The sequence below is a fragment of the Camelus bactrianus genome, chromosome 12 (genome assembly GCF_048773025.1).
Source record: "Camelus bactrianus isolate YW-2024 breed Bactrian camel chromosome 12, ASM4877302v1, whole genome shotgun sequence".
NCBI lineage: Eukaryota > Metazoa > Chordata > Mammalia > Artiodactyla > Camelidae > Camelus > Camelus bactrianus.
In genome coordinates, this window is record NC_133550.1 from 425,070 (window position 1) to 1,578,502 (window position 1,153,433).

A 1,153,433-nucleotide genomic window follows, 5' to 3' on the forward strand; every position below is an offset into this window, starting at 1 on the left:
GAGTTTGCAACTGAAAAGAAACTTTGTGTTCCCAACACGATAGGTGAAGGACGGCTTTCACACACACTTATCTCTCAGAACTGAGCATGTTTTGAGACGATCTTTCATCTAGCACAACGGGAACGGGTTGCAGGATAAACTTTTACTCTGGTTTCTCAGTCTGTTTCCTGTTGCCGGTTTGAAGTTCCTGCCGTTTTCACTGTAAAACCGAGTTGGAGATAGTACCTCCCCATATATATGTATGGAGTGGATTTTGCAAGTGAAAAGAAACTTTGTGTTCCCAAAAAGTTATGCGAATTACGGCTTTCTCACACACGTATCTCTTAGAACTGAGCATGTGGAGAGACGTTCGTTCATCTAGCACAAATGGAACGGGTTGCAGGAGAAACTTTTACTCTGGATTCTCAGTCTGTTTCCTAATGTCGGTTTGAAGTTCCTGCAGTTTTCACTGTAAAACCGAGTTGGAGCTAGTACCTCCCCATATATATGAATGGAGTGGAGATTCAAGTGAAAAGAAACTTTGTGTTCCCAACAAGCTAGGTGAAGGACGGCTTTCATACACACTTATCTCTCAGAACTGAGCATGTGGAGAGACGTTCGTTCATCTAGCACAAAGGGAACGGGTTGCAGGAGAAACTTTTACTCTGGTTTCTCAGTCTGTTTCCTAGTGCCGGTTTGAAGTTCCTGCAGTTTTCACTGTAAAACCGAGTTGGAGCTAGTACCTCCCCATATATATGAATGGAGTGGGGATTCAAGTGAAAAGAAACTTTGTGTTCCCAACAAGCTAGGTGAAGGACGGCTTTCACACACACTTATCTCTCAGAACTGAGCATGTGGTGAGACTTTCGTTCATCTAGCACAAAGGGAACGGGTTGCAGGAGAAAATTTTACTCTTGTTTCTCAGTCTGTTTCCAACTGCCGGTTTGAAGTTCCTGCAGTTTTCCCTGTAAAACAGAGTTGGAGCTAGTACTTCCCCATATATATGTATGGAGTGGAGTTTGCATGTGAAAAGAAACTTTGGTTCCCAACAAGCTATGTGTAGAACGGCTTTCACACACAGTTATCTCTCAGAACTCAGCATGTGGAGAGACGTTCATTCATCTAGCACAAATGGAACGGATTGCAGGAGAAAGTTTTACTCTGGTTTCTCAGGCTGTTTCCTAGTGCCGGTTTGAAGTTCCTGCAGTTTTCACTGTAAAATCGAGTTGGAACTAGTACCTCCCCATATATATGTATGGAGTGGAGTTTGCAACTGAAAAGAAACTTTGTGTTCCCAACAAGCTAGGTGAAGGATGGCTTTCACACACACTTATCTCTAAGAACTCAGCATGTGGAGAGACGTTCGTTCATCTAGCACAAAGGGAACGGGTTGCAGGAGTAACTTTTAATCTGGATTCTCAGTATGTTTCCTAGTGCCGATTGAAGTTCCTGCAGTTTTCACTGTAAAACCGAGTTGGAGCTACTAACTCCTCATATATATGAATTGATTGGAGATTGCAAGTGAAAAGAAACTTTGTGTTCCCAACAAGCTATGTGAAGGGCGGCTTTCACACACACTTATCTCTCAGAACTGAGCATGTGGAGAGACGTTCGATCATCTAGCACAAAGGGAACGGGTTGCAGGAGAAACTTTTACTCTGGTTTCTCACTCTGTTTCCTAGTGTCGGTTTGAATTTCCTGCAGTTTTCACTGTAAAACCGAGTTGGAGCTTGTACCTCCCCATATATATGTATGGAGTGGAGTTTGCAACTGAAAAGAAACTTTGTGCTCCCAAAAAGCTATGTGAAGGACAGCTTTCACACACACTTATCTCTCAGAACTGAGCATGTGGAGAGACGTTCGTTCATCTAGCAAAAAGTTAACGGTTTGCAGGAGAAACTTTTACTCTGGTTTCTCAGTCTGTTTCCTAGTGCCGGTTTGAAGTTCCTGCAATTTTCACTGTTAAACCGAGTTTGAGCTATTACCTCCCCATATATGTGTATGGAGTGGAGTTTGCAAGTGAAAAGAAACTTTGTGTTCCCAACACGATAGGTGAAGGACGGCTTTCACACACACTTATCTCTCAGAACTGAGCATGTTGAGAGACGATCTTTCATCTAGCACAACGGGAACGGGTTGCAGGATAAACTTTTACTCTGGTTTCTCAGTCTGTTTCCTGTTGCCGGTTTGAAGTTCCTGCCGTTTTCACTGTAAAACCGAGTTGGAGATCATACCTCCCCATATATATGTATGGAGTGGAGTTTGCAAGTGAAAAGAAACTTTGTGTTCCCAAAAAGTTAGGCGAATTACGGCTTTCTCACACACGTATCTCTTAGAACTGAGCATGTGGAGAGACGTTCGTTCATCTAGCACAAATGGAACGGGTTGCAGGGGAAACTTTTACTCTGGATTCTCAGTCTGTTTCCTAATGTCGGTTTGAATTTCCTGCAGTTTTCACTGTAAAACCGAGTTGGAGCTAGTACCTCCCCATATATATGAATGGAGTGGAGATTCAAGTGAAAAGAAACTTTGTGTTCCCAACAAGCTAGGTGAAGGACGGCTTTCACACACACTTATCTCTCAGAACTGAGCATGTGGAGAGACGTTCGTTCATCTAGCACAAAGGGAACGGGTTGCAGGAGAAACTTTTACTCTGGTTTCTCAGTCTGTTTCCTAGTGCCGGTTTGAATTTCCTGCAGTTTTCACTGTAAAACCGAGTTGGAGCTAGTACCTCCCCATATATATGAATGGAGTGGGGATTCAAGTGAAAAGAAACTTTGTGTTCCCAACAAGCTAGGTGAAAGACGGCTTTCACACACACTTATCTCTCAGAACTGAGCATGTGGTGAGACTTTCGTTCATCTAGCACAAAGGGAACGGGTTGCAGGAGAAAATTTTACTCTTGTTTCTCAGTCTGTTTCCAACTGCCGGTTTGAAGTTCCTGCAGTTTTCCCTGTAAAACAGAGTTGGAGCTAGTACTTCCCCATATATATGTATGGAGTGGAGTTTTCATGTGAAAAGAATCTTTGGTTCCCAACAAGCTATGTGTAGAACGGCTTTCACACACAGTTATCTCTCAGAACTCAGCATGTGGAGAGACGTTCATTCATCTAGCACAAATGGAACGGATTGCAGGAGAAAGTTTTACTCTGGTTTCTCAGGCTGTTTCCTAGTGCCGGTTTGAAGTTCCTGCAGTTTTCACTGTAAAACCGAGTTGGAACTAGTACCTCCCCATATATATGTATGGAGTGGAGTTTGCAACTGAAAAGAAACTTTGTGTTCCCAACAAGCTAGGTGAAGGATGGCTTTCACACACACTTATCTCTAAGAACTCAGCATGTGGAGAGACGTTCGTTCATCTAGCACAAAGGGAACGGGTTGCAGGAGTAACTTATACTCTGGATTCTCAGTATGTTTCCTAGTGCCGATTGAAGTTCCTGCAGTTTTCACTGTAAAACCGAGTTGGAGCTACTAACTCCTCATATATATGAATTGATTGGAGATTGCAAGTGAAAAGAAACTTTGTGTTCCCAACAAGCTATGTGAAGGGCGGCTTTCACACACACTTATCTCTCAGAACTGAGCATGTGGAGAGACGTTCGATCATCTAGCACAAAGGGAACGGGTTGCAGGAGAAACTTTTACTCTGGTTTCTCACTCTGTTTCCTAGTGTCGGTTTGAATTTCCTGCAGTTTTCACTGTAAAACCGAGTTGGAGCTTGTACCTCCCCATATATATGTATGGAGTGGAGTTTGCAACTGAAAAGAAACTTTGTGCTCCCAAAAAGCTATGTGAAGGACAGCTTTCACACACACTTATCTCTCAGAACTGAGCATGTGGAGAGACGTTCGTTCATCTAGCAAAAAGTTAACGGTTTGCAGGAGAAACTTTTACTCTGGTTTCTCAGTCTGTTTCCTAGTGCCGGTTTGAAGTTCCTGCAATTTTCACTGTTAAACCGAGTTTGAGCTATTACCTCCCCATATATGTGTATGGAGTGGAGTTTGCAAGTGAAAAGAAACTTTGTGTTCCCAACACGATAGGTGAAGGACGGCTTTCACACACACTTATCTCTCAGAACTGAGCATGTTGAGAGACGATCTTTCATCTAGCACAACGGGAACGGGTTGCAGGATAAACTTTTACTCTGGTTTCTCAGTCTGTTTCCTGTTGCCGGTTTGAAGTTCCTGCCGTTTTCACTGTAAAACCGAGTTGGAGATAGTACCTCCCCATATATATGTATGGAGTGGAGTTTGCAAGTGAAAAGAAACTTTGTGTTCCCAAAAAGTTAGGCGAATTACGGCTTTCTCACACACGTATCTCTTAGAACTGAGCATGTGGAGAGACGTTCGTTCATCTAGCACAAATGGAACGGGTTGCAGGAGAAACTTTTACTCTGGATTCTCAGTCTGTTTCCTAATGTCGGATTGAAGTTCCTGCAGTTTTCACTGTAAAACCGAGTTGGAGCTAGTACCTCCCCATATATATGAATGGAGTGGAGATTCAAGTGAAAAGAAACTTTGTGTTCCCAACAAGCTAGGTGAAGGACGGCTTTCACACACACTTATCTCTCAGAACTGAGCATGTGGAGAGACGTTCGTTCATCTAGCACAAAGGGAACGGGTTGCAGGAGAAACTTTTACTCTGGTTTCTCAGTCTGTTTCCTAGTGCCGGTTTGAAGTTCCTGCAGTTTTCACTGTAAAACCGAGTTGGAGCTAGTACCTCCCCATATATATGAATGGAGTGGGGATTCAAGTGAAAAGAAACTTTGTGTTCCCAACAAGCTAGGTGAAGGACGGCTTTCACACACACTTATCTCTCAGAACTGAGCATGTGGTGAGACGTTCGTTCATCTAGCACAAAGGGAACGGGTTGCAGGAGAAAATTTTACTCTTGTTTCTCAGTCTGTTTCCAACTGCCGGTTTGAAGTTCCTGCAGTTTTCCCTGTAAAACAGAGTTGGAGCTAGTACTTCCCCATATATATGTATGGAGTGGAGTTTGCATGTGAAAAGAAACTTTGGTTCCCAACAAGCTATGTGGAGAACGGCTTTCACACACAGTTATCTCTCAGAACTCAGCATGTGGAGAGACGTTCATTCATCTAGCACAAATGGAACGGATTGCAGGAGAAAGTTTTACTCTGGTTTCTCAGGCTGTTTCCTAGTGCCGGTTTGAAGTTCCTGCAGTTTTCACTGTAAAACCGAGTTGGAACTAGTACCTCCCCATATATATGTATGGAGTGGAGTTTGCAACTGAAAAGAAACTTTGTGTTCCCAACAAGCTAGGTGAAGGATGGCTTTCACACACACTTATCTCTAAGAACTCAGCATGTGGAGAGACGTTCGTTCATCTAGCACAAAGGGAACGGGTTGCAGGAGTAACTTTTACTCTGGATTCTCAGTATGTTTCCTAGTGCCGATTGAAGTTCCTGCAGTTTTCACTGTAAAACCGAGTTGGAGCTACTAACTCCTCATATATATGAATTGATTGGAGATTGCAAGTGAAAAGAAACTTTGTGTTCCCAACAAGCTATGTGAAGGGCGGCTTTCACACACACTTATCTCTCAGAACTGAGCATGTGGAGAGACGTTCGATCATCTAGCACAAAGGGAACGGGTTGCAGGAGAAACTTTTACTCTGGTTTCTCACTCTGTTTCCTAGTGTCGGTTTGAATTTCCTGCAGTTTTCACTGTAAAACCGAGTTGGAGCTTGTACCTCCCCATATATATGAATGGAGTGGAGATTCAAGTGAAAAGAAACTTTGTGTTCCCAACAAGCTAGGTGAAGGACGGCATTCACACACACTTATCTCTCAGAACTGAGAATGTGGAGAGTCGTTCGTTCATCCAGCAAATAGGGAACGGGTTGCAGGAGAAACTTTTACTCTGGTTTCTCAGTCAGTTTTCTAGTGCCGGTTTGAAGTTCCTGCAGTTTTTACTGTAAAACCGAGTTGGAGCTAGTACCTCCCCATATATATGTATGGAGTGAGTTTGCAAGTGAAAAGAAACTTTGTGTTCCCAACAAGCTAGGTGAAGGACGGGTTTCACACACACTTATCTCTCAGAACTGAGCATGTGGAGAGACTTTCGTTAATCTAGCACAAAGGGAACGGTTTGCAGTTGAAACTTTTACTCTGGTTTCTCAGTCTATTTCCTACTGCCGGTTTGAAGTTTCTGCAGTTTTCACTGTAAAACCGTGTTGGAGCTAGTACCTCCCCATATATATGTATGGAGTTGAGCTTTCAACTGAAAAGAAACTTTGTGTTCCCAAAAGTTAGGCGAAGGACGGCTTTCACACAAAATTATCTCTCAGAACTGAGCATGTGGAGAGTCGTTCTTTCATCTAGCACAAAGGGAACGTGTTGGAGGAGAAACTTTTACTCTGGTTTCTCAGTCTGTTTCCTAGTGCCGGTTTGAAGTTCCTGCAGTTTTTACTGTAAAACCGTGTTGGAGCTAGTACCTCCCCATATATATGTATGGAGTGGAGTTTGCAAGTGAAAATAAACTTTGTGTTCCCAACAAGCTATGTGGAGTACGGTTTTCACACACACTTATCTCTCAGAACTGAGCATGTGGAGAGACGTTCGTTCATTTAGCACAATGGGAACGGGTTGCAGGATAAACTTTTACTCTGGTTTCTCAGTCTGTCTCCTAGTGCCGGTTTGAATTTCCTGCCGTTTTCACTGTAAAACCGAGTTGGAGCTAGTAACTATCCATATATATTTTTATGGAGTGGGGTTTGCAACTGAAAAGAAACTTTGTGTTCCCAAAATGTTAGGCGAAGGACGGCTTTCACACACACTTATCTCTCAGAACTGAGCATGTGGAGAGACTTTCGTTCATCTAGCACAAAAGGAAAGGGTTGCAGGAGAAACTTTTTCTCTGGTTTCTCAGTCTTTTTCCTAGTGCAGATTTGAAGTTCCTGCAGTTTTTACTGTAAAACCGAGTTGGAGCTACTACCTCCCCATATATGTCTATGGAGTGGAGTTTGCAAGTGAAAAGAAACTTTGTGTTCCCAAAAAGCTTTGTGGAGTACGGTTTCACACACACTTATCTCTCAGAACTGAGCATGTGGAGAGACGTTCGTTCATCTAGCACAAAGGAAACTGGTTGCAGGAGAAAATATTCTCTGGTTTCTCAGTCTGTTTCCTAGTGTCGGTTTCAAGTTCCTGCAGTTTTCACTGTAAAACCGAGTTGGAGTTAGTACCTACCCGTATATATATATGGAGTGGAATTTGCAACTGAAAAGAAACTTTGTGTTCCCAACAAGCTAGGTGAAGGACGGCTTTCACACACACTTATCTCTCAGAACTGAGCATGTGGAGAGACGTTCGTTCATCTAGCACAAAGGGAACGGGTTACAGGAGAAAATTTACTCTGATTTCTCAGTCTGTTTCCTAGTGCCATTTTGAAGATCCTGCAGTTTTTACTGTAAAACCGAGTTGGAGCTACTACCTCCGCATATATGTCTATGGAGTGGAGTTGGAAAGTGAAAAGGAACTTTTTTTCCGAAAAAGCTTTGTGGAGTACGGCTTTCACACACACTTATCTCTCAGAACTGAGCATGTGGAGAGACGTTCGTTCATCTAGCACAAAGGGAACGGGTTGCAGGAGAAACTTTTACTCTGGTTTCTCAGAGTGTTTCCTACTGCCGGTTTGAAGTTCCTGCAGTTTTCACTGTAAAAGAGTGTTGGAGCTAGTACATCCCCATATATATGTATGGAGTTGAGCTTTCAACTGAAAAGAAACTTTGTGTTCCCAAAAATCAAGGTGAAGTACGGCATTCACACACACTTATCTCTCAGAACTGAGCATGTGGAGAGACGTTCGTTCATCTAGCACAAAGGGAAAGGTTTGCAGGAGAAACTTTTACTCTGGATTCTCAGTCTGTTTCCTAGTGTCGGTTTGAAGTTCCTGCAGTTTTCACTGTAAAACCGTGTTGGAGCTAGTACCTCCCCATATATATGTATGGAGTGCAGTTTGCAAGTGAAACGTAACTTTGTGTTCTCAACAAGCTAGGTGAAGGACGGCTTTCACACACACTTATTTCTCAGAACTGAGTATGTGGAGAGACGTTCGTTCATCTGGCCAAAGGGAACGGGTTGCAAGAGAAACTTTTGCTCTGGTTTCTCAGACTGTTTCCTACTGCCGGTTTGAAGTTCCTGCAGTTTTCACTGTAAAACCGTGTTGGAGCTAGTAGCTCCCCATATACATGTATGGAGTTGAGCTTTCAACTGAAAAGAAACTTTGTGTTCCCAACATGCTAGGTGAAGGACGGCTTTCACACACACTTATCTCTCAGAACTGAGCATGTGGAGAGACGTTCGTTCATCTAGCACAAAGGGAACGGGTTGAAGGAGAAACTGTTACTCTGGTTTCTCAGTCAGTTTCCTGGTTCCGGTTTGAAGTTCCTGCAGTTTTTACTGTAAAACCGAGTTGGAGCTAGTACCTCCCCATATATATATATTGAGTGTGTTGGCATGTGAAAAGAAACTTTGTGTTCCCAACAAGATAGTTGAAGGACGGGTTTCACACACATTTATCTCTCAGAACTGAGCATGTGGAGAGAAGTTCGTTCATCTAGCACAAAGGGAACAGTTTGCAGTAGAAACTTTTACTCTGGTTTCTCAGTCTGTTTCCTGTTGCCGGTTTTAATTTCTCGCAGTTTTGACTGTAAAACCGAGTTGGTGCTAGTACCTCCCCATATATATGTATGGAGTGGAGTATGCAACTGAAAATAAACTTTGTGTTCCCAACAAGCTATGTGAAGGACGGCTTTCACACACACTTATCTCTCAGAACTGAGCATGTGGAGGGACGTTCGTTCATCCAGCAGAAAGGGAACGGGTTGCAGGGGTAACTTTTACTCTGGATTCTCAGTATGTTTCCTAGTGCCAGTTCGAAGTTCCTGCAGTTTTCACTGTAAAACCGAGTTGGAGCTTGTACCTCCCCATATATATGTATGGAGTGGAATTTGCAACTGAAAAGAAACTTTGTGCTCCCAAAAAGCTATGTGAAGGACGGCTTTCACACACACTTATCTCTCAGAACTGAGCATGTGGAGAGACGTTCGTTCATCTAGCAAAAAGTTAACGGTTTGCAGGAGAAACTTTTACTCTGGTTTCTCAGTCTGTTTCCTAGTGCCGGTTTGAAGTTCCTGCAAATTTCACTGTTAAACCGAGTTTGAGCTATTACCTCCCCATATATGTGTATGGAGTGGAGTTTGCAAGTGAAAAGAAACTTTGTGTTCCCAACACGATAGGTGAAGGACGGCTTTCACACACACTTATCTCTCAGAACTGAGCATGTTGAGAGACGATCTTTCATCTAGCACAACGGGAACGGGTTGCAGGATAAACTTTTACTCTGGTTTCTCAGTCTGTTTCCTGTTGCCGGTTTGAAGTTCCTGCCGTTTTCACTGTAAAACCGAGTTGGAGATAGTACCTCCCCATATATATGTATGGAGTGGAGTTTGCAAGTGAAAAGAAACTTTGTGTTCCCAAAAAGTTAGGCGAATTACGGCTTTCTCACACACGTATCTCTTAGAACTGAGCATGTGGAGAGACGTTCGTTCATCTAGCACAAATGGAACGGGTTGCAGGAGAAACTTTTACTCTGGATTCTCAGTCTGTTTCCTAATGTCGGTTTGAAGTTCCTGCAGTTTTCACTGTAAAACCGAGTTGGAGCTAGTACCTCCCCATATATATGAATGGAGTGGAGATTCAAGTGAAAAGAAACTTTGTGTTCCAAACAAGCTAGGTGAAGAACGGCTTTCACACACACTTATCTCTCAGAACTGAGCATGTGGTGAGACGTTCGTTCATCTAGCACAAATGGTACGGGTTGCAGGAGAAAATTTTACACTTGTTTCTCTGTCTGTTTCCAACTGCCGGTTTGAAGTTCCTGCAGGTTTCCCTGTAAAACAGAGTTGGAGCTAGTACTTCCCCATATATATGTATGGAGTGGAGTTTGCATGTGAAAAGAAACTTTGGTTCCCAACAAGCTATGTGGAGAACGGCTTTCACACACAGTTATCTCTCAGAACTCAGCATGTGGAGAGACGTTCGTTCATCTAGCACAAATGGAACGGATTGCAGGAGAAAGTTTTACTCTGGTTTCTCAGTCTGTTTCCTAGTGCCGGTTTGAAGTTCCTGCAGTTTTCACTGTAAAACCGAGTTGGAACTAGTACCTCCCCATATATATGTATGGAGTGGAGTTTGCAAATGAAAAGAAACTTTGTGTTCCCAACAAGCTAGGTGAAGGATGGCTTTCACACACACTTATCTCTAAGAACTCAGCATGTGGAGAGACGTTCGTTCATCTAGCACAAAGGGAACGGGTTGCAGGAGTAACTTTTACTCTGGATTCTCAGTATGTTTCCTAGTGCCGGTTTGAAGTTCCTGCAGTTTTCACTGTAAAACCGAGTTGGAGCTACTACCTCCTCATATATATGAATTGATTGGAGATTGCAAGTGAAAAGAAACTTTGTGTTCCCAACAAGCTAGGTGAAGGACGGCATTCACACACACTTATCTCTCAGAACTGAGCATGTGGAGAGTCGTTCGTTCATCCAGCAATTAGGGAACGGGTTGCAGGAGAAACTTTTACTCTGGTTTCTCAGTCAGTTTTCTAGTGCCGGTTTGAAGTTCCTGCAGTTTTTACTGTAAAACCGAGTTGGAGCTTGTACCTCCCCGTATATATGTATGGAGTGAGTCTGCAAGTGAAAAGAAACTTTGTGTTCCCAACAAGCTAGGTGAAGGACGGGTTTCACACACACTTATCTCTCAGAACTGAGCATGTGGATAGACGTTTGTTCATCTAGCACAAAGGAACGGTTTGTAGTATAAACTTTTACTCTGGTTTCTCAGTCTGTTTCCTGTTGCCGGTTTGAAGTTCCTGCAGTTTTTACTGTAAAACCGAGTTGGAGCTAGTACCTCCCCATATATATGTATGGAGTGGAGTTTGCAACTGAAAAGAAACTTTGTGTTCTCAACAAGCTAGTTGAAGGACGGCTTTCACACACACTTATCTCTCAGAACTGAGCATGTGGAGAGACTTTCGTTAATCTAGCACAAAGGGAACGGTTTGCAGTTGAAACTTTTACTCTGGTTTCTCAGTCTATTTCCTACTGCCGGTTTGAAGTTCCTGCAGTTTTCACTGTAAAACCGTGTTGGAGCTAGTACCTCCCCATATATATGTATGGAGTTGAGCTTTCAACTGAAAAGAAACTTTGTGTTCCCAAAAGTTAGGCGAAGGACGGCTTTCACACAAACTTATCTCTCAGAACTGAGCATGTGGACAGTCGTTCTTTCATCTAGCACAAAGGGAACGTGTTGGAGGAGAAACTTTTACTCTGGTTTCTCAGTCTGTTTCATAGTGCCGGTTTGAAGTTCCTGCAGTTTTTACTGTAAAACCGTGTTGGAGCTAGTACCTCCCCATATATATGTATGGAGTGGAGTTTGCAAGTGAAAATAAACTTTGTGTTCCCAACAAGCTATGTGGAGTACGGCTTTCACACACACTTATCTCTCAGAACTGAGCATGTGGAGAGACGTTCGTTCATCTAGCACAATGGGAACGGGTTGCAGGATAAACTTTTACTCTGGTTTCTCAGTCTGTCTCCTAGTGCCGGTTTGAATTTCCTGCCGTTTTCACTGTAAAACCGAGTTGGAGCTAGTACCTATCCATATATATATTTATGGAGTGGAGTTTGCAACTGAAAAGAAACTTTGTGTTCCCAACAAGCTAGGTGAAGGACGGCTTTCACACACACTTATCTCTCAGAACTGAGCATGTGGAGAGACGTTCGTTCATCTAGCACAAAAGGAAAGGGTTGCAGGAGAAACTTTTACTCTGGTTTCTCAGTCTGTTTCCTAGTGCAGATTTGAAGTTCCTGCAGTTTTTACTGTAAAACCGAGTTGGAGCTACTACCTCCCCATATATGTCTATGGAGTGGAATTTGCAACAGAAAAGAAACTTTGTGTTCCCAACAAGCTAGGTGAAGGACGGCTTTCACACACACTTATCTCTCAGAACTGAGCATGTGGAGAGACGTTCGTTCATCTAGCACAAAGGGAACGGGTTACAGGAGAAAATTTACTCTGATTTCTCAGTCTGTTTCCTAGTGCCATTTTGAAGATCCTGCAGTTTTTACTGTAAAACCGAGTTGGAGCTACTACTTCCCCATATATATCTATCGAGTGGAGTTTGCAAGTGAAAAGAAACTTTGTGTTCCCAAAAAGCTTTGTGGAGTACGGCTTTCACACACTTTTCTCTCCGAACTGAGCATATAGAGAGACGTTCGTTCATCTAGCACAAAGGGAACGGGTTGCAGGAGAAAATTTTACTCTGGTTTCTCAGTCTGTTTCCTAGTGTCGGTTTCAAGTTCCTGCAGTTTTCACTGTAAAACCGATTTGGAGTTAGTACCTCCCCGTATATATGTATGGAGTGGAGTTTGCAACTGAAAAGAAACTTTGTGTTCCCAACAAGCTAGGTGAAGGACGGCTTTCACACACACTTATCTCTCAGAACTGAGCATGTGGAGAGACGTTCGTTCATCTAGCACAAAGGGAACGGGTTGCAGGAGAAACTTTTACTCTGGTTTCTCAGAGTGTTTCCTACTGCCGGTTTGAAGTTCCTGCAGTTTTCACTGTAAAAGAGTGTTGGAGCTAGTACCTCCCCATATATATGTATGGAGTTGAGCTTTCAACTGAAAAGAAACTTTGTGTTCCCAAAAATCAAGGTGAAGTACGGCATTCACACACACTTATCTCTCAGAACTGAGCATGTGGAGAGACGTTCGTTCATCTAGCACAAAGGGAAAGGTTTGCAGGAGAAACTTTTACTCTGGATTCTCAGTCTGTTTCCTAGTGTCGGTTTGAAGTTCCTGCAGTTTTCACTGTAAAACCGTGTTGGAGCTAGTACCTCCCCATATATATGTATGGAGTGCAGTTTGCAAGTGAAAAGTAACTTTGTGTTCTCAACAAGCTAGGTGAAGGACGGCTTTCACACACACTTATTTCTCAGAACTGAGTATGTGGAGAGACGTTCGTTCATCTGGCCAAAGGGAACGGGTTGCAAGAGAAACTTTTGCTCTGGTTTCTCAGACTTTTTCCTACTGCCGGTTTGAAGTTCCTGCAGTTTTCACTGTAAAACCGTGTTGGAGCTAGTAGCTCCCCATATACATGTATGGAGTTGAGCTTTCAACTGAAAAGAAACTTTGTGTTCCCAACATGCTAGGTGAAGGACGGCTTTCACACACACTTATCTCTCAGAACTGAGCATGTGGAGAGACGTTCGTTCATCTAGCACAAAGGGAACGGGTTGCAGGAGAAACTGTTACTCTGGTTTCTCAGTCAGTTTCCTGGTTCCGGTTTGAAGTTCCTGCAGTTTTTACTGTAAAACCGAGTTGGAGCTAGTACCTCCCCATATATATATATTGAGTGTGTTGGCATGTGAAAAGAAACTTTGTGTTCCCAACAAGATAGTTGAAGGACGGGTTTCACACACATTTATCTCTCAGAACTGAGCATGTGGAGAGAAGTTCGTTCATCTAGCACAAAGGGAACAGTTTGCAGTAGAAACTTTTACTCTGGTTTCTCAGTCTGTTTCCTGTTGCCGGTTTTAATTTCTCGCAGTTTTGACTGTAAAACCGAGTTGGTGCTAGTACCTCCCCATATATATGTATGGAGTGGAGTATGCAACTGAAAATAAACTTTGTGTTCCCAACAAGCTATGTGAAGGACGGCTTTCACACACACTTATCTCTCAGAACTGAGCATGTGGAGGGACGTTCGTTCATCCAGCAGAAAGGGAACGGGTTGCAGGGGTAACTTTTACTCTGGATTCTCAGTATGTTTCCTAGTGCCAGTTCGAAGTTCCTGCAGTTTTCACTGTAAAACCGAGTTGGAGCTTGTACCTCCCCATATATATGTATGGAGTGGAATTTGCAACTGAAAAGAAACTTTGTGCTCCCAAAAAGCTATGTGAAGGACGGCTTTCACACACACTTATCTCTCAGAACTGAGCATGTGGAGAGACGTTCGTTCATCTAGCAAAAAGTTAACGGTTTGCAGGAGAAACTTTTACTCTGGTTTCTCAGTCTGTTTCCTAGTGCCGGTTTGAAGTTCCTGCAAATTTCACTGTTAAACCGAGTTTGAGCTATTACCTCCCCATATATGTGTATGGAGTGGAGTTTGCAAGTGAAAAGAAACTTTGTGTTCCCAACACGATAGGTGAAGGACGGCTTTCACACACACTTATCTCTCAGAACTGAGCATGTTGAGAGACGATCTTTCATCTAGCACAACGGGAACGGGTTGCAGGATAAACTTTTACTCTGGTTTCTCAGTCTGTTTCCTGTTGCCGGTTTGAAGTTCCTGCCGTTTTCACTGTAAAACCGAGTTGGAGATAGTACCTCCCCATATATATGTATGGAGTGGAGTTTGCAAGTGAAAAGAAACTTTGTGTTCCCAAAAAGTTAGGCGAATTACGGCTTTCTCACACACGTATCTCTTAGAACTGTGCATGTGGAGAGACGTTCGTTCATCTAGCACAAATGGAACGGGTTGCAGGAGAAACTTTTACTCTGGATTCTCAGTCTGTTTCCTAATGTTGGTTTGAAGTTCCTGCAGTTTTCACTGTAAAACCGAGTTGGAGCTAGTACCTCCCCATATATATGAATGGAGTGGAGATTCAAGTGAAAAGAAACTTTGTGTTCCCAACAAGCTAGGTGAAGGACGGCTTTCACACACACTTATCTCTCAGAACTGAGCATGTGGAGAGACGTTCGTTCATCTAGCACAAAGGGAACGGGTTGCAGGAGAAACTTTTACTCTGGTTTCTCAGTCTGTTTCCTAGTGCCGGTTTGAAGTTCCTGCAGTTTTCACTGTAAAACCGAGTTGGAGCTAGTACCTCCCCATATATATGAATGGAGTGGGGATTCAAGTGAATAGAAACTTTGTGTTCCCAACAAGCTAGGTGAAGAACGGCTTTCACACACACTTATCTCTCAGAACTGAGCATGTGGTGAGACGTTCGTTCATCTAGCACAAATGGTACGGGTTGCAGGAGAAAATTTTACACTTGTTTCTCTGTCTGTTTCCAACTGCCGGTTTGAAGTTCCTGCAGGTTTCCCTGTAAAACAGAGTTGGAGCTAGTACTTCCCCATATATATGTATGGAGTGGAGTTTGCATGTGAAAAGAAACTTTGGTTCCCAACAAGCTATGTGGAGAACGGCTTTCACACACAGTTATCTCTCAGAACTCAGCATGTGGAGAGACGTTCGTTCATCTAGCACAAATGGAACGGATTGCAGGAGAAAGTTTTACTCTGGTTTCTCAGTCTGTTTCCTAGTGCCGGTTTGAAGTTCCTGCAGTTTTCACTGTAAAACCGAGTTGGAACTAGTACCTCCCCATATATATGTATGGAGTGGAGTTTGCAACTGAAAAGAAACTTTGTGTTCCCAACAAGCTAGGTGAAGGATGGCTTTCACACACACTTATCTCTAAGAACTCAGCATGTGGAGAGACGTTCGTTCATCTAGCACAAAGGGAACGGGTTGCAGGAGTAACTTTTACTCTGGATTCTCAGTATGTTTCCTAGTGCCAGTTTGAAGTTCCTGCAGTTTTCACTGTAAAACCGAGTTGGAGCTACTACCTCCTCATATATATGAATTGATTGGAGATTGCAAGTGAAAAGAAACTTTGTGTTCCCAACAAGCTAGGTGAAGGACGGCATTCACACACACTTATCTCTCAGAACTGAGCATGTGGAGAGTCGTTCGTTCATCCAGCAATTAGGGAATGGGTTGCAGGAGAAACTTTTACTCTGGTTTCTCAGTCAGTTTTCTAGTGCCGGTTTGAAGTTCCTGCAGTTTTTACTGTAAAACCGAGTTGGAGCTTGTACCTCCCCGTATATATGTATGGAGTGAGTCTGCAAGTGAAAAGAAACTTTGTGTTCCCAACAAGCTAGGTGAAGGACGGGTTTCACACACACTTATCTCTCAGAACTGAGCATGTGGATAGACGTTTGTTCATCTAGCACAAAGGAACGGTTTGTAGTATAAACTTTTACTCTGGTTTCTCAGTCTGTTTCCTGTTGCCGGTTTGAAGTTCCTGCAGTTTTTACTGTAAAACCGAGTTGGAGCTAGTACCTCCCCATATATATGTATGGAGTGGAGTTTGCAACTGAAAAGAAACTTTGTGTTCTCAACAAGCTAGTTGAAGGACGGCTTTCACACACACTTATCTCTCAGAACTGAGCATGTGGAGAGACTTTCGTTAATCTAGCACAAAGGGAACGGTTTGCAGTTGAAACTTTTACTCTGGTTTCTCAGTCTATTTCCTACTGCCGGTTTGAAGTTCCTGCAGTTTTCACTGTAAAACCGTGTTGGAGCTAGTACCTCCCCATATATATGTATGGAGTTGAGCTTTCAACTGAAAAGAAACTTTGTGTTCCCAAAAGTTAGGCGAAGGACGGCTTTCACACAAACTTATCTCTCAGAACTGAGCATGTGGACAGTCGTTCTTTCATCTAGCACAAAGGGAACGTGTTGGAGGAGAAACTTTTACTCTGGTTTCTCAGTCTGTTTCATAGTGCCGGTTTGAAGTTCCTGCAGTTTTTACTGTAAAACCGTGTTGGAGCTAGTACCTCCCCATATATATGTATGGAGTGGAGTTTGCAAGTGAAAATAAACTTTGTGTTCCCAACAAGCTATGTGGAGTACGGCTTTCACACACACTTATCTCTCAGAACTGAGCATGTGGAGAGACGTTCGTTCATCTAGCACAATGGGAACGGGTTGCAGGATAAACTTTTACTCTGGTTTCTCAGTCTGTCTCCTAGTGCCGGTTTGAATTTCCTGCCGTTTTCACTGTAAAACCGAGTTGGAGCTAGTACCTATCCATATATATATTTATGGAGTGGAGTTTGCAACTGAAAAGAAACTTTGTGTTCCCAACAAGCCAGGTGAAGGACGGCTTTCACACACACTTATCTCTCAGAACTGAGCATGTGGAGAGACGTTCGTTCATCTAGCACAAAAGGAAAGGGTTGCAGGAGAAACTTTTACTCTGGTTTCTCAGTCTGTTTCCTAGTGCAGATTTGAAGTTCCTGCAGTTTTTACTGTAAAACCGAGTTGGAGCTACTACGTCCCCATATATGTCTATGGAGTGGAATTTGCAACTGAAAAGAAACTTTGTGTTCCCAACAAGCTAGGTGAAGGACGGCTTTCACACACACTTATCTCTCAGAACTGAGCATGTGGAGAGACGTTCGTTCATCTAGCACAAAGGGAACGGGTTACAGGAGAAAATTTACTCTGATTTCTCAGTCTGTTTCCTAGTGCCATTTTGAAGATCCTGCAGTTTTTACTGTAAAACCGAGTTGGAGCTACTACTTCCCCATATATATCTATCGAGTGGAGTTTGCAAGTGAAAAGAAACTTTGTGTTCCCAAAAAGCTTTGTGGAGTACGGCTTTCACACACACTTTTCTCTCCGAACTGAGCATATAGAGAGACGTTCGTTCATCTAGCACAAAGGGAACGGGTTGCAGGAGAAAATTTTACTCTGGTTTCTCAGTCTGTTTCCTAGTGTCGGTTTCAAGTTCCTGCAGTTTTCACTGTAAAACCGATTTGGAGTTAGTACCTCCCCGTATATATGTATGGAGTGGAGTTTGCAACTGAAAAGAAACTTTGTGTTCCCAACAAGCTAGGTGAAGGACGGCTTTCACACACACTTATCTCTCAGAACTGAGCATGTGGAGAGACGTTCGTTCATCTAGCACAAAGGGAACGGGTGGCAGGAGAAACTTTTACTCTGGTTTCTCAGAGTGTTTCCTACTGCCGGTTTGAAGTTCCTGCAGTTTTCACTGTAAAAGAGTGTTGGAGCTAGTACCTCCCCATATACATGTATGGAGTTGAGCTTTCAACTGAAAAGAAACTTTGTGTTCCCAACATGCTAGGTGAAGGACGGCTTTCACACACACTTATCTCTCAGAACTGAGCATGTGGAGAGACGTTCGTTCATCTAGCACAAAGGGAACGGGTTGCAGGAGAAACTGTTACTCTGGTTTCTCAGTAAGTTTCCTAGTTCCGGTTTGAAGTTCCTGCAGTTTTTACTGTAAAACCGAGTTGGAGCTAGTACCTCCCCATATATATGTATTGAGTGTGTTGGCAAGTGAAAAGAAACTTTGTGTTCCCAACAAGATATTTGAAGGACGGGTTTCACACACATTTATCTCTCAGAACTGAGCATGTGGAGAGAAGTTCGTTCATCTAGCACAAAGGGAACAGTTTGCAGTAGAAACTTTTACTCTGGTTTCTCAGTCTGTTTCCTGTTGCCGGATTTAATTTCTCGCAGTTTTGACGGTAAAACCGAGTTGGTGCTAGTACCTCCCCATATATATGTATGGAGTGGAGTATGCAACTGAAAATAAACTTTGTGTTCCCAACAAGCTATGTGAAGGACGGCTTTCACACACACTTATCTCTCAGAACTGAGCATGTGGAGGGACGTTCGTTCATCCAGCAGAAAGGGAACGGGTTGCAGGGGTAAGTTTTACTCTGGATTCTCAGTATGTTTCCTAGTGCCAGTTCGAAGTTCCTGCAGTTTTCACTTAAAACCGATTTGGAGCTTGTACCTCCCCATATATATGTATGGATTGGAGTTTGCAAGTGAAAAGAAACTTTGTGTTCCCAACAAGATAGGTGAAGGACGGCTTTCACACACACTTATCACTTAGAACTGAGCATGTGGAGAGACGTTCGTTCATCCAGCACAAAGGGAAATGTTTGCAGGAGTAACTTTTACTCTGGTTTCTCAGTATGTTTCCTAGTGCTGGTTTGAAGTTCCTGCAGTTTTCACTGTAAAACCGAGTTGGAGCTTGTACCTCCCCATATATATGTATGGAGTGGAGTTTGCAACTGAAAAGAAACTTTGTGCTCCCAAAAAGCTATGTGAAGGACGGCTTTCACACACACTTATCTCTCAGAACTGAGCATGTGCAGAGACGTTCGTTCATCTAGCAAAAAGTTAACGGTTTGCAAGAGAAACTTTTACTCTGGTTTCTCAGTCTGTTTCCTAGTGCCGGTTTGAAGTTTCTGCACTTTTCACTGTTAAACCGAGTTTGAGCTATTACCTCCCAATATATGTGTATGGAGTGGAGTTTGCAAGTGAAAAGAAACTTTGTGTTTCCAACACGATAGGTGAAGGACGGCTTTCACACACACTTATCTCTCAGAACTGAGCATGTTGAGAGACGATCTTTCATCTAACACAAAGGGAACGGGTTGCAGGATAAACTTTTACTCTGGTTTCTCAGTCTGTTTCCTGTTGCCGGTTTGAAGTTCCTGCCGTTTTCACTGTAAAACCGAGTTGGAGATAGTACCTCCCCATATATATGTATGGAGTGGAGTTTGCAAGTGAAAAGAAACTTTGTGTTCCCAAAAAGTTAGGCTAAGTACGGCTTTCTCACACACGTATCTCTCAGAACTGAGCATGTGGAGAGACGTTCGTTCATCTAGCACAAATGGAACGGGTTGCAGGAGAAACTTTTACTCTGGATTCTCAGTCTGTTTCCTAGTGTCGGTTTGAAGTTCCTGCAGTTTTCAATGTAAAACCGAGTTGGAGCTAGTACCTCCCCATATATATGAATGGAGTGGAGATTCAAGTGAAAAGAAACTTTGTGTTCCCAACAAGCTAGGTGAAGGAAGGCTTTCACACACACTTATCTCTCAGAAATTAGCATGTGGAGAGACGTTCGTTCATCTAGCACAAAGGGAACGGGTTGCAGGAGAAACTTTTACTCTGGTTTCTCAGTCTGTTTTTAATGCCGGTTTGAAGTTCCTGCAGTTTTCACTGTAAAACCGAGTTGGAGCTAGTACCTCCCCATATATATTTATGGAGTTGAGCTTTCAACTGAAAAGAAACTTTGTGTTCCCAAAAAGCTAGGTGAAGGACGGCTTTCACACACACTTATCTCTCAGAACTGAGCATGTGGAGAGACGTTCGTTCATCTAGCACAAAGGGAAAGGTTTGCAGGAGAAACTTTTACCCTGGATTCTCAGTCTGTTTCCTAGTGTCGGTTTGAAGTTCCTGCAGTTTTCACTTTAAAACCGTGTTGGAGCTAGTACCTCCCCATATATATGTATGGAGTGCAGTTTGCAAGTGAAAAGTAACTTTGTGTTCTCAACAAGCTAGGTGAAGGACGGCTTTCACACACACTTATTTCTCAGAACTGAGTATGTGGAGAGACGTTCGTTCATCTGGCCAAAGGGAACGGGTTGCAAGAGAAACTTTTGCTCTGGTTTCTCAGACTGTTTCCTACTGCCGGTTTGAAGTTCCTGCAGTTTTCACTGTAAAACCGTGTTGGAGCTAGTACCTCCCCATATACATGTATGGAGTTGAGCTTTCAACTGAAAAGAAACTTTGTGTTCCCAACATGCTAGGTGAAGGACGGCTTTCACACACACTTATCTCTCAGAACTGAGCATGTGGAGAGACGTTCGTTCATCTAGCACAAAGGGAACGGGTTGCAGGAGAAACTTTTACTCTGGTTTCTCAGTCTGTTTCTTAGTGCCGGTTTGAAGTTCCTGCAGTTTTCACTGTAAAACCGAGTTGGAGCTAGTACCTCCCCAAATATATGAATGGAGTGGAGATTCAAGTGAAAAGAAACTTTGTGTTCCCAACAAGCTAGGTGAAGGACGGCTTTCACACACACTTATCTCTCAGAACTGAGCATGAGGTGAGACGTTCGTTCATCTAGCACAAAGGGAACGGGTTGCAGGAGAAAATTTTACTCTTGTTTCTCAGTCTGTTTCCAACTGCCGGTTTGAAGTTCCTGCAGTTTTCACTGCAAAACCGTGTTGGAGCTAGTACCTCCCCATATATATGTATGGAGTTGAGCTTTCAACGAAAAGAAACTTTGTGTTCCCAAAAAGTTAGGCGAAGGACGGCTTTCACACAAACGTATCTCTCAGAACTGAGCATGTGGAGAGTCGTTCTTTCATCTAGCACAAAGGGAAAGGGTTGGAGGAGAAACTTTTACTCTGGTTTCTCAGTCTATTTCCTAGTGCCGGTTTGAAGTTCCTGCAGTTTTTACTGTAAAACCGAGTTGGAGATAGTACCTCCCCATATATATGTATGGAGTGGAGTTTGCAAGTGAAAATAAACTTTGTGTTCCCAACAAGCTATGTGGAGTACGGCATTCACACACACTTATCTCTCAGAACTGAGCATGTGGAGAGACGTTCGTTCATCTAGCACAATGGGAACGTGTTGCAGGATAAAATTTTACTCTGGTTTCTCAGTCTGTCTCCTGGTGCCGGTTTGAAGTTCCTTCAGTTTTCACTGTAAAACCGTGTTGGAGCTAGTACCTCCCCATATATATGAATGGAGTGGAGTTTGAAAGTGAAAAGAAACTTTGTGTTCCCAACAAGCTAGGTGAAGGACGGCTTTCACACACACTTATCTCTCAGAACTGAGCATGAGGAGAGACGTTCGTTCATCTAGCAGAAAGGGAACGGGTTGCAGAAGAAATTATTACTCTGTTTCCTCAGTCTGTTTCCTACTGCCGGTTTGAATTTCCTGCCGTTTTCACTGTAAAACCGAGATGGAGCTAGTACCTATACATATATATATTTATGGAGTGGAGTTTGCAACTTAAAAGAAACTTTGTTTTCCCAAAATGTTAGGCGAAGGACGGCTTTCACACACACTTATCTCTCAGAAATGAGCATGTGGAGAGACGTTCGTTCATCTAGCACAAAGGGAACGGGTTGCAGGAGAAACTTTTACTCTGGTTTCTCAGTCTGTTTCCTAGTGCCGGTTTCAAGTTCCTGCAGTTTTCAGTGTAAAACCGAGTTGGAGTTAGTACCTCCCAGTATATATATATGGAGTGGAATTTGCAACTGAAAAGAACCTTTGTGTTCCCAACAAGCTAGGTGAAGGACGGCTTTCACACAAACTTATCTCTCAGAATTGAGCATGTGGAGAGACGTTCGTTCATCTAGCACAAAGGGAACGGGTTGCAGGAGAAACTTTTACTCTGGTTTCTCAGTCTGTTTCCTAGTGCCGGTTTGAAGTTCCTGCAGTTTTCACTGTAAAACCGATTTGGAGCTAGTACCTCCCCTTATATATGAATGGAGTGGAGATTCAAGTGAAAAGTAACTTTGTGTTCCCAACAAGCTAGGTGAAGGACGGCTTTCACACACACTTATCTCTCAGAACTGAGCATGTTGTGAGACGTTCGTTCATCTAGCACAAAGGGAACGGGTTGCAGGAGAAACTTTTACTCTGGTTTCTCAGTCTGTTTCCTAGTGCCGATTTCAAGTTCCTGCAGTTTTCAGTGTAAAACCGAGTTGGAGTTAGTACCTCCCAGTATATATATATATGGAGTGGAATTTGCAACTGAAAAGAACCTTTGTGTTCCCAACAATCTAGGTGAAGGACGGCTTTCACACATACTTATCTCTCATAACTGATCATGTGGAGAGACGTTCTTTCATCTAGCACAAAGGGAACGGGTTGCAGGAGAAACTTTTACTCTGGTTTCTCAGTCTGTTTCCTAGTGCCGGTTTGAAGTTAGTGCAGTTTTCACTGTAAAACCGATTTGGAGCTAGTACCTCCCCATATATATGAATGGAGTGGAGATTCAAGTGAAAAGAAACTTTGTGTTCCCAACAAGCTAGGTGAAGGACGGCTTTCACACACACTTATCTCTCAGAACTGAGCATGTGGTGAGACGTTCGTTCATCTAGCACAAAGGGAACGGGTTGCAGGAGAAACTTTTACTCTTGTTTCTCAGTCTGTTTCCTACTGCCGGTATGAAGTTCCTGCAGTTTTCCCTGTAAAACAGAGTTGGGGCTAGTACTTCCCCATATATATGTATGCAGAGGAGTTTGCAAGTGAAAAGAATCTTTGTGTTCCCAACAAGCTAGGTGAAGGACGGCTTTCACACACACTTATCTCTGAGAACTGAGCATGTGGGGAGACGTTCGTTCATCCAGAATAAATGGAACGGGTTGCAGGAGAAACTTTTACTCTGGTTTCTCAGTCAGTTTCCTAGTGCCGGGTTGAAGTTCCTGCAGTTTTTACTGTAAAACCGTGTTGTAGCTAGTACCTCCCCATATATATGTATGGAGTGAGTTTGCAAGTGAAAAGAAACTTTGTGTTCCCAACAAGCTAGGTGAAGGACGGGTTTCACACACACTTATCTCTCAGAACTGAGCATGTGGAGAGACGTTTGTTCATCTAGCACAAAATAACGGTTTGTAGTATAAACTTTTACTCAGGTTTCTCAGTCTGTTTCCTGTTGCCGGTTTGAAATTCCCGCAGTTTTCACTGTAAAAACGAGTTGGAGCTAGTACCTCCCCATATATATGTATGGAGTGGAGTTTGCAAGTGAAAAGAAACTTTGTGTTCCCAACAAGCTAGGTGAAGGACGGCTTTCACACACACTTATCTCTAAGAACTGAGCATGTGGAGAGATGTTCGTTCATCTAGCACAAAAGGAACGGGTTGCATTAGAAACTTTTACTCTGTTTTCTCATTCTGTTTAATAATGCCGGTTTGAAGTTCCTGCAGTTTTCACTGTAAAACCGAGTTGGAGCTAGTACCTCCCCATATATATGAATGGAGTGGAGATTCAAGTGAAAAGAACTTTGTGTTCCCAACAAGCTAGGTGAAGGACGGCTTTCACAAACATTTATCTCTCAGAAATGAGCATGTGGGGAGACGTTCGTTCATCCAGAATAAATGGAACGGGTTGCAGGAGAAACTTTTACTCTGGTTTCTCAGTCAGTTTCCTAGTGCCGGGTTGAAGTTCCTGCAGTTTTTACTGTAAAAACGAGTTGTAGCTATTACCTCCCCATATATGTGTATGGAGTGAGTTTGCAAGTGAAAAGAAACTTTGTGTTCCCAACAAGCTAGTTGAAGGACGGTTTTCACACACACATATCTCTCAGAACTGAGCATGTGGAGAGACGTTTGTTCATCTAGCACAAAGGAACGGTTTGTAGTATAAACTTTTATTCAGGTTTCTCTGTCTGTTTCCTGTTGCCGGTTTGAAGTTCCCGCAGTTTTCACTGTAAAACCGAGTTGGAGCTAGTACCTCCCCATATATATGTATGGAGTGGAGTTTGCACCTGAAAAGAAATTTTGTGTTCCCAACAAGTTATGTGACGGGCGGCTTTCACACAAACGTATCTCTCAGAACTGAGCATGTGGAGAGACGTTCGTTCATCTAGCACAAAGGAACGGGTTGCAGAAGAAACTTTTACTCTGGTTTCTCAGTATGTTTCCTAGTGCCGTTTTGAAGATCCTGCAGTTTTTACTGTAAAACCGATTTGGAGCTACTACCACCCCATATATATCTATAGAGTGGAGTTTGCAAGTGAAAAGAAACTTTGTGTTCCCAAAAAGCTATGTGGAGTACGGCTTTCACACACAATTATCTCTCAGAACTGAGCATATGGAGAGTCGTTCGTTCATCTAGCACAAAGGGAACGGGTTGCAGGAGAAACTTTTACTCTGGTTTCTCAGTCTGTTTCCTAGTGCCGGTTTCAAGTTCCTGCAGTTTTCACTGTAAAACCGATTTGGAGTTAGTATCTCCCCGTATATATGTATGGAGTGGAGTTTGCAACTGAAAAGAAACTTTGTGTTCCCAACAAGCTATGTGGAGTACGGCTTTCACACACAATTATCTCTAAGAACTGAGCATGTGGAGAGACGTTCGTTCATCTAGCACAAAAGGAACGGGTTGCATTAGAAACTTTTACTCTGGTTTCTCAATCTGTTTCCTAGTGTCGGTTTGAAGTTCCTGCATTTTTCACTGTAAAACCGAGTTGGAGCTAGTACCTTCCCATAGATGTGTATGGATTTCAGCTTTCAAAGAAAAAAAACTTTGTGTTCCCAAAAAGTTAGGCGAAGGACGGCTTTCACACAAACGTATCTCTCAGAACTGAGCATGTGGAGAGACGTTCGTTCATCTAGCACAAAGGGAACGGGTTGCAGGGGAAACATTTACTCTTGTTTCTCCGTCTGTTTCCTACTGCCGGTTTGAAGTTCCTGCAGATTTTACTCTAAAACCGAGTTGGAGCTAGTACTTCCCCATATATATGTATGGATTGTAGTATGCAACTGAAAAGAAACTTTGTGTTCTCAACAAGCTAGGTGAAGGATGGCTTTCACACACACTTATCTCTCAGAACTGAGCATGTGGAGAGACGATCTTTCATCTAGCACAAAGGGAACGGGTTGCAGGAGAAACTTTTACTCTGGTTTCTCAGTCTGTTTCCTAGTGCCGGTTTGAAGTTCCTGCAGTTTTCACTGTAAAACCGTGTTGGAGCTAATACCTCCCCATATATATTTATGGAGTTGAGCTTTCAAATGAAAAGAAACTTTGTGTTCCCAACAAGCTAGGTGAAGGACGGGTTTCACACACACTTATCTCTCAGAACTGAGCATGTGGAGAGACGTTCGTTCATTTAGCACCAAGGGAATGGGTTGCAGGGGAAATTTTTACTCTGGTTTCTCAGTCATTTTCCTAGTGCCAGTTTGAAGTTCTTGCAGGTTTTACTGTAAAACCGAGTTGGAGCTAGTACCTCCCCATATATAAGTATGGAGTGAGTTTGGAAGTGAAAAGAAACTTTTTGTTCCCAACAAGCTAGGTGAAGGACGGGTTTCACACACACTTATCTCTCAGAACTGAGAATGTGGAGAGACGTTCGTTCATCTAGCACAAAGGGAACGGGTTGCATTAGAAACTTTTACTCTGTTTTCTCAGTCTGTTTCCTGTTGCCGGTTTGAAGTTACCGCAGTTTTCACTGTAAAACCGAGTTGGAGCTAGTACCTTCCCATATATATGTATGGATTGGAGTTTGCAAGTGAAAAGAAACGTGTGTTCCCAAAAAGCTAGTTGAAGGACGGCTTTCACACACACATCTCTCAGAACTGAGCATGTGTAGAGACGATCTTTCATCTAGCATAATGGGAACGGGTTGCAGGTGAAACCTTTACTCTGGTTTCTCAGTCTGTTTCCTAGTGCCGGTTTGAAGTTCCTGCAGTTTTTACTTTAAAACCGATTTGGAGCTAGTACCTCCCCATATATATGTATGGAGTGGAGTTTGCAACTGAAAAGAAACTTTGTGTTCCCAACAAGCTATGTGAAGGACGGCTTTCACACACACTTATCTCTCAGAAATGAGCATGTGGAGAGACGTTCGTTCATCCAGCACAAAGGGAACGTGTTGCAGGTGTAACTTTTACTCTGGTTTCTCAGTATGTTTCCTAGTGCCGGTTTGAAGTTCCTGCAGTTTTCACTGTAAAACCGAGTTGGAGCTAGTACCTCCCCATATACATGTATGGAGTGGAGTTTGCAAGTGAAAAGAAAGTTCGTGTTCCCAAAAAGATAGGTGAAGGACGGCTTTCACACACACTTATCTCTCAGAACTGAGAATGTGGAGTGACGTTCGTGCATCTAGCACAAAGGGAAAGGGTTGCAATAGAAACTTTTACTCTGTTTTCTCAGTCTGTTTCCTGTTGCCGGTTTGAAGTTCCCACAGTTTTCACTGTAAAAACGAGTTGGAGCTAGTACCTCCCCATATATATGTATGGATTGGAGTTTGCAAGTGAAAAGAAACGTTTGTTCCCAAAAAGCTAGGTGAAGGACGGCTTTCACACACACTTATCTCTCAGAACTGAGCATGTGGAGAGACGATCTTTCATCTAGCACAAAGGGAACGGGTTGCAGGAGAAACTTTTACTCTGGTTTCTCAGTCTGTTTCCTAGTGCCGGTTTGAAGTTCCTGCAGTTTTCACTGTAAAACCGTGTTGGAGCTAATATCTCCGCATATATATTTATGGAGTTGAGCTTTCAAATGAAAAGAAACTTTGTGTTATCAACAAGCTAGGTGAAGGACGGGTTTCACACACACTTATCTCTCAGAACTGAGCATGTGGAGAGAAGTTCGTTCATCTAGCACCAAGGGAATGGGTTGCAGGGGAAATTTTTACTCTGGTTTCTCAGTCATTTTCCTAGTGCCAGTATGAAGTTCTTGCAGGTTTTAGTGTAAAACCGAGTTGGAGCTAGTACCTCCCCATATATAAGTATGGAGTGAGTTTGGAAGTGAAGAGAAACTTTGTGTTCCCAACAAGCTAGGTGAAGGTCGGGTTTCACACACACTTATCTCTCAGAACTGAGAATGTGGAGAGACGTTCGTTCATCTAGCACAAAGGGAACGGGTTGCATTAGAAACTTTTACTCTGTTTTCTCAGTCTGTTTCCTGTTGCCGGTTTGAAGTTACCGCAGTTTTCACTGTAAAACCGAGTTGGAGCTAGTACCTCCCCATATATATGTATGGATTGTAGTTTGCAAGTGAAAAGAAACGTTTGTTCCCAAAAAGCTAGGTGAAGGACGACTTTCACACACACTTATCTCTCAGAACTAAGCATGTGGAGAGACGATCTTTCATCTAGCATAAAGGGAACGGGTTGCAGGTGAAACCTGTACTCTGGTTTCTCAGTCTGTTTCCTAGTGCCGGTTTGAAGTTCCTGCAGTTTTTACTTTAAAACCGATTTGGAGCTAGTACCTCCCCATATATATGTATGGAGTGGAGTTTGCAACTTAAAAGAAACTTTGAGTTCCCAACAAGCTATGTGAAGGACGGCTTTCACACACACTTATCTCTCAGAACTGAGCATGTGGAGAGACGTTCGTTCATCCAGCACAAAGGGAACGGTTTGCAGGAGTAACTTTTACTCTGGTTTCTCAGTATGTTTCCTAGTGCCGGTTTGAAGTTCCTGCACTTTTCACTGTAAAACCGAGTTGGAGCTAGAACCTCCCCATATACATGTATGGATTGGAGTTTGCAAGTGAAAAGAAACTTTGTGTTCCCAACAAGCTAGGTGAAGGACGGCTTTCACACACACTTATCTCTCAGAAATGAGAATGTTGAGAGACGTTCGTTCATCTAGCACAAAGGGAACGGGTTGCAGGAGAAACTTTTACTCTGTTTTCTGAATCTGTTTCCTGTTGCCGGTTTGAAGTTCCCGCAGTTTTCACTGTAAAACCGAGTTGGAGCTAGTACCTCCCCATATATATGTATGGAGTGGAGTTTGCAAGTGAAAAGAAAATTGTGTTCCCAACAAGATAGGTGAAGGACGGCTTTCACACACACTTATCTCTCAGAACTGAGCATGTGGAGAGACGTTCGTTCATCTAGCACAAAGGGAATGGGTTGCAGGAGAAACTTTTACTCTGGTTTCTCAGTCTGTTTCCTAGTGCCGGTTTGAAGTTCCTGCAGTTTTCACTGTAAAACCGTGTTGGAGCTAATATCTCCGCATATATATTTATGGAGTTGAGCTTTCAAATGAAAAGAAACTTTGTGTTCCCAACAAGCTAGGTGAAGGTCGGGTTTCACACACACTTATCTCTCAGAACTGAGCATGTGGAGAGACGTTCGTTCATCTAGCACCAAGGGAATGGGTTTCAGGGGAAATTTTTACTCTGGTTTCTCAGTCATTTTCCTAGTGCCAGTTTGAAGTTCTTGCAGGTTTTAGTGTAAAACCGAGTTGGAGCTAGTACCTCCCCATATATAAGTATGGAGTGAGTTTGGAAGTGAAGAGAAACTTTGTGTTCCCAACAAGCTAGGTGAAGGTCGGGTTTCACACACACTTATCTCTCAGAAATGAGAATGTGGAGAGACGTTCGTTCATCTAGCACAAAGGGAACGGGTTGCATTAGAAACTTTTACTCTGTTTTCTCAGTCTGTTTCCTGTTGCCGGTTTGAAGTTACCGCAGTTTTCACTGTAAAACCGATTTGGAGCTAGTACCTCCCCATATATATGTATGGATTGTAGTTTGCAAGTGAAAAGAAACGTTTGTTCCCAAAAAGCTAGGTGAAGGACGGCTTTCACACACACTTATCTCTCAGAACTGAGCATGTGGAGAACGATCTTTCATCTAGCATAAAGGGAACGGGTTGCAGGTGAAACCTGTACTCTGGTTTCTCAGTCTGTTTCCTAGTGCCGGTTTGAAGTTCCTGCAGTTTTTACTTTAAAACCGATTTGGAGCTAGTACCTCCCCATATATATGTATGGAGTGGAGTTTGCAACTGAAAAGAAACTTTGAGTTCCCAACAAGCTATGTGAAGGACGGCTTTCACACACACTTATCTCTCAGAACTGAGCATGTGGAGAGACGTTCGTTCATCCAGCACAAAGGGAACGGGTTGCAGGAGTAACTTTTACTCTGGTTTCTCAGTCTGTTTCCTGTTGCCGATTTGAAGTTCCCGCAGTTTTCACTGTAAAACCGAGTTGGAGCTAGTACCTCCCCATATACATGTATGGAGTGGAGATTGCAAGTGAAAAGAAACTTTGTGTTCCCCACAAGATAGGTGAAGGATGGCTTTCACACACACTTATCTCTCAGAAATTAGAATGTTGAGAGACGTTCGTTCATCTAGCACAAAGGGAACGGGTTGCAGGGGAAACTTTTACTCTGTTTTCTCAGTCTGTTTCCTGTTGCCGGTTTGAAGTTCCCGCAGTTTTCACTGTAAAACCGAGTTGGAGCTAGTACCTCCCCATATATATGTATGGAGTGGAGTTTGCAAGTGAAAAGAAGCTTTGTGTTCCCAACGAGATAGGTGAAGGACGGCTTTCACACACACTTATCTCTCAGAACTGAGCATGTGGAGAGTCGTTCGTTCATCTAGCACAAAGGGAATGGGTTGCAGGAGAAACTTTTACTCTGGTTTCTCAGTCTGTTTCCTAGTGCCGGTTTGAAGTTCCTGCAGTTTTCACTGTAAAACCGAGCTGGAGCTATTACCTCCCCATGTATATGTATGGAGTGGAATTTGCAAGTGAAAAGAAACTTTGTGTTCCCAACAAGCTATGTGAAGGACGGCTTTCACACACACTTATCTCTCAGAAATGAGCATGTGGAGAGACGTTCGTTCATCCAGCACAAAGGGAACGGGTTGCAGGAGAAACTTTTACTCTGGTTTCTCAGTCAGTTTCTTAATGCCGGTTTGAAATTCCTGCAGTTTTCACTTTAAAATTGAGTTGGAGCTAGTACATCCCCATATATATGAATGGAGTGGAGATTGCAAGTGAAAAGAAACTTTGTGTTCCAAACAAGCTAGGTGAAGGACGGCTTTCACACACACTTATCTCTCATAACTGAGCATGTGGAGAGACGTTCGTTCATCTAGCAAAAAGGGAACGGGTTGCAGGGGAAACATTTACTCTTGTTTCTCCGTCTGTTTCCTACTGCCGGTTTGAAGTTCCTGCAGATTTTACTCTAAAACCGAGTTGGAGCTAGTACTTCCCCATATATATGTATGGATTGTAGTATGCAACTGAAAAGAAACTTTGTTTTCTCAACAAGCTAAGTGAAGGATGGCTTTCACACACACTTATCTCTCAGAACTGAGCATGTGGAGAGACGTTCGTTAATCTAGCACAAAGGGAACGGGATGCAGGAGAAACTTTTACTCTGGTTTCTCAATTTTTTCCTACTACCGGTTTGAAGTACCTGCAGTTTTCACTGTAAAACCGTGTTGGAGCTAATAATTCCCCATATATATTTATGGAGTTGAGCTTTCAAAAGAAAAGAATCTTTGTGTTCCCAAAAAGCTAGGTGAAGGACGCGTTTCACACACACTTATCTCTCAGAACTGAGCATGTGGAGAGACGTTCGTTCATCTAGCACCAAGGGAATGGGTTGCAGGGGAAATTATTACTCTGGTTTCTCAGTCAGTTTCCTAGTGCCAGTTTGAAGTTCTTGCAGGTTTTACTGTAAAACCGATTTGGAGCTAGTACCTCCCCATATATATGTATGGAGTGAGTTTGGAAGTGAAAAGAAACTTTGTGTTCCCAACAAGCTAGGTGAAGGACGGGTTTCACACACACTTATCTCTCAGAACTGAGAATTTGGGGAGACGTTCGTTCATCTAGCACAAAGGGAACGGGTTGCATTAGAAACTTTTACTCTGTTTTCTCAGTCTGTTTCCTGTTGCCGGTTTGAAGTTCCCGCATTTTTCACTGTAAAACCGAGTTGGAGCTAGTACCTTTCCATATATATGTATGGATTGGAGTTTGCAAGTGAAAAGAAACGTGTGTTCCCAAAAAGCTAGGTGAAGGACGGCTTTCACACACACTTATCTCTCAGAACTGAGCATGTGGAGAGACGAACTTTCATCTAGCATAAAGGGAACGGGTTGCAGGTGAAACCTTTACTCTGGTTTCTCAGTCTGTTTCCTAGTGCCGGTTTGAAGTTCCTGCAGTTTTTACGTTAAAACCGATTTGGAGCTAGTACCTCCCCATATATATGTATGGAGTGGAGTTTGCAACTGAAAAGAAACTTTGTGCTCCCAACAAGCTATGTGAAGGACGGCTTTCACACACACTTATCTCTCAGAACTGAGCATGTGGAAAGACGTTCGTTCATCCAGCACAAAAGGAACGGGTTTCAGGTGTAACTTTTACTCTGGTTTCTCAGTATGTTTCCTAGTGCCGGTTTGAAGTTCCTGCAGTTTTCACTGTAAAACCGAGTTGGAGCTAGTACCTCCCCATATACATGTATGGAGTGGAGTTTGCAAGTGAAAAGAAACTTCGTGTTCCCAAAAAGATAGGTGAAGGACGGCTTTCACACACACTTATCTCTCAGAACTGAGAATGTGGAGAGACGTTCGTGCATCTAGCACAAAGGGAAAGGGTTGCAATAGAAACTTTTACTCTGTTTTCTCAGTCTGTTTCCTGTTGCCGGTTTGAAGTTCCCACAGTTTTCACTGTAAAACCGAGTTGGAGCTAGAACCTCCCCATATATATGTATGGAGTGGAATTTGCAAGTGAAAAGAAACTTTGTGTTCCCAACAAGCTATGTGAAGTATGGCTTTCACACACACTTATCTCTCAGAACTGAGCATGTGGAGAGACGTTCGTTCATCCAGCACAAAGGGAACGGGTTGCAGGAGAAACTTTTACTCTGGTTTCTCAGTCAGTTTCTTAATGCCGGTTTGAAATTCCTGCAGTTTTCACTTTAAAATTGAGTTGGAGCTAGTACAATCCCATATATATGAATGGAGTGGAGATTGCAAGTGAAAAGAAACTTTGTGTTCCAAACAAGCTAGGAGAAGGACGGCTTTCACACACACTTATCTCTCATAACTGAGCATGTGGAGAGACGTTCGTTCATCTAGCACAAAGGAAACGGTTTGCAGGGGAAACATTTACTCTGGTTTCTCCGTCTGTTTCCTACTGCCGGTTTGAAGTTCCTGCAGATTTTACTCTAAAACCGAGTTGGAGCTAGTATCTCCCCATATATATGTATGGATTGAGTTTTCAAGTGAAAAGTAACTTTGTGTTCCCAATAAGCTATGTGAAGGACGGCTTTCACACACACTTATCTCTCAGAACTGAGCATGTGGAGAGACGTTCGTTCATCCAGCACAAAGGAACGGGTTGCAGGAGAAACTTTTACTCTGTTTTCTAAGTTTGTTTCCTAGTGCCGCTTTTAAGTTCCTGCAGTTTTCACTGTAAAATCGAGTTGGAGCTAGTACCTCCCCATATATATGTATGGAGTGCAGTTTGCAAGTGAAAAGAAACTTTGTGTTCCCAACAAGCTAGTTGAAGGACGGCTTTCACACACACTTATCTCTCAGAACTGAGCATGTGGAGAGATGTTCATTCATCCAGAACAAAGGAACGGGTTGCAGGAGAAACTTTTACTCTGGTTTCTCAGTTTGATTCCTAGTGCCGGTTTGAAGTTCCTGCAGTTTTCACTGTATAACCGAGTTGGAGCTTGTACCTACCCATATATATGTATGGAATGGTGTTTGCAAGTGAAAAGAAACTTTGTGTTCCCAACAAGCTAGGTGAAGGACGGCTTTCACACACACTTATCTCTCAGAACTGAGCATGTAGAGAGACGTTCGTTCATCTAGCACAAAGAACAGGTTGCAGGAGAAATTTTTACTCTGGTTTCTCAGTCTGTTTCCTACTGCCGGTTTGAAGTTCCTGCAGTTTTCACTGTAAAACCGAGTTGGAGCTAGTACCTCCCCAAATATATGTATGGATAGGAGTCTGCAACTGAAAAGAAACTTTGTGTTACCAAAAAGCTAGGTGAATGACGGCTTTCACACACACTTATCTCTCAGAACTGAGCATGAGGAGAGACGTTCGTTCATCCAGCACAAAAGGAACGGGTTGCAGGAGAAACTTTTCTCTGGTTTCTCAGTCAGTTTCCTAATGCCGGTTTGAAATTCCTGCAGTTTTCACTGTAAAATTGAGTTGGAGCTTGTACATCCCCATATATATGAATGGAGTGGAGATTGCAAGTGAAAAGAAACTTTGTGTTCCAAACAAGCTAGGTGAAGGACGGCTTTCACACACACTTATCTCTCATAACTGAGCATGTGGAGAGACGTTCGTTCATCTAGCACAAAGGGAACGGGTTGCAGGGGAAACTTTTACTCTGGTTTCTCCGTCTGTTTCCTACTGCCGGTTTGAAGTTCCTGCAGATTTTACTCTAAAACCGAGTTGGAGCTAGTAACTCCCCATATATATGTATGGATTGAGTTTTCAAGTGAAAAGAAACTTTGTGTTCCCAACAAGCTATGTGAAGGACGGCTTTCACACACACTTATCTCTCAGAACTGAGCATGTGGAGAGACGTTCGTTCATCCAGCACAAAGGAACGGGTTGCAGGAGAAACTTTTACTTTGGTTTCTAAGTTTGTTTCCTAGTGCCGGTTTGAAGTTCCTGCAGTTTTCACTGTAAAACCGAGTTGGAGCTAGTACCTCCCCATATATATGTATGGAGTGGAGTTTGCAAGTGAAAAGAAAATTTGTTTTCCCAACAAGCTAGGTGAAGGACGGCTTTCACACACACATATCTCTCAGAACTGAGCATGTGGAGAGATGTTCATTCATCCAGAACAATGGAACGGGTTGCAGAAGGAACTTTTACTCTGGTTTCTCAGTATGATTCCTAGTGCCAGTTTGAAGTTCCTGCAGTTATCACTGTATAACCGAGTTGGAGCTAGTACCTCCCCATATATATGTATGGAATGGTGTTTGCAAGTGAAAAGAAACTTTGTGTTCCCAACAAGCTATGTGAAGGACGGCTTTCACACACACTTATCTCTCAGAACTGAGCATGTGGAGAGACGTTCGTTCATCTAGCACAAAGGAACTGTTTGCAGGAGAAATTTTTACTCTGGTTTCTCAGTCTGTTTCCTACTGCCGGTTTGAAGTTCCTGCAGTTTTCACTGTAAAACCGAGTTGGAGCTAGTGCCTCCCCAAATATATGTATGGATAGGAGTCTGCAACTGAAAAGAAATTTGTGTTCCCAAAAAAGCTAGGTGAATGAGGGATTTCACACACACTTATCTCTCAGAACTGAGCATGTGGAGAGTCGATCTTTCATCTAGCACAACGGGAACGGGTTGCAGGAAAAACTTTTACTCTGGTTTCTCAGTCTGTTTCCAAGTGCCGGTTTGAAGTTCCTGCAATTTTTACTGTAAAATCGAGTTGGAGCTTGTACCTCCCCATATATATGTATGGAGTGGAGTTTGCAACTGAAAAGAAACTTTGTGTTCCCAACAAGCTCTGTGAAGGACGGCTTTCACACACACTTATCTCTCAGAACTGAGCATGAGGAGAGACGTTCGTTCATCCAGCACAAAAGGAACGGGTTGCAGGAGAAACTTTTCTCTAGTTTCTCAGTCAGTTTCCTAATGCCGGTTTGAAATTCCTGCAGTTTTCACTGTAAAATTGATTTGGAGCTTGTACAATCCCAAATATATGAATGGAGTGGAGATTGCAAGTGAAAAGAAACTTTGTGTTCCAAACAAGCTAGGTGAAAGACGGCTTTCACACACACTTATCTCTCATAACTGAGCATGTGGAGAGACGTTCGTTCATCTAGCACAAAGGGAACGGGTTGCAGGGGAAACTTTTACTCTGGTTTCTCCGTATGTTTCCTACTGCCGGTTTGAAGTTCCTGCAGATTTTACTCTAAAACCGAGTTGGAGCTAGTAACTCCCCATATATATGTATGGATAGAGTTTTCAAGTGAAAAGAAACTTTGTGTTCCCAACAAGTTATGTGAAGGACGGCTTTCACACACACTTATCTCTCAGAACTGAGCATGTGGAGAGACGTTCGTTCATCCAGCACAAAGGAACGGGTTGCAGGAGAAACTTTTACTTTGGTTTCTAAGTTTGTTTCCTAGTGCCGGTTTGAAGTTCCTGCAGTTTTCACTGTAAAACCGAGTTGGAGCTAGAACCTCCCCATATATATGTATGGAGTGGAGTTTGCAAGTGAAAAGAAAATTTGTGTTCCCAACAAGCTAGGTGAAGGACGGCTTTCACACACACATATCTCTCAGAACTGAGCATGTGGAGAGATGTTCATTCATCCAGAACAATGGAACGGGTTGCAGAAGAAACTTTTACTCTGGTTTCTCAGTATGATTCCTAGTGCCGGTTTGAAGTTCCTGCAGTTATCACTGTATAACCGAGTTGGAGCTAGTACCTCCCCATATATATGTATGGAATGGTGTTTGCAAGTGAAAAGAAACTTTGTTTTCCCAACAAGCTATGTTAAGTACGGCTTTCACACACACTTGTCTCTCAGAACTGAGCATGTTGAGAGACGTTCGTTCATCTAGCACAAAGGAACTGGTTGCAGGAGAAATTTTTACTCTGGTTTCTCAGTCTGTTTCCTACTGCCGGTTTGAAGTTCCTGCAGTTTTCACTGTAAAACCGAGTTGGAGCTAGTACCTCCCCAAACATATGTATGGATAGGAGTCTGCAACTGAAAAGAAATTTGTGTTCCCAAAAAAGCTAGGTGAATGACGGATTTCACACACACTTATCTCTCCGAACTGAGCATGTTGAGAGTCGATCTTTCATCTAGCACAACGGGAACGGTTTGCAGGAAAAACTTTTACTCTGGTTTCTCAGTCAGTTTCCTAATGCCGGTTTGAAGTTCCTGCAGTTTTCACTGTAAAACCGTGTTGGAGCTAATACCTCCCCATATATATTTATGGAGTTGAGCTTTCAAATGAAAAGAAACTTTGTGTTCCCAACAAGCTAGGTGAAGGACGGCTTTCACACACACTTATTTCTCAGAACTGAGCATGTGGAGAGACGTTCGTTCGTCTAGCACAAAGGAACAGGTTGCAGGAGAAATTTTTACTCTGGTTTCTCAGTCTGTTTCCTACTGCCGGTTTGAAGTTCCTGCAGTTATCACTGTAAAACCGAGTTGGAGCTAGTACCTCCCCAAATATATGTATGGATAGGAGTCTGCAACTGAAAAGAAACTTTGTGTTCCCAAAAAGCTAGGTGAATGACGGCTTTCACACACACTTATCTCTCAGAACTGAGCATGAGGAGAGACGTTCGTTCATCCAGCACAAAAGGAACGGGTTGCAGGGGAAACTTTTACTCTGGTTTCTCAGTCAGTTTCCTAATGCCGGTTTGAAATTCCTGCAGTTTTCACTGTAAAATTGAGTTGGAGCTTGTACATCCCCATATATATGAATGGAGTGGAGATTGCAAGTGAAAAGAAACTTTGTGTTCCAAACAAGCTAGGTGAAAGACGGCTTTAACACACAGTTATCTCTCATAACTGAGCATGAGGAGAGACGTTCGTTCATCTAGCACAAAGGGAACAGGTTGCAGGGGAAACTTTTACTCTGGTTTCTCCGTCTATTTCCTACTGCCGGTTTGAAGTTCCTGCAGATTTTACTCTAAAACCGAGTTGGAGCTAGTAACTCCCCATATATATGTATGGATTGAGTTTTCAAGTGAAAAGAAACTTTGTGTTCCCAACAAGCTATGTGGAGGACGGCTTTCACACACACTTATCTCTCAGAACTGAGCATGTGGAGAGACGTTCGTTCATCCAGCACAAAGGAACGGGTTGCAGGAGAAACTTTTACTTTGGTTTCTAAGTTTGTTTCCTAGTGCCGGTTTGAAGTTCCTGCAATTTTCACTGTAAAACCGAGTTGGAGCTAGTACCTCCCCATATATATGTATGGAGTGGAGTTTGCAAGTGAAAAGAAAATTTATGTTCCCAACAAGCTAGGTGAAGGACGGCTTTCACACACACATATCTCTCAGAACTGAGCATGTGGAGAGATGTTCATTCATCCAGAACAATGGAACGGGTTGCAGGAGAAACTTTTACTCTGGTTTCTCAGTATGATTCCTAGTGCCGGTTTGAAGTTCCTGCAGTTTTCACTGTATAACCGAGTTGGAGCTAGTACCTCCCCATATATATGTATGGAATGGTGTTTGCAAGTGAAAAGAAACTTTGTGTTGCCAACAAGATAAGTGAAGGACGGCTTTCACACACACTTACCTCTCAGAACTGAGCATGTGGAGAGACGTTCGTTCATCTAGCACAAAGGGAACGGGTTGCAGTAGAAACTTTTACTCTGTTTTCTCAGTCTGTTTCCTGTTGCCGGTTTGAATTTCCCGCATTTTTCACTGTAAAACCGAGTTGGAGCTAATACCTCCCCATATATATGTATGCACTGGAGTTTGCAAGTGAAAAGAAACTTTGTGTTCCCAACAAGATAGGTGAAGGACGGCTTTCACACACACTTATCTCTCAGAACTGAGCATGTGGAGAGACGGTATTTCATCTAGCACAAAGGGAATGGGTTGCAGGAAAAACTTTTACTCTGGTTTCTCAGTCTGTTTCCTAGTGCCGGTTTGAAGTTCCTGCAGTTTTTACTTTAAAACCGATTTGGAGCTAGTACCTCCCCATATATATGTAGGGAGTGGAGTTTGCAAATGAAAAGGAACTTTGTGTTCCCAACAAGATATGTGAAGGACGGCTTTCACACACTCTTATCTCTCAGAACTGAGCATGTGGAGAGACGTTCTTTCTTCCAGCAAAAAGGGAACGGTTTTCAGGAGTAACTTTTACTCAGGTTTCTCAGTATGTTTCCGAGTGCCGGTTTGAAGTTCCTGCAGTTTTCACTGTAAAACAGTGTTGGAGGTAGTACCTCCTCATATATATGTATGGAGTGGAGTTTGCAAGTGAAAAGAAACTTTGTATTCCCAACAAGCTAGGTGAAGGACGGCTTTCACACACACATATCTCTCAGAACTGAGCATGTGGGGAGACGTTCGTTCATCTAGCAGAAAGGAAATGGGATGCAGGAGAAACTTTTACTCTGGTTTCTCAGTCTGTTTCCTACTGCCGGTTTGAAGTTCCTGCAGTTTTCACTGTAAAACCGAGTTGGAGCTAGTACCTCCCCATATATATGTATGGAGTGGAATTTGCAAGTGAAAAGAAACTTTGTGTTGCCAAAAAGATAGGTGAAGGACGGCTTTCACACACACTTATCACTCAGAACTGAGCATGTGGAGAGACATTCGTTCATCTAGCACAAAGGGAACAGGTTGCAGGAGAAACTTTTACTCTGGTTTCTCATTCAGATTCCTAGTGCCGGTTTGAAGTTCCTGCAGTTTTCACTGTAAAACTGAGTTGGAGATAGTACCTCCCCATATATATGAATGGAGAGGAGATTGCAAGTGAAAAGAAACTTTGTGTTCCAAACAAGCTAGATGAAGGACGGCTTTCACACACACTTATCTCTCATAACTGAGCATGTGGAGAGACGTTCGTTCATCTAGCACAAAAACGGGTTGCAAGAGAAACTTTTACTCTGGTTTCTCAGTCTGTTTCCTAGTGCCGGTTTGAAGTTCCTGCAGTTTTCACTGTAAAAGCGAGTTGGAGCTAGTACCTCCCCATATATATGTATGGAGTGCAGTTTGCAAGTGAAAAGAAACTTTGTGTTCCCAACAAGCTAGATGAAGAACGGCTTTCACACACACTTATCTCTCAGAACTGAGCATGTGAAGAGATGTTCATTCATCCAGAACAAAGGAACGGGTTGCAGGAGAAACTTTTACTCTGGTTTCTCAGTATGATTCCTAGTGCCGGTTTAAAGTTCCTGCAGTTTTCACTGTAAAACCGAGTTGGAGCTTGTACCTCCCCATATATATGTATGGAATGGTGTTTGCAAGTGAAAAGAAACTTTGTGTTCCCAACAAGCTAGGTGAAGGACGGCTTTCACACACACTTATCTCTCAGAACTGAGCATGTGGAGAGACGTTCGTTCTTCTAGCACAAAGGAACAGGTTGCAGGAGAAACTTTTACTCTGGTTTCTCCGTCTGTTTCCTACTGCCGGTTTGAAGTTCCTGCAGATTTTACTCTAAAACCGAGTTGGAGGTAGTAACTCACCATAAATATGTATGGATTGAGTTTTCAAGTGAAAAGAAACTTTGTGTTCCCAACAAGTTATGTGAAGGACGGCTTTCACACACACTTATCTCTCAGAACTGAGCATGTGGAGAGACGTTCGTTCATCCAGCACAAAGGAACGGGTTGCAGGAGAAACTTTTACTTTGATTTCTAAGTTTGTTTCCTAGTGCCGGTTTGAAGTTCCTGCAGTTTTCACTGTAAAACCGAGTTTGATCTAGTACCTACCCATATATATGTATGGAGTGGAGTTTGCAAGTGAAAAGAAAATTTGTGTTCCCAACAAGCTATGTGAAGAACGGCTTTCACACACACATGTCTCTCAGAACTGAGCATGTGGAGAGATGTTCATTCATCCAGAACAATGGAACGGGTTGCAGAAGAAACTTTTACTCTGGTTTCTCAGTATGATTCCTAGTGCCGGTTTGAAGTTCCTGCATTTATCACTGTATAACCGAGTTGGAGCTAGTACCTCCCCATATATATGTATGGAATGGTGTTTGCAAGTGAAAAGAAACTTTGTGTTCCCAACAAGCTAGGTGAAGGACGGCTTTCACACACACTTATCTCTCAGAACTGAGCATGTGGAGAGACGTTCGTTCATCTAGCACAAAGGAACTGGTTGCAGGAGAAATTTTTACTCTGGTTTCTCAGTCTTTTTCCTAGTGCCGGTTTGAAGTTCCTGCAGTTTTTACTTTAAAACCGATTTGGAGCTAGTACCTCCCCATATATATGTACGGAGTGGAGTTTGCAAATGAAAAGAAACTTTGTGTTCCCAACAAGATATGTGAAGGACGACTTTCACACACACATATTTCTCAGAAATGAGCATGTGGAGAGACGTTCGTTCTTCCAGCAAAAATGGAACGGTTTTCAGGAGTAACTTTTACTCTGGTTTCTCAGTATGTTTCCGAGTGCCGGTTTGAATTTCCTGCAGTTTTCACTGTAAAACAGTGTTGGAGGTAGTACCTCCCCATATATATGTATGGAGTGGAGTTTGCAAGTGAAAAGAAACTTTGTATTCCCAACAAGCTAGGTGAAGGACGGCTTTCACACACACATATCTCTCAGAACTGAGCATGTGGGGAGACGTTCGTTCATCTAGCACAAAGAAAATGGGTTGCAAGAGAAACTTTTACTCTGGTTTCTCAGTCTGTTTCCTAGTGCCGGTTTGAAGTTCCTGCAGTTTTCACTGTAAAACCGAGTTGGAGCTAGTACCTCCCCATATATATGTATGGAGTGGAATTTGCAAGAGAAAAGAAACTTTGTGTTGCCAACAAGATAGGTGAAGGACGGCTTTCACACACACTTATCTCTCAGAATTGAGCATGTGGAGAGACATTCGTTCATCTAGCACAAAGGGAACGGGTTGCAGGAGAAACTTTTACTCTGGTTTCTCAGTCAGATTCCTAGTGCCGGTTTGAAGTTCCTGCAGTTTTCACTGTAAAACTGAGTTGGAGATAGTACCTCCCCATATATATGAATGGAGTGGAGATAGCAAGTGAAAAGAAACTTTGTGTTCCAAACAAGCTAGGTGAAGTACGGCTTTCACACACACTTATCTCTCATAACTGAGCATGTGGAGAGACGTTCGTTCATCTAGCACAAAGGGAACGGTTTGCAGGAGAAACTTTTACTCTGGTTTCTCCGTCTGTTTCCTACTGCCGGTTTGAAGTTCCTGCAGTTTTTACTATAAAACCGAGTTGGAGCTTGTGCCTTCCCATATATATGTATGGAGTGAGTTTTCAAGTGAAAAGAAACTTTGTGTTCCCAACAAGCTAGGTGAAGGACGGGATTCACACACACTTATCTCTCAGAAATGAGCATGTGGAGAGACGTTCGTTCATCTAGCACAAAGGGAACGGGTTGCAGGAGAAACTTTTACTCTGGTTTCTGTCTGTTTCCTAGTGCCGGTTTAAAGTTCCTGCAGTGTTTACTGTAAAACCGAGTTGGAGCTAGTACCTCCCCATATATATTTATGGATTGGAGTTTGCAAATGAAAAGAAACTTTGTTTCCTAACAAGCTATGTGAAGGACGGCTTTCACACACACTTATCTCTCAGAACTGAGCATGTGGAGAGACGTTCGTTCATCCAGCACAAAGGGAACGTGTTGCAGGAGTAACTTTTATTCTGGTTTCTCAGTATGTTTCCTAGTGCTGGTTTGAAGTTCCTGCAGTTTTCACTGTAAAACCGAGTTGGAGCTAGTACCTCCCCATATATATGTATGGAGTGGAGTTTGCAAGTGAAAAGAAAATTTGTGTTCCCAACAAGCTAGGTGAAGAATGGCTTTCAAACACACTTATCTCTCAGAACTGAGCATGTGGAGAGACGTTCGTTCATCTAGCACCAAGGGGACGGATTGCAGGAGAAACTTTTACTCTGGTTTCTCAGTCTGTTTCCTAGTGCCGGTTTGATGATCCTGCAGTTTTCACTGTAAAACCGAGTTGGAGCTAGTACCTCCCAATATATATGTATGGAGTGGAGTTTGCAAGTGAAAAGAAACTTTGTGTTCCCAACAAGCTAGGTGAAGGACGGCTTTCACACACACTTATCTCTCAGAACTGAGCATTTGGGGAGACGTTCGTTCATCTGGCACAAAGGGAACGGTTTGCAGGAGAAACTATTACTCTGGTTTCTCAGTATGTTTCCTAGTACCGGTTTGAAGTTCCTGCAGTTTTTACTGTAAAACTGAGTTGGAGCTAGTACCTCCCCATATATATTTATGGATTGGGGTTTGCAACTGAAAAGAAACTTTGTGTTCCCAACAAGCTAGATGAAGGACGGCTTTCACACACACTTATCTCTCAGAACTGAGCATGTGGGGAGACGTTCGTTCATCTAGCAGAAAGGAAATGGGATGCAGGAGAAACTTTTACTCTGGTTTCTCAGTCTGTTTCCTAGTGCCGGTTTGAAGTTCCTGCAGTTTTCACTGTAAAACCGAGTTGGAGCTAGTTCCTCCCAATATATATGTATGGAGTGGGGTTTGCAAGTGAAAAGAAACTTTGTGTTCCCAACAAAATAAGTGAAGGACGGCTTTCACACACAATTATCTCTCAGAACTGAGCATGTGGAGAGACGTTCGTTCATCTAGCACAAAGGGAACGGGTTGCAGGAGAAACATTTTCTCTGGTTTCTCAGTCTGTTTCCTAGTGCCGGTTTGAAGTTCCTGCAGTTTTTACTATAAAACCGAGTTGGAGCTACTACCTCCCCATATATATCTATGGAGAGGAGTTTGCAAATGAAAAGAAACTTTGTGTTCCCAACAAGCTAGATGAAGGACGGCTTTCACACACACTTATCTCTCAGAACTGAGCATGTGGGGAGACGTTCGTTCATCTAGCAGAAAGGAAATGGGATGCAGGAGAAACTTTTACTCTGGTTTCTCAGTCTGTTTCCTAGTGCCGGTTTGAAGTTCCTGCAGTTTTCACTGTAAAACCGAGGTGGAGCTAGTACCTCCCCATATATATGTATGGAGTGGAGTTTGCAAGTGAAAAGAAACTTTGTGTTCCCAACAAGTTAGGTGATGGATGTCTTTCACACACACTTCTCTCTCAGACCTGAGCATGTGGAGAGACGTTCGTTCATCTAGCACAAAGGGAACGGGTTGCAGGAGAAACTTTTACTCTGGTTTCTCAGTCTGTTTCCTACTGTCGGTTTGAATTTCCTGCAGTTTTCACTGTAAAATCGAGTTGGAGATAGTACCTCCCCATATATATGAATGGAGTGGATATGGCAAGTGAAAAGAAACTTTGTGTTCCCAACATGCTATGTGAAGGACGGCTTTCACACACACTTATCTCTCAGAACTGAGCATGTGGGGAGACGTTCGTTCATCTAGCACAAAGGGAACGGTTTGCAGGTGAAACCTTTACTCTGGTTTCTCAGTCTGTTTCCTACTGCCGGTTTGAAGTTCCTGCAGTTTTCACTGTAAAACCGAGTTGGAGCTAGTACCTCCCCATATATATGTATGGAGTGGAGTTTGCAACTGAAAAGAAACTTTGTGTTCCCAACAAGCTAGGTGAAGGGCGGCTTTCACACACACTTATCTCTCAGAACTGAGCATGTGGAGAGACGTTCGTTCATCTAGCACAAAGGAACGGTTTGCAGTAGAAACTTTTACTCTGGTTTCTCAGTCTGTTTCCTGTTGCCGGTTTGAAGTTCCCGCAGTTTTCACAGTAAAACCGAGTTGGAGCTAGTACTTCCCCATATATATGTATGGAGTGGAGTTTGAAACTGAAAAGAAACTTTGTGTTCCCAAAAAGCTAGGTGAAGGACGGCTTTCACACACACTTATCTCTCAGAACTGAGCATGTGGAGAGACGAACTTTCATCTAGCACAAAGGGAACGGTTTGCAGGAGAAATTTTATTCTGGTTTCTCAGTCTGTTTCCTAGTGCCGGTTTGAAGTTCCTGCAGTTTTTACTGTAAAACCGAGTTGGAGCTAGTACCTCCCCATATATATGTATGGAGTGGAGTTTGCAACTTAAAAGAAACTTTGTGTTCCCAACAAGCTATGTGAAGGAGGCTTTCACACACACTTATCTCTCAGAACTGAGCATGTGGAGAGACGTTCGTTCATCCAGCACAAAGGGAACGGGTTGCAGGTGTAACTATTACTCTGGTTTCTCAGTATGTTTCCTAGTGCCGGTTTGAAGTTCCAGCAGTTTTCACTGTAAAACCGAGTTGGAGCTAGTACCTACCCATATATATGTATGGAGTGGAGTTTGCAGCTGAAAAGAAATTTTGTGTTCCCAAAAGGCTAGGTGAAGCACTGCTTTCACGCACACTATACTCTCAGACCTGAGCATGTGGAGAGACGTTCGTTCATCTAGCACAAAGGGAAAGGTTTGCAGTAGAAACATTTACTCTGGTTTCTCAGTCTGTTTCCTGTTGCCGGTTTGAAGTTCCCGCAGTTTTCACTGTAAAACCGAGTTGGAGCTAGTACCTCCCCATATATATGTATGGAGTGGAGTTTGCAACTGAAATGAGACTTTGTGTTCCCAAAAAGCTAGGTGAAGAACGGCTTTCATTCACACTTATCTCTCAGAAATGAGCATGTGGAGAGACGATGTTTCATCTAGCACAAAGGGAACGGGTTGCAAGAGAAACTTTACTCTGGATTCTCAGTCTGTTTCCTACTGCCGGTTTGAAGTTCCTGCAGCTTTCACTGTAAAACAGAGTTGGGGCTAGTACCTCCCCATATATAAGTATGGAGTGGAGTTTGAAAGTAAAAAGAAACTTTGTGTTCCCAACAAGCTAGGTGAAGGACGGCTTTCACACACACTTATTTCTCAGAACTGAGCATGTGGAGAGACGTTCGTTCATCTAGCACAAAGGGAACGGGTTGCAGGAGAAACTTTTACTATGATTTCTCAGTCAGTTTCCTAGTGCCGTTTTGAAATTCCTGCAGTTTTTACTGTAAAACCGAGTTGGAGCTGGTACCACCCATATATATGTATGGAGTGAGTTTGCAAGTGAAAATAAACTTTGTGTTCCCAACAAGCTAGGTGAAGGACGGCTTTCACACACACTTATCTCTCAGAACTGAGCATGTGGAGAGACGTTCGTTCATCTAGCACAAAGGGAACGGGTTGCAGGAGAAACTTTTACTCTGGTTTCTCAGTCAGTTTCCTAGTGTCGGTTTGATGTTCCTGCAGTTTTTACAGTAAAACCGAGTTGGAGCTAGTACCTACCCATTTATATGTATGGAGTGGAGTTTGCAACTGAAAATAAATCTTTGTGTTCCCAACAAGCTAGGTGAAGGACGGCTTTCACACACAATTATCTCTCAGAACTGAGCATGTGGAGAGACGATCGTTCATCTAGCACAATGGGAACGGGTTGCAGGAGAAACTTTTACTCTGGTTTCTCAGTCTGTTTCCTAGTGCCGGTTTGAAGTTCCTGCAGTTTTTACAGTAAAACCGAGTTGAAGCTAGTATCTCCCCATATATATGTATTGAGTGGAGTTTGCAACTGAAAATAAATTTTTGTGTTCCCAACAATCTAGGTGAAGGACGGCTTTCACAGACACTTATCTCTCAGAACTGAGCATGTGGAGAGACGTTCGTTCATCTGGCACAAACGGAACGGTTTGCAGTCGAATATTTTACTCTGGTTTCTCAGTCTGTTTCCTAGTGCCGGTTTGAAGTTCCTGCAGTTTTTACTGTAAAACCGAGTTGGAGCTTGTACCTCCCCTATATATGTATGGAGTGGAGATGGCAACTGAAAAGAATCTTTGTGTTCTCAACAAGCTATGTGAAGGACGGGTTTCACACACACTTATCTCTCAGATCTAAGCATGTGGAGAGACGTTCGTTCATCCAGCACAAAGGGAACGGTTTGCAGGAGACACTTTTACTCTGCATTCTCAGTCTGTTTCCTCCTGCCGGTTTGAAGTTCCTGCATTTTTCACTGTAAAACCGAGTTGGAGCTAGTACTTCCTCATATATATGTATGGTGTTGAGTTTGCAAGTGAAAAGGAACTTTGTGTTCCCAACAAGCTAGGTGAAGGACGGCTTTCACACACACTTATCTCTCAGAACTGATCATGTGGAGAGACGTTCGTTCATCTAGCACAAAAAGAACGGGTTGCAGGAGAAATTTTTACTCTGGTTTCTCAGTCTGTTTCCTACGGCTGGTTTGAAGTTCCTTCAGTTTTCAGTGTAAAACCGAGTTGGAGATAGTACCTCCCCATATATATGTATGGAGCGGAGTTTGCAACTGAAAAGAAACTTTGTGTTCCCAACAAGCTAGGTGAAGGGCGGCTTTCACACACACTTATCTCTCAGAACTGAGCATGTGGAGAGACGTTCGTTCTTCCAGCACAAAAGGAACGGGTTGCAGGTGTAACTTTTACTCTGGTTTCTCAGTATGTTTCCTAGTGCCGGTTTGAAGTTCCTGCAGTTTTCAATGTAAAACCTTGTTTGAGCTAGTACCTCCCGTATATATGAATGGAGTGGAGTTTGATAGTGAAAAGAAAGTTTGTGTTCACAACAAGCTAGGTGAAGGACGGCTTTCATACACACTTATCTCTCAGAACTGAGCATGTGGAGAGACGTTCGTTCATCTAGCCCAAAGGGAACGGGTTGCAGGAGAAACTTATACTCTGGTTTCTCACTCTGTTTACTACTACCGGTTTGAAGTTCCTGCAGTTTTCACCGTAAAACCTTGTTGGAGCTAGTACCTACCCATATATATGTATGGAGTTGAGTTTGCAACTGAAAAGAAACTTTCTGTTCCCAACAAGCTAGGTGAAGGACGGGATTCACACACACTTATCCCTCAGAACTGAGCATGTGGATAGACGTTCGTTCATCTAGCACAAAGGGAACGGGTTGGAGGAGAAACTTTTACTCTGGATTCTCAGTCAGTTTCCAAGTGCCATTTTGAAGTTCCTGCAGTTTTTACTGTAAAATCGTGTTGGAGCTAGAACCTCCCCATATATATGTATGGAGTGAGTTTGCAAGTGAAAAGAAACTTTGTGTTCCCAACATGCTAGGTGAAGGACGGGTTTCACACACATTTATCTCTCAGAAATGAGCATGTGGATAGACGTTCGTTCATCTAGCACAAAGGGAACGGGTTGGAGGAGAAACTTTTACTCTGGATTCTCAGTCAGTTTCCAAGTGCCATTTTGAAGTTCCTGCAGTTTTTACTGTAAAACCGAGTTGGAGCTAGTACCTCCCCATATATATGTAAGAAGTGAGTTTGCAACTGAAAAGAAACTTTGTGTTCCCAAAAAGCTAGGTGAATGACGGCTTTCACACACACTTATCTCTCAGAATTGAGCATGTGGAGAGACGATCGTTCATCTAGCACAAAGGGAACGGGTTGCAGGAGAAACTTTTACTCTGGTTTCTCAGACTGTTTCCTAGTGCCGGTTTGAAGTTCCTGCAGTTTTTACTGTAAAACCGAGTTGGAGCTAGTACCTCCCCTATATATGTATGGAGAGGAGATGGCAACTGAAAAGAATCTTTGTGTTCTCAACAAGCTATGTGAAGGACGGGTTTCACACACACTTATCTCTCAGAACTAAGCATGTGGAGAGACGTTCGTTCATCCAGCACAAAGGGAACGGTTTGCAGGAGACACTTTTACTCTGCATTCTCAGTCTGTTTCCTCCTGCCGGTTTGAAGTTCCTGCATTTTTCACTGTAAAACCGAGTTGGAGCTAGTACTTCCTCATACATATGTATGGTGTGGAGTTTGTAAGTGAAAAGGAACTTTGTGTTCCCAACAAGCTAGGTGAAGGATGGCTTTCACACACACTTATCTCTCAGAACTCAGCATGTGGAGAGACGTTCGTTCTTCCAGCACAAAAGGAACGGGTTGCAGGTGTAACTTTTACTCTGGTTTCTCAGTATGTTTCCTAGAGCCGGTTTGAAGTTCCTGCAGTTTTCACTGTAAAACCTTGTTTGAGCTAGTACCTCCCATATATATGAATGGAGTGGAGTTTGATAGTGAAAAGAAACTTTGTGTTTACAACAAGCTAGGTGAAGGACGGCTTTCATACACACTTATCTCTCAGAACTGAGCATGTGGAGAGACGTTCATTCATCTAGCCCAAAGGGAACGGGTTGCAGGAGAAACTTATACTCTGGTTTCTCAGTCTGTTTACTACTGCCGGTTTGAAGTTCCTGCAGTTTTCACCGTAAAATATTGTTGGAGCTAGTACCTACCCATATATATGTATGGAGTTGAGTTTGCAACTGAAAAGAAACTTTCTGTTCCCAACAAGCTAGGTGAAGGACGGCTTTCACACACAGTTATCCCTCAGAACTGAGCATGTGGAGAGACGTTCGTTCATCTAGCACAAAAGGAACGGGTTGCAGGAGAAACTTTTACTCTGGTTTCTCAGTCTTCTTCCTTGTGTCGGTTTGAAGTTCCTGCAGTTTTCACTGTAAAACCGAGTTGGAGCTTGTACCTCCCCATATATATGAATGTAGTGGAGATTGCAATTGAAAAGAATCTTTGTGTTCCCAACAAGCTAGGTTAAAGATGGCTATCACACACAATTATCTCTCAGAACTGAGCATGTGGAGAGACATTCGTTCATCTAGCACAAAGGGTACGGTTTGCAGGAGAAACTTTTACTCTGGTTTCTCAGTCTGTTTCCTACTACCGGTTTGAAGTTCCTGCAGTTTTCACTGTAAAACCGAGTTGGTGCTAGTATTTACCCATATATATGTATGGAGTGGAGTTTGCAAGTGAAGAGAAACTTTGTGTTCCCAACAAGCTAGTTGAAGGACGGGTTTCACACACACATATCTCTCAGAACTGAGCATGTGGAGAGACATTCGCTCATCTAGCACAAAGGAAACGGGTTGGATGAGAAATTTTTACTCTGGATTCTCAGTCAGTTTCGAAGAGCCGTTTTGAATTTCCTGCAGTTTTTAATGTAAAACCGAGTTGGAGCTAGTACCTCCCCATATATATGTATGGAGTGAGTTTGCAAGTGAAAAGAAACTTTGTGTTCACAACAAGCTAGGTGAAGGACGGGTTTCACACACACTTATATCTCAGAACTGAGCATGTGGAGAGACCTTCGTTCATCTAGCACAAAGGGATCGGTTTGCAGTAGAAACTTTTACTCTGGTTTCTCAGTCTGTATCCTGTTGCCGGTTTGAAGTTCTTGCAGTTTTCACTGTAAAACCGAGTTGGAGCTAGTACCTCCCCATATATATGTATGGAGCGGAGTTTGCAACTGAAAAGAAACTTTGTGTTCCCAACAAGCTAGGTGAAGGACGGCTTTCACACACACTTATCTCTCAGAACTGAGCATGTGGAGAGACGATCGTTCATCTAGAACAAAGGGAACGGGTTGCAGGAGAAACTATTACTCTGGTTTCTCAGTCTGTTTCCTAGTGCCTGTTTGAAGTTCCTGCAGTTTTTCTGTAAAACCGAGTTGGAGCTAGTACCTCCCCTATATATGTATGGAGTGGAGATAGCAACTGAAAAGAAACTTTGTGTTCCCAACAAGCTATGTGAAGGACGGGTTTCACACACACTTATCTCTCAGAACTGAGCATGTGGAGAGACGTTCGTTCATCCAGCACAAAGGGAACGGTTTGCAGGAGACACTTTTTCTCTGCATTCTCAGTCTGTTTCCTAGTGCCGGTTTGAAGTTCCTGCAGTTTTCACTGTAAAACCGAGTTGGAGCTAGTACCTCCCCATTCATATGTATGGAGTGGAGTTTGCAAGTGAAAAGAAAATTTGTGTTCCCAACAAGCTAGGTGAAGAATGGCTTTCACACACACTTATCTCTCAGAACTGAGCATGTGGAGAGACTTTCGTTCATCTAGCACAAAGGGATCGGTTTGCAGTAGAAACTTTTCTCTGGTTTCTCAGTCTGTATCCTGTTGCCGGATTGAAGTTCCTGCAGTTTTCACTGTAAAACCGAGTTGGAGCTAGTACCTCCCCATATATATGTATGGAGTGGAGTTTGCAACTGAAAAGAAACTTTGTGTTCCCAACAAGCTAGGTGAAGGGCGGCTTTCACACACACTTATCTCTCAGAACTGAGCATGTGGAGAGACGATCGTTCATCTAGAACAAAGGGAACGGGTTGCAGGAGAAACTTTTACTCTGGTTTCTCAGTCTGTTTCCTAGTGCCGGTTTGAAGTTCCTGCAGTTTTTCTGTAAAACCGAGTTGGAGCTAGTACCTCCCCTATACATGTATGGAGTGGAGATAGCAACTGAAAAGAAACTTTGTGTTCCCAACAAGCTATGTGAAGGACGGGTTTCACAGACACTTATCTCTCAGAACTGAGCATGTGGAGAGACGTTCGTTCATCCAGCACAAAGGGAACGGGTTGCAGGAGACACTTTTTCTCTGCATTCTCAGTCTGTTTCCTAGTGCCGGTTTGAAGTTCCTGCAGTTTTCACTGTAAAACCGAGTTGGAGCTAGTACCTCCCCATTCATATGTATGGAGTGGAGTTTGCAAGTGAAAAGAAAATTTGTGTTCCCAACAAGCTAGGTGAAGAATGGCTTTCACACACACTTATCTCTCAGAACTGAGCATGTGGAGAGACGTTCGTTCATCTAGAAAAAGGGAACGGTTTGCAGTAGAAACTTTTACTCTGGTTTCTCAGTATGTTTCCTAGTGCCGTTTTGAAGTTCCTGCATTTTTTATTGTAAAACCGAGTTGGAGCTAGTACCTCCAAATATATATGTATGAAGTGAGTTTGCAAGTGAAAAGAAACTTTGTGTTCCCAACAAGCTAGGTGAAGGACGGCTTTCACACACACTTATCTCTAAGAACTGAGCATGTGGAGAGACGTTCGTTCATCCAGCACAAAAGGAACGGGTTGCAGGTGTAACTTTTACTCTGGTTTCTCAGTATGTTTCCTAGTGCCGGTTTGAAGTTACTGCCTTTTTCACTGTAAAACCGAGTTGGAGCTAGTACCTCCCCATATATATGTATGGAGTGGAGTTTGCAAGTGAAAAGAAACTTTGTGTTCCCAACAAGCTAGGTGAAGGACTGCTTTCACACACACGTAGCTCTCAGAACTGAGCATGTGGAGAGACCTTCGTTCATCTAGCACAAAGGGATCGGTTTGCAGTAGAAACTTTTACTCTGGTTTCTCAGTCTGTATCCTGTTGCCGGTTTGAAGTTCCTGCAGTTTTCACTGTAAAACCGAGTTGGAGCTAGTACCTCCCCATATATATGTATGGAGTGGAGTTTGCAACTGAAAAGAAACTTTGTGTTCCCAACAAGCTAGGTGAAGGACGGCTTTCACACACACTTATCTCTCAGAACTGAGCATGTGGAGAGACGATCGTTCATCTAGAACAAAGGGAACGGGTTGCAGGAGAAACTATTACTCTGGTTTCTCAGTCTGTTTCCTAGTGCCGGTTTGAAGTTCCTGCAGTTTTTATGTAAAACCGAGTTGGAGCTAGTACCTCCCCTATATATGTATGGAGTGGAGATAGCAACTGAAAAGAAACTTTGTGTTCCCAACAAGCTATGTGAAGGACGGGTTTCACACACACTTATCTCTCAGAACTGAGCATGTGGAGAGACGTTCGTTCATCCAGCACAAAGGGAACGGGTTGCAGGAGACACTTTTTCTCTGCATTCTCAGTCTGTTTCCTAGTGCCGGTTTGAAGTTCCTGCAGTTTTCACTGTAAAACCGAGTTGGAGCTAGTACCTCCCCATTCATATGTATGGAGTGGAGTTTGCAAGTGAAAAGAAAATTTGTGTTCCCAACAAGCTAGGTGAAGAATGGCTTTCACACACACTTATCTCTCAGAACTGAGCATGTGGAGAGACGTTCGTTCATCTAGCACAAAGGGAACGGTTTGCAGTAGAAACTTTTACTCTGGTTTCTCAGTATATTTCCTAGTGCCGTTTTGAAGTTCCTGCAGTTTTTATTGTAAAACCGAGTTGGAGCTAGTACCTCCCCATATATATGTATGAAGTGAGTTTGCAAGTGAAAAGAAACTTTGTGTTCCCAACAAGCTAGGTGAAGGACGGCTTTCACACACAATTATCTCTCAGAACTGAGCATGTGGAGAGACGTTCGTTCTTCCAGCACAAAAGGAACGGGTTGCAGGTGTAACTTTTACTCTGGTTTCTCAGTATGTTTCCTACTGCCGTTTTGAAGTTACTGCCTTTTTCACTGTAAAACCGAGTTGGAGCTAGTACCTCCCCATATGTATGTATGGAGTGGAGTTTGCAAGTGAAAAGAAACTTTGTGTTCCCAACAAGCTAGGTGAAGGACTGCTTTCACACACACGTAGCTCTCAGAACTGAGCATGTGGAGAGACGTTCGTTCATCTAGCACAAAGGGAACGGGTTGCAGGAGAAACTTTTACTGTGGTTTCTCAGTCAGTTTCCTAGTGCCGGTTTGAAGTTCCTGCAGTTTTTACTGTAAAACCGAGTTGGAGCATGTACCTCCCCATATATATGTATGTAGTGAGTTTGCAAGTGAAAAGAAACTTTGTGTTCCCATCAAGCTATGTGAAGGACGGCTTTCATACACACTTATCTTCCAGAAATGAGCATGTGGAGAGACGTTCATTCATCCAGCACAAAGGGAAATGTTTGCAGGTGTAACTTTTACACTGGTTTCTCAGTATGTTTCCTAGTGCCGGTTTGAAGTTCCTGAAGTTTTCACTGTAAAACCGAGTTGGAGCTAGTACCTCCCCATATACATGTATAGAGTAGAATTGGCAACTGAAAAGAAACTTTGTGTTCCCAACAAGCTAGCTGAAGGACGGCTTTCACACACACTTAACTCTCAGAACTGAGCATGTGGAGAGACGTTCGTTCATCTAGCACAAAGGGAACGGGTTGCAGGAGAAACTTTACTGTGGTTTCTCAGTCAGTTTCCTAGTGCCGGTTTGAAGTTCCTGCATTTTTTACTGTAAAACCGAGTTGGAGCAAGTAGTTCCCCATATATATGTAAGGATTGAATTTGCAAGTAAAAAGAAACTTTGTGTTCATAACAAGCTAGATGAAGGACGGCTTTCACACACACTTATCTCTCAGAACTGAGCATGTGGAGAGACGTTCGTTCATCTAGCACAAAGGGAACGGTTTGCAGTAGAAACTTTTACTCTGGTTTCTCAGTCTGTTTCCTGTTGCCGGTTTTAATTTCCCGCAGTTATCACTGTAAAACCGACTTGGAGCTAGTACCTCCCCATATATATGTATGGAGTGGAGTTTGCAACTGAAAAGATTCTTTGTGTTCCCAAAAAGCTAGGTGAAGAACGGCTTTCACACACACTTATCTCTCAGAACTGAGCATGTGGAGAGACGATTTTTCATCTAGAACAAAGGGAACGGGTTGCAAGAGAAACTTTTACTCTGGTTTCTCAGTATGTTTCCCAGTGCCGGTTTGAAGTTCCTGCAGTTTTTACTGTAAAATCGAGTTGGAGCTTGTACCTCCCCATATATATGTATGGAGTGGAGTTTGCAACTGAAAAGAAACTTTGTCTTCCCAAGAAGCTAGGTGAAGGACGGCTTTCACACACACTTATCTCTCAGAACTGAGCATGTGGAGAGACGTTCGTTCATCCAGCACAAAGGGAACAGGTTGCAGGTGTAACTTTTACTCTGGTTTCTCAGTATGTTTCCTAGTGCCGGTTTGAAGTTCCTGCAGTTTTCACTGTAAAACCGAGTTGGAGATAGTACCTCCCCATATATATGTATGGAGTGGATTTTGCAATGAAAAGAAACTTTGTGTTCCCAACAAGCTAGGTGAAGGACGGCTTTCACACACACGTATCTCTCAGAACTGAGCATGTGGAGAGACGTTCGTTCAACTAGCACAGAGGTAACGGGTTGCAGGAGAAACTTTTACTCTGGTTTCTCAGTCTGTTTCCTAGTGCCGGTTTGAAGTTCCTGCAGTTTTCACTGTAAAACCGATTTGGAGCTAGTACTTCCCCATATATATGTATGGAGTGGAGTTTGCAAATTAAAAGAATCTTTGTGTTCCCAACAAGCTAGGTGAAGAAAGGCTTTCACACACACTTATGTCTCAGAACTGAGCATGTGGAGAGACGTTCGTTCATCTAGCACAAAGGGAACGGGTTGCAGGGAAAACTTTTACTCTGGATTCTAAGTCTGTTTCCTAGTGTCGGTTTGAAGTTCCTGCAGTTTTCACTGTAAAATCGAGTTGGATCTAGTACCTCCCATATATATATATATATATGGAGTTTGCAAATGAAAAGAAACTTTGTGTTCCCAACAAGCTATGTGAAGGATGGCTTTCACACACACTTATCTCTCAGAACTGAGCATGTGGAGAGACGTTCGTTCATCTAGCACAAATGGAACGCAATGCAGGAGAAACTTTTACTCTGGTTTCTCAGTCTGTTTCCTAGTACCTGTTTCAAATTCCTACAGTTTTTACTGTAAACCCGAGTTGGAGCTAATACCACCCCATATCTATGTATGGAATGAGTTTGCAAGTGAAAAGATACTTTGTGTTCCCAACAAGATAAGTGAAGGACGGTCTTCACACACACTTATCTCTCAGAACTGAGCATGTGGAGAGACGTTCGTTCATCTAGCACAAAAGGAACGGTTTGCAGTAGAATCTTTTACTCTGGTATCTCAGTCTGTTTCCTGTTGCCGGTTTGAAGTTCCCGCAGTTTTCACTTTAAAACCGAGTTGGAGCTAGTAACTCCCCATATATATGTATGGAGTGGAGTTTGAAACTGAAAAGAATATTTGTGTTCCCAAAAAGCTAGGTGAAGGACGGCTTTCACACACACATAACCCTCAGAAGAGAGCATAAGGAGAGACCATCTTTCATCTAGCACAAAGGGAACGGGTTGCAGGAGAAACTTTTACTCTGGTTTCTCAGTCTGTATCCTGTTGCCGGTTTGAAGTTCCTGCAGTTTTCACTGTAAAACCGAGTTGGAGCTAGTACCTCCCCATATATATGTATGGAGTGGAGTTTGCAACTGAAAAGAAACTTTGTGTTCCCAACAAGCTAGGTGAAGGACGGCTTTCACACACACATATCTCTCAGAACTGAGCATGTGGAGAGACGATCGTTCATCTAGAACAAAGGGAACGGGTTGCAGGAGAAACTTTTACTCTGGTTTCTCAGTCTGTTTCCTAGTGCCGGTTTGAAGTTCCTGCAGTTTTTATGTAAAACCGAGTTGGAGCTAGTACCTCCCCTATATATGTATGGAGTGGAGATAGCAACTGAAAAGAAACTTTGTGTTCCCAACAAGCTATGTGAAGGACGGGTTTCACACACACTTATCTCTCAGAACTGAGCATGTGGAGAGACGTTCGTTCATCCAGCACAAAGGGAACGGGTTGCAGGAGACACTTTTTCTCTGCATTCTCAGTCTGTTTCCTAGTGCCGGTTTGAAGTTCCTGCAGTTTTCACTGTAAAACCGAGTTTGAGCTAGTACCTCCCCATTCATATGTATGGAGTGGAGTTTGCAAGTGAAAAGAAAATTTGTGTTCCCAACAAGCTAGGTGAAGAATGGCTTTCACACACACTTATCTCTCAGAACTGAGCATGTGGAGAGACGTTCGTTCATCTAGCACAAAGGGAACGGTTTGCAGTAGAAACTTTTACTCTGGTTTCTCAGTATGTTTCCTAGTGCCGTTTTGAAGTTCCTGCAGTTTTTATTGTAAAACCGAGTTGGAGCTAGTACCTCCCCATATATATGTATGAAGTGAGTTTGCAAGTGAAAAGAAACTTTGTGTTCCCAACAAGCTAGGTGAAGGACGGCTTTCACACACAATTATCTCTCAGAACTGAGCATGTGGAGAGACGTTCGTTCATCCAGCACAAAAGGAACGGGTTGCAGGTGTAACTTTTACTCTGGTTTCTCAGTATGTTTCCTACTGCCGTTTTGAAGTTACTGCCTTTTTCACTGTAAAACCGAGTTGGAGCTAGTACCTCCCCATATATATGTATGGAGTGGAGTTTGCAAGTGAAAAGAAACTTTGTGTTCCCAACAAGCTAGGTGAAGGACTGCTTTCACACACACGTAGCTCTCAGAACTGAGCATGTGGAGAGACGTTCGTTCATCTAGCACAAAGGGAACGGGTTGCAGGAGAAACTTTTACTGTGGTTTCTCAGTCAGTTTCCTAGTGCCGGTTTGAAGTTCCTGCAGTTTTTACTGTAAAACCGAGTTGGAGCATGTACCTCCCCATATATATGTATGTAGTGAGTTTGCAAGTGAAAAGAAACTTTGTGTTCCCATCAAGCTATGTGAAGGACGGCTTTCATACACACTTATCTTCCAGAAATGAGCATGTGGAGAGACGTTCATTCATCCAGCACAAAGGGAAATGTTTGCAGGTGTAACTTTTACACTGGTTTCTCAGTATGTTTCTTAGTGCCGGTTTGAAGTTCCTGAAGTTTTCACTGTAAAACCGAGTTGGAGCTAGTACCTCCCCATATACATGTATAGAGTAGAATTGGCAACTGAAAAGAAACTTTGTGTTCCCAACAAGCTAGCTGAAGGACGGCTTTCACACACACTTAACTCTCAGAACTGAGCATGTGGAGAGACGTTCGTTCATCTAGCACAAAGGGAACGGGTTGCAGGAGAAATTTTACTGTGGTTTCTCAGTCAGTTTCCTAGTGCCGGTTTGAAGTTCCTGCATTTTTTACTGTAAAACCGAGTTGGAGCAAGTAGTTCCCCATATATATGTAAGGATTGAATTTGCAAGTAAAAAGAAAATTTGTGTTCATAACAAGCTAGATGAAGGACGGCTTTCACACACACTTATCTCTCAGAACTGAGCATGTGGAGAGACGTTCGTTCATCTAGCACAAAGGGAACGGTTTGCAGTAGAAACTTTACTCTGGTTTCTCAGTCTGTTTCCTGTTGCCGGTTTGAAGTTCCCGCAGTTATCACTGTAAAACCGACTTGGAGCTAGTACCTCCCCATATATATGTATGGAGTGGAGTTTGCAACTGAAAAGATTCTTTGTGTTCCCAAAAAGCTAGGTGAAGAACGGCTTTCACACACACTTATCTCTCAGAACTGAGCATGTGGAGAGACGATTTTTCATCTAGAACAAAGGGAACGGGTTGCAGGAGAAACTTTTACTGTGGTTTCTCAGTCAGTTTCCTAGTGCCGGATTGAAGTTCCTGCAGTTTTTACTGTAAAACCGAGTTGGAGCATGTACCTCCCCATATATATGTATGTAGTGAGTTTGCAAGTGAAAAGAAACTTTGTGTTCCCATCAAGCTAGGTGAAGGACGGCTTTCATACACACTTATCTTCCAGAAATGAGCATGTGGAGAGACGTTCATTCATCCAGCACAAAGGGAAATGGTTGCAGGTGTAACTTTTACACTGGTTTCTCAGTATGTTTCCTAGTGCCGGTTTGAAGTTCCTGAAGTTTTCACTGTAAAACCGAGTTGGAGCTAGTACCTCCCCATATACATGTATAGAGTAGAATTGGCAACTGAAAAGAAACTTTGTGTTCCCAACAAGCTAGCTGAAGGACGGCTTTCACACACACTTAACTCTCAGAACTGAGCATGTGGAGAGACGTTCGTTCATCTAGCACAAAGGGAACGGGTTGCAGGAGAAACTTTACTGTGGTTTCTCAGTCAGTTTCCTAGTGCCGGTTTGAAGTTCCTGCATTTTTTACTGTAAAACCTAGTTGGAGCAAGTTGTTCCCCATATATATGTAAGGATTGAATTTGCAAGTAAAAAGAAACTTTGTGTTCATAACAAGCTAGATGAAGGACGGCTTTCACACACACTTATCTCTCAGAACTGAGCATGTGGAGAGACGTTCGTTCATCTAGCACAAAGGGAACGGTTTGCAGTAGAAACTTTTACTCTGGTTTCTCAGTCTGTTTCCTGTTGCCGGTTTTAAGTTCCCGCAGTTATCACTGTAAAATCGACTTGGAGCTAGTACCTCCCCATATATATGTATGGAGTGGAGTTTGCAACTGAAAAGATTCTTTGTGTTCCCAAAAAGCTAGGTGAAGAACGGCTTTCACACACACTTATCTCTCAGAACTGAGCATGTGGAGAGACGATTTTTCATCTAGAACAAAGGGAACGGGTTGCAGGAGAAACTTTTACTCTGGATTCTCAGTATGTTTCCCAGTGCCGGTTTGAAGTTCCTGCAGTTTTTACTGTAAAATCGAGTTGGAGCTTGTACCTCCCCATATATATGTATGGAGTGGAGTTTGCAACTGAAAAGAAACTTTGTCTTCCCAAGAAGCTAGGTGAAGGACGGCTTTCACACACACTTATCTCTCAGAACTGAGCATGTGGAGAGACGTTCGTTCATCCAGCACAAAGGGAACAGGTTGCAGGTGTAACTTTTACTCTGGTTTCTCAGTATGTTTCCTAGTGCCGGTTTGAAGTTCCTGCAGTTTTCACTGTAAAACCGAGTTGGAGATAGTACCTCCCCATATATATGTATGGAGTGGAGTTTGCAATGAAAATAAACTTTGTGTTCCCAACAAGCTAGGTGAAGGACGGCTTTCACACACACGTATCTCTCAGAACTGAGCATGTGGAGAGACGTTCGTTCAGCTAGCACAGAGGTAACGGGTTGCAGGAGAAACTTTTACTCTGGTTTCTCAGTCTGTTTCCTAGTGCCGGTTTGAAGTTCCTGCAGTTTTCACTGTAAAACAGATTTGGAGCTAGTACTTCCCCATATATATGTATGGAGTGGAGTTTGCAACTGAAAAGAATCTTTGTGTTCCCAACAAGCTAGGTGAAGAACGGCTTTCACACACACTTATGTCTCAGAACTGAGCATGTGGAGAGACGTTCGTTCATCTAGCACAAAGGGAACGGGTTGCAGGAAAAACTTTTACTCTGGATTCTAAGTCTGTTTCCTAGTGTCGGTTTGAAGTTCCTGCAGTTTTCACTGTAAAATCGAGTTGGATCTAGTACCTCCCATATATATATATATGGAGTGGAGTTTGCAAATGAAAAGAAACTTTGTGTTCCCAACAAGCTAGGTGAAAGATGGCTTTCACACACACTTATCTCTCAGAACTGAGCATGTGGAGAGACGTTCGTTCATCTAGCACAAATGGAACACAATGCAGGAGAAACTTTTACTCTGTTTTCTCAGTCAGTTTCCTAGTACCTGTTTCAAATTCCTACAGTTTTTACTGTAAACCCGTGTTGGAGCTAATACCACCGCATATCTATGTATGGAATGAGTTTGCAAGTGAAAAGATACTTTGTGTTCCCAACAAGATAAGTGAAGGACGGTCTTCACACACACTTATCTCTCAGAACTGAGCATGTGGAGAGACGCTCGTTCATCTAGCACAAAGGGAACGGTTTGCAGTAGAAACTTTTACTCTGGTATCTCAGTCTGTTTCCTGTTGCCGGTTTGAAGTTCCCGCAGTTTTCACTGTAAAACCGGGTTGGAGCTAGTAACTCCCCATATATATGTATGGAGTGGAGTTTGCAACTGAAAAGAATATTTGTGTTCCCAAAAAGCTAGGTGAAGGACGGCTTTCACACACACATAACCCTCAGAAGTGAGCATAAGGAGAGACCATCTTTCATCTAGCACAAAGGGAACGGGTTGCAGGAGAAACTTTTACTCTGGTTTCTCAGTCTGTTTCCTAGTGCCTGTTTGAAGTTCCTGCAGTTTTTACTGTAAAACCGAGTTGGAGCTAGTACCTCCCCATATATATGTATGGAATGGAGTTTGCAACTGAAAAGAAACTTTGTGTTCCCAACAAGCTACTTGAAGGACGGCTTTCACACACACTTATCTCTCAGATATGAGCATGTGGAGAGACGTTCGTTCATCCAGCACAAAGGAACGGGCTGCAGGAGTAACTTTTACTCTGTGTCCCAGTATGTTTCCTAGTGCCGGTATGAAGTTCCTGCAGTTTTCACTGTAAAACCGAGTTGGAGCTAGTACCTCCCCATATATATGTATGGATAGGAGTTTGCAACTGAAAAGAAACTTTGTGTTCCCAAAAAGCTAGGTGAAGGACGGCTTTCACACACACTTATCTTTCAGAACTGAGCATGTGGAGAAACGTTCGTTCATCCAGCATATTGGGAACGGGTTGCAGGAGTAACTTTAACTCTGGTTTCTCAGAATGTTTCCTAGTGCCGGTTTGAAGTTCCTGCAGTTTTCACTGTAAAACAGAGTTGGAGCTAGTACCTCACCATATATATGTATGTAGTGGAGTTTGCAAGTGAAAAGAAACTTTGTGATCCCAACAAGTTAGGTGATGGATGTCTTTCACACACACTTCTCTCTCAGAACTGAGCATGTGGAGAGACGTTCGTTCATCTAGCACAAATGGAACGGGTTGCAGGAGAAACTTTTACTCTGGTTTCTCAGTCTGTTTCCTACTGCCGGTTTGAATTTCCTGCAATTTTCACTGTAAAACCGTGTTGGAGATAGTACCTCCCCATATATATGAATGGAGTGGATATGGCAAGTGAAAAGAAACTTTGTGTTCCCAACATGCTAGGTGAAGGACGGATTTCACACACACTTATCTCTCAGAACTGAGCATGTGGAGAGACGTTCGTTCATCTAGCACAAAAAGAACGGGTTGCAGGAGAAATTTTTACTCTGGTTTCTCAGAATGTTTCCTAGTGCCGGTTTGAAGTTCCTGCAGTTTTCACTGTAAAACAGAGTTGGAGCTAGTACCTCCCCATATATATGTATGGAGTGGAGTTTGCAACTGAAAAGAAACTTTGTGTTGTAACAAGCTAGGTGAAGGGCGGCTTTCACACACACTTATCTCTCAGAACTGAGCATGTGGAGAGACGTTCGTTCATCTAGCACAATGGGAATGGTTTGCAGGAGAAACTTTTACTCTGGATTCTCAGTCAGTTTCCTAGTGCCGTTTTGAAGTTCCTGCAGTTTTTACTGTAAAACCGAGTTGGAGCTAGAACCTCCCCATATATATGTATGGAGTGAGTTTGTAAGTGAAAAGAAACTTTGTGTTCCCTCCAAGCTAGTTGAAGGACGGGTTTCACACACACTTATCTCTCAGAACTGAGCATGTGGAGAGACGTTCGTTCATCTAGCACAAAGGGAACGGGTTGCAGGGGAAACTTTTACTGTGGTTTCTCAGTCAGTTCCCTAGTGCCGTTTTGATGTTCCTGCAGTTTTTACTGTAGAACCGAGTTGGAGCTAGTACCTCCCCATATATATGTATGGAGTGGAGTTTGCAACTGAAAAGAAACTTTGTGTTGTAACAAGCTAGGTGAAGGGCGGCTTTCACACACACTTATCTCTCAGAACTGAGCATGTGGAGAGACGTTCGTTCATCTAGCACAATGGGAACGGTTTGCAGGAGAAACTTTTACTCTGGATTCTCAGTCAGTTTCCTAGTGCCGTTTTGAAGTTCCTGCAGTTTTTACTGTAAAACCGAGTTGGAGCTAGAACCTCCCCATATATATGTATGGAGTGAGTTTGTAAGTGAAAAGAAACTTTGTGTTCCCTCCAAGCTAGTTGAAGGACGGGTTTCACACACACTTATCTCTCAGAACTGAGCATGTGGAGAGACGTTCGTTCATCTAGCACAAAGGGAACGGGTTGCAGGGGAAACTTTTACTGTGGTTTCTCAGTCAGTTCCCTAGTGCCGTTTTGATGTTCCTGCAGTTTTTACTGTAGAACCGAGTTGGAGCTAGTACCTCCCCATATATATGTATGGAGTGAGTTTGCAAGTGAAAAGAAACTTTGTGTTGTAACAAGCTAGGTGAAGGGCGGCTTTCACACACACTTATCTCTCAGAACTGAGCATGTGGAGAGACGATCGTTCATCTAGAACAAAGGGAACGGGTTGCAGGAGAAACTTTTACTCTGGTTTCTCAGTCTGTTTCCTAGTGCCGGTTTGAAGTTCCTGCAGTTTTTCTGTAAAACCGAGTTGGAGCTAGTACCTCCCCTATACATGTATGGAGTGGAGATAGCAACTGAAAAGAAACTTTGTGTTCCCAACAAGCTATGTGAAGGACGGGTTTCACAGACAGTTATCTCTCAGAACTGAGCATGTGGAGAGACGTTCGTTCATCCAGCACAAAGGGAACGGGTTGCAGGAGACACTTTTTCTCTGCATTCTCAGTCTGTTTCCTAGTGCCGGTTTGAAGTTCCTGCAGTTTTCACTGTAAAACCGAGTTGGAGCTAGTACCTCCCCATTCATATGTATGGAGTGGAGTTTGCAAGTGAAAAGAAAATTTGTGTTCCCAACAAGCTAGGTGAAGAATGGCTTTCACACACACTTATCTCTCAGAACTGAGCATGTGGAGAGACGTTCGTTCATCTAGAAAAAGGGAACGGTTTGCAGTAGAAACTTTTACTCTGGTTTCTCAGTATGTTTCCTAGTGCCGTTTTGAAGTTCCTGCAGTTTTTATTGTAAAACCGAGTTGGAGCTAGTACCTCCCCATATATATGTATGAAGTGAGTTTGCAAGTGAAAAGAAACTTTGTGTTCCCAACAAGCTAGGTGAAGGACGGCTTTCACACACACTTATCTCTAAGAACTGAGCATGTGGAGAGACGTTCGTTCATCTAGCACAAAGGGAACGGGTTGCAGGAAAAACTTTTACTCTGGATTCTAAGTCTGTTTCCTAGTGTCGGTTTGAAGTTCCTGCAGTTTTCACTGTAAAATCGAGTTGGATCTAGTACCTCCCATATATATATATATGGAGTGGAGTTTGCAAATGAAAAGAAACTTTGTGTTCCCAACAAGCTAGGTGAAAGATGGCTTTCACACACACTTATCTCTCAGAACTGAGCATGTGGAGAGACGTTCGTTCATCTAGCACAAATGGAACACAATGCAGGAGAAACTTTTACTCTGTTTTCTCAGTCAGTTTCCTAGTACCTGTTTCAAATTCCTACAGTTTTTACTGTAAACCCGTGTTGGAGCTAATACCACCGCATATCTATGTATGGAATGAGTTTGCAAGTGAAAAGATACTTTGTGTTCCCAACAAGATAAGTGAAGGACGGTCTTCACACACACTTATCTCTCAGAACTGAGCATGTGGAGAGACGCTCGTTCATCTAGCACAAAGGGAACGGTTTGCAGTAGAAACTTTTACTCTGGTATCTCAGTCTGTTTCCTGTTGCCGGTTTGAAGTTCCCGCAGTTTTCACTGTAAAACCGGGTTGGAGCTAGTAACTCCCCATATATATGTATGGAGTGGAGTTTGCAACTGAAAAGAATATTTGTGTTCCCAAAAAGCTAGGTGAAGGACGGCTTTCACACACACATAACCCTCAGAAGTGAGCATAAGGAGAGACCATCTTTCATCTAGCACAAAGGGAACGGGTTGCAGGAGAAACTTTTACTCTGGTTTCTCAGTCTGTTTCCTAGTGCCTGTTTGAAGTTCCTGCAGTTTTTACTGTAAAACCGAGTTGGAGCTAGTACCTCCCCATATATATGTATGGAATGGAGTTTGCAACTGAAAAGAAACTTTGTGTTCCCAACAAGCTACTTGAAGGACGGCTTTCACACACACTTATCTCTCAGATATGAGCATGTGGAGAGACGTTCGTTCATCCAGCACAAAGGAACGGGCTGCAGGAGTAACTTTTACTCTGTGTCCCAGTATGTTTCCTAGTGCCGGTATGAAGTTCCTGCAGTTTTCACTGTAAAACCGAGTTGGAGCTAGTACCTCCCCATATATATGTATGGATAGGAGTTTGCAACTGAAAAGAAACTTTGTGTTCCCAAAAAGCTAGGTGAAGGACGGCTTTCACACACACTTATCTTTCAGAACTGAGCATGTGGAGAAACGTTCGTTCATCCAGCATATTGGGAACGGGTTGCAGGAGTAACTTTAACTCTGGTTTCTCAGAATGTTTCCTAGTGCCGGTTTGAAGTTCCTGCAGTTTTCACTGTAAAACAGAGTTGGAGCTAGTACCTCACCATATATATGTATGTAGTGGAGTTTGCAAGTGAAAAGAAACTTTGTGATCCCAACAAGTTAGGTGATGGATGTCTTTCACACACACTTCTCTCTCAGAACTGAGCATGTGGAGAGACGTTCGTTCATCTAGCACAAATGGAACGGGTTGCAGGAGAAACTTTTACTCTGGTTTCTCAGTCTGTTTCCTACTGCCGGTTTGAATTTCCTGCAATTTTCACTGTAAAACCGTGTTGGAGATAGTACCTCCCCATATATATGAATGGAGTGGATATGGCAAGTGAAAAGAAACTTTGTGTTCCCAACATGCTAGGTGAAGGACGGATTTCACACACACTTATCTCTCAGAACTGATCATGTGCAGAGACGTTCGTTCATCTAGCACAAAAAGAACGGGTTGCAGGAGAAATTTTTACTCTGGTTTCTCAGAATGTTTCCTAGTGCCGGTTTGAAGTTCCTGCAGTTTTCACTGTAAAACAGAGTTGGAGCTAGTACCTCCCCATATATATGTATGGAGTGGAGTTTGCAACTGAAAAGAAACTTTGTGTTGTAACAAGCTAGGTGAAGGGCGGCTTTCACACACACTTATCTCTCAGAACTGAGCATGTGGAGAGACGTTCGTTCATCTAGCACAATGGGAACGGTTTGCAGGAGAAACTTTTACTCTGGATTCTCAGTCAGTTTCCTAGTGCCGTTTTGAAGTTCCTGCAGTTTTTACTGTAAAACCGAGTTGGAGCTAGAACCTCCCCATATATATGTATGGAGTGAGTTTGTAAGTGAAAAGAAACTTTGTGTTCCCTCCAAGCTAGTTGAAGGACGGGTTTCACACACACTTATCTCTCAGAACTGAGCATGTGGAGAGACGTTCGTTCATCTAGCACAAAGGGAACGGGTTGCAGGGGAAACTTTTACTGTGGTTTCTCAGTCAGTTCCCTAGTGCCGTTTTGATGTTCCTGCAGTTTTTACTGTAGAACCGAGTTGGAGCTAGTACCTCCCCATATATATGTATGGAGTGGAGTTTGCAACTGAAAAGAAACTTTGTGTTGTAACAAGCTAGGTGAAGGGCGGCTTTCACACACACTTATCTCTCAGAACTGAGCATGTGGAGAGACGATTTTTCATCTAGAACAAAGGGAACGGGTTGCAGGAGAAACTTTTACTCTGGATTCTCAGTATGTTTCCCAGTGCCGGTTTGAAGTTCCTGCAGTTTTTACTGTAAAATCGAGTTGGAGCTTGTACCTCCCCATATATATGTATGGAGTGGAGTTTGCAACTGAAAAGAAACTTTGTCTTCCCAAGAATCTAGGTGAAGGACGGCTTTCAAACACACTTATCTCTCAGAACTGAGCATGTGGAGAGACGTTCGTTCATCCAGCACAAAGGGAACAGGTTGCAGGTGTAACTTTTACTCTGGTTTCTCAGTATGTTTCCTAGTGCCGGTTTGAAGTTCCTGCAGTTTTCACTGTAAAACCGAGTTGGAGATAGTACCTCCCCATATATATGTATGGAGTGGAGTTTGCAATGAAAATAAACTTTGTGTTCCCAACAAGCTAGGTGAAGGACGGCTTTCACACACACGTATCTCTCAGAACTGAGCATGTGGAGAGACGTTCGTTCAGCTAGCACAGAGGTAACGGGTTGCAGGAGAAACTTTTACTCTGGTTTCTCAGTCTGTTTCCTAGTGCCGGTTTGAAGTTCCTGCAGTTTTCACTGTAAAACAGATTTGGAGCTAGTACTTCCCCATATATATGTATGGAGTGGAGTTTGCAACTGAAAAGAATCTTTGTGTTCCCAACAAGCTAGGTGAAGAACGGCTTTCACACACACTTATGTCTCAGAACTGAGCATGTGGAGAGACGTTCGTTCATCTAGCACAAAGGGAACGGGTTGCAGGAAAAACTTTTACTCTGGATTCTAAGTCTGTTTCCTAGTGTCGGTTTGAAGTTCCTGCAGTTTTCACTGTAAAATCGAGTTGGATCTAGTACCTCCCATATATATATATATGGAGTGGAGTTTGCAAATGAAAAGAAACTTTGTGTTCCCAACAAGCTAGGTGAAAGATGGCTTTCACACACACTTATCTCTCAGAACTGAGCATGTGGAGAGACGTTCGTTCATCTAGCACAAATGGAACACAATGCAGGAGAAACTTTTACTCTGTTTTCTCAGTCAGTTTCCTAGTACCTGTTTCAAATTCCTACAGTTTTTACTGTAAACCCGTGTTGGAGCTAATACCACCGCATATCTATGTATGGAATGAGTTTGCAAGTGAAAAGATACTTTGTGTTCCCAACAAGATAAGTGAAGGACGGTCTTCACACACACTTATCTCTCAGAACTGAGCATGTGGAGAGACGCTCGTTCATCTAGCACAAAGGGAACGGTTTGCAGTAGAAACTTTTACTCTGGTATCTCAGTCTGTTTCCTGTTGCCGGTTTGAAGTTCCCGCAGTTTTCACTGTAAAACCGGGTTGGAGCTAGTAACTCCCCATATATATGTATGGAGTGGAGTTTGCAACTGAAAAGAATATTTGTGTTCCCAAAAAGCTAGGTGAAGGACGGCTTTCACACACACATAACCCTCAGAAGTGAGCATAAGGAGAGACCATCTTTCATCTAGCACAAAGGGAACGGGTTGCAGGAGAAACTTTTACTCTGGTTTCTCAGTCTGTTTCCTAGTGCCTGTTTGAAGTTCCTGCAGTTTTTACTGTAAAACCGAGTTGGAGCTAGTACCTCCCCATATATATGTATGGAATGGAGTTTGCAACTGAAAAGAAACTTTGTGTTCCCAACAAGCTACTTGAAGGACGGCTTTCACACACACTTATCTCTCAGATATGAGCATGTGGAGAGACGTTCGTTCATCCAGCACAAAGGAACGGGCTGCAGGAGTAACTTTTACTCTGTGTCCCAGTATGTTTCCTAGTGCCGGTATGAAGTTCCTGCAGTTTTCACTGTAAAACCGAGTTGGAGCTAGTACCTCCCCATATATATGTATGGATAGGAGTTTGCAACTGAAAAGAAACTTTGTGTTCCCAAAAAGCTAGGTGAAGGACGGCTTTCACACACACTTATCTTTCAGAACTGAGCATGTGGAGAAACGTTCGTTCATCCAGCATATTGGGAACGGGTTGCAGGAGTAACTTTAACTCTGGTTTCTCAGAATGTTTCCTAGTGCCGGTTTGAAGTTCCTGCAGTTTTCACTGTAAAACAGAGTTGGAGCTAGTACCTCACCATATATATGTATGTAGTGGAGTTTGCAAGTGAAAAGAAACTTTGTGATCCCAACAAGTTAGGTGATGGATGTCTTTCACACACACTTCTCTCTCAGAACTGAGCATGTGGAGAGACGTTCGTTCATCTAGCACAAATGGAACGGGTTGCAGGAGAAACTTTTACTCTGGTTTCTCAGTCTGTTTCCTACTGCCGGTTTGAATTTCCTGCAATTTTCACTGTAAAACCGTGTTGGAGATAGTACCTCCCCATATATATGAATGGAGTGGATATGGCAAGTGAAAAGAAACTTTGTGTTCCCAACATGCTAGGTGAAGGACGGATTTCACACACACTTATCTCTCAGAACTGATCATGTGCAGAGACGTTCGTTCATCTAGCACAAAAAGAACGGGTTGCAGGAGAAATTTTTACTCTGGTTTCTCAGAATGTTTCCTAGTGCCGGTTTGAAGTTCCTGCAGTTTTCACTGTAAAACAGAGTTGGAGCTAGTACCTCCCCATATATATGTATGGAGTGGAGTTTGCAACTGAAAAGAAACTTTGTGTTGTAACAAGCTAGGTGAAGGGCGGCTTTCACACACACTTATCTCTCAGAACTGAGCATGTGGAGAGACGTTCGTTCATCTAGCACAATGGGAACGGTTTGCAGGAGAAACTTTTACTCTGGATTCTCAGTCAGTTTCCTAGTGCCGTTTTGAAGTTCCTGCAGTTTTTACTGTAAAACCGAGTTGGAGCTAGAACCTCCCCATATATATGTATGGAGTGAGTTTGTAAGTGAAAAGAAACTTTGTGTTCCCTCCAAGCTAGTTGAAGGACGGGTTTCACACACACTTATCTCTCAGAACTGAGCATGTGGAGAGACGTTCGTTCATCTAGCACAAAGGGAACGAGTTGCAGGGGAAACTTTTACTGTGGTTTCTCAGTCAGTTCCCTAGTGCCGTTTTGATGTTCCTGCAGTTTTTACTGTAGAACCGAGTTGGAGCTAGTACCTCCCCATATATATGTATGGAGTGAGTTTGCAAGTGAAAAGAAACTTTGTGTTCCCAACAAGTTAGGTGAAGGACGGGTTTCACACACACTTATCTTTCAGAACTGAGCATGTGGAGAAACGTTCGTTCATCTAGCTCAAAGGGAACGGGATGCAGGAGAAACTATTACTCTGGTTTCTCAGTCAGTTTCCTCGTGCCGGTTTGAAGTTCCTGCATTTTTTACTGTAAAACGGAGTTGGAGCTTGTACCTCCCCATATATATGTATGGAGTGGAGTTTGCAACTGAAAAGAAACTTTGAGTTCCCAACAAGCTACGTGAAGGACGGCTTTCACACACACTTATCTCTCAGAACTGAGCATGTGGAGAGACGTTCGTTCATCCAGCAAAAAAGGAACGGGTTGCAGGTGTAACTTTTACTCTGGTTTCTCAGGCTGTTTCCTAGTGCCGGTTTGAAGTTACTGCAGTTTTCACTGTAAAACCGAGTTGGAGCTAGTACCTCCCCATATATATGTATGGAGTGGAGTTTGCAAGTGAAAAGAAACTTTGTGTTCCCAACAAGCTAGGTGAAGTACGGCATTCACACACACGTAGCTCTCAGAACTGAGCATGTGGAGAGACGTTCGTTCATCTAGCACAAAGGGAACGGGTTGCAGGGGAAATTTTCACTCTGGTTTCTCAGTATGTTTCCTACTGCCGGTTTGAAGTTCCTGCCGTTTTCACTGTAAAACCGAGTTGGAGCTAGTACCTCCCCATATATATGTATGGAGTGGAGTTTGCAACTGAAAAGAAACTTTGTGTTCCCAACAAGCTAGGTGAAGGACGGCTTTTACACACAATTATCTCTCAGAACTGAGCATGTGGAGAGACGTTCGTTCATCTAGCACAAAGGGAACGGGTGGCAGGAGAAACTTTACTGTGGTTTCTCAGTCAGTTTCCTAGTGCCGGTTTGAAGTTCCTGCAGTTTTTGCTGTAAAATCGAGTTGGAGCAAGTACTTCCCCATATATATGTAAGGATTGAGTTTGCAAGTAAAAAGAAACTTTGTGTTCATAACAAGCTAGATGAAGGACGGCTTTCACACACACTTATCTCTCAGAACTGAGCATGTGGAGAGACGTTCGTTCATCTAGCACTAAGGGAACGGTTTGCAGTAGAAACTTTTATTCTGGTTTGTAAGCCTGTTTCCTGTTGCCGGTTTTAAGTTCCCGCAGTTATCACTGTAAAACCAACTTGGAGCTAGTACCTCCCCATATATATGTATGGAGTGGAGTTTGCAACTGAAAAGATACTTTGTGTTCCCAACAAGCTAGGTGAAGAACGGATTTCACACACAATTATCTCTCAGAACTGAGCATGTGGAGAGACGATTTTTCATCTAGAACAAAGGGAACGGGTTGCAGGAGAAACTTTTACTCTGGTTTCTCAGTCTGTTTCCTAGTGCCGGTTTGAAGTTCCTGCAGTTTTTACTGTAAAATCGAGTTGGAGCTAGTACATCCCCGTATATATGTATGGAGTGGAGTTTGCAACTGAAAAGAAACTTTGTCTTCCCAAGAAGCTAGGTGAAGCACGGCTTTCACACACACTTATCTCTCAGAACTGAGCATGTGGAGAGACGTTCGTTCATCCAGCACAAAGGGAACAGTTTGCAGGTGTAACTTTTATTCTGGTTTCTCAGTATGTTTCCTAGTGCCGGTTTGAATTTCCTGCAGTTTTCACTGTAAAACCGAGTTGGAGATAGTACCTCCCCATATATATGTATGGAGTGGAGATTGCAATGAAAAGAAACTTTGTGTTCCCAACAAGCTAGGTGAAGGACGGCTTTCACACACACGTATCTCTCAGAACTGAGCATGTGGAGAGACGTTCGTTCATCTAGCACAAAGGGAACGGGTTGCAGGAGAAACTTTTACTCTGGTTTCTCAGTCTGTTTCCTAGTGTCGGTTTGAAGTTCCTGCAGTTTACACTGTAAAACCGTATTAGATCTAGTACCTCCCCATATATATGTATGGAGTGGAGTTTGCAAATGAAAAGAAACTTTGTGTTCCCAACAAGCTAGGTGAAAGACGACTTTCACACACACTTATCTCTCAGAACTGAGCATGTGGAGAGACGTTCGTTCATCTAGCACAAAGGGAACGGTTTGCAGGAGTAACTTTTACATTGGTTTCTCAGTATGTTTCCTAGTGCCGGTTTGAAGTTCCTGCAGTTTTCACTGTAAAACCGAGTTGGAGCTAGTACCTCCCCATATATATGAATGGAGTGGAGTTTGAAATTGAAAAGAAACTTTGTGTTCCCAACAATCTAGGTGAAGGACGGCATTCACACACAATTTTCTCTCAGAACTGAGCATGTGGAGAGACGTTCGTTCATCTAGCACAAATGGAACGCAATGCAGGAGAAACTTTTACTCTGGTTTCTCAGTCAGTTTCCTAGTGCCGGTTTCAAATTCCTACAGTTTTTACTGTAAACCCGATTTGGAGCTAATACCTCCCCATATCTATGTATGGAATGAGTTTGCAAGTGAAAAGATTCTTTGTGTTCCCAACAAGATAAGTGAAGGACGGTCTTCACACACACTTATCTCTCAGAACTGAGCATGTGGAGAGACGTTCGTTCATCTAGCACAAACGGAACGGTTTGCAGTAGAAACTTTTACTCTGGTTTCTCAGTCTGTTTCCTGTTGCAGGTTTGAATTTCCCGCAGTTTTCACTGTAAAACCGAGTTGGAGTTAGTAAATCCCCATATATATGTAGGGAGTGGAGTTTGCAACTGAAAAGAATATTTGTGTTCCCAAAAAGCTAGGTGAAGGACGGCTTTCACACACACATAACCCTCAGAACTGAGCATAAGGAGAGAACATCTTTCATCTAGCACAAAGGGAACGGGTTGCAGGAGAAACTTTTACTCTGGTTTCTCAGTCTGTTTCCTAGTGCCTGTTTGAAGTTCCTGCAGTTTTTACTGTAAAACGGAGTTGGAGCTAGTACCTCCCCATATATATGTATGGAGTGGAGTTTGCAAATGAAAAGAAACTTTGTGTTCCCAACAAGCTACTTGAAGGACGGCTTTCACACACACTTATCTCTCAGATCTGAGCATGTGGAGAGACTTTCGTTCATCCAGCACAAAGGAACGGGTTGCAGGAGTAACTTTTACTCTGGGTCTCAGTATGTTTCCTTGTGCCGGTATGAAGTTCCTTCAGTTTTCACTGTAAAACCGAGTTGGAACTGGTACCTCCCCATATATATGTATGGATTGGAGTTTGCAACTGAAAAGAAACTTTGTGTTCCCAAAAAGCTAGGTGAAGGACGGCTTTCACACACACTTATCTCTCAGAACTGAGCATGTTGAGAGACGTTCGTTCATCCAGCACATTCGGAACGGGTTGCAGGAGTAACTTTAACTCTGGTTTCTCAGTATGTTTCCTAGTGCCGGTTTGAAGTTCCTGCAGTTTTCACTGTAAAACCGAGGTGCAGCTAGTACCTCCCCATATATATGTATGGAGTGGAGTTTGCAAGTGAAAAGAAACTTTGTGTTCCCAACAAGCTAGGTGAAGGACGGCTTTCACACACACTTATCTCTCAGAACTGAGCATTTGGGGAGACGTTCGTTCATCTAGCACAAAGGCAACGGGTTGCAGGAGAAACTTTTACTCTGGTTTCTCAGTCTGTTTCCTACTGCCGGTTTGAAGTTCCTGCAGTTTTCACTGTAAACCTGAGTTGGAGCTAGTACCTCCCCATATATATGTATGGAGTGGAGTTTGAAACTGAAAAGAAACTTTGTGTTCCCAAAAAGCTAGGTGAAGGACGGCTTTCACACACACTTATCTCTCAGAACTGAGCATGTGGAGAGACGATCTTTCATCTAGCACAAAGGGAACGGTTTGCAGGAGAAACTTTTATTCTGGTTTCTCAGTCTGTTTCCTAGTGCCGGTTTGAATTTCCTGCATTTTTTACTGTAAAACCGAGTTGGAGATTGTACCACCCTTTATATATATATGGAGTGGAGTTTGCAACTGAAAAGAAACTTTGTGTTCCCAACAAGCTATGTGAAAGACGGGATTCACACACACTTATCTATCAGAACTGAGCATGTGGAGAGACGTTCGTTCATCCAGCACAAAGGGAACGGGTTGCAGGTGTAACTATTACTCTGGTTTCTCAGTATGTTTCCTAGTGCCGGTTTCAGGTACCAGCAGTTTTCACTGTAAAACGGAGTTGGAGCTAGTACCTCCCCATATATATGTATGGAGTGGAGTTTGCAGCCGAAAAGAAATTTTGTGTTCCCAAAAAGCTAGGTGAAGCACGGCTTTCACACACACTAATCTCTCAGAACTGAGCATGTGGAGAGATGTTCGTTCATCTAGCACAAAGGGAACGGTTTGCAGTAGAAACATTTACTCTGGTTTCTCAGTCTGTTTCCTGTTGCCGGTTTGAAGTTCCCGCAGTTTTCACTGTAAAACCGAGTTGGAGCTTGTATCTCCCCATATATATGTATGGAGTGGAGTTTGCAACTGAAAAGAGACTTTGTGTTCCCAAAAAGCTAGGTGAAGAACGGCTTTCACACACACTTATCTCTCAGAACTGAGCATGTGGAGAGACGATCTTTCATTTAGCACAAAGGGAACGGGTTGCAAGAGAAACTTTTACTCTGGATTCTCAGTCTGTTTCCTACTGCCGGTTTGAAGTTCCTGCAGCTTTCACTGTAAAACAGATTTGGGGCTAGTACCTCCCCATATATATGTATGGAGTGGAGTTTGAAAGTAAAAAGAAACTTTGTGTTCCCAACAAGCAAGGTGAAGGACGGCTTTCACACACACTTATCTCTCAGAACTGAGGATGTGGAGAGACGTTCGTTCATCTAGCACAAAGGGAACGGGTTGCAGGAGAAACTTTTACTCTGGTTTCTCAGTCAGTTTCCTAGTGTCGGTTTGATGTTCCTGCAGTTTTTACAGTAAAACCGAGTTGGAGCTAGTACCTCCCCATTTATATGTATGGAGTGGAGTTTGCAACTGAAAATAAATCTTTGTGTTCCCAAGAATCTAGGTGAAGGACGGCTTTCACCCACACTTATCTCTCAGAAATGAGCATGTGGAGAGTCGTTCGTTCATCTAGCACAACGGGAACGAGCTGCAGGAGAAACTTTTACTCTGGTTTCTCAGTCAGTTTCCTGTTGCCGGTTTGAAGTTCCTGCAGTTTTCACTGTAAAACCTAGTTGGAGCAAGTACCTCCCCATATATATATATGGAGTGGAGTTTGCAACTGAAAAGAAACTTTGTGTTCCCAACAAGCTAGGTGAAGGACGGCTTTCACAGACACTTATCTCTCAGAACTGAGCATGTGGATAGACGTTCGTTCATCTGGCACAAACGGAACTGTTTGAAGTAGAAAATTTTACTCTGGTTTCTCAGTCTGTTTCCTGTTGCCGGTTTGAAGTTCACGCAGTTTTAACTGTAAAACCGAGTTGGAGCTAGTATCTCCCCATATATATGTATGGAGTGGAGTTTGCAACTGAAATGAGACTTTGTGTTCCCAAAAAGCTAGGTGAAGAACAGCTTTCACACACACTTATCTCTCAGAACTGAGCATGTGGAGAGACGATCTTTCATCTAGCACAAAGGGAACGGGTTGCAAGAGAAACTTTTACTCTGGATTCTCAGTCTGTTTCCTACTGCCGGTTTGAAGTTCCTGCAGCTTTCACTGTAAAACAGAGTTGGGGCTAGTACCTCCCCATATATATGTGTGGAGTGGAGTTTGAAAGTAAAAAGAAACTTTGTGTTCCCAACAAGCTAGGTGAAGGACGGCTTTCACACACACTTATCTCTCAGAAATAAGCATGTGGAGAGACGTTCGTTCATCTAGCACAAAGGGAACGGGTTGCAGGAGAAACTTTTACTATGATTTCTCAGTCAGTTTCCTAGTGCCGGTTTGAAATTCCTGCAGTTTTTACTGTAAAACCGAGTTGGTGCTGGTACCACCCATATATATGTATGGAGTGAGTTTGCAAGTGAAAATTAACTTTGTGTTCCCAACAAGCTAGGTGAAGGACGGCTTTCACACACACTTATCTCTCAGAACTGAGCATGTGGAGAGACGTTCCTTCATCTAGCACAAAGGGAACGGGTTGCAGGAGAAACTTTTACTCTGGTTTCTCAGTCAGTTTCCTAGTGTCGGTTTGATGTTCCTGCAGTTTTTACAGTAAAACCGATTTGGAGCTAGTACCTCCCCATTTATATGTATGGAGTGGAGTTTGCAACTGAAAATAAATCTTTGTGTTCCCAACAAGCTAGGTGAAGGACGGCTTTCACACACAATTATGTCTCAGAAATGAGCATGTGGAGAGACTTTCGTTCATCTAGCACAAAGGGAACGGGTTGCAGGAGAAACTTTTACTCTGGTTTCTCAGTCAGTTTCCTAGTGCCGGTTTGAAGTTCCTGCAGTTTTTACAGTAAAACCGAGTTGAAGGTAGTATCTCCCCATATATATGTATGGAGTGGAGTTTGCAACTGAAAATAAATCTTTGTGTTCCCAAGAATCTAGGTGAAGGACGGCGTTCACCCACACTTATCTCTCAGAAATGAGCATGTGGAGAGACGTTCGTTCATCTAGCACAACGGGAACGAGTTGCAGGAGAAACATTTACTCTGGTTTCTCAGTCAGATTCGTGTTGCCGGTTTGAAGTTCCTGCAGTTTTCACTGTAAAACAGTGTTGGAGATAGTACCTCCCCATATATATGTATGGAGTGGAGTTTGCAGCTGAAAAGAAATTTTGTGTTCCCAAAAAGCTAGGTGAAGCACGGCTTTCACACACACTAATCTCTCAGAACTGAGCATGTGGAGAGACGTTCGTTCATCTAGCACACATGGAACGGGTTGCAGTAGAAATATTTACTCTGGTTTCTCAGTCTGTTTCCTGTTGCCTGTTTGAAGTTCACGCAGTTTTCACTGTAAAACCGAGTTGGAGCTAGTATCTCCCCATATATATGTATGGAGTGGAGTTTGCAACTGAAAAGAGACTTTGTGTTCCCAAAAAGCTAGGTGAAGAACGGCTTTCACACACACTTATCTCTCAGAACTGAGCATGTGGAGAGACGATCTTTCATCTAGCACAAAGGGAACGGGTTGCAAGAGAAACTTTTACTCTGGATTCTCCGTCTGTTTCCTACTGCCGGTTTGAAGTTCCTGCAGCTTTCACTGTAAAACAGAGTTGGGACTAGTACCTCCCCATATATATGTATGGAGTGGAGTTTGAAAGTAAAAAGAAACTTTGTGTTCCCAACAAGCTAGGTGAAGGGCGGCTTTCACACACACTTATCTCTCAGAACTGAGCATGTGGAGAGACGTTCGTTCATCTAGCACAAAGGGAACGGTTTGCAGGAGAAACTTTTACTCTGGTTTCTCAGTCTGTTTCCTACTGCGTGTTTGAATTTCCTGCATTTTTTACTGTAAAACCGAGTTGGAGCTTGTACCACCCTTTATATATGTATGGAGTGGAGTTTGCAACTGAAAAGAAACTTTGTGTTCCCAACAAGCTATGTGAAAGACGGGATTCACACACACTTATCTATCAGAACTGAGCATGTGGAGAGACGTTCGTTCATCCAGCACAAAGGGAACGGGTTGCAGGTGTAACTATTACTCTGGTTTCTCAGTATGTTTCCTAGTGCCGGTTTCAAGTTCCAGCAGTTTTCACTGTAAAACCGAGTTGGAGCTTGTACCTCCCCATATATATGTATGGAGTGGAGTTTGCAGCTGAAAAGAAATTTTGTGTTCCCAAAAAGCTAGGTAAAGCACGGCTTTCACACACACTAATCTCTCAGAACTGAGCATGTGGAGAGATGTTCGTTCATCTAGCACAAAGGGAACGGTTTGCAGTAGAAACATTTACTCTGGTTTCTCAGTCTGTTTCCTGTTGCCGGTTTGAAGTTCCCGCAGTTTTCACTGTAAAACCGAGTTGGAGCTAGTATCTCCCCATATATATGTATGGAGTGGAGTTTGCAACTGAGAAGAGGCTTTGTGTTCCCAAAAAGCTAGGTGAAGAACGGCTTTCACACACACTTATCTCTCAGAACTGAGCATGTGGAGAGACGATCTTTCATCTAGCACAAAGGGAACGGGTTGCAAGAGAAACTTTTACTCTGGATTCTCAGTCTGTTTCCTACTGCCGGTTTGAAGTTCCTGCAGCTTTCACTGTAAAACAGAGTTGGGGCTAGTACCACCCCATATATATGTATGGAGTGGAGTTTGAAAGTAAAAAGAAACTTTGTGTTCCCAACAAGCTAGGTGAAGGACGGCTTTCACACACAATTATCTCTCAGAAATGAGCATGTGGAGAGACGTTCGTTCATCTAGCACAAAGGGAACGGGTTGCAGGAGTAACTTTTACTCTGGTTTCTCAGTCAGTTTCCTAGTGCCGGTTTGAAGTTCCTGCAGATTTTACAGTAAAACCGAGTTGAAGCTCGTATCTCCCCATATATATGTATGGAGTGGAGTTTGCAACTGAAAATAAATCTTTGTGTTCCCAAGAATCTAGGTGAAGGACGGCTTTCACCCACACTTATCTCTCAGAAATGAGCATGTGGAGAGACGTTCGTTCATCTAGCACAACGGGAACGAGTTGCAGGAGAAACTTTTACTCTGGTTTCTCAGTCAGTTTCCTGTTGCCGGTTTGAAGTTCCTGCAGTTTTCACTGTAAAACCTAGTTGGAGCTAGTACCTCCCCATATATATGTATGGAGTGGAGTTTGCAAGTGAAAAGAAACTTTGTGTTCCCAACAAGCTAGGTGAAGGACGGCTTTCACACACACATATCTCTCAGAACTGAGCATTCGGAGAGACGTTCGTTCATCTAGCAAAAATGGAACGGGTTGCAGGAGAAACTTTTACTCTGGTTTCTCAGTCAGTTTCCTACTGCCGGTTTGAAGTTCCTGCAGTTTTCACTGTAAAACAGTGTTGGAGCTAGTACCTCCCCATATATATGTATGGAGTGGAGTTTGCAGCTGAAAAGAAATTTTGTGTTCCCAAAAATCTAGGTGAAGCACGGTTTTCACACACACTAATCTCTCAGAACTGAGCATGTGGAGAGACGTTCGTTCATCTAGCACAAAAGGAACGGTTTGAAGTAGAAACATTTACTCTGGTTTCTCAGTCTGTTTCCTGTTGCCGGTTTGAAGTTCACGCAGTTTTCACTGTAAAACCGTGTTGGAGCTAGTATCTCCCCATATATATGTATGGAGTGGAGTTTGCAACTGAAAAGAGACTTTGTGTTCCCAAAAAGCTAGGTGAAGAACGGCTTTCACACACACTTATCTCTCAGAACTGAGCATGTGGAGAGACGATCTTTCATCTAGCACAAAGGGAACGGGTTGCAAGAGAAACTTTTACTCTGGATTCTCCGTCTGTTTCCTACTGCCGGTTTGAAGTTCCTGCAGCTTTCACTGTAAAACAGAGTTGGGGCTAGTACCTCCCCATATATATGTATGGAGTGGAGTTTGAAAGTAAAAAGAAACTTTGTGTTCCCAACAAGCTAGGTGAAGGACGGCTTTCACACACACTTATCTCTCAGAACTGAGCATGTGGAGAGACGTTCGTTCATCTAGCACAAAGGGAACGGGTTGCAGGAGAAACTTTTTCTATGATTTCTCAGTCAGTTTCCTAGTGCCGGTTTGAAATTCCTGCAGTTTTTACTGTAAAACCGAGTTGGAGCTGGTACCACCCATATATATGTATGGAGTGAGTTTGCAAGTGAAAATTAACTTTGTGTTCCCAACAAGCAAGGTGAAGGACGGCTTTCACACACACTTATCTCTCAGAACTGAGCGTGTGGAGAGATGTTCGTTCATCTAGCACAAAGGGAATGGGTTGCAGGAGAAACTTTTACTCTGGTTTCTCAGTCAGTTTCCTAGTGTCGGTTTGATGTTCCTGCAGTTTTTACAGTAAAACCGAGTTGGAGCTAGTACCTCCCCATTTATATGTATGGAGTGGAGTTTGCAACTGAAAATAAATCTTTGTGTTCCCAAGAATCTAGGTGAAGGACGGCTTTCACCCACACTTATCTCTCAGAAATGAGCATGTGGAGAGACGTTCGTTCATCTAGCACAACGGGAACGAGTTGCAGGAGAAACTTTTACTCTGGTTTCTCAGTCATTTTCCTGTTGCCGGTTTGAAGTTCCTGCAGTTTTCACTGTAAAACCTAGTTGGAGCTAGTACCTACCCATATATATGTATGGAGTGGAGTTTGCAACTGAAAAGAAACTTTGTGTTCCCAACAAGCTAGGTGAAGGACGGCTTTCACACACACATCTCTCAGAACTGAGCATGTGGAGAGACGTTCGTTCATCTGGCACAAACGGAACGGTTTGCAGTAGAAAATTTTACTCTGGTTTCTCAGTCACTTTCCTAGTGCCGGTTTGAAGTTCCTGCAGTTTTTACTGTAAAATCGTGTTGGAGCTTGAACCTCCCCATATATATGTATGGAGTGGAGTTTGCAACTGAAAAGAAACTTTGTGTTGCCAACAAGCTAGTTGAAGGACGGCTTTCACACACACTTATCTCTCAGAACTGAGCATATGGAGAGACGTTCGTTCATCTAGCACAAAGGGAACGGGTTGCAGGAGAAACTTTATTGTGGTTTCTCAGTCAGTTTCCTAGTGCCGGTTTGAAGTTCCTGCAGTTTTTACTGTAAAACCGAGTTGGAGCAAGTTCCTCCCCATATATATGTAAGGATTGAGTTTGCAAGTAAAAAGAAACTTTGTGTTCATAACAAGCTAGGTGAAGAACGCCTTTCACACACACTTATCTCTCAGAACTTAGCATGTGGAGAGACGATTTTTCATCTAGAACAAAGGGTACGGGTTGCAGGAGAAACTTTTACTCTGGTTTCTCAGTCTGTTTCCCAGTGCCGGTTTGAAGTTCCTGCAGTTTTTACTGTAAAATCGAGTTGGAACTAGTACCTCCCCGTATATATGTATGGAGTGGAGTTTGCAACTGAAAAGAAACTTTGTGTTCCCAACAAGCTAGGTGAAGGACGGCTTTCACACACACTTATCTCTCAGAACTGAGCATGTGGAGAGACGTTCGTTCATCCAGAACAAAGGGAACATGTTGCAGGTGTAACTTTTACTCTGGTTTCTCAGTATGTTTCCTAGTGCCGGTTTGAAGTTCCTGCAGTTTTCACTGTAAAACCGAGTTGGAGCTAGAACCTCCCCATATATATGTAAGGAGTGGATTATCAACTGAAAAGAAACTTTGTGTTCCCAAGAAGCTAGGTGAAGGACGGCTTTCACACACACATATCTCTCAGAACTGAGCATGTGGAGAGACTTACGTTCATATAGCACAAAGGGAACGGTTTGCAGGAGAAACTTTTACTCTGGTTTCTCAGTCTGTTTCCTAGTGCCGGTTTGAAGTTCCTGCAGTTTTTACTGTAAAACCGTGTTGTAGCTAGTACCTTCCCATATATAAGTATGGAGTGGAGTTTGCAACTGAAAAGAAACTTTGTGTTCCCAACAAGCTAGGTGAAGGACGGCTTTCACACACACTTATCTCTCAGAACTGAGCATGTGGAGAGACGTTCGTTCATCTAGCACAAACGGAACGGTTTGCAGTAGAAACTTTTTCTCTGGTTTTTCAGTCTGTTTCCTGTTGACGGTTTGAAGTTCCCGCAATTTTCACTGTAAAACCGAGTTGTGGCTAGTACCTCCATATATATATGTATGGAGTGGAGTTTGCAACTGAAAAGAAACTTTGTGTTCCCAAAAAGCTAGGTGAAGGACGGCTTTCACACACACTTATCTCTCAGAACTGAGCATGTGGAGAGACGTTTGTTCATCTTGCACAAATGGAACGGGTTGCAGGAGAAACTTTTACTCTGGTTACTCAGTCAGTTTCCTGTTGCCGGTTTGAAGTTCCTGCAGTTTTCACTGTAAAACCTAGTTGGAGCTAGAACCTCCCCATATATATGTATGGAGTGGAGTTTGCAACTGAAAAGAAACTTTGTGTTCCCAACAAGCTAGGTGAAGGACGGCTTTCACAGACACTTATCTCTCAGAACTGAGCATGTGGAGAGACGTTCGTTCATCTAGCACAAACGGAACGGTTTGCAGTAGAAAATTTTACTCTGGTTTCTCAGTCAGTTTCCTAGTGCCGGTTTGAAGTTCCTGCAGTTTTTACTGTAAAATCGTGTTGGAGCTAGAACCTCCCCATATATATGTATGGAGTGGAGTTTGCAACTGTCAAGAATCTTTGTGTTGCCAACAAGCTAGGTGAAGGACGGCTTTCACACACACTTATCTCTCAGAACTGAGCATGTGGAGAGACGTTCTTTCATGTAGCACAAAGTGAACGGGTTGCAGGAGAAACTTTTTCTGTGGTTTCTCAGTCTGTATCCTGTTGTCGATTTGAATTTCCTGCAGTTTTCACTGTAAAACCGAGTTGGACCTAGTACCTCCCCATATATATATATTGAGTGGAGTTTGCAAGTGAAAAGAAACTTTGTTTTCCCAACAAGCTAGGTGAAAGACGGCTTTCACAAACACTTATCTCTCAGAACTGAGCATGTGGAGAGACGTTCGTTCATCTAGCAAAAATCGAACGGGTTGCAGGAGAAACTTTTACTCTGGTTTCTCAGTCAGTTTCCTACTGCCGGTTTGAAGTTCCTGCAGTTTTCACTGTAAAACAGTGTTGGAGCTAGTACCTCCCCATATATATGTATGGAGTGGAGTTTGCAAGTGAAAAGAAACTTTGTGTTCCCAAAAAGCCATGTGAAGGACGGCTTTCACACACACTTATCTCTCAGAACTGAGCATGTGGAGAGACGTTCGTTCATCTTGCACAAAGGAAACGGGTTGCAGGGAAACTTTTACTTTGGTTTCACAGTCTGTTTCCTAGTGCCGGCTTGAAGTTCCTGCAGTTTTCACTGTAAAACCGAGTTGGAACTAGTACCTCCCCATATATATGTAAGGAGTGGATTATCAACTGAAAAGAAAATTTGTGTTCCCAACAAGCTAGGTGAAGTTCGGCTTTCACACACATTTATATCTCAGAACTGAGCATGTGGAGAGACGTTCGTTCATCTAGCACAAAGTGGGTGGGTTGCAATAGAATGTTTTACTCTGGTTTCTCAGTCTGTATCCTGTTGCCGGTTTGAACTTCCTGCAGTTTTCACTGTAAAACCGAGTTGGAGCTAATAAATCCCCATATATATGTATGGAGAGGAGTTTACAACTGAAAAGAAACTTTGTGTTCCCAAGAAGCTAGGTGAAGGACGGCTTTCACACACACATATCTCTCAGAACTGAGCATGTGGAGAGACTTTCGTTCATCTAGCACAAAGGGAACGGTTTGCAGGAGAAACTTCTACTCTGGTTTCTCAGTCTGTTTCCTAGTGCCGGTTTGAAGTTCCTGCAGTTTTTACTGTAAAACCGTGTTGTAGCTAGTACATCCCCATATATATGTATGGAGTGGAATTTGCAACTGAAAAGAATCTTTGTGTTCCCAACAAGCTAGGTGAAGGACGGCTTTCACACACACTTATCTCTCAGAACTGAGCATGTAGAGAGACGTTCGTTCATCTAGCACAAACGGAACGGTTTGCAGTAGAAACTTTTTCTCTGGTTTCTCAGTCTGTTTCCTGTTGACGGTTTGAAGTTCCCGCAATTTTCACTGTAAAACCGAGTTGGGGCTAGTACCTCCCCATATATATGTATGGAGTGGAGTTGGCAACTGAAAAGAAACTTTGTGTTCCCAAAAAGCTAGGTGAAGGACGGCTTTCACACACAATTATCTCTCAGAAATGAGCATGTGGAGAGACGTTCGTTCATCTAGCAAAAATGGAACGGGTTGCAGGAGAAACTTTTACTCTGGTTTCTCAGTCAGTTTCCTACTGCCGGTTTGAAGTTCCTGCAGTTTTCACTGTAAAACAGTGTTGGAGCTAGTACCTCCCCATTTATATGTATGGAGTGGAGTTTGCAAGTGAAAAGAAACTTTGTGTTCCCAAAAAGCTAGGTGAAGGATGGCTTTCACACACACTTATCTCTCAGAACTGAGTATGTGGAGAAACGTTCGTTCATCTTGCACAAAGGGAACAGGTTGCAGGAGAAACATTTACTCTGGTTTCTCAGGCTGTTTCCTAGTTCCGATTTGAAGTTCCTGCAGTTTTCACTGTAAAACCGAGTTGGAGCTAGAACCTCCCCATATATATGTAAGGAGTGGATTAACAACTGAAAAGAAACTTTGTGTTCCCAACAAGCTAGGTGAAGTACGGCTTTCACACACATTTATCTCTCAGAACTGAGCATGTGGAGAGACGTTCGTTCATCTAGCACAAAGTGAGTGGGTTGCAGGAGAAACTTATACTCTGGTTTCTCAGTCTGTATCCTGTTGCCGGTTTGAAGTTCCTGCAGTTTTCACTGTAAAACCGAGTTGGAGCTAATAAATCCCCATATATATGTATGGAGAGGAGTTTACAACTGAAAAGAAACTTTGTGTTCCCAAGAAGCTAGGTGAAGGACGGCTTTCACACACACATATGTCTCAGAACTGAGCATATGGAGAGACTTTCGTTCATCTAGCACAAAGGGAACGGGTTGCAGGACAAACTTTTACTCTGTTTTCTCAGTCTGTTTCCTAGTGCCGGTTTGAATTTCCTGCAATTTTCACTGTAAAACCGTGTTGGAGCTAGTACCTCCCCATATATATGTATGCACTGGAGTTTGCAAGTGAAAAGAAACTTTGTGTTCCCAACAAGCTAGGTGAAGGACGGCTTTCACACACACTTATCTCTCAGAACTGAGCATGTGGAGAGACGTTCGTTCATCTAGCACAAAGGGAACGGGTTGCAGGAGAAAATTTATTGTGGTTTCTCAGTCAGTTTCCTAGTGCCGGTTTGAAGTTCCTGCAGTTTTTACTGTAAAACCTAGTTGGAGCAAGTACCTCCCCATATATATGTAAGGATTGAGTTTGCAAGTAAAAAGAAACTTTGTGTTCATAACAAGCTAGGTGAAGAACGCCTTTCACACACATTTATCTCTCAGAACTTAGCATGTGGAGAGACGATTTTTCATCTAGAACAAAGGGTACGGGTTGCAGGAGAAACGTTTACTCTGGTTTCTCAGTCTGTTTCCCAGTGCCGGTTTGAAGTTCCTGCAGTTTTTACTGTAAAATCGAGTTGGAACTAGTACCTCCCCATATATATGTATGGAGTGGAGTTTGCAACTGAAAAGAAACTTTGTGTTCCCAACAAGCTAGGTGAAGGACGGCTTTCACACACACTTATCTCTCACAACTGAGCATGTGGAGAGACGTTCGTTCATCCAGCACAAAGGGAAAAGTTTGCAGGTGTAACTTTTACTCTGGTTTCTCAGTATGTTTCCTAGTGCCGGTTTGAAGTTCCTGCAGTTTTCACTGTAAAACCGTGTTGGAGCTAGAACCTCCCCAAGTATATGTAAGGAGTGGATTATCAACTGAAAAGAAACTTTGTGTTCCCAACAAGCTAGGTGAAGTACGGCTTTCACACACATTTATCTCTCAGAACTGAGCATGTGGAGAGACGTTCGTTCATCTTGCACAAAGTGAGTGGGTTGCAGGAGAAACTTTTATTCTGGTTTCTCAGTCTGTATCCTGTTGCCGGTTTGAAGTTCCTGCAGTTTTCACTGTAAAACCGAGTTGGAGCTAATAAATCCCCATATATATGTATGGAGAGGAGTTTACAACTGAAAAGAAACTTTGTGTTCCCAAGAAGCTAGGTGAAGGACGGCTTTCACACACACATATCTCTCAGAACTGAGCATGTGGAGAGACTTTCGTTCATATAGCACAAAGGGAACGGTTTGCAGGAGAAAGTTTTACTCTGGTTTCTCAGTCTGTTTCCTAGTGCCGGTTTGAAGTTCCTGCAGTTTTTACTGTAAAACCGTGTTGTAGCTAGTACCTCCATATATATATGTATGGAGTGGAGTTTGCAACTGAAAAGAAACTTTGTGTTCCCAAAAAGCTAGGTGAAGGACGGCTTTCACACACACTTATCTCTCAGAACTGAGCATGTGGAGAGACGTTCGTTCATCTAGCACAAAGGGAACGGGTTGCAGGAGAAACTTTTACTCTGGTTTCTCAGTCTGTATCCTGTTGCCGGTTTGAAGTTCCTGCAGTTTTCACTGTAAAATAGTGTTGGAGCTAGTACCTCCCCATTTATATGTATGGAGTGGAGTTTGCAAGTGAAAAGAAACTTTGTGTTCCCAAAAAGCTAGGTGAAGGACGGCTTTCACACACACTTATCTCTCAGAACTGAGCATGTGGAGAAACGTTCGTTCATCTTGCACAAAGGAAACGGGTTGCAGGAGAAACTTTTACTCTGGTTTCTCAGTCTGTTTCCTAGTGCCGGTTTGAAGTTCCTGCAGTATTCACTGTAAAACCGAGTTGGAGCTAGAACCTCCCCATATATATGTAAGGAGTGGATTATCCACTGAAAAGAAACTTTGTGTTCCCAACAAGCTAGGTGAAGTACGGCTTTCACACACATTTATCTCTCAGAACTGAGCATGTGGAGAGACGTTCGTTCATCTAGCACAAAGTGAGTGGGTTGCAGGAGAAACTTTTACTCTGGTTTCTCAGTCTGTATCCTGTTGCTGGTTTGAAGTTCCTGCAGTTTTCACTGTAAAACCGAGTTGGAGCTAATAAATCCCCATATATATGTATGGAGAGGAGTTTACAACTGAAAAGAGACTTTGTGTTCCCAAGAAGCTAGGTGAAGGACGGCTTTCACACACACATATGTCTCAGAACTGAGCATATGGAGAGACTTTCGTTCATCTAGCACAAAGGGAACGGGTTGCAGGAGAAACTTTTACTCTGGTTTCTCAGTCTGTTTCCTAGTGCCGGTTTGAATTTCCTGCAGTTTTCACTGTAAAACCGAGTTGGAGCTAGTACCTCCCCATATATATGTATGCACTGGAGTTTGCAAGTGAAAAGAAACTTTGTGTTCCCAACAAGCTAGGTGAAGGACGGCTTTCACACAGACTTATCTCTCAGAACTGAGCATGTGGAGAGACGTTCGTTCATCTAGCACAAAGGGAACGGTATGCAGGAGAAACTTTTACTCTGGTTTCTCAGTCTGTTTCCTGTTGCCGGTTTGAAGTTCCCGCAGTTTTCACTGTAAAACCGAGTTGGAGCAAGTACCTCCCCATATATATGTAATGATTGAGTTTGCAAGTAAAAAGAAACTTTGTGTTCATAACAAGCTAGGTGAAGAACTGTTTTCACACACACATATCTCTCAGAACTTAGCATGTGGAGAGACGATTTTTCATCTAGAAGTAAGGGTACGGGTTGCAGGAGAAACTTTTACTCTGGTTTCTCAGTCTGTTTCCCAGTGCCGGTTTGAAGTTCCTGCAGTTTTTACTGTAAAATCGAGTTGGAGCTAGTACCTCCCCGTATATATGTATGGAGTGGAGTTTGCAACTGAAAAGAAACTTTGTGTTCCCAACAAGATAGGTGAAGGACGGCTTTCACACACACTTATCTCTCAGAACTGAGCATGTGGAGAGACGTTCGTTCATCCAGCACAAAGGGAACAGGTTGCAGGTGTAAATTTTACTCTGGTTTCGCAGTATGTTTCCTAGTGCCGGTTTGAAGTTCCTGCAGTTTTCACTGTAAAACCGAGTTGGAGATAGTACCTCCCCACATATATGTATGGAGTGGAGTTTGCAATGAAAAGATACTTTGTGTTCCCAACAGGCTAGGTGAAGTACGGCTTTCACACACACACTTCTCTCTCAGAACTGAGCATGTGGAGAGACGTTCGTTCATCTAGCACAAAGGGAACGGGTTGCAGGAGAAACTTTTACTCTGGTTTCTCAGTCTGTTTCCTAGTGCCGGTTTGAAGTTCCTGCATTATTCACTGTAAAACCGATTTGGAGCTAGTACTTCCCCATATATATGTATGGAGTGGAGTTTGCAACTGAAAAGAAACTTTGTGTTCCCAACAAGCTAGGTGAAGGACGGCTTTCACACACACTTATCTCTCAGAACTGAGCATGCGGAGAGACGTTCGTTCATCTACCACAAAGGGAACGGGTTGCAGGAGAAACTTTTACTCTGGTTTCTCAGTCTGTTTCCTAGTGTCGGTTTGAAGTTCCTGCAGTTTTCACTGTAAAACAGAGTTGGATCTATTATCTCCCCATATATATGTATGGAGTGGAGTTTGCAAATGAAAAGAAACTTTGTGTTCCCAACAAGCTAGGTGAAGGACGGCTTTCACACACACTTATCTCTCAGAACTGAGCATGTGGAGAGACGTTCGTTCATCCAGCACAAAGGGAACAGGTTGCAGTTGTAACTTTTACTCTGGTTTCTCAGTATGTTTCCTAGTGCCGGTTTGAAGTTCCTGCAGTTTTCACTGTAAAACCGAGTTGGAGCTAGAACATCCCCATATATATGTGTGGAGTGGAGTTTGCAATGAAAAGAAACTTTGTGTTCCCAAGAAGCTAGGTGAAGTACGGCTTTCACACACATTTATCTCTCAGAACTGAGCATGTGGAGAGACGTTCGTTCATCTAGCAAAAAGTGAGTGGGTTGCAGGAGAAAATTTTACTCTGGTTTCTCAGTCTGTATCCTGTTGCCGGTTTGAAGTTCCTGCAGTTTTCACTGTAAAACCGAGTTGGAGTTAATAAATCCCCATATATATGTATGGAGAGGAGTTTACAACTGAAAAGAATCTTTGTGTTCCCAAGAAGCTAGGTGAAGGACGGCTTTCACACACACATATGTCTCAGAACTGAGCATATGGAGAGACTTTCGTTCATCTAGCACAAAGGGAACGGGTTGCAGGAGAAACTTTTACTCTGGTTTCTCAGTCTGTATCCTGTTGCCGGTTTGAAGTTCCTGCAGTTTTCACTGTAAAACCGAGTTGGAGCTAATAAATCCCCATATATATGTATGGAGAGGAGTTTACAACTGAAAAGAAACTTTGTGTTCCCAAGAAGCTAGGTGAAGGACGGCTTTCACACACACATATGTCTCAGAACTGAGCATATGGAGAGACTTTCATTCATCTAGCACAAAGGGAACGGGTTGCAGGACAAACTTTTACTCTGTTTTCTCAGTCTGTTTCCTAGTGCCGGTTTGAATTTCCTGCAATTTTCACTGTAAAACCGTGTTGGAGCTAGTACCTCCCCATATATATGTATGCACTGGAGTTTGCAAGTGAAAAGAAACTTTGTGTTCCCAACAAGCTAGGTGAAGGACGGCTTTCACACACACTTATCTCTCAGAACTGAGCATGTGGAGAGACGTTCGTTCATCTAGCACAAAGGGAACGGGTTGCAGGAGAAACTTTATTGTGGTTTCTCAGTCAGTTTCCTAGTGCCGGTTTGAAGTTCCTGCAGTTTTTACTGTAAAACCTAGTTGGAGCAAGTACCTCCCCATATATATGTAAGGATTGAGTTTGCAAGTAAAAAGAAACTTTGTGTTCATAACAAGCTAGGTGAAGAACGCCTTTCACACACATTTATCTCTCAGAACTTAGCATGTGGAGAGACGATTTTTCATCTAGAACAAAGGGTACGGGTTGCAGGAGAAACGTTTACTCTGGTTTCTCAGTCTGTTTCCCAGTGCCGGTTTGAAGTTCCTGCAGTTTTTACTGTAAAATCGAGTTGGAACTAGTACCTCCCCATATATATGTATGGAGTGGAGTTTGCAACTGAAAAGAAACTTTGTGTTCCCAACAAGCTAGGTGAAGGACGGCTTTCACACACACTTATCTCTCACAACTGAGCATGTGGAGAGACGTTCGTTCATCCAGCACAAAGGGAAAAGTTTGCAGGTGTAACTTTTACTCTGGTTTCTCAGTATGTTTCCTAGTGCCGGTTTGAAGTTCCTGCAGTTTTCACTGTAAAACCGTGTTGGAGCTAGAACCTCCCCAAGTATATGTAAGGAGTGGATTATCAACTGAAAAGAAACTTTGTGTTCCCAAAAAGCTAGGTGAAGTACGGCTTTCACACACATTTATCTCTCAGAACTGAGCATGTGGAGAGACGTTCGTTCATCTTGCACAAACTGAGTGGGTTGCAGGAGAAACTTTTATTCTGGTTTCTCAGTCTGTATCCTGTTGCCGGTTTGAAGTTCCTGCAGTTTTCACTGTAAAACCGAGTTGGAGCTAATAAATCCCCATATATATGTATGGAGAGGAGTTTACAACTGAAAAGAAACTTTGTGTTCCCAAGAAGCTAGGTGAAGGACGGCTTTCACACACACATATCTCTCAGAACTGAGCATGTGGAGAGACTTTCGTTCATATAGCACAAAGGGAACTGTTTGCAGGAGAAAGTTTTACTCTGGTTTCTCAGTCTGTTTCCTAGTGCCGGTTTGAAGTTCCTGCAGTTTTTACTGTAAAACCGTGTTGTAGCTAGTACCTCCCCATATATAAGTATGGAGTGGAGTTTGCAACTGAAAAGAAACTTTGTGTTCCCAACAAGCTAGGTGAAGGACGGCTTTCACACACACTTATCTCTCAGAACTGAGCATGTGGAGAGACGTTCGTTCATCTAGCACAAACGGAACGGTTTGCAGTAGAAACTTTTTCTCTGGTTTCTCAGTCTGTTTCCTGTTGACGGTTTGAAGTTCCCGCAATTTTCACTGTAAAACCGAGTTGCGGCTAGTACCTCCATATATATATGTATGGAGTGGAGTTTGCAACTGAAAAGAAACTTTGTGTTCCCAAAAAGCTAGGTGAAGGACGGCTTTCACACACACTTATCTCTCAGAACTGAGCATGTGGAGAGACGTTCGTTCATCTAGCACAAAGGGAACGGGTTGCAGGAGAAACTTTTACTCTGGTTTCTCAGTCTGTATCCTGTTGCCGGTTTGAAGTTCCTGCAGTTTTCACTGTAAAATAGTGTTGGAGCTAGTACCTCCCCATTTATATGTATGGAGTGGAGTTTGCAAGTGAAAAGAAACTTTGTGTTCCCAAAAAGCTAGGTGAAGGACGGCTTTCACACACACTTATCTCTCAGAACTGAGCATGTGGAGAAACGTTCGTTCATCTTGCACAAAGGAAACGGGTTGCAGGAGAAACTTTTACTCTGGTTTCTCAGTCTGTTTCCTAGTGCCGGTTTGAAGTTCCTGCAGTATTCACTGTAAAACCGAGTTGGAGCTAGAACCTCCCCATATATATGTAAGGAGTGGATTATCCACTGAAAAGAAACTTTGTGTTCCCAACAAGCTAGGTGAAGTACGGCTTTCACACACATTTATCTCTCAGAACTGAGCATGTGGAGAGACGTTCGTTCATCTAGCACAAAGTGAGTGGGTTGCAGGAGAAACTTTTACTCTGGTTTCTCAGTCTGTATCCTGTTGCTGGTTTGAAGTTCCTGCAGTTTTCACTGTAAAACCGAGTTGGAGCTAATAAATCCCCATATATATGTATGGAGAGGAGTTTACAACTGAAAAGAGACTTTGTGTTCCCAAGAAGCTAGGTGAAGGACGGCTTTCACACACACATATGTCTCAGAACTGAGCATATGGAGAGACTTTCGTTCATCTAGCACAAAGGGAACGGGTTGCAGGAGAAACTTTTACTCTGGTTTCTCAGTCTGTTTCCTAGTGCCGGTTTGAATTTCCTGCAGTTTTCACTGTAAAACCGAGTTGGAGCTAGTACCTCCCCATATATATGTATGCACTGGAGTTTGCAAGTGAAAAGAAACTTTGTGTTCCCAACAAGCTAGGTGAAGGACGGCTTTCACACAGACTTATCTCTCAGAACTGAGCATGTGGAGAGACGTTCGTTCATCTAGCACAAAGGGAACGGTATGCAGGAGAAACTTTTACTCTGGTTTCTCAGTCTGTTTCCTGTTGCCGGTTTGAAGTTCCCGCAGTTTTCACTGTAAAACCGAGTTGGAGCAAGTACCTCCCCATATATATGTAATGATTGAGTTTGCAAGTAAAAAGAAACTTTGTGTTCATAACAAGCTAGGTGAAGAACTGTTTTCACACACACATATCTCTCAGAACTTAGCATGTGGAGAGACGATTTTTCATCTAGAAGTAAGGGTACGGGTTGCAGGAGAAACTTTTACTCTGGTTTCTCAGTCTGTTTCCCAGTGCCGGTTTGAAGTTCCTGCAGTTTTTACTGTAAAATCGAGTTGGAGCTAGTACCTCCCCGTATATATGTATGGAGTGGAGTTTGCAACTGAAAAGAAACTTTGTGTTCCCAACAAGATAGGTGAAGGACGGCTTTCACACACACTTATCTCTCAGAACTGAGCATGTGGAGAGACGTTCGTTCATCCAGCACAAAGGGAACAGGTTGCAGGTGTAAATTTTACTCTGGTTTCGCAGTATGTTTCCTAGTGCCGGTTTGAAGTTCCTGCAGTTTTCACTGTAAAACCGAGTTGGAGATAGTACCTCCCCACATATATGTATGGAGTGGAGTTTGCAATGAAAAGATACTTTGTGTTCCCAACAGGCTAGGTGAAGTACGGCTTTCACACACACACTTCTCTCTCAGAACTGAGCATGTGGAGAGACGTTCGTTCATCTAGCACAAAGGGAACGGGTTGCAGGAGAAACTTTTACTCTGGTTTCTCAGTCTGTTTCCTAGTGCCGGTTTGAAGTTCCTGCATTATTCACTGTAAAACCGATTTGGAGCTAGTACTTCCCCATATATATGTATGGAGTGGAGTTTGCAACTGAAAAGAAACTTTGTGTTCCCAACAAGCTAGGTGAAGGACGGCTTTCACACACACTTATCTCTCAGAACTGAGCATGCGGAGAGACGTTCGTTCATCTACCACAAAGGGAACGGGTTGCAGGAGAAACTTTTACTCTGGTTTCTCAGTCTGTTTCCTAGTGTCGGTTTGAAGTTCCTGCAGTTTTCACTGTAAAACAGAGTTGGATCTATTATCTCCCCATATATATGTATGGAGTGGAGTTTGCAAATGAAAAGAAACTTTGTGTTCCCAACAAGCTAGGTGAAGGACGGCTTTCACACACACTTATCTCTCAGAACTGAGCATGTGGAGAGACGTTCGTTCATCCAGCACAAAGGGAACAGGTTGCAGTTGTAACTTTTAATCTGGTTTCTCAGTATGTTTCCTAGTGCCGGTTTGAAGTTCCTGCAGTTTTCACTGTAAAACCGAGTTGGAGCTAGAACATCCCCATATATATGTGTGGAGTGGAGTTTGCAATGAAAAGAAACTTTGTGTTCCCAAGAAGCTAGGTGAAGGACGGCTTTCACACACACATATCTCTCAGAACTGAGCATGTGGAGAGACTTTCGTTCATCTAGCACAAAGGGAACGGTTTGCAGGAGAAACTTCTACTCTGGTTTCTCAGTCTGTTTCCTAGTGCCGGTTTGAAGTTCCTGCAGTTTTTACTGTAAAACCGTGTTGTAGCTAGTACATCCCCATATATATGTATGGAGTGGAATTTGCAACTGAAAAGAATCTTTGTGTTCCCAACAAGCTAGGTGAAGGACGGCTTTCACACACACTTATCTCTCAGAACTGAGCATGTAGAGAGACGTTCGTTCATCTAGCACAAACGGAACGGTTTGCAGTAGAAACTTTTTCTCTGGTTTCTCAGTCTGTTTCCTGTTGACGGTTTGAAGTTCCCGCAATTTTCACTGTAAAACCGAGTTGGGGCTAGTACCTCCCCATATATATGTATGGAGTGGAGTTGGCAACTGAAAAGAAACTTTGTGTTCCCAAAAAGCTAGGTGAAGGACGGCTTTCACACACAATTATCTCTCAGAAATGAGCATGTGGAGAGACGTTCGTTCATCTAGCAAAAATGGAACGGGTTGCAGGAGAAACTTTTACTCTGGTTTCTCAGTCAGTTTCCTACTGCCGGTTTGAAGTTCCTGCAGTTTTCACTGTAAAACAGTGTTGGAGCTAGTACCTCCCCATTTATATGTATGGAGTGGAGTTTGCAAGTGAAAAGAAACTTTGTGTTCCCAAAAAGCTAGGTGAAGGATGGCTTTCACACACACTTATCTCTCAGAACTGAGTATGTGGAGAAACGTTCGTTCATCTTGCACAAAGGGAACAGGTTGCAGGAGAAACATTTACTCTGGTTTCTCAGGCTGTTTCCTAGTTCCGATTTGAAGTTCCTGCAGTTTTCACTGTAAAACCGAGTTGGAGCTAGAACCTCCCCATATATATGTAAGGAGTGGATTAACAACTGAAAAGAAACTTTGTGTTCCCAACAAGCTAGGTGAAGTACGGCTTTCACACACATTTATCTCTCAGAACTGAGCATGTGGAGAGACGTTCGTTCATCTAGCACAAAGTGAGTGGGTTGCAGGAGAAACTTATACTCTGGTTTCTCAGTCTGTATCCTGTTGCCGGTTTGAAGTTCCTGCAGTTTTCACTGTAAAACCGAGTTGGAGCTAATAAATCCCCATATATATGTATGGAGAGGAGTTTACAACTGAAAAGAAACTTTGTGTTCCCAAGAAGCTAGGTGAAGGACGGCTTTCACACACACATATGTCTCAGAACTGAGCATATGGAGAGACTTTCGTTCATCTAGCACAAAGGGAACGGGTTGCAGGACAAACTTTTACTCTGTTTTCTCAGTCTGTTTCCTAGTGCCGGTTTGAATTTCCTGCAATTTTCACTGTAAAACCGTGTTGGAGCTAGTACCTCCCCATATATATGTATGCACTGGAGTTTGCAAGTGAAAAGAAACTTTGTGTTCCCAACAAGCTAGGTGAAGGACGGCTTTCACACACACTTATCTCTCAGAACTGAGCATGTGGAGAGACGTTCGTTCATCTAGCACAAAGGGAACGGGTTGCAGGAGAAAATTTATTGTGGTTTCTCAGTCAGTTTCCTAGTGCCGGTTTGAAGTTCCTGCAGTTTTTACTGTAAAACCTAGTTGGAGCAAGTACCTCCCCATATATATGTAAGGATTGAGTTTGCAAGTAAAAAGAAACTTTGTGTTCATAACAAGCTAGGTGAAGAACGCCTTTCACACACATTTATCTCTCAGAACTTAGCATGTGGAGAGACGATTTTTCATCTAGAACAAAGGGTACGGGTTGCAGGAGAAACGTTTACTCTGGTTTCTCAGTCTGTTTCCCAGTGCCGGTTTGAAGTTCCTGCAGTTTTTACTGTAAAATCGAGTTGGAACTAGTACCTCCCCATATATATGTATGGAGTGGAGTTTGCAACTGAAAAGAAACTTTGTGTTCCCAACAAGCTAGGTGAAGGACGGCTTTCACACACACTTATCTCTCACAACTGAGCATGTGGAGAGACGTTCGTTCATCCAGCACAAAGGGAAAAGTTTGCAGGTGTAACTTTTACTCTGGTTTCTCAGTATGTTTCCTAGTGCCGGTTTGAAGTTCCTGCAGTTTTCACTGTAAAACCGTGTTGGAGCTAGAACCTCCCCAAGTATATGTAAGGAGTGGATTATCAACTGAAAAGAAACTTTGTGTTCCCAACAAGCTAGGTGAAGTACGGCTTTCACACACATTTATCTCTCAGAACTGAGCATGTGGAGAGACGTTCGTTCATCTTGCACAAAGTGAGTGGGTTGCAGGAGAAACTTTTATTCTGGTTTCTCAGTCTGTATCCTGTTGCCGGTTTGAAGTTCCTGCAGTTTTCACTGTAAAACCGAGTTGGAGCTAATAAATCCCCATATATATGTATGGAGAGGAGTTTACAACTGAAAAGAAACTTTGTGTTCCCAAGAAGCTAGGTGAAGGACGGCTTTCACACACACATATCTCTCAGAACTGAGCATGTGGAGAGACTTTCGTTCATATAGCACAAAGGGAACGGTTTGCAGGAGAAAGTTTTACTCTGGTTTCTCAGTCTGTTTCCTAGTGCCGGTTTGAAGTTCCTGCAGTTTTTACTGTAAAACCGTGTTGTAGCTAGTACCTCCATATATATATGTATGGAGTGGAGTTTGCAACTGAAAAGAAACTTTGTGTTCCCAAAAAGCTAGGTGAAGGACGGCTTTCACACACACTTATCTCTCAGAACTGAGCATGTGGAGAGACGTTCGTTCATCTAGCACAAAGGGAACGGGTTGCAGGAGAAACTTTTACTCTGGTTTCTCAGTCTGTATCCTGTTGCCGGTTTGAAGTTCCTGCAGTTTTCACTGTAAAATAGTGTTGGAGCTAGTACCTCCCCATTTATATGTATGGAGTGGAGTTTGCAAGTGAAAAGAAACTTTGTGTTCCCAAAAAGCTAGGTGAAGGACGGCTTTCACACACACTTATCTCTCAGAACTGAGCATGTGGAGAAACGTTCGTTCATCTTGCACAAAGGAAACGGGTTGCAGGAGAAACTTTTACTCTGGTTTCTCAGTCTGTTTCCTAGTGCCGGTTTGAAGTTCCTGCAGTATTCACTGTAAAACCGAGTTGGAGCTAGAACCTCCCCATATATATGTAAGGAGTGGATTATCCACTGAAAAGAAACTTTGTGTTCCCAACAAGCTAGGTGAAGTACGGCTTTCACACACATTTATCTCTCAGAACTGAGCATGTGGAGAGACGTTCGTTCATCTAGCACAAAGTGAGTGGGTTGCAGGAGAAACTTTTACTCTGGTTTCTCAGTCTGTATCCTGTTGCTGGTTTGAAGTTCCTGCAGTTTTCACTGTAAAACCGAGTTGGAGCTAATAAATCCCCATATATATGTATGGAGAGGAGTTTACAACTGAAAAGAGACTTTGTGTTCCCAAGAAGCTAGGTGAAGGACGGCTTTCACACACACATATGTCTCAGAACTGAGCATATGGAGAGACTTTCGTTCATCTAGCACAAAGGGAACGGGTTGCAGGAGAAACTTTTACTCTGGTTTCTCAGTCTGTTTCCTAGTGCCGGTTTGAATTTCCTGCAGTTTTCACTGTAAAACCGAGTTGGAGCTAGTACCTCCCCATATATATGTATGCACTGGAGTTTGCAAGTGAAAAGAAACTTTGTGTTCCCAACAAGCTAGGTGAAGGACGGCTTTCACACAGACTTATCTCTCAGAACTGAGCATGTGGAGAGACGTTCGTTCATCTAGCACAAAGGGAACGGTATGCAGGAGAAACTTTTACTCTGGTTTCTCAGTCTGTTTCCTGTTGCCGGTTTGAAGTTCCCGCAGTTTTCACTGTAAAACCGAGTTGGAGCAAGTACCTCCCCATATATATGTAATGATTGAGTTTGCAAGTAAAAAGAAACTTTGTGTTCATAACAAGCTAGGTGAAGAACTGTTTTCACACACACATATCTCTCAGAACTTAGCATGTGGAGAGACGATTTTTCATCTAGAAGTAAGGGTACGGGTTGCAGGAGAAACTTTTACTCTGGTTTCTCAGTCTGTTTCCCAGTGCCGGTTTGAAGTTCCTGCAGTTTTTACTGTAAAATCGAGTTGGAGCTAGTACCTCCCCGTATATATGTATGGAGTGGAGTTTGCAACTGAAAAGAAACTTTGTGTTCCCAACAAGATAGGTGAAGGACGGCTTTCACACACACTTATCTCTCAGAACTGAGCATGTGGAGAGACGTTCGTTCATCCAGCACAAAGGGAACAGGTTGCAGGTGTAAATTTTACTCTGGTTTCGCAGTATGTTTCCTAGTGCCGGTTTGAAGTTCCTGCAGTTTTCACTGTAAAACCGAGTTGGAGATAGTACCTCCCCACATATATGTATGGAGTGGAGTTTGCAATGAAAAGATACTTTGTGTTCCCAACAGGCTAGGTGAAGTACGGCTTTCACACACACACTTCTCTCTCAGAACTGAGCATGTGGAGAGACGTTCGTTCATCTAGCACAAAGGGAACGGGTTGCAGGAGAAACTTTTACTCTGGTTTCTCAGTCTGTTTCCTAGTGCCGGTTTGAAGTTCCTGCATTATTCACTGTAAAACCGATTTGGAGCTAGTACTTCCCCATATATATGTATGGAGTGGAGTTTGCAACTGAAAAGAAACTTTGTGTTCCCAACAAGCTAGGTGAAGGACGGCTTTCACACACACTTATCTCTCAGAACTGAGCATGCGGAGAGACGTTCGTTCATCTACCACAAAGGGAACGGGTTGCAGGAGAAACTTTTACTCTGGTTTCTCAGTCTGTTTCCTAGTGTCGGTTTGAAGTTCCTGCAGTTTTCACTGTAAAACAGAGTTGGATCTATTATCTCCCCATATATATGTATGGAGTGGAGTTTGCAAATGAAAAGAAACTTTGTGTTCCCAACAAGCTAGGTGAAGGACGGCTTTCACACACACTTATCTCTCAGAACTGAGCATGTGGAGAGACGTTCGTTCATCCAGCACAAAGGGAACAGGTTGCAGTTGTAACTTTTACTCTGGTTTCTCAGTATGTTTCCTAGTGCCGGTTTGAAGTTCCTGCAGTTTTCACTGTAAAACCGAGTTGGAGCTAGAACATCCCCATATATATGTGTGGAGTGGAGTTTGCAATGAAAAGAAACTTTGTGTTCCCAAGAAGCTAGGTGAAGTACGGCTTTCACACACATTTATCTCTCAGAACTGAGCATGTGGAGAGACGTTCGTTCATCTAGCAAAAAGTGAGTGGGTTGCAGGAGAAAATTTTACTCTGGTTTCTCAGTCTGTATCCTGTTGCCGGTTTGAAGTTCCTGCAGTTTTCACTGTAAAACCGAGTTGGAGTTAATAAATCCCCATATATATGTATGGAGAGGAGTTTACAACTGAAAAGAATCTTTGTGTTCCCAAGAAGCTAGGTGAAGGACGGCTTTCACACACACATATGTCTCAGAACTGAGCATATGGAGAGACTTTCGTTCATCTAGCACAAAGGGAACGGGTTGCAGGAGAAACTTTTACTCTGGTTTCTCAGTCTGTATCCTGTTGCCGGTTTGAAGTTCCTGCAGTTTTCACTGTAAAACCGAGTTGGAGCTAATAAATCCCCATATATATGTATGGAGAGGAGTTTACAACTGAAAAGAAACTTTGTGTTCCCAAGAAGCTAGGTGAAGGACGGCTTTCACACACACATATGTCTCAGAACTGAGCATATGGAGAGACTTTCATTCATCTAGCACAAAGGGAACGGGTTGCAGGACAAACTTTTACTCTGTTTTCTCAGTCTGTTTCCTAGTGCCGGTTTGAATTTCCTGCAATTTTCACTGTAAAACCGTGTTGGAGCTAGTACCTCCCCATATATATGTATGCACTGGAGTTTGCAAGTGAAAAGAAACTTTGTGTTCCCAACAAGCTAGGTGAAGGACGGCTTTCACACACACTTATCTCTCAGAACTGAGCATGTGGAGAGACGTTCGTTCATCTAGCACAAAGGGAACGGGTTGCAGGAGAAACTTTATTGTGGTTTCTCAGTCAGTTTCCTAGTGCCGGTTTGAAGTTCCTGCAGTTTTTACTGTAAAACCTAGTTGGAGCAAGTACCTCCCCATATATATGTAAGGATTGAGTTTGCAAGTAAAAAGAAACTTTGTGTTCATAACAAGCTAGGTGAAGAACGCCTTTCACACACATTTATCTCTCAGAACTTAGCATGTGGAGAGACGATTTTTCATCTAGAACAAAGGGTACGGGTTGCAGGAGAAACGTTTACTCTGGTTTCTCAGTCTGTTTCCCAGTGCCGGTTTGAAGTTCCTGCAGTTTTTACTGTAAAATCGAGTTGGAACTAGTACCTCCCCATATATATGTATGGAGTGGAGTTTGCAACTGAAAAGAAACTTTGTGTTCCCAACAAGCTAGGTGAAGGACGGCTTTCACACACACTTATCTCTCACAACTGAGCATGTGGAGAGACGTTCGTTCATCCAGCACAAAGGGAAAAGTTTGCAGGTGTAACTTTTACTCTGGTTTCTCAGTATGTTTCCTAGTGCCGGTTTGAAGTTCCTGCAGTTTTCACTGTAAAACCGTGTTGGAGCTAGAACCTCCCCAAGTATATGTAAGGAGTGGATTATCAACTGAAAAGAAACTTTGTGTTCCCAAAAAGCTAGGTGAAGTACGGCTTTCACACACATTTATCTCTCAGAACTGAGCATGTGGAGAGACGTTCGTTCATCTTGCACAAACTGAGTGGGTTGCAGGAGAAACTTTTATTCTGGTTTCTCAGTCTGTATCCTGTTGCCGGTTTGAAGTTCCTGCAGTTTTCACTGTAAAACCGAGTTGGAGCTAATAAATCCCCATATATATGTATGGAGAGGAGTTTACAACTGAAAAGAAACTTTGTGTTCCCAAGAAGCTAGGTGAAGGACGGCTTTCACACACACATATCTCTCAGAACTGAGCATGTGGAGAGACTTTCGTTCATATAGCACAAAGGGAACTGTTTGCAGGAGAAAGTTTTACTCTGGTTTCTCAGTCTGTTTCCTAGTGCCGGTTTGAAGTTCCTGCAGTTTTTACTGTAAAACCGTGTTGTAGCTAGTACCTCCCCATATATAAGTATGGAGTGGAGTTTGCAACTGAAAAGAAACTTTGTGTTCCCAACAAGCTAGGTGAAGGACGGCTTTCACACACACTTATCTCTCAGAACTGAGCATGTGGAGAGACGTTCGTTCATCTAGCACAAACGGAACGGTTTGCAGTAGAAACTTTTTCTCTGGTTTCTCAGTCTGTTTCCTGTTGACGGTTTGAAGTTCCCGCAATTTTCACTGTAAAACCGAGTTGCGGCTAGTACCTCCATATATATATGTATGGAGTGGAGTTTGCAACTGAAAAGAAACTTTGTGTTCCCAAAAAGCTAGGTGAAGGACGGCTTTCACACACACTTATCTCTCAGAACTGAGCATGTGGAGAGACGTTCGTTCATCTAGCACAAAGGGAACGGGTTGCAGGAGAAACTTTTACTCTGGTTTCTCAGTCTGTATCCTGTTGCCGGTTTGAAGTTCCTGCAGTTTTCACTGTAAAATAGTGTTGGAGCTAGTACCTCCCCATTTATATGTATGGAGTGGAGTTTGCAAGTGAAAAGAAACTTTGTGTTCCCAAAAAGCTAGGTGAAGGACGGCTTTCACACACACTTATCTCTCAGAACTGAGCATGTGGAGAAACGTTCGTTCATCTTGCACAAAGGAAACGGGTTGCAGGAGAAACTTTTACTCTGGTTTCTCAGTCTGTTTCCTAGTGCCGGTTTGAAGTTCCTGCAGTATTCACTGTAAAACCGAGTTGGAGCTAGAACCTCCCCATATATATGTAAGGAGTGGATTATCCACTGAAAAGAAACTTTGTGTTCCCAACAAGCTAGGTGAAGTACGGCTTTCACACACATTTATCTCTCAGAACTGAGCATGTGGAGAGACGTTCGTTCATCTAGCACAAAGTGAGTGGGTTGCAGGAGAAACTTTTACTCTGGTTTCTCAGTCTGTATCCTGTTGCTGGTTTGAAGTTCCTGCAGTTTTCACTGTAAAACCGAGTTGGAGCTAATAAATCCCCATATATATGTATGGAGAGGAGTTTACAACTGAAAAGAGACTTTGTGTTCCCAAGAAGCTAGGTGAAGGACGGCTTTCACACACACATATGTCTCAGAACTGAGCATATGGAGAGACTTTCGTTCATCTAGCACAAAGGGAACGGGTTGCAGGAGAAACTTTTACTCTGGTTTCTCAGTCTGTTTCCTAGTGCCGGTTTGAATTTCCTGCAGTTTTCACTGTAAAACCGAGTTGGAGCTAGTACCTCCCCATATATATGTATGCACTGGAGTTTGCAAGTGAAAAGAAACTTTGTGTTCCCAACAAGCTAGGTGAAGGACGGCTTTCACACAGACTTATCTCTCAGAACTGAGCATGTGGAGAGACGTTCGTTCATCTAGCACAAAGGGAACGGTATGCAGGAGAAACTTTTACTCTGGTTTCTCAGTCTGTTTCCTGTTGCCGGTTTGAAGTTCCCGCAGTTTTCACTGTAAAACCGAGTTGGAGCAAGTACCTCCCCATATATATGTAATGATTGAGTTTGCAAGTAAAAAGAAACTTTGTGTTCATAACAAGCTAGGTGAAGAACTGTTTTCACACACACATATCTCTCAGAACTTAGCATGTGGAGAGACGATTTTTCATCTAGAAGTAAGGGTACGGGTTGCAGGAGAAACTTTTACTCTGGTTTCTCAGTCTGTTTCCCAGTGCCGGTTTGAAGTTCCTGCAGTTTTTACTGTAAAATCGAGTTGGAGCTAGTACCTCCCCGTATATATGTATGGAGTGGAGTTTGCAACTGAAAAGAAACTTTGTGTTCCCAACAAGATAGGTGAAGGACGGCTTTCACACACACTTATCTCTCAGAACTGAGCATGTGGAGAGACGTTCGTTCATCCAGCACAAAGGGAACAGGTTGCAGGTGTAAATTTTACTCTGGTTTCGCAGTATGTTTCCTAGTGCCGGTTTGAAGTTCCTGCAGTTTTCACTGTAAAACCGAGTTGGAGATAGTACCTCCCCACATATATGTATGGAGTGGAGTTTGCAATGAAAAGATACTTTGTGTTCCCAACAGGCTAGGTGAAGTACGGCTTTCACACACACACTTCTCTCTCAGAACTGAGCATGTGGAGAGACGTTCGTTCATCTAGCACAAAGGGAACGGGTTGCAGGAGAAACTTTTACTCTGGTTTCTCAGTCTGTTTCCTAGTGCCGGTTTGAAGTTCCTGCATTATTCACTGTAAAACCGATTTGGAGCTAGTACTTCCCCATATATATGTATGGAGTGGAGTTTGCAACTGAAAAGAAACTTTGTGTTCCCAACAAGCTAGGTGAAGGACGGCTTTCACACACACTTATCTCTCAGAACTGAGCATGCGGAGAGACGTTCGTTCATCTACCACAAAGGGAACGGGTTGCAGGAGAAACTTTTACTCTGGTTTCTCAGTCTGTTTCCTAGTGTCGGTTTGAAGTTCCTGCAGTTTTCACTGTAAAACAGAGTTGGATCTATTATCTCCCCATATATATGTATGGAGTGGAGTTTGCAAATGAAAAGAAACTTTGTGTTCCCAACAAGCTAGGTGAAGGACGGCTTTCACACACACTTATCTCTCAGAACTGAGCATGTGGAGAGACGTTCGTTCATCCAGCACAAAGGGAACAGGTTGCAGTTGTAACTTTTAATCTGGTTTCTCAGTATGTTTCCTAGTGCCGGTTTGAAGTTCCTGCAGTTTTCACTGTAAAACCGAGTTGGAGCTAGAACATCCCCATATATATGTGTGGAGTGGAGTTTGCAATGAAAAGAAACTTTGTGTTCCCAAGAAGCTAGGTGAAGTACGGCTTTCACACACATTTATCTCTCAGAACTGAGCATGTGGAGAGACGTTCGTTCATCTAGCAAAAAGTGAGTGGGTTGCAGGAGAAAATTTTACTCTGGTTTCTCAGTCTGTATCCTGTTGCCGGTTTGAAGTTCCTGCAGTTTTCACTGTAAAACCGAGTTGGAGTTAATAAATCCCCATATATATGTATGGAGAGGAGTTTACAACTGAAAAGAAACTTTGTGTTCCCAAGAAGCTAGGTGAAGGACGGCTTTCACACACACATATGTCTCAGAACTGAGCATATGGAGAGACTTTCGTTCATCTAGCACAAAGGGAACGGGTTGCAGGAGAAACTTTTACTCTGGTTTCTCAGTCTGTTTCCTAGTGCCGGTTTGAATTTCCTGCAGTTTTCACTGTAAAACCGTGTTGGAGCTAGTACCTCCCCATATATATGTATGCACTGGAGTTTGCAAGTGAAAAGAAACTTTGTGTTCCCAACAAGCTAGGTGAAGGACGGCATTCACACACACTTATCTCTCAGAACTGAGCATGTGGAGAGACGTTCGTTCATCTAGCACAAAGGGAACGGGTTGCAGGAGAAACTTTATTGTGGTTTCTCAGTCAGTTTCCTAGTGCCGGTTTGAAGTTCCTGCAGTTTTTACTGTAAAACCGAGTTGGAGCAAGTACCTCCCCATATATATGTAAGGATTGAGTTTGCAAGTAAAAAGAAACTTTGTGTTCATAACAAGCTAGTTGAAGAACGCCTTTCACACACACTTATCTCTCAGAACTTAGCATGTGGAGAGACGATTTTTCATCTAGAACAAAGGGTACGGGTTGCAGGAGAAACTTTTACTCTGGTTTCTCAGTCTGTTTCCCAGTGCCGGTTTGAAGTTCCTGCACTTTTTACTGTAAAATCGAGTTGGAACTAGTACCTCCCCGTATATATGTATGGAGTGGAGTTTGCAACTGAAAAGAAACTTTGTGTTCCCAACAAGCTAGGTGAAGGCCGGCTTTCACACACACTTATCTCTCAGAACTGAGCATGTGGAGAGACGTTCGTTCATCCAGCACAAAGGGAACAGGTTGCAGGTGTAACTTTTACTCTGGTTTCTCAGTATGTTTCCTAGTGCCGGTTTGAAGTTCCTGCAGTTTTCACTGTAAAACCGAGTTGGAGCTAGAACCTCCCCATATATATGTAAGGAGTGGATTATCAACTGAAAAGAAACTTTGTGTTCCCAACAAGCTAGGTGAAGTACGGCTTTCACACACATTTATCTCTCAGAACTGAGCATGTGTAGAGACGTTCGTTCATCTAGCACAAAGTGAGTGGGTTGCAGGAGAAACTTTTATTCTGGTTTCTCAGTCTGTATCCTGTTGCCGGTTTGAAGTTCCTGCAGTTTTCACTGTAAAACCGAGTTGGAGCTAATAAATCCCCATATATATGTATGGAGAGGAGTTTACAACTGAAAAGAAACTTTGTGTTCCCAAGAAGCTAGGTGAAGGACGGCTTTCACACACACATATCTCTCAGAACTGAGCATGTGGAGAGACTTTCGTTCATATAGCACAAAGGGAACGGTTTGCAGGAGAAACTTTTACTCTGGTTTCTCAGTCTGTTTCCTAGTGCCGGTTTGAAGTTCCTGCAGTTTTTACTGTAAAACCGTGTTGTAGCTAGTACCTCCCCATATATAAGTATGGAGTGGAGTTTGCAACTGAAAAGAAACTTTGTGTTCCCAACAAGCTATGTGAAGGACGGCTTTCACAACCACTTATCTCTCAGAACCTAGCATGTGGAGAGACATTCGTTCATCTAGCACAAACGGAACGGTTTGCAGTAGAAACTTTTTCTCTGGTTTCTCAGTCTGTTTCCTGTTGACGGTTTGAAGTTCCCGCAATTTTCACTGTAAAACCGAGTTGGGGCTAGTACCTCCATATATATATGTATGGAGTGGATTTTGCAACTGAAAAGAAACTTTGTGTTCCCAAAAAGCTAGGTGAAGGACGGCTTTCACACACACTTATCTCTCAGAACTGAGCATGTGGAGAGACGTTCGTTCATCTAGCACAAAGGGAACGGGTTGCAGGAGAAACTTTTACTCTGGTTTCTCAGTCTGTATCCTGTTGCCGGTTTGAAGTTCCTGCAGTTTTCACTGTAAAATAGTGTTGGAGCTAGTACCTCCCCATTTATATGTATGGAGAGGAGTTTGCAAGTGAAAAGAAACTTTGTGTTCCCAAAAAGCTACGTGAAGGACGGCTTTCACACACACTTATCTCTCAGAACTGAGCATGTGGAGAAACGTTCGTTCATCTTGCACAAAGGAAACGGGTTGCAGGAGAAACTTTTACTCTGGTTTCTCAGTTTGTTTCCTAGTGCCGGTTTGAAGTTCCTGCAGTATTCACTGTAAAACCGAGTTGGAGCTAGAACCTCCCCATATATATGTAAGGAGTGGATTATCCACTGAAAAGAAACTTTGTGTTCCCAACAAGCTAGTTGAAGTACGGCTTTCACACACATTTATCTCTCAGAACTGAGCATGTGGAGAGACGTTCGTTCATCTAGCACAAAGTGAGTGGGTTGCAGGAAAAACTTTTACTCTGGTTTCTCAGTCTGTATCCTGTTGCCGGTTTGAAGTTCCTGCAGTTTTCACTGTAAAACCGAGTTGGAGCTAATAAATTACCATATATATGTATGGAGAGGAGTTTACAACTGAAAAGAAACTTTGTGTTCCCAAGAAGCTAGGTGAAGGACGGCTTTCACACACACATATGTCTCAGAACTGAGCATATGGAGAGACTTTCGTTCATCTAGCACAAAGGGAACGGGTTGCAGGACAAACTTCTACTCTGGTTTCTCAGTCTGTTTCCTAGTGCCGGTTTGAATTTCCTGCAGTTTTCACTGTAAAACCGAGTTGGAGCTAGTACCTCCCCATATATATGTATGCACTGGAGTTTGCAAGTGAAAAGAAACTTTGTGTTCCCAACAAGATAGATGAAGGACGGCTTTCACACACACTTATCTCTCAGAAATGAGCATGTGGAGAGACGTTCGTTCATCTAGCACAAACGGAACGGGTTGCAGGAGAAACATTTTGTGTGGTTTCTCAGTCAGTTTCCTAGTGCCGGTTTGAAGTTCCTGCAGTTTTTACTGTAAAACCGAGTTGGAGCAAGTACCTCCCCATATATATGTAAGGATTGAGTTTGCAAGTAAAAAGAAAATTTGTGTTCATAACAAGCTAGGTGAAGAACTCCTTTCACACACATTTATCTCTCAGAACTTAGCATGTGGAGAGACGATTTTTCATCTAGAACAAAGGGTACGGGTTGCAGGAGAAACTTTTACTCTGGTTTCTCAGTCTGTTTCCCAGTGCCGGTTTGAAGTTCCTGCAGTTTTTACTGTAAAATCGAGTTGGAGCTAGTACCTCCCCGTATATATGTATGGAGTGGAGTTTGCAACTGAAAAGAAACTTTGTGTTCCCAACAAGCTAGGTGAAGGACGGCTTTCACACACACTTATCTCTCAGAACTGAGCATGTGGAGAGACGTTCGTTCATCCAGCACAAAGGGAACATGTTGCAGGTGTAACTTTTACTCAGGTTTCTCAGTATGTTTCCTAGTGCCGGTTTGAAGTTCCTGCAGTTTTCACTGTAAAACCGAGTTGGAGCTAGAACCTCCCCATATATATGTGTGGAGTGGAGTTTGCAATGAAAAGAAACTTTGTGTTCCCAAGAAGCTAGGTGAAGTACGGCTTTCACACACATTTATCTATCAGAACTGAGCATGTGGAGAGACGTTCGTTCATCTAGCACAAAGTGAGTGGGTTGCAGGAGAAAATTTTACTCTGGTTTCTCAGTCTGTATCCTGTTGCCGGTTTGAAGTTCCTGCAGTTTTCACTGTAAAACCGAGTTGGAGTTAATAAATCCCCATATATATGTATGGAGAGGAGTTTACAACTGAAAAGAAACTTTGTGTTCCCAAGAAGCTAGGTGAAGGACGGCTTTCACACACACATATGTCTCAGAACTGAGCATATGGAGAGACTTTCGTTCATCTAGCACAAAGGGAACGGGTTGCAGGAGAAAATTTTACTCTGGTTTCTCAGTCTGTTTCCTAGTGCCGGTTTGAATTTCCTGCAGTTTTCACTGTAAAACCGAGTTGGAGCTAGTACCTCCCCATATATATGTATGCACTGGAGTTTTCAAGTGAAAAGAAACTTTGTGTTCCCAACAAGCTAGGTGAAGGACGGCTTTCACACACGCTTATCTCTCAGAACTGAGCATGTGGAGAGACGTTCGTTCATCTAGCACAAAGGGAACGGGTTGCAGGAGTAAATTTTACTCTGGTTTCTCAGTCTGTTTCCTGTTGCCGGTTTGAAGTTCCCGCAGTTTTCACTGTAAAACCGAGTTGGAGCAAGTACCTCCCCATATATATGTAATGATTGAGTTTGCAAGTAAAAAGAATCTTTGTGTTCATAACAAGCTAGGTGAAGAACTGCTTTCACACACACTTATCTCTCAGAACTTAGCATGTGGAGAGACGATTTTTCATCTAGAAGAAAGGGTACGGGTTGCAGGAGAAACTTTTACTCTGGTTTCTCAGTCTGTTTCCCAGTGCCGGTTTGAAGTTCCTGCAGTTTTTACTGTAAAATCGAGTTGGAGCTAGTACCTCCCCGTATATATGTATGGAGTGGAGTTTGCAACTGAAAAGAAACTTTGTGTTCCCAACAAGATAGGTGAAGGACGGCTTTCACACACACTTATCTCTCAGAACTGAGCATGTGGAGAGACGTTCGTTCATCCAGCACAAAGGGAACAGGTTGCAGGTGTAACTTTTACTCTGGTTTCTCAGTATGTTTCCTAGTGCCCGTTTGAAGTTCCTGCAGTTTTCACTGTAAAACCGAGTTGGAGCTAGTACCTCCCCATATATATGTATGGAGTGGAGTTTGCAATGAAAAGAAACTTTGTGTTCCCAACAGGCTAGGTGAAGTACGGCTTTCACACACACTTCTCTCTCAGAACTGAGCATGTGGAGAGACGTTCGTTCATCTAGCACAAAGGGAACGGGTTGCAGGAGAAACTTTTACTCTGGTTTCTCAGTCTGTTTCCTAGTGCCGGTTTGAAGTTCCTGCATTTTTCACTGTAAAACCGATTTGGAGCTAGTACTTCCCCATATATATGTATGGAGTGGAGTTTGCAAGTGAAAAGAAACTTTGTGTTCCCAACAAGCTAGGTGAAGGACGGCTTTCACACACACTTATCTCTCAGAACTGAGCATGCGGAGAGACGTTCGTTCATCTACCACAAAGGGAACGGGTTGCAGGAGAAACTTTTACTCTGGTTTCTCAGTCTGTTTCCTAGTGTCGGTTTGAAGTTCCTGCAGTTTTCACTGTAAAACAGAGTTGGATCTAGTACCTCCCCATATATATGTATGGAGTGGAGTTTGCAACTGAAAAGAAACTTTGTGTTCCCAACAAGCTAGGTGAAGGACGGCTTTCACACACACTTATCTCTCAGAACTGAGCATGTGGAGAGACGTTCGTTCATCCAGCACAAAGGGAACAGGTTGCAGGTGTAACTTTTACTCTGGTTTCTCAGTATGTTTCCTAGTGCCGGTTTGAAGTTCCTGCAGTTTTCACTGTAAAACCGAGTTGGAGCTAGAACCTCCCCATATATATGTGTGGAGTGGAGTTTGCAATGAAAAGAAACTTTGTGTTCCCAAGAAGCTAGGTGAAATACGGCTTTCACACACATTTATCTCTCAGAAATGAGCATGTGGAGAGACGTTCGTTCATCTAGCACAAAGTGAGTGGGTTGCAGGAGAAAATTTTACTCTGGTTTCTCAGTCTGTATCCTGTTGCCGGTTTGAAGTTCCTGCAGTTTTCACTGTAAAACCGAGTTGGAGTTAATAAATCCCCATATATATGTATGGAGAGGAGTTTACAACTGAAAAGAAACATTGTGTTCCCAAGAAGCTAGGTGAAGGACGGCTTTCACACACACATATGTCTCAGACCTGAGCATATGGAGAGACTTTCGTTCATCTAGCACAAAGGGAACGGGTTGCAGGAGAAACTTTTACTCTGGTTTCTCAGTCTGTTTCCTAGTGCCGGTTTGAATTTCCTGCAGTTTTCACTGTAAAACCGAGTTGGAGCTAGTACCTCCCCATATATATGTATCCACTGGAGTTTGCAAGTGAAAAGAAACTTTGTGTTCCCAACAAGCTAGGTGAAGGACGGCTTTCACACACACTTATCTCTCAGAACTGAGCATGTGGAGAGACGTTCGTTCATCTAGCACAAAGGGAACGGGTTGCAGGAGAAACTTTTACTCTGGTTTCTCAGTCTGTTTCCTGTTGCCGGTTTGAAGTTCCCGCAGTTTTCACTGTAAAACCGAGTTGGAGCAAGTACCTCCCCATATATATGTAATGATTGAGTTTGCAAGTAAAAAGAAACTTTGTGTTCATAACAAGCTATGTGAAGAACTGCTTTCACACACTTATCTCTCAGAACTTAGCATGTGGAGAGACGATTTTTCATCTAGAAGAAAGGGTACGGGTTGCAGGAGAAACTTTTACTCTGGTTTCTCAGTTGTTTCCCAGTGCCGGTTTGAAGTTCCTGCAGTTTTTACTGTAAAATCGAGTTGGAGCTAGTACCTCCCCGTATATATGTATGGAGTGGAGTTTGCAACTGAAAAGAAACTTTGTGTTCCCAACAAGATAGGTGAAGGACGGCTTTCACACACACTTATCTCTCAGAACTGAGCATGTGGAGAGACGTTCGTTCATCCAGCACAAAGGGAACAGGTTGCAGGTGTAACTTTTACTCTGGTTTCTCAGTATGTTTCCTAGTGCCGGTTTGAAGTTCCTGCAGTTTTCACTGTAAAACCGAGTTGGAGATAGTACCTCCCCACATATATTTATGGAGTGGAGTTTGCAATGAAAAGAAACTTTGTGTTCCCAACAAGCTAGGTGAAGTACGGCTTTCACACACACTTCTCTCTCAGAAATGAGCATGTGGAGGGACGTTCGTTCATCTAGCACAAAGGGAACGGGTTGCAGGAGAAACTTTTACTCTGGTTTCTCAGTCTGTTTCCTAGTGCCGGTTTGAAGTTCCTGCATTTTTCACTGTAAAACCGATTTGGAGCTAGTACTTCCCCATATATATGTATGGAGTGGAGTTTGCAACTGAAAAGAAACTTTGTGTTCCCAACAAGCTAGGTGAAGGACGGCTTTCACACACAATTATCTCTCAGAACTGAGCATGCGGAGAGACGTTCGTTCATCTAGCACAAAGGGAACGGGTTGCAGGAGAAACTTTTACTCAGGTTTCTCAGTATGTTTCCTAGTGCCGGTTTGAAGTTCCTGCAGTTTTCACTGTAAAACCGAGTTGGAGCTAGAACCTCCCCATATATATGTGTGGAGTGGAGTTTGCAATGAAAAGAAACTTTGTGTTCCCAAGAAGCTAGGTGAAGTACGGCTTTCACACACATTTATCTATCAGAACTGAGCATGTGGAGAGACGTTCGTTCATCTAGCACAAAGTGAGTGGGTTGCAGGAGAAAATTTTACTCTGGTTTCTCAGTCTGTATCCTGTTGCCGGTTTGAAGTTCCTGCAGTTTTCACTGTAAAACCGAGTTGGAGTTAATAAATCCCCATATATATGTATGGAGAGGAGTTTACAACTGAAAAGAAACTTTGTGTTCCCAAGAAGCTAGGTGAAGGACGGCTTTCACACACACATATGTCTCAGAACTGAGCATATGGAGAGACTTTCGTTCATCTAGCACAAAGGGAACGGGTTGCAGGAGAAACTTTTACTCTGGTTTCTCAGTCTGTTTCCTAGTGCCGGTTTGAATTTCCTGCAGTTTTCACTGTAAAACCGAGTTGGAGCTAGTACCTCCCCATATATATGTATGCACTGGAGTTTTCAAGTGAAAAGAAACTTTGTGTTCCCAACAAGCTAGGTGAAGGACGGCTTTCACACACGCTTATCTCTCAGAACTGAGCATGTGGAGAGACGTTCGTTCATCTAGCACAAAGGGAACGGGTTGCAGGAGTAAATTTTACTCTGGTTTCTCAGTCTGTTTCCTGTTGCCGGTTTGAAGTTCCCGCAGTTTTCACTGTAAAACCGAGTTGGAGCAAGTACCTCCCCATATATATGTAATGATTGAGTTTGCAAGTAAAAAGAATCTTTGTGTTCATAACAAGCTAGGTGAAGAACTGCTTTCACACACACTTATCTCTCAGAACTTAGCATGTGGAGAGACGATTTTTCATCTAGAAGAAAGGGTACGGGTTGCAGGAGAAACTTTTACTCTGGTTTCTCAGTCTGTTTCCCAGTGCCGGTTTGAAGTTCCTGCAGTTTTTACTGTAAAATCGAGTTGGAGCTAGTACCTCCCCGTATATATGTATGGAGTGGAGTTTGCAACTGAAAAGAAACTTTGTGTTCCCAACAAGATAGGTGAAGGACGGCTTTCACACACACTTATCTCTCAGAACTGAGCATGTGGAGAGACGTTCGTTCATCCAGCACAAAGGGAACAGGTTGCAGGTGTAACTTTTACTCTGGTTTCTCAGTATGTTTCCTAGTGCCCGTTTGAAGTTCCTGCAGTTTTCACTGTAAAACCGAGTTGGAGCTAGTACCTCCCCATATATATGTATGGAGTGGAGTTTGCAATGAAAAGAAACTTTGTGTTCCCAACAGGCTAGGTGAAGTACGGCTTTCACACACACTTCTCTCTCAGAACTGAGCATGTGGAGAGACGTTCGTTCATCTAGCACAAAGGGAACGGGTTGCAGGAGAAACTTTTACTCTGGTTTCTCAGTCTGTTTCCTAGTGCCGGTTTGAAGTTCCTGCATTTTTCACTGTAAAACCGATTTGGAGCTAGTACTTCCCCATATATATGTATGGAGTGGAGTTTGCAAGTGAAAAGAAACTTTGTGTTCCCAACAAGCTAGGTGAAGGACGGCTTTCACACACACTTATCTCTCAGAACTGAGCATGCGTAGAGACGTTCGTTCATCTACCACAAAGGGAACGGGTTGCAGGAGAAACTTTTACTCTGGTTTCTCAGTCTGTTTCCTAGTGTCGGTTTGAAGTTCCTGCAGTTTTCACTGTAAAACAGAGTTGGATCTAGTACCTCCCCATATATATGTATGGAGTGGAGTTTGCAACTGAAAAGAAACTTTGTGTTCCCAACAAGCTAGGTGAAGGACGGCTTTCACACACACTTATCTCTCAGAACTGAGCATGTGGAGAGACGTTCGTTCATCCAGCACAAAGGGAACAGGTTGCAGGTGTAACTTTTACTCTGGTTTCTCAGTATGTTTCCTAGTGCCGGTTTGAAGTTCCTGCAGTTTTCACTGTAAAACCGAGTTGGAGCTAGAACCTCCCCATATATATGTGTGGAGTGGAGTTTGCAATGAAAAGAAACTTTGTGTTCCCAAGAAGCTAGGTGAAATACGGCTTTCACACACATTTATCTCTCAGAAATGAGCATGTGGAGAGACGTTCGTTCATCTAGCACAAAGTGAGTGGGTTGCAGGAGAAAATTTTACTCTGGTTTCTCAGTCTGTATCCTGTTGCCGGTTTGAAGTTCCTGCAGTTTTCACTGTAAAACCGAGTTGGAGTTAATAAATCCACATATATATGTATGGAGAGGAGTTTACAACTGAAAAGAAACTTTGTGTTCCCAAGAAGCTAGGTGAAGGACGGCTTTCACACACACATATGTCTCAGACCTGAGCATATGGAGAGACTTTCGTTCATCTAGCACAAAGGGAACGGGTTGCAGGAGAAACTTTTACTCTGGTTTCTCAGTCTGTTTCCTAGTGCCGGTTTGAATTTCCTGCAGTTTTCACTGTAAAACCGAGTTGGAGCTAGTACCTCCCCATATATATGTATCCACTGGAGTTTGCAAGTGAAAAGAAACTTTGTGTTCCCAACAAGCTAGGTGAAGGACGGCTTTCACACACACTTATCTCTCAGAACTGAGCATGTGGAGAGACGTTCGTTCATCTAGCACAAAGGGAACGGGTTGCAGGAGAAACTTTTACTCTGGTTTCTCAGTCTGTTTCCTGTTGCCGGTTTGAAGTTCCCGCAGTTTTCACTGTAAAACCGAGTTGGAGCAAGTACCTCCCCATATATATGTAATGATTGAGTTTGCAAGTAAAAAGAAACTTTGTGTTCATAACAAGCTATGTGAAGAACTGCTTTCACACACTTATCTCTCAGAACTTAGCATGTGGAGAGACGATTTTTCATCTAGAAGAAAGGGTACGGGTTGCAGGAGAAACTTTTACTCTGGTTTCTCAGTTGTTTCCCAGTGCCGGTTTGAAGTTCCTGCAGTTTTTACTGTAAAATCGAGTTGGAGCTAGTACCTCCCCGTATATATGTATGGAGTGGAGTTTGCAACTGAAAAGAAACTTTGTGTTCCCAACAAGATAGGTGAAGGACGGCTTTCACACACACTTATCTCTCAGAACTGAGCATGTGGAGAGACGTTCGTTCATCCAGCACAAAGGGAACAGGTTGCAGGTGTAACTTTTACTCTGGTTTCTCAGTATGTTTCCTAGTGCCGGTTTGAAGTTCCTGCAGTTTTCACTGTAAAACCGAGTTGGAGATAGTACCTCCCCACATATATTTATGGAGTGGAGTTTGCAATGAAAAGAAACTTTGTGTTCCCAACAAGCTAGGTGAAGTACGGCTTTCACACACACTTCTCTCTCAGAACTGAGCATGTGGAGGGACGTTCGTTCATCTAGCACAAAGGGAACGGGTTGCAGGAGAAACTTTTACTCTGGTTTCTCAGTCTGTTTCCTAGTGCCGGTTTGAAGTTCCTGCATTTTTCACTGTAAAACCGATTTGGAGCTAGTACCTCCCCATATATATGTATGGAGTGGAGTTTGCAAGTGAAAAGAAACTTTGTGTTCCCAACAAGCTAGGTGAAGGACGGCTTTCACACACAATTATCTCTCAGAACTGAGCATGCGGAGAGACGTTCGTTCATCTAGCACAAAGGGAACGGGTTGCAGGAGAAACTTTTATTCTGGTTTCTCAGTCTGTTTCCTAGTGTCGGTTTGAAGTTCCTGCAGTTTTCACTGTAAAACCGAGTTGGAGCTAGTAACTCCCCATATATATGTATGGAGTGGAGTTTGCTACTGAAAAGAATCTTTGTGTTCCCAAAAAGCTAGGTGAAGGACTGCTTTCACACACACTTAACCCTCAGAACTGAGCATAAGGAGAGACGATCTTTCATCTAGCACAAAGGGAACGGGTTGCAGGAGAAACTTTTACTCTGGTTTCTCAGTCTGTTTCCTAGTGCCGGTTTGAAGTTCCTTCAGTTTTTACTGTAAAACCGATTTGGAGCTAGTACCTCCCCATATATATGTATGGAATGGAGTTTGCAACTGAAAAGAAACTTTGTGTTCCCAACAAGCTACTTGAAGGACGGCTTTCACACACACTTATCTCTCAGATCTGAGCATATGGAGAGACGTTCGTTCATCCAGCACCAAGGGAACGGTTTGCCGGAGTAACTTTTACTCTGGGTCTCAGTATGTTTCCTAGTGCCGGTATGAAGTTCCTGCAGTTTTCACTGTAAAACCGAGTTGGAGCTAGTACCTCCCCATATATATGTATGGATTGGAGTTTGCAACTGAAAAGAAACTTTGTGTTCCCAAAAAGCTAGGTGAAGGACGGATTTCACACACACTTATCTCTCAGAACTGAGCATGTTGAGAGACGTTCGTTCATCCAGCACATTGGGAACGGGTTGCAGGTGTAACTTTAACTCTGGTTTCTCAGTATGTTTCCTAGTGCCGGTTTGAAGTTCCTGCAGTTTTCACTGCAAAACCGAGGTGGAGCTAGTACCTCCCCATATATATGTATGGAGTGGAGTTTGCAAGTGAAAAGAAACTTTGTGTTCCGAACAAGTTAGGTGATGGATGTCTTTCACACACACATCTCTCTCAGAACTGAGCATGTGGAGAGACGTTCGTTCATCTAGCACAAATGGAACGGGTTGCAGGAGAATCTTTTACTCTGGTTTCTCAGTCTGTTTCCTACTGCCGGTTTGAATTTCCTGAAATTTTCACTGTAAAACCGATTTGGAGATAGTACCTCCCCATATATATGAATGGAGTGGATATTGCAAGTGAAAAGAAACTTTGTGTTCCCAACAAGCTAGGTGAAGGACGGCTTTCACACACACTTATCTCTCAGAACTGAGCATTTGGGGAGACGTTCGTTCATCTAGCACAAAGGGAACAGGTTGCAGGAGAAACTTTTACTCTGGTTTCTCAGTCTGTTTCCTACTGCCGGTTAGAAGTTCCTGCAGTTTTCACTGTAAAACCGAGTTGGAGCTAGTACCTCCCCATATATATGTATGGAGTGGAGTTTGCAATGAAAAGAAACTTTGTGTTCCCAACAAGCTAGGTGAAAGACGGCTTTCACACACACTTATCTCTCAGAACTGAGCATGTGTAGAGACGTTCATTCATCTAGAACAAAAGGAACGGTTTGCAGTAGATACTTTTACTTTGGTTTCTCAGTCCGTATCCTGTTGCCGGTTTGAAGTTCCCGCAGTTTTCACAGTAAAACCGAGTTGGAGCTAGTACCTCCCCATATATATGTATGGAGTGGAGTTTGAAACTGAAAAGAAATTTTGTGTTCCCAAAAGCTAGGTGAAAGACGGCTTTCACACACACTTATCTCTCAGAAATGAGCATGTGGAGAGACGATCTTTCATCTAGCACAAAGGGAACGGGTTGCAGGAGAAACTTGTATTCTGGTTTCTCAGTGTGTTTCCTAGTGCCGGTTTGAAGTTCCTGTAGTTTTTACTGTAAAACCGAGTTGGAGCTAGTACCTCCCCATATATATGTTTGGATTGGAGTTTGCAACTGAAAAGAAACTTTGTGTTCCCAACAAGCTATGTGAAGGAGGCTTTCACACACACTTATCTCTCAGAACTGAGCATGTGGAGAGACGTTCGTTCATCTAGCACAAAGGGAACGGGTTGCAGGAGAAACTTTTACTCTGGTTTCTCAGTCTGTTTCCTACTGCGTGTTTGAATTTCCTGCAGTTTTCACTGTAAAACCGAGTGGGAGCTTGTACCACCCTTTATATATGAATGGAGTGGAGTTTGCAACTGAAAAGAAACTTTGTGTTCCCAACAAGCTATGTAAAAGACGGGATTAACACACACTTATCTATCAGAACTGAGCATGTGGAGAGACGTTCGTTCATCCAGCACAAAGGGAACGGTTTGCAGGTGTAACTATTACTCTGGTTTCTCAGTATGTTTCCTAGTGTCGGTTTAATGTTCCTGCAGTTTTCACTGTATAACCGAGTTGGAGCTAGTACCTCCCCATATAAATGTATGGAGTGGAGTTTGCAGCTGAAAAGAAATTTTGTTTTCCTAAAAAGCTAGGTGAAGTACGGCTTTCACACACATTTATCTCTCAGAACTGAGCATGTGGAGAGACGTTCGTTCATCTAGCACAAAGGGAACGGGTTGCAGGCGAAAATATTACTCTGGTTTCTCAGTCTGTTTCCTGTTGCCGGTTTGAAGTTCCTGCAGTTTTCACTGTAAAACCGAGTTGGATCTAATAAATCCCCATATATATGTATGGAGAGGAGTTTACAACTGAAAAGAAACTTTGTGTTCCCAAGAAGCTAGGTGAAGGACGGCTTTCACACACATATATCTCTCAGAAATGAGCATTTGGAGAGACGTTCGTTCATCTAGCACAAAGGGAACGGGTTGCAGGCGAAAATTTTACTCTAGTTTCTCAGTCTGTTTCCTGTTGCCTGTTTGAAGTTCCTGCAGTTTTCACTGTAAAACCGAGTTGGAGCTAGTACCTCCTCATATATATGTATGGATTGGAATTTGCAACTGAAAAGAAACTTTGTGTTCCCAACAAGCTAGGTGAAGGACGGCTTTCACACACACTTATCTCTCAGAACTGAGCATGTGGAGAGACGTTCGTTCATCTAGCACAAAGGGAACGGGTTGCAGGTGAAACTTTTACTCTGGTTTCTCAGTCTGTTTCCTAGTGCCGGTTTGAAGTTCCTGCAGTTTTTACTGTAAAACCGAGTTGGAGCTAGTACCTCCCCATATATATGTTTGGAGTGAGTTTGCAAGTGAAAAGAAACTTTGTGTTCCCAACAAGCTAGTTAAATTACGGATTTCACACACACTTATCTCTCAGAACTGAGCATTTGGAGAGACGTTCGTTCATCTAGCACAAAGGGAACGGGATTGCAGGAGATACTTTTACTCTGGTTTCTCAGTGTGTTTCCTGTTCCCGGTTTGAAGTTCCCGCAGTTTTCACTGTAAAACCGAGTTGGAGCTAGAATCTCCCCTTATATATGTAAGGAGTGGAGTTTGCAACTGAATAGAAACATTGGTTTCCCAAAAAGCTAGGTGAAGGACGGCTTTCACACACACTTATCTCTCAGAACTGAGTATGTGGAGAGTCGTTCGTTCATCTAGCACAAAGGGAACGGGTTGCAGGAGAAACTTTTACTCTGGTTTCTCAGTCAGTTTCCTAGTGCCGATTTGGAGTTCCTGCAGTTTTTACTGTAAACCGAGTTGGAGCTAGTACCTCCCCATATATATGTATGGATTGGGGTTTGCAAGTGAAAAGAAACTTTGTGTTCCCAACAATCTATGTGAAGCACGGCTTTCACACACACTTATCTCTCAGAACTTAGCATGTGGAGAGACGTTCGTTCATCTAGCACAAACGGAACGGGATGCAGGAGAAACTTTTACTCTGGCTTCTCAGTATGTTTCCTAGTGCCGGTTTGATGTTCCTGTAGTTTTTACTGTAAAATCGAGTTGGATCTAGCACCTCCCCGTATATATGTATGGAGTGGAGTTGGCAACTGAAAAGCAACTTTGTGTTCCCAACAAGCTATATGAAGGACGGCTTTCACACACACTTATCTCTCAGAACTGAGCATGTGGAGAGACGTTCGTTCAACTAGCACAAAGGGAACGGGTTGCAGGAGAAACTTTTACTCTGGTTTCTCAGTCTGTTTCCTGTTGCCGATTTGAAGTTCCCGCAGTTTTCACTGTAAAACCGAGTTGGAGCTAGTACCTCCCCATATATATGTATGGATTGGAGTTTGGAAGTGATAAGAAACTTTGTGTTACCAACAATCTAGGTGAAGCACGGCTTTCACACACACTTATCTCTCAGATCTGAGCATGTGGAGAGACGTTCGTTCATCTAGCACAAAGGGAACGGGTTGCAGGAGAAACTTTTACTCTGGTTTCTCAGTATGTTTCCTAGTGCCGGTTTGAAGTTCCTGTAGTTTTTACAGTAAAATCGAGTTGGAGCTAGCACCTCCCCGTATATATGTATGGAGTGGAGTTGGCAACTGAAAAGAAACTTTGTGTTCCCAACAAGCTATGAGAAGGACGGCTTTCACACACATTTATCTCTCAGAACTGAGAATGTGGAGAGACGTTCGTTCATCTAGCACAAAGGGAACGGGTTGCAGGAAAAACTTTTACTCTGGTTTCTCAGTCTGTTTCCTAGTGCCGGTTTGAAGTTCCTGCAGTTTTCACTGTAAAACCGAGTTGGAGCTAGTACCTCCCCATATATATGTATGGAGTGGAGTTTGCAAGTGAAAAGAAACTTTGTGTTCCCAACAAACAAGGTGAAGGTCGGCTTTCACACACACTTATCTCTCAGAACTGAGCATGTGGAGAGACTTTCGTTCATCAAGCACAAAAGAAAGTGTTGCAGGAGAAACTTTCACTCTGGTTTCTCAGTCAGTTTCCCAGTGCCGGTTTGAATTTCCTGCAGTTTTTACTGTAAAACCGAGTTGGAGCTAGTACCTCCCCTTATATATGTATGGAGTGGAATTTGCAAATGTAAATAAATCTTTGTGTTCCCAACATCTAGGTGAAGGACGGCTTTCACACACACTTATCTCTCAGAAATGAGCATGTAGAGAGACGATCGTTCATCTAGCACAAAGGGAACGGTTTGCAGGAGAAACTTTTACTCTGGTTTCTCAGTCTGTTTCCTGCTGTCGGTTAGAAGTTCCCGGAGTTTTCACTATAAAACCGAGTTGGAGCTAGTACCTCCCCATATATATGTATGGAATGGAGTATGCCAGTGAAAAGAAACTTTGTGTTTCAAACAAGCTAGTTGAAGGAAGGCTTTCACACACACTTATCTCTTAGAACTGAGCATGCGGAGAGACGTTCGTTCATCTAGCACAAAGGGAACGGATTTCAGGAAAAACTTTTACTCTGGTTTCTCAGTATTTTTCCTAGTGCCGGTTTGAAGTTCCTGCAATTTTCACTGTAAAACCGAGTTGGAGCTAGTACCTCCCAATATATATATATGGAGTGGAGTTTGCATGTGGAAAGAAACTTTGTATTCCCAACAAGTTAGGTGAAGGTCGGGTTTCACACACACTTATCTCTCAGAACTGACCATGTGGAGAGACTTTCGTTCATCTAGCACAAAGGGAACGGGTTGCAGGAGAAACTTTTACTCTGGTTTCTCAGTCTGTTTCCTACTGCGTGTTTGAATTTCCTGCAGTTTTCACTGTAAAACCGAGTTGGAGCTTGTACCACCCTTTATATATGTATGGAGTGGAGTTTGCAACTGAAAAGAAACTTTGTGTTCCCAACAAGCTATGTAAAAGACGGGATTCACACACACTTATCTATCAGAACTGAGCATGTGGAGAGATGTTCGTTCATCCAGCACAAAGGGAACGGTTTGCAGGTGTAACTATTACTCTGGTTTCTCAGTATGTTTCCTAGTGCCGGTTTGAAGTTCCAGCTGTTTTCACTGTAAAACCGAGTTGGAGCTAGTACCTCCCCATATATATGTATGGAGTGGAGTTTGCAGCTGAAAAGAAATTTTGTGTTCCCAAAAAGCTAGGTGAAGCACGGCTTTCACACACATTTATCTCTCAGAACTGAGCATGTGGAGAGACGTTCGTTCATCTAGCACAAAGGGAACGGGTTGCAGGCGAAAATTTTACACTGGTTTCTCAGTCTGTTTCCTGTTGCCGGTTTGAAGTTCCTGCAGTTTTCACTGTAAAACCGAGTTGGAGCTAATAAATCCCCATATTTATGTATGGAGAGGAGTTTACAACTGAAAAGAAACTTTGTGTTCACAAGAAGCTAGGTGAAGGACGGCTTTCACACACATATATCTCTCAGAACTGAGCATTTGGAGAGACGTTCGTTCATCTAGCACAAAGAGAACGGGTTGCAGGCGAAAATTTTACTCTGGTTTCTCAGTCTGTTTCCTGTTGCCTGTTTGAAGTTCCTGCAGTTTTCACTGTAAAACCGAGTTGGAGCTAGTACCTCCCCATATATATGTATGGATTGGAATTTGCAACTGAAAAGACACTTTGTGTTCCCAACAAGCTAGGTGAAGGACGGCTTTCACACACACTTATCTCTCAGAACTGAGCATGTGGAGAGACGTTCGTTCATCTAGCACAAAAGGAACGGGTTGCAGGAGAAACTTTTACTCTGGTTTCTCAGTCTGTTTCCTAGTGCCGGTTTGAAGTTCCTGCAGTTTTTACTGTAAAACCGAGTTGGAGCTAGTACCTCCCCATATATATGTTTGGAGTGAGTTTGCAAGTGAAAAGAAACTTTGTGTTCCCAACAAGCTAGTTAAATTACGGATTTCACACACACTTATCTCTCAGAACTGAGCATTTGGAGAGACGTTCGTTCATCTAGCACAAAGGGAACGGGTTGCAGGAGCAACTTTTACTCTGGTTTCTCAGTGTGTTTCCTGTTCTCGGTTTGAAGTTCCCGCAGTTTTCACTGTAAAACCGAGTTGGAGCTAGAATCTCCCCTTATATATGTAAGGAGTGGAGTTTGCAACTGAAAAGAAACATTGGTTTCCCAAAAAGCTAGGTGAAGGACGGCTTTCACACACACTTATCTCTCAGAACTGAGTATGTGGAGAGTCGTTAGTTCATCTAGCACAAAGGGAACGGGTTGCAGGAGAAACATTTACTCTGGTTTCTCAGTCAGTTTCCTAGTGCCGATTTGGAGTTCCTGCAGTTTTTACTGTAAACCGAGTTGGAGCTAGTACCTCCCCATATATATGTATGGAGTGGAGTTTGCAACTGAAAATAAATCTTTGTGTTCCCAACAAGCTAGGTGAAGGACTGCTTTCACACACACTTATCTCTCAGAACTCAGCATGTGGAGAGACTTTCGCTCATCTAGCACAAAGGGAACGGGTTGCAGGAGAAACTATTACTCTGGTTTCTCAGTCTGTTTCCTGTTGCCGGTTTGAAGTTCCCGCAGTTTTCACTGTAAAACCGAGTTGGAGCTAGTACCTCCCCATATATATGTATGGATTGGGGTTTGCAAGTGAAAAGAAACTTTGTGTTCCCAACAATCTATGTGAAGCACGGCTTTCACACACACTTATCTCTCAGAACTTAGCATGTGGAGAGACGTTCGTTCATCTAGCACAAAGGGAACGGGTTTCAGGAAAAACTTTTACTCTGGTTTTTCAGTATTTTTCCTAGTGCCGGTTTGAAGTTCCTGCAATTTTCACTGTAAAACCGAGTTGGAGCTAGTACCTACCAATATATATATATGGAGTGGAGTTTGCATGTGGAAAGAAACTTTGTATTCCCAACAAGTTAGGTGAAGGACGGGTTTCACACACACTTATCTCTCAGAACTGACCATGTGGAGAGACTTTCGTTCATCTAGCACAAAGGGAACGGGTTGCAGGAGAAACTTTTACTCTGGTTTCTCAGTCTGTTTCCTACTGCGTGTTTGAATTTCCTGCAGTTTTCACTGTAAAACCGAGTTGGAGCTTGTACCACCCTTTATATATGTATGGAGTGGAGTTTGCAACTGAAAAGAAACTTTGTGTTCCCAACAAGCTATGTAAAAGACGGGATTCACACACACTTATCTATCAGAACTGAGCATGTGGAGAGACGTTCGTTCATCCAGCACAAAGGGAACGGTTTGCAGGTGTAACTATTACTCTGGTTTCTCAGTATGTTTCCTAGTGCCGGTTTGAAGTTCCAGCTGTTTTCACTGTAAAACCGAGTTGGAGCTAGTACCTCCCCATATATATGTATGGAGTGGATTTTGCAGCTGTAAAGAAATTTTGTGTTCCCAAAAAGCTAGGTGAAGCACGGCTTTCACACACATTTATCTCTCAGAACTGAGCATGTGGGGAGACGTTCGTTCATCTAGCACAAAGGGAACGGGTTGCAGGAGAAACTATTACTCTGGTTTCTCAGTCTGTTTCCTGTTGCCGGTTTGAAGTTCCCGCAGTTTTCACTGTAAAACCGAGTTGGAGCTAGTACCTCCCCATATATATGTATGAATTGGGGTTTGCAAGTGAAAAGAAACTTTGTGTTCCCAACAATCTATGTGAAGCACGGCTTTCACACACACTTATCTCTCAGAACTTAGCATGTGGAGAGACGTTCGTTCATCTAGCACAAACGGAACGGGATGCAGGAGAAACTTTTACTCTGGCTTCTCAGTATGTTTCCTAGTGCCGGTTTGAAGTTCCTGTAGTTTTTACTGTAAAACCGAGTTGGAGCTAGTACCTCCCCATATATATGTATGGATTGGAGTTTGGAAGTGAAAAGAAACTTTGTGTTACCAACAATCTAGGTGAAGCACGGCTTTCACACACACTTATCTCTCAGATCTGAGCATGTGGGGAGACGTCCGTTCATCTAGCACAAAGGGAACGGGTTGTAGGAGAAACTTTTACTCTGGTTTCTCAGTATGTTTCCTAGTGCCGGTTTGAAGTTCCTGTAGTTTTTACTGTAAAATCGAGTTGGAGCTAGCACCTCCCCGTATATATGTATGGAGTGGAGTTGGCAACTGAAAAGAAACTTTGTGTTCCCAACAAGCTATGAGAAGGACGGCTTTCACACACATTTATCTCTCAGAACTGAGCATGTGGAGAGACTTTCGTTCATCTAGCACAAAGGGAACGGGTTGCAGGAGAAACTATTACTCTGGTTTCTCAGTCTGTTTCCTGTTGCCGGTTTGAAGTTCCCGCAGTTTTCACTGTAAAACCGAGTTGGAGCTAGTACCTCCCCATATATATATATGGAGTGGAGTTTGCAAGTGAAAAGAAACTTTGTGTTCCCAACAATCTATGTGAAGCACGGCTTTCACACACACTTATCTCTCAGAACTTAGCATGTGGAGAGACGTTCGTTCATCTAGCACAAACGGAACGGGATGCAGGAGAAACTTTTACTCTGACTTCTCAGTATGTTTCGTAGTGCCGGTTTGAAGTTCCTGTAGTTTTTACTGTAAAATCGAGTTGGATCTAGCACCTCCCCGTATAAATGTATGGAGTGGAGTTGGCAACTGAAAAGCAACTTTGTGTTCCCAACAAGATATATGAAGGACGGCTTTCACACACACTTAACTCTCAGAACTGAGCATGTGGAGAGACGTTCGTTCAACTAGCACAAAGGGAACGGGTTGCAGGAGAAACTTTTACTCTGGTTTCTCAGTCTGTTTCCTGTTGCCGGTTTGAAGTTCCCGCAGTTTTCACTGTAAAACCGAGTTGGAGCTAGTACCTCCCCATATATATGTATGGATTGGAGTTTGGAAGTGAAAAGAAACTTTGTGTTACCAACAATCTAGGTGAAGCACGGCTTTCACACACACTTATCTCTCAGATCTTAGCATGTGGAGAGACGTTCGTTCATCTAGCACAAAGGGAACGGGTTGCAGGAGAAACTTTTACTCTGGTTTCTCAGTATGTTTCCTAGTGCCGGTTTGAAGTTCCTGTAGTTTTTACTGTAAAATCGAGTTGGAGCTAGCACCTCCCCGTATATATTTATGGAGTGGAGTTGGCAACTGAAAAGAAACTTTGTGTTCCCAACAAGCTATGAGAAGGTCGGCTTTCACACACATTTATCTCTCAGAACTGAGCATGTGGAGAGACGTTCGTTCATCTAGCACAAAGGGAACGGGTTGCAGGAAAAACTTTTACTCTGGTTTCTCAGTCTGTTTCCTAGTGCCGGTTTGAAGTTCCTGCAATTTTCACTGTAAAACCGAGTTGGAGCTAGTACCTCCCCATATATATGTATGGAGTGGAGTTTGCAAGTGAAAAGAAACTTTGTGTTCCCAACAAGCAAGTTGAAGGACGGCTTTCACACACACTTATCTCTCAGAACTGAGCATGTGGAGAGACTTTCGTTCATCAAGCACAAAAGGAAAGGGTTGCAGGAGAAACTTTTACTCTGGTTTCTCAGTCAGTTTCCTAGTGCCGGTTTGAATTTCCTGCAGTTTTTACTGTAAAACCGAGTTGGAGCTAGTACCTCCCCATATATATGTATGGAGTGGAGTTTGCAAATGTAAATAAATCTTTGTGTTTCCAACATCTAGGTGAAGGACGGCTTTCACACACACTTATCTCTCAGAAATGAGCATGTAGAGAGACGTTCGTTCATCTAGCACAAAGGGAACGGGTTGCAGGAGAAACTTTTACTCTGGTTTCTCAGTCTGTTTCCTGTTGCCGGTTTGAAGTTCCCGCAGTTTTCACTGTAAAACCGAGTTGGAGCTAGTACCTCCCCATATATATGTATGGAGTGGAGTTTGCAAGTGAAAAGAAACTTTGTGTTCCCAACAATCTATGTGAAGCACGGCTTTCACACACACTTATCTCTCAGAACTTAGCATGTGGAGAGACGTTCGTTCATCTAGCACAAACGGAACGGGATGCAGGAGAAACTTTTACTCTGGCTTCTCAGTATGTTTCCTAGTGCCGGTTTGAAGTTCCTGTAGTTTTTACTGTAAAATCGAGTTGGATCTAGCACCTCCCCGTATATATGTATGGAGTGGAGTTGGCAACTGAAAAGCAACTTTGTGTTCCCAACAAGTTATATGAAGGACGGCTTTCACACACACTTATCTCTCAGAACTGAGCATGTGGAGAGACTTTCGTTCATCAAGCACAAAAGGAAAGGGTTGCAGGAGAAACTTTCACTCTGGTTTCTCAGTCAGTTTCCCAGTGTCGGTTTGAATTTCCTGCAGTTTTTACTGTAAAACCGAGTTGGAGCTAGTACCTCCCCATATATATGTATGGAGTGGAGTTTGCAAATGTAAATAAATCTTTGTGTTCCCAACATCTAGGTGAAGGACGGCTTTCACACACACTTATCTCTCAGAAATGAGCATGTAGAGAGACGTTCGTTCATCTAGCACAAAGGGAACGGGTTGCAGGAGAAACTTTTACTCTGGTTTCTCAGTCTGTTTCCTGCTGTCGGTTAGAAGTTCCCGGAGTTTTCACTATAAAACCGAGTTGGAGCTATTACCTCCCCATATATATGTATGGATTGGGGTTTGCAAGTGAAAAGAAACTTTGTGTTCCCAACAATCTATGTGAAGCACGGCTTTCACACACACTTATCTCTCAGAACTTAGCATGTGGAGAGACGTTCGTTCATCTAGCACAAACGGAACGGGATGCAGGAGAAACTTTTACTCTGGCTTCTCAGTATGTTTCCTAGTGCCGGTTTGAAGTTCCTGTAGTTTTTACTGTAAAACAGGGTTGGAGCTAGTTCCTCCCCTTATATATGTATGGAGTGGAGTTTGCAACTGAAAAGAAACTTTGTGTTCCCAACAAGCTATATGAAGGACGGCTTTCACACACACTTTTCTCTCAGAACTGAGCATGTGGAGAGACGTTCGTTCAACTAGCACAAAGGGAACGGGTTGCAGGAGAAACTTTTACTCTGGTTTCTCAGTCTGTTTCCTGTTGCCGGTTTGAAGTTCCCGCAGTTTTCACTGTAAAACCGAGTTGGAGCTAGTACCTCCCCATATATATGTATGGATTGGAGTTTGGAAGTGAAAAGAAACTTTGTGTTACCAACAATCTAGGTGAAGCACGGCTTTCACACACACTTATCTCTCAGATCTGAGCATGTGGAGAGACTTTCGTTCATCTAGCACAAAGGGAACGGGTTGTAGGAGAAACTTTTACTCTGGTTTCTCAGTATGTTTCCTAGTGCCGGTTTGAAGTTCCTGTAGTTTTTACTGTAAAATCGAGTTGGAGCTAGCACCTCCCCGTATATATGTATGGAGTGGAGTTGGCAACTGAAAAGAAACTTTGTGTTCCCAACAAGCTATGAGAAGGACGGCTTTCACACACATTTATCTCTCAGAACTGAGCATGTGGAGAGACTTTCGTTCATCTAGCACAAAGGGAACGGGTTGCAGGAGAAACTATTACTCTGGTTTCTCAGTCTGTTTCCTGTTGATGGTTTGAAGTTCCCGCAGTTTTCACTGTAAAACCGAGTTGGAGCTAGTACCTCCCCATATATATGTATGGAGTGGAGTTTGCAAGTGAAAAGAAACTTTGTGTTCCCAACAATCTATGTGAAGCACGGCTTTCACACACACTTATCTCTCAGAACTTAGCATGTGGAGAGACGTTCGTTCATCTAGCACAAACGGAACGGGATGCAGGAGAAACTTTTACTCTGGCTTCTCAGTATGTTTCCTAGTGCCGGTTTGAAGTTCCTGTAGTTTTTACTGTAAAATCGAGTTGGATCTAGCACCTCCCCGTATATATGTATGGAGTGGAGTTGGCAACTGAAAAGCAACTTTGTGTTCCCAACAAGATATATGAAGGACGGCTTTCACACACACTTATCTCTCAGAACTGAGCATGTGGAGAGACGTTCGTTCAACTAGCACAAAGGGAACGGGTTGCAGGAGAAACTTTTACTCTGGTTTCTCAGTCTGTTTCCTGTTGCCGGTTTGAAGTTCCTGCAGTTTTCACTGTAAAACCGAGTTGGAGCTAGTACCTCCCCATATATATGTATGGAGTGGAGTTTGCAAGTGAAAAGAAACTTTGTGTTCCCAACAAGCAAGTTGAAGGACGGCTTTCACACACACTTATCTCTCAGAACTGAGCATGTGGAGAGACTTTCGTTCATCAAGCACAAAAGGAAAGGGTTGCAGGAGAAACTTTTACTCTGGTTTCTCAGTCAGTTTCCTTGTGCCGGTTTGAATTTCCTGCAGTTTTTACTGTAAAACCGAGTTGGAGCTAGTACCTCCCCATATATATGTATGGAGTGGAGTTTGCAAATGTAAATAAATCTTTGTGTTTCCAACATCTAGGTGAAGGACGGCTTTCACACACACTTATCTCTCAGAAATGAGCATGTAGAGAGACGTTCGTTCATCTAGCACAAAGGGAACGGGTTGCAGGAGAAACTTTTACTCTGGTTTCTCAGTCTGTTTCCTGCTGTCGGTTAGAAGTTCCCGGAGTTTTTACTGTAAAACCGAGTTGGAGCTAGTACCTCCCCATATATATGTATGGAATGGAGTATGCCAGTGAAAAGAAACTTTGTGTTTCAAACAAGCTAGTTGAAGGAAGGCTTTCACACACACTTATCTCTTAGAACTGAGCATGCGGAGAGACGTTCGTTTATCTCGCACAAAGGGAACGGGTTTCAGGATAAACTTTTACTCTGGTTTCTCAGTATTTTTCCTAGTGCCGGTTTGAAGTTCCTGCAATTTTCACTGTAAAACCGAGTTGGAGCTAGTACCTCCCCATATATATATATGGAGTGGAGTTTGCAAGTGGAAAGAAACTTGTATTCCCAACAAGTTAGGTGAAGGACGGGTTTCACACACACTTATCTCTCAGAACTGACCATGTGGAGAGAAGTTCGTTCATCTAGCACAAAGCGAAGGGTTGCAGGAGAAACTTTTACTCTGGTTTCTCAGTCAGTTTCCTAGTGCCGGTTTGAAGTTCCTGCAGTTTTTACTGTAAAACCGAGTTGGAGCTAGTACCTCCCCATATATATGTAAGGAGTGGAGTTTGCAACTGAAAATAAATCTTTGTGTTCCCAACAAGCTAGGTGAAGGACGGCTTTCACACACATTTATCTCTCAGATCTTAGCATGTGGAGAGACTTTCGTTCATCTAGCACAAAGGGAACTTGTTGCAGGAGAAACTTTTAATCTGGTTTCTCAGTCTGTTTCCTGTTGCCGGTTTGAAATTCCCGCAGTTTTCACTGTAAAACAGAGTTGTAGCTAGTACCTCCCCATATATATGTATGGAGTGTAGTTTGCTAGTGGAAAGAAACTTTGTGTTCCCAACAAGCTAGTTGAAGGAAGGCTTTCACACACACTTATCTCTCAGAAATGAGCATGTGGAGAGACATTCGTTCATCTAGCCAAAGGGAACGTGTTGCAGGAAAAACTTTTACTCTGGTTTCTTTGTCTTTTTCCTAGTGCCGGTTTGAAGTTCCTGCAGTTTTCACTGTAAAACCGAGTTGGAGCTAGTACCTCCCCATATATATATATGGAGTGGGGTTTGCAAGTGGAAAGAAACTTTGTGTTCCCAACAAGTAAGGTGAAGGACGGGTTTCACACACACATATCTCTCTGAACTGAGCATGTGGGGAGACGTTCGTTCATCTAGCACAAAGCGAAATATTTGCAGGAGAACTTTTACTCTGGTTACTCAGTATGTTTCCTAGTGCCGGTTTGAAGTTCCTGCAGATTTACTGTAAAACCGAGTTGGAGCTAGTACCTCCCCATATATATGTATGGAGTGGAGTTTGCAACTGAAAATAAATCTTTGTGTTCCCAAGAAGCTAGGTGAAGGACGGGTTTCACACACACTTATCTCTCAGAACTGAGCATGTATAGAGACGTTCGTTCATTTAGCAAAAAGGGTACGGGTTGCAGGAGAAACTTTTACTCTGGTTTCTCAAACTGTTTCCTGTTGCCGGTTTGAAGTTCCCGCAGATTTCACTGTAAAACTGAGTTGGAGCTAGTACCTCCCCATATATATGTATGGAGTGGAGTTTGCAAGTGAAAAGAAACTTTGTTTTCCCAACAAGCTAGGTGAAGGAAGGCTTTCACACACACTTATCTCTCAGAACTGAGCATGTGGAGAAACGTTCGTTCATCTAGCACAAAGGGAACCGGTTGCAGGCGAAAATTTTACTCTGGTTTCTCAGTCTGTTTCCAGTTGCCGGTTTGAAGTTCTTGCAGTTTTCACTGTAAAACCGAGTTGGAGCTAGTGCTTCCCCATATATATGTATGGAGTGGAGTTTGAAACTGAAAAGAAATTTTGTGTTCCCAACAAGCTAGGAGAAGAACGGCTTTCACACACACTTATCTCTCAAAACTGAGCACGTGGAGAGACGTTCGTCCATCTAGCACAAAAGGAACGGGTTGCAGGAGAAACTATTACTCCGGTTTCTCAGTCTGTTTCCTAGTGCCGGTTTGAAGTTCCTGCAGTTTTCACTGTAAAACCGAGTTGGAGCTAGTACCTCCCCATATATATGTTTGGAGTGTGTTTGCAAGTGAAAAGAAACTTTGTATTCCCAACAAGCTAGGTGAAAGTCGGCTTTCACACACACTTATCTCTCAGAACTGAGCATGTGGGAGACGTTCGTTCAACTAGCACAAAGGGAATGGTTTCCAGTAGAAACTTTTACTCTGGTTTCTCAGTGTGTTTCCTGTTGCCGGTTTGAAGTTCCCGCAGTTTTCACTGTAAAACCGAGTTGGAGCTAGGACCTCCCCATATATTGTATGGATTGGAGTTTGCAACTGAAGAGAAATTTTGTGATCCCAAAAAGCTAGGTGAAGGACGGCTTTCACACACACTTATCTCTCAGAACTGAGCATGTGGAGAGACGTTCGTTCATCTAGCACAAAGGAAACGGGTTGCAGGAGAAACTTTTACTCTGGTATCTCAGTCAGTTTCCTAGTGCCGGTATGAAGTTCCTGCAGTTTTTACTGTAAACCGAGTTGGAGGTAATACCTCCCCATATATATTTATGTAGTGGAGTTTGCAAATGAAAAGAAATATTTGTGTTCCCAACAAGCTAGGTGAAGTACGGGTTTCACACACACTTTTCTCTCAGAACTGAGCATGTGGAGAGACGTTCGTTCATCTAGCACAAAGGGAACGGATTGCAGGAGAAAATTTTTCTCTGGTTTCTTAGTCTGTTTCCAGTTGCCGGTTTGAAGTTCCCGCAATTTTCACTGTAAAACCGAGTTGGAGCTTGTACCTCCCCATATATATGTATGGAGTGGAGTTTGCAACTGAAAAGAAACTTTGTATTCCCAACAAGCTAGTTGAAGCACGGCTTTCACACACACTTATCTCTCAGAACTGAGCATGTGGAGAGACGTTCGTTCATCTAGCACAAAGGGAACGGGTTGCATGAGAAACATTTACTCTGGTTTCTCAGTATGTTTCCTAGTGCTGGTTTGAAATTCCTGTAGTTTTTACTGTAAAACCGAGTTGGAGCTAGTACCTCCCCATATATATGTATGGAGTGGAGTTTGCAAGTGAATAGAAACTTTGTGTTCCCAACAAGCTATGTGAAGGACGGCTTTCAGACACAATTATCTCTCAGAACTGAGCATTTGGAGAGACGTTCGTTCATGAAGCAAAAAGGGAACTGGTTGCAGGAGAAACTTTTACTCTGGTTTCTCAGTATGTTTCCTAGTGCCGGTTTGAAGTTCCTGCAGTTTTCACTGTAAAACTTAGTTGGAGCTAATACCTCCCCATATATATGTATGGTTTGGAGTTTGCAAATGAAAAGAAACTTTGTGTTCCCAACAAGCTAGGTGAAGAACGGCTTACACACAACTTTATCTCTCATAACTTTGCATGTGGAGAGACGTTCGTTCATCTAGCACAAAGGGAACGGGTTGCAGGAAAAACTTTTACACTGGTTTCTCAGTTTGTTTCCTAGTGCCGGTTTGAAGTTCCTGCAGTTTTCACTGTAAAACCGAGTTGGAGCTAGTACCTCCCCATATATATGTATGGAGTGGAGATTGCAACTGAAAAGAAACTTTGTGATCCCAACAAGCCAAGTGAAGGAAGGCTTTCACACACACTTATTTCTCAGAACTGAGCATGAGGAGAAAAGTTCGTTCATCTAGCACAAACGGAAAGGGTTGCATGAGAAACTTTTACTCTGATTTCTCAGTCAGTTTCCTAGTGCCGGTTTGAATTTCCTGCAGTTTTTACTGTAAAACCGAGTTGGAGCTAGTACCTCCCCATATATATGTATTGAGTGGAGTTTGCAACTGATAATAAATCTTTGTGTTCCCAACAAGCTAGATGAATGACGGGTTTCACACACACTTATCTCTCAGAACTGAGCATGTGGAGAGATGTTCGTTCATCTATCACAAAGGGAACGGGTTGCAGGAGAAACTTTTACTCTGGATTCTCAGTCTTTTTCCTGATTCCGGTTTGAAGTTCCCGCAGTTTTCACGGTAAAACAGAGTTGGAGCTAGTACCTCCCCATATATATGTATGGATTGGAGTTTGGAAGTGAAAAGAAACTTTGTGTTACCAACAATCTAGGTGAAGCACGGCTTTCACACACACTTATCTCTCAGATCTGAGCATGTGGAGAGACGTTCGTTCATCTAGCACAAAGGGAACGGTTTGCAGGAGAAACATTTAGTCTGGTTTCTCAGTATGTTTCCTAGTGCCGGTATGAAGTTCCTGTAGTTTTTACTGTAAAATCGAGTTGGAGCTAGCACCTCCCCGTATATATGTATGGAGTGGAGTTGGCAACTGAAAAGAAACTTTGTTTTCCCAACAAGCTATGAGAAGGACGGCTTTCACACACATTTATCTCTCAGAACTGAGCATGTGGAGAGACGTTCGTTCATCTAGCACAAAGGGAACGGGTTGCAGGAAAAACTTTTACTCTGGTTTCTCAGTCTGTTTCCTAGTGCCGGTTTGAAGTTCCTGCAGTTTTCACTGTAAAACCGAGTTGGAGCTAGTACCTCCCCATATATATGTATGGAGTGGAGTTTGCAAGTTAAAAGAAACTTTGTGTTCCCAACAAGCAAGTTGAAGGACGGCTTTCACACACACTTATCTGTCAGAACTGAGCATGTGGAGAGACTTTCGTTCATCAAGCACAAAAGGAAAGGGTTGCAGGAGAAACTTTTACTCTGGTTTCTCAGTCAGTTTCCTAGTGCCGGTTTGAATTTCCTGCAGTTTTTACTGTAAAACCGAGTTGGAGCTAGTACCTCCCCATATATATGTATGGAGTGGAGTTTGCAAATGTAAATAAATCTTTGTGTTCCCAACATCTAGGTGAAGGACGGCTTTCACACACACTTATCTCTCAGAACTGAGCATGTGGAGAGACGTTCGTTCATCTAGCACAAAGGGAACGGGTTGCAGGAGAAACTTTTACTCTGGTTTCTCAGTCTGCTTCCTGCTGTCGGTTAGAAGTTCCCGGAGTTTTCACTGTAAAATCGAGTTGGAGCTAGTACCTCCCCATATATATCTATGTAATGGAGTATGCCAGTGAAAAGAAACTTTGTGTTTCAAACAAGCTAGTTGAAGGAAGGCTTTCACACACACTTATCTCTTAGAACTGAGCATGCAGAGAGACGTTCGTTCATCTAGCACAAAGGGAACGGGTTTCAGGAAAAACATTTACTCTGGTTTCTCAGTCTGTTTCCTAGTGCCGGTTTGAAGTTCCTGCAATTTTCACTGTAAAACCGAGTTGGAGCTAGTACCTCCCCATATATATGTATGGAGTGGAGTTTGCAAGTGAAAAGAAACTTTGTGTTCCCAACAAGCAAGTTGAAGGACGGCTTTCACACACACTTATCTCTCAGAACTGAGCATGTGGAGAGACTTTCGTTCATCAAGCACAAAAGGAAAGGGTTGCAGGAGAAACTTTTACTCTGGTTTCTCAGTCAGTTTCCTAGTGCCGGTTTGAATTTCCTGCAGTTTTTACTGTAAAACCGAGTTGGAGCTAGTACCTCCCCATATATATGTATGGAGTGGAGTTTGCAAATGTAAATAAATCTTTGTGTTTCCAACATCTAGGTGAAGGACGGCTTTCACACACACTTATCTCTCAGAAATGAGCATGTAGAGAGACGTTCGTTCATCTAGCACAAAGGGAACGGGTTGCAGGAGAAACTTTTACTCTGGTTTCTCAGTCTGTTTCCTGTTGCCGGTTTGAAGTTCCCGCAGTTTTCACTGTAAAACCGAGTTGGAGCTAGTACCTCCCCATATATATGTATGGAGTGGAGTTTGCAAGTGAAAAGAAACTTTGTGTTCCCAACAATCTATGTGAAGCACGGCTTTCACACACACTTATCTCTCAGAACTTAGCATGTGGAGAGACGTTCGTTCATCTAGCACAAACGGAACGGGATGCAGGAGAAACTTTTACTCTGGCTTCTCAGTATGTTTCCTAGTGCCGGTTTGAAGTTCCTGTAGTTTTTACTGTAAAATCGAGTTGGATCTAGCACCTCCCCGTATATATGTATGGAGTGGAGTTGGCAACTGAAAAGCAACTTTGTGTTCCCAACAAGTTATATGAAGGACGGCTTTCACACACACTTATCTCTCAGAACTGAGCATGTGGAGAGACTTTCGTTCATCAAGCACAAAAGGAAAGGGTTGCAGGAGAAACTTTCACTCTGGTTTCTCAGTCAGTTTCCCAGTGTCGGTTTGAATTTCCTGCAGTTTTTACTGTAAAACCGAGTTGGAGCTAGTACCTCCCCATATATATGTATGGAGTGGAGTTTGCAAATGTAAATAAATCTTTGTGTTCCCAACATCTAGGTGAAGGACGGCTTTCACACACACTTATCTCTCAGAAATGAGCATGTAGAGAGACGTTCGTTCATCTAGCACAAAGGGAACGGGTTGCAGGAGAAACTTTTACTCTGGTTTCTCAGTCTGTTTCCTGCTGTCGGTTAGAAATTCCCGGAGTTTTCACTATAAAACCGAGTTGGAGCTATTACCTCCCCATATATATGTATGGATTGGGGTTTGCAAGTGAAAAGAAACTTTGTGTTACCAACAGTCTAGGTGAAGCACGGCTTTCACACACACTTATCTCTCAGATCTGAGCATGTGGAGAGACTTTCGTTCATCTAGCACAAAGGGAACGGGTTGTAGGAGAAACTTTTACTCTGGTTTCTCAGTATGTTTCCTAGTGCCGGTTTGAAGTTCCTGTAGTTTTTACTGTAAAATCGAGTTGGAGCTAGCACCTCCCCGTATATATGTATGGAGTGGAGTTGGCAACTGAAAAGAAACTTTGTGTTCCCAACAAGCTATGAGAAGGACGGCTTTCACACACATTTATCTCTCAGAACTGAGCATGTGGAGAGACTTTCGTTCATCTAGCACAAAGGGAACGGGTTGCAGGAGAAACTATTACTCTGGTTTCTCAGTCTGTTTCCTGTTGATGGTTTGAAGTTCCCGCAGTTTTCACTGTAAAACCGAGTTGGAGCTAGTACCTCCCCATATATATGTATGGAGTGGAGTTTGCAAGTGAAAAGAAACTTTGTGTTCCCAACAATCTATGTGAAGCATGGCTTTCACACACACTTATCTCTCAGAACTTAGCATGTGGAGAGACGTTCGTTCATCTAGCACAAACGGAACGGGATGCAGGAGAAACTTTTACTCTGGCTTCTCAGTATGTTTCCTAGTGCCGGTTTGAAGTTCCTGTAGTTTTTACTGTAAAATCGAGTTGGATCTAGCACCTCCCCGTATATATGTATGGAGTGGAGTTGGCAACTGAAAAGCAACTTTGTGTTCCCAACAAGATATATGAAGGACGGCTTTCACACACACTTATCTCTCAGAACTGAGCATGTGGAGAGACGTTCGTTCAACTAGCACAAAGGGAACGGGTTGCAGGAGAAACTTTTACTCTGGTTTCTCAGTCTGTTTCCTGTTGCCGGTTTGAAGTTCCTGCAGTTTTCACTGTAAAACCGAGTTGGAGCTAGTACCTCCCCATATATATGTATGGAGTGGAGTTTGCAAGTGAAAAGAAACTTTGTGTTCCCAACAAGCAAGTTGAAGGACGGCTTTCACACACACTTATCTCTCAGAACTGAGCATGTGGAGAGACTTTCGTTCATCAAGCACAAAAGGAAAGGGTTGCAGGAGAAACTTTTACTCTGGTTTCTCAGTCAGTTTCCTAGTGCCGGTTTGAATTTCCTGCAGTTTTTACTGTAAAACAGAGTTGGAGCTAGTACCTCCCCATATATATGTATGGAGTGGAGTTTGCAAATGTAAATAAATCTTTGTGTTTCCAACATCTAGGTGAAGGACGGCTTTCACACACACTTATCTCTCAGAAATGAGCATGTAGAGAGACGTTCGTTCATCTAGCACAAAGGGAACGGGTTGCAGGAGAAACTTTTACTCTGGTTTCTCAGTCTGTTTCCTGCTGTCGGTTAGAAGTTCCCGGAGTTTTTACTGTAAAACCGAGTTGGAGCTAGTACCTCCCCATATATATGTATGGAATGGAGTATGCCAGTGAAAAGAAACTTTGTGTTTCAAACAAGCTAGTTGAAGGAAGGCTTTCACACACACTTATCTCTTAGAACTGAGCATGCGGAGAGACGTTCGTTTATCTCGCACAAAGGGAACGGGTTTCAGGATAAACTTTTACTCTGGTTTCTCAGTATTTTTCCTAGTGCCGGTTTGAAGTTCCTGCAATTTTCACTGTAAAACCGAGTTGGAGCTAGTACCTCCCCATATATATATATGGAGTGGAGTTTGCAAGTGGAAAGAAACTTGTATTCCCAACAAGTTAGGTGAAGGACGGGTTTCACACACACTTATCTCTCAGAACTGACCATGTGGAGAGAAGTTCGTTCATCTAGCACAAAGCGAAGGGTTGCAGGAGAAACTTTTACTCTGGTTTCTCAGTCAGTTTCCTAGTGCCGGTTTGAAGTTCCTGCAGTTTTTATTGTAAAACCGAGTTGGAGCTAGTACCTCCCCATATATATGTATGGAGTGGAGTTTGCAACTGAAAATAAATCTTTGTGTTCCCAACAAGCTAGGTGAAGGACGGCTTTCACACACATTTATCTCTCAGATCTTAGCATGTGGAGAGACGTTCGTTCATCTAGCACAAAGGGAACTTGTTGCAGGAGAAACTTTTAATCTGGTTTCTCAGTCTGTTTCCTGTTGCCGGTTTGAAATTCCCGCAGTTTTCACTGTAAAACAGAGTTGTAGCTAGTACCTCCCCATATATATGTATGGAGTGTAGTTTGCTAGTGGAAAGAAACTTTGTGTTCCCAACAAGCTAGTTGAAGGAAGGCTTTCACACACACTTATCTCTCAGAAATGAGCATGTGGAGAGACATTCGTTCATCTAGCCAAAGGGATCGTGTTGCAGGAAAAACTTTTACTCTGGTTTCTTTGTCTTTTTCCTAGTGCCGGTTTGAAGTTCCTGCAGTTTTCACTGTAAAACCGAGTTGGAGCTAGTAGCTCCCCATATATATATATGGAGTGGGGTTTGCAAGTGGAAAGAAACTTTGTGTTCCCAACAAGTAAGGTGAAGGACGGGTTTCACACACACATATCTCTCTGAACTGAGCATGTGGGGAGACGTTCGTTCATCTAGCACAAAGCGAAATATTTGCAGGAGAACTTTTACTCTGGTTACTCAGTATGTTTCCTAGTGCCGGTTTGAAGTTCCTGCAGATTTACTGTAAAACCGAGTTGGAGCTAGTACCTCCCCATATATATGTATGGAGTGGAGTTTGCAACTGAAAATAAATCTTTGTGTTCCCAAGAAGCTAGGTGAAGGACGGGTTTCACACACACTTATCTCTCAGAACTGAGCATGTATAGAGACGTTCGTTCATTTAGCAAAAAGGGTACGGGTTGCAGGAGAAACTTTTACTCTGGTTTCTCAAACTGTTTCCTGTTGCCGGTTTGAAGTTCCCGCAGATTTCACTGTAAAACTGAGTTGGAGCTAGTACCTCCCCATATATATGTATGGAGGGGAGTTTGCAAGTGAAAAGAAACTTTGTTTTCCCAACAAGCTAGGTGAAGGAAGGCTTTCACACACACTTATCTCTCAGAACTGAGCATGTGGAGAAACGTTCGTTCATCTAGCACAAAGGGAACCGGTTGCAGGCGAAAATTTTACTCTGGTTTCTCAGTCTGTTTCCAGTTGCCGGTTTGAAGTTCTTGCAGTTTTCACTGTAAAACCGAGTTGGAGCTAGTGCTTCCCCATATATATGTATGGAGTGGAGTTTGAAACTGAAAAGAAATTTTGTGTTCCCAACAAGCTAGGAGAAGAACGGCTTTCACACACACTTATCTCTCAGAACTGAGCACGTGGAGAGACGTTCGTCCATCTAGCACAAAAGGAACGGGTTGCAGGAGAAACTATTACTCCGGTTTCTCAGTCTGTTTCCTAGTGCCGGTTTGAAGTTCCTGCAGTTTTCACTGTAAAACCGAGTTGGAGCTAGTACCTCCCCATATATATGTTTGGAGTGTGTTTGCAAGTGAAAAGAAACTTTGTATTCCCAACAAGCTAGGTGAAAGTCGGCTTTCACACACACTTATCTCTCAGAACTGAGCATGTGGAGAGACGTTCGTTCAACTAGCACAAAGGGAATGGTTTCCAGTAGAAACTTTTACTCTGGTTTCTCAGTGTGTTTCCTGTTGCCGGTTTGAAGTTCCCGCAGTTTTCACTGTAAAACCGAGTTGGAGCTAGGACCTCCCCATATATTGTATGGATTGGAGTTTGCAACTGAAGAGAAATTTTGTGATCCCAAAAAGCTAGGTGAAGGACGGCTTTCACACACACTTATCTCTCAGAACTGAGCATGTGGAGAGACGTTCGTTCATCTAGCACAAAGGAAACGGGTTGCAGGAGAAACTTTTACTCTGGTATCTCAGTCAGTTTCCTAGTGCCGGTATGAAGTTCCTGCAGTTTTTACTGTAAACCGAGTTGGAGGTAGTACCTCCCCATATATATTTATGTAGTGGAGTTTGCAAATGAAAAGAAATATTTGTGTTCCCAACAAGCTAGGTGAAGTACGGGTTTCACACACACTTTTCTCTCAGAACTGAGCATGTGGAGAGACGTTCGTTCATCTAGCACAAAGGGAACGGATTGCAGGAGAAAATTTTTCTCTGGTTTCTTAGTCTGTTTCCAGTTGCCGGTTTGAAGTTCCCGCAATTTTCACTGTAAAACCGAGTTGGAGCTTGTACCTCCCCATATATATGTATGGAGTGGAGTTTGCAACTGAAAAGAAACTTTGTATTCCCAACAAGCTAGTTGAAGCACGGCTTTCACACACACTTATCTCTCAGAACTGAGCATGTGGAGAGACGTTCGTTCATCTAGCACAAAGGGAACGGGTTGCATGAGAAACATTTACTCTGGTTTCTCAGTATGTTTCCTAGTGCTGGTTTGAAATTCCTGTAGTTTTTACTGTAAAACCGAGTTGGAGCTAGTACCTCCCCATATATATGTATGGAGTGGAGTTTGCAAGTGAATAGAAACTTTGTGTTCCCAACAAGCTATGTGAAGGACGGCTTTCAGACACAATTATCTCTCAAAACTGAGCATTTGGAGAGACGTTCGTTCATGAAGCAAAAAGGGAACTGGTTGCAGGAGAAACTTTTACTCTGGTTTCTCAGTCTGTTTCCTAGTGCCGGTTTGAAGTTCCTGCAGTTTTCACTGTAAAACTTAGTTGGAGCTAATACCTCCCCATATATATGTATGGTTTGGAGTTTGCAAATGAAAAGAAACTTTGTGTTCCCAACAAGCTAGGTGAAGAACGGCTTACACACAACTTTATCTCTCATAACTTTGCATGTGGAGAGACGTTCGTTCATCTAGCACAAAGGGAACGGGTTGCAGGAAAAACTTTTACACTGGTTTCTCAGTTTGTTTCCTAGTGCCGGTTTGAAGTTCCTGCAGTTTTCACTGTAAAACCGAGTTGGAGCTAGTACCTCCCCATATATATGTATGGAAGGAGATTGCAACTGAAAAGAAACTTTGTGATCCCAACAAGCCAAGTGAAGGAAGGCTTTCACACACACTTATCTCTCAGAACTGAGCATGAGGAGAAAAGTTCGTTCATCTAGCACAAACGGAAAGGGTTGCATGAGAAACTTTTACTCTGATTTCTCAGTCAGTTTCCTAGTGCCGGTTTGAATTTCCTGCAGTTTTTACTGTAAAACCGAGTTGGAGCTAGTACCTCCCCATATATATGTATTGAGTGGAGTTTGCAACTGATAATAAATCTTTGTGTTCCCAACAAGCTAGATGAATGACGGGTTTCACACACACTTATCTCTCAGAACTGAGCATGTGGAGAGATGTTCGTTCATCTATCACAAAGGGAACGGGTTGCAGGAGAAACTTTTACTCTGGATTCTCAGTCTTTTTCCTGATTCCGGTTTGAAGTTCCCGCAGTTTTCACGGTAAAACAGAGTTGGAGCTAGTACCTCCCCATATATATGTATGGATTGGAGTTTGGAAGTGAAAAGAAACTTTGTGTTACCAACAATCTAGGTGAAGCACGGCTTTCACACACACTTATCTCTCAGATCTGAGCATGTGGAGAGACGTTCGTTCATCTAGCACAAAGGGAACGGTTTGCAGGAGAAACATTTAGTCTGGTTTCTCAGTATGTTTCCTAGTGCCGGTATGAAGTTCCTGTAGTTTTTACTGTAAAATCGAGTTGGAGCTAGCACCTCCCCGTATATATGTATGGAGTGGAGTTGGCAACTGAAAAGAAACTTTGTGTTCCCAACAAGCTATGAGAAGGACGGCTTTCACACACATTTATCTCTCAGAACTGAGCATGTGGACAGACGTTCATTCATCTAGCACAAAGGGAACGGGTTGCAGGAAAAACTTTTACTCTGGTTTCTCAGTCTGTTTCCTAGTGCCGGTTTGAAGTTCCTGCAGTTTTCACTGTAAAACCGAGTTGGAGCTAGTACCTCCCCATATATATGTATGGAGTGGAGTTTGCAAGTTAAAAGAAACTTTGTGTTCCCAACAAGCAAGTTGAAGGACGGCTTTCACACACACTTATCTGTCAGAACTGAGCATGTGGAGAGACTTTCGTTCATCAAGCACAAAAGGAAAGGGTTGCAGGAGAAACTTTTACTCTGGTTTCTCAGTCAGTTTCCTAGTGCCGGTTTGAATTTCCTGCAGTTTTTACTGTAAAACCGAGTTGGAGCTAGTACCTCCCCATATATATGTATGGAGTGGAGTTTGCAAATGTAAATAAATCTTTGTGTTCCCAACATCTAGGTGAAGGACGGCTTTCACACACACTTATCTCTCAGAACTGAGCATGTGGAGAGACGTTCGTTCATCTAGCACAAAGGGAACGGGTTGCAGGAGAAACTTTTACTCTGGTTTCTCAGTCTGCTTCCTGCTGTCGGTTAGAAGTTCCCGGAGTTTTCACTGTAAAATCGAGTTGGAGCTAGTACCTCCCCATATATATCTATGGAATGGAGTATGCCAGTGAAAAGAAACTTTGTGTTTCAAACAAGCTAGTTGAAGGAAGGCTTTCACACACACTTATCTCTTAGAACTGAGCATGCAGAGAGACGTTCGTTCATCTAGCACAAAGGGAACGGGTTTCAGGAAAAACATTTACTCTGGTTTCTCAGTATTTTTCCTAGTGCCGGTTTGAAGTTCCTGCAATTTTCACTGTAAAACCGAGTTGGAGCTAGTACCTCCCCATATATATATATGGAGTGGAGTTTGCAAGTGGAAAGAAACTTTGTATTCCCAACAAGCTAGGTGAAGGACGGGTTTCACACACACTTATCTCTCAGAACTGACCATGTGGAGAGAAGTTCGTTCATCTAGCACAAAGCGAAAGGGTTGCAGGAGAAACATTTACTCTGGTTTCTCAGTCAGTTTCCTAGTGCCGGTTTGAAGTTCCTGCAGTTTTTACTTTAAAACCGAGTTGGAGCTAGTACTTCCCCATATATATGTATGGAGTGGAGTTTGCAACTGAAAATAAATCTTTGTGTTCCCAACAAGCTAGGTGAAGGACGGCTTTCACACACACTTATATCTCAGAACTTAGCATGTGGAGAGACGTTCGTTCATCTACCACAAAGGGAACTTGTTGCAGGAGAAACTTTTAATCTGGTTTCTCAGTCTGTTTCCTGTTGCCGGTTTGAAATTCCTGCAGTTTTCACTGTAAAACCGAGTTGGAGCTAGTACCTCCCCATATATATATATGGAGTGTAGTTAGCTAGTGGAAAGAAACTTTGTGTTCCCAACAAGCTAGTTGAAGGAAGGCTTTCACACACACTTATCTCTCAGAAATGAGCATGTGGAGAGACATTCGTTCATCTAGCCAAAGGGAACGTGTTGCAGGAAAAACTTTTACTCTGGTTTCTTTGTTTTTTTTCTAGTGCCGGTTTGAAGTTCCTGCAGTTTTCACTGTAAAACTTAGTTGGAGCTAGTACCTCCCCTTATATATGTATGGATTGGAGTTTGCAAGTGAAAAGAAACTTTGTGTTCCCAACAAGCTAGGTGAAGAACGGATTTCACACAACTTTATCTCTCATAACTTTGCATGTGGAGAGACGTTCGTTCATCTAGCACAAAGGGAACGGTTTGCAGGAAACACTTTTACTCTGGTTTCTCAGTCAGTTTCCTAGTGCCGGTTTGAAGTTCCTGCAGTTTTCACTGTAAAACCGAGTTGGAGCTAGTACCTCCCCATATATATGTATGGAGTGGAGTTTTCAACTGAAAAGAAACTTTGTGATCCCAACAAGCCAAGTGAAGGAAGGCTTTCACACACACTTATCTCTCAGAACTGAGCATGAGGAGAAACGTTCGTTCATCTAGCACAAATGGAAAGGGTTGCAGGAGAAACTTTTACTCTGGTTTCTCAGTCAGTTTCCTAGTGCCGGTTTGAATTTCCTGCAGTTTTTACTGTAAAACCGAGTTGGAGCTAGTACCTCCCCATATATATGTATTGAGTGGAGTTTGCAACTGATAATAAATCTTTGTGTTCCCAACAAGCTAGATGAATGACGGGTTTCACACACACTTATCTCTCAGAACTGAGCATGTGGAGAGATGTTCGTTCATCTGTCACAAAGGGAACGGGTTGCAGGAGAAACTTTTACTCTGGTTTCTCAGTCTGTTTCCTGATTCCGGTTTGAAGTTCCCGCAGTTTTCACTGTAAAACCGAGTGGGAGTTTGTACCTCCCCGTATATATGTATGGAGTGGTGTTTGCAAGTGAAAAGAAACTTTGTGTTCCCAACAAGCTAGGTGAAGGACGGCTTTCACACACACTTATCTCTCAGAACTGAGCATGTGGAGAGACGTTCGTTCATCTAGCACAAAGGGAACGGGTTGCAGGTAAAACTTTTACTTTGGTTTCTCAGCTTTTTCCTAGTGCCGGATTGATGTTCCTGCAGTTTGCACTGTAAAACCGAGTTGGAGCTAGTACCTCCCCATATATATGTATGGATAGGAGTATCTACTTGAAAGAAACTTTTTGTTCCCAACAAGCTAGGTGAAGTACGGCTGTCACACACATTTGTCTCTCAGAACTAAGCACGTTGAGAGACGTTCGTTCATCTTGCACAAAGTGAGTGGGTTGCAGGAGAAACTTTTACTCTGGTTTCTCAGTCTGTTTCCTGTTGCCGAATTGAAGTTCCTGCAGTTTTCACTGTAAAACCGATTTGGACCTAGTACCACCCCATATATATGTATGGAGTGGAGTTTGCAAGTTAAAGGAAACTTTGTGTACCAAACAAGCTAGGTGAAGGACGGCTTTCACACACACTTATCTCTCAGAACTTAGCATGTGTAGAGACGTTTGTTCATCTAGCACAAAGGGAATGTGTTGCAGGAGAAACTTTTAGTCTGGTTTCTCAGTCAGTTTCCTAGTGCCGGTTTGAAGTTCCTGCAGTTTTCATTGTAAAACCGAGTGAGAGCTAGTACCTCCCCATATATATGTATGGAGTGGAGTTTGCAAGTGAAAAGAAACTTTGTGTTCCCAACAAGCTAGGTGAAGGACGGCTTTCACACACACTTATATCTCAGAACTGAGCATGTGGAGAGACGTTCGTTCATCTAGCACAAAGGGAACGGGTTGCAGGAGAAACTGTTACTCTGGTTTCTCAGTCTGTTTCCTACTACCGGTTTGATGTTCCTGCAGTTTTCACTGTAAAACAGAGTTGGAGCTAGTACCTCCCCATATATATGTATGGAGTGGAGTTTGCAACTGAAAAGAAACTTTGTGTTCCCAACAAGCTAGGTGAAGGACGGCTTTCACACACACTTATCTCTCAGAACTGAGCATGTGGAGAGACGTTCGTTCATCTAGCACAAAGGGAACGGTTTGCAGGTAAAACTTTTACTTTGGTTTCTCAGCTTTTTCCTAGTGCCGGATTGAAGTTCCTGCAGTTTGCACTGTAAAACCGAGTTGGAGCTAGTACCTCCCCATATATATGTATGGATTGGAGTATCTACTGAAAAGAAACTTTTTGTTCCCAACAAGCTAGGTGAAGTACGGCTGTCACACACATTTGTCTCTCAGAACTAAGCACGTTGAGAGACGTTCGTTCATCTTGCACAAAGTGAGTGGGTTGCAGGAGAAACTTTTACTCTGGTTTCTCAGTCTGTTTCCTGTTGCCGATTTGAAGTTCCTGCATTTTTCACTGTAAAACAGAGTTGGAGCTAGTACCACCCCATATATATGTATGGAGTGGAGTTTGCAAGTTAAAGGAAACTTTGTGTACCAAACAAGCTAGGTGAAGGACGGCTTTCACACACACTTATCTCTCAGAACTTAGCATGTGTAGAGACGTTTGTTCATCTATCACAAAGGGAATGTGTTGCAGGAGAAACTTTTAGTCTGGTTTCTCAGTCAGTTTCCTAGTGCCGGTTTGTAGTTCCTGCAGTTTTCATTGTAAAACCGAGTGAGAGCTAGTACCTCCCCATATATATGTATGGAGTGGAGTTTGCAAGTGAAAAGAAACTTTGTGTTCCCAACAAGCTAGGTGAAGAACGGCTTTCACACACACTTATATCACAGAACTGAGCATGTGGAGAGACGTTCGTTCATCTAGCACAAAGGGAACGGGTTGCAGGAGAAACTGTTACTCTGGTTTCTCAGTCTGTTTCCTACTGCCGGTTTGATGTTCCTGCAGTTTTCACTGTAAAACAGAGTTGGAGCTAGTACCTCCCCTTATATATGTATGGAGTGGAGTTTGCAACTGAAAAGAAACTTTGTGTTCCCAACAAGATAGGTGAAGGATGGCTTTCACACACACTTATCTCTCAGAACTGAGCACATGGAGAGACGTTCGTTCATCTAGCACAAAGGGAACGGGTTGCAGGACAAACTTTTACTCTGGTTTCTCAGTATGTTTCCTAGTGCCGGTTTGAAGTTCCTGCAGTTTTCACTGTAAAACCGAGTTGGAGCTAGTACCTCCCCATATATATGTTTGGAGTGTGTTTGTAAGTGAAAAGAAACTTTGTGTTCCCAACAAGCTAGGTGAAGGGCGGATTTCACACACACTAATCTCTCAGAACTGAGCACGTGATGAGACTTTCGTTCATCTAACACAAAGGGAACGGTTTGCAGTAGAAACTTTTACTCTGGTTTCTCAGTGTGTTTCCTGTTGCCGGTTTGAAGTTCCCGCAGTTTTCACTGTAAAACCGAGTTGGAGCTAGTACCTCCCCATATATATGTATGGAGTTGAGGTTGCAAGTGAAAAGAATCTTTGTGTTCCCAACAAGCTAGGTGAAGGACGGCTTTCACACACACTTATCTCTCAGAATTGAGCATGTGGAGAGAATTTCGTTCATCTAGCACAAAGGAACGGGTTGCAGGAGAAACTTTTACTCTGCTTTCTCAGTCAGTTTCCTAGTGCCGGTTTGAATTTCCTGCAGTTTTTACTATAAAACCGAGTTGGAGCTAGTTCCTTCCCATATATATATATATGGAGTGGAGTTTGCAAATGAAAATAAATCTTTGTTTTCCCAACAAGCTAGGTGAAGGACGGCTTTCACACACACTTATCTTTCAGAACTGAGCATGTGGATAGACGTTCGTTCATGTAGCACAAAGGGAATGTGTTGCAGGAGAAACTTTTACTCTAGATTCTCAGTCAGTTTCCTAGTGCCGGTTTGAAGTTCCTGCAGTTTTCATTGTAAAACCGATTTGGAGCTCGTACCTCCCCATATATAAGTATGGATTGGAGTTTGCAAGTGAAAAGAAACTTTGTGTTCCCAACAAGCTAGGTGAAGGACGGCTTTCACACACACTTATATCTCAGAACTTAGCATGTGGAGAGACGTTCGTTCAAATAGCACAAAGGGAACGGTTTGCAGGAGAAACAGTTACTCTGGTTTCTTAGTCTGTTTCCTAGTGCCGGTTTGATGTTCCTGCAGTTTTCACTGTAAAACAGATTTGGAGCTAGTACCTCCCCATATATATGTATGGAGTGGAGTTTGCAACTGAAAAGAAACTTTGTGTTCCCAACAAGCTAGGTGAAGGACGGCTTTCACACACACTTATCTCTCAGAACTGAGCACGTGGAGAGACGTTCGTTCATCTAGCACAAATGGAACGGGATGCAGGAGAAACTTTTACTCTGGTTTCTCAGTCTGTTTCCTAGTGCCGGTTTGATGTTCCTGCACTTTTCACTGTAAAACCGAGTTGGAGCTTGTACCTCCCCATATATATGTTTGGAGTGTGTTTGCAAGTGAAAAGAAACTTTGTGTTCCCAACAAGCTAGGTGAAGGACGGATTTCACACACACTAATCTCTCAGAACTGAGCATGTGATGAGACGTTCGTTCATCTAGCACAAAGGGAACGGGTTGCAGTAGAAACTTTTACTCTGGTTTCTCAGTGTGTTTCCTGTTGCCGGTTTGAAGTTCCCACAGTTTTCACTGTAAAACCGAGTTGGAGCTAGTATCTCCCCTTATATATGTATGGAGTGGAGTTTGCAACTGAAAAGAAACTTTGTGTTCCTAAAAAGCTAGGTGAAGTAAGGCTTTCACACACACTTATCTCTCAGAACTGAGCATGTGGAGAGACGTTCGTTCATCTAGAACAAAGGGAACGGGTTGCAGGAGAAACTTTTACTCTGGTTTCTCAGACAGTTTCCTAGTGCCGGTTTGAAGTTCCTGCAGTTTTTACTGTAAACCGAGTTGGAGCTAGTACCTCCCCATATATATGTATGTAGTGGAGTTTGCAACTGAAAATAAATCTTTGTGTTCCCAACAAGCTAGGTGAAGGACGGGTTTCACACACAATTATTTCTCAGTACTTAGCATGTGGAGGGAAGTTCGTTCATCTAGCACAAATGGAACGGGTTGCAGGAAAAACTTTTACTCTGGTTTCTCAGTCTGTTTCCTGTTGCCGGTTTGAAGTTCCCGCATTTTTCACTGTAAAACCGAGTTGGAGCTTGTACCTCCCCATATATATGTATGGAGTGGAGTTTGCAACTGAAAAGAAACTTTGTGTTCCCAACAAGCTAGTTGAAGCACGGCTTTCACACACACTTATCACTCAGAACATAGCATGTGGAGAGATCATCGTTCATCTAGCACAAAGGGAACGGTTTGCAGGAGATACTTTTACTCTGGTATCTCAGTATGTTTCCTAGTGCCGGTTTGAAGTTCCTGAAGTTTTTACTGTAAAATCGAGTTGGAGCTAGGAACTCCTCATATATATGTATGGAGTGGAGTTTTCAAGTGAAAAGAAACTTGTGTTCCCAACAAGCTATGTGAAGGACGGCTTTCACACACACTTATCTCTCAGATCTGAGCATGTGGAGAGACGTTCGTTCATCAAGCACAATGGGAACGGGTTGCAGGAGAAACTTTTACTCTGGTTTCTCAGTCTGTTTCCTAGTGCCGGTTTGAAGTTCCTGCAGTTTTCACTGTAAAACCGAGTTGGAGCTAGTACCTCCCCGTATATATGTATGGAGTTGAGTTTGCAAGTTAAAAGAAACTTTGTGTTCCCAACAAGCTAGGTGAAGGATGGCTTTCACACACACTTATCTCTCAGAACTGAGCATGTGGAGAGACGTTCGTTCATCTAGCACAAAGGGAACGGGTTGCAGGAAAAACATTTACTCTGGTTTCTCAGTCTGTTTCCTAGTGCCGGTTTGAAGTTCCTGCAGTTTTCACTGTAAAACCGAGTTGGAGCTAGTACCTCCCCATATATATATATGGAGTGGAGTTAGCAATTGAAAAGAAACTTTGTGTTCCCAACAAGCTAGGTGAAGGACGGCTTTCACACACACTTATCTCTCAGACCTTAGCATGTGGTGAGACGTTCGTTCATCTAGCACAAAGGAACGGCTTGCAAGAGAAACTTTTACTCTGGTTTCTCAGTCAGTTTCCTAGTGCCGGTTTGAATTTCCTGCAGTTTTACTATAAAACCGAGTTGGAGCTAGTACCTTCCCATATATATATATTGAGTTGAGTTTGCAAATGAAAATAAATCTTTGTGTTCCCAACAAGCTAGGTGAAGGACGGCTTTCACACACAATTATCTCTCAGAACTGAGCATGTGGATAGATGTACGTTCATGTAGCACAAAGGGAATATGTTGCAGGAGAAACTTTTACTCTGGTTTCTCAGTCAGTTTCCTAGTGCCGTTTTGAAGATCCTGCAGTTTTCATTGTAAAACCGAGTTGGAGCTCGTACCTCCCCATATATATGTATGGAGTGGAGTTTGCAACTGAAAAGTAACTTTGTGTTCCCAACAAGCTAGGTGAAGGACGGCTTTCACACACACTTATATCTCAGAACTGAGCATGAGGAGAGACGATCGTTCATCTAGCCAAAGGGAACGGGTTGCAGGAGAAACTCTTACTCTGGTTTCTCAGTCTGTTTCCTACTGCCGGGTTGATGTTCCTGCAGTTTTCACTGTAAAACAGAGTTGGAGCTAGTTCCTCCCCATATATATGTATGGAGTGTAGTTTGCAACTGAAAAGAAACTTTGTGTTCCCAACAAGCTAGGTGAAGGACGGCTTTCACACACACTTATCTCTCAGAACTGAGCACGTGGAGAGACGTTCGTTCATCTAGCACAAAGGGAACGGGTTGCAGGAGAAACTTTTACTCTGGTATCTCAGTATGTTTCCTAGTGCCGGTTTGAATTTCCTGTAGTTTTTACTGTAAAACCGAGTTGGAGCTAGTAACTCCCCATATATATGTATGGAGTGGAGTATTCAAGTGAAAATAAACTTGTGTTCCCAACAAGCTATGTGAAGGACGGCTTTCACACACACTTATCTCTCAGAACTGAGCATGTGGAGAGACGTTCTTTCATCAAGCACAAAGGGAACGGGTTGCAGGAGAAACTATTACTCTGGTTTCTCAGTCTGTTTCCTAGTGCCTGTTTGAAGTTCCTGCAGTTTTCACTGTAAAACCGAGTTGGAGCTAGTACCTCCCCGTATATATGTATGGAGTTGATTTTGCAAGTGAAAAGAAACTTTGTGTTCCCAACAAGCTAGCTGAAGGACGGCTTTCACACACACTTATCTCTCAGAACTGAGCACGTGGAGAGACGTTCGTTCATCTAGCACAAATGGAACGGGTTGCAGGAGAAACTTTTAGTCTGGTTTCTCAGTCAGTTTCCTAATGCCGGTTTGAAGTTCCTACAGTTTTCACTGTAAAACCGAGTTGGAGCTAGTACCTCCCCATATATATGTATGGAGTAGAGTTTGCAACTGAAAAGAAACTTTGTGTTCCCAACAAGCTAGGTGAAGGGCGGATTTCACAAACACTTATCTCTCAGAACTGAGCATGCGGAGAGACGTTCGTTCATCTAGCACAAAAGGAAAGGTTTGCAGGAAAAACATTTACTCTGGTTTCTCAGTCTGTCTCCTAGTGCCGGTTTGAAGTTCCTGCAGTTTTCACTGTATAACCGAGTTGGAGCTAGTACCTCCCCATATATATGTATGGAGTGGAGTTTGCAAGTTAAAAGAAACTTTGTGTTCCCAACAAGCTAGGTGAAGGACGGCTTTCACACAAACTAATCTCTCAGAACTTAGCATGTGGAGAGACGTTCGTTCATCTAGCACAAAGGAACGGGTTGCAGGAGAAACTTTTACTCTGGTTTCTCAGTCAGTCCTAGTTCCGGTTAGAATTTCCTGCAGTTTTTACTATAAAACCGAGTTGGAGCTAGTACCTTCCCATATATATATATGGAGTGGAGTTTGCAAATGAAAATAAATCTTTGTGTTCCCAACAAGCTAGGTGAAGGACGGCTTTCACACACACTTATATCTCAGAACTGAGCATGTGGAGAGACTTTCGTTCATCTAGCACAAAGGGAACGGGTTGCAGGAGAAACTGTTACTCTGGTTTCTCAGTCTGTTTCCTACTGCCGGTTTGATATTCCTGCAGTTTTCTCTGTAAAACAGAGTTGGAGCTAGTACCTCCCCATATATATGTATGGAGTGGAGTTTGCAAATGAAAAGAAACTTTGTGTTCCCAACAAGCTAGGTGAAAGACGGCTTTCACACACACTTATCTCTCAGAACTGAGCACGTGGAGAGACGTTCGTTCATCTAGCACAAATGGAACGGGTTGCAGGAGAAACTTTTAGTTTGGTTTCTCAGTCAGTTTCCTAATGCCGGTTTGAAGTTCCTGCAGTTTTCACTGTAAAACCGAGTTGGAGCTAGTACCTCCCCATATATATGTATGGAGTGGAGTTTGCAACTGAAAAGAAACTTTGTGTTCCCAACAAGCTAGGTGAAGGACGGCTTTCACACACACTTATCTCTCAGAACTGAGCACGTGGAGAGACGTTCGTTCATATAGCACAAAGGGAACGGTTTGCAGGAGAAAATTTTACTCTGGTTTCTCAGTCTGTTTCCTAGTGCCGGTTTGAAGTTCCTGCAGTTTTCACTGCAAAACCGAGTTGGAGCTAGTACCTCCCCATATATATGTTTGGAGTGTGTTTGCAAGTGAAAAGAAACTTTGTGTTCCCAACAAGCTAGGTGAAGGACGGATTCCACACACACTAATCTCTCAGAACTGAGCATGTGATGAGACGTTCGTTCATCTAGCACAAAGGGAACGGGTTGCAGTAGAAACTTTTACTCTGGTTTCTCAGTGTGTTTCCTGTTGCCGGTTTGAAGTTCCCGCAGTTTTCACTGTAAAACCGAGTTGGAGCTAGTATCTCCCCTTATATATGTATGGAGTGGAGTTTGCAATTGAAAAGAAACTTGTGTTCCCAACAAGCTATGTGAAGGACGACTTTCACACACACTTATCTCTCAGAACTGAGCATGTGGAGAGACGTTCGTTCATCAAGCAAAAAGGGAACATGTTGCAGGAGAAACTTTTACTCTGGTTTCTCAGTCAGTTTCCTAGTGCCGGTTTGAATTTCTTGCAGTTTTTACTATAAAACCGAGTTGGAGATAGTACCTTCCTTATATATATATGGAGTGGAGTTTGCAAATGAAAATAAATCTTTGTGTTCCCAACAAGCTAGGTGAAGGACTGCTTTCAAACACAATTATCTCTCAGAACTGAGCATGTGGATAGACGTTCGTTCATGTAGCACAAAGGGAACGGGTTGCAGGAGAAACTATTACTCTGATTTCTCAGTCTGTTTCCTAGTGCCGGTTTGAAGTTCCTGCAGTTTTCACTGTAAAACCGAGTTGGAGCTAGTACCTCCCCGTATATATGTATGGAGTTGTGTTTGCAAGTGAAAAAATCTTTGTGTTCCCAACAAGCTAGGTGAAGGACGGCTTTCACACACACTTATTTCTCAGAACTGAGCATGTGGAGAGACGTTCGTTCATCTAGCACAAAGGGAACGAGTTGCAGGAAAAACATTTACTCTGGTTTCTCAGTCAGTTTCCTAGTTCCGGTTTGAATTTCCTGCAGGTTTTACTATAAAACCGAGTTGGAGCTAGTACCATCCCATATATATATATGGAGTGGAGTTTGCAAATGAAAATAAATCTTTGTGTTCCCAACAAGCTAGGTGAAGGACGGCTTTCACACACACTTATCTCTCAGAACTGAGCATGTGGATAGACGTTCGTTCATGTAGCACAAATGGAATGTGTTGCAGGAGAAACTTTTACTCTGGTTTCTCAGTCAGTTTCCTAGTGCCGGTTTGAAGTTCCTGCAGTTTTCATTGTAAAACAGAGTTGGAGCTAGTACCTCCCCATATATATGTATGGAGTGGAGTTTGCAAGTGAAAAGCAACTTTGTGTTCCCAACATGCTAGTTGAAGCACGGCTTTCACACACACTTATTTCTCAGAACAGAGCATGTGGAGAGACGATCGTTCATCTAGCACAAAGGGAACGGTTTGCAGGAGAAACTTTTACTCTGGTATCTCAGTATGTTTCCTAGTGCCGGTTTGAAGTTCGTGTAGTTTTTACTGTAAAACCGAGTTGGAGCTAGTAACTCCTCATATATATGTATGGAGTGGAGTTTTCAAGTGAAAAGAAACTTTGTGTTCCCAACAAGCTATGTGAAGGACGGCTTTCACACACACTTATCACTCAGAACTGAGCATGTGGAGAGACGTTCGTTCATCAAGCACAAAGGGAACGGGTTGCAGGAGAAACTTTTACTCTGGTTTCCCAGTCTGTTTCCTAGTGCCGGTTTGAAGTTCCTGCAGTTTTCACTGTAAAACCGAGTTGGAGCTAGTACCTCCCCGTATATATGTATGGAGTTGAGTTTGCATGTTAAAAGAAACTTTGTGTTCCCAACAAGCTAGGTGAAGGACGGCTTTCACACACACTTATCTCTCAGAACTGAGCATGTGGAGAGACGTTCATTCATCTAGCACAAAGGAACGGGTTGCAGGAAAAACATTTACTCTGATTTCTCAGTCTGTTTCCTAGTGCCGGTTAGAAGTTCCTGCAGTTTTCATTGTAAAACCGAGTTGGAGCTCGTACCTCCCCATATATATGTATGGAGTGGAGTTTGCAAGTGAAAAGAAACTTGTGTTCCCAACAATCTATGTGAAGGACGGCTTTCACACACACTTATCTCTCAGAATTGAGCATGTGGAGAGACGTTCGTTCATCAAGCACAAAGGGAACGGGTTGCAGGAGAAACTATTACTCTGGTTTCTCAGTGTGTTTCCTGTTGCCGGTTTGAAGTTCCCACAGTTTTCACTGTAAAACCGAGTTGGAGCTAGTATCTCCCCTTATATATGTATGGAGTGGAGTTTGCAACTGAAAAGAAACTTTGTGTTCCTAAAAAGCTAGGTGAAGTAAGGCTTTCACACACACTTATCTCTCAGAACTGAGCATGTGGAGAGACGTTCGTTCATCTAGAACAAAGGGAACGGGTTGCAGGAGAAACTTTTACTCTGGTTTCTCAGACAGTTTCCTAGTGCCGGTTTGAAGTTCCTGCAGTTTTTACTGTAAACCGAGTTGGAGCTAGTACCTCCCCATATATATGTATGTAGTGGAGTTTGCAACTGAAAATAAATCTTTGTGTTCCAAACAAGCTAGGTGAAGGACGGGTTTCACACACAATTATCTCTCAGAACTTAGCATGTGGAGGGAAGTTCGTTCATCTAGCACAAATGGAACGGGTTGCAGGAAAAACTTTTACTCTGGTTTCTCAGTCTGTTTCCTGTTGCCGGTTTGAAGTTCCCGCATTTTTCACTGTAAAACCGAGTTGGAGCTTGTACCTCCCCATATATATGTATGGAGTGGAGTTTGCAACTGAAAAGAAACTTTGTGTTCCCAACAAGCTAGTTGAAGCACGGCTTTCACACACACTTATCACTCAGAACATAGCATGTGGAGAGATGATCGTTCATCTAGCACAAAGGGAACGGTTTGCAGGAGATACTTTTACTCTGGTATCTCAGTATGTTTCCTAGTGCCGGTTTGAAGTTCCTGAAGTTTTTACTGTAAAATCGAGTTGGAGCTAGGAACTCCTCATATATATGTATGGAGTGGAGTTTTCAAGTGAAAAGAAACTTGTGTTCCCAACAAGCTATGTGAAGGACGGCTTTCACACACACTTATCTCTCAGATCTGAGCATGTGGAGAGACGTTCGTTCATCAAGCACAATGGGAACGGGTTGCAGGAGAAATTTTTACTCTGGTTTCTCAGTCTGTTTCCTAGTGCCGGTTTGAAGTTCCTGCAGTTTTCACTGTAAAACCGAGTTGGAGCTAGTACCTCCCCGTATATATGTATGGAGTTGAGTTTGCAAGTTAAAAGAAACTTTGTGTTCCCAACAAGCTAGGTGAAGGATGGCTTTCACACACACTTATCTCTCAGAACTGAGCATGTGGAGAGACGTTCGTTCATCTAGCACAAAGGGAACGGGTTGCAGGAAAAACATTTACTCTGGTTTCTCAGTCTGTTTCCTAGTGCCGGTTTGAAGTTCCTGCAGTTTTCACTGTAAAACCGAGTTGGAGCTAGTACCTCCCCATATATATATATGGAGTGGAGTTTGCAATTGAAAAGAAACTTTGTGTTCCCAACAAGCTAGGTGAAGGACGGCTTTCACACACACTTATCTCTCAGACCTTAGCATGTGGTGAGACGTTCGTTCATCTAGCACAAAGGAACGGCTTGCAGGAGAAACATTTACTCTGGTTTCTCAGTCAGTTTCCTAGTGCCGGTTTGAATTTCCTGCAGTTTTACTATAAAACCGAGTTGGAGCTAGTACCTTCCCATATATATATATTGAGTTGAGTTTGCAAATGAAAATAAATCTTTGTGTTCCCAACAAGCTAGGTGAAGGACGGCTTTCACACACAATTATCTCTCAGAACTGAGCATGTGGATAGATGTACGTTCATGTAGCACAAAGGGAATATGTTGCAGGAGAAACTTTTACTCTGGTTTCTCAGTCAGTTTCCTAGTGCCGTTTTGAAGATCCTGCAATTTCATTGTAAAACCGAGTTGGAGCTCGTACCTCCCCATATATATGTATGGAGTGGAGTTTGCAACTGAAAAGTAACTTTGTGTTCCCAACAAGCTAGGTGAAGGACGGCTTTCACACACACTTATATCTCAGAACTGAGCATGAGGAGAGACGATCGTTCATCTAGCCAAAGGGAACGGGTTGCAGGAGAAACTCTTACTCTGGTTTCTCAGTCTGTTTCCTACTGCCGGGTTGATGTTCCTGCAGTTTTCACTGTAAAACAGAGTTGGAGCTAGTTCCTCCCCATATATATGTATGGAGTGTAGTTTGCAACTGAAAAGAAACTTTGTGTTCCCAACAAGCTAGGTGAAGGACGGCTTTCACACACACTTATCTCTCAGAACTGAGCACGTGGAGAGACGTTCGTTCATCTAGCACAAAGGGAACGGGTTGCAGGAGAAACATTTACTCTGGTATCTCAGTATGTTTCCTAGTGCCGGTTTGAATTTCCTGTAGTTTTTACTGTAAAACCGAGTTGGAGCTAGTAACTCCCCATATATATGTATGGAGTGGAGTATTCAAGTGAAAATAAACTTGTGTTCCCAACAAGCTATGTGAAGGACGGCTTTCACACACACTTATCTCTCAGAACTGAGCATGTGGAGAGACGTTCTTTCATCAAGCACAAAGGGAACGGGTTGCAGGAGAAACTATTACTCTGGTTTCTCAGTCTGTTTCCTAGTGCCTGTTTGAAGTTCCTGCAGTTTTCACTGTAAAACCGAGTTGGAGCTAGTACCTCCCCGTATATATGTATGGAGTTGATTTTGCAAGTGAAAAGAAACTTTGTGTTCCCAACAAGCTAGCTGAAGGACGGCTTTCACACACACTTATCTCTCAGAACTGAGCACGTGGAGAGACGTTCGTTCATCTAGCACAAATGGAACGGGTTGCAGGAGAAACTTTTAGTCTGGTTTCTCAGTCAGTTTCCTAATGCCGGTTTGAAGTTCCTACAGTTTTCACTGTAAAACCGAGTTGGAGCTAGTACCTCCCCATATATATGTATGGAGTAGAGTTTGCAACTGAAAAGAAACTTTGTGTTCCCAACAAGCTAGGTGAAGGGCGGATTTCACAAACAATTATCTCTCAGAACTGAGCATGCGGAGAGACTTTCGTTCATCTAGCACAAAAGGAAAGGTTTGCAGGAAAAACATTTACTCTGGTTTCTCAGTCTGTCTCCTAGTGCCGGTTTGAAGTTCCTGCAGTTTTCACTGTATAACCGAGTTGGAGCTAGTACCTCCCCATATATATGTATGGAGTGGAGTTTGCAAGTTAAAAGAAACTTTGTGTTCCCAAGAAGCTAGGTGAAGGACGGCTTTCACACAAACTAATCTCTCAGAACTTAGCATGTGGAGAGACGTTCGTTCATCTAGCACAAAGGAACGGGTTGCAGGAGAATCTTTTACTCTGGTTTCTCAGTCAGTCCTAGTTCCGGTTAGAATTTCCTGCAGTTTTTACTATAAAACCGAGTTGGAGCTAGTACCTTCCCATATATATATATGGAGTGGAGTTTGCAAATGAAAATAAAACTTTGTGTTCCCAACAAGCTAGGTGAAGGACGGCTTTCACACACACTTATATCTCAGAACTGAGCATGTGGAGAGACTTTCGTTCATCTAGCACAAACGGAACGGGTTGCAGGAGAAACTGTTACTCTGGTTTCTCAGTCTGTTTCCTACTGCCGGTTTGATATTCCTGCAGTTTTCTCTGTAAAACAGAGTTGGAGCTAGTACCTCCCCATATATATGTATGGAGTGGAGTTTGCAAATGAAAAGAAACTTTGTGTTCCCAACAAGCTAGGTGAAAGACGGCTTTCACACACACTTATCTCTCAGAACTGAGCACGTGGAGAGACGTTCGTTCATCTAGCACAAATGGAACGGGTTGCAGGAGAAACTTTTAGTTTGGTTTCTCAGTCAGTTTCCTAATGCCGGTTTGAAGTTCCTGCAGTTTTCACTGTAAAACCGAGTTGGAGCTAGTACCTCCCCATATATATGTATGGAGTGGAGTTTGCAACTGAAAAGAAACTTTGTGTTCCCAACAAGCTAGGTGAAGGACGGCTTTCACACACACTTATCTCTCAGAACTGAGCACGTGGAGAGACGTTCGTTCATCTAGCACAAAGGGAACGGTTTGCAGGAGAAAATTTTACTCTGGTTTCTCAGTCTGTTTCCTAGTGCCGGTTTGAAGTTCCTGCAGTTTTCACTGCAAAACCGAGTTGGAGCTAGTACCTCCCCATATATATGTTTGGAGTGTGTTTGCAAGTGAAAAGAAACTTTGTGTTCCCAACAAGCTAGGTGAAGGACGGATTTCACACACACTAATCTCTCAGAACTGAGCATGTGATGAGACGTTCGTTCATCTAGCACAAAGGGAACGGTTTGCAGTAGAAACTTTTACTCTGGTTTCTCAGTGTGTTTCCTGTTGCCGGTTTGAAGTTCCCGCAGTTTTCACTGTAAAACCGAGTTGGAGCTAATATCTCCCCTTATATATGTATGGAGTGGAGTTTGCAATTGAAAAGAAACTTGTGTTCCCAACAAGCTATGTGAAGGACGACTTTCACACACACTTATCTCTCAGAACTGAGCATGTGGAGAGACGTTCGTTCATCAAGCAAAAAGGGAACATGTTGCAGGAGAAACTTTTACTCTGGTTTCTCAGTCAGTTTCCTAGTGCCGGTTTGAATTTCTTGCAGTTTTTACTATAAAACCGAGTTGGAGATAGTACCTTCCTTATATATATATGGAGTGGAGTTTGCAAATGAAAATAAATCTTTGTGTTCCCAACAAGCTAGGTGAAGGACTGCTTTCAAACACAATTATCTCTCAGAACTGAGCATGTGGATAGACCTTCGTTCATGTAGCACAAAGGGAACGGGTTGCAGGAGAAACTATTACTCTGATTTCTCAGTCTGTTTCCTAGTGCCGGTTTGAAGTTCCTGCAGTTTTCACTGTAAAACCGAGTTGGAGCTAGTACCTCCCCGTATATATGTATGGAGTTGTGTTTGCAAGTGAAAAAATCTTTGTGTTCCCAACAAGCTAGGTGAAGGACGGCTTTCACACACACTTATTTCTCAGAACTGAGCATGTGGAGAGACGTTCGTTCATCTAGCACAAAGGGAACGAGTTGCAGGAAAAACATTTACTCTGGTTTCTCAGTCAGTTTCCTAGTTCCGGTTTGAATTTCCTGCAGGTTTTACTATAAAACCGAGTTGGAGCTAGTACCTTCCCATATATATATATGGAGTGGAGTTTGCAAATGAAAATAAATCTTTGTGTTCCCAACAAGCTAGATGAAGGACGGCTTTCACACACACTTATCTCTCAGAACTGAGCATGTGGATAGACGTTCGTTCATGTAGCAAAAATGGAATGTGTTGCAGGAGAAACTTTTACTCTGGTTTCTCAGTCAGTTTCCTAGTGCCGGTTTGAAGTTCCTGCAGTTTTCACTGTAAAACCGAGTTGGAGCTAGTACCTCCCCATATATATGTATGGAGTGGAGTTTGCAAGTGAAAAGCAAATTTGTGTTCCCAACATGCTAGTTGAAGCACGGCTTTCACACACACTTATTTCTCAGAACAGAGCATGTGGAGAGCCGATCGTTCATCTAGCACAAAGGGAACGGTTTGCAGGAGAAACTTTTACTCTGGTATCTCAGTATGTTTCCTAGTGCCGGTTTGAAGTTCGTGTAGTTTTTACTGTAAAACCGAGTTGGAGCTAAAACTCCTCATATATATGTATGGAGTGGAGTTTTCAAGTGAAAAGAAACTTGTGTTCCCAACAAGCTATGTGAAGGACGGCTTTCACACACACTTATCACTCAGAACTGAGCATGTGGAGAGACGTTCGTTCATCAAGCACAAAGGGAACGGGTTGCAGGAGAAACTTTTACTCTGGTTTCCCAGTCTGTTTCCTAGTGCCGGTTTGAAGTTCCTGCATTTTTCACTGTAAAACCGAGTTGGAGCTAGTACCTCCCCGTATATATGTATGGAGTTGAGTTTGCATGTTAAAAGAAACTTTGTGTTCCCAACAAGCTAGGTGAAGGACGGCTTTCACACACACTTATCTCTCAGAACTGAGCATGTGGAGAGACGTTCATTCATCTAGCACAAAGGAACGGGTTGCAGGAAAAACATTTACTCTGATTTCTCAGTCTGTTTCCTAGTGCCGGTTAGAAGTTCCTGCAGTTTTCATTGTAAAACCGAGTTGGAGCTCGTACCTCCCCATATATATGTATGGAGTGGAGTTTGCAAGTGAAAAGAAACTTGTGTTCCCAACAATCTATGTGAAGGACGGCTTTCACACACACTTATCTCTCAGAATTGAGCATGTGGAGAGACGTTCGTTCATCAAGCACAAAGGGAACGGGTTGCAGGAGAAACTATTACTCTGGTTTCTCAGTCTGTTTCCTAGTGCCGGTTTGAAGTTCCTGCAGTTTTTACTGTAAACCGAGTTGGAGCTAGTACCTCCCCGTATATATGTATGGAGTTTAGTTTGCAAGTGAAAAGAAACTTTGTGTTCCCAACAAGCTAGGTGAAGGACGGCTTTCACACACAATTATCTCTCAGAAGTGAGCATGCGGAGAGACGTTCGTTCATCTAGCACAAAAGGAATGGTTTGCAGGAAAAACATTTACTCTGGTTTCTCAGTCTGTTTCCTAGTGCCGGTTTGAAGTTCCTGCAGATTTCACTGTAAAACCGAGTTGGAGCTAGTACCTCCCCATATATATGTACGGAGAGGAGTTTGCAAGTGAAAAGAAACTTTGTGTTTCCAACAAGCTAGGTGAAGGACGGCATTCACACACACTTATCTCTCAGAACTTAGCATGTGGAGAGACGTTCGTTCATCTAGCACAAAGAACGGGTTGCAGGAGAAACTTTTACTCTGGATTCTCAGTCAGTTTCCTAGTTCCGTTTTGAAATTCCTGCAGTTTTTACTATAAAACCGAGTTGGAGGTAGTACCTTCCCATATATATATATGGAGTGGAGATTGCAAATGAAAATAAATCTTTGTGTTCCCAACAAGCTTGGTGAAGGACGGCTTTCACCTACACTTATCTCTCAGAACTGAGCATGTGGATAGACGTTCGTTCATGTAGCACAAAGGGAATGTGTTGCAGGAGAAACTTTTACTCTGGTTTCTCAGTCAGTTTCCTAGTGCCGGTTTGAAGTTCCTGCAGTTTTCATTGTAAAACCGAGTTGGAGCTAGTACCTCCCCATATATATGTATGGAGTGGAGTTTGCAAGTGAAAAGAAACTTTGTGTTCCCAACAAGCTAGGTGAAGGACGGCTTTCACACACACTTATATCTCAGAACTGAGCATGTGGAGAGACTTTCGTTCATCTAGCACAAAGGGAACGGGTTCCAGAGAAACTGTTACTCTGGTTTCTCAGTCTGTTTCCTACTGCCGGTTTGAATTTCCTGTAGTTTGTACTGTAAAACCGAGTTGGAGCTAGTAACTCCCCATATATATGTATGGAGTGGGGTTTTCAAGTGAAAAGAAACTTGTGTCCCCAACAAGCTATATGAAGGACGGCTTTCACACACACTTATCTCTCAGAACTGAGCATGTGGAGAGACGTTCGTTCATCAAGCACAAAGGGAACGGGTTGAAGGAGAAACTATTACTCTGGTTTCTCAGTCAGTTTCCTAGTTCCGGTTTGAATTTCCTGCAGGTTTTATTATAAAACCGAGTTGGAGCTAGTACCTTCCCATATATATATATGGAGTGGAGTTTGCAAATGAAAATAAATCTTTGTGTTCCCAACAAGCTAGGTGAAGGACGGCTTTCACACACACTTATCTCTCAGAACTGAGCATGTGGATAGACGTTCGTTCATGTAGCACAAATGGAATGTGTTGCAGGAGAAACTTTTACTCTGGTTTCTCAGTCAGTTTCCTAGTGCCGGTTTGAAGTTCCTGCAGTTTTCATTGTAAAACAGAGTTGGAGCTAGTACCTCCCCATATATATTTATGGAGTGGAGTTTGCAAGTGAAAAGCAACTTTGCGTTCCCAACATGCTAGTTGAAGCACGGCTTTCACACACACTTATTTCTCAGAACAGAGCATGTGGAGAGACAATCGTTCATCTAGCACAAAGGGAACGGTTTGCAGGAGAAACTTTTACTCTGGTATCTCAGTATGTTTCCTAGTGCCGGTTTGAAGTTCGTGTAGTTTTTACTGTAAAACCGAGTTGGAGCTAGTTACTCCTCATATATATGTATGGAGTGGAGTTTTCAAGTGAAAAGAAACTTGTGTTCCCAACAAGCTATGTGAAGGACGGCTTTCACACACACTTATCACTCAGAACTGAGCATGTGGAGAGACGTTCGTTCATCAAGCACAAAGGGAACGGGTTGCAGGAGAAACTTTTACTCTGGTTTCTCAGTCTGTTTCCTAGTGCCGGTTTGAAGTTCCTGCAGTTTTCACTGTAAAACCGAGTTGGAGCTAGTACCTCCCCGTATATATGTATGGAGTTGAGTTTTCATGTTAAAAGAAACTTTGTGTTCCCAACAAGCTAGGTGAAGGACGGCTTTCACACACACTTATCTCTCAGAACTGAGCATGTTGATAGACGTTCGTTCATGTAGCACAAAGGGAATGTGTTGCAGGAGAAACTGTTACTCTGGTTTCTCAGTCTGTTTCCTACTGCCGGTTTGATGTTCCTGCAGTTTTCACTGTAAAACAGAGTTGGAGCTAGTACCTCCCCATTTATATGTATGGAGTGGATATTGCAAGTGAAAAGAAACTTGTGTTCCCAACAAGCTATGTGAAGGACGGCTTTCACACACACTTATCTCTCAGAACTGAGCATGTGGATAGACGTTCGTTCATCAAGCACAAAGGGAACGGGTTGCAGAAGAAACTTTTACTCTGGTATCTCAGTCAGTTTCCTAGTGCCGGTTTGAATTTCCTGCAGTTTTTACTATAAAACCGAGTTGGAGCTATTACCTTCCCTTATATATATATGGAGTGGAGTTTGCAAATGAAAATAAATCTTTGTGTTCCCAACAAGCTAGGTGAAGGACGGCTTTCACACACAATTATCTCTCAGAACTGAGCATGTGGATAGACGTTCATTCATGTAGCACAATGGGAACGGGTTGCAGGAGAAATTTTACTCTGGTTTCTCAGTCTGTTTCCTGTTGCCGGTTTGAAGTTCCCGCAGTTTTTAATGGAAAACCGAGTTGGAGCTAAAACCTACCCATATATATGTATGGAGTGGAGTTAGCAACTGAAAAGAAACTTTGTGTTCCCAAAAAGCTAGGTGAAGTACGGCTTACACACACACTTATCTCTCAGAACTGAGCATGTGGAGAGACGTTCGTTCATCTAGCACAAAGGGAACGGGTTGCAGGAGAAAATTTTACTCTGGTTTCTCAGACTGTATCCTGTTGCCGGTTTGAAATTCCTGCAGTTTTCACTGTAAAACCGAGTTGGACCTAGTACCTCCCCATATATATGTATGGAGTGGAGTTTGCAACTGAAAAGAAACTATGTGTTCTTAAAAAGCTAGGTGAAGGAAGGCTTTCACACACACTTATCTCTCAGAACTGAACATGTGGTGAGACTTTCGTTCATCTAGCACAAAGGGAACGGGTTGCAGGAGAATCTTTTACTCTGGTTTCTCAGTCAGTTTCCTATGCCAGTTTGAAGTTCCTGCAGTTTTTACTGTAAACCGAGTTGGAGCTAGTACCTCCCCATATATATGTATGGAGTGGAGTTTGCAACTGAAAAGAAAGTTTGTGTTCCCAACATGCTAGTTGAAGCACGGCTTTCACACACACTTATCTCTCAGAACTGAGCATGTGGAGAGACGATCGTTCATCTAGCACAAAGGGAACGGGTCGCAGGAGAAACTTTTACTCTGGTATCTCAGTATGTTTCCTAGTGCCGGTTTGAAGTTCTTGTAATTTTTACTGTAAAACCGAGTTGGAGCTAGTACCTCCCCATATATATGTATGGAGTGGAGTTTGCAAGTGAAAAGAAACTTGTGTTCCCAACAAGCTATGTGAAGGACGGCTTTCACACACACTTATCTCTCAGAACAGAGCATGTGGAGAGACGTTCGTTCATCTAGCACAAAGGGAACGGGTTCCAGAGAAACTGTTACTCTGGTTTCTCAGTCTGTTTCCTACTGCCGGTTTGAATTTCCTGTAGTTTGTACTGTAAAACCGAGTTGGAGCTAGTAACTCCCCATATATATGTATGGAGTGGGGTTTTCAAGTGAAAAGAAACTTGTGTCCCCAACAAGCTTGGTGAAGGACGGCTTTCACCTACACTTATCTCTCAGAACTGAGCATGTGGATAGACGTTCGTTCATGTAGCACAAAGGGAATGTGTTGCAGGAGAAACTTTTACTCTGGTTTCTCAGTCAGTTTCCTAGTGCCGGTTTGAAGTTCCTGCAGTTTTCATTGTAAAACCGAGTTGGAGCTAGTACCTCCCCATATATATGTATGGAGTGGAGTTTGCAAGTGAAAAGAAACTTTGTGTTCCCAACAAGCTAGGTGAAGGACGGCTTTCACACACACTTATATCTCAGAACTGAGCATGTGGAGAGACTTTCGTTCATCTAGCACAAAGGGAACGGGTTCCAGAGAAACTGTTACTCTGGTTTCTCAGTCTGTTTCCTACTGCCGGTTTGAATTTCCTGTAGTTTGTACTGTAAAACCGAGTTGGAGCTAGTAACTCCCCATATATATGTATGGAGTGGGGTTTTCAAGTGAAAAGAAACTTGTGTCCCCAACAAGCTATATGAAGGACGGCTTTCACACACACTTATCTCTCAGAACTGAGCATGTGGAGAGACGTTCGTTCATCAAGCACAAAGGGAACGGGTTGAAGGAGAAACTATTACTCTGGTTTCTCAGTCAGTTTCCTAGTTCCGGTTTGAATTTCCTGCAGGTTTTATTATAAAACCGAGTTGGAGCTAGTACCTTCCCATATATATATATGGAGTGGAGTTTGCAAATGAAAATAAATCTTTGTGTTCCCAACAAGCTAGGTGAAGGACGGCTTTCACACACACTTATCTCTCAGAACTGAGCATGTGGATAGACGTTCGTTCATGTAGCACAAATGGAATGTGTTGCAGGAGAAACTTTTACTCTGGTTTCTCAGTCAGTTTCCTAGTGCCGGTTTGAAGTTCCTGCAGTTTTCATTGTAAAACAGAGTTGGAGCTAGTACCTCCCCATATATATTTATGGAGTGGAGTTTGCAAGTGAAAAGCAACTTTGCGTTCCCAACATGCTAGTTGAAGCACGGCTTTCACACACACTTATTTCTCAGAACAGAGCATGTGGAGAGACAATCGTTCATCTAGCACAAAGGGAACGGTTTGCAGGAGAAACTTTTACTCTGGTATCTCAGTATGTTTCCTAGTGCCGGTTTGAAGTTCGTGTAGTTTTTACTGTAAAACCGAGTTGGAGCTAGTTACTCCTCATATATATGTATGGAGTGGAGTTTTCAAGTGAAAAGAAACTTGTGTTCCCAACAAGCTATGTGAAGGACGGCTTTCACACACACTTATCACTCAGAACTGAGCATGTGGAGAGACGTTCGTTCATCAAGCACAAAGGGAACGGGTTGCAGGAGAAACTTTTACTCTGGTTTCTCAGTCTGTTTCCTAGTGCCGGTTTGAAGTTCCTGCAGTTTTCACTGTAAAACCGAGTTGGAGCTAGTACCTCCCCGTATATATGTATGGAGTTGAGTTTTCATGTTAAAAGAAACTTTGTGTTCCCAACAAGCTAGGTGAAGGACGGCTTTCACACACACTTATCTCTCAGAACTGAGCATGTTGATAGACGTTCGTTCATGTAGCACAAAGGGAATGTGTTGCAGGAGAAACTGTTACTCTGGTTTCTCAGTCTGTTTCCTACTGCCGGTTTGATGTTCCTGCAGTTTTCACTGTAAAACAGAGTTGGAGCTAGTACCTCCCCATTTATATGTATGGAGTGGATATTGCAAGTGAAAAGAAACTTGTGTTCCCAACAAGCTATGTGAAGGACGGCTTTCACACACACTTATCTCTCAGAACTGAGCATGTGGATAGACGTTCGTTCATCAAGCACAAAGGGAACGGGTTGCAGAAGAAACTTTTACTCTGGTATCTCAGTCAGTTTCCTAGTGCCGGTTTGAATTTCCTGCAGTTTTTACTATAAAACCGAGTTGGAGCTATTACCTTCCCTTATATATATATGGAGTGGAGTTTGCAAATGAAAATAAATCTTTGTGTTCCCAACAAGCTAGGTGAAGGACGGCTTTCACACACAATTATCTCTCAGAACTGAGCATGTGGATAGACGTTCATTCATGTAGCACAATGGGAACGGGTTGCAGGAGAAATTTTACTCTGGTTTCTCAGTCTGTTTCCTGTTGCCGGTTTGAAGTTCCCGCAGTTTTTAATGGAAAACCGAGTTGGAGCTAAAACCTACCCATATATATGTATGGAGTGGAGTTAGCAACTGAAAAGAAACTTTGTGTTCCCAAAAAGCTAGGTGAAGTACGGCTTACACACACACTTATCTCTCAGAACTGAGCATGTGGAGAGACGTTCGTTCATCTAGCACAAAGGGAACGGGTTGCAGGAGAAAATTTTACTCTGGTTTCTCAGACTGTATCCTGTTGCCGGTTTGAAATTCCTGCAGTTTTCACTGTAAAACCGAGTTGGACCTAGTACCTCCCCATATATATGTATGGAGTGGAGTTTGCAACTGAAAAGAAACTATGTGTTCTTAAAAAGCTAGGTGAAGGAAGGCTTTCACACACACTTATCTCTCAGAACTGAACATGTGGTGAGACTTTCGTTCATCTAGCACAAAGGGAACGGGTTGCAGGAGAATCTTTTACTCTGGTTTCTCAGTCAGTTTCCTATGCCAGTTTGAAGTTCCTGCAGTTTTTACTGTAAACCGAGTTGGAGCTAGTACCTCCCCATATATATGTATGGAGTGGAGTTTGCAACTGAAAAGAAAGTTTGTGTTCCCAACATGCTAGTTGAAGCACGGCTTTCACACACACTTATCTCTCAGAACTGAGCATGTGGAGAGACGATCGTTCATCTAGCACAAAGGGAACGGGTCGCAGGAGAAACTTTTACTCTGGTATCTCAGTATGTTTCCTAGTGCCGGTTTGAAGTTCTTGTAATTTTTACTGTAAAACCGAGTTGGAGCTAGTACCTCCCCATATATATGTATGGAGTGGAGTTTGCAAGTGAAAAGAAACTTGTGTTCCCAACAAGCTATGTGAAGGACGGCTTTCACACACACTTATCTCTCAGAACAGAGCATGTGGAGAGACGTTCGTTCATCTAGCACAAAGGGAACGGGTTGCAGGAGAAAATTTTACTGTGGTTTCTCAGTCAGTTTCCTAGTGCCGGTTTGAAGTTCCTGCAGTTTTTACTGTAAACCGAGTTGGAGTTAGTACCTCCACATATATATGTATTTAGTGGAGTTTGCAACTGAAAATAAATCTTTGTGTTCCCAACAAGCTTGGTGAAGGACGGGTTTCACACACACTTTTCTCTCAGAACTTAGCATGTGGAGGGACGTTCGTTCATCTAGCACAAAGGGAACGGGTTGCAGGAGAAACTTTTATTGTGTTCTCTCAGTCTGTTTCCTGTTGCCGGTTTGAAGTTCCCGCAGTTTTCACTGTAAAACCGTGTTGGAGCTAGTACCACCCCATATATATGTATGGAGTGGAGTTTGCAACTGAAAGAAACTTTGTGTTCCCAACAAGCTAGTTGAAGCACGGCTTTCACACACACTTATCTCTCAGAACCTAGCATGTGGAGAGACGTTCATTCATCTAGCACAAAGGGAACGAGTTGCAGGAGAAACTTTTACTCTGGTATCTCAGTATGTTTCCTAGTGCCGGTTTGAAGTTCCTGTAATTTTTACTGTAAAACCGAGTTGGAGCTAGTACCTCCCCATATATATGTATGGAGTGGAGTTTGCAACTGAAAAGAAACTTTGTGTTCCCAACAAGCTAGGTGAAGGACGGCTTTCACACACACTTATCTCTCAGAACTGAGCATGTGGAGACACGTTCGTTCATCAAGCACAAAGGGAACGGGTTGCAGGAGAAACTTTTACTCTGGTTTCTCAGTCTGTTTCCTAGTGCCGGTTTGAAGTTCCTGCAGTTTTTACTTTAAAACCGATTTGGAGCTAGTACCTCCCCATATATATGTATGGAGTGGAGTTTGCAACTGAAAAGAAACTTTGTGTTCCCAAAAAGCTATGTGAAGGACGGCTTTCACACACACTTATCTCTCAGAACTGAGCATGTGGAGACACGTTCGTTCATCAAGCACAAAGGGAACGGGTTGCAGGAGAAACTTTTACTCTGGTTTCTCAGTCTGTTTACTGTTGCCGTTTTGAAGTTCCTGCAGTTTATACTGTAAAACCGAGTTTGAGCTAGTACCTCCCCATATATATGTATGGATTGGAGTATCTACTGAAAAGAAACCTTGTGTTCCCAACAAGCTAGGTGAAGTACGGCTGTCACAAACATTTGTCTCTCAGAACTAAGCACGTGGAGAAAAGTTCGTTCATCTTGCACAAAGTGAGTGGGTGGCAGGAGAAACTTTTACTCTGGTTTCTCAGTCTGTTTCCTGTTGCCGATTTGAAGTTCCTTCAGTTTTCACTGTAAAACCGATATGGAGCTAATAACTGCCAATATATAAGTATGGAGAGGGGTTTACAACTGAAAAGAAACTTTGTGTTCCCAAGAAGCTAGGTGAAGGACGGCTTTCACACACACATATCTCTCAGAACTGAGCATGTGGAGAGACGTTCGTTCATCTAGCACAAAGGGAACGGGTTGCAGGCGAAAATTTTACTCTGGTTTCTCAGTCTGTTTCCTGTTGCCGGTTTGAAGTTCCTGCAGTTTTCACTGTAAAACCGAGTTGGAGCTAGTACCTCCCCATATATATGTATGGATTGAATTTTGCTACTGAAAAGAAACTTTGTGTTCCCAACAAGCTAGGTGAAGGACGGCTTTAACACACAATTATCTCTCAGAACTGAGCATGTGGAGAGACGTTCGTTCATCTAGCACAAAGGGAACGGGTTGCAGGAGAAACTATTACTCTGGTTTCTCAGTCTGTTTCCTACTGCCGGTTTGACGTTCCTGCAGTTTTCACTGTAAAACCGAGTTGGAGCTAGTACCTCCCCATATATATGTATGGACTGGAGTTTGCAACTGAAAAGAAACTTTGTGTTCCCAACAAGCTAGGTGAAGTACGGCTTTCACACACACATATCTCTCAGAACTGAGCATGTGGAGAGACTTTCGTTCATCTAGCACAAAGGGAACGTGTTGCAGGAGAAACTTTTCCTCTGGTTTCCCAGTCAGTTTCCTAGTTCCGGTTTGAAGTTCCTGCAGTTTTTACTGTAAACCGAGTTGGAGCTATAACCTCCCCATATATATGTATGTAGTGGAGTTTGCAACTGAAAATAAATCTTTGTGTTCCCAACAAGCTAGGTGAATAATGGGTATCACACACATTTATCTCTCAGAACTGAGCATGTGGAGTGACGTTCGTTCATCTAGCACAAAGGGAACGGGTTGCAGGAGAAACTTTTACTCTGGTTTCTCAGTCTGTTTCCTGTTGCCGGTTTGAAGTTCCCGCAGTATTCACTGTAAAACCGATTTGGAGCTAGTACCTCCCCATATATATGTATGGAGTGGAGTTTGCAACTGAAAAGAAACTTGGTGTTCCCAACAAGCTAGTTGAAGCACGGCTTTCACACACACTTATCTCTCAGAAATGAGCATGTGGAGAGACGATCGTTCATCTAGCACAAAGGGAACGGGTTGCAGGAGAAACTTTTACTCTGGTATCTCAGTATGTTTCCTAGTGCCGGTTTGAAGTTCCTGTAATTTTTACTGTAAAACCGAGTTGGAGCTAGTACCTCCCCATATATATGTATGGAGTGGAGTTTGCAAGTTAAAAGAAACTTTGTGTTCCCAACAAGCTATATGAAGGACGGCTTTCACACACACTTATCTCTCAGAACTGAGCATGTGGATAGACGTTAGTTCATCAAGCACAAAGGGAACGGGTTGCAGGAGAAACTTTTACTCTGGTTTCTCAGTCTGTTTCCTAGTGCCGGTTTGAAGTTCCTGTAGTTTTCACTGTAAAACGGAGTTGGAGCTAGTACCTCCCCATGTATATGTATGGAGTGGAGGTTGCAAGTGAAAAGAAACTTTGTGTTCCCAACAAGCTAGGTGAAGCACGGCTTTCACACACACTTATCTCTCAGAACTGAGCATGTGGAGAGACGTTCGTTCATCTACCACAAAGGGAAAGGGTTGCAGGAAAAACTTTTACTCTGCTTTCTCAGTCAGTTTCCTAGTGCCGGTTTGAAGTTTCTGCAGTTTTCATTGTACAACCGAGTTAGAGCTAGTACCTCCCCATATATATGTATGGAGTGGAGTTTGCAACTGAAAAGAAACTTTGTGTTCCCAACAAGCTAGGTGAAGGACGGCTTTCACACACACATATCTCTCAGAACTGAGCATGTGGAGAGACGTTCGTTCATCCAGAAAAATGGAACGGGTTGCAGGAGAAACTTTTACTCTGGTTTCTCAGTCTGTATCCTGTTGCCGGTTTGAAATTCCTGCAGTTTTCACTGTAAAACCGAGTTGGAGCTAGTACCTCCCCATATATATGTATGGAGTGGGTTTGGAAGTGAAAAGAAACTTTGTGTTCCCAACAAGCTAGGTGAAGGAAGGCTTTCACACACACTTATCTCTCAGAACTGAGCATGTGGAGAGACGTTCGTTCATCTAGAACAAAGGGAACGGGTTGCAGGAAAAACTTTTACTCTGGTTTCTCAGTCTGTTTCCTAGTGCCGGTTTGAAGTTCCTGCAGTTTTCACTTTAAATCCGAGTTGGAGCTTGTACCTCCCCATATATAAGTATGGAGTGGAGTTTGCAAGTGAAAAGAAACTTTGTGTTCCCAACAAGCTAGGTGAAGGACGGCTTTCACACACACTTATCTCTCAGAACTGAGCATGTGGGGAGACGTTCGTGCATTTAGCACAAATGGAACGGTTTGCAGGAGAAATTTTTACTTTGGTTTCTCAGTCCGTATCCTGTTGCCGGTTTGAAGTTCCTGCAGTTTTCACTGTAAAACCGATTTGGAGCTAGTACCTCCCCATATATATGTATGGAGTGGAGTTTGCAAGTGAAAAGAAACTTTGTGTTCCCAACAAGCTAGGTGAAGGAAGGCTTTCACACACACTTATCTCTCAGAAATGAGCATGTAGAGAGACGTTCGTTCATCTAGCACAAAGGGAACGGGTTGCAGGAGAAACTTTTACTCTGGTTTCTCAGTCTGTTTCCTGCTGTCGGTTAGAAGTTCCCGGAGTTTTTACTGTAAAACCGAGTTGGAGCTAGTACCTCCCCATATATATGTATGGAATGGAGTATGCCAGTGAAAAGAAACTTTGTGTTTCAAACAAGCTAGTTGAAGGAAGGCTTTCACACACACTTATCTCTTAGAACTGAGCATGCGGAGAGACGTTCGTTTATCTCGCACAAAGGGAACGGGTTTCAGGATAAACTTTTACTCTGGTTTCTCAGTATTTTTCCTAGTGCCGGTTTGAAGTTCCTGCAATTTTCACTGTAAAACCGAGTTGGAGCTAGTACCTCCCCATATATATATATGGAGTGGAGTTTGCAAGTGGAAAGAAACTTGTATTCCCAACAAGTTAGGTGAAGGACGGGTTTCACACACACTTATCTCTCAGAACTGACCATGTGGAGAGAAGTTCGTTCATCTAGCACAAAGCGAAGGGTTGCAGGAGAAACTTTTACTCTGGTTTCTCAGTCAGTTTCCTAGTGCCGGTTTGAAGTTCCTGCAGTTTTTATTGTAAAACCGAGTTGGAGCTAGTACCTCCCCATATATATGTATGGAGTGGAGTTTGCAACTGAAAATAAATCTTTGTGTTCCCAACAAGCTAGGTGAAGGACGGCTTTCACACACATTTATCTCTCAGATCTTAGCATGTGGAGAGACGTTCGTTCATCTAGCACAAAGGGAACTTGTTGCAGGAGAAACTTTTAATCTGGTTTCTCAGTCTGTTTCCTGTTGCCGGTTTGAAATTCCCGCAGTTTTCACTGTAAAACAGAGTTGTAGCTAGTACCTCCCCATATATATGTATGGAGTGTAGTTTGCTAGTGGAAAGAAACTTTGTGTTCCCAACAAGCTAGTTGAAGGAAGGCTTTCACACACACTTATCTCTCAGAAATGAGCATGTGGAGAGACATTCGTTCATCTAGCCAAAGGGAACGTGTTGCAGGAAAAACTTTTACTCTGGTTTCTTTGTCTTTTTCCTAGTGCCGGTTTGAAGTTCCTGCAGTTTTCACTGTAAAACCGAGTTGGAGCTAGTAGCTCCCCATATATATATATGGAGTGGGGTTTGCAAGTGGAAAGAAACTTTGTGTTCCCAACAAGTAAGGTGAAGGACGGGTTTCACACACACATATCTCTCTGAACTGAGCATGTGGGGAGACGTTCGTTCATCTAGCACAAAGCGAAATATTTGCAGGAGAACTTTTACTCTGGTTACTCAGTATGTTTCCTAGTGCCGGTTTGAAGTTCCTGCAGATTTACTGTAAAACCGAGTTGGAGCTAGTACCTCCCCATATATATGTATGGAGTGGAGTTTGCAACTGAAAATAAATCTTTGTGTTCCCAAGAAGCTAGGTGAAGGACGGGTTTCACACACACTTATCTCTCAGAACTGAGCATGTATAGAGACGTTCGTTCATTTAGCAAAAAGGGTACGGGTTGCAGGAGAAACTTTTACTCTGGTTTCTCAAACTGTTTCCTGTTGCCGGTTTGAAGTTCCCGCAGATTTCACTGTAAAACTGAGTTGGAGCTAGTACCTCCCCATATATATGTATGGAGGGGAGTTTGCAAGTGAAAAGAAACTTTGTTTTCCCAACAAGCTAGGTGAAGGAAGGCTTTCACACACACTTATCTCTCAGAACTGAGCATGTGGAGAAACGTTCGTTCATCTAGCACAAAGGGAACCGGTTGCAGGCGAAAATTTTACTCTGGTTTCTCAGTCTGTTTCCAGTTGCCGGTTTGAAGTTCTTGCAGTTTTCACTGTAAAACCGAGTTGGAGCTAGTGCTTCCCCATATATATGTATGGAGTGGAGTTTGAAACTGAAAAGAAATTTTGTGTTCCCAACAAGCTAGGAGAAGAACGGCTTTCACACACACTTATCTCTCAGAACTGAGCACGTGGAGAGACGTTCGTCCATCTAGCACAAAAGGAACGGGTTGCAGGAGAAACTATTACTCCGGTTTCTCAGTCTGTTTCCTAGTGCCGGTTTGAAGTTCCTGCAGTTTTCACTGTAAAACCGAGTTGGAGCTAGTACCTCCCCATATATATGTTTGGAGTGTGTTTGCAAGTGAAAAGAAACTTTGTATTCCCAACAAGCTAGGTGAAAGTCGGCTTTCACACACACTTATCTCTCAGAACTGAGCATGTGGAGAGACGTTCGTTCAACTAGCACAAAGGGAATGGTTTCCAGTAGAAACTTTTACTCTGGTTTCTCAGTGTGTTTCCTGTTGCCGGTTTGAAGTTCCCGCAGTTTTCACTGTAAAACCGAGTTGGAGCTAGGACCTCCCCATATATTGTATGGATTGGAGTTTGCAACTGAAGAGAAATTTTGTGATCCCAAAAAGCTAGGTGAAGGACGGCTTTCACACACACTTATCTCTCAGAACTGAGCATGTGGAGAGACGTTCGTTCATCTAGCACAAAGGAAACGGGTTGCAGGAGAAACTTTTACTCTGGTATCTCAGTCAGTTTCCTAGTGCCGGTATGAAGTTCCTGCAGTTTTTACTGTAAACCGAGTTGGAGGTAGTACCTCCCCATATATATTTATGTAGTGGAGTTTGCAAATGAAAAGAAATATTTGTGTTCCCAACAAGCTAGGTGAAGTACGGGTTTCACACACACTTTTCTCTCAGAACTGAGCATGTGGAGAGACGTTCGTTCATCTAGCACAAAGGGAACGGATTGCAGGAGAAAATTTTTCTCTGGTTTCTTAGTCTGTTTCCAGTTGCCGGTTTGAAGTTCCCGCAATTTTCACTGTAAAACCGAGTTGGAGCTTGTACCTCCCCATATATATGTATGGAGTGGAGTTTGCAACTGAAAAGAAACTTTGTATTCCCAACAAGCTAGTTGAAGCACGGCTTTCACACACACTTATCTCTCAGAACTGAGCATGTGGAGAGACGTTCGTTCATCTAGCACAAAGGGAACGGGTTGCATGAGAAACATTTACTCTGGTTTCTCAGTATGTTTCCTAGTGCTGGTTTGAAATTCCTGTAGTTTTTACTGTAAAACCGAGTTGGAGCTAGTACCTCCCCATATATATGTATGGAGTGGAGTTTGCAAGTGAATAGAAACTTTGTGTTCCCAACAAGCTATGTGAAGGACGGCTTTCAGACACAATTATCTCTCAAAACTGAGCATTTGGAGAGACGTTCGTTCATGAAGCAAAAAGGGAACTGGTTGCAGGAGAAACTTTTACTCTGGTTTCTCAGTCTGTTTCCTAGTGCCGGTTTGAAGTTCCTGCAGTTTTCACTGTAAAACTTAGTTGGAGCTAATACCTCCCCATATATATGTATGGTTTGGAGTTTGCAAATGAAAAGAAACTTTGTGTTCCCAACAAGCTAGGTGAAGAACGGCTTACACACAACTTTATCTCTCATAACTTTGCATGTGGAGAGACGTTCGTTCATCTAGCACAAAGGGAACGGGTTGCAGGAAAAACTTTTACACTGGTTTCTCAGTTTGTTTCCTAGTGCCGGTTTGAAGTTCCTGCAGTTTTCACTGTAAAACCGAGTTGGAGCTAGTACCTCCCCATATATATGTATGGAAGGAGATTGCAACTGAAAAGAAACTTTGTGATCCCAACAAGCCAAGTGAAGGAAGGCTTTCACACACACTTATCTCTCAGAACTGAGCATGAGGAGAAAAGTTCGTTCATCTAGCACAAACGGAAAGGGTTGCATGAGAAACTTTTACTCTGATTTCTCAGTCAGTTTCCTAGTGCCGGTTTGAATTTCCTGCAGTTTTTACTGTAAAACCGAGTTGGAGCTAGTACCTCCCCATATATATGTATTGAGTGGAGTTTGCAACTGATAATAAATCTTTGTGTTCCCAACAAGCTAGATGAATGACGGGTTTCACACACACTTATCTCTCAGAACTGAGCATGTGGAGAGATGTTCGTTCATCTATCACAAAGGGAACGGGTTGCAGGAGAAACTTTTACTCTGGATTCTCAGTCTTTTTCCTGATTCCGGTTTGAAGTTCCCGCAGTTTTCACGGTAAAACAGAGTTGGAGCTAGTACCTCCCCATATATATGTATGGATTGGAGTTTGGAAGTGAAAAGAAACTTTGTGTTACCAACAATCTAGGTGAAGCACGGCTTTCACACACACTTATCTCTCAGATCTGAGCATGTGGAGAGACGTTCGTTCATCTAGCACAAAGGGAACGGTTTGCAGGAGAAACATTTAGTCTGGTTTCTCAGTATGTTTCCTAGTGCCGGTATGAAGTTCCTGTAGTTTTTACTGTAAAATCGAGTTGGAGCTAGCACCTCCCCGTATATATGTATGGAGTGGAGTTGGCAACTGAAAAGAAACTTTGTGTTCCCAACAAGCTATGAGAAGGACGGCTTTCACACACATTTATCTCTCAGAACTGAGCATGTGGACAGACGTTCATTCATCTAGCACAAAGGGAACGGGTTGCAGGAAAAACTTTTACTCTGGTTTCTCAGTCTGTTTCCTAGTGCCGGTTTGAAGTTCCTGCAGTTTTCACTGTAAAACCGAGTTGGAGCTAGTACCTCCCCATATATATGTATGGAGTGGAGTTTGCAAGTTAAAAGAAACTTTGTGTTCCCAACAAGCAAGTTGAAGGACGGCTTTCACACACACTTATCTGTCAGAACTGAGCATGTGGAGAGACTTTCGTTCATCAAGCACAAAAGGAAAGGGTTGCAGGAGAAACTTTTACTCTGGTTTCTCAGTCAGTTTCCTAGTGCCGGTTTGAATTTCCTGCAGTTTTTACTGTAAAACCGAGTTGGAGCTAGTACCTCCCCATATATATGTATGGAGTGGAGTTTGCAAATGTAAATAAATCTTTGTGTTCCCAACATCTAGGTGAAGGACGGCTTTCACACACACTTATCTCTCAGAACTGAGCATGTGGAGAGACGTTCGTTCATCTAGCACAAAGGGAACGGGTTGCAGGAGAAACTTTTACTCTGGTTTCTCAGTCTGCTTCCTGCTGTCGGTTAGAAGTTCCCGGAGTTTTCACTGTAAAATCGAGTTGGAGCTAGTACCTCCCCATATATATCTATGGAATGGAGTATGCCAGTGAAAAGAAACTTTGTGTTTCAAACAAGCTAGTTGAAGGAAGGCTTTCACACACACTTATCTCTTAGAACTGAGCATGCAGAGAGACGTTCGTTCATCTAGCACAAAGGGAACGGGTTTCAGGAAAAACATTTACTCTGGTTTCTCAGTATTTTTCCTAGTGCCGGTTTGAAGTTCCTGCAATTTTCACTGTAAAACCGAGTTGGAGCTAGTACCTCCCCATATATATATATGGAGTGGAGTTTGCAAGTGGAAAGAAACTTTGTATTCCCAACAAGCTAGGTGAAGGACGGGTTTCACACACACTTATCTCTCAGAACTGACCATGTGGAGAGAAGTTCGTTCATCTAGCACAAAGCGAAAGGGTTGCAGGAGAAACATTTACTCTGGTTTCTCAGTCAGTTTCCTAGTGCCGGTTTGAAGTTCCTGCAGTTTTTACTTTAAAACCGAGTTGGAGCTAGTACTTCCCCATATATATGTATGGAGTGGAGTTTGCAACTGAAAATAAATCTTTGTGTTCCCAACAAGCTAGGTGAAGGACGGCTTTCACACACACTTATATCTCAGAACTTAGCATGTGGAGAGACGTTCGTTCATCTACCACAAAGGGAACTTGTTGCAGGAGAAACTTTTAATCTGGTTTCTCAGTCTGTTTCCTGTTGCCGGTTTGAAATTCCTGCAGTTTTCACTGTAAAACCGAGTTGGAGCTAGTACCTCCCCATATATATATATGGAGTGTAGTTAGCTAGTGGAAAGAAACTTTGTGTTCCCAACAAGCTAGTTGAAGGAAGGCTTTCACACACACTTATCTCTCAGAAATGAGCATGTGGAGAGACATTCGTTCATCTAGCCAAAGGGAACGTGTTGCAGGAAAAACTTTTACTCTGGTTTCTTTGTTTTTTTTCTAGTGCCGGTTTGAAGTTCCTGCAGTTTTCACTGTAAAACTTAGTTGGAGCTAGTACCTCCCCTTATATATGTATGGATTGGAGTTTGCAAGTGAAAAGAAACTTTGTGTTCCCAACAAGCTAGGTGAAGAACGGATTTCACACAACTTTATCTCTCATAACTTTGCATGTGGAGAGACGTTCGTTCATCTAGCACAAAGGGAACGGTTTGCAGGAAACACTTTTACTCTGGTTTCTCAGTCAGTTTCCTAGTGCCGGTTTGAAGTTCCTGCAGTTTTCACTGTAAAACCGAGTTGGAGCTAGTACCTCCCCATATATATGTATGGAGTGGAGTTTTCAACTGAAAAGAAACTTTGTGATCCCAACAAGCCAAGTGAAGGAAGGCTTTCACACACACTTATCTCTCAGAACTGAGCATGAGGAGAAACGTTCGTTCATCTAGCACAAATGGAAAGGGTTGCAGGAGAAACTTTTACTCTGGTTTCTCAGTCAGTTTCCTAGTGCCGGTTTGAATTTCCTGCAGTTTTTACTGTAAAACCGAGTTGGAGCTAGTACCTCCCCATATATATGTATTGAGTGGAGTTTGCAACTGATAATAAATCTTTGTGTTCCCAACAAGCTAGATGAATGACGGGTTTCACACACACTTATCTCTCAGAACTGAGCATGTGGAGAGATGTTCGTTCATCTGTCACAAAGGGAACGGGTTGCAGGAGAAACTTTTACTCTGGTTTCTCAGTCTGTTTCCTGATTCCGGTTTGAAGTTCCCGCAGTTTTCACTGTAAAACCGAGTGGGAGTTTGTACCTCCCCGTATATATGTATGGAGTGGTGTTTGCAAGTGAAAAGAAACTTTGTGTTCCCAACAAGCTAGGTGAAGGACGGCTTTCACACACACTTATCTCTCAGAACTGAGCATGTGGAGAGACGTTCGTTCATCTAGCACAAAGGGAACGGGTTGCAGGTAAAACTTTTACTTTGGTTTCTCAGCTTTTTCCTAGTGCCGGATTGATGTTCCTGCAGTTTGCACTGTAAAACCGAGTTGGAGCTAGTACCTCCCCATATATATGTATGGATAGGAGTATCTACTTGAAAGAAACTTTTTGTTCCCAACAAGCTAGGTGAAGTACGGCTGTCACACACATTTGTCTCTCAGAACTAAGCACGTTGAGAGACGTTCGTTCATCTTGCACAAAGTGAGTGGGTTGCAGGAGAAACTTTTACTCTGGTTTCTCAGTCTGTTTCCTGTTGCCGAATTGAAGTTCCTGCAGTTTTCACTGTAAAACCGATTTGGACCTAGTACCACCCCATATATATGTATGGAGTGGAGTTTGCAAGTTAAAGGAAACTTTGTGTACCAAACAAGCTAGGTGAAGGACGGCTTTCACACACACTTATCTCTCAGAACTTAGCATGTGTAGAGACGTTTGTTCATCTAGCACAAAGGGAATGTGTTGCAGGAGAAACTTTTAGTCTGGTTTCTCAGTCAGTTTCCTAGTGCCGGTTTGAAGTTCCTGCAGTTTTCATTGTAAAACCGAGTGAGAGCTAGTACCTCCCCATATATATGTATGGAGTGGAGTTTGCAAGTGAAAAGAAACTTTGTGTTCCCAACAAGCTAGGTGAAGGACGGCTTTCACACACACTTATATCTCAGAACTGAGCATGTGGAGAGACGTTCGTTCATCTAGCACAAAGGGAACGGGTTGCAGGAGAAACTGTTACTCTGGTTTCTCAGTCTGTTTCCTACTACCGGTTTGATGTTCCTGCAGTTTTCACTGTAAAACAGAGTTGGAGCTAGTACCTCCCCATATATATGTATGGAGTGGAGTTTGCAACTGAAAAGAAACTTTGTGTTCCCAACAAGCTAGGTGAAGGACGGCTTTCACACACACTTATCTCTCAGAACTGAGCATGTGGAGAGACGTTCGTTCATCTAGCACAAAGGGAACGGTTTGCAGGTAAAACTTTTACTTTGGTTTCTCAGCTTTTTCCTAGTGCCGGATTGAAGTTCCTGCAGTTTGCACTGTAAAACCGAGTTGGAGCTAGTACCTCCCCATATATATGTATGGATTGGAGTATCTACTGAAAAGAAACTTTTTGTTCCCAACAAGCTAGGTGAAGTACGGCTGTCACACACATTTGTCTCTCAGAACTAAGCACGTTGAGAGACGTTCGTTCATCTTGCACAAAGTGAGTGGGTTGCAGGAGAAACTTTTACTCTGGTTTCTCAGTCTGTTTCCTGTTGCCGATTTGAAGTTCCTGCATTTTTCACTGTAAAACAGAGTTGGAGCTAGTACCACCCCATATATATGTATGGAGTGGAGTTTGCAAGTTAAAGGAAACTTTGTGTACCAAACAAGCTAGGTGAAGGACGGCTTTCACACACACTTATCTCTCAGAACTTAGCATGTGTAGAGACGTTTGTTCATCTATCACAAAGGGAATGTGTTGCAGGAGAAACTTTTAGTCTGGTTTCTCAGTCAGTTTCCTAGTGCCGGTTTGTAGTTCCTGCAGTTTTCATTGTAAAACCGAGTGAGAGCTAGTACCTCCCCATATATATGTATGGAGTGGAGTTTGCAAGTGAAAAGAAACTTTGTGTTCCCAACAAGCTAGGTGAAGAACGGCTTTCACACACACTTATATCACAGAACTGAGCATGTGGAGAGACGTTCGTTCATCTAGCACAAAGGGAACGGGTTGCAGGAGAAACTGTTACTCTGGTTTCTCAGTCTGTTTCCTACTGCCGGTTTGATGTTCCTGCAGTTTTCACTGTAAAACAGAGTTGGAGCTAGTACCTCCCCTTATATATGTATGGAGTGGAGTTTGCAACTGAAAAGAAACTTTGTGTTCCCAACAAGATAGGTGAAGGATGGCTTTCACACACACTTATCTCTCAGAACTGAGCACATGGAGAGACGTTCGTTCATCTAGCACAAAGGGAACGGGTTGCAGGACAAACTTTTACTCTGGTTTCTCAGTATGTTTCCTAGTGCCGGTTTGAAGTTCCTGCAGTTTTCACTGTAAAACCGAGTTGGAGCTAGTACCTCCCCATATATATGTTTGGAGTGTGTTTGTAAGTGAAAAGAAACTTTGTGTTCCCAACAAGCTAGGTGAAGGGCGGATTTCACACACACTAATCTCTCAGAACTGAGCACGTGATGAGACTTTCGTTCATCTAACACAAAGGGAACGGTTTGCAGTAGAAACTTTTACTCTGGTTTCTCAGTGTGTTTCCTGTTGCCGGTTTGAAGTTCCCGCAGTTTTCACTGTAAAACCGAGTTGGAGCTAGTACCTCCCCATATATATGTATGGAGTTGAGGTTGCAAGTGAAAAGAATCTTTGTGTTCCCAACAAGCTAGGTGAAGGACGGCTTTCACACACACTTATCTCTCAGAATTGAGCATGTGGAGAGAATTTCGTTCATCTAGCACAAAGGAACGGGTTGCAGGAGAAACTTTTACTCTGCTTTCTCAGTCAGTTTCCTAGTGCCGGTTTGAATTTCCTGCAGTTTTTACTATAAAACCGAGTTGGAGCTAGTTCCTTCCCATATATATATATATGGAGTGGAGTTTGCAAATGAAAATAAATCTTTGTTTTCCCAACAAGCTAGGTGAAGGACGGCTTTCACACACACTTATCTTTCAGAACTGAGCATGTGGATAGACGTTCGTTCATGTAGCACAAAGGGAATGTGTTGCAGGAGAAACTTTTACTCTAGATTCTCAGTCAGTTTCCTAGTGCCGGTTTGAAGTTCCTGCAGTTTTCATTGTAAAACCGATTTGGAGCTCGTACCTCCCCATATATAAGTATGGATTGGAGTTTGCAAGTGAAAAGAAACTTTGTGTTCCCAACAAGCTAGGTGAAGGACGGCTTTCACACACACTTATATCTCAGAACTTAGCATGTGGAGAGACGTTCGTTCAAATAGCACAAAGGGAACGGTTTGCAGGAGAAACAGTTACTCTGGTTTCTTAGTCTGTTTCCTAGTGCCGGTTTGATGTTCCTGCAGTTTTCACTGTAAAACAGATTTGGAGCTAGTACCTCCCCATATATATGTATGGAGTGGAGTTTGCAACTGAAAAGAAACTTTGTGTTCCCAACAAGCTAGGTGAAGGACGGCTTTCACACACACTTATCTCTCAGAACTGAGCACGTGGAGAGACGTTCGTTCATCTAGCACAAATGGAACGGGATGCAGGAGAAACTTTTACTCTGGTTTCTCAGTCTGTTTCCTAGTGCCGGTTTGATGTTCCTGCACTTTTCACTGTAAAACCGAGTTGGAGCTTGTACCTCCCCATATATATGTTTGGAGTGTGTTTGCAAGTGAAAAGAAACTTTGTGTTCCCAACAAGCTAGGTGAAGGACGGATTTCACACACACTAATCTCTCAGAACTGAGCATGTGATGAGACGTTCGTTCATCTAGCACAAAGGGAACGGGTTGCAGTAGAAACTTTTACTCTGGTTTCTCAGTGTGTTTCCTGTTGCCGGTTTGAAGTTCCCACAGTTTTCACTGTAAAACCGAGTTGGAGCTAGTATCTCCCCTTATATATGTATGGAGTGGAGTTTGCAACTGAAAAGAAACTTTGTGTTCCTAAAAAGCTAGGTGAAGTAAGGCTTTCACACACACTTATCTCTCAGAACTGAGCATGTGGAGAGACGTTCGTTCATCTAGAACAAAGGGAACGGGTTGCAGGAGAAACTTTTACTCTGGTTTCTCAGACAGTTTCCTAGTGCCGGTTTGAAGTTCCTGCAGTTTTTACTGTAAACCGAGTTGGAGCTAGTACCTCCCCATATATATGTATGTAGTGGAGTTTGCAACTGAAAATAAATCTTTGTGTTCCCAACAAGCTAGGTGAAGGACGGGTTTCACACACAATTATTTCTCAGTACTTAGCATGTGGAGGGAAGTTCGTTCATCTAGCACAAATGGAACGGGTTGCAGGAAAAACTTTTACTCTGGTTTCTCAGTCTGTTTCCTGTTGCCGGTTTGAAGTTCCCGCATTTTTCACTGTAAAACCGAGTTGGAGCTTGTACCTCCCCATATATATGTATGGAGTGGAGTTTGCAACTGAAAAGAAACTTTGTGTTCCCAACAAGCTAGTTGAAGCACGGCTTTCACACACACTTATCACTCAGAACATAGCATGTGGAGAGATCATCGTTCATCTAGCACAAAGGGAACGGTTTGCAGGAGATACTTTTACTCTGGTATCTCAGTATGTTTCCTAGTGCCGGTTTGAAGTTCCTGAAGTTTTTACTGTAAAATCGAGTTGGAGCTAGGAACTCCTCATATATATGTATGGAGTGGAGTTTTCAAGTGAAAAGAAACTTGTGTTCCCAACAAGCTATGTGAAGGACGGCTTTCACACACACTTATCTCTCAGATCTGAGCATGTGGAGAGACGTTCGTTCATCAAGCACAATGGGAACGGGTTGCAGGAGAAACTTTTACTCTGGTTTCTCAGTCTGTTTCCTAGTGCCGGTTTGAAGTTCCTGCAGTTTTCACTGTAAAACCGAGTTGGAGCTAGTACCTCCCCGTATATATGTATGGAGTTGAGTTTGCAAGTTAAAAGAAACTTTGTGTTCCCAACAAGCTAGGTGAAGGATGGCTTTCACACACACTTATCTCTCAGAACTGAGCATGTGGAGAGACGTTCGTTCATCTAGCACAAAGGGAACGGGTTGCAGGAAAAACATTTACTCTGGTTTCTCAGTCTGTTTCCTAGTGCCGGTTTGAAGTTCCTGCAGTTTTCACTGTAAAACCGAGTTGGAGCTAGTACCTCCCCATATATATATATGGAGTGGAGTTAGCAATTGAAAAGAAACTTTGTGTTCCCAACAAGCTAGGTGAAGGACGGCTTTCACACACACTTATCTCTCAGACCTTAGCATGTGGTGAGACGTTCGTTCATCTAGCACAAAGGAACGGCTTGCAAGAGAAACTTTTACTCTGGTTTCTCAGTCAGTTTCCTAGTGCCGGTTTGAATTTCCTGCAGTTTTACTATAAAACCGAGTTGGAGCTAGTACCTTCCCATATATATATATTGAGTTGAGTTTGCAAATGAAAATAAATCTTTGTGTTCCCAACAAGCTAGGTGAAGGACGGCTTTCACACACAATTATCTCTCAGAACTGAGCATGTGGATAGATGTACGTTCATGTAGCACAAAGGGAATATGTTGCAGGAGAAACTTTTACTCTGGTTTCTCAGTCAGTTTCCTAGTGCCGTTTTGAAGATCCTGCAGTTTTCATTGTAAAACCGAGTTGGAGCTCGTACCTCCCCATATATATGTATGGAGTGGAGTTTGCAACTGAAAAGTAACTTTGTGTTCCCAACAAGCTAGGTGAAGGACGGCTTTCACACACACTTATATCTCAGAACTGAGCATGAGGAGAGACGATCGTTCATCTAGCCAAAGGGAACGGGTTGCAGGAGAAACTCTTACTCTGGTTTCTCAGTCTGTTTCCTACTGCCGGGTTGATGTTCCTGCAGTTTTCACTGTAAAACAGAGTTGGAGCTAGTTCCTCCCCATATATATGTATGGAGTGTAGTTTGCAACTGAAAAGAAACTTTGTGTTCCCAACAAGCTAGGTGAAGGACGGCTTTCACACACACTTATCTCTCAGAACTGAGCACGTGGAGAGACGTTCGTTCATCTAGCACAAAGGGAACGGGTTGCAGGAGAAACTTTTACTCTGGTATCTCAGTATGTTTCCTAGTGCCGGTTTGAATTTCCTGTAGTTTTTACTGTAAAACCGAGTTGGAGCTAGTAACTCCCCATATATATGTATGGAGTGGAGTATTCAAGTGAAAATAAACTTGTGTTCCCAACAAGCTATGTGAAGGACGGCTTTCACACACACTTATCTCTCAGAACTGAGCATGTGGAGAGACGTTCTTTCATCAAGCACAAAGGGAACGGGTTGCAGGAGAAACTATTACTCTGGTTTCTCAGTCTGTTTCCTAGTGCCTGTTTGAAGTTCCTGCAGTTTTCACTGTAAAACCGAGTTGGAGCTAGTACCTCCCCGTATATATGTATGGAGTTGATTTTGCAAGTGAAAAGAAACTTTGTGTTCCCAACAAGCTAGCTGAAGGACGGCTTTCACACACACTTATCTCTCAGAACTGAGCACGTGGAGAGACGTTCGTTCATCTAGCACAAATGGAACGGGTTGCAGGAGAAACTTTTAGTCTGGTTTCTCAGTCAGTTTCCTAATGCCGGTTTGAAGTTCCTACAGTTTTCACTGTAAAACCGAGTTGGAGCTAGTACCTCCCCATATATATGTATGGAGTAGAGTTTGCAACTGAAAAGAAACTTTGTGTTCCCAACAAGCTAGGTGAAGGGCGGATTTCACAAACACTTATCTCTCAGAACTGAGCATGCGGAGAGACGTTCGTTCATCTAGCACAAAAGGAAAGGTTTGCAGGAAAAACATTTACTCTGGTTTCTCAGTCTGTCTCCTAGTGCCGGTTTGAAGTTCCTGCAGTTTTCACTGTATAACCGAGTTGGAGCTAGTACCTCCCCATATATATGTATGGAGTGGAGTTTGCAAGTTAAAAGAAACTTTGTGTTCCCAACAAGCTAGGTGAAGGACGGCTTTCACACAAACTAATCTCTCAGAACTTAGCATGTGGAGAGACGTTCGTTCATCTAGCACAAAGGAACGGGTTGCAGGAGAAACTTTTACTCTGGTTTCTCAGTCAGTCCTAGTTCCGGTTAGAATTTCCTGCAGTTTTTACTATAAAACCGAGTTGGAGCTAGTACCTTCCCATATATATATATGGAGTGGAGTTTGCAAATGAAAATAAATCTTTGTGTTCCCAACAAGCTAGGTGAAGGACGGCTTTCACACACACTTATATCTCAGAACTGAGCATGTGGAGAGACTTTCGTTCATCTAGCACAAAGGGAACGGGTTGCAGGAGAAACTGTTACTCTGGTTTCTCAGTCTGTTTCCTACTGCCGGTTTGATATTCCTGCAGTTTTCTCTGTAAAACAGAGTTGGAGCTAGTACCTCCCCATATATATGTATGGAGTGGAGTTTGCAAATGAAAAGAAACTTTGTGTTCCCAACAAGCTAGGTGAAAGACGGCTTTCACACACACTTATCTCTCAGAACTGAGCACGTGGAGAGACGTTCGTTCATCTAGCACAAATGGAACGGGTTGCAGGAGAAACTTTTAGTTTGGTTTCTCAGTCAGTTTCCTAATGCCGGTTTGAAGTTCCTGCAGTTTTCACTGTAAAACCGAGTTGGAGCTAGTACCTCCCCATATATATGTATGGAGTGGAGTTTGCAACTGAAAAGAAACTTTGTGTTCCCAACAAGCTAGGTGAAGGACGGCTTTCACACACACTTATCTCTCAGAACTGAGCACGTGGAGAGACGTTCGTTCATATAGCACAAAGGGAACGGTTTGCAGGAGAAAATTTTACTCTGGTTTCTCAGTCTGTTTCCTAGTGCCGGTTTGAAGTTCCTGCAGTTTTCACTGCAAAACCGAGTTGGAGCTAGTACCTCCCCATATATATGTTTGGAGTGTGTTTGCAAGTGAAAAGAAACTTTGTGTTCCCAACAAGCTAGGTGAAGGACGGATTCCACACACACTAATCTCTCAGAACTGAGCATGTGATGAGACGTTCGTTCATCTAGCACAAAGGGAACGGGTTGCAGTAGAAACTTTTACTCTGGTTTCTCAGTGTGTTTCCTGTTGCCGGTTTGAAGTTCCCGCAGTTTTCACTGTAAAACCGAGTTGGAGCTAGTATCTCCCCTTATATATGTATGGAGTGGAGTTTGCAATTGAAAAGAAACTTGTGTTCCCAACAAGCTATGTGAAGGACGACTTTCACACACACTTATCTCTCAGAACTGAGCATGTGGAGAGACGTTCGTTCATCAAGCAAAAAGGGAACATGTTGCAGGAGAAACTTTTACTCTGGTTTCTCAGTCAGTTTCCTAGTGCCGGTTTGAATTTCTTGCAGTTTTTACTATAAAACCGAGTTGGAGATAGTACCTTCCTTATATATATATGGAGTGGAGTTTGCAAATGAAAATAAATCTTTGTGTTCCCAACAAGCTAGGTGAAGGACTGCTTTCAAACACAATTATCTCTCAGAACTGAGCATGTGGATAGACGTTCGTTCATGTAGCACAAAGGGAACGGGTTGCAGGAGAAACTATTACTCTGATTTCTCAGTCTGTTTCCTAGTGCCGGTTTGAAGTTCCTGCAGTTTTCACTGTAAAACCGAGTTGGAGCTAGTACCTCCCCGTATATATGTATGGAGTTGTGTTTGCAAGTGAAAAAATCTTTGTGTTCCCAACAAGCTAGGTGAAGGACGGCTTTCACACACACTTATTTCTCAGAACTGAGCATGTGGAGAGACGTTCGTTCATCTAGCACAAAGGGAACGAGTTGCAGGAAAAACATTTACTCTGGTTTCTCAGTCAGTTTCCTAGTTCCGGTTTGAATTTCCTGCAGGTTTTACTATAAAACCGAGTTGGAGCTAGTACCATCCCATATATATATATGGAGTGGAGTTTGCAAATGAAAATAAATCTTTGTGTTCCCAACAAGCTAGGTGAAGGACGGCTTTCACACACACTTATCTCTCAGAACTGAGCATGTGGATAGACGTTCGTTCATGTAGCACAAATGGAATGTGTTGCAGGAGAAACTTTTACTCTGGTTTCTCAGTCAGTTTCCTAGTGCCGGTTTGAAGTTCCTGCAGTTTTCATTGTAAAACAGAGTTGGAGCTAGTACCTCCCCATATATATGTATGGAGTGGAGTTTGCAAGTGAAAAGCAACTTTGTGTTCCCAACATGCTAGTTGAAGCACGGCTTTCACACACACTTATTTCTCAGAACAGAGCATGTGGAGAGACGATCGTTCATCTAGCACAAAGGGAACGGTTTGCAGGAGAAACTTTTACTCTGGTATCTCAGTATGTTTCCTAGTGCCGGTTTGAAGTTCGTGTAGTTTTTACTGTAAAACCGAGTTGGAGCTAGTAACTCCTCATATATATGTATGGAGTGGAGTTTTCAAGTGAAAAGAAACTTTGTGTTCCCAACAAGCTATGTGAAGGACGGCTTTCACACACACTTATCACTCAGAACTGAGCATGTGGAGAGACGTTCGTTCATCAAGCACAAAGGGAACGGGTTGCAGGAGAAACTTTTACTCTGGTTTCCCAGTCTGTTTCCTAGTGCCGGTTTGAAGTTCCTGCAGTTTTCACTGTAAAACCGAGTTGGAGCTAGTACCTCCCCGTATATATGTATGGAGTTGAGTTTGCATGTTAAAAGAAACTTTGTGTTCCCAACAAGCTAGGTGAAGGACGGCTTTCACACACACTTATCTCTCAGAACTGAGCATGTGGAGAGACGTTCATTCATCTAGCACAAAGGAACGGGTTGCAGGAAAAACATTTACTCTGATTTCTCAGTCTGTTTCCTAGTGCCGGTTAGAAGTTCCTGCAGTTTTCATTGTAAAACCGAGTTGGAGCTCGTACCTCCCCATATATATGTATGGAGTGGAGTTTGCAAGTGAAAAGAAACTTGTGTTCCCAACAATCTATGTGAAGGACGGCTTTCACACACACTTATCTCTCAGAATTGAGCATGTGGAGAGACGTTCGTTCATCAAGCACAAAGGGAACGGGTTGCAGGAGAAACTATTACTCTGGTTTCTCAGTGTGTTTCCTGTTGCCGGTTTGAAGTTCCCACAGTTTTCACTGTAAAACCGAGTTGGAGCTAGTATCTCCCCTTATATATGTATGGAGTGGAGTTTGCAACTGAAAAGAAACTTTGTGTTCCTAAAAAGCTAGGTGAAGTAAGGCTTTCACACACACTTATCTCTCAGAACTGAGCATGTGGAGAGACGTTCGTTCATCTAGAACAAAGGGAACGGGTTGCAGGAGAAACTTTTACTCTGGTTTCTCAGACAGTTTCCTAGTGCCGGTTTGAAGTTCCTGCAGTTTTTACTGTAAACCGAGTTGGAGCTAGTACCTCCCCATATATATGTATGTAGTGGAGTTTGCAACTGAAAATAAATCTTTGTGTTCCAAACAAGCTAGGTGAAGGACGGGTTTCACACACAATTATCTCTCAGAACTTAGCATGTGGAGGGAAGTTCGTTCATCTAGCACAAATGGAACGGGTTGCAGGAAAAACTTTTACTCTGGTTTCTCAGTCTGTTTCCTGTTGCCGGTTTGAAGTTCCCGCATTTTTCACTGTAAAACCGAGTTGGAGCTTGTACCTCCCCATATATATGTATGGAGTGGAGTTTGCAACTGAAAAGAAACTTTGTGTTCCCAACAAGCTAGTTGAAGCACGGCTTTCACACACACTTATCACTCAGAACATAGCATGTGGAGAGATGATCGTTCATCTAGCACAAAGGGAACGGTTTGCAGGAGATACTTTTACTCTGGTATCTCAGTATGTTTCCTAGTGCCGGTTTGAAGTTCCTGAAGTTTTTACTGTAAAATCGAGTTGGAGCTAGGAACTCCTCATATATATGTATGGAGTGGAGTTTTCAAGTGAAAAGAAACTTGTGTTCCCAACAAGCTATGTGAAGGACGGCTTTCACACACACTTATCTCTCAGATCTGAGCATGTGGAGAGACGTTCGTTCATCAAGCACAATGGGAACGGGTTGCAGGAGAAATTTTTACTCTGGTTTCTCAGTCTGTTTCCTAGTGCCGGTTTGAAGTTCCTGCAGTTTTCACTGTAAAACCGAGTTGGAGCTAGTACCTCCCCGTATATATGTATGGAGTTGAGTTTGCAAGTTAAAAGAAACTTTGTGTTCCCAACAAGCTAGGTGAAGGATGGCTTTCACACACACTTATCTCTCAGAACTGAGCATGTGGAGAGACGTTCGTTCATCTAGCACAAAGGGAACGGGTTGCAGGAAAAACATTTACTCTGGTTTCTCAGTCTGTTTCCTAGTGCCGGTTTGAAGTTCCTGCAGTTTTCACTGTAAAACCGAGTTGGAGCTAGTACCTCCCCATATATATATATGGAGTGGAGTTTGCAATTGAAAAGAAACTTTGTGTTCCCAACAAGCTAGGTGAAGGACGGCTTTCACACACACTTATCTCTCAGACCTTAGCATGTGGTGAGACGTTCGTTCATCTAGCACAAAGGAACGGCTTGCAGGAGAAACATTTACTCTGGTTTCTCAGTCAGTTTCCTAGTGCCGGTTTGAATTTCCTGCAGTTTTACTATAAAACCGAGTTGGAGCTAGTACCTTCCCATATATATATATTGAGTTGAGTTTGCAAATGAAAATAAATCTTTGTGTTCCCAACAAGCTAGGTGAAGGACGGCTTTCACACACAATTATCTCTCAGAACTGAGCATGTGGATAGATGTACGTTCATGTAGCACAAAGGGAATATGTTGCAGGAGAAACTTTTACTCTGGTTTCTCAGTCAGTTTCCTAGTGCCGTTTTGAAGATCCTGCAATTTCATTGTAAAACCGAGTTGGAGCTCGTACCTCCCCATATATATGTATGGAGTGGAGTTTGCAACTGAAAAGTAACTTTGTGTTCCCAACAAGCTAGGTGAAGGACGGCTTTCACACACACTTATATCTCAGAACTGAGCATGAGGAGAGACGATCGTTCATCTAGCCAAAGGGAACGGGTTGCAGGAGAAACTCTTACTCTGGTTTCTCAGTCTGTTTCCTACTGCCGGGTTGATGTTCCTGCAGTTTTCACTGTAAAACAGAGTTGGAGCTAGTTCCTCCCCATATATATGTATGGAGTGTAGTTTGCAACTGAAAAGAAACTTTGTGTTCCCAACAAGCTAGGTGAAGGACGGCTTTCACACACACTTATCTCTCAGAACTGAGCACGTGGAGAGACGTTCGTTCATCTAGCACAAAGGGAACGGGTTGCAGGAGAAACATTTACTCTGGTATCTCAGTATGTTTCCTAGTGCCGGTTTGAATTTCCTGTAGTTTTTACTGTAAAACCGAGTTGGAGCTAGTAACTCCCCATATATATGTATGGAGTGGAGTATTCAAGTGAAAATAAACTTGTGTTCCCAACAAGCTATGTGAAGGACGGCTTTCACACACACTTATCTCTCAGAACTGAGCATGTGGAGAGACGTTCTTTCATCAAGCACAAAGGGAACGGGTTGCAGGAGAAACTATTACTCTGGTTTCTCAGTCTGTTTCCTAGTGCCTGTTTGAAGTTCCTGCAGTTTTCACTGTAAAACCGAGTTGGAGCTAGTACCTCCCCGTATATATGTATGGAGTTGATTTTGCAAGTGAAAAGAAACTTTGTGTTCCCAACAAGCTAGCTGAAGGACGGCTTTCACACACACTTATCTCTCAGAACTGAGCACGTGGAGAGACGTTCGTTCATCTAGCACAAATGGAACGGGTTGCAGGAGAAACTTTTAGTCTGGTTTCTCAGTCAGTTTCCTAATGCCGGTTTGAAGTTCCTACAGTTTTCACTGTAAAACCGAGTTGGAGCTAGTACCTCCCCATATATATGTATGGAGTAGAGTTTGCAACTGAAAAGAAACTTTGTGTTCCCAACAAGCTAGGTGAAGGGCGGATTTCACAAACAATTATCTCTCAGAACTGAGCATGCGGAGAGACTTTCGTTCATCTAGCACAAAAGGAAAGGTTTGCAGGAAAAACATTTACTCTGGTTTCTCAGTCTGTCTCCTAGTGCCGGTTTGAAGTTCCTGCAGTTTTCACTGTATAACCGAGTTGGAGCTAGTACCTCCCCATATATATGTATGGAGTGGAGTTTGCAAGTTAAAAGAAACTTTGTGTTCCCAAGAAGCTAGGTGAAGGACGGCTTTCACACAAACTAATCTCTCAGAACTTAGCATGTGGAGAGACGTTCGTTCATCTAGCACAAAGGAACGGGTTGCAGGAGAATCTTTTACTCTGGTTTCTCAGTCAGTCCTAGTTCCGGTTAGAATTTCCTGCAGTTTTTACTATAAAACCGAGTTGGAGCTAGTACCTTCCCATATATATATATGGAGTGGAGTTTGCAAATGAAAATAAAACTTTGTGTTCCCAACAAGCTAGGTGAAGGACGGCTTTCACACACACTTATATCTCAGAACTGAGCATGTGGAGAGACTTTCGTTCATCTAGCACAAACGGAACGGGTTGCAGGAGAAACTGTTACTCTGGTTTCTCAGTCTGTTTCCTACTGCCGGTTTGATATTCCTGCAGTTTTCTCTGTAAAACAGAGTTGGAGCTAGTACCTCCCCATATATATGTATGGAGTGGAGTTTGCAAATGAAAAGAAACTTTGTGTTCCCAACAAGCTAGGTGAAAGACGGCTTTCACACACACTTATCTCTCAGAACTGAGCACGTGGAGAGACGTTCGTTCATCTAGCACAAATGGAACGGGTTGCAGGAGAAACTTTTAGTTTGGTTTCTCAGTCAGTTTCCTAATGCCGGTTTGAAGTTCCTGCAGTTTTCACTGTAAAACCGAGTTGGAGCTAGTACCTCCCCATATATATGTATGGAGTGGAGTTTGCAACTGAAAAGAAACTTTGTGTTCCCAACAAGCTAGGTGAAGGACGGCTTTCACACACACTTATCTCTCAGAACTGAGCACGTGGAGAGACGTTCGTTCATCTAGCACAAAGGGAACGGTTTGCAGGAGAAAATTTTACTCTGGTTTCTCAGTCTGTTTCCTAGTGCCGGTTTGAAGTTCCTGCAGTTTTCACTGCAAAACCGAGTTGGAGCTAGTACCTCCCCATATATATGTTTGGAGTGTGTTTGCAAGTGAAAAGAAACTTTGTGTTCCCAACAAGCTAGGTGAAGGACGGATTTCACACACACTAATCTCTCAGAACTGAGCATGTGATGAGACGTTCGTTCATCTAGCACAAAGGGAACGGTTTGCAGTAGAAACTTTTACTCTGGTTTCTCAGTGTGTTTCCTGTTGCCGGTTTGAAGTTCCCGCAGTTTTCACTGTAAAACCGAGTTGGAGCTAATATCTCCCCTTATATATGTATGGAGTGGAGTTTGCAATTGAAAAGAAACTTGTGTTCCCAACAAGCTATGTGAAGGACGACTTTCACACACACTTATCTCTCAGAACTGAGCATGTGGAGAGACGTTCGTTCATCAAGCAAAAAGGGAACATGTTGCAGGAGAAACTTTTACTCTGGTTTCTCAGTCAGTTTCCTAGTGCCGGTTTGAATTTCTTGCAGTTTTTACTATAAAACCGAGTTGGAGATAGTACCTTCCTTATATATATATGGAGTGGAGTTTGCAAATGAAAATAAATCTTTGTGTTCCCAACAAGCTAGGTGAAGGACTGCTTTCAAACACAATTATCTCTCAGAACTGAGCATGTGGATAGACCTTCGTTCATGTAGCACAAAGGGAACGGGTTGCAGGAGAAACTATTACTCTGATTTCTCAGTCTGTTTCCTAGTGCCGGTTTGAAGTTCCTGCAGTTTTCACTGTAAAACCGAGTTGGAGCTAGTACCTCCCCGTATATATGTATGGAGTTGTGTTTGCAAGTGAAAAAATCTTTGTGTTCCCAACAAGCTAGGTGAAGGACGGCTTTCACACACACTTATTTCTCAGAACTGAGCATGTGGAGAGACGTTCGTTCATCTAGCACAAAGGGAACGAGTTGCAGGAAAAACATTTACTCTGGTTTCTCAGTCAGTTTCCTAGTTCCGGTTTGAATTTCCTGCAGGTTTTACTATAAAACCGAGTTGGAGCTAGTACCTTCCCATATATATATATGGAGTGGAGTTTGCAAATGAAAATAAATCTTTGTGTTCCCAACAAGCTAGATGAAGGACGGCTTTCACACACACTTATCTCTCAGAACTGAGCATGTGGATAGACGTTCGTTCATGTAGCAAAAATGGAATGTGTTGCAGGAGAAACTTTTACTCTGGTTTCTCAGTCAGTTTCCTAGTGCCGGTTTGAAGTTCCTGCAGTTTTCACTGTAAAACCGAGTTGGAGCTAGTACCTCCCCATATATATGTATGGAGTGGAGTTTGCAAGTGAAAAGCAAATTTGTGTTCCCAACATGCTAGTTGAAGCACGGCTTTCACACACACTTATTTCTCAGAACAGAGCATGTGGAGAGCCGATCGTTCATCTAGCACAAAGGGAACGGTTTGCAGGAGAAACTTTTACTCTGGTATCTCAGTATGTTTCCTAGTGCCGGTTTGAAGTTCGTGTAGTTTTTACTGTAAAACCGAGTTGGAGCTAAAACTCCTCATATATATGTATGGAGTGGAGTTTTCAAGTGAAAAGAAACTTGTGTTCCCAACAAGCTATGTGAAGGACGGCTTTCACACACACTTATCACTCAGAACTGAGCATGTGGAGAGACGTTCGTTCATCAAGCACAAAGGGAACGGGTTGCAGGAGAAACTTTTACTCTGGTTTCCCAGTCTGTTTCCTAGTGCCGGTTTGAAGTTCCTGCATTTTTCACTGTAAAACCGAGTTGGAGCTAGTACCTCCCCGTATATATGTATGGAGTTGAGTTTGCATGTTAAAAGAAACTTTGTGTTCCCAACAAGCTAGGTGAAGGACGGCTTTCACACACACTTATCTCTCAGAACTGAGCATGTGGAGAGACGTTCATTCATCTAGCACAAAGGAACGGGTTGCAGGAAAAACATTTACTCTGATTTCTCAGTCTGTTTCCTAGTGCCGGTTAGAAGTTCCTGCAGTTTTCATTGTAAAACCGAGTTGGAGCTCGTACCTCCCCATATATATGTATGGAGTGGAGTTTGCAAGTGAAAAGAAACTTGTGTTCCCAACAATCTATGTGAAGGACGGCTTTCACACACACTTATCTCTCAGAATTGAGCATGTGGAGAGACGTTCGTTCATCAAGCACAAAGGGAACGGGTTGCAGGAGAAACTATTACTCTGGTTTCTCAGTCTGTTTCCTAGTGCCGGTTTGAAGTTCCTGCAGTTTTTACTGTAAACCGAGTTGGAGCTAGTACCTCCCCGTATATATGTATGGAGTTTAGTTTGCAAGTGAAAAGAAACTTTGTGTTCCCAACAAGCTAGGTGAAGGACGGCTTTCACACACAATTATCTCTCAGAAGTGAGCATGCGGAGAGACGTTCGTTCATCTAGCACAAAAGGAATGGTTTGCAGGAAAAACATTTACTCTGGTTTCTCAGTCTGTTTCCTAGTGCCGGTTTGAAGTTCCTGCAGATTTCACTGTAAAACCGAGTTGGAGCTAGTACCTCCCCATATATATGTACGGAGAGGAGTTTGCAAGTGAAAAGAAACTTTGTGTTTCCAACAAGCTAGGTGAAGGACGGCATTCACACACACTTATCTCTCAGAACTTAGCATGTGGAGAGACGTTCGTTCATCTAGCACAAAGAACGGGTTGCAGGAGAAACTTTTACTCTGGATTCTCAGTCAGTTTCCTAGTTCCGTTTTGAAATTCCTGCAGTTTTTACTATAAAACCGAGTTGGAGGTAGTACCTTCCCATATATATATATGGAGTGGAGATTGCAAATGAAAATAAATCTTTGTGTTCCCAACAAGCTTGGTGAAGGACGGCTTTCACCTACACTTATCTCTCAGAACTGAGCATGTGGATAGACGTTCGTTCATGTAGCACAAAGGGAATGTGTTGCAGGAGAAACTTTTACTCTGGTTTCTCAGTCAGTTTCCTAGTGCCGGTTTGAAGTTCCTGCAGTTTTCATTGTAAAACCGAGTTGGAGCTAGTACCTCCCCATATATATGTATGGAGTGGAGTTTGCAAGTGAAAAGAAACTTTGTGTTCCCAACAAGCTAGGTGAAGGACGGCTTTCACACACACTTATATCTCAGAACTGAGCATGTGGAGAGACTTTCGTTCATCTAGCACAAAGGGAACGGGTTCCAGAGAAACTGTTACTCTGGTTTCTCAGTCTGTTTCCTACTGCCGGTTTGAATTTCCTGTAGTTTGTACTGTAAAACCGAGTTGGAGCTAGTAACTCCCCATATATATGTATGGAGTGGGGTTTTCAAGTGAAAAGAAACTTGTGTCCCCAACAAGCTATATGAAGGACGGCTTTCACACACACTTATCTCTCAGAACTGAGCATGTGGAGAGACGTTCGTTCATCAAGCACAAAGGGAACGGGTTGAAGGAGAAACTATTACTCTGGTTTCTCAGTCAGTTTCCTAGTTCCGGTTTGAATTTCCTGCAGGTTTTATTATAAAACCGAGTTGGAGCTAGTACCTTCCCATATATATATATGGAGTGGAGTTTGCAAATGAAAATAAATCTTTGTGTTCCCAACAAGCTAGGTGAAGGACGGCTTTCACACACACTTATCTCTCAGAACTGAGCATGTGGATAGACGTTCGTTCATGTAGCACAAATGGAATGTGTTGCAGGAGAAACTTTTACTCTGGTTTCTCAGTCAGTTTCCTAGTGCCGGTTTGAAGTTCCTGCAGTTTTCATTGTAAAACAGAGTTGGAGCTAGTACCTCCCCATATATATTTATGGAGTGGAGTTTGCAAGTGAAAAGCAACTTTGCGTTCCCAACATGCTAGTTGAAGCACGGCTTTCACACACACTTATTTCTCAGAACAGAGCATGTGGAGAGACAATCGTTCATCTAGCACAAAGGGAACGGTTTGCAGGAGAAACTTTTACTCTGGTATCTCAGTATGTTTCCTAGTGCCGGTTTGAAGTTCGTGTAGTTTTTACTGTAAAACCGAGTTGGAGCTAGTTACTCCTCATATATATGTATGGAGTGGAGTTTTCAAGTGAAAAGAAACTTGTGTTCCCAACAAGCTATGTGAAGGACGGCTTTCACACACACTTATCACTCAGAACTGAGCATGTGGAGAGACGTTCGTTCATCAAGCACAAAGGGAACGGGTTGCAGGAGAAACTTTTACTCTGGTTTCTCAGTCTGTTTCCTAGTGCCGGTTTGAAGTTCCTGCAGTTTTCACTGTAAAACCGAGTTGGAGCTAGTACCTCCCCGTATATATGTATGGAGTTGAGTTTTCATGTTAAAAGAAACTTTGTGTTCCCAACAAGCTAGGTGAAGGACGGCTTTCACACACACTTATCTCTCAGAACTGAGCATGTTGATAGACGTTCGTTCATGTAGCACAAAGGGAATGTGTTGCAGGAGAAACTGTTACTCTGGTTTCTCAGTCTGTTTCCTACTGCCGGTTTGATGTTCCTGCAGTTTTCACTGTAAAACAGAGTTGGAGCTAGTACCTCCCCATTTATATGTATGGAGTGGATATTGCAAGTGAAAAGAAACTTGTGTTCCCAACAAGCTATGTGAAGGACGGCTTTCACACACACTTATCTCTCAGAACTGAGCATGTGGATAGACGTTCGTTCATCAAGCACAAAGGGAACGGGTTGCAGAAGAAACTTTTACTCTGGTATCTCAGTCAGTTTCCTAGTGCCGGTTTGAATTTCCTGCAGTTTTTACTATAAAACCGAGTTGGAGCTATTACCTTCCCTTATATATATATGGAGTGGAGTTTGCAAATGAAAATAAATCTTTGTGTTCCCAACAAGCTAGGTGAAGGACGGCTTTCACACACAATTATCTCTCAGAACTGAGCATGTGGATAGACGTTCATTCATGTAGCACAATGGGAACGGGTTGCAGGAGAAATTTTACTCTGGTTTCTCAGTCTGTTTCCTGTTGCCGGTTTGAAGTTCCCGCAGTTTTTAATGGAAAACCGAGTTGGAGCTAAAACCTACCCATATATATGTATGGAGTGGAGTTAGCAACTGAAAAGAAACTTTGTGTTCCCAAAAAGCTAGGTGAAGTACGGCTTACACACACACTTATCTCTCAGAACTGAGCATGTGGAGAGACGTTCGTTCATCTAGCACAAAGGGAACGGGTTGCAGGAGAAAATTTTACTCTGGTTTCTCAGACTGTATCCTGTTGCCGGTTTGAAATTCCTGCAGTTTTCACTGTAAAACCGAGTTGGACCTAGTACCTCCCCATATATATGTATGGAGTGGAGTTTGCAACTGAAAAGAAACTATGTGTTCTTAAAAAGCTAGGTGAAGGAAGGCTTTCACACACACTTATCTCTCAGAACTGAACATGTGGTGAGACTTTCGTTCATCTAGCACAAAGGGAACGGGTTGCAGGAGAATCTTTTACTCTGGTTTCTCAGTCAGTTTCCTATGCCAGTTTGAAGTTCCTGCAGTTTTTACTGTAAACCGAGTTGGAGCTAGTACCTCCCCATATATATGTATGGAGTGGAGTTTGCAACTGAAAAGAAAGTTTGTGTTCCCAACATGCTAGTTGAAGCACGGCTTTCACACACACTTATCTCTCAGAACTGAGCATGTGGAGAGACGATCGTTCATCTAGCACAAAGGGAACGGGTCGCAGGAGAAACTTTTACTCTGGTATCTCAGTATGTTTCCTAGTGCCGGTTTGAAGTTCTTGTAATTTTTACTGTAAAACCGAGTTGGAGCTAGTACCTCCCCATATATATGTATGGAGTGGAGTTTGCAAGTGAAAAGAAACTTGTGTTCCCAACAAGCTATGTGAAGGACGGCTTTCACACACACTTATCTCTCAGAACAGAGCATGTGGAGAGACGTTCGTTCATCTAGCACAAAGGGAACGGGTTCCAGAGAAACTGTTACTCTGGTTTCTCAGTCTGTTTCCTACTGCCGGTTTGAATTTCCTGTAGTTTGTACTGTAAAACCGAGTTGGAGCTAGTAACTCCCCATATATATGTATGGAGTGGGGTTTTCAAGTGAAAAGAAACTTGTGTCCCCAACAAGCTTGGTGAAGGACGGCTTTCACCTACACTTATCTCTCAGAACTGAGCATGTGGATAGACGTTCGTTCATGTAGCACAAAGGGAATGTGTTGCAGGAGAAACTTTTACTCTGGTTTCTCAGTCAGTTTCCTAGTGCCGGTTTGAAGTTCCTGCAGTTTTCATTGTAAAACCGAGTTGGAGCTAGTACCTCCCCATATATATGTATGGAGTGGAGTTTGCAAGTGAAAAGAAACTTTGTGTTCCCAACAAGCTAGGTGAAGGACGGCTTTCACACACACTTATATCTCAGAACTGAGCATGTGGAGAGACTTTCGTTCATCTAGCACAAAGGGAACGGGTTCCAGAGAAACTGTTACTCTGGTTTCTCAGTCTGTTTCCTACTGCCGGTTTGAATTTCCTGTAGTTTGTACTGTAAAACCGAGTTGGAGCTAGTAACTCCCCATATATATGTATGGAGTGGGGTTTTCAAGTGAAAAGAAACTTGTGTCCCCAACAAGCTATATGAAGGACGGCTTTCACACACACTTATCTCTCAGAACTGAGCATGTGGAGAGACGTTCGTTCATCAAGCACAAAGGGAACGGGTTGAAGGAGAAACTATTACTCTGGTTTCTCAGTCAGTTTCCTAGTTCCGGTTTGAATTTCCTGCAGGTTTTATTATAAAACCGAGTTGGAGCTAGTACCTTCCCATATATATATATGGAGTGGAGTTTGCAAATGAAAATAAATCTTTGTGTTCCCAACAAGCTAGGTGAAGGACGGCTTTCACACACACTTATCTCTCAGAACTGAGCATGTGGATAGACGTTCGTTCATGTAGCACAAATGGAATGTGTTGCAGGAGAAACTTTTACTCTGGTTTCTCAGTCAGTTTCCTAGTGCCGGTTTGAAGTTCCTGCAGTTTTCATTGTAAAACAGAGTTGGAGCTAGTACCTCCCCATATATATTTATGGAGTGGAGTTTGCAAGTGAAAAGCAACTTTGCGTTCCCAACATGCTAGTTGAAGCACGGCTTTCACACACACTTATTTCTCAGAACAGAGCATGTGGAGAGACAATCGTTCATCTAGCACAAAGGGAACGGTTTGCAGGAGAAACTTTTACTCTGGTATCTCAGTATGTTTCCTAGTGCCGGTTTGAAGTTCGTGTAGTTTTTACTGTAAAACCGAGTTGGAGCTAGTTACTCCTCATATATATGTATGGAGTGGAGTTTTCAAGTGAAAAGAAACTTGTGTTCCCAACAAGCTATGTGAAGGACGGCTTTCACACACACTTATCACTCAGAACTGAGCATGTGGAGAGACGTTCGTTCATCAAGCACAAAGGGAACGGGTTGCAGGAGAAACTTTTACTCTGGTTTCTCAGTCTGTTTCCTAGTGCCGGTTTGAAGTTCCTGCAGTTTTCACTGTAAAACCGAGTTGGAGCTAGTACCTCCCCGTATATATGTATGGAGTTGAGTTTTCATGTTAAAAGAAACTTTGTGTTCCCAACAAGCTAGGTGAAGGACGGCTTTCACACACACTTATCTCTCAGAACTGAGCATGTTGATAGACGTTCGTTCATGTAGCACAAAGGGAATGTGTTGCAGGAGAAACTGTTACTCTGGTTTCTCAGTCTGTTTCCTACTGCCGGTTTGATGTTCCTGCAGTTTTCACTGTAAAACAGAGTTGGAGCTAGTACCTCCCCATTTATATGTATGGAGTGGATATTGCAAGTGAAAAGAAACTTGTGTTCCCAACAAGCTATGTGAAGGACGGCTTTCACACACACTTATCTCTCAGAACTGAGCATGTGGATAGACGTTCGTTCATCAAGCACAAAGGGAACGGGTTGCAGAAGAAACTTTTACTCTGGTATCTCAGTCAGTTTCCTAGTGCCGGTTTGAATTTCCTGCAGTTTTTACTATAAAACCGAGTTGGAGCTATTACCTTCCCTTATATATATATGGAGTGGAGTTTGCAAATGAAAATAAATCTTTGTGTTCCCAACAAGCTAGGTGAAGGACGGCTTTCACACACAATTATCTCTCAGAACTGAGCATGTGGATAGACGTTCATTCATGTAGCACAATGGGAACGGGTTGCAGGAGAAATTTTACTCTGGTTTCTCAGTCTGTTTCCTGTTGCCGGTTTGAAGTTCCCGCAGTTTTTAATGGAAAACCGAGTTGGAGCTAAAACCTACCCATATATATGTATGGAGTGGAGTTAGCAACTGAAAAGAAACTTTGTGTTCCCAAAAAGCTAGGTGAAGTACGGCTTACACACACACTTATCTCTCAGAACTGAGCATGTGGAGAGACGTTCGTTCATCTAGCACAAAGGGAACGGGTTGCAGGAGAAAATTTTACTCTGGTTTCTCAGACTGTATCCTGTTGCCGGTTTGAAATTCCTGCAGTTTTCACTGTAAAACCGAGTTGGACCTAGTACCTCCCCATATATATGTATGGAGTGGAGTTTGCAACTGAAAAGAAACTATGTGTTCTTAAAAAGCTAGGTGAAGGAAGGCTTTCACACACACTTATCTCTCAGAACTGAACATGTGGTGAGACTTTCGTTCATCTAGCACAAAGGGAACGGGTTGCAGGAGAATCTTTTACTCTGGTTTCTCAGTCAGTTTCCTATGCCAGTTTGAAGTTCCTGCAGTTTTTACTGTAAACCGAGTTGGAGCTAGTACCTCCCCATATATATGTATGGAGTGGAGTTTGCAACTGAAAAGAAAGTTTGTGTTCCCAACATGCTAGTTGAAGCACGGCTTTCACACACACTTATCTCTCAGAACTGAGCATGTGGAGAGACGATCGTTCATCTAGCACAAAGGGAACGGGTCGCAGGAGAAACTTTTACTCTGGTATCTCAGTATGTTTCCTAGTGCCGGTTTGAAGTTCTTGTAATTTTTACTGTAAAACCGAGTTGGAGCTAGTACCTCCCCATATATATGTATGGAGTGGAGTTTGCAAGTGAAAAGAAACTTGTGTTCCCAACAAGCTATGTGAAGGACGGCTTTCACACACACTTATCTCTCAGAACAGAGCATGTGGAGAGACGTTCGTTCATCTAGCACAAAGGGAACGGGTTGCAGGAGAAAATTTTACTGTGGTTTCTCAGTCAGTTTCCTAGTGCCGGTTTGAAGTTCCTGCAGTTTTTACTGTAAACCGAGTTGGAGTTAGTACCTCCACATATATATGTATTTAGTGGAGTTTGCAACTGAAAATAAATCTTTGTGTTCCCAACAAGCTTGGTGAAGGACGGGTTTCACACACACTTTTCTCTCAGAACTTAGCATGTGGAGGGACGTTCGTTCATCTAGCACAAAGGGAACGGGTTGCAGGAGAAACTTTTATTGTGTTCTCTCAGTCTGTTTCCTGTTGCCGGTTTGAAGTTCCCGCAGTTTTCACTGTAAAACCGTGTTGGAGCTAGTACCACCCCATATATATGTATGGAGTGGAGTTTGCAACTGAAAGAAACTTTGTGTTCCCAACAAGCTAGTTGAAGCACGGCTTTCACACACACTTATCTCTCAGAACCTAGCATGTGGAGAGACGTTCATTCATCTAGCACAAAGGGAACGAGTTGCAGGAGAAACTTTTACTCTGGTATCTCAGTATGTTTCCTAGTGCCGGTTTGAAGTTCCTGTAATTTTTACTGTAAAACCGAGTTGGAGCTAGTACCTCCCCATATATATGTATGGAGTGGAGTTTGCAACTGAAAAGAAACTTTGTGTTCCCAACAAGCTAGGTGAAGGACGGCTTTCACACACACTTATCTCTCAGAACTGAGCATGTGGAGACACGTTCGTTCATCAAGCACAAAGGGAACGGGTTGCAGGAGAAACTTTTACTCTGGTTTCTCAGTCTGTTTCCTAGTGCCGGTTTGAAGTTCCTGCAGTTTTTACTTTAAAACCGATTTGGAGCTAGTACCTCCCCATATATATGTATGGAGTGGAGTTTGCAACTGAAAAGAAACTTTGTGTTCCCAAAAAGCTATGTGAAGGACGGCTTTCACACACACTTATCTCTCAGAACTGAGCATGTGGAGACACGTTCGTTCATCAAGCACAAAGGGAACGGGTTGCAGGAGAAACTTTTACTCTGGTTTCTCAGTCTGTTTACTGTTGCCGTTTTGAAGTTCCTGCAGTTTATACTGTAAAACCGAGTTTGAGCTAGTACCTCCCCATATATATGTATGGATTGGAGTATCTACTGAAAAGAAACCTTGTGTTCCCAACAAGCTAGGTGAAGTACGGCTGTCACAAACATTTGTCTCTCAGAACTAAGCACGTGGAGAAAAGTTCGTTCATCTTGCACAAAGTGAGTGGGTGGCAGGAGAAACTTTTACTCTGGTTTCTCAGTCTGTTTCCTGTTGCCGATTTGAAGTTCCTTCAGTTTTCACTGTAAAACCGATATGGAGCTAATAACTGCCAATATATAAGTATGGAGAGGGGTTTACAACTGAAAAGAAACTTTGTGTTCCCAAGAAGCTAGGTGAAGGACGGCTTTCACACACACATATCTCTCAGAACTGAGCATGTGGAGAGACGTTCGTTCATCTAGCACAAAGGGAACGGGTTGCAGGCGAAAATTTTACTCTGGTTTCTCAGTCTGTTTCCTGTTGCCGGTTTGAAGTTCCTGCAGTTTTCACTGTAAAACCGAGTTGGAGCTAGTACCTCCCCATATATATGTATGGATTGAATTTTGCTACTGAAAAGAAACTTTGTGTTCCCAACAAGCTAGGTGAAGGACGGCTTTAACACACAATTATCTCTCAGAACTGAGCATGTGGAGAGACGTTCGTTCATCTAGCACAAAGGGAACGGGTTGCAGGAGAAACTATTACTCTGGTTTCTCAGTCTGTTTCCTACTGCCGGTTTGACGTTCCTGCAGTTTTCACTGTAAAACCGAGTTGGAGCTAGTACCTCCCCATATATATGTATGGACTGGAGTTTGCAACTGAAAAGAAACTTTGTGTTCCCAACAAGCTAGGTGAAGTACGGCTTTCACACACACATATCTCTCAGAACTGAGCATGTGGAGAGACTTTCGTTCATCTAGCACAAAGGGAACGTGTTGCAGGAGAAACTTTTCCTCTGGTTTCCCAGTCAGTTTCCTAGTTCCGGTTTGAAGTTCCTGCAGTTTTTACTGTAAACCGAGTTGGAGCTATAACCTCCCCATATATATGTATGTAGTGGAGTTTGCAACTGAAAATAAATCTTTGTGTTCCCAACAAGCTAGGTGAATAATGGGTATCACACACATTTATCTCTCAGAACTGAGCATGTGGAGTGACGTTCGTTCATCTAGCACAAAGGGAACGGGTTGCAGGAGAAACTTTTACTCTGGTTTCTCAGTCTGTTTCCTGTTGCCGGTTTGAAGTTCCCGCAGTATTCACTGTAAAACCGATTTGGAGCTAGTACCTCCCCATATATATGTATGGAGTGGAGTTTGCAACTGAAAAGAAACTTGGTGTTCCCAACAAGCTAGTTGAAGCACGGCTTTCACACACACTTATCTCTCAGAAATGAGCATGTGGAGAGACGATCGTTCATCTAGCACAAAGGGAACGGGTTGCAGGAGAAACTTTTACTCTGGTATCTCAGTATGTTTCCTAGTGCCGGTTTGAAGTTCCTGTAATTTTTACTGTAAAACCGAGTTGGAGCTAGTACCTCCCCATATATATGTATGGAGTGGAGTTTGCAAGTTAAAAGAAACTTTGTGTTCCCAACAAGCTATATGAAGGACGGCTTTCACACACACTTATCTCTCAGAACTGAGCATGTGGATAGACGTTAGTTCATCAAGCACAAAGGGAACGGGTTGCAGGAGAAACTTTTACTCTGGTTTCTCAGTCTGTTTCCTAGTGCCGGTTTGAAGTTCCTGTAGTTTTCACTGTAAAACGGAGTTGGAGCTAGTACCTCCCCATGTATATGTATGGAGTGGAGGTTGCAAGTGAAAAGAAACTTTGTGTTCCCAACAAGCTAGGTGAAGCACGGCTTTCACACACACTTATCTCTCAGAACTGAGCATGTGGAGAGACGTTCGTTCATCTACCACAAAGGGAAAGGGTTGCAGGAAAAACTTTTACTCTGCTTTCTCAGTCAGTTTCCTAGTGCCGGTTTGAAGTTTCTGCAGTTTTCATTGTACAACCGAGTTAGAGCTAGTACCTCCCCATATATATGTATGGAGTGGAGTTTGCAACTGAAAAGAAACTTTGTGTTCCCAACAAGCTAGGTGAAGGACGGCTTTCACACACACATATCTCTCAGAACTGAGCATGTGGAGAGACGTTCGTTCATCCAGAAAAATGGAACGGGTTGCAGGAGAAACTTTTACTCTGGTTTCTCAGTCTGTATCCTGTTGCCGGTTTGAAATTCCTGCAGTTTTCACTGTAAAACCGAGTTGGAGCTAGTACCTCCCCATATATATGTATGGAGTGGGTTTGGAAGTGAAAAGAAACTTTGTGTTCCCAACAAGCTAGGTGAAGGAAGGCTTTCACACACACTTATCTCTCAGAACTGAGCATGTGGAGAGACGTTCGTTCATCTAGAACAAAGGGAACGGGTTGCAGGAAAAACTTTTACTCTGGTTTCTCAGTCTGTTTCCTAGTGCCGGTTTGAAGTTCCTGCAGTTTTCACTTTAAATCCGAGTTGGAGCTTGTACCTCCCCATATATAAGTATGGAGTGGAGTTTGCAAGTGAAAAGAAACTTTGTGTTCCCAACAAGCTAGGTGAAGGACGGCTTTCACACACACTTATCTCTCAGAACTGAGCATGTGGGGAGACGTTCGTGCATTTAGCACAAATGGAACGGTTTGCAGGAGAAATTTTTACTTTGGTTTCTCAGTCCGTATCCTGTTGCCGGTTTGAAGTTCCTGCAGTTTTCACTGTAAAACCGATTTGGAGCTAGTACCTCCCCATATATATGTATGGAGTGGAGTTTGCAAGTGAAAAGAAACTTTGTGTTCCCAACAAGCTAGGTGAAGGACGGCTTTCACACACCCTTATCTCTCAGAACTGAGCATGGTGAGGGACGTCCTTTCATCTAGCACGAGGGAACGGGTTGCTGGAGAAACTTTTACTCTCGATTCTCAGTCTGTTTCCTGTTGCCGTTTTGAAGTTCCTGCAGTTTTCACTGTAAAACCAAGTTGGAGCTAGTACCTCCCCATATATATGTATGGAGTGGAGATTGCAAGTGAAAAGAAACTTTGTGTTCCCAACAAGCTAGGTGAAGGACGGCTTTCACACACACATATCTCTCAGAACTGAGCATGTGGAGAGACGTTCGTTCATCTAGCAAAAATGGAACGGGTTGCAGGAGAAACATTTTCTCTGGTTCCTCAGCCAGTTTCCTACTGCTGGTTCGAAGTTCCTGCAGTTTTCACTGTAAAACCGATTTGGAGCTAGTACCTCCCCATATATATGTACGGAGTGTAGTTTGCAAGTGAAAGGAAACTTTGTGTTCCCAACAAGCTACGTGATGGACGGCTTTCACACACACTTATCTCTCAGAACTGAGCATGTGGAGAGACGTTCGTTCATCTAGCACAAAGGGAACGGGTTGCAGGAGAAACTTTTACTCTGGTTTCTCAGTCTGTTTCCCGTTGCCGTTTTGAAGTTCCTGCAGTTTTTACTGTAAAACCGAGTTGGAGCTAGTACCTCCCCATATATTTCTATGGTTTGGAGTATCTAATGAAAAGAAACTTTGTGTTCCCAACAAGCTAGGTGAAGTACGGCTGTCACACACATTTGTCTCTCAGATCTAAGCACGTGGAGAGACGTTCGTTCATCTTGCACAAAGTGAGTGGGTTGCAGGAGAATCTATTACTCTGGTTTCTCAGTCTGTTTCCTGTTCCCGAATTGAAGTTCCTGCAGTTTTCACTGTAAAACCGATATGGAGCTAATAACTCCCCATATATATGTATGGAGAGGAGTTTACAACTGAAAAGAAACTTTGTGTTCCCAAGAAGCTAGGTGAAGGACGGCTTTCACACACACATATCTCTCAGAACTGAGCATGTGGAGAGACGTTCGTTCATCTAGCACAAAGGGAACGGGTTGCAGGCGAAAATTTTACTCTGGTATCTCAGTCTGTTTCCTGTTGCCTGTTTGAAGTTCCTGCAGGTTTCACTGTAAAACCGAGTTGGAGCTAGTACCTCCCCATATATATGTATGGAGTGGAGTTTGCAAGTTAAAGGAAACTTTGTGTACCCAACAAGCTAGGTGAAGGACGGCATTCACACACACTTATCTCTCAGAACTGAGCATGTGTAGAGACGTTCGTTCATCTAGCACAAAAGGAATGTGTTGCAGGAGAAACTTTTACTCTGGTTTCTCAGTGTGTTTCCTAGTGCCAGTTTGAAGTTCCTGCAGTTTTCATTGTAAAACCGAGTTGGAGCTAGTACCTCCCCATATATATGTTTGGAGTGTGTTTGCAAGTGAAAAGAAAATTTGTGTTCCCAACAAGCTAGGTGAAGTACGGATTTCACACACACTAATCTCTCAGAACTGAGCATGTGATGAGACGTTCGTTCATCTAGCACAAAGGGAACGGTTTGCGTAGAAACTTTTACTCCGGTTTCTCAGTGAGTTTCCTGTTGCCGGTTTGAAGTTCCCGCAGTTTTCACTGTAAAACCGAGTTGGAGCTTGTATCTACCCTTATATATGTATGGAGTGGAGTTTGCAACTGAAAAGAAACTTTGTGTTCCTAAAAAGCTAGGTAAAGGAAGGCTTTCACACACACTTATCTCTCAGAACTGAGCATGTGGAGAGACGTTCGTTCATCTAGCACAAAGGGAACGGGTTGCAGGAGAAACTTTTACTCTGGTTTCTCAGTCAGTTTCCTAGTGCCGGTTTGAAGTTCCTGCAGTTTTTACTGTAAACCGAGTTGGAGCTAGTACCTACCCATATATATGTATGTAGTGGAGTTTGCAACTGAAAATAAATCTTTTTGTTCCCAACAAGCTAGGTGAAGGACGGGTTTCACACACACTTATCTCTCAGAACTTAGCATTTGAAGGGACGTTCGTTCATCTAGCACAAAGGAACGGGTTACAGGAGAAACTTTTACTCTGGTTTCTCAGTCTGTTTCCTGTTGCCGGTTTGAAGTTCCCGCAATTTTCACTGTAAAACCGAGTTGGAGCTAGTACCTCCCCATATATATGTATGGAGTGGAGTTTGCAAGTGAAAAGAAACTTGTGTTCCCAACAAGCTATGTGAAGGACGGCTTTCACACACACTTATCTCTCAGAACTGAGCATGTGGAGAGACGTTCGTTCATCAAGCACAAAGGGAACGGGTTGCAGGAGAAACTTTTACCCTGGTTTCTCAGTCTGTTTCCTAGTGCCGGTTTGAAGTTCCTGCAGTTTTCACTGTAAAACAGAGTTGGAGCGAGTACCTCCCCGTATATATGTATGGAGTGGAGTTTGCAAGTGAAAAGAAACTTTGTGTTCCCAACAAGCTAGGTGAAGGACGGCTTTCACACACAATTATCTCTCAGAACTGAGCATGTGGAGAGACGTTCGTTCATCTAGCACAAAGGGAACGGGTTGCAGGAAAAACATTTACTCTGGTTCCTCAGTCTGTTTCCTAGTGCCGGTTTGAAGTTCCTGCAGTTTTCACTGTAAAACCGAGTTGGAGCTAGTACCTCCCCATATATATGTATGAAGTGGAGTTTGCAAGTGAAAAGAAACTTTGTATTCCCAACAAGCTAGGTGAAGGACGGCTTTCACACACACTTATCTCTCATAACTTAGCATGTGGAGAGACATTCGTTCATCTAGCACAAAGGAATGGGTTGCAGGAGAAACTTTTACTCAGGTTTCTCAGTCAGTTTCCTAGTGCCGGTTTAAATTTCCTGCAGTTTTTACTATAAAACCGAGTTGGAGCTAGTACCTTCCCATATATATATATGGAGTGGAGTTTGCAAATTAAAATAAATCTTTGTGTTCCCTACAAGCTAGGTGAAGGACGGTTTCACACACACTTATCTCTCAGAACTGAACATGTGAATAGACGTTCGTTCATGTAGCACAAATGGAATGTGTTGCAGAAGAAACTTTTACTCTGGTTTCTCAGTCTGTTTCCTAGTGCCGGTTTGAAGTTCCTGCAGTTTTCATTGTAAAACCGAGTTGGAGCTAGTACCTCCCCATATATATGTATGGAGTGGAGTTTGCAAGTTAAAAGAAACTTTGTGTTCCCAACAAGCTAGGTGAAGGACGGCTTTCACACACACTTATATCTCAGAACTGAGCATGTGGAGAGACGTTCGTTCATCTAGCACAAAGGGAACGGGTTGCAGGAGAAACTGTTACTCTGGTTTCTCAGTCTGTTTCCTAGTGCCGGTTTGATGTTCCTGCAGTTTTCACTGTAAAACAGAGTTGGAGCTAGTACCTCCCCATATATATGTATGGAGTGGATTTTGCAACTGAAAAGAAACTTTGTGTTCCCAACAAGCTAGGTGAAGGACGGCTTTCACACACACTTATCTCTCAGAACTGAGCACGTGGAGAGACGTTCGTTCATCTAGCACAAAGGGAATGGTTTGCAGGAGAAACTTTTACTCTGGTTTCTCAGTCTGTTTCCTAGTGCCGGTTTGAAGTTCCTGCAGTTTTCATTGTAAAACAGAGTTGGAGCTAGTACCTCCCCATATATATGTATGGAGTGGTGTTTGCAACTGAAAAGAAACTTTGTGTTCCCAACAAGCTAGGTGAAGGACGGCTTTCACACACACTTATCTCTGAGAACTGAGCATGTGGAGAGACGTTCGTTCATCTAGCACAAAGGGAAAGGGTTGCAGGAGAAACTTTTACTCTGGTTTCTCAGTCTGTTTCCTAGTGCCGGTTTGAAGTTCCTGCAGTTTTTACTGTAAACCGAGTTGGAGCTAGTACCTCCCCATATATATGTATGTAGTGGAGTTTGCAAATGAAAATAAATCTTTGTGTTCCCAACAAGCTAGGTGAAGGACGGGTTTCACACACACTTATCTCTCAGAACTTAGCATGTGGAGGGACGTTCGTTCATCTAGCACAAAGGGAACGGGTTGCAGGAGAAACTATTACTCTGGTTTCTCAGTCTGTTTCCTGTTGCCGGTTTGAAGTTCCCGCAGATTTCACTGTAAAACCGAGTTGGAGCTAGTACCTCCCCATATATATGTATGGAGTGGAGTTTGCAACTGTAAAGAAACTTTGTATTCCCAACAAGCTAGTTGAAGCACGGCTTTCACACACACTTATCTCTCAGAACTGAGCATGTGGAGAGACGATCGTTCATCTAGAGCAAAGGGAACGGTTTGCAGTAGAAACTTTTACTCTGGTATCTCATTATGTTTCCTTGTGCCGGTTTGAAGTTCCTGTAGTTTTTACTGTAAAACCGAGTTGGAGCTAGTACCTCCCCATATATATGTATGGAGTGGAGTTTGCAAGTGAAAAGAAACTTGTTTTCCCAACAAGCTATGTGATGGACGGCTTTCACACACACTTATCTCTCAGAACTGAGCATGTGGAGAGATGTTCGTTCATCAAGCACAAAGGGAACGGGTTGCAGGAGAAACTTTTACTCTGGTTTCTCAGTCTGTTTCCTAGTGCCGGTTTGAAGTTCCTGCAGTTTTCACTGTAAAACCGAGTTGGAGCTCGTACCTCCCCATATATATGTATGGAGTGGAGTTTGCAACTGAAAAGAAACTTTGTGTTCCCAACAAGCTAGGTGAAGGACGGCTTTCACACACACTTATCTCTCAGATCTGAGCACGTGGAGAGACGTTCGTTCATCTAGCACAAAGGGAACGGGTTGCAGGAGAAACTTTTACTCTGTTTTCTCAGTCTGTTTCCTAGTTCCGGTTTGAAGTTCCTGCAGTTTTCATTGTAAAACACAGTTGGAGCTAGTACCTCCCCATATATATGTATGGAGTGGAGTTTGCAACTGAAAAGAAACTTCGTGTTCCCAACAAGCTATGTGAAGGACGGCTTTCACACACACTTATCTCTCAGAACTGAGCATGTGGAGAGACGTTCGTTCATCTAGCACAAAGGGAACGGTTTGCAGGAGAAACTTTTACTCTGGTTTCTCAGACTGTTTCCTAGTGCCGGTTTGAAGTTCCTGCAGTTTTCACTATAAAACCGAGTTGGAGCTTGTACCTTCCCATATATAAATATATGGAGTGGAGTTTTCAAATGAAAATAAATCTTTGTGTTCCCCACAAGCTAGGTGAAGGACGGTTTCACACACACTTATCTCTCAGAACTGAGCATGTGAATAGACGTTCGTTCATGTAGCACAAAGGGAATGTGTTGCAGTAGAAAATTTTACTCTGGTTTCTCAGTGTGTTTCCTGTTGCCGGTTTGAAGTTCCTGCTGTTTTCACTGTAAAACCGAGTTGGAGCTAGTATCTCCCCTTATATATGTATGGAGTGCAGTTTGTAACTGAAAAGAAACTTTGTGTTCCTAAAAAGCTAGGTGAAGGGAGGCTTTCACACACACTTATCTCTGAGAACTGAGCATGTGGAGAGACGTTCGTTCATCTAGCACAAAGGGAAAGGGTTGCAGGAGAAACTTTTATTCTGGTTTCTCAGTCAGTTTCCTAGTGCCGGTTTGAAGTTCCTGCATTTTTTACTGTAAACCGAGTTGGAGCTACTACCTCCCCATATATATGTATGTAGTGGAGTTTGCAACTGAAAATAAATCTATGTGTTCCCAACAAGCTAGGTGAAGGACGGGTTTCACACACACTTATCTCTCAGAACTTAGCATGTGGAGGGACGTTCGTTCATCTAGCACAAAGGGAACGGTTTCCAGGAGAAACTATTACTCTGGTTTCTCAGTCTGTTTCCTGTTGCCGGTTTGAAGTTCCCGCAGTTTTCACTGTAAAACCGATTTGAAGCTTGTACCTCCCCATATATATGTATGGAGTGGATTTTGCAACTGTAAAGAAACTTTGTGTTCCCAACAAGCTAGTTGAAGCACGGCTTTCACACACACTTATCTCTCAGAACTGAGCATGTGGAGAGACGATCGTTCATCTAGAACAAAGGGAACGGTTTGCAGTAGAAACATTTACTCTGGTATCTCATTATGTTTCCTAGTGCCGGTTTGAATTTCCTGTAATTTTTACTGTAAAACCGAGTTGGAGCTAGTACCTCCCCATATATATGTATGGAGTGGATTTTGCAAGTGAAAAGAAACTTGTGTTCCCAACAAGCTATGTGAAGGACGGCTTTCACACACACTTATCTCTCAGAACTGAGCATGTGGAGAGACGTTCGTTCACAAAGCACAAAGGGAACGGGTTGCAGGAGAAACTTTTACTCTGGTTTCTCTGTCTGTTTCCTAGTGCCGGTTTGAAGTTCCTGCAGTTTTCACTGTAAAACTGAGTTGGAGCTAGTACCTCCCCGTATATATGTATGGAGTGGAGTTTGCAAGTGAAAGAAACTTTGTGTTCCCAACAAGCTAGGTGAAGGACGGCTTTCACACACACTTATCTCTCATAACTTAGCATGTGGAGAGACATTCGTTCATCTAGCACAAAGGAATGGGTTGCAGGAGAAACTTTTACTCAGGTTTCTCAGTCAGTTTCCTAGTGCCGGTTTAAATTTCCTGCAGTTTTTACTATAAAACCGAGTTGGAGCTAGTACCTTCCCATATATATATATGGAGTGGAGTTTGCAAATGAAAATAAATCTTTGTGTTCCCAACAAGCTAGGTGAAGGACGGTTTCACACACACTTATCTCTCAGAACTGAGCATGTGAATAGACGTTCGTTCATGTAGCACAAATGGAATGTGTTGCAGAAGAAACTTTTACTCTGGTTTCTCAGTATGTTTCCTAGTGCCGGTTTGAAGTTCCTGCAGTTTTCATTGTAAAACCGAGTTGGAGCTAGTACCTCCCCATATATATGTATGGAGTGGAGTTTGCAAGTTAAAAGAAACTTTGTGTTCCCAACAAGCTAGGTGAAGGACGGCTTTCACACACACTTATATCTCAGAACTGAGCATGTGGAGAGACGTTCGTTCATCTAGCACAAAGGGAACGGGTTGCAGGAGAAACTGTTACTCTGGTTTCTCAGTCTGTTTCCTAGTGCCGGTTTGATGTTCCTGCAGTTTTCACTGTAAAACAGAGTTGGAGCTAGTACCTCCCCATATATATGTATGGAGTGGATTTTGCAACTGAAAAGAAACTTTGTGTTCCCAACAAGCTAGGTGAAGGACGGCTTTCACACACACTTATCTCTCAGAACTGAGCATGTGGAGAGACGTTCGTTCATCTAGCACAAAGGGAAAGGTTTGCAGGAGAAACTTTTACTCTGGTTTCTCAGTCTGTTTCCTAGTGCCGGTTTGAAGTTCCTGCAGTTTTCATTGTAAAACAGAGTTGGAGCTAGTACCTCCCCATATATATGTATGGAGTGGAGTTTGCAACTGAAAAGAAACTTTGTGTTCCCAACAAGCTAGGTGAAGGACGGCTTTCACACACACTTATCTCTGAGAACTGAGCATGTGGAGAGACGTTCGTTCATCTAGCACAAAGGGAAAGGGTTGCAGGAGAAACTTTTACTCTGGTTTCTCAGTCTGTTTCCTAGTGCCGGTTTGAAGTTCCTGCAGTTTTTACTGTAAACCGAGTTGGAGCTAGTACCTCCCCATATATATGTATGTAGTGGAGTTTGCAAATGAAAATAAATCTTTGTGTTCCCAACAAGATAGGTGAAGGACGGGTTTCACACACACTTATCTCTCAGAACTTAGCATGTGGAGGGACGTTCGTTCATCTAGCACAAAGGGAACGGGTTGCAGGAGAAACTATTACTCTGGTTTCTCAGTCTGTTTCCTGTTGCCGGTTTGAAGTTCCCGCAGATTTCACTGTAAAACCGAGTTGGAGCTAGTACCTCCCCATATATATGTATGGAGTGGAGTTTGCAACTGTAAAGAAACTTTGTATTCCCAACAAGCTAGTTGAAGCACGGCTTTCACACACACTTATCTCTCAGAACTGAGCATGTGGAGAGACGATCGTTCATCTAGAGCAAAGGGAACGGTTTGTAGTAGAAACTTTTACTCTGGTATCTCATTATGTTTCCTAGTGCCGGTTTGAAGTTCCTGTAGTTTTTACTGTAAAACCGAGTTGGAGCTAGTACCTCCCCATATATATGTATGGAGTGGAGTTTGCAAGTGAAAAGAAACTTGTTTTCCCAACAAGCTATGTGATGGACGGCTTTCACACACACTTATCTCTCAGAACTGAGCATGTGGAGAGATGTTCGTTCATCAAGCACAAAGGGAACGGGTTGCAGGAGAAACTTTTACTCTGGTTTCTCAGTCTGTTTCCTAGTGCCGGTTTGAAGTTCCTGCAGTTTTCACTGTAAAACCGAGTTGGAGCTCGTACCTCCCCATATATATGTATGGAGTGGAGTTTGCAACTGAAAAGAAACTTTGTGTTCCCAACAAGCTATGTGAAGGACGGCTTTCACACACACTTATATCTCAGAACTGAGCATGTGGAGAGACGTTCGTTCATCTAGCACAAAGGGAACGGTTTGCAGGAGAAACTTTTACTCTGGTTTCTCAGACTGTTTCCTAGTGCCGGTTTGAAGTTCCTGCAGTTTTCACTATAAAACCGAGTTGGAGCTTGTACCTTCCCATATATAAATATATGGAGTGGAGTTTTCAAATGAAAATAAATCTTTGTGTTCCCCACAAGCTAGGTGAAGGACGGTTTCACACACACTTATCTCTCAGAACTGAGCATGTGAATAGACGTTCGTTCATGTAGCACAAAGGGAATGTGTTGCAGTAGAAAATTTTACTCTGGTTTCTCAGTGTGTTTCCTGTTGCCGGTTTGAAGTTCCTGCTGTTTTCACTGTAAAACCGAGTTGGAGCTAGTATCTCCCCTTATATATGTATGGAGTGCAGTTTGTAACTGAAAAGAAACTTTGTGTTCCTAAAAAGCTAGGTGAAGGGAGGCTTTCACACACACTTATCTCTGAGAACTGAGCATGTGGAGAGACGTTCGTTCATCTAGCACAAAGGGAAAGGGTTGCAGGAGAAACTTTTATTCTGGTTTCTCAGTCAGTTTCCTAGTGCCGGTTTGAAGTTCCTGCATTTTTTACTGTAAACCGAGTTGGAGCTACTACCTCCCCATATATATGTATGTAGTGGAGTTTGCAACTGAAAATAAATCTATGTGTTCCCAACAAGCTAGGTGAAGGACGGGTTTCACACACACTTATCTCTCAGAACTTAGCATGTGGAGGGACGTTCGTTCATCTAGCACAAAGGGAACGGTTTCCAGGAGAAACTATTACTCTGGTTTCTCAGTCTGTTTCCTGTTGCCGGTTTGAATTTCCCGCAGTTTTCACTGTAAAACCGATTTGAAGCTTGTACCTCCCCATATATTTGTATGGAGTGGATTTTGCAAATGTAAAGAAACTTTGTGTTCCCAACAAGCTAGTTGAAGCACGGCTTTCACACACACTTATCTCTCAGAACTGAGCATGTGGAGAGACGATCGTTCATCTAGAACAAAGGGAACGGTTTGCAGTAGAAACATTTACTCTGGTATCTCATTATGTTTCCTAGTGCCGGTTTGAATTTCCTGTAGTTTTTACTGTAAAACCGAGTTGGAGCTAGTACCTCCCCATATATATGTATGGAGTGGAGTTTGCAAGTGAAAAGAAACTTGTTTTCCCAACAAGCTATGTGAAGGACGGCTTTCACACACACTTATCTCTCAGAACTGAGCATGTGGAGAGACGTTCGTTCATCAAGCACAAAGGGAACGGGTTGCAGGAGAAACTTTTACTCTGGTTTCTCTGTCTGTTTCCTAGTGCCGGTTTGAAGTTCCTGCAGTTTTCACTGTAAAACTGAGTTGGAGCTAGTACCTCCCCGTATATATGTATGGAGTGGAGTTTGCAAGTGAAAGAAACTTTGTGTTCCCAACAAGCTAGGTGAAGGACGGCTTTCACACACACTTATCTCTCATAACTTAGCATGTGGAGAGACGTTCGTTCATCTAGAACAAAGGGAACGGTTTGCAGTAGAAACTTTTACTCTGGTATCTCATTATGTTTCCTAGTGCCGGTTTGAAGTTCCTGCAGTTTTCACTATAAAACCGAGTTGGAGCTAGTACCTTCCCATATATATATATGGAGTGGAGTTTGCAAATGAAAATAAATCTTTGTGTTCCCAACAAGCTAGGTTAAGGACGGTTTCACACACACTTATCTCTCAGAACTGAGCATGTGAATAGACGTTCGTTCATGTAGCACAAAGGGAATGTGTTGCAGGAGAAACTTTTACTCTGGTTTCTCAGTTAGTTTCCTAGTGCCGGTTGGAAGTTCCTGCAGTTTTCATTGTAAAACCGAGTTGGAGCTAGTACCTCCCCATATATATGTATGGAGTTTAGTTTGCAACTGAAAAGAAATTTTGTGTTCCCAACAAGCTTGGTGAGGGACGGCTTTCACACACGCTTATCTCTCAGAACTGAGCACGTGGAGAGACCTTCGTTAATCTAGCACAAAGGGAACGGGTTGCAGTAGAAACTTTTACTCTGGTTTCTCAGTCTGTTTCCTGTTGCCGGTTTGAAGTTCCCGCAGTTTTCAGTGTAAAACCGTGTTGGATCTAGTACCTCCCCATATATATGTATGGAGTGGAGTTGGCAAGTGAAAAGAAACTTTGTGTTCCCAACAAGCTAGTTGAAGCACGGCTTTCACACACACTTATCTCTCAGAACTGAGCATGTGGAGAGACGATCTTTCATCTAGCACAAAGGGTACGGGTTGCAGGTGAAACTTTTACTCTTTTATCTCAGTATGTATCCTAGTGCCGGTTTGAATTTCTTGTAATTTTTACTGTAAAACCGATTTGGAGCTAGTACCTACCCATATATATGTATGAAGTGGAGTTTGCAATTGAAAAGAAACTTGTGTTCCCAACAAGCTAGGTGAAGGACGGCTTTCACACACACTTATCTCTCAGAACTAGCATGTGGAGAGACGTTCGTTCATCTAGCACAAAGGGAACGGGTTGCAGGAGAAACTTTTACTCTGGTTTCTCAGTCAGTTTCCTAGTGCCGGATTGAAGTTCCTGCAGTTTTCATTGTAAAATCGAGTTGGAGCTAGTACCTCCCCATATATATGTATGGAGTGGAGTTAGCAAGTGAAAAGAAACTTTGTGTTCCCAACAAGCTAGGTGAAGGGCGGCTTTCACACACACTTATATCTCAGAACTGAGCATGTGGTGAGACGTTCGTTCATCTAGCACAAAGGGAACGGGTTGCTGGAGAAACTGTTACTCTGGTTTCTCAGACTGTTTCCTAGTGCCGGTTTGAATTTCCTGCAGTTTTCACTGCAAAACCGAGTTGGAGCTAGTACCTCCCCATATATATGTTTGGAGTGTGTTTGCAAGTGAAAAGAAACTTTGTGTTCCCAACAAGCTAGATGAAGGACGGATTTCACACACACTAATCTCTCAGAACTGAGCATGTGGTGAGACGTTCGTTTATCTAACACAAAGGGAACGGTTTGCAGTAGAAACTTTTACTCTGGTTTCTCAGTGTGTTTCCTGTTGCCGGTTTGAAGTTTCCGCAGTTTTCACAGTAAAACCGAGTTGGAGCTAGTATCTCCCCTTATATATGTATGGAGTGGAGTTTGCAACTGAAAAGAAACTTTGTGTTCCTAAAAAGCTAGGTGAAGGAAGGCTTTCATACACACTTATCTCTCAGAACTGAGCATGTGGAGTGACGTTCATACATCTAGCACAAAGGGAACGGGATGCAGGAGAAACTTTTACTCTGTTTTCTCAGTATTTTTCCGGTTGCCGGTTTGAAGTTCCCGCAGTTTTCACTGTAAAATCGTGTTGGAGCTAGTACCTCCCGATATATATGTATGGAGTGGAGTTTGCAACTGAAAAGAAACTTTGAGTTCCCAACAAGCTAGTTGAAGCACGGCTTTCACACACACTTATCTCTCAGAACTGAGCATGTGAAGAGACGATCGTTCATCTAGCAAAAAGGGAACGGGTTGCAGGAGAAACTTTTTCTGTGGTATCTCAGTATGTTTCCTAGTGCCGGTTTGAAGTTCCTGTAATTTTTAATGTAAAACCGAGTTGGAGCTAGTACCTCCCCATATATATGTATGGAGTGGAGTTTGCAAGTGAAAAGAAATTTTGTGTTCCCAACAAGCTATGTGAAGGACGGCTTTCACACACAATTTTCTCTCAGAACTGAGAATGTGGAGAGACTTTAGTTCATCAAGAACAAAGGAACGGTTTGCAGGAAAAACTTTTACTCTGGTTTCTCAGTCTGTTTCCTAGTGCCGGTTTGAAGTTCCTGCAGTTTTCATTGTAAAACAGAGTTGGAGCTTGTACCTCCCTATATATATGTATGGAATGGAGTTTGCAACTGAAAAAAACTTTGTGTTCCCAACAAGCTAGGTGAAGGACGGCTTTCACACACACTTATCTCTCAGAACTGAGCACGTGGAGAGAAGTTCGTTCATCTAGCACAAAGGGAACGGGTTGCAGGAGAAATTTTTACTCTGGTTTCTCAGTCTGTTTCCTAGTGCCGGTTTGAAGTTCCTGCAGTTTTCACTGTAAAACCGAGTTGGAGCTAGTACCTCCCCATATATATGTTTGTAGTGTGTTTGCAAGTGAAAAGAAATTTTGTGTTCCCAACAAGCTAGGTGAAGGACGGATTTCACACACACTAATCTCTCAGAACTGAGCATGTGATGAGACGTTCGTTCATCTAGCACAAAGGGAACGGTTTGCAGTAGAAACTTTTACTCTGGTTTCTCAGTGTGTTTCCTGTTGCCGGTTTGAAGTTCCCGCTGTTTTCACTGTAATACCGAGTTGGAGCTAGTATCTCCCCTTATATATGTATGGAGTGGAGTTTGCAACTGAAAAGAAACTTTGTGTTCCTAAAAAGCTAGGTGAAGGAAGGCTTTCACACACACTTATCTCTGAGAACTGAGCATGTGGAGAGACGTTCGTTCATCTAGCACAAAGGGAAAGGGTTGCAGGAGAAACTTTTACTCTGGTTTCTCAGTCAGTTTCCTAGTGCCGGTTTGAAGTTCCTGCAGTTTTTACTGTAAACCCAGTTGGAGCTAGTACCTCCCCATATATATGTATGTAGTGGAGTTTGCAACTGAAAATAAATCTTTGTGTTTCCAACAAGCTAGGTGAAGAACGGGTTTCACACACACTTATCTCTCAGAATTTAGCATGTGGAGGGACGTTCGTTCATCTAGCACAAAGGGAACGGGTTGCAGGAGAAACTATTACTCAGGTTTCTCAGTCTGTTTCCTGTTGCCGGTTTGAAGTTCCCGCAGTTTTCACTGTAAAACCGAGTTGGATCTAGTACCTCCCCATATATATGTATGGAGTGGAGTTTGCAACTGTAAAGAAACTTTGTGTTCCCAACAAGCTAGTTGAAGCACGGCTTAAACACACACTTATCTCTCAGAACTAAGCATGTGGGGAGACGATCGTTCATCTAGAACAAAGGGAACGGTTTGCAGTAGAAACTTTTACTCTGGTATCTCATTATGTTTCCTAGTGCCGGTTTGAAGTTCCTGTAGTTTTTACTGTAAAACCGAGTTGGAGCTAGTACCTCCCCATATATATGTATGGAGTGGAGTTTGCAAGTGAAAAAAATCTTGTGTTCCCAACAAGCTATGTGAAGGACGGCTTTCACACACACTTATCTCTCAGAACTGAGCATGTGGAGAGACGTTCGTTCATCTAGCACAAAGGGAACGGGTTGCAGGAGAAACTTTTACTCTGGTTTCTCAGTCAGTTTCCTAGTGCCGGATTGAAGTTCCTGCAGTTTTCATTGTAAAATCGAGTTGGAGCTAGTACCTCCCCATATATATGTATGGAGTGGAGTTAGCAAGTGAAAAGAAACTTTGTGTTCCCAACAAGCTAGGTGAAGGGCGGCTTTCACACACACTTATATCTCAGAACTGAGCATGTGGTGAGACGTTCGTTCATCTAGCACAAAGGGAACGGGTTGCTGGAGAAACTGTTACTCTGGTTTCTCAGTCTGTTTCCTACTGCCGGTTTGATGTTCCTGCTGTTTTCACTGTAAAACAGAGTTGGAGCTAGTTCCTCCCCATATATATGTATGGAGTGGAGTTTGCAACTGAAAAGAAACTTTGTGTTCCCAACAAGCTAGGTGAAGGACGGCTTTCACACACACTTATCTCTCAGAACTGAGCACGTGGAGAGGCGTTCGTTCATCTAGCACAAAGGGAACGGGTTGCAGGTGAAACTTTTACTCTGGTTTCTCAGACTGTTTCCTAGTGCCGGTTTGAATTTCCTGCAGTTTTCACTGCAAAACCGAGTTGGAGCTAGTACCTCCCCATATATATGTTTGGAGTGTGTTTGCAAGTGAAAAGAAACTTTGTGTTCCCAACAAGCTAGATGAAGGACGGATTTCACACACACTAATCTCTCAGAACTGAGCATGTGGTGAGACGTTCGTTTATCTAACACAAAGGGAACGGTTTGCAGTAGAAACTTTTACTCTGGTTTCTCAGTGTGTTTCCTGTTGCCGGTTTGAAGTTTCCGCAGTTTTCACAGTAAAACCGAGTTGGAGCTAGTATCTCCCCTTATATATGTATGGAGTGGAGTTTGCAACTGAAAAGAAACTTTGTGTTCCTAAAAAGCTAGGTGAAGGAAGGCTTTCATACACACTTATCTCTCAGAACTGAGCATGTGGAGTGACGTTCATACATCTAGCACAAAGGGAACGGGATGCAGGAGAAACTTTTACTCTGTTTTCTCAGTATTTTTCCGGTTGCCGGTTTGAAGTTCCCGCAGTTTTCACTGTAAAATCGTGTTGGAGCTAGTACCTCCCGATATATATGTATGGAGTGGAGTTTGCAACTGAAAAGAAACTTTGAGTTCCCAACAAGCTAGTTGAAGCACGGCTTTCACACACACTTATCTCTCAGAACTGAGCATGTGAAGAGACGATCGTTCATCTAGCAAAAAGGGAACGGGTTGCAGGAGAAACTTTTTCTGTGGTATCTCAGTATGTTTCCTAGTGCCGGTTTGAAGTTCCTGTAATTTTTAATGTAAAACCGAGTTGGAGCTAGTACCTCCCCATATATATGTATGGAGTGGAGTTTGCAAGTGAAAAGAAATTTTGTGTTCCCAACAAGCTATGTGAAGGACGGCTTTCACACACAATTTTCTCTCAGAACTGAGAATGTGGAGAGACTTTAGTTCATCAAGAACAAAGGAACGGTTTGCAGGAAAAACTTTTACTCTGGTTTCTCAGTCTGTTTCCTAGTGCCGGTTTGAAGTTCCTGCAGTTTTCATTGTAAAACAGAGTTGGAGCTTGTACCTCCCTATATATATGTATGGAATGGAGTTTGCAACTGAAAAAAACTTTGTGTTCCCAACAAGCTAGGTGAAGGACGGCTTTCACACACACTTATCTCTCAGAACTGAGCACGTGGAGAGAAGTTCGTTCATCTAGCACAAAGGGAACGGGTTGCAGGAGAAATTTTTACTCTGGTTTCTCAGTCTGTTTCCTAGTGCCGGTTTGAAGTTCCTGCAGTTTTCACTGTAAAACCGAGTTGGAGCTAGTACCTCCCCATATATATGTTTGTAGTGTGTTTGCAAGTGAAAAGAAATTTTGTGTTCCCAACAAGCTAGGTGAAGGACGGATTTCACACACACTAATCTCTCAGAACTGAGCATGTGATGAGACGTTCGTTCATCTAGCACAAAGGGAACGGTTTGCAGTAGAAACTTTTACTCTGGTTTCTCAGTGTGTTTCCTGTTGCCGGTTTGAAGTTCCCGCTGTTTTCACTGTAATACCGAGTTGGAGCTAGTATCTCCCCTTATATATGTATGGAGTGGAGTTTGCAACTGAAAAGAAACTTTGTGTTCCTAAAAAGCTAGGTGAAGGAAGGCTTTCACACACACTTATCTCTGAGAACTGAGCATGTGGAGAGACGTTCGTTCATCTAGCACAAAGGGAAAGGGTTGCAGGAGAAACTTTTACTCTGGTTTCTCAGTCAGTTTCCTAGTGCCGGTTTGAAGTTCCTGCAGTTTTTACTGTAAACCCAGTTGGAGCTAGTACCTCCCCATATATATGTATGTAGTGGAGTTTGCAACTGAAAATAAATCTTTGTGTTTCCAACAAGCTAGGTGAAGAACGGGTTTCACACACACTTATCTCTCAGAATTTAGCATGTGGAGGGACGTTCGTTCATCTAGCACAAAGGGAACGGGTTGCAGGAGAAACTATTACTCAGGTTTCTCAGTCTGTTTCCTGTTGCCGGTTTGAAGTTCCCGCAGTTTTCACTGTAAAACCGAGTTGGATCTAGTACCTCCCCATATATATGTATGGAGTGGAGTTTGCAACTGTAAAGAAACTTTGTGTTCCCAACAAGCTAGTTGAAGCACGGCTTAAACACACACTTATCTCTCAGAACTAAGCATGTGGGGAGACGATCGTTCATCTAGAACAAAGGGAACGGTTTGCAGTAGAAACTTTTACTCTGGTATCTCATTATGTTTCCTAGTGCCGGTTTGAAGTTCCTGTAGTTTTTACTGTAAAACCGAGTTGGAGCTAGTACCTCCCCATATATATGTATGGAGTGGAGTTTGCAAGTGAAAAAAATCTTGTGTTCCCAACAAGCTATGTGAAGGACGGCTTTCACACACACTTATCTCTCAGAACTGAGCATGTGGAGAGACGTTCGTTCATCAAGCACAAAGGGAAAGGGTTGCAGGAATAACTTTTACTCTGGTTTCTCTGTCTGTTTCCTAGTGCCGGTTTGAAGTTCCTGCAGTTTTCACTGTAAAACCGAGTTGGAGCTAGTACCTCCCCGTATATATGTATGGAGTGGAGTTTGCAAGTGAAAGAAACTTTGTGTTCCCAACAAGCTAGGTGAAGGACGGCTTTCACACACACTTATCTCTCATAACTTAGCATGTGGAGAGACGTTCGTTCATCTAGAACAAAGGGAACGGTTTGCAGTAGAAACTTTTACTCTGGTATCTCATTATGTTTCCTAGTGCCGGTTTGAATTTCCTGCAGTTTTTACTATAAAACCGAGTTGGAGCTAGTACCTTCCCATATATATATACGGAGTGGAGTTTGCAAATGAAAATAAATCTTTGTGTTCCCAACAAGCTAGGTGAAGAACGGTTTCACACACACTTATCTCTCAGAACTGAGCATGTGAATAGACGTTCGTTCATGTAGCACAAAGGGAATGAGTTGCAGGAGAAACTTTTACTCTGGTTTCTCAGTCAGTTTCCTAGTGCCGGTTTGAAGTTCCTGCAGTTTACATTGTAAAACCGAGTTGGAGCTTGTACCTCCCCATATATATGTATGGAGTGGAGTTTGCAACTGAAAAGAAACTTTGTGTTCCCAACAAGCTTGGTGAGGGACGGCTTTCACACACACTTATCTCTCAGAACTGAGCACGTGGAGAGACGTTCATTCATATAGCACAAAGGGAACGGGTTGCAGTAGAAACTTTTACTCTGGTTTCTCAGTCTGTTTCCTGTTGCCGGTTTGAAGTTCCCGCAGTTTTCACTGTAAAACCGTGTTGGATCTAGTACCTCCCCATGTATATGTATGGGGTGGAGTTTGCAAGTGAAAAGAAACTTTGTGTTCCCAACAAGCTATGTGAAGGACGGCTTTCACACACAATTTTCTCTCAGAACTGAGCATGTGGAGAGACTTTAGTTCATCAAGCACAAAGGAACGGGTTGCAGGAGAAACTTTTACTCTGGTTTCTCAGTCTGTTTCCTAGTGCCGGTTTGAAGTTCCTGTAGTTTTCACTGTAAAATGGAGTTGGAGCTAGTACCTCCCCATATATATGTACGGAGTGGAGTTTGCAACTGAAAAGAAACTTTGTGTTCCCAACAAGCTAGGTGAAGTACGGCTTTCACACACACTTATCTCTCAGAACTGAGCATGTGGAGAGACGTTCGTTCATCTAGCACAAAGGGAACGGGTTGCAGGAAAAACTTTTACTCTGGTTTCTAGGTCTGTTTCCTAGTGCCGATTTGAAGTTCCTGCAGGTTTCACTGTAAAACAGAGTTGGTGCTAGTACCTCCCCATATATATGTATGGAGTGGAGTTTGCCAGTGAAAAGAAACTTTGTGTTCCCAACAAGCTAGGTGAAGGACGGCTTTCACACACACTTATCTCTCAGAACTGAGCATGTGGAGAGACGTTCGTTCATCTAGCACAAAGAACCGGTTGCAGGAGAAAGTTTTACTCTGGTTTCTCTGTCAGTTTCCTAGTGCCGGTTTGAATTTCCTGCAGTTTTTACTATAAAACCGTGTTGGAGCTAGTACCTCCCCATATATATATATGGAGTGGAGTTTGCAACAGAAAATAAATCTTTGTGTTCCCAACAAGCTACGTGAAGGACGGCTTTCACACACACTTATCTCTCAGAACTGAGCATGTGGAGAGACTTTCATTCATCTAGCACAAAGGGAAAGGGTTGCAGGAGAAACTTTTACTCTGGATTCTCAGTCTGTTTCCTAGTGCCGGTTTGATGTTCCTGCAGTTTTTACTGTAAAACCGAGTTGGAGCTTGTACCTCCCCATATATATGTATGGAGTGGAGTTTGCAACTGAAAAGAAACTTTGTTTTCCCAAAAAGCTAGGTGAAGGACGGCTTACACACACACTTATCTCTCAGAATTGAGCATGTGGAGAGACGTTCGTTCATCTAGCACAAAGGGAACGAGTTGCAGGAGAAACTTTTACTCTGGATTCTCAGTCTGTATCCTGTTTCCGGTTTGAAGTTCCTGCAGTTTTCACTGTAAAACCGAGTTGGACCTAGTACCTCCCCATATATATTTATGGAGTGGTGTTTGCAAGTTAAAGGAAACTTTGTGTTCCCAACAAGCTATGTGAAGGACGGCTTTCACACACACTTATCTCTCAGAACTGAACATGTGGAGAGACTTTCGTTCATCTAGCACAAAGGGAACGGGTTGCAGGAGAAACTTTTACTCTGTTGTCTCAGTCTGTTTCCCAGTGCCGGTTTGAAGTTCCTCCAGTTTTCACTGTAAAACCAATTTGGAGCTCGTACCTCCCCATATATATGTATGGAGTGGTGTTTGCAAGTGAAAAGAAACTTTGTGTTCCCAACCAGCAAGGTGAAAGACGGCTTTCACACACACTTATCTCTCAGAAATGAGCATGTGGAGAGACGTTCGTTCATCTAGCACAAAGGGAACGGGTTGCAAGAAAAACTTTTACTCTGGTTTCTCAGTCTGTTTCCTAGTGCCGGTTAGAAGTTCTTGCAGTTTTTACTGTAAAACCGAGTTGGAGCTAGTACCTCCCCATATATATGTATGGAGTGGAGTTTGCAACTGAAAAGAAACTTTGTGTTCCCAAAAAGCTAGGTGAAGGACGGCTTTCACACACACTTATCTCTCAGAACTGAGCATTTGGAGAGACGTTCATTCATCTAGCACAAAGGGAACTTGTTGCAGGAGAAACTTTTACTCTGCTTTCTCAGTCAGTTTCCTAGTGCCGGTTTGAAGTTCCTGCAGTTTTCATTGTTAAAACGAGTTAGAGCTAGTACCTCCCCATATATATATATGGATTGGAGTTTGCAAGTGAAAAGAAACTTTGTGTTCCCAACAAGCTAGGTGAAGGACGGCTTTCACACACACTTATCTCTCAGAACTGAGCATGTGGAGAGACGTTCATTCATCCAGAAAAAATGGAACGGTTTTCAGGAGAAACTTTTACTCTGGTTTCACAGTCTATATCCTGTTGCCGGTTTGAAATTCCTGCAGTTTTCACTGTAAAACATAGTTGGAGCTAGTACCTCCCCATATATATGTATGGAGTGGAGTTTGCAAGTGAAAAGAAACTTTGTGTTCCCAACAAGCTAGGTGAAGGACGGCTTTCACACACACTTATCTCTCAGAACTGATCATGTGGAGAGACGTTCGTTCATCTAGCACAAAGGGAACGGGTTGCAGGAATATCTTTTACTCTGGATTCTCAGTCTGTTTCCTAGTGCCGGTTTGAAGTTCCTGCAGTTTTCACTGTAAAATCGAGTTGGAGCTATTACCTCCCCATATATAATTATGGAGTGGAGTTTGCAAGTGAAAAGAAACTTTGTGTTCCCAACAAGCTAGGTGAAGGACGGCTTTCACACACACTTATCTCTCAGAACTGAGCATGTGGAGAGACGTTCGTTCATCTAGCACAAAGGGAACGGGTTGCAGGAGAAACTTTTACTCTGGTTTCTCATTCAGTTTCCTAGTGCCGGTTTGAAGTTCCTGCAGTTTTTACTGTAAAACCGTGTTGGAGCTAGTACCTACCATTATATATGTATGGAGTGGAGTTTGCAAGTGAAAAGAAACTTTGTGTTCCCAACAAGCAAGGTGAAGGACGGCTTTCACACACAATTATCTCTCAGAACTGAGCATGTGGAGAGACGTTCGTTCATCTAGCACAAAGGGAACGGGTTCCAGGCGAAAATTATACTTTGGTTTCACAGTCTGTTTCCTGTTGCCGGTTTGAAATTTCCGTAGTTTTCACTGTAAAACCGAGTTGGAGCCTGTACCTCCCCATATATATGTACCGAGTGGAGTTTGCAACTGAAAAGAATCTTTGTGTTCCCAACAAGTTAGTTGAAGAAACGCTTTCACACACATTTATCTCTCAGAACTGATCATGAGTAGAGACGTTCGTTCATCTAGCACAAAGGGAACGGGTTGCAGGAGAAACTGTTACTCTGGTTTCTCAGTCTGTTTCCTACTGCCGGTTTGATGTTCCTGCAGTTTTCACTGTAAAATAGAGTTGGAGCTAGTACCTCCCCATATATATGTATGGAGTGGAGTTGGCAAGTGAAAAGAAACTTTGTGTTCCCAACAAGCTAGGTGAAGTACGGCTTTCAAACGCACATATCTCTCAGAACTGAGCATGTGGAGAGACGTTCCTTCATCTAGCCCAAAGGGAACGCGTTGCAGGAGAAACATTTACTCTGGTTTCTCAGTCAGTTTCCTAGTGCCGGTTTGAAGTTCCTGCAGTTTTTACTGTAAAACCGAGTTGGAGCTTGTACCTCCCCATATATATGTAAGGAGTGAGTTTGCAATTAAAAGGAACTTTGTGTTCCCAACAAGCTAGGTGAAGGACGGTTTTCGCACACAATTATCCCTCAGAACTGAGCATGTGGAGAGACGTTCGTTCATCTAGCCCAAAGGGAATGGTTTGCAGTAGAAACTTTTACTCTGGTTTCTCAGTGTGTTTCCTGTTGCCGGTTTGAAGTTCCTGCAGTTTTCACTGTAAAACAGGGTTGGAGCTAGTATCTCCCCTTATATATGTATGGAGTCTAGTTTGCAACTGAAAAGAAACTTTGTGTTCCCAAAAAGCTAGGTGAAGGACGGCTTTCACACACACTTATCTCTCAGAACTGAGCATGTGGAGAGACGTTCGTTCATCTAGCACAAAGGAACGGGTTGCAGGAGAAACTTTTACTCTGGTTTCTCAGTCAGTTTCCTAGTGCCGGTTTGAAGTACCTGCAGTTTTCACTGTTAAACCGAGTTGGAGCTAGTACCTCCCCATATATATGTATGGAGTGGATTTTTCAACTGAAAATAAATCTTTGTGCTCCCAACAAGCTAGGTGAAGGACTGGTTTCACACACACTTATCTCTCACAACTGAGCATGTGGGGAGACTTTCGTTCATTTAGCACAAATGGAACGGTTTGCAGGAGAAATTCTTACTTTGGTTTTTCAGTCCGTATCCTGTTGCCGGTTTGAAGTTCCTGCAGTTTTCACTGTAAAACCGAGTTGGAGCTAGTACCTCCCCATATATATGTATGTAGTGGAGTTTGCAAGTGAAAAGAAACTTTGTGTTCCCAACAAGCTAGGTGAAGGACGGCTTTCACACACACATATCTCTCTGAACTGAGCATGTGGAGAGACGTTCGTTCATCTAGCACAAAGGGAACGGGTTGCAGGAAAAACTTTTACTCTGGTTTCTCAGTTTGTTTCCTAGTGCCGGTTTGAAGTTCCTGCAGTTTTCACTGTAAAACAGAGTTGGAGTTAGTACCTCCCCATATATATGTATGGAGTCTAGTTTGCAACTGAAAAGAAATTTTGTGTTCTCAACAAGCTAGGTGAATGACGGCTTTCACTCACACTTATCTCTCAGAACTGAGCATGTGGAGAGACGTTCGTTTATCTAGCACAAAGGGAACGGGTTGCAGCAGAAACTTTTACTCTGGTTTCTCAGTCAGTTTCCTAGTGCCGGTTTGAAGTTCCTGCAGTTTTCACTGTAAAACCGATTTGGAGCTAGTACCTCCCCATGTATATGTATGGAGTGGAGTTTGCAAGTGAACAGAAACTTTGTGTTCCCAACAAGCTAGGTGAAGGACCGCTTTCACACACTCTTATCTCTCAGAACTTAGCATGTGGAGAGACGTTCGTTCATCTAGCACAAAGGGAACGGGTTGCAGGAGAAACTTTTCTCTGGTTTCTCAGTCAGTTTCCTAGAGCTGGGTTGAAGTTCCTGCAGTTTTTACTGTAAAACCGAGTTGGAGCTAGTACCTCCCCATAAATATTTAAGGAGTGTGTTTGCAATGAAAAGAATCTATGTATTCCCAACAAGCTAGGTGAAGGACGGGTTTCACTCACAATTATCCCTCAGAATTGAGCATGTGGAGAGACGTTCTTTCATCTAGCACAAAGGGAACGGTTTGCAGTAGAAACTTTTACTCTGGTTTCTCAGTGTGTTTCCTGTTGCCGGTTTGAAGTTCCCGCAGTTTGCACTGTAAAACCGGGTTGGAGCTAGTATCTACCATTATATATGTATGGAGTCTGGTTTGCAACTGAAAAGAAACTTTGTGTTCCCAAAAAGCTAGTTGAAGCACGGCTTTCACACACATTTATCTCTCAGAACTGAGCATGTGGAGAGACGTTCGTTCATCTAGCACAAAAGGAACGGGTTGCAGGAGAAACTTTTACTCTGTTTTCTCAGTCAGTTTCCTAGTGCCGGTTTGAAGTTCCTGCAGTTTTCACTGTAAAACCGAGTTGGAGCTAGTACCTCCCCATATATATGTATGGAGTGAGATTGCAAGTGAAAAGAAACTTTGTGTTCCCAACAAGCTAGGTGAAGGACGGCTTTCATACACACTTATCTCTCAGAAATGAGCATGTGGAGAGACGTTCGTTCATCTAGCACAAAAGGAACGGTTTGCAGGATAAAATTTTACTCTGGTTTCTCAGTCTCTATCCTACTGCCGGTTTGAAGTTCCTGCAGTTTTCACTGTAAAACCTAGTTGGATGTAGTACCTCCCCATATATATGTAAGGAGTGGAGTTTGCAAGTGAAAAGAAACTTTGTGTTCCCAAAAAGCTAGGTGAAGGACGGCTTTCAAACACACTTATCTCTAAGAACTGAGCATGTGGAGAGACGTTCGTTTAACTAGCACAAAGGGAACGGGTTGCAGGAGAAACATTTACTAAGTTTTCTCAGTCAGTTTCCTAGTGCCTGTTTGAAGTTCCTGCAGTTTTTACTGTAAAACCGAGTTGCAGCTAGTACCTCCCCATATAAATGTATGGATTGAAGTTTGCATGTGAAAAGAAACTTTGTGTTCCCAACAAGCTAGGTGAAGGAAGGCTTTCACACACACTTATCTCTCAGAACTGAGCATGTGGAGAGACGTTCGTTCATCTAGCACAAAGGGAACGGGTTGCAGGAGAAAGTTTACTCTGGTTTCTCAGTCAGTTTCCTAGTGCCGGTTTGAATTTCCTGCAGTTTTTACTGTAAAACATAGTTGGAGCTTGTACCTCCCCATATATATGTATGGAATGGAGTTTGCAACTGAAAAGAAACTTTGTGTTCCCAACAATCTAGTTGAAGGACGGCTTTCAAACACACTTATCTCTCAGAACTGAGCATGTGGAGAGACGTTCGTTCATCTAGCACAAAGGGAACGGGTTGCAGGAGAAACTTTTACTCTGGTTTCTCAGTCTGTATCCTGTTGCCGGTTTGAAGTTCCTGCAGTTTTCACAGTAAAACCGAGTTGGACCTAGTACCTCCCCATATATATGTATGGATTGGAGTTTGCAGTGAAAAGAAACTTTGTGTTCCCAACAAGCTAGGTGAAGGACGGCTTTCACACACACTTATCTCTCAGAACTGAGCATGTGGAGAGACGTTCGTTCATCTAGCACAAAGGGAACTGGTTGCTGGAGAAATTTTACTCTGGTTTCTCAGTCTGTTTCCTACTGCCGTTTTGAAGTTCCTGCAGTTTTCACTGTAAAACCGAGTTGGAGCTAGTACCTCCCCATATATATGTATGGAATGGAGTTTGCAAGTGAAAAGAAACTTTGTGTTCCCAACAAGCTAGGTGAAGGACGGCTTTCACACACACTTTTCTCTCAGAACTGAGCATGTGGAGAGACGTTCGTTCACCTAGCACAAAGGGAACGGGTTGCAGGAGAAACTTTTTCTCTATTTTCTCTCTGTTTCCAAGTGCCGGTTTGAAGTTCCTGCATTTTTTACTGTAAAACAGAGTTGGAGCTAGTACCTCCCCATATATATGTATGGAGTGAGTTTGCAAGTGAAAAGAAACTTTGTGTTCCCAAAAAGCAAGGTGAAGGACGGCTTTCACACACACTTATCTCTCAGAACTGAGCATGTGGAGAGACGTTCGTTCATCTAGCACAAAGGGAACGGTTTGCAGGAGAAACTTTTACTCTGGTTTCTCAGTCAGTTTCCTAGTGCCGGTTTGAAGTTCCTGCAGTTTTCACTGTAAAACCGAATTGGAGCTAGTACCTCCCCATATATATGTATGAACTGGAGTTTGCAAGTTAAAAGAAACTTTGTGTTCCCAACAACCTAGTTGAAGGACGGCTTTCACACACACTTATCTCTCAGAACTGAGCATGTGGAGAGACGTTCGTTTATCTATCACAAATGGAACGGGTTGCATGAGAAAGTTTTACTCTGGTTTCTCAGTGATTTTCCTAGTGCCTTTTAGAAGTTCCTGCAGTTTTTACTGTAAAATCGAGTTGGAGCTTGTATCTCCCCATATATATGTATGGAATGAGTTTGCAAATGGAAAGAAACTTTGTATTCCCAACAAGCTAGGTGAAGGACGGGTTTCACACACACTTATCTCTCACAACTGAGCATGCGGAGAGACGTTCGTTCATCTAGCACAAAGGGAACGGGTTGCAGAAGAAACATTTACTCTGGTTTCTCAGTCATTTTCCTAGTGCCGGTTTAAAGTTCCTGCAGTTTTTTCTGTAAAACCGTGTTGGAACTTGTACCTCCCCATATATATCTATGGAGTGAGTTTGCAACTGAAAAGAAACTTTGTATTCCCAACAAGCTAGTTGAAGGACGGGTTTCACACACATTTTCTCTCAGAACTGAGCATGCGGAGAGACGTTCGTTCATCTAGCACAAAGGGAACGGGTTGCAGGAGAAACTTTTTCTCTGGTTTCTCTGTCTGTTTCCAAGTGCCGGTTTGAAGTTCCTGCAGTTTTTACTGTAAAACAGGGTTGGAGCTAGTACCTCCCCATATATATGTATGGAGTGAGTTTGCAAGTGAAAAGAAACTTTGTGTTCCCAACAAGCTAGGTGAAGGGCGGCTATCACACACACTTATCTCTCAGAACTGAGCATGTGGAGAGACGTTCGTTCATATAGCACAAAGGGAACGGGTTGCAGGAGAAACTTTTACTCTGGTTTCTCAGTCAGTTTCCTAGTGCCGGTTTGAATTTCCTGCAGTTTTTACTGTAAAACAGAGTTGGAGCTAGTACATCCCCATATATATGTATGGAGTGAGTTTGCAAGTGAAAAGAAACTTTGTGTTCCCAATAAGCTAGGTGAAGGACGGCTTTCACACACACTTATCTCTCAGAACTGAGCATGCGGAGAGACGTTCGTTCATCTAGCACAAAGGGAACCGGTTGCAGGAGAAACTTTTACTCTGGTTTCTCAGTCTGTATCCTGTTGCCAGTTTGAAGTTCCTGCAGTTTTCACTGTAAAACCGAGATGGACCTAGTACCTCCCCATATATATGTATGGACTGGAGTTTGCAGTGAAAAGAAATTTTGTGTTCCCTACAAGCTAGGTGAAAGACGGCTTTCACACACACTTATCTCTCAGAACTGAGCATGTGGAGAGACGTTCGTTCATCTAGCACAAAGGGAACAGTTTGCTGGAGAAACTTTTACTCTGGTTTCTCAGTCTGTTTCCTACTGCCGGTTTGAAGTTCCTGCAGTTTTCACTGTAAAACCGAGTTGGAGCTAGTACCTCCCCGTATATATGTATGGAGTGGAGTTTGCAAGTGAAAGAAACTTTGTGTTCCCAACAAGCTAGGTGAAGGACGGCTTTCACACACACTTATCTCTCATAACTTAGCATGTGGAGAGACGTTCGTTCATCTAGAACAAAGGGAACGGTTTGCAGTAGAAACTTTTACTCTGGTATCTCATTATGTTTCCTAGTGCCGGTTTGAATTTCCTGCAGTTTTTACTATAAAACCGAGTTGGAGCTAGTACCTTCCCATATATATATACGGAGTGGAGTTTGCAAATGAAAATAAATCTTTGTGTTCCCAACAAGCTAGGTGAAGAACGGTTTCACACACACTTATCTCTCAGAACTGAGCATGTGAATAGACGTTCGTTCATGTAGCACAAAGGGAATGAGTTGCAGGAGAAACTTTTACTCTGGTTTCTCAGTCAGTTTCCTAGTGCCGGTTTGAAGTTCCTGCAGTTTTCATTGTAAAACCGAGTTGGAGCTTGTACCTCCCCATATATATGTATGGAGTGGAGTTTGCAACTGAAAAGAAACTTTGTGTTCCCAACAAGCTTGGTGAGGGACGGCTTTCACACACACTTATCTCTCAGAACTGAGCACGTGGAGAGACGTTCATTCATATAGCACAAAGGGAACGGGTTGCAGTAGAAACTTTTACTCTGGTTTCTCAGTCTGTTTCCTGTTGCCGGTTTGAAGTTCCCGCAGTTTTCACTGTAAAACCGTGTTGGATCTAGTACCTCCCCATGTATATGTATGGGGTGGAGTTTGCAAGTGAAAAGAAACTTTGTGTTCCCAACAAGCTATGTGAAGGACGGCTTTCACACACAATTTTCTCTCAGAACTGAGCATGTGGAGAGACTTTAGTTCATCAAGCACAAAGGAACGGGTTGCAGGAGAAACTTTTACTCTGGTTTCTCAGTCTGTTTCCTAGTGCCGGTTTGAAGTTCCTGTAGTTTTCACTGTAAAATGGAGTTGGAGCTAGTACCTCCCCATATATATGTACGGAGTGGAGTTTGCAACTGAAAAGAAACTTTGTGTTCCCAACAAGCTAGGTGAAGTACGGCTTTCACACACACTTATCTCTCAGAACTGAGCATGTGGAGAGACGTTCGTTCATCTAGCACAAAGGGAACGGGTTGCAGGAAAAACTTTTACTCTGGTTTCTAGGTCTGTTTCCTAGTGCCGATTTGAAGTTCCTGCAGGTTTCACTGTAAAACAGAGTTGGTGCTAGTACCTCCCCATATATATGTATGGAGTGGAGTTTGCAAGTGAAAAGAAACTTTGTGTTCCCAACAAGCTAGGTGAAGGACGGCTTTCACACACACTTATCTCTCAGAACTGAGCATGTGGAGAGACGTTCGTTCATCTAGCACAAAGAACCGGTTGCAGGAGAAAGTTTTACTCTGGTTTCTCTGTCAGTTTCCTAGTGCCGGTTTGAATTTCCTGCAGTTTTTACTATAAAACCGTGTTGGAGCTAGTACCTCCCCATATATATATATGGAGTGGAGTTTGCAACAGAAAATAAATCTTTGTGTTCCCAACAAGCTACGTGAAGGACGGCTTTCACACACAATTATCTCTCAGAACTGAGCATGTGGAGAGACTTTCATTCATCTAGCACAAAGGGAAAGGGTTGCAGGAGAAACTTTTACTCTGGATTCTCAGTCTGTTTCCTAGTGCCGGTTTGATGTTCCTGCAGTTTTTACTGTAAAACCGAGTTGGAGCTTGTACCTCCCCATATATATGTATGGAGTGGAGTTTGCAACTGAAAAGAAACTTTGTTTTCCCAAAAAGCTAAGTGAAGGACGGCTTACACACACACTTATCTCTCAGAATTGAGCATGTGGAGAGACGTTCGTTCATCTAGCACAAAGGGAACGAGTTGCAGGAGAAACTTTTACTCTGGATTCTCAGTCTGTATCCTGTTTCCGGTTTGAAGTTCCTGCAGTTTTCACTGTAAAACCGAGTTGGACCTAGTACCTCCCCATATATATTTATGGAGTGGTGTTTGCAAGTTAAAGGAAACTTTGTGTTCCCAACAAGCTATGTGAAGGACGGCTTTCACACACACTTATCTCTCAGAACTGAACATGTGGAGAGACTTTCGTTCATCTAGCACAAAGGGAACGGGTTGCAGGAGAAACTTTTACTCTGTTGTCTCAGTCTGTTTCCCAGTGCCGGTTTGAAGTTCCTCCAGTTTTCACTGTAAAACCAATTTGGAGCTCGTACCTCCCCATATATATGTATGGAGTGGTGTTTGCAAGTGAAAAGAAACTTTGTGTTCCCAACCAGCAAGGTGAAAGACGGCTTTCACACACACTTATCTCTCAGAAATGAGCATGTGGAGAGACGTTCGTTCATCTAGCACAAAGGGAACGGGTTGCAAGAAAAACTTTTACTCTGGTTTCTCAGTCTGTTTCCTAGTGCCGGTTAGAAGTTCTTGCAATTTTTACTGTAAAACCGAGTTGGAGCTAGTACCTCCCCATATATATGTATGGAGTGGAGTTTGCAACTGAAAAGAAACTTTGTGTTCCCAAAAAGCTAGGTGAAGGACGGCTTTCACACACACTTATCTCTCAGAACTGAGCATGTGGAGAGACGTTCATTCATCTAGCACAAAGGGAACTTGTTGCAGGTGAAACTTTTACTCTGCTTTCTCAGTCAGTTTCCTAGTGCCGGTTTGAAGTTCCTGCAGTTTTCATTGTTAAAACGAGTTAGAGCTAGTACCTCCCCATATATATATATGGATTGGAGTTTGCAAGTGAAAAGAAACTTTGTGTTCCCAACAAGCTAGGTGAAGGACGGCTTTCACACACACTTATCTCTCAGAACTGAGCATGTGGAGAGACGTTCATTCATCCAGAAAAAATGGAACGGTTTTCAGGAGAAACTTTTACTCTGGTTTCACAGTCTATATCCTGTTGCCGGTTTGAAATTCCTGCAGTTTTCACTGTAAAACATAGTTGGAGCTAGTACCTCCCCATATATATGTATGGAGTGGAGTTTGCAAGTGAAAAGAAACTTTGTGTTCCCAACAAGCTAGGTGAAGGACGGCTTTCACACACACTTATCTCTCAGAACTGATCATGTGGAGAGACGTTCGTTCATCTAGCACAAAGGGAACGGGTTGCAGGAATATCTTTTACTCTGGTTTCTCAGTCTGTTTCCTAGTGCCGGTTTGAAGTTCCTGCAGTTTTCACTGTAAAATCGAGTTGGAGCTATTACCTCCCCATATATAATTATGGATTGGAGTTTGCAAGTGAAAAGAAACTTTGTGTTCCCAACAAGCTAGGTGAAGGACGGCTTTCACACACACTTATCTCTCAGAACTGAGCATGTGGAGAGACGTTCGTTCATCTAGCACAAAGGGAACGGGTTGCAGGAGAAACTTTTACTCTGGTTTCTCATTCAGTTTCCTAGTGCCGGTTTGAAGTTCCTGCAGTTTTTACTGTAAAACCGTGTTGGAGCTAGTACCTACCATTATATATGTATGGAGTGGAGTTTGCAAGTGAAAAGAAACTTTGTGTTCCCAACAAGCAAGGTGAAGGACGGCTTTCACACACAATTATCTCTCAGAACTGAGCATGTGGAGAGACGTTCGTTCATCTAGCACAAAGGGAACGGGTTCCAGGCGAAAATTTTACTTTGGTTTCACAGTCTGTTTCCTGTTGCCGTTTTGAAATTTCCGTAGTTTTCACTGTAAAACCGAGTTGGAGCCTGTACCTCCCCATATATATGTACCGAGTGGAGTTTGCAACTGAAAAGAATCTTTGTGTTCCCAACAAGTTAGGTGAAGAAACGCTTTCACACACATTTATCTCTCAGAACTGATCATGAGTAGAGACGTTCGTTCATCTAGCACAAAGGGAACGGGTTGCAGGAGAAACTGTTACTCTGGTTTCTCAGTCTGTTTCCTACTGCCGGTTTGATGTTCCTGCAGTTTTCACTGTAAAATAGAGTTGGAGCTAGTACCTCCCCATATATATGTATGGAGTGGAGTTGGCAAGTGAAAAGAAACTTTGTGTTCCCAACAAGCTAGGTGAAGTACGGCTTTCAAACGCACATATCTCTCAGAACTGAGCATGTGGAGAGACGTTCCTTCATCTAGCCCAAAGGGAACGCGTTGCAGGAGAAACATTTACTCTGGTTTCTCAGTCAGTTTCCTAGTGCCGGTTTGAAGTTCCTGCAGTTTTTACTGTAAAACCGAGTTGGAGCTTGTACCTCCCCATATATATGTAAGGAGTGAGTTTGCAATTAAAAGGAACTTTGTGTTCCCAACAAGCTAGGTGAAGGACGGTTTTCGCACACAATTATCCCTCAGAATTGAGCATGTGGAGAGACGTTCGTTCATCTAGCCCAAAGGGAATGGTTTGCAGTAGAAACTTTTACTCTGGTTTCTCAGTGTGTTTCCTGTTGCCGGTTTGAAGTTCCTGCAGTTTTCACTGTAAAACAGGGTTGGAGCTAGTATCTCCCCTTATATATGTATCTAGTCTAGTTTGCAACTGAAAAGAAACTTTGTGTTCCCAAAAAGCTAGGTGAAGGACGGCTTTCACACACACTTATCTCTCAGAACTGAGCATGTGGAGAGACGTTCGTTCATCTAGCACAAAGGAACGGGTTGCAGGAGAAACTTTTACTCTGGTTTCTCAGTCAGTTTCCTAGTGCCGGTTTGAAGTACCTGCAGTTTTCACTGTTAAACCGAGTTGGAGCTAGTACCTCCCCATATATATGTATGGAGTGGATTTTTCAACTGAAAATAAATCTTTGTGCTCCCAACAAGCTAGGTGAAGGACTGGTTTCACACACACTTATCTCTCACAACTGAGCATGTGGGGAGACTTTCGTTCATTTAGCACAAATGGAACGGTTTGCAGGAGAAATTCTTACTTTGGTTTTTCAGTCCGTATCCTGTTGCCGGTTTGAAGTTCCTGCAGTTTTCACTGTAAAACCGAGTTGGAGCTAGTACCTCCCCATATATATGTATGTAGTGGAGTTTGCAAGTGAAAAGAAACTTTGTGTTCCCAACAAGCTAGGTGAAGGACGGCTTTCACACACACATATCTCTCTGAACTGAGCATGTGGAGAGACGTTCGTTCATCTAGCACAAAGGGAACGGGTTGCAGGAAAAACTTTTACTCTGGTTTCTCAGTTTGTTTCCTAGTGCCGGTTTGAAGTTCCTGCAGTTTTCACTGTAAAACAGAGTTGGAGTTAGTACCTCCCCATATATATGTATGGAGTCTAGTTTGCAACTGAAAAGAAATTTTGTGTTCTCAACAAGCTAGGTGAATGACGGCTTTCACTCACACTTATCTCTCAGAACTGAGCATGTGGAGAGACGTTCGTTTATCTAGCACAAAGGGAACGGGTTGCAGCAGAAACTTTTACTCTGGATTCTCAGTCAGTTTCCTAGTGCCGGTTTGAAGTTCCTGCAGTTTTCACTGTAAAACCGATTTGGAGCTAGTACCTCCCCATGTATATGTATGGAGTGGAGTTTGCAAGTGAACAGAAACTTTGTGTTCCCAACAAGCTAGGTGAAGGACCGCTTTCACACACTCTTATCTCTCAGAACTTAGCATGTGGAGAGACGTTCGTTCATCTAGCACAAAGGGAACGGGTTGCAGGAGAAACTTTTCTCTGGTTTCTCAGTCAGCTTCCTAGAGCTGGGTTGAAGTTCCTGCAGTTTTTACTGTAAAACCGAGTTGGAGCTAGTACCTCCCCATAAATATTTAAGGAGTGTGTTTGCAATGAAAAGAATCTATGTGTTCCCAACAAGCTAGGTGAAGGACGGGTTTCACTCACAATTATCCCTCAGAATTGAGCATGTGGAGAGACGTTCTTTCATCTAGCACAAAGGGAACGGTTTGCAGTAGAAACTTTTACTCTGGTTTCTCAGTGTGTTTCCTGTTGCCGGTTTGAAGTTCCCGCAGTTTGCACTGTAAAACCGGGTTGGAGCTAGTATCTACCATTATATATGTATGGAGTCTTGTTTGCAACTGAAAAGAAACTTTGTGTTCCCAAAAAGCTAGTTGAAGCACGGCTTTCACACACATTTATCTCTCAGAACTGAGCATGTGGAGAGACGTTCGTTCATCTAGCACAAAAGGAACGGGTTGCAGGAGAAACTTTTACTCTGTTTTCTCAGTCAGTTTCCTAGTGCCGGTTTGAAGTTCCTGCAGTTTTCACTGTAAAACCGAGTTGGAGCTAGTACCTCCCCATATATATGTATGGAGTGAGATTGCAAGTGAAAAGAAACTTTGTGTTCCCAACAAGCTAGGTGAAGGACGGCTTTCATACACACTTATCTCTCAGAAATGAGCATGTGGAGAGACGTTCGTTCATCTAGCACAAAAGGAACGGTTTGCAGGATAAAATTTTACTCTGGTTTCTCAGTCTCTATCCTACTGCCGGTTTGAAGTTCCTGCAGTTTTCACTGTAAAACCTAGTTGGATGTAGTACCTCCCCATATATATGTAAGGAGTGGAGTTTGCAAGTGAAAAGAAACTTTGTGTTCCCAAAAAGCTAGGTGAAGGACGGCTTTCAAACACACTTATCTCTAAGAACTGAGCATGTGGAGAGACTTTCGTTTAACTAGCACAAAGGGAACGGGTTGCAGGAGAAACATTTACTAAGTTTTCTCAGTCAGTTTCCTAGTGCCTGTTTGAAGTTCCTGCAGTTTTTACTGTAAAACCGAGTTGCAGCTAGTACCTCCCCATATATATGTATGGAGTGAGTTTGCAAGTGAAAAGAAACTTTGTGTTCCCAAAAAGCAAGGTGAAGGACGGCTTTCACACACACTTATCTCTCAGAACTGAGCATGTGGAGAGACGTTCGTTCATCTAGCACAAAGGGAACGGTTTGCAGGAGAAACTTTTACTCTGGTTTCTCAGTCAGTTTCCTAGTGCCGGTTTGAAGTTCCTGCAGTTTTCACTGTAAAACCGAATTGGAGCTAGTACCTCCCCATATATATGTATGAACTGGAGTTTGCAAGTTAAAAGAAACTTTGTGTTCCCAACAACCTAGTTGAAGGACGGCTTTCACACACACTTATCTCTCAGAACTGAGCATGTGGAGAGACGTTCGTTTATCTATCACAAATGGAACGGGTTGCATGAGAAAGTTTTACTCTGGTTTCTCAGTGATTTTCCTAGTGCCTTTTAGAAGTTCCTGCAGTTTTTACTGTAAAATCGAGTTGGAGCTAGTATCTCCCCATATATATGTATGGAATGAGTTTGCAAATGGAAAGAAACTTTGTATTCCCAACAAGCTAGGTGAAGGACGGCTTTCACACACACTTATATCTCAGAACTGAGCATGCGGAGAGACGTTCGTTCATCTAGCGCAAAGGGAACGGGTTGCAGAAGAAACATTTACTCTGGTTTCTCAGTCATTTTCCTAGTGCCGGTTTAAAGTTCCTGCAGTTTTTTCTGTAAAACCGTGTTGGAACTTGTACCTCCCCATATATATCTATGGAGTGAGTTTGCAACTGAAAAGAAACTTTGTATTCCCAACAAGCTAGTTGAAGGACGGTTTTCACACACACTTTCTCTCAGAACTGAGCATGCGGAGAGACGTTCGTTCATCTAGCACAAAGGGAACGGGTTGCAGGAGAAACTTTTTCTCTGGTTTCTCTGTCTGTTTCCAAGTGCCGGTTTGAAGTTCCTGCAGTTTTTACTGTAAAACAGGGTTGGAGCTAGTACCTCCCCATATATATGTATGGAGTGAGTTTGCAAGTGAAAAGAAACTTTGTGTTCCCAACAAGCTAGGTGAAGGGCGGCTATCACACACACTTATCTCTCAGAACTGAGCATGTGGAGAGACGTTCGTTCATATAGCACAAAGGGAACGGGTTGCAGGAGAAACTTTTACTCTGGTTTCTCAGTCAGTTTCCTAGTGCCGGTTTGAATTTCCTGCAGTTTTTACTGTAAAACAGAGTTGGAGCTAGTACATCCCCATATATATGTATGGAGTGAGTTTGCAAGTGAAAAGAAACTTTGTGTTCCCAATAAGCTAGGTGAAGGACGGCTTTCACACACACTTATCTCTCAGAACTGAGCATGTGGAGAGACGTTCGTTCATCTAGCACAAAGGGAACGGGTTGCAGTAAAAACTTTTACTCTGGTTTCTCAGTCAGTTTCCTAGTGCCGGTTTGAATTTCCTGCAGTTTTTACTGTAAAACAGGGTTGGAGCTTGTACCTCCCCATATATATGTATGGAGTGGAGTTTGCAACTGAAAAGAAACTTTGTGTTCCCAACAATCTAGTTGAAGGACGGATTTCACACACACTTATCTCTCAGAACTGAGCATGTGGAGAGACGTTCGTTCATCTAGCACAAAGGGAACCGGTTGCAGGAGAAACTTTTACTCTGGTTTCTCAGTCTGTATCCTGTTGCCAGTTTGAAGTTCCTGCAGTTTTCACTGTAAAACCGAGATGGACCTAGTACCTCCCCATATATATGTATGGAGTGGAGTTTGCAGTGAAAAGAAATTTTGTGTTCCCTACAAGCTAGGTGAAAGACGGCTTTCACACACACTTATCTCTCAGAACTGAGCATGTGGAGAGACGTTCGTTCATCTAGCACAAAGGGAACAGTTTGCAGGAGAAACTTTTACTCTGGTTTCTCAGTCTGTTTCCTACTGCCGGTTTGAAGTTCCTGCAGTTTTCACTGTAAAACCGAGTTGGAGCTAGTACCTCCCCATATATATGTATGGAATGGAGTTTGCAAGTGAAAAGAAACTTTGTGTTCCCAACAAGCTAGGTGAAGTGCGGCTTTCACACGCACATTTCTCTCAGAACTGTGCATGTGGAGAGACGTTCGTTCATCTAGCACAAAGGGAACGGGTTGCAGGAGAAACTTTTACTCTGGTTTCTCTGTCTGTTTCCAAGTGCCGGTTTGAAGTTCCTGCAGTTTTTACTGTAAAACAGAGTTGGAGCTAGTACCTCCCCATATATATGTATGGAGTGAGTTTGCAAGTGAAAAGAAACTTTGTGTTCCCAACAAGCTATGTGAAGTACGGCTTTCACACACACTTATCTCTCAGAACTGAGTATGTGGGGAAACGTCCGTTCATTTGGCAAAAAAGGAACGGTTTGCAGGAGAAACTTTTACTCTGGTTTCTCAGTCTGTATCCTGTTGCCGGTTTGAAATTCCTGCAGTTTTCAATGTAAAACCGAGTTGGAGCTAGTACCTCCCCTTATATATGTATGGAGTGGAGTTTGCAAGTGAAAAGAACTTTGTGTTCCCAACAAGCTAGGTGAAGGACGGCTTTCACACACACTTTTCTCTCAGAACTGAGCATGTGGAGAGACGTTCGTTCATCTAGCACAAAGGGAACTGGTTGCTGGAGAAACTTTTACTCTGGTTTCTCAGTCTGTTTCCTACTGCCGGTTTGAAGTTCCTGCAGTTTTCACTGTAAAACCGAGTTGGAGCTAGTACCTCCCCATATATATGTATGGAATGGAGTTTGCAAGTGAAAAGAAACTTTGTTTTCCCAACAAGCTAGGTGAAGGACGGCTTTCACACACACTTTTCTCTCAGAACTGAGCATGTGGAGAGACGTTCGTTCATCTAGCACAAAGGGAACGGTTTGCAGGAGAAACTTTTACTCTGGTTTCTCTGTCTGTTTCCAAGTGCCGGTTTGAAGTTCCTGCAGTTTTTACTGTAAAACAGAGTTGGAGCTAGTACCTCCCCATATATATGTATGGAGTGAGTTTGCAAGTGAAAAGAAACTTTGTGTTCCCAACAAGCTATGTGAAGTACGGCTTTCACACACACTTATCTCTCAGAACTGAGTATGTGGGGAAACGTCCGTTCATTTGGCAAAAAATGAACGGTTTGCAGGAGAAACTTTTACTCTGGTTTCTCAGTCTGTATCCTGTTGCCGGTTTGAAATTCCTGCAGTTTTCAATGTAAAACCGAGTTGGAGCTAGTACCTCCCCTTATATATGTATGGAGTGGAGTTTGCAAGTGAAAAGAACTTTGTGTTCCCAACAAGCTAGGTGAAGGACGGCTTTCACACACACTTTTCTCTCAGAACTGAGCATGTGGAGAGACGTTCGTTCATCTAGCACAAAGGGAACTGGTTGCTGGAGAAACTTTTACTCTGGTTTCTCAGTCTGTTTCCTACTGCCGGTTTGAAGTTCCTGCAGTTTTCACTGTAAAACCGAGTTGGAGCTAGTACCTCCCCATATATATGTATGGAATGGAGTTTGCAAGTGAAAAGAAACTTTGTTTTCCCAACAAGCTAGGTGAAGGACGGCTTTCACACACACTTTTCTCTCAGAACTGAGCATGTGGAGAGACGTTCGTTCATCTAGCACAAAGGGAACGGTTTGCAGGAGAAACTTTTACTCTGGTTTCTCTGTCTGTTTCCAAGTGCCGGTTTGAAGTTCCTGCAGTTTTTACTGTAAAACAGAGTTGGAGCTAGTACCTCCCCTATATATGTATGGAGTGAGTTTGCAAGTGAAAAGAAACTTTGTGTTCCCAACAAGCTAGGTGAAGGACGGCTTTCAAACAAACTTATCTCTCAGAACTGAGCATGTGGAGAGACGTTCGTTCATCTAGCACAAAGGGAACGGGTTGCAGGGGAAACTTTTACTCTGGTTTCTCAGTCAGTTTCCTTGTGCCGGTTTGAATTTCCTGCAGTTTTTACTGTAAAACAGGGTTTGAGCTAGTACCTCCCCATATATATGTATGGAGTGGAGTTTGCAACTGAAAAGAAACTTTGTGTTCCCAACATTCTAGGTGAAGGACGGCTTTCACACACACTTTTCTCTCAGAACTGAGCATGTGGAGAGACGTTCGTTCATTTAACACAAATGGAAAGGGTTGTAGGAGAAACTTTTACTCTGGTTTCTCTGTGTGTATCCTGTTGCCGGTTTGAAGTTCCTGCAGTTTTCACTGTAAAACCGAGTTGGAGCTAGTACCTCCCCATATATATGTATGGAGTGGAGTTTGCAAGTGTAAAGAAACTTTGTGTTCCCAATAAGCTAGGTGAAGGACGGCTTTCACACACACTTATCTCTCAGAACTGAGCATGTGGAGAGACGTTCGTTCATCTACCACAAAGGGAACGGGTTGCAGGAGAAACTTTTTCTCTTGTTTCTCTGTCTGTTTCCTAATGCCGGTTTGAAGTTCCTGCAGTTTCCACTGTAAAACCGAGTTGGAGCTTGTACCTCCCCATATATATGTATGGAGTGGAGTTTGCAAGTGAAAAGAAACTTTGTGTTCCCAACAAGCTAGTTGAAGGACGGCTTTCACACACACTTATCTCTCAGAACTGATCATGTGGAGAGACGTTCGTTCATTTAGCACAAAGGGAACTTGTTGCAGGTGAAAGTTTTACTCTGGTTTCTCAGTCAGTTTCCTAGTGCCGGTTTGATTTTCCTGCGGTTTTTACTGTAAAACCGAGTTGGAGCTAGTACCCCCCCATATATATGTATGGAGTGGAGTTTGCAACTGAAAATAAATCTTTGTGTTCCCAAAAAGCTAGGTGACGTACGGGTTTCACACACACTTATCTCTCAGAACTGAGCATGTGGAGAGTCGTTCGTTCATCTTGCACAAACGGAACGGGTTGCCGGAGAAACTTTTACTCTGGTTTCTCAGTCTTTCTCCTGTTGCCGGTTTGAAGTTCCTGCCGTTTTCACTGTAAAACCGAGTTGGAGCTAGTACCTCCCCTTATATATGTATGGAGTGGAGTTTGCAACTGAAAAGAAACTTTGTGTTCCCAAAAAGCTAGGTGAAGCACGGCTTTCACACACACTTATCTCTCAGAAATGAGCATGTGGAGAGACGTTCGTTCATCTAGCACAAAGGGAACGGGTTGCAGGAAAAACTTTTACACTGCTTTCTCAGTCTGTTTCCTAGTGCCGGTTGGAAGTTCCTGCAGTTTTCACTGTAAAAACGGGTTGGAGCTAGTACCTCCCCATATATATGTATGGAGTGGAGTTTGCAAGTGAAAAGAAACTTTGTGTTCCCAACAAGCTATGTGAAGTACGGCTTTCACACACACTTATCTCTCAGAACTGAGTATGTGGGGAAACGTCCGTTCATTTGGCAAAAAGGGAACGGTTTGCAGGAGAAACTTTTACTCTGGTTTCTCAGTCTGTATCCTGTTGCCGGTTTGAAATTCCTGCAGTTTTCAATGTAAAACCGAGTTGGAGCTAGTACCTCCCCTTATATATGTATGGAATGGAGTTTGCAAGTGAAAAGAAACTTTGTGTTCCCAACAAGCTAGGTGAAGGACGGCTTTCACACACACTTTTCTCTCAGAACTGAGCATGTGGAGAGACGTTCGTTCATCTAGCAAAAAGGGAACGGGTTGCAGGAGAAACTTTTACTCTGGTTTCTCTGTCTGTTTCCAAGAGCCGGCTTGAAGTTCCTGCAGTTTTTACTGTAAAACAGATTTGGAGCTAGTACCTCCCAATATATATGTATGGAGTGAGTTTGCAAGTGAAAAGAAACTTTGTGTTCCCAACAAGCTAGGTGAAGGACGGCTTTCACACACACTTATCTCTCAGAACAGAGCATGTGGAGAGACGTTCGTTCATCTAGCACAAAGGGAACAGGTTGCAGGAATAACTTTTACTCTGGTTTCTCAGTCAGTTTCCTAGTGCCAGTTTGAATTTCCGACAGTTTTTACTGTAAAACATATTTGGAGCTAGTACCTCCCCATATATATGTATGGAGTGGAGTTTGCCACTGAAAAGAAACTTTGTGTTCCCAACAAGCTAGGTGAAGGACGGCTTTCACACACACTTATCTCTCAGAACTGAGCATGTGGAGAGACGTTCGTTCATCTAGCACAAAGGGAACGGGTTGCAGGAGAAACTTTTACTCTGGTTTCTCAGTCTGTATCCTGTTTCCGGTTTGATGTTCCTGCAGTTTTCACTGTAAAATCGAGTTGGACCTAGTACCTCCCAATATATATGTATGGAGTGGAGTTTGCAGTGAAAAGAAACTTTGTGTTCCCAACAAGCTAGGTGAAGGACGGCTTTCACACACACTTATCTCTTAGAACTGAGCATGTGGAGAGACGTTCGTTCATCTAGCACAAAGGGAACTGGTTGCTGGAGAAATTTTACTCTGGTTTCTCAGTCTGTTTCCTACTGCCGGTTTGAAGTTCCTGCAGTTTTCACTGTAAAACCGAGTTGGAGCTAGAACCTCCCCTTATATATGTATGGAATGGAGTTTGCAATTGAAAAGAAACTTTGTGTTCCCAACAAGCTAGGTGAAGGACGGCTTTCACACACACTTTTCTCTCCGAACTGAGCATGTGGAGAGACGTTCGTTCGTCTATCACAAAGGGAACGGGTTGCAGGAAAAACTTTTACTCTGGTTTCTCTGTGTGTATCCTGTTGCCGGTTTGAAGTTCCTGCAGTTTTCACTGTAAAACCGAGTTGGAGCTAGTACCTCCCCATATATATGTATGGAGTGGAGTTAGCAAGTGAAAAGAAACTTTGTGTTCCCAAACAAGCTAGGTGAAGTACGGCTTTCACACACACTTATCTCTCAGAACTGAGCATGTGGAGAGACGTTCGTTCATCTACCACAATGGGAACGGGTTGCAGGAGAAACTTTTAGTCTGGTTTCTCAGTCTGTTAACTACTGCCGGTTTGAAGTTCCTGCAGTTTTCACTGTAAAACCGAGTTGGAGCTAGTACCTCCCCATATATATGTATGGAGTGGAGTTTGCAAGTGAAAAGAAACTTTGTGTTCCCAAAAAGCTAGGTGAAGGACGGCTTTCACACACACTTATCTCTCAGAACTGAGCATGTGGGGAAACGTTCGTTGATCTAGCACAAATGGAACGGGTTGCAGGAGAAACTTTTACTCTGGTTTCTCAGTGTGTATCCTGTTGCCGGTTTGAAGTTCCTGCAGTTTTCACTGTAAAACCGAGTTGGAGCTAGTACCTCCCCATATATATGTATGGAGTGGAGTTAGCAAGTGAAAAGAAACTTTGTGTTCCCAAACAAGCTAGGTGAAGTACGGCTTTCACACACACTTATCTCTCAGAACTGAGCATGTGGAGAGACGTTCGTTCATCTACCACAATGGGAACGGGTTGCAGGAGAAACTTTTAGTCTGGTTTCTCAGTCTGTTAACTACTGCCGGTTTGAAGTTCCTGCAGTTTTCACTGTAAAATCGAGTTGGAGCTAGTACCTCCCCATATATATGTATGGAGTGGAGTTTGCAAGTGAAAAGAAACTTTGTGTTCCCAACAAGCTAGGTGAAGGACGGGATTCACACACACTTATCTCTCAGAACTGAGTATGTGGTGAGACGTCCGTTCATTTGGCAAAAATGGAACGGGTTGCAGGAGAAATTTTTGCTCTGGTTTCTCAGTCTGTATCCTGTTGCCAGTTTGAAATGCCTGCAGTTTTCAATGTAAAACCGAGTTGGAGCTAGTACCTCCCCATATATATGTATGGAGTGGAGTTTGCAAGTGAAAAGAAACTTTGTGTTCCCAACAAGCTAGATGAAGAACGGCTTTCACACACACTTATCTCTCAGAACTGAGCATGTGGAGAGACGTTCGTTCATCTAGCACAAAGGGAACGGGTTGCAGGGAAAACTTTTACTCTGGTTTCTCAGTCAGTTTCCTAGTGCCGGTTTGAAGTTCCTGCAGTTTTCACTGTAAAACCGAGTTGGAGCTAGTACCTCCCCATATATATTTATGCACTGGAGTTTGCAAGTGAAAAGAAACTTTGTGTTCCCAACAAGCTAGTTGAAGGACGGCTTTCACACACACTTATCTCTCAGAACTGAGCATGTGGAGAGACGTTCGTTCATCTAGCAAAAAGGGAACGGGTTGCAGGAGAATCTTTTACTCTGGTTTCTCAGTCAGTTTCCTATTGCCGGTTTGAAGTTCCTGCAGTTTTCACTGTAAAACCGAGTTGGAGCTAGTAACACCCCATATATATGTATGGAGTGGAGTTTGCAAGTGAAAAGAAACTTTGTGTTCCCAACAAGCTATGTGAAGGACGGCTTTCACACACACATATCTCTCAGAACTGTGCATGTGGAGAGACGTTCGTTCATCTAGCACAAAGGGAACCGGTTGCAGGAGAAACTTTTACTCTGGTTTCTCAGTCAGTTTCCTAGTGCCGGTTTGAATTTCCGGCAGTTGTTACTGTAAAACCGAGTTGGAGCTAGTACCTCCCCATATATATGTATGGAGTGGAGTTTGCAAGTGAAAAGAAACTTTGTGTTCCCAACAAGCTAGGTGAAGGACGGCTTTCACACACACTTATCTCTCAGTACTGAGCATGTGGAGAGACGTTCGTTCATCTAGCACAAAGGGAACGGTTTGAAGTAGAAACTTTTACTCTGGTTTCTCAGTCAGTTTCCTACTGCCGGTTTGAAGTTCCTGCAGTTTTCACTGTAAAACCGAGTTGGAGCTAGTACCTCCCCATATATATGTATGGAGTGGAGTTTGCAAGTGAAAAGAAACTTTGTGTTCCCAAAAAGCTAGGTGAAGGACGGCTTTCACACACACTTATCTCTCAGAACTGAGCATGTGGGGAGACGTTCGTTGATCTAGCACAAATGGAACGGGTTGCAGGAGGAACTTTTACTCTGGTTTCTCAGTGTGTATCCTGTTGCCGGTTTGAAGTTCCTGCAGTTTTCACTGTAAAATCGAGTTGGAGCTAGAAACTCCCCATATATATGTATGGAGTGGAGTTAGCAAGTGAAAAGAATCTTTGTGTTCCCAAACAAGCTAGGTGAATTACGGCTTTGACACACACTTATCTCTCAGAACTGAGCATGTGGAGAGACGTTCGTTCATCTACCACAATGGGAACGGGTTGCAGGAAAAACTTTTAGTCTGGTTTCTCAGTCTGTTAACTACTGCCGGTTTGAAGTTCCTGCAGTTTTCACTGTAAAATCGAGTTGGAGCTAGTACCTCCCCATATATATGTATGGAGTGGAGTTTGCAAGTGAAAAGAAACTTTGTGTTCCCAACAAGCTAGGTGAAGGACGGGATTCACACACACTTATCTCTCAGAACTGAGTATGTGGTGAGACGTCCGTTCATTTGGCAAAAATGGAACGGGTTGCAGGAGAAATTTTTACTCTGGTTTCTCAGTCTGTATCCTGTTGCCAGTTTGAAATGCCTGCAGTTTTCAATGTAAAACCGAGTTGGAGCTAGTACCTCCCCTTATATATGTATGGAGTGGAGTTTGCAAGTGAAAAGGAACTTTGTGTTCCCAACAAGCTAAGTGAAGGGCGGCTTTCACACACACTTCTCCCTCAGAACTGAGCATGTGGGGAGACGTTCGTTCATTTAGTACAAATGGAACCGGTTGCAGGAGAAACTATTACTCTGGTTTCTCAGTCAGTTTCCTACTGCCGGTTAGAAGTTCCTGCAGTTTTCACTGTAAAACCGATTTGAAGCTAGTACCTCCCCATATATATGTATGGAGTGGAGTTTGCAACTGAAAAGAAACTTTGTGTTCCCAAAGAGCTAGGTGAAGGACGGCTTTCACACACACTTATCTCTCAGAACTGAGCATGTGGAGAGACGTTCGTTCATCTAGCACAAAGGGAACGGGTTGCAGGAGAAACATTTACTCTGGTTTCTCAGTCTGTTTCCTAGTGCCGGTTTGAAGTTCCTGCATTTTTTACTGTAAAACCGTGTTGGAGTTAATACCTCCCCATATATATTTAAGGAGTGAGTTTACAAGTGAAAAGAAACTTTGTGTTCCCAACAAGTTAGGTGAAGGACGGGTTTCACACACACTTTTCACTCAGAACTGAGCGTGTGGAGAGACGTTCGTTCATCTAGCACAAAGGGAACGGTTTGAAGTAGAAAATTTTACTCTGGTTTCTCAGTCTGTTTCCTGTTTCCGGTTTGAAGTTCCCGCAGTTTTCACTGTAAAACCGAGTTGGAGATAATACCTCCCCATATATATGTATGGAATGGAGTTTGCAACTGAAGAAAAACTATGTGTTCCCAAAAAGCGAGGTGAAGCACGGCTTTCACACACACTTATCTCTCAGAATTGAATATGTGGAAAGACGTTCGTTCATCTAGCACAAAGGGAACGGGTTGCAGGAGAAACTTTTACTCTCGTTTCTCTGTCATTTTCCTACTGCCCGTTTGAAGTTCCTGCAGTTTTCACTGTAAAACCGAGTTGGAGCTAGTACCTCACCATATATATGAATGGAGTTTAGTTTGCAGGTAAAAAGAAACTTTGCGTTCCCAACAAACTAGGTGAAGGACGGCTTTCACACACACTTATCTCTCAGAACTGAGCATGTGGCGAGACGATTGTTCATCTAGCACAATGGGAACGGGATGCAGGGGAAACTTTTACTCTGGTTTCTCATTCTGTTTCCTAGTGCCGGTTTGAAGTTCCTGCAGTTTTCACTGTAAAACAGAGTTGGAGCTAGTACCTCCCCATATATATGTATGGAGTGGAGTTTGCAAGTGAAAAGAAACTTTGTGTTCCCAACAAGCTAGGTGAAGGACGGCTTTCACACACACTTATCTCTCAGTACTGAGCATGTGGAGAGCGTTCGTTCATCTAGCACAAAGGGAACGGTTTGAAGTAGAAACTTTTACTCTGGTTTCTCAGTCTGTTTCCTGTTGCCGGTTTGAAGTTCCCGCAGTTTTCACTGTAAAACCGAGTTGGAGCTAGTACCTCCCCATATATATGTATGGAGTGGAGTTTGCAACTGAAAATAAATCTTTGTGTTCCCAACAAGCAAGGTGAAGGAAGGGTTTCACACACACTTATCTCTCAGAACTGAGCATGTGGAGAGACGTTCGTTCATCTAGCATCAAGGGAACGGGATGCAGGAGAAACTTTTACTCTGGGATCTCAGTCTGTTTCCTGTTGCCGGTTTGAAGTTCCCGCAGTTTTCACTGTAAAACCGATTTGAAGCTAGTACCTCCCCATATATATGTATGGAGTGGAGTTTGCAACTGAAAAGAAACTTTGTGTTCCCAAAGAGCTAGGTGAAGGACGGCTTTCACACACACTTATCTCTCAGAACTGAGCATGTGGAGAGACGTTCGTTCATCTAGCACAAAGGGAACGGGTTGCAGGAGAAACTTTTACTCTGGTTTCTCAGTATGTTTCCTAGTGCCGGTTTGAAGTTCCTGCCGTTTTTACTGTAAAATCGAGTTGGAGCTAGAAACTCCCCATATATATGTATGGAGTGGAGTTTGCAACTGAAAAGAAACTTTGTGTTCCCAACAAGCTAGGTGAAGGACGGCTTTGACACACACTTATCTCTCAGAACTGAGCATGTGGAGAGACGTTCGTTCATCTAGCACAAAGGGAACGGTTTGAAGTAGAAAATTTTACTCTGGTTTCTCAGTCTGTTTCCTGTTGCCGGTTTGAAGTTCCCGCAGTTTTCACTGTAAAACAGAGTTGGAGATAGTACCTCCCCATATATATGTATGGAATGGAGTTTGCAACTGAAAAAAAACTATGTGTTCCCAAAAAGCGAGGTGAAACACGGCTTTCACACACACTTATCTCTCAGAATTGAATATGTGGAAAGACGTTCGTTCATCTAGCACAAAGGGAACGGGTTGCAGGAGAAATTTTACTCTCGTTTCTCTGTCATTTTCCTACTGCCCGTTTGAAGTTCCTGCAGTTTTCACTGTAAAACCGAGTTGGAGCTAGTACCTCACCATATATATGAATGGAGTTTAGTTTGCAGGTAAAAAGAAACTTTGTGTTCCCAACAAACTAGGTGAAGGACGGCTTTCACACACACTTATCTCTCAGAACTGAGCATGTGGAGATACGATTGTTCATCTAGCACAATGGGAACGGGATGCAGGGGAAACTTTTACTCTGGTTTCTCATTCTGTTTCCTAGTGCCGGTTTGAAGTTCCTGCAGTTTTCACTGTAAAACAGAGTTGGAGCTAGTACCTCCCCATATATATGTATGGAGTGGAGTTTGCAAGTGAAAAGAAACTTTGTGTTCCCAACAAGCTAGGTGAAGGACGGCTTTCACACACATTTATCTATCAGAACTGAGCATGTTGGGAGACGTTCGTTCATCTAGCACAAATGGAAAGGGTTGCAGGAGAAACTTTTACTCTGGTTTCTCAGTCTGTATCCTGTTGTCGGTTTGAAATCCCTGCAGTTTTCACTGTAAAACAGAGTTGGAGCTAGTACCTCCCCATATATATGTATGGAGTGGAATTTGCAAGTGAAAAGAAACTTTGTGTTCCCAACAAGCTAGGTGAAGGACGGCTTTCACACACACTTATCTCTCAGAACTGAGCATGTGGAGAGACGTTCGTTCATCTAGCACAAACGGAACGGGTTGCAGGAAAAACTTTTTCACTGGTTTCTCAGTCTGTTTCCTAGTGCCGGTTTGAAGTTCCTGCAGTTTTCACTGTAAAACCGAGTTGGAGCTTGTACCTCTCCATATATATATATGGAGTGGAGTTTGCAAGTGAAAAGAAACTTTGTGTTCCCAACAAGCTAGGTGAAGGACAGCTTACACACACACTTATCTCTCAGAACTGAGCATGTGGGGAGACGTTCGTTCATTTAGCACACATGGAACGGGTGGCAGGAGAAACTTTTACTCTGGTTTCTAAGTCTGTATCCTGTTGCCGGTTTGAAGTTCCTGCAGTTTTCACTGTAAAACCTAGTTGGATCTAGTACCACCCCATATATATGTATGGAGTGGAGTTTGCAAGTGAAAAGAAACTTTGCGTTCCCAACAAGCTAGGTGTAGGACGGCTTTCACACACACTTATCTCTCAGAACTGAGCATGTGGAGAGACGTTCGTTCATCTAGCACAAAGGGAACGGGTTGCAGTAGAAACTTTTACTCTGGATTCTCTGTCTGTTTCCTACTGCCGGTTTGAAGTTTCTGCATTTTTCACTGCAAAACCGATTTGGAGCTAGTACCTCCCCATATATATGTATGGATTGGAGTTTGCAACTGAAAAGAAACTTTGTGTTCCCAAGAAGCTAGGTGAAGTACGGCTTTCACACACATTTTTCTCTCAGAACTGAGCATGTGGAGAGACGTTCGTTCATCTAGCACAAAGGGAACGGGTTGCAGGAGAAACTTTTACTCTGTTTTCTCAGTTTGTATCCTGTTGCCGGTTTGAAATTCCTGCATTTTTCACTGTAAAACCGAGTTGGAGCTAGTACCTCCCCATATATATATATGGAGTGGAGTTTGCAAGCGAAAAGAAACTTTTTGTTCCGAACAACCTAGGTGAAGGACGGCTTTCACACACACTTATCTCTCAGAACTGAGCATGTGGAGAGACGTTCGTTCATCTAGCACAAAAGGAACGGGTTGCAGGAAAAATTTTACACTGGTTTCTCAGTCTGTTTCCTAGTGCCGGTTAGAAGTTCCTGCAGTTTTCACTGTAAAACCGAGTTGGAACTAGTACCTCCCCATATATATGTATGGAGTGGGTTTGCAAGTGAAAAGAAACTTTGTGTTCCCAACAAGCTAGTTGAAGGACGCGTTTCAAACACACATATCTCTCAGAACTGAGCATGTGGAGAGACGTTCGTTCATTTAGCACAAAGGGAACGGTTTGCAGTAGGAACTTTTACTCTGGTTTCTCAGTCTGTTTCCTGTTGCCGGTTTGAAGTTCCTGCAGTTTTCACTGTAAAACCGAGTTGGAGCTAGTACCTCCCCATATATATGTATGGAGTGGAGTTTGCAAGTGAAAAGAAAATTTGTGTTCCCAAAAAGCGAGGTGAAGGACGGCTTTCACACACACTTACTCTCAGAACTGAGCATGTGGAGAAAACTTCGTTCATTTAGCACAAAGGGAACTGGTTGCAGGAGAAACTTTTACTCTGGTTTCTCAGTCAGTTTCCTAGTGCCGGTTTGAATTTCCTGGTGTTTTTACTGTAAATCCGAGTTGGAGCTAGTACCCCCACATATATATGTATGGAGTGGAGTTTGCAACTGAAAATAAATCTTTGTGTCTCCAACAAGCTAGGTGAAGGACGGGTATCACACACACTTATCTCTCAGAACTGAGCATGTGGAGAGACGTTCGTTCATCTAGCACAAAGGGAACCGGTTGCAGGAGAAACTTTTACTCTGGTTTCTCAGTCTGTTTCCTGTTGCCGGTTTGAAGTTCCCGCAGTTTTCACTGTAAAACCGAGTTGGAGCTAGTAACTCCCCATATATATGTATGTAGTGGAGTTTGCAAGTGAAAAGAAACTTTGTGTTCCCAACAAGCTAGGTGAAGGACGGCTTTCACACACACTTATCTATCAGAACTGAGCATGTTGGGAGACGTTCGTTCATCTAGCACAAATGGAACGGGTTACAGGAGAAACTTTTACTCCGGTTTCTCAGTCTGTATCCTGTTGCCGGTTGGAAGTTCCTGCAGTTTTCACTGTAAAACCTAGTTGGATCTAGTACCACCCCATATATATGTATGGAGTGGAGTTTGCAAGTGAAAAGTAGCTTTGCGTTCCCAACAAGCTAGGTGAAGGACGGCTTTCAGACACACTTATCTCTCAGAACTGAGCATGTGGAGTGACGTTCGTTCATCTACCACAAAGGGAACGGGTTGCAGTAGAAACTTTTACTCTGGATTCTCTGTCTGTTTCCTACTGCCGGTTTGAAGTTCCTGCAGTTTTCACTGTAAAACCGAGTTGGAGCTTGTACCTCTCCATATATATATATGGAGTGGAGTTTGCAAGTGAAAAGAAACTTTGTGTTCCCAACAAGCTAGGTGAAGGACGGCTTTCACACACATTTATCTATCAGAACTGAGCATGTTGGGAGACGTTCGTTCATCTAGCACAAATGGAAAGGGTTGCAGGAGAAACTTTTACTCTGGTTTCTCAGTCTGTATCCTGTTGTCGGTTTGAAATCCCTGCAGTTTTCACTGTAAAACAGAGTTGGAGCTAGTACCTCCCCATATATATGTATGGAGTGGAGTTTGCAAGTGAAAAGAAACTTTGTGTTCCCAACAAGCTAGGTGAAGGACGGCTTTCACACACACTTATCTCTCAGAACTGAGCATGTGGAGAGACGTTCGTTCATCTAGCACAAACGGAACGGGTTGCAGGAAAAACTTTTTCACTGGTTTCTCAGTCTGTTTCCTAGTGCCGGTTTGAAGTTCCTGCAGTTTTCACTGTAAAACCGAGTTGGAGCTTGTACCTCTCCATATATATATATGGAGTGGAGTTTGCAAGTGAAAAGAAACTTTGTGTTCCCAACAAGCTAGGTGAAGGACAGCTTACACACACACTTATCTCTCAGAACTGAGCATGTGGGGAGACGTTCGTTCATTTAGCACACATGGAACGGGTGGCAGGAGAAACTTTTACTCTGGTTTCTAAGTCTGTATCCTGTTGCCGGTTTGAAGTTCCTGCAGTTTTCACTGTAAAACCTAGTTGGATCTAGTACCACCCCATATATATGTATGGAGTGGAGTTTGCAAGTGAAAAGAAACTTTGCGTTCCCAACAAGCTAGGTGTAGGACGGCTTTCACACACACTTATCTCTCAGAACTGAGCATGTGGAGAGACGTTCGTTCATCTAGCACAAAGGGAACGGGTTGCAGTAGAAACTTTTACTCTGGATTCTCTGTCTGTTTCCTACTGCCGGTTTGAAGTTTCTGCATTTTTCACTGCAAAACCGATTTGGAGCTAGTACCTCCCCATATATATGTATGGAGTGGAGTTTGCAACTGAAAAGAAACTTTGTGTTCCCAAGAAGCTAGGTGAAGTACGGCTTTCACACACATTTTTCTCTCAGAACTGAGCATGTGGAGAGACGTTCGTTCATCTAGCACAAAGGGAACGGGTTGCAGGAGAAACTTTTACTCTGTTTTCTCAGTTTGTATCCTGTTGCCGGTTTGAAATTCCTGCAATTTTCACTGTAAAACCGAGTTGGAGCTAGTACCTCCCCATATATATATATGGAGTGGAGTTTGCAAGCGAAAAGAAACTTTTTGTTCCGAACAACCTAGGTGAAGGACGGCTTTCACACACACTTATCTCTCAGAACTGAGCATGTGGAGAGACGTTCGTTCATCTAGCACAAAAGGAACGGGTTGCAGGAAAAATTTTACACTGGTTTCTCAGTCTGTTTCCTAGTGCCGGTTAGAAGTTCCTGCAGTTTTCACTGTAAAACCGAGTTGGAACTAGTACCTCCCCATATATATGTATGGAGTGGGTTTGCAAGTGAAAAGAAACTTTGTATTCCCAACAAGCTAGTTGAAGGACGCGTTTCAAACACACATATCTCTCAGAACTGAGCATGTGGAGAGACGTTCGTTCATCTAGCACAAAGGGAACGGTTTGCAGTAGGAACTTTTACTCTGGTTTCTCAGTCTGTTTCCTGTTGCCGGTTTGAAGTTCCTGCAGTTTTCACTGTAAAACCGAGTTGGAGCTAGTACCTCCCCATATATATGTATGGAGTGGAGTTTGCAAGTGAAAAGAAAATTTGTGTTCCCAAAAAGCGAGGTGAAGGACGGCTTTCACACACACTTACTCTCAGAACTGAGCATGTGGAGAAAACTTCGTTCATTTAGCACAAAGGGAACTGGTTGCAGGAGAAACTTTTACTCTGGTTTCTCAGTCAGTTTCCTAGTGCCGGTTTGAATTTCCTGGTGTTTTTACTGTAAATCCGAGTTGGAGCTAGTACCCCCACATATATATGTATGGAGTGGAGTTTGCAACTGAAAATAAATCTTTGTGTCTCCAACAAGCTAGGTGAAGGACGGGTATCACACACACTTATCTCTCAGAACTGAGCATGTGGAGAGACGTTCGTTCATCTAGCACAAAGGGAACCGGTTGCAGGAGAAACTTTTACTCTGGTTTCTCAGTCTGTTTCCTGTTGCCGGTTTGAAGTTCCCGCAGTTTTCACTGTAAAACCGAGTTGGAGCTAGTAACTCCCCATATATATGTATGTAGTGGAGTTTGCAAGTGAAAAGAAACTTTGTGTTCCCAACAAGCTAGGTGAAGGACGGCTTTCACACACACTTATCTATCAGAACTGAGCATGTTGGGAGACGTTCGTTCATCTAGCACAAATGGAACGGGTTACAGGAGAAACTTTTACTCCGGTTTCTCAGTCTGTATCCTGTTGCCGGTTGGAAGTTCCTGCAGTTTTCACTGTAAAACCTAGTTGGATCTAGTACCACCCCATATATATGTATGGAGTGGAGTTTGCAAGTGAAAAGTAGCTTTGCGTTCCCAACAAGCTAGGTGAAGGACGGCTTTCAGACACACTTATCTCTCAGAACTGAGCATGTGGAGTGACGTTCGTTCATCTACCACAAAGGGAACGGGTTGCAGTAGAAACTTTTACTCTGGATTCTCTGTCTGTTTCCTACTGCCGGTTTGAAGTTCCTGCAGTTTTCACTGCAAAACCGAATTGGAGCTAGTACCTCCCCATATATATGTATATAGTGGAGTTTGCAATTGAAAAGAAACTTTGTGTTCCCAACAAGCTATGTGAAGGACGGCTTTCACACACAATTATTTCTCAGAACTGAGCATGTGGAGAGACGTTCGTTCATCTAGCACAAACGGATCGGGTTGCAGGAAAAACTTTTACACTGGTTTCTCAGTCTGTATCCTGTTGCCGGTTTGAAGTTCCTGCATTTTTCACTGTAAAACCGAATTGGAACTAGTACCTCCCCATATATATGTATGGAGTGGAGTTTGCAAGTGAAAAGAAACTTTGTGTTCCCAACAAGCTATGTGAATGACGGCTTTCACACACAATTATCTCTCAGAACTGAGCATGTGGAGAGACGTTCGTTCATCTAGCACAAAGGGAACGGGTTGCAGGAGAAAGTTTTACTCTGGTTTCTCATTCTGTTTCCTAGTGCCGGTTTGATGTTCCTGCAGTTTTCACTGTAAACTCGTGTTGGAGCTAGTACCTCCCCATATATATGTATGGAGTGGAGTTTGAAACTGAAAAGAAACTTTGTGTTCCAAACAAGCTAGATGAAGGACGGCTTTCACACAAAATTATCTTTCTGAACTGAGCATGTGGAGAGACGTTCGTTCATCTAGAACAAAGGGAACGGTTTGCAGGTGAAACTTTTACTCTGGTATCTCAGTCTGTTTCCTAGTGCCGGTTTAAAGTTCCTGCAGTTTTCACTGTAAAACCGAGTTGGAGGTAGTACCTCCCCATATATATGTATGGAGTGGAGTTTGCAAGTGAAAAGAAAATTTGTGTTCCCAAAAAGCGAGGTGAAGGACGGCTTTCACACACACTTACTCTCAGAACTGAGCATGTGGAGAAAACTTCGTTCATTTAGCACAAAGGGAACTGGTTGCAGGAGAAACTTTTACTCTGGTTTCTCAGTCAGTTTCCTAGTGCCGGTTTGAAATTCCTGCTGTTTTTACTGTAAATCCGAGTTGGAGCTAGTACCCCCACATATATATGTATGGAGTGGAGTTTGCAACTGAAAATAAATCTTTGTGTCTCCAACAAGCTAGGTGAAGGACGGGTATCACACACACTTATCTCTCAGAACTGAGCATGTGGAGAGACGTTCGTTCATCTAGCACAAAGGGAACGGGTTGCAGGAGAAACTTTTACTCTGGTTTCTCAGTCTGTTTCCTGTTGCCGGTTTGAAGTTCCCGCAGTTTTCACTGTAAAACCGAGTTGGAGCTAGTACCTCCCCATATATATGTATGTAGTGGAGTTTGCAAGTGAAAAGAAACTTTGTGTTCCCAACAAGCTAGGTGAAGGACGGCTTTCACACACACTTATCTATCAGAACTGAGCATGTTGGGAGACGTTCGTTCATCTAGCACAAACGGAACGGGTTACAGGAGAAACTTTTACTCCGGTTTCTCAGTCTGTATCCTGTTGTCGGTTTGAAATTCCTGCAGTTTTCACTGTAAAACAGAGTTGGAGCTAGTACCTCCCCATATATATGTATGGAGTGGAGTTTGCAAGTGAAAAGAAACTTTGTGTTCCCAACAAGCTAGGTGAAGGACGGCTTTCACACACATTTATCTCTCAGAACTGAGCATGTGGGGAGACGTTCGTTCATTTAGCACACATGGAACGGGTGGCAGGAGAAACTTTTACTCTGGTTTCGCAGTCTGTATCCTGTTGCCGGTTTGAAGTTCCTGCAGTTTTCACTGTAAAACCTAGTTGGATCTAGTACCACCCCATATATATGTATGGAGTGGAGTTTGCAAGTGAAAAGTAGCTTTGCGTTCCCAACAAGCTAGGTGAAGGACGGCTTTCACACACACATATCTCTCAGAATTGAGCATGTGGAGTGACGTTCGTTCATCTACCACAAAGGGAACGGGTTGCAGTAGAAACTTTTACTCTGGATTCTCTGTCTGTTTCCTACTGCCGGTTTGAAGTTCCTGCAGTTTTCACTGCAAAACCGAATTGGAGCTAGTACCTCCCCATATATATGTATATAGTGGAGTTTGCAAGTGAAAAGAAACTTTGTGTTCCCAACAAGCTATGTGAAGGACGGCTTTCACACACAATTATTTCTCAGAACTGAGCATGTGGAGAGACGTTCGTTCATCTAGCACAAAGGGAACGGGTTGCAGGAGAAACTTTTACTCTGGTTTCTCAGTCTGTTTCCCAGTGCCGGTTTGAAGTTCCTGCAGTTATCACTGTAAAACCGAGTTGGAGCTTGTACCTCCCCATATATATGTATGGAGAGGATTTTGCAAATGAAAAGAAATTTTGTGTTCCAAACAAGCTAGATGAAGGACGGCTTTCACACTCATTTATCTCTCAGAACTGAGCATGTGGAGAGACGTTCGTTCTCTAGCACAAAGGGAACGGGTTGCAGGAGAAACTTTTACTCTGGTTTCTCAGTCTGTTTCCTAGTGCCGGTTTGATGTTCCTGCAGTTTTCACTGTAAAACCGAGTTGGAGCTAGTACATACCCATATATATTTATGGAGTGGAGTTTGCAAGTGAAAACAAACTTTGTGTTCCCAACAAGCTAGGTGAAGGACGGCTTTCACACACAGTTATCTCTCAGAACTGAACATGTGGAGAGACGTTCGTTCATCTAGCTCAATTGGAACGGGTTGCAGGAGAAACTTTTACTCTGGTTTCTCAGTCTGTTTCCTAGTGCCGGTTTGAAGTTCCTGCAGTTTTCTCTGTAAAACCGAGTTGGAGCTATTACCTCCCCATATATATATATGGAGTGGAGTTTGCAACTGAAAAGAAACTTTGCGTTCCCTACAAGCTAGGTGAAGGACGGCTTTCACACACACTTATCTCTCAGAACTGGGCATGTGGAGAGACGTTCATTCATCTAGCACAAAGGGAACGGGTTGCAGGAGAAACTTTTACTCTGGTTTCTCAGTCTGTTTCCTAGTGCCGTTTTGATGTTCCTGCAGTTTTCACTGTAAACTCGAGTTGGAGGTAGTACCTCCCCATATATATGTATGGAGTGGAGTTTGAAACTGAAAAGAAACTTTGTGTTCCAAACAAGCTAGATGAAGGACGGCTTTCACACACAGTTATTTCTCAGAACTGAGCATGTGGAGAGACTTTCGTTCATCTAGCACAAAGGGAACGGTTTGCAGGAGAAACTTTTACTCGGGTATCTCAGTTTGTTTCCTAGTGCCGGTTTGAAGTTCCTGCAGTTTTCACTGTAAAACTGTGCTGTAGCTAGTACCTCCCCATATATATGTATGGAGTGGAGTTTGAAAGTGAAAAGAAACTTTGTGTTCCCAACAAGCTAGGTGAAGGACGGCTCTCACACACACTTATCTCTCAGAACTGAGCATGTGGTGAGACGTTCGTTCATCTAGCACAAAGGGAACGGTATGCAGGTGAAACTTTTACTCTGGGTTCTCAGTCTGTTTCCTAGTGCCGTTTTGATGTTCCTGCAGTTTTCACTGTAAAACCGAGTTGGAGCTAGTACCTCCCCATATATATGTATGGAGTGGAGTTTGAAACTGAAAAGAAACTTTGTGTTCCAAACAAGCTAGATGAAGGACGGCTTTCACACAAAGTTATCTTTCTGAACTGAGCATGGGGAGAGACGTTCGTTCATCTAGAACAAAGGGAACGGTTTGCAGGTGAAACTTTTACTCTGGTATCTCAGTTTGTTTCCTAGTGCCGGTTTAAAGTTCCTGCAGTTTTCACTGTAAAACCGAGTTGGAGCTAGTACCTCCCCATATATATGTATGGAGTGGAGTTTGCAAGTGAAAAGAAAATTTGTGTTCCCAAAAAGCGAGGTGAAGGACGGCTTTCACACACACTTACTCTCAGAACTGAGCATGTGGAGAAAACTTCGTTCATTTAGCACAAAGGGAACTGGTTGCAGGAGAAACTTTTACTCTGGTTTCTCAGTCAGTTTCCTAGTGCCGGTTTGAATTTCCTGCTGTTTTTACTGTAAATCCGAGTTGGAACTAGTACCCCCACATATATATGTATGGAGTGGAGTTTGCAACTGAAAATAAATCTTTGTGTCTCCAACAAGCTAGGTGAAGGACGGGTATCACACACACTTATCTCTCAGAACTGAGCATGTGGAGAGACGTTCGTTCATCTAGCACAAAGGGAACGGGTTGCAGGAGAAACTTTTACTCTGGTTTCTCAGTCTGTTTCCTGTTGCCGGTTTGAAGTTCCCGCAGTTTTCACTGTAAAACCGAGTTGGAGCTAGTACCTCCCCATATATATGTATGTAGTGGAGTTTGCAAGTGAAAAGAAACTTTGTGTTCCCAACAAGCTAGGTGAAGGACGGCTTTCACACACACTTATCTATCAGAACTGAGCATGTTGGGAGACGTTCGTTCATCTAGCACAAACGGAACGGGTTACAGGAGAAACTTTTACTCCGGTTTCTCAGTCTGTATCCTGTTGTCGGTTTGAAATTCCTGCAGTTTTCACTGTAAAACAGAGTTGGAGCTAGTACCTCCCCATATATATGTATGGAGTGGAGTTTGCAAGTGAAAAGAAACTTTGTGTTCCCAACAAGCTAGGTGAAGGACGGCTTTCACACACATTTATCTCTCAGAACTGAGCATGTGGGGAGACGTTCGTTCATTTAGCACACATGGAACGGGTGGCAGGAGAAACTTTTACTCTGGTTTCGCAGTCTGTATCCTGTTGCCGGTTTGAAGTTCCTGCAGTTTTCACTGTAAAACCTAGTTGGATCTAGTACCACCCCATATATATGTATGGAGTGGAGTTTGCAAGTGAAAAGTAGCTTTGCGTTCCCAACAAGCTAGGTGAAGAACGGCTTTCACACACACTTATCTCTCAGAACTGAGCATGTGGAGAGTCGTTCGTTCATCTACCACAAAGGGAACGGGTTGCAGTAGAAACTTTTACTCTGGATTCTCTGTCTGTTTCCTACTGCCGGTTTGAAGTTCCTGCAGTTTTCACTGCAAAACCGAATTGGAGCTAGTACCTCCCCATATATATGTATATAGTGGAGTTTGCAAGTGAAAAGAAACTTTGTGTTCCCAACAAGCTATGTTAAAGACGGCATTCACACACAATTATTTCTCAGAACTGAGCATGTGGAGAGACGTTCGTTCATCTAGCACAAACGGATCGGGTTGCAGGAAAAAATTTTACACAGGTTTCTCAGTCTGTATCCTGTTGCCGGTTTGAAGTTCCTGCATTTTTCACTGTAAAACCGAATTGGAACTAGTACCTCCCCATATATATGTATGGAGTGGAGTTTGCAAGTGAAAAGAAACTTTGTGTTCCCAACAAGCTATGTGAATGACGGCTTTCACACACAATTATCTCTCAGAACTGAGCATGTGGAGAGACGTTCGTTCATCTAGCACAAAGGGAACGGGTTGCAGGAGAAAGTTTTACTCTGGTTTCTCAGTCTGTTTCCTAGTGCCGGTTTGATGTTCCTGCAGTTTTCACTGTAAACTCGAGTTGGAGCTAGTACCTCCCCATATATATGTATGGATTGGAGTTTGAAACTGAAAAGAAACTTTGTGTTCCAAACAAGCTAGATGAAGGACGGCTTTCACACAAAGTTATCTTTCTGAACTGAGCATGTGGAGAGACGTTCGTTCATCTAGAACAAAGGGAACGGTTTGCAGGTGAAACTTTTACTCTGGTATCTCAGTCTGTTTCCTAGTGCCGGTTTAAAGTTCCTGCAGTTTTCACTGTAAAACCGAGTTGGAGCTAGTACATACCCATATATATGTATGGAGTGGAGTTTGCAAGTGAAAAGAAACTTTGTGTACCCAACAAGCTAGGTGAAGGACGGCTTTCACACACAGTTATCTCTCAGAACTGAACATGTGGAGAGACGTTCGTTCATCTAGCTCAATTGGAACGGGTTGCAGGAGAAACTTTTACTCTGGTTTCTCAGTCTGTTTCCTAGTGCCGGTTTGAAGTTCCTGCAGTTTTCTCTGTAAAACCGAGTTGGAGCTATTACCTCCCGATATATATGTATGGAGTGGAGTTTGCAACTGAAAAGCAACTTTGTGTTCCCTACAAGCTAGGTGAAGGACGGCTTTCACACACACTTATCTCTCAGAACTGGGCATGTGGAGAGACGTTCATTCATCTAACACAAAGGGAACGGTTTGCAGGAGAAACTTTTACTCTGGTATCTCAGTTTGTTTCCTAGTGCCGGTTTGAAGTTCCTGCAGTTTTCACTGTAAAACTGTGCTGTAGCTAGTACCTCCCCATATATATGTATGGAGTGGAGTTTGAAAGTGAAAAGAAACTTTGTGTTCCCAACAAGCTAGGTGAAGGACGGCATACACACACTTATCTCTCAGAACTGAGCATGTGGTGAGACGTTCGTTCATCTAGCACAAAGGGAACGGTATGCAGGTGAAACGTTTACTCTGGGTTCTCAGTCTGTTTCCTAGTGCCGTTTTGATGTTCCTGCAGTTTTCACTGTAAAACCGAGTTGGAGCTAGTACCTCCCCATATATATGTATTGGGGTGGAGTTTGCAAGTGAAAAAATCTTTGTGTTCCCAACAATCTAGGCGAAGGACGGCTTTCACACACACATATCTCTCAGAACTGAGTATGTGGAGAGACGTTCGTTCATCTAGCAAATAGGGAACGGGTTGCAGGAGAAACTTTTACTCTGGTTTCTCAGTCTGTTTCCCAGTGCCGGTTTGAAGTTCCTGCAGTTTTCACTGTAAAACCGAGTTGGAGCTAGTACCTCCCCATATATATGTATGGAGTGTAGTTTCCAAGTGAAAAGTAACTTTGTGTTCCCAACAAGCTAAGTGAAGGACGGCTTTCACACACACTTATCTCTCAGAACTGAGCATGTGGAAGTACGTTCCTTCATCTAGCACAAAGGGAACGTGTTGCAGGAGAAACTTTTACTCTATGTTCTCAGTCTGTTTCCTAGTGCCGGTTTGATGTTTCTGCAGTTTTCACTGTAAAACCGTGTTGGAGCTTGTACCACCCCATATAAATATATGGATTGGAGTTTGCAACTGAAAAGAAACCTTGTGTTCCCAACAAGCTAGGGGAAGGACGGCTCTCACACACACTTATCTCTCAGAACTGAGCATGTGGAGAGACGTTCGTTCATCTAGCACAAAGGGAACGGTTTGCAGGAGAAACTTTTACTCTGGTTTCTCAGTCTGTATCCTTTTGCCGGTTCGAAGTTCCTGCAGTTTTCTCTGTAAACCGAGTTGGATCTAGTACCTTCCCATATATATGTATGAAGTGGTGTTTGAAAGTGAAAAGAAACTTTATGTTCCAAAGATTCTAGGTGAAGGACGGCTTTCACACACATTTATCTCTCAGAACTGAGCATGTGGAGAGAAAGTCGTTCATCTAGCACAAAGGGAACGGGTTGTAGGAGAAACTTTACTCTGGTTTCTCAGTCATTTTCCTAGTGCCGTTTTAAAGTTCCTGCAGTTTTTACTGTAAAACAGAGTTGGAGCTAGCACCTCCCCATATATATGTAAGGAGTGAGTTTGCAAGTGAGAAGAAACTTGGTTTCCCAACAAGCTAAGTGAAGGACGGCATTCACACACACATATCTCTCAGAACTGAGCATGTGGAGAGACTTTGGTTCATCTAGCACAAAGGGAACGTGTTGCTGGAGAAACTTTTACTCTGGTTTCTCAGTCTATTTCCTAGTGCCGGTATGATTTTCCTGCAGTTTTCACTGTAAAACCGAGTTGGAGCTAGTACCTCCCCATATATGTGTATGGAGTGGCGTATACAAGTGAAAAGAATCTTTGTGTTCCCAACAACCTAGGTGAAGGACGGCTTTCACACACACTTATCTCTCAGAACTGAGCATGTGGAGAGACGTTCGTTCATACAGCACAAAGGGAAAGGGTTGCAGGAGAAACTTTTACTCAGGTCTCTCAGTCTGTTTCCAAGTGCCTGTTTGAAGTTCCTGCAGTTTTCACTGTAAAACAGAGTTGGAGCTAGTACCTCCCAATATATATGTATGGAGTGGAGTTTGCAACTGAAAAGATACTTTGTGTTCCCAACAAGCTAGGTGAAGGACGGCTTTCACACACACTTATTACTCAGAATTGAGCATGTGGAGAGACGTTCGTTCATCTACCACAAAGGGAACGGTTTGCAGGAGAAACTTTTACTCTGGTTTCTCAGTGTGTATCCTTTTGCCGGTTTGAAGTTCCTGCAGTTTTCACTTTAAAACGAGTTGGAGCTAGTACCTCCCCATATATATGTATGAAGTGGAGTTTGCAACTGAAAAGAAACTTTATGTTCCAAAGAAGCTAGGTGAAGGACGGCTTTCACACAAACTTATCTCTCAGAACTGAGCATGTGGAGAGACGTTCGTTCATCTAGCACAAAGGGAACGGGTTGCCAGAGAAACTTTTACTCTGGTTTCTCAGTCTGTTTCCTAGTGCCGGTTTGAAGTTCCTGCAGATTTCACTGTAAAACCGAGTTGGAGCTAGTACCTCCCCATATATATGTATGGAGTGGAGTTTGAAAGTGAAAAGAAACTTTGTGTTCCCAACAAGCTAGGTGAAGGACGGCTTTCACACACACTTATCTCTCAGAATTGAGCATGTGGAGAGACGTTCGTTCATCTAGCACAAAGGGAACGGGTTGCAGGTGAAACTTTTACTCTGGTTTCTCAGTCATTTTCCTAGTGCCGTTTTAAAGTTCCTGCAGTTTTTACTGTAAAACACAGTTGGAGATAGCACTTCCCCATATATATGTAAGGAGTGAGTTTGCAAGTGAAAAGAATCTTTGTGTTCCCAACAAGCTAGGTGAAGGACGGGTTTCACACACACTTCTCTCTCAGAACTGAGCATGTGGAGAGAATTTCGTTAATCTAGCTCAAAGGGAACGGGTTGCAGGTGTAACTTTTACTCTGGTTTCTCAGTCTGTTTCCTGTTGCCGGATTAAATTTCCCGCAGTTTTAATTGTAAAACCGATTTGGAGCTAGTACCACCCCATATATGTGTATGGATTGGAGTTTACAAGTGAAAAGAATCTTTGTGTTCCCAATAACCTAGGTGAAGGACGGCTTTCACACACACTTATCTCTCAGATCTGAGCATGTGGCGAGACGTTCGTTCATGTAGCACAAAAGAAACGGGTTGCAGGAGAAACTTTTACTCTGGTTTCTCAGTCTGTTTCCTACTGCCGGTTTGAAGTTCCTGCAGTGTTCACTGTAAAACCGAGTTGGAGCTAGTACCTCCCCATATATATGTATGGATTGGAGTTTGCAACTGAATAGAAACTTTGTGTTCCCAACAAGCTAGGTGTAGGACGGCTTTCACACACCCTTATCTCTCAGAACTGAGCATGAGGAGAGACTTTCGTTCATCTAGCACAAAGGGAACGTGTTGAAGGAGAAACTTTTAATCTGATTTCTCAGTCTGTTTCCTAGTGCCGGTTTGATGTTCCTGCAGTTTTCACTGTAAAAACGAGTTGGAGCTTGTACCTCCCCATATATATGTATGGAGTGGAGTTTGCAACTGAAAAGAAACTTTGTGTTCCCAACAAGCTAGGTGAAGCACGGGTTTCACACACACTTATCTCTCAGAACTGAGCATGTGGAGAGACGTTCGTTCATCTAGCACAAAGAACGGGTTGCAGGAGAAAGTTTTACTCTGGTTTCTCAGTCTGTTTCCTGTTGCCGGTTTAAAGTTCAAGCAGTATTCATTGTAAAACCGATTTGGAGCTAGTACCTCCCCATATATAAGTATGGAGTGGAGTATCAACTGAAAAGGAACTTTGTGTTCCCAAAAAGCTAAGTGAAGGACGGCTTTCACACACACTTATCACTCAGAACTGAGCATGTGGAGAGACGTTCGTTCATCAAGCACAAAAGGAACGTGTTGCAGGAGTAACTTTTACTCTGGTTTCTCAGTCTGTTTCCTAGTGCCGGTTTGATGTTCCTGCAGTTTTCACTGTAAAACAGAGATGGAGCTAGTACCTCCCCATATATATGTATGGAGTGGAGTTTCAAATGAAAAGAAACTTTGTGTTCCCAAAAAGCTAAGTGTAGGATGGCTTTCACTCACACTTATCTCTCAGAATTGAGCATGTGGAGAGACGTTCGTTCATCAAGCACAAAGGGAACGGGTTGCAGTGGAAAATCTTACTCTGGTATCTCAGTCTGTTTCCTAGTGCCGGTTTGATGTTCCTGCAGTTTTCACTGTAAAATAGAGATGGAGCTAGTACCTCCCCATATATATGTATGGAGTGGAGTTTGCAAGTGAAAAGAAACTATGTGTTCCCAACAAGCTAGGTGAAGGACCGCTTTAACACAAAATTATCTGTCAGAACTGAGCATGTTTAGAGACGTTCGTTCATCTAGCACAAACGGAACGGGTTGCAGGGGATACTCTTTCTCTGCTTTCTCAGTCTGTTTCCTAGTGCCGGTTTGAAGTTCCTGCAGTTTTCACTGTAAAATCGAGTTGGAGCTAGTACCTCCCCTATATATGTATGGAGTGGAGTTTGCAAGTGAAAAGAAACTTTGTGTTCCCAACAAGCTAGGTGAAGGACGGCTTTCACACACACTTAACTCTCAGAACTGAGCATGTGGAGAGACGTTCGTTCATCTAGCACAAAGGACCGGGTTGCAGGAGAAACTATTACTCTGGGTTCTCAGTCTGTTTCCTAGTGCCGGTTTGATGTTCCTGCAATTTTCACTGTAAAACGGAGTTGGAGCTTGTACCTCCCCATATATATGTATGGAGTGGTGTTTGCAAGTGAAAAGAAACTTTGTGTTCCCAACAAGCTAGGTGAAGGACGGCTTTCACACACACTTAACTCTCAGAACTGAGCATGTGGAGAGACGTTCATTGATCTAGCACAAAGGGAACGGGTTGCAGGAGAAACTTTTACTCTGGTTTCTCAGTCTGTTTCCTAGTGCCGGTTTGAAGTTCCTGCAGTTTTCACTGTAAAACCGAATTGGAGCTAGTACCTCCCCATATATATATATGGAGTGGAGTTTGCAACTGAAAAGAAACTTTGTGTTCCCAACAAGCTAGGTGAAGGACGGCTTTCACACACACCTATCTCTCAGAAATGAGCATGTGGAGGGACGTTCGTTCATCTAGCCCAAAGGGAACGGGTTGCAGGAGAAACTTTTACTATGGTTTGTCAGTCTGTTTACTAGTGCCGCTTTGAAGTTCCTGCAGTTTTCACTGTAAAACCGAGTTGGAGCTAGTACCTCCCCATATATATGTATGGAGTGGAGCTTGCTACTTAAAAGAAACTTTGTGTTCCAAACAAGCTAGTTGAAGGACGGCTTTCACACACACTTATCTCTCAGAACTGAGCATGTGGAGAGACGTTCGTTCTCTAGCACAAAGGGAACGGGTTGCAGGAGAAACTTTTACTCTGGTTTCTCAGTCTGTTTCCAAGTGTGTGTTTGAAGTTCCTGCAGTTTTCACTGTAAAACCGTGTTGGTGATAGTACCTCCCCATATATATGTATGGAGTGGAGTTTGCAACTGAAAAGAAACTTTGTGTTCCCAACAAGCTAGGTGAAGGACGGCTTTCACACACACTTTTCTAGCAGAACTGAGCATGTGAAGAGACGTTCGTTCATCTAGCACAAAGGGAACGGTTCGCAGGAGAAAATTTTTCTCTGGTTTCTCAGTCTGTATCCTGTTGCCGGTTTGAAGTTCCTGCAGTTTTCACTGTAAAACGAGTTGGAGCTAGTACCTCACCATATATATGTATGAAGTGGAGTTTGCAACTGAAAAGAAACTTTATAATCCAAAGAAGCTAGGTGAAGGACGGCTTTCACACACACTTATCTCTCAGAACTGAGCATGTGGAGAGACGTTCGTTCATCTAGCACAAATGGAACGTGTTGCAGGAGAAACTTTTACTCTGGTTTCTCAGTCTGTTTCCTAGTGCCGGTTTGAAGTTCCTGCAGATTTCACTGTAAAACAGATTTGGAGCTAGTACCTCCCCATATATATGTATGGAGTGGAGTTTGAAAGTGAAAAGAATCTCTGTGTTCCCAACAAGCTAGGTGAAGGACGGCTTTCACACATACTTATCTCTCAGAACTGAGCATGTGGAGAGACGTTCGTTCATCTCGCACAAAGGGAACGGTTTGCAGGAGAAACTTTTACTCTGGTTTCTCAGTCATTTTCCTAGTGCCGTTTTAAACTTCCTGCAGTTTTTACTGTAAAACAGAGTTGGAGCTAGCACCTCCCAATATATATGTAAGGAGTGAGTTTGCAAGTGAAAATAATCTTTCTGTTCCCAACAAGCTCGGTGAATGACGGCTTTCACACACATTTCTCTCTCAGAACTGAGCATATGGAGAGACTTTCGTTCATCTAGCTCAAAGGGAACGGGTTGCAGGAGTAACTTTTACTCTGGTTTCTCAGTCTGTTTCCTAGTGCCGGTTTGAATTTCCTGCAGATTTCACTGTAAAACCGAGTTGGAGCTCAAACATCCCCATATATATGTATGGAATGTAGTTTGCAAGTGAAAAGTAACTTTGGGTTCCCAACAAGCTAAGTGAAGGACGGCTTTCACACACACTTATCTCTCAGAACTGAGCATGTGGAGAGACGTTCGTTCATCTAGCACAAAGGGAACGGTTTGCAGGAGAAACTTTTACTCTGGTTTCTCAGTCTGTATTCTTTTGCCGGTTTGAAGTTCCTGCAGTTTTCACTTTAAACCGAGTTGGAGCTAGTACGTCCCCATATATATGTATGAAGTGGAGTTTGAAAGTGAAAAGGAACTTTATGTTCCAAAGAATCTAGGTGAAGGACGGCTTTCACATACACTTAACTCTCAGAACTGAGCATGTGGAGAGACGTTCGTTCATCTAGCACAAAGGGAACGGGTTGCAGGAAAAACTTTTACTCTGGTTTCTAAGTCTGTTTCCCAGTGCCGGTTTGAAGTTCCTGCAGATTTCACTGTAAAACCGAGTTGGAGCTAGTACCTCCCCATATATATGTATGGAGTGGAGTTTGAAAATGAAAAGAAACTTTGTGTTCCCAAAAAGCTAGGTGAAGGACGGCTTTCACACACACTTATCTCTCAGAATTGAGCATGTGGAGAGACGTTCGTTCATCTAGCACAAAGGGAACGGGTTGCAGGTGAAACTTTTACTCTGGTTTCTCAGTCATTTTCGTAGAGCCGTTTTAAAGTTCCTGCAGTTTTTACTGTAAAACAGAGTTGGAGCTAGCACTTCCACATATATAAGTAAGGAGTGAGTTTGCAAGTGAAAAGAATCTTTGTGTTCCCAACAAGCTAGGTTAAGGACGGGTTTCACACACACTTCTCTCTCTGAAGTGAGCATGTGGAGAGACTTTCGTTCATCTAGCTCAAAGGGAACGGGTTGCAGGTGTAACTTTTACTCTGGTTTCTCAGTCTGTTTCCTGTTGCCGGTTTAAATTTCCCGCAGTTTTAATTGTAAAACCGATTTGGAGCTAGTACCACCCCATATATGTGTATGGAGTGGAATTTACAAGTGAAAAGAATCTTTGTGTTCCCAACAACCTAGGTGAAGGACGGCTTCCACACACACTTGTCTCTCAGAACTGAGCATGTGGAGAGACGTTCGTTCATCTAGCAGAAAGAACGGGTTGCAGGAGAAAGTTTTACTCTGGTTTCTCAGTCTGTTTCCTGTTGCCGGTTTAAAGTTCAAGCAGTTTTCATTGTAAAACCGATTTGGAGCTAGTACCTCCCCATATATATGTATGGAGTGGCGTATCAACTGAAAAGAAACTTTGTGTTCCCAAAAAGCTAAGTGAAGGACGGCTTTCACACACACTTATCTCTCAGAACTGAGCATGTGGAGAGAATTTCGTTCATCAAGCACAAAAGGAACATGTTGCAGGAGTAACTTTTACTCTGGTTTCTCAGTCTGTTTCCTTGTGCCGGGTTGATGTTCCTGCAGTTTTCACTTTAAAACAGAGATGGAGCTAGTACCTCCCCATATATATGTATGGAGTGGAGTTTCAACTGAAAAGAAACTTTGTGTTCCCAAAAAGCTAAGTGTAGGACGGCTTTCACACACACTTATCTCTCAGTAGTGAGCATGTGGAGAGACGTTCGCTCATCAAGCACAAAGGGAACGGGTTGCAGTGGAAAATCTTTCTCTGGATTCTCAGTCTGTTTCCTAGTGCCGGTTTGATGTTCCTTCAGTTTTCACTGTAAAACAGAGATGGAGCTAGTACCTCCCCATATATATGTATGGAGTGGAGTTTGCAAGTGGAAAGAAAGTATGTGTTTCCAACAAGCTAGGTGAAGGACCGCTTTAACACAAACATATCTCTCAGAACTGAGCATGTTTAGAGACGTTCGTTCATCTAGCACAAACGGAACGGGTTGCAGGGGATACTTTTACTCTGGTTTCTCAGTCTGTTTCCTAGTGCCGGTTTGAAGTTCCTGCACTTTTCACTGTAAAACCGAGTTGGAGCTAGAACTTCCCCTATATATGTATGGAGTGGAGTTTGCAAGTGAAAAGAAACTTTGTGTTCCCAACAAGCTAGGTGAAGGACGGCTTTCACACACACTTATCTCTCAGAACTGAGCATGTGGAGAGACGTTCGTTCATCAAGCACAAAGTGAACGTGTTGCAGGAGAAAATTTTACTCTGGTTTCTCAGTCTATTTCCTAGTGCCGGTATGATTTTCCTGCAGTTTTCACTGTAAAACCGAGTTGGAGCTAGTACCTCCCCATATATGTGTATGGAGTGGCGTATACAAGTGAAAAGAATCTTTGTGTTCCCAACAACCTAGGTGAAGGACGGCTTTCACACACACTTATCTCTCAGAACTGAGCATGTGGAGAGACTTTCGTTCATACAGCACAAAGGGAACGGGTTGCAGGAGAAACTTTTACTCAGGTTTCTCAGTCTGTTTCCAAGTGCCTGTTTGAAGTTCCTGCACTTTTCACTGTAAAACAGAGTTGGAGCTAGTACCTCCCCATATATATGTATGGAGTGGAGTTTGCAACTGAAAAGATACTTTGTGTTCCCAACAAGCTAGGTGAAGGACGGCTTTCACACACACTTATTACTCAGAATTGAGCATGTGGAGAGACGTTCGTTCATCTACCACAAAGGGAACGGTATGCAGGATAAACTTTTACTCTGGTTTCTCAGTGTGTATCCTTTTGCCGGTTTGAAGTTCCTGCAGTTTTCACTTTAAAACGAGTTGGAGCTAGTACCTCCCCATATATATGTATGAAGTGGAGTTTGCAACTGAAAAGAAACTTTATGTTCCAAAGAAGCTAGGTGAAGACGGCTTTCACACAAACTTATCACTCAGAACTGAGCATGTGGAGAGACGTTCGTTCATCTAGCACAAAGGGAAAGGGTTGCCAGAGAAACTTTTACTCTGGTTTCTCACTCTGTTTCCTAGTGCCGGTTTTGAAGTTCCTGCAGATTTCACTGTAAAACCGAGTTGGAGCTAGTACCTCCCCATATATATGTATGGAGTGGAGTTAGAAAGTGAAAAGAAACTTTGTGTTCCCAACATCCTAGGTGAAGGACGGCTTTCACACACACTTATCTCTCAGAATTGAGCATGTGGAGAGACGTTCGTTCATCTAGCACAAAGGGAAAGGGTTGCAGGTGAAACTTTTACTCTGGTTTCTCAGACATTTTCCTAGTGCCGTTTTAAAGTTCCTGCAGTTTTTACTGTAAAACACAGTTGGAGATAGCACTTCCCCATATATATGTAAGGAGTGAGTTTGCAAGTGAAAAGAATCTTTGTGTTCCCAACAAGCTAGGTGAAGGACGGGTTTCACACACACTTCTCTCTCAGAACTGAGCATGTGGAGAGAATTTCGTTAATCTAGCTCAAAGGGAACGGGTTGCAGGTGTAACTATTACTCTGGTTTCTCAGTCTGTTTCCTGTTGCCGGATTAAATTTCCCGCAGTTTTAATTGTAAAACCGATTTGGAGCTAGTACCACCCCATATATGTGTATGGAGTGGAGTTTACAAGTGAAAAGAATCTTTGTGTTCCCAATAACCTAGGTGAAGGACGGCTTTCACACACACTTATCTCTCAGATCTGAGCATGTGGAGAGACGTTCGTTCATGTAGCACAAAAGAAACGGGTTGCAGGAGAAATTTTTACTCTGGTTTCTCAGTCTGTTTCCTACTGCCGGTTTGAAGTTCCTGCAGTGTTCACTGTAAAACCGAGTTGGAGCTAGTACCTCCCCATATATATGTATGGATTGGAGTATGCAACTGAATAGAAACTTTGTGTTCCCAACAAGCTAGGTGTAGGACGGCTTTCACACACCCTTATCTCTCAGAACTGAGCATGAGGAGAGACTTTCGTTCATCTAGCACAAAGGGAACGTGTTGAAGGAGAAACTTTTACTCTGATTTCTCAGTCTGTTTCCTAGTGCCGGTTTGATGTTCCTGCAGTTTTCACTGTAAAAACGAGTTGGATCTAGTACCACCCCATATATATGTATGGAGTGGAGTTTGCAACTGAAAAGAAACTTTGTGTTCCCAACAAGCTATGTGAAGTACCACTTTCACACACACTTATCTCTCAGAACTGAGCATGTGGAGAGACGTTCATTCATCCAGCACAAAGGGAACCGGTTGCAGGAGAAACTTTTACTCTGGTTTCTCAGTCTGTATCCTGTGGCCAGTTTGAAGTTCCTGCATTTTTCACTGTAAAACCGAGTTGGAGCTTGTCCCAACCCATATATATGTATGGATTGGAGTTTGCAACTGAAAAGAAACTTTATATTCCAAAGAAGCTAGGTGAAGGACGGCTTTCACACACACATATCTCTCAGAACTGAGCATGTGGAGAGACGTTCGTTTATCTAGCACAAAGGACCGGGTTGCAGGAGAAACTATTACACTGGGTTCTCAGTCTGTTTCCTAGTGCCGGTTTGATATTCCTGCAATTTTCACTGTAAAACGGAGTTGGAGCTTGTACCTCCCCATATATATGTATGGAGTGGTGTTTGCAAGTGAAAAGAAACTTTGTGTTCCCAACAAGCTAGGTGAAGGACGGCTTTCACACACACTTATCTCTCAGAACCGAGCATGTGGAGAGACGTTCGTTCATCTAGCACAAAGGGAACGGGTTGCAGGAGAAACTTTTACTCTGGTTTCTCAGTCTGTTTCCTAGTGCCGGTTTGAAGTTCCTGCAGTTTTCACTTTAAAACCGAGTTGGAGCTAGTACCTCCCCATATATATATATGGAGTGGAGTTTGCAACTGAAAAGAAACTTTGTGTTCCCAACAAGCTAGTTGAAGGACGGCTTTCACACACAATTTTCTCTCAGAAATGAGCATGTGGAGAGACGTTCGTTCATCTAGCCCAAAGGCAACGGGTTGCAGGAGAAACTTTTACTATGGTTTGTCAGTCTGTTTCCTAGTGCCGCTTTGAATTTCCTGCAGTTTTCACTGTAAAACCGAGTTGGAGCTAGTACATCCCCATATATATGTATGGAGTGGAGTTTGCAACTGAAAAGAAACTTTGTGTTCCAAACAAGCTAGATGAAGGACGGCTTTCACACACACTTATCTCTCAGAACTGAGCATGTGGAGAGACGTTCGTTCTCTAGCACAAAGGGAACGGGTTGCAGGAGAAACTTTTACTCTGGTTTCTCAGTCTGTTTCCATTTGTGTGTTTGAAGTTCCTGCAGTTTTCACTGTAAAACCGAGTTGGAGATAGTACCTCCCCATATATATGTATGGAGTGGAGTTTGCAACTGAAAAGAAACTTTGTGTTCCCAACAAGCTAGGTGAAGGACGGCTTTCACACACACTTTTCTAGCAGAACTGAGCATGTGGAGAGACGTTCGTTCATCTAGCACAAAGGGAACGGTTTGCAGGAGAAACTTTTACTCTGGTTTCTCAGTCATTTTCCTAGTGCCGTTATAAAGTTCCTGCAGTTTTTACTGTAAAACAGAGTTGGAGCTAGCACCTCCCCATATATATTTATGGAATGTAGTTTGCAAATGAAAAGTAACTTTGTGTTCCCAACAAGCTAAGTGAAGGACGGCTTTCACACACACTTATCTCTCAGAACTGAGCATGTGGAGAGACGTTCGTTCATCTAGCACAAAGGGAACGGTTTGCAGGGGAAACTTTTACTCTGGTTTCTCAGTCTGTATCTTTTTGCCGGTTTGAAGTTCCTGCAGTTTTCACTTTAAACCGAGTTGGAGCCAATACCTCCCCATATGTATGTATGAAGTGGAGTTTGAAAGTGAAAAGGAACTTTATGTTCCAAAGAATCTAGGTGAAGGACGGCTTTCACACACACTTATCTCTCAGAACTGAGCAGGTGGAGAGACGTTCGTTCATCTAGCACAAAGGGAACGGGTTGCAGGAGAAACTTTTACTCTGGTTTCTAAGTCTGTTTCCCAGTGCCGTTTTGAAGTTCCTGCAGATTTCACTGTAAAACCGAGTTGGAGCTAGTACCTCCCCATATATATGTATGGAGTGGAGTTTGAAAGTGAAAAGAAACTTTGTGTTCCCAACAAGCTAGGTGAAGTACGGCTTTCACACACACTTATCTCTCAGAACTAAGCATGTGGAGAGACGTTCGTTCAACTAGCACAAATAGAACGGTTTGCAGGTGAAACTTTTACTCTGGTTTCTCAGTCATTTTCCTAGTGCCGTTTTAAAGTTCCTGCAATTTTTACTGTAAAACAGAGTTGGAGCTAGCACCTCCACATATATAAGTAAGGAGTGAGTTTGCAAGTGAAAAGAATCTTTGTGTTCCCAACAAGCTAGGTGAAGGACGGGTTTCACACACACTTCTCTCTCAGAAGTGAGCATGTGGAGAGACTTTCGTTCATCTAGCTCAAAGGGAACGGGTTGCAGGTGTAACTTTTACTCTGGTTTCTCAGTCTGTTTTCTGTTGCCGGTTTAAATTTCCCGCAGTTTTAATTGTAAAACCAATTAGGAGCTAGTACCACCCCATATATGTGTATGGAGTGGAGTTTACAAGTGAAAAGAATCTTTGTGTTCCCAACAACCTAGGTGAAGGACGGCTTCCACACACACTTGTCTCTCAGAACTGAGCATGTGGAGAGACGTTCGTTCATCTAGCAGAAAGAAAGGGTTGCAGGAGGAAGTTTTACTCTAGTTTCTCAGTCTGTTTCCTGTTGCCGGTTTAAAGTTCAAGCAGTTTTCATTGTAAAACCGATTTGGAGCTAGTACCTCCCCATATATATGTATGGAGTGGCGTATCAAATGAAAAGAAACTTTGTGTTCCCAAAAAGCTAAGTGAAGGACGGCTTACACACACACTTATCTCTCAGAACTGAGCATGTGGAGAGACTTTCGTTCATCAAGCAGAAAAGGAACGTGTTGCAGGAGTAACTTTTACTCTGGTTTCTCAGTCTGTTTCCTAGTGCCGGTTTAATGTTCCTGCAATTTCCACTGTAAAACCGAGTTGGAGATAGTACCTCCCCATATATATGTATGGAGTGGAGTTTGCAACTGAAAAGAAACTTTGTGTTCCCAACAAGCTAGGTGAAGGATGGCTTTCACACACACTTTTCTAGCAGAACTGAGCATGTGGAGAGACGTTCGTTCATCTAGCACAAAGGGAACGGGTTGCAGGAGAAACTTTTACTCTGGTTTCTCAGTCTGTTTCCTAGTGCCGGTTTGAAGTTCCTGCAGTTTTCACTTTAAAACCGTGTTGGAGCTAGTACCTCCCCATATATATATATGGATTGGAGTTTGCAACTGAAAAGAAACTTTGTGTTCCCAACAAGCTAGGTGAAGGACGGCTTTCACACACAATTTTCTCTCAGAAATGAGCATGTGGAGAGACGTTCGTTCATCTAGCCCAAAGGCAACGGGTTGCAGGAGAAACTTTTACTATGGTTTGTCAGTCTGTTTCCTAGTGCCGCTTTGAAGTTCCTGCAGTTTTCACTGTAAAACTGAGTTGGAACTAGTACATCCCCATATATATATATGGAGTGGAGTTTGCAACTGAAAAGAAACTTTGTGTTCCAAACAAGCTAGATGAAGGACGGCTTTCACACACACTTATATCTCAGAACTGAGCATGTGGAGAGACGTTCGTTCTCTAGCACAAAGGGAACGGGTTGCAGGAGAAACTTTTACTCTGGTTTCTCAGTCTGTTTCCATGTGTGTGTTTGAAGTTCCTGCAGTTTTCACTGTAAAACCGAGTTGGAGATAGTACCTCCCCATATATATGTATGGAGTGGAGTTTGCAACTGAAAAGAAACTTTGTGTTCCCAACAAGCTAGGTGAAGGATGGCTTTCACACACACTTTTCTAGCAGAACTGAGCATGTGGAGAGACGTTCGTTCATCTAGCACAAAGGGAACGGTTTGCAGGAGAAACTTTTACTCTGGTTTCTCAGTCATTTTCCTAGTGCCGTTATAAAGTTCCTGCAGTTTTTACTGTAAAACAGAGTTGGAGCTAGCACCTCCCCATATATATGTAAGGAGTGAGTTTGCAAGTGACAAGAATCTTTGTGTTCCCAACAAGCTAGGTGAATGACGGCTTTCACACACACATCTCTCTCAGAACTGAGCATATGGAGAGACTTTCGTTCATCTAGCTCAAAGGGAACGGGTTGCAGGAGTAACTTATACTCTGGTTTGTCAGTCTGTTTCCTAGTGCCGGTTTGAATTTCCTGCAGATTTCACTGTAAAACCGAGTTGGAGCTAGTACCTCCCCATATATATTTATGGAATGCAGTTTGCAAATGAAAAGTAACTTTGTGTTCCCAACAAGCTAAGTGAAGGACGGCTTTCACACACACTTATCTCTCAGAACTGAGCATGTGGAGAGACGTTCGTTCATCTAGCACAAAGGGAACGGTTTGCAGGGGAAACTTTTACTCTGGTTTCTCAGTCTGTATCTTTTTGCCGGTTTGAAGTTCCTGCAGTTTTCACTTTAAACCGAGTTGGAGCCAATACCTCCCCATATGTATGTATGAAGTGGAGTTTGAAAGTGAAAAGGAACTTTATGTTCCAAAGAATCTAGGTGAAGGACGGCTTTCACACACACTTATCTCTCAGAACTGAGCATGTGGAGAGACGTTCGTTCATCTAGCACAAAGGGAACGGGTTGCAGGAGAAACTTTTACTCTGGTTTCTAAGTCTGTTTCCCAGTGCCGGTTTGAAGTTTCTGCAGATTTCACTGTAAAACCGAGTTGGAGCTAGTACCTCCCCATATATATGTATGGAGTGGAGTTTGAAAGTGAAAAGAAACTTTGTGTTCCCAACAAGCTAGGTGAAGTACGGCTTTCACACACACTTATCTCTCAGAACTGAGCATGTGGAGAGACGTTCGTTCATCTAGCACAAAGAGAACGGGTTGCAGGTGAAACTTTTACTCTGGTTTCTCAGTCATTTTCCTAGTGCCGTTTTAAAGTTCCTGCAATTTTTACTGTAAAACAGAGTTGGAGCTAGCACCTCCACATATATAAGTAAGGAGTGAGTTTGCAAGTGAAAAGAATCTTTGTGTTCCCAACAAGCTAGGTGAAGGACGGGTTTCACACACACTTCTCTCTCAGAAGTGAGCATGTGGAGAGACTTTCGTTCATCTAGCTCAAAGGGAACGGGTTGCAGGTGTAACTTTTACTCTGGTTTCTCAGTCTGTTTTCTGTTGCCGGTTTAAATTTCCCGCAGTTTTAATTGTAAAACCGATTTGGAGCTAGTACCACCCCATATATGTGTATGGAGTGGAGTTTACAAGTGAAAAGAATCTTTGTGTTCCCAACAACTTAGGTGAAGGACGGCTTCCACACACACTTGTCTCTCAGAACTGAGCATGTGGAGAGACGTTCGTTCATCTAGCAGAAAGAACGGGTTGCAGGAGAAAGTTTTACTCTGGTTTCTCATTCTGTTTCCTGTTGCCGGTTTAAAGTTCAAGCAGTTTTCATTGTAAAACCGATTTGGAGCTAGTACCTCCCCATATATATGTATGGAGTGGCGTATCAAATGAAAAGAAACTTTGTGTTCCCAAAAAGCTAAGTGAAGGACGGCTTTCACACACACTTATCTCTCAGAACTGAGCATGTGGAGAGACTTTCGTTCATCAAGGACAAAAGGAACGTGTTGCAGGAGTAACTTTTACTTTGGTTTCTCAGTCTGTTTCCTAGTGCCGGGTTGATGTTCCTGCAGTTTTCACTTTAAAACAGAGATGGAGCTAGTACCTCCCCATATATATGTATGGAGTGGAGTTTCAACTGAAAAGAAACTTTGTGTTCCCAACAAGCTAGGTGAAGGACGGATTTCACACACACTTATCTCTCAGAACTGTGCATGTGGAGAGACGTTCGTTCATCTAGCACAAAGGGAACGGTTTGCAGGAGAAACTTTTACTCTGGTTTCTCAGTCTGTATCTTGTTGCCGGTTTGAAGTTCCTGCAGTTTTCACTGTAAACCGAGTTGGAGCTTGTACCTCCCCATATATATGTATGAAGTGGAGTTTGCCACTGAAAAGAAACTTTATGTTCCAAAGAAGCTAGGTGAAGGACGGCTTTCACACACACTTATCTCTCAGAACTGAGCATGTGGAGAAACGTTCGTTCATCTAGCACAAAGGGAACGTGTTGCAGGAGAAACTTTTACTCTGGTTTCTCAGTCTGTTTCCTAGTGCCGGTTTGAATTTCATGCAGATTTCACTGTAAACAGAGTTGGAGCTAGTACCTCCCCATATATATGTATGGAGTGGAGTTTGAAAGTAAAAAGAAACTTTGTGTTCCCAACAAGCTAGGTGAAGGACGGCTTTCACACACACTTATCTCCCAGAACTGAGCATGTGGAGAGACGTTCGTTCATCTAGCACAAAGGGAACGTTTTGCAGGGGAAACTTTTACTCTGGTTTCTCAGTCATTTTCCTAGTGCCGTTTTAAAGTTCCTGCAGTTTTTACTGTAAAACAGAGTTGGAGCTAGCACCTCCCCATATATATGTAAGGAGTGAGTTTGCAAGTGAAAAGAATCTTTGTGTTCCCAACAAGCTAGGTGAATGACGGCTTTCACACACACTTCTCTCTCAGAACTGATCATGTGCAGAGACTTTCGTTCATCTAGCTCAAAGGGAACGGGTTGCAGGAGTAACTTTTACTCTGGTTTCTCAGTCTGTTTCCTGTTGCCGGTTTAAATTTCCCGCAGTATACATTGTAAATCCGATTTGGAGCTACTACCTCCCCATATATGTGTATGGAGTGGAGTTTACAAGTGAAAAGAATCTTTGTGTTCCCAACAACCTAGGTGAAGGACGGCTTTCACACACACTTATCTCTCAGAACTGAGCATGTGGAGAGACGTTCTTTCATGTAGCACAAAGGGAACGGGATGCAGGAGAAACTTTTACTCTGGTTTCTCAGTCTGTTTCCTACTGCCGGTTTGAAGTTCCTGCAGTGTTCACAGTAAAACCGAGTTGGAGCTAGTACCTCCACATATATATGTATGGAGTGGAGTTTGCAACTGAAAAGAAACTTTGTGTTCCCAACAAGCTAGGTGAAGGACGGCTTTCACACACACTTATCTCTCAGAACTGAGCATGTGGAGAGACTTTGGTTCATCTAGCAAAAAGGGAACGTGTTGAAAAAAAACTTTTACACTGGTTTCTCAGTCTGTTTCCTAGTGCCGGTATGATGTTCCTGCACTTTTCACTGTAAAACCGAGTTGGAGCTAGTACCTCCCCATATATATGTATGGGGTGGAGTTTGCAACTGAAAAGAAACTTTGTGTTCCCAACAAGCTAGGTGAAGGACGGCTTTCACACACACTTTTCTCTCAGAACTGAGCATGTGGAGAGACGTTCGTTCATCTAGCAAAATGGGAACGGTTTGCAGGAGAAATTTTTACTCTGGTTTCTCAGTCTGTTTCCTAGTGACGCTTTGAAGTTCCTGCAGTTTTCACTGTAAAACCGAGTTGGAGCTAGTACATCCCCATATATGTGTATGGAGTGGAGTTTACAAGTGAAAAGAATCTTTGTGTTCCCAACAAGCTAGGTGAAGGACGGCTTTCACACACACTTATCTCTCAGAACTGAGTATGTGGAGAGACGTTCGTTCACCTAGCACAAAGGAACGGGTTGCAGGAGTAACCTTTACCCTGGGTTCTCAGTCTGTTTCCTAATTCCGGTTTGATGTTCCTGCAGATTTCACTGTAAAACCGAGTTGGAGCTTGTACATCCCCATATATATGTATAGAGTGGAGTTTGCAAGTGAAAAGAAACTTTGTGTTCCCAACAAGCTAGCTGAAGTACGGCTTTCACACACACATATCTCTCAGAACTGAGCATGTGGAGAGACGTTCGTTCATCTAGCACAAAGGGAACGGGTTGCAGGAGAAACTTTTACTCTGGTTTCTCAGTCTGTTTCCTAGTGCCGTTTCAAAGTTCCTGCAGTTTTCACTGTAAAACCGAGTTGGAGCTAGTACCTCCCCATATATATGTATGGAGTGGCGTTTGCAACTGAAAAGAAACTTTGTGTTCCCAACAATCTAGGTGAAGGACGGCTTACACACACTTATCTCTCAGAACTGAGCATGTGGAGAGACGTTCGTTCATCTAGCAAAAAGGGAACTGGTTGCAGGAGAAATTTTTACTCTGGTTTCACAGTCTGTATCCTGTTGCAGGTTTGAAGTTCCTGCATTTTTCACTGTAAAACCGATTTGGAGCTAGTACCTCCCCATATATTTATATGAAGTGGAGTATGCAACTGAAAAGGAACTTTATGTTCCAAAGAAGCTAGGTGAAGCACGGCTTTCACACACACTTATATCTCAGAACTGAGCATGTGGAGAGACGTTCGTTCATCTAGCACAAAGGGAACGTGTTGCAGGAGAAACTTTTACTCTGGTTTCTCAGTCTGTTTCCTAGTGCCGGTTTGAAGTTCCTGCAGATTTCACTGTAAAACCGAGTTGGAGCTAGTACCTCCCCATATATATGTATGGAGTGGAGTTTGAAATTGAAAAGAAACTTTGTGTTCCCAACAAGCTAGGTGAAGGACGGCTTTCACACACACTTATCTCCCAGAATTGAGCATGTGGAGAGACGTTCGTTCTTCTAGCACAAAGGGAACATTTTGCAGGAGAAACTATTACTCTAGTTTCTCAGTCATTTTCCTAGTGCCGTTTTAAAGTTCCTGCAGTTTTTACTGTGAAACAGAGTTGGAGCTAGCACCTCCCCATATATATGTAAGGAGTGAATTTGCAAGTGAAAAGAATTTTTGTGTTCCCAACAAGCTAGGTGAATGACGGCATTCACACACACTTCTCTCTCAGAACTGAGCATGTGCAGAGACTTTCGTTCATCTAGCTCAAAGGGAACGGGTTGCAGGAGTAACTTTTACTCTGGTTTCTCAGTCTGTTTCCTGTTGCCGGTTTAAATTTCCCGCAGTATACATTGTAAAACCGATTCGGAGCTAGTATCTCCCCATATATGTGTATGGAGTGGAGTTTACAAGTGAAAAGAATCTTTGAGTTCCCAACAACCTTGGTGAAGGACGGCTTTCACACACAATTATCTCTCAGAACTGAGCATGTGGAGATTCGTTCGTTCATGTACCACAAAGGGAACGGGATGCAGGAGAAACTTTTACTCTGGTTTCTCAGTCTGTTTCCTACTGCCGGTTTGAAGTTCCTGCAGTGTTCACTGTAAAACGGAGTTGGAGCTAGTACCTCCACATATATATGTATGGATTGGAGTTTGCAACTGAAAAGAAACTTTGTGTTCCCAACAAGCTAGGTGAAGGACGGCTTTCACACACACTTATCTCTCAGAACTGAGCATGTGGAGAGACGTTCGTTCATCTAGCACAAAGGAACGTGTTGCAGGAGAAACTTTTACCCTGGGTTCTCAGTCTGTTTCCTAGTGCCGCTTTGAAGTTCCTGCAGTTTTCACTGTAAAACCGAGTTGGAGCTAGTACCTCCCCATATATATGTATGGAGTGGAGTTTGCCACTGAAAAGAAACTTTGGGTTCCAAACAAGCTAGATGAAAAACGGCTTTCACACACACTTATTTCTCAGAACTGAGCATGTGGAGAGACGTTCGTTCTCTAGAACAAAGGGAACGGGTGGCAGGAAGAACTTTTAGTCTGGTTTCTCAGTCTGTTTCCTAATGCCGGTTTGATGTTCCTGCAGTTTTCAATGTAAAACCGAGTTTGAGCTAGTACCTCCCCATATATATGTATGGAGTGGAGTTTGCAAGTGAAAAGAAACTTTGTGTTCCCAACAAGCTAGGTGAAGGACGGCTTTCACACACACTTATCTCTCAGAACTGAGCATGTGGAGAGACGTTCGTTCATCTAGCACAAAGGGTACGGGTTGCAGGAGAAACTTTTACTCTGGTTTCTCAGTCTGTATCCTGTTGCCGTTTAGAAGTTCCTGCACTTTTCACTGTAAAACCGAGTTGGAGCTAGTACCTTCCCATATATATGTATGTATTGGAGTTTGCAACTGAAAAGAAACTTTATGTTTCAATGAAGCTAGGTGAAGGACGGCTTACACACACACTTATCTCTCAGAACTGAGCATGTGGAGAGACTTTCGTTCATCTTGCACAAAGGGAACGGGTTGCAGGAGAAACTTTTACTCTGGTTTCTCAGTCTGTATCCTGTTGCCGTTTAGAAGTTCCTACACTTTTCTCTGTAAAACCGAGTTGGAACTAGTACCTCCCCATATATATATATGGAGTGGAGTTTGCTAGTGAAAAGAAACTTTGTGTTCCCAACAAGCTTTGTGAAGGACGGCTTTCACACACACTTATCTCTCAGAACTGAGCATGTGGAGAGACGTTCGTTCATCTAGAACAAAGGGAACGGGTTGCAGGAGAAACTTATACTCTGGTTTCTCAGTCTGTTTCCTAGTGCCGGTTTGAAGTTCCTGCATTTTTCACTGTAAAACCGAGTTGGAGCTAGTACCTCCCCATATATAAGTATGGAGTGGAGTTTGCAACTGAAAAGAAACTTTGTGTTCCCAAAAAGCTAGGTGAAGTAAGGCTTTTACACACACTTATCTCTCAGAACTGAGCATGTGGAGAGACGTTCGTTCATCAAGCACAAAGGGAATGGGTTGCAGGTGTAACATTTATTTTGGTTTCTAAGTATGTTTCCCAATGCCTGTTTGAAGTACCTGCAGTTTTCACTGTAAAACTGATTTGGAGCTAGTACCTCCCCATATATATGTATGGAGTGGAGTTTGCAAGTGAAAAGAAACTTTGTGTTCCCAACAAGCTAGGTGAAGGACGGCTTTCACACACACTTAACTCTCAGAACTGAGCATGTGGAGAGACGTTCGTTCATCAAGCAAAAATGGAACGGGGTGCAGGAGTAACATTTACTCTGGTTTCTCAGTATGTTTCCTATTGCCGGTTTAAAGTTCCCGCAGTTTTCATTGTAAAACAGATTTGGAGCTAGTTCCTCCCCATATATATGTATGAAGTGGAGTTTGATACTGAAAAGAAACTTTGTGTTCCCAACAAGCTAGGTGAAGGACGGGTTTCACACACACTTATCTCTCAGAACTGAGCATGTGGTGAGACGTTCGTTCATTTAGCAGAAAGGGAACGTGTTGCAGGAGAAACTTTTACTCTGGTTTCTCAGTCTGTTTCCTTGTGCCTGTTTGATGTTCCTGCAGTTTTCACTGTAAAACCGGGTTGGAGCTAGTACCTCCCCATATATATGTATGGATTGGAGTTTGCAACTGAAAGGAACTTTGTGTTCCCAACAAGCTAGGTGAAGGACGGGTTTCACACACACTTATCTCTCAGAAATGAGCATGTGGAGAGACGATCGTTCATCTAGCACAAAGGGAACGTGTTGCAGGAAAAACTTTTACTCTTGTTTCTCAGTCTGTTTCCTCGTGCCGGTTTGATATTCCTGCAGTTTCACTGTAAAACCGATTTGGAGCTACTACCGCCCCATATATATGTATGGAGTGGAGTTTGCAAGTGAAAAGAAACTTTGTGTTCCCAACAAGCTAGGTGAAGGACGGCTTTCACACACACTTATCTCTCAGAACTGAGCATGTGGAGAGACGTTCGTTCATCTAGCACAAAGGGAACGGGTTGCAGGAGAAACTTTTACTCTGGTTTCTCAGTCTGTATCCTGTTGCCGTTTAGAAGTTCCTGCACTTTTCACTGTAAAACCGAGTTGGAGCTAGTACCTTCCCATATATATGTATGTATTGGAGTTTGCAACTGAAAAGAAACTTTATGTTTCAATGAAGCTAGGTGAAGGACGGCTTACACACACACTTATCTCTCAGAACTGAGCATGTGGAGAGACTTTCGTTCATCTTGCACAAAGGGAACGGGTTGCAGGAGAAACTTTTACTCTGGTTTCTCAGTCTGTATCCTGTTGCCGTTTAGAAGTTCCTACACTTTTCTCTGTAAAACCGAGTTGGAACTAGTACCTCCCCATATATATATATGGAGTGGAGTTTGCTAGTGAAAAGAAACTTTGTGTTCCCAACAAGCTTTGTGAAGGACGGCTTTCACACACACTTATCTCTCAGAACTGAGCATGTGGAGAGACGTTCGTTCATCTAGCACAAAGGGAACGGGTTGCAGGAGAAACTTATACTCTGGTTTCTCAGTCTGTTTCCTAGTGCCGGTTTGAAGTTCCTGCATTTTTCACTGTAAAACCGAGTTGGAGCTAGTACCTCCCCATATATAAGTATGGAGTGGAGTTTGCAACTGAAAAGAAACTTTGTGTTCCCAAAAAGCTAGGTGAAGTAAGGCTTTTACACACACTTATCTCTCAGAACTGAGCATGTGGAGAGACGTTCGTTCATCAAGCACAAAGGGAATGGGTTGCAGGTGTAACATTTATTTTGGTTTCTAAGTATGTTTCCCAATGCCTGTTTGAAGTACCTGCAGTTTTCACTGTAAAACCGATTTGGAGCTAGTACCTCCCCATATATATGTATGGAGTGGATTTTGCAAGTGAAAAGAAACTTTGTGTTCCCAACAAGCTAGGTGAAGGACGGCTTTCACACACACTTATCTCTCAGAACTGAGCATGTGGAGAGACGTTCGTTCATCAAGCAAAAATGGAACGGGTTGCAGGAGTAACATTTACTCTGGTTTCTCAGTATGTTTCCTATTGCCGGTTTAAAGTTCCCGCAGTTTTCATCGTAAAACAGATTTGGAGCTAGTTCCTCCCCATATATAAGTATGAAGTGGAGTTTGATACTGAAAAGAAACTTTGTGTTCCCAATAAGCTAGGTGAAGGACGGGTTTCACACACACTTATCTCTCAGAACTGAGCATGTGGAGAGACGTTCGTTCATTTAGCAGAAAAGGAACGTGTTGCAGGAGAAACTTTTACTCTGGTTTCTCAGTCTGTTTCCTTGTGCCGGTTTGATGTTCCTGCAGTTTTCACTGTAAAACCGGGTTGGAGCTAGTACCTCCCCATATATATGTATGGATTGGAGTTTGCAACTGAAAGGAACTTTGTGTTCCCAACAAGCTAGGTGAAGGACGGGTTTCACACACACTTATCTCTCAGAAATGAGCATGTGGAGAGACGATCGTTCATCTAGCACAAAGGGAACGTGTTGCAGGAAAAACTTTTACTCTTGTTTCTCAGTCTGTTTCCTCGTGCCGTTTTGATATTCCTGCAGGTTCACTGTAAAACCGATTTGGAGCTACTACCGCCCCATATATATGTATGGAGTGGAGTTTGCAAGTGAAAAGAAACTTTGTGTTCCCAACAAGCTAGGTGAAGGACGGCTTTCACACACACTTATCTCTCAGAACTGAGCATGTGGAGAGACGTTCGTTCATCTAGAACAAAGGGAACGGTTTGCAGGAGAAACTTTTACTCTGGTTTCTCAGTCTGTATCCTGTTGCCGTTTAGAAGTTCCTGCACTTTTCACTGTAAAACCGAGTTGGAGCTAGTACCTTCCCATATATATGTATGTATTGGAGTTTGCAACTGAAAAGAAACTTTATGTTTCAATGAAGCTAGGTGAAGGACGGCTTACACACACACTTATCTCTCAGAACTGAGCATGTGGAGAGACGTTCGTTCATCTAGCACAAAGGGAACGGGTTGCAGGAGAAACTTTTACTCTGATTTCTCAGTCTGTATCCTGTTGCCGTTTAGAAGTTCCTGCACTTTTCACTGTAAAACCGAGTTGGAGCTAGTACCTTCCCATATATATGTATGTGTTGGAGTTTGCAACTGAAAAGAAACTTTATGTTTCAATGAAGCTAGGTGAAGGACGGCTTACACACACACTTATCTCTCAGAACTGAGCATGTGGAGAGAAGTTCGTTCATCAAGCACAAAGGGAACGGGTTGCAGGTGTAACTTTTACTCTGGTTTCAAAGTGTGTATCCTGTTCCGGTTTGAAGTTCCTGCAGTTTTCACTGTAAAACCGAGTTGTAGCTAGTACCTCCCCATATATATGTATGGAGTGGAGTTTGCAAGTGAAAAGAAACTTTGTGTTCCCAACAAGCTAGGTGAAGGACGGCTTTCACACACACTTATCTCTCAGAACTAAGCATGTGGAGAGACGTTCGTTCATCAAGCACAAAGGGAACGGTTTGCAAGGGTAACATTTACTCTGGTTTCTCAGTATGTTTCCTGTTGCCGGTTTAAAGTTCCCGCAGTTTTCATTGTAAAACAGATTTGGAGCTAGTTCCTCCCCATATATATGTATGGAGTGGAGTTTGCAACTGAAAAGAAACTTTGCGTTCCCAAAAGCTAGGTGAAATATTGCTTTCTCACACACTTATCTCTCAGATCTGAGCATGTGGAGAGACGTTCGTTCATCAAGCACATAAGGAACGGGTTGCAGGAGTAACATTTACTCTGGTTTCTCAGTATGTTTCCAAGTGCCGGTTTGAAGTTCCTGCAGTTTTTACTGTAAAACCGAATTGGAGCTTGTACCTCCGCATATATATGTATGAAGTGGAGTTTGAAACTAAAAAGAAACTTTGTGTTCCCAACAAGCTAGGTGAAGGACGGGTTTCACACACCCTTACCTCTCAGAACTGAGCATGTGGAGAGACGTTCGTTCATCTAGCACAAAGGGAACAGGTTGCAAGAGAAACTTTTACTCTGGTTTCTCAGTCTGTTTCCTTGTGCCGGTTTGATGTTCCTGCAGATTTCACTGTAAAACCGTGTTGGAGCTAGTACCTCCCCATATATATGTATGGAGTGGAGTTTGCAACTGAAAAGAAACTTTGTGTTCCCAAAAAGCTTGGTGAAGGACGGGTTTCACGCACACTTATCTCTCAGAAATGAGCATGTGGAGAGACGATCGTTCATCTAGCACAAAGGGAACGTGTTGCAGGAAAAACTTCTACTCTTGTTTCTCAGTCTGTTTCCTCGTGCCGGTTTGAAGTTCCTGCAGTTTTTACTGTAAAACCGAATTGGAGCTTGTACCTCCGCATATATTTGTATGAAGTGGAGTTTGAAACTGAAAAGAAACTTTGTGTTCCCAACAAGCTAGGTGAAGGACGGGTTTCACACACACTTATCTCTCAGAACTGAGCATGTGGAGAGACGTTCGTTCATCTAGCAGAAAGGGAACGTGTTGCAGGAGAAACTTTTACTCTGGTTTTTCAGTCTGTTTCCTTGTACCGGTTTGATGTTCCTGCAGATTTCACTGTAAAACCGAGTTGGAGCTCGTACCTCCCCATATATATGTATGGAGTGGAGTTTGCAACTGAAAAGAATTTTTGTGTTCCCAACAAGCTAGGTGAAGTACGGCTTTCACACAGAGTTATCTCTCAGAAATGAGCATGTGGAGAGACGTTCGTTCATGTAGCAAAAAACGGAACGGGATGCAAGAGAAACTTTTTCTCTGGTTTCTCAGTCTGTTTCCTACTGCCGGTTTGAAGTTCCTGCAGTGTTCACTGTAAAACCGAGTTGGAGCTTGTACCTCCATATATATATGTATGGATTGGAGTTTGCAAGTGAAAAGAAACTTTGTGTTCCCAACAAGCTAGGTGAAGGACGGCTTTCACACACACTTATCTCTCAGAACTGAGCATGTGGAGAGACGTACGTTCATCAAGCACAAAGAGAACGGGTTGCAGGAGTAACATTTACTCTGGTTTCTCACTATGTTTCCTGTTGCCGGTTTAAAGTTCCCGCAGTTTTCATTGTAAAACAGATTTGGAGCTAGTTCCTCCCCATATATATGTATGGAGTGGAGTTTTCAACTGAAAAGAAACTTTGTGTTCCCAACAAGATAGGTGAAGGACGGCTTTCACACACACTTATCTCTCACATCTGAGCATGTAGAGAGACGTTCATTCATCTAGCACAAAGGGAACGGTTTGCAGGAGAAACTTTTACTCTGGTTTCTCAGTGATTTTCCTAGTGACTTTTAGAAGTTCCTGCAGTTTTTACTGTAAAACCGAGTTGGAGCTAGTATCTCCCCATATATATGTATGGAATGAGTTTGCAAATGGAAAGAAACTTTGTATTCCCAACAAGCTAGTTGAAGGACGGTTTTCACACACACTTATCTCTCAGAACTGAGCATGCGGAAAGACGTTCGTTCATCTAGCACAAAGGGAACGGGTTGCAGGAGAAACTTATACTCTGGTTTCTCAGTCATTTTCCTAGTGCCGGTTTAAAGTTCCTGCAGTTTTTTCTGTAAAACCGTGTTGGAACTTGTACCTCCCCATATATATCTATGGAGTGAGTTTGCAAGTGAAAAGAAACTTTGTATTCCCAACAAGCTAGTTGAAGGACTGGTTTCACACACACTTATCTCTCAGAACTGAGCATGCGGAGAGACGTTCGTTCATCTAGCACAAACGGAACGGGTTGCAGGAGTAACTTTTACTCTGGTTTCTCAGTCTTTTTCCTGTTGCTGGTTTAACTTTCCCGCACTTTTCTTTGTAAAACCGATTTGGAGCTAGTACCTCCCCATATATATGTATGGAGTGGAGTTTTCAACTGAAAAGAAACTTTGTGTTCCCAAAAAGCTAGGTGAAGGGCGGCTTTCACACACACTTATCTCTCAGAACTGAGCATGTGGAGAGACGTTCGTTCATCAAGCACAAAGTGAATGGGTTGCAGGATTAACATTTACTCTGGTTTCTCAGTATGTTTCCTAGTGCCGGTTTGAAGTTCCTGCAGTTTTCACTGTAAAACCGAATTGGAGCTAGTACCTCCCCATATATATGTATGGAGTGGAGTTTGCAACTGAAAAGAAACTTTGTGTTCCCAACAAGCTAGGTAAAGTACGGGTTTCACACACACTTATATCTCAGAACTGAGCATGTGGAGAGACGTTCGTTCATCTAGCACAAAGGGAACGTGTTGCAGGAAAAATTTTACTCTGGTTACTCAGTCTGTTTCCTAGTGCCGGTTTGAAGTTCCTGCAGTTTCCACTGTAATACCGAGTTGGAGATAGTACCACCCCATATATATGTATGGAGTGGAGTTTGCAAGTGAAAAGAAACTTTGTGTTCCCAACAAGCTTTTTGTAGGACGGCTTTCACACACACTTATCTCTCAGAACTGAGCATGTGGAGAGACGTTCGTTTATCTAGCACAAAGGGAACGGGTTGCAGGAGAAACTTTTACTCTGGTTTCTCAGTCATTTTCCTAGTGCCGGTTTGAAGTTCCTGCAGTTTTTACTGTAAAACCGAGTTGGAGCTAGTACTTCCCCATATATATCTATGGAGTGGAGTTTGCAAGTGAAAAGAAACTTTGTGTTCCCAACAAGCTAGGTGAAGGACGGCTTTCACACACACTTATCTCTCAGAAATGAGCATGTGGAGAGACGTTCGTTCATCTAGCACAAAGGGAACGGGTTGCAGGGGAAATTTTTACTCTGGTTTCTCAGTCATTTTCCTAGTGCCGGTATGAAGTTCCTGCAGTTTTTACTGTAAAACCGAGTTTTAGCTAGAACTTCCCCATATATATATATGGAGTGATTTTGCAAGTGAAAAGAAACTTTGTGTTCCCAACAAGCTAGGTGAAGGACGGGTTTCACACACAATTATCTCTCAGAACTGAGCATGTTGAGAGACGTTCGTTCATCTAGCACAAAGGGAACGGGTTGCAGGAGAAACTTTTACTCTGGTTTCTCAGTCTGTTTCCTACTGCCGGTTTGAAGTTCCCGCAGTTTTCTTTGTAAAACAGAGTTGGAGCTAGTACCTCACCATATATATGTAAGGATTGGAGATTGCAACTGAAAAGAAATTTTGTGTTCCCAACAAACTAGGTGAAGGACGGCTTTCACACAGAATTTTTCTCAGAACCGAGCATGTGGAGAGAAGTTCGTTCATCTAGCACAAAGGAACGTGTTGCAGGAGAAAGTTCTACTCTGGTTTCTCAGTCTGTTTCCTAGTGCCGGTTTGAATTTCCTGCAGTTTTCACTGTAAAACCGAATTGGAGCTAGTACCTCCCCATATATATGTATGGACTGGAGTTTGCAAGTGAAAAGAAACTTTGTGTTCCCAACAACCTAGGTGAAGGACGGCTTTCACACACACTTATCTCTCAGAACTGAGCATGTGGAGAGACGTTCGTTTATCTATCACAAATGGAACGGGTTGCATGAGAAAGTTTTACTCTGGTTTCTCAGTGATTTTCCTAGTGCCTTTTAGAAGTTCCTGCAGTTTTTACTGTAAAACCGAGTTGGAGCTAGTATCTCCCCATATATATGTATGGAATGAGTTTGCAAATGGAAAGAAACTTTGTATTCCCAACAAGCTAGTTGAAGGACGGGTTTCACACACACTTATCTCTCAGAACTGAGCATGCGGAGAGACGTTCGTTCATCTAGCACAAAGGGAACGGTTTGCAGAAGAAACATTTACTCTGGTTTCTCAGTCATTTTCCTAGTGCCGGTTTAAAGTTCCTGCAGTTTTTTCTGTAAAACCGTGTTGGAACTTGTACCTCCCCATATATATCTATGGAGTGAGTTTGCAACTGAAAAGAAACTTTGTATTCCCAACAAGCTAGTTGAAGGACGGGTTTCACACACACTTTCTCTCAGAACTGAGCATGCGGAGAGACGTTCGTTCATCTAGCACAAACGGAACGGGTTGCAGGAGATTCTTTTACTCTGGTTTCTCAGTCTTTTTCCTGTTGCTGGTTTAACTTTCCCGCACTTTTCTTTGTAAAACCGATTTGGAGCTAGTACCTCCCCATATATATGTATGGAGTGGAGTTTTCAACTAAAAAGAAACTTTGTGTTCCCAAAAAGTTAGGTGAAGGACGGCTTTCACACACACTTATCTCTCAGAACTGAGCATGTGGAGAGACGTTCGTTCATCAAGCACAAAGTGAATGGGTTGCAGGATTAACATTTACTCTGGTTTCTCAGTATGTTTCCTAGTGCCGGTTTGAAGTTCCTGCAGTTTTCACTGTAAAACCGATTTGGAGCTAGTACCTCCCCATATATATGTATGGAGTGGAGTTTGCAAATGAAAAGAAACTTTGTGTTCCCAACAAGCTAGGAAAAGGACGGGTTTCACACACACTTATATCTCAGAACTGAGCATGTGGAGAGACGTTCGTTCATCTAGCACAAAGGGAACGTGTTGCAGGAAAAATTTTACTCTGGTTACTCAGTCTGTTTCCTAGTGCCGGTTTGAAGTTCCTGCAGTTTTCACTGTAATACCGAGTTGGAGATTGTACCACCCCATATATATGTATGGAGTGGAGTTTGCAACTGAAAAAAACTTTGTGTTCCCAACAAGCTTTTTGTAGGACGGCTTTCACACACACTTATCTCTCAGAACTGAGCATGTGGAGAGACGTTCGTTCATCTAGCACAAAGGGAACGGGTTGTAGGAGAAACTTTTACTCTGGTTTCTCAGTCATTTTCCTAGTGCCGGGTTGAAGTTCCTGCAGTTTTTACTGTAAAACCGAGTTGGAGCTAGTACTTCCCCATATATATCTATGGAGTGGAGTTTGCAAGTGAAAAGAAACTTTGTGTTCCCAACAAGCTAGGTGAAGGACGGCTTTCACACACACTTATCTCTCAGAAATGAGCATGTGGAGAGACGTTCGTTCATCTAGCACAAAGGGAACGGGTTGCAGGAGAAATTTTTACCCTGGTTTCTCAGTCATTTTCCTAGTGCCGGTATGAAGTTCCTGCAGTTTTTACTGTAAAACCGAGTTGGAGCTAGAACTTCCCCATATATATATATGGAGTGATTTTGCAAGTGAAAAGAAACTTTGTGTTCCCAACAAGCTAGGTGAAGGACGGGTTTCACACACAATTATCTCTCAGAACTGAGCATGTTGAGAGACGTTCGTTCATCTAGCACAAAGGGAACGGGTTGCAGGAGAAATTTTTACCCTGGTTTCTCAGTCTGTTTCCTAGTGCCGGTTTGAATTTCCTGCAGTTTTCACTGTAAAACCGAATTGGAGCTAGTACCTCCCCATATATATGTATGGACAGGAATTTGCAAGTGAAAAGAAACTTTGTGTTCCCAACAACCTAGGTGAAGGACGGCTTTCACACACACTTATCTCTCAGAACTGAGCATGTGGAGAGACGTTCGTTTATCTATCACAAATGGAACGGGTTGCATGAGAAAGTTTTACTCTGGTTTCTCAGTGATTTTCCTAGTGCCTTTTAGAAGTTCCTGCAGTTTTTACTGTAAAACCGAGTTGGAGCTAGTATCTCCCCATATATATGTATGGAATGAGTTTGCAAATGGAAAGAAACTTTGTATTCCCAACAAGCTAGTTGAAGGACGGGTTTCACACACACTTATCTCTCAGAACTGAGCATGCGGTGAGACGTTCGTTCATCTAGCACAAAGGGAACGGGTTGCAGAAGAAACATTTACTCTGGTTTCTCAGTCATTTTCCTAGTGCCGGTTTAAAGTTCCTGCAGTTTTTTCTGTAAAACCGTGTTGGAACTTGTACCTCCCCATATATATCTATGGAGTGAGTTTGCAACTGAAAAGAAACTTTGTATTCCCAACAAGCTAGTTGAAGGACGGGTTTCACACACACTTTCTCTCAGAACTGAGCATGCGGAGAGACGTTCGTTCATCTAGCACAAACGGAACGGGTTGCAGGAGATACTTTTACTCTGGTTTCTCAGTCTTTTTCCTGTTGCTGGTTTAACTTTCCCGCACTTTTCTTTGTAAAACCGATTTGGAGCTAGTACCTCCCCATATATATGTATGGAGTGGAGTTTTCAACTAAAAAGAAACTTTGTGTTCCCAAAAAGTTAGGTGAAGGACGGCTTTCACACACACTTATCTCTCAGAACTGAGCATGTGGAGAGACGTTCGTTCATCAAGCACAAAGTGAATGGGTTGCAGGATTAACATTTACTCTGGTTTCTCAGTATGTTTCCTAGTGCCGGTTTGAAGTTCCTGCAGTTTTCACTGTAAAACCGATTTGGAGCTAGTACCTCCCCATATATATGTATGGAGTGGAGTTTGCAAATGAAAAGAAACTTTGTGTTCCCAACTAGCTAGGTAAAGGACGGGTTTCACACACACTTATATCTCAGAACTGAGCATGTGGAGAGACGTTCGTTCATCTAGCACAAAGGGAACGTGTTGCAGGAAAAATTTTACTCTGGTTACTCAGTCTGTTTCCTAGTGCCGGTTTGAAGTTCCTGCAGTTTTCACTGTAATACCGAGTTGGAGATAGTACCACCCCATATATATGTATGGAGTGGAGTTTGCAACTGAAAAGAAACTTTGTGTTCCCAACAAGCTTTTTGTAGGACGGCTTTCACACACACTTATCTCTCAGAACTGAGCATGTGGAGAGACGTTCGTTCATCTAGCACAAAGGGAACGGGTTGTAGGAGAAACTTTTACTCTGGTTTCTCAGTCATTTTCCTAGTGCCGGGTTGAAGTTCCTGCAGTTTTTACTGTAAAACCGAGTTGGAGCTAGTACTTCCCCATATATATCTATGGAGTGGAGTTTGCAAGTGAAAAGAAACTTTGTGTTCCCAACAAGCTAGGTGAAGGACGGCTTTCACACACACTTATCTCTCAGAAATGAGCATGTGGAGAGACGTTCGTTCATCTAGCACAAAGGGAACGGGTTGCAGGAGAAATTTTTACCCTGGTTTCTCAGTCATTTTCCTAGTGCCGGTATGAAGTTCCTGCAGTTTTTACTGTAAAACCGAGTTGGAGCTAGAACTTCCCCATATATATATATGGAGTGATTTTGCAAGTGAAAAGAAACTTTGTGTTCCCAACAAGCTAGGTGAAGGACGGGTTTCACACACAATTATCTCTCAGAACTGAGCATGTTGAGAGACGTTCGTTCATCTAGCACAAAGGGAACGGGTTGCAGGAGAAACTTTTACTCTGGTTTCTCAGTCTGTTTCCTACTGCCGGTTTGAAGTTCCCGCAGTTTTCTTTGTAAAACAGAGTTGCAGCTAGTACCTCACCATATATATGTATGGAGTGGAGATTGCAACTGAAAAGAAACTTTGTGTTCCCAACAAACTAGGTGAAGGACGGCTTTCACACAGAATTTTTCTCAGAACCGAGCATGTGGAGAGAAGTTCGTTCATCTAGCACAAAGGAACGTGTTGCAGGAGAAAGTTCTACTCTGGTTTCTCAGTCTGTTTCCTAGTGCCGGTTTGAATTTCCTGCAGTTTTCACTGTAAAACCGAATTGGAGCTAGTACCTCCCCATATATATGTATGGACTGGAGTTTGCAAGTGAAAAGAAACTTTGTGTTCCCAACAACCTAGGTGAAGGACGGCTTTCACACACACTTATCTCTCAGAATTGAGCATGTGGAGAGACGTTCGTTCATCTAGCACAAAGGGAACGTGTTGCACGAGAAACTTTTACTCTGGTTTCTCAGAGTGTTTCCTAGGGCCGGTTTGAAGTTCCTGCAGTTTTCACTGTAAATTCGATTTGGAGCTAGTAACACCCCATATATATGTATGTAGTGGAGTTTGCTACTGAAAAGAAACTTTGTGTTCCCAACAAGCTAGGTGAAGGACGGCTTTCACACACACTTATCTCTCAGAACTGAGCATGTGGAGAGACATTCGTTCATCTAGCACAAAGGGAACGGGTTGCAGGAGAAACTTTTACTCTGGTTTTCTGTCTGGTTCCTACTTCCGGTTTGAAGTTCCTGAAATTTTCACTGTAAAACAGAGTTGGAGCTAGCACCTCCCCATATATATTTAAGGAATGTAGTTTGCAAATGAAAAGTAACTTTGTGTTCCCAACAAGCTAAGTGAAGGACGGCTTTCACACACACTTATCTCTCAGAACTGAGCATGTGGAGAGACGTTCGTTCATCTAGCACAAAGGGAACGGTTTGCAGGGGAAACTTTTACTCTGGTTTCTCAGTCTGTATCTTTTTGCCGGTTTGAAGTTCCTGCAGTTTTCACTTTAAACCGAGTTGGAGCCAATACCTCCCCATATGTATGTATGAAGTGGAGTTTGAAAGTGAAAAGGAACTTTATGTTCCAAAGAATCTAGGTGAAGGACGGCTTTCACACACACTTATCTCTCAGAACTGAGCAGGTGGAGAGACGTTCGTTCATCTAGCACAAAGGGAACGGGTTGCAAGAGAAACTTTTACTCTGGTTTCTAAGTCTGTTTCCCAGTGCCGTTTTGAAGTTCCTGCAGATTTCACTGTAAAACCGAGTTGGAGCTAGTACCTCCCCATATATATGTATGGAGTGGAGTTTGAAAGTGAAAAGAAACTTTGTGTTCCCAACAAGCTAGGTGAAGTACGGCTTTCACACACACTTATCTCTCAGAACTAAGCATGTGGAGAGACGTTCGTTCAACTAGCACAAATAGAACGGGTTGCAGGTGAAACTTTTACTCTGGTTTCTCAGTCATTTTCCTAGTGCCGTTTTAAAGTTCCTGCAATTTTTACTGTAAAACAGAGTTGGAGCTAGCACCTCCACATATATAAGTAAGGAGTGAGTTTGCAAGTGAAAAGAATCTTTGTGTTCCCAACAAGCTAGGTGAAGGACGGGTTTCACACACACTTCTCTCTCAGAAGTGAGCATGTGGAGAGACATTCGTTCATCTAGCTCAAAGGGAACGGGTTGCAGGTGTAACTTTTACTCTGGTTTCTCAGTCTGTTTTCTGTTGCCGGTTTAAATTTCCCGCAGTTTTAATTGTAAAACCGATTAGGAGCTAGTACCACCCCATATATGTGTATGGAGTGGAGTTTACAAGTGAAAAGAATCTTTGTGTTCCCAACAACCTAGGTGAAGGACGGCTTCCACACACACTTGTCTCTCAGAACTGAGCATGTGGAGAGACGTTCGTTCATCTAGCAGAAAGAACGGGTTGCAGGAGAAAGTTTTACTCTAGTTTCTCAGTCTGTTTCCTGTTGCCGGTTTAAAGTTCAAGCAGTTTTCATTGTAAAACCGATTTGGAGCTAGTACCTCCCCATATATATGTATGGAGTGGCGTATCAAATGAAAAGAAACTTTGTGTTCCCAAAAAGCTAAGTGAAGGACGGCTTACACACACACTTATCTCTCAGAACTGAGCATGTGGAGAGACTTTCGTTCATCAAGCAGAAAAGGAACGTGTTGCAGGAGTAACTTTTACTCTGGTTTCTCAGTCTGTTTCCTAGTGCCGGTTTAATGTTCCTGCAATTTCCACTGTAAAACGGAGTTGGAGCTTGTACCTCCCCATATATATGTATGGAGTGGAGTTTGCAAGTGAAAAGAAACTTTGTGTTCCCAACAAGCTAGGTGAAGGACGGCTTTCACACACACTTATCTCTCAGTACTGAGCATGTGGAGAGACGTTCGTTCATCTAGCACAAAGGGAACGGGTTGCAGGAGAAACTTTTACTCTGGTTTCTCAGTCTGTTTCCTAGTGCCGGTTTGAAGTTCCTGCAGTTTTCACTTTAAAACCGAGTTGGAGCTAGTACCTCCCCATATATATATATGGATTGGAGTTTGCAACTGAAAAGAAACTTTGTGTTCCCAACAAGCTAGGTGAAGGACGGCATTCACACACAATTTTCTCTCAGAAATGAGCATGTGGAGAGACGTTCGTTCATCTAGCCCAAAGGCAACGGGTTGCAGGAGAAACTTTTACTATGGTTTGTCAGTCTGTTTCCTAGTGCCGCTTTGAAGTTCCTGCAGTTTTCACTGTAAAACTGAGTTGGAACTAGTACATCCCCATATATATGTATGGAGTGGAGTTTGCAACTGAAAAGAAACTTTGTGTTCCAAACAAGCTAGATGAAGGACGGCTTTCACACACACTTATATCTCAGAACTGAGCATGTGGAGAGACGTTCGTTCTCTAGCACAAAGGGAACGGGTTGCAGGAGAAACTTTTACTCTGGTTTCTCAGTCTGTTTCCATGTGTGTGTTTGAAGTTCGTGCAGTTTTCACTGTAAAACCGAGTTGGAGATAGTACCTCCCCATATATATGTATGGAGTGGAGTTTGCAACTGAAAAGAAACTTTGTGTTCCCAACAAGCTAGGTGAAGGATGGCTTTCACACACACTTTTCTAGCAGAACTGAGCATGTGGAGAGACGTTCGTTCATCTAGCACAAAGGGAACGGTTTGCAGGAGAAACTTTTACTCTGGTTTCTCAGTCATTTTCCTAGTGCCGTTATAAAGTTCCTGCAGTTTTTACTGTAAAACAGAGTTGGAGCTAGCACCTCCCCATATATATGTAAGGAGTGAGTTTGCAAGTGACAAGAATCTTTGTGTTCCCAACAAGCTAGGTGAATGACGGCTTTCACACACACATCTCTCTCAGAACTGAGCATATGGAGAGACTTTCGTTCATCTAGCTCAAAGGGAACGGGTTGCAGGAGTAACTTATACTCTGGTTTGTCAGTCTGTTTCCTAGTGCCGGTTTGAATTTCCTGCAGGTTTCACTGTAAAACCGAGTTGGAGCTAGTACCTCCCCATATATATTTATGGAATGCAGTTTGCAAATGAAAAGTAACTTTGTGTTCCCAACAAGCTAAGTGAAGGACGGCTTTCACACACACTTATCTCTCAGAACTGAGCATGTGGAGAGACGTTCGTTCATCTAGCACAAAGGGAACGGTTTGCAGGGGAAACTTTTACTCTGGTTTCTCAGTCTGTATCTTTTTGCCGGTTTGAAGTTCCTGCAGTTTTCACTTTAAACCGAGTTGGAGCCAATACCTCCCCATATGTATGTATGAAGTGGAGTTTGAAAGTGAAAAGGAACTTTATGTTCCAAAGAATCTAGGTGAAGGACGGCTTTCACACACACTTATCTCTCAGAACTGAGCATGTGGAGAGACGTTCGTTCATCTAGTACAAAGGGAACGGGTTGCAGGAGAAACTTTTACTCTGGTTTCTAAGTCTGTTTCCCAGTGCCGGTTTGAAGTTTCTGCAGATTTCACTGTAAAACCGAGTTGGAGCTAGTACCTCCCCATATATATGTATGGAGTGGAGTTTGAAAGTGAAAAGAAACTTTGTGTTCCCAACAAGCTAGGTGAAGTACGGCTTTCACACACACTTATCTCTCAGAACTGAGCATGTGGAGAGACGTTCGTTCATCTAGCACAAAGAGAACGGGTTGCAGGTGAAACTTTTACTCTGGTTTCTCAGTCATTTTCCTAGTGCCGTTTTAAAGTTCCTGCAATTTTTACTGTAAAACAGAGTTGGAGCTAGCACCTCCACATATATAAGTAAGGAGTGAGTTTGCAAGTGAAAAGAATCTTTGTGTTCCCAACAAGCTAGGTTAAGGACGGGTTTCACACACACTTCTCTCTCTGAAGTGAGCATGTGGAGAGACTTTCGTTCATCTAGCTCAAAGGGAACGGGTTGCAGGTGTAACTTTTACTCTGGTTTCTCAGTCTGTTTCCTGTTGCCGGTTTAAATTTCCCGCAGTTTTAATTGTAAAACCGATTTGGAGCTAGTACCACCCCATATATGTGTATGGAGTGGAGTTTACAAGTGAAAAGAATCTTTGTGTTCCCAACAACTTAGGTGAAGGACGGCTTCCACACACACTTGTCTCTCAGAACTGAGCATGTGGAGAGACGTTCGTTCATCTAGCAGAAAGAACGGGTTGCAGGAGAAAGTTTTACTCTGGTTTCTCATTCTGTTTCCTGTTGCCGGTTTAAAGTTCAAGCAGTTTTCATTGTAAAACCGATTTGGAGCTAGTACCTCCCCATATATATGTATGGAGTGGCGTATCAAATGAAAAGAAACTTTGTGTTCCCAAAAAGCTAAGTGAAGGACGGCTTTCACACACACTTATCTCTCAGAACTGAGCATGTGGAGAGACTTTCGTTCATCAAGGACAAAAGGAACGTGTTGCAGGAGTAACTTTTACTATGGTTTCTCAGTCTGTTTCCTAGTGCCGGGTTGATGTTCCTGCAGTTTTCACTTTAAAACAGAGATGGAGCTAGTACCTCCCCATATATATGTATGGAGTGGAGTTTCAACTGAAAAGAAACTTTGTGTTCCCAACAAGCTAGGTGAAGGACGGCTTTCACACACACTTATCTCTCAGAACTGTGCATGTGGAGAGACGTTCGTTCATCTAGCACAAAGGGAACGGTTTGCAGGAGAAACTTTTACTCTGGTTTCTCAGTCTGTATCTTGTTGCCGGTTTGAAGTTCCTGCAGTTTTCACTGTAAACCGAGTTGGAGCTTGTACCTCCCCATATATATGTATGAAGTGGAGTTTGCCACTGAAAAGAAACTTTATGTTCCAAAGAAGCTAGGTGAAGGACGGCTTTCACACACAATTTTCTCTCAGAACTGAGCATGTGGAGAAACGTTCGTTCATCTAGCACAAAGGGAACGTGTTGCAGGAGAAACTTTTACTCTGGTTTCTCAGTCTGTTTCCTAGTGCCGGTTTGAAGTTCATGCAGATTTCACTGTAAACCGAGTTGGAGCTAGTACCTCCCCATATATATGTATGGAGTGGAGTTTGAAAGTAAAAAGAAACTTTGTGTTCCCAACAAGCTAGGTGAAGGACGGCTTTCACACACACTTATCTCCCAGAACTGAGCATGTGGAGAGACGTTCGTTCATCTAGCACAAAGGGAACGTTTTGCAGGGGAAACTTTTACTCTGGTTTCTCAGTCATTTTCCTAGTGCCGTTTTAAAGTTCCTGCAGTTTTTACTGTAAAACAGAGTTGGAGCTAGCACCTCCCCATATATATGTAAGGAGTGAGTTTGCAAGTGAAAAGAATCTTTGTGTTCCCAACAAGCTAGGTGAATGACGGCTTTCACACACACTTCTCTCTCAGAACTGATCATGTGCAGAGACTTTCGTTCATCTAGCTCAAAGGGAACGGGTTGCAGGAGTAACTTTTACTCTGGTTTCTCAGTCTGTTTCCTGTTGCCGGTTTAAATTTCCCGCAGTATACATTGTAAATCCGATTTGGAGCTACTACCTCCCCATATATGTGTATGGAGTGGAGTTTACAAGTGAAAAGAATCTTTGTGTTCCCAACAACCTAGGTGAAGGACGGCTTTCACACACACTTATCTCTCAGAACTGAGCATGTGGAGAGACGTTCTTTCATGTAGCACAAAGGGAACGGGATGCAGGAGAAACTTTTACTCTGGTTTCTCAGTCTGTTTCCTACTGCCGGTTTGAAGTTCCTGCAGTGTTCACAGTAAAACCGAGTTGGAGCTAGTACCTCCACATATATATGTATGGAGTGGAGTTTGCAACTGAAAAGAAACTTTGTGTTCCCAACAAGCTAGGTGAAGGACGGCTTTCACACACACTTATCTCTCAGAACTGAGCATGTGGAGAGACTTTGGTTCATCTAGCAAAAAGGGAACGTGTTGAAAAAAAACTTTTACACTGGTTTCTCAGTCTGTTTCCTAGTGCCGGTATGATGTTCCTGCACTTTTCACTGTAAAACCGAGTTGGAGCTAGTACCTCCCCATATATATGTATGGGGTGGAGTTTGCAACTGAAAAGAAACTTTGTGTTCCCAACAAGCTAGGTGAAGGACGGCTTTCACACACACTTTTCTCTCAGAACTGAGCATGTGGAGAGACGTTCGTTCATCTAGCAAAATGGGAACGGTTTGCAGGAGAAATTTTTACTCTGGTTTCTCAGTCTGTTTCCTAGTGACGCTTTGAAGTTCCTGCAGTTTTCACTGTAAAACCGAGTTGGAGCTAGTACATCCCCATATATGTGTATGGAGTGGGGTTTACAAGTGAAAAGAATCTTTGTGTTCCCAACAAGCTAGGTGAAGGACGGCTTTCACACACACTTATCTCTCAGAACTGAGTATGTGGAGAGACGTTCGTTCACCTAGCACAAAGGAACGGGTTGCAGGAGTAACCTTTACCCTGGGTTCTCAGTCTGTTTCCTAATTCCGGTTTGATGTTCCTGCAGATTTCACTGTAAAACCGAGTTGGAGCTTGTACATCCCCATATATATGTATAGAGTGGAGTTTGCAAGTGAAAAGAAACTTTGTGTTCCCAACAAGCTAGCTGAAGTACGGCTTTCACACACACATATCTCTCAGAACTGAGCATGTGGAGAGACGTTCGTTCATCTAGCACAAAGGGAACGGGTTGCAGGAGAAACTTTTACTCTGGTTTCTCAGTCTGTTTCCTAGTGCCGTTTCAAAGTTCCTGCAGTTTTCACTGTAAAACCGAGTTGGAGCTAGTACCTCCCCATATATATGTATGGAGTGGCGTTTGCAACTGAAAAGAAACTTTGTGTTCCCAACAATCTAGGTGAAGGACGGCTTACACACACTTATCTCTCAGAACTGAGCATGTGGAGAGACGTTCGTTCATCTAGCAAAAAGGGAACTGGTTGCAGGAGAAATTTTTACTCTGGTTTCTCAGTCTGTTTCCTAGTGCCGCTTTGAAGTTCCTGCATTTTTCACTGTAAAACTGATTTGGAGCTAGTACCTCCCCATATATATGTATGGAGTGGAGTTTGCAACTGAAAAGAAACTTTGTTTTCCGAACAAGCTAGATGAAGAACGGCTTTCACACACACTTATCTCTCAGAACTGAGCATGTGGAGAGACGTTCGTTCTCTAGAACAAAGGGAACGGGTTGCACGAGGAACTTTTACTCTGGTTTCTCAGTCTGTTTCCTACTGCCGGTTTGATGTTCCTGCAGTTTTCAATGTAAAACCGAGTTTGAACTAGTACCTCCCCATATATATGTATGGAGTGGAGTTTGCAAGTGAAAAGAAACTTTGTGTTCCCAACAAGCTAGGTGAAGGACGGCTTTCACACACACTTATCTCTCAGAACTGAGCATGTGGAGAGACGTTCGTTCATCTAGCACAAAGGGAACGGGTTGCAGGAGAAACTTTTACTCTGGTTTCTCAGTCTGTATCCTGTTGCCGTTTAAAAGTTCCTGCACTTTTCACTGTAAAACCGAGTTCGAGCTAGTACCTTCCCATATATATGTATGGATTGGTGTTTGCAACTGAAAAGAAACTTTATGTTTCAATGAAGCTAGGTGAAGGACGGCTTACACAGACACTTATCCCTCAGAACTGAGCATGTGGAGAGACTTTCGTTCATCTTGCACAAAGGGAACGGGTTGCAGGAGAAACTTTTACTCTGGTTTCTCAGTCTGTATCCTGTTGCCGTTTAGAAGTTCCTACACTTTTCTCTGTAAAACCGAGTTGGAACTAGTACCTCCCCATATATATATATGGAGTGGAGTTTGCAAGTGAAAAGAAACTTTGTGTTCCCAACAAGCTATGTGAAGGACGGCTTTCACACACACTTATCTCTCAGAACTGAGCATGTGGAGAGACGTTCGTTCATTTAGCAAAAAGGGAACGTGTTGCAGGAGAAACTTTTACTCTGGTTTCTCAGTCTGCTTCCTAGTGCCGGTTTGAAGTTCCTGCAGTTTTCACTGAAAAAACGTGTTGGTGTTAGTACCTACCCATATATATGTATGGAGTGGAGTTTGCAAGTGAAAAGAATCTTTGTGTTCCCAACAAGCTAGGTGAAGGACGGCTTTCACACACACTTATATCCCAGAACTGAGCATGTGGAGAGACATTCGTTCATCTAGCAAAAAGGAAACGGGTTGCAGGAGAAACTTTTACTCTGGTTTCTCAGTCTGTTTCCAAGTGTGTGTTTGAAGTTCCTGCAGTATTCACTGTAATACCGAGTTGGAGCTTGTACCTCCCCATATATATGTATGGAGTGGAGTTTGCAACTGAAAAGAAACTTTGTGTTCCCAACAAGCTAGGTGAAGGACGGCTTTCACACACACTTATCTAGCAGAACTGAGCATGTGGAGAGACGTTCGTTCATCTAGCACAAAGTGAACGGTTTGCAGGAGAAACTTTTACTCTGGTTTCACAGTCTGTATCCTGTTGCAGGTTTGAAGTTCCTGCAGTTTTCACTGTAAACCGAGTTGGAGCTAGTACCTCCCCATATATTTATATGAAGTGGAGTATGCAACTGAAAAGAAACTTTATGTTCCAAAGAAGCTAGGTGAAGCACGGCTTTCACACACACTTATATCTCAGAACTGAGCATGTGGAGAGACGTTCGTTCATCTAGCACAAAGGGAACGTGTTGCAGGAGAAACTTTTACTCTGGTTTCTCAGTCTGTTTCCTAGTGCCGGTTTGAAGTTCCTGCAGATTTCACTGTAAAACCGAGTTGGAGCTAGTACCTCCCCATATATATGTATGGAGTGGAGTTTGAAATTGAAAAGAAACTTTGTGTTCCCAACAAGCTAGGTGAAGGACGGCTTTCACACACACTTATCTCCCAGAACTGAGCATGTGGAGAGACGTTCGTTCTTCTAGCACAAAGGGAACATTTTGCAGGAGAAACTATTACTCTAGTTTCTCAGTCATTTTCCTAGTGCCGTTTTAAAGTTCCTGCAGTTTTTACTGTAAAACAGAGTTGGAGCTAGCACCTCCCCATATATATGTAAGGAGTGAATTTGCAAGTGAAAAGAATTTTTGTGTTCCCAACAAGCTAGGTGAATGACGGCATTCACACACACTTCTCTCTCAGAACTGAGCATGTGCAGAGACTTTCGTTCATCTAGCTCAAAGGGAACGGGTTGCAGGAGTAACTTTTACTCTGGTTTCTCAGTCTGTTTCCTGTTGCCGGTTTAAATTTCCCGCAGTATACATTGTAAAACCGATTCGGAGCTAGTACCTCCCCATATATGTGTATGGAGTGGAGTTTACAAGTGAAAAGAATCTTTGAGTTCCCAACAACCTTGGTGAAGGACGGCTTTCACACACAATTATCTCTCAGAACTGAGCATGTGGAGATTCGTTCGTTCATGTACCACAAAGGGAACGGGATGCAGGAGAAACTTTTACTCTGTTTTCTCAGTCTGTTTCCTACTGCCGGTTTGAAGTTCCTGCAGTGTTCACTGTAAAACGGAGTTGGAGCTAGTACCTCCACATATATATGTATGGATTGGAGTTTGCAACTGAAAAGAAACTTTGTGTTCCCAACAAGCTAGGTGAAGGACGGCTTTCACACACACTTATCTCTCAGAACTGAGCATGTGGAGAGACGTTCGTTCATCTAGCACAAAGGAACGTGTTGCAGGAGAAACTTTTACCCTGGGTTCTCAGTCTGTTTCCTATTGCCGTTTTGATGTTCCTGCAGATTTCACTGTAAAACCGAGTTGGAGCTTGTACCTCCCCATATATATGTATAGAGTGGAGTTTGCAAGTGAAAAGAAACTTTGTGTTCCCAACAAGCTAGGTGAAGGACGGCTTTCACACACACATATCTCTCAGAACTGAGCATGTGGAGAGACGTTCGTTCATCTAGCACAAAGGGAACGGGTTGCAGGAGAAACTTTTACTCAGGTTTCTCAGTCTGTTTCCTAGTGCCGCTTTGAAGTTCCTGCAGTTTTCACTGTAAAACCGAGTTGGAGCTAGTACCTCCCCATATATATGTATGGAGTGGAGTTTGCCACTGAAAAGAAACTTTGGGTTCCAAACAAGCTAGATGAAAAACGGCTTTCACACACACTTATTTCTCAGAACTGAGCATGTGGAGAGACGTTCGTTCTCTAGAACAAAGGGAACGGGTGGCAGGAAGAACTTTTAGTCTGGTTTCTCAGTCTGTTTCCTAATGCCGGTTTGATGTTCCTGCAGTTTTCAATGTAAAACCGAGTTTGAGCTAGTACCTCCCCATATATATGTATGGAGTGGAGTTTGCAAGTGAAAAGAAACTTTGTGTTCCCAACAAGCTAGGTGAAGGACGGCTTTCACACACACTTATCTCTCAGAACTGAGCATGTGGAGAGACGTTCGTTCATCTAGCACAAAGGGAACGGGTTGCAGGAGAAACTTTTACTCTGGTTTCTCAGTCTGTATCCTGTTGCCGTTTAGAAGTTCCTGCACTTTTCACTGTAAAACCGAGTTGGAGCTAGTACCTTCCCATATATATGTATGTATTGGAGTTTGCAACTGAAAAGAAACTTTATGTTTCAATGAAGCTAGGTGAAGGACGGCTTACACACACACTTATCTCTCAGAACTGAGCATGTGGAGAGACTTTCGTTCATCTTGCACAAAGGGAACGGGTTGCAGGAGAAACTTTTACTCTGGTTTCTCAGTCTGTATCCTGTTGCCGTTTAGAAGTTCCTACACTTTTCTCTGTAAAACCGAGTTGGAACTAGTACCTCCCCATATATATATATGGAGTGGAGTTTGCTAGTGAAAAGAAACTTTGTGTTCCCAACAAGCTTTGTGAAGGACGGCTTTCACACACACTTATCTCTCAGAACTGAGCATGTGGAGAGACGTTCGTTCATCTAGAACAAAGGGAACGGGTTGCAGGAGAAACTTATACTCTGGTTTCTCAGTCTGTTTCCTAGTGCCGGTTTGAAGTTCCTGCATTTTTCACTGTAAAACCGAGTTGGAGCTAGTACCTCCCCATATATAAGTATGGAGTGGAGTTTGCAACTGAAAAGAAACTTTGTGTTCCCAAAAAGCTAGGTGAAGTAAGGCTTTTACACACACTTATCTCTCAGAACTGAGCATGTGGAGAGACGTTCGTTCATCAAGCACAAAGGGAATGGGTTGCAGGTGTAACATTTATTTTGGTTTCTAAGTATGTTTCCCAATGCCTGTTTGAAGTACCTGCAGTTTTCACTGTAAAACTGATTTGGAGCTAGTACCTCCCCATATATATGTATGGAGTGGAGTTTGCAAGTGAAAAGAAACTTTGTGTTCCCAACAAGCTAGGTGAAGGACGGCTTTCACACACACTTATCTCTCAGAACTGAGCATGTGGAGAGACGTTCGTTCATCAAGCAAAAATGGAACGGGGTGCAGGAGTAACATTTACTCTGGTTTCTCAGTATGTTTCCTATTGCCGGTTTAAAGTTCCCGCAGTTTTCATTGTAAAACAGATTTGGAGCTAGTTCCTCCCCATATATATGTATGAAGTGGAGTTTGATACTGAAAAGAAACTTTGTGTTCCCAACAAGCTAGGTGAAGGACGGGTTTCACACACACTTATCTCTCAGAACTGAGCATGTGGTGAGACGTTCGTTCATTTAGCAGAAAGGGAACGTGTTGCAGGAGAAACTTTTACTCTGGTTTCTCAGTCTGTTTCCTTGTGCCGGTTTGATGTTCCTGCAGTTTTCACTGTAAAACCGGGTTGGAGCTAGTACCTCCCCATATATATGTATGGATTGGAGTTTGCAACTGAAAGGAACTTTGTGTTCCCAACAAGCTAGGTGAAGGACGGGTTTCACACACACTTATCTCTCAGAAATGAGCATGTGGAGAGACGATCGTTCATCTAGCACAAAGGGAACGTGTTGCAGGAAAAACTTTTACTCTTGTTTCTCAGTCTGTTTCCTTGTGCCGGTTTGATATTCCTGCAGTTTCACTGTAAAACCGATTTGGAGCTACTACCGCCCCATATATATGTATGGAGTGGAGTTTGCAAGTGAAAAGAAACTTTGTGTTCCCAACAAGCTAGGTGAAGGACGGCTTTCACACACACTTATCTCTCAGAACTGAGCATGTGGAGAGACGTTCGTTCATCTAGCACAAAGGGAACGGGTTGCAGGAGAAACTTTTACTCTGGTTTCTCAGTCTGTATCCTGTTGCCGTTTAGAAGTTCCTGCACTTTTCACTGTAAAACCGAGTTGGAGCTAGTACCTTCCCATATATATGTATGTATTGGAGTTTGCAACTGAAAAGAAACTTTATGTTTCAATGAAGCTAGGTGAAGGACGGCTTACACACACACTTATCTCTCAGAACTGAGCATGTGGAGAGACTTTCGTTCATCTTGCACAAAGGGAACGGGTTGCAGGAGAAACTTTTACTCTGGTTTCTCAGTCTGTATCCTGTTGCCGTTTAGAAGTTCCTACACTTTTCTCTGTAAAACCGAGTTGGAACTAGTTCCTCCCCATATATATATATGGAGTGGAGTTTGCTAGTGAAAAGAAACTTTGTGTTCCCAACAAGCTTTGTGAAGGACGGCTTTCACACACACTTATCTCTCAGAACTGAGCATGTGGAGAGACGTTCGTTCATCTAGCAAAAAGGGAACGTGTTGCAGGAGAAACTTATACTCTGGTTTCTCAGTCTGTTTCCTAGTGCCGGTTTGAAGTTCCTGCATTTTTCACTGTAAAACCGAGTTGGAGCTAGTACCTCCCCATATATAAGTATGGAGTGGAGTTTGCAACTGAAAAGAAACTTTGTGTTCCCAAAAAGCTAGGTGAAGTAAGGCTTTTACACACACTTATCTCTCAGAACTGAGCATGTGGAGAGACGTTCGTTCATCAAGCACAAAGGGAATGGGTTGCAGGTGTAACATTTATTTTGGTTTCTAAGTATGTTTCCCAATGCCTGTTTGAAGTACCTGCAGTTTTCACTGTAAAACCGATTTGGAGCTAGTACCTCCCCATATATATGTATGGAGTGGAGTTTGCAAGTGAAAAGAAACTTTGTGTTCCCAACAAGCTAGGTGAAGGACGGCTTTCACACACACTTATCTCTCAGAACTGAGCATGTGGAGAGACGTTCGTTCATCAAGCAAAAATGGAACGGGTTGCAGGAGTAACATTTACTCTGGTTTCTCAGTATGTTTCCTATTGCCGGTTTAAAGTTCCCGCAGTTTTCATTGTAAAACAGATTTGGAGCTGGTTCCTCCCCATATATAAGTATGAAGTGGAGTTTGATACTGAAAAGAAACTTTGTGTTCCCAATAAGCTAGGTGAAGGACGGGTTTCACACACACTTATCTCTCAGAACTGAGCATGTGGAGAGACGTTCGTTCATTTAGCAGAAAAGGAACGTGTTGCAGGAGAAACTTTTACTCTGGTTTCTCAGTCTGTTTCCTTGTGCCGGTTTGATGTTCCTGCAGTTTTCACTGTAAAACCGGGTTGGAGCTAGTACCTCCCCATATATATGTATGGATTGGAGTTTGCAACTGAAAGGAACTTTGTGTTCCCAACAAGCTAGGTGAAGGACGGGTTTCACACACACTTATCTCTCAGAAATGAGCATGTGGAGAGACGATCGTTCATCTAGCACAAAGGGAACGTGTTGCAGGAAAAACTTTTACTCTTGTTTCTCAGTCTGTTTCCTCGTGCCGTTTTGATATTCCTGCAGGTTCACTGTAAAACCGATTTGGAGCTACTACCGCCCCATATATATGTATGGAGTGGAGTTTGCAAGTGAAAAGAAACTTTGTGTTCCCAACAAGCTAGGTGAAGGACGGCTTTCACACACACTTATCTCTCAGAACTGAGCATGTGGAGAGACGTTCGTTCATCTAGAACAAAGGGAACGGGTTGCAGGAGAAACTTTTACTCTGGTTTCTCAGTCTGTATCCTGTTGCCGTTTAGAAGTTCCTGCACTTTTCACTGTAAAACCGAGTTGGAGCTAGTACCTTCCCATATATATGTATGTATTGGAGTTTGCAACTGAAAAGAAACTTTATGTTTCAATGAAGCTAGGTGAAGGACGGCTTACACACACACTTATCTCTCAGAACTGAGCATGTGGAGAGACGTTCGTTCATCTAGCACAAAGGGAACGGGTTGCAGGAGAAACTTTTACTCTGATTTCTCAGTCTGTATCCTGTTGCCGTTTAGAAGTTCCTGCACTTTTCACTGTAAAACCGAGTTGGAGCTAGTACCTTCCCATATATATGTATGTGTTGGAGTTTGCAACTGAAAAGAAACTTTATGTTTCAATGAAGCTAGGTGAAGGACGGCTTACACACACACTTATCTCTCAGAACTGAGCATGTGGAGAGAAGTTCGTTCATCAAGCACAAAGGGAACGGGTTGCAGGTGTAACTTTTACTCTGGTTTCAAAGTGTGTATCCTGTTCCGGTTTGAAGTTCCTGCAGTTTTCACTGTAAAACCGAGTTGTAGCTAGTACCTCCCCATATATATGTATGGAGTGGAGTTTGCAAGTGAAAAGAAACTTTGTGTTCCCAACAAGCTAGGTGAAGGACGGCTTTCACACACACTTATCTCTCAGAACTAAGCATGTGGAGAGACGTTCGTTCATCAAGCACAAAGGGAACGGTTTGCAAGGGTAACATTTACTCTGGTTTCTCAGTATGTTTCCTGTTGCCGGTTTAAAGTTCCCGCAGTTTTCATTGTAAAACAGATTTGGAGCTAGTTCCTCCCCATATATATGTATGGAGTGGAGTTTGCAACTGAAAAGAAACTTTGCGTTCCCAAAAGCTAGGTGAAATATTGCTTTCTCACACACTTATCTCTCAGATCTGAGCATGTGGAGAGACGTTCGTTCATCAAGCACATAAGGAACGGGTTGCAGGAGTAACATTTACTCTGGTTTCTCAGTATGTTTCCAAGTGCCGGTTTGAAGTTCCTGCAGTTTTTACTGTAAAACCGAATTGGAGCTTGTACCTCCGCATATATATGTATGAAGTGGAGTTTGAAACTAAAAAGAAACTTTGTGTTCCCAACAAGCTAGGTGAAGGACGGGTTTCATACACCCTTACCTCTCAGAACTGAGCATGTGGAGAGACGTTCGTTCATCTAGCACAAAGGGAACAGGTTGCAAGAGAAACTTTTACTCTGGTTTCTCAGTCTGTTTCCTTGTGCCGGTTTGATGTTCCTGCAGATTTCACTGTAAAACCGTGTTGGAGCTAGTACCTCCCCATATATATGTATGGAGTGGAGTTTGCAACTGAAAAGAAACTTTGTGTTCCCAAAAAGCTTGGTGAAGGACGGGTTTCACGCACACTTATCTCTCAGAAATGAGCATGTGGAGAGACGATCGTTCATCTAGCACAAAGGGAACGTGTTGCAGGAAAAACTTCTACTCTTGTTTCTCAGTCTGTTTCCTCGTGCCGGTTTGAAGTTCCTGCAGTTTTTACTGTAAAACCGAATTGGAGCTTGTACCTCCGCATATATTTGTATGAAGTGGAGTTTGAAACTGAAAAGAAACTTTGTGTTCCCAACAAGCTAGGTGAAGGACGGGTTTCACACACACTTATCTCTCAGAACTGAGCATGTGGAGAGACGTTCGTTCATCTAGCAGAAAGGGAACGTGTTGCAGGAGAAACTTTTACTCTGGTTTTTCAGTCTGTTTCCTTGTACCGGTTTGATGTTCCTGCAGATTTCACTGTAAAACCGAGTTGGAGCTCGTACCTCCCCATATATATGTATGGAGTGGAGTTTGCAACTGAAAAGAATTTTTGTGTTCCCAACAAGCTAGGTGAAGTACGGCTTTCACACAGAGTTATCTCTCAGAAATGAGCATGTGGAGAGACGTTCGTTCATGTAGCAAAAAAGGGAACGGGATGCAAGAGAAACTTTTTCTCTGGTTTCTCAGTCTGTTTCCTACTGCCGGTTTGAAGTTCCTGCAGTGTTCACTGTAAAACCGAGTTGGAGCTTGTACCTCCATATATATATGTATGGATTGGAGTTTGCAAGTGAAAAGAAACTTTGTGTTCCCAACAAGCTAGGTGAAGGACGGCTTTCACACACACTTATCTCTCAGAACTGAGCATGTGGAGAGACGTACGTTCATCAAGCACAAAGAGAACGGGTTGCAGGAGTAACATTTACTCTGGTTTCTCACTATGTTTCCTGTTGCCGGTTTAAAGTTCCCGCAGTTTTCATTGTAAAACAGATTTGGAGCTAGTTCCTCCCCATATATATGTATGGAGTGGAGTTTTCAACTGAAAAGAAACTTTGTGTTCCCAACAAGATAGGTGAAGGACGGCTTTCACACACACTTATCTCTCACATCTGAGCATGTAGAGAGACGTTCATTCATCTAGCACAAAGGGAACGGTTTGCAGGAGAAACTTTTACTCTGGTTTCTCAGTGATTTTCCTAGTGACTTTTAGAAGTTCCTGCAGTTTTTACTGTAAAACCGAGTTGGAGCTAGTATCTCCCCATATATATGTATGGAATGAGTTTGCAAATGGAAAGAAACTTTGTATTCCCAACAAGCTAGTTGAAGGACGGTTTTCACACACACTTATCTCTCAGAACTGAGCATGCGGAAAGACGTTCGTTCATCTAGCACAAAGGGAACGGGTTGCAGGAGAAACTTATACTCTGGTTTCTCAGTCATTTTCCTAGTGCCGGTTTAAAGTTCCTGCAGTTTTTTCTGTAAAACCGTGTTGGAACTTGTACCTCCCCATATATATCTATGGAGTGAGTTTGCAAGTGAAAAGAAACTTTGTATTCCCAACAAGCTAGTTGAAGGACTGGTTTCACACACACTTATCTCTCAGAACTGAGCATGCGGAGAGACGTTCGTTCATCTAGCACAAACGGAACGGGTTGCAGGAGTAACTTTTACTCTGGTTTCTCAGTCTTTTTCCTGTTGCTGGTTTAACTTTCCCGCACTTTTCTTTGTAAAACCGATTTGGAGCTAGTACCTCCCCATATATATGTATGGAGTGGAGTTTTCAACTGAAAAGAAACTTTGTGTTCCCAAAAAGCTAGGTGAAGGGCGGCTTTCACACACACTTATCTCTCAGAACTGAGCATGTGGAGAGACGTTCGTTCATCAAGCACAAAGTGAATGGGTTGCAGGATTAACATTTACTCTGGTTTCTCAGTATGTTTCCTAGTGCCGGTTTGAAGTTCCTGCAGTTTTCACTGTAAAACCGAATTGGAGCTAGTACCTCCCCATATATATGTATGGAGTGGAGTTTGCAACTGAAAAGAAACTTTGTGTTCCCAACAAGCTAGGTAAAGTACGGGTTTCACACACACTTATATCTCAGAACTGAGCATGTGGAGAGACGTTCGTTCATCTAGCACAAAGGGAACATGTTGCAGGAAAAATTTTACTCTGGTTACTCAGTCTGTTTCCTAGTGCCGGTTTGAAGTTCCTGCAGTTTCCACTGTAATACCGAGTTGGAGATAGTACCACCCCATATATATGTATGGAGTGGAGTTTGCAAGTGAAAAGAAACTTTGTGTTCCCAACAAGCTTTTTGTAGGACGGCTTTCACACACACTTATCTCTCAGACCTGAGCATGTGGAGAGACGTTCGTTTATCTAGCACAAAGGGAACGGGTTGCAGGAGAAACTTTTACTCTGGTTTCTCAGTCATTTTCCTAGTGCCGGTTTGAAGTTCCTGCAGTTTTTACTGTAAAACCGAGTTGGAGCTAGTACTTCCCCATATATATCTATGGAGTGGAGTTTGCAAGTGAAAAGAAACTTTGTGTTCCCAACAAGCTAGGTGAAGGACGGCTTTCACACACACTTATCTCTCAGAAATGAGCATGTGGAGAGACGTTCGTTCATCTAGCACAAAGGGAACGGGTTGCAGGGGAAATTTTTACTCTGGTTTCTCAGTCATTTTCCTAGTGCCGGTATGAAGTTCCTGCAGTTTTTACTGTAAAACCGAGTTTTAGCTAGAACTTCCCCATATATATATATGGAGTGATTTTGCAAGTGAAAAGAAACTTTGTGTTCCCAACAAGCTAGGTGAAGGACGGGTTTCACACACAATTATCTCTCAGAACTGAGCATGTTGAGAGACGTTCGTTCATCTAGCACAAAGGGAACGGGTTGCAGGAGAAACTTTTACTCTGGTTTCTCAGTCTGTTTCCTACTGCCGGTTTGAAGTTCCCGCAGTTTTCTTTGTAAAACAGAGTTGGAGCTAGTACCTCACCATATATATGTAAGGAGTGGAGATTGCAACTGAAAAGAAATTTTGTGTTCCCAACAAACTAGGTGAAGGACGGCTTTCACACAGAATTTTTCTCAGAACCGAGCATGTGGAGAGAAGTTCGTTCATCTAGCACAAAGGAACGTGTTGCAGGAGAAAGTTCTACTCTGGTTTCTCAGTCTGTTTCCTAGTGCCGGTTTGAATTTCCTGCAGTTTTCACTGTAAAACCGAATTGGAGCTAGTACCTCCCCATATATATGTATGGACTGGAGTTTGCAAGTGAAAAGAAACTTTGTGTTCCCAACAACCTAGGTGAAGGACGGCTTTCACACACACTTATCTCTCAGAACTGAGCATGTGGAGAGACGTTCGTTTATCTATCACAAATGGAACGGGTTGCATGAGAAAGTTTTACTCTGGTTTCTCAGTGATTTTCCTAGTGCCTTTTAGAAGTTCCTGCAGTTTTTACTGTAAAACCGAGTTGGAGCTAGTATCTCCCCATATATATGTATGGAATGAGTTTGCAAATGGAAAGAAACTTTGTATTCCCAACAAGCTAGTTGAAGGACGGGTTTCACACACACTTATCTCTCAGAACTGAGCATGCGGAGAGACGTTCGTTCATCTAGCACAAAGGGAACGGGTTGCAGAAGAAACATTTACTCTGGTTTCTCAGTCATTTTCCTAGTGCCGGATTAAAGTTCCTGCAGTTTTTTCTGTAAAACCGTGTTGGAACTTGTACCTCCCCATATATATCTATGGAGTGAGTTTGCAACTGAAAAGAAACTTTGTATTCCCAACAAGCTAGTTGAAGGACGGGTTTCACACACACTTTCTCTCAGAACTGAGCATGCGGAGAGACGTTCGTTCATCTAGCACAAACGGAACGGGTTGCAGGAGATACTTTTACTCTGGTTTCTCAGTCTTTTTCCTGTTGCTGGTTTAACTTTCCCGCACTTTTCTTTGTAAAACCGATTTGGAGCTAGTACCTCCCCATATATATGTATGGAGTGGAGTTTTCAACTAAAAAGAAACTTTGTGTTCCCAAAAAGTTAGGTGAAGGACGGCTTTCACACACACTTATCTCTCAGAACTGAGCATGTGGAGAGACGTTCGTTCATCAAGCACAAAGTGAATGGGTTGCAGGATTAACATTTACTCTGGTTTCTCAGTATGTTTCCTAGTGCCGGTTTGAAGTTCCTGCAGTTTTCACTGTAAAACCGATTTGGAGCTAGTACCTCCCCATATATATGTATGGAGTGGAGTTTGCAAATGAAAAGAAACTTTGTGTTCCCAACAAGCTAGGAAAAGGACGGGTTTCACACACACTTATATCTCAGAACTGAGCATGTGGAGAGACGTTCGTTCATCTAGCACAAAGGGAACGTGTTGCAGGAAAAATTTTACTCTGGTTACTCAGTCTGTTTCCTAGTGCCGGTTTGAAGTTCCTGCAGTTTTCACTGTAATACCGAGTTGGAGATAGTACCACCCCATATATATGTATGGAGTGGAGTTTGCAACTGAAAAAAACTTTGTGTTCCCAACAAGCTTTTTGTAGGACGGCTTTCACACACACTTATCTCTCAGAACTGAGCATGTGGAAAGACGTTCGTTCATCTAGCACAAAGGGAACGGGTTGTAGGAGAAACTTTTACTCTGGTTTCTCAGTCATTTTCTTAGTGCCGGGTTGAAGTTCCTGCAGTTTTTACTGTAAAACCGAGTTGGAGCTAGTACTTCCCCATATATATCTATGGAGTGGAGTTTGCAAGTGAAAAGAAACTTTGTGTTCCCAACAAGCTAGGTGAAGGACGGCTTTCACACACACTTATCTCTCAGAAATGAGCATGTGGAGAGACGTTCGTTCATCTAGCACAAAGGGAACGGGTTGCAGGAGAAATTTTTACCCTGGTTTCTCAGTCATTTTCCTAGTGCCGGTATGAAGTTCCTGCAGTTTTTACTGTAAAACCGAGTTGGAGCTAGAACTTCCCCATATATATATATGGAGTGATTTTGCAAGTGAAAAGAAACTTTGTGTTCCCAACAAGCTAGGTGAAGGACGGGTTTCACACACAATTATCTCTCAGAACTGAGCATGTTGAGAGACGTTCGTTCATCTAGCACAAAGGGAACGGGTTGCAGGAGAAATTTTTACCCTGGTTTCTCAGTCTGTTTCCTAGTGCCGGTTTGAATTTCCTGCAGTTTTCACTGTAAAACCGAATTGGAGCTAGTACCTCCCCATATATATGTATGGACTGGAGTTTGCAAGTGAAAAGAAACTTTGTGTTCCCAACAACCTAGGTGAAGGACGGCTTTCACACACACTTATCTCTCAGAACTGAGCATGTGGAGAGACGTTCGTTTATCTATCACAAATGGAACGGGTTGCATGAGAAAGTTTTACTCTGGTTTCTCAGTGATTTTCCTAGTGCCTTTTAGAAGTTCCTGCAGTTTTTACTGTAAAACCGAGTTGGAGCTAGTATCTCCCCATATATATGTATGGAATGAGTTTGCAAATGGAAAGAAACTTTGTATTCCCAACAAGCTAGTTGAAGGACGGGTTTCACACACACTTATCTCTCAGAACTGAGCATGCGGTGAGACGTTCGTTCATCTAGCACAAAGGGAACGGGTTGCAGAAGAAACATTTACTCTGGTTTCTCAGTCATTTTCCTAGTGCCGGTTTAAAGTTCCTGCAGTTTTTTCTGTAAAACCGTGTTGGAACTTGTACCTCCCCATATATATCTATGGAGTGAGTTTGCAACTGAAAAGAAACTTTGTATTCCCAACAAGCTAGTTGAAGGACGGGTTTCACACACACTTTCTCTCAGAACTGAGCATGCGGAGAGACGTTCGTTCATCTAGCACAAACGGAACGGGTTGCAGGAGATACTTTTACTCTGGTTTCTCAGTCTTTTTCCTGTTGCTGGTTTAACTTTCCCGCACTTTTCTTTGTAAAACCGATTTGGAGCTAGTACCTCCCCATATATATGTATGGAGTGGAGTTTTCAACTAAAAAGAAACTTTGTGTTCCCAAAAAGTTAGGTGAAGGACGGCTTTCACACACACTTATCTCTCAGAACTGAGCATGTGGAGAAACGTTCGTTCATCAAGCACAAAGTGAATGGGTTGCAGGATTAACATTTACTCTGGTTTCTCAGTATGTTTCCTAGTGCCGGTTTGAAGTTCCTGCAGTTTTCACTGTAAAACCGATTTGGAGCTAGTACCTCCCCATATATATGTATGGAGTGGAGTTTGCAAATGAAAAGAAACTTTGTGTTCCCAACTAGCTAGGTAAAGGACGGGTTTCACACACACTTATATCTCAGAACTGAGCATGTGGAGAGACGTTCGTTCATCTAGCACAAAGGGAACGGTTTGCAGGAAAAATTTTACTCTGGTTACTCAGTCTGTTTCCTAGTGCCGGTTTGAAGTTCCTGCAGTTTTCACTGTAATACCGAGTTGGAGATAGTACCACCCCATATATATGTATGGAGTGGAGTTTGCAACTGAAAAAAACTTTGTGTTCCCAACAAGCTTTTTGTAGGACGGCTTTCACACACACTTATCTCTCAGAACTGAGCATGTGGAGAGACGTTCGTTCATCTAGCACAAAGGGAACGGGTTGTAGGAGAAACTTTTACTCTGGTTTCTCAGTCATTTTCCTAGTGCCGGGTTGAAGTTCCTGCAGTTTTTACTGTAAAACCGAGTTGGAGCTAGTACTTCCCCATATATATCTATGGAGTGGAGTTTGCAAGTGAAAAGAAACTTTGTGTTCCCAACAAGCTAGGTGAAGGACGGCTTTCACACACACTTATCTCTCAGAAATGAGCATGTGGAGAGACGTTCGTTCATCTAGCACAAAGGGAACGGGTTGCAGGAGAAATTTTTACCCTGGTTTCTCAGTCATTTTCCTAGTGCCGGTATGAAGTTCCTGCAGTTTTTACTGTAAAACCGAGTTGGAGCTAGAACTTCCCCATATATATATATGGAGTGATTTTGCAAGTGAAAAGAAACTTTGTGTTCCCAACAAGCTAGGTGAAGGACGGGTTTCACACACAATTATCTCTCAGAACTGAGCATGTTGAGAGACGTTCGTTCATCTAGCACAAAGGGAACGGGTTGCAGGAGAAATTTTTACCCTGGTTTCTCAGTCTGTTTCCTAGTGCCGGTTTGAATTTCCTGCAGTTTTCACTGTAAAACCGAATTGGAGCTAGTACCTCCCCATATATATGTATGGACTGGAGTTTGCAAGTGAAAAGAAACTTTGTGTTCCCAACAACCTAGGTGAAGGACGGCTTTCACACACACTTATCTCTCAGAACTGAGCATGTGGAGAGACGTTCGTTTATCTATCACAAATGGAACGGGTTGCATGAGAAAGTTTTACTCTGGTTTCTCAGTGATTTTCCTAGTGCCTTTTAGAAGTTCCTGCAGTTTTTACTGTAAAACCGAGTTGGAGCTAGTATCTCCCCATATATATGTATGGAATGAGTTTGCAAATGGAAAGAAACTTTGTATTCCCAACAAGCTAGTTGAAGGACGGGTTTCACACACACTTATCTCTCAGAACTGAGCATGCGGTGAGACGTTCGTTCATCTAGCACAAAGGGAACGGGTTGCAGAAGAAACATTTACTCTGGTTTCTCAGTCATTTTCCTAGTGCCGGTTTAAAGTTCCTGCAGTTTTTTCTGTAAAACCGTGTTGGAACTTGTACCTCCCCATATATATCTATGGAGTGAGTTTGCAACTGAAAAGAAACTTTGTATTCCCAACAAGCTAGTTGAAGGACGGGTTTCACACACACTTTCTCTCAGAACTGAGCATGCGGAGAGACGTTCGTTCATCTAGCACAAACGGAACGGGTTGCAGGAGATACTTTTACTCTGGTTTCTCAGTCTTTTTCCTGTTGCTGGTTTAACTTTCCCGCACTTTTCTTTGTAAAACCGATTTGGAGCTAGTACCTCCCCATATATATGTATGGAGTGGAGTTTTCAACTAAAAAGAAACTTTGTGTTCCCAAAAAGTTAGGTGAAGGACGGCTTTCACACACACTTATCTCTCAGAACTGAGCATGTGGAGAAACGTTCGTTCATCAAGCACAAAGTGAATGGGTTGCAGGATTAACATTTACTCTGGTTTCTCAGTATGTTTCCTAGTGCCGGTTTGAAGTTCCTGCAGTTTTCACTGTAAAACCGATTTGGAGCTAGTACCTCCCCATATATATGTATGGAGTGGAGTTTGCAAATGAAAAGAAACTTTGTGTTCCCAACTAGCTAGGTAAAGGACGGGTTTCACACACACTTATATCTCAGAACTGAGCATGTGGAGAGACGTTCGTTCATCTAGCACAAAGGGAACGTGTTGCAGGAAAAATTTTACTCTGGTTACTCAGTCTGTTTCCTAGTGCCGGTTTGAAGTTCCTGCAGTTTTCACTGTAATACCGAGTTGGAGATAGTACCACCCCATATATATGTATGGAGTGGAGTTTGCAACTGAAAAGAAACTTTGTGTTCCCAACAAGCTTTTTGTAGGACGGCTTTCACACACACTTATCTCTCAGAACTGAGCATGTGGAGAGACGTTCGTTCATCTAACACAAAGGGAACGGGTTGTAGGAGAAACTTTTACTCTGGTTTCTCAGTCATTTTCCTAGTGCCGGGTTGAAGTTCCTGCAGTTTTTACTGTAAAACCGAGTTGGAGCTAGTACTTCCCCATATATATCTATGGAGTGGAGTTTGCAAGTGAAAAGAAACTTTGTGTTCCCAACAAGCTAGGTGAAGGACGGCTTTCACACACACTTATCTCTCAGAAATGAGCATGTGGAGAGACGTTCGTTCATCTAGCACAAAGGGAACGGGTTGCAGGAGAAATTTTTTCCCTGGTTTCTCAGTCATTTTCCTAGTGCCGTTATGAAGTTCCTGCAGTTTTTACTGTAAAACCGAGTTGGAGCTAGAACTCCCCCATATATATATATGGAGTGATTTTGCAAGTGAAAAGAAACTTTGTGTTCCCAACAAGCTAGGTGAAGGACGGGTTTCACACACAATTATCTCTCAGAACTGAGCATGTTGAGAGACGTTCGTTCATCTAGCACAAAGGGAACGGGTTGCAGGAGAAACTTTTACTCTGGTTTCTCAGTCTGTTTCCTACTGCCGGTTTGAAGTTCCCGCAGTTTTCTTTGTAAAACAGAGTTGCAGCTAGTACCTCACCATATATATGTATGGAGTGGAGATTGCAACTGAAAAGAAACTTTGTGTTCCCAACAAACTAGGTGAAGGACGGCTTTCACACAGAATTTTTCTCAGAACCGAGCATGTGGAGAGAAGTTCGTTCATCTAGCACAAAGGAACGTGTTGCAGGAGAAAGTTCTACTCTGGTTTCTCAGTCTGTTTCCTAGTGCCGGTTTGAATTTCCTGCAGTTTTCACTGTAAAACCGAATTGGAGCTAGTACCTCCCCATATATATGTATGGACTGGAGTTTGCAAGTGAAAAGAAACTTTGTGTTCCCAACAACCTAGGTGAAGGACGGCTTTCACACACACTTATCTCTCAGAATTGAGCATGTGGAGAGACGTTCGTTCATCTAGCACAAAGGGAACGTGTTGCACGAGAAACTTTTACTCTGGTTTCTCAGAGTGTTTCCTAGGGCCGGTTTGAAGTTCCTGCAGTTTTCACTGTAAATTCGATTTGGAGCTAGTAACACCCCATATATATGTATGTAGTGGAGTTTGCTACTGAAAAGAAACTTTGTGTTCCCAACAAGCTAGGTGAAGGACGGCTTTCACACACACTTATCTCTCAGAACTGAGCATGTGGAGAGACATTCGTTCATCTAGCACAAAGGGAACGGGTTGCAGGAGAAACTTTTACTCTGGTTTTCTGTCTGGTTCCTACTTCCGGTTTGAAGTTCCTGAAATTTTCACTGTAAAACAGAGTTGTAGCTAGTACCTCCCCATATATATGTATGGAATGGAGTTTGCAAGTGAAAAGAAACTTTGTGTTCCCAACAAGCTAGGTGAAGGACGGCTTTCACACACACTTTTCTCTCAGAACTGAGCATGTGGAGAGACGTTCATTCATCTTGCACAAAGAGAACGGGTTGCAGGAGAAACTTTTACTGTGGATTCTCAGTCTGTTTCCTACTGCCGGTTTGAAGTTCCTGCAGTTTTCACTGTAAAACCGTGTTGGAGCTTGTACCTCCCCATATATATGTATGCAGTGGAGTTTGCAACTGAAAAGAAACTTTGTGTTCCCAACAATCTAGGTGAAGGACGGCTTTCACACACACATATCTCTCAGAACTGAGCATGTGGAGAGACGTTCGTTCATCTAGCACAAAGGGAACGGTTTGCAGAAGAAATTTTTACTCTTGTTTCTCAGTCTGTTTCCTATTGCCGGTTTGAAGTTCCTGCAGTTTTCACTGTAAAAGCGAGTTGGTGTTAGTAACTCCCCATATATATGTATGGAGTGGAGTTTGAAATTGAAAAGAAACTTTTTGTTCCCAACAAGCTAGGTGAAGGACGGCTTTCACACACACTTATCTCTCAGAACTGTGCATGTGGAGAGACGTTCGTTCATCTAGCACAAAGGGAACGGTTTGCAGGAGAAACTTTTACTGTGGTTTCTCAGTCTGTTTCCTACTGCCGTTTTGAAGTTCCTGCAGTTTTCAGTGTAAAACCGAGTTGGAGCTTGTACCTCCCCATATATATGTATGGATTGGAGATTTCAACTGAAAAGAAACTTTGTGTTCCCAACAAGCTAGGTGAAGTACGGCTTTCACACACACTTATCTCTCAGAAGTGAGCAGGTGGAGAGACGTTCGTTCATCTAGCACAAAGGGAATGGGTTGCAGGAGAAACTTTTACCCTGGTTTCTCAGTCTGTTTCCTACTGCCGGTTTTAAGTTCCTGCAGTTTTCACTGAAAAAACGAGTTGGAGCTAGTACCTCCCCATATATATCTATGGAGTGGAGTTTGCAAGTGAAAAGAAACTTTGTGTTCCCAACAAGCTTGGTGAAGTACGGCTTTCACACACAATTATCTCTCAGAACTGAGCATGTGGAGAGACTTTCGTTCATCTAGCACAAAGGGAAAGGTTTGCAGGAGAAACTTTTACTCTGGTTTCTCAGTCATTTTCCTAGTGCCGGTTGGAAGTTCCTGCATTTTTCACTGTAAAACCGAGTTGGAGCTAGTACCTCCCCATATATATGTATGGAGTGAGTTTGCAAGAGAAAAGAAACTTTGTGTTCCCAAAAAGCTAGGTGAAGGACGGCTTTCACACACACTTATCTCTCAGAACTGTGCATGTGGAGAGACGTTCGTTCATCTAGCACAAAGGGAACGGTTTGCATGAGAAACTTTTACTCTGGTTTCTCAGTCTGTTTCCTACTGCCGGTTTGAAGTTCCTGCAGTTTTCACTTTAAAACAGAGTTGGAGCTAGTACCTCCCCATATATATGTATGGAGTGTGATTTCAACTGAAAAGAAACTTTGTGTTCCCAACAAGCTAGGTGAAGTACGGCTTTCACAAACACTTATCTCTCAGAACTGAGCATGTGGAGAGACGTTCGTTCCTGTAGCACAAAGGGAACTGGTTGCAGAAGAAACTTTTACTCTGGTTTCTCAGTCATTTTCCTAGTGCCGGTTTAAATTTCCTGCAGTTTTTACTGTAAAACCAAATTGGAGCTAGTACCTCCCCAAATATATGTATGGAGTGAGTTTGCAAGTGAAAAGAAACTTTGTGTTTCCAACATGCTAGGTGAAGGACGGCTTTCACACACACTTATCTCTCAGAACTGAGCATGTGGAGAGACTTTCGTTCATCTAGCACAAAGGGAAAGGTTTGCAGGAGAAACTTTTACTCTGGTTTCTCAGTCTGTTTCCTGTTGCCGGTTTGAAGTTCCTGCAGTTTTCACTGTAAAACGGAGTTGGAGCAAGTACCTCCCCATATATATGTATGGAATGGAGTTTGCAACTAAAAGAAACTTTGTGTTCCCAACAATCTAGGTGTAGGACGGCTTTCACACACACTTATCTCTCAGAACTGAGCATGTGGAGAGACGTTCGTTCATCTAGCACAAAGGGAACGGGTTGCAGGATAAACTTTTACTCTGGTTTCTCAGTCATTTTCCTAGTGCCGAGTTTAAGTTCCTGCCGTTTTTACTGTAAAACCGAGTTGAAGCTTGTACCTCCCCATATATATGTATGGAGTGATTTTGCAAGTGAAAAGAAACTTTGTGTTCCCATCAAGCTAGGTGAAGAACGGCTTTCACACACATTTATCTCTCAGAACTGAGCATGTGAAGAGACGTTCGTTTATCTAGCACAAAGGAAACGGGTTGCAGGAGAAAATTTTACTCTGGTTTCTCACTATGTTTCCTGTTGCCGGTTTAAAGTTCCCGCAGTTTTCATGTAAAACAGATTTGGAGCTAGTTCCTCCCCATATATATGTATGGAGTGGAGTTTTCAACTGAAAAGAAACTTTGTGTTCCCAACAAGATAGGTGAAGGACGGCTTTCACACACACTTATCACTCACATCTGAGCATGTAGAGAGACGTTCATTCATCTAGCACAAAGGGAACGGTTTTCAGGAGAAACTTTTACTCTGGTTTCTCAGTGATTTTCCTAGTGACTTTTAGAAGTTCCTGCAGTTTTTACTGTAAAACCGAGTTGGAGCTAGTATCTCCCCATATATATGTATGGAATGAGTTTGCAAATGGAAAGAAACTTTGTATTCCCAACAAGCTAGTTGAAGGACGGTTTTCACACACACTTATCTCTCAGAACTGAGCATGCGGAAAGACGTTCGTTCATCTAGCACAAAGGGAACGGGTTGCAGGAGAAACTTATACTCTGGTTTCTCAGTCATTTTCCTAGTGCCGGTTTAAAGTTCCTGCAGTTTTTTCTGTAAAACCGTTTTGGAACTTGTACCTCCCCATATATATCTATGGAGTGAGTTTGCAAGTGAAAAGAAACTTTGTATTCCCAACAAGCTTGTTGAAGGACTGGTTTCACACACACTTATCTCTCAGAACTGAGCATGCGGACAGACGTTCGTTCATCTAGCACAAACGGAACGGGTTGCAGGAGTAACTTTTACTCTGGTTTCTCAGTCTTTTTCCTGTTGCTGGTTTAACTTTCCCGCACTTTTCTTTGTAAAACCGATTTGGAGCTAGTACCTCCCCATATATATGTATGGAGTGGAGTTTTCAACTGAAAAGAAACTTTGTGTTCCCAAAAAGCTAGGTGAAGGACGGCTTTCACACACACTTATCTCTCAGAACTGAGCATGTGGAGAGACGTTCGTTCATCAAGCACAAAGTGAATGGGTTGCAGGATAAACATTTACTCTGGTTTCTCAGTATGTTTCCTAGTGCCGGTTTGAAGTTCCTGCAGTTTTCACTGTAAAACCGATTTGGAGCTAGTACCTCCCCATATATATGTATGGAGTGGAGTTTGCAAATGAAAAGAAACTTTGTGTTCCCAACAAGCTAGGTAAAGTACGGGTTTCACACACACTTATATCTCAGAACTGAGCATGTGGAGAGACGTTCGTTCATCTAGCACAAAGGGAACGTGTTGCAGGAAAAATTTTACTCTGGTTACTCAGTCTGTTTCCTAGTGCCGGTTTGAAGATCCTGCAGTTTCCACTGTAATACCGAGTTGGAGATAGTACCACCCCATATATATGTATGGAGTGGAGTTTGCAAGTGAAAAGAAACTTTGTGTTCATAACAAGCTTTTTGTAGGACGGCTTTCACACACACTTATCTCTCAGAACTGAGCATGTGGAGAGACGTTCGTTTATCTAGCACAAAGGGAACGGGTTGCAGGAGAAACTTTTACTCTGGTTTCTCAGTCATTTTCCTAGTGCCGGTTTGAAGTTCCTGCAGTTTTTACTGTAAAACAGAGTTGGAGCTAGTACTTCCCCATATATATCTATGGAGTGGAGTTTGCAAGTGAAAAGAAACTTTGTGTTCCCAACAAGCTAGGTGAAGGACGGCTTTCACACACACTTATCTCTCAGAAATGAGCATGTGGAGAGACGTTCGTTCATCTAGCACAAAGGGAACGGGTTGCAGGGGAAATTTTTACTCTGGTTTCTCAGTCATTTTCCTAGTGCCGGTATGAAGTTCCTGCAGTTTTTACTGTAAAACCGAGTTTTAGCTAGAACTTCCCCATATATATATATGGAGTGATTTTGCAAGTGAAAAGAAACTTTGTGTTCCCAACAAGCTAGGTGAAGGACGGGTTTCACACACAATTATCTCTCAGAACTGAGCATGTTGAGAGACGTTCGTTCATCTAGCACAAAGGGAACGGGTTGCAGGAGAAACTTTTACTCTGGTTTCTCAGTCTGTTTCCTACAGCCGGTTTGAAGTTCCCGCAGTTTTCTTTGTAAAACAGAGTTGGAGCTAGTACCTCACCATATATATGTAAGGAGTGGAGATTGCACTGAAAAGAAACTTTGTGTTCCCAACAAACTAGGTGAAGGACGGCTTTCACACAGAATTTTTCTCAGAACCGTGCATGTGGAGAGAAGTTCGTTCATCTAGCACAAAGGAACGTGTTGCAGGAGAAATTTCTACTCTGGTTTCTCAGTCTGTTTCCTAGTGCCGGTTTGAATTTCCTGCAGTTTTCACTGTAAAACCGAATTGGAGCTAGTACCTCCCCATATATATGTATGGACTGGAGTTTGCAAGTTAAAAGAAACTTTGTGTTCCCAACAACCTAGGTGAAGGACGGCTTTCACACACACTTATCTCTCAGAACTGAGCATGTGGAGAGACGTTCGTTTATCTATCACAAATGGAACGGGTTGCATGAGAAAGTTTTACTCTGGTTTCTCAGTGATTTTCCTAGTGCCTTTTAGAAGTTCCTGCAGTTTTTACTGTAAAATCGAGTTGGAGCTAGTATCTCCCCATATATATGTATGGAATGAGTTTGCAAATGGAAAGAAACTTTGTATTCCCAACAAGCTAGGTGAAGGACGGGTTTCACACACACTTATCTCTCAGAACTGAGCATGCGGAGAGACGTTCGTTCATCTAGCACAAAGGGAACGGGTTGCAGAAGAAACATTTACTCTGGTTTCTCAGTCATTTTCCTAGTGCCGGTTTAAAGTTCCTGCAGTTTTTTCTGTAAAACCGTGTTGGAACTTGTACCTCCCCATATATATCTATGGAGTGAGTTTGCAACTGAAAAGAAACTTTGTATTCCCAACAAGCTAGTTGAAGGACGGGTTTCACACACACTTTCTCTCAGAACTGAGCATGCGGAGAGACGTTCGTTCATCTAGCACAAACGGAACGGGTTGCAGGAGATACTTTTACTCTGGTTTCTCAGTCTTTTTCCTGTTGCTGGTTTAACTTTCCCGCACTTTTCTTTGTAAAACCGATTTGGAGCTAGTACCTCCCCATATATATGTATGGTGTGGAGTTTTCAACTGAAAAGAAACTTTGTGTTCCCAAAAAGTTAGGTGAAGGACGGCTTTCACACACACTTATCTCTCAGAACTGAGCATGTGGAGAGACGTTCGTTCATCAAGCACAAAGTGAATGGGTTGCAGGATTAACATTTACTCTGGTTTCTCAGTATGTTTCCTAGTGCCGGTTTGAAGTTCCTGCAGTTTTCACTGTAAAACCGATTTTGAGCTAGTACCTCCCCATATATATGTATGGAGTGGAGTTTGCAACTGAAAAGAAACTTTGTGTTCCCAACAAGCTAGGTAAAGGACGGGTTTCACACACACTTATATCTCAGAACTGAGCATGTGGAGAGACGTTCGTTCATCTAGCACAAAGGGAACGTGTTGCAGGAAAAATTTTACTCTGGTTACTCAGTCTGTTTCCTAGTGCCGGTTTGAAGTTCCTGCAGTTTTCACTGTAATACCGAGTTGGAGATAGTACCACCCCATATATATGTATGGAGTGGAGTTTGCAACTGAAAAGAAACTTTGTGTTCCCAACAAGCTTTTTGAAGGACGGCTTTCACACACACTTATCTCTCAGAACTGAGCATGTGGAGAGACGTTCGTTCATCTAGCACAAAGGGAACGGGTTGTAGGAGAAACTTTTACTCTGTTTTCTCAGTCATTTTCCTAGTGCCGGGTTGAAGTTCCTGCAGTTTTTACTGTAAAACCGAGTTGGAGCTAGTACTTCCCCATATATATCTATGGAGTGGAGTTTGCAAGTGAAAAGAAACTTTGTGTTCCCAACAAGCTAGGTGAAGGACGGCTTTCACACACACTTATCTCTCAGAAATGAGCATGTGGAGAGACGTTCGTTCATCTAGCACAATGGGAACGGGTTGCAGGAGAAATTTTTACCCTGGTTTCTCAGTCATTTTCCTAGTGCCGGTATGAAGTTCCTGCAGTTTTTACTGTAAAACCGAGTTGGAGCTAGAACTTCCCCATATATATATATGGAGTGATTTTGCAAGTGAAAAGAAACTTTGTGTTCCCAACAAGCTAGGTGAAGGACGGGTTTCACACACAATTATCTCTCAGAACTGAGCATGTTGAGAGACGTTCGTTCATCTAGCACAAAGGGAACGGGTTGCAGGAGAAACTTTTACTCTGGTTTCTCAGTCTGTTTCCTACTGCCGGTTTGAAGTTCCCGCAGTTTTCTTTGTAAAACAGAGTTGGAGCTAGTACCTCACCATATATATGTATTGAGTGGATATTGCAACTGAAAAGAAACTTTGTGTTCCCAACAAACTAGGTGAAGGACGGCTTTCACACAGAATTTTTCTCAGAACCGAGCATGTGGAGAGAAGTTCGTTCATCTAGCACAAAGGAACGTGTTGCAGGAGAAAGTTCTACTCTGGTTTCTCAGTCTGTTTCCTAGTGCCGGATTGAATTTCCTGCAGTTTTCACTGTAAAACCGAATTGGAGCTAGTACCTCCCCATATATATGTATGGACTGGAGTTTGCAAGTGAAAAGAAACTTTGTGTTCCCAACAACCTAGGTGAAGGACGGCTTTCACACACACTTATCTCTCAGAATTGAGCATGTGGAGAGACGTTCGTTCATCTAGCACAAAGGGAACGTGTTGCACGAGAAACTTTTACTCTGGTTTCTCAGAGTGTTTCCTAGGGCCGGTTTGAAGTTCCTGCAGTTTTCACTGTAAAATCGATTTGGAGCTAGTAACACCCCATATATATGTATGTAGTGGAGTTTGCTACTGAAAAGAAACTTTGTGTTCCCAACAAGCTAGGTGAAGGACGGCTTTCACACACACTTATCTCTCAGAACTGAGCATGTGGAGAGACATTCGTTCATCTAGCACAAAGGGAACGGGTTGCAGGAGAAACTTTTACTCTGGTTTTCTGTCTGGTTCCTACTTCCGGTTTGAAGTTCCTGAAATTTTCACTGTAAAACAGAGTTGTAGCTAGTACCTCCCCATATATATGTATGGAATGGAGTTTGCAAGTGAAAAGAAACTTTGTGTTCCCAACAAGCTAGGTGAAGGACGGCTTTCACACACACTTTTCTCTCAGAACTGAGCATGTGGAGAGACGTTCGTTCATGTAGCACAAAGGGAACTGGTTGCAGAAGAAACTTTACTCTGGTTTCTCAGTCATTTTCCTAGTGCCGGTTTAAATTTCCTGCAGTTTTTACTGTAAAACCAAATTGGAGCTAGTACCTCCCCAAATATATGTATGGAGTGAGTTTGCAAGTGAAAAGAAACTTTGTGTTTCCAACAAGCTAGGTGAAGGACGGCTTTCACACACACTTATCTCTCAGAACTGAGCATGTGGAGAGACTTTCGTTCATCTAGCACAAAGGGAAAGGTTTGCAGGAGAAACTTTTACTCTGGTTTCTCAGTCTGTTTCCTGTTGCCGGTTTGAAGTTCCTGCAGTTTTCACTGTAAAACGGAGTTGGAGCAAGTACCTCCCCATATATATGTATGGAATGGAGTTTGCAACTAAAAGAAACTTTGTGTTCCCAACAATCTAGGTGTAGGACGGCTTTCACACACACTTATCTCTCAGAACTGAGCATGTGGAGAGACGTTCGTTCATCTAGCACAAAGGGAACGGGTTGCAGGATAAACTTTTACTCTGGTTTCTCAGTCATTTTCCTAGTGCCGAGTTTAAGTTCCTGCCGTTTTTACTGTAAAACCGAGTTGAAGCTTGTACCTCCCCATATATATGTATGGAGTGATTTTGCAAGTGAAAAGAAACTTTGTGTTCCCATCAAGCTAGGTGAAGAACGGCTTTCACACACATTTATCTCTCAGAACTGAGCATGTGAAGAGACGTTCGTTTATCTAGCACAAAGGAAACGGGTTGCAGGAGAAAATTTTACTCTGGTTTCTCAGTCAGTTTCCTGATGCCGGTTTAAAGTTCCCGCAGTTTTCATTGTAAAACCGATTTGGAGCTAGTACCACCGAATATATATGTATATAGTGGAGTTTGCAAGTGAAAAGAAACTTTGTGTTCCCAACAAGCTAGGTGAAGGACGGCTTTCACACACACTTATCTCTCAGAACTGAGCATGTGGAGAGACGTTCGTTCATCTAGCACAAAGGAAACGGGTTGAGGGAAAACTTTTTCTCTGGTTTCTTAGACTGTATCCTGTTGCCGGTTTGAAGTTCCTGCAGTTTTCACTGTAAAACCGAGTTGGAGCTAGTACCTCCCCATATATATGTATGGAGTGGAGTTTGCAACTGTAAAGAAACTTTGCGTTCCCAACAAACTAGGTGAAGGACGGCTTTCACACACACTTATCTCTCAGAACTGAGCAGGCGGAGAGACGTTCGTTCATCTAGCACAAAGGGAACGGTTTGCAGGAGGAACTTTTCTCTGGTTTCTCATTCTGTTTCCTACTGCCGGTTTGAAGTTCCTGCAGTTTTCACTGTAAAACCGAGTTGGAGCTAGTACCTCCCCATATATATGTATGGAGTGAGTTAGCAAGTGAAAGAAACTTTGTTTTCCCAACAAGCTTGGTGAAGGATGGGTTTCACACACACTTATCTCTCAGAACTGAGCATGTGGAGAGACGTTCGTTCATCTAGCACAAAGGGAACGGGTTGCAGGAGAAAATTTTACTCTGGTTTCTCAGTCTATTTCCTGTTGCAGGTTTGAAGTTCCTGCAGTTTTCACTGTAAAAACGAGTTGGAGCTTGTACCTCCCCATATATATGTATGGAGTGGAGTTTGCAACTGAAAAGAAACTTTGTGTTCCCAACAATCTAGGTGAAGGACGGCTTTCACACACACATATCTCTCAGAACTGAGCATGTGGAGAGACTTTCGTTCATCTAGCACAAAGGGAACGGTTTGCAGAAGAAATTTTTTCTCTTGTTTCTCAGTCTTTTTCCTATTGCGGGTTTGAAGTTCCTGCAGTTTTCACTGTAAAAGCGAGTTGGTGTTAGTAACTCCCCATATATATGTATGGAGTGGAGTTTGCAACTGAAAAGAAACTTTGTGTTCCCAACAAGCTAGGTGAAGGACGGGTTTCACACACACTTATCTCTCAGAACTGAGCATGTGGAGAGACTTTCGTTCATCTAGCGCAAAGGGAACGGGTTGCAGGAGAAACTTTTACTCTGGTTTCTCAGTCTGTTTCCTAGTGCCGGTTTGAAGTTTCTGCAGTTTTCACTGTAAAACCGGGTTGGAGCTAGTACCTCCCCATATATATATAAGGAGTGGAGTTTGCAACTGAAAAGAAACTTTGTGTTCCCAACAAGCTAGGTGAACGACGGCTTTCACACACACTTATCTCTCAGAACTGAGCATGTGGAGAGACGTTCGTTCATCTAGCACAAAGGGAACGGGTTGCAGGAGAAACTTTTACTCTGGTTTCTCAGTCTGTTTCCTAGTGCCGGTTTGAAGTTCCTGCAGTTTTCACTGTAAAACCGAGTTGGAGCTAGTACCTCCCCATATATATGTATGGAGTGGAGTTTGCAACTGAAAAGAAACTTTGTGTTCCCAACAAGCTAGGTGAAGGACGGGTTTCACACACACTTATCTCTCAGAACTGAGCATGTGGAGAGACGTTCGTTCATCAAGCACAAAGGGAACGGGTTGCAGGAGAAACTTTTACTCTGGTTTCTCAGGCTGTTTCCTAGTGCCGGTTTGAAGTTCCTGCAGTTTTCACTGTAAAACCGATTTGGAGCTAGTACCTCCCCATATATATGTATGGAGTGGAGTTTGCAAATGAAAAGAAACTTTGTGTTCCCAACATGCTAGGTGAAGGACGGCTTTCACACACAATTATTTCTCAGAACTGAGCATGTGGAGAGACGTTCGTTCAACTAGCACAAAAGGAACATTTTGCAGAAGAAACTTTTACTCTGGTTTCTCAGTCTGTTTCCTAGTGCCGGTTTGAAGTTCCTGCAGTTTTCACTGTAAAACCGAGTTGGAGCTAGTACCTCCCCATATATATGTATGGAGTGGAGTTTGCAACTGAAAAGAAACTTTGTGTTCCTAATAAGCTAGGTGAAGGACGGCATTCACACACACTTATCTCTCAGAACTGATCATGTGGAGAGGCGTTCGTTCATACAGCACAAAGGGAAGGGGTTGCAGGAGAAACTTTTACTCTGGTTTCTCAGTCTGTTTCCTAGTGCCGGTTTGAAGTTCCTGCAGTTTTCACTGTAATACCGAGTTGGATCTAGAACCTCCCCATATATATGTATGGAGTGGAGTTTGCAACTGAAAAGAAACTTTGTGTTCTCAACAAGCTAGGTGAAAGACGGCTTTCACTCACACTTATCTCTCAGAACTGAACATGTGGAGAGACGTTCGTTCATCTAGCACAAAGGGAACAGGATGCAGGAGAAAATTTTACTCTGGTTTCTCAGTCTGTTTCCTAGTGCCGGTTTGAAGTTACTGCAATTTTCACAGTAAAACCGTGTTGGAGCTAGCACCTCCCCGTATATATGTATAGAGGAGTTTGCAACTGAAAAGAAACTTTGTGTTCCCAACAAGCTATGTGGAGTACGGCTTTCACACACTCTTATCTCTCAGAACTGAGCATGTGGAGAGACGTTCGTTCATCTAGCACAAAGGGAACGGGTTGCAGGAGAAACTTTTACTCTGGTTTTCAGTCATTTTCCTAGTGCCGGGTTTAAGTTCCTGCCGTTTTTACTGTAAAACCGAGTTGAACCTAGTACCTACCCATATATATGTATGGAGTGAGTTTTCAAGTGAAAAGAAACTTTGTGTTCCCATCAAGCTAGGTGAAGGACGGCTTTCAAACACATTTATCTCTCTGAACTGAGCATGTGGAGAGACGTTCGTTTATCTAGCACAAAGGAAACGGGTTGCAGGAGAAACTTTTACTCTGGTCTCTCAGTCAGTTTCCTGATGCCGGTTTAAATTTCCCGCAGTTTTCATTGTAAACCCGATTTGGAGCTAGTACCACCCCATATATATGTATGGAGTGGAGTTTGCAAGTGAAAAGAAACTTTGTGTTCCCAAAAAGCTAGGTGAAGGACGGCTTACACACACTTATCTCTCAGAACTGAGCATGTTGAGAGAAGTTCGTTCATCTAGCACAAAGGAAACGGGGTGAGGGGAAACTTTTTCTCTGGTTTCTCAGTCTGTATCCTGTTGCCGGTTTGAAGTTCCTGAAGTTTTCACTGTAAAACCGAGTTGGAGCTAGTACCTCCCCATATATATGTATGTAGTGGAGTTTGCAACTGTAAAGAAACTTTGCGTTCCCAACAAACTAGCTGAAGGACGGCTTTCACACACAATTATCTCTCAGAAATGAGCAGGTGGAGAGACGTTCGTTCATCTAGCACAAAGGGAATGGGTTGCAGGAGAAACTTTTACCCTGGTTTCTCAGTCTGTTTCCTACTGCCGGTTTTAAGTTCCTGCAGGTTTCACTGAAAAAACGAGTTGGAGCTAGTACCTCCCCATATATATCTATGGAGTGGAGTTTGCAAGTGAAAAGAAACTTTGTGTTCCCAACAAGCTTGGTGAAGTACGGCTTTCACACACAATTATCTCTCAGAACTGAGCATGTGGAGAGACGTTCGTTTATCTAGCACAAAAGGAACGGGTTGAAGGAGAAACTTTTACTCTGGTTTCTCAGTCATTTTCCTAGTGCCGGTTGGAAGTTCCTGCATTTTTCACTGTAAAACCGTGTTGGAGCTAGTACCTCCCCATATATATGTATGGAGTGAGTTTGCAAGAGAAAAGAAACTTTGTGTTCCCAACAAGCTATGTGAAGGACGGCTTTCACACACACTTATCTCTCAGAACTGTGCATGTGGAGAGACGTTCGTTCATCTAGCACAAAGGGAACGGTTTGCATGAGAAACTTTTACTCTGGTTTCTCAGTCTGTTTCCTACTGCCGGTTTGAAGTTCCTGCAGTTTTCACTTTAAAACAGAGTTGGAGCTAGTACCTCCCCATATATATGTATGGAGTGTGGATTTCAACTGAAAAGAAACTTTGTGTTCCCAACAAGCTATGTGAAGTACGGCTTTCACAAACACTTATCTCTCAGAACTGAGCATGTGGAGAGACGTTCGTTCATGTAGCACAAAGGGAACTGGTTGCAGAAGAAACTTTTACTCTGGTTTCTCAGTCATTTTCCTAGTGCCGGTTTAAATTTCCTGCAGTTTTTACTGTAAAACCAAATTGGAGCTAGTACCTCCCCAAATATATGTATGGAGTGAGTTTGCAAGTGAAAAGAAACTTTGTGTTTCCAACAAGCTAGGTGAAGGACGGCTTTCACACACACTTATCTCTCAGAACTGAGCATGTGGAGAGACTTTCGTTCATCTAGCACAAAGGGAAAGGTTTGCAGGAGAAACTTTTACTCTGGTTTCTCAGTCTGTTTCCTGTTGCCGGTTTGAAGTTCCTGCAGTTTTCACTGTAAAACGGAGTTGGAGCAAGTACCTCCCCATATATATGTATGGAATGGAGTTTGCAACTAAAAGAAACTTTGTGTTCCCAACAATCTAGGTGTAGGACGGCTTTCACACACACTTATCTCTCAGAACTGAGCATGTGGAGAGACGTTCGTTCATCTAGCACAAATGGAACGGGTTGCAGGATAAACTTTTACTCTGGTTTCTCAGTCATTTTCCTAGTGCCGAGTTTAAGTTCCTGCCGTTTTTACTGTAAAACCGAGTTGAAGCTTGTACCTCCCCATATATATGTATGGAGTGATTTTGCAAGTGAAAAGAAACTTTGTGTTCCCATCAAGCTAGGTGAAGAACTGCTTTCACACACATTTATCTCTCAGAACTGAGCATGTGAAGAGACGTTCGTTTATCTAGCACAAAGGAAACGGGTTGCAGGAGAAAATTTTACTCTGGTTTCTCAGTCAGTTTCCTGATGCCGGTTTAAAGTTCCTGCAGTTTTCATTGTAAAACCGATTTGGAGCTAGTACCACCCCATATATATGTATATAGAGGAGTTTGCAAGTGAAAAGAAACTTTGTGTTCCCAACAAGCTAGGTGAAGGACGGCTTTCACACACACTTATCTCTCAGAACTGAGCATGTGGAGAGACGTTCGTTCATCTAGCACAAAGGAAACGGGTTGAGGGGAAACTTTTTCTCTGGTTTCTTAGACTGTATCCTGTTGCCGGTTTGAAGTTCCTGCAGTTTTCACTGTAAAAACGAGTTGGATCTAGTACCTCCCCATATATATGTATGGAGTGGAGTTTGCAACTGTAAAGAAACTTTGCGTTCCCAACAAACTAGGTGAAGGACGGCTTTCACACACACTTATCTCTCAGAACTGAGCAGGTGGAGAGACGTTCCTTCATCTAGCACAAAGGGAACGGTTTGCAGGAGGAACTTTTCTCTGGTTTCTCATTCTGTTTCCTACTGCCGGTTTGAAGTTCCTGCAGTTTTCACTGTAAAACCGAGTTGGAGCTAGTACCTCCCCATATATATGTATGGAGTGAGTTAGCAAGTGAAAAGAAACTTTGTTTTCCCAACAAGCTTGGTGAAGGATGGGTTTCACACACACTTATCTCTCAGAACTGAACATGTGGAGAGACGTTCGTTCATCTAGCACAAAGGGAACGGGTTGCAGGAGAAAATTTTACTCTGGTTTCTCAGTCTATTTCCTGTTGCAGGTTTGAAGTTCCTGCAGTTTTCACTGTAAAAACGAGTTGGAGCTTGTACCTCCCCATATATATGTATGGAGTGGAGTTTGCAACTGAAAAGAAACTTTGTGTTCCCAACAATCTAGGTGAAGGACGGCTTTCACACACACATATCTCTCAGAACTGAGCATGTGGAGAGACGTTCGTTCATCTAGCAAAAAGGGAACGGTTTGCAGAAGAAATTTTTACTCTTGTTTCTCAGTCTGTTTCCTATTGCGGGTTTGAAGTTCCTGCAGTTTTCACTGTAAAAGCGAGTTGGTGTTAGTAACTCCCCATATATATGTATGGAGTGGATTTTGAAATTGAAAAGAAACTTTTTGTTCCCAACAAGCTAGGTGAAGGACGGCTTTCACACACACTTATCTCTCAGAACTGTGCATGTGGAGAGACGTTCGTTCATCTAGCACAAAGGGAACGGTTTGCAGGAGAAACTTTTACTCTGGTTTCTCAGTCTGTTTCCTACTGCCATTTTGAAGTTCCTGCAGTTTTCACTGTAAAACCGAGTTGGAGCTTGTACCTCCCCATATATATGTATGGATTGGAAATTTCAACTGAAAAGAAACTTTGTGTTCCCAACAAGCTAGGTGAAGAACGGCTTTCACACACACTTATCTCTCAGAAGTGAGCAGGTGGAGAGACGTTCGTTCATCTAGCACAAAGGGAACGGGTTGCAGGAGAAACTTTTACCCTGGATTCTCAGTCTGTTTCCTACTGCGGGTTTCAAGTTCCTGCATTTTTCACTGTAAAACCGAGTTGGAGCTAGTACCTCCCCATATATATATATGGAGTGGAGTTTGCAAGTGAAAAGAAACTTTGTGTTCCCAACAAGCTTGGTGAAGTACGGCTTTCACACACACTTATCTCTCAGAACTGAGCATGTGGAGAGACGTTCGTTTATCTAGCACAAAGGAAACGGGTTGAAGGAGAAACTTTTACTCTGGTTTCTCATTCATTTTCCTAGTGCCGGTTGGAAGTTCCTGCAGTTTTCACTGTAAAACAGAGTTGGAGCTAGTACCTCCCCATATATATGTATGGAGTGAGTTTGCAAGAGAAAAGAAACTTTGGGTTCCCAAAAAGCTAGGTTAAAGACGGCTTTCACACAGACTTTCTCTCAGAACTGAGCGTGTGGAGAGACGTTCGTTTATCTAGCACAAAGGAACGGGTTGCAGGAGAAAGTTTTACTCTGGTTTCTCAGTCTCTATCCTGTTGCCCCTTTGAAGTTCCTGCAGTTTTCACTGTAAAACCGAGTTGGAGCTAGTACCTCCCCATATATATGTATGGAGTGGAGTTTGCAACTGAAAAGAAACTTTGTGTTCCCAACAACCTAAGTGAAGGACGGCTTTAACACACATATAGCTCTCAGAGTTGAGCATGTGGAGAGACGTTCGTTCATCTAGCACAAAGGGAACGTGTTGCACGAGAAAATTTTACTCTGGTTTCTCTGTCTGTTTCCTAGTGCCGGTTTGAAGTTCCTGCAGTTTTCACTGTAAAACAGATTTGGAGCTAGTACCTCCCCATATATATGTATGGAGTGGAGTTTGCAACTGAAAAGAAAATTTGTGTTCCCAACAAGCTAGGTGAAGGACGGCTTTCACACACACTTATCTCTCAGAACTGAGCATGTGGAGAGACGTTCGTTCATCTAGCACAAAGGGAACGGTTTGCAGGAGAAACTTTTACTCTGGTTTCTCAGTCTGTATCCTGTTGCCTGTTTGACGTTCCTGCAGTTTTCTCTGTAAAACCGAGTTGGAGCTAGTACCTCCCCATATATATGTATGGAGTGGAGTTTGCAACTGAAAAGAAACTTTATGTTCCAAAGAAGCTAGGTGAAGGACGGCTTTCACACACACATATCCCTCAGAACTGAGCATGTGGAGAGTCTTTCGTTCAACTAGCACAATGGGAACGGGTTGCAGGAGAAATTTTTACTCTGGTTTCTCAGTCTGTTTCCTAGTGCCGGTTTGAAGTTCCTGCATATTTCACTGTAAAACCAATTTGGAGCTAGTACCTACCCATATATATATATGGAGTGGAGTTTGCAACTGAAAAGAAACTTTGTGTTCCTAATAAGCTAGGTGAAGGACGGCATTCACACACACTTATCTCTCAGAACTGATCATGTGGAGAGGCGTTCGTTCATCCAGCACAAAGGGAACGGGTTGCAGGAGAAACTTTTACTCTGGTTTCTCAGTCTTTTTCCTAGTGCCGGTTTGAAGTTCCTGCAGTTTTCACTGTAATACCGAGTTGGATCTAGAACCTCCCCATATATATGTATGGAGTGGAGTTTGCAACTGAAAAGAAACTTTGTGTTCTCAACAAGCTAGGTGAAGGACGGCTTTCACACACACTTATCTCTCAGAACTGAACATGTGGAGAGACGTTCGTTCATCTAGCACAAAGGGAACAGGATGCAGGAGAAAATTTTACTCTGGTTTCTCAGTCTGTTTCCTAGTGCCGGTTTGAAGTTACTGCAATTTTCACTGTAAAACCGTGTTGGAGCTAGCACCTCCCCGTATATATGTATAGAGGAGTTTGCAACTGAAAAGAAACTTTGTGTTCCCAACAAGCTATGTGGAGTACGGCTTTCACACACACTTATCTCTAAGAACTGAGCATGTGGAGAGACGTTCGTTCATCTAGCACAAAGGGAACGGGTTGCAGGAGAAACTTTTACTCTGGTTTCTCAGTCTGATTCCTATTGCCGGTTTGAAGTTCCTGCAGTTTTCATTGTAAAACCGAGTTGGAGCTATTACCTCCCCATATAGATCTATGGAGAGGAGTTTGCAACTGAATAGAAACTATGTGTTCCCAACAATTTAGGTGAAGGACGGCTTTCACACACTCTTATCTCTCAGAACTGAGCATGTGGAGAGACGTTCGTTCATCTAGCAAAAAGGGAACGGTTTGCAGAAGAAATTTTTACTCTTGTTTCTCAGTCTGTTTCCTATTGCGGGTTTGAAGTTCCTGCAGTTTTCACTGTAAAAGCGAGTTGGTGTTAGTAACTCCCCATATATATGTATGGAGTGGATTTTGAAATTGAAAAGAAACTTTTTGTTCCCAACAAGCTAGGTGAAGGACGGCTTTCACACACACTTATCTCTCAGAACTGTGCATGTGGAGAGACGTTCGTTCATCTAGCACAAAGGGAACGGTTTGCAGGAGAAACTTTTACTCTGGTTTCTCAGTCTGTTTCCTACTGCCATTTTGAAGTTCCTGCAGTTTTCACTGTAAAACCGAGTTGGAGCTTGTACCTCCCCATATATATGTATGGATTGGAAATTTCAACTGAAAAGAAACTTTGTGTTCCCAACAAGCTAGGTGAAGAACGGCTTTCACACACACTTATCTCTCAGAAGTGAGCAGGTGGAGAGACGTTCGTTCATCTAGCACAAAGGGAACGGGTTGCAGGAGAAACTTTTACCCTGGATTCTCAGTCTGTTTCCTACTGCGGGTTTCAAGTTCCTGCATTTTTCACTGTAAAACCGAGTTGGAGCTAGTACCTCCCCATATATATATATGGAGTGGAGTTTGCAAGTGAAAAGAAACTTTGTGTTCCCAACAAGCTTGGTGAAGTACGGCTTTCACACACACTTATCTCTCAGAACTGAGCATGTGGAGAGACGTTCGTTTATCTAGCACAAAGGAAACGGGTTGAAGGAGAAACTTTTACTCTGGTTTCTCATTCATTTTCCTAGTGCCGGTTGGAAGTTCCTGCAGTTTTCACTGTAAAACAGAGTTGGAGCTAGTACCTCCCCATATATATGTATGGAGTGAGTTTGCAAGAGAAAAGAAACTTTGGGTTCCCAAAAAGCTAGGTTAAAGACGGCTTTCACACAGACTTTCTCTCAGAACTGAGCGTGTGGAGAGACGTTCGTTTATCTAGCACAAAGGAACGGGTTGCAGGAGAAAGTTTTACTCTGGTTTCTCAGTCTCTATCCTGTTGCCCCTTTGAAGTTCCTGCAGTTTTCACTGTAAAACCGAGTTGGAGCTAGTACCTCCCCATATATATGTATGGAGTGGAGTTTGCAACTGAAAAGAAACTTTGTGTTCCCAACAACCTAGGTGAAGGACGGCTTTAACACACATATAGCTCTCAGAGTTGAGCATGTGGAGAGACGTTCGTTCATCTAGCACAAAGGGAACGTGTTGCACGAGAAAATTTTACTCTGGTTTCTCTGTCTGTTTCCTAGTGCCGGTTTGAAGTTCCTGCAGTTTTCACTGTAAAACAGATTTGGAGCTAGTACCTCCCCATATATATGTATGGAGTGGAGTTTGCAACTGAAAAGAAAATTTGTGTTCCCAACAAGCTAGGTGAAGGACGGCTTTCACACACACTTATCTCTCAGAACTGAGCATGTGGAGAGACGTTCGTTCATCTAGCACAAAGGGAACGGTTTGCAGGAGAAACTTTTACTCTGGTTTCTCAGTCTGTATCCTGTTGCCTGTTTGACGTTCCTGCAGTTTTCTCTGTAAAACCGAGTTGGAGCTAGTACCTCCCCATATATATGTATGGAGTGGAGTTTGCAACTGAAAAGAAACTTTATGTTCCAAAGAAGCTAGGTGAAGGACGGCTTTCACACACACATATCCCTCAGAACTGAGCATGTGGAGAGTCTTTCGTTCAACTAGCACAATGGGAACGGGTTGCAGGAGAAATTTTTACTCTGGTTTCTCAGTCTGTTTCCTAGTGCCGGTTTGAAGTTCCTGCATATTTCACTGTAAAACCAATTTGGAGCTAGTACCTACCCATATATATATATGGAGTGGAGTTTGCAACTGAAAAGAAACTTTGTGTTCCTAATAAGCTAGGTGAAGGACGGCATTCACACACACTTATCTCTCAGAACTGATCATGTGGAGAGGCGTTCGTTCATCCAGCACAAAGGGAACGGGTTGCAGGAGAAACTTTTACTCTGGTTTCTCAGTCTTTTTCCTAGTGCCGGTTTGAAGTTCCTGCAGTTTTCACTGTAATACCGAGTTGGATCTAGAACCTCCCCATATATATGTATGGAGTGGAGTTTGCAACTGAAAAGAAACTTTGTGTTCTCAACAAGCTAGGTGAAGGACGGCTTTCACACACACTTATCTCTCAGAACTGAACATGTGGAGAGACGTTCGTTCATCTAGCACAAAGGGAACAGGATGCAGGAGAAAATTTTACTCTGGTTTCTCAGTCTGTTTCCTAGTGCCGGTTTGAAGTTACTGCAATTTTCACTGTAAAACCGTGTTGGAGCTAGCACCTCCCCGTATATATGTATAGAGGAGTTTGCAACTGAAAAGAAACTTTGTGTTCCCAACAAGCTATGTGGAGTACGGCTTTCACACACACTTATCTCTAAGAACTGAGCATGTGGAGAGACGTTCGTTCATCTAGCACAAAGGGAACGGGTTGCAGGAGAAACTTTTACTCTGGTTTCTCAGTCTGATTCCTATTGCCGGTTTGAAGTTCCTGCAGTTTTCATTGTAAAACCGAGTTGGAGCTATTACCTCCCCATATAGATCTATGGAGAGGAGTTTGCAACTGAATAGAAACTATGTGTTCCCAACAATTTAGGTGAAGGACGGCTTTCACACACTCTTATCTCTCAGAACTGAGCATGTGGAGAGACGTTCGTTCATCTAGTACAAAGGGAACGGGTTGCAGGAGAAACTTTTACTCTGGTTTTCAGTCATTTTCCTAGTGACGGGTTTAAGTTCCTGCCGTTTTTACTGAAAAACCGAGTTGAACCTAGTACCTACCCATATATATGTATGGAGTGAGTTTTCAAGTGAAAAGAAACTTTGTGTTCCCATCAAGCTAGGTGAAGGACGGCTTTCAAACACATTTATCTCTCAGAACTGAGCATGTGGAGAGACGTTCGTTTATCTAGCACAAAGGAAACGGGTTGCAGGAGAAACTTTTCTCTGGTCTCTCAGTCAGTTTCCTGATGCCGGTTTAAATTTCCCGCAGTTTTCATTGTAAAACCGATTTGGAGCTAGTACCACCCCATATATATGTATGGAGTGGAGTTTGCAAGTGAAAAGAAACTTTGTGTTCCCAAAAAGCTAGGTGAAGGACGGCTTACACACACTTATCTCTCAGAACTGAGCATGTTGAGAGAAGTTCGTTCATCTAGCACAAAGGAAATGGGGTGAGGGGAAACTTTTTCTCTGGTTTCTCAGTCTGTATCCTGTTGCCGGTTTGAAGTTCCTGAAGTTTTCACTGTAAAACCGAGTTGGAGCTAGTACCTCCCCATATATATGTATGGAGTGGAGTTTGCAACTGTAAAGAAACTTTGCGTTCCCAACAAACTAGGTGAAGGACGGCTTTCACACACAATTATCTCTCAGAAATGAGCAGGTGGCGAGACGTTCGTTCATCTAGCACAAAGGGAACGGTTTGCAGGAGGAACTTTTACTCTGGTTTCTCATTCTGTTTCCTACTGCCGGTTTGAAGTTCCTTCAGTTTTCACTGTAAAACCGAGTTGGAGCTAGTACCTCCCCATACATATGTATGGAGTGAGTTAGCAAGTGAAAAGAAACTTTGTTTTCCGAACATGCTTGGTGAAGGATGGGTTTCACACCCACTTATCTCTCAGAACTGAGCATGTGGAGAGACGTTCGTTCAACTAGCACAAAGGGAACTGGTTGCAGGAGAAATTTTACTCTGGTTTCTCAGTCTGTTTCCTGTTGCCGGTTTGAAGTTCCTGCAGTTTTCACTATAAAACGGAGTTGGAGCTAGTACCTCCCCATATATATGTGTGGAGTGGAGTTTGCAAGTGAAAAGAAACTTAGTGTTCCAAACAATCTAGGTGAAGGACGGCTTTCACACCCACTTATCTCTCAGAACTGAGCATGTGGAGAGACGTTCGTTCATCTAGCACAAAGGGAACGGGTTGCAGGAGAAACTTTTACTCTGGTTTCTCAGTCTGTTTCCTAGTGCCGGTTTGATGTTCCTGCAGTTTTCACTGTAAAACCGAGTTGGAGGTATTACCATCCCATATATATGTATGGAGTGGAGTTTGCAAGTGAAAAGAAACTTTGTGTTCCCAACAAGCTAGGTGAAGGACGGCTTTCACACACACTTATCTCTCAGAACTGAGCATGTGGAGAGACGTTCGTTCATCTAGCACAAAGGGAACGGGTTGCAGGAGAAACTTTTACTCTGGATTCTCAGTCTGTTTCCTAGTGCCGGTTTGATGTTCCTGCCGTTTTAACTGTAAATCCGAGTTGGAGCTAGTACCTCCCCATATATATGTATGGAGTGAGTTTGCAAGTGAAAAGAATCTTTGTGTTCCCATCAAGCTAGGTGAAGGACGGCTTTCACACACACTTATCTCTCAGAACTGAGCATGTGGAGAGACGTTCGTTCATCTAGCACAAAGGGAACGGGTTGCAGGAGAAACTTTTACTCTTTTTTCTCAGTCTGTTTCCTAGTGCCGGTTTGAAGTTCCTGCCGTTTTAACTGTAAATCCGAGTTGGAGCTAGTACCTCCCCATATATATGTATGGAGTGGAGTTTGCATGTGAAAAGACACTTTGTGTTCCCAACAAGTTACGTGAAAGACTTCTTTCACACCCACTTATCTCTCAGAACTGAGCATGTGGAGAGACGTTCTTTCATCTAGCACAAAGAGAACGGGTTGCAGGAGAAACTTTTACTCTGGTTTCTCAGTCTGTTTCCTGTTGCCGTTTGAAGTTCCTGCAGTTTTCACTGTAAAACCGAGTTGGAGCTAGTACCTCCCCATAGATATGTATGGAGTGGCGTTTTCAACTGAAAAGAAACTTTGTGTTCCCAACAAGCTAAGTGAAGGACGGCTTTCACACACACTTATCTCTCAGAACTGAGCATGTGGAGAGACGTTCGTTCATCTAGCACAAAGTAACGGGTTGCAGGTTAAACTTTTACTCTGGTTTCTCAGTCTTTTTCCTAGTGCCGGATTGAAGTTCCTGCAGTTTTCACTGTAAAACCGAGTTGGAGGTATTACTTCCCCATATATATGTATGGAGTGGAGTTTGCAAGTGAAAAGAAACTTTGTGTTCCCAACAAGCTAGGTGAAGGACGGCTTTCACACACACTTATCTCTCAGAACTTAGCATGTGGAGAGACGTTCGTTCATCTAGCACAAAGGGAACGGGTTGCAGGAGAAACTTTTACTCTGGTTTCTCAGTCTGTTTCCTAGTGCCGGTTTGAAGTTCCTGCCGTTTTAACTGTAAATCCGAGTTGGAGCTACTACCTCCCCATATATATGTATGGAGTGAAGTTTGCAAGTGAAAAGAAACTTTGTGTTCCCAACAAGCTACGTGAAAGACTTCTTTCACACACACTTATCCCTCAGAACTGAGCATGTGGAGAGACGTTCGTTCATCTAGCACAAAGGGCGCGGATTGCAGGAGAAACTTTTACTCTGGTTTCTCAGTCTGTTTCCTTCTGCCGTGTTGAAGTTCCTGCAGGTTTCACTGTAAAACCGAGTTGGAGCTAGTACCTCAGCATACATATGTATGGAATGGAGTTTGCAAGTGAAAAGAAACTTGGGTTCCCAACAAGCTAGTTGAAGGACGGCTTTCACACACAGTTATCTCTCAGAACTGAGCATGTGGAGAGACTTTCGTTCATCTAGCAGAAATGGAACGGGTACCCAGAGAAACTTTTACTCTGGTTTCTCAGTCTGTTTCCTAGTGCTGGTTTGAAGTTACTGCAGTGTACACTGTAAAGCCGAGTTGGAGCTCGTACCTCCCCATATATACGTATGGAGTGGAGTTCGCAAGTGAAAAGAAACTTTGTGTTCCCAACAAGCTAGGTGAAGGACGGCTTTCACACACACTAATCTCTCAGAACTGAGCATGAGGAGAGACCTTTGTTCATCTATCACAAAGGGACGGGATGCAGGAGAAACTTTTACTCTTGTTACTCAGTCTGTTTCCTAGAGCCGGTTTGAAGTTCCTGCAATTTTCACTGTAAATACGACTTGGATCTCGTACATCCCCTTATATATGTATGGAGTGGAGTTTGCAAGTGAAAAGAACATTTGTGTTCTCAACAAGCTAGGTGAAGTACGGCTTTCACACACACTTATCTCTCAGAACTGAGCATATGGAGAGACGTTCGTTCATCTAGCACAAAGGGAACGGGTGCAGGAGAAACATTTACTCTGGTTTCTCATTCTGTTTCCTAGTGCCGGTATGAAGTTCCTGAAGTTTTCACTGTAAAACCGAGTTGGAGCTCGTACCTCCCCAAATATATGTATGGAGTGGAGTTTGCAACTGAAAAGAAACTGTGTTCCCAACAAGCTAGGTGAAGGACGGCTTTCACACACAATTATCCCTCAGAACTGAGCATGTGGAGAGACGTTCGTTCATCTAGCACAAAGGGAAAGGATTGCAGGAGAAACTTTTACTCTGGTTTCTCAGTCTGTTTCCTACTGCCGGTTTCAAGTTCCTGCAGTTTTCACTGTAAAACCGAGTTGGAGCTAGTACCTCCCCATAAACATGTATGGAGTGGATTTTGCAAGTGAAAGGAAAGTTTGTTTTCCCAACAAGCTAGGTGATTGTCGGCTTTAACACACACATATCTCTCAGAACTGAGCATGCAGATAGACGTTCGTTCATCTAGCACAATGGGAACGGGTTGAAGGAGAAATTTTTACTCTGGTTTCTCAGTCTGTTTCCTAGTGTCGTTTTGAAGTTACTGCAGTTTTCACTGTAAAACAGAGTTGGAGCTCGTACCTCCCCATATATATGTATGGAGTGGAGTTTGCAAGTGAAAAGAAACTTTGTGTTCCCAACAAGCTAGGTGAAGCACGGCTTTCACACACACATATCTCTCAGAAGTGAGCATGTGGAGAGACTTTCGCTCATCTAGAACAAAGGGAACGGGTTGCATGTGAAACTTTTACTCTGGTTTCTCAGACTGTTTCCTAGTGCCGGTTTGATTTTCCTGCAGTTTTCACTGTAAATTCGTGTTGGAGCTAGTACTTCCCCTTATATATGTATGGAGTGGAGTTTGCTTGTGAAAAGAAAATTTGTGTTCCCAACAAGCTAGGTGAAGGACGGCTTTCACACACACTTATTTCTCAGAAATGAGCATGTGGAGAGACTTTCGTTCATCTAGCACAAAGGGAACGGATTGCAGGAGAAACTTTTACTCTGGTTTCTCAGTCTGTTTCCTACTGCCGGTTTCAAGTTCCTGCAGTTTTCACTGTAAAACCGTGTTGGAGCTAGTACCTCCCCATAAACATGTATGGAGTGGATTTTGCAAGTGAAAGGAAAGTTTGTTTTCCCAACAAGCTAGGTGATTGGCGGCTTTAACACACACATATCTCTCAGAACTGAGCATGCAGAGAGACGTTCGTTCATCTAGCAAAATGGGAACGGGTTGCAGGAGAAACTTTTTCTCTAGTTTCTCAGTCTGTTTCCTAGTGCCGGTTTGAAGTTACTGCAGTTTTCACTGTAAAACAGTGTTGGAGCTCGTACCTCCCCATATATATGTATGGTGTGGAGTTTGCAAGTGAAAAGAAACTTTGTGTTCCCAACAAGCTAGGTGAAGCACGGCTTTCACACACACATATCTCTCAGAACTGAGCATGTGGAGAGACGTTCGTTCATCTAGCACAAAGTGAACGGGTTGCATGTGAAACTTTTACTTTGGTTTCTCAGTCTGTTTCCTAGAGCCGGTTTGATTTTCCTGCAGTTTTCACTGTAAAACCGAGTTGGAGCTAGTACCTCCCCATATATATGTATGGAGTGGAGTTTGCATGTGAAAAGAATCTTTGTGTTCCCAACAAGATAGTTGAAGTACGGCTTTCACACACACTTATCTCTCAGAATTGAGTATGTGGAGAGACGTTCGTTCATCTAGCAAAAAGGGAACGGATTGCAGGAGAAACTTTTACTCTGGTTTCTCAGTATTTTTCCTACTGCCGGTTTGAAGATCCAGCAGTTTTCACTGTAAAACAGAGTTGGAGCTAGTACCTACCCATATATATGTATGGAGTGGAGTTTTCAACTGAAAAGAAACTTTGTGTTCCCAACAAGCTAAGTGAAGGGCAGCTTTCACACACACTTAGCTCTCAGAACTGAGCATGTGGAGAGACGTTCGTTCATCTAGCACAAAGGGAACGGGTTGCAGGAGAAACTTATACTCTGGATTCTCAGTCTGTTTCCTAGTGCCGTTTTGAAGTTCCTGCAGTTTTCCCTGTAAATCCGAGTTGGAGTTCGTACCTCCCCATATATACGTATGGAGTGGAGTTTGTAAGTGAAAAGTAACTTTGTGTTCCCAACAAGCTAGGTGAAGGACGGTTTTCACACACACTTATCTCTCAGAACTGAGCATGTGGACAGACGTTCATTCATCTAGCACAAAGGGAACGGGTTGCAGTATAAAATTTTTACTCTGGTTTCTCAGTCTGTTTCCAAATGCCAGTTTAAAGTTCCTGCAGTTTTCACTGTAAAACCGAGTTGGAGCTCGTACCTACCCAAATAAATGTATAGAGTCGAGTTTGCAAGTGAAAAGCATCTTTGTGTTCCCAACAAGCTAGTTGAAGCGCGGGTTTCACACACACTTAGCTCTCAGATCTGAGCATGTGGAGAGAATTTCGTTCATCTAGCACAAAGGGAACGGGTTGCAGGAGAAACTTTTCTCTGGTTTCTCAGTCTGTTTCCTAGTGCCAGTTTGAAGTTCCAGCAGTTTTCACTGTAAAATCGAGTTGGAGCTCATACCTCCCCTTGTATATGTATGGAGTGGAGTTAGCAACTGAAAAGAAACTTTGTGTTCCCAACAAGCTAGGTGAAGGACGGCTTTCACACACACTTATCTCTCAGAAATGAGCATGTGGAGAGACATTAGTTCATCTAGCACAAAGGGAACGGGATGCTGGGGAAACTTTTACTCTGGATTCTCAGTCTTTTTCCTAGTGCCTGTTAGAAGATACTGCAGTTTTCACTGTAAAACCGAGTTGGAGCTCGTACCTCCCCATATATATGTAAGGAGTGGAGTTTGCAACTGAAAAGAAACTTTGTGTTCCCAACAAGCTAGGTGAAGGACGGCTTTCACACACACTAATCTCTCAGAACTGAGCATGAGGAGAGACGTTTTTTCATCTAGCACAAAGGGACGGGTTGCAGGAGCAACTTTTACTCTGGTTTCTCAGTCTGTTTCCTAGAGCCGGTTTGAAGTTCCTGCAGTTTTCACTGTAAATACGACTTGGATCTCGTACATCCCCTTATATATGTATGGAGTGGAGTTTGCAAGTGATAAGAACCTTTGTGTTCCCAACAAGCTAGGTGAAGTACGGCTTTCACACACACTTATCTCTCAGAACTGAGCATGTGGAGAGACGTTCGTTCATCTAGCAATAAGGGAACAGTTTGCAGGAGAAACTTTTACTCTGGTTTCTCAGTCTGTTTCCTACTGCCGGTTTGAAGTTCCTGCAGTTTTCACTGTAAAACCGAGTTGGAGCTAGTAGATCACCACATATATATATGGAGTGTAGTTTGCAACTGAAAATAAACTTTGTGTACCCAACAATCTAGGTGAAGGTCGCCTTTCACACACACTTATCTCTCAGAACTGAGCATGTGGAGACACGATCGTTCATCTAGTATAAAAGGATCTGGTTGCAGGAGAAACCTTTACTCTGGTTTCTCAGTCTGTTTCCTAGTGCCGGTTTGAAGTTCCTGCAGTTTTCACTGTAAAACCGAGTTGGAGCTCATACCTCCCCTTATATATGTATGGAGTGGAGTTCGCAACTGAAAAGAAACTTTGTGTTCCCAACAAGCTAGGTGAAGTACGGCTTTCACACTCACTTATCTCTCAGAACTGAGCATGTGGAGAGACTTTCGTTCATCTAGCACAAAGGGAACGGGTTGCTGGTGAAACTTTACTCTGGTTTCTCAGTCTCTTTCCTAGTGCCGGTTAGAAGGTACTGCAGTTTTCACTGTAAAACCGAGTTGGAGCTAGTACCTCCCCATATATATCTATGGAGTGGAGTTTGCAAGTGAAAAAATCTTTGTGTTCCCAACAAGATATGTGAAGGACGGCTTTCAAACACACTTATCTCTCAGAACTGAGCATGTGGAGAGACGTTCGTTCATCTAGCACAAAGGGTACAAGTCGCTGGGAAAACTTTTACTATGGTTTCTCAGTCTGTTTCCTAGTGCCGGTTTGAAGTTACTGCACTATTCACTGTAAACACGAGTTGGAGTTCGTACCTCCCCATATATATGTATGGAGTGGAGTTTGCACCTGAAAATAAACTTTGTGTTCCCAACAAGCTAGGTGAAGGACGGCTTTCACACACACTATTCTCTCAGAACTGAGCATGTGGAGAGACGTTCGTTCATCTAGCACAAAGGGAACGCGTTGCAGGAGAAACTTTTACTCTGGTTTCTCAGTCTGTTTCCTAGCTCCGGTTTGAAGTTCCTGCAGTTTTCACTGTAAAAAGATTTGGAGCTCGTACATACCCGTATATATGTATGGAGTGGAGTTTTCAATTGAAAAGAAACTTTGTGTTCCCAACAAGCTAGGTGAAACACGGCTTTCACACACACTTAATTCTCAGAAATGAGCATGTGGAGAGACTTTCGTTCATCTAGCACAAAGGGAACGGATTGAAGGAGAAACTTTTACTCTGGTTTCTCAGTCTGTTTCCTACTGCCGGTTTGAACTTCCTGCAGTTTTCACTGTAAAACCGATTTGGAGCTCGTACCTCCCCATATATATGTATGGAGTGGAGTTTGCAACTGAAAAGAAACTTTGTGTTCCCAACAAGCTAGGTGAAGGACGGCTTTCACACACACTAATCTCTCAGAACTGAGCATGAGGAGAGACGTTTGTTCATCTAGCACAAAGGGACGGGTTGCAGGAGAAACTTTTACTCTGGTTTCTCAGTCTGTTTCCTAGAGCCGGTTTGAAGTTCCTGCAGATTTCACTGTAAATACGACTTGGATCTCGTACATCCCCTTATATATGTATGGAGTGGAGTTTGCAAGTGAAAAGAAACTTTGAGTTCCCAACAAGCTAGGTCAAGTACGACTTTCACACACACTTATCTCTCAGAACCGAGCATGTGGAGAGACGTTCGTTCATCTAGAAAAAGGGAACGGTTTGCAGGAGAGACTTTTACTCTGGTTTCTCAGTCTGTTTCCTACTGCCGGTTTGAAGTTCCTGCAGTTTTCACTGTAAAACAGTGTTGGAGCTAGTAGATCACCACATATATGTATGGATTGTAGTTTGCAACTGAAAATAAACTTTGTGTTCCCAACAATCTAGGTGAAGGACGCCTTTCACACACACTTATCTCTCAGAACTGAGCATGTGGAGACACGTTCGTTCATCTAGTACAAAAGGATCTGGTTGCAGGAGAAACCTTTACTCTGGTTTCTCAGTCTGTTTCCTACTGCTGGTTTGAAGTTCCTGCAGTTTTCACTGTAAAACAGTGTTGGAGCTAGTAGGTCACCACATATATGTATGGATTGTAGTTTGCAACTGAAAATAAACTTTGTGTTCCCAACAATCTAGGTGAAGGACGCCTTTCATACACACTTATCTCTCAGAATTGAGCATGTGGAGACACGTTCGTTCATCTAGTACAAAAGGATCTGGTTGCAGGAAAAAACCTTTACTCTGGTTTCTTAGTCTGTTTCCTAATGCCGGTTCGAAGTTCCTGCAGGTTTCACTGTAAAACCGAGTTGGAGCTAGTACCTACCCATATATATGTATGGAGTTGAATTTGCAAGTGAAAAGAATCTTTGTGTTCCCAACAAGCTAGGTGAAGGGCGGCTTTCACACACACTTAGCTCTCAGAACTGAGCATGCAGAGAGAATTTCGTTCATCTAGCACAAAGGAAACGGGTTGCTGGGGAAACTTTTACTCTGGTTTCTCAGTCTGTTTCCTAGTGCCGGTTAGAAGATACTGCAGTTTTCATTGTAAAACCGAGCTGAAGCTCGTACCTCCCCATATATATGTATGGAGTGTAGTTTGCAACTGAAAAGAAACTTAGTGTTCCCAACAAGCTTGGTGAAGGACGGCTTTCACACACACTAATCTCTCAGAACTGAGCATGTGGAGAGACGTTCTTTCATCTAGCACAAAGGGAACGGCTTGCCGGAGAAACTTTTACTGTGGTTTCTCAGTCTGTTTCCTAGTTCCGGTTTGAAGTTCCTACAGTTTTCACTGAAAAAACGAGATCGAGCTCATACATCCCCGTATACATGTATGGAGTGGAGTTTGCAAGTGAAAAGAAACTTTGTGTTCCCAACAAGTTAGGTGAAGGACGGCTTTCACACACACTTATCTCTCAGAACTGAGCATGTGGAGAGACGTTCGTTCATCTAGCACAAAGGGAACGGTTAGCAGGGGAAACTTTTACTCTGGTTTCTAAGTCTGTTTCCTACTGCCGGTTTGAAGTACCTGCAGTTTTCAGTGTAAAATCGAGTTGGAGCTCGTAACTCCCCATATATATGTATGGAGTGGAGTTTGCAAGTGAAAAGAAATTTTGTGTTCCCAACAAGCTAGGTGAAGTATGGCTTTCACACACCCTTACTTCTCAGACCTGAGCATGTGGAGAGACGTTCGTTCATCTATCACAAAGGGAACGTGTTGCATGAGAAACTTTTACTCTGGTTTCTCAGTCTGTTTCCTACTGCCGGTTTGAAGTTCCTGCAGTTTTCACTGTCAAACCGATTTGGAGCTCGTACCTCCCCATATATATGTATGGAGTTGAGTTTGCAACTGAAAAGAAACTTTGTGTTCCCAACAAGCTAGGTGAAGGACGGCTTTCACACACAATTATCTCTCAGAACTGAGCATGTGGAGAGACGTTCGTTCATCTAGCACAAAGGGAACGGGTGCAGGAGAAACTTTTACTCTGGTTTCTCATTCTGTTTCCTAGTGCCGGTTTGAAGTTCCTGAAGTTTTCACTGTAAAACCGAGTTGGAGCTCGTAACTCCCCATATATATGTATGGAGTGGAGTTTGAAGTGAAAAGAAACTTTGTGTTCCCAACAAGCTAGGTGAAGGACGGCTTTCACACACAATTATCCCTCAGAAATGAGCATGTGGAGAGACGTTCGTTCATCTAGCACAAAGGGAATGGGTGCAGGAGAAACTTTTACTCTGGTTTCTCAGTCTGTTTCCTACTGCCGGTTTCAAGTTCCTGCAGTTTTCACTGTAAAACAGAGTTGGAGCTAGTACCTCCCCAAATACATGTATAGAGTGGAGTTTTCAAGTGAAAGGAATCTTTGTGTTCCCAACAAGCTAGGTGATTGGCGGCTTTATCACACACATATCTCTCAGAACTGAGCATGCAGATAGACGTTCGTTCACCTAGCACTATGGGAACCGGTTGCAGGAGAAACTTTTACTCTGGCTTCTCAGTATATTTCCTAGTGTCGTTTTGAAGTTACTGCAGTTTTCACTGTAAAACAGAGTTGGAGCTAGAACCTCCCCATATATATGTATGGAGTGGAGTTTGCAATTGAAAAGAATCTTTGTTTTCCCAACAAGCAAGGTGAAGAGCGGCTTTCACACACACTTAGCTCTCAGAACTGATCATGTGGAGAGACTTTCTTTCATCTAGCACAAACGGAACGGTTTGCAGGAGAAACTTTTACTCTGGTTTCTCAGTCTGTTTACTAGTGCCGGTTTGAAGTTCCTGCAGTTTTCACTGTAAAACCGAGTTGGAAATCATACCTCCCCATATATATGTATGGAGTGGAGTTTGCAAATGAAAAGAAACTTTGTGTTCCCAACAAGCAAGGTGAAGGACGGCTTTCACACACACTTATCTCTCAGAACTGAGTATGTGGAGAGACGTTCGTTCATCTAGCACAAAGGGAACGGTTTGCAGGTGAAACTTTTACTCTGGTTTCTAAGTCTGTTTCCTACTGCCGGTTTCAAGTATCTGCAGTTTTCACTGTAAAATCGATTTGGAGCTCGTAACTCCCCATATATATGTATGGAGTGGAGTTTGAAGTGAAAAGAAACTTTGTGTTCCCAACAAGCTAGGTGAAGTATGGCTTTCACACACACTTATCTCTCAGAACTGAGCATGTGGGGAGACGTTCGTTCATCTAGCACAAAGGGAACGGGTGCAGGAGAAACTTTTACTCTGGTTTCTCATTCTGTTTCCTAGTGCCGGTTTGAAGTTCCTGAAGTTTTCACTATAAAACCGAGATGGAGCTCGTACCTCCCCATATATATGTATGGAGTGGGGTTTGCAACTGAAAAGAAACTTTGTGTTCCCAACAAGCTAGGTGAAGGACGGCTTTCACACACAATTATCTCTCAGAACTGAGCATGTGGAGAGACGTTCGTTCATCTAGCACAAAGGTAAAGGATTGCAGGAGAAACTGTTACTCTGGTTTCTCAGTCTGTTTCCTACTGCCGGTTTGAAGTACCTGCAATTTTCACTGTAAAACCGAGTTTGAGCTAGTACCTCCCCATATACCTGTGTGGAGTGGAGTTTGCAAGTGAAAGGAAACTTTGTGTTCCCAACAAGCTAGGTGATTGGCGGCTTTAACACACACATATCACTCAGAACTGAGCATGCAGAGAGACGTTCGTTCATCTAGCACAATGGTAACGGGTTGCAGGGGAAACTTTTACTCTGGTTTCTCAGTCTGTTTCCTAGTGTCGGTTTGAAGTTACTGCAGTTTTCACTGTAAAACAGATTTGGAGCTCGTACCTCCCCATATATATGTATGGAGTGGAGTTTGCAAGTGAAAAGAAAGTTTGTGTTCCCAACAAGCTAGGTGAAGCACGGCTTTCACACACACATATCTCTCAGAACTGAGCATGTGGAGAGACTTTCGTTCATCTAGCACAAAGGGAACGGGTTGCATGTGAAACTTCTACTCTGTTTTCTCAGTCTGTTTCCTACTGCCGGTTTGATTTTCCTGCAGTTTTCACTGTAAAACCGAGTTGGAGCTAGTACCTCCCCATATATATGTATGGAGTGGAGTTTGCATGTGAAAAGACACTTTGTGTTCCCAACAAGCTAGGTGAAGTACGGCTTTCACACACACTTATTTCTCAGAAATGAGCATGTGGAGAGACGATCGTTCATCTAGCACAAAGGGAATAGATTGCAGGAGAAACTTTTACTCTGGTTTCTCAGTCTGTTTCCTAGTGCCGGTTTGAAGTTCCTGCAGTTTTCACTGTAAAACCGAGTTGGAGCTTGTACCTCCCCATATATATGTATGGAGAGGAATTTGCAAGTGAAAAGAATCTTTGTGTTCCCAACAAGCAAGGTGAAGTGCGGCTTTCACACACACTTAGCTCTCAGATCTGAGCATGCGGAGAGACTTTCGTTCATCTAGCACAAAGGGAACGGTTTGCAGGAGAAACTTTTACTCTGGTTTCTCAGTCTGTTTCCTAGTGCCGGTTTGAAGTTCCTGCAGTTTTCACTGTAAAACCGAGTTGGAGCTCATACCTCCCCATATATATGTGTGGAGTGGAGTTTGCAACTGAAAAGAAACTTTGTGTTCGCAACAAGCTATATGAAGGACGGCTTTCACACACACTTATCTCTCAGAACTGAGCATGTGGAGAGACTTTCGTTCATCTAGCACAAAGGGAAAGGTTTGCTAGGGAAACTTTTACTCTGGTTTCTCAGTCTGTTTCCTAGTGCCGGTTAGAAGATACTGCAGTTTTCACTGTAAAACCGAGTTGGAGCTCGTACCTCCCCATATATATGTATGGATTGTAGTTTGCAACTGAAAAGAAACTTTGTGTTCCCAACAAGCTTGGTGAAGGACGGCTTTCACACACACTAATCTCTCAGAATTGAGCATGTGGAGAGACGTTCTTTCATCTAGCACAAAGGGAACGGATTGCAGGAGAAACTTTTACTCTGGTTTCTCAGTCTTTTTCCTACTTCCGGTTTGAAGTTCCTGCAGTTTTCACTGAAAAAACGAGTTCGAGCTCGTACATCCCCGTATATATGTATGGAGTGGAGTTTGCAAGTGAAAAGAAACTTTGTGTTCCCAACAAGCTAGGTGAAGGACGGCTTTCACACACACTTATCTCTCAGAACTGACCATGTGGAGAGACGTTCTTTCATCTAGCACAAAGGGAACGGTTTGCAGGAGAAACTTTTACTCTGGTTTCTAAGTCTTTTTCCTACTGCCGGTTTGAAGTACCTGCAGTTTTCACTGTAAATCGAGTTGGAGCTCGTAACTCCCCATATATATGTAGGGAGTGGAGTTTGCAAGTAAAAGAAACTTTGTGTTCCCAACAAGCTAGGTGAAGTATGGCTTTCACACACACTTACTTCTCAGAACTGAGCATGTGGATAGACGTTCGTTCATCTAGCACAAAGGGAAAGATTGCAGGAGAAACTTTTTCTCTGGTTTCACATTCTGTTTCCTAGTGCCGGTTTGAAGTTCCTGAAGTTTTCACTGTAAAACCGAGATGGAGCTCGTACCTCCCCATATATATGTATGGATTGGAGTTTGCAACTGAAAAGAAACTTTGTGTTCCCAACAAGCTAGGTGAAGGACGGCTTTCACACACAATTATCTCTCAGAACTGAGCATGTGGAGAGACGTTCGTTCATCTAGCACAAAGGGAGCGGATTGCAGGTGAAACTTTTACTCTGGTTTCTCAGTCTTTTTCCTACTGCCGGGTTGAAGTTCCTGCAGTTTTCACTGTAAAACAGAGTTGGAGATAGTACCTCCCCATATATATGTATGGAGTGGAGTTTGCAACTGAAAAGAAACTTTGTGTTCCCAACAAGCTAGGTGATGTGCGGCTTTCACACACACATATCTCTCAGAACTGAGCATTTGGAGAGACGTTCTTTCACCTAGCAATAAGAGAACGGGTTGCAGAAGAAACTTTTACTCTGGTTTCTCAGTCTGTTTCCTAGTGCCGGTTTGAAGTTCCTGCAGTTTTCACTGTAAAACCGAGTTGGAGCTCGTAACTCCCCATATATATGTATGGAGTGGAGTTTGCAACTGAAAAGAAACTCTGTGTTCCCAACAAGCTAGGTGAAGGAAGGCTTTCACACACACTAATCTCTCAGAACTGAGCATGAGGAGAGACGTTTGTTCATCTAGCACAAAGGGACGGGTTGCAGGAGAAACTTTTACTCTGGTTTCTCAGTCTGTTTCCTAGAGCCGGTTTGAAGTTCCTGCAGTTTTCACTGTAAATACGACTTGGATCTCGTACATCCCCTTATATATGTATGAAGTGGAGTTTGCAAGTGAAAAGAAACTTTGAGTTCCCAACAAGCTAGGTCAAGTACGACTTTCACACACACTTATCTCTCAGAACCGAGCATGTGGAGAGACGTTCGTTCATCTAGAAAAAGGGAACGGTTTGCAGGAGAGACTTTTACTCTGGTTTCTCAGTCTGTTTCCTACTGCCGGTTTGAAGTTCCTGCAGTTTTCACTGTAAAACAGTGTTGGAGCTAGTAGATCACCACATATATGTATGGATTGTAGTTTGCAACTGAAAATAAACTTTGTGTTCCCAACAATCTAGGTGAAGGACGCCTTTCACACACACTTATCTCTCAGAACTGAGCATGTGGAGACACGTTCCTTCATCTAGTACAAAAGGATCTGGTTGCAGGAGAAACCTTTACTCTGGTTTCTCAGTCTGTTTCCTACTGCTGGTTTGAAGTTCCTGCAGTTTTCACTGTAAAACAGTGTTGGAGCTAGTAGGTCACCACATATATGTATGGATTGTAGTTTGCAACTGAAAATAAACTTTGTGTTCCCAACAATCTAGGTGAAGGACGCCTTTCATACACACTTATCTCTCAGAATTGAGCATGTGGAGACACGTTCGTTCATCTAGTACAAAAGGATCTGGTTGCAGGAAAAAACCTTTACTCTGGTTTCTTAGTCTGTTTCCTAATGCCGGTTCGAAGTTCCTGCAGGTTTCACTGTAAAACCGAGTTGGAGCTAGTACCTACCCATATATATGTATGGAGTTGAGTTTGCAAGTGAAAAGAATCTTTGTGTTCCCAACAAGCTAGGTGAAGGGCGGCTTTCACACACACTTAGCTCTCAGAACTGAGCATGCAGAGAGAATTTCGTTCATCTAGCACAAAGGAAACGGGTTGCTGGGGAAACTTTTACTCTGGTTTCTCAGTCTGTTTCCTAGTGCCGGTTAGAAGATACTGCAGTTTTCATTGTAAAACCGAGCTGAAGCTCGTACCTCCCCATATATATGTATGGAGTGTAGTTTGCAACTGAAAAGAAACTTAGTGTTCCCAACAAGCTTGGTGAAGGACGGCTTTCACACACACTAATCTCTCAGAACTGAGCATGTGGAGAGACGTTCTTTCATCTAGCACAAAGGGAACGGCTTGCCGGAGAAACTTTTACTGTGGTTTCTCAGTCTGTTTCCTAGTTCCGGTTTGAAGTTCCTGCAGTTTTCACTGAAAAAACGAGATCGAGCTCATACATCCCCGTATACATGTATGGAGTGGAGTTTGCAAGTGAAAAGAAACTTTGTGTTCCCAACAAGCTAGGTGAAGGACGGCTTTCACAAACACTTATCTCTCAGAACTGAGCATGTGGAGAGACGTTCGTTCATCTAGCACAAAGGGAACGGTTAGCAGGGGAAACTTTTACTCTGGTTTCTAAGTCTGTTTCCTACTGTCGGTTTGAAGTACCTGCAGTTTTCCCTGTAAAATCGAGTTGGAGCTCGTAACTCCCCATATATATGTATGGAGTGGAGTTTGCAAGTGAAAAGAAATTTTGTGTTCCCAACAAGCTAGGTGAAGTATGGCTTTCACACACCCTTACTTCTCAGACCTGAGCATGTGGAGAGACGTTCGTTCATCTATCACAAAGGGAACGTGTTGCATGAGAAACTTTTACTCTGGTTTCTCAGTCTGTTTCCTACTGCCGGTTTGAAGTTCCTGCAGTTTTCACTGTCAAACCGATTTGGAGCTCGTACCTCCCCATATATATGTATGGAGTTGAGTTTGCAACTGAAAAGAAACTTTGTGTTCCCAACAAGCTAGGTGAAGGACGACTTTCACACACAATTATCTCTCAGAACTGAGCATGTGGAGAGACGTTCGTTCATCTAGCACAAAGGGAACGGGTGCAGGAGAAACTTTTACTCTGGTTTCTCATTCTGTTTCCTAGTGCCGGTTTGAAGTTCCTGAAGTTTTCACTGTAAAATCGAGTTGGAGCTCGTACCTCCCCATATATATGTATGGAGTGGAGTTTGAAGTGAAAAGAAACTTTGTGTTCCCAACAAGCTAGGTGAAGGACGGCTTTCACACACAATTATCCCTCAGAAATGAGCATGTGGAGAGACGTTCGTTCATCTAGCACAAAGGGAATGGGTGCAGGAGAAACTTTTACTCTGGTTTCTCAGTCTGTTTACTAGTGCCGTTTTGAAGTTCCTGCAGTTTTCACTGTAAAACAGAGTTGGAGCTAGTACCTCCCCAAATACATGTATAGAGTGGAGTTTGCAAGTGAAAGGAATCTTTGTGTTCCCAACAAGCTAGGTGATTGGCGGCTTTATCACACACATATCTCTCAGAACTGAGCATGCAGATAGACGTTCGTTCACCTAGCACTATGGGAACCGGTTGCAGGAGAAACTTTTACTCTGGCTTCTCAGTATATTTCCTAGTGTCGTTTTGAAGTTACTGCAGTTTTCACTGTAAAACAGAGTTGGAGCTAGTACCTCCCCATATATATGTATGGAGTGGAGTTTGCAATTGAAAAGAATCTTTGTTTTCCCAACAAGCAAGGTGAAGAGCGGCTTTCACACACACTTAGCTCTCAGAACTGAGCATGCGGAGAGACTTTCTTTCATCTAGCACAAACGGAACGGTTTGCAGGAGAAACTTTTACTCTGGTTTCTCAGTCTGTTTACTAGTGCCGGTTTGAAGTTCCTGCAGTTTTCACTGTAAAACCGAGTGGGAAATCATACCTCCCCATATATATGTATGGAGTGGAGTTTGCAAATGAAAAGAAACTTTGTGTTCCCAACAAGCAAGGTGACGGACGGCTTTCACACACACTTATCTCTCAGAACTGAGTATGTGGAGAGACGTTCGTTCATCTAGCACAAAGGGAACGGTTTGCAGGTGAAACTTTTACTCTGGTTTCGAAGTCTGTTTCCTACTGCCGGTTTCAAGTATCTGCAGTTTTCACTGTAAAATCGATTTGGAGCTCGTAACTCCCCATATATATGTATGGAGTGGAGTATGAAGTGAAAAGAAACTTTGTATTCCCAACAAGCTAGGTGAAGTATGGCTTTCACACACACTTATCTCTCAGAACTGAGCATGTGGAGAGACGTTCGTTCATCTAGCACAAAGGGAACGGGTGCAGGAGAAACTTTTACTCTGGTTTCTCATTCTGTTTCCTAGTGCCGGTTTGAAGTTCCTGAAGTTTTCACTATAAAACCGAGATGGAGCTCGTACCTCCCCATATATATGTATGGAGTGGAGTTTGCAACTGAAAAGAAACTTTGTGTTCCCAACAAGCTAGGTGAAGGACGGCTTTCACACACAATTATCTCTCAGAACTGAGCATGTGGAGAGACGTTCGTTCATCTAGCACAAAGGTAAAGGATTGCAGGAGAAACTGTTACTCTGGTTTCTCAGTCTGTTTCCTACTGCCGGTTTGAAGTACCTGCAGTTTTCACTGTAAAACCGAGTTTGAGCTAGTACCTCCCCATATACATGTGTGGAGTGGAGTTTGCAATTGAAAGGAAACTTTGTGTTCCCAACAAGCTAGGTGATTGGCGGCTTTAACACACACATATCACTCAGAACTGAGCATGCAGAGAGACGTTCGTTCATCTAGCACAATGGGAACGGGTTGCAGGGGAAACTTTTACTCTGGTTTCTCAGTCTGTTTCCTAGTGTCGGTTTGAAGTTACTGCAGTTTTCACTGTAAAACAGATTTGGAGCTCGTACCTCCCCATATATATGTATGGAGTGGAGTTTGCAAGTGAAAAGAAAGTATGTGTTCCCAACAAGCTAGGTGAAGCACGGCTTTCACACACACATATCTCTCAGAACTGAGCATGTGGAGAGACTTTCGTTCATCTAGCACAAAGGGAACGGGTTGCATGTGAAACTTTTACTCTGTTTTCTCAGTCTGTTTCCTACTGCCGGTTTGATTTTCCTGCAGTTTTCACTGTAAAACCGAGTTGGAGCTAGTACCTCCCCATATATATGTATGGAGTGGAGTTTGCATGTGAAAAGACACTTTGTGTTCCCAACAAGCTAGGTGAAGTACGGCTTTCACACACACTTATTTCTCAGAAATGAGCATGTGGAGAGACGATCGTTCATCTAGCACAAAGGGAATGGATTGCAGGAGAAACTTTTACTCTGGTTTCTCAGTCTGTTTCCTAGTGCCGGTTTGAAGTTCCTGCAGTTTTCACTGTAAAACCGAGTTGGAGCTAGTACCTCCCCATATATATGTATGGAGAGGAATTTGCAAGTGAAAAGAATCTTTATGTTCCCAACAAGCAAGGTGAAGTGCGGCTTTCACACACACTTAGCTCTCAGATCTGAGCATGCGGAGAGACTTTCGTTCATCTAGCACAAAGGGAACGGTTTGCAGGAGAAACTTTTACTCTGGTTTCTCAGTCTGTTTCCTAGTGCCGGTTTGAAGTTCCTGCAGTTTTCACTGTAAAACCGAGTTGGAGCTCATACCTCCCCATATATATGTATGGAGTGGAGTTTGCAACTGAAAAGAAACTTTATGTTCGCAACAAGCTATATGAAGGACGGCTTTCACACACACTTATCTCTCAGAACTGAGCATGTGGAGAGACTTTCGTTCATCTAGCACAAAGGGAAAGGTTTGCTGGGGAAACTTTTACTCTGGTTTCTCAGTCTGTTTCCTAGTGCCGGTTAGAAGATACTGCAGTTTTCACTGTAAAACCGAGTTGGAGCTCGTACCTCCCCATATATATGTATGGATTGTAGTTTGCAACTGAAAAGAAACTTTGTGTTCCCAACAAGCTTGGTGAAGGACGGCTTTCACACACACTAATCTCTCAGAATTGAGCATGTGGAGAGACGTTCTTTCATCTAGCACAAAGGGAACGGATTGCAGGAGAAACTTTTACTCTGGTTTCTCAGTCTTTTTCCTACTTCCGGTTTGAAGTTCCTGCAGTTTTCACTGAAAAAACGAGTTCGAGCTCGTACATCCCCGTATATATGTATGGAGTGGAGTTTGCAAGTGAAAAGAAACTTTGTGTTCCCAACAAGCTAGGTGAAGGACGGCTTTCACACACACTTATCTCTCAGAACTGACCATGTGGAGAGACGTTCTTTCATCTAGCACAAAGGGAACGGTTTGCAGGAGAAACTATTACTCTGGTTTCTAAGTCTTTTTCCTATTGCCGGTTTGAAGTACCTGCAGTTTTCACTGTAAAATCGAGTTGGAGCTCGTAACTCCCCATATATATGTAGGGAGTGGAGTTTGCAAGTAAAAGAAACTTTGTGTTCCCAACAAGCTAGGTGAAGGACGGCTTTCACACACACTTACTTCTCAGAACTTAGCATGTGTTTAGACGTTCGTTCATCTAGCACAAAGGGAACGGTTTGCAGGAGAAACTTTTACTCTGGTTTCTCAGTCTGTTTCCTAGTGCCGGTTTGAAGTTCCTGCAGTTTTCACAGTAAAACCGAGTTGGAGCTCATACCACCCCATATATATGTATGGAATGGAGTTTGCAACTGAAAAGAAACTTTGTGTTCCCAACAAGCTAGGTGAAGGACGGCTTTCACACACAATTATCTCTGAGAACTGAGCATGTGGAGAGACTTTCGTTCATCTAGCACAAAGGGAATGGCTTGCTGGGGAAACTTTTACACTGGTTTCTAAGTATGTTTCTTACTGCCGGTTTGAAGTACCTGCAGTTTTCACTGTAAAACCGAGTTAGAGCTAGTACCTCCCCATATATATGTATTGAGTGGAGTTTGCAAGTGAAAGGAAACTTTGTGTTCCCAACAAGCTTGGTGAAGGACGGCTTTCACACACACTAATCTCTCAGAACTGAGCATGTGGAGAGACGTTCTTTCATCTAGCACAAAGGGAACGGATTGCAGGAGAAACTTTTACTCTGGTTTCTCAGTCTTTTTCCTTGTTCCGGTTTGAAGTTCCTGCAGTTTTCACTGAAAAAACGAGTTCGAGCTCGTACATCCCCGTATATATGTATGGAGTGGAGTTAGCAAGTGAAAAGAAACTTTGTGTTCCCAACAAGCTATGTGAAGGACGGCTTTCACACACACTTATCTCTCAGAACTGAGCATGTGGAGAGAGGTTCGTTCATCTAGCACAAAGGGAACGGTTAGCAGGAGAAACTTTTACTCTGGTTTCTCTGTCTGTTTCTTACTGCCGGATTGAAGTACCTGCAGTTTTCACTGTAAAATCGAGTTGGACCTCGTAACTCCCCATATATATGTAGGGAGTGGATTTTGCAAGTGAAAAGAAACTTTGTGTTCCCAACAAACTAGGTGAAGTATGGCTTTCACACACCCTTACATCTCAGAACTGATCATGTGGAGAGATGTTCGTTCATCTATCACAAAGGGAACGTGTTGCAGGAGAAAATTTTACTCTGGTTTCTCAGTCTGTTTCCTACTACCGGTTTGAAGTTCCTGCAGTTTTCACTGTCAAATCGATTTGGAGCTCGTACCTCCCCATATATATTTATGGAGTGGGGTTTGCAACTGAAAAGAAACTTTGTGTTTCCAACAAGCTAGGGGAAGGACGGCTATCACACACAATTATCTCTCAGAACTGAGCATGTGGAGAGACGTTCATTCATCTAGCAGAAAGGGAACGGGTGCAAGAGAAACTTTTACTCTGGTTTCTCAGTCTGTTTCCTACTGCCGTTTTGAGGTACCTGCAGTTTTCACTGTAAAACCTAGTTGGAGCTAGTACCTCCCCATATGCATGTATGGAGTGGAGTTTGCATGTGAAAGGTAACATTGTGTTCCCAACAAGCTAGGTGATTGGCAGCTTTAACACACACATATCTCTCCGAAATGAGCATGCAGAGAGACGTTCGTTCATCTAGCACAATGGGAACGGGTTGCAGGAGAAACTTTTACTCTGGTTTCTCTGTCTGTTTCTTAGTGCCGGTTTGAAGTTACTGCTGTTTTCACTGTAAAACAGAGTTGGAGCTCGTACCTCCCCATATATATGTATGGAGTGGAGTTTGCAATTGAAAAGAAACTTTGTGTTCCCAACAAGCTAGGTGAAGCACGGCTTTCACACACACATATCTCTCAGAACTGAGCATGTGGAGAGACGTTCGTTCATCTAGCACAAAGGGAACGGTTTGCAGGAGAAACTTTTACTCTGGTATCTAAGTCTATTTCCTATTGCCGGTTTGAAGTACCTGCAGTTTTCCCTGTAAAATCGAGTTGGAGCTCGGAACTCCCCATATATATGTAGGGAGTGGATTTTGCAAGTGATAAGAAATTTTGTGTTCCCAACAAGCTAGGTGAAGTATGGCTTTAACACACCCTTACATCTCAGAACTGAGCATGTGGAGAGACGTTCGTTCATCTAGCACAAAGGGAACGGTTTGCAGGAGAAACTTTTACTCTGGTTTCTCAGTCTGTTTCCTACTGCCGGTTTGAAGTACCTGCAGTTTTCACTGTAAAACCTAGTTGGAGCTAGTACCTCTCCATATGCATTTATGGATTGGAGTTTGCAAGTGAAATGTAACATTGTGTTCCCAACAAGCTAGGTGATTGGCAGCTTTAACACACACATATCTCTCAGAACTGAGCATGCAGAGAGGCGTTCGTTCATCTAGCACAATGGGAACGGGTTGCAGGAGAAACTTTTACTCTGGTTTCTCAGTCTGTTTCCTACTGCCGGTTTGAATTTCCTGCAGTTTTCACTGTAAAACCGAGTTGGAGCTAGTACCTCCCCTTATATATGTATGGAGTGGAGTTTGCAACTGAAAAGAAACTATGTGTTCCCACAAGCTAGGTGAAGGACGGCTTTCACACACACTTAGCTCTCAGAACTGAGCATGCGGAGAGAATTTCGTTCATCTAGCACAAAGGGACCGGTTTGCAGGAGAAACTTTTACTCTGGTTTCTCAGTCTGTTTCCTAGTGCTGGTTTGAAATTAGTGCATTTTTCACTGTAAAACCGAGATGGAGCTCGTACCTCCCCATATATATGTATGGAGTGGAGTTTGCAACCGAAAAGAAACTTTGTGTTCCCAACAAGCTAGGTGAAGGACGGCTTACACACACACTTATCTCTCAGAACTGAGCATGTGGATAGACGTTCGTTCATCTAGCACAAATGGAATGGGTTGCAGGAGAAACTTATACTCTGGATTCTCAGTCTGTTTCCTAGTGCCGGTTTGAAGTTCCTGCAGTTTTCACTGTAAAACCGAGTTGGAGCTCGTACCTCCCCATATATACGTATGGAGTGGAGTTTGCAAGTGAAAAGAAACTTTGTGTTCCCAACAAGCTAGGTGAAGCGCGGCTTTCACACACACTTATCTCTCAGAATTGAGCATGTGGACAGACGTTCGTTCATCTAGCACAAAGGGAACGGGTTGCAGGATAAAATTTTTACTCTGGTTTCTCAGTCTGTTTCCAAATGCCGGTTTGAAGTTCCTGCAGTTTTCAATGTAAAACCGAGTTGGAGCTCGTACCTACCCATATATATGTATGGAGTGGAGTTTGCAAGTGAAAAGAAACTTTGTGTTCCCAACAAGCTTGGTGAAGCGCGGCTTTCACACACACTTAGCTCTCAGAACTGAGCATGTGGAGAGACTTTAGTTCATCTAGCACAAAGGGAACGGGTTGCTGGGGAAACTTTTACTCTGATTTCTCAGTCTGTTTCCTAGAGCCGGTTTGAAGTTCCTGCAGTTTTCACTGTAAAACCGAGTTGGAGCTCATACCTCCCCATATATATCTATGGAGTGGAGTTTGCAACTGAAAAGAAACTTTGTGTTCCCAACAAGCTAGGTGAAGTACGGCTTTCACACACACTTATCTCTCATAACTTTGCATGTGGAGAGACCTTCGTTCATCTAGCACAAAGGGCACGGGTTGCTGGTGAAACTATTACTCTGGTTTCTCAGTCTCTTTCCTAGTGCCGGTTAGAAGGTACTGCAGTTTTCACTGTAAAACCGAGTTGGAGCTAGTACCTCCCCATATATATCTATGGAGTGGAGTTTGCAAGTGAAAAAATCTTTGTGTTCCCAACAAGATATGTGAAGGACGGCTTTCACACACAATTATCTCTCAGAAATGAGCATGTGGAGAGACGTTCGTTCATCTAGCACAAAGGGTACAGGTCGCTGGGAAAACTTTTACTCTGGTTTCTCAGTCTGTTTCCTAGCTCCGGTTTGAAGTTCCTGCAGTTTTCACTGTAAAAAGATTTGGAGCTCGTACATCCCCGTATATATGTATGGATTGGAGTTTTCAAGTTAAAAGAAACTTTGTGTTCCCAACAAGCTAGGTGAAGCGCGGCTTTCACACACACTTAGCTCTCAGAACTGAGCATGTGGAGAGACGTTCTTTCATCTAGCAAAAAGGGAACGGGTTGCAGGAGAAACTTTTACTCTGGTTTCTCAGTCTGTTTCCTAGTGCTGGTTTGAAATTAGTGCATTTTTCACTGTAAAACCGAGTTGGAGCTCGTACCTCCCCACATATATGTATGGAGTGGAGTTTGCAACCGAAAAGAAACTTTGTTTTCCCAACAAGCTAGGTGAAGGACGGCTTACACACACACTTATCTCTCAGAACTGAGCATGTGGAGAGACGTTCGTTCATCTAGCACAAATGGAACGGGTTGCAGGAGAAACTTATACTCTGGATTCTCAGTCTGTTTCCTAGTGCCGGTTTGAAGTTCCTGCAGTTTTCACTGTAAAACCGAGTTGGAGCTCGTACCTACCCATATATATGTATGGAGTGGAGTTTGCAAGTGAAAAGAAACTTTGTGTTCCCAACAAGCTAGGTGAAGCGCGGCTTTCACACACACTTAGCTCTCAGAACTGAGCATGTGGAGAGACTTTAGTTCATCTAGCACAAAGGGAACGGGTTGCTGGGGAAACTTTTACTCTGATTTCTCAGTCTTTTTCCTAGTGCCTGTTAGAAGATACTGCAGTTTTCACTGTAAAACCGAGTTGGAGCTCGTACTTCCCCATATATATGTATGGAGTGGAGTTTGCAACTGAAAAGAAACTTTGTGTTCCCAACAAGCTAGGTGAAGGACCGCTTTCACAGACACTAATCTCTCAGAACTGAGCATGTGGAGAGACGTTTGTTCATCTATCACAAAGGGACGGGTTGCAGGAGAAACTTTTACTCTGGTTTCTCAGTCTGTTTCCTAGAGCCGGTTTGAAGTTCCTGCAGTTTTCACTGTAAAACCGAGTTGGAGCTCATACCTCCCCATATATATCTATGGAGTGGAGTTTGCAACTGAAAAGAAACTTTGTGTTCCCAACAAGCTAGTTGAAGTACGGCTTTCACACACACTTATCTCTCATAACTTTGCATGTAGAGAGAATTTCGTTCATCTAGCACAAAGGGCACGGGTTGCTGGTGAAACTATTACTCTGGTTTCTCAGTCTCTTTCCTAGTGCCGGTTAGAAGGTACTGCAGTTTTCACTGTAAAACCGAGTTGGAGCTAGTACCTCCCCATATATATCTATGGAGTGGAGTTTGCAAGTGAAAAAATCTTTGTGTTCCCAACAAGATATGTGAAGGACGGCTTTCACACACAATTATCTCTCAGAAATGAGCATGTGGAGAGACGTTCGTTCATCTAGCACAAAGGGTACAGGTCGCTGGGAAAACTTTTACTCTGGTTTCTCAGTCTGTTTCCTTGTGCCGGTTTGAAGTTACTGCACTATTCACTGTAAACCCGTGTTGGAGCTCGTACCTCCCCATATATATGTATGGAGTGGAGTTTGCAACTGAAAATAAACTTTGTGTTCCCAACAAGCTAGGTGAAGGACGGCTTTCACACACACTAATCTCTCAGAACTGAGCATGTGGAGAGACGTTCGTTCATCTAGCACAAAGGGAACGGGTTGCAGGAGAAACTTTTACTCTAGTTTCTCAGTCTGTTTCCTAGCTCCGGTTTGAAGTTCCTGCAGTTTTCACTGTAAAAAGATTTGGAGCTCGTACATCCCCGTATATATGTATGGATTGGAGTTTTCAAGTTAAAAGAAACTTTGTGTTCCCAACAAGCTAGGTGAAGCGCGGCTTTCACACACACTTAGCTCTCAGAACTGAGCATGTGGAGAGACGTTCTTTCATCTAGCAAAAAGGGAACGGGTTGCAGGAGAAACTTTTACTCTGGTTTCTCAGTCTGTTTCCTAGTGCTGGTTTGAAATTAGTGCATTTTTCACTGTAAAACCGAGTTGGAGCTCGTACCTCCCCATATATAAGTATGGAGTGGAGTTTGCAACCGAAAAGAAACTTTGTGTTCCCAACAAGCTAGGTGAAGGACGGCTTACACACACACTTATCTCTCAGAACTGAGCATGTGGAGAGACGTTCGTTCATCTAGCACAAATGGAACGGGTTGCAGGAGAAACTTATACTCTGGATTCTCAGTCTGTTTCCTAGTGCCGGTTTGAAGTTCCTGCAGTTTTCACTGTAAAACCGAGTTGGAGCTCGTACCTACCCATATATATGTATGGAGTGGAGTTTGCAAGTGAAAAGAAACTTTGTGTTCCCAACAAGCTAGGTGAAGCGCGGCTTTCACACACACTTAGCTCTCAGAACTGAGCATGTGGAGAGACTTTAGTTCATCTAGCACAAAGGGAACGGGTTGCTGGGGAAACTTTTACTCTGATTTCTCAGTCTTTTTCCTAGTGCCTGTTAGAAGATACTGCAGTTTTCACTGTAAAACCGAGTTGGAGCTCGTACTTCCCCATATATATGTATGGAGTGGAGTTTGCAACTGAAAAGAAACTTTGTGTTCCCAACAAGCTAGGTGAAGGACCGCTTTCACAGACACTAATCTCTCAGAACTGAGCATGAGGAGAGACGTTTGTTCATCTATCACAAAGGGACGGGTTGCAGGAGAAACTTTTACTCTGGTTTCTCAGTCTGTTTCCTAGAGCCGGTTTGAAGTTCCTGCAGTTTTCACTGTAAAACCGAGTTGGAGCTCATACCTCCCCATATATATCTATGGAGTGGAGTTTGCAACTGAAAAGAAACTTTGTGTTCCCCACAAGCTAGTTGAAGTACGGCTTTCACACACACTTATCTCTCATAACTTTGCATGTAGAGAGAATTTCGTTCATCTAGCACAAAGGGCACGGGTTGCTGGTGAAACTATTACTCTGGTTTCTCAGTCTCTTTCCTAGTGCCGGTTAGAAGGTACTGCAGTTTTCACTGTAAAACCGAGTTGGAGCTAGTACCTCCCCATATATATCTATGGAGTGGAGTTTGCAAGTGAAAAAATCTTTGTGTTCCCAACAAGATATGTGAAGGACGGCTTTCACACACAATTATCTCTCAGAAATGAGCATGTGGAGAGACGTTCGTTCATCTAGCACAAAGGGTACAGGTCGCTGGGAAAACTTTTACTCTGGTTTCTCAGTCTGTTTCCTTGTGCCGGTTTGAAGTTACTGCACTATTCACTGTAAACCCGTGTTGGAGCTCGTACCTCCCCATATATATGTATGGAGTGGAGTTTGCAACTGAAAATAAACTTTGTGTTCCCAACAAGCTAGGTGAAGGACGGCTTTCACACACACTAATCTCTCAGAACTGAGCATGTGGAGAGACGTTCGTTCATCTAGCACAAAGGGAACGGGTTGCAGGAGAAACTTTTTCTCTGGTTTCTCAGTCTGTTTCCTAGCTCCGGTTTGAAGTTCCTGCAGTTTTCACTGTAAAAAGATTTGGAGCTCGTACATCCCTATATATATGTATGGATTGGAGTTTTCAAGTGAAAAGAAACTTTGTGTTCCCAACAAGCTAGGTGAACGACGGCTTTAACACATACTTATCTCTCAGAACTGAGCATGTTGAGAGACGTTCGTTCATCTAGCACAAAGGGAACTGGTTGCAGGGGTAACTTTAACTCTGGTTTCTCAGTCTGTTTCCTACTGCCGGTTTGAAGTACCTGCAGTTTTCACTGTAAAATCGAGTTGGAGCTAGTACCTCCCCATATATATGTGTGGAGTGGAGTTTGCAAGTGAAAAGAAACTTTGTTTTCCCAACAAGTTAGGTGAAGGACGGCTTTCACACACACTTAGCTCTCAGAACTGAGCATGTGGAGAGACGTTCGTTCATCTAGCACATAGGGAACGGGTTGCAGGAGAAACTATTACTCTGTTTTCTCAGACTGTTTCCTAGTGCCGGTTTGAATTTCCTGCAGTTTTCACTGTAAAACCGAGTTGGAGCTCGTACCTCCCCATATATATGTATGGAGTGGAGTTTGCATGTGAAAAGAAACTAGTGTTCCCAACAAGCTAGGCGAAGTGCGGCTTTCACACACACATATCTCTCAGAATTGAGCATGTGGTGAGACGTTCGTTCATCTAGCACAAAGGGAGCGGATTGCAGGAGAAACTTTTACTCTGGTTTCTCAGTCTTTTTCCTACTGCCGGGTTGATGTTCCTGCAGGTTTCACTGTAAAACCGAGTTGGAGCTAGTACCTCAGCATACATATGTATGGAATGGAGTTTGCAAGTGAAAAGAAATTTTGGGTTCCCAACAAGCTAGTTGAAGGACGGCTTTCACACACATTTATCTCTCAGAACTGAGCATGTGGAGAGACGTTCGTTCATCTAGCAGAAAGGGAACGGGTACCAGGGAAACATTAACTCTGGTTTCTCATTCTGTTTCCTAGTCCTGGTTTTAAGTTACTGCAGTGTACACTGTAAAGCCGAGTTGGAGCTCGTACCTCCCCATATATACGTATGGAATGGAGTTTGCAAGTGAAAAGAAACATTGTGTTCCCAACAATCTAGGTGAAGGACAGCTTTCACACACACATCTCTCAGAACTGAGCATGTGGAGAGACGTTCTTTCATCTAGCAAAAAGGGAACGGGTTGCAGGAGAAACTTTTACTCTGGTTTCTCAGTCTGTTTCCTAGTGCTGGTTTGAAATTAGTGCATTTTTCACTGTAAAACCGAGTTGGAGCTCGTACCTCCCCATATATAAGTATGGAGTGGAGTTTGCAAGTGAAAAGAAACTTTGTGTTCCCAACAAGCTAGGTGAAGCGCGGCTTTCACACACACTTAGCTCTCAGAACTGAGCATGTGGAGAGACGTTCTTTCATCTAGCAAAAAGGGAACGGGTTGCAGGAGAAACTTTTACTCTGGTTTCTCAGTCTGTTTCCTAGTGCCGGTTTGAAGTTCCTGCAGTTTTCACTGTAAAACCGAGTTGGAGCTCGTACCTACCCATATATATGTATGGAGTGGAGTTTGCAAGTGAAAAGAAACTTTGTGTTCCCAACAAGCTAGGTGAAGCGCGGCTTTCACACACACTTAGCTCTCAGAACTGAGCATGTGGAGAGACTTTAGTTCATCTAGCACAAAGGGAACGGGTTGCTGGGGAAACTTTTACTCTGATTTCTCAGTCTTTTTCCTAGTGCCTGTTAGAAGATACTGCAGTTTTCACTGTAAAACCGAGTTGGAGCTCGTACTTCCCCATATATATGTATGGAGTGGAGTTTGCAACTGAAAAGAAACTTTGTGTTCCCAACAAGCTAGGTGAAGGACCGCTTTCACAGACACTAATCTCTCAGAACTGAGCATGAGGAGAGACGTTTGTTCATCTATCACAAAGGGACGGGTTGCAGGAGAAACTTTTACTCTGGTTTCTCAGTCTGTTTCCTAGAGCCGGTTTGAAGTTCCTGCAGTTTTCACTGTAAAACCGAGTTGGAGCTCATACCTCCCCATATATATCTATGGAGTGGAGTTTGCAACTGAAAAGAAACTTTGTGTTCCCCACAAGCTAGTTGAAGTACGGCTTTCACACACACTTATCTCTCATAACTTTGCATGTAGAGAGAATTTCGTTCATCTAGCACAAAGGGCACGGGTTGCTGGTGAAACTATTACTCTGGTTTCTCAGTCTCTTTCCTAGTGCCGGTTAGAAGGTACTGCAGTTTTCACTGTAAAACCGAGTTGGAGCTAGTACCTCCCCATATATATCTATGGAGTGGAGTTTGCAAGTGAAAAAATCTTTGTGTTCCCAACAAGATATGTGAAGGACAGCTTTCACACACAATTATCTCTCAGAAATGAGCATGTGGAGAGACGTTCGTTCATCTAGCACAAAGGGTACAGGTCGCTGGGAAAACTTTTACTCTGGTTTCTCAGTCTGTTTCCTTGTGCCGGTTTGAAGTTACTGCACTATTCACTGTAAACCCGTGTTGGAGCTCGTACCTCCCCATATATATGTATGGAGTGGAGTTTGCAACTGAAAATAAACTTTGTGTTCCCAACAAGCTAGGTGAAGGACGGCTTTCACACACACTAATCTCTCAGAACTGAGCATGTGGAGAGACGTTCGTTCATCTAGCACAAAGGGAACGGGTTGCAGGAGAAACTTTTTCTCTGGTTTCTCAGTCTGTTTCCTAGCTCCGGTTTGAAGTTCCTGCAGTTTTCACTGTAAAAAGATTTGGAGCTCGTACATCCCTATATATATGTATGGATTGGAGTTTTCAAGTGAAAAGAAACTTTGTGTTCCCAACAAGCTAGGTGAACGACGGCTTTAACACATACTTATCTCTCAGAACTGAGCATGTTGAGAGACGTTCGTTCATCTAGCACAAAGGGAACTGGTTGCAGGGGTAACTTTAACTCTGGTTTCTCAGTCTGTTTCCTACTGCCGGTTTGAAGTACCTGCAGTTTTCACTGTAAAATCGAGTTGGAGCTAGTACCTCCCCATATATATGTGTGGAGTGGAGTTTGCAAGTGAAAAGAAACTTTGTTTTCCCAACAAGTTAGGTGAAGGACGGCTTTCACACACACTTAGCTCTCAGAACTGAGCATGTGGAGAGACGTTCGTTCATCTAGCACATAGGGAACGGGTTGCAGGAGAAACTATTACTCTGTTTTCTCAGACTGTTTCCTAGTGCCGGTTTGAATTTCCTGCAGTTTTCACTGTAAAACCGAGTTGGAGCTCGTACCTCCCCATATATATGTATGGAGTGGAGTTTGCATGTGAAAAGAAACTAGTGTTCCCAACAAGCTAGGCGAAGTGCGGCTTTCACACACACATATCTCTCAGAATTGAGCATGTGGTGAGACGTTCGTTCATCTAGCACAAAGGGAGCGGATTGCAGGAGAAACTTTTACTCTGGTTTCTCAGTCTTTTTCCTACTGCCGGGTTGATGTTCCTGCAGGTTTCACTGTAAAACCGAGTTGGAGCTAGTACCTCAGCATACATATGTATGGAATGGAGTTTGCAAGTGAAAAGAAATTTTGGGTTCCCAACAAGCTAGTTGAAGGACGGCTTTCACACACATTTATCTCTCAGAACTGAGCATGTGGAGAGACGTTCGTTCATCTAGCAGAAAGGGAACGGGTACCAGGGAAACATTAACTCTGGTTTCTCATTCTGTTTCCTAGTCCTGGTTTTAAGTTACTGCAGTGTACACTGTAAAGCCGAGTTGGAGCTCGTACCTCCCCATATATACGTATGGAATGGAGTTTGCAAGTGAAAAGAAACATTGTGTTCCCAACAATCTAGGTGAAGGACAGCTTTCACACACACATCTCTCAGAACTGAGCATGTGGAGAGACGTTCTTTCATCTAGCAAAAAGGGAACGGGTTGCAGGAGAAACTTTTACTCTGGTTTCTCAGTCTGTTTCCTAGTGCTGGTTTGAAATTAGTGCATTTTTCACTGTAAAACCGAGTTGGAGCTCGTACCTCCCCATATATAAGTATGGAGTGGAGTTTGCAAGTGAAAAGAAACTTTGTGTTCCCAACAAGCTAGGTGAAGCGCGGCTTTCACACACACTTAGCTCTCAGAACTGAGCATGTGGAGAGACGTTCTTTCATCTAGCAAAAAGGGAACGGGTTGCAGGAGAAACTTTTACTCTGGTTTCTCAGTCTGTTTCCTAGTGCCGGTTTGAAGTTCCTGCAGTTTTCACTGTAAAACCGAGTTGGAGCTCGTACCTACCCATATATATGTATGGAGTGGAGTTTGCAAGTGAAAAGAAACTTTGTGTTCCCAACAAGCTAGGTGAAGCGCGGCTTTCACACACACTTAGCTCTCAGAACTGAGCATGTGGAGAGACTTTAGTTCATCTAGCACAAAGGGAACGGGTTGCTGGGGAAACTTTTACTCTGATTTCTCAGTCTTTTTCCTAGTGCCTGTTAGAAGATACTGCAGTTTTCACTGTAAAACCGAGTTGGAGCTCGTACTTCCCCATATATATGTATGGAGTGGAGTTTGCAACTGAAAAGAAACTTTGTGTTCCCAACAAGCTAGGTGAAGGACCGCTTTCACAGACACTAATCTCTCAGAACTGAGCATGTGGAGAGACGTTTGTTCATCTATCACAAAGGGACGGGTTGCAGGAGAAACTTTTACTCTGGTTTCTCAGTCTGTTTCCTAGAGCCGGTTTGAAGTTCCTGCAGTTTTCACTGTAAAACCGAGTTGGAGCTCATACCTCCCCATATATATCTATGGAGTGGAGTTTGCAACTGAAAAGAAACTTTGTGTTCCCAACAAGCTAGTTGAAGTACGGCTTTCACACACACTTATCTCTCATAACTTTGCATGTAGAGAGAATTTCGTTCATCTAGCACAAAGGGCACGGGTTGCTGGTGAAACTATTACTCTGGCTTCTCAGTCTCTTTCCTAGTGCCGGTTAGAAGGTACTGCAGTTTTCACTGTAAAACCGAGTTGGAGCTAGTACCTCCCCATATATATCTATGGAGTGGAGTTTGCAAGTGAAAAAATCTTTGTGTTCCCAACAAGATATGTGAAGGACGGCTTTCACACACAATTATCTCTCAGAAATGAGCATGTGGAGAGACGTTCGTTCATCTAGCACAAAGGGTACAGGTCGCTGGGAAAACTTTTACTCTGGTTTCTCAGTCTGTTTCCTTGTGCCGGTTTGAAGTTACTGCACTATTCACTGTAAACCCGTGTTGGAGCTCGTACCTCCCCATATATATGTATGGAGTGGAGTTTGCAACTGAAAATAAACTTTGTGTTCCCAACAAGCTAGGTGAAGGACGGCTTTCACACACACTAATCTCTCAGAACTGAGCATGTGGAGAGACGTTCGTTCATCTAGCACAAAGGGAACGGGTTGCAGGAGAAACTTTTTCTCTGGTTTCTCAGTCTTTTTCCTAGCTCCGGTTTGAAGTTCCTGCAGTTTTCACTGTAAAAGATTTGGAGCTCGTACATCCCCGTATATATGTATGGATTGGAGTTTTCAAGTGAAAAGAAACTTTGTGTTCCCAACAAGCTAGGTGAACGACGGCTTTAACACATACTTATCTCTCAGAACTGGGCATGTTGAGAGACGTTCGTTCATCTAGCACAAAGGGAACTGGTTGCAGGGGTAACTTTAACTCTGGTTTCTCAGTCTGTTTCCTACTGCCGGTTTGAAGTACCTGCAGTTTTCACTGTAAAACCGAGTTGGAGCTAGTACCTCCCCATATATATGTGTGGAGTGGAGTTTGCAAGTGAAAAGAAACTTTGTTTTCCCAACAAGTTAGGTGAAGGACGGCTTTCACACACACTTAGCTCTCAGAACTGAGCATGTGGAGAGACGTTCGTTCATCTAGCACATAGGGAACGGGTTGCAGGAGAAACTATTACTCTGTTTTCTCAGACTGTTTCCTAGTGCCGGTTTGAATTTCCTGCAGTTTTCACTGTAAAACCGAGTTGGAGCTCGTACCTCCCCATATATATGTATGGAGTGGAGTTTGCATGTGAAAAGAAACTAGTGTTCCCAACAAGCTAGGCGAAGTGCGGCTTTCACACACACATATCTCTCAGAATTGAGCATGTGGTGAGACGTTCGTTCATCTAGCACAAAGGGAGCGGATTGCAGGAGAAACTTTTACTCTGGTTTCTCAGTCTTTTTCCTACTGCCGGGTTGATGTTCCTGCAGGTTTCACTGTAAAACCGAGTTGGAGCTAGTACCTCAGCATACATATGTATGGAATGGAGTTTGCAAGTGAAAAGAAATTTTGGGTTCCCAACAAGCTAGTTGAAGGACGGCTTTCACACACATTTATCTCTCAGAACTGAGCATGTGGAGAGACGTTCGTTCATCTAGCAGAAAGGGAACGGTTACCAGGGAAACATTAACTCTGGTTTCTCATTCTGTTTCCTAGTCCTGGTTTTAAGTTACTGCAGTGTACACTGTAAAGCCGAGTTGGAGCTCGTACCTCCCCATATATACGTATGGAATGGAGTTTGCAAGTGAAAAGAAACATTGTGTTCCCAACAATCTAGGTGAAGGGCGGCTTTCACACACACATCTCTCAGAACTGAGCATGTGGAGAGACGTTCTTTCATCTAGCAAAAAGGGAACGGGTTGCAGGAGAAACTTTTACTCTGGTTTCTCAGTCTGTTTCCTAGTGCTGGTTTGAAATTAGTGCATTTTTCACTGTAAAACCGAGTTGGAGCTCGTACCTCCCCATATATATGTATGGAGTGGAGTTTGCAACTGAAAATAAACTTTGTGTTCCCAACAAGCTAGGTGAAGGACGGCTTTCACACACACTAATCTCTCAGAACTGAGCATGTGGAGAGACGTTCGTTCATCTAGCACAAAGGGAACGTTTTGCAGGAGAAACTTTTTCTCTGGTTTCTCAGTCTGTTTCCTAGCTCCGGTTTGAAGTTCCTGCAGTTTTCACTGTAAAAAGATTTGGAGCTCGTACATCCCAGTATATATGTATGGATTGAAGTTTTCAAGTGAAAAGAAACTTTGTGTTCCCAACAAGCTAGGTGAAGGACGGCTTTCACACACACTTATCTCTCAGAACTGAGCATGTTGAGAGACGTTCGTTCATCTAGCACAAAGGGAACGGGTTGCAGGGGAAACTTTAACTCTGGTTTCTCAGACTGTTTCCTACTCCCGGTTTGAAGTACCTGCAGTTTTCACTGTAAAAATGAGTTGGAGCTAGTACCTCCCCGTATATTTGTGTGGAGTGGAGTTTGCAAGTGAAAAGAAACTTTGTGTTCCCAACAAGTTAGGTGAAGGACGGCTTTCACACACACTTAGCTCTCAGAACTGAGCATGTGGAAAGACGTTCGTTCATCTAGCACATAGGGAACGGGTTGCAGGAGAAACTATTACTCTGTTTTCTCAGACTGTTTCCTAGTGCCGGTTTGAATTTCCTGCAGTTTTCACTGTAAAACCGAGTTGGAGCTCGTACCTCCCCATATATATGTATGGAGTGGAGTTTGCATGTGAAAAGAAACTAGTGTTCCCAACAAGCTAGGAGAAGTGCGGCTTTCACACACACATATCTCTCAGAACTGAGCATGTGGTGAGACGTTCGTTCATCTAGCACAAAGGGAGCGGATTGCAGGAGAAACTTTTACTCTGGTTTCTCAGGCTTTTTCCTACTGCCGGGTTGATGTTCCTGCAGGTTTCACTGTAAAACCGAGTTGGAGCTAGTACCTCAGCATACATATGTATGGAATGGAGTTTCCAAGTGAAAAGAAATTTTGGGTTCCCTACAAGCTAGTTGAAGGACGGCTTTCACACACATTTATCTCTCAGAACTGAGCATGAGGAGAGACGTTCGTTCATCTAGCAGAAAGGGAACGGGTATCAGGAGAAACATTAACTCTGGTTTCTCATTCTGTTTCCTAGTCCTGGTTTTAAGTTACTGCAGTGTACACTGTAAAGCCGAGTTGGAGCTCGTACCTCCCCATATATACGTATGGAGTGGAGTTTGCAAGTGAAAAGAAACATTGTGTTCCCAACAATCTAGGTGAAGGACGGCTTTCACACACACATCTCTCAGAACTGAGCATGTGGAGAGACGTTCTTTCATCTAGCAAAAAGGGAACGGGTTGCAGGAGAAACTTTTACTCTGGTTTCTCAGTCTGTTTCCTAGTGCTGGTTTGAAATTAGTGCATTTTTCACTGTAAAACCGAGTTGGAGCTCGTACCTCCCCATATATATGTATGGAGTGGAGTTTGCAAGTGAAAAGAAACTTTGTGTTCCCAACAAGCTAGTTGAAAGACGGCTTTCACACACACTTATCTCTCAGAACTGAGCATGTGGACAGATGTTCGTTCATCTAGCACAAAGGGAACGTGTTGCAGGATAAAATTTTTACTCTGGATTCTCAGTCTGTTTCCAAATGCCGGTTTGAAGTTCCTGCAGTTTTCACTGTAAAACCGAGTTATAGCTCGTACCTACCCATATATATGTATGGAGTGGAGTTTGCAAGTGAAAAGAAACTTTGTGTTCCCAACAAGCTAGGTGAAGCGCGGCTTTCACACACACTTAGCTCTCAGAACTGAGAATGTGGAGAGAATTTCGTTCATGTAGCACAAAGGGAACGGGTTGCAGGAGAAACTTTTCTCTGGTTTCTCAGTCTGTTTCCTAGTGCCGGTTTGAAGTTACTGCACTATTCACTGTAAACCTGAGTTGGAGCTCGTACCTCCCCATTTATATGTATGGAGTGGAGTTTGCAAATGAAAATAAACTTTGAGCTCCCAACAAGCTAGGTGAAGGACGGCTTTCACACACACTAATCTCTCAGAACTGAGCATGTGGAGAGACGTTCGTTCATCTAGCACAAAGGGAACGGGTTGCAGGAGAAATTTTATTCTGGTTTCTCAGTCTGTTTCCTAGCTCCGGTTTGAAGTTCCTGCAGTTTTCACTGTAAAAAGATTTGGAGATCGTACATCCCCGTATATATGTATGGAGTGGAGTTTTCAAGTGAAAAGAAACTTTGTGTTCCCAACAAGCTAGGTGAAGGACGGCTTTAACACACACTTATCTCTCAGAACTGAGCATATTGAGAGACGTTCGTTCATCTAGCACAAAGGGAACGGGTTGCAGGGGTAACTTTAACTCTGGTTTCTCAGTCTGTTTCCTACTGCCGGTTTGAAGTACCTGCAGTTTTCACTGTAAAATCGAGTTGGAGCTAGTACCTCCCCATATATATGTGTGGAGTGGAGTTTGCAAGTGAAAAGAAACTTTGTGTTCCCAACACGTTAGGTGAAGGACGGCTTTCACACACACTTAGCTCTCAGAACTGAGCATGTGGAGAGACGTTCGTTCATCTAGCACATAGGGAACGGGTTGCAGGAGAAACTATTACTCTGTTTTCTCAGACTGTTTCCTAGTGCCGGTTTGAATTTCCTGCAGTTTTCACTGTAAAACCGAGTTGGAGCTCGTACCTCCCCATATATATGTATGGAGTGGAGTTTGCATGTGAAAAGAAACTAGTGTTCCCAACAAGCTAGGCGAAGTGCGGCTTTCACACACACATATCTCTCAGAATTGAGCATGTGGTGAGACGTTCGTTCATCTAGCACAAATGGAGCGGATTGCAGGAGAAACTTTTACTCTGGTTTCTCAGTCTTTTTCCTACTGCCGGGTTGATGTTCCTGCAGGTTTCACTGTAAAACCGAGTTGGAGCTAGTACCTCAGCATACATATGTATGGAATGGAGTTTGCAAGTGAAAAGAAATTTTGGGTTCCCAACAAGCTAGTTGAAGGACGGCTTTCACACACATTTATCTCTCAGAACTGAGCATGTGGAGAGACGTTCGTTCATCTAGCAGAAAGGGAACGGGTATCAGGAGAAACATTAACTCTGGTTTCTCATTCTGTTTCCTAGTCCTGGTTTTAAGTTACTGCAGTGTACACTGTAAAGCCGAGTTGGAGCTCGTACCACCCCATATATACGTATGGAGTGGAGTTTGCAAGTGAAAAGAAACATTGTGTTCCCAACAATCTAGGTGAAGGACGGCTTTCACACACACATCTCTCAGAACTGAGCATGTGGAGAGACGTTCTTTCATCTAGCAAAAAGGGAACGGGTTGCAGGAGAAACTTTTACTCTGGTTTCTCAGTCTGTTTCCTAGTGCTGGTTTGAAATTAGTGCATTTTTCACTGTAAAACCGAGTTGGAGCTCGTACCTCCCCATATATAAGTATGGAGTGGAGTTTGCAAGTGAAAAGAAACTTTGTGTTCCCAACAAGCTAGGTGAAGGACGGCTTTCACACACACTTATCTCTCCGAACTGTGCATGTGGACAGACGTTCGTTCATCTAGCACAAAGGGAACGGGTTGCAGGATAAAATTTTTACTCTGGATTCTCAGTCTGTTTCCAAATGCCGGTTTGAAGTTCCTGCAGTTTTCACTGTAAAACCGAGTTATAGCTCGTACCTACCCATATATATGTATGGAGTGGAGTTTGCAAGTGAAAAGAATCTTTGTGTTCCCAACAAGGTAGGTGAAGCGCGGCTTTCACACACACTTAGCTCTCAGAACTGAGCATGTGGAGAGAATTTCGTTCATCTAGCACAAAGGGAACGGGTTGCAGGAGAAACTTTTCTCTGGTTTCTCAGTCTGTTTCCTAGTGCTAGTTTGAAGTTCCTGCAGTTTTCACTGTAAAGCCGAGTTGGAGCTCATACCTCCCCTTATATATGTATGGAGTGGAGTTAGCAACTGAAAAGAAACTTTGTGTTCCCAACAAGCTAGGTGAAGGACGGCTTTCACACACACTTATCTCTCAGAAATGAGCATGTGGAGAGACTTTAGTTCATCTAGCACAAAGGGAACGGGTTGCTGGGGAAACTTTTACTCTGGTATCTCAGTCTTTTTCCTAGTGCCTGTTAGAAGATACTGCAGTTATCACTGTAAAACCGAGTTGGAGCTCGTACCTCCCCATATATATGTATGGAGTGGAGTTTTCAACTGAAAAGAAACTTTGTGTTCCCAACAAGCTAGGTGAAGGACGGCTTTCACACACACTAATCTCTCAGAACTGAGCATGAGGAGAGACGTTTGTTCATCTAGCACAAAGGGACGGGTTGCAGGAGAAACTTTTACTCTGGTTTCTCAGTCTGTTTCCTAGAGCCGGTTTGAAGTTCCTGCAGTTTTCACTGTAAACCCGTGTTGGAGCTCGTACCTCCCCATAAATATGTATGGAGTGGAGTTTGCAACTGAAAAGAAACTTTGTGTTCCCAACAAGCTAGGTGAAGGACGGCTTTCACACACACTAATCTCTCAGAACTGAGCATGTGGAGAGACGTTCGTTCATCTAGCACAAAGGGAACGGGTTGCAGGGGAAACTTTAACTCTGGTTTCTCAGACTGATTCCTACTGCCGGTTTGAAGTACCTGCAGTTTTCACTGTAAAAATGAGTTGGAGCTAGTACCTCCCCGTATATTTGTGTGGAGTGGAGTTTGCAAGTGAAAAGAAACTTTGTGTTCCCAACAAGTTAGGTGAAGGACGGCTTTCACACACACTTAGCTCTCAGAACTGAGCATGTGGAAAGACGTTCGTTCATCTAGCACATAGGGAACGGGTTGCAGGAGAAACTATTACTCTGTTTTCTCAGACTGTTTCCTAGTGCCGGTTTGAATTTCCTGCAGTTTTCACTGTAAAACCGAGTTGGAGCTCGTACCTCCCCATATATATGTATGGAGTGGAGTTTGCATGTGAAAAGAAACTAGTGTTCCCAACAAGCTAGGCGAAGTGCGGTTTTCACACACACATATCTCTCAGAACTGAGCATGTGGTGAGACGTTCGTTCATCTAGCACAAAGGGAGCGGATTGCAGGAGAAACTTTTACTCTGGTTTCTCAGGCTTTTTCCTACTGCCGGGTTGATGTTCCTGCAGGTATCACTGTAAAACCGAGTTGGAGCTAGTACCTCAGCATACATATGTATGGAATGGAGTTTCCAAGTGAAAAGAAATTTTGGGTTCCCAACAAGCTAGTTGAAGGACGGCTTTCACACACATTTATCTCTCAGAACTGAGCATGAGGAGAGACGTTCGTTCATCTAGCAGAAAGGGAACGGGTATCAGGAGAAACATTAACTCTGGTTTCTCATTCTGTTTCCTAGTCCTGGTTTTAAGTTACTGCAGTGTACACTGTAAAGCCGAGTTGGAGCTCGTACCTCCCCATATATACGTATGGAGTGGAGTTTGCAAGTGAAAAGAAACATTGTGTTCCCAACAATCTAGGTGAAGGACGGCTTTCACACACACATCTCTCAGAACTGAGCATGTGGAGAGACGTTCTTTCATCTAGCAAAAAGGGAACGGGTTGCAGGAGAAACTTTTACTCTGGTTTCTCAGTCTGTTTCCTAGTGCTGGTTTGAAATTAGTGCATTTTTCACTGTAAAACCGAGTTGGAGCTCGTACCTCCCCATATATATGTATGGAGTGGAGTTTGCAAGTGAAAAGAAACTTTGTGTTCCCAACAAGCTAGTTGAAAGACGGCTTTCACACACACTTATCTCTCAGAACTGAGCATGTGGACAGATGTTCGTTCATCTAGCACAAAGGGAACGTGTTGCAGGATAAAATTTTTACTCTGGATTCTCAGTCTGTTTCCAAATGCCGGTTTGAAATTCCTGCAGTTTTCACTGTAAAACCGAGTTATAGCTCGTACCTACCCATATATATGTATGGAGTGGAGTTTGCAAGTGAAAAGAATCTTTGTGTTCCCAACAAGCTAGGTGAAGCGCGGCTTTCACACACACTTAGCTCTCAGAACTGAGAATGTGGAGAGAATTTCGTTCATGTAGCACAAATGGAACGGGTTGCAGGAGAAACTTTTCTCTGGTTTCTCAGTCTGTTTCCTAGTGCCGGTTTGAAGTTACTGCACTATTCACTGTAAACCTGAGTTGGAGCTCGTACCTCCCCATTTATATGTATGGAGTGGAGTTTGCAACTGAAAATAAACTTTGAGCTCCCAACAAGCTAGGTGAAGGACGACTTTCACACACACTAATCTCTCAGAACTGAGCATGTGGAGAGACGTTCGTTCATCTAGCACAAAGGGAACGGGTTGCAGGAGAAATTTTACTCTGGTTTCTCAGTCTGTTTCCTAGCTCCGGTTTGAAGTTCCTGCAGTTTTCACTGTAAAAATATTTGGAGATCGTACATCCCCTTATATATGTATGGAGTGGAGTTTTCAAGTGAAAAGGACCTTTGTGTTCCCAACAAGCTAGGTGAAGACGGCTTACACACTCACTTATCTCTCAGAACTGAGCATGTGGAGAGACGTTCGTTCATCTAGCAAAAAGGGAACGTGTTGCAGGGGAAACTTTAACTCTGGTTTCTCAGTCTGTTTCCTACTGCCGGTTTGAAGTACCTGCAGATTTCACTGTAAAATCGAGTTGGAGCTAGTACCTCCCCGTATATATGTGTGGAGTGGAGTTTGCAAGTGAAAAGAATCTTTGTGTTCCCAACAAGTTAGGTGAAGGACGGCTTTCACACACTCTTATCTCTCAGAACTTAGCATGTGGAGAGACGTTCGTTCATCTAGCACATAGGGAACGGGTTGCAGGGGAAACTATTAGTCTGGTTTCTCAGACTGTTTCCTAGTGCCGGTTTGAATTTCCTGCAGTTTTCACTGTAAAACCGAGTTGGAGCTCGTACCTCCCCATATATATTTATGGAGTGGAGTTTGCATGTGAAAAGAAACTTTGTGTTCCCAACAAGCTAGGTGAAGGACGGCTTTCACACACACATATCTCTCAGAACTGAGCATGAGGAGAGACGTTTGTTCATCTAGCACAAAGGGACTGGTTGCAGGAGAAACTTTTACTCTGGTTTCTCAGTCTATTTCCTAGAGCCGGTTTGAAGTTCCTGCAGTTTTCACTGTAAATACAACTTGGATCTCGTACATCCCCTTTATATTTATGGAGTGGAGTTTGCAAGTGAAAAGAACCTTTGTGTTCCCAACATGCTAGGTCAAGTACGAATTTCACTCACACTTATCTTTCAGAACTGAGCATGTGGAGAGACTTTCGTTCATCTAGCAAAAAGGGAACGGTTTGCAGATAGATTTTACTCGGGTTTCTCAGTCTGTTTCCTACTGCCCGTTTGAAGTTCCTGCAGTTTTCACTGTAAAACAGTGTTGGAGCTAGTAGATCACCACATATATGTATGGAGTGTAGTTTGCAACTGAAAATAAACTTTGTGTTCCCAACAATCTATGTGAAGGACGTCTTTCACACACACTTATCTCTCAGAACTGAGCATGTGGAGACACGTTCGTTCATCTAGTACAAAAGGATCTGGTTGTAGGAGAAACCTTTACTCTGGTTTCTCAGTCTGTTTCCTACTGCCGGTATGAAGTTCCTGCAGTTTTCACTGTAAAACAGTGTTGGAGCTTGTAGATCACCACATATATGTATGGAGTGTAGTTTGCAACTTAAAATAAACTTTGTGTTCCCAACAAACTAGGTGAAGGATGCCTTTCACACACACTTATCTCTCAGAACTGAGCATGTGGAGACACGTTCGTTCATCTAGTACAAAAGGATCTGGTTGCAGGAAAAAACCTTTACTCTGGTTTCTCAGTCTGTTTCCTAATGCCGGTTTGAAGATCCTGCAGTTTTCACTGTAAAACCGAGTTGGAGCTATTACCTCCCCATATATATTTATGGATTGGAGTTTGCAAGTGAAAAGAATCTTTGTGTTCCCAACAAGCTAGGTGAAGTGCGGCTTTCACACACACTTAGCTCTCAGAACTTAGCATGAGGAGAGACTTTCGTTCATCTAGCACAAAGGAAACGGGTTGCTGGGGAAACTTTTACTCTGGTTTCTCAGTCTGTTTCTAGTGCCGGTTAGAAGATACTGCAGTTTTCATTGTAAAACCGAGTTGGAGCTCGTACCTCCCCATATATATGTATGGAGTGTAGTTTGCAACTAAAAATAAACTTTGTGTTTCCAACAAGCTAGGTGAAGGACGGCTTTAACACACACTAATCTCTCAGAACTGAGCATGTGGAGAGACCTTCGTTCATCTAGCACAAAGGGAACGGGTTGCAGGAGAAACTTTTAATTGGTTTCTCAGTCTGTTCCCTAGCTCTGGTTTGAAGTTCCTGCAGTTTTCACTGTAAAAAGATTTGGAGATCGTACATCCCCGTATATATGTATGGAGTGGAGTTTTCAAGTGAAAAGAAACTTTGTGTTCCCAACAAGCTAGGTGAAGGACGGCTTTAACACACACTTATCTCTCAGAACTGAGCATATTGAGAGACGTTCGTTCATCTAGCACAAAGGGAACGGGTTGCAGGGGAAACTTTAACTCTGGTTTCTCAGTCTGTTTCCTACTGTCGGTTTGAAGTACCTGCAGTTTTCACTGTAAAATCGAGTTGGAGCTAGTACCTCCCCATATATATGTGTGGAGTGGAGTTTGCAATTGAAAAGAAACTTTCTGTTCCCAACAAGTTATGTGAAGGACGGCTTTCACACACACTTAGCTCTCAGAACTGAGCATGTGGAGAGACGTTCGTTCATCTAGCACAAAGGGTACAGTTCGCTGGGAAAACTTTTACTCTGGTTTCTCAGTCTGTTTCCTTGTGCCGGTTTGAAGTTACTGCACTATTCACTGTAAACCCGTGTTGGAGCTCGTACCTCCCCATATATATGTATGGAGTGGAGTTTGCAACTGAAAATAAACTTTGTGTTCCCAACAAGCTAGGTGAAGGACGGCTTTCACACACACTAATCTCTCAGAACTGAGCATGTGGAGAGACGTTCGTTCATCTAGCACAAAGGGAACGGGTTGCAGGAGAAACTTTTTCTCTGGTTTCTCAGTCTGTTTCCTAGCTCCGGTTTGAAGTTCCTGCAGTTTTCACTGTAAAAAGATTTGGAGCTCGTACATCCCCGTATATATGTATGGATTGGAGTTTTCAAGTGAAAAGAAACTTTGTGTTCCCAACAAGCTAGGTGAACGACGGCTTTAACACACACTTATCTCTCAGAACTGAGCATGTTGAGAGACGTTCGTTCATCTAGCACAAAGGGAACTGGCTGCAGGGGTAACTTTAACTCTGGTTTCTCAGTCTGTTTCCTACTGCCGGTTTGAAGTACCTGCAGTTTTCACTGTAAAATCGAGTTGGAGCTAGTACCTCCCCATATATATGTGTGGAGTGGAGTTTGCAAGTGAAAAGAAACTTTGTGTTCCCAACAAGTTAGGTGAAGGACGGCTTTCACACACACTTAGCTCTCAGAACTGAGCATGTGGAGAGACGTTCGTTCATCTAGCACATAGGGAACGGGTTGCAGGAGAAACTATTACTCTGTTTTCTCAGACTGTTTCCTAGTGCCGGTTTGAATTTCCTGCAGTTTTCACTGTAAAACCGAGTTGGAGCTCGTACCTCCCCATATATATGTATGGAGTGGAGTTTGCATGTGAAAAGAAACTAGTGTTCCCAACAAGCTAGGCGAAGTGCGGCTTTCACACACACATATCTCTCAGAATTGAGCATGTGGTGAGACGTTCGTTCATCTAGCACAAAGGGAGCGGATTGCAGGAGAAACTTTTACTCTGGTTTCTCAGTCTTTTTCCTACTGCCGGGTTGATGTTCCTGCAGATTTCACTGTAAAACCGAGTTGGAGCTAGTACCTCAGCATACATATGTATGGAATGGAGTTTGCAAGTGAAAAGAAATTTTGGGTTCCCAACAAGCTAGTTGAAGGACGGCTTTCACACACATTTATCTCTCAGAACTGAGCATGTGGAGAGACGTTCGTTCATCTAGCAGAAAGGGAACGGGTACCAGGAGAAACATTAACTCTGGTTTCTCATTCTGTTTCCTAGTCCTGGTTTTAAGTTACTGCAGTGTACACTGTAAAGCCGAGTTGGAGCTCGTACCTCCCCATATATACGTATGGAGTGGAGTTTGCAAGTGAAAAGAAACATTGTGTTCCCAACAATCTAGGTGAAGGACGGCTTTCACACACACATCTCTCAGAACTGAGCATGTGGAGAGACGTTCTTTCATCTAGCAAAAAGGGAACGGGTTGCAGGAGAAACTTTTACTCTGGTTTCTCAGTCTGTTTCCTAGTGCTGGTTTGAAATTAGTGCACTTTTCACTGTAAAACCGAGTTGGAGCTCGTACCTCCCCATATATAATTATGGAGTGGAGTTTGCAAGTGAAAAGAAACTTTGTGTTCCCAACAAGCTAGGTGAAGGACGGCTTTCACACACACTTATCTCTCAGAACTGAGCATGTGGACAGACGTTCGTTCATCTAGCACAAAGGGAACGTGTTGCAGGATAAAATTTTTACTCTGGATTCTCAGTCTGTTTCCAAATGCCGGTTTGAAGTTCCTGCAGTTTTCACTGTAAAACCGAGGTATAGCTCGTACCTACCCATATATATGTATGGAGTGGAGTTTGCAAGTGAAAAGAAACTTTGTGTTCCCAACAAGCTAGGTGAAGCGCGGCTTTCACACACACTTAGCTCTCAGAACTGAGCATGTGGAGAGAATTTCGTTCATCTAGCACAAAGGGAACGGGTTGCAGGAGAAACTTTTCTCTGGTTTCTCAGTCTGTTTCCTAGTGCTAGTTTGAAATTCCTGCAGTTTTCACTGTAAAGCCGAGTTGGAGCTCATACCTCCCCTTATATATGTATGGAGTGGAGTTAGCAACTGAAAAGAAACTTTGTGTTCCCAACAAGCTAGGTGAAGGACGGCTTTCACACACACTTATCTCTCAGAAATGAGCATGTGGAGAGACTTTAGTTCATCTAGCACAAAGGGAACGGGTTGCTGGGGAAACTTTTACTCTGGTTTCTCAGTCTGTTTCCTAGTGCTGGTTTGAAATTAGTGCATTTTTCACTGTAAAACCGAGTTGGAGCTCGTACCTCCCCATATATATGTATGGAGTGGAGTTTGCAAGTGAAAAGAAACTTTGTGTTCCCAACAAGCTAGTTGAAAGACGGCTTTCACACACACTTATCTCTCAGAACTGAGCATGTGGACAGATGTTCGTTCATCTAGCACAAAGGGAACGTGTTGCAGGATAAAATTTTTACTCTGGATTCTCAGTCTGTTTCCAAATGCCGGTTTGAAGTTCCTGCAGTTTTCACTGTAAAACCGAGTTATAGCTCGTACCTACCCATATATATGTATGGAGTGGAGTTTGCAAGTGAAAAGAAACTTTGTGTTCCCAACAAGCTAGGTGAAGCGCGGCTTTCAAACACACTTAGCTCTCAGAACTGAGAATGTGGAGAGAATTTCGTTCATGTAGCACAAAGGGAACGGGTTGCAGGAGAAACTTTTCTCTGGTTTCTCAGTCTGTTTCCTAGTGCCGGTTTGAAGTTACTGCACTATTCACTGTAAACCTGAGTTGGAGCTCGTACCTCCCCATTTATATGTATGGAGTGGAGTTTGCAACTGAAAATAAACTTTGAGCTCCCAACAAGCTAGGTGAAGGACGGCTTTCACACACACTAATCTCTCAGAACTGAGCATGTGGAGAGACGTTCGTTCATCTAGCACAAAGGGAACGGGTTGCAGGAGAAATTTTACTCTGGTTTCTCAGTCTGTTTCCTAGCTCCGGTTTGAAGTTCCTGCAGTTTTCACTGTAAAAATATTTGGAGATCGTACATCCCCGTATATATGTATGGAGTGGAGTTTTCAAGTGAAAAGGACCTTTGTGTTCCCAACAAGCTAGGTGAAGACGGCTTACACACTCACTTATCTCTCAGAACTGAGCATGTGGAGAGACGTTCGTTCATCTAGCAAAAAGGGAACGTGTTGCAGGGGAAACTTTAACTCTGGTTTCTCAGTCTGTTTCCTACTGCCGGTTTGAAGTACCTGCAGATTTCACTGTAAAATCGAGTTGGAGCTAGTACCTCCCCGTATATATGTGTGGAGTGGAGTTTGCAAGTGAAAAGAATCTTTGTGTTCCCAACAAGTTACGTGAAGGACGGCTTTCACACACTCTTATCTCTCAGAACTTAGCATGTGGAGAGACGTTCGTTCATCTAGCACATAGGGAACGGGTTGCAGGGGAAACTATTATTCTGGTTTCTCAGACTGTTTCCTAGTGCCGGTTTGAATTTCCTGCAGTTTTCACTGTAAAACCGAGTTGGAGCTCGTACCTCCCCATATATATTTATGGAGTGGAGTTTGCATGTGAAAAGAAACTTTGTGTTCCCAACAAGCTAGGTGAAGGACGGCTTTCACACACACATATCTCTCAGAACTGAGCATGAGGAGAGACGTTTGTTCATCTAGCACAAAGGGACTGGTTGCAGGAGAAACTTTTACTCTGGTTTCTCAGTCTGTTTCCTAGAGCCGGTTTGAAGTTCCTGCAGTTTTCACTGTAAATACAACTTGGATCTCGTACATCCCCTTTATATGTATGGAGTGGAGTTTGCAAGTGAAAAGAACCTTTGTGTTCCCAACAAGCTAGGTCAAGTACGAATTTCACTCACACTTATCTTTCAGAACTGAGCATGTGGAGAGACTTTCGTTCATCTAGCAAAAAGGGAACGGTTTGCAGAGAGATTTTACTCGGGTTTCTCAGTCTGTTTCCTACTGCCCGTTTGAAGTTCCTGCAGTTTTCACTGTAAAACAGTGTTGGAGCTAGTAGATCACCACATATATGTATGGAGTGTAGTTTGCAACTGAAAATAAACTTTGTGTTCCCAACAATTTTTGTGAAGGACGTCTTTCACACACACTTATCTCTCAGAACTGAGCATGTGGAGACACGTTCGTTCATCTAGTACAAAAGGATCTGGTTGTAGGAGAAACCTTTACTCTGGTTTCTCAGTCTGTTTCCTACTGCCGGTATGAAGTTCCTGCAGTTTTCACTGTAAAACAGTGTTGGAGCTTGTAGATCACCACATATATGTATGGAGTGTAGTTTGCAACTTAAAATAAACTTTGTGTTCCCAACAAACTAGGTGAAGGATGCCTTTCACACACACTTATCTCTCAGAACTGAGCATGTGGAGACACGTTCGTTCATCTAGTACAAAAGGATCTGGTTGCAGGAAAAAACCTTTACTCTGGTTTCTCAGTCTGTTTCCTAATGCCGGTTTGAAGTTCCTGCAGTTTTCACTGTAAAACCGAGTTGGAGCTAGTACCTCCCCATATATATGTATGGAGTGTAGTTTGCAACTAAAAATAAACTTTGTGTTCCCAACAAGCTAGGTGAAGGACGGCTTTCACACACACTAATCTCTCAGAACTGAGCATGTGGAGAGACGTTCGTTCATCTAGCACAAAGGGAACGGGTTGCAGGAGAAACTTTTACTTTGGTTTCTCAGTCTGTTCCCTAGCTCTGGTTTGAAGTTCCTGCAGTTTTCACTGTAAAAAGATTTGGAGATCGTACATCCCCGTATATATGTATGGAGTGGAGTTTTCAAGTGAAAAGAAACTTTGTGTTCCCAACAAGCTAGGTGAACGACGGCTTTAACACACACTTATCTCTCAGAACTGAGCATATTGAGAGACGTTCGTTCATCTAGCACAAAGGGAACGGGTTGCAGGGGAAACTTTAACTCTGGTTTCTCAGTCTGTTTCCTACTGTCGGTTTGAAGTACCTGCAGTTTTCACTGTAAAATCGAGTTGGAGCTAGTACCTCCCCATATATATGTGTGGAGTGGAGTTTGCAAGTGAAAAGAAACTTTCTGTTCCCAACAAGTTATGTGAAGGACGGCTTTCACACACACTTAGCTCTCAGAACTGAGCATGTGGAGAGACGTTCGTTCATCTAGCACATAGGGAACGGGTTGCAGGAGAAACTATTACTCTGTTTTCTCAGACTGTTTCCTAGTGCCGGTTTGAATTTCCTGCAGTTTTCACTGTAAAACCGAGTTGGAGCTCGTACCTCCCCATATATATGTATGGAGTGGAGTTTGCATGTGAAAACAAACTAGTGTTCCCAACAAGCTAGGCGAAGTGCGGCTTTCACACACACATATCTCTCAGAACTGAGCATGTTGTGAGACGTTCGTTCATCTAGCACAAAGGGAGCGGATTGCAGGAGAAACTTTTACTCTGGTTTCTCAGTCTTTTTCCTACTGCTGGGTTGATGTTCCTGCAGGTTTCACTGTAAAACCGAGTTGGAGCTAGTACCTCAGCATACATATATATGGAATGGAGTTTGCAAGTGAAAAGAAATTTTGGGTTCCCAACAAGCTAGTTGAAGGACGGCTTTCACACACATTTATCTCTCAGAACTGAGCATGTGGAGAGACGTTCGTTCATCTAGCAGAAAAGGAACGGGTACCAGGAGAAACATTTACTCTGGTTTCTCATTCTGTTTCCTAGTCCTGGTTTGAAGTTACTGCAGTGTACACTGTAAAGCCGAGTTGGCGCTCGTACCTCCCCATATACACGTATGGAGTGGAGTTTGCAAGTGAAAAGAAACATTGTGTTCCCAACAAGCTAGGTGAAGGACGGCTTTAACACACACATCTCTCAGAACTGAGCATGTGGAGAGACGTTCTTTCATCTAGCAAAAAGGGAACGGGTTGCAGGAGAAACTTTTACTCTGGTTTCTCAGTCTGTTTCCTAGTGCTGGTTTGAAATTAGTGCATTTTTCACTATAAAACCGAGTTGGAGCTCGTACCTCCCCATATATATGTATGGAGTGGAGTTTGCAACCGAAAAGAAACTTTGTGTTCCCAACAAGCTAATTGAAGGACGGCTTACACACACACTTATCTCTCAGAACTGAGCATGTGGAGAGACGTTCGTTCATCTAGCACAAAGGGAACGGTTTGCAGGAGAAACTTATACTCTGGATTCTCAGTCTGTTTCCTAGTGCCGGTATGAAGTTCCTGAAGTTTTCACTGTAAAACCGAGTTGGAGCTCGTACCTCCCCATATATACGTATGGAGTGGAGTTTGCAAGTGAAAAGAAACTTTGTGTTCCCAACAAGCTAGGTGAAGGACGGCTTTCACACACACTTATCTCTCAGAAATGAGCATGTGGACAGACGTTCGTTCATCTAGAACAAAGGGAACGGTTTGCAGGATAAAATTTTTACTCTGGATTCTCAGTCTGTTTCCAAATGCCGGTCTGAAGTTCCTGCAGTTTTCACTGTAAAACCGAGTTATAGCTCGTACCTACCCATATATATGTATGGAGTGGAGTTTGCAAGTGAAAAGAAACTTTGTGTTCCCAACAAGATAGTTGAAAGACGGCTTTCACACACACTTATCTCTCAGAAATGAGCATGTGGAGAGACTTTAGTTCATCTAGCACAAAGGGAACGGGTTGCTGGGGAAAATTTTACTCTGGTTTCTAAGTCTGTTTCCTACTGCTGGTTTGAAGGTACTGCAGTTTTCACTGTAAAACCGAGTTGGAGCTAGTACCTCCCCATATATATCTATGGAGTGGAGTTTGCAAGTGAAAAAATCTTTGTGTTCCCAACAAGATATATGAAGGACGGCTTTCACACACACTAATCTCTCAGAACTGAGCATGTGGAGAGACGTTCGTTCATCTAGCAAAAAGGGAACGTGTTGCAGGGGAAACTTTAACTCTGGTTTCTCAGTCTGTTTCCTACTGCCGGTTTGAAGTACCTGCAGTTTTCACTGTAAAATCGAGTTGGAGCTTGTACCTCCCCATATATATGTGTGGAGTGGTGTTTGCAAGTGAAAAGAATCTTTGTGTTCCCAACAAGTTAGGTGAAGGACGGCTTTCACACACTCTTATCTCTCAGAAATGAGCATGTGGAGAGACGTTCGTTCATCTAGCACATAGGGAACGGGTTGCAGGAGAAACTATTACTCTGGTTTCTCAGACTGTTTCCTAGTGCCGGTTTGAATTTCCTGCAGTTTTCACTGTAAAACCGAGTTGGAGCTCGTACCTCCCCATATATATTTATGGAGTGGAGTTTGCATGTGAAAAGAAACTTTGTGTTCCCAACAAGCTAGGTGAAGGACGGCTTTCACACACACTAATCTCTCAGAACTGAGCATGAGGAGAGACGTTTGTTCATCTAGCACAAAGGGACGGGTTGCAGGAGAAACTTTTACTCTGGTTTCTCAGTCTGTTTCCTAGAGCCGGTTTGAAGTTCCTGCAGTTTTCACTTTAAATACAACTTGGATCTCGTACATCCCCTTATATATGTATGGAGTGGAGTTTGCAAGTGAAAAGAACCTTTGTGTTCCCAACAAGCTCTGTCAAGTACGACTTTCACTCACACTTATCTTTCAGAACTTAGCATGTGGAGAGACGTTTGTTCATGTAGCACAAACGGACGGGTTGCAGGAGAAACTTTTACTCTGGTTTCGCAGTCTGTTTCCTAGAGCCAGTTTGAAGTTCCTGCAGTTTTCACTGTAAATACAACTTGGATCTTGTACATCCCCTTATATATGTATGGAGTGGAGTTTGCAAGTGAAAAGAACGTTTGTGTTCCCAACAAGCTAGGTCAAGTACGACTTTCACTCACACTTATCTTTCAGAACTGAGCATGTGGAGAGACGTTCGTTCATCTAGCAAAAAGGGAACGGTTTGCAGAGAGACTTTTACTCTTGTTTCTCAGTCTCTTTCCTACTGCCGGTTTGAAGTTAATGCAGTTTTCACTGTAAAAAAATGTTGGAGCTTGTAGATCACCACATATATGTATGGAGTGTAGTTTGCAACTTAAAATAACTTTGTGTTCCCAACAATCTAGGTGAAGGATGCCTTTCACACACACTTATCTCTCAGAACTGAGCATGTGGAGACACGTTCGTTCATCTAGTACAAAAGGATCTGGTTGCAGGAAAAAACCTTTACTCTGGTTTCTCAGTCTGTTTCCTAATGCCGGTTTGAAGTTCCTGCAGTTTTCACTGTAAAACCGAGTTGGAGCTAGTACCTCCCCATATATATGTATGGATTGGAGTTTACAAGTGAAAAGAATCTTTGTGTTCCCAACAAGCTAGGTGAAGTGCGGCTTTCACACACACTTAGCTCTCAGAACTGAGCATGCGGAGAGACTTTCGTTCATCTAGCACAAAGGAAACGGGTTGCTGGGTAAAGTTTTACTCTGGTTTCTCAGTCTGTTTCTAGTGCCGGTTAGAAGATACTGCAGTTTCTTTGTAAAACCGAGTTGGAGCTCGTACCTCCCCATATATATGTATGGAGTGTAGTTTGCAACTAAAAATAAACTTTGTGTTCCCAACAAGCTAGGTGAAGGACGGCTTTCACACACACTAATCTCTCAGAACTGAGCATGTGGAGAGACGTTCGTTCATCTAGCACAAAGGGAACGGTTTGCAGGAGAAACTTTTACTTTGGTTTCTCAGTCTGTTTCCTAGCTCCGGTATGGAGTTCCTGCAGTTTTCACTGTAAAAAATTTGGAGCTCGTACATCCCCGTATATATGTATGTAGTGGAGTTTTCAAGTGAAAAGAAACTTTGTGTTCCCAACAAGCTAGTTGAAGGACGGCTTTAACACACACTTATCTCTCAGAACTGAGCATGTGGAGAGACGTTCGTTCATCTAGCAAAAAGGGAATGTGTTGCAGGGGAAACTTTAGCTCTGGTTTCTCAGTCTGTTTCCTACTGCCGGTTTGAAGTACCTGCAGTTTTCACTGTAAAATCGAGTTGGAGCTTGTACCTCCCCATATATATGTGTGGAGTGGTGTTTGCAAGTGAAAAGAATCTTTGTGTTCCCAACAAGTTAGGTGAAGGACGGCTTTCACACACTCTTATCTCTCAGAACTTAGTATGTGGAGAGACGTTCGTTCATCTAGCACATAGGGAACGGGTTGCAGGAGAAACTATTACTCTGGTTTCTCAGACTTTTTCCTAGTGCCGGTTTGAATTTCCTGCAGTTTTCACTGTAAAACCGAGTTGGGGCTCGTACCTCCCCATATATATTTATGGAGTGGAGTTTGCATGTGAAAAGAAACTTTGTGTTCCCAACAAGCTAGGTGAAGGACGGCTTTCACACACACTAATCTCTCAGAACTGAGCATGAGGAGAGACGTTTGTTCATCTAGCACAAAGGGACGGGTTGCAGGAGAAACTTTTACTCTGGTTTCTCAGTCTGTTTCCTAGAGCCGGTTTGAAGTTCCTGCAGTTTTCACTGTAAATACAACTTGGATCTCGTACATCCCCTTATATATGTATGGAGTGGAGTTTGCAAGTGAAAAGAACCTTTGTGTTCCCAACAAGCTATGTCAAGTACGACTTTCACTCACACTTATCTTTCAGAACTTAGCATGTGGAGAGACGTTTGTTCATCTAGCACAAAGGGACGGGTTGCAGGAGAAACTTTTACTATGGTTTCGCAGTCTGTTTCCTAGAGCCAGTTTGAAGTTCCTGCAGTTTTCACTGTAAATACAACTTGGATCTTGTACATCCCCTTATATATGTAAGGAGTGGAGTTTGCAAGTGAAAAGAACGTTTGTGTTCCCAACAAGCTAGGTCAAGTACGACTTTCACTCACACTTATCTTTCAGAACTGAGCATGTGGAGAGACGTTCGTTCATCTAGCAAAAAGGGAACGGTTTGCAGAGAGACTTTTACTCTGGTTTCTCAGTCTCTTTCCTACTTCCGGTTTGAAGTTAATGCAGTTTTCACTTTAAAACAGTGTTGGAGCTTGTAGATCACCACATATATGTATGGAGTGTAGTTTGCAACTTAAAATAACTTTGTGTTCCCAACAATCTAGGTGAAGGATGCCTTTCACACACACTTATCTCTCAGAACTGAGCATGTGGAGACACGTTCGTTCATCTAGTACAAAAGGATCTGGTTGCAGGAAAAAACCTTTACTCTGGTTTCTCAGTCTGTTTCCTAATGCCGGTTTGAAGTTCCTGCAGTTTTCACTGTAAAACCGAGTTGGAGCTCGTACCTCCCCATATATATGTATGGAGTGGAGTTTGCATGTGAAAAGAAACTAGTGTTCCCAACAAGCTAGGCGAAGTGCGGCTTTCACACACACATATCTCTCAGAATTGAGCATGTGGTGAGACGTTCGTTCATCTAGCACAAAGGGAGCGGATTGCAGGAGAAACTTTTACTCTGGTTTCTCAGTCTTTTTCCTACTGCCGGGTTGATGTTCCTGCAGGTTTCACTTTAAATCGGAGTTGGAGCTAGTACCTAAGCATACATATGTATGGAATGGAGTTTGCAAGTGAAAAGAAATTTTGGGTTCCCAACAAGCTAGTTGAAGGACGGCTTTCACACACATTTATCTCTCAGAACTGAGCATGTGGAGAGACGTTCGTTCATCTAGCAGAAAGGGAACGGGTACCAGGAGAAACATTAACTCTGGTTTCTCATTCTGTTTCCTAGTCCTGGTTTTAAGTTACTGCAGTGTACACTGTAAAGCCGAGTTGGAGCTCGTACCTCCCCATATATACGTATGGAGTGGAGTTTGCAAGTGAAAAGAAACATTGTGTTCCCAACAATCTAGGTGAAGGACGGCTTTCACACACACATCTCTCAGAACTGAGCATGTGGAGAGACGTTCTTTCATCTAGCAAAAAGGGAACGGGTTGCAGGAGAAACTTTTACTCTGGTTTCTCAGTCTGTTTCCTAGTGCTGGTTTGAAATTAGTGCATTTTTCACTGTAAAACCGAGTTGGAGCTCGTACCTCCCCATATATAAGTATGGAGTGGAGTTTGCAAGTGAAAAGAAACTTTGTGTTCCCAACAAGCTAGGTGAAGGACGGCTTTCACACACACTTATCTCTCAGAACTGAGCATGTGGACAGACGTTCGTTCATCTAGCACAAAGGGAACGGGTTGCAGGATAAAATTTTTACTCTGGATTCTCAGTCTGTTTCCAAATGCCGGTTTGAAGTTCCTGCAGTTTTCACTGTAAAACCGAGTTATAGCTCGTACCTACCCATATATATGTATGGAGTGGAGTTTGCAAGTGAAAAGAAACTTTGTGTTCCCAACAAGCTAGGTGAAGCGCGGCTTTCACACACACTTAGCTCTCAGAACTTAGCATGTGGAAAGAATTTCGTTCATCTAGCACAAAGGGAACGGGTTGCAGGAGAAACTTTTCTCTGGTTTCTCAGTCTGTTTCCTAGTGCTAGTTTGAAGTTCCTGCAGTTTTCACTGTAAAGCCGAGTTGGAGCTCATACCTCCCCTTATATATGTATGAGGTGGAGTTAGCAACTGAAAAGAAACTTTGTGTTCCCAACAAGCTAGGTGAAGGACGGCTTTCACACACACTTATCTCTCAGAAATGAGCATGTGGAGAGACTTTAGTTCATCTAGCACAAAGGGAACGGATTGCTGGGGAAACTTTTACTCTGGTATCTCAGTCTTTTTCCTAGTGCCTGTTAGAAGATACTGCAGTTATCACTGTAAAACCGAGTTGGAGCTCGTACCTCCCCATATATATGTATGGAGTGGAGTTTTCAACTGAAAAGAAACTTTGTGTTCCCAACAAGCTAGGTGAAGGACGGCTTTCACACACACTAATCTCTCAGAACTGAGCATGAGGAGAGACGTTTGTTCATCTAGCACAAAGGGACTGGTTGCAGGAGAAACTTTTACTCTGGTTTCTCAGTCTGTTTCCTAGAGCCGGTTTGAAGTTCCTGCAGTTTTCACTGTAAAACCGAGTTGGAGCTCATACCTCCCCATATATATCTATGGAGTGGAGTTTGCAACTGAAAAGAAACTTTGTGTTCCCAACAAGCTATTTGAAGTACGGCTTTCACACACACTTATCTCTCATAACTGTGCATGTAGAGAGAATTTCGTTCATCTAGCACAAAGGGCACGGGTTGCTGTTGAAACTTTTACTCTGGTTTCTCTGTCTCTTTCCTAGTGCCGGTTAGAATGTACTGCAGTTTTCACTGTAAAACCGAGTTGGAGCTAGTACCTCCCCATATATATCTATGGAGTGGAGTTTGCAAGTGAAAAAATCTTTGTGTTCCCAACAAGATATGTGGAGGACTGCTTTCACACACACTTATCTCTCAGAAATGAGCATGTTGAGAGACGTTCGTTCATCTAGCACAAAGGGTACAGGTCGCTGGGAAAACTTTTACTCTGGTTTCTCAGTCTGTTTCCCAGTGCCGGTTTGAAGTTACTGCACTATTCACTGTAAACCCGTGTTGGAGCTCGTACCTCCCCATATATATGTATGGAGTGGAGTTTGCAACTGAAAATAAACTTTGTGTTCCCAACAAGCTAGGTGAAGGATGGCTTTCACACACACTAATCTCTCAGAACTGAGCATGTGGAGAGACGTTCGTTCATCTAGCACAAAGGGAACGGGTTGCAGGAGAAACTTTTTCTCTGGTTTCTCAGTCTGTTTCCTAGCTCCGGTTTGAAGTTCCTGCAGTTTTCACTGTAAAAAGATTTGGAGCTCGTACATCCCAGTAAATATGTATGGATTGGAGTTTTCAAGTGAAAAGAAACTTTGTGTTCCCAACAAGCTAGGTGAAGGACGGCTTTCACACACACTTATCTCTCAGAACTGAGCATGTGGAGACACGTTCGTTCATCTAGTACAAAAGGATCTGGTTGTAGGAGAAACCTTTACTCTGGTTTCTCAGTCTGTTTCCTACTGCCGGTATGAAGTTCCTGCAGTTTTCACTGTAAAACAGTGTTGGAGCTTGTAGATCACCACATATATGTATGGAGTGTAGTTTGCAACTTAAAATAAACTTTGTGTTCCCAACAAACTAGGTGAAGGATGCCTTTCACACACACTTATCTCTCAGAACTGAGCATGTGGAGACACGTTCGTTCATCTAGTACAAAAGGATCTGGTTGCAGGAAAAAACCTTTACTCTGGTTTCTCAGTCTGTTTCCTAATGCCGGTTTGAAGTTCCTGCAGTTTTCACTGTAAAACCGAGTTGGAGCTAGTACCTCCCCATATATATGTATGGAGTGTAGTTTGCAACTAAAAATAAACTTTGTGTTCCCAACAAGCTAGGTGAAGGACGGCTTTCACACACACTAATCTCTCAGAACTGAGCATGTGGAGAGACGTTCGTTCATCTAGCACAAAGGGAACGGGTTTCAGGAGAAACTTTTACTTTGGTTTCTCAGTCTGTTCCCTAGCTCTGGTTTGAAGTTCCTGCAGTTTTCACTGTAAAAAGATTTGGAGATCGTACATCCCCGTATATATGTATGGAGTGGAGTTTTCAAGTGAAAAGAAACTTTGTGTTCCCAACAAGCTAGGTGAACGACGGCTTTAACACACACTTATCTCTCAGAACTGAGCATATTGAGAGACGTTCGTTCATCTAGCACAAAAGGAACGGGTTGCAGGGGAAACTTTAACTCTGGTTTCTCAGTCTGTTTCCTACTGTCGGTTTGAAGTACCTGCAGTTTTCACTGTAAAATCGAGTTGGAGCTAGTACCTCCCCATATATATGTGTGGAGTGGAGTTTGCAAGTGAAAAGAAACTTTCTGTTCCCAACAAGTTATGTGAAGGACGGCTTTCACACACACTTAGCTCTCAGAACTGAGCATGTGGAGAGACGTTCGTTCATCTAGCACATAGGGAACGGGTTGCAGGAGAAACTATTACTCTGTTTTCTCAGACTGTTTCCTAGTGCCGGTTTGAATTTCCTGCAGTTTTCACTGTAAAACCGAGTTGGAGCTCGTACCTCCCCATATATATGTATGGAGTGGAGTTTGCATGTGAAAACAATCTAGTGTTCCCAACAAGCTAGGCGAAGTGCGGCTTTCACACACACATATCTCTCAGAACTGAGCATGTTGTGAGACGTTCGTTCATCTAGCACAAAGGGAGCGGATTGCAGGAGAAACTTTTACTCTGGTTTCTCAGTCTTTTTCCTACTGCTGGGTTGATGTTCCTGCAGGTTTCACTGTAAAACCGAGTTGGAGCTAGTACCTCAGCATACATATATATGGAATGGAGTTTGCAAGTGAAAAGAAATTTTGGGTTCCCAACAAGCTAGTTGAAGGACGGCTTTCACACACATTTATATCTCAGAACTGAGCATGTGGAGAGACGTTCGTTCATCTAGCAGAAAAGGAACGGGTACCAGGAGAAACATTTACTCTGGTTTCTCATTCTGTTTCCTAGTCCTGGTTTGAAGTTACTGCAGTGTACACTGTAAAGCCGAGTTGGCGCTCGTACCTCCCCATATACACGTATGGAGTGGAGTTTGCAAGTGAAAAGAAACATTGTGTTCCCAACAAGCTAGGTGAAGGACGGCTTTAACACACACATCTCTCAGAACTGAGCATGTGGAGAGACGTTCTTTCATCTAGCAAAAAGGGAACGGGTTGCAGGAGAAACTTTTACTCTGGTTTCTCAGTCTGTTTCCTAGTGCTGGTTTGAAATTAGTGCATTTTTCACTATAAAACCGAGTTGGAGCTCGTACCTCCCCATATATATGTATGGAGTGGAGTTTGCAAGTGAAAAGAAACTTTGTGTTCCCAACAAGCTAATTGAAGGACGGCTTACACACACACTTATCTCTCAGAACTGAGCATGTGGAGAGACGTTCGTTCATCTAGCACAAAGGGAACGGTTTGCAGGAGAAACTTATACTCTGGATTCTCAGTCTGTTTCCTAGTGCCGGTATGAAGTTCCTGAAGTTTTCACTGTAAAACCGAGTTGGAGCTCGTACCTCCCCATATATACGTATGGAGTGGAGTTTGCAAGTGAAAAGAAACTTTGTGTTCCCAACAAGCTAGGTGAAGGACGGCTTTCACACACACTTATCTCTCAGAAATGAGCATGTGGACAGACGTTCGTTCATCTAGAACAAAGGGAACGGTTTGCAGGATAAAATTTTTACTCTGGATTCTCAGTCTGTTTCCAAATGCCGGTCTGAAGTTCCTGCAGTTTTCACTGTAAAACCGAGTTATAGCTCGTACCTACCCATATATATGTATGGAGTGGAGTTTGCAAGTGAAAAGAAACTTTGTGTTCCCAACAAGATAGTTGAAAGACGGCTTTCACACACACTTATCTCTCAGAAATGAGCATGTGGAGAGACTTTAGTTCATCTAGCACAAAGGGAACGGGTTGCTGGGGAAAATTTTACTCTGGTTTCTAAGTCTGTTTCCTACTGCTGGTTTGAAGGTACTGCAGTTTTCACTGTAAAACCGAGTTGGAGCTAGTACCTCCCCATATATATCTATGGAGTGGAGTTTGCAAGTGAAAAAATCTTTGTGTTCCCAACAAGATATATGAAGGACGGCTTTCACACACACTAATCTCTCAGAACTGAGCATGTGGAGAGACGTTCGTTCATCTAGCAAAAAGGGAACGTGTTGCAGGGGAAACTTTAACTCTGGTTTCTCAGTCTGTTTCCTACTGCCGGTTTGAAGTACCTGCAGTTTTCACTGTAAAATCGAGTTGGAGCTTGTACCTCCCCATATATATGTGTGGAGTGGTGTTTGCAAGTGAAAAGAATCTTTGTGTTCCCAACAAGTTAGGTGAAGGACGGCTTTCACACACTCTTATCTCTCAGAAATGAGCATGTGGAGAGACGTTCGTTCATCTAGCACATAGGGAACGGGTTGCAGGAGAAACTATTACTCTGGTTTCTCAGACTGTTTCCTAGTGCCGGTTTGAATTTCCTGCAGTTTTCACTGTAAAACCGAGTTGGAGCTCGTACCTCCCCATATATATTTATGGAGTGGAGTTTGCATGTGAAAAGAAACTTTGTGTTCCCAACAAGCTAGGTGAAGGACGGCTTTCACACACACTAATCTCTCAGAACTGAGCATGAGGAGAGACGTTTGTTCATCTAGCACAAAGGGACGGGTTGCAGGAGAAACTTTTACTCTGGTTTCTCAGTCTGTTTCCTAGAGCCGGTTTGAAGTTCCTGCAGTTTTCACTTTAAATACAACTTGGATCTCGTACATCCCCTTATATATGTATGGAGTGGAGTTTGCAAGTGAAAAGAACCTTTGTGTTCCCAACAAGCTCTGTCAAGTACGACTTTCACTCACACTTATCTTTCAGAACTTAGCATGTGGAGAGACGTTTGTTCATCTAGCACAAACGGACGGGTTGCAGGAGAAACTTTTACTCTGGTTTCGCAGTCTGTTTCCTAGAGCCAGTTTGAAGTTCCTGCAGTTTTCACTGTAAATACAACTTGGATCTTGTACATCCCCTTATATATGTATGGAGTGGAGTTTGCAAGTGAAAAGAACGTTTGTGTTCCCAACAAGCTAGGTCAAGTACGACTTTCACTCACACTTATCTTTCAGAACTGAGCATGTGGAGAGACGTTCGTTCATCTAGCAAAAAGGGAACGGTTTGCAGAGAGACTTTTACTCTTGTTTCTCAGTCTCTTTCCTACTGCCGGTTTGAAGTTAATGCAGTTTTCACTGTAAAAAAATGTTGGAGCTTGTAGATCACCACATATATGTATGGAGTGTAGTTTGCAACTTAAAATAACTTTGTGTTCCCAACAATCTAGGTGAAGGATGCCTTTCACACACACTTATCTCTCAGAACTGAGCATGTGGAGACACGTTCGTTCATCTAGTACAAAAGGATCTGGTTGCAGGAAAAAACCTTTACTCTGGTTTCTCAGTCTGTTTCCTAATGCCGGTTTGAAGTTCCTGCAGTTTTCACTGTAAAACCGAGTTGGAGCTAGTACCTCCCCATATATATGTATGGATTGGAGTTTACAAGTGAAAAGAATCTTTGTGTTCCCAACAAGCTAGGTGAAGTGCGGCTTTCACACACACTTAGCTCTCAGAACTGAGCATGCGGAGAGACTTTCGTTCATCTAGCACAAAGGAAACGGGTTGCTGGGTAAAGTTTTACTCTGGTTTCTCAGTCTGTTTCTAGTGCCGGTTAGAAGATACTGCAGTTTTCTTTGTAAAACCGAGTTGGAGCTCGTACCTCCCCATATATATGTATGGAGTGTAGTTTGCAACTAAAAATAAACTTTGTGTTCCCAACAAGCTAGGTGAAGGACGGCTTTCACACACACTAATCTCTCAGAACTGAGCAGGTGGAGAGACGTTCGTTCATCTAGCACAAAGGGAACGGTTTGCAGGAGAAACTTTTACTTTGGTTTCTCAGTCTGTTTCCTAGCTCCGGTATGGAGTTCCTGCAGTTTTCACTGTAAAAAATTTGGAGCTCGTACATCCCCGTATATATGTATGGAGTGGAGTTTTCAAGTGAAAAGAAACTTTGTGTTCCCAACAAGCTAGTTGAAGGACGGCTTTAACACACACTTATCTCTCAGAACTGAGCATGTGGAGAGACGTTCGTTCATCTAGCAAAAAGGGAATGTGTTGCAGGGGAAATTTTAGCTCTGGTTTCTCAGTCTGTTTCCTACTGCCGGTTTGAAGTACCTGCAGTTTTCACTGTAAAATCGAGTTGGAGCTTGTACCTCCCCATATATATGTGTGGAGTGGTGTTTGCAAGTGAAAAGAATCTTTGTGTTCCCAACAAGTTAGGTGAAGGACGGCTTTCACACACTCTTATCTCTCAGAACTTAGTATGTGGAGAGACGTTCGTTCATCTAGCACATAGGGAACGGGTTGCAGGAGAAACTATTACTCTGGTTTCTCAGACTTTTTCCTAGTGCCGGTTTGAATTTCCTGCAGTTTTCACTGTAAAACCGAGTTGGAGCTCGTACCTCCCCATATATATTTATGGAGTGGAGTTTGCATGTGAAAAGAAACTTTGTGTTCCCAACAAGCTAGGTGAAGGACGGCTTTCACACACACTAATCTCTCAGAACTGAGCATGAGGAGAGACGTTTGTTCATCTAGCACAAAGGGACGGGTTGCAGGAGAAACTTTTACTCTGGTTTCTCAGTCTGTTTCCTAGAGCCGGTTTGAAGTTCCTGCAGTTTTCACTGTAAATACAACTTGGATCTCGTACATCCCCTTATATATGTATGGAGTGGAGTTTGCAAGTGAAAAGAACCTTTGTGTTCCCAACAAGCTATGTCAAGTACGACTTTCACTCACACTTATCTTTCAGAACTTAGCATGTGGAGAGACGTTTGTTCATCTAGCACAAAAGGACGGGTTGCAGGAGAAACTTTTACTATGGTTTCGCAGTCTGTTTCCTAGAGCCAGTTTGAAGTTCCTGCAGTTTTCACTGTAAATACAACTTGGATCTTGTACATCCCCTTATATATGTAAGGAGTGGAGTTTGCAAGTGAAAAGAACGTTTGTGTTCCCAACAAGCTAGGTCAAGTACGACTTTCACTCACACTTATCTTTCAGAACTGAGCATGTGGAGAGACGTTCGTTCATCTAGCAAAAAGGGAACGGTTTGCAGAGAGACTTTTACTCTGGTTTCTCAGTCTCTTTCCTACTTCCGGTTTGAAGTTAATGCAGTTTTCACTTTAAAACAGTGTTGGAGCTTGTAGATCACCACATATATGTATGGAGTGTAGTTTGCAACTTAAAATAACTTTGTGTTCCCAACAATCTAGGTGAAGGATGCCTTTCACACACACTTATCTCTCAGAACTGAGCATGTGGAGACACGTTCGTTCATCTAGTACAAAAGGATCTGGTTGCAGGAAAAAACCTTTACTCTGGTTTCTCAGTCTGTTTCCTAATGCCGGTTTGAAGTTCCTGCAGTTTTCACTGTAAAACCGAGTTGGAGCTCGTACCTCCCCATATATATGTATGGAGTGGAGTTTGCATGTGAAAAGAAACTAGTGTTCCCAACAAGCTAGGCGAAGTGCGGCTTTCACACACACATATCTCTCAGAATTGAGCATGTGGTGAGACGTTCGTTCATCTAGCACAAAGGGAGCGGATTGCAGGAGAAACTTTTACTCTGGTTTCTCAGTCTTTTTCCTACTGCCGGGTTGATGTTCCTGCAGGTTTCACTTTAAAACGGAGTTGGAGCTAGTACCTAAGCATACATATGTATGGAATGGAGTTTGCAAGTGAAAAGAAATTTTGGGTTCCCAACAAGCTAGTTGAAGGACGGCTTTCACACACATTTATCTCTCAGAACTGAGCATGTGGAGAGACGTTCGTTCATCTAGCAGAAAGGGAACGGGTACCAGGAGAAACATTAACTCTGGTTTCTCATTCTGTTTCCTAGTCCTGGTTTTAAGTTACTGCAGTGTACACTGTAAAGCCGAGTTGGAGCTCGTACCTCCCCATATATACGTATGGAGTGGAGTTTGCAAGTGAAAAGAAACATTGTGTTCCCAACAATCTAGGTGAAGGACGGCTTTCACACACACATCTCTCAGAACTGAGCATGTGGAGAGACGTTCTTTCATCTAGCAAAAAGGGAACGGGTTGCAGGAGAAACTTTTACTCTGGTTTCTCAGTCTGTTTCCTAGTGCTGGTTTGAAATTAGTGCATTTTTCACTGTAAAACCGAGTTGGAGCTCGTACCTCCCCATATATAAGTATGGAGTGGAGTTTGCAAGTGAAAAGAAACTTTGTGTTCCCAACAAGCTAGGTGAAGGACGGCTTTCACACACACTTATCTCTCAGAACTGAGCATGTGGACAGACGTTCGTTCATCTAGCACAAAGGGAACGGGTTGCAGGATAAAATTTTTACTCTGGATTCTCAGTCTGTTTCCAAATGCCGGTTTGAAGTTCCTGCAGTTTTCACTGTAAAACCGAGTTATAGCTCGTACCTACCCATATATATGTATGGAGTGGAGTTTGCAAGTGAAAAGAAACTTTGTGTTCCCAACAAGCTAGGTGAAGCGCGGCTTTCACACACACTTAGCTCTCAGAACTGAGCATGTGGAAAGAATTTCGTTCATCTAGCACAAAGGGAACGGGTTGCAGGAGAAACTTTTCTCTGGTTTCTCAGTCTGTTTCCTAGTGCTAGTTTGAAGTTCCTGCAGTTTTCACTGTAAAGCCGAGTTGGAGCTCATACCTCCCCTTATATATGTATGAGGTGGAGTTAGCAACTGAAAAGAAACTTTGTGTTCCCAACAAGCTAGGTGAAGGACGGCTTTCACACACACTTATCTCTCAGAAATGAGCATGTGGAGAGACTTTAGTTCATCTAGCACAAAGGGAACGGATTGCTGGGGAAACTTTTACTCTGGTATCTCAGTCTTTTTCCTAGTGCCTGTTAGAAGATACTGCAGTTATCACTGTAAAACCGAGTTGGAGCTCGTACCTCCCCATATATATGTATGGAGTGGAGTTTTCAACTGAAAAGAAACTTTGTGTTCCCAACAAGCTAGGTGAAGGACGGCTTTCACACACACTAATCTCTCAGAACTGAGCATGAGGAGAGACGTTTGTTCATCTAGCACAAAGGGACTGGTTGCAGGAGAAACTTTTACTCTGGTTTCTCAGTCTGTTTCCTAGAGCCGGTTTGAAGTTCCTGCAGTTTTCACTGTAAAACCGAGTTGGAGCTCATACCTCCCCATATATATCTATGGAGTGGAGTTTGCAACTGAAAAGAAACTTTGTGTTCCCAACAAGCTAGTTGAAGTACGGCTTTCACACACACTTATCTCTCATAACTGTGCATGTAGAGAGAATTTCGTTCATCTAGCACAAAGGGCACGGGTTGCTGGTGAAACTTTTACTCTGGTTTCTTTGTCTCTTTCCTAGTGCCGGTTAGAATATACTGCAGTTTTCACTGTAAAACCGAGTTGGAGCTAGTACCTCCCCATATATATCTATGGAGTGGAGTTTGCAAGTGAAAAAATCTTTGTGTTCCCAACAAGATATGTGGAGGACTGCTTTCACACACACTTATCTCTCAGAACTGAGCATGTTGAGAGACGTTCGTTCATCTAGCACAAAGGGTACAGGTCGCTGGGAAAACTTTTACTCTGGTTTCTCAGTCTGTTTCCCAGTGCCGGTTTGAAGTTACTGCACTATTCACTGTAAACCCGTGTTGGAGCTCGTACCTCCCCATATATATGTATGGAGTGGAGTTTGCAACTGAAAATAAACTTTGTGTTCCCAACAAGCTAGGTGAAGGATGGCTTTCACACACACTAATCTCTCAGAACTGAGCATGTGGAGAGACGTTCGTTCATCTAGCACAAAGGGAACGGGTTGCAGGAGAAACTTTTTCTCTGGTTTCTCAGTCTGTTTCCTAGCTCCGGTTTGAAGTTCCTGCAGTTTTCACTGTAAAAAGATTTGGAGCTCGTACATCCCAGTAAATATGTATGGATTGGAGTTTTCAAGTGAAAAGAAACTTTGTGTTCCCAACAAGCTAGGTGAAGGACGGTTTTCACACACACTTATCTCTCAGAACTGAGCATGTTGAGAGACGTTCGTTCATCTAGCACAAAGGGAACGGGTTGCAGGGGAAATTTTAACTCTGGTTTCTCAGACTGTTTCCTACTGCCGGTTTGAAGTACCTGCAGTTTTCACTGTAAAAATGACTTGGAGCTAGTACCTACCCATATATTTGTGTGGAGTGGAGTTTGCAAGTGAAAAGAAACTTTGTGTTCCCAACAAGTTAGGTGAAGGACGGCTTTCACACACACTTAGCTCTCAGAACTGAGCATGTGGAAAGACGTTCGTTCATCTAGCACATAGGGAACGGGTTGCAGGAGAAACTATTACTCTGTTTTCTCAGACTGTTTCCTAGTGCCGGTTTGAATTTCCTGCAGTTTTCACTGTAAAAACGAGTTGGAGCTCGTACCTCCCCATATATATGTATGGAGTGGAGTTTGCATGTGAAAAGAAACTAGTGTTCCCAACAAGCTAGGCGAAGTGCGGCTTTCACACACACATATCTCTCAGAACTGAGCATGTGGTGAGACGTTCGATCATCTAGCACAAAGGGAGCGGATTGCAGGAGAAACTTTTACTCTGGTTTCTCAGGCTTTTTCCTACTGCCGGGTTGATGTTCCTGCAGGTTTCACTGTAAAACTGAGTTGGAGCTAGTACCTCAGCATACATATGTATGGAATGGAGTTTCCAAGTGAAAAGAAATTTTGGGTTCCCAACAAGCTAGTTGAAGGACGGCTTTCACACACATTTATCTCTCAGAACTGAGCATGAGGAGAGACGTTCGTTCATCTAGCAGAAAGGGAACGGGTATCAGGAGAAACATTAACTCTGGTTTCTCATTCTGTTTCCTAGTCCTGGTTTTAAGTTACTGCAGTGTACACTGTAAAGCCGAGTTGGAGCTCGTACCTCCCCATATATACGTATGGAGTGGAGTTTGCAAGTGAAAAGAAACATTGTGTTCCCAACAATCTAGGTGAAGGACGGCTTTCACACACACATCTCTCAGAACTGAGCATGTGGAGAGACGTTCTTTCATCTAGCAAAAAGGGAACGGGTTGCAGGAGAAACTTTTACTCTGGTTTCTCAGTCTGTTTCCTAGTGCTGGTTTGAAATTAGTGCATTTTTCACTGTAAAACCGAGTTGGAGCTCGTACCTCCCCATATATATGTATGGAGTGGAGTTTGCAAGTGAAAAGAAACTTTGTGTTCCCAACAAGCTAGGTGAAAGACGGCTTTCACACACACTTATCTCTCAGAACTGAGCATGTGGACAGATGTTCGTTCATCTAGCACAAAGGGAACGTGTTGCAGGATAAAATTTTTACCCTGGATTCTCAGTCTGTTTCCAAATGCCGGTTTGAAGTTCCTGCAGTTTTCACTGTAAAACCGAGTTATAGCTCGTACCTACCCATATATATGTATGGAGTGGAGTTTGCAAGTGAAAAGAAACTTTGTGTTCCCAACAAGCTAGGTGAAGCGCGGCTTTCACACACACTTAGCTCTCAGACCTGAGAATGTGGAGAGAATTTCGTTCATGTAGCACAAAGGGAACGGGTTGCAGGAGAAACTTTTCTCTGGTTTCTCAGTCTGTTTCCTAGTGCCGGTTTGAAGTTACTGCACTATTCACTGTAAACCTGAGTTGGAGCTCGTACCTCCCCATTTATATGTATGGAGTGGAGTTTGCAACTGAAAATAAACTTTGAGCTCCCAACAAGCTAGGTGAAGGACGGCTTTCACACACACTAATCTCTCAGAACTGAGCATGTGGAGAGACGTTCGTTCATCTAGCACAAAGGGAACGGGTTGCAGGAGAAATTTTTACTCTGGTTTCTCAGTCTGTTTCCTAGCTCCGGTTTGAAGTTCCTGCAGTTTTCACTGTAAAAATATTTGGAGATCGTACATCCCCGTATATATGTATGGAGTGGAGTTTTCAAGTGAAAAGAATCTTTGTGTTCCCAACAAGCTAGTTGAAGACGGCTTACACACTCACTTATCTCTCAGAACTGAGCATGTGGAGAGACGTTCGTTCATCTAGCAAAAAGGGAACGTGTTGCAGGGGAAACTTTAACTCTGGTTTCTCAGTCTGTTTCCTACTGCCGGTTTGAAGTACCTGCAGTTTTCACTGTAAAATCGAGTTGGAACTAGTACCTCCCCGTATATATGTGTGGAGTGGAGTTTGCAAGTGAAAAGAATCTTTGTGTTCCCAACAAGTTAGTTGAAGGACGGCTTTCACACACTCTTATCTCTCAGAACTTAGCATGTGGAGAGACGTTCGTTCATCTAGCACATAGGGAACGGGTTGCAGGGGAAACTATTAGTCTGGTTTCTCAGACTGTTTCCTAGTGCCGGTTTGAATTTCCTGCAGTTTTCACTGTAAAACCGAGTTGGAGCTCGTACCTCCCCATATATATTTATGGAGTGGAGTTTGCATGTGAAAAGAAACTTTGTGTTCCCAACAAGCTAGGTGAAGGACGGCTTTCACACACACATATCTCTCAGAACTGAGCATGAGGAGAGACGTTTGTTCATCTAGCACAAAGGGACGGGTTGCAGGAGAAACTTTTACTTTGGTTTCTCAGTCTGTTTCCTAGAGCCGGTTTGAAGTTCCTGCAGTTTTCACTGTAAATACAACTTGGATCTCGTACATCCCCTTTATATGTATGGAGTGGAGTAGGCAAGTGAAAAGAAACTTTGTGTTCCCAACAAGCTAGGTCAAGTACGACTTTCACTCACACTTATCTTTCAGAACTGAGCATGTGGAGAGACTTTCGTTCATCTAGCAAAAAGGGAACGGTTTGCAGAGAGACTTTTACTCGGGTTTCTCAGTCTGTTTCCTACTGCCCGTTTGAAGTTCCTGCAGTTTTCACTGTAAAACAGTGTTGGAGCTAGTAGATCACCACATATATGTATGGAGTGTAGTTTGCAACTGAAAATAAACTTTGTGTTCCCAACAATCTATGTGAAGGACGTCTTTCACACACACTTATCTCTCAGAACTGAGCATGTGGAGACACGTTCGTTCATCTAGTACAAAAGGATCTGGTTGTAGGAGAAACCTTTACTCTGGTTTCTCAGTCTGTTTCCTACTGCCGGTTTGAAGTTCCTGCAGTTTTCACTGTAAAACAGTGTTGGAGCTTGTAGATCACCACATATATGTATGGAGTGTAGTTTGCAACTTAAAATAAACTTTGTGTTCCCAACAAACTAGGTGAAGGATGCCTTTCACACACACTTATCTCTCAGAACTGAGCATGTGGAGACACGTTCGTTCATCTAGTACAAAAGGATCTGGTTGCAGGAAAAAACCTTTACTCTGGTTTCTCAGTCTGTTTCCTAATGCCGGTTTGAAGTTCCGGCAGTTTTCACTGTAAAACCGAGTTGGAGCTAATACCTCCCCATATATATGTATGGATTGGAGTTTGCAAGTGAAAAGAATCTTTGTGTTCCCAACAAGCTAGGTGAAGTGCGGCTTTCACACACACTTAGCTCTCAGAACTTAGCATGAGGAGAGACTTTCGTTCATCTAGCACAAAGGAAACGGGTTGCTGGGGAAACTTTTACTCTGGTTTCTCAGTCTGTTTCTAGTGCCGGTTAGAAGATACTGCAGTTTTCATTGTAAAACCGAGTTGGAGCTCGTACCTCCCCATATATATGTATGGAGTGTAGTTTGCAACTAAAAATAAACTTTGTGTTCCCAACAAGCTAGGTGAAGGACGGCTTTCACACACACTAATCTCTCAGAACTGAGCATGTGGAGAGACGTTCGTTCATCTAGCACAAAGGGAACGGGTTGCAGGAGAAACTTTTACTTTGGTTTCTCAGTCTGTTCCCTAGCTCTGGTTTGAAGTTCCTGCAGTTTTCACTGTAAAAAGATTTGGAGATCGTACATCCCCGTATATATGTATGGAGTGGAGTTTTCAAGTGAAAAGAAACTTTGTGTTCCCAACAAGCTATTTGAAGGACGGCTTTAACACACACTTATCTCTCAGAACTGAGCATATTGAGAGACGTTCGTTCATCTAGCACAAAGGGAACGGGTTGCAGGGGAAACTTTAACTCTGGTTTCTCAGTCTGTTTCCTACTGTCGGTTTGAAGTACCTGCAGTTTTCACTGTAAAATCGAGTTGGAGCTAGTACCTCCCCATATATATGTGTGGAGTGGAGTTTGCAAGTGAAAAGAAACTTTCTGTTCCCAACAAGTTATGTGAAGGACGGCTTTCACACACACTTAGCTCTCAGAACTGAGCATGTGGAGAGACGTTCGTTCATCTAGCACATAGGGAACGGGTTGCAGGAGAAACTATTACTCTGTTTTCTAAGACTGTTTCCTAGTGCCGGTTTGAATTTCCTGCAGTTTTCACTGTAAAACCGAATTGGAGCTCGTACCTCCCCATATATATGTATGGAGTGGAGTTTGCATGTGAAAACAAACTAGTGTTCCCAACAAGGTAGGCGAAGTGCGGCTTTCACACACACATATCTCTCAGAACTGAGCATGTGGTGAGACGTTCGTTCATCTAGCACAAAGGGAGCGGATTGCAGGAGTAACTTTTACTCTGGTTTCTCAGTCTTTTTCCTACTGCCGGGTTGATGTTCCTGCAGGTTTCACTGTAAAACCGAGTTGGAGCTAGTACCTCAGCATACATATGTATGGAATGGAGTTTGCAAGTGAAAAGAAATTTTGGGTTCCCAACAAGCTAGTTGAAGGACGGCTTTCACACACATTTATCTCTCAGAACTGAGCATGTGGAGAGACGTTCGTTCATCTAGCAGAAAAGGAACGGGTACCAGGAGAAACATTTACTCTGGTTTCTCATTCTGTTTCCTAGTCCTGGTTTGAAGTTACTGCAGTGTACACTGTAAAGCCGAGTTGGCGCTCGTACCTCCCCATATACACGTATGGAGTGGAGTTTGCAAGTGAAAAGAAACATTGTGTTCCCAAAAAGCTAGGTGAAGGACGGCTTTAACACACACATCTCTCAGAACTGAGCATGTGGAGAGACGTTCTTTCATCTAGCAAAAAGGGAACGGTTTGCAGGAGAAACTTTTACTCTGGTTTCTCAGTCTGTTTCCTAGTGCTGGATTGAAATTAGTGCATTTTTCACTATAAAACCGAGTTGGAGCTCGTACCTCCCCATATATATGTATGGAGTGGAGTTTGCAACCGAAAAGAAACTTTGTGTTCCCAACAAGCTAAGTGAAGGACGGCTTACACACACACTTATCTCTCAGAAATGAGCATGTGGAGAGACGTTCGTTCATCTAGCACAAAGGGAACGGTTTGCAGGAGAAACTTATACTCTGGATTCTCAGTCTGTTTCCTAGTGCCGGTATGAAGTTCCTGAAGTTTTCACTGTAAAACCGAGTTGGAGCTCGTACCTCCCCATATATACGTATGGAGTGGAGTTTGCAAGTGAAAAGAAACTTTGTGTTCCCAACAAGCTAGGTGAAGGACGGCTTTCACACACACTTATCTCTCAGAAATGAGCATGTGGACAGACGTTCGTTCATCTAGAACAAAGGGAACGGTTTGCAGATAAAATTTTTTAATCTTTATTCTCAGTCTGTTTCCAAATGCCGGTTTGAAGTTCCTGCAGTTTTCACTGTAAAACCGAGTTATAGCTCGTACCTACCCATATATATGTATGGAGTGGAGTTTGCAAGTGAAAAGAAACTTTGTGTTCCCAACAAGATAGGTGAAAGACGGCTTTCACACACACTTATCTCTCAGAAATGAGCATGTGGAGAGACTTTAGTTCATCTAGCACAAAGGGAACGGGTTGCTGGGGAAACTTTTACTCTGGTTTCTAAGTCTGTTTCCTACTGCTGGTTTGAAGGTACTGCAGTTTTCACTGTAAAACCGAGTTGGAGCTAGTACCTCCCCATATATATCTATGGAGTGGAGTTTGCAAGTGAAAAAATCTTTGTGTTCCCAACAAGATATATGAAGGACGGCTTTCACACACACTAATCTCTCAGAACTGAGCATGTGGAGAGACGTTCGTTCATCTAGCAAAAATGGAACGTGTTGCAGGGGAAACTTTAACTCTGGTTTCTCAGTCTGTTTTCTACTGCCGATTTGAAGTACCTGCAGTTTTCACTGTAAAATCGAGTTGGAGCTTGTACCTCCCCATATATATGTGTGGAGTGGTGTTTGCAAGTGAAAAGAATCTTTGTGTTCCCAACAAGTTAGGTGAAAGACGGCTTTCACACACTTTTATCTCTCAGAACTTAGCATGTGGAGAGACGTTCGTTCATCTAGCACATAGGGAACGGGTTGCAGGAGAAACTATTACTCTGGTTTCTCAGACTGTTTCCTAGTGCCGGTTTGAAGTTCCTGCAGTTTTCACTGTAAATACAACTTGGATCTCGTACATCCCCTTATATATGTATGGAGTGGAGTTTGCAAGTGAAAAGAACGTTTGTGTTCCGAACAATCTAGGTCAAGTACGACTTTCACTCACACTTATCTTTCAGAACTGAGCATGTGGAGAGACGTTCGTTCATCTAGCAAAAAGGGAACGGTTTGCAGAGAGACTTTTACTCTTGTTTCTCAGTCTCTTTCCTACTGCCGGTTTGAAGTTAATGCAGTTTTCACTGTAAAACAGTGTTGGAGCTTGTAGATCACCACATATATGTATGGAGTGTAGTTTGCAACTTAAAATAACTTTGTGTTCCCAACAATCTAGGTGAAGGATGCCTTTCACACACACTTATCTCTCAGAACTGAGCATGTGGAGACACGTTCGTTCATCTAGTACAAAAGGATCTGGTTACAGGAAAAAACCTTTACTCTGGTTTCTCACTCTGTTTCCTAATGCCGGTTTGAAGTTCCTGCAGTTTTCACTGTAAAACCGAGTTGGAGCTAGTACCTCCCCATATATATGTATGGAGTGTAGTTTGCAACTAAAAATAAACTTTGTTTTCCCAACAAGCTAGGTGAAGGACGGCTTTCACACACAGTAATCTCTCAGAACTGAGCATGTGGAGAGACGTTCGTTCATCTAGCACAAAGGGAACGGTTTGCAGGAGAAACTTTTACTTTGGTTTCTCAGTCTGTTTCCTAGCTCCGGTATGAAGTACCTGCAGTTTTCACTGTAAAAAGATTTGGAGCTCGTACATCCCAGTATATATGTATGGAGTGGAGTTTTCAAGTGAAAAGAAACTTTGTGTTCCCAACAAGCTAGTTGAAGGACGGCTTTAACACACATTTATCTCTCAGAACTGAGCATGTGGAGAGACGTTCGTTCATCTAGCAAAAAGGGAACGTGTTGCAGGGGAAACTTTAACTCTGGTTTCTCAGTCTGTTTCCTACTGCCGGTTTGAAGTACCTGCAGTTTTCACTGTAAAATCGATTTGGAGCTTGTACCTCCCCATATATATGTGTGGAGTGGTGTTTGCAAGTGAAAAGAATCTTTGTGTTCCCAACAAGTTAGGTGAAGGACGGCTTTCACACACTCTTATCTCTCAGAACTTAGTATGTGGAGAGACGTTCGTTCATCTAGCACATAGGGAACGGGTTGCAGGAGAAACTATTACTCTGGTTTCTCAGACTGTTTCCTAGTGCCGGTTTGAATTTCCTGCAGTTTTCACTGTAAAACCGAGTTGGAGCTCGTACCTCCCCATATATATTTATGGAGTGGAGTTTGCATGTGAAAAGAAACTTTGTGTTCCCAACAAGCTAGGTGAAGGACGGCTTTCACACACACTAATCTCTCAGAACTGAGCATGAGGAGAGACGTTTGTTCATCTAGCACAAAGGGACGGGTTGCAGGAGAAACTTTTACTCTGGTTTCGCAGTCTGTTTCCTAGAGCCGGTTTGAAGTTCCTGCAGTTTTCACTGTAAATACAACTTGGATCTCGTAAATCCCCTTATATATGTATGGAGTGGAGTTTGCAAGTGAAAAGAACCTTTGTGTTCCCAACAAGCTATGTCAAGTACGACTTTCACTCACACTTATCTTTCAGAACTTAGCATGTGGAGAGACGTTTGTTCATCTAGCACAAAGGGACGGGTTGCAGGAGAAACTTTTACTCTGGTTTCGCAGTCTGTTTCCTAGAGCCAGTTTGAATTTCCTGCAGTTTTCACTGTAAATACAACTTGGATCTCGTACATCCCCTTATATATGTATGGAGTGGAGTTTGCAAGTGAAAAGAACGTTTGTGTTCCCAACAAGCTAGGTCAAGTACGACTTTCACTCACACTTATCTTTCAGAACTGAGCATGTGGAGAGACGTTCGTTCATCTAGCAAAAAGGGAACGGTTTGCAGAGAGACTTTTACTCTGGTTTCTCAGTCTCTTTCTTACTGCCGGTTTGAAGTTAATGCAGTTTTCACTGTAAAACAGTGTTGGAGCTTGTAGATCACCACATATATGTATGGAGTGTAGTTTGCAACTTAAAATAACTTTGTGTTCCCAACAATCTAGGTGAAGGATGCCTTTCACACACACTTATCTCTCAGAACTGAGCATGTGGAGACACGTTCGTTCATCTAGTACAAAAGGATCTGGTTACAGGAAAAAACCTTTACACTGGTTTCTCAGTCTGTTTCCTAATGCCCGTTTGAAGTTCCTGCAGTTTTCACTGTAAAACCAAGTTGGAGCTAGTACCTCCCCATATATATGTATGGATTGGAGTTTACAAGTGAAAAGAATCTTTGTGTTCCCAACAAGCTAGGTGAAGTGCGGCTTTCACACACACTTATCTCTCAGAAATGAGCATGTGGAAAGACTTTAGTTCATCTAGCACAAAGGGAACGGGTTGCTGGGGAAACTTTTACTCTGTTTTCTCAGTCTCTTTCCTAGTGCCGGTTAGAAGGTACTGCAGTTTTCACTGTAAAACCGAGTTGGAGCTAGTACTTCCCCATATATATCTATGGAGTCGAGTTTGCAAGTGAAAAAATCTTTGTGTTCCCAACAAGATATATGAAGGACGGCTTTCAAACACACTTATCTCTCAGAACAGAACATGTGGAGAGACGTTCGTTCATCTAGCACAAAGGGAACAGATCGCTGGGAAAACTTTTACTCTGGTTTCTCAGTCTGTTTCCTAGTGTCGGTTTGAAGTTACTGCAATTTTCACTGTAAAACAGAGTTGGAGCTCTTACCTCCCCATATATATGTATGGAGTGGAGTTTGCAACTGAAAATAAACTTTGTGTTCCCAACAAGCTTGGTGAAGGACGGCTTTCACACACACTAGTCTCTCAGAACTGAGCATGTGGAGAGACGTTCGTTCATCTAGCACAAAGGGAACGGGTTGCAGGAGAAACTTATTCTCTGGTTTCTCAGTCTGTTTCCTAGCTCCGGTTTGAAGTTCCTGCAGTTTTCACTGTAAAAATATTTGGAGCTCGTACATCACCGTATATATGTATAGAGTGGAGTTTTCAAGTGAAAAGAAACTTTGTGTTCCCAACAAGCTAGGTGAAGGACGGCTTTAACACACACTTATCTCTCAGAACTAAGCATGTGGAGAGAAGTTCGTTCATTTAGCACAAAGGGAACGTGTTGCAAGTGAAATTTTAACTCTGGTTTCTCAGTCTGTTTCCTACTGCCGGTTTGAAGTACCTGCAGTTTTCACTGTAAAATCGAGTTGGAGCTAGTACTTCCCCATATATATTTATGGAGTGGAGTTTGCAACTGAAAAGAAACTTTGTGTTCCCAACAAGTTAGGTGAAGGACGGCTTTCACACACACTTATCTCTCAGAACTGAGCATGTGGAGAGACGTTCGTTCAACTAGCACAAAGGGAACGGGTGGCAGGAGAAACTTTTACTCTGGTTTCTAAGTCTGTTTCCTACTGCCGGTTTGAAGTACCTGCAGTTTTCACTGTAAAATCGAGTTGGAGCTTGTACATCCCCATATATATATATGGAGTGGAGTTTGCAACTGAAAAGAAACTTTGTATTCCCAACAAGCTAGGTGAAGTATGGCTTTCACACACCCTTACATCACAGAACTGAGCATGTGGAGAGACGTTCGTTCATCTAGCACAAAAGGAACGTGTTGCAGGAGAAACTTTTACTCTGGTTTCTCAGTCTGTGTCCTACTGCCGGTTTGAAGTTCCTGCAGTTTTCACTGTCAAACCGATTTGGGGCTCGTACCTCCCCTTATATATGTATGGAGTGGAGTTTGCAACTGAAGAGAATCTTTGTGTTCCCAACAAGCTAGGCGAAGGGCGGCTTTCACACACACTTATCTCTCAGAACTGAGCATGTGGAGAGACGTTCGTTCATCTAGCACAAAGGGAACGGGTGCAGGAGAAACTTTTGCTCTGGTTTCTCATTCTGTTTCCTAGTGCCGGTTTGAAGTTCCTGAAGTTTTCACTGTAAAACCGAGTTGGAGCTCGTACCTCCCCATATATATGTATGGAGTGGAGTTTGCAACTGAAAAGAAACTTTGTGTTCCCAACAAGTTAGGTGAAAGACGGCTTTCACACACAATTATCTCTCAGATCTGAGCATGTGGAGAGACGTTCGTTCATCTAGCACAATGGGAACGGTTTGCAGGAGAAAATTATACTCTTGTTTCTCAGTCTGTTTCCTAGTGTCGGTTTAAAGTTACTGCAGTTTTCACTGTAAAACAGAGTGGGAGCTCGAACCTCCCCATATATATGTATGGAGTGGAGTTTGCAAGTGAAAAGAATCTTTGTGTTCCCAACAAGCTAGGTGAAGTACGGCTTTCACACACACTTATCTCTCAGAACTGAGCATGTGGAGAGACGTTCGTTCATCTAGCAAAAATGGAACGGGTTCAGGAGAGACTTTTACTCTGGTTTCTCAGTCTGTTTCCTACTGCCGGTATGAAGTTCCTGCAGTTTTCACTGTAAAACCGAGTTGGAACTAGTAGATCACCACATATATGTATGGAGTGTAGTTTGCAACTGAAAATAAACTTTGTGTTCCCAACAATCTAGGTGAAGGACGGCTTTCACACACACTTATCTCTCAGAACTGAGCATGTGGAGACACGTTCATTCATCTAGTACAAAAGGATCTAGTTGCAGGAGAAACCTTTACTCTGGTTTCTCAGTCTGTTTTCTAGTGCCGGTTTGAAGTTCCTGCAGTTTTCACGGTAAAACCGATTTGGAGCTTATACCCCCCATATATATGTATGGAGTGGAGTTTGCATGTGAAAAGAAACTTTGTGTTCCCTACAAGATAGGTGAAGGACGGCTTTCACACACACTTTCCTCTCAGAATTGAGTATGTGCAGAGACGTTCGTTCATCTAGCACAAAGGGAACGGATTGCAGGAGAAACTTTTACTCTGGTTTCTCAGACTTTTTCCTACTGCCGGTTTGAAGTTCCAGCAGTTTTCACTGTAGAACCGAGTTGGAGCTAGTACCTCCCCATATATATGTATGGAGTGGTGTTTGCAAGTGAAAAGAATCTTTGTGTTTCCAACAAGCTAGGTGAAGAACGGCTTTCACACAAACTAAGCTCTCAGAACTGAGCATGTGGAGAGAATTTCGTTCATCTAGCACAAAGGGAACGGGTTGCAGGAGAAACTTTTCTCTGGTTTCTCTGTCTGTTTCCTAGTGCCGGTTTGAAGTTCCTGCAGTTTTCAGTGTAAAACCGAGTTGGAGCTCATACCTCCCCTTATATATGTATGGAGTGGAGTTAGTAACTGAAAAGAACCTTTGTGTTCCCAACAAGCTAGGTGAAGTACGGCTTTCACACACAATTATCTCTCAGAACTGAGCATGTGGAGAGACGTTCGTTCATCTAGCAAAAACGGAATGGGTTGCAGGAGAGACTTTTACTCTGGTTTCTCAGTCTGTTTCCTACTGCCGGTTAGAAGTTCCTGCAGTTTTCACTGTAAAACCGAGTTGGAGCTAGTAGATCCCCACATATATGTATGGAGTGTAGTTTGCAACTGAAAATAAACTTTGTGTTCCCAACAATCTAGTTGAAGGACGGCTTTCACACACACTTATCTCTCAGAACTGAGCATGTGGAGACACGTTCGTTCATCTAGTACAAAAGGATCTGGTTGCAGGAGAAACTTTTACTCTGGTTTCTCAGTCTTTTTCCTACTGCCGGTTTGAAGTTCCAGCAGTTTTCACTGTAGAATCGAATTGGAGCTAGTACCTCCCCATATATATGTGTGGAGTGGAGTTTGCAAATAAAAGATACTTTGTGTTCCCAACAAGTTAGGTGAAGGACGGTTTTTACACACACTTAACTCTCAGAACTGAGCATGTGGAGAGAAGTTCGTTCATCTAGCACATAGGGAACGGGTTGCAGCTGAAACTATTACTCTGGTTTCTCAGTCTGTTTCCTAGTGCCGGTTTGAATTTCCTGCAGTTTTCACTGTAAAAAAGAGTTGGAGCTCGTACCTCCCCATATATATGTATGGAGTGGAGTTTGCATGTGAAAAGAAACTTTGTGTTCCCAACAAGCTTGGTGAAGGACGGCTTTCAAACAGATTTATTTCTCAGAAATGAGCATGTGGAGAGACGTTCGTTCATCTAGCCCAAAGGGAACGGATTGCATGAGAAACTTTTACTCTGGTATCTCAGTCTGTTTCCTACTGCCGGTTTGAAGTTCCTGCAGTTTTCACTGTAAAACCGAGATGGAGCTAGTACCTACCCATATATATATATGGAGTGGAGTTTGCAAGTGAAAAGAATCTTTGTGTTCCCAACAAGCTAGGTGAAGGGCGGCTTTCACACACACTTAACTCTCAGAACTGAGCATGCGGAGAGACTTTCGTTCATCTAGCACAAAGGGAACGGTTTGCAGGAGAAACTTTCACTCTGGTATCTCAGTCTGTTTCCTAGTGCCGGTTTGAAGTTCCTGCAGTTTTCACTGTAAAACCGAGTTGGAGCTCAAACCTCCCCATATATATGTATGGAGTGGAGTTTGCAAGTGAAAAGAAACTTTGTGTTCCCAACAAGCTAGGTGAAGTATGGCTTTCAGACACCCTTACTTCACAGAACTGAGCATGTGGAGAGACGTTCGTTCATCTAGCACAAAGGGAACGGGTTGCAGGAGAAACTTTTACTCTGGTTTCTCATTCTGTTTCCTAGTGCCGGTTTGAAGTTCCTGAAGTTTTCACTGTAAAACCGAGTCGGAGCTCGTACCACCCCATATATATGTATGGAATGGAGTTTGCAACTAAAAAGAAACTTTGTGTTCCCAACAAGCTGGGTGAAGGACGGCTTTCACACACACTTATCTCTCAGAACAGAGCATGTGGACAGATGGTGGTTCATCTAGCACAAAAGGAACGATTTGCAGGAGAAACTTTTACTCTGGTTTCTCAGTCTGTTTCCTACTGCCGGTTTGAATTTCCTCCAATTTTCACTGTAAAACCGAGTTGGAGCTAGTACCTCCCCATATATATCTATGGAGTGGAGATTGCAAGTTAAAAAGTCTTTGTGTTCCCAACAAGATAAGTTAAGGACCACTTTCACTCACACGTATCTCTCAGAACTGAGCATGTGGATAGACTTTCGTTCATCTAGCACAAAGGGAACAGGTCGCTGGGAAAACTTTTACTCTGGTTTCTCAGTCTGTTTCCTAGCTCCGGTTTGAAGTTCCTGCACTATTCACTGTAAACCCGAGTTGGAGCTCGTACCTCCCCATATATATGTAAGGAGTGGAGTTTGCAACTGAAAAGAAACTTTGTGTTCCCAACAAGCTAGGTGAAGGACGGCTTTCACACACACTAATCTCTCAGAACTGAGCATGTGGAGAGAGGTTCGTTCATCTAGCACAAAGGGAACGAGTTGCAGGAGAAACTTTAACTCTGGTTTCTCAGTCTGTTTCCTACTGCCGGTTTGAAGTACCTGCATTTTTCACTGTAAAATCGCGTTGGAGCTAGTACCTCCCCATATATATGTGTGGAGTGGAGTTTGCAAGTGAAAAGAAATTTTGTGTTCACAACAAGTTAGGTGAAGGACGGTTTTCACACACACTTATCTCTCAGAACTGAGCATGTGGAGAGACGTTCGTTCATCTAGCACATAGGGAACGGGTTGCAGCTGAAACTATTACTCTGGTTTCTCAGTCTGTTTCCTAGTGCCGGTTTGAATTTCCTGCAGTTTTCACTGTAAAACCGAGTTGGAGCTCGTACCTCCCCATATATATGTATGGAGTGGAGTTTGCAACTGAAAAGAAACTTTGTGTTCCCAACAAGCTAGGTGAAAGACGGCTTTCACACACAATTATCTCTCAGATCTGAGCATGTGGAGAGACGTTCGTTCATCTAGCACAATGGGAACGGTTTGCAGGAGAAAATTATTCTCTTGTTTCTCAGTCTGTTTCCTAGTGTCGGTTTAAAGTTACTGCAGTTTTCACTGTAAAACAGAGTGGGAGCTCGAACCTCCCCATATATAAGTATGGAGTGGAGTTTGCAAGTGAAAAGAATCTTTGTGTTCCCAACAAGCTAGGTGAAGTACGGCTTTCACACACACTTATCTCTCAGAACTGAGCATGTGGAGAGACGTTCGTTCATCTAGCAAAAATGGAACGGGTTCAGGAGAGACTTTTACTCTGGTTTCTCAGTCTGTTTCCTACTGCCGGTATGAAGTTCCTGCAGTTTTCACTGTAAAACCGAGTTGGAACTAGTAGATCACCACATATATGTATGGAGTGTAGTTTGCAACTGAAAATAAACTTTGTGTTCCCAACAATCTAGGTGAAGGACGGCTTTCACACACACTTATCTCTCAGAACTGAGCATGTGGAGACACGTTCATTCATCTAGTACAAAAGGATCTAGTTTCAGGAGAAACCTTTACTCTGGTTTCTCAGTCTGTTTTCTAGTGCCGGTTTGAAGTTCCTGCAGTTTTCACGGTAAAACCGATTTGGAGCTAATACCCCCCATATATATGTATGGAGTGGAGTTTGCATGTGAAAAGAAACTTTGTGTTCCCTACAAGATAGGTGAAGGACGGCTTTCACACACACTTTCCTCTCAGAATTGATTATGTGCAGAGACGTTCGTTCATCTAGCACAAAGGGAACGGATTGCAGGAGAAACTTTTACTCTGGTTTCTCAGACTTTTTCCTACTGCCGGTTTGAAGTTCCAGCAGTTTTCACTGTAGAACCGAGTTGGAGCTAGTACCTCCCCATATATATGTATGGAGTGGTGTTTGCAAGTGAAAAGAATCTTTGTGTTTCCAACAAGCTAGGTGAAGAACGGCTTTCACACAAACTAAGCTCTCAGAACTGAGCATGTGGAGAGAATTTCGTTCATCTAGCACAAAGGGAACGGGTTGCAGGAGAAACTTTTCTCTGGTTTCTCTGTCTGTTTCCTAGTGCCGGTTTGAAGTTCCTGCAGTTTTCAGTGTAAAACCGAGTTGGAGCTCATACCTCCCCTTATATATGTATGGAGTGGAGTTAGTAACTGAAAAGAACCTTTGTGTTCCCAACAAGCTAGGTGAAGTACGGCTTTCACACACAATAATCTCTCAGAACTGAGCATGTGGAGAGACGTTCGTTCATCTAGCAAAAACGGAATGGGTTGCAGGAGAGACTTTTACTCTGGTTTCTCAGTCTGTTTCCTACTGCCGGTTAGAAGTTCCTGCAGTTTTCACTGTAAAACCGAGTTGGAGCTAGTAGATCCCCACATATATGTATGGAGTGTAGTTTGCAACTGAAAATAAACTTTGTGTTCCCAACAATCTAGTTGAAGGACGGCTTTCACACACACATATCTCTCAGAACTGAGCATGTGGAGACACGTTCGTTCATCTAGTACAAAAGGATCTGGTTGCAGGAGAAACTTTTACTCTGGTTTCTCAGTCTTTTTCCTACTGCCGGTTTGAAGTTCCAGCAGTTTTCACTGTAGAATCGAATTGGAGCTAGTACCTCCCCATATATATGTGTGGAGTGGAGTTTGCAAATAAAAGATACTTTGTGTTCCCAACAAGTTAGGTGAAGGACGGTTTTTACACACACTTAACTCTCAGAACTGAGCATGTGGAGAGAAGTTCGTTCATCTAGCACATAGGGAACGGGTTGCAGCTGAAACTATTACTCTGGTTTCTCAGTCTGTTTCCTAGTGCCGGTTTGAATTTCCTGCAGTTTTCACTGTAAAAAAGAGTTGGAGCTCGTACCTCCCCATATATATGTATGGAGTGGAGTTTGCATGTGAAAAGAAACTTTGTGTTCCCAACAAGCTTGGTGAAGGACGGCTTTCAAACAGATTTATTTCTCAGAAATGAGCATGTGGAGAGACGTTCGTTCATCTAGCCCAAAGGGAACTGTTTGCAGGAGAAACTTTCACTCTGGTATCTCAGTCTGTTTCCTAGTGCCGGTTTGAAGTTCCTGCAGTTTTCACTGTAAAACCGAGTTGGAGCTCAAACCTCCCCATATATATGTATGGAGTGGAGTTTGCAAGTGAAAAGAAACTTTGTGTTCCCAACAAGCTAGGTGAAGTATGGCTTTCAGACACCCTTACTTCACAGAACTGAGCATGTGGAGAGACGTTCGTTCATCTAGCACAAAGGGAACGGGTTGCAGGAGAAACTTTTACTCTGGTTTCTCATTCTGTTTCCTAGTGCCGGTTTGAAGTTCCTGAAGTTTTCACTGTAAAACCGAGTCGGAGCTCGTACCACCCCATATATATGTATGGAATGGAGTTTGCAACTAAAAAGAAACTTTGTGTTCCCAACAAGCTGGGTGAAGGACGGCTTTCACACACACTTATCTCTCAGAACAGAGCATGTGGACAGATGGTCGTTCATCTAGCACAAAGGGAACGATTTGCAGGAGAAACTTTTACTCTGGTTTCTCAGTCTGTTTCCTACTGCCGGTTTGAATTTCCTGCAATTTTCACTGTAAAACCGAGTTGGAGCTAGTACCTCCCCATATATATCTATGGAGTGGAGATTGCAAGTTAAAAAGTCTTTGTGTTCCCAACAAGATAAGTTAAGGACCACTTTCACTCACACGTATCTCTCAGAACTGAGCATGTGGATAGACTTTCGTTCATCTAGCACAAAGGGAACAGGTCGCTGGGAAAACTTTTACTCTGGTTTCTCAGTCTGTTCCTTAGCTCCGGTTTGAAGTTCCTGCACTATTCACTGTAAACCCTAGTTGGAGCTCGTACCTCCCCATATATATGTAAGGAGTGGAGTTTGCAACTGAAAAGAAACTTTGTGTTCCCAACAAGCTAGGTGAAGGACGGCTTTCACACACACTAATCTCTCAGAACTGAGCATGTGGAGAGAGGTTCGTTCATCTAGCACAAAGGGAACGAGTTGCAGGAGAAACTTTAACTCTGGTTTCTCAGTCTGTTTCCTACTGCCGGTTTGAAGTACCTGCATTTTTCACTGTAAAATCGCGTTGGAGCTAGTACCTCCCCATATATATGTGTGGAGTGGAGTTTGCAAGTGAAAAGAAATTTTGTGTTCACAACAAGTTAGGTGAAGGACGGTTTTCACACACACTTATCTCTCAGAACTGAGCATGTGGAGAGACGTTCGTTCATCTAGCACATAGGGAACGGGTTGCAGCTGAAACTATTACTCTGGTTTCTCAGTCTGTTTCCTAGTGCCGGTTTGAATTTCCTGCAGTTTTCACTGTAAAACCGAGTTGGAGCTCGTACCTCCCCATATATATGTATGGAGTGGAGTTTGCATATGAAAAGAAACTGTGTGTTCCCAACAAGCTTGGTGAAGGACGGCTTTCACACAAATTTATTTCTCAGAAATGAGCATGTGGAGAGACGTTCGTTCATCTAGCACAAAGGGAACGGATTGCAGGAGAAACTTTTACTCTGGTTTCTCAGTCTGTTTCCTACAGCCGGTTTGAAGTTCCTGCAGTTTTCACTGTAAAACCGAGTTGGAGCTAGTACCTACCCATATATATGTATGGAGTGGTGTTTGCATGTGAAAAGAAACTTTGTGTTCCCAACAAGCTGGGTGAAGGACGGCTTTCACACACACTTATCTCTCAGAACAGAGCATGTGGAGAGATGTTCGTTCATCTAGCACAAAGGGAACGATTTGCAGGAGAAACTTTTTCTCTCGTTTCTCAGTCTGTTTCCTACTGCCGGTTTGAAGTTCCTGCAATTTTCACTGTAAAACCGTGTTGGAGCTAGTACCTCCCCATATATATCTATGGAGTGGAGATTGCAAGTTAAAAAGTCTTTGTGTTCCCAACAAGATAGGTTAAGGACCGCTTTCACTCACACTTATCTCTCAGAACTGAGCATGTGGATAGACTTTCGTTCATCTAGCACAAAGGGAACAGGTTGCTGGGAAAACTTTTACTCTGGTTTCTCAGTCTGTTTCCGAGTGCCGGTTTGAAGTTACTGCACTATTCACTGTAAACCCGAGTTGGAGCTCGAACCTCCCCATATATATGTATGGAGTGGAGTTTGCAACTGAAAAGAAACTTTGTGTTCATAACAAGCTAGGTGAAGGACGGCTTTCACACACACAAATCTCTCAGAACTGAGCATGTGGAGAGAGGTTCGTTCATCTAGCACAAAGGGAACGAGTTGCAGGAGAAACTTTATCTCTGGATTCTCAGTCTGTTTCCTACTGCCGGTTTGAAGTACCTGCAGTTTTCACTGTGAAATCGCGTTGGAGCTAGTACCTCCCCATATATATGTGTGGAGTGGAGTTTGCAAGTGAAAAGAAATTTTGTGTTCACAACAAGTTAGGTGAAGTACGGTTTTCACACACACTTATCTCTCAGAACTGAGCATGTGGAGAGACGTTCGTTCATCTAGCACATAGGGTACGGGTTGCTGCTGAAACTATTACTCTGGTTTCTCAGTCTGTTTCCTAGTGCCGGTTTGAATTTCCTGCAGTTTTCACTGTAAAACCGAGTTGGAGCTGGTACCTCCCCATATATACGTATGGAGTGGAGTGTGCATGTGAAAAGAAACTATGTGTTCCCAACAAGCTTGGTGAAGGACGGCTTTCACACAAATTTATTTCTCAGAAATGAGCATGTGGAGAGACGTTCGTTCATCTAGCACAAAGGGAACGGATTGCAGGAGAAACTTTTACTCTGGTTTCTCAGTCTGTTTCCTACTGCCGGTTTGAAGTTCCTGCAGTTTTCACTGTAAAACCGATTTGGAGCTAGTACCTACCCATATATATGTATGGAGTGGAGTTTGCTAGTGAAAAGAATCTTTTTGTTCCCAACAAGCTAGGTGAAGTGCGGCTTTCACTCACACTTAGCTCTCAGAACTGAGCATGCGGAGAGACTTTCGTTCATCTAGCACAAAGGGAACGGTTTGCAGGAGAAACTTTTACTCTGGTTTCTCAGTCTGTTTCCTAGTGCCGGTTTGAAGTTCCTGCATTTTTCACTGTAAAACCGAGTTGGAGCTCAAACCTCCCCATATATATGTATGGAGTGGAGTTTGCAACTGAAAAGAAACTTTGTGTTCCCAACAAGCTAGGTGAAGGACGGCTTTCACACACAATTATCTCTCAGAACTGAGCATGTGGAGAGACTTTCGTTCATCTAGCACAAAGTGAACGGTTTGCTGGGGAAACTTTTACTCTGGTTTCTCAGTCTGTTTTCTAGTGCCAGTTTGAAGTTCCTGCAGTTTTCACTGTAAAACCGAGTTGGAGCTCGTACGTCCCCATATATATGTATGGAGTGTAGTTTGCAAGTGAAAAGGAACATTGTGTTCCCAACAAGCTTGGTGAAGGACGGCTTTCACACACACTAATCTCTCAGAACTGAGCATGTGGAGAGACGTTCTTTCATCTAGCACAAAGGGAACGGGTTGCAGGAGAAACTTTTACTCTGGTTTCTCAGTCTGTTTCCTACTGCCGGTTTGAAGTTCCTGCAGTTTTCACTGTAAAACCGAGTTGGAGCTAGTACCTACCCATATATAAGTATGGAGTGGAGTTTGCATGTGAAAAGTAATTGTGTGTTCCCAACAAGCTTGGTGAAGGACGGCTTTCACACAAATTTATTTCTCAGAACTGAGCATGTGGAGATAATTTCGTTCATCTAGCACAAAGGGAACGGATTGCAGGAGAAACTTTTACTCTGGTTTCTCAGTCTGTTTCCTACTGCCGGTTTGAAGTTCCTGCAGTTTTCACTGTAAAACCGAGTTGGAGCTAGTACCTACCCATATATATGTATGGAGTGGTGTTTGCATGTGAAAAGAAACTTTGTGTTTCCAACAAGCTGGGTGAAGGACGGCTTTCACACACAATTATCTCTCAGAACAGAGCATGTGTAGAGATGTTCGTTCATCTAGCACAAAGGGAACGATTTGCAGGAGAAACTTTTACTCTCGTTTCTCAGTCTGTTTCCTACTGCCGGTTTGAAGTTCCTGCAATTTTCACTGTAAAACCGAGTTGGAGCTAGTACCTCCCCATATATATCTATGGAGTGGAGATTGCAAGTGAAAAAATCTTTGTGTTCCCAACAAGATAGGTTAAGGACCGCTTTCACTCACACTTATCTCTCAGAACTGAGCATGTGGATAGACTTTCGTTCATCTAGCACAAAGGGAACAGGTCGCTGGGAAAACTTTTACTCTGGTTTCTCAGTCTGTTTCCGAGTGCCGGTTTGAAGTTACTGCACTATTCACTGTAAACCCGAGTTGGAGCTCGTACCTCCCCATATATATGTATGGAGTGGAGTTTGCAACTGAAAAGAAACTTTGTGTTCCCAACAAGCTAGGTGAAGGACGGCTTTCACACACACTAATCTCTCAGAACTGAGCATGTGGAGAGAGGTTCGTTCATCTAGCACAAAGGGAACGAGTTGCAGGGGAAACTTTAACTCTGGTTTCTCAGTCTGTTTCCTACTGCCGGTTTGAAGTACCTGCAGTTTTCACTGTAAAATCGCGTTGGAGCTATTACCTCCCCATATATATGTGTGGAGTGGAGTTTGCAAGTGAAAAGAAATTTTGTGTTCACAACAAGTTAGGTGAAGGACGGTTTTCACACACACTTATCTCTCAGAACTGAGCATGTGGAGAGACGTTCGTTCATCTAGCACATAGGGAACGGGTTGCAGCTGAAACTATTACTCTGGTTTCTCAGTCTGTTTCCTAGTGCCGGTTTGAATTTCCTGCAGTTTTCACTGTAAAACCGAGTTGGAGCTAGTACCTACCCATATATATGTATGGAGTGGAGTTTGCAACTGAAAAGAAACTATGTGTTCCCAACAAGCTTGGTGAAGGACGGCTTTCACACAAATTTATTTCTCAGAAATGAGCATGTGGAGAGACGTTCGTTCATCCTGCACAAAGGGAACGGATTGCAGGAGAAACTTTTACTCTGGTTTCTCAGTCTGTTTCCTACTGCCGGTTTGAAGTTCCTGCAGTTTTCACTGTAAAACCGATTTGAAGCTAGTACATACCCATATATATGTATGGAGTGCAGTTTGCAAGTGAAAAGAAACTTTGTGTTCCTAACAAGCTAGGTGAAGCACGGCTTTCACACACACATATCTCTCAGAACTAAGCATGTGGAGAGATGTTCGTTCATCTAGCACATAGGGAACGGGTTGCATGTGAAACTTTTACTCTGGTTTCTCAGTCTGTTTCCTAGTGCCTGTTTGATTTTCCTGCAGTTTTCACTGTAAAAACGAGTTGGAGCTAGTATCCCCCCATATATATGTATGGAGTGGTGTTTGCATGTGAAAAGAAACTTTGTGTTCCCAACAAGCTAGGTGAAAGACGGCTTTTACACACACTTATTTCTCAGAAATGAGCATGTGGAGAGACGTTCGTTCATCTAGCACAAAGGGAACGGTTTGCAGGAGAAAATTTTACTCTGGATTCTCAGTCTGTATCCTACTGCCGGTTTGAAGTTCCTGCAGTTTTAACTGTAAAACCGACATGGAGCTAGTACCTCCCCATATATATGTATGGATTGGAGTTTGCAAGTGAAAAGAAACTTTGTGTTCCCAACAAGCTAGGTGAAGGGAGGCTTTCACACACACTTAGCTCTCAGAACTTAGCATGCGGAGAGACTTTCGTTCATCTAGCACAAAGGGAACGGGTTGCCGGAGAAACTTTTACTCTGGTTTCTCAGTCTCTATCCTAGTGCCAGTTAGAAGTTACTGCAGTTTTCACTGTAAATCCAAGTTGGAGCTCGTACCTCCCCATATATATGTATGCAGTGGTGTTTGCAACTGAAAAGTACCTTTGTGTTCCCAACAAGCTAGGTGAAGGACGGCTTTCACACACACTTATCTCTCAAAAATGAGCATGTGGAGAGATGTTCGTTCATCTATCACAAAGGGAACGGGTTGCAAGAGAAACTTTTACTCTGGTTTCTCAGTCTGTTTCCTAGTGCCGGTTTGAAATTCCTGCAGTTTTTACTGTAAAACCGTGTTGCAGCTCGTACATCCCCATATATATTTAAGGAGTGGAGTTTGCAACTGAAAAGAAACTTTGTGTTCCCAACAAGCTACGTGAAGGACGGCTTTCACACACACTTATCTCTCAGAACTGAGCATGTGGAGAGACGTACGTTCATCTAGCACAAAGGGAACGAATTGCAGGTGAAACTTTTACTCTGGTTTCTCTGTCTGTTTCCTAGTGCCGGTTTGAAGTTCCTGCAGTTATCACTGTAACACCGAGTTGGAGCTCGTACCTACCCATATATATGTATGGAGTGGGATTTGCAACTGAAAAGAACTTTGTGTTTCCAACAAGCTAGGGGAAGGGCCGCTTTCACACACACTTATCTCTCAGAACTGAGCATGTGGAGAGACGTTCGTTCATCTAGCACAAAGGGAACGGATTGCAGGAGAAACTTTTACTCTGGTTTCTCAGTCTGTTTCCTAGAGCCGGTTTGAAGTTCCTGCAGTTATCACTGTAATTAACACTTGGATCTCGTACATCCCCTTATATATGTATGGAGTGGAGTTTGCAAGTGAAAAGAACCTTTGTGTTCCCAACAAGCTAGGTGATGTACGGCTTTCACACACACTTATCTCTCAGAACTGAGCATGTGGAGAGACTTTCGTTCATTTAGCAAAAAGGGAACGGGTTGCAGGAGAGACTTTTACTCTGGTTTCTCAGTCTGTTTCCTACTGCCGGTTTGAAGTTCCTGCAGTTTTCACTGTAAAACCGAGTTGGAGCTAGTGGATCACCACATATATGTATGGAGTGTAGTTTGCAACTGAAAATAAACTTTGTGTTCCCAACATCTAGGTGAAGGACGGCTTTCACACACACTTATCTCTCAGAACTGAGCATGAGGAGACACGTTCGTTCATCTAGTACAAAAAGATCTAGTTGCAGGAGAAACCTTTACTCTGGTTTCTCAGTCTGTTTTCTAGTGCCGGTTTGAAGTTCCTGCACTTTTCACGGTAATACCGAGTTGGAGCTCATACCTCCCCATATATATGTATGGAGTGGAGTTTGCATGTGAAAAGAAACTTTGTGTTCCCTACAAGATAGGTGAAGGACGGCTTTCACACACACTTTCCTCTCAGAATTGTGTATGTGCAGAGACGTTCGTTCATTTAGCACAAAGGGAACGGATTGCAGGAGAAACATTTACTCTGGTTTCTCAGTCTTTTTCCTACTGCCGGTTTGAAGTTCCAGCAGTTTTCACTGTAGAACCGAGTTGGAGCTAGTACCTCCCCATATATATATGTATGGAGTGGAGTTTGCAAGTGAAAAGAATCTTTGTGTTCCCAACAAGCTAGGTGAAGAACGGCTTTCACACAAACTTAGCTCTCAGAACTGAGCATGTGGAGAGAATTTCGTTCATCTAGCACAAAGGGAACGGGTTGCAGGAGAAACTTTTCTCTGGTTTCTCTGTCTGTTTCCTAGTGCCGGTTTGAAGTTCCTGCAGTTTTCACTGTAAAACCGAGTTGGAGCTCATACCTCCCCTTATATATGTATGGAGTGGAGTTAGCAACTGAAAAGAACCTTTGTGTTCCCAACAAGCTAGGTGAAGTACGGCTTTCACACACAATTATCTCTCAGAACTGAGCATGTGGAGAGACGTTCGTTCATGTAGCAAAAACGGAACGGGTTGCAGGAGAGAGTTTTACTCTGGTTTCTCAGTCTGTTTCCTAGTCCCGGTTTGAAGTTCCAGCAGTTTTCACTGTAGAACCGAGTTGGAGCTAGTACCTACCCATATATATGTGTGGAGGGGAGTTTGCAAGTGAAAAGAAACTTTGTGTTCCCAACAAGCTGGGTGAAGGACGGCTTTCACACACACTTATCTCTCAGAACAGAGCATGTGTAGAGATGTTCGTTCATCTAGCACAAAGGGAACGATTTGCAGGAAAAACTTTTACTCTCGTTTCTCAGTCTGTTTCCTACTGCCGGTTTGAAGTTCCTGCAATTTTCACTGTAAAACCGAGTTGGAGCTAGTACCTCCCCATATATATCTATGGAGTGGAGATTGCAAGTGAAAAAATCTTTGTGTTCCCAACAAGATAGGTTAAGGACCGCTTTCACTCACACGTATCTCTCAGAACTGAGCATGTGGATAGACTTTCGTTCATCTAGCACAAAGGGAACTGGTCGCTGGGAAAACTTTTACTCTGGTTTCTCAGTCTGTTTCCGAGTGCCGGTTTGAAGTTACTGCACTATTCACTGTAAACCCGAGTTGGAGCTCGTACCTCCCCATATATATGTATGGAGTGGAGTTTGCAACTGAAAAGAAACTTTGTGTTCCCAACAAGCTAGGTGAAGGACGGCTTTCACACACACTAATCTCTCAGAACTGAGCATGTGGAGAGAGGTTCGTTCATCTAGCACAAAGGGAACGAGTTGCAGGAGAAACTTTAACTCTGGTTTCTCAGTCTGTTTCCTACAGCCGGTTTGAAGTACCTGCAGTTTTCACTGTAAAATCGCGTTGGAGCTAGTACCTCCCCATATATATGTGTGGAGTGGAGTTTGCAAGTGAAAAGAAATTTTGTGTTCACAACAAGTTAGGTGAAGGACGGTTTTCACACACACTTATCTCTCAGAACTGAGCATGTGGAGAGATGTTCGTTCATCTATCACAAAGGGAACGGGTTGCAAGAGAAACTTTTACTCTGGTTTCTCAGTCTGTTTCCTAGTGCCGGTTTGAATTTCCTGCAGTTTTCACTGTAAAACCGAGTTGGAGCTCATACCACCCCATATATTGTATGCATTGGAGTTTGCAAGTTAAAAGAAACTTTGTGTTCCCAACAAGCTATGTGAAGTGCGGCTTTCACACACAATTATCTCTCTGAACTGAGCATGCGGATAGACGTTCGCTCACCTAGCACAAACGGAACGTGTTGCAGGAAAAACTTTTACTCTGGTTTCTCAGTCTGTTTCCTAGTGCCGGTTTGAAATTCCTGCAGTTTTTACTGTAAAACCGGGTTGCAGCTCGTACATCCCCATATATATTTAAGGAGTGGAGTTTGCAACTGAAAAGAAACTTTGTGTTCCCAACAAGCTACGTGAAGGACGGCTTTCACACACACTTATCTCTCAGAACTGAGCATGTGGAGAGACGTACGTTCATCTAGCACAAAGGGAACGAATTGCAGGTGAAACTTTTACTCTGGTTTCTCCGTCTGTTTCCTAGTGCCGGTTTGAAGTTCCTGCAGTTATCACTGTAACACCCAGTTGGAGCTCGTACCTACCCATATATATGTATGGAGTGGGATTTGCAACTGAAAAGAACTTTGTGTTTCCAACAAGCTAGGGGAAGGGCCGCTTTCACACACACTTATCTCTCAGAACTGAGCATGTTGAGAGACGTTCGTTCATCTAGCACAAATGGAACGGATTGCAGGAGAAACTTTTACTCTGGTTTCTCAGTCTGTTTCCTAGAGCCGGTTTGAAGTTCCTGCAGTTATCACTGTAATTAACACTTGGATCTCGTACATTCCCTTATATATGTATGGAGTGGAGTTTGCAAGTGAAAAGAACCTTTGTGTTCCCAACAAGCTAGGTGATGTACGGCTTTCACACACACTTATCTCTCAGAACTGAGCATGTGGAGAGACGTTCGTTCATCTAGCAAAAAGGGAACGGGTTGCAGGAGAGACTTTTACTCTGGTTTCTCAGTCTGTTTCCTACTGCCGGTTTGAAGTTCCTGCAGTTTTCACTGTAAAACCGAGTTGGAGCTAGTAGATCACCACATATATGTATGGAGTGTAGTTTGCAACTGAAAATAAACTTTGTGTTCCCAACATCTAGGTGAAGGACGGCTTTCACACACACTTATCTCTCAGAACTGAGCATGTGGAGACACGTTCGTTCATCTAGTACAAAAGGATCTAGTTGCAGGAGAAACCTTTACTCTGGTTTCTCAGTCTGTTTTCTAGTGCCGGTTTGAAGTTCCTGCAGTTTTCACGGTAAAACCGAGTTGGAGCTCATACCTCCCCATATATATGTATGGAGTGGAGTTTGCATGTGAAAAGAAACTTTGTGTTCCCTACAAGATAGGTGAAGGACGGCTTTCACACACACTTTCCTCTCAGAAATGAGTATGTGCAGAGACGTTCGTTCATCTAGCACAAAGGGAACGGATTGCAGGAGAAACTTTTACTCTGGTTTCTCAGTCTTTTTCCTACTGCCGGTTTAAAGTTCCAGCAGTTTTCACTGTAGAACCGAGTTGGAGCTAGTACCTCCCCATATATATGTATGGAGTGGAGTTTGCAAGTGAAAAGAATCTTTGTGTTCCCAACAAGCTAGGTTAAGAACGGCTTTCACACAAACTTAGCTCTCAGAACTGAGCATGTGGAGAGAATTTCGTTCATCTAGCATAAAGGGAACGGGTTGCAGGTGAAACTTTTCTCTGGTTTCTCTGTCTGTTTCCTAGTGCCGGTTTGAAGTTCCTGCAGTTTTCACTGTAAAACCGAGTTGGAGCTCATACCTCCCCTTATATATGTATGGAGTGGAGTTAGCAACTGAAAAGAACCTTTGTATTCCCATCAAGCTAGGTGAAGTACGGCTTTCACACACAATTATCTCTCAGAACTGAGCATGTGGAGAGACGTTCGTTCATGTAGCAAAAACGGAACGGGTTGCAGGAGAGACTTTTACTCTGGTTTCTCAGTCTGTTTCCTAGTGCCGGTTTGAAGTTCCAGCAGTTTTCACTGTAGATCCGAGTTGGAGCTAGTACCTCCCCATATATATGTGTGGAGTGGAGTTTGCAAATGAAAAGAAACTTTGTGTTCCCAACAAGTTAGGTGAAGGACGGTTTTTACACACACTTATCTCTCAGAACTGAGCATGTGGAGAGAAGTTCGTTCATCTAGCACAAAGGGAACGGTTTGCAGGAGAAACTTTTACTCTGGTTTCTCAGTCTGTTTCCTAGTGCCGGTTTGAAGTTCCTGCAGTTTTCACTGTAAAACCGAGTTGGAGCTCAAACCTCCCCATATATATGTATGGAGTGAAGTTTGCAAGTGAAAAGAAACTTTGTGTTCCCAACAAGCTAGGTGAATTATGGCTTTCAGACACCCTTACTTCACAGAACTGAGCATGTGGAGAGACTTTCGTTCATCTAGCACAAAGGGAACGGGTTGCAGGAGAAACTTTTACTCTGGTTTTTCATTCTGTTTCCTAGTGCCGGTTTGAAGTTCCTGAAGATTTCACTGTAAAACCGAGTCGGAGCTCGTACCACCACATATATATGTATGGAGTGGAGTTTGCAACTGAAAAGAAACTTTGTGTTCCCAACAAGCTAGGTGAAGGACGGCTTTCACACACAATTATCTCTCAGAACTGAGCATGTGGAGAGACGTTCGTTCATCTAGCACAAAGGGAAAGGATTGCAGGAGAAACTTTTACTCTGGTTTCTCAGTCTGTTTCCTACTGCCGGTTTGAAGTTGCTGCAGTTTTCACTGTAAAACCGAGTTGGAGCTAGTACCTACCGATATAAATGTATGGAGTGGAGTTAGCAAGTGAAAGGAAACTTTGTGTTCCCATTAAGCTAGATGATTGGCGGCTTTAACACACTCATATCTCTCAGAACTGAGCATGCAGAGAGACGTTCGTTCTTCTAGCAAAATGGGAACGGGTTGCAGGAGAAACTTTTACTCTTGTTTCTCAGTCTGTTTCCTAGTTTCGGTTTGAAGTTACTGCAGCTTTCACTGTAAAACAGAGCTGGAGCTCGTACCTCCCCATATATATGTATGGAGTGGAGTTTGCATGTGAAAAGAAACTTTGTGTTCCCAACAAGCTGGGTGAAGGACGGCTTTCACACACACTTATTTCTCAGAACAGAGCATGTGTAGAGATGTTCGTTCATCTAGCACAAAGGGAACGATTTGCAGGAGAAACTTTTACTCTCGTTTCTCAGTCTGTTTCCTACTGCCGGTTTGAAGTTCCTGCAATTTTCACTGTAAAACCGAGTTGGAGCTAGTACCTCCCCATATATATCTATGGAGTGGAGATTGCAAGTGAAAAAATCTTTGTGTTCCCAACAAGATAGGTTTAGGACCGCTTTCACTCACACTTATCTCTCAGAACTGAGCATGTGGATAGACTTTCGTTCATCTAGCACAAAGGGAACTGGTCGCTGGGAAAACTTTTACTCTGGTTTCTCAGTCTGTTTCCGAGTGCCGGTTTGAAGTTACTGCACTATTCACTGTAAACCCGAGTTGGAGCTCGTACCTCCCCATATATATGTATGGAGTGGAGTTTGCAACTGAAAAGAAACTTTGTGTTCCCAACAAGCTAGGTGAAGGACGGCTTTCACACACACTAATCTCTCAGAACTGAGCATGTGGAGAGAGTTTGGTTCATCTAGCACAAAGGGAACGAGTTGCAGGAGAAACTTTAACTCTGGTTTCTCAGTCTGTTTCCTACTGCCGGTTTGAAGTACCTGCAGTTTTCACTGTAAAACCGAGTTGGAGCTAGTACCTCCCCATATATATGTGTGGAGTGGAGTTTGCAAGTGAAAAGAAATTTTGTGTTCACAACAAGTTAGGTGAAGGACGGTTTTCACACACACTTATCTCTCAGAACTGAGCATGTGGAGAGACGTTCGTTCATCTACCACATAGGGAACGGGTTGCAGCTGAAACTATTACTCTGGTTTCTCAGTCTGTTTCCTAGTGCCGGTTTGAATTTCCTGCAGTTTTCACTGTAAAACCGAGTTGGAGCTCGTACCTCCCCATATATATGTATGGAGTGGAGTTTGCATGTGAAAAGAAACTATGTGTTCCCAACAAGCTTGGTGAAGGACGGCTTTCACACAAATTTATTTCTCAGAAATGAGCATGTGGAAAGACGTTCGTTCATCTAGCACAAAGGGAACGGATTGCAGGAGAAACTTTTACTCTGGTTTCTCAGTCTGTTTCCTACTGCTGGTTTGAAGTTCCTGCAGTTTTCACTGTAAAACCGAGTTGGAGCTAGTACCTACCCATATATATGTATGGAGTGGTGTTTGAATGTGAAAAGAAACTTTGTGTTCCCAACAAGCTAGTTGAAGGACGGCTTTCACACACACTTATCTCTCAGAACAGAGCATGTGGAGAGATGTTCGTTCATCTAGCACAAAGGGAATGATTTGCAGAAGAAACTTTTACTCTCGTTTCTCAGTCTGTTTCCTACTGCCGGTTTGAAGTTCCCGCAATTTTCACTGTAAAACCGATTTGGAGCTAGTACCTCCCCATATATATCTATGGAGTGGATATTGCAAGTGAAAAAATCTTTGTGTTCCCAACAAGATAGGTTAAGGACCGCTTTCACTCACACTTATCTCTCAGAACTGAGCATGTGGATAGACTTTCGTTCATCTAGCACAAAGGGAACAGGTCGCTGGGAAAACTTTTACTCTGGTTTCTCAGTCTGTTTCCGAGTGCCGGTTTGAAGTTACTGCACTATTAACTGTAAACCCGAGTTGGAGCTCGTACCTCCCCATATATATGTATGGAGAGGAGTTGGCAAATGAAAAGAAACTTTGTGTTCCCAACAAGCTAGGTGAAGGACGGCTTTCACACACACTAATCTGTCAGAACTGAGCATGTGGTGAGAGGTTCGTTCATCTAGCACAAAGGGAACGAGTTGCAGGAGAAACTTTAACGCTGGTTTCTCAGTCTGTTTACTACTGCCGGTTTGATGTACCTGCAGTTTTCACTGTAAAATCGCGTTGGAGCTAGTACCTCCCCATATATATGTGTGGAGTGGAGTTTGCAAGTGAAAAGAAATTTTGTGTTCACAACAAGTTAGGTGAAGGACGGTTTTCACACACACTTATCTCTCAGAACTGAGCATGTGGAGAGACGTTCGTTCATCTAGCACATAGGGAACGGGTTGCAGCTGAAACTATTACTCTGGTTTCTCAGTCTGTTTCCTAGTGCCGGTTTGAATTTCCTGCAGTTTTCACTGTAAATCCGAGTTGGAGCTCGTACCTCCCCATATATATGTATGGAGTGGAGTTTGCATGTGAAAAGAAACTATGTGTTCCCAACAAGCTTGGTGAAGGGCGGCTTTCACACAAATTTATTTCTCAGAAATGAGCATGTGGAGAGACGTTCGTTCATCTAGCACAAAGGGAACGGATTGCAGGAGAAACTTTTACTCTGGTTTCTCAGTCTGTTTCCTACTGCCGGTTTGAAGTTCCTGCAGTTTTCACTGTAAAACCGAGTTGGAGCTAGTACCTACCCATATATATGTATGGAGTGGAGTTTGCAAGTGAAAAGAATCTTTTTGTTCCCAACAAGCTAGGTGAAGTGCGGCTTTCACACACACTTAGCTCTCAGAACTGAGCATGCGGAGAGACTTTCGTACATCTAGCACAAAGGGAACGGTTTGCAGGAGAAACTTTTACTCTGGTTTCTCAGTCTGTTTCCTAGTGCCGGTTTGAAGTTCCTGCAGTTTTCACTGTAAAATCGCGTTGGAGCTAGTACCTCCCCATATATATGTATGGAGTGGAGTTTGCAAGTGAAAAGAAACTTTGTTTTCCCAACAAGCTAGGTGAAAAACGGCTTTCACACACAATTATCTCTCAGAACTGAGCATGTGGAGAGACGTTCGTTCATCTAGCACAAAGGGAAAGGATTGTAGGAGAAACTTTTACTCTGGGTTCTCAGTCTGTTTCCTACTGCCGGTTTGAAGTTCCTGCAGTTTTAACTTAAAACCGAGATGGAGCTAGTACCTCCCCATATATATGTATGGATTGGAGTTTGCAAGTGAAAAGAAACTTTGTGTTCCCAACAAGCTAGGTGAAGGACGGCTTTCACACACACTTAGCTCTCAGAACTGAGCATGCGGAGAGACTTTCGTTTATCTAGCACAAAGGGAACGGTTTGCAGGAGAAACTTTTACTCTGGTTTCTCAGTCTGTTTCCTAGTGCCGGTTTGAAATTCCTGAAGTTTTCACTGTAAAACCGAGTTGGAGCTCGTACTTCCCCATATATATGTATGGAGTGGAATTTGCAAGTGAAAAGCATCTTTTTGTTCCCAACAAGCTAGGTGAAGTGCGGCTTTCACACACACTTAGCTCTCAGAACTGAGCATGCGGAGAGACTTTCGTTCATCTAGCACAAAGGGAGCGGGTTGCAGGAGAAACTTTTACTCTGGTTTCTCAGTCTGTTTCCTACTGCCGGTTTGAAGTTCCTGCAGTTTTCACTGTAAAACCGAGTTGGAGCTAGTACCTACCCATATATATGTATGGAGTGGAGTTTGCAAGTGAAAAGAATCTTTTTGTTCCCAACAAGCTAGGTGAAGTGCGGCTTTCACACACACTTAGCTCTCAGAACTGAGCATGCGGAGAGACTTTCGTACATCTAGCACAAAGGGAACGGTTTGCAGGAGAAACTTTTACTCTGGTTTCTCAGTCTGTTTCCTAGTGCCGGTTTGAAGTTCCTGCAGTTTTCACTGTAAAATCGCGTTGGAGCTAGTACCTCCCCATATATATGTATGGAGTGGAGTTTGCAAGTGAAAAGAAACTTTGTTTTCCCAACAAGCTAGGTGAAAAACGGCTTTCACACACAATTATCTCTCAGAACTGAGCATGTGGAGAGACGTTCGTTCATCTAGCACAAAGGGAAAGGATTGTAGGAGAAACTTTTACTCTGGGTTCTCAGTCTGTTTCCTACTGCCGGTTTGAAGTTCCTGCAGTTTTAACTTAAAACCGAGATGGAGCTAGTACCTCCCCATATATATGTATGGATTGGAGTTTGCAAGTGAAAAGAAACTTTGTGTTCCCAACAAGCTAGGTGAAGGACGGCTTTCACACACACTTAGCTCTCAGAACTGAGCATGCGGAGAGACTTTCGTTTATCTAGCACAAAGGGAACGGTTTGCAGGAGAAACTTTTACTCTGGTTTCTCAGTCTGTTTCCTAGTGCCGGTTTGAAATTCCTGAAGTTTTCACTGTAAAACCGAGTTGGAGCTCGTACTTCCCCATATATATGTATGGAGTGGAATTTGCAAGTGAAAAGCATCTTTTTGTTCCCAACAAGCTAGGTGAAGTGCGGCTTTCACACACACTTAGCTCTCAGAACTGAGCATGCGGAGAGACTTTCGTTCATCTAGCACAAAGGGAGCGGGTTGCAGGAGAAACTTTTACTCTGGTTTCTCAGTCTGTTTCCTACTGCCGGTTTGAAGTTCTTGCAGTTTTCACTGTAAAACCGAGTTGGAGCTAGTACCTACCCATATATATGTATGGAGTGGAGTTTGCATGTGAAAAGTAACTGTGTGTTCCCAACAAGCTTGGTGAAGGACGGCTTTCACACACACTAATCTCTCAGAAATGAGCATGTGGAGAGACGTTCGTTCATCTAGCACAAAGGGAACGGATTGCAGGAGAAACTTTTACATTGGTTTCTCAGTCTGTTTCCTACTGCCGGTTTGAAGTTCCTGCAGTTTTCACTGTAAAACCGAGTTGGAGCTAGTACCTACCCATATATATGTATGGAGTGTTGTTTGCATGTGAAAAGAAACTTTGTTTTCCAAACAAGCTGGGTGAAGGACGGCTTTCACACACACTTATCTCTCAGAACAGAGCATGTGGAGAGATGTTCGTTCATCTAGCACAAAGGGAACGATTTGCAGTAGAAACTTTTACTCTCGTTTCTCAGTCTGTTTCCTACTGCCGGTTTGAAGTTCCTGCAATTTTCACTGTAAAACCGAGTTGGAGCTAGTACCTCCCCATATATATCTACGGAGTGGAGATTGCAAGTGAAAAAATCTTTGTGTTCCCAACAAGATAGGTTAAGGACCGCTTTCACTCACACTTATTTCTCAGAACTGAGCATGTGGATAGACTTTCGTTCATCTAGCACAAAGGGAACAGGTCGCTGGGAAAACTTTTACTCTGGTTTCTCAGTCTGTTTCCGAGTGCCGGTTTGAAGTTACTGCACTATTCACTGTAAAGCCGAGTTGGAGCTCGTACCTCCCCATATATATGTATGGAGTGGAGTTTGCATGTGAAAAGTAACTGTGTGTTCCCAACAAGCTTGGTGAAGGACGGCTTTCACACACACTAATCTCTCAGAACTGAGCATGTGGAGAGAGGTTCGTTCATCTAGCACAAAGGGAACGAGTTGCAGGAGAAACTTTAACTCTGGTTTCTCAGTCTGTTTCCTACTGCCGGTTTGAAGTACCTGCAGTTTTCACTGTAAAATCGCGTTGGAGCTAGTACCTCCCCATATATATGTGTGGAGTGGAGTTTGCAAGTGAAAAGAAATTTTGTGTTCACAACAAGTTAGGTGAAGAATGGTTTTCACACACACTTATCTCTCAGAACTGAGCATGTTGGGAGACGTTCGTTCATCTAGCACATAGGGAACGGGTTGCAGCTGAAACTATTACTCTGGTTTCTCAGTCTGTTTCCTAGTGCTGGTTTGAATTTCCTGCAGTTTTCACTGTAAAACCGAGTTGGAGCTCGTACCTCCCCATATATATGTATGGAGTGGAGTTTGCATGTGAAAAGAAACTATGTGTTCCCAACAAGCTTGGTGAAGGACGGCTTTCACACAAATTTATTTCTCAGAAATGAGCATGTGGAGAGACGTTCGTTCATCTAGCACAAAGGGAACGGATTGCAGGAGAAACTTTTACTCTGGTTTCTCAGTCTGTTTCCTACTGCCGGATTGAAGTTCCTGCAGTTTTCAATGTAAAACCGATTTGGAGCTAGTACCTACCCATATATATGTATGGAGTGGAATTTGCAAGTGAAAAGCATCTTTTTGTTCCCAACAAGCTAGGTGAAGTGCGGCTTTCACACACACTTAGCTCTCAGAACTGAGCATGCGGAGAGACTTTCGTTCATCTAGCACAAAGGGAGCGGGTTGCAGGAGAAACTTTTACTCTGGTTTCTCAGTCTGTTTCCTACTGCCGGTTTGAAGTTCTTGCAGTTTTCACTGTAAAACCGAGTTGGAGCTAGTACCTACCCATATATATGTATGGAGTGGAGTTTGCATGTGAAAAGTAACTGTGTGTTCCCAACAAGCTTGGTGAAGGACGGCTTTCACACACACTAATCTCTCAGAAATGAGCATGTGGAGAGACGTTCGTTCATCTAGCACAAAGGGAACGGATTGCAGGAGAAACTTTTACATTGGTTTCTCAGTCTGTTTCCTACTGCCGGTTTGAAGTTCCTGCAGTTTTCACTGTAAAACCGAGTTGGAGCTAGTACCTACCCATATATATGTATGGAGTGTTGTTTGCATGTGAAAAGAAACTTTGTTTTCCAAACAAGCTGGGTGAAGGACGGCTTTCACACACACTTATCTCTCAGAACAGAGCATGTGGAGAGATGTTCGTTCATCTAGCACAATGGGAACGATTTGCAGTAGAAACTTTTACTCTCGTTTCTCAGTCTGTTTCCTACTGCCGGTTTGAAGTTCCTGCAATTTTCACTGTAAAACCGAGTTGGAGCTAGTACCTCCCCATATATATCTACGGAGTGGAGATTGCAAGTGAAAAAATCTTTGTGTTCCCAACAAGATAGGTTAAGGACCGCTTTCACTAACACTTATCTCTCAGAACTGAGCATGTGGATAGACTTTCGTTCATTTAGCACAAAGGGAACAGGTCGCTGGGAAAACTTTTACTCTGGTTTCTCAGTCTGTTTCCGAGTGCCGGTTTGAAGTTACTGCACTATTCACTGTAAAGCCGAGTTGGAGCTCGTACCTCCCCATATATATGTATGGAGTGGAGTTTGCATGTGAAAAGTAACTGTGTGTTCACAACAAGCTTGGTGAAGGACGGCTTTCACACACACTAATCTCTCAGAACTGAGCATGTGGAGAGAGGTTCGTTCATCTAGCACAAAGGGAACGAGTTGCAGGAGAAACTTTAACTCTGGTTTCTCAGTCTGTTTCCTACTGCCGGTTTGAAGTACCTGCATTTTTCACTGTAAAATCGCGTTGGAGCTAGTACCTCCCCATATATATGTGTGGAGTGGAGTTTGCAAGTGAAAAGAAATTTTGTGTTCACAACAAGTTAGTTGAAGGACGGTTTTCACACACACTAATCTCTCAGAACTGAGCATGTGGATAGAGGTTCGTTCATCTAGCACAAAGGGAACGAGTTGCAGGAGAAACTTTAACTCTGGTTTCTCAGTCTGTTTCCTACTGCCGGTTTGAAGTACCTGCATTTTTCACTGTAAAATCGCGTTGGAGCTAGTACCTCCCCATATATATGTATGGAGTGGAGTTTGCATGTGAAAAGAAACTATTTGTTCCCAACAAGCTTGGTGAAGGACGGCTTTCACACAAATTTATTTCTCAGAAATGAGCATGTGGAGAGACGTTCGTTCATCTAGCACAAAGGGAACGGATTGCAGGAGAAACTTTTACTCTGGTTTCTCAGTCTGTTTCCTACTGCCGGTTTGAAGTTCCTGCAGTTTTCAATGTAAAACCGATTTGGAGCTAGTACCTACCCATATATATGTATGGAGTGGAGTTTGCAAGTGAAAAGCATCTTTTTGTTCCCAACAAGCTAGGTGAAGTGCGGCTTTCACACACACTTAGCTCTCAGAACTGAGCATGCGGAGAGACTTTCGTTCATGTAGCACAAAGGGAACGGTTTGCAGGTGAAACTTTTACTCTGGTTTCTCAGTCTGTTTCCTAGTGCCGGTTTGAAGTTCCTGCAGTTTTCACTGTAAAACCGAGTTGGAGCTCAAACCTCCCCATATATATGTATGGAGTGGAGTTTGCAACTGAAAAGAAACATTGTGTTCCCAACAAGCTTGGTGAAGGACGGCTTTCACACACACTAATCTCTCAGAACTGAGCATGTGGAGAGACGTTCTTTCATCTAGCACAAAGGGAACAGGTTGCAGGAGAAACTTTTACTCTGGTTTCTCAGTCTGTTTCCTACTGCCGGTTTGAAGTTCCTGCAGTTTTCACTGTAAAACCGAGTTGGAGCTAGTACCTACCCATATATATGTATGGAGTGGAGTTTGCATTTGAAAAGTAACTGTGTGTTCCCAACAAGCTTGGTGAAGTACGGCTTTCACACAAATTTATTTCTCAGAAATGAGCATGTGGAGAGACGTTCGTTCATCTAGCACAAAGGGAACGGATTGCAGGAGAAACTTTTACATTGGTTTCTCAGTCTGTTTCCTACTGCCGGTTTGAAGTTCCTGCAGTTTTCACTGTAAAACCGAGTTGGAGCTAGTACCTACCCATATATATGTATGGAGTGTTGTTTGCATGTGAAAAGAAACTTTGTTTTCCCAACAAGCTGGGTGAAGGACGGCTTTCACACACACTTATCTCTCAGAACAGAGCATGTGGAGAGATGTTCGTTCATCTAGCACAAAGGGAACGATTTGCAGGAGAAACTTTTACTCTCGTTTCTCAGTCTGTTTCCTACTGCCGGTTTGAAGTTCCTGCAATTTTCACTGTAAAACCGAGTTGGAGCTAGTACCTCCCCATATATATCTACGGAGTGGAGATTGCAAGTGAAAAAATCTTTGTGTTCCCAACAAGATAGGTTAAGAACCGCTTTCACTCACACTTATCTCTCAGAACTGAGCATGTGGATAGACTTTCGTTCATCTAGCACAAAGGGAACAGGTCGCTGGGAAAACTTTTACTCTGGTTTCTCAGTCTGTTTCCGAGTGCCGGTTTGAAGTTACTGCACTATTCACTGTAAACCCGAGTTGGAGCTCGTACCTCCCCATATATATGTATGGAGTGGAGTTTGCAACTGAAAAGAAACTTTGTGTTCCCAACAAGCTAGGTGAAGGACGGCTTTCACACACACTAATCTCTCAGAACTGAGCATGTGGAGAGAGGTTCGTTCATCTAGCACAAAGGGAACGAGTTGCAGGAGAAACTTTAACTCTGGTTTCTCAGTCTGTTTCCTACTGCCGGTTTGAAGTACCTGCAGTTTTCACTGTAAAATCGCGTTGGAGCTAGTACCTCCCCATATATATGTGTGGAGTGGAGTTTGCAAGTGAAAAGAAATTTTGTGTTCACAACAAGTTAGGTGAAGAATGGTTTTCACACACACTTATCTCTCAGAACCGAGCATGTGGAGAGACGTTCGTTCATCTAGCACATAGGGAACGGGTTGCAGCTGAAACTATTACTCTGGTTTCTCAGTCTGTTTCCTAGTGCTGGTTTGAATTTCCTGCAGTTTTCACTGTAAAACCGAGTTGGAGCTCGTACCTCCCCATATATATGTATGGAGTGGAGTTTGCATGTGAAAAGAAACTATGTGTTCCCAACAAGCTTGGTGAAGGACGGCTTTCACACAAATTTATTTCTCAGAAATGAGCATGTGGAGAGACGTTCGTTCATCTAGCACAAAGGGAACGGATTGCAGGAGAAACTTTTACTCTGGTTTCTCAGTCTGTTTCCTACTGCCGGTTTGAAGTTCCTGCAGTTTTCAATGTAAAACCGATTTGGAGCTAGTACCTACCCATATATATGTATGGAGTGGAGTTTGCAAGTGAAAAGCATCTTTTTGTTCCCAACAAGCTAGGTGAAGTGCGGCTTTCACACACACTTAGCTCTCAGAACTGAGCATGCGGAGAGACTTTCGTTCATCTAGCACAAAGGGAACGGTTTGCAGGAGAAACTTTTACTCTGGTTTCTCAGTCTGTTTCCTAGTGCCGGTTTGAAGTTCCTGCAGTTTTCACTGTAAAACCGAGTTGGAGCTCAAACCTCCCCATATATATGTATGGAGTGGAGTTTGCAACTGAAAAGAACCATTGTGTTCCCAACAAGCTTGGTGAACGACGGCTTTCACACACACTAATCTCTCAGAACTGAGCATGTGGAGAGACGTTCTTTCATCTAGCACAAAGGGAACGGGTTGCAGGAGAAACTTTTACTCTGGTTTCTCAGTCTGTTTCCTACTGCCGGTTTGAAGTTCCTGCAGTTTTCACTGTAAAACCGAGTTGGAGCTAGTACCTACCCATATATATGTATGGAGTGTTGTTTGCATTTGAAAAGTAACTGTGTGTTCCCAACAAGCTTGGTGAAGGACGGCTTTCACACAAATTTATTTCTCAGAAATGAGCATGTGGAGAGACGTTCGTTCATCTAGCACAAAGGGAACGGATTGCAGGAGAAACTTTTACATTGGTTTCTCAGTCTGTTTCCTACTGCCGGTTTGAAGTTCCTGTAGTTTTCACTGTAAAACCGAGTTGGAGCTAGTACCTACCCATATATATGTATGGAGTGTTGTTTGCATGTGAAAAGAAACTTTGTTTTCCAAACAAGCTGGGTGAAGGACGGCTTTCACACACACTTATCTCTCAGAACAGAGCATGAGGAGAGATGTTCGTTCATCTAGCACAAAGGGAACGATTTGCAGTAGAAACTTTTACTCTCGTTTCTCAGTCTGTTTCCTACTGCCGGTTTGAAGTTCCTGCAATTTTCACTGTAAAACCGAGTTGGAGCTAGTACCTCCCCATATATATCTACGGAGTGGAGATTGCAAGTGAAAAAATCTTTGTGTTCCCAACAAGATAGGTTAAGGACCGCTTTCACTCACACTTATCTCTCAGAACTGAGCATGTGGATAGACTTTCGTTCATCTAGCACAAAGGGAACAGGTCGCTGGGAAAACTTTTACTCTGGTTTCTCAGTCTGTTTCCGAGTGCTGGTTTGAAGTTACTGCACTATTCACTGTAAACCCGAGTTGGAGCTCGTACCTCCCCATATATATGTATGGAGTGGAGTTTGCATGTGAAAAGTAACTGTGTGTTCCCAACAAGCTTGGTGAAGGACGGCTTTCACACACACTAATCTCTCAGAACTGAGCATGTGGAGAGAGGTTCGTTCATCTAGCACAAAGGGAACGAGTTGCAGGAGAAACTTTAACTCTGGTTTCTCAGTCTGTTTCCTACTGCCGGTTTGAAGTACCTGCATTTTTCACTGTAAAATCGCGTTGGAGCTAGTACCTCCCCATATATATGTGTGGAGTGGAGTTTGCAAGTGAAAAGAAATTTTGTGTTCACAACAAGTTAGGTGAAGGACGGTTTTCACACACACTAATCTCTCAGAACTGAGCATGTGGAGAGAGGTTCGTTCATCTAGCACAAAGGGAACGAGTTGCAGGAGAAATTTTAACTCTGGTTTCTCAGTCTGTTTCCTACTGCCGGTTTGAAGTACCTGCATTTTTCACTGTAAAATCGCGTTGGAGCTAGTACCTCCCCATATATATGTATGGAGTGGAGTTTGCATGTGAAAAGAAACTATGTGTTCCCAACAAGCTTGGTGAAGGACGGCTTTCACACAAATTTATTTCTCAGAAATGAGCATGTGGAGAGACGTTCGTTCATCTAGCACAAAGGGAACGGATTGCAGGAGAAACTTTTACTCTGGTTTCTCAGTCTGTTTCCTACTGCCTGTTTGAAGTTCCTGCAGTTTTCAATGTAAAACCGATTTGGAGCTAGTACATACCCATATATATGTATGGAGTGGAGTTTGCAAGTGAAAAGCATCTTTTTGTTCCCAACAAGCTAGGTGAAGTGCGGCTTTCACACACACTTAGCTCTCAGAACTGAGCATGCGGAGAGACTTTCGTTCATCTAGCACAAAGGGAACGGGTTGCAGGAGAAACTTTTACTCTGGTTTCTCAGTCTGTTTCCTACTGCCGGTTTGAAGTACCTGCATTTTTCACTGTAAAATCGCGTTGGAGCTAGTACCTCCCCATATATATGTATGGAGTGGAGTTTGCAACTGAAAAGAAACATTGTGTTCCCAACAAGCTTGGTGAAGGACGGCTTTCACACACACTAATCTCTCAGAACTGAGCATGTGGAGAGACGTTCTTTCATCTAGCACAAAGGGAACGGGTTGCAGGAGAAACTTTTACTCTGGTTTCTCAGTCTGTTTCCTACTGCCGGTTTGAAGTTCCTGCAGTTTTCACTGTAAAACCGAGTTGGAGCTAGTACCTACCCATATATATGTATGGAGTGGAGTTTGCATGTGAAAAGTAACTGTGTGTTCCCAACAAGCTTGGTGAAGTACGGCTTTCACACAAATTTATTTCTCAGAAATGAGCATGTGGAGAGACGTTCGTTCATCTAGCACAAAGGGAACGGATTGCAGGAGAAACTTTTACATTGGTTTCTCAGTCTGTTTCCTACTGCCGGTTTGAAGTTCCTGCAGTTTTCACTGTAGAACCGAGTTGGAGCTAGTACCTCCCCATATATATGTATGGAGTGGAGTTTGCAAGTGAAAAGAAACTTTGTGTTCCCAACAAGCTGGGTGAAGGACGGCTTTCACACACACTTATTTCTCAGAACAGAGCATGTGTAGAGATGTTCGTTCATCTAGCACAAAGGGAACGATTTGCAGGAGAAACTTTTACTCTCGTTTCTCAGTCTGTTTCCTACTGCCGGTTTGAAGTTCCTGCAATTTTCACTGTAAAACCGAGTTGGAGCTAGTACCTTCCCATATATATCTATGGAGTGGAGATTGCAAGTGAAAAATCTTTGTGTTCCCAACAAGATAGGTTAAGGACCGCTTTCACTCACACTTATCTCTCAGAACTGAGCATGTGGATAGACTTTCGTTCATCTAGCACAAAGGGAACTGGTCGCTGGGAAAACTTTTACTCTGGTTTCTCAGTCTGTTTCCGAGTGCCGGTTTGAAGTTACTGCACTATGCACTGTAAACACGAGTTGGAGCTCGTACCTCCCCATATATATGTATGGAGTGGAGTTTGCAACTGAAAAGAAACTTTGTGTTCCCAACAAGCTAGGTGAAGGACGGCTTTCACACACACTAATCTCTCAGAACTGAGCATGTGGAGAGAAGTTCGTTCATCTAGCACAAAGGGAACGAGTTGCAGGAGAAACTTTAACTCTGGTTTCTCAGTCTGTTTCCTACTGCCGGTTTGAAGTACCTGCAATTTTCACTGTAAAATCGCGTTGGAGCTAGTACCTCCCCATATATATGTGTGGAGTGGAGTTGGCAAGTGAAAAGAAATTTTGTGTTCACAACAAGTTAGGTGAAGGACGGTTTTCACACACACTTATCTCTCAGAACTGAGCATGTGGAGAGATGTTCGTTCATCTATCACAAAGGGAACGGGTTGCAAGAGAAACTTTTACTCTGGTTTCTCAGTCTGTTTCCTAGTGCCGGTTTGAATTTCCTGCAGATTTCACTGTAAAACCGAGTTGGAGCTCATACCACCCCATATATTGTATGCATTGGAGTTTGCAAGTTAAAAGAAACTTTGTGTTCCCAACAAGCTATGTGAAGTGCGGCTTTCACACACAATTATCTCTCTGAACTGAGCATGCGGATAGACGTTCGCTCACCTAGCACAAACGGAACGTGTTGCAGGAAAAACTTTTACTCTGGTTTCTCAGTCTGTTTCCTAGTGCCGGTTTGAAATTCCTGCAGTTATTACTGTAAAACCGGGTTGCAGCTCGTACATCCCCATATATATTTAAGGAGTGGAGTTTGCAACTGAAAAGAAACTTTGTGTTCCCAACAAGCTACGTGAAGGACGGCTTTCACACACACTTATCTCTCAGAACTGAGCATGTGGAGAGACGTACGTTCATCTAGCACAAAGGGAACGAATTGCAGGTGAAACTTTTACTCTGGTTTCTCCGTCTGTTTCTTAGTGCCGGTTTGAAGTTCCTGCAGTTATCACTGTAACACCGAGTTGGAGCTCGTACCTACCCATATATATGTATGGAGTGGGATTTGCAACTGAAAAGAACTTTGTGTTTCCAACAAGCTAGGGGAAGGGCCGCTTTCACACACACTTATCTCTCAGAACTGAGCATGTTGAGAGACGTTCGTTCATCTAGCACAAATGGAACGGATTGCAGGAGAAACTTTTACTCTGGTTTCTCAGTCTGTTTCCTAGAGCCGGTTTGAAGTTCCTGCAGTTATCACTGTAAATAACACTTGGATCTCGTACATTCCCTTATATATGTATGGAGTGGAGTTTGCAAGTGAAAAGAACCTTTGTGTTCCCAACAAGCTAGGTGATGTACGGCTTTCACACACACTTATCTCTCAGAACTGAGCATGTGGAGAGACGTTCATTCATCTAGCAAAAAGGGAACGGGTTGCAGGAGAGACTTTTACTCTGGTTTCTCAGTCTGTTTCCTACTGCCGGTTTGAAGTTCCTGCAGTTTTCACTGTAAAACCGAGTTAGAGCTAGTAGATCACCACATATATGTATGGAGTGTAGTTTGCAACTGAAAATAAACTTTGTGTTCCCAACATCTAGGTGAAGGACGGCTTTCACACACACTTATCTCTCAGAACTGAGCATGTGGAGACACGTTCGTTCATCTAGTACAAAAGGATCTAGTTGCAGGAGAAACCTTTACTCTGGTTTCTCAGTCTGTTTTCTAGTGCCGGTTTGAAGTTCCTGCAGTTTTCACGGTAAAACCGAGTTGGAGCTCATACCTCCCCATATATATGTATGGAGTGGAGTTTGCATGTGAAAAGAAACTTTGTGTTCCCTACAAGATAGGTGAAGGACGGCTTTCACACACACTTTCCTCTCAGAATTGAGTATGTGCAGAGACGTTCGTTCATCTAGCACAAAGGGAACGGATTGCAGGAGAAACTTTTACTCTGGTTTCTCAGTCTTTTTCCTACTGCCGTTTTGAAGTTCCAGCAGTTTTCACTGTAGAACCGAGTTGGAGCTAGTACCTCCCCATATATATGTATGGATTGGAGTTTGCAAGTGAAAAGAATCTTTGTGTTCCCAACAAGCTAGGTGAAGAACGGCTTTCACACAAACTTAGCTCTCAGAACTGAGCATGTGGAGAGAATTTCGTTCATCTAGCACAAAGGGAACGGGTTGCAGGAGAAACTTTTCTCTGGTTTCTCTGTCTGTTTCCTAGTGCCGGTTTGAAGTTCCTGCAGTTTTCACTGTAAAACCGAGTTGGAGCTCATACCTCCCCTTATATATGTATGGAGTGGAGTTAGCAACTGAAAAGAACCTTTGTGTTCCCAACAAGCTAGGTGAAGTACGGCTTTCACACACAATTATCTCTCAGAACTGAGCATGTGGAGAGACGTTCGTTCATGTAGCAAAAAAGGAACGGGTTGCAGGAGAGACTTTTACTCTGGTTTCTCAGTCTGTTTCCTAGTGCCGGTTTGAAGTTCCAGCAGTTTTCACTGTAGAACCGAGCTGGAGCTAGTACCTCCCCATATATATGTGTGGAGTGGAGTTTGCAAATGAAAAGAAACTTTGTGTTCCCAACAAGTTAGGTGAAGGACGGTTTTTACACACACTTATCTCTCAGAACTGAGCATGTGGAGAGAAGTTCGTTCATCTAGCACAAAGGGAACGGTTTGCAGGAGAAACTTTTACTCTGGTTTCTCAGTCTGTTTCCTAGTGCCGGTTTGAATTTCCTGCAGTTTTCACTGTAAAACCGAGTTGGAGCTCAAACCTCCCCATATATATGTATGGAGTGGAGTTTGCAAGTGAAAAGAAACTTTGTGTTCCCAACAAGCTAGGTGAATTATGGCTTTCAGACACCCTTACTTCACAGAACTGAGCATGTGGAAAGACTTTCGTTCATCTAGCACAAAGGGAACGGGTTGCAGGAGAAACTTTTACTCTGGTTTCTCATTCTGTTTCCTAGTGCTGGTTTGAAGTTCCTGAAGTTTTCACTGTAAAACCGAGTCGGAGCTCGTACCACCACATATATATGTATGGAGTGGAGTTTGCAACTGAAAAGAAACTTTGTGTTCCCAACAAGCTAGGTGAAGGACGGCTTTCACACACAATTATCTCTCAGAACTGAGCATGTGGAGAGACGTTCGTTCATCTAGCACAAAGGGAAAGGATTGCAGGAGAAACTTTTACTCTGGTTTCTCAGTCTGTTTCCTACTGCCGGTTTGAAGTTCCTGCAGTTTTCACTGTAAAACCGAGTTGGAGCTAGTACCTACCGATATAAATGTATGGAGTGGAGTTTGCAAGTGAAAGGAAACTTTGTGTTCCCAACAAGCTAGTTGATAGGCGGCTTTAACACACACATATCTCTCAGAACTGAGCATGCAGAGAGACGTTCGTTCATTTAGCAAAATGGGAACGGGTTGCAGGAGAAACTTTTACTCTTGTTTCTCAGTCTGTTTCCTAGTTTCGGTTTGAAGTTACTGCAGCTTTCACTGTAAAACAGAGCTGGAGCTCGTACCTCCCTATATATATGTATGGAGTGGAGTTTGCAAGTGAAAAGAAACTTTGTGTTCCCAACAAGCTAGGTGAAGCACGGCTTTCACACACACATATCTCTCAGAACTGAGCATGTGGAGAGACGTTCGTTCATCTAGCACAAAGTGAACGGGTTGCATGTGAAACTTTTACTCTGGTTTCTCAGTCTGTTTCCTAGTGCCGGTTTGATTTTCCTGCAGTTTTCACTGTAAAACCGAGTTGGAGCTAGTACCTCCCCATATATATGTATGGAGTGGTGTTTGCATGTGAAAAGAAACTTTGTGTTCCCAACAAGCTGGGTGAAGGACGGCTTTCACGCACACTTATTTCTCAGAACAGAGCATGTGTAGAGATGTTCGTTCATCTAGCACAAAGGGAACGATTTGCAGGAGAAACTTTTACTCTCGTTTCTCAGTCTGTTTCCTACTGCCGGTTTGAAGTTCCTGCAATTTTCACTGTAAAACCGAGTTGGAGCTAGTACCTCCCCATATATATCTATGGAGTGGAGATTGCAAGTGAAAAAATCTTTGTGTTCCCAACAAGATAGGTTAAGGACCGCTTTCACTCACACTTATCTCTCAGAACTGAGCATGTGGATAGACTTTCGTTCATCTAGCACAAAGGGAACTGGTCGCTGGGAAAACTTTTACTCTGGTTTCTCAGTCTGTTTCCGAGTGCCGGTTTGAAGTTACTGCACTATTCACTGTAAACCCGAGTTGGAGCTCGTACCTCCCCATATATATGTATGGAGTGGAGTTTGCAACTGAAAAGAAACTTTGTGTTCCCAACAAGCTAGGTGAAGGACGGCTTTCACACACACTAATCTCTCAGAACTGAGCATGTGGAGAGAGGTTGGTTCATCTAGCACAAAGGGAACGAGTTGCAGGAGAAACTTTAACTCTGGTTTCTCAGTCTGTTTCCTACTGCCGGTTTGAAGTACCTGCAGTTTTCACTGTAAAATCACGTTGGAGCTAGTACCTCCCCATATATATGTGTGGAGTGGTGTTTGCAAGTGAAAAGAAATTTTGTGTTCACAACAAGTTAGGTGAAGGACGGTTTTCACACACACATATCTCTCAGAACTGAGCATGTGGAGAGACGTTCGTTCATCTACCACATAGGGAACGGGTTGCAGCTGAAACTATTACTCTGGTTTCTCAGTCTGTTTCCTAGTGCCGGTTTGAATTTCCTGCAGTTTTCACTGTAAAACCGAGTTGGAGCTCGTACCTACCCATATATATGTATGGAGTGGAGTTTGCATGTGAAAAGATACTATGTGTTCCCAACAAGCTTGGTGAACGACGGCTTTCACACAAATTTATTTCTCAGAAATGAGCATGTGGAAAGACGTTCGTTCATCTAGCACAAAGGGAACGGATTGCAGGAGAAACTTTTACTCTGGTTTCTCAGTCTGTTTCCTACTGCCGGTTTGATTTTCCTGCAGTTTTCACTGTAAAACCGAGTTGGAGCTAGTACCTCCCCATATATATGTATGGAGTGGTGTTTGCATGTGAAAAGAAACTTTGTGTTCCCAACAAGCTGGGTGAAGGACGGCTTTCACACACACATATTTCTCAGAACAGAGCATGTGTAGAGATGTTCGTTCATCTAGCACAAAGGGAACGATTTGCAGGAGAAACTTTTACTCTCGTTTCTCAGTCTGTTTCCTACTGCCGGTTTGAAGTTCCTGCAATTTTCACTGTAAAACCGAGTTGGAGCTCAAACCTCCCCATATATATGTATGGAGTGGAGTTTGCAACTGAAAAGAAACTTTGTGTTCCCAACAAGCTAGTTGAAGGACGGCTTTCACACACAATTATCTCTCAGAACTGAGCATGTGGAGAGACTTTCGTTCATCTAGCACAAAGTGAGCGGTTTGCTGGGGAAAATTTTACTCTGGTTTCTCAGTCTGTTTCCTAGTGCCGGTTAGAAGATACTGCAGTTTTCACTGTAAAACCGAGTTGGAGCTCGTACCTCCCCATATATATGTATGGATTGTAGTTTGCAACTGAAAATAAACATTGTGTTCCCAACAAGCTTGGTGAAGGACGGCTTTCACACACACTAATCTCTCAGACCTGAGCATGTTGAGAGACGTTCTTTCATCTAGCACAAAGGGAACGGGTTGCAGGAGAAACTTTTACTCTGGTTTCTCAGTCTGTTTCCTAGTTCCGGTTTAAAGTCCTGCAATTTTCACTGAAAAACGAGTTTGAGCTCGTACATCCCCGTATATATGTATGGAGTGGGGTTTGCAAGTGAAAAGAAACTTTGTGTTCCCAACAAGCTAGGTGAAAGACGGCTTTCACACACAATTATCTCTCAGAACTGAGCATGTGGAGAGACGTTCGTTCATCTAGCACAAAGGGAAAGGATTGTAGGAGAAACTTTTACTCTGGGTTCTCAGTCTGTTTCCTACTGCCGGTTTGAAATTCCTGAAGTTTTCACTGTAAAACCGAGTTGGAGCTAGTACCTCCCCATATATATGTGTGGAGTGGAGTTTGCAAGTGAAAAGAAACTTTGTTTTTCCAACAAGCTGGGTGAAGGACGGCTTTCACACACACTTATCTCTCAGAACTGAGCATGTGGAGAGACGTTCGTTCATCTAGCACAATGGGAACGTGTTGCAGGTGAAACTATTACTCTGGTTTCTCAGTCTGTTTCCTAGTGCCGGTTTGAAGTTACTGCAGTTTTCACTGTAATACCGAGTTGGAGCTCGTACCTACCCATTTATATGTATGGAGTGGAGTTAGCAACTGAAAAGAAACTTTGTGTTCCCAACAAGATAGGTGAAGGACGGCTTTCACACACACATATCTCTCAGAACTGAGCATGTGGAGAGAAGTTCGTTCATCTAGTACAAAGGGAACGCGTTGCAGGAGAAACTTTTACTCTGGTTTCTAAGTCTGTTTCCTAGTGCCGGATTGAAGTTCCTGCAGTTTTCACTGTAAAACAGAGTTGGTGCTAGTACCACCCCATATTTATGTATGGAGTGGAGTTTGCAATTTAAAAGAAACTTTGTGTTCCCAACAAGCTAGGTGAAGGGCGTCTTTCACACACACTTATCTCTCAGAATTGAGCATGTGGAGAGACGTTCGTTCATGTAGCACAAAGGGAACGGGTTGCCGGAGAAAATTTTACACTGGTTTCTCAGTCTCTATCCTAGTGGCAGTTTGAAGTTACTGCAGTTTTCACTGTAAATCCGAGTTGGTGCTCGTACCTCCCCATATATATGTATGCAGTGGAGTTTGCAACTGAAAAGTACCTTTGTGTTCCCAACAAGCTAGTTGAAGGACGGCTTTCACACACACTTATCTCTCAGAACTGAGCATGTGGAGAGACTTTCGTTCATCTAGCACAAAGTGAACGGTTTGCTGGGGAAACTTTTACTGTGGTTTCTCAGTCTGTTTCCTAGTGCCAGTTTGAAGTTCCTGAAGTTTTCACTGTAAAACCGAGTTGGAGCTCGTACTTCCCCATATATATGTATGGAGTGTAGTTTGCAACTGAAAAGAAACATTGTGTTCCCAACAAGCTTGGTGAAGGACGGCTTTCACACAGACTAATCTCTCAGAACTGAGCATGTGGAGAGACGTTCTTTCATCTAGCACAAAGGGAACGGGTTGCAGGAGAAACTTTTACTCTGGTTTCTCAGTCTGTTTCCTACTGCCGGTTTGAAGTTCCTGCAGTTTTCACTGTAAAACCGAGTTGGAGCTAGAACCTACCCATATATATGTATGGAGTGGTGTTTGCATGTGAAAAGAAACTTTGTTTTCCCAACAAGCTGGGTGAAGGACGGCTTCACACACACTTATTTCTCAGAACAGAGCATGTGGAGAGATGTTCGTTCATCTAGCACATAGGGAACGGGTTGCAGCTGAAACTATTACTCTGGTTTCTCAGTCTGTTTCCTAGTGCTGGTTTGAATTTCCTGCAGTTTTCACTGTAAAACCGAGTTGGAGCTCGTACCTCCCCATATATATGTATGGATTGGAGTTTGCATGTGAAAAGAAACTATGTGTTCCCAACAAGCTTGGTGAAGGACGGCTTTCACACAAATTTATTTCTCAGAAATGAGCATGTGGAGAGACGTTCGTTCATCTAGCACAAAGGGAACGGATTGCAGGAGAAACTTTTACTCTGGTTTCTCAGTCTGTTTCCTACTGCCGGATTGAAGTTCCTGCAGTTTTCAATGTAAAACCGATTTGGAGCTAGTACCTACCCATATATATGTATGGAGTGGAGTTTGGAAGTGAAAAGCATCTTTTTGTTCCCAACAAGCTAGGTGAAGTGCGGCTTTCACACACACTTAGCTCTCAGGACTGAGCATGCGGAGAGAATTTCGATCATCTAGCACAAAGGGAACGGTTTGCAGGAGAAACTTTTACTCTGGTTTCTCAGTCTGTTTCCTAGTGCCGGTTTGAAGTTCCTGCAGTTTTCACTGTAAAACCGAGTTGGAGCTCAAACCTCCCCATATATATGTATGGAGTGGAGTTTGCAACTGAAAAGAAACATTGTGTTCACAACAAGCTTGGTGAAGGACGGCTTTCACACACACTAATCTCTCAGAACTGAGCATGTGGAGAGACGTTCTTTAATCTAGCACAAAGGGAACGGGTTGCAGGAGAAACTTTTACTCTGGTTTCTCAGTCTGTTTCCTACTGCCGGTTTGAAGTTCCTGCAGTTTTCACTGTAAAACCGAGTTGGAGCTAGTACCTACCCATATATATGTATGGAGTGGAGTTTGCATGTGAAAAGTAACTGTGTGTTCCCAACAAGCTTGGTGAAGGACGGCTTTCACACAAATTTATTTCTCAGAAATGAGCATGTGGAGAGACGTTCGTTCATCTAGCACAAAGGGAACGGATTGCAGGAGAAACTTTTACATTGGTTTCTCAGTCTGTTTCCTACTGCCGGTTTGAAGTTCCTGCAGTTTTCACTGTAAAACCGAGTTGGAGCTAGTACCTACCCATATATATGTATGGAGTGTTGTTTGCATGTGAAAAGAAACTTTGTTTTCCCAACAAGCTGGGTGAAGGACGGCTTTCACACACACTTATCTCTCAGAACAGAGCATGTGGAGAGATGTTCGTTCATCTAGCACAAAGGGAACGATTTGCAGGAGAAACTTTTACTCTCGTTTCTCAGTCTGTTTCCTACTGCCGGTTTGAAGTTCCTGCAATTTTCACTGTAAAACCGAGTTGGAGCTAGTACCTCCCCATATATATCTACGGAGTGGAGATTGCAATTGAAAAAATCTTTGTGTTCCCAACAAGATAGGTTAAGGACCGCTTTCACTCACACTTATCTCTCAGAACTGAGCATGTGGATAGACTTTCGTTCATGTAGCACAAAGGGAACAGGTCGCTGGGAAAACTTTTACTCTGGTTTCTCAGTCTGTTTCCGAGTGCCGGTTTGAAGTTACTGCACTATTCACTGTAAACCCGAGTTGGAGCTCGTACCTCCCCATATATATGTATGGAGTGGAGTTTGCAACTGAAAAGAATCTTTGTGTTCCCAACAAGCTAGGTGAAGGACGGCTTTCACACACACTAATCTCTCAGAACTGAGCATGTGGAGAGAGGTTCGTTCATCTAGCACAAAGGGAACGAGTTGCAGGAGAAACTTTAACTCTGGTTTCTCAGTCTGTTTCCTACTGCCGGTTTGAAGTACCTGCATTTTTCACTGTAAAATCGCGTTGGAGCTAGTACCTCCCCATATATATGTATGGAGTGGAGTTTGCATGTGAAAAGAAACTATGTGTTCCCAACAAGCTTGGTGAAGGACGGCTTTCACACAAATTTATTTCTCAGAAATGAGCATGTGGAGAGACGTTCGTTCATCTAGCACAAAGGGAACGGATTGCAGGGGAAACTTTTACTCTGGTTTCTCAGTCTGTTTCCTACTGCCGGTTTGAAGTTCCTGCAGTTTTCAATGTAAAACCGATTTGGAGCTAGTACCTACCCATATATATGTATGGAGTGGAGTTTGCAAGTGAAAAGCATCTTTATGTTCCCAACAAGCTAGGTGAAGTGCGGCTTTCACACACACTTAGCTCTCAGAACTGAGCATGCGGAGAGACTTTCGTTCATCTAGCACAAAGGGAACGGTTTGCAGGAGAAACTTTTACTCTGGTTTCTCAGTCTGTTTCCTAGTGCCGGTTTGAAGTTCCTGCAGTTTTCACTGTAAAACCGAGTTGGAGCTCAAACCTCCCCATATATATGTATGGAGTGGAGTTTGCAACTGTAAAGAAACATTGTGTTCCCAACAAGCTTGGTGAAGGACGGCTTTCACACACACTAATCTCTCAGAACTGAGCATGTGGAGAGACGTTCTTTCATCTAGCACAAAGGGAACGGGTTGCAGGAGAAACTTTTTCTCTGGTTTCTCAGTCTGTTTCCTACTGCCGGTTTGAAGTTCCTGCAGTTTTCACTGTAAAACCGAGTTGGAGCTAGTACCTACCCATATATATGTATGGAGTGTTCTTTGCATGTGAAAAGAAACTTTGTTTTCCCAACAAGCTGGGTGAAGGACGGTTTTCACACACACTTATCTCTCAGAACAGAGCATGTGGAGAGATGTTCGTTCATCTAGCACAAAGGGAACGATTTGCAGGAGAAACTTTTACTCTCGTTTCTCAGTCTGTTTCCTACTGCCGGTTTGAAGTTCCTGCAATTTTCACTGTAAAACCGAGTTGGAGCTAGTACCTCCCCATATATATCTACGGAGTGGAGATTGCAAGTGAAAAAATCTTTGTGTTCCCAACAAGATAGGTTAAGGACCGCTTTCACTCACACTTATCTCTCAGAACTGAGCATGTGGATAGACTTTCGTTCATGTAGCACAAAGGGAACAGGTCGCTGGGAAATCTTTTACTCTGGTTTCTCAGTCTGTTTCCGAGTGCCGGTTTGAAGTTACTGCACTATTCACTGTAAACCCGAGTTGGAGCTCGAACCTCCCCATATATATGTATGGAGTGGAGTTTGCAACTGAAAAGAAACTTTGTGTTCCCAACAAGCTAGGTGAAGGACGGCTTTCACACACACTAATCTCTCAGAACTGAGCATGTGGAGAGAGGTTCGTTCATCTAGCACAAAGGGAACGAGTTGCAGGAGAAACTTTAACTCTGGTTTCTCAGTCTGTTTCCTACTGCCGGTTTGAAATACCTGCAGTTTTCACTGTAAAATCGCGTTGGAGCTAGTACCTCCCCATATATATGTGTGGAGTGGAGTTTGCAAGTGAAAAGAAATTTTGTGTTCACAACAAGTTAGGTGAAGGACGGTTTTCACACACACTAATCTCTCAGAACTGAGCATGTGGAGAGAGGTTCGTTCATCTAGCACAAAGGGAACGAGTTGCAGGAGAAACTTTAACTGGTTTCTCAGTCTGTTTCCTACTGCCGGTTTGAAGTACCTGCATTTTTCACTGTAAAATCGCGTTGGAGCTAGTACCTCCCCATATATATGTATGGAGTGGAGTTTGCATGTGAAAAGAAACTATGTCTTCCCAACAAGCTTGGTGAAGGACGGCTTTCACACAAATTTATTTCTCAGAAATGAGCATGTGGAGAGACGTTCGTTCATCTAGCACAAAGGGAACGGATTGCAGGAGAAACTTTTACTCTGGTTTCTCAGTCTGTTTCCTACTGCCGGTTTGAAGTTCCTGCAGTTTTCACTGTAAAACCGAGTTGGAGCTAGTACCTACCCATATATATGTATGGAGTGTTCTTTGCATGTGAAAAGAAACTTTGTTTTCCCAACAAGCTGGGTGAAGGACGGCTTTCACACACACTTATCTCTCAGAACAGAGCATGTGGAGAGATGTTCGTTCATCTAGCACAAAGGGAACGATTTGCAGGAGAAACTTTTACTCTCGTTTCTCAGTCTGTTTCCTACTGCCGGTTTGAAGTTCCTGCAATTTTCACTGTAAAACCGAGTTGGAGCTAGTACCTCCCCATATATATCTACGGAGTGGAGATTGCAAGTGAAAAAATCTTTGTGTTCCCAACAAGATAGGTTAAGGACCGCTTTCACTCACACTTATCTCTCAGAACTGAGCATGTGGATAGACTTTCGTTCATCTAGCACAAAGGGAACAGGTCGCTGGGAAAACTTTTACTCTGGTTTCTCAGTCTGTTTCCGAGTGCCGGTTTGAAGTTACTGCACTATTCACTCTAAACCCGAGTTGGAGCTCGTACCTCCCCATATATATGTATGGAGTGGAGTTTGCAACTGAAAAGAAACTTTGTGTTCCCAACAAGCTTGGTGAAGGACGGCTTTCACACAAATTTATTTCTCAGAAATGAGCATGTGAAGAGACGTTCGTTCATCTAGCACAAAGGGAACGGATTGCAGGAGAAACTTTTACTCTGTTTTCTCAGTCTGTTTCCTACTGCCGGTTTGAAGTTCCTGCAGTTTTCAATGTAAAACCGATTTGGAGCTAGTACCTACCCATATATATGTATGGAGTGGAGTTTGCAAGTGAAAAGCATCTTTTTGTTCCCAACAAGCTAGGTGAAGTGCGGCTTTCACACACACTTAGCTCTCAGAACTGAGCATGCGGAGAGACTTTCGTTCATCTAGCACAAAGGGAACGGTTTGCAGGAGAAACCTTTACTCTGGTTTCTCAGTCTGTTTCCTAGTGCCGGTTTGAAGTTCCTGCAGTTTTCACTGTAAAACCGAGTTGGAGCTCAAACCTCCCCATATATATGTATGGAGTGGAGTTTGCAACTGAAAAGAAACATTGTGTTCCCAACAAGCTTGGTGAAGGACGGCTTTCACACACACTAATCTCTCAGAACTGAGCATGTGGAGTGAAGTTCTTTCATCTAGCACAAAGGGAACGGGTTGCAGGAGAAATTTTACTCTGGTTTCTCAGTCTGTTTACTACTGCCGGTTTGATGTACCTGCAGTTTTCAATGTAAAATCGCGTTGGAGCTAGTACCTCCCCATATATATGTGTGGAGTGGAGTTTGCAAGTGAAAAGAAATTTTGTGTTCACAACAAGTTAGGTGAAGGACGGTTTTAACACACACTTATCTCTCAGAACTGAGCATGTGGAGAGACGTTCGTTCATCTAGCACATAGGGAACGGGTTGCAGCTGAAACTATTACTCTGGTTTCTCAGTCTGTTTCCTAGTGCCGGTTTGAATTTCCTGCAGTTTTCACTGTAAAACCGAATTGGAGCTCGTACCTCCCCATATATATGTATGGAGTGGTGTTTGCATGTGAAAAGAAACTATGTGTTCCCAACAAGCTTGGTGTAGGACGGCTTTCACACAAATTTATTTCTCAGAAATGAGCATGTGGAGAGACGTTCGTTCATCTAGCACAAAGGGAACGGATTGCAGGAGAAACTTTTACTCTGGTTTCTCAGTCTGTTTCCTACTGCCGGTTTGAAGTTCCTGCAGTTTTCACTGTAAAACCGATTTGAAGCTAGTACCTACCCATATATATGTATGGAGTGGAGTTTGCAAGTGAAAAGAATCTTTTTGTTCCCAACAAGCTAGGTGAAGTGCGGCTTTCAAACACACTTAGCTCTCAGAACTGAGCATGCGGAGAGACTTTCGTTCATCTAGCACAAAGGGAACGTTTTGCAGGAGAAACTTTTACTCTGGTTTCTCAGTCTGTTTCCTACTGCCGGTTTGAAGTTCCTGCAGTTTTCACTGTAAAACCGAGTTGGAGCTAGTACCTCCCCATATACATGTATGGAGTGGAGTTTGCAAGTGAAAGGAAAGTTTGTGTTCCCAACAAGCTAGGTGATTGGCGGCATTAACACACACATATCTCTCAGAACTGAGCATGCATAGAGACGTTCGTTCATCTAGCACAATGGGAACGGGTTGCAGGAGAAACTTTTACTCTGGTTTCTCAGTCTGTTTCCTAGTGTCGGTTTGAAGTTACTGCAGTTTTCACTGTAAAACCGAGTTGGAGCTCGTACCTCCCCATATATATGTATGGAGTGCAGTTTGCAAGTGAAAAGAAACTTTGTGTTCCCAACAAGCTAGGTGAAGCACGGCTTTCACACACACATATCTCTCAGGACTGAGCATGTGGAGAGACGTTCGTTCATCTAGCACATAGGGAACGGGTTGCATGTGAAATTTTTACTCTGGTTTCTCAATCTGTTTCCTAGTTCCGGTTTGATTTTCCTGCAGTTTTCACTGTAAAAACGAGTTGGAGCTAATATCCCCCCATATATATGTATGGAGTGGGGTTTGCATGTGAAAAGAAACTTTGTGTTCCCAACAAGCTAGGTGAAGGACGGCTTTTACACACAATTATTTCTCAGAAATGAGCATGTGGAGAGACGTTCGTTCATCTAGCACAAAGGGAACGGTTTGCAGGAGAAAATTTTACTCTGGATTCTCAGTCTGTTTCCTACTGCCGGTTTGAAGTTCCTGCAGTTTTAACTGTAAAACCGAGATGGAGCTAGTACCTCCCCATATATATGTATGGATTGGAGTTTGCAAGTGAAAAGAAACTTTGTGTTCCCAACAAGGTAGGTGAAGGGAGGCTTTCACACACACTTAGCTCTCAGAACTGAGCATGCGGAGAGACTTTCGTTTATCTAGCACAAAGGGAACGGTTTGCAGGAGAAACTTTTACTCTGGTTTCTCAGTCTGTTTCCTAGTGCCGGTTTGAAATTCCTGAAGTTTTCACTGTAAAACCGAGTTGGAGCTAGTACCTCCCCATATATATGTGTGGAGTGGAGTTTGCAAGTGAAAAGAAACTTTGTGTTCCCAACAAGATAGGTGAAGGACGGCTTTCACAGACACTTATCTCTCAGAACTGAGCATGTGGAGAGAATTTCGTTCATCTAGCACAATGGAACGGTTTGCTGGGGAAACTTTTACTCTGGTTTCTCAGTCTCTTTCCTAGTGCCGGTTAGAAGATACTGCAGTTTTCACTGTAAAAACGTGCTGGAGCTCGTACAACCCCTTATATATGTATGGAGTGGAGCTTGCAAGTGAAAAGAAACTTTGTTTTCCCAACAAGCTGGGTGAAGGACGGCTTTCACACACACTTATCTCTCAGAACTGAGCATGTGGAGAAAAGTTCGTTCATCTAGCACAAAGGGAACGCGTTGCAGGAGAAACTTTTACTCTGGTTTCTAAGTCTGTTTCCTAGTGCCGGATTGATGTTCCTGCAATTTTCACTGTAAAACCGAGTTGGAGCTAGTACCACCCCATATTTATGTATGGAGTGGAGTTTGCAATTTAAAAGAAACTTTGTGTTCCCAACAAGCTAGGTGAAGGGCGTCTTTCACACACACTTTTCTCTCAGAACTGAGCATGTGGAGAGACGTTCGTTCATCTAGCACAAAGGGAACGGGTTGCCGGAGAAACTTTTACTCTGATTTCTCAGTCTCTATCCTAGTGCCAGTTTGAAGTTACTGCAGTTTTCACTGTAAATCCGAGTTGGAGCTCGTACCTCCCCATATATATGTATGCAGTGGAGTTTGCAACTGAAAAGTACCTTTGTGTTCCCAACAAGCTAGGTGAAGGACGGCTTTCACACACACTTATCTCTCAAAAATGAGCATGTGGAGAGATGTTCGTTCATCTATCACAAAGGGAACGGGTTGCAAGAGAAACTTTTACTCTGGTTTCTCAGTCTGTTTCCCAGTGCCGGTTTGAATTTCCTGCAGTTTTCACTGTAAAACCCAGTTGGAGCTCATACCACCCCATATATTGTATGCATTGGAGTTTGCAAGTGAAAAGAAACTTTGTGTTCCCAACAAGCTATGTGAAGTGCGGCTTTCACACACAATTATCTCTCTGAACTGAGCATGCGGATAGACGTTCGCTCACCTAGCACAAACGGAACGGGTTGCAGGAAAAACTTTTACTCTGGTTTCTCAGTCTGTTTCCTAGTGCCGGTTTGAAATTCCTGCAGTTTTTACTGTAAAACCGGGTTGCAGCTCGTACATCCCCATATATATTTAAGGAGTGGAGTTTGCAACTGAAAAGAAACTTTGTGTTCCCAACAAGCTATGTGAAGAACGGCTTTCACACACACTTATCTCTCAGAACTGAGCATGTGGAGAGACGTACGTTCATCTAGCACAAGGGAACGAATTGCAGGTGAAACTATTACTCTGGTTTCTCCGTCTGTTTCCTAGTGCCGGTTTGAAGTTCCTGCAGTTATCACTGTAAATAACACTTGGATCTCGTACATCCCCTTATATATGTATGGAGTGGAGTTTGCAAGTGAAAAGAACCTTTGTGTTCCCAACAAGCTAGGTGATGTACGGCTTTCACACACACTTATCTCTCAGAACTGAGCATGTGGAGAGACATTCGTTCATCTAGCAAAAAGGGAACGGGTTGCAGGAGAGACTTTTACTCTGGTTTCTCAGTCTGTTTCCTACTGCCGGTTTGAAGTTCCTGCAGTTTTCACTGTAAAACCGAGTTGGAGCTAGTAGATCACCACATATATGTATGGAGTGTAGTTTGCAACTGAAAATAAACTTTTTTGTTCCCAACATCTAGGTGAAGGACGGCTTTCACACACACTTATCTCTCAGAACTGAGCATGTGGAGACACGTTCGTTCATCTAGTACAAAAGGATCTAGTTGCAGGAGAAACATTTACTCTGGTTTCTCAGTATGTTTCCTAGTGCCGGTTTGAATTTCCTGCAGTTTTCACTGTAAAACCGAGTTGGAGCTCGTACCTCCCCATATATATGTATGGAGTGGAGTTTGCATGTGAAAAGAAACTATGTGTTCCCAACAAGCTTGGTGAAGGACGGCTTTCACACAAATTTATTTCTCAGAAATGAGCATGTGGAGAGACGTTCGTTCATCTAGCACAAAGGGAACGGATTGCACGAGAAACTTTTACTCTGGTTTCTCAGTCTGTTTCCTACTGCCGGTTTGAAGTTCCTGCAGTTTTCACTGTAAAACCGAGTTGGATCTAGTACCTACCCATATATATGTATGGATTGGAGTTTGCAAGTGAAAAGAATCTTTTTGTTCCCAACAAGCTAGGTGAAGTGCGGCTTTCACACACACTTAGCTCTCAGAACTGAGCATGCGGAGAGACTTTCGTACATCTAGCACAAAGGGAACGGTTTGCAGGAGAAACTTTTACTCTGGTTTCTCAGTCTGTTTCCTAGTGCCGGTTTGAAGTTCCTGCAGTTTTCACTGTAAAACCGAGTTGGAGCTCAAACCTCCCCATATATATGTATGGAGTGGAGTTTGCAACTGAAAAGAAACTTTGTGTTCCCAACAAGCTAGGTGAAGGACGGCTTTCACACACAATTATCTCTCAGAACTGAGCATGTGGAGAGACTTTCGTTCATCTAGCACAAAGTGAACGGTTTGCTGGGGAAACTTTTACTCTGGTTTCTCAGTCTGTTTCCTAGTGCCGGTTAGAAGATACTGCAGTTTTCACTGTAAAACCGAGTTGGAGCTCGTACCTCCCCATATATATGTATGGATTGTAGTTTGCAACTGAAAAGAAACATTGTGTTCCCAACAAGCTTGGTGAAGGACGGCTTTCACACACACTAATCTCTCAGAACTGAGCATGTGGAGAGACGTTCTTTCATCTAGCACAAAGGGAACGGGTTGCAGGAGAAACTTTTACTCTGGTTTCTCAGTCTGTTTCCTAGTTCCGGTTTGAAGTTCCTGCAATTTTCACTGAAAAACGAGTTCGAGCTCGTACATCCCCTTATATATGTATGGAGTGGGGTTTGCAAGTGAAAAGAAACTTTGTGTTCCCAACAAGCTAGGTGAAAGACGGCTTTCACACACAATTATCTCTCAGAACTGAGCATGTGGAGCGACGTTCTTTCATCTAGCAAAAAGGGAAAGGATTGTAGGAGAAACTTTTACTCTGGGATCTCAGTCTGTTTCCAACTGCCGGTTTGAAGTTCCTGCAGTTTTAACTGTAAAACCGAGATGGAGCTAGTACCTCCCCATATATATGTATGGATTGGAGTTTGCAAGTGAAAAGAAACTTTGTGTTCCCAACAAGCTAGGTGAAGGGAGGCTTTCACACACACTTAGCTCTCAGAACTGAGCATGTGGAGAGAATTTCGTTCATCTAGCACAATGGAACGGTTTGCTGGGGAAACTTTTACTCTGGTTTCTCAGTCTCTTTCCTAGTGCCGGTTAGAAGATACTGCAGTTTTCACTGTAAAAACGAGTTGGAGCTCGTACAACCCCTTATATATGTATGGAGTGGAGCTTGCAAGTGAAAAGAAACTTTGTTTTCCCAACAAGCTGGGTGAAGGACGGCTTTCACACACACTTATCTCTCAGAACTGAGCATGTGGAGAGACGTTCGTTCATCTAGCACAATGGGAACGTGTTGCAGGTGAAACTTTTACTCTGGTTTCTCAGTCTGTTTCCTAGTGCCGGTTTGAAGTTACTGCAGTTTTCACTGTAATACCGAGTTGGAGCTCGTTCCTCCCCATTTATATGTATGGAGTGGAGTTAGCAACTGAAAAGAAACTTTGTGTTCCCAACAAGATAGGTGAAGGACGGCTTTCACACACACATATCTCTCAGAACTGAGCATGTGGAGAGAAGTTCGTTCATCTAGCACAAAGGGAACGCGTTGCAGGAGAAACTTTTACTCTGGTTTCTAAGTCTGTTTCCTAGTGCCGGATTGAAGTTCCTGCAGTTTTCACTGTAAAACAGATTTGGTGCTAGTACCACCCCATATTTATGTATGGAGTGGAGTTTGCAATTTAAAAGAAACTTTGTGTTCCCAACAAGCTAGGTGAAGGGCGTCTTTCACACACACTTATCTCTCAGAACTGAGCATGTGGAGAGACGTTCGTTCATCTAGCACAAAGGGAACGAATTGCAGTTGAAATTTTTACTGTGGTTTCTCCGTCTGTTTCCTACTGCCGGTTTGAAGTTCCTGCAGTTATCACTGTAACACCGAGTTGGAGCTCGTACCTACCCATATATATGTATGGAGTGGGATTTGCAACTGAAAAGAAATTTGTGTTTCCAACAAGCTAGGGGAAGGGACGCTTTCACACACACAAATCTCTCAGAACTGAGCATGTGGAGAGACGTTCGTTCATCTAGCAAAAAGGGAACGGATTGCAGGAGAAACTTTTACTCTGGTTTCTCAGTCTGTTTCCTAGAGCCGGTTTGAAGTTCCTGCAGTTATCACTGTAAATAACACTTGGATCTCGTACATCCCCTTATATATGTATGGAGTGGAGTTTGCAAGTGAAAAGAACCTTTGTGTTCCCAACAAGCTAGGTGAAGTAAGGCTTTCACAAACACTTATCTCTCAGAACTGAGCATGTGGAGAGACGTTCGTTCATCTAGCACATAGGGAACGGGTTGCAGCTGAAACTATTACTCTGGTTTCTCAGTCTGTTTCCTAGTGCCGGTTTGAATTTCCTGCAGTTTTCACTGTAAAACCGAGTTGGAGCTCGTACCTCCCCATATATATGTATGGAGTGGAGTTTGCATGTGAAAAGAAACTATGTGTTCACTACAAGCTTGCTGAAGGACGGCTTTCACACAAATTTATTTCTCAGAAATGAGCATGTGGAGAGACGTTCGTTCATCCTACACAAAGGGAAAGGATTGTAGGAGAAACTTTTACTCTGTTTTCTCAGTCTGTTTCCTACTGCCGGATTCAAGTTCCTGCAGTTTTCACTGTAAAACCGAGTTGGAGCTAGTACCTCCCCATATACATGTATGGAGTGTAGTTTGCAAGTGAAAGGAAAGTTTGTGTTCCCAAAAAGCTAGGTGATTGGCGGCATTAACACACACATATCTCTCAGAACTGAGCATGCATAGAGACGTTCGTTCATCTAGCACAATGGGAACGGGTTGCAGGAGAAACTTTTACTCTGGTTTCTCAGTCTGTTTCCTAGTGTCGGTTTGAAGTTACTGCAGTTTTCACTGAAAAACCGAGTTGGAGCTCGTACCTCCCCATATATATGTATGATATGCAGTTTGCAAGTGAAAAGAAACTTTGTGTTCCCAACAAGCTAGGTGAAGCACGGCTTTCACACACACATATCTCTCAGAACTGAGCATGTGGAGAGAAGTTCGTTCATCTAGCATATAGGGAACGGGTTGCATGTGAAACTTTTACTCTGGTTTCTCAGTCTGTTTCATAGTGCCGGTTTGAAGTTCCTGCAGTTTTCACTGTAAAACCGATTTGGAGCTAGTACCTCCCCATATATATGTATGGAGTGGAGTTTGCATGTGAAAAGAAACTTTGTGTTCCCAACAAGCTAGGTGAAGGACGGCTTTCACACACACTTATTTCTCAGAAATGAGCATGTGGAGAGACGTTCGTTCATCTAGCACAAAGGGAACGGATTGCAGGAGAAAATTTTACTCTGGTTTCTCAGTCTTTTTCCTACTGCCGGTTTGAATTTCCTGCAGTTTTAACTGTAAAACCGAGTTGGAGCTAGTACCTCCCCTTATATATGTATGGATTGGAGTTTGCAAGTGAAAAGAAACTTTGTGTTCCCAACAAGCTAGGTGAAGGGAGGCTTTCACACACACTTAGCTCTCAGAACTGAGCATGCGGAGAGACTTTCGTTTATCTAGCACAAAGGGAACGGTTTGCAGGGGAAACTTTTACTCTGGTTTCTCAGTCTGTTTCCTAGTGCCGGTTTGAAATTCCTGAAGTTTTCACTGTAAAACCGAGTTGGAACTAGTACCTCCCCATATATATGTGTGGAGTGGGGTTTGCAAGTGAAAAGAAACTTTGTGTTCCCAACAAGATAGGTGAAGGACGGCTTTCACACACACTTATCTCTCAGAACTGAGCATGTGGAGAGAATTTCGTTCATCTAGCACAATGGAACGGTTTGCTGGGGTAACTTTTACTCTGGTTTCTCAGTCTGTTTCCTAGTGCCGGTTAGAAGATACTGCATTTTTCACTGTAAAAACGAGTTGGAGCTCGTACAACCCCTTATATATGTATGGAGTGGAGTTTGCAAGTGAAAAGAAACTTTGTTTTCCCAACAAGCTGGGTGAAGGACGGCTTTCACACACACTTATCTCTCAGAACTGAGCATGTGGAGAGACGTTCGTTCATCTAGCACAATGGGAACGTGTTGCAGGTGAAACTTTTACTCTGGTTTCTCAGTCTGTTTCCTAGTGCCGGTTTGAATTTACTGCAGTTTTCACTGTAATACCGATTTGGAACTCTTACCTCCCCATTTATATGTATGGAGAGGAGTTTGCAACTGAAAAGTAACTTTGTGTTCCCAACAAGCTAGGTGAAGGACGGCTTTCACACACACATATCTCTCAGAACTGAGCATGTGGAGAGAAGTTCGTTCATCTAGCACAAAGGGAACGCGTTGCAGGGGTAACTTTTACTCTGGTTTCTAAGTCTGTTTCCTAGTGCCGGATTGAAGTTCCTGCAGTTTTCACTGTAAAACAGAGTTGGTGCTAGTACCACCCCATATTTATGTATGGAGTGGAGTTTGCAATTTAAAAGAAACTTTGTGTTCCCAACAAGCTAGGTGAAGGGCGTCTTTCACACACACTTATCTCTCAGAACTGAGCATGTGGAGAGACGTTCGTTCATCTAGCACAAAGGGAACGGGTTGCTGGAGAAACTTTTACTCTGGTTTCTCAGTCTTTATCCTAGTGCCAATTTGAAGTTACTGCAGTTTTCACTGTAAATCCGAGTTGGTGCTAGTAACTCCCCATATATATGTATGCAGTGGAGTTTCAACTGAAAAGTACCTTTGTGTTCCCAACAAGCTAGGTGAAGGAAGGCTTTCACACACATTTATCTCTCAAAAATGAGCATGTGGAGAGATGTTCGTTCATCTATCACAAAGGGAACGGGTTGCAAGAGAAACTTTTACTCTGGTTTCTCAGTCTGTTTCCTACTGCCGGTTTGAATTTCCTGCAATTTTCACAGTAAAACCGAGTTGGAGCTCATACCTCCCCATATATATGTATGGATTGGAGTTTGCAAGTGAAAAGAAACTTTGTGTTCCCAACAAGCTATGTGAAGTGCGGCTTTCACACACTATTACCTCTCAGAACTGAGCATGCGGATAGACGTTCGCTCACCTAGCAAAAACGGAACGGGTTGCAGGAGAAACTTTTACTCTGGTTTCTCAGTCTGTTTCCTAGTGCCGGTTTGAAATTCCTGCAGTTTTTACTGTAAAACCGGGTTGCAGCTCGTACATCCCCATATATATTTAAGGTGTGGAGTTTGCAACTGAAAAGAAACTTGGTGTTCCCAACAAGCTACGTGAAGGACGGCTTTCACACACACATATCTCTCAGAACTGAGCATGTGGAGAGACATACGCTCATCTAGCACAAAGGGAAATAATTGCAGGTGAAACTTTTACTCTGGTTTCTCAGTCTGTTTCCTAGTGCCGGTTTGAAGTTCCTGCAGTTATCACTGTAACACCGAGTTGGAGCTCGTACCTACCCATATATATGTATGGATTGGGATTTGCAACTGAAAAGAACTTTGTGTTTCCAACAAGCTAGGGGAAGGGCCGCTTTCACACACACTTATCTCTCAGAACTGAGCATGTGGAGAGACGTTCGTTCATCTAGCACAAAGGGAACGGATTGCAGGAGAAACTTTTACTCTGGTTTCTCAGTCTGTTTCCTTGTGCCGGTTTGAATTTCCTGCAGTTTTCACTGTAAAACCGATTTGGAGCTCGTACCACCATATATATATTGTATGCATTGGAGTTTGCAAGTGAAAAGAAACTTTGTGTTCCCAACAAGCTATGTGAAGTGCGGCTTTCACACACTATTACCTCTCAGAACTGAGCATGCGGATAGACGTTCGCTCACCTAGCAAAAACGGAACGGGTTGCAGGAGAAACTTTTACTCTGGTTTCTCAGTCTGTTTCCTAGTGCCGGTTTGAAATTCCTGCAGTTTTTACTGTAAAACCGGGTTGCAGCTCGTACATCCCCATATATATTTAAGGAGTGGAGTTTGCAACTGAAAAGAAACTTTGTGTTCCCAACAAGCTACGTGAAGGACGGCTTTCACACACACATATCTCTCAGAACTGAGCATGTGGAGAGACATACGCTCATTTAGCACAAAGGGAAATAATTGCAGGTGAAACTTTTACTCTGGTTTCTCAGTCTGTTTCCTAGTGCCGGTTTGAAGTTCCTGCAGTTATCACTGTAACACTGAGTTGGAGCTCGTACCTACCCATATATATGTATGGATTGGGATTTGCAACTGAAAAGAACTTTGTGTTTCCAACAAGCTAGGGGAAGGGCCGCTTTCACACACACTTATCTCTCAGAACTGAGCATGTGGAGAGACGTTCGTTCATCTAGCACAAAGGGAACGGATTGCAGGAGAAACTTTTACTCTGGTTTCTCAGTCTGTTTCCTTGTGCCGGTTTGAATTTCCTGCAGTTTTCACTGTAAAACCGATTTGGAGCTCGTACCACCATATATATATTGTATGCATTGGAGTTTGCAAGTGAAAAGAAACTTTGTGTTCCCAACAAGCTATTTGAATTGCGGCTTTCACACACACTTATCTCTCAAAACTGAGCAGGTGGAGAGACGTTCGTTCATCTAGTACAAAGGGAACGGGTTGCAGGATAAACTTTAACTCTGGTTTCTCAGTCTGTTTCCTAGTGCCGTTTTGAAATTCCTGCAGTATTCACTGTAAAATCGAGTTGGAGCTCGTACCTCCCCATATATATGTGTGGAGTGGAGTTTGCAAGGGAAAAGAAACTTTGTTTTCACAACAAGCTAAGTGAAGAACGGCTTTCACACACTCTTATCTCTCAGAAATGAGCTTGTGGAGAGACATTCGTTTATCTAGCACAAAGGGAAGGGGTTGCAGGAGAAATATCTACTCTGGTTTCTCAGTCTGTTTCCTAGTGCCGGTTTGAAGTTACTGCCGTTTTTAGTGTAAAACCGAGTTGGATCTCGTACCTCCCCATATATATATATGGATTGGAGCTTGCAAGTGAAAAGAAACTTTGTGTTCCCAACAAGCTAGGTGAAGCACGGCTTTCACACACACATATCTCACAGTACTGAGCATGTGGAGAGACGTTCGTTCATCTAGCAGAAAGGAAACGGGTTGCAGGAGAAATTGTACTCTGGATTCTCAGTCTGTTTCATACTGCCGGATTGAAGTACCTGCAGTTTTCACTGTAAAATAGAGTTGGAGCTAGTACCTCCCCATATATATGTAGGGAGTGGAGTTTGAAAATGAAAAGAAATTTTTGTTCCCAACAAGCTTGTTGAAGGATGGCTTTCACACACACTTACTTCAGAAATGAGCATGTGGAGAGACGTTCGTTCATCTAGCACAAAGGGAACGTGTTGCAGGAGAAACTTTTACTCTGGTTTCTCAGTCTCTATCCTAGTGCCGGTTTGAAGTTACTGCAGTTTTCACTGTAAAACAGTGTTGGAGCTCATACCTCCCCATATATATGTATGCAGTGGAGTTTGCAACTGAAAAGAACCTTTGTGTTCCCAACAAGCTAGGTGAAGGTCGGCTTTCACACACACATATCTCTCAGAACTGAGCATGTGGAGAGATGTTCGTTCATCTACCACAAAGGGAACGGGTTGCAGGAGAAACTTTTACTCTGGTTTCTCAGTCTGTTTCCTACTGCCGGTTTGAATTTCCTGCAGTTTTCACTGTAAAACCGAGTTGGAGCTCGTACCTTCCCATTTATATGTATGGAGTGGAGTTTGCAAGTGAAAACAATCTTTGTGTTCACAACAAGCTAGGTGAAATACGGCTTTCACACACACTTAACTCTCAAAACTGAGCATGTGGAGAGAATTTCGTTCATCTAGCACAAAGGGAACGTGTTGATGGGGAAACATTTACTCTGGTTTCTCAGTCTCTTTCCTAGTTCCTGTTAGATTATACTGCAGTTTTCACTGTAAAAACGAGTTGGAGCTCGTACATCCCCTTATATATGTATGGAGTGGAGTTTGCAAGTGAAAAGAAACTTTGTGTTCCCAACAAGCGGGGTGAAGGATGGCTTTCACACACACTTTTCTCTCAGAACTGAGCATGTGGAGAGACGTTCGTTCATCTAGCACAAAGGGAACGGTTTGCAGGAGAAACTTTTACTCTGGTTTCTCAGTCTGTTTCCTACTGCCGATTTGAAGTTCCTGCAGTTTTCACCTTAATACCGAGTTGGAGCTAGTACCTCCCCATATACATCTATGAAGGGGAGTTTGCAACTGAAAAGAAACTTTGTGTTCCCAACTAGCTAGATGAAGGGCGGCTTTCACACACACTTATCTCTAAGAACTGAGCATGCGGAGAGACGGTCGTTCTACTAGCACAAAGTGAACGGGTTGCAGGAGAAACTTTAACTCTGGTTTCTCAGTCTGTTTCTTACTGCCGGTTTGAAGTACCTGAAGTTTTCACTGTAAAATCGAGTTGGAGCTTGTACCGCCCCATATATATGTGCGGAGTGGAGTTTGCAAGTGAAAAGAAACTTTGTGTTCCCAACAAGCTAGGTGAAGAATGGCTTTCACACACACTTACTTCTCAGAACTGAGCATGTGGAGAGACGTTCGTTCATCTAGCACAAAGGGAAAGTGTTGCAGGAGAAACTTTTACTCTGGTTTCTCAGTCTGTTTCCTAGTGCCGGTTAGAAGTTACTGCAGTTTTCACTGTAAAACCGAGTTGGAGCTCGTACCTCCCCATTTATATGTATGGAGTGGAGTTTGCAACTGAAAAGAAACTTTGTTTTTCCAACAAGCAAGGTGAAGGACGGCTTTCACACACACTTATCTCTCAGGACTGAGCATGTGGAGAGAACTTCGTTCATCTAGCACAATGGGAACACGTTGCAGGAGAAACTTTTACTCTGGTTTCTCAGTCTGTTTCCTAGTGCCGGATTGAAGTTCCTGCAGTTTTCACTGTAAAACAGAGTTGGTGCTTGTACCTCCCCATATATATGTATGGAGTGGAGTTTGCAATTTAAAAGAAACTTTGTGTTCCCAACAAGCTAGGTGAAGGGCGTCTTTCACACACACTTATCTCTAAGAACTGAGCATGTGGAGAGACGTTCGTTCATCTAGCACAATGGGAACGGGTTGCAGGTGAAACTTTTACTCTGTTTTCTCAGTCTCTATCCTAGTGCCGGTTTGAAGTTACTGCAGTTTTCACTGTAAATCCGAGTTGGAACTCGTACCTCCCCATATATATATATGCAGTGGAGTTTGCAACTGAAAAGAACCTTTGTGTTCCCATCAAGCTAGGTCAATGACGGATTTCACACACACTTATCTCTCAGAACTGAGCATGTGGAGAGATGTTCGTTCATCTATCACAAAGGGAACGGGTTGCAGGAGAAACTTTTACTCTTGTATCTCAGTCTGTTTCCTACTGCCGGTTTGAATTTCCTGCAGTTTCACTGTAAAACCGAGTTGGAGCTCGTACCTCCCCATTTATATGTATGGAGTGGAGTTTGCAACTGAAAAGAACCTTTGGGTTCCCAACAAGCTAAGTGAAGTACGGCTTTCACACACACATATCTCTCAGAACTGAGCATGTGGAGAGAATTTCGTTCATCTAGCACAAAGGGAATGGGTTGCTGGGGAAACTTTTACTCTGGTTTCTCAGTCTCTTTCCTAGTGCCTGTTAGAAGATACTGCAGTTTTCTTTGTAAAAACGAGTTGGAGCTCGTACATCCCCTTATATATGTATGGAGTGGAGTTTGCAAGTGAAAAAAACTTTGTGTTCCCAACAAGCTGGGTGAAGGACAGCTTTAACACACACTTTTCTCTCAGAACTGAGCATGTGGAGAGACGTACGTTCATCTAGCACAAAGGGAACGGTTTGCAGGAGAAACTTTTACTCTGCTTTCTCAGTCTGTTTCCTAGAGCCGGTTTGAAGTTCCTGCAGTTTTCACCTTAAAACCGCGTTGGAGCTAGTACCTCCCCATATATATCTATGGAGTGGAGTATGCAACTGAAAAGAAACTTTGTGTTCCCAACAAGCTATGTGAAGGACGGTTTTCACACACACTTATCTCTCAGAACTGAGCATGTGGATAGACTTTCGTTCATCTAGCACAAAGGGAACAGGTCGCTGGGAAAACTTTTACTCTGGTTTCTCAGACTGTTTCTTAGTGCCGGTTTGAAGTTCCTGCAGTATTCACTGTAAAACCGAGTTGGAGCTCGTACCACCCCATATATATTTATGGATTGGAGTTTGCAAGTGAAAAGAAACTTTGTGTTCCCAACAAGCTAGGTGAAAGGCGGCTTTCACACACACTTATCTCTCAGAACTGAGCATGTGGAGAGACGTTCGTTCATCTATCACAAAGGGAACGGGTTGCAGGGGAAACTTTAATTCTGGTTTCTCAGTCTGTTTCCTACTGCCGGTTTGAAGTACCTGCATTTTTCACTATAAAACCGATTTGGATCTCGTACCTCCCCATTTATTTGTATGGAGTGGATTTTGCAAATGAAAAGGAACTTTGTGTTCCCAACAAGATAGGTGAAATACGGCTTTCTCACACACTTAACTCTCAAAACTGAGCATGTGGAGAGAATTTCGTTCATCTAGCACAAAGGGAACGGGTTGATGGGGAAACATTTACTCTGGTTTCTCAGTCTCTTTCCTAGTTCCTGTTAGATTATACTGCAGTTTTCACTGTAAAAACGAGTTGGAGCTCGTACATCCCCTTATATATGTATGGAGTGGAGTTTGCAAGTGAAAAGAAACTTTGTGTTCCCAACAAGCGGGGTGAAGGATGGCTTTCACACACACTTTTCACTCAGAACTGAGCATGTGGAGAGACGTTCGTTCATCTAGCACAAAGGGAACGGTTTGCAGGAGAAACTTTTACTCTGGTTTCTCAGTCTGTTTCCTACTGCCGATTTGAAGTTCCTGCAGTTTTCACCTTAATACCGAGTTGGAGCTAGTACCTCCCCATATACATTTATGGAGTGTAGTTTGCAACTGAAAAGAAACTTTGTGTTCCCAACTAGCTAGATGAAGGGTGGCTTTCACACACACTTATCTCTAAGAACTGAGCATGCGGAGAGACGTTCGTTCTACTAGCACAAAGTGAACGGGTTGCAGGAGAAACTTTAACTCTGGTTTCTCAGTCTGTTTCTTACTGCCGGTTTAAAGTACCTGCAGTTTTCACTGTAAAACCGGGTTGCAGCTCGAACATCCCCATATATATGTATGGAGTGGAGTTTGCAACTGAAAAGAAACTTTGTGTTCCCAACAAGCTAGGTGAAGGGTGGCTTTCACACACAATTATCTCTCAGAACTGAGCATGTGGAGAGAAGTTCGTTCATCTAGCACAAAGGGAAAGAATTGCAGGTGAAACTTTTACTCTGGTTTCTCCGTCTGTTTCCTAGTGCCGGTTTGAATTTCCTGCAGTTTTCACTGTAAAACAGAGTTGGAGCTCATACCACCCCATATATTGTATGCATTGGAGTTTGCAAGTGAAAAGAAACTTTCTGTTCCCAACAAGCTATGTGAAGGGCGGCTTTCACACACACTTATCTCTCAAAACCTAGCATGTGGAGAGACGTTCGTTCATCTAGCACAAAGGGAACGGGTTGCTGGAGAAAATTTAACTCTGGTTTCTCAGTCTGTTTTCTAGTGCCGGTTTGAAGTTTCTGCAGTATTCACTGTAAAACCGAGTTGGAGTTCGTACCTCCCCATATATATGTAAGGAGTGGAGTTTGCAAGTGAAAAGAACTTTGTGTTCACAACAAGCTAGGTGAAGGACGGCTTTCACACAGTCTTATCTCTCAGAACTGAGCATGTGAAGAGACGTTCGTTCATCTAGCACAAGTGAACATGTTGCAGGAGAAATTTCTACTCTGGTTTCTCAGTCTGATTCCTAGTGCCGGTTTGAAGTTACTGCCGGTTTCACTGTAAATCAGAGCTGGAGCTCGTACCTCCCCATATATATGTATGGATTGGAGCTTGCAAGTGAAAAGAATCTTTGTGTTCCCAACAAGCTAGGTGAAGCACGGCTTTCACACACACATATCTCTCAGAACTGAGCATGTGGAGAGACGTTCGTTCATCTAGCACAAAGGGAATGGTTTGCAGGAAACAATTTTATTCAGGTTTCTCAGTCTGTTTCCTAGTGCCGGTTTGAAGTTCCTGCAGTTTTCACTGTAAAACCGAGTTGGAGCTAGTACCTCCCCATATAAATCTATGGAGTGGAGTTTGCAACTGAAAAGAAACTTTGTGTTCCCAACAAGCTAGGTGAAGGACGGCTTTCAAACACAATTATCTCTCAGAACTGAGCATGTGGAGAGACGTTCGTTCATCTAGCACAAAGGGAACGGTTTGCAGTAGAAACTTTTACTCTGGTTTTTCAGTCTGTTTCCTACTGCCGGTTTGAAGTTCCTGCAGTTTTCACTGTAAAACCGAGTTGGAGCTAGTACTTCTCAATATATATGTATGGAGTGGGTTTTGCAACTGAAAAGAAACTTTGTGTTCCCAACAAGCTAGTTGAAGGGAGGCTTTCACACACAATTATCTCCCAGAAATGAGCATGCGGAGAGACTTTCGTTCATCTAGCACAAAGGAAACGGGTTGCAGGTGAAACTTTTCTCTGGTTTCTCAGTCTGTTTCCTAGTGCCGGTTTGTAGTTCCTGCAGTTTTCACTGTAAACCCGAGTTGGAGCTCGTACCTCCCCATATATATGTATGGAGTGGAGTTTGCAAGTGAAAAGAAAATTTGTGTTCCCAACAAGCTAGGTGAAGGACGGCTTTCACACACACTTATCTCTCAGAACTGAGGATGTGGAGAGACGTTCGTTCATGTAGCACAATGGGAACGGGTTGCAGGAGAAACTTTTACTCTGGTTTCTCTGTTTCCTACTGCCGGTTTGAATTTCCTGCAGTTTTTACTGTAAAACCGTGTTGGAGCTAGTACCTCCCCATATAAATGTATGGATTGGAGTTTGCAAGTTAAAAGAAACTTTGTGTTCCCAATAAGCTTGGTGAAGTGCGGCTTTCACACACACTTCTCTCTCAGAACTGAGCGTGCGGAGAGACGTTCGTTCATCTAGCACAAGGGGAAAGGGTTGCAGGAGAAACTTTTACTCTGGTTTCTCAGTCTGTTTCCTAGTGCCGGTTTGAAGTTACTGCAGTTTTCACTGAAAATCCGTGTTGGAGCTCATACCTCCCCATATATATGTGTGGAGTTGAGTTTGCAAATGAAAAGAATCTTTGTGTTCCCAACAAGCTAGGTGAAGAACGGCATTCACACACACTTATATCTCAGAAATGAGCATGTGGAGAGACGTTCATTCATCTATCATAAAGTAACGAATTGCAGGTGAAAGTTTTACTATGGTTTCTCAGTCTGATTTCTAGTGCCGGTTTGAAGTTCCGGTAGTTTTCACTGTAAAACGGAGTTGGAGCTCGTACCTCCCCATATATATGTATGGAGTGGAGTTTGCAAGTGAACAGAATCTTTGTGTTCCCAACAAGCTAGGTGAAGGACGGCTCTCACACACACTTATCTCTAGAACTGTGCATGTGGAGAGAGGTTCGTTCATCTTGCACAAAGGGAATGTGTTGCACGAGAAACTTTTTCTCTGGTTTCTCAGTCTGTTTCCTACTGCCGGTTTGAAGTTACTGCATTTTTCACTGTAAAACCGAGTTGAAGCTAGTACTTACCCATATGTATGTATGGAGTGGAGTTTGCAAGTGAAAAGAAACTTTGTGTTCCCAACAAGTTAGGTGAAGTGCGGCTTTCACACACACTTATCTCCCAGAAATGAGCATGCAGAGAGACGTTCGTTCATCTAGCACAAAGGGAACGGGTTGCAGGAGAAACTATTACTCTGGTTTCTCAGACTGTTTCCTAGTGCCGGTTTGAAGTTCCTACAGTTTTCACTGTAAAACCGAGTTGCAGTTCGTACCTCCCCATATATGTGTAAGGAGTGGAGTGTGCAACTGAAAAGAAACTTTGTGTTCCCCACAACCTAGATGAAGAACTGCTTCACACACACTTATCTCTCAGAACTGAGCATGCGGAGAGACGTTCGTTCATCTAGCACAAAGGAACGGGTTGCAGGTGAAACTTTTCTCTGGTTTCTCAGTCTGTTTCCTAGTGCCGGTTTGTAGTTCCTGCAGTTTTCACTGTAAACCCGAGTTGGAGCTCGTACCTCCCCATATATATGTATGGAGTGGAGTTTGCATGTGAAAAGAAAATTTGTGTTCCCAAAAAGCTAGGTGAAGGACGGCTTTCACACACACTTATCTATCAGAACTGAGCATGTGGAGAGACGTTAGTTCATCTAGCACAAAGGGAACGGCCTGCCGGAGAAACTTATACTCTGGTTTCTCAGTCTGTTTCCAAGTGCCGGTTTCAATTTCCTGCAGTTTTCACTGTAAAACAGATTTGGAGCTCGTACTTCCCCATATATATGTATGGAGAGGAATTTTCAAGTGAAAAGAAACTTTGTGTTACCAACAAGGTAGGTGAAGGACGGCATTCACACACACTTATCACTCAGAACTGAGCATGTGGAGAGACGTTCGTTCATGTAGCACAAAGGGAAAGGGTTGCAGGAGAAACTTTTACTCTGGTTTCTCTGTTTCCTACTGCCGGTTTGAATTTCCTGCAGTTTTCACTGTAAAACCGAGTTGGAGCTAGTACCTCCCCATATAAATGTATGGATTGGAGTTTGCAAGTGAAAAGAACCTTTGTGTTCCCAATAAGCTAGGTGAAGTGCGGCTTTCACACACACTTCTCTCTCAGAACTGAGCATGTGGAGAGACGTTCGTTCATCTTGCACAAAGGGAATGTGTTGCACGAGAAACTTTTTCTCTGGTTTCTCAGTCTGTTTCCTACTGCCGGTTTGAAGTTACTGCATTTTTCACTGTAAAACCGAGTTGAAGCTAGTACTTACCCATATGTATGTATGGAGTGGAGTTTGCAAGTGAAAAGAAACTTTGTGTTCAAAACAAGCTAGGTGAAGTGCGGCTTTCACACACACTTATCTCCCAGAAATGAGCATGCAGAGAGACGTTCGTTAATCTAGCACAAAGGGAACGGGTTGCAGGAGAAACTATTACTCTGTTTTCTCAGACTGTTTCCTAGTGCCGGTTTGAAGTTACTGCAGTTTTCACTGTAAAACCGAGTTGGAGCTCGTACCTCCCCATATATGTGTATGGAGTGGAGTGTGCAAGTGAAAAGAATCTTTGTCTTCCCAAAAAGCTAGGTGAAGGACGGCTTTCACACACACGTATCCCTCAGAACTGAGCATGCGGAAAGACGTTCGTTCATCTAGCACAAAGGGAACGGGTTGCAGGAGAAATTTTACTCTGATTTCTCAGTCTGTTTCATAGTGCCGTTTTGAAATTACTGCATTTTTCACTGTAAAACCGAGTTGGAGCTCATACCCCCCCATATATTTGTATGGAGTGGAGTTTGCAACTGAAAAGAAACTTTGTGTTCCCAACAAGCTAGGTGAAGGACGGCTTTCACACACACTTATCTCTCAGAACTGAGCATGTGGAGAGACTTTCGTTCATCTAGCACAAATGGTACGGGTTGCAGGAGAAACTTTTACTCTGGTTTCTCAGTCTGTTTCCTAGTGCCGGTTTGAAGTTCCTGCAGTTTTCACTGTAAAACAGAGTTGGAGCTCGTACCTCCCCATATATATGTATGGAGTGGAGTTTGCAAGTGAAAAGAAACTTTGTGTACCCAACAAGCCAAGTTAAGGGCGGCTTTCACACAAACATATCTTCCAGAAATGAGCATGCGGAGAGACGTTCGTTCATCAAGCACAAAGGGAACGGGTTGCATGAGAAACTTTTACTCTGTTTTCTCAGTCTGTTTCCTAGTGCTGGTTTGAAGTTACTGCAGTTTTCACTGTAAAACCGAGTTGGAGCTCCTACCTACCCTTATATATGTATGGAGTGGAGTTTGCAAGTGAAAAGAAACTTTGTGTTCCCAACAAGCTAGGTGAAGGACGGCTTTCAAACACAATTATCTCTCAGAACTGAGCATGTGGAGAGACGTTCGTTCATCTAGCACAAAGGGAACGGTTTGCAGTAGAAACTTTTACTCTGGTTTCTCAGTCTGTTTCCTACTGCCGGGTTGAAGTTCCTGCAGTTTTCACTTTAAAAGCGAGCTGGCGCTTGTACCTCCCATATATATGTATGGAGTGGAGTTTGCAAGTGAAAATAAACATTGTGTTCCCAACAAGCTAGTTGAAGGGCGACTTTAACACGCACTTAATTCTAAGAACTGAGCATGCGGAGAGAATTTCTTTCATCTAGCACAAAGGGAACGGGTTGCAGGAGAAACTTTACTCTGGTTTTATTCTGTTTCCTAGTGCCGGTTTGAAGTTCCTGCAGTTTTCACTGTAAAACCGAGTTGGAGCTCATACCTCCCCATATATATGTATGGAGTGGAGTTTGCAACTGAAAAGAAACTTTGTGTTCCCAACAAGCTAGTTGACGGACGGCTTTCACACACACTTATCTATCAGAACTGAGCATGTGGAGAGACGTTAGTTCATCTAGCACAAAGGGAACGGCCTGCCGGAGGAACTTATACTCTGGTTTCTCAGTCTGTTTCCAAGTGCCGGTTTGAATTTCCTGCAGTTTTCACTGTAAAACAGATTTGGAGCTCGTACTTCCCCATATATATGTATGGAGAGGAGTTTGCAAGTGAAAAGAAACTTTGTGTTACCAACAAGGTAGGTGAAGGACGGCTTTCACACACACTTATCACTCAGAACTGAGCATGTGGAGAGACGTTCGTTCATGTAGCACAAAGGGAACGGGTTGCAGGAGAAACTTTTACTCTGGTTTCTCTGTTTCCTACTGCCGGTTTGAATTTCCTGCAGTTTTCACTGTAAAACCGTGTTGGAGCTAGTACCTCCCTATATAAATGTATGGATTGGAGTTTGCAAGTGAAAAGAACCTTTGTGTTCCCAATAAGCTAGGTGAAGTGCGGCTTTCACACACACTTCTCTCTCAGAACTGAGCGTGCGGAGAGACGTTCGTTCATCTAGCACAAGGTTAAAGGGTTGCAGGAGAAATTTTTACTCTGGTTTCTCAGTCTGTTTCCTAGTGCCGGTTTGAAGTTACTGCAGTTTTCACTGAAAATCCGTGTTGGAGCTCATACCTCCCTCTATATATATGTGGAGTTGAGTTTGCAAATGAAAAGAAACTTTGTGTTCCCAACAAGCTAGGTGAAGAACGGCATTCACACACACTTATCTCTCAGAAATGAGCATGTGGAGAGACGTTCATTCATCTATCATAAAGTAACGAATTGCAGGTGAAAGTTTTACTCTGGTTTCTCAGTCTGTTTTCTAGTGCCGGTTTGAAGTTCCTGTAGTTTTCACTGTAAAACCGAGTTGGAGCTCGTACCTCCCCATATATATGTATGGAGTGGAGTTTGCAAGTGAAAAGAATCTTTGTGTTCCCAACAAGCTAGGTGAAGGGCGGCTCTCACACACACTTATCTCTAGAACTGAGCATGTGGAGAGACGTTCGTTCATCTTGCACAAAGGGAATGTGTTGCACGAGAAACTTTTTCTCTGGTTTCTCAGTCTGTTTCCTACTGCCGGTTTGAAGTTACTGCATTTTTCACTGTAAAACCGAGTTGAAGCTAGTACTTACCCATATGTATGTATGGAGTGGAGTTTGCAAGTGAAAAGAAACTTTGTGTTCCCAACAAGCTAGGTGAAGTGCGGCTTTCACACACACATATCTCCCAGAAATGAGCATGCAGAGAGACGTTCGTTAATCTAGCACAAAGGGAACGGGTTGCAGGAGAAACTATTACTCTGTTTTCTCAGACTGTTTCCTAGTGCCGGTTTGAAGTTACTGCAGTTTTCACTGTAAAACCGAGTTGGAGCTCGTACCTCCCCATATATGTGTATGGAGTGGAGTGTGCAAGTGAAAAGAATCTTTGTCTTCCCAAAAAGCTAGGTGAAGGACGGCTTTCACACACACATATCTCTCAGAACTGAGCATGTGGAGAGACTTTCGTTCATCTAGCACAAATGGTACGGGTTTCAGGAGAAATTTTACTCTGGTTTCTCAGTCTGTTTCCTAGTGCCGGTTTGAAGTTCCTGCAGTTTTTACTGTAAAACCGATTTGTAGCTCGAACCTTCCCATATATATGTATGGAGTGGAGTTTGCAAGTGAAAAGAAACTTTTTGTTCCCAACAAGCTAGGTGAAGGACGGCTTTCACACACACTTATCTCTCAGAACTGAGCATGTGAGGAGACGTTCGTTCATCTAGCACAAAGGGAACGAATTGCAGAAGAAACTTTTACTCTGGTTTCTCAGTCTGTTTCCTACTGCCGGATTGAATTTCCTGCAGTTTTCACTGTAAAACCGAGTTGGAGCTAGTACCTCCCCATATATATATATGGATTGGAGTTTGCAATTTAAAAGAAACTTTGTGTTCCCAACAATCTAGGTGAAGCACGGCTTTCACACACACATATCTCTCAGAACTGAGCATGTGGAGAGAGGTTCGTTCATCAAGCACAAAGGAACGGTGTGCAGGAGAAACTTTTACTGTGGTTTCTCAGTCTGTTTCCAAGTGCCGATTTGAAGTTCCTGCAGTTTTCACTGTAAAACAGAGTTGGAGCTCGTACCTCCCCATATATATGTATGGAGTGGAATTTGCAAGTGAAAAGAAACTTTGTGTACCCAACAAGCCAAGTTAAGGGCGGCTTTCACACAAACATATCTTCCAGAAATGAGCATGCGGAGAGACGTTCGTTCATTAAGCAAAAAGGGAACGGGTTGCATGAGAAACTTTTACTCTGTTTTCTCAGTCTGTTTCCTAGTGCCGGTTTGAAGTTATTGCAGTTTTCACTGTAAAACCGAGTTGGAGCTCCTACCTACCCTTATATATGTATGGAGTGGAGTTTGCAAGTGAAAAGAAACTTTGTGTTCCCAACAAGCTAGGTGAAGGACGGCTTTCAAACACAATTATCTCTCAGAACTGAGCATGTGGAGAGACGTTCGTTCATCTAGCACAAAGGGAACGGTTTGCAGTAGAAACTTTTACTCTGGTTTCTCAGTCTGTTTCCAAGTGCCGGTTTGAATTTCCTGCAGTTTTCACTGTAAAACCGAGTTGGAGCTCGTACTAACCCATATATATGTATGGAGTGGAATTTGCAAGTGAAAAGAAACTTTGTGTTCCCAATAAGCTAGGTGAAGTACGGCTTTCACACACACTTTTCTCTCAGAACTGAGCATGTGGAGAGACGTTCGTTCATCTTGCACAAAGGGAATGTGTTGCACGAGAAACTTTTTCTCTGGTTTCTCATTCTGTTTCCTACTGCCGGTTTGAAGTTACTGCATTTTTCACTGTAAAACCGAGTTGAAGCTAGTACTTACCCATATGTATGTATGGAGTGGAGTTTGCAAGTGAAAAGAAACTTTGTGTTCCCAACAAGCTAGGTGAAGTGCGGCTTTCACACACACTTATCTCCCAGAAATGAGCATGCGGAGAGACGTTCTTTCATCAAGCACAAAGGGAACGGGTTGCATGAGAAACTTTTACTCTGTTTTCTCAGTCTGTTTCCTAGTGCCGGTTTGAAGTTACTGCAGTTTTCACTGTAAAACCGAGTTGGAGCTCCTACCTACCCTTATATATGTATGGAGTGGAGTTTGCAAGTGAAAAGAAACTTTGTGTTCCCAACAAGCTAGGTGAAGGACGGCTTTCAAACACAATTATCTCTCAGAACTGAGCATGTGGAGAGTCGTTCGTTCATCTAGCACAAAGGGAACGGTTTGCAGTAGAAACTTTTACTCTGGTTTCTCAGTCTGTTTCCTAGTGCCGGTTTGAATTTCCTGCAGTTTTCACTGTAAAACCGAGTTGGAGCTCGTACTAACCCATATATATGTATGGAGTGGAATTTGCAAGTGAAAAGAAACTTTGTGTTCCCAATAAGCTAGGTGAAGTACGGCTTTCACACACACTTATCTCTCAGAACTGAGCATGTGGAGAGACGTTCGTTCATCTTGCACAAAGGGAATGTGTTGCACGAGAAACTTTTTCTCTGGTTTCTCAGTCTGTTTCCTACTGCCGGTTTGAAGTTACTGCATTTTTCACTGTAAAACCGAGTTGAAGCTAGTACTTACCCATATGTATGTATGGAGTGGAGTTTGCAAGTGAAAAGAAACTTTGTGTTCCCAACAAGCTAGGTGAAGTGCGGCTTTCACACACACTTATCTCCCAGAAATGAGCATGCAGAGAGACGTTCGTTAATCTAGCACAAAGGGAACGGGTTGCAGGAGAAACTATTACTCTGTTTTCTCAGACTGTTTCCTAGTGAAAGTTTGAAGTTACTGCAGTTTTCACTGTAAAACCGAGTTGGAGCTCGTACCTCCCCATATATGTGTATGGAGTGGAGTGTGCAAGTGAAAAGAATCTTTGTCTTCCCAAAAAGCTAGGTGAAGGACGGCTTTTACACACACGTATCCCTCAGAACTGAGCATGCGGAGAGACGTTCGTTCATCTAGCACAAAAGGAACGGGTTGCAGGAGAAACTTTTACTCTGATTTCTCAGTCTGTTTCATAGTGCCGTTTTGAAATTACTGCATTTTTCACTGTAAAACCGAGTTGGAGCTCATACCCCCCAATATATTTGTATGGAGTGGAGTTTGCAACTGAAAAGAAACTTTGTGTTCCCAACAAGCTAGGTGAAGGACGGCTTTCACACACACTTATCTCTCAGAACTGAGCATGTGGAGAGACTTTCATTCATCTAGCACAAATGGTACGGGTTTCAGGAGAAATTTTACTCTGGTTTCTCAGTGTGTTTCCTAGTGCCGGTTTGAAGTTCCTGCAGTTTTTACTGTAAAACCGATTTGTAGCTCGAACCTTCCCATATATATGTATGGAGTGGGGTTTGCAAGTGAAAAGAAACTTTTTGTTCCCAACAAGCTAGGTGAAGGTCGGCTTTCACACACACTTATCTCTCAGAACTGAGCATGTGAGGAGACGTTCGTTCATCTAGCACAAAGGGAACGAATTGCAGAAGAAACTTTTACTCTGATTTCTCAGTCTGTTTCCTACTGCCGGATTGAATTTCCTGCAGTTTTCACTGTAAAACCGAGTTGGAGCTAGTACCTCCCCATATATATATATGGAGTGGAGTTTGCAATTTAAAAGAAACTTTGTGTTCCCAACAATCTAGGTGAAGCACGGCTTTCACACACACATATCTCTCAGAACTGAGCATGTGGAGAGAGGTTCGTTCATCAAGCACAAAGGAACGGTGTGCAGGAGAAACTTTTACTGTGGTTTCTCAGTCTGTTTCCAAGTGCCGATTTGAAGTTCCTGCAGTTTTCACTGTAAAACAGAGTTGGAGCTCGTACCTCCCCATATATATGTATGGAATGGAGTTTGCAAGTGAAAAGAAACTTTGTGTACCCAACAAGCCAAGTTAAGGGCGGCTTTCACACAAACATATCTTCCAGAAATGAGCATGCGGAGAGACGTTCGTTCATCAAGCACAAAGGGAACGGGTTGCATGAGAAACTTTTACTCTGTTTTCTCAGTCTGTTTCCTAGTGCCGGTTTGAAGTTACTGCAGTTTTCACTGTAAAACCGAGTTGGAGCTCCTACCTACCCTTATATATGTATGGAGTGGAGTTTGCAAGTGAAAAGAAACTTTGTGTTCCCAACAAGCTAGGTGAAGGACGGCTTTCAAACACAATTATCTCTCAGAACTGAGCATGTGGAGAGACGTTCGTTCATCTAGCACAAAGGGAACGGTTTGCAGTAGAAACTTTTACTCTGGTTTCTCAGTCTGTTTCCTAGTGCCGGTTTGAATTTCCTGCAGTTTTCACTGTAAAACCGAGTTGGAGCTCGTACTAACCCATATATATGTATGGAGTGGAATTTGCAAGTGAAAAGAAACTTTGTGTTCCCAATAAGCTAGGTGAAGTACGGCTTTCACACACACTTATCTCTCAGAACTGAGCATGTGGAGAGACGTTCATTCATCTAGGACAAAGGGAACGGGTTGCTGGGGAAACTTTTAATCTGGTTTCTCAGTCTGTTTCCTAGTGCCGGTTAGAAGATACTGCAGTTTTCACTGTAAAACCGAGTTGGAGCTCGTAACTCACCTTATATATGTATGGAGTGGAGTTTGCAACTGAAAAGAAACTTTGTGTTCCCAACAAGCTAAGTGAAGGTCGGCTTTCACACACACTAACCTCTCAGAACTGAGCATGTGGAGAGACGTTCGTTAATCAAGCACAAATGGACGGGTTGCAGGAGAAACTTTTACTCTGGTTTCTCAGTCTGTTTCCTAGTGCCAGTTTCAAGTTCCTGCAGTTTTCACTGTAAAAACGAGTTGGAGCTCGTACATCCCCATTTATATGTATGGAGTGTAGTTTACAAGTGAAAAGAATCTTTGTGTTCCCAACAAGCTAGGTGAAGGGCGACTTTCACACACACTTAGCTCTCAGAACTGAGCATGCGGAGAGACTTTCTTTTATCTAGCACAAAGGGAACGGTTTGCAGGAGAAACTTTTACTCTGGATTCTCAGTGTGTTTCCTAGTGCCGGTTTGAAGTTCCTGCAGTTTTCACTGTAAAACCGAGTTGGAGCTCATACCTCCCCATATATATGTATGGAGTGGAGTTTGCAACTGAAAAGAAACTTTGTGTTCCCAACAAGCTAGATGAAGTACGGCTTTCACACATACTTATCTCTCAGAACTGAGCATGTGGAGAGAATTTCGTTCATCTAGAAAAAAGGGAACGGATTGCAGGAGAAATTTTACTCTGGTTTCTCAGTCTGTTTCCTACTACCGGGTAGAAGTTCCTGCAGTTTTCACTTTAAAAGCGAGCTGGCGCTTGTACCTCCCATATATATGTATGGAGTGGAGTTTGCAAGTGAAAATATACTTTGTGTTCCCAACAAGCTAGTTGAAGGGCGGCTTTAACACGCACTTAATTCTAAGAACTGAGCATGCGGAGAGAATTTCTTTCATCTAGCACAAAGGGAACGGGTTGCAGGAGAAACTTTACTCTGGTTTTATTCTGTTTCCTAGTGCCGGTTTGAAGTTCCTGCAGTTTTCACTGTAAAACCAAGTTGGAGCTCATACCTCCCCATATATATGTATGGAGTGGAGTTTGCAACGGAAAGAAACTTTGTGTTCCCAACAAGCTAGGTGAAGGACGGCTTTCACACACACTTATCTCTCAGAACTGAGCATGCGGAGAGACGTTCGTTCATCTAGCACAAAGGGAACGAATTGCAGGTGAAACTTTTACTCTGGTTTCTCAGTCTGATTCCTACTGCCGGTTTGAATTTCCTGCAGTTTTCACTGTAAAACCGAGTTGGAGCTCGTACCTCCCCTTATATATGTATGGAGTGGAGTTTGCAGGTGAAAAGAAACTTTGTGTTCCCAACAAGCTAGGTGAAGTGCGGCTTTCACACACAGTTATCTCTCAGAAATGAGCATGTGGAGAGACGTTCGTTCATCTAGCACAAAGAGAACGGGTTGCAGGGAAACTTTTACTCTGGTTTCTCAGTCTGTTTCCTAGTGCCGGGTTGTAGTTCCTGCAGTTTTCACTGTAAAACCGAGTTGGAGCTCGTACCTACCCATATATATGTATGGAGTGGGGTTTGCAACTGAAAAGAAACTTTGTGTTCCCAACAAGCTAGGTGAAGGACGGCTTTCACACCCACTTATCTCTCAGAATTGAGCATGTGGAGAGATGATCGTTCATCTAGCAAAAAGGGAACGAATTGCAGGTGAAACTTTTACTCTTTTTTCTCAGTCTGTTTCCTAGTGCCGGTTTGAATTTCCTGCAGTTTTCACTGTTAAACCGATTTGGATCTCGTACCACCCCATATATTGTATGCAATTGAGTTTGCAAGTGAAAAGAAAATTTGTGTTCCCAACAAGCTAGGTGAAGCACGGCTTTCACACACACATATCTCTCAGAACTGAGCATGTGGAGAGACGTTCGTTCATGTAGCACAAAGGGAACGGGTTGCAGGAGAAATTTCTACTCTGGATTCTCAGTCTGTTTCCTAGTGCCGGTTTGAAGTTACTGCCGTTTTCACTGTAAACCCGAGTTGGAGCTCGTACCTCCCCATATATATGTATGGATTGGAGCTTGCATGTGAAAAGAAAATTTGTGTTCCCAACAAGCTAGGTGAAGCACGGCTTTCACACACACTAACCTCTCAGAACTGAGCATGTGGAGAGACGTTCGTTAATCAAGCACAAATGGACGGGTTGCAGGAGAAACTTTTACTCTGGTTTCTCAGTCTGTTTCCTAGTGCCAGTTTCAAGTTCCTGCAGTTTTCACTGTAAAAACGAGTTGGAGCTCGTACATCCCCATTTATATGTATGGAGTGTAGTTTACAAGTGAAAAGAATCTTTGTGTTCCCAACAAGCTAGGTGAAGGGCGACTTTCACACACACTTAGCTCTCAGAACTGAGCATGCGGAGAGACTTTCTTTTATCTAGCACAAAGGGAACGGTTTGCAGGAGAAACTTTTACTCTGGATTCTCAGTGTGTTTCCTAGTGCCGGTTTGAAGTTCCTGCAGTTTTCACTGTAAAACCGAGTTGGAGCTCATACCTCCCCATATATATGTATGGAGTGGAGTTTGCAACTGAAAAGAAACTTTGTGTTCCCAACAAGCTAGATGAAGTACGGCTTTCACACATACTTATCTCTCAGAACTGAGCATGTGGAGAGAATTTCGTTCATCTAGAAAAAAGGGAACGGATTGCAGGAGAAATTTTACTCTGGTTTCTCAGTCTGTTTCCTACTACCGGGTAGAAGTTCCTGCAGTTTTCACTTTAAAAGCGAGCTGGCGCTTGTACCTCCCATATATATGTATGGAGTGGAGTTTGCAAGTGAAAATATACTTTGTGTTCCCAACAAGCTAGTTGAAGGGCGGCTTTAACACGCACTTAATTCTAAGAACTGAGCATGCGGAGAGAATTTCTTTCATCTAGCACAAAGGGAACGGGTTGCAGGAGAAACTTTACTCTGGTTTTATTCTGTTTCCTAGTGCCAGTTTGAAGTTCCTGCAGTTTTCACTGTAAAACCGAGTTGGAGCTCATACCTCCCCATATATATGTATGGAGTGGAGATTGCAACGGAAAGAAACTTTGTGTTCCCAACAAGCTAGGTGAAGGACGGCTTTCACACACACTTATCTCTCAGAACTGAGCATGCGGAGAGACGTTCGTTCATCTAGCACAAAGGGAACGAATTGCAGGTGAAACTTTTACTCTGGTTTCTCAGTCTGATTCCTACTGCCGGTTTGAATTTCCTGCAGTTTTCACTGTAAAACCGAGTTGGAGCTCGTACCTCCCCTTATATATGTATGGAGTGGAGTTTGCAGGTGAAAAGAAACTTTGTGTTCCCAACAAGCTAGGTGAAGTGCGGCTTTCACACACAGTTATCTCTCAGAAATGAGCATGTGGAGAGACGTTCGTTCATCTAGCACAAAGAGAACGGGTTGCAGGGAAACTTTTACTCTGGTTTCTCAGTCTGTTTCCTAGTGCCGGGTTGTAGTTCCTGCAGTTTTCACTGTAAAACCGAGTTGGAGCTCGTACCTACCCATATATATGTATGGAGTGGGGTTTGCAACTGAAAAGAAACTTTGTGTTCCCAACAAGCTAGGTGAAGGACGGCTTTCACACCCACTTATCTCTCAGAATTGAGCATGTGGAGAGATGATCGTTCATCTAGCAAAAAGGGAACGAATTGCAGGTGAAACTTTTTCTCTTTTTTCTCAGTCTGTTTCCTAGTGCCGGTTTGAATTTCCTGCAGTTTTCACTGTTAAACCGATTTGGATCTCGTACCACCCCATATATTGTATGCAATTGAGTTTGCAAGTGAAAAGAAAATTTGTGTTCCCAACAAGGTAGGTGAAGCACGGCTTTCACACACACATATCTCTCAGAACTGAGCATGTGGAGAGACGTTCGTTCATGTAGCACAAAGGGAACGGGTTGCAGGAGAAATTTCTACTCTGGATTCTCAGTCTGTTTCCTAGTGCCGGTTTGAAGTTACTGCCGTTTTCACTGTAAACCCGAGTTGGAGCTCGTACCTCCCCATATATATGTATGGATTGGAGCTTGCTTGTGAAAAGAAAATTTGTGTTCCCAACAAGCTAGGTGAAGCACGGCTTTCACACACACATATCTCTCAGAACTGAGCATGTGGAGAGACGTTCGTTCATGTAGCACAAAGGGAACGTGTTGCAGGAGTAATTGTACTGTGGATTCTCAGTCTGTTTCCTACTGACAGTTTGATGTACCTGCAGTTTTCACAGTAAAATAGAGTTGGAGCTACTACCTCCCCATATATTTGTAGGGAGTGGAGTTTGCAAATGAAAAGAAACTTTGTGTTCCCAACAAGCTAGGTGAAGGATGGCTTTCACACACACATACTTCTCAGAACTGAGCATGTGGAGAGATGTTCGTTCATCTTTCACAAAGGGAACGAGTTGCAGGAGAAACTTTTACTCTGGTTTCTCAGTCTGTTTCCTAGTGCCGGTTTGAATTTCCTGCAGTTTTCACTGTAAAAACGAGTTGGAGCTCGTAAATCCCCTTATATATGTATGGAGTGCATTTAGCAAGTGAAAAGAAACTTTGTGTTCCCAACAAGTTGGGTGAAGTACGGCTTTCACACACACTTTTATCTCAGAAATGAGCATGTGGAGAGACGTTCATTCATCTAGCACAAAGGGAACGGGTTGCAGGAGAATCTTTTACTCTGGTTTCTCAGTCTGTTTCCTACTGCCGGTTTGAATTTCCTGCAGTTTTCACTGTAAAACCGAGTTGGAGCTCGTACCTCCCCTTTTATATGTATGGAGTGGAGTTTTCAAGTGAAAAGAATCTTTGTGTTCCCAACAAGCTAGGTGAAGAACGGCTTTCACACACACTTATCTCTCAGAAATGAGCATGCAGAGAGACGTTCGTTCATCTTGCACAAACGGAACGGGTTGCAGGAGAAACTTTTACTCTGCTTTCTCAGTGTGTTTCCTAGTGCCGGTTTGAAGTTCCTGCTGTTTTCACTGTAAAACCGATTTGGTGCTCGTTCAACCCCATATATTGTATGCATTGGAGTTTGCAAGTGAAAAGAAACTTTGTGTTCCCAACAAGCTATTTGAAGGGCGGCTTTCACACACACTTATCTCTCAAAATTGAGCATGTGAAGAGACGTTCGTTCATCTAGCACAAAGGGAACGGTTTGCAGGATAAACTTTAACTCTGTTATCTCAGTCTGTTCCCATAGTGCCGGTTTGAAGTTCCTGCAGTATTCACTGTAAAACCGAGTTGGAGCTCGTACCTCCCCATATATATGTATGGAGTGGAGTTTGCATGTGAAAAGAAACTTTGTGTTCACAACAAGCTAGCTGAAGGACGGCTTTCACACACTCTTATCTCTCAGAACTGAGCATGTGGAGAGACATTCGTTTATCTAGCACAAAGGGAAGTGGTTTCAGGAGAAATTTCTACTCTGGTTCTCAGTCTGTTTCCTAGTGCCATTTTGAAGATACTGCCGTTTTCAATGTAAACCGAGTTGGAGCTCGTACCTCCCCATATAAATGTATGGATTGGAGCTGGCAAGTGAAAAGAAACTTTGTGCTCCCTACAAGCTAGGTGAAGCACGGCTTTCACACACACATACCTCTCAGAACTGAGCATGTGGAGAGACGTTCGTTCATGTAGCACAAAGGAACGGTTTGCAGGAGAAAATTTTACTCTGGTTTCTCAGTGTCTATCCTAGTGCCGGTTTGAAGTTACTGCAGTTTTCACTGTAAAACAGAGTTGGAGCTCGTACCTCCCCATATATATGTATGGAGTGGAGTTTGCAAGTGAAAAGAAACTTTGCGTTCCCAACAAGCTTGGTGAAGGACGGCTTTCACACACACTTATCTCTCAGTACTGAGCATGTGGAGAGACGTTCGTTCATCTAGCAGAAAGGGAACGGATTGCAGGAGAAACTTTTACTCTGGTTTCTCAGTCTGTTTCCTAGTGCAGGTTTGAAATTCCTTCAGTTTTCAGTGTAAAACCGATTTGGAGCTCGTACCACCCCATATATATGTATGCATTGGAGTTTGCAAGTGAAAAGAAACTTTGTTTTCCCAACAAGCTATTTGAAGGGCGGCTTTCACACACACTTATCTCTCAATACTGAGCATGTGGAGAGATTTTCGTTCATCTAGCACAAAGGGAACGGGTTTCAGGATAAACTTAAACTCTGGTTTCTCAGTCTGTTTCCTAGTGCCGGTTTGAATTTACTGCCGTTTTCACTGTAAAACCGATTTGGAGCTCGTACCTCCCCATATATATGTATGGAGTGGAGTTTGCAGGTGAAAAGAAACTTTGTGTTCCCAACAAGCTAGGTGAAGTGCGGCTTTCACACACACTTATCTCTCAGAACTGAGCATGCGGAGAGACTTTCGTTCATCTAGCACAAAGGGAATGGGTTGCAGGAGAAAATTTTACTCTGGTTTCTCAGTCTTTTTCTTAGTGCCGGTTTGAAGTTCCTGCAGTTTTCACAGTAAAACCGAGTTGGAGCTCGTACCTCCCCGTATATATGTATGGAGTGGATTTTGCAAGTGAAAAGAAACTTTGTGTTCCCAACAAGCTAGGTGAAGTGCGGCTTTCTCACACACTTATCTCTCAGAACTGAGCATGCGGAGATAATTTCGTTCACCTAGCACAAAGGGAACGGGTTGCAGGAGAAAATTTTACTCTGGTTTCTCAGTCTGTTTCCAAGTGCCGTTTTGAATTTACTGCAGTTTTCACTGTAAAACCGGGTTGCAGCTCGTAAATCCCCATATATATGTATGGAGTGGAGTTTGCAACTGAAAAGAAACTTTGTGTTCCAAACAAGCTAGGTGAAGGACTTCTTTCACACACATTTATCTCTCAGAACTGAGAATGTGGAGAGACGTTCGTTCATCTAGCATAAATGGAACGAATTGCAGGTGAACATTTTACTCTGGTTTCTCAGTCTGTTTCCTAGTGCCGATTTGAATTTCTTGCAGTTTTCTCTGTAAAACCGATTTGGAGCTCGTACCACCCCATATATTGTATGCATTGGAGTTTGCAAGTGAAAAGAAACTTTGTGTTCCCAACAAGCTATTTGAAGGGCGGTTTTCACACACACTTATCTCTCAAAATTTAGCATGTGGAGAGACGTTCGTTCAACTAGCACAAATGGAATGGGTTGCAGGATAAACTTTAACTCTGGTTTCTCAGTCAGTTCCCTAGTGCCGGTTTGAAGTTCCTGCAGTATTCACTGTAAAACCGAGTTGGAGCTCGTACCTCACCATATATATGTATGGAGTGGAGTTTGCAAGTGAAAAGAAACTTTGTGTTCACAACAAGCTAAGTGAAGGACGGCTTTCACACACTCTTATCTCTCAGAACTGAGCATGTGGAGAGACATTCGTTAATCTAGCACAAAGGGAAGGGGTTGCAGGAGTAATTTCTACTCTGGTTTCTCAGTCTGTTCCTAGTGCCGGTTTGAAGTTACTGCCGTTTTCACTGTAAAACCGAGTTGGAGCTCGTACCTCCCTATATATATGTATGGATTGGAGCTTGCAATTGAAAAGAAACTTTGTGTTCCCAACAAGCTAGGTGTAGCACGGCTTTCACACACACATATCTCTCAGAACTGAGCATGTGGAGAGACGTTCGTTCATCTAGCACAAAGGGAACGGGTTGCAGGGGAATCTTTTACTCTGGTTTCTCAGTCTCTTTCCTAGTGCCGGTTTAAAGTTCCTGCCGTTTTCACTGTAAAACACAGTTGGAGCTAGTACCTCCCCATATATATGTATGGAATGGTGTTTGCAAGTGAAAAGAAACTTTGTGTTCCCAACAAGCTAGGTGAAGGACGGCTTTCAAACACACGTATCTCTCAGAACTGAGCATGCGGAGAGAATTTCGTTCTTGTAGTACAAAGGGTACGGTTTGCAGGAGAAACATTTACTCTGGTTTCTCAGTCTGTTTCCTAGTGCCGGTTTGAATTTCCTGCAGTTTTCACTGTAAAACCGAGTTGGAGCTCGTACCTCCCCATATATATGTATGGAGTGGAGTTTGCAAGTGAAAAGAAACTTTGTGTTCACAACAAGCTATGTGAAGGACGGCTTTCAAACACACGTATCTCTCAGAACTGAGCATGTGGAGAGACATTCGTTTATTTAGCACAAAGGGAAAGGTTTGCAGGAGAAACTTCTACTCTGGTTTCTGAGTGTGTTTCCTAGTGCCGGTTGGAAGTTCCTGCCGTTTTCACTGTAAAACCGAGTTGGAGCTAGTACCTCCTCATATATATGTATGGAGTGGAATTTGCAACTGAAAAGAAATATTGTGTTCCCAACAAGCTAGTTGAATGGAGGCTTTCACACACACTTATCTCTCAGAAATGAGCATGCGGATAGACGTTCGTTCATCTAGCACAAAGGGAACGGGTTGCAGGAGAAACTTTTACTCTGGTTTCTCAGACTGTTTCCTAGTGCCGTTTTGAAGTTACTGCAGTTTTCACTGTAAAACAGATTTGGAGCTCGTACCTCCCCATATATGTGTATGGAGTGGAGTGTGCAAGTGAAAAGAAACTTTGTGTTCCCAACAAGCTAGGTGAAGGTCGGCTTTCACACACACTTATCTCTCAGAACTGAGCATGCGGAGAGACTTTCGTTCATCTAGCACAAAGGTAACGGGTTGCAGGGGTAACTTTTTCTCTGGTTTCTCAGTCTTTTTCTTAGTGCCGGTTTGAAGTTCCTGAAGTTTTCACTGTAAAACCGAGTTGGAGCTCGAACGTCCCCATATATATGTATGGAGTGGAGTTTGCAAGTGAAAAGAAACTTTGTGTTTCCAACAAGCTAGGAGAAGAACGGCTTTCACACACACTTATCTCTCAGAACTGAGCATGTTGTGAGTTGTTCTTTCATCTAGCACAAAGGGAACGTATTGCAGTTGAAACTTTTACGCTGGATTCTCAGTATCTTTCCTACTGCCGGTTTGAAGTTCCAGCAGATTTCACTGTAAAACAGAGTTGGAGTTTGTACATACCCATATATATGTATGGAGTGGAGTTTGCAACTGAAAAGAAACTTTGTGTTCCGAACAAGCTAGGTGAAGGGCGGCTTTCACACACACTTATCTCTCAGAACTGAGCATGTGGAGAGACGTTCGTTCATCTAGCACAAAGGGAACCGTTTGCAGGAGAAACTTTTACTCTGGTTTCTCAGTATGTTTCCTAATGCCGGTTTGAAGTTCCTGCAGTTTTCACTGTAAAACCGAGTTGGAGCTTGTACTTCCCCATATATATGTATGGAGTGGAATTTGCAAGTGAAAAGAAACTTTGTGTTCCCTAGAAGCTAGGTGAAGTGCAGCTTTCAAACACATGTAACTCTCAGAACTGAGCATGTGGAGAGACGTTCCTTCATCTAGCAGAAAGGGAATGGGTTGCAAGGGAAAATTTTACTGTGGATTCTCAGTCTGTTTCCAAGTGCCGTTTTGAAGTTACTGCAGTTTTCACTTTAAAACCGGGTTGCAGCTCGTAAATCCCCATATATATGTATGGAGTGGAGTTTGCAACTGAAAAGAAACTTTGTGTTCCCAACAAGCTAGGTGAAGGACGGCTTTCACACACATTTATCTCTCAGAACTGAGCATGTGGAGAGACGTTCGTTCATCTAGCACAAAGGGAACGAATTGCAGGTGAAACTTTTACTCTGGTTTCTCAGTCTGTTTCCTAGTGCCGGTTTGAAATTCCTGCAGTTTTCACTGTAAAACCGATTTGGAGCTCGTACCACCCCATATATTGTATGCATTGGAGTTTGCAAGTGAAAAGAAACATTGTGTTCCCAACAAGCTATTTGAAGGACGGCTTTCACACACACATATCTCTCAAAATTGAGCATGTGGAGAGACGTTCGTTCATCTAGCACAAATGGAATGGGTTGCAGGATAAACTTTAACTCTGGTTTCTCAGTCTGTTCCCAAGTGCCGGTTTGAAGTTCCTGCAGTATTCACTGTAAAACCGAGTTGGAGCTCGTACCTCCCCATATATATGTATGGAGTGGAGTTTGCAAGTGAAAAGAAACTTTGTGTTCACAACAAGCTAGGTGAAGTACGGCTTTCACACGCTCTTATCTCTCACAAATGAGCATGTGGAGAGACATGCGTTTATCTAGCACAAAGGGAAGGGGTTTCAGGAGAAATTTCTACTCTGTTTTCTCAGTCTGTTTCCTAGTGCCGGTTTGAAGTTACTGCCGTTTTCACTGTAAAACACAGTTGGAGCTAGTACCTCCCCATGTATATGTATGGAGTGGTGTTTGCAAGTGAAAAGAAACTTTGTGTTCCCAACAAGCTAGTTGAAGGACGGCTTTCACACACACGTATCTCTCAGTACTGAGCATGCGGAGAGACTTTCGTTCATGTAGCACAAAGGGTACGGGTTGCAGGAGAATCTTTTACTCTGGTTTCTCAGTCTGTTTCCTAGTGCCGGTTTGAAGTTCCTGCAGTTTTCACTGTAAAACAGTTTTGGAGCTAGTACCTCCCCATATATATGTATGGAGTGGAGACTGCAAGTGAAAAGAAACTTTGTGTTCCCTACAAGCTAGGTGAAGGGCGGCTTTCACACACACTTATCACTCAGAACTGAGCATGTGGAGAGACGTTCGTTCATCTAGCACAAAAGGAACCGTTTGCAGGAGAAACTTTTACTCTGGTTTCTCAGTCTGTTTCCTAGTGCCGGTTTGAAGTTCCTGCAGGTTTCACTGTAAAATGGAGTTGGAGCTTGTACCTCCCCATATATATGAATGGCGTGGAATTTGCAAGAGAAAAGAAACTGTGTGTTCCCTAGAAGCTAGGTGAATTGCAGCTTTCAAACACATGTAACTCTCAGAACTGAGCATGTGGAGAGACGTTCCTTCATCTAGCACAAAGGGAACGGGTTGCAAGAGAAACTTTTACTGTGGAATCTCAGTCTGTTTCCAAGTGCCGGTTTGAAGTTCCTGCAGTTATCTCTGTAAAAGCGAGTTGGAGCTCGTACCTCCCCATATATATCTATGGAGTGGAGTTTGCATGTGAAAAGAAACTCTGTGTTCCCAACAAGCTAGGTGAAGGACGGCTTTCACACACACTTATCTCTCAGTACTGAGCATGTGGAGAGACTTTCTTTCATCTAGCACAAAGGGAACGGGTTGGAGGAGAAACTTTTACTCTGGTTTCAGTCTATTTCCTAGTGCCGGTATGAAGTTCCTGCAGTTTTCACTGTAAAACCGAGTTGGAGCTCGTACCTCCCGATATATATCTATGGAGTGGAGTTTGCAAGTGAAAAGAAACTTTGTGTTCCCAAGAAGCTAGGTGAAGGACGGCTTTCACACACACTTATCTCTCAGAATTGAGCATGTGGAGAAAAGTTCGTTCATCTAGCACAAAGGGAACGTGTTGCAGGAGAAACTTTTACTCTGGATTCTCACTCTGTTTCCTAGTGCCGGTTTGAAGTTCCTGCAGTTTTCACTGTAAAACAGAGTTGGTGCTAGTACCTCCCCATATATAGGTATGGATTGGAGTTTGCAAGTTAAAACAATCTTTGTGTTCCAAAAAAGCTAGGTGAAGGACGGCTTTCACACACACTTATCTCTCAGAACTGAGCATGTGGAGAGACGTTCGTTCATCTAGCACAAAGGGAACGGGTTGCAGGAGAAATTATACTGTAGTTTCTCAGTCTGTTTCCTAGTGCCGGTTTGAAATTACAGCAGTTTTCACTGTAAAACTGAGTTGGAGCTCGTACCTCCCCATATATATGTATGGAGTGGAGTTTGCAAGTGAAAAGAAACTTTGTGTTCCCTACAAGCTAGGTGAAGTGCGGCTTTCAAACACAATTATCTCTCAGAACTGAGCATGTGGAGAGACGTTCCTTCATCTAGCACATAGGGAACGGGTTGTAAGAGAAACTTTTACTGTGGTTTCTCAGTCTCTTTCCAAGTGCCGGTTTGAAGTTCCTGCAGTTTTCACTGTAAAACAGAGTTGGAGTTCGTACCTCCCCATATATATGTATGGATTGGAGTTTGCAACTGAAAAGAATCATTGTGTTCCCAACAAGCTAGGTGAAGGACGGCTTACACACACACTTATCTCTCAGAACTGAGCATGTGGAGAGATGTTCGTTCATCTATCACAAATGGAACGGGTTGCAGGAGAAACGTTTACTCTGGTTTCTCAGTCTGTTTCTTACTGCGGTTTCAATTTCCTACAGTTTTCCCTGTAAAACCGAGTTTGAGCTCGTACCTCCCCATTTATATGTATGGATTGGAGTTTGCAAGTGAAAAGAAACTTTGTTTTCCCAACAAGCTAGGAGAAGAACGGCTTTCACACACACTTATCTCTCAGAAATGAGCATGTGGAGAGACGTTCGTTCAACTAGCACAAAGGGAACGGATTGCAGGTGAAACTTTTCTCTGGTTCCTCAGTCTGTTTCCTACTGCCGGTTTGATGTTCCTGCAGTTTTCACTGTAAAACCGAGTTGGAGGTTGTACCTCCCCATATATATGTCTGGAGTGGAGTTTGCAACTGAAAAGAAACTTTGTATTCCCAACAAGCTAGATGAAGGACGGCATTCACACACACTTATCTCTCAGAAATGAGCATGAGGAGAGACTTTCGTTCATCTAGCACAAAGGGAATGGGTTGCAGGTGCAATTTTTCTCTGGTTCCTCCGTCTGTTTCTTAGTGCCGGTTTGAAGTTCCGGCAGTTTTCACTGTAAAACCGTGTTGGAGCTCGTACCTCCCCATATATATGTATGGAGTGGAGTTTGCAAGTGAAAAGAAACTTTGTGTTCCCAATAAGCTAGTTGAAGTGCGGCTTTCACAAACACTTATCTCTCAGAACTGAGCATGTGGAGAGACGTTCGTTCATCTAGCACAAAGGGAACGGATTGCAGTAGAAACTTTTACTCTTGTTTCTCAGTCTGTTTCCTAGTGCCGGTTAGATATTCCTGCAGGTTTCAATGTAAAACCGAGTTGGAGCTTTTACCTCCCCATATATATGTATGGAGTGGAGTTTGCAAGTGAAAAGAAACTTTGTGTTCCCTACAAGCTAGGTGAAGTGCGGCTTTCAAACACAATTATCTCTCAGAACTGAGCATGTGGAGAGACTTTCCTTCATCTAGCACATAGGGAACGGGTTGCAAGAGAAACTTATACTGTGGATTCTCAGTCTGTTTCCAAGTGCCGGTTTGAAGTTCCTGCAGTTTTCACTGTAAAACAGAGTTGGAGCTCGTACCTCCCCATATATATGTATGGAGTGGAGTTTGCAAGTGAAAAGAAACTTTGTGTTCCCAACATGCTAGGTGAAGGACGGCTTTCACACACACTTATCTCTCAGAAATGAGCATGTGGAGAGACGTTCGTTCATTTAGAACACAGGGAACGGACTGCAGGAGGAACTTTTACTCTGGTTTCTCAGTCTGTTTCCTAGTGCCGGTTTGAAGTTCCTGCAGTTTTCACTGTAAAACCGATTTGGAGCTCGTACTTCCCCATATATATGTGTGGATTGGAGTTTGCAAGTGAAAAGAAACTTTGTGATCCCAACAAGCTAAGTGAAGGACGGCTTTCACACACACTTATCTCTCAGAACTGAGCATGGGGAGAGACGTTCATTCATCCAGCACAAAGGGATCGGATTGCAGGAGAAACTTTTACTCTGGTTTCTCAGTCTGTTTCCTAGTGCCGGTTTGATGTTCCTGCAGTTTTCACTGTAAAACCGAGTTGGAGCTCGTACCTCCCCATATATATGTATGGAGTGGAGTTTGCAAGTGAAAAGAAACTTTGTGTTCCCAACAAGCTAGGTGAAGGACGGCTTTCACACACACTTTTCTCTCAGAATTGAGCATGTGGAGAGAAGTTCGTTCATCCAGCACAAATGGAACGGGTTGCAGGAGAAACTTTTTCTCTGGTTTCTCAGTCTCTATCCTAGTGCCGGTTTGAAGTTCCTCCAGTTTTCCCTGTAAAACCGAGTTTGAGCTCGTACCTCCCCATTTATATGTATGGATTGGTGTTTGCAAGTGAAAAGAAACTTTGTTTTCCCAACAAGCTAGGTGAAGAACGGATTTCACACACAATTATCTCTCAGAAATGAGCATGTGGAGAGACGTTCGTTCAACTAGCACAAAGGGAACGGATTGCAGGAGAAACTTTTACTCTGGTTTCTCAGTCTGTTTCTTAGTGCCGGTTTGAAGTTCCTGCAGTTTTCACTGTAAAACCGAGTTGGAGCTAGTACCTCCCCATATATATGTATGGAGTGGAGTTTGCAACTGAAAAGAAACTTTGTGTTCCCCACAAGCTAGGTGAAGGGCGGCTTTCACACTCACTTATCTCCCAGAAATGAGCATGCGGAGAGACGTTCGTTCATCTAGCACAAAGGGAACGGTTTGCAGGAGAAAATTTTACTGTGGTTTCTCAATCTGATTCCTAGTGCCGGTTAGAAGTTACTGCATTTTTCAGGGTAAAACCGAGTTGGAGCTCGTACCTCCCCATATATGTGTATGGAGTGGAGTGTGCAACTGAAAAGAAAATTTGTGTTCCCAACAAGCTAGATGAAGGACGGCTTTCACACACACTTATCTCTCAGAAATGAGCATGAGGAGAGACTTTCGTTCATCTAGCACAAAGGGAACGGTTTGCAGGTGAAACTTTTCTCTGGTTCCTCAGTCTGTTTCCTAGTGCCGGTTTGAAGTTCCTGCTGTTTTCAATGTAAAACCGAGTTGGAGCTCGTATCTCCCCATATATATGTATGGAGTGGAGTTTCCAATATAAAAGAAACTTTGTGTTCCCAAAAAGCTAGGTGAAGTGCGGCTTTCACAAACACTTATCTCTCAGAATTGAGCATGTGGGGAGACGTTCTTTCATCTAGCACAAAGGGAACGGAATGCAGGTGAAACTTTTACTCTGGTTTCTCAGTCTCTTTCCTACTGCAGGTTTGCAGTTCCTGCAGTTTTCACTGTAAAACCGAGTTGGTGGTTGTACCTCCCCATATATACGTCTGGAGTGGAGTTTGCAACTGAAAAGAAACTTTGTGTTCCGAACAAGCTAGGTGAAGGGCGGCTTTCACACACACTTATCTCTCAGAACTGAGCATGTGGAGAGACGTTCGTTCATCTAGCACAAAGGGAACGAGTTGCAAGAGAAATTTACTGTGGTTTCTCAGCCTGTTTCCAAGTGCCGGTTTGAAATTACAGCTGTTTTCACTGTAAAACCGAGTTGGAGCTCGTACCTCCCCATATATATGTATGGAGTGGAGTTTGCAAGTGAAAAGAAACTTTGTGTTCCCAACAAGCTAGGTGAAGGACGGCTTTCACACACACTTATCTCTCAGAACTGAGCATGTGGAGAGAATTTCGTTCATCTAGCACAAAGGGAACGGATTGCAGGAGAAACTTTTACTCTGGTTTCTCAGTCTGTTTCCTAGTGCCGGTTTGAAGTTCCTGCAGCTTTCACTGTAAAACCGAGTTGGAGTTCGTACATTCCCATATATATGTATGGAGTGGAGTTTGCATGTGAAAAGAATCTTTGTGTTCCCAACAAGCTAGGTGAAGTACAGCTTTCACACACACTTATCTCTCAGAACTGAGCATGTGGAGAGACGTTCGTTCATCTTGTACAAAGGGAATGGTTTGCACGAGAAACTTTTACTCTGGTTTCTCAGTCTGTTTCCTACTGTCGGTTTGAAGTTCCTGCAGCTTTCACTGTAAAACCAAGTTGGAGCTAGTACTTCCCCATATATATTTATGGAGTGGACTTTGCAAGTGAAAAGAAACTTTGTGTTCCCAACAAGCTAGGTGAAGTGCGGCTTTCACACACACTTATCTCCCAGAAATGAGCACGCGGAGAGACGTTCGTACACCCAGCACAAAGGGACGGGGTTGCAGGAGAAACTTTTACTCTGGTTTCTCAGTCTGTTTCCTAGTGCCGGTTTGAAGTTCCTGCAGTTTTCACTGTAAAACAGAGTTGGAGCTCGTACCTCCCCATATATATATATGGAGTGGAGTTTGAAACTGAAAAGAAACTTTGTGTTCCCAACAAGCTAGGTGAAGTACGGCTTTCACACACACGTATCTCTCAGAACTGAGCATGCCGTGAGACTTTCGTTCATCTAGCAAAAAGGGTACGGGTTGCAGGAGAAACTTTTACTCTGGTTTCTCAGACTGTTTCCTAGTGCAGGTTTGAAGTTCCTGCAGTTTTCACTGTAAAACCGATTTGGAGCTCATACTTCCCCATATATATGTATGGAGTGGAGTTTGCAAGTGAAAAGAAACTTTGTTTTCCCAACAAGCTATGTGAAGGACGGCTTTCACACACACTTAACTCTCAGAACTGAGCATGTGGAGAGACGTTCGTTCATCTAGCACAAATGGAATGGATTGCAGTAGAAACTTTTACTCTTGTTTCTCAGTCTGTTTCCTAGTGATTGTTAGAAATTCCTGCAGGTTCAGTGTAAAACCGAGTTGGAGCTTGTACTTACCCATATATATGTATGGAGTGGAGTTTGCAAGTGAAAAGAAATTTTGTGTTCCCTACAAGCTAGGTGAAGTGCGGCTTTCAAACACAATTATCTCTCAGAACTGAGCATGTGGGGAGACGTTCGTTCATCTAGCACAAAGGGAACGGATTGCAGTAGAAACTTTTACTCTGGTTTCTCGGTCTTTTTCCTACTGCCGGTTTGAAGTTAATGCAGTTTTCACTGTAAAATCGAGTTGGAGCTAGTACCTCCCCATATATATGAATGGAGTGGAGTTTGCAAGTGAAAAGAAACTTTGTGTTCACTACAAGCTAGGTGAAGGGCGGCATTCAAACACAATTTTATCTCAGAATTAAGCATGTGGAGAGACTTTCCTTCATCTAGCACATAGGGTACGGGTTGCAAGAAAAACTTTTACTGTGGTTTCTCAGTCTGTTTCCAAGTGCCGGTTTGAATTTCCTGCAGTTTTCACTGTAAAACCGAGTTGGAGCTCGTACCTCCCCATATATATGTATGGAGTGGAGTTTGCAATTGAAAAGAAACTTTGTGTTCCCAACAAGATAGGTGAAGGACGGCTTTCACACACACTTATCTCTCAGAACTGAGCATGTGGAGAGACGTTCGTTCATCTAGAACATAGGGAACGGTTTGAAGGAGAAACTTTTACTCTGGCTTCTCAGTCTGTTTCCAAGTTCCAGATTGAAGTTCCTGCAGTTTTCACTGTAAAACCGAGTTGGAGCTCGTACCTCCCCATATATATGTATGGAGTGGAATTTGCAATTGAAAAGAAACTTTGTGTTCCCAATAAGATAGATTAAGGACGGCTTTCACACACACTTATCTCTCAGAACTGAGCATGTGGAGAGACGTTCGTTCATCTAGAACATAGGGAACGGTCTGCAGGAGAAACTTTTACTCTGGTTTCTTAGTCTGTTTCCTAGTGCCAGATTGAAGTTCCTGCAGTTTTCACTGTAAAACCGATTTGGAGCTCGTACCACCCCATATATGTGTATGGAGTGGAGTGTGAAAGTGAAAAGAATCTTTGTGTTCCCAAAAAGCTAGGTGAAGGACGGCTTTCACACACACGTATCTCTCAGAACTGAGCATGCGGAGAGACGATCGTTCATCTAGCACAAAGGGAACGGGTTGCAGGAGAAACTATTACTCTGGTTTCTCAGTCTGTTTCCTAGTGCCGGTTTGATGTTCCTGCAGTTTTTACTGTAAAACCGAGTTGTAACTCGTGCCTCCCCATATATATGTATGGAGTGGAGTTTGCAAGTGAAAAGAAACTTTGTGTTCCCAACAAGCTAGGTGAAGGACGGCTTTCACACACACTTATCTCTCAGAACTGAGCATGTGGAGAGACGTTCGTTCATCTAGCACAAAGGGAACGAATTGCAGGGGAAACTTTTACTCTGATTTCTCAGTCTGTTTCCTACTGCCGGTTTGAAGTTCCTGCAGTTTTCACTGTAAAACCGAGTTGGAGCTAGTACCTCCCCATATATATGTATGGAGTGGGGTTTGCAAGTGAAAAGAAACTTTGTGTTCCCAACAAGCTAGGTGTAGGACGGCTTTCACACACACTTATCTCTCAGAACTGAGCATGCGGAGAGACGTTCGTTCATCTAGCACAAACGGAACGCGTTGCAGGAGAAACTTTTACTCTGGTTTCTCAGTCTGTTTCCTACTGCCGGTTTGAAGTTCCTGCAATTTTCACTGTAAAACAGAGTTGGAGCTCGTACCTCCCCATATATATGTATGGAGTGGAGTTTGCAATTGAAAAGAAACTTTGTGTTCCCTACAAGCTAGGTGAATGGCGGCATTCAAACACAATTTTATCTCAGAATTAAGCATGTGGAGAGACTTTCCTTCATCTAGCACATAAGGTACGGGTTGCAAGAGAAACTTTTACTGTGGTTTCTCAGTCTGTTTCCAAGTGCCGGTTTGAATTTCCTGCCGTTTTCACTGTAAAACCGAGTTGGAGCTCGTACCTCCCCATATATATGTATGGAGTGGAGTTTGCAATTGAAAAGAATCTTTGTGTTCCCAACAAGATAGGTGAAGGACGGCTTTCACACACACATATCTCTCAGAACTGAGCATGTGGAGAGACGTTCGTTCATCTAGAACATAGGGAACGGTTTGAAGGAGAAACTTTTACTCTGGCTTCTCAGTCTGTTTCCTAGTGCCAGATTGAAGTTCCTGCAGTTTTCACTGTAAAACCGAGTTGGAGCTCGTACCTCCCCATATATATGTATGGAGTGGAATTTGCAATTGAAAAGAAACTTTGTGTTCCCAATAAGATAGTTTAAGGACGGCTTTCACACACACTTATCTCTCAGAACTGAGCATGTGGAGAGACGTTCGTTCATCTAGAACATAGGGAACGGTCTGCAGGAGAAACTTTTACTCTGGTTTCTTAGTCTGTTTCCTAGTGCCAGATTGAAGTTCCTGCAGTTTTCACTGTAAAACCGATTTGGAGCTCGTACCACCCCATATATGTGTATGGAGTGGAGTTTGCAAGTGAAAAGAAACTTTGTGTTCACTACAAGCTTGGTGAAGGGCGGCATTCAAACACAATTTTCTCTCAGAATTAAGCATGTGGAGAGACATACCTTCATCTAGCACATAGGGAACGGGTTGCAAGAGAAACTTTTACTGTGGTTTCTCAGCATGTTTCCAAGTGCCGGTTTGAAGTTCCTGCAGTTTTCACTGTAAAACCGAGTTGGAGCTCGAACCTCCGCATATATATGTATGGAGTGGAGTTTGCAAGTGAAAAGAAACTTTGTGTTCCCAACAAGCTAGGTGAAGGACGGCTTTCACACACACTTTTCTCTCAGAATTGAGCATGTGGAGAGAAGTTCGTTCATCCAGCACAAATGGAACGGGTTGCAGGAGAAACTTTTTCTCTGGTTTCTCAGTCTCTATCCTAGTGCCGGTTTGAAGTTCCTCCAGTTTTCCCTGTAAAACCGAGTTTGAGCTCGTACCTCCCCATTTATATGTATGGATTGGTGTTTGCAAGTGAAAAGAAACTTTGTTTTCCCAACAAGCTAGGTGAAGAACGGATTTCACACACAATTATCTCTCAGAAATGAGCATGTGGAGAGACGTTCGTTCAACTAGCACAAAGGGAACGGATTGCAGGAGAAACTTTTACTCTGGTTTCTCAGTCTGTTTCTTAGTGCCGGTTTGAAGTTCCTGCAGTTTTCACTGTAAAACCGAGTTGGAGCTAGTACCTCCCCATATATATGTATGGAGTGGAGTTTGCAACTGAAAAGAAACTTTGTGTTCCCCACAAGCTAGGTGAAGGGCGGCTTTCACACTCACTTATCTCCCAGAAATGAGCATGCGGAGAGACGTTCGTTCATCTAGCACAAAGGGAACGGTTTGCAGGAGAAAATTTTACTGTGGTTTCTCAATCTGTTTCCTAGTGCCGGTTAGAAGTTACTGCATTTTTCAGGGTAAAACCGAGTTGGAGCTCTTACGTCCCCATATATGTGTATGGAGTGGAGTGTGCAACTGAAAAGAAAATTTGTGTTCCCAACAAGCTAGATGAAGGACGGCTTTCACACACACTTATCTCTCAGAAATGAGCATGAGGAGAGACTTTCGTTCATCTAGCACAAAGGGAACGGTTTGCAGGTGAAACTTTTCTCTGGTTCCTCAGTCTGTTTCCTAGTGCCGGTTTGAAGTTCCTGCTGTTTTCAATGTAAAACCGAGTTGGAGCTCGTATCTCCCCATATATATGTATGGAGTGGAGTTTCCAATATAAAAGAAACTTTGTGTTCCCAAAAAGCTAGGTGAAGTGCGGCTTTCACAAACACTTATCTCTCAGAATTGAGCATGTGGAGAGACGTTCTTTCATCTAGCAGAAAGGGAACGGAATGCAGGTGAAACTTTTACTCTGGTTTCTCAGTCTCTTTCCTACTGCCGGTTTGCAGTTCCTGCAGTTTTCACTGTAAAACCGAGTTGGTGGTTGTACCTCCCCATATATACGTCTGGAGTGGAGTTTGCAACTGAAAAGAAACTTTGTGTTCCCCACAAGCTAGGTGAAGGGCGGCTTTCACACTCACTTATCTCCCAGAAATGAGCATGCGGAGAGACGTTCGTTCATCTAGCACAAAGGGAACGGTTTGCAGGAGAAAATTTTACTGTGGTTTCTCAATCTGTTTCCTAGTGCCGGTTAGAAGTTACTGCATTTTTCAGGGTAAAACCGAGTTGGAGCTCTTACGTCCCCATATATGTGTATGGAGTGGAGTGTGCAACTGAAAAGAAAATTTGTGTTCCCAACAAGCTAGATGAAGGACGGCTTTCACACACACTTATCTCTCAGAAATGAGCATGAGGAGAGAATTTCGTTCATCTAGCACAAAGGGAAAGGTTTGCAGGTGAAACTTTTCTCTGGTTCCTCAGTCTGTTTCCTAGTGCCGGTTTGAAGTTCCAGCTGTTTTCAATGTAAAACCGAGTTGGAGCTCGTATCTCCCCATATATATGTATGGAGTGGAGTTTCCAATATAAAAGAAACTTTGTGTTCCCAAAAAGCTAGGTGAAGTGCGGCTTTCACAAACACTTATCTCTCAGAATTGAGCATGTGGAGAGACGTTCTTTCATCTAGCAGAAAGGGAACGGAATGCAGGTGAAACTTTTACTCTGGTTTCTCAGTCTCTTTCCTACTGCCGGTTTGCAGTTCCTGCAGTTTTCACTGTAAAACCGAGTTGGTGGTTGTACCTCCCCATATATACGTCTGGAGTGGAGTTTGCAACTGAAAAGAAACTTTGTGTTCCGATCAAGCTAGGTGAAGGGCGGCTTTCACACACCCTTATCTCTAAGAACTGAGCATGTGGAGAGACGTTCGTTCATCTAGCACAAAGGGAACGAGTTGCAGGAGAAATTATACTGTAGTTTCTCAGTCTGTTTCCTAGTGCCGGTTTGAAATTACAGCTGTTTTCACTGTAAAACCGAGTTGGAGCTCGTACCTCCCCATATATATGTATGGAGTGGAGTTTGCAACTGAAAAGAAACTTTATGTTCCCAACAAGCTAGGTGAAGTACGGCTTTCACACACACTTATCTCTCAGAAATGAGCATGTGGAGAGACGTTCGTTCAACTAGCACAAAGGGAATGGATTGTAGGAGAAACTTTTACTCTGGTTTCTCAGTCTGTTTAGTACTGCCGGTTTGAAGTTCCTGCAATTTTCACTGTAAAATCGATTTCGAGCTAGTACCTCCCCATATATATGAATGGAGTGGAGTTTGCAAGTGAAAAGAAACTTTGTGTTCCGTACAAGCTAGGTGAATGGCGGCATTCAAACACAATTTTCTCTCAGAACTAAGCATGTGGAGAGACGTACCTTCATCTAGCACATAGGGAACGGGTTGCAAGAGAAATTTTACTGTGGTTTCTCAGCCTGTTTCCAAGTGCCGGTTTGAAGTTCCTGCAGTTTTCACTCTAAAACCGAGTTGGAGCTCGTACCTCCCCATATATATGTATGGAGTGGAGTTTGCAAGTGAAAAGAAACTTTGTGTTCCCAACAAGCTAGGTGAAGGACGGCTTTCACACACACTTATCTCTCAGAACTGAGCATGTGGAGAGAATTTCGTTCATCTAGCACAAAGGGAACGGATTGCAGGAGAAACTTTTACTCTGGTTTCTCAGTCTGTTTCCTAGTGCCGGTTTGAAGTTCCTGCAGCTTTCACTGTAAAACCGAGTTGGAGTTCGTACATTCCCATATATATGTATGGAGTGGAGTTTGCAAGTGAAAAGAATCTTTGTGTTCCCAACAAGCTAGGTGAAGTACAGCTTTCACACACACTTATCTCTCAGAACTGAGCATGTGGAGAGACGTTCGTTCATCTTGTACAAAGGGAATGGTTTGCACGAGAAACTTTTACTCTGGTTTCTCAGTCTGTTTCCTACTGTCGGTTTGAAGTTCCTGCAGCTTTCACTGTAAAACCGAGTTGGAGCTAGTACTTCCCCATATATATTTATGGAGTGGACTTTGCAAGTGAAAAGAAACTTTGTGTTCCCAACAAGCTAGGTGAAGTGCGGCTTTCACACACACTTATCTCCCAGAAATGAGCACGCGGAGAGACGTTCGTACACCCAGCACAAAAGGACGGGGTTGCAGGAGAAACTTTTACTCTGGTTTCTCAGTCTGTTTCCTAGTGCCGGTTTGAAGTTCCTGCAGTTTTCACTGTAAAACAGAGTTGGAGCTCGTACCTCCCCATATATATATATGGAGTGGAGTTTGAAACTGAAAAGAAACTTTGTGTTCCCAACAAGCTAGGTGAAGGACGGCTTTCACACACACGTATCTCTCAGAACTGAGCATGCCGTGAGACTTTCGTTCATCTAGCAAAAAGGGTACGGGTTGCAGGAGAAACTTTTACTCTGGTTTCTCAGTCTGTTTCCTAGTGCAGGTTTGAAGTTCCTGCAGTTTTCACTGTAAAACCGAGTTGGAGCTCATACCTCCCCATATATATGTATGGAGTGGAGTTTGCAAGTGAAAAGAAACTTTGTTTTCCCAACAAGCTATGTGAAGGACGGCTTTCACACACACTTAACTCTCAGAACTGAGCATGTGGAGAGACGTTCGTTCATCTAGCACAAATGGAATGGATTGCAGTAGAAACTTTTACTCTGGTTTCTCAGTCTGTTTCCTAGTGCTTGTTAGAAATTCCTGCAGTTTCAATGTAAAACCGAGTTGGAGCTTGTACTTACCCATATATATGTATGGAGTGGAGTTTGCAAGTGAAAAGAAATTTTGTGTTCCCTACAAGCTAGGTGAAGTGCGGCTTTCAAACACAATTATCTCTCAGAACTGAGCATGTGGAGAGACGTTCCTTCATCTAGCACATAGGGAACGTGTTGCAAGAGAAACTTCTACTGTGGTTTCTCAGTCTGTTTCCAAGTGCCGGTTTGAAGTTCCTGCATTTTTCACTGTAAAACAGAGTTGGAGCTCATACCTCCCCATATATATGTATGGAGTGGTGTTTGCAAATGAAAAGAAACTTTGTGTTCCCAACAAGCTATGTGAAGGACGGCTTTCACACACACTTAACTCTCAGAACTGAGCATGTGGGGAGACGTTCGTTCATCTAGCACAAAGGGAACGGATTGCAGTAGAAACTTTTACTCTGGTTTCTCGGTCTTTTTCCTACTGCCGGTTTGAAGTTAATGCAGTTTTCACTGTAAAACCGAGTTGGAGCTCGTACCTCCCCATATATATGTATGGAGTGAAGTTTGCAATTGAAAAGAAACTTTGTGTTCCCAACAAGATAGGTGAAGGACGGCTTTCACACACACTTATCTCTCAGAACTGAGCATGTGGAGAGACGTTCGTTCATCTAGAACATAGGGAACGGTTTGAAGGAGAAACTTTTACTCTGGCTTCTCACTCTGTTTCCTAGTTCCAGATTGAAGTTCCTGCAGTTTTCACTGTAAAACCGAGTTGGAGCTCGTACCTCCCCATATATATGTATGGAGTGGAATTTGCAATTGAAAAGAAACTTTGTGTTCCCAATAAGATAGGTTAAGGACGGCTTTCACACACACTTATCTCTCAGAACTGAGCATTTGGAGAGACGTTCTTTCATCTAGAACATAGGGAACGGTCTGCAGGAGAAACTTTTACTCTGGTTTCTTAGTCTGTTTCCTAGTGCCAGATTGAAGTTCCTGCAGTTTTCACTGTAAAACCGATTTGGAGCTCGTACCACCCCATATATGTGTATGGAGTGGAGTGTGAAAGTGAAAAGAATCTTTGTGTTCCCAAAAAGCTAGGTGAAGGACGGCTTTCACACACACGTATCTCTCAGAACTGAGCATGCGGAGAGACGATCGTTCATCTAGCACAAAGGGAACGGGTTGCAGGAGAAACTATTACTCTGGTTTCTCAGTCTGTTTCCTACTGCCGGTTTAATGTTCCTGCAGTTTTTACTGTAAAACCGAGTTGTAACTCGTGCCTCCCCATATATATGTATGGAGTGGAGTTTGCAAGTGAAAAGAAACTTTGTGTTCCCAACAAGCTAGGTGAAGGACGGCTTTCACACACACTTATCTCTCAGAACTGAGCATGTGGAGAGACGTTCGTTCATCTAGCACAAAGGGAACGAATTGCAGGGGAAACTTTTACTCTGGTTTCTCAGTCTGTTTCCTACTGCCGGTTTGAAGTTCCTGCAGTTTTCACTGTAAAACCGAGTTGGAGCTAGTACCTCCCCATATATATGTATGGAGTGGGGTTTGCAAGTGAAAAGAAACTTTGTGTTCCCAACAAGCTAGGTGTAGGACGGCTTTCACACACACTTATCTCTCAGAACTGAGCATGCGGAGAGACGTTCGTTCATCTAGCACAAACGGAACGCGTTGCAGGAGAAACTTTTACTCTGGTTTCTCAGTCTGTTTCCTACTGCCGGTTTGAAGTTCCTGCAGTTTCACTGTAAAACAGAGTTGGAGCTCGTACCTCCCCATATATATGTATGGAGTGGAGTTTGCAATTGAAAAGAAACTTTGTGTTCCCTACAAGCTAGGTGAACGGCGGCATTCAAACACAATTTTATCTCAGAATTAAGCATGTGGAGAGACTTTCCTTCATCTAGCACATAGGGTACGGGTTGCAAGAGAAACTTTTACTGTGGTTTCTCAGTCTGTTTCCAAGTGCCGGTTTGAATTTCCTGCAGTTTTCACTGTAAAACCGAGTTGGAGCTCGTACCCCCCCATATATATGTATGGAGTGGAGTTTGCAATTGAAAAGAATCTTTGTGTTCCCAACAAGATAGGTGAAGGACGGCTTTCACACACACTTATCTCTCAGAACTGAGCATGTGGAGAGACGTTCGTTCATCTAGAACATAGGGAACGGTTTGAAGGAGATATTTTACTCTGGATTCTCAGTCTGTTTCCTAGTGCCAGATTGAAGTTCCTGCAGTTTTCACTGTAAAACCGAGTTGGAGCTCGTACCTCCCCATATATATGTATGGAGTGGAATTTGCAATTGAAAAGAAACTTTGTGTTCCCAATAAGATAGGTTAAGGACGGCTTTCACACACACTTATCTCTCAGAACTGAGCATGTGGAGAGACGTTCGTTCATCTAGAACATAGGGAACGGTCTGCAGGAGAAACTTTTACTCTGGTTTCTTAGTCTGTTTCCTAGTGCCAGATTGAAGTTCCTGCAGTTTTCACTGTAAAACCGATTTGGAGCTCGTACCACCCCATATATGTGTATGGAGTGGAGTGTGAAAGTGAAAAGAATCTTTGTGTTCCCAAAAAGCTAGGTGAAGGACGGCTTTCACACACACGTATCTCTCAGAACTGAGCATGCGGAGAGACGTTCGTTCATCTAGCACAAAGGGAACGGGTTGCAGGAGAAACTATTACTCTGGTTTCTCAGTCTGTTTCCTAGTGCCGGTTTGGTGTTCCTGCAGTTTTTTCTGTAAAACCGAGTTGTAGCTCGTACCTCCCCATATATATGTATGGAGTGGAGTTTGCAAGTGAAAAGAAACTTTGTGTTCCCAACAAGCTAGGTGAAGGACGGCTTTCACACACACTTATCTCTCAGAACTGAGCATGCGGAGAGACGTTCCTTCATCTAGCACAAACGGAACGCGTTGCAGGAGAAACTTTTACTCTGGTTTCTCAGTCTGTTTCCTACTGCCGGTTTGAAGTTCCTGCAGTTTTCACTGTAAAACAGAGTTGGTGCTAGTACCTACCCATATATATGTAAGGAGTGGAGTTTGCAAGTTAAAAGAAACTTTGTGTTCCAAACAAGCTAGGTGAAGGGCGGCTTTCACACACAATTATCTCTCAGAACTGAGCATGCGGAGAGACGTTCGTTCATCTAGCACAAAGGAAACGGGTTGTAGGAGAAACTATTACTCTGGTTTCTGTATGTTTCCTAGTGCCGGTTTGAAGTTCCTGCAGTTTTCACTGTAAAACCGATTTGGAGCTCGTACCTCCCCATATATATGTATGGAGTGGAGTTTGCAAGTGAAAAGAAACTTTGTGTTCCCAACAAGCTAGGTGAAGGACGGCTTTCACACACACTTATCTCTCAGAACTGAGCATGTGGAGAGAAGTTCGTTCATCTAGCACAAATGGAACGGATTGCAGGAGAAACTTTTTCTCTGGTTTCTCAGTCTCTATCCTAGTGCCGGTTTGAAGTTCCTGCAGTTTTCACTGTAAAACCGTGTTGGAACTCGTACCTCCCCATATATATGTATGCAGTGGAGTTTGCAACTGAAAAGAAACATTGTGTTCCCAACAAGCTAGGTGAAGGCGGCTTACACACACACTTATCTCTCAGAACTGAGCATGTGGAGAGATGTTCGTTCATCTATCACAAATGGAACGGGTTGCAGGAGAAAGTTTTACTCTGGTTTCTCAGTCTGTTTCCTATTGCGGTTTGAATTTCCTGCAGTTTTCCCAGTAAAATCGAGTTTGAGCTCGTACCTCCCCATTTATATGTATGGATTGGAGTTTGCAAGTGAAAAGAAACTTTGTTTTCCCAACAAGCTAGGTGAAGAACCGGTTTCACACACACTTATCTCTCAGAAATGAGCATGTGGAGAGACGTTCGTTCAACTAGCAAAAGGGAACGGATTGCAGGAGAAACTTTTACTCTGGTTTCTCAGTCTGTTTCTTAGTGCCGGTTTGAAGTTCCTGCAGTTTTCACTGTAAAACCGAGTTGGAGCTAGTACCTCCCCATATATATTTATGGAGTGGAGTTTGCAACTGAAAAGAAACTTTGTGTTCCCCAAAAGCTAGGTGAAGGGTGGCTTTCACACTCACTTATCTCCCAGAAATGAGCATGTGGAGAGACGTTCGTTCATCTAGCAAAAAGGGAACGGATTGCAGTAGAAACTTTTACTCTGGTTTCTCAGTCTGTTTCCTAGTGCCGGTTAGAAGTTCCTGCAGGTTTCAATGTAAAACCGAGTTGGAGCTTTTACCTCCCCATATATATTTATGGAGTGGAGTTTGCAAGTGAAAAGATACTTTGTGTTCCCTTCAAGCTAGGTGAAGTGCGGCTTTCAAACACAATTATCTCTCAGAACTGAGCATGTGGAGAGACTTTCCTTCATCTAGCACATAGGGAACGGGTTGCAAGAGAAAATTTTACTGTGGTTTCTCAGTCTGTTTCCAAGTGCCGGTTTGAAGTTCCTGCAGTTTTCACTGTAAAACCGAGTTGGAGCTCGTACCTCCCCATATATATGTATGCAGTGGAGTTTGCAAGTGAAAAGAAACTTTGTGTTCCCAACATGTTAGGTGAAGGACGGCTTTCAAACACACTTATCTCTCAGAACTGAGCATGTGGAGAGACGTTCGTTCATCTAGCACAAAGGGAACGGACTGCAGGAGGATCTTTTACTCTGGTTTCTCAGTCTGTTTCCTAGTGCCGGTTTGAAGTTCCTGCAGTTTTCACTGTAAAACAGAGTTGGTGCTAGTACCTACCCATATATATGTAAGGAGTGGAGTTTGCAAGTTAAAAGAAACTTTGTGTTCCAAACAAGCTAGGTGAAGGGCGGCTTTCACACACAATTATCTCTCAGAACTGAGCATGTGGAGAGACGTTCGTTCATCTAGCACAAAGGAAACGGGTTGTAGGAGAAACTATTACTCTGGTTTCTGTATGTTTCCTAGTGCCGGTTTGAAGTTCCTGCAGTTTTCACTGTAAAACCGATTTGGAGCTCGTACCTCCCCATATATATGTATGGAGTGGAGTTTGCAAGTGAAAAGAAACTTTGTGTTCCCAACAACTAGGTGAAGGACGGCTTTCACACACACTTATCTCTCGGAATTGAGCATGTGGAGAGAAGTTCGTTCATCTAGCACAAATGGAACGGATTGCAGGAGAAACTTTTTCTCTGGTTTCTCAGTCTCTATCCTAGTGCCGGTTTGAAGTTCCTGCAGTTTTCACTGTAAAACCGTGTTGGAACTCGTACCTCCCCATATATATGTATGCAGTGGAGTTTGCAACTGAAAAGAAACATTATGTTCCCAACAAGCTAGGTGAAGGACGGCTTACACACACACTTATCTCTCAGAACTGAGCATGTGGAGAGATGTTCGTTCATCTATCACAAATGGAACGGGTTGCAGGAGAAAGTTTTACTCTGGTTTCTCAGTCTGTTTCCTATTGCGGTTTGAATTTCCTGCAGTTTTCCCTGTAAAATCGAGTTTGAGCTCGTACCTCCCCATTTATATGTATGGATTGGAGTTTGCAAGTGAAAAGAAACTTTGTTTTCCCAACAAGCTAGGTGAAGAACCGGTTTCACACACACTTATCTCTCAGAAATGAGCATGTGGAGAGACGTTCGTTCAACTAGCAAAAGGGAACGGATTGCAGGAGAAACTTTTACTCTGGTTTCTCAGTCTGTTTCTTAGTGCCGGTTTGAAGTTCCTGCAGTTTTCACTGTAAAACCGAGTTGGAGCTAGTACCTCCCCATATATATTTATGGAGTGAAGTTTGCAACTGAAAAGAAACTTTGTGTTCCCCAAAAGCTATGTGAAGGGTGGCTTTCACACTCACTTATCTCCCAGAAATGAGCATGTGGAGAGACGTTCGTTCATCTAGCAAAAAGGGAACGGATTGCAGTAGAAACTTTTACTCTGGTTTCTCAGTCTGTTTCCTAGTGCCGGTTAGAAGTTCCTGCAGGTTTCAATGTAAAACCGAGTTGGAGCTTTTACCTCCCCATATATATGTATGGAGTGGAGTTTGCAAGTGAAAAGAAACTTTGTGTTCCCTACAAGCTAGGTGAAGTGCGGCTTTCAAACACAATTATCTCTCAGAACTGAGCATGTGGAGAGACTTTCCTTCATCTAGCACATAGGGAACGGGTTGCAAGAGAAAATTTTACTGTGGTTTCTCAGTCTGTTTCCAAGTGCCGGTTTGAAGTTCCTGCAGTTTTCACTGTAAAACCGAGTTGGAGCTCGTACCTCCCCATATATATGTATGGACTGGAGTTTGCAAGTGAAAAGAAACTTTGTGTTCCCAACATGTTAGGTGAAGGACGGCTTTCAAACACACTTATCTCTCAGAACTGAGCATGTGGAGAGACGTTCGTTCATCTAGCACAAAGGGAACGGACTGCAGGAGGATCTTTTACTCTGGATTCTCAGTCTGTTTCCTAGTGCCGGTTTGAGGTTCCTGCAGTTTTCACTGTAAAACCGATTTGGAGCTCGTACTTCCCCATATATATGTGTGGAGTGGAGTTTGCAAGTGAAAAGAAACTTTGTGTTCCCAACAAGCTAGGTGAAGGACGGCTTTCACACACACTTATCTCTCAGAACTGAGCATGTGGAGAGACGTTCGTTCATCTAGCACAAAGGGAACGAATTGCAGGGGAAACTTTTACTCTGATTTCTCAGTCTGTTTCCTACTGCCGGTTTGAAGTTCCTGCAGTTTTCACTGTAAAACCGAGTTGGAGCTAGTACCTCCCCATATATATGTATGGAGTGGGGTTTGCAATTGAAAAGAAACTTTGTGTTCCCAACAAGCTAGGTGTAGGACGGCTTTCACACACACTTATCTCTCAGAACTGAGCATGTGGAGAGACGTTCGTTCATCTAGCACAAACGGAACGCGTTGCAGGAGAAACTTTTACTCTGGTTTCTCAGTCTGTTTCCTACTGCCGGTTTGAAGTTCCTGCAGTTTTCACTGTAAAACAGAGTTGGAGCTCGTACCTCCCCATATATATGTATGGAGTGGAGTTTGCAATTGAAAAGAAACTTTGTGTTCCCTACAAGCTAGGTGAATGGCGGCATTCAAACACAATTTTATCTCAGAATTAAGCATGTGGAGAGACTTTCCTTCATCTAGCACATAGGGTACGGGTTGCAAGAGAAACTTTTACTGTGGTTTCTCAGTCTGTTTCCAAGTGCCGGTTTGAATTTCCTGCAGTTTTCACTGTAAAACCGAGTTGGAGCTCGTACCTCCCCATATATATGTATGGAGTGGAGTTTGCAATTGAAAAGAATCTTTGTGTTCCCAACAAGCTAGGTGAAGGACGGCTTTCACACACACTTATCTCTCAGAACTGAGCATGTGGAGAGACGTTCATTCATCTAGAACATAGGGAACGGTCTGCAGGAAAAACTTTTACTCTAGTTTCTTAGTCTGTTTCCTAGTGCCAGATTGAAGTTCCTGCAGTTTTCACTGTAAAACCGATTTGGAGCTCGTACCACCCCATATATGTGTATGGAGTGGAGTGTGAAAGTGAAAAGAATCTTTGTGTTCCCAAAAAGCTAGGTGAAGGACGGCTTTCACACACACGTATCTCTCAGAACTGAGCATGCGGAGAGACGTTCGTTCATCTAGCACAAAGGGAACGGGTTGCAGGAGAAACTATTACTCTGGTTTCTCAGTCTGTTTCCTAGTGCCGGTTTGATGTTCCTGCAGTTTTTACTGTAAAACCGAGTTGTAGCTCGTACCTCCCCATATATATGTATGGAGTGGAGTTTGCAAGTGAAAAGAAACTTTGTGTTCCCAACAAGCTAGGTGAAGGACGGCTTTCACACACACTTATCTCTCAGAACTGAGCATGCGGAGAGACGTTCCTTCATCTAGCACAAAGGGAACGAATTGCAGGGGAAACTTTTACTCTGATTTCTCAGTCTGTTTCCTACTGCCGGTTTGAAGTTCCTGCAGTTTTCACTGTAAAACCGAGTTGGAGCTAGTACCTCCCCATATATATGTATGGAGTTGGGTTTGCAAGTGAAAAGAAACTTTGTGTTCCCAACAAGCTAGGTGTAGGACGGCTTTCACACACACTTATCTCTCAGAACTGAGCATGCGGAGAGACGTTCGTTCATCTAGCACAAACGGAACGCGTTGCAGGAGAAACTTTTACTCTGGTTTCTCAGTCTTTTTCCTACTGCCGGTTTGAAGTTCCTGCAGTTTTCACTGTAAAACCGAGTTGGAGCTAGTACCTCCCCATATATATGTATGGAGTGGGGTTTGCAATTGAAAAGAAACTTTGTGTTCCCTACAAGCTAGGTGAATGGCGGCATTCAAACACAATTTTATCTCAGAATTAAGCATGTGGAGAGACTTTCCTTCATCTAGCACATAGGGTACGGGTTGCAAGAGAAACTTTTACTGTGGTTTCTCAGTCTGTTTCCAAGTGCCGGTTTGAATTTCCTGCAGTTTTCACTGTAAAACCGAGTTGGAGCTCGTACCCCCCCATATATATGTATGGAGTGGAGTTTGCAATTGAAAAGAATCTTTGTGTTCCCAACAAGATAGGTGAAGGACGGCTTTCACACACACTTATCTCTCAGAACTGAGCATGTGGAGAGACGTTCGTTCATCTAGAACATAGGGAACGGTTTGAAGGAGAAACTTTTACTCTGGCTTCTCAGTCTGTTTCCTAGTGCCAGATTGAAGTTCCTGCAGTTTTCACTGTAAAACCGAGTTGGAGCTCGTACCTCCCCATATATATGTATGGAGTGGAATTTGCAATTGAAAAGAAACTTTGTGTTCCCAATAAGATAGGTTAAGGACGGCTTTCACACACACTTATCTCTCAGAACTGAGCATGTGGAGAGACGTTCGTTCATCTAGAACATAGGGAACGGTCTGCAGGAGAAACTTTTACTCTGGTTTCTTAGTCTGTTTCCTAGTGCCAGATTGAAGTTCCTGCAGTTTTCACTGTAAAACCGATTTGGAGCTCGTACCACCCCATATATGTGTATGGAGTGGAGTGTGAAAGTGAAAAGAATCTTTGTGTTCCCAAAAAGCTAGGTGAAGGACGGCTTTCACACACACGTATCTCTCAGAACTGAGCATGCGGAGAGACGTTCGTTCATCTAGCACAAAGGGAACGGGTTGCAGGAGAAACTATTACTCTGGTTTCTCAGTCTGTTTCCTAGTGCCGGTTTGGTGTTCCTGCAGTTTTTACTGTAAAACCGAGTTGTAGCTCGTACCTCCCCATATATATGTATGGAGTGGAGTTTGCAAGTGAAAAGAAACTTTGTGTTCCCAACAAGCTAGGTGTAGGACGGCTTTCACACACACGTATCTCTCAGAACTGAGCATGCGGAGAGACGTTCGTTCATCTAGCACAAACGGAACGCGTTGCAGGAGAAACTTTTACTCTGGTTTCTCAGTCTGTTTCCTACTGCCGGTTTGAAGTTCCTGCAGTTTTCACTGTAAAACAGAGTTGGAGCTCGTACCTCCCCATATATATGTATGGAGTGGAGTTTGCAATTGAAAAGAAACTTTGTGTTCCCTACAAGCTAGGTGAATGGCGGCATTCAAACACAATTTTATCTCAGAATTAAGCATGTGGAGAGACTTTCCTTCATCTAGCACATAGGGTACGGGTTGCAAGAGAAACTTTTACTGTGGTTTCTCAGTCTGTTTCCAAGTGCCGGTTTGAATTTCCTGCAGTTTTCACTGTAAAACCGAGTTGGAGCTCGTACCTCCCCATATATATGTATGGAGTGGAGTTTGCAATTGAAAAGAATCTTTGTGTTCCCAACAAGCTAGGTGAAGGACGGCTTTCACACACACTTATCTCTCAGAACTGAGCATGTGGAGAGACGTTCATTCATCTAGAACATAGGGAACGGTCTGCAGGAAAAACTTTTACTCTAGTTTCTTAGTCTGTTTCCTAGTGCCAGATTGAAGTTCCTGCAGTTTTCACTGTAAAACCGATTTGGAGCTCGTACCACCCCATATATGTGTATGGAGTGGAGTGTGAAAGTGAAAAGAATCTTTGTGTTCCCAAAAAGCTAGGTGAAGGACGGCTTTCACACACACGTATCTCTCAGAACTGAGCATGCGGAGAGACGTTCGTTCATCTAGCACAAAGGGAACGGGTTGCAGGAGAAACTATTACTCTGGTTTCTCAGTCTGTTTCCTAGTGCCGGTTTGATGTTCCTGCAGTTTTTACTGTAAAACCGAGTTGTAGCTCGTACCTCCCCATATATATGTATGGAGTGGAGTTTGCAAGTGAAAAGAAACTTTGTGTTCCCAACAAGCTAGGTGAAGGACGGCTTTCACACACACTTATCTCTCAGAACTGAGCATGCGGAGAGACGTTCCTTCATCTAGCACAAAGGGAACGAATTGCAGGGGAAACTTTTACTCTGATTTCTCAGTCTGTTTCCTACTGCCGGTTTGAAGTTCCTGCAGTTTTCACTGTAAAACCGAGTTGGAGCTAGTACCTCCCCATATATATGTATGGAGTGGGGTTTGCAAGTGAAAAGAAACTTTGTGTTCCCAACAAGCTAGGTGTAGGACGGCTTTCACACACACTTATCTCTCAGAACTGAGCATGCGGAGAGTCGTTCGTTCATCTAGCACAAACGGAACGCGTTGCAGGAGAAACTTTTACTCTGGTTTCTCAGTCTTTTTCCTACTGCCGGTTTGAAGTTCCTGCAGTTTTCACTGTAAAACCGAGTTGGAGCTAGTACCTCCCCATATATATGTATGGAGTGGGGTTTGCAATTGAAAAGAAACTTTGTGTTCCCTACAAGCTAGGTGAATGGCGGCATTCAAACACAATTTTATCTCAGAATTAAGCATGTGGAGAGACTTTCCTTCATCTAGCACATAGGGTACGGGTTGCAAGAGAAACTTTTACTGTGGTTTCTCAGTCTGTTTCCAAGTGCCGGTTTGAATTTCCTGCAGTTTTCACTGTAAAACCGAGTTGGAGCTCGTACCCCCCCATATATATGTATGGAGTGGAGTTTGCAATTGAAAAGAATCTTTGTGTTCCCAACAAGATAGGTGAAGGACGGCTTTCACACACACTTATCTCTCAGAACTGAGCATGTGGAGAGACGTTCGTTCATCTAGTACATAGGGAACGGTTTGAAGGAGAAACTTTTACTCTGGCTTCTCAGTCTGTTTCCTAGTGCCAGATTGAAGTTCCTGCAGTTTTCACTGTAAAACCGAGTTGGAGCTCGTACCTCCCCATATATATGTATGGAGTGGAATTTGCAATTGAAAAGAAACTTTGTGTTCCCAATAAGATAGGTAAAGGACGGCTTTCACACACACTTATCTCTCAGAACTGAGCATGTGGAGAGACGTTCGTTCATCTAGAACATAGGGAACGGTCTGCAGGAGAAACTTTTACTCTGGTTTCTTAGTCTGTTTCCTAGTGCCAGAATGAAGTTCCTGCAGTTTTCACTGTAAAACCGATTTGGAGCTCGTACCACCCCATATATGTGTATGGAGTGGAGTGTGAAAGTGAAAAGAATCTTTGTGTTCCCAAAAAGCTAGGTGAAGGACGGCTTTCACACACACGTATCTCTCAGAACTGAGCATGCGGAGAGACGTTCGTTCATCTAGCACAAAGGGAACGGGTTGCAGGAGAAACTATTACTCTGGTTTCTCAGTCTGTTTCCTAGTGCCGGTTTGGTGTTCCTGCAGTTTTTACTGTAAAACCGAGTTGTAGCTCGTACCTCCCCATATATATGTATGGAGTGGAGTTTGCAAGTGAAAAGAAACTTTGTGTTCCCAACAAGCTAGGTGAAGGACGGCTTTCACACACACTTATCTCTCAGAACTGAGCATGCGGAGAGACGTTCCTTCATCTAGCACAAACGGAACGCGTTGCAGGAGAAACTTTTACTCTGGTTTCTCAGTCTGTTTCCTACTGCCGGTTTGAAGTTCCTGCAGTTTTCACTGTAAAACAGAGTTGGTGCTAGTACCTACCCATATATATGTAAGGAGTGGAGTTTGCAAGTTAAAAGAAACTTTGTGTTCCAAACAAGCTAGGTGAAGGGCGGCTTTCACACACAATTATCTCTCAGAACTGAGCATGCGGAGAGACGTTCGTTCATCTAGCACAAAGGAAACGGGTTGTAGGAGAAACTATTACTCTGGTTTCTGTATGTTTCCTAGTGCCGGTTTGAAGTTCCTGCAGTTTTCACTGTAAAACCGATTTGGAGCTCGTACCTCCCCATATATATATATGGAGTGGAGTTTGCAAGTGAAAAGAAACTTTGTGTTCCCAACAAGCTAGGTGAAGGACGGCTTTCACACACACTTATCTCTCAGAATTGAGCATGTGGAGAGAAGTTCGTTCATCTAGCACAAATGGAACGGATTGCAGGAGAAACTTTTTCTCTGGTTTCTCAGTCTCTATCCTAGTGCCGGTTTGAAGTTCCTGCAGTTTTCACTGTAAAACCGTGTTGGAACTCGTACCTCCCCATATATATGTATGCAGTGGAGTTTGCAACTGAAAAGAAACATTGTGTTCCCAACAAGCTAGGTGAAGGACGGCTTACACACACACTTATCTCTCAGAACTGAGCATGTGGAGAGATGTTCGTTCATCTATCACAAATGGAACGGGTTGCAGGAGAAAGTTTTACTCTGGTTTCTCAGTCTGTTTCCTATTGCGGTTTGAATTTCCTGCAGTTTTCCCTGTAAAATCGAGTTTGAGCTCGTACCTCCCCATTTATATGTATGGATTGGAGTTTGCAAGTGAAAAGAAACTTTGTTTTCCCAACAAGCTAGGTGAAGAACCGGTTTCACACACACTTATCTCTCAGAAATGAGCATGTGGAGAGACGTTCGTTCAACTAGCAAAAGGGAACGGATTGCAGGAGAAACTTTTACTCTGGTTTCTCAGTCTGTTTCTTAGTGCCGGTTTGAAGTTCCTGCAGTTTTCACTGTAAAACCGAGTTGGAGCTAGTACCTCCCCATATATATTTATGGAGTGGAGTTTGCAACTGAAAAGAAACTTTGTGTTCCCCAAATGCTAGGTGAAGGGTGGCTTTCACACTCACTTATCTCCCAGAAATGAGCATGTGGAGAGACGTTCGTTCATCTAGCAAAAATGGAACGGATTGCAGTAAAAACTTTTACTCTGTTTTCTCAGTCTGTTTCCTAGTGCCGGTTAGAAGTTCCTGCAGGTTTCAATGTAAAACCGAGTTGGAGCTTTTACCTCCCCATATATATGTATGGAGTGGAGTTTGCAAGTGAAAAGAAACTTTGTGTTCCCTTCAAGCTAGGTGAAGTGCGGCTTTCAAACACAATTATCTCTCAGAACTGAGCATGTGGAGAGACTTTCCTTCATCTAGCACATAGGGAACGGGTTGCAAGAGAAAATTTTACTGTGGTTTCTCAGTCTGTTTCCAAGTGCCGGTTTGAAGTTCCTGCAGTTTTCACTGTAAAACCGAGTTGGAGCTCGTACCTCCCCATATATATGTATGCAGTGGAGTTTGCAAGTGAAAAGAAACTTTGTGTTCCCAACATGTTAGGTGAAGGACGGCTTTCAAACACACTTATCTCTCAGAACTGAGCATGTGGAGAGACGTTCGTTCATCTAGCACAAAGGGAACGGAATGCAGGAGGATCTTTTACTCTGGTTTCTCAGTCTGTTTCCTAGTGCCGGTTTGAAGTTCCTGCAGTTTTCACTGTAAAACCGATTTGGAGCTCGTACTTCCCCATATATATTTGTGGAGTGGAGTTTGCAATGAAAAGAAACTTTGTGTTCCCAACAAGCTAGGTGAAGGACGGCTTTCACACACACTTATCTCTCAGAACTGAGCATGTGGAGAGACGTTCGTTCATCTAGCACAAAGGGAACGAATTGCAGGGGAAACTTTTACTCTGATTTCTCAGTCTGTTTCCTACTGCCGGTTTGAAGTTCCTGCAATTTTCACTGTAAAACCGAGTTGGAGCTAGTACCTCCCCATATATATGTATGGAGTGGGGTTTGCAAGTGAAAAGAAACTTTGTGTTCCCAACAAGCTAGGTGTAGGACGGCTTTCACACACACTTATCTCTCAGAACTGAGCATGCGGAGAGACGTTCGTTCATCTAGCACAAACGGAACGCGTTGCAGGAGAAACTTTTACTCTGGTTTCTCAGTCTGTTTCCTACTGCCGGTTTGAAGTTCCTGCAGTTTTCACTGTAAAACAGAGTTGGAGCTCGTACCTCCCCATATATATGTATGGAGTGGAGTTTGCAATTGAAAAGAAACTTTGTGTTCCCTACAAGCTAGGTGATGGGCGGCATTCAAACACAATTTTATCTCAGAATTAAGCATGTGGAGAGACTTTCCTTCATCTAGCACATAGGGTACGGGTTGCAGGAGAAACTTTTACTGTGGTTTCTCAGTCTGTTTCCAAGTGCCGGTTTGAATTTCCTGCAGTTTTCACTGTAAAACCGAGTTGGAGCTCTTACCTCCCCATATATATGTATGGTGTGGTGTTTGCAATTGAAAAGAATCTTTGTGTTCCCAACAAGATAGGTGAAGGACGGCTTTCACACACACTTATCTCTCAGAACTGAGCATGTGGAGAGACGTTCGTTCATCTAGAACATAGGGAACGGTTTGAAGGAGAAACTTTTACTCTGGCTTCTCAGTCTGTTTTCTAGTGCCAGATTGAAGTTCCTGCAGTTTTCACTGTAAAACCGAGTTGGAGCTCGTACCTCCCCATATATATGCATGGAGTGGAATTTGCAATTGAAAAGAAACTTTGTGTTCCCAATAAGATAGGTTAAGGACGGCTTTCACACACACTTATCTCTCAGAACTGAGCATGTGGAGAGACGTTCGTTCATCTAGAACATAGGGTACGGTCTGCAGGAGAAACTTTTACTCTGGTTTCTTAGTCTGTTTCCTAGTGCCAGATTGAAGTTCCTGCAGTTTTCACTGTAAAACCGATTTGGAGCTCGTACCACCCCATATATGTGTATGGAGTGGAGTGTGAAAGTGAAAAGAATCTTTGTGTTCCCAAAAAGCTAGGTGAAGGACGGCTTTCACACACACGTATCTCTCAGAACTGAGCATGCGGAGAGACGTTCGTTCATCTAGCACAAAGGGAACGGGTTGCAGGAGAAACTATTACTCTGGTTTCTCAGTCTGTTTCCTAGTGCCGGTTTGATGTTCCTGCAGTTTTTACTGTAAAACCGAGTTGTAGCTCGTACCTCCCCATATATATGTATGGAGTGGAGATTGCAAGTGAAAAGAAACTTTGTGTTCCCAACAAGCTAGGTGAAGGACGGCTTTCACACACACTTATCTCTCAGAACTGAGCATGCGGAGAGACGTTCCTTCATCTAGCACAAACGGAACGCGTTGCAGGAGAAACTTTTACTCTGGTTTCTCAGTCTGTTTCCTACTGCCGGTTTGAAGTTCCTGCAGTTTTCACTGTAAAACAGAGTTGGTGCTAGTACCTACCCATATATATGTAAGGAGTGGAGTTTGCAAATTAAAAGAAACTTTGTGTTCCAAACAAGCTAGGTGAAGGGCGGCTTTCACACACAATTATCTCTCAGAACTGAGCATGCGGAGAGACGTTCGTTCATCTAGCACAAAGGAAACGGGTTGTAGGAGAAACTATTACTCTGGTTTCTGTATGTTTCCTAGTGCCGGTTTGAAGTTCCTGCAGTTTTCACTGTAAAACCGATTTGGAGCTCGTACCTCCCCATATATATGTATGGAGTGGAGTTTGCAAGTGAAAAGAAACTTTGTGTTCCCAACAAGCTAGGTGAAGGACGGCTTTCACACACACTTATCTCTCAGAATTGAGCATGTGGAGAGAAGTTCGTTCATCTAGCACAAATGGAACGGATTGCAGGAGAAACTTTTTCTCTGGTTTCTCAGTCTCTATCCTAGTGCCGGTTTGAAGTTCCTGCAGTTTTCACTGTAAAACCGTGTTGGAACTCGTACCTCCCCATATATATTTATGCAGTGGAGTTTGCAACTGAAAAGAAACATTGTGTTCCCAACAAGCTAGGTGAAGGACGGCTTACACACACACTTATCTCTCAGAACTGAGCATGTGGAGAGATGTTCGTTCATCTATCACAAATGGAACGGGTTGCAGGAGAAAGTTTTACTCTGGTTTCTCAGTCTGTTTCCTATTGCGGTTTGAATTTCCTGCAGTTTTCCCTGTAAAATCGAGTTTGAGCTCGTACCTCCCCATTTATATGTATGGATTGGAGTTTGCAAGTGAAAAGAAACTTTGTTTTCCCAACAAGCTAGGTGAAGAACCGGTTTCACACACACTTATCTCTCAGAAATGAGCATGTGGAGAGACGTTCGTTCAACTAGCAAAAGGGAACGGATTGCAGGAGAAACTTTTACTCTGGTTTCTCAGTCTGTTTCCTAGTGCCGGTTAGAAGTTCCTGCAGGTTTCAATGTAAAACCGAGTTGGAGCTTTTACCTCCCCATATATATGTATGGAGTGGAGTTAGCAAGTGAAAAGAAACTTTGTGTTCCCTTCAAGCTAGGTGAAGTGCGGCTTTCAAACACAATTATCTCTCAGAACTGAGCATGTGGAGAGACTTTCCTTCATCTAGCACATAGGGAACGGGTTGCAAGAGAAAATTTTACTGTGGTTTCTCAGTCTGTTTCCAAGTGCCGGTTTGAAGTTCCTGCAGTTTTCACTGTAAAACCGAGTTGGAGCTCGTACCTCCCCATATATATGTATGCAGTGGAGTTTGCAAGTGAAAAGAAACTTTGTGTTCCCAACATGTTAGGTGAAGGACGGCTTTCAAACACACTTATCTCTCAGAACTGAGCATGTGGAGAGACGTTCGTTCATCTAGCACAAAGGGAACGGACTGCAGGAGGATCTTTTACTCTGGTTTCTCAGTCTGTTTCCTAGTGCCGGTTTGAAGTTCCTGCAGTTTTCACTGTAAAACAGAGTTGGTGCTAGTACCTACCCATATATATGTAAGGAGTGGAGTTTGCAAGTTAAAAGAAACTTTGTGTTCCAAACAAGCTAGGTGAAGGGCGGCTTTCACACACAGTTATCTCTCAGAACTGAGCATGCGGAGAGACGTTCGTTCATCTAGCACAAAGGAAACGGGTTGTAGGAGAAACTATTACTCTGGTTTCTGTATGTTTCCTAGTGCCGGTTTGAAGTTCCTGCAGTTTTCACTGTAAAACCGATTTGGAGCTCGTACCTCCCCATATATATGTATGGAGTGGAGTTTGCAAGTGAAAAGAAACTTTGTGTTCCCAACAAGCTAGGTGAAGGACGGCTTTCACACACACTTATCTCTCGGAATTGAGCATGTGGAGAGAAGTTCGTTCATCTAGCACAAATGGAACGGATTGCAGGAGAAACTTTTTCTCTGGTTTCTCAGTCTCTATCCTAGTGCCGGTTTGAAGTTCCTGCAGTTTTCACTGTAAAACCGTGTTGGAACTCGTACCTCCCCATATATATGTATGCAGTGGAGTTTGCAACTGAAAAGAAACATTATGTTCCCAACAAGCTAGGTGAAGGACGGCTTACACACACACTTATCTCTCAGAACTGAGCATGTGGAGAGATGTTCGTTCATCTATCACAAATGGAACGGGTTGCAGGAGAAAGTTTTACTCTGGTTTCTCAGTCTGTTTCCTATTGTGGTTTGAATTTCCTGCAGTTTTCCCTGTAAAATCGAGTTTGAGCTCGTACCTCCCCATTTATATGTATGGATTGGAGTTTGCAAGTGAAAAGAAACTTTGTTTTCCCAACAAGCTAGGTGAAGAACCGGTTTCACACACACTTATCTCTCAGAAATGAGCATGTGGAGAGACGTTCGTTCAACTAGCAAAAGGGAACGGATTGCAGGAGAAACTTTTACTCTGGTTTCTCAGTCTGTTTCTTAGTGCCGGTTTGAAGTTCCTGCAGTTTTCACTGTAAAACCGAGTTGGAGCTAGTACCTCCCCATATATATTTATGGAGTGGAGTTTGCAACTGAAAAGAAACTTTGTGTTCCCCAAAAGCTAGGTGAAGGGTGGCTTTCACACTCACTTATCTCCCAGAAATGAGCATGTGGAGAGACGTTCGTTCATCTAGCAAAAAGGGAACGGATTGCAGTAGAAACTTTTACTCTGGTTTCTCAGTCTGTTTCCTAGTGCCGGTTAGAAGTTCCTGCAGGTTTCAATGTAAAACCGAGTTGGAGCTTTTACCTCCCCATATATATGTATGGAGTGGAGTTTGCAAGTGAAAAGAAACTTTGTGTTCCCTACAAGCAAGGTGAAGTGCGGCTTTCAAACACAATTATCTCTCAGAACTGAGCATGTGGAGAGACTTTCCTTCATCTAGCACATAGGGAACGGGTTGCAAGAGAAAATTTTACTGTGGTTTCTCAGTCTGATTCCAAGTGCCGGTTTGAAGTTCCTGCAGTTTTCACTGTAAAACCGAGTTGGAGCTCGTACCTCCCCATATATATGTATGGACTGGAGTTTGCAAGTGAAAAGAAACTTTGTGTTCCCAACATGTTAGGTGAAGGACGGCTTTCAAACACACTTATCTCTCAGAACTGAGCATGTGGAGAGACGTTCGTTCATCTAGCACAAAGGGAACGGACTGCAGGAGGATCTTTTACTCTGGTTTCTCAGTCTGTTTCCTAGTGCCGGTTTGAGGTTCCTGCAGTTTTCACTGTAAAACCGATTTGGAGCTCGTACTTCCCCATATATATGTGTGGAGTGGAGTTTGCAAGTGAAAAGGACCTTTGTGTTCCCAACAAGCTAGGTGAAGGACGGCTTTCACACACACTTATCTCTCAGAACTGAGCATGTGGAGAGACGTTCGTTCATCTAGCACAAAGGGAACGAATTGCAGGGGAAACTTTTACTCTGATTTCTCAGTCTGTTTCCTACTGCCGGTTTGAAGTTCCTGCAGTTTTCACTGTAAAACCGAGTTGGAGCTAGTACCTCCCCATATATATGTATGGAGTGGGGTTTGCAATTGAAAAGAAACTTTGTGTTCCCAACAAGCTAGGTGTAGGACGGCTTTCACACACACTTATCTCTCAGAACTGAGCATGCGGAGAGACGTTCGTTCATCTAGCACAAACGGAACGCGTAGCAGGAGAAACTTTTACTCTGGTTTCTCAGTCTGTTTCCTACTGCCGGTTTGAAGTTCCTGCAGTTTTCACTGTAAAACCGATTTGGAGCTCGTACCACCCCATATATGTGTATGGAGTGGAGTGTGAAAGTGAAAAGAATCTTTGTGTTCCCAAAAAGCTAGGTGAAGGGCGGCATTCAAACACAATTTTATCTCAGAATTAAGCATGTGGAGAGACTTTCCTTCATCTAGCACATAGGGTACGGGTTGCAAGAGAAACTTTTACTGTGGTTTCTCAGTCTGTTTCCAAGTGCCGGTTTGAATTTCCTGCAGTTTTCACTGTAAAACCGAGTTGGAGCTCGTACCTCCCCATATATATGTATGGAGTGGAGTTTGCAATTGAAAAGAATCTTTGTGTTCCCAACAAGCTAGGTGAAGGACGGCTTTCACACACACTTATCTCTCAGAACTGAGCATGTGGAGAGACGTTCGTTCATCTAGAACATAGGGAACGGTCTGCAGGAAAAACTTTTACTCTAGTTTCTTAGTCTGTTTCCTAGTGCCAGATTGAAGTTCCTGCAGTTTTCACTGTAAAACCGATTTGGAGCTCGTACCACCCCATATATGTGTATGGAGTGGAGTGTGAAAGTGAAAAGAATCTTTGTGTTCCCAAAAAGCTAGGTGAAGGACGGCTTTCACACACACGTATCTCTCAGAACTGAGCATGCGGAGAGACGTTCGTTCATCTAGCACAAAGGGAACGGGTTGCAGGAGAAACTATTACTCTGGTTTCTCAGTCTGTTTCCTAGTGCCGGTTTGATGTTCCTGCAGTTTTTACTGTAAAACCGAGTTGTAGCTCGTACCTCCCCATATATATGTATGGAGTGGAGTTTGCAAGTGAAAAGAAACTTTGTGTTCCCAACAAGCTAGGTGAAGGACGGCTTTCACACACACTTATCTCTCAGAACTGAGCATGCGGAGAGACGTTCCTTCATCTAGCACAAAGGGAACGAATTGCAGGGGAAACTTTTACTCTGATTTCTCAGTCTGTTTCCTACTGCCGGTTTGAAGTTCCTGCAGTTTTCACTGTAAAACCGAGTTGGAGCTAGTACCTCCCCATATATATGTATGGAGTGGGGTTTGCAAGTGAAAAGAAACTTTGTGTTCCCAACAAGCTAGGTGTAGGACGGCTTTCACACACACTTATCTCTCAGAACTGAGCATGCGGAGAGACGTTCGTTCATCTAGCACAAACGGAACGCGTTGCAGGAGAAACTTTTACTCTGGTTTCTCAGTCTTTTTCCTACTGCCGGTTTGAAGTTCCTGCAGTTTTCACTGTAAAACCGAGTTGGAGCTAGTACCTCCCCATATATATGTATGGAGTGGGGTTTGCAAGTGAAAAGAAACTTTGTGTTCCCAACAATCTAGGTGTAGGACGGCTTTCACACACACTTATCTCTCAGAACTGAGCATGCGGAGAGACGTTCGTTCATCTAGCACAAACGGAACGCGTTGCAGGAGAAACTTTTACTCTGGTTTCTCAGTCTGTTTCCTACTGCCGGTTTGAAGTTCCTGCAGTTTTCACTGTAAAACCGAGTTGGAGCTCGTACCTCCCCATATATATGTATGCAGTGGAGTTTGCAAGTGAAAAGAAACTTTGTGTTCCCAACATGTTAGGTGAAGGACGGCTTTCAAACACACTTATCTCTCAGAACTGAGCATGTGGAGAGACGTTCGTTCATCTAGCACAAAGGGAACGGACTGCAGGAGGATCTTTTACTCTGGTTTCTCAGTCTGTTTCCTAGTGCCGGTTTGAAGTTCCTGCAGTTTTCACTGTAAAACAGAGTTGGTGCTAGTACCTACCCATATATATGTAAGGAGTGGAGTTTGCAAGTTAAAAGAAACTTTGTGTTCCAAACAAGCTAGGTGAAGGGCGGCTTTCACACACAGTTATCTCTCAGAACTGAGCATGCGGAGAGACGTTCGTTCATCTAGCACAAAGGAAACGGGTTGTAGGAGAAACTATTACTCTGGTTTCTGTATGTTTCCTAGTGCCGGTTTGAAGTTCCTGCAGTTTTCACTGTAAAACCGATTTGGAGCTCGTACCTCCCCATATATATGTATGGAGTGGAGTTTGCAAGTGAAAAGAAACTTTGTGTTCCCAACAAGCTAGGTGAAGGACGGCTTTCACACACACTTATCTCTCGGAATTGAGCATGTGGAGAGAAGTTCGTTCATCTAGCACAAATGGAACGGATTGCAGGAGAAACTTTTTCTCTGGTTTCTCAGTCTCTATCCTAGTGCCGGTTTGAAGTTCCTGCAGTTTTCACTGTAAAACCGTGTTGGAACTCGTACCTCCCCATATATATGTATGCAGTGGAGTTTGCAACTGAAAAGAAACATTATGTTCCCAACAAGCTAGGTGAAGGACGGCTTACACACACACTTATCTCTCAGAACTGAGCATGTGGAGAGATGTTCGTTCATCTATCACAAATGGAACGGGTTGCAGGAGAAAGTTTTACTCTGGTTTCTCAGTCTGTTTCCTATTGTGGTTTGAATTTCCTGCAGTTTTCCCTGTAAAATCGAGTTTGAGCTCGTACCTCCCCATTTATATGTATGGATTGGAGTTTGCAAGTGAAAAGAAACTTTGTTTTCCCAACAAGCTAGGTGAAGAACCGGTTTCACACACACTTATCTCTCAGAAATGAGCATGTGGAGAGACGTTCGTTCAACTAGCAAAAGGGAACGGATTGCAGGAGAAACTTTTACTCTGGTTTCTCAGTCTGTTTCTTAGTGCCGGTTTGAAGTTCCTGCAGTTTTCACTGTAAAACCGAGTTGGAGCTAGTACCTCCCCATATATATTTATGGAGTGGAGTTTGCAACTGAAAAGAAACTTTGTGTTCCCCAAAAGCTAGGTGAAGGGTGGCTTTCACACTCACTTATCTCCCAGAAATGAGCATGTGGAGAGACGTTCGTTCATCTAGCAAAAAGGGAACGGATTGCAGTAGAAACTTTTACTCTGGTTTCTCAGTCTGTTTCCTAGTGCCGGTTAGAAGTTCCTGCAGGTTTCAATGTAAAACCGAGTTGGAGCTTTTACCTCCCCATATATATGTATGGAGTGGAGTTTGCAAGTGAAAAGAAACTTTGTGTTCCCTACAAGCTAGGTGAAGTGCGGCTTTCAAACACAATTATCTCTCAGAACTGAGCATGTGGAGAGACTTTCCTTCATCTAGCACATAGGGAACGGGTTGCAAGAGAAAATATTACTGTGGTTTCTCAGTCTGTTTCCAAGTGCCGGTTTGAAGTTCCTGCAGTTTTCACTGTAAAACCGAGTTGGAGCTCGTACCTCCCCATATATATGTATGGACTGGAGTTTGCAAGTGAAAAGAAACTTTGTGTTCCCAACATGTTAGGTGAAGGACGGCTTTCAAACACACTTATCTCTCAGAACTGAGCATGTGGAGAGACGTTCGTTCATCTAGCACAAAGGGAACGGACTGCAGGAGGATCTTTTACTCTGGTTTCTCAGTCTGTTTCCTAGTGCCGGTTTGAGGTTCCTGCAGTTTTCACTGTAAAACCGATTTGGAGCTCGTACTTCCCCATATATATGTGTGGAGTGGAGTTTGCAAGTGAAAAGAAACTTTGTGTTCCCAACAAGCTAGGTGAAGGACGGCTTTCACACACACTTATCTCTCAGAACTGAGCATGTGGAGAGACGTTCGTTCATCTAGCACAAAGGGAACGAATTGCAGGGGAAACTTTTACTCTGATTTCTCAGTCTGTTTCCTACTGCCGGTTTGAAGTTCCTGCAGTTTTCACTGTAAAACCGAGTTGGAGCTAGTACCTCCCCATATATATGTATGGAGTGGGGTTTGCAATTGAAAAGAAACTTTGTGTTCCCAACAAGCTAGGTGTAGGACGGCTTTCACACACACTTATCTCTCAGAACTGAGCATGCGGAGAGACGTTCGTTCATCTAGCACAAACGGAACGCGTTGCAGGAGAAACTTTTACTCTGGTTTCTCAGTCTGTTTCCTACTGCCGGTTTGAAGTTCCTGCAGTTTTCACTGTAAAACCGATTTGGAGCTCGTACCACCCCATATATGTGTATGGAGTGGAGTGTGAAAGTGAAAAGAATCTTTGTGTTCCCAAAAAGCTAGGTGAAGGGCGGCATTCAAACACAATTTTATCTCAGAATTAAGCATGTGGAGAGACTTTCCTTCATCTAGCACATAGGGTACGGGTTGCAAGAGAAACTTTTACTGTGGTTTCTCAGTCTGTTTCCAAGTGCCGGTTTGAATTTCCTGCAGTTTTCACTGTAAAACCGAGTTGGAGCTCGTACCTCCCCATATATATGTATGGAGTGGAGTTTGCAATTGAAAAGAATCTTTGTGTTCCCAACAAGCTAGGTGAAGGACGGCTTTCACACACACTTATCTCTCAGAACTGAGCATGTGGAGAGACGTTCGTTCATCTAGAACATAGGGAACGGTCTGCAGGAAAAACTTTTACTCTAGTTTCTTAGTCTGTTTCCTAGTGCCAGATTGAAGTTCCTGCAGTTTTCACTGTAAAACCGATTTGGAGCTCGTACCACCCCATATATGTGTATGGAGTGGAGTGTGAAAGTGAAAAGAATCTTTGTGTTCCCAAAAAGCTAGGTGAAGGACGGCTTTCACACACACGTATCTCTCAGAACTGAGCATGCGGAGAGACGTTCGTTCATCTAGCACAAAGGGAACGGGTTGCAGGAGAAACTATTACTCTGGTTTCTCAGTCTGTTTCCTAGTGCCGGTTTGATGTTCCTGCAGTTTTTACTGTAAAACCGAGTTGTAGCTCGTACCTCCCCATATATATGTATGGAGTGGAGTTTGCAAGTGAAAAGAAACTTTGTGTTCCCAACAAGCTAGGTGAAGGACGGCTTTCACACACACTTATCTCTCAGAACTGAGCATGCGGAGAGACGTTCCTTCATCTAGCACAAAGGGAACGAATTGCAGGGGAAACTTTTACTCTGATTTCTCAGTCTGTTTCCTACTGCCGGTTTGAAGTTCCTGCAGTTTTCACTGTAAAACCGAGTTGGAGCTAGTACCTCCCCATATATATGTATGGAGTGGGGTTTGCAAGTGAAAAGAAACTTTGTGTTCCCAACAAGCTAGGTGTAGGACGGCTTTCACACACACTTATCTCTCAGAACTGAGCATGCGGAGAGACGTTCGTTCATCTAGCACAAACGGAACGCGTTGCAGGAGAAACTTTTACTCTGGTTTCTCAGTCTTTTTCCTACTGCCGGTTTGAAGTTCCTGCAGTTTTCACTGTAAAACCGAGTTGGAGCTAGTACCTCCCCATATATATGTATGGAGTGGGGTTTGCAAGTGAAAAGAAACTTTGTGTTCCCAACAATCTAGGTGTAGGACGGCTTTCACACACACTTATCTCTCAGAACTGAGCATGCGGAGAGACGTTCGTTCATCTAGCACAAACGGAACGCGTTGCAGGAGAAACTTTTACTCTGGTTTCTCAGTCTGTTTCCTACTGCCGGTTTGAAGTTCCTGCAGTTTTCACTGTAAAACAGAGTTGGAGCTCGTACCTCCCCATATATATGTATGGAGTGGAGTTTGCAATTGAAAAGAAACTTTGTGTTCCCTACAAGCTAGGTGAAGGGCGGCATTAAAACACAATTTTATCTCAGAATTAAGCATGTGCAGAGACTTTCCTTCATCTAGCACATAGGGTACGGGTTGCAAGAGAAACTTTTACTGTGGTTTCTCAGTCTGTTTCCAAGTGCCGGTTTGAATTTCCTGCAGTTTTCACTGTAAAACCGAGTTGGAGCTCGTACCTCCCCATATATATGTATGGAGTGGAATTTGCAATTGAAAAGAATCTTTGTGTTACCAACAAGATAGGTGAAGGACGGCTTTCACACACACTTATCTCTCAGAACTGAGCATGTGGAGAGACGTTCGTTCATCTAGAACATAGGGAACGGTTTGAAGGAGAAACATTTACTCTGGCTTCTCAGTCTGTTTCCTAGTGCCAGATTGAAGTTCCTGCAGTTTTCACTGTAAAACCGAGTTGGAGCTCGTACCTCCCCATATATATGTATGGAGTGGAATTTGCAATTGAAAAGAAACTTTGTGTTCCCAATAAGATATGTTAAGGACGGCTTTCACACACACTTATCTCTCAGAACTGAGCATGTGGAGAGACGTTCGTTCATCTAGAACATAGGGAACGGTCTGCAGGAGAAACTTTTACTCTGGTTTCTTAGTCTGTTTCCTGGTGCCAGATTGAAGTTCCTGCAGTTTTCACTGTAAAACCGATTTGGAGCTCGTACCACCCCATATATGTGTATGGAGTGGAGTGTGAAAGTGAAAAGAATCTTTGTGTTCCCAAAAAGCTAGGTGAAGGACGGCTTTCACACACACGTATCTCTCAGAACTGAGCATGCGGAGAGACGTTCGTTCATCTAGCACAAAGGGAACGGGTTGCAGGAGAAACTATTACTCTGGTTTCTCAGTCTGTTTCCTAGTGCCGGTTTGATGTTCCTGCAGTTTTTACTGTAAAACCGAGTTGTAGCTCGTACCTCCCCATATATATGTATGGAGTGTAGTTTGCAAGTGAAAAGAAACTTTGTGTTCCCAACAAGCTAGGTGAAGGACTGCTTTCACACACACTTATCTCTCAGGACTGAGCATGTGGAGAGACGTTCGTTCATCTAGCACAAAGGGAACGAATTGCAGGGGAAACTTTTACTCTGGTTTCTCAGTCTGTTTCCTACTGCCGGTTTGAAGTTCCTGCAGTTTTCACTGTAAAACCGAGTTGGAGCTAGTACCTCCCCATATATATGTATGGAGTGGGGTTTGCAAGTGAAAAGAAACTTTGTGTTCCCAACAAGCTAGGTGTAGGACGGCTTTCACACACACTTATCTCTCAGAACTGAGCATGCGGAGAGACGTTCCTTCATCTAGCACAAACGGAACGCGTTGCAGGAGAAACTTTTACTCTGGTTTCTCAGTCTGTTTCCTACTGCCGGTTTGAAGTTCCTGCAGTTTTCACTGTAAAACAGAGTTGGTGCTAGTACCTACCCATATATATGTAAGGAGTGGAGTTTGCAAGTTAAAAGAAACTTTTTGTTCCAAACAAGCTAGGTGAAGGGCGGCTTTCACACACAATTATCTCTCAGAACTGAGCATGCGGAGAGACGTTCGTTCATCTAGCACAAAGGAAACGGGTTGTAGGAGAAACTATTACTCTGGTTTCTGTATGTTTCCTAGTGCCGGTTTGAAGTTCCTGCAGTTTTCACTGTAAAACCGATTTGGAGCTCGTACCTCCCCATATATATGTATGGAGTGGGGTTTGCAAGTGAAAAGAAACTTTGTGTTCCCAACAAGCTAGGTGTAGGACGGCTTTCACACACACTTATCTCTCAGAACTGAGCATGCGGAGAGACGTTCCTTCATCTAGCACAAACGGAACGCGTTGCAGGAGAAACTTTTACTCTGGTTTCTCAGTCTGTTTCCTACTGCCGGTTTGAAGTTCCTGCAGTTTTCACTGTAAAACAGAGTTGGTGCTAGTACCTACCCATATATATGTAAGGAGTGGAGTTTGCAAGTTAAAAGAAACTTTGTGTTCCAAACAAGCTATGTGAAGGGCGGCTTTCACACACAATTATCTCTCAGAACTGAGCATGCGGAGAGACGTTCGTTCATCTAGCACAGGAAACGGGTTGTAGGAGAAACTATTACTCTGGTTTCTGTATGTTTCCTAGTGCCGGTTTGAAGTTCCTGCAGTTTTCACTGTAAAACCGATTTGGAGCTCGTACCTCCCCATATATATGTATGGAGTGGAGTTTGCAAGTGAAAAGAAACTTTGTGTTCCCAACAAGCTAGGTGAAGGACGGCTTTCACACACACTTATCTCTCAGAATTGAGCATGTGGAGAGAAGTTCGTTCATCTAGCACAAATGGAACGGATTGCAGGAGAAACTTTTTCTCTGATTTCTCAGTCTCTATCCTAGTGCCGGTTTGAAGTTCCTGCAGTTTTCACTGTAAAACCGTGTTGGAACTCGTACCTCCCCATATATATGTATGCAGTGGTGTTTGCAACTGAAAAGAAACATTGTGTTCCCAACAAGCTAGGTGAAGGACGGCTTACACACACACTTATCTCTCAGAACTGAGCATGTGGAGAGATGTTCGTTCATCTATCACAAATGGAACGGGTTGCAGGAGAAAGTTTTACTCTGGTTTCTCAGTCTGTTTCCTATTGCGGTTTGAATTTCCTGCAGTTTTCCCTGTAAAATCGAGTTTGAGCTCGTACCTCCCCATTTATATGTATGGATTGGAGTTTGCAAGTGAAAAGAAACTTTGTTTTCCCAACAAGCTAGGTGAAGAACCGGTTTCACACACACTTATCTCTCAGAAATGAGCATGTGGAGAGACGTTCGTTCAACTAGCAAAAGGGAACGGATTGCAGGAGAAACTTTTACTCTGGTTTCTCAGTCTGTTTCTTAGTGCCGGTTTGAAGTTCCTGCAGTTTTCACTGTAAAACCGAGTTGGAGCTAGTACCTCCCCATATATATTTATGGAGTGGAGTTTGCAACTGAAAAGAAACTTTGTGTTCCCCAAAAGCTAGGTGAAGGGTGGCTTTCACACTCACTTATCTCCCAGAAATGAGCATCTGGAGAGACGTTCGTTCATCTAGCAAAAAGGGAACGGATTGCAGTAGAAACTTTTACTCTGGTTTCTCAGTCTGTTTCCTAGTGCCGGTTAGAAGTTCATGCAGGTTTCAATGTAAAACCGAGTTGGAGCTTTTACCTCCCCATATATATGTATGGAGTGGAGTTTGCAAGTGAAAAGAAACTTTGTGTTCCCTACAAGCTAGGTGAAGTGCGGCTTTCAAACACAATTATCTCTCAGAACTGAGCATGTGGAGAGACTTTCCTTCATCTAGCACATAGGGAAAGGGTTGCAAGAGAAAATTTTACTGTGTTTTCTCAGTCTGTTTCCAAGTGCCGGTTTGAAGTTCCTGCAGTTTTCACTGTAAAACCGAGTTGGAGCTCGTACCTCCCCATATATATGTATGGAGTGGAGTTTGCAAGTGAAAAGAAACTTTGTGTTCCCAACATGTTAGGTGAAGGACGGCTTTCAAACACACTTATCTCTCAGAACTTAGCATGTGGAGAGACGTTCGTTCATCTAGCACAAAGGGAACGGACTGCAGGAGGATCTTTTACTCTGGTTTCTCAGTCTGTTTCCTAGTGCCGGTTTGAAGTCCCTGCAGTTTTCACTGTAAAACCGATTTGGAGCTCGTACTTCCCCATATATATGTGTGGAGTGGAGTTTATAAGTGAAAAGAAACTTTGTGTTCCCAAAAAGCTAAGTGAAGGACGGCTTTCACACACATTTATCTCTCAGAACTGAGCATGGGGAGAGACGTTCATTCTTCCAGCACAAAGGGAACGGATAGCAGGAGAAACTTTTACTCTGGTTTCTCAGTCTGTTTCCTAGTGCCGGTTTGTAGTTCCTGCAGATTTCACTGTAAAACCGAGTTGGAGCTCGTACCTCCCCGTATATATGTATGGATTGGAGTTTGCAAGTGAAAAGTAACTTTGTGTTCCCAACAAGCTATGTGAAGGACGGCTTTCACACACACTTAACTCTCAGAACTGAGCATGTGGGGAGACGTTCGTTCATCTAGCACAAAGGGAACGGATTGCAGTAGAAACTTTTACTCTGGTTTCTCAGTCTGTTTAGTACTGCCGGTTTGAAGTTCCTGCAATTTTCACTGTAAAATCGATTTCGAGCTAGTACCTCCCCATATATATGAATGGAGTGGAGTTTGCAAGTGAAAAGAAACTTTGTGTTCCGTACAAGCTAGGTGAATGGCGGCATTCAAACACAATTTTCTCTCAGAACTAAGCATGTGGAGAGACGTACCTTCATCTAGCACATAGGGAACGGGTTGCAAGAGAAACTTTTACTGTGGTTTCTCAGCCTGTTTCCAAGTGCCGGTTTGAAGTTCCTGCAGTTTTCACTGTAAAACCGAGTTGGAGCTCGTACCTCCCCATATATATGTTTGGAGTGGAGTTTGCAAGTGAAAAGAAACTTTGTGTTCCCAACAAGCTAGGTGAAGGACGGCTTTCACACACACTTATCTCTCAGAACTGAGCATGTGGAGAGAATTTCGTTCATCTAGCACAAAGGGAACGGATTGCAGGAGAAACTTTTACTCTGGTTTCTCAGTCTGTTTCCTAGTGCCGGTTTGAAGTTCCTGCAGTTTTCACTGTAAAACCGAGTTGGAGTTCGTACATCCCCATATATATGTATGGAGTGGAGTTTGCAAGTGAAAAGAATCTTTGTGTTCCCAACAAGCTAGGTGAAGTACAGCTTTCACACACACTTATCTCTCAGAACTGAGCATGTGGAGAGACGTTCGTTCATCTTGTACAAAGGGAATGGTTTGCACGAGAAACTTTTACTCTGGTTTCTCAGTCTGTTTCCTACTGTCTGTTTGAAGTTCCTGCACCTTTCACTGTAAAACCGAGTTGGAGCTAGTACTTCCCCATATATATTTATGGAGTGGACTTTGCAAGTGAAAAGAAACTTTGTGTTCCCAACAAGCTAGGTGAAGTGCGGCTTTCACACACACTTATCTCCCAGAAATGAGCACGCGGAGAGACGTTCGTACACCCAGCACAAAGGGACGGGGTTGCAGGAGAAACTTTTACTCTGGTTTCTCAGTCTGTTTCCTAGTGCCGGTTTGAAGTTCCTGCAGTTTTCACTGTAAAACATAGTTGGAGCTCGTACCTCCCCATATATATGTATGGAGTGGAGTTTGAAACTGAAAAGAAACTTTGTGTTCCCAACAAGCTAGGTGAAGTACGGCTTTCACACACACGTATCTCTCAGAACTGAGCATGCCGTGAGACTTTCGTTCATCTAGCACAAAGGGTACGGGTTGCAGGAGAAACTTTTACTCTGGTTTCTCAGTCTGTTTCCTAGTGCAGGTTTGAAGTTCCTGCAGTTTTCACTGTAAAACGGAGTTGGAGCTCATACCTCCCCATATATATGTATGGAGTGGAGTTTGCAAGTGAAAAGAAACTTTGTTTTCCCAACAAGCTCTGTGAAGGACGGCTTTCACACACAATTAACTCTCAGAACTGAGCATGTGGAGAGACGTTCGTTCATCTAGCACAAATGGAACGGATTGCAGTAGAAACTTTTACTCTGGTTTCTCAGTCTGTTTCCTAGTGCCTGTTAGAAATTCCTGCAGGTTCAATGTAAAACCGAGTTGGAGCTTGTACTTACCCATATATATGTATGGAGTGGAGTTTGCAAGTGAAAAGAAATTTTGTGTTCCCTACAAGCTAGGTGAAGTGCGGCTTTCAAACACAATTATCTCTCAGAACTGAGCATGTGGAGAGACGTTCCTTCATCTAGCACATAGGGAACGGGTTGCAAGAGAAACTTTTACTGTGGTTTCTCAGCCTGTTTCCAAGTGCCGGTTTGAAGATCCTGCAGTTTTCACTGTAAAACCGAGTTGGAGCTCGTACCTCCCCATATATATGTATGGAGTGGACTTTGAAAGTGAAAAGAAACTTTGTGTTCCCAACAAGCTATGTGAAGGACGGCTTTCACACACACTTATCTCTCAGAACTGAGCATGTGGGGAGACGTTCGTTCATCTAGCACAAAGGGAACGGATTGCAGTAGAAACTTTTACTCTGGTTTCTCGGTCTATTTCCTACTGCCTGTTTGAAGTTAATGCACTTTTCACTGTAAAATCGAGTTGGAGCTAGTACCTCCCCATATATATGAATGGAGTGGAGTTTGCAAGTGAAAAGAAACTTTGTGTTCCGTACAAGCTAGGTGAATGGCGGCATTCAAACACAATTTTATCTCAGAATTAAGCATGTGAAGAGACTTTCCTTCATCTAGCACATAGGGTACGGGTTGCAAGAGAATATTTTACTGTGGTTTCTCAGTCTGTTTCCAAGTGCCGGTTTGAATTTCCTGCAGTTTTCACTGTAAAACCGAGTTGGAGCTCGTACCTCCCCATATATATGTATGGACTGGAGTTTGCAATTGAAAAGAAACTTTGTGTTCCCAACAAGATAGGTGAAGGACGGCTTTCACACACACTTATCTCTCAGAACTGAGCATGTGGAGAGACGTTCGTTCATCTAGAACATAGGGAACGGTTTGAAGGGGAAACTTTTACTCTGGTTTCTCAGTCTGTTTCCTACTGCCGGTTTGAAGTTCCTGCAGTTTTCACTGTAAAACCGAGTTGGAGCTAGTACCTCCCCATATATATGTATGGAGTGGGGTTTGCAAGTGAAAAGAAACTTTGTGTTCCCAACAAGCTAGGTGTAGGACGGCTTTCACACACACTTATCTCTCAGAACTGAGCATGCGGAGAGACGTTCGTTCATCTAGCACAAACGGAACGCGTTGCAGGAGAAACTTTTACTCTGGTTTCTCAGTCTGTTTCCTACTGCCGGTTTGAAGTTCCTGCAGTTTTCACTGTAAAACAGAGTTGGTGCTTGTACCTACCCATATATATGTAAGGAGTGGAGTTTGCAAGTTAAAAGAAACTTTGTGTTCCAAACAAGCTAGGTGAAGGGCGGCTTTCACACACAATTATCTCTCAGAACTGAGCATGCGGAGAGACGTTCGTTCATCTAGCACAAAGGAAACGGGTTGTAGGAGAAACTATTACTCTGGTTTCTGTATGTTTCCTAGTGCCGGTTTGAAGTTCCTGCAGTTTTCACTGTAAAACCGAGTTTGAGCTACTACCTCCCCATATATATGTATGGAGTGGAGTTTGCAACTGAAAAGATACTTTGTGTTCCCAACAAGCTATTTGAAGGGCGGCTTTCACGCACACATGTCTCAGAAGTGAGCATGTGGAGAGACGTTCGTTCATCTAGCACAAATGGAACGGGTTGCAGGAGAAAGTTTTACTCTGGTTTCTCAGTCTGTTTCCTACTGCCGGTTTGAAGTTCCTGCAGTTTTCACTGTAAAAACGAGTTGGAGCTCGTACATTCCCGTATATATGTATGGAGTGGAGTTTGCAAGTGTAAAGAAACTTTGTGTTCCCAACAAGCTAGGTGAAGGGCGGCTTTCACACACAATTATCTCTCAGAACTGAGCATGTGGAGAGACGTTCGTTCAACTAGCACAAAGGGAACAGGTGGCAGGAGAAACTTTTACTCTGGTTTCTCAGTCTGTTTCCTACTGCCGGTTTGAAGTTCCTGCAGTTTTCTCTGTAAAACAGAGTTGGAGCTTGTACCACCCCATGTATATGTATGGAGTGGAGTTTGCAACTGAAAAGAAACTATGTGTTCCCAACAAGCTAGGTGAAGGATGGCTTTCAAACACACTTATCTCTCAGAACTGAGCATGCGGATAGACGTTCGTTCATCTAGCAAAAAGGGAACGGATTGCAGGAGAAACTTTTACTGTGGTTTCTCAGTCTGTTTCCAAGTGCCGGTTGGAATTTCCTGCAGTTTTCACTGTAAACACGTGTTGGAGCTAGTACCTCCCATATATATGTATGGAGTGGAGTTTGCAAGTGAAAAGAAACTATGTGTTCCAAACAAGCTAGGTGAAGGGCGGCTTTCACACACAATTATCTCTCAGAACTGAGCATGCGGAGAGACGTTCGTTCATCTAGCAAAAAGGAAACGGGTTGTAGGAGAAACTATTACTCTGGTTTCTGTATGTTTCCTAGTGCCGGTTTGAAGTTCCTGCAGTTTTCACTGTAAAACCGAGTTGGAGCTCGTACCTACCCATATATATGTATGGAGTGGCATTTGCAAGTGAAAAGAAACTTTGTGTTCCCAACAGGCTAGGTGAAGGACGGCTTTCACACACACTTATCTCTCAGAAATGAGCATGTGTAGAGAAATTCGTTCATCTAGCACAAAGGGAACGTGTTGCAGGAGAAAATTTTACTCTGGTTTCTCAGTCTGTTTCCTACTGCCGGTTTGAATTTCCGGCAGTTTTCACTGTATAACCGAGCTGGTGCTAGTACCTACCCATATATATTTAAGGAGTGGAGTTTGCATGTGAAAAGAAACTTTGTGTTCCCAAAAAGCTAGGTGAAGGGCGGCTTGCACACACACATGTCTCTGAAGTGGGCATGTGGAGAGACGTTCGTTAATCTAGCACAAATTGAATGGGTTGCAGGAGAAACTTTTTCTCTGGTTTCTCAGTAACTTTCCTAGTGCCGGTTTGAAGTTACTGCAGTTTTCACTGTAAAAACGAGTTGGAGCTCGTACCTCCCCATATATATGTATGGAGTGGAGTTGGCATGTGAAAAGAAACTTTGTGTTCCCAACAAGCTAGGTGAAGGACGGCTTTCACACCCACTTATCTCTCAGAACTGAGCATGCCGAGAGACGTTTGTTCATCTAGCACAAAGGGATCTGGTTGCAGGAGAAACTATTACTCTGGTTTCTCAGTCTGTTTCCTGCTGCCGGTTTGATGTTACTGCAGTTTTCTCTGTAAAACTGCGTTGGAGCTCGTACCTCCCCATATATATGTATGGAATTGGAGTTTGCAACTGAAAAGGAACTTTGTGTTCCCAAAAGTCTAGGTGAAGGACCGCTTTCACACACACTTATCTCTCAGAACTGAGCATGTGGAGAGACGTTCGTTCATCTAGAACAAAGGGAACGGGTTGCAGGAGAAACTTTTAATCTGGTTTCTCAGTCTTTTTCCTAGTGCCGGGTTGAAGTCTCTGCATTTTCACTGTAAAACCGGGTAGGAGCTCGTACCTCCGGAAATATATCTATGGAGTGGGGTTTGCAACTGAAAAGATGCTTAGTGTTCCCAACAAGCTAGGTGAAGTGCGGCTTTCACACACAATTATCTCTGAGAACTGAGCATGTGGAGAGAAGTTCGTTCATCTAGCAAAAAGAGAAAGGTTTGCAGGAGAAACTTTTACTCTGGTTTCTAAGTCTGTTTCCTAGTGCCGGTTTGAAGTTCCTGCAGTTTTCACTGTAAAAACGGGTTGGAGCTCTTACCTCCCCATATATATGTATGGAGTGGGTTTTGCAACTGAAAAGAAACTTTGTGTTCCGAACAAGCTAGGTGAAGGACGGCTTTCACACACACATATTTCTCAGAACTGAGCATGTGTAGAGACATTCGTTCATCTAGCACCAAGGAACGGGTTGCTGGGAAAACTTTTACTCTGTTTTCTCAGTCTGTTTCCTAGTGCCGGTTTGAAGTTCCAGCAGTTTTCACTGTAAAACCGATTTATAGCTAGTACCTCCCCATACATATATATGGAGTGGAGTTTGCAACTGAAAGAAACTTTGTGTACCCAACAAGCTATTTGAAGGACGGCTTTCACACACACATATCACTCAGAACTGAGCATGTGGATAGACGTTCTTTCATCTAGAAAAAAGGGAACGGATTGCAGGAGAAACTTTTACTCTGGTTTCTCAGTCTGTTTCCTACTGCCGGGTTGAAGTTCCTGCAGTTTTCACTGTAAAAGCGAGCTGGCGCTAGTACGTCCCATATATATGTATGGAGTGGAGTTTGCAAGTGAAAAGAAACTTTGTGTTCCCAACATTATGGGTGAAGGACTGCTTTCACACACACTTATCTCTCAGAACTGAGCATGTGGTGAGACGTTCGTTCATCTAGCACAAAGGCAACGGGTTGCAGGAGAAACTTTTACTCTGGTTTCTCAGTCTGTTTCCTAGTGCCGGTTTGAAGTTCCTGCAGTTTTCACTGTAAAACCGAGTTGGAGCTAGTACTTCCCCATATATATGTATGGAGTGGACTTTGCAAGTGAAAAGAAACTTTGTGTTCCCAACAAGATAGGTGAAGTGCGGCTTTCACACACACTTATCTCCCAGAAATGAGCACGCGGAGAGACGTTCGTACACCCAACACAAAGGGACGGGGTTGCAGGAGAAATTTTACTCTGGTTTCTCAGTCTGTTTCCTAGTGCCGTTTTGAAGTTCCTGCAGTTTTCACTGTCAAACCGAGTTGGAGCTCGTACCTCCCCATATATATGTATGGAGTGGAGTTTGAAACTGAAAACAAATTTTGTGTTCCTAACAAGCTAGGTGAAGTACGGCTTTCACACACACTTATATCTCAGAACTGAGCAGGCGGTGAGACTTTCGTTCATCCAGCACAAAGGGTACGGGTTGCAGGAGAAACTTTTACTCTGGTTTCTCAATCTTTTTCCTACTGCCGGTTTGATGTTCCTGCAGTTTTCACTGTAAAACCGAGTTGGTGCTAGTACCTACCCATATATATGTAAGGAGTGGAGTTTGCAAGTGAAAAGAAACTTTGTGTTCCCAACAAGCTAGGTGAAAGACGGCTTTCACACACACTTATCTCTCAGAACTGAGCATGTGGAGAGACGTTCGTTCATCTAGCACAAAGGGAACGGTTTGCAGGAGAAACTTTTACTCTGGTTTCTCAGTCTGTTTCCTAGTGCCGGTTTGAAATTACTGCAGTTTTCACTGTAAAACCGTGTTGGATCTCATACCTCCCCATATATATGAATGGAGTGGAGTTTGCAAGTGAAAAGAAACTTTGTGTTCCCAACAAGCTAGGTGAAAGGCGGCTTTCACACACACTTATCTCTCAGAAATGAGCATGTGGAGAGACGTTCGTTCATCTAGCACAAAGGGAAAGGGTTGCAGTATAAACTTTTACTCTGGTTTCTCAGTCTGTTTCCTATTGCCGGTTTGAAGTTCCTGCATTTTTCTCTGTAAAAGCGAGTTGGATCTCGTACCTCCCCATATATATGTATGGAGTGTAGTTTGCAAGTGAAAAGTAACTTTGTGTTCCTAACAAGCTAGGTGAAGGACGGCTTTCACACACACTTATCTCTCAGAACTCAGCATGTGGAGAGACTTTCGTTCAACTAGCACAAAGGGAACGGGTTGCAGGAGAAACTTTTACTCTGGTTTCTCAGTCTGTTTCCTACTGCCGGTTTGATGTTCCTGCAGTTTTCACTGTAAAACCGAGTTGGAGCTAGTTCCTCCCCATATATATATATGGAGAGGAGTTTGCAAGTGAAAAGAAACTTTGTGTTTCCAACAAGCTAGATGAAGGACGGCTTTCACACACAATTATCTCTCAGAACTTAGCATGCGGAGAGACATTCGTTCATCTAGCAAAAAGGAAACGGGTTGTAGGAGAAACTATTACTCTGGTTTCTGTATGTTTCCTAGTGCCGGTTTGAAGTTCCTGCAGTTTTCACTGTAAAACCGAGTTGGAGCTCGTACCTACCCATATATATGTATGGAGTGGCATTTGCAAGTGAAAAGATACTTTGTGTTCCCAACAGGCTAGGTGAAGGACGGCTTTCACACACACTTATCTCTCAGAAATGAGCATGTGTAGAGAAATTCGTTCATCTAGCACAAAGGGAACGTGTTGCAGGAGAAACTTTTACTCTGGTTTCTCAGTCTGTTTCCTACTGCCGGTTTGAATTTCCGGCAGTTTTCACTGTAAAACCGAGCTGGTGCTAGTACCTACCCATATATATTTAAGGAGTGGAGTTTGCAAGTGAAAAGAAACTTTGTGTTCCCAAAAAGGTAGGTGAAGGGCGGCTTGCACACACACATGTCTCTGAAGTGGGCATGTGGAGAGACGTTCGTTAATCTAGCACAAATTGAATGGGTTGCAGGAGAAACTTTTTCTCTGGTTTCTCAGTAACTTTCCTAGTGCCAGTTTGAAGTTACTGCAGTTTTCACTGTAAAACCGAGTTGGAGCTCGTACCTCCCCATATATATGTATGGAGAGGGGTTTGCAACTGAAAAGAAACTTTGTGTTCCCAACAAGCTTATTGAAGGACGGCTTTCACACACAAATATTTCTCAGAACTGAGCATGTGTAGAGACATTCGTTCATCTAGCACCAAGGAACGGGTTGCTGGGAAAACTTTTACTCTGGTTTCTCAGTCTGTTTCCTAGTGCCGGATTGAAGTTCCAGCAGTTTTCACTGTAAAACCGATTTGGAGCTAGTACCTCCCCATACATATATATGGAGTGGAGTTTGCAACTGAAAAGAAACTTTGTGTACCCAACAAGCTAGTTGAAGGACGGCTTTCACACACACATATCACTCAGAACTGAGCATGTGGATAGACGTTCTTTCATCTAGAAAAAAGGGAACGGATTGCAGGAGAAACTTTTACTCTGGTTTCTCAGTCTGTTTCCTACTGCCGGGTTGAAGTTCCTGCAGTTTTCACTGTAAAAGCGAGCTGGCGCTAGTACCTCCCATATATATGTATGGAGTGGAGTTTGCAAGTGAAATGAAACTTTGTGTTCCCAACAAGCTAGTTGAAGAGCTGCTTCCACACACTCTTAACTCTCAGAACTGAGCATGTGGAGAGAATTTCTTTCATCTAGCACAAAGGTAACGGGTTGCAGGAGAAACTTTACTCTGGTTTCAGTCTCTTTCCTAGTGCCGGTTTGAAGTTCCTGCAGTTTTCACTGTAAAACCGATTTGGAGCTCGTACCTCCCCATATATATGTATGGAGTGGAGTTTGCAAGTGAAAAGAAACTTTGTGTTCCCAACATTATGGGTGAAGGTCTGCTTTCACACACACTTATCTCTCAGAACTTAGCATGTGGTGAGACGTTCGTTCATCTAGCACAAAGGCAACGGGTTGCAGGAGAAACTTTTACTCTGGTTTCTCAGTCTGTTTCCAAGTGCCGGTTGGAATTTCCTGCAGTTTTCACTGTAAACACGTGTTGGAGCTAGTACCTCCCATATATATGTATGGAGTGGAGTTTGCAAGTGAAAAGAAACTATGTGTTCCTAACAAGCTAGGTGAAGGGCGGCTTTCACACACAATTATCTCTCAGAACTGAGCATGCGGAGAGACGTTCGTTCATCTAGCAAAAAGGAAACGGGTTGTAGGAGAAACTATTACTCTGGTTTCTGTATGTTTCCTAGTGCCGGTTTGAAGTTCCTGCAGTTTTCACTGTAAAACCGAGTTGGAGCTCGTACCTACCCATATATATGTATGGAGTGGCATTTGCAAGTGAAAAGATACTTTGTGTTCCCAACAGGCTAGGTGAAGGACGGCTTTCACACACACTTATCTCTCAGAAATGAGCATGTGTAGAGAAATTCGTTCATCTAGCACAAAGGGAACGTGTTGCAGGAGAAACTTTTACTCTGGTTTCTCAGTCTGTTTCCTACTGCCGGTTTGAATTTCCGGCAGTTTTCACTGTAAAACCGAGCTGGTGCTAGTACCTACCCATATATATTTAAGGAGTGGAGTTTGCATGTGAAAAGAAACTTTGTGTTCCCAAAAAGCTAGGTGAAGGGCGGCTTGCACACACACATGTCTCTGAAGTGGGCATGTGGAGAGACGTTCGTTAATCTAGCACAAATTGAATGGGTTGCAGGAGAAACTTTTTCTCTGGTTTCTCAGTAACTTTCCTAGTGCCGGTTTGAAGTTACTGCAGTTTTCACTGTAAAAACGAGTTGGAGCTCGTACCTCCCCATATATATGTATGGAGAGGAGTTTGCAACTGAAAAGTAACTTTGTGTTCCCAACAAGCTTATTGAAGGACGGCTTTCACACACAAATATTTCTCAGAACTGAGCATGTGTAGAGACATTCGTTCATCTAGCACCAAGGAACGGGTTGCTGGGAAACTTTTACTCTGTTTTCTCAGTCTGTTTCCTAGTGCCAGTTTGAAGTTCCAGCAGTTTTCACTGTAAAACCGATTTATAGCTAGTACCTCCCCATACATATATATGGAGTGGAGTTTGCAACTGAAAAGAAACTTTGTGTACCCAACAAGCTAGTTGAAGGACGGCTTTCACACACACATATCACTCAGAACTGAGCATGTGGATAGACGTTCTTTCATCTAGAAAAAAGGGAACGGATTGCAGGAGAAACTTTTACTCTGGTTTCTCAGTCTGTTTCCTACTGCCGGGTTGAAGTTCCTGCAGTTTCCACTGTAAAAGCGAGCTGGCGCTAGTACGTCCCATATATATGTATGGAGTGGAGTTTGCAAGTGAAAAGAAACTTTGTGTTCCCAACATTATGGGTGAAGGACTGCTTTCACACACACTTATCTCTCAGAACTGAGCATGTGGTGAGACGTTCGTTCATCTAGCACAAAGGCAACGGGTTGCAGGAGAAACTATTACTCTGGTTTCTCAGTCTGTTTCCTAGTGCCGGTTTGAAGTTCCTGCAGTTTTCACTGTAAAACCGAGTTGGAGCTAGTACTTCCCCATATATATGAATGGAGTGGACTTTGCAAGTGAAAAGAAACTTTGTGTTCCCAACAAGATAGGTGAAGTGCGGCTTTCACACACACTTATCTCCCAGAAATGAGCACGCGGAGAGACGTTCGTACACCCAACACAAAGGGTACGGGTTGCAGGAGAAACTTTTACTCTGGTTTCTCAGTCTTTTTCCTACTGCCGGTTTGATGTTCCTGCAGTTTTCACTGTAAAACCGAGTTGGTGCTAGTACCTACCCATATATATGTAAGGAGTGGAGTTTGCAAGTGAAAAGAAACTTTGTGTTCCCAACAAGCTAGGTGAAAGACGGCTTTCACACATACTTATCTCTCAGAACTGAGCATGTGGAGAGACGTTCGTTCATCTAGCACAAAGGGAACGGGTTGCAGGATAAAATTTTACTCTGGTTTCTCAGTCTGTTTCCTAGTGCCGGTTTGAAATTACTGCAGTTTTCACTGTAAAACCGTGTTGGATCTCATACCTCCCCATATATATGAATGGAGTGGAGTTTGCAAGTGAAAAGAAACTTTGTGTTACCAACAAGCTAGGTGAAAGGCGGCTTTCACACACACTTATCTCTCAGAAATGAGCATGTGGAGAGACGTTCGTTCATCTAGCACAAAGGGAACGAATAGCAGGTGAAACTTTTACTCTGGTTTCTCAGTCTGTTTCCTATTGCCGGTTTGAAGTTCCTGCATTTTTCTCTGTAAAAGCGAGTTGGATCTCGTACCTCCCCATATATATGTATGGATTGTAGTTTGCAAGTGAAAAGTAACTTTGTGTTCCTAACAAGCTATGTGAAGGACGGCTTTCACACACACTTATCTCTCAGAACTGAGCATGTGGAGAGACTTTCGTTCATCTAGCACAAAGGGAACGGGTTGCAGGAGAAACTTTTACTCTGGTTTCTCAGTCTGTTTCCTACTGCCGGTTTGATGTTCCTGCAGTTTTCACTGTAAAACCGAGTTGGAGCTAGTTCCTCCCCATATATATATATGGAGTGGAGTTTGCAAGTGAAAAGAAACTTTGTGTTTCCAACAAGCTAGATGAAGGACGGCTTTCACACACAATTATCTCTCAGAACTGAGCATGCGGAGAGACATTCGTTCATCTAGCAAAAAGGAAACGGGTTGTAGGAGAAACTATTACTCTGGTTTCTCAGTCTGTTTCCTAGTGCCGGTTTGAAATTACTGCAGTTTTCACTGTAAAACCGTGTTGGATCTCATACCTCCCCATATATATGAATGGAGTGGAGTTTGCAAGTGAAAAGAAACTTTGTGTTCCCAACAAGCTAGGTGAAAGGCGGCTTTCACACACACTTATCTCTCAGAAATGAGCATGGGGAGAGACGTTCTTTCATCTAGCACAAAGGGAACGAATAGCAGGTGAAACTTTTACTCTGGTTTCTCAGTCTGTTTCCTATTGCCGGTTTGAAGTTCCTGCATTTTTCTCTGTAAAAGCGAGTTGGATCTCGTACCTCCCCATATATATGTATGGATTGTAGTTTGCAAGTGAAAAGTAACTTTGTGTTCTTAACAAGCTAGGTGAAGGACGGCTTTCACACACACTTATCTCTCAGAACTGAGCATGTGGAGAGACTTTCGTTCATCTAGCACAAAGGGAACGGGTTGCAGGAGAAACTTTTACTCTGGTTTCTCAGTCTGTTTCCTACTGCCGGTTTGATGTTCCTGCAGTTTTCACTGTAAAACCGTGTTGGAGCTAGTTCCTCCCCATATATATATATGGAGTGGAGTTTGCAAGTGAAAAGAAACTTTGTGTTTCCAACAAGCTAGATGAAGGACGGCTTTCACACACAATTATCTCTCAGAACTGAGCATGCGGAGAGACATTCGTTCATCTAGCACAAAGGAAACGGGTTGTAGGAGAAACTATTACTCTGGTTTCTGTATGTTTCCTAGTGCCGGTTTGAAGTTCCTGCAGTTTTCACTGTAAAACCGAGTTGGAGCTCGTACCTACCCATATATATGTATGGAGTGGCATTTGCAAGTGAAAAGATACTTTGTGTTCCCAACAGGCTAGGTGAAGGACGGCTTTCACACACACTTATCTCTCAGAAATGAGCATGTGTAGAGAAATTCGTTCATCTAGCACAAAGGGAACGTGTTGCAGGAGAAACTTTTACTCTGGTTTCTCAGTCTGTTTCCTACTGCCGGTTTGAATTTCCGGCAGTTTTCACTGTAAAACCGAACTGGTGCTAGTACCTACCCATATATATTTAAGGAGTGGAGTTTGCAAGTGAAAAGAAACTTTGTGTTCCCAAAAAGCTAGGTGAAGGGCGGCTTGCACACACACATGTCTCAGAAGTGGGCATGTGGAGAGATGTTCGTTAATCTAGCACAAATTAAATGGGTTGCAGGAGAAACTTTTTCTCTGGTTTCTCAGTAACTTTCCTAGTGCCAGTTTGAAGTTACTGCAGTTTTCACTGTAAAACCGAGTTGGAGCTCGTACCTCCCCATATATATGTATGGAGAGGAGTTTGCAACTGAAAAGAAACTTTGTGTTCCCAACAAGCTTATTGAAGGACGGCTTTCACACACAAATATTTCTCAGAACTGAGCATGTGTAGAGACATTCGTTCATCTAGCACCAAGGAACGGGTTGCTGGGAAAACTTTTACTCTGGTTTCTCAGTCTGTTTCCTAGTGCCGGTTTGAAGTTCCAGCAGTTTTCACTGTAAAACCGATTTGGAGCTAGTACCTCCCCATACATATATATGGAGTGGAGTTTGCAACTGAAAAGAAACTTTGTGTACCCAACAAGCTAGTTGAAGGACGGCTTTCACACACACATATCACTCAGAACTGAGCTTGTGGATAGACGTTCTTTCATCTAGAAAAAAGGGAACGGATTGCAGGAGAAACTTTTACTCTGGTTTCTCAGTCTGTTTCCTACTGCCGGGTTGAAGTTCCTGCAGTTTTCACTGTAAAAGCGAGCTGGCGCTAGTACCTCCCATATATATGTATGGAGTGGAGTTTGCAAGTGAAAAGAAACTTTGTGTTCCCAACAAGCTAGTTGAAGAGCTGCTTCCACACACTCTTAACTCTCAGAACTGAGCATGCGGAGAGAATTTCTTTCATCTAGCACAAAGGTAACGGGTTGCAGGAGAAACTTTACTCTGGTTTCAGTCTCTTTCCTAGTGCCGGTATGAAGTTCCTGCAGTTTTCACTGTAAAACCGATTTGGAGCTCGTACCTCCCCATATATATGTATGGATTGTAGTTTGAAAGTGAAAAGAAACTTTGTGTTCCCAACATTATGGGTGAAGGACTGCTTTCACCCACACTTATCTCTCAGAACTTAGCATGTGGTGAGACGTTCGTTCATCTAGCACAAAGGCAACGGGTTGCAGGAGAAACTTTTACTCTGGTTTCTCAGTCTGTTTCCTAGTGCCGGTTTGAAGTTCCTGCAGTTTTCACTGTAAAACCGAGTTGGAGCTAGTACTTCCCCATATATATGTATGGAGTGGACTTTGCAAGTGAAAAGAAACTTTGTGTTCCCAACAAGCTAGGTGAAGTGCGGCTTTCACACACACTTATCTCCCAGAAATGAGCACGCGGAGAGACGTTCGTACACCCAGCACAAAGGGACGGGGTTGCAGGAGAAATTTTACTCTGGTTTCTCAGTCTGTTTCCTAGTGCCGGTTTGAAGTTCCTGCAGTTTTCACTGTCAAACCGAGTTGGAGCTCGTACCTCCCCATATATATGTATGGAGTGGAGTTTGAAACTGAAAAGAAATTTTGTGTTCCCAACAAGCTAGGTGAAGTACGGCTTTCACACACACTTATATCTCAGAACTGAGCATGCGGTGAGACTTTCGTTCGTCTAGCACAAAGGGTACGGGTTGCAGGAGAAACTTTTACTCTGGTTTCTCAGTCTTTTTCCTACTGCCGGTTTGATGTTCCTGCAGTTTTCACTGTAAAACAGAGTTGGTGCTAGTACCTACCCATATATATGTAAGGAGTGGAGTTTGCAAGTGAAAAGAAACTTTGTGTTCCCAACAAGCTAGGTGAAAGACGGCTTTCACACACACTTATCTCTCAGAACTGAGCATGTGGAGAGACGTTCGTTCATCTAGCACAAAGGGAACGGGTTGCAGGATAAACTTTTACTCTGGTTTTTCAGTCTGTTTCCTAGTGCCGGTTTGAAATTACTGCAGTTTTCACTGTAAAACCGTGTTGGATCTCATACCTCCCCATATATATGAAAGGAGTGGAGTTTGCAAGTGAAAAGAAACTTTGTGTTCCCAACAAGCTAGGTGAAAGACGGCTTTCACACACACTTATCTCCCAGAAATGAGCATGTGGAGAGACGTTCGTTCATCTAGCACAAAGGGAACGGGTTGCAAGATAAACTTTTACTCTGGTTTCTCAGTCTGTTTCCTATTGCCGGTTTGAAGTTCCTGCATTTTTCTCTGTAAAAGCGATTTGGATCTCGTACCTCCCCATATATATGTATGGAGTGTAGTTTGCAAGTGAAAAGTAACTTTGTGTTCCTAACAAGCTATGTGAAGGACGGCTTTCACACACACTTATCTCTCAGAACTGAGCATGTGGAGAGACGTTCGTTCATCTACCACAAAGGAACGGGTTGCAGGAGAAACTATTACTCTGGTTTCTCAGTCTGTTTCCTACTGCCGGTTTGATGTTCCTGCAGTTTTCACTGTAAAACAGAGTTAGAGCTAGTTCCTCCCCATATATATATATGGAGTGGAGTTTGCAAGTGAAAAGAAACTTTGTGTTTCCAACAAGCTAGATGAAGGACGGCTTTCACACACAATTATCTCTCAGAACTGAGCATGCGGAGAGACTTTCGTTCATCTAGCAAAATGAGAATGGGTTGCAGGAGAAACTTTTACTCTGGTTTCTCAGTCTGTTTCCTAGAACCATTTTGAAGTTACTGCAGTTTTCACTGTAAAGCCGAGTTAGAGCTCGTACATCACCATATATATGTATGGAGTGGTGTTTGCAACTGAAAAGAAACTGTGTGTTCCCAACAAGCTAGTTGAAGGACGGCTTTCACACACACTTACCTCTCAGAACTGAGCATGTGGAGAGACATTCGTTCATCTAGCACAAAGGGAACGGGATGCTGGGGAAACTTTTACTCTGGTTTCTCTGTTTGTTTCCTAGTGCCGGTTTGAAGTTACTGCAGTTTTCACTGTAAAACCGATTTGGAGTTCTTACCTCACCATATATATGTATGGTGTGGAATTTGCAACTGAAAAGAAACTTTGTGTTCCCAACAAGCTAGTTGAAGGACGGCTTTCACACACACTTACCTCTCAGAACTGAGCATGTGGAGAGACGTTCGTTCATCTAGCACAAAGTCAACGGGTTGCAGGAGAAACTTTTACTCTCGTTTCTCAGTCTGTTTCCTAGTGCTGGTATGAAGTTCCTGCAGTTTTCACTTTAAAACAGATTTGGAGCTCGTACCTCTACATATATATGTATGGAGTGGAGTTTGCAACTGAAAAGAAACTGTGTGTTCCCAACAAGCTAGTTGAAGGGCGGCTTTCAAACACGCATATCACTCAGAACTGAGCATGTGGAAAGACGTTCGTTCATCAAGCAAAAATGGAACGGATGGCAGGAGAATCTTTTACTCTGGTTTCTCAGTCTGTTTCCTACTGCCGGTTTGAAGTTCCTGCAGTTTTCACTGTAAAACCGAGCTGGAGCTAGTACCTCCCTTATATATGTATGGAGTGGAGTTTGCAAGTGAAAGAAACTTTGTGTTCCCAACAAGCTAGGTGAAGGGCGGCTTTCACACACACTTATCTCTCAGAAATGAGCATGCGGATAGAATTTCTTTCATCTAGAACAAAGCGAACGGGTTGCAGGTGAAACTTTTACTCTGGTTTCAGTATTTTTTCCAAGTGCCGGTTTGAAGTTCCTACAGTTTTCACTGTAAAACCGAGTTGGAGCTCGTACCTAACCATATATATGTATGCAGTGGAATTTGCAACTGAAAAGAAACTATGTGTTCCCAACAAGCTATGGGAAGGACGGCTTTCACACACACATATCTCTCAGAACTGAGCATGTGGAGAGACGTTCGTTCATCTATCACAAAGAGAACATGTTGCAGGAGAAACTTTTACTCTGGTTTCTCAGTCTGTTTCCTACTGCTGGTTTGAAGTTCCGGCAGTTTTCACTGTAAAACCGAGTTGGTGCTAGTACCTACCCATATATATTAAAGGAGTGGAATTTGCAAGTGAAAAGAAACTTTGTGTTCCCAAAAATCTAGGTGAAGGGCGGCTTTCACACACACATGTCTCAGAAGTGAGCATGTGGATAGACGTTCTTTCATCTAGAAAAAAGGGAACGGAATGCAGGAGAAATCTTTACTCTGGTTTCTCAGTCTGTTTCCTACTGCCGGGTTGAAGTTCCTGCAGTTTTCACTGTAAAAGCTAGCTGGCGCTTTTACCTCCCATATATATGTATGGAGTGGAGTTTGCAAGTGAAAAGAAACTTTGTGTTCCCAACAAGCTAGTTGAAGTGCTGCTTCCACACACTCTTAACTCTCAGAACTGAGCATGCGGAGAGAATTTCTTTCATCTAGCACAAAGGGAACGGGTTGCAGGAGAAACTTTACTCTGGTTTCAGTCTCTTTCCTAGTGCCGGTTTGAAGTTCCTGCAGTTTTCACTGTAAAACCGAGTTGGAGCTCGTACCTCCCCATATATATGTATGGAGTGGAGTTTGCAAGTGAAAAGAAACTTTGTGTTCACAACATTATGGGTGAAGGACTGCTTTCACACACACTTATCTCTTAGAACTGAGCATGTGGTGAGACGTTCGTTCATCTAGCACAAAGGCAACGGGTTGCAGGAGAAACTTTTACTCTGGTTTCTCAGTCTGTTTCCTAGTGCCGGTTGGAAGTTCCTGCAGTTTTCACTGTAAAACCGAGTTGGAGCTCGTACCTCCCCATATATATGTATGGATTGGAGTTTGCAAGTGAAAAGGAACTTTGTGTTCCCAACAAGCTAGGTGAAGTGTGGCTTTCACACACACTTAACTCTCAGAACTGAGCATGTGGAGAGACGTTCGTTCATCTAGCACAAAGGGAACGGGTTGCAGGAGAAACTTTTACTCTGTTTTCTCAGTCTGTTTCCTAGTGCCGGTTGGAAGTTCCTGCAGTTTTCACTGTAAAACCGATTTGGAGCTCGTACCTCCCCATATATATGTATGGAGTGGAGTTTGCAACTGAAAAGAAACTGTGTGTTCCCAACAAGCTAGTTGAAGGACCGCTTTCACACACACTTACCTCTCAGAACTGAGCATATGGAGAGACATTCGTTCATCTAGCACAAAGGGAACGGGATGCTGGGGAAAATTTTACTCTGGTTTCTCTGTTTGTTTCCTAGTGCCGGTTTGAAGTTCCTGCAGTTTTCACTGTAAAACCGATTTGGAGTTCTTACCTCACCATATATATGTATGGTGTGGAATTTGCAACTGAAAAGAAACTTTGTGTTCCCAACAAGCTAGTTGAAGGACGGCTTTCACACACACTTATCTCTCAGAACTGAGCATGTGGAGAGACGTTCGTTCATCAAGCAAAAATGGAACGGATGGCAGGAGAATCTTTTACTCTGGTTTCTCAGTCTGTTTCCTACTGCCGGTTTGAAGTTCCTGCAGTTTTCACTGTAAAACCGAGCTGGAGCTAGTACCTCCCTTATATATGTATGGAGTGGAGTTTGCAAGTGAAAGAAACTTTGTGTTCCCAACAAGCTAGTTGAAGGGCGGCTTTCACACACACTTATCTCTCAGAAATAAGCATGCGGAGAGAATTTCTTTCATCTAGAACAAAGCTAACGGGTTGCAGGTGAAACTTTTACTCTGGTTTCTGTCTTTTTCCAAGTGCCGGTTTGAAGTTCCTACAGTTTTCACTGTAAAACCGAGTTGGAGCTCGTACCTAACCATATATATGTATGCAGTGGAATTTGCAACTGAAAAGAAACTTTGTGTTCCCAACAAGCTATGGGAAGGACGGCTTTCACACACACATATCTCTCAGAACTGAGCATGTGGAGAGACGTTCGTTCATCTATCACAAAGAGAACATGTTGCAGGAGAAACTTTTACTCTGGTTTCTCAGTCTGTTTCCTACTGCTGGTTTGAATTTCCTGCAGTTTTCACTGTAAAACCGTGTTGGAGCTCGTACCTCCCCATTTACATGTATGGAGTGGAGTTAGCAGGTGAAAAGAAACTTTGTGTTCCCAACAAGCTAGGTGAAGGACGGCTTTCACACACACTTAACTCTCAGAACTGAGCATGCAGAGAGACGTTCGTTCATCTAGCACAAAGGGAACGGGTTGTAGGAGAAACTATTACTCTGGTTTCTCAGTCTCTTTCCTAGTGCCGGTTTGAAGTTACTGCAGTTTTCACTGTAAAAACGAGTTGGAGCTCGTACCTAACCATATATATGTATGCAGTGGAATTTTCAACTGAAAAGAAACTTTGTGTTCCCAACAAGCTATGGGAAGGACGGCTTTCACACACACATATCTCTCAGAACTGAGCATGTGGAGAGATGTTCGTTCATCTATCACAAAGGAACATGTTGCAGGAGAAACTTTTACTCTGGTTTCTCAGTCTGTTTCCTACTGCCGGTTTGAAGTTACTGCAGTTTTCACTGTAAAACCGAGTTGGAGCTCGTACCTCCCCATATATATGTATGGAGTGGAGTTTGCAACTGAAAAGAAACTGTGTGTTCCCAACAAGCTAGTTGAATGACGGCTTTCACACACACTTACCTCTCAGAACTGAGCATGTGGAGAGACATTCGTTCATCTAGCACAAAGGGAACGGGATGCTGGGGAAACTTTTACTCTGGTTTCTCTGTTTGTTTCCTAGTGCCGGTTTGAAGTTACTGCAGTTTTCACTGTAAAACCGATTTGGAGTTCTTTCCTCACCATATATATCTATGGTGTGGAATTGGCAACTGAAAAGAAACTTTGTGTTCCCAACAAGCTAGTTGAAGGACGGCTTTCACACACACTTACCTCTCAGAACTGAGCATGTGGAGAGACGTTCGTTCATCTAGCACAAAGTGAACGGGTTGCAGGAGAAAATTTTACTCTCGTTTCTCAGTCTGTTTCCTAGTGCTGGTATGAAGTTCCTGCAGTTTTCACTGTAAAACCGATTTGGAGCTCGTACCTCTACATATATATGTATGGATTGGAGTTTGCAACTGAAAAGAAACTGTGTGTTCCCAACAAGCTAGTTGAAGGACGGCTTTCAAACACACATATCACTCAGAACTGAGCATGAGGAAAGACGTTCGTTCATCAAGCAAAAATGGAACGGATGGCAGGAGAATCTTTTACTCTGGTTTCTCAGTCTGTTTCCTACTGCCGGTTTGAAGTTCCTGCAGTTTTCACTGTAAAACCGAGCTGGAGCTCGTACCTAACCATATATATGTATGCAGTGGAATTTGCAACTGAAAAGAAACTTTGTGTTCCCAACAAGCTATGGGAAGGACGGCTTTCACACACACATATCTCTCAGAACTGAGCATGTGGAGAGACGTTCGTTCATCTATCACAAAGAGAACATGTTGCAGGAGAAACTTTTACTCTGGTTTCTCAGTCTGTTTCCTACTGCTGGTTTGAAGTTCCGGCAGTTTTCATTGTAAAACCGAGTTGGTTCTAGTACCTACCCATATATATTAAAGGAGTGGAATTTGCAAGTGAAAAGAAACTTTGTGTTCCCAAAAAGCTAGGTGAAGGGCGGCTTTCACACACACATGTCTCAGAAGTGAGCATGTGGATAGACGTTCTTTCATCTAGAAAAAAGGGAACGGAATGCAGGAGAAACCTTTACTCTGGTTTCTCAGTCTGTTTCCTACTGCCGGGTTGAAGTTCCTGCAGTTTTCACTGTAAAAGCTAGCTGGCGCTTTTACCTCCCATATATATGTATGGAGTGGAGTTTGCAAGTGAAAAGAAACTTTGTGTTCCCAACAAGCTAGTTGAAGAGCTGCTTCCACACACTCTTAACTCTCAGAACTGAGCATGCGGAGAGAATTTCTTTCATCTAGCACAAAGGGAACGGGTTGCAGGAGAAACTTTACTCTGGTTTCAGTCTCTTTCCTAGTGCCGGTTTGAAGTTCCTGCAGTTTTCACTGTAAAACCGAGTTGGAGCTCGTACCTCCCCATATATATGTATGGAGTGGAGTTTGCAAGTGAAAAGAAACTTTGTGTTCCCAACATTATGGGTGAAGGACTGCTTTCAAACACACTTATCTCTTAGAACTGAGCATGTGGTGAGACGTTCGTTCATCTAGCACAAAGGCAACGGGTTGCAGGAGAAACTTTTACTCTGGTTTCTCAGTCTGTTTCCTAGTGCCGGTTGGAAGTTCCTGCAGTTTTCACTGTAAAACCGAGTTGGATCTCGTACCTCCCCATATATATGTATGGATTGGAGTTTGCAAGTGAAAAGGAACTTTGTGTTCCCAACAAGCTAGGTGAAGTGTGGCTTTCACACACACTTAACTCTCAGAACTGAGCATGTGGAGAGACGTTCGTTCATGTAGCACAAAGGGAACGGGTTGCAGGAGAAACTTTTACTCTGTTTTCTCAGTCTGTTTCCTAGTGCCGGTTTGAAGTTCCTGCAGTTTTCACTGTAAAACCGATTTGGAGCTCGTACCTCCCCATATATATGTATGGAGTGGAGTTTGCAACTGAAAAGAAACTGTGTGTTCCCAACAAGCTAGTTGAAGGACGGCTTTCACACACACTTACCTCTCAGAACTGAGCATATGGAGAGACATTCGTTCATCTAGCACAAAGGGAACGGGATGCTGGGGAAAATTTTACTCTGGTTTCTCTGTTTGTTTCCTAGTGCCGGTTTGAAGTTCCTGCAGTTTTCACTGTAAAACCGATTTGGAGTTCTTACCTCACCATATATATGTATGGTGTGGAATTTGCAACTGAAAAGGAACTTTGTGTTCCCAACAAGCTAGTTGAAGGACGGCTTTCACACACACTTACCTCTCAGAACTGAGCATGTGGAGAGACGTTCGTTCATCAAGCAAAAATGGAACGGATGGCAGGAGAATTTTTTACTCTGGTTTCTCAGTCTGTTTCCTACTGCCGGTTTGAAGTTCCTGCAGTTTTCACTGTAAAACCGAGCTGGAGCTAGTACCTCCCTTATATATGTATGGAGTGGAGTTTGCAAGTGAAAGAAACTTTGTGTTCCCAACAAGCTAGGTGAAGGGCGGCTTTCACACACACTTATCTCTCAGAAATGAGCATGCGGAGAGAATTTCTTTCATCTAGAACAAAGCGAACGGGTTGCAGGTGAAACTTTTACTCTGGTTTCAGTATTTTTCCAAGTGCCGGTTTGAAGTTCCTACAGTTTTCACTGTAAAACCGAGTTGGAGCTCGTACCTAACCATATATATGTATGCAGTGGAATTTGCAACTGAAAAGAAACTTTGTGTTCCCAACAAGCTATGGGAAGGACGGCTTTCACACACACATATCTCTCAGAAATGAGCATGTGGAGAGACGTTCGTTCATCTATCACAAAGAGAACATGTTGCAGGAGAAACTTTTACTCTGGTTTCTCAGTCTGTTTCCTACTGCTGGTTTGAAGTTCCGGCAGTTTTCACTGTAAAACCGAGTTGGTGCTAGTACCTACCCATATATATTAAAGGAGTGGAATTTGCAAGTGAAAAGAAACTTTGTGTTCCCAAAAAGCTAAGTGAAGGGCGGCTTTCACACACACATGTCTCAGAAGTGAGCATGTGGAGGGACGTTCCTTCATCTAGCACAAAGCGAACGGGTTGCAGGAGAAACTTTTTCTCTGGTTTCTCAGTCACTTTCCTAGTGCCGGTTTGAAGTTACTGCAGTTTTCACTGTAAAACCGAGTTGGAGCTCGTACCTCCCCATATATATGTATGGAGAGGAGTTTGCAACTGAAAAGAAACTTTGTGTTCCCAACAAGCTTATTGAAGGACGGCTTTCACACACAAATATTTCTCAGAACTGAGCATGTGTAGAGACATTCGTTCATCTAGCACCAAGGAACGGGTTGCTGGGAAAACTTTTACTCTGTTTTCTCAGTTTGTTTCCTAGTGCCGGGTTGAAGTTCCAGCAGTTTTCTCTGTAAAACCGATTTGGAGCTAGTACCTCCCCATACATATATATGGAGTGGAGTTTGCAACTGAAAAGAAACTTTGTGTACCCAACAAGCTAGTTGAAGGACGGCTTTCACACACACATATCACTCAGAACTGAGCATGTGGATAGACGTTCTTTCATCTAGAAAAAAGGGAACGGATTGCAGGAGAAACTTTTACTCTGGTTTCTCAGTCTGTTTCCTACTGCCGGGTTGAAGTTCCTGCAGTTTTCACTGTAAAAGCTAGCTGGCGCTTGTACCTCCCATATATATGTATGGAGTGGAGTTTGCAAGTGAAAAGAAACTTTGTGTTCCCAACAAGCTATGGGAAGGACGGCTTTCACACACACATATCTCTCAGAACTGAGCATGTGGAGAGACGTTCGTTCATCTATCACAAAGAGAACATGTTGCAGGAGAAACTTTTACTCTGGTTTCTCAGTCTGTTTCCTAGTGCTGGTTTGAATTTCCTGCAGTTTTCACTGTAAAACCGTGTTGGAGCTCGTACCTCCCCATTTACATGTATGGAGTGGAGTTAGCAGGTGAAAAGAAACTTTGTGTTCCCAACAAGCTAGGTGAAGGACGGCTTTCACACACACTTAACTCTCAGAACTGAGCATGCAGAGAGACGTTCGTTCATCTAGCACAAAAGGAACGGGTTGCAGGAGAAACTATTAATCTGGTTTCTCAGTCTCTTTCCTAGTGCCGGTTTGAAGTTACTGCAGTTTTCACTGTAAAAACGAGTTGGAGCTCGTACCTAACCATATATATGTATGCAGTGGAATTTTCAACTGAAAAGAAACTTTGTGTTCCCAACAAGCTATGGGAAGGACGGCTTTCACACACACATATCTCTCAGAACTGAGCATGTGGAGAGATGTTCGTTCATCTATCACAAAGGAACATGTTGCAGGAGAAACTTTTACTCTGCTTTCTCAGTCTGTTTCCTACTGCCGGTTTGAAGTTACTGCAGTTTTCACTGTAAAACCGAGTTGGAGCTCGTACCTCCCCATATATATGTATGGAGTGGAGTTTGCAACTGAAAAGAAACTGTGTGTTCCCAACAAGCTAGTTGAAGGACGGCTTTCACACACACTTACCTCTCAGAACTGAGCATGTGGAGAGACATTCGTTCATCTAGCACAAAGGGAACGGGATGCTGGGGAAACTTTTACTCTGGTTTCTCTGTTTGTTTCCTAGTGCCGGTTTGAAGTTACTGCAGTTTTCACTGTAAAACCGATTTGGAGTTCTTTCCTCACCATATATATGTATGCTGTGGAATTGGCAACTGAAAAGAAACTTTGTGTTCCCAACAAGCTAGTTGAAGGACGGCTTTCACACACACTTACCTCTCAGAACTGAGCATGTGGAGAGACGTTCGTTCATCTAGCACAAAGTGAACGGGTTGCAGGAGAAACTTTTACTCTCGTTTCTCAGTCTGTTTCCTAGTGCTGGTATGAAGTTCCTGCAGTTTTCACTGTAAAACCGATTTGGAGCTCGTACCTCTACATATATATGTATGGATTGGAGTTTGCAACTGAAAAGAAACTGTGTGTTCCCAACAAGCTAGTTGAAGGACGGCTTTCAAACACACATATCACTCAGAACTGAGCATGAGGAAAGACGTTCGTTCATCAAGCAAAAATGGAACGGATGGCAGGAGAATCTTTTACTCTGGTTTCTCAGTCTGTTTCCTACTGCCGGTTTGAAGTTCCTGCAGTTTTCACTGTAAAACCGAGCTGGAGCTAGTACCTCCCTTATATATGTATGGATTGGAGTTTGCAAGTGAAAGAAACTTTGTGTTCCCAACAAGCTAGGTGAAGGGCGGCTTTCACACACACTTATCTCTCAGAAATGAGCATGCGGAGAGAATTTCTTTCATCTAGCACAAAGCGAACGGGTTGCAGGTGAAACTTTTACTCTGGTTTCAGTCTTTTTCCAAGTGCCGGTTTGAAGTTCCTACAGTTTTCACTGTAAAACCGAGTTGGAGATCGTACCTAACCATATATATGTATGCAGTGGAATTTGCAACTGAAAAGACACTTTGTGTTCCCAACAAGCTATGGGAAGGATGGCTTTCACACAGACTTATCTCTCAGAACTGAGCATGTGGAGAGACGTTCGTTCATCTATCACAAAGAGAACATGTTGCAGGAGAAACTTTTACTCTTGTTTCTCAGTCTGTTTCCTACTGCTGGTTTGAAGTTCCGGCAGTTTTCACTGTAAAACCGAGTTATTGCTAGTACCTACCCATATATATTAAAGGAGTGGAATTTGCAATTGAAAAGAAACTTTGTGTTCCCAAAAAGCTAGGTGAAGGGCGGCTTTCACACACACATGTCTCAGAAGTGAGCATGTGGAGAGACGTTCCTTCATCTAGCACAAAGGGAACGGGTTGCAGGAGAAACTTTTTCTCTGGTTTCTCAGTCACTTTCCTAGTGCCGGTTTGAAGTTACTGCAGTTTTCACTGTAAAACCGAGTTGGAGCTCGTACCTCCCCATATATATGTATGGAGAGGAGTTTGCAACTGAAAAGAAACTTTGTGTTCCCAACAAGCTTATTGAAGGACGGCTTTCACACACAAATATTTCTCAGAACTGAGCATGTGTAGAGACATTCGTTCATCTAGCACCAAAGAACGGTTTGTTGGGAAAACTTTTACTCAGTTTTCTCAGTCTGTTTCCTAGTGCCGGTTTGAAATTCCAGCAGTTTTCACTGTAAAACCGATTTGGAGCTAGTACCTCCCCATACATATATATGGAGTGGAGTTTGCAACTGAAAAGAAACTTTGTGTACCTAACAAGCTAGTTGAAGGACGGCTTTCACACACACATATCACTCAGAACTGAGCTTGTGGATAGACGTTCTTTCATCTAGAAAAAAGGGAACGGATTGCAGGAGAAACTTTTACTCTTGTTTCTCAGTCTGTTTCCTACTGCCGGGTTGAAGTTCCTGCAGTTTTCACTGTAAAAGCTAGCTGGCGCTTGTACCTCCCATATATATGTATGGAGTGGAGTTTGCAAGTGAAAAGGAACTTTGTGTTCCCAACAAGCTAGTTGAAGAGCTGCTTCCACACACTCTTAACTCTCAGAACTGAGCATGCGGAGAGAATTTCTTTCATCTAGCACAAAGGGAACGGGTTGCAGGAGCAACTTTACTCTGGTTTCAGTCTCTTTCCTAGTGCCGGTTTGAAGTTCCTGCAGTTTTCACTGTAAAACCGAGTTGGAGCTCGTACCTCCCCATATATATGTATGGAGTGGAGTTTGCAAGTGAAAAGAAACTTTGTGTTCCCAACATTATGGGTGAAGGACTGCTTTCACACACACTTATCTCTTAGAACTGAGCATGTGGTGAGACGTTCGTTCATCTAGCACAAAGGCAACGGGTTGCAGGAGAAACTTTTACTCTGGTTTCTCAGTCTGTTTCCTAGTGCCGGTTTGAAGTTCCTGCAGTTTTCACTGTAAAACCGAGTTGGAGCTCGTACCTCCCCATATATATGTATGGATTGGAGTTTGCAAGTGAAAAGGAACTTTGTGTTCCCAACAAGCTAGGTGAAGTGTGGCTTTCACACACACTTAACTCTCAGAACTGAGCATGTGGAGAGACGTTCGTTCATCTAGCACAAAGGGAACGGGTTGCAGGAGAAACTTTTACTCTGGTTTCTCAGTCTGTTTCCTAGTGCCGGTTGGAAGTTCCTGCAGTTTTCACTGTAAAACCGATTTGGAGCTCGTACCTCCCCATATATATGTATGGAGTGGAGTTTGCATGTGAAAAGAAACTTTGTGTTCCCAACAAGCTAGGTGAAGGACGGCTTTCACACACACTTATCTCTCAGAACTGTGCATGTGGAGATACGTTCGTTCATCTAGCACAAAGGGAACGCTTTGCAGGAGAAATTTTACTCCGGTTTCTCAGTCTTTTTCCTACTGCCGGTTTGATGTTCCTGCAGTTTTCACTGTAAAACCGAGTTGGTGCTAGTACCTACCCATATATATGTAAGGAGTGGAGTTTGCAAGTTAAAGGAAACTTTGTGTTCCCAACAAGCTAGGTGAAAGACGGCTTTCACACACACTTATCTCTCAAAACTTTGCATGTGGATAGACGTTCGTTCATCTAGCACAAAGGGAACGGGTTGCAGGATAAACTTTTACTCTGGTTTCTCAGTCTTTTTCCTACTGCCGTTTTGATGTTCCTGCAGTTTTCACTGTAAAACCGAGTTGGTGCTAGTACCTACCCATATATATGTAAGGAGTGGAGATTGCAAGTGAAAAGAAAGTTTGTGTTCCCAACAAGCAAGGTGAAAGACGGCTTTCACACACACATATCTCTCAGAACTGAGCATGCGGAGAGAATTTCTTTCATCTAGCACAAAGCGAACGGGTTGGAGGAGAAACTTTTACTCAGGTTTCAGTCTTTTTCCAAGTGCCGGTTTGAAGTTCCTACAGTTTTCACTGTAAAACCGAGTTGGAGCTCGTACCTAACCATATATATGTATGCAGTGGAATTTGCAACTGAAAAGAAACTTTGTGTTCCCAACAAGCTATGGGAAGGACGGCTTTCACACACACATATCTCTCAGAACTGAGCATGTGGAGAGACGTTCGTTCATCTATCACAAAGAGAATATGTTGCAGGAGAAACTTTTACTCTGGTTTCTCAGTCTGTTTCCTAGTGCCGGTTTGAATTTCCTGCACTTTTCACTGTAAAACCGTGTTGGAGCTCGTACCTCCCCATTTATATGTATGGATTGGTGTTAGCAGGTGAAAAGAAACTTTGTGTTCCCAACAAGCTATGGGAAGGACGGCTTTCACACACACTTATCTCTCAGAACTGAGCATGCAGAGAGACGTTCGTTCATCTAGCACAAAGGGAACGGGTTGCAGGTGAAGTTTTACTCTGGTTTCTCAGTCTGTTTCCTAGTGCCCGTTGGAAGATACTGCAGTTTTCACTGTAAAACAGAGTTGGAGCTCGTACCTAACCATATATATGTATGCAGTGCAATTTGCAACTGAAAAGAAACTTTGTGTACCCAACAAGCTATGGGAAGGACGGCTTTCACACACACATATCTCTCAGAACTGAGCATGTGGAGAGATGTTCGTTCATCTATCACAAAGGGAAAATGTTGCAGGAGAAACTTTTACTCTGGTTTCTCAGTCTGTTTCCTACTGCCGGGTTGAAGTTCCTGCAGTTTTCACGGTAAAAGAGATTTGGAGCTTGTACCTCCCCATATATATGTATGGAGTGGAGTTAGCAACTGAAAAGAAACTTTGTGTTCCCAACAAGCTAGGTGAAGGGCGGATTTCACACACGCTTATATCTCAGAACTGAGCACGCGGAGAGACGTTCGTTCATATAGCACAAAGGGAACGGGTTGCAGGAGAGAATTATACTCTGGTTTCTCAGTCTGTTTCCAACTGCCGGTTTGAAGTTACTGCAGTTTTCACTGTAAAACCGAGTTGCAGCTCGTACAACACCATATAAATGTATGGATTGTTGTTTGCAAGTGAAAAGAAACTTTGTGTTCACAACAAGCTAGGTGAAGGACGGCTTTCACACACACATATCTCTAAGAACTGAGCATGTGGAGAGACTTTCGTTCATCTAGCACAAAGGGAACGGGTTGCAGGAGAAACTTTTACTCTGGTTTCTCAGTCTGTTTCCTACAGCCGGTTTGATGTTCCTGCAGTTTTCACTGTAAAATCGATTTGGAGCTAGTTCCTCCCCATATATATATATGGAGTGGAGTTTGCAAGTGAAAAGAAACTTTGTGTTTCCAACAAGCTAGATGAAGAACGGCTTTCATACACAATTATCTCTCAGAACTGAGCATGCGGAGAGACATTCGTTCATCTTCCAAAAAGAGAATGGGTTGCAGGAGAAACTTTTACTCTGGATTCTCAGTCTGTTTCCTAGAACCGTTTTGAAGTTACTGCAGTTTTCACTGTAAAACCGAGTTGGAGCTCGTACCTAACCATATATATGAATGGAGTGGTGTTTGCAACTGAAAAGAAACTTTGTGTTTCCAACAAGCTAGGTGAAGGACGGCTTTCACACACACTTACCTCTCAGAACTGAGCATGTGGAGAGACGTTCGTTCATCTAGCACAAAGTGAACGGGTTGCAGGAGAAACTTTTACTCTGGTTTCTCAGTCTGTTTCCTAGTGCTGGTATGAAGTTCCTGCAGTTTTCACTGTAAAACCGATTTGGAGCTCGTACCTCCCCATATATATTTATGGAGTGGAGTTTGCAACTGAAAAGAAACTGTGTGTTCCCAACAAGCTAGTTGAAGGATGGCTTAAAAACACACATATCACTCAGAACTGAGCATGTGGAAAGACGTTCGTTCATCAAGCAAAAATGGAACGGATGGCAGGAGAATCTTTTACTCTGGTTTCTCAGTCTGTTTCCTAGTGCTGGTATGAAGTTCCTGCAGTTTTCACTGTAAAACCGAGCTGCAGCTGGTAACTCCCTTATATATGTATCGAGTGGAGTTTGCAAGTGAAAAGAAACTTTGTGTTCCCAACAAGCTAGGTGAAGGGCGGCTTTCAAACCCACTTATCTCTCAGAACTGAGCATGCGGAGAGAATTTCTTTCATCTAGCACAAAACGAACGGGTTGCAGTAGAAACTTTTACTCCGGTTTCAGTCTTTTTCCAAGTGTCGGTTTGAAGTTCCTACAGTTTTCACTGTAAAACCGAGTTGGAGGTTGTACCTCCCTTATATATGTATGGAGTGGAGTTTGCAAGTGAAAAGAAACTTTGTGTTCCCAAAAAGCTAGGTGAAGGACGGCTTTCACACACACTTATCTCTCAGAACTGAGCATGTGGAGAGACGTTCGTTCATCTAGCAAAAAGGGAACGAATTGCAGGAGAAACTTTTACTCTGGTTTCTCAGTGTGTTTCCTAGTGCCGGTTTGAAGTTCCTGCACTTTTCACTGTAAAACATATTTGGAGCTTGTACCTCCCCATATATATGTATGGGTTGGAGTTTTCAAGTGAAAAGAAACTTTGTGTTCCCAACAAGCTAGGTGAAGGAAGGCTTTCACACAAACTTATCTCTCAGAACTGAGCATGTGGAGAGACGTTCGTTCATCTATCACAAAGGGAACGGATTGCAGGAGACACTTTTACTCTGGTTTCTCAGTCTGTTTCCTACTGCCGGTTTGAAGTTCCTGCAGTTTTCACTGTGAAAACGAGTTGCAGCTCGTACCTCCCCATATATATGTATGGAGTGGAGTTTTCAACTGAAAAGAAACTTTGTGTGCCCAACAAGCTAGGTGAAGCACAGCTTTCACACACACTTATCTTTCAGAAATGAGCATGTGGAGAGACGTTCGTTCATCTAGGACAAAGGGAACGTATTGCAGGGGAAACTTTTACTCTGGTTTCTCAGACTGTTTCCTAGTACCGGTTTGAATTTCCGGCATTTTCACTGTAAAACAGAGTTGGAGCTCGTACCTCCCCATAAATATGTATGGAGGGAAGTTTGCAACTGAAAAGAAACTTTGTGTTCCCAACAAGCTAGGTGAAGGACGGCTTTCACACACAATTATCTCTCAGAACTGAGCATGTGGGGAGACGTTCGTTCATCTAGCACAAAAGGAACAGAATGCAGGAGAAACTTTTACTCTGGTTTCTCAGTCTGTTTCCTAGTGCCGGTTTGAAGTTCCTGCAGTTTTCACTGTAAAACCGAGTTGGAGCTCATACTTCCCCATATATATGTATGGAGTGGAGTTTGCAACTGAAAAGAATCTTTGTGTTCCCTACAAGCTTGTTGAAGGACGGCTTTCATACACACATATCTCTCAGAAATGAGCATGTGGAGAGACTTTCGTTCATCTAGCACAAAGGGACCGGTTTGCTGGGGAAATTTTACTCTGGTTTCTTAGTCTGTTTCCTAGTGCCGGTTTGAAATTACGGCAGTTTTCACTGTAAAACCGCGTTGGAGCTCGTACCACCCCATATATATGTATGGAGTGGAGTTTGCAACTGAAAAGATACTTTGTGTTCCGAACAAGCTAGGTGTAGGACGGCTTTCACACACACTTATCTCTCAGAACTGAGCATGTGGAGAGACGTTCATTCATCTAGCACAAAGGGCACGGGTTGCATGAGAAATTTTACTCTGGTTTCTCAGTCTGATTCCTAGTGCCGGTTTGAAGTTCCTGCAGTTTTCACTGTAAAAACGAGTTGGAGCTCGTACATTCCTGTATATATGTATGGATTGGAGTTTGAAAGTGAAAAGAAACTTTGTGTTCCCAACAAGCTAGGTGAAGGACGGCTTTCACACACAATTATCTCTCAGAACTGAGCATGTGGAGAGACGTTCGTTCAACTAGCACAAAGGGAACGTGTTGCAGGAGATAATTTTACTCTGGTTTCTCAGTCTCTTTCCTCCTGCCGGTTTCAAGTTCCTGCAGTTTTCCCTGTAAAACCGAGTTGGAGATAGTACCTCCCCATATATATATATGGAGTGGTGTTTGCAACTGAAAAGAAACTTTGTGTTCCCAACAAGCTAGGTGAAGAATGGCTTTCAAACACACTTACCTCTCAGAACTGAGCATTCGGAGGGACGTTCGTTCATCTAGCACAAAGGGAACGGGTTGCAGGTGAAACTTTTACTCTGGTATCTCAGTCTGTTTCCTACTGCCGGTTTGAAGTTCCTGCAGTTTTCACTGTAAAACCGATTTGGAGCTCGTACCTCCCCATATATATGTATGGAGTGGAGTTTAGAACTGAAAAGTAACTTTGTGTTCCCAACAAACTTGTTGAAGGACGGCTTTCACACACACATATCACTCAGAACTGAGCATGTGGAAAGACGTTCATTCAGGTAGCAAAAAAGAACGGATTGCAGGAGAAACTTTTACTCTGGTTTCTCAGTCTTTTTCCTACTGCCGGGTTGAAGTTCCTGCAGTTTTCACTGTAAAACCGAGTTGGAGCTACTACCTCCCATATATATGTATGGAGTAGAGTTTGCAAGGGAAAAGAAACTTTGTTTTCCAACAAGCTAGCTGAAGGGCGGCATTTACACACACTTATCTCTCAGTACTGAGCATGCGGAGAAAATTTCGTTCATCTAGCACAAAGGGAACGGGTTGCAGGAGAAACTTTTACTCTGTTTTCTCAGTCTGTTTCCTAGTGCCGGTTTGAAGTTCCTGCAGTTTTCACTGTAAAACCGAGTTGGAGCTCGTACCTCCCCATATATATGTATGGATGGGAGTTTGCAAGTGAAAAGAAACTTTGTGTTCCCAACAAGATAGGTGAAGTACGGCTTTCACACACACTTATCTCTCAGAAATGAGCATGTGGAGGTAGGTTCGTTCATCTAGCACTAAGGGAACGGATTGCAGGAGAAACTTTTACTCTGGTTTCTCAGTCTGTTTCCTACTGCCTATTTGATGTTCCTACAGTTTTCACTGTAAAACCGAGTTGGAACTCATACCTCCCATATATATGGATGGAGTGGAGTTTGCAACTGAAAAGAAACTTTGTGTTCCCAACAAGCTAGGTGAAGGACGGCTTTCACACACACTTATCTCTCAGAACTGAGCATGTGGAGAGAAGTTCGTTCATCTAGCACAAAGGGAACGGTTTGCAGGAGAAACTTTTACTCTGGCTTCTCAGTCTGTTTCCTTCTGCCGGTTTTAAGTTACTGCAGTTTTCACTGTAAATTCGAATTGGAGCTAGTACCTCCCCATATAAATGTATGGATTGGAGTTTGTAAGTGTAAAGAAACTTTGTGTTCCCAATAAGCTAGGTGAATTGCGGCTTTCACACACACTAATCTCTCAGAACTGAGCATGCGGAGAGACGTTTGTTCATCTAGCACAAATTGAACGGGTTGCAGGAGAAAATTTTACTCTGTTTTCTCAGTCTGTTTCATAGTGCCGGTTTGAAGTTCCTACAGTTTTCACTGTAAAACCGAGTTGGAGCTCGTACCTCCCCATATATATGTATGGATTGGAGTTTGCAAGTGAAAAGAAACCTTGAGTTCCCAACAAGCTAGGTGAAGGACGGCTCTCACACACACTTATCTCTCAGAACTGAGCATGTGGAGAGAAGTTCGTTCATCTAGCACAAAGGGAACGGGTTGCAGGAGAAACTTTTACTCTGGATTCTCAGTCTGTTTCCTAGTGGCGGTATGAAGTTCCTGCAGTTTTCACTGTAAAAAAGAGTTGGAGCTCGTACATTCCCGTATATATGTATGGAGTGGAGTTTGCAAGTGAAAAGAAACTTTGTGTTCCCAACAAGCTAGGTGAACGACGGCTTTCACACACACTTATCGCTCAGAACTGAGTATGTGGTGAGACGTTCGTTCATCTAGCACAAAGGGAACGGGTTGCAGGAGAAACTTTTACTCTGGTATCTCAGTCTGTTTCCTAGTGCCGGTTTAAAGTTCCAGCAGTTTTCACTGTAAAACCGAGTTGGAGCTACTACCTCCCATATATATGTATGGAGTGGAGTTTGCAAGGGAAAGAAACTTTGTGTTCCCAACAAGCTAGGTGAAGGGCGGCTTTCACACACACTTATCTCTCAAACTGAGCATGCGGAGAGACGTTCGTTCATCTAGCACAAAGGGAACGGGTTGCAGGAGAAACTTTTACTCTGGTTTCTCAGTCTGTTTTCTATTGCCGGTTTGAATTTACTGCAGTTTTCACTGTAAAACCGAGTTGGAGCTCGTACCTCACATATATATGGATGGAGTGGAGTTTACAACTGAAAAGAAACTTTGTGTTCCCAACAAGCTAGGTGAAGGACTCCTTTCACACACACTTATCTCTCATAACTGAGCATGTGGAGAGACGTTCATTCATCTAGCAAAAAGGGAACGGGTTGTAGGATAAACTTTTACGCTGGTTTCTCAGTCTGTTTCCTAGTGCCAATTTGAAGTTCCTGCAGTTTTCACTGTAAAACCGAGTTGGAGCTCGTACTTCCCCATATATATGTATGGAGTGGAGTTTGCAAATTAAAAGAAACTTTGTGTTCGCAACAAGCTATGTGAAGGACGGCTTTCACACACACTTTTCTCTCAGAACTGAGCATGTGGAGAGACGTTCATTCATCTAGCACAAAGGTAACGGGTTGCAGGAGAAACATTTACTCTGGCTTCTCAGTCTGTTTCCTACTGCCGTTTTGAAGTTCCTGCAGTTTTCAATGTAAAACCGTGTTGGAGCTAGTACCTCCCCATATACATGTATGGATTGGAGGTTGCAAGTTAAAAGAAACTTTGTGTTCCCAATAAGATAGGTGAAGGACGGCTTTCACACACACTTATCTCTCAGAACTGAGCATGCGGAGAGACGTTCGTTCATCTAGCACAAATGAAACGGTTTGAAGGAGAAACAATTAATCTATTTTCTCAGTGTGTTTCCTAGTGCCGGTTTGAAGTTATTGCAGTTTTCAGTGTAAAACAGAGTTGGAGCTCGTACCTCCCCATATATATTTATGGAGTGGATTTTGCAACTGAAAAGAAACTTTGTGTTCCCGACAAGCTTGGTGAAGGACGGCTTTCACACACACATATCTCTCAGAACTGGGCATGTGGAAAGACTTTCGTTCATCTAGCATAAAGGGAACGGGTTGCTGGGGAAACTTTTACTATGGTTTCTTAGTCTGTTTCCTAGTGCCGGTTTGAAGTTACTGCAGTTTTCACTGTAAAACCGCGTTGGAGCTCATACCTCCCCATATATATGTATTTAGTGGAGTTTGCAACTGAAAAGAAACTGTGTGTTCCCAACAAGCTAGGTGTAGGACGGCTTTGACACACACATTTCTATCAGAACTGAGCATGTGGAGAGACGTTCTTTCAACTAGCACAAAGGGAACGGGTTGGAGGGGAATCTTTTACTCGGGTTTCTCAGTTTCTTTCCTACTGCCGGTTTGAAGTTCCTGCAGTTTTCCCTGTAAAACCGATTTGGTGCTCGTACCTCCCCATATATATGTATGGAGTGGAGTTTGCAAGGGAAAAGAAACTTTGTGTTCCCAACAAGCTAGCTGAGGAGCGGCTTTCACACACACTTATCTCTCAGAACTGAGCATTCGGAGAGATTTTCGTTCATCTAGCACAAAGGGAACGGGTTGCAGGAGAAACTTTTACTCTGGTTTCTCAGTCTGTTTCCTAGTGCCGGTTTGAAATTCCTACATTTTTCACTGTAAAACCGAGTTGGAGCTCGTATCTCCCCATATATATGTATGGATGGGAGTTTGCAAGTGAAAAGAAACTTTGTGTTCCCTACAAGATAGGTGAAGTATGTCTTTCACACACACATATCTCAAAGTACTGAGCATGTGGAGGTAGGTTCGTTCATCAAGCACAAAGGGAACGGATTGCAGGAGAAACTTTTACTCTGGTTTCTCAGTCTGTTTTCTACTGCCGGTTTGAAGTTCCTGCATTATTCCCAGTAAAACAGATTTTGATCTCGTACCTCCCCATATATAAGTATGGAGTGGAGTTTGCAAGAGAAAAGAAACTTTGTGTTCCCAACAAGCTAGGTGAAAACGGCTTTCACACACACTTATCTCTCAGAACTAAGCATGAGGAGAGATTTTCTTTCATCTAGCACAAAGGGAACGGGTTGAAGGAGAAACATTTTCTCTGGTTTCACAGTCTGTTTCCTTGTGCCAGTTTGACGTTCCTGCAGTTTTCACTGTAAAACCGAGTTGGAGCTATTACCTCCCCATATATATGTATGGATTGGAGTTAGCAACTGAAAAGAAACTTTGTGTTCCCAACAACCTAGTTGAAGGACGGCTTTCAAACACACTTATCTCTCAGAACTGAGCATGTGGAGAGACGTTCATTCATCTAGCACAAATGGAACGTGTTGCAGGAGAAACTTATACTCTGTTTTCTCAGTCTGTTTCCTACTGCCGGTTTGAAGTTCCTGCAGATTTCATTGTAAAACCGACTTGGAGCTAGTACCTCCCCATATATATGTAGGGAGTGGATTTTGCAAGTGAAAAGATTCTTTGTGTTCCCAACAAGCTAGGTGAAGGACGGCTTTCACACAAACTTATCTCTCAGAACTGAGCATGCGGAGAGACATTCGTTCATCTAGCACAAAGGGAACGGGTTGCAGGAGAAACTTATTTTCTGGTTTCTCAGTCTGTTTCCTAGTGCCGGTTTTACGTTCCAGCAGTTTTCACTGTAAAACAGAGTTGGAGCTAGAACCTCCCCATATATATGTATGGAATGGAGTTTGCAAGTGAAAAGAAACTTTGAATTCCCAACAAGCTAGGTGAAAGACAGCATTCACACACACTTATCTCTCAGAACTGAGCATGTGTAGAGAAGTTCGTTTATCTAGCACAAAGGGAACGTGTTGCAGGAGAAACTTTTACTCTGGTTTCTCAGTCTGTTTCCTAGGGCCGGTTTGAAGTTCCTGCAGTTTTCACTGTAAAACCGAGTTGGATCTCATACCTCCCCATATATATATATGGAGTGGAGTTTGAAAGTGAAAAGAAACTTTGTTTTCCCAACAAGCTAGTTGAAGGGCGGCTTTCACACACAGTTTTCTCTCAGAACTTAGCATGCGGAGAGACGTTCGTTCATCTAGCACAAAGGGAACGGGTTTCAGGAGAAAATTTTACTCTGGTTTCTCAGTCTTTTGCCAAGTGCCGGTTTGAAGTTACTGCAGTTTTCACTGTAAAACCCAGTTGCAGCTCGTACCTCCCCATATATATGTATGGAGTGGAGTTTGCAAGTGAAAAGGAACTTTGTATTCACAACAAGCTCTTTTAAGGACGGCTTTCACACACACTTATCTCTCAGAACTGAGCATGTGGAGAGAAGTTCGTTCATCTAGCACAAAATGAAATGTTTGCAGGAGAAACTTTTACTCTGGATTCTCAGTCTGTTTCCTAGTGCCGGTTTGAAGTTACTGCAGTTTTCACTGTAAAACCGAGTTGGAGCTCGTACCTCCCCATATATATGTATGGAGTGGAGTTTGCAACTGAAAAGAAACTTTGTGTTCCCAACAAGCTAGGTGAAGGACGGCTTTCACACACACTTATCTCTCAGAACTGAGCATGTGGAGAGGCGTTCGTTCATCTAGCACAAAGGGAACGGATTGCAGGAGAAACTTTACTCTGGATTATCAGTCTGTTTCCTAGTGCCGGTTTGAATTTCCTGCAGTTTTCACTGTAAAACCGAGTTGTAGGTTGTACCTCTCCATATATTTGTATGGAGTGGAGTTTGCAACTGAAAAGGAACTTTGTGTTCCCTACAAGCAAGGTGAAGGACGGCTTTCACACACACACTTCTCTCAGAACTGAGCATGTGGAGAGAATTTCTTTCATCTAGCATAAAGGAACGGGTTGCAGGAGAAATTTTTACTCTGGTTTCTCAGTATATTTCCAAATGCCGGGTTGAAGTTCCTGCAGTTTTCACTGTAAAACCGAGTTGTAGGTTGTACCTCTCCATATATAAGTATGGAGTGGAGTTTGCGACTGAAAAGAAACTTTGTGTTCCCTACAAGCTAGGTGAAGGACGGCTTTCACACACACATTTCTCTCAGAACTGATCATGTGGACAGAAGTTCGTTCATCTAGCACAAAGGGAACGGGTTGCAGGAGAAACTTTTACTCTGGTTTCTCAGTATGTTTTCTACTGCCGGTTTTAAGTTCCTGCATTTTTCCCAGTAAAACAGATTTTGATCTCGTACCTCCCCATATATATGTATGGAGTGGAGTTTGCAATTGAAAAGAAACTTTGTATTCCCAACAAGCTAAGTAAAGTACGGCTTTCACACACACTTATCTCTCAGAACTGAGCATGTGGAGAGTAGTTCGTTCATCTAGCACAAAGGGAACGGGTTGCAGGAGAAACTTTTACTCTGGATTCTCAGTCTGAATCCTAGTGCCGGTTTGACGTTCCTGCAGTTTTCACTGTAAATCCGAGTTGGAGCTAGTGCCTCCCCATATAAGTATATGGAGTGGAGTTTTCAAGTGAAAAGAAACTTTGTGTTCCCAACAAGCTAGGTGAATGACGGCTTTCACACACACTTATCTCTCAGAACTGAGCATGTGGAGAGAAGTTCGTTCATCTAGCACAAAGGGAACGGTTTGCAGGAGAAACTTTTACTCTGGCTTCTCAGTCTGTTTCCTTCTGCCGGTTTTAAGTTACTGCAGTTTTCACTGTAAATTCGAATTGGAGCTAGTACCTCCCCATATAAATGTATGGATTGGAGTTTGTAAGTGAAAAGAAACTTTGTGTTCCCAATAAGCTAGGTGAATTGCGGCTTTCACACACACTAATCTCTCAGAACTGAGCATGCGGAGAGACGTTTGTTCATCTAGCACAAATTGAACGGGTTGCAGGAGAAAATTTTACTCTGTTTTCTCAGTCTGTTTCATAGTGCCGGTTTGAAGTTCCTACAGTTTTCACTGTAAAACCGAGTTGGAGCTCGTACCTCCCCATATATATGTATGGATTGGAGTTTGCAAGTGAAAAGAAACCTTGAGTTCCCAACAAGCTAGGTGAAGGACGGCTCTCACACACACTTATCTCTCAGAACTGAGCATGTGGAGAGAAGTTCGTTCATCTAGCACAAAGGGAACGGGTTGCAGGAGAAACTTTTACTCTGGATTCTCAGTCTGTTTCCTAGTGGCGGTATGAAGTTCCTGCAGTTTTCACTGTAAAAAAGAGTTGGAGCTCGAACATTCCCGTATATATGTATGGAGTGGAGTTTGCAAGTGAAAAGAAACTTTGTGTTCCCAACAAGCTAGGTGAACGACGGCTTTCACACACACTTATCGCTCAGAACTGAGTATGTGGTGAGACGTTCGTTCATCTAGCACAAAGGGAACGGGTTGCAGGAGAAACTTTTACTCTGGTATCTCAGTCTGTTTCCTAGTGCCGGTTTAAAGTTCCAGCAGTTTTCCCTGTAAAACCGAGTTGGAGCTACTACCTCCCATATATATGTATGGAGTGGAGTTTGCAAGGGAAAGAAACTTTGTGTTCCCAACAAGCTAGGTGAAGGGCGGCTTTCACACACACTTATCTCTGAAACTGAGCATGCGGAGAGACGTTCGTTCATCTAGCACAAAGGGAACGGGTTGCAGGAGAAACTTTTACTCTGGTTTCTCAGTCTGTTTTCTATTGCCGGTTTGAAGTTACTGCAGTTTTCACTGTAAAACCGAGTTGGAGCTCGTACCTCACATATATATGGATGGAGTGGAGTTTGCAAATTAAAAGAAACTTTGTGTTCGCAACAAGCTATGTGAAGGACGGCTTTCACACACACTTTTCTCTCAGAACTGAGCATGTGGAGAGACGTTCATTCATCTAGCACAAAGGTAACGGGTTGCAGGAGAAACATTTACTCTGGCTTCTCAGTCTGTTTCCTACTGCCGTTTTGAAGTTCCTGCAGTTTTCAATGTAAAACCGTGTTGGAGCTAGTACCTCCCCATATACATGTATGGATTGGAGGTTGCAAGTTAAAAGAAACTTTGTGTTCCCAATAAGATAGGTGAAGGACGGCTTTCACACACACTTATCTCTCAGAACTGAGCATGCGGAGAGACGTTCGTTCATCTAGCACAAATGAAACGGTTTGAAGGAGAAACAATTAATCTATTTTCTCAGTGTGTTTCCTAGTGCCGGTTTGAAGTTATTGCAGTTTTCAGTGTAAAACAGAGTTGGAGCTCGTACCTCCCCATATATATTTATGGAGTGGAGTTTGCAACTGAAAAGAAACTTTGTGTTCCCGACAAGCTTGGTGAAGGACGGCTTTCACACACACATATCTCTCAGAACTGGGCATGTGGAAAGACATTCGTTCATCTAGCATAAAGGGAACGGGTTGCTGGGGAAACTTTTACTATGGTTTCTTAGTCTGTTTCCTAGTGCCGGTTTGAAGTTACTGCAGTTTTCACTGTAAAACCGCGTTGGAGCTCATACCTCCCCATATATATGTATTTAGTGGAGTTTGCAACTGAAAAGAAACTGTGTGTTCCCAACAAGCTAGGTGTAGGACGGCTTTGACACACACTTTTCTATCAGAACTGAGCATGTGGAGAGACGTTCTTTCAACTAGCACAAAGGGAACGGGTTGGAGGGGAATCTTTTACTCGGGTTTCTCAGTTTCTTTCCTACTGCCGGTTTGAAGTTCCTGCAGTTTTCCCTGTAAAACCGAGTTGGTGCTCGTACCTCCCCATATATATGTATGGAGTGGAGTTTGCAAGGGAAAAGAAACTTTGTGTTCCCAACAAGCTAGCTGAGGAGCGGCTTTCACACACACTTATCTCTCAGAACTGAGCATTCGGAGAGAATTTCGTTCATCTAGCACAAAGGGAACGGGTTGCAGGAGAAACTTTTACTCTGGTTTCTCAGTCTGTTTCCTAGTGCCGGTTTGAAATTCCTACATTTTTCACTGTAAAACCGAGTTGGAGCTCGTATCTCCCCATATATATGTATGGATGGGAGTTTGCAAGTGAAAAGAAACTTTGTGTTCCCTACAAGATAGGTGAAGTATGTCTTTCACACACACATATCTCAAAGTACTGAGCATGTGGAGGTAGGTTCGTTCATCAAGCACAAAGGGAACGGATTGCAGGAGAAACTTTTACTCTGGTTTCTCAGTCTGTTTTCTACTGCCGGTTTGAAGTTCCTGCATTATTCCCAGTAAAACAGATTTTGATCTCGTACCTCCCCATATATAAGTATGGAGTGGAGTTTGCAAGAGAAAAGAAACTTTGTGTTCCCAACAAGCTAGGTGAAAACGGCTTTCACACACACTTATCTCTCAGAACTAAGCATGAGGAGAGATTTTCTTTCATCTAGCACAAAGGGAACGGGTTGAAGGAGAAACATTTTCTCTGGTTTCACAGTCTGTTTCCTTGTGCCAGTTTGACGTTCCTGCAGTTTTCACTGTAAAACCGAGTTGGAGCTATTACCTCCCCATATATATGTATGGATTGGAGTTAGCAACTGAAAAGAAACTTTGTGTTCCCAACAACCTAGTTGAAGGACGGCTTTCAAACACACTTATCTCTCAGAACTGAGCATGTGGAGAGACGTTCATTCATCTAGCACAAATGGAACGTGTTGCAGGAGAAACTTATACTCTGTTTTCTCAGTCTGTTTCCTACTGCCGGTTTGAAGATCCTGCAGATTTCATTGTAAAACCGACTTGGAGCTAGTACCTCCCCATATATATGTAGGGAGTGGATTTTGCAAGTGAAAAGATTCTTTGTGTTCCCAACAAGCTAGGTGAAGGACGGCTTTCACACAAACTTATCTCTCAGAACTGAGCATGCGGAGAGACGTTCGTTCATCTAGCACAAAGGGAACGGGTTGCAGGAGAAACTTATTTTCTGGTTTCTCAGTCTGTTTCCTAGTGCCGGTTTTACGTTCCAGCAGTTTTCACTGTAAAACAGAGTTGGAGCTAGAACCTCCCCATATATATGTATGGAATGGAGTTTGCAAGTGAAAAGAAACTTTGAATTCCCAACAAGCTAGGTGAAAGACAGCATTCACACACACTTATCTCTCAGAACTGAGCATGTGTAGAGAAGTTCGTTTATCTAGCACAAAGGGAACGTGTTGCAGGAGAAACTTTTACTCTGGTTTCTCAGTCTGTTTCCTAGGGCCGGTTTGAAGTTCCTGCAGTTTTCACTGTAAAACCGAGTTGGATCTCATACCTCCCCATATATATATATGGAGTGGAGTTTGAAAGTGAAAAGAAACTTTGTTTTCCCAACAAGCTAGTTGAAGGGCGGCTTTCACACACAGTTTTCTCTCAGAACTTAGCATGCGGAGAGACGTTCGTTCATCTAGCACAAAGGGAACGGGTTTCAGGAGAAAATTTTACTCTGGTTTCTCAGTCTTTTGCCAAGTGCCGGTTTGAAGTTACTGCAGTTTTCACTGTAAAACCCAGTTGCAGCTCGTACCTCCCAATATATATGTATGGAGTGGAGTTTGCAAGTGAAAAGGAACTTTGTATTCACAACAAGCTATTTTAAGGACGGCTTTCACACACACTTATCTCTCAGAACTGAGCATGTGGAGAGAAGTTCGTTCATCTAGCACAAAATGAAATGTTTGCAGGAGAAACTTTTACTCTGGATTCTCAGTCTGTTTCCTAGTGCCGGTTTGAAGTTACTGCAGTTTTCACTGTAAAACCGAGTTGGAGCTCGTACCTCCCCATATATATGTATGGAGTGGAGTTTGCAACTGAAAAGAAACTTTGTGTTCCCAACAAGCTAGGTGAAGGACGGCTTTCACACACACTTATCTCTCAGAACTGAGCATGTGGAGAGGCGTTCGTTCATCTAGCACAAATGGAACGGATTGCAGGAGAAACTTTACTCTGGATTATCAGTCTGTTTCCTAGTGCCGGTTTGAATTTCCTGCAGTTTTCACTGTAAAACCGAGTTGTAGGTTGTACCTCTCCATATATTTGTATGGAGTGGAGTTTGCAACTGAAAAGAAACTTTGTGTTCCCTACAAGCTAGGTGAAGGACGGCTTTCACACACACACTTCTCTCAGAACTGAGCATGTGGAGAGAATTTCTTTCATCTAGCATAAAGGAACGGGTTGCAGGAGAAATTTTTACTCTGGTTTCTCAGTATATTTCCAAATGCCGGGTTGAAGTTCCTGCAGTTTTCACTGTAAAACCGAGTTGTAGGTTGTACCTCTCCATATATAAGTATGGAGTGGAGTTTGCGACTGAAAAGAAACTTTGTGTTCCCTACAAGCTAGGTGAAGGACGGCTTTCACACACACATTTCTCTCAGAACTGATCATGTGGACAGATGTTCGTTCATCTAGCACAAAGGGAACGGGTTGCAGGAGAAACTTTTACTCTGGTTTCTCAGTATGTTTTCTACTGCCGGTTTGAAGTTCCTGCATTTTTCCCAGTAAAACAGATTTTGATCTCGTACCTCCCCATATATATGTATGGATTGGAGTTTGCAATTGAAAAGAAACTTTGTATTCCCAACAAGCTAAGTAAAGTACGGCTTTCACACACACTTATCTCTCAGAACTGAGCATGTGGAGAGTAGTTCGTTCATCTAGCACAAAGGGAACGGGTTGCAGGAGAAACTTTTACTCTGGATTCTCAGTCTGAATCCTAGTGCCGGTTTGACGTTCCTGCAGTTTTCACTGTAAATCCGAGTTGGAGCTAGTGCCTCCCCATATAAGTATATGGAGTGGAGTTTTCAAGTGAAAAGAAACTTTGTGTTCCCAACAAGCTAGGTGAATGACGGCTTTCACACACACTTATCTCTCAGAACTGAGCATGTGGAGAGACATTCGTTCATCTAGCACAAAGGGAACGGTTTGCAGTAGAAAATTTTACTCTGGTTTCTCAGTCTGTTTCCTAGTGCCGGTTTGACGTTCCTGCAGTTTTCACTGTAAAACCGAGTTGGAGCTAGTACCTCCCCATATATATGTATGGAGTGGAGTTTGCAAGTGAAAAGAAACTTTGTATTCAAAACAAGCTATTTTAAGGGCGGCTTCCACACACACTTATCTCTCAGAACTGAGCATGTGGAGAGAATTTCCTTCATCTAGCACAAAGGGAACGGGTTGCAAGGGAAACTTTTACTCTGGTTTCTCAGACTGTTTCCTAGTGCCGGTTTGAAGTTACTGCAGTTTTCTCTGTAAAACCGGGTTGGGGCTCGTACCTACCCATATATATGTATGGAGTGGAGTTTGCAACTGTAAAGAAACTTTGTGTTCCCAACAAGATAGCTGAAGTACGGCTTTCACACACACTTATCTCTCAGAACTGAGCATGTGGAGAGACATTCGTTCATCTAGCACAAAGGGAAAGGGTTCCAGAAGAAACATTTACTCTGGTTTCTCAGTCTGTTTCCTAGTGCCGGTTTGAAGTTACTGCAGTTTTCACTGTAAAACCGAGTTGGAGCTCGTACCTCCCCATATATATGTATGGAGTGGAGATTGCAAGTGAAAAGAAACTTTGTGTTCCCAACAAGCTAGGTGAAGAATGGCTTTCACACACACTTATCTCTCAGAACTGAGCACGTGGGGAGACGTTCTTTCATCTATCACAAAGTGAACGGGATGCAGGAGAAACTTTTACTCTGGTTTCTCAGTCTGTTTCCTAGTGCCGGTTTGAAGTTCCTGCAGTTTTCACTGTAAAAGTGAGTTGGATCTTGTACCACCCCATATATATGTAGGGAGTGGAGTTTGCAAGTGAAAAGAAACTTTGTGTTCCCAACAAGCTAGGTGAAAACGGCTTTCACACACAATTATCTCTCAGAACTAAGCATGTGGAGAGACTTTCTTTCATGTAGAACAAAGGAAACGGGTTGCAGGAGAAATTTTACTCTGGTTTCTCAGTCTGTTTCCTAGTGCCGTTATGAAGTTCCTGCAGGTTTCACTGTAATAGCGAGTTGGATCTTGTACCTCCCCATATATATGTAGGGAGTGGAGTGTGCAAGTGAAAAGAAACATTGTGTTCCCAACAAGCTAGGTGAATACGGCTTTCACACACACTTATCTCTCAGAACTAAGCATGTGGAGAATCTTTCTTTCATCTAGAACAAAGGGAACGGATTGCAGGAGAAACTTTTACTCTGGATTCTCAGTCTGTTTACTAGTGCCGGTTTGAATTTCCTGCAGTTTTCACTGTAAAACCGAGTTGTAGGTTGTACCTCCCCATATATATGTATGGAGTGGAGTTTGCAACTGAAAAGAAACTTTGTGTTCCCTACAAGCTAGGTGAAGGACGGCTTTCACACACACATTTCTCTCAGAACTGAGCATGTGGAGAGAAGTTCGTTCATCTAGCACAAAGGGAACGGGTTGCAGGAGAAAATTTTACTCTGGTTTCTCAGTCTGTTTTTTACTGCCGGTTTGAAGTTCCTGCATTTTTCCCAGTAAAACAGATTTTGATCTCGTACCTCCCCATATATAAGTATGGAGTGGAGTTTGCAATTGAAAAGAAACTTTGTATTCCCAACAAGCTAAGTGAAGTACGGCTTTCACACACACTTTTCTCTCAGAACTGAGCATGTGGAGAGAAGTTCGTTCATCTAGCACAAAGGGAACGGGTTGCAGGAGAAACTTTTACTCTTTTTTCTCAGTCTGTTTCCTAGTGCCGGTTTGAAGTTCCTGCAGTTTTCACTGTAAAACCGGGTTGGAGCTCGTACCTCCCCATATATATGTATGGATTGGAGTTTGCTACTGAAAAGAAACTTTGTGTTCCCAACAAGCGAAGTGAAGGACGGCTATCACACACACTTAACTCTCACAAATGAGCATGTTGAGGTAAGTTCGTTCATGTAGCACAAAGGGAACGTGTTGCAGGAGAAACATTTACTCTGGATTCTCAGTCTGATTCCTAGTGCCTGTTTGACGTTCCTGCAGTTTTCACTGTAAAAGTGAGTTGGATCTTGTACCACCCCATATATATGTAGGGAGGGGAGTTTGCAAGTGAAAAGAAACTTTGTGTTCCCAACAAGCTAGGTGAAAACGGCTTTCACACACAATTATCTCTCAGAACTAAGCATGTGGAGAGACTTTCTTTCATCTAGCACAAAGGAAACGGGTTGCAGGAGAAATTTTATTCTGGTTTCTCAGTCTGTTTCCTAGTGCCGGTATGAAGTTCCTGCAGTTTTCACTGTAATAGCGAGTTGGATCTTGTACCTCCCCATATATATGTAGGGAGTGGAGTGTGCAAGTGAAAAGAAACTTTGTGTTCCCAACAAGCTAGGTGAAAACGGCTTTCACACACACTTATCTCTCAGAAATAAGCATGTGGAGAATCTTTCTTTCATCTAGCACAAAGGGAACGGGTTGAAGGAGAAACTTTTTCTCTGGTTTCACAGTCTATTTCCTTGTGCCAGTTTGACGTTCCTGCAGTTTTCACTGTAAAACCGAGTTGGAGCTAGTACCTCCCCATATATATGTATGGATTGGAGTTTGCAACTGAAAAGAAACTTTGTGTTCCCAACAACATATGTGAAGCACGGCATTCACACACACTTAACCCTCAGAAATGAGCATGTGGAGAGACGTTCTTTCATCTAGCACAAATGGAACGTGTTGCAGGGGAAACTATTACTCTCTTTTCTCAGTCTGTTTCCTACTGCCGGTTTGAAGTTCCTGCAGTTTTCACTTTAAATCCGATTTGGAGCTAGTACCACCTCATATATGATATGGATTGGAGTTTGCAAGTGAAAAGAAACTTTGTGTTCCCAACAAGCTAAGTGAACTGCGGCTTTCACACACACATAACTCTCAGAACTGAGCATGCGGAGAGACGTTCGTTCATCAACAAAAAGGGAATGGGTTGCAGGAGTAACTTTTACTCTGGTTTCTCAGTCTGTTTCCTAGTGCCGGTTTGAATTTCCTGCAGTTTTCACTGTAAAACCGAGTTGGAGCTCGTACCTCCCCATATATATGTATGGAGTGGGGTTTGCAAGTTAAAAGAAACTTTGTTTTCCCAACAAGCTATTTGAAGGGCGGTTTTCACACACAGTTATCTATCAGAACTGAGCATGCGGAGAGACGTTCGTTCATCTAGCACAAAGGGAACGGTTTGCAGGCGAAAATTTTTCTCTGGATTCTCAGTCTGTTGCCAAGTGCCGGTTTGAATTTACTGCAGTTTTCACTGTAAAACAGAGTTGCAGCTCGTACCTCCCCATATATATGTATGGAGTGGAGTTTGCAACTGAAAAGGAACTTTGTGTTCCCAACAAGCTAGTTGAAGGACGGCTTTCACACACATTTATCTCTCTGAACTGAACATGTGGAGAGACGTTCGTTCATCTAGCACAAAGGGAACGGATTGCAGGAGAAACTTTTACTCTGGATTCTCTGTCTGTTTCCTAGTGCCGGTTTGAATTTCCTGCAGTTTTCACTGTAAAACCGAGTTGTAGTTTGTACCTCTCCATATATATGTATGGAGTGGAATTTGCTACTGAATAGAAAATTTTTGTTCCCTATAAGCTAGGTGAAGGACGGCTTTCACACACACTTTTCTCTCAGAACTGAGCATGTGGATAGACTTTCTTTCATCTAGCAAAAAGGGAACGGGTAGCAGGAGAAACTTTTACTCTGGATTCTCAGATTGTTTCCTACTGCCGGGTTGAAGTTCCTGCCGTTTTCACTTTAAAACCGAGTTGTAGTTTGTACCTCTCCATATATATGTATGGAGTGGAGTTTGCAACTGAAAAGAAACTATGTGTTCCCTACAAGCTATGTGAAGGACGGCTTTCACACACATATTTCTCTCAGAACTGAGCATGTGGAGAGACTTTCTTTCATCTAGCATAAATGGAAAGTTTTGCAGGAGAAACTTTTACTCTGGTTTCTCAGTTTGTTTCCTAGTGCCAGTTTGAAGTTACTGCAGTTTTCACTGTAAAACCGAGTTGGAGCTCGTACCTCCCCATATATATGTATGGAGTGGAGTTTGCAAGTGAAAAGAAACTTTGTGTTCCGAACAAGCTAGGTAAAGGACGGCTTTCACACACACATATCTCTCAGAAATGAGCATGTGGAGATACTTTCGTTCATCTAGCACAAAGGGAAAGGGTTTCAGGAGAAACTTTTACTCTGGTTTCTAAGCCTATTTCCTAGTGCCGGTTTGAAGTTCCTGCAGTTTTCACTGTAAATCCGATTTAGAACTCGTACCTCCCCATATATATGTACGGAGTGGAGTTTGCAATTGAAAAGAAACTTTGTGTTCCCAACAAGCTAGGTGAATGACGGCTTTCACACCCACTTATCTCTCAGAACTGAGCATGTGGAGAGACGTTCGTTCATCTAGCACAAAGGGAACGGTTTGCAGTAGAAAATTTTACTCTGGTTTCTCAGTCTGTTTCCTAGTGCCGGTTTGACGTTCCTGCAGTTTTCACTGTAAAACCGAGTTGGAGTTCGTACTTCCCCATATATATGTATGGAGTGGAGATTGCAAGTGAAAAGAAACTTTGTGTTCCCAACAAGCTAGGTGAAGGACGGCTTTCACACACACTTATCTCTCAGAACAGAGCACGTGGAGAGACGTTCGTTCATCTAGCACAAAGGGAACGGGTTGCAGGAGAAACTTTTACTCTGGTTTCTCAGTCTGTTTCCTAGTGCCAGTTTGAAGTTCCTGTAGTTTCCCTGTAAAAGTGAGTTGGATCTTTACCTCCCCATATATATGTAGGGAGTGGAGCTTGCAAGTGAAAAGAAACATTGTGTTCCCAACAAGCTAGGTGAAAACGGTTTTCACACACAATTATCTCTCAGAACTAAGCATGTGGAGAGACTTTCTTTCATCTAGAACAAATGGAACGGGTTGCAGGAGAAACTTTTTCTCTGGTTTCACAGTCTGTTTCCTAGTGCCAGTTTGATGTTCCTGCAGTTTTCACTGTAAAACCGATTTGGAGCTAGTACCTCCCCATATATATGTATGGATTGGAGTTTGCAAGTGAATAGAAACTTTGTGTTCCCAACAAGCTAGGTGAAGGACGGCTTTCACACACACTTATCTCTCAGAAATGAGCATGTGGAGAGAAGTTCGTTCATCTAGCACAAAGGGAACGGGTTGCAGGGGAAACAATTACTCTGGTTTCTCTGACTGTTTCCTAGTGCCGATTTGAACTTCCTGCAGTTTTCACTGTAAAACCGAGTTGGAGCTCGTAACTCCCCATAAATATATATGGAGTGGGGTTTGCAAGTGAAAAGAAAATTTGTTTTCCAAACAAGCTATTTGAAGGGCGGTTTCACACACAGTTATCTATCAGAACTGAGCATGTGGAGAGACGTTCGTTCATCTAGCACAAAGGAAACGGGTTGCAGGAGAAAATTTTTCTCTGGATTCTCAGTCTGTTGCCAAGTGCCGGTTTGAATTTACTGCAGTTTTCACTGTAAAACAGAGTTGCAGCTCGTACCTCCCCATATATATGTATGGAGTGGAGTTTGCAACTGAAAAGAAACTTTGTGTTCCCAACAAGCTAGGTGATAACGGCTTTCACACACACTTATCTCTCAGAACTGAGCATGTGGAGAGACGTTCGTTCATCTAGCACAAATGGAACGGATTGCAGGAGAAACTTTTACCCTGGATTCTCAGTCTGTTTCCTAGTGCCGGTTTGAATTTCCTGCAGTTTTCACTGTAAAACCGAGTTGTAGGTTGTAACTTTCCATATATATTTATGGAGTGGAATTTGCTACGGAAAAGAAACTTTGTGTTCCCTATAAGCTAGGTGAAGGACGGCTTTCACACACACTTTTCTCTCAGAACTGAGCATGTGGAGAGACTTTCTTTCATCTAGCATAAAGGGAACGGGTAGCAGGAGAAACTTTTACTCTGGTATCTCAGTTTGTTTCCTACTGCCGGGTTGAAGTTCCTGCAGTTTTCACTGTACAACCGAGTTGTAGGTTGTACATCTCCATATATATGTATGGAGTGGATTTTGCAAGTGAAAAGAAACTTTGTATTCCCTACAAGCTAGGTGAAGGACGGCTTTCACACACAATTTTCTCTCAGAACTGAGCATGTGGAGAGACTTTCTTTCATCTAGCATAAAGGGAAAGGTTTGCAGGAGAAACATTTACTCTGGTTTCTCAGTGTGTTTCCTAGTGCCAGTTTGAAGTTACTGCAGTTTTCACTGTAAAACCGAGTTGGAGCTCGTACCTACCCATATATATGTATGGAGTGGAGTTTGCAACTGAAAAGAAACTTTGTGTTCTCAACAGGCTAGGTGAAGGACGGCTTGCACACACACTTATCTCTCAGAACTGAGCATGTGGAGAGACGTTCGTTCATCCAGCACAAAGGGAACGGGTTGCAGGAGAAACTATTACTCTGGTTTCTCAGTCTGTTTCCTAGTGCCGGTTTGAATTTCCTGCAGTTTTCACTGTAAAACCGAGTTGTAGTTTGTACCTCTCCATATATATGTATGGAGTGGAATTTGCTACTGAATAGAAAATTTTTGTTCCCTATAAGCTAGGTGAAGGACGGCTTTCACACACACTTTTCTCTCAGAACTGAGCATGTGGATAGACTTTCTTTCATCTAGCAAAAAGGGAACGGGTAGCAGGAGAAACTTTTACTCTGGATTCTCAGATTGTTTCCTACTGCCGGGTTGAAGTTCCTGCCGTTTTCACTTTAAAACCGAGTTGTAGTTTGTACCTCTCCATATATATGTATGGAGTGGAGTTTGCAACTGAAAAGAAACTATGTGTTCCCTACAAGCTATGTGAAGGACGGCTTTCACACACATATTTCTCTCAGAACTGAGCATGTGGAGAGACTTTCTTTCATCTAGCATAAATGGAAAGTTTTGCAGGAGAAACTTTTACTCTGGTTTCTCAGTTTGTTTCCTAGTGCCAGTTTGAAGTTACTGCAGTTTTCACTGTAAAACCGAGTTGGAGCTCGTACCTCCCCATATATATGTATGGAGTGGAGTTTGCAAGTGAAAAGAAACTTTGTGTTCTGAACAAGCTAGGTAAAGGACGGCTTTCACACACACATATCTCTCAGAAATGAGCATGTGGAGATACTTTCGTTCATCTAGCACAAAGGGAAAGGGTTTCAGGAGAAACTTTTACTCTGGTTTCTAAGCCTATTTCCTAGTGCCGGTTTGAAGTTCCTGCAGTTTTCACTGTAAATCCGATTTAGAACTCGTACCTCCCCATATATATGTACGGAGTGGAGTTTGCAATTGAAAAGAAACTTTGTGTTCCCAACAAGCTAGGTGAATGACGGCTTTCACACCCACTTATCTCTCAGAACTGAGCATGTGGAGAGACGTTCGTTCATCTAGCACAAAGGGAACGGGTTGCAGGAGAAACTTTTACTCTGGTTTCTCAGTCTGTTTCCTAGTGCCAGTTTGAAGTTCCTGTAGTTTCCCTGTAAAAGTGAGTTGGATCTTTACCTCCCCATATATATGTAGGGAGTGGAGCTTGCAAGTGAAAAGAAACATTGTGTTCCCAACAAGCTAGGTGAAAACGGTTTTCACACACAATTATCTCTCAGAACTAAGCATGTGGAGAGACTTTCTTTCATCTAGAACAAATGGAACGGGTTGCAGGAGAAACTTTTTCTCTGGTTTCACAGTCTGTTTCCTAGTGCCAGTTTGATGTTCCTGCAGTTTTCACTGTAAAACCGATTTGGAGCTAGTACCTCCCCATATATATGTATGGATTGGAGTTTGCAAGTGAATAGAAACTTTGTGTTCCCAACAAGCTAGGTGAAGGACGGCTTTCACACACACTTATCTCTCAGAAATGAGCATGTGGAGAGAAGTTCGTTCATCTAGCACAAAGGGAACGGGTTGCAGGGGAAACAATTACTCTGGTTTCTCTGACTGTTTCCTAGTGCCGATTTGAACTTCCTGCAGTTTTCACTGTAAAACCGAGTTGGAGCTCGTAACTCCCCATAAATATATATGGAGTGGGGTTTGCAAGTGAAAAGAAAATTTGTTTTCCAAACAAGCTATTTGAAGGGCGGTTTCACACACAGTTATCTATCAGAACTGAGCATGTGGAGAGACGTTCGTTCATCTAGCACAAAGGAAACGGGTTGCAGGAGAAAATTTTTCTCTGGATTCTCAGTCTGTTGCCAAGTGCCGGTTTGAATTTACTGCAGTTTTCACTGTAAAACAGAGTTGCAGCTCGTACCTCCCCATATATATGTATGGAGTGGAGTTTGCAACTGAAAAGAAACTTTGTGTTCCCAACAAGCTAGGTGATAACGGCTTTCACACACACTTATCTCTCAGAACTGAGCATGTGGAGAGACGTTCGTTCATCTAGCACAAATGGAACGGATTGCAGGAGAAACTTTTACCCTGGATTCTCAGTCTGTTTCCTAGTGCCGGTTTGAATTTCCTGCAGTTTTCACTGTAAAACCGAGTTGTAGGTTGTAACTTTCCATATATATTTATGGAGTGGAATTTGCTACGGAAAAGAAACTTTGTGTTCCCTATAAGCTAGGTGAAGGACGGCTTTCACACACACTTTTCTCTCAGAACTGAGCATGTGGAGAGACTTTCTTTCATCTAGCATAAAGGGAACGGGTAGCAGGAGAAACTTTTACTCTGGTATCTCAGTTTGTTTCCTACTGCCGGGTTGAAGTTCCTGCAGTTTTCACTGTACAACCGAGTTGTAGGTTGTACATCTCCATATATATGTATGGAGTGGATTTTGCAAGTGAAAAGAAACTTTGTATTCCCTACAAGCTAGGTGAAGGACGGCTTTCACACACAATTTTCTCTCAGAACTGAGCATGTGGAGAGACTTTCTTTCATCTAGCATAAAGGGAAAGGTTTGCAGGAGAAACATTTACTCTGGTTTCTCAGTGTGTTTCCTAGTGCCAGTTTGAAGTTACTGCAGTTTTCACTGTAAAACCGAGTTGGAGCTCGTACCTACCCATATATATGTATGGAGTGGAGTTTGCAACTGAAAAGAAACTTTGTGTTCTCAACAGGCTAGGTGAAGGACGGCTTGCACACACACATATCTCTCAGAACTGAGCATGTGGAGAGACGTTCGTTCATCCAGCACAAAGGGAACGGGTTGCAGGAGAAACTATTACTCTGGTTTCTCAGTCTGTTTTCTACTGCCGGTTTGAAATTCCTGCAGTTTTCCCAGTAAAACCGAGTTTGATCTCGTACCTCCCCATATATATGTATGGAGTGGAGTTTTCAATTGAAAAGAAAATCTGTATTCCCAACAAGCTAGGTGAAGTACGGCTTTCACACACACTTATCTCTCAGAACTGAGCATGTGGAGAGAAGTTCGTTCATCTAGCACAAAGGGATTCGGTTGCAGGAGAAACTTTTACTCTGGTTTCTCAGTCTGTTTCCTAGTGCCAGTTTGAAGTTCCTGCAGTTTTCACTGTAAAACCGAGTTGGAGCTCGTACCTCCCCATATATATGTATGGATTGGAGTTAGCAACTGAAAAGAAACTTTGTGTACCCAACAAGCTAGGTGAAGGACGGCTTTCACACATACTTATCTCTCAGAACTGAGCATGTGGAGAGAAGTTCCTTCACCTAGCACAAAGGGAACGGTTTGCCGGAGGAACTTATACTCTGGTTTCTCAGTCTGTTTCCTAGTGCCGGTTTGAATTTACTGCAGTTGTCACTGTAAATTCGAGTTGGAGCTAGTACCCCCTCATATATATTATGGAGTGGTGTTTGCAAGTGAAAAGAAACATTGTGTTTCCAACAAGATAGGTGAAGGACGGCTTTAACACACACAGTTATCTCTCAGAACTGAGCATATGGAGAGAAGTTCGTTCATCTAGCACAAAGGGAACGGGTTGCATGAGAAACTTTAACTATGATTTCTCCGTATGTTTCATACTGATGGTTTGAAGTTCCTGCAGTTTTCACTGTAAAACCGAGTTGGAGCTAGTACCTCCCCATATATATGTAGGGAGTGGAGTTTGCAAGTGAAAAGAAACTTTGTGTTCCCAACAAGCTAGTTGAAGTTCGGCTTTCACACACACTTACCTCTCAGAACTTAGCAGGTGGAGAGTCTTTCTTTCATCTAGCACAAAGGGAACGGGTTGCAGGAGAAACTTTTACACTGGTTTCTCAGTCTGTTTCCCAGTGCCGGATTGAAGTTACTGCAGTTTTCACTGTAAAACCGAGTTTATGCTCGTACCTCCCCATATATATATATGGATTGGAGTTTGCAAGTGAAAAGAAACTTTCTGTTCCCAAGAAGCGATATCAAGTCGCATTTCACACACATTTATCTCTCAGAAATGAGCACGTGGAAAGATATTCGTTCATCTAGCACAAAGGGAACGTGTTGCAGGATAAACTTTTACTCTGGTTTCTCAGTCTGTTTCCTACTGCCGGTTTGAAGTTGCTGCAGTTTTCAATGTAAAACCGAGTTGAAGCTCGCACCTCCCCATAAATATGTGTGGAGTGTAGTTTGCATCTGAAAAGAAACTTTGTGTTCCCAACATGCTAGGTGAAGTACGGCTTTCACTCACACTTATCTCTCAGAACTGAGCATGTGGAGAGACGTTCGTTCATCTAGCACAAAGGGAACGGGTTGCAGGAGAAACTTTTACACTGGTTTCTCAGTTTGTTTCCTAGTGCCGGAATGAAGTTACTGCCGTTTTCTCTGTAAAACCTAGTTGGAGCTCGTATCTTCCCACATATATGTATGGAGTGGGGTTTGCAACTGAAAACATACTTTGTGTTCCCATCAAGCTAGTTCAAGGACGGCTTTCACACACACTTATCTCTCAGAACTGAGCATTTGGAGAGACTTTCGTTCATCTAGCACAATGTGAACGTGTTGCAGGAGAAATTTTACTTTGGTTTCTCAGTCTGTTTCCTAGTGCCTGTTTGAAGTTCCTGCAGTTTTCTCTGTAAAACCGAGTTTGAGCTCGTAACTCCCCATATATATGTATGGATTGGAGTTTGCAAGTGAAAAGAAACTTTGTGTTCCCAACAAGCTAAGTGAACTGCGGCTTTCACACACACATAACTCTCAGAACTGAGCATGCGGAGAGACGTTCGTTCACCAACAAAAAGGGAATGGGTTGCAGGAGTAACTTTTACTCTGGTTTCTCAGTCTGTTTCCTAGTGCCGGTTTGAATTTCCTGCAGTTTTCACTGTAAAACCGAGTTGGAGCTCGTACCTCCCCATATATATGTATGGAGTGGGGTTTGCAAGTTAAAAGAAACTTTGTTTTCCCAACAAGCTATTTGATGGGCGGTTTTCACACACAGTTATCTATCAGAACTGAGCATGCGCAGAGACGTTCGTTCATCTAGCACAAATGGAACGTTTTGCAGGCGAAAATTTTTCTCTGGATTCTCAGTCTGTTGCCAAGTGCCGGTTTGAATTTACTGCAGTTTTCACTGTAAAACAGAGTTGCAGCTCGTACCTCCCCATATATATGTATGGAGTGGAGTTTGCAACTGAAAAGAAACTTTGTGTTCCCAACAAGCTAGTTGAAGGACGGCTTTCACACACATTTATCTCTCTGAACTGAGCATGTGGAGAGACGTTCGTTCATCTAGCACAAAGGGAACGGATTGCAGGAGAAACTTTTACTCTGGATTCTCTGTCTGTTTCCTAGTGCCGGTTTGAATTTCCTGCAGTTTTCACTGTAAAACCGAGTTGTAGGTTGTACCTCTCCATATATATGTATGGAGTGGAATTTGCTACTGAATAGAAAATTTTTGTTCCCTATAAGCTAGGTGAAGGACGGCTTTCACACACACTTTTCTCTCAGAACTGAGCATGTGGATAGACTTTCTTTCATCTAGCAAAAAGGGAACGGGTAGCAGGAGAAACTTTTACTCTGGATTCTCAGATTGTTTCCTACTGCCGGGTTGAAGTTCCTGCCGTTTTCACTTTAAAACCGAGTTGTAGTTTGTACCTCTCCATATATATGTATGGAGTGGAGTTTGCAACTGAAAAGAAACTTTGTGTTCCCTACAAGTTATGTGAAGGACGGCTTTCACACACATATTTCTCTCAGAACTGAGCATGTGGAGAGACTTTCTTTCATCTAGCATAAATGGAAAGTTTTGCAGGAGAAACTTTTACTCTGGTTTCTCAGATTGTTTCCTAGTGCCAATTTGAAGTTACTGAAGTTTTCACTGTAAAACCGAGTTGGAGCTCGTACCTCCCCATATATATGTATGGAGTGGAGTTTGCAAGTGAAAAGAAACTTTGTGTTCCGAACAAGCTAGGTAAAGGACGGCTTTCACACACACATATTTCTCAGAAATGAGCATGTGGAGATACTTTCGTTCATCAAGCACAAAGGTAAAGGGTTTCAGGAGAAACTTTTACTCTGGTTTCTAAGCCTATTTCCAAGTGCCGGTTTGAAGTTCCTGCAGTTTTCACTGTAAATCCGATTTAGAACTCGTACCTCCCCATATATATGTACGGAGTGGAGTTTGCAATTGAAAAGAAACTTTGTGTTCCCAACAAGCTAGGTGAATGACGGCTTTCACACCCACTTATCTCTCAGAACTGGGCATGTGGAGAGACGTTCGTTCATCTAGCACAAAGGGAACGGTTTGCAGTAGAAAATTTTACTCAGGTTTCTCAGTCTGTTTCCTAGTGCCGGTTTGACGTTCCTGCAGTTTTCACTGTAAAACAGAGTTGGAGTTCGTACTTCCCCATATATATGTATGGAGTGGAGATTGCAAGTGAAAAGAAACTTTGTGTTCCCAACAAGCTAGGTGAAGGACGGCTTTCACACACACTTATCTCTCAGAACAGAGCACGTGGAGAGACGTTCGTTCATCTAGCACAAAGGGAACGGGTTGCAGGAGAAACTTTTACTCTGGGTTCTCAGTCTGTTTCCTAGTGCCAGTTTGAAGTTCCTGTAGTTTTCACTGTAAAAGTGAGTTGGATCTTTACCTCCCCATATATATGTAGGGAGTGGAGTTTGCAAGTGAAAAGAAACATTGTGTTCCCAACAAGCTAGGTGAAAACGGTTTTCACACACAATTATCTCTCAGAACTAAGCATGTGGAGAGACTTTCTTTCATCTAGAACAAATGGAACGGGTTGCAGGAGAAACTTTTTCTCTGGTTTCACAGTCTGTTTCCTAGTGCCAGTTTGACGTTCCTGCAGTTTTCACAGTAAAACCGATTTGGAGCTAGTACCTCCCCATATATATGTATGGATTGGAGTTTGCAAGTGAATAGAAACTTTGTGTTCCCAACAAGCTAGGTGAAGGACGGCTTTCACACACACTTATCTCTCAGAAATGAGCATGTGGAGAGACGTTCGTTCATCTAGCACAAAGGGAAAGTGTTGCAGGAGAAACTTTTACTCTGGTTTCTAAGCCTATTTCCTAGTGCCGGTTTGAAGTTCCTGCAGTTTTCACTGTAAATCCGAGTTGGAAGTCGTACCTCCCCATATAAATGTATGGAGTGGAGTTTGCAAGTTAAAAGAAACTTTGTGTTCCCAACAAGCTTGGTGAAGGACGGCTTTCACACACACGTATCTCTCAGAACTGAGCATGTGGAGAGACGTTCGTTCATCTAGCACTAAGGGAACGGTTTGCAGTAGAAACTTTTACTCTGGTTTCTCAGTCTGTTTCCTGGTGCCGGTTTGACGTTTCTGCAGTTTTCACTGTAAAACCGTGTTGGAGCTAGTAACTCCCCATATATATGTATGGAGTGGAGTTTGCAAGTGAAAAGACACTTTGTATTCCCAACAAGCTAGGTGAAGGATGGCTGTCACACAGAATTAACTCCCAGAACTGAGCATGTGGAGAGAAGTTCGTTCATCTAGCACAAAGGGAACGGGTTGCAGGGGAAACAATTACTCTGGTTTCTCTGACTGTTTCCTAGTGCCGATTTGAACTTCCTGCAGTTTTCACTGTAAAACCGAGTTGGAGCTCGTAACTCCCCATATATATATATGGAGTGGGGTTTGCAAGTGAAAAGAAAATTTGTTTTCCAAACAAGCTATTTGAAGGGCGGTTTCACACACAGTTATCTATCAGAACTGAGCATGTGGAGAGACGTTCGTTCATCTAGCACAAAGGAAACGGGTTGCAGGAGAAAATTTTTCTCTGGATTCTCAGTCTGTTGCCAAGTGCCGGTTTGAATTTACTGCAGTTTTCACTGTAAAACCGAGTTGCAGCTCGTACCTCCCCATATATATGTATGGAGTGGAGTTTGCAACTGAAAAGAAACTTTGTGTTCCCAACAAGCTTGGTGAAGGACGGCTTTCACACACACGTATCTCTCAGAACTGAGCATGTGGAGAGACGTTCGTTCATCTAGCACTAAGGGAACGGTTTGCAGTAGAAACTTTTACTCTGGTTTCTCAGTCTGTTTCCTGGTGCCGGTTTGACGTTTCTGCAGTTTTCACTGTAAAACCGTGTTGGAGCTAGTAACTCCCCATATATATGTATGGAGTGGAGTTTGCAAGTGAAAAGACACTTTGTATTCCCAACAAGCTAGGTGAAGGATGGCTGTCACACAGAATTAACTCCCAGAACTGAGCATGTGGAGAGAAGTTCGTTCATCTAGCACAAAGGGAACGGGTTGCAGGGGAAACAATTACTCTGGTTTCTCTGACTGTTTCCTAGTGCCGATTTGAACTTCCTGCAGTTTTCACTGTAAAACCGAGTTGGAGCTCGTAACTCCCCATATATATATATGGAGTGGGGTTTGCAAGTGAAAAGAAAATTTGTTTTCCAAACAAGCTATTTGAAGGGCGGTTTCACACACAGTTATCTATCAGAACTGAGCATGTGGAGAGACGTTCGTTCATCTAGCACAAAGGAAACGGGTTGCAGGAGAAAATTTTTCTCTGGATTCTCAGTCTGTTGCCAAGTGCCGGTTTGAATTTACTGCAGTTTTCACTGTAAAACCGAGTTGCAGCTCGTACCTCCCCATATATATGTATGGAGTGGAGTTTGCAACTGAAAAGAAACTTTGTGTTCCCAACAAGCTAGGTGATAACGGCTTTCACACACACTTATCTCTCAGAACTGAGCATGTGGAGAGACGTTCGTTCATCTAGCACAAATGGAACGGATTGCAGGAGAAACTTTAACCTGGATTCTCAGTCTGTTTCCTAGTGCCGGTTTGAATTTCCTGCAGTTTTCACTGTAAAACCGAGTTGTAGGTTGTAACTCTCCATATATATTTATGGAGTGGAATTTGCTACGGAAAAGAAACTTTGTGTTCCCTATAAGCTAGGTGAAGGACGGCTTTCACACACACTTTTCTCTCAGAACTGAGCATGTGGAGAGACTTTCTTTCATCTAGCATAAAGGGAATGGGTAGCAGGAGAAACTTTTATTCTGGTATCTCAGTTTGTTTCCTACTGCCGGGTAGAAGTTCCTGCAGTTTTCACTGTACAACCGAGTTGTAGGTTGTACATCTCCATATATATGTATGGAGTGGATTTTGCAAGTGAAAAGAAACTTTGTATTCCCTACAAGCTAGGTGAAGGACGGCTTTCACACACAATTTTCTCTCAGAACTGAGCATGTGGAGAGACTTTCTTTCATCTAGCATAAAGGGAAAGGTTTGCAGGAGAAACTTTTACTCTGGTTTCTCAGTGTGTTTCCTAGTGCCAGTATGAAGTTACTGCAGTTTTCACTGTAAAACCGAGTTGGAGCTCGTACCTACCCATATATATGTATGGAGTGGAGTTAGCAACTGAAAAGAAACTTTGTGTTCCCAACAAGCTATGTGAAGGACGGCTTTCACACACACTTATCTCTCCGAACTGAGCATGTGGAGGTAAGTTCGTTCATCTATCACAAAGGGAACGTGTTGCAGGAGAAACATTTACTCTGGTTTCTCAGTCTGATTCCTAGTGCCGGTTTGACGTTACTGCAGTTTTCACTGTAAATCCGAGTTGGAGCTCGTATCTCCCCATATAAATATATGGAGTGGAGTTAGCAAGTGAAAAGAATCTTTGTGTTCCCAACAAGCTAGGTGAATGACGGCTTTCACACACACTTATCTCTCAGAACTGAGCATGTGGAGAGACGTTCGTTCATCTAGCACAAAGGGAACGGTTTGCAGTAGAAAATTTTACTCTGGTTTCTCTGTCTGTTTCCTAGTGCCGGTTTGAAGTTACTGCAGTTTTCACTGTAAAAAGGAGTTGGAGCTTGTACCTACCCAGATATATGTATGGAGTGGTGTTTGCAAGTGAAAAGAAACTTTGTGTTCCCAACAAGATAGGTCAAGGACGGCTTTCACACACACTTATCTCTCAGAACTGAGCATGTGGAGAGACATTCGTTCATCTAGCACAAAGGGAAATGGTTCCAGGAGAAACATTTACTCTGGTTTCTCAGTCTGTTTCCTAGTGCCGGTTTGAATTTACTGCAGTTTTCACTGTAAAACCGAGTTGGAGATCGTACTTCCCCATATATATGTACGGAGTGGAGATTGCAAGTGAAAAGAAACTTTGTGTTCCCAACAAGCTAGGTGAAAACGGCTTTCACACACAATTATCTCTCAGAACTAAGCATGTGGTGAGACTTTCTTTCATCTAGCACAAAGGGAACGGGTTGCAGGAGAAACTTTTTCTCTGGTTTCACAGTCTGTTTCCTAGTGACAGTTTGACGTTCCTGCAGTTTTCACTGTAAGACCGAGTTGGGGCTAGTACCTCCCCAGATATATGTATGGATTGTAGTTTGCAAGTGAATAGAAACTTTGTGTTCCCAAAAAGCTATGTGAAGGACGGCTTTCACACACACTTAACTCTCAGAAATGAGCATGTGGAGAGACGTTCGTTCATCTAGCACAAACGGAAAGGGTTGCAGGAGAAATTTTTACTCTGGTTTTTAAGCCTATTTCCTAGTGCCGGTTTGAAGTTCCTGCAGTTTTCACTGTAAATCCGAGTTGGAACTCATTCCTCCCCATATAAATGTATGGAGTGGAATTTTCAAGTGAAAAGAAACTTTGTGTTCCCAACAAGCTTGGTGAAGGACGGCTTTCACACACACGTATCTCTCAGAACTGAGCATGTGGAGAGACTTTCGTTCATCCAGCACAAAGGGAACGGGTTGCAGGAGAAACTATTACTCTGGTTTCTCAGTCTGTTTTCTACTGCCGGTTTGAAATTCCTGCAGTTTTCCCAGTAAAACCGAGTTTGATCTCGTACCTCCCCATATATATGTATGGAGTGGAGTTTGCAATTGAAAAGAAAATCTGTATTCCCAACAAGCTAGGTGAAGTACGGCTTTCACACACACTTATCTCTCAGAACTGAGCATGTGGAGAGAAGTTCGTTCATCTAGCACAAAGGGATTCGGTTGCAGGAGAAACTTTTACTCTGGTTTCTCAGTCTGTTTCCTAGTGCAGGTTTGAAGTTCCTGCAGTTTTCACTGTAAAACCGAGTTGGAGCTCGTACCTCACCATATATATGTATGGATTGGAGTTAGCAACTGAAAAGAAACTTTGTGTACCCAACAAGCTAGGTGAAGGACAGCTTTCACACATACTTATCTCTCAGAACTGAGCATGTGGAGAGAAGTTCCTTCACCTAGCACAAAGGGAACGGTTTGCCGGAGGAACTTATACTCTGGTTTCTCAGTCTGTTTCCTAGTGCCGGTTTGAATTTACTGCAGTTGTCACTGTAAATTCGAGTTGGAGCTAGTACCCCCTCATATATGTTATGGAGTGGTGTTTGCAAGTGAAAAGAAACATTGTGTTTCCAACAAGCTAGGTGAAGGACGGCTTTAACACACACAGTTATCTCTCAGAACTGAGCATGTGGAGAGACGTTCGTTCATCTAGCACAAGGGGAAAGAATTGCAGGAGAAACTTTTACTCTGGTTTCTCAGTCTGTTTCCTACTGCCGGTTTGAAGTTCCTGCAGTTTTCACTGTAAATCCGAGTTGGAGCTAGAATCTCCCCATATATATGTATGGATTGGAGTTTGCAAGTGAAAAGAAACTTTGTGTTCCCAACTAGATAGGTGAAGGTCGGCTTTCACACACAATTATCTCTCAGAACTGAGCATGTGGAGAGACGTTCGTTCATCTAGCACAAAGGGAACGGGTTGCAGGAGAAATTATTGCTCTGTTTTCTCAGTCTGTTTCCTAGTGCCGGTTTGAAGTTACAGCAGTTTTCACTTTAAAATAGATTTTGAGCTCGTACCTCCCCATATATATGTATGGAGTGGAGTTTGCAACTGAAAAGTAACTATGTGTTCCCAACAAGCTATGTAAAGGACGGCTTTCACACACACTTATCTCTCAGAACTGAGCATGTGGAGAGACGTTCGTTCATCTAGCACAAATGGAACGGGTTGCAGGAGAAACTTTTACTCTGGTTTCTCAGTCTGTTTCCTAGTGCCGGTTTGAAATTACTGCAATTTTCACTGTAAAACAGAGTTGGAGCTCGTACCTCCCCATATATACGTATGGAGTTGAGTTTGCAAGTGAAAAGAAACTTTGTGTTCCCAACAAGCTAGTTGAAGTTCGGCTTTCACACACACTTGTCTCTCAGAACTGAGCATGTGGAGAGAAGTTCGTTCATCTAGCACAAAGGGAACGGGTTGCATGAGAAACTTTAACTATGATTTCTCCGTATGTTTCATACTGATGGTTTGAAGTTCCTTCAGTTTTCACTGTAAAACCGAGTTGGAGCTAGTACCTCCCCATATATATGTAGGGAGTGGAGTTTGCAAGTGAAAAGAAACTTTGTGTTCCCAACAAGCTAGTTGAAGTTCGGCTTTCACACACACTTACCTCTCAGAACTTAGCAGGTGGAGAGTCTTTCTTTCATCTAGCACAAAGGGAACGGGTTGCAGGAGAAACTTTTACACTGGTTTCTCAGTCTGTTTCCCAGTGCCGGATTGAAGTTACTGCAGTTTTCACTGTAAAACCGAGTTGGTGCTCGTACCTCCCCATATATATGTATGGATTGAACTTTGCAACTAAAAAGAAACTTTGTGTTCCCAACAAGCTAGGTGAAGTACGGCTTTCACACACACATATCTCTCCCAACTGAGCATGTGGACAGACGTTCGTTCATCTAGCACAAAGGGAACGGGATGCAGGAGAAATTTTACTCTGGTTTCTCAGTCTGTTTCCTAGTGCCGGTATGAAGTTCCTGCAGGTTTCTCTGTAAAACCGAGTTTATGCTCGTACCTCCCCATATATATATATGGATTGGAGTTTGCAAGTGAAAAGAAACTTTCTGTTCCCAAGAAGTGATATCAAGTCGCCTTTCACACACATTTATCTCTCAGAAATGAGCACGTGGAAAGATATTCGTTCATCTAGCACAAAGGGAACGTGTTGCAGGATAAACTTTTACTCTGGTTTCTCAGTCTGTTTCCTACTGCCGGTTTGAAGTTGCTGCAGTTTTCAATGTAAAACCGAGTTGAAGCTCGCACCTCCCCATAAATATGTGTGGAGTGTAGTTTGCATCTGAAAAGAAACTTTGTGTTCCCAACATGCTAGGTGAAGTACGGCTTTCACTCACACTTATCTCTCAGAACTGAGCATGTGGAGAGACGTTCGTTCATCTAGCACAAAGGGAACGGGTTGCAGGAGAAACTTTTACACTGGTTTCTCAGTTTGTTTCCTAGTGCCGGATTGAAGTTACTGCCGTTTTCTCTGTAAAACCTAGTTGGAGCTCGTATCTTCCCACATATATGTATGGAGTGGGGTTTGCAACTGAAAACATACTTTGTGTTCCCATCAAGCTAGTTCAAGGACGGCTTTCACACACACTTATCTCTCCGAACTGAGCATGTGGAGGTAAGTTCGTTCGTCTAGCACAAAGGGAACGTGTTGCAGGAGAAACATTTACTCTGGTTTCTCAGTCAGATTCCTAGTGCCGGTTTGACGTTCCTGCAGTTTTCACTCTAAATCCGAGTTGGAGCTCGTATCTCCCCATATAAATATATGGAGTGGAGTTAGCAAGTGAAAAGAATCTTTGTGTTCCCAACAAGCTAGGTGAATGACGGCTTTCACACACACTTATCTCTCAGAACTGAGCATGTGGAGAGACGTTCGTTCATCTAGCACAAAGGGAACGGTTTGCAGTAGAAAATTTTACTCTGGTTTCTCTGTCTGTTTCCTAGTGCCGGTTTGAAGTTACTGCAGTTTTCACTGTAAAACGGAGTTGGAGCTTGTACCTACCCAGATATATGTATGGAGTGGTGTTTGCAAGTGAAAAGAAACTTTGTGTTCCCAACAAGATAGGTCAAGGACGGCTTTCACACACACTTATCTCTCAGAACTGAGCATGTGGAGAGACATTCGTTCATCTAGCACAAAGGGAAATGGTTCCAGGAGAAACATTTACTCTGGTTTCTCAGTCTGTTTCCTAGTGCCGGTTTGAATTTACTGCAGTTTTCACTGTAAAACCGAGTTGGAGATCGTACTTCCCCATATATATGTACGGAGTGGAGATTGCAAGTGAAAAGAAACTTGTGTTCCCAACAAGCTAGGTGAAAACGGCTTTCACACACAATTATCTCTCAGAACTAAGCATGTGGTGAGACTTTCTTTCATCTAGCACAAAGGGAACGGGTTGCAGGAGAAACTTTTTCTCTGGTTTCACAGTCTGTTTCCTAGTGACAGTTTGACGTTCCTGCAGTTTTCACTGTAAGACCGAGTTGGGGCTAGTACCTCCCCAGATATATGTATGGATTGTAGTTTGCAAGTGAATAGAAACTTTGTGTTCCCAAAAAGCTATGTGAAGGACGGCTTTCACACACACTTATCTCTCAGAAATGAGCATGTGGAGAGACGTTCGTTCATCTAGCACAAACGGAAAGGGTTGCAGGAGAAATTTTTACTCTGGTTTTTAAGCCTATTTCCTAGTGCCGGTTTGAAGTTCCTGCAGTTTTCACTGTAAATCCGAGTTGGAACTCATTCCTCCCCATATAAACGTATGGAGTGGAGTTTTCAAGTGAAAAGAAACTTTGTGTTCCCAACAAGCTTGGTGAAGGACGGCTTTCACACACACTTATCTCTAAGAACTGAGCATGTGGAGAGAAGTTCGTTCATCTAGCACAAAGGGAACGGGTTGCAGGAGAAACTATTACTCTGGTTTCTCAGTCTGTTTTCTACTGCCGGTTTGAAATTCCTGCAGTTTTCCCAGTAAAACCGAGTTTCATCTCGTACCTCCCCATATATATGTATGGAGTGGAGTTTGCAATTGAAAAGAAAATCTGTATTCCCAACAAGCTAGGTGAAGTACGGCTTTCACACACACTTATCTCTCAGAACTGAGCATGTGGAGAGAAGTTCGTTCATCTAGCACAAAGGGATTCGGTTGCAGGAGAAACTTTTACTCTGGTTTCTCAGTCTGTTTCCTAGTGCCGGTTTGAAGTTCCTGCAGTTTTCACTGTAAAACCGAGTTGGAGCTCGTACCTCCCCATATATATATATGGATTGAAGTTAGCAACTGAAAAGAAACTTTGTGTACCCAACAAGCTAGGTGAAGGACAGCTTTCACACATACTTATCTCTCAGAACTGAGCATGTGGAGAGAAGTTCCTTCACCTAGCACAAAGGGAACGGTTTGCCGGAGGAACTTATACTCTGGTTTCTCAGTCTGTTTCCTAGTGCCGGTTTGAATTTACTGCAGTTGTCACTGTAAATTCGAGTTGGAGCTAGTACCCCCTCATATATGTTATGGAGTGGTGTTTGCAAGTGAAAAGAAACATTGTGTTTCCAACAAGCTAGGTGAAGGACGGCTTTAACACACACAGTTTTCTCTCAGAACTGAGCATGTGGAGAGACGTTCGTTCATCTAGCACAAGGGGAAAGAATTGCAGGAGAAACTTTTACTCTGGTTTCTCAGTCTGTTTCCTACTGCCGGTTTGAAGTTCCTGCAGTTTTCACTGTAAATCCGAGTTGGAGCTAGAATCTCCCCATATATATGTATGGAGTGGAGTTTGCAAGTGAAAAGAAACTTTGTGTTCCCAACTAGATAGGTGAAGGTCGGCTTTCACACACAATTATCTCTCAGAACTGAGCATGTGGAGAGACGTTCGTTCATCTAGCACAAAGGGAACGGGTTGCAGGAGAAACTATTGCTCTGTTTTCTCAGTCTGTTTCCTAGTGCCGGTTTGAAGTTACAGCAGTTTTCACTTTAAAATAGATTTTGAGCTCGTACCTCCCCATATATATGTATGGAGTGGAGTTTGCAACTGAAAAGTAACTATGTGTTCCCAACAAGCTATGTAAAGGACGGCTTTCACACACACTTATCTCTCAGAACTGAGCATGTGGAGAGACGTTCGTTCATCTAGCACAAATGGAACGGGTTGCAGGAGAAACTTTTACTCTGGTTTCTCAGTCTGTTTCCTAGTGCCGGTTTGAAATTACTGCAATTTTCACTGTAAAACAGAGTTGGAGCTCGTACCTCCCCATATATACGTATGGAGTTGAGTTTGCAAGTGAAAAGAAACTTTGTGTTCCCAACAAGCTAGTTGAAGTTCGGCTTTCACACACACTTATCTCTCAGAACTGAGCATGTGGAGAGAAGCTCGTTCATCTAGCACAAAGGGAACGGGTTGCATGAGAAACTTTAACTATGATTTCTCCGTATGTTTCATACTGATGGTTTGAAGTTCCTTCAGTTTTCACTGTAAAACCGAGTTGGAGCTAGTACCTCCCCATATATATGTAGGGAGTGGAGTTTGCAAGTGAAAAGAAACTTTGTGTTCCCAACAAGCTAGTTGAAGTTCGGCTTTCACACACCCTTACCTCTCAGAACTTAGCAGGTGGAGAGTCTTTCTTTCATCTAGCACAAAGGGAACGGGTTGCAGGAGAAACTTTTACACTGGTTTCTCAGTCTGTTTCCCAGTGCCGGATTGAAGTTACTGCAGTTTTCACTGTAAAACCGAGTTGGTGCTCGTACCTCCCCATATATATGTATGGATTGAACTTTGCAACTAAAAAGAAACTTTGTGTTCCCAACAAGCTAGGTGAAGTACGGCTTTCACACACACATATCTCTCCCAACTGAGCATGTGGACAGACGTTCGTTCATCTAGCACAAAGGGAACGGGATGCAGGAGAAATTTTACTCTGGTTTCTCAGTCTGTTTCCTAGTGCCGGTTTGAAGTTCCTGCAGTTTTCTCTGTAAAACCGAGTTTATGCTCGTACCTCCCCATATATATATATGGATTGGAGTTTGCAAGTGAAAAGAAACTTTCTGTTCCCAAGAAGTGATATCAAGTCGCCTTTCACACACATTTATCTCTCAGAAATGAGCACGTGGAAAGATATTCGTTCATCTAGCACAAAGGGAACGTGTTGCAGGATAAACTTTTACTCTGGTTTCTCAGTCTGTTTCCTACTGCCGGTTTAAAGTTGCTGCAGTTTTCAATGTAAAACCGAGTTGAAGCTCGCACCTCCCCATAAATATGTGTGGAGTGTAGTTTGCATCTGAAAAGAAACTTTGTGTTCCCAACATGCTAGGTGAAGTACGGCTTTCACTCACACTTATCTCTCAGAACTGAGCATGTGGAGAGACGTTCGTTCATCTAGCACAAAGGGAACGGGTTGCAGGAGAAACTTTTACACTGGTTTCTCAGTTTGTTTCCTAGTGCCGGATTGAAGTTACTGCCGTTTTCTCTGTAAAACCTAGTTGGAGCTCGTATCTTCCCACATATATGTATGGAGTGGGGTTTGCAACTGAAAACATACTTTGTGTTCCCATCAAGCTAGTTCAAGGACGGCTTTCACACACACTTATCTCTCAGAACTGAGCATGTGGAGAGACTTTCGTTCATCTAGCACAATGTGAACGTGTTGCAGGAGAAATTTTACTCTGGTTTCTCAGTCTGTTTCCTAGTGCCGGTTTGAAGTTCCTGCAGTTTTCTCTGTAAAACCGAGTTTGAGCTCGTAACTCCCCATATATATGTATGGATTGGAGTTTGCAAGTGAAAAGAAACTTTGTGTTCCCAACAAGCTAAGTGAACTGCGGCTTTCACACACACATAACTCTCAGAACTGAGCATGCGGAGAGACGTTCGTTCACCAACAAAAAGGGAATGGGTTGCAGGAGTAACTTTTACTCTGGTTTCTCAGTCTGTTTCCTAGTGCCGGTTTGAATTTCCTGCAGTTTTCACTGTAAAACCGAGTTGGAGCTCGTACCTCCTCATATATATGTATGGAGTGGGGTTTGCAAGTTAAAAGAAACTTTGTTTTCCCAACAAGCTATTTGAAGTGCGGTTTTCACACACAGTTATCTATCAGAACTGAGCATGCGGAGAGACGTTCGTTCATCTAGCACAAAGGGAACGGTTTGCAGGCGAAAATTTTTCTCTGGATTCTCAGTCTGTTGCCAACTGCCGGTTTGAATTTACTGCAGTTTTCACTGTAAAACAGAGTTGCAGCTCGTACCTCCCCATATAGATGTATGGAGTGGAGTTTGCAACTGAAAAGAAACTTTGTGTTCCCAACAAGCTAGTTGAAGGACGGCTTTCACACACATTTATCTCTCTGAACTGAGCATGTGGAGAGACGTTCGTTCATCTAGCACAAAGGGAACGGATTGCAGGGGAAACTTTTACTCTGGATTCTCTGTCTGTTTCCTAGTGCCGGTTTGAATTTCCTGCAGTTTTCACTGTAAAACCGAGTTGTAGGTTGTACCTCTCCATATATATGTATGGAGTGGAATTTGCTACTGAATAGAAAATTTTTGTTCCCTATAAGCTAGGTGAAGGACGGCTTTCACACACACTTTTCTCTCAGAACTGAGCATGTGGATAGACTTTCTTTCATCTAGCAAAAAGGGAACGGGTAGCAGGAGAAACTTTCACTCTGGATTCTCAGATTGTTTCCTACTGCCGGGTTGAAGTTCCTGCCGTTTTCACTTTAAAACCGAGTTGTAGTTTGTACCTCTCCATATATATGTATGGAGTGGAGTTTGCAACTGAAAAGAAACTTTGTGTTCTCTACAAGCTATGTGAAGGACGGCTTTCACACACATATTTCTCTCAGAACTGAGCATGTGGAGAGACTTTCTTTCATCTAGCATAAATGGAAAATTTTGCAGGAGAAACTTTTACTCTGGTTTCTCAGTTTGTTTCCTAGTGCCAGTTTGAAGTTACTGCAGTTTTCACTGTAAAACCGAGTTGGAGCTCGTACCTCCCCATATATATGTATGGAGTGGAGTTTGCAAGTGAAAAGAAACTTTGTGTTCCGAACAAGCTAGGTAAAGGACGGCTTTCACACACACATATCTCTCAGAAATGAGCATGTGGAGATACATTCGTTCATCAAGCACAAAGGTAAAGGGTTTCAGGAGAAACTTTTACTCTGGTTTCCAAGCCTATTTCCAAGTGCCGGTTTGAAGTTCCTGCAGTTTTCACTGTAAATCCGATTTAGAACTCGTACCTCCCCATATATATGTACGGAGTGGAGTTTGCAATTGAAAAGAAACTTTGTGTTCCCAACAAGCTAGGTGAATGACGGCTTTCACACCCACTTATCTCTCAGAACTGAGCATGTGGAGAGACGTTCGTTCATCTAGCACAAAGGGAACGGTTTGCAGTAGAAAATTTTACTCTGGTTTCTCAGTCTGTTTCCTAGTGCCGGTTTGACGTTCCTGCAGTTTTCACTGTAAAACAGAGTTGGAGTTCGTACTTCCCCATATATATGTATGGAGTGGAGATTGCAAGTGAAAAGAAACTTTGTGTTCCCAACAAGCTAGGTGAAGGACGGCTTTCACACACACTTATCTCTCAGAACAGAGCACGTGGAGAGACGTTCGTTCATCTAGCACAAAGGGAACGGGTTGCAGGAGAAACTTTTACTCTGGTTTCTCAGTCTGTTTCCTAGTGCCAGTTTGAAGTTCCTGTAGTTTTCACTGTAAAAGTGAGTTGGATCTTTACCTCCCCATATATATGTAGGGAGTGGAGTTTGCAAGTGAAAAGAAACATTGTGTTCCCAACAAGCTAGGTGAAAACGGTTTTCACACACAATTATCTCTCAGAACTAAGCATGTGGAGAGACTTTCTTTCATCTAGAACAAATGGAACGGGTTGCAGGAGAAACTTTTTCTCTGGTTTCACAGTCTGTTTCCTAGTGCCAGTTTGACGTTCCTGCAGTTTTCACTGTAAAACCGATTTGGAGCTAGTACCTCCCCATATATATGTATGGATTGGAGTTTGCAAGTGAATAGAAACTTTGTGTTCCCAACAAGCTAGGTGAAGGACGGCTTTCACACACACTTATCTCTCAGAAATGAGCATGTGGAGAGACGTTCGTTCATCTAGCACAAAGGGAAAGTGTTGCAGGAGAAACTTTTACTCTGGTTTCTAAGCCTATTTCCTAGTGCCGGTTTGAAGTTCCTGCAGTTTTCACTGTAAATCAGAGTTGGAAGTCGTACCTCCCCATATAAATGTATGGAGTGTAGTTTGCAAGTTAAAAGAAACTTTGTGTTCCCAACAAGCTTGGTGAAGGACGGCTTTCACACACACGTATCTCTCAGAACTGAGCATGTGGAGAAACGTTCGTTCATCTAGCACTAAGGGAACGGTTTGCAGTAGAAACTTTTACTCTGGTTTCTCAGTCTGTTTCCTGGTGCCGGTTTGACGTTTCTGCAGTTTTCACTGTAAAACCGTGTTGGAGCTAGTAACTCCCCATATATATGTATGGAGTGGAGTTTGCAAGTGAAAAGAAACTTTGTATTCCCAACAAGCTAGGTGAAGGATGGCTGTCACACAGAATTAACTCCCAGAACTGAGCATGTGGAGAGAAGTTCGTTCATCTAGCACAAAGGGAACGGGTTGCAGGGGAAACAATTACTCTGGTTTCTCTGACTGTTTCCTAGTGCCGATTTGAACTTCCTGCAGTTTTCACTGTAAAACCGAGTTGGAGCTCGTAACTCCCCATATATATATATGGAGTGGGGTTTGCAAGTGAAAAGAAAATTTGTTTTCCAAACAAGCTATTTGAAGGGCGGTTTCACACACAGTTATCTATCAGAACTGAGCATGTGGAGAGACGTTCGTTCATCTAGCACAAAGGAAACGGGTTGCAGGAGAAAATTTTTCTCTGGATTCTCAGTCTGTTGCCAAGTGCCGGTTTGAATTTACTGCAGTTTTCACTGTAAAACCGAGTTGCAGCTCGTACCTCCCCATATATATGTATGGAGTGGAGTTTGCAACTGAAAAGAAACTTTGTGTTCCCAACAAGCTAGGTGATAACGGCTTTCACACACACTTATCTCTCAGAACTGAGCATGTGGAGAGACGTTCGTTCATCTAGCACAAATGGAACGGATTGCAGGAGAAACTTTTACCCTGGATTCTCAGTCTGTTTCCTAGTGCCGGTTTGAATTTCCTGCAGTTTTCACTGTAAAACCGAGTTGTAGGTTGTAACTCTCCATATATATTTATGGAGTGGAATTTGCTACGGAAAAGAAACTTTGTGTTCCCTATAAGCTAGGTGAAGGACGGCTTTCACACACACTTTTCTCTCAGAACTGAGCATGTGGAGAGACTTTCTTTCATCTAGCATAAAGGGAACGGGTAGCAGGAGAAACTTTTACTCTGGTATCTCAGTTTGTTTCCTACTGCCGGGTTGAAGTTCCTGCAGTTTTCACTGTACAACCGAGTTGTAGGTTGTACATCTCCATATATATGTATGGAGTGGATTTTGCAAGTGAAAAGAAACTTTGTATTCCCTACAAGCTAGGTGAAGGACGGCTTTCACACACAATTTTCTCTCAGAACTGAGCATGTGGAGAGACTTTCTTTCATCTAGCATAAAGGGAAAGGTTTGCAGGAGAAACTTTTACTCTGGTTTCTCAGTGTGTTTCCTAGTGCCAGTTTGAATTTACTGCAGTTTTCACTGTAAAACCGAGTTGGAGCTCGTACCTACCCATATATATGTATGGAGTGGAGTTTGCAACTGAAAAGAAACTTTGTGTTCTCAACAGGCTAGGTGAAGGACGGCTTGCACACACACTTATCTCTCAGAAATGAGCATGTGGAGAGACGTTCGTTCATCTAGCACAAAGGGAAAGGGTTGCAGGAGAAACTTTTACTCTGGTTTCTAAGCCTATTTCCTAGTGCCGGTTTGAAGTTCCTGCAGTTTTCACTGTAAATCCGAGTTAGAACTCATACCTCCCCATATATATGTATGGAGTGGAGTTAGCAACTGAAAAGAAACTTTGTGTTCCCAACAAGCTATGTGAAGGACGGCTTTCACACACACTTATCTCTCCGAACTGAGCATGTGGAGGTAAGTTCGTTCATCTAGCACAAAGGGAACGTGTTGCAGGAGAAACATTTACTCTGGTTTCTCAGTCTGATTCCTAGTACCGGTTTGACGTTCCTGCAGTTTTCACTGTAAATCCGAGTTGGAGCTCGTATATCCCCATATAAATATATGGAGTGGAGTTAGCAAGTGAAAAGAATCTTTGTGTTCCCAACAAGCTAGGTGAATGACGGCTTTCACACACACTTATCTCTCAGAACTGAGCATGTGGAGAGACGTTCGTTCATCCAGCACAAAGGGAACGGTTTGCAGTAGAAAATTTTACTCTGGTTTCTCTGTCTGTTTCCTAGTGCCGGTTTGAAGTTACTGCAGTTTTCACTGTAAAACGGAGTTGGAGCTTGTACCTACCCAGATATATGTATGGAGTGGTGTTTGCAAGTGAAAAGAAACTTTGTGTTCCCAACTAGATAGGTCAAGGACGGCTTTCACACACACTTATCTCTCAGAACTGAGCATGTGGAGAGACATTCGTTCATCTAGCACAAAGGGAAATGGTTCCCGGAGAAACATTTACTCTGGTTTCTCAGTCTGTTTCCTAGTGCCGGTTTGAAGTTACTGCAGTTTTCACTGTAAAACCGAGTTGGAGATCGTACTTCCCCATATATATGTACGGAGTGGAGATTGCAAGTGAAAAGAAACTTTGTGTTCCCAACAAGCTAGGTGAAAACGGCTTCCACACACAATTATCTCTCAGAACTAAGCATGTGGTGAGACTTTCTTTCATCTAGCACCAAGGGAACGGGTTGCAGGAGAAACTTTTTCTCTGGTTTCACAGTCTGTTTCCTAGTGACAGTTTGACGTTCCTGCAGTTTTCACTGTAAGACCGAGTTGGGGCTAGTACCTCCCCAGATATATGTATGGATTGTAGTTTGCAAGTGAATAGAAACTTTGTGTTCCCAAAAAGCTATGTGAAGGACGGCTTTCACACACACTTATCTCTCAGAAATAAGCATGTGGAGAGACGTTCGTTCATCTAGCACAAACGGAAAGGGTTGCAGGAGAAATTTTTACTCTGGTTTTTAAGCCTATTTCCCAGTGCCGGTTTGAAGTTCCTGCAGTTTTCACTGTAAATCCGAGTTGGAACTCATTCCTCCCCATATAAATGTATGGAGTGGAGTTTTCAAGTGAAAAGAAACTTTGTGTTCCCAACAAGCTTGGTGAAGGACGGCTTTCACACACACGTATCTCTCAGAACTGAGCATGTGGAGAGACGTTCGTTCATCCAGCACAAAGGGAACGGGTTGCAGGAGAAACTATTACTCTGGTTTCTCAGTCTGTTTTCTACTGCCGGTTTGAAATTCCTGCAGTTTTCCCAGTAAAACCGAGTTTGATCTCGTACCTCCCCATATATATGTATGGAGTGGAGTTTGCAATTGAAAAGAAAATCTGTATTCCCAACAAGCTAGGTGAAGTACGGCTTTCACACACACTTATCTCTCAGAACTGAGCATGTGGAGAGAAGTTCGTTCATCTAGCACAAAGGGATTCGGTTGCAGGAGAAACTTTTACTCTGGTTTCTCAGTCTGTTTCCTAGTGCCGGTTTGAAGTTCCTGCAGTTTTCACTGTAAAACCGAGTTGGAGCTCGTACCTCCCCATATATATGTATGGATTGGAGTTAGCAACTGAAAAGAAACTTTGTGTACCCAACAAGCTAGGTGAAGGACGGCTTTCACACATACTTATCTCTCAGAACTGAGCATGTGGAGAGAAGTTCCTTCACCTAGCAGAAAGGGAACGGTTTGCCGGAGGAACTTATACTCTGGTTTCTCAGTCTGTTTCCTAGTGCCGGTTTGAATTTACTGCAGTTGTCACTGTAAATTCGAGTTGGAGCTAGTACCCCCTCATATATATTATGGAGTGGTGTTTGCAAGTGAAAAGAAACATTGTGTTTCCAACAAGCTAGGTGAAGGACGGCTTTAACACACACAGTTATCTCTCAGAACTGAGCATGTGGAGAGACGTTCGTTCATCTAGCACAAGGGGAAAGAATTGCAGGAGAAACTTTTACTCTGGTTTCTCAGTCTGTTTCCTACTGCCGGTTTGAAGTTCCTGCAGTTTTCACTGTAAATCCGAGTTGGAGCTAGAATCTCCCCATATATATGTATGGAGTGGAGTTTGCAAATGAAAAGAAACTTTGTGTTCCCAACTAGATAGGTGAAGGTCGGCTTTCACACACAATTATCTCTCAGAACTGAGCATGTGGAGAGACGTTCGTTCATCTAGCAAAAAGGGAACGGGTTGCAGGAGAAACTTTTGCTCTGTTTTCTCAGTCTGTTTCCTAGTGCCGGTTTGAAGTTACTGCAGTTTTCACTTTAAAATAGATTTTGAGCTCGTACCTCCCCATATATATATATGGAGTGGAGTTTGCAACTGAAAAGTAACTATGTGTTCCCAACAAGCTATGTAAAGGACGGCTTTCACACACACTTATCTCTCAGAACTGAGCATGTGGAGAGACGTTCGTTCATATAGCACAAAGGGAAAGGTTTGCTGGAGAAACTTTTACTCTGGTTTCTCAGTATTTTTCCTAGTGCCGGTTTGAAGTTACTGCAGTTTTCACTGTAAAACCACGTTGAACCTTGTACCTCCCCATATATATGTATGGATTGGAGTTTGTAAGTGAAAAGAAACTTTGAGTTCCCAACAAGCTAGGTGAAAGACGGCTTTCACACACAATTATCTCTCAGAAATGAGCATGTGGAGAGACGTTCGTTCATCTAGCACAAATGGAACGGGTTGCAGGAGAAACTTTTACTCTGGTTTCTCAGTCTGTTTCCTAGTGCCGGTTTGAAATTACTGCAATTTTCACTGTAAAACAGAGTTGGAGCTCGTACCTCCCCATATATACGTATGGAGTTGAGTTTGCAAGTGAAAAGAAACTTTGTGTTCCCAACAAGCTAGTTGAAGTTCGGCTTTCACACACACTTATCTCTCAGAACTGAGCATGTGGAGAGAAGTTCGTTCATCTAGCACAAATGGAACGGGTTGCATGAGAAACTTTAACTATGATTTCTCCGTATGTTTCATACTGATGGTTTGAAGTTCCTGCAGTTTTCACTGTAAAACCGAGTTGGAGCTAGTACCTCCCCATATATATGTAGGGAGTGGAGGTTGCAAGTGAAAAGAAACTTTGTGTTCCCAACAAGCTAGTTGAAGTTCGGCTTTCACACACACTTACCTCTCAGAACTTAGCAGGTGGAGAGTCTTTCTTTCATCTAGCACAAAGGGAACGGGTTGCAGGAGAAACTTTTACACTGGTTTCTCAGTCTGTTTCCCAGTGCCGGATTGAAGTTACTGCAGTTTTCACTGTAAAACCGAGTTGGTGCTCGTACCTCCCCATATATATGTATGGATTGAACTTTGCAACTAAAAAGAAACTTTGTGTTCCCAACAAGCTAGGTGAAGTACGGCTTTCACACACACATATCTCTCCCAACTGAGCATGTGGACAGACGTTCGTTCATCTAGCACAAAGGGAACGGGATGCAGGAGAAATTTTACTCTGGTTTCTCAGTCTGTTTCCTAGTGCCGGTTTGAAGTTCCTGCAGTTTTCTCTGTAAAACCGAGTTTATGCTCGTACCTCCCCATATATATATATGGATTGGGGTTTGCAAGTGAAAAGAAACTTTCTGTTCCCAAGAAGCGATATCAAGTCGCATTTCACACACATTTATCTCTCAGAAATGAGCACGTGGAAAGATATTCGTTCATCTAGCACAAAGGGAACGTGTTGCAGGATAAACTTTTACTCTGGTTTCTCAGTCTGTTTCCTACTGCCGGTTTGAAGTTGCTGCAGTTTTCAATGTAAAACCGAGTTGAAGCTCGCACCTCCCCATAAATATGTGTGGAGTGTAGTTTGCATCTGAAAAGAAACTTTGTGTTCCCAACATGCTAGGTGAAGTACGGCTTTCACTCACACTTATCTCTCAGAACTGAGCATGTGGAGAGACGTTCGTTCATCTAGCACAAAGGGAACGGGTTGCAGGAGAAACTTTTACACTGGTTTCTCAGTTTGTTTCCTAGTGCCGGATTGAAGTTACTGCCGTTTTCTCTGTAAAACCTAGTTGGAGCTCGTATCTTCCCACATATATGTATGGAGTGGGGTTTGCAACTGAAAACATACTTTGTGTTCCCATCAAGCTAGTTCAAGGACGGCTTTCACACACACTTATCTCTCAGAACTGAGCATGTGGAGAGACTTTCGTTCATCTAGCACAATGTGAACGTGTTGCAGGAGAAATTTTACTCTGGTATCTCAGTCTGTTTCCTAGTGCTGGTTTGAAGTTCCTGCAGTTTTCTCTGTAAAACCGAGTTTGAGCTCGTAACTCCCCATATATATGTATGGATTGGAGTTTGCAAGTGAAAAGAAACTTTGTGTTCCCAACAAGCGATGTGAATGCGGCTTTCACACACATTTCACTCTCAGAACTGAGCATGTGGAAATACATTCGTTCATCTAGCACAAAGGGAACGGGTTGCAGGATAAACTGTTACTCTGGTTTCTCAGTCTGTTTCCTAGTGCCGATTTGAAGTTACTGCAGATTTCACTGTAAAACCGAGTTGGAGCTCGTACCTCCCCATAAATTTGTGTGGAGTGGAGTTTGCAACTGAAAAGAAACTTTGTGTTCCCAACATGCTAGGTGAAGTACGGCTTTCACAAACACTTATCTCTCACAACTGAGCATGTGGAGGTACGTTCGTTCATTTGGCACAAATGGAACGGGTTGCAGGAGAAACTTTTACTCTGGTTTCTTAGTCTGTTTCGTAGAGCCGGTTTGAAATTCCTGCAGTTTTCACTGTAAAACAGAGTTGGATTTTGTACCTCCCCTTATATATGTATGGAGTGGAGTTTGCAACTGAAAAGAAACTTTGTGTTCCCAACAAGCTACGTGAAGGACGGCTTTCACAGACACTTATCTCTCAGAACTGAGCATGTGGAGAGACGTTCGTTCATCTAGCACAAAGGGTACCCGTTGCATGAGAAAATTTTACTCTGGTATCTCAGTCTGTTTCCTAGTGCAGGTTTGAAGTTCCTGCAGTTTTCACTGTAAATCCGAGTTGTAGCTAGTACCTCCCCATATATATGTATGGAGTGGACTTTGCAACTGAAAAGAAACTTTGTGTTCCCAACAAGCTAGGTGAAGGACGGCTTTCACACACACTTATCTCTCAGAACTGAGCATGCAGAGAGACGTTCGTTCATCTAGCACAAAGGGAACTGGTTGCAAGAGAAACTTTTACTCTGGTTTCTCAGTCTGTTTCCTACAGCCTGTGTGATGTTACTGCAGTTTTCTCTGTAAAACTGTGTTGGAGCTCGTACCTACCCATATATATGTATGGAATTGGAGTTTGCAACTGAAAAGAAACTTTGTGTTCCCAACAATCTATGTGAAGGACGGCTTTCACACACACATATCTCTCAGAACTGAGCATGTGGAGAGACGTTCGTTCATCTAGCACAAAGGGAACGGGTTGCAGGAGAAACTTTTACTCTGGATTCTAAGTCTGTTTCCTAGTGCCGATTTAAATTACCTGCAATTTTCACTGTAAAACAGATTTGGAGCTCGTACATCCCCATATATATGTATGGAATGGGGTTTGCAACTGAAAAGAATCTTTGTGTTCCCAACAAGCTAGGTGAAGGACGGCTTTCACACACACTTACCTCTCAGAACTGAGCATGTGGAAAGACGTTCGTTCAACTAGAACAAAGAGAACTGGTTGCAGGAGAAACTTTTACTCTGGTTTCTCAGTCTGTTGCCTACTGCCGGTTTGAAGTTCCTGCAGTTTTCACTGTAAAACCGTGTTGGAGCTCGTACCTCTCCATATATATGTATGGAGTGGAGTTTGCAACTGAAAAGAATCTTTGTGTTCCCAACAAGCAAGGTGAAGGACGGCTTTCACACACACTTATCTCTCAGAACTGAGCATGTGGAGAGACGTTCGTTCATCTAGCCCAAAGGGAACGGGTTGCAGGAGAAATTTTACTCTTGTTTCTCAGTCTGTTTCCTAGTGACGGTTTGAAGTTACTGCAGTTTTCACTGTAAAACCGAGTTGGAGCTCGTACCTCCCCATATATATGTATGGGGTGGAGTTTGCAAGTGAAAAGAAAATTTGTGTTCCCAACAAGCTAGGTGAAAGACGGCTTTCACACACACTTATCACTCAGAAATGAGCATGTGGTGAGACGTTCGCTCATCTAGCACAAAGGGAACGGTTTGCAGGAGTAACTTTTACTCGGGTTTCTCAGTATTTTTCCTAGTGTCGTTTTGAAGTTCCTGCATTTTTCTCTGTAAAACCGAGTTGGAGCTCGTACCTCCCCATATATATGTAAGGAGTGGAGTTTGCAAGTGAAAAGAAACTTTGTGTTCCCAACAACGAGGTGAAGGACGGCTTTCACACACACTTATCTCTCAGAACAGAGCATGTGGAGAGACGTTCGTTCATCTAGCACAAAGGGAACGGGTTGCAGGGGAAACTTTTACTCTGGTATCTCAGTCTGTTTCCTAGTGCCGGTTTGAAGTTCCTCCAGTTTTCACTGGAAATCCGAGTTGTACCTAGTACCTCCCCATATATATGTATGGAGTGGATTTTGCAAGTGAAAAGAAAGATTTTGTTCCCAACAAGCTAGATGAAGGGCGGCTTTCACAAACACTTATCTCTCAGAACTGAGCATGCGGAGAGTCGTTCGTTCAACTAGCACAAAGGGAACTGGATGCAGGAGAAACTTTTACTCTGGTTTCTCAGTCTGTTTCCTAGTGCCGGTTTGAAGTTCCTGCATTTTTCTCTGCAAAAACGTGTTGGAGCTCGTACCTCTCCATATATATGTATGGAGTGGAGTTTGCAACTGAAAAGAAACTTTGTGTTCCCAACAATTTAGGTGAAGGACGGCTTTCACACACACTTATCTCTCAGAACTGAGCATGTGGAGAGACGTTCGCTCATCTAGCACAAATGGAACGGGTTGCAGGAGAAACTTTTACTCTGGATTCTAAGTCTGTTTCCTAGTGCCGATTTAAATTACCTGCAATTTTCACTGTAAAACCGATTTGGAGCTCATACATCCCCATATATATGTATGGAGTGGGGTTTGCAACTGAAAAGAATCTTTGTGTTCCCAACAAGCTAGGTGAAGGACGGCTTTCACACACACTTACCTCTCAGAACTGAGCATGTGGAAAGACGTTCGTTCAACTAGAACAAAGAGAACTGGTTGCAGGAGAAACTTTTACTCTGGTTTCTCAGTCTGTTTCCTACTGCCGGTTTGAAGTTCCTGCAGCTTTCACTATAAAACCGTGTTGGAGCTCGTACCTCCCCATATATATGTATGGAGTGGAGTTTGCAACTGAAAAGAATCTTTGTGTTCCCAACAAGCAATGTGAAGGACGGCTTTCACACACACTTATCTCTCAGAACTGAGCATGTGGAGAGACGTTCGTTCATCTAGCCCAAAGGGAACGGGTTGCAGGAGAAATTTTACTCTTGTTTCTCAGTCTGTTTCCTAGTGACGGTTTGAAGTTTCAGCAGTTTTCACTGTAAAACCGAGTTGGAGCTCTTACCTCCCCATATGTATGTATGGAGTGGAGTTTGCAAGTGAAAAGAAAATTTGTGTTCCCAACAAGCTAGGTGAAAGACGGCTTTCACACACACTTATCACTCAGAAATGAGCATGTGGTGAGACGTTCGCTCATCTAGCACAAAGGGAACGGTTTGCAGGAGAAACTTTTACTCTGGTTTCTCAGTAGTTTTCCTAGTGTCGTTTTGAAGTTCCTGCAGTTTTCACTGTAAAACCTATTTGAAAGTTGTACGTCCACATATATATGTATGGATTGGTGTTTGCAACTGAAAAGAAACTATGTGTTCCCAACAAGCGAGATGAAGGACGGATTTCACACACACTTATCTTTCAGAACTGAGCATGTGGAGAGACGTTCGTTCATCTAGCACAAAGGGAACGGGTTGCAGGAGAAACTTTTACTCTGGTTTCTCAGTCTGTTTCCTACTGCCGGTTTGAAGTTCCTGCAGTTTTCACTGTAAAACAGAGTTGTAGCTGGTACCTCCCCATATATATTTAGGGAGTGGATTTTGCAAGTGAAAAGAAACGTTGTGTTCCCAAAAAGCTAGGTGAAGGGCGGCTTTCACAAACACTTATCTCTCAGAACTGAGTATGCGGAGAGACGTTCGTTCATCTAGCACAAAGGGATAGGGATGCAGGAGAAACTTTTACTCTGGTTGCTCAGTTTGTTTCCTACTGCCAGTATGAGTTCCTGCAGTTTTCACTGTAAAACAGTGTTGGAGCTAGAATCTCCCCATATATATGTATGGAGTGGAGTTTGAAAGTGAAAAGTAACTTTGTGTTCCCAACAAGCTAGGTGAAGCACGGCTTTCACACACACTTATCTCTCAGAACTGAGCATGCGGAGAGACGTTCGTTCATCTAGCACAAAGGGAAAGGGTTGCAGGAGAAACTTTTACTCTGGTTTCTCAGTCTGTTTCCTATTGCCGGTTTGAAGTTACTGCAGTTTTCACTGTAAAACCGAGTTGGAGCTCGTACCTCCCCATATATATGTATGGAGTGGAGTTTGCAACTGAAAAAAACTTTGTGTTCCCAACAAGCTAGGTGAAGGACGGCTTTCACACACACTTATCTCTCAGAACTGAGCATGCGGAGAGACGTTCTTTCATCTAGCAAAAAGGAACTGGTTGCAGGAGAAACTTTTACTCTGGTTTCTCAGTCTGTTTCCTACCGCCGGTTTGATGTTACTGCAGTTTTCTCTGTAAAACAGATTTGGAGCTCGTACCTCCCCATATATATGTATGGAATTGGAGTTTGCAACTGAAAATTAACTTTGTGTTTCCAACAATCTATGTGAAGGAGGGATTTCACACACACTTATCTCTCAGAACTGAGCATGTGGAGAGACGTTCGTTCATCTAGCACAAAGGGAACGGGTTGCAGGAGAAATTTTTACTCTGTTTTCTCAGTCTGTTACCTAGTGCCGGTTTAAATTCCCTGCATTTTTCACTGTAAAACCGAGTTGGAGCTCGTACCTCCCCATATATATGTATGGAGTGGGGTTTGCAACTGAAAAGAATTTTTGTGTTCCCAACAAGCTAGGTGAAGGACGGCTTTCACACACACTTACCTCTCAGAACTGAGCATGTGGAAAGACGTTCGTTCATCTAGCACAAAGAGAAATGGTTGCAGGAGAAACTTTTACTCTGGTTTCTCAGTCTGTTTCCTACAGCCGGTTTGATGTTACTGCAGTTTTCTCTGTAAAACCCAGTTGGAGCTCGTACCTCCCCATATATATGTATGGAGTGGAGTTTGCAAGTGAAAAGAAAATTTGTGTTCCCAACAAGCTAGGTGAAAGACGGCTTTCACACACACTTATCACTCAGAACTGAGCATGTGGAGAGACGTTCTTTCATCTAGCACAAAGGGAACGGGTAGCAGGAGAAATTTTACTCTGGTTTCTCAGTCTGTTTCCTACTGCCGGTTTGAAGTTCCTGCAGTTTTCACTGTAAAATCGAGCTGGAGCTAGTACCTCCCCATATATATGTATGGAGTGGAGTTTGTAAGTGAAAAGAAACTTTGTGTTCCCAACAATCTAGGTGAAGCACGGCTTTCACACACACTTATCTCTCAGAACTGAGCATGCGGAGAGACGTTCGTTCATCTAGCACAAAGGGAAAGGGTTGCAGGAGAAACTTATACTCTGGTTTCTCAGTCTGTTTCCTACTGCCGGTTTAAAATTCCTGCAGTTTTCACTGTAAAACAGATTTGTAGCTAGTACCTCCCCATATATATTTAGGGAGTGGATTTTGCAAGTGAAAAGAAACGTTGTGTTCCCAACAAGCTAGGTGAAGGGCGGCTTTCACAAACATTTATCTCTCAGAACTGAGCATGTGGAGAGACGTTCGTTCATCTAGCACAAAGGGAACGGGATGCAGGAGAAACTTTTACTCTGGTTGCTCAGTTTGTTTCCTACTGCCAGTATGAGTTCCTGCAGTTTTCACTGTAAAACAGTGTTGGAGCTAGAATCTCCCCATATATATGTATGGAGTGGAGTTTGAAAGTGAAAAGTAACTTTGTGTTCCCAACAAGCTAGGTGAAGCACGGCTTTCACACACACTTATCTCTCAGAACTGAGCATGCGGAGAGACGTTCGTTCATCTAGCACAAAGGGAAAGGGTTGCAGGAGAAACTTTTACTCTGGTTTCTCAGTCTGTTTCCTATTGCCGGTTTGAAGTTACTGCAGTTTTCACTGTAAAACCGAGTTGGAGCTCGTACCTCCCCATATATATGTATGGAGTGGAGTTTGCAACTGAAAAAAACTTTGTGTTCCCAACAAGCTAGGTGAAGGACGGCTTTCACACACACTTATCTCTCAGAACTGAGCATGCGGAGAGACGTTCTTTCATCTAGCAAAAAGGAACTGGTTGCAGGAGAAACTTTTACTCTGGTTTCTCAGTCTGTTTCCTACCGCCGGTTTGATGTTACTGCAGTTTTCTCTGTAAAACAGATTTGGAGCTCGTACCTCCCCATATATATGTATGGAATTGGAGTTTGCAACTGAAAATTAACTTTGTGTTTCCAACAATCTATGTGAAGGAGGGCTTTCACACACACTTATCTCTCAGAACTGAGCATGTGGAGAGACGTTCGTTCATCTAGCACAAAGGGAACGGGTTGCAGGAGAAATTTTTACTCTGTTTTCTCAGTCTGTTACCTAGTGCCGGTTTAAATTCCCTGCATTTTTCACTGTAAAACCGAGTTGGAGCTCGTACCTCCCCATATATATGTATGGAGTGGGGTTTGCAACTGAAAAGAATTTTTGTGTTCCCAACAAGCTAGGTGAAGGACGGCTTTCACACACACTTACCTCTCAGAACTGAGCATGTGGAAAGACGTTCGTTCATCTAGCACAAAGAGAAATGGTTGCAGGAGAAACTTTTACTCTGGTTTCTCAGTCTGTTTCCTACAGCCGGTTTGATGTTACTGCAGTTTTCTCTGTAAAACCCAGTTGGAGCTCGTACCTCCCCATATATATGTATGGAGTGGAGTTTGCAAGTGAAAAGAAAATTTGTGTTCCCAACAAGCTAGGTGAAAGACGGCTTTCACACACACTTATCACTCAGAACTGAGCATGTGGAGAGACGTTCTTTCATCTAGCACAAAGGGAACGGGTAGCAGGAGAAATTTTACTCTGGTTTCTCAGTCTGTTTCCTACTGCCGGTTTGAAGTTCCTGCAGTTTTCACTGTAAAATCGAGCTGGAGCTAGTACCTCCCCATATATATGTATGGAGTGGAGTTTGTAAGTGAAAAGAAACTTTGTGTTCCCAACAATCTAGGTGAAGCACGGCTTTCACACACACTTATCTCTCAGAACTGAGCATGCGGAGAGACGTTCGTTCATCTAGCACAAAGGGAAAGGGTTGCAGGAGAAACTTATACTCTGGTTTCTCAGTCTGTTTCCTACTGCCGGTTTAAAATTCCTGCAGTTTTCACTGTAAAACAGATTTGTAGCTAGTACCTCCCCATATATATTTAGGGAGTGGATTTTGCGAGTGAAAAGAAACGTTGTGTTCCCAACAAGCTAGGTGAAGGGCGGCTTTCACAAACATTTATCTCTCAGAACTGAGCATGCGGAGAGACGTTCGTTCATCTAGCACAAAGGGAACGGGATGCAGGAGAAACTTTTACTCTGGTTTCTCAGTTTGTTTCCTACAACCAGTTTGAAGTTCCTGCAGTTTTCACTGTAAAACACTGTTGGAGCTAGAATCTCCCCATATATATGTATGGAGTGGAGTTTGCAAGTGAAAAGAAACTTTTTTTTCCCAACAAGTTAGGTGAAGCACGGCTTTCACACACACTTATCTCTCAGAACTGCCATGTGGAGAGACGTTCGTTCATGTAGCACAAAGTGAAAGGGTTGCAGGAGAAACTTTTACTGTGGTTTCTCAGTCTGTTTCCTAGTGCCGGTTTGAAGTTACTGCTGTTTTCACTGTAAAACCGAGTTGGAGCTCGTACCTCCCCATATATATGTATGGAGTGGTGTTTGCAAGTGAAAAGAAACTTTGTGTTCCCAACAAGGTATGTGAAGGAAGGCTTTCACACACAATTATCTCTCAGAACTGAGCATGTGGAGAGACGTTCGCTCATCTAGCACAAAGGATATGGTTTGCAGGACAAACTTTTACTGTGGTTTCTAAGTATTTTTCCTAGTGGCGGTTTGAAGTTCCTGCATTTTACACTGTAAAACCGAGTTGGAAGTCGTACCTCCCCATATATTTGTATGGATTGAAGTTTGCAACTGAAAAGAAACTTTGTGTTCCCAACAAGCTAGGTGAAGTACGGCTTTCACACACACTTAACTCTCAGTACTGAGCATGTGGAGAGACGTTCTTTCATCTAGCAGAAAGGGAACGGGTAGCAGGAGAAATTTTACTCTGGTTTCTCAGTCTGTTTCCTAATGCCGGTTTGAAGTTCCTGCAGATTTCACTGAAAAACAGAGTTGGAGCTAGTACCTCCCCATATATATGTATGGAGTGGAGTTTGCAAATGAAAAGAAACTTTGTGTTCCCAACAAGATAGGTGTAGGGCGGATTTCACACACACTTTTCTCTCAGAATTTAGCATGTGGAGAGACGTTGGTTCATCTAGCACAAAGGGAACGGGATGCAGGAGAAACTTTTACTCTGGTTTCTCAGTATGTTTCCTACTGCCGGTTTGAATTTCCTGCAGTTTTCACTGTAAAACAGAGTTGTAGCTAGTACCTCCCCATATATATTTAGGGAGTGGATTTTGCAAGTGAAAAGAAACATTGTGTTCCCAACAAGCTTGGTGAAGTGCGGCTTTCACAAACACTTATCTCTCAGAACTGAGCATGCGGAGAGACGTTCGTTCATCTAGCACAAAGGGAACGGGATGCAGGAGAAACTTTTACTCTGGTTTCTCAGTTTGTTTCCTACAGCCAGTTTGAAGTTCCTGCAGTTTTCACTGTAAAACACTGTTGGAGCTGGAATCTCCCCATATATATGTATGGAGTGGAGTTTGCAAGTGAAAAGAAACTTTTTTTTCCCAACAAGTTAGGTGAAGCACGGCTTTCACACACACTTATCTCTCAGAACTGACCATGTGGAGAGACGTTCGTTCATGTAGCACAAAGGGAAATGTTTGCAGGAGAAACTTTTACTGTGGTTTCTCAGTCTGTTTCCTAGTGCCGGTTTGATGTTACTGCTGTTTTCACTGTAAAACCGAGTTGGAGCTCGTACCTCCCCATATATATGTATGGAGTGGTGTTTTCAAATGAAAAGAAACTTTGTGTTCCCAAAAAGTTATGTGAAGGAAGGCTTTCACACACAATTATCTCTCAGAAATGAGCATGTGGAGAGACGTTCGCTCATCTAGCACAAAGGATATGGTTTGCAGGACAAACTTTTTCTCTGGTTTCTAAGTATTTTTCCTAGTGGCGGATTGAAATACCTGCATTTTTCACTGTAAAACCGAGTTGGAAGTCGTACCTCCCCATATATTTGTATGGATTGAAGTTTGCAACTGAAAAGAAACTTTGTGTTCCCAACAAGTTAGGTGAAGGACGGCTTTCACACACACTTATCTCTCAGAACTGAGCATGTGAAGAGACGTTCGTTCATCTAGCACAAAGAGAACGGGTTGCAGGAGAAACTTTAACCCAGGATTCTCAGTCTGATTCCTAGTGCTTGTTTGAAGTTCCTGCATTTTTCTCTGTAAAAGCGAGTTGGAGCTCGTACCTCCCCATATATATGTATGGAGTGGAGTTTGCAACTGAAAAGAAACTTTGTGTTCCCAACAAGCGAGGTGAAGGACGGCTTTCACACACACTTATCTCTCAGAACTGAGCATGTGGAGAGACGTTCGTTTATCTAGCACAAAGGGAACTGGTTGTAGGAGAAACTTTTACTCTGGTATCTCAGTCTGTTTCCTATTGCCGGTTTGAATTTCCTGAAGTTTTCACTGTAAAACCGAGTTGTAGCTAGTACCTCCCCATATATATGTATGGAGTGGATTTTGCAAGTGAAAAGAAGCTTTGTGTTTCCAACAAGCTAGGTGTAGTGCGGCTTTCAGAAACACTTATCCCTCAGAACTGAGCATGCGGAGAGACGTTCGTTCATCTAGCATAAAGGGAACGGGATGCAGGAGAAACTTTTACTCTGGTTTCTCAGTTTGTTTCCTACAGCCAGTTTGAAGTTCCTGCAGTTTTCACTGTAAAACACTGTTGGAGCTAGAATCTCCCCATATATATGTATGGAGTGGAGTTTGCAAGTGAAAAGAAACTTTTTTTTCCCAACAAGTTAGGTGAAGCACGGCTTTCACACACACTTATCTCTCAGAACTGAGCATGTGGAGAGATGTTCGTTCATGTAGCACAAAGGGAAAGGTTTGCAGGAGAAACTTTTACTGTGGTTTCTCAGTCTGTTTCCTAGTGCCGGTTTGAAGTTACTGCTGTTTTCACTGTAAAACCGAGTTTGAGCTCGTACCTCCCCATATATATGTATGGAGTGGTGTTTGCAAATGAAAAGAAACTTTGTGTTCCCAAAAAGTTATGTGAAGGAAGGCTTTCACACACAATTATCTCTCAGAAATGAGCATGTGGAGAGACGTTCGCTCATCTAGCACAAAGGATATGGTTTGCAGGACAAACTTTTTCTCTGGTTTCTAAGTATTTTTCCTAGTGGCGGTTTGAAGTTCCTGCATTTTTCACTGTAAAACCGAGTTGGAAGTCGTACCTCCCCATATATTTGTATGGATTGAAGTTTGCAACTGAAAAGAAACTTTGTGTTCCCAACAAGTTAGGTGAAGGACGGCTTTCACACACACTTATCTCTCAGAACTGAGCATGTGAAGAGACGTTCGTTCATCTAGCACAAAGAGAACGGGTTGCAGGAGAAACTTTAACCCAGGATTCTCAGTGTGATTCCAAGTGCTTGTTTGAAGTTCCTGCATTTTTCTCTGTAAAAGCGAGTTGGAGCTCGTACCTCCCCATATATATGTATGGAGTGGAGTTTGCAACTGAAAAGAAACTTTGTGTTCCCAACAAGCGAGGTGAAGGACGGCTTTCACACACACTTATCTCTCAGAACTGAGCATGTGGATAGACGTTCGTTTATCTAGCACAAAGGGAAATGGTTGTAGGAGAAACTTTTACTCTGGTTTCTCAGTCTGTTTCCTATTGCCGGTTTGAATTTCCTGCAGTTTTCACTGTAAAACCGAGTTGTAGCTAGTACCTCCCCATATAAATGTATGGAGTGGATTTTGCAAGTGAAAAGAAGCTTTGTGTTTCCAACAAGCTAGGTGTAGTGCGGCTTTCAGAAACACTTATCCCTCAGAACTGAGCATGCGGAGAGACGTTCGTTCATCTAGCACAAAGGGAACGGGTTGCAGGAGAAACTTTTACTCTTGTTGCTCAGTTTGTTTCCTACTGCCGATTTGAAGTTCCTGCAATTTTCACTGTAAAACAGAGTTAGAGCTAGAATCTCCCCATATATATGTATGGAGTGGAGTTTGCAAGTGAAAAGTAACTTTGTGTTCCCAACAAGCTATGTGAAGCACGGATTTCACACACACTTATCTCTCAGAACTAAGCATGCAGAGAGACGTTCGTTCATCTAGCACAAAGGGAAAGGGTTGCAGGAGAAACTTTTACTCTGGTTTCTCAGTCTGTTTCCTAGTGCCGGTTTGAAGTTTCTGCATTTTTCACTGTAAACCCGAGTTTGATATAGTACCTCCCCATATATATGTATGGAGTGGAGTATGCAACTGAAAAGAAACTTTGTGTTTCCAACAAGCTAGGTGAAGTGCGGCTTTCACAAACACTTATATCTCAGAACTGAGCATGCGGAGAGACGTTCGTTCATCTAGCACAAAGGGAACGGTTTTCAGGGGAAACTTTTACTCTGGTTGCTCAGTTTGTTTCTTACTGCCGATTTGAAGTTCCTGCAGTTTTCACTGTAAAACAGAGTTAGAGCTAGAATCTCCCCATATATATGTATGGAGTGGATTTTGCAAGTGAAAAGAAACTTAGTGTTCCCCACAAGCTAGGTGAAGCACGGCTTTCACACACACGTATCTCTCAGAACTGAGCATGTGGAGAGACATTCGTTCATCTAGCACAAAGGGAAAGGGTTGCAGGACAAACTTTTACTCTGGTTTCTCAGTCTGTTTCCTAGTGCCGGTTTGAAGTTTCTGCAGTTTTCACTGTAAATCCGAGTTTGAGCTCGTACCTCCCCATATATATGTATGGAGTGGAGTATGCAACTGAAAAGAAACTTTGTGTTCCCAACAAGCTAGGTGAAGGACGGCTTTCACACACACTTAACTCTCAGAACTGAGCATGTGGAGAGACGTTCTTTCATCTAGCACAAAGGGAACGGGTAGCAGGAGAAATTTTACTCTGGTTTCTCAGTCTGTTTCCTACTGCCGGTTTGAAGTTCCTGCAGTTTTCACTGTAAAACCGAGCTGGAGCTAGTACCTCCCCATATATATGTATGGAGTGGAGTTTGCAAGTGAAAAGAAACTTTGTGTTCCCAACAATCTAGGTGAAGCACGGCTTTCACACACACTTATCTCTCAGAACTGAGCATGCGGAGAGACGTTCGTTCATCTAGCACAAAGGGAAAGGGTTGCAGGAGAAACTTTTACTCTGGTTTCTCAGTCTGTTTCCTACTGCCGGTTTAAAATTCCTGCAGTTTTCACTGTAAAACAGAGTTGTAGCTAGTACCTCCCCATATATATTTAGGGAGTGGATTTTGCAAGTGAAAAGAAACATTGTGTTCCCAACAAGCTAGGTGAAGTGCGGCTTTCACAAACAATTATCTCTCAGAACTGAGCATGTGGAGAGACGTTCGTTCATCTAGCACAAAGGGAACGGGATGCAGGAGAAACTTTTACTCTGGTTTCTCAGTTTGTTTCCTACAGCCAGTTTGAAGTTCCTGCAGTTTTCACTGTAAAACACTGTTGGAGCTGGAATCTCCCCATATATATGTATGGAGTGGAGTTTGCAAGTGAAAAGAAACTTTTTTTTCCCAACAAGTTAGGTGAAGCACGGCTTTCACACACACATATCTCTCAGAACTGACCATGTGGAGAGACGTTCGTTCATGTAGCACAAAGGGAAAGGTTTGCAGGAGAAACTTTTACTGTGGTTTCTCAGTCTGTTTCCTAGTGCCGGTTTGAAGTTACTGCTGTTTTCACTGTAAAACCGAGTTGGAGCTCGTACCTCCCCATATTTATGTATGGAGTGGTGTTTTCAAATGAAAAGAAACTTTGTGTTCCCAAAAAGTTATGTGAAGGAAGGCTTTCACACACAATTATCTCTCAGAAATGAGCATCTGGAGAGACGTTCGCTCATCTAGCACAAAGGATATGGTTTGCAGGACAAACTTTTTCTCTGGTTTCTAAGTATTTTTCCTAGTGGCGGATTGAAATTCCTGCATTTTTCACTGTAAAACCGAGTTGGAAGTCGTACCTCCCCATATATTTGTATGGATTGAAGTTTGCAACTGAAAAGAAACTTTGTGTTCCCAACAAGTTAGGTGAAGGACGGCTTTCACACACACTTATCTCTCAGAACTGAGCATGCGGAGAGACGTTCGTTCATCTAGCACAAAGGGAAAGGGTTGCAGGAGAAACTTTTACTCTGGTTTCTCAGTCTGTTTCCTACTGCCGGTTTAAAATTCCTGCAGTTTTCACTGTAAAACAGAGTTGTAGCTAGTACCTCCCCATATATATTTAGGGAGTGGATTTTGCAAGTGAAAAGAAACGTTGTGTTCCCAACAAGCTAGGTGAAGGGCGGCTTTCACAAACATTTATCTCTCAGAACTGAGCATGCGGAGAGACGTTCGTTCATCTAGCACAAAGGGAACGGGATGCAGGAGAAACTTTTACTCTGGTTTCTCAGTTTGTTTCCTACAGCCAGTTTGAAGTTCCTGCAGTTTTCACTGTAAAACACTGTTGGAGCTAGAATCTCCCCATATATATGTATGGAGTGGAGTTTGCAAGTGAAAAGAAACTTTTTTTTCCCAACAAGTTAGGTGAAGCACGGCTTTCACACACACTTATCTCTCAGAACTGCCATGTGGAGAGACGTTCGTTCATGTAGCACAAAGGGAAAGGGTTGCAGGAGAAACTTTTACTGTGGTTTCTCAGTCTGTTTCCTAGTGCCGGTTTGAAGTTACTGCTGTTTTCACTGTAAAACCGAGTTGGAGCTCGTACCTCCCCATATATATGTATGGAGTGGTGTTTGCAAGTGAAAAGAAACTTTGTGTTCCCAACAAGGTATGTGAAGGAAGGCTTTCACACACAATTATCTCTCAGAACTGAGCATGTGGAGAGACGTTCGCTCATCTAGCACAAAGGATATGGTTTGCAGGACAAACTTTTACTGTGGTTTCTAAGTATTTTTCCTAGTGGCGGTTTGAAGTTCCTGCATTTTACACTGTAAAACCGAGTTGGAAGTCGTACCTCCCCATATATTTGTATGGATTGAAGTTTGCAACTGAAAAGAAACTTTGTGTTCCCAACAAGCTAGGTGAAGTACGGCTTTCACACACACTTAACTCTCAGTACTGAGCATGTGGAGAGACGTTCTTTCATCTAGCAGAAAGGGAACGGGTAGCAGGAGAAATTTTACTCTGGTTTCTCAGTCTGTTTCCTAATGCCGGTTTGAATTTCCTGCAGATTTCACTGAAAAACAGAGTTGGAGCTAGTACCTCCCCATATATATGTATGGAGTGGAGTTTGCAAATGAAAAGAAACTTTGTGTTCCCAACAAGATAGGTGTAGGGCGGATTTCACACACACTTTTCTCTCAGAATTTAGCATGTGGAGAGACGTTGGTTCATCTAGCACAAAGGGAACGGGATGCAGGAGAAACTTTTACTCTGGTTTCTCAGTATGTTTCCTACTGCCGGTTTGAATTTCCTGCAGTTTTCACTGTAAAACAGAGTTGTAGCTAGTACCTCCCCATATATATTTAGGGAGTGGATTTTGCAAGTGAAAAGAAACATTGTGTTCCCAACAAGCTAGGTGAAGTGCGGCTTTCACAAACACTTATCTCTCAGAACTGAGCATGCGGAGAGACGTTCGTTCATCTAGCACAAAGGGAACGGGATGCAGGAGAAACTTTTACTCTGGTTTCTCAGTTTGTTTCCTACAGCCAGTTTGAAGTTCCTGCAGTTTTCACTGTAAAACACTGTTGGAGCTGGAATCTCCCCATATATATGTATGGAGTGGAGTTTGCAAGTGAAAAGAAACTTTTTTTTCCCAACAAGTTAGGTGAAGCACGGCTTTCACACACACTTATCTCTCAGAACTGACCATGTGGAGAGACGTTCGTTCATGTAGCACAAAGGGAAAGGTTTGCAGGAGAAACTTTTACTGTGGTTTCTCAGTCTGTTTCCTAGTGCCGGTTTGAAGTTACTGCTGTTTTCACTGTAAAACCGAGTTGGAGCTCGTACCTCCCCATATATATGTATGGAGTGGTGTTTTCAAATGAAAAGAAACTTTGTGTTCCCAAAAAGTTATGTGAAGGAAGGCTTTCACACACAATTATCTCTCAGAAATGAGCATGTGGAGAGACGTTCGCTCATCTAGCACAAAGGATATGGTTTGCAGGACAAACTTTTTCTCTGGTTTCTAAGTATTTTTCCTAGTGGCGGATTGAAATTCCTGCATTTTTCACTGTAAAACCGAGTTGGAAGTCGTAACTCCCCATATATTTGTATGGATTGAAGTTTGCAACTGAAAAGAAACTTTGTGTTCCCAACAAGTTAGGTGAAGGACGGCTTTCACACACACTTATCTCTCAGAACTGAGCATGTGAAGAGACGTTCGTTCATCTAGCACAAAGAGAACGGGTTGCAGGAGAAACTTTAACCCAGGATTCTCAGTCTGATTCCTAGTGCTTGTTTGAAGTTCCTGCATTTTTCTCTGTAAAAGCGAGTTGGAGCTCGTACCTCCCCATATATATGTATGGAGTGGAGTTTGCAACTGAAAAGAAACTTTGTGTTCCCAACAAGCGAGGTGAAGGACGGCTTTCACACACACTTATCTCTCAGAACTGAGCATGTGGAGAGACGTTCGTTTATCTAGCACAAAGGGAACTGGTTGTAGGAGAAACTTTTACTCTGGTTTCTCAGTCTGTTTCCTATTGCCGGTTTGAATTTCCTGAAGTTTTCACTGTAAAACCGAGTTGTAGCTAGTACCTCCCCATATATATGTATGGAGTGGATTTTGCAAGTGAAAAGAAGCTTTGTGTTTCCAACAAGCTAGGTGTAGTGTGGCTTTCAGAAACACTTATCCCTCAGAACTGAGCATGCGGAGAGACGTTCGTTCATCTAGCACAAAGGGAACGGGATGCAGGAGAAACTTTTACTCTGGTTTCTCAGTTTGTTTCCTACAGCCAGTTTGAAGTTCCTGCAGTTTTCACTGTAAAACAGTGTTGGAGCTAGAATCTCCCCATATATATGTATGGAGTGGAGTTTGCAAGTGAAAAGAAACTTTTTTTTCCCAACAAGTTAGGTGAAGCACGGCTTTCACACACACTTATCTCTCAGAACTGAGCATGTGGAGAGACGTTCGTTCATGTAGCACAAAGGGAAAGGTTTGCAGGAGAAACTTTTACTGTGGTTTCTCAGTCTGTTTCCTAGTGCCGGTTTGAAGTTACTGCTGTTTTCACTGTAAAACCGAGTTTGAGCTCGTACCTCCCCATATATATGTATGGAGTGGTGTTTGCAAATGAAAAGAAACTTTGTGTTCCCAAAAAGTTATGTGAAGGAAGGCTTTCACACACAATTATCTCTCAGAAATGAGCATGTGGAGAGACGTTCGCTCATCTAGCACAAAGGATATGGTTTGCAGGACAAACTTTTTCTCTGGTTTCTAAGTATTTTTCCTAGTGGCGGTTTGAAGTTCCTGCATTTTTCACTGTAAAACCGAGTTGGAAGTCGTACCTCCCCATATATTTGTATGGATTGAAGTTTGCAACTGAAAAGAAACTTTGTGTTCCCAACAAGTTAGGTGAAGGACGGCTTTCACACACACTTATCTCTCAGAACTGAGCATGTGAAGAGACGTTCGTTCATCTAGCACAAAGAGAACGGGTTGCAGGAGAAACTTTAACCCAGGATTCTCAGTGTGATTCCAAGTGCTTGTTTGAAGTTCCTGCATTTTTCTCTGTAAAAGCGAGTTGGAGCTCGTACCTCCCCATATATATGTATGGAGTGGAGTTTGCAACTGAAAAGAAACTTTGTGTTCCCAACAAGCGAGGTGAAGGACGGCTTTCACACACACTTATCTCTCAGAACTGAGCATGTGGAGAGACGTTCGTTTATCTAGCACAAAGGGAACTGGTTGTAGGAGAAACTTTTACTCTGGTTTCTCAGTCTGTTTCCTATTGCCGGTTTGAATTTCCTGCAGTTTTCACTGTAAAACCGAGTTGTAGCTAGTACCTCCCCATATACATGTATGGAGTGGATTTTGCAAGTGAAAAGAAGCTTTGTGTTTCCAACAAGCTAGGTGTAGTGCGGCTTTCAGAAACACTTATCCCTCAGAACTGAGCATGCGGAGAGACGTTCGTTCATCTAGCAAAAAGGGAACGGGTTGCAGGAGAAACTTTTACTCTTGTTGCTCAGTTTGTTTCCTACTGCCGATTTGAAGTTCCTGCAATTTTCACTGTAAAACAGAGTTAGAGCTAGAATCTCCCCATATATATGTATGGAGTGGAGTTTGCAAGTGAAAAGTAACTTTGTGTTCCCAACAAGCTATGTGAAGCACGGATTTCACACACACTTATCTCTCAGAACTAAGCATGCGGAGAGACGTTCGTTCATCTAGCACAAAGGGAAAGGGTTGCAGGAGAAACTTTTACTCTGGTTTCTCAGTCTGTTTCCTAGTGCCGGTTTGAAGTTTCTGCATTTTTCACTGTAAACCCGAGTTTGATATAGTACCTCCCCATATATATGTATGGAGTGGAGTATGCAACTGAAAAGAAACTTTGTGTTTCCACAAGCTAGGTGAAGTGCGGCTTTCACAAACACTTATATCTCAGAACTGAGCATGCGGAGAGACGTTCGTTCATCTAGCACAAAGGGAACGGGTTTCAGGGGAAACTTTTACTCTGGTTGCTCAGTTTGTTTCTTACTGCCGATTTGAAGTTCCTGCAGTTTTCACTGTAAAACAGAGTTAGAGCTAGAATCTCCCCATATATATGTATGGAGTGGATTTTGCAAGTGAAAAGAAACTTAGTGTTCCCCACAAGCTAGGTGAAGCACGGCTTTCACACACACGTATCTCTCAGAACTAAGCATGCGGAGAGACGTTCGTTCATCTAGCACAAAGGGAAAGGGTTGCAGGACAAACTTTTACTCTGGTTTCTCAGTCTGTTTCCTAGTGCCGGTTTGAAGTTTCTGCAGTTTTCACTGTAAAACCGAGTTTGAGCTCGTACCTCCCCATATATATGTATGGAGTGGAGTATGCAACTGAAAAGAAACTTTGTGTTCCCAACAAGTTAGGTGAAGGACGGCTTTCACACACACTTATCTCTCAGAACTGAGCATGTGAAGAGACGTTCGTTCATCTAGCACAAAGAGAACGGGTTGCAGGAGAAACTTTAACCCAGGATTCTCAGTCTGATTCCTAGTGCTTGTTTGAAGTTCCTGCATTTTTCTCTGTAAAAGCGAGTTGGAGCTCGTACCTCCCCATATATATGTATGGAGTGGAGTTTGCAACTGAAAAGAAACTTTGTGTTCCCAACAAGCGAGGTGAAGGACGGCTTTCACACACACTTATCTCTCAGAACTGAGCATGTGGAGAGACGTTCGTTTATCTAGCACAAAGGGAACTGGTTGTAGGAGAAACTTTTACTCTGGTTTCTCAGTCTGTTTCCTATTGCCGGTTTGAATTTCCTGAAGTTTTCACTGTAAAACCGAGTTGTAGCTAGTACCTCCCCATATATATGTATGGAGTGGATTTTGCAAGTGAAAAGAAGCTTTGTGTTTCCAACAAGCTAGGTGTAGTGTGGCTTTCAGAAACACTTATCCCTCAGAACTGAGCATGCGGAGAGACGTTCGTTCATCTAGCACAAAGGGAACGGGATGCAGGAGAAACTTTTACTCTGGTTTCTCAGTTTGTTTCCTACAGCCAGTTTGAAGTTCCTGCAGTTTTCACTGTAAAACAGTGTTGGAGCTAGAATCTCCCCATATATATGTATGGAGTGGAGTTTGCAAGTGAAAAGAAACTTTTTTTTCCCAACAAGTTAGGTGAAGCACGGCTTTCACACACACTTATCTCTCAGAACTGAGCATGTGGAGAGACGTTCGTTCATGTAGCACAAAGGGAAAGGTTTGCAGGAGAAACTTTTACTGTGGTTTCTCAGTCTGTTTCCTAGTGCCGGTTTGAAGTTACTGCTGTTTTCACTGTAAAACCGAGTTTGAGCTCGTACCTCCCCATATATATGTATGGAGTGGTGTTTGCAAATGAAAAGAAACTTTGTGTTCCCAAAAAGTTATGTGAAGGAAGGCTTTCACACACAATTATCTCTCAGAAATGAGCATGTGGAGAGACGTTCGCTCATCTAGCACAAAGGATATGGTTTGCAGGACAAACTTTTTCTCTGGTTTCTAAGTATTTTTCCTAGTGGCGGTTTGAAGTTCCTGCATTTTTCACTGTAAAACCGAGTTGGAAGTCGTACCTCCCCATATATTTGTATGGATTGAAGTTTGCAACTGAAAAGAAACTTTGTGTTCCCAACAAGTTAGGTGAAGGACGGCTTTCACACACACTTATCTCTCAGAACTGAGCATGTGAAGAGACGTTCGTTCATCTAGCACAAAGAGAACGGGTTGCAGGAGAAACTTTAACCCAGGATTCTCAGTGTGATTCCAAGTGCTTGTTTGAAGTTCCTGCATTTTTCTCTGTAAAAGCGAGTTGGAGCTCGTACCTCCCCATATATATGTATGGAGTGGAGTTTGCAACTGAAAAGAAACTTTGTGTTCCCAACAAGCTAGGTGAAGGACGGCTTTCACACACACTTATCTCTCAGAACTGAGCATGTGGAGAGACGTTCGTTTATCTAGCACAAAGGGAACTGGTTGTAGGAGAAACTTTTACTCTGGTTTCTCAGTCTGTTTCCTATTGCCGGTTTGAATTTCCTGCAGTTTTCACTGTAAAACCGAGTTGTAGCTAGTACCTCCCCATATACATGTATGGAGTGGATTTTGCAAGTGAAAAGAAGCTTTGTGTTTCCAACAAGCTAGGTGTAGTGCGGCTTTCAGAAACACTTATCCCTCAGAACCTAGCATGCGGAGAGACGTTCGTTCATCTAGCAAAAAGGGAACGGGTTGCAGGAGAAACTTTTACTCTTGTTGCTCAGTTTGTTTCCTACTGCCGATTTGAAGTTCCTGCAATTTTCACTGTAAAACAGAGTTAGAGCTAGAATCTCCCCATATATATGTATGGAGTGGAGTTTGCAAGTGAAAAGTAACTTTGTGTTCCCAACAAGCTATGTGAAGCACGGATTTCACACACACTTATCTCTCAGAATTAAGCATGCGGAGAGACGTTCGTTCATCTAGCACAAAGGGAAAGGGTTGCAGGAGAAACTTTTACTCTGGTTTCTCAGTCTGTTTCCTAGTGCCGGTTTGAAGTTTCTGCATTTTTCACTGTAAACCCGAGTTTGATATAGTACCTCCCCATATATATGTATGGAGTGGAGTATGCAACTGAAAAGAAACTTTGTGTTTCCACAAGCTAGGTGAAGTGCGGCTTTCACAAACACTTATATCTCAGAACTGAGCATGCGGAGAGACGTTCGTTCATCTAGCACAAAGGGAACGGGTTTCAGGGGAAACTTTTACTCTGGTTGCTCAGTTTGTTTCTTACTGCCGATTTGAAGTTCCTGCAGTTTTCACTGTAAAACAGAGTTAGAGCTAGAATCTCCCCATATATATGTATGGAGTGGATTTTGCAAGTGAAAAGAAACTTAGTGTTCCCCACAAGCTAGGTGAAGCACGGCTTTCACACACACGTATCTCTCAGAACTAAGCATGCGGAGAGACGTTCGTTCATCTAGCACAAAGGGAAAGGGTTGCAGGACAAACTTTTACTCTGGTTTCTCAGTCTGTTTCCTAGTGCCGGTTTGAAGTTTCTGCAGTTTTCACTGTAAAACCGAGTTTGAGCTCGTACCTCCCCATATATATGTATGGAGTGGAGTATGCAACTGAAAAGAAACTTTGTGTTCCCAACAAGCTAGGTGAAGGACGGCTTTCACACACACTTAACTCTCAGAACTGAGCATGTGGAGAGACGTTCTTTCATCTAGCACAAAGGGAACGGGTAGCAGGAGAAATTTTACTCTGGTTTCTCAGTCTGTTTCCTACTGCCGGTTTGAAGTTCCTGCAGTTTTCACTGTAAAACCGAGCTGGAGCTAGTACCTCCCCATATATATGTATGGAGTGGAGTTTGCAAGTGAAAAGAAACTTTGTGTTCCCAACAATCTAGGTGAAGCACGGCTTTCACACACACTTATCTCTCAGAACTGAGCATGCGGAGAGACGTTCGTTCATCTAGCACAAAGGGAAAGGGTTGCAGGAGAAACTTTTACTCTGGTTTCTCAGTCTGTTTCCTACTGCCGGTTTAAAATTCCTGCAGTTTTCACTGTAAAACAGAGTTGTAGCTAGTACCTCCCCATATATATTTAGGGAGTGGATTTTGCAAGTGAAAAGAAACGTTGTGTTCCCAACAAGCTAGGTGAAGGGCGGCTTTCACAAACATTTATCTCTCAGAACTGAGCATGCGGAGAGACGTTCGTTCATCTAGCACAAAGGGAACGGGATGCAGGAGAAATTATTACTCTGGTTTCTCAGTTTGTTTCCTACTGCCAGTTTGAAGTTCCTGCAGTTTTCACTGTAAAACACTGTTGGAGCTAGAATTTACCCATATATATGTATGGAGTGGAGTTTGCAAGTGAAAAGAAACTTTTTGTTCCCAACAAGTTAGGTGAAGCACGGCTTTCACACACACTTATCTCTCAGAACTGAGCATGTGGAGAGACGTTCGTTCATGTAGCACAAAGGGAAAGGGTTGCAGGAGAAACTTTTACTGTGGTTTCTCAGTCTGTTTCCTAGTGCCGGTTTGAAGTTACTGCTGTTTTCACTGTAAAACCGAGTTGGAGCTCGTACCTCCCCATATATATGTATGGAGTGGTGTTTGCAAGTGAAAAGAAACTTTGTGTTCCCAACAAGGTATGTGAAGGAAGGCTTTCACACACAATTATCTCTCAGAACTGAGCATGTGGAGAGACGTTCGCTCATCTAGCACAAAGGATATGGTTTGCAGGACAAACTTTTACTGTGGTTTCTAAGTATTTTTCCTAGTGGCGGTTTGAAGTTCCTGCATTTTACACTGTAAAACCGAGTTGGAAGTCGTACCTCCCCATATATTTGTATGGATTGAAGTTTGCAACTGAAAAGAAACTTTGTGTTCCCAACAAGCTAGGTGAAGTACGGCTTTCACACACACTTAACTCTCAGTACTGAGTATGTGGAGAGACGTTCTTTCATCTAGCAGAAAGGGAACGGGTAGCAGGAGAAATTTTACTCTGGTTTCTCAGTCTGTTTCCTAATGCCGGTTTGAAGTTCCTGCAGATTTCACTGAAAAACAGAGTTGGAGCTAGTACCTCCCCATATATATGTATGGAGTGGAGTTTGCAAATGAAAAGAAACTTTGTGTTCCCAACAAGATAGGTGTAGGGCGGCTTTCAGAAACACTTATCCCTCAGAACTGAGCATGCGGAGAGACGTTCGTTCATCTAGCACAAAGGGAACGGGATGCAGGAAAAACTTTTACTCTGGTTTCTCAGTTTGTTTCCTACAGCCAGTTTGAAGTTCCTGCAGTTTTCACTGTAAAACACTGTTGGAGCTAGAATCTCCCCATATATATGTATGGAGTGGAGTTTGCAAGTGAAAAGAAACTTTTTTTTCCCAACAAGTTAGGTGAAGCACGGCTTTCACACACACTTATCTCTCAGAACTGAGCATGTGGAGAGACGTTCGTTCATGTAGCACAAAGGGAAAGGTTTGCAGGAGAAACTTTTACTGTGGTTTCTCAGTCTGTTTCCTAGTGCCGGTTTGAAGTTACTGCTGTTTTCACTGTAAAACCGAGTTGGAGCTCGTACCTCCCCATATATATGTATGGAGTGGTGTTTGCAAATGAAAAGAAACTTTGTGTTCCCAAAAAGTTATGTGAAGGAAGGCTTTCACACACAATTATCTCTCAGAAATGAGCATGTGGAGAGACGTTCGCTCATCTAGCACAAAGGATATGGTTTGCAGGACAAACTTTTTCTCTGGTTTCTAAGTATTTTTCCTAGTGGCGGTTTGAAGTTCCTGCATTTTTCACTGTAAAACCGAGTTGGAAGTCGTACCTCCCCATATATTTGTATGGATTGAAGTTTGCAACTGAAAAGAAACTTTGTGTTCCCAACAAGTTAGGTGAAGGACGGCTTTCACACACACTTATCTCTCAGAACTGAGCATGTGAAGAGACGTTCGTTCATCTAGCACAAAGAGAACGGGTTGCAGGAGAAACTTTAACCCAGGATTCTCAGTGTGATTCCTAATGCTTGTTTGAAGTTCCTGCATTTTTCTCTGTAAAAGCGAGTTGGAGCTCGTACCTCCCCATATATATGTATGGAGTGGAGTTTGCAACTGAAAAGAAACTTTGTGTTCCCAACAAGCGAGGTGAAGGACGGCTTTCACACACACTTATCTCTCAGAACTGAGCATGTGGAGAGACGTTCGTTTATCTAGCACAAAGGGAACTGGTTGTAGGAGAAACTTTTACTCTGGTTTCTCAGTCTGTTTCCTATTGCCGGTTTGAATTTCCTGCAGTTTTCACTGTAAAACCGAGTTGTAGCTAGTACCTCCCCATATACATGTATGGAGTGGATTTTGCAAGTGAAAAGAAGCTTTGTGTTTCCAACAAGCTAGGTGTAGTGCGGCTTTCAGAAACACTATCCCTCAGAACTGAGCATGCGGAGAGACGTTCGTTCATCTAGCACAAAGGGAACGGGTTGCAGGAGAAACTTTTACTCTTGTTGCTCAGTTTGTTTCCTACTGCCGATTTGAAGTTCCTGCAATTTTCACTGTAAAACAGAGTTAGAGCTAGAATCTCCCCATATATATGTATGGAGTGGAGTTTGCAAGTGAAAAGTAACTTTGTGTTCCCAACAAGCTATGTGAAGCACGGATTTCACATACACTTATCTCTCAGAACTAAGCATGCGGAGAGACGTTCGTTCATCTAGCACAAAGGGAAAGGGTTGCAGGAGAAACTTTTACTCTGGTTTCTCAGTCTGTTTCCTAGTGCCGGTTTGAAGTTTCTGCATTTTTCACTGTAAACCCGAGTTTGATATAGTACCTCCCCATATATATGTATGGAGTGGAGTATGCAACTGAAAAGAAACTTTGTGTTTCCAACAAGCTAGGTGAAGTGCGGCTTTCACAAACACTTATATCTCAGAACTGAGCATGCGGAGAGACGTTCGTTCATCTAGCACAAAGGGAACGGGTTTCAGGGGAATCTTTTACTCTGGTTGCTCAGTTTGTTTCTTACTGCCGATTTGAAGTTCCTGCAGTTTTCACTGTAAAACAGAGTTAGAGCTAGAATCTCCCCATATATATGTATGGAGTGGATTTTGCAAGTGAAAAGAAACTTAGTTTTCCCCACAAGCTAGGTGAAGCACGGCTTTCACACACACGTATCTCTCAGAACTAAGCATGCGGAGAGACGTTCGTTCATCTAGCACAAAGGGAAAGGGTTGCAGGACAAACTTTTACTCTGGTTTCTCAGTCTGTTTCCTAGTGCCGGTTTGAAGTTTCTGCAGTTTTCACTGTAAAACCGAGTTTGAGCTCGTACCTCCCCATATATATGTATGGAGTGGAGTATGCAACTGAAAAGAAACTTTGTGTTCCCAACAAGCTAGGTGAAGGACGGCTTTCACACACACTTAACTCTCAGAACTGAGCATGTGGAGAGACGTTCTTTCATCTAGCACAAAGGGAACGGGTAGCAGGAGAAATTTTACTCTGGTTTCTCAGTCTGTTTCCTACTGCCGGTTTGAAGTTCCTGCAGTTTTCACTGTAAAACCGAGCTGGAGCTAGTACCTCCCCATATATATGTATGGAGTGGAGTTTGCAAGTGAAAAGAAACTTTGTGTTCCCAACAATCTAGGTGAAGCACGGCTTTCACACACACTTATCTCTCAGAACTGAGCATGCGGAGAGACGTTCGTTCATCTAGCACAAAGGGAAAGGGTTGCAGGAGAAACTTTTACTCTGGTTTCTCAGTCTGTTTCCTACTGCCGGTTTAAAATTCCTGCAGTTTTCACTGTAAAACAGAGTTGTAGCTAGTACCTCCCCATATATATTTAGGGAGTGGATTTTGCAAGTGAAAAGAAACGTTGTGTTCCCAACAAGCTAGGTGAAGGGCGGCTTTCACAAACATTTATCTCTCAGAACTGAGCATGCGGAGAGACGTTCGTTCATCTAGCACAAAGGGAACGGGATGCAGGAGAAACTATTACTCTGGTTTCTCAGTTTGTTTCCTACTGCCAGTTTGAAGTTCCTGCAGTTTTCACTGTAAAACACTGTTGGAGCTAGAATCTACCCATATATATGTATGGAGTGGAGTTTGCAAGTGAAAAGAAACTTTTTGTTCCCAACAAGTTAGGTGAAGCACGGCTTTCACACACACTTATCTCTCAGAACTGAGCATGTGGAGAGACGTTCGTTCATGTAGCACAAAGGGAAAGGGTTGCAGGAGAAACTTTTACTGTGGTTTCTCAGTCTGTTTCCTAGTGCCGGTTTGAAGTTACTGCTGTTTTCACTGTAAAACCGAGTTGGAGCTCGTACCTCCCCGTATATATGTATGGAGTGGTGTTTGCAAGTGAAAAGAAACTTTGTGTTCCCAACAAGGTATGTGAAGGAAGGCTTTCACACACAATTATCTCTCAGAACTGAGCATGTGGAGAGACGTTCGCTCATCTAGCACAAAGGATATGGTTTGCAGGACAAACTTTTACTGTGGTTTCTAAGTATTTTTCCTAGTGGCGGTTTGAAGTTCCTGCATTTTACACTGTAAAACCGAGTTGGAAGTCGTACCTCCCCATATATTTGTATGGATTGAAGTTTGCAACTGAAAAGAAACTTTGTGTTCCCAACAAGCTAGGTGAAGTACGGCTTTCACACACACTTAACTCTCAGTACTGAGCATGTGGAGAGACGTTCTTTCATCTAGCAGAAAGGGAACGGGTAGCAGGAGAAATTTTACTCTGGTTTCTCAGTCTGTTTCCTAATGCCGGTTTGAATTTCCTGCAGATTTCACTGAAAAACAGAGTTGGAGCTAGTACCTCCCCATATATATGTATGGAGTGGAGTTTGCAAATGAAAAGAAACTTTGTGTTCCCAACAAGATAGGTGTAGGGCGGATTTCACACACACTTTTCTCTCAGAATTTAGCATGTGGAGAGACGTTGGTTCATCTAGCACAAAGGGAACGGGATGCAGGAGAAACTTTTACTCTGGTTTCTCAGTATGTTTCCTACTGCCGGTTTGAATTTCCTGCAGTTTTCACTGTAAAACAGAGTTGTAGCTAGTACCTCCCCATATATATTTAGGGAGTGGATTTTGCAAGTGAAAAGAAACATTGTGTTCCCAACAAGCTAGGTGAAGTGCGGCTTTCACAAACACTTATCTCTCAGAACTGAGCATGCGGAGAGACGTTCGTTCATCTAGCACAAAGGGAACGGGATGCAGGAGAAACTTTTACTCTGGTTTCTCAGTTTGTTTCCTACAGCCAGTTTGAAGTTCCTGCAGTTTTCACTGTAAAACACTGTTGGAGCTGGAATCTCCCCATATATATGTATGGAGTGGAGTTTGCAAGTGAAAAGAAACTTTTTTTTCCCAACAAGTTAGGTGAAGCACGGCTTTCACACACACTTATCTCTCAGAACTGACCATGTGGAGAGACGTTCGTTCATGTAGCACAAAGGGAAAGGTTTGCAGGAGAAACTTTTACTGTGGTTTCTCAGTCTGTTTCCTAGTGCCGGTTTGAAGTTACTGCTGTTTTCACTGTAAAACCGAGTTGGAGCTCGTACCTCCCCATATATATGTATGGAGTGGTGTTTTCAAATGAAAAGAAACTTTGTGTTCCCAAAAAGTTATGTGAAGGAAGGCTTTCACACACAATTATCTCTCAGAAATGAGCATGTGGAGAGACGTTCGCTCATCTAGCACAAAGGATATGGTTTGCAGGACAAACTTTTTCTCTGGTTTCTAAGTATTTTTCCTAGTGGCGGATTGAAATTCCTGCATTTTTCACTGTAAAACCGAGTTGGAAGTCGTAACTCCCCATATATTTGTATGGATTGAAGTTTGCAACTGAAAAGAAACTTTGTGTTCCCAACAAGTTAGGTGAAGGACGGCTTTCACACACACTTATCTCTCAGAACTGAGCATGTGAAGAGACGTTCGTTCATCTAGCACAAAGAGAACGGGTTGCAGGAGAAACTTTAACCCAGGATTCTCAGTCTGATTCCTAGTGCTTGTTTGAAGTTCCTGCATTTTTCTCTGTAAAAGCGAGTTGGAGCTCGTACCTCCCCATATATATGTATGGAGTGGAGTTTGCAACTGAAAAGAAACTTTGTGTTCCCAACAAGCGAGGTGAAGGACGGCTTTCACACACACTTATCTCTCAGAACTGAGCATGTGGAGAGACGTTCGTTTATCTAGCACAAAGGGAACTGGTTGTAGGAGAAACTTTTACTCTGGTTTCTCAGTCTGTTTCCTATTGCCGGTTTGAATTTCCTGAAGTTTTCACTGTAAAACCGAGTTGTAGCTAGTACCTCCCCATATATATGTATGGAGTGGATTTTGCAAGTGAAAAGAAGCTTTGTGTTTCCAACAAGCTAGGTGTAGTGTGGCTTTCAGAAACACTTATCCCTCAGAACTGAGCATGCGGAGAGACGTTCGTTCATCTAGCACAAAGGGAACGGGATGCAGGAGAAACTTTTACTCTGGTTTCTCAGTTTGTTTCCTACAGCCAGTTTGAAGTTCCTGCAGTTTTCACTGTAAAACAGTGTTGGAGCTAGAATCTCCCCATATATATGTATGGAGTGGAGTTTGCAAGTGAAAAGAAACTTTTTTTTCCCAACAAGTTAGGTGAAGCACGGCTTTCACACACACTTATCTCTCAGAACTGAGCATGTGGAGAGACGTTCGTTCATGTAGCACAAAGGGAAAGGTTTGCAGGAGAAACTTTTACTGTGGTTTCTCAGTCTGTTTCCTAGTGCCGGTTTGAAGTTACTGCTGTTTTCACTGTAAAACCGAGTTTGAGCTCGTACCTCCCCATATATATGTATGGAGTGGTGTTTGCAAATGAAAAGAAACTTTGTGTTCCCAAAAAGTTATGTGAAGGAAGGCTTTCACACACAATTATCTCTCAGAAATGAGCATGTGGAGAGACGTTCGCTCATCTAGCACAAAGGATATGGTTTGCAGGACAAACTTTTTCTCTGGTTTCTAAGTATTTTTCCTAGTGGCGGTTTGAAGTTCCTGCATTTTTCACTGTAAAACCGAGTTGGAAGTCGTACCTCCCCATATATTTGTATGGATTGAAGTTTGCAACTGAAAAGAAACTTTGTGTTCCCAACAAGTTAGGTGAAGGACGGCTTTCACACACACTTATCTCTCAGAACTGAGCATGTGAAGAGACGTTCGTTCATCTAGCACAAAGAGAACGGGTTGCAGGAGAAACTTTAACCCAGGATTCTCAGTGTGATTCCAAGTGCTTGTTTGAAGTTCCTGCATTTTTCTCTGTAAAAGCGAGTTGGAGCTCGTACCTCCCCATATATATGTATGGAGTGGAGTTTGCAACTGAAAAGAAACTTTGTGTTCCCAACAAGCGAGGTGAAGGACGGCTTTCACACACACTTATCTCTCAGAACTGAGCATGTGGAGAGACGTTCGTTTATCTAGCACAAAGGGAACTGGTTGTAGGAGAAACTTTTACTCTGGTTTCTCAGTCTGTTTCCTATTGCCGGTTTGAATTTCCTGCAGTTTTCACTGTAAAACCGAGTTGTAGCTAGTACCTCCCCATATACATGTATGGAGTGGATTTTGCAAGTGAAAAGAAGCTTTGTGTTTCCAACAAGCTAGGTGTAGTGCGGCTTTCAGAAACACTTATCCCTCAGAACTGAGCATGCGGAGAGACGTTCGTTCATCTAGCAAAAAGGGAACGGGTTGCAGGAGAAACTTTTACTCTTGTTGCTCAGTTTGTTTCCTACTGCCGATTTGAAGTTCCTGCAATTTTCACTGTAAAACAGAGTTAGAGCTAGAATCTCCCCATATATATGTATGGAGTGGAGTTTGCAAGTGAAAAGTAACTTTGTGTTCCCAACAAGCTATGTGAAGCACGGATTTCACACACACTTATCTCTCAGAACTAAGCATGCGGAGAGACGTTCGTTCATCTAGCACAAAGGGAAAGGGTTGCAGGAGAAACTTTTACTCTGGTTTCTCAGTCTGTTTCCTAGTGCCGGTTTGAAGTTTCTGCATTTTTCACTGTAAACCCGAGTTTGATATAGTACCTCCCCATATATATGTATGGAGTGGAGTATGCAACTGAAAAGAAACTTTGTGTTTCCACAAGCTAGGTGAAGTGCGGCTTTCACAAACACTTATATCTCAGAACTGAGCATGCGGAGAGACGTTCGTTCATCTAGCACAAAGGGAACGGGTTTCAGGGGAAACTTTTACTCTGGTTGCTCAGTTTGTTTCTTACTGCCGATTTGAAGTTCCTGCAGTTTTCACTGTAAAACAGAGTTAGAGCTAGAATCTCCCCATATATATGTATGGAGTGGATTTTGCAAGTGAAAAGAAACTTAGTGTTCCCCACAAGCTAGGTGAAGCACGGCTTTCACACACACGTATCTCTCAGAACTAAGCATGCGGAGAGACGTTCGTTCATCTAGCACAAAGGGAAAGGGTTGCAGGACAAACTTTTAATCTGGTTTCTCAGTCTGTTTCCTAGTGCCGGTTTGAAGTTTCTGCAGTTTTCACTGTAAAACCGAGTTTGAGCTCGTACCTCCCCATATATATGTATGGAGTGGAGTATGCAACTGAAAAGAAACTTTGTGTTCCCAACAAGTTAGGTGAAGGACGGCTTTCACACACACTTATCTCTCAGAACTGAGCATGTGAAGAGACGTTCGTTCATCTAGCACAAAGAGAACGGGTTGCAGGAGAAACTTTAACCCAGGATTCTCAGTCTGATTCCTAGTGCTTGTTTGAAGTTCCTGCATTTTTCTCTGTAAAAGCGAGTTGGAGCTCGTACCTCCCCATATATATGTATGGAGTGGAGTTTGCAACTGAAAAGAAACTTTGTGTTCCCAACAAGCGAGGTGAAGGACGGCTTTCACACACACTTATCTCTCAGAACTGAGCATGTGGAGAGACGTTCGTTTATCTAGCACAAAGGGAACTGGTTGTAGGAGAAACTTTTACTCTGGTTTCTCAGTCTGTTTCCTATTGCCGGTTTGAATTTCCTGAAGTTTTCACTGTAAAACCGAGTTGTAGCTAGTACCTCCCCATATATATGTATGGAGTGGATTTTGCAAGTGAAAAGAAGCTTTGTGTTTCCAACAAGCTAGGTGTAGTGTGGCTTTCAGAAACACTTATCCCTCAGAACTGAGCATGCGGAGAGACGTTCGTTCATCTAGCACAAAGGGAACGGGATGCAGGAGAAACTTTTACTCTGGTTTCTCAGTTTGTTTCCTACAGCCAGTTTGAAGTTCCTGCAGTTTTCACTGTAAAACAGTGTTGGAGCTAGAATCTCCCCATATATATGTATGGAGTGGAGTTTGCAAGTGAAAAGAAACTTTTTTTTCCCAACAAGTTAGGTGAAGCACGGCTTTCACACACACTTATCTCTCAGAACTGAGCATGTGGAGAGACGTTCGTTCATGTAGCACAAAGGGAAAGGTTTGCAGGAGAAACTTTTACTGTGGTTTCTCAGTCTGTTTCCTAGTGCCGGTTTGAAGTTACTGCTGTTTTCACTGTAAAACCGAGTTTGAGCTCGTACCTCCCCATATATATGTATGGAGTGGTGTTTGCAAATGAAAAGAAACTTTGTGTTCCCAAAAAGTTATGTGAAGGAAGGCTTTCACACACAATTATCTCTCAGAAATGAGCATGTGGAGAGACGTTCGCTCATCTAGCACAAAGGATATGGTTTGCAGGACAAACTTTTTCTCTGGTTTCTAAGTATTTTTCCTAGTGGCGGTTTGAAGTTCCTGCATTTTTCACTGTAAAACCGAGTTGGAAGTCGTACCTCCCCATATATTTGTATGGATTGAAGTTTGCAACTGAAAAGAAACTTTGTGTTCCCAACAAGTTAGGTGAAGGACGGCTTTCACACACACTTATCTCTCAGAACTGAGCATGTGAAGAGACGTTCGTTCATCTAGCACAAAGAGAACGGGTTGCAGGAGAAACTTTAACCCAGGATTCTCAGTGTGATTCCAAGTGCTTGTTTGAAGTTCCTGCATTTTTCTCTGTAAAAGCGAGTTGGAGCTCGTACCTCCCCATATATATGTATGGAGTGGAGTTTGCAACTGAAAAGAAACTTTGTGTTCCCAACAAGCTAGGTGAAGGACGGCTTTCACACACACTTATCTCTCAGAACTGAGCATGTGGAGAGACGTTCGTTTATCTAGCACAAAGGGAACTGGTTGTAGGAGAAACTTTTACTCTGGTTTCTCAGTCTGTTTCCTATTGCCGGTTTGAATTTCCTGCAGTTTTCACTGTAAAACCGAGTTGTAGCTAGTACCTCCCCATATACATGTATGGAGTGGATTTTGCAAGTGAAAAGAAGCTTTGTGTTTCCAACAAGCTAGGTGTAGTGCGGCTTTCAGAAACACTTATCCCTCAGAACCTAGCATGCGGAGAGACGTTCGTTCATCTAGCAAAAAGGGAACGGGTTGCAGGAGAAACTTTTACTCTTGTTGCTCAGTTTGTTTCCTACTGCCGATTTGAAGTTCCTGCAATTTTCACTGTAAAACAGAGTTAGAGCTAGAATCTCCCCATATATATGTATGGAGTGGAGTTTGCAAGTGAAAAGTAACTTTGTGTTCCCAACAAGCTATGTGAAGCACGGATTTCACACACACTTATCTCTCAGAATTAAGCATGCGGAGAGACGTTCGTTCATCTAGCACAAAGGGAAAGGGTTGCAGGAGAAACTTTTACTCTGGTTTCTCAGTCTGTTTCCTAGTGCCGGTTTGAAGTTTCTGCATTTTTCACTGTAAACCCGAGTTTGATATAGTACCTCCCCATATATATGTATGGAGTGGAGTATGCAACTGAAAAGAAACTTTGTGTTTCCACAAGCTAGGTGAAGTGCGGCTTTCACAAACACTTATATCTCAGAACTGAGCATGCGGAGAGACGTTCGTTCATCTAGCACAAAGGGAACGGGTTTCAGGGGAAACTTTTACTCTGGTTGCTCAGTTTGTTTCTTACTGCCGATTTGAAGTTCCTGCAGTTTTCACTGTAAAACAGAGTTAGAGCTAGAATCTCCCCATATATATGTATGGAGTGGATTTTGCAAGTGAAAAGAAACTTAGTGTTCCCCACAAGCTAGGTGAAGCACGGCTTTCACACACACGTATCTCTCAGAACTAAGCATGCGGAGAGACGTTCGTTCATCTAGCACAAAGGGAAAGGGTTGCAGGACAAACTTTTACTCTGGTTTCTCAGTCTGTTTCCTAGTGCCGGTTTGAAGTTTCTGCAGTTTTCACTGTAAAACCGAGTTTGAGCTCGTACCTCCCCATATATATGTATGGAGTGGAGTATGCAACTGAAAAGAAACTTTGTGTTCCCAACAAGCTAGGTGAAGGACGGCTTTCACACACACTTAACTCTCAGAACTGAGCATGTGGAGAGACGTTCTTTCATCTAGCACAAAGGGAACGGGTAGCAGGAGAAATTTTACTCTGGTTTCTCAGTCTGTTTCCTACTGCCGGTTTGAAGTTCCTGCAGTTTTCACTGTAAAACCGAGCTGGAGCTAGTACCTCCCCATATATATGTATGGAGTGGAGTTTGCAAGTGAAAAGAAACTTTGTGTTCCCAACAATCTAGGTGAAGCACGGCTTTCACACACACTTATCTCTCAGAACTGAGCATGCGGAGAGACGTTCGTTCATCTAGCACAAAGGGAAAGGGTTGCAGGAGAAACTTTTACTCTGGTTTCTCAGTCTGTTTCCTACTGCCGGTTTAAAATTCCTGCAGTTTTCACTGTAAAACAGAGTTGTAGCTAGTACCTCCCCATATATATTTAGGGAGTGGATTTTGCAAGTGAAAAGAAACGTTGTGTTCCCAACAAGCTAGGTGAAGGGCGGCTTTCACAAACATTTATCTCTCAGAACTGAGCATGCGGAGAGACGTTCGTTCATCTAGCACAAAGGGAACGGGATGCAGGAGAAATTATTACTCTGGTTTCTCAGTTTGTTTCCTACTGCCAGTTTGAAGTTCCTGCAGTTTTCACTGTAAAACACTGTTGGAGCTAGAATTTACCCATATATATGTATGGAGTGGAGTTTGCAAGTGAAAAGAAACTTTTTGTTCCCAACAAGTTAGGTGAAGCACGGCTTTCACACACACTTATCTCTCAGAACTGAGCATGTGGAGAGACGTTCGTTCATGTAGCACAAAGGGAAAGGGTTGCAGGAGAAACTTTTACTGTGGTTTCTCAGTCTGTTTCCTAGTGCCGGTTTGAAGTTACTGCTGTTTTCACTGTAAAACCGAGTTGGAGCTCGTACCTCCCCATATATATGTATGGAGTGGTGTTTGCAAGTGAAAAGAAACTTTGTGTTCCCAACAAGGTATGTGAAGGAAGGCTTTCACACACAATTATCTCTCAGAACTGAGCATGTGGAGAGACGTTCGCTCATCTAGCACAAAGGATATGGTTTGCAGGACAAACTTTTACTGTGGTTTCTAAGTATTTTTCCTAGTGGCGGTTTGAAGTTCCTGCATTTTACACTGTAAAACCGAGTTGGAAGTCGTACCTCCCCATATATTTGTATGGATTGAAGTTTGCAACTGAAAAGAAACTTTGTGTTCCCAACAAGCTAGGTGAAGTACGGCTTTCACACACACTTAACTCTCAGTACTGAGTATGTGGAGAGACGTTCTTTCATCTAGCAGAAAGGGAACGGGTAGCAGGAGAAATTTTACTCTGGTTTCTCAGTCTGTTTCCTAATGCCGGTTTGAAGTTCCTGCAGATTTCACTGAAAAACAGAGTTGGAGCTAGTACCTCCCCATATATATGTATGGAGTGGAGTTTGCAAATGAAAAGAAACTTTGTGTTCCCAACAAGATAGGTGTAGGGCGGCTTTCAGAAACACTTATCCCTCAGAACTGAGCATGCGGAGAGACGTTCGTTCATCTAGCACAAAGGGAACGGGATGCAGGAAAAACTTTTACTCTGGTTTCTCAGTTTGTTTCCTACAGCCAGTTTGAAGTTCCTGCAGTTTTCACTGTAAAACACTGTTGGAGCTAGAATCTCCCCATATATATGTATGGAGTGGAGTTTGCAAGTGAAAAGAAACTTTTTTTTCCCAACAAGTTAGGTGAAGCACGGCTTTCACACACACTTATCTCTCAGAACTGAGCATGTGGAGAGACGTTCGTTCATGTAGCACAAAGGGAAAGGTTTGCAGGAGAAACTTTTACTGTGGTTTCTCAGTCTGTTTCCTAGTGCCGGTTTGAAGTTACTGCTGTTTTCACTGTAAAACCGAGTTGGAGCTCGTACCTCCCCATATATATGTATGGAGTGGTGTTTGCAAATGAAAAGAAACTTTGTGTTCCCAAAAAGTTATGTGAAGGAAGGCTTTCACACACAATTATCTCTCAGAAATGAGCATGTGGAGAGACGTTCGCTCATCTAGCACAAAGGATATGGTTTGCAGGACAAACTTTTTCTCTGGTTTCTAAGTATTTTTCCTAGTGGCGGTTTGAAGTTCCTGCATTTTTCACTGTAAAACCGAGTTGGAAGTCGTACCTCCCCATATATTTGTATGGATTGAAGTTTGCAACTGAAAAGAAACTTTGTGTTCCCAACAAGTTAGGTGAAGGACGGCTTTCACACACACTTATCTCTCAGAACTGAGCATGTGAAGAGACGTTCGTTCATCTAGCACAAAGAGAACGGGTTGCAGGAGAAACTTTAACCCAGGATTCTCAGTGTGATTCCTAATGCTTGTTTGAAGTTCCTGCATTTTTCTCTGTAAAAGCGAGTTGGAGCTCGTACCTCCCCATATATATGTATGGAGTGGAGTTTGCAACTGAAAAGAAACTTTGTGTTCCCAACAAGCGAGGTGAAGGACGGCTTTCACACACACTTATCTCTCAGAACTGAGCATGTGGAGAGACGTTCGTTTATCTAGCACAAAGGGAACTGGTTGTAGGAGAAACTTTTACTCTGGTTTCTCAGTCTGTTTCCTATTGCCGGTTTGAATTTCCTGCAGTTTTCACTGTAAAACCGAGTTGTAGCTAGTACCTCCCCATATACATGTATGGAGTGGATTTTGCAAGTGAAAAGAAGCTTTGTGTTTCCAACAAGCTAGGTGTAGTGCGGCTTTCAGAAACACTATCCCTCAGAACTGAGCATGCGGAGAGACGTTCGTTCATCTAGCACAAAGGGAACGGGTTGCAGGAGAAACTTTTACTCTTGTTGCTCAGTTTGTTTCCTACTGCCGATTTGAAGTTCCTGCAATTTTCACTGTAAAACAGAGTTAGAGCTAGAATCTCCCCATATATATGTATGGAGTGGAGTTTGCAAGTGAAAAGTAACTTTGTGTTCCCAACAAGCTATGTGAAGCACGGATTTCACATACACTTATCTCTCAGAACTAAGCATGCGGAGAGACGTTCGTTCATCTAGCACAAAGGGAAAGGGTTGCAGGAGAAACTTTTACTCTGGTTTCTCAGTCTGTTTCCTAGTGCCGGTTTGAAGTTTCTGCATTTTTCACTGTAAACCCGAGTTTGATATAGTACCTCCCCATATATATGTATGGAGTGGAGTATGCAACTGAAAAGAAACTTTGTGTTTCCAACAAGCTAGGTGAAGTGCGGCTTTCACAAACACTTATATCTCAGAACTGAGCATGCGGAGAGACGTTCGTTCATCTAGCACAAAGGGAACGGGTTTCAGGGGAATCTTTTACTCTGGTTGCTCAGTTTGTTTCTTACTGCCGATTTGAAGTTCCTGCAGTTTTCACTGTAAAACAGAGTTAGAGCTAGAATCTCCCCATATATATGTATGGAGTGGATTTTGCAAGTGAAAAGAAACTTAGTTTTCCCCACAAGCTAGGTGAAGCACGGCTTTCACACACACGTATCTCTCAGAACTAAGCATGCGGAGAGACGTTCGTTCATCTAGCACAAAGGGAAAGGGTTGCAGGACAAACTTTTACTCTGGTTTCTCAGTCTGTTTCCTAGTGCCGGTTTGAAGTTTCTGCAGTTTTCACTGTAAAACCGAGTTTGAGCTCGTACCTCCCCATATATATGTATGGAGTGGAGTATGCAACTGAAAAGAAACTTTGTGTTCCCAACAAGCTAGGTGAAGGACGGCTTTCACACACACTTAACTCTCAGAACTGAGCATGTGGAGAGACGTTCTTTCATCTAGCACAAAGGGAACGGGTAGCAGGAGAAATTTTACTCTGGTTTCTCAGTCTGTTTCCTACTGCCGGTTTGAAGTTCCTGCAGTTTTCACTGTAAAACCGAGCTGGAGCTAGTACCTCCCCATATATATGTATGGAGTGGAGTTTGCAAGTGAAAAGAAACTTTGTGTTCCCAACAATCTAGGTGAAGCACGGCTTTCACACACACTTATCTCTCAGAACTGAGCATGCGGAGAGACGTTCGTTCATCTAGCACAAAGGGAAAGGGTTGCAGGAGAAACTTTTACTCTGGTTTCTCAGTCTGTTTCCTACTGCCGGTTTAAAATTCCTGCAGTTTTCACTGTAAAACAGAGTTGTAGCTAGTACCTCCCCATATATATTTAGGGAGTGGATTTTGCAAGTGAAAAGAAACGTTGTGTTCCCAACAAGCTAGGTGAAGGGCGGCTTTCACAAACATTTATCTCTCAGAACTGAGCATGCGGAGAGACGTTCGTTCATCTAGCACAAAGGGAACGGGATGCAGGAGAAACTATTACTCTGGTTTCTCAGTTTGTTTCCTACTGCCAGTTTGAAGTTCCTGCAGTTTTCACTGTAAAACACTGTTGGAGCTAGAATCTACCCATATATATGTATGGAGTGGAGTTTGCAAGTGAAAAGAAACTTTTTGTTCCCAACAAGTTAGGTGAAGCACGGCTTTCACACACACTTATCTCTCAGAACTGAGCATGTGGAGAGACGTTCGTTCATGTAGCACAAAGGGAAAGGGTTGCAGGAGAAACTTTTACTGTGGTTTCTCAGTCTGTTTCCTAGTGCCGGTTTGAAGTTACTGCTGTTTTCACTGTAAAACCGAGTTGGAGCTCGTACCTCCCCGTATATATGTATGGAGTGGTGTTTGCAAGTGAAAAGAAACTTTGTGTTCCCAACAAGGTATGTGAAGGAAGGCTTTCACACACAATTATCTCTCAGAACTGAGCATGTGGAGAGACGTTCGCTCATCTAGCACAAAGGATATGGTTTGCAGGACAAACTTTTACTGTGGTTTCTAAGTATTTTTCCTAGTGGCGGTTTGAAGTTCCTGCATTTTACACTGTAAAACCGAGTTGGAAGTCGTACCTCCCCATATATTTGTATGGATTGAAGTTTGCAACTGAAAAGAAACTTTGTGTTCCCAACAAGCTAGGTGAAGTACGGCTTTCACACACACTTAACTCTCAGTACTGAGTATGTGGAGAGACGTTCTTTCATCTAGCAGAAAGGGAACGGGAAGCAGGAGAAATTTTACTCTGGTTTCTCAGTCTGTTTCCTAATGCCGGTTTGAAGTTCCTGCAGATTTCACTGAAAAACAGAGTTGGAGCTAGTACCTCCCCATATATATGTATGGAGTGGAGTTTGCAAATGAAAAGAAACTTTGTGTTCCCAACAAGATAGGTGTAGGGCGGATTTCACACACACTTTTCTCTCAGAATTTAGCATGTGGAGAGACGTTGGTTCATCTAGCACAAAGGGAACGGGATGCAGGAGAAACTTTTACTCTGGTTTCTCAGTCTGTTTCCTAGTGCCGGTTTGAATTACCTGCAGTTTTCACTGTAAAACAGAGTTGTAGCTAGTACCTCCCCATATATATTTAGGGAGTGGATTTTGCAAGTGAAAAGAAACATTGTGTTCCCAACAAGCTAGGTGAAGTGCGGCTTTCACAAACACTTATCTCTCAGAACTGAGCATGCGGAGAGACGTTCGTTCATCTAGCACAAAGGGAACGGGATGCAGGAGAAACTTTTACTCTGGTTTCTCAGTTTGTTTCCTACAGCCAGTTTGAAGTTCCTGCAGTTTTCACTGTAAAACACTTTTGGAGCTAGAATCTCCCCATATATATGTATGGAGTGGAGTTTGCAAGTGAAAAGAAACTTTTTTTTCCCAACAAGTTAGGTGAAGCACGGCTTTCACACACACTTATCTCTCAGAACTGAGCATGTGGAGAGACGTTCGTTCATGTAGCACAAAGGGAAAGGTTTGCAGGAGAAACTTTTACTGTGGTTTCTCAGTCTGTTTCCTAGTGCCGGTTTGAAGTTACTGCTGTTTTCACTGTAAAACCGAGTTGGAGCTCGTACCTCCCCATATATATGTATGGAGTGGTGTTTGCAAATGAAAAGAAACTTTGTGTTCCCAAAAAGCTATGTGAAGGAAGGCTTTCACACACAATTATCTCTCAGAACTGAGCATGTGGAGAGACGTTCGCTCATCTAGCACAAAGGATATGGTTTGCAGGACAAACTATTTCTCTGGTTTCTAAGTATTTTTCCTAGTGGCGGTTTGAAGTTCCTGCATTTTTCACTGTAAAACCGAGTTGGAAGTCGTACCTCCCCATATATTTGTATGGATTGAAGTTTGCAACTGAAAATAAACTTTGTGTTCCCAACAAGCTAGGTGAAGTACGGCTTTCACACACACTTATCTCTCAGAACTGAGCATGTGGAGAGACATTCGTTCATCTAGCACAAAGGGAACGGGTTGCAGGAGAAACTTTTACTCTGATTTCTAAGTCTGTTTCCTAGTGCCGGTTTGAACTTCCTGCAGTTTTCACTGTAAAACAGATTTGGAGCTCGTACCTCCCCTTATATATGTATGGACTGGAGATTGCAAGTGAAAAGAATGTTCGTGTTTCCAACAAGCTAGGTGTAGTGCGGCTTTCAGAAACACTTATCCCTCAGAACTGAGCATGCGGAGAGACGTTCGTTCATCTAGCACAAAGGGAACGGGTTGCAGGAGAAATTTTTCTCTGGTTGCTCAGTTTTTTTCCTACTGCCGATTTGAAGTTCCTGCAGTTTTCACTGTAAAACAGAGTTAGAGCTAGAATCTCCCCATATATATGTATGGAGTGGAGTTTGAAAGTGAAAAGTAACTTTGTGTTCCCAACAAGCTAGGTGAAGCACAGATTTCACACACACTAATCTCTCAGAACTAAGCATGCGGAGAGACGTTCGTTCATCTAGCAAAAAGGGAACGGGTTGCAGGAGAAACTTTTACTTTGGTTGCTCAGTTTTTTTCCTACTGCCGATTTGAAGTTCCTGCAGTTTTCACTGTAAAACAGAGTTAGAGCTAGAATCTCCCCATATATATGTATGGAGTGGAGTTTGCAAGTGAAAAGTAACTGTGTGTTCCCAACAAGCTAGGTGAAGCACGGATTTCACACACACTAATCTCTCAGAACTAAGCATGCGGAGAGACGTTCGTTCATCTACCACAAAGGGAAAGGGTTGTAGGAGAAACTTTTTCTCTGGTTTCTCAGTCTGTTTCCTAGTGCCGGTTTGAAGTTTCTGCATTTTTCACTGTAAAACCGAGTTTGAGCTCATACCTCCCCATATATATTTAGGGAGTGGATTTTGCAAGTGAAAAGAAACGTTGTGTTCCCAACAAGCTAGGTGAAGGGCGTCTTTCACAAACACTTATCTCTCAGAACTGAGCATGCGGAGAGACGTTCGTTCATCTAGCACAAAGGGAACGGGATGCAGGTGAAACTTTTATCTGGTTTCTCAGTTTGTTTCCTACTGCCAGTTTGAATTACCTGCAGTTTTCACTGTAAAACATAGTTGGAGCTAGAATCTCCCTATATATATGTATGGAGTTGAGTTTGCATGTGAAAAGAAACTTTGTGATTCCAACAAGCTAGGTGAAGGACGGCTTTCACACACAATTATCTCTCAGAATTGAGCATGTGGAGAGACGTTCGTTCATCTAACACAAAGGGAACGGGTTGCAGGAGAAACTTTTACTCTGGTTTCTCAGTCTGCTTCCTTGTGCCGGTTTGATGTTCCTGCAGTTTTCACTGTAAAACCGAGTTGGAGCTCGTACCTCCCCATATATATGTATGGAGTGGAGTTGGCATGTGAAAAGAAACTTTGTGTTCCCAACAAGCTAGGTGAAGGACGGCTTTCACACACACTTATCTCTCAGAACTGAGCATGCCGAGAGACGTTTGTTCATCTAGCACAAAGGGATCTGGTTGCAGGAGAAACTATTACTCTGGTTTCTCAGTCTGTTTCCTGCTGCCGGTTTGATGTTACTGCAGTTTTCTCTGTAAAACAGCGTTGGAGCTCGTACCTCCCCATATATATGTATGGAATTGGAGTTTGCAACTGAAAAGAAACTTTGTGTTCCCAACAGTCTAGGTGAAGGACCGCTTTCACACACACTTATCTCTCAGAACTGAGCATGTGGAGAGACGTTCGTTCATCTAGAACAAAGGGAACGGGTTGCAGGAGAAACTTTTAATCTGGTTTCTCAGTCTTTTTCCTAGTGCCGGGTTGAAGTCTCTGCATTTTCACTGTAAAACCGGGTAGGAGCTCGTACCTCCGGAAATATATGTATGGAGTGGGGTTTGCAACTTAAAAGATGCTTAGTGTTCCCAACAAGCTAGGTGAAGTGCGGCTTTCACACACAATTATCTCTGAGAACTGAGCATGTGGAGAGACGTTCGTTCATCTAGCACAAATGGAACTGGTTGCATGAGAAAATTTTCTCTGGTTTCTCAGTCTGTTTCCTAGTGCCGGTTTGAAGTTCCTGCAGTTTTCACTGTAAAACCAAGTTGGAACTAAAATCTCCCCATATATATGTAAGGAGTGGTGTTTGCAACTGAAAAGAAACTTTGTGTTCCCAACAAGCTAGGTGAAGTACGGCTTTCACACACACTTAACTCTCACAACTGAGCATGTGGAGAGACGTTCGTTCATTTAGCACAAATGGAACGGTTTGCAGGAGAAACTTTTACTCTGGTTTCTCAGTCTGTTTCCTAGTGACGGTTTGAAGTTACTGCAGTTTTCACTGTAAAACTGAGCTGGAGCTCGTACCTCCCCATATATATGTATGGAGTGGGGTTTGCAAGTGAAAAGAATCTTTGTGTTCCCAACAAGCTAGGTGAAGGGCAGCTTTCACACACAATTATCTCTCAGAACTGAGAATGTGGAGAGAAGTTAGTTCATCTAGCACAAAGGGAAGGGTTTGCAGGAGAAATTTTAACTCAGGTTTCTCAGTCTGTTTCCTAGTGCCGGTTTGAAGTTCCTGCAGTTTTCACTGTAAAACAGAGTTGTAGCTAGTACCTCCAAATATATATCTATGGAGTGGATTTGGCATGTGAAAAGAAACTTTGTGTTCCCTACAAGCGAGGTGAAGAACGGCTTTCACACACACTTATCTCTCAGAACTGAGCATGTGGAGAGACGTTCGTTCATCAGGCACAAATGGAACACGTTGCATGAGAAAATTTTACTCTGGTATCTCAGTCTGTTTCCTAGTGACGGTTTGAAGTTCCTGCAGTTTTTACTGTAAATCCGAGTTGGAGCTACTACCTCCCCATATATATGTATGGAGTGTAATTTGCAAGTGAATAGTAACTTTGTGTTCCCAACAAGCTAGGTGAAGGGCGGCTTTCACACACACTTATCTCTCAACTGAACATCTGGAGAGATGTTCGTTCATGTAGCACAAAGGGAACTGATTACAGGAGAAACTTTTACTCTGGTTTCTCAGTCTGTTTCCTACTGCCGGTTTGATGTTTCTGCAGTTTTCTCTGTAAAACAGAGTTGGAGCTCGTACAACCCCATATATATGTATGGATTTGGAGTTTGCAAATGAAAAGAAACTTTGTGTTCCCAACAATCTAGGTGAAGGACGGCTTTCACACACACTTATCTCTCAGAACTGAGCATGTGGAGAGACGTTCGTTCATCTAGCACAAAGGGAACGGGTTGCAGGAAAAACTTTTACTCTGGTTTCTCAGTCTTTTTCCTAGTGCCGGTTTGAAGTTCCTGCAGTTTTCACTGTAAAACCGAGTTGGATCTCGTACCTCCCCATATATATGTATGGAGTGGAGTTTGCAACTGAAAAGAAACTTTGTGTTCCCAACAAGCGAGGTGAAGGACAGCTTTCACACACACTTATCTCTCAGAACTGAGCATGTGGAGAGACGTTCGTTCATCTAGCACGAAGAGAACTGGTTTCAGGAGAAACTTTTACTCTGGTTTCTCAGTCTGTTTCCTACTGTCGGTTTGAATTTCCTGCAGGTTTCACTGTAAAATAGAGTTGTAGCTAGTACCTCCACATATATATCTATGGAGTGGATTTTGCAATTGAAAAGAAACTTTGTGTTCCCAACAAGCTAGGTGAAGGTCGGCTTTCACAAACAATTATCTCTCAGAACTGAGCATGTGGAGAGAAGTTCGTTCATCTAGCGCAAAGGGAACGGGTTGCTGGAGAAACTTTTACTCTGGTTTCTCAGTTTGTTTCCTACTGCCGGTTTGAAGTTCCTGCAGTTTTCACTGTAAAACAGATTTGGAGCTAGAATCTCCCCATATATATGTATGGAGTGGAGTTTGCAAGTGAAAAGAAACATTTTGTTCCCAACAAGCTAGGTGAAGGACGGCTTTCACACACACTTATCTCTCAGAACTGAGCATGCGGAGAGTCGTTCGTTCATCTAGCACAAAGGGAACTGGTTGCAGGAGAAACTATTACTCTGGTTTCTCATTCTGTTTCCTGCTGCCGGTTTGATGTTACTGCCGTTTTCTCTGTAAAACAGAGTTGGGGCTCGTAACTCCCCACATATTTGTATGGAATTGGAGTTTGCAACTGAAAAGAAACTTTGTTTTCCCAACAATCTAGGTGAAGGACGGCTTTCACACACACTTATCTCTCAGAACTGAGCATGTGGAGAGACGTTCGTTCATCTAGAACAAAAAGAACGGGTTGCATGAGAAACTTTTTCTCTGGTTTCTCAGTCTTTTTCCTAGTGCCGGGTTGAAGTCTCTGCATTTTCACTGTAAAACCGGGTAGGAGCTCGTACCTCCGGAAATATATGTATGGATAGGGGTTTGCAACTGAAAAGAAACTTAGTGTTCCCAACAAGCTAGGTGAAGGACGGCTTTCACACACACTTATCTCTGACAACTGAGCATGTGGAGAGACTTTCGTTCATCAAGCACAAAGAGCAAGGTTTGCAGGAGAAATTTTTTCTCTGGTTTCTCAGTCTGTTTCCTAGTGCCGGTTTGATGTTCCTGCATTTTTCAATGTAAAACCGGGTTGGAGCTTGTACCTCCCCATATATATGTATGGAGTGGAGTTTGCAACTGAAAAGAAACTTTGTGTTCCCAACAAGCTAGGTGAAGGAAGGCTTTCACACACACTTATCTCTCAGAACTGAGCATGTGGAGAGACGTTCGTTCATCTAGCACAAAGTGAATGAGTTGCAGGAGAAACTTTTACTCTGGTTTCTCAGTCTATTTCCTAGTGCCGGTTTGAAGTTACTGCAGTTTTCCCTGTAAAACCGAGGTGGAGCTCGTACCTCCCCATATATATTTATGGAGTGGAGTTTGCAAGTGAAAAGAAACTTTGTGTTCCCAACAAGCTAATTGAAGGACGGGTTTAACACACACATATCTCTCAGAACTGAGCATGTGGAGAGACGTTCGTTCATCTAGCAAAAAGGGAACACGTTGCAGGAGAAACTTTTACTGTGTTTTCTCAGTCTGTTTCGTAGTGCCGGTTTGAATTTCCTGCAGTTTTCACTGTAAAACATAGTTGGAGCTCGTACCTCCCCATATATATTTATGGGAGTGGAGTATTCAAGTGAAAAGAAACTTTGTGTTCCCAACAATCTAGGTGAAGGACGGCTTTCACACACACTTATCTCTCAGAACTGAGCATGTGGAGAGACGTTCGTTCATCTAGCACAAAGGGAACCCATTGCAGGAGAAATTATACTCTGGATTCCCAGTCTGTTTCCTTGTGCCTGTTTGAAGTCCCTGCATTTTTCACTGTAAAACAGAGTTGGAGCTGGTACCTCCCCATATATATATATGCAGTGGAGTTTGCAACTGAAAAAAACTTTGTGTTCCCAACAAGCGAGGTGAAGCACGGCTTTCACACACAATTATCTCTCAGAAATGAGCATGTGGAGAGACTTTCTTTCATCTAGCAAAAAGGGAAAGGGTTGCAGGAGAAACTTTTACTCTGATTTCTCAGTCTGTTTCCTAGTGCCGGATTGATGTTCCTGCAGTTTTCACTGTAAAACCGAGTTGGTGCTCGTACCTCCCCATATATATGTATGGATTGGAGTTTGCAACTGAAAAGAAACTTTGTGTTCCCAACAAGCTACGTGAAGTACGGCTTTCACAGACAATTATCCCTCAGAACTGAGCATGTGGAGAGACGTTCGTTCATCTATCACAAAGGGTACCCGTTTCACGAGATAATTTTACTCTGGTATCTCAGTCTGTTTCCTAGTGCCGGTTTGAAGATCCTGCAGTTTTCACTGTAAATCCGAGTTGTAGCTAGTACCTCCCCATATATATGTATGGAGTGGATTTTACAAGAGAAAAGAATCTTTGTGTTCCCAACAAGCTAGGTGAATGGCGGCTTTCACACACACTTATCTCTCAGAACTGAGCATGCGGAGAGACGTTCGTTCATCTTGCACAAAGGGAACTGGTTGCAGGAGAAACTTTTACTCTGGTTTCTCAGTCTGTTTCCTACTGCCGGTTTGATGTTACTGCAGTTTTCTCTGTAAAACAGATTTGGAGCTCGTACCTCCCCATATATATGTATGGAATTGAAGTTTGCAACTGAAAACAAACTTTGGGTTCCCAACAATCTAGGTGAAGGACGGCTTTCACACACATTTATCTCTCAGAACTGAGCATGTGGAGAGACGTTCGTTCATCTAGCACAAAGGGAACGGGTTGCAGGAGAAACTTTTACTCTGGTTTCTCAGTCTGTTTCCTAGTGCCGGTTTGAAGTTACTGCTGTTTTCACTGTAAAACCGAGTTGGAGCTCTTACCTCCCCTTATATATGCATGGAGTGGAGTTTGCAACTGAAAAAAACTTTGTGTTCCCAACAAGCTAGGTGAAGGGCGGCTTTCACACACACTTAACTCTCAGAACTGAGCATGTGGAGAGACGTTCTTTCATCTAGCACAAAGGGATCGGGTAGCAGGAGAAATTTTACTCTGGTTTCTCAGTCTGTTTCCTACTGCCGTTTTGATGTTCCTGCAGTTTTCACTGTAAAACCGAGTTGGAGTTAGTACTTCCCCATATATATGTATGGAGTGTAGTTTGCAACTGAAAAGAAACTTTGTGTTCCCAACAAGCGAGGTGAAGAAGGGATTTCACACAAACTTATCTCTCAGAACTGAGCATGTGGAGAGACGTTCGTTCATCTAGCACAAAGGGAACGGGCTGCAGGAGAAAGTTTTACTCTGGTTTCTCAGTCTGTTTCCTACTGCAGGTTTAAAGTTCCTGCAGTTTTCACTGTAAAACAGAGTTGTAGCTAGTACCTCCCCATATATATGTAAGGAGTGGATTTTGCAAGTGAAGAGAAACGTTGTGTTCCCAACAAGCTAGGTGAAGGTCGGCTTTCACAAACACTTATCTCTCAGAACTGAGCATGCGGAGAGACGTTCGTTCATCTAGCACAAAGGGAACGTGTTTCATGAGAAACTTTTACTCTGGTTTCGCAGTTTGTTTCCTACTGCCTGTTTGAAGTTCCTGCATTTTTCACTGTAAAACAGAGATGGAGCTAGAATCTCCCCATATATATGTATGGAGTGGAGTTTGCAAGTGAAAAGAAAATTTCTGTTCCCAACAAGCTAGGTGAAGGACGGCTTTCACACACACTTATCTCTCAGAACTGAGCATGCGGAGAGACGTTCGTTCATCTAGCACAAAGGGAACGGGTAGCAGGAGGAACTATACTCTGGTTTCTCAGTCTGTTTCCTACTGCCGTTTTGAAGTTACTGCAGTTTTCACTGTAAAACCGAGTTGGAGCTAGTTCCTCCCCATATATATGTATGGAGTGGAGATTGCAAGTGAAAAGAAAATTTCTGTTCCCAACAAGCTAGGTGAAGGATGGCTTTCACACACACTTATCTCTCAGAACTGAGCATGCGGAGAGACGTTCGTTCATCTAGCACAAAGGGAACGGTATGCAGGAGAAACTTTTACTCTGGTTTCTCAGTCTGTTTCCTAGTGCCGGTTTGAAGTTACTGCTGTTTTCACTGTAAAACCGATTTGTAGCTAGTACCTCCCCTTATATATGCATGGATTGGTGTTTGCAACTGAAAAAAACTTTGTGTTCCCAACAAGCTAGGTGAAGGGCGGCTTTCACACACACTTAACTCTCAGAACTGAGCATGTGGAGAGACGTTCGTTCATCTAGCACAAAGGGACCGGGTAGCAGGAGAAATTTTACTCTGGTTTCTCAGTCTGTTTCCTACTGCCGTTTTGATGTTCCTGCAGTTTTCACTGTAAAACCGAGTTGGAGCTAGTACTTCCCCATATATATGTATGGAGTGGAGTTTGCAAGTGAAAAGAAACTTTGTGTTCCCAACAAGCTAGGTGAAGGACAGCTTTCACACACAATTATCTCTCACAACTGAGCATGTGGAGAGACGTTCGCTCATCTAGCACAAAAGAAATGGTTTGCAGGAGAAACTTTTACTCTGGTTTCTCAGTATTTTTCCTAGTGCCGGTTTGAAGTTCCTGCAGTTTTCACTGTAAAACCGAGTTGGAACTCGTACCTCCCCATATATATGTATGGATTGGAGTTTGCAACTTAAAAGATACTTTGTGCTCCCAACAAGCTAGGTGAAGGACGGCTTTCACAGACACTTATCTCTCAGAACTGAGCATGCGGAGAGACATTCGTTCATCTAGCACAAAGGGAACTCGTTGCAGGAGAAACTTTTACTGTGTTTTCTCAGTCTGTTTCGTAGTGCCGGTTTGAATTTCCTGCAGTTTTCACTGTAAAACATAGTTGGAGCTCGTACCTCCCCATATATATTTATGGGAGTGGAGTTTTCAAGTGAAAAGAAACTTTGTGTTCCCAACAATCTAGGTGAAGGACGGCTTTCACACACACTTATCTCTCAGAACTGAGCATGTGGAGAGACGTTCGTTCATCTAGCACAAAGGGAACCCATTGCAGGAGAAACTTTACTCTGGATTCCCAGTCTGTTTCCTTGTGCCTGTTTGATATCCCTGCATTTTTCACTGTAAAACAGAGTTGGAGCTGGTACCTCCCCATATATATATATGCAGTGGTGTTTGCAACTGAAAAAAACTTTGTGTTCCCAACAAGCGAGGTGAAGCACGGCTTTCACACACAATTATCTCTCAGAAATGAGCATGTGGAGAGACTTTCTTTCATCTAGCAAAAAGGGAAAGGGTTGCAGGAGAAACTTTTACTCTGATTTCTCAGTCTGTTTCCTAGTGCCGGATTGATGTTCCTGCAGTTTTCACTGTAAAACCGAGTTGGTGCTCGTACCTCCCCATATATATGTATGGATTGGAGTTTGCAACTGAAAAGAAACTTTGTGTTCCCAACAAGCTACGTGAAGTACGGCTTTCACAGACAATTATCCCTCAGAACTGAGCATGTGGAGAGACTTTCGTTCATCTAGCACAAAGGGAACGGATTGCAGGAGACACTTTTTCTCTGGTTTCTCCGTCTGATTCCTAGTGCCGGTTTGAATTACCTGCAGTTTTCACTGTAAAACAGAGTTGGAGCTAGAATCTCCCCATATATATGTATGGAGTGGAATTTGCAATTGAAAAAAATCTTTGTGTTCCCAACAAGATAGGTGAAGCACGGCTTTCACACACACTTATCTCGCAGAAATGAGCATCGAGAGACGTTCGTTCATTAGGCACAAAGGGATAGGGTTGCAGGAGATACTTTTACCCTGGTTTCTCAGTCTGTTTCCTAGTGCCGGTTTGAAGTTACTGCAGTTTTCACTGTAAAACCGAGTTGGAGCTCGGACTTCCCCATATATATGTATGGAGTGGAGTTTGCAACTGAAAAGAAACTTTTTGTTCCCAACAAGCTAGGTGAAGTACGGCTTTCACACACACTTAACTCTCAGATCTGAACATGTGGAGAGACGTTCTTTCATCTAGCACAAAGGGAACGGGTAGCAGGAGAAATTTTACTCTGGTTTCTCAGTCTGTTTCCTACAGCTGGTTTGAAGTTCCTGCAGTTTTCAATGTAAAATCGATTTGGAGCTAGTACCTCCCCATATATATGTATGGAGTGGAGTTTGCAAGTGAAAAGAAAATTTGTGTTCCCAACAAGCTAGGTGAAGGACGGCTTTCACACACTTATCTCTCAGATCTGAGCATGCGGAGAGACGTTCGTTCATCTAGCACAAAGGGAACGGGTTGCAGGAGAAACTTTTACTCTGGTTTCTCAGTATTTATCCTAATGCCGGTTTGAAGTCTCTGCATTTTTCACTGTAAAACCGGGTTTGTGCTCGTACCTCCGGAAATATATGTATGGAGTGGGGTTTGCAAGTGAAAAGTAACTTTGTGTTCCCAACAAGCTAGGTGAAGCACGGCTTTCACACACACTTATCTCTAAGAAATGAGCATGCGGAGAGACGTTCGTTAATCAGGCACAAAGGGATAGGGTTGCAGGAGATACTTTTATCCTGATTTCTCAGTCTGTTTCCTAGTGCCGGTTTGAAGTTACTGCAGTTTTCACTGTAAAACCGAGTTGGAGCTCGTACTTCCCCATATATATGTATGGAGTGGAGTTTACAACTGAAAAGAAACTTTTTGTTCCCAACAAGCTGGGTGAAGTACGGCTTACACACACTCTTAACTCTCAGAACTGAGCATGTGGAGAGACGTTCTTTCATCTAGCACAAAGGGAACGGGTAGCAGGAGAAATTTTACTCTGGTTTCTCAGTCTGTTTCCTACAGCTGGTTTGAAGTTCCAGCAGTTTTCAATGTAAAACCGATTTGGAGCTAGTACCTCCCCATATATATGTATGGAGTGGAGTTTGCAAGTGAAAAGAAACTTTGTGTTCCCAACAAGCTAGGTGAAGGGCTTCTTTCACACACACTTATCTCTCAGAATTGAGCATGTGAAGAGACGTTCTTTCATCTAGGACAAAGAGAACGGGTTGCAGGAGAAATTTTTACTCTGGTTTCTCAGTCTGTTTCCTAGTGCCGGTTTGAAGTTCCTGCAGTTTTCACTGTAAAACCGAGTTGGAGCTCGTACCTCCCCATATATATGTATGGATTGGAGTTTGCAACTGAAAAGAAACTTTTTTTTCCCAACAAGCTGGGTGAAGTACGGCTTTCACACACACTTAACTCTCAGAACTGAGCATGTGGAGAGACGTTCTTTCATCTAGCACAAAGGGAACGGGTAGCAGGAGAAATTTTACTCTGGTTTCTCAGTCTGTTTCCTACAGCTGGTTTGAAGTTCCTGCAATTTTCAATGTAAAACCGATTTGGAGCTAGTACCTCCCCATATATATGTATGGAGTGGAGTTTGCAAATGAAAAGAAACTTTGTGTTCCCAACAAGCTAGGTGAAGGACGGCTTTCACACACACTTATCTCTCAGAATTGAGCATGTGGAGAGACGTTCGTTCATCTAGCACAAAGGGAACTTGTTGCAGGGGAAACTTTTACTCTGGTTTCTCAGGATTTTTCCTAGTGCCGGTTTGAAGTTCCTGAAGTTTTCACAGTAAAACCGAGTTGGAGCTCGTACATCCCCATATATATGTATGGAGTGGAGTTGGCATATGAAAAGAAACTTTGTGTTCCCAACAAGCAACGTGAAGGACGGCTTTCACAGACACTTATCTCTCAGAACTGAGCATGTGGTGAGACGTTCTTTCACCTAGCACAAAGGGTATTCGTTGCATGAGAAAATTTTACTTTGGTATCTCAGTCTGTTTCCTAGTGCTGGTTTGAAGTTCCTGCAGTTTTCACTGTAAATCCGAGTTGTTGCTAGTACCTCCCCATATATATGTATGGAGTGGATTTTGCAAGTGAAAAGAAACTTTGTGTTCCCAACAAGCTAGGTGAAGGACGGCATTCACACACACTTATCTCTCAGAACTGAGCATGTGGAGAGACGTTCGTTCATCTAGCAAAAAGGGAACGTTTTGCAGGAGAAACTTTTACTCTGTTTTCTCAGTCTGTTTCCTAGTGCCGGTTTGAACTTCCTGCAGTTTTCACTGTAAAACAGTGTTGGGGCTCGTACCTCCCCATATATATGTATGGAGTGGAGTTTGCAACTGAAAAGAAACTTTGTGTTCCCAACAAGCTAGGTGAAGTATGGCTTTCACACACACTTATCTCTCAGAACTGAGCATGTGGAGAGACTTTCGTTCATCTAGCACAAAGGGAACGGATTGCAGGAGACACTTTTTCTCTGGTTTCTCCGTCTGATTCCTAGTGCCGGTTTGAATTACCTGCAGTTTTCACTGTAAAACAGAGTTGGAGCTAGAATCTCCCCATATATATGTATGGAGTGGAATTTGCAATTGAAAAAAATCTTTGTGTTCCCAACAAGATAGGTGAAGCACGGCTTTCACACACACTTATCTCGCAGAAATGAGCATCGAGAGACGTTCGTTCATTAGGCACAAAGGGATAGGGTTGCAGGAGATACTTTTACCCTGGTTTCTCAGTCTGTTTCCTAGTGCCGGTTTGAAGTTACTGCAGTTTTCACTGTAAAACCGAGTTGGAGCTCGGACTTCCCCATATATATGTATGGAGTGGAGTTTGCAACTGAAAAGAAACTTTTTGTTCCCAACAAGCTAGGTGAAGTACGGCTTTCACACACACTTAACTCTCAGATCTGAACATGTGGAGAGACGTTCTTTCATCTAGCACAAAGGGAACGGGTAGCAGGAGAAATTTTACTCTGGTTTCTCAGTCTGTTTCCTACAGCTGGTTTGAAGTTCCTGCAGTTTTCAATGTAAAATCGATTTGGAGCTAGTACCTCCCCATATATATGTATGGAGTGGAGTTTGCAAGTGAAAAGAAAATTTGTGTTCCCAACAAGCTAGGTGAAGGACGGCTTTCACACACTTATCTCTCAGATCTGAGCATGCGGAGAGACGTTCGTTCATCTAGCACAAAGGGAACGGGTTGCAGGAGAAACTTTTACTCTGGTTTCTCAGTATTTATCCTAATGCCGGTTTGAAGTCTCTGCATTTTTCACTGTAAAACCGGGTTTGTGCTCGTACCTCCGGAAATATATGTATGGAGTGGGGTTTGCAAGTGAAAAGTAACTTTGTGTTCCCAACAAGCTAGGTGAAGCACGGCTTTCACACACACTTATCTCTAAGAAATGAGCATGCGGAGAGACGTTCGTTAATCAGGCACAAAGGGATAGGGTTGCAGGAGATACTTTTATCCTGATTTCTCAGTCTGTTTCCTAGTGCCGGTTTGAAGTTACTGCAGTTTTCACTGTAAAACCGAGTTGGAGCTCGTACTTCCCCATATATATGTATGGAGTGGAGTTTACAACTGAAAAGAAACTTTTTTTTCCCAACAAGCTGGGTGAAGTACGGCTTACACACACCCTTAACTCTCAGAACTGAGCATGTGGAGAGACGTTCTTTCATCTAGCACAAAGGGAACGGGTAGCAGGAGAAATTTTACTCTGGTTTCTCAGTCTGTTTCCTACAGCTGGTTTGAAGTTCCAGCAGTTTTCAATGTAAAACCGATTTGGAGCTAGTACCTCCCCATATATATGTATGGAGTGGAGTTTGCAAGTGAAAAGAAACTTTGTGTTCCCAACAAGCTAGGTGAAGGGCTTCTTTCACACACACTTATCTCTCAGAATTGAGCATGTGAAGAGACGTTCTTTCATCTAGGACAAAGAGAACGGGTTGCAGGAGAAATTTTTACTCTGGTTTCTCAGTCTGTTTCCTAGTGCCGGTTTGAAGTTCCTGCAGTTTTCACTGTAAAACCGAGTTGGAGCTCGTACCTCCCCATATATATGTATGGATTGGAGTTTGCAACTGAAAAGAAACTTTTTTTTCCCAACAAGCTGGGTGAAGTACGGCTTTCACACACACTTAACTCTCAGAACTGAGCATGTGGAGAGACGTTCTTTCATCTAGCACAAAGGGAACGGGTAGCAGGAGAAATTTTACTCTGGTTTCTCAGTCTGTTTCCTACAGCTGGTTTGAAGTTCCTGCAGTTTTCAATGTAAAACCGATTTGGAGCTAGTACCTCCCCATATATATGTATGGAGTGGAGTTTGCAAATGAAAAGAAACTTTGTGTTCCCAACAAGCTAGGTGAAGGACGGCTTTCACACACACTTATCTCTCAGAATTGAGCATGTGGAGAGACGTTCGTTCATCTAGCACAAAGGGAACTTGTTGCAGGGGAAACTTTTACTCTGGTTTCTCAGGATTTTTCCTAGTGCCGGTTTGAAGTTCCTGAAGTTTTCACAGTAAAACCGAGTTGGAGCTCGTACATCCCCATATATATGTATGGAGTGGAGTTGGCATATGAAAAGAAACTTTGTGTTCCCAACAAGCAACGTGAAGGACGGCTTTCACAGACACTTATCTCTCAGAACTGAGCATGTGGTGAGACGTTATTTCACCTAGCACAAAGGGTATTCGTTGCATGAGAAAATTTTACTTTGGTATCTCAGTCTGTTTCCTAGTGCTGGTTTGAAGTTCCTGCAGTTTTCACTGTAAATCCGAGTTGTTGCTAGTACCTCCCCATATATATGTATGGAGTGGATTTTGCAAGTGAAAAGAAACTTTGTGTTCCCAACAAGCTAGGTGAAGGACGGCATTCACACACACTTATCTCTCAGAACTGAGCATGTGGAGAGACGTTCGTTCATCTAGCAAAAAGGGAACGTTTTGCAGGAGAAACTTTTACTCTGTTTTCTCAGTCTGTTTCCTAGTGCCGGTTTGAACTTCCTGCAGTTTTCACTGTAAAACAGTGTTGGGGCTCGTACCTCCCCATATATATGTATGGAGTGGAGTTTGCAACTGAAAAGAAACTTTGTGTTCCCAACAAGCTAGGTGAAGTATGGCTTTCACACACACTTATCTCTCAGAACTGAGCATGTGGAGAGACTTTCGTTCATCTAGCACAAAGGGAACGGATTGCAGGAGACACTTTTTCTCTGGTTTCTCCGTCTGATTCCTAGTGCCGGTTTGAATTACCTGCAGTTTTCACTGTAAAACAGAGTTGGAGCTAGAATCTCCCCATATATATGTATGGAGTGGAATTTGCAATTGAAAAAAATCTTTGTGTTCCCAACAAGATAGGTGAAGCACGGCTTTCACACACACTTATCTCGCAGAAATGAGCATCGAGAGACGTTCGTTCATTAGGCACAAAGGGATAGGGTTGCAGGAGATACTTTTACCCTGGTTTCTCAGTCTGTTTCCTAGTGCCGGTTTGAAGTTACTGCAGTTTTCACTGTAAAACCGAGTTGGAGCTCGGACTTCCCCATATATATGTATGGAGTGGAGTTTGCAACTGAAAAGAAACTTTTTGTTCCCAACAAGCTAGGTGAAGTACGGCTTTCACACACACTTAACTCTCAGATCTGAACATGTGGAGAGACGTTCTTTCATCTAGCACAAAGGGAACGGGTAGCAGGAGAAATTTTACTCTGGTTTCTCAGTCTGTTTCCTACAGCTGGTTTGAAGTTCCTGCAGTTTTCAATGTAAAATCGATTTGGAGCTAGTACCTCCCCATATATATGTATGGAGTGGAGTTTGCAAGTGAAAAGAAAATTTGTGTTCCCAACAAGCTAGGTGAAGGACGGCTTTCACACACTTATCTCTCAGATCTGAGCATGCAGATAGACGTTCGTTCATCTAGCACAAAGGGAACGGGTTGCAGGAGAAACTTTTACTCTGGTTTCTCAGTATTTATCCTAATGCCGGTTTGAAGTCTCTGCATTTTTCACTGTAAAACCGGGTTTGTGCTCGTACCTCCGGAAATATATGTATGGAGTGGGGTTTGCAAGTGAAAAGTAACTTTGTGTTCCCAACAAGCTAGGTGAAGGACGGCTTTCACACAAACTTATCTCTCAGAACTGAGCATGTGGAGAGACGTTCGTTCATCTAGCACAAAGAGAACGGTTTGCAGGGGAAACTTTTACTGTGGTTTCTCAGTCTGTTTCCTAGTGCCGGTTTGAAGTTCCTGCATTTTTCTCTGTAAAAGCGAGTTGGAGCTCATACCTCCCCATATATATGTATGGAGTGGAGTTTGCAACTGAAAAGAAACTTTTTGTTCCCAACAAGCTGGGTGAAGTACGGCTTTCACACACACTTAACTCTCAGAACTGAGCATGTGGAGAGACGTTCTTTCATCTAGCACAAAGGGAACGGTTAGCAGGAGAAATTTTACTCTGGTTTCTCAGTCTGTTTCCTAGTGCCGGTTTGAAGTTACTGCATTTTTCAATGTAAAACAGAGTTGGAGCTCGTACCTCCCCATATTTATGTATGGAATTGGAGTTTGCAACTGAAAAGAAACTTTGTGTTCCCAACAATCTAGGTGAAGGACGGCTTTCACACACAGTTATCTCTCAGAACTGTGCATGTGGAGAGATTTTCGTTCATCTAGAACAAAGGGAACGGGTTGCAGGAGAAACTTTTACTCTGGTTTCTCAGTATTTTTCTAATGCCGGTTTGAATTGTCTGCATTTTTCACTGTAAAACCGGGTTGGTGCTCGTACCTCCGGAAATATATGTAAGGAGTGGTGTTTGCAAGTGAAAAGTAACTTTGTGTTCCCAATAAGCTAGGTGAAGGACGGCTTTCACACACACTTATCTCTGAGAACTGAGCATGTGGAGAGACTTTCGTTCATCTAGCAAAAAGAGAACGGGTTGCAGGAGAAACTTTTACTCTGGTTTCTCAGTATTTATCCTAATGCCGGTTTGAAGTCTCTGCATTTTTCACTGTAAAACCGGGTTTGTGCTCATACCTCCGGAAATATATGTATGGAGTGGGGTTTGCAAGTGAAAAGTAACTTTGTGTTCCCAACAAGCTAGGTGAAGGACGGCTTTCACACAAACTTATCTCTCAGAACTGAGCATGTGGAGAGACGTTCGTTCATCTAGCACAAAGAGAACGGTTTGCAGGGGAAACTTTTACTGTGGTTTCTCAGTCTGTTTCCTAGTGCCGGTTTGAAGTTCCTGCATTTTTCTCTGTAAAAGCGAGTTGGAGCTCATACCTCCCCATATATATGTATGGAGTGGAGTTTGCAACTGAAAAGAAACTTTTTGTTCCCAACAAGCTGGGTGAAGTACGGCTTTCACACACACTTAACTCTCAGAACTGAGCATGTGGAGAGACGTTCTTTCATCTAGCACAAAGGGAACGGTTAGCAGGAGAAATTTTACTCTGGTTTCTCAGTCTGTTTCCTAGTGCCGGTTTGAAGTTACTGCATTTTTCAATGTAAAACAGAGTTGGAGCTCGTACCTCCCCATATTTATGTATGGAATTGGAGTTTGCAAGTGAAAAGAAACTTTGTGTTCCCAACAATCTAGGTGAAGGACGGCTTTCACACACAGTTATCTCTCAGAACTGTGCATGTGGAGAGATTTTCGTTCATCTAGAACAAAGGGAACGGGTTGCAGGAGAAACTTTTACTCTGGTTTCTCAGTATTTTTCTAATGCCGGTTTGAAGTCTCTGCATTTTTCACTGTAAAACCGGGTTGGTGCTCGTACCTCCGGAAATATATGTAAGGAGTGGTGTTTGCAAGTGAAAAGTAACTTTGTGTTCCCAATAAGCTAGGTGAAGGACGGCTTTCACACACACTTATCTCTGAGAACTGAGCATGTGGAGATACTTTCGTTGATCTAGCAAAAAGAGAACGGTTTGCAGGATAAACTTTTACTCTGGTTTCTCAGTCTGTTTCCTAGTGCCGGTTTGAAGTTCCTGCAGTTTTCACTGTAAAACCGGGTTGGAGCTCGTACCTCCCCATATATATGTATGGAGTGGAGTTTGCAACTGAAAAGAAACTTTGTGTTCCCAACAAGCAAGGTGAAAGAAGGCTTTCACACACACTTATCTCTCAGAACTGAGCATGTGTGGAGACGTTCGTTCATCTAGCACAAAGAGAACGGTTTGCATGGGAAACTTTAACTCAGGTTTCTCAGTCTGTTTCCTAGTGCCGATTTGAAGTTCCTGCATTTTTCTCTGTAAAAGCGAGTTGGAGCTCATACCTCCCCATATATATGTATGGAGTGGAGTTTGCAACTGAAAAGAAACTTTGTGTTCCCAACAAGCGATGTGAAGGACGGCTTTCACACACAATTATCTCTCAGAACTGAGCATGTGGAGAGACGTTCGTTCATCTAGCACAAAGAGAACGGGTTGCAGGAGAAACTTTTACTCTGGTTTCTTAGTCTGTTTCCTACTGCCGGTTTGAAGTTCCTGCAGTTTTCACTGTAAAACCGATTTGGAGCTAGTACCTCCCCATATATATGTATGGAGTGGAGTTTGCAAGTGAAAGAAACTTTGTGTTCCCAACAAGCTAGGTGAAGGACGGCTTTCACACACTTATCTCTCAGATCTGAGCATGCGGAGAGACGTTCGTTCATCTAGCACAAAGGGACCTGGTAGCAGGAGAAATTTTACTCTCGTTTCTCAGTCTGTTTTCTACTGCCGTTTTGATGTTCCTGCAGTTTTCACTGTAAAACAGAGTTGGAGCTAGTACTTCCCCATATATATGTATGGAGTGGATTTTGCAACTGAAAAGAAATTTTGTGTTCCCAACAAGAGAGGTGAAGGACGGATTTCACACACAATTATCTCTCAGAACTGAGCATATGGATAGACGTTCGTTCATCTAGCACAAAGGGAACGGGTTGCAGGAGAAACTTTTACTCTGGTTTCTCAGTCTGTTTCCTACTGCCGGTTTGAAGTTCCTGCAGTTTTCACTGTAAAACAGAGTTGTAGCTTGTACCTCCCCATATATATGTAAGGAGTGGATTTTGCAAGTGAAGAGAAACGTTGTGTTCCCTACAAGCTAGGTGAAGGTCGGCTTTCACAAACACTTATCTCTCAGAACTGAGCATGCGGAGAGACTTTCGTTCATCTAGCACAAAGGAACGGGTTTCATGAGAAACTTTTACTCTGGTTTCGCAGTTTGTTTCCTACTGCCTGTTTGAAGTTCCTGCAGTTTTCACTGTAAAACAGAGTTGGAGCTAGAATCTCCCCATATATATGTATGGAGTGGAGTTTGCAAGTGAAAAGAAACTTTGTGTTCCCAACAAGCTAGGTGAAGCACGGCTTTCACACACACTTATCTCTCAGAACTGAGCATGCGGAGAGACGTTCGTTCATCTAGCACAATGGGAAAGGGTTGCAGGAGAAACTTTTACTCTGCTTTCTCAGTCTGTTTCCTAGTGCCAGTTTGAAGTTCCTGCAGTTTTCACTGTAAAACCGAGTTGGAGCTCGTACCTCCCCATATATATGTATGGAGTGGAGTTTGCAAATGAAAAGACACTTTGTGTTCCCAACAAGCTAGGTGAAGGAAGGCTTTCACACACACTTATCTCTCAGAATTGAGCATGTGGAGAGACGTTCGTTCATCTAGCACAAAGGGATCTTGTTGCCGGGGAAACTTTTACTCTGGTTTCTCAGGATTTTTCCTAGTGCCGGTTTGAAGTTCCTGAAGTTTTCACAGAAAAACCGAGTTGGAGCTCGGACATCCACATATATATGTATGGAGTGGAGTTGGCATATGAAAAGAAACTTTGTGTTCCCAACAAGCTACGTGAAGGACGGCATTCACAGACACTTATCTCTCAGAACTGAGCATTTGGTGAGACGTTGGTTCATCTAGCACAAAGGGTACTCGTTGCATGAGAAAATTTTACTCTGGTATCTCAGTCTGTTTCCTAGTGCTGGTTTGAAGTTCCTGCAGTTTTCACTGTAAATCCGAGTTGTTGCTAGTACCTCCCCATATATATGTATGGAGTGGATTTTGCAAGTGAAAAGAAACTTTGTGTTCCCAACAAGCTAGGTGAAGGACGGCTTTCACACACACTTATCTCTCAGAACTGAGCATGTGGAGAGACATTCGTTCATCTAGCACAAAGGGAACTGGTTGCAGGAGAAACTTTTACTCTGGTTTCTCAGTCTGTTTCCTAGTGCCGGTTTGATGTTCCTGCAGTTTTCACTGTAAAACCGAGTTGGAGCTCGTATTTCCCCATATATATGTATGGAGTGGAGTTAGCAAGTGAAAAGAAACTTTGTGTTCCCAACAAGCTAGGTGAAGGACAGCTTTCACACACAATTATCTCTCAGAACTGAGCATGTGGAGAGACGTTTGCTCATCTAGCACAAAGGAAATGGTTTGCAGGAGAAACTTTTACTCTGGTTTTTCAGTCTGTTTCCTAGTGCCGGTTTGAAGTTCCTGCAGTTTTCACTGTAAAACCGAGTTGGAAGTCGTACCTCCCCATATATATGTATGGATTGGAGTTTGCAACTGAAAAGATACTTTGTGTTCCCAACAAGCTAGGTGAAGGACGGCTTTCACACACAAATATCTCTAAGAACTGAGCATGTGGAGAGACATTCGTTCATCTAGCACAAAGGGAACGTGTTGCAGGAGAAACTTTTACTCTGTTTTCTCAGTCTGTTTCCTAGTGCCGGTTTGAACTTCCTGCAGTTTTCACTGTAAAACTGTGTTGGGGCTCGTACCTCCCCATATATATGTATGGAGTGGAGTTTGCAACTGAAAAGAAACTTTGTGTTCCCAACAAGCTAGGTGAAGTATGGCTTTCACACACACTTATCTCTCAGAACTAAGCATGTGGAGAGACTTTCGTTCATCTAGCACAAAGGGATGGGATTGCAGGAGACACTTTTTCTCTGGTTTCTCAGTCTGTTTCCTAGTGCCGGTTTGAATTACCTGCAGTTTTCTCTGTAAAAGCTATTTGGAGCTCATACCTCCCCATATATATGTATGGAGTGGAGTTTGCAACTGAAAAGAAACTTTGTGTTCCCAACAAGCGAGGTGAAGGACGGCTTTCACACACAATTATCTCTCAGAACTGAGCATGGGGAGAGACTTTCGTTCATCTAGCACAAAGGGACCTGGTAGCAGGAGAAATTTTACTCTGGTTTCTCAGTCTGTTTCCTACTGCCGGTTTGAATTTCCTGCAGTTTTCACTGTAAAACAGAGTTGTAGCTTGTACCTCCCCATATATATGTAAGGGGTGGATTTTGCAAGTGAAGAGAAACGTTGTGTTCCCAACAAGCTAGGTGAAGGTCGGCTTTCACAAACACTTATCTCTCAGAACTGAGCATGCGGAGAGACTTTCGTTCATCTAGCACAAAGGAACGGGTTTCATGAGAAACTTTTACTCTGGTTTCGCCGTTTGTTTCCTACTGCCTGTTTGAAGTTTCTGCAGTTTTCACTGTAAAACAGAGTTGGAGCTAGAATCTCCCCATATATATGTATGGAGTGGAGTTTGCAAGTGAAAAGAAACTTTGTGTTCCCAACAAGCTAGGTGAAGAACGGCTTTCACACACACTTATCTCTCAGAACTGAGCATGTGGAGAGACATTCGTTCATCTAGCACAAAGGGAACTGGTTGCAGGAGAAACTTTTACTCTGGTTTCTCAGTCTGTTTCCTAGTGCCGGTTTGAAGTTCCTGCAGTTTTCACTGTAAAACCGAGTTGGGGCTCGTACCTCCCCATATATATGTATGGAGTGGAGTTTGCAACTGAAAAGAAACTTTGTGTTCCCAACAAGCTAGGTGAAGTATGGCTTTCACACACACTTATCTCTCAGAACTGAGCATGTGGAGAGACTTTCGTTCATCTAGCACAAAGGGAACGGATTGCAGGAGACACTTTTTCTCTGGTTTCTCAGTCTGTTTCCTAGTGCCGGTTTGAATTACCTGCAGTTTTCACTGTAAAACAGAGTTGGAGCTAGAATCTCCCCATATATATGTATGGAGTGGAGTTTGCAACTGAAAAGAAACTTTTTGTTCCCAACAAGCTAGGTGAAGTACGGCTTTCACACACACTTAACTCTCAGATCTGAACATGTGGGGAGACGTTCTTTCATCTAGCACAAAGGGAACGGGTAGCAGGAGAAATTTTACTCTGGTTTCTCAGTCTGTTTCCTACAGCTGGTTTGAAGTTCCTGCAGTTTTCAATGTAAAACCGATTTGGAGCTAGTACCTCCCCATATATATGTATGGAGTGGAGTTTGCAAGTGAAAAGAAACTTTGTGTTCCCAACAAGGTAGGTGAAGGACGGCTTTCACACAATTATCTCTCAGATCTGAGCATGCGGAGAGACGTTCGTTCATCTAGCACAAAGGGATCGGTTTGCAGGAGAAACTTTTACTCTGGTTTCTCAGTCTGTTTCCTAGTGCCGGTTTGAAGTTCCTGCAGATTTCACTTTAAAAACGGGTTGGAGCTCATACCTCCCCATATATATGTATGGAGTGAAGTTTGCAAGTGAAAAGAAACTTTGTGTTCCCAACAAGCTAGGTGAAGGACGGCTTTCACACACACTTATCTCTCAGACCTGAGCATGTGGAGAGACGTTCGTTCATCTAGCACAAAGAGAACGGTTTGCAGGGGAAACTTTTACTCTGGTTTCTCAGTCTGTTTCCTAGTGCCTGTTTGAAATCAGTGCATTTTTCACTGTAAAAATGTGTTGGAGCTCGTACCTCCCCATATATATTTATGGATTGGAGTTTGCAACTGAAAAGAAACTTTGTGTTCCCAACAAGCGAGGTGAAGGACGGTTTTCACACACACTTATCTCTCAGAACTGAGCATGTGGAAAGACGTTCGTTCATCTAGCACAAAGAGAACGGTTTGCAGGGGAAACTTTAACTCAGGTTTCTCAGTCTGTTTCCTAGTGCCTGTTTGAAGTTCCTGCATTTTTCTCTGTAAAAGCGAGTTGGAACTCGTACCTCCCCATATATATGTATGGAGTGGAGTTTGCAACTGAAAAGAAACTTTGTGTTCCCAATAAGCGAGTTGAAGGACGGCTTTCACACACACTTATCTCTCAGAACTGAGCATGTGGAGAGACGTTCGTTCATCTAGCACAAAGAGAGCGGTTTGCAGGGAAACTTTTACTCTGGTTTCTCAGTCTGTTTCCTACTGCCGGTTTGAAGTTCCTGCAGTTTTCACTGTAAAATAGAGTTGTAGCTTGTACCTCCCCATATATATTTATGGAGTGGATTTGGCTATTGAAAAGAAACTTTGTGTTACCAACCATCTAGGTGAAGGACAGCTTTCACACACAATTATCTCTCAGAACTGAGCATGTGGAGAGACTTTCGCTCATCTAGCACAAAGGAAATGGTTTGCTGGAGAAACTTTTACTCTGGTTTCTCAGTATTTTTCCTAGTGCCGGTTTGAATTTCCTGCAGTTTTCACTGTAAAACCGAGTTGGAAGTCGTACCTCCCCATATATATGTATGGAGTGGAGTTTGCAACTGAAAAGATACTTTGTGTTCCCAACAAGCTAGGTGAAGGACGGCTTTCACACACAATTATCTCTCAGAACTGAGCATGTGGAGAGACATTCGTTCATCTAGCACAAAGGGAACGTGTTGCAGGAAAAACTTTTACTCTTTTTTCTCAGTATGTTTCCTAGTGCCGGTTTGAACTTCCTGCAGTTTCCACAGTAAAACAGTGTTGGGGCTCATACCTACCCATATATATGTATGGAGTGGAGTTTGCAAGTGAAAAGAAGTTTTGTGTTCCCAACAAGCTAGGTGAAGTATGGCTTTCACACACACTTATGTCTCAGAACTGAGCATGTGGAGAGACTTTCGTTCATCTAGCACAAAGGGAACGGATTGCAGGAGAAACTTTTACTCTGGTTTCTCAGTCTGTTTATTACTGCCGGTTTGAATTACCTGCAGTTTTCACTGTAAACAGAGTTGGAGGTAGAATCTCCCCATATATATGTATGGGGTGGAGTTTGCAACTGAAAAAATCTTTGTGTTTCCAACAAGATAGATGAAGCACGGCTTTCACACACACTTATCTCTCAGAAATGAGCATGCGGAGAGACGTTCGTTCATCAGGCACAAAGGGATAGGGTTGCAGGAGATACTTTTACCCTGGTTTCTCAGTCTGTTTCCTAGTGCCGGTTTGAAGTTCCTGCAGTTTCACTGTAAAAGAGAGTTGGAGCTAGTTCCTCCTCATATATAATTATGGATTGGAAATTGCAAGTGAAAATTAACTTTGTGTTCCCAACAAGCTAGGTGAAGGACGGCTTTCACACACACTTATCTCTCAGAACTGAGCATGCGGAGAGACGTTCGTTCATCTAGCACAAATGTAACGGGTTGCATGGGAAACTTTTACTCTGGTTTCTCAGTTTTTTTCCTACTGCCGGTTTGAAGTTCCTGCAGTTTTCACTGTAAAACCATGTTGGAGCTCGAATCTCCCCATATATATGTATGGAATGGAGTTTGCAAGTGAAAAGAAACTTTGTGTTCCCAATAAGCTAGGTGAAGGACGACTTTCACATACAATTATCTCTCAGAACTGAGCATGTGGAGAGACATTCTTTCATCTAGCACAAAGGGAACGTGTTGCAGGTGAATCTTTTACTCTGGTTTCACAGTCTGTTTCCTAGTGCCGGGTTGAAATTCCTGCAGTTTTCACTGTAAAACCGAGTTGGGGCTAATACTTCCCCATATATATGTATGGAGTGGAGTTTGCAAGTGGAAAGAAAATTTGTGTTCCCAACAAGCAACGTGAAGGAAAGCTTTCACACAAACTTATCTCTCAGAATTGAGCATGTGGTGAGACGTTCGTTCATCTAGCACAAAGGGAACGGGTTGCAGGAGAAACTTTTACTCTGGTTTCTCAGACTGTTTCCTAGTGCCGGTTTGAAGTTCCTGCAGTTTTCACTGTAAAACCGATTTGGAGCTAGTACCTCCCCATATATATGTAGGGAGTGGAGATTGCAAGTGAAAAGAAACTTTGTTCCCAACAAGCTAGGTGAAGGACGGCTTTCACACACACTTATCTCTCAGAACAGAGCATGTGGAGAGACTTTCTTACATCAACACAAAGGGAAAGTGTTGCAGGTGAAACTTTTACTCTGGTTTCTCAGTCTGTTTCCTAGTGCCGGTTTGAAGTTCCTGCAGTTTTCACTGTAAAACAGAGTTCGAGCTAGTACCTCCCCATATATATGTATGGACTAGGGCTTGCAAATGAAAAGAAACTTTGTGTTCCCAACAAGCTAGGTGAAGGACGGCTTTCACACACACTTATCTCTCAGAAATGAGCATGTGGAGAGACGTTCGTTCATCTAGCACAAAGGGAAACCGTTGCAGTAGAAACTTTTACTCTGGTGTCTCAGTCTGTTTCCTAGTGCCGGTTTGAAGTTCCTGCAGTTTTCACTGTCAATCCGAGTTGGAGCTCGTACCTCCCCATATATATTTATGGAGTGGAGTTTTCAACTGAAAAGAAACTTTTGGTTCCCAACAAGCTAGTTGAAGGGCGGCTTTCACACACACATATCTCTCAGAACTGAGCATGCGGAGAGACGTTCGTTCATCTAGCATAAAGGGAACGGGATGCAGGAGAGAATTTTACTGTGGTTTCTCAGTCTGTTTCCTAGTGCCGGTTTGAAGTTACTGCAGTTTTCACTGTAAAATCGAGTTGGAGCTCGTACCTCCCCATATATACGTATGGAGTGGAGTTTGCAACTGAAAAGAAACTTTGTGTTCCCAACAAGCTAGGTGAAGGACAGCTTTCACACACATATATGTCTCAGACCTGAGCATGTGGAGAGACATTCTTTCATCTAGCACAAAGGGAATGTGTTGCAGTGGAAACTTTTACCCTGGTTTCTCAGTCTGTTTCCTAGTGCCGGTTTGAAGTTCCTACAGTTTTCTCTGTAAAACTGAGTTGGAGCTAATACCTCCCCATATATATGTATGGAGTGGAGTTTGAAAGTGAAAAGAAACTTTGTGTTCCCAACAAGCAACGTGAAGGATGGCATTCACACAAACATATCTCTCAGAACTGAGCATGTGGAGAGACGTTCGTTCATCTAGCACAAAGGGAACGGGTTACAGGAGAAACTTTTACCCTGGTTTCTCATTCTGTTTCCTAGTGCCGGTTTGAAGTTCCTGCAGTTTTCACTGTAAAACCGATTTGAGCTAGTACCTCCCCATATATATGTAGGGAGTGGAGATTGCAAGTGAAAAGATACTTTGTGTTCCCAAAAAGCTAGGTGAAGGACGGTTTTCACACACACTTATCTCTCAGAACTCAGCATGTGGAGAGACTTTCTTTCATCAACACAAATTGAAAGTGTTGCAGGTGAAACTTTTACTCTGGTTTCTCAGTCTGTTTCCTAGTGCCGGTTTGAATTTCCTGCAGTTTTCACTGTAAAATAGATTTGGATCTAGTATCTCCCCATATATATGTATGGAGTGGAGTTTGCTAGTGAAAGGAAACTTTGTGTTCCCAACAAGCTAGGTGAAGAACGGCTTTCACACACACTTATCTCTCAGAACTGAGCATGTGGAGAGACGTCAGTTCATCTAGCACAAAGGGAACAGTTTGCAGGAGAAAATTTTACTCTGGTTTCTCAGTCTGTTTCCTAGTGCCGGTTTGAAGTTCCTGCAGTTTTCACTGTAAACCCGAGTTGGAGCTCGTACCAACCAATATATATGTATGGAGTGGAGTTTGCATATGAAAAGAAACTTTGTGTTCCCAACAAGCTAGGTGAAGGACGGCTTTCACACACATTAATCTCTCAGAACTCAGCATGTGGAGAGAAGTTCGTTCATCTAGCATAAAGGGAACGGTTTGCAGGAGAAACATTTACTCTAGTTTCTCAGTCTGTTTCCTAGTGCCGTTTTGATGTTACTGCAGTTTTCACTGTAAAACCGAGTTGGAGCTCGTACCTCCCCATATATATGTATGGAGTGGAGTTTGCAACTGGAAAGAAACATTGTGTTCCCATCAAGCTAGTTGAAGGACGGCTTTCACACACACATATATCTCAGAACTGAGCATGTGGAGAGACGTTCGTTCATCTAGCACAAGGGGAACTGGTTGCAGGAGAAACTTTACTCTGGATTCTCGGTCTGTTTCCTAGTGCCGGTTTGAATTTCCTGCAGTTTTCACTGTAAATTTGAGTTGGAGCTAGTACATCCCAATATATATGTATGGATTGGAGTTTGCAAGTGAAAAGAAACTTTGTGTTCCCAACAAGCTAGGTGAAGTCCGGCTTTCACAGACACTTAACTATCAGAACAGAGCATGTGGAGATTCGTTCGTTCATCTTGCACAAAGGGAACGGGTTGCATGAGAAACTTTATCTCTGGTTTCTCAGTCTGTTTCCTAGTGCCGGTTTGAAGTTCCTGCAGTTTTCCCTGTAAAACAGAGTTGGAGCTCGTACTTCCCCATATATATTTATGGAGTGGATTTTGCAAGTGAAAAGAAACTTTGTGTTCCCAACAAGCTATGTGAAGGGCGGCTTTCACACACACTTATCTCTCAGAACTGAGCATGCGGAGAGAGGTTCGTTCATCTAGCACAAAGGGAACGGGTTTCAGGAGAAACTTTTACTGTGGTTTCTCAGTCTGTTACCTAGTGCCGGTTTGAATTTACGGCAGTTTTCACTATAACACCGAGTTGGGGCTCGTACGTCCCCATATATACGTATGGAGTGGAGTTAGCAAGTGAAAAGAAACTTTGTCTTCCCAACAAGCTAGGTGAAGGACGGCTTTCACACAGACATATCTCTCAGATCTGAGTATGTGGAGAGACTTTCTTTCATCTAGCACAAAGGGAATGTGTTGCAGGGGAAAATTTTACTCTGGTTTCTCATTCTGTTTCCCAGTGCCGGTTTGAAGTTCCTGCAGTTTTCTCTGTAAAACTGAGTTGGAGCTAATACCTCCCCATATATATGTATGGATTGGAGTTTGCAAGTGAAAAGAAACTTTGTGTTCCCCACAAGCAACGTGAAAGACGGCTTTCACACACACATATCACTCAGAACTGACCATGTGGAGAGACGTTCGTTCATCTAGCACAAAGGGAACGGGTTGCAGGAGAAACTTTTACTCTGGTTTCTCAGTCTGTTTCCTAGTGCCGATTTGAAGTTACTGCAGTTTCCAATGTAAAATCGAGTTGGAGCTCGTACCTCCCCATATATATGTAGGGAGTGGAGTTTGCAAGTGAAAAGTAACTTTGTGTTCCCAAAAAGCTAGGTGAAGGACGGCTTTCACACACACTTATCTCTCAGAACTGTGCATGTGGAGAGAAGTTCGTTCATCTAGCATAAAAGGAACGGTTTGCAGGAGAAACATTTACTATGGTTTCTCAGTCTGTTTCCTAGTGCCGTTTTGAAGTTACTGCAGTTTTCACTGTAAAACCGAGTTGGAGCTCGTACCTCCCCATATATATGTATGGAGTGGAGTTTGCAACTGAAAAGTAACTTTGTGTTACCATCAAGTTGGTTGAAGGAAGGCTTTCACACAGACATATATCTCAGAACTGAGCATGTGGAGGTACGTTCCTTCATCTAGCACAAAGGGAAAGGTTTGCAGTAGAAACTTTTACTCTGGTTTCTCAGTCTGTTTCCTAGTGCCTGTTTGAATTTCCTGCAGTTTTCACTGTAAATTTGAGTTGGAGCTAGTACAACCCAATATATATGTATGGATTGGAGTTTGCAAGTGAAAAGAAACTTTGTGTTCCCAACAAGCTATGTGAAGTACGGCATTCACAGACACTTATCTATCAGAACTGAGCATGTGGAGAGTCGTTCGTGCATCTAGCACAAAGGGAACGGGTTGCAGTGGAAACTTTGTCTCTGGTTTCTCAGTCTGTTTCCTAGTGCCGGTTTGAAGTTACTGCAGTTTTCACTATAAAACCGAGTTGGGGCTCGTACGTCCCCATTTATACGTATGGAGTGGAGTTAGCAAGTTAAAAGAAACTTTGTGTTCCCAGCAAGCTAGGTGAAGGACGGCTTTCACACACACATATCTCTCAGATCTGAGCATGTGGAGAGACATTCTTTCATCTAGCACAAAGGAATGTGTTGCAGGGGAAACTTTTACTCTGGGTTCTCAGTCTGTTTCCTAGTGCCGGTTTGAAGTTCCTGCAATTTTCACTGTAAAATAGAGTTGGAACTAGTATCTCCCCACATATATGTACGGAGTGGAGTTTGCAAGTGAAAAGAAACTTTGTGTTCCCAACAAGCTAGGTGAAGGACGGCTTTCACACACACATATCTCTCAGAAATGAGCATGTGGAGAGACGTTCGTTCATCTTGCACAAAGGGAACGGGTTACAGGAGAAACTTTTACTCTGGTTTCTCAGTCTGTTTCCTAGTGCCGGTTTGAAGTTCCTGCAGTATTCATTGTAAAACCGATTTGGAGCTAGTACCTCCCCATATATATGTAGGGAGTGGAGATTGCAAGTGAAAAGAAACTTTTTGTTCCCAACAAGCTAGGTGAAGGACGGCTTTCACACACACTTATCTCTCAGAACTGAGCATGTGGAGAGACTTTCTTTCATCAACACAAAGGGAAAGTGTTGCAGGTGAAATTTTACTCTGGTTTCTCAGTCTGTTTCTTAGTGCCGGTTTGAAGTTCCTGCAGTTTTCACTGTAAAATAGAGTTGGAACTAGTATCTCCCCATATATATGTATAGATTGGAGTTTGCAAGTGAAAAGAAACTTTGTGTTCCCAACAAGCTAGGTGAAGGACGGCTTTCACACACACTTATCTCTCAGAACTGAGCATGTGGTTAGACGTTCGTTCATCTAGCACAAAGGGATTGGGTGTCAGGAGAAACTATTACTCTGGTTTCTCAGTCTGTTTCCTAGTGCTGGTTTGAATTTCCTGCAGATATCACTGTAAAACCATGTTGGAGCTCGAATCTCCCCATATATATTTATGGAATGGAGTTTGCAACTGAAAAGAAACTTTGTGTTCCCAATAAGCTAGATGAAGTACTACTTTCACATACAATTATCTCTCAGAACTGAGCATGTGGAAAGACGTTCTTTCATCGAGCACAAAGGGAACGTGCTGCAGGAGAAACTTTTGCTCTGGTTTCTCATTATGTTTCCTAGTGCCGGTTTGAAGTTCCTGCATATTTCACTGTTAAACCGATTTGAAGCTAATAACTCCCCATATATATGTATGGATTGGAGTTTGCAAGTGAAAAGAAACTTTGTGTTCCCAACAAGCAACGTGAAGTACGGCTTTCACACACACCTATCTGTCAGAACTGAGCATGTGGAGAGACGTTGGTTCATCTAGCACAAAGGGAACGTGTTGCAGGAAAAATATTTACTCTGGTTTCTCAGTCTGTTTCCTAGTGCCGTTTTGAAGTTACTGCAGTTTTCACTGTAAAACCGAGTTGGAGCTCGTACCTCCCCATATATATGTATGGAGTGGAGTTTGCAACTGAAAAGAAACTTTGTGTTCCCATCAAGTTGGTTGAAGGACGGCTTTCACACACACATATATCTCAGAACTGAGCATGTGGAGGTACGTTCCTTCATCTAGCACAAGGGGAACGGGTTGCAGGAGAAACTTTTACTCTGGTTTCTCAGTCTGTTTCCTAGTGCCGGTTTGAATTTCCTGCAGTTTTCACTGTAAATTTGAGTTGGAGCTAGTACAACCCAATATATATGTATGGATTGGAGTTTGCAAGTGAAAAGGAACTTTGTATTCCCAACAAGCTTGTGAAGTACAGCTTTCACAGACCCTTATCTATCAGTACTGTGCATGTGGAGAGTCGTTCGTGCATCTAGCACAAAGGGAACGGGTTGCAGTGGAAACTTTATCTCTGGTTTCTCAGTCTGTTTCCTAGTGCCGGTTTGAAGTTACTGCAGTTTTCACTATAAAACCGAGTTGGGGCTCGTACGTCCCCATATATACGTATGGAGTGGAGTTAGCAAGTTAAAAGAAACTTTGTGTTCCCAGCAAGCTAGGTGAAGGACGGCTTTCAAACACACATATCTCTCAGATCTGAGCATGTGGAGAGACATTCTTTCATCTAGCACAAAGGAATGTGTTGCAGGGGAAAGTTTTACTCTGGTTTCTCAGTCTGTTTCCTAGTGCCGGTTTGAAGTTCCTGCAGTTTTCTCTGTAAAATTGAGTTGGATCTAATACATCCTCATATATATGTTTGGATTGGAGTTTGCAAGTGAAAAGAAACTTTGTGTTCCCAACAAGCAACGTGAAGGACGGCTTTCACACACACATATCTCTCAGAAATGAGCATGCGGAGAGACGTTCGTTCATCTAGCACAAAGGGATTGGGTGTCAGGAGAAACTATTACTCTGGTTTCTCAGTCTGTTTCCTAGTGCCGGTTTGAATTTCCTGCAGTTTTCACTGTAAAACCATGTTGGAGCTCGAATCTCCCCATATATATGTATGGAATGGAGTTTGCAACTGAAAAGAAACTTTGTGTTCCCAATAAGCTAGGTGAAGGACGACTTTCACATACAATTATCTCTCAGAACTGAGCATGTGGAAAGACGTTGTTTCATCTAGCACAAAGGGAACGTGTTGCAGGAGAAACTTTTACTCTGGTTTCTCATTTTGTTTCCTAGTGCCGGTTTGAAGTTCCTGCAGATTTCACTGTAAATCCGATTTGGAGCTAATAACTCCCCATATATATGTATGGATTGGAGTTTGCAAGTGAAAAGAAACTTTGTGTTCCCAACAAGCAACGTGAAGTACAGCTTTCACACACATATCTCTCAGAACTGAGCATGTGGAGAGACGTTCGTTCATCTAGCACAAAGGGAAGTGGTTACAGGAGAAACTTTTACTCTGGTTTCTCAGTCTGTTTCCTAGTGCCGGTTTGAAGTTCCTGCAGTTTCCAATGTAAAACCGACTTGGAGTTAGTACCTCCCCATATATATGTAGGGAGTGGAGTTTGCAAGTGAAAAGAAACTTTGTGTTCCCAAAAAGCTAGGTGAAGGACGGCTTTCACACACACTTATCTCTCAGAACTGAGCATGTGGAGGTACGTTCCTTCATCTAGCACAAAGGGAACGGTTTGCAGGAGAAACTTTTACTCTGGTTTCTCAGTCTGTTTCCTAGTGCCGGTTTGAATTTCCTGCAGTTTTCACTGTAAATTTGAGTTGGAGCTAGTACAACCCAATATATATGTATGGAGTGGAGTTTGCAAGTGAAAAGAAACTTTGTGTTCCCAAAAAGCTAGGTGAAGTACGGCTTTCACAGACACTTATCTATCAGAACTGAGCAAGTGGAGAGTCGTTCGTGCATCTAGCACAAAGGGAACGGGTTGCAGTGGAAACTTTATCTCTGGTTTCTCAGTCTGTTTCCTAGTGCCGGTTTGAAGTTACTGCAGTTTTCACTATAAAACCGAGTTTTGGCTCGTACGTCCCCATATATACGTATGGATTGGAGTTAACAATTTAAAAGAAACTTTGTGTTCCCAGCAAGCTAGGTGAAGGACGGCTTTCACACACACATATCTCTCAAATCTGAGCATGTGGAGAGACATTCTTTCATCTAGCACAAAGGAATGTGTTGCAGGGGAAACTTTTACTCTGGTTTCTCAGTCTGTTTCCTAGTGCCGGTTTGAAGTTCCTGCAGGTTTCTCTGTAAAACTGAGTTGAATCTAATACAACCTCATATATTTGTATGGATTGGAGTTTGCAAGTGAAAAGAAACTTTGTGTTCCCAACAAGCAACGTGAAGGACGGCTTTCACACACACATATCTCTCAGAACTGAGCATGTGGAGAGACGTTCGTTCATCTAGCACAAAGGGATCGGGTTACAGGAGAAACATTTACTCTGGTTTCTCAGTCTGTTTCCTAGTGCCGGTTTGAGGTTCCTCCATTATTCATTGTAAAACCGATTTGGAGCTAGTACCTCCCCATATATATGTAGGGAGTGGAGATTGCAAGTGAAAAGAAACTTTGTGTTCCCAACAAGCAACGTGAAGGACGGCTTTCACACACACATATCTCTCAGAACTGAGCATGTGTAGAGACGTTCGTTCGTCTAGCACAAAGGGAACGGGTTACAGGAGAAACTTTTACTCTGGTTTCTCAGTCTGTTTCCTAGTGCCGGTTTCAAGTTCCTGCAGTTTCCATTGTAAAACCGACTTGGAGCTAGTACCTCCCCATATATATGTAGGGAGTGGTGTTTGCAAGTGAAAAGAAACTTTGTGTTCCCAAAAAGCTAGGTGAAGGACGGCTTTCACACACACATATCTCTCAGAACTGAGCATGTGGAGAGACGTTCGTTCATCTAGCAAAACGGGAACGGGTTACAGGAGAAACTTTACTGTGGTTTCTCAGTCTGTTTCCTAGTGCCTTTTTGAATTTCCTGCAGTTTCCAATGTAAAACCGACTTGGAGCTCGAATCTCCCCATATATATGTAGGTAGTGGAGTTTGCAAGTGAAAAGAAACTTTGTGTTCCCAAAAAGCAACGTGAAGTACAGCTTTCACACACATATCTCTCAGAACTGAGCATGTGGAGAGACGTTCGTTCATCTAGCACAAAGGGAAGTGGTTACAGGAGAAACTTTTACTCTGGTTTCTCAGTCTGTTTCCTAGTGCCGGTTTGAAGTTCCTGCAGTTTCCAATGTAAAACCGACTTGGAGTTAGTACCTCCCCATATATATGTAGGGAGTGGAGTTTGCAAGTGAAAAGAAACTTTGTGTTCCCAAAAAGCTAGGTGAAGGACGGCTTTCACACACACTTATCTCTCAGAACTGAGCATGTGGAGGTACGTTCCTTCATCTAGCACAAAGGGAACGGTTTGCAGGAGAAACTTTTACTCTGGTTTCTCAGTCTGTTTCCTAGTGCCGGTTTGAATTTCCTGCAGTTTTCACTGTAAATTTGAGTTGGAGCTAGTACAACCCAATATATATGTATGGAGTGGAGTTTGCAAGTGAAAAGAAACTTTGTGTTCCCAAAAAGCTAGGTGAAGTACGGCTTTCACAGACACTTATCTATCAGAACTGAGCAAGTGGAGAGTCGTTCGTGCATCTAGCACAAAGGGAACGGGTTGCAGTGGAAACTTTATCTCTGGTTTCTCAGTCTGTTTCCTAGTGCCGGTTTGAAGTTACTGCAGTTTTCACTATAAAACCGAGTTTTGGCTCGTACGTCCCCATATATACGTATGGATTGGAGTTAACAATTTAAAAGAAACTTTGTGTTCCCAGCAAGCTAGGTGAAGGACGGCTTTCACACACACATATCTCTCAAATCTGAGCATGTGGAGAGACATTCTTTCATCTAGCACAAAGGAATGTGTTGCAGGGGAAACTTTTACTCTGGTTTCTCAGTCTGTTTCCTAGTGCCGGTTTGAAGTTCCTGCAGGTTTCTCTGTAAAACTGAGTTGAATCTAATACAACCTCATATATTTGTATGGATTGCAGTTTGCAAGTGAAAAGAAACTTTGTGTTCCCAACAAGCAACGTGAAGGACGGCTTTCACACACACATATCTCTCAGAACTGAGCATGTGGAGAGACGTTCGTTCATCTAGCACAAAGGGATCGGGTTACAGGAGAAACATTTACTCTGGTTTCTCAGTCTGTTTCCTAGTGCCGGTTTGAGGTTCCTGCATTATTCATTGTAAAACCGATTTGGAGCTAGTACCTCCCCATATATATGTAGGGAGTGGAGATTGCAAGTGAAAAGAAACTTTGTGTTCCCAACAAGCAACGTGAAGGACGGCTTTCACACACACATATCTCTCAGAACTGAGCATGTGGAGAGACGTTCGTTCGTCTAGCACAAAGGGAACGGGTTACAGGAGAAACTTTTACTCTGGTTTCTCAGTCTGTTTCCTAGTGCCGGTTTCAAGTTCCTGCAGTTTCCATTGTAAAACCGACTTGGAGCTAGTACCTCCCCATATATATGTAGGGAGTGGTGTTTGCAAGTGAAAAGAAACTTTGTGTTCCCAAAAAGCTAGGTGAAGGACGGCTTTCACACACACATATCTCTCAGAACTGAGCATGTGGAGAGACGTTCGTTCATCTAGCAAAACGGGAACGGGTTACAGGAGAAACTTTACTGTGGTTTCTCAGTCTGTTTCCTAGTGCCTTTTTGAATTTCCTGCAGTTTCCAATGTAAAACCGACTTGGAGCTCGAATCTCCCCATATATATGTAGGTAGTGGAGTTTGCAAGTGAAAAGAAACTTTGTGTTCCCAAAAAGCTAGGTGAAGGACGGCTTCGAACACACTTATCTCTCAGAACTGAGCATTTGGAGAGATTTTCTTTCATCAAAACAAAGGGAAAGTGTTGCAAGTGAAACTTTTACTCTAGTTTCTCAGTCTGTTTCCTAGTGCCGGGTGAAGTTCCTGCAGTTTTCACTGTAAAATAGATTTGGAGCTAGTATCTCCCCATATATATGTATGGAGTGGAGTTTGCAAGTGAAAAGAAACTTTGTGTTCCCAACAAGCTAGGTTAAGGACGGCTTTAACACACACTTATCTCTCAGAACTTAACATGTGGAGAGACGTTCGTTCATCTTGCACAAAGGGAACAGTTTGCAGGAGAAAATTTTACTCTGGTTTCTCTGTCTGTTTCCTACTGCCGGTTTGAAGTTCCTGCAGTTTTCACTGCAAAACCGAGTTGGAGCTCGTACCACCCCATATATATGTATGGAGTGGAGTTTGCAAGTGAAAAGAATCTTTGTGTTCCCAACAAGTTAGGTGAAGGACGGCTTTCACACACACTTATCTCTCAGAACTGAGCATGTGGAGAGAAGTTCGTTCATCTAGCATAAAGGGAACGGTTTGCAGGAGAAACATTTACTCTGGTTTCTCAGTCTGTTTCCTAGTGCCGTTTGAAGTTACTGCAGTTTTCACTGTAAAACCAAGTTGGAGCTCGTACCACCCCATATATATGTATGGATTGGAGTTTGCAACTGAAAAGAAACTTTGTGTTCCCATCAAGTTGGTTGAAGGACGGCTTTCACACACACATATATCTCAGAACTGAGCATGTGGAGGTACGTTCCTTCATCTAGCACAAAGGGAACGGGTAGCAGTGGAAACTTTATCTCTGGTTTCTCAGTCTGTTTCCTAGTGCCGGTTTGAAGTTACTGCAATTTTCACTATAAAAACGAGTTGGGGCTCGTACGTCCCCATATATACGTATGGATTGGAGTTAGCAAGTTAAAAGAAACTTTGTGTTCCCAGCAAGCTAGTTGAAGGACGGCTTTCACACACACATATCTCTCAGGTCTGAGCATGTGGAGAGACATTCTTTCATCTAGCACAAAGGAATGTGTTGCAGGGGAAACTTTTACTCTGGTTTCTCAATGTGTTTCCTAGTGCCGGTTTGAAGTTCCTACAGTTTTCTCTGTAAAACTGAGTTGGAGCTAATACATCCTCATATATATGTATGGATTGGAGTTTGCAAGTGAAAAGAAACTTTGTGTTCCCAACAAGCAACGTGAAGTACGGCTTTCACACACACATATCTCTCAGAACTTAGCATGTGGAGAGACGTTCGTTCATCTAACACAAAGGGATCGGGTTACAGGAGAAACTTTTACTCTGGTTTCTCAGTCTGTTTCCTAGTGCCGGTTTGAAGTTCCTGCAGTTTTCACTGTAAAACCGATTTGGAGCTAGTACCTCAACATATATATGTAGGGAGTGGAGATTGCAAGTGAAAAGAAACTTTTTGTTCCCCACAAGCTAGGTGAAGGACGGCTTTCACACACACTTATCTCTCAGAATTGAGCATGTGGAGAGAATTTCTTTCATCAACACCAAGGGAAAGTGTTGCAGGTGAAACTTTTACTCTGGTTTCTCAGTCTGTTTCCTAGTGCCGGTTTGAATTTCCTGCAGTTTTCACTGTAAAATAGAGTTGGAACTAGTATCTCCCCATATATATGTATGGAGTGGAGTTTGCAATTGAAAAGATACTTTGTGTTCCCAACAAGCAAGGTGAAGGACGGCTTTCACACACACTTATCTCTCAGAACTGAGCATGTGGAGAGACGTTCGTTCATCTAGAACAAAGGGAACGGGTTGAAGGAGAAACTATTTCTCTGGTTTCTCAGTCTGTTTCCTAGTGCCGGTTTGAAGTTCCTGCAGTTTTCACTGTTAAATCGATTTGGAGCTAGTAACTCCCCATATAAATGTACGGAGTGGAGTTAGCAAGTGAAAAGAAACTTTGTGTTCCCAACAAGCTAGGTGAAGGACAGCTTTCACACACAAATATCTCTCAAATCTGAGCATGTGGAGAGACATTCTTTCATCTATCACAAAGGGAATGTGTTGCAGGGGAAACTTTTACTCTGGTTTCTCAGTCTGTTTCCTAGTGCTGGTTTGAAGTTCCTACAGTTTTCTCTGTAAAACTGAGTTGGAGCTAATACCTCCCCATATATATGTATGGAGTGGAGTTTGAAATTGAAAAGAAACTTTGTGTTCCCAACAAGAAACGTGTTGGATGGCTTTCACACAAATATATCTCTCAGAACTGAGCATGTGGAGAGACGTTCGTTCATCTAGCACAAAGGGAACGGGTTACAGGGGAAACTATTACCCTGGTTTCTCAGTCTGTTTCCTAGTGCCGGTTTGAAGTTCCTGCAGTTTTCACTGTAAAACCGATTTGGAGCTAGTACCTCAACATATATATGTAGGGAGTGGAGATTGCAAGTGAAAAGATACTTTGTGTTCCCAAAAAGCTAGGTGAAGGAAGGTTTTCACACACAATTATCTCTTAGAACTCAGCATGTGGAGAGACTTTCTTTCATCAACACAAATGGAAAGTGTTGCAGGTGAAAATTTTACTCTGGTTTCTCAGTCAGTTTCCTAGTGCCCGTTTGAATTTCCTGCAGTTTTCACTGTAAAATAGATTTGGATCTAGTATCTCCCCATATATATGTATGGAGTGGAGTTAACAATTTAAAAGAAACTTTGTGTTCCCAGCAAGCTAGGTGAAGGACGGCTTTCACACCCACATATCTCTCAGATCTGAGCATGTGGAGAGACATTCTTTCATCTAGCACAAAGGAATGTGTTGCAGGGGAAACTTTTACTCTGGTTTCTCAGTCTGTTTCCTAGTGCCGGTTTGAAGTTCCTGCAGTTTTCTCTGTAAAACTGAGTTGGATCTAATACAACCCCATATATATGTATGGATTGTAGTTTGCAAGAGAAAAGAAACTTTTTGTTCCAAACAAGCAACGTGAAGGGCGGCTTTCACACACACATATCTCTCAGAACTGAGCATGTGGAGAGACGTTCGTTCATCTAGCCAAACGGGAACGGGTAACAGGAGAAACTTTTACTCTGGTTTCTCAGTCTGTTTCCTAGTGCCTTTTTGAAGTTCCTGCAGTTTCCAATGTAAAACCGACTTGGAGCTCGAATCTCCCCATATATATGTAGGTAGTGGAGTTTGCAAGTGAAAAGAAACTTTGTGTTCCCAACAAGCTAGGTGAAGGACGGCATTCACACACACTTATCTCTCAGAACTGAGCATGTGGAGAGACTTTCTTTCATCAACACCAAGGGAAAGTGTTGCAGGTGAAACTTTTACTCTGGTTTCTCAGTCTGTTTCCTAGTGCCGGTTTGAAGTTCCTGCATTATTCATTGTAAAACCGATTTCGAGCTAGTACCTCCCCATATATATGTAGGGAGTGGAGATTGCAAGTGAAAAGATACTTTATGTTCCCAAAAAGCTAGGTGAAGGACGGCATTCACACACACTTATCTCTCAGAACTGAGCATGTGGAGAGACTTTCTTTCATCAACACCAAGGGAAAGTGTTGCAGGTGAAACTTTTACTCTGGTTTCTCAGTCTGTTTCCTAGTGCCGGTTTGAAGTTCCTGCAGTTTTCACTGTAAAATAGTGTTGGAACTAGTATCTCCCCATATATATGTATGGAGTGGAGTTTGCAAGTGAAAAGAAACTTTGTGTTCCCAACAAGCTAGGTTAAGGACGGCTTTCACACACACTTATCTCTCAGAATTGAGCATGTGGAGAGACGTTCGTTCATCTAGCACAAAGGGAACAGTTTGCAGGAGAAAATTTTACTCTGGTTTCTCTGTCTGTTTCCTACTGCCGGTTTGAAGTTCCTGCAGTTTTCACTGTAAAACCAAGTTGGAGCTCGTACCACCCAATATATATGTATGGAGTGGAGTTTGCAAGTGAAAAGAAACTTTGTGTTCCCAACAAGCTAGGTGAAGGACGGCTTTCACACACACTTATCTCTCAGAACTGAGCATGTGGAGAGAAGTTCGTTCATCTAGCATAAAGGGAACGGTTTGCAGGAGAAACATTTACTCTGGTTTCTCAGTCTGTTTCCTAGTGCCGTTATGAAGTTACTGCAGTTTTCACTGTAAAACCGAGTTGGAGCTCGTACCTCCCCATATATATGTATGGAGTGGAGTTTGCAACTGAAAAGAAACTTTGTGTTCCCATCAAGTTGGTTGAAGGACGGCTTTCACACACACATATATCTCAGAACTGAGCATGTGGAATTACGTTCCTTCATCTAGCACAAAGGGAACGGGTTGCAGTGGAAACTTTATCTCTGGTTTCTCAGTCTGTTTCCTAGTGCCGGTTTGAAGTTACTGCAGTTTTCACTATAAAAACGAGTTGGGGCTCGTACGTCCCCATATATACGTATGGATTGGAGTTAGCAAGTTAAAAGAAACTTTATGTTCCCAGCAAGCTAGTTGAAGGACGGCTTTCACACACACATATCTCTCAGGTCTGAGCATGTGGAGAGACATTCTTTCATCTAGCACAAAGGAATGTGTTGCAGGGGAAACTTTTACTCTGGTTTCTCAGTCTGTTTCCTAGTGCCGGTTTGAAGTTCCTGCAGTTATCTCTGTAAAACTGAGTTGGAGCTAATACATCCACATATATATGTATGGATTGGAGTTTGCAAGTGAAAAGAAACTTTGTGTTCCCAACAAGCAACGTGAAGGACGGCTTTCACACACACATATCTCTCAGAACTGAGCATGTGGAGAGACGTTCGTTTATCTAGCACAAAGGGATCGGGTTACAGGAGAAACTTTTACTCTGGTTTCTCAGTCTTTTTCCTAGTGCCGGTTTGAAGTTCCTGCAGTATTCATTGTAAAAACGATTTGGAGCTAGTACCTCCCCATATATATGTAGGGAGTGGAGATTGCAAGTGAAAAGAAACTTTTTGTTCCCCACAAGCTAGGTGAAGGAAGGCTTTCACACACACTTATCTCTCAGAATTGAGCATGTGGAGAGAATTTCTTTCATCAACACCAAGGGAAAGTGTTGCAGGTGAAACTTTTACTCTGGTTTCTCAGTCTGTTTCCTAGTGCCAGTTTGAATTTCCTGCAGTTTTCACTGTAAAATAGAGTTGGAACTTGTATCTCCCCATATATATGTATGGAGTGGAGTTTGCAATTGAAAAGAAACTTTGTGTTCCCAACAAGCTAGGTGAAGGACGGCTTTCACACACACTTATCTCTCAGAACTGAGCATGTGGAGAGACGTTCGTTCATCTAGCACAAAGGGAACGGGTTGAAGGAGAAACTATTTCTCTGGTTTCTCAGTCTGTTTCCTAGTGCCGGTTTGAAGTTCCGGCAGTTTTCACTGTTAAATCGATTTGGAGCTAGTAACTCCCCATATAAATGTACGGAGTGGAGTTAGCAAGTGAAAAGAAACTTTGTGTTCCCAACAAGCTAGGTGAAGGACAGCTTTCACACGCAAATATCTCTCAAATCTGATCATGTGGAGAGACATTCTTTCATCTATCACAAAGGGAATGTGTTGCAGGGGAAACTTTTATTCTGGTTTCTGAGTCTGCTTCCTAGTGCCGGTTTGAAGTTCCTACAGTTTTCTCTGTAAAACTGAGTTGGAGCTAATACCTCCCCATATATATGTATGGAGTGGAGTTTGAAATTGAAAAGAAACTTTGTGTTCCCAACAAGCAACGTGTTGGATGGCTTTCACACACACATATCTCTCAGACCTGAGCATGTGGAGAGACGTTCGTTCATCTAGCACAAAGGGAACGGGTTACAGGGGAAACTATTACCCTGATTTCTCAGTCTGTTTCCTAGTGCCGGTTTGAAGTTCCTGCAGTTTTCACTGTAAAACCGATTTGGAGCTAGTACCTCCCCATATATATGTAGGGAGTGGAGATTGCAAGTGAATAGATAATTTGTGTTCCCAAAAAGCTAGGTGAAGGAAGGTTTTCACACACAATTATCTCTTAGAACTCAGCATGTGGAGAGACTATCTTTCATCAACACTAAGGGAAAGTGTTGCAGGTGAAACTTTTACTCTGGTTTCTCAGTCATTTTCCTAGTGCCCGTTTGAATTTCCTGCAGTTTTCACTGTAAAATAGATTTGGAGCTAGTATCTCCCCATATATATGTATGGAGTGGAGTTTGCAAGTGAAAAGAAACTTTGTGTTCCCAACAAGCTAGGTGAACGACGGCTTTCACACACACTTATCTCTGAGAACTGAGCATGTGGAGAGACGTTCGTTCATCTAGCACAAAAGGAACAGTTTGCAGGAGAAAATTTTACTCTGGTTTCTCTGTCTGTTTCCTACTGCCGTTTTGAAGTTCCAGCATTTTCACTGTAAACCCGAGTTGGAGCTCGTACCTCCCCTTATATATGTATGGAACTGTGTTTGCAACTGAAAAAAAACTTTATGTTCCCATCAAGCAATTTGAAGGACGGCATTCACACACACATATATCTCAGAACTGAGCATGTGGAGGTACGTTCCTTCATCTAGGACAAATGGAACGGGTTGCAGGAGAAACTTTTACTCTGGTTTCTCGGTCTGTTTCCTAGTGCCGGTTTGAATTTCCTGCAGTTTTCGCTGTAAATTTAAGTTGGGGCTAGTACATCCCAATATATATGTATGGATTGGAGTTTGCAAGTGAAAAGAAACTTTGTGTTCCCAACAAGCTAGGTGACGTACGGCTTTCACAGACACTTATCTATCAGAACTGAGCATGTGGAGAGTCGTTCGTTTATCTTGCACAAAGGGAACGGGTTGCAGGGGAAACTTTATCTCTGGTTTCTCAGTCTGTTTCCTAGTGCCGGTTTGAAGTTCCTGCAGTTTTCCCTGTAAAACAGAGTTGGAGCTCGTACTTCCCCATATATATATATGGAGTGGATTTTGCAAGTGAAAAGAAACTTTGTGTTCCCAACAAGCTAGGTGAAGTGCGGCTTTCACACACACTTATCTCTCAGAACTGAGCATGCGGAGAGACGTTCGTTCATCTAGCACAAAGGGAACGGGTTGCAGGAGAAACTTTTACTGTGGTTTCTCAGTCTGTTTCCTAGTGCCGGTTTGAAGTTACTGCAGTTTTCACTATAAAACTGAGTTGGGGCTCGTACGTCCCCATATATATGTATGGATTGGTGTTAGCAAGTTAAAAGAAACTTTGTGTTCCCAACAAGCTAGGTGAAGGACGGCTTTCACACACACATATCTCTCAGATCTGAATATGTGGAGAGGCATTCTTTCATCTAGCACAAAGGGAATGTGTTGCAGGGGAAACTTTTTCTCTAGTTTCTCAGTCTGTTTCCTAGTGCCGGTTTGAAGTTCCTGCAGTTTTCTCTGTAAAACTGAGTTGGAGCTTATACCTCCCCATATATATGTATGGATTGGAGTTTGCAAGTGAAAACAAACTTTGTGTTCCCAACAAGCAACGTGAAGGACGGCTTTCACACACACATATCTCTGAGAACTGAGCATGTGGAGAGACGTTCGTTCATCTAGCACAAAGGGATCGGGTTACAGGAGAAACTTTTACTCTGGTTTCTCAGTCTGTTTCCTACTGCTGGTTTGAAGTTCCTGCAGTATTCATTGTAAAACCGATTTGGAGCTAGTACCTCCCCATATATATGTAGGGAGTGGAGATTGCAAGTGAAAGGAACTTTGTTTTCCCAACAAGCTAGGTGAAGAACGGCTTTCACAACACTTATCTCTCAGAACTGAGCATGTGTAGAGACTTTCTTTCATCAACACAAAGGGAAAGTGCTGCAAGTGAAACTTTTACTCTGGTTTCTCAGTCTGTTTCCTAGTGCCGGTTTGAAGTTCCTGCAGTTTTCACTGTAAAATAGAGTTGGAACTAGTATCTCCCCATATATATGTATGGAGTGGTGTTTGCAAGTGAAAAGAAACTTTGTGTTCCCAACAAGTTAGGTGAAGGACGGCTTTCACACACACTTATCTCTCAGAACTGAGCATGTGGAGAGACGTTCGTTCATCTAGCACAAAAGGATTGGGTGTCAGTATAAACTATTACTCTGGTTTCTCAGTCTGTTTCCTAGTGCCGGTTTGAATTTCCTGCATTTTTCACTGTAAAACCATGTTGGAGCTCGAATCTCCCCATATATATTTATGGAATGGAGTTGGCAACTGAAAAGAAACTTTGTGTTCCCAAATAGCTAGGTGAAGGACGACTTTCACATACAATTATCTCTCAGAACTGAGCATGTGGAGAGACGTTCTTTCATCTAGCACAAAGTGAACGTGTTGCAGGAGAAACTTTTACTCTGGTTTCTCATTATGTTTCCTAGTGCCGGTTTGAAGTTCCTGCAGATTTCACTGTAAAACCAATTTGGAGCTAATACTTCCCCATATATATGTATGGATTGGAGTTTGCAAGTGGAAAGAAACTTTGTTTTCCCAACAAGCAACGTGAAGGAAAGCTTTCACACAAACTTATCTCTCAGAATTGAGCATGTGGAAAGAAGTTCGTTCATCTAGCACAAAGGGAACGGGTTGCAGGAGAAACTTTTACTCTGGTTTCTCAGTCTGTTTCCTAGTGCCGGTTTGAAGTTCCTGCAGTTTTCACTGTAAAACCGATTTGGAGCTAGTACCTCCCCATATATATGTAGGGAGTGGAGATTGCATGTGAAAAGAAACATTTTTCCCAACAAGCTAGGTGAAGGACGGCTTTCACACACACTTATATCTCAGAACTGAGCATGTGGAGAGACTTTCTTTCATCAACACAAAGGGAAAGTGTTGCAGGTGAAATTTTTGCTCTGGTTTCTCATTATGTTTCCTAGTGCCGGTTTGAAGTTCCTGCAGTTTTTACTGTAAATCCGAGTTGGAGCTACTACCTCCCCATATATATGTATGGAGTGTAATTTGCAAGTGAATAGTAACTTTGTGTTCCCAACAAGCTAGGTGAAGGGCGGCTTTCACACACACTTATCTCTCAACTGAACATCTGGAGAGATGTTCGTTCATGTAGCACAAAGGGAACTGATTACAGGAGAAACTTTTACTCTGGTTTCTCAGTCTGTTTCCTACTGCCGGTTTGATGTTTCTGCAGTTTTCTCTGTAAAACAGAGTTGGAGCTCGTACATCCCCATATATATGTATGGATTTGGAGTTTGCAAATGAAAAGAAACTTTGTGTTCCCAACAATCTAGGTGAAGGACGGCTTTCACACACACTTATCTCTCAGAACTGAGCATGTGGAGAGACGTTCGTTCATCTAGCACAAAGGGAACGGGTTGCAGGAAAAACTTTTACTCTGGTTTCTCAGTCTTTTTCCTAGTGCCGGTTTGAAGTTCCTGCAGTTTTCACTGTAAAACCGAGTTGGATCTCGTACCTCCCCATATATATGTATGGAGTGGAGTTTGCAACTGAAAAGAAACTTTGTGTTCCCAACAAGCGAGGTGAAGGACAGCTTTCACACACACTTATCTCTCAGAACTGAGCATGTGGAGAGACGTTCGTTCATCTAGCACGAAGAGAACTGGTTTCAGGAGAAACTTTTACTCTGGTTTCTCAGTCTGTTTCCTACTGTCGGTTTGAATTTCCTGCAGGTTTCACTGTAAAATAGAGTTGTAGCTAGTACCTCCACATATATATCTATGGAGTGGATTTTGCAATTGAAAAGAAACTTTGTGTTCCCAACAAGCTAGGTGAAGGTCGGCTTTCACAAACAATTATCTCTCAGAACTGAGCATGTGGAGAGAAGTTCGTTCATCTAGCGCAAAGGGAACGGGTTGCTGGAGAAACTTTTACTCTGGTTTCTCAGTTTGTTTCCTACTGCCGGTTTGAAGTTCCTGCAGTTTTCACTGTAAAACAGATTTGGAGCTAGAATCTCCCCATATATATGTATGGAGTGGAGTTTGCAAGTGAAAAGAAACATTTTGTTCCCAACAAGCTAGGTGAAGGACGGCTTTCACACACACTTATCTCTCAGAACTGAGCATGCGGAGAGTCGTTCGTTCATCTAGCACAAAGGGAACTGGTTGCAGGAGAAACTATTACTCTGGTTTCTCATTCTGTTTCCTGCTGCCGGTTTGATGTTACTGCCGTTTTCTCTGTAAAACAGAGTTGGGGCTCGTAACTCCCCACATATTTGTATGGAATTGGAGTTTGCAACTGAAAAGAAACTTTGTTTTCCCAACAATCTAGGTGAAGGACGGCTTTCACACACACTTATCTCTCAGAACTGAGCATGTGGAGAGACGTTCGTTCATCTAGAACAAAAAGAACGGGTTGCATGAGAAACTTTTTCTCTGGTTTCTCAGTCTTTTTCCTAGTGCCGGGTTGAAGTCTCTGCATTTTCACTGTAAAACCGGGTAGGAGCTCGTACCTCCGGAAATATATGTATGGATAGGGGTTTGCAACTGAAAAGAAACTTAGTGTTCCCAACAAGCTAGGTGAAGGACGGCTTTCACACACACTTATCTCTGACAACTGAGCATGTGGAGAGACTTTCGTTCATCAAGCACAAAGAGCAAGGTTTGCAGGAGAAATTTTTTCTCTGGTTTCTCAGTCTGTTTCCTAGTGCCGGTTTGATGTTCCTGCATTTTTCAATGTAAAACCGGGTTGGAGCTTGTACCTCCCCATATATATGTATGGAGTGGAGTTTGCAACTGAAAAGAAACTTTGTGTTCCCAACAAGCTAGGTGAAGGAAGGCTTTCACACACACTTATCTCTCAGAACTGAGCATGTGGAGAGACGTTCGTTCATCTAGCACAAAGTGAATGAGTTGCAGGAGAAACTTTTACTCTGGTTTCTCAGTCTATTTCCTAGTGCCGGTTTGAAGTTACTGCAGTTTTCCCTGTAAAACCGAGGTGGAGCTCGTACCTCCCCATATATATTTATGGAGTGGAGTTTGCAAGTGAAAAGAAACTTTGTGTTCCCAACAAGCTAGTTGAAGGACAGCTTTCACACACACTTATCCTCAGAACTGAGCATGTGGAGAGACGTTCGTTTATCTAGCACAAAGGGATCGGGTTACAGGAGAAACTTTTACTCTGGTTTCTCAGTCTTTTTCCTAGTGCCGGTTTGAAGTTCCTGCAGTATTCATTGTAAAAACGATTTGGAGCTAGTACCTCCCCATATATATGTAGGGAGTGGAGATTGCAAGTGAAAAGAAACTTTTTGTTCCCCACAAGCTAGGTGAAGGAAGGCTTTCACACACACTTATCTCTCAGAATTGAGCATGTGGAGAGAATTTCTTTCATCAACACCAAGGGAAAGTGTTGCAGGTGAAACTTTTACTCTGGTTTCTCAGTCTGTTTCCTAGTGCCAGTTTGAATTTCCTGCAGTTTTCACTGTAAAATAGAGTTGGAACTTGTATCTCCCCATATATATGTATGGAGTGGAGTTTGCAATTGAAAAGAAACTTTGTGTTCCCAACAAGCTAGGTGAAGGACGGCTTTCACACACACTTATCTCTCAGAACTGAGCATGTGGAGAGACGTTCGTTCATCTAGCACAAAGGGAACGGGTTGAAGGAGAAACTATTTCTCTGGTTTCTCAGTCTGTTTCCTAGTGCCGGTTTGAAGTTCCGGCAGTTTTCACTGTTAAATCGATTTGGAGCTAGTAACTCCCCATATAAATGTACGGAGTGGAGTTAGCAAGTGAAAAGAAACTTTGTGTTCCCAACAAGCTAGGTGAAGGACAGCTTTCACACGCAAATATCTCTCAAATCTGATCATGTGGAGAGACATTCTTTCATCTATCACAAAGGGAATGTGTTGCAGGGGAAACTTTTATTCTGGTTTCTGAGTCTGCTTCCTAGTGCCGGTTTGAAGTTCCTACAGTTTTCTCTGTAAAACTGAGTTGGAGCTAATACCTCCCCATATATATGTATGGAGTGGAGTTTGAAATTGAAAAGAAACTTTGTGTTCCCAACAAGCAACGTGTTGGATGGCTTTCACACACACATATCTCTCAGACCTGAGCATGTGGAGAGACGTTCGTTCATCTAGCACAAAGGGAACGGGTTACAGGGGAAACTATTACCCTGATTTCTCAGTCTGTTTCCTAGTGCCGGTTTGAAGTTCCTGCAGTTTTCACTGTAAAACCGATTTGGAGCTAGTACCTCCCCATATATATGTAGGGAGTGGAGATTGCAAGTGAATAGATAATTTGTGTTCCCAAAAAGCTAGGTGAAGGAAGGTTTTCACACACAATTATCTCTTAGAACTCAGCATGTGGAGAGACTATCTTTCATCAACACTAAGGGAAAGTGTTGCAGGTGAAACTTTTACTCTGGTTTCTCAGTCATTTTCCTAGTGCCCGTTTGAATTTCCTGCAGTTTTCACTGTAAAATAGATTTGGAGCTAGTATCTCCCCATATATATGTATGGAGTGGAGTTTGCAAGTGAAAAGAAACTTTGTGTTCCCAACAAGCTAGGTGAACGACGGCTTTCACACACACTTATCTCTGAGAACTGAGCATGTGGAGAGACGTTCGTTCATCTAGCACAAAAGGAACAGTTTGCAGGAGAAAATTTTACTCTGGTTTCTCTGTCTGTTTCCTACTGCCGTTTTGAAGTTCCAGCATTTTCACTGTAAACCCGAGTTGGAGCTCGTACCTCCCCTTATATATGTATGGAACTGTGTTTGCAACTGAAAAAAAACTTTATGTTCCCATCAAGCAATTTGAAGGACGGCATTCACACACACATATATCTCAGAACTGAGCATGTGGAGGTACGTTCCTTCATCTAGGACAAATGGAACGGGTTGCAGGAGAAACTTTTACTCTGGTTTCTCGGTCTGTTTCCTAGTGCCGGTTTGAATTTCCTGCAGTTTTCGCTGTAAATTTAAGTTGGGGCTAGTACATCCCAATATATATGTATGGATTGGAGTTTGCAAGTGAAAAGAAACTTTGTGTTCCCAACAAGCTAGGTGACGTACGGCTTTCACAGACACTTATCTATCAGAACTGAGCATGTGGAGAGTCGTTCGTTTATCTTGCACAAAGGGAACGGGTTGCAGGAGAAACTTTATCTCTGGTTTCTCAGTCTGTTTCCTAGTGCCGGTTTGAAGTTCCTGCAGTTTTCCCTGTAAAACAGAGTTGGAGCTCGTACTTCCCCATATATATATATGGAGTGGATTTTGCAAGTGAAAAGAAACTTTGTGTTCCCAACAAGCTAGGTGAAGTGCGGCTTTCACACACACTTATCTCTCAGAACTGAGCATGCGGAGAGACGTTCGTTCATCTAGCACAAAGGGAACGGGTTGCAGGAGAAACTTTTACTGTGGTTTCTCAGTCTGTTTCCTAGTGCCGGTTTGAAGTTACTGCAGTTTTCACTATAAAACTGAGTTGGGGCTCGTACGTCCCCATATATATGTATGGATTGGTGTTAGCAAGTTAAAAGAAACTTTGTGTTCCCAACAAGCTAGGTGAAGGACGGCTTTCACACACACATATCTCTCAGATCTGAATATGTGGAGAGGCATTCTTTCATCTAGCACAAAGGGAATGTGTTGCAGGGGAAACTTTTTCTCTAGTTTCTCAGTCTGTTTCCTAGTGCCGGTTTGAAGTTCCTGCAGTTTTCTCTGTAAAACTGAGTTGGAGCTTATACCTCCCCATATATATGTATGGATTGGAGTTTGCAAGTGAAAACAAACTTTGTGTTCCCAACAAGCAACGTGAAGGACGGCTTTCACACACACATATCTCTGAGAACTGAGCATGTGGAGAGACGTTCGTTCATCTAGCACAAAGGGATCGGGTTACAGGAGAAACTTTTACTCTGGTTTCTCAGTCTGTTTCCTACTGCTGGTTTGAAGTTCCTGCAGTATTCATTGTAAAACCGATTTGGAGCTAGTACCTCCCCATATATATGTAGGGAGTGGAGATTGCAAGTGAAAGGAACTTTGTTTTCCCAACAAGCTAGGTGAAGAACGGCTTTCACAACACTTATCTCTCAGAACTGAGCATGTGTAGAGACTTTCTTTCATCAACACAAAGGGAAAGTGCTGCAAGTGAAACTTTTACTCTGGTTTCTCAGTCTGTTTCCTAGTGCCGGTTTGAAGTTCCTGCAGTTTTCACTGTAAAATAGAGTTGGAACTAGTATCTCCCCATATATATGTATGGAGTGGTGTTTGCAAGTGAAAAGAAACTTTGTGTTCCCAACAAGTTAGGTGAAGGACGGCTTTCACACACACTTATCTCTCAGAACTGAGCATGTGGAGAGACGTTCGTTCATCTAGCACAAAAGGATTGGGTGTCAGTATAAACTATTACTCTGGTTTCTCAGTCTGTTTCCTAGTGCCGGTTTGAATTTCCTGCATTTTTCACTGTAAAACCATGTTGGAGCTCGAATCTCCCCATATATATTTATGGAATGGAGTTGGCAACTGAAAAGAAACTTTGTGTTCCCAAATAGCTAGGTGAAGGACGACTTTCACATACAATTATCTCTCAGAACTGAGCATGTGGAGAGACGTTCTTTCATCTAGCACAAAGGGAACGTGTTGCAGGAGAAACTTTTACTCTGGTTTCTCATTATGTTTCCTAGTGCCGGTTTGAAGTTCCTGCAGATTTCACTGTAAAACCAATTTGGAGCTAATACTTCCCCATATATATGTATGGATTGGAGTTTGCAAGTGGAAAGAAACTTTGTGTTCCCAACAAGCAACGTGAAGGAAAGCTTTCACACAAACTTATCTCTCAGAATTGAGCATGTGGAAAGAAGTTCGTTCATCTAGCACAAAGGGAACGGGTTGCAGGAGAAACTTTTACTCTGGTTTCTCAGTCTGTTTCCTAGTGCCGGTTTGAAGTTCCTGCAGTTTTCACTGTAAAACCGATTTGGAGCTAGTACCTCCCCATATATATGTAGGGAGTGGAGATTGCATGTGAAAAGAAACATTGTTCCCAACAAGCTAGGTGAAGGACGGCTTTCACACACACTTATATCTCAGAACTGAGCATGTGGAGAGACTTTCTTTCATCAACACAAAGGGAAAGTGTTGCAGGTGAAATTTTTGCTCTGGTTTCTCATTATGTTTCCTAGTGCCGGTTTGAAGTTCCTGCAGTTTTTACTGTAAATCCGAGTTGGAGCTACTACCTCCCCATATATATGTATGGAGTGTAATTTGCAAGTGAATAGTAACTTTGTGTTCCCAACAAGCTAGGTGAAGGGCGGCTTTCACACACACTTATCTCTCAACTGAACATCTGGAGAGATGTTCGTTCATGTAGCACAAAGGGAACTGATTACAGGAGAAACTTTTACTCTGGTTTCTCAGTCTGTTTCCTACTGCCGGTTTGATGTTTCTGCAGTTTTCTCTGTAAAACAGAGTTGGAGCTCGTACATCCCCATATATATGTATGGATTTGGAGTTTGCAAATGAAAAGAAACTTTGTGTTCCCAACAATCTAGGTGAAGGACGGCTTTCACACACACTTATCTCTCAGAACTGAGCATGTGGAGAGACGTTCGTTCATCTAGCACAAAGGGAACGGGTTGCAGGAAAAACTTTTACTCTGGTTTCTCAGTCTTTTTCCTAGTGCCGGTTTGAAGTTCCTGCAGTTTTCACTGTAAAACCGAGTTGGATCTCGTACCTCCCCATATATATGTATGGAGTGGAGTTTGCAACTGAAAAGAAACTTTGTGTTCCCAACAAGCGAGGTGAAGGACAGCTTTCACACACACTTATCTCTCAGAACTGAGCATGTGGAGAGACGTTCGTTCATCTAGCACGAAGAGAACTGGTTTCAGGAGAAACTTTTACTCTGGTTTCTCAGTCTGTTTCCTACTGTCGGTTTGAATTTCCTGCAGGTTTCACTGTAAAATAGAGTTGTAGCTAGTACCTCCACATATATATCTATGGAGTGGATTTTGCAATTGAAAAGAAACTTTGTGTTCCCAACAAGCTAGGTGAAGGTCGGCTTTCACAAACAATTATCTCTCAGAACTGAGCATGTGGAGAGAAGTTCGTTCATCTAGCGCAAAGGGAACGGGTTGCTGGAGAAACTTTTACTCTGGTTTCTCAGTTTGTTTCCTACTGCCGGTTTGAAGTTCCTGCAGTTTTCACTGTAAAACAGATTTGGAGCTAGAATCTCCCCATATATATGTATGGAGTGGAGTTTGCAAGTGAAAAGAAACATTTTGTTCCCAACAAGCTAGGTGAAGGACGGCTTTCACACACACTTATCTCTCAGAACTGAGCATGCGGAGAGTCGTTCGTTCATCTAGCACAAAGGGAACTGGTTGCAGGAGAAACTATTACTCTGGTTTCTCATTCTGTTTCCTGCTGCCGGTTTGATGTTACTGCCGTTTTCTCTGTAAAACAGAGTTGGGGCTCGTAACTCCCCACATATTTGTATGGAATTGGAGTTTGCAACTGAAAAGAAACTTTGTTTTCCCAACAATCTAGGTGAAGGACGGCTTTCACACACACTTATCTCTCAGAACTGAGCATGTGGAGAGACGTTCGTTCATCTAGAACAAAAAGAACGGGTTGCATGAGAAACTTTTTCTCTGGTTTCTCAGTCTTTTTCCTAGTGCCGGGTTGAAGTCTCTGCATTTTCACTGTAAAACCGGGTAGGAGCTCGTACCTCCGGAAATATATGTATGGATAGGGGTTTGCAACTGAAAAGAAACTTAGTGTTCCCAACAAGCTAGGTGAAGGACGGCTTTCACACACACTTATCTCTGACAACTGAGCATGTGGAGAGACTTTCGTTCATCAAGCACAAAGAGCAAGGTTTGCAGGAGAAATTTTTTCTCTGGTTTCTCAGTCTGTTTCCTAGTGCCGGTTTGATGTTCCTGCATTTTTCAATGTAAAACCGGGTTGGAGCTTGTACCTCCCCATATATATGTATGGAGTGGAGTTTGCAACTGAAAAGAAACTTTGTGTTCCCAACAAGCTAGGTGAAGGAAGGCTTTCACACACACTTATCTCTCAGAACTGAGCATGTGGAGAGACGTTCGTTCATCTAGCACAAAGTGAATGAGTTGCAGGAGAAACTTTTACTCTGGTTTCTCAGTCTATTTCCTAGTGCCGGTTTGAAGTTACTGCAGTTTTCCCTGTAAAACCGAGGTGGAGCTCGTACCTCCCCATATATATTTATGGAGTGGAGTTTGCAAGTGAAAAGAAACTTTGTGTTCCCAACAAGCTAGTTGAAGGACAGCTTTCACACACACTTATCCTCTGAACTGAGCATGTGGAGAGACGTTCGCTCATCTAGTACAAATGTAACGTTTTGAAGGTGAAAATTTTACTCTGGATCCTCAGTATTTTTCCTAGTGCCGTTTTGAAGTTCCTGCAGTTTTCACTGTAATACCGAGTTGGAAGTCGTATCTCCCCATATATATGTATGGATTGGAGTTTGCAACTGAAAAGGAATTTTGTGTTCCCAACAAGCTAGGTGAAGGACGGCTTTCACACACACTTATCTCTCAGAACTGAGCATGTGGAGAGACGTTCGCTCATCTAGCACAAATGGAACTGGTTGCATGAGAAAATTTTACTCTGGTTCCTCAGCCTGTTTCCTAGTGCCGGTTTGAAGTTCCTGCAGTTTTCACAGTAAAACCGAGTTGGAGCTCAAATCTCCCCATATATATGTATGGATTGGGGTTTGCAATTGTAAAGAAATTTTGTGTTCCCAACAAGCTAATTGAAGGACGGGTTTAACACACACATATCTCTCAGAACTGAGCATGTGGAGAGACGTTCGTTCATCTAGCAAAAAGGGAACACGTTGCAGGAGAAACTTTTACTGTGTTTTCTCAGTCTGTTTCGTAGTGCCGGTTTGAATTTCCTGCAGTTTTCACTGTAAAACATAGTTGGAGCTCGTACCTCCCCATATATATTTATGGGAGTGGAGTATTCAAGTGAAAAGAAACTTTGTGTTCCCAACAATCTAGGTGAAGGACGGCTTTCACACACACTTATCTCTCAGAACTGAGCATGTGGAGAGACGTTCGTTCATCTAGCACAAAGGGAACCCATTGCAGGAGAAATTATACTCTGGATTCCCAGTCTGTTTCCTTGTGCCTGTTTGAAGTCCCTGCATTTTTCACTGTAAAACAGAGTTGGAGCTGGTACCTCCCCATATATATATATGCAGTGGAGTTTGCAACTGAAAAAAACTTTGTGTTCCCAACAAGCGAGGTGAAGCACGGCTTTCACACACAATTATCTCTCAGAAATGAGCATGTGGAGAGACTTTCTTTCATCTAGCAAAAAGGGAAAGGGTTGCAGGAGAAACTTTTACTCTGATTTCTCAGTCTGTTTCCTAGTGCCGGATTGATGTTCCTGCAGTTTTCACTGTAAAACCGAGTTGGTGCTCGTACCTCCCCATATATATGTATGGATTGGAGTTTGCAACTGAAAAGAAACTTTGTGTTCCCAACAAGCTACGTGAAGTACGGCTTTCACAGACAATTATCCCTCAGAACTGAGCATGTGGAGAGACGTTCGTTCATCTATCACAAAGGGTACCCGTTTCACGAGATAATTTTACTCTGGTATCTCAGTCTGTTTCCTAGTGCCGGTTTGAAGATCCTGCAGTTTTCACTGTAAATCCGAGTTGTAGCTAGTACCTCCCCATATATATGTATGGAGTGGATTTTACAAGAGAAAAGAATCTTTGTGTTCCCAACAAGCTAGGTGAATGGCGGCTTTCACACACACTTATCTCTCAGAACTGAGCATGCGGAGAGACGTTCGTTCATCTTGCACAAAGGGAACTGGTTGCAGGAGAAACTTTTACTCTGGTTTCTCAGTCTGTTTCCTACTGCCGGTTTGATGTTACTGCAGTTTTCTCTGTAAAACAGATTTGGAGCTCGTACCTCCCCATATATATGTATGGAATTGAAGTTTGCAACTGAAAACAAACTTTGGGTTCCCAACAATCTAGGTGAAGGACGGCTTTCACACACATTTATCTCTCAGAACTGAGCATGTGGAGAGACGTTCGTTCATCTAGCACAAAGGGAACGGGTTGCAGGAGAAACTTTTACTCTGGTTTCTCAGTCTGTTTCCTAGTGCCGGTTTGAAGTTACTGCTGTTTTCACTGTAAAACCGAGTTGGAGCTCTTACCTCCCCTTATATATGCATGGAGTGGAGTTTGCAACTGAAAAAAACTTTGTGTTCCCAACAAGCTAGGTGAAGGGCGGCTTTCACACACACTTAACTCTCAGAACTGAGCATGTGGAGAGACGTTCTTTCATCTAGCACAAAGGGATCGGGTAGCAGGAGAAATTTTACTCTGGTTTCTCAGTCTGTTTCCTACTGCCGTTTTGATGTTCCTGCAGTTTTCACTGTAAAACCGAGTTGGAGTTAGTACTTCCCCATATATATGTATGGAGTGTAGTTTGCAACTGAAAAGAAACTTTGTGTTCCCAACAAGCGAGGTGAAGAAGGGATTTCACACAAACTTATCTCTCAGAACTGAGCATGTGGAGAGACGTTCGTTCATCTAGCACAAAGGGAACGGGCTGCAGGAGAAAGTTTTACTCTGGTTTCTCAGTCTGTTTCCTACTGCAGGTTTAAAGTTCCTGCAGTTTTCACTGTAAAACAGAGTTGTAGCTAGTACCTCCCCATATATATGTAAGGAGTGGATTTTGCAAGTGAAGAGAAACGTTGTGTTCCCAACAAGCTAGGTGAAGGTCGGCTTTCACAAACACTTATCTCTCAGAACTGAGCATGCGGAGAGACGTTCGTTCATCTAGCACAAAGGGAACGTGTTTCATGAGAAACTTTTACTCTGGTTTCGCAGTTTGTTTCCTACTGCCTGTTTGAAGTTCCTGCATTTTTCACTGTAAAACAGAGATGGAGCTAGAATCTCCCCATATATATGTATGGAGTGGAGTTTGCAAGTGAAAAGAAAATTTCTGTTCCCAACAAGCTAGGTGAAGGATGGCTTTCACACACACTTATCTCTCAGAACTGAGCATGCGGAGAGACGTTCGTTCATCTAGCACAAAGGGAACGGTATGCAGGAGAAACTTTTACTCTGGTTTCTCAGTCTGTTTCCTAGTGCCGGTTTGAAGTTACTGCTGTTTTCACTGTAAAACCGATTTGTAGCTAGTACCTCCCCTTATATATGCATGGATTGGTGTTTGCAACTGAAAAAAACTTTGTGTTCCCAACAAGCTAGGTGAAGGGCGGCTTTCACACACACTTAACTCTCAGAACTGAGCATGTGGAGAGACGTTCGTTCATCTAGCACAAAGGGACCGGGTAGCAGGAGAAATTTTACTCTGGTTTCTCAGTCTGTTTCCTACTGCCGTTTTGATGTTCCTGCAGTTTTCACTGTAAAACCGAGTTGGAGCTAGTACTTCCCCATATATATGTATGGAGTGGAGTTTGCAAGTGAAAAGAAACTTTGTGTTCCCAACAAGCTAGGTGAAGGACAGCTTTCACACACAATTATCTCTCACAACTGAGCATGTGGAGAGACGTTCGCTCATCTAGCACAAAAGAAATGGTTTGCAGGAGAAACTTTTACTCTGGTTTCTCAGTATTTTTCCTAGTGCCGGTTTGAAGTTCCTGCAGTTTTCACTGTAAAACCGAGTTGGAACTCGTACCTCCCCATATATATGTATGGATTGGAGTTTGCAACTTAAAAGATACTTTGTGCTCCCAACAAGCTAGGTGAAGGACGGCTTTCACAGACACTTATCTCTCAGAACTGAGCATGCGGAGAGACATTCGTTCATCTAGCACAAAGGGAACTCGTTGCAGGAGAAACTTTTACTGTGTTTTCTCAGTCTGTTTCGTAGTGCCGGTTTGAATTTCCTGCAGTTTTCACTGTAAAACATAGTTGGAGCTCGTACCTCCCCATATATATTTATGGGAGTGGAGTTTTCAAGTGAAAAGAAACTTTGTGTTCCCAACAATCTAGGTGAAGGACGGCTTTCACACACACTTATCTCTCAGAACTGAGCATGTGGAGAGACGTTCGTTCATCTAGCACAAAGGGAACCCATTGCAGGAGAAACTTTACTCTGGATTCCCAGTCTGTTTCCTTGTGCCTGTTTGATATCCCTGCATTTTTCACTGTAAAACAGAGTTGGAGCTGGTACCTCCCCATATATATATATGCAGTGGTGTTTGCAACTGAAAAAAACTTTGTGTTCCCAACAAGCGAGGTGAAGCACGGCTTTCACACACAATTATCTCTCAGAAATGAGCATGTGGAGAGACTTTCTTTCATCTAGCAAAAAGGGAAAGGGTTGCAGGAGAAACTTTTACTCTGATTTCTCAGTCTGTTTCCTAGTGCCGGATTGATGTTCCTGCAGTTTTCACTGTAAAACCGAGTTGGTGCTCGTACCTCCCCATATATATGTATGGATTGGAGTTTGCAACTGAAAAGAAACTTTGTGTTCCCAACAAGCTACGTGAAGTACGGCTTTCACAGACAATTATCCCTCAGAACTGAGCATGTGGAGAGACTTTCGTTCATCTAGCACAAAGGGAACGGATTGCAGGAGACACTTTTTCTCTGGTTTCTCCGTCTGATTCCTAGTGCCGGTTTGAATTACCTGCAGTTTTCACTGTAAAACAGAGTTGGAGCTAGTACCTCCCCATATATATGTATGGAGTGGAGTTTGCAAGTGAAAAGAAAATTTGTGTTCCCAACAAGCTAGGTGAAGGACGGCTTTCACACACTTATCTCTCAGATCTGAGCATGCGGAGAGACGTTCGTTCATCTAGCACAAAGGGAACGGGTTGCAGGAGAAACTTTTACTCTGGTTTCTCAGTATTTATCCTAATGCCGGTTTGAAGTCTCTGCATTTTTCACTGTAAAACCGGGTTTGTGCTCGTACCTCCGGAAATATATGTATGGAGTGGGGTTTGCAAGTGAAAAGTAACTTTGTGTTCCCAACAAGCTAGGTGAAGCACGGCTTTCACACACACTTATCTCTAAGAAATGAGCATGCGGAGAGACGTTCGTTAATCAGGCACAAAGGGATAGGGTTGCAGGAGATACTTTTATCCTGATTTCTCAGTCTGTTTCCTAGTGCCGGTTTGAAGTTACTGCAGTTTTCACTGTAAAACCGAGTTGGAGCTCGTACTTCCCCATATATATGTATGGAGTGGAGTTTACAACTGAAAAGAAACTTTTTGTTCCCAACAAGCTGGGTGAAGTACGGCTTACACACACTCTTAACTCTCAGAACTGAGCATGTGGAGAGACGTTCTTTCATCTAGCACAAAGGGAACGGGTAGCAGGAGAAATTTTACTCTGGTTTCTCAGTCTGTTTCCTACAGCTGGTTTGAAGTTCCAGCAGTTTTCAATGTAAAACCGATTTGGAGCTAGTACCTCCCCATATATATGTATGGAGTGGAGTTTGCAAGTGAAAAGAAACTTTGTGTTCCCAACAAGCTAGGTGAAGGGCTTCTTTCACACACACTTATCTCTCAGAATTGAGCATGTGAAGAGACGTTCTTTCATCTAGGACAAAGAGAACGGGTTGCAGGAGAAATTTTTACTCTGGTTTCTCAGTCTGTTTCCTAGTGCCGGTTTGAAGTTCCTGCAGTTTTCACTGTAAAACCGAGTTGGAGCTCGTACCTCCCCATATATATGTATGGATTGGAGTTTGCAACTGAAAAGAAACTTTTTTTTCCCAACAAGCTGGGTGAAGTACGGCTTTCACACACACTTAACTCTCAGAACTGAGCATGTGGAGAGACGTTCTTTCATCTAGCACAAAGGGAACGGGTAGCAGGAGAAATTTTACTCTGGTTTCTCAGTCTGTTTCCTACAGCTGGTTTGAAGTTCCTGCAGTTTTCAATGTAAAACCGATTTGGAGCTAGTACCTCCCCATATATATGTATGGAGTGGAGTTTGCAAATGAAAAGAAACTTTGTGTTCCCAACAAGCTAGGTGAAGGACGGCTTTCACACACACTTATCTCTCAGAATTGAGCATGTGGAGAGACGTTCGTTCATCTAGCACAAAGGGAACTTGTTGCAGGGGAAACTTTTACTCTGGTTTCTCAGGATTTTTCCTAGTGCCGGTTTGAAGTTCCTGAAGTTTTCACAGTAAAACCGAGTTGGAGCTCGTACATCCCCATATATATGTATGGAGTGGAGTTGGCATATGAAAAGAAACTTTGTGTTCCCAACAAGCAACGTGAAGGACGGCTTTCACAGACACTTATCTCTCAGAACTGAGCATGTGGTGAGACGTTCTTTCACCTAGCACAAAGGGTATTCGTTGCATGAGAAAATTTTACTTTGGTATCTCAGTCTGTTTCCTAGTGCTGGTTTGAAGTTCCTGCAGTTTTCACTGTAAATCCGAGTTGTTGCTAGTACCTCCCCATATATATGTATGGAGTGGATTTTGCAAGTGAAAAGAAACTTTGTGTTCCCAACAAGCTAGGTGAAGGACGGCATTCACACACACTTATCTCTCAGAACTGAGCATGTGGAGAGACGTTCGTTCATCTAGCAAAAAGGGAACGTTTTGCAGGAGAAACTTTTACTCTGTTTTCTCAGTCTGTTTCCTAGTGCCGGTTTGAACTTCCTGCAGTTTTCACTGTAAAACAGTGTTGGGGCTCGTACCTCCCCATATATATGTATGGAGTGGAGTTTGCAACTGAAAAGAAACTTTGTGTTCCCAACAAGCTAGGTGAAGTATGGCTTTCACACACACTTATCTCTCAGAACTGAGCATGTGGAGAGACTTTCGTTCATCTAGCACAAAGGGAACGGATTGCAGGAGACACTTTTTCTCTGGTTTCTCCGTCTGATTCCTAGTGCCGGTTTGAATTACCTGCAGTTTTCACTGTAAAACAGAGTTGGAGCTAGAATCTCCCCATATATATGTATGGAGTGGAATTTGCAATTGAAAAAAATCTTTGTGTTCCCAACAAGATAGGTGAAGCACGGCTTTCACACACACTTATCTCGCAGAAATGAGCATCGAGAGACGTTCGTTCATTAGGCACAAAGGGATAGGGTTGCAGGAGATACTTTTACCCTGGTTTCTCAGTCTGTTTCCTAGTGCCGGTTTGAAGTTACTGCAGTTTTCACTGTAAAACCGAGTTGGAGCTCGGACTTCCCCATATATATGTATGGAGTGGAGTTTGCAACTGAAAAGAAACTTTTTGTTCCCAACAAGCTAGGTGAAGTACGGCTTTCACACACACTTAACTCTCAGATCTGAACATGTGGAGAGACGTTCTTTCATCTAGCACAAAGGGAACGGGTAGCAGGAGAAATTTTACTCTGGTTTCTCAGTCTGTTTCCTACAGCTGGTTTGAAGTTCCTGCAGTTTTCAATGTAAAATCGATTTGGAGCTAGTACCTCCCCATATATATGTATGGAGTGGAGTTTGCAAGTGAAAAGAAAATTTGTGTTCCCAACAAGCTAGGTGAAGGACGGCTTTCACACACTTATCTCTCAGATCTGAGCATGCGGAGAGACGTTCGTTCATCTAGCACAAAGGGAACGGGTTGCAGGAGAAACTTTTACTCTGGTTTCTCAGTATTTATCCTAATGCCGGTTTGAAGTCTCTGCATTTTTCACTGTAAAACCGGGTTTGTGCTCGTACCTCCGGAAATATATGTATGGAGTGGGGTTTGCAAGTGAAAAGTAACTTTGTGTTCCCAACAAGCTAGGTGAAGCACGGCTTTCACACACACTTATCTCTAAGAAATGAGCATGCGGAGAGACGTTCGTTAATCAGGCACAAAGGGATAGGGTTGCAGGAGATACTTTTATCCTGATTTCTCAGTCTGTTTCCTAGTGCCGGTTTGAAGTTACTGCAGTTTTCACTGTAAAACCGAGTTGGAGCTCGTACTTCCCCATATATATGTATGGAGTGGAGTTTACAACTGAAAAGAAACTTTTTTTTCCCAACAAGCTGGGTGAAGTACGGCTTACACACACCCTTAACTCTCAGAACTGAGCATGTGGAGAGACGTTCTTTCATCTAGCACAAAGGGAACGGGTAGCAGGAGAAATTTTACTCTGGTTTCTCAGTCTGTTTCCTACAGCTGGTTTGAAGTTCCAGCAGTTTTCAATGTAAAACCGATTTGGAGCTAGTACCTCCCCATATATATGTATGGAGTGGAGTTTGCAAGTGAAAAGAAACTTTGTGTTCCCAACAAGCTAGGTGAAGGGCTTCTTTCACACACACTTATCTCTCAGAATTGAGCATGTGAAGAGACGTTCTTTCATCTAGGACAAAGAGAACGGGTTGCAGGAGAAATTTTTACTCTGGTTTCTCAGTCTGTTTCCTAGTGCCGGTTTGAAGTTCCTGCAGTTTTCACTGTAAAACCGAGTTGGAGCTCGTACCTCCCCATATATATGTATGGATTGGAGTTTGCAACTGAAAAGAAACTTTTTTTTCCCAACAAGCTGGGTGAAGTACGGCTTTCACACACACTTAACTCTCAGAACTGAGCATGTGGAGAGACGTTCTTTCATCTAGCACAAAGGGAACGGGTAGCAGGAGAAATTTTACTCTGGTTTCTCAGTCTGTTTCCTACAGCTGGTTTGAAGTTCCTGCAGTTTTCAATGTAAAACCGATTTGGAGCTAGTACCTCCCCATATATATGTATGGAGTGGAGTTTGCAAATGAAAAGAAACTTTGTGTTCCCAACAAGCTAGGTGAAGGACGGCTTTCACACACACTTATCTCTCAGAATTGAGCATGTGGAGAGACGTTCGTTCATCTAGCACAAAGGGAACTTGTTGCAGGGGAAACTTTTACTCTGGTTTCTCAGGATTTTTCCTAGTGCCGGTTTGAAGTTCCTGAAGTTTTCACAGTAAAACCGAGTTGGAGCTCGTACATCCCCATATATATGTATGGAGTGGAGTTGGCATATGAAAAGAAACTTTGTGTTCCCAACAAGCAACGTGAAGGACGGCTTTCACAGACACTTATCTCTCAGAACTGAGCATGTGGTGAGACGTTATTTCACCTAGCACAAAGGGTATTCGTTGCATGAGAAAATTTTACTTTGGTATCTCAGTCTGTTTCCTAGTGCTGGTTTGAAGTTCCTGCAGTTTTCACTGTAAATCCGAGTTGTTGCTAGTACCTCCCCATATATATGTATGGAGTGGATTTTGCAAGTGAAAAGAAACTTTGTGTTCCCAACAAGCTAGGTGAAGGACGGCATTCACACACACTTATCTCTCAGAACTGAGCATGTGGAGAGACGTTCGTTCATCTAGCAAAAAGGGAACGTTTTGCAGGAGAAACTTTTACTCTGTTTTCTCAGTCTGTTTCCTAGTGCCGGTTTGAACTTCCTGCAGTTTTCACTGTAAAACAGTGTTGGGGCTCGTACCTCCCCATATATATGTATGGAGTGGAGTTTGCAACTGAAAAGAAACTTTGTGTTCCCAACAAGCTAGGTGAAGTATGGCTTTCACACACACTTATCTCTCAGAACTGAGCATGTGGAGAGACTTTCGTTCATCTAGCACAAAGGGAACGGATTGCAGGAGACACTTTTTCTCTGGTTTCTCCGTCTGATTCCTAGTGCCGGTTTGAATTACCTGCAGTTTTCACTGTAAAACAGAGTTGGAGCTAGAATCTCCCCATATATATGTATGGAGTGGAATTTGCAATTGAAAAAAATCTTTGTGTTCCCAACAAGATAGGTGAAGCACGGCTTTCACACACACTTATCTCGCAGAAATGAGCATCGAGAGACGTTCGTTCATTAGGCACAAAGGGATAGGGTTGCAGGAGATACTTTTACCCTGGTTTCTCAGTCTGTTTCCTAGTGCCGGTTTGAAGTTACTGCAGTTTTCACTGTAAAACCGAGTTGGAGCTCGGACTTCCCCATATATATGTATGGAGTGGAGTTTGCAACTGAAAAGAAACTTTTTGTTCCCAACAAGCTAGGTGAAGTACGGCTTTCACACACACTTAACTCTCAGATCTGAACATGTGGAGAGACGTTCTTTCATCTAGCACAAAGGGAACGGGTAGCAGGAGAAATTTTACTCTGGTTTCTCAGTCTGTTTCCTACAGCTGGTTTGAAGTTCCTGCAGTTTTCAATGTAAAATCGATTTGGAGCTAGTACCTCCCCATATATATGTATGGAGTGGAGTTTGCAAGTGAAAAGAAAATTTGTGTTCCCAACAAGCTAGGTGAAGGACGGCTTTCACACACTTATCTCTCAGATCTGAGCATGCAGATAGACGTTCGTTCATCTAGCACAAAGGGAACGGGTTGCAGGAGAAACTTTTACTCTGGTTTCTCAGTATTTATCCTAATGCCGGTTTGAAGTCTCTGCATTTTTCACTGTAAAACCGGGTTTGTGCTCGTACCTCCGGAAATATATGTATGGAGTGGGGTTTGCAAGTGAAAAGTAACTTTGTGTTCCCAACAAGCTAGGTGAAGGACGGCTTTCACACAAACTTATCTCTCAGAACTGAGCATGTGGAGAGACGTTCGTTCATCTAGCACAAAGAGAACGGTTTGCAGGGGAAACTTTTACTGTGGTTTCTCAGTCTGTTTCCTAGTGCCGGTTTGAAGTTCCTGCATTTTTCTCTGTAAAAGCGAGTTGGAGCTCATACCTCCCCATATATATGTATGGAGTGGAGTTTGCAACTGAAAAGAAACTTTTTGTTCCCAACAAGCTGGGTGAAGTACGGCTTTCACACACACTTAACTCTCAGAACTGAGCATGTGGAGAGACGTTCTTTCATCTAGCACAAAGGGAACGGTTAGCAGGAGAAATTTTACTCTGGTTTCTCAGTCTGTTTCCTAGTGCCGGTTTGAAGTTACTGCATTTTTCAATGTAAAACAGAGTTGGAGCTCGTACCTCCCCATATTTATGTATGGAATTGGAGTTTGCAACTGAAAAGAAACTTTGTGTTCCCAACAATCTAGGTGAAGGACGGCTTTCACACACAGTTATCTCTCAGAACTGTGCATGTGGAGAGATTTTCGTTCATCTAGAACAAAGGGAACGGGTTGCAGGAGAAACTTTTACTCTGGTTTCTCAGTATTTTTCTAATGCCGGTTTGAAGTCTCTGCATTTTTCACTGTAAAACCGGGTTGGTGCTCGTACCTCCGGAAATATATGTAAGGAGTGGTGTTTGCAAGTGAAAAGTAACTTTGTGTTCCCAATAAGCTAGGTGAAGGACGGCTTTCACACACACTTATCACTGAGAACTGAGCATGTGGAGAGACTTTCGTTCATCTAGCAAAAAGAGAACGGGTTGCAGGAGAAACTTTTACTCTGGTTTCTCAGTATTTATACTAATGCCGGTTTGAAGTCTCTGCATTTTTCACTGTAAAACCGGGTTTGTGCTCATACCTCCGGAAATATATGTATGGAGTGGGGTTTGCAAGTGAAAAGTAACTTTGTGTTCCCAACAAGCTAGGTGAAGGACGGCTTTCACACAAACTTATCTCTCAGAACTGAGCATGTGGAGAGACGTTCGTTCATCTAGCACAAAGAGAACGGTTTGCAGGGGAAACTTTTACTGTGGTTTCTCAGTCTGTTTCCTAGTGCCGGTTTGAAGTTCCTGCATTTTTCTCTGTAAAAGCGAGTTGGAGCTCATACCTCCCCATATATATGTATGGAGTGGAGTTTGCAACTGAAAAGAAACTTTTTGTTCCCAACAAGCTGGGTGAAGTACGGCTTTCACACACACTTAACTCTCAGAACTGAGCATGTGGAGAGACGTTCTTTCATCTAGCACAAAGGGAACGGTTAGCAGGAGAAATTTTACTCTGGTTTCTCAGTCTGTTTCCTAGTGCCGGTTTGAAGTTACTGCATTTTTCAATGTAAAACAGAGTTGGAGCTCGTACCTCCCCATATTTATGTATGGAATTGGAGTTTGCAAGTGAAAAGAAACTTTGTGTTCCCAACAATCTAGGTGAAGGACGGCTTTCACACACAGTTATCTCTCAGAACTGTGCATGTGGAGAGATTTTCGTTCATCTAGAACAAAGGGAACGGGTTGCAGGAGAAACTTTTACTCTGGTTTCTCAGTATTTTTCTAATGCCGGTTTGAAGTCTCTGCATTTTTCACTGTAAAACCGGGTTGGTGCTCGTACCTCCGGAAATATATGTAAGGAGTGGTGTTTGCAAGTGAAAAGTAACTTTGTGTTCCCAATAAGCTAGGTGAAGGACGGCTTTCACACACACTTATCTCTGAGAACTGAGCATGTGGAGATACTTTCGTTGATCTAGCAAAAAGAGAACGGTTTGCAGGATAAACTTTTACTCTGGTTTCTCAGTCTGTTTCCTAGTGCCGGTTTGAAGTTCCTGCAGTTTTCACTGTAAAACCGGGTTGGAGCTCGTACCTCCCCATATATATGTATGGAGTGGAGTTTGCAACTGAAAAGAAACTTTGTGTTCCCAACAAGCAAGGTGAAAGAAGGCTTTCACACACACTTATCTCTCAGAACTGAGCATGTGTGGAGACGTTCGTTCATCTAGCACAAAGAGAACGGTTTGCATGGGAAACTTTAACTCAGGTTTCTCAGTCTGTTTCCTAGTGCCGATTTGAAGTTCCTGCATTTTTCTCTGTAAAAGCGAGTTGGAGCTCATACCTCCCCATATATATGTATGGAGTGGAGTTTGCAACTGAAAAGAAACTTTGTGTTCCCAACAAGCGATGTGAAGGACGGCTTTCACACACAATTATCTCTCAGAACTGAGCATGTGGAGAGACGTTCGTTCATCTAGCACAAAGAGAACGGGTTGCAGGAGAAACTTTTACTCTGGTTTCTTAGTCTGTTTCCTACTGCCGGTTTGAAGTTCCTGCAGTTTTCACTGTAAAACCGATTTGGAGCTAGTACCTCCCCATATATATGTATGGAGTGGAGTTTGCAAGTGAAAGAAACTTTGTGTTCCCAACAAGCTAGGTGAAGGACGGCTTTCACACACTTATCTCTCAGATCTGAGCATGCGGAGAGACGTTCGTTCATCTAGCACAAAGGGACCTGGTAGCAGGAGAAATTTTACTCTCGTTTCTCAGTCTGTTTTCTACTGCCGTTTTGATGTTCCTGCAGTTTTCACTGTAAAACAGAGTTGGAGCTAGTACTTCCCCATATATATGTATGGAGTGGATTTTGCAACTGAAAAGAAATTTTGTGTTCCCAACAAGAGAGGTGAAGGACGGATTTCACACACAATTATCTCTCAGAACTGAGCATATGGATAGACGTTCGTTCATCTAGCACAAAGGGAACGGGTTGCAGGAGAAACTTTTACTCTGGTTTCTCAGTCTGTTTCCTACTGCCGGTTTGAAGTTCCTGCAGTTTTCACTGTAAAACAGAGTTGTAGCTTGTACCTCCCCATATATATGTAAGGAGTGGATTTTGCAAGTGAAGAGAAACGTTGTGTTCCCTACAAGCTAGGTGAAGGTCGGCTTTCACAAACACTTATCTCTCAGAACTGAGCATGCGGAGAGACTTTCGTTCATCTAGCACAAAGGAACGGGTTTCATGAGAAACTTTTACTCTGGTTTCGCAGTTTGTTTCCTACTGCCTGTTTGAAGTTCCTGCAGTTTTCACTGTAAAACAGAGTTGGAGCTAGAATCTCCCCATATATATGTATGGAGTGGAGTTTGCAAGTGAAAAGAAACTTTGTGTTCCCAACAAGCTAGGTGAAGCACGGCTTTCACACACACTTATCTCTCAGAACTGAGCATGCGGAGAGACGTTCGTTCATCTAGCACAATGGGAAAGGGTTGCAGGGGAAACTTTTACTCTGCTTTCTCAGTCTGTTTCCTAGTGCCAGTTTGAAGTTCCTGCAGTTTTCACTGTAAAACCGAGTTGGAGCTCGTACCTCCCCATATATATGTATGGAGTGGAGTTTGCAAATGAAAAGACACTTTGTGTTCCCAACAAGCTAGGTGAAGGAAGGCTTTCACACACACTTATCTCTCAGAATTGAGCATGTGGAGAGACGTTCGTTCATCTAGCACAAAGGGATCTTGTTGCCGGGGAAACTTTTACTCTGGTTTCTCAGGATTTTTCCTAGTGCCGGTTTGAAGTTCCTGAAGTTTTCACAGAAAAACCGAGTTGGAGCTCGGACATCCACATATATATGTATGGAGTGGAGTTGGCATATGAAAAGAAACTTTGTGTTCCCAACAAGCTACGTGAAGGACGGCATTCACAGACACTTATCTCTCAGAACTGAGCATTTGGTGAGACGTTGGTTCATCTAGCACAAAGGGTACTCGTTGCATGAGAAAATTTTACTCTGGTATCTCAGTCTGTTTCCTAGTGCTGGTTTGAAGTTCCTGCAGTTTTCACTGTAAATCCGAGTTGTTGCTAGTACCTCCCCATATATATGTATGGAGTGGATTTTGCAAGTGAAAAGAAACTTTGTGTTCCCAACAAGCTAGGTGAAGGACGGCTTTCACACACACTTATCTCTCAGAACTGAGCATGTGGAGAGACATTCGTTCATCTAGCACAAAGGGAACTGGTTGCAGGAGAAACTTTTACTCTGGTTTCTCAGTCTGTTTCCTAGTGCCGGTTTGATGTTCCTGCAGTTTTCACTGTAAAACAGAGTTGGAGCTCGTATTTCCCCATATATATGTATGGAGTGGAGTTAGCAAGTGAAAAGAAACTTTGTGTTCCCAACAAGCTAGGTGAAGGACAGCTTTCACACACAATTATCTCTCAGAACTGAGCATGTGGAGAGACGTTTGCTCATCTAGCACAAAGGAAATGGTTTGCAGGAGAAACTTTTACTCTGGTTTTTCAGTCTGTTTCCTAGTGCCGGTTTGAAGTTCCTGCAGTTTTCACTGTAAAACCGAGTTGGAAGTCGTACCTCCCCATATATATGTATGGATTGGAGTTTGCAACTGAAAAGATACTTTGTGTTCCCAACAAGCTAGGTGAAGGACGGCTTTCACACACAAATATCTCTAAGAACTGAGCATGTGGAGAGACATTCGTTCATCTAGCACAAAGGGAACGTGTTGCAGGAGAAACTTTTACTCTGTTTTCTCAGTCTGTTTCCTAGTGCCGGTTTGAACTTCCTGCAGTTTTCACTGTAAAACTGTGTTGGGGCTCGTACCTCCCCATATATATGTATGGAGTGGAGTTTGCAACTGAAAAGAAACTTTGTGTTCCCAACAAGCTAGGTGAAGTATGGCTTTCACACACACTTATCTCTCAGAACTAAGCATGTGGAGAGACTTTCGTTCATCTAGCACAAAAGGATGGGATTGCAGGAGACACTTTTTCTCTGGTTTCTCAGTCTGTTTCCTAGTGCCGGTTTGAATTACCTGCAGTTTTCTCTGTAAAAGCTATTTGGAGCTCATACCTCCCCATATATATGTATGGAGTGGAGTTTGCAACTGAAAAGAAACTTTGTGTTCCCAACAAGCGAGGTGAAGGACGGCTTTCACACACAATTATCTCTCAGAACTGAGCATGGGGAGAGACTTTCGTTCATCTAGCACAAAGGGACCTGGTAGCAGGAGAAATTTTACTCTGGTTTCTCAGTCTGTTTCCTACTGCCGGTTTGAATTTCCTGCAGTTTTCACTGTAAAACAGAGTTGTAGCTTGTACCTCCCCATATATATGTAAGGGGTGGATTTTGCAAGTGAAGAGAAACGTTGTGTTCCCAACAAGCTAGGTGAAGGTCGGCTTTCACAAACACTTATCTCTCAGAACTGAGCATGCGGAGAGACTTTCGTTCATCTAGCACAAAGGAACGGGTTTCATGAGAAACTTTTACTCTGGTTTCGCCGTTTGTTTCCTACTGCCTGTTTGAAGTTCCTGCAGTTTTCACTGTAAAACAGAGTTGGAGCTAGAATCTCCCCATATATATGTATGGAGTGGAGTTTGCAAGTGAAAAGAAACTTTGTGTTCCCAACAAGCTAGGTGAAGCACGGCTTTCACACACACTTATCTCTCAGAACTGAGCATGCGGAGAGACGTTCGTTCATCTAGCACAATGGGAAAGGGTTGCAGGAGAAACTTTTACTCTGCTTTCTCAGTCTGTTTCCTAGTGCCAGTTTGAAGTTCCTGCAGTTTTCACTGTAAAACCGAGTTGGAGCTCGTACCTCCCCATATATATGTATGGAGTGGAGTTTGCAAATGAAAAGACACTTTGTGTTCCCAACAAGCTAGGTGAAGGAAGGCTTTCACACACACTTATCTCTCAGAATTGAGCATGTGGAGAGACGTTCGTTCATCTAGCACAAAGGGATCTTGTTGCCGGGGAAACTTTTACTCTGGTTTCTCAGGATTTTTCCTAGTGCCGGTTTGAAGTTCCTGAAGTTTTCACAGAAAAACCGAGTTGGAGCTCGGACATCCACATATATATGTATGGAGTGGAGTTGGCATATGAAAAGAAACTTTGTGTTCCCAACAAGCTACGTGAAGGACGGCATTCACAGACACTTATCTCTCAGAACTGAGCATTTGGTGAGACGTTGGTTCATCTAGCACAAAGGGTACTCGTTGCATGAGAAAATTTTACTCTGGTATCTCAGTCTGTTTCCTAGTGCTGGTTTGAAGTTCCTGCAGTTTTCACTGTAAATCCGAGTTGTTGCTAGTACCTCCCCATATATATGTATGGAGTGGATTTTGCAAGTGAAAAGAAACTTTGTGTTCCCAACAAGCTAGGTGAAGGACGGCTTTCACACACACTTATCTCTCAGAACTGAGCATGTGGAGAGACATTCGTTCATCTAGCACAAAGGGAACTGGTTGCAGGAGAAACTTTTACTCTGGTTTCTCAGTCTGTTTCCTAGTGCCGGTTTGATGTTCCTGCAGTTTTCACTGTAAAACCGAGTTGGAGCTCGTATTTCCCCATATATATGTATGGAGTGGAGTTAGCAAGTGAAAAGAAACTTTGTGTTCCCAACAAGCTAGGTGAAGGACAGCTTTCACACACAATTATCTCTCAGAACTGAGCATGTGGAGAGACGTTTGCTCATCTAGCACAAAGGAAATGGTTTGCAGGAGAAACTTTTACTCTGGTTTTTCAGTCTGTTTCCTAGTGCCGGTTTGAAGTTCCTGCAGTTTTCACTGTAAAACCGAGTTGGAAGTCGTACCTCCCCATATATATGTATGGATTGGAGTTTGCAACTGAAAAGATACTTTGTGTTCCCAACAAGCTAGGTGAAGGACGGCTTTCACACACAAATATCTCTAAGAACTGAGCATGTGGAGAGACATTCGTTCATCTAGCACAAAGGGAACGTGTTGCAGGAGAAACTTTTACTCTGTTTTCTCAGTCTGTTTCCTAGTGCCGGTTTGAACTTCCTGCAGTTTTCACTGTAAAACTGTGTTGGGGCTCGTACCTCCCCATATATATGTATGGAGTGGAGTTTGCAACTGAAAAGAAACTTTGTGTTCCCAACAAGCTAGGTGAAGTATGGCTTTCACACACACTTATCTCTCAGAACTAAGCATGTGGAGAGACTTTCGTTCATCTAGCACAAAAGGATGGGATTGCAGGAGACACTTTTTCTCTGGTTTCTCAGTCTGTTTCCTAGTGCCGGTTTGAATTACCTGCAGTTTTCTCTGTAAAAGCTATTTGGAGCTCATACCTCCCCATATATATGTATGGAGTGGAGTTTGCAACTGAAAAGAAACTTTGTGTTCCCAACAAGCGAGGTGAAGGACGGCTTTCACACACAATTATCTCTCAGAACTGAGCATGGGGAGAGACTTTCGTTCATCTAGCACAAAGGGACCTGGTAGCAGGAGAAATTTTACTCTGGTTTCTCAGTCTGTTTCCTACTGCCGGTTTGAATTTCCTGCAGTTTTCACTGTAAAACAGAGTTGTAGCTTGTACCTCCCCATATATATGTAAGGGGTGGATTTTGCAAGTGAAGAGAAACGTTGTGTTCCCAACAAGCTAGGTGAAGGTCGGCTTTCACAAACACTTATCTCTCAGAACTGAGCATGCGGAGAGACTTTCGTTCATCTAGCACAAAGGAACGGGTTTCATGAGAAACTTTTACTCTGGTTTCGCCGTTTGTTTCCTACTGCCTGTTTGAAGTTTCTGCAGTTTTCACTGTAAAACAGAGTTGGAGCTAGAATCTCCCCATATATATGTATGGAGTGGAGTTTGCAAGTGAAAAGAAACTTTGTGTTCCCAACAAGCTAGGTGAAGAACGGCTTTCACACACACTTATCTCTCAGAACTGAGCATGTGGAGAGACATTCGTTCATCTAGCACAAAGGGAACTGGTTGCAGGAGAAACTTTTACTCTGGTTTCTCAGTCTGTTTCCTAGTGCCGGTTTGAAGTTCCTGCAGTTTTCACTGTAAAACCGAGTTGGGGCTCGTACCTCCCCATATATATGTATGGAGTGGAGTTTGCAACTGAAAAGAAACTTTGTGTTCCCAACAAGCTAGGTGAAGTATGGCTTTCACACACACTTATCTCTCAGAACTGAGCATGTGGAGAGACTTTCGTTCATCTAGCACAAAGGGAACGGATTGCAGGAGACACTTTTTCTCTGGTTTCTCAGTCTGTTTCCTAGTGCCGGTTTGAATTACCTGCAGTTTTCACTGTAAAACAGAGTTGGAGCTAGAATCTCCCCATATATATGTATGGAGTGGAGTTTGCAACTGAAAAGAAACTTTTTGTTCCCAACAAGCTAGGTGAAGTACGGCTTTCACACACACTTAACTCTCAGATCTGAACATGTGGGGAGACGTTCTTTCATCTAGCACAAAGGGAACGGGTAGCAGGAGAAATTTTACTCTGGTTTCTCAGTCTGTTTCCTACAGCTGGTTTGAAGTTCCTGCAGTTTTCAATGTAAAACCGATTTGGAGCTAGTACCTCCCCATATATATGTATGGAGTGGAGTTTGCAAGTGAAAAGAAACTTTGTGTTCCCAACAAGGTAGGTGAAGGACGGCTTTCACACAATTATCTCTCAGATCTGAGCATGCGGAGAGACGTTCGTTCATCTAGCACAAAGGGATCGGTTTGCAGGAGAAACTTTTACTCTGGTTTCTCAGTCTGTTTCCTAGTGCCGGTTTGAAGTTCCTGCAGATTTCACTTTAAAAACGGGTTGGAGCTCATACCTCCCCATATATATGTATGGAGTGAAGTTTGCAAGTGAAAAGAAACTTTGTGTTCCCAACAAGCTAGGTGAAGGACGGCTTTCACACACACTTTTCTCTCAGACCTGAGCATGTGGAGAGACGTTCGTTCATCTAGCACAAAGAGAACGGTTTGCAGGGGAAACTTTTACTCTGGTTTCTCAGTCTGTTTCCTAGTGCCTGTTTGAAATCAGTGCATTTTTCACTGTAAAAATGTGTTGGAGCTCGTACCTCCCCATATATATTTATGGATTGGAGTTTGCAACTGAAAAGAAACTTTGTGTTCCCAACAAGCGAGGTGAAGGACGGTTTTCACACACACTTATCTCTCAGAACTGAGCATGTGGAAAGACGTTCGTTCATCTAGCACAAAGAGAACGGTTTGCAGGGGAAACTTTAACTCAGGTTTCTCAGTCTGTTTCCTAGTGCCTGTTTGAAGTTCCTGCATTTTTCTCTGTAAAAGCGAGTTGGAACTCGTACCTCCCCATATATATGTATGGAGTGGAGTTTGCAACTGAAAAGAAACTTTGTGTTCCCAATAAGCGAGTTGAAGGACGGCTTTCACACACACTTATCTCTCAGAACTGAGCATGTGGAGAGACGTTCGTTCATCTAGCACAAAGAGAACGGTTTGCAGGAGAAACTTTTACTCTGGTTTCTCAGTCTGTTTCCTACTGCCGGTTTGAAGTTCCTGCAGTTTTCACTGTAAAATAGAGTTGTAGCTTGTACCTCCCCATATATATTTATGGAGTGGATTTGGCTATTGAAAAGAAACTTTGTGTTCCCAACAAGCTAGGTGAAGGGCGGCTTTCACAAACAATTTTCTCTCAGAACTGAGCATGCAGAGAGAATTTCGTTCATCTAGCACAAAGGGAATGGGTTGCAGGAGAAAATTTTACTCTGGTTTCTCAGTTTGTTTCCTACTGCCGGTTTGAAGTTCCTGCAATTTTCACTGTAAAACAGAGTTGGAGCTAGAATCTCCCCATATATATGTATGGAGTGGAGTTTGCAAGTGAAAAGAAACTTTGTGTTACCAACCATCTAGGTGAAGGACAGCTTTCACACACAATTATCTCTCAGAACTGAGCATGTGGAGAGACTTTCGCTCATCTAGCACAAAGGAAATGGTTTGCTGGAGAAACTTTTACTCTGGTTTCTCAGTATTTTTCCTAGTGCCGGTTTGAATTTCCTGCAGTTTTCACTGTAAAACCGAGTTGGAAGTCGTACCTCCCCATATATATGTATGGAGTGGAGTTTGCAACTGAAAAGATACTTTGTGTTCCCAACAAGCTAGGTGAAGGACGGCTTTCACACACAATTATCTCTCAGAACTAAGCATGTGGAGAGACATTCGTTCATCTAGCACAAAGGGAACGTGTTGCAGGAAAAACTTTTACTCTTTTTTCTCAGTATGTTTCCTAGTGCCGGTTTGAACTTCCTGCAGTTTCCACAGTAAAACAGTGTTGGGGCTCATACCTACCCATATATATGTATGGAGTGGAGTTTGCAAGTGAAAAGAAGTTTTGTGTTCCCAACAAGCTAGGTGAAGTATGGCTTTCACACACACTTATGTCTCAGAACTGAGCATGTGGAGAGACTTTCGTTCATCTAGCACAAAGGGAACGGATTGCAGGAGAAACTTTTACTCTGGTTTCTCAGTCTGTTTATTACTGCCGGTTTGAATTACCTGCAGTTTTCACTGTAAACAGAGTTGGAGGTAGAATCTCCCCATATATATGTATGGGGTGGAGTTTGCAACTGAAAAAATCTTTGTGTTTCCAACAAGATAGATGAAGCACGGCTTTCACACACACTTATCTCTCAGAAATGAGCATGCGGAGAGACGTTCGTTCATCAGGCACAAAGGGATAGGGTTGCAGGAGATACTTTTACCCTGGTTTCTCAGTCTGTTTCCTAGTGCCGGTTTGAAGTTCCTGCAGTTTCACTGTAAAAGAGAGTTGGAGCTAGTTCCTCCCCATATATAATTATGGATTGGAAATTGCAAGTGAAAATTAACTTTGTGTTCCCAACAAGCTAGGTGAAGGACGGCTTTCACACACACTTATCTCTCAGAACTGAGCATGCGGAGAGACGTTCGTTCATCTAGCACAAATGTAACGGGTTGCATGGGAAACTTTTACTCTGGTTTCTCAGTTTTTTTCCTACTGCCGGTTTGAAGTTCCTGCAGTTTTCACTGTAAAACCATGTTGGAGCTCGAATCTCCCCATATATATGTATGGAATGGAGTTTGCAAGTGAAAAGAAACTTTGTGTTCCCAATAAGCTAGGTGAAGGACGACTTTCACATACAATTATCTCTCAGAACTGAGCATGTGGAGAGACATTCTTTCATCTAGCACAAAGGGAACGTGTTGCAGGTGAATCTTTTACTCTGGTTTCACAGTCTGTTTCCTAGTGCCGGGTTGAAATTCCTGCAGTTTTCACTGTAAAACCGAGTTGGGGCTAATACTTCCCCATATATATGTATGGAGTGGAGTTTGCAAGTGGAAAGAAAATTTGTGTTCCCAACAAGCAACGTGAAGGAAAGCTTTCACACAAACTTATCTCTCAGAATTGAGCATGTGGTGAGACGTTCGTTCATCTAGCACAAAGGGAACGGGTTGCAGGTGAAACTTTTACTCTGGTTTCTCAGACTGTTTCCTAGTGCCGGTTTGAAGTTCCTGCAGTTTTCACTGTAAAACCGATTTGGAGCTAGTACCTCCCCATATATATGTAGGGAGTGGAGATTGCAAGTGAAAAGAAACTTTGTTCCCAACAAGCTAGGTGAAGGACGGCTTTCACACACACTTATCTCTCAGAACAGAGCATGTGGAGAGACTTTCTTACATCAACACAAAGGGAAAGTGTTGCAGGTGAAACTTTTACTCTGGTTTCTCAGTCTGTTTCCTAGTGCCGGTTTGAAGTTCCTGCAGTTTTCACTGTAAAACAGAGTTCGAGCTAGTACCTCCCCATATATATGTATGGACTAGGGCTTGCAAATGAAAAGAAACTTTGTGTTCCCAACAAGCTAGGTGAAGGACGGCTTTCACACACACTTATCTCTCAGAAATGAGCATGTGGAGAGACGTTCGTTCATCTAGCACAAAGGGAAACCGTTGCAGTAGAAACTTTTACTCTGGTGTCTCAGTCTGTTTCCTAGTGCCGGTTTGAAGTTCCTGCAGTTTTCACTGTCAATCCGAGTTGGAGCTCGTACCTCCCCATATATATTTATGGAGTGGAGTTTTCAACTGAAAAGAAACTTTTGGTTCCCAACAAGCTAGTTGAAGGGCGGCTTTCACACACACATATCTCTCAGAACTGAGCATGCGGAGAGACGTTCGTTCATCTAGCATAAAGGGAACGGGATGCAGGAGAGAATTTTACTGTGGTTTCTCAGTCTGTTTCCTAGTGCCGGTTTGAAGTTACTGCAGTTTTCACTGTAAAATCGAGTTGGAGCTCGTACCTCCCCATATATACGTATGGAGTGGAGTTTGCAACTGAAAAGAAACTTTGTGTTCCCAACAAGCTAGGTGAAGGACAGCTTTCACACACATATATGTCTCAGACCTGAGCATGTGGAGAGACATTCTTTCATCTAGCACAAAGGGAATGTGTTGCAGTGGAAACTTTTACCCTGGTTTCTCAGTCTGTTTCCTAGTGCCGGTTTGAAGTTCCTACAGTTTTCTCTGTAAAACTGAGTTGGAGCTAATACCTCCCCATATATATGTATGGAGTGGAGTTTGAAAGTGAAAAGAAACTTTGTGTTCCCAACAAGCAACGTGAAGGATGGCATTCACACAAACATATCTCTCAGAACTGAGCATGTGGAGAGACGTTCGTTCATCTAGCACAAAGGGAACGGGTTACAGGAGAAACTTTTACCCTGGTTTCTCATTCTGTTTCCTAGTGCCGGTTTGAAGTTCCTGCAGTTTTCACTGTAAAACCGATTTGAGCTAGTACCTCCCCATATATATGTAGGGAGTGGAGATTGCAAGTGAAAAGATACTTTGTGTTCCCAAAAAGCTAGGTGAAGGACGGTTTTCACACACACTTATCTCTCAGAACTCAGCATGTGGAGAGACTTTCTTTCATCAACACAAATTGAAAGTGTTGCAGGTGAAACTTTTACTCTGGTTTCTCAGTCTGTTTCCTAGTGCCGGTTTGAATTTCCTGCAGTTTTCACTGTAAAATAGATTTGGATCTAGTATCTCCCCATATATATGTATGGAGTGGAGTTTGCTAGTGAAAGGAAACTTTGTGTTCCCAACAAGCTAGGTGAAGAACGGCTTTCACACACACTTATCTCTCAGAACTGAGCATGTGGAGAGACGTCAGTTCATCTAGCACAAAGGGAACAGTTTGCAGGAGAAAATTTTACTCTGGTTTCTCAGTCTGTTTCCTAGTGCCGGTTTGAAGTTCCTGCAGTTTTCACTGTAAACCCGAGTTGGAGCTCGTACCAACCAATATATATGTATGGAGTGGAGTTTGCATATGAAAAGAAACTTTGTGTTCCCAACAAGCTAGGTGAAGGACGGCTTTCACACACATTAATCTCTCAGAACTCAGCATGTGGAGAGAAGTTCGTTCATCTAGCATAAAGGGAACGGTTTGCAGGAGAAACATTTACTCTAGTTTCTCAGTCTGTTTCCTAGTGCCGTTTTGATGTTACTGCAGTTTTCACTGTAAAACCGAGTTGGAGCTCGTACCTCCCCATATATATGTATGGAGTGGAGTTTGCAACTGGAAAGAAACATTGTGTTCCCATCAAGCTAGTTGAAGGACGGCTTTCACACACACATATATCTCAGAACTGAGCATGTGGAGAGACGTTCGTTCATCTAGCACAAGGGGAACTGGTTGCAGGAGAAACTTTACTCTGGATTCTCGGTCTGTTTCCTAGTGCCGGTTTGAATTTCCTGCAGTTTTCACTGTAAATTTGAGTTGGAGCTAGTACATCCCAATATATATGTATGGATTGGAGTTTGCAAGTGAAAAGAAACTTTGTGTTCCCAACAAGCTAGGTGAAGTCCGGCTTTCACAGACACTTAACTATCAGAACAGAGCATGTGGAGATTCGTTCGTTCATCTTGCACAAAGGGAACGGGTTGCATGAGAAACTTTATCTCTGGTTTCTCAGTCTGTTTCCTAGTGCCGGTTTGAAGTTCCTGCAGTTTTCCCTGTAAAACAGAGTTGGAGCTCGTACTTCCCCATATATATTTATGGAGTGGATTTTGCAAGTGAAAAGAAACTTTGTGTTCCCAACAAGCTATGTGAAGGGCGGCTTTCACACACACTTATCTCTCAGAACTGAGCATGCGGAGAGAGGTTCGTTCATCTAGCACAAAGGGAACGGGTTTCAGGAGAAACTTTTACTGTGGTTTCTCAGTCTGTTACCTAGTGCCGGTTTGAATTTACGGCAGTTTTCACTATAACACCGAGTTGGGGCTCGTACGTCCCCATATATACGTATGGAGTGGAGTTAGCAAGTGAAAAGAAACTTTGTCTTCCCAACAAGCTAGGTGAAGGACGGCTTTCACACAGACATATCTCTCAGATCTGAGTATGTGGAGAGACTTTCTTTCATCTAGCACAAAGGGAATGTGTTGCAGGGGAAAATTTTACTCTGGTTTCTCATTCTGTTTCCCAGTGCCGGTTTGAAGTTCCTGCAGTTTTCTCTGTAAAACTGAGTTGGAGCTAATACCTCCCCATATATATGTATGGATTGGAGTTTGCAAGTGAAAAGAAACTTTGTGTTCCCCACAAGCAACGTGAAAGACGGCTTTCACACACACATATCACTCAGAACTGACCATGTGGAGAGACGTTCGTTCATCTAGCACAAAGGGAACGGGTTGCAGGAGAAACTTTTACTCTGGTTTCTCAGTCTGTTTCCTAGTGCCGATTTGAAGTTACTGCAGTTTCCAATGTAAAATCGAGTTGGAGCTCGTACCTCCCCATATATATGTAGGGAGTGGAGTTTGCAAGTGAAAAGTAACTTTGTGTTCCCAAAAAGCTAGGTGAAGGACGGCTTTCACACACACTTATCTCTCAGAACTGTGCATGTGGAGAGAAGTTCGTTCATCTAGCATAAAAGGAACGGTTTGCAGGAGAAACATTTACTATGGTTTCTCATTCTGTTTCCTAGTGCCGTTTTGAAGTTACTGCAGTTTTCACTGTAAAACCGAGTTGGAGCTCGTACCTCCCCATATATATGTATGGAGTGGAGTTTGCAACTGAAAAGTAACTTTGTGTTACCATCAAGTTGGTTGAAGGAAGGCTTTCACACAGACATATATCTCAGAACTGAGCATGTGGAGGTACGTTCCTTCATCTAGCACAAAGGGAAAGGTTTGCAGTAGAAACTTTTACTCTGGTTTCTCAGTCTGTTTCCTAGTGCCTGTTTGAATTTCCTGCAGTTTTCACTGTAAATTTGAGTTGGAGCTAGTACAACCCAATATATATGTATGGATTGGAGTTTGCAAGTGAAAAGAAACTTTGTGTTCCCAACAAGCTATGTGAAGTACGGCATTCACAGACACTTATCTATCAGAACTGAGCATGTGGAGAGTCGTTCGTGCATCTAGCACAAAGGGAACGGGTTGCAGTGGAAACTTTGTCTCTGGTTTCTCAGTCTGTTTCCTAGTGCCGGTTTGAAGTTACTGCAGTTTTCACTATAAAACCGAGTTGGGGCTCGTACGTCCCCATTTATACGTATGGAGTGGAGTTAGCAAGTTAAAAGAAACTTTGTGTTCCCAGCAAGCTAGGTGAAGGACGGCTTTCACACACACATATCTCTCAGATCTGAGCATGTGGAGAGACATTCTTTCATCTAGCACAAAGGAATGTGTTGCAGGGGAAACTTTTACTCTGGGTTCTCAGTCTGTTTCCTAGTGCCGGTTTGAAGTTCCTGCAATTTTCACTGTAAAATAGAGTTGGAACTAGTATCTCCCCACATATATGTACGGAGTGGAGTTTTCAAGTGAAAAGAAACTTTGTGTTCCCAACAAGCTAGGTGAAGGACGGCTTTCACACACACATATCTCTCAGAAATGAGCATGTGGAGAGACGTTCGTTCATCTTGCACAAAGGGAACGGGTTACAGGAGAAACTTTTACTCTGGTTTCTCAGTCTGTTTCCTAGTGCCGGTTTGAAGTTCCTGCAGTATTCATTGTAAAACCGATTTGGAGCTAGTACCTCCCCATATATATGTAGGGAGTGGAGATTGCAAGTGAAAAGAAACTTTTTGTTCCCAACAAGCTAGGTGAAGGACGGCTTTCACACACACTTATCTCTCAGAACTGAGCATGTGGAGAGACTTTCTTTCATCAACACAAAGGGAAAGTGTTGCAGGTGAAATTTTACTCTGGTTTCTCAGTCTGTTTCTTAGTGCCGGTTTGAAGTTCCTGCAGTTTTCACTGTAAAATAGAGTTGGAACTAGTATCTCCCCATATATATGTATGGATTGGAGTTTGCAAGTGAAAAGAAACTTTGTGTTCCCAACAAGCTAGGTGAAGGACGGCTTTCACACACACTTATCTCTCAGAACTGAGCATGTGGTTAGACGTTCGTTCATCTAGCACAAAGGGATTGGGTGTCAGGAGAAACTATTACTCTGGTTTCTCAGTCTGTTTCCTAGTGCTGGTTTGAATTTCCTGCAGATATCACTGTAAAACCATGTTGGAGCTCGAATCTCCCCATATATATTTATGGAATGGAGTTTGCAACTGAAAAGAAACTTTGTGTTCCCAATAAGCTAGATGAAGTACTACTTTCACATACAATTATCTCTCAGAACTGAGCATGTGGAAAGACGTTCTTTCATCGAGCACAAAGGGAACGTGCTGCAGGAGAAACTTTTGCTCTGGTTTCTCATTATGTTTCCTAGTGCCGGTTTGAAGTTCCTGCATATTTCACTGTTAAACCGATTTGAAGCTAATAACTCCCCATATATATGTATGGATTGGAGTTTGCAAGTGAAAAGAAACTTTGTGTTCCCAACAAGCAACGTGAAGTACGGCTTTCACACACACCTATCTGTCAGAACTGAGCATGTGGAGAGACGTTGGTTCATCTAGCACAAAGGGAACGTGTTGCAGGAAAAATATTTACTCTGGTTTCTCAGTCTGTTTCCTAGTGCCGTTTTGAAGTTACTGCAGTTTTCACTGTAAAACCGAGTTGGAGCTCGTACCTCCCCATATATATGTATGGAGTGGAGTTTGCAACTGAAAAGAAACTTTGTGTTCCCATCAAGTTGGTTGAAGGACGGCTTTCACACACACATATATCTCAGAACTGAGCATGTGGAGGTACGTTCCTTCATCTAGCACAAGGGGAACGGGTTGCAGGAGAAACTTTTACTCTGGTTTCTCAGTCTGTTTCCTAGTGCCGGTTTGAATTTCCTGCAGTTTTCACTGTAAATTTGAGTTGGAGCTAGTACAACCCAATATATATGTATGGATTGGAGTTTGCAAGTGAAAAGGAACTTTGTATTCCCAACAAGCTTGTGAAGTACGGCTTTCACAGACCCTTATCTATCAGTACTGTGCATGTGGAGAGTCGTTCGTGCATCTAGCACAAAGGGAACGGGTTGCAGTGGAAACTTTATCTCTGGTTTCTCAGTCTGTTTCCTAGTGCCGGTTTGAAGTTACTGCAGTTTTCACTATAAAACCGAGTTGGGGCTCGTACGTCCCCATATATACGTATGGAGTGGAGTTAGCAAGTTAAAAGAAACTTTGTGTTCCCAGCAAGCTAGGTGAAGGACGGCTTTCAAACACACATATCTCTCAGATCTGAGCATGTGGAGAGACATTCTTTCATCTAGCACAAAGGAATGTGTTGCAGGGGAAAGTTTTACTCTGGTTTCTCAGTCTGTTTCCTAGTGCCGGTTTGAAGTTCCTGCAGTTTTCTCTGTAAAATTGAGTTGGATCTAATACATCCTCATATATATGTTTGGATTGGAGTTTGCAAGTGAAAAGAAACTTTGTGTTCCCAACAAGCAACGTGAAGGACGGCTTTCACACACACATATCTCTCGGAAATGAGCATGCGGAGAGACGTTCGTTCATCTAGCACAAAGGGATTGGGTGTCAGGAGAAACTATTACTCTGGTTTCTCAGTCTGTTTCCTAGTGCCGGTTTGAATTTCCTGCAGTTTTCACTGTAAAACCATGTTGGAGCTCGAATCTCCCCATATATATGTATGGAATGGAGTTTGCAACTGAAAAGAAACTTTGTGTTCCCAATAAGCTAGGTGAAGGACGACTTTCACATACAATTATCTCTCAGAACTGAGCATGTGGAAAGACGTTGTTTCATCTAGCACAAAGGGAACGTGTTGCAGGAGAAACTTTTACTCTGGTTTCTCATTTTGTTTCCTAGTGCCGGTTTGAAGTTCCTGCAGATTTCACTGTAAATCCGATTTGGAGCTAATAACTCCCCATATATATGTATGGATTGGAGTTTGCAAGTGAAAAGAAACTTTGTGTTCCCAACAAGCAACGTGAAGTACAGCTTTCACACACATATCTCTCAGAACTGAGCATGTGGAGAGACGTTCGTTCATCTAGCACAAAGGGAAGTGGTTACAGGAGAAACTTTTACTCTGGTTTCTCAGTCTGTTTCCTAGTGCCGGTTTGAAGTTCCTGCAGTTTCCAATGTAAAACCGACTTGGAGTTAGTACCTCCCCATATATATGTAGGGAGTGGAGTTTGCAAGTGAAAAGAAACTTTGTGTTCCCAAAAAGCTAGGTGAAGGACGGCTTTCACACACACTTATCTCTCAGAACTGAGCATGTGGAGGTACGTTCCTTCATCTAGCACAAAGGGAACGGTTTGCAGGAGAAACTTTTACTCTGGTTTCTCAGTCTGTTTCCTAGTGCCGGTTTGAATTTCCTGCAGTTTTCACTGTAAATTTGAGTTGGAGCTAGTACAACCCAATATATATGTATGGAGTGGAGTTTGCAAGTGAAAAGAAACTTTGTGTTCCCAAAAAGCTAGGTGAAGTACGGCTTTCACAGACACTTATCTATCAGAACTGAGCAAGTGGAGAGTCGTTCGTGCATCTAGCACAAAGGGAACGGGTTGCAGTGGAAACTTTATCTCTGGTTTCTCAGTCTGTTTCCTAGTGCCGGTTTGAAGTTACTGCAGTTTTCACTATAAAACCGAGTTTTGGCTCGTACGTCCCCATATATACGTATGGATTGGAGTTAACAATTTAAAAGAAACTTTGTGTTCCCAGCAAGCTAGGTGAAGGACGGCTTTCACACACACATATCTCTCAAATCTGAGCATGTGGAGAGACATTCTTTCATCTAGCACAAAGGAATGTGTTGCAGGGGAAACGTTTACTCTGGTTTCTCAGTCTGTTTCCTAGTGCCGGTTTGAAGTTCCTGCAGGTTTCTCTGTAAAACTGAGTTGAATCTAATACAACCTCATATATTTGTATGGATTGGAGTTTGCAAGTGAAAAGAAACTTTGTGTTCCCAACAAGCAACGTGAAGGACGGCTTTCACACACACATATCTCTCAGAACTGAGCATGTGGAGAGACGTTCGTTCATCTAGCACAAAGGGATCGGGTTACAGGAGAAACATTTACTCTGGTTTCTCAGTCTGTTTCCTAGTGCCGGTTTGAGGTTCCTGCATTATTCATTGTAAAACCGATTTGGAGCTAGTACCTCCCCATATATATGTAGGGAGTGGAGATTGCAAGTGAAAAGAAACTTTGTGTTCCCAACAAGCAACGTGAAGGACGGCTTTCACACACACATATCTCTCAGAACTGAGCATGTGGAGAGACGTTCGTTCGTCTAGCACAAAGGGAACGGGTTACAGGAGAAACTTTTACTCTGGTTTCTCAGTCTGTTTCCTAGTGCCGGTTTCAAGTTCCTGCAGTTTCCATTGTAAAACCGACTTGGAGCTAGTACCTCCCCATATATATGTAGGGAGTGGTGTTTGCAAGTGAAAAGAAACTTTGTGTTCCCAAAAAGCTAGGTGAAGGACGGCTTTCACACACACATATCTCTCAGAACTGAGCATGTGGAGAGACGTTCGTTCATCTAGCAAAACGGGAACGGGTTACAGGAGAAACTTTACTGTGGTTTCTCAGTCTGTTTCCTAGTGCCTTTTTGAATTTCCTGCAGTTTCCAATGTAAAACCGACTTGGAGCTCGAATCTCCCCATATATATGTAGGTAGTGGAGTTTGCAAGTGAAAAGAAACTTTGTGTTCCCAAAAAGCTAGGTGAAGGACGGCTTCGAACACACTTATCTCTCAGAACTGAGCATTTGGAGAGATTTTCTTTCATCAAAACAAAGGGAAAGTGTTGCAAGTGAAACTTTTACTCTAGTTTCTCAGTCTGTTTCCTAGTGCCGGGTGAAGTTCCTGCAGTTTTCACTGTAAAATAGATTTGGAGCTAGTATCTCCCCATATATATGTATGGAGTGGAGTTTGCAAGTGAAAAGAAACTTTGTGTTCCCAACAAGCTAGGTTAAGGACGGCTTTAACACACACTTATCTCTCAGAACTTAACATGTGGAGAGACGTTCGTTCATCTTGCACAAAGGGAACAGTTTGCAGGAGAAAATTTTACTCTGGTTTCTCTGTCTGTTTCCTACTGCCGGTTTGAAGTTCCTGCAGTTTTCACTGCAAAACCGAGTTGGAGCTCGTACCACCCCATATATATGTATGGAGTGGAGTTTGCAAGTGAAAAGAATCTTTGTGTTCCCAACAAGTTAGGTGAAGGACGGCTTTCACACACACTTATCTCTCAGAACTGAGCATGTGGAGAGAAGTTCGTTCATCTAGCATAAAGGGAACGGTTTGCAGGAGAAACATTTACTCTGGTTTCTCAGTCTGTTTCCTAGTGCCGTTTGAAGTTACTGCAGTTTTCACTGTAAAACCAAGTTGGAGCTCGTACCACCCCATATATATGTATGGATTGGAGTTTGCAACTGAAAAGAAACTTTGTGTTCCCATCAAGTTGGTTGAAGGACGGCTTTCACACACACATATATCTCAGAACTGAGCATGTGGAGGTACGTTCCTTCATCTAGCACAAAGGGAACTGGTAGCAGTGGAAACTTTATCTCTGGTTTCTCAGTCTGTTTCCTAGTGCCGGTTTGAAGTTACTGCAATTTTCACTATAAAAACGAGTTGGGGCTCGTACGTCCCCATATATACGTATGGATTGGAGTTAGCAAGTTAAAAGAAACTTTGTGTTCCCAGCAAGCTAGTTGAAGGACGGCTTTCACACACACATATCTCTCAGGTCTGAGCATGTGGAGAGACATTCTTTCATCTAGCACAAAGGAATGTGTTGCAGGGGAAACTTTTACTCTGGTTTCTCAATCTGTTTCCTAGTGCCGGTTTGAAGTTCCTACAGTTTTCTCTGTAAAACTGAGTTGGAGCTAATACATCCTCATATATATGTATGGATTGGAGTTTGCAAGTGAAAAGAAACTTTGTGTTCCCAACAAGCAACGTGAAGTACGGCTTTCACACACACATATCTCTCAGAACTTAGCATGTGGAGAGACGTTCGTTCATCTAGCACAAAGGGATCGGGTTACAGGAGAAACTTTTACTCTGGTTTCTCAGTCTGTTTCCTAGTGCCGGTTTGAAGTTCCTGCAGTTTTCACTGTAAAACCGATTTGGAGCTAGTACCTCAACATATATATGTAGGGAGTGGAGATTGCAAGTGAAAAGAAACTTTTTGTTCCCCACAAGCTAGGTGAAGGACGGCTTTCACACACACTTATCTCTCAGAATTGAGCATGTGGAGAGAATTTCTTTCATCAACACCAAGGGAAAGTGTTGCAGGTGAAACTTTTACTCTGGTTTCTCAGTCTGTTTCCTAGTGCCGGTTTGAATTTCCTGCAGTTTTCACTGTAAAATAGAGTTGGAACTAGTATCTCCCCATATATATGTATGGAGTGGAGTTTGCAATTGAAAAGATACTTTGTGTTCCCAACAAGCTAGGTGAAGGACGGCTTTCACACACACTTATCTCTCAGAACTGAGCATGTGGAGAGACGTTCGTTCATCTAGAACAAAGGGAACGGGTTGAAGGAGAAACTATTTCTCTGGTTTCTCAGTCTGTTTCCTAGTGCCGGTTTGAAGTTCCTTCAGTTTTCACTGTTAAATCGATTTGGAGCTAGTAACTCCCCATATAAATGTACGGAGTGGAGTTAGCAAGTGAAAAGAAACTTTGTGTTCCCAACAAGCTAGGTGAAGGACAGCTTTCACACACAAATATCTCTCAAATCTGAGCATGTGGAGAGACATTCTTTCATCTATCACAAAGGGAATGTGTTGCAGGGGAAACTTTTACTCTGGTTTCTCAGTCTGTTTCCTAGTGCTGGTTTGAAGTTCCTACAGTTTTCTCTGTAAAACTGAGTTGGAGCTAATACCTCCCCATATATATGTATGGAGTGGAGTTTGAAATTGAAAAGAAACTTTGTGTTCCCAACAAGAAACGTGTTGGATGGCTTTCACACAAACATATCTCTCAGAACTGAGCATGTGGAGAGACGTTCGTTCATCTAGCACAAAGGGAACGGGTTACAGGGGAAACTATTACCCTGGTTTCTCAGTCTGTTTCCTAGTGCCGGTTTGAAGTTCCTGCAGTTTTCACTGTAAAACCGATTTGGAGCTAGTACCTCAACATATATATGTAGGGAGTGGAGATTGCAAGTGAAAAGATACTTTGTGTTCCCAAAAAGCTAGGTGAAGGAAGGTTTTCACACACAATTATCTCTTAGAACTCAGCATGTGGAGAGACTTTCTTTCATCAACACAAATGGAAAGTGTTGCAGGTGAAAATTTTACTCTGGTTTCTCAGTCAGTTTCCTAGTGCCCGTTTGAATTTCCTGCAGTTTTCACTGTAAAATAGATTTGGATCTAGTATCTCCCCATATATATGTATGGAGTGGAGTTAACAATTTAAAAGAAACTTTGTGTTCCCAGCAAGCTAGGTGAAGGACGGCTTTCACACCCACATATCTCTCAGATCTGAGCATGTGGAGAGACATTCTTTCATCTAGCACAAAGGAATGTGTTGCAGGGGAAACTTTTACTCTGGTTTCTCAGTCTGTTTCCTAGTGCCGGTTTGAAGTTCCTGCAGTTTTCTCTGTAAAACTGAGTTGGATCTAATACAACCCCATATATATGTATGGATTGTAGTTTGCAAGAGAAAAGAAACTTTTTGTTCCAAACAAGCAACGTGAAGGGCGGCTTTCACACACACATATCTCTCAGAACTGAGCATGTGGAGAGACGTTCGTTCATCTAGCCAAACGGGAACGGGTAACAGGAGAAACTTTTACTCTGGTTTCTCAGTCTGTTTCCTAGTGCCTTTTTGAAGTTCCTGCAGTTTCCAATGTAAAACCGACTTGGAGCTCGAATCTCCCCATATATATGTAGGTAGTGGAGTTTGCAAGTGAAAAGAAACTTTGTGTTCCCAACAAGCTAGGTGAAGGACGGCATTCACACACACTTATCTCTCAGAACTGAGCATGTGGAGAGACTTTCTTTCATCAACACCAAGGGAAAGTGTTGCAGGTGAAACTTTTACTCTGGTTTCTCAGTCTGTTTCCTAGTGCCGGTTTGAAGTTCCTGCAGTTTTCACTGTAAAATAGTGTTGGAACTAGTATCTCCCCATATATATGTATGGAGTGGAGTTTGCAAGTGAAAAGAAACTTTGTGTTCCCAACAAGCAACGTGAAGGACGGCTTTCACACACACATATCTCTCAGAACTGAGCATGTGGAGAGACGTTCGTTCATCTAGCCAAACGGGAACGGGTTACAGGAGAAACTTTTACTCTGGTTTCTCAGTCTGTTTCCTAGTGCCGGTTTGAAGTTCCTGCATTATTCATTGTAAAACCGATTTGGAGCTAGTACCTCCCCATATATATGTAGGGAGTGGAGATTGCAAGTGAAAAGATACTTTATGTTCCCAAAAAGCTAGGTGAAGGACGGCATTCACACACACTTATCTCTCAGAACTGAGCATGTGGAGAGACTTTCTTTCATCAACACCAAGGGAAAGTGTTGCAGGTGAAACTTTTACTCTGGTTTCTCAGTCTGTTTCCTAGTGCCGGTTTGAAGTTCCTGCAGTTTTCACTGTAAAATAGTGTTGGAACTAGTATCTCCCCATATATATGTATGGAGTGGAGTTTGCAAGTGAAAAGAAACTTTGTGTTCCCAACAAGCTAGGTTAAGGACGGCTTTCACACACACTTATCTCTCAGAATTGAGCATGTGGAGAGACGTTCGTTCATCTAGCACAAAGGGAACAGTTTGCAGGAGAAAATTTTACTCTGGTTTCTCTGTCTGTTTCCTACTGCCGGTTTGAAGTTCCTGCAGTTTTCACTGTAAAACCAAGTTGGAGCTCGTACCACCCAATATATATGTATGGAGTGGAGTTTGCAAGTGAAAAGAAACTTTGTGTTCCCAACAAGCTAGGTGAAGGACGGCTTTCACACACACTTATCTCTCAGAACTGAGCATGTGGAGAGAAGTTCGTTCATCTAGCATAAAGGGAACGGTTTGCAGGAGAAACATTTACTCTGGTTTCTCAGTCTGTTTCCTAGTGCCGTTATGAAGTTACTGCAGTTTTCACTGTAAAACCGAGTTGGAGCTCGTACCTCCCCATATATATGTATGGAGTGGAGTTTGCAACTGAAAAGAAACTTTGTGTTCCCATCAAGTTGGTTGAAGGACGGCTTTCACACACACATATATCTCAGAACTGAGCATGTGGAATTACGTTCCTTCATCTAGCACAAAGGGAACGGGTTGCAGTGGAAACTTTATCTCTGGTTTCTCAGTCTGTTTCCTAGTGCCGGTTTGAAGTTACTGCAGTTTTCACTATAAAAACGAGTTGGGGCTCGTACGTCCCCATATATACGTATGGATTGGAGTTAGCAAGTTAAAAGAAACTTTATGTTCCCAGCAAGCTAGTTGAAGGACGGCTTTCACACACACATATCTCTCAGGTCTGAGCATGTGGAGAGACATTCTTTCATCTAGCACAAAGGAATGTGTTGCAGGGGAAACTTTTACTCTGGTTTCTCAGTCTGTTTCCTAGTGCCGGTTTGAAGTTCCTGCAGTTATCTCTGTAAAACTGAGTTGGAGCTAATACATCCACATATATATGTATGGATTGGAGTTTGCAAGTGAAAAGAAACTTTGTGTTCCCAACAAGCAACGTGAAGGACGGCTTTCACACACACATATCTCTCAGAACTGAGCATGTGGAGAGACGTTCGTTTATCTAGCACAAAGGGATCGGGTTACAGGAGAAACTTTTACTCTGGTTTCTCAGTCTTTTTCCTAGTGCCGGTTTGAAGTTCCTGCAGTATTCATTGTAAAAACGATTTGGAGCTAGTACCTCCCCATATATATGTAGGGAGTGGAGATTGCAAGTGAAAAGAAACTTTTTGTTCCCCACAAGCTAGGTGAAGGAAGGCTTTCACACACACTTATCTCTCAGAATTGAGCATGTGGAGAGAATTTCTTTCATCAACACCAAGGGAAAGTGTTGCAGGTGAAACTTTTACTCTGGTTTCTCAGTCTGTTTCCTAGTGCCAGTTTGAATTTCCTGCAGTTTTCACTGTAAAATAGAGTTGGAACTTGTATCTCCCCATATATATGTATGGAGTGGAGTTTGCAATTGAAAAGAAACTTTGTGTTCCCAACAAGCTAGGTGAAGGACGGCTTTCACACACACTTATCTCTCAGAACTGAGCATGTGGAGAGACGTTCGTTCATCTAGCACAAAGGGAACGGGTTGAAGGAGAAACTATTTCTCTGGTTTCTCAGTCTGTTTCCTAGTGCCGGTTTGAAGTTCCGGCAGTTTTCACTGTTAAATCGATTTGGAGCTAGTAACTCCCCATATAAATGTACGGAGTGGAGTTAGCAAGTGAAAAGAAACTTTGTGTTCCCAACAAGCTAGGTGAAGGACAGCTTTCACACGCAAATATCTCTCAAATCTGATCATGTGGAGAGACATTCTTTCATCTATCACAAAGGGAATGTGTTGCAGGGGAAACTTTTATTCTGGTTTCTGAGTCTGCTTCCTAGTGCCGGTTTGAAGTTCCTACAGTTTTCTCTGTAAAACTGAGTTGGAGCTAATACCTCCCCATATATATGTATGGAGTGGAGTTTGAAATTGAAAAGAAACTTTGTGTTCCCAACAAGCAACGTGTTGGATGGCTTTCACACACACATATCTCTCAGACCTGAGCATGTGGAGAGACGTTCGTTCATCTAGCACAAAGGGAACGGGTTACAGGGGAAACTATTACCCTGATTTCTCAGTCTGTTTCCTAGTGCCGGTTTGAAGTTCCTGCAGTTTTCACTGTAAAACCGATTTGGAGCTAGTACCTCCCCATATATATGTAGGGAGTGGAGATTGCAAGTGAATAGATAATTTGTGTTCCCAAAAAGCTAGGTGAAGGAAGGTTTTCACACACAATTATCTCTTAGAACTCAGCATGTGGAGAGACTATCTTTCATCAACACTAAGGGAAAGTGTTGCAGGTGAAACTTTTACTCTGGTTTCTCAGTCATTTTCCTAGTGCCCGTTTGAATTTCCTGCAGTTTTCACTGTAAAATAGATTTGGAGCTAGTATCTCCCCATATATATGTATGGAGTGGAGTTTGCAAGTGAAAAGAAACTTTGTGTTCCCAACAAGCTAGGTGAACGACGGCTTTCACACACACTTATCTCTGAGAACTGAGCATGTGGAGAGACGTTCGTTCATCTAGCACAAAAGGAACAGTTTGCAGGAGAAAATTTTACTCTGGTTTCTCTGTCTGTTTCCTACTGCCGTTTTGAAGTTCCAGCATTTTCACTGTAAACCCGAGTTGGAGCTCGTACCTCCCCTTATATATGTATGGAACTGTGTTTGCAACTGAAAAAAAACTTTATGTTCCCATCAAGCAATTTGAAGGACGGCATTCACACACACATATATCTCAGAACTGAGCATGTGGAGGTACGTTCCTTCATCTAGGACAAATGGAACGGGTTGCAGGAGAAACTTTTACTCTGGTTTCTCGGTCTGTTTCCTAGTGCCGGTTTGAATTTCCTGCAGTTTTCGCTGTAAATTTAAGTTGGGGCTAGTACATCCCAATATATATGTATGGATTGGAGTTTGCAAGTGAAAAGAAACTTTGTGTTCCCAACAAGCTAGGTGACGTACGGCTTTCACAGACACTTATCTATCAGAACTGAGCATGTGGAGAGTCGTTCGTTTATCTTGCACAAAGGGAACGGGTTGCAGGAGAAACTTTATCTCTGGTTTCTCAGTCTGTTTCCTAGTGCCGGTTTGAAGTTCCTGCAGTTTTCCCTGTAAAACAGAGTTGGAGCTCGTACTTCCCCATATATATATATGGAGTGGATTTTGCAAGTGAAAAGAAACTTTGTGTTCCCAACAAGCTAGGTGAAGTGCGGCTTTCACACACACTTATCTCTCAGAACTGAGCATGCGGAGAGACGTTCGTTCATCTAGCACAAAGGGAACGGGTTGCAGGAGAAACTTTTACTGTGGTTTCTCAGTCTGTTTCCTAGTGCCGGTTTGAAGTTACTGCAGTTTTCACTATAAAACTGAGTTGGGGCTCGTACGTCCCCATATATATGTATGGATTGGTGTTAGCAAGTTAAAAGAAACTTTGTGTTCCCAACAAGCTAGGTGAAGGACGGCTTTCACACACACATATCTCTCAGATCTGAATATGTGGAGAGGCATTCTTTCATCTAGCACAAAGGGAATGTGTTGCAGGGGAAACTTTTTCTCTAGTTTCTCAGTCTGTTTCCTAGTGCCGGTTTGAAGTTCCTGCAGTTTTCTCTGTAAAACTGAGTTGGAGCTTATACCTCCCCATATATATGTATGGATTGGAGTTTGCAAGTGAAAACAAACTTTGTGTTCCCAACAAGCAACGTGAAGGACGGCTTTCACACACACATATCTCTGAGAACTGAGCATGTGGAGAGACGTTCGTTCATCTAGCACAAAGGGATCGGGTTACAGGAGAAACTTTTACTCTGGTTTCTCAGTCTGTTTCCTACTGCTGGTTTGAAGTTCCTGCAGTATTCATTGTAAAACCGATTTGGAGCTAGTACCTCCCCATATATATGTAGGGAGTGGAGATTGCAAGTGAAAGGAACTTTGTTTTCCCAACAAGCTAGGTGAAGAACGGCTTTCACAACACTTATCTCTCAGAACTGAGCATGTGTAGAGACTTTCTTTCATCAACACAAAGGGAAAGTGCTGCAAGTGAAACTTTTACTCTGGTTTCTCAGTCTGTTTCCTAGTGCCGGTTTGAAGTTCCTGCAGTTTTCACTGTAAAATAGAGTTGGAACTAGTATCTCCCCATATATATGTATGGAGTGGTGTTTGCAAGTGAAAAGAAACTTTGTGTTCCCAACAAGTTAGGTGAAGGACGGCTTTCACACACACTTATCTCTCAGAACTGAGCATGTGGAGAGACGTTCGTTCATCTAGCACAAAAGGATTGGGTGTCAGTATAAACTATTACTCTGGTTTCTCAGTCTGTTTCCTAGTGCCGGTTTGAATTTCCTGCATTTTTCACTGTAAAACCATGTTGGAGCTCGAATCTCCCCATATATATTTATGGAATGGAGTTGGCAACTGAAAAGAAACTTTGTGTTCCCAAATAGCTAGGTGAAGGACGACTTTCACATACAATTATCTCTCAGAACTGAGCATGTGGAGAGACGTTCTTTCATCTAGCACAAAGGGAACGTGTTGCAGGAGAAACTTTTACTCTGGTTTCTCATTATGTTTCCTAGTGCCGGTTTGAAGTTCCTGCAGATTTCACTGTAAAACCAATTTGGAGCTAATACTTCCCCATATATATGTATGGATTGGAGTTTGCAAGTGGAAAGAAACTTTGTGTTCCCAACAGGCAACGTGAAGGAAAGCTTTCACACAAACTTATCTCTCAGAATTGAGCATGTGGAAAGAAGTTCGTTCATCTAGCACAAAGGGAACGGGTTGCAGGAGAAACTTTTACTCTGGTTTCTCAGTCTGTTTCCTAGTGCCGGTTTGAAGTTCCTGCAGTTTTCACTGTAAAACCGATTTGGAGCTAGTACCTCCCCATATATATGTAGGGAGTGGAGATTGCATGTGAAAAGAAACATTGTTCCCAACAAGCTAGGTGAAGGACGGCTTTCACACACACTTATATCTCAGAACTGAGCATGTGGAGAGACTTTCTTTCATCAACACAAAGGGAAAGTGTTGCAGGTGAAATTTTTGCTCTGGTTTCTCAGTCTGTTTCCTAGTGCTGGTTTGAATTTCCTGCATTTTTCACTGTAAAATAGAGTTGGAACTAGTATCTCCCCATATATATGTATGAAGTGGGGTTTGCAAGTGAAAAGAAACTTTGTGTTCCCAACAAGCTAGGTGAAGGACGTCTTTTACACACACTTAACTCTCAGAACTGAGCATGTGGAAAGACGTTTGTTCATCTAGCACAAAGGGATTGGGTGTCAGGAGAAACTATTACTCTGGTTTCACACTCTGTTTCCCAGTGCCGGTTTGAAGTTACAGCAGTTTTCACTGTAAAATCGAGTTGGAGCTCGTACCTCCCCATATATATGTATGGATTGGAGTTTGCGACTGAAAAGAAACTTTGTGTTCCTAACAAGCTAGCGGAAGAACGGCTTTCACACACACTTATCTCTCAGAACTGAGCATGTGGAGATATGTTCGTTCATATAGCACAAAGGGAACGGGTTGCAGGAGAAACTATACTCTGGTTTCTCAGTCTGTTTCCTAGTGCCGGTTTGAAGTTCCTGCAGTTTTCACTGTTAAATCGAGTTGGAGCTAGTAACTCCCCATATAAATGTAGGGAGTGGAGTTAGCAAGTGAAAAAAAACTTTGTGTTCCCAACAAGCTAGGTGAAGGACAGCTTTCACACACAAATATCTCTCAAATCTGAGCATGAGGAGAGATTTTCTTTCATCTAACACAAAGGGAATGTGTTGCAGGGGAAACTTTTACTCTGGTTTCTCAGTCTGTTTCCTAGTGACGGTTTGAAGTTCCTACAGTTTTCTCTGTAAAACTGAGTTGGAACTAATACCTCCCCATATATATGTATGGAGTGGAGTTTGAAATTGAAAAGAAACTTTGTGTTCCCAACAAGCAACGTGAAGGATGGCTTTCACACACACATATCTCTCAGAATTGAGCATGTGGAGAGACGTTCGTTCATCTAGCACAAAGGGAACGGGTTACAGGAGAAACTTTTACTCTGGTTTCTCAGTCTGTTTCCTAGTGCCGGTTTGAAGTTCCAGCAGTTTTCACTGTAAAATAGATTTGGAGCTAGTATCTCCCCATATATATGTATGGAGTGGAGTTTGCAAGTGAAAAGAAACTTTGTGTTCCAAACAAGCTAGGTGAAGGACGGCTTTCACACAACTTATCTCTCAGAACTGAGCATGTGGAGAGACGTTCGTTCATCTAGCACAAAGGGAACAGTTTGCAGGAGAAAATTTTCTCTGGTTTCTCTGCCTGTTTCCTACTGCCGGTTTGAAGTTCCAGCATTTTCCCTGTAAACTCGAGTTGGAGCTCGTACCACCCCATATATATGTATGGAGTTGAGTTTGCATGTGAAAAGAAACTTTGTGTTCCCAACAAGCTAGGTGAAGGACGGCTTTCACACACACATATCTCTCAGAACTGAGCATCTGGAGAGAAGTTCGTTCATCTAGCATAAAGGGAACGGTTTCCAGGAGAAAGATTTACTCTGGTTTCTCAGTCTGTTTCCTAGTGCCGTTTTGAAGTTACTGCAGTTTTCACAGTAAAACCGAGTTGGAGCTCGTACCTCCCCATATATATGTATGGAGTGGATTTTGCAACTGAGAAGAAACTTTGTGTTCCCATCAAGCTAGTTGAAGGACGGCTTTCACACACACATATTTCTCAGAACTGAGCATGTGGAGGTATGTTCCTTCATCTAGCACAAAGGGAACGGGTTGCAGGAGAAAATTTTACTCTGGTTTCTCGGTCTGTTTCCTAGTGCCGGTTTGAATTTCCTGCAGTTTTCACTGTAAATTTGAGTTGGAGCTAGTACATACCAATATATATGTATGGATTGGAGTTTGCAAGTGAAAAGAAATTTTGTGTTCCCAACATGCTATGTGAAGTACGGCTTTCACAGACACTTATCTATCTGATCTGAGCATGTGGAGCGTCGTTCGTTTATCTTGCACAAAGGGAACGGGTTGCAGGAGAAACTTTATCTCTGGTTTCTCAGTCTGTGTCCTAGTGACGGTTTGAAGTTCCTGCAGTTTTCCCTGTAAAACAGAGTTGGAGCTCGTACATCCCCATATATATGTATGGAGTGGATTTTGCAGGTGAAAAGAAAGTTTGTGTTCCCAACAAGCAACGTGAAGGACGGCTTTGACACACACACATCTCTCTCAGAACTGAGCATGTGGAGAGGCGTTCGTTCATCTAGCATAAAGGGAACGGGTTACAGGAGAAAATTTTACTCTGGTTTCTCAGTCTGTTTCCTAGTGCCGGTTTGAAGTTCCTGCATTTTCCAATGTAAAACCGACTTGGAGCTTGTACCACCCCATATATATGTAGGGAGTGGAGTTTGCAAGTGAAAAGAAATTTTGTGTTCCCAAAAAGCTAGGTGAAGGACGGCTTTCACACACACTTATCTCTCAGAACTGATCATGTGGAAAGACTTTCTTTCATCAACAAAAAGGGAAAGTGTTGCAAGTTAAATTTTTACTCTGGTTTCTAAGACTGTTTCCTAGTGCCGGTTTGAAGTTCCTGCAGTTTTCACTGTAAAATAGATTTGGAGCTAGTATCTCCCCATATATATGTATGGAGTGGAGTTTGCAAGTGAAAAGAAACTTTGTGTTCCCAACAAGCTAGGTGAAGGACGGCTTTCACACACACTTATCTCTCAGAACTGAGCATGTGGAGAGACGTTCGTTCATCTAGCACAAAGGGAACAGTTTGCAATAGAAAATTTTACTCTGGTTTCTCTGTCTGTTTCCTACTGCCGGTTTGAAGTTCCTGCAGTTTACACTGCAAAACCGAGTTGGAGCTCGTACCACCCCATATATATGTATGGAGTGGAGTTTGCAAATGGAAAGAAACATTGTGTTCCCATCAAGCTAGTTGAAGGACGGCTTTCACACACACATATATCTCAGAACTGAGCATGTGGAGGTACGTTCCTTCATCTAGCACAAAGGGAACGTGTTGCAGGGGAAACTTTTACTCTGGTTTCTCAGTCTGTTTCCTAGTGCCGGGTTGAAGTTCCTGCAGTTTTCACTGTAAATTTGAGTTGGAGCTAGTACAACCCAATATATATTTATGGATTAGAGTTTGCAAGTGAAAAGAAACTTTGTGTTCCCAACAAGCTAGGTGAAGTACGGCTTTCAAAGACACTTATCTATTAGAACTGAGCATGTGGAGAGTCGTTCGTGCATCTAGCACAAAGGGAACGGGTTGCAGGGGAAACTTGATCTCTGTTTTCTCAGTATTTTTCCTAGTGCCGGTTTGAAGTTACTGCAGTTTTCACTATAAAACCGAGTTGGGGCTCGTACGTCCCCATATATATGTATGGAGTGGAGTTTGCAAGTGAAAAGAAACTTTGTGTTCCCAACAAGCTAGGTGAAGTATGGCTTTCACACACACATATCTCTCAGAACTGAGCATGTGGAAAGACGTTCGTTCATCTAGCACAAAGGGAACGGGTTACAGGAGAAACTGTTACTCTGGTTTCTCAGTCTGTTTCCTAGTGCCGGTTTGAAGTTCCTGCAGTATTCATTGTAAAACCGATTTGGAGCTAGTACCTCCCCATATATATGTAGGGAGTGGAGATTGCAAGTGAAAAGAAACTTTGTGTTCCCAACAAGCTAGGTGAAAGACGGCTTTCACACAAACTTATCTCTCAGAACTGAGCATGTGGAGAGACTTTCTTTCATCAACACAAAGGGAAAGTGTTGCAGGTTAAACTTTTACTCTGGTTTCTCAGTCTGTTTCTTAGTGCCGGTTTGAAGTTCCTGCAGTTTTCACTGTAAAATAGAGTTGGAACTAGTATCTCCCCATATATATGTATGGATTGGAGTTTGCAAGTGAAAAGAAACTTTGTGTTCCCAACAAGCTAGGTGAAGGACGGCTTTCACACACCCTTATCTCTCAGAACTGAGCATGTGGAAAGAATTTCTGTCATCAACACAAAGGGAAAGTGTTGCAGATGAAATTTTACTCTGGTTTCTCAGTCTGTTTCCTAGTGCCGGTTAGAAGTTCCTGCAGTTTTCACTGTAAAATAGATTTGGAGCTAGTATCTCCCCATATATATGTATGGAGTGGAGTTTGCAAGTGAAAAGAAACTTTGTGTTCCCAACAAGCTAGGTGAAGAACGGCTTTCACACACACTTATCTCTCAGAACTGAGCATGTGGATAGACGTACTTTCATCTAGCACAAAGGGAACAGTTTGCAGGAGAAAATTTTACTCTGGTTTCTCTGTGTGTTTCCTACTGCTGGATTGAAGTTCCTGCAGTTTTCACTGTAAAACCGAGTTGGAGCTCGTACCACCCCATATATATGTATGGAGTGGTGTTTGCAAATGAAAAGAAACTTTGTGTTCTCAACAAGGTAGGTGAAAGGCGGCTTTCACACACACTTATCTCTCAGAACTGAGCATGTGGAGAGAAATTCGATCATCTAGCACAAATGGAACGGTTTGCAGGAGAAACATTTACTCTGGTTCTCAGTCTGTTTCCTAGTGCCGTTTTGAAGTTACTGCAGTTTTCACTGTAAAACCGAGTTGGAGCTCGTACCTCCCCATATAAATGTATGGAGTGGAGTTTGCACCTGAAAAGAAACTTTGTGTTCTCATAAAGCTAGTTGAAGGACGCCTTTCAGACACACATATATCTCAGAACTGAGCATGTGGATGTACGTTCCTTCATCTAGCACAAAGGAAACGGTTTGCAGGGGAAACTTTTACTCTGGATTCTCAGTCTGTTTCCTAGTGCTGGGTTGAAGTTCCTGCAGTTTTCACTGTAAATTTGAGTTGGAGCTAGTACAACCCAATATATATTTTTGGATTGGAGTTTGCAAGTGAAAAGAAACTTTGTGTTCCCAACAAGCTAGGTGAAGTACGGCTTTCACAGACACTTATCTATTAGAACTGAGCATGTGGAGAGTCGTTCGTGCATCTAGCACAAAGGGAACGGGTTGCAGGGGAAACTTGATCTCTGGTTTCTCAGTCTTTTTCCTAGTGCCGGTTTGAAGTTAATGCAGTTTTCACTATAAAACCGACTTGGGGCTCGTACGTCCCCATATATATGTATGGAGTGGATTTAGCAAGTGAAAAGAAACTTTGTGATCACAACAAGCTAGGTGAAGTATGGCTTTCACACACACATATCTCTCAGAACTGAGCATGTGGAGAGAAGTTCGTTCATCTAGCACAAAGGGAACGGGTTACAGGAGAAACTGTTACTCTGGTTTCTCAGTCTGTTTCCTAGTGCCGGTTTGAAGTTCCTGCAGTATTCATTGTAAAACCGATTTGGAGCTAGTACCTCCCCATATATATGTAGGGAGTGGAGATTGCAAGTGAAAAGAAACTTTGTGTTCCCAACAAGCTAGGTGAAGGACGGCTTTCACAAACACATATCTCTCAGAACTGAGCATGTGGAGAGACTTTCTTTCATCAACACAAAGGGAAAGTGTTGCATGTGAAACTTTTACTCTGGTTTCTCAGTCTGTTTCTTAGTGCCGGTTTGAAGTTCCTGCAGTTTTCACTGTAAAATAGAGTAGGAACTAGTATCTCCCCATATATATGTATGGATTGGAGTTTGCAAGTGAAAAGAAACTTTGTGTTCCCAACAAGCTAGGTGAAGGACGGGTTTCACACACACTTATCTCTCAGAACTGAGCATGTGGAGAGAATTTCTGTCATCAACACAAAGGGAAAGTGTTGCAGGTGAAACTTTTACTCTGGTTTCTCAGTCTGTTTCCTAGTGCCGGTTTGAAGTTCCTGCAGTTTTCACTGTAAAATAGATTTGGAGCTAGTATCTCCCCATATATATGTATGGAGTGGAGTTTGCAAATGAAAAGAAACTTTGTGTTCCCAACAAGCTATGTGAAGGACGGCTTTCACAAACACATATCTCTCAGAACTGAGCATGTGGAGAGACGTTCTTTCATCTAGCACAATGGGAACAGTTTGCAGGAGAAAATTTTTCTCTGGATTCTCTGTCTGTTTCCTACTGCTGGATTGATGTTCCTGCAGTTTTCACTGTAAAACCGAGTTGGAGCACGTACCACCCCATATATATGTATGGAGTGGTGTTTGCAAATGAAAAGAAACTTTGTGTTCCCAACAAGCTAGGTGAAAGGCGGCTTTCACACACACTTATCTCTCAGAACTGAGCATGTGGAGAGAAATTCGTTCATCTAGCACAAATGGAACGGTTTGCAGGAGAAACATTTACTCAGGTTTCTCAGTCTGTTTCCTAGTGCCGTATTGAAGTTACTGCAGTTTTCACTGTAAAACCGAGTTGGAGCTCGTACCTCCCCATATAAATGTATGGAGTGGGGTTTGCAACTGGAAAGAAACTTTGTGTTCCCATAAAGCTAGTTGAAGGACGCCTTTCACACACACATATATCTCAGAACTGAGCATGTGGAGGTACGTTCCTTCATCTAGCACAAAGGAAACAGGTTGCAGGAGAAACATTTACTCTGGTTTCTCAGTCTGTTTCCTAGTGCCGGTTTGAATTTCCTGCAGTTTTCACTGTAAATTTGAGTTGGAACTAGTACATCCCAATATATATGTATGGATTGGAGTTTGCAAGTGAAAAGAAACTTTGTGTTCCCAACAAGCTAGGTGAAGTACGGCTTTCACAGACACTTATCTATGAGAAATGAGCATGTGGAGAGTCGTTCGTGCATCTAGCCCAAAGGGAACTGGTTGCAGGAGAAACTTTATCTCTGGTTTCTCAGTCTGTTTCCTAGTGCCGGTTTGAAGTTCCTGCAATTTTCCCTGTAAAACGGAGTTGGAGCTCGTACTTCCCCATATATATGTATGGAGTGGATTTTGCAAGTGAAAAGAAACTTTGTGTTCCCAAAAAACTAGGTGAAGAGCGGCTTACACACACTTATCTCTCAGAACTGAGCATGCGGAGAGACGTTCGTTCATCTAGCACAAAGGGAACGGGTTGCAGGAGAAACTTTTACTGTGGTTTCTCAGTCTGTTTCCTAGTGACGGTTTGAAGTTACTGCAGTTTTCACTATAAAACCGAGTTGGAGCTTGTACGTCCCCATATATATGTATGGAGTGGTGTTAGCAAGTGAAAAGAAACTTTGTGTTCCCAACAAGGTAGGTGAAGGACGGCTTTCACACACACATATCTCTCAGATCTGAGCATGTGGAGAGACTTTCTTTCATTTAGCAAAAAGGGAATGTGTTGCAGGGGAAACTTTTACTCTGGTTTCTCAGGCTGTTTCCTAGTGCCGGTTTGATGTTCCTGCACTTTTCTCTGTAAAACTGATTTGGAGCTAATACCTCCTCATATATATGTATGGATTGTAGTTTGCAAGTGAAAAGAAACTTTCTGTTCCCAACAAGCAACGTGAAGGACGGCTTTCACACACACATATCTCTCAGAACTGAGCATGTGGAGAGTCTTTCGTTCATCTAGCACAAAGGGAACGGGTTACAGGAGAAACTTTTACTCTGGTTTCTCAGTCTGTTTCCTAGTGCCGGTTTGAAGTTCCTGCAGTTTTCACTGTAAAAACGATTTGGAACTAGTACCTCCCCATATATATGTAGGGAGTGGAGTTTGCAAGTGGAAAGAAACTTTGTGTTCCCAACAAGCTAGGTGAAGGACGGCTTACACACACACTTATCTCTCAGAACTGAGCATGTGGAGAGAATTTCGTTCATCTAGCACAATGGGAACGGTTTGCAGGAGAAACATTTACTCTGGTTTCTCAGTCTGTTTCCTACTGCCGTTTTGAAGTTACTGCAGTTTTCACTGTAAAACCGAGTTGGAGCTCTTACCTCCACTTATATATGTATGGAGTGGAGTTTGCAAATGAAAAGAAACTTTATGTTCCCATCAAGCTAGTTGAAGGACGGCTTTCACACACACATATATCTCAGAACTGAACATGTGTAAGTACGTTCCTTCATCTAGCACAAATGGAACGGGTTGCAGGAGAAACTTTTACTCTGGTTTCTCAGTCTGTTTCCTAGTGCCGGTTTGAATTTCCTGCAGTTTTCACTGTAAATTTGAGTTGGAGCTAGTACATCCCAATATATATGTATGGAATGGAGTTTGCAAGTGAAAAGGAACTTTGTGTTCCCAACAAGCTAGGTGAAGTACGGCTTTAAAAGACACTTATCTGTCAGAAATGAGCACGTGGAGACTCGTTCGTTCATCTAACATAAAGGGAACGGGTTGCAGTAGATACTTTATGTCTGGTTTCTCATTCTGTTTCCTAGTGCCGGTTTGAAGTTCCTGCAGTTTTCCCTGTAAAACAGAGTTGGAGCTCGTACTTCCCCATATATATGTATGGAGTGGAATTTGCAAATGAAAAGAAACTTTGTGTTCCCAACAAGCAAGGTGAAGTGCGGCTTTCACACACACTTATCTCTCAGATTTGAGCATGTGGAGAGACGTTTTTTAATCTAGCACAAAGGGAACGTGTTGCAGGAGAAAATTTTACTCTGGTTTCTCAGACTGTTTCCTAGTGCCGGTTTGAAGTTCCTGCAGTTTTCATTGTAAAACCGAGTTGGAGTTAGAACCTACCCATATATATATAGGGAGTGGAGTTTGCAACTGAAAAGAAACTTTGTGTTCCCAACAAGCTATGTGAAGGACGGCTTTCACACACACTTACCTCTCAGAACTGAGCATGAGGAGAGACGTTCGTTCATCTAGCACAAATGGATCGGTTTGCAGGAGAAACTTTTACTCTGGTATCTCAGTCTGTTTCCTATTGCCGGTTTGATGTTACTGCAGTTTTCACGGTAAAACCGTGTTGGAGCTCATACATACCCATATATATGTATGGAGTGGAGATTGCAACAGAAAAAAAACTTTGTGTTCCCAGCAAGCTAGGTGAAGGACGGCTTTCACACACACATAATTCTCAGAACTGAGCATGAGGAGAGACATTCGTTCATCTAGCAAAACGGAACGGGTTGCTGGAGAAACATTTACTCTGGTTTCTCTGTCTGTTTCCTACTGCCGGTTTGAAGTTCCTGCAGTTTTAACTGTAAAACCGTGTTGGAGCTAGTACCTACCCATGTATATGTAAGGAGTGGAGTTTGTAAGTGAAAAGAAACTTTGTGTTCCCAACAAGCTAGGTGAAGGACGGCTTTCACACACACTTATCTCTCAGAACTGAGCATGCGGAGAGACGTTCGTTCATCTAGCACAAAGGGAACGGGTTGCAGGATAAAGTTTTACTGTGGTTTCTCAGTGTGTTTCCTAGTGCCGTTTTGAAGTTACTGCAGTTTTCACTATAAAACCGAGTTGGAGCTCTTACGTCCCCATATATATGTATGGAGTGGAGTTAGCAAGTGAAAAGAAACTTTGTGTTCCCAACAAGCTAGGTGAAGGACGGCTTTCACACACACATATCTCTCAGATCTGAGCATGTGGAGAGACTTTCTTTCATCTAGCACAAAGGGAATGGGTTGAAGGGGAAACTTTTACTCTGGTTTCTCAGTCTGTTTCCTAGTGCCGGTTTGAAGTTCCTGCAGTTTTCTCTGTAAAACTGTGTTGGAGCTAATACCTCCTCATATATATGTATGGAGTGGAGTTTGCAAGTGAAAAGAAACTTTGTGCTCCCAACAAGCTAGGTGAAGGACGGCTTTCACACACACATATCTCTCAGAACTGAGCATGTGGAGAGACGTTCGTTCATCTAGCGCAAAGGGAACGGGTTACAGGAGAAACTTTTACTCTGGTTTCTCAGTCTGTTTCCTAGTGCCGGTTTGAAGTTCCTGCAGTTTTCACTGTAAAACCGAATTGGAGCTAGTACCTCCCCATATATATGTAGGGAGTGGAGATTGCAAGTGAAAAGAAACTTTGTGCTCCCAACAAGCTAGGTGAAGGACGGCTTTCACACACACTTATCTCTCAGAACTGAGCATGTGGAGAGAATTTCTTTCATGAACACAAAGGGAAAGTGTGCAGGTGAATCTTTTACTCTGGTTTCTCAATCTGTTTCCTAGTGCCGGTTTGAAGTTCCTGCAGTTTTCACTGTAAAATAGAGTTGGAACTAGTATCTCCCCATATATATGTATGGAGTGGAGTTTGCAAGTGAAAAGAAACTTTGTGTTCCCAACAAGCTAGGTGAAGGACGGCTTTCACACACACTTATCTCTCATAACTGAGCATGTGGAGAGACGTTCTTTCATCTAGCACAAAGGGAACAGATTGCAGGAGAAAATTTTTCTCTGGTTTCTCTGTCTGTTTCCTACTGCTGGATTGAAGTTCCTGCAGTTTTCACTGTAAAACCGAGTTGGAGCTCGTAACACACCATATATATGTATGGAGTGGTGTTTGCAAATGAAAAGAAACTTTGTGTTCCCAACAAGCTAGGTGAAAGGCGGCTTTCACACACACTTATCTCTCAGAAATGAGCATGTGGAGAGAAATTTGTTCTACTAGCACAAATGGAACGGTTTGCAGGAGAAACATTTACTCTGGTTTCTCAGTGTGTTTCCTACTGCCGGTTTGAATTTCCTGCAGTTTTCACTGTAAAAACGAGTTGGAGCTAGTACCTCCCCATATATATGTATGGATTGGAGTTTACAAGTGAAAAGAATCTTTGTGTTCCCAACAAGCTAGTTGAAGTGTGGCTTTAACACACACTTATCAGTCAGAATTGAGCATGCGGAGAGACGTTCGTTCATCTAGCACAAAGGGAACTTTTTGCAGGAGAAACTTTTACTCTGGTTTCTCAGTCTGTTTCCTAGTACCGGTTTGAAATTACTGCAGTTTTCACTGTAAAACCGAGTTGGAGCTCGTACCTCCCAATATATATGTATGGAGTGTGGTTTGGAACTGAAAAGAAACTTTGTGTTCCCAACAAGCTAGTTGAAGGACGCCTTTCACACACACATATATCTCAGAACTGAGCATGTGAAGGTACGTTCCTTCATCTAGCACAAAGGAAACGGGTTGCAGGAGAAACATTTACTCTGGTTTCTCAGTCTGTTTCCTAGTGCCGGTTTGAATTTCCTGCAGTTTTCACTGTAAATTTGAGTTGGAGCTAGTACATCCCATTATATATGTATGGATTGGAGTTTGCAAGTGAAAAGAAACTTTGTGTTCCCAACAAGCTAGATGAAGTACGGCTTTCACAGACACTTATCTATGAGAACTGAGCATGTGGAGAGTCGTTCGTGCATCTAGCCCAAAGGGAACTGGTTGCAGGAGAAACTTTATCTCTGGTTTCTCAGTCTGTTTCCAAGTTCCGGTTTGAAGTTCCTGAAATTTTCCCTGTAAAACAGAGTTGGAGCTCGTACTTCCCCATATATATGTATTGAGTGGATTTTGCAAGTGAAAAGAAACTTTGTGTTCCCAAAAAACTAGGTGAAGTGCGGCTTTCACACACACTTATCTCTCAGAACTGAGCATGCGGAGAGACGTTCGTTCATCTAGCACAAAGGGAACGTTTTGCAGGGGAAACTTTTACTGTGGTTTCTCAGTCTGTTTCCTAGTGCCTGTTTGAAGTTACTGCAGTTTTCACTATAAAACCGAGTTGGAGCTTGTACGTCCCCATATATATGTATGGAGTGGAGTTAGCAAGTGAAAAGAAACTTTGTGTTCCCAACAAGGTAGGTGAAGGTCGGCTTTCACACACACATATCTCTCAGATCTGAGCATGTGGAAAGACTTTCTTTCATTTAGCAAAAAGGGAATGTGTTGCAGGGGAAACTTTTACTCTGGTTTCTCAGTCTGTTTCCTAGTGCCGGTTTGATGTTCCTGCAGTTTTCTCTGTAAAACTGATTTGGAGCTAATACCTCCTCATATATATGTATGGATTGGAGTTTGCAAGTGAAAAGAAACTTTGTGTTCCCAACAAGCAACGTGAAGGGCGGCTTTCACACACACTTATCTCTCAGAACTGAGCATGTGGAGAGACGTTCGTTCATCTAGCACAAAGGGAACGGGTTACAGGAGAAACTTTTACTCTGGTTTCTCAGTCTGTTTCCTAGTGCCGGTTTGAAGTTCCTGCACTTTTCACTGTAAAACCGATTTGGAACTAGTACCTCCCCATATATATGTAGGGAGTGGAGATTGCAAGTGAAAAGAAACTTTGTGTTCCCAACAAGCTAGGTGAAGGACGGCTTACACACACACTTATCTCTCAGAACTGAGCATGTGGAGAGAATTTCGTTCATCTAGCACAATGGGAACGGTTTGCAGGAGAAAAATTTACTCTGGTTTCTCAGTCTGTTTCCTACTGCCGTTTTGAAGTTACTGCAGTTTTCACTGTAAAACCGAGTTGGAGCTCGTACCTCCACTTATATATGTATGGAGTGGAGTTTGCAAATGAAAAGAAACTTTATGTTCCCATCAAGCTAGTTGAAGGACGGCTTTCACACACACATATATCTCAGAACTGAACATGTGTAGGTACGTTCCTTCATCTAGCACAAATGGAACGGGTTGCAGGAGAAACTTTTACTCTGGTTTCTCAGTCTGTTTCCTAGTGCCGGTTTGAAATTCCTGCAGTTTTCACTGTAAATTTGAGTTGGAGCTAGTACATCCCAATATATATGTATGGAATGGAGTTTGCAAGTGAAAAGGAACTTTGTGTTCCCAACAAGCTAGGTGAAGTACGGCTTTAAAAGACACTTATCTGTCAGAAATGAGCACGTGGAGACTCGTTCGTTCATCTAACATAAAGGGAACGGGTTGCAGGAGATACTTTATGTCTGGTTTCTCATTCTGTTTCCTAGTGCCGGTTTGAAGTTCCTGCAGTTTTCCCTGTAAAACAGAGTTGGAGCTCGTACTTCCCCATATATATGTATGGAGTGGAATTTGCAAGTGAAAAGAAACTTTGTGTTCCCAACAAGCAAGGTGAAGTGCGGCTTTCACACACACTTATCTCTCAGATTTGAGCATGTGGAGAGACGTTTTTTAATCTAGCACAAAGGGAACGTGTTGCAGGAGAAAATTTTACTCTGGTTTCTCAGACTGTTTCCTAGTGCCGGTTTGAAGTTCCTGCAGTTTTCATTGTAAAACCGAGTTGGAGTTAGTACCTACCCATATATATATAGGGAGTGGAGTTTGCAACTGAAAAGAAACTTTGTGTTCCCAACAAGCTATGTGAAGGACGGCTTTCACACACACTTACCTCTCAGAACTGAGCATGAGGAGAGACGTTCGTTCATCTAGCACAAATGGATCGGTTTGCAGGAGAAACTTTTACTCTGGTATCTCAGTCTGTTTCCTATTGCCGGTTTGATGTTACTGCAGTTTTCACGGTAAAACCGTGTTGGAGCTCATACATACCCATATATATGTATGGAGTGGAGATTGCAACAGAAAAAAAACTTTGTGTTCCCAGCAAGCTAGGTGAAGGACGGCTTTCACACACACATAATTCTCAGAACTGAGCATGAGGAGAGACATTCGTTCATCTAGCAAAACGGAACGGGTTGCTGGAGAAACATTTACTCTGGTTTCTCTGTCTGTTTCCTACTGCCGGTTTGAAGTTCCTGCAGTTTTAACTGTAAAACCGTGTTGGAGCTAGTACCTACCCATGTATATGTAAGGAGTGGAGTTTGTAAGTGAAAAGAAACTTTGTGTTCCCAACAAGCTAGGTGAAGGACGGCTTTCACACACACTTATCTCTCAGAACTGAGCATGCGGAGAGACGTTCGTTCATCTAGCACAAAGGGAACGGGTTGCAGGATAAAGTTTTACTGTGGTTTCTCAGTGTGTTTCCTAGTGCCGTTTTGAAGTTACTGCAGTTTTCACTATAAAACCGAGTTGGAGCTCTTACGTCCCCATATATATGTATGGAGTGGAGTTAGCAAGTGAAAAGAAACTTTGTGTTCCCAACAAGCTAGGTGAAGGACGGCTTTCACACACACATATCTCTCAGATCTGAGCATGTGGAGAGACTTTCTTTCATCTAGCACAAAGGGAATGGGTTGAAGGGGAAACTTTTACTCTGGTTTCTCAGTCTGTTTCCTAGTGCCGGTTTGAAGTTCCTGCAGTTTTCTCTGTAAAACTGTGTTGGAGCTAATACCTCCTCATATATATGTATGGAGTGGAGTTTGCAAGTGAAAAGAAACTTTGTGCTCCCAACAAGCTAGGTGAAGGACGGCTTTCACACACACATATCTCTCAGAACTGAGCATGTGGAGAGACGTTCGTTCATCTAGCGCAAATGGAACGGATTACAGGAGAATCTTTTACTCTGGTTTCTCAGTCTGTTTCCTAGTGCCGGTTTGAAGTTCCTGCAGTTTTCACTGTAAAACCGAATTGGAGCTAGTACCTCCCCATATATATGTAGGGAGTGGAGATTGCAAGTGAAAAGAAACTTTGTGATCCCAACAAGCTAGGTGAAGGACGGCTTTCACACACACTTATCTCTCAGAACTGAGCATGTGGAGAGAATTAATTTCATCAACACAAAGGGAAAGTGTGCAGGTGAATCTTTTACTCTGGATTCTCAGTCTGTTTCCTAGTGCCGGTTTGAAGTTCCTGCAGTTTTCACTGTAAAATAGAGTTGGAACTAGTATCTCTCCATATATATGTATGGAGTGGAGTTTGCAAGTGAAAAGAAACTTTGTGTTCCCAACAAGTTAGGTGAAGGACGGCTTTCACACACACTTATCTCTCATAACTGAGCATGTGGAGAGACGTTCTTTCATCTAGCACAAAGGGAACAGATTGCAGGAGAAAATTTTTCTCTGGTTTCTCTGTCTTTTTCCTACTGCTGGAATGAAGTTCCTGCAGTTTTCACTGTAAAACCGAGTTGGAGCTCCTAACACCCCATATATATGTATGGAGTGGTGTTTGCAAATGAAAAGAAACTTTGTGTTCCCAACAAGCTAGGTGAAAGGCGGCTTTCACACACACTTATCTCTCAGAACTGAGCATGTGGAGAGAAATTCGTTCTACTAGCACAAATGGAACGGTTTGCAGGAGAAACATTTACTCTGGTTTCTCAGTGTGTTTCCTACTGCCGGTTTGAATTTCCTGCAGTTTTCACTGTAAAAACGAGTTGGAGCTAGTACCTCCCCATATATATGTATGGATTGGAGTTTACAAGTGAAAAGAATCTTTGTCTTCCCAACAAGCTAGTTGAAGTGTGGCTTTAACACACACTTATCAGTCAGAATTGAGCATGCGGAGAGACGTTCGTTCATCTAGCACAAAGGGAACGTTTTGCAGGAGAAACTTTTACTCTGGTTTCTCAGTCTGTTTCCTAGCACCGGTTTGAAATTACTGCAGTTTTCACTGTAAAACCGAGTTGGAGCTCGTACCTCCCAATATATATGTATGGAGTGGGGTTTGCAACTGAAAAGAAACTTTGTGTTCCCAACAAGCTAGTTGAAGGACGCCTTTAACACACACATATATCTCAGAACTGAGCATGTGGAGGTACGTTCCTTCATCTAGCACAAAGGTAACGGGTTGCAGGAGAAACATTTACTCTGGTTTCTCAGTCTGTTTCCTAGTGCCGGTTTGAATTTCCTGCAGTTTTCACACTAAATTTGAGTTGGAGCTAGTACATCCCAATATATATGTATGGATTGGAGTTTGCAAGTGAAAAGAATCTTTGTGTTCCCAACAAGCTAGATGAAGTACGGCTTTCACAGACACTTATCTATGAGAACTGAGCATGTGGAGAGTCGTTCGTGCATCTAGCCCAAAGGGAACTGGTTGCAGGAGAAACTTTATCTCTGGTTTCTCAGTCTGTTTCCTAGTTCCGGTTTGAAGTTCCTGCAATTTTCCCTGTAAAACAGAGTTGGAGCTTGTACGTCCCCATATATATGTGTGGAGTGGAGTTAGCAAGTGAAAAGAAACTTTGTGTTCCCAACAAGGTAGGTGAAGTTCGGCTTTCACACACACATATCTCTCAGATCTGAGCATGTGGAAAGACTTTCTTTCATTTAGCAAAAAGGGAATGTGTTGCAGGGGAAACTTTTACTCTGGTTTCTCAGTCTGTTTCCTAGTGCCGGTTTGAAGTTCCTGCAGTTTTCTCTGTAAAACTGATTTGGAGCTAATACCTCCTCATATATATGTATGGATTGGAGTTTGCAAGTGAAAAGAAACTTTGTGTTCCCAACAAGCAACGTGAAGGGCGGCTTTCACACACACTTATCTCTCAGAACTGAGCATGTGAAGAGACGTTCGTTCATCTGGCACAAAGGGAACGGGTTACAGGAGAAACTTTTACTCTTGTTTCTCAGTCTGTTTCCTAGTACCGGTTTGAAGTTCCTGCAGTTTTCACTGTAAAACCGATTTGGAACTAGTACCTCCCCATATATATGTAGGGAGTGGAGATTGCAAGTGAAAAGAAACTTTGTGTTCCCAACAAGCTAGGTGAAGGACGGCTTACACACACACTTATCTCTCAGAACTGAGCATGTGGAGAGACTTTCTTTCAACAACACAAAGGGAAAGTGTTGCATGTGAAAATTTTACTCTGGTTTCTCAGTCTGTATCCTAGTGCCGGTTTGAAGTTCCTGCAGTTTTCACTGTAAAATAGAGTTGGAACTAGTATCTCCCCATATATATGTATGGAGTGGATTTTGCAAGTGAAAAGAAACTTTGTGTTCCCAACAAGCTAGGTGAAGGACGTCTTTAACACCCACTTATATCTGAGAACTGAGCATTTGGAGAGACGTTCGTTCATCTAGCACAAAGGTAACAGGTTGCAGGAGAAAATTTTACTCTGGTTTCTCAGTCTGTTTCCTACTGCCGGTTTGATGTTCCTGCAGTTTTCACTGTAAAACCGAGTTGGAGCTCGTACCACCCCATATATATGTATGGAGTGGAGTTTGCAACTGAAAAGAAACTTTGTGTTCCCAACAAGCTAGGTGAAGGACGGCTTTCACACACACTTATCTCTCAGAACTGAGCATGTGGAGAGAATTTCGTTCATCTAGCATAATGGGAACGGTTTGCAGGAGAAACATTTACTCTGGTTTCTCAGTCTGTTTCCTACTGCCGTTTTGAAGTTACTGCAGTTTTCACTGTAAAACCGAGTTGGAGCTCGTACCTCCACTTATATATGTATGGAGTGGAGTTTGCAAATGAAAAGAAACTTTATGTTCCCATGAAGCTAGTTGAAAGACGGCTTTCACACACACATATATCTCAGAACTGAACATGTGTAGGTACGTTCCTTCATCTAGCACAAATGGAACGGGTTGCAGGAGAAACTTTTACTCTGGTTTCTCAGTCTGTTTCCTACTGCCGTTTTGATGTTACTGCAGTTTTCACTGTAAAACCGAGTTGGAGCTCGTACCTCCACTTATATATGTATGGAGTGGAGTTTGCAAATGAAAAGAAACTTTATGTTCCCATCAAGCTAGTTGAAGGACGGCTTTCACACACACATATATCTCAGAACTGAACATGTGTAGGTACGTTCCTTCATCTAGCACAAATGGAACGGGTTGCAGGAAAAACTTTACTCTGGTTTCTCAGTATGTTTCCTAGTGCCTGTTTGAATTTCCTGCAGTTTTCACTGTAAATTTGAGTTGGAGCTAGTACATCCCAATATAGATGTATGGATTGGAGTTTGCAAGTGAAAAGGAACTTTGTGTTCCCAACAAGCTAGGTGAAGTACGGCTTTAAAAGACACTTATCTGTCAGAAATGAGCACGTGGAGACTCGTTCGTTCATCTAACATAAAGGAACGGGTTGCAGGAGATACTTTATGTCTGGTTTCTCATTCTGTTTCCTAGTGCCGGTTTGAAGTTCCTGCAGTTTTCCCTGTAAAACAGAGTTGGAGCTCGTACTTCCCCATATATATGTATGGAGTGGAATTTGCAAGTGAAAAGAAACTTTGTGTTCCCAACAAGCAAGGTGAAGTGCGGCTTTCACACACACTTATCTCTCAGATTTGAGCATGTGGTGAGACGTTTTTTAATCTAGCACAAAGGGAACGTGTTGCAGGAGAAAATTTTACTCTGGTTTCTCAGACTGTTTCCTAGTGCCGGTTTGAAGTTCCTGCAGTTTTCATTGTAAAACCGAGTTGGAGTTAGTACCTACCCATATATATATAGGGAGTGGAGTTTGCAACTGAAAAGAAACTTTGTGTTCCCAACAAGCTATGTGAAGGACGGCTTTCACACACACTTACCTCTCAGAACTGAGCATGAGGAGAGACGTTCGTTCATCTAGCACAAATGGATCGGTTTGCAGGAGTAACTTTTACTCTGGTATCTCAGTCTGTTTCCTATTGCCGGTTTGATGTTACTGCAGTTTTCACGGTAAAACCGTGTTGGAGCTCATACATACCCATATATATGTATGGAGTGGAGATTGCAACAGAAAAAAAACTTTGTGTTCCCAGCAAGCTAGGTGAAGGACGGCTTTCACACACACATAATTCTCTGAACTGAGCATGAGGAGAGACGTTCGTTCATCTAGCACAAAAGGAACGGGTTGCAGGAGAAAGTTTTACTGTGGTTTCTCAGTCTGTTTCCTAGTGCCGTTTTGAAGTTACTGCAGTTTTCACTATAAAACCGAGTTGGAGCTCTTACGTCCCCATATATATGTATGGAGTGGAGTTAGCAAGTGAAAAGAAACTTTGTGTTCCCAACAAGCTAGGTGAAGGACGGCTTTCACACACACATATCTCTCAGATCTGAGCATGTGGAGAGACTTTCTTTCATCTAGCACAAAGGGAATGGGTTGAAGGGGAAACTTTTACTCTGGTTTCTCAGTCTGTTTCCTAGTGCCGGTTTGAAGTTCCTGCAGTTTTCTCTGTAAAACTGTGTTGGAGCTAATACCTCCTCATATATATGTATGGAGTGGAGTTTGCAAGTGAAAAGAAACTTTGTGCTCCCAACAAGCTAGGTAAAGGACGGCTTTCACACACACATATCTCTCAGAACTGAGCATGTGGAGAGAATTTCTTTCATCAACACAAAGGGAAAGTGTGCAGGTGAATCTTTTACTCTGGTTTCTCAGTCTGTTTACTAGTGCCGGTTTGAAGTTCCTGCAGTTTTCACTGTAAAATAGAGTTGGAACTAGTATCTCCCCATATATATGTATGGAGTGGAGTTTGCAAGTGAAAAGAAACTTTGTGTTCCCAACAAGCTAGGTGAAGGACGGCTTTCACACACACTTATCTCTCAGAACTGAGCATGTGGAGAGACGTTCGTTCATCTAGCACAAAGGGAACAGGTTGCAGGAGAAAATTTTACTCTGGATTCTCAGTCTGTTTCCTACTGCCGGTTTGAAGTTCCTGCAGTTTTCACTGTAAAACAGAGTTAGAGCTCGTATCACCCCATATATATGTATGGAGTGGAGTTTGCAACTGAAAAAAACTTTGTGTTCCCAACAAGCTAGGTGAAGGGCGGCTTTCACACACACTTATCTCTCAGAACTGAACATGTGGAGAGAATTTCGTTCATCTAGCATAATGGGAACGGTTTGCAGGAGAAACATTTACTCTGGTTTCTCAGTCTGTTTCCTAGTGCCGTTTTGAAGTTACTGCAGTTTTCACTGTAAAACCGAGTTGGAGCTCGTACCTCCCCTTATATATGTATGGAATTGTGTTTGCAACTGAAAAGAAACTTTATGTTCCCATCAAGCTATTTGAAGGACGGCATTCACACACACATATATCTCAGAACTGAGCATGTGGAGGTACGTTCCTTCATCTAGCACAAATGGAACCGTTTGCAGGAGAAACTTTTACTCTGGTTTCTCAGTCTGTTTCCTAGTTACGGTTTGAATTTCCTGCAGTTTTCACTGTAAATTTGAGTTGGAGCTAGTACATCCCAATATATATGTAAGGATTGGAGTTTGCAAGTGAAAAGAAACTTTGTATTCCCAACAACCTAGGTGAAGTACGGATTTCACAGACACTTATCTATCAGAAATGAGCATGTGGAGACACGTTCGTTCATCTAGCACAAAGGGAACGGGTTGCAGGAGAAACATTTTCTCTGGTTTCTCAGTCTGTTTCCTAGTGCCGTTTTGAAGTTACTGCAGTTTTCACTGTAAAACCGAGTTGGAGCTCGTACCTCCCCTTATATATGTATGGAGTTGTGTTTGCAACAGAAAAGAAACTTTGTGTACCTAGTAAGCTAGGTGAAGGACGGCTTTCACACACACATATTTCTCAGAACTGAGCATGAGTAGAGACATTCGTTCATCTAGCAAAAAGGGAACGGTTTGCAGGAGAAACATTTACTCTGGTTTCTCAGTCTGTTTCCTACTGCCGGTTTGAAATTCCTGCAGTTTTCACTGTAAAACCGAGTTGGAGCTAGTACCTCCCCATATATATTTAAGGATTGGAGTTTGTAAGTGGAAAGAAATTTTGTGTTCCCAACAAGCTAGGTGAAGGACGGCTTTCAGACACACAAATCTCTCAGAAATGAGCATGTGGAGAGACGTTCTTTCATCTAGCACAAAGGGAACGGGTTGCAGGAGAAAATTTTACTCTGGTTTCTCAGTCTGTTTCCTAGTGCCGGTTTGAAGTTACTGCAGTTTTCACTATAAAACCGAGTTGGCGCTCGTACCTCCCCATATATATGTATGGAGTGTAGTTTGCAACTGAAAAGAAACTTTGTGTTCCCAACAAGCTAGGTGAAGAACGGCTTTCACACACACTTATCTCTCAGAACTGAGCATGTGGAGAGACGTTCGTTCATCTAGCACAAAGGCAACGGGTTACAGGAGGAACTTTTACTCTGGTTTCTCAGTCTGTTTCCTAGTGCCCGTTTGAAGTTCCTGCAGTTTTAACTGTAAAACCGATTTGGAGCTAGTACCTCCCCATATATATGTAGGGAGTGGAGATTGCAAGTGAAAAGAAACTTTGTGTTCCCAACAAGCTATGTGTAGAACGGCATTCACACACACATATCTCTCAGATCTGAGCATGTGGCGAGAATTTCTTTCATCAACACAAAGAGAAAGTGTTGCAGGTGAAACTTTTACTCTGGTTTCTCATTCTGTTTCCTAGTGCCGGTTTGAAGTTCCTGCAGTTTTCACTGTAAAATAGAGTTGGAACTAGTATATACCATTATATTAGTATGGAGTGGAGTTTGCAAGTGAAAAGAAACTTTGTGTTCCCAACAAGCTAGGTGAAGGGCGGCTTTCACACACACATATCTCTCAGAACTGAGCATGCGGAGAGACGTTCGTTCATCTAGCAAAAAGTGAACGGGTTGCAGGAGAAATTTTTACTGTGGTTCTCAGACTGTTTCCTAGAGCTTGTTTGAATTTACTACAGTTTTCACTGTAAAACCGAGTTGGAGATCGTACCTCCCCATATATATGTATGGAATGGAATTTGCTACTGAAAAGAAACTTTGTGTTCACAAAAAACTAGGTGAAGGACGGCTTTCAAACACACTTATCTCTCAGAACTGAGCATGTGGAGAGGCGTTCGTTCATATAGCACAAAGGGAACGGGTTGCAGGAGAAAATTTTACTCTGATTTCTCAGTCTGTTTCCTAGTGCCTGTTTCAAGTTCCTGCAGTTTTCAATGTAAAATCGAGTTGGAGCTAGTACCACCAAATATATATGTAGGGAGTGGAGTTTGCAAGTGAAAAGAAACTTTGTGTTCCCAACAAGCTAGGTGAAGTACGGCTTTAAAAGACACTTATCTGTCAGAAATGAGCACGTGGAGACTCGTTCGTTCATCTAACACAAAGGGAACGGGTGGCAGGAGATACTTTATATCTGGTTTCTCATTCTGTTTCCTAGTGCCGGTTTGAAGTTAATGCAGATTTCCCTGTAAAACAGAGTTGGAGCTCGTATTTCCCCATATATATGTATGGAGTGGATTTTGCAAGTGAAAAGAAACTTTGTGTTCCCAACAAGCTAGTTGAAGGACGGCTTTCACACACACATATCTCTCAGAATTGAGCATGTGGAGAGACGTTTTTTAATCTAGCACAAAGGGAACGTGTTGCAGGAGAAAATTTTACTCTGGTTTCTCAGACTGTTTTCTAGTGCCGGTTTGAAGTTCCTGCAGTTTTCATTGTAAAACCGAGTTGGGGTTAGTACCTACCCATATATATATAGGGAGTGGAGTTTGCAACTGAAAAGAAACTTTGTGTTCCCAACAAGCTATGTGAAGGACGGCTTTCACACACACTTACCTCTCAGAACTGAGCATGAGGAGAGACGTTCGTTCATCTAGCACAAAGGGATCGGTTTGCAGGAGAAACTTTACTCTGGTATCTCAGTCTGTTTCCTATTGCCGGTTTGATGTTACTGCAGTTTTCACGGTAAAACCGTGTTGGAGCTCATACATACCCATATATATGTATGGAGTGGAGATTGCAACAGAAAAAATACTTTGTGTTCCCAGTAAGCTAGGTTAAGGACGGCTTTCACACACACATAATTCTCAGAACTGAGCATGAGGAGAGACATTCGTTCATCTAGCAAAAAGGGAATGAGTTGCTGGAGAAACATTTACTCTGGTTTCTCAGTCTGTTTCCTACTGCCGGTTTGAAGTTCCTGCAGTTTTAACTGTAAAACCGTGTTGGAGCTAGTACCTACCCATGTATATGTAAGGAGTGGAGTTTGTAAGTGAAAAGAAACTTTGTGTTCCCAACAAGCTAGGTGAAGGACGGCTTTCACACACACTTATCTCTCAAAACTGAGCATGCGGAGAGACGTTCGTTCATCTAGCACAAAGGGAACGGGTTGCAGGAGAAACTTTTACTGTGGTTTCTCAGTCTGTTTCCTAGTGCCGTTTTGAAGTTCCTGCCATTTTCACTGTAAAATAGAGTTGGAGCTCTTACGTCCCCATATATATGTATGGAGTGGAGTTAGCAAGTGAAAAGAAACTTTGTGTTCCCAACAAGCTAGGTGAAGGAAGGCTTTCACACACACATATCTCTCAGATCTGAGCATGTGGAGAGACTTTCTTTCATCTAGCACAAAGGGAATGTGTTGAAAGGGAAACTTTTACTCTTGTTTCTCAGTCTGTTTCCTAGTGCCGGTTTGAAGTTCCTGCAGTTTTCTCTGTAAAACTGTGTTGGAGCTAATACCTCCTCATATATATGTATGGAGTGGAGTTTGCAAGTGAAAAGAAACTTTGTGCTCCCAACAAGCTTGGTGAAGGACGGCTTTCACACACACATATCTCTCAGAACTGAGCATGTGGAGAGACGTTCGTTCATCTAGCGCAAAGCTATCGGGTTACAGGAGAAACTTTTACTCTGGATTCACAGTCTGTTTCCTAGTGCCGGTTTGAAGTTCCTGCAGTTTTCACTGTAAAACAGAATTGGAGCTAGTACCTCCCCATATATATGTAGGGAGTGGAGATTGCAAGTTAAAAGAAACTTTGTGTTCCCAACAAGCTAGGTGAAGGATGGCTTACAAACACACTTATCTCTCAGAAATGAGCATGTGGAGAGACTTTCTTTCATCAACACAAAGAGAAAGTGTTGCAGGTGAATCTTTTACTCTGGTTTCTCAGTCTCTTTCCTAGTGCCGGTTTGAAGTTCCTGCAGTTTTCACTGTAAAATACAGTTGGAACTAGTATCTCCCCATATATATGTATGGAGTGGAGTTTGCAATTGAAAAGAAACTTTGTGTTCCCAACAAGCTAGGTGAAGGACGGCTTTCACACACACTTATCTCTCAGAACTGAGCATGTGGAGAGACGTTCGTTCATCTAGCACAAAGGGAACAGGTTGCAGGAGAATATTTTACTCTGGATTCTCAGTCTGTTTCCTACTGCCGGTTTGAAGTTCCTGCAGTTTTCACTGTAAAACCGAGTTGGAGCTCGTATCACCCCATATATATGTATGGAGTGGAGTTTGCAACTGAAAAAAAACTTTGTGTTCCCAACAAGCTAGGTGAAGGGCGGCTTTCACACACACTTATCTCTCAGAACTGAACATGTGGAGAGAATTTCGTTCATCTAGCATAATGGGAACGTTTTGCAGGAGAAACATTTACTCTGGTTTCTCAGACTGTTTCCTAGTGCCGTATGGAAGTTACTGCAGTTGTCACTGTAAAACCGAGTTGGACCTCGTACCTCCCCTTATATATGTATGGAATTGTGTTTGCAACTGAAAAGAAACTTTATGTTCCCATCAAGCTATTTGAAGGACGGCATTCACACACACATATATCTCAGAACTGAGCATGTGGAGGTACGTTCCTTCATCTAGCACAAATGGAACCGGTTGCAGGAGAAACTTTTACTCTGCTTTCTCAGTCTGTTTCCTAGTGCCGGTTTGAATTTCCTGCAGTTTTCACTGTAAATTTGAGTTGGAGCTATTACATCCCAATATATATGTAAGGATTGGAGTTTGCAAGTGAAAAGAATCTTTGTATTCCCAACAAGCTAGGTGAAGTACGGATTTCACAGACACTTATCTAACAGAAATGAGCATGTGGAGACTCGTTCGTTCATCTAGCACAAAGGGAACGGGTTGCAGGAGAAACATTTTCTCTGGTTTCTCAGTCTGTTTCCTAGTGCCGTTTTGAAGTTACTGCAGTTTTCACTGTAACACCGAGTTGGAGCTCGTACCTCCCCTTATATATGTATGGAGTTGTGTTTGCAACAGAAAAGAACCTTTGTGTACCCAGTAAGCTAGGTGAAGGACGGCTTTCACACACACATATTTCTCAGAACTGAGCATGAGTAGAGACATTCGTTCATCTAGCAAAAAGGGAACGGTTTGCAGGAGAAACATTTACTCTGGTTTCTCAGTCTGTTTCTTAGTGCCGGTTTGAAGTTCCTGAAGTTTTCTCTGTAAAACTGAGTTGGAGCTAATACCTCCCCATATATATGTATGGAGTGGAGTTTGCAAGTGAAAAGAAACTTTGTGTTCCCAACAAGCAACTTGAAGGATGGGTTTCACACACACATATCTCTCAGAACTGAGCATGTGGTGAGACGTTCGTTCATCTAGCACAAAAGCAACGGGTTACAGGAGGAACTTTTACTCTGGTTTCTCAGTCTGTTTCCTAGTGCCAGTTTGAAGTTCCTGCAGTTTTCACTGTAAAACCGATTTGGAGCTAGTACCTCCCCATATATATGTAGGGAGTGGAGATTGCAAGTGAAAAGAAACTTTGTGTTCCCAACAAGCTATGTGAAGAACGGCATTCACACACACATATCTCTCAGAACTGAGCATGTGGCGAGAATTTCTTTCATCAACACAAAGAGAAAGTGTTGCATGTGAAACTTTTACTCTGGTTTCTCATTCTGTTTCCTAGTGACGGTTTGAATTTCCTGCAGTTTTCACTGTAAAATAGAGTTGGAACTAGTATCTCCCATTATATATGTATTGAGTGGAGTTTGCAAGTGAAAAGAAACTTTGTGTTCCCAACAAGCTAGGTGAAGGACAGCTTACACACACTTATCTCTGAGAACTGAGCATGTGGAGAGACGTTCGTTCATCTAGCAAAAATTGAACGGGTTGCAGGAGAAACTTTTACTGTGGTTCTCAGTCTGTTTCCTAGAGCTTGTTTGAATTTACTACAGTTTTCACTGTAAAACCGAGTTGGAGATCGTACCTCCCCATATATATGTATGGAATGGAATTTGCTACTGAAAAGAAACATTGTGTTCACAAAAAACTAGGTGAAGGACGGCTTTCAAACACACTTATCTCTCAGAACTGAGCATGTGGAGAGGCGTTCGTTCATATAGCACAAAGGGAACGGGTTGCAGGGGAAACTTTTACTCTGATTTCTCAGTCTGTTTCCTATTGCCTGTTTCAAGTTCCTGCAGTTATCAGTGTAAAATCGAGTTGGAGGTAGTACCACCCCATATATACGTATGGAGTGCAGTTTGCAAGTGAAAAGAATCTTTGTGTTCCCAACAAGCTAGGTGAAGGACAGCTTTCACACACACTTATCTCTCAGAACTGAGCATGTGCAGAGTCGTTCTTTAATCTAGCACAAAGGGAACGGGTTGCAGGAGAAAATTTTACTCTGGTTTCTCAGACTGTTTCCTAGTGCCTGTTTGAAGTTCCTGTAGTTTTCACTGTAAAACCGTGTTTGAGCTATTACCTCCCCATATATATGTAGGGAGTGGAGTTTGCAACTGAAAAGAAACTTTGTGTTCCCAACAAGCTAGGTGAAGTACGGGTTTCCCACACACTTACCTCTCAGAAATTAGCATGTGGAGAGACGTTCTTTCATCTAGCACAAAGTCATCGGATTGCAGGAGAAACTTTTACTCTGGTTTCTCAGTCTGTTTAATATTGCCTGTTTGATGTTACTGCAGTTTTCACGGTAAAACCGTGTTGGAGCACGTACATCCCCATATATATGTATGGAGTGCAGATTGCAACAGAAAAGAAACTTTGTGTACCCAGTAAGCTAGGTGAAGGACGGCTATCACACACACATATTTCTCAGAACAGAGCATGAGGAGAGACATTCGTTTATCTAGCAAAAAGGAACGGTTTGCAGGAGAAACACTTAATCTGTTTTCTCAGTCTGTTTCCTACTGCCGGTTTGAAGTTCCTGCAGTTTTCATTGTAAAACCGAGTTGGAGCTAGTACCTCCCCATATATATGTATGGATTGGAGTTTGCAAGTGAAAAGAAACTTTGTGTTCCCAACAAGCTAGGAGAAGGACGGCTTTCACACACACTTCTCTCTCAGAACTCAGCATGCGGAGAGACGTTCGTTCATCTAGCAAAAAGTGAACGGGTTGCAGGAGAAACTTTTACTGTGGTTCTCAGTCTGTTTCCTAGAGCTTGTTTGAATTTACTACAGTTTTCACTGTTAAACCGAGTTGGAGTTCGTACCTCCCCATATATATGTATGGAGTGGAATTTGCTACTGAAAAGAAACTTTGTGTTCACAAAAAACTAGGTGAAGGACGGCTTTCAAACACACTTATCTCTCAGAACTGAGCATGTGGAGAGGCGTTCGTTCATATAGCACAAAGGGAACGGGTTGCAGGAGAAACTTTTACTCTGGTTTCTCAGTCTGTTTCCTAGTGCCTGTATCAAGTTCCTGCAGTTTTCAATGTAAAATCGAGTTGGAGCTAGTACCACCCCATATATATGTAGGGAGTGGAGTTTGCAAGTGAAAAGAAACTTTGTGTTCCCAACAAGCTAGGTGAAGGACGGCTTTCACACACACAAATCTCTAAGAACTGAGCATTTGGAGAGACATTCTTTCATCTAGCAATAAGGGAACGTGTTGCAGGGGAAATGTTTGCTCTGGATTCACAGTCTGTTTCCTCGTGCCGGTTTGAAATTCCTGCAGTTTTCAATGTAAAACCGAGTTGTGGTTAGTACCTCCCCATATATATGTATGGAGTGGGTTTTGTAAGTGAAAAGAATCTTTGTGTTCCCAACAAGCAACGTGAAGCACGGCTTTCAAACACACTTATCTCTAAGAAGTGAGCATGTGGAGAGACGTACGTTCATCTAGCACAAAGGGAACGGGTTGCAGGAGAAAGTATTACTCTGGTTTCTCAGACTGTTTCCTAGTGCCGGTTTAAAGTTACTGCAGTTTTCACTGTAAAAAAGTGTTGGAGCTCGAATCTCCCCATATATATGTATGGAGTGGAATTTGCAACTAAAAAGAAACTTTGTGTTCCCAACAAGCTAGGTGAAGGACGGCTTTCACACACACTTACATCTCAGAACTGAGCATGTGGAGAGACGTTCTTTCATCTAGCACAAAGGGATCGGTTTGCAGGAGAAACTTTTACTCTGGTATCTCAGTCTGTTTCCTATTGCCGGTTTGATGTTACTGCAGTTTTCACTGTAAAACCGACTTGGATCTCGTACATCCCCATATATATGTATGGAGTGGAGTTTGCAAGTGAAAAGAAACTTGTGTTCCCAACAAGCTAGGTGAAGGACGGCTTTCACACACAATTATCTCTCAGAACTGAGCATGTGAAGAGGCGTTCGTTCATCTAGCACAAAGGGAACGGTTTGCAGGAGAAACTTTTACTCTGGTTTCTCAGTCTGTTCCCTTTTGCCGGTTTGAAGTTCCTGCAGTTTTCACTGTAAAATCGAGTTGTAGCTAGTATCTCCCCGTATATATATATGGATTGCAATTTGCAAGTGAAAAGAAACATTGTGTTCCCAACAAGATAGTTGAAGGTCGGCTTTAACACACACTTATCTCTCAGAACTGAGCATGCGGTGAGACGTTCGTTCATCTAGCACAAAGGGAACGGGTTGCAGGAGAAACTTTTACTCTGGTTTCTCAGTCTGTTTCCTAGTGCCGGTTTGAATTTCCTGCAGTTTTCACAGTAAAACCCAGTTGGAGCTCGTACCTCCCCATATATATGTATGGAGTGGAGTTTGCAAGTGAAAAGAGACTTTGCTTTCCCAACAAGCTATGTGAAGGACGGTTTTTACAGACACTTATCTATTAGAACTGAGCATGTGGAGAGACGTTCGTTCATCTAGAACAAAGGGAACGGTTGGCAGGAGACACTTTATATCTGGTTTCTCAGTCTGTTTCCTACTGCCTGTTTGAAATTCCTGCAGTTTTCACTGTAAAACCGAGTTGGAGCTTGTACCTCCCCATATATATGTATGGATTGGAGTTTGCATCTTAAAAGAAACTTTGTGTTCCCAACAAGCTAATTGAAGGGCGGCTTTCACACACAATTATCTCTGAGATCTGAGCCTGTGTAGAGACGTTCGTTCATCGAGCACAATTGGAACGGATTGCAGGACAAACATTTACTCTGGTTTCTCAGTCTGTTTCCTTGTGCCGGTCTGAAGTTCCTGCAGTTTTCACTGTAAAACCGAGTTGGAGATAGTACCTCCCCATATATATGTATGGAGTGGGTTTTGTAAGTGAAAAGAATCGTTGTGTTCCCAACAAGCAACGTGAAGTACGGCTTTCAAACACACTTATCTCTAAGAAATGAGCATGTGGAGAGACGTTCGTTCATCTAGCACAAAAAGGAACGGGTTGCAGGAGAAACTTTTACTCTGGTTTCTCAGTCTGTTTCTTAGTGCCGGTTTGAAGTTCCTGCAGTTTTCACTGTAAAACAGATTTGGAGCTAGTATCTAACCATATATATGTATGGATTGGAGTTAGCTATTGAAAAGAAACTTTGTGTTCCCAACAAGCTATGTGAAGGACGGCTTTCACACACACTTATCTCTCAGAACTGAGCATGTGGAGAGACGTACGTTCATCTAGCACAAAGGGAACGGGTTGCAGGAGGAAATATTACTCTGGTTTCTCAGACTGTTTCCTAGTGCCGGTTTGAAGTTACTGCAGTTTTCACTGTAAAACAGATTTGGAGCTCGTATATCCCCATATATATGTATGGATTGGAGTTTGCTACTGAAAAGAAACTTTGTGTTCCCAACTAACTAGTTGAAGGACGGCTTTCACACACACTTATCTCTCAGAACTGAGCATGCGGAGAGACGTTCGTTCATAAAACACAAAGGGAATGGGTTGCAGGAGAAACTTTTACTCTGGTATCTCAGTCTGTTTCCTAGTGCCTGTTTGAAGTTCCTGCAGTTTTCAATGTAAAACCGAGTTGGAGCTAGTACCTCCCCATATATATGTATGGAGTGGGTTTTGTAAGTGAAAAGAATCATTGTGTTCCCAACAAGAAACGTGAAGTACGGCTTTCAAACACACTTATCTCTAAGAACTGAGCATTTGGAGAGACGTTCGTTCATCTAGCACAAAAAGGAACGGGTTGCAGGAGAAACTTTTACTCTGGATTCTCAGTCTGTTTCTTAGTGCCGGTTTGAAGTTCCTGCAGTTTTCACTGTAAAACAGATTTGGAGCTTGTACCTCCCCATATATATGTATGGAGTGGAGTTTGAAATTGAAAAGAAACTTTGTGTTCCCAACAAGCTAGGTGAAGGTCGGCTTTCACACACACTTATCTCTCAGAACTGAGCATGTGGAGAGACGTACGTTCATCTAGCACAAAGGGAACGGGTTGCAGGAGGAAATATTACTCTGGTTTCTCAGACTGTTTCCTAGTGCCGGTTTGAAGTTACTGCAGTTTTCACTGTACAAAAGTGTTGGAGCTCGAATCTCCCCATATATATGTATAGAGTGAAATTTGCAACTAAAAAGATTCTTTGTGTTCCCAACAAGCTAGGTGAAGAACGGCTTTCACACACACTTACATCTCAGAACTGAGCATGTGGAGAGACGTTCGTTCATCTAGCACAAATGGATCGGTTTGCAGGAGAAACTTTTACTCTGGTATCTCAGTCTGTTTCCTATTGCCGGTTTGATGTTCCTGCAGTTTTCACTGTAAAACCGATTTGGAGCTCGTACATCCCCATATATATGTATGAAGTGGAGTTTGCAACTGAAAATAAACTTGTGTTCCCAACATGCTAGGTGAAGTACGGCTTTCACACACACTTATCTCTCAGAACTGAGCATGTGTAGAGGCGTTCGTTCATTTAGCACAAATGGAACGGTTTGCAGGAGAAACTTTTACTCTGGTTTCTCAGTCTGTTTCCTAGTGCCGGTTGGAAGTTCCCGCAGTTTTCACTGTAAAACCGAGTTGGAGCTAGTATCTCCCCATATATATGTATGGAGTGGAGTTTGCAAGTGAAAAGAAACATTGTGTTCCCAACAAGCTAGTTGAAGGTCGGCTTTAACACACACTTATCTCTCAGAACTGAGCATGCGGTGAGACGTTCGTTCATCTAGCACAAAGGGAACGGGTTGCAGGAGAAACTTTTACTCTGGTTTCTCAGTCTGTTTCCTAGTGTCGGTTAGAAGTACCTGCAATTTTCACGGTAAATCCGAGTTGGAGCTACTACCTCCCCATATATATGTATGGATTGGAGTTTGCAAATGAAAAGAAACTTTGTGTTCCCAACAAGCTAGGTGAAGGACGGCTTTCACACACACTTATCTCTCAGAACTGAGCATGTGGAGAGTCGTTCTTTAATCTAGCACAAAGGGAACGGGTTGCAGGAGAAAATTTTACTCTGGTTTCTCAGACTGTTTCCTAGTGCCTGTTTGAAGTTCCTGTAGTTTTCACTGTAAAACCGTGTTTGAGCTATTACCTCCCCATATATATGTAGGGAGTGGAGTTTGTAACTGAAAAGAAACTTTGTGTTCCCAACAAGCTAGGTGAAGTACGGGTTTCCCACACACTTACCTCTCAGAAATGAGCATGTGGAGAGACGTTCTTTCATCTAGCACAAAGTCATCGGATTGCAGGAGAAACTTTTACTCTGGTTTCTCAGTCTGTTTAATATTGCCTGTTTGATGTTACTGCAGTTTTCACGGTAAAACCGTGTTGGAGCACGTACATCCCCATATATATGTATGGAGTGCAGATTGCAACAGAAAAGAAACTTTGTGTACCCAGTAAGCTAGGTGAAGGACGGCTTTCACACACACATATTTCTCAGAACAGAGCATGAGGAGAGACATTCGTTTATCTAGCAAAAAGGAACGGTTTGCAGGAGAAACACTTACTCTGTTTTCTCAGTCTGTTTCCTACTGCCGTTTTGAAGTTCCTGCAGTTTTCACTGTAAAACCGAGTTGGAGCTAGTACCTCCCCATATATATGTATGGATTGGAGTTTGCAAGTGAAAAGAAACTTTGTGTTCCCAACAAGCAAGGAGAAGGACGGCTTTCACACACACTTATCTCTCAGAACTCAGCATGCGGAAAGACGTTCGTTCATCTAGCAAAAAGTGAACGGGTTGCAGGAGAAACTTTTACTGTGGTTCTCAGTCTGTTTCCTAGAGCTTGTTTGAATTTACTACAGTTTTCACTGTTAAACCGAGTTGGAGTTCGTACCTCCCCATATATATGTATGGAGTGGAGTTTGCTACTGAAAAGAAACTTTGTGTTCACAAAAAACTAGGTGAAGGGCGGCTTTCAAACACACTTATCTCTCAGAACTGAGCATGTGGAGAGGCGTTCGTTCATATAGCACAAAGGGAACGGGTTGCAGGAGAAACTTTTACTCTGGTTTCTCAGTCTGTTTCCTAGTGCCTGTATCACGTTCCTGCAGTTTTCAATGTAAAATCGAGTTGGAGCTAGTACCACCCCATATATATGTAGGGAGTGGAGTTTGCAAGTGAAAAGAAACTTTGTGTTCCCAACAAGCTAGGTGAAGGACGGCTTTCACACACACAAATCTCTAAGAACTGAGCATTTGGAGAGACTTTCTTTCATCTAGCAATAAGGGAACGTGTTGCAGGGGAAATGTTTGCTCTGGATTCACAGTCTGTTTCCTCGTGCCGGTTTGAAATTCCTGCAGTTTTCAATGTAAAACCGAGTTGTGGTTAGTACCTCCCCATATATATGTATGGAGTGGGTTTTGTAAGTGAAAAGAATCTTTGTGTTCCCAACAAGCAACGTGAAGCACGGCTTTCAAACACACTTATCTCTAAGAAGTGAGCATGTGGAGAGACGTACGTTCATCTAGCACAAAGGGAACGGGTTGCAGGAGAAAGTATTACTCTGGTTTCTCAGACTGTTTCCTAGTGCCGGTTTAAAGTTACTGCAGTTTTCACTGTAAAAAAGTGTTGGAGCTCGAATCTCCCCATATATATGTATGGAGTGGAATTTGCAACTAAAAAGAAACTTTGTGTTCCCAACAAGCTAGGTGAAGGACGGCTTTCACACACACTTACATCTCAGAACTGAGCATGTGGAGAGACGTTCTTTCATCTAGCACAAAGGGATCGGTTTGCAGGAGAAACTTTTACTCTGGTATCTCAGTCTGTTTCCTATTGCCGGTTTGATGTTACTGCAGTTTTCACTGTAAAACCGACTTGGATCTCGTACATCCCCATATATATGTATGGAGTGGAGTTTGCAAGGGAAAAGAAACTTGTGTTCCCAACAAGCTAGGTGAAGGACGGCTTTCACACACAATTATCTCTCAGAACTGAGCATGTGTAGAGGCGTTCGTTCATCTAGCACAAAGGGAACGGATTGCAGGAGAAACTTTTACTCTGGTTTCTCAGTCTGTTCCCTTTTGCCGGTTTGAAGTTCCTGCAGTTTTCACTGTAAAATCGAGTTGTAGCTAGTATCTCCCCATATATATATATGGAGTGCAATTTGCAAGTGAAAAGAAACATTGTGTTCCCAACAAGATAGTTGAAGGTCGGCTTTAACACACACTTATCTCTCAGAACTGAGCATGCGGTGAGACGTTCGTTCATCTAGCACAAAGGGAACGGGTTGCAGGACAAACTTTTACTCTGGTTTCTCAGTCTGTTTCCTAGTGCCGGTTTGAATTTCCTGCAGTTTTCACAGTAAAACCCAGTTGGAGCTCGTACCTCCCCATATATATGTATGGAGTGGAGTTTGCAAGTGAAAAGAGACTTGGTTTTCCCAACAAGCTATGTGAAGGACGGTTTTTACAGACACTTATCTATTAGAACTGAGCATGTGGAGAGACATTCGTTCATCTAGAACAAAGGGAACGGTTTGCAGGAGACACTTTATATCTGGTTTCTCAGTCTGTTTCCTACTGCCTGTTTGAAATTCCTGCAGTTTTCACTGTAAAACCGAGTTGGAGCTTGTACCTCCCCATATATATGTATGGATTGGAGTTTGTATCTTAAAAGAAACTTTGTGTTCCCAACAAGCTAGTTGAAGGGCGGCTTTCACACACAATTACCTCTGAGATCTGAGCCTGTGTAGAGACGTTCGTTCATCGAGCACAATTGGAACGGATTGCAGGAGAAACATTTACTCTGGTTTCTCAGTCTGTTTCCTTGTGCCGGTCTGAAGTTCCTGCAGTTTTCACTGTAAAACTGAGTTGGAGATAGTACCTCCCCATATATATGTATGGAGTGGGTTTTGTAAGTGAAAAGAATCGTTGTGTTCCCAACAAGCAACGTGAAGTACGGCTTTCAAACACACTTATCTCTAAGAAATGAGCATGTGGAGAGACGTTCGTTCATCTCGCACAAAAAGGAACGGGTTGCAGGAGAAACTTTTACTCTGGTTTCTCAGTCTGTTTCTTAGTGCCGGTTTGAAGTTCCTTCAGTTTTCACTGTAAAACAGATTTGGAGCTAGTATCTAACCATATATATGTATGGATTGGAGTTAGCAATTGAAAAGAAACTTTGTGTTCCCAACAAGCTATGTGAAGGACGGCTTTCACACACACTTATCTCTCAGAACTGAGCATGTGGAGAGACGTACGTTCATCTAGCACAAAGGGAACGGGTTGCAGGAGGAAATATTACTCTGGTTTCTCAGACTGTTTCCTAGTGCCGGTTTGAAGTTACTGCAGTTTTCACTGTAAAACAGATTTGGAGCTCGTATATCCCCATATATATGTATGGATTGGAGTTTGCTACTGAAAAGAAACTTTGTGTTCCCAACTAACTAGTTGAAGGACGGCTTTCACACACACTTATCTCTCAGAACTGAGCATGTGGAGAGACGTTCGTTCATAAAACACAAAGGGAATGGGTTGCAAGAGAAACTTTTACTCTGGTATCTCAGTCTGTTTCCTAGTGCCTGTTTGAAGTTCCTGCAGTTTTCAATGTAAAACCGTGTTGGAGCTAGTACCTCCCCATATATATGTATGGAGTGGGTTTTGTAAGTGAAAAGAATCATTGTGTTCCCAACAAGCAACGTGAAGTACGGCTTTCAAACACACTTATCTCTAAGAACTGAGCATTTGGAGAGACTTTCGTTCATCTAGCACAAAAAGGAACGGGTTGCAGGAGAAACTTTTACTCTGGATTCTCAGTCTGTTTGTTAGTGCCGGTTTGAAGTTCCTGCAGTTTTCACTGTAAAACAGATTTGGAGCTTGTACCTCCCCATATATATGTATGGAGTGGAGTTTGAAATTGAAAAGAAACTTTGTGTTCCCAACAAGCTAGGTGAAGGTCGGCTTTCACACACACTTATCTCTCAGAACTGAGCATGTGGAGAGACGTACGTTCATCTAGCACAAAGGGAACGGGTTGCAGGAGGAAATATTACTCTGGTTTCTCAGACTGTTTCCTAGTGCCGGTTTGAAGTTACTGCAGTTTTCACTGTACAAAAGTGTTGGAGCTCGAATCTCCCCATATATATGTATAGAGTGGAATTTGCAACTAAAAAGATTCTTTGTGTTCCCAACAAGCTAGGTGAAGAACGGCTTTCACACACACTTACATCTCAGAACTGAGCATGTGGAGAGACGTTCGTTCATCTAGCACAAATGGATCAGTTTGCAGGAGAAACTTTTACTCTGGTATCTCAGTCTGTTTCCTATTGCCGGTTTGATGTTCCTGCAGTTTTCACTGTAAAACCGATTTGGAGCTCGTACATCCCCATATATATGTATGGAGTGGAGTTTGCAACTGAAAATAAACTTGTGTTCCCAACATGCTAGGTGAAGTACGGCTTTCACACACACTTATCTCTCAGAACTGAGCATGTGTAGAGGCGTTCGTTCATTTAGCACAAATGGAACGGTTTGCAGGAGAAATTTTACTCTGGTTTCTCAGTCTGTTTCCTAGTGCCGGTTGGAAGTTCCTGCAGTTTTCACTGTAAAACCGAGTTGGAGCTAGTATCTCCCCATATATATGTATGGAGTGGAGTTTGCAAGTGAAAAGAAACTTTGTGTTCCCAACAAGCTAGGTGAAGGGTGGCTTTCACACACACTTATCTCTCTGAACTGAGGATGCGGAGAGACGTTCGTTCATCTAGCACAAAGTGAACGGTTTGCAGGAGAAACTTTTACTCTAGTATCTCAGTCTGTTTCCTAGTGCCGGTTTGAAGTTACTGCAGTTTTCACTGTAAAACAGAGTTGGAGCTCGTACCTCCCCATTTATATGTATGGAGTGGAGTTTGCAACTGAAAAGGAATTTTGTGTTCCCAACAAGCTAGGTGAAGGACGGCTTTCACACACACTTATTTCTCAGAACTGAGCATGTGGAGAGACGTTCGTTCATCTATCACAAGGGGAAAGGTTTGCAGGAGAAACTTTTACTTTGGTTTCTCAGTCTGTTTCCTAGTGCCGGTTTGAAGTTCCTGCAGTTTTCACTGTAAAACCGAGTTGGAGCTCTTACCTCCCCATATATTTTTTTGGAGTGAGTTTGCCATTGAAATGAAACTTTGTGTTCCCAACAAGCTAGGTGAAGGACGGCTTTCACACACACTTATCTCTCAGAAATGAGCATGTGGAGAGACGTTCATTCATCTAGCAGTAAGAGAACGGGTTGCAGTGAAACTTTTACTCTGGTTTCTCAGTTAGTTTCCTAGTGCCGGTTTGAAGTTCCTGCAGTTTTCACTGTAATACAGAGTTGGAGCTTGTACCTCCCCATATATATGTATGGATTGGAGTCTGCAAGTGAAAAGAAACTTTGTTTTCCCAACAAGCTATTTGAAGTGCTGCTTTCACACACATTTATCTCTCAGAACTGATCATGTGGAGAGACTTTCGTTCATATAGCTCAAAGGGATCGGTTTGCAGGGGAAACGTTTAGTCTGGTTTCTCAGTCTGTTTCCTACTTCCGGGTTGAAGTTCCTGCAGTTTTCACTGTAAAACCTAGTTGGACCTCGTACCTACCCATTTATATGTATGGAGTGGAGTTTGCAAGTGAAAAAAACTTTGTGTTCCCAACAAGCAAGGTGAATAACAGCTTTCATACACACTTATCTCTCAGAACTGAGCATGTGGAGAGACGTTCGTTCATCTAGCACAAAGGGAACGGGTTGCAGGAAAAACTTTTACTCTGGTTTCTCAGTCTGTTTCCTAGTGCCGGTTTGAATTTACTGCAGTTTTCACTGTAAAACCGAGTTGGAGCTCGTACCTCCTCATATATATTTATATACTGGAGTTTGCAACTGAAAAGAAACTTTGTGTTCCCAACCAGTTAGGTGAAGGAAGGCTTTCACACACACTTAACTCTCAGAAATTAGCATGTGGAGAGAAGTTCGTTCATCTAGCATAAAGGGAAAGGTTTGCAGGAGAAACATTTACTCTGGATTCTCAGTCTGTTTCCTAGTGCCGTTTTGAAGTTACTGCAGTTTTCACTGTAAAACCGAGTTGGAGCTCGTACCTCCCCATATATATGTATGGAGTGGAGTTTGCAACTGAAAAGAAACTTTGTGTTTCCATCAAGCTAAGTGATGGACGGCTTTCACACACACATATATCTCAGAACTGAGCATGTGGAGGTACGTTCCTTCATCTAGCACAAATGGAACGGGTTGCAGGAGAAACTTTTACTCTGGTTTCTCAGTCTGTTTCCTAGTGCCGGTTTGAATTTCCTGCAGTTTTCACTGTAAATTTGAGTTGGAGCTAGTACATCCCAATATATATGTATGGATTGGAGTTTGCAAGTGAAAAGAAACTTTGTGTTCCCAACAAGCTAGGTGAAGAACGGCTTACACAGACACTTATCTATCAGAACTGAGCATGTGGAGAGTCGTTCGTTCATCTAGCACGAAGGGAACGGGTTGCAGGAGAAATTTTATCTCTGGTTTCTCAGTCTGTTTCCTAGTGCCGGTTTGAAGTTCCTGCAGTTTTCCCTGTAAAACAGAGTTGGAGCTCGTACATCCCCATATATATGTATGGAGTGGAGATTGGAACAGAAAAGAAACTTTGTGTACCCAACAAGCTAGGTGAAGTACGGCTTTCACACACACATATTTCTCAGAACTGAGCATGAGGAGAGACATTCGTTCATCTAGCAAAAATGGAACGGGTTGAAGGAGAAACATTTATTCTGGTTTCTTAGTCTGTTTCCTACTGCCGGTTTGAAGTTCCTGCAGTTTTCACTGTAAAACCGAGTTAGAGCTCGTACCTTCCCATATATTTATATGGAGTGGAGTTTGCAAGTGTAAAGAATCTTTGTGTTCCCAACAAGCTAGGTGAAGGACGGCTTTCACACACACTTATCTCTCAGAACTGAGGATGTGGAGAGACGTTCGTTCATCTAGCACAAATGGAACGGGTTGCAGGAGCAACTTTTACTCTGGTTCTCAGTCTGTTTCCTAATGCTTGGTTGAATTTACTGCAGTTTTCACTGTAAAACCGAGTTGGAGATAGAAACAACCCATATATATGTATGGAGTGGAGTTTGCTACTGAAAAGAAACTTTGTGTTCCCAACAAACTAGTTGAAAAACGGCTTTCACACACATTTATTTCTCAGAACAGAGCATGTGGAGAGACTTTCTTTCATATAGCAGAAAGGGAACGGGTTGCAGGAGAAACTTTTACTCTGGTTTCTCAGTCTGTTTCCTAGTGCCTGTTTGAAGATCCTGCAGGTTTCAATGTAAAACCGAGGTGGAGCTAGAACCTCCCCATATATATGTAGGGAGTGGAGTTTGCAACTGAAAAGAAACTTTGTGTTCCCAACAAGCTAGGTGAAGGACGGCTTTCACACACACATATCTCTAAGAACTGAGCATGTGGAGAGACTTTCTTTCATCTAGCACAAAGGGAACGTGTTGCAGGTGATAATTTTACTCTGGATTCACAGTCTGTTTCCTATTGCCGGATTGAAATTCCTGCAGTTTTCACTGTAAATCCGAGTTGGAAATAGTACCTCCCCATATATATATATGGAGTGGGTTTTGTAAGTGAAAAGAATCTTTGTGTTCCCAACAAGCAACTTGATTTACGGCTTTCAAACACACTTATGTCTAAGAACTTAGCATGTGGAGAGACGTTCGTTCATCTAGCACAAAAAGGAACGGGTTGCAGGAGAAACTTTTACTCTGGTTTCTCAGTCTGTTTCTTAGTGCCGGTTTGAAGTTCCTGCAGTTTTCACTGTAAAACAGAGTTGGAGCTCGTACATCCCCATATATATGTATGGAGTGGAGTTTGCAACTGAAAAGAAACTTTGTGTTTCCATCAAGCTAAGTGATGGACGGCTTTCACACACACATATATCTCAGAACTGAGCATGTGGAGGTACGTTCCTTCATCTAGCACAAATGGAACGGGTTGCAGGAGAAACTTTTACTCTGGTTTCTCAGTCTGTTTCCTAGTGCCGGTTTGAATTTCCTGCAGTTTTCACTGTAAATTTGAGTTGGAGCTAGTACATCCCAATATATATGTATGGATTGGAGTTTGCAAGTGAAAAGAAACTTTGTGTTCCCAACAAGCTAGGTGAAGAACGGCTTACACAGACACTTATCTATCAGAACTGAGCATGTGGAGAGTCGTTCGTTCATCTAGCACGAAGGGAACGGGTTGCAGGAGAAATTTTATCTCTGGTTTCTCAGTCTGTTTCCTAGTGCCGGTTTGAAGTTCCTGCAGTTTTCCCTGTAAAACAGAGTTGGAGCTCGTACATCCCCATATATATGTATGGAGTGGAGATTGGAACAGAAAAGAAACTTTGTGTACCCAACAAGCTAGGTGAAGTACGGCTTTCACACACACATATTTCTCAGAACTGAGCATGAGGAGAGACATTCGTTCATCTAGCAAAAATGGAACGGGTTGAAGGAGAAACATTTATTCTGGTTTCTTAGTCTGTTTCCTACTGCCGGTTTGAAGTTCCTGCAGTTTTCACTGTAAAACCGAGTTAGAGCTCGTACCTTCCCATATATTTATATGGAGTGGAGTTTGCAAGTGTAAAGAATCTTTGTGTTCCCAACAAGCTAGGTGAAGGACGGCTTTCACACACACTTATCTCTCAGAACTGAGGATGTGGAGAGACGTTCGTTCATCTAGCACAAATGGAACGGGTTGCAGGAGCAACTTTTACTCTGGTTCTCAGTCTGTTTCCTAATGCTTGGTTGAATTTACTGCAGTTTTCACTGTAAAACCGAGTTGGAGATAGAAACAACCCATATATATGTATGGAGTGGAGTTTGCTACTGAAAAGAAACTTTGTGTTCCCAACAAACTAGTTGAAAAACGGCTTTCACACACATTTATTTCTCAGAACAGAGCATGTGGAGAGACTTTCTTTCATATAGCAGAAAGGGAACGGGTTGCAGGAGAAACTTTTACTCTGGTTTCTCAGTCTGTTTCCTAGTGCCTGTTTGAAGATCCTGCAGGTTTCAATGTAAAACCGAGGTGGAGCTAGAACCTCCCCATATATATGTAGGGAGTGGAGTTTGCAACTGAAAAGAAACTTTGTGTTCCCAACAAGCTAGGTGAAGGACGGCTTTCACACACACATATCTCTAAGAACTGAGCATGTGGAGAGACTTTCTTTCATCTAGCACAAAGGGAACGTGTTGCAGGTGATAATTTTACTCTGGATTCACAGTCTGTTTCCTATTGCCGGATTGAAATTCCTGCAGTTTTCACTGTAAATCCGAGTTGGAAATAGTACCTCCCCATATATATATATGGAGTGGGTTTTGTAAGTGAAAAGAATCTTTGTGTTCCCAACAAGCAACTTGATTTACGGCTTTCAAACACACTTATGTCTAGGAACTTAGCATGTGGAGAGACGTTCGTTCATCTAGCACAAAAAGGAACGGGTTGCAGGAGAAACTTTTACTCTGGATTCTCAGTCTGTTTGTTAGTGCCGGTTTGAAGTTCCTGCAGTTTTCACTGTAAAACAGATTTGGAGCTTGTACCTCCCCATATATATGTATGGAGTGGAGTTTGAAATTGAAAAGAAACTTTGTGTTCCCAACAAGCTAGGTGAAGGTCGGCTTTCACACACACTTATCTCTCAGAACTGAGCATGTGGAGAGACGTACGTTCATCTAGCACAAAGGGAACGGGTTGCAGGAGGAAATATTACTCTGGTTTCTCAGACTGTTTCCTAGTGCCGGTTTGAAGTTACTGCAGTTTTCACTGTACAAAAGTGTTGGAGCTCGAATCTCCCCATATATATGTATAGAGTGGAATTTGCAACTTAAAAGATTCTTTGTGTTCCCAACAAGCTAGGTGAAGAACGGCTTTCACACACACTTACATCTCAGAACTGAGCATGTGGAGAGACGTTCGTTCATCTAGCACAAATGGATCAGTTTGCAGGAGAAACTTTTACTCTGGTATCTCAGTCTGTTTCCTATTGCCGGTTTGATGTTCCTGCAGTTTTCACTGTAAAACCGATTTGGAGCTCGTACATCCCCATATATATGTATGGAGTGGAGTTTGCAACTGAAAATAAACTTGTGTTCCCAACATGCTAGTTGAAGTACGGCTTTCACACACACTTATCTCTCAGAACTGAGCATGTGTAGAGGCGTTCGTTCATTTAGCACAAATGGAACGGTTTGCAGGAGAAATTTTACTCTGGTTTCTCAGTCTGTTTCCTAGTGCCGGTTGGAAGTTCCTGCAGTTTTCACTGTAAAACCGAGTTGGAGCTAGTATCTCCCCATATATATGTATGGAGTGGAGTTTGCAAGTGAAAAGAAACTTTGTGTTCCCAACAAGCTAGGTGAAGGGTGGCTTTCACACACACTTATCTCTCTGAACTGAGGATGCGGAGAGACGTTCGTTCATCTAGCACAAAGTGAACGGTTTGCAGGAGAAACTTTTACTCTAGTATCTCAGTCTGTTTCCTAGTGCCGGTTTGAAGTTACTGCAGTTTTCACTGTAAAACAGAGTTGGAGCTCGTACCTCCCCATTTATATGTATGGAGTGGAGTTTGCAACTGAAAAGAAATTTTGTGTTCCCAACAAGCTAGGTGAAGGACGGCTTTCACACACACTTATTTCTCAGAACTGAGCATGTGGAGAGACGTTCGTTCATCTATCACAAGGGGAAAGGTTTGCAGGAGAAACTTTTACTTTGGTTTCTCAGTCTGTTTCCTAGTGCCGGTTTGAAGTTCCTGCAGTTTTCACTGTAAAACCGAGTTGGAGCTCTTACCTCCCCATATATTTTTTTGGAGTGAGTTTGCCATTGAAATGAAACTTTGTGTTCCCAACAAGCTAGGTGAAGGACGGCTTTCACACACACTTATCTCTCAGAAATGAGCATGTGGAGAGACGTTCATTCATCTAGCAGTAAGAGAACGGGTTGCAGTGAAACTTTTACTCTGGTTTCTCAGTTAGTTTCCTAGTGCCGGTTTGAAGTTCCTGCAGTTTTCACTGTAATACAGAGTTGGAGCTTGTACCTCCCCATATATATGTATGGATTGGAGTCTGCAAGTGAAAAGAAACTTTGTTTTCCCAACAAGCTATTTGAAGTGCTGCTTTCACACACATTTATCTCTCAGAACTGATCATGTGGAGAGACTTTCGTTCATATAGCTCAAAGGAATCGGTTTGCAGGGGAAACGTTTAGTCTGGTTTCTCAGTCTGTTTCCTACTTCCGGGTTGAAGTTCCTGCAGTTTTCACTGTAAAACCTAGTTGGACCTCGTACCTACCCATTTATATGTATGGAGTGGAGTTTGCAAGTGAAAAAAACTTTGTGTTCCCAACAAGCAAGGTGAATAACAGCTTTCATACACACTTATCTCTCAGAACTGAGCATGTGGAGAGACGTTCGTTCATCTAGCACAAAGGGAACGGGTTGCAGGAAAAACTTTTACTCTGGTTTCTCAGTCTGTTTCCTAGTGCCGGTTTGAATTTACTGCAGTTTTCACTGTAAAACCGAGTTGGAGCTCGTACCTCCTCATATATATTTATATACTGGAGTTTGCAACTGAAAAGAAACTTTGTGTTCCCAACCAGTTAGGTGAAGGAAGGCTTTCACACACACTTAACTCTCAGAAATTAGCATGTGGAGAGAAGTTCGTTCATCTAGCATAAAGGGAAAGGTTTGCAGGAGAAACATTTACTCTGGATTCTCAGTCTGTTTCCTAGTGCCGTTTTGAAGTTACTGCAGTTTTCACTGTAAAACCGAGTTGGAGCTCGTACCTCCCCATATATATGTATGGAGTGGAGTTTGCAACTGAAAAGAAACTTTGTGTTTCCATCAAGCTAAGTGATGGACGGCTTTCACACACACATATATCTCAGAACTGAGCATGTGGAGGTACGTTCCTTCATCTAGCACAAATGGAACGGGTTGCAGGAGAAACTTTTACTCTGGTTTCTCAGTCTGTTTCCTAGTGCCGGTTTGAATTTCCTGCAGTTTTCACTGTAAATTTGAGTTGGAGCTAGTACATCCCAATATATATGTATGGATTGGAGTTTGCAAGTGAAAAGAAACTTTGTGTTCCCAACAAGCTAGGTGAAGAACGGCTTACACAGACACTTATCTATCAGAACTGAGCATGTGGAGAGTCGTTCGTTCATCTAGCACGAAGGGAACGGGTTGCAGGAGAAATTTTATCTCTGGTTTCTCAGTCTGTTTCCTAGTGCCGGTTTGAAGTTCCTGCAGTTTTCCCTGTAAAACAGAGTTGGAGCTCGTACATCCCCATATATATGTATGGAGTGGAGATTGGAACAGAAAAGAAACTTTGTGTACCCAACAAGCTAGGTGAAGTACGGCTTTCACACACACATATTTCTCAGAACTGAGCATGAGGAGAGACATTCGTTCATCTAGCAAAAATGGAACGGGTTGAAGGAGAAACATTTATTCTGGTTTCTTAGTCTGTTTCCTACTGCCGGTTTGAAGTTCCTGCAGTTTTCACTGTAAAACCGAGTTAGAGCTCGTACCTTCCCATATATTTATATGGAGTGGAGTTTGCAAGTGTAAAGAATCTTTGTGTTCCCAACAAGCTAGGTGAAGGACGGCTTTCACACACACTTATCTCTCAGAACTGAGGATGTGGAGAGACGTTCGTTCATCTAGCACAAATGGAACGGGTTGCAGGAGCAACTTTTACTCTGGTTCTCAGTCTGTTTCCTAATGCTTGGTTGAATTTACTGCAGTTTTCACTGTAAAACCGAGTTGGAGATAGAAACAACCCATATATATGTATGGAGTGGAGTTTGCTACTGAAAAGAAACTTTGTGTTCCCAACAAACTAGTTGAAAAACGGCTTTCACACACATTTATTTCTCAGAACAGAGCATGTGGAGAGACTTTCTTTCATATAGCAGAAAGGGAACGGGTTGCAGGAGAAACTTTTACTCTGGTTTCTCAGTCTGTTTCCTAGTGCCTGTTTGAAGATCCTGCAGGTTTCAATGTAAAACCGAGGTGGAGCTAGAACCTCCCCATATATATGTAGGGAGTGGAGTTTGCAACTGAAAAGAAACTTTGTGTTCCCAACAAGCTAGGTGAAGGACGGCTTTCACACACACATATCTCTAAGAACTGAGCATGTGGAGAGACTTTCTTTCATCTAGCACAAAGGGAACGTGTTGCAGGTGATAATTTTACTCTGGATTCACAGTCTGTTTCCTATTGCCGGATTGAAATTCCTGCAGTTTTCACTGTAAATCCGAGTTGGAAATAGTACCTCCCCATATATATATATGGAGTGGGTTTTGTAAGTGAAAAGAATCTTTGTGTTCCCAACAAGCAACTTGATTTACGGCTTTCAAACACACTTATGTCTAAGAACTTAGCATGTGGAGAGACGTTCGTTCATCTAGCACAAAAAGGAACGGGTTGCAGGAGAAACTTTTACTCTGGTTTCTCAGTCTGTTTCTTAGTGCCGGTTTGAAGTTCCTGCAGTTTTCACTGTAAAACAGAGTTGGAGCTCGTACATCCCCATATATATGTATGGAGTGGAGTTTGCAACTGAAAAGAAACTTTGTGTTTCCATCAAGCTAAGTGATGGACGGCTTTCACACACACATATATCTCAGAACTGAGCATGTGGAGGTACGTTCCTTCATCTAGCACAAATGGAACGGGTTGCAGGAGAAACTTTTACTCTGGTTTCTCAGTCTGTTTCCTAGTGCCGGTTTGAATTTCCTGCAGTTTTCACTGTAAATTTGAGTTGGAGCTAGTACATCCCAATATATATGTATGGATTGGAGTTTGCAAGTGAAAAGAAACTTTGTGTTCCCAACAAGCTAGGTGAAGAACGGCTTACACAGACACTTATCTATCAGAACTGAGCATGTGGAGAGTCGTTCGTTCATCTAGCACGAAGGGAACGGGTTGCAGGAGAAATTTTATCTCTGGTTTCTCAGTCTGTTTCCTAGTGCCGGTTTGAAGTTCCTGCAGTTTTCCCTGTAAAACAGAGTTGGAGCTCGTACATCCCCATATATATGTATGGAGTGGAGATTGGAACAGAAAAGAAACTTTGTGTACCCAACAAGCTAGGTGAAGTACGGCTTTCACACACACATATTTCTCAGAACTGAGCATGAGGAGAGACATTCGTTCATCTAGCAAAAATGGAACGGGTTGAAGGAGAAACATTTATTCTGGTTTCTTAGTCTGTTTCCTACTGCCGGTTTGAAGTTCCTGCAGTTTTCACTGTAAAACCGAGTTAGAGCTCGTACCTTCCCATATATTTATATGGAGTGGAGTTTGCAAGTGTAAAGAATCTTTGTGTTCCCAACAAGCTAGGTGAAGGACGGCTTTCACACACACTTATCTCTCAGAACTGAGGATGTGGAGAGACGTTCGTTCATCTAGCACAAATGGAACGGGTTGCAGGAGCAACTTTTACTCTGGTTCTCAGTCTGTTTCCTAATGCTTGGTTGAATTTACTGCAGTTTTCACTGTAAAACCGAGTTGGAGATAGAAACAACCCATATATATGTATGGAGTGGAGTTTGCTACTGAAAAGAAACTTTGTGTTCCCAACAAACTAGTTGAAAAACGGCTTTCACACACATTTATTTCTCAGAACAGAGCATGTGGAGAGACTTTCTTTCATATAGCAGAAAGGGAACGGGTTGCAGGAGAAACTTTTACTCTGGTTTCTCAGTCTGTTTCCTAGTGCCTGTTTGAAGATCCTGCAGGTTTCAATGTAAAACCGAGGTGGAGCTAGAACCTCCCCATATATATGTAGGGAGTGGAGTTTGCAACTGAAAAGAAACTTTGTGTTCCCAACAAGCTAGGTGAAGGACGGCTTTCACACACACATATCTCTAAGAACTGAGCATGTGGAGAGACTTTCTTTCATCTAGCACAAAGGGAACGTGTTGCAGGTGATAATTTTACTCTGGATTCACAGTCTGTTTCCTATTGCCGGATTGAAATTCCTGCAGTTTTCACTGTAAATCCGAGTTGGAAATAGTACCTCCCCATATATATATATGGAGTGGGTTTTGTAAGTGAAAAGAATCTTTGTGTTCCCAACAAGCAACTTGATTTACGGCTTTCAAACACACTTATGTCTAAGAACTTAGCATGTGGAGAGACGTTCGTTCATCTAGCACAAAAAGGAACGGGTTGCAGGAGAAACTTTTACTCTGGTTTCTCAGTCTGTTTCTTAGTGCCGGTTTGAAGTTCCTGCAGTTTTCACTGTAAAACCGATTTGGAAGCTAGTACCTCCCAATATATTTGTATGGAGTGGAGTTTGCAATTGAAAAGAAACTTTGTGTTCCCAACAAGCTAGGTGAAGGACGGCTTTCACACACACATATCTCTAAGAATTGAGCATGTGGAGAGACTTTCTTTCATCTAGCATAAAGGGAAAGGTTTGCAGGAGAAACATTTACTCTGGATTCTCAGTCTGTTTCCTAGTGCCGTTTTGAAGTTACTGCAGTTTTCACTGTAAAACCGAGTTGGAGCTCATACATCCCCATATATATGTATGGAGTGGAGATTGGAACAGAAAAGAAACTTTGTGTACCCAACAAGCTAGGTGAAGTACGGCTTTCACACACACATATTTCTCAGAACTGAGCATGAGGAGAGACATTCGTTCATCTAGCAAAAATGGAACGGGTTGAAGGAGAAACATTTATTCTGGTTTCTTAGTCTGTTTCCTACTGCCGGTTTGAAGTTCCTGCAGTTTTCACTGTAAAACCGAGTTAGAGCTCGTACCTTCCCATATATTTATATGGAGTGGAGTTTGCAAGTGTAAAGAATCTTTGGGTTCCCAACAAGCTAGGTGAAGGACGGCTTTCACACACACTTATCTCTCAGAACTGAGCATGTGGAGAGACGTTCGTTCATCTAGCACAAAGGGAACGGGTTGCAGGAGAAACTTTTACTCTGGTTTTTCAGTCTGTTTCCTAGTGCCGGTTTGAAGTTTCTGCAGTTTTCTCTTTAAAACCGAGTTGGAGCTCGTACTTCCCTATATATATGTATGGAGTGGAGTTTGCATGTGAAAAGAAACTTTGTGTTCCCAACAAGCTAGTGAAGGACGGCTTTCACACACACCTATCTGTCAGAACTGAGCATGTGGAGAGACGTTCGTTCATCTAGCACAAAGGGAACCGGTTGCAGGAGAAACTTTTACTCTGTTTTCTCAGTCTGTTTCCTAGTGCCGGTTTGAAGTTCCTGCAGTTTTCACTGTAAATCAGATTTGAAGCTCGTACCTCCCCGTATATATGTATGGAGTGGAGTTTGCAACTGAAAAGAAACTTTGTGTTCCCAACAAGCTGGGTGAAGGACGGCTTTCAGACACACTTATCTCTCAGAACTGAGCATGCGGAGAGACGTTCGTTCATCTAGCACAAAGGGAACGTTTTGCAGGAGAAACTTTTACTCTGGTTTCTCAGTCTGTTTCCTAGTGTCGGTGTGAAATTCCAGCAGTTTACACTGTAAAACCGAGTTGGAGCTCGTACCTCCCCATATATACGTATGGTGTGGAGTTTGCATGTGAAAAGAAACTTTGTGTTCCCAACACGATAAATGAAGGACGGCTTTCACACACACTTATCTCTCAGAACTGAGCATGTGGAGAGACTTTCGTTCATCTAGCACAAAGGGAACGGTTTGCAGGAGAAACTTTTTCTATGGTTTCTCAGTCTGTTTCCTAGTGCCGGTTTGAAGTTCCTGCAGTTTTCACTGTAAAACAGAGTTTGAGCTCGTACCTCCTCATATATACGTATGGAGTGGAGTTTGCAAGTGAAAAGAAACTTTGTGTTCCCAACAAGCTAGGTGAAGGACGGCTTTCACCCACATTTATCTCTCAGAACTGAGCATGTTGAGAGACTTTCGTTCATCTAGCACAAAGGGAACCCGTTGCAGGAGAAACTTTTACTCTGGTTTCTCAGTCTGTTTCCTAGTGCCGGTTTGAAGTTACTGCAGTTTTCACTGTAAAACCGATTTGGAGCTCGTTCCTCCCCATATATATGTATGGAGTGGAGTTTGCAACTGAAAAGAATCTTTGAGTTCCCAACAAGCTAGGAGAAGGACGGATTTCACACACACTTATCTCTCAGAACTGAGCATGTGGAGAGACGTTCGTTCATCTAGCATAAAGGGAATGTTTTGCAGGAGAAACTTTTACTCTGGTTTCTCAGTCTGTTTCCTAGTGCCTGGTTGAAGTTACTGCAGTTTTCACTGTAAAACCGAGTTGGAGCTCGTACCTCCCCATATATACATATGGAGTGGTGTTTGCATGTGAAACGAAACTTTGTTTTCCTAACAAGCTATGTGAAAGACGGCTTTCACACACACTTATCTCTCAGAACTGAGCATGTGGAGAGACGTTCGTTCATCTAGCACAAAGGGAACGGGTTGCAGGAGAAACTATTACTCTGATTTCTCAGTCTGTTTCCTAGTGCCGGTTTGAAGTTACTGCAGTTTTCACTGTAAAACCGAGTTGGAGCTCGTACCTCCCCATATATATGTATGGAGTTGAGTTTGCAACTAAAAAGAAACTTTGTGTTCCCAACAAGCTGGGTGAAGGACGGCTTTCACACACACTTATCTCTCATAACTGAACATGCGGAGTGATATTCTTTCATCTAGCCCAAAGGGAACAGAATGCATGAGTAACTTATTCTCTGGTTTCTCATTCTGTTTCTAGTGCCGGTATGAAGTTACTGCAGTTTTCACTGTAAATCAGATTTGGAGCTTGTACCTCCCCATATATATATATGGAGTGGATTTTGCAACTGAAAAGTATCTTTGTGTTCCCAACAAGATTGTTGAAGGACTGCTTTCACACACACTTATCTCTCAGAACTGAGCATGTGGAGAGACGTTCGTTCATCTAGCAGAAAGGGAACCGGTTGCAGGAGCAACTTTTACTCTGGTTTCTCAGTCTGTTTCCTTGTGCCGGTTTGAAGTTCCTTCAGTTTTCACTGTAAATCAGAGATGAAGCTCGTACCTCCCCGTATATATGTATGGAGTGGAGTTTGCAACTGAAAAGAAACTTTGTGTTCCCAACAAGCTGGGTGAAGGACGGCTTTCACACACACTTATCTCTCAGAACTGAGCATGCGGAGAGACGTTCGTTCATCTAGCACAAAGGGAACGGGTTGCAGGTGAAAATTTTACTCTGGTTTCTCAGCCTGTTTCCTACTGCTGGTTTGAAATTCCTGCAGTTTTCACTGTAAAACAGTGTTGGAGCTTGTACCTCCCCATATATACGTATGGTGTGTAGTTTGCATGTGAAAAGAAACTTTGTGTTCTCAACAAGATAGATGAAGTACGGCTTTCACACACACTTATCTCTCAGAACTGAGCATGTGGAGAGACGTTCGTTTATCTAGCACAAAGGGAACGGGTTGCAGGAGAAACTTTTTCTCTGATTTCTGAGTCTGTTTCCTAGTGCCGGTATGAAGTTCCTGCAATTTTCACTGTAAAACCGTGTTGGAGCTCGTACCTCCTCATATATACGTATGGAGTGGAGTTTGCAAGTGAAAAGAAACTTTGTGTTCCCAACAAGCTAGGTGAAGGACGGCTTTCACACACATTTATCTCTCATAACTGATCATGCGGCGAGATGTTCTTTCATCTAGCCCAAAGGGAACGGAATGCAGGAGAAACTTATACTCTGGTTTTTCATTCTGTTTCCTAGTGCCGGTATGAAGTTACTGCAGTTTTCACTTTAAATCCGATTTGGAGCTTGTACCTCCCCATATATATATATGGAGTGGAGTTTACAACTGAAAAGTATCTTTGTGTTCCCAACAAGATTGTTGAAGGACGGCTTTCACACACACATATCTCTCAGAACTGAGCATATGGAGAGACGTTCGTTCATCTAGCACAAAGGGAACGGGTTGCAGGAGAAACATTTACTCTGGTTTCTCAGTCTGTTTCCTAGTGCCTGGTTGAAGTTTCTGCAGTTTTCACTGTAAAACCGAGTTGGAGCTCGTACTTCCCTATATATATGTATGGAGTGGAGTTTGCATGTTAAAAGAAACTTTGTGTTCCCAACAAGCTAGGTGAAGGACGGCTTTCACACACACCTATCTCTCAGAACTGAGCATGTGGAGAGACGTTCGTTCATCTAGCACAAAGGGAACGGGTTGCAAGAGAAACTTTTACTCTGGTTTCTCAGTCTGTTTCCTAGTGCCGGTTTGAAGTTCCTGCAGTTTTCACTGTAAAACCGAGTTGGCGCTCGTACCTCCTCATATATACGTATGGAGTGGAGTTTGCAAGTGAAAAGAAACTTTGTGTTCCCAACAAGCTAGGTGAAGGACGGCTTTCACACACATTTATCTCTCAGGACTGAGCATGTTGAGAGACTTTCGTTCATCTAGCACAAAGGGAACCCGTTGCAGGAGAAACTTTTACTCTGGTTTCTCAGTCTGTTTCCTAGTGCCGGTTTGAAGTTACTGCAGTTTTCACTGTAAAACCGATTTGGAGCTCGTTCCTCCCCATATATATGTATGGAGTGGATTTTGCAACTGAAAAGAATCTTTGAGTTCCCAACAAGCTAGGAGAAGGACGGCTTTCACACACACTTATCTCTCAGAACTGAGCATGTGGAGAGACGTTCGTTCATCTAGCATAAAGGGAACGTTTTGCAGGAGAAACATTTACTCTGGTTTCTCAGTCTGTTTCCTAGTGCCTGGTTGAAGTTACTGCAGTTTTCACTGTAAAACCGAGTTGGAGCTCGTACCTCCCCATATATACATATGGAGTGGTGTTTGCATGTGAAACGAAACTTTGTTTTCCCAACAAGCTAGGTGAAAGACGGCTTTCACACACACTTATCTCTCAGAACTGAGCATGTGGAGAGACGTTCGTTCATCTAGCACAAAGGGAACGGGTTGCAGGAGAAACTATTACTCTGATTTCTCAGTCTGTTTCCTAGTGCCGGTTTGAAGTTACTGTAGTTTTCACTGTAAAACCGAGTTGGAGCTCGTACCTCCCCATATATATGTATGGAGTTGAGTTTGCAACTAAAAAGAAACTTTGTGTTCCCTACAAGCTGGGTGAAGGACGGCTTTCACACACACTTATCTCTCATAACTGAACATGCGGAGAGATATTCTTTCATCTAGCCCAAAGGGAACAGAATGCAGGAGTAACTTATTCTCTGCTTTCACATTCTGTTTCTAGTGCCGGTATGAAGTTACTGCAGTTTTCACTGTAAATCAGATTTGGAGCTTGTACCTCCCCATATATATATATGGAGTGGATTTTGCAACTGAAAAGTATCTTTGTGTTCCCAACAAGATTGTTGAAGGACTGCTTTCACACACACTTATCTCTCAGAACTGAGCATGTGGAGAGACGTTCGTTCATCTAGCACAAAGGGAACCGGTTGCAGGAGCAACTTTTACTCTGGTTTCTCAGTCTGTTTCCTTGTGCCGGTTTGAAGTTCCTTCAGTTTTCACTGTAAATCAGAGATGAAGCTCGTACCTCCCCGTATATATGTATGGAGTGGAGTTTGCAACTGAAAAGAAACTTTGTGTTCCCAACAAGCTGGGTGAAGGACGGCTTTCACACACACTTATCTCTCAGAACTGAGCATGCGGAGAGACGTTCGTTCATCTAGCACAAAGGGAACGGGTTGCAGGTGAAAATTTTACTCTGGTTTCTCAGCCTGTTTCCTACTGCTGGTTTGAAGTTCCTGCAGTTTTCACTGTAAAACAGAGTTGGAGCTTGTACCTCCCCATATATACGTATGGTGTGTAGTTTGCATGTGAAAAGAAACTTTGTGTTCTCAACAAGATAGATGAAGTACGGCTTTCACACACTCTTATCTCTCAGAACTGAGCATGTGGAGAGACGTTCGTTTATCTAGCACAAAGGGAACGGGTTGCAGGAGAAACTTTTTCTCTGGTTTCTGAGTCTGTTTCCTAGTGCCGGTATGAAGTTCCTGCAATTTTCACTGTAAAACCGAGTTGGAGCTCGTACCTCCTCATATATACGTATGGAGTGGAGTTTGCAAGTGAAAAAAAACTTTGAGTTCCCAACAAGTTAGGTGAAGGGTGGCTTTCACACACAATTATCTATCAGAACTGAGCATGTGGATAGACATTCATTCATCTAGCATAAAATTAAACTGATGCAGGAGAAACTTTTACTCTGGTTTCTCAGTCTGTTTCCTAGTGCCTGTTTGAAGTTCCTGCAGTTTTCACTGTAAATCCGAGTTGGAGCTCGTACCTCCCCGTATATATGTATGGAGTGGAATTTGCAACTGAAAAGAAACTTTGTGTTCCCAACAAGCTTGGTGAAGAGCGGCTTTCACACACGCTTATCTCTCAGAACTGAGCATGCATAGAGACGTTCGTTCATCTCGAACAAAGGGAACGGTTTTCTAGAGAAATTTTTACTGTGGTTTCTCAGTCTGTTTCCTAGTGCCGGTTTGAAGTTCCTGCAGTTTTCACTGTAAAACCGAGTTGGAGCTCGTACCTCCCCATATATATGTATGGAGTGTAGTTTGCAACTGAAAAGAAACTTTATGTTCCCAACAAGCTAGGTGAAGTACGGCTTTCACACACACATATCTCTCAGAACTGAGCATGTGGAGAGACGTTCGTTCATCTAGCGCAAAGGGAAAGGATTGAAGGATAAAATATTTACACTGGTTTCTCAGTCTGTTTCCTACTGCCGGTTTGAAGTTCCTGCAATTTTCACTGTAAAACCGTGTTGGAGCTTGTACCTCCCCATAAATATTTATGGAGTGGAGTTTGCTTCTGAAAAGAAACTTTGTGTTCCCAATAAGCTAGGTGAAAAGCGGCTTTCACACACACTTATCTCTCAGAACTGAGCATGCGGAGAGACGTTCGTTCATCTACCACAAAGGGAACGGTTTGCAGGAGAAACTTTTACTCTGGTTTCTCAGTCTGTTTCCTACTGCCGGTTTGAAGTTAGAACAGTTTTCACTGTAAAACCGAGTTGGAGCTAGTACCTCCCAATATATATGTATGGAGTGGAGTTAACAAGTGAAAAGAATCTTTGTGTTCCCAACAAGCTAGGTGAAGTGCGGCTTTCACACACACTTATCTCTCAGAACTGAGCATGTGGAGAGACGTTCGTTCATCTAGCAAAAAGGGAACGGGTTACAGGAGAAACTTTTACTCTGGTTTCTCAGTCTGTTACCCAGTGCCGGTTTGAAGTTCCTGCCGTTTTCACTGTAAAACCGAGTTGGAGCTCGTACTTCCCCATATATCTGTATTGAGTGGGGTTTGCAAGTGAAAAGAAACTTTGTGTTCCCAACAAGCTAGGTGAAGTACGGCTTACACACACACTTATCTCTCAGAACTGAGCATGTGGAGAGATGTTCGTTCATCTAGCACAAAGGGAATGGGTTGCAGGAGAAACTTTTACTCTGGTTTCTCAGTCTGTTTCCTAGTGCCGGTTTGAAGTTCCTGCAGTTTTCACTGTAAAACAGAGTTGGAGCTAGTACCTCAGCATACATATGTATGGAGTGGAGTTTGCAAGAGAAAAGAACCTTTGTGTTCCCAACAAGCTGGGTGAAGGACGGCTTTCACACACACTTATCTCTCAGAACTGAGCATGTGGAGATATGTTCATTCATCTAGCACAAAGGGAACGTGTAGCAGGAGAAACTTTTACTGTGGTTTCTCAGTCTGTTTCCTAGTGCCTGTTTGATGTTACTGCAGTTTTCACTGTAAAACCGAGTTGGAGCTCGTACTTCCCCTTATATACGTATGGAGTGGAGTTTGCAAGAGAAAAGAAACTTTGTGTTCCCAACAAGCTAGGTGAAGGACGGCTTTCACACACACTTATCTCTCAGAACTGAGCATGTGGAGAGACTTTCGTTCATCTAGCACAAATGGAACGGGTTGCAGGAGAAACTTTACTCTGGTTTCTCTGTCTGTTTCCTAGTGCCGGTTTGAAGTTCCTGAATTTTCACTGTAAAACCGAGTTGGAGTTCGTAACTCCCCTTATATATATATGGAGTGGAATTTGCAACTGAACAGAAAATTTTTGTGTTCCCAACAAGCTAGGTGAAGGACGGCGTTCACACACACCTATATCTTAGAAAAGAGCATGTGGAGAGACGTTCGTTCATCTAGCACAAAGGGAACTGGTTGCAGGAGAAACTTTTACTCTGGTTTCTCAGTCTGTTTCCTAGTGCTGGTTTGAAGTTCCTGAAGTTTTCACTGTAAAACCAATTTTGAGCTCGTACCTCCCCATATATATGTATGGAGTGGAGTTTGCAAGTGAAAAGAAACTTAGTGTTCCCAACAAGCTAGGTGAAGGACGGTTTCACACATACTTATCTCTCAGAACTGAGCATGTAGAGAGACTTTCGTTCATCAAGCACAAAGGGAAAGTTTTGCAGGAGAAACTTTTACTCTGGTTTCTCAGTCTGTTTCCTAGTGCCGGTTTGAATTTCCTGCAGTTTTCACAGTAAAACCGAGTTGGAGCTCGTACCTCCCCATATATATCTATGGAATGCAGTTTACAAGTTAAAAGAATCTTTGTGTTCCCAACAAGCTAGGTGAAGGACGGCTTTCACACACACTTATCACTCAGAACTGAGCATGTGGAGAGACGTTCGTTCATCTAGCACAAAGGGAACGGATTGCAGGATAAAATATTTACTCTGGTTTCTCAGTCTGTTTCCTACTGTCGGTTTGAATTTCCTGCAGTTTTCACTGTAAAACCGAGTTGGAGCTCGTACATCCCCATATATATGTATTCAGTGGAGTTTACAAGTGAAAAGAAACTTTGTGTTCCCAACAAGCTAGGTGAAGGACGGCTTTCACACACACTTATCTCTCAGATCTGAGCATGTAGAGAGACGTTCGTTCATCTAGCAAAAAGGGAAAGGGTTTCAGGAGAAACTTTTACTCTGGTTTCTAAGTCTGTTTCCTAGTGCCGGTTTGAAATTAGTGCAGTTTTCACTGTAAAACCGAGTTGGAGCTCGTACCTCCCCATATATATGTATAGAGTGGAGTTTGCATCTGAAAAGAAACTTTGTGTTCCCAACAAGCTAGGTGAAGGACGGCTTTCACACACACTTATCTCTCAGAAATGAGCATGTGGAGAGACATTCGTTCATCTAGCAAAACGGGAAAGGGTTGCAGGAGAAACTTTTACTCTGGTTTCTCAGTCTGTTTCCTACTGCCGGTTTGAAGTTCCTGCAGTTTTCACTGTAAAACCGAGTTGGAGTCGTACCTCCCCATATATATGTATGGAGTGGACTTTACAAGTGAAAAGAAACTTTGTGTTCCCAACAAGCTAGGTGAAGGACGGCTTTCACACACACTTATCTCTCAGATCTGAGCATGTAGAGAGACGTTCGTTCAACTAGCACAAAGGGAACGGTTGGCAGGAGAAACTATACTCTGGCTTCTCAGTCTGATTCCTAGTGCCGGTTTGATATTCCTGCAGATTTCACTGTAAAATGGAGTTGGAGCTCGTACCTCCCCATATATATGTATGGAGTGGGGTTTGCAAGTGAAAAGAAATTTTGGGTTCCCAACAAGCTAGGTGAAGGACGGCTTTCACACACAATTATCTCTCAGAAGTGAGCATGTGGAGAGACGTTCGTTCATCTAGCCAAAGGGAACGGATTGCAGGGGAAACATTTACTCTGGTTTATCAGTCTGTTTCCTACTGCCGGTTTGAAGTTCCTGCAGTTTTCACTGTAAAAAAGTGTTGGAGCTAGTACCTCAGCATTCATATGTATGGAGTGGAATTTGCAAGTGAAAAGAAACTTTGTGTTCCCAATAAGCTAGGTGAAGTACGGCTTACAAACACACTTTTCTCTCAGAACTGAGCATGTGGAGAGACGTTCGTTCATCTAGCACAAAGGGAGCGGAATGCAGGAGAAACTTTTACTCTGGTTTCTCAGTCTGTTTCCTAGTGTCGGTTTGAAGTTACTGCAGTTTTCACTGTAAGACCGAGTTGGAGCTTGTACTTCCCCATATATATGTATGGAGTGGAGTTTGCAATTAAAAAGAAACTTTGTGTTCCCTACAAGCTAAGTGAAGTATGGCTTTCACACACACTTATCTCTCAGAACTGAGAATGTGGAGAGACGTTCGTTCATCTAGCACAAAGGAAAAGTTTGCATGAGAAACTTTTACTCTGTTTTCTCAGTCTGTTTCTTAGTGCCGGTTAGAAGATACTGCAGTTTTCACTGTAAAACCGAGTTGGAGCTCGTACATCCCCTTATATATGTATGGAGTGGAGTTTGCAAGTGAAATGAAACTTTGTGTTCCCAACAAGATAGGTGAAGGACGGCTTTCACACACACTTATCACTCAGAACTGAGCATGTGGAGAGACGTTCGTTCATCTAGCACAAAGGGAACGGATTGCAGGATAAAATATTTACTCTGGTTTCTCAGTCTGTTTCCTACTGTCGGTTTGAATTTCCTGCAGTTTTCACTGTAAAACCGAGTTGGAGCTCGTACATCCCCATATATATGTATTCAGTGGAGTTTACAAGTGAAAAGAAACTTTGTGTTCCCAACAAGCTAGGTGAAGGACGGCTTTCACACACACTTATCTCTCAGATCTGAGCATGTAGAGAGACGTTCGTTCATCTAGCAAAAAGGGAAAGGGTTGCAGGAGAAACTTTTACTCTGGTTTCTAAGTCTGTTTCCTAGTGCCGGTTTGAAATTAGTGCAGTTTTCACTGTAAAACCGAGTTGGAGCTCGTACCTCCCCATATATATGTATAGAGTGGAGTTTGCATCTGAAAAGAAACTTTGTGTTCCCAACAAGCTAGGTGAAGGACGGCTTTCACACACACTTATCTCTCAGAAATGAGTATGTGGAGAGACATTCGTTCATCTAGCAAAACGGGAAAGGGTTGCAGGAGAAACTTTTACTCTGGTTTCTCAGTCTGTTTCCTACTGCCGGTTTGAAGTTCCTGCAGTTTTCACTGTAAAACCGAGTTGGAGTCGTACCTCCCCATATATATGTATGGAGTGGACTTTACAAGTGAAAAGAAACTTTGTGTTCCCAACAAGCTAGGTGAAGGACGGCTTTCACACACACTTATCTCTCAGATCTGAGCATGTAGAGAGACGTTCGTTCAACTAGCACAAAGGGAACGGTTGGCAGGAGAAACTAAACTCTGGTTTCTCAGTCTGATTCCTAGTGCCGGTTTGATATTCCTGCAGATTTCACTGTAAAATGGAGTTGGAGCTCGTACCTCCCCATATATATGTATGGAGTGGGGTTTGCAAGTGAAAAGAAATTTTGGGTTCCCAACAAGCTAGGTGAAGGACGGCTTTCACACACAATTATCTCTCAGAAGTGAGCATGTGGAGAGACGTTCGTTCATCTAGCCAAAGGGAACGGATTGCAGGGGAAACATTTACTCTGGTTTATCAGTCTGTTTCCTACTTCCGGTTTGAAGTTCCTGCAGTTTTCACTGTAAAAAAGTGTTGGAGCTAGTACCTCAGCATACATATGTATGGAGTGGAGTTAGCAAGTGAAAAGAAACTTTGTGTTCCCAATAAGCTAGGTGAAGTACGGCTTACAAACACACTTATCTCTCAGAACTGAGCATGTGGAGAGACGTTCGTTCATCTAGCACAAAGGGAGCGGAATGCAGGAGAAACTTTTACTCTGGTTTCTCAGTCTGTTTCCTAGTGTCGGTTTGAAGTTACTGCAGTTTTCACTGTAAGACCGAGTTGGAGCTTGTACTTCCCCATATATATGTATGGAGTGGAGTTTGCAATTAAAAAGAAACTTTGTGTTCCCTACAAGCTAAGTGAAGTATGGCTTTCACACACACTTATCTCTCAGAACTGAGAATGTGGAGAGACGTTCGTTCATCTAGCACAAAGGAAAAGTTTGCATGAGAAACTTTTACTCTGGTTTCTCAGTCTGTTTCTTAGTGCCGGTTAGAAGATACTGCAGTTTTCACTATAAAACCGAGTTGGAGCTCGTACATCCGCTTATATATGTATGGAGTGGAGTTTGCAAGTGAAATGAAACTTTGTGTTCCCAACAAGATAGGTGAAGGACGGTTTCACACATACATATCTCTCAGAACTGAGCATGTAGAGAGACTTTCGTTCATCAAGCACAAAGGGAAAGTTTTGCAGGAGAAACTTTTACTCTGGTTTCTCAGTCTGTTTCCTAGTGCCGGTTTGAATTTCCTGCAGTTTTCACAGTAAAACCGAGTTGGAGCTCGTACCTCCCCATATATACGTATGGACTGGTGTTTGCAAGAGAAAAGAAATTTTGTGTTCCCAACAAGATAGGTGAAGGACGGCTTTCACACACACTTTTCTCTCAGAACTGAGCATGTGGAGAGACGTTCGTCCATCTAGCACAAAGGGAACGGGTTGCAGGATAAAATATTTACTCTGGTTTCTCAGTCTTTTTCCTACTGCCGATTTGAAGTTCCTGCACTTTTCACTGTAAAACCGAGTTGGAGCTCGTACCTCCCCATATATATCTATGGAATGCAGTTTACAAGTGAAAAGAATCTTTGTGTTCCCAACAAGCTAGGTGAAGGACGGCTTTCACACACACTTATCACTCAGAACTGAGCATGTGGAGAGACGTTCGTTCATCTAGCACAAAGGGAACGGATTGCAGGATAAAATATTTACTCTGGTTTCTCAGTCTGTTTCCTACTGTCGGTTTGAATTTCCTGCAGTTTTCACTGTAAAACCGAGTTGGAGCTCGTACATCCCCATATATATGTATTCAGTGGAGTTTACAAGTGAAAAGGAACTTTGTGTTCCCAACAAGCTAGGTGAAGGACGGCTTTCACACACACTTATCTCTCAGATCTGAGCATGTAGAGAGACGTTCGTTCATCTAGCAAAAAGGGAAAGGGTTGCAGGAGAAACTTTTACTCTGGTTTTTAAGTCTGTTTCCTAGTGCCGGTTTGAAATTAGTGCAGTTTTCACTGTAAAACCGAGTTGGAGCTCGTACCTCCCCATATATATGTATAGAGTGGAGTTTGCATCTGAAAAGAAACTTTGTGTTCCCAACAAGCTAGGTGAAGGACGGCGTTCACACACACCTATATCTTAGAAAAGAGCATGTGGAGAGACGTTCGTTCATCTAGCACAAAGGGAACTGGTTGCAGGAGAAACTTTTACTCTGGTTTCTCAGTGTGTTTCCTAGTGCTGGTTTGAAGTTCCTGAAGTTTTCACTGTAAAACCAATTTTGAGCTCGTACCTCCCCATATATATGTATGGAGTGGAGTTTGCAAGTGAAAAGAAACTTAGTGTTCCCAACAAGCTAGGTGAAGGACGGTTTCACACATACTTATCTCTCAGAACTGAGCATGTAGAGAGACTTTCGTTCATCAAGCACAAAGGGAAAGTTTTGCAGGAGAAACTTTTACTCTGGTTTCTCAGTCTGTTTCCTAGTGCCGGTTTGAATTTCCTGCAGTTTTCACAGTAAAACCGAGTTGGAGCTCGTACCTCCCCATATATACGTATGGACTGGTGTTTGCAAGAGAAAAGAAATTTTGTGTTCCCAACAAGATAGGTGAAGGACGGCTTTCACACACACTTTTCTCTCAGAACTGAGCATGTGGAGAGACGTTCGTCCATCTAGCACAAAGGGAACGGGTTGCAGGATAAAATATTTACTCTGGTTTCTCAGTCTTTTTCCTACTGCCGATTTGAAGTTCCTGCACTTTTCACTGTAAAACCGAGTTGGAGCTCGTACCTCCCCATATATATCTATGGAATGCAGTTTACAAGTTAAAAGAATCTTTGTGTTCCCAACAAGCTAGGTGAAGGACGGCTTTCACACACACTTATCACTCAGAACTGAGCATGTGGAGAGACGTTCGTTCATCTAGCACAAAGGGAACGGATTGCAGGATAAAATATTTACTCTGGTTTCTCAGTCTGTTTCCTACTGTCGGTTTGAATTTCCTGCAGTTTTCACTGTAAAACCGAGTTGGAGCTCGTACATCCCCATATATATGTATTCAGTGGAGTTTACAAGTGAAAAGAAACTTTGTGTTCCCAACAAGCTAGGTGAAGGACGGCTTTCACACACACTTATCTCTCAGATCTGAGCATGTAGAGAGACGTTCGTTCATCTAGCAAAAAGGGAAAGGGTTTCAGGAGAAACTTTTACTCTGGTTTCTAAGTCTGTTTCCTAGTGCCGGTTTGAAATTAGTGCAGTTTTCACTGTAAAACCGAGTTGGAGCTCGTACCTCCCCATATATATGTATAGAGTGGAGTTTGCATCTGAAAAGAAACTTTGTGTTCCCAACAAGCTAGGTGAAGGACGGCTTTCACACACACTTATCTCTCAGATCTGAGCATGTAGAGAGACGTTCGTTCATCTAGCAAAAAGGGAAAGGGTTTCAGGAGAAACTTTTACTCTGGTTTCTAAGTCTGTTTCCTAGTGCCGGTTTGAAATTAGTGCAGTTTTCACTGTAAAACCGAGTTGGAGCTCGTACCTCCCCATATATATGTATAGAGTGGAGTTTGCATCTGAAAAGAAACTTTGTGTTCCCAACAAGCTAGGTGAAGGACGGCTTTCACACACACTTATCTCTCAGAAATGAGCATGTGGAGAGACATTCGTTCATCTAGCAAAACGGGAAAGGGTTGCAGGAGAAACTTTTACTCTGGTTTCTCAGTCTGTTTCCTACTGCCGGTTTGAAGTTCCTGCAGTTTTCACTGTAAAACCGAGTTGGAGTCGTACCTCCCCATATATATGTATGGAGTGGACTTTACAAGTGAAAAGAAACTTTGTGTTCCCAACAAGCTAGGTGAAGGACGGCTTTCACACACACTTATCTCTCAGATCTGAGCATGTAGAGAGACGTTCGTTCAACTAGCACAAAGGGAACGGTTGGCAGGAGAAACTATACTCTGGCTTCTCAGTCTGATTCCTAGTGCCGGTTTGATATTCCTGCAGATTTCACTGTAAAATGGAGTTGGAGCTCGTACCTCCCCATATATATGTATGGAGTGGGGTTTGCAAGTGAAAAGAAATTTTGGGTTCCCAACAAGCTAGGTGAAGGACGGCTTTCACACACAATTATCTCTCAGAAGTGAGCATGTGGAGAGACGTTCGTTCATCTAGCCAAAGGGAACGGATTGCAGGGGAAACATTTACTCTGGTTTATCAGTCTGTTTCCTACTGCCGGTTTGAAGTTCCTGCAGTTTTCACTGTAAAAAAGTGTTGGAGCTAGTACCTCAGCATTCATATGTATGGAGTGGAGTTTGCAAGTGAAAAGAAACTTTGTGTTCCCAATAAGCTAGGTGAAGTACGGCTTACAAACACACTTTTCTCTCAGAACTGAGCATGTGGAGAGACGTTCGTTCATCTAGCACAAAGGGAGCGGAATGCAGGAGAAACTTTTACTCTGGTTTCTCAGTCTGTTTCCTAGTGTCGGTTTGAAGTTACTGCAGTTTTCACTGTAAGACCGAGTTGGAGCTTGTACTTCCCCATATATATGTATGGAGTGGAGTTTGCAATTAAAAAGAAACTTTGTGTTCCCTACAAGCTAAGTGAAGTATGGCTTTCACACACACTTATCTCTCAGAACTGAGAATGTGGAGAGACGTTCGTTCATCTAGCACAAAGGAAAAGTTTGCATGAGAAACTTTTACTCTGGTTTCTCAGTCTGTTTCTTAGTGCCGGTTAGAAGATACTGCAGTTTTCACTGTAAAACCGAGTTGGAGCTCGTACATCCCCTTATATATGTATGGAGTGGAGTTTGCAAGTGAAATGAAACTTTGTGTTCCCAACAAGATAGGTGAAGGACGGCTTTCACACACACTTATCACTCAGAACTGAGCATGTGGAGAGACGTTCGTTCATCTAGCACAAAGGGAACGGATTGCAGGATAAAATATTTACTCTGGTTTCTCAGTCTGTTTCCTACTGTCGGTTTGAATTTCCTGCAGTTTTCACTGTAAAACCGAGTTGGAGCTCGTACATCCCCATATATATGTATTCAGTGGAGTTTACAAGTGAAAAGAAACTTTGTGTTCCCAACAAGCTAGGTGAAGGACGGCTTTCACACACACTTATCTCTCAGATCTGAGCATGTAGAGAGACGTTCGTTCATCTAGCAAAAAGGGAAAGGGTTGCAGGAGAAACTTTTACTCTGGTTTCTAATTCTGTTTCCTAGTGCCGGTTTGAAATTAGTGCAGTTTTCACTGTAAAACCGAGTTGGAGCTCGTACCTCCCCATATATATGTATAGAGTGGAGTTTGCATCTGAAAAGAAACTTTGTGTTCCCAACAAGCTAGGTGAAGGACGGCTTTCACACACACTTATCTCTCAGAAATGAGTATGTGGAGAGACATTCGTTCATCTAGCAAAACGGGAAAGGGTTGCAGGAGAAACTTTTACTCTGGTTTCTCAGTCTGTTTCCTACTGCCGGTTTGAAGTTCCTGCAGTTTTCACTGTAAAACCGAGTTGGAGTCGTACCTCCCCATATATATGTATGGAGTGGACTTTACAAGTGAAAAGAAACTTTGTGTTCCCAACAAGCTAGGTGAAGGACGGCTTTCACACACACTTATCTCTCAGATCTGAGCATGTAGAGAGACGTTCGTTCAACTAGCACAAAGGGAACGGTTGGCAGGAGAAACTAAACTCTGGTTTCTCAGTCTGATTCCTAGTGCCGGTTTGATATTCCTGCAGATTTCACTGTAAAATGGAGTTGGAGCTCGTACCTCCCCATATATATGTATGGAGTGGGGTTTGCAAGTGAAAAGAAATTTTGGGTTCCCAACAAGCTAGGTGAAGGACGGCTTTCACACACAATTATCTCTCAGAAGTGAGCATGTGGAGAGACGTTCGTTCATCTAGCCAAAGGGAACGGATTGCAGGGGAAACATTTACTCTGGTTTATCAGTCTGTTTCCTACTTCCGGTTTGAAGTTCCTGCAGTTTTCACTGTAAAAAAGTGTTGGAGCTAGTACCTCAGCATACATATGTATGGAGTGGAGTTTGCAAGTGAAAAGAAACTTTGTGTTCCCAATAAGCTAGGTGAAGTACGGCTTACAAACACACTTTTCTCTCAGAACTGAGCATGTGGAGAGACGTTCGTTCATCTAGCACAAAGGGAGCGGAATGCAGGAGAAACTTTTACTCTGGTTTCTCAGTCTGTTTCCTAGTGTCGGTTTGAAGTTACTGCAGTTTTCACTGTAAGACCGAGTTGGAGCTTGTACTTCCCCATATATATGTATGGAGTGGAGTTTGCAATTAAAAAGAAACTTTGTGTTCCCTACAAGCTAAGTGAAGTATGGCTTTCACACACACTTATCTCTCAGAACTGAGAATGTGGAGAGACGTTCGTTCATCTAGCACAAAGGAAAAGTTTGCATGAGAAACTTTTACTCTGGTTTCTCAGTCTGTTTCTTAGTGCCGGTTAGAAGATACTGCAGTTTTCACTGTAAAACCGAGTTGGAGCTAGTACATCCGCTTATATATGTATGGAGTGGAGTTTGCAAGTGAAATGAAACTTTGTGTTCCCAACAAGATAGGTGAAGGACGGTTTCACACATACTTATCTCTCAGAACTGAGCATGTAGAGAGACTTTCGTTCATCAAGCACAAAGGGAAAGTTTTGCAGGAGAAACTTTTACTCTGGTTTCTCAGTCTGTTTCCTAGTGCCGGTTTGAATTTCCTGCAGTTTTCACAGTAAAACCGAGTTGGAGCTCGTACCTCCCCATATATACGTATGGACTGGTGTTTGCAAGAGAAAAGAAATTTTGTGTTCCCAACAAGATAGGTGAAGGACGGCTTTCACACACACTTTTCTCTCAGAACTGAGCATGTGGAGAGACGTTCGTCCATCTAGCACAAAGGGAACGGGTTGCAGGATAAAATATTTACTCTGGTTTCTCAGTCTTTTTCCTACTGCCGATTTGAAGTTCCTGCACTTTTCACTGTAAAACCGAGTTGGAGCTCGTACCTCCCCATATATATCTATGGAATGCAGTTTACAAGTGAAAAGAATCTTTGTGTTCCCAACAAGCTAGGTGAAGGCGGCTTTCACACACACTTATCACTCAGAACTGAGCATGTGGAGAGACGTTCGTTCATCTAGCACAAAGGGAACGGATTGCAGGATAAAATATTTACTCTGGTTTCTCAGTCTGTTTCCTACTGTCGGTTTGAATTTCCTGCAGTTTTCACTGTAAAACCGAGTTGGAGCTCGTACATCCCCATATATATGTATTCAGTGGAGTTTACAAGTGAAAAGGAACTTTGTGTTCCCAACAAGCTAGGTGAAGGACGGCTTTCACACACACTTATCTCTCAGATCTGAGCATGTAGAGAGACGTTCGTTCATCTAGCAAAAAGGGAAAGGGTTTCAGGAGAAACTTTTACTCTGGTTTCTAAGTCTGTTTCCTAGTGCCGGTTTGAAATTAGTGCAGTTTTCACTGTAAAACCGAGTTGGAGCTCGTACCTCCCCATATATATGTATAGAGTGGAGTTTGCATCTGAAAAGAAACTTTGTGTTCCCAACAAGCTAGGTGAAGGACGGCTTTCACACACACTTATCTCTCAGAAATGAGCATATGGAGAGACATTCGTTCATCTAGCAAAAAGGGAAAGGGTTGCAGGAGAAACTTTTACTCTGGTTTCTCAGTCTGTTTCCTACTGCCGGTTTGAAGTTCCTGCAGTTTTCACTGTAAAACCGAGTTGGAGTCATACCTCCCCATATATATGTATGGAGTGGACTATACAAGTGAAAAGAAACTTTGTGTTCCCAACAAGCTAGGTGAAGGACGGCTTTCACACACACTTATCTCTCAGATCTGAGCATGTAGAGAGACGTTCGTTCAACTAGCACAAAGGGAACGGTTGGCAGGAGAAACTATACTCTGGTTTCTCAGTCTGATTCCTAGTGCCGGTTTGATATTCCTGCAGATTTCACTGTAAAATGGAGTTGGAGCTCGTACCTCCCCATATATATGTATGGAGTGGAGTTTGCAAGTGAAAAGAAACTTTGTGTTCCCAATAAGCTAGGTGAAGTACGGCTTACAAACACACTTTTCTCTCAGAACTGAGCATGTGGAGAGACGTTCGTTCATCTAGCACAAAGGGAGCGGAATGCAGGAGAAACTTTTACTCTGGTTTCTCAGTCTGTTTCCTAGTGTCGGTTTGAAGTTACTGCAGTTTTCACTGTAAGACCGAGTTGGAGCTTGTACTTCCCCATATATATGTATGGAGTGGAGTTTGCAATTAAAAAGAAACTTTGTGTTCCCTACAAGCTAAGTGAAGTATGGCTTTCACACACACTTATCTCTCAGAACTGAGAATGTGGAGAGACGTTCGTTCATCTAGCACAAAGGAAAAGTTTGCATGAGAAACTTTTACTCTGGTTTCTCAGTCTGTTTCTTAGTGCCGGTTAGAAGATACTGCAGTTTTCACTGTAAAACCGAGTTGGAGCTCGTACATCCCCTTATATATGTATGGAGTGGAGTTTGCAAATGAAATGAAACTTTGTGTTCCCAACAAGATAGGTGAAGGACGGCTTTCACACACACTTATCACTCAGAACTGAGCATGTGGAGAGACGTTCGTTCATCTAGCACAAAGGGAACGGATTGCAGGATAAAATATTTACTCTGGTTTCTCAGTCTGTTTCCTACTGTCGGTTTGAATTTCCTGCAGTTTTCACTGTAAAACCGAGTTGGAGCTCGTACATCCCCATATATATGTATTCAGTGGAGTTTACAAGTGAAAAGAAACTTTGTGTTCCCAACAAGCTAGGTGAAGGACGGCTTTCACACACACTTATCTCTCAGATCTGAGCATGTAGAGAGACGTTCGTTCATCTAGCAAAAAGGGAAAGGGTTGCAGGAGAAACTTTTACTCTGGTTTCTAAGTCTGTTTCCTAGTGCCGGTTTGAAATTAGTGCAGTTTTCACTGTAAAACCGAGTTGGAGCTCGTACCTCCCCATATATATGTATAGAGTGGAGTTTGCATCTGAAAAGAAACTTTGTGTTCCCAACAAGCTAGGTGAAGGACGGCTTTCACACACACTTATCTCTCAGAAATGAGCATGTGGAGAGACATTCGTTCATCTAGCAAAACGGGAAAGGGTTGCAGGAGAAACTTTTACTCTGGTTTCTCAGTCTGTTTCCTACTGCCGGTTTGAAGTTCCTGCAGTTTTCACTGTAAAACCGAGTTGGAGTCGTACCTCCCCATATATATGTATGGAGTGGACTTTACAAGTGAAAAGAAACTTTGTTTTCCCAACAAGCTAGGTGAAGGACGGCTTTCACACACACTTATCTCTCAGATCTGAGCATGTAGAGAGACGTTCGTTCAACTAGCACAAAGGGAACGGTTGGCAGGAGAAACTAAACTCTGGTTTCTCAGTCTGATTCCTAGTGCCGGTTTGATATTCCAGCAGATTTCACTGTAAAATGGAGTTGGAGCTCGTACCTCCCCATATATATGTATGGAGTGGGGTTTGCAAGTGAAAAGAAATTTTGGGTTCCCAACAAGCTAGGTGAAGGACGGCTTTCACACACAATTATCTCTCAGAAGTGAGCATGTGGAGAGACGTTCGTTCATCTAGCCAAAGGGAACGGATTGCAGGGGAAACATTTACTCTGGTTTATCAGTCTGTTTCCTACTTCCGGTTTGAAGTTCCTGCAGTTTTCACTGTAAAAAAGTGTTGGAGCTAGTACCTCAGCATACATATGTATGGAGTGGAGTTTGCAAGTGAAAAGAAACTTTGTGTTCCCAATAAGCTAGGTGAAGTACGGCTTACAAACACACTTTTCTCTCAGAACTGAGCATGTGGAGAGACGTTCGTTCATCTAGCACAAAGGGAGCGGAATGCAGGAGAAACTTTTACTCTGGTTTCTCAGTCTGTTTCCTAGTGTCGGTTTGAAGTTACTGCAGTTTTCACTGTAAGACCGAGTTGGAGCTTGTACTTCCCCATATATATGTATGGAGTGGAGTTTGCAATTAAAAAGAAACTTTGTGTTCCCTACAAGCTAAGTGAAGTATGGCTTTCACACACACTTATCTCTCAGAACTGAGAATGTGGAGAGACGTTCGTTCATCTAGCACAAAGGAAAAGTTTGCATGAGAAACTTTTACTCTGGTTTCTCAGTCTGTTTCTTAGTGCCGGTTAGAAGATACTGCAGTTTTCACTGTAAAACCGAGTTGGAGCTCGTACATCCGCTTATATATGTATGGAGTGGAGTTTGCAAGTGAAATGAAACTTTGTGTTCCCAACAAGATAGGTGAAGGACGGCTTTCACACACACTTATCTCTCAGAAATGAGCATGTGGAGAGACGTTCGTTCATCTAGCACAAAGGGAACGGGTTGCAAGAGAAACTTTACTCTGGTTTCTCAGTCTGTTTCCTAGTGCCGGTTTGAAGTTCCTGCAGTTTTCACTGTAAAACCGAGTTGGAGCTAGTACCTTCCCATATACATGTATGGAATGGAGTTTGCAAGTGAAAGGAAACTTTGTGTTCCTAACAAGCTATGTGAAGTGCGGCTTTCACACACACATATCTCTCAGAAGTGAGCATGCAGAGAGACGTTCGTTCATCTAGCACAATGGGAACGGGTTGCAGGAGAAACTTTTACTCTGGTTTCTCAGTCTGTTTCCTAGTGCCTGGTTGAAGTTCCTGCAGTTTTCTCTGTAAAACCGAGTTGGAGCTCGTACCTACCCATATATACGTATGGAGTGGAGTTTGCAAGTAAAAAAAAACTTTGTGTTCCCAACAAGCTAGGTGAAGGGAGGCTTTCACACACAATTATCTCCAGAACTGAGCATGTGGAGAGACGTTCTTTCATCTAGCACAAAGAGAACGTGTTGCAGAATAAAATGTTTACTCTGGTTTCTCAGTCTTTTTCCTACTGCCGGTTAGAAGTTCCTGCAGTTTTCACTGTAAAACCGAGTTGGAGCTCGTACCTCCCTATATATATGTATGCAGGGGTGTTTACTAGTGAAAAGAAACTATTTGTTCCCAACAAGCTAGGTGAAGGACGGCTTTCACACACACTTATCACTCAGATCTGAGCATGTAGAGAGACGTTCGTTCATCTAGCACAAAGGGAACGGGTTGCAGGAGAAACTTTACTCTGGTTTCTCAGTCTTTTTCCTAGTGCCGTTTTGAAGTTCCTGCAGATTTCACTGTAAAACGGAGTTGGAGCTCGTACCTCCCCATATATATGTATGGAATGGGGTTTGCAAGTGAAAAGAAACTTTGTGTTCCCAACAAGCTAGGTGAAGGACGGCTTTCACACACAATTATCTCTCAGAACTGAGCATGTGGAGAGATGTTCGTTCATCTAGCCAAAGGGAATGGATTGCAGGAGAAACGTTTACTCTGGTTTCTCAGTCTGTTTCCTACAGCCGGTTTGAAGTTCCTGCAGTTTTCACTGTAAAACAGAGTTGGAGCTAGTACGTCAGCATACATATGTATGTAGTGGAATTTGCAAGTGAAAAGAAACTTTGTGTTCCCAACAAGCTTGGTGAAGGACGGCTTTCACACACACTTATCTCTCAGAACTGAGCATTTTGAGAGACGTTCGTTCATCTAGCACAAAGGGAACGGGTACCAGGAGAAACTTTTACTCTGGTTTCTCAGTCTGTTTCCTAGTGCCTGTTTGATGTTACTGCATTTTTCACTGTAAAACCGAGTTGGAGCTCGTACCTCCCCATATATATGTATTGAATTGAGTTTACAAGTGAAAAGAAACTTTGTGTTCCCAACAAGATAGGTGAAGGACGGCTTTCACACACACTTATCTCACAGAACTGAGCATGCAGAGAGACGTTCGTTCATCTAGCACAATGGGAACGGGTTGCAGGAGAAAATTTTCTGTGGTTTCTCTGTCTGTTTCCTAGTGCCGGTTTGATATTAGTGCAGTTTTCACTGTAAAACAGAGTTGGAGCTCGTACCTCCCCATATATATGTATGGATTGGATTTTGCAACTGAAAAGAAACTTAGTGTTCCCAACAAGCTAGGTGAAGGACGGCTTAAACACACATTTATCTCTCAGAATTGAGCATGTGGAGAGACGTTCGTTCATCTAGCGCAAAGGTAAAGGGTTGTAGGAGAAACTTTTACTCTGGTTTCTCAGTCTGTTTCCTAGTTCCGGTTTGAAGATCCTGCAGTTTTCACTGTAAAACCGTGTTGGAGCTCGTACCTCCCCATATATACGTATGGACTGGAGTTTGCAAGTGAAAAGAAACTTTGTGTTCCCAACAAGCTAGGTGAAGGACGGCTTTCACACACACTTTTCTCTCAGAACTGAGCATGTTGAGAGACGTTCATTCATCTAGCACAAAGGGAACTGGTTGCAGGATAAAATTTTTACTCTGGTTTTTCATTCTGTTTCTTACTGCCGGTTTGAAGTTCCTGCAGTTTTCACTGTAAAACAGAGTTGGAGCTCGTACCTCCCCATATATATGTATGGAATGGAGTTTACAAGTGAAAAGAAACTTTGTGTTCCCAACAAGCTAGGTGAAGGACGGCTTTCACACACACTTATCTCTCAGAACTGAGCATGTAGAGAGACGTTCGTTCATCTAGCACAAAGGGAAAGGATTGCAGGAGAAACTTTACTCTGGTTTCTCAGTCTGTTTCCTAGTGCCGGTTTGAAGTTCCTGCAGTTTTCACTGTAAAACTGAGTTGGAGCTCGTACCTCCCCATATATACGTATGGAGTGGAGTTTGCAAGTAAAAAAAAACTTTGTGTTCCCAACAAGCTAGGTGAAGGGAGGCTTTCACACACAATTATCTCCAGAACTGAGCATGTGGAGAGACGTTCTTTCATCTAGCACAAAGGGAACGTGTTGCAGAATAAAATGTTTACTCTGGTTTCTCAGTCTTTTTCCTACTGCCGGTTAGAAGTTCCTGCAGTTTTCACTGTAAAACCGAGTTGGAGCTCGTACCTCCCTATATATATGTATGCAGGGGTGTTTACAAGTGAAAAGAAACTATTTGTTCCCAACAAGCTAGGTGAAGGACGGCTTTCACACACACTTATCACTCAGATCTGAGCATGTAGAGAGACGTTCGTTCATCTAGCACAAAGGGAACGGGTTGCAGGAGAAACTTTACTCTGGTTTCTCAGTCTTTTTCCTAGTGCCGTTTTGAAGTTCCTGCAGATTTCACTGTAAAACGGAGTTGGAGCTCGTACCTCCCCATATATATGTATGGAGTGGGGTTTGCAAGTGAAAAGAAACTTTGTGTTCCCAACAAGCTAGGTGAAGGACGGCTTTCACACACAATTATCTCTCAGAACTGAGCATGTGGAGAGATGTTCGTTCATCTAGCCAAAGGGAATGGATTGCAGGAGAAACGTTTACTCTGGTTTCTCAGTCTGTTTCCTACAGCCGGTTTGAAGTTCCTGCAGTTTTCACTGTAAAACAGAGTTGGAGCTAGTACCTCAGCATACATATGTATGGAGTGGAATTTGCAAGTGAAAAGAAACTTTGTGTTCCCAACAAGCTTGGTGAAGGACGGCTTTCACACACACTTATCTCTCAGAACTGAGCATTTTGAGAGACGTTCGTTCATCTAGCACAAAGGGAACGGGTAACAGGAGAAACTTTTACTCTGGTTTCTCAGTCTGTTTCCTAGTGCCTGTTTGATGTTACTGCATTTTTCACTGTAAAACCGAGTTGGAGCTCGTACCTCCCCATATATATGTATTGAGTTGAGTTTAAAAGTGAATAGAAACTTTGTGTTCCCAACAAGCTAGGTGAAGGACGGCTTTCACACACACTTATCTCACAGAATTGAGCATGCAGAGAGACGTTCGCTCATCTAGCACAATGGGAACGGGTTGCAGGAGAAAATTTTCTGTGGTTTCTCTGTCTGTTTCCTAGTGCCGGTTTGATATTAGTGCAGTTTTCACTGTAAAACAGAGTTGGAGCTCGTACCTCCCCATATATATGTATGGATTGGATTTTGCAACTGAAAAGAAACTTAGTGTTCCCAACAAGCTAGGTGAAGGACGGCTTAAACACACATTTATCTCTCAGAATTGAGCATGTGGAGAGACGTTCGTTCATCTAGCGCAAAGGTAAAGGGTTGTAGGAGAAACTTTTACTCTGGTTTCTCAGTCTGTTTCCTAGTTCCGGTTTGAAGATCCTGCAGTTTTCACTGTAAAACCGTGTTGGAGCTCGTACCTCCCCATATATACGTATGGAGTGGAGTTTGCAAGTAAAAAAAAACTTTGTGTTCCCAACAAGCAAGGTGAAGGAAGGCTTTCACACACACTTATCTCTCAGAACTGAGCATGTGGAGAGACGTTCTTTCATCTAGCACAAAGGGAACGTGTTGCAGAATAAAATATTTAGTCTGGTTTCTCAGTCTGTTTCCTACTGCCGGTTAGAAGTTACTGCAGTTTTCACTGTAAAACCGAGTTGGAGCTCGTACCTCCCCATATATATGTATGGAGTGGAGTTTACATGTGAAAAGAAACTTTTTGTTCCCAACAAGCTAGGTGAAGGACGGCTTTCAAACACACTTATCTCTCAGAACTGAGAATGTTGAGAGACGTTCATTCATCTAGCACAAAGGGAACGTGTTGCAGGATAAAATTTTTACTCTGGTTTCTCATTCTGTTTCCTACTGCCGGTTTGAATTTCCTGCAGTTTTCACTGTAAAACCGAGTTGGAGCTCGTACCTCCCCATATATATGTATGGAGTGCATTTTACAAGTGAAAAGAAACTTTGTGTTCCCAACAAGCTAGTTGAAGGACGGCTTTCACACACACTTATCTCTCAGAACTGAGCATGTAGAGAGACCTTCATTCATCTAGCACAAAAGGAACTGTTTGCAGGAAAAACTTTACTCTGTTTTCTCAGTCTCTTTTCTACTGCCAGTTTTAAGTTCCTGCAGTTTTCACTGTAAAACCGAGTTGGAGCTTGTACCTCAGCATACATATGTATGGAGTGGGGTTTGCAAGTGAAAAGAAACTTTTTGTTCCCAACAAGCTAGGTGAAGGACGGCATTCACACACAATTTTCTCTCAGAACTGAGCATGTGAAGAGATGTTCGTTCATCTAGCCAAAGGGAACGTATTGCAGGAGAAACTTTTACTCTGGTTTATCAGTCTGTTTCCTACTACCGGTTTGAAGTTCCTGCAGTTTTCAGTGTAAAACAGAGTTGGAGCTAGTACCTCAGCATACATATGTATGGAGTGGAGTTGGCAAGTGGAAAGAAACTTTGTGTTTCCAACAAGCTTGTTAAAGGACGGCTTTCACACACACTTATCTCTCAGAACTGAGCATGTTGAGAGACGTTCGTTCATCTAGCACAAAGGGAAAGGGTACCAGGAGAAACTTTTACTCTGGTTTCTCAGTCTGTTTCCTAGTGCCTGTTTGATGTTACTGCATTTTTCACTGTAAAACTGATTTGGAGCTCGTACCTCCCCATATATACGTATGGAGTGGAGTTTGCAAGTGAAAAGAAACTTTGTGTTCCCAACAAGCTAGGTGAAGGACGGCTTTCACACACACTTATCTCTCAGAACTGAGCTTGTGGAGAGACGTTCGTTCATCTAGCACAAAGGAAACGGGTACCAGGAGAAACTTTTACACTGGTTTCTCAGTCTGTTTCCTAGTGCTGGTTTGAAGTTACTGCAGTGTACACTGTAAAGCCGGGTTGGAGCTCGTAACTCCCCATATATACATATGGAGTGGAGTTTGCAAGTGAAAAGAAACTTTGTTTTCCCAACAAGCTAGGTGAAGTACGGCTTTCATACACACTTATCTCTCAGAACTGAGCATGTGGAGAGACGTTCTTTCATCTTGCAAAAATGGAACGGGTTGCAGGAGAAACTTTTACTCTGGTTTCTCTGTCTTTTTCCTAGTGCCGGTTTGAAGTTCCTGCAGTTTTCACTGTAAAACAGAGTTGGAGCTAGTACCTCCCCATATATACGTATAGAATGGAGTTTGCAACTGAAAAGAAATTTTGTGTTCCCAACAAGCTAGGTGAAGGACGGCTTTCACACACACTTATCTCTCAGAACTGAGCATGTGGAGAGACGATCGTTCATCTAGCACAAAGGGAACGGGTTGCAGGTTAAAATTTTTACTCTGGTTTCTCAGTCTGTTTCCTACTTCCGGTTTGAAGTTCCTGCAGTTTTCACTGTAAAACCGAGTTGGAGCTCGTTCCTCCCCATATATATGTATGGAGTGGAGTTTGCACCTGAATAGAAACTTTGTGTTCCCAACAAGCTAGGTGAAGGACGGCTTACACACACACTTATCTCTCAGAACTGAGCATGTGGAGAGACTTTCATTCATCCAGCAAAAAGGGAACGGGTTGCAGGAGAAACTTTAACTCTGGTTTCTCAGTCTGTTTCCTAGTGCCGGTTTGAAGTTCCTGCAGTTTTCACTGTAAAACCGAGTTGGAGCTCGTACCTCCCCATATATACGTATGGACTGGAGTTGGCAAGTGAAAAGAAACTTTGTGTTCCCAACAAGCTAGGTGAAGGACGGCTTTCACACACACTTTTCTCTCAGAACTGAGCATGTTGAGAGACGTTCATTCATCTAGCACAAAGGGAACTGGTTGCAGGATAAAATTTTTACTCTGGTTTTTCATTCTGTTTCTTACTGCCGGTTTGAAGTTCCTGCAGTTTTCACTGTAAAACAGAGTTGGAGCTCGTACCTCCCCATATATATGTATGGAATGGAGTTTACAAGTGAAAAGAAACTTTGTGTTCCCAACAAGCTAGGTGAAGGACGGCTTTCACACACACTTATCTCTCAGAACTGAGCATGTAGAGAGACTTTCGTTCATCTAGCACAAAGGGAACGGGTTGCAGGAAAAACTTTACTCAGTATTCTCAGTCTGTTTCCTACTGCCTGTTTTAAGTTCCTGCAGTTTTCACTGTAAAACCATGTTGGAGCTCGTAACTCCCCATATATATGTATGGAGTGGAGTTTGCAAGTGAAAAGAAACTTTGTGTTCCCAACAAGCTAGGGGAAGTACGGCTTTCACACACACTTATCTCTCAGAACTGAGCATGTGGTGAGACGTTCGTTCATCTAACACAAAGGGAGCGGATTGCAGGAGAAATTTTTACTCTGGTTTCTCAGTCTGTTTCCTAGTGCCTGTTTGAAGTTCCTGCAGTTTTCACTGTAAAACCGAGTTGGAGCTAGTACCTCAGCATACAAATGTATGGAGTGGAGTTTGCAAGTGAAAAGATACTTTGTGTTCCCAACAAGCTGGGTGAAGGACGGCTTTCACACACAATTATCTCTCAGAACTGAGCATATGGATAGACGTTCGTTCATCTAGCACAAAATGAAGGGGTTGAAGGAGAAACTTTTAATCTGGTTTCTCAGTCTGTTTCCTAGTGCCTATTTCAAATTACTGCAGTTTTCACTGTAAAATCGAGTTGAAGCTCGTACCTCCCCATGTATATGTATGGAGTGGAGTTTGCAACTTAAAAGAAACTTTGTGTTCCCAACAAGCTAGGTGAAGTACGGCTTTCACACACACTTATCTCTCAGAAATGAGCATATGGATAGACGTTCGTTCATCTAGCACAAAGGGAACGGGTTGCAGGAGAAACTTTTACTCTGGTTTCTCAGTCTGTTTCCTAGTGCCGGTTTGAAATTCCTGCAGTTTTCACTGTAAAACCGAGTTGGAGTTCGTACCTCCCCACATATATATATGGATTGGAGTTTGCACCTGAAAAGAAACTTTGTGTTCCCACCAAGCTAGGTGCAGGATGGCTTTCACACACACTTATTTCTCAGAACTGAGCATGTAGAGAGACGTTCGTTCATCTAGCACAAAGGGAACGGGTTGCAAGAGAAACTTTACTCTGGTTTCTCATACTGATTCCTAGTGCCTTTTTGAATTTACTGCAGTTTTCACAGTAAAACCTAGTTGGAGCTAGTACCTCCCCATATATATGTATGGAGTGGAGTTTGCAAGAGAAAAAAAACTTTGTGTTCCCAACAAGGTAGGTGAAGGGCGGCTTTCAAACACACTTGTCTCTCAGAACTGAGCATGTGGAGAGACCATCGTTCATCTAGCACAAAGGGAACGGAAGGCAGGGGAAACTTGTACTCTGGTTTCTCAGTCTGTTTCCTACTGCCGGTTTCAAGTTCCTGCAGTTTTCACTGTAAAACCGAGTTGGAGCTAGTACCTCCCCATAAACATGTATGGAGTGGATTTTGCAAGTGAAAGGAAACTTGGTTTTCCCAACAAGCTAGGTGATTGTCGGCTTTAACACACACATATCTCTCAGAACTGAGCATGCAGAGAGACGTTCGTTCATCTAGCAAAATGGGAACGGGATGCAGGAGAAACTTTTACTCTAGTTTCTCAGTCTGTTTCCTAGTGCCGGTTTGAAGTTACTGCAGTTTTCACTGTAAAACAGAGTTGGAGCTCTTACCTCCCCATATATATGTATGGAGTGGAGTTTGCAAGTGAAAAGAAACTTTGTGTTCCCAACAAGCTAGGTGAAGCACGGCTTTCACACACACTTATCTCTCAGAATTGAGTATGTGGAGAGACGTTCGTTCATCTAGCACAAAGGGAACGGATTGCAGGAGAAACTTTTACTCTGGTTTCTCAGTATTTTTCCTACTGCCGGTTTGAAGTTCCAGCAGTTTTCACTGTAAAACCGAGTTGGAGCTAGTACCCACCCATATATATGTATGGAGTGGAGTTTGCAAGTGAAAAGAAACTTTGTGTTCCGAAAAAGCTAGGTGAAGTGCAGCTTTCACACACACTTAGCTCTCAGAACTGAGCATGTGGAGAGACTTTCGTTCATGTAGCACAAAGGGAACGGGTTGCAGGAGAAACTATTCTCTGGTTTCTCAGTCTGTTTCCTAGTGCCAGTTTGAAGTTCCTGCAGTTTTCACTGTAAAACCGAGATGGAGCTCATAACTCCCCTTATATATGTATGGAGTGGAGTTTGCAAGTGAAAAGTAACTTTGTGTTCCCAACAAGCTAGGTGAAGGACGGCATTCACACACACTTATCTCTCAGAACTGAGCATGTGGACAGACGTTCGTTCATCTAGCACAAAGGGAACGGGTTGCAGGATAAAATTTTTACTCTGGTTTCTCAGTCTGTTTCCAAATGCCAATTTGAAGTTCCTGCAGTTTTCACTGTAAAACCGAGTTGGAGCTCGTACCTACCCATATAAATGTATGGAGTGGAGTTTGCAAGTGAAAAGAAACTTTGTGTTCCCAACAAGCTAGTTGAAGCGCGGCTTTCACAGACACTTAGCTCTCAGATCTGAGCATGTGGAGAGAATTTCGTTCATCTAGCACAAAGGGACGGGTTGCAGGAGAAACTTTTCTCTGGTTTCTCAGTCTGTTTCCTAGTGCCAGTTTGAAGTTCCTGCAGTTTTCACTGTAAAAACGAGTTGGAACTCATACCTCCCCTTATATATTTATGGAGTGGAGTTAGCAACTGAAAAGAAACTTTGTGTTCTCAACATGCTAGGTGAAGGACGTCTTTCACACACAATTATCTCTCAGAAATGAGCATGTGGAGAGACATTAGTTCATCTAGCACAAAGGGAACGGGTTGCTGGGGAAACTTTTACTCTGTTTTCTCAGTCTTTTTCCTAGTGCCTGTTAGATGATACTGCAGTTTTCACTGTAAAACCGAGTTGGAGCTCGTACCTCCCCATATATATGTATGGAGTGGAGTTTGCAACTGAAAAGAAACTTTGTGTTCCCAACAAGCTAGGTGAAGGACGGCTTTCACACACACTAATCTCTCAGAACTGAGCATGAGGAGAGACGTTTGTTCATCTAGCACAAAGGGACGGGTTGCAGGAGAAACTTTTACTCTGGTTTCTCTGTCTGTTTCCTAGAGCCGGTTTGAAGTTCCTGCAGTTTTCACTGTAAATACGACGTGGATCTCGTACATCCCCTTATATATGTATGGAGTGGAGTTTGCAAGTGAAAAGAACCTTTGTGTTCCCAACAAGCTAGGTGAAGTACGGCTTTCACACACACTTATCTCTCAGAACTGAGCATGTGGAGGGACGATCGTTCATCTAGCAGAAAGGGAACGGGTACCAGGAGAAACTTTTACTCTGGTTTCTCAGTCTGTTTCCTAGTGCTGGTTTGAAGTTACTGCAGTGTACACTGTAAAGCCGAGTTGGAGCTCGTACCTCCCCATATATACGTATGGATTGGAGTTTGCAAGTGAAAAGAAACTTGGTGTTCCCAACAAGCTAGTTGAAGGACGGCTTTCACACACACTTATCTCTCAGAACTGAGCATGTGGAGAGACGTTCTTTCATCTAGCAAAAAGGGAACGGGTTGCAGGAGAAACTTTTACTCTGGATTCTCAGTCTGTTTCCTAGTGCTGGTTTGAAATTAGTGCATTTTTCACTGTAAAACTGAGTTGGAGCTCGTACCTCCCCATATATATGTATGGAGTGGAGTTTGCAACCGACAAGAAACTTTGTGTTCCCAACAAGCTAGGTGAAGGACGGCTTTCACACACACTTATCTCTCAGAACTGAGCATGTGGAGAGACGTTCGTTCATCTAGCACAAAGGGAACGGGTTGCAGGGGAAACTTTTACTCTGGTTTCTCAGTCTGTTTCCTAGTGCCGGTTTGAATTTCCTGCAGTTTTCACTGTAAAACCGAGTTGGAGTCGTACCTCCCCATATATACGTATGGACTGGTGTTTGCAAGTGAAAAGAAATTTTGAGTTCCCAACAAGCTAGGTGAAGTACGGCTTTCAAACACACTTTTCTCTCAGAACTGAGCATGTGGAGAGACGTTCGTACATCTAGCACAAAGGAAACGGGTTGCAGGATAAAATTTTACTCTGGTTTCTCAGTCTGTTTCCTACTGCCGGTTTGAAGTTCCTGCACTTTTCACTGTAAAACCGAGTTGGACCTCGTACCTCCCCTAATATATGTATGGAGTGGAGTTTACAAGTGAAAAGAAACTTTGTGTTCCCAACAAGCTAGTTGAAGGGCGGCTTTCACACACACTTATCTCTCAGAACTGAGCATGTAGAGAGACCTTCGTTCATCTAGCACAAAGGAAACGGGTTGCAGGTAAAATTTTTACTCTGGTTTCTCCGTCTGTTTCCTAGTGCCGGTTTGAAGTTACTGCAGTTTTCACCGTAAAACCGATTTGGAGCTCGTACCTCCCCATATATTTGTATTGAGTGGAGTTTGCAAGTGAAAAGGAACTTTGTGTTCCCAAAAAGCTAGGTGAAGTACGGCTTACACACACACTTATCTCTCAGAACTGAGCATGTGGAAAGACGTTCATTCATCTAGCACAAAGGGAACGGGTTGCAGGAGAAACTTTTACTCTGGTTTCTTAGTCTGTTTCCTAGTGCCGGTTTGAAGTTCCTGCAGTTTTCACTGTAAAACCGAGTTGGAGATCGTACCTCATCATATATACGTATGGAGTGGAGTTTGCAAGTGAAAAGAAACTTTGTGTTCCCAACAAGCTAGGTGAAGGACGGCTTTCACACACACTTAACTCTCAGAACTGAGCATGTGGAGAGACGTTCGTTCATCTAGCACAAAGGGAACGGGTAGAAGGAGAAACTTTTACTCTGTTTTCTCAGTCTGTTTCCTAGTGCCGGTTTGATATTCCTGCAGATTTCACTGTAAAATGGAGTTGGAGCTCGTACCTGCCCATATATATGTATGGAGTGGGGTTTGCAAGTGAAAAGAAATTTTGGGTTCCCAACAAGCTAGGTGAAGTACGGCTTTCACACACAATTATCTCTCAGAAGTGAGCATGTGGAGAGATGTTCGTTCATCTAGCCAAAGGGAACGGATTGCAGGGGAAACATTTACTCTGGTTTATCAGTCTGTTTCCTACTGCCGGTTTGAAGTTCCTGCATTTTTCACTGTAAAAAAGTGTTGGAGCTAGTACCTCAGCATACATATGTATGGAGTGGAGTTTGCAAGTGAAAAGAAACTTTGTGTTTCCAACAAGCTTGTTAAAGGACGGCTTTCACACACATTTATCTCTCAGAACTGAGCATGTTGAGAGACGTTCGTTCATCTAGCACAAAGGGAAAGGGTACCAGGAGAAACTTTTACTCTGGTTTCTCAGTCTGTTTCCTAGTGCCTGTTTGATGTTACTGCATTTTTCACTGTAAAACTGATTTGGATCTCGTACCTCCCCATATATACGTATGGAGTGAAGTTTGCAAGTGAAAAGAAACTTTGTGTTCCCAACAAGCTAGGTGAAGGACGGCTTTCACACACACTTATCTCTCAGAACTGAGCATGTGGAGAGACGTTCGTTCATCTAGCACAAAGGGAACGGGTACCAGGAGAAACTTTTACACTGGTTTCTCAGTCTGTTTCCTAGTGCTGGTTTGAAGTTACTGCAGTGTACACTGTAAAGCCGAGTTGGAGCTCGTAACTCCCCATATATACATATGGAGTGGAGTTTGCAAGTGAAAAGAAACTTTGTTTTCCCAACAAGCTAGGTGAAGTACGGCTTTCATACACACTTATCTCTCAGAACTGAGCATGTGGAGAGACGTTCTTTCATCTTGCAAAAATGGAACGGGTTGCAGGAGAAACTTTTACTCTGGTTTCTCTGTCTTTTTCCTAGTGCCGGTTTGAAGTTCCTGCAGTTTTCACTGTAAAACAGAGTTGGAGCTAGTACCTCCCCATATATACGTATAGAGTGGAGTTTGCAACTGAAAAGAAACTTTGTGTTCCCAACAAGCTAGGTGAAGGACGGCTTTCACACACACTTATCTCTCAGAACTGAGCATGTGGAGAGACGTTCGTTCATCTAGCACAAAGGGAACGGGTAGCAGGAGAAACTTTTACTCTGGTTTCTCAGTCTGTTTCTTAGCGCCTGTTTGATGTTACTGCAGTTTTCCCTGTAAAACCGAGTTGGAGCTCGTACCTCCCCATATATACGTATGGAGTGGAGTTTGCAAGTGAAAAGAAACTTTGTGTTCCCAACAAGCTAAGTGAAGGACGGCTTTCACACACACATAACTCTCAGAACTGAGCATCTGGAGAGACTTTCGTTCATTTAGCAAAAAGGGAACGGGTTGCAGGAGAAACTTTATCTCTGGTTTCTCAGTCTGTTTCCTAGTGCCGGTTTGAAATTAGTGCAGTTTTCACTGTAAAACCGAGTTGGAGCTCGTACCTCCCCATATATATGTATGGAGTGGAGTTTGCACCTGAATAGAAACTTTGTGTTCCCAACAAGCTAGGTGAAGGACGGCTTACACACACACTTATCTCTCAGAACTGAGCATGTGGAGAGACTTTCATTCATCCAGCAAAAAGGGAACGGGTTGCAGGAGAAACTTTAACTCTGGTTTCTCAGTCTGTTTCCTAGTGCCGGTTTGAAGTTCCTGCAGTTTTCACTGTAAAACCGAGTTGGAGCTCGTACCTCCCCATATATACATATGGACTGGAGTTTGCAAGTGAAAAGAAACTTTGTGTTCCCAACAAGCTAGGTGAAGGACGGCTTTCACACTCACTTATCTCTCAGAACTGAGCATGTTGAGAGACTTTCATTCATCTAGCACAATGGGAACTGGTTGCAGGATAAAATTTTTACTCTGGTTTTTCATTCTGTTTCTTACTGCCGGTTTGAAGTTCCTGCAGTTTTCACTGTAAAACAGAGTTGGAGCTCGTACCTCCCCATATATATTTATGGAATGGAGTTTACAAGTGAAAAGAAACTTTGTGTTCCCAACAAGCTAGGTGAAGGACTGCTTTCACACACACTTATCTCTCAGAACTGAGCATGTAGAGAGACTTTCGTTCATCTAGCACAAAGGGAACGGGTTGCAGGAAAAACTTTACTCAGTTTTCTCAGTCTGTTTCCTACTGCCTGTTTTAAGTTCCTGCAGTTTTCACTGTAAAACCATGTTGGAGCTCGTAACTCCCCATATATATGTATGGAGTGGAGATTGCAAGTGAAAAAAACGTTGTGTTCCCAACAAGCTAGGTGAATGGCGGCTTTCACACACACTTTTCTCTCAGAAATAAGCATGCGGAGAGACGTTCGTTCATCTAGCAAAAAGGGAACGGGTTGCAGGAGAAACTTTTACTCTGGTTTCTCGGTCTGTTTCCTAGTGCCGGTTTAAAGTTCCTGCAGTTGTCACTGTAAAACCGAGTTGGAGCTCGTACCTCCCCATATATATGTATGGAGTGGAGTTTGCAAGTGAAAAGAAACTTTGTGTTCCCAACAAGCTAGGGGAAGGACCGCTTTCACACACACTTATCTCTCAGAACTGAGCATGTGGTGAGACGTTCGTTCATCTAGCACAAAGGGAGCGGATTGCAGGAGAAATTTTTACTCTGGTTTCTCAGTCTGTTTCCTAGTGCCGGTTTCATTTTCCTGCAGTTTTCACTGTAAAACCGAGTTGGAGCTAGTACCTCAGCATACAAATGTATGGAGTGGAGTTTGCAAGTGAAAAGATACTTTGTGTTCCCAACAAGCTGGGTGAAGGACGGCTTTCACACACAATTATCTCTCAGAAATGAGCATATGGATAGACGTTCGTTCATCTAGCAGAAAATGAAGGGGTTGAAGGAGAAACTTTTAATCTGGTTTCTCAGTCTGTTTCCTAGTGCCTGTTTCAAATTACTGCAGATTTCACTGTAAAATCGAGTTGGAGCTCGTACCTCCCCATGTATATGTATGGAGTGGAGTTTGCAACTGAAAAGAAACTTTGTGTTCCCAACAAGCTAGGTGAAGTACGGCTTTCACACACACTTATCTCTCAGAACTGAGCATATGGATAGACGTTCGTTCATCTAGCACAAAGGGAACGGGTTGCAGGGGAAACTTTTACTCTGGTTTCTCAATCTGTTTCCTAGTGCCGGTTTGAAATTCCTGCAGTTTTCACTGTAAAACCGACTTGGAGTTCGTACCTCCCCACATATATATATGGATTGGAGTTTGCACCTGAAAAGAAACTTTGTGTTCCCACCAAGCTAGGTGCAGGATGGCTTTCACACACACTTATTTCTCAGAACTGAGCATGTAGAGAGACGTTCGTTCATCTAGCACAAAGGGAACGGGTTGCAAGAGAAACTTTACTCTGTTTTCTCATACTGATTCCTAGTGCCTTTTTAATTTACTGCAGTTTTCACAGTAAAACCTAGTTGGAGCTAGTACCTCCCCATATATATGTATGGAGTGGAGTTTGCAAGAGAAAAGAAACTTTGTGTTCCCAACAAGGTAGATGAAGGGCGGCTTTCAAACACACTTATCTCTCAGAACTGAGCATGTGGAGAGACCTTCGTTCATCTAGCACAAAGGGAACGGATGGCAGGGGAAACTTGTACTCTGCTTTCTCAGTCTGTTTCCTAGTGCAGGGTTGAAGTTACTGCAGTTTTCACTGTAAAACCGATTTGGAGTTAGTACCTCCCCGTATATATGTATGAATTGGAGTTTTCAACTGAAAAGAAACTTTGTGTTCCCAACAAGCTAGGTGAAGGACGGCTTTCACACACATATATCTCTCAGAACTGAGCATGTGGAGAGACGTTCGTTCATCTAGCACAAAGTGAACGGTTTGCATGTGAAACTTTTACTCTGGTTTCTCAGTCTGTTTCCTACTGCCGGTTTGATTTTCCTGCAGTTTTCACTGTAAAACAGATTTGGAGTTTGTACCTCCCCATATATATGTATGGAGTGGAGTTTGCATGTGAAAAGAAACTTTGTGTTCCCAACAAGTTAAGTGAAGTATGGCTTTCACACACACTTATCTCTCAGAATTGAGTATGTGGAGAGACGTTCGTTCATCTAGCACAAAGGGAACGGGTTGCAAGTGAAACTTTACTCTGGTTTCTCATACTAATTCCTAGTGCCTTTTTGAATTTACTGCAGTTTTCACAGTAAAACCTAGTTGGAGCTAGTACCTCCCCATATATATGTATGGAGTGGAGTTTGCAAGAGAAAAAAAACTTTGTGTTTCCAACAAGGTAGGTGAAGGGCGGCTTTCAAACACACTTATCTCTCAGAACTGAGCATGTGGAGAGACCTTCGTTCATCTAGCACAAAGGGAACGGAAGGCAGGGGAAACTTGTACTCTGGTTTCTCAGTCTGTTTCCTAGTGCCGGTTTGAAGTTACTGCAGTTTTCACTGTAAAACCGATTTGGAGTTAGTACCTCCCCGTATATATGTATGAAGTGGAGTTTTCAACTGAAAAGAAACTTTGTGTTCCCAACAAGCTAGGTGAAGGACGGCTTTCATACACATATATCTCTCAGAACTGAGCATGTGGAGAGACGTTCGTTCATCTAGCACAAAGTGAACGGTTTGCATGTGAAACTTTTACTCTGGTTTCTCAGTCTGTTTCCTACTGCCGGTTTGATTTTCCTGCAGTTTTCACTGTAAAAGAGATTTGGAGTTAATACCTCCCCATATATATGTATGAAGTGGAGTTTGCAACTGAAAAGAAACTGTGTGTTCCCAACAAGCTAGGTGAAGGACGGCTTTCACACACACTAATCTCTCAGAACTGAGCATGAGGAGAGACCTTTGTTCATCTATCACAAAGGGACGGGTTGCAGGAGAAACTTTTACTCTGGTTACTCAGTCTGTTTCCTAGAGCCGGTTTGAAGTTCCTGCAATTTTCACTGTAAATACGTCTTGGATCTCGTACCTCCCCTTATATATGTATGGAGTGGAGTTTGCAAGTGAAAAGAACCTTTGTGTTCCCAACAAGCTAGGTGAAGTACGGCTTTCACACACACTTATCTCTCAGAACTGAGCATGTGGAGAGACGTTCGTTCATCTAGCACAAAGGGAACGGGTACCAGGAGAAACTTTTACACTGGTTTCTCAGTCTGTTTCCTAGTGCTGTTTTGAAGTTACTGCAGTGTACACTGTAAAGCCGAGTTGGAGCTCGTAACTCCCCATATATACATATGGAGTGGAGTTTGCAAGTGAAAAGAAACTTTGTTTTCCCAACAAGCTAGGTGAAGTACGGCTTTCATACACACTTATCTCTCAGAACTGAGCATGTGGAGAGACGTTCTTTCATCTTGCAAAAATGGAACGGGTTGCAGGAGAAACTTTTACTCTGGTTTCTCTGTCTTTTTCCTAGTGCCGGTTTGAAGTTCCTGCAGTTTTCACTGTAAAACAGAGTTGGAGCTAGTACCTCCCCATATATACGTATAGAGTGGAGTTTGCAACTGAAAAGAAACTTTGTGTTCCCAACAAGCTAGGTGAAGGACGGCTTTCACACACACTTATCTCTCAGAACTGAGCATGTGGAGAGACGTTCGTTCATCTAGCACAAAGGGAACGGGTTGCAGGAGAAACTTTTACTCTGGTTTCTCAGTCTGTTTCTTAGCGCCTGTTTGATGTTACTGCAGTTTTCCCTGTAAAACCGAGTTGGAGCTCGTACCTCCCCATATATACGTATGGAGTGGAGTTTGCAAGTGAAAAGAAACTTTGTGTTCCCAACAAGCTATGTGAAGGACGGCTTTCACACACACATAACTCTCAGAACTGAGCATCTGGAGAGACTTTCGTTCATTTAGCAAAAAGGGAACGGGTTGCAGGAGAAACTTTATCTCTGGTTTCTCAGTCTGTTTCCTAGTGCCGGTTTGAAATTAGTGCAGTTTTCACTGTAAAACCGAGTTGGAGCTCGTACCTCCCCATATATATGTATGGAGTGGAGTTTGCACCTGAATAGAAACTTAGTGTTCCCAACAAGCTAGGTGAAGGACGGCTTACACACACACTTATCTCTCAGAACTGAGCATGTGGAGAGACTTTCATTCATCCAGCAAAAAGGGAACGGGTTGCAGGAGAAACTTTAACTCTGGTTTCTCAGTCTGTTTCCTAGTGCCGGTTTGAAGTTCCTGCAGTTTTCACTGTAAAACCGAGTTGGAGCTCGTACCTCCCCATATATACGTATGGACTGGAGTTTACAAGTGAAAAGAAACTTTGTGTTCCCAACAAGCTAGGTGAAGGACGGCTTTCACACACACTTATCTCTCAGATCTGAGCATGTAGAGAGACGTTCGTTCATCTAGCACAAAGGGAACGGTTGGCAGGAGAAACTATACTCTGGTTTCTCAGTCTGATTCCTAGTGCCGGTTTGATATTCCTGCAGATTTCACTGTAAAATGGAGTTGGAGCTCGTACCTGCCCATATATATGTATGGAGTGGGGTTTGCAAGTGAAAAGAAATTTTGGGTTCCCAACAAGCTAGGTGAAGTACGGCTTTCACACACAATTATCTCTCAGAAGTGAGCATGTGGAGAGATGTTCGTTCATCTAGCCAAAGGGAACGGATTGCAGGGGAAACATTTACTCTGGTTTATCAGTCTGTTTCCTACTGCCGGTTTGAAGTTCCTGCATTTTTCACTGTAAAAAAGTGTTGGAGCTAGTACCTCAGCATACATATGTATGGAGTGGAGTTTGCAAGTGAAAAGAAACTTTGTGTTTCCAACAAGCTTGTTAAAGGACGGCTTTCACACACATTTATCTCTCAGAACTGAGCATGTTGAGAGACGTTCGTTCATCTAGCACAAAGGGAAAGGGTACCAGGAGAAACTTTTACTCTGGTTTCTCAGTCTGTTTCCTAGTGCCTGTTTGATGTTACTGCATTTTTCACTGTAAAACTGATTTGGATCTCGTACCTCCCCATATATACGTATGGAGTGAAGTTTGCAAGTGAAAAGAAACTTTGTGTTCCCAACAAGCTAGGTGAAGGACGGCTTTCACACACACTTATCTCTCAGAACTGAGCATGTGGAGAGACGTTCGTTCATCTAGCACAAAGGGAACGGGTACCAGGAGAAACTTTTACACTGGTTTCTCAGTCTGTTTCCTAGTGCTGGTTTGAAGTTACTGCAGTGTACACTGTAAAGCCGAGTTGGAGCTCGTAACTCCCCATATATACATATGGAGTGGAGTTTGCAAGTGAAAAGAAACTTTGTTTTCCCAACAAGCTAGGTGAAGTACGGCTTTCATACACACTTATCTCTCAGAACTGAGCATGTGGAGAGACGTTCTTTCATCTTGCAAAAATGGAACGGGTTGCAGGAGAAACTTTTACTCTGGTTTCTCTGTCTTTTTCCTAGTGCCGGTTTGAAGTTCCTGCAGTTTTCACTGTAAAACAGAGTTGGAGCTAGTACCTCCCCATATATACGTATAGAGTGGAGTTTGCAACTGAAAAGAAACTTTGTGTTCCCAACAAGCTAGGTGAAGGACGGCTTTCACACACACTTATCTCTCAGAACTGAGCATGTGGAGAGACGTTCGTTCATCTAGCACAAAGGGAACGGGTAGCAGGAGAAACTTTTACTCTGGTTTCTCAGTCTGTTTCTTAGCGCCTGTTTGATGTTACTGCAGTTTTCCCTGTAAAACCGAGTTGGAGCTCGTACCTCCCCATATATACGTATGGAGTGGAGTTTGCAAGTGAAAAGAAACTTTGTGTTCCCAACAAGCTATGTGAAGGACGGCTTTCACACACACATAACTCTCAGAACTGAGCATCTGGAGAGACTTTCGTTCATTTAGCAAAAAGGGAACGGGTTGCAGGAGAAACTTTATCTCTGGTTTCTCAGTCTGTTTCCTAGTGCCGGTTTGAAATTAGTGCAGTTTTCATTGTAAAACCGAGTTGGAGCTCGTACCTCCCCATATATATGTATGGAGTGGAGTTTGCACCTGAATAGAAACTTTGTGTTCCCAACAAGCTAGGTGAAGGATGGCTTACACACACACTTATCTCTCAGAACTGAGCATGTGGAGAGACTTTCATTCATCCAGCAAAAAGGGAACGGGTTGCAGGAGAAACTTTAACTCTGGTTTCTCAGTCTGTTTCCTAGTGCCGGTTTGAAGTTCCTGCAGTTTTCACTGTAAAACCGAGTTGGAGCTCGTACCTCCCCATATATACGTATGGACTGGAGTTTGCAAGTGAAAAGAAACTTTGTGTTCCCAACAAGCTAGGTGAAGGACGGCTTTCACACACACTTATCTCTCAGAACTGAGCATGTTGAGAGACTTTCATTCATCTAGCACAAAGGGAACTGGTTGCAGGATAAAATTTTTACTCTGGTTTTTCATTCTGTTTCTTACTGCCGGTTTGAATTTCCTGCAGTTTTCACTGTAAAACAGAGTTGGAGCTCGTACCTCCCCATATATATTTATGGAATGGAGTTTACAAGTGAAAAGAAACTTTGTGTTCCCAACAAGCTAGGTGAAGGACGGCTTTCACACACACTTATCTCTCAGAACTGAGCATGTAGAGAGACTTTCGTTCATCTAGCACAAAGGGAACGGGTTGCAGGAAAAACTTTACTCAGTTTTCTCAGTCTGTTTCCTACTGCCTGTTTTAAGTTCCTGCAGTTTTCACTGTAAAACCATGTTGGAGCTCGTAACTCCCCATATATATGTATGGAGTGGAGATTGCAAGTGAAAAAAAACGTTGTGTTCCCAACAAGCTAGGTGAATGGCGGCTTTCACACACACTTTTCTCTCAGAAATAAGCATGCGGAGAGACGTTCGTTCATCTAGCAAAAAGGGAACGGGTTGCAGGAGAAACTTTTACTCTGGTTTCTCGGTCTGTTTCCTAGTGCCGGTTTAAAGTTCCTGCAGTTGTCACTGTAAAACCGAGTTGGAGCTCGTACCTCCCCTTATATATGTATGGAGTGGAGTTTGCAAGTGAAAAGAAACTTTGTGTTCCCAACAAGCTAGGGGAAGGACGGCTTTCACACACACTTATCTCTCAGAACTGAGCATGTGGTGAGACGTTCGTTCATCTAGCACAAAGGGAGCGGATTGCAGGAGAAATTTTTACTCTGGTTTCTCAGTCTGTTTCCTAGTGCCGGTTTCATTTTCCTGCAGTTTTCACTGTAAAACCGAGTTGGAGCTAGTACCTCAGCATACAAATGTATGGAGTGGAGTTTGCAAGTGAAAAGATACTTTGTGTTCCCAACAAGCTGGGTGAAGGACGGCTTTCACACACAATTATCTCTCAGAAATGAGCATATGGATAGACGTTCGTTCATCTAGCACAAAATGAAGGGGTTGAAGGAGAAACTTTTAATCTGGTTTCTCAGTCTGTTTCCTAGTGCCTGTTTCAAATTACTGCAGATTTCACTGTAAAATCGAGTTGGAGCTCGTACCTCCCCATGTATATGTATGGAGTGGAGTTTGCAACTGAAAAGAAACTTTGTGTTCCCAACAAGCTAGGTGAAGTACGGCTTTCACACACACTTATCTCTCAGAACTGAGCATATGGATAGACGTTCGTTCATCTAGCACAAAGGGAACGGGTTGCAGGGGAAACTTTTACTCTGGTTTCTCAGTCTGTTTCCTAGTGCCGGTTTGAAATTCCTGCAGTTTTCACTGTAAAACCGAGTTGGAGTTCGTACCTCCCCACATATATATATGGATTGGAGTTTGCACCTGAAAAGAAACTTTGTGTTCCCACCAAGCTAGGTGCAGGATGGCTTTCACACACACTTATTTCTCAGAACTGAGCATGTAGAGAGACGTTCGTTCATCTAGCACAAAGGGAACGGGTTGCAAGAGAAACTTTACTCTGTTTTCTCATACTGATTCCTAGTGCCTTTTTAATTTACTGCAGTTTTCACAGTAAAACCTAGTTGGAGCTAGTACCTCCCCATATATATGTATGGAGTGGAGTTTGCAAGAGAAAAAAAACTTTGTGTTCCCAACAAGGTAGATGAAGGGCGGCTTTCAAACACACTTATCTCTCAGAACTGAGCATGTGGAGAGACCTTCGTTCATCTAGCACAAAGGGAACGGATGGCAGGGGAAACTTGTACTCTGGTTTCTCAGTCTGTTTCCTAGTGCCGGGTTGAAGTTACTGCAGTTTTCACTGTAAAACCGATTTGGAGTTAGTACCTCCCCGTATATATGTATGAATTGGAGTTTTCAACTGAAAAGAAACTTTGTGTTCCCAACAAGCTAGGTGAAGGACGGCTTTCACACACATATATCTCTCAGAACTGAGCATGTGGAGAGACGTTCGTTCATCTAGCACAAAGTGAACGGGTTGCATGTGAAACTTTTACTGTGGTTTCTCAGTCTGTTTCCTACTGCCGGTTTGATTTTCCTGCAGTTTTCACTGTAAAACAGATTTGGATTTTGTACCTCCCCATATATATGTATGGAGTGGAGTTTGCATGTGAAAAGAAACTTTGTGTTCCCAACAAGTTAAGTGAAGTATGGCTTTCACACACACTTATCTCTCAGAATTGAGTATGTGGAGAGACGTTCGTTCATCTAGCACAAAGGGAACGGGTTGCAAGTGAAACTTTACTCTGGTTTCTCATACTGATTCCTAGTGCCTTTTTGAGTTTACTGCAGTTTTCACAGTAAAACCTATTTGGAGCTAGTACCTCCCCATATATATGTATGGAGTGGAGTTTGCAAGAGAAAAAAAACTTTGTGTTCCCAACAAGGTAGGTGAAGGGCGGCTTTCAAACACACTTATCTCTCAGAACTGAGCATGTGGAGAGACCTTCGTTCATCTAGCACAAAGGGAACGGAAGGCAGGGGAAACTTGTACTCTGGTTTCTCAGTCTGTTTCCTAGTGCCGGTTTGAAGTTACTGCAGTTTTCACTGTAAAACCGATTTGGAGTTAGTACCTCCCCGTATATATGTATGAAGTGGAGTTTTCAACTGAAAAGAAACTTTGTGTTCCCAACAAGCTAGGTGAAGGACGGCTTTCGTACACATATATCTCTCAGAACTGAGCATGTGGAGAGACGTTCGTTCATCTAGCACAAAGTGAACGGTTTGCATGTGAAACTTTTACTCTGGTTTCTCAGTCTGTTTCCTACTGCCGGTTTGATTTTCCTGCAGTTTTCACTGTAAAAGAGATTTGGAGTTAGTACCTCCCCATATATATGTATGAAGTGGAGTTTGCAACTGAAAAGAAACTGTGTGTTCCCAACAAGCTAGGTGAAGGACGGCTTTCACACACACTAATCTCTCAGAACTGAGCATGAGGAGAGACCTTTGTTCATCTATCACAAAGGGACGGGTTGCAGGAGAAACTTTTACTCTGGTTACTCAGTCTGTTTCCTAGAGCCGGTTTGAAGTTCCTGCAATTTTCACTGTAAATACGTCTTGGATCTCGTACCTCCCCTTATATATGTATGGAGTGGAGTTTGCAAGTGAAAAGAACCTTTGTGTTCCCAACAAGCTAGGTGAAGTACGGCTTTCACACACACTTATCTCTCAGAACTGAGCATGTGGAGAGACGTTCGTTCATCTAGCACAAAGGGAACGGGTACCAGGAGAAACTTTTACACTGGTTTCTCAGTCTGTTTCCTAGTGCTGTTTTGAAGTTACTGCAGTGTACACTGTAAAGCCGAGTTGGAGCTCGTAACTCCCCATATATACATATGGAGTGGAGTTTGCAAGTGAAAAGAAACTTTGTTTTCCCAACAAGCTAGGTGAAGTACGGCTTTCATACACACTTATCTCTCAGAACTGAGCATGTGGAGAGACGTTCTTTCATCTTGCAAAAATGGAACGGGTTGCAGGAGAAACTTTTACTCTGGTTTCTCTGTCTTTTTCCTAGTGCCGGTTTGAAGTTCCTGCAGTTTTCACTGTAAAACAGAGTTGGAGCTAGTACCTCCCCATATATACGTATAGAGTGGAGTTTGCAACTGAAAAGAAACTTTGTGTTCCCAACAAGCTAGGTGAAGGACGGCTTTCACACACACTTATCTCTCAGAACTGAGCATGTGGAGAGACGTTCGTTCATCTAGCACAAAGGGAACGGGTAGCAGGAGAAACTTTTACTCTGGTTTCTCAGTCTGTTTCTTAGCGCCTGTTTGATGTTACTGCAGTTTTCCCTGTAAAACCGAGTTGGAGCTCGTACCTCCCCATATATACGTATGGAGTGGAGTTTGCAAGTGAAAAGAAACTTTGTATTCCCAACAAGCTATGTGAAGGACGGCTTTCACACACACATAACTCTCAGAACTGAGCATCTGGAGAGACTTTCGTTCATTTAGCAAAAAGGGAACGGGTTGCAGGAGAAACTTTATCTCTGGTTTCTCAGTCTGTTTCCTAGTGCCGGTTTGAAATTAGTGCAGTTTTCACTGTAAAACCGAGTTGGAGCTCGTACCTCCCCATATATATGTATGGAGTGGAGTTTGCACCTGAATAGAAACTTTGTGTTCCCAACAAGCTAGGTGAAGGACGGCTTACACACACACTTATCTCTCAGAACTGAGCATGTGGAGAGACTTTCATTCATCCAGCAAAAAGGGAACGGGTTGCAGGAGAAACTTTAACTCTGGTTTCTCAGTCTGTGTCCTAGTGCCGGTTTGAAGTTCCTGCAGTTTTCACTGTAAAACCGAGTTGGAGCTCGTACCTCCCCATATATACGTATGGACTGGAGTTTACAAGTGAAAAGAAACTTTGTGTTCCCAACAAGCTAGGTGAAGGACGGCTTTCACACACACTTATCTCTCAGATCTGAGCATGTAGAGAGACGTTCGTTCATCTAGCACAAAGGGAACGGTTGGCAGGAGAAACTATACTCTGGTTTCTCAGTCTGATTCCTAGTGCCGGTTTGATATTCCTGCAGATTTCACTGTAAAATGGAGTTGGAGCTCGTACCTCCCCATATATATGTATGGAGTGGTGTTTGCAAGTGAAAAGAAATTTTGGGTTCCCAACAAGCTAGGTGAAGTACGGCTTTCACACACAATTATCTCTCAGAAGTGAGCATGTGGAGAGACGTTCGTTCATCTAGCCAAAGGGAACGGATTGCAGGGGAAATATTTACTCTGGTTTATCAGTCTGTTTCCTACTGCCGGTTTGAAATTCCTGCATTTTTCACTGTAAAAAAGTGTTGGAGCTAGTACCTCAGCATACATATGTATGGAGTGGAGTTTGCCAGTGAAAAGAAACTTTGTGTTTCCAACAAGCTTTTTAAAGGACGGCTTTCACACACATTTATCTCTCAGAACTGAGCATGTTGAGAGACGTTCGTTCATCTAGCACAAAGGGAAAGGGTACCAGGAGAAACTTTTACTCTGGTTTCTCTGTCTTTTTCCTAGTGCCGGTTTGAAGTTCCTGCAGTTTTCACTGTAAAACAGAGTTGGAGCTAGTACCTCCCCATATATACGTATAGAGTGGAGTTTGCAACTGAAAAGAAACTTTGTGTTCCCAACAAGCTAGGTGAAGGACGGCTTTCACACACACTTATCTCTCAGAACTGAGCATGTGGAGAGACGTTCGTTCATCTAGCACAAAGGGAACGGGTAGCAGGAGAAACTTTTACTCTGGTTTCTCAGTCTGTTTCTTAGCGCCTGTTTGATGTTACTGCAGTTTTCCCTGTAAAACCGAGTTGGAGCTCGTACCTCCCCATATATACGTATGGAGTGGAGTTTGCAAGTGAAAAGAAACTTTGTGTTCCCAACAAGCTATGTGAAGGACGGCTTTCACACACACATAACTCTCAGAACTGAGCATCTGGAGAGACTTTCGTTCATTTAGCAAAAAGGGAACGGGTTGCAGGAGAAACTTTATCTCTGGTTTCTCAGTCTGTTTCCTAGTGCCGGTTTGAAATTAGTGCAGTTTTCACTGTAAAACCGAGTTGGAGCTCGTACCTCCCCATATATATGTATGGAGTGGAGTTTGCACCTGAAGAGAAACTTTGTGTTCCCAACAAGCTAGGTGAAGGACGGCTTACACTCACACTTATCTCTCAGAACTGAGCATGTGGAGAGACTTTCATTCATCCAGCAAAAAGGGAACGGGTTGCAGGAGAAACTTTAACTCTGGTTTCTCAGTCTGTTTCCTAGTGCCGGTTTGAAGTTCCTGCAGTTTTCACTGTAAAACCGAGTTGGAGCTCGTACCTCCCCATATATACGTATGGACTGGAGTTTGCAAGTGAAAAGAAACTTTGTGTTCCCAACAAGCTAGGTGAAGGACGGCTTTCACACACACTTATCTCTCAGAACTGAGCATGTTGAGAGACTTTCATTCATCTAGCACAAAGGGAACTGGTTGCAGGATAAAATTTTTACTCTGGTTTTTCATTCTGTTTCTTACTGCCGGTTTGAAGTTCCTGCAGTTTTCACTGTAAAACAGAGTTGGAGCTCGTACCTCCCCATATATATTTACGGAATGGAGTTTACAAGTGAAAAGAAACTTTGTGTTCCCAACAAGCTAGGTGAAGGACGGCTTTCACACACACTTATCTCTCAGAACTGAGCATGTAGAGAGACTTTCGTTCATCTAGCACAAAGGGAACGGGTTGCAGGAAAAACTTTACTCAGTTTTCTCAGTCTGTTTCCTACTGCCTGTTTTAAGTTCCTGCAGTTTTCACTGTAAAACCATGTTGGAGCTCGTAACTCCCCATATATATGTATGGAGTGGAGATTGCAAGTGAAAAAAAACGTTGTGTTCCCAACAAGCTAGGTGAATGGCGGCTTTCACACACACTTTTCTCTCAGAAATAAGCATGCGGAGAGACGTTCGTTCATCTAGCAAAAAGGGAACGGGTTGCAGGAGAAACTTTTACTCTGGTTTCTCGGTCTGTTTCCTAGTGCCGGTTTAAAGTTCCTGCAGTTGTCACTGTAAAACCGAGTTGGAGCTCGTACCTCCCCATATATATGTATGGAGTGGAGTTTGCAAGAGAAAAAAAACTTTGTGTTCCCAACAAGATAGATGAAGGGCGGCTTTCAAACACACTTATCTCTCAGAACTGAGCATGTGGAGAGACCTTCGTTCATCTAGCACAAAAGGAACGGATGGCAGGGGAAACTTGTACTCTGGTTTCTCAGTCTGTTTCCTAGTGCCGGGTTGAAGTTACTGCAGTTTTCACTGTAAAACCGATTTGGAGTTAGTACCTCCCCGTATATATGTATGAAGTGGAGTTTTCAACTGATAAGAAACTTTGTGTTCCCAACAAGCTAGGTGAAGGACGGCTTTCACACACATATATCTCTCAGAACTGAGCATGTGGAGAGACGTTCGTTCATCTAGCACAAAGTGAACGGGTTGCATGTGAAACTTTTACTCTGGTTTCTCTGTCTGTTTCCTACTGCCGGTTTGATTTTCCTGCAGTTTTCACTGTAAAACAGATTTGGAGTTTGTACCTCCCCATATATATGTATGGAGTGTAGTTTGCATGTGAAAAGAAACTTTGTGTTCCCAACAAGGTAGGTGAAGTATGGCTTTCACACACACTTATCTCTCAGAATTGAGTATGTGGAGAGACGTTCGTTCATCTAGCACAAAGGGAACGGGTTGCTGGGGAAACTTACTCTGGTTTCTCAGTCTTTTACTTAGTGCCTGTTAGATGATACTGCAGTTTTCACTGTAAAACCGAGTTGGAGCTAGTACCTCAGCATACAAATGTATGGAGAGGAGTTTGCAAGTGAAAAGATACTTTGTGTTCCCAACAAGCTGGGTGAAGGACGGCTTTCACACACAATTATCTCTCAGAACTGAGCATATGGATAGACGTTCGTTCATCTAGCACAAAATGAAGGGGTTGAAGGAGAAACTTTTAATCTGGTTTCTCAGTCTGTTTCCTAGTGCCTGTTTCAAATTACTGCAGTTTTCACTGTAAAATCGAGTTGGAGCTCGTACCTCCCCATGTATATGTATGGAGTGGAGTTTGCAACTGAAAAGAAACTTTGTGTTCCCACCAAGCTAGGTGCAGGATGGCTTTCACACACACTTATTTCTCAGAACTGAGCATGTAGAGAGACGTTCGTTCATCTAGCACAAAGGGAACGGGTTGCAAGAGAAACTTTACTCTGGTTTCTCATACTGATTCCTAGTGCCTTTTTGAATTTACTGCAGTTTTCACAGTAAAACCTAGTTGGAGCTAGTACCTCCCCATATATATGTATGGAGTGGAGTTTGCAAGAGAAAAAAAACTTTGTGTTCCCAACAAGGTAGGTGAAGGGCGGCTTTCAAACACACTTATCTCTCAGAACTGAGCATGTGGAGAGACCTTCGTTCATCTAGCACAAAGGGAACGGAAGGCAGGGGAAACTTGTACTCTGGTTTCTCAGTCTGTTTCCTAGTGCCGGTTTGAAGTTACTGCAGTTTTCACTGTAAAACCGATTTGGAGTTAGTACCTCCCCGTATATATGTATGAAGTGGAGTTTTCAACTGAAAAGAAACTTTGTGTTCCCAACAAGCTAGGTGAAGGACGGCTTTCATACACATATATCTCTCAGAACTGAGCATGTGGAGAGACGTTCGTTCATCTAGCACAAAGTGAACGGTTTGCATGTGAAACTTTTACTCTGGTTTCTCAATCTGTTTCCTACTGCCGGTTTGATTTTCCTGCAGTTTTCACTGTAAAAGAGATTTGGAGTTAGTACCTCCCCATATATATGTATGAAGTGGAGTTTGCAACTGAAAAGAAACTGTGTGTTCCCAACAAGCTAGGTGAAGGACGGCTTTCACACACACTAATCTCTCAGAACTGAGCATGAGGAGAGACCTTTGTTCATCTATCACAAAGGGACGGGTTGCAGGAGAAACTTTTACTCTGGTTACTCAGTCTGTTTCCTAGAGCCGGTATGAAGTTCTTGCAATTTTCACTGTAAATATGTCTTGGATCTCGTACCTCCCCTTATATATGTATGGAGTGGAGTTTGCAAGTGAAAAGAACCTTTGTGTTCCCAACAAGCTAGGTGAAGTACGACTTTCACACACACTTATCTCTCAGAACTGAGCATGTGGAGAGACGTTCGTTCATCTAGCACAAAGGGAACGGTTGCAGGAGAAACTTTTACTCTGGTTTCTCATTCTGTTTCCTAGTGCCGGTTTGAAGTTCCTGAAGTTTTCACTGTAAAACCGAGTTGGAGCTCGTACCTCCCCATATATATGTATGGAGTGGAGTTTGCAACTGAAAAGAAACTTTGTGTTCCCAACAAGCTAGGTTAAGGACGGCTTTCACACACAATTATCCCTCAGAACTGAGCATGTGGAGAGACGTTCGTTCATTTAGCACAAAGGGAAAGGATTGCAGGAGAAACTTTTACTCTGGTTTCTCAGTCTGTTTCCTACTGCCGGTTTCAAGTTCCTGCAGTTTTCACTGTAAAACCGAGTTGGAGCTAGTACCTCCACATAAACATGTATGGAGTGGATTTTGCAAGTGTAAGGAAACTTTGTTTTCCCAACAAGCTAGGTGATTGTCGGCTTTAACACACACATATCTCTCAGAACTGAGCATGCAGAGAGACGTTCGTTCATCTAGCAAAATGGGAACGGGATGCAGGAGAAACTTTTACTCTAGTTTCTCAGTCTGTTTCCTAGTGCCGGTTTGAAGTTACTGCAGTTTTCACTGTAAAACAGAGTTGGAGCTCGTACCTCCCCATATATATTTACGGAATGGAGTTTACAAGTGAAAAGAAACTTTGTGTTCCCAACAAGCTAGGTGAAGGACGGCTTTCACACACACTTATCTCTCAGAACTGAGCATGTAGAGAGACTTTCGTTCATCTAGCACAAAGGGAACGGGTTGCAGGAAAAACTTTACTCAGTTTTCTCAGTCTGTTTCCTACTGCCTGTTTTAAGTTCCTGCAGTTTTCACTGTAAAACCATGTTGGAGCTCGTAACTCCCCATATATATGTATGGAGTGGAGATTGCAAGTGAAAAAAAACGTTGTGTTCCCAACAAGCTAGGTGAATGGCGGCTTTCACACACACTTTTCTCTCAGAAATAAGCATGCGGAGAGACGTTCGTTCATCTAGCAAAAAGGGAACGGGTTGCAGGAGAAACTTTTACTCTGGTTTCTCGGTCTGTTTCCTAGTGCCGGTTTAAAGTTCCTGCAGTTGTCACTGTAAAACCGAGTTGGAGCTCGTACCTCCCCATATATATGTATGGAGTGGAGTTTGCAAGTGAAAAGAAACTTTGTGTTCCCAACAAGCTAGGGGAAGGACGGCTTTCACACACACTTATCTCTCAGAACTGAGCATGTGGTGAGACGTTCGTTCATCTAGCACAAAGGGAGCGGATTGCAGGAGAAATTTTTACTCTGGTTTCTCAGTCTGTTTCCTAGTGCCGGTTTCATTTTCCTGCAGTTTTCACTGTAAAACCGAGTTGGAGCTAGTACCTCAGCATACAAATGTATGGAGTGGAGTTTGCAAGTGAAAAGATACTTTGTGTTCCCAACAAGCTGGGTGAAGGACGGCTTTCACACACAATTATCTCTCAGAAATGAGCATATGGATAGACGTTCGTTCATCTAGCACAAAATGAAGGGGTTGACGGAGTAACTTTTAATCTGGTTTCTCAGTCTGTTTCCTAGTGCCTGTTTCAAATTACTGCAGTTTTCACTGTAAAATCGAGTTGGAGCTCGTACCTCCCCATGTATATGTATGGAGTGGAGTTTGCAACTGAAAAGAAACTTTGTGTTCCCAACAAGCTAGGTGAAGTAGGGCTTTCACACACACTTATCTCTCAGAACTGAGCATATGGATAGACGTTCGTTCATCTAGCACAAAGGGAACGGGTTGCAGGGGAAACTTTTACTCTGGTTTCTCAGTCTGTTTCCTAGTGCCGGTTTGAAATTCCTGCAGTTTTCACTGTAAAACCGAGTTGGAGTTCGTACCTCCCCACATATATATATGGATTGGAGTTTGCACCTGAAAAGAAACTTTGTGTTCCCACCAAGCTAGGTGCAGGATGGCTTTCACACACACTTATTTCTCAGAACTGAGCATGTAGAGAGACGTTCGTTCATCTAGCACAAAGGGAACGGGTTGCAAGAGAAACTTTACTCTGTTTTCTCATACTGATTCCTAGTGCCTTTTTAATTTACTGCAGTTTTCACAGTAAAACCTAGTTGGAGCTAGTACCTCCCCATATATATGTATGGAGTGGAGTTTGCAAGAGAAAAAAAACTTTGTGTTCCCAACAAGATAGATGAAGGGCGGCTTTCAAACACACTTATCTCTCAGAACTGAGCATGTGGAGAGACCTTCGTTCATCTAGCACAAAGGGAACGGATGGCAGGGGAAACTTGTACTCTGGTTTCTCAGTCTGTTTCCTAGTGCCGGGTTGAAGTTACTGCAGTTTTCACTGTAAAACCGATTTGGAGTTAGTACCTCCCCGTATATATGTATGAAGTGGAGTTTTCAACTGATAAGAAACTTTGTGTTCCCAACAAGCTAGGTGAAGGACGGCTTTCACACACATATATCTCTCAGAACTGAGCATGTGGAGAGACGTTCGTTCATCTAGCACAAAGTGAACGGGTTGCATGTGAAACTTTTACTCTGGTTTCTCTGTCTGTTTCCTACTGCCGGTTTGATTTTCCTGCAGTTTTCACTGTAAAACAGATTTGGAGTTTGTACCTCCCCATATATATGTATGGAGTGTAGTTTGCATGTGAAAAGAAACTTTGTGTTCCCAACAAGGTAGGTGAAGTATGGCTTTCACACACACTTATCTCTCAGAATTGAGTATGTGGAGAGACGTTCGTTCATCTAGCACAAAGGGAACGGGTTGCTGGGGAAACTTACTCTGGTTTCTCAGTCTTTTACTTAGTGCCTGTTAGATGATACTGCAGTTTTCACTGTAAAACCGAGTTGGAGCTAGTACCTCAGCATACAAATGTATGGAGAGGAGTTTGCAAGTGAAAAGATACTTTGTGTTCCCAACAAGCTGGGTGAAGGACGGCTTTCACACACAATTATCTCTCAGAACTGAGCATATGGATAGACGTTCGTTCATCTAGCACAAAATGAAGGGGTTGAAGGAGAAACTTTTAATCTGGTTTCTCAGTCTGTTTCCTAGTGCCTGTTTCAAATTACTGCAGTTTTCACTGTAAAATCGAGTTGGAGCTCGTACCTCCCCATGTATAGGTATGGAGTGGAGTTTGCAACTGAAAAGAAACTTTGTGTTCCCACCAAGCTAGGTGCAGGATGGCTTTCACACACACTTATTTCTCAGAACTGAGCATGTAGAGAGACGTTCGTTCATCTAGCACAAAGGGAACGGGTTGCAAGAGAAACTTTACTCTGGTTTCTCATACTGATTCCTAGTGCCTTTTTGAATTTACTGCAGTTTTCACAGTAAAACCTAGTTGGAGCTAGTACCTCCCCATATATATGTATGGAGTGGAGTTTGCAAGAGAAAAAAAACTTTGTGTTCCCAACAAGGTAGGTGAAGGGCGGCTTTCAAACACACTTATCTCTCAGAACTGAGCATGTGGAGAGACCTTCGTTCATCTAGCACAAAGGGAACGGAAGGCAGGGGAAACTTGTACTCTGGTTTCTCAGTCTGTTTCCTAGTGCCGGTTTGAAGTTACTGCAGTTTTCACTGTAAAACCGATTTGGAGTTAGTACCTCCCCGTATATATGTATGAAGTGGAGTTTTCAACTGAAAAGAAACTTTGTGTTCCCAACAAGCTAGGTGAAGGACGGCTTTCATACACATATATCTCTCAGAACTGAGCATGTGGAGAGACGTTCGTTCATCTAGCACAAAGTGAACGGTTTGCATGTGAAACTTTTACTCTGGTTTCTCAGTCTGTTTCCTACTGCCGGTTTGATTTTCCTGCAGTTTTCACTGTAAAAGAGATTTGGAGTTAGTACCTCCCCATATATATGTATGAAGTGGAGTTTGCAACTGAAAAGAAACTGTGTGTTCCCAACAAGCTAGGTGAAGGACGGCTTTCACACACACTAATCTCTCAGAACTGAGCATGAGGAGAGACCTTTGTTCATCTATCACAAAGGGACGGGTTGCAGGAGAAACTTTTACTCTGGTTACTCAGTCTGTTTCCTAGAGCCGGTATGAAGTTCTTGCAATTTTCACTGTAAATACGTCTTGGATCTCGTACCTCCCCTTATATATGTATGGAGTGGAGTTTGCAAGTGAAAAGAACCTTTGTGTTCCCAACAAGCTAGGTGAAGTACGGCTTTCACACACACTTATCTCTCAGAACTGAGCATGTGGAGAGACGTTCGTTCATCTAGCACAAAGGGAACGGTTGCAGGAGAAACTTTTACTCTGGTTTCTCATTCTGTTTCCTAGTGCCGGTTTGAAGTTCCTGAAGTTTTCACTGTAAAACCGAGTTGGAGCTCGTACCTCCCCATATATATGTATGGAGTGGAGTTTGCAACTGAAAAGAAACTTTGTGTTCCCAACAAGCTAGGTTAAGGACGGCTTTCACACACAATTATCCCTCAGAACTGAGCATGTGGAGAGACGTTCGTTCATTTAGCACAAAGGGAAAGGATTGCAGGAGAAACTTTTACTCTGGTTTCTCAGTCTGTTTCCTACTGCCGGTTTCAAGTTCCTGCAGTTTTCACTGTAAAACCGAGTTGGAGCTAGTACCTCCACATAAACATGTATGGAGTGGATTTTGCAAGTGTAAGGAAACTTTGTTTTCCCAACAAGCTAGGTGATTGTCGGCTTTAACACACACATATCTCTCAGAACTGAGCATGCAGAGAGACGTTCGTTCATCTAGCAAAATGGGAACGGGATGCAGGAGAAACTTTTACTCTAGTTTCTCAGTCTGTTTCCTAGTGCCGGTTTGAAGTTACTGCAGTTTTCACTGTAAAACAGAGTTGGAGCTCTTACCTACCCATATATATGTATGGAGTGGAGTTTGCAAGTGAAAAGAATCTTTGTGTTCCCAACAAGATAGGTGAAGCACGGCTTTCACACACACATATCTCTAAGAACTGAGCATGTAGAGAGACTTTCGTTCATCTAGCACAAAGGGAACGGGTTGCAGGAAAAACTTTACTCAGTTTTCTCAGTCTGTTTCCTACTGCCTGTTTTAAGTTCCTGCAGTTTTCACTGTAAAACCATGTTGGAGCTCGTAACTCCCCATATATATGTATGGAGTGGAGATTGCAAGTGAAAAAAAACGTTGTGTTCCCAACAAGCTAGGTGAATGGCGGCTTTCACACACACTTTTCTCTCAGAAATAAGCATGCGGAGAGACGTTCGTTCATCTAGCAAAAAGGGAACGGGTTGCAGGAGAAACTTTTACTCTGGTTTCTCGGTCTGTTTCCTAGTGCCGGTTTAAAGTTCCTGCAGTTGTCACTGTAAAACCGAGTTGGAGCTCGTACCTCCCCATATATATGTATGGAGTGGAGTTTGCAAGTGAAAAGAAACTTTGTGTTCCCAACAAGCTAGGGGAAGGACCGCTTTCACACACACTTATCTCTCAGAACTGAGCATGTGGTGAGACGTTCGTTCATCTAGCACAAAGGGAGCGGATTGCAGGAGAAATTTTTACTCTGGTTTCTCAGTCTGTTTCCTAGTGCCGGTTTCATTTTCCTGCAGTTTTCACTGTAAAACCGAGTTGGAGCTAGTACCTCAGCATACAAATGTATGGAGTGGAGTTTGCAAGTGAAAAGATACTTTGTGTTCCCAACAAGCTGGGTGAAGGACGGCTTTCACACACAATTATCTCTCAGAACTGAGCATATGGATAGACGTTCGTTCATCTAGCACAAAATGAAGGGGTTGAAGGAGAAACTTTTAATCTGGTTTCTCAGTCTGTTTCCTAGTGCCTGTTTCAAATTACTGCAGTTTTCACTGTAAAATCGAGTTGGAGTTCGTACCTCCCCATGTATATGTATGGAGTGGAGTTTGCAACTGAAAAGAAACTTTGTGTTCCCAACAAGCTAGGTGAAGTACGGCTTTCACACACACTTATCTCTCAGAACTGAGCATATGGATAGACGTTCGTTCATCTAGCACAAAGGGAACGGGTTGCAGGGGAAACTTTTACTCTGGTTTCTCAGTCTGTTTCCTAGTGCCGGTTTGAAATTCCTGCAGTTTTCACTGTAAAACCGAGTTGGAGTTCGTACCTCCCCACATATATATATGGATTGGAGTTTGCACCTGAAAAGAAACTTTGTGTTCCCACCAAGCTAGGTGCAGGATGGCTTTCACACACACTTATTTCTCAGAACTGAGCATGTAGAGAGACGTTCGTTCATCTAGCACAAAGGGAACGGGTTGCAAGAGAAACTTTACTCTGTTTTCTCATACTGATTCCTAGTTCCTTTTTAATTTACTGCAGTTTTCACAGTAAAACCTAGTTGGAGCTAGTACCTCCCCATATATATGTATGGAGTGGAGTTTGCAAGAGAAAAAAAACTTTGTGTTCCCAACAAGGTAGATGAAGGGCGGCTTTCAAACACACTTATCTCTCAGAACTGAGCATGTGGAGAGACCTTCGTTCATCTAGCACAAAGGGAACGGATGGCAGGGGAAACTTGTACTCTGGTTTCTCAGTCTGTTTCCTAGTGCCGGGTTGAAGTTACTGCAGTTTTCACTGTAAAACCGATTTGGAGTTAGTACCTCCCCGTATATATGTATGAATTGGAGTTTTCAACTGAAAAGAAACTTTGTGTTCCCAACAAGCTAGGTGAAGGACGGCTTTCACACACATATATCTCTCAGAACTGAGCATGTGGAGAGACGTTCGTTCATCTAGCACAAAGTGAACGGGTTGCATGTGAAACTTTTACTCTGGTTTCTCAGTCTGTTTCCTACTGCCGGTTTGATTTTCCTGCAGTTTTCACTGTAAAACAGATTTGGAGTTTGTACCTCCCCATATATATGTATGGAGTGGAGTTTGCATGTGAAAAGAAACTTTGTGTTCCCAACAAGTTAAGTGAAGTATGGCTTTCACACACACTTATCTCTCAGAATTGAGTATGTGGAGAGACGTTCGTTCATCTAGCACAAAGGGAACGGGTTGCTGGGGAAACTTTTACTCTGGTTTCTCAGTCTTTTTCTTAGTGCCTGTTAGATGATACTGCAGTTTTCACTGTAAAACCGAGTTGGAGCTAGTACCTCAGCATACAAATGTATGGCGTGGAGTTTGCAAGTGAAAAGATACTTTGTGTTCCCAGCAAGCTGGGTGAAGGACGGCTTTCACACACAATTATCTCTCAGAACTGAGCATATGGATAGACGTTCGTTCATCTAGCACAAAATGAAGGGGTTGAAGGAGAAACTTTTAATCTGGTTTCTCAGTCTGTTTCCTAGTGCCTGTTTCAAATTACTGCAGTTTTCACTGTAAAATCGAGTTGGAGCTCGTACCTCCCCATGTATATGTATGGAGTGGAGTTTGCAACTGAAAAGATACTTTGTGTTCCCAACAAGCTAGGTGAAGTACGGCTTTCACACACACTTATTTCTCAGAACTGAGCATGTAGAGAGACGTTCGTTCATCTAGCACAAAGGGAACGGGTTGCAAGTGAAACTTTACTCTGGTTTCTCATACTGATTCCTAGTGCCTTTTTGAATTTACTGCAGTTTTCACAGTAAAACCTAGTTGGAGCTAGTACCTCCCCATATATATGTATGGAGTGGAGTTTGCAAGAGAAAAAAAACTTTGTGTTCCCAACAAGGTAGGTGAAGGGCGGCTTTCAAACACACTTATCTCTCAGAACTGAGCATGTGGAGAGACCTTCGTTCATCTAGCACAAAGGGAACGGAAGGCAGGGGAAACTTGTACTCTGGTTTCTCAGTCTGTTTCCTAGTGCCGGTTTGAAGTTACTGCAGTTTTCACTGTAAAACCGATTTGGAGTTAGTACCTCCCCGTATATATGTATGAAGTGGAGTTTTCAACTGAAAAGAAACTTTGTGTTCCCAACAAGCTAGGTGAAGGACGGCTTTCATACACATATATCTCTCAGAACTGAGCATGTGGAGAGACGTTCGTTCTTCTAGCACAAAGTGAACGGTTTGCATGTGAAACTTTTACTCTGGTTTCTCAGTCTGTTTCCTACTGCCGGTTTGATTTTCCTGCAGTTTTCACTGTAAAAGAGATTTGGAGTTAGTACCTCCCCATATATATGTATGAAGTGGAGTTTGCAACTGAAAAGAAACTGTGTGTTCCCAACAAGCTAGGTGAAGGACGGCTTTCACACACACTAATCTCTCAGAACTGAGCATGAGGAGAGACCTTTGTTCATCTATCACAAAGGGACGGGTTGCAGGAGAAACTTTTACTCTGGTTACTCAGTCTGTTTCCTAGAGCCGGTTTGAAGTTCCTGCAATTTTCACTGTAAATACGTCTTGGATCTCGTACCTCCCCTTATATATGTATGGAGTGGAGTTTGCAAGTGAAAAGAACCTTTGTGTTCCCAACAAGCTAGGTGAAGTACGGCTTTCACACACACTTATCTCTCAGAACTGAGCATGTGGAGAGACGTTCGTTCATCTAGCACAAAGGGAACGGGTACCAGGAGAAACTTTTACACTGGTTTCTCAGTCTGTTTCCTAGTGCTGTTTTGAAGTTACTGCAGTGTACACTGTAAAGCCGAGTTGGAGCTCGTAACTCCCCATATATATGTATGGAGTGGAGTTTGCAACTGAAAAGAAACTTTGTGTTCCCAACAAGCTAGGTTAAGGACGGCTTTCACACACAATTATCCCTCAGAACTGAGCATGTGGAGAGACGTTCGTTCATTTAGCACAAAGGGAAAGGATTGCAGGAGAAACTTTTACTCTGGTTTCTCAGTCTGTTTCCTACTGCCGGTTTCAAGTTCCTGCAGTTTTCACTGTAAAACCGAGTTGGAGCTAGTACCTCCACATAAACATGTATGGAGTGGATTTTGCAAGTGTAAGGAAACTATGTTTTCCCAACAAGCTAGGTGATTGTCGGCTTTAACACACACATATCTCTCAGAACTGAGCATGCAGAGAGACGTTCGTTCATCTAGCAAAATGGGAACGGGATGCAGGAGAAACTTTTACTCTAGTTTCTCAGTCTGTTTCCTAGTGCCGGTTTGAAGTTACTGCAGTTTTCACTGTAAAACAGAGTTGGAGCTCTTACCTACCCATATATATGTATGGAGTGGAGTTTGCAAGTGAAAAGAAACTTTGTGTTCCCAACAAGATAGGTGAAGCACGGCTTTCACACACACATATCTCTAAGAACTGAGCATGTAGAGAGACTTTCGTTCATCTAGCACAAAGGGAACGGGTTGCAGGAAAAACTTTACTCAGTTTTCTCAGTCTGTTTCCTACTGCCTGTTTTAAGTTCCTGCAGTTTTCACTGTAAAACCATGTTGGAGCTCGTAACTCCCCATATATATATATGGAGTGGAGATTGCAAGTGAAAAAAAACGTTGTGTTCCCAACAAGCTAGGTGAATGGCGGCTTTCACACACACTTTTCTCTCAGAAATAAGCATGCGGAGAGACGTTCGTTCATCTAGCCAAAGGGAACGGATTGCAGGGGAAACATTTACTCTGGTTTATCAGTCTGTTTCCTACTGCCGGTTTGAAATTCCTGCATTTTTCACTGTAAAAAAGTGTTGGAGCTAGTACCTCAGCATACATATGTATGGAGTGGAGTTTGCAAGTGAAAAGAAACTTTGTGTTTCCAACAAGCTTGTTAAAGGACGGCTTTCACACACATTTATCTCTCAGAACTGAGCATGTTGAGAGACGTTCGTTCATCTAGCACAAAGGGAAAGGGTACCAGGAGAAACTTTTACTCTGGTTTCTCTGTCTTTTTCCTAGTGCCGGTTTGAAGTTCCTGCAGTTTTCACTGTAAAACAGAGTTGGAGCTAGTACCTCCCCATATATACGTATAGAGTGGAGTTTGCAACTGAAAAGAAACTTTGTGTTCCCAACAAGCTAGGTGAAGGACGGCTTTCACACACACTTATCTCTCAGAACTGAGCATGTGGAGAGACGTTCGTTCATCTAGCACAAAGGGAACGGGTAGCAGGAGAAACTTTTACTCTGGTTTCTCAGTCTGTTTCTTAGCGCCTGTTTGATGTTACTGCAGTTTTCCCTGTAAAACCGAGTTGGAGCTCGTACCTCCCCATATATACGTATGGAGTGGAGTTTGCAAGTGAAAAGAAACTTTGTGTTCCCAACAAGCTATGTGAAGGACGGCTTTCACACACACATAACTCTCAGAACTGAGCATCTGGAGAGACTTTCGTTCATTTAGCAAAAAGGGAACGGGTTGCAGGAGAAACTTTATCTCTGGTTTCTCAGTCTGTTTCCTAGTGCCGGTTTGAAATTAGTGCAGTTTTCACTGTAAAACCGAGTTGGAGCTCGTACCTCCCCATATATATGTATGGAGTGGAGTTTGCACCTGAAGAGAAACTTTGTGTTCCCAACAAGCTAGGTGAAGGACGGCTTACACACACACTTATCTCTCAGAACTGAGCATGTGGAGAGACTTTCATTCATCCAGCAAAAAGGGAACGGGTTGCAGGAGAAACTTTAACTCTGGTTTCTCAGTCTGTTTCCTAGTGCCGGTTTGAAGTTCCTGCAGTTTTCACTGTAAAACCGAGTTGGAGCTCGTACCTCCCCATATATACGTATGGACTGGAGTTTGCAAGTGAAAAGAAGCTTTGTGTTCCCAACAAGCTAGGTGAAGGACGGCTTTCACACACACTTATCTCTCAGAACTGAGCATGTTGAGAGACTTTCATTCATCTAGCACAAAGGGAACTGGTTGCAGGATAAAATTTTTACTCTGGTTTTTCATTCTGTTTCTTACTGCCGGTTTGAAGTTCCTGCAGTTTTCACTGTAAAACAGAGTTGGAGCTCGTACCTCCCCATATATATTTACGGAATGGAGTTTACAAGTGAAAAGAAACTTTGTGTTCCCAACAAGCAAGGTGAAGGACGGCTTTCACACACACTTATCTCTCAGAACTGAGCATGTAGAGAGACTTTCGTTCATCTAGCACAAAGGGAACGGGTTGCAGGAAAAACTTTACTCAGTTTTCTCAGTCTGTTTCCTACTGCCTGTTTTAAGTTCCTGCAGTTTTCACTGTAAAACCATGTTGGAGCTCGTAACTCCCCATATATATGTATGGAGTGGAGATTGCAAGTGAAAAAAAACGTTGTGTTCCCAACAAGCTAGGTGAATGGCGGCTTTCACACACACTTTTCTCTCAGAAATAAGCATGCGGAGAGACGTTCGTTCATCTAGCAAAAAGGGAACGGGTTGCAGGAGAAACTTTTACTCTGGTTTCTCGGTCTGTTTCCTAGTGCCGGTTTAAAGTTCCTGCAGTTGTCACTGTAAAACCGAGTTGGAGCTCGTACCTCCCCATATATATGTATGGAGTGGAGTTTGCAAGTGAAAAGAAACTTTGTGTTCCCAACAAGCTAGGGGAAGGACGGCTTTCACACACACTTATCTCTCAGAACTGAGCATGTGGTGAGACGTTCGTTCATCTAGCACAAAGGGAGCGGATTGCAGGAGAAATTTTTACTCTGGTTTCTCAGTCTGTTTCCTAGTGCCGGTTTCATTTTCCTGCAGTTTTCACTGTAAAACCGAGTTGGAGCTAGTACCTCAGCATACAAATGTATGGAGTGGAGTTTGCAAGTGAAAAGATACTTTGTGTTCCCAACAAGCTGGGTGAAGGACGGCTTTCACACACAATTATCTCTCAGAAATGAGCATATGGATAGACGTTCGTTCATCTAGCACAAAATGAAGGGGTTGACGGAGTAACTTTTAATCTGGTTTCTCAGTCTGTTTCCTAGTGCCTGTTTCAAATTACTGCAGTTTTCACTGTAAAATCGAGTTGGAGCTCGTACCTCCCCATGTATATGTATGGAGTGGAGTTTGCAACTGAAAAGAAACTTTGTGTTCCCAACAAGCTAGGTGAAGTAGGGCTTTCACACACACTTATCTCTCAGAACTGAGCATATGGATAGACGTTCGTTCATCTAGCACAAAGGGAACGGGTTGCAGGGGAAACTTTTACTCTGGTTTCTCAGTCTGTTTCCTAGTGCCGGTTTGAAATTCCTGCAGTTTTCACTGTAAAACCGAGTTGGAGTTCGTACCTCCCCACATATATATATGGATTGGAGTTTGCACCTGAAAAGAAACTTTGTGTTCCCACCAAGCTAGGTGCAGGATGGCTTTCACACACACTTATTTCTCAGAACTGAGCATGTAGAGAGACGTTCGTTCATCTAGCACAAAGGGAACGGGTTGCAAGAGAAACTTTACTCTGTTTTCTCATACTGATTCCTAGTGCCTTTTTAATTTACTGCAGTTTTCACAGTAAAACCTAGTTGGAGCTAGTACCTCCCCATATATATGTATGGAGTGGAGTTTGCAAGAGAAAAAAAACTTTGTGTTCCCAACAAGGTAGATGAAGGGCGGCTTTCAAACACACTTATCTCTCAGAACTGAGCATGTGGAGAGACCTTCGTTCATCTAGCACAAAGGGAACGGATGGCAGGGGAACCTTGTACTCTGGTTTCTCAGTCTGTTTCCTAGTGCCGGGTTGAAGTTACTGCAGTTTTCACTGTAAAACCGATTTGGAGTTAGTACCTCCCCGTATATATGTATGAAGTGGAGTTTTCAACTGAAAAGAAACTTTGTGTTCCCAACAAGCTAGGTGAAGGATGGCTTTCACACACATATATCTCTCAGAACTGAGCATGTGGAGAGACGTTCGTTCATCTAGCACAAAGTGAACGGGTTGCATGTGAAACTTTTACTCTGGTTTCTCAGTCTGTTTCCTACTGCCGGTTTGATTTTCCTGCAGTTTTCACTGTAAAACAGATTTGGAGTTTGTACCTCCCCATATATATGTATGGAGTGGAGTTTGCATGTGAAAAGAAACTTTGTGTTCCCAACAAGGTAGGTGAAGTATGGCTTTCACACACACTTATCTCTCAGAATTGAGTATGTGGAGAGACGTTCGTTCATCTAGCACAAAGGGAACGGGTTGCTGGGGAAACTTACTCTGGTTTCTCAGTCTTTTTCTTAGTGCCTGTTAGATGATACTGCAGTTTTCACTGTAAAACCGAGTTGGAGCTAGTACCTCAGCATACAAATGTATGGAGTGGAGTTTGCAAGTGAAAAGATACTTTGTGTTCCCAACAAGCTGGGTGAAGGACGGCTTTCACACACAATTATCTCTCAGAACTGAGCATATGGATAGACGTTCGTTCATCTAGCACAAAATGAAGGAGTTGAAGGAGAAACTTTTAATCTGGTTTCTCAGTCTGTTTCCTAGTGCCTGTTTCAAATTACTGCAGTTTTCACTGTAAAATCGAGTTGGAGCTCGTACCTCCCCATGTATATGTATGGAGTGGAGTTTGCAACTGAAAAGAAACTTTGTGTTCCCAACAAGCTAGGTGAAGTACGGCTTTCACACACACTTATCTCTCAGAACTGAGCATATGGATAGACGTTCGTTCATCTAGCACAAAGGGAACGGGTTGCAGGAGAAACTTTTACTCTGGTTTCTCAGTTTGTTTCCTAGTGCCGGTTTGAAATTCCTGCAGTTTTCACTGTAAAACCGAGTTGGAGTTCGTACCTCCCCACATATATATATGGATTGGAGTTTGCACCTGAAAAGAAACTTTGTGTTCCCACCAAGCTAGGTGCAGGATGGCTTTCACACACACTTATTTCTCAGAACTGAGCATGTAGAGAGACGTTCGTTCATCTAGCACAAAGGGAACGGGTTGCAAGAGAAACTTTACTCTGGTTTCTCATACTGATTCCTAGTGCCTTTTTGAATTTACTGCAGTTTTCACAGTAAAACCTATTTGGAGCTAGTACCTCCCCATATATATGTATGGAGTGGAGTTTGCAAGAGAAAAAAAACTTTGTGTTCCCAACAAGGTAGGTGAAGGGCGGCTTTCAAACACACTTATCTCTCAGAACTGAGCATGTGGAGAGACCTTCGTTCATCTAGCACAAAGGGAACGGAAGGCAGGGGAAACTTGTACTCTGGTTTCTCAGTCTGTTTCCTAGTGCCGGTTTGAAGTTACTGCAGTTTTCACTGTAAAACCGATTTGGAGTTAGTACCTCCCCGTATATATGTATGAAGTGGAGTTTTCAACTGAAAAGAAACTTTGTGTTCCCAACAAGCTAGGTGAAGGACGGCTTTCATACACATATATCTCTCAGAACTGAGCATGTGGAGAGACGTTCGTTCATCTAGCACAAAGTGAACGGTTTGCATGTGAAACTTTTACTCTGGTTTCTCAGTCTGTTTCCTACTGCCGGTTTGATTTTCCTGCAGTTTTCACTGTAAAACAGATTTGGAGTTAGTACCTCCCCATATATATGTATGAAGTGGAGTTTGCAACTGAAAAGAAACTGTGTGTTCCCAACAAGCTAGGTGAAGGACGGCTTTCACACACACTAATCTCTCAGAACTGAGCATGAGGAGAGACCTTTGTTCATCTATCACAAAGGGACGGGTTGCAGGAGAAACTTTTACTCTGGTTACTCAGTCTGTTTCCTAGAGCCGGTATGAAGTTCCTGCAATTTTCACTGTAAATACGTCTTGGATCTCGTACCTCCCCTTATATATGTATGGAGTGGAGTTTGCAAGTGAAAAGAATCTTTGTGTTCCCAACAAGCTAGGTGAAGTACGGCTTTCACACACACTTATCTCTCAGAACTGAGCATGTGGAGAGACGTTCGTTCATCTAGCACAAAGGGAACGGTTGCAGGAGAAACTTTTACTCTGGTTTCTCATTCTGTTTCCTAGTGCCGGTTTGAAGTTCCTGAAGTTTTCACTGTAAAACCGAGTTGGAGCTCGTACCTCCCCATATATATGTATGGAGTGGAGTTTGCAACTGAAAAGAAACTTTGTGTTCCCAACAAGCTAGGTTAAGGACGGCTTTCACACACAATTATCCCTCAGAACTGAGCATGTGGAGAGACGTTCGTTCATTTAGCACAAAGGGAAAGGATTGCAGGAGAAACTTTTACTCTGGTTTCTCAGTCTGTTTCCTACTGCCGGTTTCAAGTTCCTGCAGTTTTCACTGTAAAACCGAGTTGGAGCTAGTACCTCCACATAAACATGTATGGAGTGGATTTTGCAAGTGTAAGGAAACTTTGTTTTCCCAACAAGCTAGGTGATTGTCGGCTTTAACACACACATATCTCTCAGAACTGAGCATGCAGAGAGACGTTCGTTCATCTAGCAAAATGGGAACGGGATGCAGGAGAAACTTTTACTCTAGTTTCTCAGTCTGTTTCCTAGTGCCGGTTTGAAGTTACTGCAGTTTTCACTGTAAAACAGAGTTGGAGCTCTTACCTCCCCATATATATGTATGGAGTGGAGTTTGCAAGTGAAAAGAAACTTTGTGTTCCCAACAAGATAGGTGAAGCACGGCTTTCACACACACATATCTCTCAGAACTGAGCATGTGGAGAGACATTCGTTCATCTAGCACAAAGTGAACGGGTTGCATGTGAAACTTTTACTTTGGTTTCTCAGTCTGTTTCCTAGAGCCGCTTTGATTTTCCTGCAGTTTTCACTGTAAAACCGAGTTGGAGCTAGTACCTCCCCATATATATGTATGGAGTGGTGTTTGCATGTGAAAAGAATCTTTGTGTTCCCGACAAGATAGTTGAAGTACGGCTTTCACACACACTTATCTCTCAGAATTGAGTATGTGGAGAGACGTTCGTTCATCTAGCACAAAGGGAACGGATTGCAGGAGAAACTTTTACTCTGGTTTCTCAGTATTTTTCCTACTGCCGGTTTGAAGTTCCAGCAGTTTTCACTGTAAAACCGAGTTGGAGCTAGTACCCCCCCATATATATGTATGGAGTGGAGTTTGCAAGTGAAAAGAAACTTTGTGTTCCGAAAAAGCTAGGTGAAGTGCAGCTTTCACACACACTTAGCTCTCAGAACTGAGCATGTGGAGAGACTTTCGTTCATGTAGCACAAAGGAAACGGGTTGCAGGTAAAATTTTTACTCTGGTTTCTCAGTCTGTTTCCTAGTGCCGGTTTGAAGTTACTGCAGTTTTCACCGTAAAACCGATTTGGAGCTCGTACCTCCCCATATATTTGTATTGAGTGGAGTTTGCAAGTGAAAAGAAACTATGTGTTCCCAAAAAGCTAGGTGAAGTACGGCTTACACACACACTTATCTCTCAGAACTGAGCATGTGGAGAGACGTTCATTCATCTAGCACAAAGGGAACGGGTTGCAGGAGAAACTTTTACTCTGGTTTCTCAGTCTGTTTCCTAGTGCCGGTTTGAAGTTCCTGCAGTTTTCACTGTAAAACTGAGTTGGAGATCGTACCTCATCATATATACGTATGGAGTGGAGTTTGCAAGTGAAAAGAAACTTTGTGTTCCCAACAAGCTAGGTGAAGGACGGCTTTCACACACACTTAACTCTCAGAACTGAGCATGTGGAGAGACGTTCGTTCATCTAGCACAAAGGGAACGGGTAGAAGGAGAAACTTTTACTCTGTTTTCTCGGTCTGTTTCCTAGTGCCTGTTTGATGTTACTGCAGTTTTCACTGTAAAATCGAGTTGGAGCTCGTACCTCCCCATATATATGCATGGAGTGGAGTTTACAAGTGAAAAGAAACTTTGTGTTCCCAACAAGTTAGGTGAAGGACGGCTTTCACACACACTTATCTCTCAGATCTGAGCATGTAGAGAGACGTTCGTTCATCTAGCACAAAGGGAACGGTTGGCAGGAGAAACTATACTCTGGTTTCTCAGTCTGATTCCTAGTGCCGGTTTGATATTCCTACAGATTTCACTGTAAAATGGAGTTGGAGCTCGTACCTCCCCATATATATGTATGGAGTGGGGTTTGCAAGTGAAAAGAAATTTTGGGTTCCCAACAAGCTAGGTGAAGTACGGCTTTCACACACAATTATCTCTCAGAAGTGAGCATGTGGAGAGACGTTCGTTCATCTAGCCAAAGGGAACGGATTGCAGGGGAAACATTTACTCTGGTTTATCAGTCTGTTTCCTACTGCCGGTTTGAAATTCCTGCATTTTTCACTGTAAAAAAGTGTTGGAGTTAGTACCTCAGCATACATATGTATGGAGTGGAGTTTGCAAGTGAAAAGAAACATTGTGTTTCCAACAAGCTTGTTAAAGGACGGCTTTCACACACATTTATCTCTCAGAACTGAGCATGTTGAGAGACGTTCGTTCATCTAGCACAAAGGGAAAGGGTACCAGGAGAAACTTTTACTCTGGTTTCTCAGTCTGTTTCCTAGTGCCTGTTTGATGTTACTGCATTTTTCACTGTAAAACTGATTTGGATCTCGTACCTCCCCATATATACGTATGGAGTGAAGTTTGCAAGTGAAAAGAAACTTTGTGTTCCCAACAAGCTAGGTGAAGGACGGCTTTCACACACACTTATCTCTCAGAACTGAGCATGTGGAGAGACGTTCGTTCATCTAGCACAAAGGGAACGGGTACCAGGAGAAACTTTTACACTGGTTTCTCAGTCTGTTTCCTAGTGCTGGTTTGAAGTTACTGCAGTGTACACTGTAAAGCCGAGTTGGAGCTCGTAACTCCACATATATACATATGGAGTGGAGTTTGCAAGTGAAAAGAAACTTTGTTTTCCCAACAAGCTAGGTGAAGTACGGCTTTCATACACACTTATCTCTCAGAACTGAGCATGTGGAGAGACGTTCTTTCATCTTGCAAAAATGGAACGGGTTGCAGGAGAAACTTTTAATCTGGTTTCTCTGTCTTTTTCCTAGTGCCGGTTTGAAGTTCCTGCAGTTTTCACTTTAAAACAGAGTTGGAGCTAGTACCTCCCCATATATACGTATAGAGTGGAGTTTGCAACTGAAAAGAAACTTTGTGTTCCCAACAAGCTAGGTGAAGGACGGCTTTCACACACACTTATCTCTCAGAACTGAGCATGTGGAGAGACGTTCGTTCATCTAGCACAAAGGGAACGGGTAGCTGGAGAAACTTTTACTCTGGTTTCTCAGTCTGTTTCTTAGCGCCTGTTTGATGTTACTGCAGTTTTCCCTGTAAAACCGAGTTGGAGCTCGTACCTCCCCATATATACGTATGGAGTGGAGTTTGCAAGTGAAAAGAATCTTTGTGTTCCCAACAAGCTATGTGAAGGACGGCTTTCACACACACATAACTCTCAGAACTGAGCATCTGGAGAGACTTTCGTTCATTTAGCAAAAAGGGAACGGGTTGCAGGAGAAAGTTTATCTCTGGTTTCTCAGTCTGTTTCCTAGTGCCGGTTTGAAATTAGTGCAGTTTTCACTGTAAAACCGAGTTGGAGCTCGTACCTCCCCAAATATATGTATGGAGTGGAGTTTGCACCTGAATAGAAACTTTGTGTTCCCAACAAGCTAGGTGAAGGACGGCTTACACACACACTTATCTCTCAGAACTGAGCATGTGGAGAGACTTTCATTCATCCAGCAAAAAGGGAACGGGTTGCAGGGGAAACTTTAACTCTGGTTTCTCAGTCTGTTTCCTAGTGCCGGTTTGAAGTTCCTGCATTTTTCACTGTAAAACCGAGTTGGAGCTCGTACCTCCCCATATATACGTATGGACTGGAGTTTGCAAGTGAAAAGAAACTTTGTGTTCCCAACAAGCTAGGTGAAGGACGGCTTTCACACACACTTATCTCTCACAACTGAGCATGTTGAGAGACTTTCATTCATCTAGCACAAAGGGAACTGGTTGCAGGATAAAATTTTTACTCTGGTTTTTCATTCTGTTTCTTACTGCCGGTTTGAAGTTCCTGCAGTTTTCACTGTAAAACAGAGTTGGAGCTCGTACCTCCCCATATATATTTATGGAATGGAGTTTACAAGTGAAAAGAAACTTTGTGTTCCCAACAAGCTAGGTGAAGGACGGCTTTCACACACACTTATCTCTCAGAACTGAGCTTGTAGAGAGACTTTCGTTCATCTAGCACAAAGGGAACGGGTTGCAGGAAAAACTTTACTCAGTTTTCTCAGTCTGTTTCCTACTGCCTGTTTTAAGTTCCTGCAGTTTTCACTGTAAAACCGAGTTGGAGTTCGTACCTCCCCACATATATATATGGATTGGAGTTTGCACCTGAAAAGAAACTTTGTGTTCCCACCAAGCTAGGTGCAGGATGGCTTTCACACACACTTATTTCTCAGAACTGAGCATGTAGAGAGACGTTCGTTCATCTAGCACAAAGGGAACGGGTTGCAAGAGAAACTTTACTCTGTTTTCTCATACTGATTCCTAGTGCCTTTTTAATTTACTGCAGTTTTCACAGTAAAACCTAGTTGGAGCTAGTACCTCCCCATATATATGTATGGAGTGGAGTTTGCAAGAGAAAAAAAACTTTGTGTTCCCAACAAGGTAGATGAAGGGCGGCTTTCAAACACACTTATCTCTCAGAACTGAGCATGTGGAGAGACCTTCGTTCATCTAGCACAAAGGGAACGGATGGCAGGGGAAACTTGTACTCTGGTTTCTCAGTCTGTTTCCTAGTGCCGGTTTGAAGTTACTGCAGTTTTCACTGTAAAACCGATTTGGAGTTAGTACCTCCCCGTATATATGTATGAAGTGGAGTTTTCAACTGAAAAGAAACTTTGTGTTCCCAACAAGCTAGGTGAAGGACGGCTTTCATACACATATATCTCTCAGAACTGAGCATGTGGAGAGACTTTCGTTCATCTAGCACAAAGTGAACGGTTTGCATGTGAAACTTTTACTCTGGTTTCTCAGTCTGTTTCCTACTGCCGGTTTGATTTTCCTGCAGTTTTCACTGTAAAACAGATTTGGAGTTAGTACCTCCCCATATATATGTATGGAGTGGAGTTTGCATGTGAAAAGAATCTTTGTGTTCCCAACAAGGTAGGTGAAGTATGGCTTTCACACACACTTATCTATCAGAATTGAGTATGTGGAGAGACGTTCGTTCATCTAGCACAAAGGGAACGGGTTGCTGGGGAAACTTTTACTCTGGTTTCTCAGTATTTTTCTTAGTGCCTGTTAGATGATAATGCAGTTTTCACTGTAAAACCGAGTTGGAGCTCGTACCTCCCCATATATATGTATGAAGTGGAGTTTGCAACTGAAAAGAAACTGTGTGTTCCCAACAAGCTAGGTGAAGGACGGCTTTCACACACACTAATCTCTCAGAACTGAGCATGAGGAGAGACCTTTGTTCATCTATCACAAAGGGACGGGTTGCAGGAGAAACTTTTACTCTGGTTACTCAGTCTGTTTCCTAGAGCCGGTTTGAAGTTCCTGCAATTTTCACTGTAAATACGTCTTGGATCTCGTACCTCCCCTTATATATGTATGGAGTGGAGTTTGCAAGTGAAAAGAACCTTTGTGTTCCCAACAAGCTAGGTGAAGTACGGCTTTCACACACACTTATCTCTCAGAACTGAGCATGTGGAGAGACGTTCGTTCATCTAGCACAAAAGGAACGGTTGCAGGAGAAACTTTTACTCTGGTTTCTCATTCTGTTTCCTAGTGCCGGTTTGAAGTTCCTGAAGTTTTCACTGTAAAACCGAGTTGGAGCTCGTACCTCCCCATATATATGTATGGAGTGGAGTTTGCTACTGAAAAGAAACTTTCTGTTCCCAACAAGCTAGGTGAAGGACGGCTTTCACACACAATTATCCCTCAGAACTGAGCATGTGGAGAGACGTTCGTTCATCTAGCACAAAGGGAAAGGATTGCAGGAGAAACTTTTACTCTGGTTTCTCAGTCTGTTTCCTACTGCCGGTTTCAAGTTCCTGCAGTTTTCACTGTAAAACCGAGTTGGAGATAGTACCTCCCCATAAACATGTATGGAGTGGATTTTGCAAGTGATAGGAAACTTTGTTTTCCCAACAAGCTAGGTGATTGTCGGCTTTAACACACATATATCTCTCAGAACTGAGCATGTGGAGAGACGTTCGTTCATCCAGCACAAAGGGAACGGTTTGCAGGAGACACTTTTACTCTGCATTCTCAGTCTGTTTCCTCCTGCCGGTTTGAAGTTCCTTCAGTTTTCAGTGTAAAACCGAGTTGGAGATAGTACCTACCCATATATATGTATGGAGCGGAGTTTGCAACTGAAAAGAAACTTTGTGTTCCCAACAAGCTAGGTGAAGGGCGGCTTTCACACACACTTATCTCTCAGAACTGAGCATGTGGAGAGACGTTCGTTCTTCCAGCACAAAAGGAATGGGTTGCAGGTGTAACTTTTACTCTGGTTTCTCTGTCTTTTTCCTAGTTCCTGTTTGAAGTTCCTGCAGTTTTCACTGTAAAACAGAGTTGGAGCTAGTACCTCCCCATATATACGTATAGAGTGGAGTTTGCAACTGAAAAGAAACTTTGTGTTCACAACAAGCTAGGTGAAGAACGGCTTTCACACACACTTATCTCTCAGAACTGAGCATGTGGAGAGACGTTCGTTCATCTAGCACAAAGGGAACGGGTAGCTGGAGAAACTTTTACTCTGGTTTCTCAGTCTGTTTCTTAGCGCCTGTTTGATGTTACTGCAGTTTTCCCTGTAAAACCGAGTTGGAGCTCGTACCTCCCCATATATACGTATGGAGTGGAGTTTGCAAGTGAAAAGAAACTTTGTGTTCCCAACAAGCTATATGAAGGACGGCTTTCACACACACATAACTCTCAGAACTGAGCATCTGGAGAGACTTTCGTTCATTTAGCAAAAAGGGAACGGGTTGCAGGAGAAACTTTATCTCTGGTTTCTCAGTCTGTTTCCTAGTGCCGGTTTGAAATTAGTGCAGTTTTCACTGTAAAACCGAGTTGGAGCTCGTACCTCCCCATATATATGTATGGAGTGGAGTTTGCACCTGAATAGAAACTTTGTGTTCCCAACAAGCTAGGTGAAGGACGGCTTACACACACACTTATCTCTCAGAACTGAGCATGTGGAGAGACTTTCATTCATCCAGCAAAAAGGGAACGGGTTGCAGGAGAAACTTTAACTCTGGTTTCTCAGTCTGTTTCCTAGTGCCGGTTTGAAGTTCCTGCAGTTTTCACTGTAAAACCGAGTTGGAGCTCGTACCTCCCCATATATACGTATGGACTGGAGTTTGCAAGTGAAAAGAAACTTTGTGTTCCCAACAAGCTAGGTGAAGGACGGCTTTCACACACACTTATCTCTCACAACTGAGCATGTTGAGAGACTTTCATTCATCTAGCACAAAGGGAACTGGTTGCAGGATAAAATTTTTACTCTGGTTTCTCAGTCTGTTTCCTAGTGCCGGTTTGTAGTTCCTGCAGTTTTCACTGTAAAACAGAGTTGGAGCTCGTACCTCCCCATATATATTTATTGAATGGAGTTTACAAGTGAAAAGAAACTTTGTGTTCCCAACAAGCTAGGTGAAGGACGGCTTTCACACACACTTATCTCTCAGAACTGAGCTTGAAGAGAGACTTTCGTTCATCTAGCACAAAGGGAACGGGTTGCAGGAAAAACTTTACTCAGTTTTCTCAGTCTGTTTCCTACTGCCTGTTTTAAGTTCCTGCAGTTTTCACTGTAAAACCATGTTGGAGCTCGTAACTCCCCATATATATGTATGGAGTGGAGATTGCAAGTGAAAAAAAACGTTGTGTTCCCAACAAGCTAGGTGAATGGCGGCTTTCACACACACTTTTCTCTCAGAAATAAGCATGCGGAGAGACGTTCGTTCATGTAGCAAAAAGGGAACGGGTTGCAGGAGAAACTTTTACTCTGGTTTCTCGGTCTGTTTCCTAGTGCCGGTTTAAAGTTCCTGCAGTTGTCACTGTAAAACCGAGTTGGAGCTCGTACCTCCCCATATATATGTATGGAGTGAAGTTTGCAAGTGAAAAGAAACTTTGTGTTCCCAACAAGCTAGGGGAAGGACGGCTTTCACACACACTTATCTCTCAGAACTGAGCATGTGGTGAGACGTTCGTTCATCTAGCACAAAGGGAGCGGATTGCAGGAGAAATTTTTACTCTGGTTTCTCAGTCTTTTTCCTAGTGCCGGTTTCATTTTCCTGCAGTTTTCACTGTAAAACCGAGTTGGAGCTAGTACCTCATCATACAAATGTATGGAGTGGAGTTTGCAAGTGAAAAGATACTTTGTGTTCCCAACAAGCTGGGTGAAGGACGGCTTTCACACACAATTATCTCTCAGAAATGAGCATATGGATAGACGTTCGTTCATCTAGCACAAAATGAAGGGGTTGAAGGAGAAACTTTTAATCTGGTTTCTCAGTCTGTTTCCTAGTGCCTGTTTCAAATTACTGCAGTTTTCACTGTAAAATCGAGTTGGAGCTCGTACCTCCCCATGTATATGTATGGAGTGGAGTTTGCAACTGAAAAGAAACTTTGTGTTCCCAACAAGCTAGGTGAAGTACGGCTTTCACACACACTTATCTCTCAGAACTGAGCATATGGATAGACGTTCGTTCATCTAGCACAAAGGGAACGGGTTGCAGGGGAAACTTTTACTCTGGTTTCTCAGTCTGTTTCCTAGTGCCGGTTTGAAATTCCTGCAGTTTTCACTGTAAAACAGGTTTGGAGTTAGTACCTCCCCATATATATGTATGGAGTGGAGTTTGCAAGTGAAAAGAAACTTTGTGTTCCCAACAAGCTAGGTGAAGGACGGCTTTCACACACACTTATCTCTCACAACTGAGCATGTTGAGAGACTTTCATTCATCTAGCACAAAGGGAACTGGTTGCAGGATAAAATTTTTACTCTGGTTTTTCATTCTGTTTCTTACTGCCGGTTTGAAGTTCCTGCAGTTTTCACTGTAAAACAGAGTTGGAGCTCGTACCTCCCCATATATATTTATGGAATGGAGTTTACAAGTGAAAAGAAACTTTGTGTTCCCAACAAGCTAGGTGAAGGACGGCTTTCACACACACTTATCTCTCAGAACTGAGCATGTAGAGAGACTTTCGTTCATCTAGCACAAAGGGAACGGGTTGCAGGAAAAACTTTACTCAGTTTTCTCAGTCTGTTTCCTACTGCCTGTTTTAAGTTCCTGCAGTTTTCACTGTAAAACCGAGTTGGAGTTCGTACCTCCCCACATATATATATGGATTGGAGTTTGCACCTGAAAAGAAACTTTGTGTTCCCACCAAGCTAGGTGCAGGATGGCTTTCACACACACTTATTTCTCAGAACTGAGCATGTAGAGAGACGTTCGTTCATCTAGCACAAAGGGAACGGGTTGCAAGAGAAACTTTACTCTGTTTTCTCATACTGATTCCTAGTGCCTTTTTAATTTACTGCAGTTTTCACAGTAAAACCTAGTTGGAGCTAGTACCTCCCCGTATATATGTATGAAGTGGAGTTTTCAACTGAAAAGAAACTTTGTGTTCCCAACAAGCTAGGTGAAGGACGGCTTTCATACACATATATCTCTCAGAACTGAGCATGTGGAGAGACTTTCGTTCATCTAGCACAAAGTGAACGGTTTGCATGTGAAACTTTTACTCTGGTTTCTCAGTCTGTTTCCTACTGCCGGTTTGATTTTCCTGCAGTTTTCACTGTAAAACAGATTTGGAGTTAGTACCTCCCCATATATATGTATGGAGTGGAGTTTGCATGTGAAAAGAATCTTTGTGTTCCCAACAAGGTAGGTGAAGTATGGCTTTCACACACACTTATCTATCAGAATTGAGTATGTGGAGAGACGTTCGTTCATCTAGCACAAAGGGAACGGGTTGCTGGGGAAACTTTTACTCTGGTTTCTCATTCTTTTTCTTAGTGCCTGTTAGATGATACTGCAGTTTTCACTGTAAAACCGAGTTGGAGCTCGTACCTCCCCATATATATGTATGAAGTGGAGTTTGCAACTGACAAGAAACTGTGTGTTCCCAACAAGCTAGGTGAAGGACGGCTTTCACACACACTAATCTCTCAGAACTGAGCATGAGGAGAGACCTTTGTTCATCTATCACAAAGGGACGGGTTGCAGGAGAAACTTTTACTCTGGTTACTCAGTCTGTTTCCTAGAGCCGGTTTGAAGTTCCTGCAATTTTCACTGTAAATACGTCTTGGATCTCGTACCTCCCCTTATATATGTATGGAGTGGAGTTTGCAAGTGAAAAGAACCTTTGTGTTCCCAACAAGCTAGGTGAAGTACGGCTTTCACACACACTTATCTCTCAGAACTGAGCATGTGGAGAGACGTTCCTTCATCTAGCACAAAGGGAAAGGATTGCAGGAGAAACTTTTACTCTGGTTTCTCAGTCTGTTTCCTACTGCCGGTTTCAAGTTCCTGCAGTTTTCACTGTAAAACCGAGTTGGAGATAGTACCTCCCCATAAACATGTATGGAGTGGATTTTGCAAGTGAAAGGAAACTTTGTTTTCCCAACAAGCTAGGTGATTGTCGGCTTTAACACACATATATCTCTCAGAACTGAGCATGTGGAGAGACGTTCGTTCATCCAGCACAAAGGGAACGGTTTGCCGGAGACACTTTTACTCTGCATTCTCAGTCTGTTTCCTCCTGCCGGTTTGAAGTTCCTGCATTTTTCACTGTAAAACCGAGTTGGAGCTAGTACTTCCTCATATATATGTATGGTGTCGAGTTTGCAAGTGAAAAGGAACTTTGTGTTCCCAACAAGCTAGGTGAAGGACGGCTTTCACACACACTTATCTCTCAGAACTGATCATGTGGAGAGACGTTCGTTCATCTAGCACAAAAAGAACGGGTTGCAGGAGAAATTTTTACTCTGGTTTCTCAGTCTGTTTCCTACGGCTGGTTTGAAGTTCCTTCAGTTTTCAGTGTAAAACCGAGTTGGAGATAGTACCTCCCCATATATATGTATGGAGCGGAGTTTGCAACTGAAAAGAAACTTTGTGTTCCCAACAAGCTAGGTGAAGGGCGGCTTTCACACACACTTATCTCTCAGAACTGAGCATGTGGAGAGACGTTCGTTCTTCCAGCACAAAAGGAATGGGTTGCAGGTGTAACTTTTACTCTGGTTTCTCAGTATGTTTCCTAGTGCCTGTTTGAAGTTACTGCAGTGTACACTGTAAAGCCGAGTTGGAGCTCGTAACTCCCCATATATACATATGGAGTGGAGTTTGCAAGTGAAAAGAAACTTTGTTTTCCCAATAAGCTAGGTGAAGTACGGCTTTCATACACACTTATCTCTCAGAACTGAGCATGTGGAGAGACGTTCTTTCATCTTGCAAAAATGGAACGGGTTGCAGGAGAAACTTTTACTCTGGTTTCTCTGTCTTTTTCCTAGTTCCGGTTTGAAGTTCCTGCAGTTTTCACTGTAAAACAGAGTTGGAGCTAGTACCTCCCCATATATACGTATAGAGTGGAGTTTGCAACTGAAAAGGAACTTTGTGTTCCCAACAAGCTAGGTGAAGAACGGCTTTCACACACACTTATCTCTCAGAACTGAGCATGTGGAGAGACGTTCGTTCATCTAGCACAAAGGGAACGGGTAGCTGGAGAAACTTTTACTCTGGTTTCTCAGTCTGTTTCTTAGCGCCTGTTTGATGTTACTGCAGTTTTCCCTGTAAAACCGAGTTGGAGCTCGTACCTCCCCATATATACGTATGGAGTGGAGTTTGCAAGTGAAAAGAAACTTTGTGTTCCCAACAAGCTATGTGAAGGACGGCTTTCACACACACATAACTCTCAGAACTGAGCATCTGGAGAGACTTTCGTTCATTTAGCAAAAAGGGAACGGGTTGCAGGAGAAACTTTATCTCTGGTTTCTCAGTCTGTTTCCTAGTGCCGGTTTGAAATTAGTGCAGTTTTCACTGTAAAACCGAGTTGGAGCTCGTACCTCCCCATATATATGTATGGAGTGGAGTTTGCACCTGAATAGAAACTTTGTGTTCCCAACAAGCTAGGTGAAGGACGGCTTACACACACACTTATCTCTCAGAACTGAGCATGTGGAGAGACTTTCATTCATCCAGCAAAAAGGGAACGGGTTGCAGGAGAAACTTTAACTCTGGTTTCTCAGTCTGTTTCCTAGTGCCGGTTTGAAGTTCCTGCAGTTTTCACTGTAAAACCGAGTTGGAGCTCGTACCTCCCCATATATACGTATGGACTGGAGTTTGCAAGTGAAAAGAAACTTTGTGTTCCCAACAAGCTAGGTGAAGGACGGCTTTCACACACACTTATCTCTCACAACTGAGCATGTTGAGAGACTTTCATTCATCTAGCACAAAGGGAACTGGTTGCAGGATAAAATTTTTACTCTGGTTTTTCATTCTGTTTCTTACTGCCGGTTTGAAGTTCCTGCAGTTTTCACTGTAAAACAGAGTTGGAGCTCGTACCTCCCCATATATATTTATGGAATGGAGTTTACAAGTGAAAAGAAACTTTGTGTTCCCAACAAGCTAGGTGAAGGACGGCTTTCACACACACTTATCTCTCAGAACTGAGCTTGTAGAGAGACTTTCGTTCATCTAGCACAAAGGGAACGGGTTGCAGGAAAAACTTTACTCAGTTTTCTCAGTCTGTTTCCTACTGCCTGTTTTAAGTTCCTGCAGTTTTCACTGTAAAACCATGTTGGAGCTCGTAACTCCCCATATATATGTATGGAGTGGAGATTGCAAGTGAAAAAAAACGTTGTGTTCCCAACAAGCTAGGTGAATGGCGGCTTTCACACACACTTTTCTCTCAGAAATAAGCATGCGGAGAGACGTTCGTTCATCTAGCAAAAAGGGAACGGGTTGCAGGAGAAACTTTTACTCTGGTTTCTCGGTCTGTTTCCTAGTGCCGGTTTGAAGTTCCTGCAGTTGTCACTGTAAAACGGAGTTGGAGCTCGTACCTCCCCATATATATGTATGGAGTGGAGTTTGCAAGTGAAAAGAAACTTTGTGTTCCCAACAAGCTAGGGGAAGGACGGCTTTCACACACACTTATCTCTCAGAACTGAGCATGTGGTGAGACGTTCGTTCATCTAGCACAAAGGGAGCGGATTGCAGGAGAAATTTTTACTCTGGTTTCTCAGTCTTTTTCCTAGTGCCGGTTTCATTTTCCTGCAGTTTTCACTGTAAAACCGAGTTGGAGCTAGTACCTCAGCATACAAATGTATGGAGTGGAGTTTGCAAGTGAAAAGATACTTTGTGTTCCCAACAAGCTGGGTGAAGGACGGCTTTCACACACAATTATCTCTCAGAAATGAGCATATGGATAGACGTTCGTTCATCTAGCACAAAATGAAGGGGTTGAAGGAGAAACTTTTAATCTGGTTTCTCAGTCTGTTTCCTAGTGCCTGTTTCAAATTACTGCAGTTTTCACTGTAAAATCGAGTTGGAGCTCGTACCTCCCCATGTATATGTATGGAGTGGAGTTTGCAACTGAAAAGAAACTTTGTGTTCCCAACAAGCTAGGTGAAGTACGGCTTTCACACACACTTATCTCTCAGAACTGAGCATATGGATAGACGTTCGTTCATCTAGCACAAAGGGAACGGGTTGCAGGGGAAACTTTTACTCTGGTTTCTCAGTCTGTTTCCTAGTGCCGGTTTGAAATTCCTGCAGTTTTCACTGTAAAACCGAGTTGGAGTTCGTACCTCCCCACATATATATATGGATTGGAGTTTGCACCTGAAAAGAAACTTTGTGTTCCCACCAAGCTAGGTGCAGGATGGCTTTCACACACACTTATTTCTCAGAACTGAGCATGTAGAGAGACGTTCGTTCATCTAGCACAAAGGGAACGGTTTGCAAGAGAAACTTTACTCTGTTTTCTCATACTGATTCCTAGTGCCTTTTTAATTTACTGCAGTTTTCACAGTAAAACCTAGTTGGAGCTAGTACCTCCCCATATATATGTATGGAGTGGAGTTTGCAAGAGAAAAAAAACTTTGTGTTCCCAACAAGGTAGATGAAGGGCGGCTTTCAAACACACTTATTTGTCAGAACTGAGCATGTGGAGAGACCTTCGTTCATCTAGCACAAAGGGAACGGATGGCAGGGGAAACTTGTACTCTGGTTTCTCAGTCTGTTTCCTAGTGCCGGTTTGAAGTTACTGCAGTTTTCACTGTAAAACCGATTTGGAGTTAGTACCTCCCCGTATATATGTATGAAGTGGAGTTTTCAACTGAAAAGAAACTTTGTGTTCCCAACAAGCTAGGTGAAGGACGGCTTTCACACACATATATCTCTCAGAACTGAGCATGTGGAGAGACGTTCGTTCATCTAGCACAAAGTGAACGGGTTGCATGTGAAACTTTTACTCTGGTTTCTCAGTCTGTTTCCTACTGCCGGTTTGATTTTCCTGCAGTTTTCACTGTAAAACAGATTTGGAGTTTGTACCTCCCCATATATATGTATGGAGTGGAGTTTGCATGTGAAAAGAAACTTTGTGTTCCCAACAAGGTAGGTGAAGTATGGCTTTCACACACACTTATCTCTCAGAATTGAGTATGTGGAGAGACGTTCGTTCATCTAGCACAAAGGGAAAGGGTTGCTGGGGAAACTTTTACTCTGGTTTCTCAGTCTTTTTCTTAGTGCCTGTTAGATGATACTGCAGTTTTCACTGTAAAACCGAGTTGGAGCTAGTACCTCAGCATACAAATGTATGAAGTGGAGTTTGCAAGTGAAAAGATACTTTGTGTTCCCAACAAGCTGGGTGAATGGCGGCTTTCACACACAATTATCTCTCAGAACTGAGCATATGGATAGACGTTCGTTCATCTAGCACAAAATGAAGGGGTTGAAGGAGAAACTTTTAATCTGGTTTCTCAGTCTGTTTCCTAGTGCCTGTTTCAAATTACTGCAGTTTTCACTGTAAAATCGAGTTGGAGCTCGTACCTCCCCATGTATATGTATGGAGTGGAGTTTGCAACTGAAAAGAAACTTTGTGTTCCCAACAAGCTAGGTGAAGTACGGCTTTCACACACACTTATCTCTCAGAACTGAGCATATGGATAGACGTTCGTTCATCTAGCACAAAGGGAACGGGTTGCAGGAGAAATTTTACTCTGGTTTCTCAGTCTGTTTCCTAGTGCCGGTTTGAAATTCCTGCAGTTTTCACTGTAAAACCGAGTTGGAGTTCGTACCTCCCCACATATATATATGGATTGGAGTTTGCACCTGAAAAGAAACTTTGTGTTCCCACCAAGCTAGGTGCAGGATGGATTACACACACACTTATTTCTCAGAACTGAGCATGTAGAGAGACGTTCGTTCATCTAGCACAAAGGGAACGGGTTGCAAGAGAAACTTTACTCTGGTTTCTCATACTGATTCCTAGTGCCTTTTTGAATTTACTGCAGTTTTCACAGTAAAACCTAGTTGGAGCTAGTACCTCCCCATATATATGTATGGAGTGGAGTTTGCAAGAGAAAAAAAACTTTGTGTTCCCAACAAGGTAGGTGAAGGGCGGCTTTCAAACACACTTATCTCTCAGAACTGAGCATATGGAGAGACCTTCGTTCATCTAGCACAAAGGGAACGGATGGCAGGGGAAACTTGTACTCTGGTTTCTCAGTCTGTTTCCTAGTGCCGGTTTGAAGTTACTGCAGTTTTCACTGTAAAACCGATTTGGAGTTAGTACCTCCCCGTATATATGTATGAAGTGGAGTTTTCAACTGAAAAGAAACTTTGTGTTCCCAACAAGCTAGGTGAAGGACGGCTTTCATACACATATATCTCTCAGAACTGAGCATGTGGAGAGACGTTCGTTCATCTAGCACAAAGTGAACGGTTTGCATGTGAAACTTTTACTCTGGTTTCTCAGTCTGTTTCCTACTGCCGGTTTGATTTTCCTGCAGTTTTCACTGTAAAACAGATTTGGAGTTAGTACCTCCCCATATATATGTATGGAGTGGAGTTTGCATGTGAAAAGAATCTTTGTGTTCCCAACAAGGTAGGTGAAGTATGGCTTTCACACACACTTATCTCTCAGAATTGAGTATGTGGAGAGACGTTCGTTCATCTAGCACAAAGGGAACGGGTTGCTGGGGAAACTTTTACTCTGGTTTCTCAGTCTTTTTCTTAGTGCCTGTTAGATGATACTGCAGTTTTCACTGTAAAACCGAGTTGGAGCTCGTACCTCCCCATATATATGTATGAAGTGGAGTTTGCAACTGAAAAGAAACTGTGTGTTCCCAACAAGCTAGGTGAAGGACGGCTTTCACACACACTAATCTCTCAGAACTGAGCATGAGGAGAGACCTTTGTTCATCTATCACAAAGGGACGGGTTGCAGTAGAAACTTTTACTCTGGTTACTCAGTCTGTTTCCTAGAGCCGGTTTGAAGTTCCTGCAATTTTCACTGTAAATACGTCTTGGATCTCGTACCTCCCCTTATATATGTATGGAGTGGAGTTTGCAAGTGAAAAGAACCTTTGTGTTCCCAACAAGCTAGGTGAAGTACGGCTTTCACACACACTTATCTCTCAGAACTGAGCATGTGGAGAGACGTTCGTTCATCTAGCACAAAGGGAACTGTTGCAGGAGATACTTTTACTCTGGTTTCTCATTCTGTTTCCTAGTGCCGGTTTGAAGTTCCTGAAGTTTTCACTGTAAAACCGAGTTGGAGCTCGTACCTCCCCATATATATGTATGGAGTGGAGTTTGCAACTGAAAAGAAACTTTGTGTTCCCAACAAGCTACGTTAAGGACGGCTTTCACACACAATTATCCCTCAGAACTGAGCATGTGGAGAGACGTTCGTTCATTTAGCACAAAGGGAAAGGAATGCAGGAGAAACTTTTACTCTGGTTTCTCAGTCTGTTTCCTACTGCCGGTTTCAAGTTCCTGCAGTTTTCACTGTAAAACCGAGTTGGAGCTAGTACCTCCACATAAACATGTATGGAGTGGATTTTGCAAGTGTAAGGAAACTTTGTTTTCCCAACAAGCTAGGTGATTGTCGGCTTTAACACACACATATCTCTCAGAACTGAGCATGCAGAGAGACGTTCGTTCATCTAGCAAAATGGGAACGGGATGCAGGAGAAACTTTTACTCTAGTTTCTCAGTCTGTTTCCTAGTGCCGGTTTGAAGTTACTGCAGTTTTCACTGTAAAACAGAGTTGGAGCTCTTACCTCCCCATATATATGTATGGAGTGGAGTTTGCAAGTGAAAAGAAACTTTGTGTTCCCAACAAGATAGGTGAAGCACGGCTTTCACACACACATATCTCTCAGAACTGAGCATGTGGACAGACGTTCGTTCATCTAGCACAAAGTGAACGGGTTGCATGTGAAACTTTTACTTTGGTTTCTCAGTCTGTTTCCTAGAGCCGCTTTGATTTTCCTGCAGTTTTCACTGTAAAACCGAGTTGGAGCTAGTACCTCCCCATATATATGTATGGAGTGGTGTTTGCATGTGAAAAGAATCTTTGTGTTCCCGACAAGATAGTTGAAGTACGGCTTTCACACACACTTATCTCTCAGAATTGAGTATGTGGAGAGACGTTCGTTCATCTAGCACAAAGGGAACGGATTGCAGGAGAAACTTTTACTCTGGTTTCTCAGTATTTTTCCTACTGCCGGTTTGAAGTTCCAGCAGTTTTCACTGTAAAACCGAGTTGGAGCTAGTACCCCCCCATATATATGTATGGAGTGGAGTTTGCAAGTGAAAAGAAACTTTGTGTTCCGAAAAAGCTAGGTGAAGTGCAGCTTTCACACACACTTAGCTCTCAGAACTGAGCATGTGGAGAGACTTTCGTTCATGTAGCACAAAGGGAACGGGTTGCAGGAGAAACTATTCTCTGGTTTCTCAGTCTGTTTCCTAGTGCCAGTTTGAAGTTCCTGCAGTTTTCACTGTAAAACCGAGATGGAGCTCATAACTCCCCTTATATATGTATGGAGTGGAGTTTGCAAGTGAAAAGTAACTTTGTGTTCCCAACAAGCTAGGTGAAGGACGGCATTCACACACACTTATCTCTCAGAACTGAGCATGTGGACAGACGTTGGTTCATCTAGCACAAAGGGAACGGGTTGCAGGATAAAATTTTTACTCTGGTTTCTCAGACTGTTTCCAAATGCCAATTTGAAGTTCCTGCAGTTTTCACTGTAAAACCGAGTTGGAGCTCGTACCTACCCATATAAATGTATGGAGTGGAGTTTGCAAGTGAAAAGAAACTTTGTGTTCCCAACAAGCTAGTTGAAGCGCGGCTTTCACAGACACTTAGCTCTCAGATCTGAGCATGTGGAGAGAATTTCGTTCATCTAGCACAAAGGGACGGGTTGCAGGAGAAACTTTTCTCTGGTTTCTCAGTCTGTTTCCTAGTGCCAGTTTGAAGTTCCTGCAGTTTTCACTGTAAAAACGAGTTGGAACTCATACCTCCCCTTATATATTTATGGAGTGGAGTTAGCAACTGAAAAGAAACTTTGTGTTCCCAACAAGTTAGGTGAAGGACGTCTTTCACACACACTTATCTCTCAGAAATGAGCATGTGGAGAGACATTAGTTCATCTAGCACAAAGGGAACGGGTTGCTGGGGAAACTTTTACTCTGTTTTCTCAGTCTTTTTCCTAGTGCCTGTTAGATGATACTGCAGTTTTCACTGTAAAACCGAGTTGGAGCTCGTACCTCCCCATATATATGTATGGAGTGGAGTTTGCAACTGAAAAGAAACTTTGTGTTCCCAACAAGCTAGGTGAAGCACGGCTTTCACACACACTAATCTCTCAGAACTGAGCATGAGGAGAGACGTTTGTTCATCTAGCACAAAGGGACGGGTTGCAGGAGAAACTTTTACTCTGGTTTCTCAGTCTGTTTCCTAGAGCCGGTTTGAAGTTCCTGCAGTTTTCACTGTAAATACGACGTGGATCTCGTACATCCCCTTATATATGTATGGAGTGGAGTTTGCAAGTGAAAAGAACCTTTGTGTTCCCAACAAGTTAGGTGAAGTACGGCTTTCACACACACTTATCTCTCAGAACTGAGCATGTGGAGTGACGTTCGTTCATCTAACAGAAAGGGAACGGGTACCAGGAGAAACTTTTACTCTGGTTTCTCAGTCTGTTTCCTAGTGCTGGTTTGAAGTTACTGCAGTGTACACTGTAAAGCCGAGTTGGAGCTCGTACCTCCCCATATATACGTATGGATTGGAGTTTGCAAGTGAAAAGAAACTTGGTGTTCCCAACAAGCTAGGTGAAGGACGGCTTTCACACACACTTATCTCTCAGAACTGAGCATGTGGAGAGACGTTCTTTCATCTAGCAAAAAGGGAACGGGTTGCAGGAGAAACTTTTACTCTGGATTCTCAGTCTGTTTCCCAGGGCTGGTTTGAAATTAGTGCATTTTTCACTGTAAAACCGAGATGGAGCTCGTACCTCCCCATATATATGTATGGAGTGGAGTTTGCAACCGACAAGAAACTTTGTGTTCCCAACAAGCTAGGTGAAGGACGGCTTTCACACACACTTATCTCTCAGAACTGAGCATGTGGAGAGACGTTCGTTCATCTAGCACAAAGGGAACGGGTTGCAGGGGAAACTTTTACTCTGGTTTCTCAGTCTGTTTTCTATTGCCGGTTTGAATTTCCTGCAGTTTTCACTGTAAAACCGAGTTGGAGTCGTACCTCCCCATATATACGTATGGACTGGTGTTTGCAAGTGAAAAGAAATTTTGTGTTCCCAACAAGCTAGGTGAAGTACGGCTTTCACACACACTTTTCTCTCAGAACTGAGCATGTGGAGAGACGTTCGTACATCTAGCACAAAGGAAACGGGTTGCAGGATAAAATTTTACTCTGGTTTCTCAGTCTGTTTCCTACTGCCGGTTTGAAGTTCCTGCACTTTTCACTGTAAAACCGAGTTGGACCTCGTACCTCCCCTAATATATGTATGGAGTGGAGTTTACAAGTGAAAAGAAACTTTGTGTTCCCAACAAGCTAGTTGAAGGGCGGCTTTCACACACACTTATCTCTCAGAACTGAGCATGTAGAGAGACCTTCGTTCATCTAGCACAAAGGAAACGGGTTGCAGGTAAAATTTTTACTCTGGTTTCTCAGTCTGTTTCCTAGTGCCGGTTTGAAGTTACTGCAGTTTTCACCGTAAAACCGATTTGGAGCTCGTACCTCCCCATATATTTGTATTGAGTGGAGTTTGCAAGTGAAAAGAAACTTTGTGTTCCCAACAAGCTAGGTGAAGGACGGCTTTCACACACACTTAACTCTCAGAACTGAGCATGTGGAGAGACGTTCGTTCATCTAGCACAAAGGGAACGGGTAGAAGGAGAAACTTTTACTCTGTTTTCTCAGTCTGTTTCCTAGTGCCTGTTTGATGTTACTGCAGTTTTCACTGTAAAATCGAGTTGGAGCTCGTACCTCCCCATATATATGTATGGAGTGGAGTTTACAAGTGAAAAGAAACTTTGTGTTCCCAACAAGCTAGGTGAAGGACGGCTTTCACACACACTTATCTCTCAGATCTGAGCATGTAGAGAGACGTTCGTTCATCTAGCACAAAGGGAACGGTTGGCAGGAGAAACTATACTCTGGTTTCCCAGTCTGATTCCTAGTGCCGGTTTGATATTCCTACAGATTTCACTGTAAAATGGAGTTGGAGCTCGTACCTCAACATATATATGTATGGAGTGGGGTTTGCAAGTGAAAAGAAATTTTGGGTTCCCAACAAGCTAGGTGAAGTACGGCTTTCACACACACTTATCTCTCAGAACTGAGCATGTGGAGAGACGTTCGTTCATCTAGCACAAAGGGAACGGGTACCAGGAGAAACTTTTACACTGGTTTCTCAGTCTGTTTCCTAGTGCTGGTTTGAAGTTACTGCAGTGTACACTGTAAAGCCGAGTTGGAGCTCGTAACTCCCCATATATACATATGGAGTGGAGTTTGCAAGTGAAAAGAAACTTTGTTTTCCCAACAAGCTAGGTGAAGTACGGCTTTCATACACACTTATCTCTCAGAACTGAGCATGTGGAGAGACGTTCTTTCATCTTGCAAAAATGGAACGGGTTGCAGGAGAAACTTTTACTCTGGTTTCTCTGTCTTTTTCCTAGTGCCGGTTTGAAGTTCCTGCAGTTTTCACTGTAAAACAGAGTTGGAGCTAGTACCTCCCCATATATACGTATAGAGTGGAGTTTGCAACTGAAAAGAAACTTTGTGTTCCCAACAAGCTAGGTGAAGGACGGCTTTCACACACACTTATCTCTCAGAACTGAGCATGTGGAGAGACGTTCGTTCATCTAGCACAAAGGGAACGGGTAGCTGGAGAAACTTTTACTCTGGTTTCTCAGTCTGTTTCTTAGCGCCTGTTTGATGTTACTGCAATTTTCCCTGTAAAACCGAGTTGGAGTTCGTACATCCCCATATATACGTATGGAGTGGAGTTTGCAAGTGAAAAGAAACTTTGTGTTCCCAACAAGCTATGTGAAGGACGGCTTTCACACACACTTTTCTCTCAGAAATAAGCATGCGGAGAGACGTTCGTTCATCTAGCAAAAACGGAACGGGTTGCAGGAGAAACTTTTACTCTGGTTTCTCGGTCTGTTTCCTAGTGCCGGTTTAAAGTTCCTGCAGTTGTCACTGTAAAACCGAGTTGGAGCTCGTACCTCCCCATATATATGTATGGAGTGGAGTTTGCAAGTGAAAAGAAACTTTGTGTTCCCAACAAGCTAGGGGAAGGTCGGCTTTCACACACACTTATCTCTCAGAACTGAGCATGTGGTGAGACGTTCGTTCATCTAGCACAAAGGGAGCGGATTGCAGGAGAAATTTTTACTCTGGCTTCTCAGTCTGTTTCCTAGTGCCGGTTTCATTTTCCTGCAGTTTTCACTGTAAAACCGAGTTGGAGCTAGTACCTCAGCATACAAATGTATGGAGTGGAGTTTGCAAGTGAAAAGATACTTTGTGTTCCCAACAAGCTGGGTGAAGGACGGCTTTCACACACAATTATCTCTCAGAAATGAGCATATGGATAGACGTTCGTTCATCTAGCACAAAATGAAGGGGTTGAAGGAGAAACTTTTAATCTGGTTTCTCAGTCTGTTTCCTAGTGCCTGTTTCAAATTACTGCAGTTTTCACTGTAAAATCGAGTTGGAGCTCGTACCTCCCCATGTATATGTATGGAGTGGAGTTTGCAACTGAAAAGAAACTTTGTGTTCCCAACAAGCTAGGTGAAGTACGGCTTTCACACACACTTATCTCTCAGAACAGAGCATATGGATAGACGTTCGTTCATCTAGCACAAAGGGAACGGGTTGCAGGGGAAACTTTTACTCTGGTTTCTCAGTCTGTTTCCTAGTGCCGGTTTGAAATTCCTGCAGTTTTCACTGTAAAACCGAGTTGGAGTTCGTACCTCCCCACATATATATATGGATTGGAGTTTGCACCTGAAAAGAAACTTTGTGTTCCCACCAAGCTAGGTGCAGGATGGCTTTCACACACACTTATTTCTCAGAACTGAGCATGTAGAGAGACGTTCGTTCATCTAGCACAAAGGGAACGGGTTGCAAGAGAAACTTTACTCTGTTTTCTCATACTGATTCCTAGTGCCTTTTTAATTTACTGCAGTTTTCACAGTAAAACCTAGTTGGAGCTAGTACCTCCCCATATATATGTATGGAGTGGAGTTTGCAAGAGAAAAAAAACTTTGTGTTCCCAACAAGGTAGATGAAGGGCGGCTTTCAAACACACTTATCTCTCAGAACTGAGCATGTGGAGAGACCTTCGTTCATCTAGCACAAAGGGAACGGATGGCAGGGGAAACTTGTACTCTGGTTTCTCAGTCTGTTTCCTAGTGCCGGTTTGAAGTTACTGCAGTTTTCACTGTAAAACCGATTTGGAGTTAGTACCTCCCCGTATATATGTATGAAGTGGAGTTTTCAACTGAAAAGAAACTTTGTGTTCCCAACAAGCTAGGTGAAGGACGGCTTTCATACACATATATCTCTCAGAACTGAGCATGTGGAGAGACGTTCGTTCATCTAGCACAAAGTGAACGGTTTGCATGTGAAACTTTTACTCTGGTTTCTCAGTCTGTTTCCTACTGCCGGTTTGATTTTCCTGCAGTTTTCACTGTAAAACAGATTTGGAGTTAGTACCTCCCCATATATATGTATGGAGTGGAGTTTGCATGTGAAAAGAATCTTTGTGTTCCCAAAAAGGTAGGTGAAGTATGGCTTTCACACACACTTATCTCTCAGAATTGAGTATGTGGAGAGACGTTCGTTCATCTAGCACAAAGGGAACGGGTTGCTGGGGAAACTTTTTCTCTGGTTTCTCAGTCTTTTTCTTAGTGCCTGTTAGATGATACTGCAGTTTTCACTGTAAAACCGAGTTGGAGCTCGTACCTCCCCATATATATGTATGAAGTGGAGTTTGCAACTGAAAAGAAACTGTGTGTTCCCAACAAGCTAGGTGAAGGACGGCTTTCACACACACTAATCTCTCAGAACTAAGCATGAGGAGAGACCTTTGTTCATCTATCACAAAGGGACGGGTTGCAGGAGAAACTTTTACTCTGGTTACTCAGTCTGTTTCCTAGAGCCGGTTTGAAGTTCCTGCAATTTTCACTGTAAATACGTCTTGGATCTCGTACCTCCCCTTATATATGTATGGAGTGGAGTTTGCAAGTGAAAAGAACCTTTGTGTTCCCAACAAGCTAGGTGAAGTACGGCTTTCACACACACTTATCTCTCAGAACTGAGCATGTGGAGAGACGTTCGTTCATCTAGCACAAAAGGAACGGTTGCAGGAGAAACTTTTACTCTGGTTTCTCATTCTGTTTCCTAGTGCCGGTTTGAAGTTCCTGAATTTTTCACTGTAAAACCGAGTTGGAGCTCGTACCTCCCCATATATATGTATGGAGTGGAGTTTGCTACTGAAAAGAAACTTTGTGTTCCCAACAAGCTAGGTGAAGGACGGCTTTCACACACAATTATCCCTCAGAACTGAGCATGTGGAGAGACGTTCGTTCATCTAGCACAAAGGGAAAGGATTGCAGGAGAAACTTTTACTCTGGTTTCTCAGTCTGTTTCCTACTGCCGGTTTCAAGTTCCTGCAGTTTTCACTGTAAAACCGAGTTGGAGATAGTACCTCCCCATAAACATGTATGGAGTGGATTTTTCAAGTGAAAGGAAACTTTGTTTTCCCAACAAGCTAGGTGATTGTCGGCTTTAACACACATATATCTCTCAGAACTGAGCATGTGGAGAGACGTTCGTTCATCCAGCACAAAGGGAACGGTTTGCAGGAGACACTTTTACTCTGCATTCTCAGTCTGTTTCCTCCTGCCGGTTTGAAGTTCCTGCATTTTTCACTGTAAAACCGAGTTGGAGCTAGTACTTCCTCATATATATGTATGGTGTCGAGTTTGCAAGTGAAAAGGAACTTTGTGTTCCCAACAAGCTAGGTGAAGGACGGCTTTCACACACACTTATCTCTCAGAACTGATCATGTGGAGAGACGTTCGTTCACCTAGCACAAAAAGAACGGGTTGCAGGAGAAATTTTTACTCTGGTTTCTCAGTCTGTTTCCTATGGCTGGTTTGAAGTTCCTTCAGTTTTCAGTGTAAAACCGAGTTGGAGATAGTACCTCCCCATATATATGTATGGAGCGGAGTTTGCAACTGAAAAGAAACTTTGTGTTCCCAACAAGCTAGGTGAAGGGCGGCTTTCACACACACTTATCTCTCAGAACTGAGCATGTGGAGAGACGTTCGTTCTTCCAGCACAAAAGGAATGGGTTGCAGGTGTAACTTTTACTCTGGATTCTCAGTATGTTTCCTAGTGCCGGTTTGAAGTTACTGCAGTGTACACTGTAAAGCCGAGTTGGAGCTCGTAACTCCCCATATATACATATGGAGTGGAGTTTGCAAGTGAAAAGAAACTTTGTTTTCCCAACAAGCTAGGTGAAGTACGGCTTTCATACACACTTATCTCTCAGAACTGAGCATGTGGAGAGACGTTCTTTCATCTTGCAAAAATGGAACGGGTTGCAGGAGAAACTTTTACTCTGGTTTCTCTGTCTTTTTCCTAGTGCCGGTTTGAAGTTCCTGCAGTTTTCACTGTAAAACAGAGTTGGAGCTAGTACCTCCCCATATATACGTATAGAGTGGAGTTTGCAACTGAAAAGAAACTTTGTGTTCCCAACAAGCTAGGTGAAGAACGGCTTTCACACACACTTATCTCTCAGAACTGAGCATGTGGAGAGACGTTCGTTCATCTAGCACAAAGGGAACGGGTAGCTGGAGAAACTTTTACTCTGGTTTCTCAGTCTGTTTCTTAGCGCCTGTTTGATGTTACTGCAGTTTTCCCTGTAAAACCGAGTTGGAGCTCGTACCTCCCCATATATACGTATGGAGTGGAGTTTGCAAGTGAAAAGAAACTTTGTGTTCCCAACAAGCTATGTGAAGGACGGCTTTCACACACACATAACTCTCAGAACTGAGCATCTGGAGAGACTTTCGTTCATTTAGCAAAAAGGGAACGGGTTGCAGGAGAAACTTTATCTCTGGTTTCTCAGTCTGTTTCCTAGTGCCGGTTTGAAATTAGTGCAGTTTTCACTGTAAAACCGAGTTGGAGCTCGTACCTCCCCATATATATGTATGGAGTGGAGTTAGCACCTGAATAGAAACTTTGTGTTCCCAACAAGCTAGGTGAAGGACGGCTTACACACACACTTATCTCTCAGAACTGAGCATGTGGAGAGACTTTCATTCATCCAGCAAAAAGGGAACGGGTTGCAGGAGAAACTTTAACTCTGGTTTCTCAGTCTGTTTCCTAGTGCCGGTTTGAAGTTCCTGCAGTTTTCACTGTAAAACCGAGTTGGAGCTCGTACCTCCCCATATATACGTATGGACTGGAGTTTGCAAGTGAAAAGAAACTTTGTGTTCCCAACAAGCTAGGTGAAGGACGGCTTTCACACACACTTATCTCTCAGAACTGAGCATGTTGAGAGACTTTCATTCATCTAGCACAAAGGGAACTGGTTGCAGGATAAAATTTTTACTCTGGTTTTTCATTCTGTTTCTTACTGCCGGTTTGAAGTTCCTGCAGTTTTCACTGTAAAACAGAGTTGGAGCTCGTACCTCCCCATATATATTTATGGAATGGAGTTTACAAGTGAAAAGAAACTTTGTGTTCCCAACAAGCTAGGTGAAGGACGGCTTTCACACACACTTATCTCTCAGAACTGAGCTTGTAGAGAGACTTTCGTTCATCTAGCACAAAGGGAAAGGGTTGCAGGAAAAACTTTACTCAGTTTTCTCAGTCTGTTTCCTACTGCCTGTTTTAAGTTCCTGCAGTTTTCACTGTAAAACCATGTTGGAGCTCGTAACTCCCCATATATATGTATGGAGTGGAGATTGCAAGTGAAAAAAAACGTTGTGTTCCCAACAAGCTAGGTGAATGGCGGCTTTCACACACACTTTTCTCTCAGAAATAAGCATGCGGAGAGACGTTCGTTCATCTAGCAAAAAGGGAACGGGTTGCAGGAGAAACTTTTACTCTGGTTTCTCGGTCTGTTTCCTAGTGCCGGTTTAAAGTTCCTGCAGTTGTCACTGTAAAACCGAGTTGGAGCTCGTACCTCCCCATATATATGTATGGAGTGGAGTTTGCAAGTGAAAAGAAACTTTGTGTTCCCAACAAGCTAGGGGAAGGACGGCTTTCACACACACTTATCTCTCAGAACTGAGCATGTGGTGAGACGTTCGTTCATCTAGCACAAAGGGAGCGGATTGCAGGAGAAATTTTTACTCTGGTTTCTCAGTCTGTTTCCTAGTGCCGGTTTCATATTCCTGCAGTTTTCACTGTAAAACCGAGTTGGAGCTAGTACCTCAGCATACAAATGTATGGAGTGGAGTTTGCAAGTGAAAAGATACTTTGTGTTCCCAACAAGCTGGGTGAAGGACGGCTTTCACACACAATTATCTCTCAGAAATGAGCATATGGATAGACGTTCGTTCATCTAGCACAATATGAAGGGGTTGAAGGAGAAACTTTTAATCTGGTTTCTCAGTCTGTTTCCTAGTGCCTGTTTCAAATTACTGCAGTTTTCACTGTAAAATCGAGTTGGAGCTCGTACCTCCCCATGTATATGTATGGAGTGGAGTTTGCAAGTGAAAAGAAACTTTGTGTTCCCAACAAGCTAGGTGAAGTACGGCTTTCACACACACTTATCTCTCAGAACTGAGCATATGGATAGACGTTCGTTCATCTAGCACAAAGGGAACGGGTTGCAGGGGAAACTTTTACTCTGGTTTCTCAGTCTGTTTCCTAGTGCCGGTTTGAAATTCCTGCAGTTTTCACTGTAAAACCGAGTTGGAGTTCGTACCTCCCCACATATATATATGGATTGGAGTTTGCACCTGAAAAGAAACTTTGTGTTCCCACCAAGCTAGGTGCAGGATGGCTTTCACACACACTTATTTCTCAGAACTGAGCATGTAGAGAGACGTTCGTTCATCTAGCACAAAGGGAACGGGTTGCAAGAGAAACTTTACTCTGTTTTCTCATACTGATTCCTAGTGCCTTTTTAATTTACTGCAGTTTTCACAGTAAAACCTAGTTGGAGCTAGTACCTCCCCATATATATGTATGGAGTGGAGTTTGCAAGAGAAAAAAAACTTTGTGTTCCCAACAAGGTAGATGAAGGGCGGCTTTCAAACACACTTATTTCTCAGAACTGAGCATGTGGAGAGACCTTCGTTCATCTAGCACAAAGGGAACGGATGGCAGGGGAAACTTGTACTCTGGTTTCTCAGTCTGTTTCCTAGTGCCGGTTTGAAGTTACTGCAGTTTTCACTGTAAAACCGATTTGGAGTTAGTACCTCCCCGTATATATGTATGAAGTGGAGTTTTCAACTGAAAAGAAACTTTGTGTTCCCAACAAGCTAGGTGAAGGACGGCTTTCACACACATATATCTCTCAGAACTGAGCATGTGGAGAGACGTTCGTTCATCTAGCACAAAGTGAACGGGTTGCATGTGAAACTTTTACTCTGGTTTCTCAGTCTGTTTCCTACTGCCGGTTTGATTTTCCTGCAGTTTTCACTGTAAAACAGATTTGGAGTTTGTACCTCCCCATATATATGTATGGAGTGGAGTTTGCATGTGAAAAGAAACTTTGTGTTCCCAACAAGGTAGGTGAAGTATGGCTTTCACACACACTTATCTCTCAGAATTGAGTATGTGGAGAGACGTTCGTTCATCTAGCACAAAGGGAACGGGTTGCTGGGGAAACTTTTACTCCGGTTTCTCAGTCTTTTTCTTAGTGCCTGTTAGATGATACTGCAGTTTTCACTGTAAAACCGAGTTGGAGCTAGTACCTCAGCATACAAATGTATGGAGTGGAGTTTGCAAGTGAAAAGATACTTTGTGTTCCCAACAAGCTGGGTGAATGACGGCTTTCACACACAATTATCTCTCAGAACTGAGCATATGGATAGACGTTCGTTCATCTAGAACAAAATGAAGGGGTTGAAGGAGAAACTTTTAATCTGGTTTCTCAGTCTGTTTCCTAGTGCCTGTTTCAAATTACTGCAGTTTTCACTGTAAAATCGAGTTGGAGCTCGTACCTCCCCATGTATATGTATGGAGTGGAGTTTGCAACTGAAAAGAAACTTTGTGTTCCCAACAAGCTAGGTGAAGTACGGCTTTCACACACACTTATCTCTCAGAACTGAGCATATGGATAGACGTTCGTTCATCTAGCACAAAGGGAACGGGTTGCAGGAGAAACTTTTACTCTGGTTTCTCAGTCTGTTTCCTAGTGCCGGTTTGAAATTCCTGCAGTTTTCACTGTAAAACCGAGTTGGAGTTCGTACCTCCCCACATATATATATGGATTGGAGTTTGCACCTGAAAAGAAACTTTGTGTTCCCACCAAGCAAGGTGCAGGATGGATTTCACACACACTTATTTCTCAGAACTGAGCATGTAGAGAGACGTTCGTTCATCTAGCACAAAGGGAACGGGTTGCAAGAGAAACTTTACTCTGGTTTCTCATACTGATTCCTAGTGCCTTTTTGAATTTACTGCAGTTTTCACAGTAAAACCTAGTTGGAGCTAGTACCTCCCCATATATATGTATGGAGTCGAGTTTGCAAGAGAAAAAAAACTTTGTGTTCCCAACAAGGTAGGTGAAGGGCGGCTTTCAAACACACTTATCTCTCAGAACTGAGCATGTGGAGAGACCTTCGTTCATCTAGCACAAAGGGAACGGATGGCAGGGGAAACTTCTACTCTGGTTTCTCAGTCTGTTTCCTAGTGCCGGTTTGAAGTTACTGCAGTTTTCACTGTAAAACGGATTTGGAGTTAGTACCTCCCCGTATATATGTATGAAGTGGAGTTTTCAACTGAAAAGAAACTTTGTGTTCCCAACAAGCTAGGTGAAGGACGGCTTTCATACACATATATCTCTCAGAACTGAGCATGTGGAGAGACGTTCGTTCATCTAGCACAAAGTGAACGGTTTGCATGTGAAACTTTTACTCTGGTTTCTCAGTCTGTTTCCTACTGCCGGTTTGATTTTCCTGCAGTTTTCACTGTAAAACAGATTTGGAGTTAGTACCTCCCCATATATATGTATGGAGTGGAGTTTGCATGTGAAAAGAATCTTTGTGTTCCCAACAAGGTAGGTGAAGTATGGCTTTCACACACACTTATCTCTCAGAATTGAGTATGTGGAGAGACGTTCGTTCATCTAGCACAAAGGGAACGGGTTGCTGGGGAAACTTTTACTCTGGTTTCTCAGTCTTTTTCTTAGTGCCTGTTAGATGATACTGCAGTTTTCACTGTAAAACCGAGTTGGAGCTCGTACCTCCCCATATATATGTATGAAGTGGAGTTTGCAACTGAAAAGAAACTGTGTGTTCCCAACAAGCTAGGTGAAGGACGGCTTTCACACACACTAATCTCTCAGAACTGAGCATGAGGAGAGACCTTTGTTCATCTATCACAAAGGGACGGGTTGCAGGAGAAACTTTTACTCTGGTTACTCAGTCTGTTTCCTAGAGCCGGTTTGAAGTTCCTGCAATTTTCACTGTAAATACGTCTTGGATCTCGTACCTCCCCTTATATATGTATGGAGTGGAGTTTGCAAGTGAAAAGAACCTTTGTGTTCCCAACAAGCTAGGTGAAGTACGGCTTTCACACACACTTATCTCTCAGAACTGAGCATGTGGAGAGACGTTCGTTCATCTAGCACAAAAGGAACGGTTGCAGGAGAAACTTTTACTCTGGTTTCTCAGTCTGTTTCCTACTGCCGGTTTCAAGTTCCTGCAGTTTTCACTGTAAAACCGAGTTGGAGCTAGTACCTCCCCATAAACATGTATGGAGTGGATTTTGCAAGTGAAAGGAAACTTTGTTTTCCCAACAAGCTAGGTGATTGTCGGCTTTAACACACATATATCTCTCAGAAATGAGCATGCAGAGAGACGTTCGTTCATCTAGCAAAATGGGAACGGGATGCAGGAGAAACTTTTACTCTAGTTTCTCAGTCTGTTTCCTAGTGCCGGTTTGAAGTTACTGCAGTTTTCACTGTAAAACAGAGTTGGAGCTCTAACCTCCCCATATATATGTATGGAGTGGAGTTTGCAAGTGAAAAGAAACTTTGTGTTCCCAACAAGCTAGGTGAAGCACGGCTTTCACACACACATATCTCTCAGAACTGAGCATGTGGAGAGACGTTCGTTCACCTAGCACAAAGTGAACGGTTTGCATGTGAAACTTTTACTTTGGTTTCTCAGTCTGTTTCCTAGAGCCGCTTTGATATTCCTGCAGTTTTCACTGTAAAACCGAGTTGGAGCTAGTACCTCCCCATATATATGTATGGAGTGGTGTTTGCATGTGAAAAGAATCTTTGTGTTCCCGACAAGATAGTTGAAGTACGGCTTTCACACACACTTATCTCTCAGAATTGAGTATGTGGAGAGACGTTCGTTCATCTAGCACAAAGGGAACGGATTGCAGGAGAAACTTTTACTCTGGTTTCTCAGTATTTTTCCTACTGCCGGTTTGAAGTTCCAGCAGTTTTCACTGTAAAACCGATTTGGAACTAGTACCCCCCCATATATATGTATGGAGTGGAGTTTGCAAGTGAAAAGAAACTTTGTGTTCCGAAAAAGCTAGGTGAAGGGCAGCTTTCACACACACTTAGCTCTCAGAACTGAGCATGTGGAGAGACTTTCGTTCATCTAGCACAAAGGGAACGGGTTGCAGGAGAAACTTTTCTCTGGTTTCTCAGTCTGTTTCCTAGTGCCAGTTTGAAGTTCCTGCAGTTTTCACTGTAAAACCGAGATGGAGCTCATAACCCCCCTTATATATGTATGGAGTGGAGTTTGCAAGTGAAAAGTAACTTTGTGTTCCCAACAAGCTAGGTGAAGGACGGCATTCACACACACTTATCTCTCAGAACTGAGCATGTGGACAGACGTTCGTTCATCTAGCACAAAGGGAACGGGTTGCAGGATAAAATTTTTACTCTGGTTTCTCAGTCTGTTTCCAAATGCCAATTTGAAGTTCCTGCAGTTTTCACTGTAAAACCGAGTTGGAGCTCGTACCTACCCATATAAATGTATGGAGTGGAGTTTGCAAGTGAAAAGAAACTTTGTGTTCCCAACAAGCTAGTTGAAGCGCGGCTTTCACAGACACTTAGCTCTCAGATCTGAGCATGTGGAGAGAATTTCGTTCATCTAGCACAAAGGGACGGGTTGCAGGAGAAACTTTTCTCTGGTTTCTCAGTCTGTTTCCTAGTGCCAGTTTGAAGTTCCTGCAGTTTTCACTGTAAAAACGAGTTGGAACTCATACCTCCCCTTATATATTTATGGAGTGGAGTTAGCAACTGAAAAGAAACTTTGTGTTCCCAACAAGCTAGGTGAAGGACGTCTTTCACACACACTTATCTCTCAGAAATGAGCATGTGGAGAGACATTAGTTCATCTAGCACAAAGGGAACGGGTTGCTGGGGAAACTTTTACTCTGTTTTCTCAGTCTTTTTCCTAGTGCCTGTTAGATGATAATGCAGTTTTCACTGTAAAACCGAGTTGGAGCTCGTACCTCCCCATATATATGTATGGAGTGGAGTTTGCAACTGAAAAGAAACTTTGTGTTCCCAACAAGCTAGGTGAAGGACGGCTTTCACACACACTAATCTCTCAGAACTGAGCATGAGGAGAGACGTTTGTTCATCTAGCACAAAGGGACGGGTTGCAGGAGAAACTTTTACTCTGGTTTCTCAGTCTGTTTCCTAGAGCCGGTTTGAAGTTCCTGCAGTTTTCACTGTAAATACGACGTGGATCTCGTACATCCCCTTATATATGTATGGAGTGGAGTTTGCAAGTGAAAAGAACCTTTGTGTTCCCAACAAGCTAGGTGAAGGACGGCTTTCACACACACTTATCTCTCAGAACTGAGCATGTGGAGGGACGTTCGTTCATCTAGCAGAAAGGGAACGGGTACCAGGAAAAACTTTTACTCTGGTTTCTCAGTCTGTTTCCTAGTGCTGGTTTGAAGTTACTGCAGTGTACACTGTAAAGCCGAGTTGGAGCTCGTACCTCCCCATATATACGTATGGAGTGGAGTTTGCAAGTGAAAAGAAACTTGGTGTTCCCAACAAGCTAGGTGAAGGACGGCTTTCACACACACTTATCTCTCAGAACTGAGCATGTGGAGAGACGTTCTTTCATCTAGCAAAAAGGGAACGGGTTGCAGGAGAAACTTTTACTCTGGATTCTCAGTCTGTTTCCTAGTGCTGGTTTGAAATTAGTGCATTTTTCACTGTAAAACCGAGTTGGAGCTCGTACCTCCCCATATATATGTATGAAGTGGAGTTTGCAACCGAGAAGAAACTTTGTGTTCCCAACGAGCTAGGTGAAGGACGGCTTTCACACACACTTATCTCTCAGAACTGAGCATGTGGAGAGACGTTCGTTCATCTAGCACAAAGGGAACGGGTTGCAGGGGAAACTTTTACTCTGGTTTCTCAGTCTGTTTCCTAGTGTCGGTTTGAATTTCCTGCAGTTTTCACTGTAAAACCGAGTTGGAGTCGTACCTCCCCATATATACGTATGGACTGGTGTTTGCAAGTGAAAAGAAATTTTGTGTTCCCAACAAGCTAGGTGAAGTACGGCTTTCACACACACTTTTCTCTCAGAACTGAGCATGTGGAGAGACGTTCGTACATCTAGCACAAAGGAAACGGGTTGCAGGATAAAATTTTACTCTGGTTTCTCAGTCTGTTTCCTACTGCCGGTTTGAAGTTCCTGCACTTTTCACTGTAAAACCGAGTTGGACCTCGTACCTCCCCTAATATATGTATGGAGTGGAGTTTACAAGTGAAAAGAAACTTTGTGTTCCCAACAAGCTAGGTGAAGGGCGGCTTTCACACACAATTATCTCTCAGAACTGAGCATGTAGAGAGACCTTCGTTCATCTAGCACAAAGGAAACGGGTTGCAGGTAAAATTTTTACTCTGGTTTCTCAGTCTGTTTCCTAGTGCCAGTTTGAAGTTACTGCAGTTTTCACCGTAAAACCGATTTGGAGCTCGTACCTCCCCATATATTTGTATTGAGTGGAGTTTGCAAGTGAAAAGAAACTTTGTGTTCCCAAAAAGCTAGGTGAAGTACGGCTTACACACACACTTATCTCTCAGAACTGAGCATGTGGAGAGACGTTCATTCATCTAGCACAAAGGGAACGGGTTGCAGGAGAAACTTTTACTCTGGTATCTCAGTCTGTTTCCTACTGCCGGTTTGACGTTCCTGCAGTTTTCACTGTAAAACCGATTTGGAGATCGTACCTCATCATATATACGTATGGAGTGGAGTTTGCAAGTGAAAAGAAACTTTGTGTTCCCAACAAGCTAGGTGAAGGACGGCTTACACACACACTTAACTCTCAGAACTGAGCATGTGGAGAGACGTTCGTTCATCTAGCACAAAGGGAACGGGTAGAAGGAGAAACTTTTACTCTGTTTTCTCAGTCTGTTTCCTAGTGCCTGTTTGATGTTACTGCAGTTTTCACTGTAAAATCGAGTTGGAGCTCGTACCTCCCCATATATATGTATGGAGTGGAGTTTACAAGTGAAAAGAAACTTTGTGTTCCCAACAAGCTAGGTGAAGGACGGCTTTCACACACACTTATCTCTCAGATCTGAGCATGTAGAGAGACGTTCGTTCATCTAGCACAAAGGGAACGGTTGGCAGGAGAAACTATACTCTGGTTTCTCAGTCTGATTCCTAGTGCCGGTTTGATATTCCTGCAGATTTCACAGTAAAATGGAGTTGGAGCTCGTACCTCCCCATATATATGTATGGAGTGGGGTTTGCAAGTGAAAAGAAATTTTGGGTTCCCAACAAGCTAGGTGAAGTACGGCTTTCACACACAATTATCTCTCAGAAGTGAGCATGTGGAGAGACGTTCGTTCATCTAGCCAAAGGGAACGGATTGCAGGGGAAACATTTACTCTATCAGTCTGTTTCCTACTGCCGGTTTGAAGTTCCTGCATTTTTCACTGTAAAAAAGTGTTGGAGCTAGTACCTCAGCATACATATGTATGGAGTGGAGTTTGCAAGTGAAAAGAAACTTTGTGTTTCCAACAAGCTTGTAAAGGACGGCTTTCACACACACTTATCTCTCAGAACTGAGCATGTTGAGAGACGTTCGTTCATCTAGCACAAAGGGAAAGGGTACCAGGAGAAACTTTTACTCTGGTTTCTCAGTCTGTTTCCTAGTGCCTGTTTGATGTTACTGCATTTTTCACTGTAAAACTGATTTGGAGCTCGTACCTCCCCATATATACGTATGGAGTGGAGTTTGCAAGTGAAAAGAAACTTTGTGTTCCCAACAAGCTAGGTGAAGGACGGCTTTCACACACACTTATCTCTCAGAACTGAGCATGTGGAGAGACGTTCGTTCATCTAGCACAAAGGGAACGGGTACCAGGAGAAACTTTTACACTGGTTTCTCAGTCTGTTTCCTAGTGCTGGTTTGAAGTTACTGCAGTGTACACTGTAAAGCCGAGTTGGAGCTCGTAACTCCCCATATATACATATGGAGTGGAGTTTGCAAGTGAAAAGAAACTTTGTTTTCCCAACAAGCTAGGTGAAGTACGGCTTTCATACACACTTATCTCTCAGAACTGAGCATGTGGAGAGACGTTCTTTCATCTTGCAAAAATGGAACGGGTTGCAGGAGAAACTTTTACTCTGGTTTCTCTGTCTTTTTCCTAGTGCCGGTTTGAAGTTCCTGCAGTTTTCACTGTAAAACAGAGTTGGAGCTAGTACCTCCCCATATATACGTATAGAGTGGAGTTTGCAACTGAAAAGAAACTTTGTGTTCCCAACAAGCTAGGTGAAGGACGGCTTTCACACACACTTATCTCTCAGAACTGAGCATGTGGAGAGACGTTCGTTCATCTAGCACAAAGGGAAAGTGTACCAGGAGAAACTTTTACTCTGGTTTCTCAGTCTGTTTCTTAGTGCCTGTTTGATGTTACTGCATTTTTCACTGTAAAACTGATTTGGAGCTCGTACCTCCCCATATATACGTATGGAGTGGAGTTTGCAAGTGAAAAGAAACTTTGTGTTCCCAACAAGCTAGGTGAAGGACGGCTTTCACACACACTTATCTCTCAGAACTGAGCATGTGGAGAGACGTTCGTTCATCTAGCACAAAGGGAACGGGTACAAGGAGAAACTTTTACACTGGTTTCTCAGTCTGTTTCCTAGTGCTGGTTTGAAGTTACTGCAGTGTAAACTGTAAAGCCGAGTTGGAGCTCGTAACTCCCCATATATACATATGGAGTGGAGTTTGCAAGTGAAAAGAAACTTTGTTTTCCCAACAAGCTAGGTGAAGTACGGCTTTCATACACACTTATCTCTCAGAACTGAGCATGTGGAGAGACGTTCTTTCATCTTGCAAAAATGGAACGGGTTGCAGGAGAAACTTTTACTCTGGTTTCTCTGTCTTTTTCCTAGTGCCGGTTTGAAGTTCCTGCAGTTTACACTGTAAAACAGAGTTGGAGCTAGTACCTCCCCGTATATACGTATAGAGTGGAGTTTGCAACTGAAAAGAAACTTTGTGTTCCCAACAAGCTAGGTGAAGGACGGCTTTCACACACACTTATCTCTCAGAACTGAGCATGTGGAGAGACGTTCGTTCATCTAGCACAAAGGGAACGGGTAGCAGGAGAAACTTTTACTCTGGTTTCTCAGTCTGTTTCTTAGCGCCTGTTTGATGTTACTGCAGTTTTCCCTGTAAAACCGAGTTGGAGCTCGTACCTCCCCATATATACGTATGGAGTGGAGTTTGCAATTGAAAAGAAACTTTGTGTTCCCAACAAGCTATGTGAAGGACGGCTTTCACACACACATAACTCTCAGAACTGAGCATCTGGAGAGACTTTCGTTCATTTAGCAAAAAGGGAACGGGTTGCAGGAGAAACTTTATCTCTGGTTTCTCAGTCTGTTTCCTAGTGCCGGTTTGAAATTAGTGCAGTTATCACTGTAAAACCGAGTTGGAGCTCGTACCTCCCCATATTATGTATGGAGTGGAGTTTGCACCTGAATAGAAACTTTGTGTTCCCAACAAGCTAGGTGAAGGACGGCTTACACACACACTTATCTCTCAGAACTGAGCATGTGGAGAGACTTTCATTCATCCAGCAAAAAGGGAACGGGTTGCAGGAGAAACTTTAACTCTGGTTTCTCAGTCTGTTTCCTAGTGCCGGTTTGAAGTTCCTGCAGTTTTCACTGTAAAACCGAGTTGGAGCTCGTACCTCCCCATATATACGTATGGACTGGAGTTTGCAAGTGAAAAGAAACTTTGTGTTCCCAACAAGCTAGGTGAAGGACGGCTTTCACACACACTTATCTCTCAGAACTGAGCATGTTGAGAGACGTTCATTCATCTAGCACAAAGGGAACTGGTTGCAGGATAAAATTTTTACTCTGGTTTTTCATTCTGTTTCTTACTGCCGGTTTGAAGTTCCTGCAGTTTTCACTGTAAAACAGAGTTGGAGCTCGTACCTCCCCATATATATGTATGGAATGGAGTTTACAAGTGAAAAGAAACTTTGTGTTCCCAACAAGCTAGGTGAAGGACGGCTTTCACACACACTTATCTCTCAGAACTGAGCATGTAGAGAGACTTTCGTTCATCTAGCACAAAGGGAACGGGTTGCAGGAAAAACTTTACTCAGTTTTCTCAGTCTGTTTCCTACTGCCTGTTTTAAGTTCCTGCAGTTTTCACTGTAAAACCATGTTGGAGCTCGTAACTCCCCATATATATGTATGGAGTGGAGATTGCAAGTGAAAAAAAACGTTGTGTTCCCAACAAGCTAGGTGAATGGCGGCTTTCACACACAATTTTCTCTCAGAAATAAGCATGCGGAGAGACGTTCGTTCATCTAGCACAAAATGAAGGGGTTGAAGGAGAAACTTTTAATCTGGTTTCTCAGTCTGTTTCCTAGTGCCTGTTTCAAATTACTGCAGTTTTCACTGTAAAATCGAGTTGGAGCTCGTACCTCCCCATGTATATGTATGGAGTGGAGTTTGCAACTGAAAAGAAACTTTGTGTTCCCAACAAGCTAGGTGAAGTACGGCTTTCACACACACTTATCTCTCAGAACTGAGCATATGGATAGAGGTTCGTTCATCTAGCACAAAGGGAACGGGTTGCAGGAGAAACTTTTACTCTGGTTTCTCAGTCTGTTTCCTAGTGCCGGTTTGAAATTCCTGCAGTTTTCACTGTAAAACCGAGTTGGAGTTCGTACCCCCCCACATATATATATGGATTGGAGTTTGCACCTGAAAAGAAACTTTGTGTTCCCACCAAGCTAGGTGCAGGATGGCTTTCACACACACTTATTTCTCAGAACTGAGCATGTAGAGAGACGTTCGTTCATCTAGCACAAAGGGAACGGGTTGCAAGAGAAACTTTACTCTGGTTTCTCATACTGATTCCTAGTGCCTTTTTAATTTACTGCAGTTTTCACAGTAAAACCTAGTTGGAGCTAGTACCTCCCCATATATATGTATGGAGTGGAGTTTGCAAGAGAAAAAAAACTTTGTGTTCCCAACAAGGTAGGTGACGGGCGGCTTTCAAACACACTTATCTCTCAGAACTGAGCATGTGGAGAGACCTTCGTTCATCTAGCACAAAGGGAACGGATGGCAGGGGATACTTGTACTCTGGTTTCTCAGTCTGCTTCCTAGTGCCGGTTTGAAGTTACTGCAGTTTTCACTGTAAAACCGATTTGGAGTTAGTACCTCCCCGTATATATGTATGAAGTGGAGTTTTCAACTGAAAAGAAACTTTGTGTTCCCAACAAGCTAGGTGAAGGACGGCTTTCACACACATATATCTCTCAGAACTGAGCATGTGGAGAGACGTTCGTTCATCTAGCACAAAGTGAACGGGTTGCATGTGAAACTTTTACTCTGGTTTCTCAGTCTGTTTCCTACTGCCGGTTTGATTTTCCTGCAGTTTTCACTGTAAAACAGATTTCTAGTTTGTACCTCCCCATATATATGTATGGAGTGGAGTTTGCATGTGAAAAGAAACTTTGTGTTCCCAACAAGGTAGGTGAAGTATGGCTTTCACACACACTTATCTCTCAGAATTGAGTATGTGGAGAGACGTTCGTTCATCTAGCACAAAGGGAACGGGTTGCTGGGGAAACTTTTACTCTGGTTTCTCAGTCTTTTTCTTAGTGCCTGTTAGATGATACTGCAGTTTTCACTGTAAAACCGAGTTGGAGCTCGTACCTCCCCATATATATTTATGAAGTGGAGTTTGCAACTGAAAAGAAACTGTGTGTTCCCAACAAGCTAGGTGAAGGACGGCTTTCACACACACTAATCTCTCAGAACTGAGCATGAGGAGAGACATTTGTTCATCTATCACAAAGGGACGTGTTGCAGGAGAAACTTTTACTCTGGTTACTCAGTCTGTTTCCTAGAGCCGGTTTGAAGTTCCTGCAATTTTCACTGTAAATACGTCTTGGATCTCGTACCTCCCCTTATATATGTATGGAGTGGAGTTTGCAAGTGAAAAGAACCTTTGTGTTCCCAACAAGCTAGGTGAAGTACGGCTTTCACACACACTTATCTCTCAGAACTGAACATGTGGAGAGACGTTCGTTCATCTAGCACAAAGGGAACGGTTGCAGGAGAAACTTTTACTCTGGTTTCTCATTCTGTTTCCTAGTGCCGGTTTGAAGTTCCTGAAGTTTTCACTGTAAAACCGAGTTGGAGCTCGTACCTCCCCATATATATGTATGGAGTGGAGTTGGCAACTGAAAAGAAACTTTGTGTTCCCAACAAGCTAGGTGAAGGACGGCTTTCACACACAATTATCCCTCAGAAGTGAGCATGTGGAGAGACGTTCGTTCATCTAGCACAAAGTGAACGGGTTGCATGTGAAACTTTTACTTTGGTTTCTCAGTCTGTTTCCTAGAGCCGCTTTGATTTTCCTGCAGTTTTCACTGTAAAACAGAGTTGGAGCTAGTACCTCCCCATATATATGTATGGAGTGGTGTTTGCATGTGAAAAGAATCTTTGTGTTCCCGACAAGATAGTTGAAGTACGGCTTTCACACACACTTATCTCTCAGAATTGAGTATGTGGAGAGACGTTCGTTCATCTAGCACAAAGGGAACGGATTGCAGGAGAAACTTTTACTCTGGTTTCTCAGTATTTTCCCTACTGCCGGTTTGAAGTTCCAGCAGTTTTCACTGTAAAACCGAGTTGGAGCTAGTACCTCCCCATATATATGTATGGAGTGGAGTTTGCAAGTGAAAAGAAACTTTGTGTTCCGAAAAAGCTAGGTGAAGTGCAGCTTTCACACACACTTAGCTCTCAGAACTGAGCATGTGGAGAGACTTTCGTTCATCTACCACAAAGGGAACGGGTTGCAGGAGAAACTTTTCTCTGGTTTCTCAGTCTGTTTCCTAGTGCCAGTTTGAAGTTCCTGCAGTTTTCACTGTAAAACCGAGATGGAGCTCATAACTCCCCTTATATATGTATGGAGTGGAGTTTGCAAGTGAAAAGTAACTTTGTGTTCCCAACAAGCTAGGTGAAGGACGGCATTCACACACACTTATCTCTCAGAACTGAGCATGTGGACAGACGTTCGTTCATCTAGCACAAAGGGAACGGGTTGCAGGATAAAATTTTTACTCTGGTTTCTCAGTCTGTTTCCAAATGCCAATTTGAAGTTCCTGCAGTTTTCACTGTAAAACCGAGTTGGAGCTCGTACCTACCCATATAAATGTATGGAGTGGAGTTTGCAAGTGAAAAGAAACTTTGTGTTCCCAACAAGCTAGTTGAAGCGCGGCTTTCACACACACTTAGCTCTCAGATCTGAGCATGTGGAGAGAATTTCGTTCATCTAGCACAAAGGGACGGGTTGCAGGAGAAACTTTTCTCTGGTTTCTCAGTCTGTTTCCTAGTGCAAGTTTGAAGTTCCTGCAGTTTTCACTGTAAAAACTAGTTGGAACTCATACCTCCCCTTATATATGTATGGAGTGGAGTTAGCAACTGAAAAGAAACTTTGTGTTCCCAACAAGCTAGGTGAAGGACGGCTTTCACACACACTTATCTCTCAGAACTGAGCATGTGGAGAGACATTAGTTCATCTAGCACAAAGGGAACGGGTTGCTGGGGAAACTTTTACTCTGTTTTCTCAGTCTTTTTCCTAGTGCCTGTTAGAAGATACTGCAGTTTTCACTGTAAAACCGAGTTGGAGCTCGTACCTCCCCATATATATGTATGGAGTGGAGTTTGCAACTGAAAAGAAACTTTGTGTTCCCAACAAGCTAGGTGAAGGACGGCTTTCACACACACTACTCTCTCAGAACTGAGCATGAGGAGAGACGTTTGTTCATCTAGCACAAAGGGACGGGTTGCAGGAGAAACTTTTACTCTGGTTTCTCAGTCTGTTTCCTAGAGCCGGTTTGAAGTTCCTGCAGATTTCACTGTAAATACGACGTGGATCTCGTACATCCCCTTATATATGTATGGAGTGGAGTTTGCAAGTGAAAAGAACCTTTGTGTTCCCAACAAGCTAGGTGAAGTACGGCTTTCACACACACTTATCTCTCAGAACTGAGCATGTGGAGGTACGTTCGTTCATCTAGCAGAAAGTGAACGGGTACCAGGAGAAACTTTTACTCTGGTTTCTCAGTCTGTTTCCTAGTGCTGGTTTGAAGTTACTGCAGTGTACACTGTAAAGCCGAGTTGGAGCTCGTACCTCCCCATATATACGTATGGATTGGAGTTTGCAAGTGAAAGGAAACTTGGTGTTCCCAACAAGCTAGGTGAAGGACGGCTTTCACACACACTTATCTCTCAGAACTGAGCATGTGGAGAGACGTTCTTTCATCTAGCAAAAAGGGAACGGGTTGCAGGAGAAACTTTTACTCTGGATTCTCAGTCTGTTTCCTAGTGCTGGTTTGAAATTAGTGCATTTTTCACTGTAAAACCGAGTTGGAGCTCGTACCTCCCCATATATATGTATGGAGTGGAGTTTGCAACCGACAAGAAACTTTGTGTTCCCAACAAGCTAGGTGAAGGACGGCTTACACACACACTTATCTCTCAGAACTGAGCATGTGGAGAGACGTTCATTCATCTAGCACAAAGGGAACGGGTTGCAGGAGAAACTTATACTCTGAATTCTCAGTCTGTTTCCTAGTGCCGGTTTGAAGTTCCTGCAGTTTTCACTGTAAATCAGAGTTGGAGCTCGTACTTCCCCATATATACGTATGGAGTGGAGTTTGCAAGTGAAAAGTAACTTTGGGTTCCCAACAAGTTAGGCTAAGGACGGTTTTCACACACACTTATCTCTCAGAACTGAGCATGTGGAGAGACGTTCATTCATCTAGCACAAAGGGAACGGGTTGCAGGAGAAACTTATACTCTGAATTCTCAGTCTGTTTCCTAGTGCCGGTTTGAAGTTCCTGCAGTTTTCACTGTAAATCAGAGTTGGAGCTCGTACTTCCCCATATATACGTATGGAGTGGAGTTTGCAAGTGAAAAGTAACTTTGGGTTCCCAACAAGTTAGGCTAAGGACGGTTTTCACACACACTTATCTCTCAGAACTGAGCATGTGGACAGACGTTCGTGCATCTAGCACAAAGTGAACGTGTTGCAGGATAAAATATTTACTCTGGTTTCTCAGTCTGTTTCCAAATGCCAGTTTGAAGTTTCTGCAGTTTTCACTGTAAAACCGAGTTGGAGCTCGTACCTACCCAAATAAATGTATGGAGTGGTATTTGCAAGTGAAAAGAAACTTTGTGTTCCCAACAAGCTAGTTGAAGCGCGGGTTTCACACACACTTAGCTCTCAGATCTGAGCATGTGGAGAGAATTTCGTTCATCTAGCACAAAGGGAACGGGTTGCAGGAGAAACTTTTCTCTGGTTTCTCAGTCTGTTTCCTAGTGCCGGTTTGAAATTCGTGCAGTTTTCACTGTAAAACCGAGTTGGAGCTAGAACCTCCCCTTATATATGTATGGGGTGGAGTTAGCAACTGAAAAGAAACTTTGTGTTCCCAACAAGCTAGGTGAAGGACGGCTTTCACACACACTTATCTCTCAGAAATGAGCATGTGGAGAGACATTAGTTCATCTAGCACAAAGGGAACGGGTTGCAGGGGAAACTTTTACTCTGGTTTCTCAGTCTTTTTCCTAGTGCCTGTTAGAAGATACTGCAGTTTTCACTGTAAAACCTAGTTGGAGGTCGTACTTCCCCATATATATGTATGGAGTGTAGTTTGCAACTGAAAAGAAACTTTGTGTTCCCAACAAGCTAGGTGAAGGACGGCTTTCACACACACTAATCTCTCAGAACTGAGCATGAGGAGAGACGTTTGTTCATCTAGCAAAAAGGGAAAGGGTTGCAGGAGAAACTTTTACTCTGGTTTCTCAGTCTGTTTCCTAGAGCCGGTTTGAAGTTCCTGCAGTTTTCACTGTAAATACGACTTGGATCTCGTACATCCCCTTATATATGTATGGAGTGGAGTTTGCAAGTGAAAAGAACCTTTGTGTTCCCAACAAGCTAGGTGAAGTACGGCTTTCACACACACTTATCTCTCAGAACTGAGCATGTGGAGAGACGTTCGTTCATCTAGCAAAAAGGGAACAGTTTGCAGGAGAAACTTTTACTCTGGTTTCTCAGTCTGTTTCCTACTGCCGGTTTGAAGTTCCTGCAGTTTTCACTGTAAAACCGAGTTGGAGCTAGTAGATCACCACATATATGTATGGAGTGTAGTTTGCAACTGAAAATAAACTTTGTGTTCCCACAATCTAGGTGAAGGACGCCTTTCACACACACTTATCTCTCAGAACTGAGCATGTGGAGACACGTTCGTTCATCTAGTATAAAAGGATCTGGTTGCAGGAGAAACCTTTACTCTGGTTTCTCAGTCTGTTTCCTAGTGCCGGTTTGAAGTTCCTGCAGTTTTCACTGTAAAACCGAGTTGGAGCTCATACCTCCCCTTAAATATTTATGGAGTGGAGTTAGCAACTGAAAAGAAACTTTGTGTTCCCAACAAGCTAGGTGAACTACGGCTTTCACACACACTTATCTCTCAGAACTGAGCATGTGGAGAGAATTTCGTTCATCTAGCAAAAAGGGAACGGGTTGCTGGTGAAACTTTTACTCTGGATTCTCAGTCTCTTTCCTAGTGCCGGTTAGAAGGTACTGCAGTTTTCACTGTAAAACCGAGTTGGAGCTAGTACCTCCCCATATATATCTATGGAGTGGAGTTTGCAAGTGAAAAAATCTTTGTGTTCCCAACAAGATATGTGAAGGACGGCTTTCAAACACACTTATCTCTCAGAACTGAGCATGTGGAGAGACGTTCGTTCATCTAGCACAAAGGGTACAAGTCGCTGGGAAAACTTTTACTATGGTTTCTCAGTCTGTTTCCTAGTGCCGGTTTGAAGTTACTGCACTATTCACTGTAAACCAGAGTTGGAGCTCGTACCTCCCCATATATATGTATGGAGTGGAGTTTGCAACGGAAAATAAACTTTGTGTTCCCAACAAGCTAGGTGAAGGACGGCTTTCACACACACTATTCTCTCAGACCTGAGCATGTGGAGAGACGTTCGTTCATCTAGCACAAAGGGAACGGGTTGCAGGTGAAAATTTTACTCTGGTTTCTCAGTCTGTTTCCTAGCTCCGGTTTGAAGTTCCTGCAGTTTTCACTGTAAAAAGATTTGGAGCTCGTACATCCCCGTATATATGTATGGAGTGGAGTTTTCAAGTGAAAAGAAACTTTGTGTTCCCAACAAGCTAGGTGAAGGACGGCTTTAACACACACTTATCTCTCAGAACTGAGCATGTGGAGAGACGTTCGTTCATCTAGCACAATGGGAACGGGTTGCAGGGGAAACTTTAACTCTGGTTTCTCATTCTGTTTCCTAGTGCCGGTTTGAAGTACCTGCAGTTTTCACTGTAAAATCGAGTTGGAGCTAGTACCTCCCCATATATATGTGTGGATTGGAGTTTGCAAGTCAAAAGAAACTTTGTGTTCCCAACAAGTTAGGTGAAGGACGGCTTTCACACACACTTATCTCTCAGAACTGAGCATGTGGAGAGACGTTCGTTCATCTAGCACATAGGGAACGTGTTGCAGGAGAGACTATTACTCTGGTTTTTCAGACTGTTTCCTAGTGCCGGTTGGAATTTCCTGCAGTTTTCACTGTAAAACCGAGTTGGTGCTCGTACCTCCCCATATATATGTATGGAGTGGAGTTTGCATGTGAAAAGAAAGTTTGTGTTCCCAACAAGCTAGGTGAAGGACGGCTTTCACACACACTTAATTCTCAGAAATGAGCATGTGGAGAGACTTTCGTTCATCTAGCACAAAGGGAACGGGTTGCAGGAGAAACTTATACTCTGGATTCTCAGTCTGTTTCCTAGTGCCGGTTTGAAGTTCCTGCAGTTTTCACTGTAAAACCGAGTTGGAGCTCGTACTTCCCCATATATACGTATGGAGTGGAGTTTGCAAGTGAAAAGTAACTTTGGGTTCCCAACAAGCTAGGTGAAGGACGGTTTTCACACACACTTATCTCTCAGAACTGAGCATGTGGACAGACGTTCGTTCATCTAGCACAAAGGGAACGTGTTTCAGGATAAAATATTTACTCTGGTTTCTCAGTCTGTTTCCAAATGCCAGTTTGAAGTTCCTGCAGTTTTCACTGTAAAACCGAGTTGGAGCTCGTACCTACCCAAATAAATGTATGGAGTGGAATTTGCAAGTGAAAAGAAACTTTGTGTTCCCAACAAGCTAGGTGAAGGACGGCTTTCACACACACTTATCTCTCAGAAATGAGCATGTGGAGAGACATTAGTTCATCTAGCACAAAGGGAACGGGTTGCAGGGGAAACTTTTACTCTGGTTTGTCAGTCTTTTTCCTAGTGCCTGTTAGAAGATACTGCAGTTTTCACTGTAAAACCTAGTTGGAGCACGTACTTCCCCATATATATGTATGGAGTGGAGTTTGCAACTGAAAAGAAACTTTGTGTTCCCAACAAGCTAGGTGAAGGACGGCTTTCACACACACTAATCTCTCAGAACTGAGCATGAGGAGAGACGTTTGTTCATCTAGCAAAAAGGGAAAGGGTTGCAGGAGAAACTTTTACTCTGGTTTCTCAGTCTGTTTCCTAGAGCCGGTTTGAAGTTCCTGCAGTTTTCACTGTAAATACGACTTGGATCTCGTACATCCCCTTATATATGTATGGAGTGGAGTTTGCAAGTGAAAAGAACCTTTGTGTTCCCAACAAGCTAGGTGAAGTACGGCTTTCACACACACTTATATCTCAGAACTGAGCATGTGGAGAGACGTTCGTTCATCTAGCAAAAAGGGAACAGTTTGCAGGAGAAACTTTTACTCTGGTTTCTCAGTCTGTTTCCTACTGCCGGTTTGAAGTTCCTGCAGTTTTCACTGTAAAACCGAGTTGGAGCTAGTAGATCACCACATATATGTATGGAGTGTAGTTTGCAACTGAAAATAAACTTTGTGTTCCCACAATCTAGGTGAAGGACGCCTTTCACACACACTTATCTCTCAGAACTGAGCATGTGGAGACACGTTCGTTCATCTAGTATAAAAGGATCTGGTTGCAGGAGAAACCTTTACTCTGGTTTCTCACTCTGTTTCCTAGTGCCGGTTTGAAGTTCCTGCAGTTTTCACTGTAAAACCGAGTTGGATCTCATACCTCCCCTTATATATGTATGGAGTGGAGTTAGCAACTGAAAAGAAACTTTGTGTTCCCAACAAGCTAGGTGAACTACGGCTTTCACACACACTTATCTCTCAGAACTGAGCATGTGGAGAGAATTTCGTTCATCTAGCAAAAAGGGAACGGGTTGCTGGTGAAACTTTTACTCTGGTTTCTCAGTCTCTTTCCTAGTGCCGGTTAGAAGGTACTGCAGTTTTCACTGTAAAACCGAGTTGGAGCTAGTACCTCCCCATATATATCTATGGAGTGGAGTTTGCAAGTGAAAAAATCTTTGTGTTCCCAACAAGATATGTGAAGGACGGCTTTCAAACACACTTATCTCTCAGAACTGAGCATGTGGAGAGACGTTCGTTCATCTAGCACAAAGGGTACAAGTCGCTGGGAAAACTTTTACTATGGTTTCTCAGTCTGTTTCCTAGTGCCGGTTTGAAGTTACTGCACTATTCACTGTAAACCAGAGTTGGAGCTCGTACCTCCCCATATATATGTATGGAGTGGAATTTGCAACTGAAAATAAACTTTGTGTTCCCAACAAGCTAGGTGAAGGACGGCTTTCACACACACAATTCTCTCAGAACTGAGCATGTGGAGAGACGTTCGTTCATCTAGCACAAAGGGAACGGGTTGCAGGTGAAAATTTTACTCTGGTTTCTCAGTCTGTTTCCTAGCTCCGGTTTGAAGTTCCTGCAGTTTTCACTGTAAAAAGATTTGGAGCTCGTACATCCCCGTATATATGTATGGAGTGGAGTTTTCAAGTGAAAAGAAACTTTGTGTTCCCAACAAGATAGGTGAAGGACGGCTTTAACACACACTTATCTCTCAGAACTGAGCATGTGGAGAGACGTTCGTTCATCTAGAACAATGGGAACGGGTTGCAGGGGAAATTTTAACTCTGGTTTCTCATTCTGTTTCCTAGTGCCGGTTTGAAGTACCTGCAGTTTTCACTGTAAAATCGAGTTGGAGCTAGTACCTCCCCATATATATGTGTGGAGTGGAGTTTGCAAGTCAAAAGAAACTATGTGTTCCCAACAAGTTAGGTGAAGGACGGCTTTCACACACACTTATCTCTCAGAACTGAGCATGTGGAGAGACGTTCGTTCATCTAGCACATAGGGAACGGGTTGCAGGAGAAACTATTACTCTGGTTTCTCAGACTGTTTCCTAGTGCCGGTTGGAATTTCCTGCAGTTTTCACTGTAAACCGAGTTGGTGCTCGTACCTCCCCATATAAATGTATGGAGTGGAGTTTGCATGTGAAAAGAAAGTTTGTGTTCCCAACAAGCTAGGTGAAGGACGGCTTTCACACACACTTAATTCTCAGAAATGAGCATGTGGAGAGACTTTCGTTCATCTAGCACAAAGGGAACGGATTGCAGGAGAAACTTTAACTCTGATTTCTCAGTCTGTTTCCTACTGCCGGTTTGAACTTCCTGCAGTTTTCACTGTAAAACCGATTTGGAGCTCGTACCTCCCCATATATATGTATGCAGTGGAGTTTGCAACTGAAAAGAAACTTTGTGTTCCCAACAAGCTAGGTGAAGGACGGCTTTCACACACACTAATCTCTCAGAACTGAGCATGAGGAGAGACGTTTGTTCATCTAGGACAAAGGGACGGGTTGCAGGAGAAACTTTTACTCTGGTTTCTCAGTCTGTTTCCTAGAGCCGGTTTGAAGTTCCTGCAGTTTTCACTGCAAATCAGACTTGAATCTCGTACATCCCCTTATATATGTATGGAGTGGAGTTTGCAAGTGAAAAGAAACTTTGTGTTCCCAACAATCTAGGTTAAGGACGCCTTTCACACACACTTATCTCTCAGAACTTAGCATGTGGAGACACGTTCGTTCATCTAGTACAAAAGGATATGGTTGCAGGTGAAACCTTTACTCTGGTTTCTCAGTCTGTTTCCTACTGCCGGTTTGATTTTCCTGCAGTTTTCACTGTAAAACAGTGTTGGAGCTAGTAGGTCACCACATATATGTATGGAGTGTAGTTTGCAACTGAAAATAAACTTTGTGTTCCCAACAATCTATGTGAAGGACGCCTTTCACACACACTTATCTCTCAGAATTGAGCATGTGGAGACACGTTCGTTCATCTAGTACAAAAGGATCTGGTTGCAGGAAAAAACCTTTACTCTGGTTTCTTAGTCTGTTTCCTAATGCTGGTTCGAAGTTCATGCAGTTTTCACTGTAAAACCGAGTTGGAGCTAGTACCTCCCCATATATATGTATGGAGTGGAGTTTGCAAGTTAAAAGAATCTTTGTGTTCCCAACAAGATAGGTGAAGGGCGGCTTTCACACACACTTAGCTCTCAGAACTGAGCATGCGGAGAGAATTTCGTTCATCTAGCACAAAGGAAACGGGTTGCTGGGGAAACTTTTACTCTGGTTTCTCAGTCTGTTTCCTAGTGCCGGTTAGAAGATACTGCAGTTTTCATTGTAAAACCGAGTTGGAGCTCGTACCTCCCCATATATATGTATGGAGTGTAGTTTGCAACTGAAAAGAAACTTTGTGTTCCCAACAAGCTTGGTGAAGGACGGCTTTCACACACACTAATCTCTCAGAACTGAGCATGTGGAGAGACGTTCTTTCATCTAGCACAAAAGGAACGGCTTGCAGGAGAAACTTTTACTCTGGTTTCTCAGTCTGTTTCCTAGTTCCGGTTTGAAGTTCCTGCAGTTTTCACTGAAAAATCGAGTTCGAGCTCGTACATCCCCGTATACATGTATGGATTGGAGTTTGCAAGTGAAAAGAAACTTTGTATTCCCAACAAGCTAGGTGAAGGACGGCTTTCACACACACTTATCTCTTAGAACTGAGCATGTGGAGAGACGTTCGTTCATCTAGCACAAATTGAACGGTTTGCAGGGGAAACTTTTACTCTGGTTTCTAAGTCTGTTTCCTACTGCCGGTTGGAAGTACCTGCAGTTTTCACTGTAAAATCGAGTTGGAGCTCGTAACTCCCCATATATATGTATGGAGTGGGGTTTGCAAGTGAAAAGAAATTTTGTGTTCCCAACAAGCTAGGTGAAGGACGGCTTTCACACACCCTTACTTCTCAGACCTGAGCATGTGGAGAGACGTTCGTTCATCTATCACAAAGGGAACGTGTTGCAGGAGAAACTTTTACTCTGGTTTCTCAGTCTGTTTCCTACTGCCGGTTTGAAGTTCCTGCAGTTTTCACTGTCAAACCGATTTGGAGCTCGTACCTACCCATATATATGTATGGAGTTGAGTTTGCAACTGAAAAGAAAGTTTGTGTTCCCAACAAGCTAGGTTAAGGACGGCTTTCACACACAATTATCTCTCAGAACTGAGCATGTGGAGAGACGTTCGTTCATCTAGCACAAAGGGAACGGGTGCAGGAGAAACTTTTACTCTGGTTTCTCATTCTGTTTCCTAGTGCCGTTTTGATGTTCCTGAAGTTTTCACTGTAAAACCGAGTTGGAGCTAGTACCTCCCCATATACATGTATGGAGTGGAGTTTGCAAGTGAAAGGAATCTTTGTGTTCCCAACAAGCTAGGTGATTTGCGGCTTTAACACACACTTATCTCTCAGAACTGAGCATGCAGAGAGACGTTCGTTCACCTAGCACTATGGGAACCGGTTGCAGGAAAAACTTTTACTCTGGTTTCTAAGTCTGTTTCCTAGTGTCGTTTTGAAGTTACTGCAGTTTTCACTGTAAAACAGAGTTGGAGCTAGTACCTCCCCATATATATGTATGGAGTGGAGTTTGCAATTGAAAAGAATCTTTGTGTTCCCAACAAGCAAGTTGAAGTGCGGCTTTCACACACACTTAGCTCTCAGAACTGAGCACGCGGAGAGACTTTCGTTCATCTAGCACAAAGGGAACGGTTTGCAGGAGAAACTTTTACTCTGGTTTCTCAGTCTGTTTCCTAGTGCCGGTTTGAAGTTCCTGCAGTTTTCACTGTAAAACCGAGTTGGAGCTCATACCTCCCCATATATATGTATGGAGTGGAGTTTGCAAATGAAAAGAAACTTTGTGTTCCCAACAAGCAAGGCGAAGGACGGCTTTCACACACACTTATCTCTCAGAACTGAGCATGTGGAGAGACGTTCGTTCATCTAGCACAAAGGGAACGGTTTGCAGGTGAAACTTTTACTCTGGTTTCTAAGTCTGTTTCCTACTGCCGGTTTCAAGTACCTGCAGTTTTCACTGTAAAATCGATTTGGAGCTCGTAACTCCCCATATATATGTATGGAGTGGAGTTTGAAGTGAAAAGAAACTTTGTGTTCCCAACAAGCTAGATGAAGTATGGCTTTCACACACACTTATCTCTCAGAACTGAGCATGTGGAGAGACGTTCGTTCATCTAGCACAAAGGGAACGGGTGCAGGAGAAACTTTTACTCTGGTTTCTCATTCTGTTTCCTAGTGCCGGTTTGAAGTTCCTGAAGTTTTCACTGTAAAACCGAGATGGAGCTCGTACCTCCCCATATATATGTATGGAGTGGAGTTTGCAACTGAAAAGAAAATTTGTGTTCCCAACAAGCTACGTGAAAGAAGGCTTTCACACACAATTATCTCTCAGAACTGAGCATGTGCAGAGACGTTCGTTCATCTAGCACAAAGGGAAAGAAATGCAGGAGAAACTGTTGCTCTGTTTTCTCAGTCTGTTTCCTACTGCCGGTTTGAAGTACCTGCAGTTTTCACTGTAAAACCGAGTTGGAGCTAGTACCTCCCCATATACATGTATGGAGTGGAGTTTGCAAGTGAAAGGAAACTTTGTGTTCCCAACAAGCAAGGTGATGGGCGGCTTTAACACACACATATCACTCAGAACTGAGCATGCAGAGAGACGTTCGTTCATCTAGCACAATGGGAACGGGTTGCAGGGGAAACTTTTACTCTGGTTTCTCATTCTGTTTCCTAGTGTCGGTTTGAAGTTAATGCAGTTTTCACTGTAAAACAGATTTGGAGCTCGTACCTCCCCATATATATGTATGGAGTAGAGTTTGCAAGTGAAAAGAAAGTTTTTGTTCCCAACAAGCTAGGTGAAGCACGGCTTTCACACACACATATCTCTCAGAACTGAGCATGTGGAGAGTCATTCGTTCATCTAGAACAAAGGGAACGGGTTGCATGTGAAACTTTTACTCTGTTTTCTCAGTCTGTTTCCTAGTGCCGGTTTGATTTTCCTGCAGTTTTCACTGTAAAACCGAGTTGGAGCTAGTACCTCCCCATATATATGTATGGAGTGGAGTTCGCATGTGAAAAGACACTTTGTGTTCCCAACAAGCTAGGTGAAGTACGGCTTTCACACACACTTATTTCTCAGAAATGAGCATGTGGAGAGACGTTCGTTCATCTAGCACAAAGGGAACGAATTGCAGGGGAAACTTTTACTCTGGTTTCTCAGTCTGTTTCCTAGTGCCGGTTTAAAGTTCCTGCAGTTTTCACTGTAAAACCGAGTTGGAGCTAGTACCTCCCCATATAATTGTATGGAGTGGAATTTGCAAGTGAAAAGAATCTTTGTGTTCCCAACAAGCAAGGTGAAGTGCGGCTTTCACACACACTTAGCTCTCAGATGTGAGCATGCGGAGAGACTTTCGTTCATCTAGGACAAAGGGTACGGTTTGCAGGAGAAACTTTTACTCTGGTCTCTCAGTCTGTTTCCTAGTGTCGGTTTGAAGTTCCTGCAGTTTTCACTGTAAAATCGAGTTGGAGCTCATACCTCCCCATATATATGTATGGAGTGGAATTAGCAAATGAAAAGAAAATTTGTGTTCGCAACAAGCTAGATGAAGGACGGCTTTCACACACACTTATCTCTCAGAACTGAGCATGTGGAGAAACATACGTTCATCTAGCAAAAACGGAACGGGTTGCTGGGGAAACTTTTACTCTGGTTTCTCAGTCTGTTTCCTAGTGCCGGTTAGAAGATACTGCAGTTTTCACTGTAAAACCGAGTTGGAGCTCGTACCTCCCCATATATATGTATGGATTGTAGTTTGCAACTGAAAAGAAACTTTGTGTTCCCAACAAGCTTGGTGAAGGACGGCTTTCACACACACTAATCTCTCAGAAATGAGCATGTGGAGAAACGTTCTTTCATCTAGCACAAAGGGAACGGGTTGCAGGAGAAACTTTTACTCTGGTTTCTCAGTCTTTTTCCTAGTTCCGGTTTGAAGTTCCTGCAGTTTTCACTGAAAAAACGAGTTCGAGCTCGTAAATCCCCGTATATATATATGGATTGGAGTTTGCAAGTGAAAAGAAACTTTGTGTTCCCAACAAGCTAGGTGAAGGACGGCTTTCACACACACTTATCTCTCAGAACTGACCATGTGGAGAGACGTTCATTCATCTAGCACAAAGGGAACGGTTTGCAGGAGAAACTTTTACTCTGATTTCTAAGTCTGTTTCCTACTGCCGGTTTGAAGTACCTGCAGTTTTCTCTGTAAAATCGAGTTGTAGCTCGTAACTCCCCATATATATGTAGGGAGTGGAGTTTGCAAGTGAAAAGAAACTTTGTGTTCCCAACATGCTAGGTGAAGTATGGCTTTCACACACACTTACTTCTCAGAACTGAGCATGTGGAGAGACGTTCGTTCATCTAGTACAAAGGGAACTGGTGCAGGAGAAACTTTTACTCTGGTTTCACATTCTGTTTCCTAGTGCCGGTTTGAAGTTCCTGAAGTTTTCACTGTAAAACCGAGATGGAGCTCGTACCTCCCCATATATATGTATGGAGTGGAGTTTGCAACTGAAAAGTAACTTTGTGTTCCCAACAAGCTAGGTGAAGGACGGCTTTCACACACAATTATCTCTCAGAACTGAGCATGTGGAGAGACGTTCGTTCATCTAGCACAAAGGGAGCGGATTGCAGGAGAAACTTTTACTCTGGTTTCTCAGTCTGTTTCCTACTGCCGGGTTGAAGTTCCTGCAGTTTTCACTGTAAATCAGAGTTGGAGCTCGTACTTCCCCTTATATACGTATGGAGTGGAGTTTGCAAGTGAAAAGTAACTTTGGGTTCCCAACAAGTTAGGCTAAGGACGGTTTTCACACACACTTATCTCTCAGAACTGAGCATGTGGAGAGACGTTCATTCATCTAGCACAAAGGGAACGGGTTGCAGGAGAAACTTATACTCTGAATTCTCAGTCTGTTTCCTAGTGCCGGTTTGAAGTTCCTGCAGTTTTCACTGTAAACCGAGTTGGAGCTCGTACCTCCCCATATATATGTATGGAGTGGAGTTTACAAGGCAAAAGAAAATTTGTGTTCCAAACAAGCTAAGTGAAGGACGGCTTTCACACACACTTATCTCTCAGAACTGAGCATGTGGAGAGTCGTTCGTTCATCTAGCAAAAAGGGAAAGGGTTGCAGGAGAAACTTTTACTCTGGTTTCTCAGTCTGTTTCCTAGAGCCGGTTTGAAGTTCCTGCAGTTTTCACTGTAAAACAGAGTTGGAGCTAGTAGATCACCACATATATGTATGGAGTGTAGTGTGCAACTGAAAATAAACTTTGTGTTCCCAACAATCTATGTGAAGGACGCCTTTCATAAACAATTATCTCTCAGAACTGAGCATGTGGAGACACGTTCGTTCATCTAGTACAAAAGGATCTGGTGGCAGGAGAAACCTTTACTCTGGTGTCTCAGTCTGTTTCCTAATGTCGCTTTGAAGTTCCTGCAGTTTTCACTGTAAAACCGAGTTGGAGCTAGCACCTCCCCATATATAATTATGGAATGGAGTTTGCAATTGAAAAGAATCTTTGTGTTCCCAACAAGGTAGGTGAAGGGCGGCTTTCACACACACTTAGCTCTCAGAACTGAGCATGCGGAGAGACTTTCTTTCATCTAGCACAAAGGGAACGGTTTGCAGGAGAAACTTTTCTCTGGTTTCTAAGACTGTTTCCTACTGACGGTTTGAAGTACCTGCAGTTTTCACTGTAAAATCGAGTTGGAGCTCGGAACTCCCCATATATATGTATGGATTGGAGTTTGCAAGTGAAAAGTAACTTTGTGTTCCCAACAAGCTAGGTGAAGTATGGCTTTCACACACCCTTACTTCTCAGAACTGAGCATGTGGAGAGACGTTCGTTCATCTATCACAAAGGGAACGTGTTGCAGGAGAAACTTTTACTCTGGTTTCTCAGTCTGTTTCCTACTGCCGGTTTGAAGTTCCTGCAGTTTTCACTGTCAAACCGATTTGGAGTTCGTACCTCCCCATATATATGTATGGAGTGGAGTTTGCAACTGAAAAGAAACTTTGTGTTCCCAACAAGCTAGGTGAAGGACGGCTTTCACACACACTTATCTCTCAGAACTGAGCATGCGGAGAGACTTTCGTTCATCTAGCACAAAGGGAACGGGTGCAGGAGAAACTTTTACTCTGGTTTCTCATTCTGATTCCTAGTGCCGTTTTGAAGTTCCTGAAGTTTTCACTGTAAAACCGAGTTGGAGCTCGTACCTCCCCATATATATGTATGGAGTGGAGTTTGCAACTGAAAAGAAACTTTGTGTTCCCAACAAGCTAGGTGAAGGACGGCTTTCACACACAATTATCCCTCAGAACTGAGCATGTGGAGAGACGTTCGTTCATCTAGCACAAAGGGAAAGGATTGCAGGAGAAACTTTTACTCTAGTTTCTCAGTCTGTTTCCTACTGCCGGTTTGAAGTTCCTGCAGTTTTCACTGTAAAACCGAGTTGGAGCTAGTTCCTCCCCATATACATGTATGGAGTGGAGATTGCAAGTGAAAGGAAACTTTGTGTTCCCAACAAGCTAGGTGATTGGCGGCTTTAACACACACATATCTCTCAGAACTGAGCATGCAGAGAGACGTTCGTTCATCTAGCACAATGGGAACGGTTTGCAGGAGAAAGTTTTACTCTGGTTTCTCAGTCTGTTTCCTAGTGTCGGTTTGAAGTTACTGCAGTTTTCACTGTAAAACAGAGTTGGAGCTCGTATCTCGCCATATATATGTATGGAGTGGAGTTTGCAAGTGAAAAGAAACATTGTGTTCCCAACAAGCTAGGTGAAGGACGGCTTTCACACACACTTATCTCTCAGAACTGAGCATGTGGAGAGACGTTCGTTCATCTAGCACAAAGGGAACGGTTTGCAGGAGAAACTTTTACTCTGGTTTCTCAGTCTGTTTCCTACTGCCGGTTTGAAGTACCTGCAGTTTTCACTGTAAAATCGTGTTGGACCTCGTAACACCCCATATATATGTAGGGAGTGGATTTTGCAAGTGAAAAGAAACTTTGTGTTCCCAACAAGCTACGTGAAGTATGGCTTTCACACACCCTTACATCTCAGAACTTATCATGTGGAGAGACGTTCGTTCATCTATCACAAAGGGAACGTGAAGCAGGAGAAAATTTTACTCTGGTTTCTCAGTCTGTTTCCTACTGCTGGTTTGAAGTTCCTGCAATTTTCACTGTCAAATCGATTTGGAGCTCGTACCTCCCCATATATATGTATGGAGTGGGGTTTGCAACTGAAAAGAAACTTTGTGTTCCCAACAAGCTAGGGGAAGGACGGCTATCACACACAATTATCTCTCAGAACTGAGCATGTGGAGAGACGTTCGTTCATCTAGCAGAAAGGGAACGGGTGCAGGAGAAACTTTTACTCTGGTTTCTCATTCTGTTTCCTAGTGCCGGTTTGAAGTTCCTGAAGTTTTCACTGTAAAACCGAGATGGAGCTCGTACCTCCCCATATATATGTATGGAGTGGAGTTTGTAACTGAAAAGAAACTTTGTGTTCCCAACAAGCTAGGTGAAGGACGGATTTCACACACAATTATCTCTCAGATCTGAGCATGTGGAGAGACGTTCGTTCATCTAGCACAAAGGGAAAGGATTGCAGGTGATACTTTTACTCTGGTTTCTCAGTCTGTTTCCTACTGCCGTTTTGAAGTACCTGCAGTTTTCACTGTAAAACCTAGTTGGAGCTAGTACCTCCCCATATGCATGTATGGAGTGGAGTTTGCAAGTGAAAGGTAACATTGTGTTCCCAACAAGCTAGGTGATTGGCAGCTTTAACACACACATATCTCTCAGAACTGAGCATGCAGAGAGACGTTCGTTCATCTAGAACAATTGGAACGGGTTGCAGGAGAAACTTTTACTCTGCTTACTCAGTCTGTTTCTTACTGCCGTTTTGAAGTTACTGCTGTTTTCACTGTAAAACAGTGTTGGAGCTAGTAGATCACCACATATATGTATGGAGTGTAGTGTGCAACTGAAAATAAACTTTGTGTTCCCAACAATCTATGTGAAGTACGGCTTTCACACACACTTATCTCTCAGAACTGAGCATGTGGAGAGACATTCGTTCATCTAGCACAAAGGGAACGGGTTGCTGGGGAAACTTTTACTCTGGTTTCTCAGTCTGTTTCCTACTGCCGGTTTCAAGTTCCTGCAGTTTTCACTGTAAAACCGATTTGGAGCTCATACCTCCCCATATATATGTATGGAGTGCAGTTTGCAACTGAAAAGAAACTTTGTGTTCCCAACAAGCTTGGTGAAGGACGGCTTTCACACACACTTATCTCTCAGAACTGAGCATGTGGAGAGACATTCGTTCATCTAGCACAAAGGGAACGGGTTGCTGGGGAAACTTTTACTCTGGTTTCTCAGTCTGTTTCCTAGTGCCGGTTAGAAGATACAGCAGTTTTCACTGTAAAACCGAGTTGGAGCTCGAACCTCCTCATATATATGTATGGAGTGTAGTTGGCAACTGAAAAGAAACTTTGTGTTCCCAACAAGCTTGGTGAAGGACGGCTTTCACACACACTTATCTCTCAGAACTGAGCATGTGGAGAGACGTTAGTTCATCTAGCACAAAGGGAACGGTTTGCAGGAGAAACTTTTCTCTGGTTTCTAAGACTGTTTCCTACTGACGGTTTGAAGTACCTGCAGTTTTCACTGTAAAATCGAGTTGGAGCTCGTAACTCCCCATATATATGTATGGAGTGGAGTTTACAAGTGAAAAGTATCTTTGTGTTCCCAACAAGCTAGGTGAAGTATGGCTTTCACACACCCTTACTTCTCAGAACTGAGCATGTGGAGAGACGTTCGTTCATCTATCACAAAGGGAACGTGTTGCAGGAGAAACTTTTACTCTGGATTCTCAGTCTGTTTCCTACTGCCGGTTTGAAGTTCCTGCAGTTTTCACTATCAAACCGATTTGGAGCTCGTACCTCCCCATAAATATGTATGGAGTGGAGTTTGCAACTGAAAAGAAACTTTGTGTTCCCAACAAGCAAGGTGAAAGACGGCTTTCACACACACTTATCTCTCAGAACTGAGCATGCGGAGAGACGTTCGTTCATCTAGCACAAAGGGAACGGGTGCAGGAGAAACTTTTACTCTGGTTTCTCATTCTGATTCCTAGTGCCGGTTTGAAGTTCCTGAAGTTTTCACTGTAAAACCGAGTTGGAGCTCGTACCTCCCCATATATATGTATGGAGTGGAGTTTGCAATTGAAAAGAAACTTTGTGTTCCCAACAAGCTAGGTGAAGGACGGCTTTCACACACAATTATCCCTCAGAACTGAGCAAGTGGAGAGACTTTCGTTCATCTAGCACAAAGGGAACGGGTTGCATGTGAAACTTTTACTCTGGATTCTCAGTCTGTTTCCTAGTGCCGGTTTGATTTTCCTGAAGTTTTCACTGTAAAACCGAGTTGGAGCTAGTACCACCCCATGTATATGTATGGAGTGGAGTTTGCATGTGAAAAGAAACTTTGTGTTCCCAACAAGCTAGGTGAAGGACGGCTTTCACACACACATATTTCTCAGAAATTAGCATGTGGAGAGACTTTCGTTCATCTAGCACAAAGGGAACGGAATGCAGGAGAAGCTTTTACTCTGGTTTCTCAGTCTGTTTCCTACTGCCGGTTTGAAGTTCCTGCAGTTTTCACTGTAAAACCGAGTTGGAGCTAGTACCTCCCCATATATATGTATGGAGTGGAGTTTGCAACTGAAAAGAAACTTTGTGTTCCCAACAAGTTGGTGAAGGACGGCTTTCACACACACTTAGCTCTCAGAACTGAGCATGTGGAGAGACGTTCTTTCATCTAGCACAAAGGGAACGGATTGCAGGAGAAACTTTTACTCTGGTTTCTCAGTCTTTTTCCTAGTTCCGGTTTGAAGTTCCTGCAGTTTTCACTGAAAAAACGAGTTCGAGCTCATACATCCCCGTATATATATATGGACTGGAGTTTGCAAGTGAAAAGAAACTTTGTGTTCCCAACAAGCTAGGTGAAGGACGGCTTTCACACACACTTATCTCTCAAAACTGAGCATGTGTAGAGACGTTCGTTCATCTAGCACAAAGGGAACGGTTTGCAGGAGAAACTTTTACTCTGGTTTCTCAGTCTGTTTCCTACTGCCGGTTTGAAGTACCTGCAGTTTTCACTGTAAAATCGAGTTGGACCTCGTAACTCCCCATATATATGTAGGGAGTGGATTTTGCAAGTGAAAAGAAACTTTGTGTTCCCAACAAGCTAGGTGAAGTATGGCTTTCACACTCCCTTACATCTCAGAACTGATCATGTGGAGAGACGTTCGTTCATCTATCACAAAGGGAACGTGTAGCAGGAGAAACTTTTACTCTGGTTTCTCAGTCTGTTTCCTACTGCTGGTTTGAAGTTCCTGCAGTTTTCACTGTCAAAACGATTTGGAGCTCGTACCTCCCCATATATATGTATGGAGTGGGGTTTGCAACTGAAAAGAAACTTTGTGTTCCCAACAAGCTAGGGGAAGGACGGCTATCACACACAATTATCTCTCAGAACTGAGCATGTGGAGAGACGTTCGTTCATCTAGCAGAAAGGGAACGTGTGCAGGAGAAACTTTTACTCTGGTTTCTCATTCTGTTTCCTAGTGCTTGTATGAAGTTCCTGAAGTTTTCACTGTAAAACCGAGATGGAGCTCGTTCCTCCCCATATATATGTATGGAGTGGAGTTTGCAACTGAAAAGAAACTTTGTGTTCCCAACAAGCTAGGTGAAGGACGGCTTTCACACACACATATATCTCAGAACTGAGCATGTGGAGGTACCTTCCTTCATCTAGCACAAAGGGAACGGGTTGCAGGTGATACTTTTACTCTGGTTTCTCAGTCTGTTTCCTAGAGCCGGTTTGAAGTTCCTGCAGTTTTCACTGTAAATACGACTTGGATCTCGTACATCCCCTTATATATGTATGGAGTGGAGTTTGCAAGTGAAAAGAATCTTTGTGTTCCCTACAAGCTAGTTGAAGCACGGCTTTCACACACACATATCTCTCAGAAGTGAGCATGTGGAGAGACTTTCGTTCATCTAGCACAAAGGGAACGGGGTGCATGTGAAACTTTTACTCTGGTTTCTCAGTCTGTTTCCTTGTGCCAGTTTGATATTCCTGCAGTTTTCACTGTAAAACCGAGTTGGAACTAGTACTTCCCCTTATATATGTATGGAGTGGAGTTTGCATGTGAAAAGAAACTTTGTGTTCCCAACAAGCTAGGTGAAGGACGGCTTTCAAACACACTTATTTCTCAGAAATGAGCATGTTGAGAGACTTTCTTTCATCTAGCACAAAGGGAACGGATTGCAGGAGAAACTTTTACTCAGGTTTCTCAGTCTGTTTCCTACTGCCGGTTTGAAGTTCCTGCATTTTTCACTGTAAAACCGAGTTGGAGCTAGTACCTCCCCATATATATGTATGGAGTGGAGTTTGCAACTGGAAAGAAACTTTGTGTTCCCACAAGCTAGGTTAAGGACGGCTTTCACACACACATAGCTCTCAGAACTTAGCATGTGGAGAGACTTTCGTTCATCTAGCACAAAGGGAACGGTTTACAGGAGAAACTTTTACTCTGGTTTCTCAGTCTGTTTCCTAGTGCCGGTTTGAAGTTCCTGCAGTTTTCACTGAAAAAACCGAGTTGGAGCTCATACCTCCCCATATATATGTATGGAGTGGAGTTTGCAACTGAAAAGAAACTTTGTGTTCCCAACAAGCTAGGTGAAGGACGGCTTTCACACACACTTATCTCTCAGAACTGAGCATCTGGAGAGACTTTCGTTCATCTAGCACAAAGGAAAAGGGTTGCTGGGGAAACTTTTACTCTGGTTTCTAATACTTTTTCCTACTGCCTGTTTGAAGTACCTGCAGTTTTCACTGTAAAACCGAGTTGGAGCTAGTACCTCCCCATATACATGTATGGAGTGGAGTTTGAAAGTGAAAGGAAACTTTGTGTTCCCAACAAGCTTGGTGAAGGACGGCTTTCACACAAACTATTCTCTCAGAATTGAGCATGTGGAGAGACGTTCTTTATCTAGCACAAAGGGAACGGGTTGCAGGAGAAACTTTTACTCTGGTTTCTCAGTCTTTTTCCTAGTTCCGTTTTGAAGTTCCTGCAGTTTTCACTGAAAAAACTAGTTCGAGCTCGTACATCCCCGTATATATGTATGGAGTGGAGTTTGCAAGTGAAAAGAAGCTTTGTGTTCCCAACAAGCTAGGTGAAAGACGGCTTTCACACACACTTATCTCTCAGAACTGAGCATGTGGAGAGACGTTCGTTCATCTAGCACAAAGGGAACGGTTTGCAGGAGAAACTTTTACTCTGGTTTCTAAGTCTGTTTCCTACAGCCGGTTGGAAGTACCTGCAGTTTTCACTGTAAAATCGAGTTGGAGCTCGTAACTCCCCATATATATGTAGGGAGTGAAGTTTGCAAGTGAAAAGAAACTTTGTGTTCCCAACAAGCTAGGTGAAGTATGGCTTTCACACACCCTTACTTCTCAGAACTGATCATGTGGAGAGACGTTCGTTCATCTATCACAAAGGGAACGTGTTGCAGGAGAAACTTTTACTCTTGTTTCTCAGTCTGTTTCCTACTGCCGGTTTGAAGTTCCTGCAGTTTTCACTGTCAAACCGATTTGGAGCTCGTACCTCCCCATATATATGTATGGAGTGAAGTTTGAATCTGAAAAGAAACTTTGTGTTCCCAACAAGCTAGGTGAAGGACGGCTTTCACACACAATTATCTCTCAGAACTGAGCATGTGGAGAGACGTTCGTTCATCTAGCACAAAGGGAAAGGATTGCAGGTGAAACTTTTACTCTGGTTTCTCAGTCTGTTTCCTACTGCCGGTTTGAAGTACCTGCAGTTTTCACTGTAAAACCTAGTTGGAGCTAGTACCTCCCCATATGCATGTATGGATTGGAGTTTGCAAGTGAAAGGTAACATTGTGTTCCCAACAAGCTAGGTGATTGGCGGCTTTAACACACACATATCTCTCAGAACTGAGCATGCAGAGAGACGTTCATTCATCTAGCAAAATAGGAACGGGTTGCAGGAGAAATTTTACTCTGGTTTCTCAGTCTGTTTCCTAGTGCCGGTTTGAAGTTACTGCAGTTTTCACTGTAAAACAGTTTGGAGCTCGTACCTCCCTATATATATGTATGGAGTGGAGTTTCCAAGTGAAAAGAAACTTTGTGTTCCCAACAAGCAAGTTGAAGCACGGCTTTCACACACACATATCTCTCAGAACTGAGCATGTGGAGAGACGTTCGTTCATCTAGCACAAAGTGAACGGGTTGCATGTGAAACTTTTACTCTGGTTTCTCAGTCTGTTTCCTAGAGCCGGTTTGATTTTCCTGCAGTTTTCACTGTAAAACCGAGTTGGAGCTAGTACCTCCACATATATATGTATGGAGTGGAGTTTGCATGTGAAAAGAAACTTTGGGTTCCCAACAAGGTAGGTGAAGTACGGCTTTCACACACACTTATCTCTCAGAATTGAGTATGTGGAGAGACGTTCGTTCATCTAGCACAAAGGGAACGGATTGCAGGAGAATCTTTTACTCTGGTTTCTCAGGATTTTTTCTACTGCCGGTTTGAGGTTCCAGCAGTTTTCACTGTAAAACCGAGTTGGAGCTACAACCTCCCCATATATATGTATGGAGTGGAGTTTGCAAGTGAAAAGAAACTTTGTTTTCCCAACAAGCTAGGTGAAGGGCAGCTTTCACACACAATTATCTCTCAGAACTGAGCATGTGGAGAGACTTTCGTTCATCTAGCACAAAGGGAACGTGTTGCTGGGGAAACTTTTACTCTGGTTTCTCAGTCTTTTTCTTAGTGCCTGTTAGAAGACACTGCAGTTTTCACTGTAAAACCGAGTTGGAGCTCGTACCTCCCCATATATATGTATGAAGTGGAGTTTGCAACTGAAAAGAAACTTTGTGTTCCCAACAAGCTAGGTGAAAAACGGCTTTCACACACACATATCTCTCAGAACTGAGCATGTGGAGAGAAGTTCGTTCATCTAGCAAAAAGGGAACTGTTTGCAGGAGAGATTTTACTCTGATTTCTCAGTCTGTTTCCTACTGCCGGTTTGATGTTCCTGCAGTTTTCACTGTAAAACAGAGTTGGAGCTAGAACCTCCCAATATATATATGTGTGGAGTGGAGTTTGCAACTGAAAAGAAACTTTGTGTTCCCAACAAGCTAGGCGAAGTGCGGCTTTCACACACACATATCTCTCAGAACTGAGCATGTGGTGAGACTTTCGTTCATCTAGCAAAAAGGGAGCGGATTGCAGGAGAAACTTTTACACTGGTTTCTCAGTCTGTTTCCTACTGCCGGGTTGAAGTTCCTGCAGGTTTCACTGTTAAACAGATTTGGAGCTAGTACCTTAGCATACATATGTATGGAATGGAGTTTGCAAGTGAAAAGAAACTTTTGGTTCCCAACAAGCTAGTTGCAGGACGGCTTTCACACACATTTATCTCTCAGAACTGAGCATGTGAAGAGACGTTCGTTCATCTAGCAGAAAGGGAACGGGTACCAGGAGGAACTTTTACTCTGGATTCTCAGTCTGTTTCCTAGTGCTGGTTTGAAGTTACTGCAGTGTACACTGTAAAGCCGAGTTGGAGCTCGTACCTCCCCATATATACGTATGGAGTGGAGTTTGCAAGTGAAAGAAACTTTGTGTTCCCATCAAGCTAGGTGAAGGACGGCTTTCACACACACTTATCTCTCAGAACTGAGCATGTGGAGAGACGTTCTTTCATCTAGCAAAAAGGGAAAGGGTTGCAGTAGAAACTTTTACTATGGTTTCTCAGTCTGTTTCCTAGTGCTGGTTTGAAATTAGTGCATTTTTCAGTGTAAAACCGAGTTGGAGCTCGTACCTCCCCATATATATGTATGGAGTGGAGTTTGCAACCGAAAAGAAACTTTGTGTTCCCAACAAGCTAGGTGAAGGACGGCTTACACACACACTTATCTCTCAGAACTGAGCATGTGGAGAGACGTTCGTTCATCTAGCACAAAGGGAACGGGTTGCAGGAGAAACTTATACTCTGGATTCTCAGTCTGTTTCCTAGTGCCGGTTTGAAGTTCCTGCAGTTTTCACTGTAAAACCGAGTTGGAGCTCGTACCTCCCCATATATACGTATGGAGTGGAGTTTGCAAGTGAAAAGAAACATTGTGTTCCCAACAAGCTAGGTCAAGGACGGCTTTCACACACACTTATCTCTCAGAACTGAGCATGTGGACAGACGTTCGTTCATCTAGCACAAAGGAAACGGGTTGCAGGATAAAATTTTTACTCTGGTTTCTCAGTCTGTTTCCAAATGCCGGTTTGAAGTACCTGCAGTTTTCACTGTAAAATCGAGTTGGAGCTCGTAACTCCCCATATATATGTAGGGAGTGAAGTTTGCCAGTGAAAAGAAACTTTGTGTTCCCAACAAGCTAGGTGAATTATGGCTTTCACACACCCTTATTTCTCAGAACTGATCATGTGGAGAGACGTTCGTTCATCTATCACAAAGGGAACGTGTTGCAGGAGAAACTTTTACTCTTGTTTCTCAGTCTGTTTCCTACTGCCGGTTTGAAGTTCCTGCAGTTTTCACTGTCAAACCGATTTGGAGCTCGTACCTCCCCATATATATGTATGGAGTGAAGTTTGAATCTGAAAAGAAACTTTGTGTTCCCAACAAGCTAGGTGAAGGACGGCTTTCACACACAATTATCTCTCAGAACTGAGCATGTGGAGAGACGTTCGTTCATCTAGCACAAAGGGAAAGGATTGCAGGTGAAACTTTTACTCTGGTTTCTCAGTCTGTTTCCTACTGCCGGTTTGAAGTACCTGCAGTTTTCACTGTAAAACCTAGTTGGAGCTAGTACCTCCCCATATGCATGTATGGAGTGGAGTTTGCAAGTGAAAGGTAACATTGTGTTCCCAACAAGCTAGGTGATTGGCGGCTTTAACACACACATATCTCTCAGAACTGAGCATGCAGAGAGACGTTCATTCATCTAGCAAAATAGGAACGGGTTGCAGGAGAAATTTTACTCTGGTTTCTCAGTCTGTTTCCTAGTGCCGGTTTGAAGTTACTGCAGTTTTCACTGTAAAACAGTTTGGAGCTCGTACCTCCCTATATATATGTATGGAGTGGAGTTTGCAAGTGAAAAGAAACTTTGTGTTCCCAACAAGCAAGGTGAAGCACGGCTTTCACACACACATATCTCTCAGAACTGAGCATGTGGAGAGACGTTCGTTCATCTAGCACAAAGTGAACGGGTTGCATGTGAAACTTTTACTCTGGTTTCTCAGTCTGTTTCCTAGAGCCGGTTTGATTTTCCTGCAGTTTTCACTGTAAAACCGAGTTGGAGCTAGTACCTCCACATATATATGTATGGAGTGGAGTTTGCATGTGAAAAGAAACTTTGGGTTCCCAACAATGTAGGTGAAGTACGGCTTTCACACACACTTATCTCTCAGAATTGAGTATGTGGAGAGACGTTCGTTCATCTAGCACAAAGGGAACGGATTGCAGGAGAATCTTTTACTCTGGTTTCTCAGGATTTTTTCTACTGCCGGTTTGAGGTTCCAGCAGTTTTCACTGTAAAACCGAGTTGGAGCTACAACCTCCCCATATATATGTATGGAGTGGAGTTTGCAAGTGAAAAGAAACTTTGTTTTCCCAACAAGCTAGGTGAAGGGCAGCTTTCACACACAATTATCTCTCAGAACTGAGCATGTGGAGAGACTTTCGTTCATCTAGCACAAAGGGAACGTGTTGCTGGGGAAACTTTTACTCTGGTTTCTCAGTCTTTTTCTTAGTGCCTGTTAGAAGACACTGCAGTTTTCACTGTAAAACCGAGTTGGAGCTCGTACCTCCCCATATATATGTATGAAGTGGAGTTTGCAACTGAAAAGAAACATTGTGTTCCCAACAAGCTAGGTGAAAAACGGCTTTCACACACACATATCTCTCAGAACTGAGCATGTGGAGAGAAGTTCGTTCATCTAGCAAAAAGGGAACGGTTTGCAGGAGAGATTTTACTCTGATTTCTCAGTCTGTTTCCTACTGCCGGTTTGATGTTCCTGCAGTTTTCACTGTAAAACAGAGTTGGAGCTAGAACCTCCCAATATATATATGTGTGGAGTGGAGTTTGCAACTGAAAAGAAACTTTGTGTTCCCAACAAGCTAGGCGAAGTGCGGCTTTCACACACACATATCTCTCAGAACTGAGCATGTGGTGAGACTTTCGTTCATCTAGCACAAATGGAGCGGATTGCAGGAGAAACTTTTACACTGGTTTCTCAGTCTGTTTCCTACTGCCGGGTTGAAGTTCCTGCAGGTTTCACTGTTAAACAGATTTGGAGCTAGTACCTTAGCATACATATGTATGGAATGGAGTTTGCAAGTGAAAAGAAACTTTTGGTTCCCAACAAGCTAGTTGCAGGACGGCTTTCACACACATTTATCTCTCAGAACTGAGCATGTGAAGAGACGTTCGTTCATCTAGCAGAAAGGGAACGGGTACCAGGAGGAACTTTTACTCTGGTTTCTCAGTCTGTTTCCTACTGCCGGTTTGAAGTTCCTGCAGTTTTCACTGTAAAACCGAGTTGGAGCTCGTACCTCCCCATATATACGTATGGAGTGGAGTTTGCAAGTGAAAAGAAACATTGTGTTCCCAACAAGCTAGGTCAAGGACGGCTTTCACACACACTTATCTCTCAGAACTGAGCATGTGGACAGACGTTCGTTCATCTAGCACAAAGGAAACGGGTTGCAGGATAAAATTTTTACTCTGGTTTCTCAGTCTGTTTCCAAATGCCGGTTTGAAGTACCTGCAGTTTTCACTGTAAAATCGAGTTGGAGCTCGTAACTCCCCATATATATGTAGGGAGTGAAGTTTGCCAGTGAAAAGAAACTTTGTGTTCCCAACAAGCTAGGTGAATTATGGCTTTCACACACCCTTATTTCTCAGAACTGATCATGTGGAGAGACGTTCGTTCATCTATCACAAAGGGAACGTGTTGCAGGAGAAACTTTTACTCTTGTTTCTCAGTCTGTTTCCTACTGCCGGTTTGAAGTTCCTGCAGTTTTCACTGTCAAACCGATTTGGAGCTCGTACCTCCCCATATATATGTATGGAGTGAAGTTTGAATCTGAAAAGAAACTTTGTGTTCCCAACAAGCTAGGTGAAGGACGGCTTTCACACACAATTATCTCTCAGAACTGAGCATGTGGAGAGACGTTCGTTCATCTAGCACAAAGGGAAAGGATTGCAGGTGAAACTTTTACTCTGGTTTCTCAGTCTGTTTCCTACTGCCGGTTTGAAGTACCTGCAGTTTTCACTGTAAAACCTAGTTGGAGCTAGTACCTCCCCATATGCATGTATGGAGTGGAGTTTGCAAGTGAAAGGTAACATTGTGTTCCCAACAAGCTAGGTGATTGGCGGCTTTTACACACACATATCTCTCAGAACTGAGCATGCAGAGAGACGTTCATTCATCTAGCAAAATAGGAACGGGTTGCAGGAGAAATTTTACTCTGGTTTCTCAGTCTGTTTCCTAGTGCCGGTTTGAAGTTACTGCAGTTTTCACTGTAAAACAGTTTGGAGCTCGTACCTCCCTATATATATGTATGGAGTGGAGTTTGCAAGTGAAAAGAAACTTTGTGTTCCCAACAAGCAAGGTGAAGCACGGCTTTCACACACACATATCTCTCAGAACTGAGCATGTGGAGAGACGTTCGTTCATCTAGCACAAAGTGAACGGGTTGCATGTGAAACTTTTACTCTGGTTTCTCAGTCTGTTTCCTAGAGCCGGTTTGATTTTCCTGCAGTTTTCACTGTAAAACCGAGTTGGAGCTAGTACCTCCACATATATATGTATGGAGTGGAGTTTGCATGTGAAAAGAAACTTTGGGTTCCCAACAATGTAGGTGAAGTACGGCTTTCACACACACTTATCTCTCAGAATTGAGTATGTGGAGAGACGTTCGTTCATCTAGCACAAAGGGAACGGATTGCAGGAGAATCTTTTACTCTGGTTTCTCAGGATTTTTTCTACTGCCGGTTTGAGGTTCCAGCAGTTTTCACTGTAAAACCGAGTTGGAGCTACAACCTCCCCATATATATGTATGGAGTGGAGTTTGCAAGTGAAAAGAAACTTTGTTTTCCCAACAAGCTAGGTGAAGGGCAGCTTTCACACACAATTATCTCTCAGAACTGAGCATGTGGAGAGACTTTCGTTCATCTAGCACAAAGGGAACGTGTTGCTGGGGAAACTTTTACTCTGGTTTCTCAGTCTTTTTCTTAGTGCCTGTTAGAAGACACTGCAGTTTTCACTGTAAAACCGAGTTGGAGCTCGTACCTCCCCATATATATGTATGAAGTGGAGTTTGCAACTGAAAAGAAACATTGTGTTCCCAACAAGCTAGGTGAAAAACGGCTTTCACACACACATATCTCTCAGAACTGAGCATGTGGAGAGAAGTTCGTTCATCTAGCAAAAAGGGAACGGTTTGCAGGAGAGATTTTACTCTGATTTCTCAGTCTGTTTCCTACTGCCGGTTTGATGTTCCTGCAGTTTTCACTGTAAAACAGAGTTGGAGCTAGAACCTCCCAATATATATATGTGTGGAGTGGAGTTTGCAACTGAAAAGAAACTTTGTGTTCCCAACAAGCTAGGCGAAGTGCGGCTTTCACACACACATATCTCTCAGAACTGAGCATGTGGTGATACTTTCGTTCATCTAGCACAAATGGAGCGGATTGCAGGAGAAACTTTTACACTGGTTTCTCAGTCTGTTTCCTACTGCCGGGTTGAAGTTCCTGCAGGTTTCACTGTTAAACAGATTTGGAGCTAGTACCTTAGCATACATATGTATGGAATGGAGTTTGCAAGTGAAAAGAAACTTTTGGTTCCCAACAAGCTAGTTGCAGGACGGCTTTCACACACATTTATCTCTCAGAACTGAGCATGTGAAGAGACGTTCGTTCATCTAGCAGAAAGGGAACGGGTACCAGGAGGAACTTTTACTCTGGTTTCTCAGTCTGTTTCCTAGTGCTGGTTTGAAGTTACTGCAGTGTACACTGTAAAGCCGAGTTGGAGCTCGTACCTCCCCATATATACGTATGGAGTGGAGTTTGCAAGTGAAAGAAACTTTGTGTTCCCATCAAGCTAGGTGAAGGACGGCTTTCACACACACTTATCTCTCAGAACTGAGCATGTGGAGAGACGTTCTTTCATCTAGCAAAAAGGGAAAGGGTTGCAGTAGAAACTTTTACTCTGGTTTCTCAGTCTGTTTCCTAGTGCTGGTTTGAAATTAGTGCATTTTTCAGTGTAAAACCGAGTTGGAGCTCGTACCTCCCCATATATATGTATGGAGTGGAGTTTGCAACCGAAAAGAAATTTTGTGTTCCCAACAAGCTAGGTGAAGGACGGCTTACACACACACTTATCTCTCAGAACTGAGCATGTGGAGAGACGTTCGTTCATCTAGCACAAAGGGAACGGGTTGCAGGAGAAACTTATACTCTGGATTCTCAGTCTGTTTCCTAGTGCCGGTTTGAATTTCCTGCAGTTTTCACTGTAAAACCGAGTTGGAGCTCGTACCTCCCCATATATACGTATGGAGTGGAGTTTGCAAGTGAAAAGGAACATTGTGTTCCCAACAAGATAGGTCAAGGTCGGCTTTCACACACACTTATCTCTCAGAACTGAGCATGTGGACAGACGTTCGTTCATCTAGCACAAAGGAAACGGGTTGCAGGATAAAATTTTTACTCTGGTTTCTCAGTCTGTATCCAAATGCCGGTTTGAAGTTCCTGCAGTTTTCACTGTAAAACCGAGTTGGAGCTCGTACCTACCCATATATATGTAAGGATTGGAGTTTGCAAGTGAAAAGAAACTTTGTTTTCCCAACAAGATAGGTGAAGCGCGGCTTTCACACACACTTATCTCTCAGTAATGAGCATGTGGAGAGACTTTAGTTCATCTAGCACAAAGGGAACGGGTTGCTGGGGAAACTTTTTCTCTGATTTCTCGGTCTTTTTCCTAGTGCCTGTTAGAAGATACTGCAGTTTTCACTGTAAAACCGTGTTGGAGCTCGTACCTCCCCATATATATGTATGGAGTGGAGTTTGCAACTGAAAAGAAACTTTGTGTTCCCAACAAGCTAGGTGAAGGAAGGCTTTCACCCACACTAATCTCTCAAAACTGAGCATGAGGAGAGACGTTTGTTCATCTAGCACAAAGGGACGGGTTGCAGGAGAAACTTTTACTCTGGTTTCTCAGTCTGTTTCCTAGTGCCAGTTTGAAGTTCCTGCAGTTTTCACTATAAAACCGAATTGGAGCTCATACCTCCCCTTATATATGTATGGAGTGGAGTTAGCAACTGAAAAGAAACTTTGTGTTCCCAACAAGCTAGGTGAAGGACGGCTTTCACACACACTTATCTCTCAGTAATGAGCATGTGGAGAGACTTTAGTTCATCTAGCACAAAGGGAACGGGTTGCTGGGGAAACTTTTACTCTGGTTTCTCAGTCTTTTTCCTAGTGCCTGTTAGAAGATACTGCAGTTTTCACTGTAATACCGTGTTGGAGCTCGTACCTCCCCATATATATGTATGGAGTGGAGTTTGCAACTGAAAAGAAACTTTGTGTTCCCAACAAGCTAGGTGAAGGAAGGCTTTCACCCACACTAATCTCTCAGAACTGAGCATGAGGAGAGACGTTTGTTCATCTAGCACAAAGGGACGGGTTGCAGGAGAAACTTTTACTCTGGTTTCTCAGTCTGTTTCCTAGAGCCGGTTTGAAGTTCCTGCAGTTTTCACTGTAAAACCGAATTGGAGCTCATACCTCCCCATATATATGTATGGAGTGGAGTTAGCAACTGAAAAGAAACTTTGTGTTCCCAACAAGCTAGGTGAAGGGCGGCTTTCACACACACTTATCTCTCATAACTGTGCATGTGGAGAGAATTTCGTTCATCTAGCACAAACGGAACGGGTTGCTGGTGAAACATTTACTCTGGCTTCTCAGTCTCTTTCCTAGTGCCGGTTAGAAGGTACTGCAGTTTTCACTGTAAAACCGAGTTGTAGCTAGTACCTCCCCATATATATCTATGGAGTGGAGTTTGCAAGTGAAAAAATCTTTGTGTTCCCAACAAGATATGTGAAGGACGGCTTTCACACACACTTAACTCAGTACTGAGCATGTGGAGAGACGTTCTTTCATCTAGCACAAAGGGTACAGGTCGCTGGGAAAACTTTTACTCTGGTTTCTGAGTCTGTTTCCTAGTGCCGGTTTGAAGTTACTGCACTATTCACTGTAAACCCGAGTTGGAGCTCGTACCTCCCCATATATATGTATGGAGTGGAGTTTGCAACTGAAAATAAACTTTGTGTTCCCAACAAGCTAGGTGAAGGACGGCTTTCACACACACTAATCTTTCAGAACTGAGCATGTGGAGAGACGTTCGTTCATCTAGCACAAAGGGAACGGGTTGCAGGAGAAACTTTTACTCTGGTTTTTCAGTCTGTTTCCTAGCTCCGGTTTGAAGTTCCTGCAGTTTTCACTGTAAAAAGATTTGGAGCTCGTACATCCCCGTATATATGTATGGATTGGAGTTTTCAAGTGAAAAGAAACTTTGTGTTCCCAACAAGCTAGGTGAAGGACGGCTTTAACACACACTTATCTCTCAGAACTGAGCATGTTGAGAGACGTTCGTTCATTTAGCACAAAGGGAACGGGTTGCAGGAGAAACTTTTACTCTGTTTTCTCAGTCTGTTTCCTAGAGCCGGTTTGAAGTTCCTGCAGTTTTCACTGTAAAACCGAGTTGGAGCTCATACCTCCCCATATATATCTATGGAGTGGAGTTTGCAACTGAAAAGAAACTTTGTGTTCCCAACAAGCTAGTTGAAGTACGGCTTTCACACACACTTATCTCTCAGAACTGAGCATGTGGAGAGAATTTCGTTCATCTAGCACAAAGGGAACGGGGTGCAGGTGAAACTTTTACTCTGGTTTCTCAGTCACTTTCCTAGTGAAGGTTAGAAGGTACTGCAGTTTTCACTGTAAAACCGAGTTGGAGCTAGTACCTCCCCATATATATCTATGGAGTGGAGTTTGCAAGTGAAAAAATCTTTGTGTTCCCAACAAGATATTTGAAGGACGGCTTTCACACACTCTTATCTCTCAGAACTGAGCATGTGGAGAGAATTTCGTTCATCTAGCACAAAGGGAACGGGTTGCAGGAGAAACTTTTCTCTGGTTTCTCAGTCTGTTTCCTAGTGCCAGTTTGAAGTTCCTGCAGTTTTCACTGTAAAACCGAGTTGGAGCTCATACCTCCCCTTATATATGTATGGAGTGGAGTTAGCAACTGAAAAGAAACTTTGTGTTCCCAACAAGCTAGGTGAAGGACGGCTTTCACACACACTTATCTCTCAGTAATGAGCATGTGGAGAGACTTTAGTTCATCTAGCACAAAGGGAACGGGTTGCTGGGGAAACTTTTACTCTGGTTTCTCAGTCTTTTTCCTAGTGCCTGTTAGAAGATACTGCAGTTTTCACTGTAAAACCGTGTTGGAGCTCGTACCTCCCCATATATATGTATGGAGTGGAGTTTGCAACTGAAAAGAAACTTTGTGTTCCCAACAAGCTAGGTGAAGGAAGGCTTTCACCCACACTAATCTCTCAGAACTGAGCATGAGGAGAGACGTTTGTTCATCTAGCACAAAGGGACGGGTTGCAGGAGAAACTTTTACTCTGGTTTCTCAGTCTGTTTCCTAGAGCCGGTTTGAAGTTCCTGCAGTTTTCACTGTAAAACCGAATTGGAGCTCATACCTCCCCATATATATGTATGGAGTGGAGTTAGCAACTGAAAAGAAACTTTGTGTTCCCAACAAGCTAGGTGAAGGGCGGCTTTCACACACACTTATCTCTCATAACTGTGCATGTGGAGAGAATTTCGTTCATCTAGCACAAACGGAACGGGTTGCTGGTGAAACATTTACTCTGGCTTCTCAGTCTCTTTCCTAGTGCCGGTTAGAAGGTACTGCAGTTTTCACTGTAAAACCGAGTTGTAGCTAGTACCTCCCCATATATATCTATGGAGTGGAGTTTGCAAGTGAAAAAATCTTTGTGTTCCCAACAAGATATGTGAAGGACGGCTTTCACACACACTTAACTCAGTACTGAGCATGTGGAGAGACGTTCTTTCATCTAGCACAAAGGGTACAGGTCGCTGGGAAAACTTTTACTCTGGTTTCTGAGTCTGTTTCCTAGTGCCGGTTTGAAGTTACTGCACTATTCACTGTAAACCCGAGTTGGAGCTCGTACCTCCCCATATATATGTATGGAGTGGAGTTTGCAACTGAAAATAAACTTTGTGTTCCCAACAAGCTAGGTGAAGGACGGCTTTCACACACACTAATCTTTCAGAACTGAGCATGTGGAGAGACGTTCGTTCATCTAGCACAAAGGGAACGGGTTGCAGGAGAAACTTTTACTCTGGTTTTTCAGTCTGTTTCCTAGCTCCGGTTTGAAGTTCCTGCAGTTTTCACTGTAAAAAGATTTGGAGCTCGTACATCCCCGTATATATGTATGGATTGGAGTTTTCAAGTGAAAAGAAACTTTGTGTTCCCAACAAGCTAGGTGAAGGACGGCTTTAACACACACTTATCTCTCAGAACTGAGCATGTTGAGAGACGTTCGTTCATTTAGCACAAAGGGAACGGGTTGCAGGAGAAACTTTACTCTGGTTTCTCAGTCTGTTTCCTAGAGCCGGTTTGAAGTTCCTGCAGTTTTCACTGTAAAACCGAGTTGGAGCTCATACCTCCCCATATATATCTATGGAGTGGAGTTTGCAACTGAAAAGAAACTTTGTGTTCCCAACAAGCTAGGTGAAGTACGGCTTTCACACACACTTATCTCTCAGAACTGAGCATGTGGAGAGAATTTTGTTCATCTAGCACAAAGGGAACGGGGTGCAGGTGAAACTTTTACTCTGGTTTCTCAGTCACTTTCCTAGTGAAGGTTAGAAGGTACTGCAGTTTTCACTGTAAAACCGAGTTGGAGCTAGTACCTCCCCATATATATCTATGGAGTGGAGTTTGCAAGTGAAAAAATCTTTGAGTTCCCAACAAGATATTTGAAGGACGGCTTTCACACACTCTTATCTCTCAGAACTGAGCATGTGGAGAGAATTTCGTTCATCTAGCACAAAGGGAACGGGTTGCAGGAGAAACTTTTCTCTGGTTTCTCAGTCTGTTTCCTAGTGCCAGTTTGAAGTTCCTGCAGTTTTCACTGTAAAACCGAGTTGGAGCTCATACCTCCCCTTATATATGTATGGAGTGGAGTTAGCAACTGAATAGAAACTTTGTGTTCCCAACAAGCTAGGTGAAGGACGGCTTTCACACACACTTATTTCTCAGAAATGAGCATGTGCAGAGACTTCAGTTCATCTAGCACAAAGGGAACGTGTTGCTGGGGAAACTTTTACTCTGGTTTCTCAGTCTTTTTCCTAGTGCCTGTTAGAAGATACTGCAGTTTTCACTGTAAAACCGAGTTGGAGCTCGTACCTCCCCATATATATGTATGGAGTGGAGTTTGCATGTGAAAAGAAACTTTGTGTTTCCAACAAGCTAGGCGAAGTGCGACTTTCACACACACATATCTGTCAGAACTGAGCATGTGGTGAGACGTTCGTTCATCTAGCACAAAGGGAGCGGATTGCAGGAGAAACTTTTACTCTGGTTTCTCAGTCTTTTTCCTACTGCCGGGTTGATATTTCTGCAGGTTTCACTGCAAAACCGAGTTGGAGCTAGTACCTCAGCATACATATGTATGGAATGGAGTTTGCAAGTGAAAAGAAATTTTGGGTTCCCAACGAGCTAGTTGAAGGACGGCTTTCACACACATTTATCTCTAAGAACTGAGCATGTGGAGAGACGTTCGTTCATCTAGCAGAAATGGAACGGGTTCCAGGAGAAACATTTACTCTGGTTTCTCATTCTGTTTCCTAGTCCTGGTTTGAAGTTACTGCAGTGTACACTGTAAAGCCGAGTTGGAGCTCGTACCTCCCCATATATACGTATGGAGTGGAGTTTGCAAGTGAAAAGAAACATTGTGTTCCCAACAAGCAGGTGAAGGACGGCTTTCACACACACATCTCTCAGAACTGAGCATGTGGAGAGACGTTCTTTCATCTAGCAAAAAGGGAACGGGTTGCAGGAGAAACTTTTACTCTGGTTTCTCAGTCTGTTTCCTAGTGCTGGTTTGAAATTAGTGCATTTTTCACTGTAAAACCGAGTTGGAGCTCGTACCTCCCCATATATATGTATGGAGTGGAGTTTGCAACCGAAAAGAAACTTTGTGTTCCCAACAAGCTAGGTGAAGGATGGCTTACACACACACTTATCTCTCAGAACTGAGCATGTGGAGAGACGTTCGTTCATCTAGCACAAAGGGACGGGTTGCAGGAGAAACTTTTACTCTGGTTTCTCAGTCTGTTTCCTAGTGCCAGTTTGAAGTTCCTGCAGTTTTCACTGTAAAACCGAATTGGAGCTCATACCTCCCCTTATATATGTATGGAGTGGAGTTAGCAACTGAAAAGAAACTTTGTGTTCCCAACAAGCTAGGTGAAGGACGGCTTTCACACACACTTATCTCTCAGTAATGAGCATGTGGAGAGACTTTAGTTCATCTAGCACAAAGGGAACGGGTTGCTGGGGAAACTTTTACTCTGGTTTCTCAGTCTTTTTCCTAGTGCCTGTTAGAAGATACTGCAGTTTTCACTGTAAAACCGTGTTGGAGCTCGTACCTCCCCATATATATGTATGGAGTGGAGTTTGCAACTGAAAAGAAACTTTGTGTTCCCAACAAGCTAGGTGAAGGAAGGCTTTCACCCACACTAATCTCTCAGAACTGAGCATGAGGAGAGACGTTTGTTCATCTAGCACAAAGGGACGGGTTGCAGGAGAAACTTTTACTCTGGTTTCTCAGTCTGTTTCCTAGAGCCGGTTTGAAGTTCCTGCAGTTTTCACTGTAAAACCGAATTGGAGCTCATACCTCCCCATATATATGTATGGAGTGGAGTTAGCAACTGAAAAGAAACTTTGTGTTCCCAACAAGCTAGGTGAAGGGCGGCTTTCACACACACTTATCTCTCATAACTGTGCATGTGGAGAGAATTTCGTTCATCTAGCACAAACGGAACGGGTTGCTGGTGAAACATTTACTCTGGCTTCTCAGTCTCTTTCCTAGTGCCGGTTAGAAGGTACTGCAGTTTTCACTGTAAAACCGAGTTGTAGCTAGTACCTCCCCATATATATCTATGGAGTGGAGTTTGCAAGTGAAAAAATCTTTGTGTTCCCAACAAGATATGTGAAGGACGGCTTTCACACACACTTAACTCAGTACTGAGCATGTGGAGAGACGTTCTTTCATCTAGCACAAAGGGTACAGGTCGCTGGGAAAACTTTTACTCTGGTTTCTGAGTCTGTTTCCTAGTGCCGGTTTGAAGTTACTGCACTATTCACTGTAAACCCGAGTTGGAGCTCGTACCTCCCCATATATATGTATGGAGTGGAGTTAGCAACTGAAAAGAAACTTTGTGTTCCCAACAAGCTAGGTGAAGGACGGCTTTCACACACACTAATCTTTCAGAACTGAGCATGTGGAGAGACGTTCGTTCATCTAGCACAAAGGGAACGGGTTGCAGGAGAAACTTTTACTCTGGTTTTTCAGTCTGTTTCCTAGCTCCGGTTTGAAGTTCCTGCAGTTTTCACTGTAAAAAGATTTGGAGCTCGTACATCCCCGTATATATGTATGGATTGGAGTTTTCAAGTGAAAAGAAACTTTGTGTTCCCAACAAGCTAGGTGAAGGACGGCTTTAACACACACTTATCTCTCAGAACTGAGCATGTTGAGAGACGTTCGTTCATTTAGCACAAAGGGAACGGGTTGCAGGAGAAACTTTACTCTGGTTTCTCAGTCTGTTTCCTAGAGCCGGTTTGAAGTTCCTGCAGTTTTCACTGTAAAACCGAGTTGGAGCTCATACCTCCCCATATATATCTATGGAGTGGAGTTTGCAACTGAAAAGAAACTTTGTGTTCCCAACAAGCTAGGTGAAGTACGGCTTTCACACACACTTATCTCTCAGAACTGAGCATGTGGAGAGAATTTCGTTCATCTAGCACAAAGGGAACGGGGTGCAGGTGAAACTTTTACTCTGGTTTCTCAGTCACTTTCCTAGTGAAGGTTAGAAGGTACTGCAGTTTTCACTGTAAAACCGAGTTGGAGCTAGTACCTCCCCATATATATCTATGGAGTGGAGTTTGCAAGTGAAAAAATCTTTGAGTTCCCAACAAGATATTTGAAGGACGGCTTTCACACACTCTTATCTCTCAGAACTGAGCATGTGGAGAGAATTTCGTTCATCTAGCACAAAGGGAACGGGTTGCAGGAGAAACTTTTCTCTGGTTTCTCAGTCTGTTTCCTAGTGCCAGTTTGAAGTTCCTGCAGTTTTCACTGTAAAACCGAGTTGGAGCTCATACCTCCCCTTATATATGTATGGAGTGGAGTTAGCAACTGAATAGAAACTTTGTGTTCCCAACAAGCTAGGTGAAGGACGGCTTTCACACACACTTATTTCTCAGAAATGAGCATGTGCAGAGACTTTAGTTCATCTAGCACAAAGGGAACGTGTTGCTGGGGAAACTTTTACTCTGGTTTCTCAGTCTTTTTCCTAGTGCCTGTTAGAAGATACTGCAGTTTTCACTGTAAAACCGAGTTGGAGCTCGTACCTCCCCATATATATGTATGGAGTGGAGTTTGCAACTGAAAATAAACTTTGTGTTCCCAACAAGCTAGGTGAAGGACGGCTTTCACCCACACTAATCTCTCAGAACTGAGCATGAGGAGAGACGTTTGTTCATATAGCACAAAGGGACGGGTTGCAGGAGAAACTTTTACTCTGGTTTCTCAGTCTGTTTCCTAGAGCCGGTTTGAAGTTCCTGCATTTTTCACTGTAAAACCGAGTTGGAGCTCATACATCCCCATATATATCTATGGAGTGGAGTTTGCAACTGAAAAGAAACTTTGTGTTCCCAACAAGCTAGTTGAAGTACGGCTTTCACACACACTTATCTCTCATAACTGTGCATGTGGAGAGAATTTCGTTCATCTAGCACAAAGGGAACGTGTTGCTGGTGAAACTTTTACTCTGGTTTCTCAGTCTCTTTCCTAGTGCCGGTTAGAAGGTACTGCAGTTTTCACTGTAAAACCGAGTTGGAGCTAGTACCTCCCCATATATATCTATGGAGTGGAGTTTGAAAGTGAAAAAATCTTTGTGTTCCCAACAAGATATGTGAAGGTCGGCTTTCACACAAACTTATCTCTCAGAACTGAGCATGTGGAGAGACGTTCGTTCATCTAGCACAAAGGGTACAGGTCGCTGGGAAAACTTTTACTCTGGTTTCTCAGTCTGTTTCCTAGTGCCGGTTTGAAGTTACTGCACTATTCACTGTAAACCCGAGTTGGAGCTCGTACCTCCCCATATATATGTATGGAGTGGAGTTTGCAACTGAAAATAAACTTTGTGTTCCCAACAAGCTAGGTGAAGGACGGCTTTCCCACACAATAATCTCTCAGAACTGAGCATGTGGAAAGACGTTCGTTCATCTAGCACAAAGGGAACGGGTTGCAGGAGAAACTTTTACTCTGGTTTCTCAGTCTGTTTCCTAGCTCCGGTTTGAAGTTCCTGCAGTTTTCACTGTAAAAAGATTTGGAGCTCGTACATCCCCGTATATATGTATGGATTGGAGTTTTCAAGTGAAAAGAAACTTTGTGTTCCCAACAAGCTAGGTGAAGGACGGCTTTAACACACACTTATCTCTCAGAAGTGAGCATGTTGAGAGACGTTCGTTCATCTAGCACAAAGGGAACGGGTTGCAGGGGAAACTTTAACTCTGGTTTCTCAGTCTGTTTCCTACTGCCGGTTTGAAGTACCTGCAGTTTTCACTGTAAAATCGAGTTGGAGCTAGTACCTCCCCATATATATGTGTGGAGTGGAGTTTGCAAGTGAAAAGAAACTTTGTGTTCCCAACAAGTTAGGTGAAGGACGGCTTTCACACACACTTAGCTCTCAGAAATGAGCATGTGGAGAGACTTTCGTTCATCTAGCACATAGGGAACGGGTTGCAGGAGAAACTATTACTCTTTTTTCTCAGACTGTTTCCTAGTGCCGATTTGAATTTCCTGCAGTTTTCACTGTAAAACCGAGTTGGAGCTCGTACCTCCCCATATATATGTATGGAGTGGAGTTTGCATGTGAAAAGAAACTTTGTGTTTCCAACAAGCTAGGCGAAGTGCGACTTTCACACACACATATCTGTCAGAACTGAGCATGTGGTGAGACGTTCGTTCATCTAGCACAAAGGGAGCGGATTGCAGGAGAAACTTTTACTCTGGTTTCTCAGTCTTTTTCCTACTGCCGGGTTGATATTTCTGCAGGTTTCACTGCAAAACCGAGTTGGAGCTAGTACCTCAGCATACATATGTATGGAATGGAGTTTGCAAGTGAAAAGAAATTTTGGGTTCCCAACAAGCTAGTTGAAGGACGGCTTTCACACACATTTATCTCTAAGAACTGAGCATGTGGAGAGACGTTCGTTCATCTAGCAGAAATGGTACGGGTTCCAGGAGAAACATTTACTCTGGTTTCTCATTCTGTTTCCTAGTCCTGGTTTGAAGTTACTGCAGTGTACACTGTAAAGCCGAGTTGGAGCTCGTACCTCCCCATATATACGTATGGAGTGGAGTTTGCAAGTGAAAAGAAACATTGTGTTCCCAACAAGCAGGTGAAGGACGGCTTTCACACACACATCTCTCAGAACTGAGCATGTGGAGAGACGTTCTTTCATCTAGCAAAAAGGGAACGGGTTGCAGGAGAAACTTTTACTCTGGTTTCTCAGTCTGTTTCCTAGTGCTGGTTTGAAATTAGTGCATTTTTCACTGTAAAACCGAGTTGGAGATCGTACCTCCCCATATATATGTATGGAGTGGAGTTTGCAACCGAAAAGAAACTTTGTGTTCCCAACAAGCTAGGTGAAGGACGGCTTACACACACACTTATCTCTCAGAACTGAGCATGTGGAGAGACGTTCGTTCATCTAGCACAAAGGGACGGGTTGCAGGAGAAACTTTTACTCTGGTTTCTCAGTCTGTTTCCTAGTGCCAGTTTGAAGTTCCTGCAGTTTTCACTGTAAAACCGAATTGGAGCTCATACCTCCCCTTATATATGTATGGAGTGGAGTTAGCAACTGAAAAGAAACTTTGTGTTCCCAACAAGATAGGTGAAGGACGGCTTTCACACACACTTATCTCTCAGTAATGAGCATGTGGAGAGACTTTAGTTCATCTAGCACAAAGGGAACGGGTTGCTGGGGAAACTTTTACTCTGGTTTCTCAGTCTTTTTCCTAGTGCCTGTTAGAAGATACTGCAGTTTTCACTGTAAAACCGTGTTGGAGCTCGTACCTCCCCATATATATGTATGGAGTGGAGTTTGCAACTGAAAAGAAACTTTGTGTTCCCAACAAGCTAGGTGAAGGAAGGCTTTCACCCACACTAATCTCTCAGAACTGAGCATGAGGAGAGACGTTTGTTCATCTAGCACAAAAGGACGGGTTGCAGGAGAAACTTTTACTCTGGTTTCTCAGTCTGTTTCCTAGAGCCAGTTTGAAGTTCCTGCAGTTTTCACTGTAAAACCGAATTGGAGCTCATACCTCCCCATATATATGTATGGAGTGGAGTTAGCAACTGAAAAGAAACTTTGTGTTCCCAACAAGCTAGGTGAAGGGCGGCTTTCACACACACTTATCTCTCATAACTGTGCATGTGGAGAGAATTTCGTTCATCTAGCACAAACGGAACGGGTGGCTGGTGAAACATTTACTCTGGCTTCTCAGTCTCTTTCCTAGTGCCGGTTAGAAGGTACTGCAGTTTTCACTGTAAAACCGAGTTGTAGCTAGTACCTCCCCATATATATCTAAGGAGTGGCGTTTGCAAGTGAAAAAATCTTTGTGTTCCCAACAAGATATGTGAAGGACGGCTTTCACACACACTTAACTCAGTACTGAGCATGTGGAGAGACGTTCTTTCATCTAGAACAAAGGGTACAGGTCGCTGGGAAAACTTTTACTCTGGTTTCTGAGTCTGTTTCCTAGTGCCGGTTTGAAGTTACTGCACTATTCACTGTAAACCCGAGTTGGAGCTCGTACCTCCCCATATATATGTATGGAGTGGAGTTTGCAACTGAAAATAAACTTTGTGTTCCCAACAAGCTGGGTGAAGGACGGCTTTCACACACACTAATCTTTCAGAACTGAGCATGTGGAGAGACGTTCGTTCATCTAGCACAAAGGGAACGGGTTGCAGGAGAAACTTTTACTCTGGTTTCTCAGTCTGTTTCCTAGCTCCGGTTTGAAGTTCCTGCAGTTTTCACTGTAAAAAGATTTGGAGCTCGTACATCCCCGTATATATGTATGGATTGGAGTTTTCAAGTGAAAAGAAACTTTGTGTTCCCAACAAGCTAGGTGAAGGACGGCTTTAACACACACTTATCTCTCAGAAGTGAGCATGTTGAGAGACGTTCGTTCATCTAGCACAAAGGGAACGGGTTGCAGGGGAAACTTTAACTCTGGTTTCTCAGTCTCTTTCCTACTGCCGGTTTGAAGTACCTGCAGTTTTCACTGTAAAATCGAGTTGGAGCTAGTACCTCCCCATATATATGTGTGGAGTGGAGTTTGCAAGTGTAAAGAAACTTTGTGTTCCCAACAAGTTAGGTGAAGGACGGCTTTCACACACACTTAGCTCTCAGAAATGAGCATGTGGAGAGACTTTCGTTCATCTAGCACATAGGGAACGGGTTGCAGGAGAAACTATTACTCTTTTTTCTCAGACTGTTTCCTAGTGCCGATTTGAATTTCCTGCAGTTTTCACTGTAAAACCGAGTTGGAGCTCGTACCTCCCCATATATATGTATGGAGTGGAGTTTGCATGTGAAAAGAAACTTTGTGTTTCCAACAAGCTAGGCGAAGTGCGACTTTCACACACACATATCTGTCAGAACTGAGCATGTGGTGAGACGTTCGTTCATCTAGCACAAAGGGAGCGGATTGCAGGAGAAACTTTTACTCTGGTTTCTCAGTCTTTTTCCTACTGCCGGGTTGATATTTCTGCAGGTTTCACTGCAAAACCGAGTTGGAGCTAGTACCTAAGCATACATATGTATGGAATGGAGTTTGCAAGTGAAAAGAAATTTTGGGTTCCCAACAAGCTAGTTGAAGGACGGCTTTCACACACATTTATCTCTAAGAACTGAGCATGTGGAGAGACGTTCGTTCATCTAGCAGAAATGGTACGGGTTCCAGGAGAAACATTTACTCTGGTTTCTCATTCTGTTTCCTAGTCCTGGTTTGAAGTTACTGCAGTGTACACTGTAAAGCCGAGTTGGAGCTCGTACCTCCCCATATATACGTATGGAGTGGAGTTTGCAAGTGAAAAGAAACATTGTGTTCCCAACAAGCAGGTGAAGGACGGCTTTCACACACACATCTCTCAGAACTGAGCATGTGGAGAGACGTTCTTTCATCTAGCAAAAAGGGAACGGGTTGCAGGAGAAACTTTTACTCTGGTTTCTCAGTCTGTTTCCTAGTGCTGGTTTGAAATTAGTGCATTTTTCACTGTAAAACCGAGTTGGAGCTCGTACCTCCCCATATATATGTATGGAGTGGAGTTTGCAACCGAAAAGAAACTTTGTGTTCCCAACAAGCTAGGTGAAGGACGGCTTACACACACACTTATCTCTCAGAACTGAGCATGTGGAGAGACGTTCGTTCATCTAGCACAAAGGGACGGGTTGCAGGAGAAACTTTTACTCTGGTTTCTCAGTCTGTTTCCTAGTGCCAGTTTGAAGTTCCTGCAGTTTTCACTGTAAAACCGAATTGGAGCTCATACCTCCCCTTATATATGTATGGAGTGGAGTTAGCAACTGAAAAGAAACTTTGTGTTCCCAACAAGCTAGGTGAAGGACGGCTTTCACACACACTTATCTCTCAGTAATGAGCATGTGGAGAGACTTTAGTTCATCTAGCACAAAGGGAACGGGTTGCTGGGGAAACTTTTACTCTGGTTTCTCAGTCTTTTTCCTAGTGCCTGTTAGAAGATACTGCAGTTTTCACTGTAAAACCGTGTTGGAGCTCGTACCTCCCCATATATATGTATGGAGTGGAGTTTGCAACTGAAAAGAATCTTTGTGTTCCCAACAAGCTAGGTGAAGGAAGGCTTTCACCCACACTAATCTCTCAGAACTGAGCATGAGGAGAGACGTTTGTTCATCTAGCACAAAGGGACGGGTTGCAGGAGAAACTTTTACTCTGGTTTCTCAGTCTGTTTCCTAGAGCCGGTTTGAAGTTCCTGCAGTTTTCACTGTAAAACCGAATTGGAGCTCATACCTCCCCATATATATGTATGGAGTGGAGTTAGCAACTGAAAAGAAACTTTGTGTTCCCAACAAGCTAGGTGAAGGGCGGCTTTCACACACACTTATCTCTCATAACTGTGCATGTGGAGAGAATTTCGTTCATCTAGCACAAACGGAACGGGTTGCTGGTGAAACATTTACTCTGGCTTCTCAGTCTCTTTCCTAGTGCCGGTTAGAAGGTACTGCAGTTTTCACTGTAAAACCGAGTTGTAGCTAGTACCTCCCCATATATATCTATGGAGTGGAGTTTGCAAGTGAAAAAATCTTTGTGTTCCCAACAAGATATGTGAAGGACGGCTTTCACACACACTTAACTCAGTACTGAGCATGTGGAGAGACGTTCTTTCATCTAGCACAAAGGGTACAGGTCGCTGGGAAAACTTTTACTCTGGTTTCTGAGTCTGTTTCCTAGTGCCGGTTTGAAGTTACTGCACTATTCACTGTAAACCCGAGTTGGAGCTCGTACCTCCCCATATATATGTATGGAGTGGAGTTTGCAACTGAAAATAAACTTTGTGTTCCCAACAAGCTAGGTGAAGGACGGCTTTCACACACACTAATCTTTCAGAACTGAGCATGTGGAGAGACGTTCGTTCATCTAGCACAAAGGGAACGGGTTGCAGGAGAAACTTTTACTCTGGTTTTTCAGTCTGTTTCCTAGCTCCGGTTTGAAGTTCCTGCAGTTTTCACTGTAAAAAGATTTGGAGCTCGTACATCCCCGTATATATGTATGGATTGGAGTTTTCAAGTGAAAAGAAACTTTGTGTTCCCAACAAGCTAGGTGAAGGACGGCTTTAACACACACTTATCTCTCAGAACTGAGCATGTTGAGAGACGTTCGTTCATTTAGCACAAAGGGAACGGGTTGCAGGAGAAACTTTTACTCTGTTTTCTCAGTCTGTTTCCTAGAGCCGGTTTGAAGTTCCTGCAGTTTTCACTGTAAAACCGAGTTGGAGCTCATACCTCCCCATATATATCTATGGAGTGGAGTTTGCAACTGAAAAGAAACTTTGTGTTCCCAACAAGCTAGGTGAAGTACGGCTTTCACACACACTTATCTCTCAGAACTGAGCATGTGGAGAGAATTTCGTTCATCTAGCACAAAGGGAACGGGGTGCAGGTGAAACTTTTACTCTGGTTTCTCAGTCACTTTCCTAGTGAAGGTTAGAAGGTACTGCAGTTTTCACTGTAAAACCGAGTTGGAGCTAGTACCTCCCCATATATATCTATGGAGTGGAGTTTGCAAGTGAAAAAATCTTTGTGTTCCCAACAAGATATTTGAAGGACGGCTTTCACACACTCTTATCTCTCAGAACTGAGCATGTGGAGAGAATTTCGTTCATCTAGCACAAAGGGAACGGGTTGCAGGAGAAACTTTTCTCTGGTTTCTCAGTCTGTTTCCTAGTGCCAGTTTGAAGTTCCTGCAGTTTTCACTGTAAAACCGAGTTGGAGCTCATACCTCCCCTTATATATGTATGGAGTGGAGTTAGCAACTGAATAGAAACTTTGTGTTCCCAACAAGCTAGGTGAAGGACGGCTTTCACACACACTTATTTCTCAGAAATGAGCATGTGCAGAGACTTTAGTTCATCTAGCACAAAGGGAACGTGTTGCTGGGGAAACTTTTACTCTGGTTTCTCAGTCTTTTTCCTAGTGCCTGTTAGAAGATACTGCAGTTTTCACTGTAAAACCGAGTTGGAGCTCGTACCTCCCCATATATATGTATGGAGTGGAGTTTTCAACTGAAAATAAACTTTGTGTTCCCAACAAGCTAGGTGAAGGACGGCTTTCACCCACACTAATCTCTCAGAACTGAGCATGAGGAGAGACGTTTGTTCATCTAGCACAAAGGGACGGGTTGCAGGAGAAACTTTTACTCTGGTTTCTCAGTCTGTTTCCTAGAGCCGGTTTGAAGTTCCTGCATTTTTCACTGTAAAACCGAGTTGGAGCTCATACATCCCCATATATATCTATGGAGTGGAGTTTGCAACTGAAAAGAAACTTTGTGTTCCCAACAAGCTAGTTGAAGTACGGCTTTCACACACACTTATCTCTCATAACTGTGCATGTGGAGAGAATTTCGTTCATCTAGCACAAAGGGAACGGGTTGCTGGTGAAACTTTTACTCTGGTTTCTCAGTCTCTTTCCTAGTGCCGGTTAGAAGGTACTGCAGTTTTCACTGTAAAACCGAGTTGGAGCTAGTACCTCCCCATATATATCTATGGAGTGGAGTTTGAAAGTGAAAAAATCTTTGTGTTCCCAACAAGATATGTGAAGGTCGGCTTTCACACAAACTTATCTCTCAGAACTGAGCATGTGGAGAGACGTTCGTTCATCTAGCACAAAGGGTACAGGTCGCTGGGAAAACTTTTACTCTGGTTTCTCAGTCTGTTTCCTAGTGCCGGTTTGAAGTTACTGCACTATTCACTGTAAACCCGAGTTGGAGCTCGTACCTCCCCATATATATGTATGGAGTGGAGTTTGCAACTGAATAGAAACTTTGTGTTCCCAACAAGCTAGGTGAAGGACGGCTTTCCCACACAATAATCTCTCAGAACTGAGCATGTGGAGAGACGTTCGTTCATCTAGCACAAAGGGAACGGGTTGCAGGAGAAACTTTTACTCTGGTTTCTCAGTCTGTTTCCTAGAGCCGGTTTGAAGTTCCTGCAGTTTTCACTGTAAATACAACTTGGATCTCGTACATCCCCTTATATATGTATGGAGTGGAGTTTGCAAGTGAAAAGAACCTTTGTGTTCCCAACAAGCTAGGTCAAGTACAACATTCACTCACACTTATCTTTCAGAACTGAGCATGTGGAAGACGTTCGTTCATCTAGCAAAAAGGGAACGGTTTGCAGAAAGACTTTTACTCTTTTTTCTCAGTCTGTTTCCTACTGCCCGTTTGAAGTTCCTGCAGTTTTCACTGTAAAACAGTGTTGGAGCTAGTAGATCACCACATATATGTATGGAGTGTAGTTTGCAACTGAAAATAAACTTTGTGTTCCCTACAATCTTTGTGAAGGACGTCTTTCACACACACTTATCTCTCAGAACTGAGCATGTGGAGACACGTTCGTTCATCTAGTACAAAAGGATCTGGTTGTAGGAGAAACCTTTACTCTGGTTTCTCAGTCTGTTTCCTACTGCCGGTTTGAAGTTCCTGCAGTTTTCACTGTAAAACAGTGTTGGAGCTTGTAGATCACCACATATATGTATGGAGTTAGTTTGGAACTTAAAATAAACTTTGTGTTCCCAACAATCGAGGTGAAGGATGCCTTCCACTCACACTTATCTCTCAGAACTGAGCATGTGGAGACACGTTCGTTCATCTAGTACAAAAGGATCTGGTTGCAGGAAAAACCCTTTACTCTGGTTTCTCAGTCTGTTTCCTAATGCCGGTTTGAAGTTCCTGCAGTTTTCACTGTAAAACCGAGTTGGAGCTAGTACCTCCCCATATATATGTATGGATTGGAGTTTGCAAGTGAAAAGAATCTTTGTGTTCCCAACAAGCTAGGTGAAGTGCGGCTTTCACACACACTTAGCTCTCAGAACTGAGCATGCGGAGAGACTTTCGTTCATCTAGCACAATGGAAACGGGTTGCTGGGGAAACTTTTACTCTGGTTTCTCAGTCTGTTTCTAGTGCCGGTAAGAAGATACTGCAGTTTTCATTGCAAAACCGAGTTGGAGCTCATATCTCCCCATATATATGTATGGAGTGTAGTTTGCAACTAAAAATAAACTTTGTGTTCCCAACAAGCTAGGTGAAGGACGGCTTTCACACACACTAATCTCTCAGAACTGAGCATGTGGAGAGACGTTCGTTCATCTAGCACAAAGTGAACGGGTTGCAGGAGAAACTTTTACTTTGGTTTCTCAGTCTGTTTCCTAAATCCGGTTTGAAGTTCCTGCAGTTTTCACTGTAAAAAGATTTGGAGCTCGTACATCCCCGTATATATGCATGGAGTGGAGTTTTCAAGTGAAAAGAAACTTTGTGTTCCCAACAAGCTAGGTGAAGGACGGCTTTAACATACACTTATCTCTCAGAACTGAGCATGTGGAGAGACGTTCGTTCATCTAGCACAAAGGGAACGGGTTGCAGGGGAAACTTTAACTCTGGTTTCTCAGTCTGTTTCCTACTGCCGGTTTGAAGTACCTGCAGTTTTCACTGTAAAATCGAGTTGGAGCTAGTACCTCCCCATATATATGTGTGGGGTGGAGTTTGCAAGTGAAAAGAAACTTTGTGTTCCCAACAAGTAAGGTGAAGGACGGCTTTCACACACACTTAGCTCTCAGAACTGAGCATGTGGAGAGACGTTCGTTCATCTAGCACATAGGGAACGGGTTGCAATAGAAACTATTACTCTGGTTTCTCAGACTGTTTCCTAGTGCCGGTTTGAAGTTCCTGCAGTTTTCACTGTAAAACTGAGTTGGAGCTCGTACCTCCCCATATATATGTATGGAGTGGAGTTTGCATGTGAAAAGAAACTTTGTGTTCCCAACAAGCTAGGCGAAGTGCGGCTTTCACACACACTTAGCTCTCAGAACTGAGCATGTGCAGAGAATTTCGTTCATCTAGCACAAATGGAACGGGATGCAGGAGAAACTTTTCTCTGGTTTCTCAGTCTGTTTCCTAGTGCCAGTTTGAAGTTCCTGCAGTTTTCACTGTAAAACCGAGTTGGAGCTCATACCTCCCCTTATATATGTATGGAGTGGAGTTAGCAACTGAAAAGAAACTTTGTGTTCCCAACATGATAGGTGAAGGACGGCTTTCACACACACTTATCTCTCAGAAATGAGCATGAGGAGAGACTTTAGTTCATCTAGCACAAAGGGAACGGGTTGCTGAGGAAACTTTTACTCTGGTTTCTCAGTCTGTTTCCTAGTGCCGGTTAGATGGTACTGCAGTTTTCACTGTAAAACCGAGTTGGAGCTAGTACTTCCCCATATATATCTATGGAGTGGAGTTTGCAAGTGAAAAAATCTTTGTGTTCCCAACAAGATATATGAAGGACGGCTTTCACACACACTTATCTCTCAGAACTGAACATGTGGAGAGACGTTCGTTCATCTAGCACAAAGGGAACAGGTCGCTGGGAAAACATTTACTCTGGTTTCTCAGTCTGTTTCCTAGTGTCGGTTTGAAGTTACTGCAGTTTTCACTGAAAAAACGATTTCGAGCTCGTACATCCCCGTATATATGTATGGATTGGAGTTTGCAAGTGAAAAGAAACTTTGTGTTCCCAACAAGCTAGGTGAAGAGCGGCTTTCACACACACTTTTCACTCAGAACTGAGCATGTGGAGAGACGTTCGTTCAACTAGCACAAAGGGAACGGGTTGCAGGGGAAACTTTTACTCTGTTTTCTAAGTCTGTTTCCTACTGCCGGTTTGATGTACCTGCAGTTTTCACTGTAAAATTTAGTTGGAGCTAGTACCTCCCCATATATATATATGGAGTGGAGTTTGCAACTGAAAAGAAACTTTGTGTTCCCAACAAGCTAGGTGAAGTATGGCTTTCACACACCCTTACTTCACAGAACTGAGCATGTGGAGAGACGTTCGTTCATCTAGCACAAAAGGAACGTGTTGCAGGAGAAACTTTTACTCTGGTTTCTCAGTCTGTTTCCTACTGCCGGTTTGAAGTTCCTGCAGTTTTCACTGTCAAACCGATTTGGAGCTCGTACCTCCCCTTAAATATGTATGGAGTGGAGTTTGCAACTGAAAAGAAACTTTGTGTTCCCAACAAGCTAGGTGAAGGACGGCTTTCACACACACTTATCTCTCAGAACTAAGCATGTGGAGAGACGTTCGTTCATCTAGCACAAAGGGAACGGGTGCAGGAGAAACTTTTGCTCTGGTTTCTCATTCTGTTTCCTAGTGCCGGTTTGAAGTTCCTGAAGTTTTCACTGTAAAACCGAGTTGGAGCTCGTACCTCCCCATATATATGTAGGGAGTGGAGTTTGCAACTGAAAAGAAACTTTGTGTTCCCAACAAGCTAGGTGAAAGACGGCTTTCACACACAATTATCTCTCAGATCTGAGCATGTGGAGAGACTTTCGTTCATCTAGCACAATGGGAACGGTTTGCAGGAGAAACTTTTACTCTTGTTTCTCAGTCAGTTTCCTAGTGTCGGTTTGAAGTTACTGCAGTTTTCACTGTAAAACAGAGTGGGAGCTCGAACCTCCCCATATATATGTATGGAGTGGAGTTTGCAAGTGAAAAGAAACTTTGTGTTCCCAAAAAGCCAGGTGAAGCACGGCTTTCACACACACATATCTCTCAGAACTGAGCATGTGGAGAGACTTTAGTTCATCTAGCACAAAGGGAACGGGTTGCTGGGGAAACTTTTACTCTGGTTTCTCAGTCTTTTTCCTACTGCCGGTTTGAAGTTCCAGCAGTTTTCACTGTAGAAACGAGTTGGAGCAAGTACCTCCCCATATATATGTATGGAGTGGAGTTTGCAATTGAAAAGAATCTTTGTGTTCCCAACAAGCTAGGTGAAGAACGGCTTTCACACAAACTTAGCTCTCAGAACTGAGCATGTGGAAAGAATTTCGTTCATCTAGCACAAAGGGAACGGGTTGCAGGAGAAACTTTTCTCTGGTTTCTCTGTCTGTTTCCTAGTGCCGGTTTGAAGTTCATGCAGTTTTCACTGTAAAACCGAGTTGGAGCTCATACCTCCCCTTATATATGTATGGAGTGGAGTTAGCAACTGAAAAGAACCTTTGTGTTCCCAACAAGCTAGGTGAAGTACGGCTTTCACACACAATTATCTCTCAGAACTGAGCATGTGGAGAGACGTTCGTTCATCTAGCAAAAACGGAACGGGTTGCAGGAGAGACTTTTACTCTGGTTTCTCAGTCTCTTTCCTACTGCCGGTTAGAATTTCCTGCAGTTTTCACTGTAAAACCGAGTTGGAGCTAGTAGATCCCCACATATATGTATGGAGTGTAGTTTGCAACTGAAAATAAACTTTGTGTTCCCAACAATCTATGTGAAGGACGGCTTTCACACACACTTATCTCTCAGAACTGAGCATGTGGAGACACGTTCGTTCATCTAGTACAAAAGGATCTAGTTGCAGGGAAATCTTTACTCTGGTTTCTCAGTCTGTTTTCTAGTGCCGGTTTGAAGTTCCTGCAGTTTTCACGGTAAAACGGAGTTGGAGCTCATACCTCCCCATATATATGTATGGAGTGGAGTTTGCATGTGAAAAGAAACTTTGTGTTCCCAAAAAGCTAGGTGAAGCACGGCTTTCACACACACTTTCCTCTCAGAATTGAGTATGTGCAGAGACGTTCGTTCATCTAGCACAAAGGGAACGGATTGCAGGAGAAACTTTTACTCTGGTTTCTCAGTCTTTTTCCTACTGCCAGTTTGAAGTTCCAGCAGTTTTCACTGTAGAACCGAGTTGGAGCTAGTACCTCCCCATATATATGTATGGAGTGGAGTTTGCAATTGAAAAGAATCTTTGTGTTCCAAACAAGCTAGGTGAATAACGGCTTTCACACAAACATAGCTCTCAGAACTGAGCATGTGGAGAGAATTTCGTTCATCTAGCACAAAGGGAACGGGTTGCAGGAGAAACTTTTCTCTGGTTTCTCTGTCTGTTTCCTAGTGCCGGTTTGAAGTTCCTGCAGTTTTCACTGTAATACCGAGTTGGAGCTAGTAGATCCCCACATATATGTATGGAGTGTAGTTTGCAACTGAAAATAAACTTTGTGTTCCCAACAATCTAGTTGAAGGACGGCTTTCACACACACTTATCTCTCAGAACTGAGCATGTGGAGACACGTTCGTTCATCTAGTACAAAAGGATCTGGTTGCAGGAGAAACTTTTACTCTGGTTTCTCAGTCTTTTTCCTACTGCCGGTTTGAAGTTCCAGCAGTTTTCACTGTAGAACCGAGTTGGAGCTTGTACCTCCCCATATATATGTGTGGAGTGGAGTTTGCAAATGAAAAGAAACTTTGTGTTCCCAACAAGTTAGGTGAAGGACGGTTTTTACACACACTTATCTCTCAGAATTGAGCATGTGGAGATAAGTTCGTTCATCTAGCACATAGGGAACGGGTTGCAGCTGAAACTATTACTCTGGTTTCTCAGTCTGTTTCCTAGTGCCGGTTTGAATTTCCTGCAGTTTTCACTGTAAAAAAGAGTTGGAGCTCGTACCTCCCCATATATATTTATGGAGTGGAGTTTGCATGTGAAAAGAAACTTTGTGTTCCCAACAAGCTTGGTGAAGGACGGCTTTCAAACACATTTCTTTCTCAGAAATGAGCATGTGGAGAGACGTTCGTTCATCTAGCACAAAGGGAACGGATTGCAAGGGAAACTTTTACTCTGGTATCTCAGAGTGTTTCCTACTGCCGGTTTGAAGTTCCTGCAGTTTTCACTGTAAAACCGAGTTGGAGCTAGTACCTACCCATATATAAATATGGAGTGGAGTTTGCAAGTGAAAAGAATCTTTGTGTTCCCAACAAGCTAGGTGAAGTGCGGCTTTCACACACACTTAACTCTCAGAACTGAGCATGCGGAGAGACTTTCGTTCATCTAGCACAAAGGGAACGGTTTGCCGGAGAAACTTTTACTCTGGTTTCTCAGTCTCTATCCTAGTGCCAGTTTGAAGTTACTGCAGTTTTCACTGTAAATCGAGTTGGAGCTCGTACCTCCCCATATATATGTATGCAGTGGAGTTTGCAACTGAAAAGAACCTTTGTGTTCCCAACAAGCTAGGTGAAGGACGGCTTACACACACACTTATCTCTCAAAAATGAGCATGTGGAGAGATATTCGTTCATCTTTCACAAAGGGAACGGGTTGCAAGAGAAACTTTTACTCTGGTTTCTCAGTCTGTTTCCTACTGCCGGTTTGAATTTCCTGCAATTTTCACAGTAAAACCGAGTTGGAGCTCATACCTCCCCATATATATGTATGGAGTGGAGTTTGCAAGTGAAAAGAAAATTTGTGTTCCCAACAAGCTATGTGAAGTGCGGCTTTCACACACAATTATCTCTCAGAACTGAGCATGCGGATAGACGTTCGCTCACCTAGCACAAACGGAACGGGTTGCAGGAGAAACTTTTAATCTGGTTTCTCAGTCTGTTTCCTAGTGCCGGTTTGAAATTCCTGCAGTTTTTACTGTAAAACCGGGTTGCAGCTCGTACATCCCCATATATATTTAAGGATTGGAGTTTGCAACTGAAAAGAAACTTTGTGTTCCCAACAAGCTACGTGAAGGACGGCTTTCACACACACTTATCTCTCAGAACTGAGCATGTGGAGAGACGTACGTTCATCTAGCACAAAGGGAAAGAATTGCAGGTGAAACTTTTACTCTGGTTTCTCAGTCTGTTTCCTAGTGCCGGTTTGAAGTTCCTGCAGTTATCACTGGAAAACCGAGTTGGAGCTCTTACCTACCCATATATATGTATGGAGTGGGATTTGCAACTGAAAAGAACTTTGTGTTTCCAACAAGCTAGGGGAAGGGCCGCTTTCACACACACTTATCTCTCAGAACTGAGCATGTGGAGAGACGTTCGTTCATCTATCACAAAGGGAACGGATTGCAGGAGAAACTTTTATTCTGGTTTCTCAGTCTGTTTCCTCGTGGCGGTTTGAAGTTACTGCAGTTTTCACTGTAAAACCGAGTTGGATTTCGTACCTCCCCATATATATGTATGCAGTGGAGTTTGCAACTGAAAAGGACGTTTGTGTTCCCAACAAGCTAGGTGAAGGTCGGCTTTCACACACACTTATCTCTCAGAACTGAGCATATGGAGAGATGTTCGTTCATCTACCACAAAGGGAACGGGTTGCAGGAGAAACTTTTACTCTGGTTTCTCAGTCTGTTTCCTACTGCCGGTTTGAATTTCCTGCAGTTTTCACTGTAAAACCGAGTTGGAGCTCGTACCTTCCCATTTATATGTATGGAGTGGAGTTTGCAAGTGAAAAGAATCTTTGTGTTCACAACAAGCTAGGTGAAATACGGCTTTCACACACACTTATCTCTCAAAACTGAGCATGTGGAAAGAATTTCATTCATCTAGCACAAAGGGAACGCGTTGATGGGGAAACATTTACTCTGGTTTCTCAGTCTCTTTCCAGGTTCCTGTTAGATTATACTGCAGTTTTCACAGTAAAAACGAGTTGGAGCTCGTACATCCCCTTATATATGTATGGAGTGGGGTTTGCAACTGAAAATAAACTTTGTGTTCCCAACAAGCGGGGTGAAGGATGGCTTTCACACACACTTTTCTCTCAGAACTGAGCATGTGGAGAGACGTTCGTTCATCTAGCACAAAGGGAACGGTTTGCAGGAGAAACTTTTACTCTGGTTTCTCAGTCTGTTTCCTACTGCCGATTTGAAGTTCCTGCAGTTTTCACCTTAATACCGAGTTGGAGCTAGTACCTCACCATATACATCTATGGAGTGGAGTTTGCAACTGAAAAGAAACTTTGTGTTCCCAACTAGCTAGATGAAGGGCGGCTTTCACACACACTTATCTCTAAGAACTGAGCATGCGGAGAGACGTTCGTTCTACTAGCACAAAGGGAACGGGTTGCAGGAGAAACTTTAACTCTGGTTTCTCAGTCTGTTTCCTACTGCCGGTTTGAATTACCTGCAGTTTTCACTGTAAAATGGAGTTGGAGCTTGTACCGCCCCATATATATGTGCGGAATGGAGTTTGCAAGTGAAAAGAAACTTTGTGTTCCCAACAAGCTAGGTGAAGAATGGCTTTCACACACACTTACTTCTCAGAACTGAGCATGTGGAGAGAACTTCGTTCATCTAGCACAAAGGGAACGCGTTGCAGGAGAAACTTTTACTCTGGTTTCTCAGTTTGTTTCCTAGTGCCGGATTGAAGTTCCTGCAGTTTTCACTGTAAAACAGAGTTGGTGCTTGTATCTCCCCATATATATGTATGGAGTGGAGTTTGCAATTTAAAAGAAACTTTGTGTTCCCAACAAGCTAGGTGAAGGGCGTCTTTCACACACAATTATCTCTCAGAACTGAGCATGTGGAGAGACGTTCGTTCATCTAGCACAAAGGGAATGGTTTGCAGGAGAAACTTTTACTCTGTTTTCTCAGTCTCTATCCTAGTGCCGGTTTGAAGTTACTGCAGTTTTCACTGTAAATCCGAGTTGGAGCTCGTTCCTCCCCATATATATATATGCAGTGGAGTTTGCAACTGAAAAGAACCTTTGTGTTCCCATCAAGCTAGGTGAATGACGGCTTTCAAACACACTTATCTCTCAGAACTGAGCATGTGGAGAGATGTTCGTTCATCTATCACAAAGGGAACGGGTTGCAGGAGAAACTTTTACTCTGGTATCTCAGTCTGTTTCCTACTGCCGGTTTGAAGTTCCTGCAGTTTTCACCTTAATACCGAGTTGGAGCTAGTACCTCACCATATACATCTATGGAGTGGAGTTTGCAACTGAAAAGAAACTTTGTGTTCCCAACTAGCTAGATGAAGTGCGGCTTTCACACACACTTATCTCTAAGAACTGAGCATGCGGAGAGACGTTCGTTCTACTAGCACAAAGGGAACGGGTTGCAGGAGAAACTTTAACTCTGGTTTCTCAGTCTGTTTCCTACTGCCGGTTTGAATTACCTGCAGTTTTCACTGTAAAATGGAGTTGGAGCTTGTACCGCCCCATATATATGTGCGGAATGGAGTTTGCAAGTGAAAAGAAACTTTGTGTTCCCAACAAGCTAGGTGAAGAATGGCTTTCACACACACTTACTTCTCAGAACTGAGCATGTGGAGAGAACTTCGTTCATCTAGCACAAAGGGAACGCGTTGCAGGAGAAACTTTTACTCTGGTTTCTCAGTCTGTTTCCAAGTGCCGGATTGAAGTTCCTGCAGTTTTCACTGTAAAACAGAGTTGGTGCTTGTATCTCCCCATATATATGTATGGAGTGGAGTTTGCAATTTAAAAGAAACTTTGTGTTCCCAACAAGCTAGGTGAAGGGCGTCTTTCACACACAATTATCTCTCAGAACTGAGCATGTGGAGAGACGTTCGTTCATCTAGCACAAAGGGAATGGTTTGCAGGAGAAACTTTTACTCTGTTTTCTCAGTCTCTATCCTAGTGCCGGTTTGAAGTTACTGCAGTTTTCACTGTAAATCCGAGTTGGAGCTCGTTCCTCCCCATATATATATATGCAGTGGAGTTTGCAACTGAAAAGAACCTTTGTGTTCCCATCAAGCTAGGTGAATGACGGCTTTCACACACACTTATCTCTCAGAACTGAGCATGTGGAGAGATGTTCGTTCATCTATCACAAAGGGAACGGGTTGCAGGAGAAACTTTTACTCTGGTATCTCAGTCTGTTTCCTACTGCCGGTTTGAATTTCCTGCAGTTTTCACTGTAAAACCGAGTTGGAGCTCGTACCTCCCCATTTATATGTATGGAGTGGAGTTTGCAAGTGAAAAGAATCTTTGTGATCCCAACAAGCTAGGTGAAGGGCGGCTTTCACACACACATAGCTCTCAGAACTGAGCATGCGGAGAGACTTTTGTTTATCTAGCACAAAGGGAACGGTTTGCAGGAGAAACATTTACTCTGGATTCTCAGTCTGTTTCCTAGTGCCGGTTTGAAGTTCCTGCAGTTGTCACTGTAAAACCGTGTTGGAGCTGATACCTCCCCATATATATGTATGGACTGGAGTTTGCAACTGAAAAGAAACTTTGGGTTCCCAACAAGCTAAGTGAACTACGGCTTTCACACACACATATCTCTCAGAACTGAGCATGTGTAGAGAATTTCGTTCATCTAGCACAATTGGAACGGGTTGCTGGGGAAACTTTTACTCTGGTTTCTCAGTCTCTTTCCTAGTGCCTTTTAGAAGATACTGCAGTTTTCTTTGTAAAAACGAGTTGGAGCTCGTACATCCCCTTATATATGTATGGAGTGGAGTTTGCAAGTGAAAAAAACTTTGTGTTCCCAACAAGCTGGGTGAAGGACGGCTTTAACACACACTTTTCTCTCAGAACTGAGCATGTGGAGAGACGTTCGTTCAACTAGCACAAAGGGAACGGTTTGCAGGAGAAACTTTTACTCTGGTTTCTCAGTCTGTTTCCTAGAGCCGGTTTGAAGTTCCTGCAGTTTTCACCTTAAAAACGAGTTGGAGCTAGTACCTCCCCATATATATCTATGGAGTGGAGTTTGCAACTGAAAACAAACTTTGTGTTCCAAACAAGCTATGTGAAGGACGGTTTTCACACACACTTATCTCTCAGAACTGAGCATGTGGATAGACTTTCGTTCATCTAGCACAAAGGGAACAGGTAGCTGGGAAAACTTTTACTCTGGTTTCTCAGTCTGTTTCTTAGTGCCGGTTTGAAGTTACTGCAGTATTCACTGTAAAACCGAGTTGGAGCTCGTACCACCCCATATATATTTATGGAGTGGAGTTTGCAAGTGAAAAGAAACTTTGTGTTCCCAACAAGCTAGGTGAAGGGCGGCTTTCACACACACTTATCTCTCAGAACTGAGCATGTGGAGAGACGTTCGTTCATCTATCACAAAGGGAACGGGTTGCAGGGGAAATTTTTACTCTGGTTTCTCAGTCTGTTTCCTAGTGCCGGTTAGAAGTTACTGCAGTTTTCACTGTAAAACCGAGTTGTAGCTCGTACCTCCCCATTTATATGTATGGAGTGGAGTTTGCAACTGAAAAGAAACTTTGTTTGCCCAACAAGCTAGGTGAAGGACGGCTTTTACACACACTTATCTCTCAGGACTGAGCATGTGGGGAGAACTTCGTTCATCTAGCACAAAGGGAACGCGTTGCAGGAGAAACTTTTACTCTGGTTTCTCAGTCTGTTTCCTAGTGCCGGATGGAAGTTCCTGCAGTTTTCACTGTAAAACAGAGTTGGTGCTTGTACCTCCCCATATATTTGTATGGAGTGGAGTTTGCAATTTAAAAGAAACTTTGTGTTCCCAACAAGCTAGGTGAAGGGCGTCTTTCACACACACTTATCTCTCAGAACTGAGCATGTGGAGAGACGTTCGTTCATCTAGCACAAAGGGAATGGGTTGCAGAAGAAACTTTTACTCTGTTTTCTCAGTCTCTATCCTAGTGCCGGTTTGAAGTTACTGCAGTTTTCACTGTAAATCCGAGTTGGATCTCGTACCTCCCCATATATATATATGCAGTGGAGTTTGCAACTGAAAAGAACCTTTGTGTTCCCATCAAGCTAGGTGAATGACGGCTTTCACACACACTTATCTCTCAGAACTGAGCATGTGGAGAGATGTTCGTTCATCTATCACAAAGGGAACGGGTTGCAGGAGAAACTTTTACTCTGGTATCTCAGTCTATTTCCTACTGCCGGTTTGAATTTCCTGCAGTTTTCACTGTAAAACCGAGTTGGAGATCGTACCTCCCCATTTATATGTATGGAGTGGAGTTTGCAAGTGAAAAGAATCTTTGTGATCCCAACAAGCTAGGTGAAGGGCGGCTTTCACACACACATAGCTCTCAGAACTGAGCATGCGGAGAGACCTTTGTTTATCTAGCACAAAGGGAACGGTTTGCAGGAGACACATTTAATCTGGATTCTCAGTCTGTTTCCTAGTGCCGGTTTGAAGTTCCTGCAGTTGTCACTGTAAAAACGTGTTGGAGCTCATACCTCCCCATATATATGTATGGACTGGAGTTTGCAACTGAAAAGAAACTTTGGGTTCCCAACAAGCTAAGTGAACTACGGCTTTCACACACACATATCTCTCAGAACTGAGCATGTGGAGAGAATTTCGTTCATCTAGCACAAGTGGAACGGGTTGCTGGGGAAACTTTTACTCTGGTTTCTCAGTCTCTTTCCTAGTGCCTGTTAGAAGATACTGCAGTTTTCTTTGTAAAAACGAGTTGGAGCTCGTACATCCCCTTATATATGTATGGAGTGGAGTTTGCAAGTGAAAAAAACTTTGTGTTCCCAACAAGCTGGGTGAAGGACGGCTTTAACACACACTTTTCTCTCAGAACTGAGCATGTGGAGAGACGTTCGTTCATCTAGCACAAAGGGAACGGTTTGCAGGAGAAACTTTTACTCTGGTTTCTCAGTCTGATTCCTAGAGCCTTTTTGAAGTTCCTGCAGTTTTCACCTTAAAACCGAGTTGGAGCTAGTACCTCCCCATATATATCTATGGAGTGGAGTTTGCAACTGAAAACAAACTTTGTGTTCCAAACAAGCTATGTGAAGGACGGTTTTCACACACACTTATCTCTCAGAACTGAGCATGTGGATAGACTGTCGTTCATCTAGCACAAAGGGAACAGGTAGCTGGGAAAACTTTTACTCTGGTTTCTCAGTCTGTTTCTTAGTGCCGGTTTGAAGTTACTGCAGTATTCACTGTAAAACCGAGTTGGAGCTCGTACCACCCCATATATATTTATGGAGTGGAGTTTGCAAGTGAAAAGAAACTTTGTGTTCCCAACAAGCTAGGTGAAGGGCGGCTTTCACACACACTTATCTCTCAGAACTGAGCATGTGGAGAAACGTTCGTTCATCTATCACAAATTGAACGGGTTGCAGGGGAAACTTTTACTCTGGTTTCTCAGTCTGTTTCCTAGTGCCGGTTAGAAGTTACTGCAGTTTTCACTGTAAAACCGAGTTGTAGCTCGTACCTCCCCATTTATATGTATGGAGTGGAGTTTGCAACTGAAAAGAAACTTTGTGTTCCCAACAAGCTAGGTGAAGGACGGCTTTTACACACACTTATCTCTCAGGACTGAGCATGTGGAGAGAACTTCGTTCATCTAGCACAAAGGGAACGTGTTGCAGGAGAAACTTTTACTCTGGTTTCTCAGTCTGTTTCCTAGTGCCGGTTATAAGTTTCTGCAGTTTTCACTGTAAAACCGAGTTGGAGCTCGTACCTCCCCATTTATATGTATGGAGTGGAGTTTGCAACTGAAAAGAAACTTTGTTTTCCCAACAAGCTAGGTGAAGGACGGCTTTCACACACATTTATCACTCAGAACTGAGCATGTGGAGAGAAGTTCCTTCATCTAGCACAAAGGGAACGCGTTGCAGTAGAAATTTTACTCTGGTTTCTCAGTCTGTTTCCTAGTGCCGGATTGAAGTTCCTGCAGTTTTCACTGTAAAACAGAGTTGGTGCTAGTACCTCCCCATATATATGTATGGAGTGGAGTTTGCAATTTAAAAGAAACTTTGTGTTCCCAACAAGCTAGGTGAAGGGTGGCTTTCACACAGAATTATCTCTCAGAACTCAGCATGTGGAAAGACATTCGTTTATCTAGCACAAAGTGAAGGGGTTGCAGGAGAAATTTCTACTCTGGTTTCTCAGTCTGTTTCCTAGTGCCGGTTTGAAGTTACTGCCGGTTTCACTGTAAAACAGAGCTGGAGCTCGTACCTCCCCATATATATGTATGGATTGGAGCTTGCAAGTGAAAAGTAACTTTGTGTTCCCAACAAGCTAGGTGAAGCAAGGCTTTCACACACACATATCTCTCAGAACTGAGCATGTGGAGAGACTTTCGTTCATCTAGCACAAAGGGAAAGGTTTGCAGGAGAAAATTTTACTCAGGTTTCTCAGTCTCTATCCTAGTGCCTGTATGAAGTTACTGCAGTTTTCACTGTAAAACCGAGTTGGAGCTCGTACGTCAACATTTATATGTATGGAGTGCAGTTTGCAACTGAAAAGAAAATTTGTGTTCCCAACAAGCTAGGTGAAGGACGGCTTTCACACACACTTATCTCTCAGAACTGAGCATGTGGAGAGAAGTTCGTTCATCTAGAACAAATGGATTGGGTTGCAGGAGAAACATTTACTCTGGTTTCTCAGTCTGTTTCCTAGTGCCGGTTTGAAGTTCCTGCAGTTTTCACTGTAAAACAGATTTGGAGCTAGTACCTCCCCATATACATGTATGGAGTGGTATTTGCAAGTGAAAAGAAACTTTGTGTTCCCAACAAGCTAGGTGAAGGGTGGCTTTCACACACAATTATCTCTCAGAACTGTGCATGCGGAGAGACGTTCGTTCATCTAGCACAAACGGAACGGGTTGCAGGAGAAACTTTTACTCTGGTTTCTCAGTCTGTTTCCTAGTGCCGGTTAGAAGTTTCTGCAGTTTTCACTGTAAAACCGAGTTGGAGCTCGTACCTCCCCATTTATATGTATGGAGTGGAGTTTGCAACTGAAAAGAAACTTTGTTTTCCCAACAAGCTAGGTGAAGGACGGCTTTCACACACACTTATCTCTCAGGACTGAGCATGTGGAGAGAAGTTCCTTCATCTAGCACAAAGGGAACGCGTTGCAGTAGAAACTTTTACTCTGGTTTCTCAGTCTGTTTCCTAGTGCCGGATTGAAGTTCCTGCAGTTTTCACTGTAAAACAGAGTTGGTGCTATTACCTCCCCATATATATGTATGGAGTGGAGTTTGCAATTTAAAAGAAACTTTGTGTTCCCAACAAGCTAGGTGAAGGGTGGCTTTCACACACAATTATCTCTCAGAACTCAGCATGTGGAGAGACATTCGTTTATCTAGCACAAAGTGAAGGGGTTGCAGGAGAAATTTCTACTCTGGTTTCTCAGTCTGTTTCCTAGTGCCGGTTTGAAGTTACTGCCGGTTTCACTGTAAAACCGAGCTGGAGCTCGTACCTCCCATATATATGTATGGATTGGAGCTTGCAAGTGAAAAGTAACTTTGTGTTCCCAACAAGCTAGGTGAAGCAAGGCTTTCACACATACATATCTCTCAGAACTGAGCATGTGGAGAGACGTTCGTTCATCTAGCACAAAGGGAAAGGGTTGCAGGAGAAAATTTTACTCTGGTTTCTCAGTCTCTATCCTAGTGCCGGTATAAGGTTACTGCAGTTTTCACTGTAAAACCGAGTTGGAGCTCGTACCTCCCCATATATATGTATGGAGTGGAGTTAGCAAGTGAAAAGAAACTTTGTGTTCCCAACAAGCTAGGTAAAGACGACTTTCACACACACTTATCTCTCAGAAATGAGCATGCGGAGAGACGTTCGTTCATCTAGCACAAAGGGAACGGGTTGCAGGAGAAACTTTTACTCTGGTTTCTCAGTCTGTTTCCTACTGCCGGTTTGAAGTTCCTGCAGTTTTCACTGTAAAACCGAGTTGGAGCTCGTACCTCAACATTTATACGTATGGAGTGGAGTTTGCAACTGAAAAGAAAATTTGTGTTCCCAACAAGCTAGGTGAAGGACGGCTTTCACACACACTTATCTCTCAGAACTGAGCATGTGGAGAGAAGTTCGTTCATCTAGCACAAATGGAACGGGTTGCAGGAGAAACATTTACTCTGGTTTCTCAGTCTGTTTCCTAGTGCCGGTTTGAACTTCCTGCAGTTTTCACTGTAAAACAGATTTGGAGCTAGTACCTCCCCATATACATGTATGGAGTGGTGTTTGCAAGTGAAAAGAAACTTTGTGTTCCCAACAAGCTAGATGAAGTGTGGCTTTCACACACAATTATCTCTCAGAACTGAGCATGCGGAGAGACGTTCGTTCATCTAGCACAAACGGAACGTGTTGCAGGAGAAACTTTTACTCTGGTTTCTCAGTCTGTTTCCTAGTGCCGGTTGGAATTTCTTGCAGTTTTTACTTTAAAACCGAGTTGGAGCTCATACCTCCCCATATATATGGATGGAGTGGGGTTTGCAACTGAAAAGAAACTTTGTGTTCCCAACAAGCTAGTTGAAGGACGGCTTTCACACACACTTATCTCTCAGAACTGAGCATGTGGAGAGATGTTCGTTCACCTAGCACAAAGGGAACGGGTTGCAGGAGCAAATTTTACTCTGGTTTCTCAGTCTGTTTCCAAGTGCCGGTTTGAAGTTACTGCAGTTTTCAATGTAAAACCGGTTTGCAGCTCGTACATCCCCATATATATGTATGGAGTGGAGTTTGCAACTGAAAAGAAACTTTGTGTTCCCAACAAGCTAGGTGAAGGACGGCTTTCACACACACGTATCTCTCAGAAATTAGCATGTGGAGAGACGTTCGCTCATCTAGCACAAAGGGAACGAATTGCAGGTGAAACTTTTACTCTGGTTTCTCAGTTTGTTTCCTAGTGCCGGTTTGAATTTCCTGCAGTTTTCACTGTAAAACCGAGTTGGAGCTCGTACCTCCCCATTTATATGTATGGAGTGGAGTTTGCAACTGAAAAGAAACTTTGTGTTCCCAACAAGCTAGGTGAAGGACGGCTTTCACACACACTTATCTCTCAGAACTGAGCATGTGGAGAGAAGTTCGTTCGTATAGCACAAAGGGAACGCGTTGCAGGAGAAACTTTTACTCTGGTTTCTCAGTCTGTTTCCTAGTGCCGGATTGAAGTTCCTGCAGTTTTCACTGTAAAACAGAGTTGGTGCTAGTACCTCCCCATATATATTTATGGAATGGAGATTGCAATTTAAAACAAACTTTGTGTTCCCAACAAGCTAGGTGAAGGGCGTCTTTCACACACATTTATCCCTCAGAACTGAGCATGGGGAGAGACGTTCGTTCATCTAGCACAAAGGAACGGGTTGCAGGAGAAACTTTTACTCTGGTTTCTCAGTCTCTATCCTAGTGCCGGTTTGAATTTACTGCAGTTTTCACTGTAAATCCGAGTTGGAGCTCGTACATCCCCATATATATGTATGCAGTGTAGTTTGCAACTGAAAAGAAACTTTGTGTTCCCAACAAGCTAGGTGAAGGACGGCTTTCACACACATTTATCTCTCAGAACTGAACATGTGGAGAGATGTTTGTTCATCTAGCACAAAGGGAACGGGTGCAGGAGAAACATTTACTCTGGTTTCTCAGTCTGTTTCCTAGTGCCGGTTTGAAGTTCCTGCAGTTTTCACTGTAAAACAGAGTTGGAGCTTGTACCTCCCCATATATATGTATGGAGTGGTGTTTGCAAGTGAAAAGAAACTTTGTGTTCCCAACAAGCTAGGTGAAGGGTGGCTTTCACACACAATTATCTCTCAGAACTGAGCATGCGGAGAGACGTTCGTTCATCTAGCACAAACGGAACGGGTTGAAGGGGAAACTTTTACTCTGGTTTCTCAGTCTGTTTCCTAGTGCCGGTTTGAAGTTCCTGCAGTTTTTACTTTAAAACCGAGTTGGAGCTCATACCTCCCCATATATATGTATGGAGTGGGGTTTGCATCTGAAAAGAAACTTTGTGTTCCCAACAAGATAGGTGAAGGGCGGCTTTCACACACACTTATCTCTCAGAACTGAGCATGTGGAGAGACGTTCATTCATCTATCACAATGGGAACGGGTTGCAGGAAAAACTTTTACTCTGGTTTCTCAGTCTGTTTCCTAGTGCCGGTTTGAAGTTCCTGCAGTTTTCACTGTAAAACCGAGTTGGAGCTCGTACCACCCCATATATTGTATGCATTGGAGTTTGCAAGTGAAAATAAACTTTGTGTTCCCAACAAGCTATTTGAAGTGCGGCTTTCACACACACTTATCTCTCAAAACCTAGCATGTGGAGAGACGTTCGTTCAACTTGCACAAAGGGAACGGGTTGCAGGAGAAACTTTAACTCTGGTTTATCAGTCTGTTTCCTAGTGCCGGATTGAAGTTCCTGCAGTATTCACTGTAAAACCGAGTTGGAGCTCGTACCTCCCCATATATATGTATGGAGTGGAGTTTGCAAGTGAAAAGAAACTTTGTGTTCACAACAAGCTAGGTGAAGGACGGCTTTCACACACTCTTATGTCTCAGAAGTGAGCATGTGGAGAGACATTCGTTTATCTAGCAGAAAGTGAAGGGGTTGCAGGAGAAATTTCTACTCTGGTTTCTCAGTCTGTTTCCTAGTGCCGGTTTGAAGTTACTGCCGGTTTCACTCTAAAACAGAGCTGGAGCTCGTACCTCCCCATATATATGTATGGATTGGAGCTTGCAAGTGAAAAGAAACTTTGTGTTCCCAACAAGCAAGGTGAAGCACGGCTTTCACACACACATTTCTCTCAGAACTCAGCATGTGGAGGGACGTTCGTTCATCTAGCACAAAGGGAACGGTTTGCAGGAAACAATTTTATTCTGGTTTCTCAGTCTGTTTCCAAGTGCCGGTTTGAAGTTACTGCAGTTTTCACTGTAAAACCGAGTTGGAGCTCGTACCTCCCCATATATATTTATGGAGTGGAGTTTGCAAGTGAAAAGAAAATTTGTGTTCCCAACAAGCTAGGTGAAGGACGGCTTTCACACACACTTATCTCTCAGAACTGAGCATGTGGAGAGACGTTCTTTCATCTAGCACAAAGGGAACGGTTTGCAGGTGAAACTTTTACTCTGGTTTCTCAGTCTCTTTCCTACTGCCGGTTTGAAGTTCCTGCAGTTTTCACTGTAAAACCGAGTTGGAGGTTGTACCTCCCCATATAAATGTAAGGAGTGGAGTTTGCAACTGAAAAGAAACTGTGTGTTCCGAACAAGCTAGGTGAAGGGCGGCTTTCACACACACTTATCTCTCAGAACTGAGCATGTGGAGAGAAGTTCGTTCATATAGCACAAAGGGAACGGATTGCAGGAGAAACTTTTACTCTGGTTTCTCAGTCTGTTTCCTAGTGCCGGTTTGAAGTTCCTGCAGTTTTCACTGTAAAACCGAGTTGGAGCTCGTACCACCCCATATATTGTATGCATTGGAGTTTGCAAGTGAAAATAAACTTTGTGTTCCCAACAAGCTATTTGAAGTGCGGCTTTCACACACACTTATCTCTCAAAACCTAGCATGTGGAGAGACGTTCGTTCATCTTGCACAAAGGGAACGGGTTGCAGGAGAAACTTTAACTCTGGTTTATCAGTCTGTTTCCTAGTGCCGGATTAAAGTTCCTGCAGTATTCACTGTAAAACCGAGTTGGAGCTCGTACCTCCCCATATATATGTATGGAGTGGAGTTTGCAAGTGAAAAGAAACTTTGTGTTCACAACAAGCTAGGTGAAGGACGGCTTTCACACACTCTTATCTCTCAGAAGTGAGCATGTGGAGAGACATTCGTTTATCTAGCAGAAAGTGAAGGGGTTGCAGGAGAAATTTCTACTCTGGTTTCTCAGTCTGTTTCCTAGTGCCGGTTTGAAGTTACTGCCGGTTTCACTCTAAAATAGAGCTGGAGCTCGTACCTCCCCATATATATGTATGGATTGGAGCTTGCAAGTGAAAAGAAACTTTGTGTTCCCAACAAGCAAGGTGAAGCACGGCTTTCACACACACATATCTCTCAGAACTGAGCATGTGGAGAGACGTTCGTTCATCTAGCAAAAAAGGAACGGGTTGCAGGAGAAAATTTTACTCTGGATTCTCAGTCTCTATCCTAGTGCCGGTTTGAAGTTACTGCAGTTTTCACTGTAAAACCGAGTTGGAGATCGTACCTCCCCATTTATATGTATGGAGTGGAGTTTGCAAGTGAAAGAAACTTTGTGTTCCCAACAAGCTAGGTAAAGACGGCTTTCACACACACTTATCTCTCAGAAATGAGAATGTGGAGAGACGTTCGTTCATCAAGCACAAAGGGAACGGTTTGCAGGAAACAATTTTATTCTGGTTTCTCAGTCTGTTTCCAAGTGCCGGTTTGAAGTTACTGCAGTTTTCACTGTAAAACCGAGTTGGAGCTAGTACCTCCCCATATATATCTATGGAGTGGAGTTTGCAACTGAAAAGAAACTTTGTGTTCCCAACAAGCTATGTGAAGGAAGGCTTTCACACACACTTATCTCTCAGAACTGAGCGTGCGGAGAGACGTTCGTTCATCTAGCTCAAAGGGTACGGGTTGCAGGGGAAACTTTTACTCTGGTTTCTCAGTCTGTTTCCTAGTGCCGGTTTGAAGTTCCTGCAGTTTTCACTGTAAAACCGAGTTGGAGCTCGTACCTCCCCATATATATTTACGGAGTGGTGTTGGCAAGTGAAAAGAAACTTTGTGTTCCCAACAAGCTATGTGAAGGACGGCTTTCACACACACTTAACTCTCAGAACTGAGCATGTGGAGAGACGTTCGTTCATCTAGCACAAAGGGAACGGACTGCAGGAGAAACTTTTACTCTGGTTTCTCTGTTTCCTACTGCCGGTTTGAATTTCGTGCAGTTTTCACTGTAAAACCGAGTTGGAGCTAGTACCTCCCCATATAAATGTATGGATTGGAGTTTGCAATTGAAAAGAAACTTTGTGTTCCCAATAAGCTAGGTGAAGTGCGGCTTTCACACACACTTATCTCTCAGAACTGAGCGTGCGGAGAGACGTTCGTTCATCTAGCACAAAGTGAACAGGTTGCAGGAGAAACTTTTACTCTGGTTTCTCAGACTGTTTCCTAGTGCCGGTTTGAAGTTACTGCAGTTTTCACTGTAAAACCGAGTTGGAGCTCGTACCTCCCCATATATGTGTATGGAGTGGAGTGTGCAAGTGAAAAGAAACTTTGTGTTCCCAAAAAGCTAGGTGAAGGACGGCTTTCACACACACGTATCACTCAGAACTGAGCATTCGGAGAGACGTTCGTTCATCTAGCAAAAATGGAACGGGTTGCAGGAGAAACTTTTACTCTGGTTTCTCAGTCTGTTTCCTAGTGCGGGATTGAAGTTCCTGCAGTTTTTACTGTAAAACAGAGTTGGTGCTAGTACCTCCCCATATATATGTATGGAGTGGAGATTGCAATTTAAAAGAAACTTTGTGTTCCCAACAAGCTAGGTGAAGGGCGTCTTTCACACACATTTATCTCTCAGAACTGAGCATGTGGAGAGACGTTCGTTCATCTAGCACAAAGTGAACAGGTTGCAGGAGAAACTTTTACTCTGGTTTCTCAGTCTGTTTCCTAGTGCCGGTTTGAAGTTACTGCAGTTTTCACTGTAAATCCGAGTTGGAGCTCTTACCTCCCCATATATATGTATGGATTGTAGTTTGCAACTGAAAAGAAACTTTGTGTTCCCAACAAGCTAGGTGAAGGGCGTCTTTCACACACATTTATCTCTCAGAACTGAGCATGCTGAGAGACTTTCGTTCATCTAGCACAAACGGAACGGGTTGCAGGAGAAACTTTTACTCTGGATTCTCAGTCTGTTTCCTAGTGCCGGTTTGAAGTACCTGCAGTTTTTACTATAAAACCGAGTAGGAGCTCATACCTCCCCATATATATATGTACGGAGTGGGGTTTGCAACTGAAAAGAAACTTTGTGTTCCCAACAAGCTAGTTGAAGGACGGCTTTCACACACACTTATCTCTCAGAACTGAGCATGTGGAGAGATGTTCGTTCACCTAGCACAAAGGGAACGGGTTGCAGGGGAAAATTTTACTCTGGTTTCTCAGTCTGTTTCCAAGTGCTGGTTTGAATTTACTGCAGTTTTCAATGTAAAACCGGTTTGCAGCTCGTACATCCCCATATATATTTATGGAGTGAAGTTTGCAACTGAAAAGAAACTTTGTGTTACCAACAAGCTAGGTGAAGGGCGGCTTTCACACACTTATCTCTCAGAACTGAGCATGTGGAGAGAAGTTCGTTCATCTAGCACAAATGGAACGGATTGCAGGAGAAACTTTTACTCTGGTTTCTAAGTCTGTTTCCTAGTGCCGGTTTAAAGTTCCTGCAGTTTTCACTGTAAAACCGAGTTGGAGCTCGTACCACCCCGTATATTGTATGCATTGGAGTTTGCAAGTGAAAAGAAACTTTGTGTTCCCAACAAGCTATTTGAAGGGCGGCTTTCACACACACTTATCTCTCAAAACTGAGCATGTGAAGAGACGTTCGTTCATCTAGCAGAAAGGGAACGGAATGCAGGGGAAACTTTAACTCTGGTTTTTCAGTCTGTTTCCTAGTGCCGGTTTGAAGTTCCTGCAGTTTTCACTGTAAAACCGAGTTGGAGCTCGTACCTCCCCATATATATGTACGGAGTGGTGTTGGCAAGTGAAAAGAAACTTTGTGTTCCCAACAAGCTATTTGAAGGGCGGCTTTCACACACACTTATCTCTCAGAACTTAGCATGTGGAGAGACTTTGTTCATCTAGCACAAAGGGAAAGAATTGCAGGTGAAACTTTTACTCTGGTTTCTCAGTCTGTTTTTAGTGCCGGTTTGAAGTTCCTGCAGTTTTCACTGTAAAACCGAGTTTGAGCTCGTACCACCCCATATATATGTATGGAGTGGAATTTGCAACTGAATAGAAACTTTGTGTTCCCAACAAGCTAGGTGAAGGGCGGCTTTCACACACTTATCTCTCAGAACTGAGCATGTGGAGAGAAGTTCGTTCATATAGCACAAAGGGAACGGATTGCAGGAGAAACTTTTACTCTAGTTTCTCAGTCTGTTTCCTAGTGCCGGTTTGAAGTTCCTACAGTTTTCACTGTAAAACCGAGTTGGAGCTCGTACCACCCCATATATTGTATGCATTGGAGTTTGCAAGTGAAAATAAACTTTGTGTTCCCAACAAGCTATTTGAAGTGCGGCTTTCACACACACTTATCTCTCAAAACCTAGCATGTGGAGAGACGTTCGTTCATCTTGCACAAAGGGAACGGGTTGCAGGAGAAACTTTAACTCTGGTTTATCAGTCTGTTTCCTAGTGCCGGATTGAAGTTCCTGCAGTATTCACTGTAAAACCGAGTTGGAGCTCGTACCTCCCCATATATATGTATGGAGTGGAGTTTGCAAGTGAAAAGAAACTTTGTGTTCACAACAAGCTAGGTGAAGGACGGCTTTCACACACTCTTATCTCTCAGAAGTGAGCATGTGGAGAGACATTCGTTTATCTAGCAGAAAGTGAAGGGGTTGCAGGAGAAATTTCTACTCTGGTTTCTCAGTCTGTTTCCTAGTGCCGGTTTGAAGTTACTGCCGGTTTCACTCTAAAACAGAGCTGGAGCTCGTACCTCCCCATATATATGTATGGATTGGAGCATGCAAGTGAAAAGAAACTTTGTGTTCCCAACAAGCAAGGTGAAGCACGGCTTTCACACACACATATCTCTCAGAACTGAGCATGTGGAGAGACGTTCGTTCATCTAGCACAAAGGGAACGGTTTGCAGGAAACAATTTTATTCTGGTTTCTCAGTCTGTTTCCAAGTGCCGGTTTGAAGTTACTGCAGTTTTCACTGTAAAACCGAGTTGGAGCTCGTACCTCCCCATATATATGTATGGAGTGGAGTTTGCAAGTGAAAAGAAAATTTGTGTTCCCAACAAGTTAGGTGAAGGACGGCTTTCACACACACTTATCTCTCAGAACTGAGCATGTGGAGAGACGTTCTTTCATCTAGCACAAAGGGAAAGGATTGCAGGTGAATTTTTTACTCTGGTTTCTCAGTCTCTTTCCTACTGCCGGTTTGAAGTTCCTGCAGTTTTCACTGTAAAACAGAGTTGGAGGTTGTACCTCCCCATATATATGTCTGGAGTAGAGTTTGCAACTGAAAAGAAACTGTGTGTTACGAACAAGCTAGGTGAAGGGCGGCTTTCACACACATTTATCACTCAGAACTGAGCATGTGGAGAGACGTTCGTTCATCTAGCACAAAGGGAACGTTTTGCAGGAGAAACTTTTACTCTGGTTTCTCAGTCTGTTTCCTAGTGCCAGTTATAAGTTTCTGCAGTTTTCACTGTAAAACCGAGTTGGAGCTCGTACCTCCCCATTTATATGTATGGAGTGGAGTTTGCAACTGAAAAGAAACTTTGTTTTCCCAACAAGCTAGGTGAAGGACGGCTTTCACACACACTTATCTCTCAGGAGTGAGCATGTGGAGAGAAGTTCCTTCATCTAGCACAAAGGGAACGCGTTGCAGTAGAAACTTTTACTCTGGTTTCTCAGTCTGTTTCCTAGTGCCGGATTGAAGTTCCTGCAGTTTTCACTGTAAAACAGAGTTGGTGCTAGTACCTCCCCATATATATGTATTGAGTGGAGTTTGCAATTTAAAAGAAACTTTGTGTTCCCAACAAGCTAGGTGAAGGGTGGCTTTCACACACAATTATCTCTCAGAACTCAGCATGTGGAGAGACATTCGTTTATCTAGCACAAAGTGAAGGGGTTGCAGGAGAAATTTCTACTCTGGTTTCTCAGTCTGTTTCCTAGTGCCGGTTTGAAGTTACTGCCGGTTTCACTGTAAAACCGAGCTGGAGCTCGTACCTCCCCATATATATGTATGGATTGGAGCTTGCAAGTTAAAAGTAACTTTGTGTTCCCAACAAGCTAGGTGAAGCAAGGCTTTCACACACACATATCTCTCAGAACTGAGCATGTGGAGAGACGTTCGTTCATCTAGCACAAAGGGAAAGGGTTGCAGGAGAAAATTTTACTCTGGTTTCTCAGTCTGTTTCCTAATGCCGGTATGAAGTTACTGCAGTTTTCACTGTAAAACCGAGTTGGAGCTCGTACCTCCCCATATATATGTATGGAGTGGAGTTTGCAAGTGAAAAGAAACTTTGTGTTCCCAACAAGCTAGGTAAAACGACTTTCACACACACTTATCTCTCAGAAATGAGCATGCGGAGAGACGTTCGTTCATCTAGCACAAAGGGAACGGGTTGCAGGAGAAACTTTTACTCTGGTTTCTCAGTCTGTTTCCTAGTGCCGGTTTGAAGTTCCTGCAGTTTTCACTGTAAAACCGAGTTGGAGCTCGTACCACCCCATATATTGTATGCATTGGAGTTTGCAAGTTAAAAGAAACTTTGTGTTCCCAAAAAGCTATTTGAAGTGCGGCTTTCACACACACTTATCTCTCAAAACTGAGCATGTGGAGAAACGTTCGTTCATCCAACAAAAAAGGAACGGGTTGCAGGAGAAAATTTTACTCTGGATTCTCAGTCTCTATCCTAGTGCCGGTTTGAAGTTACTGCAGTTTTCACTGTAAAACCGAGTTGGAGATCGTACCTCCCCATTTATATGTATGGAGTGGAGTTTGCAAGTGAAAGAAACTTTGTGTTCCCAACAAGCTAGGTAAAGACGGCTTTCACACACACTTATCTCTCAGAAATGAGAATGTGGAGAGACGTTCGTTCATCAAGCACAAAGGGAACGGTTTGCAGGAAACAATTTTATTCTGGTTTCTCAGTCTGTTTCCAAGTGCCGGTTTGAAGTTACTGCAGTTTTCACTGTAAAACCGAGTTGGAGCTAGTACCTCCCCATATATATCTATGGAGTGGAGTTTGCAACTGAAAAGAAACTTTGTGTTCCCAACAAGCTATGTGAAGGAAGGCTTTCACACACACTTATCTCTCAGAACTGAGCGTGCGGAGAGACGTTCGTTCATCTAGCTCAAAGGGTACGGGTTGCAGGGGAAACTTTTACTCTGGTTTCTCAGTCTGTTTCCTAGTGCCGGTTTGAAGTTCCTGCAGTTTTCACTGTAAAACCGAGTTGGAGCTCGTACCTCCCCATATATATGTACGGAGTGGTGTTGGCAAGTGAAAAGAAACTTTGTGTTCCCAACAAGCTATGTGAAGGACGGCTTTCACACACACTTAACTCTCAGAACTGAGCATGTGGAGAGACGTTCGTTCATCTAGCACAAAGGGAACGGACTGCAGGAGAAACTTTTACTCTGGTTTCTCTGTTTCCTACTGCCGGTTTGAATTTCGTGCAGTTTTCACTGTAAAACCGAGTTGGAGCTAGTACCTCCCCATATAAATGTATGGATTGGAGTTTGCAAGTGAAAAGAAACTTTGTGTTCCCAATAAGCTAGGTGAAGTGCGGCTTTCACACACACTTATCTCTCAGAACTGAGCGTGCGGAGAGACGTTCGTTCATCTAGCACAAAGTGAACAGGTTGCAGGAGAAACTTTTACTCTGGTTTCTCAGTCTGTTTCCTAGTGCCGGTTTGAAGTTACTGCAGTTTTCACTGTAAAACCGAGTTGGAGCTCGTACCTCCCCATATATGTGTATGGAGTGGAGTGTGCAAGTGAAAAGAAACTTTGTGTTCCCAAAAAGCTAGGTGAAGGACGGCTTTCACACACACGTATCACTCAGAACTGAGCATGCGGAGAGACGTTCCTTCATCTAGCAAAAATGGAACGGGTTGCAGGAGAAACTTTTACTCTGGTTTCTCAGTCTGTTTCCTAGTGCGGGATTGAAGTTCCTGCAGTTTTTACTGTAAAACAGAGTTGGTGCTAGTACCTCCCCATATATATGTATGGAATGGAGATTGCAATTTAAAAGAAACTTTGTGTTCCCAACAAGCTAGGTGAAGGGCGTCTTTCACACACATTTATCTCTCAGGACTGAGCATGTGGAGAGACGTTCTTTCATCTAGCACAAAGGAACGGGTTGCAGGAGTAACATTTACTCTGGTTTCTCAGTCTCTATACTAGTGCCGGTTTGAAGTTACTGCAGTTTTCACTGTAAATCCGAGTTGGAGCTCTTACCTCCCCATATATATGTATGGATTGTAGTTTGCAAGTGAAAAGAAACTTTGTGTTCCCAACAAGCTAGGTGAAGGACGGCTTTCACACACACTTATCTCTCAGAATTGAGCATGTGGGGAGAAGTTCGTTCATCTAGCACAAAGGGAACGAATTGCAGAAGAAACTTTTACTCTGGTTTCTCAGTCTGTTTCCTAGTGCCGGATTGAAGTTCCTGCAGTTTTCACTGTAAAACAGATTTGGTGCTAGTACCTCCCCATATATTTGTATGGAGTGGAGATTTCAATTTAAAAGAAACTTTGTGTTCCCAACAAGCTAGGTGAAGGGCGTCTTTCACACACATTTATCTCTCAGAACTGAGCATTTTGAGAGACGTTCGTTCATCTAGCACAAAGGAACGGGTTGCAGGAGAAACTTTTACTCTGGTTTCTCAGTCTCTATCCTAGTTCCGGTTTGAAGTTCCTGCAATTTTCACTGTAAATCCGAGTTGGAGCTCGTACATCCCCATATATATGTATGCAGTGTAGTTTGCAACTGAAAAGAAACTTTGTGTTCCCAACAAGCTAGGTGAAGGACGGCTTTCACACACATTTATCTCTGAGAACTGAGCATGTGGAGAGATGTTCGTTCATCTATCACAAATGGAACGGGTTGCAGGAGAAACTTTTACTCTGGTTTCTCAGTCTGTTTCCTAGTGCCGGTTTGAATTTCCTGCAGTTTTCACTGTAAAATCGAGTTAGAGCTCGTACCTCCCCATTTATATGTATGGAGTGGAGTTTGCAAGTGAAAAGAGACTTTGTTTTCCCAACAAGCTAGGTGAAGGACGGCTTTCACACAAACTTATCTCTCATAAATGAGCATGTGGAGAGACGTTTGTTCATCTAGCACAAAGGGAACGGGTTGCAGGAGAAACATTTACTCTGGTTTCACAGTCTGTTTCCTAGTGCCGGTTTGAAGTTCCTGCAGTTTTCACTGTAAAACAGAGTTGGAGCTAGAACTTCCCCATATATATGTATGGAGTGGTGTTTGCAAGTTTAAAGAAATTTTGTGTTCCCAACAAGATAGGTGAAGGGTGGCTTTCACACAAAATTATCTCTCAGAACTGAGCATTAGGAGAGACGTTCGTTCATCTAGCACAAACGGAACGGGTTGCAGGAGAAACTTCTACTCTGGTTTCTCAGTCTGTTTCCTAGTGCCGGTTTGAAGTTCCAGCATTTTTTACTTTAAAACCGAGTTGGAGATCATACCTCCCCATATATATGTATGGAGTGGGGTTTGCATCTGAAAAGAAACTTTGGGTTCCCAACAAGCTAGGTGAAGGACGGCTTTCACACACACTTATCTCTCAGAACTGGGCATGTGGAGAGATGTTCATTCATCTATCACACAGGGAACGGGTTGCAGGAGAAACTTTTACTCTGGTTTCTCAGACAGTTTCCTAGTGCCGGTTTGAATTTCCTGCAGTTTTCACTGTAAAACCGGGTTGCAGCTCGTACATCCCCTTATATATGTATGGAGTGGAGTTTGAAACTGAAAAGAAACTTTGTGTTCCCAACAAGCTAGGTGAAGGAAGGCTTTCACACACACTTATCTCTCAGAACTGAGCATGCGGAGGGACGTTCGTTCATCTAGCACAAAGGAAAGGGTTGCAGGAGAAACTTTTACTCTGGTTTCTCAGTCTGTTTCCTAGTGCCAGTTTGAAGTTCCTGCATTTTTCACTGTAAAACCGGGTTGGAGTTCGTACCTCCCCATATATGTGTAAGGAGTGGAGTGTGCAACTGAAAAGAAACTTTGTGTTCCCCACAAGCTAGATGAAGAACGGCTTTCACACACACTTATCTCTCAGAAATGAGCATGTGGAGAGACTTTCGTTCATCTAGCACAAAGGGAACGGGTTGCAGGTGAAACTTTTCTCTGGTTTCTCAGTCTGTTTCCTAGTGCCGGTTTGTAGTTCCTGCAGTTTTCACTGTAAAACCGAGTTGGAGCTCGAACCTCCCCATATATATGTATGGAGTGGAGTTTGCAAGTGAAAAGAAACTTTGTGTTCCCAACAAGCTAGGTGAAGGATGGCTTTCACACACACTTATCTCTCAGAACTGAGCATGTGAAGAGACGTTCGTTCATCTAGCACAAAGGGAACGGATTGCAGGTGAAACTTTTACTCTGGTTTCTCAGTCTCTTTCCTACTGCCGGTTTGAAGTTCCTGCAGTTTTCACTGTAAAACCGAGTTGGAGGTTGTACCTCCCCATATATATGTCTGGAGTGGAGTTTGCAACTGAAAAGAAACTTTCTGTTCCGAACAAGCTAGGTGAAGGGCGGCTTTCACACACACTTATCTCTCAGAACTGAGCATGTGGAGAGACGTTCGTTCATCTAGCACAAAGGGAACTGTTTGCAGGTGAAATTTTACTGTGGTTACTCAGTCTTTTTCCTGGTGCTGGTTTGAAGTTACTGCAGTATTCACTGTAAAACCGAGTTGGAACTCGTACCTCCTCATATACATGTATGGAGTGGAGTTTTCAAGTGAAAAGGAACTTTGTTTTCCCAACAAGCTAGGTGAAGTACGGCTTTCACACACACGTACCTCTCAGAAATGAGCATGCGGTGAGACATTCGTTCATCTAGCTCAAAGGGTACGGGTTGCAGGGGAAACTTTTACTCTGGTTTCTCAGTCTGTTTCCTAGTGCCGGTTTAAAGTTCCTGCAGTTTTTACTGTAAAACCGATTTGGAGCTCGTACCTCCCCATATATATGTACGGAGTGGTGTTGGCAAGTGAAAAGAAACTTTGTGTTCCCAACAAGCTAGGTGAAGGACGGCTTTCACACACACTTAACTCTCAGATCTGAGCATGTGGAGAGACGTTCGTTCATCTAGCACAAAGGGAACGGACTGCAGGAGAAACTTTTACTCTGGTTTCACTGTTTCCTACAGCAGGTTTGAATTTCGTGCACTTTTCACTGTAAAACCGAGTTGGAGCTAGTACCTCCCCATATAAATATATGGATTGGAGTTTGCAAGTGAAAAGAAACTTTGTGTTCCCAATAAGCTATTTGAAGGGCGGCTTTCACACACACATATCTCTCAGAACTAAGCGTGCGGAGAGACGTTCGTTCATCTAGCACAAAGGGAACAGGTTGCAGGTGGAACTTTTACTCTGGTTTCTCAGACTGTTTCCTAGTGCCGGTTTGAAGTTACTGCACTTTTCACTGTAAAACCGAGTTGGAGCTCGTACATCCCCATATATGTGTATGGAGTGGAGTGTGCAAGTGAAAAGAAACTTTGTGTTCCCAAAAAGCTAGGTGAAGGACGGCTTTCACACACACGTATCTCTCAGAACTGAGCATGCGGAGAGACGTTCGTTCATCTAGCAAAAATGGAACGGGTTGCAGGAGAAACTTTTACTCTGGTTTCTCAGTCTGTTTCCTAGTGCCGTTTGAAATTACTGCATTTTTCACTGTAAAACCTTGTTGGAGCTCATACCCCCCAATATATTTGTATGGAGTGGAGTTTGCAACTGAAATGAAACTTTGTGTTCCCAACAAGCTAGTTGAAGGACGGCTTTCACACACACTTATCTCTCAGAACTGAGCATGTGGAGAGACGTTCGTTCATCTAGCACAAAGTTACGGGTTGCAGGAGAAACTTTTACTCTGGTTTCTCAGTCTGTTTCCAAGTGCCGGTTTGAAGTTCCTGCAGTTTTCACTGTAAAACCGAGTTGGAGCTCGTACCTCCCCATATATTTGTATGGAGTGGAGTTTGCAAGTGAAAAGAAACTTTGTTTTCCCAACAAGCTAGGTGAAGGACGGCTTTCAAACATACTTATCTCTCAGAACTGAGCATCTGGAGAGACGTTCGTTCATCTTTCACAAAGGGAACGGGTTGCAGGAGAAACTTTTACTCTGGTTTCTCAGTCTGTTTCCTACTGCCGGTTTGAAGTTCCTGCAGTTTTCACTGTAAAACCGAGTTGGAGCTAGTACCTCCCCATATATATGTATGGAGTGGAGTTTGCAAGTGAAAAGAAACTTTGTGTACCCAACAAGCTAGGTGAAGGGCGGCTTTCACACACACATATCTTCCAGAAATGAGCATGCGGAGAGACGTTCGTTCATCTAGCACAAAGGGAACGTGATGCAGGAGAAACTTTTACTCTGGTTTATCAGTCTGTTTCCTAGTGCCGGATTGAAGTTACTGCAGTTTTCACTGTAAAAACGAGTTGGGGCTCATACCTCCCTATTTATATTTATGGAGTGGAGTTCGCAAGTGAAAAGAAACTTTGTGTTCCCAACATGCTAGGTGAAGGACGGCTTTCACACACACTTATCTCTCAGAACTGAGCATGTGGAGAGAAGTTCGTTCGTATAGCACAAAGGGAACGCGTTGCAGGAGAAACTATTACTCTGGATCTCAGTCTGTTTCCTAGTGCCGGATTGAAGTTCCTGCCGTTTTCGCTGTAAAACAGATTTGGTGCTAGTACCTCCCCATATATATGTATGGAGTGGAGATTTTAATTTAAAAGAAACTTTGTGAGACCAACAAGCTAGGTGAAGGGCGTCTTTCACACACATTTATATCTCAGAACTGAGCATGTGGAGAGACGTTCGTTCATCTAGCACAAAGGAACGGGTTGCAGGAGAAACTTTTACTCTGGTTTCTCAGTCTCTATCCTAGTGCCGGTTTGAAGTTACTGCAGTTTTCACTGTAAATCCGAGTTGGAGCTCGTACATCCCCATATATATGTATGCAGTGTAGTTTGAAACTGAAAAGAAACTTTGTGTTCCCAACAAGCTAGGTGAAGGACGGCTTTCACACACATTTATCTCTGAGAACTGAGCATGTGGAGAGATATTCGTTCATCTATCACAAAGGGAACGGTTTGCAGGAGAAACTTTTACTCTGGTTTCTCAGTCTGTTACCTACTGCCGGTTTGAATTTCCTGCAGTTTTCATTGTAAAACCGAGTTGGAGCTCGTACCTCCCCATTTATATGTATGGAGTGGAGTTTGCAAGTGAAAAGAAACTTTGTTTTCCCAACAAGCTAGGTGAAGGACGGCTTTCACACACACTTATCTCTCATAAATGAGCATGTGGTGAGACGTTTGTTCATCTAGCACAAAGGGAACGGGTTACAGGAGAAACATTTACTCTGGTTTCACAGTCTGTTTCCTAGTGCCGGTTTGAAGTTCCTGCAGTTTTCACTGTAAAACAGAGTTGGAGCTAGAACTTCCCCATATATATGTATGGAGTGGTGTTTGCAAGTTTAAAGAAACTTTGTGTTCCCAACAAGCTAGGTGAAGGGTGGCTTTCACACACAATTATATCTCAAAACTGAGATTTCGGAGAGACGTTCGTTCATCTAGCACAAACGGAACGGGTTGCAGGATAAACTTTTACTCTGGTTTCTCAGTCTGTTTCCTAGTGCCGGTTTGAAGTTCTAGCAGTTTTTACTTTAAAACCGAGTTGGAGCTCATACCTCCCCATATATATGTATGGAGTGGGGTTTGCATCTGAAAAGAAACTTTGTGTTCCCAACAAGCTAGGTGAAGGACGGCTTTCACACACACTTATATCTTAGAACTGAGCATGTGGAGAGATGTTCATTCATCTATCACACATGGAACGGGTTGCAGGAGAAACTTTTACTCTGGTTTCTCAGTCTGTTTCCTAGTGCCCGTTTGAAATTCCTGCAGTTTTCACTGTAAAACCGGGTTGCAGCTCGTACATCCCCTTATATATGTATGGAGTGGAGTTTGAAACTGAAAAGAAACTTTGTGTTCCCAACAAGCTATGTGAAGGAAGGCTTTCACACACACTTATCTCTCAGAACTTAGCATGTGGAGAGACGTTCGTTCATCTAGCACAAAGGGAACGAATAGCAGGTGAAACTTTTACTCTGGTTTCTCAGTCTGCTTCCTAGTGCCGGTATGAAGTTCCTGCAGTTTTCACTGTAAAACCGAGTTGGAGCTCGTACCACCCCATATATTGTATGCATTGGAGTTTGCAAGTGAAAAGAAACTTTGTGTTCCCAACAAGCTATTTGAAGGGCGGCTTTCACACACACTTATCTCTCAAATGTGAGCATGTGGAGAGACGTTCGTTCATCTAGCACAAAGGGAACGGGTTGCAGGAGAAACTTTAACTCTGGTTTCTCAGTCTGTTTCCTAGTGCCGGTTTGAAGTTACTTCCGGTTTCACTGTAAAACCGAGCTGGAGCTCGTACCTCCCCATATATGTGTATGGATTGGAGCTTGCAATTGAAAAGTAACTTTGTTTTCCCAACAAGCTAGGTGAAGCACGGCTTTCACACACACATATCTCTCAGAACTGAGCATGTGGAGAGACGTTCGTTCATCTAGCACAAAGGGAATGGTTTGCAGGAAAAAATTTTATTCTGGTTTCTCAGTCTGTTTCCAAGTGCCGGTTTGAAGTTACTGCAGTTTTCACTGTAAAACCGAGATGGAACTAGAACTTCCCCATATATATGTATGGAATGGAGTTTGCAACTGAAAAGAAACTTTGTGTTCCCAACAAGCTAGTTGAAGGGCGGCTTTCACACACACTTATCTCCCAGAAATGAGCATGCGGAGAGACTTTCATTTACTAGCACTAAGTGAACGGGTTGCTGGAGAAACTTTTACTCTGGTTTCTCAGTCTGTTTCCTAGTGCCGGTTTAAAGTTCCTGCAGTTTTCACTGTAAAACCGAGTTGGAGCTCGTACCTCCCCATATATATGTACGGAGTGGTGTTGGCAAGTGAAAAGAAACTTTGTGTTCCCAACAAGCTATGTGAAGGACGGATTTCACACACACTTAACTCTCAGACCTGAGCATGTGGAGAGACGTTCGTTCATCTAGCACAAAGGGAACGGACTGCAGGAGAAACTTTTACTCTGGTTTCTCTGTTTCCTACTGCCGGTTTGAATTTCGTGCAGTTTTCACTGTAAAACCGAGTTGGAGCTAGTACCTCCCCATATAAATGTATGGATTGGAGTTTGCAAGTGAAAAGAAACTTTGTGTTTCCAATAAGCTAGGTGAAGCGCGGCTTTCACACTCACTTATCTCTCAGAACTGAGCGTGCGGAGAGACGTTCGTTCATCTAGCAAAAATGGAACGGGTTGTAGGAGAAACTTTTACTCTGGTTTCTCAGTCTGTTTCCTAGTGCCGTTTTGAAATTACTGCATTTTTCACTGTAAAACCGAGTTGGAGCTCATACCCCCCCATATATTTGTATGGAGTGGAGTTTGCAACTGAAAAGAAACTTTGTGTTCCCAACAAGCTAGGTGAAGGACGGCTTTCACACACACTTATCTCTCAGAACTGAGCATGTGGAGAGACTTTCGTTCATCTAGCACAAAGGTACGGGTTGCAGGAGAAACTTTTACTCTGGTTTCTCAGTCTGTTTCCTACTGCCGGTTTGAAGTTCCTGCAGTTTTTTCTGTAAAACCGATTTGTAGCTCGACCTCCCCATATATATGTATGGAGTGGAGTTTGCAAGTGAAAAGGATCTTTGTGTTCCCAACAAGCTAGGTGAAGGACGGCTTTCACACACACTTATCTCTCAGAACTGAGCATGTGGGGAGAAGTTCGTTCATCTAGCACAAAGGGAAAGAATTGCAGAAGAAACTTTTACTCTGGTTTCTCATTCTGTTTCCTACTGCCGGTTTGAAGTTCCTGCAGTTTTCACTGTAAAACCGAGTTGGAGCTGGTACCTCCCCATATATATATATGGAGTGGAGTTTGCAAGTTAAAAGAAACTTTGTATTCCCAACAAGCTAGGTGAAGCACGGCTTTCACACACACATATCTCTCAGAACTGAGCATGTGGAGAGAGGTTCGTTCATCTAGCACAAAGAACGGTGTGCAAGAGAAACTTTAACTGTGGTTTTTCAGTCTGTTTACAAGTGCCGGTTTGAAGTTCCTGCAGTTTTTACTGTAAAACCGATTTGTAGCTCGTACCTCCCCATATATATGTATGGAGTGGAGTTTGCAAGTGAAAAGAAACTTTGTGTACCCAACAAGCTAGGTTAAGGGCGGCTTTCACACACATATATCTTCCAGAAATGAGCATGCGGAGAGACTTTCGTTCATCAAGCACAAAGGGAAATGGTTGCAGGAGAAAATTTTACTGTGATTTCTCAGTCTGTTTCCTAGTGCCGGTTTGAAGTTACTGCAGTTTTCACTGTAAAACCGTGTTATGGCTCGTACCTACCCACATATTTGTATGGAGTGGAGTTTGCAAGTGAAAATAAACTTTGTGTTCCCAACAAGCTAGGTGAAGGGCGGCTTTCACACACAAATATCTCTCAGAATTGAGCATGTGGAGAGACGTTCGTTCATCTAGCACAAAGGGAACGGTTTGCAGGAAACAATTTTTTTCTGGTTTCTCAGTCTGTTTCCAATTGCCGGTTGGAAGTTACTGCAGTTTTCACTGTAAAACCGAGTTGGAGCTACTACCTCCCCATATATATCTATGGAGTGGAGTTTGCAACTGAAAAGAAATTTTGTGTTCCCAACAAGCTATGTGAAGGACGGCTTTCACACACACTTTTCTCTCAGAACTGAGCATGTGGATAGACTTTCATTCATCTAGCACAAAGGGAACAGGTCGCTGGGAAAACTTTTACTCTGGTTTATCAGTCTGTTTCCTAGTGCCGGTTTGATGTTACTGCAGTATTCACTGTAAAACCGAGTTGGAGCTCGTACCTCCCCGTATATATTTATGGAGTGGAGTTTGCAAGTGAAAAGAAACTTTTTGTTCCCAACAAGCTAGGTGAAGGACGGCTTTCACACACACTTATCTCTCAGAACTGAGCATGTGGAGAGACGTTCGTTCATCTATCTCAAAGGGAACTGGTTGCAGGAGAAACTTTAACTCTGGTTTCTCAGTCTGTTTCCTACTGACGGTTTGAAGTACCTGCAGTTTTCAGTGTAAAATCGAGTTGGAGCTTGTACCTCCCCATATATATGTGTGGAGTGGAGTTTGCAAGTGAAAAGAAACTTTGTGTTCCCAACAAGCTAGGTGAAGGATGGCTTTCACACACAATTACTTCTCAGAACTGAGCATGTGGAGAGACCTTCGTTCATCTAGCACAAAGGGAACGTGTTGCAGGAGAAATTTTACACTGGTTTATCAGTCTGTTTCCTAGTGCCGGATTGAAGTTCCTGCAGTTTTCACTGTAAAACCGAGTTGGAGCTCGTACCTCCCCATTTATATGTATGGAGTGGAGTTTGCAAGTGAAAAGAAACTTTGTTTTCCCAACAAGCTAGGTGAAGGACGGCTTTCACACACACTTATCTCTCAGAACTGAGCATGCGGAGAGACGTTTGTTCATCTAGCACAAAGGGAACGGGTTGCAGGAGAAACATTTACTCTGGTTTCTCAGTCTGTTTCCTAGTGCGGTTTGAAGTTCCTGCAGTTTTCACTGTAAAACAGAGTTGGAGCTAGAACCTCCCCATATATATGTATGGAGTGGTGTTTGCAAGTTTAAAGAAACTTTGTGTTCCCAACAAGCTAGGTGAAGGGTGGCTTTCACACAAAATTATCTCTCAGAACTGAGCATGCGGAGAGACGTTCGTTCATCTAGCACAAACTAAACGGGATACAGGTGAAACTTTTACTCTGGTTTCTCAGTCTGTTTCCTAGTGCCGGTTTGAAGTTCCTGCAGTTTTTACTTTAAAACCGAGTTGGAGCTCATACCTCCCCATATATATGTATGGAGTGTGGTTTGCATCTGAAAAGAAACTTTGTGATCCCAACAAGCTAGGTGAAGGACGGCTTTCACACACACATATCTCTCAGAACTGAGCATGTGGAGAGGTGTTCATTCATCTTTCACAAAGGGAACGGGTTGCAGGATAAACTTTTACTCTGTTTTCTCAGTCTGTTTCCTAGTGCCGGTTTGAAATTCCTGCAGTTTCCACTGTAAAACCGAGTTGGAGCTCGTACCACCCCATATATTTTATGCATTGGAATATGCAAGTGAAAAGAAACTTTCTGTTCCCAACAAGCTATTTGAAGTGCGGCTTTCACACACACTTATCTCTCAAAAGTGAGCATGTGGAGAGACGTTCGTTCATCTAGCACAAAGGGAACGGGTTGCAGGAGAAACTTTAACTCTGGTTTCTCAGTCTGTTTTCTAGTGCCGCTTTGAAGTTCCTGCAGTATTCACTGTAAAACCGAGTTGGAGCTCCTACCTCCCCATATATATGTATGGAGTGGAGTTTGCAAGTGAAAAGAAACTTTGAGTTCACAACAAGCTAGGTGAAGGGCGGCTTTCACACACACATATCTTCCAGAAATGAGCATGCGGAGAGACGTTCGTTCATCAAGCACAAATGGAAATGTTTGCAGGAGAAAATTTTACTGTGATTTCTCAGTCTGTTTCCTAGTGCCGGTTTGAAGTTACTGCAGTTTTCACTGTAAAACCGTGTTGGGGCTCGTACCTACCCACATATTTGTATGGAGTGGAGTTTGCAAGTGAAAATAAACTTTGTGTTCCCAACAAGCTAGGTGAAGGGCGGCTTTCAAACACAAATATCTCTCAGAACTGAGCATGTGGAGAGAAGTTCGTTCATCTAGCACAAAGGGAACGAGTTGCAGGAGAAATTTCTATTCTGGTTTCTCAGTCTGTTTCCTAGTGCCGGTTTGTAGTTACTGCCGGTTTCACTGTTAAACCGAGCTGGAGCTCGTACCTCCCCATATATATGTATGGATTGGAGCTTGCAAGTGAAAAGAAACTTTGTGTTCCCAACAAGCTAGGTGAAGCACGGCTTTCACACACACATATCTCTCAGAACTGAGCATGTGGAGAGACGTTCGTTCATCTAGCACAAAGGGAACGGGTTGCAGGAGAAAATTTTTCTGTGGTTTCTCAGTCTGTTTCCAAGAGCCGGTTTGAAGTTACTGCAGTTTTCACTGTAAAATCGAGTTGGAGCTCGTACCTCCCCATTTATATGTATGGAGTGGAGTTTGCAAGTGAAAAGAAACTTTGTGTTCCCAACAAGCTAGGTAAAGACGGCTTTCACACACACTTATCTCTCAGAATTGAACATGTGGAGAGACGTTCGTTCATCTAGCACAAAGGGAACGGTTTGCAGGAAACAATTTTTTTCTGGTTTCTCAGTCTGTTTCCAAGTGCCGGTTGGAAGTTACTGCAGTTTTCACTGTAAAACCGATTTGGAGCTACTACCTTCCCATATATATCTATGGAGTGGAGTTTGCAACTGAAAAGAAATTTTGTGTTCCCAACAAGCTATGTGAAGGACGGCTTTCACACACACTTATCTCTCAGAACTGAGCATGTGGATAGACTTTCGTTCATCTAGCACAAAGGGAACAGGTCGCTGGGAAAACTTTTACTCTGGTTTATCAGTCTGTTTCCTAGTGCCGGATTGAAGTTCCTGCAGTTTTCACTGTAAAACCGAGTTGGAGCTCGTACCTCCCCATTTATATGTATGGAGTGGTGTTTGCAAGTTTAAAGAAACTTTGTGTTCCCAACAAGCTAGGTGAAGGGTGGCTTTCACACACAATTATCTATCAGAACTGAGCATGCGGAGAGACGTTCGTTCATCTAGCACAAACGGAACGGGATACAGGTGAAACTATTACTCTGGTTTCTCAGTCTGTTTCCTAGTGCCGGTTTGAAGTTCCTGCAGTTTTTACTTTAAAACCGAGTTGGAGCTCATACATCCCCATATATATGTATGGAGTGTGGTTTGCATCTGAAAAGAAACTTTGTGTTCCCAACAAGCTAGGTGAAGGACGGCTTTCACACACACATATCTCTCAGAACTGAGCATGTGGAGAGGTGTTCATTCATCTATCACAAAGGGAACGGGTTGCAGGATAAACTTTTACTCTGTTTTCTCAGTCTGTTTCCTAGTGCCGGTTTGAAGTTCCTGCAGTTTTCACTGTAAAACCGAGTTGGAGCTCGTACCACCCCATATATTGTATGCATTGGAATTTGCAAGTGAAAAGAAACTTTCTGTTCCCAACAAGCTATTTGAAATGCGGCTTTCACACTCACTTATCTCTCAAAAGTGAGCATGTGGAGAGACGTTCGTTCATCTAGCACAAAGGGAAAGGGTTGCAGGAGAAACTTTAACTCTGGTTTCTCAGTCTGTTTTCTAGTGCCGGTTTGAAGTTCCTGCAGTATTCACTGTAAAACCGAGTTGGAGCTCCTACCTCCCCATATATATGTATGGAGTGGAGTTTGCAAGTGAAAAGAAACTTTGAGTTCACAACAAGCTAGGTGAAGGGCGTCTTTCACACACTCTTATCTCTCAGAACTGAGCATGTGGAGAGACATTCGTTTATCTAGTACAAAGTGAAGCGGTTGCAGGAGAAATTTCTACTCTGGTTTCTCAGTCTGTTTCCTAGTGCCGGTTTGAATTTACTGCCGGTTTCACGTTAAAACAGAGCTGGAGCTCGTACCTCCCCATATATATATATGGAGTGGAGTTTGCAAGTTAAAAGAAACTTTGTGTTCCCAACAAGCTAGGTGAAGCCCGGCTTTCACACACAAATATCTCTCAGAACTGAGCATGTGGAGAGAGGTTCGTTCATCTAGCACAGAGAACGGTGTGCAAGAGAAACTTTAACTGTGGTTTCTCAGTCTGTTTCCAAGTGCCGGTTTTAAGTACCTGCAGTTTTCACTGTAAAACCGAGTTGGAGATCGTACCTCCCCATATATATGTATGGAGTGGAGTTTGCAAGTGAAAAGAAACTTTGTGCACCCAACAAGCTAGGTGAAGGGCGGCTTTCACACACAAATATCTCTCAGAACTGAGCATGTGGAGAGACGTTCGTTCATCTAGCACAAAGGGAACGGATTGCAGGAGAAATTTCTACTCTGGTTTCTCAGTCTGTTTCCTAGTGCCGGTTTGAAGTTACTGCCGGTTTCACTGTAAAACCGAGCTGGAGCTCGTACCTCCCCATATATATGTATGGATTGGAGCTTGCAATTGAAAAGAAACTTTGTGTTCCCAACAAGCTAGTTGAAGCACGGCTTTCACACACACATATCTCTCAGAACTGAGCATGTGGAGAGACGTTCGTTCATCTAGCACAAATTGAACGGGTTGCAGGAGAAAATTTTTCTCTGGTTTCTCTGTCTCTATCCTAGTGCCGGTTTGAAGTTACTGCAGTTTTCACTGTAAAACCGAGTTGGAGCTCGTACCTCCCCATTTATATGTATGGAGTGGAGTTTGCAAGTGAAAAGAGACTTTGTGTTCCCAACAAGCTAGGTAATGACGGCTTTCACACACACTTATCTCTCAGAACTGAGCATGTGGAGAGACGTTCGTTCATCTAGCACAAATTGAACGGGTTGCAGGAGAAAATTTTTCTCTGGTTTCTCTGTCTCTATCCTAGTGCCGGTTTGAAGTTACTGCAGTTTTCACTGTAAAACCGAGTTGGAGCTCGTACCTCCCCATTTATATGTATGGAGTGGAGTTTGCAAGTGAAAAGAGACTTTGTGTTCCCAACAAGCTAGGTAAAGACGGCTTTCACACACACTTATCTCTCAGAAATGAGCATGTGGAGAGACGTTCGTTCATCTAGCACAAAGGGAACGGTTTGCAGGAAACAATTTTTTTCTGGTTTCTCAGTCTGTTTCCAAGTGCCGGTTTGAAGTTACTGCAGTTTTCACTGTAAAACCGAGTTGGAGCTACTACCTCCCCATATATATCTATGGAGTGGAGTTTGCAACTGAAAAGAAACTTTGTGTTCCCAACAAGCTATGTGAAGCACGGCTTTCACACACACTTATCTCTCAGAACTGAGCATGTGGATAGACTTTCGTTCATCCAGCACAAAGGGAACAGGTCGCTGGAAAAACTTTTACTCTGGTTTCTCAGTCTGTTTCCTAGTGCCGGTTTGATGTTACTGCAGTATTCACTGTAAAACCGAGTTGGAGCTCGTACCTCCCCATATATATTTATGGAGTGGAGTTTGAAAGTGAAAAGAAACTTTGTGTTCCCAACAAGCTAGGTGAAGGACGGCTTTCACACACACTTATCTCTCAGAACTGAGCATGTGGAGAGACGTTCGTTCATCTATGTCAAAGGGAACGTGTTGCAGGAGAAACTTTAACTCTGGTTTCTCAGTCTGTTTCCTACTGCCGGTTTGAAGTACCTGCAGTTTTCACTGTAAAATCGAGTTGGAGCTTGTACCTCCCCATATATATGTGTGGAGTGGAGTTTGCAAGTGAAAAGAAACTTTGTGTTCCCAACAAGCTAGGTGAAGGACGGCTTTCACACACATTTATCTCTCAGAACTGAGCTGTGGAGAGATGTTCGTTCATCTATCACAAAGTGAAGGGGTTGCAGGGGAAACTTTTACTCTGGTTTCTCAGTCTGTTTCCTACTGCCGGTTTGAATTTCCTGCAGTTTTCACTGTAAAACCGAGTTGGAGCTCGTACCTCCCCATTTATATGTATGGAGTGGAGTTTGCAAGTGAAAAGAAACTTTGATTTCCCAACAAGCTAGGTGAAGGACGGCTTTCACACACACTTATCTCTCAGAATTGAGCATGCGGAGAGACGTTTGTTCATCTAGCACATAGGGAACGGGTTGCAGGAGAAACATTTACTCTGGTTTCTCAGTCTGTTTCCTAGTGCCGGTTTTTAGTTCCGGCAGGATTCACTGTAAAACCGAGTTGGAGCTCCTACCTCCCAATATATATTTATGGAGTGGAGTTTGCAAGTGAAAAGAAACTTTGAGATCAAAACAAGCTAGATGAAGGACGGCTTTCACACACTCTTATCTCTCAGAACTGAGCATGTGGAGAGACATTCGTTTATCTACCACAAAGTGAAGGGGTTGCAGGAGAAATTTCTACTCTGGTTTCTCAGTCTGTTTCCTAGTGCCGGTTTGAAGTTACTGCCGGTTTCACTGTAAAACCGAGCTGGAGCTCGTACCTCCCCATATATATGTATGGATTGGAGCTTGCTAGTGAAAAGAAACTTTGTGTTCCCAACAAGCAAGGTGAAGCACGGCTTTCACACACACTTATCTCTCAGAACTGAGCATGTGGAGAGACGTTCGTTCATCTAGCACAAATGGAACGGTTTGCAGGAAACAATTTTATTCTGGTTTCTCAGTCTGTTTCCAAGTGCCGGTTTGAAGTTACTGCAGTTTTCACTGTAAAACGGAGTTGGAGCTCGTACCTCCCCATATATATCTATGGAGTGGAGTTTGCAACTGAAAAGAAACTTTGTGTTCCCAACAAGCTATGTGAAGGACGGCTTTCACACACACTTATCTCTCAGAACTGAGCATGTGGAGAGACGTTCGTTCATCTAGCACAAAGGGAACGATTTGCAGGTGAAACTTTTTCTCTGGTTTCTCAGTCTATTTCCTAGTGCCGGTTTGAAGTTCCTGCAGTTTTCACTGTAAAACCGAGTTGGAGCTAGTACTTCCCCATATATATATATGGAGTGGAGTTTGCAACTGAAAAGAAACTTTGTGTTCCCAACAAGCTAGGTGAAGGTCGGCTTTCACACACACTTATCTCTCAGAACTGAGCATGTGGAGAGACGTTCGTTCATCTAGCACAAAGGGAACTGTTTGCAGGTGAAATTTTACTGTGGTTTCTCAGTCTGTTTCCTAGTGCCGTTTTGAAGTTACTGCAGTTTTCACTGTAAAACCGAGTTGGAGCTCGTACCACCCCATATATTGTATGCATTGGAATTTGCAAGTGAAAAGAAACTTTCTGTTCCCAACAAGCTATTTGAAATGCGGCTTTCACACTCACTTATCTCTCAAAAGTGAGCATGTGGAGAGACGTTCGTTCATCTAGCACAAAGGGAAAGGGTTGCAGGAGAAACTTTAACTCTGGTTTCTCAGTCTGTTTTCTAGTGCCGGTTTGAAGTTCCTGCAGTATTCACTGTAAAACCGAGTTGGAGCTCCTACCTCCCCATATATATGTATGGAGTGGAGTTTGCAAGTGAAAAGAAACTTTGAGTTCACAACAAGCTAGGTGAAGGGCGTCTTTCACACACTCTTATCTCTCAGAACTGAGCATGTGGAGAGACATTCGTTTATCTAGTACAAAGTGAAGCGGTTGCAGGAGAAATTTCTACTCTGGTTTCTCAGTCTGTTTCCTAGTGCCGGTTTGAATTTACTGCCGGTTTCACGTTAAAACAGAGCTGGAGCTCGTACCTCCCCATATATATATATGGAGTGGAGTTTGCAAGTTAAAAGAAACTTTGTGTTCCCAACAAGCTAGGTGAAGCCCGGCTTTCACACACAAATATCTCTCAGAACTGAGCATGTGGAGAGAGGTTCGTTCATCTAGCACAGAGAACGGTGTGCAAGAGAAACTTTAACTGTGGTTTCTCAGTCTGTTTCCAAGTGCCGGTTTTAAGTACCTGCAGTTTTCACTGTAAAACCGAGTTGGAGATCGTACCTCCCCATATATATGTATGGAGTGGAGTTTGCAAGTGAAAAGAAACTTTGTGCACCCAACAAGCTAGGTGAAGGGCGGCTTTCACACACAAATATCACTCAGAACTGAGCATGTGGAGAGACGTTCGTTCATCTAGCACAAAGGGAACGGATTGCAGGAGAAATTTCTACTCTGGTTTCTCAGTCTGTTTCCTAGTGCCGGTTTGAAGTTACTGCCGGTTTCACTGTAAAACCGAGCTGGAGCTCGTACCTCCCCATATATATGTATGGATTGGAGCTTGCAATTGAAAAGAAACTTTGTGTTCCCAACAAGCTAGTTGAAGCACGGCTTTCACACACACATATCTCTCAGAACTGAGCATGTGGAGAGACGTTCGTTCATCTAGCACAAATTGAACGGGTTGCAGGAGAAAATTTTTCTCTGGTTTCTCTGTCTCTATCCTAGTGCCGGTTTGAAGTTACTGCAGTTTTCACTGTAAAAACCGAGTTGGAGCTCGTACCTCCCCATTTATATGTATGGAGTGGAGTTTGCAAGTGAAAAGAGACTTTGTGTTCCCAACAAGCTAGGTAAAGACGGCTTTCACACACACTTATCTCTCAGAACTGAGCATGTGGAGAGACGTTCGTTCATCTAGCACAAATTGAACGGGTTGCAGGAGAAAATTTTTCTCTGGTTTCTCTGTCTCTATCCTAGTGCCGGTTTGAAGTTACTGCAGTTTTCACTGTAAAACCGAGTTGGAGCTCGTACCTCCCCATTTATATGTATGGAGTGGAGTTTGCAAGTGAAAAGAGACTTTGTGTTCCCAACAAGCTAGGTAAAGACGGCTTTCACACACACTTATCTCTCAGAAATGAGCATGTGGAGAGACGTTCGTTCATCTAGCACAAAGGGAACGGTTTGCAGGAAACAATTTTTTTCTGGTTTCTCAGTCTGTTTCCAAGTGCCGGTTTGAAGTTACTGCAGTTTTCACTGTAAAACCGAGTTGGAGCTACTACCTCCCCATATATATCTATGGAGTGGAGTTTGCAACTGAAAAGAAACTTTGTGTTCCCAACAAGCTATGTGAAGCACGGCTTTCACACACACTTATCTCTCAGAACTGAGCATGTGGATAGACTTTCGTTCATCCAGCACAAAGGGAACAGGTCGCTGGAAAAACTTTTACTCTGGTTTCTCAGTCTGTTTCCTAGTGCCGGTTTGATGTTACTGCAGTATTCACTGTAAAACCGAGTTGGAGCTCGTACCTCCCCATATATATTTATGGAGTGGAGTTTGAAAGTGAAAAGAAACTTTGTGTTCCCAACAAGCTAGGTGAAGGACGGCTTTCACACACACTTATCTCTCAGAACTGAGCATGTGGAGAGACGTTCGTTCATCTATGTCAAAGGGAACGTGTTGCAGGAGAAACTTTAACTCTGGTTTCTCAGTCTGTTTCCTACTGCCGGTTTGAAGTACCTGCAGTTTTCACTGTAAAATCGAGTTGGAGCTTGTACCTCCCCATATATATGTGTGGAGTGGAGTTTGCAAGTGAAAAGAAACTTTGTGTTCCCAACAAGCTAGGTGAAGGACGGCTTTCACACACATTTATCTCTCAGAACTGAGCTGTGGAGAGATGTTCGTTCATCTATCACAAAGTGAAGGGGTTGCAGGAGAAACTTTTACTCTGGTTTCTCAGTCTGTTTCCTACTGCCGGTTTGAATTTCCTGCAGTTTTCACTGTAAAACCGAGTTGGAGCTCGTACCTCCCCATTTATATGTATGGAGTGGAGTTTGCAAGTGAAAAGAAACTTTGATTTCCCAACAAGCTAGGTGAAGGACGGCTTTCACACACACTTATCTCTCAGAATTGAGCATGCGGAGAGACGTTTGTTCATCTAGCACAAAGGGAACGGGTTGCAGGAGAAACATTTACTCTGGTTTCTCAGTCTGTTTCCTAGTGCCGGTTTTTAGTTCCGGCAGGATTCACTGTAAAACCGAGTTGGAGCTCCTACCTCCCAATATATATTTATGGAGTGGAGTTTGCAAGTGAAAAGAAACTTTGAGATCAAAACAAGCTAGATGAAGGACGGCTTTCACACACTCTTATCTCTCAGAACTGAGCATGTGGAGAGACATTCGTTTATCTACCACAAAGTGAAGGGGTTGCAGGAGAAATTTCTACTCTGGTTTCTCAGTCTGTTTCCTAGTGCCGGTTTGAAGTTACTGCCGGTTTCACTGTAAAACCGAGCTGGAGCTCGTACCTCCCCATATATATGTATGGATTGGAGCTTGCTAGTGAAAAGAAACTTTGTGTTCCCAACAAGCAAGGTGAAGCACGGCTTTCACACACACTTATCTCTCAGAACTGAGCATGTGGAGAGACGTTCGTTCATCTAGCACAAATGGAACGGTTTGCAGGAAACAATTTTATTCTGGTTTCTCAGTCTGTTTCCAAGTGCCGGTTTGAAGTTACTGCAGTTTTCACTGTAAAACGGAGTTGGAGCTCGTACCTCCCCATATATATCTATGGAGTGGAGTTTGCAACTGAAAAGAAACTTTGTGTTCCCAACAAGCTATGTGAAGGACGGCTTTCACACACACTTATCTCTCAGAACTGAGCATGTGGAGAGACGTTCGTTCATCTAGCACAAAGGGAACGATTTGCAGGTGAAACTTTTTCTCTGGTTTCTCAGTCTATTTCCTAGTGCCGGTTTGAAGTTCCTGCATTTTTCACTGTAAAACCGAGTTGGAGCTAGTACTTCCCCATATATATATATGGAGTGGAGTTTGCAACTGAAAAGAAACTTTGTGTTCCCAACAAGCTAGGTGAAGGTCGGCTTTCACACACACTTATCTCTCAGAACTGAGCATGTGGAGAGACGTTCGTTCATCTAGCACAAAGGGAACTGGTTGCAGGTGAAATTTTACTTTGGTTTCTCAGTCTGTTTCCTAGTGCCGTTTTGAAGTTACTGCAGTTTTCACTGTAAAACCGAGTTGGAACTCGTACCTCCTCATATACATGTATGGAGTGGAGTTTGCAAGTGAAAAGAACTTTGTGTTCCCAACAAGCTAGGTGAAGGACGGCTTTCACACACACTTATCTCTCAGAACTGAGCATGTGGGGAGACGTTCGTTCATCTAGCAAAAAGGGAACGAATTGCAGAAGAAACTTTTACTCTGGTTTCTCAGTCTGTTTCCTACTGCCGGTTTGAAGTTCCTGCAGTTTTCACTGTAAAACCGATTTGGAGCTAGTACCTCCCCATATATATATATGGAGTGGAGTTTGCAAGTTAAAAGAATCTTTGTGTTCCCAACAAGCTAGGTGAAGCACCGCTTTCACACACACATATCTCTCAGAACTTAGCATGTGGAGAGAGGTTCGTTCATCTAGCACAATGAACGGTGTGCAAGAGTAACTTTAACTGTGGTTTCTCAGTCTGTTTCCAAGTGCCGGTTTGAAGTTCCTGCAGTTTTCACTGTAAAACCGAGTTGGAGCTCGTACCTCTCCATATATATGTATGGAGTGGAGTTTGCAAGTGAAAAGAAACTTTGTTTTCCCAACAAGCTAGGTGAAGGACGGCTTTCAAACATACTTATCTCTCAGAACTGAGCATCTGGAGAGACGTTCGTTCATCTTTCACAAAGGGAACGTGTTGCAGGAGAAACTTTTACTCTGGTTTCTCAGTCTGTTTCCTACTGCTGGTTTGAAGTTCCTGCAGTTTTCACTGTAAAACCGAGTTGGAGCTAGTACCTCCCCATATATATGTATGGAGTGGAGTTTGCATGTGAAAAGTAACTTTGTGTACCCAAAAAGCTAGGTTAAGTTCGGCTTTCACACACACATATCTTCCAGAAATGAGCATGCGGAGTGACGTTCGTTCATCAAGCACAAAGGGAAATGGTTGCAGGAGAAACTTTTACTCTGGTTTCTCAGTCTGTTTCCTAGTGCCGGTTTGAAGTTCCTGCAGTTTTCACTGTAAAACCGAGTTGGAGCTCGTACCTACCCTTATATATGTATGGAGTGGAGTTGGCAAGTGAAAAGAAACTTTGTGTTCCCAACAAGTTAGGTGAAGAACGGCTTTCACACACAATTATCTCTCAGAACTGAGCATGTGGAGAGACGTTCGTTCATCTAGCACAAAGGGAACGGGTTGCAGGAGAATCTTTTTCTCTCGTTTCCCAGTCTCTTTCCTATTGCCGGTTTGAAGTTACAGCAGTTTTCACTGTAAATCCGAGTTGGAGCTCGTACCTTCCCATATATATGTATGCAGTGCAATTTGCAACTGAAAAGAAACTTTGTGTACCCAAAAAGCTATGTGAAGGACGGATTTCACACACACTTTTCTCTCAGAATTGAGCATGTGGAGAGACGTTCTTCCATCTATCACAAAGGGAACGGGTTGCAGGAGAAACTTTAACTCTGGTTTCTCAGTCTGTTTCCTAGTGCCGGATTGAAGTTCCTGCAGTATTCACTGTAAAACCGAGTTGGAGCTCGTACCTCCCCATATATATGTATGGAGTGGAGTTTGCAAGTGAAAAGAAACTTTGTGTTCACAACAAGCTAGGTGAAGGGTGGCTTTCACACACTCTTATCTCTCAGAACTGAGCATGTGGAGAGACATTCGTTTATCTAGCAGAAAGTGAAGGGGTTGCAGGAGAAATTTCTACTCTGGTTTCTCAGTCTGTTTCCTAGTGCCGGTTTGAAGTTACTGCCGGTTTCACTGTAAAACAGATATGGAGCTCGTACATCCCCATATATATGTATGGATTGGAGCTTGCAAGTGAAAAGAAACATTGTGTTCCCAACATGCTAGGTGAAGCACGGCTTTCACACACACATATCTCTCAGAACTGAGCATGTGGAGAGACGTTCGTTCATCTAGCACAAATGGAACGGGTTGCAGGGTACTTTAACTCTGGTTTCTCAGTCTGTTTCCTAGTGCCTGTTTGAAGTTCCTGCAGTATTCACTGTAAAACCGAGTTGGAGCTCGTACCTCCCCATAAATATGTATGGAGTGGATTTTGCAAGTGAAAAGAAACTTTGTGTTCACAACAAGCTATGTGAAGGAAGGCTTTCACACCCACTTATCTCTCAGAACTGAGCATGTGGATAGACTTTCGTTCACCTAGCACAAAGGGAACAGGTCGCTGGGAAAACTTTTACTCTGGTTTCTCAGTCTGATTCCTAGTGCCGGTTTGAAGTTACTGCAGTATTCACTGTAAAACCGAGTTGGAGCTCGTACCTCCCCATATATATTTATGGAGTGGAGTTTGCAAGTGAAAAGAAACTTTGTGTTCCCAACAAGCAAGGTGAAGGACGGCTTTCACACACACTTATCTCTCAGAACTGAGCATGTGGAGAGACGTTCTTACATCTATCACAAAGGGAACGGGTTGCAGGAGAAACTTTAACTCTGGTTTCTCAGTCTGTTTCCTACTGCCGGTTTGAAGTACCTCCAGTTTTCACTGTAAAATCGAGTTGGAGCTAGTACCTCCCCATATATATGTGTGGAGTGGAGTTTGCAAGTGAAAAGAAAATTTGTGTTCCCAACAAGCTAGGTGAAGGACGGCTTTCACACACAATTATCTCTCAGAACTGTGCATGCGGAGAGACGTTCGTTCATCTAGCACAAACGGAACGGGTTGCAGGAGAAACTTTTACTCTGGTTTCTCAGTCTGTTTCCTAGTGCCGGTTATAAGTTTCTGCAGTTTTCACTGTAAAGCCGCGTTGGAGCTCGTACCTCCCCATTTATATGTATGGAGTGGAGTTTGCAACTGAAAAGAAACTTTGTTTTCCCAACAAGCTAGGTGAAGGACGGCTTTCACACACAATTATCTCTCAGGACTGAGCATGTGGAGAGAAGTTCCTTCATCTAGCACAAAGGGAACGCGTTGCAGTAGAAACTTTTACTCTGGTTTCTCAGTCTGTTTCCTAGTGCCGGATTGAAGTTCCTGCAGTTTTCTCTGTAAAACAGAGTTGGTGCTATTACCACCCCATATATATGTATGGAGTGGAGTTTGCAATTTAAAAGAATCTTTGTGTTCCCAACAAGCTAGGTGAAGGGTGGCTTTCACACACAATTATCTCTCAGAACTCAGCATGTGGAGAGACATTCGTTTATCTAGCACAAAGTGAAAGGGTTGCAGGAGAAATTTCTACTCTGGTTTCTCAGTCTGTTTCCTAGTGCCGGTTTGAATTTACTGCCGGTTTCACTGTAAAACCGAGTTGGAGCTCGTACCTCCCCATATATATGTATGGATTGGAGCTTGCAAGTGAAAAGTAACTTTGTGTTCCCAACAAGCTAGGTGAAGCAAGGCTTTCACACACACATATCTCTCAGAACTGAGCATGTGGACAGACGTTCGTTCATCTAGCACAAAGGGAAAGGGTTGCAGGAGAAAATTTTACTCTGGTTTCTCAGTCTCTATCCTAGTGCCGGTATGAAGTTACTGCAGTTTTCACTGTAAAACCGAGTTGGAGCTCGTACCTCCCCATATATATGTATGGAGTGGAGTTTGCAAGTGAAAAGAAACTTTGTGTTCCCAACAAGCTAGGTAAAGACGACTTTCACACACACTTATCTCTCAGAAATGAGCATGCGGAGAGACGTTCGTTCATCTAGCACAAAGGGAACGGGTTGCAGGAGAAACTTTTACTCTGGTTTCTCAGTCTGTTTCCTAGTGCCGGTTTGAAGTTCCTGCAGTTTTCACTGTAAAACCGAGTTGGAGCTCGTACCTCAACATTTATACGTATGGAGTAGAGTTTGCAACTGAAAAGAAAATTTGTGTTCCCAACAAGCTAGGTGAAGGACGGCTTTCACACACACTTATCTCTCAGAAATGAGCATGTGGAGAGACGTTCGTTCATCTAGCACAAATGGAACGGGTTGCAGGAGAAACATTTACTCTGGTTTCTCAGTCTGTTTCCTAGTGCCGGTTTGAAGTTCCTGCAGTTTTCACTGTAAAACAGATTTGGAGCTAGTACCTCCCAATTTACATGTATGGAGTGGTGTTTGCAAGTGAAAAGAAACTTTGTTTTCCCAACAAGCTAGGTGAAGGGTGACTTTCACACACAATTATCTCTCAGAACTGAGCATGCGGAGAGACGTTCGTTCATCTAGCACAAACGGAACGTGTTGCAGGAGAAACTTTTACTCTGGTTTCTCAGTCTGTTTCCTAGTGCCGGTTTGAATTTCTTGCAGTTTTTACTTTAAAACCGAGTTGGAGCTCATACCTCCCCATATATATGGATGGAGTGGGGTTTGCAACTGAAAAGAAACTTTGTGTTCCCAACAAGCTAGTTGAAGGACGGCTTTCACACACACGTATCTCTCAGAAATTAGCATGTGGAGAGACGTTCGCTCATCTAGCGCAAAGGAACGAATTGCAGGTGAAACTTTTACTCTGGTTTCTCAGTCTGTTTCCTACTGCCGGTTTGATGTTCCTGCAGTTTTCACTGTAAAACCGAGTTGGAGCTCGTACCTCCCCATTTATATGTATGGAGTGGAGTTTGCAACTGAAAAGAAACTTTGTGTTCCCAACAAGCTAGGTGAAGGACGGCTTTCACACACACTTATCTCTCAGAACTGAGCATGTGGAGAGAAGTTCGTTCGTATAGCACAAAGGGAACGCGTTGCAGGAGAAACATTTACTCTGGTTTCTCAGTCTGTTTCCTAGTGCCGGATTGAAGTTCCTGCAGTTTTCACTGTAAAAGAGAGTTGGTGCTAGTACCTCCCCATATATATTTATGGAATGGAGATTGCAATTTAAAAGAAACTTTGTGTTCCCAACAAGCTAGGTGAAGGGCGTCTTTCACACACTTTTATCCCTCAGAACTGAGCATGGGGAGAGACGTTCGTTCATCTAGCACAAAGGAACGGGTTGCAGGAGAAACTTTTACTCTGGTTTCTCAGTCTCTATCCTAGTGCCGGTTTGAATTTACTGCAGTTTTCACTGTAAATCCGAGTTGGAACTCGTACATCCCCATATATATGTATGCAGTGTAGTTTGCAACTGAAAAGAAACTTTGTGTTCCCAACAAGCTAGGTGAAGGACGGCTTTCACACAGATTTATCTCTCAGAACTGAACATGTGGAGAGATGTTTGTTCATCTAGCACAAAGGGAACGGGTTGCAGGAGAAACATTTACTCTGGTTTCTCAGTCTGTTTCCTAGTGCCGGTTTGAAGTTCCTGCAGTTTTCACTGTAAAACAGAGTTGGAGCTTGTACCTCCCCATATATATTTATGGAGTGGTGTTTGCAAGTGAAAAGAAACTTTGTGTTCCCAACAAGCTAGGTGAAGGGTGGCTTTCACACACAATTATCTCTCAGAACTGAGCATGCGGAGAGACGTTCGTTCATCTAGCACAATCGGAACGGGTTGCAGGAGAAATTTTACTCTGGTTTCTCAGTCTGTTTCCTAGTGCCGGTTTGAAGTTCCTGCAGTTTTTACTTTAAAACCGAGTTGGAGCTCATACCTCCCCATATATATGTATGGAGTGGGGTTTGCATCTGAAAAGAAACTTTGTGTTCCCAACAAGCTAGGAGAAGGACGGCTTTCACACACACTTATCTCTCAGAACTGAGCATGTGGAGAGACGTTCATTCATCTATCACAATGGGAACGGGTTGCAGGAAAAACTTTTACTCTGGTTTCTCAGTCTGTTTCCTAGTGCCGGTTTGAAGTTCCTGCACTTTTCACTGTAAAACCGAGTTGGAGCTCGTACGTCAACATTTATATGTATGGAGTGGAGTTTACAACTGAAAAGAAAATTTGTGTTCCCAACAAGCTAGGTGAAGGACGGCTTTCACACACACTTATCTCTCAGAATTGAGCATGTGGAGAGAAGTTCGTTCATCTAGCACAAATGGAACGGGTTGCAGGAGAAACATTTACTCTGGTTTCTCAGTCTGTTTCCTAGTGTCGGTTTGAAGTTCCTGCAGTTTTCACTGTAAAACAGATTTGGAGCTAGTACCTCCCCATATACATGTATGGAGTGGTGTTTGCAAGTGAAAAGAAACTTTGTGTTCCCAACAAGCTAGGTGAAGGGTGGCTTTCACACACAATTATCTCTCAGAACTCAGCATGTGGAGAGACATTCGATTATCTAGCACAAAGTGAAGGGGTTGCAGGAGAAATTTCTACTCTGGTTTCTCAGTCTGTTTCCTAGTGCCGGTTTGAAGTTACTGCCGGTTTCACTGTAAAACCGAGCTGGAGTTCGTACATCCCCATATATATGTATGGATTGGAGCTTGCAAGTGAAAAGTAACTTTGTGTTCCCAACAAGCTAGGTGAAGCAAGGCTTTCACACACACATATCTCTCAGAACTGAGCATGTGGAGAGACGTCGTTCATCTAGCACAAAGGGAAAGGGTTGCAGGAGAAAATTTTACTCTGGTTTCTCAGTCTCTATCCTAGTGCCGGTATGAAGTTACTGCAGTTTTCACTGTAAAACCGAGTTGGAGCTCGTACCTCCCCATATATATGTATGGAGTGGAGTTTGCAAGTGAAAAGAAACTTTGTGTTCCCAACAAGCTAGGTAAAGACGACTTTCACACACACTTATCTCTCAGAAATGAGCATGCGGAGAGACGTTCGTTCATCTAGCACAAAGGGAACGGGTTGCAGGAGAAACTTTTACTCTGGTTTCTCAGTCTGTTTCCTAGTGCCGGTTTGAGGTTCCTGCAGTTTTCACTGTAAAACCGAGTTGGAGCTCGTACCTCAACATTTATACGTATGGAGTGGAGTTTGCAACTGAAAAGAAAATTTGTGTTCCCAACAAGCTAGGTGAAGGACGGCTTTCACACACACTTATCTCTCAGAAATGAGCATGTGGAGAGAAGTTCGTTCATCTAGCACAAATGGAACGGGTTGCAGGAGAAACATTTACTCTGGTTTCTCAGTCTGTTTCCTAGTGCCGGTTTGAAGTTCCTGCAGTTTTCACTGTAAAACAGATTTGGAGCTAGTACCTCCCCATATACATGTATGGAGTGGTGTTTGCAAGTGAAAATAAACTTTGTGTTCCCAACAAGCTAGGTGAAGGGTGGCTTTCACACACAATTATCTCTCAGAACTGAGCATGCGGAGAGACGTTCGTTCATCTAGCACAAACGGAACGTGTTGCAGGAGAAACTTTTACTCTGGTTTCTCAGTCTCTATCCTAGTGCCGGTTTGAATTTACTGCAGTTTTCACTGTAAATCCGAGTTGGAGCTCGTACATCCCCATATATATGTATGCAGTGTAGTTTGCAACTGAAAAGAAACTTTGTGTTCCCAACAAGCTAGGTGAAGGACGGCTTTCACACAGATTTATCTCTCAGAACTGAACATGTGGAGAGATGTTTGTTCATCTAGCACAAAGGAAACGGGTTGCAAGAGAAACATTTACTCTGGTTTCTCAGTCTGTTTCCTAGTGCCGGTTTGAAGTTCCTGCAGTTTTCACTGTAAAACAGAGTTGGAGCTTGTACCTCCCCATATATATGTATGGAGTGGTGTTTGCAAGTGAAAAGAAACTTTGTGTTCCCAACAAGCTAGGTGAAGGGTGGCTTTCACACACAATTATCTCTCAGAACTGAGCATGCGTAGAGACGTTCGTTCATCTAGCACAAACGGAACGGGTTGCAGGAGAAACTTTTACTCTGGTTTCTCAGTCTGTTTCCTAGTGCCGGTTTGAAGTTCCTGCAGTTTTTACTTTAAAACCGAGTTGGAGCTCATACCTCCCCATATATATGTATGGAGTGGGGTTTGCATCTGAAAAGAAACTTTGTGTTCCCAACAAGCTAGGAGAAGGACGGCTTTCACACACACTTATCTCTCAGAACTGAGCATGTGGAGAGACGTTCATTCATCTATCACAATGGGAACGGGTTGCAGGAAAAACTTTTACTCTGGTTTCTCAGTCTGTTTCCTAGTGCCGGTTTGAAGTTCCTGCAGTTTTCACTGTAAAACCGGGTTGCAGCTCGAACATCCCCATATATATGTATGGAGTGGAGTTTGCTACTGAAAAGAAACTTTGTGTTCCAAACAAGCTAGTTGAAGGACGGCTTTCACACACACTTATCTCTCAGAACTTAGCATGTGGAGAGACGTTCCTTCATCTAGCACAAAGGGAAAGAATTGCAGGTGAAACTTTTACTCTGGTTTCTCAGTCTGTTTCTTAGTGCCGGTTTGAAGTTCCTGCAGTTTTCACTGTAAAACCGAGTTGGAGCTCGTACCACCCCATATATATGTATGGAGTGGAATTTGCAACTGAATAGAAACTTTGTGTTCCCAACAAGCTAGGTGAAGGGCGGCTTTCACACACTTATCTCTCAGAACTGAGCATGTGGAGAGAAGTTCGTTCATCTAGCACAAAGGGAACGGATTGCAGGAGAAACTTTTACTCTGGTTTCTCAGTCTGTTTCCTAGTGCCGGTTTGAATTTCCTGCAGTTTTCACTGTAAAACCGAGTTGGAGCTCGTACCACCCCATATATTGTATGCATTGGAGTTTGCAAGTGAAAAGAAACTTTGTGTTCCCAACAAGCTATTTGAAGGGCGGCTTTCACACACACTTATCTATCAAAACCTAGCATGTGGAGAGACGTTCGTTCATCTAGCACAAAGGGAAAGGTTTGCAGGAGAAACTTTAACTCTGGTTTCTCAGTCTGTTTCCTAGTGCCGGATTGAAGTTCCTGCAGTATTCACTGTAAAACCGAGTTGGAGCTCGTACCTCCCCATATATATGTATGGATTGGGGTTTGCAAGTGAAAAGAAACTTTGTGTTCACAACAAGCTAGGTGAAGGACGGCTTTCACACACTCTTATCTCTCAGAACTGAGCATGTGGAGAGACATTCGTTTATCTAGCAGAAAGTGAAGGGGTTGCAGGAGAAATTTCTACTCTGGTTTCTCAGTCTGTTTCCTAGTGCCGGTTTGAAGTTACTGCCCGTTTCACTGTAAAACAGAGCTGGAGCTCGTACCTCCCCATATATATGTATGGATTGGAGCTTGCAAGTGAAAAGAAACATTGTGTTCCCAACAAGCTAGGTGAAGCACGGCTTTCACACACACATTTCTCTCAGAACTGAGCATGTGGAGGGACGTTCGTTCATCTAGCACAAAGGGAACGGTTTGCAGGAAACAATTTTTTTCTGGTTTCTCAGTCTGTTTCCAAGTGCCGGTTTGAAGTTACTGCAGTTTTCACTGTAAAACCGAGTTGGAGCTCGTACCTCCCCATATATATTTATGGAGTGGAGTTTGCAAGTGAAAAGAAAATTTGTGTTCCCAACAAGTTAGGTGAAGGACGGCTTTCACACACACTTATCTCTCAGAACTGAGCATGTGGAGAGACGTTCTTTCATTTAGCACATAGGGAACGGATTGCAGGTGAAACTTTTACTCTGGTTTCTCAGTCTCTTTCCTACTGCCGGTTTGAATTTCCTGCAGTTTTCACTGTAAAACCGAGTTGGAGGTTGTACCTCCCCATATAAATGTAAGGAGTGGAGTTTGCAACTGAAAAGAAACTGTGTGTTCCGAACAAGCTAGGTGAAGGGCGGCTTTCACACACACTTATCTCTCAGAACTTAGCATGTGGAGAGACGTTCGTTCATCTAGCACAAAGGGAAAGAATTGCAGGTGAAACTTTTACTCTGGTTTCTCAGTCTGTTTCTTAGTGCCGGTTTGAAGTTCCTGCAGTTTTCACTGTAAAACCGAGTTTGAGCTCGTACTACCCCATATATATGTATGGAGTGGAATTTGCAACTGAATAGAAACTTTGTGTTCCCAACAAGCTAGGTGAAGGGCGGCTTTCACACACTTATCTCTCAGAACTGAGCATGTGGAGAGAAGTTCGTTCATATAGCACAAAGGGAACGGATTGAAGGAGAAACTTTTACTCTGGTTTCTCAGTCTGTTTCCTAGTGCCGGTTTGAAGTTCCTGCAGTTTTCACTGTAAAACCGAGTTGGAGCTCGTACCACCCCATATATTGTATGCATTGGAGTTTGCAAGTGAAAAGAAACTTTGTGTTCCCAACAAGCTATTTGAAGTGCGGCTTTCACACACACTTATCTCTCAAAACCTAGCATGTGGAGAGACGTTCGTTCATCTTGCACAAAGGGAACGGGTTGCAGGAGAAACTTTAACTCTGGTTTATCAGTCTGTTTCCTAGTGCCGGATTGAAGTTCCTGCAGTATTCACTGTAAAACCGAGTTGGAGCTCGTACCTCCCCATATATATGTATGGAGTGGAGTTTGCAAGTGAAAAGAAACTTTGTGTTCACAACAAGCTAGGTGAAGGACGGCTTTCACACACTCTTATCTCTCAGAAGTGAGCATGTGGAGAGACATTCGTTTATCTAGCAGAAAGTGAAGGGGTTGCAGGAGAAATTTCTACTCTGGTTTCTCAGTCTGTTTCCTAGTGCCGGTTTGAAGTTACTGCCGGTTTCACTGTAAAACAGAGCTGGAGCTCGTACCTCCCCATATATATGTATGGATTGGAGCTTGCAAGTGAAAAGAAACTTTGTGTTCCCAACAAGCTAGGTGAAGCACGGCTTTCACACACACATATCTCTCAGAACTGAGCATGTGGAGAGACGTTCGTTCATCTAGCACAAAGGGAACGGTTTGCAGGAAACAATTTTATTCTGGTTTCTCAGTCTGTTTCCAAGTGCCGGTTTGAAGTTACTGCAGTTTTCACTGTAAAACCGAGTTGGAGCTCGTACCTCCCCATATATATGTATGGAGTGGAGTTTGCAAGTGAAAAGAAAATTTGTGTTCCCAACAAGTTAGGTGAAGGACGGCTTTCACACACACTTATCTCTCAGAACTGAGCATGTGGAGAGACGTTCTTTCATCTAGCACAAAGGGAAAGGATTGCAGGTGAATTTTTTACTCTGGTTTCTCAGTCTCTTTCCTACTGCCGGTTTGAAGTTCCTGCAGTTTTCACTGTAAAACAGAGTTGGAGGTTGTACCTCCCCATATATATGTCTGGAGTAGAGTTTGCAACTGAAAAGAAACTGTGTGTTCCGAACAAGCTAGGTGAAGGGCGGCTTTCACACACATTTATCACTCAGAACTGAGCATGTGGAGAGACGTTCGTTCATCTAGCACAAAGTGAAGGGGTTGCAGGAGAAATTTCTACTCTGGTTTCTCAGTCTGTTTCCTAGTGCCGGTTTGAAGTTACTGCCGGTTTCACTGTAAAACCGAGCTGGAGCTCGTACCTCCCCATATATATGTATGGATTGGAGCTTGCAAGTGAAAAGTAACTTTGTCTTCCCAACAAGCTAAGTGAAGCAAGGCTTTCACACACACATATCTCTCAGAACTGAGCATGTGGAGAGACGTTCGTTCATCTAGCACAAAGGGAAAGGGTTGCAGGAGAAAATTTTACTCTGGTTTCTCAGTCTCTATCCTAGTGCCGGTATGAAGTTACTGCAGTTTTCACTGTAAAACCGAGTTGGAGCTCGTACCTCCCCATATATATGTATGGAGTGGAGTTTGCAAGTGAAAAGAAACTTTGTGTTCCCAATAAGCTAGGTGAAGTGCGGCTTTCACACACACTTATCTCTCAGAACTGAGCGTGCGGAGAGACGTTCGTTCATCTAGCAAAAATGGAACTGGTTGCAGGAGAAACTTTTACTCTGGTTTCTCAGTCTGTTTCCTAGTGCCGTTTTGAAATTACTGCATTTTTCTCTGTAAAACCGAGTTGGAGCTCATACCCCCCCATATATTTGTATGGAGTGGAGTTTGCAACTGAAAAGAAACTTTGTTTTCCCAACAAGCTAGGTGAAGGACGGCTTTCACACACTCTTATCTCTCAGAACTGAGCATGTGGAGAGACTTTCGTTCATCTAGCACAAAGGTACGGGTTGCAGGAGAAACTTTTACTCTGGTTTCTCATTCTGTTTCCTACTGCCGGTTTGAAGTTCCTGCAGTTTTCACTGTAAAACCGAGTTGGAGCTAGTACCTCCCCATATATATATATGGAGTGGAGTTTGCAAGTTAAAAGAAACTTTGTGTTCCCAACAAGCTAGGTGAAGCACGGCTTTCACACACACATATCTCTCAGAACTGAGCATGTGGAGAGAGGTTCGTTCATCTAGCACAAAGAACGGTGTGCAAGAGAAACTTTAACTGTGGTTTCTCAGTCTGTTTCCAAGTGCCGGTTTGAAGTTCCTGCAGTTTTCACTGTAAAACCGAGTTGGAGCTAGAACTTCTCCGTATATATGTATGGAGTGGTGTTTGCAAGTTTAAAGAAACTTTGTGTTCCCAACAAGCTAGGTGAAGGGTGGCTTTCACACACAATTATCTCTCAGAACTGAGCATTCGGAGAGACGTTCGTTCATCTAGCACAAACGGAACGGGTTGCAGGAGAAACTTTTACTCTGGTTTCTCAGTCTGTTTCCTAGTGCCGGTTTGAAGTTCCAGCAGTTTTTACTTTAAAACCGAGTTGGAGCTCATACCCCCCCATATATATGTATGGAGTGGGGTTTGCATCTGAAAAGAAACTTTGTGTTCCCAACAAGCTAGGTGAAGGACGGCTTTCACACACACTTATCTCTCAGAACTGAGCATGTGGAGAGATGTTCATTCATCTATCACACAGGGAACGGGTTGCAGGAGAAACTTTTACTCTGGTTTCTCAGTCTGTTTCCTAGTGCCGGTTTGAAATTCCTGCAGTTTTCACTGTAAAACCGGGATGCAGCTCGTACATCCCCTTATATATGTATGGAGTGGAGTTTGAAACTGAAAAGAAACTTTGTGTTCCCAACAAGCTAGGTGAAGGAGGGCTTTCACACACACTTATCTCTCAGAACTAAGCATGTGGAGAGACGTTCGTTCATCTAGCACAAAGGGAACGAATAGCAGGTGAAACTTTTACTCTGGTTTCTCAGTCTGTTTCCTAGTGCCGGTATGAAGTTCCTGCAGTTTTCACTATAAAACCGAGTTGGAGCTCGTACCACCCCATATATTGTATGCATTGGAGTTTGCAAGTGAAAAGAAACTTTGTGTTCCCAACAAGCTTTTTGAAGGGCGGCTTTCACACACACTTATCTCTCAAAAGTGAGCATGTGGAGAGACGTTCGTTCATCTAGCACAAAGGGAACGGGTTGCAGGAGAAACTTTAACTCTGGTTTCTCAGTCTGTTTCCTAGTGCCGGTATGAAGTTCCTGCAGTATTCACTGTAAAACCGATTTGGAGCTCCTACCTCCCCATATATATGTATGGAGTGGAGTTTGCAAGTGAAAAGAAACTTTGTGTTCACAACAAGCTATGTGAAGGACGGCTTTCACACACTCTTATCTCTCAGAACTGAGCATGTGGAGAGATATTCGTTTATCTAGCACAAAGTGAAGGGGTTGCAGGAGAAATTTCTACTCTGGTTTCTCAGTCTGTTTCCTAGTGCCGGTTTGAAGTTACTGCCGGTTTCACTGTAAAACCGAGCTGGAGCTCGTACCTCCCCATATATGTGTATGGATTGGTGCTTGCAAGTGAAAAGAAACTTTGTGTTCCCAACAAGCTATGTGAAGCACGGGTTTCACACACACATATCTCTCAGAACTGAGCATGTGGAGAGACGTTCGTTCATCTAGCACAAATGGAACGGTTTGCAGGAAACAATTTTATTCTGGTTTCTCAGTCTGTTTCCAAGTGCCGGTTTGAAGTTACTGCAGTTTTCACTGTAAAACCGAGTTGGAGCTAGTACCTCCCCATATATATCTATCGAGTGGAGTTTGCAACTGAAAAGAAACTTTGTGTTCTCAACAAGCTATGTGAAGGAAGGCTCTCACACACACTTATCTCTCAGAACTGAGCATGTGGAGAGACGTTCCTTCATCTACCACAAAGGGAACGAATTGCAGGTGAAACTTTTACTCTGGCTTCTCAGTCTTTTTCCTACTGCCGGTTTGAAGTTCCTGCAGTTTTCACTGTAAAACCGAGTTGGAGCTAGTACTTCCCCATATATATGTATTGAGTGGAGTTTGCAACTGAAAAGAAACTTTGTGTTCCCAACAAGCTAGTTGAAGGGCGGCTTTCACACACACTTATCTCCCAGAAATGAGCATGCGGAGAGACTTTCGTTTACTAGCACTAAGGGAACGGGTTGCAGGAGAAAATTTTACTCTGGTTTCTCAGTCTGTTTCCTAGTGCCGGTTTGAAGTTCCTGCATTTTTCACTGTAAAACCGGGTTGGAGTTCGTACCTCCCCATATATGTGTAAGGAGTGGAGTGTGCAACTGAAAAGAAACTTTGTGTTCCCCACAAGCTAGATGAAGAACGGCTTTCACAAACACTTATCTCTCAGAAATGAGCATGTGGAGAGACGTTCGTTCATCTAGCACAAAGGGAACTGGTTGCAGGTGAAATTTTACTGTGGTTTCTCAGTCTTTTTCCTAGTGCCGGTTTGAAGTTACTGCAGTATTCACTGTAAAACCGAGTTGGAACTCGTACCTCCTCATATACATGTATGGAGTGGAGTTTGCAAGTGAAAAGGAACTTTGTTTTCCCAACAAGCTAGGTGAAGTACGGCTTTCACACACACGTATCTGTCAGAACTGAGCATGCGGTGAGATATTCGTTCATCTAGCTCAAAGGGTACGGGTTGCAGGGGAAACTTTTACTCTGGTTTCTCAGTCTGTTTCCTGCTGCCGGTTTGAAGTTCCTGCAGTTTTCACTGTAAAACCGAATTGGAGCTCGTACCTCCCCATATATAAGTACGGAGTGGTGTTGGCAAGTGAAAAGAAACTTTGTGTTCCCAACAAGCTATGTGAAGGACGGCTTTTACACACACTTAACTCTCAGAACTGAGCATGTGGAGAGACGTTCGTTCATCTAGCACAAAGGGAACGGACTGCAGGAGAAACTTTCACTCTGGTTTCTCTGTTTCCTACTGCCGGTTTGAATTTCGTGCAGTTTTCACTGTAAAACCGAGTTGAGCTAGTACCTCCCCATATAAATGTATGGATTGGAGTTTGCAAGTGAAAAGAAACTTTGTGTTCCCAATAAGCTAGGTGAAGTGCGGCTTTCACACACACTTATCTCTCAGAACTGAGCGTGCGGAGAGACGTTCGTTCATCTAGCACAAAGGGAACAGGTTGCAGGAGGAAATTTTACTCTGGTTTCTCAGACTGTTTCCTAGTGCCGGTTTGAAGTTACTGCAGTTTTCACTGTAAAACCGAGTTGGAGCTCGTACCTCCCCATATATGTGTATGGAGTGGAGTGTGCAAGTGAAAAGAAACTTTGTGTTCCCAAAAAGCTAGGTGAAGGACGGCTTTCACACACACGTATCTCTCAGAACTGAGCATGCGGAGAGACTTTCGTTCATCTAGCACAAAGGTACGGGTTGCAGGAGATACTTTTACTCTGGTTTCTCAGTCTGTTTCCTAGTGCCGGTTTGAAGTTCCTGCAGTTTTTAATGTAAAACCGATTTGTAGCTCGTACCTCCCCATATATATGTATGGAGTGGAGTTTGCAAGTGAAAAGAAACTTTGTGTTCCCAACAAGCTAGGTGAAGGACGGCTTTCACACACACTTATCTCTCAGAACTGAGCATGTGGGGAGAAGTTCGTTCATCTAGCACAAAGGGAACGAATTGCAGAAGAAACTTTTACTCTGGTTTCTCAGTCTGTTTCCTAGTGCCGGATTGAAGTTCCTGCAGTTTTCATTGTAAAACAGATTTGGTGCTAGTACCTCCCCATATATATGTATGGAGTGGAGATTTCAATTTAAAAGAAACTTTGTGTTCCCAACAAGCTAGGTGAAGGGCGTCTTTCACACACATTTATCTCTCAGAACTGAGCATGTGGAGAGACGTTCGTTCATCTAGCACAAAGGAACGGGTTGCAGGAGAAACTTTTACTCTGGTTTCTCAGTCTCTATCCTAGTGCCGGTTTGAAGTTCCTGCAGTTTTCACTGTAAATCCGAGTTGGAGCTCGTACATCCCCATATATATGTATGCAGTGTAGTTTGCAACTGAAAAGAAACTTTGTGTTCCCAACAAGCTAATTGAAGAACGGCTTTCACACACATTTATCTCTGAGAACTGAGCATGTGGAGAGATGTTCGTTCATCTATCACAAAGGGAACGGGTTGCAGGAGAAACTTTTACTCTGGTTTCTCAGTCTGTTTCCTACGGCCGGTTTGAATTTCCTGCAGTTTTCACTGTAAAACCGAGTTAGAGCTCGTACCTCCCCATTTATATGTATGGAGTGGAGTTTGCAAGTGAAAAGAGACTTTGTTTTCCCAACAAGCTAGGTGAAGGACGGCTTTCACACAAACTTATCTCTCATAAATGAGCATGTGGAGAGACGTTTGTTCATCTAGCACAAAGGGAACGGGTTGAAGGAGAAACATTTACTCTGGTTTCACAGTCTGTTTCCTAGTGCCGGTTTGAAGTTCCTGCAGTTTTCACTGTAAAACAGAGTTGGAGCTAGAACTTCCCCATATATATGTATGGAGTGGTGTTTGCAAGTTTAAAGAAACTTTGTGTTCCCAACAAGCTAGGTGAAGGGTGGCTTTCACACACAATTATCTCTCAGAACTGAGCATTCGGAGAGACGTTCGTTCATCTAGCACAAAGGGAACTGGTTGCAGGTGAAATTTTACTGTGGTTTCTCAGTCTTTTTCCTAGTGCCGGTTTGAAGTTACTGCAGTATTCACTGTAAAACCGAGTTGGAACTCGTACCTCCTCATATACATGTATGGTGTGGAGTTTGCAAGTGAAAAGGAACTTTGTTTTCCCAACAAGCTAGGTGAAGTACGGCTTTCACACACACGTATCTCTCAGAAATGAGCATGCGGTGAGACATTCGTTCATCTAGCTCAAAGGGTACGGGTTGCAGGGGAAACTTTTACTCTGGTTTCTCAGTCTGTTTCCTAGTGCCGGTTTAAAGTTCCTGCAGTTTTCACTGTAAAACCGATTTGGAGCTCGTACCTCCCCATATATATGTACGGAGTGGTGTTGGCAAGTGAAAAGAAACTTTGTGTTCCCAACAAGCTAGGTGAAGGACGGCTTTCACACACACTTAACTCTCAGATCTGAGCATGTGGAGAGACGTTCGTTCATCTAGCACAAAGGGAACGGACTGCAGGAGAAACTTTTACTCTGGTTTCACTGTTTCCTACAGCAGGTTTGAATTTCGTGCAGTTTTCACTGTAAAACCGAGTTTGAGCTAGTACCTCCCCATATAAATATATGGATTGGAGTTTGCAAGTGAAAAGAAACTTTGTGTTCCCAATAAGCTAGGTGAAGTGCGGCTTTCACACACACTTATCTCTCAGAACTGAGCGTGCGGAGAGACGTTCGTTCATCTAGCACAAAGGGAACAGGTTGCAGGAGGAACTTTTACTCTGGTTTCTCAGACTGTTTCCTAGTGCCGGTTTGAAGTTACTGCAGTTTTCACTGTAAAACCGAGTTGGAGCTCGTACCTCCCCATATATGTGTATGGAGTGGAGTGTGCAAGTGAAAAGAAACTTTGTGTTCCCAAAAAGCTAGGTGAAGGACGGCTTTCACACACACGTATCTCTCAGAACTGAGCATGCGGAGAGACGTTCGTTCATCTAGCAAAAATGGAACGGGTTGCAGGAGAAACTTTTACTCTGGTTTCTAAGTCTGTTTCCTAGTGCCGTTTGAAATTACTGCATTTTTCACTGTAAAACCGTGTTGGAGCTCATACCCCCCAATATATTTGTATGGAGTGGAGTTTGCAACTGAAAAGAAACTTTGTGTTCCCAACAAGCTATTTGAAGGACGGCTTTCACACACACTTATCTCTCAGAACTGAGCATGTGGAGAGACTTTCGTTCATCTAGCACAAAGGTACGGGTTCCAGGAGAAACTTTTACTCTGGTTTCTCAGTCTGTTTCCTAGTGCCGGTTTGAAGTTCCTGCAGTTTTTACTGTAAAACCGATTTGTAGCTCGTACCTCCCCATATATATGTATGGAGTGGAGTTTGCAAGTGAAAAGAAACTTTGTGTTCCCAACAAGCTAGGTGAAGGACGGCTTTCACACACACTTATCTCTCAGAACTGAGCATGTGGGGAGAAGTTCGTTCATCTAGCACAAAGGGAACGAATTGCAGAAGAAACTTTTACTCTGGTTTCTCATTCTGTTTCCTACTGCCGGTTTGAAGTGCCTGCAGTTTTCACTGTAAATCCGATTTGGAGCTAGTACCTCCCCATATATATATATGGAGTGGAGTTGGCAAGTGAAAAGAAACTTTGTGTTCCCAACAAGCTAGGTGAAGCACGGCTTCACACACACATATCTCTCAGAACTGAGCATGTGGAGAGAGGTTCGTTCATCTAGCACAAAGAACGTTGTGCAAGAGAAACTTTAACTGTGGTTTCTCAGTCTGTTTCCAAGTGCCGGTTTGAAGTTCCTGCAGTTTTCACTGTAAAACCGAGTTGGAGCTCGTACCTCCCCATATATATGTATGGAGTGGAGTTTGCAAGTGAAAAGAAACTTTGTTTTCCCAACAAGCTAGGTGAAGGACGGCTTTCAAACATACTTATCTCTCAGAACTGAGCATCTGGAGAGACGTTCGTTCATCTTTCACAAAGGGAACGGGTTGCAGTAGAAACTTTTACTCTGGTTTCTCAGTCTGTTTCCTACTGCCGGTTTGAAGTTCCTGCAGTTTTCACTGTAAAACCGAGTTGGAGCTAGTACCTCCCCATATATATGTATGGAGTGGAGGTTGCAAGTGAAAAGAAACTTTGTGTACCCAACAAGCTAGGTGAAGGGCGGCTTTCACACACAGATATCTTCCAGAAATGAGCATGGGGAGAGACGTTCGTTCATCTAGCACAAAGGGAACGTGATGCAGGAGAAACTTTTACTCTGGTTTATCAGTCTGTTTCCTAGTGCCGGATTGAAGTTACTGCAGTTTTCACTGTAAAAACGAGTTGGGGCTCATACCTCCCTATTTATATTTATGGAGTGGAGTTCGCAACTGAAAAGAAACTTTGTGTTCCCAACATGCTAGGTGAAGGACGGCTTTCACACACACTTATCTCTCAGAACTGAGCATGTGGAGAGAAGTTCGTTCGTATAGCACAAAGGGAACCCGTTGCAGGAGAAACTATTACTCTGGTTTCTCAGTCTGTTTCCTAGTGCCGGATTGAAGTTCCTGCAGTTTTCGCTGTAAAACAGATTTGGTGCTAGTACCTCCCCATATATATGTATGGAGTGGAGATTTTTATTTAAAAGAAACTTTGTGATCCCAACAAGCTAGGTGAAGGGCGTCTTTCACACACATTTATCTCTCAGAACTGAGCATGTGGAGAGACGTTCGTTCATCTAGCACAAAGGAACGGGTTGCAGGAGAAACTTTTACTCTGGTTTCTCAGTCTCTATCCTAGTGCCGGTTTGAAGTTACTGCAGTTTTCACTGTAAATCCGAGTTGGATCTCGTACATCCCCATATATATGTATGCAGTGTAGTTTGAAACTGAAAAGAAACTTTGTGTTCCCAACAAGCTAGGTGAAGGACGGCTTTCACACACATTTATCTCTGAGAACTGAGCATGTGGAGAGATATTCGTTCATCTATCACAAAGGGAACGGGTTGCAGGAGAAACTTTTACTCTGGTTTCTCAGTCTGTTACCTACTGCCGGTTTGAATTTCCTGCAGTTTTCATTGTAAAACCGAGTTGGAGCTCGTACCTCCCCATTTATATGTATGGAGTGGAGTTTGCAAGTGAAAAGAAACTTTGTTTTCCCAACAAGCTAGGTGAAGGACGGCTTTCACACACACTTATCTCTCATAAATGAGCATGTGGTGAGACGTTTTTTCATCTAGCACAAAGGGAACGGGTTACAGGAGAAACATTTACTCTGGTTTCACAGTCTGTTTCCTAGTGCCGGTTTGAAGTTCCTGCAGTTTTCACTGTAAAACAGAGTTGGAGCTAGAACTTCCCCATATATATGTATGGAGTGGTGTTTGCAAGTTTAAAGAAACTTTGTGTTCCCAACAAGCTAGGTGAAGGGTGGCTTTCACACACAATTATATCTCAAAACTGAGATTTCGGAGAGACGTTCGTTCATCTAGCACAAACGGAACGGGTTGCAGGATAAACTTTTACTCTGGTTTCTCAGTCTGTTTCCTAGTGCCGGTTTGAAGTTCTAGCAGTTTTTACTTTAAAACCGAGTTGGAGCTCATACCTCCCCATATATATGTATGGAGTGGGGTTTGCATCTGAAAAGAAACTTTGTGTTCCCAACAAGCTAGGTGAAGGACGGCTTTCACACACACTTATATCTTAGAACTGAGCATGTGGAGAGATGTTCATTCATCTATCACACAGGGAACGGGTTGCAGGAGAAACTTTTACTCTGGTTTCTCAGTCTGTTTCCTAGTGCCCGTTTGAAATTCCTGCAGTTTTCACTGTAAAACCGGGTTGCAGCTCGTACATCCCCTTATATATGTATGGAGTGGAGTTTGAAACTGAAAAGAAACTTTGTGTTCCCAACAAGCTATATGAAGGAAGGCTTTCACACACACTTATCTCTCAGAACTTAGCATGTGGAGAGACGTTCGTTCATCTAGCACAAAGGGAACGAATAGCAGGTGAAACTTTTACTCTGGTTTCTCAGTCTGTTTCCTAGTGCCGGTATGAAGTTCCTGCAGTTTTCACTGTAAAACCGAGTTGGAGCTCGTACCACCCCATTTATTGTATGCATTGGAGTTTGCAAGTGAAAAGAAACTTTGTGTTCCCAACAAGCTACTTGAAGGACGGCTTTCACACACACTTATCTCTCAAATGTGAGCATGTGGAGAGACGTTCGTTCATCTAGCACAAAGGGAACGGGTTGCAGGAGAAACTTTAACTCTGGTTTCTCAGTCTGTTTCCTAGTGCCGGTTTGAAGTTACTGCCGGTTTCACTGTAAAACCGAGCTGGAGCTCGTACCTCCCCATATATGTGTATGGATTGGAGCTTGCAAGTGAAAAGTAACTTTGTTTTCCCAACAAGCTAGGTGAAGCACGGCTTTCACACACACATATCTCTCAGAACTGAGCATGTTGAGAGACGTTCGTTCATCTAGCACAAACGGAACGGGTTGCAGGAAACAATTTTATTCTGGTTTCTCAGTCTGTTTCCAAGTGCCGGTTTGAAGTTACTGCAGTTTTCACTGTAAAACCGAGTTGGAGCTAGTACCTCCCCATTTATATGTATGGATTGGAGTTGGCAAGTGAAAAGAAACTTTGTTTTCCCAACAAGCTAGGTGAAGAACGGCTTTCACACACACTTATCTCTCATAAATGAGCATGTGGAGAGACGTTTGTTCATCTAGCACAAAGGGAACGGGTTGCAGGGGAAACGTTTACTCTGGTTTCACAGTCTGTTTCCTAGTGCCGGTTTGAAGTTCCTGCAGTTTTCACTGTAAAACAGAGTTGGAGCTAGAACTTCCCCATATATATGTATGGAGTGGTGTTTGCAAGTTTAAAGAAACTTTGTGTTCCCAACAAGCTAGGTGAAGGGTGGCTTTCACACACAATTATCTCTCAGAACTGAGCATTCGGAGAGACGTTCGTTCATCTAGCACAAACGGAACGGGTTGCAGGATAAACTTTTACTCTGGTTTCTCAGTCTGTTTCCTAGTGCCGGTTTGAAGTTCCAGCAGTTTTTACTTTAAAACCGAGTTGGAGCTCATACCCCCCCATATATATGTATGGAGTGGGTTTTGCATCTGAAAAGAAACTTTGTGTTCCCAACAAGCTAGGTGAAGGACGGCTTTCACACACACTTATCTCTCAGAACTGAGCATGTGGAGAGATGTTCATTCATCTATCACACAGGGAACGGGTTGCAGGAGAAACTATTACTCTGGTTTCTCAGTCTGTTTCCTAGTGCCGGTATGAAATTCCTGCAGTTTTCACTGTAAAACCGGGTTGCAGCTCGTACATCCCCTTATATATGTATGGAGTGGAGTTTGAAACTGAAAAGAAACTTTGTGTTCCCAACAAGCTAGGTGAAGGAAGGCTTTCACACACACTTATCTCTCAGAACTTAGCATGTGGAGAGACGTTCGTTCATCTAGCACAAAGGTAACGAATAGCAGGTGAAACTTTTACTCTGGTTTCTCAGTCTGTTTCCTAGTGCCGGTATGAAGTTCCTGCAGTTTTCACTATAAAACCGAGTTGGAGCTCGTACCACCCCATATATTGTATGCATTGGAGTTTGCAAGTGAAAAGAAACTTTGTGTTCCCAACAAGCTTTTTGAAGGGCGGCTTTCACACACACTTATCTCTCAAAAGTGAGCATGTGGAGAGACGTTCGTTCATCTAGCACAAAGGGAACGGGTTGCAGGAGAAACTTTAACTCTGGTTTCTCAGTCTGTTTCCTAGTGCCGGTATGAAGTTCCTGCAGTATTCACTGTAAAACCGATTTGGAGCTCCTACCTCCCCATATATATGTATGGAGTGGAGTTTGCAAGTGAAAAGAAACTTTTTTGTTCCCAACAAGCTAGGTGAAGCACGGCTTCACACACACATATCTCTCAGAACTGAGCATGTGGAGAGAGGTTCGTTCATCTAGCACAAAGAACGTTGTGCAAGAGAAACTTTAACTGTGGTTTCTCAGTCTGTTTCCAAGTGCCGGTTTGAAGTTCCTGCAGTTTTCACTGTACAACCGAGTTGGAGCTCGTACCTCCCCATATATATGTATGGAGTGGAGTTTGCAAGTGAAAAGAAACTTTGTTTTCCCAACAAGCTAGGTGAAGGACGGCTTTCAAACATACTTATCTCTCAGAACTGAGCATCTGGAGAGGCGTTCGTTCATCTTTCACAAAGGGAACGGGTTGCAGGAGAAACTTTTACTCTGGTTTCTCAGTCTGTTTCCTACTGCCGGTTTGAAGTTCCTGCAGTTTTCACTGTAAAACCGAGTTGGAGCTAGTACCTCCCCATATATATGTATGGAGTGGAGTTTGCAAGTGAAAAGAAACTTTGTGTACCCAACAAGCTAGGTGAAGGGCGGCTTTCACACACACATATCTTCCAGAAATGAGCATGGGGAGAGACGTTCGTTCATCTAGCACAAAGGGAACGTGATGCAGGAGAAACTTTTACTCTGGTTTATCAGTCTGTTTCCTAGTGCCGGATTGAAGTTACTGCAGTTTTCACTGTAAAAACGAGTTGGGGCTCATACCTCCCTATTTATATTTATGGAGTGGAGTTCGCAACTGAAAAGAAACTTTGTGTTCCCAACATGCTAGGTGAAGGACGGCTTTCACACACACTTATCTCTCAGAACTGAGCATGTGGAGAGAAGTTCGTTCGTATAGCACAAAGGGAACGCGTTGCAGGAGAAACTATTACTCTGGTTTCTCAGTCTGTTTCCTAGTGCCGGATTGAAGTTCCTGCAGTTTTCGCTGTAAAACAGATTTGGTGCTAGTACCTCCCCATATATATGTATGGAGTGGAGATTTTAATTTAAAAGAAACTTTGTGATCCCAACAAGCTAGGTGAAGGGCGTCTTTCACACACATTTATCTCTCAGAACTGAGCATGTGGAGAGACGTTCGTTCATCTAGCACAAAGGAACGGGTTGCAGGAGAAACTTTTACTCTGGTTTCTCAGTCTCTATCCTAGTGCCGGTTTGAAGTTACTGCAGTTTTCACTGTAAATCCGAGTTGGATCTCGTACATCCCCATATATATGTATGCAGTGTAGTTTGAAACTGAAAAGAAACTTTGTGTTCCCAACAAGCTAGGTGAAGGACGGCTTTCACACACATTTATCTCTGAGAACTGAGCATGTGGAGAGATATTCGTTCATCTATCACAAAGGGAACGGGTTGCAGGAGAAACTTTTACTCTGGTTTCTCAGTCTGTTACCTACTGCCGGTTTGAATTTCCTGCAGTTTTCATTGTAAAACCGAGTTGGAGCTCGTACCTCCCCATTTATATGTATGGAGTGGAGTTTGCAAGTGAAAAGAAACTTTGTTTTCCCAACAAGCTAGGTGAAGGACGGCTTTCACACACACTTATCTCTCATAAATGAGCATGTGGTGAGACGTTTTTTCATCTAGCACAAAGGGAACGGGTTACAGGAGAAACATTTACTCTGGTTTCACAGTCTGTTTCCTAGTGCCGGTTTGAAGTTCCTGCAGTTTTCACTGTAAAACAGAGTTGGAGCTAGAACTTCCCCATATATATGTATGGAGTGGTGTTTGCAAGTTTAAAGAAACTTTGTGTTCCCAACAAGCTAGGTGAAGGGTGGCTTTCACACACAATTATATCTCAAAACTGAGATTTCGGAGAGACGTTCGTTCATCTAGCACAAACGGAACGGGTTGCAGGATAAACTTTTACTCTGGTTTCTCAGTCTGTTTCCTAGTGCCGGTTTGAAGTTCTAGCAGTTTTTACTTTAAAACCGAGTTGGAGCTCATACCTCCCCATATATATGTATGGAGTGGGGTTTGCATCTGAAAAGAAACTTTGTGTTCCCAACAAGCTAGGTGAAGGACGGCTTTCACACACACTTATATCTTAGAACTGAGCATGTGGAGAGATGTTCATTCATCTATCACACAGGGAACGGGTTGCAGGAGAAACTTTTACTCTGGTTTCTCAGTCTGTTTCCTAGTGCCCGTTTGAAATTCCTGCAGTTTTCACTGTAAAACCGGGTTGCAGCTCGTACATCCCCTTATATATGTATGGAGTGGAGTTTGAAACTGAAAAGAAACTTTGTGTTCCCAACAAGCTATATGAAGGAAGGCTTTCACACACACTTATCTCTCAGAACTTAGCATGTGGAGAGACGTTCGTTCATCTAGCACAAAGGTAACGAATAGCAGGTGAAACTTTTACTCTGGTTTCTCAGTCTGTTTCCTAGTGCCGGTATGAAGTTCCTGCAGTTTTCACTATAAAACCGAGTTGGAGCTCGTACCACCCCATATATTGTATGCATTGGAGTTTGCAAGTGAAAAGAAACTTTGTGTTCCCAACAAGCTTTTTGAAGGGCGGCTTTCACACACACTTATCTCTCAAAAGTGAGCATGTGGAGAGACGTTCGTTCATCTAGCACAAAGGGAACGGGTTGCAGGAGAAACTTTAACTCTGGTTTCTCAGTCTGTTTCCTAGTGCCGTTATGAAGTTCCTGCAGTATTCACTGTAAAACCGATTTGGAGCTCCTACCTCCCCATATATATGTATGGAGTGGAGTTTGCAAGTGAAAAGAAACTTTTTTGTTCCCAACAAGCTAGGTGAAGCACGGCTTCACACACACATATCTCTCAGAACTGAGCATGTGGAGAGAGGTTCGTTCATCTAGCACAAAGAACGTTGTGCAAGAGAAACTTTAACTGTGGTTTCTCAGTCTGTTTCCAAGTGCCGGTTTGAAGTTCCTGCAGTTTTCACTGTACAACCGAGTTGGAGCTCGTACCTCCCCATATATATGTATGGAGTGGAGTTTGCAAGTGAAAAGAAACTTTGTTTTCCCAACAAGCTAGGTGAAGGACGGCTTTCAAACATACTTATCTCTCAGAACTGAGCATCTGGAGAGGCGTTCGTTCATCTTTCACAAAGGGAACGGGTTGCAGGAGAAACTTTTACTCTGGTTTCTCAGTCTGTTTCCTACTGCCGGTTTGAAGTTCCTGCAGTTTTCACTGTAAAACCGAGTTGGAGCTAGTACCTCCCCATATATATGTATGGAGTGGAGTTTGCAAGTGAAAAGAAACTTTGTGTACCCAACAAGCTAGGTGAAGGGCGGCTTTCACACACACATATCTTCCAGAAATGAGCATGGGGAGAGACGTTCGTTCATCTAGCACAAAGGGAACGTGATGCAGGAGAAACTTTTACTCTGGTTTATCAGTCTGTTTCCTAGTGCCGGATTGAAGTTACTGCAGTTTTCACTGTAAAAACGAGTTGGGGCTCATACCTCCCTATTTATATTTATGGAGTGGAGTTCGCAACTGAAAAGAAACTTTGTGTTCCCAACATGCTAGGTGAAGGACGGCTTTCACACACACTTATCTCTCAGAACTGAGCATGTGGAGAGAAGTTCGTTCGTATAGCACAAAGGGAACGCGTTGCAGGAGAAACTATTACTCTGGTTTCTCAGTCTGTTTCCTAGTGCCGGATTGAAGTTCCTGCAGTTTTCGCTGTAAAACAGATTTGGTGCTAGTACCTCCCCATATATATGTATGGAGTGGAGATTTTAATTTAAAAGAAACTTTGTGATCCCAACAAGCTAGGTGAAGGGCGTCTTTCACACACATTTATCTCTCAGAACTGAGCATGTGGAGAGACGTTCGTTCATCTAGCACAAAGGAACGGGTTGCAGGAGAAACTTTTACTCTGGTTTCTCAGTCTCTATCCTAGTGCCGGTTTGAAGTTACTGCAGTTTTCACTGTAAATCCGAGTTGGATCTCGTACATCCCCATATATATGTATGCAGTGTAGTTTGAAACTGAAAAGAAACTTTGTGTTCCCAACAAGCTAGGTGAAGGACGGCTTTCACACACATTTATCTCTGAGAACTGAGCATGTGGAGAGATATTCGTTCATCTATCACAAAGGGAACGGGTTGCAGGAGAAACTTTTACTCTGGTTTCTCAGTCTGTTACCTACTGCCGGTTTGAATTTCCTGCAGTTTTCATTGTAAAACCGAGTTGGAGCTCGTACCTCCCCATTTATATGTATGGAGTGGAGTTTGCAAGTGAAAAGAAACTTTGTTTTCCCAACAAGCTAGGTGAAGGACGGCTTTCACACACACTTATCTCTCATAAATGAGCATGTGGTGAGACGTTTTTTCATCTAGCACAAAGGGAACGGGTTACAGGAGAAACATTTACTCTGGTTTCACAGTCTGTTTCCTAGTGCCGGTTTGAAGTTCCTGCAGTTTTCACTGTAAAACAGAGTTGGAGCTAGAACTTCCCCATATATATGTATGGAGTGGTGTTTGCAAGTTTAAAGAAACTTTGTGTTCCCAACAAGCTAGGTGAAGGGTGGCTTTCACACACAATTATATCTCAAAACTGAGATTTCGGAGAGACGTTCGTTCATCTAGCACAAACGGAACGGGTTGCAGGATAAACTTTTACTCTGGTTTCTCAGTCTGTTTCCTAGTGCCGGTTTGAAGTTCTAGCAGTTTTTACTTTAAAACCGAGTTGGAGCTCATACCTCCCCATATATATGTATGGAGTGGGGTTTGCATCTGAAAAGAAACTTTGTGTTCCCAACAAGCTAGGTGAAGGACGGCTTTCACACACACTTATATCTTAGAACTGAGCATGTGGAGAGATGTTCATTCATCTATCACACAGGGAACGGGTTGCAGGAGAAACTTTTACTCTGGTTTCTCAGTCTGTTTCCTAGTGCCCGTTTGAAATTCCTGCAGTTTTCACTGTAAAACCGGGTTGCAGCTCGTACATCCCCTTATATATGTATGGAGTGGAGTTTGAAACTGAAAAGAAACTTTGTGTTCCCAACAAGCTATATGAAGGAAGGCTTTCACACACACTTATCTCTCAGAACTTAGCATGTGGAGAGACGTTCGTTCATCTAGCACAAAGGGAACGAATAGCAGGTGAAACTTTTACTCTGGTTTCTCAGTCTGTTTCCTAGTGCCGGTATGAAGTTCCTGCAGTTTTCACTGTAAAACCGAGTTGGAGCTCGTACCACCCCATATATTGTATGCATTGGAGTTTGCAAGTGAAAAGAAACTTTGTGTTCCCAACAAGCTACTTGAAGGACGGCTTTCACACACACTTATCTCTCAAATGTGAGCATGTGGAGAGACGTTCGTTCATCTAGCACAAAGGGAACGGGTTGCAGGAGAAACTTTAACTCTGGTTTCTCAGTCTGTTTCCTAGTGCCGGTTTGAAGTTACTGCCGGTTTCACTGTAAAACCGAGCTGGAGCTCGTACCTCCCCATATATGTGTATGGATTGGAGCTTGCAAGTGAAAAGTAACTTTGTTTTCCCAACAAGCTAGGTGAAGCACGGCTTTCACACACACATATCTCTCAGAACTGAGCATGTGGATAGACGTTCGTTCATCTAGCACAAACGGAACGGGTTGCAGGAAACAATTTTATTCTGGTTTCTCAGTCTGTTTCCAAGTGCCGGTTTGAAGTTACTGCAGTTTTCACTGTAAAACCGAGTTGGAGCTAGTACCTCCCCATTTATATGTATGGAGTGGAGTTGGCAAGTGAAAAGAAACTTTGTTTTCCCAACAAGCTAGGTGAAGAACGGCTTTCACACACACTTATCTCTCATAAATGAGCATGTGGAGAGACGTTTGTTCATCTAGCACAAAGGGAACGGGTTGCAGGGGAAACGTTTACTCTGGTTTCACAGTCTGTTTCCTAGTGCCGGTTTGAAGTTCCTGCAGTTTTCACTGTAAAACAGAGTTGGAGCTAGAACTTCCCCATATATATGTATGGAGTGGTGTTTGCAAGTTTAAAGAAACTTTGTGTTCCCAACAAGCTAGGTGAAGGGTGGCTTTCACACACAATTATCTCTCAGAACTGAGCATTCGGAGAGACGTTCGTTCATCTAGCACAAACGGAACGGGTTGCAGGATAAACTTTTACTCTGGTTTCTCAGTCTGTTTCCTAGTGCCGGTTTGAAGTTCCAGCAGTTTTTACTTTAAAACCGAGTTGGAGCTCATACCCCCCCATATATATGTATGGAGTGGGTTTTGCATCTGAAAAGAAACTTTGTGTTCCCAACAAGCTAGGTGAAGGACGGCTTTCACACACACTTATCTCTCAGAACTGAGCATGTGGAGAGATGTTCATTCATCTATCACACAGGGAACGGGTTGCAGGAGAAACTTTTACTCTGGTTTCTCAGTCTGTTTCCTAGTGCCGGTATGAAATTCCTGCAGTTTTCACTGTAAAACCGGGTTGCAGCTCGTACATCCCCTTATATATGTATGGAGTGGAGTTTGAAACTGAAAAGAAACTTTGTGTTCCCAACAAGCTAGGTGAAGGAAGGCTTTCACACACACTTATCTCTCAGAACTTAGCATGTGGAGAGACGTTCGTTCATCTAGCACAAAGGTAACGAATAGCAGGTGAAACTTTTACTCTGGTTTCTCAGTCTGTTTCCTAGTGCCGGTATGAAGTTCCTGCAGTTTTCACTATAAAACCGAGTTGGAGCTCGTACCACCCCATATATTGTATGCATTGGAGTTTGCAAGTGAAAAGAAACTTTGTGTTCCCAACAAGCTTTTTGAAGGGCGGCTTTCACACACACTTATCTCTCAAAAGTGAGCATGTGGAGAGACGTTCGTTCATCTAGCACAAAGGGAACGGGTTGCAGGAGAAACTTTAACTCTGGTTTCTCAGTCTGTTTCCTAGTGCCGGTATGAAGTTCCTGCAGTATTCACTGTAAAACCGATTTGGAGCTCCTACCTCCCCATATATATGTATGGAGTGGAGTTTGCAAGTGAAAAGAAACTTTTTTGTTCCCAACAAGCTAGGTGAAGCACGGCTTCACACACACATATCTCTCAGAACTGAGCATGTGGAGAGAGGTTCGTTCATCTAGCACAAAGAACGTTGTGCAAGAGAAATTTTAACTGTGGTTTCTCAGTCTGTTTCCAAGTGCCGGTTTGAAGTTCCTGCAGTTTTCACTGTACAACCGAGTTGGAGCTCGTACCTCCCCATATATATGTATGGAGTGGAGTTTGCAAGTGAAAAGAAACTTTGTTTTCCCAACAAGCTAGGTGAAGGACGGCTTTCAAACATACTAATCTCTCAGAACTGAGCATCTGGAGAGACGTTCGTTCATCTTTCACAAAGGGAACGGGTTGCAGGAGAAACTTTTACTCTGGTTTCTCAGTCTGTTTCCTACTGCCGGTTTGAAGTTCCTGCAGTTTTCACTGTAAAACCGAGTTGGAGCTAGTACCTCCCCATATATATGTATGGAGTGGAGTTTGCAAGTGAAAAGAAACTTTGTGTACCCAACAAGCTAGGTGAAGGGCGGCTTTCACACACACATATCTTCCAGAAATGAGCATGGGGAGAGACGTTCGTTCATCTAGCACAAAGGGAACGTGATGCAGGAGAAACTTTTACTCTGGTTTATCAGTCTGTTTCCTAGTGCCGGATTGAAGTTACTGCAGTTTTCACTGTAAAAACGAGTTGGGGCTCATACCTCCCTATTTATATTTATGGAGTGGAGTTCGCAACTGAAAAGAAACTTTGTGTTCCCAACATGCTAGGTGAAGGACGGCTTTCACACACACTTATCTCTCAGAACTGAGCATGTGGAGAGAAGTTCGTTCGTATAGCACAAAGGGAACGCGTTGCAGGAGAAACTATTACTCTGGTTTCTCAGTCTGTTTCCTAGTGCCGGATTGAAGTTCCTGCAGTTTTCGCTGTAAAACAGATTTGGTGCTAGTACCTCCCCATATATATGTATGGAGTGGAGATTTTAATTTAAAAGAAACTTTGTGATCCCAACAAGCTAGGTGAAGGGCGTCTTTCACACACATTTATCTCTCAGAACTGAGCATGTGGAGAGACGTTCGTTCATCTAGCACAAAGGAACGGGTTGCAGGAGAAACTTTTACTCTGGTTTCTCAGTCTCTATCCTAGTGCCGGTTTGAAGTTACTGCAGTTTTCACTGTAAATCCGAGTTGGAGCTCGTACATCCCCATATATATGTATGCAGTGTAGTTTGAAACTGAAAAGAAACTTTGTGTTCCCAACAAGCTAGGTGAAGGACGGCTTTCACACACATTTATCTCTGAGAACTGAGCATGTGGAGAGATATTCGTTCATCTATCACAAACGGAACGGGTTGCAGGAGAAACTTTTACTCTGGTTTCTCAGTCTGTTTCCTAGTGCCGGTTTGAAGTTACTGCCGGTTTCACTGTAAAACCGAGCTGGAGCTCGTACCTCCCCATATATGTGTATGGATTGGAGCTTGCAAGTGAAAAGTAACTTTGTTTTCCCAACAAGCTAGGTGAAGCACGGCTTTCACACACACATATCTCTCAGAACTGAGCATGTGGAGAGACGATCGTTCATCTAGCACAAACGGAACGGGTTGCAGGAAACAATTTTATTCTGGTTTCTCAGTCTGTTTCCAAGTGCCGGTTTGAAGTTACTGCAGTTTTCACTGTAAAACCGAGTTGGAGCTAGTACCTCCCCATTTATATGTATGGAGTGGAGTTGGCAAGTGAAAAGAAACTTTGTTTTCCCAACAAGCTAGGTGAAGAACGGCTTTCACACACACTTATCTCTCATAAATGAGCATGTGGAGAGACGTTTGTTCATCTAGCACAAAGGGAACGGGTTGCAGGGGAAACGTTTACTCTGGTTTCACAGTCTGTTTCCTAGTGCCGGTTTGAAGTTCCTGCAGTTTTCACTGTAAAACAGAGTTGGAGCTAGAACTTCCCCATATATATGTATGGAGTGGTGTTTGCAAGTTTAAAGAAACTTTGTGTTCCCAACAAGCTAGGTGAAGGGTGGCTTTCACACACAATTATCTCTCAGAACTGAGCATTCGGAGAGACGTTCGTTCATCTAGCACAAACGGAACGGGTTGCAGGAGAAACTTTTACTCTGGTTTCTCAGTCTGTTTCCTAGTGCCGGTTTGAAGTTCCAGCAGTTTTTACTTTAAAACCGAGTTGGAGCTCATACCCCCCCATATATATGTATGGAGTGGGTTTTGCATCTGAAAAGAAACTTTGTGTTCCCAACAAGCTAGGTGAAGGACGGCTTTCACACACACTTATCTCTCAGAACTGAGCATGTGGAGAGATGTTCATTCATCTATCACACAGGGAACGGGTTGCAGGAGAAACTTTTACTCTGGTTTCTCAGTCTGTTTCCTAGTGCCGGTTTGAAATTCCTGCAGTTTTCACTGTAAAACCGGGTTGCAGCTCGTACATCCCCTTATATATGTATGGAGTGGAGTTTGAAACTGAAAAGAAACTTTGTGTTCCCAACAAGCTAGGTGAAGGAAGGCTTTCACACACACTTATCTCTCAGAACTTAGCATGTGGAGAGACGTTCGTTCATCTAGCACAAAGGGAACGAATAGCAGGTGAAACTTTTACTCTGGTTTCTCAGTCTGTTTCCTAGTGCCGGTATGAAGTTCCTGCAGTTTTCACTGTAAAACCGAGTTGGAGCTCGTACCACCCCATATATTGTATGCATTGGAGTTTGCAAGTGAAAAGAAACTTTGTGTTCCCAACAAACTTTTTGAAGGGCGGCTTTCACACACACTTATCTCTCAAAAGTGAGCATGTGGAGAGACGTTCGTTCATCTAGCACAAAGGGAACGGGTTGCAGGAGAAACTTTAACTCTGGTTTCTCAGTCTGTTTCCTAGTGCCGGTATGAAGTTCCTGCAGTATTCACTGTAAAACCGATTTGGAGCTCGTACCTCCCCATATATATGTATGGAGTGGAGTTTGCAAGTGAAAAGAAACTTTGTGTTCACAACAAGCTAGGTGAAGGACGGCTTTCACACACTCTTATCTCTCAGAACTGAGCATGTGGAGAGACATTCGTTTATCTAGCACAAAGTGAAGGGGTTGCAGGAGAAATTTCTACTCTGGTTTCTCAGTCTGTTTCCTAGTGCCGGTTTGAAATTACTGCCGGTTTCACTGTAAAACCGAGCTGGAGCTCGTACCTCCCCATATATGTGTATGGATTGGAGCTTGCAAGTGAAAAGAAACTTTGTGTTCCCAACAAGCTAGGTGAAGCACGGCTTTCACACACACATATCTCTCAGAACTGAGCATGTGGAGAGACGTTCGTTCATCTAGCACAAAGGGAACAGGTTGCAGGAGGAACTTTTACTCTGGTTTCTCAGACTGTTTCCTAGTGCCGGTTTGAAGTTACTGCAGTTTTCACTGTAAAACCGAGTTGGAGCTCGTTCCTCCCCATATATGTGTATGGAGTGGTGTGTGCAAGTGAAAAGAAACTTTGTGTTCCCAAAAAGCTAGGTGAAGGACGGCTTTCACACACATGTATCTCTCAGAACTGAACATGCGGAGAGACGTTCGTTCATCTAGCAAAAATGGAACGGGTTCCAGGAGAAATTTTACTCTGGTTTCTCAGTCTGTTTCCTAGTGCCGTTTTGAAATTACTGCATTTTTCACTGTAAAACCGAGTTGGAGCTCATACCCCCCCATATATTTGTATGGAGTGGAGTTTGCAACTGAAAAGAAACTTTGTGTTCCCAACAAGCTAGGTGAAGGACGGCTTTCACACACACTTATCTCTCAGAACTGAGCATGTGGAGAGACTTTCGTTCATCTAGCACAAAGGTACGGGTTGCAGGAGATACTTTTACTCTGGTTTCTCAGTCTGTTTCCTAGTGCCGGTTTGAAGTTCCTGCAGTTTTTACTTTAAAACCGATTTGTAGCTCGTACCTCCCCATATATATGTATGGAGTGGAGTTTGCAAGTGAAAAGAAACTTTGTGTTCCCAACAAGCTAGGTGAAGGACGGCTTTCACACACACTTATCTCTCAGAACTGAGCATGTGGGGAGAAGTTCGTTCATCTAGCACAAAGGGAACGAATTGCAGAAGAAACTTTTACTCTGGTTTCTCAGTCTGTTTCCTAGTGCCGGATTGAAGTTCCTGCAGTTTTCACTGTAAAACAGATTTGGTGCTAGTACCTCCCCATATATATGTATGGAGTGGAGATTTCAATTTAAAAGAAACTTTGTGTTCCCAACAAGCTAGGTGAAGGGCGTCTTTCACACACATTTATCTCTCAGAACTGAGCATGTGGAGAGACGTTCGTTCATCTAGCACAAAGGAACGGGTTGCAGGAGAAACTTTTACTCTGGTTTCTCAGTCTCTATCCTAGTGCCGGTTTGAAGTTCCTGCAGTTTTCACTGTAAATCCGAGTTGGAGCTCGTACATCCCCATATATATTTATGCAGTGTAGTTTGCAACTGAAAAGAAACTTTGTGTTCCCAACAAGCTAGGTGAAGGACGGCTTTCACACACATTTATCTCTGAGAACTGAGCATGTGGAGAGATGTTCGTTCATCTATCACAAAGGGAACGGGTTGCAGGAGAAACTTTTACTCTGGTTTCTCAGTCTGTTTCCTACGGCCGGTTTGATTTTCCTGCAGTTTTCACTGTAAAACCGAGTTAGAGCTCGTACCTCCCCATTTATATGTATGGAGTGGAGTTTGCAAGTGAAAAGAGACTTTGTTTTCCCAACAAGCTAGGTGAAGGACGGCTTTCACACAAACTTATCTCTCATAAATGAGCATGTGGAGAGACGTTTGTTCATCTAGCACAAAGGGAACGGGTTACAGGAGAAACATTTACTCTGGTTTCACAGTCTGTTTCCTAGTGCCGGTTTGAATTTCCTGCAGTTTTCACTGTAAAACAGAGTTGGAGCTAGAACTTCCCCATATATATGTATGGAGTGGTGTTTGCAAGTTTAAAGAAACTTTGTGTTCCCAACAAGCTAGGTGAAGGGTGGCTTTCACACACAATTATATCTCAAAACTGAGATTTCAGAGAGACTTTCGTTCATCTAGCACAAACGGAACGGGTTGCAGGATAAACTTTTACTCTGGTTTCTCAGTCTGTTTCCTAGTGCCGGTTTGAAGTTCTAGCAGTTTTTACTTTAAAACCGAGTTGGAGCTCATACCTCCCCATATATATGTATGGAGTGGGGTTTGCATCTGAAAAGAAACTTTGTGTTCCCAACAAGCTAGGTGAAGGACGGCTTTCACACACACTTATATCTTAGAACTGAGCATGTGGAGAGATGTTCATTCATCTATCACACAGGGAACGGGTTGCAGGAGAAACTTTTACTCTGGTTTCTCAGTCAGTTTCCTAGTGCCCGTTTGAAATTCCTGCAGTTTTCACTGTAAAACCGGGTTGCAGCTCGTACATCCCCTTATATATGTATGGAGTGGAGTCTGAAACTGAAAAGAAACTTTGTGTTCCCAACAAGCTATGTGAAGGAAGGCTTTCACACACACTTATCTCTCAGAACTTAGCATGTGGAGAGACGTTCGTTCATCTAGCACAAAGGGAACGAATAGCAGTTGAAACTTTTACTCTGGTTTCTCAGTCTGTTTCCTAGTGCCGGTATGAAGTTCCTGCAGTTTTCACTGTAAAACCGAGTTGGAGCTCGTACCACCCCATATATTGTATGCATTGGAGTTTGCAAGTGAAAAGAAACTTTGTGTTCTCAACAAGCTATTTGAAGGGCGGCTTTCACACACACTTATCTCTCAAATGTGAGCATGTGGAGAGACGTTCGTTCATCTAGCACAAAGGGAACGGACTGCAGGAGAAACTTTTACTCTGGTTTCACTGTTTCCTACAGCAGGTTTGAATTTCGTGCAGTTTTCACTGTAAAACCGAGTTTGAGCTAGTACCTCCCCATATAAATATATGGATTGGAGTTTGCAAGTGAAAAGAAACTTTGTGTTCCCAATAAGCTAGGTGAAGTGCGGCTTTCACACACACTTATCTCTCAGAACTGAGCGTGCGGAGAGACTTTCGTTCATCTAGCACAAAGGGAACAGGTTGCAGGAGGAACTTTTACTCTGGTTTCTCAGACTTTTTCCTAGTGCCGGTTTGAAGTTACTGCAGTTTTCACTGTAAAACCGAGTTGGAGCTCGTACCTCCCCATATATGTGTATGGAGTGGAGTGTGCAAGTGAAAAGAAACTTTGTGTTCCCAAAAAGCTAGGTGAAGGACGGCTTTCACACACACGTATCTCTCAGAACTGAGCATGCGGAGAGACGTTCGTTCATCTAGCAAAAATGGAACGGGTTGCAGGAGAAACTTTTACTCTGGTTTCTCAGTCTGTTTCCTAGTGCCGTTTGAAATTACTGCATTTTTCACTGTAAAACCGAGTTGGAGCTCATACCCCCCAATATATTTGTATGGAGTGGAGTTTGCAACTGAAAAGAAACTTTGTGTTCCCAACAAGCTAGTTGAAGGACGGCTTTCACACACACTTATCTCTCAGAACTGAGCATGTGGAGAGACTTTCGTTCATCTAGCACAAAGTACGGGTTGCAGGAGAAACTTTTACTCTGGTTTCTCAGTCTGTTTCCTAGTGCCGGTTTGAAGTTCCTGCAGTTTTTACTGTAAAACCGATTTGTAGCTCGTACCTCCCCATATATATGTATGGAGTGGAGTTTGCAAGTGAAAAGAAACTTTGTGTTCCCAACAAGCTAGGTGAAGGACGGCTTTCACACACACTTATCTCTCAGAACTGAGCATGTGGGGAGAAGTTCGTTCATCTAGCACAAAGGGAACGAATTGCAGAAGAAACTTTTACTCTGGTTTCTCATTCTGTTTCCTACTGCCGGTTTGAAGTTCCTGCAGTTTTCACTATAAAACCGAGTTGGAGCTAGTACCTCCCCATATATATATATGGAGTGGAGTTGGCAAGTTAAAAGAAACTTTGTGTTCCCAACAAGCTAGGTGAAGCACGGCTTCACACACACATATCTCTCAGAAATGAGCATGTGGAGAGAGGTTCGTTCATCTAGCACAAAGAACGTTGTGCAAGAGAAATTTTAACTGTGGTTTCTCAGTCTGTTTCCAAGTGCCGGTTTGAAGTTCCTGCAGTTTTCACTGTAAAACCGAGTTGGAGCTCGTACCTCCCCATATATATGTATGGAGTGGAGTTTGCAAGTGAAAAGAAACTTTGTTTTCCCAACAAGCTAGGTGAAGGACGGCTTTCAAACATACTTATCTCTCAGAACTGAGCATCTGGAGAGACGTTCGTTCATCTTTCACAAAGGGAACGGGTTGCAGGAGAAACTTTTACTCTGGTTTCTCAGTCTCTATCCTAGTGCCGGTTTGAAGTTACTGCAGTTTTCATTGTAAAACCGAGTTGGAGATCGTACCTCCCCATTTATATGTATGGAGTGGAGTTTGCAAGTGAAAAGAAACTTTGTTTTCCCAACAAGCTAGGTGAAGGACGGCTTTCACACACACTTATCTCTCATAAATGAGCATGTGGTGAGACGTTTGTTCATCTAGCACAAAGGGAACGGGTTACAGGAGAAACATTTACTCTGGTTTCACAGTCTGTTTCCTAGTGCCGGTTTGAAGTTCCTGCAGTTTTCACTGTAAAACAGAGTTGGAGCTAGAACTTCCCCATATATATGTATGGAGTGGTGTTTGCAAGTTTAAAGAAACTTTGTGTTCCCAACAAGCTAGGTGAAGGGTGGCTTTCACACAGAATTATATCTCAAAACTGAGATTTCGGAGAGACGTTCGTTCATCTAGCACAAACGGAACGGGTTGCAGGATAAACTTTTACTCTGGTTTCTCAGTCTGTTTCCTAGTGCCGGTTTGAAGTTCTAGCAGTTTTTACTTTAAAACCGAGTTGGAGCTCATACCTCCCCATATATATGTATGGAGTGGGGTTTGCATCTGAAAAGAAACTTTGTGTTCCCAACAAGCTAGGTGAAGGACGGCTTTCACACACACTTATATCTTAGAACTGAGCATGTGGAGAGATGTTCATTCATCTATCACACAGGGAACGGGTTGCAGGAGAAACTTTTACTCTGGTTTCTCAGTCAGTTTCCTAGTGCCCGTTTGAAATTCCTGCAGTTTTCACTGTAAAACCGGGTTGCAGCTCGTACATCCCCTTATATATGTATGGAGTGGAGTTTGAAACTGAAAAGAAACTTTGTGTTCCCAACAAGCTATGTGAAGGAAGGCTTTCACACACACTTATCTCTCAGAACTTAGCATGTGGAGAGACGTTCGTTCATCTAGCACAAAGGGAACGAATAGCAGGTGAAACTTTTACTCTGGTTTCTCAGTCTGTTTGGTAGTGCCGGTATGAAGTTCCTGCAGTTTTCACTGTAAAACCGATTTGGAGCTCGTACCACCCCATATATTGTATGCATTGGAGTTTGCAAGTGAAAAGAAACTTTGTGTTCCCAACAAGCTATTTGAAGGGCGGCTTTCACACACACTTATCTCTCAAATGTGAGCATGTGGAGAGACGTTCGTTCATCTAGCACAAAGGGAACGGGTTGCAGGAGAAACTTTAACTCTGGTTTCTCAGTCTGATTCCTAGTGCCGGTTTGAAGTTACTGCCGGTTTCACTGTAAAACCGAGCTGGAGCTCGTACCTCCCCATATATGTGTATGGATTGGAGCTTGCAAGTGAAAAGTAACTTTGTTTTCCCAACAAGCTAGGTGAAGCACGGCTTTCACACACACATATCTCTCAGAACTGAGCATGTGGAGAGACGTTCGTTCATCTAGCACAAAGGGAACGGTTTGCAGGAAACAATTTTATTCTGGTTTCTCAGTCTGTTTCCAAGTGCCGGTTTGAAGTTACTGCAGTTTTCACTGTAAAACCGAGTTGGAGCTAGTACCTCCCCATATATATCTATGGAGTGGAGTTTGCAACTGAAAAGAAACTTTGTGTTCTCAACAAGCTATGTGAAGGACGGCTTTCACACACACTTACCTCTCAGAACTGAGCATGTGGAGAGACGTTCGTTCATCTAGCACAAAGGGAACGAATTGCAGATGAAACTTTTACTCTGGTTTCTCAGTCTATTTCCTACTGCCGGTTTGAAGTTCCTGCAGTTTTCACTGTAAAACCGAGTTGGAGCTAGTACTTCCCCATATATATGTATGGAGTGGAGTTTGCAACTGAAAAGAAACTTTGTGTTCCCAACAAGCTAGTTGAAGGGCGGCTTTCACACACACTTATCTCCCAGAAATGAGCATGCGGAGAGACTTTTGTTTACTAGCACTAAGGGAACGGGTTGCAGGAGAAACTTTTACTCTGGTTTCTCAGTCTTTTTCCTAGTGCCGGTTTAAAGTTCCTGCAGTTTTCAATGTAAAACCGAGTTGGAGCTCGTACCTCCCCATATATATGTACGGAGTGGTGTTGGCAAGTGAAAAGAAACTTTGTGTTCCCAACAAGCTATGTGAAGGACGGCTTTCACACACACTTAACTCTCAGACCTGAGCATGTGGAGAGACGTTCGTTCATCTAGCACAAAGGGAACGGACTGCAGGAGAAACTTTTACTCTGGTTTCTCTGTTTCCTACTGCCGGTTTGAATTTCGTGCAGTTTTAACTGTAAAACCGAGTTGGAGCTAGTACCTCCCCATATAAATGTATGGATTGGAGTTTGCAAGTGAAAAGAAACTTTGTGTTTCCAATAAGCTAGGTGAAGCGCGGCTTTCACACTCACTTATCTCTCAGAACTGAGCATGCGGAGAGACGTTCGTTCATCTAGCACAAAAGGAACAGGTTGCAGGAGAATCTTTTACTCTGGTTTCTCAGACTGTTTCCTAGTGCCGGTTTGATGTTACCGCAGTTTTCACTGTAAAACCGAGTTGGAGCTCGTACCTCCCCATATATGTGTATGGAGTGGAGTGTGCAAGTGAAAAGAAACTTTGTGTTCCCAAAATGCTAGGGGAAGGACGGCTTTCACACACACGTATCTCTCAGAACTGAGCATGCGGAGAGACGTTCGTTCATCTAGCAAAAATGGAACGGGTTGCAGGAGAAACTTTTACTCTGGTTTCTCAGTATGTTTCCTAGTGCCGTTTTGAAATTACTGCATTTTTCACTGTAAAACCGAGTTGGAGCTCATACCCCCCCATATATTTGTATGGAGTGGAGTTTGCAAGTGAAAAGAAACTTTGTGTTCCCAACAAGCTAGGTGAAGGACGGCTTTCACACACACTTATCTCTCAGAACTGAGCATGTGGAGAGACTTTCGTTCATCTAGCACAAAGTACGGGTTGCAGGAGAAACTTTTACTCTGGTTTCTCAGTCTGTTTCCTAGTGCCGGTTTGAAGTTCCTGCAGTTTTTACGGTAAAACCGATTTGTAGCTCGTACCTCCCCATATATATGTATGGAGTGGAGTTTGCAAGTGAAAAGAAACTTTGTGTTCCCAACAAGCTAGGTGAAGGACGGCTTTCACACACACTTATCTCTCAGAACTGAGCATGTGGGGAAAAGTTCGTTCATCTAGCACAAAGGGAACGAATAGCAGAAGAAACTTTTACTCTGGTTTCTCATTCTGTTTCCTACTGCCGGTTTGAAGTTCCTGCAGTTTTCACTATAAAACCGAGTTGGAGCTAGTACCTCCCCATATATATATATGGAGTTGAGTTGGCAAGTTAAAAGAAACTTTGTGTTCCCAACAAGCTAGGTGAAGCACGGCTTCACACACACATATCTCTCAGAAATGAGCATGTGGAGAGAGGTTCGTTCATCTAGCACAAAGAACGTTGTGCAAGAGAAATTTTAACTGTGGTTTCTCAGTCTGTTTCCAAGTGCCGGTTTGAAGTTCCTGCAGTTTTCACTGTAAAACCGAGTTGGAGCTCGTACCTCCCCATATATATGTATGGAGTGGAGTTTGCAAGTGAAAAGAAACTTTGTTTTCCCAACAAGCTAGGTGAAGGACGGCTTTCAAACATACTTATCTCTCAGAACTGAGCATCTGGAGAGACGTTCGTTCATCTTTCACAAAGGGAACGGGTTGCAGGAGAAACATTTACTCTGGTTTATCAGTCTGTTTCCTAGTGCCGGATTGATGTTACTGCAGTTTTCACTGTAAAAACGAGTTGGGGCTCATACCTCCCTATTTATATTTATGGAGTGGAGTTCGCAACTGAAAAGAAACTTTGTGTTCCCAACATGCTAGGTGAAGGACGGCTTTCACACACACTTATCTCTCAGAACTGAGCATGTGGAGAGAAGTTCGTTCGTATAGCACAAAGGGAACGCGTTGCAGGAGAAACTATTACTCTGGTTTCTCAGTCTGTTTCCTAGTGCCGGATTGAAGTTCCTGCAGTTTTCGCTGTAAAACAGATTTGGTGCTAGTACCTCCCCATATATATGTATGGAGTGGAGATTTTAATTTAAAAGAAACTTTGTGATCCCAACAAGCTAGGTGAAGGGCGTCTTTCACACACATTTATCTCTCAGAACTGAGCATGTGGAGAGACGTTCGTTCATCTAGCACAAAGGAACGGGTTGCAGGAGAAACTTTTACTCTGGTTTCTCAGTCTCTATCCTAGTGCCGGTTTGAAGTTACTGCAGTTTTCATTGTAAAACCGAGTTGGAGATCGTACCTCCCCATTTATATGTATGGAGTGGAGTTTGCAAGTGAAAAGAAACTTTGTTTTCCCAACAAGCTAGGTGAAGGACGGCTTTCACACACACTTATCTCTCATAAATGAGCATGTGGTGAGACGTTTGTTCATCTAGCACAAAGGGAACGGGTTACAGGAGAAACATTTACTCTGGTTTCACAGTCTGTTTCCTAGTGCCGGTTTGAAGTTCCTGCAGTTTTCACTGTAAAACAGAGTTGGAGCTAGAACTTCCCCATATATATGTATGGAGTGGTGTTTGCAAGTTTAAAGAATCTTTGTGTTCCCAACAAGCTAGGTGAAGGGTGGCTTTCACACAGAATTATATCTCAAAACTGAGATTTCGGAGAGACGTTCGTTCATCTAGCACAAACGGAACGGGTTGCAGGATAAACTTTTACTCTGGTTTCTCAGTCTGTTTCCTAGTGCCGGTTTGAAGTTCTAGCAGTTTTTACTTTAAAACCGAGTTGGAGCTCATACCTCCCCATATATATGTATGGAGTGGGGTTTGCATCTGAAAAGAAACTTTGTGTTCCCAACAAGCTAGGTGAAGGACGGCTTTCACACACACTTATATCTTAGAACTGAGCATGTGGAGAGATGTTCATTCATCTATCACACAGGGAACGGGTTGCAGGAGAAACTTTTACTCTGGTTTCTCAGTCAGTTTCCTAGTGCCCGTTTGAAATTCCTGCAGTTTTCACTGTAAAACCGGGTTGCAGCTCGTACATACCCTTATATATGTATGGAGTGGAGTTTGAAACTGAAAAGAAACTTTGTGTTCCCAACAAGCTATGTGAAGGAAGGCTTTCACACACACTTATCTCTCAGAACTTAGCATGTGGAGAGACGTTCGTTCATCTAGCACAAAGGGAACGAATAGCAGGTGAAACTTTTACTCTGGTTTCTCAGTCTGTTTGGTAGTGCCGGTATGAAGTTCCTGCAGTTTTCACTGTAAAACCGAGTTGGAGCTCGTACCACCCCATATATTGTATGCATTGGAGTTTGCAAGTGAAAAGAAACTTTGTGTTCCCAACAAGCTATTTGAAGGGCGGCTTTCACACACACTTATCTCTCAAATGTGAGCATGTGGAGAGACGTTCGTTCATCTAGCACAAAGGGAACGGGTTGCAGGAGAAACTTTAACTCTGGTTTCTCGTCTGATTCCTAGTGCCGGTTTGAAGTTACTGCCGGTTTCACTGTAAAACCGAGCTGGAGCTCGTACCTCCCCATATATGTGTATGGATTGGAGCTTGCAAGTGAAAAGTAACTTTGTTTTCCCAACAAGCTAGGTGAAGCACGGCTTTCACACACACATATCTCTCAGAACTGAGCATGTGGAGAGACGTTCGTTCATCTAGCACAAAGGGAACGGTTTGCAGGAAACAATTTTATTCTGGTTTCTCAGTCTGTTTCCAAGTGCCGGTTTGAAGTTACTGCAGTTTTCACTGTAAAACCGAGTTGGAGCTAGTACCTCCCCATATATATCTATGGAGTGGAGTTTGCAACTGAAAAGAAACTTTGTGTTCTCAACAAGCTTTGTGAAGGACGGCTTTCACACACACTTACCTCTCAGAACTGAGCATGTGGAGAGACGTTCGTTCATCTAGCACAAAGGGAACGAATTGCAGATGAAACTTTTACTCTGGTTTCTCAGTCTACTTCCTACTGCCGGTTTGAAGTTCCTGCAGTTTTCACTGTAAAACCGAGTTGGAGCTAGTACTTCCCCATATATATGTATGGAGTGGAGTTTGCAACTGAAAAGAAACTTTGTGTTCCCAACAAGCTAGTTGAAGGGCGGCTTTCACACACACTTATCTCCCAGAAATGAGCATGCGGAGAGACTTTCGTTTACTAGCACTAAGGGAACGGGTTGCAGGAGAAACTTTTACTCTGGTTTCTCAGTCTTTTTCCTAGTGCCGTTTTAAAGTTCCTGCAGTTTTCAATGTAAAACCGAGTTGGAGCTCGTACCTCCCCATATATATGTACGGAGTGGTGTTGGCAAGTGAAAAGAAACTTTGTGTTCCCAACAAGCTATGTGAAGGACGGCTTTCACACACACTTAACTCTCAGACCTGAGCATGTGGAGAGACGTTCGTTCATCTAGCACAAAGGGAACGGACTGCAGGAGAAACTTTTACTCTGGTTTCTCTGTTTCCTACTGCCGGTTTGAATTTCGTGCAGTTTTCACTGTAAAACCGAGTTGGAGCTAGTACCTCCCCATATAAATGTATGGATTGGAGTTTGCAAGTGAAAAGAAACTTTGTGTTTCCAATAAGCTAGGTGAAGCGCGGCTTTCACACTCACTTATCTCTCAGAACTGAGCATGCGGAGAGACGTTCGTTCATCTAGCACAAAAGGAACAGGTTGCAGGAGAATCTTTTACTCTGGTTTCTCAGACTGTTTCCTAGTGCCGGTTTGATGTTACTGCAGTTTTCACTGTAAAACCGAGTTGGAGCTCGTACCTCCCCATATATGTGTATGGAGTGGAGTGTGCAAGTGAAAAGAAACTTTGTGTTCCCAAAATGCTAGGGGAAGGACGGCTTTCACACACACGTATCTCTCAGAACTGAGCATGCGGAGAGACGTTCGTTCATCTAGCAAAAATGGAACGGGTTGCAGGAGAAACTTTTACTCTGGTTTCTCAGTATGTTTCCTAGTGCCGTTTTGAAATTACTGCATTTTTCACTGTAAAACAGAGTTGGAGCTCATACCCCCCCATATATTTGTATGGAGTGGAGTTTGCAACTGAAAAGAAACTTTGTGTTCCCAACAAGCTAGGTGAAGGACGGCTTTCACACACACTTATCTCTCAGAACTGAGCATGTGTAGAGACTTTCGTTCATCTAGCACAAAGGTACGGGTTGCAGGAGAAACTTTTACTCTGGTTTCTCAGTCTGTTTCCAAGTGCCGGTTTGAAGTTCCTGCAGTTTTTACTGTAAAACCGATTTGTAGCTCGTACCTCCCCATATATATGTATGGAGTGGAGTTTGCAAGTGAAAAGAAACTTTGTGTTCCCAACAAGCTAGGTGAAGGACGGCTTTCACACACACTTATCTCTCAGAACTGAGCATGTGGGGAGAAGTTCGTTCATCTAGCACAAAGGGAAAGAATTGCAGAAGAAACTTTTACTCTGGTTTCTCATTCTGTTTCCTACTGCCGGTTTGAAGTTCCTGCAGTTTTCACTGTAAAACCGAGTTTGAGCTGGTACCTCCCCATATATATATATGGAGTGGAGTTTGCAAATTAAAAGAAACTTTGTGTTCCCAACAAGCTAGGTGAAGCACGGCTTTCACACACACATATCTCTCAGAACTGAGCATGCGGAGAGACGTTCGTTCATCAAGCACAAAGGAAATGGTTGCAGGAGAAAATTTTACTGTGATTTCTCAGTCTGTTTCCTAGTGCCGGTTTGAAGTTACTGCAGTTTTCACTGTAAAACAGTGTTGGGGCTCGTACCTACCCACATATTTGTATGGAGTGGAGTTTGCAAGTGAAAATAAACTTTGTGTTCCCAACAAGCTAGGTGAAGGGCGGCTTTCACACCCAAATATGTCTCAGAAATGAGCATGTGGAGAGACGTTCGTTCATCTAGCACAAAGGGAACGGGTTGCAGGAGAAATTTCTACTCTGGTTTCTCAGTCTGTTTCCTAGTGCCGGTTTGTAGTTACTGCCGGTTTCACTGTAAAACCGAGCTGGAGCTCATACCTCCCCATATATATGTATGGATTGGAGCTTGCAAGTGAAAATAAACTTTGTGTTCCCAACAAGCTAGGTGAAGCACGGCTTTCACACACACATATCTCTCAGAACTGAGCATGTGGAGAGACTTTCGTTCATCTAGCACAAAGGGAACGGGTTGCAGGAGAAAATTTTTCTCTGGTTTCTCAGTCTGTTTCCAAGTGCCGGTTTGAAGTTACTGAAGTTTTCACTGTAAAACCGAGTTGGAGCTCGTACCTCCCCATTTATATGTATGGAGTGGAGTTTGCAAGTGAAAAGAAACTTTGTGTTCCCAACAAGCTAGGTAAAGACGGCTTTCACACACACTTATCTCTCAGAATTGAGCATGTGGAGAGACGTTCGTTCATCTAGCACAAAGGGAAAGGTTTGCAGGAAACAATTTTTTTCTGGTTTCTCAGTCTGTTTCCAAGTGCCGGTTGGAAGTTACTGCAGTTTTCACTGTAAAACCGACTTGGAGCTACTACCTCCCCATATATATCTATGGAGTGGAATTTGCAACTGAAAAGAAACTTTGTGTTCCCAACAAGCTATGCGAAGGACGGCTTTCACACACACTTATCTCTCAGAACTGAGCATGTGGATAGACTTTCGTACATCTAGCACAAAGGGAACAGGTCGCTGGGAAAAATTTTACTCTGGTTTCTCAGTCTGTTTCCTATTGCCGGTTTGAAGTACCTGCAGTTTTCACTGTAAAACCGAGTTGGAGCTCGAACCTCCCCATATATATGTATGGAGTGGAGTTTGCAACTGAAAAGAAACTTTCTGTTCCGAACAAGCTAGGTGAAGGGCGGCTTTCACACACACTTATCTCTCAGAACTGAGCATGTGGAGAGACGTTCGTTCATCTATCACAAAGGGAACTGGTTGCAGGTGAAATTTTACTGTGGTTTCTCAGTCTTTTTCCTAGTGCCGGTTTGAAGTTACTGCAGTATTCACTGTAAAACCGAGTTGAAACTCGTACCTCCTCATATACATGTATGGAGTGGAGTTTGCAAGTGAAAAGGAACTTTGTTTTCCCAACAAGCTAGGTGAAGTACGGCTTTCACACACACGTATCTCTCAGAACTGAGCATGCGGTGAGACATTCGTTCATCTAGCTCAAAGGGTACGGGTTGCAGGGGAAACTTTTACTCTGGTTTCTCAGTCTGTTTCCTAGTGCCGGTTTGAAGTTCCTGCAGTTTTTACTGTAAAACCGATTTGTAGCTCGTACCTCCCCATATATATGTATGGAGTGGAGTTTGAAAGTGAAAAGAAACTTTGTGTTCCCAACAAGCTAGGTGAAGGACGGCTTTCACACACACTTTTCTCTCAGAACTGAGCATGTGGGGAGAAGTTCGTTCATCTAGCACAAAGGGAAAGAATTGCAGAAGAAACTTTTACTCTGGTTTCTCATTCTGTTTCCTACTGCCGGTTTGAAGTTCCTGCAGTTTTCACTGTAAAACCGAGTTTGAGCTGGTACCTCCCCATATATATATATGGAGTGGAGTTTGCAAATTAAAAGAAACTTTGTGTTCCCAACAAGCTAGGTGAAGCACGGCTTTCACACACACATATCTCTCAGAACTGAGCATGCGGAGAGACGTTCGTTCATCAAGCACAAAGGGAAATGGTTGCAGGAGAAAATTTTACTGTGATTTCTCAGTCTGTTTCCTAGTGCCGGTTTGAAGTTACTGCAGTTTTCACTGTAAAACAGTGTTGGGGCTCGTACCTACCCACATATTTGTATGGAGTGGAGTTTGCAAGTGAAAATAAACTTTGTGTTCCCAACAAGCTAGGTGAAGGGCGGCTTTCACACACAAATATCTCTCAGAAATGAGCATGTGGAGAGACGTTCGTTCATCTAGCACAAAGGGAACGGGTTGCAGGAGAAATTTCTACTCTGGTTTCTCAGTCTGTTTCCTAGTGCCGGTTTGTAGTTACTGCCGGTTTCACTGTAAAACCGAGCTGGAGCTCATACCTCCCCATATATATGTATGGATTGGAGCTTGCAAGTGAAAATAAACTTTGTGTTCCCAACAAGCTAGGTGAAGCACGGCTTTCACACACACATATCTCTCAGAACTGAGCATGTGGAGAGACGTTCGTTCATCTAGCACAAAGGGAACGTGTTGCAGGAGAAAATTTTTCTCTGGTTTCTCAGTCTGTTTCCAAGTGCCGGTTTGAAGTTACTGCAGTTTTCACTGTAAAACCGAGTTGGAGCTCGTACCTCCCCATTTATATGTATGGAGTGGAGTTTGCAAGTGAAAAGAAACTTTGTGTTCCCAACAAGCTAGGTAAAGACGGCTTTCACACACACTTATCTCTCAGAATTGAGCATGTGGAGAGACGTTCGTTCATCTAGCACAAAGGGAACGGTTTGCAGGAAACAATTTTTTTCTGGTTTCTCAGTCTGTTTCCAAGTGCCGGTTGGAAGTTACTGCAGTTTTCACTGTAAAACCGACTTGGAGCTACTACCTCCCCATATATATCTATGGAGTGGAATTTGCAACTGAAAAGAAACTTTGTGTTCCCAACAAGCTATGCGAAGGACGGCTTTCACACACACTTATCTCTCAGAACTGAGCATGTGGATAGACTTTCGTTCATCTAGCACAAAGGGAACAGGTCGCTGGGAAAAATTTTACTCTGGTTTCTCAGTCTGTTTCCTATTGCCGGTTTGAAGTACCTGCAGTTTTCACTGTAAAACCGAGTTGGAGCTCGAACCTCCCCATATATATGTATGGAGTGGAGTTTGCAACTGAAAAGAAACTTTCTGTTCCGAACAAGCTAGGTGAAGGGCGGCTTTCACACACACTTATCTCTCAGAACTGAGCATGTGGAGAGACGTTCGTTCATCTATCACAAAGGAAACTGGTTGCAGGTGAAATTTTACTGTGGTTTCTCAGTCTTTTTCCTAGTGCCGGTTTGAAGTTACTGCAGTATTCACTGTAAAACCGAGTTGAAACTCGTACCTCCTCATATACATGTATGGAGTGGAGTTTGCAAGTGAAAAGGAACTTTGTTTTCCCAACAAGCTAGGTGAAGTACGGCTTTCACACACACGTATCTCTCAGAACTGAGCATGCGGTGAGACATTCGTTCATCTAGCTCAAAGGGTACGGGTTGCAGGGGAAACTTTTACTCTGGTTTCTCAGTCTGTTTCCTAGTGCCGGTTTAAAGTTCCTGCAGTTTTCACTGTAAAACCGAGTTGGAGCTCGTATCTCCCCATATATATGTACGGAGTTGTGTTGGCAAGTGAAAAGAAACTTTGTGTTCCCAACAAGCTATGTGAAGGACGGCTTTCACACACACTTAACTCTCAGACCTGAGCATGTGGAGAGACGTTCGTTCATCTAGCACAAAGGGAACGAATAGCAGGTGAAACTTTTACTCTGGTTTCTCTGTTTCCTACTGCCGGTTTGAATTTCGTGCAGTTTTCACTGTAAAACCGAGTTGGAGCTAGTACCTCCCCATATAAATGTATGGATTGGAGTTTGCAAGTGAAAAGAAACTTTGTGTTTCCAATAAGCTAGATGAAGCGCGGCTTTCACACTCACTTATCTCTCAGAACTGAGCGTGCGGAGAGACGTTCGTTCATCTAGCACAAAGGGAACAGGTTGCAGGAGAAACTTTTACTCTGGTTTCTCAGACTGTTTCCTAGTGCCGGTTTGATGTTACTGCAGTTTTCACTGTAAAACCGAGTTGGAGCTCGTACCTCCCCATATATGTGTATGGAATGGAGTGTGCAAGTGAAAAGAAACTTTGTGTTCCCAAAAAGCTAGGTGAATGACGGCTTTCACACAGACGTATCTCTCAGAACTGAGCATGCGGAGAGACGTTCGTTCATCTAGCAAAAATGGAACGGGTTGTAGGAGAAACTTTTACTCTGGTTTCTCAGTCTGTTTCCTAGTGCCGTTTTGAAATTACTGCATTTTTCACTGTAAAACCGAGTTGGAGCTCATACCCCCATATATATTTGTATGGAGTGGAGTTTGCAACTGAAAAGAAACTTTGTGTTCCCAACAAGCTAGGTGAAGGACGGCTTTCACACACACTTATCTCTCAGAACTGAGCATGTGGAGAGACTTTCGTTCATCTAGCACAAAGGTACGGGTTGCAGGAGAATCTTTTACTCTGGTTTCTCAGTCTGTTTCCTACTGCCGGTTTGAAGTTCTTGCAGTTTTTACTGTAAAACCGATTTGTAGCTCGTACCTCCCCATATATATGTATGGTGTGGAGTTTGCAAGTGAAAAGAAACTTTGTGTTCCCAACAAGCTAGGTGAAGGACGGCTTTCACACACACTTATCTCTCAGAACTGAGCATGTGGGGAGAAGTTCGTTCATCTAGCACAAAGGGAAAGATTTGCAGAAGAAACTTTTACTCTGGTTTCTCATTCTTTTTCCTACTGCCGGTTTGAAGTTCCTGCAGTTTTCACAGTAAAACCGAGTTGGAGCTGGTACCTCCCCATATATATATATGGAGTGGAGTTTGCAAGTTAAAAGAAACTTTGTGTTCCCAACAAGCTAGGTGAAGCACGGCTTTCACACACACATATCTCTCAGAACTGAGCATGTGGAGAGAGGTTCGTTCATCTAGCACAAAGAACGGTGTGCAAGAGAAACTTTAACTTTGGTTTTTCAGTCTGTTTACAAGTGCCGGTTTGAAGTTCCTGCAGTTTTTACTGTAAAACCGATTTGTAGCTCGTACCTCCCCATATATATGTATGGAGTGGAGTTTGCAAGTGAAAAGAAACTTTGTTTTCCCAACAAGCTAGGTGAAGGACGGCTTTCAAACATACTTATCTCTCAGAACTGAGCATCTGGAGAGACGTTCGTTCTTCTTTCACAAAGGGAACGGGTTGCAGGAGAAACTTTTACTCTGGTTTCTCAGTCTCTTTCCTACTGCCGGTTTGAAGTTCCTGTAGTTTTCACTGTAAAATCGAGTTGGAGCTAGTACCTCCCCATATATATGTATGGAGTGGAGTTTGCAAGTGAAAAGAAACTTTGTTTACCCAACAAGCTAGGTTAAGGGCGGCTTTCACACACACATATCTTCCAGAAATGAGCATGCGGAGAGACGTTCGTTCATCAAGCACAAAGGGAAATGGTTGCAGGAGAAAATTTTACTGTGATTTCTCAGTCTGTTTCCTAGTGTCGGTTTGAAGTTACTGCAGTTTTCACTGTAAAACCGTGTTGGGGCTCGTACCTACCCACATATTTGTATGGAGTGGAGTTTGCAAGTGAAAATAAACTTTGTGTTCCCAACAAGCTAGGTGAAGGGCGGCTTTCACACACAAATATCTCTCAGAACTGAGCATGTGGAGAGAAGTTCGTTCACCTAGCACAAAGGGAACGGGTTGCAGGAGAAATTTCTATTCTGGTTTCTCAGTCTGTTTCCTAGTGCCGGTTTGTAGTTACTGCCGGTTTCACTGTAAAACCGAGCTGGAGCTCGTACCTCCCCATATATATGTATGGATTGGAGCTTGCAAGTGAAAAGAAACTTTGTGTTCCCAACAAGCTATGTGAAGGACGGCTTTCACACACACTTATCTCTCAGAACTGAGCATGTGGATAGACTTTCGTTCATCTAGCACAAAGGGAACAGGTCGCTGGGAAAACTTTTACTCTGGTTTATCAGTCTGTTTCCTAGTGCCGGTTTGATGTTACTGCAGTATTCACTGTAAAACCGAGTTGGAGCTCGTACCTCCCCATATATATTTATGGAGTGGAGTTTGCAAGTGAAAAGAAACTTTTTGTTCCCAACAAGCTAGGTGAAGGACGGCTTTCACACACACTTATCTCTCAGAACTGAGCATGTGGAGAGACGTTCGTTCATCTATCTCAAAGGGAACTGGTTGCAGGAGAAACTTTAACTCTGGTTTCTCAGTCTGTTTCCTACTGCCGGTTTGAAGTACCTGCAGTTTTCACTGTAAAACCGAGTTGGAGCTCGTACCTCCCCATTTATATGTATGGAGTGGAGTTTGCAAGTGAAAAGAAACTTTGTTTTCCCAACAAGCTATGTGAAGGACGGCTTTCACACACACTTATCTCTCAGAACTGAGCATGCGGAGAGACGTTTGTTCATCTAGCACAAAGGGAACGGGTTGCAGGAGAAACATTTACTCTGGTTTCTCAGTCTGTTTCCTAGTGCGGTTTGAAGTTCCTGCAGTTTTCACTGTAAAACAGATTTGGAGCTAGAACCTCCCCATATATATGTATGGAGTGGTGTTTGCAAGTTTAAAGAAACTTTGTGTTCCCAACAAGCTATGTGAAAGGTGGCTTTCACACACAATTATCTCTCAGAACTGAGCATGAGGAGAGACGTTCGTTCATCTATCACAAACGGAATGGGATACAGGTGAAACTTTTACTCTGGTTTCTCAGTCTGTTTCCTAGTGCCGGTTTGAAGTTCCTACAGTTTTTACTTTAAAACCGAGTTGGAGCTCATACCTCCCCATATATATGTATGGAGTGTGGTTGGCATCTGAAAAGAAACTTTGTGTTCCCAACAAGCTAGGTGAAGGACGGCTTTCACACACACATATCTCTCAGAACTGAGCATGTGGAGAGGTGTTCATTCATCTATCACAAAGGGAACGGGTTGCAGGATAAACTTTTACTCTGTTTTCTCAGTCTGTTTCCTAGTGCCGGTTTGAAATTCCTGCAGTTTTCACTGTAAAGCCGAGTTGGAGCTCGTACCACCCCATATATTGTATGCATTGGAATTTGCAAGTGAAAAGAAACTTTCTGTTCCCAACAAGCTATTTGAAGTGCGGCTTTCACACACACTTATCTCTCAAAAGTGAGCATGTGGAGAGACGTTCGTTCATCTAGCACAAAGGGAACGGGTTGCAGGAGAAACTTTAACTCTGGTTTCTCAGTCTGTTTTCTAGTGCCGGTTTGAAGTTCCTGCAGTATTCACTGTAAAACCGAGTTGGAGCTCCTACCTCCCCATATATATGTATGGAGTGGAGTTTGCAAGTGAAAAGAAACTTTGAGTTCACAACAAGCTAGGTGAAGGGCGGCTTTCACACACACATATCTTCCAGAAATGACCATGCGGAGAGACGTTCGTTCATCAAGCACAAAGGGAAATGGTTGCAGGAGAAAATTTTACTCTGATTTCTCAGTCTGTTTCCTAGTGCTGGTTTGAAGTTACTGCAGTTTTCACTGTAAAACCGTGTTGGGGCTCGTACCTACCCACATATTTGTATGGAGTGGAGTTTGCAAGTGAAAATAAACTTTGTGTTCCCAACATGCTACGTGCAGGGCGGCTTTCACACACAAATATCTCTCAGAACTGAGCATGTGGAGAGAAGTTCGTTCATCTAGCACAAAGGGAACGGGTTGCAGGAGAAATTTCTATTCTGGTTTCTCAGTCTGTTTCCTAGTGCCGGTTTGTAGTTACTGCCGGTTTCACTGTAAAACCGAGCTGGAGCTCGTACCTCCCCATATATATGTATGGATTGGAGCTTGCAAGTGAAAAGAAACTTTGTGTTCCCAACAAGCTAGGTGAAGCACGGCTTTCACACACACATATCTCTCAGAACTGAGCATGTGGAGAGATGTTCGTTCATCTAGCACAAAGGGAACGGGTTGCAGGAGAAAATTTTTCTCTGGTTTCTCAGTCTGTTTCCAAGTGCCGGTTTGAAGTTACTGCAGTTTTCACTGTAAAACCGAGTTGGAGCTCGTACCTCCCCATTTATATGTATGGAGTGGAGTTTGCAAGTGAAAAGAAACTTTGTGTTCCCAACAAGCTAGTTAAAGACGGCTTTCACACACACTTATCTCTCAGAATTGAGCATGTGGAGAGACGTTCGTTCATCTAGCACAAAGGGAACGGTTTGCAGGAAACATTTTTTTTCTGGTTTCTCAGTCTGTTTCCAAGTGCCGGTTGGAAGTTACTGCAGTTTTCACTGTAAAACCGATTTGGAGCTACTACCTCCCCATATATATCTATGGAGTGGAGTTTGCAACTGAAAAGAAATTTTGTGTTCCCAACAAGCTATGTGAAGGACGGCTTTCACACACACTTTTCTCTCAGAACTGAGCATGTGGATAGACTTTCGTTCATCTAGCACAAAGGGAACAGGTCGCAGGGAAAACTTTTACTCTGGTTTCTCAGTCTGTTGCCTAGTGCCGGTTTGATGTTACTGCAGTATTCACTGTAAAACCGAGTTGGAGCACGTACATCCCCATATATATTTATGGAGTGGAGTTTGCAAGTGAAAAGGAACTTTTTGTTCCCAACAAGCTAGGTGAAGGACGGCTTTCACACACACTTATCTCTCAGAAATGAGCATGTGGATAGACGTTCGTTCATCTATCTCAAAGGGAACTGGTTGCAGGAGAAACTTTAACTCTGGTTTCTCAGTCTGTTTTCTAGTGCCGGTTTGAAGTTCCTAGAGTATTCACTGTAAAACCGAGTTGGAGCTCCTACCTCCCCATATATATTTATGGAGAGGAGTTTTCAAGTGAAAAGAAACTTTGAGTTCACAACAAGCTAGGTGAAGGGCGGCTTTCACACACACATATCTTCCAGAAATGAGCATGCGGAGAGACGTTCGTTCATCAAGCACAAAGGGAAATGGTTGCAGGAAAAAATTTTACTGTGATTTCTCAGTCTGTTTCCTAGTGCCGGTTTGAAGTTACTGCAGTTTTCACTGTAAAACCGTGTTGGGGCTCGTACCTACCCACATATTTGTATGGAGTGGAGTTTGCAAGTGAAAATAAACTTTGTGTTCCCAACAAGCTAGGTGAAGGGCGGCTTTCACACACAAATATCTCTCAGAACTGAGCATGTGGAGAGAAGTTCGTTCATCTAGCACAAAGGGAACGGGTTGCAGGAGAAATTTCTATTCTGGTTTCTCAGTCTGTTTCCTAGTGCCGGTTTGTAGTTACTGCCGGTTTCACTGTAAAATCGAGCTGGAGCTCGTACCTCCCCATATATATGTATGGATTGGAGCTTGCAAGTGAAAAGAAACTTTGTGTTCCCAACAAGCTAGGTGAAGCACGGCTTTCACACACACATATCTCTCAGAACTGAGCATGTGGAGAGACGTTCGTTCATCTAGCACAAAGGGAACGGGTTGCAGGAGAAAATTTTTCTCTGGTTTCTCAGTCTGTTTCCAAGTGCCGGTTTGAAGTTACTGCAGTTTTCACTGTAAAACCGAGTTGGAGCTCGTACCTCCCCATTTATATGTATGGAGTGGAGTTTGCAAGTGAAAAGAAACTTTGTGTTCCCAACAAGCTAGGTAAAGACGGCTTTCACACACACTTATCTCTCAGAATTGAGCATGTGGAGAGACGTTCGTTCATCTAGCACAAAGGGAACGGTTTGCAGGAAACAATTTTATTCTGGTTTCTCATTCTGTTTCCAAGTGCCGGTTGGAAGTTACTAAAGTTTTCACTGTAAAACCGAGTTGGAGCTACTACCTCCCCATATATATCTATGGAGTGGAGTTTGCAACTGAAAAGAAATTTTGTGTTCCCAACAAGCTATGTGAAGGACGGCTTTCACACACACTTATCTCTCAGAACTGAGCATGTGGATAGACTTTCGTTCATCTAGCACAAAAGGAACAGGTCGCTGGGAAAATTTTACTCTGGTTTCTCAGTCTGTTTCCTAGTGCCGGTTTGATTTTACTGCAGTATTCACTGTAAAACCGAGTTGGAGCTCGTACCTCCCCATATATATTTATGGAGTGGAGTTTGCAAGTGAAAAGAAACTTTTTGTTCCCAACAAGCTAGGTGAAGGATGGCTTTCACACACACTTATCTCTCAGAACTGAGCATGTGGAGAGACGTTCGTTCATCTACCTCAAAGGGAACTGGTTGCAGGAGAAAATTTAACTCTGGTTTCTCAGTCTGTTTCCTACTGCCGGTTTGAAGTACCTGCAGTTTTCACTGTAAAATCGAGTTGGAGCTTGTACCTCCCCATATATATGTGTGGAGTGGAGTTTGCAAGTGAAAAGAAACTTTGTGTTCCCAACAAGCTAGGTGAAGGATGGCTTTCACACACACTTACTTCTCAGAACTGAGCATGTGGAGAGACGTTCGTTCATCTAGCACAAAGGGAACGTGTTGCATGAGGAACTTTTACTCTGGTTTATCAGTCTGTTTCCTAGTGCCGGATTGAAGTTCCTGCAGTTTTCACTGTAAAACCGAGTTGGAGCTCGTACCTCCCCATTTATATGTATGGATTGGAGTTTGCAAGTGAAAAGAAACTTTGTTTTCCCAACAAGCTAGGTGAAGGACGGCTTTCACACACACTTATCTCTCAGAACTGAGCATGCGGAGAGACGTTTGTTCATCTAGCAAAAAGGGAACGGGTTGCAGGAGAAACATTTACTCTGGTTTCTCAGTCTGTTTCCTAGTGCCGGTTTGAAGTTCCTGCAGTTTTCACTGTAAAACAGAGTTGGAGCTAGAACCTCCCCATATATATGTATGGAGTGGTGTTTGCAAGTTTAAAGAAACTTTGTGTTCCCAACAAGCTAGGTGAAGGGTGGCTTTCACACACAATTATCTATCAGAATTGAGCATGCGGAGAGACGTTCGTTCATCTAGCACAAACGGAACGGGATACTGGTGAAACTTTTACTCTGGTTTCTCAGTCTGTTTCCTAGTGCCGGTTTGAATTTCCTGCAGTTTTTACTTTAAAATCGAGTTGGAGCTCATACCTCCCCATATATATGTATGGAGTGTGGTTTGCATCTGAAAAGAAACTTTGTGTTCCCAACAAGCTAGGTGAAGGTCGGCTTTCACACACACATATCTCTCAGAACTGAGCATGTGGAGAGGTGTTCATTCATCTATCACAAAAGGAACGGGTTGCAGGATAAACTTTTACTCTGTTTTCTCAGTCTGTTTCCTAGTGCCGGTTTGAAGTTCCTGCAGTTTTCACTGTAAAACCGAGTTGGAGCTCGTACCACCCCATATATTGTATGCATTGGAATTTGCAAGTGAAAAGAAACTTTCTGTTCCCAACAAGCTATTTGAAGTGCGGCTTTCACACACACTTATCTCTCAAAAGTGAGCATGTGGAGAGACGTTCGTTCATCTAGCACAAAGGGAACGGGTTGCAGGAGAAACTTTAACTCTGGTTTCTCAGTCTGTTTTCTAGTGCCGGTTTGAAGTTCCTGCAGTATTCACTGTAAAACCGAGTTGGAGCTCTTACCTCCCCATATATATGTATGGAGTGGAGTTTGCAAGTGAAAAGAAACTTTGAGTTCACAACAAGCTAGGTGAAGGGCGGCTTTCACACACTCTTATCTCTCAGAACTGAGCATGTGGAGAGACATTCGTTTATCTAGTACAAAGTGAAGCGGTTGCAGGAGAAATTTCTACTCTGGTTTGTCAGTCTGTTTCCTAGTGCCGGTTTGAATTTACTGCCGGTTTCACTGTAAAACAGAGCTGGAGCTCGTACCTCCCCATATATATATATGGAGTGGAGTTTGCAAGTTAAAAGAAACTTTGTGCACCCAACAAGCTAGGTGAAGGGCGGCTTTCACACACACATATCTCTCAGAACTGAGCATGTGGAGAGAGGTTCGTTCATCTAGCACAGAGAACGGTGTGCAAGAGAAACTTTAACTGTGGTTTCTCAGTCTGTTTCCAAGTGCCGGTTTGAAGTTCCTGCAGTTTTCACTGTAAAACCGAGTTGGAGCTCGTACCTCCCCATATATATGTATGGAGTGGAGTTTGCAAGTGAAAAGAAACTTTGTGCACCCAACAAGCTAGGTGAAGGGCGGCTTTCACACACAAATATCTCTCAGAACTGAGCATGTGGAGAGACGTTCGTTCATCTAGCACAAAGGGAACGGGTTGCAGGAGAAATTTCTACTCTGGTTTCTCAGTCTGTTTCCTAGTGCCGGTTTGAAGTTACTGCCGGTTTCACTGTAAAACCGAGCTGGAGCTCGTACCTCCCCATATATATGTATGGATTGGAGCTTGCAAGTGAAAAGAAACTTTGAGTTCCCAACAAGCTAGGTGAAGCACGGCTTTCACACACACATATCTCTCAGAACTGAGCATGTGGAGAGACGTTCGTTCATCTAGCACAAATTGAACGGGTTGCAGGAGAAAATTTTTCTCTGGTTTCTCAGTCTCTATCCTAGTGCCGGTTTGAAGTTACTGCAGTTTTCACTGTAAACCCGAGTTGGAGCTCGTACCTCCCCATTTATATGTATGGAGTGGAGTTTGCAAGTGAAAAGAAACTTTGTGTTCCCAACAAGCTAGGTAAAGACAGCTTCAACACACACTTATCTCTCAGAAATGAGCATGTGGAGAGACGTTCGTTCATCTAGCACAAAGGGAACGGTTTGCAGGAAACAATTTTTTTCTGGTTTCTCAGTCTGTTTCCAAGTGCCGGTTTGAAGTTACTGCAGTTTTCACTGTAAAACTGAGTTGGAGCTACTACCTCCCCATATATATCTATGGAGTGGAGTTTGCAACTGAAAAGAAACTTTGTGTTCCCAACAAGCTATGTGAAGGACGGCTTTCACACACACTTATCTCTCAGAACTGAGCATGTGGATAGACTTTCGTTCATCCAGCACAAAGGGAACAGGTCGCTGGGAAAACTTTTACTCTGGTTTCTCAGTCTGTTTCCTAGTGCCGGTTTGATGTTACTGCAGTATTCACTGTAAAACCGAGTTGGAGCTCGTACCTCCCCATATATATTTATGGAGTGGAGTTTGCAAGTGAAAAGAAACTTTGTGTTCCCAACAAGCTAGGGGAAGGACGGCTTTCACACACACGTATCTCTCAGAACTGAGCATGCGGAGAGACGTTCGTTCATCTAGCCAAAGGGAACGGGTTGCAGGAGAAACTTTTACTCTGGTTTCTCAGTCTGTTTCCTAGTGCCGTTTTGAAGTTCCTGTAGTTTTTACTGTAAAACCGATTTGTAGCTCGTACCTCCCCATATATATGTATGGAGTGGAATTTGCAAGTGAAAAGAACTTTGTGTTCCCAACAAGCTAGGTGAAGGACGGCTTTCACACACACTTATCTCTCAGAACTGAGCATGTGGGGAGACGTTCGTTCATCTAGCAAAAAGGGAACGAATTGCAGAAGAAACTTTTACTCTTGTTTCTCAGTCTGTTTCCTACTGCCGGTTTGAAGTTACTGCAGTTTTCACTGTAAAACCGATTTGGAGCTAGTACCTCCCCATATATATATATGAAGTGGAGTTTGCAAGTTAAAAGAAACTTTGTGTTCCCAACAAGCTAGGTGAAGCACGGCTTTCACACACACATATCTCTCAGAACTTAGCATGTGGAGAGAGGTTCGTTCATCTAGCACAATGAACGGTGTGCAAGAGTAACTTTAACTGTGGTTTCTCAGTCTGTTTCCAAGTGCCGGTTTGAAGTTCCTGCAGTTTTCACTGTAAAACCGAGTTGGAGCTCGTACCTCTCCATATATATGTATGGAGTGGAGTTTGCAAGTGAAAAGAAACTTTGTTTTCCCAACAAGCTAGGTGAAGGACGGCTTTCAAACATACTTATCTCTCAGAACTGAGCATCTGGAGAGACGTTCGTTCATCTTTCACAAAGGGAACGGGTTGCAGGAGAAACTTTTACTCTGGTTTCTCAGTCTGTTTCCTACTGCCGGTTTGAAGTTCCTGCAGTTTTCACTGTAAAACCGAGTTGGAGCTAGTACCTCCCCATATATATGTATGGAGTGGAGTTTGCATGTGAAAAGTAACTTTGTGTACCCAAAAAGCTAGGTTAAGGGCGGCTTTCACACACACATATCTTCCAGAAATGAGCATGCGGAGTGACGTTCGTTCATCAAGCACAAAGGGAAATGGTTGCAGGAGAAACTTTTACTCTGGTTTCTCAGTGTGTTTCCTAGTGCCGGTTTGAAGTTCCTGCAGTTTTCACTGTAAAACCGAGTTGGAGCTCGTATCTACCCTTATATATGTATGGAGTGGAGTTGGCAAGTGAAAAGAAACTTTGTGTTCCCAACAAGTTAGGTGAAGAACGGCTTTCACACACAATTATCTCTCAGAACTGAGCATGTGGACAGACGTTCATTCATCTAGCACAAAGGGAACGGATTGCTGGAGAAACTTTTACTATGGTTTCTCAGTCTGTTTCCTAGTGCCGGTTTGAAATTCCTGTAGTTTTCACTGTAAAATCGAGTTGGAGCTCATAATTCCCTATATATATGTATGGAGTGGAGTTTGCAAGTGAAAAGAAACTTTGTGTTCCCAACAAGCTAGGTGAAATGCGGCTTTCACAAACACTTATGTCTCAGAAGTGAGCATGTGGAGAGACGTTCGTTCATCTAGCACAAAGGGAACGGGTTGCAGGAGAATCTTTTTCTCTCGTTTCCCAGTCTCTTTCCTATTGCCGGTTTGAAGTTACAGCAGTTTTCACTGTAAATCCGAGTTGGAGCTCGTACCTTCCCATATATATGTATGCAGTGCAATTTGCAACTGAAAAGAAACTTTGTGTACCCAAAAAGCTATGTGAAGGACGGATTTCACACACACTTATCTCTCAGAATTGAGCATGTGGAGAGACGTTCTTCCATCTATCACAAATGGAACGGGTTGCAGGAGAAACTTTTACTCTGGTTTCTCAGTCTGTTTCCTAGTGCCGGTTTAAAGTTCCTGCAGTTTTCACTGTAAAACCGAGTTGGAGCTCGTACCTCCACATTTATATGTATGGAGTGGAGATTGCAAGTGAAAAGAAACTTTGTTTTCCCAACAAGCTAGGTGAAGGACGGGTTTCACACACAATTATCTCTCAGAACTGAGCATGTGGAGAGACGTTCATTCATCTAGCACAAAGGGAACGGATTGCAGGAGAAACTTTTACTCTGGTTTCTCAGTCTGTTTCCTAGTGCCGGTTTGAAGTTCCTGCAGTTTTCACTGTAAAACCGAGTTGCAGCTCGTACCTCCCCATATACATGTATGGAGTGGAGTTTGCAAGTGAAAAGAAACTTTGTGTTCCCAATAAGCTAGGTGAAGTCCGGCTTTCACACACAAATATCTCTCAGAACTGAGCATGTGGAGAGACGTTCGTTCATCTAGCACAAATTGAACGGGTTGCATTAGAAACTTTTACTCTGGTTTCTCAGTCTTTTTCCTAGTGCCGGTTTGAAGTTCCTGCAGTTTTCACCGTAAAAACGAGTTGGAGCTCGTACATTCCCGTATATATGTATGGAGTGGTGTTTGCAAGTGTAAAGAAACTTTGTGTTCCCAACAAGCTAGTTGAAGGGCGGCTTTCACACACAATTATCTCTCAGAACTGAGCATGTGGAGAGACGTTCGTTCAACTAGCACAAAGGGAACGGGTGGCCGGAGAAACTTTTACTCTTGTTCTCAGTCTTTTTCCTACTGCCGGTTTGAAGTTCCTGCAGTTTTCTCTGTAAAACCGAGTTGGAGCTACTAACTCCCCATATATATGTATGGAGTGGAGTTTGCAACTGAAAAGAAACTTTGTGTTCCCAACAAGTTATGTGAAGGATGGCTTTCACACACACTTATCTCTCAGAACTGAGCTTGCGGAGAGACGTTCGTTCATCTAGCCAAAGGGAACGGGTTGCAGGAGAAACTTTTACTCTGGTTTCTCAGTCTGTTTCCTAGTGCCGTTTTGAAGTTCCTGTAGTTTTTACTGTAAAACCGATTTGTAGCTCGTACCTCCCCATATATATGTATGGAGTGGAGTTTGCAAGTGAAAAGAACTTTGTGTTCCCAACAAGCTAGGTGAAGGACGGCTTTCACACACACTTATCTCTCAGAACTGAGCATGTGGGGAGACGTTCGTTCATCTAGCAAAAAGGGAACGAATTGCAGAAGAAACTTTTACTCTGGTTTCTCAGTCTGTTTCCTACTGCCGGTTTGAAGTTCCTGCAGTTTTCACTGTAAAACCGATTTGGAGCTAGTACCTCCCCATATATATATATGAAGTGGAGTTTGCAAGTTAAAAGAAACTTTGTGTTCCCAACAAGCTAGGTGAAGCACGGCTTTCACACACACATATCTCTCAGAACTGAGCATGTGGAGAGAGGTTCGTTCATCTAGCACAAAGAACGGTGTGCAAGAGTAACTTTAACTGTGGTTTCTCAGTCTGTTTCCAAGTGCCGGTTTGAAGTTCCTGCAGTTTTCACTGTAAAACCGAGTTGGAGCTCGTACCTCTCCATATATATGTATGGAGTGGAGTTTGCAAGTGAAAAGAAACTTTGTTTTCCCAACAAGCTAGGTGAAGGACGGCTTTCAAACATACTTATCTCTCAGAACTGAGCATCTGGAGAGACGTTCGTTCATCTTTCACAAAGGGAACGGGTTGCAGGAGAAACTTTTACTCTGGTTTCTCAGTCTGTTTCCTACTGCCGGTTTGAAGTTCCTGCAGTTTTCACTGTAAAACCGAGTTGGAGCTAGTACCTCCCCATATATATGTATGGAGTGGAGTTTGCATGTGAAAAGTAACTTTGTGTACCCAAAAAGCTAGGTTAAGGGCGGCTTTCACACACACATATCTTCCAGAAATGAGCATGCGGAGTGACGTTCGTTCATCAAGCACAAAGGGAAATGGTTGCAGGAGAAACTTTTACTCTGGTTTCTCAGTGTGTTTCCTAGTGCCGGTTTGAAGTTCCTGCAGTTTTCACTGTAAAACCGAGTTGGAGCTCGTATCTACCCTTATATATGTATGGAGTGGAGTTGGCAAGTGAAAAGAAACTTTGTGTTCCCAACAAGTTAGGTGAAGAACGGCTTTCACACACAATTATCTCTCAGAACTGAGCATGTGGACAGACGTTCATTCATCTAGCACAAAGGGAACGGATTGCTGGAGAAACTTTTACTATGGTTTCTCAGTCTGTTTCCTAGTGCCGGTTTGAAATTCCTGTAGTTTTCACTGTAAAATCGAGTTGGAGCTCATAATTCCCTATATATATGTATGGAGTGGAGTTTGCAAGTGAAAAGAAACTTTGTGTTCCCAACAAGCTAGGTGAAGTGCGGCTTTCACAAACACTTATGTCTCAGAAGTGAGCATGTGGAGAGACGTTCGTTCATCTAGCACAAAGGGAACGGTTTGCAGGAGAATCTTTTTCTCTCGTTTCCCAGTCTCTTTCCTATTGCCGGTTTGAAGTTACAGCAGTTTTCACTGTAAATCCGAGTTGGAGCTCGTACCTTCCCATATATATGTATGCAGTGCAATTTGCAACTGAAAAGAAACTTTGTGTACCCAAAAAGCTATGTGAAGGACGGATTTCACACACACTTATCTCTCAGAATTGAGCATGTGGAGAGACGTTCTTCCATCTATCACAAATGGAACGGGTTGCAGGAGAAACTTTTACTCTGGTTTCTCAGTCTGTTTCCTAGTGCCGGTTTAAAGTTCCTGCAGTTTTCACTGTAAAACCGAGTTGGAGCTCGTACCTCCACATTTATATGTATGGAGTGGAGATTGCAAGTGAAAAGAAACTTTGTTTTCCCAACAAGCTAGGTGAAGGACGGGTTTCACACACAATTATCTCTCAGAACTGAGCATGTGGAGAGACGTTCATTCATCTAGCACAAAGGGAACGGATTGCAGGAGAAACTTTTACTCTGGTTTCTCAGTCTGTTTCCTAGTGCCGGTTTGAAGTTCCTGCAGTTTTCACTGTAAAACCGAGTTGCAGCTCGTACCTCCCCATATACATGTATGGAGTGGAGTTTGCAAGTGAAAAGAAACTTTGTGTTCCCAATAAGCTAGGTGAAGTCCGGCTTTCACACACAAATATCTCTCAGAACTGAGCATGTGGAGAGACGTTCGTTCATCTAGCACAAATTGAACGGGTTGCATTAGAAACTTTTACTCTGGTTTCTCAGTCTTTTTCCTAGTGCCGGTTTGAAGTTCCTGCAGTTTTCACCGTAAAAACGAGTTGGAGCTCGTACATTCCCGTATATATGTATGGAGTGGTGTTTGCAAGTGTAAAGAAACTTTGTGTTCCCAACAAGCTAGTTGAAGGGCGGCTTTCACACACAATTATCTCTCAGAACTGAGCATGTGGAGAGACGTTCGTTCAACTAGCACAAAGGGAACGGGTGGCCGGAGAAACTTTTACTCTTGTTCTCAGTCTTTTTCCTACTGCCGGTTTGAAGTTCCTGCAGTTTTCTCTGTAAAACCGAGTTGGAGCTACTAACTCCCCATATATATGTATGGAGTGGAGTTTGCAACTGAAAAGAAACTTTGTGTTCCCAACAAGTTAGGTGAAGGATGGCTTTCACACACACTTATCTCTCAGAACTGAGCATGCGGATAGACGTTCGTTCATCTAGCAAATAGGAAAAGGATTGCAGGAGAAACTTTTACTGTGGTTTCTCAGTCTGTTTCCAAGTGCCGGTTTGAAGTTCCTGCATTTTTCACTGTAAACCCGAGTTGAAGCTAGTACCTCCCATATATATGTATGGAGTGGAGTTTGCAAGTGAAAAGAAACTATGTGTTCCAAACAAGCTAGGTGAAGGGCGGCTATCAAAGACAATTATCTCTCAGAACTGAGCATGCGGAGAGAATTTCTTTCATCTAGCACTAAGGAAACGGGTTGTAGGAGAAACTGTTACTCTGGTTTCTGTATGTTTCCTAGTGCCGGTTTGAAGTTCCTGCAGTTTTCACTGTAAAACCGAGTTGGAGCTCGTACCTCCCCATATATATGTATGGAGTGGCGTTTGCAAGTGAAAAGAAACTTTGTGTTCCCAACAAGCTAGATGAAGGACGGCTTTCACACACACTTATCTCTCAGACCTGAGCATGTGGAGAGACGTTCGTTCATCTAGCACAAAGGGAACGCGTTGCAGGAGAAACTTTTACTCTGGTTTCTCAGTCTGTTTCCTAGTGCCGGTTTGAAGTTCCTGCAGTTTTCACTGTAAAACCGAGTTGGTGCTAGTACCTACCCATATATATGTAAGGAGTGGAGTTGGTAAGTGAAAAGAATCTTTGTGTTCCCAACAAGCTAGGTGAAGTGCGGCTTTCACACACACTTATGTCTCAGAAGTGAGCATGTGGAGAGACGTTCGTTCATCTAGCACAAAGGGAACGGGTTGCAGGAGAAACTTTTTCTCTGGGTTCTCAGTCTCTTTTATAGTGCCGGTTTGAAGTTACTGCAGTTTTCACTGTAAACCCGAGTTGGAGCTCGTACCTTCCCATATATATGTATGCAGTGGAATTTGCAACTGAAAAGAAACTTTGTGTTCCCAACAAGCTATGTGAAGGACGGATTTCACACACACTTATCTCTCAGAACTGATCATGTGGAGACACGTTCGTCCATCTATCACAAAGGGAACGGGTTGCAGGAGAAACTTTTACTCTGGTTTCTCAGTGTGTTTCCTAGTGCCGGTTGGAACTTCCTGCAGTTTTCACTGTAAAACCGAGTTGGAGCTCGTACCTCAACATTTATATGTATGGAGTGGAGATTGCAAGTGAAAAGAAACTTTGTTTTCCCAACAAGCTAGGTGAAGGACTGCTTTCACACACACTTATCTCTCAGAACTGAGCATGCGGAGAGACGTTCGTTCATCTAGCACAAGGGGAACGGGTTGCAGGAGAAACTTTTACTCTGGTTTCTCAGTCTGTTTCCTAGTGCCGGTTTGAAGTTACTGCAGTTTTCACTGTAAAACCGAGTTGGAGCTCGTACCTCCCCATATATATGTATGGAGTGGGGTTTGCAAGTGAAAAGATACTTTGTGTTCCCAACAAGCTAGGTGAAGGACGGCTTTCACACACACATATCGATCAGAACTGAACATGTGGAGAAACTTTCGTTCATCTAGCACAAAGGGAACGGGTTGCAGGTGAAATTTTTCTCTGGTTTCTCAGTCTGTTTCCTACTGCCGTTTTGAAGTTCCTGCAGTTTTCACGGTAAAAACGTGTTGGAGCTAGTACCTCTCAATATATATGTATGGAGTGGAGTTGGCAACTGGAAAGAAACTTTGTGTTCCCAACAAGTTAGTTGAAGGGCGGCTTTCAAACACACTTTTCTCTCAGAACTGAGCATGCGGAGAGACATTTGTTCATCAAGCAAAAAGGGAACGAATTGCTAGTGAAACTTTTACTCTGGTTTCTCAATCTGTTTCCTAGTGCCGGTTTGAAGTTCCTGCAGTTTTCACGGTAAAACAGAGTTGGAGCTAGTACCTCCCCATATATATGTATGGTGTGGAGTTTGCAAGTGAAAAGAAACTTTGTGTTCCCAACAAGATATTTGAAGGGCAGCTTTCACACACACTTATCATTCAGAACTGAGCATGCGGAGAGACGTTCGTTCATCTATCAAAAGGGGAACGGGTTGCAGGAGAAACTTTTACTCTGGTTTCTCAGTCTGTTTCCTAGTGCCGGTTTGAAGTTCCTGCAGTTTGCACAGTAAAACCGAGTTGGAGCTCGTACCTCCCCATATATATGTATGGAGAGGTGTTTGCAATTGAAAAGAAACTTTGTGTTCCCAACAAGGTATGTGAAGGACGGCTTTCACACACAATTATCTCTCAGAAATGAGCATGTGGTGAGACGTTCGTTCATCTAGCACAAAGGGAACGGGTTGCAGGAAAAACTTTTACTCTGGTTTCTCAGTCTGTTTCCTAGTGCCGGTTTGAAGTTCCTGCAGTTTGCACAGTAAAACCGAGTTGGAGCTAGTACCTCCCCATATATATGTATGGAGTGGTGTTTGCAATTGAAAAGAAACTTTGTGTTCCCAACAAGGTATGTGAAGGACGGCTTTCACACACAATTATCTCTCAGAAATGAGCATGTGGTGAGACGTTCGTTCATCTAGCACAAAGGGAACGGTTTGCAGGAGAACCTTTTACTCTGGTTTCTCAGTCTGTTTCCTAGTGCCGTGTGAAGTTCTGGTAGTTTTCAATTTAAAACAGAGTTGGAGCTCGTACCTCCCCATATATAAGAATGGAGTGGAGTTTGCAAGTGAAAAGAATCTTTGTGTTCCCAACAAGCAAGGTGAATTGCAGTTTTCACACACACTTATCTCTCAGAACTGAGCATGTGGAGAGACGTCCGTTCATCTAGCACAAATGGAACGGGTTGCAGGAGAAAATTTTACTCTGGTTTCTCAGTCTGTTTCCAAGTGCGGATTTGAAGTTACTGCAGTTTTCAGTGTAAAACCGAGTTGCAGCTCGTACCTCCCCATATATATGTATGGATTGGAGTTTGCAACTGAAAAGAAACTTTGTGTTCCGAACAAGCAAGTTGAAGTACGGCTTTCACACACACTTATCTCTCAGAACTGAGCATGTGGAGAGACGTTCGTTCATCAAGAACAAAGGGAACGGATTGCAGGAGAAATTATTACTCTGGATTCCTCAGTCTGTTTCCTACTGCCGGTTTGAAGTTCCTGCAGTTTTCACTGTAAAATCGAGTTGGAGCTCGTACCTCCCCATATATATGTATGGAGTGGAGTTTGCATTTGAAAAGAAACTTTGTGTTCCCAACAAGCTAGGTGAAGGACAGCTTTCACACACATTTATCTCTCAGAACTGAGCATGCAGAGAGACTTTCGTTCATCTAGCACAAAAGGAATGGGTTGCAGGAGAAACTTTTTCTCTGGATTATCAGTCTGTTTCCTAGAGCCGGTTTGAAGTTACTGCAGTTGTCACTGTAAAACCGAGTTGGAGCTCGTACATCCCCATATATATGTATGGAGTGGAGTTTGCAACTGAAAAGAAACTTTGTGTTCTCAAGAAGCTAGGTGAAGTACGGCTTTCACACACACTTATTTCTCTGAACTGAGCATGTGGAGAGACGTTGTTTTATCTAGCACAAAGGGAACGGGTTGCAGGAGAAAATTTTACTCTGGTTTCTCAGTCTGTTTCCTACTGCCGGTTTGAAGTTCCTGCAGTTTTCACTGTAAAACCGAGGTGGAGCTCGTACCTCCCCATAAACATGTATGGAGTGGGTATTGCAAGTGAAAAGAAACTTTGTGTTCCCAATAAGCTAGGTGAAGTGCGGCTTTCACACACAAATATCTCTCAGAACTGAGCATGTGGAGAGACGTTCGTTCATTTAGCACAAAGGGAACGGGTTGCATGAGAAACTTTTTCTCTGGTTTCTCAGTCTGTTTCCTAGTGCCGGTTTGAAGTTCCTACAGTTTTCACCGTAAAAACGAGTTGGAGCTCGTACATTCCCGTATATATGTATGGAGAGGTGTTTGCAAGTGTAAAGAAACTTTGTGTTCCCAACAAGCTAGTTGAAGGGCGGCTTTCACACACAATTATCTCTCAGAACTGAGCATGTGGAGAGACGTTCGTTCAACTAGCACAAAGGGAACGGGTGGCCGGAGAAACTTTTACTCTTGTTTCTCAGTCTTTTTCCTACTGCCGGTTTGAAGTTCCTGCAGTTTTCTCTGTAAAACCGAGTTGGAGCTACAAACTCCCCATATATATGTATGGAGTGGAGTTTGCAACTGAAAAGAAACTTTGTGTTCCCAACTAGCTAGGTGAAGGTTGGCTTTCACACACACTTATCTCTCAGAACTGAGCATGCGGATAGACGTTCGTTCATCTAGCAAATAGGGAAAGGATTGCAGGAGAAACTTTTACTGTGGTTTCTCAGTCTGTTTCCAAGTGCCGGTTTGAAGTTCCTGCATTTTTCACTGTAAACCCAATTTGAAGCTAGTACCTCCCATATATATGTATGGAGTGGAGTTTGCAAGTGAAAAGAAACTATGTGTTCCAAACAAGCTAGGTGAAGGGCGGCTATCACAGACAATTATCTCTCAGAACTGAGCATGCGGAGAGAATTTCTTTCATCTAGCACAAAGGAAACGGGTTGTAGGAGAAACTGATACTCTGGTTTCTGTATGTTTCCTAGTGCCGGTTTTAAGTTCCTGCAGTTTTCACTGTAAAACCGAGTTGGAGCTCGTACCTCCCCATATATATGTATGGAGTGGCGTTTGCAAGTGAAAAGAAACTTTGTGTTCCCAACAAGCTAGATGAAGGACGGCTTTCACACACACTTATCTCTCAGAACTGAGCATGTGGAGAGACGTTCGTTCATCTAGCACAAAGGGAACGCGTTGCAGGAGAAACTTTTTCTCTGGTTTCTCAGTCTGTTTCCTAGTGCCGGTTTGAAGTTCCTGCAGTTTTCACTGTAAAACCGTGTTGGTGCTAGTACCTACCCATATATATGTAAGGAGTGGGGTTGGTAAGTGAAAAGAAACTTTGTGTTCCCAACAAGCTAGGTGAAGTGCGGCTTTCACACACACTTATGTCTCAGAACTGAGCATGTGGAGAGACGTTCGTTCATCTAGCACAAAGGGAAAGGGTTGCAGGAGAAACTATTTCTCTGGTTTTTCAGTCTCTTTCCTAGTGCCGGTTTGAAGTTACTGCAATTTTCACTGTAAACCCGAGTTGGAGCTCGTACCTACCCATATATAAGTATGCAGTGGAATTTGCAACTGAAAAGAACTTTGTGTTCCGAACAAGCTATGTAAAGGACGAATTTCACACACACTTATCTCTCAGAACTGAGCATTTGGAGAGACGTTCGTCCATCTATCACAAAGGGAACGGGTTGCTGGAGAAAATTTTTCTCTGGTTTCTCAGTCTGTTTCCTAGTGCCGGTTTGAACTTCCTGCAGTTTTCACTGTAAAACCGAGTTGGAGCTCGTACCTCAACATTTATATGTTTGGAGAGGAGATTGCAAGTGAAAAGAAACTTTGTGTTCCCAACAAGCTAGGTGAAGGACTGCTTTCACACACACTTATCTCTCAGAACTGAGCATGCGGAGAGACGTTCGTTCATTTAGCACAAAGGGAACGGGTTGCAGGAGAAACTATTACTCTGGTTTCTCAGTCTGTTTCCTACTGCCGGTTTGAAGTTCCTGCAGTTTTCACGGTAAAACAGAGTTGGAGCTAGTACCTCCCCATATATATGTATGGAGTGGAGTTTGCAAGTGAAAAGAAACTATGTGTTCCAAACAAGCTAGGTGAAGGGCGGCTATCACAGACAATTATCTCTCAGAACTGAGCATGCGGAGAGAATTTCTTTCATCTAGCACAAAGGAAACGGGTTGTAGGAGAAACTGTTACTCTGGTTTCTGTATGTTTCCTAGTGCCGGTTTTAAGTTCCTGCAGTTTTCACTGTAAAACCGAGTTGGAGCTCGTACCTCCCCATATATATGTATGGAGTGGCGTTTGCAAGTAAAAAGAAACTTTGTGTTCCCAACAAGCTAGATGAAGGACGGCTTTCACACACACTTATCTCTCAGAACTGAGCATGCCTAGAGACGTTCGTTCATCTAGCACAAAGGGAACGGTTTGAAGGAGAAACTATTACTCTGGTTTCTCAGTCTGTTACCTACTGCCGGTTTGAAGTTCCTGCAGTTTTCACGGTAAAACAGAGTTGGAGCTAGTACCTCCCCATATATATGTATGGTGTGGAGTTTGCAAGTGAAAAGAAATTTTGTGTTCCCAACAAGATAGTTGAAGGGCGGCTTTCACACACACTTATCTCTCAGAACTGAGCATGCGGAGAGACGTTTGTTCATCTAGCACAAGGGGAACGGGTTGCAGGAGAAACTTTTACTCTGGTTTCTCAGTCTGTTTCCTAGTGCCGGTTTGAAGTTCCTGCAGTTTTCACTGTAAAACCGTGTTGGAGCTCGTACCTCCACATATATATGCATGGAGTGCAATTTGCAACTGAAAAGAAACTTTGTGTTCCCAACAAGCTAGGTGAAGGACGGCTTTCACACACTCTTATCTCTCAGAAATGAGCATGTGGAGAGACGTTCGTTCATCTAGCACAAAGGGAACTGGTTGCAGGGGAAACTTTTACTCTTGTTTCTCAGTATCTATCCTAGTACCGGTTTGAAGTTCCTGCAGTTTTCACTGTAAATCCGAGTTGGAACTCGTACCTCCCCATATATATGTATGCATTGGAGTTTGCAACTTAAAAGAACATTTGTGTTCCCAACAAGCTAGGTAAAGGACGGCTTTCACACACACTTATCTCTCAGAACTGAGCATGTGGAGAGACGTTCGTTCATCTAGCTCAAACGGAACGGGTTGCAGGAGAAACATTTACTGTGTTTTCTCAGTCTGTTTCCTAGTGCCGGTTTGAAGTTCCTGCAGTTTTTACTGTAAAACCGAGTTGGAGCTCGTACCTCCCCATAAATATGTATGGAGTGGGGTTTGCAACTGAAAAGAAACTTTGTGTTCAGAAAAAGCTAGGTGAAGAACGGCTTTCACACCCACATATCTCTCAGAACTGAGCATGTGGAGAGATGTTCGTTCATCTATCACAAAGTGAACGGGTTGCAGGAGAAACTTTTACTCTGGTTTCTCAGTCTGTTTCCTAGTGCCGGTTTGAAGTTCCTGCAGTTTTCACTGTAAAACCGATTTGGAGCTCGTACTTCCCCATATATATGTATGGAGTGGAGCTAGCAAGTGAAAAGAAACTTTGTGTTCCAAACAAGCTAGGTGAATTGCGGCTCAAACACACAAATATCTCTCAGAACTGAGCGTATGGAGAGACGTTCGTTCATGTAGCACAAAGGGAACGGGTTGAAGGAGAAATTTTTACTCTTATTTCTCAGTCTGTTTCCTAGTGCCGGTTTGAAGTTCCTGCCGTTTTCACTGTAAACCCGAGTTGGAGCTCGTACCTCCCCATATATATGTATGGATTGGAGCTTGCATGTGAAAAAAAATTTGTGTTCCCAACAATCTAGGTGAAGCACGGCTTTCACACAAACATATATCTCAGAACTGAGCATGTGGAGAGACGTTCGTTCATGTAGCACAAAGGGAACGGGTTACAGGAGAAATTGTACTCTGGATTCTCAGTCTGTTTCCTACTGCCGGTTTGAAGTACCTGCGGTTTTCACTGTAAAATAGAGTTGGAGCTAGTACCTACCCATATATGTGTAGGGAGGGGAGTTTGCAAATGAAAAGAAACTTTGTGTTCCCAACAAGCTAGGTGAAGGATGGCTTTCACACACACTTACTTCTCAGAACTGAGCATGTAGAGAGACGTTCGTTCATCTAGCACAAAGAGAACGTGTTGCAGGAGAAACTTTTACTCTGGTTTCTCAGTCTGTTTCCTAGTGCCGGTTTGAATTTCCTGCAGTTTTCACTGTAAAACCGAGTTGGAGCTCATACCTACCCATATACATTTATCTAGTGGATTTTGCAACTGAAAAGAAACTTTGTGTTCCCAACAAGCTATGTGAAGCACGGCTTTCACACTCACATATCTCTCAGAACTGAGCATGTGGAGAGACGTTCGTTCATCTAGCACTAAGGAACGGGTTGCTGGGGAAAATTTTACTCTGGTTTCTCAGTCTCTATCCTAGTGCCGGTTTGAAGTTACTGCAGTTTTCACTGTAAAACCGAGTTGGAGCTCGTACCTCCCCATTTATATGTATGGAGTGGAGTTTGCAAGTGTAAAGAAACTTTGTGTTCCCAACAAGCTAGGTGAAGTGCGGCTTTCACACAAACTTATCTCTCAGAATTGAGCATGCGGAGAGACTTTCTTTCATCTAGCAAAAAGGGAACGGGTTGCAGGAGAAACTTTTACTCTAGTTTCTCAGTCTTTTTCTTAGTGCCGGTTTGAAGTTCCTGCAGTTTTCACTGTAAAACCGAGTTGGAGCTCGTACCTCCCCATATATATGTATGGAGTGGAGTTTGCAACTGAAAAGAAATTTTGTGTTCCCAACAAGCTAGGTGAAGTGCGGCTTTCACACACACTTATCTCTCAGAACTGAGCATGCGGAGAGACATTCGTTCACCTAGCACAAAGGGAACGGGTTGCAGGAGAATATTTTACTCTGGTTTCTCAGTCTGTTTCCAAGTGCCGGTTTGAAGTTACTGCAGTTTTCACTGTAAAACCGGGTTGCAGCTCGTAATTCCCCATATATATGTATGGAGAGGAGTTTGCACCTGAAAAGAAACTTTGTGTTCCCAACAAGCTAGGTGAAGTGCGGCTTTCACACACACTTATCTCTCAGAACTGAGCATGCGGAGAGACTTTCGTTCATCTAGCACAAAGGGAACGGGTTGCAGGGGAAACTTTTACTCTGGTTTCTCATTCTTTTTCTTAGTGCCGGTTGGAAGTTCCTGCAGTTTTCACAGTAAAACCGAGTTGGAGCTCGTACCTCCCCATATATATGTATGGAGTGGATTTTGCAAGTGAAAAGAAACTTTGTGTTCCCAACAAGCTAGGTGAAGTGCGGCTTTCACACACACTTATCTCTCAGAACTGAGCATGCGGAGAGACTTTCGTTCACCTAGCACAAAGGGAACGGGTTGCAGGAGAAAATTTTACTTTGGTTTCTCAGTCTGTTCCAAGTGCCGTTTTGAAGTTACTGCAGTTTTCACTGTAAAAACGGGTTGCAGCTCGTAAATCCCCATATATATGTATGGAGTGGAGTTTGCAACTGAAAAGAAACTTTGTGTTCCAAACAAGCTAGGAGAAGGACGGCTTTCACACACATTTATCTCTCAGAACTGAGCATGTGGAGAGACGTTCGTTCATCTAGCACAAATGGAAAGGTGTGCAAGAGAATCTTTTACTGTGGTTTCTCAGTCTGTTTCCAAGTGCCGGTTTTAAGTTCCTGCAGTTTTCACTGAAAAACTTTGTTGGAGCTCGTACCTCCCCATATATATGTATGGAGTGGAGTTTGCAAGTTAAAAGAAACTTTGTTTTCCCAACAAGCTAGGTGAAGTGCGACTTTCAAACATACTTATCTCTCAGAACTGAGCATCTGAAGGGACGTTCGTTCATCTTTCACAAAGGGAACGAGTTGCAGGAGAAACTTTTACTCTGGTTTCTCAGTCTGTTTCCTACTGCCGGTTTGAATTTCCTGCAGTTTTCACTGTAAAAACGAGTTGCAGCTAGTACCTCCCCATATATATGTATGGAGTGTAGTTTGCAAGTGAAAAGAAACATTGTGTTCACAACAAGCTAGGTGAAGGACGGCTTTCACACACTCTTATCTCTCAGAACTGAGCATGTGGAGAGACATTCGTTTATCTAGCACAAAGGGAAGGGGTTGCAGGAAAAATTTCTACTCTGGTTTCTCAGTCTTTTTCCTAGTGCCGGTTTGAAGTTACTGCCGTTTTCACTGTAAAACCGATTTGGAGCTCGTACCTCCCCATATATATGTATGGAGTGGAGCTTGCAAGTGAAAAGAAACTTTGTGTTCCCAACAAGCTAGGTGAAGCACGGCTTTCACACACACATATCTCTCAGAAATGAGCATGTAGAGAGACGTTCGTTCATCTAGCACAAAGGGAACGTGTTGCAGGAGAAACTTTTACTCTGGTTTCTCAGTCTGTTTCCTAGTGCCGGTTTGAATTTACTGCATTTTTCACTGTAAAACCGAGTTGGAGCTCGTACCTCTCCATATATATGTATGGAGTGGAGTTTGCAAGTGAAAAGAAACTTTGTGTTCCCAATAAGCTAGGTGAATGACGGCTTTCACACACACTTATCTCTCAGAACTGAGGAAGTGGAGAGATGTTCGTTCATCTTTCACAAAGGGAACGGGTTGCAGGAGTAATTTTACTCTGGTTTCTCAGTCTGTTTCCTAGTGCCGGTTTGAATTTCCTGCAGTTTTCACTGTAAAACCGAGTTGGAGCTCATACCTACCCATATACATTTATCTAGTGGATTTTGCAACTGAAAAGAAACTTTGTTTTTCCAACAAGCTAGGTGAAGGACGGCTTTCCCACACACTTATTACTCAGAACTGAGCATGTGGAGAGAATTTAGTTCATCTAGCACAAAGAGAACGGGTTGCTGGGGAAACTTTTACTCTGGTTTCCCAGTATCTTTCCTAGTGCCGGTTTGAAGTTACTGCCGTTTTCACTGTAAACCGATTTGGAGCTCGTACCTCCCCATATAAATGTATGGATTGGAGCTGGCAAGTGAAAAGAAACTTTGTGTTCCCAACAAGCTATGTGAAGCACGGCTTTCACACACACATATCTCTCAGAACTGAGCATGTGGAGAGACGTTCGTTCATCTAGCACTAAGGAACGGGTTGCAGGAGAAAATTTTACTCTGGTTTCTCAGTCTCTATCCTAGTGCCGGTTTGAAGTTACTGCAGTTTTCACTGTAAAACCGAGTTGGAGCTCGTACCTCCCCATATATATGTATGGATTGGAGCTTGCAAGTGAAAAGAAACTTTGTGTTCCCAACAAGCTAGGTGAAGTGCGGCTTTCACACACACTTATCTCTCAGAATTGAGCATGCAGAGAGACTTTCATTCATCTAGCACAAAGGGAACGGGTTGCAGGAGAAATTTTTACTCTAGTTTCTCAGTCTTTTTCTTAGTGCCGGTTTGAAGTTCCTGCAGTTTTCACTGTATAACCGAGTTGGAGCTCGTTCCTCCCCATATATATGTATGGAGTGGAGTTTGCAACTGAAAAGAAACTTTGTGTTCCCAACAAGCTAGGTGAAGTGCGGCTTTCACACACACTTATCTCTCAGAACTGAGCATGCGGAGAGACGTTTGTTCACCTAGCACAAAGGGAACGGATTGCAGGAGAATATTTTACTCTGGTTTCTCAGTCTGTTTCCAAGTGCCGGTTTGAAGTTACTGCAGTTTTCACTGTAAAACCGGGTTGCAGCTCGTAAATCCCCATATATATGTATGGAGAGGAGTTTGCAACTGAAAAGAAACTTTGTGTTCCCAACAAGCTAGGTGAAGTACGGCTTTCACACACACTTATCTCTCAGAACTGATAATGTGGAGAGACGTTCCTTCATCTAGCACAAAGGGAACGGGTTGCCAGAGAAACTTTTACTGTGGTTTCTCAGTCTGTTTCCAAGTGCCGGTTTGAAGTTCCTGCAGTTTTCACTGTAAATCCGAGTTGGAGCTCGTACCTCCACATATATATGTATGGAGTGGAGTTTGCAAGTGAAAAGAAACTTTGCGTTCCCAACAAGCTTGGTGAAGGACGGCTTTCACACACACTTATCTCTCAGTACTGAGCATGTGGAGAGACGTTCGTTCATCTAGCACAAAGGGAACGGTTTGCAGGAGATACTTTTACTCTGGTTTCTCAGTCTGTTTCCTAGTGCCGGTTTGAAGTTACTGCAGTTTTCACTGTAAAACCGGTTTTCAGCTCGTAAATCCCCATATATATGTATGGAGTGGAGTTTGCAACTGAAAAGAAACTTTGTGTTCCCAACAAGCTAGGTGAAGTGTGGCTTTCACACACACTTATCTCTCAGAACTGAGCATGCGGAGAGACTTTCGTTCATCTAGCAGAAAGGGAACGGGTTGCAGGGGAAACTTTTACTCTGGTTTCTCAGTCTTTTTCTTAGTGCCGGTTGGAAGTTCCTGCAGTTTTCACAGTAAAACCGAGTTGGAGCTCGTACCTCCCCATATATATGTATGGAGTGGATTTTGCAAGTGAAAAGAAAATTTGTGTTCCCAACAAGCTAGGTGAAGTGCGGCTTTCACACACACTTATCTCTCAGAACTGAGCATGCGGAGAGACTTTCGTTCACCTAGCACAAAGATAACGGGTTGCAGGAGAAAATTTTACTTTGGTTTCTCAGTCTGTTTCCAAGTGCCGTTTTGAAGTTACTGCAGTTTTTACTGTAACACCGGGTTGCAGCTCGTAAATCCCCATATATATGTATGGAGTGGAGTTTGCAAGTGAAAAGAAACTTTGTGTTCACAACAAGCTAGGTGAAGGACGGCTTTCACACACTCTTATCTCTCAGAACTGAGCATGTGGAGAGACATCCGTTTATCTAGCACAAAGGGAAGGGGTTGCAGGAAAAATTTCTATTCTGGTTTCTCAGTCTTTTTCCTAGTGCCGGTTTGAAATTACTGCCGTTTTCACTGTAAAACCGATTTGGAGCTCGTACCTCCCCATATATATGTATGAATTGGAGCTTGCAAGTGAAAAGAAACTTTGTGTTCCCAACAAGCTAGGTGAAGCACGGCTTTCACACTCAAATATCTCTCAGAACTGAGCATGTGGAGAGACGTTCGTTCATCTAGCACAAAGGGAACGGGTTGCAGGAGAATCTTATCTCTGGTTTCTCAGTCTGTTTCCTAGTGCCGGTTTGATGTTCCTGCCGTTTTCACTGTAAAACCGAGTTGAAGCTCGTACCTCCCCATATATATGTACGGAGTGGTGTTTGCAAGTGAAAAGAAACTTTGTGTTCCCAACAAGCTAGGTGAAGGACGGCTTTCACACACTCTTATCTCTCAGAACTGAGCATGTGGAGAGACATTCGTTTACCTTGCACAAAGGGAAGGGGTTGCAGGGGAAATTTCTACTCTGGTTTCTCAGTCTGTTTCCTAGTGCCGGTTTGAAGTTACTGCCGTTTTCACTGTAAACCGAGTTGGAGCTCGTACCTCCCCATATAAATGTATGGATTGGAGCTGGCAAGTGAAAAGAAACTTTGTGTTCCCAACAAGCTAGGTGAAGGACGGCTTTCACACACACATATCTCTCAGAACTGAGCATGTGGAGAGACGTTCGTTCATCTAGCACAAAGGAACGTGTTGCAGGAGAAAATTTTACTCTGGTTTCTCAGTCTCTATCCTAGTGCCGGTTTGAATTTACTGCAGTTTTCACTGTAAAATCGAGTTGGAGCTCATACCTCCCCATTTATATGTATGGAGTGGAGTTTGCAAGTGAAAAGAAACTTTGTGTTCCCAACAAGCTAGGTGAAGTGCGGCTTTCACACACACTTATCTCTCAGAATTGAGCATGCGGAGAGACTTTCTTTCATCTAGCACAAAGGGAACGGTTTGCAGGAGAAACTTTTACTCTAGATTCTCAGTTTTTTCTTAGTGCCGGTTTGAAGTTCCTGCAGTTTTCACTGTAAAACCGAGTTGGAGCTCGTACCTCCCCATATATATGTATGGAGTGGAGTTTGCAACTGAAAAGAAACTTTGTGTTCCCAACAAGGTAGGTGAAGTGCGGCTTTCACACACACTTATCTCTCAGAAATGAGCATGCGGAGAGACGTTCGTTCACCTAGCAGAAAGGGAACGGATTGCAGGAGAATATCTTACTCACGTTTCTCAGTCTGTTTCCAAGTGCCAGTTTGAAGTTACTGCAGTTTTCACTGTAAAACCGGGTTGCAGCTCGTAAATCCCCATATATATGTATGGAGTGGAGTTTGCAACTGAAAAGAAACTTTGTGTTCCCAACAAGCTAGGTGAAGGACGGCTTTCACACACACTTATCTCTCAGATCTGAGCATGTGGAAAGACGTTCGTTCATCTAGCACAAACGGAACGCGTTGCAGGGGAAACTTTTACTCTGGTTTCTCAGTCTGTTTCCTACTGCCGGTTTGAAGTTCCTGCAGTTTTCACTGTAAAACAGAGTTGGTGCTAGTACCTACCCATATATATGTAAGGAAAGGAGTTTGCAAGTGAAAAGAAACTTGTGTTCCCAACAAGCTAGGTGAAGTGCGGCTTTCACACACACTTATGTCTCAGAAGTGATCATGCGGAGAGACGTTCGTTCATCTAGCACAAAGGGAACGGGTGGCAGGAGAAACTTTTTCTCTGGTTTCTCAGTCTCTTTCCTAGTGCCGGTTTGTAGTTACTGCAGTTTTCACTGTAAACCGGAGTTCGAGCTCGTACCTCCCCATATATATGTATGCAGTGGAATTAGCAACTGAAAGGAAACTTTTTGTTCCCAACAAGATATGTGAAGGACGGCTTTCAAACACACTTATCTCTCAGAACTGAGCATGTGGAAAGACGTTCGTTCATCTATCACAAAGGGAAAGGGTTGCAGGGGAAAATTTTACTCTGGTTTCTCAGTCTGTTTCCTAGTGCCGGTTTGAAGTTCCTGCAGTTTTCACTGTAAAACCGAGTTGGAGCTCGTACCTACACTTTTATATGTATGGAGTGGCGTTTGCAAGTGAAAAGAAACTTTGTGTTCCCAACAAGCTAGGTGAAGGACGGCTTTCACACACACTTATCTCTCAGAAATGAGCATGCTGAGAGACGTTCGTTCATCTAGCACAAAGGGAATGGTTTGCAGGAGAAACTTTTACTCTGGTTTCTCAGTCTGTTTCCTAGTGCCGGTTTGAAGTTCCTGCAGTTTTCACTGTAAAACCGATTTGGAGCTCGTAACTACCCCTATATATATTTATGGAGTGGAGTTTGCAACTGAAAAGGAACTTTGTGTTCCCAACAAGCTAGTTGAAGGATGACTTTCACACACACATATCACTCAGAAATGAGCATGTGGTGAGACGTTCATTCATCTAGCAAAAAGGGAACGGATTGCAGGAGAAACTTTTACTCTGGTCTCTCTGTCTGTTTCCTACTGCCGGTTTGAAGTTCCTGCAGTTTTCACTATAAAACCTAATTGGTGCTTGTACCTAACCATATATATGTAAGGAGTGGAGTTTGCAAGTGAAAAGAAACTTTGTGTTCCCAGCAAGATATGTGAAGGACGGTTTTCACACACACTTATCTCTCAGAACTGAGCATCTGGAAAGACGTTCGTTCATCTACCACAAAGGGAACGGGTCGCAGGGGAAACTTTTACTCAGGTTTCTCAGTCTGTTTCCTAGTGCCGATTTGAAGTTCCTGCAGTTTTCACTGTAAAACCGAGTTGGAGCTCGTACCTCCACATTTATATGTATGGAGTGGAGTTTGAAACTGAAAAGAAACTTTGTGTTCCCAACAAGCTAGGTTAAAGACGGCTTTCACACACACTTATCTCTCAGAACTGAGCATGTGGAGAGACTTTCGTTCATCTAGCACAAAGGGTACGGTTTGCAGGAGAAACTTTTACTCTGGTTTCTCAGTCTGTTTCCTAGTGCCGGTTTGAAGTTCCTGCAGTTTTCACTGTAAAACCGAGTTGGAGCTCGTACCTACCCATATATATTTATGGAGTGGCGTTTGCAAGTGAAAAGAAACTTTGTGTTCCCAACAAGCTAGGTGAAGGACGGCTTTCACACACATTTATCTCACAGAACGGAGCATGTGGAGAGACGTTCATTCATCTAGCACAAAGGGAACGGATTGCAGGAGAAACTTTTACTCTGGTTTCTCAGTCTGTTTCCTACTGCCGGTTTGGATTTCCTGCAGATTTCACTGTAAAATCGAGTTGGAGCTCGTACTAACCCATATATATTTATGGAGTGGAGTTTGCAAGTGAAAAGAAACTTTGTGTTCCCAAGAAGCTAGGTGAAGTACGGCTTTCACACACACTTATCCCTCAGAACTGAGCATGTGGAGAGACGTTCGTTCATCTAGCACAAAGGGAACGGGTTGCAGGAGAAACTTTTACTCTGGTTTCTCAGTCTGTTTCCTACTGCCGGTTTGAAGTTCCTGCTGTTTTCACTGTAAAACCGAGTTGGAGCTCGTACCTCCCCATATACATGTATGGAGTTGAATTTGCAAGTGAAAAGAAACTTTGTGTTCCCAACAAGCTTGGTGAAGATCGGCATTCACACACACATATCTCTCAGAATTGAGCATGTGGAGAGACGTTCTTTCATCTAGCACAAAGGGAACGGGTTGCAGGAGAAACTTTTACTCTGGTTTCTCAGTCTGTTTCCTAGTGCCGGTTTGAAGTTCCTGCAGTTTTCACTGTAAAAACGAGTTGGAGCTCGTACATTTCCGTATATATGTTTGGAGTGGAGTTTGCAAGTGTAAAGAAACTTTGTGTTCCCAACAAGCTAGGTGAAGGGCGGCTTTCACACACAATTATCTCTCAGAGATGAGCATGCGGAGAGACGTTCGTTCATCTAGCACAAAGGAAACGGGTTGTAGGAGAAACTATTACTCTAGTTTCTGTATGTTTCCTAGTGTCGGTTTGAAGTTCCTGCAGTTTCCACTGTAAAACCGATTTGGAGCTAGTACCTCCCCATACATATATATGGAGTGGAGTTTGCAAGTGAAAAGAAACTTTGTGTTCCCAACAAGCTAGGTGAAGAGCTGCTTCCACACACTCTTAACTCTCAGAACTGAGCATGCGGAGAGAATTTCTTTCATCTAGCACAAAGGGAACGGGTTGCAGGAGAAACTTTAATCTGGTTTCAGTCTCTTTCCTAGTGCCGGTTTGAAGTTACTGCAGTTTTCACTTTAAAACCGAGTTGGAGCTCGTACCACCCCATGTATATGTATGGATTGGGGTTTGCAAGTGAAAAGAAACTTTGTGTTCCCAACAAGCTAGGTGAAGTACGGCTTTCACACACACTTATCTCTCAGAACTGAGCATGTGGAGAGACTTTCGTTCATCTTTCAGAAGGGAACGGGTTGCAGGGGAAACTTTTACTGTGGTTTCTCATTCTGTTTCCTAGTGCCGGTTTGAATTTACTGAAGTTTTCACTGTAAAACCGAGTTGGAGATCATACCTCAGCCTATATATGTATGGAATGGAGTTTGAAAGTGAAAAGAAACTTTGTGTTCCCAACTAGTTTGGTGAAGTACGGCTTTCACTCAAACATAACTCTCAGAACTGAGCATGTGGAGAGACGTTCGTTCATCTAGCACAAAGTGTACGGGTTGCAGGGGAAACTATTACTCTGGTTTCTCAGTCTGTTTCCTAGTGCCGGTTTGAAGTTTTTGCAGTTTTCATTGTAAAAACGAGTTGGAGCTCCTACATTCCCGTATATATGTATGGAGTGGAGTTTGCAAGTGTAAAGAAACTTTGTGTTCCCAAAAAGCTAGGTGAATGGCGGCTTTCACACACACTTATCTCTCAGAAATGAACATTTGGAGAGACGTTCGTTCAACTAGCAAAAAGGGAACGAGTGGCAGGAGAAACTTTTACTCTGGTTTCTCAGTCTGTTTCCTACTGCCGGTTTGGAGTTCCTGCAGTTTTCTCTGTAAAACCGAATTGGTGCTAGTAGCTCCCCATATATATGTATGGAGTGGAGTTTGCAACTGGAAAGGAACTTTGTGTTCCCAACAAGCTAGGTGAATAATGGCTTTCAAACACACTTATCTCTCAGAACTGAGCATGCGAAGAGACGTTCGTTCATCTAGCACAAAAGGAACGCGTTGCAGGAGAAACTTTTACTCTGGTTTCTCAGTCTGTTTCCTACTGCCGGTTTGAAGTTCCTGCAGTTTTCACTGTAAAACAGACTTGGTGCTAGTACCTACCCATATATATGTAAAGAGTGGAGTTTGCAAGTGATAAGAAACTTTGTGTTCCCAACAAGCTAGGTGAAGTGCGGCTTTCACACACACTTATGTCTCAGAAGTGATCATGCGGAGAGACGTTCGTTCATCTAGCACAAAGGGAACGGGTGGCAGGAGAAACTTTTTCTCTGGTTTCTCAGTCTGTTTCCTAGTGCCGGTTAGAAGTTCCTGCAGTTTTCACTGTAAAACCGAGTTGGAGCTCGTACCTCCACATTTATATGTATGGAGTGGCGTTTGCAATTGAAAAGAAACTTTGTGTTCCCAACAAGCTAGGTGAAGAACGGCTTTCACACACACTTATCTCTCAGAACTGAGCATGTGGAGAGACGTTCGTTCATCTAGCACAAAGGGAACGCGTTGCAGGAGAAACTTTTACTTTGGGTTCTCAGTCTGTTTCCTACTGCCGGTTTGAAGTTCCTGCAGTTTTCAGTGTAAAACCGTGTTGGTGCTTGTACCTACCCATATATATGTAAAGAGTGGAGTTTGCAATTGAAAAGAAACTTTGTGTTCCCAAAAAGCTAGTTGAAGGGCGGCTTTCACACACACATGTCTCAGAAGTGAGCATGTGGAGAGACGTTCGTTCATCTAGCACAAAGGGAACGGGTTGCAGGAGAAACTTTTTCTCTGTTTTCTCAGTCACTTTCCTAGTGCCGGTTTGGAGTTACTGCAGTTTTCACTGTAAATCCGAGTTGGAGCTCGTACCTTCCCATATATATGTATGCAGTGGAATTTGCAACTGAAAAGAAACTTTGTGTTCACAACAAGCTAGGTGAATTGCAGCTTTCACACACACTTATCTCTCAGAACTGAGCATGCGGAGAGACGTTCGTTCATCTAGCACAAATGGAACGGGTTGCAGGAGAAACTTTACTCTGGTTTCAGTCTCTTTCCTAGTGCCGGTTTGAAGTTACTGCAGTTTTCACTTTAAAACCGAGTTGGAGCTCGTACCACCCAATGTATATGTATGGATGGGGTTTGCGAGTGAAAAGAAATTTGTGTTCCCAACAACCTAGGTGAAGGGCGGCTTTCACACACATTTATATCTCAGAACTGAGCATGTGGAGAGCCGTTCGTTCATCTAGCAGAAAGGGAACGGGTTGCAGGAGAAACTTTTACTTTGGTTTCTCAGTCTGTTTCCTAGTGCGTTTATGAAGTTACTGCAGTTTTCACTTTAAAACCGAGTTGGAGCTCATACCTCCCCATATATATGTATGGAGTGGGGTTTGCAAGTGAAAAGAAACTTTGTGTTCCCAACAAGCTTGTTGAAGGACGGCTTTCACACACACTTATCTCTCAGAACTGAGCATGTGGTGAGACGTTCGTTCATCTAGAACAAAGGCAACGGGTTGCAGGAGAAACATTTACTCTGGTTTCTCACTCTGTTTCCTAGTGCCGGTTTGAAGTTCCTGCAGTTTTCACTGTAAAACCGAGTTGTAGCTCGTACCTCCCCATATATATGTATGGAGTGGAGTTTGCAAGTGAAAAGAAACTTTGTGTTCCCAACAAGCTAGGTGAAGTACGGCTTTCACACACACTTATCTCTCAGAACTGAGCATGCGGAGAGACTTTCGTTCATCTATCAGAAGGGAACGGGTTGCAGGGGAAACTTTTACTGTGGTTTCTCATTCTGTTTCCTAGTGCCGGTTTGAATTTACTGAAGTTTTCACTGTAAAACTGAGTTGGAGATCATACCTCAGCCTATATATGTATGGAATGGAGTTTGAAACTGAAAAGAAACTTTGTGTTCCCAACAAGTTTGGTGAAGTACGGCTTTCACTCACACATAACTCTCAGAACTGAGCATGTGGAGAGACGTTCGTTCATCTAGCACAAAGGGTACGGGTTGCAGGGGAAACAATTACTCTGGTTTCTCAGTCTGTTTCCTAGTGCCGGTTTGAAGTTTTTGCAGTTTTCACTGTAAAAACGAGTTGGAGCTCCGACATTCCCGTATATATGTATGGAGTGGAGTTTGCAAGTGTAAAGAAACTTTGTGTTCCCAAAAAGCTAGGTGAATGTCGGCTTTCACACACACTTATCTCTCAGAAATGAACATGTGGAGAGACGTTCGTTCAACTAGCAAAAAGGAACGGGTGGCAGGAGAAACTTTTACTCTGGTTTCTCAGTCTTTTTCCTACTGCCGGTTTGGAGTTCCTGCAGTTTTCTCTGTAAAACCGAATTGGAGCTAGTAGCTCCCCATATATATGTATGGAGTGGAGTTTGCAACTGGAAAGAAACTTTGTGTTCCCAACAAGCTAGGTGAATAATGGCTTTCAAACACACTTATCTCTCAGAACTGAGCATGCGGAGAGACGTTCGTTCATCTAGCACAAACGGAACGCGTTGCAGGAGAAACTTTTACTCTGGTTTCTCAGTCTGTTTCCTACTGCCGGTTTGAAGTTCCTGCGGTTTTCACTGTAAAAGAGAGTTGGTGCTAGTACCTACTCATATATATGTAAGGAGTGGAGTTTGCAAGTGAAAAGAAACTTTGTGTTCCCAACAAGCTAGGTGAAGTGCGGCTTTCACACACACTTATGTCTCAGAAGTGATCATGCGGAGAGACGTTCGTTCATCTAGCACAAAGGGAACGGGTTGCAGGAGAAATTTTTCTCTGGTTTCTCAGTCTCTTTCCTAGTGCCGGTTTGAAGTTACTGCAGTTTTCACTGTAAACCGGAGTTGGAGATCGTACCTCCCCATATATATGTATGCAGTGGAATTAGCAACTGAAAGGAAACTTTTTGTTCCCAACAAGATATGTGAAGGACGGCTTTCACACACACTTATCTCTCAGAACTGAGCATGTGGAAAGACGTTCGTTCATCTATCACAAATGGAACGGGTTGCTGGAGAAACTTTTACTCTAGTTTCTCAGTCTGTTTCCTAGTGCCGTTTTGAAGTTCCTGCAGTTTTTACTGTAAAACCGATTTGTAGCTCGTACCTCCCCATATATATGTATGGAGTGGAGTTTGCAAGTGAAAAGAACTTTGTGTTCCCAACAAGCTAGGTGAAACACGGCTTTCACACACACATATCTCTCAGAACTTAGCATGTGGAGAGAGGTTCGTTCATCTAGCACAATGAACGGTGTGCAAGAGAAACTTTAACTGTGGTTTCTCAGTCTGTTTCCAAGTGCCGGTTTGAAGTTCCTGCAGTTTTCACTGTAAAACCGAGTTGGAGCTCGTACCTCCCCATATATATGTATGGAGTGGAGTTTGCAAGTGAAAAGAAACTTTGTTTTCCCAACAAGCTAGGTGAAGGACGGCTTTCAAACATACTTATCTCTCAGAACTGAGCATCTTGAGAGACGTTCGTTCATCTTTCACAAAGGGAACGGGTTGCAGGAGAAACTTTTACTCTGGTTTCTCAGTCTGTTTCCTACTGCCGGTTTGATGTTCCTGCAGTTTTCACTGTAAAACCGAGTTGGAGCTAGTACCTCACCATATATATGTATGGAGTGGAGTTTGCATGTGAAAAGAAACTTTGTGTACCCAAAAAGCTAGGTTAAGGGCGGCTTTCACACACACATATCTTCCAGAAATGAGCATGCGGAGAGACGTTCGTTCATCAAGCACAAAGGGAAATGGTTGCAGGAGAAACTTTTACTCTGGTTTCTCAGTCTGTTTCCTAGTGCCGGTTTGAAGTTCCTGCAGTTTTCACTGTAAAACCGAGTTGGAGCTCGTACCTACCCTTATATATGTATGGAGTGGAGTTGGCAAGTGAAAAGAAACTTTGTGTTCCCAACAAATTAGGTGAAGATCGGCTTTCACACACAATTATCTCTCAGAACTGAGCATGTGGAGAGACGTTCATTCATCTAGCACAAAGGGAACGGATTGCAGGAGAAACTTTTACTATGGTTTCTCAGTCTGTTTCCTAGTGCCGGTTTGAAATTCCTGTAGTTTTCACTGTAAAACCGAGTTGGAGCTCGTAATTCCCTATATATATGTATGGAGTGGAATTTGCAAGTGAAAAGAAACTTTGTGTTCCCAACAAGCTAGGTGAAGTGCGGCTTTCACACACACTTATGTCTCAGAAGTGATCATGCGGAGAGACGTTCGTTCATCTAGCACAAAGGGAACGGGTGGCAGGAGAAACTTTTTCTCTGGTTTCTCAGTCTGTTTCCTAGTGCCGGTTAGAAGTTCCTGCAGTTTTCACTGTAAAACCGAGTTGGAGCTCGTACCTCCACATTTATATGTATGGAGTGGCGTTTGCAAGTGAAAAGAAACTTTGTGTTCCCAACAAGCTAGGTGAAGAACGGCTTTCACACACACTTATCTCTCAGAACTGAGCATGTGGAGAGACGTTCGTTCATCTAGCACAAAGGGAACGCGTTGCAGGAGAAACTTTTACTTTGGGTTCTCAGTCTGTTTCCTACTGCCGGTTTGAAGTTCCTGCAGTTTTCAGTGTAAAACCGTGTTGGTGCTTGTACCTACCCATATATATGTAAAGAGTGGAGTTTGCAATTGAAAAGAAACTTTGTGTTCCCAAAAAGCTAGTTGAAGGGCGGCTTTCACACACACATGTCTCAGAAGTGAGCATGTGGAGAGACGTTCGTTCATCTAGCACAAAGGGAACGGGTTGCAGGAGAAACTTTTTCTCTGTTTTCTCAGTCACTTTCCTAGTGCCGGTTTGGAGTTACTGCAGTTTTCACTGTAAATCCGAGTTGGAGCTCGTACCTTCCCATATATATGTATGCAGTGGAATTTGCAACTGAAAAGAAACTTTGTGTTCACAACAAGCTAGGTGAATTGCAGCTTTCACACACACTTATCTCTCAGAACTGAGCATGCGGAGAGACGTTCGTTCATCTAGCACAAATGGAACGGGTTGCAGGAGAAACTTTACTCTGGTTTCAGTCTCTTTCCTAGTGCCGGTTTGAAGTTACTGCAGTTTTCACTTTAAAACCGAGTTGGAGCTCGTACCACCCAATGTATATGTATGGATGGGGTTTGCGAGTGAAAAGAAATTTGTGTTCCCAACAACCTAGGTGAAGGGCGGCTTTCACACACATTTATATCTCAGAACTGAGCATGTGGAGAGCCGTTCGTTCATCTAGCAGAAAGGGAACGGGTTGCAGGAGAAACTTTTACTTTGGTTTCTCAGTCTGTTTCCTAGTGCGTTTATGAAGTTACTGCAGTTTTCACTTTAAAACCGAGTTGGAGCTCATACCTCCCCATATATATGTATGGAGTGGGGTTTGCAAGTGAAAAGAAACTTTGTGTTCCCAACAAGCTTGTTGAAGGACGGCTTTCACACACACTTATCTCTCAGAACTGAGCATGTGGTGAGACGTTCGTTCATCTAGAACAAAGGCAACGGGTTGCAGGAGAAACATTTACTCTGGTTTCTCACTCTGTTTCCTAGTGCCGGTTTGAAGTTCCTGCAGTTTTCACTGTAAAACCGAGTTGTAGCTCGTACCTCCCCATATATATGTATGGAGTGGAGTTTGCAAGTGAAAAGAAACTTTGTGTTCCCAACAAGCTAGGTGAAGTACGGCTTTCACACACACTTATCTCTCAGAACTGAGCATGCGGAGAGACTTTCGTTCATCTATCAGAAGGGAACGGGTTGCAGGGGAAACTTTTACTGTGGTTTCTCATTCTGTTTCCTAGTGCCGGTTTGAATTTACTGAAGTTTTCACTGTAAAACTGAGTTGGAGATCATACCTCAGCCTATATATGTATGGAATGGAGTTTGAAACTGAAAAGAAACTTTGTGTTCCCAACAAGTTTGGTGAAGTACGGCTTTCACTCACACATAACTCTCAGAACTGAGCATGTGGAGAGACGTTCGTTCATCTAGCACAAAGGGTACGGGTTGCAGGGGAAACAATTACTCTGGTTTCTCAGTCTGTTTCCTAGTGCCGGTTTGAAGTTTTTGCAGTTTTCACTGTAAAAACGAGTTGGAGCTCCGACATTCCCGTATATATGTATGGAGTGGAGTTTGCAAGTGTAAAGAAACTTTGTGTTCCCAAAAAGCTAGGTGAATGTCGGCTTTCACACACACTTATCTCTCAGAAATGAACATGTGGAGAGACGTTCGTTCAACTAGCAAAAAGGAACGGGTGGCAGGAGAAACTTTTACTCTGGTTTCTCAGTCTTTTTCCTACTGCCGGTTTGGAGTTCCTGCAGTTTTCTCTGTAAAACCGAATTGGAGCTAGTAGCTCCCCATATATATGTATGGAGTGGAGTTTGCAACTGGAAAGAAACTTTGTGTTCCCAACAAGCTAGGTGAATAATGGCTTTCAAACACACTTATCTCTCAGAACTGAGCATGCGGAGAGACGTTCGTTCATCTAGCACAAACGGAACGCGTTGCAGGAGAAACTTTTACTCTGGTTTCTCAGTCTGTTTCCTACTGCCGGTTTGAAGTTCCTGCAGTTTTCACTGTAAAAGAGAGTTGGTGCTAGTACCTACTCATATATATGTAAGGAGTGGAGTTTGCAAGTGAAAAGAAACTTTGTGTTCCCAACAAGCTAGGTGAAGTGCGGCTTTCACACACACTTATGTCTCAGAAGTGATCATGCGGAGAGACGTTCGTTCATCTAGCACAAAGGGAACGGGTTGCAGGAGAAATTTTTCTCTGGTTTCTCAGTCTCTTTCCTAGTGCCGGTTTGAAGTTACTGCAGTTTTCACTGTAAACCGGAGTTGGAGATCGTACCTCCCCATATATATGTATGCAGTGGAATTAGCAACTGAAAGGAAACTTTTTGTTCCCAACAAGATATGTGAAGGACGGCTTTCACACACACTTATCTCTCAGAACTGAGCATGTGGAAAGACGTTCGTTCATCTATCACAAATGGAACGGGTTGCTGGAGAAACTTTTACTCTAGTTTCTCAGTCTGTTTCCTAGTGCCGTTTTGAAGTTCCTGCAGTTTTTACTGTAAAACCGATTTGTAGCTCGTACCTCCCCATATATATGTATGGAGTGGATTTTGCAAGTGAAAAGAACTTTGTGTTCCCAACAAGCTAGGTGAAACACGGCTTTCACACACACATATCTCTCAGAACTTAGCATGTGGAGAGAGGTTCGTTCATCTAGCACAATGAACGGTGTGCAAGAGAAACTTTAACTGTGGTTTCTCAGTCTATTTCCAAGTGCCGGTTTGAAGTTCCTGCAGTTTTCACTGTAAAACCGAGTTGGAGCTCGTACCTCCCCATATATATGTATGGAGTGGAGTTTGCAAGTGAAAAGAAACTTTGTTTTCCCAACAAGCTAGGTGAAGGACGGCTTTCAAACATACTTATCTCTCAGAACTGAGCATCTTGAGAGACGTTCGTTCATCTTTCACAAAGGGAACGGGTTGCAGGAGAAACTTTTACTCTGGTTTCTCAGTCTGTTTCCTACTGCCGGTTTGATGTTCCTGCAGTTTTCACTGTAAAACCGAGTTGGAGCTAGTACCTCCCCATATATATGTATGGAGTGGAGTTTGCATGTGAAAAGAAACATTGTGTACCCAAAAAGCTAGGTTAAGGGCGGCTTTCACACACACATATCTTCCAGAAATGAGCATGCGGAGAGACGTTCGTTCATCAAGCACAAAGGGAAATGGTTGCAGGAGAAACTTTTACTCTGGTTTCTCAGTCTGTTTCCTAGTGCCGGTTTGAAGTTCCTGCAGTTTTCACTGTAAAACCGAGTTGGAGCTCGTACCTACCCTTATATATGTATGGAGTGGAGTTGGCAAGTGAAAAGAAACTTTGTGTTCCCAACAAATTAGGTGAAGATCGGCTTTCACACACAATTATCTCTCAGAACTGAGCATGTGGAGAGACGTTCATTCATCTAGCACAAAGGGAACGGATTGCAGGAGAAACTTTTACTATGGTTTCTCAGTCTGTTTCCTAGTGCCGGTTTGAAATTCCTGTAGTTTTCACTGTAAAACCGAGTTGGAGCTCGTAATTCCCTATATATATGTATGGAGTGGAATTTGCAAGTGAAAAGAAACTTTGTGTTCCCAACAAGCTAGGTGAAGTGCGGCTTTCACACACACTTATGTCTCAGAAGTGAGCATGTGGAGAGACGTTCGTTCATCTAGCACAAAGGGAACGGTTTGCAGGAGAATTTTTTCTCTGGTTTCCCAGTCTCTTTCCAATTGCCGGTTTGAAGTTACTGCAGTTTTCACTGTAAATCCGAGTTGGAGCTCGTACCTTCCCATATATATGTATGCAGTGCAATTTGCAACTGAAAAGATACTTTGTGTACCCAAAAAGATATGTGAAGGACGGATTTCACACACACTTATCTCTCAGAATTGAACATGTGGAAAGACGTTCGTTCATCTATCACAAATGGAACGGGTTGCAGGAGAAACTTTTACTCTGGTTTCTCAGTCTGTTTCCTAGTGCCGGTTTAAAGTTCCTGCAGTTTTCACCAAAAACGAGTTGGAGCTCGTACATTCCCGTATATATGTATGGAGTGGTGTTTGCAAGTGTAAAGAAACTTTGTGTTCCCAACAAGCTAGTTGAAGGGCGGCTTTCACACACAATTATCTCTCAGAACTCAGCATGTGGAGAGACGTTCGTTCAACTAGCACAAAGGGAACGGGTGGCCGGAGAAACTTTTACTCTTGTTTCTCAGTCTTTTTCCTACTGCCGGTTTGAAGTTCCTGCAGTTTTCTCTGTAAAACCGAGTTGGAGCTACAAACTCCCCATATATATGTATGAAGTGGAGTTTGCAACTGAAAAGAAACTTTGTGTTCCCAACAAGCTAGGTGAAGGATGGCTTTCACACACACTTATCTCTCAGAACTGAGCATGCGGATAGACGTTCGTTCATCTAGCAAATAGGGAAAGGATTGCAGGAGAAACTTTTACTGTGGTTTCTCAGTCTGTTTCCAAGTGCCGGTTTGAAGTTCCTGCATTTTTCACTGTAAACCCGATTTGAAGCTAGTACCTCCCATATATATGTATGGAGTGGAGTTTGCAAGTGAAAAGAAACTATGTGTTCCAAACAAGCTAGGTGAAGGGCGGCTATCACAGACAATTATCTCTCAGAACTGAGCATGCGGAGAGAATTTCTTTCATCTAGCACAAAGGAAACGGGTTGTAGGAGAAACTGATACTCTGGTTTCTGTATGTTTCCTAGTGCCGGTTTGAAGTTCCTGCAGTTTTCACTGTAAAACCGAGTTGGAGCTCGTAACTCCCCATATATATGTATGGAGTGGCGTTTGCAAGTGAAAAGAAACTTTGTGTTCCCAACAAGCTAGGTGAAGGACTGCTTTCACACACACTTATCTCTCAGAACTGAGCATGCGGAGAGACGTTCGTTCATCTAGCAAAAAAGGGAACGGGTTGCAGGAGAAACTATTACTCTGGTTTCTCAGTCTGTTTCCTACTGCCGGTTTGAAGTTCCTGCAGTTTTCACGGTAAAACAGAGTTGGAGCTAGTACCTCCCCATATATATGTATGGTGTGGAGTTTGCAAGTGAAAAGAAACTTTGTGTTCCCAACAAGAAAGTTGAAGGGCGGCTTTCACACACACTTATCTCTCAGAACTGAGCATGCGGAGAGACGTTCGTTCATCTAGCACAAGGGGAACGGGTTGCAGGAGAAACTTTTACTCTGGTTTCTCAGTCTGTTTCCTAGTGCCGGTTTGAAGTTCCTGCAGTTTTCACTGTAAAACCGAGTTGGAGCTCGTACTTCCCCATATATATGTATGGAGTGGGGTTTGCAATTGAAAAGAAACTTTCTGTTCCCAACAAGCTAGGTGAAGGACGGCTTTCACACACACATATCTCTCAGAACTGAACATGTGGAGAAACTTTCGTTCATCTAGCACAAAAGGAACGGGTTGCAGGTGAAATTTTTCTCTGGTTTCTCAGTCTGTTTCCTACTGCCGTTTTGAAGTTCCTGCAGTTTTCACGGTAAAAACGTTTTGGAGCTAGTACCTCCCCATATATATGTATGGAGTGGAGTTGGCAACTGAAAAGAAACTTTGTGTTCCCAACAAGCTAGTTGAAGGGCGGCTTTCAAACACACTTTTCTCTCAGAACTGAGCATGTGGAGAGACGTTCGTTCATTTAGCACAAATGGAACGGGTTGCATGAGAAACTTTTACTCTGGTTTCTCAGTCTGTTTCCTAGTGCCTGTTTGAAGTTCCTGCAGTTTTCACCGTAAAAACGAGTTGGAGCTACTAACTCCCCATATATATGTATGGAGAGGAGTTTGCAACTGAAAAGAAACTTTGTGTTCCCAACAAGCTAGGTGAAGGATGGCTTTCACACACACTTATCTTTCAGAACTGAGCATGCGGATAGACGTTCGTTCATCTAGCAAATAGGGAAAGGATTGCAGGAGAAACTTTTACTGTGGTTTCTCAGTCTGTTTCCAAGTGCCGGTTTGAAGTTCCTGCATTTTTCACTGTAAACCCGATTTGAAGCTAGTACCTCCCATATATATGTATGGAGTGGAGTTTGCAAGTGAAAAGAAACTATGTGTTCCAAACAAGCTAGGTGAAGGGCGGCTATCACAGACAATTATCTCTCAGAACTGAGCATGCGGAGAGAATTTCTTTCATCTAGCACAAAGGAAACGGGTTGTAGGAGAAACTGATACTCTGGTTTCTGTATGTTTCCTAGTGCCGGTTTGAAGTTCCTGCAGTTTTCACTGTAAAACCGAGTTGGAGCTCGTAACTCCCCATATATATGTATGGAGTGGCGTTTGCAAGTGAAAAGAAACTTTGTGTTCCCAACAAGCTAGGTGAAGGACTGCTTTCACACACACTTATCTCTCAGAACTGAGCATGCGGAGAGACGTTCGTTCATCTAGCAAAAAAGGGAACGGGTTGCAGGAGAAACTATTACTCTGGTTTCTCAGTCTGTTTCCTACTGCCGGTTTGAAGTTCCTGCAGTTTTCACGGTAAAACAGAGTTGGAGCTAGTACCTCCCCATATATATGTATGGTGTGGAGTTTGCAAGTGAAAAGAAACTTTGTGTTCCCAACAAGAAAGTTGAAGGGCGGCTTTCACACACACTTATCTCTCAGAACTGAGCATGCGGAGAGACGTTCGTTCATCTAGCACAAGGGGAACGGGTTGCAGGAGAAACTTTTACTCTGGTTTCTCAGTCTGTTTCCTAGTGCCGGTTTGAAGTTCCTGCAGTTTTCACTGTAAAACCGAGTTGGAGCTCGTACTTCCCCATATATATGTATGGAGTGGGGTTTGCAAGTGAAAAGAAACTTTCTGTTCCCAACAAGCTAGGTGAAGGACGGCTTTCACACACACATATCTCTCAGAACTGAACATGTGGAGAAACTTTCGTTCATCTAGCACAAAAGGAACGGGTTGCAGGTGAAATTTTTCTCTGGTTTCTCAGTCTGTTTCCTACTGCCGTTTTGAAGTTCCTGCAGTTTTCACGGTAAAAACGTTTTGGAGCTAGTACCTCCCCATATATATGTATGGAGTGGAGTTGGCAACTGAAAAGAAACTTTGTGTTCCCAACAAGCTAGTTGAAGGGCGGCTTTCAAACACACTTTTCTCTCAGAACTGAGCATGTGGAGAGACGTTCGTTCATTTAGCACAAATGGAACGGGTTGCATGAGAATCTTTTACTCTGGTTTCTCAGTCTGTTTCCTAGTGCCGGTTTGAAGTTCCTGCAGTTTTCACCGTAAAAACGAGTTGGAGCTACTAACTCCCCATATATATGTATGGAGAGGAGTTTGCAACTGAAAAGAAACTTTGTGTTCCCAACAAGCTAGGTGAAGGATGGCTTTCACACACACTTATCTTTCAGAACTGAGCATGCGGATAGACGTTCGTTCATCTAGCAAATAGGGAAAGGATTGCAGGAGAAACTTTTACTGTGGTTTCTCAGTCTGTTTCCAAGTGCCGGTTTGAAGTTCTTGCATTTTTCACTGTAAACCCGATTTGAAGCTAGTACCTCCCATATATATGTATGGAGTGGAGTTTGCAAGTGAAAAGAAACTATGTGTTCCAAACAATCTAGGTGAAGGGCGGCTATCACAGACAATTATCTCTCAGACTGAGCATGCGGAGAGAATTTCTTTCATCTAGCACAAAGGAAACGGGTTGTAGGAGAAACTGATACTCTGGTTTCTGTATGTTTCCTAGTGCCGGTTTGAAGTTCCTGCAGTTTTCACTGTAAAACCGAGTTGGAGCTCGTAACTCCCCATATATATGTATGGAGTGGCGTTTGCAAGTGAAAAGAAACTTTGTGTTCCCAACAAGCTAGGTGAAGGACTGCTTTCACACACACTTATCTCTCAGAACTGAGCATGCGGAGAGACGTTCGTTCATCTAGCAAAAAAGGGAACGGGTTGCAGGAGAAACTATTACTCTGGTTTCTCAGTCTGTTTCCTACTGCCGGTTTGAAGTTCCTGCAGTTTTCACGGTAAAACAGAGTTGGAGCTAGTACCTCCCCATATATATGTATGGTGTGGAGTTTGCAAGTGAAAAGAAACTTTGTGTTCCCAACAAGAAAGTTGAAGGGCGGCTTTCACACACACTTATCTCTCAGAACTGAGCATGCGGAGAGACGTTCGTTCATCTAGCACAAGGGGAACGGGTTGCAGGAGAAACTTTTACTCTGGTTTCTCAGTCTGTTTCCTAGTGCCGGTTTGAAGTTCCTGCAGTTTTCACTGTAAAACCGAGTTGGAGCTCGTACTTCCCCATATATATGTATGGAGTGGGGTTTGCAAGTGAAAAGAAACTTTCTGTTCCCAACAAGCTAGGTGAAGGACGGCTTTCACACACACATATCTCTCAGAACTGAACATGTGGAGAAACTTTCGTTCATCTAGCACAAAAGGAACGGGTTGCAGGTGAAATTTTTCTCTGGTTTCTCAGTCTGTTTCCTACTGCCGTTTTGAAGTTCCTGCAGTTTTCACGGTAAAAACGTTTTGGAGCTAGTACCTCCCCATATATATGTATGGAGTGGAGTTGGCAACTGAAAAGAAACTTTGTGTTCCCAACAAGCTAGTTGAAGGGCGGCTTTCAAACACACTTTTCTCTCAGAACTGAGCATGTGGAGAGACGTTCGTTCATTTAGCACAAATGGAACGGGTTGCATGAGAAACTTTTACTCTGGTTTCTCAGTCTGTTTCCTAGTGCCGGTTTGAAGTTCCTGCAGTTTTCACCGTAAAAACGAGTTGGAGCTACTAACTCCCCATATATATGTATGGAGAGGAGTTTGCAACTGAAAAGAAACTTTGTGTTCCCAACAAGCTAGGTGAAGGATGGCTTTCACACACACTTATCTTTCAGAACTGAGCATGCGGAAAGACGTTCGTTCATCTAGCAAATAGGGAAAGGATTGCAGGAGAAACTTTTACTGTGGTTTCTCAGTCTGTTTCCAAGTGCCGGTTTGAAGTTCCTGCATTTTTCACTGTAAACCCGATTTGAAGCTAGTACCTCCCATATATATGTATGGAGTGGAGTTTGCAAGTGAAAAGAAACTATGTGTTCCAAACAAGCTAGGTGAAGGGCGGCTATCACAGACAATTATCTCTCAGAACTGAGCATGCGGAGAGAATTTCTTTCATCTAGCACAAAGGAAACGGGTTGTAGGAGAAACTGATACTCTGGTTTCTGTATGTTTCCTAGTGCCGGTTTGAAGTTCCTGCAGTTTTCACTGTAAAACCGAGTTGGAGCTCGTAACTCCCCATATATATGTATGGAGTGGCGTTTGCAAGTGAAAAGAAACTTTGTGTTCCCAACAAGCTAGGTGAAGGACTGCTTTCACACACACTTATCTCTCAGAACTGAGCATGCGGAGAGACGTTCGTTCATCTAGCAAAAAAGGGAACGGGTTGCAGGAGAAACTATTACTCTGGTTTCTCAGTCTGTTTCCTACTGCCGGTTTGAATTTCCTGCAGTTTTCACGGTAAAACAGGGTTGGAGCTAGTACCTCCCCATATATATGTATGGTGTGGAGTTTGCAAGTGAAAAGAAACTTTGTGTTCCCAACAAGAAAGTTGAAGGGCGGCTTTCACACACACTTATCTCTCAGAACTGAGCATGCGGAGAGACGTTCGTTCATCTAGCACAAGGGGAACGGGTTGCAGGAGAAACTTTTACTCTGGTTTCTCAGTCTGTTTCCTAGTGCCGGTTTGAAGTTCCTGCAGTTTTCACTGTAAAACCGAGTTGGAGCTCGTACTTCCCCATATATATGTATGGAGTGGGGTTTGCAAGTGAAAAGAAACTTTCTGTTCCCAACAAGCTAGGTGAAGGACGGCTTTCACACACACATATCTCTCAGAACTGAACATGTGGAGAAACTTTCGTTCATCTAGCACAAAAGGAACGGGTTGCAGGTGAAATTTTTCTCTGGTTTCTCAGTCTGTTTCCTACTGCCGTTTTGAAGTTCCTGCAGTTTTCACGGTAAAAACGTTTTGGAGCTAGTACCTCCCCATATATATGTATGGAGTGGAGTTGGCAACTGAAAAGAAACTTTGTGTTCCCAACAAGCTAGTTGAAGGGCGGCTTTCAAACACACTTTTCTCTCAGAACTGAGCATGTGGAGAGACGTTCGTTCATTTAGCACAAATGGAACGGGTTGCATGAGAAACTTTTACTCTGGTTTCTCAGTCTGTTTCCTAGTGCCGGTTTGAAGTTCCTGCAGTTTTCACCGTAAAACCGAGTTGGAGCTCGTACCTCCCCATATATATGTATGGAGTGGCGTTTGCAAGTGAAAAGAAACTTTGTGTTCCCCACAAGCTATGTGAAGGACGGATTTCACACACACTTATCTCTCAGAACTGAGCATGTGGAGAGACGTTCGTCCATCTATCACAAAGGGAACGGGTTGCAGGACAAACTTTTACTCTGGTTTCTCAGTATTTTCCCTACTGCCGGTTTGAAGTTCCTGCAATTTTCACGGTAAAACAGAGTTGGAGCTAGTACCTCCCCATATATATGTATGGTGTGGAGTTTGCAAGTGAAAAGAAACTTTGTGTTCCCAACAAGATAGTTGAAGGGCAGCTTTCACACACACTTATCTGTCAGAACTGAGCATGCAGAGAGACGTTCGTTCATCTATCACAAGGTAAACGGGTTGCAGGAGAAACTTTTACTCTGGTTTCTCAGTCTGTTTCCTAGTGCCGGTTTGAAGTTCCTGCAGTTTGCACAGTAAAACCGAGTTGGAGCTCGTACCTCCCCTTATATATGTATGGAGTGGGGTTTGCAGTTGAAAAGAAACTTTGTGTTCCCAACAAGGTATGTGAAGGACGGCTTTCACACACAATTATCTCTCAGAAATGAGCATGTGGTGAGACGTTCGTTCATCTAGCACAAAGGGAACGGGTTGCAGGAGAAACTTTTACTCTGGTTTCTCAGTCTGTTTCCTAGTGCCGGGTGAAGTTCTGGTAGTTTTCAATTTAAAACAGAGTTGGAGCTCGTACCTCCCCATATATTTGAATGGAGTGGAGTTTGCAAGTGAAAAGAAACTTTGTGTTCCCAACAAGCAAGGTGAATTGCAGCTTTCACACACACTTATCTCTCAGAACTGAGCATGCGGAGAGACGTCCGTTCATCTAGCACAAATGGAACGGGTTGCAGGAGAAAATTTTACTCTGGTTTCTTAGTCTGTTTCCAAGTGCGGGTTTGAAGTTACTGCAGTTTTCACTGTAAACCCGAGTTGCTGCTCGTACTTCCCCATATATATGTATGGATTGGAGTTTGCAACTGAAAAGAAACTTTGTGTTCCGAACAAGCAGTTTGAAGGACGGCTTTCACACACACTTATCTCTCAGAACTGAGCATGTGGAGAGACGTTCGTTCATCAAGCACAAAGGGAACGGATTGCAGGAGAAATTATTACTCTGGAATCTAAGTCTGTTTCCTAGTGCCGGTTTGAAGTTCCTGCAGTTTTCACTGTAAACCCGATTTGGAGCTCGTACCTCCCCATATATATGTATGGAGTGGGGTTTGCATGTGAAAAGAAACTTTGTGTTCCCAACAAGCTAGGTGAAGAACGGCTTTCACACAAACATATCTCTCAGAACTGAGCATGTGGAGGTACGTTCGTTCATCTAGCACAAAAGGAACTGGATGCAGGAGAAATTTTTACTCTGGATTCCTCAGTCTGTTTCCCACTGCCGGTTTGAAGTTCCTGCAGTTTTCACTGTAAAATCGAGTTGGAGCTCGTACCTCCCCATATATATGTATGGAGTGGAGTTTGCATTTGAAAAGAAACTTTGTGTTCCCAACAAGCTAGGTGAAGGACGGCTTTCACACACATTTATCTCTCAGAACTGAGCAGCAGAGAGACTTTCGTTCATCTAGCACAAAAGGAATGGGTTGCAGGAGAAACTTTTTCTCTGGATTCTCAGTCTGTTTCCTAGAGCCGGTTTGAAGTTACTGCAGTTTTCACCGAAAAAACCGAGTTGGAGCTCGTACATCCCCATATAAATGTAGGGATTGGAGTTTGCAACTGAAAAGAAACTTTGTGTTCCCAACAAGCTTGGTGAAGGACGGCTTTCACACACACATATTTCTCAGAACTCAGCATGTGGAGAGACTTTCGTTCATCTAGCACAAAGGGAACGGGTTGCTGGGAAAACTTTTACTCTGGTTTCTCAGTCTGTTTCCAAGTGCCGGTTTGAAGTTACTGCAGTTTTCACAGTAAAATCGAGTTGGAGCTCGTACCTCCCCATATATATGTATGGAGTGGAGTTTGCAACTGAAAAGAAACTTTGTGTTCCCAACAAGCTAGGTGAAGGACGGCTTTCACACACACATATCTCTCAGAACTGAGCGTATGGAGAGACGTTCGTTCATGTAGCACAAAGGGAACGGGTTGAAGGAGAAATTTCTACCTTTTTTTCTCAGTCTGTTTCCTAGTGCCGGTTTGATGTTACTGCCGTTTTCACTGTAAACCCGAGTTGGAGCTCGTACCTCCCCATATATATGTATGGATTGGAGCTTGCATGTGAAAAAAAATTTGTGTTCCCAACAAGCTAGGTGAAGCTCGGATTTCACACAAACATATATCTCAGAACTGAGCATGTGGAGAGACGTTGGTTCATGTAGCACAAAGGGAACATGTTACAGGAGAAATTGTAATCTGGATTCTCAGTCTGTTTCCTACTGCCGGTTTGAAGTACCTGCAGTTTTCACTGTAAAATATAGTTGGAGCTAGTACATACCCATATATGTGTAGGGAGTGGAGTTTGCAAATGAAAAGAAACTTTGTGTTCCCAACAAGCTTGGTGAAGGACGGCTTTCACACACACTTACTTCTCAGAACTGAGCATGTAGAGAGACGTTCGTTCATCTAGCACAAAGGGAACGTGTTGCAGGAGAAACATTTACTCTGGTTTCTCAGTCTGTTTCCTAATGCCGGTTGGAAGTTACTGCATTTTTCACTGTAAAACCGAGTTGGAGCTCGTACCTCCCCATATATATGTATGGAGTGGATTTTGCAAGTGAAAAGAAACTTTGTGTTCCCAATAAGCTAGGTGAATGACGGCTTTCACACACACTTATCTCTCAGAACTGAGCATGTGGAGAGATGTTCGTTCATCTTTCACAAAGGGAACGGGTTGCAGGTGTAATTTTACTCTGGTTTCTCAGTCTGTTTCCTAGTGCCGGTTTGAATTTCCTGCAGGTATTCACTGTAAAACCGAGTTGGAGCTCATACCAACCCATATACATTTATCTAGTGGATTTTGCAACTGAAAAGAAACTTTGTGTTCCCAACAAGCTAGGTGAAGTGCGGCTTTCACACACACTTATCTCTCAGAATTGAGCATGCGGAGAGACTTTCTTTCATCAAGCACAAAGGGAACGGGTTGCAGGAGAAACTTTTACTCTAGTTTCTCAGTCTTTTTCTTAGTGCCGGTTTGAAGTTCCTGCAGTTTTCACTGTAAAATCGAGTTGGAGCTCGTACCTCCCCATATATATGTATGGAGTGGAGTTTGCAACTTAAAAGAAACTTTGTGTTCCCAACAAGCTAGGTGAAGTGCGGCTTTCACACACACTTATCTCTCAGAACTGAGCATGCGGAGGGACGTTCGTTCACCTAGCACAACGGGGACGGGTTGCAGGAGAATATTTTACTCTGGTTTCTCAGTCTGTTTCCAAGTGCCGGTTTGAAGTTACTGCAGTTTTCACTGTAAAACCGGGTTGCAGCTCGTAAATCCCCATATATATGTATGGAGAGGAGTTAGCAACTGAAAAGAAACTTTGTGTTCCCAACAAGCTAGGTGAAGGACGGCTTTCACACACACTTATCTCTCAGAACTGAGAATGTGGAGAGACGTTCCTTCATCTAGCACAAAGGGAACGGGTTGCCAGAGAAACTTTTACTGTGGTTTCTCAGTCTGTTTCCAAGTGCCAGTTTGAAGTTCCTGCAATTTTCACTGTAAAATCGATTTGGAGCTCGTACCTCCCCATATATATGTATGGAGTGGAGTTTGCAAGTGAAAAGAAACTTTGCGTTCCCAACAAGCTTGGTGAAGGACGGCTTTCACACACATTTATCTCTCAGTACTGAGCATGTGGAGAGACGTTCGTTCATCTAGCACAAAGGGAACGGATTGCAGGAGAAACTTTCACTCTGGTTTCTCAGTCTCTATCCTAGTGCCGGTTTGAAGTTACTGCAGTTTTCACTGTAAAACCGAGTTGGAGCTCGTACCTCCCCATATATATGTATGGGTTGGAGCTTGCAAGTGAAAAGAAACTTTGTGTTCCCAACAAGTTAGGTGAAGTATGGCTTTCACACACACTTATCTCTCAGAATTGAGCATGCGGAGAGACTTTCTTTCATCTAGCACAAAGGGAACGGGTTGCAGGAGAAACTTTTTCTCTGGTTTCTCAGTCTTTTTCTTAGTGCCGGTTTGAAGTTCCTGCAGTTTTCACTGTAAATCCGAGTTGGAGCACGTACCTCCCCATATATATGTATGGAGTGGAGTTTGCAACTGAAAAGAAACTTTGTGTTCCCAACAAGCTAGGTGAAGTGCGGCTTTCACACACACTTATCTCTCAGAACTGAGCATGCGGAGAGACGTTCGTTCACCTAGCACAAAGGGAACGGGTTGCAGGAGAATATTTTACTCTGGTTTCTCAGTCTGTTTCCAAGTGCCGGTTTGAAGTTCCTGCAGTTTTCACTGTAAAACCGGGTTGCAGCTCGTAAAACCCCATATATATGTATGGAGAGGAGTTTGCAACTGAAAAGAAACTTTGTGTTCCCAACAAGCTAGGTGAAGGACGGCTTTCACACACACATATCTCTCAGAACTGAGAATATGGAGAGACGTTCCTTCATCTAGCACAAAGGGAACGGGTTGCCAGAGAAACTTTTACTGTGGTTTCTCAGTATGTTTCCAAGTGCCGGTTTGATGTTCCTGCAGTTTTCACTGTAAAACCGAGTTGGAGCTCGTACCTCCCCATATATATGCATGGAGTGGAGTTTGCAAGTGAAAAGAAACTTTGCGTTCCCAACAAGCATGGTGAAGTACGGCTTTCACACACACTTATCTCTCAGTACTGAGCATGTGGAGAGACGTTCGTTCATCTAGCACAAAGGGAAAGGATTGCAGGAGAAACTTTTACTCTGGTTTCTCAGTCTGTTTCCTAGTGCCGGTTTGAAGTTACTGCCGTTTTCACTGTAAAACCGATTTGGAGCTCGTACCTCCCCATATATATGTATGGATTGGAGCTTGCAAGTGAAAAGAAACTTTGTGTTCCCAACAAGCTAGGTGAAGCACGGCTTTCACACACTCTTATCTCTCAGAACTGAGCATGTGGAGAGACATTCGTTTATCTAGCACAAAGGGAAGGGGTTGCAGGAAAAATTTCTACTCTGGTTTCTCAGTCTTTTTCCTAGTGCCGGTTTGAAGTTACTGCCGTTTTCACTGTAAAACCGATTTGGAGCTCGTACCTCCCCATATATATGTATGGATTGGAGCTTGCAAGTGAAAAGAAACTTTGTGTTCCCAACAAGCTAGGTGAAGCACGGCTTTCACACACTCTTATCTCTCAGAACTGAGCATGTGGAGAGACATTCGTTTATCTAGCACAAAGGGAAGGGGTTGCAGGAAAAATTTCTACTCTGGTTTCTCAGTCTTTTTCCTAGTGCCGGTTTGAAGTTACTGCCGTTTTCACTGTAAAACCGATTTGGAGCTCGTACCTCCCCATATATATGTATGGATTGGAGCTTGCAATTGAAAAGAAACTTTGTGTTCACAACAAGCTAGGTGAAGGACGGCTTTCACACACTCTTATCTCTCAGAACTGAGCATGTGGAGAGACATTCGTTTATCTAGCACAAAGGGAAGGGGTTGCAGGAAAAATTTCTTCTCTGGTTTCTCAGTCTTTTTCCTAGTGCCGGTTTGAAGTTACTGCCGTTTTCACTGTAAAACCGATTTGGAGCTCGTACCTCCCCATATATATGTATGGATTGGAGCTTGCAAGTGAAAAGAAACTTTGTGTTCCCAACAAGCTAGGTGAAGCACGGCTTTCACACTCACATATCTCTCAGAACTGAGCATGTGGAGAGACGTTCGTTCATCTAGCACAAAGGGAACGGGTTGCAGGAGAATCTTTTCTCAGGTTTCTCAGTCTGTTTCCTAGTGCCGGTTTGATGTTCCTGCCGTTTTCACTGTAAAACACAGTTGGAGCTAGTACCTCCCCATATATATGTATGGAGTGGTGTTTGCAAGTGAAAAGAAACTTTGTGTTTCCAACAAGCTAGGTGAAGGATGGCTTTCACACACACGTATCTCTCAGAACTGAGCATGCGGAGAGACTTTCGTTCATGTAGCACAAAGGGTACGGGTTGCAGGAGAAACTTTTTCTCTGGTTTCTCAGTCTGTTTCCTAGTGCCGGTTTGAAGTTCCTGCAGTTTTCACTGTAAAACCGGGTTGGAGCTCGTACCTCCCCATTTATATGTATGGAGTGGATTTTGCAAGTGAAAAGAATCTTTGTGTTCCCAACAAGCTAGGTGAAGGACATCTTTCACACACACTTATCTCTCAGATATGAGCATGCAGAGAGACGTTCGTTCATCTAGCACAAACGGAACGGGTTGCAGGAGAAACTTTTACTGTGGTTTCTCATTGTGTTTCCTAGTGCCGGTTTGAAGTTCCTGCAGTTTTTACTGTAAAACCGAGTTGTAGCTCGTACCTCCCCATATATATGTATGGAGTGGGGTTTGCAACTGAAAAGAAACTTTGTGTTCCCAACAAGCTATGTGAAGGACGGCTTTCACACACTCTTATCTCTCAGAACTGAGCATGTGGAGAGACATTCGTTTATCTAGCACAAAGGGAAGGGGTTGCAGGAGAAATTTCTACTCTGGTTTCTCAGTCTGTTTCCTAGTGCCGGTTTGAAGTTACTGCCGTTTTCAGTGTAAACCGAGTTGGAGCTCGTACCTCCCCATATAAATGTATGGATTGGAGCTGGCAAGTGAAAAGAAACTTTGTGTTCCCAACAAGCTAGGTGAAGCACGGCTTTCACACACACATATCTCTCAGAACTGAGCATGTGGAGAGACGTTCGTTCATCTAGCACAAAGGAACGTGTTGCAGGAGAAAATTTTACTCTGGTTTCTCAGTCTCTATCCTAGTGCCGGTTTGAATTTACTGCAGTTGTCACTGTAAAATCGAGTTGGCGCTCGTACCTCCCCATTTATATGTATGGAGTGGGGTTTGCATGTGAAAAGAAACTTTGTGTTCCCAACAAGCTAGGTGAAGTGCGGATTTCACACACACTTATCTCTCAGAATTGAGCATGCGGAGAAACTTTCTTTCATCTAGCACAAAGGGAACGGTTTGCAGGAGAAACTTTTACTCTAGATTCTCAGTTTTTTCTTAGTGCCGGTTTGAAGTTCCTGCAGTTTTCACTCTAAAACCGAGTTGGAGCTCGTACCTCCCCATATATATGTATGGAGTGGAGTTTGCAACTGAAAAGAAACTTTGTGTTCCCAACAAGGTAGGTGAAGTGCGGCTTTCACACACACTTATCTCTCAGAACTGAGCATGCGGAGAGACGTTCGTTCACCTAGAACAAAGGGAACGGGTTGCAGGAGAATATCTTACTCACGTTTCTCAGTCTGTTTCCAAGTGCTGGTTTGAAGTTACTGCAGTTTTCACTGTAAAACCGGGTTGCAGCTCGTAAATCCCCATATATATGTATGGAGTGGAGTTTGCAACTGAAAGAAACTTTGTGTTCCCAACAAGCTAGGTGAAGGAAGGCTTTCACACACACTTATCTCTCAGAACTGAGCATGTGGAGAGACGTTCGTTCATTTTGCACAAAGGGAATGTGTGGCATGAGAAATTTTACTCTGGTTTCTCAGTCTGTTTCCTAGTGCCGGTTTGATGTTCCTGCCGTTTTCACTGTAAAACACAGTTGGAGCTAGTACCTCCCCATATATATGTATGGAGTGGTGTTTGCAAGTGAAAAGAAACTTTGTGTTTCCAACAAGCTAGGTGAAGGATGGCTTTCACACACACGTATCTCTCAGAACTGAGCATGCGGAGAGACTTTCGTTCATGTAGCACAAAGGGTACGGGTTGCAGGAGAAACTTTTTCTCTGGTTTCTCAGTCTGTTTCCTAGTGCCGGTTTGAAGTTCCTGCAGTTTTCACTGTAAAACCGGGTTGGAGCTCGTACCTCCCCATTTATATGTATGGAGTGGATTTTGCAAGTGAAAAGAATCTTTGTGTTCCCAACAAGCTAGGTGAAGGACATCTTTCACACACACTTATCTCTCAGATATGAGCATGCAGAGAGACGTTCGTTCATCTAGCACAAACGGAACGGGTTGCAGGAGAAACTTTTACTGTGGTTTCTCATTGTGTTTCCTAGTGCCGGTTTGAAGTTCCTGCAGTTTTTACTGTAAAACCGAGTTGTAGCTCGTACCTCCCCATATATATGTATGGAGTGGGGTTTGCAACTGAAAAGAAACTTTGTGTTCCCAACAAGCTATGTGAAGGACGGCTTTCACACACTCTTATCTCTCAGAACTGAGCATGTGGAGAGACATTCGTTTATCTAGCACAAAGGGAAGGGGTTGCAGGAGAAATTTCTACTCTGGTTTCTCAGTCTGTTTCCTAGTGCCGGTTTGAAGTTACTGCCGTTTTCAGTGTAAACCGAGTTGGAGCTCGTACCTCCCCATATAAATGTATGGATTGGAGCTGGCAAGTGAAAAGAAACTTTGTGTTCCCAACAAGCTAGGTGAAGCACGGCTTTCACACACACATATCTCTCAGAACTGAGCATGTGGAGAGACGTTCGTTCATCTAGCACAAAGGAACGTGTTGCAGGAGAAAATTTTACTCTGGTTTCTCAGTCTCTATCCTAGTGCCGGTTTGAATTTACTGCAGTTGTCACTGTAAAATCGAGTTGGCGCTCGTACCTCCCCATTTATATGTATGGAGTGGGGTTTGCATGTGAAAAGAAACTTTGTGTTCCCAACAAGCTAGGTGAAGTGCGGATTTCACACACACTTATCTCTCAGAATTGAGCATGCGGAGAAACTTTCTTTCATCTAGCACAAAGGGAACGGTTTGCAGGAGAAACTTTTACTCTATATTCTCAGTTTTTTCTTAGTGCCGGTTTGAAGTTCCTGCAGTTTTCACTCTAAAACCGAGTTGGAGCTCGTACCTCCCCATATATATGTATGGAGTGGAGTTTGCAACTGAAAAGAAACTTTGTGTTCCCAACAAGGTAGGTGAAGTGCGGCTTTCACACACACTTATCTCTCAGAACTGAGCATGCGGAGAGACGTTCGTTCACCTAGCACAAAGGGAACGGGTTGCAGGAGAATATCTTACTCACGTTTCTCAGTCTGTTTCCAAGTGCTGGTTTGAAGTTACTGCAGTTTTCACTGTAAAACCGGGTTGCAGCTCGTAAATCCCCATATATATGTATGGAGTGGAGTTTGCAACTGAAAGAAACTTTGTGTTCCCAACAAGCTAGGTGAAGGAAGGCTTTCACACACACTTATCTCTCAGAACTGAGCATGTGGAGAGACGTTCGTTCATTTTGCACAAAGGGAATGTGTGGCATGAGAAACTTTTACTCTGGTTTCTCAGTCTGTTTCCTACTGCCGGTTGGAAGTTCCTGCAGTTTTCACTGTAAAACCGAGTTGGAGCTAGTACTTCCCCATATATACGTATGGAGTGGATTTTGCAAGTGAAAAGAAACTTTGTGTTCCCAACAAGCTAGGTGAAGTGCGGCTTTCACACACACATATCTCCCAGAACTGAGCATGTGGAGAGACGTTCGTTCATCTAGCACAAAGTGTACTGGTTGCAGGGGAAACTATTACTCTGGTTTCTCAGTCTGTTTCCTAGTGCCGGTTTGAAGTTTTTGCAGTTTTCACTGTAAAAACGAGTTGGAGCTCCTACATTCCCGTATATATGTATGGAGTGGAGTATGCAAGTGTAAAGAAACTTTGTGTTCCCAAAAAGCTAGGTGAATGGCGGCTTTCACACACACTTATCTCTCAGAAATGAACATGTGGAGAGACGTTCGGTCAACTAGCAAAAAGGGAACGGGTGGCAGGAGAAACTTTTACTCTGGTTTCTCAGTCTGTTTCCTACTGCCGGTTTGAAGTTTCTGCAGTTTTCTCTGTAAAATCGAATTGGAGCTAGTAGCTCCCCATATATATGTATGGAGTGGAGTTTGAAACTGAAAAGAAACTTTGTGTTCCCAACAAGCTAGGTGAATAATGGCTTTCAAACACACTTATCTCTCAGAACTGAGCATGCGAAGAGACGTTCGATCATCTAGCACAAACGGAACGCGTTGCAGGAGAAAATTTTACTCTGGTTTCTCAGTCTGTTTCCTACTGCCGGTATGAAGTTCCTGCAGTTTTCACTGTAAAACAGAGTTGGTGCTAGTACCTACCCATATATATGTAAGGAGTGGAGTTTGCAAATGAAAAGAAACTTTGTGTTCCCAACAAGCTAGGTGAAGTGCGGCTTTCACACACACTTATGTCTCAGAAGTGATCATGCGGAGAGACGTTCGTTCATCTAGCACAAAGGGAACGGGTTGCAGGAGAAACTTTTTCTCTGGTTTCTCAGTCTATTTCCTAGTGCCGGTTTGTAGTTACTGCAGTTTTCACTGTAAACCGGAGTTGGAGCTTGTACCTCCCCATATATATGTATGCAGTGGCATTAGCAACTTAAAGGAAACTTTTTGTTCCCAAAAAGATATGTGAAGGACGGCTTTCACACACACTTATCTCTCAGAACTGAGCATGTGGAAAGACGTTCGTTCATCTATCACAAAGGGAAATGGTTGCAGGGGAAACTTTTACTCTGGTTTCTCAGTCTGTTTCCTAGTGCCGGTTTGAAGTTCCTGCAGTTTTCACTGTAAAACCGAGTTGGAGCTCGTACCTCCACATTTATATGTATGGAGTGGCGTTTGCAAGTGAAAAGAAACTTTGTGTTCCCAACAAGCTAGGTGAAGGACGGCTTTCACACACACTTTTCTCCCAGAACTGAGCATGTGGAGAGACATTCCTTCATCTAGCACAAAGGGAACGGGTTGCAGGAGAAACTTTTACTCTGGTTTCTCAGTCTGTTTCCTACTGCCGGTTTGAAGTTCCTGCAGTTTTCAGTCTAAAACCGAGTTGGTGCTTGTACCTACCCATATATATGTAAAGAGTGGAGTTTGCAATTGAAAAGAAACTTTGTGTTCCCAACAAGCTCTTTGAAGGGCGGCTTTCACACACACATGTCTCAGAAGTGAGCATGTGGAGAGACGTTCGTTCATCTAGCACAAAGGGAACGGGTTGCAGGAGAAACTTTTTCTCTGTTTTCTCAGTCATTTTCCTAGTGCCGGTTTGGAGTTACTGCAGTTTTCACTGTAAATCCGAGTTGGAGCTCGTACCTTCTCATATATATGTATGCAGTGGATTTGCAACTGAAAAGAAACTTTGTGTTCACAACAAGCTAGGTGAATTACAGCTTTCAAACACACTTATCTCTCAGAACTGAGCATGCGGAGAGACGTTCGTTCATCTAGCACAAATGGAACGGGTTGCTGGAGAAACTTTTACTCTGCTTTCTCAGTCTGTTTCCAAGTGCCGGTTTGAAGTTCCTGCAGTTTTCTCTGAAAAACCGAGTTGGAGCTAGTAGCTCCCAATATATATGTATGGAGTGGAGTTTGCAACTGAAAAGAAACTTTGTGTTCCCAACAAGCTAGGTGAAGAATGGCTTTCAAACACACTTATCTCTCAGAACTGAGCATGCGGAGAGACGTTCGTTCATCTAGCAAAAAGGGAATGGATTGCAGGAGAAACTTTTACTCTGGTTTCTCAGTCTGTTTCCTAGTGCCGGTTTGAAGTTCCTGCAGTTTTCACTGTAAAACCGATTTGGAGCTCGTACCTACCCCTATATATATATATGGAGTGGAGTTTGCAACTGAAAAGGAACTTTGTGTTCCCAACAAGCTAGTTGAAGGATGGCTTTCACACACACATATCACTCAGAAATGAGCATGTGGTGAGACGTTCGTTCATCTAGCAAAAAGGGAACGGATTGCAGGAGAAACTTTTACTCTGGTCTCTCTGTCTGTTTCCTACTGCCGGTTTGAAGTTCCTGCAGTTTTCACTGTAAAACCGAATTAGTGCTAGTACCTACCCATATATATGTAAGGAGTGGAGTTTGCAAGTGAAAAGAAACTTTGTGTTCCCAGCAAGCTAGGTGAAGGGCGGCTTTCACACACACTTATGTCTCAGAAGTGATCATGCGGAGAGACGTTCGTTCATCTAGCACAAAGTGAACGGGTTGCAGGAGAAACTTTTTCTCTGATTTCTCAGTCTCTTTCCTAGTGCCGGTTTGAAGTTACTGCAGTTTTCACTGTAAACCGGAGTTGGAGCTCGTACCTCCCCATATATATGTATGCAGTGGAATTAGCAACTGAAAGGAAACTTTGTGTTCCCAACAAGATATGTGAAGGACGTCTTTCACACACACTTATCTCTCAGAACTGAGCATGTGGAAAGACGTTCGTTCATCTATCACAAAGGGAAAGGATTGCAGGGGAAACTTTTACTCTGGTTTCTCAGTCTGTTTCCTAGTGCAGGTTTGAAGTTCCTGCAGTTTTCACTGTAAAACCGAGTTGGAGCTCGTACCTCCACATTTATATGTATGGAGTGGCGTTTGCAAGTGAAAAGAAACTTTGTGTTCCCAACAAGCTAGGTGAAGGAAGGCTTTCACACACACTTATCTCTCAGAACTGAGCATGTGGAGAGACGTTCGTTCATCTAGCACAAAGGGAACGCGTTGCAGGAGAAACTTTTACTCTGGTTTCTCAGTCTGTTTCCTACTGCCGGTTTGAAGTTCCTGCAGTTTTCAGTGTAAAACCGAGTTGGTGCTTGTACCTACCCATATATATGTAAAGAGTGGAGTTTGCAATTGAAAAGAAGCTTTGTGTTCCCAACAAGCTAGTTGAAATGCGGCTTTCACACACACATGTCTCAGAAGTGAGCATGTGGAGAGACGTTCGTTCATCTAGCACAAAGGGAACGGGTTGCAGGGGAAACTTTTTCTCTGTTTTCTCAGTCACTTTCCTAGTGCCGGTTTGGAGTTACTGCAGTTTTCACTGTAAAACCGAGTTGGATCTCATACTTTCCCATATATATGTATGCAGTGGAATTTGCAAATGAAAAGAAACTTTGTGTTCACAACAAGCTAGGTGAATTGCAGCTTTCACACACACTTATCTCTCAGAAATGAGCATGCGGAGAGACGTTCGTTCATCTAGCACAAATGGAACGGGTTGCTGGAGAAACTTTTACTCTGGTTTCTCAGTCTGTTTCCAAGTGTCGGTTTGAAGTTCCTGCAGTTTTCACTGTAAAACCGAGTTGGTGCTAGTACCTACCCATATATATATAAGGAGTGGAGTTTGCAAGTGAAAAGAAACTTTGTGTTTCCAAAAAACTAGGTGAAGTGCGGCTTTCACACACACATGTCTCAGAAGTGTGCATGTGGAGAGACGTTCGTTCATCTAGCACAAAGGGAACGGGTTGCAGGAGAAACTTTTTCTCTGGTTACTCAGTCACTTTCCTAGTGCCGGTTTGAAGTTACTGCAGTTTTCACTGTAAAACAGAGATGGAGCTCGTACCTCCCCATATATATATATGGAGTGGAGTTTGCAACTGAAAAGAAACTTTGTGTTCCCAACAAGCTTATTGAAGGACGGCTTCCACACACAAATATTTCTCAGAACTGAGCATGTGTAGAGACTTTCGTTCATCTAGCACCAAGGAACGGGTTGCTGGGAAAACTTTTACTCTGTTTTCTCAGTCTGTTTCCTAGTGCCGGTTTGAAGTTCCTGCAGTTTTCACTGTAAAACCGATTTGGAGCTAGTACCTCCCCATACATATATATGGAGTGGAGTTTGCAAGTGAAAGGAAAGTTTGTTTTCCCAACAAGCTAGGTGAAGAGCTGCTTCCACACACTCTTAACTCTCAGAACTGAGCATGCGGAGAGATTTTCTTTCATCTAGCACAAAGGGAACGGGTTGCAGGAGAAACTTTACTCTGGTTTCAGTCTCTTTCCTAGTGCCGGTTTGAAGTTACTGCAGTTTTCACTTTAAAACCGAGTTGGAGCTCGTACCTCCCCATATAAATGTATGGATTGGAGCTGGCAAGTGAAAAGAAACTTTGTGTTCCCAACAAGCTAGGTGAAGCACGGCTTTCACACACACATATCTCTCAGAACTGAGCATGTGGAGAGACGTTCGTTCATCTAGCACAAAGGAACGTGTTGCAGGAGAAAATTTTACTCTGGTTTCTCAGTCTCTATCCTAGTGCCGGTTTGAATTTACTGCAGTTGTCACTGTTAAACCGAGCTGGATCTCGTACCTCCCCATTTATATGTATGGAGTGGGGTTTGCAAGTGAAAAGAAACTTTGTGTTCCCAACAAGCTAGGTGAATTGCGGCTTTCACACACACTTATCTCTCAGAATTGAGCATGCGGAGAGACTTTCTTTCATCTAGCACAAAGGGAACGGGTTGCAGGAGAAACTTTTACTCTAGATTCTCAGTTTTTTCTTAGTGCCGGTTTGAAGTTCCTGCAGTTTTCACTCTAAAACCGAGTTGGAGCTCGTACCTCCCCATATATATGTATGGAGTGGAGTTTGCAACTGAAAAGAAACTTTGTGTTCCCAACAAGGTAGGTGAAGTGCGGCTTTCACACACACTTATCTCTCAGAACTGAGCATGCGGAGAGACGTTCGTTCACCTAGCACAAAGTGAACGGGTTGCAGGAGAATATCTTACTCACGTTTCTCAGTCTGTTTCCAAGTGCCGGTTTGAAGTTACTGCAGTTTTCACTGTAAAACCGGGTTGCAGCTCGTAAATCCCCATATATATGTATGGAGTGGAGTTTGCAACTGAAAGAAACTTTGTGTTCCCAACAAGCTAGGTGAAGGAAGGCTTTCACACACACTTATCTCTCAGAACTGAGCATGTGGAGAGACGTTCGTTCATTTTGCACAAAGGGAATGTGTGGCATGAGAAACTTTTACTCTGGTTTCTCAGTCTGTTTCCTACTGCCGGTTGGAAGTTCCTGCAGTTTTCACTGTAAAACCGAGTTGGAGCTAGTACTTCCCCATATATACGTATGGAGTGGATTTTGCAAGTGAAAAGAAACTTTGTGTTCCCAACAAGCTAGGTGAAGTGCGGCTTTCACACACACATATCTCCCAGAACTGAGCATGTGGAGAGACGTTCGTTCATCTAGCACAAAGTGTACTGGTTGCAGGGGAAACTATTACTCTGGTTTCTCAGTCTGTTTCCTAGTGCCGGTTTGAAGTTTTTGCAGTTTTCACTGTAAAAACGAGTTGGAGCTCCTACATTCCCGTATATATGTATGGAGTGGAGTATGCAAGTGTAAAGAAACTTTGTGTTCCCAAAAAGCTAGGTGAATGGCGGCTTTCACACACACTTATCTCTCAGAAATGAACATGTGGAGAGACGTTCGGTCAACTAGCAAAAAGGGAACGGGTGGCAGGAGAAACTTTTACTCTGGTTTCTCAGTCTGTTTCCTACTGCCGGTTTGAAGTTTCTGCAGTTTTCTCTGTAAAATCGAATTGGAGCTAGTAGCTCCCCATATATATGTATGGAGTGGAGTTTGAAACTGAAAAGAAACTTTGTGTTCCCAACAAGCTAGGTGAATAATGGCTTTCAAACACACTTATCTCTCAGAACTGAGCATGCGGAGAGACGTTCGTTCATCTAGCACAAACGGAACGCGTTGCAGGAGAAACTTTTACTCTGGTTTCTCAGTCTGTTTCCTACTGCCGGTTTGAAGTTCCTGCAGTTTTCACTGTAAAACAGAGTTGGTGCTAGTACCTACCCATATATATGTAAGGAGTGTTGTTTGCAATTGAAAAGAAACTTTGTGTTCCCAACAAGCTAGGTGAAGTGCGGCTTTCACACACACTTATGTCTCAGAAGTGATCATGCGGAGAGACGTTCGTTCATCTAGCACAAAGGGAACGGGTTGCAGGAGAAACTTTTTCTCTGGTTTCTCAGTCTATTTCCTAGTGCCGGTTTGTAGTTACTGCAGTTTTCACTGTAAACCGGAGTTGGAGCTCGTACCTCCCCATATATATGTATGCAGTGGCATTAGCAACTTAAAGGAAACTTTTTGTTCCCAAAAAGATATGTGAAGGACGGCTTTCACACACACTTATCTCTCAGAACTGAGCATGTGGAAAGACGTTCGTTCATCTATCACAAAGGGAAATGGTTGCAGGGGAAACTTTTACTCTGGTTTCTCAGTCTGTTTCCTAGTGCCGGTTTGAAGTTCCTGCAGTTTTCACTGTAAAACCGAGTTGGAGCTCGTACCTCCACATTTATATGTATGGAGTGGCGTTTGCAATTGAAAAGAAACTTTGTGTTCCCAACAAGCTAGGTGAAGAACGGCTTTCACACACACTTTTCTCCCAGAACTGAGCATGTGGAGAGACATTCCTTCATCTAGCACAAAGGGAACGGGTTGCAGGAGAAACTTTTACTCTGGTTTCTCAGTCTGTTTCCTACTGCCGGTTTGAAGTTCCTGCAGTTTTCAGTCTAAAACCGAGTTGGTGCTTGTACCTACCCATATATATGTAAAGAGTGGAGTTTGCAATTGAAAAGAAACTTTGTGTTCCCAACAAGCTCTTTGAAGGGCGGCTTTCACACACACATGTCTCAGAAGTGAGCATGTGGAGAGACGTTCGTTCATCTAGCACAAAGGGAACGGGTTGCAGGAGAAACTTTTTCTCTGTTTTCTCAGTCATTTTCCCAGTGCCGGTTTGGAGTTACTGCAGTTTTCACTGTAAACCCGAGTTGGAGCTCGTACCTTCACATATATATGTATGCAGTGGATTTGCAACTGAAAAGAAACTTTGTGTTCACAACAAGCTAGGTGAATTACAGCTTTCAAACACACTTATCTCTCAGAACTGAGCATGCGGAGAGACGTTCGTTCATCTAGCACAAATGGAACGGGTTGCTGGAGAAACTTTTACTCTGCTTTCTCAGTCTGTTTCCAAGTGCCGGTTTGAAGTTCCTGCAGTTTTCTCTGTAAAACCGAGTTGGAGCTAGTAGCTCCCAATATATATGTATGGAGTGGAGTTTGCAACTGAAAAGAAACTTTGTGTTCCCAACAAGCTAGGTGAAGAATGGCTTTCAAACACACTTATCTCTCAGAACTGAGCATGCGGAGAGACGTTCGTTCATCTAGCACAAAGGGAATGGATTGCAGGAGAAACTTTTACTCTGGTTTCTCAGTCTGTTTCCTAGTGCCGGTTTGAAGTTCCTGCAGTTTTCACTGTAAAACCGATTTGGAGCTCGTACCTACCCCTATATATATATATGGAGTGGAGTTTGCAACTGAAAAGGAACTTTGTGTTCCCAACAAGCTAGTTGAAGGATGGCTTTCACACACACATATCACTCAGAAATGAGCATGTGGTGAGACGTTCGTTCATCTAGCAAAAAGGGAACGGATTGCAGGAGAAACTTTTACTCTGGTCTCTCTGTCTGTTTCCTACTGCCGGTTTGAAGTTCCTGCAGTTTTCACTGTAAAACCGAATTAGTGCTAGTACCTACCCAAATATATGTAAGGAGTGGAGTTTGCAAGTGAAAAGAAACTTTGTGTTCCCAGCAAGCTAGGAGAAGGGCGGCTTTCACACACACTTATGTCTCAGAAGTGATCATGCGGAGAGACGTTCGTTCATCTAGCACAAAGGGAACGGGTTGCAGGAGAAACTTTTTCTCTGATTTCTCAGTCTCTTTCCTAGTGCCGGTTTGAAGTTACTGCAGTTTTCACTGTAAACCGGAGTTGGAGCTCGTACCTCCCCATATATATGTATGCAGTGGAATTAGCAACTGAAAGGAAACTTTTTGTTCCCAACAGGATATGTGAAGGACGTCTTTCACACACACTTATCTCTCAGAACTGAGCATGTGGAAAGACGTTCGTTCATCTATCACAAAGGGAAAGGATTGCAGGGGAAACTTTTACTCTGGTTTCTCAGTCTGTTTCCTAGTGCCGGTTTGAAGTTCCTGCAGTTTTCACTGTAAAACCGAGTTGGAGCTCGTACCTCCACATTTATATGTATGGAGTGGCGTTTGCAAGTGAAAAGAAACTTTGTGTTCCCAACAAGCTAGGTGAAGGAAGGCTTTCACACACACTTATCTCTCAGAACTGAGCATGTGGAGAGACGTTCGTTCATCTAGCACAAAGGGAACGCGTTGCAGGAGAAACTTTTACTCTGGTTTCTCAGTCTGTTTCCTACTGCCGGTTTGAAGTTCCTACAGTTTTCAGTGTAAAACCGAGTTGGTGCTTGTACCTACCCATATATATGTAAAGAGAGGAGTTTGCAATTGAAAAGAAACTTTGTGTTCCCAACAAGCTAGTTGAAGGGCGGCTTTCACACACACATGTCTCAGAAGTGAGCATGTGGAGAGACGTTCGTTCATCTAGCACAAAGGGAACGGGTTGCAGGAGAAACTTTTTCTCTGTTTTCTCAGTCACTTTCCTAGTGCCGGTTTGGAGTTACTGCAGTTTTCACTGTAAACCGAGTTGGATCTCATACCTTCCCATATATATGTATGCAGTGGAATTTGCAAATGAAAAGAAACTTTGTGTTCACAACAAGCTAGGTGAATTGCAGCTTTCACACACACTTATCTCTCAGAAATGAGCATGCGGAGAGACGTTCGTTCATCTAGCACAAATGGAACGGGTTGCTGGAGAAACTTTTACTCTGGTTTCTCAGTCTGTTTCCAAGTGTCGGTTTGAAATTCCTGCAGTTTTCACTGTAAAACCGAGTTGGTGCTAGTACCTACCCATATATATGTAAGGAGTGGAGTTTGCAAGTGAAAAGAAACTTTGTGTTTCCAAAAAACTAGGTGAAGTGCGGCTTTCACACACACATGTCTCAGAAGTGAGCATGTGGAGAGACGTTCGTTCATCTAGCACAAAGGGAACGGGTTGCAGGAGAAACTTTTTCTCTGGTTTCTCAGTCACTTTCCTAGTGCCGGTGTGAAGTTACTGCAGTTTTCACTGTAAAACAGAGATGGAGCTCGTACTTCCCCATATATATGTATGGAGTGGAGTTTGCAACTGAAAAGAAACTTTGTGTTCCCAACAAGCTTATTGAAGGACGGCTTCCACACACATATATTTCTCAGAACTGAGCATGTGTAGAGACTTTCGTTCATCTAGCACCAAGGAACGGGTTGCTGGGAAAACTTTTACTCTGTTTTCTCAGTCTGTTTCCTAGTGCCGGTGTGAAATTCCTGCAGTTTTCACTGTAAAACCGATTTGGAGCTAGTACCTCCCCATACATATATATGGAGTGGAGTTTGCAAGTGAAAGGAAACTTTGTGTTCCCAACAAGCTAGGTGAAGAGCTGCTTCCACACACTCTTAACTCTCAGAACTGAGCATGCGGAGAGATTTTCTTTCATCTAGCACAAAGGGAACGGGTTGCAGGAGAAACTTTACTCTGGTTTCAGTCTCTTTCCTAGTGCCGGTTTGAAGTTACTGCAGTTTTCACTTTAAAACCGAGTTGGAGCTCGTACCACCCCATGTATATGTATGGATTGGGGTTTGCAAGTGAAAAGAAACTTTGTGTTCCCAACAAGCTAGGTGAAGGACGGCTTTCACACACATTTATTTCTCAGAACTGAGCATGTGGAGAGACTTTCGTTCATCTAGCAGAAAGGGAACGGGTTGCAGGAGAAACTTTTACTTTGGTTTCTCAGTCTGTTTCCTAGTGCATTTATGAAGTTACTGCAGTTTTCACTTTAAAACCGAGTTGGAGCTCATACCTCCCCATATATATGTATGGAGTGGGGTTTGCAAGTGAAAAGAAACTTTGTGTTCCCAACAAGCTAGTTGAAGGACGGCTTTCACACACACTTATCTCTCAGAACTGAGCATGTGGTGAGACGTTCGTTCATCCAGAACAAAGGCAACGGGTTGCAGGAGAAATATTTACTCTGGTTTCTCACTCTGTTTCCTAGTGCCGGTTTGAAGTTCCTGCAGTTTTCACTGTAAACCGAGTTGGAGCTCGTACCTCCCCATATATATGTATGGAGTGGAGTTTGCAAGTGAAAAGAAACTTTGTGTTCCCAACAGGCTAGGTGAAGTACGGCTTTCACACACACTTATCTCTCAGAACTGAGCATGCGGAGAGACTTTCGTTCATCTATCAGAAGGGAACGGGTTGCAGGGGAAACTTTTACTGTGGTTTCTCATTCTGTTTCCTAGTGCCGGTTTGAATTTACTGAAGTTTTCACTGTAAAACCGAGTTGGAGATCATACCTCAGCCTATATATGTATGGAATGGAGTTTGAAACTGGAAAGAAACTTTGTGTTCCCAACAAGTTTGGTGAAGTACGGCTTTCACTCACACATAACTCTCAGAACTGAGCATGTGGAGAGACGTTCGTTCATCTAGCACAAAGGGTACCGGTTGCAGGGGAAACTATTACTCTGGTTTCTCAGTCTGTTTCCTAGTGCCGGTTTGAAGTTTTTGCAGTTTTCACTGTAAAAACGAGTTGGAGCTCCTACATTCCCGTATATATGTATGGAGTGGAGTTTGCAAGTGTAAAGAAACTTTGTGTTCCCAAAAAGCTAGGTGAATAGCGGCTTTCACACACACTTATCTCTCAGAAATTAACATGTGGAGAGACGTTCGTTCAACTAGCAAAAAGGGAACGGGTGGCAGGAGAAACTTTTACTCTGGTTTCTCAGTCTGTTTCCTACTGCCGGTTTGGAGTTCCTGCAGTTTTCTCTGTAAAACCGAATTGGAGCTAGTAGCTCCCCATATATATGTATGGAGTGGAGTTTGCAACTGGAAAGAAACTTTGTGTTCCCAACAAGCTAGGTGAATAATGGCTTTCAAACACACTTATCTCTCAGAACTGAGCATGCGGAGAGACGTTCGTTCATCTAGCACAAACGGAAAGCGTTGCAGGAGAAACTTTTACTCTGGTTTCTCAATCTGTTTCCTAGTGCCTATTTGAAGTTCCTGCAGTTTTCACTGTAAAACAGAGTTGGTGCTAGTACCTACCCATATATATGTAAGGAGTGGAGTTTGCAAGTGAAAAGAAACTTTGTGTTCCCAACAAGCTAGGTGAAGTGCGGCTTTCAGACACACTTATGTCTCAGAAGTGATCATGCGGAGAGACGTTCGTTCATCTAGCACAAAGGGAACGGGTTGCAGGAGAAACTTTTTCTCTGGTTTCTCAGTCTGTTTCCTACTGCCGGTTTGAAGTTACTGCAGTTTTCACTGTAAACCGGAGTTGGAGCTCGTACCTCCCCATATATATGTATGCAGTGGAATTAGCAACTGAAAGGAAACTTTTTGTTCCCAACAAGATATGTGAAGGACGGCTTTCACACACACTTATCTCTCAGAACTGAGCATGTGGAGAGACGTTCGTTCATCTAGCACAAAGGGAACGCGTTGCAGGAGAAACTTTTACTCTGGTTTCTCAGTCTGTTTCCTACTGCCAGTTTGAAGTTCCTGCAGTTTTCAGTGTAAAACCGAGTTGGTGCTAGTACCTACCCATATATATGTAAAGAGTGGAGTTTGCAATTGAAAAGAAACTTTGTGTTCCCAACAAGCTAGTTGAAGGGCGGCTTTCACACACACATGTCTCAGAAGTGAGCATGTGGAGAGACGTTCGTTCATCTAGCACAAAGGGAACGGGTTGCAGGAGAAACTTTTTCTCTGTTTTCTCAGTCACTTTCCTAGTGCCGGTTTGGAGTTACTGCAGTTTTAACTGTAAACCCGAGTTGGAGCTCGTACCTTCCCATATATATGTATGCAGTAGAATTTGCAAGTGAAAAGAAACTTTGTGTTCACAACAAGCTAGGTCAATTGCAGCTTCACACACACTTATCTCTCAGAACTGATCATGCGGAGAGACGTTCGTTCATCTAGCACAAATGGAACGGGTTGCTGGAGAAACTTTTACTCTGGTTTCTCAGTCTGTTTCCAAGTGCCGGTTTGAAGTTCCTGCAGTTTTCTCTGTAAAACCAAGTTGGAGCTAGTAGCTCCCAATATATATATATGGAGTGGAGTTTGCAACTGAAAAGAAACTTTGTGTTCCCAACCAGATAGGTGAAGGATGGCTTTCAAACACACTTATCTCTCAGAACAGAGCATGCGGAGAGACGTTCGTTCATCTAGCACAAAGGGAATTGTTTGCAGGAGAAACTTTTACTCTGGTTTCTCAGTCTGTTTCCTAGTGCCGGTTTGAAGTTCCTGCAGTTTTCACTGTAAAACAGATTTGGAGCTCGTACCTACCCCTATATATATTTATGGAGTGGAGTTTGCAACTGAAAAGAAACTTAGTCTTCCCAACAAGCTAGTTGAAGGATGGCTTTCACACACACATATCACTCAGAAATGAGCATGTGGTGAGACGTTCGTTCATCTAGCAAAAAGGGAACGGATTGCAGGAGAAACTATTACTCTGGTCTCTCTGTCTGTTTCCTACTGCCGGTTTGAAGTTCCTGCAGTTTTCACTGTAAAACCGAATTCGTGCTAGTAACTACCCATATATATGTAAGGAGTGGAGTTTGCAAGTGAAAAGAAACTTTGTGTTCCCAACAAGCTAGGTGAAGAGCTGCATCCACACACTCTTATCTCTCAGAACTGAGCATGCGGAGAGAATTTCTTTCATCTAGCACAAAGGGAACGGGTTGCAGGAGAAACTTTACTCTGGTTTCAGTCTCTTTCCTAGTGCCGGTTTGGAGTTCCTGCAGTTTTCACTGTAAAACCGAGTTGGAGCTCATACCTCCCCATATATATGTATGGAGTGGAATTTGCAAGTGAAAAGAAACTTTGTGTTCCCAACATTATGGGTGAAGGACGGCTTTAACACACACTTATCTCTCAGAACTGAGCATGTGGAGAGACGTTCGTTCATCTAGCACAAAGGGAACGCGTTGCAGGTGAAACTTTTACTCTGGTTCTCAGTCTGTTTCCTACTGCCGGTTTGAATTTCCTGCAGTTTTCACTGTAAAACCTAGTTGGAGCTCGTACCTCCCCATTTATATGTATGGAGTGGGGTTTGCAAGTGAAAAGAAACTTTGTGTTCCCAACAAGCTAGGTGAAGGACGGCTTTCACACACACTTATCTCTCAGAACAGAGCATGTGTAGAGACGTTCGTTCATCTAACACAAAGGAAATGGATTGCAGGAGAAACATTTACACTGGTTTCTCAGTCTTTTTCGTACTGCCGGTTTGAAGTCCCTGCACTTCTCACTGTAAAATAGATATAGAGCTCGTACCTCCCCATATATATTTATGGAGTGGAGTTTGCAAGTAAAAAGAAACTTTGTGTTCCCAACAAGCTAGGTGAAGGGCGGCTTTCACACACACTTATCTCTCAGAAGTGAGCATGTATAGAGACTTCCGTTCATCTAGCAAAAAGAGAATGGGTTGCAGGGGAAACTTTTATTCTGGTTTCTCAGTCTGTTTCCTAGAACCGTTTTGAAGTTACTGCAGTTTTCACTGTAAAACCGAGTTGGAGCTCGTACCTCCCCATATATATGTATGGATTGGTGTTTGCAACTGAAAAGAAACTTTGTGTTCCCAACAAGGTAGGTGAAGTTCGGATTTCACACACACTTATCTCTCAGAACTGAGCATGTGGAGAGACGTTCGTTCATCTAGCACAAAGGGAACGGGTTGCAAGAGAAACTTTTACTCTGGTTTCTCAGTCTGTTTCCTAGTGCTGGTTTGAAGTTCCAGCAGTTTTCACTGTAAAAACGAGTTGGAGCTCGTACATTCCCGTATATATGTATGGAGTGGAGTTTGCAAGTGAAAAGAAACTTTGTGTTCCCAACAAGCTAGTTGAAGGAAGGCTTTCACACACACTTATCTCTCAGAACTGAGCATGTGAAGAGAAGTTCGTTCAACTAGCAAAAAGGGAAATGGTTGCTGGAGAAACTTTTACTCTGGTTTCTCAGTCTGTTTCCTAGTGCCGATTTGAAGTTCCTGCAGTTTTCCCTGTAAAACCGAGTTGGAGCTCGTACCTCCACATTTATATGTATGGAGTGGCGTTTGCAAGTGAAAAGAATCTTTGTGTTCCCAACAATCTAGGTGAAGGACGGCTTTCACACACACTTTTCTCCCAGAACTGAGCATGTGGAGAGACATTCCTTCATCTAGCACAAAGGGAACGGGTTGCAGGAGAAACTTTACTCTGGTTTCTCAGTCTGTTTCCTACTGCCGGTTTGAAGTTCCTGCAGTTTTCAGTGTAAAACCGAGTTGGTGCTTGTACCTACCCATATATATGTAAAGAGTGGAGTTTGCAATTTAAAAGAAACTTTGTGTTCCCAACAAGCTCTTTGAAGGGCGGCTTTCACACACACAACTCTCAGAACTGAGCATGTGGAGAGACGTTCGTTCATCTAGCACAAAGGGAACGGGTTGCAGGAGAAACTTTTTCTCTGTTTTCTCAGTCATTTTCCTAGTGCCGGTTTGGAGTTACTGCAGTTTTCACTGTAAACCCGAGTTGGAGCTCGTACCTTCACATATATATGTATGCAGTGGATTTGCAACTGAAAAGAAACTTTGTGTTCACAACAAGCTAGGTGAATTACAGCTTTCAAACACACTTATCTCTCAGAACTGAGCATGCGGAGAGACGTTCGTTCATCTAGCACAAATGGAACGGGTTGGTGGAGAAACTTTTACTCTGCTTTCTCAGTCTGTTTCCAAGTGCCGGTTTGAAGTTCCTGCAGTTTTCTCTGTAAAACCGAGTTGGAGCTAGTAGCTCCCAATATATATGTATGGAGTGGAGTTTGCAACTGAAAAGAAACTTTGTGTTCCCAACAAGCTAGGTGAAGAATGGCTTTCAAACACACTTATCTCTCAGAACTGAGCATGCGGAGAGACGTTCGTTCATCTAGCACAAAGGGAATGGATTGCAGGAGAAACTTTTACTCTGGTTTCTCAGTCTGTTTCCTAGTGCCGGTTTGAAGTTCCTGCAGTTTTCACTGTAAAACCGATTTGGAGCTCGTACCTACACCTATATATATATATGGAGTGGAGTTTGCAACTGAAAAGGAACTTTGTGTTCCCAACAAGCTAGTTGAAGGATGGCTTTCACACACACATATCACTCAGAAATGAGCATGTGGTGAGACGATCGTTCATCTAGCAAAAAGGGAACGGATTGCAGGAGAAACTTTTACTCTGGTCTCTCTGTCTGTTTCCTACTGCCGGTTTGAAGTTCCCGCAGTTTTCACTGTAAAACCGAATTAGTGCTAGTACCTACCCATATATATGTAAGGAGTGGAGTTTGCAAGTGAAAAGAAACTTTGTGTTCCCAGCAAGCTAGGTGAAGGGCGGCTTTCACACACACTTATGTCTCAGAAGTGATCATGCGGAGAGACGTTCGTTCATCTAGCACAAAGGGAACGGGTTGCAGGAGAAACTTTTTCTCTGATTTCTCAGTCTCTTTCCTAGTGCCGGTTTGAAGTTACTGCAGTTTTCACTGTAAACCGGAGTTGGAACTCGTACCTCCCCATATATATGTATGCAGTGGAATTAGCAACTGAAAGGAAACTTTTTGTTCCCAACAAGTTTTGTGAAGGACGTCTTTCACACACACTTATCTCTCAGAACTGAGCATGTGGAAAGACGTTCGTTCATCTATCACAAAGGGAAAGGATTGCAGGGGAAACTTTTACTCTGGTTTCTCAGTCTGTTTCCTAGTGCCGGTTTGAAGTCCCTGCAGTTTTCACTGTAAAACCGAGTTGGAGCTCGTACCTCTACATTTATATGTATGGAGTGGCGTTTGCAAGTGAAAAGAAACTTTGTGTTCCCAACAAGCTAGGTGAAGGACGGCTTTCACTCACACTTATTTCACAGAACTGAGCATGTGGAGAGACGTTCGTTCATCTAGCAAAAAGGGAACGCGTTGCAGTAGAAACTTTTACTCTGGTTTCTCAGTCTGTTTCCTACTGCCGGTTTGAAGTTCCTGCAGTTTTCAGTGTAAAACCGAGTTGGTGCTTGTACCTACCCATATATATGTAAAGAGTGGAGTTTGCAATTGAAAAGAAACTTTGTGTTCCCAACAAGCTAGTAGAAGGGCGGCTTTCACACACACATGTCTCAGAAGTGAGCATGTGGAGAGACGTTCGTTCATCTAGCACAAAGGGAACGGGTTGCAGGAGAAACTTTTTCTCTGTTTTCTCAGTCACTTTCCTAGTGCCGGTTTGGAGTTACTGCAGTTTTCACTGTAAAACCGAGTTGGATCTCATACCTTCCCATATATATGTATGCAGTGGAATTTGCAAATGAAAAGAAACTTTGTGTTCACAACAAGCTAGGTGAATTGCAGCTTTCACACACACTTATCTCTCAGAAATGAGCATGCGGAGAGACGTTCGTTCATCTAGCACAAATGGAACGGGTTGCTGGAGAAACTTTTACTCTGGTTTCTCAGTCTGTTTCCAAGTGTCGGTTTGAAGTTCCTGCAGTTTTCACTGTAAAACCGAGTTGGTGCTAGTACCTACCCATATATATGTAAGGAGTGGAGTTTGCAAGTGAAAAGAAACTTTGTGTTTCCAACAAACTAGGTGAAGTGCGGCTTTCACACACACATGTCTCAGAAGTGAGCATGTGGAGAGACGTTCGTTTATCTAGCACAAAGGGAACGGGTTGCAGGAGAAACTTTTTCTCTGGTTTCTCAGTCACTTTCCTAGTGCCGGTTTGAAGTTACTGCAGTTTTCACTGTAAAACAGAGATGGAGCTCGTACCTCCCCATATATATGTATGGAGTGGAGTTTGCAACTGAAAAGAAACTTTGTGTTCCCAACAAGCTTATTGAAGGACGGCTTCCACACACAAATATTTCTCAGAACTGAGCATGTGTAGAGGCTTTCGTTCATCTAGCACCAAGGAACGGGTTGCTGGGAAAACTTTTACTCTGTTTTCTCAGTCTGTTTCCTAGTGCCGGTTTGAAGTTCCTGCAGTTTTCACTGTAAAACCGATTTGGAGCTAGTACCTCCCCATACATATATATGGAGTGGAGTTTGCAAGTGAAAGGAAACTTTGTGTTCCCAACAAGCTAGGTGAAGAGCTGCTTCCACACACTCTTAACTCTCAGAACTGAGCATGCGGAGAGATTTTCTTTCATCTAGCACAAAGGGAACGGGTTGCAGGAGAAACTTTACTCTGGTTTCAGTCTCTTTCCTAGTGCCGGTTTGAAGTTACTGCATTTTTCACTTTAAAACCGAGTTGGAGATCGTACCACCCCATGTATATGTATGGATTGGGGTTTGCAAGTGAAAAGAAACTTTGTGTTCCCAACAAGCTAGGTGAAGGACGGCTTTCACACACATTTATTTCTCAGAACTGAGCATGTGGAGAGACGTTCGTTCATCTAGCAGAAAGGGAACGGGTTGCAGGAGAAACTTTTACTTTGGTTTCTCAGTCTGTTTCCTAGTGCATTTATGAAGTTACTGCAGTTTTCACTTTAAAACCGAGTTGGAGCTCATACCTCCCCATATATATGTATGGAGTGGGGTTTGCAAGTGAAAAGAAACTTTGTGTTCACAACAAGCTAGGTGAATTGCAGCTTTCACACACACTTATCTCTCAGAAATGAGCATGCGGAGAGACGTTCGTTCATCTAGCACAAATGGAACGGGTTGCTGGAGAAACTTTTACTCTGGTTTCTCAGTCTGTTTCCAAGTGTCGGTTTGAAGTTCCTGCAGTTTTCACTGTAAAACCGAGTTGGTGCTAGTACCTACCCATATATATGTAAGGAGTGGAGTTTGCAAGTGAAAAGAAACTTTGTGTTTCCAACAAACTAGGTGAAGTGCGGCTTTCACACACACATGTCTCAGAAGTGAGCATGTGGAGAGACGTTCGTTCATCTAGCACAAAGGGAACGCGTTGCAGGAGAAACTTTTTCTCTGGTTTCTCAGTCACTTTCCTAGTGCCGGTTTGAAGTTACTGCAGTTTTCACTGTAAAACAGAGATGGAGCTCGTACCTCCCCATATATATGTATGGAGTGGAGTTTGCAACTGAAAAGAAACTTTGTGTTCCCAACAAGCTTATTGAAGGACGGCTTCCACACACAAATATTTCTCAGAACTGAGCATGTGTAGAGGCTTTCGTTCATCTAGCACCAAGGAACGGGTTGCTGGGAAAACTTTTACTCTGTTTTCTCAGTCTGTTTCCTAGTGCCGGTTTGAAGTTCCTGCAGTTTTCACTGTAAAACCGATTTGGAGCTAGTACCTCCCCATACATATATATGGAGTGGAGTTTGCAAGTGAAAGGAAACTTTGTGTTCCCAACAAGCTAGGTGAAGAGCTGCTTCCACACACTCTTAACTCTCAGAACTGAGCATGCGGAGAGATTTTCTTTCATCTAGCACAAAGGGAACGGGTTGCAGGAGAAACTTTACTCTGGTTTCAGTCTCTTTCCTAGTGCCGGTTTGAAGTTACTGCAGTTTTCACTTTAAAACCGAGTTGGAGATCGTACCACCCCATGTATATGTATGGATTGGGGTTTGCAAGTGAAAAGAAACTTTGTGTTCCCAACAAGCTAGGTGAAGGACGGCTTTCACACACATTTATTTCTCAGAACTGAGCATGTGGAGAGACGTTCGTTCATCTAGCACAAAGGGAACGGGTTGCAGGAGAAACTTTTACTTTGGTTTCTCAGTCTGTTTCCTAGTGCATTTATGAAGTTACTGCAGTTTTCACTTTAAAACCGAGTTGGAGCTCATACCTCCCCATATATATGTATGGAGTGGGGTTTGCAAGTGAAAAGAAACTTTGTGTTCCCAACAAGCTAGTTGAAGGACGGCTTTCACACACACTTATCTCTCAGAACTGAGCATGTGGTGAGACGTTCGTTCATCCAGAACAAAGGCAACGGGTTGCAGGAGAAATATTTACTCTGGTTTCTCACTCTGTTTCCTAGTGCCGGTTTGAAGTTCCTGCTGTTTTCACTGTAAACCGAGTTGGAGCTCGTACCTCCCCATATATATGTATGGAGTGGAGTTTGCAAGTGAAATGAAACTTTGTGTTCCCAACAGGCTAGGTGAAGTACGGCTTTCACACACACTTATCTCTCAGAACTGAGCATGCGGAGAGACTTTCGTTCATCTATCAGAAGGGAACGGGTTGCAGGGGAAACTTTTACTGTGGTTTCTCATTCTGTTTCCTAGTGCCGGTTTGAATTTACTGAAGTTTTCACTGTAAAACCGAGTTGGAGATCATACCTCAGCCTATATATGTATGGAATGGAGTTTGAAACTGGAAAGAAACTTTGTGTTCCCAACAAGTTTGGTGAAGTACGGCTTTCACTCACACATAACTCTCAGAACTGAGCATGTGGAGAGACGTTCGTTCATCTAGCACAAAAGATACGGGTTGCAGGGGAAACTATTACTCTGGTTTCTCAGTCTGTTTCCTAGTGCCGGTTTGAAGTTTTTGCTGTTTTCACTGTAAAAACGAGTTGGAGCTCCTACATTCCCGTATATATGTATGGAGTGGAGTTTGCAAGTGTAAAGAAACTTTGTGTTCCCAAAAAGCTAGGTGAATGGCGGCTTTCACACACACTTATCTCTCAGAAATTAACATGTGGAGAGACGTTCGTTCAACTAGCAAAAAGGGAACGGGTGGCAGGAGAAACTTTTACTCTGGTTTCTCAGTCTGTTTCCTACTGCCGGTTTGGAGTTCCTGCAGTTTTCTCTGTAAAACCGAATTGGAGCTAGTAGCTCCCCATATATATGTATGGAGTGGAGTTTGCAACTGGAAAGAAACTTTGTGTTCCCAACAAGCTAGGTGAATAATGGCTTTCAAACACACTTATCTCTCAGAACTGAGCATGCGGAGAGACGTTCGTTCATCTAGCACAAACCGAACGCGTTGCAGGAGAAACTTTTACTCTGGGTTCTCAGTCTGTTTCCTAGTGCCTATTTGATGTTCCTGCAGTTTTCACTGTAAAACAGAGTTGGTGCTAGTACCTACCCATATATATGTAAGGAGTGGAGTTTGCAAGTGAAAAGAAACTTTGTGTTCCCAACAAGCTAGGTGAAGTGCGGCTTTCACACACACTTATGTCTCAGAAGTGATCATGCGGAGAGACGTTCGTTCATCTAGCACAAAGGGAACGGGTTGCAGGAGAAACTTTTTCTCTGGTTTCTCAGTCTTTTTCCTAGTGCCGGTTTGAAGTTACTGCAGTTTTCACTGTAAACCGGAGTTGGAGCTCGTACCTCCCCATATATATGTATGCAGTGGAATTAGCAACTGAAAGGAAACTTTTTGTTCCCAACAAGATATGTGAAGGACGGCTTTCACACACACTTATCTCTCAGAACTGAGCATGTGGAGAGACGTTCGTTCATCTAGCACAAAGGGAACGCGTTGCAGAAGAAACTTTTACTCTGGTTTCTCAGTCTGTTTCCTACTGCCAGTTTGAAGTTCCTGCAGTTTTCAGTGTAAAACCGAGTTGGTGCTAGTACCTACCCATATATATGTAAAGAGTGGAGTTTGCAATTGAAAAGAAACTTTGTGTTCCCAACAAGCTAGTTGAAGGGCGGCTTTCACACACACATGTCTCAGAAGTGAGCATGTGGAGAGACGTTCGTTCATCTAGCACAAAGGGAACGGGTTGCAGGAGAAACTTTTTCTCTGTTTTCTCAGTCACTTTCCTAGTGCCGGTTTGGAGTTACTGCAGTTTTAACTGTAAACCCGAGTTGGAGCTCGTACCTTCCCATATATATGTATGCAGTGGAATTTGCAAGTGAAAAGAAAATTTGTGTTCACAACAAGCTAGGTGAATTGCAGCTTTCACACACACTTATCTCTCAGAACTGAGCATGCGGAGAGACGTTCGTTCATCTAGCACAAATGGAACGGGTTGCTGGAGAAACTTTTACTCTGTTTTCTCAGTCTGTTTCCAAGTGCCGGTTTGAAGTTCCTGTAGTTTTCTCTGTAAAACCAAGTTGGAGCTAGTAGCTCCCAATATATATATATGGAGTGGAGTTTGCAACTGAAAAGAAACTTTGTGTTCCCAACCAGATAGGTGAAGGATGGCTTTCAAACACACTTATCTCTCATAACAGAGCATGCGGAGAGACGTTCGTTCATCTAGCACAAAGGGAATGGTTTGCAGGAGAAACTTTTACTCTGGTTTCTCAGTCTGTTTCCTAGTGCCCGTTTGAAGTTCCTGCAGTTTTCACTGTAAAACCGATTTGGAGCTCGTACCTACCCCTATATATATTTATGGAGTGGAGTTTGCAACTGAAAAGAAACTTAGTCTTCCCAACAAGCTAGTTGAAGGATGGCTTTCACACACACATATCACTCAGAAATGAGCATGTGGTGAGACGTTCGTTCATCTAGCAAAAAGGGAACGGATTGCAGGAGAAACTATTACTCTGGTCTCTCTGTCTGTTTCCTACTGCCGGTTTGAAGTTCCTGCAGTTTTCACTGTAAAACCGAATTCGTGCTAGTACCTACCCATATATATGTAAGGAGTGGAGTTTGCAAGTGAAAAGAAACTTTGTGTTCCCAACAAGCTAGGTGAAGAGCTGCATCCACACACTCTTATCTCTCAGAACTGAGCATGCGGAGAGAATTTCTTTCATCTAGCACAAAGGGAACGGGTTGCAGGAGAAACTTTACTCTGGTTTCAGTCTCTTTCCTAGTGCCGGTTTGAAGTTCCTGCAGTTTTCACTGTAAAACCGAGTTGGAGCTCATACCTCCCCATATATATGTATGGAGTGGAATTTGCAAGTGAAAAGAAACTTTGTGTTCCCAACATTATGGGTGAAGGACGGCTTTAACACACACTTATCTCTCAGAACTGAGCATGTGGAGAGACGTTCGTTCATCTAGCACAAAGGGAACGCGTTGCAGGAGAAACTTTTACTCTGGTTCTCAGTCTGTTTCCTACTGCCGGTTTGAATTTCCTGCAGTTTTCACTTTAAAACCTAGTTGGAGCTCGTACCTCCCCATTTATATGTATGGAGTGGGGTTTGCAAATGAAAAGAAACTTTGTGTTCCCAACAAGCTAGGTGAAGGACGGCTTTCACACACACTTATCTATCAGAACAGAGCATGTGGAGAGACGTTCGTTCATCTAACACAAAGGAAATGGATTGCAGGAGAAACATTTACTCTGGTTTCTCAGTCTTTTTCGTACTGCCGGTTTGAAGTCACTGCACTTCTCACTGTAAAATAGATATAGAGCTCGTACCTCCCCATATATATTTATGGAGTGGAGTTTGCAAGTAAAAAGAAACTTTGTGTTCCCAACAAGCTAGGTGAAGGGCGGCTTTCACACACACTTATCTCTCAGAAGTGAGCATGTATAGAGACTTCCGTTCATCAAGCAAAAAGAGAATGGGTTGCAGGGGAAACTTTTATTCTGGTTTCTCAGTCTGTTTCCTAGAACCGTTTTGAAGTTACTGCAGTTTTCACTGTAAAACCGAGTTGGAGCTCGTACCTCCCCATATATATGTATGGATTGGTGTTTGCAACTGAAAAGAAACTTTGTGTTCCCAACAAGGTAGGTGAAGTTCGGATTTCAAACACACTTATCTCTCAGAACTGAGCATGTGGAGAGACGTTCGTTCATCTAGCACAAAGGGAACGGGTTGCAGGAGAAACTTTTACTCTGGTTTCTCAGTCTGTTTCCTAGTGCTGGTTTGAAGTTCCAGCAGTTTTCACTGTAAAACCGAGTTGGAGCTCGTACATTCCCGTATATATGTATGGAGTGGAGTTTGCAAGTGAAAAGAAACTTTGTGTTCCCAACAAGCTAGTTGAAGGAAGGCTTTCACACACACTTATCTCTCAGAACTGAGCATGTGGAGAGAAGTTCGTTCAACTAGCAAAAAGGGAAAGGGTTGCAGGAGAAACTTTTACTCTGGTTTCTCACTCTGTTTCCTACTGCCGATTTGAAGTTCCTGCAGTTTTCCCTGTAAAACCGAGTTGGAGCTAGTACCTCCCCATATATATATATGGAGTGGTGTTTGCAACTGAAAAGAAACTTTGTGTTCCCAACAAGCTAGGTGAAAAATGGCTTTCAAACACACTTATCTGTCAGAACTGAGCATGCGGAGAGACGTTCGTTCATCTAGCACAAAGGGAACGGGTTGCAGGAGAAACTTTTACTCTGGTATCTCAGTCTGTTTCCTAGTGCCGGATTGATGTTCCTGCAGTTTTCACTGTAAAACCGATTTGGAGCTCGTACCTCCCCATATATATGTATGGAGTGGAGTTTGCAACTGAAAAGCAACTTTGTGTTCCCAACAAGCTTGTTGAAGGATGGCTTTCACACACACATATCACTCAGAACTGAGCATGTGGAAAGACGTTCATTCATCTAGCAAAAAAGGAACGGATTGCAGGAGAAACTTTTACTCTGGTTTCTCAGTCTGTTTCCTACTGCGAGGTTGAAATTCCTGCAGTTTTCACTGTAAAACCGAGTTGGAGATACTACCTCCCATATATATGTATGGTGTGGAGTTTGCAAGGGAAAAGAACCTTTGTGTTCCCAACAATCTAGCTGAAGGGCGGCTTTCACACACACTTATCTCTCAGAACTGAACATGCGGAGAGAATATCGTTCATCTAGCACAAGGGGAACGGGTTGCAGGAGAAACTTTTACTCTGGTTTCTCAGACTGTTTCCTACTGCCGGTTTGAAGTTCCTGCAGTTTTCACTGTAAAACCGAGTTGCAGCTCATACCTCCCCTTATATATTTATGGAGTGGAGTTTGCAACTGAAAAGAAACTTTATGTTCCCAACAAGCTATGTTAAGGACGTCTTTCATACACAATTATCTCTCAGAACTGAGCATGTGGAGAGACGTTCGTTCATCTAGCACAAAGGGAACGGGTTGCAGGAGAAACTTTTACGCTGGTTTCTCAGTCTGTTTCCTAGTGCCGGTTTGAAGTTACTGCAGTTTCCACTGTAAAACCGTGTTGGAGCTCGTACCTCCCCATATATGTGTATGGAGTGGAGTTTGCAAGTGAAAAGAAACTTTGTGTTCCCAACAAGCTAGGTGAAGGACGGCTTTCACACACACTTATCTCTCAGAACTTAGCATGTGGAGAGACGTTCGTTCATCTAGCACAAAGGGAAAGCGTTGCAGGAGAAACTTTTACACAGTTTTCTCAGACTGTTTCCTACTGCCTGATTGAATTTCCTGCAGTTTTCACTGTAAAACCAAGTTGGAGCTAATACCTACCCATATATATGTAAGGAGTTGTGTTTTCAAGTGAAAAGAAACTTTGTGTTCCCAACAAGCTAGGTGAAGGGCGGCTTTCACACACACTTATCTCTCAGAAGTGAGCATGTATAGAGACTTCCGTTCATCTAGCAAAAAGAGAATGGGTTGCAGGGGAAACTTTTATTCTGGTTTCTCAACCTGTTTCCTAGAACCGTTTTGAAGATACTGCAGTTTTCACTGTAAAACCGAGTTGGAGCTCGTACCTCCCCATATATATGTATGGATTGGTGTTTGCAACTGAAAAGTAACTTTGTGTTCCCAACAAGCTAGGTGAAGTTCGGATTTCACACACACTTATCTCTCAGAACTGAGCATGTGGAGAGAAGTTCGTTCAACTAGCAAAAAGGGAAAGGGTGGCAGGAGAAACTTTTACTCTGGTTTCTCACTCTGTTTCCTACTGCCGATTTGAAGTTCCTGCAGTTTTCCCTGTAAAACCGAGTTGGAGCTAGTACCTCCCCATATATATGTATGGAGTGGTGTTTGCAACTGAAAAGAAACTTTGTGTTCCCAACAAGCTAGGTGAAAAATGGCTTTCAAACACACTTATCTGTCAGAACTGAGCATGCGGAGAGACGTTCGTTCATCTAGCACAAAGGGAACGGGTTGCAGGAGAAACTTTTTCTCTGGTAACTCAGTCTGTTTCCTAGTGCCGGATTGATGTTCCTGCAGTTTTCACTGTAAAACCGATTTGGAGCTCGTACCTCCCCATATATGTGTATGGAGTGGAGTTTGCAACTGGAAAGTAACTTTGTGTTCCCAACAAGCTTGTTGAAGGATGGCTTTCACACACACATATCACTCAGAACTGAGCATGTGGAAAGACGTTCGTTCATCAAGCAAAAAAGGAAAGGATTGCAGGAGAAACTTTTACTCTGGTTTCTCAGTCTGTTTCCTACTGCCGGGTTGAAGTTCCTGCAGTTTTCACTGTAAAACTGAGTTGGAGCTAATACCTCCCATATATATGTATGGTGTGGAGTTTGCAAGGGAAAAGAAACGTTGTGTTCCCAACAAGTTAGCTGAAGGGAGGTTTTCACACACACTTATCCCTCAGAACTGAACATGCGGACAGAATATCGTTCATCTAGCACAAGGGGAACGGGTTGCAGGAGAAACTTTTACTCTGGCTTCTCAGACTGTTTCCTACTGCCGGTTTGAAGTTCCTGCAGTTTTCACTGTAAAACCGAGTTGCAGCCCGTACCTCCCCTTATATATTTATGGAGTGGAGTTTGCAACTGAAAAGAAACTTTATGTTCCCAAAAAGCTAGGTTAAGAACGGCTTTCATACACAATTATCTCACAGAACTGAGCATGTGGAGAGACGTTCGTTCATCTAGCACAAATGGAACGGGTTTCAGGAGAAACTTTTACGCTGGTTTCTCAGTCTGTTTCCTAGTGCCGGTTTGAAGTTACTGCAGTTTTCACTGTAAAACCGAGTTGGAGCTCGTACCTCCCCATATATGTGTATGGATTGGAGTTTGTAAGTGAAAAGAAACTTTGTGTTCCCAACAAGCTAGGTGTAGGACGGCTTTCACACACACTTATCTCTCAGAACTGAGCATGTGGAGAGACGTTCATTCATCTAGCACAAAGGGAACGGGTTGCATGAGAAACATTTACTCTGGTTTCTCAGTCTGTTTCCTAGTGCCTGTTTGAAGTTCCTGCAGTTTTCACTGTAAAAACGAGTTGGAGCTCGTACATTCCCGTATATATGTATGGATTGGAGTTTGAAAGTGAAAAGAAACTTTGTGTTCCCAACAAGCTAGGTGAAGGACGTCTTTCACACACACTTATCTCTCAGAACTGAGCATCTGGAGAGACGTTCGTTCAACTAGCACAAAGGGAACGGGTTGCAGGAGAAACTTTTACTCTGGTTTCTCAGGCTGTTTCCTACTGCCGGTTTCAATTTCCTGCAGTTTTCCCTGTAAAACCGAGTTGGAGCTAGTACCTCCCCATATATATGTATGGAGTGGTGTTTGCAACTGAAAAGAAACTTTGTGTTCCCAACAAGCTAGGTGAAGAATGGCTTTCAAACACATTTATCTCTCAGAACTGAGCATGCGGAGAGACGTTCGTTCATCTAGCACAAAGGGAACGGGTTGCAGGAAAAACTTTTACTCTGGTATCTCAGTCTTTTTCCTAGTGCCGGTTGGAAGTTCCTGCAGTTTTCACTGTAAAACCGATTTGGAGCTCGTACCTCCCCATATATATGTATGGAGTGGAGTTTACAACTGAAAAGTAACTTTGTGTTCCCAACAAGCTTGTTGAAGAACGGCTTTAACACACACATAATACTCAGAACTGAGCATGTGGAAAGACGTTCATTCATCTAGCACAAAAGGAACGGATTGCAGGAGAAACTTTTACTCTGGTTTCTCAGTCTTTTTCGTACTGCCGGGTTGAAGTTCCTGCAGTTTTCACTGTAAAACCGAGTTGGAGCTACTACCTCCCATATATATGTATGGAGTGGAGTTTGCAAGGGAAAAGAAACTTTGTGTTCCCAACAAGCTAGCTGAAGGGCGGCTTTCACACACACTTATCTCTCAGAACTTAGCATGTGGAGAGACGTTCGTTCATCTAGCACAAAGGGAAAGCGTTGCAGGAGAAACTTTTACACAGTTTTCTCAGTCTGTTTCCTACTGCCTGATTGAATTTCCTGCAGTTTTCACTGTAAAACCAAGTTGGAGCTAATACCTACCCATATATATGTAAGGAGTTGTGTTTCCAAGTGAAAAGAAACTTTGTGTTCCCAACAAGCTAGGTGAAGGGCGGCTTTCACACACACTTATCTCTCAGAAGTGAGCATGTATAGAGACTTCCGTTCATCTAGCAAAAAGAGAATGGGTTGCAGGGGAAACTTTTATTCTGGTTTCTCAGCCTGTTTCCTAGAACAGTTTTGAAGATACTGCAGTTTTCACTGTAAAACCGAGTTGGAGCTCGTACCTCCCCATATATATGTATGGATTGGTGTTTGCAACTGAAAAGTAACTTTGTGTTCCCAACAAGCTAGGTGAAGTTCGGATTTCACACACACTTATCTCTCAGAACTGAGCATGTGGAGAGACGTTCGTTCATCTAGCACAAAGGGAACGGGTTGCAGGAGAAACTTTTACTCTGGTTTCTCAGTCTGTTTCCTAGTGCTGGATTGAAGTTCCAGCAGTTTTCACTGTAAAAACGAGTTGGAGCTCGTACATTCCCGTATATATGTATGGAGTGGAGTTTGCAAGTGAAAAGAAACTTTGTGTTCCCAACAAGCTAGTTGAAGGAACGCTTTCACACACACTTATCTCTCAGAACTGAGCATGTGGAGAGAAGTTCGTTCAACTAGCAAAAAGGGAAAGGGTTGCAGGAGAAACTTTTACTCTGGTTTCTCACTCTGTTTCCTACTGCCGATTTGAAGTCCCTGCAGTTTTCCCTGTAAAACCGGGTTGGAGCTAGTACCTCCCCATATATATGTATGGAGTGGTGTTTGCAACTGAAAAGAAACTTTGTGTTCCCAACAAGCTAGGTGAAGAATGGCTTTCAAACACACTTATCTCTCAGAACTGAGCATGCGGAGAGACGTTCGTTCATCTATCACAAAGGGAACGGGTTGCAGGAAAAACTTTTACACTGGTATCGCAGTGTTTTTCCTAGTGCCGGTTGGAAGTTCCTGCAGTTTTCACTGTAAAACCGATTTGGAGCTCGTACCTCCCCATATATATGTATGGAGTGGAGTTTACAACTGAAAAGTAACTTTGTGTTCCCAACAAGCTTGTTGAAGAACGGCTTTCACACACACATATCACTCAGAACTGAGCATGTGGAAAGACGTTCATTCATCTAGCACAAAAGGAACGGATTGCAGGAGAAACTTTTACTCTGGTTTCTCAGTCTTTTTCGTACTGCCGGGTTGAAGTTCCTGCAGTTTTCACTGTAAAACCGAGTTGGAGCTACTACCTCCCATATATATGTATGGAGTGGAGTTTGCAAGGGAAAAGAAACCTTGTGTTCCCAACAAGCTAGCTGAAGGGCGGCTTTCACACACACTTATCTCTCAGAACTGACCATGCGGAGAGACGTTCGTTCATCTAGCACAAATGGAACGGGTTGCAGGAGAAACTTTTACTCTGGTTTCTCAGTCTGTTTCCTACTGCCGGTTTAATTTTCCTGCAGTTTTCCCTAAAAACCGAGTTGGAGCTAGTACCTCCCCTTATATATGTATGGAGTGGTGTTTGCAACTGAAAAGAAACTTTGTGTTCCCAACAAGCTAGGTGAAGAATGGCTTTCAAACACACTTATCTCTCAGAAGTGAGCATGCGGAGAGACGTTCGTTCATCTAGCACAAAGGGAACGGGTTTCAGGAAAAACTTTTACTCTGGTATCGCAGTCTTTTTCCTAGTGCCGGTTTGAAGTTCCTGCAGTTTTCTCTGTAAAACCGAGTTGGAGCTACTACCTCCCATATATATGTATGGAGTGGAGTTTGCAAGGGAAAAGAAACTTTGTGTTCCCAACAAGCTAGCTGAAGGGCGGCTTTTACACACACTTATCTCTCAGAACTGAGCATGGGGAGAGAATTTCGTTCATCTAGCACAAAGGGAACGGTTTGCAGGAGAAACTTTTACTCTGGTTTCTCAGTCTGTTTCCTAGTGCCGGTTTGAAGTTCCTGCAGATTTCTCTGTAAAACCGAGTTGGAGCTCGTACCTCCCCGTATATATGTATGGATGGGAGTTTGCAAGTGAAAAGAAACTTTGTGTTCCCAACAAGATAGGTGAAATACGGCTTTCACACACACTTTTCTCTCAGAACTGAGCATGTGGAGAGTCGTTCGTTAATCTAGCACAAAGGGAACGGGTTGCAGGAGAAACTTTTACTCTGGCTTCTCAGTCTGTTTCCTACTGCCGGTTTTAAGTTCCTGTAGCTTTCACTGTAAAACCGAATTGGAGCTAGTACCTCCCCATATACATTTATGGATTGGAGTTTGCAAGTGAAAAGAATCTTTGTGTTCTCAATAAGCTAGGTGAATGGCGGCTTTCACACACACTAATCTCTCAAAACTGACCATGCGGAGAGACGTTCGTTCATCTAGCACAAATGGAACGGGTTGAAGGAGAAACTTTTACTCTGGTTTCTCAGTCTGTTTCCTATTGCCGGTTTTAAGTTACTGCAGTTTTCACTGTAAATGCGAGTTGGAGCTCATACCTCCCCATATATATGTATGGAATGGAGTTTGCATGTGAAAAGAAACTTTGTGTTCCCAACAAGCTAGGTGAAAGTCGGCTTTCACACACACTTATCTCTCAGAACTGAGCATGTGGAGAGACGTTCGTTCATCTAGCACAAATGGAACGGGTTGTAGGAGAAAATTTTTCTCTGGTTTCTCAGTCTGTTTCCTAGTGCCGGTTTGAAGTTACTGCAGTTTTCACTGTAAATCCGAATTGGAGCTCGTACCTCCCCATATGTATGTATGGAGTGGAGTTGGCAAGTGAAAAGAAACTTTGTGTTCCCAACAAGTTAGGTGAAGGACGGCTTTCACACACACTTATCTCTCAGAACTGAGCATGTGGAGAGAAGTTCGTTCATCTAGCACAAAGGGAAAGGGTTGCAGAAGAAACTTTTACTCTGGTTTCTCAGTCTGTTTCCTAGTGCCTATTTGAAGTTCCTGCAGTTTTCACTGTAAAATCGTGTTGGAGCTCGTACCTCCCCATATATATGTATGGAGTGGAGTTTGCAATTGAAAAGAAACTTTGTGTTCCCAACAAGCTAGGTGAAGGACGGCTTTGACACACACTTATCTCTCAGAACTGAGCATGTGGAGAGAATTTCGTTCATCTAGCACAAAGGGAACGGATTGCAGGAGAAACTATTACTCTGGTTTCTCAGTCTGTTTCCTACTGCCGGTTGGAAGTTCCTGCAGTTTTCACTGTAAAACCGAGTTGGAGCTTGTACTTCCCCATATATATGTATGGAGTGGAATTTGCAAGTGAAAAGAAACTTTGTGTTCCCAACAAGCTAGGTGAAGTGCGGCTTTCACACACACTTATCTCTCAAACTGAGCATGCGTAGAGACTTTCGTTCATCTAGCACAAAAGGAAAGGGTGGCAGGAGAAACTTTTACTCTGGTTTCTCAGTCTGTTTCTTATTGCCGGTTTGAAGTTACTGCAGTTTTCACTGTAAAAACGAGTTGGAGCTCGTACCTCACATATATATGGATGGAGTGGAGTTTACAACTGAAAAGAAACTTTGTGTTCCCAACAAGCTAGGTGAAGGACTCCTTTCACACACACTTATCTTTCAGAACTGAGCATGTGGAGAGACGTTCATTCATCTATCACAAAGGGAACGGGTTGCAGGAGAAATTTTTACTCTGGTTTCTCATTCTGTTTCCTAGTGCCAATTTGAAGTTCCTGCAGTTTTCACTGTAAAACCGAGTTGGAGCTCGTACTTCCCCATATATATGTATGGAGTGGAGTTTGCAAATGAAAAGAAACTTTGTTTTCACAACAAGCTAGGTGAAGGACGGCTTTCACACACTTTTCTCTCAGAAGTGAGCATGTGGAGAGACATTCGTTCATCTAGCACAAAGGGAACGTGTTGCAGGAGAAACATTTACTCTGGCTTCTCAGTCTGTTTCCTACTGCCGGTTTGAAGTTCCTGCAGTTTTCACCGTAAAACCGAGTTTGAGCTAGTACCTCCCCATATACATGTATGGAGTGGAGGTTGCAAGTGAAAAGAAACTTTGTGTTCTCAATAAGCTAGGTGAATGGCGGCTTTCACACACACTAATCTCTCAGAACTGACCATGCGGAGAGACGTTCGTTCATCTAGCACAAATGGAACGGGTTGAAGGAGAAACTTTTACTCTGGTTTCTCAGTCTGTTTCCTATTGCCGGTTTGAAGTTAGTGCAGTTTTCACTATAAATCCGAGTTGGAGCTCATACCTCCCCATATATATGTATGGAATGGAGTTTGCAAGGGAAAAGAATCTTTGTGTTCCCAACAAGCTGGGTGAAAGTCGGCTTTCACACACACTTATCTCTCAGAACTGAGCATGTGGAGAGACGTTCGTTCATCTAGCACAAAGGGAACGGGTTGCAGGAGAAACTTTTAATCTGGTCTCTCATTCTGTTTCCTAGTGCCAGTTTGAATTTCCTGCAGTTTTCACTGTAAAACCGAGTTCGAGCTCGTACTTCCCCATATATATGTATGGAGTGGAGTTTGCAAATGAAAATAAACTTTGTGTTCCCAATAAGCTAGGTGAAGTGCGGTTTTCACACACACTTATCTCTCAGAACTGAGCATGCGGAGAGACGTTCGTTCATCTAGCACAAATGAAACGGGTTGAAGGAGAATCTTTTACTCTGGTTTCTCAGTCTGTTTCCTATTGCCGGTTTTTAGTTACTGCAGTTTTCACTGTAAATGCGAGTTGGAGCTCATACCTCCCCATATATATGTATGGAATGGAGTTTGCATGTGAAAAGAAACTTTGTGTTCCCAACAAGCTAGGTGAAAGTCGGCTTTCACACACACTTATCTCTCAGAACTGAGCATGTGGAGAGACGTTCGTTCATCTAGCACAAATGGAACGGGTTGCAGGAGAAACTTTTACTCTGGTTTCTCAGTCTGTTTCCTAGTGCCTATTTGAAGTTCCTGCAGTTTTCACTGTAAAATCGTGTTGGAGCTCGTACCTCCCCATATATATGTATGGAGTGGAGTTTGCAATTGAAAAGAATTTTTGTGTTCCCAACAAGCTAGGTGAAGGACGGCTTTGACACACACTTATCTCTCAGAACTGAGCATGTGGAGAGAATTTCGTTCATCTAGCACAAAGGGAACGGATTGCAGGAGAAACTATTACTCTGGTTTCTCAGTCTGTTTCCTACTGCCGGTTGGAAGTTCCTGCAGTTTTCACTGTAAAACCGAGTTGGAGCTTGTACTTCCCCATATATATGTATGGAGTGGAATTTGCAAGTGAAAAGAAACTTTGTGTTCCCAACAAGCTAGGTGAAGTGCGGCTTTCACACACACTTATCTCTCAAACTGAGCATGCGTAGAGACTTTCGTTCATCTAGCACAAAAGGAAAGGGTGGCAGGAGAAACTTTACTCTGGTTTCTCAGTCTGTTTCTTATTGCCGGTTTGAAGTTTCTGCAGTTTTCACTGTAAAAACGAGTTGGAGCTCGTACCTCACATATATATGGATGGAGTGGAGTTTACAACTGAAAAGAAACTTTGTGTTCCCAACAAGCTAGGTGAAGGACTCCTTTCACACACACTTATCTTTCAGAACTGAGCATGTGGAGAGACGTTCATTCATCTATCACAAAGGGAACGGGTTGCAGGAGAAATTTTTACTCTGGTTTCTCATTCTGTTTCCTAGTGCCAATTTGAAGTTCCTGCAGTTTTCACTGTAAAACCGAGTTGGAGCTCGTACTTCCCCATATATATGTATGGAGTGGAGTTTGCAAATGAAAAGAAACTTTGTTTTCACAACAAGCTAGGTGAAGGACGGCTTTCACACACACTTTTCTCTCAGAAGTGAGCATGTGGAGAGACATTCGTTCATCTAGCACAAAGGGAACGTGTTGCAGGAGAAACATTTACTCTGGCTTCTCAGTCTGTTTCCTACTGCCGGTTTGAAGTTCCTGCAGTTTTCACCGTAAAACCGAGTTTGAGCTAGTACCTCCCCATATACATGTATGGAGTGGAGGTTGCAAGTGAAAAGAAACTTTGTATTCCCAATAAGCGAGGTGAAGGGAGGTTTTCACACACACTTATCTCTCAGAACTGAGCATGCGGTTAGACGTTCGTTCATCTAGCACAAATGGAACGGTTTGAAGGAGAAAATTTTAATCTGGTTTCTCAGTGTGTTTCCTAGTGCCGGTTTGAAGTTACTGCAGTTTTCAGTGTAAAACAGAGTTGAAACTCGTACCTCCCCATATATATTTATGGAGTGGAGTTTGCAACTGAAAAGAAACTTTGTGTTCCCAACAAGCTTGGTGAAGGACGGCTTTCACACACACTTATCTCTCAGAACTGAGCATGTGGAAAGACTTTCGTTCATCTAGCACAAAAGGAACGGGTTGCAGGAAAAACTTTTACTCTGGTATCTCAGTCTTTTTCCACGTGCCGGTTGGAAGTTCATGCAGTTTTCACTGTAAAACCGATTTGGAGCTCGTGCCTCCCCATATATATGTATGGAGTGGAGTTTACAACTGAAAAGTAACTTTGTGTTCCCAACAAGCTTGTTGAAGAACGGCTTTCACACACACATATCACTCAGAACTGAGCATGTGGAAAGACGTTCATTCTTCTAGCAAAAATGGAACGGATTGAAGGAGAAACTTTTACTCTGGTTTCTCAGTCTTTTTCCTACTGCCGGGTTGAAGTTCCTGCAGTTTTCACTGTAAAACCGAGTTGGAGCTACTACCTCCCATATATATGTATGGAGTGGAGTTTGCAAGGGCAAAGAAACTTTGTGTTCCCAACAAGCTAGCTGAAGGGCGGCTTTCACACACACTTATCTCTCACAACTTAGCATGCGGAGAGAATTTCGTTCATCTAGCACAAAGGGAACGGTTTGCAGGAGAAACTTTTACTCTGGTTTCTCAGTCTGTTTCCTAGTGCCGGTTTGAAGTTCCTGCAGTTTTCACTGTAAAACCGAGTTGGAGCTCGTACCTCCCCATATATATGTATGGATGGGAATTTGCAAGTGAAAAGAAACTTTGTGTTCCCAACAAGATAGGTGAAGTACGGCTTTCACACACACATATCTCAAAGAACTGAGCATGTGGAGGTAGGTTCGTTCATCTAGCACAAAGGGAACGGATTGCAGGAGAAACTTTTACTCTGTTTTCTCAGTCTGTTTCCTACTGCCTATTTGATGTTCCTACAGTTTTCACTGTAAAACCGAGTTGGAGCTCGTACCTCCCATATATATGGATGGAGTGGAGTTTGCAACTGAAAAGAAACTTTGTGTTCCCAACAAGCTAGGTGAAGGACGGCTTTCACACACACTTTTCTCTCAGAACTGAGCATGTGGAGAGACGTTCGTTCATCTAGCACAAAGGGAACGGGTTGCAGGAGAAACTTTTACTCTGGCTTCTCAGTCTGTTTCCTAGTGCCGCTTTGAAGTTCCTGCAGTTTTCACTGTAAAACCGAATTGGAACTAGTACCTCCCCATATACATGTATGGATTGGAGTTTGCAAGTGAAAAGAAACTTTGTGTTCTCAATAAGCTAGGTGAATGGGGGCTTTCACACACACTAATCTCTCAGAACTGACCATGCGGAGAGACGTTCGTTCATCTAGCACAAATGGAAAGGGTTGAAGGAGAAACTTTTACTCTGGTTTCTCAGTCTGTTTCCTATTGCCGGTTTGAAGTTACTGCAGTTTTCACTATAAATCCGAGTTGGAGCTCATACCTCCCCATATATATGTATGGAATGGAGTTTGCAAGTGAAAATAAACTTTGTGTTCCCAACAAGCTAGGTGAAAGTCGGCTTTCACACACACTTATCTCTCAGAACTGAGCATGTGGAGAGAAGTTCGTTCATCTAGTAAAAAGGGAACGGGTTGCAGGAGAAAGTTTTACTCTGGTTTCTCAGTCTGTTTCCTAGTGCCGGTTTGAAGTTCCTACAGTTTTCACTGTAAAACAGAGTTGGAGCTCGTACATTCCCGTATATATGTATGGAGTGGGGTTTGCAAGGGAAAAGAAACTTTGTGTTCCCAACAAGCTAGGTGAAGGGCGGCTTTCACACACACTTATCTCTCAGAATTGAGCATGCGGAGAGAATTTCGTTCATCTAGCACAAAGGGAACGGGTTGCAGGAGAAACTTTTACTCTGGTTTCTCAGTCTGTTTCCTAGTGCCGGTTTGAAGTTCCTGCAGTTTTCAATGTAAAACCGAGTTGGAGCTCGTACCTCCGCATATATATGTATGGAGTGGAGGTTGCAAGTGAAAAGAAACTTTGTGTTCCCAACAAGATAGGTGAATTACGGCTTTCACACACACATATCACAAAGAACTTAGCATGTGGAGGTAGGTTCGTTCATCTAGCACAAAGGGAACGGATAGCAGGAGAAACATTTACTCTGGTTTCTCAGTCTGTTTCCTACTGCAGGTTTGATGTTCCTACAGTTTTCACTGTAAAACCGAGTTGGAGCTCGTACCTCACATATATATGGATGGAGTGGAGTTTGCAACTGAAAAGAAACTTTGTGTTCCCAACAAGCTAGTTGAAGGACGGCTTTCACACACACTTATCTCTCAGAACTGAGCATGTGGAGAGACGTTCGTTCATCTAGCACAAAAGGAACGGGTTGCAGGAAAAACTTTTACTCTGGTATCTCAGTCTTTTTCCTAGTGCCGGTTGGAAGTTCCTGCAATTTTCACTGTAAAACCGATTTGGAGCTCGTACCTCCCCATATATATGTATGGAGTGGAGTTTACAACTGAAAAGTAACTTTGTGTTCCCAACAAGCTTGTTGAAGAACGGCTTTAACACACACATATCACTCAGAACTGAGCATGTGGAAAGACGTTCATTCATCTAGCAAAAAAGGAACGGGTTGCAGGAGAAACTTTTACTCTGGTTTCTCGGTCTTTTTCGTACTGCCGGGTTGAAGTTCCTGCAGTTTTCACTGTAAAACCGAGTTGGAGCTACTACCTCCCATATATATGTATGGTGTGGAGTTTGCAAGGGAAAAGAAAATTTGTGTTCCCAACAAGCTAGCTGAAGGGCGGCTTTCACACACACTTATCTCTCAGAACTGAGCATGGGGAGAGAATTTCGTTCATCTAGCACAAAGGGAACGGTTTGCAGGAGAAACTTTTACTCTGGTTTCTCAGTCTGTTTCCTAGTGCCGGTTTGAAGTTCCTGCAGTTTTCACTGTAAAACCGAGTTGGAGCTCGTACCTCCCCATATATATGTATGGATGGGAGTTTGCAAGTGAAAAGAAACTTTGTGTTCCCAACAAGATAGGTGAAGTACGGCTTTCACACACACTTATCTCAAAGAACTGAGCATGTGGAGGTAGGTTCGTTCATCTAGCACAAAGGGAACGGATTGCAGGAGAAACTTTTACTCTGTTTTCTCAGTCTGTTTCCTACTGCCTATTTGATGTTCCTACAGTTTTCACTGTAAAACCGAGTTGGAGCTCATACCTCCCATATATATGGATGGAGTGGAGTTTGCAACTGAAAAGAAACTTTGTGTTCCCAACAAGCTAGGTGAAGGACGGCTTTCACACACACTTTTCTCTCAGAACTGAGCATGTGGAGAGACGTTCGTTCATCTAGCACAAAGGGAACGGGTTGCAGGAGAAACTTTTACTCTGGCTTCTCAGTCTGTTTCCTAGTGCCGCTTTGAAGTTCCTGCAGTTTTCACTGTAAAACCGAATTGGAGCTAGTACCTCCCCATATACATGTATGGATTGGAGTTTGCAAGTGAAAAGAATCTTTGTGTTCTCAATAAGCTAGGTGAATGGGGGCTTTCACACACACTAATCTCTCAGAACTGACCATGCGGAGAGACGTTCGTTCATCTAGCACAAATGGAAAGGGTTGACGGAGAAACTTTTAGTCTGGTTTCTTAGTCTGTTTCCTATTGCCGGTTTGAAGTTACTGCCGTTTTCACTATAAATCCGAGTTGGAGCTCATACCTCCCCATATATATGTATGGAATGGAGTTTGCAAGTGAAAATAAACTTTGTGTTCCCAACAAGCTAGGTGAAAGTCGGCTTTCACACACACTTATCTCTCAGAACTGAGCATGTGGAGAGACGTTCTTTCATCTAGCACAAATGGAACGGGTTGCAGGAGAAACATTTACTCTGGTTTCTCAGTCTGTTTCATAGTGCCGGTTTGAAGTTCCTACAGTTTTCACTGTAAAAACGAGTTGGAGCTCGTACCTCCCCATATATATGTATGGATTGGAGTTTGCAAGTGAAAAGAAACTTGGAGTTCCCAACAAGCTAGGTGAAGGACGGCTTTCACACACACTTATCTCTCAGAACTGAGCATGTGGAGAGAAGTTCGTTCATCTAGTAAAAAGGGAACGGGTTGCAGGAGAAACATTTACTCTGGTTTCTCATTCTGTTTCCTACTGCCGGTTTGATGTTCCTACAGTTTTCACTGTAAAACCGAGTTGGAGCTCGTACCTCACATATATATGGATGGAGTGGAGTTTGCAACTGAAAAGAAACTTTGTGTTCCCAACAAGCTAGTTGAAGGACGGCTTTCACACACACTTATCTCTCAGAACTGAGCATGTGGAGAGACGTTCGTTCATCTAGCACAAAGGGAACGGGTTGCAGGAAAAACTTTTACTCTGTTTTCTCAGTCTATTTCCTAGTGCCGGTTGGAAGTTCCTGCAGTTTTCACTGTAAAACCGATTTGGAGCTCGTACCTCCCCATATATATGTATGGAGTGGAGTTTACAACTGAAAAGTAACTTTGTGTTCCCAACAAGCTTGTTGAAGAACGGCTTTAACACACACATATCACTCAGAACTGAGCATGTGGAAAGACGTTCATTCATCTAGCAAAAAAGGAACGGATTGCAGGAGAAACTTTTACTCTGGCTTCTCAGTCTCTTTCCTACTGCCGGTTTTAAGTTCCTGCAGATTTCACTGTAAAACCGAATTGGAGCTAGTACCACCCCATATACATGTATGGATTGGAGTTTGCAAGTGAAAAGATACTTTGTGTTCTCAATAAGCTAGGTGAATGGTGGCTTTCACACACACTAATCTCTCAGAACTGATCATGCGGAGAGACGAGCGTTCATCTAGCACAAATGGAACGGGTTGAAGGAGAAACTTTTACTCTGGTTTCTCAGTCTGTTTCATAGTGCCGGTTTGAAGTTCCTACAGTTTTCACTGTAAAACCGTGTTGGAGCTCGTACCTCCCCATATATATGTATGGATTGGAGTTTGCAAGTGAAAAGAAACTTTGAGTTCCCAACAAGCTAGGTGAAGGACGGCTTTCACACACACTTATCTCTCAGAACTGAGCATGTGGAGAGAAGTTCGTTCATCTAGTAAAAAGGGAACGGGTTGCAGGAGAAACTTTTACTCTGTTTTCTCAGTCTGTTTCCTAGTGCCGGTTTGAAGTTCCTGCAGTTTACACTGAAAAAAAGAGTTGGAGCTCGTACATTCCCGTATATATGTATGGAGTGGGTTTTGCAAGGGAAAAGAAACTTTGTGTTCCCAACAAGCTAGGTGAATGGCGGCTTTCACACACACTTATCTCTCAGAACTGAGCATGTGGAGAGACGTTCGTTCATCTAGCACAAAGGGAACGGGTTGCAGGAGAAAATTTTACTCTGGTTTCTCAGTCTGTTTCCTAGTGCTGGTTTGAAGTTCCAGCAGTTTTCACTGTAAAAACGAGTTGGAGCTCGTACATTCCCGTATATATGTATGGAGTGGAGTTTGCAAGTGAAAAGAAACTTTGTGTTCCCAACAATTTAGTTGAAGGAAGGCTTTCACACACACTTATCTCTCAGAAATGAGCATGTGGAGAGAAGTTCGTTCAACTAGCAAAAAGGGAAAGGGTTGCAGGAGAAGCATTTACTCTGGTTTCTCAGTCTGTTTCCTAGTGCCGGTTTGAAGTTACTGCAGTTTTCACTGTAAATCCGAGTTGGAGCTCGTAACTCCCCATATATGTGTATGGATTGGAGTTTGTAAGTGAAAAGAAACTTTGTGTTCCCAACAAGCTAGGTGTAGGACGGCTTTCACACACACTTATCTCTCAGAACTGAGCATGTGGAGAGACGTTCATTCATCTAGCACGAAGGGAACGGGTTGCATGCGAAACTTTTACTCTGGTTTCTCAGTCTGTTTCCTAGTGCCTGTTTGAAGTTCCTGCAGGTTTCACTGTAAAAACGAGTTGGAGCTCGTACATTCCCGTATATATGTATGGATTGGAGTTTGAACGTGAAAAGAAACTTTGTGTTCCCAACAAGCTAGGTGAAGGACGTCTTTCACACACACATATCACTCAGAACTGAGCATCTGGAGAGACGTTCGTTCAACTAGCACAAAGGGAACGGGTTGCAGGAGAAACTTTTACTCTGGTTTCTCAGTCTGTTTCCTACTGCCGGTTTCATTTTCCTGCAGTTTTCCCTGTAAAACCGAGTTGGAGCTAGTACCTCCCAATATATATGTATGGAGTGGTGTTTGCAACTGAAAAGAAACTTTGTGTTCCCAACAAGCTAGGTGAAGAATGGCTTTCAAACACACTTAGCTCTCAGAAGTGAGCATGCGGAGAGACGTTCGTTCATCTAGCACAAAGGGAACGGGTTGCAGGAAAAACTTTTACTCTGGTATCTCAGTCTTTTTCCAAGTGCCGGTTGGAAGTTCCTGCAGTTTTCACTGTAAAACCGATTTGGAGCTCGTACCTCCCCATATATATGTATGGAGTGGAGTTTACAACTGAAAAGTAACTTTGTGTTCCCAACAAGCTTGTTGAAGAACGGCTTTCACACACACATATCACTCAGAACTGAGCATGTGGAAAGACGTTCATTCATCTAGCAAAAAAGGAACAGATTGCAGGAGAAACTTTTACTCTGGTTTCTCAGTCTTTTTCCTACTGTCGGGTTGAAGTTCCTGCAGTTTTCAATGTCAAACCGAGTTGGAGCTACTACCTCCCATATATATGTATGGAGTGGAGTTTGCAAGGGCAAAGAAACTTTGTGTTCCCAACAAGCTAGCTGAAGGGCGGCTTTCACACACACTTATCTCAAAGAACTGAGCATGTGGAGGTAGGTTCGTTCATCTAGCACAAAGGGAACGGATTGCAGGAGAAACTTTTACTCTGGTTTCTCAGTCTGTTTCCTACTGCCTATTTGATGATCCTACAGTTTTCACTGTAAAACCGAGTTGGAGCTCGTACCTCCCATATATATGGATGGAGTGGAGTTTGCAGCTGAAAAGAAACTTTGTGTTCCCAACAAGCTAGGTGAAGGACGGCTTTCACACACAATTTTCTCTCAGAACTGAGCATGTGGAGAGACGTTCGTTTATCTAGCACAAAGGGAACGTGTTGCAGTAGAAACTTTTACTCTGGCTTCTCAGTCTGTTTACTACTGCCGGTTTTAAGTTCCTGCAGTTTTCACTGTAAAACCGAATTGGAGCTAGTACCTCCCCATATACATGTATGGATTGGAGTTTGCAAGTGAAAAGAAACTTTGTGTTCTCAATAAGCTATGTGAATGGCGGCTTTCACACACACTAATCTCTCAGAACTGACCATGCCGAGAGACGTTCGTTCATCTAGCACAAATGAAACGGGTTGAAGGAGAATCTTTTACTCTGGTTTCTCAGTCTGTTTCCTATTGCCGGTTTGAAGTTACTGCAGTTTTCACTGTAAATGCGAGTTGGAGCTCATACCTCCCCATATATATGTATGGAATGGAGTTTGCATGTGAAAAGAAACTTTGTGTTCCCAACAAGCTAGGTGAAAGTCGGCTTTCACACACACTTATCTCTCAGAACTGAGCATGTGGAGAGACGTTCGTTCATCTAGCACAAATGGAACGGGTTGCAGGAGAAAATTTTACTCTGGTTTCTCAGTCTGTTTCCTAGTGCCGGTTTGAAGTTACTGCAGTTTTCACTGTAAATCCGAGTTGGAGCTCGTACCTCCCCATATGTATGTATGGAGTGGAGTTTGCAAGTGAAAAGAAACTTTGTGTTCCCAACAAGTTAGGTGAAGGACGGCTTTCACACACACTTATCTCTCAGAACTGAGCATGTGGAGAGAAGTTCGTTCATCTAGCACAAAGGGAAAGGGTTGCAGGAGAAACTTTTACTCTGGTTTCTCAGTCTGTTTCCTAGTACCTATTTGAAGTTCCTGCAGTTTTCACTGTAAAATCGTGTTGGAGCTCGTACCTCCCCATATATATGTATGGAGTGGAGTTTGCAATTGAAAAGAAACTTTGTGTTCCCAACAAGCTAGGTGAAGGACGGCATTGACACACACTTATCTCTCAGAACTGAGCATGTGGAGAGAATTTCGTTCATCTAGCACAAAGGGAACGGATTGCAGGAGAAACTATTTCTCTGGTTTCTCAGTCTGTTTCCTACTGCCGGTTGGAAGTTCCTGCAGTTTTCACTGTAAAACCGAGTTGGAGCTTGTACTTCCCCATATATATGTATGGAGTGGAATTTGCAAGTGAAAAGAAACTTTGTGTTCCCAACAAGCTATGTGAAGTGCGGCTTTCACACACACTTATCTCTCAAACTGAGCATGCGGAGAGACTTTCGTTCATTTAGCACAAAAGGAAAGGGTTGAAGGAGAAACTTTTACTCTGGTTTCTCAGTCTGTTTCTTATTACCAGTTTGAAGTTACTGCAGTTTTCACTGTAAAAACGAGTTGGAGCTCGTACCTCACATATATATGGATGGAGTGGAGTTTACAACTGAAAAGAAACTTTGTGTTCCCAACAAGCTAGGTGAAGGACTCCTTTCACACACACTTATCTTTCAGAACTGAGCATGTGGAGAGACGTTCATTCATCTATCACAAAGGGAACGGGTTGCAGGAGAAATTTTTACTCTGGTTTCTCATTCTGTTTCCTAGTGCCAATTTGAAGTTCCTTCAGATTTCACTGTAAAACAGAGTTGAAACTCGTACCTCCCCATATATATTTATGGAGTGGAGTTTGCAACTGAAAAGAAACTTTGTGTTCCTAACAAGCTTGGTGAAGGATGGCTTTCACACACACTTATCTCTCAGAACTGAGCATGTGGAAAGACTTTCGTTCATCTAGCACAAAAGGAACGGGTTGCAGGAAAAACTTTTACTCTGGTGTCTCAGTCTTTTTCCAAGTGCCGGTTGGAGGTTCCTGCAGTTTTCACTGTAAAACCGATTTGGAGCTCGTACCTCCCCATATATATGTATGGAGTGGAGTTTACAACTGAAAAGTAACTTTGTGTTCCCAACAAGCTTGTTGAAGAACGGCTTTAATACACACATATCACTCAGAACTGAGCATGTGGAAAGACGTTCATTCATCTAGCAAAAAAGGAACGGATTGCAGGAGAAACTTTTACTCTGGTTTCTCAGCATTTTTCGTACTGCCGGGTTGAAGTTCCTGCAGTTTTCACTGTAAAACCGAGTTGGAGCTACTACCTCCCATATATATGTATGGTGTGGAGTTTGCAAGGGAAAAGAAACTTTGTGTTCCCAACAAGCTAGCTGAAGGGCGGCTTTCACACACACTTATCTCTCAGAACTGAGCATGGGGAGAGAATTTCGTTCATCTAACACAAAGGGAACGGTTTGCAGGAGAAAATTTAACTCTGGTTTCTCAGTCTGTTTCCTAGTGCCGGTTTGAAGTTCCTGCAGTTTTCACTGTAAAACCGAGTTGGAGCTCGTACCTCCCCATATATATGTATGGATGGGAGTTTGCAAGTGAAAAGAAACTTTGTGTTCCCAACAAGGTAGGTGAAGTACGGCTTTCACACACACTATTCTCTCAGAACTGAGCATGTGGAGAGACGTTCGTTCATCTAGCACAAAGGGAACGGGTTGCAGGAGAAACTTTTACTCTGGCTTCTCAGTCTGTTTCCTAATGCCGGTTTTAAGTTCCTGCAGATTTCACTGTAAAACCGAATTGGAGCTAGTACCTCCCCATATACATGTATGGATTGGAGTTTGCAAGTGAAAAGAAACTTTGTGTTCTCAATAAGCTAGGTGAATGGCGGCTTTCACACACACTAATCTCTCAGAACTGATCATGCGGAGAGACGTTCGTTCATCTTGCACAAATGGAACGGGTTGAAGGAGAAACTTTTACTCTGGTTTCTCAGTCTGTTTCATAGTGCCGGTTTGAAGTTCCTACAGTTTTCACTGTAAAACCGTGTTGGAGCTTGTACCTCCCCATATATATGTATGGATTGGAGTTTGCAAGTGAAAAGAAACTTTGAGTTCCCAACAAGCTAGGTGAAGGACGGCTTTCACACACACTTATCTCTCAGAACTGAGCATGTGGAGAGAAGTTCGTTCAACTAGTAAAAAGGGAACGGGTTGCAGGAGAAACTTTTACTCTGGTTTCTCAGTCTGTTTCCTAGTGCCGGTTTGAAGTTCCTGCAGTTTACACTGTAAAAAAGTGTTGGAGCTCGTACATTCCCGTATATATGTATGGAGTGGGTTTTGCAAGGGAAAGAAACTTTGTGTTCCCAACAAGCTAGGTGAAGTACGGCTTTCACACTCACTTATATCTCAGAACTGAACATGTGGAGAGACGTTCGTTCATCTAGCACAAAGGGAACGGGTTGCAGGAGAAATTTTTACTCTGGATTCTCATTCTGTTTCCTAGTGATGGTTTGAAGTTCCTGCAGTTTTCACTGTAAAACCGAGTTGGAGCTCGTACCTCCCCATATATATGCATGGAGTGGAGTTTGCAAGTGAAAAGAAACTTTGTGTTCCCAACAAGTTAGTTGAAGGACGGCTTTCACACACAATTATCTCTCCGAACTGAGCATGTGGAGAGAAGTTCGTTCATCTAGCACAAAGGGAATGGATTGCAGGAAAAACTTTTACACTGAAATCTCAGTCTGTTTCCTAGTCCCGGATTGAATTTACTGCAGTTTTCACTGTAAAACCGATTTGGAGCTCGAATTTCCCCTTATATATGTATGGAGTGGGGTTTGCAACTGAAAAGAATCTATGTGTTCCCAACAAGCTACGTGAAGGACTTCTTTAACACACACATATTTCTCAAAACTGAGCAATGGGGGGGGACGTTCGTTCATCTAGCACAAAGGGAACACTTTGCAGGAGACACTTTTTCTCTGCTTTCTCAGTCGGTTTCCTAGTGCCGGTTTGAAGTTCCTGCAGTTTTCACTGTAAAACCTAGTTGGAGCTAGTACCTCCCAATATATATGTATGGAGTGGAGTTTGCAAGTGAAAAGAATCTTTGTGTTCCCAACAAGCTAGTTGAAGGACGGCTTTCACACACAATTATCTCTCCGAACTGAGCATGTGGAGAGAAGTTCGTTCATCTAGCACAAATGGAACGGTTTGCAGGAGAAGCATTTACTCTGTTTCTCAGTCTGTTTCCTACTGCCGGTTTGAAGTTCCTGCAGTTTTCCCAGTAAAACCGAGTTTAAGCTCATACCTCCCCATATAAATGTATGGATTGGAGTTTGCAAGTGAAAAGAAACTTTGTGTTCCCAACAAGCGAGGTGAAGTTCGGCTTTCACACACACTTATCTCTCAGAACTGAGCATGTGGAGAGACATTCGTTCATCTAGCACAAAGGGAACGGGTTGCAGGATAAACTTTTACTCTGTTTTCTCAGTCTGTTTCCTAGTGCCGGTTTGAAGTTACTGCAGTTTTCACTGTAAAACCGAGTTGTAGCTAGTACCTCCCCATATATATGTGTGGACTGGAGTTTGCAACTGAAAAGAAACTTTGTGTTCCCAACAAGCTAGGTGAAGTACGGCTTTCAAACTCACTTATATCTCAGAACTGAACATGTGGAGAGACGTTCGTTCATCTAGCACAAAGGGAAAGGGTGGCAGGAGAAACATTTACTCTGGTTTCTCAGTCTGATTCCTAGTGACGGTTTGATGTTCCTGCAGTTTTCACTGTAAATCCGAGTTGCAGCTCGTACCTCCACATATATATGTATGGAGTGGAGTTTGCAAGTGAAAAGAAACTTTGTGTTCCCAACAAGCTAGGTGAAGGACGGAATTCACACACACTTATCTCTCAGAATTGAGCATGTGGAGAGACGTTCGTTCATCTATCACAAAGGGAACGGGTTGCAGGAGAAACTTTTACTCTTGTTTCACAGTCTGTTTCCTAGTGCCGCTTTGAAGTTACTGCAGATTTCACTGTAAAACCGAGTTGGAGTTAGTACCTCCCCTTATATATGTATGGAGTGGCGTTTGCAAGTGAAAAGAAAATTTGTGTTCCCAACAAGCTGGGTGAAGTTCGGCTTTCACACACACTTATCTCTCAGAACTGAGCATGTGGAGAGACATTCTTTCATCTAGCACAAAGGGAACGGGTTGCAGGAGAAACTTTTATTCTGGTTTCTCAGTCTGTTTCCTAGTGGCGGTTTGAATTTACTGCAGTTTTCACTGTAAAACCGAGTTGGAGCTCGTACCACCCCATATATATGCATGGAGTGGTGTATGCTAGTGAAAAGAAACTTTGTGTTCCCAACAAGATATTTGAAGGACGGCTTTCACACACACTTATCTCTCCGAACTGAGCATGTGGAGAGAAGTTCGTTCAACTATCACAAAGGGAACGGGTGGCAGGAGAAACTTTTACTCTGGTTTCTCAGTCTGTTTCCTAGTGCCGGTTTGAATTTACTGCAGTTTACACTGTAAAACCGATTTGGATCTTGTACCTCCACATATATATTTATGGAGTGGAGTTGGAAACTGAAAAGAAACTTTGTGTTTCCAACAAGCTAGGTGAAGGACGGCTTTCACACACAATTATCACTCAGAACCTAGCATGTGGAGAGACGTTCTTTCATCTAGCACAAAGGGAACGGGTTGCAGGTGAAACTTTTATTCTTGTTTCACAGTCTGTTTCCTAGTGCCGGTTTGAAGTTACTGCAGTTTTCACTGTAAAACCGAGTTGGAGCTAGTACCTCCCCTTATATATGTATGGAGTGGCGTTTGCAAGTGAAAACAAACTTTGTGTTCCCAACAAGCTAGCTGAAGTTCGGCTTTCACACACACTTGTCTCTCAGAACTTAGCATGTGGAGAGACGTTCGTTCATCTAGCAAAAATGGAATGGATTGCAGGAGAAATTTTACTCTGGTTTCTCAGTCTGTTTCCTAGTGACGGTTTGAAGTTACTGCAGTTTTCCCTGTAAAATCGATTTGGAGCTCGTACCTCCCCATATATATGTAGGGAGGGGAGTTTGCAACTGAAAAGAAACTTTGTGTTCCCAACAAGCTAGGTGAAGGACGGCTTTAACACACACATATCTCTCAGATCTGAGCATGCGGAGAGACGTTCGTTCATCTAGCACAAAGGGAACCTGTTGCAGGAGAAACTTTTACTCTGGTACTCAGTCTGTTTCCTAGTGCCGTTTTGAAGTTACTGCAGTTTTCACTGTAAAACAGAGTTGGAGCTCGTACCTCCCCATATATATGTATGGAGTGGAGTTTGCAAGGGAAAAGAAACTTTGTGTACCCAACATGCTATGTGAAGGACGGATTTCACCCACACTTACCTCTCAGAACTGAACATGTGGAGAGACGTCCGTTCATCCAGCACAAATGGAACGGTTTGCAGGAGAAACTTTTACTCTGGTTTCTCAGTCTGTTTCCTACTCCGGGTATGAAGTTCCTGCACTTTTCACTGTAAAACCGAGTTGGAACTAGTACCTCCCCATATATATGTAGGGAGTGGAGTTCGCAAGTGAAAAGAAACTTTGTGTTCCCAAAAAGCTAGTTGAAGGACGGCTTTCACAAACACATATCTCTCAGAACTGAGCATGTGGAGAGACGTTCGTTCATCTAGCACAAAGGGAACGGATTGCAGGAGAAATTTTACTCTGGTTTCTCAGTCTGTTTCCCAGTGCCGGTTTTAAGTTACTGCAGTTTTCACTGTAAAACTGAGTTGGAGCTCGTACCTCCCCATATATATGTATGGAGTGGAGTTTGCAACTGAAAAGAAACTTTGTGTTCCCAACAAGCTAGGTGAAGGACGGCTTTCACACACACTTATCTCTCAGAACTGAGCATGTGGAGACACGTTCGTTCATCTAGCATAAAGGGATCGGTTTGAGGATAAATTATTACTCTGGTTTCTCAATTTGTTTCCTACTGCTGGTTTGAAGTTCCTGCAGTTTTCACTGTAAAACCGAGTTGGTGCTCGTACCTCCCCATATATATGTATGGAGTGGAGTTTGCAACTGAAAAGAAACTTTGTGTTCCCTACAAGCTAGATGAAGGACGGCTTTCACACATACTTATCTCTCAGAACTGAGCATGTGGAGAGACGTTCGTTCATCTAGCACAAAGGGAACGGGTTGCAGGAGAAACTTTTACTCTGGTTTCTCAGTCTGTTTCCTAGTGCCGGTTTGAATTTACTGCAGTTTACACTGTAAAACCGATTTGGATCTCGTACCTCCCCATATATATGTATGGAGTGGAGTTGGAAACTGAAAAGAAACTTTGTGTTTCCAACAAGCTAGGTGAAGGACAGCTTTCAAACACAATTATCTCTCAGAACTGAGCATGTGGAGAGACGTTCTTTCATCTAGCACAAAGGAAACGGGTTGCAGGAGAAACTTTTACTCAGGTTTCTCAGTCTGTTTCCTAGTGCCAGTTTGAATTCCCTGCATTTTTCACTGTAAACCCGAGTTGGAGCTCGTACCTCCCCATATATATGTATGGAGTGGGGTTTGCAACTGAAAAGAAACTTTGTGTTCCCAACAAACTAGGTGAAGTTCGGCTTTCACACACACTTATCTCTCAGAACTGAGCATGTGGAGAGACTTTCTTTCATCTAGCACAAAGGGAATGGGTTGCAGGAAAAACTTTTACACTGGAATCTCAGTCTGTTTCCTAGTCCCGGATTGAATTTACTGCAGTTTTCACTGTAAAATCGATTTGGAGCTCGAATTTCCCCATATATATGTATGGAGTGGGGTTTGCAACTGAAAAGAAACTATGTGTTCCCAACAAGCTAGGTGAAGGACATCTTTCACACACACATATTTCTCAGAACTGAGCATGTGGAGAGACGTTCGTTCATCTAGCACCAAGGGAACGGTTTACAGGAGACACTTTTTCTCTGCTTTCTCAGTCGGTTTCCTAGTGCCGGTTTGAAGTTCCTGCAGTTTTCACTGTAAAAGCGTGTTGGAGCTAGTACTTCCCAATATATATGTATGGAGTGGATTTTGCACCTGAAAAGAAACTTTGTGTTCCCAACAAGCTAGGTGAAGGACGGCTTTCACACACACTTATCTCTCAGAACTGAGCATGTGGAGAGACGTACGTTCATTTAGCACAAAGGGAACGGGTTGCAGGAGAAACTTTTGCTTTGTTTTCTCAGTCTGTTTCCTAGTGCCGGTTTGAAGTTACTGCCGTTTTCACTGTAAAACCGAGTTGGAGCTCGTACCTCCCCATATAAATGTATGGAGTGGAGTTTGCAACTGAAAAGAAACTTTGTGTTCCCAACAAGCTAGGTGAAGGACGGCTTTCACACACACTTATCTCTCAGAACTGAGCATGTGGAGAGACTTTCGCTCATCTAGCACAAAGGGAACGGTTTGCAGGAGAAACTTTTACTATGATTTCTCAGTCTGTTTCCTACTGATTGTTTGTAGTTCCTGCAGTTTTCACTGTAAAACCGAGTTGGAAGTCGTACTTCCCCATATATATGTATGGAGTGGAGTTTGCAACTGAAAAGAAACTTTGTGTTCCCAACAAACTAGGTGAAGTTCGGCTTTCACACACACTTATCTCTCAGAACTGAGCATGTGGAGAGACATTCGTTCATCTAGCACAAAGGGAACGGGTTGCAGGAGAAACTTTTACTCTGGTACTCAGTCTGTTTCCTAGTGCCGTTTTGAAGTTACTGCAGTTTTCACTGTAAAACCGAGTTGGAGCTCCAACCTCCCCATATATATATATGGAGTGGAGTTTGCAAGTGAAAAGAAACTTTGAGTTCCCAACAAGCTAGGTGAAAGACGGCTTTCACACACACTTATCTCTCAGAACTGAACATGTGGAGAGACTTCTTTCATCTAGCACAAAGGGAACATTTTGCAGGAGAAATTTTTACTCGGGTTTCTCAGTCTGTTTCCTAGTGCCGGTTTGAAGTTCCTGCAGTTTTCATTGTAAAACAGAGTTGGAGCTCGTACCTCCCCATATATATGTATGGAGTGGAGTTTGCAAGGGAAAAGAAACTTTGTGTACCCAACATGCTAGGTGAAGGACGGCTTTCACCCACACATACCGCTCAGAACTGAACATGTGGAGAGACGTCCGTTCATCCAGCACAAATGGAACGGTTTGCAGGAGAAACGTTTACTCTGGTTTCTCAGTCTGTTTCCTACTCCGGGTATGAAGTTCCTGCACTTTTCACTGTAAAACCGAGTTGGAACTAGTACCTCCCCATATATATGTAGGGAGTGGAGTTCGCAAGTGAAAAGAAACTTTGTGTTCCCAACAAGCTAGTTGAAGGACGGCTTCCATACACACATATCTCTCAGAACTGAGCATGTGGAGAGACGTTCGTTCATCTAGCACAAAGGGAACGGATTGCAGGAGAAAGTTTACTCTGGTTTCTCAGTCTGTTTCCTAGTGCCGGTTTTAAGTTACTGCAGTTTTCACTGTAAAACCGAGTTGGAGCTCGTACCTCCCCATATATATGTATGAAGTGGAGTTTGCAACTGAAAAGAAACTTTGTGTTCCCAACAAGCTAGGTGAAGGACGGCTTTCACACACACTTATCTCTCAGAACTGTGCATGTGGAGACACGTTCGTTCATCTAGCATAAAGGGAACGGGTTGAGGATAAATTATAACTCTGGTTTCTCAATCTGTTTCCTACTGCTGGTTTGAAGTTCCTGCAGTTTTCACTGTAAAACCGAGTTGGTGCTCGTACCTCCCCATATATATGTATGGAGTGGAGTTTGCAACTGAAAAGAAACTTTGTGTTCCCTACAAGCTAGATGAAGGACGGCTTTCACACATACTTATCTCTCAGAACTGAGCATGTGGAGAGACGTTCGTTCATCTAGCTCAAAGGGAACGGGTTGCAGGAGAAACTTTTACTCTGGATTCTCATTCTGTTTCCTAGTGACGGTTTGAAGTTCCTGCAGTTTTCACTGTAAAACCGAGTTGGAGCTCGTACCTCCCCATATATATGCATGGAGTGGTGTTTGCAAGTGAAAAGGAACTTTGTGTTCCCAACAAGTAAGTTGAAGGACGGCTTTCACACACACTTATCTCTCCGAACTGAGCATGTGGAGAGAAGTTCGTTCAACTATCACAAAGGGAACGGGTGGCAGGAGAAACTTTTACTCTGGTTTCTCAGTCTGTTTCCTAGTGCCGGTTTGAATTTACTGCAGTTTACATTGTAAAACCTATTTGGATCTCGTACCTCCCCATATATATGTATGGAGTGGAGTTGGAAACTGAAAAGAATCTTTGTGTTTCCAACAAGCTAGGTGAAGTTCGGCTTTCACACACACTTGTCTCTCAGAACTGAGCATGTGGAGAGACGTTCGTTCATCTAGCAAAAATGGAACGGTTTGCAGGAGAAATTTTACTCTGGTCTCTCAGTCTGTTTCCTAGTGACGGTTTGAAGTTTCTGCAGTTTTCACTGTAAAATCGATTTGGAGCTCTTACCTCCCCATATATATATATGGAGTGGAGTTTGCAAGTGAAAAGAAACTTTGAGTTCCCAACAAGCTAGGTGAAAGACGGCTTTCACACACACTTATCTCTCAGAACTGAACATGTGGAGAGACGTTCGTTCATCTAGCACAAAGGGGACGGGTTGCAGGAGAAACTTTTACTCTGGTACTCAGTCTGTTTCCTAGTGCCGTTTTGAAGTTACTGCAGTTTTCACTGTAAAACTGATTTGGAGCTCGTACCTACCCATATATATATATGGAGTGGAGTTTGCAAGTGAAAAGAAACTTTGAGTTCCCAACAAGCTAGGTGAAAGACGGCTTTCACACACATTTATCTCTCAGAACTGAACATGTGGAGAGACTTTCTTTCATCTAGCACAAAGGGAACATTTTGCAGGAGAAACTTTTACTCGGGTTTCTCAGTCTGTTTCCTAGTGCCGGTTTGAAGTTCCTGCAGTTTTCACTGTAAAACAGAGTTGGAGCTCGTACATCCCCATATATATGAATGGAGTGGAGTTTGCAAGGGAAAAGAAACTTTGTGTACCCAACATGCTAGGTGAAGGACGGCTTTCACCCACACTTACCTCTCAGAACTGAACATGTGAAGAGACGTCCGTTCATCCAGCACAAATGCAACGGTTTGCAGGAGAAACGTTTACTCTGGTTTCTCAGTCTGTTTCCTACTTCGGGTATGAAGTTCCTGCACTTTTCACTGTAAAACCGAGTTGGAACTAGTACCTCCCCATATATATGTAGGGAGTGGAGGTCGCAAGTGAAAAGAAACTTTGTGTTCCCAACAAGCTAGTTGAAGGACGGCTTTCACACACACATATCTCTCAGAACTGAGCATTTGGAGAGACGTTCTTTCATCTAGCACAAAGGGAACGGATTGCAGGAGAAATTTTACTCTGGTTTCTCAGTCTGTTTCCTAGTGCCGGTTTTAAGTTACTGCAGTTTTCACTGTAAAACCGAGTTGGAGCTCGTACCTCCCCATATATATGTATGGAGTGGAGTTTGCAACTGAAAAGAAACTTTGTGTTCCCAACAAGCTAGGTGAAGGACGGCTTTCACACACACTTATCTCTCAGAACTGTGCATGTGGAGACACGTTCGTTCATCTAGCATTAAGGGAACGGGTTGAGGATAAATTATTACTCTGGTTTCTCAATCTGTTTCCTACTGCTGGTTTGAAGTTCCTGCAGTTTTCTCTGTAAAACCGAGTTGGTGCTCGTACCTCCCCATATATATGTATGGAGTGGAGTTTGCAACTGAAAAGAAACTTTGTGTTCCCTACAAGCTAGATGAAGGACGGCTTTCACACATACTTATCTCTCAGAACTGAGCATGTGGAGAGACGTTCGTTCATCTAGCACAAAGGGAACGGGTTGCAGGAGAAACTTTTACTCTGGATTCTCATTCTGTTTCCTAGTGACGGTTTGAAGTTCCTGCAGTTTTCACTGTAAAACCGAGTTGGAGCTCGTACCTCCCCATATATATGCATGGAGTGGTGTTTGCAAGTGAAAAGAAACTTTGTGTTCCCAACAAGTTAGTTGAAGGACGGCTTTCACACACACTTATCTCTCCGAACTGAGCATGTGGAGAGAAGTTCATTCAACTATCACAAAGGGAACGGGTGGCAGGAGAAACTTTTACTCTGGTTTCTCAGTCTGTTTCCTAGTGCCGGTTTGAATTTACTGCAGTTTACACTGTAAAACCGATTTGGATCTCGTACCTCCCCATATATATGTATGGAGTGGAGTTGGAAACTGAAAAGAAACTTTCTGTTTCCAACAAGCTAGGTGAAGGACAGCTTTCACACACAATTATCTCTCAGAACTGAGCATGTGGAGAGACGTTCGTTCATCTAGCACAAAGGAAACGGTTTGCAGGAGAAACATTTACTCTGGTTTCTCAGTCTGTTTCCTAGTGAAAGTTTGAATTCCCTGCATTTTTCACTATAAACCCGAGTTGGAACTCGTACCTCCCCATATATATGTATGGAGTGGGGTTTGCAACTGAAAAGAAACTTTGTGTTCCCAACAAACTAGGTGAAGTTCGGCTTTCACACACACTTATCTCTCAGAACTGATCATGTGGAGAGACTTTCTTTCATCTAGCACAAAGGGAATGGGTTGCAGGAAAAACTTTTACACTGGAATCTCAGTCTGTTTCCTAGTCCCGGATTGAATTTACTGCAGTTTTCACTGTAAAACCGATTTGGAGCTCGAATTTCCCCATATATATGTATGGAGTGGGGTTTGCAACTGAAAAGAAACTATGTGTTCCCAACAAGCTAGGTGAAGGACATCTTTTACACACACATATTTCTCAGAACTGAGCATGTGGAGAGACGTTCGTTCATCTAGCACCAAGGGAACGGTTTGCAGGAGACACTTTTTCTCTGCTTTCTCAGTCAGTTTCTTAGTGCCGGTTTGAAGTTCCTGCAGTTTTCACTGTGAAAGCGTGTTGGAGCTAGTACTTCCCAATATATATGTATGGAGTGGAGTTTGCACCTGAAAAGAAACTTTGTGCTCCCAACAACCTAGGTGAAGGACAGCTTTCACACACACTTATCTCTCAGAACTGATCATGAGGAGAGACGTTCGTTCATCTAGCACAAAGGGAAAGGGTTGCAGGAAAAACATTTGCTCTGTTTTCTCAGTGTGTTTCCTAGTGCCGGTTTGAAGTTCCTGCAGTTTTCACTGAAAAACCGTGTTGGAGCTCGTACCTCCCCATATATATGTATGGATTGGAGTTTGAAACTGAAAAGAAACTTTGTGTTCCCAACAAGCTAGGTGAAGGACGGCTTTCACACACACTTATCTCTCAGAACTGAGCATGTGGAGAGACTTTCGCTCATCTAGCACAAAGGGAACGGTTTGCAGGAGAAACTTTTACTATGATTTCTCAGTCTGTTTCCTACTGATTGTTTGTAGTTCCTGCAGTTTTCACTGTAAAACCGAGTTGGAAGTCGTACTTCCCCATATATATGTATGGAGTGGAGTTTGCAACTGAAAAGAAACTTTGTGTTCCCAACAAACTAGGTGAAGTTCGGCTTTCACACACACTTATCTCTCAGAACTGAGCATGTGGAGAGACTTTCTTTCATCTAGCACAATGGGAATGGGTTGCAGGAAAATCTTTTACACTGGTATCTCAGTCTGTTTCCTAGTGCCGGATTGAATTTACTGCCGTTTTCTCTGTAAAACCGAGTTGGAGCTCGAATTTCCCCATATATATGTATGGAGTGGGGTTTGCAACTGAAAAGAAACTTTGTGTTCCCAACAAGCTAGGTGAAGGACGGCTTTAACACACATATATCTCTCAGATCTAAGCATGCGGAGAGACGTTCGTTCATCTAGCACAAAGGGAACGGGTTGCAGGAGAAACTTTTACTCTGGTACTCAGTCTGTTTCCTAGTGCCGTTTTGAAGTTACTGCAGTTTTCTCTGTAAAACCGAGTTGGAGCTCCAACCTCCCCATATATATATATGGAGTGGAGTTTGCAAGTGAAAAGAAACTTTGAGTTCCCAACAAGCTAGGTGAAAGACGGCTTTCACACACACTTATCTCTCAGAACTGAACATGTGGAGAGACTTTCTTTCATCTAGCACAAAGGGAACATTTTGCAGGAGAAACTATTACTCGGGTTTCTCAGTCTGTTTCCTAGTGCCGGTTTGAAGTTCCTGCAGTTTTCACTGTAAAACATAGTTGGAGCTCATACCTCCCCATATATATGTATGGAGTGGAGTTTGCAAGGGAAAAGAAACTTTGTGTACCCAACATGCTAGGTGAAGGGCGGCTTTCACCCACACTTACCTCTCAGAACTGAACATGTGGAGAGACGTCCGTTCATCCAGCACAAATGGAACGGTTTGCAGGAGAAACATTTACTCTGGTTTCTCAGGCTGTTTCCTACTTCGGGTATGAAGTTCCTGCACTTTTCATTGTAAAACCGAGTTGGAACTAGTACCTCCCCATATATATGTAGGGAGAGGAGTTCGCAAGTGAAAAGAAACTTTGTGTTCCCAACAAGCTAGTTGAAGGACGGCTTTCACACACATTTATCTCTCCGAACTGAGCATGTGGAGAGAAGTTCGTTCAACTATCACAATGGGAACGGGTGGCAGGAGAAACTTTTACTCTGGTTTCTCAGTCTGTTTCCTAGTGCCGGTTTGAATTTACTGCAGTTTACACTGTAAAACCGATTAGGATCTCGTACCTCCCCATATATATGTATGGAGTGGAGTTGGAAACTGAAAAGAAACTTTGTGTTTCCAACAAGCTAGGTGAAGGACGGCTTTCACACACAATTATCTCTCAGAACTGAGCATGTGGAGAGACGTTCTTTCATCTAGCACAAAGGGAACGGGTTGTAGGAGAAACTTTTACTCTTGTTTCACAGTCTGTTTCCTAGTGCCGGTTTGAAGTTACTGCAGTTTTCACTGTAAAATTGAGTTGGAGCTAGTACCTCCCCTTATATATGTATGGAGTGGCGTTTGCAAGTGAAAAGAAACTTTGTGTTCCCAACAAGCTAGGTGAAGTTCGGCTTTCACACACACTTGTCTCTCAGACCTGAGCATGTGGAGAGACGTTCGTTCATCTAGCAAAAATAGAACGGATTGCAGGAGAAATTTTACTCTGGTTTCTCAGTCTGTTTCCTAGTGACGGTTTGAAGTTACTGCAGTTTTCACTGTAAAATCGATTTGGAGCTCGTACCTCCCCATATATATATATGGAGTGGAGTTTACAAGTGAAAAGAAACTTTGTTTTCCCAACAAGATAGGTGAAAGACGGCTTTCACACACACTTATCTCTCAGAACTGAACATGTGGAGAGACGTTCGTTCATCTAGCACAAAGGGAACGGTTTGCAGGAGAAACTTTTACTCTGGTACTCAGTCTGTTTCCTAGTGCCGTTTTGAAGTTACTGCAGTTTTCACTGTAAAACCGAGTTGGAGCTCGTACCTCCCCATATATATATATGGAATGGAGTTTGCAAGTGAAAAGAAACTTTGAGTTCCCAACAAGCTAGGTGAAAGACGGCTTTCACACACACTTATCTCTCAGAACTGAACATGTGGAGAGACTTTCTTTCATCTAGCACAAAGTGAACATTTTGCAGGAGAAATTTTTACTCGGGTTTCTCAGTCTGTTTCCTAGTGCCGGTTTGAAGTTTCTGCAGTTTTCACTGTAAAACAGAGTTAGAGCTCGTACCTCCCCATATATATATGTATGGAGTGGAGTTTGCAAGGGAAAAGAAACTTTGTGTACCCAACATGCTAGGTGAAGGACGGCTTTCACCCACACTTATCTCTCAGAACTGAACATGTGGAAAGACGTCCGTTCATCCAGCACAAATGGAACGGTTTGCAGGAGAAACGTTTACTCTGGTTTCTCAGTCTGTTTCCTACTTCGGGTATGAAGTTCCTGCACTTTTCACTGTAAAACCGTCTTGGAACTAGTACCTCCCCATATATATGTAGGGAGTGGAGGTCGCAAGTGAAAAGAAACTTTGTGTTCCCAACAAGCTAGTTGAAGGACGGCTTTCACACACACATATCTCTCAGAACTGAGCATGTGGAGAGACGTTCGTTCATCTAGCACAAAGGGAACGGATTGCAGGAGAAATTTTATTCTGGTTTCTCAGTCTGGTTCCTAGTGCCGGTTTTAAGTTACTGCAGTTTTCACTGTAAAACCGAGTTGGAGCTCGTACCACCCCATATATATGTATGGAGTGGAGTTTGCAACTGAAAAGAAACTTTGTGTTCCCTACAAGCTAGGTGAAGGACGGCTTTCACACACACTTATCTCTCAGAACTGTGCATGTGGAGACACGTTCGTTCATCTAGCATTAAGGGAACGGGTTGAGGATAAATTATTACTCTGGTTTCTCAATCTGTTTCCTACTGCTGGTTTGAAATTCCTGCAGTTTTCACTGTAAAACCGAGTTGGTGCTCGTACCTCCCCATATATATGTATGGAGTGGAGTTTGCAACTGAAAAGAAACTTTGTGTTCCCTACAAGCTAGATGAAGGACGGCTTTCACACATACTTATCTCTCAGAACTGAGCATGTGGAGAGACGTTCGTTCATCTAGCACAAAGGGAACGGGTTGCAGGAGAAACTTTTACTCTGGATTCTCATTCTGTTTCCTAGTAACGGTTTGAAGTTCCTGCAGTTTTCACTGTAAAACGGAGTTGGAGCTAGTACCTCCCCATATATATGTAGGGACTGGAGTTTGCAAGTGAAAAGAATCTTTGTGTTCCCAACAAGCTAGTTGAAGGACGGCATTCACACACAATTATCTCTCAGAACAGAGCATGTGGAGATACGTTCTTTCATCTAGCACAAGGGGAACGGGTTGCAGGAAAAACTTTTACTCTGGTTTCACAGTCTTTTTCCTAGTGCCGGTTTGACGTTCCTGCAATTTTCACTGTAAAACCGAGTTGGAATTCGTACCTCCCCATATATATGTAGGGAGTGGAGTTCGCAAGTTAAAAGAAACTTTGTGTTCCCAACAAGCTAGTTGAAGGACGGCTTTCACTCACACTTATCTCTCAGAACTGAGCATGTGGAGAGACGTTCGTTCATCCAGCACAAAGGGAACGGACTGCAGGAGAAACTTTTACTCTGGTTTCTCAGTCTTTTTCCTAGTGCCGGTTTGAAGTTCCTGCAGTTTTCACTGTAAAACCGAGTTAGAGCTTGTACCTCCCCATATATATATTTATGAAGTTGAGTTTGCAAGTGAAAAGAAACTTTGTATTCCCAACAAGCTAGTTGAAGGGCGGCTTTCACTCACAATTATCTCTCAGAACTGAGCAAATGGAGAGACGTTCGTTCATCTAGCACAAAGGGAAAGGTTTGCAGTAGAAACTTTTACTCTGGTTTGTCAGTCTGTTTCCTAGTGCCGGTTTTAAGTTACTGCAGTTTTCACTGTAAAACGGAGTTGGAGCTCGTACCTCCCCATATATATGTATGGAGTGGAGTTTGCAAGTGAAAAGAAACTTTGTGTTCCCAAAAAGCTAGGTGAATGGCGGCTTTCACACACACTTATCTCTCAGAACTGAGCATGTGGAGAGAGGTTCGTTCATCTAGCACAAGGGAACGGTTTGCAGGAGAAATTTTTACTCTGGTTTCTCAGTCTGTTTCCTACTGCTGGTTTGAAGTTCCTGCAGTTTTCACTGTAAAACAGAGTTGGAGCTAGTACCTCCCCATATATATGTAGGGACTGGAGTTTGCAAGTGAAAAGAATCTATGTGTTCCCAACAAGCTAGGTGAAGGACGGCATTCACACACACTTATCTCTCAGAACTGAGCATGTGGAGAGACGTTCTTTCATCTAGCACAAGGGAACGGGTTGCAGGAAAAACTTTTACTCTGGTTTCACAGTCTTTTTCCTAGTGCCGGTTTGACGTTCCTGCAATTTTCACTGTAAAACCGAGTTGGAATTCGTACCTCCCCATATATATGTAGGGAGTGGAGTTCGCAAGTTAAAAGAAACTTTGTGTTCCCAACAAGCTAGTTGAAGGACGGCTTTCACTCACACTTATCTCTCAGAACTGAGCATGTGGAGAGACGTTCGTTCATCCAGCACAAAGGGAACGGACTGCAGGAGAAACTTTTACTCTGGTTTCTCAGTCTTTTTCCTAGTGCCGGTTTGAAGTTCCTGCAGTTTTCACTGTAAAACCGAGTTAGAGCTTGTACCTCCCCATATATATATTTATGAAGTTGAGTTTGCAAGTGAAAAGAAACTTTGTATTCCCAACAAGCTAGTTGAAGGGCGGCTTTCACTCACAATTATCTCTCAGAACTGAGCAAATGGAGAGACGTTCGTTCATCTAGCACAAAGGGAAAGGTTTGCAGTAGAAACTTTTACTCTGGTTTGTCAGTCTGTTTCCTAGTGCCGGTTTTAAGTTACTGCAGTTTTCACTGTAAAACGGAGTTGGAGCTCGTACCTCCCCATATATATGTATGGAGTGGAGTTTGCAAGTGAAAAGAAACTTTGTGTTCCCAAAAAGCTAGGTGAATGGCGGCTTTCACACACACTTATCTCTCAGAACTGAGCATGTGGAGAGAGGTTCGTTCATCTAGCACAAGGGAACGGTTTGCAGGAGAAATTTTTACTCTGGTTTCTCAGTCTGTTTCCTACTGCTGGTTTGAAGTTCCTGCAGTTTTCACTGTAAAACAGAGTTGGAGCTAGTACCTCCCCATATATATGTAGGGACTGGAGTTTGCAAGTGAAAAGAATCTATGTGTTCCCAACAAGCTAGGTGAAGGACGGCATTCACACACACTTATCTCTCAGAACTGAGCATGTGGAGAGACGTTCTTTCATCTAGCACAAGGGAACGGTTTGCAGGAGAAACATTTACTCTGGTTTCTCAATATGTTTCCTACTGCCGTTTTGAAGTTACTGCAGTTTTCACTGTAAAACCGAGTTGGAGCTCGTACCTCCCCATATATATGAACGGAGTGGAGTTTGCAACTGAAAAGAAACTTTCTGTTCCCAACAAGCTAGGTGAAGGACGGCTTTCACACACATTTTTCTCTCAGAAATGAGCATGTGGAGATACGTTTGTTCATCTTCCAGAAAGGGAGCGTGTTGCAGGAGAATCTTTTACTCTGGTTTCTCAGTCGGTTTCCTAGTGCCGGTTTCAAGTTCCTGCCGTTTTCACTGTAAAACCGAGTTGGAGCTTGTACCTCCCCATATATATGTATGGAGTGGAGTTTGCAACTGAAAAGAAACTTTGTGTTCCCAACAAGCTAGTTGAAGGACGGCTTTCACACACACTTATCTCTCAGAACTGTGCATGTGGAGACACGTTCGTTCATCTAGCACAAAGGGAACGGGTTGCTGAAGAAATTATTACTCTGGTTTCTCAATCTGTTTCCTAATGCTGGTTTGAAATTCCTGCAGTTTTCACTGTAAAACCGATTTGGAGCTAGTACCTCCCCATATATATTTAGGGACTGGAGTTTGCAAGGGAAAAGAAACTTTGTGTACCCAGTATGCTAGGTGAAGGACGGCTTTCAACCACACTTATCTCTCAGAACTGAACATGTGGAGAGACGTCCGTTCATCCAGCACAAATGGAACCGTTTGTAGGAGAAACGTTTACTCTGGTTTCTCAGTCTGTTTCCTACTCCGGGTATGAATTTCCTGCACTTTTCACTGTAAAACAGAGTTGGAACTAGTACCTCCCCATATATATGTAGGGATTGGAGTTCGCAAGTGAAAAGAAACTTTGTGTTCCCAACATGCTAGGTGAAGGACGGCTTTCACCCACACTTATCTCTCAGAACTGAACATGTGGAGAGACCACCGTTCATCCAGCACAAGGGAACGGTTTGCAGTAGAAACTTTTACTCTGGTTTGTCAGTCTGTTTCCTAGTGCCGGTTTTAAGTTACTGCAGTTTTCACTGTAAAACCGAGTTGGAGCCCGTACCTCCCCATATATATGTATGGAGTGGAATTTGCAACTGAAAAGAAACTTTGTGTTCCCAACAAGCTAGGTGAAGGACGGCTTTCACACACACTTATCTCTCAGAACTGTGCATGTGGAGACACGTTCGTTTATCTAGCAGAAAGGGAACGGGTTGAGGGAGAAACTATTACTCTGGTTTCTCAATCTGTTTCCTACTGCTGGTTTGAAGTTCCTGCAGTTTTCACTGTAAAACCGAGTTGGAGCTCGTACCTCCCCATATATATGTATGGAGTGGAATTTGCAACTGAAAAGAAACTTTGTGTTCCCAACAAGCTAGGTGAAGGACGGCTTTCACACACATTTTTCTCTCAGGAATGAGCATGTGGAAATACGTTTGTTCATCTTCCACAAAGGGAGCGGGTTGCAGGGTAATCTTTTACTCTGGTTTCTCAGTCTGTTTCCTAGTGCCGGTTTGAAGTTCCTGCAGTTTTCATTGTAAAACCGAGTTGGAGCTAGTACCTCCCCATATATATGTATGGAGTGGAGTTTGCACCTGAAAAGAAACTTTGTGCTCCCAACAACCTAGGTGAAGGACAGCTTTCACACACACTTATCTCTCAGAACTGATCATGAGGAGAGACGTTCGTTCATCTAGCACAAAGGGAAAGGGTTGCAGGAAAAACATTTGCTCTGTTTTCTCAGTGTGTTTCCTAGTGCCGGTTTGAAGTTCCTGCAGTTTTCACTGAAAAACCGTGTTGGAGCTCGTACCTCCCCATATATATGTATGGATTGGAGTTTGAAACTGAAAAGAAACTTTGTGTTCCCAACAAGCTAGGTGAAGGACGGCTTTCACACACACTTATCTCTCAGAACTGAGCATGTGGAGACACGTTCGTTCATCTAGCACAAAGGGAACGGTTTGCAGGAGAAACTTTTACTATGATTTCTCAGTCTGTTTCCTACTGATTGTTTGTAGTTCCTGCAGTTTTCACTGTAAAACCGAGTTGGAAGTCGTACTTCCCCATATATATGTATGGAGTGGAGTTTGCAACTGAAAAGAAACTTTGTGTTCCCAACAAACTAGGTGAAGTTCGGCTTTCACACACACTTATCTCTCAGAACTGAGCATGTGGAGAGACTTTCTTTCATCTAGCACAATGGGAATGGGTTGCAGGAAAATCTTTAACACTGGTATCTCAGTCTGTTTCCTAGTGCCGGATTGAATTTACTGCCGTTTTCACTGTAAAACCGAGTTGGAGCTCGAATTTCCCCATATATATGTATGGAGTGGGGTTTGCAACTGAAAAGAAACTTTGTGTTCCCAACAAGCTAGGTGAAGGACGGCTTTAACACACATATATCTCTCAGATCTAAGCATGCGGAGAGACGTTCGTTCATCTAGCACAAAGGGAACGGGTTGCAGGAGAAACTTTTACTCTGGTACTCAGTCTGTTTCCTAGTGCCGTTTTGAAGTTACTGCAGTTTTCTCTGTAAAACCGAGTTGGAGCTCCAACCTCCCCATATATATATATGGAGTGGAGTTTGCAAGTGAAAAGAAACTTTGAGTTCCCAACAAGCTAGGTGAAAGACGGCTTTCACACACACTTATCTCTCAGAACTGAACATGTGGAGAGACTTTCTTTCATCTAGCACAAAGGGAACATTTTGCAGGAGAAACTATTACTCGGGTTTCTCAGTCTGTTTCCTAGTGCCGGTTTGAAGTTCCTGCAGTTTTCACTGTAAAACATAGTTGGAGCTCATACCTCCCCATATATATGTATGGAGTGGAGTTTGCAAGGGAAAAGAAACTTTGTGTACCCAACATGCTAGGTGAAGGGCGGCTTTCACCCACACTTACCTCTCAGAACTGAACATGTGGAGAGACGTCCGTTCATCCAGCACAAATGGAACGGTTTGCAGGAGAAACATTTACTCTGGTTTCTCAGGCTGTTTCCTACTTCGGGTATGAAGTTCCTGCACTTTTCATTGTAAAACCGAGTTGGAACTAGTACCTCCCCATATATATGTAGGGAGAGGAGTTCGCAAGTGAAAAGAAACTTTGTGTTCCCAACAAGCTAGTTGAAGGACGGCTTTCACACACATTTATCACTCCGAACTGAGCATGTGGAGAGAAGTTCGTTCAACTATCACAAAGGGAACGGGTGGCAGGAGAAACTTTTACTCTGGTTTCTCAGTCTGTTTCCTAGTGCCGGTTTGAATTTACTGCAGTTTACACTGTAAAACCGATTAGGATCTCGTACCTCCCCATATATATGTATGGAGTGGAGTTGGAAACTGAAAAGAAACTTTGTGTTTCCAACAAGCTAGGTGAAGGACGGCTTTCACACACAATTATCTCTCAGAACTGAGCATGTGGAGAGACGTTCTTTCATCTAGCACAAAGGGAACGGGTTGCAGGAGAAACTTTTACTCTTGTTTCACAGTCTGTTTCCTAGTGCCGGTTTGAAGTTACTGCAGTTTTCACTGTAAAACTGAGTTGGAGCTAGTACCTCCCCTTATATATGTATGGAGTGGCGTTTGCAAGTGAAAAGAAACTTTGTGTTCCCAACAAGCTAGGTGAAGTTCGGCTTTCACACACACTTGTCTCTCAGACCTGAGCATGTGGAGAGACGTTCGTTCATCTAGCAAAAATAGAACGGATTGCAGGAGAAATTTTACTCTGGTTTCTCAGTCTGTTTCCTAGTGACGGTTTGAAGTTACTGCAGTTTTCACTGTAAAATCGATTTGGAGCTCGTACCTCCCCATATATATATATGGAGTGGAGTTTGCAAGTGAAAAGAAACTTTGTTTTCCCAACAAGCTAGGTGAAAGACGGCTTTCACACACACTTATCTCTCAGAACTGAACATGTGGAGAGACGTTCGTTCATCTAGCACAAAGGGAACGGTTTGCAGGAGAAACTTTTACTCTGGTACTCAGTCTGTTTCCTAGTGCCGTTTTGAAGTTACTGCAGTTTTCACTGTAAAACCGAGTTGGAACTCGTACCTCCCCATATATATATATGGAGTGGAGTTTGCAAGTGAAAAGAAACTTTGAGTTCCCAACAAGCTAGGTGAAAGACGGCTTTCACACACACTTATCTCTCAGAACTGAACATGTGGAGAGACATTCTTTCATCTAGCACAAAGTGAACATTTTGCAGGAGAAATTTTTACTCGGGTTTCTCAGTCTGTTTCCTAGTGCCGGTTTGAAGTTTCTGCAGTTTTCACTGTAAAACAGAGTTAGAGCTCGTACCTCCCCATATATATATGTATGGAGTGGAGTTTGCAAGGGAAAAGAAACTTTGTGTACCCAACATGCTAGGTGAAGGACGGCTTTCACCCACACTTATCTCTCAGAACTGAACATGTGGAAAGACGTCCGTTCATCCAGCACAAATGGAACGGTTTGCAGGAGAAACGTTTACTCTGGTTTCTCAGTCTGTTTCCTACTTCGGGTATGAAGTTCCTGCACTTTTCACTGTAAAACCGTCTTGGAACTAGTACCTCCCCATATATATGTAGGGAGTGGAGGTCGCAAGTGAAAAGAAACTTTGTGTTCCCAACAAGCTAGTTGAAGGACGGCTTTCACACACACATATCTCTCAGAACTGAGCATGTGGAGAGACGTTCGTTCATCTAGCACAAAGGGAACGGATTGCAGGAGAAATTTTATTCTGGTTTCTCAGTCTGGTTCCTAGTGCCGGTTTTAAGTTACTGCAGTTTTCACTGTAAAACCGAGTTGGAGCTCGTACCACCCCATATATATGTATGGAGTGGAGTTTGCAACTGAAAAGAAACTTTGTGTTCCCTACAAGCTAGGTGAAGGACGGCTTTCACACACACTTATCTCTCAGAACTGTGCATGTGGAGACACGTTCGTTCATCTAGCATTAAGGGAACGGGTTGAGGATAAATTATTACTCTGGTTTCTCAATCTGTTTCCTACTGCTGGTTTGAAATTCCTGCAGTTTTCACTGTAAAACCGAGTTGGTGCTCGTACCTCCCCATATATATGTATGGAGTGGAGTTTGCAACTGAAAAGAAACTTTGTGTTCCCTACAAGCTAGATGAAGGACGGCTTTCACACATACTTATCTCTCAGAACTGAGCATGTGGAGAGACGTTCGTTCATCTAGCACAAAGGGAACGGGTTGCAGGAGAAACTTTTACTCTGGATTCTCATTCTGTTTCCTAGTAACGGTTTGAAGTTACTGCAGTTTTCACTGTAAAACCGAGTTGGAGCTCGTACCTCCCCATATATATGTATGGAGTGGAGTTTGCAACTGAAAAGAAACTTTGTGTTCCCTACAAGCTAGATGAAGGACGGCTTTCACACATACTTATCTCTCAGAACTGAGCATGTGGAGAGACGTTCGTTCATCTAGCACAAAGGGAACGGGTTGCAGGAGAAACTTTTACTCTGGATTCTCATTCTGTTTCCTAGTGACGGTTTGAAGTTCCTGCAGTTTTCACTGTAAAACCGAGTTGGAGCTCGTACCTCCCCATATATATGCATGGAGTGGTGGTTGCAAGTGAAAAGAAACTTTGTGTTCTCAACAAGCTAGTTGAAGGACGGCTTTCACACACATTTATCTCTCCGAACTGAGCATGTGGAGAGAAGTTCGTTCAACTATCACAAAGGGAACGGGTGGCAGGAGAAACTTTTACTCTGGTTTCTCAATCTGTTTCCTAGTGCTGGTTTTAATTTACTGCAGTTTACACTGTAAAACCGATTTGGAGCTCGTACCTCCCCATATATATATATATGGAGTGGAGTTTGCAAGGGGAAAGAAACTTTGTGTACCCAACATGCTAGGTGAAGGACGGCTTTCACCCACACTTATCTCTCAGAACTGAACATGTGGAGAGACGTCCGTTCATCCAGCACAAATGGAACCGTTTGCAGGAGAAACGTTTACTCTGGTTTCTCAGTCTGTTTCCTACTCCGGGTATGAAGTTCCTGCACTTTTCACTGTAAAACCGAGTTGGAACTAGTACCTCCCCATATATATGTAGGGAGTGGAGTTCGCAAGTGAAAAGAAACTTTGTGTTCCCAACAAGCTAGTTGAAGGACGGCTTTCACACACACATATCTCTCAGAACTGAGCATGTGGAGAGACGTTCGTTCATCTAGCACAAAGGGAACGGACTGCAGGAGAAACTTTTACTCTGGTTTCTCAGTCTTTTTCCTAGTGCCGGTTTGAAGTTCCTGCAGTTTTCACTGTAAAACCGAGTTGGAGCTTGTACCTCTCCATATATATGTATGAAGTGGAGTTTGCAAGTGAAAAGAAACTTTGTATTCCCAACAAGCTAGTTGAAGGGCGGCTTTCACTCACACTTATCTCTCAGAACTGAGCATATGGAGAGACATTCGTTCATCTAGCACAAAGGGAACGGATTGCAGGAGAAACTTTTACTCTGGTTTCTCAGTCTGTTTCCTAGTGCCGGTCTTAAGTTACTGCAGTTTTCACTGTAAAACCGAGTTGGAGCTCGTACCTCCCCATATATATGTATGGAGTGGAGTTTGCAACTGAAAAGAAACTTTGTGTTCCCAACAAGCTAGGTGAAGGACGGCTTTCACACACACTTATCTCTCAGAACTGTGCATGTGGAGACACGTTCGTTCATCTAGCACAAATGGAACGGGTTGCAGGAGAAATTATTACTCTGGTTTCTCAATCTGTTTCCTACTGCTGGTTTGAAGTTCCTGCAGTTTTCACTGTAAAACCGAGTTGGAGCTAGTACCTCCCCATATATATGTAGGGACTGGAGTTTGCAAGTGAAAAGAATCTTTGTGTTCCCAACAAGCTAGTTGAAGGACGGCATTCACACACAATTATCTCTCAGAACAGAGCATGTGGAGATACGTTCTTTCATCTAGCACAAGGGGAACGGGTTGCAGGAGAAACTTTTACTCTGGTTTCACAGTCTTTTTCCTAGTGCCGGTTTGACGTTCCTGCAATTTTCACTGTAAAACCGAGTTGGAATTCGTACCTCCCCATATATATGTATGGAGTGGAGTTTGTAAGTGAAAAGAAACTTTGTGTTCCCAAAAAGCTAGGTGAATGGCGGCTTTCACACACACTTATCTCTCAGAACTGAGCATGTGGAGAGATGTTCGTTCATGTAGCACAAAGGGAAAGTATTGCAGGAGAAATTTTTACTCTGGTTTCTCAGTGTGTTTCCTACTGCCGGTTTGAAGTTACTGCAGTTTTCACTGTAAAACCGAGTTGGAACTAATACTTCCCCATATATATGTAGGGAGTGGAGTTCGCAAGTTAAAAGAAACTTTGTGTTCCCAACAAGCTAGTTGAAGGACGGCTTTCACTCACACTTATCTCTCAGAACTGAGCATGTGGAGAGACGTTCGTTCATCCAGCACAAAGGGAACGGACTGCAGGAGAAACTTTTACTCTGGTTTCTCAGTCTTTTTCCTAGTGCCGGTTTGAAGTTCCTGCAGTTTTCACTGTAAAACCGAGTTAGAGCTTGTACCTCCCCATATATATATTTATGAAGTTGAGTTTGCAAGTGAAAAGAAACTTTGTATTCCCAACAAGCTAGTTGAAGGGCGGCTTTCACTCACAATTATCTCTCAGAACTGAGCAAATGGAGAGACGTTCCTTCATCTAGCACAAAGGGAAAGGTTTGCAGTAGAAACTTTTACTCTGGTTTGTCAGTCTGTTTCCTAGTGCCGGTTTTAAGTTACTGCAGTTTTCACTGTAAAACGGAGTTGGAGCTCGTACCTCCCCATATATATGTATGGAGTGGAATTTGCAAGTGAAAAGAAACTTTGTGTTCCCAAAAAGCTAGGTGAATGGCGGCTTTCACACACACTTATCTCTCAGAACTGAGCATGTGGAGAGAGGTTCGTTCATCTAGCACAAGGGAACGGTTTGCAGGAGAAATTTTTACTCTGGTTTCTCAGTCTGTTTCCTACTGCTGGTTTGAAGTTCCTGCAGTTTTCACTGTAAAACAGAGTTGGAGCTAGTACCTCCCCATATATATGTAGGGACTGGAGTTTGCAAGTGAAAAGAATCTATGTGTTCCCAACAAGCTAGGTGAAGGACGGCATTCACACACACTTATCTCTCAGAACTGAGCATGTGGAGAGACGTTCTTTCATCTAGCACAAGGGGAACGGGTTGCAGGAGAAACATTTACTCTGGTTTCTCAATATGTTTCCTACTGCCGTTTTGAAGTTACTGCAGTTTTCACTGTAAAACCGAGTTGGAGCTCGTACCTCCCCATATATATGAACGGAGTGGAGTTTGCAACTGAAAAGAAACTTTCTGTTCCCAACAAGCTAGGTGAAGGACGGCTTTCACACACATTTTTCTCTCAGAAATGAGCATGTGGAGATACGTTTGTTCATCTTCCAGAAAGGGAGCGTGTTGCAGGAGAATCTTTTACTCTGGTTTCTCAGTCGGTTTCCTAGTGCCGGTTTCAAGTTCCTGCCGTTTTCACTGTAAAACCGAGTTGGAGCTCGTACCTCCCCATATATATGTATGGAGTGGAGTTTGCAACTGAAAAGAAACTTTGTGTTCCCAACAAGCTAGTTGAAGGACGGCTTTCACACACACTTATCTCTCAGAACTGTGCATGTGGAGACACGTTCGTTCATCTAGCACAAAGGGAACGGGTTGCTGAAGAAATTATTACTCTGGTTTCTCAATCTGTTTCCTAATGCTGGTTTGAAATTCCTGCAGTTTTCACTGTAAAACCGATTTGGAGCTAGTACCTCCCCATATATATGTAGGGACTGGAGTTTGCAAGGGAAAAGAAACTTTGTGTACCCAGTATGCTAGGTGAAGGACGGCTTTCAACCACACTTATCTCTCAGAACTGAACATGTGGAGAGACGTCCGTTCATCCAGCACAAATGGAACCGTTTGTAGGAGAAACGTTTACTCTGGTTTCTCAGTCTGTTTCCTACTCCGGGTATGAATTTCCTGCACTTTTCACTGTAAAACAGAGTTGGAACTAGTACCTCCCCATATATATGTAGGGATTGGAGTTCGCAAGTGAAAAGAAACTTTGTGTTCCCAACATGCTAGGTGAAGGACGGCTTTCACCCACACTTATCTCTCAGAACTGAACATGTGGAGAGACCACCGTTCATCCAGCACAAGGGAACGATTTGCAGTAGAAACTTTTACTCTATTTTGTCAGTCTGTTTCCTAGTGCCGGTTTTAAGTTACTGCAGTTTTCACTGTAAAACAGAGTTGGAGCTAGTACCTCCCCATATATATGTAGGGACTGGAGTTTGCAAGTGAAAAGAATCTATGTGTTCCCAACAAGCTAGGTGAAGGACGGCATTCACACACACTTATCTCTCAGAACTGAGCATGTGGAGAGACGTTCTTTCATCTAGCACAAGGGGAACGGGTTGCAGGAGAAACATTTACTCTGGTTTCTCAATATGTTTCCTACTGCCGTTTTGAAGTTACTGCAGTTTTCACTGTAAAACCGAGTTGGAGCTCGTACCTCCCCATATATATGTATGGAGTGGAGTTTGCAACTGAAAAGAAACTTTGTGTTCCCAACAAGCTAGTTGAAGGACGGCTTTCACACACACTTATCTCTCAGAACTGTGCATGTGGAGACACGTTCGTTCATCTAGCACAAAGGGAACGGGTTGCTGAAGAAATTATTACTCTGGTTTCTCAATCTGTTTCCTAATGCTGGTTTGAAATTCCTGCAGTTTTCACTGTAAAACCGATTTGGAGCTAGTACCTCCCCATATATATGTAGGGACTGGAGTTTGCAAGGGAAAAGAAACTTTGTGTACCCAGTATGCTAGGTGAAGGACGGCTTTCAACCACACTTATCTCTCAGAACTGAACATGTGGAGAGACGTCCGTTCATCCAGCACAAATGGAACCGTTTGTAGGAGAAACGTTTACTCTGGTTTCTCAGTCTGTTTCCTACTCCGGGTATGAATTTCCTGCACTTTTCACTGTAAAACAGAGTTGGAACTAGTACCTCCCCATATATATGTAGGGATTGGAGTTCGCAAGTGAAAAGAAACTTTGTGTTCCCAACATGCTAGGTGAAGGACGGCTTTCACCCACACTTATCTCTCAGAACTGAACATGTGGAGAGACCACCGTTCATCCAGCACAAGGGAACGGTTTGCAGTAGAAACTTTTACTCTGGTTTGTCAGTCTGTTTCCTAGTGCCGGTTTTAAGTTACTGCAGTTTTCACTGTAAAACCGAGTTGGAGCCCGTACCTCCCCATATATATGTATGGAGTGGAATTTGCAACTGAAAAGAAACTTTGTGTTCCCAACAAGCTAGGTGAAGGACGGCTTTCACACACACTTATCTCTCAGAACTGTGCATGTGGAGACACGTTCGTTTATCTAGCAGAAAGGGAACGGGTTGAGGGAGAAACTATTACTCTGGTTTCTCAATCTGTTTCCTACTGCTGGTTTGAAGTTCCTGCAGTTTTCACTGTAAAACCGAGTTGGAGCTCGTACCTCCCCATATATATGTATGGAGTGGAATTTGCAACTGAAAAGAAACTTTGTGTTCCCAACAAGCTAGGTGAAGGACGGCTTTCACACACATTTTTCTCTCAGGAATGAGCATGTGGAAATACGTTTGTTCATCTTCCACAAAGGGAGCGGGTTGCAGGGTAATCTTTTACTCTGGTTTCTCAGTCTGTTTCCTAGTGCCGGTTTGAAGTTCCTGCAGTTTTCATTGTAAAACCGAGTTGGAGCTAGTACCTCCCCATATATATGTATGGAGTGGAGTTTGCACCTGAAAAGAAACTTTGTGCTCCCAACAACCTAGGTGAAGGACAGCTTTCACACACACTTATCTCTCAGAACTGATCATGAGGAGAGACGTTCGTTCATCTAGCACAAAGGGAAAGGGTTGCAGGAAAAACATTTGCTCTGTTTTCTCAGTGTGTTTCCTAGTGCCGGTTTGAAGTTCCTGCAGTTTTCACTGAAAAACCGTGTTGGAGCTCGTACCTCCCCATATATATGTATGGATTGGAGTTTGAAACTGAAAAGAAACTTTGTGTTCCCAACAAGCTAGGTGAAGGACGGCTTTCACACACACTTATCTCTCAGAACTGAGCATGTGGAGACACGTTCGTTCATCTAGCACAAAGGGAACGGTTTGCAGGAGAAACTTTTACTATGATTTCTCAGTCTGTTTCCTACTGATTGTTTGTA